This window comes from Bufo bufo, chromosome 5 (assembly GCF_905171765.1).
Source record: "Bufo bufo chromosome 5, aBufBuf1.1, whole genome shotgun sequence".
NCBI classification, from domain to species: domain Eukaryota; kingdom Metazoa; phylum Chordata; class Amphibia; order Anura; family Bufonidae; genus Bufo; species Bufo bufo.
The window spans coordinates 140878988-142032420 of record NC_053393.1 but is presented as its reverse complement, the minus strand read 5'-3'; the positions used below and the strand labels follow the sequence as shown (position 1 = coordinate 142032420).

Below are 1153433 nucleotides of genomic sequence, written 5' to 3'. Positions count from 1 at the left end.
CTTTACTAACGACCCCAATAAATTATACACGGCAACTACTCCCCTCTTATGAAACAAGTAAAACAATTGCTGAATTCATGGTCACTGCCCTACGTATCTTGGATGGGGTGCAAAAATCTCCTGCAAACATACATTTTACCGAAATTCCTATCTATTGCAAATGGTCCCTATCCATTTACCACGTTACTTTTTTAATCAGGCTAGAACACTTTTTACTGCCTTTCTATGGAGGGGTAAAAGACCCAGGATTGCATACACGCGACTAATTAGAAACCGTTCCAATGGAGGCTTTGGTCAGCCCGATTTGCTCACCTACTATAAGGCTAGTCAACTAAAGAGATGGCTACAATTATATATTCCAGCATACAAAACTCTGGAGCCTGAAATCGAGCTGGCTGTGCTGACTGATAAACAAATGGCTAGTTTATGGGGCATTCAAAATTCACTGAACCCACACCATATCCCAGAAGGGTTGACCAAAGGGATCTCTCTCAATATTTGCTCCATTCAAACTAATGTCCACCTTTTTTCTGCACTGCCTCACTCCAAGCCTGCCTCGATTCCATATTTACTAGACCCTACAATGCACGACACGCCTTCATTTTGGTCCCTTCTCAGAAACACTACCTCCGCCCAGCTCTTTAAGGATGTATCTGCTGTTTCTGATCTGGGATTAGTCTTTGCTCGCCTGATTGAAAGGGGCAATTTCCTAGACGAACGAGAATTCATACGTTCTTGCTCATCTTTGCTTCCTAAACATCAAACAAGAACAGATATCACATGGTTCGAGAAACTCTCTTTGGAGGACAGCCTGCCATGTCATGCAATCTCCCTTCTATATAAGTTCCTTTCCTCCTGCCCATCTACAGATGTCCCTGCTTATACAGTCCTGATCAAAAGTTTAAGACCACTTGAAAAATGGCAAAAAAATCATATTTAGCATGGCTGGATCTTAACAAGGTTCCAAGTAGAGCTTCAACATGCAACAAGAAGAAATGGGAGTGAGACAAAACATTTTTCTGAAACAGGCTGTTTTTCAGCTGATCAAAAGTTTAGGACCACAACTCCAAAAAAAAACTAAACCCCGCCAAAACAGAAATCCAACTTCCAAACATGAACTCAGTAATGAGTAGCTCCGCCGTTATTGTTTATCACTTCAAAAATTAGTTTTGGCATGCTTGATGCAAGCGTTTCCATGAGGTGAGTGGGAACATTTCTCCAAGTGGTGAAGACGGCCGCACGAAGGCCATCTACTGTCTGGAACTGTTGTCCATTTTTGTAAACTTCCCTTGCCATCCATCCCCAAAGGTTCTCAATTGGATTTAGATCAGGGGAACACGCAGGATGGGCCAAAAGAGTGATGTTATTCTCCTGGAAGAAGTCTCTTGTCCTGCGGGCATTGTGTACTGTAGCGTTGTCCTGTTGAAAAACCCAGTCGTTACCACACAGACAAGGGCCCTCAGTCATGAGGAATGCTCTCTGCAACATCTGGACATAGCAAGCGGCCATTTGACACCCCTGCAATTCCTGAAGCTCCATTGTTCCACTGAAGGAAAAAGCACCCCAGACCATTTTGGCGCCCCCTTCACTGTGGCGCGTAGAAAACATCTCAGGTGGGATCTGCTTGTCATGCCAGTAACGTTGGAAACCATCAGGACCATCAAGGTTAAATTTTTTCTCATCAGAGAATAAAACTTTCTTCCACCTTTGAATGTCCCATGTTTGGTGCTCTCTTGCAAAGTCCAAACGAGCAGTTCTGTGGCGTTCAAAGAGACGAGGTCTTTGAAGACGTTTTTTGTTTTTGAAGCCCTTCAGTCTCAGATGCCATCTGATGGTTATGGGGCTGCAGTCAGCACCAGTAAGGGCCTTAATTTGGGTCGAGGATCGTCCAGTGTGTTGACGGACAGCCAATTGGATCCTCCGGCTCAGTGCTGATGAATTTTTTTTAGGTCTTCCACTTTTTTGTTCCATAACCCTCAGGATCATTTAATAAATTCCAAATGACTGTCTTACTGCGTCCCACCTCAGCAGCGATGGCGCGCTGTGAGAGACCCTTCTTATGCAGTTCAACAACCCGACCACGTTCAAAAAGGGAGAGTTTTTTTGCCTTTGCCATCACAACGTGTGACTACCTGACAGAAAATGACAATGAATCCACATCTTTGCACAGATTTGGCCTTTTAAAGGCATGTGGTCCTAAAATTTGGATCAGCTGAAAAACAGCCTGTTTCAGTTTAATCGTTATTTACAATTACCGTATTTTTTCGCTTTATAAGACGCACCTGATGATAAGACGCACCTAGGTTTTTGAGGAGGAAAATAAGAAAAAAATATTTTGAACCAAAAGGTGTGCTTTTGGTAGCTTTTGAACTAATAGTGGTCTGTGGATGATGTACTGTTATGGGGATCTAGGGATGACGCACTGTTATGGGGATCTGGGGATGACGCACTGTTATGGGGATCTGTGGATGACACTGTTATGGGGGATCTGTGGATGACGCACTGTTATGGGGGGATCTGTGGATGACGCACTGTTATGGGGGGATCTGTGGATGACGCACTGTTATGGGGGGATCTGTGGATGACGCACTGTCATGGGGGGATCTGTGGATGACGCACTGTTATTGGGGGATCTGTGGATGACGCACTGTTATGGGGGGGATCTGTGGATGACGCACTGTTATGGGGGATCTGTGGATGACGCACTGTTATGGGGGGATCTGTGGATGACGCACTGTTATGGGGGATCTGTGGATGACGCACTGTTATGGGGGGATCTGTGGATGACGCACTGTTATGGGGGATCTGTGGATGACACTGATGGGGGATCTGTGGATGACACTGATGGGGGATCTGTGGATGACACTGATGGGGGGATCTGTGAATGACACTGAGGGGGGATCTGTGCATTACACTGAGGGGGGATCTGTGCATGACACTGATGGGGGATCTGTGCATGACACTGATGGGGGATCTGTGCATGACACTGATGGGGGATCTGTGCATTACACTGAGGAGGGATCTGTGCATGACACTGAGGGGGGATCTGTGCATTACACTGAGGGGGGATCTGTGCATTACACTGAGGGGGGATCTGTGCATTACACTGAGGAGGGATCTGTGCATTACACTGAGGGGGGATCTGTGCATGACACTGAGGGGGGATCTGTGCATGACACTGATGGGGGATCTGTGGATGACACTTATGGGGCTCTGTGGATGACACTTATGTCATCCACAGATCCCCATAAGTGTCATCTACAGATCCCCCATCAGATGCATCAGTGTGGAGGGAGGAGGCGGAGACACTCATGGCGGGGCCCGGTGCAGTGACTCTACTCTAATACACTGGGCCCCGCAACTGTTAAACATTCAATCTGATCTATATCTAATAGTATATGCTCTGTACGGCTCTTACTGTAGTACCGTAAGTATAGCGCAGACCGGCATCTCCATCGGTCATGCGCCACCTGCCGCAGCTCCCTCCTCATGCGCCGTCTGCTCCAGCTCCCTCTGTCATGCGCTGCCTGCCTGCTTATCTCACTTTATGTATGAATGAACAGGCAGACGGCGCATGACAGAGGGAGCTGGGGCAGGCGGCGCATGACAGAGGGAGCTGGAGCAGACGGCGCATGAGGAGGGAGCTGCGGCAGGTGGCGCATGACCGAGGGAGATGCCGGTCTGCGCTATACTTACGGTACTACAGTAAGAGCCGTACAGAGCATATACTATTAGATATAGATCAGATTGAATGTTTAACAGTTGCGGGGCCCGGTGTATTAGAGTAGAGTCACTGCACCAGGCCCCGCCTCCTCCCTCCACACTGTCACTGATACTTCACTGGCCGCGCTGTGCAGCATAGCGGCCAGCGAAGTATTCGCTTTATAAGATGCACGGCCATTTTCCCCTCACTTTTGGGGGAAAAAAGTGCGTCTTATAAAGCAAAAAATACGGTAATTGAATGCTCAAAAAATGTTTTGTCTCGCTCTCATTTCTTCTTGTTGCATGTTGAAGCTCTACTTGGAACCTTGTTAAGATCCAACAATGTAAAATATTATTTTTTGCCATTTTTCAAGTGGTCTTAAACTTTTGATCAGGACTGTATTACAATTTGGGAAAAATAATTACAGACAACCTTTTCTGAACCTGATATAGCTCAGATTCACCTTAGATCACACGGATTCTCCAGGTGCATAAAGACTCAAGAGCACTCATACAAAACTATGACCAGATGGTATAATGATCCAAGTAACCTACACCAGATGAGACTGATGGACTCTAATGAATGTTGGAGGTGTTCTCACCCGGGAGGGAATCTTATTTTGGTTTTGCCCAATAAAACAACCTATCTGGTCACAGGTAGAGAGCATTATTAATTAAAGTGTGCAGTTGAAGCTGTCTCCAGCCTCAGTTTTGCTTTGGCTTCCAACAGATCTCTGGCACCCGGCTGCGAATGATCTCCCCACACTGTTGGTCCAGGCTGCCAGACATTTAATTCCAGTAAACTGGCGTAGCAAAACTGCCCCTAGTGTTGCCCATTGGCAAGAAAAAGTAGACCAAATTTACTTGCTGGAAGAGCTGGCAAGTTGGGCTGCTAGGAAACACAGTTTGTAAAACTATGGGCTCCTTGGAAGACTTACCGAAAAAACTCAATTTAAGAGAGAACCTATTCTAACCTCCACTTATCTTTAGCTTTAGACGATTTACTGATTAATAGCTAAGTTTCTACAGGCTTGTATTTTCAAGCTTTCTTGCTTCACTAACTTCTTTAGCATACACTCTTGTCACGGAACCATGAACCAGACGTACAACAAGGGATAAGTGAAAATAAGAAGGCTTTATTGAAAATAAAGCTGTAAAGCAAAAGTCCAAACGGATGGCGAAACCGAAGCAGAGTCTTTGCGAAGCCAGAGGTCAAGAACCAGAAGGGTAGTCAGACGAAGCCAGGATCAGGAACCAGCAGGGTAGTCGGACGAAACCAGGATCAGGAACCAGCAGGGTAGTCAGACGAAGCCAGGATCAGGAACCAGCAGGGTAGTCGGACGAAACCAGGATCAGGAACCAGCAGGGTAGTCGGACGAAACCAGGATCAGGAACCAGAAGCAGCAGCAGTCTAGAAGCATGTGAACACAGGAGGACCAAGCAAGGAACTGAAGCCACAGACCTCCTATATATATGAGCTGGGCATCCATCTCCTCCCAGTGGGAAGGAGGAGCCGCAGGGTGGGAGGCTACAAGAAACCCAGAAACCAAGATGGCCGCCAGCACATGTCAAACGAAGGAGAACAGCAAGAAGGTAAGACCATGACAGTACCTCCCCCTCAAGGGCCCCTCCTCCGCGGAGTAAAGAACGGTTTCTGAGGGAAGCGTGCGTGGAAGGCTCGGAGCAAGGCAGGAGCATGGACATCTGCGGAGGGAACCCAGGAACGCTCCTCTGGACCATAACCACGCCAATGGACCAAAAACTGCACCCGACCGCGGACCAGGCGTGAGTCCAGGATATTGCTCACCTCATACTCCTCACGATTACCCACTTGGACCGGACGAGGCCGAGGAACCGAGGAAGTGAAACGATTACACACCAGTGGCTTCAACAGGGAGACATGAAACACGTTGGAGATCCGCATGCCAGGAGGAAGCGCAAGGGCATAGGCTACCGGGTTTACCCTGCGAAGCACTCGGAAGGGACCAACAAAGCGAGGCGCCAGCTTGGGAGTGGGCACTCGAAGGTTGAGGTTGCGGGTGGACAACCATACACGGTCTCCGACCTGGTAGGAAGGAGCAGGCGCTCGTCTGCGATCAGCCTGGAGTCTCTGGCGCTGCGCAGAGACCTCAAGGGACTTCTGGATCAGTACCCAAGAAGCACGTAGGACGGAAAGGTGATCCTCCACAGCCGGAATATCCTGGGGAGAGAATACCTCCGGTAACACGGCAGGTTGGAACCCATAATTGGCCATGAAGGGAGACGTCCCAGAGGAAGAGTTCACCGCCGTGTTCCTGGCAAACTCAGCCCAAGGCAGGAGGTCAACCCAATTGTCTTGGTGATCAGAGACATAGCAACGAAGGAATTGCTCCAAGGCCTGATTGGATCGTTCTGCGGCCCCATTGGACTGAGGGTGGTAGACCGAGGAGAAGGAGAGATGAATCCCCAACTGGGAGCAAAAGGCGCGCCAGAACCTGGACACAAACTGACTCCCCCGATCCGACACAATCTCCTTGGGCAAACCGTGCAACCGGAAGACCTCCCTGGCAAAAATCGTGGCCAACTCTTGTGCAGAGGGTAACCTCTTGAGAGGAACACAGTGGCACATTTTGGAAAACCGATCCACAATCATGAGAATGACCGTATGGCCTCGGGATGCAGGGAGGTCCACAATGAAATCCATCCCCAGGTGTGACCATGGGCGCTCCCCGGTGGCTATGGGTTGCAGAAGGCCCAACGGAAGGTGCCGAGGGGACTTACTCTGGGCACAAACGGAGCATGCCGCTACATATGCGGCGATGTCGGAACGTAGGGAAGGCCACCAGAACAGAAGTGAAACAGCCCAGGACAGCTGATTCTTTCCAGGATGCCCCGCGGTCTTGGAGTTATGGTAGGTTCGCAACAACCGAGTGCGCAACTCCTGAGGCACAAAACATCTGCCGTTGGGTCTCCCAGAGGGAGCACCAGATTGAGCCGCCAAAATCTGCTCACCCAGGGGAGAGGTCAGGCTGGTGCGAATGGCGGCCAAGATCTGATTCGGAGGTATGACCGAAGTCGGAATCGACTCCTCCCTGGACAGCTCGGAGTACTGCCGTGATAAGGCATCCGCCCTGATGTTCTTGGAACCGGGTAGGTAGGAGACCACGTAATTAAAACGTGACAAGAACAGAGCCCATCTGGCCTGACGTGGTGTCAATCTCTTGGCCTCAGAAAGGTAGGTCAGATTCTTGTGGTCCGTCAGGATGAGGACCGGAACCACCGAACCCTCGAGCAAGTGCCTCCATTCTTTAAGGGCCTGCACGATGGCCAATAACTCCCTGTCACCAATCTGATAGTTGCACTCCGCGGAAGACAGTTTCCGGGAGTAAAACCCACAAGGAAGCAGAGGACCCTCTGGTGTTCTACGCTGAGACAGAAGGGCGCCTACTCCCGTCTCAGACGCGTCCACCTCGAGGACAAAGGGCAACCCAGGGTTGGGATGCGACAGAATCGGAGCCGACACAAAGGCGGACTTTAGAGCCTCAAAAGCTCGGATGGCCTCGAGCGGCCAGACCTGGGAATTACTGCCCTTCCTGGTCAGATCCGTGAGAGGCTTGGCTAGCATGGAAAAGTCCCTGATGAACTTCCGATAATAATTGGCGAAGCCCAAAAAGCGCTGCAGGGAACGAAGACCACTGGGCTGGGGCCACTGTAAGACAGCCGAAACCTTCTCAGGATCCATGGAGAACCCCTCAGCGGAAATGATGTAACCTAAGAAGGTTACCTGGGATCGGTGAAATTCGCATTTCTCAAGCTTACCGAACAGCTTGTTCTCTCGTAACCGTTGCAACACTCGTCTGACATCCAGAATGTGGGCCTCCATGGATTCAGAATATACCAAGATGTCATCCAAATAGACCACCACACACTGCTGCAACAGGTCACGGAAAACATCGTTGATGAATTCCTGAAAGACTGCGGGCGCATTGCACAAACCAAAGGGCATAACCAAGGATTCATAATGACCGGTCCTGGTGTTAAACGCGGTCTTCCACTCATCGCCCGCCTTGATCCATACCAGGTTATATGCCGCCCTCAGGTCGAGTTTGGTAAAGACCGTGGCCCCTTTAAGGCGATCGAACAGCTCGGAAATCAAGGGTATCGGGTAAGCGTTCTTGATCGTGATGCGATTGAGACCCCTGTAATCGATGCAAGGCCTCAACTCACCGCCCTTCTTTTTCACAAAGAAAAATCCAGCCCCTGCCGGGGACGAGGATTTGCGAATGTGTCCGCGTGAAAGCGCCTCCCTCACGTACTCCTCCATGGCCTCATTCTCCGCTACCGACAGTGGATAGACTTTGCCACGAGGAGGAACGGCACCAGATTGTAACTCTATGGCACAATCGTATGGGCGGTGCGGAGGTAGGGCAACCGCGCGCACCTTATCGAATACATCCCGGTACTCCTCGTATTCAGGAGGCAACAGAGAGTCCGAGGAAGTACACAGCAACTTGACAGACCCATGGATGCAACTAGCCCCACACTGCGGTGACCACGAGAGGATCTCGGCCGATCTCCAATCGAAAGTCGGATTATGCTTCCGGAGCCAGGGGTACCCCAAGACCACCGAGTAGTGTGGAGACGAAATAACCTGGAGGCAGACCGACTCTCTGTGAACGGCACCAATGGCTATCCCCACTGGAAGGGTCTCATGAGTCACGTGTGGCGGCAGAAGGGGTCTGCCGTCTATCGCCTCAAGAGCCAGTGGGGAACCTCAAGCCTGCAGAGGAATGGAATTGGCGGCAGCGAACACATTATCAATGAACAAACCACCAGCACCAGAGTCCACCAACGCCTGGGTCGTCACCGAGCCCCCGACCCAGGAGAGGACAACAGTGATCAGTGGTTTGTCAACACGGGAAACCGGGGACGAGGAGACTCCACCCAAGATCTGCCCCCGACAGGATCTCAGGTGCGAGCGTTTCCCGGACGGTTCGGACATGCCAACCGAAAATGCTCACCGAGACCACAGTACATGCATTGGCCCTCGCGTCTCCGGAGTACCCTCTCCCCCTCGGACAGGCGAGCAAACCCCAGCTGCATGGGTTCACCCCCAGACAAGTCATCCCCAGGAGGCGTGGGAGGAGAGGGAGGCACGGGTGGGACAGCAAACGTAGGCGCCAATCTGTTAGAAAACCTCCGCAGGCTCTCCTTAAAGGAAGGTCTCTCCTTGAGTCTGGTGTCAATCAAAATCAGGAAAGAAATAAGAGACTCGAGCTCCACTGGTAGGTCCTTAGCTGCAACCTCATCCTTCAAGGCATCCGAGAGACCATGAGAGAAAGCAGCGACCAGAGCCTCATTATTCCAGCCCACCTCTGCTGCCAGGGTACGAAACTCAATGGCGTATTCAGCTACGGATCGTGAACCCTGTCTGATGGACATAAGGAGCTTCGCAGCAGAGGCAGCACGAGCCGGCACATCGAATACCTTCCGAAGAGAAGCAACAAAACCGGAAAACTCGGCAACCACCGGATTGTTGTTCTCCCATAAAGGGCTGGCCCAGGCCAAGGCCTTGTCCGAGAGCAGCGAGATCAAGAAGCCCACCTTTGATCTCTCAGTGGGAAAGGCATGTGGCAGCAACTCGAAATAAATGCCCACCTGGTTATGGAAACCTCGGCACTGAGTTGGCTCTCCCCCAAAGCGCTGTGGAAGAGGGGCAGAACCGGTCATACCCCGAAACACCGCAGGTGCAACAACAGGTGTCGGGGTAGACTCTGGCGCAACAACCGGAGCGGCAGTAGGAGCGGGCCCAGGAGCGACAACCGACCCATCGGCAACGGGAGCGAAATGAGCCGTGCGTTCAAGCAGGGTTTGCAACGCCACAGCGAACCGACCCAACAGGTGATCCTGCTGATCAAGTCTGGCAACCAGCGTGGGTAGCGAGGATGGCCCTGTACCGTCAGAATTCATGGCTTGGTCCTAATGTCACGGAACCATGAACCAGACGTACAACAAGGGATAAGTGAAAATAAGAAGGCTTTATTGAAAATAAAGCTGTAAAGCAAAAGTCCAAACGGATGGCGAAACCGAAGCAGAGTCTTTGCGAAGCCAGAGGTCAGGAACCAGAAGGGTAGTCAGACGAAGCCAGGATCAGGAACCAGCAGGGTAGTCGGACGAAACCAGGATCAGGAACCAGCAGGGTAGTCAGACGAAGACAGGATCAGGAACCGGCAGGGTAGTCGGACGAAACTAGGATCAGGAACCAGCAGGGTAGTCGGACGAAACCAGGATCAGGAACCAGAAGCAGCAGCAGTCTAGAAGCATGTGAACACAGGAGGACCAAGCAAGGAACTGAAGCCACAGACCTCCTACTGTATATATATGAGCTGGGCATCCAGCTCCTCCCAGTGGGAAGGAGGAGCCGCAGGGTGGGAGGCTACAAGAAACCCAGAAACCAAGATGGCCGCCAGCACATGTCAAACGAAGGAGAACAGCAAGAAGGTAAGACCATGACAACTCTAAAAGATGTGGCAGCCAAGACGTGGCGTGGACAGGATCTTATGTTTCATTTTACCTTATTCTCTACATTTTCTTTTTTATATTATTTGTTCTAGATACCTTAAATGCTTCCGTATTATGGCATTGGACGTCTCTCTTTATGTTTTCAGACTTTTCCTGGCTTCGTAATCAGGCCCTCATCAATTTGCTATGTCAGTTTTTGATAATAGGGAATGTAGTAATTTTACATATTTTCTCCCCTTTAAAATCCCTCATTTCCCCCCTCCTCCCTTCCACCCTTCTCTTCCCACCCCATCCTTCATCCCTTGCCTCAGGGTATTCTCCCCAAATGTGATACCCTTGACTGATATACTGGGGTTTTGTATCATCTAATTATTGCATATAATATGTGGTGAATAACCTATGTGTACAGCTTTATTCCTGTAACAGTTGTTAATTTCTTGAAAAATACTAAAAAGAGATTTGTTAAAAAAAAAAAAAAAAAAATTGCTTCACGGCAGCCCCATCATCCAGAGACACAATGGACAGGATCTGTGACCTGTGCAGTGGTCATTGTACAAGGAAAGAATAGATAAGGTCTTACAATCACCCATTGTAAATGGTGGATACTGTCTTATCTATGCACAGAGGTGATATTATTACAGGCAGGTTTAGATAATATATAACTGCAGTAAAGTGATCTGTAGAGACCAAGAAGTGGCGCCTATAATTAGGCGTAGTGGCCAGTGCCAGAACTGCAGGAATTTATGTTTTTTGTTTAAATATAGTTCTTGGCATAGCAAATTAAAAATAGCATCAAAACATCTTTAAAAATATGTTACACAAAAAATGTGATTTAAACAATAGGACACTTTCTGATGACACATTCCCTTTAAGTCTTCTCAACACTTATAATTACTTGTATTAGTGTTTTAATATAGACAGTGGTCCATCCAGGGCGAGCTTAGACTTTATGCTGCCTGAGGTAAGAGACTGAAATGGTGCCTCACTTCTGCAAATTACATATGGGAAAGTGCGAAATTGTATATTTTCTAAAATATGCCTACAGCCAAGGATGGGTGCCACCTGAGGCAAAGTCCTTACATTGTCTCATAGATGGTCTTAGAGCAATGAGAGTCACTGAAAAGATAAACAGACCGCCATTACACCTCTTATAAAGGCTGATCCTGAATCAATTAACTGTGTCACTCCTGTGTGAGAAGCATTATCCAAGTTGTGTTGGCTGGTCATGGGTTACTGCCAGTAAAACTGTTCTCCAGGGTGTTGGCTGTGTCCTTTTGCCAAAAGAACTTGCATCTTGTGTTTGATGCATGATTGTTTTTGATCAGATTCATATGGAATCTGACAGAAAAAAAAAATTCTGTTTGCCCTTGCTTGAGATCATACAATGACCATGCAATACACATGGGTATTACTGCTCCATACTACTCAGAAGTATAAAAATCACTAATATGGTCATGTGCACAAGCATGGATGTGGTATCAGAAGACTAGATCATGAAAACATATTTTCCCAGGATGTTTGAGATAGGAGTTAATATTGGCGGAGACCTTTGCATATCGAAGTATAAAAATAAAGAAGCATATAAATTTCTTATCTGAACATACAAATAAGGAAGAATATAAATTCCTCATCTCTGCCTCACCCTCTGTGGTAAAATGTAAGACACACCCAGAGGTCCCTTCTTCATTGTCCTTGACTCACTCAGGCAGAACTTTCTTAGTGGCAATACTTCTTTCTTTATCTGAGATGGCATCCGCTGAACTGAATGATGTGATCTGCTGCCTCTGTCTAAACATTCCTACAGATTCTGTGACCCTAAAATGTGGACACATCTTCTGCTGGGTCTGTATTGACCATTTGCTGAATCCACAGGAGAAATGAGTTCTACACCTGTCCTGAGTGCACAGAAGAATTTCAGGAGCGCCCTGTACCGCAAAGGAAACTGCAGATATCTCCTGAAAGCAAGCAGGAGGAGACTGTGATTGGCTGTACGTACTGTATTCACTCTACAGCGAGTGCTGTTAAATATTGTGCAATGTGTGAAGCCTTCTTATGTAATGAACATCTGACAGTCCACACTCAGTCAGCAGAACATGTTTTATCAGAACCAAGCACTTCCCAGGAAAACAGGAGATGCTCGGTCCACAAAAAGGTTTCGGAATATGACTCTATTGGAGACGATGTCCACATCTGTGAAGTCTGCAAAACTATAGAGCACAGAGGACACCAGCTAGAAGCCTTGTCAAATGCAAAGGAAAAGGAAAAAAATAAAAAGGCTTTGGAGAATCTAATGATCATGAATGCAGAGACTGATGCAAGAATTCGGAGTTTGCAAGAACACGTGAAAAATGTACAAGAGAGAGCAATTAATTTAACAGAAAAGGTAACAAGTATGTTATTATACACTAGGACCCTGCTAGATGACCTAGAGAAGAGGATCCTGAGAGAGATCACCAGCCAGAGAGAGACGGTGTCACACTCCATCTTTGGCTTAATCCAGCAGCTAGAATTAGAAAAGAAAGAACTACTGTATTAAAAAAGATATGTCACATTGAGGAGCTTTATAACATGGATGATCCAGTACCATTTCAAGACAACAGTTGCAAGTCTGTGGAGGTAGATAAACTGCTTAATGGTACAGGGGACCTTAATGAAGTTCTGATCACGCTTATGTTAAATTTGGGGTTACAAAATATAATCACAGCAGTGATAACAAGGACTGATATGCAGGAACCAGCAGATCTTTTACTGGATATTGACACAGCAGCTCATTCTGTGCATGTGTCAGGAGACCGTAAAACTGCATCTCGGTCACAGGTTAGGCTGGAGCGTCCAGAAACACCTGAGAGATTTCAGAATTCTCAGGTATTGAGCACCACAAGTTTTTCTTCAGGACGTCATTACTGGGAAATGGAAACAAGCATATGTACCTGGATGATTGGAGTGTGCTACCCAAGTATGGACAGGAATGGGGCATCTATTGGATATAACAAGAAATCTTGGTCTTTGATTAGGTGGTATAATACCAATAAATACAGAGCAGCACATGATAGTAAATACACTGAAATAGCTCTCAGTACATCCTGTCATAGATTTGGAATATATTTAGATTATGATGCTGGAAAGTTGTCCTTTTACGCCTTGTGTGACCCAGTCAGACACTTACACACCTTCAATGTTACCTTCACTGAGCCTCTTCATGCTGTATTCTGGGTGTGGGGATATAGTATGTTATATAAAGATATCTGGGTGAGAATTGCACGGTATCAAAAATTGTGATGCAAAGAATTTATTAAAAGGGGAAAGTAAAACAACTAGTTTATTCTGTGTTGCTAATGATGTTAATGTCAGGGAAGTTTGGATCTCTGCAGTTAGCAGGCCGTTGGTGGCTTTTATGCATTGTGCGCCCCAGCACTTGGCGAACCCTCTCTGTAACTTTACGTGGTCTCTTTCATGGCTAATCTGCAGTGGTTCCTAAATGCTTCCACTTTGCAATAATACCACTCACTGTTGATGGTGGACTACCTAAGAGGTAAAAAAAACTCACAAACTGACGTGTTACAACAGTGGCATCCTATTACAGTACCACGCTGGAATTCAGTGAGCTCTTTAGAACGATCCATACTTTCCCAAATGTTTTGACAATACAAGAGTGTGGAGTAATTATGGTCCACCGTTTTTCGATACTTCTTGGCGCAATGACACAACTTCAGAGAGTTGTAGATAGTTCCTTTATTGTTTATATATAGAAGTGACAACGCGTTTCGGAGTTGAAAACACTCCTTTTTCAAGTTCCATAAAATAAATAACTAAAAAATTCGGATATGTAGTATTAATAACATCAAGGATTGTATATATTAATATGTGATATATAATAAAAAAAATATTGTTGATGGTATTATAAAATTCATGTTGATATATATATATGTATATAGCAGGATTTTTTCGGAAGGTCTTTTAAGAGTAACAATAATAAAATAAATTATAAATAAAAATGTGTCAAAAATAAAATCATGTTTGCAAACATTATCTTGAGTCAATGTTGTCATCTTGTTGTAATTCATTGTAGTGGATTTAATAATTATATTAAAAATGTATAAAAAAAAAATATATATATATATATATATATACATATATATATATATATATATATATAAACTGACTTTTCACATACATTCCAGAGGGTGGTGACCGATTGTCAATATGATGTTGGTAGATTGTCATGAACGTCAAAGATCTAAGTTCATATATTCGATGGTAATTCATGTCAAAGGTGTGAATATGGGAACATAAGTAAACGTGCACACACAAGTACATGTGTGTACACAGGCACACACACATATATATATATATATAGAGAGAGAGAGAGAGAGAGAGAGAGAGAGAGAAAGTGAGATTAGCCACCCACGGGCGCATACAGCAGGAGGCAAAAAATTAGGTGCAATCAAATGTACGTGTGTATATGGAGAGATGGATGACATCACAAGTGTGGATGTGTGCATCTAGGTACACGTGTGTACACGTGTGCACACATGTATATAGAATAAGGCAGATGATGCTGGGCATGAATCAGTGGCGACTCTAGAATATTACAAAATACGAGAGAATTGCGGTATGCAGGGATACATTTATAATAAAACAATTTACTTACAAAAGAAGCTATTCAGTCGTCTGCTGTGCCGTCCTCTGCTTGCTTCCGCAGGCGCACTGTTATGGTGGATCTGTGGAAGACACACTGTTACGGGGGCATCTGTTGATGACACATTATGCCTCTCATTAGCCCTCATTATGCCTCTCATATCAGCCCTTATGCCTCATTAGCCCCCATTATAAGCCCTTATGCCTCATTAGCCCCCATTATTCCTCTTATTAGCCCCCATTATGCCTCTTATCACCCCCATATCAGCCCTTATGCCTCATTAGCCCCCATTATAAGCCCTTATGCCTCATTAGACCCCATTATTCCTCTTATTAGCCCCCATTATGCCTCATTAGCCCCCATTATAAGCCATTATGCCTCCTATTAGCCCACATTATGCCTCTTATTAGCCCCCATATGCCTAATTAGCGCCCATATGGCTCATTAGCCCCCATATGCCTCTTATTAGCACCCATATGCCTCATTAGCCCCCATATGCCTCATTAGCCCCCATATGCCTCTAATAGTCTAATTAGCCCCTATTGTGTCTCTAATTAGCCCCCATTATGCATAATTAGCCCCCATATGCCTCCAATTAGCCCCCATATGCCTCCAATTAGCCCCAATAGCCCCATATGCCTCCTATTAGCCCCCATATGCCTCCAATTAGCCCCCATATTCCTCTAATTAACCCCCATAGCCCCCATATGGCTCCAATTAGCCCCCGTATGCCTCCAATTAGCCCCCATATGCCTCCAATTAGCTCCCATATGCCTTCAATTAACCCCCATATGCCTCCAATTAGCCCCCATATGCCTCCTATTAGCCCCCATATGCCTCCTATTAGCCCTCATATGCCTCCTATTAGCCCCCATTTGCCTCCAATTAGCCCCCATATGCCTCCAATTAGCTCCCATATGCCTTCAATTAGCCCCCATATGCCTCCTATTAGCCCCATATGCCTCCTATTAGCCCCCATATGCCTCCTATTAGCCCCCATATGCCTCCTATTAGCCCCCATTTGCCTCCAATTAGCCCCCATATGCCTCCAATTAGCCCCCATATGCCTCCTATTAGCTCCCATATGCCTCCAATTAGCCCCCATATGCCTCCAATTAGCCCCCATATGCCTCCTATTAGCCCCATATGCCTCCTATTAGCCCCCATATGCCTCCAATTAGCCCCCATAGCCCATATGCCTCCAATTAGCCCCCATATGCCTCCTATTAGCCCCCATATGCCTCCAATTAGCCCCCATATGCCTCCAATTAGCCCCATATGCCTCCAATTAGCCCCCATATGCCTCCAACTAGCCCCTCATATGCCTCTAATTAGCCCCCATATGGCTCCAATTAGCCCCCATTATGCCCCCAGCAGCCACATTTTTTATAAAATAAAAAAAACACTTACCTCTCCTGCTCCTGGACGGACGCCGCCTGCAATTTTCTCCCTCTTCAGTCGACTGTGCTCTAAACTGGCGCGCACATCGTGAGGTCACAGAGCGTCCTCACGCTGTGCGCAGCCCTGCACAGCCGACAGCCGAGGACCAGGAAGTGGTGAGTACAGAGCGTTCACCACTTCCTGGTCCTTCGGTACTAATGAGCGCTTCCATAATGGAAGCGCTCATTAGATAATATTCAACTGGGGGAATCAGCGGGGGGGGGGGGGTCAACGAACAACATAGGGGGGAGGATTGCCCCCCCTCGCCCCCCTCTAGCGACGCCACTAGCATGACTAGTCAGATGTGCAGCTGTATGTATTGTGACACAGTGAGAGGTTTTGTCTGGGAAAACAGGTATTTTCCTCCCAACATGTGCTGCTCGGCTGATTTACAGCCAGGTGAGGTCAAATACCGGACCGGATTTTAAGTGCCGGTCTGGGTTTTGGCAGCACCTGGCTGTCCTTAAATAGGCAGCTGGGCTCAGAAGCCAGGTCTCTGTGTTGGGATCTGGGAGCCTTGTGTCTGGATGAAGGCTTGCTACCTGTTTGGCGTGAAAACAGGTTGGTGCTGCTATGGTCAAGGACTCTGAGGCAGAATTGCCGCATGGTGTGAATTACCACCAACACTGCAAGGGGACTTTTTGTTTGATTACGACGGCTTGTTTTGTCACTTGCCTAAAGTGTGAATAAAACACTGAACTGTTTGATCCAAAGAACTTGTTGTTGCCTCTATACTGCGTCCGCTAATCTGGTCTACCAGAGCGAAACCCCGCAGTATGTATATAGAGGAAGCAACATTTGGGTAAGCACATGTAGTTATAGGTATAGGAGGGCAAACATTGTTAAATGTACTTGTGAGGTGTATATGTGTATGTAGAATGAACTACATCTGCAAGATTCAGCATAGGAGGCAGACGATATGGAGTGTAATAGGCAGGTGATCTTTGCATTCAAATTATGAATAGGAGCGCCTATGCTTGCACAACACAAAAAGGTGAGCACAACTAATCTTTCTTGATAACTATTTACCTCAAAAAAACTATTACCCTATGAGCGCCTCTGCGCCTCACCTTTTCTGCCACAATTGCTTTCCCAAATGTTTGTAAAGGCAGACTGCATGGCTAGGTTCTGGATTTTATACACCTGCGGCAATGAGACTGAACAAAATTAATTGATTTCAATGTTTTTAAGAGGTGTGTGCTAATGCTTTTGTCTATATAGTTGTAACGGTGTGCCGAAGGCGCACTCGGTTTCCCATCAGCCGCTGACCTGCTGCTTAGCTTCGGGAGCGAGGATCTGTGTTTGACCTCGTTCCCAGGGCGGCTTTGCTAGCTGGGAGGCTCCCTGCTCCTAGGTCTGCCTTGATCACTCGGTGCTCGACTGGTCGGTCTGTCGGTCATGTGACGCTGGCCACTCTCACATGACCCTCACTCCTCACTATAAATACAGGCAGCCTGCTGGCCACAGGTTGCTTGTTAATTTAGGTTCCTGGCGTTTGTTGGATACCTGTATACTTACCTGATCCTGTTCCCTGACGATCCTTTGCCTGCTCCTCCGGTACTGCGTATCCCAGCTTCCACCTGACTATTCTTTACGGACTCCTTTGGTACTTCTCGACTCTCCTGGTATTTATGACCCCGGCTTCTCCTGACCATTCTTTGCTTATCCCTCTGTACTGCGTTGTCCTCTTGGTTTTGATCCGGTCCATTCACTATCCGTTATTTGTCTTGTCTGTCCTTCCCGCACGTATCCTAAGTTAAGGACTGCCGTCCAGTTGTCCCCTGTCATCGGGACTCGTGAGGCAAGTAGGCAGGGCCAGGGGTGAAGGTGGAGCTCAGTGGTCACTATCCTCCCCCCTGTGTGTGTGTGTAGGTGACCGTTACAATAGTGTATCTTAGTAACGTGACACATATAACAGCACTAACAGCATAGCTAAGCACTTACATGAACAAATTCAGTACATTTATATTTTTATTATTTAAAAGAACAAATACAAAAAAGAAATGAAATACATTAATAAAACATTCCAAACTGTATAAAGTGATGTAAACTATAACCGAGTTATATACATAACGTAAGCCCTGTCTCTTCTCATTCACCAATGTTCATTACGATGATGTCTGCACATGGTAGACAGCTGTTATATAAAACTAGGTATTCAGAGTCTTTCGATTTTCAGGCTTCATATTTCTTCAAGGTAGGCATTTAAATGGTGAAAGTTTTTGTCAGATGATTTCCCTAAAAGATAGATTAAAATAATGAATGTTCATGATAATGGTAAGCTAGGGGACAGTGCCAATTAGTGAGCCACGCAAGCTTTGGATGCTACATCCGAAGACGCTTTGTTCAAAACTTCGGATTAATACTGTACAGAGATCGGTCTCTGTACAGTATTAAAATGTATGGGCTACGATAAGCCAAAGTTAGTTATTTGCAAAGTTGCGTGTAACTACAAGTCGGAACCAGGCGGTATAAGTTGGAACCGAAGCTGAGTTTGGTTCCAAGTTTCGGTTCCACTTTAAAAATCAAGTACCGAAGTTATTCAATGTAGTCACATTATAAACTGCTGGTTGCCATGATTACTACCACCCTGCAATCCAGCAGAGGTGGCCAGGCTTGCACACTATGTGAAAAAGCACCAGCTTACGCACGCTCCCGCGGTTTCGGCTACCTTCGAGGCCGGCACTTTTTACTATAGTGTGTAGGCATGGCCACCGCTATGGTTTGCAGGGTGGTCGTAACCATGGAAACCTGCAGTGTATAATGTGATGGAAAAATGAATCCAGTCAGCAAAGGAGGCAATATGGACAATAACAATGCATTAGTAAGTGCCTTGTATTAACTTTCTCTACGTAATAAATGCAACTTGCTGAAGTGACACAACCTCTTTAACTGTAGAAACCAGTGTCAGGACCTGCTGCCAAGGCCAATAAGATTATGGGGTGCATCAAAAAGGGCACACATGCACATGACAAAAACATACAGTATCTCACAAAAGTTAGTACACCCCCTCACATTTTTGTAAATATTTTATTATATCTTTTCATGGGACAACACTGAACATCTGACTTTGATACGATGTAAAGTAGTCAGTGTACAGCTTGTATAACAGTGTACATTTGGTGTGCTCTCAAAATATCTCAACACACAGCCATTAATGTCTAAACCGCTGGCAACAAAAGTGAGTACACCCCTAAGTGAAAATGGCCAAATTGTGCCCAAAGTGTCGATATTTTGTTTGGCCACCATTATTTTCCAGCACTACTTTAACTCTTTTGGTCATGGAATCCTCTTCCACTCCTCCATAGAAACATAGAATGTGTCGGCAGATAAGAACCATTTGGCCCATCTAGTCTGCCCAATATATCTGAATCCTATGAATAGTCCCTGGCCCTATCTTATATGAAGGATAGCCTTATGCCTATCCCATGCATGCTTAAACTCCTTTACTGTATTTGAAGCTACCACTTCTGCAGGAAGGCTATTCCATGCATCCACTACTCTCTCAGTAAAGTAGTACTTCCTTATATTACTTTTAAACCTTTGCCCCTCTAATTTAAAACTGTGTCCTCTTGTGGTAGTTTTTCTTCTTTTAAATATGCTCAATGCTGGCAGTACTCATACATCTTTTTATTTTGAGTTTTATATAACCTCTGGATATGACGCTGAGCACGTGCACTCAACTTCTTTGGTCAACCATGTTGAGACCTGTTCTGAGTGGAACCTGTCTTATTAAACCACTGTGTGGTCTTGGCCACCGTGCTGCAGCTCAGTTTCAGGGTGTTCTTATCTTCTTATAGCCTAGGCCATCTTTATGTAGAGCGACAATTTTTTTTTTCAGATCCTCAGAGGGTTCTTTGCCATGAGGTGCCATGTTGAACTTCCAGTGACCAGTATGAGAGAGTGTGAGAGCGATAACACCAAATCTAACACACGTGCTCCCCATTCACACCTGAGACCTTGTAATTCTAACGAGTCACATGACACCGGCGAGGGAAAATGGCTAATTGGTGTGGGGATTCGCTCTGGCAGTTATGATTAGAGGGTGCAGCACAGAGGCAAATACAAGTTCTTGGTTCAAAACATCAGTGTTTATTCACACGTGAAAGCAAAAACAAAAACGCATTTAATGAAAGACCTAAAAGGGACATTTTGGAGGTTGAAAGTGGAGTAGTAACAAAGTTGGTTAACAACTCTACATAGGAAAATTAAAATATATGAGGGTGAGTCGTATCCAGATGGGGAGGGTGTTTGGGGTGGGGGGTGGGAAGGGTGTTAAGTAATTATTTTCTCTGTATCATCTTGAATATTGTACACTGATTGTTACTTCATGAAAACCAAATAAAATGTTGAATAAAAAAAAAAGTTGCTTGGTGATTGTTCACACACATGAAAAGTTCATATATAAAACAGTCACCTTTTCTCCTGGGTGTTACTTCACACCCTGTTGAAAGTTCTGCTTTGTCAAGTCCACAGGCAGGCGTTATGCGGCCTGTTCACCCTCACAGGGGTCTGAGTCCTCCAGCCCGGCTTGAGCTGCGGATCCCAACACATCATTCAGATCACAGCACACAGACCTCCTGAGCTCCACTGTCAGACAGAGGTAACCCTCTCCATCTGGCAGTGCTGGCTGGTTTTTATGCCTGGCAAAACCCAGCCTGGAACATGGGGAGTAGTCACCCACCCAGCACTTTGACTACTCCCAGTAAGAGCCATCCCAGATCAGCTATTACAGCCATACTAAGTATTAAGGTGTCAAACAGCAGCTGCTGCTGACACATAAAAACCGGCTCTTACTCCACCGAGGCCAGGATCCTCGGTGACACGTACCTATCATTCACGATGATTCCTTGGGTACAATTTGGACATTTTCACTTAGGGGTGTACTCACTTTTGTTGCCAGAGATTTAGATATTAATGGCTGTGTGTTGAGTTATTTTGAGGGCACACCAAATTTACACTGTTAGTTCGCTTTCACACGAGCTAGTTTTCCGCGCGGGTGCAATGCGTGATGTAAATGCATAGCCGCACTGAATCCTGACCCATTCATTTCAATAAGCCAGTTCTGCATTGTGTGAAAAAACGCAGCATGTTCTATATTCAGCGTTTTTCACGCAGCCCTGGCCCCATAGAAGTGAATGGGGCTTCAGTGAAAAATGCATTGCATCAGGAAGCAAGCCCAGATGCAATGCGTTTTTCACTGATGATTGCTAGGAGATGTTTGTAAACCTTCAGTTTTTTATCACGCGAGTGAAAAAAGCATCAAAACGCATTGTACTCGTGCAGAAAAAACTGAACAACTGAATGCAATTGCAGACAAAATTGACTGAACTTCCTTGCAAAATGGTGCGCGTTTCACTGAATGCACCCTGAACGCATCAGGACCAAATCCGTCACGCTCGTGTGAAAAAGGCCTTATACAAGCTGCACACTGACTACTGTATATTGTATCAAAGTGTCAGATCTTCAGTCTTGTCCCGTGAAAAGATATAATAAAATATTTCCAAAAATGTGAGGGGTGTACTCACTTTTGTGAGATACTGTAGTCCTACAACTTAACAAATCAATAGACAGGCCGCACATGGAGTACTGTGGACAGTTCTGGGCTCCTGTGAGCAAGGCAGACAGAGCAGAGCTGAAGAGAGTTCAGAGGAGGGCAACTAAAGTAATAACCTGAATGGGGACGGACTACAGTACCCTGAAAGATTCTGAAAATTAGGGTTATTTATTTTAGAAAAAAGACGACTGAGGGGAGATGTAATAACTATGTATAAATATATCAGGGGTCAGTACAGAGGTCTCTCCCATGATCCATTTATACCCAGGACTGTGACGAGGGGACATCCTCTGCGTCTGGAAGAAAGAAGGTTTCTACACATACATAGAAACGGATTCTTTACAGTAAGAGCAGTGAGACTTATAACTTATAGTTAATAGATTTCTGTAAAAGGGTCGTTGATCCAGGGAGTTATTCTGATTGCCTGATTGGAGTCAGGAAGACATTTTTTCCCCTAAAATGAGAAAAATTGTCTTCTACCCCATGTTTTTTTTTTTTGCCTTCTTCTGGATCAACTTTACACGATAACAGGCTGAACCAGATGGACAGATGTCTTTTTTCAGCCTTACAAACTATGGGGGTCATTTAATATCCAAAAATATGCCTGTATTAGGTGTATTTGTGATGCAGATTGTGGAGCATATAAACTGCGACTTTTCCCCGCTCACGGCCGGTCTAAAAAAGTGGGAGCAGCATGGGCATCGGGGAAGGGGATGGACTGGCAGACCCATCTCATTCATTATTTTCTACGCCTGTTTTAGGCATAGAAAATGGTATAAACATACGGCAAGAAGGAAGCTGGCTTACATTTAGACTGTAGCTGCATGCACCGAAGTTATGTAGAGGCCGGCGCCTCTTCATAATTTCAGCGGATCAACTGCCAGATATAGGGGTTATTAAGACTGTCGTATAAAACGCCGGTCTTAATAAATAACCCTCTATGTCAGGCATGCCATACCTGCGGCCCTCCAGCTGTTGCAAAACTACAACTCACAGCATGCATGGATAGCCTACAGCTATTAGGGTAAGCTGGGAGTTGTAGTTTTGCAACAGCTGGAGGGCCGCAAGTTGAGCATCCCTGCCCTATGTTAATACAGCACCACCTTCTGGTACAGCAAAAATACTGCCTGTTAAATAAAAGTATCATATCGAGTGAAAAGATGTGCTGAAAAAAAAGAAATTCTGACATATCTTAATTTAAAAGAAAAACTTGTTTTTTATGGAACATTTGTCAGATAAAATAAGTATATCGGTGTTGTGTGCTGTCAGACATGAGCAGTAAGTAGTAACGTTTAAGTTAAATCTAAATGAGAATTATAGAAACACAGAGGAGGGCAACTGCAAACAGTTGGATAGGGCGTTCGCTGGTGACAGATTCCCTTTAAAGCCTCAATCACACATCAGTGTTTTAGTCACTGATTTCCATCAGTTATTATGAGCCAAAACCAGGATTCAAGCCTCCACAGACATAAGGTATAAGGGAAAGATCTGCACCTGTTCTGTGTTTAGAGCCGCACCTGGTTTTGGCTCACAATTACTGATGGAAATCACTGACCAAACACTGATGTGTGAATGAGGTTTAACTCGCATCACAAAACCATAGCAACTCGTGAAATAACTGTAGTGCAGTTCTCAGCTGCACTACACAAGCCGATATGTATATGGGAACCCTTTTAACAACTGTGACCAAATTCAGAACCTCCGCAACAATTTTTGTTTTTTCCTCTTTGCCTTCAAATAGTCATAACTTTTTTACTTTTCCATTCACATTGACATATGAGGGTTTAATTTTGGCAGGACAAGTTATATTTTGTAAAGGCACTATTTTGTTTATCATATCTTATACTGGAAAATGGGAAAACCATTCATTTTTTATGAATTCTGCATTCAAGTTGAGATTCAGATTATTTTGCATGTGCGCCTGCTGGACTTGGAAATGAATGGGTGCTAGATAAGCAGACTTTTACTGTAAAACCCATGCCCTTCTGTATAACAGGGGAGAGTAGTATAGGAACCCATGCCCCCTTTTCACACCATAACCTTTATAACATTACTTTATAAGTCCTTATCAAATGATAAGCTTCTATTAACACTTTATATCCCATTTATAACATTTTGATACGGTTTTATACCACTTTTATGTCATTTTGTGATTTGATATCTCTTTGATATCATTTTGATATGCCTTTTATATATTGGTATGCCCTTTTGATACAGTTTTATACCATTTTTATGTCATTTTGTGATTTGATATCACTTTGATATCATTTTGATATGCCTTTTATATATTGGCATGCCCTTTTGATACAGTTTTATACCACTTTTATGTCATTTTGTGATTTGATACCTTTGGTGTGTTGACACTTCGGATGTTTCGTCCCTGGAGTGGGGTGGCTAACACAGGGGCGGTGGCTTGCTACGCAACCGCACATCTAGCCTTCTAATAGGCCGCCTCAGGGATGATCTCCGCCTTTGATGGGAGTGGCCTAGGTGACTTAAACAGCTGTTCCCGGCGCCCGCGTCACGGCCATCCTATCGCCGACGCTGCCGCCTCCACAACTGAGAGGGGCAGCGCTGTGTGTTTGTCTGTTAAGTGTTGTGTGTCTAAGCCCCAGCTCCTGATGATTAGCGATAAGAAACGCGTCGAGCAGTTAATGGGCAACATATAGACATAAACAGACTTTAGCGACTAGGTACAGGGCGATGTGCCGTCCCAGGCACTGAAGTATCTGTGAGAGGGTGATCTTATTTGGGGAAGGAATAGGAGTAACTGTGGACTTTTGGGTGGCTATGCAGGATGAGCACTCAATAACGCTCTGAATATTACTGCAGCCAGCACCATTACCCACGCTTCTCTGTATTACAATTCACTATCCCCCTCCCCCTCTCAGTGCTCGGTTTCTGTTGATTTATTTGTGGAAGCATCACATCAAATCTTTGGTGGATGCTCCACAATTGATAGGGGTGCATCTACTTGCTAGCTAGTGCCCGGCAGTTACATATTCCCTTCATATACCCCATATTAGTGAATGGGGTGGGATTGATTACTGGCCGGAGCGAGTGCTATACAAGTGATAACCCCTATTGTAAATATTAGTTCTCTTGGATGTTACTCCCGTTCTATATTTTAGGATATACCAATAAAGTTTAACATTTTAAGTATACAACCATACAAACGTTCAGATGTTCAGGTATTAGTTAATAAAAGCTTATCATTTGATAAGGACTTATAAAGTGATATAAAAAGCTTATCATTTGATATAAAATTTATATTAAACCATATAAAATGATAGGAAATTCATATCAAAGAGGGAGGCATTTAGGCGTGGTTTGGGGCAGCGAGGGGAGAGATCTGGGCGGGTTAGGGCGTTTCTGGGAGGGGTTATGGTGTGAAAAAGGGGCGTGGCACCTGTCACTTTGAGTTTGACGAGACATGGGTCCCTATACTACTGGGGAAAGGGCAATGTCATTTCTTCTTACACAGTTGCATTCATCAGGTTTCCCCGTCGAAAAATGAAGTGGGAACAGTCAAATTAAAAAAAAGTAGTTTTTTTTCAATATACTGTAGTATAAGATACAACACCAGCGTACACATGACTATTATGCGCCATCATAACTTTTTTAACTGTACTGAAACTGTGCTTTCCAATTCAATTGTGTCCAATAAGAAAAGTTATATAACACAGCATATGTTTTTATAACAATAGCAGTTAACGGCAGAGGTATGCAGCTATATACCATTCAGTTTCATATCTAGTCAGGAGACTTTAAAGAATAACTAAACTGTAATAATTATTTTTAATATGTTGTTCCTAATCCCCTAAATAACATTTTTCTAATATACAGGTACTTTATTTATAAATTTTCTATACTTTTACATCCCTAAAGCGCACCATTCAGTGTGCGCTTAAAACTCAGATCTCCATACACGCCGACAGCTCAGCAGTGTACATAATACTCATTTTATGAATGGGCAGCAGCAGCGCAGGGAGTACGGGCAGGAGCGCACATTGCTGCTCCTGCCCTAGCTCCCCGGACACTTACTAACTGCTGGCATAGCACATGGGTACCCTGTACCCCTGTACTATGCCAGGATTATCTAAGTGGAGCGGGCTCCTGTTTCTGCCTGCTCTACTAAGCTAAGAGAACTGCAGGACAGTTACGTTTTAAGCGCACACTGAATGGTGCGCTTTAGGGATGTAAAAGTATAGTAAAAATTGAAAATTAATAAAGTATATTAGAAACATTTTATTTAGGCGGTTAGGGACAACAGATTAAAAATTATTATAAAAGTTTAGTTACTCTTTAAGGGTACTTGCACTCGGTGCAAATTTATGTGCAGGAAATCTGCACCAAAAAAAGCATTTTTGGTGCATTTTTATGCACATTTTGTTGCAGATTTGATGCAGATTTCACCCTTCCATTGATAAGGGTGAAATCTGCACAAGAAAAACGCAAACATTTGACATGCTGCAGATTTAACAATCCACACGACAAGTCAATTTCTGCACCTAAGAAAAATGAAAAATTACAAAAGATTGGTCTAATCTCATACACTTTGCTCTTACTGGATTACGCTGCATTATTTGCACCCTAACTGAACTTAGTGTGAACATAGCCTTAGAGCTCGTGCGCACGACCGTTGTTTGGGTCTGCATCCGAGCCGCATTTTTGTCCATTGCTCTGTTCCACAACCCCACAAAAAAAAATTGAACATGTCTATTTTGCCGACAAGAATAGGCATTTCTATTGTGGGCAACCCGTTCTGTTACGCAAATTGCGGAACGCACACGGCCGGCATCTGTGTTTTGCGGATCTGTAACTTGCGGACTTCAAAACACGGCATGGTAGTGTGCATGAGGCTTTACAGAGACAGCCTGGAACAGTAATTACAAAGACAGCCTGTGAAGGAGGTAAGAAGTTAGGCCTCTTTCACACGAGCGAGTTTTCCGCGCATGAACACATAGCACCCACACTGAATCCTGACCCATTCATTTCAATGGGTCTGTGTACATGAGTGTTTTTTTTCACGCATCAGTTCTGCGTTGCGTGAAAAACACAGCATGTTCTATATTCTGCATTTTTCACACAACTCTGGCCCCATAGAAGTGAATAGGGCTTCAGTGAAAAACGCAGAAGAAGCAAGTGCGGATGCGATGCATTTTTCACTGATGGTTGCTAGGAGATGTTGTTTGTAAACCTTCAGTTTTTTATCATGCGCGTGAAAAACGCATCAAACAGCATTGCACTCGCGTGGAAAAAATTGAACAACTGAACGCAATTGCAGACAAAACTGACTGAACTTGCTTGCAAAATGGTGCGAGTTTCCCTGAACACACCCTGAACGCATTCGGACCTAATCCGTCACGCTTGTGTGAAAGAGGCCTAAGGCTGGGTTCACACGAGCGTGTCCGGATTAGTTCCGGATGCGTCCCGGTGTGTTGCGGCAAACCCGCACGAGTAGGAATGCAATTGCAGTCAGTTTTGACTGCGATTGCGTTCCGATGTTCAGTTTTTATCGCGCGTGTGCAATGTGTTTTGCATGCGCGTGATAAAAAACCGACTGTGGTACCCAGACCTGAACTTCTTCACTGAAGTTCAAGTTTGGGTTCGGTGTTGTGTAGATGTTATTATTTTCCCTTATAACATGGTTATAAGGGAAAATAATAGCATTCTGAATACAGAATGCTTAGTAGGTGGTCAATTGAGGGTTAAAAAAAAATAAAAAAATTAACTCACCTTCTCCTCTTGTTCGCGTAGCTCCCTGTCTCTTCTTTACTTCTCAAAAGATGAACTATGGGCTAAAGGACCTTTGGTAACGTCAGATCACATGCTCCAATCACATGGTCCATCACCGCGGTGATGTACCATGTGATCTGACGTCACCAAAGGTCCTTTAGCCCATAGTTCATCTTTTGAGAAGTAAAGAAGAGACAGGGAGCTACGCGAACAAGAGGAGAATATGAGTTAATTTTTTTATTTTTTTTTTAACCCTCAATTGACCACCTACTAAGCATTCTGTATTCAGAATGCTATTATTTTCCCTTATAACCATGTTATAAGGGAAAATAATACAGTTTATAGACTGTCACCTAGCAACCATGCGTGAAAATCGCACCGCATCCGCACTTGCTTGCGGATGCTTGCGATTTTCACGCAACCCCATTCACTTCTATGGGGCCTGCGTTGCGTGAAAAACGCAGAATATAGAGCATGCTGCGATTTTCACGCAACGCATAAGTGATGCGTGAAAATCATCGCTCATGTGAACAGCCCCATAGAAATGAATGGGTTCAGATTCAGTGCGGGTGCAATGCGTTCACCTACCGCATTGCACCCGCGCGGAAATCTCGCCCGTGTGAACGCAGCCTAAGTATTAGGCTGGTTTCACACGGGCGTTGCGGATTGGGGCCGGATGCGTTCAGAGTGCGTTCAGTGAAACTCGCACTATTTTGCAAGCAAGTTCAGTCAGTTTTGTCTGCGGTTGCGTTTAGTTGTTCAGTTTTTTCCGCGCGGGTGTAATGCGTTTTGATGCGTTTTTCACGCGCGTGATAAAAAACTGAATGTTTACAAACAACATCTCTTAGCAACCATCAGTGAAAAACGCATCGCACCCGCACTTGCTTGCGGATGCAATGCGTTTTTCACGCAGCCCCATTCACTTCTATGGGGCCAGGGCTGCGTGAAAAACGCAGAATATAGAACATGCTGCGATTTTCACACAACGCAGAACTGATGCGTGAAAAACAACGCTCATGTACACAAAGCCATTGAAATGAATGGGTCAGGATTTAGTGCGGGTGCTATGCGTTCACGTCACGCATTGCACCCGCGTGGAAAACTCGCTCGTGTGAAAGGGACCTTAGTGTCTTTTCCTATCACATATTATATTGAAGAAGATAAAAAACAAAGAAATAAAGAACACATGAACACGAAAATATATATCACTTGCCTATAGAAACAACTCATAGTAGAACTGTAAATATTTTGTGTACGTTGAAAAATAAAAAGAGTGACACATCTGCATTTGTTCTGCACTGGAATGTAAAACTATCCTTCAATGTCTTTTCTTTACATCTGGTTCTAGTGTTAAAAGCTGCACAAGAGAAAAAACTCTGTCCTTTCAACTAGTTTATGAAACAATTTTTGGAACTCATTCTAGATGTCTCCAGAATAAACTAATATTAATATTTACAGCATGTTGCTTACAGTACTTCTAATAAAAAGATGAAACCTGTGGATTTACATGTCAGACACTCAATCTGCATACCGCTTCTTTAGAGAGAATACGTAAATATGGAAATGTCTGCTCAGCTGCTTCCCCTAAGAAAAAATAAAATAAAATACAAGATTAGTATTTACACATTCAGTACCATGATCACATTTACTAATGTCAGTGCACCTAGATTTGCGGCCCAAAGTGAGGCAAAAAGTGGTGCACATCTAGGTTAAGAGAAAATTGGCCTAATAGGCACCAAAATTCCTCCACAATTCTGGTGTAAAATTCTGTCTCAAACTAAGCCAACTAATAGATGGTATAGAGTCAGAGAAAAGCATCTATCCTTGTACCAGATTTGCCATCCAGCCTGAGCCACTGTCATAGACTTGGTGCATGCCCAGAAAGCCTGTCTAAGTTTACGCCATCTGTTGAGGGAAGTTTGGATTTAAATATATATGTATATATGCCCTTACATATATGCATGTATATTGGCCCTTTTGCATGGGCCGGTCCAGGTGGTATGGGTGTATACATGGAGATGTATGTATGCCCCCTTGTCAGCATACATCTCTATGTATAATATATCCATATGCAGGTGGGCTTATTACTGCCCATTTATGATATTGTGTATATGGACATGCATGTAGATGGGCCCCAAACATCTATATGGATGTATATACCTAAGTATCCCCAGGTTGTGTAGTGTGTATATGTGTACATATATATATTGATCAGCCTGGTTCGTTTATGACGTGGGAGTGGGTGATGTTATGTTGTAGCAGCAGCTGGGGGCTTGCAGCTTGTGCAGGAAGTCCTTTGTTTCAGCTCTAGCATTCCGTCACACGACCCCACGATGATGTCATCACCCTCCTGTTGAAGAAGGAGGAGGGGGGGCTGCTTTGGTGGTATAAAGCCCCCAGCATGGCAGACATGCGCTCTCTTGGATTCCTGGACTGCAATGAGGCACATGGGCGCTGCACCCTGAAGAGAGGCCACATGGCTCTGAAAAATGGCTGAGTACCAACCATCCCCTAACCCCTGGCTGCTGACTTCATGTCTCAGCATTAATCCTTGATGAGCCTGTACCCTGGAAGCAGCCCAGTCACCCCCTGTATAACCCTTGGTTACCCTTAACCTCTCCTGCCCTGAGTCCCCCTATAATCATATATCCCCTGTGTTCCCCCAGGATTGTAGTTCCCTCATATCCCCTGTTCCGTAATAACCCCTGGTTATTCCCCGTAGGGATTAGTACAATTGTAGTTAGATGTTGGGGAGGACTGGGGAATGTGTTAGTGTAGTTAGTACCGTAATAGTGTATTGTTACTTATATTGTTGTGTGCTGCTATAAATATATATATCTATTCCATTGATATAGATATATATAATTATAAGCAAATATTAGACTGTGACATATAGTGTGTGAATAAATCCCTGCAGAGCATTAACCTCTGCATTGCCCTGTGCCTGCAGAGTCCTGACCATTAACCCCTTCAATGCCTTATCCCTGCTACCACTGCCCTGATAACTCATAACCCTGTGTCCCTTGGCCTGCAGGTATTAATCCCCTGCAGAGCCACCATTGTGTTTAACTCCTTGTACCCCATAGGGACAGTGATTAGTCAGGCGGGTAGGTTATTGATATTTGTGTGTATAAATGTATTATGGTATTATATAGATAGTGTGTGGGGTGGAATTTGGGATTGTGCTGTGTAGAGTAGTTAGGCTTGTATTGTGTTTATTGTAGTACCATTTCTATACTGCGGTGTGTACTTCTGTATGTATATATATTCATATCCATTGATCTATGAATATATATAGATATAGCATATTGTTAGACTTGTATAATTGTATTGTGTAATAAATATTCCTTATTGTTCATAATACAGTGTATGGTGTTTTTACTAGTCGCCGCCGTAGTATAGTGATAGTAAGTCGTACGTAGTGTAGTTCAGTGTAATGTATAGGCAATCAGAGGTAATCAGTAGTGTTTTATGTTTATTTAGGTATAAATGGGCGGAGTCATCAATAGACGGCTCCTCCCATTTATGAATATTAATTATCGATATTTGCATAAATATTGGTGATTAATATTCCCCCTTTACATTGGCGAGCCAGGCCCACTGCTAGGAATTTGTTTTCTGTGTTTGTTTTTGGTGAAAAAAATCGTTTACGCTGTGAACTAGTCAGGCGGGAGGGACGCGTTCAGTGGATTCTGAGCGTCCATTGCCTGATAGTTCGTACAGGTAAAGCGTTTTTGTTCAATCAGAACCAAACACGGAGCAATCTCTACAGCAGAGAATTTAAATCTTTCTGATTTGTGTATTAACGATTTTCTGATTGCCTTGCACGCCCACTGAACACTGGAGAGAAGTCGTCGCATACGTCACTGAAGAGAGGACCATCGCCGTTGGAGCTGAACAGAGAAGTCCAGCTGAGCGGGAGAAGGCGTTCCAGATACTACAGGACCTTCTCCACGCAGCATACAAGGGACAACAAAGGACAACACCAAGGAAGATGACCTCTCATCAAAACGGGAGTATGGACTTCTCCACACTACACCAGCTAGCTAAACACAGCACATTTAACCCCATCCTCCCCACCACTCACAAGTCAGCAGAAATGCTGTGGTCCGATTTGTTAACACAGGCTTGTAGTTACGACAAGCTATGTGTTAACAAACGGACGGTTTTGAACAAGGCCACCAAACGGCTTCGGATGCTGGCCAAACTCGTTCATACGTTTGAGGCTAGCATCTGCAAGCCAAAGGAAGTGGCGCTGGTGTCTCAGTCAACAGAGACAATTCCTCCGAACATTCACTGCCAATGCTGTGCCAGTAATTCGGACCAGGTTTCGACATTGCAGGCGCAGCTGGCAGAGAATGTGCAGTCTACTGTTGACCGAGATGCGCAGGTGGCTAGGATAGAGTCACAGTTAGTAGAGCTGCAGAGGCAGAAGGAGGAAATTGAGGCTAAGTTGACTCAGTCTTATACTGAGGTCAAGGCCTTCAAGGAGCGGACTGCCTCTACTGACGTGACGGTAGCCAAATTGAAGGCTCAGGTTGCTGTAAGGTCCCAGCTAATGTCTGGCATGCAACAAGTTATCACCAGGTTGGTGCCGGCCCTTTCTTTTTCCGTAAAGCCAGGGTCGGAATCTCCCAAAACGTTGCCCTGTGCAGGGCCACAAGGGGGGAGAGTAGTCTGTGACCGGTCTAATGATCAGGTCAAGCCGGTCCAGACTAACAGAGATTTTTCCCTGAGTTTGGGAAAAAGAACTGTTGTGAAGAGTGCGTCCCTGAGGATGGAACAATTCAGGAGAAGGGAGCACGGCTGCAGCGTAGATGGACCTGGGCCATGCAGAGCAAACATCAGATGTTTTGCATGTGGTGGCCTAGGTCACATAGCGAGACACTGCGAAACAGATAGGAACATAACACACAGGACAGGAAACCAAGTCACGTGTTTCAGGTGTGGGAACAAAGGACACATTGCAAGGAATTGCCCTTGTGCAGGTAATTGCAATGTGTCCAACAGTATCAGCCAGGTAACAAATTGTGCAGTGGGGTCTAGTCAGCCTGGCCATAACGGGGTTACCTCTCGGCAGCATCACCAGCTGCTGAGGGGTCAGAGTGGCCAAGCTAGGCTAGGCAACATTTGACACCCCTGTACTATTTGTTACACCGTTTGTTCCCTGTGTATGTCCATGTTGTGTGTTTTTGTTATCTGTTTGTAAGTTTTTCTTGATGTTGATGGTGGTAGTCCTTGTCTGTGGATGTGTTATACCATGCTGATTTATGTAGTGGTGTAAGTCCCATCTGCTGTCTGTTTCATTCTGTGTCCCCTTGCAGTGGAACAGTGTTACACTGTGGATCGAGAACGTATAGGTTCGCGAGCAGATAATATCACACGGGAAATCCTACACAAAGGATGATGTGATATTATTCTGGGCAGCCAGGGTCTCAGATCGATACAGATAACACTGTTTTGCTCAAGGTTTTCGGTAGGGCTGTGTTGCGCTGGGGACTGGGGCGGACAGACAACATTGGTGTAATCTTGTGCTGCGCACTTAATTCTAGTCCGAGCAGGCAGCACAGCTCTGATAGGGATTGGACGCAGAGTGTTTGGCAGCAGAGTGTGGACTGTGTTCTTGTGTTGTGGGGTCCTGGGGAGCCGGGGCATGCCTATGCCATTGGTTCTGCGGGACCCCACAAGACGGGATCACAGGGGGAAATCAGCCTGGGTACACATGGGTGGACGGGGATGCGGTGCCATCAATAACAAGATGGTGCTTTGTCCACAGAACTCCAGTTATCCTAACCTAGTAGGGTGGCCATCCTTATCTGTTGGTGCAGAGGGATGTGCAGCAGAGGACTCAATCCTCTGAAGGTAGGGTGTTCAGACACCAGTGTTGGGATAACGAGGGGTCCTGTGAGATAAAGGGCAGCCCAATACCTTTCTCTACCCATGGGTTAAAGGTATTGGTGCTGGAAATTTTCACATTTAATTGCACTGTTAGGGGAGAAATTCCCCTGGGAGCGCCTGGTGTTTTCTTCTGCCATAGGTGTGATTTTATATGGAGCGGAAGAAAAACCTAGGAGATGCCACAGAAGAGGCCAGCTATTCCCCCTGACACTGTTGTGAAGCTCCAGAGGATCCCACTGGATTTTGGCAACTAAGCGACCTCTGCCTAGAGGTGTTTTAGAGAAGACTGTGCCACAATCCAGCGGGAGCATTATTTAAGGCTCTGGAGGAAGACTTGGGAGACGTTCGGGTGGAAGAACTTATCACTTGTTTCACCCAGTGAAACTTCTTCTGGTTCTGGTCATCGTAATCGGAGGGTCAAGGGACTTACTGACCAAATACACCAGAACCAGACAGAACTTTGCAGAACTATCCGGAGGAGGAGGCTCAGGACATAACTCCAACTTTGTCCTGTAGCCAAATATTTTATGGACACTTTGTTTCCTATGAGGGTTCGGGACGTATAACATGTACTACCCTGAAACCCCATAGCACATTGTATTGTATATATATTGATTATGTTTGTTGGTTGATTGTGGACCTATAGACACTCTAGGTACAAATGTGTGACAGCCTATACCCAGGGAAACTCGCCCAACGCATTGCGGTGAGTTATTATTTGGCTGTACACATTTGCATCCTATAGTCGTTTCCCATTGACACAGGGGTCTGCGACCTACCTGTGTCTTTGGAGGTGTAGAGATATGCCAGGTTGCATGAGTCTCTATGGGTACACACATTTAATGGAATCTGGTGGTGTTGGGAGGGATGTGACCTGTTTTTGTGTGAATGGGGAAGAGTAGATTCCCTAGGGACAGGCCCCCCCCCCCTCCTTTACCAAGTTCATTTGCCACTTTAACCCCAAGAACGGTGACGTTTGTAAGGGTTGGACTGAATGTCAGTGAGTGCGGTGTTCTTTCCCGCAGTTAGTATTTAGGTACTATGACATCACCTCTTACCAGAAATTCTGACCTGCCTTGTAAAGACCTACGTATCTGTCCATGGGAGAACCTCTCCAACAACTGAGTCTAAAGTTGTACTTGTGTTAAAAGGTCAGCCTATGGCCGTCCGTACCCCATAAGGAGGTGCTACATGGATTAAGGGTAAAGTCATTCTGGAATCATTGGGAGTGACTGACACCGATAGACTGGCACTGACATTGGGGGTGACGGACGCCAGAAGAACAACACTGGCAAAGAGAAAGAACACGGTCGCTGAGTGGAGTGATAAAAACAGCGAAGGTGAAGCCATTCCCGAGTCAGAAATAGACTACATAGGGAGTGGCTGACACCTGAGGATCATAATGTAAGATGCAAGTAAATTCCAGAGAAGAAGACGGTGTATTCTATGGATGGAGACGCCTGGTTACGTTGAAGGGCAGGTCGGAGGTGTTAGTGCACGATGGGTGATGACTAGGTACCTAAGGGCCATATTACTTCAGTCCTTCCTCAACTGTTACCAAGAGGGGGGTTGAGGGGGCAAATATGTCCCAACACTTCCCCAAAGTTTATTGTCGAATTGCGACAACAGGGGGATTGTTGAGGGAAGTTTGGATTTAAATATATATGTATATATGCCCTTACATATATGCATGTATATTGGCCCTTTTGCATGGGCCGGTCCAGGTGGTATGGGTGTATACATGGAGATGTATGTATGCCCCCTTGTCAGCATACATCTCTATGTATAATATATCCATATGCAGGTGGGCTTATTACTGCCCATTTATGATATTGTGTATATGGACATGCATGTAGATGGGCCCCAAACATCTATATGGATGTATATACCTAAGTATCCCCAGGTTGTGTAGTGTGTATATGTGTACATATATATATTGATCAGCCTGGTTCGTTTATGACGTGGGAGTGGGTGATGTTATGTTGTAGCAGCAGCTGGGGGCTTGCAGCTTGTGCAGGAAGTCCTTTGTTTCAGCTCTAGCATTCCGTCACACGACCCCACGATGATGTCATCACCCTCCTGTTGAAGAAGGAGGAGGGGGGGCTGCTTTGGTGGTATAAAGCCCCCAGCATGGCAGACATGCGCTCTCTTGGATTCCTGGACTGCAATGAGGCACATGGGCGCTGCACCCTGAAGAGAGGCCACATGGCTCTGAAAAATGGCTGAGTACCAACCATCCCCTAACCCCTGGCTGCTGACTTCATGTCTCAGCATTAATCCTTGATGAGCCTGTACCCTGGAAGCAGCCCAGTCACCCCCTGTATAACCCTTGGTTACCCTTAACCTCTCCTGCCCTGAGTCCCCCTATAATCATATATCCCCTGTGTTCCCCCAGGATTGTAGTTCCCTCATATCCCCTGTTCCGTAATAACCCCTGGTTATTCCCCGTAGGGATTAGTACAATTGTAGTTAGATGTTGGGGAGGACTGGGGAATGTGTTAGTGTAGTTAGTACCGTAATAGTGTATTGTTACTTATATTGTTGTGTGCTGCTATAAATATATATATCTATTCCATTGATATAGATATATATAATTATAAGCAAATATTAGACTGTGACATATAGTGTGTGAATAAATCCCTGCAGAGCATTAACCTCTGCATTGCCCTGTGCCTGCAGAGTCCTGACCATTAACCCCTTCAATGCCTTATCCCTGCTACCACTGCCCTGATAACTCATAACCCTGTGTCCCTTGGCCTGCAGGTATTAATCCCCTGCAGAGCCACCATTGTGTTTAACTCCTTGTACCCCATAGGGACAGTGATTAGTCAGGCGGGTAGGTTATTGATATTTGTGTGTATAAATGTATTATGGTATTATATAGATAGTGTGTGGGGTGGAATTTGGGATTGTGCTGTGTAGAGTAGTTAGGCTTGTATTGTGTTTATTGTAGTACCATTTCTATACTGCGGTGTGTACTTCTGTATGTATATATATTCATATCCATTGATCTATGAATATATATAGATATAGCATATTGTTAGACTTGTATAATTGTATTGTGTAATAAATATTCCTTATTGTTCATAATACAGTGTATGGTGTTTTTACTAGTCGCCGCCGTAGTATAGTGATAGTAAGTCGTACGTAGTGTAGTTCAGTGTAATGTATAGGCAATCAGAGGTAATCAGTAGTGTTTTATGTTTATTTAGGTATAAATGGGCGGAGTCATCAATAGACGGCTCCTCCCATTTATGAATATTAATTATCGATATTTGCATAAATATTGGTGATTAATATTCCCCCTTAACACCATCTATAGGCTTATTAAATCTGCCCCTATGTGCTCATGACTATGCTGTAAGAATCCACGATGAAGAACATTTCTCTCAAAGAACACTGTATTTGTAGCTCTGTCTACAGATGGGTGTATCTGATTTGCCTGATAAAACAAATCAAGTTTCAAAGCTCTTTAAAGAGGGCCTTCCACCTGAGTAAAGTTTTAAGTCTACATTCCTCCAACATCTGTTGGCCGTTTCCCCTTCCCCGATTCCTCCATGACTTTTATTTTCTTTGTAACCCCTGAGTTATTGGGTCTATTAAGTAGTCTGTGGTCAGCCAAGGGTCGGCCACCTGTAACGGGGTTCTGAAGGTGCATTCGGTCCCCCATAACCCGCAGACCTGTTGCTTAGCTTTGGGAATGAGGATCTGTGTTTGACCTCATTCCCAGGGCGGCTTTACTGCTGGGTGGCTCAATCACTCGGTGCTCAATCAGATCCTCATTCCCTCATTCCTGCTCTATAATATGCTACCTGTAAATTGGATTGCATTTTTAATGTCAGGTTATTATAAAAACTGCTATTCACTGGAAGAAAATGGTTTCTCTAGTGCCACCTATAGGGGAATGCCATGTATATCAATGTTTGAATCTTTAAAAAGGACCTGTCACCTGTGTAAACTTTTAAATCCATATAATTGTACCTTCATCAATTGGTGCTGTTTCCTATTACTGGTAGTCCTCCATTGCTTGTAGCCCCCCGTTCCAGAGTTGTTAGCTCAGGTGCTGATATGCTAATGAGGCTGTGGTTAGCTGAGGGGCATGCTCTGATGCTGATTAGACAGCGTCTGATCAGTGAAGATCACTCCCCCTTGGGAAATGAGTACTGGTGGTGTAACGGTCACGTCCACAGACACACAGGGGGAAGGATAGTGACCACTGCGGGAATGAGGATCTGTGTTTGACCTCATTCCCAGGGCGGCTTTACTGCTGGGTGGCTCAATCACTCGGTGCTCATTCCCAGGGCGGCTTTACTGCTGATCACTAGGTGCTCAACTGGTTGGTCTGTCGGTCATGTGACGCTGGCCACGTCACATGACCTTCACTCCCCACTATAAATACAGGCAGCCTGCTAGCCACAGGTTGCCTGTTAATCTCTAGGTTCCTGGCTATTTGTTGGACTACTGAATACTCACCTGATTCCGTTCCCTGACGATCCTTTGCCTGTTCCTCCTGTACTGCGCATCCGTCCTGGTATTGTGACCTCGGCTCCCACCTGACTACTCTCTTAGGACTCCTCTTGTACTTCTCTACTCTCCTGGTATTTGACCCCGGCTTCTCCTGACCATTCTTTGCTTAACCCTTTGTACTGCGTAGCTCTCTTGGTTCTGACCCGGTCCGTTCATGTTCCGTATTTTGTCTTGTCTGTCTTCCCTGCACGTATCCTAACTTAGCGACTGTCGTTCAGTTGTCCCCTGTCATCAGGACTCGTGAGGCAAGTAGGCAGGGCCAGGGGTGAGGGTGGAGCGCAGTGGTCACTATCCTTTCCCCTGTGTGTGTGTGGACGTGACCGTTACACCACCAGTACTCATTTCCCAAGGGGGAGTGATCTTCACTGATCAGACGCTGTCTAATCAGCATCAGAGCATGCCCCTCAGCTAACCACAGCCTCATTAGCATATCAGCACCTGAGCTAACAACTCTGGAACGGGGGGCTACAAGCAATGGAGGACTACCAGTAATAGGAAACAGCACCAATTGATAAAGGTACAATTATATGGATTTAAAGGTTTACACAGGTGACAGGTCCTTTTTAAAGATTCAAACATTGATATACATGGCATTCCCCTATAGGTGGCACTAGAGAAACCATTTTCTTCCAGTGAATAGCAGTTTTTATAATAACCTGACATTAAAAAAGCAATCCAATTTACAGGTAGCATATTATAGAGCAGATCGATATGCAGATTCAGGTAAAAAGATATTTAAGTATTTAAGTCTGTCACCACATTTGAGCATATTAGATTGATCAAATAGCGTTATATGTGCCACCCAGAACTTAAAAACGGTACCTTTGTTGTATCTAATGGAGTTTTCTTTCAGCCAAAAATTAACTTTTAAGATTCTGTAAATGCGCCCTCTCAAGTGCCCAGGGCGGCGTCTCAATTGTCCGAGCCCCAGGCAGCACCTCCTCAACGGCTCATAACCCCGCCCTCCGTGTGCCTCTGCCCGCCCGTTTACTCTCCTCCTCTCTCCTTTTCCACTGTGCTACGAATTTGACCGCGCAGCCGCAGTGGAAAAGGAGAGAGGAGGAGAGTAAACGGGCGGGCAGAGGCACACGCAGGGCGGGGTTTTGAGCCATTGAGGAGGTGCTGCCTGGGGCTCGGACGATTGAGACGCCACCCTGGGCACTTGAGAGGGCGCATTTACAGAATCTTAAAAGTTCATTTTTGGCTGAAAGAAAACTCCATTAGATACAACAAAGGTACCGTTTTTAAGTTCTGGGTGGCACATATAACGCTATTTGATCAGTCTAATATGCTCAAATGTGGTGACAGACTCCCTTTAAGGTTTCTATAGACAGCCATCTATTAAAAATAGCACTTACCACACAAACTCCATAATGAATGTGAGCTGCAGTAGCAAAAGCTGTCATGGCAAAGAAAGTAGGCTCTTCCAGCATCCCAAGATATTCAGACACGGCTAGACCGACCACTAGAGTCAATGGCCAAAGGAGCCAATGGAAGACTTCAGATTTGGTGTTACTCATCTGGCATATAATAACTCTGCACTGTCAAATAAATGTATAGAAGTTGACTGAAATCAAGAAATTTGGTAAAGAAAAAATACCATAATGTAGAATATGGTATACTCGTTGAACATAGATGGCAATTGTGGCATGAACCGGGTCCAAGGCCTCCTTCACATGGTCAGTATTTTACATTAATAATTGTAAGGGTACTTTCACACTTGCAGCAGAGGATTCCGGCAGGCAGTTTCGTCGACGGAACTGCCTGCCGGAACCGCCAGTCCTGACGCAAGCAGATGGCATTTGTCAGACGGATCCGGAAGCGGATCAGTCTGTCAAATGCATTGAAATACCGGATCCGTCTCTCCGGCGTCATCCAGAAAAACGGATCCGGTATTTATTTTTTGTTTGCATTTTTAAAGTTCTGCGCATGCACAGACCGGAAAACCTGATCCGTTTGGCCGGAACACTTAATGCCGTATCCGGCACTAATACATTTCAATGGAAATTAATGCCGGATCCGGTATTCTGGTAAGTGTTCAGGATTTTTGGCCGGAGAGAAAACTGCAGCATGTTGCGGTATTTTCTGCGGCCCAAAAATGTAAGAGGGACTGAACTGAAGACATCCTGATGCATCCTGAACGGAATGCTCTCCATTCCAAATGCATTAGGATAAAACTGATCAGTTTTTTTCCGGTATTGAGCTCCTGTGATGGAACTCAACAATGGAAAATAACGCTAGTGTGAAAGTACCCTAAGCCAAAACCAGCAGTAGATCATGCAGACAAAAAGTTTAATGGAAAGATTTGTTCCTCTTCTGTGTTCCCAACACACTCCTTGCTTTGGTTCACAAATACTGATGTAAAATACTGACCGTGTGAAAGTGGTCTAAGCCTTACGTTGGCCTTCAGTGCATTAAAAAGACAAGCTCTTTGGTTAATTGGGCCCAAAAGACATTCACACCTGTCACATTCCTGGCCTTAGATATAAAAAGGGGTTATATAGCCTCTCCTGGGATTATCAGTAAATTGGGTATCCATGGGTCCTTTATAATGGCAATTCAAATATGGGGCACATTTATATGCCAGTCTTAATAAAGCCATAAACTGGTGGTGGATCCGCCGAAGTTATGAAGAGGCGCCGGCCTCTTAAAAACTTTGACGGATCCTCCTCCAATTCCAAATATAAGACAGTTTCCCAGCTGTCTTACATTTTAGACTTTTTTCTATGCCTGAAATAGGTGTTGAAAATGGTAAATGAGACAGGCCTGCCGGCCCACACCCACAATTTTAGACCTGGCATGAGCGGGGCGTATTTCAGAATAATAAATGACCCCTATATTCCCATCCCATCCACTGGCTTATTTAAAACTTACAGTTGCAGAGCCCCACTCAATATTGGAAATAGTACCAGACTGAGCTGTCCTTCGTCCGCTTAGTTTTTTTTGCTGGCTAGGGATCGGTCATGTCAAACTAATTTAATCAGTTTCTATTAGGAGGTAAGTTCTAGACTTGACTGTGGCGAATCAATGGATGTCGCATATCTGGACTTCTCCAAAGCATTTGACACTGTACCACATAAAAGGTAAGTATATAAAATGAGAATGCTTGGACTGGGGGAAAATGTCTGTATGTGGGTAAGTAACTGGCTGAGGGATAGAAAACAGAGGGTAGTTATTAACAGTACACACTCAGATTGGGTCACTGTCACTAGTGGGGTACCTCAGGGGTCAGTATTAGGCCCTATTCTCTTTAATATATTTATTAATGATCTTGTAGAAGGCTTGCACAGTAAAATAATTTTTTTTGCAAATGACACTAAACTGTGTAAGGTAATTAACACAGAAGAGGACAGTATACTACTACAGAGGGATCTGGATAGATTGGAGGTTTGGGCAGAGAAGTGGCAGATGAGGTTTAACACTGACAAATGAAAGGTTATGCACATGGGAAGGAATAATGCAAGTCACCAGTACATACTAAATGGTAAAACACTGGGTAACACTGACATGGAAAAGGACCTAGGAATTTTAGTGAACAGCAAACTAAGCTGTAGAAACCAGTGTCAGGCAGCTGCTGCCAAGGCCAATAAGATAATGGGTTGCATCAAAAGTGCCATAAATGCCCATGATGAAAACATAGTCCTGCCATTTTACAAATCCCTAGTCAGACCACACATGGAGTACTGTGTACAGTTCTGGGTTTGTTTGGCTTTTGTTTCTAACCTTGTCAAGTACTACAGGGCAGCATGTTTAGCTCAGTAATGGTACTGCATGAAGTTGGGAGTGGGACCTAGAGAGACAATCCCTTTAATTCCTTGCCTTTCTATTGCCACTTTAAGCTGTCATTTGCATGGGGTACATCAGAAAAGTTAGTAAAGAAAATTAACAGTGCTCAAAGTAACCAACAGAATCCTGTTCTTTTCAAATAGAATTTGTAAAATGGAAGAAAAGATTTGACTGTTTGCTTTGATTGGTTGCTTTGGCCAACTATCAGAGTTTTCACATTACATGCAGTAAATTACGTAATTTATATCACATATATTGAATTTTCTATATATGTCATGGCCCACATTTATTAATGTAAGTGCGCCTACATTTTGGTGTAAATTGCCATTGGTGCATCTAGATTTAGGCTACTTTCACACTTGCGTTTTTCTTTTCCGGCATATAGTTCCGTCACAGGGGCTCTATACCGGAAAATAACTGATCAGGCATATCCCAATGCACTCTGAATGGAGAGTAATCCGTTCAGTTTGCATCAGGATGTCTTCAGTTCAGTCGTTTTGACTGATCAGGCAAAAGAGAAAACCGTAGCATGCTACGGTTTTATCTCCGGCGAAAAAAACTGAAGACTTGCCTGAATGCCGGATCCGGCATTTTTTTCCATAGGAATGTATTAGTGCCGGATCCGGCATTCAAAATACCGGAATGCCGGATCCGTCCTTCCGGTCTGCGCATGCGCAGACCTTTAAAAATGAAAAAAAAACAAAAAACGGATCCGTTTTGCCTGATGACACCGGAAAAACGGATCCGGTATTGCAATGCATTTTTCTGACTGATCAGGCATTTTTCTGACTGATCAGGATCCTGATCAGTCTGAAAAATGCCTGATCAGTCAGAAAAAATGACATCCGTTTGCATACAGTTTGCCTGATCAGGCAGTCAGTTCAGGCAACGGAACTGCCTGCCGGAATCAAACAACGCAAGTGTGAAAGTACCCTTAGAACAGTTATCTGCCCCTGCCCTAAACAATTCAAGGGCTTTGCAGAAAAGGAGTGTGGCTTCTATGGAAAAAAGCTTGGCCTAATATGCAACATCTTGCATATTTGGCATAAAATTAGACAAGTGTCTATGCACCAAATTTGTCATCAAGCCTGAGACACTGTTATAAATCTGGTGCAGGTCTAGACTGCCCATCTAGTTTACGCCATCCATAGGACTAGTAAATCTGTCCCGGTGTCCAGGGAACAAATGCTTGCTTTCTTGTTATACAAAGAACATCTCCAACTCATACTTACAGTCACATTTGAAAAGAGTACACCAACCATCCATAAAAATAGTCTTGGCTGTCTGTCCAGGATTTTACATGGAGAAAAAACTGTCCATATAGTAAGCAAAATAAATAAAATCGAAGGAGAAAATAATGGTAAAAGTCCTTCATAAACAGAGTCCTTCAGCAGGGTTTTCTGGCGATAAGCTCTGCAGGCATAAGAAGAGGTAGAAGATGTTGTTCTCTAATTAATTCTACTATTAATCCTACTCAAAAGTCATTGGGGAGAATTTATCACGCCCTACATTCTAGAGTTCTGTATTCATAAAGTTGCAAATTAGGGTTTTCGCAACTTCTTTAGGTCACTTGTGCTAAGTTTTTGAGACTTTTTGCACTTTTACACTTACTTTAGTTTTGAAAAGCAGGTGGAAAATGGTTACCTATGTTAATTAGTTTCACTTCAGGCTTTTTTAATTAGTTTCACTTCAGGCTTTTTTAAAAGTTGCAAAAAAAGGTCCCAAAGCCGAGTAGGATTCTAGGATTAAGGCTACGTCTACACGACGACATTTGTCGCACAACAATAAGTCGCGCAGCAGATAAGGCACAACTACACTGCAACATTTGTAGCGCAACATTTTGTTGCACGAATGTCACGTGACAATTTTTATAATGGCAGTCTATGGTGTCGCACTGCAACATGCAACATGCTGCGACGCAACAGTCGCAGAAAAATCCATCTCAAATTGATTTTCTGCGACTGTTGCGTCGCAGTCGCAGCATGTTGCATGTTGCAGTGTGACACCATAGACTGCCATTATAAAAATTGTCGCGCGACATTAGTGCAACAAAATGTCGCGCGACAAATGTCGTCGTGTAGACGTAGCCTAAAGATGAGCCACATTTAACAATGTGTGCCTTTTGATGAATTTCTCCTCCATGTTCCTGACTTAACAGTATATCTCCACAAATTCCATCTCCTTTGAGTATAATATTTTCCTTAATGTATGTTCTTTTTTTTAACATCTCTTAAGGGCGCACGCTTAGGCTACATTCACACAAACGTATTTTGTTTCCGTGTCCGTTCCATTTTTTTTTGGGCGGATTGGATGAGGACCCATTCATTTCAATGGGTCCGCAAAAAATGCAGACAGCTCATCGTGTGCTGTCCGTATCTGTATGTCCGTTCCGTAGCCCTGCAAAAAATATAGAGCATGTCCTATTCTTGTCTGTTTTGCAGACAAGGATAGGCATTGTTAAATGGATCCGCAAAAAAAAAACTAAAAAAAACTAAAAAAAACGGATGCAACATGGATGTCACACGGACGTCATCCATATTTTATGCAGATCCGCATTTTGCGTCTGCAAAATACATACAGTCGTGTGAATGTAGCCTAACCTGCAGCAAAGCAGACATAAGCCAATGGCATTGTTCTAGGCTGAGTTTCACTGGTTACAGGTATGAGCACATAGATCAACGTTCAAAACAGAACAAAAACATGAAATAAGACATTAGAGATACCACCTGCAGTTTAGAAGAAAAAAATAATATTAGGAGGCACTTATATATAAATAGTTGTCCACAAGAATACATAGTAGCTAGTAGCCTTATAGGCAGACTGCACCTAAGATTTTACCAGTTATATCAAGTTTATAGCATGGGTCTCAGGAGGTCCAGCTGTGCTATTTTTGTGCAATAGCAGGATATACAAATTAACTGTACCGAGGCAGTATACAGTACATTAAAGTGACCCGCTGATTTTGAGAAACTTTTGACTTGGCATAGAGATGTGTTTCAGTCTTTAATAGTGATAGTCTATAACATTGCACATGCACAGATCATAGGAACCAAGAGGCCCCCTGTGGTTTTTCAAGTGTCATACCCATTCATTATTCCACTTGGAGATCTCAGAAGATCTGAGTTAGGGCTTGTTCACACTAACGTATTTTGCGTTCCATATACGGGCCGTTTTCTGCATTCTGCATATGGTCCGTATACGGAACCATTCATTTCAATGGGTCCGCAAAAGATTCTTTGCAGACAAGAACAGACATTTCTATAATGGGCCTCCTGTTCCGTTCCGCAAATTGTGGAAGGCACACGGACGGCATCCGTTTTTTGCGGATCCGCACACGGTCGTGTGAACAAGCCCTTAAATGTTGATTGTTCTCAAATAAACTTGGAGTGCCGACAACATGTATCTAGCAACTGCTATGTGAAAAATATATATAGGTAAGTAACCATTTAAAGAGCATCTGTCAGCAGATTTGTACCTATGAAACTGGCTGATCTGTTGTATGTGCGCTTGGCAGCTGAAGGCATCTGTGTTGGTACCATGTTCATATGTGCCCGCATTGCTGAGAAAAATGATGTTTTAATATGTCCAAATGAACCTCTAGGAGCAATGAGGGTGTTGCTGTTACACCTAGAGGCTCAGCTTTCTATGCAACTGCCACACCCTCTGCACATTAATTAACAGGGCCAGGTGTGATAATGTTTTTGCTGTCTGGTCCTGTCAATCAAAGTGAAGAGGGCGCTACAGTTGCAGAGAGAGCAGAGCCTCTAGGTATAACATCAACTCCTCCCGTTGCTCCTAGAAGCTCATTTGCATATACTAAAACTTCATTTTACTCAGCAATGTGGGCACATATGAACATGGGACCAACACAGATGTCTTCAGCTGCCAAGCGCACATGTAACGGATCAGCCAGTTTCATAGATACAAATCTGCTGACAGATGCCATTTAAGCTACTGTATACATTTAGCATAGAGTGAAGTACAACAATTCTTCAAATTTACCTCTTCAACATACATGTTAAATGCCAACTTACATAACAATATTATACAATGTCTGGGGAAGGGCGATTAGTAAACTGCATCCTAAAAAATAAGGAACAAATATTTGTTAAAAGGTGTTTAGATTTCTAAAATTGATAAGAATAGATTTCAAGTATTCTAGTTAACTATAATTATGATTGGACAATTGCCTCAAAGTGCCCCTGAACTGCTGCAGTGTAGGGATAGTGCAACTGCAGTATATTTTGTAGAGTTACATATGAAATTTATTAGAAAATCTACTTCTGTAGGATTGAAGCAATTCAAAGGGGTTGTCCAGTCAGATTGGCGATAATCTGACTCCCGGTACCCCCACCGATCCTGCAAGCGCTGCATTCTCTTCACTGTTAACCTGTTTGCCGTTGACATTGCAGCGGTGAGCAGGTTTCATTACAGCTCCTTTGTCAACGGAGTCTAACTACAACTGCTCCTTCCCATTCAAATGAATGAGACGGAGGATCTGTAATTACAACTGTCGATGTCGAGCAAATACAGTAAGCTAGAGCGATGCAGTCTCTTTAAACAGCTGATCGGCGAGAGTTGGACCATCGTCAATCTGATATTGATGACACTTCGTGAAAACTCAATGAAAATAATACAATAGAGGGAGGGGAGGGCGGGGGGGCGCACACTGTGCCACCAATGAAAATAATATAATAGAGGGAGGGAGGGGGGGGGGCCGCACTGGCCACCAATGAAATTAAAACTGGGGAGGGAGGGTTGTCTGCCCCCCGCTGCCTGGCAGCCCCTGATCTCTTATAGGGGGCTATGATATGCACAATTAACCCCTTCAGGTGCAGCACCTGAGGGGTTAATTGTGCGGATCACAGCCCCCTGTAAGAGATCGGGTGCTGCCAGGCAGCAGGGGGCAGTCATGTACACAGTTCTCAGTATATTCTAACTTGAAGCGTCCCCATCACTATGGGAACGCCTCTGTGTTAGAATATACTGTCGCATCTGAGTTTCACGATCTAACTCAAATCCGATGGTATATTCTAACATAGAGGCGTTCCCATGGTGATGGGGACGCTTCAAGTTAAAAAATACCATCGGATTGGACAAAACTCCGATCCTATGGTATATTAACTCCTGACTTTACATTGAAAGTCAATGGGGAACGGATCCGTTTGAAATTGCACCATATTGTGTCAACATCAAACGGATCCGTCCCCATTGACTTGCATTGTAATTCAGGACGGATCCGTTTGGCTCCGCACGGCCAGGCGGACACCAAAACGACTGTTTTTTCATGTCCGTGGATCCTCCAAAAATCAAGGAAGACCCACGGATGAAAAAACGGTCACGGATCACGGACCAACGGAACCCCGTTTTGCGGACCGTGAAAAAATACGGTCGTGTGCATGAGGCCTAAAAGCGAGTTTCACAGCTTTCACTCCTGACTCCAAAGACATCTCTATCTGCTACCATTCCCAAGCTATGAGCAGCTCCTGCTGCCCAAGCTCTGCTAGTGCTGAACTATTAAGTTAATTTCTCAAGTCCCAGCAGAGTTTAAGCAAAATTGTTATGTGGTTAAACTGCAAAGTGGATCCAATTGTATCAAGTCTAGATGATACTCTGTGAGCTAAATACATCAGCAGCAGCAGAGCAAATCTCTCTTTGCTAGTTTGCCTTAATGTCTCTACAGTCTAGGTTGTTTCACTCGCATAGCTTTGTCTCGACTTGACACAATTGTATTCCCTTCTCAGATGAGAGCGGCACTAGATATGTAGGGATTTCCAACCTCTGCTGTAAACAAATATCCACAAACATTCACTTATAGCAAAGACATATAAAAAAATAGTGAGGAACTGAAACATGAAGAATAGCAAAAATCTTCACCTGTATGGTGATCAAAGGGGTTGTCCCAGCTCAGCCATTGGTGGCATATCGCTAGAATATGCCACCAATGTCCGATAGGTGCCGATGCCACCTTTGGGTCCAATACTTATCCCTAGAATCGCAGTGGCGTAGCAAGGGGGGCCGTTGCCCCAGGCGCAAAATTTTAGGGGGCGCCAGCAGAGCCGCACCGCCAATTAAGCAAAGTGAGGAGATCGCCCCAGGTGGCGCGGCCCTGCTCAGAAGCGCTCATCCCCATAGTCATCTGTATCGCCGTCCTCAGGACAGCGATACAATGGGATGCTGCGGGGCAGAGGAGAGGCGTCTCCCTTCCCCATTCCTCTGATAGGCTGCAGGCACTATCCACTTCTGCTTTTCTTTGAATCCATTCATGGTTTTGAATTCCAAAACTACATCAAAAACCTGATCATAAATTTTCAAGTTCAGCCATTGTTACAACAAATCAGCAATGCAAGTTGTTATACATATATTTCGATTAATTAGGCACACATACCTACAAGGAATGTAATTAAAAAATCAGTCATGTATACATGTGGGAGCACTGGTTTATGGAAAGTCTCTACTCCAACTATTGCAGTGAGGATGTAAACCAAAGTCATTGACTGGAAAAAAAACAAGACTGGTGTAAAAGTCAGGGATAACAAAGTGCAAAGAAACTCTACAATCTGTAGTTTATGCAAGAGATGTGTTTAGCTTGTTGATAATTATAGCTAGTAGCCATTTGTCTACTGTACTCAGACCATAGAGCTGTGGACCAGGGAATACTCATCCAGCTTCTGCTACCATCTACACTGTTTCTGCAACACCCATTTACTTCTATGGAAGGAGCAAAAGAGCATGGCTGTTTCTGTAACACCATCAGCCCCTGGGATAGGTATTTTAATTTCAGCCATAAGTGGCTAAAATGGGAATATCCCATTAAAGGGACACTTCCACCAGAACGGGGTATTTTTTTCTAAACTCAATATTCATAGCGAACAATTATTATTATTTTTTTATTCTGCTTTTTTTTATTTATTTCGGCAGTACTATGTAATTGACAATTAAATACAAAATATTGCCCTTCTGTAGTAGTCAACACCAATAAGACCTCCTATATAGATTGGTAATACATTGTCAGTTTACTGCTGCTGTGGGTCGAAGATGTTATTTTCTGAATACTGTAATTGAAATGACAGTATGAGAGCTCTATTGTTCTCTTCGTAGGCCCTTAATATTTATAATTTATGCAAGTGTCCCCTCCAACATGCTTACCGCCATAAAGAAAGGGTGAAAGAGGCTTCCAAAAACCTGTGGTACTGCTCATCTCCCTCGAAGAACAATTTCACAACTATATAAGCAGCATATACCCTCTGCCACATAATTCCCATGCAATTGGAAGCCCTATCGGCATGGCCTCTATCCTTCTGTACCAGGCTGTTACACAGTAGGCTCATGCTTGTTTTGTAAAAATTTTTTATAGCTTATATATTTAATTATCCTCTCTATGTACAGTATGTGGAAGCTAATGGTGCTGTAAAATAAATAAGTGCCTCCAGAGGCTTGTCCCCATGGAAACATTTTTTCAATGCATCCTCATACTGAAAATTTTCTTTTAATCAGACTTTTGTGTAATTCTGGAAAGTCTCGAAAGAAAGTAGAACTAAGACAAAAATAACAGCTCACCAACTGGCTGATATCATATGCCCATGGAAGAAAGAGAATCCCAGTGTTATATTTTTCCCAATGTGACAGCATAAAGGTGAATAGTACAACACTAGTCACTAAATACATCTTCATTGGTGATAATCCAGCTTCTCCTGAATCACATCCAAATATTGAGAACAAAGACAGTGGAAATATAGATGCTGTCCAGCTGTCAAGCCCATGGTCAAATAACTCTCCCAAAGGGCTGCTGGACTGAGTCCTTCTGGCATGTTTTCCATCAATTGAATCTGCAAACAAAAAATAAGTAAACTCTAAATGGTCCATGAAACATGAACATAATTCATACAATGCTTAATATGTAATGTAACTGTAATCAACTGTATTTTGCCCTAGAAGCAAATCAGCATGTGGAGGTATTTTCCAGCCTTGAGAAAATATCTTCTGTATAAAGCCTAGTTCACACGATCGTTTTTTTTGCAAGTGTACGGGCCGTTTTTTTGTGTTCCGTATCGGTCCGTATACGGAACCATTCATTTTAATGGTTCTGCATTAAAAACGGAATGTGTTCCGTAAGCATTCTGTTTCCGTATTTCAGTTTTTCCGTTCAAAGATAGAACATGTCCTATATTTGGCCGCAAATCACGTTCCGTGGCTCCATTCAAGTCAATGTGTCCGTTCCGTTTTTGCGGAACCATCTATTGAAAATGTTATGCCCAGCCCAATTTTTTCTATGTAATTACTGTATACTGTATATGCCATACTGAAAAACGGAACGGAAAAACTGAACGGAAACACAACGGAACTCAAAAACGGAACAACGGATCCGTGAAAAAAGGACCACAAAAAACTATAAAAGCCATACGTTCGTGTGAACCAGGCCTAAGGTCTCATTCACACGTTGTTTTGGTCTGCATCCAAGCCGCATTTTTTCCGCCATGGATGCGGACCCATTCACTTCAATAGGGCCACAAAAGATGCATCCGTGTGCTGTCTGTATCCATATCTCCGTCCCATGTCCCCACAAAAAAAAAAAAAATAATATAGAACATGTCCTTTCTTGGCCGTTTTGTGGACAAGAATAGTAGTTTCTATAATGGGTGGCCCATTCTGTAAATTGCAGCCGGCATCCATGTTTTGCAGACCCGCAATTTACAGACTGCAAAACACGGCACAGCTGTGTGCATATAGCCTAAAATAGAGGTAAGAAAGGTACAGTATGTGTAATTTACTTACCTGGCTATGTTCCCACTATGAGTCTGGCTGTGCTATTACTGCACTGCCGGTGTTGCCCTACTGTTGTGGCAACCAGCCCTGCTGACAGTAGAGTTTGTTGGCCTATTAGGAATACTTATAGGCCATGTGCTTACTAAAGGCGGGATATTTAAACAGGCAACTGTTGGTCACAGTTGCCTCTGATTTGGTCTTCTTGCCTCACATGCTTAGTTTGTAACATATCATAATAATTTGTAACATAGTTTTATGTGCGCCCTATAAACAAATCTTATTAAACGATCGCATCATATTTCATAACTTGACTCTTATTTTTTTATCACCATTATTTCTCAGAAATACACATCCTTCATTCCACACTATTCCCAATGCTTCTTTCATTCTAATGTACTTCAATTCTTTTCATACACAGATATTCATTAGGTGACTCATTTAGCTTTATGTGTATTACTGTACTACCCCATGTAATATAAAATGGCTGAACCATATAGGATAATGGCTGGACCATTGTAAAAAAACAAGTACTTATTACTCTTATGTCAACCTTATATAGATTGTAAGCTGAAGGGCATGGGGACTCTTCCTTCTTGTTTGAATTATTAATACATTTTTGCTCTGTAATGTATGATTTTCTTTATACATGTATCCTCTGAAATGTAAAGCACTGCAGAATATATATAGTGTGGATTCGCTCTGATAGACAGGGTATGCGGACGCAGTACAGAGGCAAATTACCAGTTCTTAAATCAAACTTCCGTGTTTATTCACACATAAGGCAAAAAGAAAACGTCACTTTGCAGTCTTGGTATTAGTTCACACACAATGGAAAGTCCACATAGCAAAAATCACCTTGGTGGCAGTTCTATCTCCTGCAGTCCATAGCAGGCTTTTAGGGGGCCTGTTTCCCCTAAACACGGGTCTCAGCCCTCCAGCACAGCACAAGCCTCAGATTCCAGCACACACACACTTTGCTGCTGAGCCCAGCTATCTTTTAAGGACAGCTAGGTGCTGTCAAAACCCGGATTAGCACTTAAAATCCAGTCCAGTGTTTGAACCCACCTGGCTGCAAATCTGCAAAAAATACCTGGTTTTCCCAGACCCTACCCTTCACTGTGTCACATACCCCCCTTTGTTCAACCCTGAGGGGGTGAACACTCGACTGACAATGTAGTCGGGACAGGGCATCCGTGTTTCCCTGTAACCGGCCTGCCCTGTGTTCCACTGTAAATTTAAAGTTCTGTAGGGAAATGAACCATCGGGTGACCCGGGCATTTCTGTCTTTGGCCTGGCTCATCCACTTGAGAGGGGAGTGGTCAGTCACCAAGCGGAATTTTCCCCCAAACAAATAATAGCGGAGAAACTCGAGTGCCCACTTGATAGCCAGGTACATCCTCTCCACTATACTGTACCTGTCTCGGCTGGGGTGAGCTTACGGCTGAGGAAGACAACGGGATGCTCCTCCCCATTGACTTCCTGGGACAGTACAGCACAGAGGCCTACTTCGGAGGCATCCGTCTGTACTATAAATTCCCGCTTGAAGTCGGGCGTCACCAAAACCGGAGACCCACACAGGGCCGACTTCAAAGCGGAGAACGTCTCTTCCACCCGATCATACCAGTGAACCATCACAGACTTATGTCCTTTCAAGAGCCCTGTCAATGGCACGGCTATCGTAGCAAAGTGGGGGAAAAACCTCATGTAATAGCTCACCATCCCCAGGAATGACTTTACTTGCCTAGAGCATAGAAAAAAACGAAGTGTAGCAGCACAATGGAAAAAAAGATAGATACCGTTCCTTTATGTGGTGGTGCCAGCCGTGTTGGAAGCCAGTCCAAAGCTCCCCCAAACATGGATAAACTTGGAAAGGCTTTAAAAAAAAAGTGGCGGGTGCCATGCAGACCAAAGGGGTGATGAAGTCAGTTTTCTCTTTGGCAGCCTCCCTTAAGGGCACCTGCCAGTACCCTTTTGTGAGGTACAAAACAGAAAAATACTGCGCTTGTCCTAACTTCTCAATTAGCTCATCCACCCGGGGCATGGGATATGCATCGAATTTAGATATCTCGTTCAGCTTACGAAAATCGTTACAAAACTGTCACGTGCCGTCCGGCTTGGGTATTAATATTATAGGACTGGCACAATCACTTTTAGACTCCTTGATGACATCCAGCCGCAGCATTAGCGGCACTTCCTCCGAGATGGCTTGTCGCCGAGCCTCGGTTACCCGGTATGGCTTTAACCGGACTTTTGCCTGAGGCTCAGTGACAATGTCATGCTGGATTGCGGAAGTGCATCCAGGGAGGTCCGAGAACACATCCGTGTTCCGACTAACGAACTCCCTGGCCTCCAGAGCCTGTTTAGAGGAGAGGCTGTCAGCAATTTTTACTGTGGCAACCACTTCCCTTGCATCAGACAGAGGGGCCGTAACCTCTTGCCCTAGAAAACCAAGCCGCGGGCTGTCTTCAGTACAGGTCTCCCTATGTTTCCAAGGTTTTAGTAAATTAACATGGTAAACCTTTTCGCCGCCCTGGCTGGTGTACCTTGTAATTTACCTCTCCACCTTTCCCGAGTACCTCGTAGGACCCCTGCCACCTAGCCAGGAACTTACTGTCCACGGTCAGTACCAGAACCAAAACCCGATCACCCGGGTTAAAGATCTGGACCCGGGCCTGCCGATTATAGATCCAATTTTGTGCTTGCTGAGCTGCCTCAATAGGCTCCCTAACAAGAGGTAACACTGTCTCTATCCTTTCTTGCATCTGGGTAACGTACTCAAGGACACTTTTGTGCGGAGTAGGTTGCTGTTCCCACGCCTCTTTGGCTACGTCCAACAAACCACGAGGATGTCTGCCATATAGCAATTCGAAGGGCGAGAACCCAGTAGAGGCCTGGGGTACCTCTCGCACAGCGAACATGAGATAGGGTAGAAGAAGGTCCCAATTCTTCCCATCTTTAGACACCACCCTTTTTAACATGTTTTTAATGTTTTATTAAATCTCTCTACCAGACCGTCCGTTTGCGGATGGTACACAGACATCCGTAACTGTTTGATATGCAGCAACTTACAGAATTCCCTCCTTGGACATAAAAGGGGTCCCCTGGTCAGTCAGAACCTCTTTAGGTAGCCCCACTCGGGAGAACATCTCCATTAGCTCCTTAGCTATACGTTTAGCCGATGTATGTTGCAGTGGCACCGCCTCCGGGTACCGAGTGGCCCTAGTCTAGGACGACCAAGATGTGTTGTCGTCCTCTAGCGGACTTTGGTACTGGGCCTACGAGGTCCATAGCGATTCGTTCAAATGGTACCTCGATAATCGGGAGAGGTACCAAGGGATTGCGGAAAAGGAGCTTGGGGCTACGGTAGTTGCCTGGCAGGTCGGGCAAGACTAACAGAATTCGTCCACCTCCCTAAACACACTGGGCCAGTAAAACCGTTGTAGTTTCCAGTCCTGTGTTTTCTGCCTTCCCAGATGACCCCCGAGGACATGTTGCTGGGCTAACTCTAACACGAGTTTGTGATAAGCCTGGGGCACCACCAATTGTTCAATGGGTTCACCCTGCAGCTGGTTTACCCAATACAACATATCCTGATGAACCACAAAATGGGGGAACACCGACTCTGCCCCAACTTGTTGTGGTTCACCATCTACTATTAACTGACTTTCCGGCCAGTATACTCAGCGGACCGCACCAGGGGAGCCCTTACTAGAGACACCAGACTATCTGAGTCCAGCAGGGCCTCCACTGGAGTGTCTCCTACTTCCACCTGGCACTTACATGGTCAGGCTCCTGACACTGCCAGCAGACTATCGGAGCCAGGTCTGCAGTGGGTACATCCTGGGCGGGTTTTATCGGCTTAAACCTCTGGGCCTGGGGTGGAGATTTCCGGGGTTTGATTCGCCCCCTCTCAAAAGAACCCCCATTTAGATTCCTGGTAGCCTCATAGTGTTCCACCAGGTCCACCATGTCAAGGGCATTGCCAGGAGACACCTAGCCAATCCAGTGCTGGAGAGAGGGTGGCAAAGCCCTCCAGAACATATCAGCTAACAGACGATCCAGCATAGCAGTGGGGCTCAGCACGTCAGGCTGTAGCCACTATTGCAAGAGGTGAAGTAAGTTATAATACTGGGGTCTTATGGGCTCAGCCGGGGTGAACCCCTACTGATGCACCCGGTGGTCCCGGACCAACACATTCACCCCCAGTCTTGCCAGAATCTCACCCTTGACTTTCTGGTAGTCAGCCGCTTGATCGTCCGGCAAGTCGAAATACACCCGCTGGGAATCGGATGCCAGGAATGGAGCAACGACCTCAGCCCACTGATTCTCCCTTGTGGCCACCTTCTCGTACTTTGCCATGTAGGTTTCGATGTCATCTGAGGGTGTCATCTTGGGGATCGCCGCACAGACCGCTTTCTGGACATCATCGATACTCTAGGACGCTCCTGCCGTCTGTAAAGCCATCACATGTTGTAACAGCAGCTGGTTTGTTTCTTGCTGGTGTTGGTTAACCTCCATGAGAGCTTTCATTACAGCCTCCATTTTGTCACGTGACACAGGTTTGAATTTAGCTGGTTTAATCCAGGACATCAAGCCGTACCCAAAAACAAAAATTTTTGGGTGTTTACGCCAGCCTCTCTGCGCGTGCCCTCATCCTCCACCAATTCGCTCTGGTAGACAGGGTATGCGGACGCAGTACAGAGGCAAATTACTAGTTCTTAACCACTTCACGTCCGCCCATAGGATATAAACGTCCTATGGGTGGACGTCTATTTCTGAACGGACGTTCCAGAACGTCTTTTCAGAAAGTGCAGCTGCACGCTAATCGTGCAGCTGCTGATCGGGTTGCCCGCTGTCAGTGACAGCAGGGCAACCCTAAGACAAGGCAGGGACAGTGCCCAGGTGTCCCTGCCTTCTAGATCGCTGCAGACACAGCGCTCACCGAGCGCTGTGTCTGCAGAGAAGGAAGTGTCTGCTGTGACCGGAGTGTGCAGGAGCTGTGTGAGGTCTCTCAGAGACCTCGATCAGCCCTGCTGTGAGGCTGTACAGCGCAGGATTGCTGCTGTACAGCCTCTATAGGGGTGCATTTGTCCTGTAACTGGGGCTACTATGTCAGCCCCAGTTACAGGAGAAATCAACTGTGAAAAAAAAAGTGAAGTAAATGTCCCCCAGAGGTCTTGTATGACCTTATGGGGGACGAAAAGTGTAAAATAAAAAAAATAAAAATAAAAGGTTGAAAAAATAAAATAAAAAAAGTTTCACATGTAAAAAAAAAAAAGTTCCCAAGTAAGGAATAAAAAAAAAAAATTAAAAATAGAAAAAATAAAATAAAATAGACATATTTGGTATTGCCGCGTCCGTAAAAAACAGCTCTATAAAAATATCACATGACCTAACCCCTCGGGTGAACACCGTAAAAAAAAGTAAAAAAATACTGTGTCAAAACAAGCAATTTTTGTCACCTTGCATCACAAAAGGTGCAACACCAAGTGATCAAAAACGCGTATGTCCCACAAAATGGTACCAATAAAACCGTCACCTCCTCCCGCAAAAAATGAGCCCCTACATAAGAAAATCTCTCAAAAAATAAAAAAACTATAGCTCTTAGAACATGGAGACACTAAAACATCATTTTTTTGGTTTCAAAAATGCTATTATTGTGTTAAAGTGAAACAAATAAAAAAAAGTATACATATTAGGTATTGCCGCGTCCGTAAAAAACAGCTCTATAAAAATATCACATGACCTAACCCCTCGGGTGAACACCGTAAAAAAAAAAAAAAACAACTGTGTCAAAACAAGCAATTTTTGTCACCTTGCATCACAAAAGGTGCAACACCAAGTGATCAAAAACGCGTATGTCCCACAAAATGGTACCAATAAAACCGTCACCTCATCCCGCAAAAAATGAGCCCCTACATAAGAAAATCTCTCAAAAAATAAAAAAACTATAGCTCTCAGAACATGGACACATTAAAACATAATTTTTTTGTTTCAAAAATGCTATTATTGTGTAAAACTTTAATAAATGAGAAAAAGTATACATATTAGGTATCGCCACGTCCGTAACAATCTGCTCTATAAAAATGTCACTTGACTGAACCCCTCAGGTGAACGCTGTAAAAATAAATAAATAGAAACTGTGCTAAAACAACCAATTTTTTGGTCACCTTGCCCCATAAAGTGTTATAATGAATGATCAAAAAATCATATGTACCCAAAAATAGTACTAATAAAACTGGCACCCTATCCCCTAGTTTCCAAAATGGGGTCACTTCTTGGGAGTTTCTACTGTAAGGGTGCATCAGGGGGCTTCAAATGGGACATGGCATCTAAAAACCATGTGGAGTTCCTTTTCTTCTGCGCCCTGCCGTGTGCCCATACAGCAGTTTATGACCACATGTGGGGTGTTTCTGTAAACCGCAGAATCTGGGTAATAAATATTGAGTTTTGTTTGGCTGTTAACCATCGATGTGTTAAAGAAAAAAATTGATTAAAATTGAAAATCTGCCAAAAAAGTTAAATTTAAAAATTTGATCTCCATTTTCCTTTAATTCTTGTGGAACGCCTAAAGGGTTAACAAAGTTTGTAAAATCGGTTTTGAATACCTTGAGGGGTGTAGTTTCTACAATGGGGTCATTTATGGGGGTATCCACTATGTAGGCCCCACAAAGTGACTTCAGACCTGAACTGGTCCTTAAAAAGTGGGTTTCGGCAATTTTCTTAAAAATTTGAAGAATTGCTTCTAAACTTCTAAGCCTTCTAACGTCCTAAAAAAATAAAATGACATTTCCAAAATGATGCCAACATAAAGTAGACATATGGGGAATGTTAAATAATAAATATTTTATGAGGTATCACTTTCTGTTTTAAAAGCAGAGAAATAGAAATTTAGAAAATTGCGAATTTTTCAAATTTTTGGGTAAATTTTTTTTTTTTTCATAAATAAAGGTGAAATATTTTGACTCAAATTTATGACTATCATGAAGTACAATGTGTCACGAGAAAACAATCTCTGAATGACTTGGATAAATAAAGGCGTTCCAAAGTTATTACCACATAAAGTGAGATGTCAGTTTTGCAAAATTTGGCCTGGTCAGGAAGGGGGCATATGGCCCAGATGGAAGGTGGTTAAATCAAACTTCCGTGTTTATTCACACATAAGGCAAAAAGAAAACGTCACTTTGCAGTCTTGGTGTTAGTTCACACACAATGGAAAGTCCACATAGCAAAAATCACCTTGTTGGCAGTTCTATCTCCAGCAGTCCATAGCAGGCTTTTAGGGGCCTGTTTCCCCTAAACATGGGTCTCAGCCCTCCAGCACGGCACAAGCCTCAGATTCCAGCACACACACACTTTGCTGCTGAGCCAGCTGTCTTTTAAGGACAGCTAGGTGCTGTCAAAACCCGGATCGGCACTTAAAATCCAGTCCGGTGTTTGACCCCACCTGGCTGCAAATCAGCCCAGCAGCACACGCTGGGAGGAAAATACCTGTTTTCCCAGACCATACCCTTCACTGTGTCACAATATATATACAGTCCCTGACAAAAGTCTTGTCGCTTCTCTATTTTGTAGAAACTCCTGCTATTAACCTGACTTTTAATTAATCAATTGGTGTTGGAAATAGCTCATATGAAAAGCTAAAGCCCTCCCAAATGATGTTTAATGCACTGAAATAAATTAGTTTCACTGAAAAAAGATTTATCATTTAATCAAGACAGAAAAGTCAAATTTTGGCAAGATAAAAGTTTTGTCGCCTATACAGAAATTGAACAACTTTACTGCAAATCCAAAGATATGTCAGCAAATTAAGTAGTGGTGCTGTGAGATCCAAATTTAATATCTTGTATGACTTCCATGAGCTTGAAGGACAACATCCATGCAGTTTGGCAAGGATTCATACAATTTATTGATGAAGTCATCAGGAATAGCAAAGAAAACAGTCTTGCATGCCTCCCAGAGTTCATCAAAATTCTTTGGTTTCGTCTTCCATGCTTCCTTTTTCATCCTACACCACATATGCTCAATGATGTTCATGTCTGGTGACTGGGCTGGCCAATCCTGGAGCATCTTGATCTTCTTCGCCTTAAAGGGATTCTGTCAAGTTTTAGGCTATAGAGCTACGGACATGCACGGCTAGATCGCCGCTAGCATGTCCGCAATATACCTGTCCTATAGGACTGTGTGCTTTTATTTTCTTTAAAAAAGGATTTTAGAGATATGTAAATTAGTCTTGTAAGGTGCCCAAGGGTCTGTACGAACCTTCCTGGTGCCCAGCCACGCCCGCCTGTGAAGGAGCCCAGCACCGCCTATGTCCTCCGAATCTCCTCCTTTCGTCACCGATAGATTGTCGTAATCTCGCGCATGCGCAGTGCCGGTATAGTGTTCCTTCCCTGTGCTAGCATCAGCCTCAGGGAAGGAACTGCGCATGCGCGAGCTCGTGCATCAGGAGATTACGGCAATCTATCGGTGACGAAAGGAGGAGATTCGGAGGGCATAGGCAGTGCTGGGCTCCTTCACAGGCGGGCGTGGCTGGGCACCAGGAAGGTTCGTACAGACCCTTGGGCACCTTACAAGACTAATTTACATATCTCTAAAATCTTTTTTCAAAGAAAATAAAAGCACACAGCCCTATAGGACAGGTATATTGCGGACATGCTAGCGGCGATCTAGCCGTGCATGTCCGTATCTCTATAGCCTAAAACTTGGTGACAGAATCCCTTTAAGGAACTTTGATGTGGAGATGGAAGTATGCGATTGAGAACCATCCTGCTGCAGAATTTGGCCTTTTTTATGGTTGGGAATATAAGAGGTAGCTAAGATTTCTTGGTATTTTAGACTATTGATGTTGCCTTCCACCCTGCAGATCCCTCGCACACCCCCATACTGGATGTAACCTCAGACCATGATTTTGCCTCCACCAAACTTCACTGTTTTCTAGGTAAATCTCGGCTCCATGCGGGTTCCAGTAGGTCTCTTGCAATATTTGCGGCGACTGTGGTGTAATTCAACAGAAGATTCATCTGAAAAATCCACATTTCCAGCGTCCATCCTTTTTGCAGGCTGTGGCCCTTGGCAAATGCCACACGGTTTTTCAATTGTCTTTTGTTTAGTGCTGGTTTATGGGCACTGATTCGACCATGGAGGCCATTTCGAGACAGAATCCGACAAACTGTTCTGGTTGACACAGGGACTTCATGTGACCAGGTCTCGTGGAGCTCTGCTGCAGTGGAAAATGGGCTGGCCTTGGATTTTCGAGCCAACAAACGGTCCTCTCGAGCAGTTGTCTTGTGGGGTCGGCCTGACCTGGCCTTGTCCAAAACGTCTCCAGTCTCTTCAAATCTTTTTTATTATCCTCTGAACTTGACGCTGAGACACATTGAAGGTGTCTGCCACATCAGCAGTGGATCTGGTCTTCAGCCTCTTGATAATCAACACTTTAGGCTACTTTCACACTTGCGTTAGGTGCGGATCCGTCTGGTATCTGCACAGACGGATCCGCACCTATAATGCAAACGCTTGCATCCGTTCAGAACGGATCCGTCTGCATAACAGCTTTTTCATATCTGTTAGCTTTTTCATAACTGAGTGCGGCACCTGAGGGGTTAATTGTGCGGATCACAGCCCCCTGTAAGAGATCGAGTGCTGCCAGGCAGCAGGGGGCAGTTATGTACACAGTTCTTAGTATATTCTAACTTGAAGCGTCCCCATCACTATGGGAACGCCTCTGTGTTAGAATATACTGTCGGATCTGAGTTTTCACGATCTAACTCAAATCCGATGGTATATTCTAACGTAGAGGCGTTCCCATGGTGATGGGGACGCTTCAAGTTAAAATATACCATCGGATTGGAGAAAACTCCGATCCGATGGTATATTAATAGGGACTCCTGACTTTACATTGAAAGTCAATGGGGGACGGATCAGTTTGCAATTGCACCATATTGTGTCAACATCAAACGGGTCCATCCCCATTGACTTGCATTGTAAGTCAGGACAGATCCGTTTGGCTCCGCACGGCCAGGCGGACACCAAAACGCTGCAAGCTGCGTTTTGGTGTCCGCCTCCAGAGCGGAATGGAGGCGGAACGGAGCCAAACTGATGCATTCTGAACGGATCCTTATCCATTCGGAATGCATTGGGGATGAACGGATCCATTCGGGGCCGCTTGTGAGAGCCCTCAAACGGATCTCACAAGCGGAACCCCAAACGCAAGTGTGAAAGTAGCCTTAGTCTCCGGGTGAATCTTAGGCATGTTTGCAGAGGTCTAGTTGCAGTTGATGTGAAGGTCTAGTGTACTGGGGTTCTTTTTATACACACCTGAGACCTAATTGATCCATTATTAGTCACAGGTGAAGCTCATATGACAAGGCGACAACACTTATGTCTTGGCAAAAATTTACTCAATGGGCTTTACCAAGCTGTGAATATTAGAATACTTTTTGTCAGTTTCGTTTTGCACTGAAACATTATTACAAAAGCTGTTGGGATTAAAATGACCCATTTCTTGTAACAAAATCTTGATTAGAAATATATTTTAGCGGCACTTCAGGTCAATTTGTACACAAGCGACAAGACTTTTGTCAGGGACTGTATATATGTTTCATCCGAAGTCTATTCGTTCATCCCTAGTTGCAACCAAATTCTGTTCCTTTCTGTGGCCAGCTCCTCCCTTGCCATATTGATTGACAGGGGAGGGGCTGGCAACAGAAAGGAGTTGAGCTTAGGTGCAACTAGATCAATGGTGATGCCCTCATTGTACAAAATACCTAATTTGCATATTTGGAAAAGGCATCATAATGTCACTACCAGAGCTTTGGGACGTTCTCACAGCTCTGTTTCTCCACCCCTGTGATGATGTCACTACTAGAGCTGGGAGGAGTTCTCACTGCTCTGTTTACTTTTGGTTTCCTTCCTCCCAGCTGTTCCTCATGCGTTTGATTTCCCTCTCTTTATATCACCCCTCCTCCTATTGTAGGGCGTGGATTATAGTTCTCATTTCAGTTGTAGCTCTTGCTTTAGTAACTCTCTGTCACGGCTGTATGGTGGATTATAATGTCACGGCTGTATGTGAGCAACAATAGTATACACAGTAAAAGAGCTACTGACCGGACCCAAACTAGGGAGGATAAAGGATGACCCCTGTCAGACCCTCAAAGCTCTCCCTATTCTGCTAAAGCACATGCCCGGATCCAAATGGCGGAACGAGGCATGCCCACGTGCCTAAGACTGATGACCACTGTAACCCCTACAATAGTGGAAGGGGCACGGCCACCGGTGCCCTACTCAGTATATGGAGGGAACCGTGGCCACCTCAGATCCAGTCAGAAAATAATCAGGTACACAACAATGTCTGTACACTTAGCTGAAGGTGTTGCAGCCGCAGAGAAGACGGATCCAAGGACAGCTGGCAATATCCGGAGTGCTTGCTGCAGCAGAACACAGGTCCAGTGAACTGATAGCTACAAGTGAAGATACTAAAGCAAGAGCTACAACTGAAATGAGAACTATAATCCACGCCCTACAATAGGAGGAGGGGTGATATAAAGAGAGGGAAATCAAACGCATGAGGAACAGCTGGGAGGAAGGAAACCAAAAGTAAACAGAGCAGTGAGAACTCCTCCCAGCTCTAGTAGTGACATCATCACAGGGGTGGAGAAACAGAGCTGTGAGAACGTCCCAAAGCTCTGGTAGTGACACATAACTCACGAATGGAGGCTCGGATCAACATAAGAAAAACTGCATTTTAAGAAGATGAACTTCAGCTATGTGTCTATGCAAACAGATGGATAGGGAAGTCACTGTTGATAGAGTCATAAAGTGCAAAATACTTTAATGGCATTATGATTACTGATTTTTATGAATATCTTTTTTATGTGTCCAATAAATCTATAATTAGGATCCTTAGCACAAGTAGATATGAATAGATACATAATCATACCTAATGCATAAGCCAAAAAGTTTCCCAAAGCAGCAGAGATCCAAATCCAGTTAGGAATGTGCTGATTGCCAATAACTGAAATTATGAGAAAGTTTATTATTAGCACAATAGACAATTATCAGCATGGGGCAGATTTCACCAACATCGAAGAGTGAATGTATTAGGAAAACCATACCAATGAAAACATTTAACATCAGAAAAAGTGAGTACAAAGAAAAGGAAGGGAGGCAGCATTCAATTTTCCAAATTGTATTATTTCAATATTGCTTGTGAATCAATGAACTAAAGCAAATAAAGTGGAGAACAGTGTACAGTAAGGGTGACTTCACATGTGAAGGAAATGCTACTGATTTTTCAAGTGTATTTGTGCTGGAAAATCAACAGCTGAAAACAGTACAAGGCAAGGGGATGGGATTACGCATCCTGTGGAAATTGACCTGTAACGTAGATTTTCAAATCTATTGCATGTCAATAAATATTACATATTGCTAAAAAATCTGTTGCAGATTTTACCCATTGACTTTAATAGGGATGTCAAAATCTACAATAAAATCCACAAGCGGTATATTGCTGAAACATTTGCTTTGGCTTACGCATGGACCCACAGTAAAAACCACAAGTGCCCATTTCAAAAACATTGTTTTTTTTCTTCAAAATTTGATGAAGATTTGTTTAAGATTTGCTGAGTCGCATTTGCTGAGGAAAATGTGTACAGTGGTATTCACATGAGCACTTTTTTCTGTTTTGTCCCTTCTAAAAAAATTATTGCAAAATATTTTTTTCCCTTTGTTTAAAAAAAAAATACACGTCATGAAAAACACAACATAAACTGTGTTATAACGACAGTCAAAACAGCATAGTGCATACTGCATACTGCGCAAAACACACTCTGTAAAATCATGTCACAAATTAAAGGGAACCTGTCACCGTGAAAATGAAAATTAATCTACAGGCAGAATGTTATAGAGCAGGAAATGCTGAGCAGATTGATATATATATTTCTGGGAAAAGATTCAGTATAATTTGTAATCAGTGGTGCAGCTAGAAATAACTGGACCCCTCAGCAAATTTTTGAATGGGCCCTTCCTTAGCAACTTATTCACAACCCCCTCCTCCCATGCAACCCCCAATCAGGTGGCTAATCACGATTGCCTTCTCAGACGAGGCCCAGCAGCAGCTTCGTCCGTATCCTACAGTGTCACTGTAGATAATGTCATTGTATAATACTGTTGAGGGGTTCCTGACAATAAAATCTTTTAATCATCCTCCCGGGCGGGCCCCTTCTGAGTTCACGCCCCAAAGCAACCCTTTTTCCCTATAGTTACGCCCCTGTTTGTAATTTATTAATTTAAATTTATGCTCATTTTGGGCTTTGAAGTCCAGGAGACGGTCCTATCAATGAATGACAGCCTTCCCTTTATGACTGTGTATACAGAGATAGCTGTCAATCACTAATAGGACCACCTCCTTGACTTCAAAAAACAGAATGAGCAGGAATATAAATAGAAAAATAAAACGTTTTACTGAATCTTTTGCCATAAAATTATGTATCAATCTGCTCAGCTCATCCTGCTCTATAATATGCTGTCTTCAGCTCAGATACCATGTTCCCTTTAATATGTAATTATCATTTTCCCTGAAAGTTCATATAACTCTTCCCTTAATAGAAGGTAGTCACTTTTGAAATGTTTTTATTTTATAAATGAATAAGAAAAGGGATGTTATGGTCGCTTTCTCTTGCAGCTTCCTCACACACTATATACATCTCAAAGCCTTCCCTCAACTTGGTGCACCCACACAGGCTGCACACCCCATTGTAGCTGACCATCAGAAGCCACTCATCCACTGACTTGGCAGGAAACCAGGCTCACTAACTTTTACCCAATTGTGCATAAATCAATAGTACAGGCAAATATAAGAAACTTTGTAATATATCTTATCAGAAAAAAATGCATTGTTCTCCATTTATCATCTGTGAGACAATGACAGGCTGCCTGCTCACTGAAGAATCAAATTGCATCATCCAGAGAGAAACAGGTATAATTCAGCAGCTGATAGTGTTATATTTTGACCCAAGTGCTCACCTCTATACTGCTTAGTACTTCTCTGAGTCAGAGTTAGGGAGCAGAGTCTCTTGTTTTTATGTTTAGTCTATAGGCAGTTTCCACTTACTAACTTAGTGACCACTAAGAATTATAGATGTAGCATGCAGGGGGGGGGGGGAGACGGTAAAAATGCCTAATACAAGTCATATAATGACCATATATAGTGCTATCACTCATGTATACACATGGCAACTTATCTGAAAGTGCAGGTATGTTTAAGTAACCCCCTGGACTCCTCTTAGGTGGGACATGTGACCTCCTCACATGGCCACAGTGGCAAGCCAAAATGGTGTTCCTCCCCTGCTCTGCCAACTATGACATCATGACTTCCTGTAACCCATGATTCTCCAATGAGAAGCATGTGCTCTTGCACCACCTTACTCCAATGCCCCATGGACACTTCTGCTGCCAATATAAACAGTTCTCCCAACACCACTGCCGGCCACTGACCCAGCACCGGACTCCCAAAGGCAGTTTTTCCCCCTCTTAGCATCAAATACAATCAGTTAAATACAATGAACAAAACACTTCAATGGTTACACATCTGTAAGTATGGTTGGTCATCCATGGGTAGACCTCCCACTCATTATATGTTCACATGCAACAGATGTGCAGCAAACACATGGATTCCTGCAAGCCCCATTCAGATAAATATGACAGCCACAGTCATTCCTACAACAAATCTGCAGTTAGTAACTATACCCTTATTCTATTAGAGCTGAAACCCTAAAAGATGTCCATTCCTATGATCTCCAGTACTATTAACGTTGCAACGAAACACATATATGACCACCTTATCTCTCACTACCATACATGTGGTAGTATATTCCTTCAGATTCGTAACAAATTATACATATCATTTCAGAACCTGAAAAATTAACCGGATGTATATATTATTTGTCTTACCTGATGCTGTGTAGTCCCAATCATAATAGAACAAGAAGATATAATTTGCTAAAATCATCAGAAATCCAGAGAAAGTTAACATGTTAGGAGCAATCCAAAGCGGCACTACCTGACACAAAAAACAGAAAACGTAATGAGAATATTAATATAGGAACTGTCGTATAAGAGCAGCCTATTCATGTGAATGAAATGCTGATTGTGATAGCAGTGGATTACTAAAATCAGATGCCAGCTTCTCAGTAGAAATCTTCTGCCACAGTTTACCATCATTACTGCACCCTAAGTACAGTACAAACATAAATCCATAAGAGAAAGGCATGATAAATGGTCCCATGACACAATGGGATCCGGTCTCCGCAGTGGCCAGTGATTGGCTGTGGATGTCAAACCAGATGTTTATAGCGAGCGAGCCAAGTGGAGCATCGCAGGCCTGAAAGAGAAGGAGCGGGGAGCAAGCACCGGGAAGCAGGTAATTAAGCTTCCCTTTACAGATCCAGCCAAGTGGAGATATACAGTACAGACCAAAAGTTTGGACACACCTTCTCATTTAAAGAGTTTTCTTTATTTTCATGACTATGAAGGCATCAAAATTATGAATTAACACATGTAGAATTATATACATAACAAACAAGTGTGAAACAACTGAAAATATGTCATATTCTAGGTTCTTCAAAGTAGCCACCTTTTGCTTTGATTACTGCTTTGCACACTCTTGGCATTCTCTTGATGAGCTTCAAGAGGTAGTCCCCTGAAATGGTCTTACAACAGTCTTGAAGGAGTTCCCAGAGATGCTTAGCACTTGTTGGCCCTTTTGCCTTCACTCTGCGGTCCAGCTCACCCAAACTATCTCGAATTGGGTTCAGGTCCAGTGACTGTGGAGGCCAGGTCATCTGGCGCAGCACCCCATCACTCTCCTTCATGGTCAAATAGCCCTTACTTTAAAAGTTTTCCCAATTTTTCGGCTGACTGACTGACCTTCATTTCTTAAAGTAATGATGGCCACTCGTTTTTCTTTACTTAGCTGCTTTTTTCTTGCCATAATACAAATTCTAACAGTCTATTCAGTAGGTCTATCAGCTGTGTATCCACCTGACTTCTCCTCAACGCAACTGATGGTCCCAACCCCATTTATAAGGCAAGAAATCCCACTTATTAAACCTGACAGGGCACACCTGTGAAGTGAAAACCATTTCAGGGGACTACCTCTTGAAGCTCATCAAGAGAATGCCAAGAGTGTGCAAAGCAGTAATCAAAGCAAAAGGTGGCTACTTTGAAGAACCTAGAATATGACATATTTTCAGTTGTTTCACACTTGTTTGTTATGTATATAATTCCACATGTGTTAATTCATAGGTTTGATGCCTTCAGTGTGAATCTACAATTTTCATAGTCATGAAAATAAAGAAAACTCTTTGAATGAGAAGGTGTGTCCAAACTTTTGGTCTGTACTGTAAGTCTGGGCTAAAAACACATGATAAAAAGCAGTAACAAACAGACTAAATGAATCTTACCTGTACAACTTTGTTCCATACATGCTGCATAACATATACAGATAATGGATTTGTGTCCACTGCACTGTACTGAAAGAAAAATGTCAATTTCAATAAGTCAGAAAAGGCAAAACTTTTTTTTTTTAATACTGTACGTAATTGCAAAGTTATTCCATAGAACTGATAGCAGGCACCAGACAATTACACTGAATGGCAAAAACAAACTCACGTATGAATTTTTAAATGGTAGTTTATCAAGTGATATGTGTGGATTTGGTACACAAAACAAGAGGACTACAAAACTATTATATTACAAAAACATTATAATATCATAAGTTTGTAATATTGACTGCAAGAGACAATAAATGGCCTTACGTATATAGGTTTTACAGCCAATGGTTTTATTTCATTTTCTTTTTTTCTTTTAATGCATGGTAGCAATGGAAAAATGTATTAAAAATGTCTACAGACATTTGCATAAACTTCACACATTAAAGAATTGTTTGCCTTTTAACCATGGAACAATTTCTGTACTTACAGCTTTTACAACTTGTTAATATTTTGCTTAAATCAAGGAAATTAAAATCCTCCTAATATTCATAGTGTATTTTTGTATGATAGATGGAAAATATGGACCCTGGACTCATAATCTCTCCATAGGCAGACCACATATACATTTTACAACTTATAATAAGAGAAAAAAACTAATATTGAACTGTCAGAGAAAGGGAGAAAAGGTGTGAATTAGTCTACTTAAAGGAGTTATACAATATCAGATTAGCGGGAGTCTAATTTCCGGCACCCCCGCCCACCTGCTAAATGAATGCCGTAACGCTCCTGCAAGTGCTGCATCCTCTTCAAAGTTTACCTGCATGCCATCACCCTTGTAGTCCCGATGCAGGGTAATTACACCTTCTCTTCCGTTCATTTGAATGGGAGAGGAAAGTGTAATAACACGGAACTGCCGCTACAAGGGAGATGGTGTGCACATACGTTTTGAAGAGGACACAGCACTCACGTGAGCGTCATGCCCTCTTCAAACAGCAAAACTAGCAGTCAGACTCCGGGCGATCTGATATTGAAGATAGGTCATCAATATCCTGACACTGCACAACCCCTTTCACGTAATTTCATGTACTTGTACACCATTTGGATCTTAAGATTTTGACCACTTTCGAGTGCAGTGGGTGCAATGGCTGTTGGGGTTTTGCTGTTTTAAACTGCAGACACTGGGGAATAATGTTTCTGATCGGCGATAACACCAATTGCAACCATTTAACCCTTAGGTGACATGGTCAATTGTGACCACAGCATCTGAAGTAGCTTTTCCTAGGAGCGCTGCACTCCCAGGCCCTAATGGCTTCCCCACTAAGAGATTGATGAAGCCATTGGTTCTCTGTAATAGCCTCGGTTTCTTCATAGAGATTCTTACAGCTTTAGCTTCTATGGTAGCCAGCAGGTGGCAATACACCCTAAGAACATAGCGAATCTGCCATACACTGCAGTGCTAATTTATTGCAGTGTAAGGAAGAATCTGAAGATCTAATATTCAAATCCCCAAAAGGGACATAAAAAAGTGAAAATAGTGAAAAAGTTTTTAAAAATAAACAAATATATAAATTCAAATAACTGTTTCCCCAATTTGCCATGTTTTTTTGTCACTTTACCTCCCAAAAAGAATTGAAAAAGTGATCAAAAAGTCCACTCCAACATGGTATAATTAAAAACTACAGCTCGCTCTGCAAAAAAATTAGCCCTCACCCAGCTCCATAGACATATCCATAAAAAAAAGTTATGGGGATATGAATATGGGGATAAGTATATGGCAATGCAAAGAAAACATTCCCAACTTTCCCAATGTTTTTATCATTTTTTTCAGTCCTAAAATAGAAGAAAAACTACACGAATGTTGTTTTTCTGTAATCGTACTGACCAGGAAAACAAAGGTAGCAGTTGTTTACTGTATAGTGAAAGCTGTGAAAACGAAACCCATAAAACTTTGGCAGAATTGCATTTTTTCCAATTCCACTTAATTTTGAATATTTTTTCCAGCTTCCCACTACATTATATAAAATATTACGTGGTGCTATTAGAAAGTTCTACTTGTCCCACAAAAAACATGCCCTCATACGGCTATGTGAATGGAGAAACAAATAAGTTATGGCTCTTGGAACACCGGAAGTGAAAAACAGAAACGCAAAAATGGAAAATGGACCAGGGCTAAAGGGGTTAATGTATAACTATAATTTCAGGCAAATTTTCAGCATAAGCTGCCATGTGGGATAACAATATTTCTGCCCATTATATCACCTGTATCAGGCTTTTTTTAAATCAGTTTTTCCCTCTGTAATCTGTCTGTAATTCTCTTTTTTTTTTTGCAAGTAGGCAGAGATTAGCTGATTTCATGTCTGCCCAGACACAGGACCTGGAAAAACAGAAAAATCTGTGCCGTAACTCTATGCAGAACACCTTCAGAAGCAGAAGAAGTAATGGAGGGTATTACACAGCAGAACTAAGTGGTTCAGATATGTACCCAGCAGTTAAAGGGGTTATCTAGGGTAAGATAATGATAACGTATCCTAAGGATATCAGCTGTTACAGGGGGCCACCGTGCTCACTGGAGCTCTGGTAAGCAGTCAGTTACCGGCAGCTTTCCAAGTACAGTACATTGTATAGCAGCTGTGCTTGGTATTGCAGCTCAGCCTCATTCACTTTAATGGGGCCGAGTTTCAGCTAGGCAATGTGACTGATTTACGGTGATGTCACATGGCCTAGGAAGAGACCACAGTGCTCACAGAGTGCTGGCTCTTCAAACAGCTGATCAGTGGGCCCCCGATATGATATCGGTGACCTACCCAGAGGATAGGTCATCAATATTAATTACCCGATAAGCCTTTAAATGTCAGTTAATCACTTGTAACCTGGCATCTACTCCTCCTCCCCTCTTCATAGACGTCTATGTAATCTGATCTTCAGCCAGCAGGCAGCCCACCTTTTCTAAAATGAGGAAAGTTTGTGACCCAAGGATCATAGGTAGTGCTGAGCGAAGCGAGCTTCAGATGCTTCATCCCAAGTCGCTTTGTTAAAAACTTCGGAATAATACTGTACGGAGATTCATCTCTGTACAGTATTAGAATGTATGGGCTCCGATAGGCTGAAGTAAGTTATTCGCGATGTCGCGTGTGACATCCTTGATTAACTTTGTGTTGGGATTCGAACCCATGACCAGCCACATCCCAGGCGGTAGCCCTGCTTACTAGGCTACCGTCCTCTCTGGACATTCCTCCCTGAAGCCTATTAGTTAACCTCAGTCTTGCCAAGCCTTGCTCATCACCCTTGATTCCCCACACCTGGTACTTCCCTATATAAGTCCAGCCCCTTGCACTCCAGTTTGCTGATTATTGAGCTCCTGAGCCTTGATCAAGCTGCTCCTCTTGCTACTACTGGAAGTCCACTGCTGACCAGGAATTGCCTACCGATTACTCTTCTGCTTTGTCCCTATCTACTGAACTGCTTCCACCGTTGCCATCCGGATTGTCTGACCACGCTTACTGCCGCCTGCCCTGACCCACCGCCTGCCTACCGACTATGCCTCTGCCAGACTTCCTGCACCTACTACCTGCCTGCGATCCTTGCCACTGGGCTCCACTCCTACCTCCAGCCAGCGGTCCTCTGACTCAGGTGAGCCTGTAGGACTGTTACAGAATAATCAGCCCCACTATGGAGTCCGCAATGGCCACTCTGCGTAAGCAGGTCTCCGAACGTCAAGAATTTGGTACTACATATCAGGAGAAATTTGCCCAGCTCCAAAGGCGTAGTCCAAAGCCAGCAAAGGGAGATTATTGAACTACAGAGGCAACTCCTGGATGTCCGCAGCGCGGCCGCAGACACCCGCATGCCACTCCCATCAAGATTCGGCGGCGACAGACGCCAGTATCGGGGGTTTCTAAACCAATGCCGCATCTATTTTCAGATGTACCCGGCCCCCTTCACCACCGAGAAATAGAAGGTGCTATTCATGGTCAATCTCCTGACAGATGAAGCATTAGCATGGGCATTACCTTACGTGGGGACTAACAGTCAGCTCCTGGACAACCTAAACAACTTCATCACCGCCATGAGCCAAGTCTTCGACGACCCCAACCGCTGTGCGACAGCCGAGGCGTGACTACATGGTCTGCGGCAAGGGAGATGCTCCGTCACCGAATACAACGCCGAGTTTCGCCGTTGGGTCACGGACACCACCTGGAACCCAGCGGCACAGAGGAGCCAATTCCGGCGAGGCCTGTCCGAATTAATAAAGGACGAACTCGCCAGAGTTGAGGCCCCGGACGATCTGGATGACTTCATTCAGTTAAGCATCCGGATAGATCAAAGACTCTCCAAGAGGAAGAAAGAAAGACTCTGGTCCTCGGACCACACTTACTCCTTCTCTTCCACCGCCCAGCGCGACCCCCAGTCAGCAACTGAACCTATGCAGGTCGACGCTCTACGTAGGTCTCTATCCACAGCTGAGAAGGAGAGACGGCTGGTCGAAAACCTCTGCCTCTACTGTGGGGAGCCGAGTCATTTTGCCATCAAATGTCCTCATAAGATCCGAAAGACTATTGCCGTCACGGAACTAAAGGAGCAACCACAGACTTCAACCCCGCCAGCAGCCCCGGAAAATAACAACACGGCGGCTCATGGATCCCACTTCATCGTTCCCATCCTCATCGACATTGAGGGGCGATGTTAGACTCCCTTGTTCAGCGATGTTAGACTCCGGGGCGGGAGGCAACTTCATGGACCTAACCTTCGCCCGCGAAAAGAACATTCCACTGACAATCAAGGCAGCCTCCGTTGACCTGGAAACCATCAACGGATCCCCACTCTCCTCGGGGCCGGCCACTCACGAGACCACCGAACTACAACTCCTCATAGAACCCGATCACCGCGAAAAGATCCACTTCTCGCTGATCACCTCCCCGAAGTTCCCGGTGATCTTGGGCATCCCATGGTTGGCCACCCACAACCACTCGGTGGACTAGGAAACCCGCTGCATACGATTCCCGTCCGAGTTCTGCTCGCTAAATTGCTCCCACAAACCCGTCCTTCCACCCGAAGACACCACCATCTCAAAACTATCTGTCAAGGATCTGCTACCCCCTCAATACAGCGAGTTCCAGGATGTCTGCGACAAGAAAAACGCAGACAAGCTGCCACCACACCGACCCTACGACTAGAACTGTTGCCCGGGGCCGAAATACCCTTTGGCAGTATCTACCCCCTCTCAGAGCCTGAACTCAAGGCTCTGAAAGAGTACCTGGACGAGGACCCGAGGAAGGGGTTCATCCGGTCCTCTACCTCCCCAGCGGGAGCCCCCTTTTACTTCGTAGAGAAAAAAGACTCCTCCCTGCGTCCCTGCATAGACTACAGAAAGCTTAACAACATAACCGTAAAAAAACGGTACCCGCTCCCACTGATTTCAGAACTCCTCGAGAGACTCCGGGCAGCGAAGATATTCACTAAACTCGACCTTCGAGGGGCCTACAACCTCGTCCGAATCCGCCCTGGAGACGAATGGAAGACCGCCTTCCGGACACGTTATGGTAATTTCGAGTATCTGGTCATTCCTTTCGGACTCTGCAATGCTCCCACCACCTTCCAGCACTTCATTAACGATGTCCTCAGGGACATGCTGGATCTGTTTGTAGTCGTTTAACTGGACGACATCTTGATCTTCTCTGAAGACCTCGAGCAGCACCGCGAACATGTCCGCAGGGTACTGCAGAGACTCCAACAGAACTTTCTCTATATCAAGCTAGAGAAATGCGAGTTTGAGCGAACCACCACTCAGTTCCTCGGATACATCATCTCCCCTGAGGGCCTAAGTATGGACCCGGGGAAGGTCCAAGCTGTGATGAACTGGCCCGTTCCGAGAAACGAGAAGGAGATACAAAGATTCATTGGCTTCGCCAACTTCTATCTGAAGTTTATCCGGAACTTCTCCAAGGTCATAGCACCTATCACCCAACTCACCAAGAAGGCAGTCCCCTTCTCCTGGACACCCGAGGCCCAGGAGGCCTTCACCAAGTTGAAACTCCTCTTCACTTCTGCTCCAATCCTAATCCACCCGAACCCCGAGCTGCCATTTACAGTCGAAGTGGATGCATCAGACTCCGCGGTGGGGGCAGTTTTGTCACAACGGACAGGGGAGAGGATGCTATTACACCCGTGCGCATATTTCTCCCGCCAGATGTCCCCCTCCGAGAAGAACTATGACATTGGGAACAAACAACTACTGGCGATCAAGGATGCCTTCTCCGAGTGGAGACACCTGCTGGAGGGAGCCACCAACCCCATAATCGTACTAACTGACCACAAGAACCTCAAGTTCATCCGCAGCGCTAAGAGACTCTCAGCCAGACAGGCCAGATGGAGCCTATTCTTTTCCCGCTTCAACTTTCTCATCACCTATCGCCCCGGATCAAAAAACGGCAAGGCTGACGCCCTCTCCAGAATGTTTTCCGAGCCCTCACAGAGTAACAAGGTCCAAAATAACATCCTACCCGAGAGAAGGGTCGTAGGGGCCACCTACTCTAAAGAACTCCTGGGCACAATCAAAGAAGGATATGAAAATGACCCCTTCCTCGCCCACCCCACAGGGAATGTCAGCCTTACGTTTAAGAACGGTCATTGGTTTCATCAGGACCTACAACTATATGTACCAGAAATCGCACGGCTCGAAGTGCTCAAACTCAACCATGAAACTCTCCCGCTCCTTCTGGTGGCCAACATACAAGGAGGACATCAAGAGGTACATCTCCTCGTGCACGGTCTGTGCCCGCAATAAGACTCCTCGTTCATCTCCCGTGGGTCTGTTACAACCCCTCCCGATTCCCTCCCACCCCTGGGGCTCGATCTCCATGGACTTTGTGGTAGACCTTCCTCCTTAAAAAGGGATGAACACCATCCTGGTCGTGGTCGACCGTCTCACCAAGATGGCCCATTTCATCCCCTACAAAGGCCTACCCCAGACTGGAAAAAGAGTTCCACCAACGGCACCCCGATAAGCCTGCCCCTGCGGTGCCCGGAGGTCACCTTGGAAGGGGGGGGAGTACTGTCGGGATTCGAACCCATGACCAGCCACATCCCAGGCAGTAGCCCTGCTTACTAGGCTACCGTCCTCTCTGGACATTCCTCCCTGAAGCCTATTAGTTAACCTCAGTCTTGCCAAGCCTTGCTCATCACCCTTGATTCCCCACACCTGGTACTTCCTTATATAAGTCCAGCCCCTTGCACTCCAGTTTGCTGATTATTGAGCTCCTGAGCCTTGATCAAGCTGCTTCTCTTGCTACTACTGGAAGTCCACTGCTAACCAGGAATTGCCTACCGATTACTCTTCTGCTTTGTCCCTATCTACTGAACTGCTTCCACCGTTGCCATCCGGATTGTCTGACCGTGCTTACTGCCGCCTGCCCTGACCCACCGCCTGCCTACCGACTACGCCTCTGCCAGACTTCCTGCACCTACCTGCCTGCGGTCCTTGCCACTGGGCTCCACTCCTACCTCCAGCCAGCGGTCCTCTGACTCAGGTGAGCCTGTAGGACTGTTACACTTCGGTAGTTGATTTTTAAAGTGGAAAACCACTTTAAAACTTGAAACCGAACTCGGCTTCGGTTCCGACTAGTACCTCAACATCGCGAACAACTTACTTCAGCACATCGGAGCCCATACATTCTAATACTGTGCGAAGACGAATCTCCGTACAGGTTATTCAAAGATCCACACACGGGACACATAGTTATCCCCATACTGCCCCTTACACTATCTCTACCTACAGGCAAAGCACCCGCCCCGAATGTACCCTAATACCTCCCTGAACATCTTCTTTGAGTGTCCCAATACGTGTCCCCAACAGTTGAGCCGGTTCTTCAGGGGACCAAAGGCTAAATGGTATAAGATAGTATAAAAAGGGTCACTTCAGTGCATAATGGCACCCATGATGTTTATGCTGCAAGGCATGTGGAAGTGCTCATGGACATAACATCACAGGGAATAAGAAAGAGCTCCATGGACATGTTAAAAGAGACAGGGGGCACACCAAATAATCCAAGGAGTGCAAAGGGTGGCGAACGAGCATATGACAAATAACCTGACCCAAGAGAGAGTCAAACAAGCCACCCCACGAATGCACATCCAACAATGAATCAATATTAAAATGTATATAAAGTTTATTAGACACACAAACAGACACACATTAAAAATTGTATACAATAAAGACAAAGTGCAGTATGCAATAGAATATGTATAACAGACACACACAGGTCCACTGAGTTGCCACAAATAGGCATATGCGCTATAAACCAGCATATAAAGGAATTCAATAAATAACATAAAACAAATGTCAGGTAAGGTAAGACAACTAAGAAAAAAGACGGACCATGATAAGGTCAAATATCACAAGCCAAACCTACATAACCAGCTGGTGCAGTGGACCTGGAAACATGAGAAACACCCAACGCGTATCGCCGGAGCAATACGGCTTCCTCAGGGCTGTCCACATCGCAGGACAGAAGACAGGAGCAATGAAGGTACATTACAAAATTACAGCTACCTTCATAAATTATTGCTTTAAAGGATGTTGATGCAAACAGGAAAACTGTTTAAACCACTTTAATGTGGGTTTAGCAGTATGTTTAGGGTCATCATCCTGCAGATTATAACAGGTTTTCTTCAAGTATTGCCCTGTATTTACTAACATCCATCTTTCCTTCAATCCTGACCAGTATTACAGTCCCTAACGATAAAAAGCACCCCACCGTATGAAGCTGAACCTATCATACTTCAGGAGTAGGCTGCGCTTACCAGAACTCCGGTGAACCAGTTGATCAGCAGGGGTGTCGGAACTGAGACCCCGCCAATGTGATAATGATGACCTATGAGGATAGGTCATCATTATCCATTCCTGGATAACCCCTTTAAGTAAAGGCCTTTTTTTTTTTTCACTCTTCCATAAAGCCCCTCTCTCTGGAGTGTATGGCTTCTAGTGGTCCGCTGTGAATCTTTGGAGCTTATTTAGTATTATTGTTTTGTTAAATATCTGATTAATGCTCTCTTTGACCAGTCTGTGAATTTTGGTGGATGGCCTTCTCTTGTCAGGTTTGGAGTTTAGCCATATTCTTTCCATTTCATTATAATGGATTTAATGGGGCTCCATAAAAATAAAATAAAAACAGAGCGCAACATAGGGCAAATATGTTCAGGATAGTGGTCAAGGTATTGAGTAACTCCACAGTGGAGGCTCACCTTTTAGAGTTGTGCTATAGATAGGCACAACTCTATTGTAGACTTTGAGAAATTATATGTCCAGTCACCAGGTATGCTGCCGCAGGTAGAGTGCCTTTGGTAGAGAGGCCAAATCTTCCAATGGATTGTAATAGGTAAGAGAAGGTAACTGCTTGGAGCAGCCCTAACCTGAAGAAGGGGACCAGAGCATCCCCGAAATGCGTTGTTTTGGCTATACTGCACTTTGTCCACTAAAGAAGATTTAACCAACATCTGACCCGGTTGATGCCAGTCCTTCTTTGCGCCAAGCAGTTACCTTCTCTTACCTATTAATGGGGCTCCATGGGATGTTAAAAGTTTGAGAAGTTTTTTATACCCAATGACCTATACTTCTTTACAACTTTGTCTCTGTTGCTTGCTTAGTATTCCAGATATAAGGTCCTTTCAGAACAGATGTATTTACATGTGACAGATCATGTGACATTCTGAGCGTACTCAGGGAGAAACTTATTCAACTAATTATGTGATTTAAAAAAAATTCACCAAAAGGGTGACTACACATACACTAACAACTCTTCACTTTTTATTAAATTTTTAACTCTTACACGCACGCCGACGTAACTGTATGTCGCTGGTGCTGTGTAAGTGTATGGAGCGTACTCGTATACTGAGACCGCGCCATACATGGTGAGTGCCAGCTGTGTAACCGGATATAACACCCATCCTGGTCATTTAACCCCTCAGACGCCACAGTCAATAGCACCGGTGACATCTAAGGTTAAAGAGCAGAGCCAGCGTGGCAAAAAAGCCGGGTTCTGAGCAGTTGCCATGACAGTCTGGGGCCTTAAACATTCATATCACCCCCATTTTCCAATTTTACATATAAAAATAAATAGTAGAAAAAATAAATATAATAGGTATCGATGCATCTGAAAATGTCCAAACTATTAAAATCTAAAAAAATATATATAGAGAGTAATAAAGAATAATGTCTACCGTCTAGATTTGATCGTTAAAGGGGTTCTGCAGTTTGTTTAAACTGATGATCTATCCTCTGAATAGATCATCAGCATCTGATCGGTGGCAGTCCGACACCCGGGACCCCAGCCGATCAGCTGTTTGAGAAGGCACTGGCACTCCAGGAGCGCTGCGGCCTTCTCACTGTTTACCGCAGGCCCAGTGACATCACGACTAGTATCAACTGGCCTGGGTGTGGCTAAGGTCTGCTCACTTGAATGGCCCAGGCCAGTTAATACTAGTCGTGACGTTACTGGGCCTGCGGTAAACAGTGAGAAGGCCGCGGCGCTCCTGGAGCGCCGCTGCCTTCTCAAACAGCTGATCGGCGGGGGTCCCGGGTGCCGGACCCCCGCCGATCAGATGCTGATGATCTATCCAAAGGATAGATCATCAGTTTAAACAAACTGCAGAACCCCTTTAATCTCAATATGTTCTCTGTATGTAAATACTCTTATGTCTAATGCATTTCTACATTGGTGTGGTTATTAAGGGTTAATACGTAGGTCGTACCATCTGCTATCAATACTAGAGATATGAAACAATAGTGATTTATCTGTTGAAAGGTTATTGAATGTTTGCCATGTGAGGCACTGACTGGGTAGTTTACTATTAACTGACAACGTACCAGGAGGTGCTGTCAGACTTTCTGTGATAAAGAGCAATAAATGCAAGAGTGCTTGTCACTGGCCAAACGTGTACACCCACTGAATTCCTAAAGATGGATTTTCCATTGATTCATACAGGTAATGAAAAAAGAAAAGAAGCTGTGCATAAAATGGATAAAATGTTTTAGAGACAGCATTGAAATCGGGTTAAAGGGGTTTTCCGACTCACTGAAACTGATCAGTGTCTGATCGGTGGGGGTCCGACACGTGGGACCCCCATCAATCAGCTGTTTGACAGGTCATCAGTTAACAAGTGTCAGAAAACCCCTTTAAACTATCTGCACCTAAGGCCTCATGCACATGGCCTCATGCCGGCTGTGGCCCGTATTGCGGCCTGCAAACAGCGGGTCCGCAATATGCGGGCACTGGCCATGTGCTCACCACATCATGGATGCGGACCCATTCAAATGAATGGGTCCGCAATCCGTAAGGTGCGGTGCGGAAGCACTACGGAGGAACGAAACCCCGCAGAAGCACGACTGAGTGCTTCCGCGGGGTTCTCTCCGTGCCTCCGCACGGCTAAAAAATAGAACTTGTTTTATTTTTTTGCAATGCGGATGGATCACGGACCCATTCAAGTTGCATGGGTCTGGATCCGTCATGGCAGCCGCACGGGTAGTGTCCGTGCATTGGGGACCGCGAACGGCCGTGTGCAAGAGGTCTAAGTCTGCATTATGAACCCCATGAAATCTTCTTTTGACATATCTAGATGACCACCCAAGTTTCACCATTACAATGTGCTATGCAGTGCTCCTGCCTGTGCCCTCTCCACTAAGGCACTACTTTTACACTGGCGTTTATTTCTCCCAGCAGGCTGTTTCAGTAGGGGTACAGCCTGCCCGATCCGTACTACAGTGTACGCACGTGCGATGCCGGAAGTCCGCCCAGCCCCATTCACTATAATAGGGAGCAGCGTAGATCCTGCCACATCACGGCAAATATGCCGAGAAGCGGACAGTGTTCACATGCGTAAGCAGGCATATCACCACTGCAGCCCAGTAAATAACTGGTGGCACTGGAATGACAATACATACATTATGGTAGTCTGTATTCTGCATACCTACTGAGCAAAGAAGTTCTATAAGGCGATCAGCAACAATATCCTAAATGCTGATTCAATTGAGGAAATGCAGGCTGTGTAAAAGGTGAATCCGTGATTTTGGATGAATTAAAGAAATGGACTGAGGCTGGGAAAGCACAAACCTGCTGTCTTAAGCCTCATGGAGACGTCCGTGGAACACGGTCCGTGAGATACCGGACTGGCATTGCCGGAGCGCACAGCGTCATTGGTTGCTGTGACGCCGTGCGCTCCTGCAATGCCAGTCCGGTATCTCACGGACCGCGTTCCACGGATGTCTGCATGAGGCTTAATACAATAAGTAAAGCGTATCAATAGTCAGATTATATGGGCTGACATATCACTTATGACTTGACACTTCCTGGGAATATGCTGAAGGCAGCTAAAATTTCCATAGATAAAAACTAGACTACTATAGCATATTTATGCGGGAAGACAACTGATATGACACATAGAAGCACGGATATTCCGACAAGCAAATGTTAATGCACATGGTGTAATGCAGAAATACCTATGCTGAGCTTTTTTTATATAGTACCATCTGTCATGTGGCATCTGTCTTTGGTTTTTGCCAAAATGAGTTTTGATGTGCATGTAATTAGATTAATTGTAAAAGTATATTCAGATGTGGCAGATTCATTGCAGAATTTTCTGTGACTATTCCAGTTTGTAAAACTGGGTTCCTTTAATGGTCAGATTATCTGATGGTGAAAGAGTGTCGACCGCAGATATAGCATGTTGACTGGCATTTGTTTAGTACATGTATATGTACCAAACATCTTTCTGTATGGGGATGGATGGATCGTTAGTACAATCATTTGTCCCCCTTCAGTTTGGATTTGTTGGTAGCACATCCAGTTAACACAGGGAGATATGCTGCCGAGAAATTTGCATTTTTAACCTCATAAAAGATACAATCAGTTGACAAATGAGGGTTTGTTTGATTCTCAGCTGATCGGCAGCATATGTACAAGAGGCAATGATTAAAAAATCTCGGAAAATAATGCCCTAACACAATAGATGCAAACATTATATATGGACTAAGCCCTCACTCTGATATGATAAAATCTGAGACTCTCAGCCAATATATTTTGATCAAAAACATCTGTGCCCTCCTACCCGTGTAATGATTGTTAACGAATGTTGGTTTGCTAGGTCATTGGCCTGTATAAAAATGCTTTAAAGAGGTTGTCTCATCTAGCGGTTAGTAAGGCAAGATGGGACCAAGTCCTGACCACCTTGTGGCCGGGAAACCGCAGAGAGCGCTGGCACGCCGCTGTTTCAGTAGCTCCTATTAAAGGTGTTCTCCTGGAATTAGGAAAATGAAAATACTTAAATAATACTTTATTATAAATATATTCCCAAATACCTTTCATTAGTTATAATGGTATGTTTTGTCTGTGAAGCAATCATTAGGAGAAATAAAATGGCCGCTGTCCTATTAGTGCACACAAAACCTGTCCTAATCACACAGAAGAACAAGTTACTTCACAGCACTGAGCTAAGGAGCTGCCTCATCTTCTTCTGTGATACTGAATACTGTTTAATATGATCTTCAGCTAAATCTCTGTAGAAATGGAGTTCATGGTGAGACATGAAGTACAGAGAGGAGGGTGGGGTGATGTGGATAATGTGCAGCAGCACGTGTATGCAATTTCCATTACCACAGTCTGTCCTGTCCATCCTCTCTGTCCTTCATGTCTCCTCATGAACTCCATTCCCACAGAGATTCAGTTAAAGTTCTTATAGTCTGTATTCAGGATCATAACCCCTGACAAGTAGGAGATGAGGATGAGGCAGCTCTTTACCTCAGTGCTCAGAAGTAACTTGTCCTCTTGTATGATTAGGACAGGTTTTGTGTGTACTAATAGGACGGCAGCTATTTTGTTTCTTTCAATGATTGCTCCCTAAACAAAATGAGCCATTATAAATAATGAAAGGTATATGGGAATACATTTACAATAAAGTAATATTTAAGTATTTTCATTTTCTGAACCCCTTTAAAGTGCATGGGAGCCACGGAAACAGAGTATGACAGCAAGGTATGACGTTTTTAAGTTAAGCCTCATTCACACGTCAGTGTTCTATGGACGTGTGCTGTACGCGTTCTCCATGGACAGCACACGTCCCCATTCATTTTAATGTGTGTATTCACACATCAATGTTTTAGCATGGTCTGTGGGTCAGTTTTTTAAGTACAGATGCATGCTCTATTTTGTTTGTGTTCACGGATCCATCACGCCCAATATAGTCTATAGATCCGTGTAAACCACGGATGCAACACGGATCATTAGGAAGAGATGCTTTGAAAATTATTTTTCAGCTGTTCAACTGTTTAGTGTCAGTAAAACACGAATGACACACGTACAGCAAAAAACAGACACATGAACCCAACACGGACATCTTCATGGAGGCATCACCTACCAACTTTTCACAGATTTAGGCACGGACACTGATGTGTGAATGAGGCTTTAGGGAAACTGTATACCTTGCTGTGCTATGCTGATTTGCAGCTCCCATGCACTGCAATCATGCAGCTGCTGGAGCTGGAAGCCCACTTCAGTGACAGCAGGGTGCCCCACAGAGAAGGCAGGGATGTATTTTTTGTCATAGATCTGTACACAGTGCTCAATGAGCGCTGTATATAGAGATCAGGAAAGAGCAATGCCACCTCCTGCTCCTGTCCCAGCAGTCATGTGATCCCTGGGGGCTGAGAGTCTGTGAGAGCTGCTGGGTTTTATCAGACCCAGATCAGCTCTGCAGTGAAGTTGTACAGTCATGTACAACCTCTCTGGGAACGGTATTCCCCCGTAACTGGGGCTACAATGTTAGCCCCAAATACAAGAGAAATCAGTGATTTAAAAAAAAAGTGTAACGTTAAATGTCCTCCAAAGTATAAAATAAAGAAAATAATAAAGACAGCATAAAAAAAAGAAATAAAAAGATTTAAAAAAATTCCACTGCACGGCAAACTGCAGCTTCTAGCCCTGCCCTCAATGACCAACACCCATCATACCATATATCAAAAAGACTATTTATACAGTATATACATGATGGAAGAAAAATGTCCTGTCGACCAGACTATTTTTTTACGCCATGTATAACGGAATCAAACTGAACCGTTATTTGTCCCCATAGACATGGATTAGGATGGGGCAAAACGGAATGCCTCTTATAACCGTTTTGCATTCTGTCCTTAAATTCAGTTATATTCCATTGTAACCCTATAACAAAATTCCATAACGCAAATGAAAACCCACTATTATGGAAAAGAGACATAATAGAAAAATATTTTGGTTGCATGTTGTGCTATTAACAAAAAAATACAATTACAATTGTGAAAATCAGACTATTTTCCCCAGTTTTTATTTTTTTTACACCTCTGATTCTAAAAAAATAAAAAATAAAAAAATACCAAAATAAAAATGACAGTGGTTAATTCAATGTGGCAGTGGTTAATTCAATTGCAGGTCAGTGGTATTAAGTAATAGTACAGGTAATGCGGCTGTAATACGGATGTCAAAATGCGACCCTATTAAGGCAATCTGCAACCTACCTATATACAATACTGACAAAAATTTAGGGATATTTGGCTTGTTGGTGAAATTTCAGGATGAACCTAAAATGCACGCTAACCTTTACAGGTGAACTTAATGTGGCCTTCTCTAAACTTTTGAATGCACATGTCCAACTGTTCAATGTTTCAGTACTTTTTGCACAACTTGCTGTTCTCTAACAAGGACCTTAATGGCAAAATTCACAACAGGTGTTTGATCCATGAATCGACCAATACATTTCCTGGTTTAATTAGAATTGGTATTTAAACAGTCCTCCTCATCATGCTGTTCACATTTTGACATCATGAGACCAAGACAACACCTAACAAATGATCATCAGTACCTCGCCATTGCGAGACTTAAAGCAGGATGTTCTCAGACGGAAGTGGCCACTGAGCTTAGAGTGTCACACAGCATAGAAGTGGACGTCCTTTGGCCACATACCACACTGATGCCCTGCGGTACCGGATGATGAATGGCACACAGCTCCAAGCACATTTAAGGAAGGTGACAGTCATCCAAGTGTCATGTCAGACCTTTCGAAACCGTTTAGATCAGCAAGGTCTGCATACTAGTCGACCTGCAAGGGTACCTGTGGTCATTGTCTTACATGGGCCAGGGAGCATCTATGCTTTTTTTTCAACACCTGTGAACATACAGCCCCACACCAAGAGGGAGGGAATAAAGAGGTGCTGTCGTGTGGTCAGGAAAATCAGATTACCGGTAAGTGTAATCATCATTTTTCCCCTCCCCCACGACAGCACCTTAGAGAGAGATTTCAGAGATCATCCTCAGGGTGGGTGACAGTACTCAAGACCTTTGTGCCAAAGAGTAGGTCAGAAATAGAATCAAGCTGAAGCCTATAGTGCTTATAGAAAGTGGACGGAGAAGACCAGGTGGCTGCCCGACAAATCTGTTCAATGGATACGCTGGCCCTTTCCGCCCAGGAAGTAGACACCGCCCTCGTGGAGTGAGCCCTCACAGAAACAGGAGGAGAAACGGCAGATACTGAATACGCCAGGGATATAGCTTCTCTGATCCAGCGGGCAATAGACGCCTTAGAGACCGTATTACCTTTCCTAACCCCACCGAATAGTACAAATTAGGCAGAAGATGTTCTCCAATCTTTAGTTACTTCCAGATACTGCAAAATACACCTCTTGACATCAAGGGAATGCAGCTCCTTTTCTCTGTCATCTTTCGGTTCTGAAAAGAAAGCTGGAAGAACTACCTCCTGAGCCCTATTTGACCTAGAAGGGACTTTCGGCATAAAACCGGGATCTGGTCTCAGCACTACCCTATCCTCTCTGACAGACATAAAAGGGGGGTTAATGGAGAGGGCTTGAATCTCCCCAACCCTCCTGGCTGACGTTAAGGCTATCAACAAAACCAGCTTAAGGGTAAGCAATTTAACTGAGCAAGAATCTAGTGGCTCAAAAGGATGTTTGGTTAAGGCATTCAATACCAAGTTAAGATCCCAGGGAGGAAATCTGGAGCCCTTTACTGGCGTAACTCTGTCAACTGCCTTAAAAAACCTAACGACCCATGGGTCCATGGCTAAACTCCTTCTCCCTAAGACTGACACCTGCACCTTCAGTGTACTCTTTGCTAACCCTAGGGACAACCCTCTCTGGAGGAATTCTAACACCTGAACCACCGAGAATTCTAACGGCCAAGAAACTCTTTCTACGCCTATAAGGGACAGGAACTTTCTCCAGACTCGCGCATAGATAACGTTTGTCACCTCTTTCCTACTTTTCATTAGAGTGGAAATGACTTCCTTTGAAAATCCCTGACTGGCTAAAAATGACCTTTTAAATTCCACGCCGAAAGGTGTAGAGACTCTACTTCCGGGTGGAACACTGGACCCTGCGACAACAGGTTTGGGATCCCTGGCAGAATCCATGGGTCCGAAACTGACATGGCTCTCAAAAGGGAAAACCATGCCCTCTTCGGCCAGAAGGGCGCTATTAGGATCACTCTTGCTTCCTCGTACCTGATCTTCCTTATCAATAGCGGAATCAACTGTAGAGGGGGAAAGGCATAACCTAGAGGGAAGTCCCATCTCTGGAGGAAGGCATCCACTCTAGATGGGTACTCCCTTGGACTGAGGGAAAATAACTTTTCTACCTTTCTGTTTTCCCTTGTGGCGAACATGTCTACTGATGGAAGACCCCATAAATCTACTATCTGGGAAAAAACCTCTGGATTCAGAGACCATTCCCCCTGACACAACCTATGGCGACTCAAGAAATCAGTTTGAGAATTCTCGACCCCTCTTATGTGAATGGCTGAGAGATGTAGAACTCTCCCTTCTATTTCTTCGAATATCCATTCCGTCTCCCTCCGTAAGGAATCTGACCTGTTTCCTCCCTGATGATTGAGGTATGAGACGACCGCCCGATTGTCGGACATTACTCTCGCATGCCTGTTCTGGATCATAGGTAGAGCTGCTCTCAAAGCTAGTAAGACCGCCCTTAGCTCTTTCCGGTTTGAAGAAAAATGTCTCTGACCCTGGGACCATTCATTCTCCCTGAAAAATCTGATCCTCCACATGAGCCCCCCATCCCCAGGGGCTGGCGTCTGTAGTTACTACTACTGGTTCCGGAAAGGACCAGGGAAGATTCTGAGTCAAATTCTCTGCATCCTTCCACCAGCTCAGGGATGAAAGCGTTAAATCTGATAATTTTATTACCGACTCCAGGGACGTCCCTGCTCATCTCGTGGCATGAACGTGATGTCCTCCTTTCTGATGAAGGAAACCATCTCCGCCACTACCTTGGTAAAGATCCGAGGCACCATAGAGAGGCCAAAGGGTAGTGCCTGGAACTAAAGGTGAAGAACACCGGAATCGGTTTTTACAGCCACCCTGAGGAATCTCTGGTGGTCTGGATGTATCGGGATATGATGGTAGGCATCCTTTAAATCCAGAACCGCCATATGGCATCCTGGAGATAAAAGATAGATTGCTGACCTGATAGTTTCCATTTTTAATTTTCTGGCCCTCAGAAATTTGTTCAGGAGTTTTAGATTTATAATCGTCCTGTATGACCCATCTGGTTTCTTCACTAGGAACAGAGTAGAATAGAAACCTCTCCCTAGCTCTAACTCTGGGACAGGAATCAACACATTCTTGTCTGTTTTTTTATTTCTTGCATCATTGCGAGAGAGGATCTTGAGATCACAAATCTTTCTGCGGGATGTCTCAAGAATTCCAATTTTAGACCTTCCTGCAGAAGTCCTACCAGCCATTTTCCTGCAATCTTCTCCCAAGCAGGAAGGAAGAATTTGAATCTTCCTCCTACTGGGATCATGGCGTCATTGCTTTCCCTGTTTTTCTGCACGGGCTGAGGCTGATCTAAACAAAAACCCTTAGGCCTCGTTCACACTTCAGTGTTTGGTCAGTGATTTCCATCAGTGATTTGTGAGCCAAAACCAGGTGCTGCTCTAAACACAGAACAGGAGCAGATCTTTTACTTCTACCTCATGTCTGTGGAGGCTCCACTTCTGGTTTTGGCTCACAAATCACTGATGGAAATCACTGACCAAACACTGAAGTGTGAACAAGGCCTTAGGCTGGGTTCACACTTGAGCGTTTTACAGCGCGTTCAAACGCGCTGTAAAACGCTCAACACATAAAAACCAATGCTTCCCTATGGCCCTGGTTCTCACTTGAGCGTTTTACAGCGCGTTTGAACGCGCTGAAAAACGCCCTACGCTCAAACAAGTTCTTGAGCTTCTTTGGGGCATTTTCACGCGCGTTTGTGGCCATAGGACACTGCAGTCAATCACACAAACGCGCGTCAAACGCGCGTTTACTATTGCAAAAAACGCGCATAAAAACGCGCGACAAAAACGCGCGTTAAACGCGCATATCAAATACGCTCAGGTCTGAACCCAGCCTTATTCCCAGATCTAAGCCTTGCTCCCTGCTCTCTATCTCCCGTCTGCTTCTTACTCTGGAATCTGGACGGGTTCCGAAAGGGCCATTTATACGGCTTAAACTGGGTGAAGGACTCCAGGGAATGCCACATAGCCTCAGCTTCGAAGGCATATCTCCCCCTTTCCAATTTTTAAGACACAAAGCTCGGCGTGCAGAATTGGAAAGGTATGCGGCTCTGGCTTCCGGTCTCACCGCATCCACCGAGGCATCCGCAATAAATATTTCCTTTTGAAATGTGGAAATGGACGCTAACAACTGCTCCCTAGGACACTTGTCCCTAATCTGCCCTTCCAGTCTATCCAGCCATAGAGACATTGACCTCGCGACTACTGTGGCGGCTATACTAGGCCTAAATGCAGCCGCAGAAGACTCCCAAGTATTTTTATGGTTCAATAAGATCTCCCAAGTATTTTTAAGTGAAGAATCTATTCTCTTATCTAAAGGGTCCCTTAAAAACCCCATATCCTCAAAAGGTAAGGACGATCTCTTAGAAATTTTTGAAATGGCTACATCAAGTCTTGAGACCTTATCCCAGGATGTAGATGCCTCTTCCTCAAAGGGGTACTTTAGTTTAAAGGTTTTTGAAATAAATGGCTTCTTATCTGGCTTTTTCCATTCTTTCTCTATTACCGCTAAAATAGATTTATGAACTTCTGCTAGGGAATCAGACGATTCTCCCTACCTGTTGAGCGATTGTCCTAAATTATCCACCGAACAGGCTACTACCTTGGAGACGCCTTTTTCAGAAGGGGAACTAAAGGAAGTGATCGCGTCCCTTCCGGGCGGTAAGAGTCCGGGCCCTGATGGGTTCACCGCTGGCTTCTTTAAATCTTTCTCCACCATCCTTGCTCCCTTTCTGGTGAAGGTCTTCAATGCGGTGTCTCCCCAAGACCCCTTTCCCCCCCAATCCACTATGGCCCACATCGCGGTTATCCCTAAGCCCGACAAAGATCCCCATTTGTGTGCTAGTTACCGTCCCATCTCTTTGTTGAACGTAGATTTAAAAATATACGCCAAATTATTAGCTAATAGATTGAACGCTTTCTTGCCCTCTCTAATACACAACGACCAGGTGGGTTTTGTCCCGAGAAGGGAGGCTCGCGACAACACTCTCAGGACCTTGGACATTATACACCACGCAAAAGTCTCCAACACCCCTCTTATGATTTTGTCCTTAGACGCGGAGAAAGCCTTCGATCGTATATCTTGGCACTCTCTTCGATCTGTCCTGTCTAAACTGGGTTTGGGCCAAATCTTTTGGGAAAAATACTGAGTCTCTACCACCAGCCCTCGGCCAGAATTAGAATCAATGGTGCCCTTTCTCCGCCCTTTCTCATCCGCAATGGCACGCGCCAGGGATGTCCCCTGTCTCCTCTTCAGTACGTTCTAGTAATGGAGCACCTCCTCTCCGCGATCCGTGCTAACCCAGACATCTCAGGGGTCACGATTGGCGATGTGGAACATAAATGAGCGGCCTTTGCGGATGACCTCTTGCTATATATCACTAACCCCCAAATCGCCCTCCCGTCCCTTCTGCGAGAGATCGCACTCTTTGGTAAATGGACAAATTTTAAAATCAACATGACCAAATCAGAGGCACTGAATATATCCTTACCTCAAACACTAGTCTCATCGCTTAAATCTACGTTCCCATTCAAGTGGCCATCGGCGGGGATTAAATATCTTGGGGTTAAAATCTCTACGGAGCTACCGCCCTTTTCAAGTTGAACTTTGCCCCACTTCTACGAAGCTTCCAGAAAGACCTAGATGCATGGCACCGCCGAGACTTCTCTTGGTTCGGCAGGGTCAGCATTTTGAAAATGAACCTACTGCCCAAGCTGCTTTACCTCTTGCAAACCATACCCATCCGATTACCGCTCAATTTTTGGTCACAACTCAGACGCTGTTTCACGCGTTTTGTGTGGGCCCCTGGTAGGCCGCGAATAAAATGGGAGGTTCTGACCCGGTCTAAAGAACTTGGGGGTGTTGGTTTGCCAGATTGTAAACTATATCACTACTCTGCGGTATACGCCAGACTTTTGGACATGTTGCGTTCAGATTCCAGTAAAACGTGGGTCAATATTGCACGCGCCTCTTCCTCATACGCGCTCACGGTCCTTCCATGGTTAGCAGGCAAGCCGGGTTTTAAAATCCCCCCACTGTCCTTCACAGCCAATCACACTTTCGCGTCAATTGCGTCCATTAATCGGCGTACACTCCTCATTGATACGTCTGGCCCTCTAACGCCGATCACTGATAACCCAGCATTTCGACCAGGACAATCTTCGAAACCCTTCCTCACTGCTACTAAATTGCGCCCCCTTCGGTTCTGTGATGTCCTCACTACCGCGGGATTGAAGCACTTAAATCAATTGATGGAGCCCTCTCTAATACGCCCCAGGCATAACTTTGAATACGTACAACTCCAACATTTTTACTCTTCTATACGTGCCACCCACACTTTACGCAGGAGCCTTACGGTGTTTGAACAAATGTGTCTTGCCCCCTCTGCTGTCTTCAGGGACATTTCCACCATTTACAACTTGCTTGTTCTCCAGACCTCTGACCAGCTCCCCTCCTTCTGCCACGCCTGGAATCGTGATCTGGGGAATGACCTCACCCCATCTCAATGGAAACAGGTTTTCTTCTTTCTCATAAAGCAGTAATTTCCACTAAGGCGCAGGAGACAAATTATAAAGTCCTTTCCAGGTGGTACAGAGTGCCGTCTGTGCTCCACAGATGGTTTCCATCTGCTTCGGATCGCTGTTGGAGGTGCTGTACTGACGAAGGCACCTTGCTACACATTTGGTGGAATTGCACCATCCTGCGACCTTTCTGGAACTTTGTGCACCGTATTGTGCGGGTAGTGACGGGAATATCCATTCCCAACGCTCCTGAAGCACTTTTGTTGTTTATTTTCGATCTGACCATCCCTGCTTTTAAGGTTTCGCTCCTTAAGTATATGTTACAGGCTGCTAAAACGGTCGTCCCTCGCCATTGGAAATCACCTACGCCTCCCTCCCCGGAGGAATGGTTTGAAGAAATTGCCCTACATCAGCGGATGGAAGATCTCATCTGCGTTTCTCCTCAGGACACCTCTTGATTCGTTCAAACCTGGGGCCCTTGGGAAACTTTCCGAGGATCAGATGAGTTCCGTAATGCCAGTCTATAATCCCGCATTCCCCTACCCTATCCTTCCCCTATGCCTTTCCTCTTTGTCTGTGTCCTACAGTTCTGTGCTCCCCTATGTTTGTTTTTTCCCTTTCTTTTTTGTTATGTACATGCTTATTAGGCTTAGATTCATATAGCCTTCTTTGCTTCATGTAAACAATGTGATTTTTTATTTTTTTTTCCGCTCATGTGTTGCCACATGTTCTTACTGCTTTTACGCATGGGAAATTATACCTTGTTACCTCCTTTGTCTGGAGATTACTCTACAATGTATAAGGCATTGCATGACATTGCAATTTGTTACCTTTTGTATCGCATTTTTATCCACTTATTTGAAAAACTCAATAAAAAATTTAATCTGAAAATAGATTTATGAACAGGGAAACATCTACGCTTTCTTTCCCTAAGACCCTCGAATACGGCAACTTCCACTGATCTATCCTCCCTGGTGTCCTCTAACTCCAGGGTAGATAGAATAACTTTTAGTAATTTGTCCGTATCTTCCACTGGAAACAGGAACTTCCTTTCTCTCGCTTCATCTTCTGAAGAGGAGGAATCATCAGAGTCCCCATCCACAGAATGAGACTCGCTGTCTTCTGACTCCACATCTGACTCCTGCCTCACCGCTCTTCTCCTCTTTCTACCGGCTTTCAGGGACACTTTAACTTCGGACATAAGAGATTTCAAATCTTTCAAAATACTCGGAGTCTCTTCCGCCACCGTTTTTTCAATGCACTACTGACAGAGCTTCTTAGTATATGAAGATGTCAGCGGGCATTTGCAGATAGGGCATTCCTTATTCTTTTTCTTGGTCGCCCCTTTTTTAGGCACAGTCTAAGAAAAGGAAACACACCCATATCTAAGAAAACAGCCTTAACCCTTTAAGGACCAACATTAGAACTCACAATACAGGCAGCAAGATCTCAATGTCTGCGCCTTCAGACCTGCTTTCCTCTTCCATAATAGTCGGAAATCCTGTATGTAATCAACATTGCAAACAATTACCATATGCCACCAGAGTACCCCTCTCACCTGAGAGATCCACTGTATCCTGCAGACCCACCACGCCATGGACACCACTTCGGGACAGAACTTCTGCTGTCTATCGCCTTCCCTCCGACACCCTATATGCAGCCGCAGCAGACTTGAACGTCCGGATCGCTACCTTACCTTATAACTCTTTAAAGATGCCGAACTTCCGGTCACCTGACCGGAAGCGCACGGCCGTGGAACGCATGGACTTCCTGTATGACGCCATCACATCGCGTCTGCGTCCGGTGGCGTCCTGGCTGGTCTGCGCTTACACTGGGGCCTTCTGGCCACACTCCCCACGATGGTGCGGTTCTCCTCACCTGAGGGACCGACACCTTCTGCCTGCTGCGGACTCCCGGTCTTTGCCGCTTTCACATATTCCTTCAACCCCATACCTATGGGGGAGGAATCTTTAAGGCAGGTAAGAAGGAATTGTTGTCACTGACCCTCCAGTATCTACCAGGGCTTCCAGGTCAGGACAAACTGAACTGCAGGCTCCCGTACTAGGACAGGAAACCTCACTGAGGTGGGAGAGTGGCTCCACCTTTTTATGCTGCAGGTTTCCTGTCCTGGGGAGGAGCAATCTCTCTAAGGTGCTGTCGTGGGGGAGGGGAAAATAAACAAAGTTCATTACATATGATTTGGCTTTACTTTTAGGATATGGCTACATGTGTCGAATATTGGCAAGGATGTCATAGGAATTAATAGGGCCGCAGCGTGACTCACACATTTGCTGCAACAGTGACACACGAATCGTAAAAAATGCAGCAGCATTGGATTTGTTGCTATTCTCGTTTCGCAGTCGCAGCAAACATGCAAGTCGCACTGTGACCGCATTCATTCCTATGGCAGCCATCTACACTGGAACACTTGGGTGCAACAAGGGCTTAGCAGCATGTCGCACTAACAACCGTCGTGTAGCCTTAGGCCCCTTTCACACGGGCGAGTATTCCGCGCGGATGCGATGCGTGAGGTGAACGCATTGCACCCGCACTGAATACCGACCCATTCATTTCTATGGGGCTGTTCACATGAGCGGTGATTTTCATGCATCACTTGTGCGTTGCGTGAAAATCGCAGCATGCTCTATATTCTGCGTTTTTCACGCAACGCAAGCCCCATAGAAGTGAATGGGGCTGCGTGAAAATCGCAAGCATCCGCTAGCAAGTGCGGATGCGGTGCGATTTTCACACACTGTTGCTAGGAGACGATCGGGATGGAGACCCGATCATTATTATTTTCCCTTATAACATGGTTATAAGGGAAAATAATAGCATTCTGAATACAGAATGCATAGTAAAACAGCGCTGGAGGGGTTAAAAAAATAAAATTAAAAAAATTTAACTCACCTTAGTCCACTTGATCGCGGCCCGGCATCTCCTTCTGTCTCCTTTGCTGAACAGGACCTGTGGTGAGCATTAATTACAGGTAAAGGACCTTTGGTGACGTCACTCCGGTCATCAAATGATTCATCACATGATCTTTTACCATGGTGATGGATCATGTGATGACCGGAGTGACGTCACCAAAGGTCCTTTACCTGCAATTAATGCTCACCAAAGGTACTGTTCATCAAAGGAGACAGAAGGAGATGCCGAGCTGCGCAATCAAGTGGACTAAGGTGAGTTAAATTATTATATTTTTTTTTTTAACCCCTCCAGCGCTATTTTACTATGCATTCTGTATTCAGAATGCTATTATTTTCCCTTATAACTATGTTATAAGGGGAAATAATACAATCTACAGAACACCAATCCCAAGCACGAACTTCTGTGTTCCCGCAACGCACCCGCACATTTTCCCGCAACGCCCGTGTGAACCCAGCCTTAATGTCAACTTGCAACAGAATCCAGTCTGTAAGGGCAGAATTAGGCCACAAGAAGAAATAAGATCTAATTTTGGTTAATTAATCATCAGCCCTTTTCACTTAGATGGCTAACACACCAGACAATAGTCAGGTGCTAAACTAAATTCCCTTATGAAAAGCATGGAGAGATGTAGAGCTATACTGATAATACACTATGGGGACATTTATCAAAGACTGTTTTCTTGCTTACAAATGCTGCAATTTTTGGCACAAACAGCATTTTCATAAAAAAATAATTCTGACTTTTTATGTTGGACACAAGCTGGCAGAAATCACAGCACAAATCTACACCAGCTCATAGCTGCAGGGGTGCACCTAGCCTTTCTGCTGCCTGAGACAAAAACTGAACCCCCCTTCCCCTTCCCAATGCCAATTTCTTAACCTAACCCCTTCCCTTCAGCCCATGGCCCTTCGGCTACCCCCCTCTTGCCCATGCCTGGTGCTGCCTGGCCTCATTGGTGGTGCACCCCTGCAAAGCTGGCACAGACTTGCTTTGCAGACAAAAGATGCATCTCCTTAATAAATTTGGCAAATCCTACCCGACTGATGCTTCATATGCCAGTCTTAATTAGAAAAATGCATTCTTAGGGCTCGTTCACACTCCGGTCTCCCGTTGGTGTCCTGTGCCCGTGCTGTGAACTGCAAATTGCAGCCCGCCATGCAAGGGCACCTTCTGTGGGGCAGGCGTATTGGGATCGCAGACCCATTCACTAGAATGGGTCCGCGATCCCTCCGTTCCGCAAAAAGATAGAGCATGTTCTATCTTTTTACGTTGCGGAGGCACGGAACAGAACCCCAGAAAGCACTCGGTAGTGTTTCGTTCCATGCTTCCGTTCCGCATCTCCGGATTTGCGGACCCATTAAAATTAATAAGTCCGCAACGGAATGACAACAAAACGGTGCCCGTGTATTGCGGATCCGCAAATGCGGTCCGCAATACGGGAACGGGACACCAACGATCGTGTGAACGAGCCCTTAGGCAGACTTCACCTCTGCGCTGAGCTTTCCGTTCTTCTGATCTGTCAAGAGAACAGAAAAGTAAAAAAGATAAATAAAAAATCTGTTATTTTATGCATCAGTTGTCCTCAGTTTGCATCAGTTTTTGCCAATTCCGTCACACATCAGTTATTTTTGACAGGAGAAAAAGTCCTGCACGTAACACCAAACCTGTAATCACAGTGCCGCCGGATTTGGAAAATAATAAAATAAAAAAGGTCCCTAAACACTGCAGAGGACATTTCCAAAGCCAGTCTTGATCTAGTTTAAGATGGAGTTTATTAAGAGACACATGTTAGGAACTGGTGTAGATTGTCACATGCACCAGAAAATTGCCATAAATAATCATTAATATTAAGGTTATGTAGGCCCCACACCCTCCTTTATAATTGCAGCAAGCATGGTTAGACGTATAATTTTGCTGCTTCTTGGCCACACCATAATTTGCCACTTGTTGCAACTTGCGGTCCCCAATGCATGGGCAACATCCGTGCGGTTTCCACAGATGGATACAGACTCATTCAACTTAAAAACAAGTAATATTTTTTTGCGGTGCTGAGGTCCTCACCGCACTTTCTGGTTTGAAGAATGGGTCCGCATCCGTGATGCAGATGGCTGTGATACTGTGCACAAATGGCCGGGAAACAGCCATCTGCATGAGTCCTAAAGAGGGAATCAATCACCTTTGTTCCCATACATTTCACAGTTTTAGTTTAAATTCCTAACTGTCTGGTCTTTAAGGTCAAGTTCACATCTGCGTTGTGATCTACAGCTTTCAGCCAGACAAAAATACTGCATGCAACATTTTCTGTCCAGCAGAAAGCTGGCATATATGCAGGAAAGCGGACAGATTCCTGCCGGATCCCATTACAGTGAATGGGGGACCTGGTGGTGCATGGTGGTATCTGGCTATGCCAGATACTGTGAACTCCAGCAGTGCAGATGTGAACCTGGCCTAAGATTGCTCTATGGCTGATGTACAGGTGAATGCTTTTGCTACCCATGGAAGTTCTGCTAATCCAAAGCAGCCTAAGTTTATGGTCTGCAATATAGGGAAGTGCTACATGCTGATTTTGCCACTAGTTTTACTGTGACTTTCAATTTACTGTGGATTTCAATTTAGAAATCTTCAGTATGGTCTGAAAGCAGCACAGAGAATGGGGTTTTGGAAAATTAAATTCACTTACCTGTTAAGAACTCTCAGTGGTAATATAACCACACCCTGTATTTGGATGTACCTTCCCATAATTAGGTGTAGAGTTATGTCCATTGCATGCCACAGATACATGAGCTGTGCCAACACCATCCTCAATGGATGCCAGTTGTAAGATACCTCAGATCCCATTGGTTTAAATCCTTGTATGCTGCCGTAATCAACTACTATAAGGCTAGGTCTACACAACGACATTTGTCGCACAAATGTCACGCGACAATTTTTATAATGATAGTCTATGGTGTCGCACTTCAATATGCGACATGCTGCGACTGTTAAAAAACAGAAGTCATATCTGTCCCTTAGGGCTCATACACACATCCGTGCGACATCAGTGTTGCATCCATTTTTTGGCGGATCCATTGTAACAATGTCTGTCCTTGTCCGCAAAACGGACAAGAATAGGACATGTTCTATTTTTTTGTGCAACGGACATGGAATGCGCATGAAGTTATTTATGTTTTTTGCGGCCCCAATAAAATGAATGGTTCCGTATGCGCGCCAAAGTAAAAAACGGAACGGACATGGACTAAAATTACGTTCGTGTCCATGAAACCTTATACTTTCTCTTTCTATATGATCCACTCCTGATTTTGGCTTCCAAAACTGCATCAGGAAACCCACGGCCACGGAATGGAACAACAGATGTGGAGAGCACACGGTGTGCTGTCCGCATCTTTTGCAGCCCCATTGAAATTGTGGAACGGATGCGGACCCATTCATACGGTCGCGTGAATGACCCCTTAGGGTTATTCTGGCCTCTAAAACAATACAATTGCAGCTGCTTATGGGATATCATAATGCAACAAGACTCACCTGTTCAATCCCGGACTGGTCCAGTGGTCCCCTGCCGGTCTGTGTTACATTGGTGAAGCTGTGACATGCCATACAGCAGCACGTGACAATCACAATTTAGCACTATCAATTATTTCACGTCAGGCTTATACACTTGTGTGAATTAAAAGTTGTTTTTTTCTTACCTTGTATTTGTCAAAACCCGTCAGTTGATCGGAGGTGATATACTGGTAACTAAACATGGTTCTGATTTACGGAGCCGCTTTTCTTCCCCACAATATCAGGTCTGTAACCGTTCTCCCCCAGGCAGCAGGATGCAGGTCCTGTAGTTAAGCAGGCGGCTCAGAAAGAACAGTTCGCATATGTGCGCTTGTCAGTCTATGCCCTGCTATCTTATCTGTGGAGAACACAGTTCTTGATGTCACAAACCAGGAAGGCAGGTATTTAAGAAGTAAAGGTATCACCTTGCTTGCAGGGCTGCCAAGTCCTCACTTTTTTTTTTTTTAAACAGAAAAGGAGAAACAAGCATAACCAAGACAGTCAGCCGACGGCAGAGTACGACTTAGGCTACTTTCACACTAGCGCTTGATCGGATCCGTTCTGAACGGATCCGATCATATTAATGCAGACGGAGGCTCCGTTCAGTACGGATCCGTCTGCATTAATAACTTAGAAAAATTTCTAAGTGCGAAAGTAGCCTGAGCGGATCCGTTCAGACTTTCAATGTAAAGTCAATGGGGGACGGATCCGCTTGAAGATTGAGCCATATGGTGTCATCTTCAAGCGGATCCGTTCCCATTGACTTACATTGTAAGTCTGGACGGATCCGCACGCCTCCGCACGGCCAGGCGGACACCCGAACGCTGCAAGCAGCGTTCAGCTGTCCGCCTGGCCGTGCGGAGGCGAGCGGAGCGGAGGCTGAACGCCGCCAGACTGATGCAGTCTGAGCGGATCCGCATCCATTCAGACTGCATCAGGGCTGGACGGAAGCGTTCTGCTCCGCTCGTGAGCCCCTTCAAACGGAGCTCACGAGCGGACAGCAGAACGCTAGTGTGAAAGTAGCCTTATATTTGCTGGGTAATGTTTTGTTTGTTATTTTAAGGGAAGATATTATTTAAAGGAGTTGTGCAAGAATGGGGGGGGGGGGGGGATTGTCAGACTTGATTTGCTTCCTGTCGCTCACTCCCCGCTCCTGCGATATCCCGCTGGGCTTCCTCTCTGTAAACTTCTGGTTTGACATTGCCTACAGCCAATCACTTGGTCACGTGGAGACTAGATCCCCTTGCGCTTGCATCATTGTTGATGTTGCTATCGAGGGAACCCAGCAGAGCATCGTAGACCTAGAGAAGGAGCGGGGAGCCATCGCCGGGAAGCAGGTAAATAATCGTTCCTTTACAGGTAGGGCCAAGTGGGAGGGGGTAAGCAGTGCCAAGAACGCCACCATTCTTGCACACCCCCTTAAGACTTTGTTCACATCTGCGGTGGAGGCTCCATTAGGTACCACTATTGCAAATTCCGTTGGAAATCCTGGACAAAATGCTGTGCTATGCTGGGATCAATAGGGTCCATTGGGTATTGTTTGCATCCTTTATGCTAGGGATCTGGTGCTTCCAGACTCGGACTGGCCCACAGGGAATCAGGTGAATCCTCTGGTGGGCCCCTGAATCAGGTGGGTCAGTAATCCCCCCCACCCCCTACACAAGTTGCACATGGCACAGTGCACAGTACACTGACTGCACTACATAGAGACATTGGGGGACATTTATCAAAAGTGGTGTAAAGTACAACTGGCTTAGTTGCCGATAGCAATCAATCGGATTCCAACTTTCATTTTTCAGAACTCCTTTGGAAAATGAAAAGTGGAATCTGATTGGTTGCTATGGGCAGCTAAGCCAGTTTTTCTTTACACTATTGAAAGTCAATGGGGACGGATCAGTTTTCTATTGTGTCAGAGAAAACTGACGGATCTGTCTTGCTCCGCACCACATCGTGGACAGAAAAACGCTGCTTGCAGTGTTATTTTGTCCGCGACGGGAGCACAACCAAATGGAATGGAATGCGTTCTGGTGCACTCCGTTTAGTTTAGTTCAGTTTTGTACCCATTGACAATTAATGGGAACAATACGGAAGCGTTTTTCCCACTATTGAGATCCTATAACGGATCTCAATAGCGGAAAGGGAAAACGCTAGTGGGAAAGTAGCCTAAGACTGAACTGACAGCAGGCTACTACTGAAAAAAAATGTTGGTGCCGTTTTAGGGATTTGTGAAGGGGGTGAGGTAATAGTTACGTGTACTTGTAGAATTCATCTGCTTTTATAAGGGCACAAAACACTAATGTGAGCAAAGCCTATCACATATTCATATATATATTCCCATTTGATTATAAATCAATAAATGATCGTACGAAACGAATAAAAAAAACTCAACAGCAACTGCGACATCTGAGCAGTAAGGGTCCATACAATCGTCCACAAAATGGGTCTGCATCCATTCCGCAATTTTGCGAAACAGGTGCGGACCCATTTATTTTCTATGGGGCCGGAATGTGCTGTCCGCATCCGTTCCGCAAAAAAATAGAACATGTCCTATTCTTGTCCGCACAATTCGCATGGTGGCATCTGAAAACGTCTATAATATCAAAATATCACGTTATTTAACATGTGTGGAGAACGTTGTAAGAAGAAAAAAAAAACTCCAAATGCATGACACCATTTACTTTTTAACTTTTGTATAAATGTCCTATTCTTGTCCGCAAAACAGACAAGAATTGGATATGTTCTATTTATTTTGAAGGGCCATGCGGGTCCACCGTGTGCTGTCCACATCTTCTGCGACCCCACTGAAATAAATGGGTCGGATGCAAACTAAGCATACGGTCATGTGCATAAGTCCTAAGGCTAAGTTCACACTTCAGTTATTTTGCCAGTTATTTCCATCAGTTATTGTGAGCCAAAACCAGGTGCGGGTCTAAACACAGAATAGGTGCAGATCTTTCCATTAGTGTTGAGCAAATCGAGCTTTGGATCACACACCTGAAGTTGATTCGTTCAAACACTTCGGTTTTAATGCTGTCTCCACGTACAGTATTTAAATGTATTGCCTTTATGTAGGCAAAATTTGTTTCACCCTAAGTCACACAAGACTTTGGTGAATTAATTTGATAATCACATCTGCGTCTTTAAAAAACAGCAATCCAAAGTCGGGTTTGGTACCGAGGTATCTCTGATCCAAAGCTTGATTCGCTCAACAATACTGTCCATTATACCTTATCTCTCTGTAGGCTTCACTACTGGTTTGGGCTCCCAATCACTGATGGAAATAATGGACCCAATAACTGCAGTGTGAACTCAGCCTTAGATGGTCACATTAGAAAGCACAACTGGTCCCACAAAAAAAACCACAACCACTCACAGGACTATGTGACAGAAAAAAAAATAAAAAAAATAAAAGCTATGACTCTTTGAAGAGGGGGGGAGATGAAAATGTACCACCCAGTATTTAAATCTCTCTTCTGAATAACCAAATGGGCAGATTTATCAGTGACTGACAGCTATCTCCATATACACACACAGACCGATGCTGTCACTGATAAGACGGCCCACTTAACTACTGGACTCAGAAAGAGCAGAGATTTAAAGGAATAATTTAAAAGTTATGATGAATCTTTTCCCAAAAAACTATATATCAATCTGCTCAGCTCCTCCTGCTCTATAACATGCTGCCTGCAAACTGCACTGTATACTGTGGTGAAAGGTCCTCATTAAGGGGTTAAAAGGACATTTGTGAAAGTGCTATTCATTTAGGTGTCCCTTAGGCCCCTTTCACACGGGCATTGCACCCGCACTGAATACCGACCCATTCATTTCTATGGGGCTGTTCACATGAGCAGTGATTTTCACGCATCACTTGTGCGTTGCGTGAAAATCGCAGCATGCTCTATATTCTGCGTTTTTCACGCAACGCAGGCCCCATAGAAGTGAATGGGGCTGCGTGAAAATCGCAAGCATCCGCAAGCAAGTGCGGATGCGGTGCGATTTTCACGCACGGTTGCTAGGAGACGATCGGGATGGAGACCCGATCATTATTATTTTCCCTTATAACATGGTTATAAGGGAAAATAATAGCATTCTGAATACAGAATGCATAGTAAAACAGCGCTGGAGGGGTTAAAAAAAATAATAATAATTTAACTCACCTTAGTCCACTTGATCGCGGCTCGGCATCTCCTTCTGTCTCCTTTGCTGAACAGGACCTGTGGTGAGCATTAATTACAGGTAAAGAACCTTTGGTGACATCACTCCGGTCATCACATGATCTTTTACCATGGTGATGGATCATGTGATGACCGGAGTGACGTCACCAAAGGTCCTTTACCTGTAATTAATGCTCACCACAGGTCCTTTTCAGCAAAGGAGACAGAAGGAGATGCCGGGCTACGCGATCAAGTGGACTAAGGTGAGTTACTTTTTTTTTTTTTTTTAACCCCTCCAGCGCTAGTTTACTATGCATTTTGTATTCAGAATGCTATGTATTAAAATAATACAATCTACAGAACACCGATCCCAAGCCCGAACTTCTGTGAAGAAGTTTGGGTTTGGGTATCAAACATGCGTGATTTTTCTCACGCGAGTGCAAAACGCATTACAATGTTTTGCACTCGCGCTGAAAAATTGCGGGTGTTCCCGCAACGCACCCGCACATTTTCCCGCAACGCCCGTGTGAAAGAGGCCTTAGACTTACTAGTGCAGGGGTGGCAGGCAATGCCCAAATTAGTTTACACAGCTGCCTAGAAACAGGAAGATGCAACCACCATATTGGATTTATAAGCATGGTCATCTTTTATTCTGGTAAAAACTGTAGCGTCACAAGGACTTCTGCTCCTGCGCAGCTGAAAACGCTGTAGAGGGGATAAAGTGGCAGGGTAGACAGTGAGGGGCATTTACTAAAGTGTTTACCCACTACTGTGGTGTAAAAAGTCACTAATTATGGTGCATGCCATATTTGCCACTTTAGAAAAGTGGAGGAGCTTAGTGCAAGGGGGCACTTTAAGAATCATTGTTTAAAAGAGCGTAACCTATGGACTTCAGCCCTTGGAAGACAAAACTGTTGAAGCACTGTTATCTCTCAATGCACAGCACATGACTCCACCTTTAACCCTTCCTTGCCAAGAATGTAAGAGTTTTTTTATACAGTATCTGTAAAGCACAATCTGGCCATTGTTGTAACGAGCCGGGTTCACCCATGGATCCATGAAATTTGGAACATTGCTACAGACAGAAAACTACCTGTGTGGTTCTACCTCACATACATCTTGTTTTTTTAACAACCCGGTATTACATTCTGGACAGTTTCAAACAAGTGTATTACAGGCATATTTTTGAGCCTCTATTACGGACAAGTGTCCGGTCTACTGATCCGAACTTACAACATCATAGGGTTAACGGGCGCATTTTAATACTCTCATGTGAAACTGTCCTATTGAAATAAGTGGGAAAGAATTATCATAGAACTGTAGAACATAAAAAAAGAGCATATTCCTCCACCTCTGGCATCTCATCAGAAGAAGGAATTTCCTAGCAGTGACGGTGGCTTCAGAGAGGGAGACTGTGCTCGTGCACACAAGCGTACCTTCTTTCCGTGTCCATACTGTTTCTTTGCATACCGTATGCGGAGCCATTCATTTCAATGGGTCCGCAAAAAAAACAAACAAAAAAAAAACGGAAGTTACTCTGTCTGCATTCCGCTTCCACATGTCCGTTCCGCAAAAAAAAATAGAACATTTTCTATTACTGTCCGCATTACAGACAAGGATAGGACTGTTCTATTAGGGGCCAGCTGTTCAGTTCCACAAAATATGGACACATCCGTAATATTTGTGGACCAAAATATACGTACAGTTGTGAGCATTAGCCCTTATTCTTGTTCAACAACGCCCAGTGTATCCATAATTATTCTGTATTTACACAGTCATATCTTATGTGTTCTGAAATATTCTGAGGAAAAATCAATAAAAAGGTTTAACCTTTTATTCAGAAACATGCTAACGTCAGTTTTGTTCAGCTGCCACCCTAAGGTCTCACGCACCTGGCGTTTTACTGATCTATGTTGTATGATGCCCATAGAACCTATTATTTTATAAAGAATTATTTTCTCACAGTTTCATATGAAACCACTGAATCTGTGTATAAGGCCTCATGCACACGACAGTGTTTTTTCACTGTCAGTGATTTGGCTTCAGTGGTTCGTGTCCGATTTTGCTTCAGTTGTGTTTCCTTGTGTCTTTTTTTTTTTTGTCTGACAGGGGGAAGGTTAATGAAAAGTGTAATTTTATTGCACCAAGGTCTTGTAGAAAAAAACGGACACGGACGTGGATGACATACCCGTTGTGCATCCGTTTTTTTTTGACGGACCCATTGACTTGAAAGGGTCCGTCCTCCGTTTTCCACTGACAAGAATAGGACAGGTTATATTTTTTGGACGGACTGGAATCACGGACGCGGAGAAAAAACTGAGGACTATCATTTTTTTTTTCACAGCTCCATAAAAATGAATGGGACCCTCCGCTAAACTGTGAAAAATGACGGAACGGACGCGGATGCACACAACGGTCGTGTGCATAAGGCCTAATACTGGGGAAATTATAGGGCATTACTAGAAACACTATTAGCATTATTATTGGTGGAGGCACTATAGGAAGCATTTTAACTACTGGGAGACAATAGGGGAACATTGTTATTAATATAGGCACTATAGAGGGCAACTTGTAATACTGGGAGCGCTATAGGATATTATTATTATTATGGGGAAACAATAGTTGGTATTGCTGGAGGTGCTATAGGGGTATTATTAATACTTGGGGCACTATAGGAGCATTATTATTACTATGGGCATTATAGGGGGCATTATTTACTGGGGGACATGATAGGGGGCATTAAGAATAAAGGGACACTATAGGGAATATTCTTATTAGTGAGGTATTTTAGGGGGGGGATAGGGGGCATTATTGCTACTAGGGCAGACATTTTATGTACATGTGCAGCATACGGGTAGGTTACCCGACACTGCTAGATTATATGTGTATTTCCCCTTTAAACCAGTTAGGCCTGTTGCAAGCAATTCTTGTTCCTGTCAGCAGAGGGAGCTCCCAGTTGAGTATAAATAGGCTAGGGCCTAGCCTAGGAAGTTGGTTAGAAGTTACTGGAGAGTTCAGAAGTTTCTAGAGTCAGTGCTGGGAGAGACAGAGGCAAGTCCAGAAAAGCAAGAGGTACTAAAGATAACAGAGGAGGTACTTGATCATTATAAAACCAAGGATATAAGCCGGAGCTAGGGCATTGGGCCTTGGAGAAGAGTTTCTATGTTCCAGGATCAGTCAGGAATAGAGTGCAAGCCGCCTGTACTACAAATCCTGTGTTTAACACTCTGAATGTCACCTTGCTATATATATTGCCTGCATCAAATGTACTGCAACCAACTGTCTGCAAAGGAACTGCGCTTCCATCTATGTCCATGCATGATGACTACTAAAGTTTGAGTTCTGCTTTAACATCACGTGGTTCCTCAGTTATTCCTGCTATCAGCAAACGGCGTGCCACCGTTTAATTGGCACTGGCGTCACGAACATTACTTATCATCACCTGCCCTTGCAGAGAGTCAGCTGTCTAAGGTTAGTGTCACAATTGCACTACAACACCCAGGAACATTTGTACACCTAACTTGAGTACGCTGCACCTCTCTTTTGGCGTCACGAACAGGATACGCACGCTTTCTAGTGCAAGAAGCGTGAACTTTGTGCCTTATACAGTTGCCCTGTGACCAAAGTGACAAATTGCCTGTTTTATTAAAGTGGACTTTGTGGACTGAAAAACATACCAAAAGTGTCCCAAAAACCTCCAAAAAGCACTGTGCAGTGTTGCGCTATCAAGAGGAAAGAAATCGCCACATCGGAGTGTGGTTTTATGGACTTTTTACAACCCTGCTTGCTGTCAGGGAATGGTGACCAAGATGGCCACCGGCCGCCTGGAGTAAAGTTTCCCGCGCTGCTGAGGACCTTCGTGGGCGGATCCCTTCAAAGACACAGAAAATCCCGCCCCTCGTCATCATCGCACCGCCGCGGCCCGTTTTCTTCTACGTCACCGCGTACTCAGGACGTCCGGAGTCTCTCGAGATTTGGGCTGCGCAAACCCGGCGATACCGGTAAGGACTTGTAACCGGAGGGAAGGGGATTGTTCCGGCCCCTTTAGTCGCCAGCGGCCACATCGTAATAAGCTAACATGTCAGAACCGGGAGTTCCCGAGCAGCCGGCCCCGGGAGAGCTTGCGGCTCCTAATCATCCTATAGCCCCCAGCATGATGCCCTTTACCATGCCTTACTATTTTGGGGCCCCATGGTTTCCCCGCTATAAAGGAGAGACCCATACCCTAAGAGACTTTAAAGAAAAGCTGCTGGCAATATTCAAACTGTACCCCATAAATGCAGACCAGCAAATGGAAATCCTGCTAGCACAACTGGAGGGAGCTGCCCGCAGGGAGGTATTATCCTGGCCTGCTACTGAGCGGAGTACTCTAGAACAGATATTCACCCGCCTCAGGGCCACTTTTGAAACAAAGACTGCCTCAGAGATAAAGATGCACTTCTTTGGCAAGAAACAGAAGTCCGGTGAGTCTCTCCGTGACTATGCCCTATCACTTCAGGAGGCTTTAGGGGCTGTAATTCAGATAGATCCCAAAGAGGCTGATAACCAGGACCAGACCCTAAGAGAACAATTTATCACCGGGGTGTCTAGTGAGCAAATAAGGACCCAATTAAAGATGCTGTCCGCCCAGCACCCTAAGGCTGCGTTCACACGGGCGAGATTTCCGCGCGGGTGCAATGCGGTAGGTGAACGCATTGCACCCGCACTGAATCTGGACCCATTCATTTCAATGGGGCTGTTCAGATGAGCGATGATTTTCACGCATCACTTATGCGTTGCGTGAAAATCGCAGCATGCTCTATATTCTGCGTTTTTCACGCAACGCAGGCCCCATAGAAGTGAATGGGGTTGCGTGAAAATCGCATGCATCCGCAAGCAAGTGCGGATGCGGTGCGATTTTCACGCACGGTTGCTAGGTGACTGTCTATACACTGTATTATTTTCCCTTATAACATGGTTATAAGGGAAAATAATAGCATTCTGAATACAGAATGCTTAGTAGGTGATCAATTGAGGGTTAAAAAATAAAAAAAATTAACTCACCTTGTCCTCTTGTTCGCGTAGTTCTCCCGGTCTTTAGTTCTTTAAAAAGATGAACTATGGGCTAAAGGACCTTTGGTGACATCAGATCACATGCTCCAATCACAGGGTCCATCACCGCGGTGATGGACCCTGTGATTGGAGCATGTGATCTGACGTCACCAAAGGTCCTTTAGCCCATAGTTCATCTTTTGAGAAGTAAAGAAGAGACCGGGACTTACGCGAACAAACGGAGAAGGTGAGTTAATTTTTTTTATTTTTTTTAACCCTCAACTGATCACTTACTATGCATTTTTTTTTTAGAATGCTATTATTTTCCCTTATAACCATGTTATAAGGGAAAATAATAACATCTACACAACACCGAACCCAAACCTGAACTTCTGTGATGAAGTTCGGGTCTGGGTACCACAGTCGGATTTTTATCACGCGCGTGCAAAACACATTGCACCCGCGCAATAAAAACTGAACATCGGAACGCAATCGCAGTCAAAACTGACTGCAATTGCATTCCTACTCGCGCGGGTTTGCCGCAACACACCGGGACGCATCCGGAACTAATCCGGACACGCTCGTGTGAACCCAGCCTAACAGTACCTTTCTGGACTTTAAAGAACTGGCTATAAAAATTCTGGGGTCAGCAGTATCTACGGAGTTGAGCACCCCACCTGAGTCATCAGCCTGCAGGCCAAAACCGCTTATCACTAACCAAGCTCAGGCCGGTCAAGCTGTTCAAGCATCAGCTACCGATACTATCGCCATGCTGACAGAGCAAGTAAATCACCTCACTAAAAGTCTAGAGAGAGTGTGCAGAAAAATAGAGGAATGGGAAAAACCCATAATGTCAGAAGAAGAGTTCCTGTCACCTCTTAGGCCGTTCCCACCTCCATACCAAGAGACTCACCCCAGGGATCCTGGGAGGCGTAATAGAGGTCGCAAGAGGCCCGTGTGTACATACTGCAAAAAGCTGGGACACACAGAATCCACGTGCTGGCAGTTAAACGGGCAACCCCTGAGGCTGAGGACCACCCCTCGGGAGGTAGAACACTAGGTCCAAAAGATCCAAATTGGATGCCACGGTATGTAGGATCCCATCCTAAAATCAATATAGAGATCAATGGGGTCCCCTTTGAAGCCCTATTAGATACTGGGTCCCAGGTCACTACCATTCAGCTGCCTGCATTTGAAAAGTTCTGGGACACCGACCAATTGATCCAGCCGCCTGAATCCTGGGTAGAGATTATCGCCAGCAATGGCAAACCAGTAAAGATTCACGGATACTGGGAACCCACCCTGCAGGTGGGAGAAGTAACCTTACCGCAACAGGGCGTGATAGTAGTACAGGCCGGCGACAGAGGAGGACACCCTGTCATCCTAGGCACCAATGTCTTCAAAAACTGTTATTCAGAAATACTTGCCGTATTACATCAGACTTTGCCCACTGCTTCCTCTGCATCCAAGAGGGTAATTCAAAAGACTATTGCTGTGTTAAGTGCCCAGCAGAGGTTTGCTAATGGGAAAGAAGAAATTTGTACTGCCAGGATTAGTGATATTAAGCCTGTGACTTTGCCTCCTAATTCTCAAACTCTTTTATGGTGTCGTGCTGTCCTGGGAGTCCAAGGCCGAGATTATCCAGCCCTGGTGGAACCAATCCAGATGGAGGATTACCCTTATGTGAGAGCTGCCAAGTGCCTGGTGAACGTCTCCCAAGGTAAAGTACCTGTCCGTCTGATTAACCTGAGTGATCATCCTGTGGCGCTTACTAAGCATTGCCGTGTTGCCCAGCTCTCTCAGGTGTCCTTCCAAGACATCATTCGTCTTCCAGTGACAGAAAAGCCGCCAGCTGCAGGCAGTGGACGCCCGTCAGTGACCCAGCCACAAGTGCCCTGGTGGGAAGAGCTCCATGTAGGGGACGAGACTACCCCCCAACATCAACAAGAAGGGATCCTACAGCTTGTCAAAGAGCACCACCAGGCCTTCAGTAAGCATGCTACTGATTATGGAGAGGTTAGTGCCATACAACACACCATACCTACTGGCTCTCATCCTCCTATCAAGGAGAGATACAGACCCTTACCGCCTACTTCATATCAGACTGTAAAGGAAATGATCCAAGAGATAAAAGACTCTAATGTAATCCGGGACAGTCGTAGCACGTGGGCGGCACCCCTGGTCCTTGTAAAGAAGAAGGATGGTGGTATCCGTTTCTGTGTGGATTATAGGAAAATTAATCAAATAACCCACAAAGATGCATACCCACTGCCCCGCATTGAGGAGTCACTAACTGCTCTGGGCTCCTCTGCCTATTTCTCCACATTGGACTTGACCAGTGGCTACTGGCAAGTACCCATGGCCCCTGCACATGCATATGGGAACTATATAAATGAGATGTATGTGACTATAGAGTCCACCTCTGCATTGAAGGTCCCTGAAATAGTGACTGTTAGGGCTCATGCACACGATCATTGCCTGTTTTGCAGTCCGTAACTTGCGGATCCGCAAAAAGATACCGGGCGTGTGCATTTTGCATTTTGCAGAATGGAATGTCCGGCCCATAATAGAACAGTCCTATTCTTGTCCTTAATGCGGACAAGAATAGGACATGTTCTATATTTTTGCGGATGCAATGCAACGGACAAGCGAAAGCAGACAGCACATGAAGTGAATGGGTCCACATCCGACCCTCAAAAAATGTGGATCGGATGCGGACCAAAAATATGTTTGTGTGCATGAGCCCTTAGATGTATACATTAGGCAGGTGGAGAGCATATAATCCTGTTCTTTAAGGACTCATTTACATTAATGGAGTCCTGTGTGAGTTATTATAAGTGGCTTTATTTCTGTGTATCAAGTTGGGCATACAGAACTTAAAGGGGATGTTCAGAAATAGAGAAATGTTGTCAGATGTTGGACTCCCAACAATCATAAAGTGGTGGCATATCCTACCAATACACAATGACTTTTTGAGCAGGGAACACCCCTTTAAAAGGAATCTGCCACCATGAAATTCTCTGTTAAACCAGACACAATGCCTTGTAGGACTAGCTAAGTAGAATGTAATCATACCTTGCACTTAGCAATCTGTTGCTTCATTCTGAGTAGATAACAATGCAGGAACCTGACCCTGTCACTCAAGAAGAAGAGGGAAGGGCTGGCAGAAGAAGCAGGAGGAGCAATGGTGGACAAAGTATATTGGGCCTGTCCTGAATGTATTTAACTGCTTATTTGCATATGAGAGTCAGCTGCCAACTACACCGGGACGGTTCCAAGAGGTAAGGGACTGGTGGGTCAATTGCAGTGAAGGACAGATACCTATATAGGGGTTTAAGGGTGAAAACCAGGAGATCACCAGGATAACACCCTTGGGACTAGCCCAAAGTCAAACAAGTTAGTTGGTACAGTGGGTCCACACCCACTGCTTGTTACACATATATTTTCTACAGAATGAAGCAACTGAGCACTAAGTGAGGATATCATTAGTCTACTGAGCTAGCCATGCAAGGCATTGGTACTAACGTCAGTGCACCTAGACATTATCATAAACTTTCCAGAATTTAGAGCAATTTGGTGCATCTAGTCCTTGAGAAATCCTATGTAGCTTGCTCAAAAAGGGGTGCGGCTTACTGGGAAAGGACATAACTTCACATGAATGGAACATTGCTTAAGATGAACCATTTGGTGCTAGTTCTGGTGTAAAATTCAGAGTAAGTCAACCAGTAGGTGTTATAGAGCTAGACAAAAGTGTCTAACCTTGTACCAGATTTATCATCCAGCCTGAGCCAAAGATATAAATCTGGTGCAGGTCTAGACAGCATAGGTTTATGCCATCGCAGGCTTACTAAATCTGTCACATTGTGCCTGGTTTAAAGGTGGGTTCACATGTGGCGGCTATGCTGCGGATTTGTCATTGAGGGTTTTATAGTATCCACAAAGCTAATCTCATCCACACACTGAGAAAAATCTGCAGTGGAGATGAGCAAATTGATTTGTAAGCAGAGGTGGATTGGTTATAGACCTTACAGGAAAATTTCCCAGTGGGCCGATGCCCAGGCCCCCATCTTTGCCGCTGAACAGAAACTTGGAGGAGGACAGAAAATGGCACCTATTGATGGCCACCACAGCGGGACAACTTTTAGGGCAGTATATTGTGCTTCAGTGTGGTATATGGTTCTTATGGGACAGTATTTTGCAGTATGGTATTGCTGACAGGGGTGTTGCTACGTTAAAACATCAGGGACCTGGGCCCCTGATGTTTTGTCCCAGGCTCCGATTGTCCTGGCTGCCAGATAGATACAACTGTATTGCCACCCTCAGGACGGCAATACAATTGAATCTAATGCACTGGAAGAGCTGAAGGACCTGTGGTGACATCACAGGTCATGTGACCATCAAAACAGGCAGTGGTTGGGAAGGACCTGCGAAGATGTCACCATCATGTGACCAGTGCAGGAGAGGACGGCAGTGAAGAGCAGAAGAAGCTGTAGTGATGTCTGCTACATGAGGGAGGTAAGTGATGGGAAAGGCAGAGCAATGCTGGTAGTTGTGGTTATTTAACTGGGACTGTATATTAGGGCTGAAGGGAGGGATGTTATTTACATGTGCAGCATGCCAGACCTGCAGGGTATAGAGAAGTGAGGTCACGGTTATGGGCGATCGAGGGTTACTCACTGTATTGGAGGAGAACCCTGGGCAGGCATGCGGCAGTGAAGGAGAGGTAGACACAAGTTCCTCTGGGGCACACTCCGTATGTAGGGACCAGGCCTGATGGTAGATGAGGTGCCCTGGATGTTACTGGTATTTTGTGTGCCTGGGGCAAGGTCCCTTTAGGATTCGTGACGCCAGTGCCTGTAACGGTGGCACACCGATTGATAGTTGGAATAAGTGAGGTACACAGGTGGTATAGTGAACCAAACGTTGCTTTACTTAAACAGTCCAACTTTGTACATCAAGATAGTAATGCAGTCCTTTATATCACAAGCTTCACAAGCAGGCTTATTTCACAAGATGGCAGGTATTGATCATGCAAGATACTCAGAGGGTAAATCCATAACACACTCAGAATCAGGTTGTACCTTTCCTCGGAAATAGTGTACACTGTTCTTTTAGAACTCCTGTCTGGTTTCTTATCCCAAGGCCCGGATGCCTAAATGGTGGCTTAAATCCTTGGTAAATATATATCTTCCTCCCGTATTAATCCTTGCTTTGCTTTATAGTTCCTCTGCCTATTAGTTTACTTATCTTGGCTGGAAATATCCTTACTTGGCTTGAGGATGACTGCAGGTTTCTCCCAGGAGGTCCTGTCCTTCTACTGGGGTGATTTCTGAGCTAACTAGGGCTCTCTTGATCTTCAGGCAGGCTAGGGTTCCTCAGTAGCCTCCTGGTCATAGCTAGCAGCCAGGGCTATCAAGCTGCATGTCAGGAGGAGGCCCTCAGCATATCTCTGGCTGGTGCCTTCTTACTTCTGTCTCCACAGACTCCTGACTCTGAACTCCTTCTCCCTGTCTGGGCCTGAACCTTTATACTAGGGGCTCCCTATCTCCCTCTAGTGTCTGGGATGTCTAACTACACCCAACTAGGCCTGCTAAGCATTAACACAGGGGAACATTGCATATAAAAACACATTAGAAAATACATTAAATGCACAGTTAAATATAACATTTCTGTCCCTTGTGAGTAGGAGTACACGCACACCAATTGACCCATGTGTAGTGCCCACGCCCATCTAGTGGGACACTACACATGGAACTGTGTGTTGGAGGTGGCTGGGGAGGGGGTCATGTTATTTATATGGGACTGTATGTTGATGGTGGCTGTAAGAGGGAGTGATGTTATTTACATGGGACTGTATGTTGATGGTGGCTGTAGGAGGGAGTGATGTTATTTACATGGGACTGTATGTTGATGGCTAGTGTTGAGCGAACTTGTGGTTTAAGTTCGGCGTCTAAAGTTCGGCTTCGGGTTATCGAAGAATCCCGATATGGATTCCGAATTTCGTTGTGGTCCATGGTAGCGGAATCAATAATGGGATTCTTCGATAACCCGAATCCGAACTTTAGATGCCGAACTTAAAACACAAGTTCGCTCAACACTAACGATGGCGGCTGTGGGAGGGAGTGATGTTACTTACATGAGACTGAATGTTGGAGGGGGCTGGGGCAGGGAGATGTTATTTACATGGGACTGTATGTTGAAGGCGGCTGTGGGAGGGGATTATGTTATTTACATGGGACTGTATGTTGGAGGCGGCTGTGGGAGGGAGTGATGTTATTTACATGGGACTGTATGTCAGAGGTGGGTGGGGGAGTCAGTGATGTTATTACATGGGACTGTTTGTTGATGGTGGCTGTGGGAGGGAGTGATGCTATTTACATGGGACTGAATGTTACAGGGGCCTGAGGGAGGGAGTGATGTTATTTACATGGGATTGAATGTTGAGGGGGCAATGTTATTTACATGGGACTGTATGTTAAAGGTGGCTGGTGGGGGGGAATTATGTTATTTACATGGGACTGAATGTTGAGGGGGAGATGTTTACATGGGATTGAATGTTGGAGGTGGCTGGGGAGGTGGTGATGTTATTTACATGGGACTGATTTTTGGTGGGGGCTGTAGATAGAGAGGAATGTTATTTACATGGGGCAGTATATTGTAGGGGGCTGAAAAGATGGTGTGATGTTATTTACATGGGACTATATGGCAGAGGGAGGGAAATAGTGTTATTTACATCGGACTATATATTGGAGGGGCTGAAGGGAGGGGAGTGATGCTATTTACATAGGACTGTATTTTGGAGGGGGCAGGAGAGATAATGTGATGTTATTTACATGGTACTGTATGGTGGAGGGAGGAATATAACTACAGGGGGCACTGCAAATCCAGGGGACACTATAGGCATTCTCATTACTTCCGGGGGGCTCTATAGGAGGGACATAGATCTGCCTTATTTCTACTAAGAGCAATACGGGGGGCCTTATTACTACTGGGGGCTCTGTGAGGATATTATTAATAATGAAGGGCTCTTCTACTAATAGGGGCACTCTTGGGGAGCATTATCAGTTGCGGGCACTGTAGGGGGCAGTATTACTAATAAGGGCATTCTAGAAGTGAATTACTATTGGTGGGACAATATGAAGCACTATTACTATGGGGGCACTAATATTTCTTCAGTAAAGTATTCGGGGGTATTGATGGGCACAGCGAGCAGCAGGGTAACACTGTGGGGACTCCAGGTTGGGAGATGATATTAGAAAAGTGAGGAAGCTAAGATGTCTGTGTGTCACACTCTGCAGAGACGAGACGGCTGAAAGAAGTTGTACAGACCAAATGGAGAAGATGATAACAGAGAAGATCTACATCGGAGGAGACGTCACCTGGAGGCCCTGGATGTGACAGGTATGTGTTGCTGTATAGCAAGTACAGGAAAGTGCGGTGTGTGGGGGGAGGGGGGTTTGGCGACTTAGAGAACTGGGCCATATTTATTGGGGCTTTGGCCCTGGATCTTTTGAGACCCTAGCAATGCCCCTGATTGCTGACCTCACCTATTTGTGTTGCACCACCGTCTGTCAATTTGGAACCACCTCCAACATGGGGCCACTTTTAGTTTTTTTTTCCAGGGCCACTTTAAGTTCCCAGTCTGCCTCTGTTTGTGAGAATCGATTTCTCTCATCAAGCAGGATTCTGCACCTGCGATGGGGTGTCCCCTAAACTGAGGATACTATCTCTGCAGCTTAATTGGCAGGGCTGGACATTTTGGCTGGCCTAGACAATCTTGGCAGTGCAAGCCTAAAGTTACTAGAGTTACTAGAGTAGTGATTGTTTGTGCACCACTACCTGGAAGTATAGTAGAGTACGCACAGTAGCTACGCCAGCAGAGGAAGCAGATCCTTTTTTTTTATTCCTTACTTAGGGAATTTTTTTTTTTACATGTGAAACCTTTTTTTTTAGTTTATTTTTTTAACACTTTATTTTTATTTATTTTATTCTACACTTTTCGTCCCCCATAAGGTCATACAAAACCTCTGGGGGACATTTACTTCACTTTTCTTTTTTTTTTCACTGTTGATTTTTCCTTTAACTGGGGCTGACATAGTAGCCCCACTTACAGAGGAAATGCACCCCCCAGATTGCTGTACTGCGCAATACAGCGCTGTACAGCCTCAGTGCAGGGCTGATCAAGGTCTCTGAAAGACCTCACACAGCTCCTGCACTCTCTGGTCCCGGCGGTCACATGAGTGCTGTGTATGCAGCAATCCAGAAGGCAGGGACACCTGGGCACTGTCCCTGTCTTCTCTCTGGGTTGCCCTGCTGTCACTGACAGCGGGCAACCCGATCAGCAGCTGTACGATTAGCGTGCAGCTGCAGTTTCTGAACGGACTCATACCCAAAAAACTGAGTGCTGTAATAAAATCAAAAGGTGCTTCAACAAAGTATTAGTTTAAAGAGGGCCTTTCACCAGAATAAAACATCTAAACTAACTATACAGACATGGAGAGCGGCTCCCAGGGATCTCCCTGCACTTACTGTTATACCTGGGCGCCGCTCCGTTCTCCCGTTATAGCTTCCGGTATCTTCACCTAGGTGAACCTGCCGGCGTCTCTTTCTGCTATGCTGTAGCGCTGGCCAATCACAGCGCACAGCTCATAGCCTGAGAGTTTTTTATTTCTTTCAGGCTATGAGCCAGCGCTACAGCATGGGAGAATGAGACGCCGTCAGGTTCCCCTGGGTGGAGCCTAACTATGAAGATACCGGAGGCTATAACGGGAGAATGGAGCGGCGCCCAGGTATAACAGTAAGTGCAGGGAGATCCCTGGGCGCCGCTCTACATGTCTGTATAGTTAGTTTAGATGTTTTATTCTGGTGAAAGGTCCTCTTTAAGGTTGTGCACACTTATGCAACCATATTATTCTATTTTTATATTGTTTCTTCCCTCTACCTAAAATATTTCGGTTTGTTTTTGAATTAAGTTGTTCAGTTTATAGGTCACATTAAAGGTGGAAAAAGTTCTGAAATGATTTATCTTTGTCTCATTTTTTTTTACATCACAGAAACCTGACAATTTAACAGGGGTGTTTAGAATTTTTATATACACTGTCAGTGGCGTAGCTACCGGGGAAGCGGCTGCTTCGGGGCCCGGCGCCCCAGCAGCGTGTGTGACAGTTTATTTTCAAGTTAGTTAAATATGATCGATTCTTGTTGTTCAGGGCCCCTTCACAGCAGCAGCGGCGGACCCGGCCCCCTCGCTAATGTGATCTTAATCTTACTGTCTCCTAAAGTCTCCTGATGTGTCTGGGATTCAAACCCACAACCTTCATGTATCAGAGGCAAAGCATTTACCCACACAGCCATAAGGGCTGCATTGCAACTGATTGAAAAAATATGAGACTTCTACTGTTGTAGCTGGCTAAGTGTACATCTATACACATGACAGCTGCCCCAACACACCCAGCACTGCTATATCTACATATATGATAGCTGCCCCAGCACACCCAGCTCTGCTACATCTAATGCACATGACAGCTGCACCAGCACACTCAGCTGTACTATATCTCTATATATGACAGCTGCCCCAGCAAACCCAGCTCTGCTACATCTATAGACATGACAGCTGCCCAAACACACCCAGCTCTGCTACATCTATACACATGACAGCTACCCCAGCACACTCAGCTTTGCTATATCTCTATATATCTATTTACTGTATAGCAATACTTAGAGAGATATAGATGTAGCAGAGCTGGGTGTGCTGGGGCAGCTGTCATATATAAAGATATAGTAGAGCTGAGTGTGCTGGTGCAGCTGTCATGTGTATTAGATGTAGCAGAGCTGGGTGTGCTGGGGCAGCTGTCATATATAGAGATATAGCAGAGCTGAGTGTGCTGGGACAGCTGTCATATAGAGATATAGCAGTGCTGGGTGTGTTGGGGAGGCTGCCATGTGTATAGATGTACACTTAGCCAGCTATAACAATAGAAGTCTCATATTTTTTCAGTCATTGGCAAGGCTGCTCTTATGGTTGTGTGGTTAAGTGCTTTGCCTTTGATACAGAAGGTCGTGGGTTTGAATCCCAGCAGAAACTTTTCTGAAATACAAGCACTGACTCCAGATATGGACATACAGGGTGGGACACAGGAAGAGGCTGCATCGCATCGCTGACATGGAGGTAAGTAGAAGTTTTTTGTTTTTTTTTATACCCGACTGTTACTGCCATGGGGGGAGCGGGAGGCACTTGATACTGGTGCATGGGGGGAGGGGGGTTGGCACCTGATACTGGCACATGGGGGAGGGGGGTTGGCACCTGATACTGGCACATGGGGAGGAGAGAGGCACCTGATACTGGCACATGGGGGGGAGAGGGGTTGGCACCTGATACTGGCACATGGGGGGGAGAGAGGCACTTGATACTGGAACTTTTTTTTGGGGGGGGAGATGGCACTATGATACTGGGACATGGGGGGGGAGAGGCACTTGATACTGGCACGTGGGAGGGAGTTTGGCACTTGATACTGGCACATGGGTGGGGGGAGGCACTTGATACTGGCACGTAGGAGGGGGAGTTTGGCACTTGATACTGGCACATGGGAGGGGGGTTTGGCACTATGATACTGGCACATGGGGGGGAGAGGCACTATGATAATGGTACATGGGTGGGTTTGGCACTATGATACTGGCACTTTTTTTGGGGGGGAGATGGCACTATGATGCTGGGACATGGGGGGAAGATAGAGGCACTTGATACTGGCATGTGGGAGGGGGGGGTTGGCACTTGATACTGGCACATGGGTGGGGGGGAGAGGCACTTGATACTGGCACGTGGGAGGGGGGTTTGGCACTTGATACTGGCACGTGGGAGGGGGGTTTGGCTCTATGATACTGGCACATGGGGGGGAGAGAGGCACTTGATACTGGCACTTTTTTGGGGGGGAGATGGCACTATGATACTGGCACATGGGTGGGTTTGGCACTATGATACTGGCACATAGGGGGGAGAGGCACTTGATACTGGCACTTTTTTTGGGGGGGGGAGATGGCACTATGATACTGGGACATGGGGGGGAAGAGAGAGGCACTTGATACTGGCACATGGGGGGGAGAGGCACTTGATACTGGCACGTGGGGGGGGTTGGCACTTGATACTGGCACATGGGTGGGTTTGGCACTATGATACTGGCACGTGGAGGGGGGAGGCACTTGATACTGCCACTTTTTTGGGGGGGAGATGGCACTATGATACTGGGACATGGGGGGGAAGAGAGAGGCACTTGATACTGGCACATGGGGGGTTTGGCACTATGATACTGGCACATGGGGGGTGGGAAGGAGAGAGGCACTTGATACTGGCACATTGGGGGGGAGATGGCACTATGATACTGGGACATGTGGGGGGGGGGGGGAGGCACTTGATACTGGCACATGATGGGGGGCATCTATGGGGACACTTACTGGCACATTATTGGGGGGCATTATGGGGGACACTAGGCCGGCAGCCTATCAGAGGCCGGACACTGAGGGGCATCTACTGGGGCACTATATATGGGGCATTTTATACTGGTACATTATGGCGGGCACTAGCAGGAAGGGGGGAGAGGAGCACTATGGGGGAATTTACTGGGGGCACTATATAAGGGCATTTTATACTGGGACATTATGGGGGCACTATGGGGACATTAGCTCAACTGGGGGCATTACAAGGGGGTATTTTTGCACTGTCACATTAAAAGGAGAATTATTTCTACTGGGGGGGCATTATGGTGGGCTTTATTACTCCCCCATGGAATGACCCCCTAGTAACAGCACCAGCCTCTCCCTGCTCTGCTATCCCTCTGCCCCTTCTCCAAATCCTTATTATGAAATCTTTCTCATTAGGATAAAGCACAACATCAGCTCCACCGAGCCCCCCGGCCAAAGTGTTGAAGTGGCGTCCGAGATCCCCAAGGGCCAAGCCAAGTAACTAAGTTTTCATATGAAATATGTTTATGTTATACACATATAGCCTACACTGTGCCCCACAATATACAGTATACTGCTACACTGTGCCCCACAATATACAGTATACCGCTACACTGTGCCAAAGGATTGGGGTTTACACAGGAGGAGGGAGGTGCGAAGCGCGCTGGAGGGGCCCTTACAAATATTTGCTGTGGGGCCCAGTCACTTCTAGTTACGCCCCTGTCCACTGTATATTACCTATGGGGACAATACATACCTATAAATATATTACCTATGGGGACAATACATACCTATAAATATATTACCTATGGGGACAATACATACCTATAAATATATTACCTATGGGGACAATACATACCTATAAATATATTACCTATGGGGACAATACATACTGTAGGAAGGTCCAAGGGTCCGTCATTGACGGAAGTTATGTGTCACCGAGGTTCCTGGCCTTGGTGAGATAAGAACCGGTAATTTTGGGAGTCAGTGGCAGCTAGTGCTCGCTGACACGGTTTTACATAGTGTGGCTGTAAAGCCAATCCGGGACGGTTCTTATTGGGAGCAGCCAAAGAGCAGGGTGGGTGGCTGTTCCCCACATCCAGGCCAGGTTTTGGGCTGGGGTTTAAAAACCCAGCCAGCAGCTCAGCTGGGTGTGGTATGATCCTCCCAGTCATAGTGGAGATGTGGAAGCTCTGTGTTTTTGGGAGCTGAGGAGAGCCGCCATACTGCAAGGCTGAGAGATATATGAGAGCCGCCTGCTGGGAGTCAGGCGCCCTAAAGCCTGCTGTGGTCTGCCAGGTGATTTATGTTATTTTGGGAACTCTTGCTGTGTGAACTAGCACCAGGACCCTGTAAAGCATTGTTTTTATTTTCTATCTTCTCTGCTTGAATAAACACTGGACTTTTGTTTTTTCAACCGTGGTTTTGCCTCTGTATTGCGTCCGGTTACCCTGCCTACCAGAGCAAATCCCTACAATTGGTTTGGAGCAGGCAAGCGCAGTGAGGCTGGCGTGATCGCCGAAATATTTTTGGTTTGCACTCGGGTGTATGTAGTTTATCAAACCTGCTAGATTTAAACTTGTGTCACGTGACAAAATGGAGGCTGTTTTGAAGGCCCTCATGGAGGCTAATCTGCAGCAGCGAGAGAGAGACCAACCTGCAGCAACGAGAGGCTAATAAGCAGCAGCAAGAGACCAACCAGTTGCTGCTACAACACGTGATGGCAATGCAAACAGCATGAGCAACCCCAAGCGTCCACGATGCCCAGAAAGCAGTCCGTGCAGCGATCCCTAAGATGACATCGAAACATACCTGCCGAAAAAAAGGGAAAGGCTGCTTTCAGAACAGTGGGCTGAGGTCCTTGCTCGTTTCCTGGCATCAGAGTCTCAGCGCGTGTATTTAGTTTTGCCGGACGATCAAGTGGCTGACTATCCAAAGGTAAAGGTGGAGATTTTGGCAAGACTGGGGGTGAATGTGCTGGTCCGGGCCCAGCGGGTGGATCAGTGGGAGTTCAACCTGGTTTAACCCGTGAGACCCCAGTATTATAACCTGCTCAACCTGTTGCAAGGTGACATTCTACAAGAAGGTGCATTCCCAGACCGGACCACTTTGCAGTTAGCTGTCAGAGGATCCATAATAGATGACATCACATACAACCATCTATATTTAAACTTTAAAAAGCTGATCAAAATGCGAGCTATCACTAGAGAATTAACATGGCTAGAGAAACTAGCGGCGTCTCGCCCATGGTTACGGAGAGTTGTGACAAAGGTCAATGCAGGCCTGCGCTCAGACGCCACAGGAGATTATGTACTGCCATACATTTCAGTGTGGGAGAAAGAACTATCTCTCGATCTCACAGAGGCAGATATCAAACAGATATACAGATTCTGCACGGGACCCTCTAATTGCGTTCTGTTACAAGAATCCCCATACAAACTAGTAAGTAGGTGGTACAGGACTCGAAGTGGCGCTGAATCGCATGAACCCCACAATCCCAGCCAATTGCTGGAGATGCACTAAAAATGCCGGGACATACATCCACCTATGGTGGTAATGTCATGCACTCAAATACTTCTGGACTGGTGTTAAGGAAGTTATTTCCAAAACATGTCAAAGCGCCCCTCCTCTGACCCACGAGGTAGTATTTCTCAACCTCATTCCACCCTCAACGCAAAATTATAATAGAACACTATGGTCCCAACTGGTACTATTAGCTAAAGCCATGGTCCCATTATACTGGAAACAACCAACTGCACCCACAATATCTCATTGGATCAACAAGATTGGCCAAATCGTAAGGTTAAAGGAATTATGCTCATATGCGAATGGCCAACACGACAAATACAAGCTTCCCTGGTCTTCCTGGGAGGTCCTTCACACAGAGTCCAGATATCCTTCCATATATAGAATATATGGGCTAGAAAATGAGTCTACACATGCAAAACTTCTAAAAATGTAGAATGAGGACTATATGTACTTAGTCCTTGCACATTCCACTGTTATACACCACTAATTTTCTCTTGACTATGCGAAAGACGAAGGTTAAGATTTGTTTTAATGGTTTTATTCACATTGTTAGCTGAACAATGCCAGCCTCACACAAGATATACGAAGCCTTGGGCGAGCCGAGAAGACCATCTTTGACGCATAATTTGGTCAATAAACTGAAGCCCATACCACAGCAGTGAAGCAGCAAGGGATATTCAGTGAACCACATTTACGAATATTGTTCACAGCAAACTTTATTATTTGTTACTTGATAATTCAACACCCAATCAAATGTTATGTACATTTCTTTACTATGCCAAAAAATTAATAAAAAAAGAGAGTTGACACAAAAGTGGCTACAACCTGACGTGCTGAGCCCCACTGCTATGCTGGACCGGTTACTAGCAGACAGGTTTTGGAGGGCTCTGCCACCCTCTCTCCAGCAATGGATTGGCCAGGTCTCTCCAGGTAATGCGCTGGAGTTGGCCGACCTGGTGGAGCACTATGAGGCTACCCGGAACTTATGGGGGGGGGTTCTTTTGAGAGGGGGGCACTCAAATCCCGTGTCCCTCCGCCCCGGAACCGGCGACTGGTGCCCACCAAACCTGCCCGGGATGTGGCCCCTGTGGACCCCGCTCCAATGGTCTGCCGGCGGTGTCGGGAGCCTGGCCATGTTCGAGCGGACTGTCCACAGCAGGGGGAATCCATGGACATGAACTATGGCTTCCGTCAATCATTATATGCCAGGAAACTGTGTGCCGTGTGTGCTCTGGAGTCTCTGAACCACCTGTGCCAGGTGGAGGTGGGAGACACTCCAGCGGAGGCTCTGTTGGACTCAGGGAGTCTGGTGACCCTGGTACGCTCCGCTGAGTACACCGGCCGTAAGGTCGGAGTCATGTGTATACATGGGGACTTAAAAGACTACCCTACTGCTATGGAGTCTCTGTCCATGGTTTCCAGCAGGTGGACCCACGAGGTGGCTGTCGCAACCAACCTACACTATGAACTTATAATAGCGAGAGACTTCCCGGGCTTCTCGGCACTGTGGTCGGTTACGAGAGTGACTGATACCCATGAGACAGGGGTAAGCCTAGCAGAATGGCCTGGCTCAGGGGAGAGACCAGAACCCTGGGAACCTGAGTCCGAAGGGCCAGCAGTAGCGGTGACCACCACTTCGGTGGAAGAGACAACCTTGCTAAGTGTTATGGTGGGAGACATGGAGGACTCAGGGATTTAGGAGTAATTATTTCAGAAGACTTAAAGGTGGGAAGACAATGTAATAGAGCAGCACGAAATGCCAGCAGAATGCTTGGATGTATAGGGAGAGGTATAAGCAGTAGAAAGAGTGAAGTGCTTATGAACACTGGTGAGACCTCACTTGGAGTATTGTGCGCAGTACTGGAGGCCATATCTCCAGAAGGATATAGATACTCTAGAGAGAGTTCAGAGAAGAGCTACTAAACTAGTACATGGATTGCAGGATAAAACTTACCAGGAAAGGTTAAAGGACCTTAATATGTATAGCTTGGAAGAAAGAAGAGACAGAGGGGATATGATAGAAACTTTTAAATACATAAAGGGAATCAACTCGGTAAAGGAAGAGAGCATATTTAAAAGAAGAAAAACTACCACAAGAGGACACCGTTTTAAATTAGAGGGGCAAAGGTTTAAAAGTAATATAAGGAAGTATTACTTTACTGAGAGAGTAGTGGATGCATGGAATAGCCTTCCTGCAGAAGTGTTAGCTGCAAATACAGTGAAGGGGTTTAAGCATGCATGGGATAGGCATAAGGCCATCCTTCATATAAGATAGGGCAGGGGCTATCCATAGTATTCAGTATATTGGGCAGACTAGATGGGCCAAATGGTTCTTATCTGCCGACACATTCTATGTTTCTATGACTTGCCACTGGGTCCTGAGCTGGCAGACCTCAATGTCTCCGGGGATAATTTTGGTACAGCCCAACACCGGGACCCAACCCTATCCCGAGCCTAGGAAAATGTATTAATAGTAGATGGTGAACCACAACAACCAGGGGTAGAGTCGTGTTCCCCCATTTTGTGGTTAATCAGGATGTGTTGTATAGTGTAAATCAGCTGCGAGGTGAATCCATTGAACAGTTGGTGGTGCCCCAGGCTTATCGACCACTCGTGTTAGCCCACCAGCATGTTCTCAGGGGTCATCTGGGAATGCAGAAAACACAGGACTGGATACTACAACTACTACAACGATTTTACTGGCCCAGTGTGTTTAAGGAGGTGGACGAGTTCTGTAAGTCTTGCCCGACCTGCCAGGCAACTAGCCCCCAGCACCTTTTTCGCAGTCCCTTGGTGCCTCTCCCGATCATCGATGTACAGTTTGAGCGAATTGCTATGGACCTAGTAGGCCCAGTACCGGAGTCCGCTAGGGGACATCAACACATCTTGGTTGTCCTTGATTACGCCACTCTGTACCCGGAGGAAGTGCCACTGCGACATACATTGGCGAGACTTATAGCTAAAGAGCTAATGGAAATGTTCTCCCAAGTGGGGTTACCTAAAAAGGTCCTGACTGACCAGGGGACCCATTTTATGTCCAAGGTCATGAGGGAACTCTGTAAGTTACTGCATATTAAACAGTTACGGACGTCCATGTACCATCCACAAAAGGACGGACTGGTTGAAAGGTGTAACAAAACTCTAAAAAAACATGTTAAAAAGGGTGGTGTCCAAAGATGGAAAGGATTGGGACCTTCTTCTGCCCTATCTCAGGCCTCTACTGGGTTCTTGCCCTTCGAATTGCTATATGGCAGACATCCTCGTGGTTTGTTGGACGTAGCCAAAGAGGCATGGGAACAACAACTCTCTCCGCATAAAAGCGTCCTTGAATATGTTACCAAGATGCAACAACGGATAGAGACCGTTTTGCCTCTTGTCAGGGAGCATATGGAGGCCGCTCAGCGAGCCAAGAGTCGGATCTATAATCGGCAGGCCCGGGTCCGGATCTTTAACCCGGGTGATCGGGTTTTGGTTCTGGTGCCGACTGTGGACAGTAAGGCCCTATGAGGTACGTGAAAAAATTGGAGAGGTAAATTACAAGGTACACCAGCCGGGGAGGCGAAAACCGGAGCAGGTTTACCATGTTAATTTACTAAAACCTTGGAAGGATAGGGAAACCTGTTCGGAAGACAGCCCGCGGCCGGGCTTTCTAGGGCAAGAGATTCCGGATCCTCTGTCTGATGCAAAGGAAGCGGTTGCCACAATAAAAACTGCTGACAGTCTCTCCCCTAAGCAGGCTCAGGAAACCAGGGAGTTCATTAGTTGGAACACGGATGTGTTCTCAGACCTCCCTGGACGCACTTCCGTAATCCAACATGTCACTGAGCCTTAGGCAAAAGTCCGGTTAAAGCTATACCGGGTGCCCGAGGCTCGGCGAAAAGCCATCTTGGAGGAAGTGCAGCTCATGCTGCTGCTAGACGTAATTGAGGAATCTAAAAGTGAGTGGGCCAGTCCTATAGTCTTAATTCCTAAGCCAGATGGGTCGTTACGGTTTTGTAACGATTTTAGGAAGTTGAACGAAATATCTAAATTCAATGCATATCCCATGCCTTGGGTAGATGAACTAATTGAGAAGTTAGGCCAAGCCAGGTATTTTTCTGTTTTGGACCTCACCAAAGGGTACTGGCAGGTACCCTTGACGGAGGCTGCCAAAGAGAAAACTGCCTTCATCACACCAGAGGGGCTGTACCAATTTAAGGTATTACCCTTTGGCCTGCATGGCGCCCCCGCCACTTTTCAACGTCTAATGGATATTGTACTTCGTCCACATCGGCGGTACGCCTCGGCTTACCTGGACGATATTATCATTCACAGTACCGACTGGGAAAGTCACCTGCCCAAAGTACAGGCCGTAGTGGACTCCCTTCGAAAGGCGGGACTAACAGCTAACCCAAAGAAATTTGCGATAGGGTTAGAGGAGACTAAATACTTTGGGTATGTCATTGGGTGCGGAATCATCAAACCCCAAGTAAATAAAATAGAGTGTCGATACGGAATTGGCCCCGACCTGCCACCTCTAGACAAGTAAAGTCGTTCCTGGGGATGGTGGGCAATTATATGAGGTTTGTCCCCCATTTTGCCACTTTAGCGGCTCTGTTGACAAAGCTCTTAAAGGGACGGAAATCCGTGATAGTCCGCTGGAATGACAGGGCGGAAGAAGCTTTCTCCGCTTTGAAGTCGGCACTGTGTTGGGTCCCCACTTTTGGTGACGCCCGACATCAAGAGGGGTTTTGTGGTACAGACCGATGCCTCCGAAGTAGGTCTCGGTGCGGTACTGTCTCAGTAAGTCAACGGGGAGGAGCATCCCATTGTCTTTCTCAGCCGGAAGCTCACTCCGGTACAGTATAGTGGAGAGAGAGTGCCTGGCCATCAAGTGGGCACTCGAGTCTCTCGGCTATTATCTGTTGGGGAGGAAGTTCCGTATGGTGACCGACTACTCCCCTCTCAAGTGGATGAGCCAGGCCAAAGAGAGGAATGCTCGGGTCACCAGGTGGTTCTTGTCTCTGAAAAAGTTCACAGTAGAACACAGGGCAGGCCGGTTACAGGGAAACGCGGATGCCCTGTCCCGAGTACACTGTCTGGCGTGTGTTCACCCCCTCAGGGTTGAACAAAGGAGGGAAGTATGTAGGAAGTAGCAAGGGTCCGTCATTGGCGGAAGGTACATGTCACCGAGGTTCCTGGTGTCTGTGAGATAAGAAATGGTAATTTTGTTTGTCAGCGGCAGCTAGTGCTAGTGCTAGTTACTTGGGGACAATACATATACATATATTACATATGGGTACAATACATATCTATAAATATATTACCTATGGGGACAATACATACCTATAATTATATTACATATGGGGATAATACATACTGTAGGGGGATCAGCTCTCTTTCGGGGGTCATTCTCACAGATATCTTCAGGACACCAAGTTTAAGATCCAAACACTGTGCGTTATTGCGGCACACCGCGTAAAACATAAACAATAATACAAAATAATAAACACTCGCCCGGCTGGGCTCTAACTACACAAACATATCCCTGACTCACCTAAGTCCCTGTTCACACCCTGTGAACACATGCGGCTTTCTCAGCCAATGTCCCACAGCCTCCTGGCTGTACAGAGCACAGTACGCCCACTGTCTCCAATCCAGTGTCTCTTGGGGAATCGTGGTCTCTCAGCCCTCCTGGCTTGGACCACACTGACAGAGCCTCCAGGCCTCTGTCCCCAGGTAACACACTCCCCCCTTGCTGACACCCTGGGAGGTGCTTTGTGCCAGCCTGATTACAGCAGGCCTCACCTGCAATCACCTCAGGTAGAAAGAAAAACCCATACTGGAAGGGTGTGGACTGGCAACTCTCTCTACCAAGCCTAGCCACCAGTCCAAGTAAAATCCAGCCCAGAAAATGAATACAAAAATGTCTCAGCAAACTATGCTTTGCTGAGACTACTGCCACTCAATGGATTTTATCTGTCTCACACATCTGAGGCACCTTAAGTGGGACAAAACACCTTCCAGCACTGTTCACATTACCACAATACCTATAAATATATTACCTATAGGGACAATACATACCTATAAATATATTACCTATGGGGACAATACATAGCTATAAATATATTACCAATGGGGAGAATACATAGCTATAAATATATTTCCTATGGGAACAATACATAGCTATAAATATATTACCTATGGGGAGAATACATATCTATAAATAAATTTCATATGGGGACAGTATGTACCTATAAATATATCACCTATAGGGACAATACATACCTATAAAAATATTACATATGGGGATAATACATACCTATATATATATATTACCTATGAGGAGAATACATATCTATAAATATATGACATATGGGGACAGTATGTACCTATAAATATATAAAATATGGGACAGTACTTGCCTATAAATATATCACCTATAGGGACAATACATACCTATAAAAATAGTACATATGGGGACAATGAATACCTATAAAAATATTACATATGGGGAAAATACATATCTATAAATATATTTCCTATGGGGACAATACATAGCTATAAATATATTACCTATGGGGAGAATACATATCTATAAATAAATTTCATATGGGGACAGTATGTACCTACAAATATATCATTATAGGGAAAATACATACCTATAAAAATATTACATATGGGGATAATACATACTTATATATATATATATATTACCTATGGGCACAATAGATAGCTATAAATATATTACATATGGGGACAATACATACCTATAAAAATAGTACATGTGGGACAGTACTTACCTATAAATATATCACCCATAGGGACTATACATACCTATAAAAATATTACATATGGGGATAATACATACCTATAAAAAATATTACCTATGGGGACAATACATACCCATAAATAAATTACCTAAGGGGACAATACATAGCTATAAATATATTACCTATGGGGACAATACATAACTATAAATATATTACCTATGGGGACAGTATGTACCTATTAATATATTACATGTGGGACAGTACTTACCTATAAATATATCACCTATAGGGAAAATACATAGCTATAAAAATATTACATATGGGGATAATACATACCAATAAATATATTACCTATGGGGACAATACATACCTATATATATATATTACCTATGGGGACAATACATAGCTATAAATATATTACATATGGGGACAGAATGTACCTATAAATATATTAAATATGGGACAGTACTTACCTATAAATATATCACCTATATGGACAATACATGCCTATAAAAATATTACATATGGGGATAATACATAATAATAGATATATGACCTATGGGGACAATACATAGCTATAAATATATTAGCTATGGGGAGAATAAATATCTATAAATATATTACACATGGGGACAGTATGTACCTATAAATATATCACATATGGGACAGTACTTACCAATAAATATAACACCTATAGGGACAATACATAACTATAAAAATATTACATATGGGGATAATACATACCTTTAAATATATTACCTATGGGGACAATACATAGCTAAAAAAATATATGACCTATGGGGAGAATACATATCTATAAATATATTACATATGGGGACAGTATGTACCTATAAATATATTACATATGGGACAGCACTTACCTATAAATATATCACCTATAGGGACAATACATACCTATAAAAATATTACATATGGGGATAATACATACCTTTAAATATATTACCTATGGGGACAATACATACCCATAAATATATTACCTATGGGGACAACACATAGCTATAAATATAATTACCTATGGGGACAATACATAGCTATAAATATATTACATATGGGGACAGTATGTACCTATAAATATATTACATACGGGACAGTACTTACCTATAAATATATCACCTATAGGGACAATACATACCTATAAAAATATTACATATGGGGATAATACATACATATAAATATATTACCTATGGGGACAATACATAGCTATAAATATATTACATATAGGGACAGTATGTACCTATAAATATATTACATATGGGACAGTACTTACCTATAAACATATCACCTATAGGTACAATAAATACCTATAAAAATATTACATATGGGGATAATACATACCTTTAAATATATTACCTTTGGGTACAATACATACCCATAAATATATTACTTATGGGGACAATACATAGCTATAAATATATTACCTATGGGGACAATACATATCTATAAATATATTACCTATGGGGACAGTATGTACCTATTAATATATTACATGTGGGACAGTACTTACCTATAAATATATCACCTATAGGGAAAATACATAGCTATAAAAATATTACATATGGGGATAATACATACCTATAAATATATTACCTATGGAGACAATACATACCTATATATATATTACCTATGGGGACAATACATAGCTATAAATATATTACATATGGGGACAGAATGTACCTATAAATATATTACATATGGGACAGCACTTACCTATAAATATATCACCTATAGGGACAATACATGCCTATAAAAATATTACATATGGGGATAATACATACCAATAGATATATTACCTATGGGGACAATACATAGCTATAAATATATTAGCTATGGGGAGAATAAATATCTATAAATATATTACATATGGGGACAGTATGTACCTATAAATATATCACATATGGGACAGTACTTACCTATAAATATATCACCTATAGGGACAATACATACCTATAAAAATATTACATATGGGGATAATACATACCTTTAAATATATTACCTATGGGGACAATACATACCCATAAATATATTACCTATGGGGACAATACATAGCTATAAATATATTACCTATGGGGACAATACATAACTATAAATATATTACATATGGGGACAGTATGTACCTATAAATATATTACATACGGGACAGTACTTATCTATAAATATATCACCCATAGGGACAATACATACCTATAAAAATATTACATATGGGGATAATACATACCTATAAAAATATTACCTATGGGGACAATACATACCCATAAATATATTACCTAAGGGGACAATACATAGCTATAAATATATTACCTATGGGGACAATACATAACTATAAATATATTACCTATGGGGACAGTATGTACCTATTAATATATTACATGTGGGACAGTACTTACCTATAAATATATCACCTATAGGGAAAATACATAGCTATAAAAATATTACATATGGGGATAATACATACCAATAAATATATTACCTATGGGGACAATACATACCTATATATATATATTACCTATAGGGACAATACATAGCTATAAATATATTACATATGGGGACAGAATGTACCTATAAATATATTACATATGGGACAGTACTTACCTATAAATATATCACCTATATGGACAATACATGCCTATAAAAATATTACATATGGGGATAATACATACCAATGGATTTATTACCTATGGGGACAATACATAGCTATAAATATATTAGCTATGGGGAGAATAAATATCTATAAATATATTACATATGGGGACAGAATGTACCTATAAATATATCACATATAGGACAGTACTTACCTATAAATATAACACCTATAGGGACAATACATACCTATAAAAATATTACATATGGGGATAATACATACCTTTAAATATATTACCTATGGGGACAATACATAGCTAAAAAAATATATGAACTATGGGGAGAATACATATCTATAAATATATTACATATGGGGACATATGTACCTATAAATATATTACATATGGACAGCACTTACCTATAAATATATCACCTATAGGGGACAATACATACCTATAAAATATTACATATGGGGATAATACATACCTTTAAATATATTACCTATGGGGACAATACATACCCATAAATATATTACCTATGGGGACAACACATAGCTATAAATATATTACCTATGGGGACAATACATAGCTATAAATATATTACATATGGGGACAGTATGTACTTATAAATATATTACATATGGGACAGTACTTACCTATAAATATATCACCTATAGGGACAATACATACCTATAAAAATATTACATATGGGGATAATACATACCTATATATATATTACCTATGGGGACAATACATACCTATAAATATATTACATATGGAGACAATATGTACCTATAAATATATTACATATGGAACAGTATTTACCTATAAATATATCACCTATAGGGACAATAAATAAATATAAAAATATTACATATGGGGATAATACATACCTATAAATATATTACCTATGGGGACAATACATACCCATAAATATATTACCTAAGGGGACAATACTTAGCTATAAATATATTACCCTATAGGGACAATACATAGCTAAAAATATATTACATATGGGGACAGTATGTACCTATAAATATATTACATATGGGACTGTACTTACCTATAAATATATCACCTATAGGGACAATACATACCTATAAAAATATTACATATGGGGATAATACATACCTATAAATATATTACCTATGGGGACAATACATACCGATAAATACATTTCATATGGGGACAATAGATAGCTATAAATATATTACATATGGGGACAATACATAACTATAAATATATTACATATGGGGACAGTATGTACCTATAAATATATTACATATGGGACAGTACTTACCTATGAATATATCACCTATAGGGACAATACATACCTATAAAAAATCACATATGGGGAAAATACATACTTATAAATATATTACCCATGGGGACCATACATACCGATAAATATATTACCTAAGGGGACAATACATAGCTATAAATATATTACCTATGGGGACAATACATACCCATAAATATATTACCTAAGGGGACAATACTTAGCTATAAATATATTACCTATGGGGACAATACATAGCTATAAATATATTATATATGGGGACAGTATGTACCTATAAATATATTACACATGGGACAGTACTTACCTATAAATATATCACCTATAGGGACAATACATACCTATAAAAATATTACATATGGGGACAGTATGTACCTATAAATATATTACATATGGGACAGTACTTACCTATAAATATATCACCTATAGGGACAATAAATGCCTATAAAAATATTACATATAGGGGATAATACATACCTATAAATATATTACCTATGGGGACAATACATACCGATAAATAAATTTCATATGGGGACAATAGATAGCTATAAATATATTACATATGGGGACAATACATAACTATAAATATATTACATATGGGGACAGTATGTACCTATAAATATATTACATATGGGACAGTACTTACCTATAAATATATCACCTATAGGTACAATACATACCTATAAAAATATTACATATGGGGAAAATACATACTTATAAATATATTACCTATGGGAACAATACATACCCATAAATATATTACCCATGGGGACAATACATAGCTATAAATATATTATATATAGGGACAGTATGTACCTATAAATATATTACATATGGGACAGTACTTACCTATAAATATATCACCTATAGGGACAATATATACCTATAAAAATATTACATATGGGGAAAATACATACTTATAAATATATTACCCATGGGGACCATACATACCAATAAATATATTACCTATGGGGACAATACATAGCTATAAATATATTACCTATGGGGACAATACATAACTATAAATATATTACATATGGAGACAGTATGTACATATAATTATATTACATATGGGACAGTACTTACCTATAAATATATCACCTATAGGGAAAATAAATGCCTATAAAAATATTACATATGGGGATAATACATACCTATAAATATATTACCTATGGGGACAATACATACCCATAAATATATTACCTAACGGGACAATACTTAGCTATAAATATATTACCTATGGGGACAATACATAGCTATAAATATATTACATATGGGGACAGTATGTACCTATAAATATATTACATATGGGACAGTACTTACCTATAAATATATCACCTATAGGGACAATACATACCTATAAAAATATTACATATGGGGACAGTATGTACCTATAAATATATTACATATGGGACAGTACTTACCTATAAATATATCACCGATAGGGACAATAAATGCCTATAAAAATATTACATATGGGGATAATACATACCTATAAATATATTACCTATGGGGACAATACATACCGATAAATATATTACCTATGGGGACAATACATAACTATAAATATATTACATATGGGGACAGTATGTACATATAAATATATTACATATGGGACAGTACTTACATATAAATATATCACCTATAGGGAAAATAAATGCCTATAAAAATATTACATATGGGGATAATATATACCTATAAATATATTACCTATGGGGACAATACATACCCAAAAATATATTACCTAAGGGGACAGTACTTAGCTATAAATATATTACCTATGGGGACAATACATAGCTATAAATATATTACATATGGGGACAGTATGTACCTATAAATATATTACATATGGGACAGTACTTACCTATAAATATATCACCTATAGGGACAATACATACCTATAAAAATATTACATATGGGGACAGTATGTACCTATAAATTTATTACATATGGGACAGTACTTACCTATAAATATATCACCTATAGGGACAATAAATGCCTATAAAAATATTACATATGGGGATAATACATACCTATAAATATATTACCTATGGGGACAATACATACCGATAAATCAATTACATATGGGGACAATACATAACTATAAATATATTACATATGGGGACAGTATGTACCTATAAATATATTACATATGGGACAGTACTTACCTATGAATATATCACCTATAGGGACAATACATACCTATAAAAAAAATCACATATGGGGATAATACATACTTATAAATATATTACCTATGGGGGCAATACATACGCATAAATATATTACCTAAGGGGACAATACATAGCTATAAATATATTACCTATGGGGACAATACATAACTATAAATATATTACATATGGGGACAGTATGTACATATAAATATATTACATATGGGACAGTACTTACCTATAAATATATCACCTATAGGGACAATACATACCTATAAAAATATTACATATGGGGATAATACATACCAATAAATATATTACCAATAGGGACAATACATAGCTATAAATATATTACATATGGGGACAGTATGTACCTATAAATGTATTACATATGGGACAGTACTTACCTATAAATATATTACCTAAGGGGACAATACATAGCTATAAATATATTACCTATGGGGACAATACATAACTATAAATATATTACATATGGGACAGTACTTACCTATAAATATATCACCTATAGGGACAATACATACCTATAAAAATATTACATATGGGGATAATACATACCAATAAATATATTACCTATGGGGACAATACATACCCATAAATATATTACCTATGGGGACAATACATAGCTATAAATATATTACATATGGGGAGAATACATAGCTATAAATATATTACCTATGGGGACAATACATAGCTATAAATATATTACCTATGGGGAGAATACATATTTATAAATAAATTTCATATGGGGACAGTATGTACTTATAAATATATCACCTATAGGGACAATACATACCTATAAAAATATTACATATGGGGATAATACATACCAATAAATATATTACCTATGGGGACAATACATACCCATAAATATATTACCTATGGGGACAATACATAGCTATAAATATATTACCTATGGGAAGAATACATAGCTATAAATATATTACCTATGGGGACAATACATAGCTATAAATATATTACCTATGGGGAGAATACATATCTATAAATAAATTTCATATGGGGACAGTATGTACCTATAAATATATCACCTATAGGGACAATACATACCTATACAAATATTACATATGATGATAATACATACCTATATATATATATATTACCTATGGGTACAATAGATAGCTATAAATATATTACATATGGGGACAGTATGTATCTGTAAATATATTACATATGGGACAGTACTTACCTATAAATATATCACCTATATGGACAATACATACCTATAAAAATAGTACATATGGGGACAATGAATACCTATAAAAATATTACATATGGGGAAAATACATATCTATAAATATATTTCCTATTGGGACAATACATAGCTATAAATATATTACCTATGGGAAGAATACATATCTACAAATATATTACATATGGGGACAGTATGTACCAATAAATATATTACATATGGGACAGTACTTATCTATAAATATATCACCTACAGGGACAATACATACCTTAAAAAATATTACATATGGGTAAAATACATACTTATAAATATATTACCTATGGGAACAATACATACCCATAAATATATTACCTAAGGGGACAATACATAGCTATAAATATATTACCTATGGGGACAATACATAACTATAAATATATTACATATGGGGACAGTATGTACCTATAAATATATTACATATTGGACAGTACTTACCTATAAATATATCACCTATAGGGACAATAAATGCCTATAAAAATATTACATATGGGAATAATACATACCTATAAATATATTACCTATGGGGACAATACATACCCATAAATATATTACCTAAGTGGACAATACTTAGCTATTAATATATTACCTATGTGGACAATACATAGCTAAAAATATATTACATATGGGGACAGTATGTACCTATAAATATATTACATATGGGACAGTACTTGCATATAAATATATCACCTATAGGTACAATACATACCTATAAAAATATTACATATGGGGAAAATACATACTTATAAATATTTTACCTATGGGGACAATACATACCCATAAATATATTACCCATGGGGACAATACATAGCTATAAATATATTACATATAGGGACAGTATGTACCTATAAATATATTACATATGGGACAGTACTTACCTATAAATATATCACCTATAGGGACAATAAATGCCTATAAAAATATTACATGTGGGGATAATACATACCTATAAATATATTACCTATGGGGACATCACATACCTATAAATATATTACCTAAGGGGACAATACTTAGCTGTAAATATATTACCTATGGGGACAATACATAGCTATAAATATATTACATATGGGGACAGTATGTACCTATAAATATATTACATATGGGACAGTACTTACCTATAAATATATCACCTATAGGGACAATACATACCTATAAAAATATTACATATGGGGACAGTATGTACCTATAAATATATTACATATGGGACAGTACTTACCTATAAATATATCACCTATAGGGACAATGAATGCCTATAAAAATATTACATATGGGGAAAATACATACTTATAAATATATTACCTATGGGGACAATACATTCCCATAAATATATTACCTAAGGGGACAATACATAGCTATAAATATATTACCTATGTGGACAATACATAACTATAAATATATTACATATGGGGACAGTATGTACATATAAATATATTACATATGGGACAGTACTTACCTATAAATATATCACCTATAGGTACAATACATACCTATAAAAATATTACATATGGGGAAAATACATACTTATAAATATATTACCTATGGGAACAATACATACCCATAAATATATTACCCATGGGGACAATACATAGCTATAAATATATTATATATAGGGACAGTATGTACCTATAAATATATTACATATGGGACAGTACTTACCTATAAATATATCACCAATAGGGACAATATATACCTATAAAAATGTTACATATGGGGAAAATACATACTTATAAATATATTACCCATGGGGACCATACATACCAATAAATATATTACCTATGGGGACAATACATAGCTATAAATATATTACCTATGGGGACAATACATAACTATAAATATATTACATATGGAGACAGTATGTACATATAAATATATTACATATGGGACAGTACTTACCTATAAATATATCACCTATAGGGAAAATAAATGCCTATAAAAATATTACATATGGGGATAATACATACCTATAAATATATTACCTATGGGGACAATACATACCCATAAATATATTACCTAAGGGGACAATACATAGCGATAAATATATTACCTATGGGGACAATACATAGCTATAAATATATTACATATGGGGACAGTATGTACCTATAAATATATTAAATATGGGACAGTACTTACCTATAAATATATACCCTATAGGGACAATACATACCTATAAAAATATTACATATGGAGACAATATGTACCTATAAATATATTACATATGGAACAGTATTTACCTATAAATATATCACCTATAGGGACAATAAATAAATATAAAAATATTACATATGGGGATAATACATACCTATAAATATATTACCTATGGGGACAATACATACCCATAAATATATTACCTAAGGGGACAATACTTAGCTATAAATATATTACCCTATAGGGACAATACATAGCTAAAAATATATTACATATGGGGACAGTATGTACCTATAAATATATTACATATGGGACTGTACTTACCTATAAATATATCACCTATAGGGACAATACATACCTATGAAAATATTACATATGGGGATAATACATAGCTATAAATATATTACCTATGGGGAGAATACATAGCTATAAATATATTACCTATGGGGACAATACATAGCTATAAATATATCACCCATAGGGACAAAACATACCTATAAAAATATTACATATGGGGATAATACATACCTATATATATATTAGCTATGGGGACAATAGATAGCTATAAATATATTACATATGGGGACAGTATGTACCTATAAATATATTACATATGGGACAGTACTTACCTATAAATATATCACCTATAGGGACAATACATACCTATAAAAATAGTACATATGGGGATAATACATATCTATAAATATATTTCCTATGGGAACAATACATAACTAAAAATATATTACCTATGGGGACAAAACATAAACATAAATATATTACCTATGGGGAGAATACATATCTACAAATATATTACATATGGGGACAGTATGTACCTATAAATATATTACATATTGGACAGTACTTACCTATAAATATATCACCTATAGGGACAATACATACCTATAAAAATATTACATATGGGGAAAATACATACCTATAAATATATTACCTATGGGGACAATACATACCCATAAATATATTACCTAAGGGGACAATACATAGCTATAAATATATTACCTATGGGGACAATACATTGCTATAAATATATTACATAGGGGGACAGTATGTACCTATAAATAAATTACATATGGACAGTACTTACCTATAAATATATTACCTATAGGGACAATACATACCTATAAAAATATTACATATGGGGATAATACATACCAATAAATATATTACCTATGGGAACATTACATACCCATAAATATATTACTTATGGGGACAATACAAAGCTATAAATATATTACCTATGGGGACAATACATAGCTATAAATATATTACCTATGGGGAGAATACATATCTATAAATAAATTTCATATGGGGACAGTATGTACCTATAAATATATCACCTATAGAGACAATACATACCTATACAAATATTACATATGAGGATAATACATACATATATATATATATATATATATAACCTATGGGGACAATAGATCGCTATAAATATATTACATATTGTCAGTATGGGATCTGCATCTCCACTGCAGGGTGGCAGACCGCTGTCTACACATTGCAGCACTATGGGTCCCAGTACTGGCTTACCTTATAGGAGACGCAGGTGCCCGCCAGCATACCGCCGCATCCGTCCTCTTTGCCAGGTGTCATCTGATGTGCTATAGCATGCGCGCGCGCACCTCTCCCTTTCTTATAGGAGTAGGCAGCTGGTTCCTGATTACCATCCCCACCCGGAGGCGGGACTATTTGTATTTAAGACAGCTTCACTCATCATGAAGTGCCCAAGCGTGGTTGTTGTACCTCTTGACTCCCGCTGAAGCATTCATCTGTGTCTGTTTATTGGATTTCCTGGATTCTGACCTCTGCTTCGTTTGACCACGCATCTGCCTGCTGTCTGTTTATTGGATCACCTGGATTATAGACCTCTGCACTGCCTGACTACTCATCTGCCCATCTCCTCCTGTAAGTCTGCCTGGATCCAGATCCTGCACTGCCTATGAGACTGCTTATATCTGCACTGCCTGACAACGAGACTGCTTATATCTGCACAGCCTGACTACTCATCTGCCCATCTCCTCCTGTAAGTCTGCCTGGATCCAGACCCTGCGCTGCCTATGAGACTGCTTATATCTGCATGCTATATTGCTCTGAACTTTGTGTTGCCTGTATCTGTCAAGTGACTTTTTGAATATTGTCTGCCAGTAAAGACCATCTGTTCCTTTATTCTGCCTTTGTTGGACTCTGTTCACACTACTGCAGGTAGCTGCATTCAAGGTAACCAGTGCAGACACCAGGGTCCTGTCTCTGAGAGTCAGCAGTCAGCAATATTGGACTAATTCCCAGTCCTCTATCAGCTGACACAGAGGATCCACATCCTCTGGTCGTAACACATATGGGGACAGTATGTACATATAAATATATTACATATGGGACAGTACTTACCTATAAATATATCACCTATAGGGACAATACATACCTATAAAAATAGTACATATGGGGACAATGAATACCTATCAAAATATTACATATGGGGAAAATACATTTCCCTTATCGTCCTCGGCAGCACAGAATGGGTTAACGTTGACCTCTTTTAGTTTCATAGGACCGCCCACCTAGATTTAAACAATCAAACAATTAGTCAATCACATAATGAGTACACCTATAAGGTCTGGTGAATGCAACTGCCCCTTGTATTTTTTTATGTCCTCATTTCTGAGGAATCTGCCCACCTCTCTGGTGTGGTGAAGATCGGCCACCTTAGCTGTGGGGTGTGTCCCAGGCTCCAGGCCGAGTGTCCAGCATTGCCACGGGTGTGTCCTTGGCGCTGACACTATGCCGCATCCCTGATGTGCGCGCCGGCAGGAGGGATCCATTGCGGTCTGATAGCCGCTGCCCTGCCGATTGTCGCGCGAGTGCGCCCGGCATTAAGATCGTCAGCATGCCTCTCCTAGGATCGCAGGCCACCGCCGCACTTCTGGGTTCTGTAGCGTCTGATGTCATCTCTCAGCGCACGCTACTGGAGCCAATGGGGAGATCGCAGGAGCGGCTGACGTCACCGGTCTGCGTCCAGGGCACCAGATTCGAATATTTAAAGGTGGATGCAGGCTGGAGCAAGCTGCCATAAGTGCCTGGCAGCCGAGCACCTGTGAGATTAAGGTATTGTGTCAGCTGGGGGCCCTTCTGACAGAGATCCTTGCTGGATTGCTCATTGTATGTCCAGTCTTCCCAGTTCAGGGGGAAAAAGGTCTAAGAAGCACAGACACAGATATTGCCTGTCATGTGAGCAGCCCCTACCTGATGAGCATCAAGAGGACTACTGTGACAACTGTAATGCAGCTGATTCCGTCCATTCTCATAGATCTTCTTCTGGATCAAAAAGGTCAAAGAAGAAGCAATCCCGCTGCATCTCTTGTATTCAGCCCTTACCTGAGAATTCACAGTCCAATATCTGCGCTTCCTGTACTCAAAGTGAAGACGAGTCTGACGCAGAATCCAGAAGACTAATGAGCCTCTTTAAGTCTTTTCTGACAAAGACAAAGCAGAAACAGAAGGCCAAAAAGAGAAAGCGTGATCCTATCTCCTCATCCTCTGACGAGTCTCTGACGTCTGAGAGCGAATATTCAGACTCTGATTGGGAAGTCTCTAATATAGAGGAAAATTTCCTTTTTGATAAGAAAAATGCGAACCGCTTAATCAAGGAAGTAAAAGGAATAATGGAAACTAAAGAAGACCCTGTCGCTGCACAGGACAAGGAGAGTCTCTTCTATTTTCCAAAGAAAAAAGCTTCAGTCCTTCCAAGCCATCCAGTTCTGGACTCCATATTCCAGAAAGAATGGAAAGGTCCCTTAAAGAAAATGGATCCTGGCTCAAGATTCCGTTCCGTTTATGAGATCGACTCCGCTGAGTCCTCAAGCTGGGAAGTCCCGCCAGAGTGGATCCTGCAGTAACCAGGCTGGCTAAAAGGTCCTTCTTTCCTGCAGATGACTCCGCGCTGCTGAGGGACCCGATGGACAGAAAAGCAGATAACTTGTTAAAAAGACTGCATTCTTACTTGGCTACGCTAAGTAAGGCAGCCATGGCCGCAGTACCAGTGGCTCGAGCCCTCAGAATCTGGCTAAGTTATCTAGGAAGGGACATCGAGGACTGAGTCTCCAGAGAAGACCTGCTTCTTCAACTGCCGTACCTTAAAATGGCCGCTGAGTTTTTGTGCGACTTTCCAGTAGATTCGCTGAGATTTCTGGCTAAAGATATGGCTCTCGCAAATTCAATAAGGAGAACCTTGTGGCTCAAGCTATTGGCAGGAGATGTTGCCTCTAAGACAACCTCTGCTCTTTACCCTTTGAGCCTGGGAAACTGTTTGGCTCTCAGCCAGACAAGCTGTTAGAATCCAACTCTGATGAAAAATCTCTGAAGTTCCCTCAGGTTAAGACTAAGAGTCGTCCGAAGAATTTTCGTCCCTTTGGTAGGCAGCCTTACCGCAGAACAGGCTATCGTGGGCGATCTGGCAGAGGCCGGTCAGACAGAAGAGTCCTTCCCAGTTCTTCTGAAAAAGCAAGAGGAAGGGAGGACATCAGTAAAAGCTCCAAGACTGATTTCTGACGGCGAAAGCCAGTCTGTAGGAGGTCGCTTATCCTACTTCTACACCAACTGGGAAAGAATCACTACAGACAAGTGGGTTCTGGATCTAATAAGAGACGGATACTCGCTAGAATTTCTGCACCATCCAAGGGACAGATTTCTGTATCAAAGAGAAGACCCTCGTATTGATCACCTGGTGGACCAATTTCTAAAGAAAGGAGCTTTAGAACGGGTGCCAAGAGGTCAAGAAAAAAAGGGAGTCTACTCCAAATTGTTTCTAGTCCCAAAAGCAAGCGGGGATTGGCGTCTCGTTATAGACCTCAGATACCTAAACCATTTTCTAAGAAAAATCCATTTCAAAATGGAAACGTTAAGATCGGTGGTGTCCACACTTCAGCGAAACCAGTTCATGTCCTCCCTGGACTTGGAGGACGCCTACCTGCATGTACCCATAAGATCTTCCTCAAGGAAATTCCTGAGAGTAGCCGTCAGAAGAGTAGAAAAATCCTGCACTTTCAATTCAGAGCGTTGCCCTTCGGGCTGACGTCCGCACCCAGAATTTTTACCAAGATATCAGTGGTGGCAGCGGTGCATCTACGCCTACAGGCCATTCAAGTCTACCCTTACCTGGACGACGGGCTAGTGGCAGCAGCAACGGAGGAACAGTTACAACTTCATCTCCGTACAGTCATCTCGCTTCTCCAGTCCCTCGGTTTCATAATGAGTTGGAAGAAATCTCAGCTCTCCCCAACAACGTCAAAAAGATTCCTGGGGATGGTGATAGACACCCGCTGCATGAAGGTTCTTCTTCCTTCAGACAAGAGTCAGAAGATCAGAGAGGAAGTGAAAACCTTGAGGTCCATTCACAAGCCATCCATACGCAGAGTGATGAAGACCTTGGGCCATCTGACTTCTACCATAGATGCGGTCCCCTGGGCGAAGATCCATATGCGAGACCTTCAATGGAATATGATACAGGCAAGACGCACCAGTCATTACGATTTGGAGAGAAGAGTCAGCCTAAGACCATCCGTTATTCAGAGTCTGAACTGGTGGTTACAGACGGAGAAGCTCACAGTAGGGAAATCATTTCAGTATCTGTCACCGATAATAATGACCACGGATGCCTCAGCCAGAGGCTGGGGAGCTCATGTGCAGAACAGATGGATCCAAGGGAAATGGTCTCCCCAGAATCTGCGACAGTCCTCGAACTTCAAGGAAATGAAGGCTGTTCTGAAATCGCTAGTCCATTTTCAAACTCTCCTGGAAGGAAAGTCCGTGCTGGTTCGCTCAGACAATCTCTCCACTGTGTTCTATCTGAACAAACAGGGAGGAACGAGGAGCCGGTCCTTGATGAAGTTATGCAAGCGGATTTTCACCTGGGCAGAATCACATCTTGTGCAATTAAGAGCGATTCATATAAGAGGCTGTTACAATATACAAGCGGATCGTCTGAGTCGGATGACAATCAGTCCGAGCGAGTTGGGTTTGAATCCGGTTTACTTCAATCAAATCATAACCAGATGGGGTTGTCCAACCTGGGATCTGATGGCCTCCAGACAAAATCGGAAACTCCCGAAGTTCTGTTCCCGGAGCGAACACGACGGGCCGACAGTAGTAGACGCCTTCTCGATGTGTTGGAGTCGCCTATTTGTCTACCTATTTCCACCAGCACCCCTCATACCGAGGGTTCTACAGAAGATTGCGGTAAAAAGACCCAAAGTAATACTAATAGCACCATTTTGGCCCCGCAGGCCATGGTTTCCTCTTCTTCTTCAACTGTCCAAAGGAAATTATTGGAAGCTTCCGAGAGCCCGCGACCTTCTCCTCCAGCAGGGTCTATATCATCAGAACCTAGACAGGATACACCTCACGGCCTGGATGTTGAGAGAAGCAGATTAGAGGAAGAGGGCCTACCAGCTTCGGTCATTGACACACTAATGAATTCCCGCAAACGTTCTACCAATGTGAAATATGCCAAAGTATTAAGAAAATTCCGGTCCTGGTTGTCTGAGAAAGGTTATATGGAAATAAATATCTCCAGTATTCTTCAGTTCCTTCAAGAAGGATTTGATATGGGCTTAAAGCCGAATACCTTAAAATCCCAGATGACTGCCATTAATATCTTGACAGAGAATAAATATCTGTTCCATCCTCTGATAGTCAGATTCTTCAAGGCCTTGAAGAGGCTAAGACCGGTGATTCACGAACCCTTTCCTGTGTGGAACTTATCCCTAGTACTAAGGGGACTCACAAAACCACCCTTTGAACCATTGGAACAGGTGGACATCAGATATCTCTCCTGCAAAGTTCTATTTCTTGTAGCCATTACTTCGGCGAAGAGATTGGGGGAACTACGAGCGTTATCTTCCAGACATCCATATATACGAATCCTTCCTGATGGGATATTGATTAGAACCATACCTTCTTTTCAACCAAAGGTTCCTTCTACTATGAATATTAATAAGGAAACCTTCTTGCCTACATTCTTCCCAAATCCGGCTGATGAAGAACAGGAGCAGTTACATATGCTGGATGTGAGAATAGCAGTAGAAACCTATTTGCGAAGAACGGAAGAGTTCCGTATAGACGAAAATCTTTTTCTGCTTTATTCTGGACCGAGAAGAGGGCGAACGCCATCCAAGGATTCACTCGCCCGGTGGATAAAGAACACGATTACGGAAACCTACTTGTTAGAAGGGGTAACTCCACCACTTTCCATCAAGGCTCATTCCACGAGGTCGACAGCAGCCTCTTGGGCGGAATATGGGCAGGTGTCTATACAAGAAATCTGCAGCGCAGCCTCCTGGTCCACTCCTTCCACCTTCGCAAAGCATTATCGCCTTGACATCGAGTCCAGGAGCTCAGCCTTTGGCACAGGCATTCTAAGTTCAGCTTCAGTATAATCCCCCCCTTTGGAATCTATAAAAATCCCATTCTGTGCTGCCGAGGACGATAAGGGAAAGTAGAAAATTGGTACCTGGAATTTTACTTTCCTTGAGTCCGAAGGCAGCACAGGCTTACCCTCCCTAAATAAATTGTGTTTTTTGTTATGCAACTGTGTGGATCTATTTTTTAATACAAGGGGCAGTTGCATTCACCAGACCTTATAGGTGTACTCATTATGTGATTGACTAATTGTTTGATTGTTTAAATCTAGGTGGGCGGTCCTATGAAACTAAAAGAGGTCAACGTTAACACATTCTGTGCTGCCTTCGGACTCAAGGAAAGTAAAATTCCAGGTACCAATTTTCTACTATCTATAAATATATTTCCTATGGGGACAATACATAGCTATAAATATATTACCTATGGGGAGAATGCATATCTATAAATAAATTTCAAATGGGGACAGTATGTACCTATAAATATATTACCTATAGGGACAATACATACCTATAAAAATATTACATATGGGGATAATACATACCTATAAATATATATATTACTTATGGGGACAATAGATAGCTTTAAATATATTACATATGGGGACAATACATAGCTATAAATATATTACCTATGGGGACAATACATAACTATAAATATATTACATATGGGGACAGTATGTACATATTAATATATTAAATGTGGGACAGTACTTACCTATAAATATATCACCTATAGGGAAAATACATACCTATAAAAATATTACATATGGGGATAATACATACCTATAAATATATTACCTAGGGGGACAATACATACCTATATATATATTACCTATGGGGACAATACATAGCTATAAATATATTACATATGGGGACAGTATGTACCTATAAATATATCACCTATAGGGACAATACATACATATACAAATATTACATATAGGGATAATACATACCTATAAATATATTACCTATGGGGACAATACATACCCATAAATATATTACCTATGGGGACAATACATAGCTATAAATATATTACCTATGGGGAGAATACATATCTACAAATATATTACATATGGGGACAGTATGTACCTATAAATATATTACATATGGGACAGTACTTACCTATAAATATATCACCTATAGGGACAATACATACCTATAAAAATATTACATATGGGGATAACTATAAATATATTACCTATAGGGACAATACATACCCATAAATGTATTACCTATGGGGACAATACATAGCTATTAATAAATTACTTATGGGGAGATTACATATCTATAAATATGTTACATATGGGGACAGTATGTGCCTATAAATATATCACCTATAGGGGCAATACATACCTATAAAAATATTACATATGGGGATAATACTAACTATAAATATGTTACCTATGGGGACAATACATACCCATAAATATATTACCTATGGGGACAATACATACCTATATATTCATTACATATGGGACAGCACTTACCTATAAATATATCACCTATAGGGACAATGCATACCTATAAAAATATTACATATGGGGATAATACATACCTATAAATATATTACCTATGGGGACAATACATACCCATAAATATATTACCTATGGGGACAATACAGACCCATAAATATATTACCTATGGGGATAATACATAGCTATAAATATATTACATATGGGGACAGTATGTTCCCATAAATATATCACCTATTGGGACATTACATACCTATAAGAAATATTACATATGGGGATAATACATTCCTATAAATATATTACCTATTTTGGATAATACATATCTATAAATATATTTCCTATGGGGACAATACATTTCCATAAATATATTACCTATGGGGAGAATACATATCTATAAATGTCTTACATATCGGAACAGTATGTTCCTATAAATATATCACCTATAGGGACAATACATACCTATAAAAATATTACATATGGGGATAATGCATATCTATAAATATATTTCCTATGGGGACAATACATTTCCATAAATATATTACCTATAGGGACAATACATAGCTATACATATATTACCTATGGGGAGAATACATATCTAAAAATATATTACATATGGGGACAGTATGTACATATAAATATATTACATTTGGGACAGTACTTACCTATAAATATATCACCTATAGGGACAATATATACCCATAAATTTATTACCTATGGGGACAATACATACCTATATATATATTACATACGGGACAGTACTTACCTATACATATATCACCTATAGGGGCAATACATACCTGTGGAAATATTACTTATGGGGAAAATGCATACCTATATATATATTGCCTAAGGGGACAATACAGACCCATAAATATATTACCTATGGGGACAATACATAGCTATAAATATATTACCTATAGGGACAATACATACCCATAAAGATATTACCTATGGGGACAATACATAGCTATAAATATTTTACCTATATATATATTACATATGGGACAGTACTTACCTATAAATATATCACCTATAGGGACAATACATACCTATAAAAATATTACATGTGGGGATTATACATACCAATAAATATATTACCCATGTGGACAATACATACCTATAAATATATTACCTATGGGCACAATACATAACTAAAAATATATTACCTATGGGGAGAATACATATCTATAAATATATTACATATGGGACAGTACTTACCTATAAATATATCACCTATAGGGACAATACATACCTATAAAAATATTACATATGGGGATAATACATACCAATAAATATATTACCTATGGGGACAATACATACCCATAAATATATTACCTATGGGGACAATACATAGCTATAAATATATTACCTATGGGGAGAATACATAGCTATAAATATATTACCTATGGGGACAATACATAGCTATAAATATATTACCTATGGGGAGAATACATATCTATAAATAAATTTCATATGGGGACAGTATGTACCTATAAATATATCACCTATAGGGACAATACATACCTATACAAATATTACATATGATGATAATACATACCTATATATATATATATTACCTATGGGTACAATAGATAGCTATAAATATATTACATATGGGGACAGTATGTATCTGTAAATATATTACATATGGGACAGTACTTACCTATAAATATATCACCTATATGGACAATACATACCTATAAAAATAGTAAATATGGGGACAATGAATACCTATAAAAATATTACATATGGGGAAAATACATATCTATAAATATATTTCCTATTGGGACAATACATAGCTATAAATATATTACCTATGGGAAGAATACATATCTACAAATATATTACATATGGGGACAGTATGTACCAATAAATATATTACATATGGGACAGTACTTACCTATAAATATATCACCTACAGGGACAATACATACCTTAAAAAATATTACATATGGGTAAAATACATATTTATAAATATATTACCTATGGGAACAATACATACCCATAAATATATTACCTAAGGGGACAATACATAGCTATAAATATATTACCTATGGGGACAATACATAACTATAAATATATTACATATGGGGACAGTATGTACCTATAAATATATTACATATGGGACAGTACTTACCTATAAATATATCACCTATAGGGACAATAAATGCCTATAAAAATATTACATATGGGGATAATACATACCTATAAATATATTACCTATGGGGACAATACATACCCATAAATATATTACCTAAGTGGACAATACTTAGCTATTAATATATTACCTATGGGGACAATACATAGCTATAAATATATTACATATGGGGACAGTATGTACCTATAAATATATTACATATGGGACAGTACTTGCCTATAAATATATCACCTATAGGTACAATACATACCTATAAAAATATTACATATGGGGAAAATACATACTTATAAATATTTTACCTATGGGGACAATACATACCCATAAATATATTACCCATGGGGACAATACATAGCTATAAATATATTACATATAGGGACAGTATGTACCTATAAATATATTACATATGGGACAGTACTTACCTATAAATATATCACCTATAGGGACAATAAATGCCTATAAAAATATTACATGTGGGGATAATACATACCTATAAATATATTACCTATGGGGACATCACATACCTATAAATATATTACATAAGGGGACAATACATAGCTATAAATATATTACATATGGGGACAGTATGTACCTATAAATATATTACATATGGGACAGTACTTACCTATAAATATATCACCTATAGGGACAATACATACCTATAAAAATATTACATATGGGGACAGTATGTACCTATAAATATATTACATATGGGACAGTACTTACCTATAAATATATCACCTATAGGGACAATAAATGCCTATAAAAATATTACATATGGGGAAAATACATACTTATAAATATATTACCTATGGGGACAATACATTCCCATAAATATATTACCTAAGGGGACAATACATAGCTATAAATATATTACCTATGTGGACAATACATAACTATAAATATATTACATATGGGGACAGTATGTACATATAAATATATTACATATGGGACAGTACTTACCTATAAATATATCACCTATAGGTACAATACATACCTATAAAAATATTACATATGGGGAAAATACATACTTATAAATATATTACCTATGGGAACAATACATACCCATAAATATATTACCCATGGGGACAATACATAGCTATAAATATATTATATATAGGGACAGTATGTACCTATAAATATATTACATATGGGACAGTACTTACCTATAAATATATCACCTATAGGGACAATATATACCTATAAAAATGTTACATATGGGGAAAATACATACTTATAAATATATTACCCATGGGGACCATACATACCAATAAATATATTACCTATGGGGACAATACATAGCTATAAATATATTACCTATGGGGACAATACATAACTATAAATATATTACATATGGAGACAGTATGTACATATAAATATATTACATATGGGACAGTACTTACCTATAAATATATCACCTATAGGGAAAATAAATGCCTATAAAAATATTACATATGGGGATAATACATACCTATAAATATATTACCTATGGGGACAATACATACCCATAAATATATTACCTAAGGGGACAATACTTAGCTATAAATATATTACCTATGGGGACAATACATAGCTATAAATATATTACCTATGGGGACAGTATGTACCTATAAATATATTACATATGGGACAGCACTTACCTATAAATATATCACCTATAGGGACAATACATACCTATAAAAATATTACATATGGGGACAGTATGTACCTATAAATATATTACATATGGGACAGTACTTACCTATAAATATATCACCTATAGGGACAATAAATGCCTATAAAAATATTACATATGGGGATAATACATACCTATAAATATATTACCTATGGGAACAATACATACCGATAAATACATTTCATATGGGGACAATAGATAGCTATAAATATATTACATATGGGGACAATACATAACTATAAATATATTACATATGGGGACAGTATGTACCTATAAATATATTACATTTGGGACAGTACTTACCTATGAATATATCACCTATAGGGACAATACATACCTATAAAAAAATCACATATGGGGAAAATACGTACTTATAAATATATTACCCATGGGGACCATACATACCGATAAATATATTACCTAAGGGGACAATACATAGCTATAAATATATTACCTATGGGGACAATACATAACTATAAATATATTACATATGGGGACAGTATGTACATATAAATATATTACATATGGGACAGTACTTACCTATAAATATATCACCTATAGGGAAAATAAATGCCTATAAAAATATTACATATGGGGATAATACATACCTATAAATATATTACCTATGGGGACAATACATACCCATAAATATATTACCTAAGGGGACAATACTTAGCTATAAATATATTACCTATGGGGACAATACATAGCTATAAATATATTATATATGGGGACAGTATGTACCTATAAATATATTACATATGGGACAGTACTTACCTATAAATATATCACCTATAGGGACAATACATACCTATAACAATATTACATATGGGGATAATACATACCAATAAATATATTACCAATAGGGACAATACATAGCTATAAATATATTACATATGGGGACAGTATGTACCTATAAATGTATTACATATGGGACAGTACTTACCTATAAATATATTACCTAAGGGGACAATACATAGCTATAAATATATTACCTATGGGGACAATACATAACTATAAATATATTACATATGGGACAGTACTTACCTATAAATATATCACCTATAGGGACAATAAATAACTATAAAAATATTACATATGGGGATAATACATACTTATAAATATATTACCTATGGGGACAATACATACCTATAAAAATATTACATATCGGGACAATACATAGCTATAAATATATTACCTATGGGGACAATACATAACTATAAATATATTACATATGGGGACAGTATGTACATATAAATATATTACATATGGGACAGTACTTACCTATAAATATATCACCTATAGGGACAATAAATGCATATAAAAATATTACATATGGGGATAATACATACCTATAAATATATTACCTATGGGGACAATACATACCCATAAATATATTACCTAAGGGGACAATACTTAGCTATAAATATATTACCTATGGGGACAATACATAGCTATAAATATATTACATATGTGTACAGTATGTACCTATAAATATATTACATATGGGACAGTACTTACCTATAAATATATCACAGATAGGGACAATACATACCTATAAAAATATTACATATGGGGACAGTATGTAACTATAAATATATTACATATGGGACAGTACTTACCTATAAATATATCACCTATAGGGACAATAAATGCCTATAAAAATATTACATATGGGGATAATACATACCTATAAATATATTACCTATGGGGACAATACATACCGATAAATACATTTCATATGGGGACAATAGATAGCTATAAATATATTACATATGGGGACAATACATAACTATAAATATATTACATATGGGGACAGTATGTACCTATAAATATATTACATATGGGACAGTACTTACCTATGAATATATCACCTATAGGGACAATACATACCTATAAAAAATCACATATGGGGAAAATACATACTTATAAATATATTACCCATGGGGACCATACATACCGATAAATATATTACCTAAGGGGACAATACATAGCTATAAATATATTACCTATGGGGACAATACATACCCATAAATATATTACCTAAGGGAACAATACTTAGCTATAAATATATTACCTATGGGGACAATACATAGCTATAAATATATTATATATGGGGACAGTATGTACCTATAAATATATTACACATGGGACAGTACTTACCTATAAATATATCACCTATAGGGACAATACATACCTATAAAAATATTACATATGGGGACAGTATATACCTATAAATATATTACATATGGGACAGTACTTACCTATAAATATATCACCTATAGGGACAATAAATGCCTATAAAAATATTACATATAGGGGATAATACATACCTATAAATATATTACCTATGGGGACAATACATACCGATAAATAAATTTCATATGGGGACAATAGATAGCTATAAATATATTACATATGGGGACAATACATAACTATAAATATATTACATATGGGGACAGTATGTACCTATAAATATATTACATATGGGACAGTACTTACCTATAAATATATCACCTATAGGGACAATACATACCTATAAAAATATTACATATGGGGACAGTATATACCTATAAATATATTACATATGGGACAGTACTTACCTATAAATATATCACCTATAGGGACAATAAATGCATATAAAAATATTACATATGGGGATAATACATACCTATAAATATATTACCTATGGGGACAATACATACCCATAAATATATTACCTAAGGGGACAATACTTAGCTATAAATATATTACCTATGGGGACAATACATAGCTATAAATATATTACATATGTGTACAGTATGTACCTATAAATATATTACATATGGGACAGTACTTACCTATAAATATATCACAGATAGGGACAATACATACCTATAAAAATATTACATATGGGGACAGTATGTAACTATAAATATATTACATATGGGACAGTACATACCTATAAATATATCACCTATAGGGACAATAAATGCCTATAAAAATATTACATATGGGGATAATACATACCTATAAATATATTACCTATGGGGACAATACATACCGATAAATACATTTCATATGGGGACAATAGATAGCTATAAATATATTACATATGGGGACAATACATAACTATAAATATATTACATATGGGGACAGTATGTACCTATAAATATATTACATATGGGACAGTACTTACCTATGAATATATCACCTATAGGGACAATACATACCTATAAAAAATCACATATGGGGAAAATACATACTTATAAATATATTACCCATGGGGACCATACATACCGATAAATATATTACCTAAGGGGACAATACATAGCTATAAATATATTACCTATGGGGACAATACATACCCATAAATATATTACCTAAGGGGACAATACTTAGCTATAAATATATTACCTATGGGGACAATACATAGCTATAAATATATTATATATGGGGACAGTATGTACCTATAAATATATTACACATGGGACAGTACTTACCTATAAATATATCACCTATAGGGACAATACATACCTATAAAAATATTACATATGGGGACAGTATATACCTATAAATATATTACATATGGGACAGTACTTACCTATAAATATATCACCTATAGGGACAATAAATGCCTATAAAAATATTACATATAGGGGATAATACATACCTATAAATATATTACCTATGGGGACAATACATACCGATAAATAAATTTCATATGGGGACAATAGATAGCTATAAATATATTACATATGGGGACAATACATAACTATAAATATATTACATATGGGGACAGTATGTACCTATAAATATATTACATATGGGACAGTACTTACCTATAAATATATCACCTGTAGGGACAATACATACCTATAAAAATATTACATATGGGGACAGTATATACCTATAAATATATTACATATGGGACAGTACTTACCTATAAATATATCACCTATAGGGACAATAAATGCCTATAAAAATATTACATATAGGGGATAATACATACCTATAAATATATTACCTATGGGGACAATACATACCGATAAATAAATTTCATATGGGGACAATAGATAGCTATAAATATATTACCTATGGGGACAATACATAGCTATAAATATATTACCTATGGGGACAGTATGTACCTATAAATATATTACATATGGGACAGTACTTACCTATAAATATATCACCTATAGGACAATACATACCTATAAAAATATTACATATGGGGACAGTATGTACCTATAAATATATTACATATGGGACAGTACTTACCTATAAATATATCACCAATAGGGACAATAAATGCCTATAAAAATATTACATATGGGGATAATACATACCTATAAATATATTACCTATGGGAACAATACATACCGATAAATACATTTCATATGGGGACAATACATAGCTATAAATATATTACATATGGGGACAATACATAACTATAAATATATTACATATGGGGACAGTATGTACCTATAAATATATTACATTTGGGACAGTACTTACCTATGAATATATCACCTATAGGGACAATACATACCTATAAAAAAATCACATATGGGGAAAATACGTACTTATAAATATATTACCCATGGGGACCATACATACCGATAAATATATTACCTAAGGGGACAATACATAGCTATAAATATATTACCTATGGGGACAATACATAACTATAAATATATTACATATGGGGACAGTATGTACATATAAATATATTACATATGGGACAGTACTTACCTATAAATATATCACCTATAGGGAAAATAAATGCCTATAAAAATATTACATATGGGGATAATACATACCTATAAATATATTACCTATGGGGACAATACATACCCATAAATATATTACCTAAGGGGACAATACTTAGCTATAAATATATTACCTATGGGGACAATACATAGCTATAAATATATTATATATGGGGACAGTATGTACCTATAAATATATTACATATGGGACAGTACTTACCTATAAATATATCACCTATAGGGACAATACATACCTATAACAATATTACATATGGGGATAATACATACCAATAAATATATTACCAATAGGGACAATACATAGCTATAAATATATTACATATGGGGACAGTATGTACCTATAAATGTATTACATATGGGACAGTACTTACCTATAAATATATTACCTAAGGGGACAATACATAGCTATAAATATATTACCTATGGGGACAATACATAACTATAAATATATTACATATAGGACAGTACTTACCTATAAATATATCACCTATAGGGACAATAAATAACTATAAAAATATTACATATGGGGATAATACATACTTATAAATATATTACCTATGGGGACAATACATACCTATAAAAATATTACATATCGGGACAATACATAGCTATAAATATATTACCTATGGGGACAATACATAACTATAAATATATTACATATGGGGACAGTATGTACATATAAATATATTACATATGGGACAGTACTTACCTATAAATATATCACCTATAGGGACAATAAATGCATATAAAAATATTACATATGGGGATAATACATACCTATAAATATATTACCTATGGGGACAATACATACCCATAAATATATTACCTAAGGGGACAATACTTAGCTATAAATATATTACCTATGGGGACAATACATAGCTATAAATATATTACATATGTGTACAGTATGTACCTATAAATATATTACATATGGGACAGTACTTACCTATAAATATATCACAGATAGGGACAATACATACCTATAAAAATATTACATATGGGGACAGTATGTAACTATAAATATATTACATATGGGACAGTACTTACCTATAAATATATCACCTATAGGGACAATAAATGCCTATAAAAATATTACATATGGGGATAATACATACCTATAAATATATTACCTATGGGGACAATACATACCGATAAATACATTTCATATGGGGACAATAGATAGCTATAAATATATTACATATGGGGACAATACATAACTATAAATATATTACATATGGGGACAGTGTGTACCTATAAATATATTACATATGGGACAGTACTTACCTATGAATATATCACCTATAGGGACAATACATACCTATAAAAAATCACATATGGGGAAAATACATACTTATAAATATATTACCCATGGGGACCATACATACCGATAAATATATTACCTAAGGGGACAATACATAGCTATAAATATATTACCTATGGGGACAATACATACCCATAAATATATTACCTAAGGGGACAATACTTAGCTATAAATATATTACCTATGGGGACAATACATAGCTATAAATATATTATATATGGGGACAGTATGTACCTATAAATATAGTACACATGGGACAGTACTTACCTATAAATATATCACCTATAGGGACAATACATACCTATAAAAATATTACATATGGGGACAGTATATACCTATAAATATATTACATATGGGACAGTACTTACCTATAAATATATCACCTATAGGGACAATAAATGCCTATAAAAATATTACATATAGGGGATAATACATACCTATAAATATATTACCTATGGGGACAATACATACCGATAAATAAATTTCATATGGGGACAATAGATAGCTATAAATATATTACATATGGGGACAATACATAACTATAAATATATTACATATGGGGACAGTATGTACCTATAAATATATTACATATGGGACAGTACTTACCTATAAATATATCACCTATAGGTACAATACATACCTATAAAAATATTACATATGGGGAAAATACATACTTATAAATATATTACCTATGGGAACAATACATACCCATAAATATATTACCCATGGGGACAATACATAGCTATAAATATATTATATATAGGGACAGTATGTACCTATAAATATATTACATATGGGACAGTACTTACCTATAAATATATCACCTATAGGGACAATATATACCTATAAAAATGTTACATATGGGGAAAATACATACTTATAAATATATTACCCATGGGGACCATACATACCAATAAATATATTACCTATGGGGACAATACATAGCTATAAATATATTACCTATGGGGACAATACATAACTATAAATATATTACATATGGAGACAGTATGTACATATAATTATATTACATATGGGACAGTACTTACCTATAAATATATCACCTATAGGGAAAATAAATGCCTATAAAAATATTACATATGGGGATAATACATACCTATAAATATATTACCTATGGGGACAATACATACCCATAAATATATTACCTAACGGGACAATACTTAGCTATAAATATATTACCTATGGGGACAATACATAGCTATAAATATATTACATATGGGGACAGTATGTACCTATAAATATATTACATATGGGACAGTACTTACCTATAAATATATCACCTATAGGGACAATACATACCTATAAAAATATTACATATGGGGACAGTATGTACCTATAAATATATTACATATGGGACAGTACTTACCTATAAATATATCACCGATAGGGACAATAAATGCCTATAAAAATATTACATATGGGGATAATACATACCTATAAATATATTACCTATGGGGACAATACATACCGATAAATATATTACCTATGGGGACAATACATAACTATAAATATATTACATAAGGGGACAGTATGTACATATAAATATATTACATATGGGACAGTACTTACATATAAATATATTACCTATAGGGAAAATAAATGCCTATAAAAATATTACATATGGGGATAATATATACCTATAAATATATTACCTATGGGGACAATACATACCCAAAAATATATTACCTAAGGGGACAGTACTTAGCTATAAATATATTACCTATGGGGACAATACATAGCTATAAATATATTACATATGGGGACAGTATGTACCTATAAATATATTACATATGGGACAGTACTTACCTATAAATATATCACCTATAGGGACAATACATACCTATAAAAATATTACATATGGGGACAGTATGTACCTATAAATTTATTACATATGGGACAGTACTTACCTATAAATATATCACCTATAGGGACAATAAATGCCTATAAAAATATTACATATGGGGATAATACATACCTATAAATATATTACCTATGGGGACAATACATACCGATAAATCAATTACATATGGGGACAATACATAACTATAAATATATTACATATGGGGACAGTATGTACCTATAAATATATTACATATGGGACAGTACTTACCTATGAATATATCACCTATAGGGACAATACATACCTATAAAAAAAATCACATATGGGGATAATACATACTTATAAATATATTACCTATGGGGGCAATACATACCCATAAATATATTACCTAAGGGGACAATACATAGCTATAAATATATTACCTATGGGGACAATACATAACTATAAATATATTACATATGGGGACAGTATGTACATATAAATATATTACATATGGGACAGTACTTACCTATAAATATATCACCTATAGGGACAATACATACCTATAAAAATATTACATATGGGGATAATACATACCAATAAATATATTACCAATAGGGACAATACATAGCTATAAATATATTACATATGGGGACAGTATGTACCTATAAATGTATTACATATGGGACAGTACTTACCTATAAATATATTACCTAAGGGGACAATACATAGCTATAAATATATTACCTATGGGGACAATACATAACTATAAATATATTACATATGGGACAGTACTTACCTATAAATATATCACCTATATGGACAATACATACCTATAAAAATAGTACATATGGGGACAATGAATACCTATAAAAATATTACATATGGGGAAAATACATATCTATAAATATATTTCCTATTGGGACAATACATAGCTATAAATATATTACCTATGGGAAGAATACATATCTACAAATATATTACATATGGGGACAGTATGTACCAATAAATATATTACATATGGGACAGTACTTACCTATAAATATATCACCTACAGGGACAATACATACCTTAAAAAATATTACATATGGGTAAAATACATACTTATAAATATATTACCTATGGGAACAATACATACCCATAAATATATTACCTAAGGGGACAATACATAGCTATAAATATATTACCTATGGGGACAATACATAACTATAAATATATTACATATGGGGACAGTATGTACCTATAAATATATTACATATGGGACAGTACTTACCTATAAATATATCACCTATAGGGACAATAAATGCCTATAAAAATATTACATATGGGAATAATACATACCTATAAATATATTACCTATGGGGACAATACATACCCATAGATATATTACCTAAGTGGACAATACTTAGCTATTAATATATTACCTATGTGGACAATACATAGCTATAAATATATTACATATGGGGACAGTATGTACCTATAAATATATTACATATGGGACAGTACTTGCATATAAATATATCACCTATAGGTACAATACATACCTATAAAAATATTACATATGGGGAAAATACATACTTATAAATATTTTACCTATGGGGACAATACATACCCATAAATATATTACCCATGGGGACAATACATAGCTATAAATATATTACATATAGGGACAGTATGTACCTATAAATATATTACATATGGGACAGTACTTACCTATAAATATATCACCTATAGGGACAATAAATGCCTATAAAAATATTACATGTGGGGATAATACATACCTATAAATATATTACCTATGGGGACATCACATACCTATAAATATATTACCTAAGGGGACAATACTTAGCTATAAATATATTACCTATGGGGACAATACATAGCTATAAATATATTACATATGGGGACAGTATGTACCTATAAATATATTACATATGGGACAGTACTTACCTATAAATATATCACCCATAGGGACAATACATACCTATAAAAATATTACATATGGGGACAGTATGTACCTATAAATATATTACATATGGGACAGTACTTACCTATAAATATATCACCTATAGGGACAATGAATGCCTATAAAAATATTACATATGGGGAAAATACATACTTATAAATATATTACCTATGGGGACAATACATTCCCATAAATATATTACCTAAGGGGACAATACATAGCTATAAATATATTACCTATGTGGACAATACATAACTATAAATATATTACATATGGGGACAGTATGTACATATAAATATATTACATATGGGACAGTACTTACCTATAAATATATCACCTATAGGGACAATACATACCTATAAAAATATTACATATGGGGATAATACATACCAATAAATATATTACCAATAGGGACAATACATAGCTATAAATATATTACATATGGGGACAGTATGTACCTATAAATGTATTACATATGGGACAGTACTTACCTATAAATATATTACCTAAGGGGACAATACATAGCTATAAATATATTACCTATGGGGACAATACATAACTATAAATATATTACATATGGGACAGTACTTACCTATAAATATATCACCTATAGGGACAATACATACCTATAAAAATATTACATATGGGGATAATACATACCAATAAATATATTACCTATGGGGACAATACATACCCATAAATATATTACCTATGGGGACAATACATAGCTATAAATATATTACATATGGGGAGAATACATAGCTATAAATATATTACCTATGGGGACAATACATAGCTATAAATATATTACCTATGGGGAGAATACATATTTATAAATAAATTTCATATGGGGACAGTATGTACCTATAAATATATCACCTATAGGGACAATACATACCTATAAAAATATTACATATGGGGATAATACATACCAATAAATATATTACCTATGGGGACAATACATACCCATAAATATATTACCTATGGGGACAAAACATAGCTATAAATATATTACCTATGGGAAGAATACATAGCTATAAATATATTACCTATGGGGACAATACATAGCTATAAATATATTACCTATGGGGAGAATACATATCTATAAATAAATTTCATATGGGGACAGTATGTACCTATAAATATATCACCTATAGGGACAATACATACCTATACAAATATTACATATGATGATAATACATACCTATATATATATATTACCTATGGGTACAATAGATAGCTATAAATATATTACATATGGGGACAGTATGTATCTGTAAATATATTACATATGGGACAGTACTTACCTATAAATATATCACCTATATGGACAATACATACCTATAAAAATAGTACATATGGGGACAATGAATACCTATAAAAATATTACATATGGGGAAAATACATATCTATAAATATATTTCCTATTGGGACAATACATAGCTATAAATATATTACCTATGGGAAGAATACATATCTACAAATATATTACATATGGGGACAGTATGTACCAATAAATATATTACATATGGGACAGTACTTACCTATAAATATATCACCTACAGGGACAATACATACCTTAAAAAATATTACATATGGGTAAAATACATACTTATAAATATATTACCTATGGGAACAATACATACCCATAAATATATTACCTAAGGGGACAATACATAGCTATAAATATATTACCTATGGGGACAATACATAACTATAAATATATTACATATGGGGACAGTATGTACCTATAAATATATTACATATGGGACAGTACTTACCTATAAATATATCACCTATAGGGACAATAAATGCCTATAAAAATATTACATATAAGAATAATACATACCTATAAATATATTACCTATGGGGACAATACATACCCATAGATATATTACCTAAGTGGACAATACTTAGCTATTAATATATTACCTATGTGGACAATACATAGCTATAAATATATTACATATGGGGACAGTATGTACCTATAAATATATTACATATGGGACAGTACTTGCATATAAATATATCACCTATAGGTACAATACATACCTATAAAAATATTACATATGGGGAAAATACATACTTATAAAAATTTTACCTATGGGGACAATACATACCCATAAATATATTACCCATGGGGACAATACATAGCTATAAATATATTACATATAGGGACAGTATGTACCTATAAATATATTACATATGGGACAGTACTTACCTATAAATATATCACCTATAGGGACAATAAATGCCTATAAAAATATTACATGTGGGGATAATACATACCTATAAATATATTACCTATGGGGACATCACATACCTATAAATATATTACCTAAGGGGACAATACTTAGCTATAAATATATTACCTATGGGGACAATACATAGCTATAAATATATTACATATGGGGACAGTATGTACCTATAAATATATTACATATGGGACAGTACTTACCTATAAATATATCACCCATAGGGACAATACATACCTATAAAAATATTACATATGGGGACAGTATGTACCTATAAATATATTACATATGGGACAGTACTTACCTATAAATATATCACCTATAGGGACAATGAATGCCTATAAAAATATTACATATGGGGAAAATACATACTTATAAATATATTACCTATGGGGACAATACATTCCCATAAATATATTACCTAAGGGGACAATACATAGCTATAAATATATTACCTATGTGGACAATACATAACTATAAATATATTACATATGGGGACAGTATGTACATATAAATATATTACATATGGGACAGTACTTACCTATAAATATATCACCTATAGGTACAATACATACCTATAAAAATATTACATATGGGGAAAATACATACTTATAAATATATTACCTATGGGAACAATACATACCCATAAATATATTACCCATGGGGACAATACATAGCTATAAATATATTATATATAGGGACAGTATGTACCTATAAATATATTACATATGGGACAGTACTTACCTATAAATATATCACCAATAGGGACAATATATACCTATAAAAATGTTACATATGGGGAAAATACATACTTATAAATATATTACCCATGGGGACCATACATACCAATAAATATATTACCTATGGGGACAATACATAGCTATAAATATATTACCTATGGGGACAATACATAACTATAAATATATTACATATGGAGACAGTATGTACATATAAATATATTACATATAGGACAGGACTTACCTATAAATATATCACCTATAGGGAAAATAAATGCCTATAAAAATATTACATATGGGGATAATACATACCTATAAATATATTACCTATGGGGACAATACATACCCATAAATATATTACCTAAGGGGACAATACATAGCGATAAATATATTACCTATGGGGACAATACATAGCTATAAATATATTACATATGGGGACAGTATGTACCTATAAATATATTAAATATGGGACAGTACTTACCTATAAATATATAACCTATAGGGACAATACATACCTATAAAAATATTACATATGGAGACAATATGTACCTATAAATATATTACATATGGAACAGTATTTACCTATAAATATATCACCTATAGGGACAATAAATAAATATAAAAATATTACATATGGGGATAATACATACCTATAAATATATTACCTATGGGGACAATACATACCCATAAATATATTACCTAAGGGGACAATACTTAGCTATAAATATATTACCCTATAGGGACAATACATAGCTAAAAATATATTACATATGGGGACAGTATGTACCTATAAATATATTACATATGGGACTGTACTTACCTATAAATATATCACCTATAGGGACAATACATACCTATAAAAATAGTACATATGGGGATAATACATATCTATAAATATATTTCCTATGGGAACAATACATAACTAAAAATATATTACCTATGGGGACAAAACATAAACATAAATATATTACCTATGGGGAGAATACATATCTACAAATATATTACATATGGGGACAGTATGTACCTATAAATATATTACATATTGGACAGTACTTACCTATAAATATATCACCTATAGGGACAATACATACCTATAAAAATATTACATATGGGGAAAATACATACCTATAAATATATTACCTATGGGGACAATACATACCCATAAATATATTACCTAAGGGGACAATACATAGCTATAAATATATTACCTATGGGGACAATACATTGCTATAAATATATTACATAGGGGGACAGTATGTACCTATAAATAAATTACATATGGACAGTACTTACCTATAAATATATTACCTATAGGGACAATACATACCTATAAAAATATTACATATGGGGATAATACATACCAATAAATATATTACCTATGGGAACATTACATACCCATAAATATATTACTTATGGGGACAATACAAAGCTATAAATATATTACCTATGGGGACAATACATAGCTATAAATATATTACCTATGGGGAGAATACATATCTATAAATAAATTTCATATGGGGACAGTATGTACCTATAAATATATCACCTATAGAGACAATACATACCTATACAAATATTACATATGAGGATAATACATACATATATATATATATATATATATATAACCTATGGGGACAATAGATCGCTATAAATATATTACATATGGGGACAGTATGTACATATAAATATATTACATATGGGACAGTACTTACCTATAAATATATCACCTATAGGGACAATACATACCTATAAAAATAGTACATATGGGGACAATGAATACCTATCAAAATATTACATATGGGGAAAATACATTTCCCTTATCGTCCTCGGCAGCACAGAATGGGTTAACGTTGACCTCTTTTAGTTTCATAGGACCGCCCACCTAGATTTAAACAATCAAACAATTAGTCAATCACATAATGAGTACACCTATAAGGTCTGGTGAATGCAACTGCCCCTTGTATTTTTTTATGTCCTCATTTCTGAGGAATCTGCCCACCTCTCTGGTGTGGTGAAGATCGGCCACCTTAGCTGTGGGGTGTGTCCCAGGCTCCAGGCCGAGTGTCCAGCATTGCCACGGGTGTGTCCTTGGCGCTGACACTATGCCGCATCCCTGATGTGCGCGCCGGCAGGAGGGATCCATTGCGGTCTGATAGCCGCTGCCCTGCCGATTGTCGCGCGAGTGCGCCCGGCATTAAGATCGTCAGCATGCCTCTCCTAGGATCGCAGGCCACCGCCGCACTTCTGGGTTCTGTAGCGTCTGATGTCATCTCTCAGCGCACGCTACTGGAGCCAATGGGGAGATCGCAGGAGCGGCTGACGTCACCGGTCTGCGTCCAGGGCACCAGATTCGAATATTTAAAGGTGGATGCAGGCTGGAGCAAGCTGCCATAAGTGCCTGGCAGCCGAGCACCTGTGAGATTAAGGTATTGTGTCAGCTGGGGGCCCTTCTGACAGAGATCCTTGCTGGATTGCTCATTGTATGTCCAGTCTTCCCAGTTCAGGGGGAAAAAGGTCTAAGAAGCACAGACACAGATATTGCCTGTCATGTGAGCAGCCCCTACCTGATGAGCATCAAGAGGACTACTGTGACAACTGTAATGCAGCTGATTCCGTCCATTCTCATAGATCTTCTTCTGGATCAAAAAGGTCAAAGAAGAAGCAATCCCGCTGCATCTCTTGTATTCAGCCCTTACCTGAGAATTCACAGTCCAATATCTGCGCTTCCTGTACTCAAAGTGAAGACGAGTCTGACGCAGAATCCAGAAGACTAATGAGCCTCTTTAAGTCTTTTCTGACAAAGACAAAGCAGAAACAGAAGGCCAAAAAGAGAAAGCGTGATCCTATCTCCTCATCCTCTGACGAGTCTCTGACGTCTGAGAGCGAATATTCAGACTCTGATTGGGAAGTCTCTAATATAGAGGAAAATTTCCTTTTTGATAAGAAAAATGCGAACCGCTTAATCAAGGAAGTAAAAGGAATAATGGAAACTAAAGAAGACCCTGTCGCTGCACAGGACAAGGAGAGTCTCTTCTATTTTCCAAAGAAAAAAGCTTCAGTCCTTCCAAGCCATCCAGTTCTGGACTCCATATTCCAGAAAGAATGGAAAGGTCCCTTAAAGAAAATGGATCCTGGCTCAAGATTCCGTTCCGTTTATGAGATCGACTCCGCTGAGTCCTCAAGCTGGGAAGTCCCGCCAGAGTGGATCCTGCAGTAACCAGGCTGGCTAAAAGGTCCTTCTTTCCTGCAGATGACTCCGCGCTGCTGAGGGACCCGATGGACAGAAAAGCAGATAACTTGTTAAAAAGACTGCATTCTTACTTGGCTACGCTAAGTAAGGCAGCCATGGCCGCAGTACCAGTGGCTCGAGCCCTCAGAATCTGGCTAAGTTATCTAGGAAGGGACATCGAGGACTGAGTCTCCAGAGAAGACCTGCTTCTTCAACTGCCGTACCTTAAAATGGCCGCTGAGTTTTTGTGCGACTTTCCAGTAGATTCGCTGAGATTTCTGGCTAAAGATATGGCTCTCGCAAATTCAATAAGGAGAACCTTGTGGCTCAAGCTATTGGCAGGAGATGTTGCCTCTAAGACAACCTCTGCTCTTTACCCTTTGAGCCTGGGAAACTGTTTGGCTCTCAGCCAGACAAGCTGTTAGAATCCAACTCTGATGAAAAATCTCTGAAGTTCCCTCAGGTTAAGACTAAGAGTCGTCCGAAGAATTTTCGTCCCTTTGGTAGGCAGCCTTACCGCAGAACAGGCTATCGTGGGCGATCTGGCAGAGGCCGGTCAGACAGAAGAGTCCTTCCCAGTTCTTCTGAAAAAGCAAGAGGAAGGGAGGACATCAGTAAAAGCTCCAAGACTGATTTCTGACGGCGAAAGCCAGTCTGTAGGAGGTCGCTTATCCTACTTCTACACCAACTGGGAAAGAATCACTACAGACAAGTGGGTTCTGGATCTAATAAGAGACGGATACTCGCTAGAATTTCTGCACCATCCAAGGGACAGATTTCTGTATCAAAGAGAAGACCCTCGTATTGATCACCTGGTGGACCAATTTCTAAAGAAAGGAGCTTTAGAACAAGTGCCAAGAGGTCAAGAAAAAAAGGGAGTCTACTCCAAATTGTTTCTAGTCCCAAAAGCAAGCGGGGATTGGCGTCTCGTTATAGACCTCAGATACCTAAACCATTTTCTAAGAAAAATCCATTTCAAAATGGAAACGTTAAGATCGGTGGTGTCCACACTTCAGCGAAACCAGTTCATGTCCTCCCTGGACTTGGAGGACGCCTACCTGCATGTACCCATAAGATCTTCCTCAAGGAAATTCCTGAGAGTAGCCGTCAGAAGAGTAGAAAAATCCTGCACTTTCAATTCAGAGCGTTGCCCTTCGGGCTGACGTCCGCACCCAGAATTTTTACCAAGATATCAGTGGTGGCAGCGGTGCATCTACGCCTACAGGCCATTCAAGTCTACCCTTACCTGGACGACGGGCTAGTGGCAGCAGCAACGGAGGAACAGTTACAACTTCATCTCCGTACAGTCATCTCGCTTTTACAGTCCCTCGGTTTCATAATGAGTTGGAAGAAATCTCAGCTCTCCCCAACAACGTCAAAAAGATTCCTGGGGATGGTGATAGACACCCGCTGCATGAAGGTTCTTCTTCCTTCAGACAAGAGTCAGAAGATCAGAGAGGAAGTGAAAACCTTGAGGTCCATTCACAAGCCATCCATACGCAGAGTGATGAAGACCTTGGGCCATCTGACTTCTACCATAGATGCGGTCCCCTGGGCGAAGATCCATATGCGAGACCTTCAATGGAATATGATACAGGCAAGACGCACCAGTCATTACGATTTGGAGAGAAGAGTCAGCCTAAGACCATCCGTTATTCAGAGTCTGAACTGGTGGTTACAGACGGAGAAGCTCACAGTAGGGAAATCATTTCAGTATCTGTCACCGATAATAATGACCACGGATGCCTCAGCCAGAGGCTGGGGAGCTCATGTGCAGAACAGATGGATCCAAGGGAAATGGTCTCCCCAGAATCTGCGACAGTCCTCGAACTTCAAGGAAATGAAGGCTGTTCTGAAATCGCTAGTCCATTTTCAAACTCTCCTGGAAGGAAAGTCCGTGCTGGTTCGCTCAGACAACCTCTCCACTGTGTTCTATCTGAACAAACAGGGAGGAACGAGGAGCCGGTCCTTGATGAAGTTATGCAAGCGGATTTTCACCTGGGCAGAATCACATCTTGTGCAATTAAGAGCGATTCATATAAGAGGCTGTTACAATATACAAGCGGATCGTCTGAGTCGGATGACAATCAGTCCGAGCGAGTTGGGTTTGAATCCGGTTTACTTCAATCAAATCATAACCAGATGGGGTTGTCCAACCTGGGATCTGATGGCCTCCAGACAAAATCGGAAACTCCCGAAGTTCTGTTCCCGGAGCGAACACGACGGGCCGACAGTAGTAGACGCCTTCTCGATGTGTTGGAGTCGCCTATTTGTCTACCTATTTCCACCAGCACCCCTCATACCGAGGGTTCTACAGAAGATTGCGGTAAAAAGACCCAAAGTAATACTAATAGCACCATTTTGGCCCCGCAGGCCATGGTTTCCTCTTCTTCTTCAACTGTCCAAAGGGAATTATTGGAAGCTTCCGAGAGCCCGCGACCTTCTCCTCCAGCAGGGTCTATATCATCAGAACCTAGACAGGATACACCTCACGGCCTGGATGTTGAGAGAAGCAGATTAGAGGAAGAGGGCCTACCAGCTTCGGTCATTGACACACTAATGAATTCCCGCAAACGTTCTACCAATGTGAAATATGCCAAAGTATTAAGAAAATTCCGGTCCTGGTTGTCTGAGAAAGGTTATATGGAAATAAATATCTCCAGTATTCTTCAGTTCCTTCAAGAAGGATTTGATATGGGCTTAAAGCCGAATACCTTAAAATCCCAGATGACTGCCATTAATATCTTGACAGAGAATAAATATCTGTTCCATCCTCTGATAGTCAGATTCTTCAAGGCCTTGAAGAGGCTAAGACCGGTGATTCACGAACCCTTTCCTGTGTGGAACTTATCCCTAGTACTAAGGGGACTCACAAAACCACCCTTTGAACCATTGGAACAGGTGGACATCAGATATCTCTCCTGCAAAGTTCTATTTCTTGTAGCCATTACTTCGGCGAAGAGATTGGGGGAACTACGAGCGTTATCTTCCAGACATCCATATATACGAATCCTTCCTGATGGGATATTGATTAGAACCATACCTTCTTTTCAACCAAAGGTTCCTTCTACTATGAATATTAATAAGGAAACCTTCTTGCCTACATTCTTCCCAAATCCGGCTGATGAAGAACAGGAGCAGTTACATATGCTGGATGTGAGAATAGCAGTAGAAACCTATTTGCGAAGAACGGAAGAGTTCCGTATAGACGAAAATCTTTTTCTGCTTTATTCTGGACCGAGAAGAGGGCGAACGCCATCCAAGGATTCACTCGCCCGGTGGATAAAGAACACGATTACGGAAACCTACTTGTTAGAAGGGGTAACTCCACCACTTTCCATCAAGGCTCATTCCACGAGGTCGACAGCAGCCTCTTGGGCGGAATATGGGCAGGTGTCTATACAAGAAATCTGCAGCGCAGCCTCCTGGTCCACTCCTTCCACCTTCGCAAAGCATTATCGCCTTGACATCGAGTCCAGGAGCTCAGCCTTTGGCACAGGCATTCTAAGTTCAGCTTCAGTATAATCCCCCCCTTTGGAATCTATAAAAATCCCATTCTGTGCTGCCGAGGACGATAAGGGAAAGTAGAAAATTGGTACCTGGAATTTTACTTTCCTTGAGTCCGAAGGCAGCACAGGCTTACCCTCCCTAAATAAATTGTGTTTTTTGTTATGCAACTGTGTGGATCTATTTTTTAATACAAGGGGCAGTTGCATTCACCAGACCTTATAGGTGTACTCATTATGTGATTGACTAATTGTTTGATTGTTTAAATCTAGGTGGGCGGTCCTATGAAACTAAAAGAGGTCAACGTTAACCCATTCTGTGCTGCCTTCGGACTCAAGGAAAGTAAAATTCCAGGTACCAATTTTCTACTATCTATAAATATATTTCCTATGGGGACAATACATAGCTATAAATATATTACCTATGGGGAGAATACATATCTATAAATAAATTTCAAATGGGGACAGTATGTACCTATAAATATATTACCTATAGGGACAATACATACCTATAAAAATATTACATATGGGGATAATACATACCTATAAATATATATATTACTTATGGGGACAATAGATAGCTTTAAATATATTACATATGGGGACAATACATAGCTATAAATATATTACCTATGGGGACAATACATAACTATAAATATATTACATATGGGGACAGTATGTACATATTAATATATTAAATGTGGGACAGTACTTACCTATAAATATATCACCTATAGGGAAAATACATACCTATAAAAATATTACATATGGGGATAATACATACCTATAAATATATTACCTATGGGGACAATACATACCTATATATATATTACCTATGGGGACAATACATAGCTATAAATATATTACATATGGGGACAGTATGTACCTATAAATATATCACCTATAGGGACAATACATACATATACAAATATTACATATAGGGATAATACATACCTATAAATATATTACCTATGGGGACAATACATACCCATAAATATATTACCTATGGGGACAATACATAGCTATAAATATATTACCTATGGGGACAATACATATCTACAAATATATTACATATGGGGACAGTATGTACCTATAAATATATTACATATGGGACAGTACTTACCTATAAATATATCACCTATAGGGACAATACATACCTATAAAAATATTACATATGGGGATAACTATAAATATATTACCTATAGGGACAATACATACCCATAAATGTATTACCTATGGGGACAATACATAGCTATTAATAAATTACTTATGGGGAGATTACATATCTATAAATATGTTACATATGGGGACAGTATGTGCCTATAAATATATCACCTATAGGGGCAATACATACCTATAAAAATATTACATATGGGGATAATACTAACTATAAATATGTTACCTATAAGGACAATACATACCCATAAATATATTACCTATGGGGACAATACATACCTATATATTCATTACATATGGGACAGCACTTACCTATAAATATATCACCTATAGGGACAATGCATACCTATAAAAATATTACATATGGGGATAATACATACCTATAAATATATTACCTATGGGGACAATACATACCCATAAATATATTACCTATGGGGACAATACAGACCCATAAATATATTACCTATGGGGATAATACATAGCTATAAATATATTACATATGGGGACAGTATGTTCCCATAAATATATCACCTATTGGGACATTACATACCTATAAGAAATATTACATATGGGGATAATACATTCCTATAAATATATTACCTATTTTGGATAATACATATCTATAAATATATTTCCTATGGGGACAATACATTTCCATAAATATATTACCTATGGGGAGAATACATATCTATAAATGTCTTACATATCGGAACAGTATGTTCCTATAAATATATCACCTATAGGGACAATACATACCTATAAAAATATTACATATGGGGATAATGCATATCTATAAATATATTTCCTATGGGGACAATACATTTCCATAAATATATTACCTATAGGGACAATACATAGCTATACATATATTACCTATGGGGAGAATACATATCTAAAAATATATTACATATGGGGACAGTATGTACATATAAATATATTACATTTGGGACAGTACTTACCTATAAATATATCACCTATAGGGACAATATATACCCATAAATTTATTACCTATGGGGACAATACATACCTATATATATATATATATATTACATACGGGACAGTACTTACCTATACATATATCACCTATAGGGGCAATACATACCTATGGAAATATTACTTATGGGGAAAATGCATACCTATATATATATTGCCTAAGGAGACAATACAGACCCATAAATATATTACCTATGGGGACAATACATAGCTATAAATATATTACCTATAGGGACAATACATACCCATAAAGATATTACCTATGGGGACAATACATAGCTATAAATATTTTACCTATATATATATTACATATGGGACAGTACTTACCTATAAATATATCACCTATAGGGACAATACATACCTATAAAAATATTACATGTGGGGATTATACATACCAATAAATATATTACCCATGTGGACAATACATACCTATAAATATATTACCTATGGGCACAATACATAACTAAAAATATATTACCTATGGGGAGAATACATATCTATAAATATATTACATATGGGACAGTACTTACCTATAAATATATCACCTATAGGGACAATACATACCTATAAAAATATTACATATGGGGATAATACATACCAATAAATATATTACCTATGGGGACAATACATACCCATAAATATATTACCTATGGGGACAATACATAGCTATAAATATATTACATATGGGGAGAATACATAGCTATAAATATATTACCTATGGGGACAATACATAGCTATAAATATATTACCTATGGGGAGAATACATATTTATAAATAAATTTCATAGGGGGACAGTATGTACCTATAAATATATCACCTATAGGGACAATACATACCTATAAAAATATTACATATGGGGATAATACATACCAATAAATATATTACCTATGGGGACAATACATACCCATAAATATATTACCTATGGGGACAATACATAGCTATAAATATATTACCTATGGGAAGAATACATAGCTATAAATATATTACCTATGGGGACAATACATAGCTATAAATATATTACCTATGTGGAGAATACATATCTATAAATAAATTTCATATGGGGACAGTATGTACCTATAAATATATCACCTATAGGGACAATACATACCTATACAAATATTACATATGATGATAATACATACCTATATATATATATATTACCTATGGGTACAATAGATAGCTATAAATATATTACATATGGGGACAGTATGTATCTGTAAATATATTACATATGGGACAGTACTTACCTATAAATATATCACCTATATGGACAATACATACCTATAAAAATAGTAAATATGGGGACAATGAATACCTATAAAAATATTACATATGGGGAAAATACATATCTATAAATATATTTCCTATTGGGACAATACATAGCTATAAATATATTACCTATGGGAAGAATACATATCTACAAATATATTACATATGGGGACAGTATGTACCAATAAATATATTACATATGGGACAGTACTTACCTATAAATATATCACCTACAGGGACAATACATACCTTAAAAAATATTACATATGGGTAAAATACATATTTATAAATATATTACCTATGGGAACAATACATACCCATAAATATATTACCTAAGGGGACAATACATAGCTATAAATATATTACCTATGGGGATAATACATAACTATAAATATATTACATATGGGGACAGTATGTACCTATAAATATATTACATATGGGACAGTACTTACCTATAAATATATCACCTATAGGGACAATAAATGCCTATAAAAATATTACATATGGGGATAATACATACCTATAAATATATTACCTATGGGGACAATACATACCCATAAATATATTACCTAAGTGGACAATACTTAGCTATTAATATATTACCTATGGGGACAATACATAGCTATAAATATATTACATATGGGGACAGTATGTACCTATAAATATATTACATATGGGAAAGTACTTGCCTATAAATATATCACCTATAGGTACAATACATACCTATAAAAATATTACATATGGGGAAAATACATACTTATAAATATTTTACCTATGGGGACAATACATACCCATAAATATATTACCCATGGGGACAATACATAGCTATAAATATATTACATATAGGGACAGTATGTACCTATAAATATATTACATATGGGACAGTACTTACCTATAAATATATCACCTATAGGGACAATAAATGCCTATAAAAATATTACATGTGGGGATAATACATACCTATAAATATATTACCTATGGGGACATCACATACCTATAAATATATTACCTAAGGGGACAATACTTAGCTATAAATATATTACCTATGGGGACAATACATAGCTATAAATATATTACATATGGGGACAGTATGTACCTATAAATATATTACATATGGGACAGTACTTACCTATAAATATATCACCTATAGGGACAATACATACCTATAAAAATATTACATATGGGGACAGTATGTACCTATAAATATATTACATATGGGACAGTACTTACCTATAAATATATCACCTATAGGGACAATAAATGCCTATAAAAATATTACATAATGGGAAAATACATACATATAAATATATTACCTATGGGGACAATACATTCCCATAAATATATTACCTAAGGGGACAATACATAGCTATAAATATATTACCTATGTGGACAATACATAACTATAAATATATTACATATGGGGACAGTATGTACATATAAATATATTACATATGGTACAGTACTTACCTATAAATATATCACCTATAGGTACAATACATACCTATAAAAATATTACATATGGGGAAAATACATACTTATAAATATATTACCTATGGGAACAATACATACCCATAAATATATTACCCATGGGGACAATACATAGCTATAAATATATTATATATAGGGACAGTATGTACCTATAAATATATTACATATGGGACAGTACTTACCTATAAATATATCACCTATAGGGACAATATATACCTATAAAAATGTTACATATGGGGAAAATACATACTTATAAATATATTACCCATGGGGACCATACATACCAATAAATATATTACCTATGGGGACAATACATAGCTATAAATATATTACCTATGGGGACAATACATAACTATAAATATATTACATATGGAGACAGTATGTACATATAAATATATTACATATGGGACAGTACTTACCTATAAATATATCACCTATAGGGAAAATAAATGCCTATAAAAATATTACATATGGGGATAATACATACCTATAAATATATTACCTATGGGGACAATACATACCCATAAATATATTACCTAAGGGGACAATACTTAGCTATAAATATATTACCTATGGGGACAGTATGTACCTATAAATATATTACATATGGGACAGTACTTACCTATAAATATATCACCTATAGGGACAATAAATGCCTATAAAAATATTACATATGGGGATAATACATACCTATAAATATATTACCTATGGGAACAATACATACCGATAAATACATTTCATATGGGGACAATAGATAGCTATAAATATATTACATATGGGGACAATACATAACTATAAATATATTACATATGGGACAGTATGTACCTATAAATATATTACATTTGGGACAGTACTTACCTATGAATATATCACCTATAGGGACAATACATACCTATAAAAAAATCACATATGGGGAAAATACGTACTTATAAATATATTACCCATGGGGACCATACATATCGATAAATATATTACCTAAGGGGACAATACATAGCTATAAATATATTACCTATGGGGACAATACATAACTATAAATATATTACATATGGGGACAGTATGTACATATAAATATATTACATATGGGACAGTACTTACCTATAAATATATCACCTATAGGGAAAATAAATGCCTATAAAAATATTACATATGGGGATAATACATACCTATAAATATATTACCTATGGGGACAATACATACCCATAAATATATTACCTAAGGGGACAATACTTAGCTATAAATATATTACCTATGGGGACAATACATAGCTATAAATATATTATATATGGGGACAGTATGTACCTATAAATATATTACATATGGGACAGTACTTACCTATAAATATATCACCTATAGGGACAATACATACCTATAAAAATATTACATATGGGGATAATACATACCAATAAATATATTACCAATAGGGACAATACATAGCTATAAATATATTACATATGGGGACAGTATGTACCTATAAATGTATTACATATGGGACAGTACTTACCTATAAATATATTACCTAAGGGGACAATACATAGCTATAAATATATTACCTATGGGGACAATACATAACTATAAATATATTACATATGGGACAGTACTTACCTATAAATATATCACCTATAGGGACAATAAATAACTATAAAAATATTACATATGGGGATAATACATACTTATAAATATATTACCTATGGGGACAATACATACCTATAAAAATATTACATATGGGAACAATACATACCTATAAATATATTACCTATGGGGACAATACATACCCATAAATATATTACCTAAGGGGACAATACTTAGCTATAAATATATTACCTATGGGGACAATACATAGCTATAAATATATTACATATGTGAACAGTATGTACCTATAAATATATTACATATGGGACAGTACTTACCTATAAATATATCACAGATAGGGACAATACATACCTATAAAAATATTACATATGGGGACAGTATGTAACTATAAATATATTACATATGGGACAGTACTTAGCTATAAATATATCACCTATAGGGACAATAAATGCCTATAAAAATATTACATATGGGGATAATACATACCTATAAATATATTACCTATGGGGACAATACATACCGATAAATACATTTCATATGGGGACAATAGATAGCTATAAATATATTACATATGGGGACAATACATAACTATAAATATATTACATATGGGAACAGTATGTACCTATAAATATATTACATATGGGACAGTACTTACCTATGAATATATCACCTATAGGGACAATACATACCTATAAAAAATCACATATGGGGAAAATACATACTTATAAATATATTACCCATGGGGACCATACATACCGATAAATATATTACCTAAGGGGACAATACATAGCTATAAATATATTACCTATGGGGACAATACATACCCATAAATATATTACCTAAGGGGACAATACTTAGCTATAAATATATTACCTATGGGGACAATACATAGCTATAAATATATTATATATGGGGACAGTATGTACCTATAAATATATTACACATGGGACAGTACTTACCTATAAATATATCACCTATAGGGACAATACATACCTATAAAAATATTACATATGGGGACAGTATGTACCTATAAATATATTACATATGGGACAGTACTTACCTATAAATATATCACCTATAGGGACAATAAATGCCTATTAAAATATTACATATAGGGGATAATACATACCTATAAATATATTACCTATGGGGACAATACATACCGATAAATAAATTTCATATGGGGACAATAGATAGCTATAAATATATTACATATGGGGACAATACATAACTATAAATATATTACATATGGGGACAGTATGTACCTATAAATATATTACATATGGGACAGTACTTACCTATAAATATATCACCTATAGGTACAATACATACCTATAAAAATATTACATATGGGGAAAATACATACTTATAAATATATTACCTATGGGAACAATACATACCCATAAATATATTACCCATGGGGACAATACATAGCTATAAATATATTATATATAGGGACAGTATGTACCTATAAATATATTACATATGGGACAGTACTTACCTATAAATATATCACCTATAGGGACAATATATACCTATAAAAATGTTACATATGGGGAAAATACATACTTATAAATATATTACCCATGGGGACCATACATACCAATAAATATATTACCTATGGGGACAATACATAGCTATAAATATATTACCTATGGGGACAATACATAACTATAAATATATTACATATGGAGACAGTATGTACATATAATTATATTACATATGGGACAGTACTTACCTATAAATATATCACCTATAGGGAAAATAAATGCCTATAAAAATATTACATATGGGGATAATACATACCTATAAATATATTACCTATGGGGACAATACATACCCATAAATATAATACCTAACGGGACAATACTTAGCTATAAATATATTACCTATGGGGACAATACATAGCTATAAATATATTACATATGGGGACAGTATGTACCTATAAATATATTACATATGGGACAGTACTTACCTATAAATATATCACCTATAGGGACAATACATACCTATAAAAATATTACATATGGGGACAGTATGTACCTATAAATATATTACATATGGGACAGTACTTACCTATAAATATATCACCTATAGGGACAATAAATGCCTATAAAAATATTACATATGGGGATAATACATACCTATAAATATATTACCTATGGGGACAATACATACCGATAAATACATTTCATATGGGGACAATACATAGCTATAAATATATTACCTATGGGGACAATACATAACTATAAATATATTACATATGGGGACAGTATGTACATATAAATATATTACATATGGGACAGTACATACCTATAAATATATCACCTATAGGGAAAATAAATGCCTATAAAAATATTACATATGGGGATAATATATACCTATAAATATATTACCTATGGGGACAATACATACCCAAAAATATATTACCTAAGGGGACAGTACTTAGCTATAAATATATTACCTATGGGGACAATACATAGCTATAAATATATTACATATGGGGACAGTATGTACCTATAAATATATTACATATGGGACAGTACTTACCTATAAATATATCACCTATAGGGACAATACATACCTATAAATATATTACATATGGGGACAGTATGTACCTATAAATATATTACATATGGGACAGTACTTACCTATGAATATATCACCTATAGGGACAATACATACCTATAAAAAAAATCACATATGGGGATAATACATACTTATAAATATATTACCTATGGGGGCAATACATACCCATAAATATATTACCTAAGGGGACAATACATAGCTATAAATATATTACCTATGGGGACAATACATAACTATAAATATATTACATATGGGGACAGTATGTACATATAAATATATTACATATGGGACAGTACTTACCTATAAATATATCACCTATAGGGACAATACATACCTATAAAAATATTACATATGGGGATAATACATACCAATAAATATATTACCAATAGGGACAATACATAGCTATAAATATATTACATATGGGGACAGTATGTACTTATAAATGTATTACATATGGGACAGTACTTACCTATAAATATAATACCTAAGGGGACAATACATAGCTATAAATATATTACCTATGGGGACAATACATAACTATAAATATATTACATATGGGACAGTACTTACCTATAAATATATCACCTATAGGGACAATAAATACCTATAAAAATATTACATATGGGGATAATACATACTTATAAATATATTACCTATGGGGACAATACATACCTATAAAAATATTACATATGGGGACAATACATAGCTATAAATATATTACCTATGGGGACAATACATAACTATAAATATATTACATATGGGGACAGTATGTACCTATAAATATATTACATATGGGACAGTACTTACCTATAAATATATCACCTATAGGGACAATACATACCTATAAAAATATTACATATGGGGACAGTATGTACCTATAAATATATTACATATGGGACAGTACTTACCTATAAATATATAACCTATAGGGAAAATAAATGCCTATAAAAATATTACATATGGGGATAATACATACCTATAAATATATTACCTATGGGGACAATACATACCCATAAATATATTACCTAAGGGGACAATACTTAGCTATAAATATATTACCTATGGGGACAATACATAGCTATAAATATATTATATATGGGGACAGTATGTACCTATAAATATATTACATATGGGACAGTACTTACCTATAAATATATCACCTATAGGGACAATACATACCTATAAAAATATTACATATGGGGACAGTATGTACCTATAAATATATTACATATGGGACAGTACTTACCTATAAATATATAACCTATAGGGACAATAAATGCCTATAAAAATATTACATATAGGGGATAATACATACCTATAAATATATTACCTATGGGGACAATACATACCGATAAATAAATTTCATATGGGGACAATAGATAGCTATAAATATATTACATATAGGGACAATACATAACTATAAATATATTACATATGGGGACAGTATGTACCTATAAATATATTACATATGGGACAGTACTTACCTATGAATATATCACCTATAGGGACAATACATACCTATAAAAAAATCACATATGGGGATAGTACATACTTATAAATATATTACCTATGGGGACAATACATACCCATAAATATATTACCTAAGGGGACAATACATAGCTATAAATATATTACCTATGGGGACAATACATAACTATAAATATATTACTTATGGGGACAGTATGTACATATAAATATATTACATATGGGACAGTACTTACCTATAAATATATCACCTATAGGTACAATACATACCTATAAAAATATTACATATGGGGAAATTACATACTTATAAATATATTACCTATGGGAACAATACATACCCATAAATATATTACCCATGGGGACAATACATAGCTATAAATATATTATATACAGTTGCAATAAAAAGTATGTGAACCCTTTGGAATGATATGGATTTCTGCACAAATTGGTCATAAAATGTGATCTGATCTTCATCTAAGTCACAACAATAGACAATCACAGTCTGCTTAAACTAATAACACTCAAAGAATTAAATGTTACCATGTTTTTATTGAACACACCATGTAAACATTCACAGTGCAGGTGGAAAAAGTATGTGAACCCCTAGACTAATGACATCTCCAAGAGCTAATTGGAGTGAGGTGTCAGCCAACTGGAGTCCAATCAATGAGATGAGATTGGATGTGTTGGTTACAGCTGCCCTGCGCTATAAAAAACACACACCTGTTCTGGGTTTGCTTTTCACAAGAAGCATTGCCTGATGTGAATGATGCCTCACACAAAAGAGCTCTCAGAAGACCTACGATTATGAATTGTTGACTTGCATAAAGCAGGAAAGGGTTATAAAAGTATCTCCAAAAGCCTTGCTGTTCATCAGTCCACGGTAAGACAAATTGTCTATAAATGGAGAAAGTTCAGCACTGCTGCTACTCTCCCTATGAGTGGCCGTCCTGTAAAGATGACTGCAAGAGCACAGCGCAGACTGCTCAATGAGATGAAGAAGAATCCTAGAGTGTCAGCTAAAGACTTACAAAAGTCTCTGGCATATGCTAACATCCCTGTTAGCGAATCTACGATACGTAAAACACTAAACAAGAATGGATTTCATGGGAGGATACCACAGAGGAAGCCACTGCTGTCCAAAAAAACATTTCTGCACGTTTACAGTTTGCACAAGAGCACCTGGATGTTCCACAGCATTACTGGCAAAATATTCTGTGGACAGATGAAACCAAAGTTGAGTTGTTTGGAAGAAACACACAACACTATGTGTGGAGAAAAAGAGGTACAGCACACCAACATCAAAACCTCATCCCAACTGTGAAGTATGGTGGTGGGGGCATCATGGTTTGGGGCTGCTTTGCTGTGTCAGGGCCTGGACGGATTGCTATCATCGAAGGAAAAAATGAATTCCCAAGTTTATCAAGTCATTTTGAAGGAGAACTTAAGGCCATCTGTCCACCAGCTGAAGCTCAACAGAAGATGGTTGTTGCAACAGGACTATGACCCAAAGCATAGAAGTAAATCAACAACAGAATGGCTTAAACAGAAGAAAATACGCCTTCTGGAGTGGCCCAGTCAGAGTCCTGACCTCAACCCGATTGAGATGCTGTGGCATGACCTCAAGAAAGCGATCACACCAGACATCCCAAGAATATTGCTGAACTGAAACAGTTCTGTAAAGAGGAATGGTCAAGAATTACTCCTGACCGTTGTGCACGTCTGATCCGCAACTACAGGAAACGTTTGGTTGAAGTTATTGCTGCCAAAGGAGGTTCAACCAGTTATTAAATCCAAGGGTTCACATACTTTTTCCACCTGCACTGTGAATGTTTACATGGTGTGTTCAATAAAAACATGGTAACATTTAATTCTTTGTGTGTTATTAGTTTAAGAAGACTGTGATTGTCTATTGTTGTGACTTAGATGAAGATCAGATCACATTTTATTACCAATTTGTGCAGAAATCCATATAATTCCAAAGGGTTCACATACTTTTTCTTGCAACTGTATAGGGACAGTATGTACCTATAAATATATTACATATGGGACAGTACTTACCTATAAATATATCACCTATAGGGACAATATATACCTATAAAAAATTTACATATGGGGAAAATACATACTTATAAATATATTACCCATGGGGACCATACATACCAATAAATATATTACCTATGGGGACAATACATAGCTATAAATATATTACCTATGGGGACAATACATAACTATAAATATATTACATATGGAGACAGTATGTACATATAAATATATTACATATCGGACAGTACTTACCTATAAATATATCACCTATAGGGAAAATAAATGCCTATAAAAATATTACATATGGGGATAATACATACCTATAAATATATTACCTATGGGGACAATACATACCCATAAATATATTACCTAAGGGGACAATACTTAGCTATAAATATATTACCTATGGGGACAATACATAGCTATAAATATATTACATATGGGGACATTATGTACCTATAAATATATTACATATGGGACAGTACTTACCTATAAATATATCACCTATAGGGACAATACATACCTATAAAAATATTACATATGGGGACAGTATGTACCTATAAATATATTACATATGGGACAGTACTTACCTATAAATATATCACCTATAGGGACAATAAATGCCTATAAAAATATTACATATGGGGATAATACATACCTATAAATATATTACCTATGGGGACAATACATACCGATAAATACATTTCATATGGGGACAATAGATAGCTATAAATATATTACATATGGGGACAATACATAACTATAAATATATTACATATGGGGACAGTATGTACCTATAAATATATTACATATGGGACAGTACTTACCTATGAATATATCACCTATAGGGACAATACATACCTATAAAAAAATCACATATGGGGAAAATACATACTTATAAATATATTACCCATGGGGACCATACATACCGATAAATATATTACCTAAGGGGACAATACATAGCTATAAATATATTACCTATGGGGACAATACATAACTATAAATATATTACATATGGGGACAGTATGTACATATAAATATATTACATATGGGACAGTACTTACCTATAAATATATCACCTATAGGGAAAATAAATGCCTATAAAAATATTACATATGGGGATAATACATACCTATAAATATATTACCTATGGGGACAATACATACCCATAAATATATTACCTAAGGGGACAATACTTAGCTATAAATATATTACCTATGGGGACAATACATAGCTATAAATATATTACATATGGGGACAGTATGTACCTATAAATATATTACATATGGGACAGTACTTACCTATAAATATATCACCTATAGGGACAATACATACCTATAAAAATATTACATATGGGGACAGTATGTACCTATAAATATATTACATATGGGACAGTACTTCCCTATACATATATCACCTATAGAGACAATAAATGCCTATAAAAATATTACATATGGGGATAATACATACCTATAAATATATTACCTATGGGGACAATACATACCAATAAATTTCATATGGGGACAATAGATAGCTATAAATATATTACATATGGGGACAATACATAACTATAAATATATTACATATGGGGACAGTATGTACCTATAAATATATTACATATGGGACAGTACTTACCTATGAATATATCACCTATAGGGACAATACATACCTATAAAAAAAATCACATATGGGGATAATACATACTTATAAATATATTACCTATGGGGACAATACATACCCATAAATATATTACCTAAGGGGACAATACATAGCTATAAATATATTACCTATGGGGACAATACATAACTATAAATATATTACATATGGGGACAGTATGTACATATAAATATATTACATATGGGACAGTACTTACCTATAAATATATCACCTATAGGGACAATACATGCCTATAAAAATATTACATATGGGGATAATACATACCAATAAATATATTACCAATAGGGACAATACATAGCTATAAATATATTACATATGGGGACAGTATGTACCTATAAATGTATTACATATGGGACAGTACTTACCTATAAATATATTACCTAAGGGGACAATACATAGCTATAAATATATTACCTATGGGGACAATACATAACTATAAATATATTACATATGAGACAGTACTTACCTATAAATATATCACCTATAGGGACAATAAATACCTATAAAAATATTACATATGGGGATAATACATACTTATAAATATATTACCTATGGGGACAATACATACCTATAAAAATATTACATATGGGGACAATACATAGCTATAAATATATTACCTATGGGGACAATACATAACTATAAATATATTACATATGGGGACAGTATGTACATATAAATATATTACATATGGGACAGTACTTACCTATAAATATATCACCTATAGGGACAATAAATGCCTATAAAAATATTACATATGGGGATAATACATACCTATAAATATATTACCTATGGGGACAATACATACCCATAAATATATTACCTAAGGGGACAATACTTAGCTATAAATATATTACCTATGGGGACAATACATAGCTATAAATATATTACATATGGGGACAGTATGTACCTATAAATATATTACATATGGGACAGTACTTACCTATAAATATATCACCTATAGGGACAATACATACCTATAAAAATATTACATATGGGGAAAATACATACTTAAAAATATATTACCTATGGGGACAATACATACCCATAAATATATTACCTACGGGGACAATACATAGCTATAAATATATTACCTATGGGGACAATACATAACTATAAATATATTACATATGGGGACAGTATGTACATATAAATATATTACATATGGGACAGTACTTACCTATAAATATATCACCTATAGGGACAATAAATGCCTATAAAAATATTACATATGGGGATAATACATACCTATAAATATATTACCTATGGGGACAATACATACCTATAAATATATTACCTATGGGGACAATACATACCTATAGATATATTACATATGGGGACAGTACTTACCTATAAATATATCACCTATAGGGACAATACATACCTATAACTATATTACATATGGGGAATTACATACCTATAAATATATTACCTATGGGGACAATACATAGCTATAAATATATTACCTATGGGGAGAATACAAATCTATAAATTTATTACATATGGGGACAGTATGTAACTATAAATATATTACATATGGGAAAAATACAAATGTATAAATATATTACATATTTATGACAATACATACCTCAAAATATATTACATATGGGGACAATACCTTCCTATAAATATATTTCATATGGGGGATAGTACATACATATAAATATATTCTATATGGTGACAGTACATACATATACATATATTACATATAGGAACAATACATACCCATAAATATCTTACCTATGGGGACAATACATACCTATATAAATATATTACATATGGGGACAATACAAACATATAAATATATTACATATGGGGACAATACATACCTTAAATTATATTACCTATGGGGACAATACATATTAATAAATATATTACATATGGGGGACAGTACATACATATAAATATATTACATGAGTACTTATCTGTAAATATATCACCTATAGGGACAATACATACCTATATAAATATATTACATATGAGGACAATACAAACGTATAAATATATTACATATGGTGACAATACATACCTCAAAAAATATTACATATGGGGACAATACATAACTATAAATATATCACATATGGGGACAATACAGACCTATAACTATATTACCTATGGGGCCAATACAAATATATAAATATATTACATATGGGGACAATACATACCTTAAATTATATTACCTATGGGGACAATACCTATTAATAAATATATTACATATGGGGGACAGTACATACATATAAATATATTACATGAGTACTTTTCTGTAAATATATCACCTATAGGGACAATACAAACCTATATAAATATATTACATATGAGGACAATACAAACGTATAAATATATTACATATGGTGACAATACATACCTCAAAAAATATTACATATGGGGACAATACATAACTATAAATATATCACATATGGCGACAATACAGACCTATAAATATATTACCTATGGGGACAATACATACTAAAAATATATTACCTATGGGGAGAATACATATCTATAAATATATTACATATGGGGACAGCATGTACATATAAATATATTACATATGGGGACAATCCATAGCTCTAAATATATTACATATGGGGACAGTACGTACATATAAATATATTACATATGGGGCCAGTACGTACCTATAAATTTGTTAAATAAGGGAACATTATATACATATAAATATATATGACATATGGGGACATTACATAGCTCTAAATATATTAAATATGGGGCAATACATACCTATAAATATATTACATATGGTGACAATATATACATATAAATATATTACATATGGGGACAATACATAGCTTTAAATTTATTACATATGGGACAATACATAGCTCTAAATATATTACATATGGGGGACAGTACATACATATAAATATATTACATATGGGGATAATACATACCTATAAATATATTACCTATGAGGACAATACATACCTATAAATATATTACATATGGGGACAGTACATACATATAAATATATTACATATGGGGACAATACATACATATAAATATATTACATATGGGGACAATACATAGCTCTTAATATATTACATATGGCGCAATACATACCTATAAATATATTTCCTATATAGGAGAATACATATCTATAAATATATTACATATGGGAACATTACATACCTCTAAATATATTACATATGGGGACAATACATACCTATAAATATATTACATATGGGGCAATACATAACTATAAATATATTACCTATGGGGACAATACATATCAATAAATATATTACATATGGCGACAGTACGTACATATAAATATATTACATATGGGGACAATACATAGCTCTAAATATATTACATATGGGGACAATACATACCTATAAATATATTACCTATGGTGACAATACATACCTATAAATATATTACATATGGGGACAATACATACCTCAAAAGGATAACAAAGTCAATGATTATAAGTGGCCGTCACAAAGCCCTGATCTCAATCCTATAGAAAATTTATGGACAAAGCTGAAAAGGCAGGTGTGAGCAAGGCGACCAACAAACATGTCTTAGTTACACCAGTTTTGTCAGGAGGAATGGCCCAAATTCCGACCAACTATTGTGAGAAGCTTGTGGAAGGATAAAAATTACAGAAAAAAGATACTAATGCACTTAATATAGATGCAAGCATTATATTTGGACCAAGCCCTCACTCTGATGTAATAAAATCTGATACACTTAGGCCTCATGCACACGACCGTTGCTTGGGTCTGCATCCGAGCCGCTGTTTTAGCGGCTCGGATGCGGACCCATTCACTTCAATGGGGCCGCAAAAGATGCGGACAGCACTCCGTGTGCTGTCCACATCCATGGCTCCATTAAAAAAATATAACATGTCCTATTCTTGTCCGTGCTTTACGGACAAGAATAGGCATTTATATTGCCAGTGCCCGTTCCGTTGTGCAAAATGCGGAAGGCAACACAGGCAGCTTCCGTTTTTTGCGGATCCGCGTTTTGCGGACCGCAAAAAACGGCACGGCCATGTGCATGAGGCCTTAGCCAATATATTTTGATCAAAACACATCTGTGCCCGCCTACCAAGCGACAAGGTGGTCTCAGGTCAAGCGGGTCCTACGCTAAACCTACCTAATCTGTTGGGCTTCTATCTTCAGAAGCGCAGACCCCGCACATATGGTGTGCTGCTTCTAGTCACCTCCATGTGCATCAAGCAACCGATGGAAGGAGGAGCAAGCACACCTATATGTACCACCTAATCAAGGTGCTCTGTTAGATAGGAAGGGCAAAAGTGCAAAGGAATGCTACACCCAAGATAAAATAGGAGCGCATTCACACTTGCAACCAAGGTAGGTACTCAGGGACAAGTGAGTATCTTCCTTGGGTGCACTGAACCCACCAATTTTTTATGAATCAATCTGCACCACGGTGACTTTCGCAGCTGGGTCTAATAGCGATACAGCGGACCAGTGCGCACGCCAATATTGGTCACTGAGTGGTGTATGCAGATTTAGATTCTTTGATGGTGTTTATTTGGGGAGGTTTTTTCTCTTTTTTTGTTATTCCTTTGTTTTAGGCATCATGCACACAACAGTTGTTTTTTGTGTCCGCAAATTGTGCATCCACTAAAAAAACCGGATGCGGCATCCGTTTTTTTTTGGAGGATCTGTTTTTTTTCACAGATCCCTTGTAATAAATGCCTATCCTTGTCCGCAAATGTGAAAAAAGTAGGACATGCACTATTTTTTTTGCTGAAGGGAAACACAATGCGAACGCGGAACACAAACGGATGAACTATCAGCATTTTTTGGCTGATCCATTGAAATGATTGGGTCCCATACCTATCCGCAAAAAAACCTGAATGGAGGCCGAGAAAAACAACTGGCGTGTGCATGAGGCCTTAAGGCATATTAAATAAAGGTTATGTATCACTGAGGGCAAGGACCTCAAACTTAACTTTTATTTATAATCACAATAAAATAAAATTACAACTTGTATAAAGCATCCTAATTGGTGCGTAGAAAGCTATCAACGGTAAACAAAGGGCGGTAAAAGGCTGAGAAACTGGGATACAGGGAATAACTATCCCTAAACTTTCCATCCACAGCAGCTCAGCCCAGAGATACACCTTTATGGTAGGTGTACTCTGCCCACGTACCTAGGACTGAACTGTCCTTGAAAAGACCCTATTACAAGATGTATGCCAATTTCACAGGTCCCAACGCGTTTCCCCCTCTTAATGCAACAGATGGTTCATCAGGGGACAATACCTAAATGGGTCAATACAGAAAAAGTGTGTAGCCTCTTAATGGACTAACAGCGCATTGATATAGGGGCAAAAACGCACAAATGGAACCAGTGGTACACACATGTACTCCTAAGAGGCAGAGTTTATGGCAAAACAATTCGGCAGAGTTGTAACCAACAGATAGAAACAACATAAGTCACAGTCCCTTAGCATTCATACTATGCAACAGTGCAGGGACTAATATTACATAGACCATATAGTCATGAAATGCTGAGTTTGAAACAGAGGGATTATAAACAAACCAATCAATGAGACCATAATCACAATTGCTTGACAGTCATACTCATATAGCTCCATCTGGCCCCAGGAACACATCTCTGGTCACACAGTTGGCAGATTGAGAGTTTGTATTAATTCTACTTGCACCTCAAGCGGCTTGGTATGTATGATCCCACTTAGTATCTAATGGAAACAACACAGGACGCAGTGATGCAGGTAATATCAGCCCATGCATTGTGTCACAGTATGACTGTCAAGCAATTGTGATTATTGGTTTGTTTATAATCCCTCTGTTTCAAACTCAGCATTTCATGACTATATGGTCCATGTAATATTAGTCCCTGCACTGTTGCATAGTATGAATGCTAAGGGACTGTGACTTATGTTGTTTCTATCTGTTGGTTACAACTCTGCCGAATTGTTTTGCCATAAATTCTGCCTCTTTCACACTTGCGTTCGGGGCTCCACTTGTGAGTTCCGTTTGAAGGCTCTTACAAGCGGCCCCGAACGGATCCGTCCAGCCCCAATGCATTCTGAGTGGATGCGGATCCGCTCAGAATGCCTCAGTCTGGCTCCGCTTGGCCTCTGTTCCGCTCAGCAGGCGGACACCCGAACGCAGCTTGCAGCATTCAGGTGTCTGCCTGGCCGTGCGGAGCCAAACGGATCCGTCCAGACTTACAATGTAAGTCAATGGGGACGGATCCGTTTGAAGTTGACACAATATGGTGCAATTTTCAAACGGATCCGTCCCCCATTGACTTTCAATGCAAAGTCTGGACGGATCCGTCTGACTAACTTTCACACTTAGATCTTCTAATAGGGTCTTTTCAAGGACAGTTCAGTCCTAGGTACACCTACCATAAAGGTATATCTCTGGGCTGAGCAGCTGTGGAGGGAAAGTTTAGGGATAGTTAGTAACATAGTAACATAGTACATAAGGCCGAAAAAAGACATTTGTCCATCCAGTTCGGCCTGTTATCCTGCAAGTTGATCCAGAGGAAGGCAAAAAAAACCTGTGAGGTAGAAGCCAATTTTCTCCACTTTAGGGGAATAAAAATTCCTTCCCGACTCCAATCAGGCAATCAGAATAACTCCCTGGATCAACGACCCCTCTCTAGTAGCTATAGCCTGTAATATTATTACGATCCAGAAACACATCCAGGCCCCTCTTGAATTCCTTTATTGTACTCACCATCACCACCTCCTCGGGCAGAGAGTTCCATAGTCTCACTGCTCTTACCGTAAATAATCCTTTTCTATGTTTGTGTACAAACCTTCTTTCCTCCAAACGCAGAGGATGTCCCCTCGTCACAGTCACAGTCATAGTTGTTCCCTGTATCCCAGTTTCTCAGCCTTTTACCGCCCTTTGTTTACCGTTGATAGCTTTCTACACACCAATTAGGATGCTTTATACAAGTTGTAATTTTATTTTATTGGGATTATAAATAAAAGTTAAGTTTTAGGTCCTTGCCCTTAGTGATACATTATATACATTAGCAAGGATCATTTGCCAATATACCTTCAGTGATTACTTTAATAAAGGTTGGTTTTAATCACAGCATCCCTTCAGTGAATGGTAGTGATAGTGGGAAGAAATTACGTTTCTATTCAGTGAAATCTGAATTACAGGTATATACAAACTAGTGGGGTTATTTATCAAGCTGGTGTAAAGTAGAACTAGCTTAGTTACCCATAGCAACCAATCATATTTCACCTTTCATTTTCCAAAGGAGCTGTGAAAAATGAAAGGTGGAATCTGATTGGTTGCTCTGGGCAACTAAGCTAGTTCTACTTTACACCAGTTTGATAAATGACCCCCATAATGGTTCAAAATTACATGTACCCTATTTATCTTGCCGTTAATCCTTTCCCATCTTACAGTTCCAGTCTCCAAGCAATGGCGGTCCTCTGCATCTTTGGCTCCTTTCTTGTCCTCAGAACGTACATTCAGTTATCTGCTGGGAAATCTGCAGACAAGAAGACGTCAGAAGAAAGTTTAGTGATTCTTCTCCTTATTCCTCTCCGCCCTCTATTTGCAGTATATGTGGTTTCTTACAATCCCTGTGAGACGTCCATCAGAATCAGTGCCATAAATCAGCTATGTTATTATTACACCCGGGTATATCAGGCTCTGCTCACATTACTGTCATGGCCTCTGTATGTGTATGACAGCCGTGCTGGATGAACCCATCCTGAGATCCCTCAGCGTTCTGTAGAGACGCTGCACATTGCTCCATTGCTGGTGACAGAAACCTAAAACCCCAGCGGTGACGACTTGTCTAACTGGCTAAAGGTAAAACTCTCTTTGTTGCTTTGTTGCCCATAGCAACCAATCACAACACAGCTTTCATTCCATATTGTGCAGTGGGAAAATGAAAGCAGTGCTGTGATTGGTTGCTGTGGGCAGCTAAGACAGTTTAATAAATCTGCGCCAATAAAGCAAATGTACTAATCCTGTCCAGTATGTACACAGTGTGAACATTTCTCACAGTCGCTCAGGCTGGATGACGTTTGGTGCATTGTTAGTCACTTATATTTAACTTTACTCCACCTTTACTTCCATTAGGACATGGACCCTTTTCCCTAGGCCTCACCGAAGTCCAAAAAGTGTCATTTAATAAATGTGGCACATGCCATGTACATCAGTATGTTTTGTGTTCAGTCTCAATACTGTTACATTCATTAAAGGAAATCTCTGCAATGTGAGCACAGCCGTACCTTACTGAGCAGAGCTGAGCGTGTTGCGTCCTCTTCTCTCCTCACTGATCAATAACTGACTGAAGCCAACTGACTTTTTCAAATCCAAATCCAGTAATCCTATTGATGGTTAATGACTACAGTTACCATGGTGACAAATGCAGCTCAGGATTTAAAGAGACATGACTCTTTTTTAAATGAGAAAATGTTTTCTATATTATTGCTTAAAACTTACAGGGGTGTCTGGTTTAAAAAAAAAAAAGATAAACAATTGCAGTTCATAAGTCAGTAGTTTACAAATTGCAGTTCATTGCTAAGATACTAATGTAAACCATGATCCATGGACACTGGTAAAGTTGGAAAACCACAAACACTGCTAGGACTGTCACACCATGTTAAATCAAGGAAATCATGTCACATTTCTTATACATAAGCTGAAATCATACAGTAATCTTAAAGGGGTTGTTCACACCTGGGAGCACTGCAGTCAGACTCCCTATGTGTCCGGATCTGCGGACAGAAGCATACTTACCTGCTCCGCACCACTGGTTTCCTGCTCCCCCGCCGATACTCTCCCCATGTTAACATATGGTTTTTACATGGCCGCTGCAGCCAATGACTGGCCTGAGCATGTTGTGTTCCCCCAAGTGTCATGTGACCCAGTGAAATTATGCATAGGGGACATGTCACTGCTGCCGCCAGACTGCCTGCAGTAGACATGTGACCCGTGTCAAACCGGATATTGAAAGGGGGAGAGTTGGGGCAGAGAAAGTAAAGGAGCTGGTAATTATGCTGTTGACCTCGGGTCCGGCCATGTACAGGGGTAGGCCCAAAAGGCCCTCAGGGTGAACAACCCCTTAAAAAAAAAAAATAAGGGATCTTGATGCAACCTGACTAGTACTGAAAAAGGGTGTAGAAGACTCTAGGGCACATTTAGGCCAGTCTTAGTTTCCCCCTTGCGCTGCCCTAAGATTTGTCTAATTTACAACGAAGCATGCGCCTCGTCATAAATTAGGCACGTCTATGGCATTCCTGGCTGGCGTAGTTTTTTTGCCAACATTTACGCCTATTTCCAGAAGTAAATGTTAGTAAATTTCCCGGCCCCGGCACATTCCTCATCCTGCCTAACTGGCGAACATGGCATAAAACTAGCTGTGCAACTAAATACTGTCGAAAGGCTTGTTAAAAAGGGGACTTGCAACTATTTTTCAACTAAAATAGTCGCAAGTCCCTTAAAGGGGTTTTCTGGGTTCAGGGCTGAACCTGGATATAAGTTTTTTTTTTATTCCCTAACTGCATATGAATGGAGCATCGGAGCATTTCCTTGCTTGGATGCCCCCCTTGCCACACTGCATCGTGCTGCACAAAGCTCTGTTTGTTGTGTGCTGGTGACGTATTGGGCTGCGCATCACTATGCTAAGCAGAGACTTAGGCCTAGCGGTGAGCCAGGTGACGTCACCGGCACAGATGGGTGGATTATAGCACTGCCGGAGGCTGTTTTGGAGGTGGGTACTATGCAAAGTAGCATAGTACTCGCCACTGCTAGGCGGAAATCTCTGCTCATTATTATTATTTATTTAAAGCGCAATTAATTCCATGGCCCTGTACATCCAGATGGGGTTACAGAAATATAAAAGTACAATAAACAAACTATTAACAGACTGGTACAGAGGGGGAGAAGACCCTACCCGCAAGAGCTTACAGTCTACAAGCGAAGGGAAGAACACAGTAGAGGGTATAGGCTGCTCATGTGGCTGTGTCACCATGAATATTGCAGGTGGTAGGCTTTCCTGAAGAGGTGGGTTACTTTTGAATGTTTGGATGTTGGGAGAGAGTCTGATGCACTGGGGCAGCGAGTTCCAGAGTAGGGGAGAGGCACGTGAGAGATCTTGTAGTCGATTGTGTGATGAACAGATGACAGGAGAACTGAGAAGTAGGTCCTGTGAGGATCGGAGATTACGTGTGGGGATGGATGAGAAAGCAGGTCAGAGATGTAAGGAGAGGACAGATTGTGGACGGCCTTATACGTAGTTATTAGTATTTTAAGCTGAATTAGATGGGCAATGGGGAGAGAGTGAAGAGATTGGCAGAGGGGGAGGCAGAGGAGAAACGAGGGGGGAGGTGGATTAACCAGGCAGTGGAGTTGAGAATAGATTGGAGGGGAGCGAGAGTGCTGGATGGGAGGTCACACAGGAGGATGTTGCAGTAGTCCAGGTGGGAGATGACGAGAGCATAAATTCCCCCCACTGACTTTGTGAAAGCGACCTTAGACAGTCAGCGATTTCCATCCGTGATTGTGAGCCAAAACCAGGTGTGGGCCAAAAATACAGAACAGGAGCAAACTTATCCAGGAATCTGTGTCTGGGGCACTGTTATGGAGCTATATGCAGGGTTATCTGTGGACAGGGATGGACTGGCCATAGACCCTACTGGGAAAATTCCCAATGGGCCACCTGAGCCCTCCTCATGGCTGCTGGCTGCCTACTTAACATTCTGACATTCCCAGCGTTAAGCAACAGGTATTTATGTACCCAGCTGGTGGCCACAGATGTCTTCCTGGGGTCAACTACAATGGTTCAACTACCCTGCTTTTCAGCTTTACAGGCCTCAGACTACTGGGCCGGAAGCCTTTGAGGTGTAGAATGATGCAGGCGGTCTCAAAGAGATGATATCATCGCAAACCCCTGGGTCTCAGGTGGTGAATGACACTGTGACTGCCTGTGCCAGTGCACAGGCGCCTCAATGTCGTCATTGCAACCTCCTGCGCAGGGACGTTAAAGACCCGCAGACTTCTCTGCAGATAGCACTGTAGAACTGGCCCTGTGTGAGTATTAGATTTTTTTTTTTACCTGGCCTCTTGTGCTTTATAGGGGGCATTATGGGAAAATATCTAATACTAGGGGCAGTATGGGGACATGTTTAATATGGGGGGTATTAAAGAGGGCATTACTGGCCGCACTGGGGGTCATGTTTAATACTGCTGGCACTATTATAACTGGAGAAACAAGGGAGAGAATTATTAATAGAGGAGTTATAGGGGGCATTATTATTACTGGGGGGGGGGGGCACTCCTATTCTGAAAGCTCCATAGAGAGCATTATTATTACTGGGGGGGGGGGGGCACTCCTATTCTGAAGGCCCTATAGAGGGCATTATTATTACTGGAGGGGCACTCCTATTCTGAAGGTCCTATAGGGGGGCATTATTATTACTGGGGGAGCATTTTTAAAGGGGTTTTCCTGAGATTTTGATACTGATGACCTATCCTCTGATCACCCGGGTTCCCCGCTGATCAGCTGTTTGAGAAGGCACCACCGCTCCTGTGAGTGCTGGTGCCTTCTCGCAGCTTACCAAGCACAGCACTGTACATTGTATAGCATCTGTTCTTGGTATCACGCTCAGCCCCATTCGCTTCAATGAGGCTGAGCTGCTCCTAGGCCACGTGACCGAATAATTGGATGTCACATGGCCAAGGGAAAGCAGAGAGAAGGCCGCAATGCTCACAGGACTGCCGATTCCTTCTCAAACAGCTGTTCGGCAGGCGTCCTGGCAGCAGGGCCGGCGCCACCAGTAAGGCGACTTAGGCAGTCGCCTAGGGCGCCATTTAGCAGGGGGCGCCCGTTGCGGTGTAAGAAAAATAAAAAATAAATTGGTTATATAAGTTCGGCCGGCGGCGCCCCTCATGCTGCGCCTCCTGAATCTCCGGCCGCCGGCTCATTGCTGCGCAGCCTGTGCCTGCTGTGTGTCAGCTCTGTGCTTTTGTTAATGTAGCGTGGCCGAGCTCTGTTCGGTCCGCGGTAGGAGCTTTTGTTTCCTGTACCCGGCCGGACTGACAGGAAGTGCTCACTTAGTGTGCACTTCCTGTCAGTCCGGCCGGGTACAGGAAACAAATGCTCCTGTACCGCGGACCGAAGAGAGCTCGGCCACGCTACATTAGAGGTGTGTGTGTGTGGGGGGACTAATGACATTGACAAGGGAGGGGGAGGGGGGGGGAATAATGACATTGACAAGGGAGGGGGAGGGGGGGAATAATGACATTGACAAGGGAGGGGGGGATAATGACATTGACAAGGGAGGGGGGGGAATAATGACATTGACAAGGGAGGGGGGGAATAATGACATTGACAAGGGAGGGGGGAATAATGACATTGACAAGGGAGGGGGAGGGGGGGGGAATAATGGCATTGACAAGGGAGGGGGGGGATAATGACATTGACAAGGGAGGGGGGGGGAATAATGACATTGACAAGGGAGCGGGGGAATAATGACATTGACAAGGGAGGGGGGGAATAATGACATTGACAAGGGAGGGGGGGGATAATGACATTGACAAGGGAGGGGGGGGAATAATGACATTGACAAGGGAGGGGGAGAATAATGACATTGACAAGGGAGGGGGGGGAATAATGACATTGACAAGGGAGGGGGGGGAATAATGACATTGACAAGGGAGGGGGGAATAATGACATTGACAAGGGAGGGGGGGGGGAATAATGACATTGACAAGGGAGGGGGGGTATAATGACATTGACAAGGGAGGGGGGGGAATAATGACATTGACAAGAGAGGGGGGGAATAATGACATTGACAAGGGAGGGGGGAATAATGACATTGACAAGGGAGGGGGGGGAATAATGACATTGACAAGGGAGGGGGGGAATAATGACATTGACAAGGGAGGGGGGGGAATAATGAGAGTGACAAGGGAGGGGGGAGGGGGGGAATAATGAGAGTGACAAGGGAGGGGGGTGTCGGGGTGGAATAATGAGAGTGACAAGGGAGGGGGGTGCCGGGGTGGAATAATGAGAGTGACAAGGGAGGGGGGTGCCGGGGTGGAATAATGAGAGTGACAAGGGAGGGAGGTGCCGGGGTGGAATAATGAGAGTGACAAGGGAGGGGGGTGCCGGGGGGGGAATAATGAGAGTGACAAGGGAGGGGGGTGCCGGGGTGGAATAATGAGAGTGACAAGGGAGGGGGGTGCCGGGGTGGAATAATGAGAGTGACAAGGGAGGGGGGTGCCGGGGTGGAATAATGAGAGTGACAAGGGAGGGGGGTGCCGGGGTGGAATAATGAGAGTGACAAGGGAGGGAGTGGGGAGAAGAGAGTGACAAGGGAGTCCCCAGAGCCAGACTGCAGCCAGAGACCAGATCATCTTATTGTCCTGGTGGTAAGTAGACAATGCAATATGTTTATTATGTAATTGTTTAGTTATTAATACTACATTGGAAACTAATTTACCTCACATTTAGGGTCCATTCACACATCCATGTGTGTTTTGAGGATCCACGGATCCGCAAAACACGGACAGCAGCAATGTGCGTTCCGCATTTTGCCGGAACTAACAGAATATGCCTATTCTTGTCCGCTATTGCACACAAGAATAGGACATGTTCTATTTTTTTCCGGATCGGAATTGCGGATCCGCAATTCCAGATCGGGGCCGCACGTCATGCGGCCCCATAGAAATGTATGGGTCCGCAATTCCGTTCCGCAAAAAAAGACAGCTACAAGAAGCTGGATTAACCCTAAGGGAAACCTAGCAGTTCTTTTTATTTAAAAGCTGAGAAAGGGGTGGAACATATGTGATGTCATGATATGGGCAGAATATCTGATAAGGGGGGGCGGCAATTTTTATCTTGCCTAGGGCGGCAAAAATCCTTGCACTGGCCCTGGGTCCTGGGTGTCAGACCTCCAACGATCAGAAATCTCAGAAAACCCCTTTAGTACTAGGGTCACTATAGAGGTATTATTCTTACTGGGGGAACAATAGGAGGCATTATTATTACTGAAGACATGATAGGAGCATTAGAATTACTAAGGGTAGAATTGTGAATATTACTAATAGTGGGCACTATAGGGAGCATTATTAAGGCCACATGCACATGACCACTGTTTGTGAGTCCTGTGGGGTTTCGCTCTGGTAGACAGGATTAGCGGATGCAGTATAGAGGCAAGTTCCTTGGATCAAACAGTTCAGTGTTTTATTCACGCTTTAGGCAAGTGACAAAACAAGCAGTCATAAATAAGCAAAAAGTCACCTTGCGGTGTTGGTGGTAATTCACACCATGCGGCAATTCTGCCTCAAAGAGTCCTTGCTAGGGATGTTGCTAAGCTCAGACAAAGACATTGCAGTCTTCTCATTGGCCCACAAGCAAGAAGGGAGGTTACTGATAAAAAAAAATCGAGAATATTCTAAATTATGAATATATATCACTATATTCTAAATATTCGCAAAATCTTGAAGTGCCGATATTCACGAATAATATTCGCGCCCAACACTAACTAGCAGGCCCTCACCTACAATCTTTTAGAGGGCCAGCTCACCTGCAGGCCCTCGCATGTAATGTTTTAGAGGGTCAGCTCACCAGCAGGCCCTCACCTACAATCTTTTAGAGGGTCAGCTAACCTGCAGGCCCTCGCATGTAATGTTTTAGAGGGTCAGCTCACCAGCAAGCCCTCACCTACAATCTTTTAGAGGGTCAGCTCACCTGCAGGCCCTCCCATATAATTTTTTGAGGGACAGCTCACCAGCACGCCCTCACCTACAATATTTTAGAGGGTTAGCTCACCAGCAGGCCCTCAACCATAATGTTTTACAGGGTCAGCTCACCAGCAGGCCCTCACCTACAATCTTTTAGAGGGTCAGCTTACCAGCAGGCCCTCACATATAATGTTTTTGAGGGTCATCTCACCAGCAGGCCCTCACCTACAATCTTTTAGAGGGTCAGCTCACCAGCAGGCCCTCGAATATATTGTTTTTGAGGGTCAGCTGACCAGCAGGCCCTCAACCATAATGTTTTACAGGGTCAGCTCACCTGCAGGCCCTCACATATAATGTTTTTGAGGGTCAGCTCACCAGCAGCCCCTCACCTACAATCTTTTAGAGGGTCACCTCACCAGCAGGCCCTCGCATATATTGTTTTTGAGGGTCAGCTGACCAGCAGGCCCTCAACCATAATGTTTTACAGGGTCAGTTCACCAGCAGGCCCTCTCCCATAATTTTTTCAATGGTCAGCTCAGCAGCAGGCACTCGAACATAATTTTTTCGATGCTCAGATCAGCAGCAGGCACTCGCCCATAATGTTTTAGAGAGTCAGCTCTGCAGCAGACCCTTACCCCTAATGTTTTAGATGGTCAGCTCAGCAGTAGGCCCTTGCCCGTAATGTTTTAGATGGTCAGATCAGCAGGCCCTTGCTCCTAATGTTTTTAGGGTCACCAGCAGGCCATCAATCATCATTTTCAAAGGGTGTATGATGCCCTCTTTTATATGTAATAAAGGGTGTATTGGAGTGTCGGTTCCTTGTAAGTTTTGGAAGCCATTTCACTTAGTGCATAGGCTTTATGAATGTGTGTAGGAGTCCCACTACCTGAACAATTGTACCACAATGTAAATGAGACCCTCCATTATGTGATATACAGGTGGTACCGGAGTGCCTCTTCCTTGTAATTTTTGGCAGCACTTTATATACAAGTAAATATGCAGGAAATAATGTTCACAACAATTTTTCCTCTAAAATCGATTTTATCTTCGGTTTGGTGCGTATTATTGTCAGTCTGTAAAAGTGGCGTACTACTCGGACATCGTTCCCTGCAGCGACCTGGGTTTCCAAGATGCATCCAGACATCCTCCCCATGCTGTTCCAGAACCATTTCGGTGGTGTTTCCATCAATTTCTGACCTTTTCCTATGAACCAGACATCCTCCCCTCTTCAGAGCAGGGGGTGCCTGGTTTAATCCTCCGGTTCTCGCATTGACTTCCATTGTGCTCGGTAGAGCAACCTAGCATCCCAAGGTGTTCGACCCGAACACTTTGGTGCTCGATCAACACTAACACGGACCCATAAATTTTTATGGGTCCATAAAAAATGCTGACAGCACACAGATGTCATCCATGCAACGTTTAATAAATGCAAATTAAGAAAATGTGGCATGCACATGGCCGGTATCTGTATTTTGTGAATCTGTTTGCGAACTGTGCATGTAGCCAATTACAGAGACATTATTATTACTGGGGCATTTTAGGGGGCACTATAAGGTTTTGTGTTTACATAATGAGTTTGGTATGGCACCGTATCTATGCTACTGCACCTTAAATAAACCATTCCCCCATCGCGTAACATTTTAAAACAGCAATCCGAAGTCAGGTTGATACCAAGGTAGTAGCTGGTAACAATCCCGACTTTGTATTGCTAATTTTAACCCCTTAAGGACGCAGGGCGTACCGGTACGCCCTGTTTCCCGAGTCCTTAAGGACTCAGGGCGTACCGGTACATCCTAACTTGAAATCGGCATTCCGGCGCCCCAGGGGTTAATCGGAACGGGATTTCGCCTGAAATCATTCAGCCGGCATCCCGTGACAACGCCAGGGAGGGTCATGTGACCCCCCCCTATCGGCGATCGCCGGTCAATTCAGACCTGCGGTTTGCTGCGCTTTTTGCACCGCGGGGATCAGAAACCTTAGTGTCCCTCAAACAGATTTTACACCCCCCCCCTGCACCCCTACATGATTTTTTGCCGGCGGGTGGTGCAGGGGGGGGGGAAGTTGTCGGCGGTGGGGGCGGTGCGGGAGGTGGGCGGTGCGGCAGGCGGGATCGCGATCCCCGCCCGCCTCCCCTTGAAAATTCGTTGGTGTTCAGTGGGTATACCAGGGTGCCAGCACATTGCTGGCACCCTGGTATAAACGGCTGACATCGGTGATGCGATGTCAGCCGTTTAACCCTTTCCATACAGCGGTCCGTACGGACCGCTGTATGGAAAAAGTTAGCAGTAAGAGGGAGCTCTCTCCCTCTCCCGATGGGGAGGGAGAGAGCCCCCAGACAGCCCCCCGACAGATCCCCTCCTTACCCTTCCCCGTCTGCGCAGTTCTGACAACTACTGAGCAGACGGGGAAGGTTCCCATGGCAACAGGACGCCGTCTCAGGCGTCCTGCTGTCCATGGTGCTGAACAGATCTGTGCTAAAAGGCATAGATCTGTTCAGACAAAGTGTAAAATACAGTACAGTACAATATATATTGCACTGTACTGTATTATACAGACATCAGACCCACTGGATCTTCAAGAACCAAGTGGGTCTGGGTCAAAAAAAAAGTGAAAAAAAGTGGAAAAAAAAGGAAAAATCAAAAAACACATTTATCACTGATTAAAAATGGAAAAAATAAAATTCCCTACACATGTTTGGTATCGCCGCGTCCGTAACGACCTGATCTATAAAACGGTCATGTTACTTTCCCCTCACGGTGAACGCCATAAAAATAAAAAAATAAAAACTATTAGGAAATTGAAATTTTGCCCACCTTACTTCCCAAAAAAGGTAATTAAAGTGATCGAAAAAGTCGCATGTACGCCAAAATAGTACCAATCAAACCGTCATCTCATCACGCAAAAATCATACCCTACCCAAGATAATTTCCCAAAAACTGAAAAAACTATGGCTCTCAGACTATGGAAACACTAAAACATGATTTTTTTTTGTTTCAAAAATGAAATCATTGTGTAAAACTTAAATAAATAAAAAAAAAGTATACATATTAGGTATCGCCGTGTCCGTATCGACCGGCTCTATACAAATATCACATGACCTAACCCCTCAGGTGACCACCGTAAAAAAATAAAAATAAAAACGGTGTAAAAAAAGCCATTTTTTGTCATCTTACGTCACAAAAAGTGTAATAGCAAGCGATCAAAAAGTCATGTGCACCCCAAAATAGTGCCAATCAAACCGTCATCTCATCCCGCAACAAATGAGACCCTACTTAAGATAATCGCCCAAAAACTGAAAAAACTATGGCTCTTAGACTATGGAGACACTAAAACATTTTTTTGGTTTTAAAAATAAAATCATTGTGTAAAACTTACATAAATAAAAAAAATTGTATACATATTAGGTATCGCCGCGTCCGTGACAACCTGCTCTATAAAATTACCACATGATCTAATCAGATGAATGTTGTAAATAACAAAAAAAAACGTGCCAAAAAATCTATTTCTTGTTACCTTGCCGCACAAAAAAGTGTAATATAGAGCAACCAAAAATCATATGTACCCTAAACTAGTACCAACAAAACTGCCACCCTATCCCGTAGTTTCTAAAATGGGGTCACCTTTTTGGAGTTTCTACTCTGGGGGTGCATCAGGGGGGCTTCAAATGGGACATGGTGTCCAAAAAACCAGTCCAGCAAAATCTGCCTTCCAAAAACCGTATGGCATTCCTTTCCTTCTGCGCCCTGCCGTGTGCCCGTACAGCGGTTTACGACCGCATATGGGGTGTTTCTGTAAACTACAGAATCAGGGCCATAAATAATGAGTTTTGTTTGGCTGTTAACCCTTGCTTTGTAACTGGAAAAAAAATATTAAAATGGAAAATCTGCCAAAAAAGTGGAATTTTGAAATTGTATCTCTATTTTCCATTAAATCTTGTGCAACACCTAAAGGGTTAACAAAATTTGTAAAATCAGTTTTGAATACCTTGAGGGGTGTAGTTTCTTAGATGGGGTCACTTTTATGGAGTTTCTACTCTAGGGGTGCATCAGGGGGGCTTCAAATGGGACATGTTGTCAAAAAACCAGTCCAGCAAAATCTGGCTTCCAAAAACCATACGGCGCACCTTTCCCTCTACGCCCTACTGTGTGCCCGTACAGTAGTTTACGGCCACATATGGGGTGTTTCTGTAAACGGCAGAGTCAGGGCAATAAAGATACAATCTTGTTTGTCTGTTAACCCTTGCTTTGTTGGTGGAAAAAATGGGTTAAAATGGAAAATTAGGCAAAAAAATGAAATTCTCAAATTTCATCCCCATTTGCCAATAACTCTTGTGCAACACCTAAAGGGTTAACGAAGTTTGTAAAATCAGTTTTGAATACCTTGAGGGGTGTAGTTTATAGAATGGGGTCATTTTTGGGCGGTTTCTATTATGTAAGCCTCGCAAAGTGACTTCAGACCTGTAGTGGTCCCTAAAAATTGGGTTTTTGTAAATTTCTGAAAAATTTCAAGATTTGCTTCTAAACTTCTAAGCCTTGTAACATCCCCAAAAAATAAAATATCATTCCCAAAATGCTACAAACATGAAGTAGACATATGGGGAATGTAATGTCATCACCATTTTTGGGGGTATTACTATGTATTACAGAAGTAGAGAAACTGAAACTTTGAAATTTGCAAATTTTTAAAATTTTTTGGTAAATATGGTTTTTTTTTATGTAAAAAAATTAACTTTTTTGACCTAATTTTAGCAGTGTCATGAAGTACAATATGTGACGAAAAAACAATCTCAGAATGGCCTGGATAAGTCAAAGCGTTTTAAAGTTATCAGCACTTAAAGTGACACTGGTCAGATTTGCAAAAAATGGCCAAGTCCTTAAGGTGAAATAGGGCTGAGTCCTTAAGGAGTTAAATGCTTTTAAAGATGCAGCAATGAATACCAAATTCATTCACCGAAGTCTTCCACGGAGGCAATACATTTTAAATTAAGGGTACTTTCACACTAGTGTTTTTCTTTTCCAGCACTGAGTTCTGTCATAGGGGCTCAATACCGGAAAAGAACTGATCAGTTCCATCCCCATGCATTCTGAATAGAGAGAAATAGGAAATACCGCAGACCGGTAAAATATGAAAAAAAAAAAAAATTTAAACGGATCCGTTTGTCCGTATGACAAACGGAGAGACGGATTCGTTCTTGCAATGCATTTGTGATACGGATCCGCATCCGGATCTATCTACAAATGCTGTCCGTTTGCATGCAGATTGCCGGATCACTCTGCCACAAGTGTGAAAGTAGCCTCACACTGTACGGAGACATTAAAATGACATGTTTGAACAAATCGACTTTGGATCTATGATTTGAAGCTTGATTCGCTGAAGCCAACGGGTTCCATAGTAAAAAAAATAAAAAATGAAAATAACATAGCACCCAAACCTGCTAAAACGAGCTTATAAAATAATAATAATAATAATAATAATAATAATAATAATAATAATCGTAATACATATAACACAACAAGTTCTTTGGGAAAGGAAGCGACAGTCTCATGGTTGTTATGACAACAGCTCCAGTTCGCGCAGCCGCATAGCCAATTACATTTCTCCATTCCTATTGGCGAGTCTCTCGGCAGACGGGAACCAATCAGAAGTGAATAGTGGACATGGGCGCCAGAGATCAAGAGCGGCGGCGCTGCGGCTGACCCGGGACTACGGGAGGAAGGAAGGAAGGGTCATATTGGTGTCATTATTTCAGCGCTGTTCATGTGGTGGCGATGCCTCAGGGGAAGGTAACGCTTTTGTAGTTACTTCCGCAGTCGTGTCCCGGCCTCTGCACTCACCGTGTGAGCAGTGCAGCTGTCTATATGGCGCCAGTCTTCCCTCAGGATATCGCCGTGATGTGTATTGTATAGCCGTGCATACATGACTGGCCGGTGACCGGCTCTCGTAGTGTAAGTTCTTTACAAGGCCCGATGACAGCCATGGTTTTAGGCGCTGGAAAGAAGTGCCCACGTTTCCTTAACATGGCTTGACGTCCTGAAGTCTTGTAGTCGATAAAGGGGCCCTCCAGAAATAAAGAAATGTCTGAAGTATGTGTGCGCTGCACTTCTCTGTACCCTAAGTATTTGGATGGCATTACATGTTCTGTCCTTGGGGGACCTGTATCATTAGGCTCAGGCTACACAATGGGGGTAACTTATTCCAGCCTCTGTCAGTTTTCTGGTGCAGATTTAGGGCTCATGCACACAAGCGTGTGCGCTCCGTTGCCGTATTGCAGACCGCATTTGCGGATCCGCAATACACGGGCACTATTCCGTGTGCATTCCACATCACGGATGCGGACCCATTCGCTTCAATGGGTCCGCAAACCTGGAGATGCGGAACGGAACCCTACGGGAGCACTACGGAGTGCTTCCGTGGGGTTTCACCCTGTACTTCTGTTCCGCAAAAAGATAGAACATGTCCTATCTTTTTGCGGAACTGCCGGATCGCAGACCCATTAAAGTGAATGGGTCCGCAATCCGCTACTGCTGCACCACGGACGGTGTTTGCGCATTGCGGCCTGCATTTTGCGGGCTGCAGCACGACCATGGGGTGTACACATTCGTGTGCAGGAGGCCTTAGGGCTCATGCACACGATTGTATGTATTTTGTGGTCCATAAAATACGGATGACATCCGTGTGCATTCCGTATTTTGCAGAACGGAACAGCTGGCCCCTAATAGAACAGTCCTATCCTTGTCCGTAATGCGGACAATAATCGGACATGTTCTATTTTTTTGGAATGCGTCGGGAGTAACTTCTTTTTTTTTTTGCGGACCCATTGAAGTGAATGGTTCTGCCTACGGCCCGCAAAAAAATGGAATCGACACGGAAAGAAAATACGTTTGTGAGCATGAGCCCTTGTGCAAAAATGTGACTTTGGCAATTAAAAAAAAAAGTGGGAGGGGTTTGGACGATGTTGATTGACAGGTTGTCCTGCAATTTTTACCAGCAACCTCCCCCTGTGGAGGAAAAGATTCTTACCTTCTGCTGTCTTCCGGTTCCTTCGATTTGCACGCTCCAGTCCCTGCATGTTCACTTGTGGATTAAGTGGGGGTGACATGTGCCACTGCAGCCACTAACTGGACACTGTGGTGAAGGGGCTCTTGGGGGACACGTCACTGGTACAACCAGTCATTGGCAGCAGCCTCCCCTGGGCTTCTGGGATCCATGCCTCCGCACCGCAAAAGATAGAACATGTCCTAGCATTCGCTGCATCTTGTGGATCGCGGACCTATTAAAGTCAATGGGTCCGCACTGTGATGTGGAGTGGCCATGGCAACCTCATGGTCATGTGTATGAGGCCTTAATGAGAATAATGAGCCCTACAAGGCTGTATGCCTGCCTTAATAGGGTTGATCATGCTGACAGAGCCTCTTTAGTAAGCAGGGAGGCAAGAACCCAGTGGTGGGGAACATGTGAGTATCCTTTCCTCCACAGGCACAACAAGGAAGGAAGGGGCAGGGGAAGGCTACTTTCACACTAGCGTTCGGGGCTCCGCTTGTGAGTTCCGTTTGAAGGCTCTCACAAGCGGCCCCGAACGGATCCGTCCAGCCCTAATGCATTCTGAGTGGATGCGGATCCGCTCAGAATGCATCAGTTTGGCACCGTTTGTCCTCCGCTCAGCAGGCGGACACCTGAACGCAGCTTGCAGCGTTCGGGTGTCCGCCTGGCCGTGCGGAGGCAAACGGATCCGTCCAGACTTACAATGTAAGTCAATGGGGACGGATCCATTTGAAGATGACACAATATGGCTCAGTTTTCAAACGGATCCGTCCCCCATTGACTTTCAATGTAAAGTCAAAACGGATCCGTTCATGGTAATGCAAACGGATCCGTTCTGAACGGATCTAAGCGTTTGCATTATAGGTGCGGATCCGTCTGTGCAGATACCAGACGGATCGGCACCTAACGCAGGTGTGAAAGTAGCCGAAGATTGTTTTAAAGCAGGACAACTCCTTTAAGATAACTTACACAGGCATCTACACCAGTACGCAGCTGGAGGTCTCATCTAATGACCACGAGCCTTCCGCAATGTGCTAAGCTAATAATTGTGTCACTTATGTCAACTGATTTTCTAATAAAGGGGTTTTGCAAGATTCTGATATTGACCTATCCTCAGGATAGGTCATCGATATCAGATCAGAAAAGGTCTCGCCGATCAGAGCGCTGTGGCCTACATGCAGTTTACAAAGAAGAGCGCTGTCCATTGGATGGCAGCTGTGCTTGGTATTGCAGACATTCACTTGAGTGGGGTTGAGCTGTGACCAATGAACTGGAGCGCCTTTTTAAATAATTGATTAGTGAGGCTGCCTTTAGTCAGACCCCCACAGATCAGATACTGGTGACTTAGGGCTCTTTCACACGAGCGTGTCCCTTGCGGGAATCACACTCTGTGTGAGAGAGGGATCCTTCAGTCTGGACTATAGAAGCGCACAGTATTATGATTGATAATGCCATGTGTGTCTGCCTCACCTTTCTGTAACGGAATCATACTGACAGCTTTATGTCAGTATGATTCTGTAGAAGTAAGGTCAAGCAGAGGCACACAGCATTATAAATAATTATAATACCATGTGCTTCTGAAGTCCAGACCGTAGGATCCCTCTCTCACACGGAGTACAATTCCCGTAAGGGACACGCTCCTTATCGTGAAGATAGATCATCAGTTTTAAAGACTCGGACACCCCTTTAAGATCAACATATGAAACGCCATGACTGGTCCTGTGACATGATCGCAGCGTTGCTTTGTGACGTCACGAGTAATGATTGTGGAGGCGGTCTTATTGTCACTCTTGAGATGCAAAAAAAACCTTTTGGACTTTTTGTTGCTAGTGATTTACAACTTGCCAGCATGGACCTCAATGTAAGGCCTCAGGACACGACGATTCCCAAATTACGGATACCGTCTGTGTGCGTCCCGCAATTTTCTCTTCACTAGAACTGGCTATTCTTATCCGGAAAACGGTCCTGTGCATGAGGCCTGAGTCTTGTGGGATTCCTTGTGACGTGTCTGATTTTGCTTACAGTGTTGGGGTGTTGCAAATTCAAAATCGTATGTGACTTGCAGTTGTCTGACCAAAGGTGCTGTGTGTCTCTAAGGGTCCATTCACACGTCCGCATGAATTGGTCCGGATCCATTCTGCAATTTTGCGGAATGGGTGCGGACCCATTCATTTTCAACGAGGCCGGAAAAGATCAGCTCATAGGGGGTCATTTATTAATTTAATTTAAGCGTATCTCAGGCGCAGGCACCATCTGCTACTTTTCCCCGGTAGGCCTGTCTCATTCAGCATTTCCTATGCCTGTTTTAGGCTCGGAAGCTGTCTTACATTTAGACCGGCGCTAGATACGCCGAAGTTATGTAGAGGCCTGCACCTCTTCATAACTTAAGCGGATCCACCGCCAGCTATAAAATGCTGGTCTTAAAGGGGTTCTCCAACAGCCCCCCCATGTGCCGGACCCCTCACAGGTAATATACTTACCCCGCTCCCGGCGCCGCTCCTGGTCCCGGGACTGCTGCTTCTTCCTGTACATGGATGAAAACATCCGGGGGGCTGGGGAGCAGCCAATGGCAGGTGGGAACGGGGACGAGCCTCCCTAGCATCGTTGGTGGCGGGGCCCGGCACATGTGGGGGCTGTTGGAGAACTTAGATAACCCGTGCATTACATCCTGACTGTCACTGTCCCTCCCATGACAGAGGCGAGAAGATCTGAGAGACTGGCGGCACATGAGGGTATCTGACAGTCTCGGTTTTCATCTTGCAGTGTTGTTTGGTAATGAGCATACCTCTTGTCAGGTGCAGCTTGTGGTCATTACTGAGGCTCTATTTAGTTCTGACTCACACTGCTTACCATGCGGTTGATATTTCCTGCTGGAGTTGGTTGAGCTGGTGTGTTGTTCCTTTGGATCTCCTGCTCCTCCATTCTTTAAACTAAGTGCATTTTGTTTTGCATTTTGTTGTTCGCTTGTGTGTGTGTTGTTGTCTAGGCCTCAGGGAGACGCTGGTTCCTTTATCTGAGGAGGAACCAGTAGTCTCATTCCCTGCCACCACTCCTAGGGCCTTCCAGGATCTCCAGGGCTAAGCTACCGGAGTATGAGTATTTCCACCTTCAGGGTCTACTCATACTGGCAGGAGTCAGGGAGAGGTCTAGGGATTCCTAGGAGGTCACCATCCCTCTCCCTTAGCTTTGAGGCCTAGACTCCGGTCTAGTCCTTCTGTGTTATCTGGTGTGATCCTCTCCCCATTACCCGTGACAATGACGCTGCACATAGTCAGGACAGTGCAGGACGCCCCGGCGGTCACTGCATTTCCCACACCTCATGCATACTTGTGAGTGCTTCACTAGTATTCGCTTTATAAGACATACTGCCATTTTTTCCCCACTTTTGGTAGGAAAAAAGTGCATCTTATTAAGCGAAAAATACAGTACCTATTTTTTACTCTAACACAAACAATAATTGAGCCAAAAAAATTAAAAATGTTACATTTAGTATGGTACCCCCTGAAAGTCAGTACTTTGTGGAGCCACCTTTTGCTGCAATTACTAATGCAAGTTTCTTTGGTTTTGTCTCTTTTAGGCTAGTTTCACACTAGCACTAAAATAGTCTGGCAGGCTGTTCCTGCAGAGGAATGGTGTGCTGTCCACATCTTTTGTGGCCCCATTAAAATGAATGGGTCCACCTAAAAAAATGCAGATCGGATGTGGACCGAAAATACGGTCATGTGAATGTATCATGTATTTGTTCCAGAATTTCACTTGTGGGATCTGCACTGAAATTCTGCAACAAAGTACAATGCAGTATATTTATCAAACCCCATTCAATCACAGGATAAAATATCTGCTGTGAGTGCACGGCATGCTGCGGATTTTCAGATCCTTAGGGGCCCGTTCACAAGGCGGATTTTGACGCTGAAGCGGTTTGTTCTGCAGTTGTTCACTTAAGATGCCGTGGACCCTTTTGCAGCAGACACCACTGGGCCAAAATTCAGAGGCAAAATCTGCCATGTGAACGGCTCCTTAGCATGCACTGTTGCAGAAATAACATGGATTTGTACCATTAATTTCCGTCACTGAAAAGCAAAAAATTTTGCACCGAAATCCATACTGAAATCCACATGAAGCACAAGCCGATTTTTTTTTTAAAATGTGGAATTATCTTCGAAAAATGACTTGATGTGTGAACTCACCCTAAGACATGGATAACAGGTTTGCGAGAGCTGCTGTTTCTCCTCTCTGACTAAGGTTTGGGCTACACGGCGACGTTTCATGTAATGTATTTCAATGATGTCACAATGTAACATGCTTCGACTGGAACACGACAGTTGCAAAAACTCCATTCAAGTCGGATTGTTTTTTTTTTTGCTACTGTGACATCGCAGTAGCAGCATGTTACATTGTGACATCATTGCAATACATTAAATGAAATGTCACCGTGTAGCCGTAGCCTCATGATGTCCGTATGGCCTAATAGAGTATTAAAAAATAATAAGTTCTGATATATTCCAGTATATTAAGGTAGCCTTTAGTGGCATGCTGATGATGGGGTTCTCTGACACACTTTTATCACCCCTTTATCACCCCTTTGTGATCATACCATTAACTAGGAACAGCCTAGTTCCCTCTACTTATCCAGACGTGTCTGTCTTCATATGTGTGTGGCATGGGGCATACCCAGTGCCTGAGGGGGTCTCTCTGCCACATAACGTTTATATAAATATATATACTTTGCAATTTGCGGACCGCAAAAACGGCTACGGCTGTGTGCATGAGACTTAGGGTCCATCCACACGTCCGTAATTTGGGTCCTCATTTGTTCCTCAATTTGCGGACCCATTCACTTTCAATGGGGCTGGAATTGATGCAAATCCTCATTTTCGGCATCCGCATCCGTTTTTTCGGGATCCGCAATGCCGTTCCTGAAAAAAATAGAACATGTCCTATTCTTGTCCGCAATTGCGGACCAGAAAAGGCATTTTCTATTATAGTGACTGATGTGCGGTCCGCAACTTGCGGATCGCACATTGCAGGTGTCCGTTTTTTGCGGATCCGCAAAACATTTACAGATGTGTAAATGGACCCTTATGCTGTGAGTTTGGGCAGAGGAGCGGTGTTTGGTTAGCAAAATGTGTGTCCAGCAATCTGAAATTCAAAGATGAAGTGAGCAGCACTGCAGTGATGTGATAGCGGTAAATTAAATTAGGTGCATCTCTGGCAGTCCATGCGCCTGGAAAAGGTGTAAAAGATGAGGGTAAATTTGTCAGGGCCAAAGTCCTGGCCTGGCCCCCATCGTCTCCCATGTGACAATATAAAAAAAAAAAAAATATATATATATATATATATATATATATATATATATATATATATATATATATATACATACATATACACTGCTCAAAAAAATAAAAGGAACACAAAAATAACACATCCTAGATCTGAATTAATTAAATATTTTTCTGAAATACTTTGTTCTTTACATAGTTGAATGTGCTGACAACAAAATCACACAAAAATGGAAATCAAATTTTTTAACCCATGGAGGTCTGGATTTGGAGTCACACTCAAAATTAAAGTGGAAAAACACACTACAGGCTGATCCAACTTTGATGTAATGTCCTTAAAACAAGTCAAAATAAGGCTCAGTAGTGTGTGTGGCCTCCACGTGCCTGTATGACCTCCCTACAATGCCTGTGCATGCTCCTGATGAGGTGGCGGACGGTCTCCTGAGGGATCTCCTCCCAGACCTGGACTAAAGCATCTGCCAACTCCTGGACAGTCTGTGGTGCAACGTGACGTTGGTGGATAGAGCGAGACATGATGTCCCAGATGTGCTCAATTGGATTCAGGTCTGGGGAACGGACGGGCCAGTCCATAGCATCAATGCCTTTGTCTTGCAGGAACTGTTGACACACTCCAGCCACATGAGGTCTAGCATTGTCTTGCATTAGGAGGAACCCAGGGCCAACCACACCAGCATATGGTCTTACAAGGGTTCTGAAGATCTCATCTCGGTACCTAATGGCAGTCAGGCTATCTCTGGCGAGCACATGGAGGGCTGTGCGGCCCTCCAAAGAAATGCCACCCCACACCATTACTGACCCAATGCCAAACCGGTCATGCTGGAGGATGTTGCAGGCAGCAGAACATTCTCCACGGCGTCTCCAGACTCTGTCACATGTGCTCAGTGTGAACCTGCTTTCATTTGTGAAGAGCACAGGGCGCCAGTGGTGAATTTGCCAATCTTGGTGTTCTCTGGCAAATGCCAAACGTCCTGCACGGTGTTGGGTTGTAAGCACAACCCCCACCTGTGGACGTCGGGCCCTCATATCACCCTCATGGAGTCTGTTTCTGACCGTTTGAGCAGACACATGCACATTTGTGGCCTGCTGGAGGTCATTTTGCAGGGCTCTGGCAGTGCTCCTCCTGTTCCTCCTTGCACAAAGGCGGAGGTAGCGGTCCTGCTGCTGGGTTGTTGCCCTCCTACGGCCTCCTCCACGTCTCCTGATGTACTGGCCTGTCTCCTGGTAGCGCCTCCATGCTCTGGACACTACGCTGACAGACGCAGCAAACCTTCTTGCCACAGCTCGCATTGATGTGCCATCCTGGATAAGCTGCACTACCTGAGCCACTTGCGTGGGTTGTAGACTCCATCTCATGCTACCACTAGAGTGAAAGCACCGCCAGCATTCAAAAGTGACCAAAACATCATCCAGGAAGCATAGGAACTGAGAAGTGGTCTGTGGTTACCACCTGCAGAACCACTCCATTATTGGGGGTGTCTTGCTAATTGCCTATAATTTCCACCTGTTGTCTATCCCATTTGCACAACAGCATGTGAAATTGATTGTCACTCAGTGTTGCTTCCTAAGTGGACAGTTTGATTTCACAGAAGTGTGATTGACTTGGAGTTACATTGTGTTGTTTAAGTGTTCCCTTTATTTTTTTGAGCAGTGTATTTCCATTCCATCCACCATGACAGCCACAATGAGAGATAACCCTTGACCTCTGTAGAGGCAGGAATACACAAAGTTTAAATTACCCCCACCCCTCCTCCCCCTCAGTGTTTTTCCTGCCCCTACGGGGTTAGGTCGCAGAGAGAGTCCTCCCGGTAGGGAGGTGAAGAATAGCAAGTATTTACCTTCATCCTCTGCTGCCTTCCCGCGGCAGGAGCTAAGGCTGGGGAGCAGTGGGCAATGTGGACACTCGCCCCTGCTTAAGCTGGGACCTGTGCTCCTTTCTGTTTCATGGTCTCCCTTCCACTTTGTCGGAAGCAGACCGCTAATGCCGGATCTATGTGGGACAGGTGGGGAGGCGGAGCCTGGGCGCATTGCTGATGACGCGCCAAGATGACATCATAAACCAGGAAGTGTTTAAAAAGTGGCGCTCATGTAGCATGGAGCTGTGCATCACCGCCACTATGTTCACTCCTGAGACTCCAGCATCCTGTCAGGAGGATTCGGACCCCTCTCCGGCTGCTCCTACTGTGAGTTCCTCTAAGAGGAGTATGGTTATTCTTATTTCTACATATATTATGTTATAAATATGCTGATATTTGGTTGCTGTCCATTACTCATTAGGGAACAAGAGATACTAAATCAAAGTCTAAATCCCTAAAGTGCACAATCTGTGCCAGGAGACTTCCTGATAACTATAAAAAGAAGTGCAATGTCTTAAAAGAGGAGCAACCATCTATCCTGTCTGAGATTAAATAGTTTATCCAGGATGAGATAAAATCTTCCCTAGCATCTCTGACTACTTCTAGTACGCCTATCCAGCCTACCAAAAACCTAGATTATCCATTCAATCCTCCTCTGAGGCCGAGGACATTGATGAGGATACCTGTGCCTCTAGACGAGTACTTGAGGAAGAACTTTTTTCAGAGGGTGAAATTATAGAGGATGATAAAAAATTATTTTTTTCCTCGGATGAAATGGAAGATTTACTGAAAGCAGTTAGGTCCATTATGGGCATAGATGATATTCCCAAACCTGGTACGGTACAGGCCGAGATGTTCGGGGGTTTACGTACAAAAAGAACAAAAGTATTTCCCATCAATGAAAATATCAAAGAATTGATATTGGATGAGTGGATTGATCCTGAAAAAAGACTAGGGGTTTCCAAAGAATTCAGGGACAGACTACGATTCGATCAAGCTGAATGTAAGATCTTTGATGAAATACCTAAAATTGATATTCAGGTGGCAAAGGTAGTCAAAAAGACAGCCTTACCATTCGAAGATGTATCACAACTTAGAGATCCAATGGAGCGCAAAGCAGATTCGTTACTAAGGAAGGCTTGGGAGGCATCTATGTTTGGGGTAAAAACCAACATTGTTGCTACATCTGTGGCAAGGGCCATGTACTTCTGGTTATCAGAATTAGAAGATCACCTAAAGACCAAAACCCCCAAGGAAGATATCATAAATTCCTTACTGTTGTTAAAATAAGCAACAGCTTTTTTATCAGGTGCCTCAGCTGAATCGGTATGCTTTACCGCAAGAGATGCAGCCCTTTCTAATGCAGCTAGTAAAGCTTTATGGATGAAGGCATGGTCAGGGGATAAAACGTCCAAGTCTAAACTATGCTGTATTCCCTTCTCAGGGGAATTTGTTTTTGGGCCAGTGTTAGATAAAATGCTGGAAAAAGCGGCTGATAAAAAGAAGGGGTTTCCAGAGGAAAAAGAAATAAAGAAAACCTTTCGTCAATTCCCTTTACAATCCAGGCCTTACAGGGGTTAAGGTAAAACGGGTCGCTGGAGCTACCCAAAAGGTGGAAGAGGTAGAGGATTATCCCCAAAACAAACAGAACAATAAACAATGACGCCAAAGTGGGAGGCAGGTTGAAGAGTTTTTTTTTTAACCCAGTGGAATCAGGTTATGTCAAACCCATGGGCACTAAATATCATAGCTCAGGGATACAGAATAGAATTCTCTTCAACACTTCCAGAATAATTCTCCATTACCACCCAAAACAGAAGTGTAAGTGAAAATATTTGGCAAGGTACTTAGGACCTACTTAGATCAGGAGTAGTCATAGAAGTGCCAGACTCCGAAAAGGGAAAGAGATTCTACTCGGGTCTCTTTCAGGTCAAAAAACCCGACGACACATTCCGCACAATAATAAATTTAAAGCCCTTAAACAGATCCATAATATACAGAAGATTCAAGATGGAGTCAATCGCATCTACGATTCCACCGATTCCAAAGGGTGCCTTTATGACGTCAGTAGATCTAAAAGACGCCTACTATCACATACCGATTCATCAGGCCTCCCAGAAATATCTAAGATTTGCAATAAGAGATCCTGGGGGACTCTTCCATCACTTTCAGTACGTAGCCCTCCCCTTTGGTATCTCATCATCTCCCATAACATTTTACCAAACTGGTGGTGGAAATGATCGCTTTTCTGCGCAGGAAGGGAACCAATATCCCCTACCTAGACAATTTCCTAATAATTGGCAATTCAAAAGAAGAAACCTTCAGGATTACAGAAGAAGTTATAAGTACCCTTTCAGATTTAGGATGGGTGATAAATCGGAAAAAAAATCAATACTCGCCCCATCTACAAAAATAAGGTTCCTGGGCGTAGAGTTAGGTTCTTTGGGATACAGAATCTATCTACCCCAGGACAAAGTAAGATCTCTCAAAAACAAAATAAGTCACTTTCAAAAATCCCACAGGTGTTCCATTCGGGGGGCAATGAGCCTTTTAGGAAACTTAACCGTATGCATAAACTCTGTTCCATGGAGTCAGGCCCATACTAGAATCTTGCAGTCATGGATCTTGAAAGAATGGGACAGGAAGCAGACGTCCTTAGACAGGATGATACAGGTACAATCAACAGTCAAAATAGATCTGGACTGGTGGAAGGAAGAGAAAAAGCTGCTCCAAGGCATTAAATGGCTCAAGATCCCAAAGGCTCAGGTCATAACAGATGCCAGCTCTTCAGGCTGGGGTGCAAATATAGGCAACCATTTTTTCCAGGGAGACTGGCCAAACAGCCTAAAAGGAAGATCCTCAAACTTCAGAGAACTGAATGCAGTCCTTATGACACTCACAGAATCAGTAGACCTATTAAAGAACAGGCATCTTAAGGTCCTCTTGGACAACATCACTACAGTGGCGTACCTGAAACACCAAGGGGGCACAAGGTCTGATTCACTGGGGGGAGTAGCAAAAATAATATTTTCCTGGGCGGAAACAAATATTCTCTCCTTAACAGCAGTCCATCTAAAAGGGTCAGAGAACCTAGAGGCGGACTTCCTAAGTCGGGGAAAAAAATAGATCCAGGAGAATGGACATTAAACAACAACATATTTCACAAGATCATTGCCAAAGATAGACCTGTTTGCCTCTAGGGAAAATGCCCAGATCCGATGCTTCTGTTCAATAAATCCAAGAGACAGACCATGGGCAATAGATGCTTTATCAATAAGATGGGAGTGGTACCTAGTTTCCATCCTTTCCGCTGATTCCTCGCTTACTCCAGAAATTACAGAAAGAAACAACAACGATGATCTTGCTAGCTCCCCACTGGCCAAAAAGAAGCTGGTTCTTAATCCTGAGACAGTGGGCATTAGAAGAACCATGGAAAATACCCTACAGGGAAAAAATGCTCTATCAGGGCCCGATAAACCACCCAAATCCCCAGATCTACAATTTGGTGGTCTGGATCCGGAGAGTGAATCACTAAGAAGACAAGGGCTTTCAGACAAAGTAATCCTTACCCTAAAAGCTAGTAGGAAGAAAATTACATCAGCCATTTATTTATCTCAAAGTCTGGAAAAGATTTTGCAGTTGGCTAGGGGAGGAGCACCCGAACACGTCTTCTCCGCCGATTAATAAAATACTAGACTTTCGGAGGGAGGGAGCCGGTTAAGGTGGCAGTGGGGAGGCTGCTGTATGTAGCTAGGAAGTTGGTGGTGCAGAGGTGGATCCAGGGGAGTCCGCCAACATTGGAGGAATTTGTAAGAAAGGTACATGATATGTTGACGTTAGAAAGGGGGGTGTTTGTTAGGAGAGGATGTCCTCAGAAGTTTGAGAAGTTGTGGAATGAATGGATGTCTCATACTCATGTGGTGATATAGGATGCTTTAGAGATATTCACGCTCTGATTTTGGGGGGGGGGGGATGGGTTAATTGGGAGAGGGGTAGGCGGGGGCCGAGAGCAAGTTTTGTAGTAGACATGTAAATGTGCAACTGCTTTTTCTTATATGCATATATTGTACAATGATTGGTGGCGATATACTCATTATATTGTTATATGCTAATGTTTTATTTTAACTTTGCATTTGTGATTTGGAAAAAATGAGGACACATATTGTCATGTAATAAGTCAATTTTATTTGACCAATAAAAACGATTTGATTGAAAAAAAAAAATACTAGACTTTCTGCAAAAATGGGCTAGAAATAGGCCTGAGGCCAAGTACCCTTAAGGACGTAGGGCGTATCGGTACGCCCTATTTCCCGAGTCCTTAAGGACTCAGGGCGTACCGATACGTCCTAACTTTAAATAGATATTCCGGCGCCGCGGGGGTTAATCGCAACGGGATGCCGGCTGAAATCATTTAGCCGGCATCCTGTCACAATGCCAGGGGGGGGGTCATGTGACCCCCCCCGTATCGGCAATCGCCGCAAACCACAGGTCAATTCAGACCTGCGGTTTTTCTGCGATTTCTGCAGTTTCTGATCGGGGATCATAAACTTTAGTATTCCTAAAATATATCTGTATCTGCACCCCTGAGTGATTTTAGCCCAGTGGGCGGCGCAGGGGGAGGGTTGCGGGAGGCGGGCGGTGCGGCAGGCGGGATCGCGATCCCCCGCCTCCCCTTGAATAATCGTTGGTGTACAGTGGGTATACCAGGGTGCCAGCACATTGCTGACACCCTGGTATAAACGGCTGACATCTGTGCAGATGTCAGCCGTTTAACCCTTTCCATACCGCGGTCCGTACAGACCGCTGTATGGAAAAGGTTAACTGTCATCGGTCAGGGAGCTCCCTCCCTCTCCCATCAGGGGGCTGCTGTGCCTTTGCAGCCCCCCGATGGAGAGGGAGAGAGCCCCCTGCCAGCCCAGTGCTAGCCCCGTGCTCACCCTTCCCCGTCTGCGAAGTTGTGGCAGACGGGGAAGGTTCCCATGGCAACAGGACGCCTGCTGTCCATGGTGCTGAACAGATCTATGCTAAAAGCATAGATCTGTTCAGTGTAAGTAAAATACAGTACAGAACCCTATATAGTGTACTGTACTGTATTATACAGACATCAGACCTATTGGATCTTCAAGAACCACGTGGGTCTGGGTCAAGAAAAAGTGAAAAAAGTTAATTTATCACTGAATAAAAATAAAATACACTACACATATTACGTATCGCCGCGTCCGTAACGACCTGATCTATAAAACGGTCATGTTACTTTCCCCGCACGGTGAACGCCATAAAAATAAAAAAATAAAAACTATGAGAAAATTGACATTTTGCCCACCTTACTTCCCAAAAAAGGTAATAAAAGTGATCAAAAAAGTTGCATGTACGCCAAAATAGTACCAATCAAACGTCATCTCATCCCGCAAAAATCATACCCTACCCAAGATAATCGCCGAAAAAACTATGGCTCTTGGGCCGAGTTCACACGAACGTGTGTGACCCGTGCCTGTGCTGCGGCCCGTAAATAGCGGGCCGCAATGCACGATCGCCGGCCGTAGGGCAGCCGCATCGGATCGCGGTCCCTTTCACTTTAATGGGTCCGCGATCCGGCCGTTCCTCAAAAAGATAGCGGAACTGAAGTACGGGACGTAACCCCACGGAGGCACTCCGTAGTGCTTCCGAGGGGTCCCGTCCCGCGATTCCGGATTTGCGGACCCATTGAAGTGAATGGGTCCGCATTCATGATGCGGAATTCACACGGAACTGTGGCTGTGTATGGCGGCCCGCGATTTGCGGGCAGCAATACGGCCACAGATCACACAGACTATGGAAACACTAAAACATGATTTTTTTTTTTGTTTCAAAAATGAAATCATTGTGTAAAACTTACATAAATAAAAATAAAGTATGCATATTAGGTATCGCTGCGTCCGTATCGACCGGCTCTATAAAAATATCACATGACCTAACCTCTCAGGTGACCACCGTAAAAAAATACAAATAAAAACGGTGTAAAGAAAGCCATTTTTTGTCATCTTACGTCACAAAAAGTGTAATAGCAAGCGATCAAAAAGTCATATGCACCCCAAAATAGTGCCAATCAAACCGTCATCTCATCAAAAGTCATATGCACCCCAAAATAGTGCCAATCAAACCGTCATCTCATCCCGCAAAAAATGAGACCCTACTTAAGAAAAAAACTGAAAAAACTATGGCTCTTATTTTTTTGGTTTTAAAAATGAAATCATTGTGTAAAACTAAATAAATAAAAAAAATTGTATACATATTAGGTATCGCCGCATCCGTGACAACCTGCTCTATAAAATTACCACATGATCTAACCTGTCAGATGAATGTTGTAAATAGCAAAAAAAAAAACGTGCCAAAAAAATCTATTTCTTGTTACCTTGCCACACAAAAAAGTGTAATATAGAGCAACCAAAAATCATATGTACCCTAAACTAGTACCAACAAAACTGCGACCCTATCCCGTAGTTTCTAAAATGGGATCACTTTTTTGGAGTTTCTACTCTGGGGGTGCATCAGGGGGGCATCAAATGGGACATGGTGTCAAAAAAAAACCAGTCCAGCAAAATCTGCCTTCCAAAAACCGTATGGCATTCCTTTCCTTCTGCACCCTGCCGCGTGCCCGTACAGCGGTTTACGACCACATATGGGGTGTTTCTGTAAACTACAGAATCAGGGCCATAAATAATGAGTTTGGTTTGGCTGTTAACCCTTGCTTTGTAACCGGAAAAAAAATAATAAAATGGAAAATCTTCCAAAAAAGTGAAATTTTGAAATTGTATCTCTATTTTCCATTAAATCTTGTGCAACACCTAAATGGTTAACAAAGTTTTTAAAATCAGTTTTGAATACCTTGAGGGGTGTAGTTTCTTAGATGGGGTCACTTTTATGGAGTTTCTACTCTAGGGGTGCATCAGGGGGGCTTCAAATGGGACATGGTGTCAAAAAACCAGTCCAGCAAAATCTGGCTTCCAAAAACCATACAGCGCACCTTTCCCTCTACGCCCTACTGTGTGCCCGTACAGTAGTTTACGGCCACATATGGGGTGTTTCTGTAAACGGCAGAGTCAGGGCAATAAAGATACAGTCTTGTTTGGCTGTTAACCCTTGCTTTGTTAGTGGAAAAAAATGGGTTAAAATGAAAAATTAGGCAGAAAAATTAAATTCTCAAATTTCATCCCCATTTGCCAATAACTCTTGTGCAACACCTAAAGGGTTAACGAAGTTTGTAAAATCAGTTTTGAATACCTTGAGGGGTCTAGTTTATAGAATGGGGTCATTTTTGGGCGGTTTCTATTATGTAAGCCTCGCAAAGTGACTTCAGACCTGTAGTGGTCCCTAAAAATTGGGTTTTTGTAAATTTCTGAAAAATTTCAAGATTTGCTTCTAAACTTCTAAGCCTTGTAACATCCTCAAAAAATAAAATAACATTCCCAAAATGCTACAAACATGAAGTAGACATATGGGGAATGTAAAGTCATCACAATTTTTGGGGGTATTACTATGTATTACATAAGTAGAGAAACTGAAACTTTGAAATTTGCTAATTTTTAAATTTTTTGGGTAAATCTGGTATTTTTTTTATGCAAAAAAATTTACTTTTTGGACCCAATTTTAGCAGTGTCATGAAGTGCAATATGTGACGAAAAAACAATCTCAGAACGGCCTGGGTAAGTCAAAGCGTTTTAAAGTTATCAGCACTTAAAGTGACACTGGTCAGATTTGCAAAAAATGGCCAAGTCCTTAAGGTGAAATAGGGCTGAGTCCTTTAAAGGGTTAAAGTCCAAATATCGGCCTTAAGCACCTTTTATGTTACTAGTCTCGCAGAGCACAGATGGATAAGGAGATTTATTAGAGCAGATTCTAGGTTAAGGCCAACCTTAAGATCTCAGATTCCTCAGTGGGACCTTAATACAGTATTTGAGGGGCTAACTAACCCTCCTTTCTCTCCCTTATATGAAATCTCTATAAAACATCTGTCGCTCAAAATGGCTTTCCTGATAGCCATCACTTCTGCAAGACATCTAAGTGAGATACAAGCACTCTCCTGTAAAGAACCATATCTTAGAATTTTCGAGGATCGAATTGTGCTAAGACTAGATCCAGGTTTTCTGGTTTCAAATTTTCATTGTGAACAAGAGATAGTATTACCATCTGTCACCAGCCACCCGGAGAGGAGATAGAAGAGAAGATGCAACTCCTGGATGTTAGAAACAACATAATACTGTACCTAGACGCAACAAAAAATTTAGATATATAGATGATAATCTCCTAATCCAGTTTGTTGGCCGAAATTAGGGGAAAAAACTTTCCAAAGCTTCGATAGCTAGGTGGATCAGATCCACTATAGAATGTAGCTACTCTCTTCAGAACAAACCTTGTCCGGAAGGTATAAAAGCCCATTCTACCAGGGATACTGTCTCTTCTTGGGCAGAAAGAGCTGGTGTTTCACTAGACCAGATTTGCAAAGTGGCTACCTGGTCAAGTCTAAACACCTTTGTAAAAAATTATCGCCTTAATCTCACCGCCTCTGCAGATTTAGTTTTTGGTCGAAAGATTCTGCAGGCGGCTTCCCACCCTATTTAAAGTATTTGTTAGTTCTCATTGGGGTTGTCATGGTGGATGGAATAGAAAACCATAATTAGACTTACCGGTAATTCTGTTTCCTTGAATTCACCATGACAGCCCATATATTCTCCCCCCCCCCCCCAAAAAAAATAAATAAATATATAAATATATATTTTTTTTGCATATACAGTACAGACCAAAAGTTTGGACACACCTTCTCATTCAAAGAGTTTTCTTTATTTTCATGACTATGAAGGCATCAAAACTATGAATTAACACATGTGGAATTATATACATAACAAAAAAGTGTGAAACAACTGAAAATATGTCATATTCTAGGTTCGGATCCGCAAAACACATACGGATGTCTGAATGGAACCTTACAGGGGGGTGATCAATGACAGGGGGGTGATCACCCCATATAGACTCCCTGATCACCCCCCTGTAAGGCTCCATTCAGACGTCCGTATGTGTTTTACAGATCCATGGATCGGATCCGCAAAACACGTACGGACGTCTAAATGGAGCCTGACAGGGGGGTGATCACCCCATATAGACTCCCTGATCACCCCCCTGTCATTGATCACCCCCCTGTAAGGCTCCATACAGACGTCCGTATGTGTTTTACGGATCCACGGATCGGATCCGCAAAACACATACGGACGTCTGAATGGAGCCTTACAGGGGGGTGATCAATGACAGGGGGGTGATCACCCAATATAGAATCCCTGTTCATCCCCCTGTCATTGATCACCCCCCTGTAAGGCTCCATTCAGACGTCCGTATGGATTCCGTGAGGGGTATGGTGAGTTCATGTGAGATTTTATTTTTTGTCACAAGTTAGTGGAATATGAGACTTTGTAAGAAAAAACAATTTGCGCTAACTTGTGCCAAAAAAATGTCTGAATGGAGCCTTACAGGCGGGTGATCAGGGAGTCTATATGGGGTGATCACCCCCCTGTCATTGATCACCCTCCTGTAAGGCTCCATTCAGACGTCCGTATGTGTTTTGCGGATGCTATTTTTTTATACAAAGTTGACATTTGACCGAGATATTTATCTCACCCAGCATGGGTATATGTAAAATGACACCCCAAAACACATTGCCCAACTTCTCCTGAGTACGGCGATACCACATGTGTGACACTTTTTTGCAGCCTAGGTGGGCAAAGGGGCCCACATTCCAAAGAGCACCTTTAGGATTTCACAGGGCATTTTTTACTCATTTTGATTTCAAACTACTTCTCACGCATTAGGGCCCCTAAAATGCCAGGGCAGTATAACTTGGAAAGAAGACACCCCAAGGTATTTCGTGATGGGCATAGTGAGTTCATGGAAGTTTTTATTTTTTGTTACAAGTTAGTGGAATATGAGACTTTGTAAGAAAAAAAAAAAAAAATCATCATTTTCCGCTAACTTGTGACAAAAAATAAAAAGTTTGATGAACTCACTATGCCCATCAGTGAATACCTTAGGGCAGGGGTGTCAAACTCAAATTCATCGGGGGCCGCATCAGCAGTTTGGTCACCCTCAAAGGGCCGTAAAACTTAGTTACTTGGCTTGGCCCTTGGGGATCTCTGACGCCACTTCCACACTTTGGCCGGGGGCTCGGTGGAGCTGATGAGGTGTTTTATCCTAATGAGAAAGATTTCATAATAAGTATTTGGAGAAGGTGCAGAGGGATAGCAGAGCAGGGAGAGGCTGGTGCTGCTACTAGGGGGTCATACCATGGGGGAGTAATAAAGCCAACCATAATGCCCCCCCCAGTAGTAATAATTCTCCTTATAATGTGACAGTGCAAAAAATACCCCCTTGTAATGCCCCCATTTGAGCTAATGTCCTCATAGTGCCCCCATAATGTGCCAGTATAAAATACCCCTATATAGTGCCCCTAGTAAATGACCCCATAGTGCTCCACACCCTCCTTCCTCCTAGTGCCCCCCATAATGTACCAGTATAAAATGCTCCAGTAGATGCCCTGTGTCCCCCATAATTTGCAAGTATAAAATACCCCTTCTTAGTGTCCCCCGTAGATGACCCCATAGTACTCCTCTCCCCCCTTCCCCATAGTACCCACCATGTGTCCCAGTATAAAATTGTACTGTACAGAGAGCCCATATAAAATACCCCTTCTTTGTGGCCTCAGTAGATGCCCCTATAGTGCCCCCAATCATGTGCCAGTATTAACAGCCCCCCCTGTGCCAGTAATAATAGCCCCCTATGCCAGTAATAGCAGCCCCCAGTAATAAGAGCCCCTCTGTGCCAGTAATAAGAGTTCTTCTGTGTCAGTAATAACAGCCCCCAGTAATAAGAGCCCCTCTGTGCCAGTAATAACAGCCACCAGTAATAAGAGCCCCTCTGTGCCAGTAATAACAGCCCCCAGTAATAACAGCCCCTCTGTGCCAGTAATAACAGCCAGTGGCGTATCCAAGCTATGGCAGCCATGGCTAGTGCCATAGGCGCCAAGCGGGGGGGGCGACCAGGGCCGATCCTACACGGGGTGCAGTGGGTGCCCGGGCCCCGCACCCCAGCGCTGCGGCCCTGGTGACAAGTGGGGGCGGCCGCCGGGCCGCGGCCGGCGGCAGGGCAGAGCAGGAGATGAGCGCCTCCATTGCGGAAGCGCTCATCTCCATAGTCATCTGTATTGCCGTCCTCAGGACGGCAATACAGATGCCTGTCTGTGCTGCGGCAGAGGAGGGAGAGGTGTGTCCCCTCCTGTTCCTCTGATAGGCTGCCGGCTTAGTGCTGGCAGCCTATCAGAGGCCGGTGATGGCGCGATGACGTCATCGCGTCGCCTGAGCCGTATAGCGAGGGACACACAGACGGAAGAGGTGGCCTGCATCGCATCGCATCGCATTGCTGGAGGTAAGTATAAGTGTATTATTTTATTTTATTTTTTTATATAGGTACAATACTGGGCTGGCACATGATAAGGGGGGCTACTGGGCTGGCACATAAGGGGGGCTACTGGGCTGGCACATAAGGGGGGACTACTGGGCTGGGCTGGCACATAAGGGGGGCTACTGGGCTGGCACATGATAAGGGGGGACTACTGGGCTGGCACATGATAAGGGGGGACTACTGGGCTGGCACATAAGGGGGGCTACTGGCACATGATAAGGGGGGCTACTGGCACATGATATGGGGGGCTACTGGCACATGATATGGGGGCACTCTGGCTACTGGCACATGATATGGGGGCACTCTGGCTACTGACACATGATATGGGGGGGCTCTGGCTACTGACACATGATATGGGGGGGCTCTGGCTACTGGCACATGATATGGGGGGCTACTGGCACATGATAAGGGGGGCTACTGGCACATAAGGGGGGCTACTGGCACATAAGGGGGGCTACTGGCACATGATAAGGGGGCTACTGGCACATGATAAGGAGGGCTACTGGCACATAGGGGGGCTACTGGCACATAAGGGGGGCTACTGGCACATGATGGTGGGGGGGCTCTGGCTACTGGCATATGATATGGGGGGCTCTGGCTACTGGCACATGATGGTGGGGGGGCTCTTATTTCTGGCACATGATTGGGGGCACTCTGGCTACTGGCACATGATATGGGGGGCTCTGGCTACTGACACATGATATGGGGGGGCTCTGGCTACTGACACATGATATGGGGGGGCTCTGGCTACTGACATGATATGGGGGGGCTCTGGCTACTGGCACATGATGGTGGGGGGGCTCTTATTACTGGCACATGATTGGGGGCATCTATGGGGGCACATCTTACTGCAGATTATTGGGGGGCACTATAGGGGCATCTACTGAGGCTAAAAAAGAAGATATTTTATATGGGGGCTCTGTATAGGGGCATTTTATACTGGGACACATTATGGTGGGTACTATGGGGAAGGGGGGGGCACTATGGGGGTCATCTACGGGGGCACTGAGAAGGGGTATTTTATATTGGCACATTATGGGAACATTAGCTCAACTGGGGGCATTACAAATGTTTTGCATATTATAAGGAGAATTATTACTACTGGGGGGGCATTATGGTGGGCTTTATTACTCCCCCATGGTATGACCCCCTAGTAGCAGCACCAGCCTCTCCCTGCTCTGCTATCCCTCTGCCCTTTCTCCAAATCCTTATTATGAAATCTTTCTCATTAGGTTAAAGCACAACATCAGCTCCGCCGAGCCCCCGGCCAAAGTGTTGAAGTGGCGTCCGAGATCCCCAAGGGCCAAGTCAAGTAACTGTAAGTTTTTATGGGGGTTCTACAAAAGAGCTATCGTGTTTTTTTTTTTGTTAAGGTTATCTGAAAGATGGGTTTAAAATATTTTGACAGGGGCGCAGTTTCAGTGCTAGCCATAGGCGCCATTTTCACTAGATACGCCTCTGATAACAGCCCCCAGTAATAAGAGCCCCTCTGTGTCAGTAATAACAGCCCCCAGTAATAACAGCCCCTCTGTGCCAGTAATAACAGCCCCCAGTAATAAGAGCCCCTCTGTGCCAGTAATAACAGCCCCCAGTAATAAGAGCCCCTCTGTGTCAGTAATAACAGCCCCTCTGTGTCAGTAATAAGAGCCCCTCTGTGTCAGTAATAACAGCCCCTCTGTGTCAGTAATAACAGCCCCTCTGTGTCAGTAATAACAGCCCCTCTGTGTCAGTAATAACAGCCCCTCTGTGTCAGTAATAACAGCCCCTCTGTGTCAGTAATAACAGCCCCTCTGTGTCAGTAATAACAGCGCCTCTGTGTCAGTAATAACAGCCCCTCTGTGTCAGTAATAACAGCCCCTCTGTGCCAGTAATAACAGCCCCCCCTTTGCCAGTAATAACAGCCCCCCCCTTTGCCAGTAATAACAGCCCCCCCTTTGCCAGTAATAACAGCCCCCCCCTTTGCCAGTAATAACAGCCCCCCCCTTTGCCAGTAATAACAAACAGCCCCCCCTTTGCCAGTAATAACAGCCCCCGCCAGTAAAAGTATTGTACATAATAAAAACAAAACAAAAAAAAAACCACATACTTACCTCCATGTCAGTGATGCGATGCAGGCCTCTTCTGGCCTGTGTCCCACGCTGTATGGCTCAGGCAGCGCGATGACGTCATCGCGCCGCCTGCGCCGGCCTCTGATAGGCTGCAGGCACTAGGCTGGCAGCCTATCGGAGGAAGGGAAAGGGACACGCCTCTCCCTCCCCTACCGCTGTCCTGAGGACGGCGATACAGATGACTGGAGATGAGCGCTTCCACAATGGAAGAGCTCATCTCCCTGTGCCCAGCCGCCGCCGCCAGCTCGCTCGCTGCGCGGGCCACATGACGAGGTCTGGCGGGCCGGATTCGGCCCGCGGGCTTTGTGCTTGACACCCGTGCCTTAGGGTGTCTACTTTCCGAAATGGGGTTATTTGTGGGGTTTTTCTACTGTCTGGGCATTGTAGAACCTCAGGAAACATGACAGGTGCTGAGAAAGTCAGCTGCTTCAAAAAGCGGAAATTCACATTTTTGTACCATAGTTTGTAAACGCTATAATTTTTACCCAAACCCTTTTTTTTTTTTTTTTTTTTTTACCCAAACATTTTTTTTTATCAAAGACATGTAGAACAATAAATTTAGAGAAAAATGTACAGTCGTGGCCAAAAGTTTTGAGAATGACACAAATATTAGTTTTCACAAAGTTTGCTGCTAAACTGCTTTTAGATCTTTGTTTCAGTTGTTTCTGTGATGTAGTGAAATATAATTACACGCACTTCATACGTTTCAAAAGCTTTTATCGACAATTGCATGACATTTATGCAAAGAGTCAGTATTTGCAGTGTTGGCCCTTCTTTTTCAGGACCTCTGCAATTCGACTGGGCATGCTCTCAATCAACTTCTGGACCAATTCCTGACTGATAGCAACCCATTCTTTCATAATCACTTCTTGGAGTTTGTCAGAATTAGTGGGTTTTTGTTTGTCCACCCGCCTCTTGAGGATTGACCACAAGTTCTCAATGGGATTAAGATCTGGGGAGTTTCCAGGCCATGGACCCAAAATGTCAACGTTTTGGTTCCCGAGCCACTTAGTTATCACTTTTGCCTTATGGCATGGCACTTGCTGCAGAAGATCAATCTGTCCCTGATGTTTTTTTTTGGAGAGAAGTGGCTTCTTTGCTGGCCTTCTTGACACCAGGCCATCTTCCAAAAGTCTTCGCCTCACTGTGCGTGCAGATGCGCTCACACCTGCCTGCTGACATTCCTGAGCAAGCTCTGCACTGGTGGCACTCTGATCCCGCAGCTGAATCCTCTTTAGGAGACGATCCTGGCGCTTGCTGGACTTTCTTGGATGCCCTGAAGCCTTCTTAACAAGAATTGAACCTCTTTCCTTGAAGTTCTTGATGATCTTATAAATTTTTGATTGAGGCGCAATCTTAGTAGCCACAATATCCTTGCCTGTGAAGCCATTTTTATGCAACGCAATGATGGCTGCACGCGTTTCTTTGCAGGTCACCATGGTTAACAATGGAAGAACAATGATTTCAAGCATCACCATCCTTTTAACATGTCAAGTCTGCCATTTTAACCCAATCAGCCTGACATAATGATCTCCAGCCTTGTGTTCGTCAACATTCTCACCTGAGTTAACAAGACGATTACTGAAATGATCTCAGCAGGTCCTTTAATGACAGCAATGAAATGCAGTGGAAAGGTTTTTTTTGGGATTAAGTTAATTTTCATGGCAAAGAAGGACTATGCAATTCATCTGATCACTCTTCATAACATTCTGGAGTATATGCAAATTGCTATTATAAAAACTTAAGCAGCAACTTTTCCAATTTCCAATATTTATCTAATTCTGAAAATTTTTGGCCACGACTGTATATATAGATGTCGTTTTTAAAAAAAAAATTTGGGGCAAGGGGAGGGTGGGAGGGGGGAAGGGGCAAGGGGGGGAGGGGCAAGGGGAGGGGCGAGGGGAAGGGGCAAGGGGGGGAGGGGCAAGGGGGGAGGGGCGAGGGGAAGGGGCAAGGGGGGAGGGGCAAGGGGAGGGGCGAGGGGGAGGGGCAAGGGGGGGAGGGGTTGGACTAGCAGTCCAGACAAGATTTAATTACAACCAGACTAGGCAAAATACATTAAGTAGTAGAACCTGAGGACAACCAACCTGAGAAACCTGCTGATGCACGAAACTGGTACCAGGCCTCCCATTGTTTAGAGTGAGCAACTCCAGAACCCTGGTCTTCGGCACCCAGCTCTTCCAGGCGTGCCAGAGAATCCAAAGCCCCAACCCAAGTGACTCTAAGGGGGCTATCTGTTGAGCGCCAGGCTCGAGGAATTATTTGACGCATTGCTATGACAAAGAATCTAAGGATGCCCTTCCTGACTATCTTAATTCTGCCTGGAAAAACTGAAAGAAGTGCTAACTGGGGCTACATGGGAATATGGATTTTGTATAGATATTCATATAACTTGAAAATGTCGCTCCATAGTGTTGCTACTCCTGTACACTCTCACCAAATGTGCAACATAGTGCCCCTAGATTTCGAACACCTCCAGCACGTGTCTGGCACCGAAGGATAGAACTGGTTAAGCTTAACTGCGGGTCCTATACCACCTAGACCAGATCTTGTAATTGAGTTCCTGAATCTTACAGGAAATCGAAGACTTATGAGTGAAAAGGAGAGATCTCTTCCATTGATCAGGTGTAAGGGGGTATCCCAACTCAGATTCCCATGATTGCATAATTTTCTTAGTCTGGGCAGGAAACTCTTCTGTGTCATCCCCGATCTCTCCCGAGTTAAGAATGGCATATATAAGAGATATAGAATGCCCAGGAGCAGAAGTAGCTAGGCATAGTTTCTCTAAGGCTCCTTTCACACTTGCGGCAGAGAGATCCGACAAGCAGTTCCGTCGCCGGAACTGCCTGCCGGATCAGGCAAAATGTATGCTAACTGATGGCATTAGTAAGACTGATCAGGATCCTGATCAGTCTTAAAAATGCCTGATCAGTCGAAAAAATGCATTGAAATGCCGGATCCGTCTTTCCGGTGTCATCCGGCAAAAACGGATCCGTCATTTTATTTTTTCACCTTTTTTTCAGTCTGCGCATGCGCATACCGGAAGGACGGATCCGGCATTCCGGTATTCTGAATGCCGGATCCGGCACTAATACATTCCTATGGGAAAAAATGCCTGATCCGGCATTCAGGCAAGTCTTCAGTTTTTTTAGCCGGAGATAAAACCGTAGCATGCTACGGTTTTCTCTTTTGCCTGATCAGTCAAAACGACTGAACTGAAGACATACTGATGCAAACTGAACGGATTACTCTCCATTCAGAATGCATGGGGATATGCCTGATCAGTTCTTTTCCGGTATAGAGCCCCTGTGACGGAACTCTATGCCGGAAAAGAACAACGCAAGTGTGAAAGTAGCCTAAATCAGATAAGGAGGTTTGAAGTTGCGTACCGGGTGCCAGAGATCCAGTGAAACTGCGTAATTGTAAGTAGTGAAACCATCGCCCTGGTGAGTCAGGGATAAGATGGCCTAAATCTTTAAGATCCTTAATCCCTTTGACAGAATATATGTCTTTAACCCTGATCTGGGGCCTGGAGTGTAACCCGAGGGCTGGTAGAGCTGACAGTGTGGCTGGCATCAACGGATGACCAGATATGGTTTGTGAGAGGGCCAGGGATTGTGGCCAGTCGGGCCGTGGAGGCGAACCTAGTCCATATATCTACTAGAGAAGATAGAAAAGGTGATAGCCTTTGGATAGGCATTTGGATTAGGGTGCTTGTCGGGAACCAGAAAACTGGGATAAGACCAGGGGCTAGAGCGTGCTCTAATTCAACCCATAGCTTTCTCTCAAGATTGTGAGTGAGGTCAATCACGCAATTGGCAACCGCTGCTCTGTAGTATGTTAGGAAGTCAGGCAAACCCGTGCCCCCATGTTCCCTGGACCTGATCATAAGATTGTAGCTCAATCTGGCCTTGGATCTACCCCAAATAAAACGGGAAGCAAGTTTCATTAGACGTGCAAAATAAGAGGCTGGGATCCGACAGGGGATTGTCTCGAATAGATAAAGAAGTCTGGGCAGAACATCCATTTTTAAGGTGTTTATTCTACCAAACCAGGAAACATTTAAAGCTGACCAAGCATGTAGGTTATTTTCAATGGTGTGAAGTATAGGGAGGTAATTGAGCTTGAACAAGTGGGAAGTGTCAGAAGAGATGTAAGTTCCCAGGTGTTTAAGCTTACTTGAGGCCCATTTAAAAGAAAATGAGTCCTTGAGTGCGGTAACATCTCGAGAAGGGAGAGTGATATTTAAAAGTTCTGATTTTTGGATATTGACTTTAAAGTTGGACAATGTCCCAAAAATCTGAAATTCCTTCAGTACCGAGGGGAGTCCAATTCTAGGGGATGTTAAGTACAGCAAGAGATCGTCGGCAAACCGTGATAGTTTATGTTCTATATTGCCAATGTGTAGGCCTCTAATTGCGTCATTGGCTCGTAGGGCATTAGCTAAGGATTCCATAACAAGAATGTAGAGAAACGGGGAGAGGGGGCATCCCTGACGAGTTCCATTTGAGATCGGGAAGGAATCCGACAGGGCACCATTGACACGAACCCGAGCAGTAGGGCCAGAGTATAAGGCCATGATTCTATTTATCATCTTGGGACCTATCCCAATATGCGTCAAGGTCCTTTCCAGGAAGTGCCAACTGACCCTGTCGAATGCCCTCTCCGCATCCACCGAGAGAAGACACATGGGGATCTTTAGTTGTTTAGCTTTAGAGATCAGACTTATAGATTTAACCACCTCCGGACCGCCTAACGCAGGATCGCGTTCCGGAGGTGGCAGCCCTGCGCACAGTCACGCATATACGCGTCATCTCGCGAGACGCGAGACTTCCTGTGAACGCGCGCACACAGGCGCGCGCGCTCACAGGAACGGAAGGTAAGAGAGTTGATCTCCAGCCTGCCAGCGGCGATCGTTCGCTGGCAGGCTGGAGATGTGTTTTTTTTAACCCCTAACAGGTATATTAGACGCTGTTTTGATAACAGCGTCTAATATACCTGCTACCTGGTCCTCTGGTGGTCCCCTTTGTTTGGATCGACCACCAGAGGACACAGGTAGCTCAGTAAAGTAGCACCAAGCACCACTACACTACACTACACCCCCCCCCGTCACTTATTAACCCCTTATTAGCCCCTGATCACCCCTAATCACCCCTGATCACCCCATATAGACTCCCTGATCACCCCCCTGTCATTGATTACCCCCCTGTCATTGATCAACCCCCTGTAAAGCTCCATTCAGACGTCCGCATGATTTTTACGGATCCACTGATAGATGGATCGGATCCGCAAAACGCATCCGGACGTCTGAATGAAGCCTTACAGGGGCGTGATCAATGACTGTGGTGATCACCCCATATAGACTCCCTGATCACCCCCCTGTCATTGATTACCCCCCTGTAAAGCTCCATTCAGACGTCCGCATGATTTTTACGGATCCACTGATAGATGGATCGGATCCGCAAAACGCATCCGGACGTCTGAATGAAGCCTTACAGGGGCATGATCAATGACTGTGGTGATCACCCCATATAGACTCCCTGATCACCCCCCTGTAAAGCTCCATTCAGATGTCCGCATGATTTTTACGGATGCACTGATACATGGATCGGATCCGCAAAACGCATCCGGTCGTCTGAATGAAGCCTTACAGGGGCATGATCAATGACTGTGGTGATCACCCCCCTGTCATTGATTACCCCCCTGTAAAGCTCCATTCAGATGTCCGCATGATTTTTACGGATGCACTGATACATGGATCGGATCCGCAAAACGCATCCGGACGTCTGAATGAAGCCTTACAGGGGCATGATCAATGACTGTGGTGATCACCCCATATAGACTCCCTGATCACCCCCCTGTCATTGATTACCCCCCTGTCATTGATTACCCCCCTGTAAAGCTCCATTCAGACGTCCGCATGATTTTTACGGATGCACTGATAGATGGATCGGATCCGCAAAACGCATCCGGACGTCTGAATGAAGCCTTACACGGGCGTGATCAATGACTGTAGTTATCACCCCATATAGACTCCCTGATCACCCCCCTGTCATTGATCACCCCCCTGTCATTGATCAACCCCCTGTCATTGATCACCCCCCTGTCATTGATCACCCCTCTGTAAGGCTCCATTCAGATATTTTTTTGGCCCAAGTTAGCGGAATTTATTTATTTTTTTCTTACAAAGTCTCACATTCCACTAACTTGTGTCAAAAAATAAAATCTCACATGAACTCACCATACCCCTCACGGAATCCAAATGCGTAAAATTTTTTAGACATTTATATTCCAGACTTCTTCTCACGCTTTAGGGCCCCTAGAATGCCAGGGCAGTATAAATACCCCACATGTGACCCCATTTCGGAAAGAAGACACCCCCAGGTATTCCGTGAGGGGCATATTGAGTCCATGAAAGATTGAAATTTTTGTCCCAAGTTAGCGGAACGGGAGACTTTGTGAGAAAAAAATTAACTTGTGCCAAAAAAAAAAAATTTCTATGAACTCGCCATGCCCCTCATTGAATACCTTGGGGTGTCTTCTTTCCAAAATGGGGTCACATGTGGGGTATTTATACTGCCCTGGCATTCTAGGGGCCCCAAAGCGTGAGAAGAAGTCTGGTATCCAAATGTCTAAAAATGCCCTCCTAAAAGGAATTTGGGCACCTTTGCGCATCTAGGCTGCAAAAAAGTGTCACACATCTGGTATCGCCGTACTCAGGAGAAGTTGGGGAATGTGTTTTGGGGTGTCATTTTACATATACCCATGCTGGGTGAGAGAAATATCTTGGTCAAATGCCAACTTTGTATAAAAAAATGGGAAAAGTTGTCTTTTGCCAAGATATTTCTCTCACCCAGCATGGGTATATGTAAAATGACACCCCAAAACACATTCCCCAACTTCTCCTGAATACGGCGATACCACATGTGTGACACTTTTTTGCAGCCTAGGTGGGCAAAGGGGCCCATATTCCAAAGAGCACCTTTAGGATTTCACAGGTCATTTACCTACTTACCACACATTAGGGCCCCTGGAAAATGCCAGGGCAGTATAACTACCCCACAAGTGACCCCATTTTGGAAAGAAGACACCCCAAGGTATTCCGTGAGGGGCATGGCGAGTTCCTAGAATTTTTTATTTTTTGTCACAAGTTAGTGGAAAATGCTTATTTTTTATTTTATTTATTTTTTCATACAAAGTCTCATATTCCACTAACTTGTGACAAAAAATAAAAAGTTCCATGAACTCACTATGCCCATCAGCGAATACCTTGGGGTCTCTTCTTTCCAAAATGGGGTCACTTGTGGGGTAGTTATACTGCCCTGGCATTCTAGGGGCCCAAATGTGTGGTAAGGAGTTTGAAATCAAATTCTGTAAAAAATGACCTGTGAAATCCGAAAGGTGCTCTTTTGAATATGGGCCCCTTTGCCCACCTAGGCTGCAAAAAAGTGTCACACATCTGGTATCTCCGTAATCGGGAGAAGTTGGGGAATGTGTTTTGGGGTGTCATTTTACATATACCCATGCTGGGTGAGAGAAATATCTTGGCAAAAGACAACTTTTCCCATTTTTTTATACAAAGTTGGCATTTGACCAAGATATTTATCTCACCCAGCATGGGTATATGTAAAAAGACACCCCAAAACACATTCCTCAACTTCTCCTGAATACAGAGATACCAGATGTGTGACACTTTTTTGCAGCCTAGGTGGGCAAAGGGGCCCACATTCCAAAGAGCACCTTTCGGATTTCACAGGCCATTTACCTACTTACCACACATTTGGGCCCCTAGAATGCCAGGGCAGTATAACTACCCCACAAGTGACCCCATTTTGGAAAGAAGAGACCCCAAGGTATTCGCTGATGGGCATAGTGAGTTCATGGAAGTTTTTATTTTTTGTCACAAGTTTGTGGAATATGAGACTTTGTATGAAAAAAATAAAAAAATCATCATTTTCCACTAACTTGTGACAAAAAATAAAAAATTCTAGGAACTCGCCATGCCCCTCACGGAATACCTTGGGGTGTCTTCTTTCCAAAATGGGGTCACTTGTGGGGTAGTTATACTGCCCTGGTATTCTAGGGGCCCAAATGTGTGGTAAGGAGTTTGAAATCAAATTCAGTAAAAAATGACGAGTGAAATCCGAAAGGTGCTCTTTGGAATATGGGCCCCTTTGCCCACCTAGGCTGCAAAAAAGTGTCACACATCTGGTATCCCCATACTCAGGAGAAGTTGAGGAATGTGTTTTGGGGTGTCTTTTTACATATACCCATGCTGGGTGAGATAAATATCTTGGTCAAATGACAACTTTGTATAAAAAAATGGGAAAAGTTGTCTTTTGCCAAGATATTTCTCTCACCCAGCATGGGTATATATAAAATGACACCCCAAAACACATTCCCCACCTTCTCCTGAGTACGGAGATACCAGATGTGTGACACTTTTTTGCAGCCTAGGTGGGCAAAGGGGCCCATATTCCAAAGAGCACCTTTCGGATTTCACAGGTCATTTTTTACAGAATTTGATTTCAAACTCCTTACCACACATTTGGGCCCCTAGAATGCCAGGGCAGTATAACTACCCCACAAGTGACCCCATTTTGGAAAGAAGAGACCCCAAGGTATTCGCTGATGGGCATAGTGAGTTCATAGAACTTTTTATTTTTTGTCACAAGTTAGTGGAATATGAGACTTTGTAATAAAAAAAATAAAAAAAATAAAAATCATCATTTTCCGCTAACTTGTGACAAAAAATAAAAAGTTCGGAGACTTCCGGTTCCGGCGCGCGCATGGAGAGGCGCGAGTGAGAGGCTCTCCGTTCGATCGGCCCGATAACCTAGAGAGCCGCCGCATCCCGGGTCCGAAAGGTACCCTCAGTCCTCCCGTGTACTGTAGGGAGCGCCCATGGAAAAGTTCGTAGTCAGAGGCGGCTCCCAGAAAGAACCGCGGACACCACTCTCGGCAGGTGAAGACCTGAAGGCCAGGGGCAAAATGGCGCCGGCGGCTGAGAAGCGGCACAGACTTACCCGTTCGTCCTCGCAATCAACCCAGAGGAGTGCGGAGGCATCGGGGTCAGAGGAGGAAGAGGGAGAGAGCTGTCTAACATCGGCTGATGAATTAACAGCCTCTTGTAAATCTATGGCCATAGAAGTGGCTAAACTGCTGGCACCAGACATAAAAGCCTCCCTGGAAGCCACGGTCTCCTCGGCCCTGCAACAACTGCAGTCTGACGTGGCGCAACATACATCACAGATAGCTGAGGTGGAACAAAGAGTGGTAGTGGTGGAAGAGGATCTGGGGAGTGCCCAGAGGAGTATCAGTGACCTCCTGCGAGATAACCAGTACCTGAAGGAGAAGTTAGACGACCTGGAGAACCGATCCAGGAGAAGCAATCTGCGGATCATCGGCCTTCCGGAGTCGATTTCGCCGACCCAATTGATGGACATCTGTGAGGTAGAGATCCCACAAGCACTGGGGCTGCGCGGCAATTGTACAGTGGAGAGGGCGCACCGTTTGGGGCCGTCGTTGCCAGCAAGTTCACGCTCCAACAACATGAAGCCTAGAGCAGCCATAGCCAAATATTTGAACTATGCCGCCAAAGAAGCAATACTAGCAAAATTTCGGCGCAATGGGAGGCCGCTGACGATTAGGGGCAACAAGATCCTCCTATTCAGCGATTACTCAGCAGAAGTGGCTAAGCGCAGGAGGGAATTTTCGCAAGTGTGCTCGGCTCTTGCTCGCAACAAGGTCAAGTTCGCCTTACTTTACCCTGCAACCCTGCGGATTTTTCGTCCAGACGGGACAGTTGACACGTTCCTTTCGCCGGGAGAAGCTTTGGGTTCGCTGGACTCAGATCCCCTATTCTCTGATTTGATGCATACATCCTCCCAGCGATCAACTTCCTCGGTCAGAGGGAGAGGAGCTACCCAGAAGTCGGGGAGAGGGGGGTCCAGATCTGCAGAGCCAGAACACCTGGGGGCGACTCCAGGTTGAATATGGACAGCACCGGGTATCGTTGGAATATGAGTAGGCCATCCTGGAGAGTCACGTGAGATAGCATTGGACTTTGTGTTCATTTATGTTAACATGTTAAAACGCATTGATTATGCCGAGTACTATGGGCCGGGGAACGGTTTATGTTTAGGGATAGCTAATGATGCTTGAAGAAGGTAGTGACAACTACTACACTGTTAGATGCGCGAAAAAAGTGAAGTCGACATTTGTTTTATCTAAGTTGTGGGGCGGGTTGGGGGGTCATGGGTGGGGGGGAGGGAGGGGAGTGAACACTAAATTGTATGTGGTTAGGATGCAGATACCTTGGTACCAATCTGTGATATTCTGTGTTGACCAGTTCTTGGTGGCTTCTCCTGCAGAGGGCGAACACATAGTGAAATTACTATGCGTGTAATCACGTGGAATGTCAAGGGCCTACGATCCCCTACTAAACGTATGGCGGTGTTGCGACATCTTAAAAAATTAAAAGTAGATGTGGCGCTCCTGCAGGAGACCCACTTAGAAGAGGCTGATTTTTTCCGGATGCGCAGACTATGGGTGGGACAAGTAATAGGTTCACCCTCAGTTGGCAAAAAGGCGGGTGTTATGGTCTTGTTTCACAAACGCTTGCAATACGAGATTCGCTCCATGTCCATTGACACTCAGGGGAGGTGGATGCGAATAAACATGGACTCTCCGGTTGGTCAGATAGTTCTACAAAATGTCTATGCCCCAAACACCGCTCAGACTGACTTTTACAGGTCGTTGGAGAAAGACATTTTGGAAGAAGACTCACAGATGCTGCTGGTGGGGGGTGATTTTAATAGGGTACATAACGAGCAGGAAGATAGGAAGAGAGGGGCTTTGGAAAACGTTACCCCGCAAAGACAGACCCAGACGCTGCTCCCTTTGATACGCAATACAGGTCTTTGTGATTCCTGGAGATACCACCATCCAGTGGAATGCGAATATACTCATTTTTCTCATGCCCGGGGGTCATGGTCCCGGATTGACTACCTCCTGACATCTCAGAGAATGTTGTCAAAAGTCAAGCTAGTAGAAATACTGGACTTGTTAATCTCGGATCATGCCCCAGTGGTTATGGAAATGATGGACTCAGTCCCCAGGGGGCCGGATGTTACGTGGAGAATGCCGCAACACTTACTCAAAGATAAGGAATTTCTGGATAAGCTAAAAGGGTGGTGGTGGGAATACTCCCAGGATAATGTGGAACAGGCATCGAACCAGAATTTATTTTGGGACGCGGCCAAGGCGGTCCTGCGGGGTCGAATAATATCATATTCGATAGGGAAGAAGAGGGAAGCGAGTAAAAAGTTTGAGGAAGCTACCCAAAAGGTGCGGGAGATGTACACTCAATTCCTGCAAAACCCCTCAGTTCCCAATAAGGTTCTATGGGTCACGGCCAAACATAGTTTTGACTACTGTCAGGAAGGAAAGGAAAAGTGGTTTGGAGACTACCAAAAGGCTAAGCTTTTTCGTGTAGGCAATAAGGCGGGCCGGCTTTTAGCAAATCTAACGCGCCCATTTGTGAAACAAACGGCCTTGCATCCCCTGAAGGATAGGTCGGGAAATCTGTGCTCTCAGCCGAAGGACATAGTGGAGATATTAAGAGAATATTTCCAAACATTATATTCAGGGGATCCCCCCCGCCCCCAGGAGGCAAGGGACCTTTTAGACAGGGTGGATTTACCGCGCCTTTCCACTGAGGCGGTGGAAACGTTATGTCAAGACGTTAGTGATGAAGAGTTAGGGACAACAATTAAGTCGCTATCAAATTGTAAAGCCCCGGGACCCGACGGATTCCCGGCGGAGTTTTACAAGGCCATGATCCCAGATCTCTCCCCGACGCTGACTAGTCTGTTCAACAACATAATGGCCGGGGGTAGTTTACCGGACTCGGGCAAGATGGCATACATTAAAATTCTCCCGAAAATGGGCAGAGATTTGACTCAACCCAGCGCGTATAGACCGATCTCCCTGATCAATCAAGATATTAAAATTCTGGCAAAGCTTTTAGCCAATAGGTTAGCCATTTGCATACCGAATCTCATTAGTTCACATCAGGTAGGGTTCATGAAGGGTAGATCAGCAGTGACTAATGTGCGCAAGGTTCTAACCGTTCTTAGCAGATATAGAGACCCCAAAGGTAAGCCTTCTCCGGCGTTGTTGGCAGTGGATGCCGAGAAGGCATTCGATAATGTCAATTGGCAATGGTTGGGTAGGGTACTGGATAGGGTTAACATTACGGGACGCTTCCGGAATTTCTTGACCGCACTCTATACCAACCCCCAGGCACGGGTGAATGTACCGGGCTTTCTATCCAAACCAATTACGCTGGAGAAGGGCACGAGACAGGGTTGTCCCTTGTCTCCGTTGCTTTTCAACTTAGCAATGGAGCCCTTGGCAAGATGGCTAGTTAAGTCGGAAACGTTTGAAGGGGTTAGGATAGGGGGCAAAGTGCTGAAGGTTAGTTGCTTCGCAGATGACATGCTACTATATTTTGGGTCCCCGGAGCTCCACTTGGAAAGGACTCTTGAGGCTTTGAATATCTACGGCAGGGCCACAGGGTATAGGGTCAACGTGGAGAAAAGCCAGTTACTGTTTCTTGATCATCAGTCTCCGGCAGCTAAACATCTACAGAATAGTGTGGAGGTCCGGAGGGATTACCTGACCTATTTGGGCATTAAGATAGGCCGCACTCCAGCGTCATTATACACTCTGAATTACCCCCCTCTCTTCCTTAAAATAGAGAATGAATTGGAGAAATGGCAGGACTTGCCCTTGTCAGTGTGTGGGAGGGCTCACTTAATCAAAATGGTGAGCTTCCCAAAGCTTCTCTACCCGCTTCAGACAATTCCATTATTGATAAAACACGTGGATGTGGTTAGGATGCAAAGGGCGTTTAACCGTTTCCTCTGGAAAACTAAGAGACCTCGCATCGCTTATGCTAAATTAACGATGCTGAAATATGAAGGGGGGTTGCAATTGCCGAATATTCGCCACTATAACTTGGCGGCGCTCTTCAGGCATGTGCGGGACTGGGTGTGGGGCACGGGCTATTACTCGGCGATTGCATTCGAAAGGGAGTTAGCTGATGGAGAAAACTTGGAGGCCCTATTACATACCAGGATAAAAGACATACCGGTGTCAATAAGGCAGTGCATTCTTTTGAAGGACACCATAATGGCGTGGAAGGCGATCAGGAAAATCTATGGCCTACCTTGTTACCTGTCACCCAGATTACCATTATGGTCGCTACCGGCGTTCCCCCAAGGTAGGGAGAATAGTATGTTTCAGGCATGGAGGGAGAAAAATATACTGAGACTTGAAGACCTGCTTCATACTTCTGGTCTCCACTGGTTAGATTGGGATCAGGTTAAGGTACAATTTGATTTTCAGGATGCCCACTATCTTCCCTACCAGCAAATAAAAAGCTATTGTAGTGCCCAGGCATCTTCTGTTGGGGATGCTGATAGGTTAGCATGGTTTGTGGCCTTGCTAGGCAAGGATGGCTCTCACATGCCCCTCTCTGAATTACAACGCAGGCTTCATAGTATCCAGACGATCGGCCTGGTAAAAGGGGCCTACAAGCCCTGGGAGAGAGAGCTATCTGACCCGAACATAACAAAAAAAGATGAGGGAAGGCATGGAATTGGTCAGACGGGCGACATATAATGAGCAGTGGAGAGAGACACAATTAAGACTCATGCATCGAGTGACGTATGCTTTCAATTTGTCCTATCGTGACGCCCCTGCCCATTATCTTCGTGAGTGTCCGAAGTGTAGCCTTCAGAAGGCGGGTCTATTACATGCCATTTGGGAGTGCCCGAAAGTGCAACCGTTGTGGAAACAGGCCATAGAAGCTATTGATGACATTTGGGGTGATACGGTGGGTACCACACCACAACAGTGCGTATTCCATTACATACCTAAAAATCAGGAGGAGGAAATGGGATCGCTGGTTGCGAAGCTAGGTGTACATCTTCTGTTGATGTCGGTTAAAAAGTCTCTCCTACGACACTGGCTAGAAAAGGAAGTTCCAGTGTGGGAGGAGGTCATAGGGGTGATGAAGAATGTTCTTTATTTAGAAAGGCTGGAGGTAGAACAAGATAAAGAACGCTTGGTCGAGAAGTTTATTAAAAAATGGAGGAGGTTCATAGAGAAACAACTTTCGGTTATTGAAATTCAGGAACTTATGGCCCCATTTAAACTCACAGGGTGGTATCTAGAGGCTCAGCTGGCAGATAGGCTGGGGAGATTGGCCCATTAGTTCGACTGGTAGGCGAGGGAATCATCCAGGGCGGAGGATGGGGTACTGCGGGTGAACCACTTCAAGTCCAAAAAGCTTAGATTGGTGTTCAGGGGTGGGGAGGGGGGGGGGGGCGGGAGGTTGAGTGGGGGAGGGGAGTTGGGGAATATTATGATAAAATGTGTATTGAGAAATCTTATTTTCCAAACTGCTTGCACAACTGTGCTTTGATGCAAATTTCCTGTATTGTATTGTTTCTATACCCAATGCTGTACAACTGATTTCTCAATCCAATAAAGAGATTTTTGAAAAAAAAATAAAAAAAATAAAAAGTTCTATGAACTCACTATGCCCATCAGCGAATACCTTAGGGTGTGTACTTTCAGAAATGGGGTCATTTGTGGGGTGTTTGTACTGTCTGGGCATTGTAGAACCTCAGGAAACATGACAGGTGCTCAGAAAGTCAGAGCTGCTTCAAAAAGCGGAAATTCACATTTTTGTACCATAGTTTGTAAACGCTATAACTTTTACCCAAACCATTTTTTTTTTACCCAAACATTTTTTTTTTATCAAAGACATGTAGAACTATAAATTTAGAGCAAAATTTCTATATGGATGTCGTTTTTTTTGCAAAATTTTACAACTGAAAGTGAAAAATGTCATTTTTTTGCAAAAAAATCGTTAAATTTCGATTAATAACAAAAAAAGTAAAAATGTCAGCAGCAATGAAATACCACCAAATGAAAGCTCTATTAGTGAGAAGAAAAGGAGGTAAAATTCATTTGGGTGGTAAGTTGCATGACCGAGCAATAAACGGTGAAAGTAGTGTAGGTCAGAAGTGTAAAAAGTGGCCTGGTCTTTCAGGGTGTTTAAGCACTGGGGGCTGAGGTGGTTAATGGTGTTGTCACGGGCTTCTCGTCCTGGAACAAATCCTACCTGTTCTCTATGAATACAATTTGGTATGTGGGGGTGTAATCTTAAGGCTAGTATTTTGGCAAATATTTTCAGGTCGATATTAAGAAGGGAGATGGGCCTATAATTGGAACAAAGGGAATGGTCCTTGTCCGGTTTGGGGATAACTGTGATATGGGCCTGAAGAGTTTGAGATGGGAAGGGGCATGTGGCGGATATAGAATTGAATGTATCTAGGAGTATGGGGGCCAGATCTTCCGTGAAGTATTTATAGAAACGTGCGGTTAACCCGTCTGGGCCGGGACTCTTCCCATTTTTGAGGTCCTTAAGGACTTATAGGAGCTCTGATGGAGAAAAATCTTCCTCCATACCAGCAGATGCATCGTCCGGAAGATTCGAGGGGCCAAATTGAGATAGGTAGTTTTGTATGTCGTGGGACGACGGTTTCGGAACAGATGTATATGTGTGATCTAAGTTATATAGGTCCGAGTAAAATGACCGGAACTCACGTGCAATTTCAAGTGGGGCATGTATCTGTCCTTTCGAACCTACATTCAATGAGGGAATATGTGTGAGAGGAATACGCGGATGTAAAGCTTTCGCCAGCCATTTACCACATTTGTCACCAAACTCGTAATAACCTCGCTTAACTTTATCTCTCACGCAAAGAGATTTTTGATCTAAAATTTTTAATATCTGCTGTCGGATGGAGGAGAGTTCAGCTTTAAGAGAATCTGACGCAGAGGTTTTATTAATGGTCTCTTTAGCTTCAAGCTCTGTAAAAAGAGCAGCTAACTTATGTGTCCTCTCTCTTTTAAGCCGAGACCCGTGGGACAGAAAAACGCCTCTAACCACACATTTGAGTGCTTCCCATTTTAGAGGGGAAGCAGTGTTATCCGATCGATGGTCAGCAATAAAATCAGCAATGGTTTTCTTTATAGCTGCAGAACAAACCGAATCATTTAAGAGATTATCATTTAATCTCCAAGTGAATGTGCGAGGGGATGTGTGAGTTGGGGACAGTAGTCCAAATACCGGAGCATGATCCGACCATATCATAGAATCGATCGAGCATCGGGGATCAAGGTCCAAGAAGCTCTGCGATACGAAGAGATGGTCCAGTCTGCTGTATGTGTTGTGTGCAGCAGAATAGTAGCTGTAATCTCTGACACCCGGATGCAAGATCCTCCAAAGATCAACCAACCTGAGGGATGTGAGTGCTGTTCTGAACTTACGCAACGAAGTGGGAGAGATCGTGGACTTACCCACCGAAGAATCAAGCTCGGGGTTCATGGTCATGTTGAGGTCATCGCCCAAAATAAAACGGGAGCCCTCGGCGAAGCCAGCTAATCTTCTCAACAGCTTGGTCCCAAAGGAAGCCTGGCCCTGGTTAGGGAAGTACATATTAGCGACAGTAAATATGTGATCATTAAGTGCAAGTTTAAGGAATATATAGCGCCCCTTAGTGTCAATGTCAGAGGCCAAGACCTTGGGTTGAAAGGCTTTGTGGAAAGCTATGGAGACTCCACCCGCTTTTTTGTCTGGGTGTGGACTATGGAACCAGGTAGGGTAGTACCTGTTCCTGCAATTTGGAATGGATGAGACCTTGAAATGGGTCTCCTGGATCAACGCTATCATGATCCTCTTTTTATGAAATCGGTATAGGATTTGACTGCGTTTCTCAGGTTTGTTAAGGCCCCTGGCATTAAAGGAGCTAAACGATAACAATCCTGCCATGGTGAATGGAAGGGATAGGGGTCAAGGGTGTATGGAAAGACTACACGGAGGGGAAGAAACAAGGGGAAGACGTAGGACAAACAGACAATACAATTAGGGAACACTGGGATGTCAATGAACAGATTATGATAATCTGAGTAGTAACAGGAACCAAACAATCGGTTCAACGGTCACTAAGTAATGACTATTCGTCATATACAACACTCAGTAGGTGTTGTAATACCTAGTGGGGGTAAGAGAAGACAAGGGCATTGCGGCTGCCTGACTTGTCTCCGGGTAGACAATGGAGTAAGTGGTTATAACAGGTCACAATCAAACTGTCAGAACATTTGGTAGAACATTATGAGTATTCTAAAGAGCCTGTGCAACTAGGCTTCCTTAAAGAGGAAAATAAATTGCAACTAGAGGCTGGAACCTCTCAATAACTAGACAGTTCAATCTTTAGGCGGACGAGAGCTTCTAGGTGGTCTCTGTTGTTTTGGCAGCGCCGTCTGCCAGGGGTCTCTGTGTGGCACAGAAATCATCTCCCGCTGTCTGGGCCAATCAGGAAGGCTGACCAATGGTAAGTTGAAAGTGTCCAGTATCTTCTGGAGGTCAGTGATGGTCTTAAAAGCGGCAGACTTCCCATCTTTTCTGGCGAAGAGCTGAAAGGGGTAGCCCCAGCGGTAGATAATATCATTGTCCTTAAGGAGGATCAATAAAGGTTTGAGGGCTTTCCTCAGCATGAGTGTACGCCTAGCTAGATCTGGTAAGATGAGCACTCCGGGGTAATCCGGGAGACTTGGCGACACGTTTCTAGAGGCTTTAAGGATCTCTTCCTTCTCTTTAAAGAAATGAATCCTGCACACTATGTCACGCGTGCGAGCTGGATCGGAAAGTTTCGGACCCAGAGTTCTGTGGAACCTGTCAATTTCGACCGGGGTATCTGAGCTTTTATTAAGTAGCTTGACAAATAGATCTTGAGCCCAATGTTCCAGGTCCTGTGGGAGAACAGATTCTGGGACTCCCCTTATGCCTAGATTATTTCTCCTATTTCTGTTTTCTATGTCATAAAGATGACTCAGTATGTCCTAGATCTGACCTGTATGATCTTGCAGGATCTGCTGGTGAGACTCCAGTGTCTGGAGGGTCTGTTCTTGGATGGCTTCCACATCCTCCACTCTGTGGCCCACTTGCTTGATATCTGCATGTAGGCCAGCAATATCTTGCTTATGTGACGCTTCAAGCTTAGTGAAGAGAGCATTCAGCTCATGCTTTGTAGGCAGAGCTTTAAGATGGACCTTTCAGTCCCATTCCTCCTCCTGTGAGGACGGTGTCGCCTGTACCTCAACACTTGGACGCCCCGGTGAGTGGTGTGACTGAGCTGAGGAGCTGGGTGAAGAGTGCCTGCTATCCGTCATGGCGGGTGAGGATGGGGCCACTGAAGACTGGCTGTGGACCGCTCCTGCATATGACCGTATACTCGGTGTATCAGGCGGTGATCGACTAGGGTCAGGAGATGTTGCTGCAGCGGCCTGCGCCGCTATCTTCTCACCAGGAGGTGCGTCCGCCATCTTACATCGAGTGGATGTCTTGGCGCCACTCGCCGGCTGAGAGCTGGATGCTAGAAATTGCTCCATGGCGCCTGATTTTCTGTCCACCGGTGCCGGTGTGGACGAGGTTCTTTTCCCCCTGTTTTTCATGTTGGTAGGAGAATCAGTTGTGTCCTGGGCTCTGAATAACTGCCGGAGATAGTCAGGAGCTCTGAGTGCGCACTGCTCACTCGGCCATTGGCAAGCTCCGCCCCCCACAAAGAGAGGATTTTATACCCTCAAGAAAGTCTCGGTACTGGGTATTAAGGTGATCACATAATAGGAACATAATACAGTCAAGTCTTGAGATGTCGCGCAGACCAGAGGCTGCTAGTAACAACCCACGTGTTCACATTGCTGTGCGGTGCCAGATCACTACAAGACGAACGTACAGAAATACAAGCTGGTGCTGCCCAATGCCAGCAAATGTGAGCAGCCCTGAAGTGGTTAATTAGCAGTGTGCCACCTACTGGATTGTTTTGCAGGAGACACTTTTTGTAGAGATGTGGACCTTATATCGGCCATTGAAAAAAAAGAAGGGAGATGCAGTGAACATTTGCTCTGTGGTTTCTGCATTATTTGTGATGTGCGTGCTGTAATATCCTTCTGGATTCTGTAAGTATATCCATAACCACTTGAAGCCCACTGGGATAGTGGTTACTGTTTTGCTCCATGCAGAGCACATGTGATTCACACATTTCCCGGAGCGGACCAGAGGAGATTTGACTTGGCAGAGTTTATTGGAGGGCAGCCAACAATTCCTGTGATGTAACATCTCCTGACTTTCTAGTGTTTTCCTGGATGGTGCTGAAACTCAGTTTTTTTTTGTTTTTTTTTTGTATTTTCTTTTTAGATTTATGTACATTGCATGGATAGGTAGGTAATGCATTGCTGATTTCCCGGAGGATCAGAAGTCGAAGGAATAGTGCGTGTGTGTATTTTTACATAATGAAATGCCTCAACAGAGAAGTATTTGCCAGCTTTTTCAATTCTGATGTGATACTAATGTTTATCCTCTCATATGCTCCTATATTTTATAAGAAGCTCATTATATAAGCTTTTTCACTTATGTTTCCTATTATTCTGTAGACATGGTTCCCCACGTTTAAGCTTAAAGGGGTTCTGCACTTTGTTTTAACTGATCTATCCTCTGGATAGATCATCAGCTTCTAATCGGCGGGGGTCCGACCCCCAGGACCCCCGCCAATCAGCTGTTTGAGAAGGCAGCGGCCCTTCTCACTGTTTACCGCTGGCCCAGTGACGTCACGACTAGTATCAACTAGCGTGGGCGGGGCTAAGCTCTGTTCACTTGAATGCCATATATATCCTGCCATATATATCCTGCCATAGTCCCTGTAGACTATAATGGGGCGGGGGCGGAGTTCCGGCGGCGGCATGGCGAGAGGCAGCCGGACTAAAAGTACTGCATGCCTTTGAAATGCTGCCAAAAAAAAAATTCTGACGGCGGCTATCCCTACTTTTCCAGGCAGGCTGTCCCTGCCCTGCATGAACAAGTGGCAGAACATATCAGGTGTGGCAAGGTCCAGCTATACATGGACTAGTAAACACGGGCAGGGACGTTATATCTCCCTAACTGTCCACTGCGAAAATGTAGTGGCGGCTGGGCCTGAGGCAGAAAGCGATTTGGCACACGTCCTACCGCACCACCAACTTCAGCACAGCCAGGGGGAAATGACAGAAGGCTGTTCTGAATTTTATATGTTTGGGGGAAAAACCCCACCGCGCAGGAGCTGTGTAATGGCATGGAAGAACATACCGATGAGTGGCTGGTGCTGCTGAGCCTCAAGCCTGGCCTGGTGGTGTGCCACATTGGGCGAAATCTCGTAGCAGCTCTGGGCCTAGCCGGTTTGACGCACAACTCTTACCTGGAGCATGTGCTGAATTTGGTGGTGCAGAGGTTCCTGAAAAATTACCCCAAAATGTCAGAGCTGCTGCAGAAAGTTCGGGCCGTCTGTGAGCGCTTTCGACGTTCTCACCCTGCTGCTGCTCGCCTGTCTGTGCTGCAGCATAACTTCTGCCTTCCCGCTCACTGCCTCATATGCAATGTACCCATAAGGTGGAACTCCACCTTCCACATGATGGAGAGACTGTGCGAGTAGCAGCAGGCGATAGCGGACTTTCAGCTTCAGCACGCACGGGTGAGTTGCTCTGCGGAACACCACTTCACCACCAGTGAGTGGGCGTCCATGCGGGACGTGTGTAATGAGTTGCGCTGTTTTGAGTACTCCACCAACATGGCCAGCGCCGATGACGCTGTTCTCAGCGTTACTATCCCACTTCTACGTCTCCTTGAAAAAACGCTTTGGTCGATGATGGATGAGGAGAAGGAACAGGGATCATTTCCACGGTTATCAAGCCAGACATCCACAGCTGGCTTAGAGGGTGGGTTCCTGCACCAACAGCGGCCAGGTACACAACTGTCCAGCCAGGGCACAGTTTTGGAGGAGGAGGATCCCCGTTCACAGCAGGGTGGCATCCAAATCAGCTCACGGGTATCACTGGAGCTGGGGGTATACAGAGGACACAGACTATACAGTTCCTGAGGACAGCTTGTCGTTGCTTCTGGGCAGCCTGGCACACATGAGCGACTACATGCTGCAGTGCCTGCGCAATGACCGCCGAGTTGTCCTGATTCTTACGCATGCTGATTATTGGGTGGCCACCCTGCTGGATCCCTGCTTCAAGGAGAACGTGCCGTCCTTCTGTCACTGGAGCGTGATTGAAAGATGTGCGAGTACAAGCGCACGCTGCTAGTGGCGCTACTGATGGCCTTCCCATCTGACAGCGGGGGCTCAGTGGAATCACGAGACGGAGGAGGAGGTGGTCGCCAATGCAGCTGTGGATCCGCCAGCACCTCAAAAGGAAGGGTTAGCATGGCCAAAATGCGGAAAAGCTTTGTCAGCACGCCACAACATCCAGCACCACCATCTGATACGGACCATCTTAGCAGGAGGCATCATTTCAGCAACATGGTGCAACAGTACGTGTGAACATATCTGCGCCTACTGAGTCTTCTCCATTTAACTTCTGGGTCTCCACATGGCCTGAGCTTGCCCTTTACGCCTTGGAGGTGCTGGTCTGCCCTGCAGCAAGTGTATTGTCCAAACGTGTTTTTAGCACGGCAGTGGGTGTGATCACAGACAGGGGCATCCGCCTGTCCACAGCCAACGTGGACAAGCTCACGTTCATTAAAATGAACTAGGCATGGATCCCACAGGACTTGTCCGTACCTTGGTCAGAGTAGAGAGGTATACCAGCCGCACCTAGCCATTGTTATATCCAGTGCGTTCTATTTGCTATTTCCCAATGTTTTGGGGCCTTCACAAACGAAAAAAATAAAACAAAATAAAATAATAAAATAATTCTTGGCTACCTCCTCCGTCTCCTCTGCCTACACTGCCACGTCCGCCTCCTCCTCCACTTGGACCTCCACCTTCTGGCTCAAGATTATTATGTCTTATATTGGCAGAGTAGAGAAGTATACCGGCTGCACCCACACATTTTAAAAAACTTTAACAGTGTCAGCTTCCTCCCCCAACTCTTCCACCTGCACCGCCACATCCACCTCCTCTACTCGGACCTCCACCTCTTGGTTCAAGATTATTATTTGTTATATTGGCAGAGTAGTGAAGTATACCGGCCGCACCCCAAAAAATTAGGTCACACACAGAATTAACAGACAAAATACAAACAAACAACAAAAACATTGTTGGCTTCCTCCTCCGCCTCTTCCACCTACACCGCCATATCTACAGCCTCCTCAACTTCTTACTCCACATGGACCTCCGTCTCCTGGTTCAAGATTATTATTTTTTATTTTTATGTATTTCATGTTAAGTCCTTTCCCTATCCACATTTGTTTGCAGGGCAATTGTACTGCTTTTAACCCCATTTTGGATCCTTTTGCAGCCCTCTATCACTTTCTATGACTTTTTTCTTATTTATTTTTTTAACAGCCATTTTTTGTTCGGGGTCAAGTTTGGAACCCGAACCGAACTTTGAAACAAAGGAGGTGCAAAAACGAAACATTATGGGTATCACCGTCTGTACTATTAAAATATAAAAATATTTATCTCATATGGCAAACAGTGCAACAGAAAAAGTCAAAATGGCTGATTTGCCGTATTTGGTTGCTTCAGCTCCCGCCAAAATTTTAATAAAAAGTAATCAAAAACTCATACACACTCCAAAATAATATCAATTAAAAGTACAGATTGCCCCGCAAAAAATGAGCCCTCACACAGCTCCGTACACATAAAATTAAAAAGTTATGGGGGGGGGGGGGGGGGGGGGGTAAGAATTAGGGTTGTCACGATACCAACATTTTAATTCGATTTCGATACCATAAAGTATTGTGATATTTGATATCACGCGAAAAAATAAAACACCAAAAAAGCTGCGTGCATTCCGCATTTTATGGAATGTCCGGCCCATAATTTAACAGTCTGATCTTAGTTTTTGGGGGGACAAGGTGACTAACAAAATGGCGACTCGCGCAGTTTTTATTTTTTTCTGTTACGGTGTTCACCGCATAGGAGATATTTTTTTATATTTTAATAGTTCGCACTTTTTTGGTCGAGGCGATATGTAATATGTTGTTATTGTTTATTATGTTTATATATTTTATATATTTTTTTTTGCTTTTTATTTAATAACTATTTCTCCCCTTAGGAGCTAGAACCTGGGATCTTTTCATCCCTTGTCCTATTCACCCTAATAGAGCTATATTGGGGTGAATAAAACTTTACACTGTCCCTGCTGCCATGGTAACCAATCGGAGCCCCAGCTGGGGCTCCCATCAGAAGCTGCCACTGCACCACCAATGAATGAAGAGTAGGGGAGCGGACCCTGTGACCACTGCCACCAATGATTATAATACTGGCGGTGTGGCGCACTGCACCACCAATGAAGATAAGTAACCTTTTAATACAAATACAGGAGGTGGGTGCCGGCAATCTGCACCTGACGGGTTAACTGCCATTGATCGCATATCCCTGTCATAGGGGCCGGGTGCCGGCTATGTGATTCTGCAGCCGACACCCGCCTTATCTTCATTGGTGGTGCAGTGGCCACAGCCCTCCCCTCCTCCTCCTCTCTCTCTTCTTCTGGCAGTAGCGGCACGGGGGGGGGGGGGGGAGGGGAGGAGACGACTTCTCCCCTGTGCACTGAGAGTAGCTCGCTCCATTTTCTCTGATACTAGGCTGTGCAGTAGCGCAGCCTAGTATCGTTAAATGTTAAATCCCGGTATCGAAACTATACCGGTAACCAGCCGTGGTAAACAGCGATGCCGGCGGATACAGCAGGGGCCCGGCTACCAGGGACTGCCGGACCCCTGCAGTGATCGAGCGCGCACCGCTCCGGTGCCCGCCCGATCATTCCGCCAATGCATCCCCTGCTGTACATATACGGCGTTCTGCGTTAAGGGCTTAAAGGCATTCTGTTAGGCCCCTTTCACACGGGCGAGTATTCCGCGCGGATGCGATGCGTGAGTTGAACGCATTGCACCCGCACTGAATCCTGACCCATTCATTTCTATGGGGCTGTGCACACGAGCGGTGATTTTCACGCATCACTTGTGCGTTGCGTGATAATCGCAGCATGCTCCTCTTTGTGCGTTTTTCACGTAACGCAGGCCCCATAGAAATGAATGGGGTTGCGTGAAAATCGCAAACATCCGCAAGCAAGTGTGGATGCGGTGCGATTTTCACGCACGGTTGCTAGGAGACTATCGGGATGGGGACCCGATCATTATTGTTTTCCCTTATAACATGGTTATAAGGGAAAATAATAGCATTCTTAATACAGAATGCATAGTAAAATAGGGCTGGAGGGGTAAAAAAATTAAATTAAATTAAACTCACCTTAATCCACTTGCTCACGCAGCCCAGCATCTCTTATGTCTTCTTTTTTGCTGTGTGCAGGAAAAGGACCTGTAGTGACGTCACGCCGGTCATCACATGGTCCGTCACATGATCTTTTACCATGGTGATGGATCATGTGATGGACCATGTGATGACCGGAGTGAGGTCACCACAGGTCCTTTTCCTGCACACAGCAAAAAAGAAGACATAAGAGATGCTGGGCTGCGTGAGCAAGTGGATTAAGGTGAGTTTAATTATTATTATTTTTTATTTTTTTTACCCCTCCAGCGCTATTGTACTATGCATTCTGTATTAAGAATGCTATTATTTTCCCTTATAACCATGTTATAAAGGAAAATAATACAATCTACAGAACACCGATCCTAAAGCCCGAACTGCTGTGAAGAAGTTCGGGTTTGGGTACCAAACATGCGCGATTTTTCTCACGCGAGTGCAAAACGCATTACAATGTTTTGCACTCGCGCAGAAAAATCGCGCATGTACCCGCAACGCCCGTGTGAAAGAGGCCTTATGCATTCAGTCACAGAATTCCGTTATGGCCAATTCATTTATATTCCTGCTCATTCTAGGCTTTAAAGACAAGGAGGCGGTCTTATCAGTGACTGAAAGCTATCTGTGTACACAGCATTATGTCCATTTAATTCAATAGATTCCAGGCCTAACAGAGACACACAGCCTTATAAATCATTATAATGCTGTGCATTCCTGTCAGAGGATGAGAGGTCAGAACGGGACCTCGCACTGCCACATGCAGCAAGTTTCTCGCATTGAATTTGCTAATGTGTAAAATGACTGATCCTTAATGTACAATCAACTATAAAATGCAACTCCGTTAAAACCTTTTATTGTTCTTACAGGGGAAACGAACATCGGATAAGATACATGCAGTTTTTCCAGATGACTTAGATCATGGTGCCAAAAAATCCTCAACAAAGCCAAACTTTAGGCCCCAGTCCCTCAGTAAAGCATGGATGCGATGTGCTGAGGGATTTGATGGATGTCAGGCAGAAAAGGTAGGAGCTTCCAAATTTTTCATTTTTTTTTTTTATGTATATATGGTCATGTCTACTGTAATGTCTGTACCAAGATCTGCCTGTATATTTCTATAAACATTTTTCTTTGGTATAATTCTGACTTAAAGGGCATCTGTCTGCAGATTTGTACCTATGAAACTGTCTGACCTGTTACATGTGCCCTTGGCAGCTGAATGCATCTGTGTTGGTCCTATGTTTTGCAAAATGCAGAACACACATGGCCGGTATCCGTGTTTTGTGGATCTGCAATTTGTGGACCTCAAAAATGGCTGTGGCCTTGTGCATGAGCCCTTAGGGTGGATGTTGATTCTCTATGATCTTATGCAATACAATTTACCCACAGCTGAAATACTTGCAGATGTTTATTCAAATCTTCATTTTCATGTTTTTTATCCTTTATTTGATAGTCCTCCAGATCATCTGAAAGAAAATCCCGAAGCGTTCAGCACGTAGCCCACTCAGTTGTGTTTGATGAAGGTAAATGAGAAGTTTTATGAAGTGACTTTCCTAAAGAGGACCTGTCACCACCCCTGATTTGTCTTAATAAATCGTATTACACATGAATCAACAATTTTACTGAATATTTTCTTATGACATTATGTTCTACCATCCCTCTATTATTCCTGTTAGACGTTTATGAATTAATTGGCAACTGAGTGTTACAGATTAGATGTGTCTCCTCACAGTCTGACACTGTCCAATCAGCGCTGCCAGTGTAAGACTATGCAGGGGCGCACTCCCAACTGGTAACACCCAGTTGTCCATTTATAAATTTCTAGTAGGAATAGTCCGACTAGTACCTCAGAACCGAAGCAGAGTTCGGTTTTAAGTTTTAAAGGGGTTCTCCACTTTAATAATCGACTACTGTAGTTATTCAACAAAATCATGCGCGACTTCGTGAACAACTAACTTTGGCTTATCGGGGCCCATACATTCTAATACTGTACTGAGACGAATCTCTGTACAGTATTATTCCGAAGTTTTGAACGAAGCGACTCCGGATTAAGCATTCGAAGCTCGCTTCGCTCATCACTAAATGGGACCTAAATGGAATGCTACTTGCTGGCCATTCAAATGAAGGGAATCACTCCCTCTGTGACATCCTTATGGCCCTCATAAGGCATATTGAGAGGGGTTGTTTTAGTTAGAGATTTGGAAAGTCCCAGGGGGGTCTGCTAATGACAGGATATGCAGATAACAAATAAGACACACTGGTAATTGATCAGATTGTAGAGAGCCAATGTAGCTTAAGATGGATTTACACCACTCAATTGTCGGACAAACGTTCTTACAAAAATGCTGCAGATCACCTGATGAATGAGCGAGATGCTTGTTGATAGAGTGAGACATTTTTTCATGTTGACACTAGGGATGAGTGAATCGACTTCGGATGAAACATCCGAAGTCGATTCGCATAAAACTTTGTTTCAAGTGATCCGTACAGTATTAGAATGTATTGGCTCCGATGAGCCAAAGTTATTACTTCGCAAAGTCTCGCTAGACTTCGCATAATAACTTCATAAATTGATTTATACTGTAAAAAAAAAACTATTTTCCGAACTTGGGTTCTGGAACTTGGAACTTTAAATACATAAAGGGAATCAAAAAGGTAAAAGAGGAGAGAATATTTAAAAGAAGAAAAACTGCTACAAGAGGACATAGTTTTAAATTAGAGGGGCAAAGGTTTAAAAGTAATATCAGGAAGTATTACTTTACTGAGAGAGTAGTGGATGCATGGAATAGCCTTCCTGCAGAAGTAGTTGCTGCCAATACAGTGAAGGAGTTTAAGCATGCATGGGATAGGCATAAGGCCATCCTTCATATAAGATAGGGCCAGGGGCTATTCATAGTATTCAGTAGGCCTGCACAATATATCGCCAAAGCAATCGCAATTAATCGCCATATCGCAATCGCCAATTGGCCGACCCAAAAATTCTGCAATTGTATTACCATATTTTTCGCTTTATAAGACTAACTTTTTTTCCCGCAAAAGTGGGGGGAAAATGGCAGTGCGTCTTATAAAGCGATGGTTGACTTTTTACGTGGCTGACATGGATGTATCGCCGCCAGCTATGCTGCACAGCGCGGCTGGCGATACATCAGTTAGTGCGGGGAGGGAGGAGGGGCTGGAGGCAAGTCGTTATTTTAATGAACAAATGTTCTATTTATTCTGTTTATCTGTTCTGTGCTATTAAGAAAATGACAAGTTTTGTTATTTGTACTTTTGCAGTAATGCAAATATGTTATTTAATTTAGTAAAAGATGTTTTATTTTGAAAAACACTGTGCATTTCAGTTCTTGAGTTAAGCATAACTACATTTCAGCATTATCAGTAATTTCTGTGTGCTTTTGCCTTGAAAATCCAAGCAAATAGACCTCTAGCACAATTCCCTTAAAATATCTCATCGCATATCGTTATCGCAATTTTTAGGGCCCTTATCGCAATCGCACAAAATTCCCATATCGTGCAGCCCTAGTATTCAGTATATTGGGCAGACTAGATGGGCTAAATAGTTCTTATCTGCCGATACATTCTGTGTTTCTATGTCTCGCGAGACTTCACAAAGTAATAACTTCCTCTCATCGGAGCCAATACATTCTAATACTGTACGGAGAGCTTGCTCCGTACAGCATTGAAACAAAGTTTTATGCGAATCGACTTCAGATGTTTCATTCGCTCATCCCTAGTTGACACCTAAATCATCGTTTCTGGGCAGCAGATTGTCCTGTCTTGCACCGCAAGATTAGTTACTAAAGTACTTTCAGATTATAATGAATTATTTCTGAAATGTCTGCGTATCTGGTTGTAGGATACATATTAGAACCTCATATTGATTACTTTTTTTTAACTGTTTTTAATAAAAATTATATTTTTTAATGGGAATGTTATAGCTAAATTTTTGGGGGGGATATGATAGTCTTTGGGTAGCTAGTTCTCAGTTAGGTTTAAACTCCGGTACATAGGAAGAACTGCTTGAAGTATCAGTATTCATAAGCCTAATCTAGAAGTGGAACCTACAGAAAATAATGGAATGGAAAGATTTATTACTCTTCTAGGTTTTGGAGCCAATCTTGGTTTTGAATTACAAATACTGATGAAAAGTATTGTGCGTGAGAAAGTGGCCTACACTGAAGTAATCATAGAAGGAATGCTTCAAAAGTTTACTTTGTGTTATTGCAGAAACCTCAGCAGATGAAAGTCTGAAAGATCCTGCTGATATAGTGTGGAGTTCCAGTGATAACGAATGGTCAGATGATGGCAGCAATAAGACTTCACAGCCTGATATTGCAGATGTATCCCCACACAGTGCGAGCAAATCACAAGATATAGAGGTTTCTTTATCCAATGACCGATCAAGCAGTGGTAAGTATCTATACTAAAATAGACCTCTGTGCTTCCACGTTACATCCAACTCCAGTTTATTCTCTGAAAACATGATAATGGGTAATCGACTGTTCAATATTTTTATATGCAGCCTGTGCAAGATAAAGAGTCCTGTATTATTAAACCTGAACGACCCCTTTAATAATAATTTTCTGAAGAGTTTATACCAGATGTATGATTTGCGCAACACCAAATAAGATTAAAGGGTTTGTCTGATGATGTCTGTATGCTCTTCTGAGGCATTTTAAAGAGGTTCTCTATTCCTAGGTCATCAATATCAGCTCAGCGGGGGTCCGACACTGCGCACCCCTGCCGATCAGCTGTTCGGGAGTAGCTATGGCACCGGAACTACATCAACAGCTGATTTGCATGCATTCGCAGTGTTCGGATATTCATGACCTGTCGGAAGGTATACTTTTAGAAACCTCTAAATCAGTGGTTCTCAACCTTTCTAAAGCCGTGACCCCTTAATACAGTTCCTCATGTTGTGGTGACCCCGAACCATTACATTTTTTTCCTTGCTACGTCATAACTAATTTTGCTACTGTTGTGATGACCCACCAAAAACACGCACAGACACCAATACACCAAATGTTAATTCAAATACACAAGTATTCATTCATACCCACAGAACTTTAGCATAAATACAAAATATTTGTAAACCAAATAAATAACTTTAAAATAAATAATAAACAACAAATACCCCCTAAAAAATACATCAGTGGTGCTCACAGTACCCCCCCCCAAAAAAAAAATTTAAAAAAATCAGTGGTGCTCAGGGTACCCCTCAAATAAATAAATCAGTGGTGCTTCAAGTCCCCCCCAAATAAATAAATCAGAAGTGCTCAGGGTACCCCCAAATAAATAAATCAGTGGTGCATCAGGTTTCCCCCAAATAAATAAATCAATGGTGCTCAGGGTCCCCCAAATAAATAAATCAGAAGTGCTCAGGGTCCCCCAAATAAATAAATCAGCGGGGCTTCAGGTCTCCCCCAAATAAATAAATCAGCGGGGCTTCAGGTCTCCCCCAAATAAATAAATCAGCGGTGCTCAGGGTACCCCCAAATAAATAAATCAGAAGTGCTCAGGGTCCCCCAAATAAATAAATCAGCGGGGCTTCAGGTCTCCCCCAAATAAATAAATCAGCGGTGCTCAGGGTACCCCCAAATAAATAAATCAGTGGTGCATCAGGATTCCCCAAAATAAATCAATGGTGCTCAGGGTCCCCCAAATAAATAAATCAGCGGGGCTTCAGGTCTCCCCCAAATAAATAAATCAGCGGGGCTTCAGGTCTCCCCCAAATAAATAAATCAATGGTGCTCAGGGTACCCCCAAATAAATAAATCAGTGGTGCATCAGGTTTCCCCCAAATAAATAAATCAATGGTGCTCAGGGTCCCCCAAAAAAAAAAAATCAGAAGTGCTCAGGGTCCCCCAAATAAATAAATCAGCGGTGCTTCAGGTCCCCCCCAAATAAATAAATCAATGGTGCTCAGGGTCCCCCAAATAAATAAATCAGAAGTGCTCAGGATCCCCCAAATAAATAAATCAGCGGTGCTTCATGTCCCCCCAAATAAATTAAGCCTTGCTCAGCCAAATAATTAAAATAAAATTAGCCAGGCTCAGCCAGGTTCAATTAAATCATTGGTGGCAGTGGTGCTCAGCGGCGGTGTCATTAAAACTCGGACCTCAACAGACAGGCGGCCCGACTTACCCGTCCAGACGTCAGGCTCCTTCAAGCACAGGCAGTGATAGGACATCACTTCCTGTGCGCGAGGATAAGGGGCCGCTGCCGTTGTGCGGGCGACCCACAATAGGAAGCCTCAGGCGACCCCCCGGAAAGGGCCGATCGACCCCCAAAGGGGTCGCGACCCCTAGGTTGAGAACCGCTGCTCTAAATTGATCAAATATTTTTTGTCTTGAAGTCATCATCATTGACAAGTTTTGTGTCAGATGCTTGCCTCTATCTTTAGAAGTAAATGAAAGAAAGTGGCTATTTATTTATTTATTTTTGGCTTCTTTGCTTCCATCGAGGTATCCGACGGTTTCATGAGAAAACTATGAAGTCTGCAATGGAAGTGCTTATAATCAAATTGCCAAATGATTTTTATTCGTTTTGTTTGATATATTTTAACTAGGTGACGTTCCTCATATTACTGACTGGCAAGAAGACAGTGACGTGGAGTGTGGTCAGGAAGAGGGCAATGTGTCTGAAGCAGCTGAGAGTGAGGTGGAGATTTCAGACTCTGAGTCAGTGTCCAGTGACCAGAGACAGAGTGACGTAGAAGCTTTGAAAGTAAGTTCTGCTTTTTTTTACTGTTTGAGAAAATCCTGGAGCTTCTGGTTTCTTACACAATCATCATTAACACGTAAGTCTTAACGGTCATCTTCGTCACATTAATTGTCTTTGGAATGAGATATCATGGCTAGATATTTCTGTTACACTCCAAAAATTCCACCATGCAGGACCAATGTTAATAATAAAACGATATCTTTATTATAATCCAGATAAAATCAATTGTGCATAAATAAACATAAAAGTTAAAAAAATCCACATAGAACCAGCACCCCCTCTCCACTCCTAGACGAAACTTTATTGCAAAATGCATTGGGTGCGTTGGGTCTTCTGTGGGGCAGTAGCCAGCCTCCACTGCTGCTCTGTTTACTCTTTTAGGTGTGATTATACTCTCCTGATCTCTTCTTTCAGGTGGCCCTTAAGTACATGCCCACTGGGTCCTTACTGGTACATACAGAGGGTCAATTATCATTTCGAATTACGCCTAAACTAGGTATATTTTAGGAGCAGGTAGCGGCGCAACTAGCTGCGACCTCGCCCTGCTCACACCAGTTCTAAATAAGTGGGCGTGGTGTGCTCAGTGAAGGGGACGATCCGGCAGGCCCATCTCATTCATAATTTTCTACACCTGTTTTAGGCGTAGAAAAAGGTCTAAATGGAACACGGCTCGGAAGCTGCCTTACATTTAGAACTGGTGCTGGATGCGCCGAAGTTATAGAGAGGCATGCGCCTCTTCATAACTTCGGCGGAACCACTGCCTGCTTAGCGCTTTATTAAGACCGGCATCTAAAACGCCCGTCTTAATAAATGTGCCCAAAGTATGTATATTACTCTTATTTTGCTGTAGTTGATTGTTGGTTGCCATTAAGATTTTTGTCCACCAGGTGTCCCCCTTGTTCCATAGATTCTATTTATAAGCTGCAATTTTATTTTATTCTGTATTATAGTAAAGATATATTTTATTATTAACGTTTGTCCTGCATGGCACTATTTTTGGTGTAAGTTTGAATACCGTATTTTTCACCCATAAGACGCACCTGGGTTTTTGAGGAGGAAAATAAGAAAAAATATATTTTGAACCAAAAGGTGTGCTTTTGGTAGGTTTTGAACTACTGTAATGGGGGTCTGTGGATGACACTATTATGGGGCATATGTGGATGGCACTGTTATGGGGGCATATCTGGATGGCACTGTTATGGGGGCATCTGTGGATGACACATATATAGCATCTTATGTGTCATCCACAGATCCCCCATAGCAGTGTCCCTGAGTAGTGAATGGGGGCCTGCATCTGTTTCTGTAATGGCAGCGGGGCCCGATGCAGTCACTGTATTCTACTACACCGGGCCCCGCTCTCTGTAGTATACGGTAATCATATCTAACTTGTGGCTATTGTTTAAAGTATTCCAATCATCTTAAATCTATTGCTGTACTACTTACAACTAACTTCTTGGCTGTCAGGAGGCCGAGCGGGCGGGCGCTCGTAGCGTAGCTCACCACGCTCACTGCGCCTGCGCCGCCTGCTTCATTCATAAACTGGGCGGCGCAGGCTCAGTGAGCTTAGTGAGCTACGCTACGAGCGCCCGGCCTCCTGACTGCCAAGAAGTTAGTTGTAAGCAGTACAGCGCTAGATTTAAGATGATTGGAATACTTTAAACAATAGCCATAAGTTAGATATGATTACCGTATACTACAGAGAGCGGGGCCCGGTGTAGTAGAATACAGTGACTGCACCGGGCCCCGCTGCCATTACAGAAACAGATGCCGGCCCCCAGCCCCTCCTCCCTCTCAGCCTATTCACCGGACGGTCGCAGCATTTGCCCCATAAGACACACTGCTATTCCCCCCCCCACACACACACACTTTGGGGGGGGGGGGGGAGTGCGTCTTATAGGGCGAAAAATACATTGGGTTTTCTAATCGGTGTAGATATTTATGTTGTGGCCACGCTGTAGTAGAGACTGCACTGGCATATAGATCGGCACTGCTTTCAAACGGTTTGCAGCTAAAGCCTTTCAGATAATAGCAGCTTGGTTTCGGACGCAATGTGTGAACCCCACTCTACTGCTAGATGGAAATTATCTATGGTACGTCTGCAAGAGATATATTTACATGATTTCTGACTGCTAATTCTTGCTTGTTTGCTTCGGGGCTGACTGTTTTCAATTTGTGGATGTAGCTTAATTTGTTGCAAAGATATTGCATGTTTCTAAACCATGAAAGGTGTTTTCTACCCCACAAAACTGGCAACCATCCAATGGCAGTTTTTGCCAGACCTGTTTCTAAGGCTACTTTCACACTTGCGGCAGAGTGATCCGGCAAGCAGTTCCGGCAAAACGTATGCCAACTGATGGCATTTGTAAGACTGATCGGGATGCTGATCAGTCAGAAAAATGCATTGAAGTGCCGGATCAGTCTTTCCGGTGTCATCCGGCAAAACGGATCCGGCATTTATTTTTTTCACCGGATCCGGCATTCTGGTATTTTGAATGCCGGATTCAGCACTAATGCATTCCTATTTGGAAAAAAAATGCCGGATCTGGCATTCAGGCAAGTCTTCTGTTTTTTTTGGCCGGAGATAAAACCGTAGCATGCTGCGGTTTTATCTTTTGCCTGATCAGTCAAAATAACTGAACGGAAGACATCCTGATGCATCCTGAACTAATTACTCTCCATTCAGAATGCATGGGGAGAAAACTGATCAGTTATATTCCGGTATAGAGCTCCTAGGACAGAACTCTATGCCAGAAAAGAAAAACGCTACTGTGAAAGTACCCTTAGGCTCAATTCACACCTGAGCGTTCTGAAAGGTGCGCTCTGTATGCGCGATTGTACGGACGTTTACAAGCGCGCATACAGAGACAAGCGTGCACACAGTGTCGCGCGTTCCCGAAAGTCTATAGTACGGGAACGCGCGACAAGCGCCCAAAAAAAACGCTCCTGTACTTGTGTGAGCGTCGGGCGTTTTACAGCGCGATCGTACGCGCTGTAAAACGCCCAGGTGAGAACCATTCCCATAGGGAAGCATTGGTTTCTCCTTGTTGAGCGTTTTACAGCGCGTAGGAACGCGCTGTAAAACGCTCAGGTGTGAATTGAGCCTAAAGGTGCAACATTTGACTTTGGCAGCATTTTTGTAACATTTCTGTAATAGTGCCCCAAATACATATACATGTTGTATTTTACTTTGACAGAGCTGTACAAAATAAGTGGGGAATTTACCATTCCCCTTACACCAGTTTTCTGGCATAGAGAAGCTTCTTGTTTGCAACCTTTTAAATGTCTTTGTACCTAAATCTAGGAGCAAATGGCATTTCTACACCGCCCTCTCCACCTTCTGAGGCACAGTAATATTCTTTTTTGCCAGTTTTAAGGCGTAAAAGAAGACTTACATCTACGGCAGTTCTGAGCCAAATGGATCTCCAGAAGATGCTCCTAAGATGCCTCGCCATAAATTAGGCATAAGAGCAGGAGTTATCATAGACAGGAGTTTTGGTCTATGATAAATTCCTGTACCTGTCACACTGACTAGAACATGTAATTAATTTGTTTAATATTAAACCTTTATGTTCTATTTCCACGCACCTATTGAAGTCTATGGGAGTCTCAGAAAGAGCCGAGTGCTGCTTGTGATTAGGGGGGGAGGGGGTGGGGGTTATACTGATGAATTGTACTGTTAACAAGTAGCAATGTTTATAAAAATGGGAACATGAGCAAAAACTGAGGTATTTTGTGATAAATACTCTTACTTTTGATATTCTACACAACACTTCTTCCAAAGTTGAGTTTTGCTGAAATCATGACAGAAGTGACCGGGTAAGGAAGATTTTGTTGTCCTGGTCACTTATTAATTGGATGGTTGGTGGAGATGAAAATCTTCTATATTAAGTGAAAATATTGATGTGTAAAATGATATTGTTCCCCACTTGAAATAGAGAAGCAGATGCATCTTAAGACTATTTCAGGGAAAGACCATGGTAGTCCTATGTAGGTGCAAAAGATTGTAACAAGCTTTATTCATTCGCTGAAATAATACGTGCATACTTCATCCAAAATGTATATTTCTGATAACATGAATGCAGACTCAAGACTCACGTGACATTTCAGTCCAAACAGGACCTTTGTCAAGTTGTATGTGCAAATAGGAAGAGGGATGTGTGCAGGTGCATGCTGCGCTTGATAATACTTTGTCTTTATTTTTACTCCTGGGAATTGGGATAGGGGCTCTGAGACAGAAGATGAGGACTCTTTAAACCCATTTTTTTGTTTGTTTTAGGTCAGCATTTTTCACCCTTCTGTACTAATTAACAAAGTGAATATAATGAAATGTACCAGCAGAGGGCAGCAGTGCTCCATTGCTCATTAAAGGGGTTGTGCAGTAGGTTTATATTGGTGACCTACCCTCAGGATAGGACATCAGTATCAGATTGGCGTGGTCTGACTTCCGGAAACCCTACAGATCAGCTGTTTGGAGAGGAATCGGCACTGATGCGAGCACTGCATCCTCTTCAAGATTGCACTGCATGTCGTCTCGCTTTCAGAGGTGGTGCAGAGTAATTACAAGTGCTGGTCCCAGTCACTAAAGTCACCAGTCTCCCAGTCTACATGTTAATGGGGAGTTTTGGAGAGCTAGCCGTCTGCTGAAGGCGTATGACCAGCATAAGGGTACGGCCACGTGGTCAGGTTTCCTGATGCAGTTTTGGGAGCCAAATTCAGAAGTGGATCATTGGATCATAAAAGGAGAGAAAGAATAAAGGACAGAGACAACTTCTTTTTTTATTTTTATTTAAATTCACTCCTGGAGAGTGGCTATACCGCAATCTGACCGCGGGGCCATACCCTAACACATAATTAGATTGAAAGCCAACACTGCATCTTGTCACGTTTCAGATTGTGTATACATAGAAAAAAAAGTAAAATATATTTTTTTTCTGTATTTTACCTATACATTAATTTCAGGTAAGTAGTATTAGTTGTGTCTGTCTGGGTATGTCTGATCTCAGCACTTCTGGTTTCCTTTTGCCTTAAAGAGCTTCTCCAGGATCTACATAATGATGACGCATCCTCAGATTAGGTCATCAGTATGAAGTCAGCAGGGGTCCGACTCCCAGAACCCCCGCCTATCACCTGTACAGAGAGGGGCTCTGTGAGCGCTTACGCCTCTTCTTAGGCAATATGGGGTCACGTTCATTGGTCGCATGGCCTACGCGCAGCTCAGCAGTGCTGTAATACCAAGTACTGCTTCTATGCAATGTAAACTCTGGGAGAAGGCCATTACACTCACAGGAGAGCTGCAGCTGATCGACTGGGGTGCCGGGAGTTGGACCCCCGCCAATCTCATATTGATGACCTATCTTGAGGATAGGCCATCAATATGTAAATCCTGGAGAACCTCTTTAATTTTAGCCATCAAGATTTGTTTATTAGGTAAGAAAATCACTATGCTGCTGGACTTTATCATTGAGATATGTTTCAGCCACATGGACAGTGCATCAACTTTAACCTACTTTTACTTTTTACTGTATGTCATAATTTAGTTAACCATTGGTAGAATTTCCGGCATTTATTCTTAATACTCTATCAGGTGAAGCTGGTAATACCTTTATGTTCCCACAGAGGGAGCCGCAATCCAACAAATTCCCCACGTGTGTCTGTTGACACTGCAAAACAATAATATAAAAAATATTGTTTGTATATAGGGGCGTGTGTATTTACTGAGAAAGCTTTCCATTGTGTTCTTATGATACAACTTTGTGTAATTTTGTATTCAGTGTTTACAATATACATTTTTTTTCTTCTGTTTTTAGACAAGTTCATATAATTTCTCTCAGCTGTCCTTCTGGGGGAATTTTCATCTTGTAAAGTTGTGACATTTTGCTAGGATATGACATAACATTATAATTGCGGAGGTCTGACCCCTGGGACCCCCCACTGATGCTGTGAACCAAGGGGCACTGTCCCTCTTCCTTTCCTTCGGCACAGTGGAGCTGCTGTCCACCCACTGTGCAGGGAACTTCAGCAAAGCTCCAGTCAAATGAGCGACAGCTGGGAGCGTCGCTGGGAGGGGGCAGCAGCGATTAAATGGTCACTGTCCATTAAACAAACTTCTCAGAAATCAATAGAATATAAGAGACCTTGTAATACAGAGTGAGGCAAAAGTCTGGACACACCTTTTTAACTGGTGTTTTTGTAGAAAGTTGACTTCCAGTGTGTGAAAGTGTTAATTAGAAGGCTCCATTTTGAAATCTGCTATATTGAATTTTCCCACTAGAAAAATCTGAGCTAATGGGCCATGTAATATGAGTCTTGGCTAGAATTTACTCAGAAAAACATTGAAGGTGTCAGTTTAGGAGTTAAAAAGGTTGTCTCATCTCAGACAATGGCGGCATATCGCTAGGGTATGCCCCCATTATCTGATAGGTGCGGGTCCCACCGCTGGGTCCTGCACCTATATCGAGAACGGAGCCTCAAAAGTGGTGGACTGCACACTGCAAATGCGCAGCTGCCCTCCATTCATTTTCTATGGGGCCGCAGGAAATGGCTGAGCTGTAAAGCACACTGCCAATGGCTCTGGAGCAGTGGAAAAGTGTTCTGTGGAGAGACAAATCACACTTTGCCAGTTTGATGGACGAGTCTGGATTTGTGCACTGCCAGGAGAACGTTACCTTCCTGACTGCATTGTGCCAACTGTAAAGTTTGGTGGAGGAGGGATAATGTTATTGGGTTGTTTTCAGGGCTTGGCCTAGGCACCATAGTTCCAGTGAAGGGAAATCTTAAAGGGGTTTTCCCATCTCAGACAATGGGGGCATTGTCTGATAGGTACGGGCGCCACCGCTGGGACCCCCACCTACAATGAGAACGGAGCCGGGAAATGAACGGAGGGCACACTGCGCATGCGAAGCCGCCCTCCATTCATTTCTATGGGGCCGCCGAAAATACCCGAACGCTGGCTCTGCTATTGCCGTCTGCCCCATAGAAATGAATGGGAGCATGGGCCGCGCATGCGCGGTGTGCTACCATTCACATCTATAGGAGCAGCGCTTGGTGGTGGACGGACCCACCACCAGCCACAGCGCTCCCTGCTTCGTTCTCATTGTAGGTGTGGGTCCCACCCATGCTCCCATTCATTTCTATGGGGCAGACGGCAATAGCAGAGCCAGCGCTCGGCTATTTTCGGCGGCCCCATAGAAATGAATGGAGGGCGACTAGCGATATGCCCCCATTGTCTGAGATGGGAATACCCCTTTAATGCTTCATCACGCAAGGACATTTTGAACAATTGTATGCTTCCAAGTTTGTAGGAACAGTTTGAAGAAGACTCTTTTCTGTTTCATCACGACTACCCCATTACACAAAGCAAGGTCCTTAACGGCATGATTAAAGGGCTTCTGTCACCCCACTAAAGTGATTTTTTTTTTTTTGGGGCTAGTTAAATTTGTTATATAGCGATATATGAAAATATAATTGTGTTACTTACTTTGATCCAGCAGTTTATTCAAAAAACAAAGTTTTATCATATGCAAATTCGGTCTCTACCAGCAAGTAGGGTGGCTACTTGCTGGTAGCTGCTGCAGAAATCCGCCCCCTCCTCTTGTTGATTGACAGGGCCAGCCGGGATCTCCTCCTCCGGCCAGCCCTGTCGGCATTTCAAAAATCGCGCGCCTGTGTTGAATCGGCGCAGGCGCTCTTAGATGAGGAGGCTCGTCTCCTCAGAACTCCCTCAGTGCGCCTGCGCCGATGACGTCTTCTCTTTCGGTGATGTCATCGGCGCAGGCGCACTGAGGGAGTTCTGAGGAGACGAGCCTCCTCATCTCAGAGCGCCTGCGCCGATTCAACACGGGCGCGCGATTTTTGAAATGCCGACAGGGCTGGCCGGAGGAGGAGATCCAGGCTGGCCCTGTCAATCAACAAGAGGAGGGGGCGGATTTCTGCAGCAGCTACCAGCAAGTAGCCGCCCTACTTGCTGGTAGAGACCGAATTTGCATATGATAAAACTTTGTTTTTTGAATAAACTGCTGGATCAAAGTAAGTAACACAATTATATTTTCATATATCGCTATATAACTAATTTAACTAGCCCCAAAAAAAAAAATCACTTTAGTGGGGTGACAGAAGCCCTTTAAGTGAGTCTGGAAGTGTTGGTGTGTGAGTGTGGAAGAACGTGACTGGCCGCACAGAGCTTTGACCTCAATCCCATCAAACGCCTTTAGGATGAACTAGAACAGAGATTGGGAGCAGGTTCTCCCATCCGTCATCAGTGTCTTACCTCACAAATGTTCTTCTGGATGAATGGGCAATATTTCCCATAAACACACTCCAAAATAAGGTGGAAGAACTTGACAGGCCCACACAGAGCTCTGACCTCAGCCCCATCCAACACTTTTGGGATGAACTAGAATGGAGATTGTGAGCCAGGCCTGCAGTGTCTGTCTTCACAAATGCTCTTCTAGATGAATGGGCAAACATTCCCACAGACATACGTACATGAAAATTTAGGAAAAAGCTTTCACAGAAGAGTGGAAGCTGTTTTAGCTGCAAAGAGGGGGAGCAACTCCATATTAATATAGTGTATGTGCAGCTGCACAGTGGGTAATCAGGTAAAGGGGCACGCTGCTACCTTAAAAGCAGCCAGCAGCTTTCTACTATTCATTAGATTGCACGTAAGGGACTGAGCTAATACATTTTATAGCTCACACTTACTAGTGAATTGTGAAAGATGCATAAGGAAGTTACTCTGTGTCAGGCTGAGGGAGAGTAATGGACCCAGACACTGTTCTTGCACATGGACACCATGCGTTTTTGTGCCAACCCTTGCAGGAAAGACACTTTTAAATGGGTTGGCCATTTTTTTATTCTAAAATGGACTATACTGGAATGTTAGCTCTTTATATCCTCAGGAATTACAGCAGATGCCCATTTTACAGGACCCAACTTCACGTGGTTTCAATGTGTGGTCGCTGGCAGCTGGCATCTTGTCTTTTTCTGCATTGGAGCTGAAGACATTCAGTGTGTGCATATAGGAAGCCTAATCTCCTGTATCTGCCTCTGTGGTAAGCATGCAAAGGCTGCCACTTGGGTACTATGGACTTGGCAGCGGCCAGTATCTATTGTGTTCATACCCGCCTCATAGGGGCTGGTAACTGGGCAGCTGTGTTAAGAAATGGGGGAAGGAAATATGGTCAATGATGCCGGTACACAGCAGTTTAGATGTCATATAAGAGGTATCATTAGAAAGTGGCCAACCCCCCTTTAAGACTCTGTTCATATTAACATCATGGCTTCTGTTTATAATGAAGTCTTGTCTACTGTGCTAAGGCTACTTTCACACTGGCGTTTTGAATTCCGTTTGTGAGATCCGTTTCAGGGATCTCACAAAAGGTTTAAAATGGATCAGTTCAGCCCCAATGCATTCTGAATGGATAAGGATCCGTTCAGAATGCATCAGTTTGGCTCCGTTCCGCCTCCATTCTGCCTGGCGATGCGGAGCCAAGCAGATCCGTCCTGACTTACAATGTAAGTCAATGGGGACGGATCCGTTTTCACTGACACAATATGGTGCAATTGAAAACGGATCCGCCTCCCATTGACTTTCAATGTAAGTCAGGACGGATCCGTTTTGACTTTGTTCTTCATAATGCAAACGGATCCGTTCTGAACGGATACCAGCGTTTGCATTATAGGTGCAGATCCGTCTGTGCAGATACCAGACGGATCCGCACCTAACGCAGATGTGAAAGTAGCCTAAATCTGTTTTCAAACTAATTCTGACAGATCCTTTTGGACCCTGTTGACTTTGAAGAACCCCAGGTGGAAACTACTTCATGCATTGTGTACATAGACTAACTGTAACCTGTGATATCTACAGTAACAGTAAAGGGGTTGTCTCACTTCAGCAAATGGCATTAATAATGTAGAGAAAGTTAATACAAGGCACTTACTAATGTATTGTGATTGTCTATATTGCCTCCTTTGCTGGTTGGATTCATTTTTCCATCACATTATACACGGCTCGTTTTCCCCCAGCAGTGGCTGTGCTTGCACACTATAAGAAAATGTGCTTCCCTTTACAGGTTGGGCCAAGTGAGTGTTTAGGGGGTGGGGGTATGGGGGGGCCTGCCACCCTGTCCCCCCTTTCATGCATAACCCCTTTAAAATAGGCACATTATGACCTGAAGGTCTAAATAAGATGTTGAAAACACTTGTAGATGCATATATCTTTTTTCTTTGGTATATTTGTTTAGGTTACGTTTTCTTGGTGTAGGTCCTGATTGTTTAGCGAAGCACTAGATTCACTGTATGTACAGTAAGTGAGCTCTAGATGTCACAGCTGTTTGAGACCGCTCTTCAGGTCTGGCGTAGCTAGGGGTTCAGCAGGGGGAGGAAGGGAACTACGGGAAGGGGGGGGGGTTGAGAAAAAAATTCATTAGTCACCTACAGTAAGTGGGCACCCAAGTGACCAGTACCAGTAATTACTGACTAAATATTACAACTAGAAATGAGCGAAGCGACTTTGAATGCTATATCTGAAGCTGCTTTGTTAAAAAGCTCTTTATAATACTGTATAGAATCTCCGTACAGTATTGTAACGATTTTTTTATGTAGCATCCGAAGCTCGCTTCGCTCATCTCTAGTTACAACCATACAGGAGCTCTGCAAACCATAAGTAAATCATGGATGACTGCAGTCCTTCCCATCTTTTAGAGAGTCTGTGATGATCCCAGTTTATCAATCTGATTAGAAGTGCTGCTTGGTGGTACATACCCATGCCCCCCTTTGTCATAGAATGTGTCAGAAGGCGTCTGCCTGCCTGCATTTTATTTATGGAGTCTAAAACTTGTCTCCATGAACCTCAACAGGCTACATCTTACTCTTGCCTCCTTAATATTAATAATTAACATGACAGTGAGAGAGGTTGGTTTGGTATATCTTGGACCTCTTTCACATGAGCAGTACAGAATGTGTCAGCGTCTGTTCAGTTCAATCCGTTTTGTCTATGATTGTGTTCATTGTCTCTTTCTGTCAGGGTTGCATCCATTCTAGGCCTCATGCACACGACTGTATTTTGGTCTGCATCTGATATGTTCATTCTACGGCTCCGCAAAAAAAATTGAACATATCCTAATCTTGTCCGTTTTGGCATAGGGATTTGTAACATAGTACGGGAGCTGTGGAAGGGGAAAATGCGGGATGCACATGGCCGGTATCCATATTTTGCGGATCTGTGATTTGCGGACTGCAAAAACTGATTTGGTCATGTGCATGAGACCTTATTTCCATTTTTCACATGTGTGAAAAACAGAAGAATAACACACAGCATCTCCTTGCAACCATCAGTGAAAAACGGACTGCATCTGAATTTTCTTTTTCTTTTTTTTTTTTTTTTTCATTGACTTGAATGGACCAGTCCTGCTTGACTAACGGATGAAGATAGGACATGCTACAATTTTTCCTACACAGACAGATGGTCAGTGAAAAACAACACTCGTGCACATACCAATTTAAATAAATGGGTCAGTGTTCAGTCTGGATGCCATCCATTGTCAGAATGTACTGCATCCAGATGGAAACTCTTGTGAAATAAGCCTAACTTGCCGGCTCTTTACACCCTGTGTTCCCATCTTCAGGAGATTTGAAAGCTGGAATGGTTTTGTACAGACACCAGAATATAAAACTGCCAGGGTTCAGTCAGACAATGACATGACGGATCTTGGCTTGTGTTAATAATTTTTCCAAAAATTAAAAAGTTGTACTTTGAGTTAATGTCAATACTAATACATTTGCTTAAAGTGACCCTCTGGTTCAAGAAGAAAAAACACATTAGGCTATTTTCACACTGGCGTTTTGGTTTCCGTTTGCGCAATCCGTTCAGGGCTCTCACAAGCGGGAGTGAGTGTGAAAGTAGCCTTACATAGTATGGTTGAAAGACATAAGTCTATTAAAGGGTTTCTTTCACCTCACTAAAGTCATTTTTTTTTTTTGGGCTAGTTAAATTAGTTATATAGCGATATATTAAAATATATTAGTGTTCCTTACTTTGATCCAGCAGTTTAGTCAAAAAACGAAGTTTTATCATATGCAAATTCGGTCTCTACCAGCAAGTATGGCGTCTACTTGCTGGTAGCTGCTGCAGAAATCCGCCTCCCCCTCTTGTTGATTGACAGGGCCAGCCGGGATCTCCTCCTCCGGCCAGCCCTGTCGGCATTTCAAAAATCGCGCGCCAGTGTTGAATCTGCGCAGGCGCTCTGAGATGAGGAGGCTCGTCTCCTCAGAACTCCCTCAGTGCGCCTGCGCCGATGACGTCTTCTATTTCGATGATGTCATCGGTGCAGGCGCACTGAGGGAGCTCTGAGGAGACGAGCCTCCTCATCTCAGAGCGCCTGCGCAGATTCAACACGGGCGCGCGATTTTTGAAATGCCGACAGGGCTGGCCGGAGGAGGAGATCCAGGCTGGCCCTGTCAATCAACAAGAGGAGGGGGCGGATTTGTGCAGCAGCTACCAGCAAGTAGACACCCTACTTGCTGGTAGAGACCGAATTTGCATATGATAAAACTTCGTTTTTTGTCTAAACTGCTGGATCAAAGTAAGGAACACTATTATATTTTAATATATTGCTATATAACTAATTTAACTAGCCCAAAAAAAAAAATCACTTTAGTGGGGTGACAGAAACCCTTTAAGTTCAACCAAGGGATGAGTGGGGATGTGAACTTTGGGAAAGACCCAGATTAACCATATCAACATAAGCATTAATTGTAATTTTTTTTAATCTGTCAACTGTTCCTGCTGTGACCATGTCCTGAGGTAGAGTATTCCACAGACTTAGGGCTGTTTTAGACCTGGAGATAGTCGACCAGATCATCTCTAAGGGCCTGTTCACACGACCGTATTGCTTTTTCAGTGTTTTGCGGGCCGTTTTTAACGGATCCGTTTTTCCGTTTTTTGTTTCAGTAGCGTTTCCGCTTCCATTCCGTTTTTCTGTATGGCATATACAGTATACAGTAATGACATAGAAAAAATTGGGCTGGGCATAACATTTTCAATAGATGGTTCCGCAAAAACGGAACGGTTATGGAAGACATACGGAATACATTCCGTATGTGTTCCGTTTTTTTTTACGGACCCGTTGACTTGAATGGAGCCACGGAACGTGATTTGCAGGCAATAATAGGACATGTTCTATCGTTGAACGAAACGGAAAAACGGAAACGGAATGCATACATTCCGTTTTTTTTTTTGCGGAACTATTGAAATGAATGGTTCCGTATACAGACCGTATTCGGAACTCAAAAAACGGCCTGTATACGGAACGCAAAAAAGGTTTGTGTGAACAAGCTCTAACAAGCATTTGTAGGAATGCTCATTAACGATGATCTGCTTGTGTAAAAGTGCCACTGATTACCCGATGAACAGGCAAACGCTTGTTCATCGGGCAATTGCAATTTTTAAGTAGGCTAAAAATTCATCAGTTGCCAGCAGCAGAGTGTGCTGCTCTGCTGCTGGCAAATTATTATTTTGTATGTGGATGACTGATGGCATTAGTGATTTCTCCTCCCCATACTGTGGAGGAGATTGCTGCATGTAATAGCAGTGGTCTCTTCCACTGACGAGCACTTCCCAATAATTGTCAGCCTCATCTGCTGGTCTAATACAGGCCGTGTTCCCATCTTCAGGAGATTTTAAAGCTGGAATACTTTTGTGCAGACCCCATGTTACAACCATTTATAATGCTCTCCTAAATAAATAAAGATGTTTTTATGGACAGAAGTATGGGATTTGCATGAATCACACCTTCTCCAGTCCCTCTCCCGGCTGTCATTACTCACCTTACTACAATATATAACCTCTCTCTCCTGGTATATTTCTGTCCTCTTTCCAACATTCTGTTATAAGCCCACTACAAAAAATAAATAAAAAAATCACTTGTGCTGCTAACTACCGACCTGTTTCTAACCTCTCCTTCATCTGTAAACTCCTGGAACGTCTCGTCTGCTCTAGTTTAATAAGCTATCTTTCTGAAAACTCTTTTTTTGACCCCTTACAATCTGCCTTTTGCCCTCTCCACTCTACAGAAACTGCCCTTGCTAAATTGTCTAATGACCTCCTGACAGCAAAAAGGAATAGTGACTTATCTACTGATTCTGCTGGATCTCTCTGCATTGTTTGATGCGGTAGACCACAAACTCCTCCTCACCATGCTCCACTCAATTGGCCTTAAGGACACTGCTCTCTCCTGGTTCTCTTCTTATCTCTCTGGCCACTCCTTTAGTGTATAATTGGCAGCAGTCTCTAACATCATGTCCTCTCTGTAGCTAAAACTGAATCTCTCAAAAACTGGTCTTCTTGTCTTTCCCCCATCTACTAACCCACCTAAACTTGATATTTCTATTTCAGTCTGCGGTACTATCATAACTCCTGGGCAGCATGCCCGCTGTATGGGGGTTATGTTTGACTCTGATCTTTCCTTTGTTTTCCATACCCAATCACTTACTTGCTCTTGTTTTCTTCACCTCAAGAATATCGCCAGAATCTGCCCTTTTCTCACGGTGGAAACTGCCAAAACTCTTGTTGTTGCCTTGATTCATTCTCGTATTGACAACTTTTAATTGTCAATACTAATCGGTCTCCCTCTCACTACACCCTCCCCCATTCAGTTTGTCCTAAATGCTTCAGCCAGGCTCATCTATGTATCCACCCGCTATACCGATGCTACTAGCCTGTGCCAGTCACTTCACTGGTTGCCCATCCACCACAGAATACAGTTTAAACGTCTTACCCTCACCCACAAAGCTTTCCACAGTGCTGCACCTCCATACATCTCCTCCCTCATTTCCGTCTACTCATTTTCTTCCTTCTGCCAGTGGTATAAGATTAACATCCTCCATAATTCGTACCTCTCACTTCCGTCTTCAAGACTTTACTCGAGCTGCACCTACTCTCTGGAATGCTCTGCCCCGTAATATCAGGTCAGTTTCCTTACCTTCAAACGTGCCTTAAAACACAACACCTCTTTTCAGGCAGGCTTATCATGCTTCCTAAACTGACTGTTCCCCCAGTAACCCCCCCCCCCCCCCCAACTCTTCACACCTGAACTCGATCTTCTGACAGCCCTACATCCAAAACACTAGTACATACAGATCAGCCTACACCACACCTTTCAGTACAAAGATGGCTGGAACACTTCATATAACAATCGACTACCTTTTATGTCACCCCCACTTCCTCATAAGTTGTAAGCTCTTGCGAGCAGGACCCTCACTCCTAGTGTTTCAGTTGTATATTAGGAAGTAACTTTGTGATGTATTTTGTTTTGTACATGAACCCTCTGACTTGTAAAGCGCTGCAGAATATGGTGGTGCTATATAAATAAAGATTATTATTAGAATTTTATCAAGACCCTTCCTTCTTGTCCAGCCCTGCTCATGGATTGGCTAAGACTGTTCACATGAGCGGTGCTGGCCAAGCCATAGGCAGCAGGAAGTGTCTTTGAGCTACCAAATGTACAGTATGCATCAGACAGTACGAGAATTGGTGCGGCCATCTTCGATGGCAGAAGAGGAGCCTGGGAACTGCCAGATCTGCAGATAAAAAGTAGTGCACTATGTAAGTGTTCTGTTTGTCCCCCAGTTAGGGTGCATTCACACATCAGTGTGTGTTTTGCGGATCCGCAAAACACGGACACCGGCAATGTGCGTTCCGCATTTTGCGGACCGCACATCGCCGGCACTTAATTGAAAACACCTATTCTTGTCCGCTTTTGCGGACAAGTATTCTTGTCCGCTTTTGCGGACAAGTATTCTTGTCCGCTTTTGCGGACAAGAATAGGACATGTTCTATTTTTTTCGGGATTGGAATTGCGGACCCGGAATTGCGGGTCCGCATTTCTGGATCCGGGCAGCGCATTGTGCGGCCCCATAGAAATGAATAGGTCCGCAATTCCGTTCCACAAAATGTGGAACGGAATGGCGGACGCGTGAATGAAGCCTTAAAGGTATGTCCAGACTTTTTTAAGTAATGGTTTATCCTCAGGATAGGCCATCACTAGCTAATCGTCAGGGGTCTGACTCTCATACCTGTCAACTGTTCTGTGTAGATAAAATAAAGCTAAGACCCAGATCATGAGAGGTTTCACATTATTATGCTACAGACAGATTATCCTTATCAGACACAGAGTGCATATATGCATTATGCAATGTTAGGGAGGATGAGCACAAGTCTCCCCAAACCTTATACCTTGTGGGCATTTTCTGTGCATGAATACAATTTTTTTCCATGGTCGCAGCATGGTTAACTAGGGATTTCCACTGGTTTTGTATGGGCGCTCTATTGGTCATCCACCTCAAAGCAATGGCTTTTCTAGCGAGGAAAAGGGTCTCGCTCAGAAACGCTCTATGATAATGCATCCATGTCTCCTCATCTAATATAGAAACATAGAAACCTAGAATGTGTCGGCAGATAAGAACCATTTGGCCCATCTAGTCTGCCCAATATATCTGAATCCTATGAATAGTCCCTGGCCCTATCTTATATGAAGGATAGCCTTATGCCTATCCCATGCATGCTTAAACCCCTTCACTGTATTTGCAGCTACCACTTCTGCAGGAAGGCTATTCCATGCATCCACTATTCTCTCAGTAAAGTAATACTTCCTTATATTACTTTTAAACCTTTGCCCCTCTAATTTAAAACTGTGTCCTCTTGTGGTAGTTTTTCTTCTTTTAAATATGCTCTCCTCCTTTACCGAGTTGATTCCCTTTATGTATTTAAAAGTTTCTATCATATCCCCTCTGTCTCTTCTTTCTTCCAAGCTATACATATTAAGGTCCTTTAACCTTTCCTGGTAAGTTTTATCCTGCAATCCATGTACTAGTTTAGTAGCTCTTCTCTGAACTCTCTCTAGAGTATCTATATCCTTCTGGAGATATGTCCTCCAGTACTGCGCACAATACTCCAAGTGAGGTCTCACCAGTGTTCTGTACAGCGGCATAAGCACTTCACTCTTTCTACTGCTTATACCTCTCCCTATACATCCAAGCATTCTGCTGGCATTTCGTGCTGCTCTATTACATTGTCTTCCCACCTTTAAGTCTTCTGAAATAATTACTCCTAAATCCCTTTCCTCAGATACTGAGGTCAGGACTGTGTCAAATATTCTATATTCTGCCCTTCGGGTTTTTACGCCCCAGGTGCATTATCTTGCACTTATCCACATAAAATTTCAGTTGCCAGAGTTCTGACCATTCTTCTAGTTTTCCTAAATCCTTTTCCATTTGGCGTTTCCCTCCAGGAACATCAACCCTGTTACATATCTTTGTGTCATCAGCAAAAAGACAAACCTTACCATCGAGGCCTTTTGCAATATCACTTATGAAGATATTAAACAAAATTGGTCCCAGTACAGATCCCTGTGGAACCCCACTGGCAACATGACCTTGTTTTGAATGTTCTCCATTGACTACAACCCTCTGTTGTCTGTCACTCAGCCACTGCCTAATCCACTCAACAATATGGGAGTCCATGCTCAATGACTGCAGTTTATTGATAAGTCTTCTATGTGGGACAGTGTCAAAAGCCTTACTAAAATCTAGATATGCGATGTCTACTGCACCTCCACCGTCTATTATTTTAGTCACCCAGTCAAAAAAATCTATAAGATTTGTTTGACATGATCTCCCTGAAGTAAACCCATGTTGTTTTTCATCTTGCAATCCATGGGATTTTAGATGTTCCACAATCCTATCCTTTAATAGGGTTTCCATTAATTTGCCTACTATTGATGTCAGACTCACTGGTCTATAGTTGCTCGATTCCTCCCTACTACCTTTCATGTGAATGGGCACGACATTTGCCAATTTCCAATCTTCCGGGACGACTCCTGTTACTAATGATTGGTTAAATAAATCTGTTAACGGTTTTGCCAGCTCACCACTAAGCTCTTTTAATAATTTTGGGTGTATCTCATCAGGCCCCTGTGACTTATTTGTCTTCACCTTAGACAGCAAACTTAGAACATCTTCCTCTGTAAAGATACATGCATCAAACGATTTATTAGTCATCCTTTCTAGTGGAGGTCCTTCTCTTTTTTCTTTTGTAAAAACTGAACAGAAGTATTCATTAAGGCAGTCGGCTAGCCCTTTATTCTCTAATACATACCTTCCGTCCTTTGTTTTTAATTTAGTTATTCCTTGTTTTAATTTCCTTTTTTCATTTATATATCTGAAGAATGTCTTATCCCCTTTTTTCATAGACTGAGCTAGTTTTTCTTCTGCCTGCGCTTTAGAAGTTCTTATAACTTGCTTGGCCTCTCTCTGCCTAATCTTGTAGATTTCCTTATCTTCATTGCTCTGGGTTTTTTTATAATTACAAAATGCTAGCTTTTTATTTTTAATGATTTGGGCCACTTCTGCTGAGTACCACAGTGGTCTCTTCCTTTTTTTGCTTTTACTGACAAGTCTAATGCAATTTTCTGTTGCCTTCAATAATGCACCTTTTAAGTATTCCCATTTCTCCTGGACTCCATGTAATCCGTTCCAGTCTGATAAGGACTCATTTATGACTAATTTCATTTTTGAAAAGTCTGTTTTTCTAAAATCTAAAACTTTTGTTTTTGTGTGGTGGGACTCTTTCACAGTTCTTATATTAAACCACACTGACTGGTGATCACTAGATCCCAAGGTTTCGCCTACAATGACATCATATACCGAATCCCCATTTGTGAATACCAAATCCAAAATGGCCTCCCTCCGGGTTGGCTCCTCAACCACTTGTTGTAGAGATAACCCCAGGAGGGAATTTAGAATATCTGTACTCCTGGTAGAACTTGCTATTTTGGTTTTCCAGTTTATATCTGGAAGATTGAAATCTCCCATAATGATAACTTCTCCTTTCATTGTCATTTTAGCTATTTCTTCAACTAGTAGATCATCTAGTTCTTTAACTTGACCAGGTGGTCTATATATCACACCTACACGAGTTACTGCATGGTTAGCAAACTGCAACGTAACCCAAACTGACTCTATGTTGGCCTCCCCAACTTGTATTAGGTTAGATTTAATGCTATCTTTCACATACAGGGCCACTCCTTCTCCTTTCTTGCCTTCTCTGTCTCTTCTGTATAAAGAGTACCCTGGTATGGTTATGTCCCAGTCATTTCTTTCATTAAACCATGTCTCCGTAACAGCCACTAAATCTACATTCTCAGATGCCGTTATTGACCCAAGTTCATTGATTTTTTTACCTAAACTGCGAGCATTTGTAGACAGGACTCTGAGCTTATCATTTCTTAACCTCTGTGCTTCTGACCTGTTCTGGCATTGTTTCGGGGGGCAATTGGACTCTTTTATTTTCACTCTTTTGCCCCCCCTTCCTAGTTTAAATACTCTTTCGCAAATTCTTGGAGTTGTTCACTAAGTACATTTGTTCCTTTGAGAGAAAGATGCAAACCATCTTTCCCCTCACCCATGACGGCACCCAGTGCGACTCAGGACCTCCCATCAGGACAGGAAACCTGAGAAGATAAAAAGGACACACCTCCACCCAACACCAGTTCAGGTTTCCTGTCCTCCGGATGGGAGTTCCTGAGAAGCAGCAGTATTTCTGCGGGACGTACCTCAAAGAAGAAGCCAGCGCTGGGGGGGGGGGGGTCTGTGGCATGGCCGTGGGAAGACCTATCCCTGGGGAGCGGTAGTTCTGTGGCCGTGCCGGAAGCCGCTCCCCACAAGTCTGCCTGCGCCCGCACTCGCTGCCGGTCCTGCGGGGAGCCGCTGTGGCCGTGTTCAGGCGGCTCCCCACGCCGGCTTGCCCAGTTTGAGAATGGCGCCTGCGCGTCTGAGCGCTTATGCGCATGCGCGGGGCCATCTTTCGGAGGGCCGGCCGATGACGTCAGGGGGGCGGGGCTTCTCCCTCGACGCGCAGGACCCAGAAGTGAGGGCCGAGGCGCGTCTTTTAAATCTATAAATGCGGTGGCAGGTGCAGGCAGCCAGCGGAGGCACAGTGTGTTTGTGCTGAAGTAGGATCCAGCTAGCGAGCATGTCGGAGCCTACAGATGGACGCGCTGAACCCCTGGACCCCTTGAGGCCTGCAAGTCCGGTACTGGTCCTAAGGATGGGGAAGGAAAAATTCACATGGTGAGAACGTTCCTTTTTTACTAATAAGGTGTTTCTGTCTTAGATCCCAAAGCCTCCAAAAAAGTCGTCTTCCAAGTCAAAACACAAAGAGTGTGCAGATTGTAAGACGACTCTATCTGCATCCTATCAAAAACCTCTGTGTACGGCATGTATAGACAAACTGGTAGCGGAACAGTCCCAGACCCTTACAAGATCTATGAGGTCCTTAATCAAAGCATCCTTCAAGACATTCAGTAAAGGCCGTGCCAGATCCCCGGATAAAGCCACAGAATGTGATAGTATGGAAATGGACTCGTCCGATAGTGAAGCCAGAGAATCCGGGCAGTTAGATTCCAGTAATTCAGATTCCTCGGACGAGGAATATTCAGGGAAGTCCTTCTTTTCCCCTGAGGATACGCAGCCATTATTAAAAGCGGTCCGAGCAACTATGCAGTTGGAAGACATTAAGCAGACCAGATCAGTTGCGGATCAGGCCTTTCAGGCATTAGGCCCTAAAAAACATAGGGTTTTTTCTATGCATGAAAGCATGCAGGCGATTATTAAAAAAGAGCGGAAGAATCCTGACAGAAAGTTCTTCATACCTTCCTCTGTTAAAAGAAAATACCCTTATGAAGAAAAAGTGTCCTCAAGCTGGGATAGGCCCCCTACGGTGGATGCACCAGTCGCCAAGATTGCAAAAAAGTCTGCCCTCCCATTTGATGATTTAGGTTGTCTTTCTGACCCGTTAGACAAGAAAGCGGACATATATCTTAAACGGGCTTGGGAGACGTCGGCCGCCTGTCTCAGGCCGGCAGTCGCAGCCACTTGGGTTTCCCGGTCGCTGAGACTATGGATTGACCAGCTAGAGTCACATCTTAAAGAAAAAAGACCTAGAGAAGAGCTCCTAGCTTCTCTCCCCACCTTCTCAAAAGCAGCTGATTTTTTAACGGATGCCTCCACTGATGTGATGCGCTTTTCCGCCAGAGCCTCTGCTATGTCAAACGCGGCTAGAAGAGCTATTTGGCTTAGATCCTGGAAGGGTGACCAGGGATCTAAGGCCAGACTCTGTGCCCTTCCGTGTGAAGGCGACAGATTATTTGGGTCATCTTTAGATGACATCCTGGAAAAGGCCTCTGACAAAAAAAGGGGGTTTCCTGTCCCTCAGAAGCCCCCCTTTTTTCGTAGGCCCCAGCAGAGCTTTAGAAGGCAGAGGGGCAAGCCCTACGATAGGAAAGAGAGAGATCGATTTCAGAGGAAATCTAGCGGCTTTCTTTTCAAATCCCAAGATAATAAAAAAGATAAGCAGCAATGACGCCGGGCTCCAAGTTGGGGGGAGACTCTCTTCCTTTCTCCCTGCTTGGTCAAAGGTCACCCAAAACAAATGGGTTTTGGGAGGGATAGCAGAGGGAGTCAGATTGGAGTTTCTCTCCTACCCCCAAAATTTCTTCACCCACACTCCAACTCCGAAAGATCCCTTAAAATCCACAGTTTTAGAGGCAGAGGTTCAGTTGTTATTGGACAAAGGAGTCGTTTGCCAAGTTCCCATAGAAGAGGAGGGCAGGGGGTATTACTCCCCACTCTTTCTAGTAAAGAAACCCAATGGGTCCTTTTCGAATGATTCTAAATCTAAAACGACTAAACAAGTTCCTGAAATACAAAAGATTCCGGATGGAGACGATAAAGACAACTATAGATCTGTTATACAAAGATTGCTGGATGGCAAGTATAGACTTAGAGGATGCTTATTACCACATCCCTATTCATCCCTCCTCCCAAAAGTATTTGAGAACGGCAGTCCAAGTAAAGGGCCAGCTTCTGCACCTGCAATACAGGGCCCTCCCGTTTGGGGTCTCACAAGCCCCGAGAATTTTTACAAAGGTTGTGGCGGAGATGGTGGCATTCCTCCGATTGTCCAGGATAGTGTTAGTACCCTATCTGGACGATTTTTTGTTCATAGCCCAGACGAAGGTACAGTTACAGACGGATCTTGTCCTGGTGTGTTCCCTATTGAAAGATCTGGGGTGGAAGGTCAATCGAGAAAAATCTTGCCTAACCCCCTCTCAAAATTGCGTATTTTTAGGGATGCAGCTAGATTCCACGGCTCAGAAAACATTCCTTCCTCAGAAGAAAATAGTTTCAACAAAGGAACATGTTTGGATCCTTTTCCGCTCCTTCCGATGTTCCATCAGGAAGGCGATGGCAGTATTAGGGCACCTGACGGCTACGATTCCCGCAGTGCCGTTTGCTCAGATTCACACAAGATCGTTACAGTGGGATATCTTAAAGAAATGGAATGGTCTTCCACAAACACTAGAGAAAAAATTTCATCTCTCCTCCAGAGCAAGGTATTCCCTCCTATGGTGGACATCCGAGAAGAATCTTTCGGCAGGGATGCCCTGGTCCTTCATAGAACCCATTCGGATAACAACAGACGCCAGTCCGTGGGGTTGGGGGGCTCATTCAGATGGGAAATATTGGCAGGGAAGATGGGATTTAAGAACCCGAGCCTGCACATCAAATTACAAGGAACTCAGGGCAGTAGAAAGAGTTCTAAGGGTGGCAGTTCCAGATGTCTTGAACAAAAAACTGGTCTTTTACTCGGACAATTCAACAACAGTGGCCTATATAAATCACCAGGGCGGAACAAAAATACCATCCCTAATCTTCCTCTGCCAGGAAATTTTCAAAATAGCAGAAGACAGGAACCTGCTCCTATCTGCAATACATCTAAAGGGAAAAGAGAACACGGTGGCCGACTTTTTAAGCCGAGTGGAACTCAGCCAGGCAGAGTGGAATCTGAACGGAGAAGTCTTTTCCTAGATTGTCTTAAGGTTTGGGACCCCAACTATAGACCTCTTCGCTACCCGGAAGAACAGGAAGACAGAGAGGTTCTTCTCCTTAAATCACACAGAGAACCCCACGGCCGTGGACAGTCTGGCCCAGGATTGGAGCCGAGAACGCGGCTATGCCTTCCCACCTATTTCCCTAATTCCACAGGTACTGAAGAAAGTACGGAGGGAGGGAGCCTCTATAATCCTGGTAGCCCCGAAATGGCCCAAAAGGATCTGGTACTCCACCCTGTTAAATCTAGGCAGAAGCCCCCCCTGGACGATCCCTCCAAGGGAGGACCTCCTTCTCCAGGGGCCTGTATGCCACCCCAATCCGGAGATTCTACAATTGGCAGTGTGGAGTTTCAGGGGCATCTGGTTGAGTAGAGGGCTTTCTAACAAGGTTGTTTCCACCCTTTTAGGCAGTAGGAAAGCTACAACAGCCAGGAAATATAATAGAGTGTGGAATATCTTTGCTTCCTTTCTAGGGTCTAGCCCTGATCCATTTAAACCTCCAGAAATACCTAAAGTTTTAGACTTCTTGCAGGCAGGTTTAGACAAGGGACTCAAAGCCTCCACCCTAAAAGTACAGGTATCAGCCTTGAGCTATTTTTTCGACTACCAGTTAGCAATGCATCCTTGGGTCAAGCGTTTTCTTTCTGCCGCGGCCAGAATCCATCCTTCTGTAAGGCCTCTTTCCCCCCCATGGGATTTAAACAGGGTCTTGACAGCCCTAACCGATAAGCCATTTGAGCCCTTGTTAGAGATCCCAATTGACATCCTGTCCATTAAAATGGCTTTTCTACTGGCAATCACCTCTGCTAGGAGGGTCTCGGAGATCCAGGCCTTCTCTGCACATCCACCATATACGGTCATCCAGGACAATCAAGTAGTAATTAGGCCCCTGCCTTCCTTCCTCCCCAAAGTTGTCTCGGATTTTCACAGGAGCCAGGACATTGTGTTGCCTTCCTTTTTTCCTAACCCCTCCAATAGCAGGGAAAAAAGTTTTCATTGCTTGGACGTTAAAAGATGCTTGTTAGTTTACCTGGATGTTACGTCTTCATGGAGGAAAGACGAGAACCTTCTTGTCCAGTTTTTAGGGGGGAATAGGGGTAAGAAAGCATCCTGCGGGGTTATTGCCAGATGGGTGAAGAAAGCCATAACAAAGGCTTACATCTCCTTGGGTCTTTCCCCTCCTTCTGGGTTCGGGACCCATTCTACTCGGGCAGTGTCTACTTCATGGGCTGAAAGGGCTGACGTGTCCTTAGCTCAGATTTGTAGGGCAGCTACATGGAGTTCCCCACATACCTTTCTCAAACATTATAGGTTGCAGCTCCATTCTGACGCCTCATTTGGGCAGAAGGTCCTGCAGGCTGTGGCCCCCCCCTAGACTCTACTTATAGTCTATCTCGCACTGGGTGCCGTCATGGGTGAGGGGAAAACAACATTACTTACCGGTAATCGTTTTTCTCGATACCCATGACGGCACCCGATAGTTCCCTCCCCATATATAGATACATATACAGATACATTTATAAATATATATAAGGTATCAGTCAGGTCTATATGAAGTAATATAGATTTAAAAAAAAAAAAAAAAAAGAGGGTCTTTAATCCCTTATCACTTCTCTCCGGAGAACAATTTATTTCTTCCACTGGTGTTGGGTGGAGGTGTGTCCTTTTTATCTTCTCAGGTTTCCTGTCCTGATGGGAGGTCCTGAGTCGCACTGGGTGCCGTCATGGGTATCGAGAAAAACGATTACCGGTAAGTAATGTTGTTTTTTTGTACAGTTCCTTTCTATTCCAAGTAGAGCTATCATGAGAAACAAAGCCAAATCCTTGCTCTTGACACCATTTACCAAGCCATATGTTGAACTCCTTTATGCGCCTCTGCCTATCATTCTGAACATTATGCACAGGCAGAACTTCAGAAAATGAAATGGTGGATGCAAAATCCTGTACGTCATTACCAAGTGTGATAAAAGATTTTTTCACCTCTGACACTTCATTGCAAGCCAGGTCATTTGTCCCTAGATGGACAAGAACATCCACGTCCCCTTCCTGCTTTGCTTGCTTAACAATATTAATAATACGTCTTCTATCTCTTCTAGCAGTAGCCCCAGGGAGACATCTCACAAAACCATTTTCTTTAAGCTCCACACTTCTTATGATTGAATCACCCAGCAACAGCTGCTTCCTTTGAGACTTCACTTTATCTTTTTTGTTGCATACATTAGACATAGGAGTCGATGGTTTCTCACCCTCTGTGCTTGAGTCCATATCCATGTTGTCCTTACATTCTGAGAGTGCTGCAAATGAATTATGGAGAACCACCGACTGTGGGACATGTCTTCTATCCACCACTCTAAGACTTCCAGAACCTACAGTAACCCATCTGCCATTTCTGGGGGTCCTCTGTGGCAGTGGCATTGCAGCAGTCCTAGCTGGAGTTTGTTTAACAGATAATTTAAATATTTCAGCTTTCAAAAATGCAATTTCCTGCTGCAGTAAGGAGAACTGTCTACAGATCTGACAGCATCCGAATCTCCAAAGAGTGGAACATGAAATAAATGCACAACAATTCCTGCACTGAACCAAGTCTGCCATTTTAACGAGAAAAATAAATAAATAAAATTGTAAATTTAAATCAAACAAATCTTACCTTTTTTTTGTATTGTTTCCACCTTCCAGCCTACCTCCTGACTATCTCCTGCAATATCTCTTCACTGTACTTAATGTGGTACTTGAAGGTAGTACTTGCAGCTAATGAATTAGGCCAGCTAATGAGTCTGTCTCTATATATACACACACTGCTTCCCAAGCTCCTCCCCCAGCAACAAATGTAACACCTTAGTGAGCTAGGCTCATTAGCAAACGCACAATAGCAAACACCTGACCAAATTCCTTACCTCTTTTCAAGCAATGGTCAAAAAAAACAACACAGATGAGCCAGTTGCAGACTCCAAGCCAATCTCTTGCAGTATCTCTTCAATCTCTTCAGTCTCCTGCAATATCTCTTTACTGTACTTAATGTAGTACTTGAAGGTAGTACTTGCAGCTAATAAATTTACCCAACACTCAAATTTTAGGGCACAGTGGAACTGCAGAGAGAACCATAGTTGATAAAACTTCTACCACCTCCCTCCAGTAGTTTTTCAAGTAAATGCAATCCCACATCAGATGCCAGAAGTCATCATTTTCCTCCAGGCATCCTGTTGTGTGTCAGCCTACCCATTTTGTATAACCTAGTGGGCGTGAGGTAGCTTCTGTGCAATATAAACAGCTGAATCAATCTATTTGTAATTGATGGAGAGACCTTCAGCGGGGCTATTAAAGCCTCATTCCAGTCATCAGCCGTCAGAGACTGTATTGAAATTTTCCATTTACTCTATGGCGAGAGGGTTCAATGTCGTGCGATTACTGAGCAAGTTTAGGCTACTTTCACACTGGCGTTTCACGGATCCGTTTGAAACGCAATGGGAACGGATCCGTCAATAAAATGTCTAAACGGAGACAAACGGAAGCCATTCAGACGGATCCGTTCGTCACATTCGTTTCAGTTTTTGCATCCATTTAGCGGATCCGTTTTGGAATGCGTAGCAATTAGGTTCGCCCCTCTTCATGTATTCAGATCCCCAAGGTTGTCATGCTCCTAAAATTTCTCCAGGGCTATCTTGTTGAAATTTAAAGATCATCCGGTTTTAGCTTTGATCATGGACCACACCTTTTGGACTCTTGTACACGACTACATGCACTTAAAGATGTATAGTGTTCGTTAGCGGGCCATATGTCCCTAATCGTCATTGATCGTGCGTACAGGTGTACAGAGTATCATGATGCTGACCATGTTGAGCCGCACACTGGGCTATTGTCCCACACTCAGGATCTATTAGTGCAAGACAATAACCCTGCGGGCAGCTCAACTTGCACATAATCATTGTACACTGATGCTGTGTACTCTCGTGTGCACGATCAATGCCACTATGGGACATATGGCCTGCTCACGGACCGTATGTCTCTGGGGGCATACAGTCGTGTGCAAGAGGCCTTAAAGGGGTTTTCTCATCTCAGACAATGGTGGCATACTGCTAGGATATGCCCACATTGTCTGATAGGTGCGGGTCCCACCGCTGGTACCCTCACATATATTGAGAACGGAGCCAAGAAAGTGGATGAGGGCGCACTGTGCCGCCGCCCTCCATTCATTTCTATGGGAGAGGCGGTGATTAGCGCTTTGTGGTGGATGTACCACAGGAAATTTGTGGTCCTCCAGCAACAGTGCTCGCCACTCCGTTCTCCATATAGGTGCGGGTCCTACCAATGGAACCCACACCTATCAGACAATGGGGGCATATTTAAGCGAAATCCCCCCATTGTCTATGTGAATACCCCTTTAACAACTGTATGTCCCTTGCGTGTCCCTTGTGGTAATCACACTAGTTATATTAGAGCGTCATCGGGAAATCATTAAACTGTAAAATTACAATTTATTAATGAAATCCTGATGATGCTGATGGACCGTGACTCCCACAAGGGCTCATATGAAAGGGCACAAGATTGAACAATGAACAAGCATTTGCTTGTCAATCATAGGGTCTACGATCAATAAAGAGCCAAAAGATAGCTGATTATTGATGGTCATGTTAATGGTTCTTCCAACATTGGCACTAATGCTGTTTTTTGCATGATTTCCCATGACCCGTTCTCTAGCATGATCTTAAACTCATGCAACTGCTGCGTCATTGAGTCCATCAAACTGATTATGCTTAGCCCATAATGGTAGTTTGGGCTGCGTTGAATCGCCGACTCTGCCCCCTCCCAGCAGCGAATCAAGTCCTCACTAAACTCCTTCTGATGTTCGGCAAAACCTTCCAGATCGTCGGAAACTACCTCTACAAGGTTCGCGTAATCAGTTTGATTTGGCCTACCGGATCTCTGCCTGCTCACCAGGGCTCTCAATTTTTGGCGAAAACCAAAGAGCCTCTGTTGAGCGGAGGGATCTGGTAGGGGACCCGGATTATCCTGAGCCGATACATGAGGGACAGGAGGGCTGGCACTGGCGATCTGTTCCAGTTCCGCCTCAGGAGGTTGTTCAGGCTCCCAAGTGCTGCTGGCACTTCTGTAGGAAAAAATACAAAAAATAAAGTAAAGAATTGTCCTTTTAAATAAAACATCCATGTTCTATGCTATGTCTACCTTATACCATAGGGGGCTGGCCAAAACAGGGGAGCCAAACGCTCCGCTGTCTCAGACAGCCCCTTACACTCAGACGGAGAGAACAGTTGTCTCTCTGACTGTAGGGGGCTGGCCAAAACAGGGGAGCCAAACGCTCCGCTGTCTCAGACAAACCCTTTAATAAAATTTTTTTTTTTACAGTTGTTAAAAATATTTACCTTCTTGGTGCCATTGCCTTTCGTAGGAACCCCAGGGTCGCCGTATGGACGTATGTGGTCCCTGAGGTTCCTCCGGAGCCACTCGGAGCCTGGACCTCCTTGTTAAAATCCCTCCTGAAGCGGTCCCGGATTGATCGCCAACGCGTGGTAACAAGTTTGACTATAGATAAAAAACATAAAAATTAAATTTAGCATGACGTAAGGAAAAGAACAATATTAATGTATTAAAATACATATTTTTGTACTTACCATATTTCTCCTGAGCCGCCGCATTTAGATCCCCCCAGGTGTCAAAATTTTCCGCACAGATGTCCCTCCAGAGCCGCTGGGTCAGATGATGATCAGCGTGGTGGCGGTCGGAGTGGTCCCATAATGATGGACGCGCCTCCACCAGTTGGATGAGGAGCAGGTTATCTATGGTAGGAACCCCGAACTCCTCATCTTTCCTGGTGGAGCCTCTGGAACCCTGAAAAAAAGGAAATACAAAATTAAATGTAAATCCTAATACTTACACGTCTACGACTGCCACGCTCATTCCCGCGGACTCTGGAGGCGACTTGGGGATCCTCGCTGGTGGCTCTAGGTGCAGATTGCTGAAACAAAAACAAAAAATGTTTTAAACAGAGTGTATTTAAAAAAAAAATATAATAATATATATATATATATATATATATATATATATATACACTGCTCAAAAAAATAAAGGGAACACAAAAATAACACATCCTAGATCTGAGTTAATTAAATATTCTTCTGAAATACTTTGTTATTTACATAGTTGAATGTGCTGACAACAAAATCACACAAAAATAAAAAAAATGGAAATCAAATTTTTCAACCCATGGAGGTCTGGATTTGGAGTCACACTCAAAATGAAAGTGGAAAAACACACTACAGGCTGATCCAACCTTGATGTAATGTCCTTAAAACAAGTCAAAATGAGGCTCAGTAGTGTTTGTGGCCTCCCTGTGCCTGTATGAACTCCCTACAACGCCTGTGCATGCTCCTGATGAGGTGGCGGACGGTCTCCTGAGGGATCTCCTCCCAGACCTGGACTAAAGCATCTGCCAACTCCTAGACAGTCTGTGGTGCAACGTGACGTTGGTGGATAGAGCGAGACATGATGTCCCAGATGTGCTCAATTGGATTCAGGTCTGGGGAACAGGCGGGCCAGTCCATAGCATCAATGTCTTCGTCTTGCAAGAACTGCTGACACACTCCAGCCACATGAGGTCTAGCATTGTCTTGCATTAGGAGGAACCCAGGGCCAACCGCACCAGCATATGGTCTCAAGGGGTCTGAGGATCTCATCTCGGTATCTAATGGCAGTCAGGCTACCTCTGGCGAGCACATGGAGGGCTGTGCGGCCCTTCAAAGAAATGCCACCCCACACCATTACTGACCCAATGCCAAACCGGTCATGCTGGAGGATGTTACAGGCAGCAGAACGTTCTCCATGGCGTCTCCAGATTCTGTCACGTCTGTCACATGTGCTCAGTGTTAACCTGCTTTCATCTGTGAAGAGCACAGGGCACCAGTGGCGAATTTGCCAATCTTGGTGTTCTCTGGCAAATGCCAAACATCCTGCACGGTGTTGGGCTGTAAGCACAACCCCCACCTGTGGACGTCGGGCCCTCATATCACCCTCATGGAGTCTGTTTCTGACCGTTTGAGCAGACACATGCACATTTGTGGCCTGCTGGAGGTCATTTTGCAGGGCTCTGGCAGTGCTCCTCCTGTTCCTCCTTGCACAAAGGCGGAGGTAGCGGTCCTGCTGCTGGGTTGTTGCCCTCCTACGGCCTCCTCCACGTCTCCTGATGTACTGGCCTGTCTCCTGGTAGCGCCTCCATGCTCTGGACACTACGCTGACAGACACAGCAAACCTTCTTGCCACAGCTCGCATTGATGTGCCATCCTGGATAAGCTGCACTACCTGAGCCACTTGTGTGGGTTGTATTGTATATATTAACCACCACATAAGGATTGCAGTTGATGAACGCATACACAAAGACATATTGCCCCTCTGGATCTTCCACAGATTGTTGCACCTCCCATCTGAGATTCTTATGCACAAGCAGGGCCACTCCTCTAGAATGTGACTACCCATATGCATTCAAAGACCACTGAATCCACGGCTTCCTGATTCTACTCCCTGTCTCTGGTGTTAAATGATTCTCTTGCAGACCCAGTATGTGGGGGTTGTACTGACGTAAATGGGAAAATACTGCGATCCTCTTCCTTGGATCACCTAGACCTCTCACATTCCAGGACACTACATTTAGATATGCCATCTGTAACTCTTTAGCTCCCCTACTGCATGAGTCAGCTCCCCTGTTTCAGAGAGGCAATGACCTTTTCTCCTAAGCTGTCTCCCCCCCCCTTCCCCGAGATAGTATAGATAGTGTACCATGCCTTTAACAGAATAAACTGTGTGAAACATAACCGTGATATAACAGACAGTTGAGTGAACATATAAGTAATAAAATCAATGCCCTCCTGTGATGTGGCTAGATTTCCGGAGACCTGCGTAGTACAGTAAGATGGTAAAGCTATGCGGGTATCTGATCGGTCCCCGTGACATTAAAATGATTTGACATACTACGAGCACACATAGACAGAAATGGATAGGAAGGCCCATCTACTATGAGAATAAGAAGTATTATGGCCTGGTATGCTCTACTGACGCAGGGATACGGATTACCCTGAGTCCCAGTCAGTGATCGTAAGAAACAAAGCACAACTAACAGGTGAGTGCAACAGTGTGATATCGATACTCTTTAAAGACAATAATGTCAATGAGGCCTTGGACGACCCGGTCTTCTGGAGATCCATTCCTCTGCCTCTTTTGGATCGACAACTGTTTTTTCTCCATCCACCAATCTAAAGACGCGCCGGATGGGCCATGGAATATTGTAGATTTAAATCCTGCAGTCGTCTCTTGACGGAGATGAAGGTGGCCCTCTTCTTTTGCAGTTCAGCAGAGAAATCGGGAAATAGCAATATATTCACATTATCGTGCTTGATGTCACGCTTGTTTCTTGCTTGACTCAGGATGAGATCTCTATCTTTCCAGTTAAGCATCCGCGCCAGGAGGGGTCTTGGAGGGGGAAACCTGGCAGGGACCCGGTGCGCCCTTTCAACAGCATAAGCAGTGGAAAATGGGGCTTCAGGAAATTGCGCCTTAAACCAAAGTTCCAGAAAAGTGGCCGGGTCCGAGCCTTCCGCTTTCTCTGGCAGTCCCAGGATCCTGACATTATTGCGTCTGGCCCTGTTCTCAAGGGCGTCACACTTTTGCTGCAATAGGCCCACAGACCTCTCCACATCTTGTATTTTCACTACTAGTGGTCTAGTGAGATCTTCTAGAGCCAAAACCCTGTCTTCAGTGTGACACACCTGCTCTCTGAGCTGTTGCACATCCTGCCTTAGCAGACGCAGAAATAAGGACTGTGCCCGTCACGACTTTTGTGGTCTCGCGAGCTGGTGGACATGAGGCGCAAATCTCAACCGAATTTGGAAAATACAGGTTTATTGAGAGACAACGCGTTTCGGGGTGCGCATGACCCCTTTATCAAGTCTGGTGTGCTGCAGCTGCTGGTGCAGCTGGATGTTTGCTGGTACAATGTGGTACAATGCTTTGCCAGAGATGAGTTAGATATGGCTGAAGCGCTGTGGTTTTGCTATTGTACTTGGTCAGGCGATGCTGTCACGGTGGTGAGACTGATGTGGCTGGAGTTTTCTGGCCCGGCTACTGCACGTGGTGCGTGCTGTAAGGACCCCGAAACGCGTTGTCTCTCAATAATCCTGTACTTTTCAAATCCGGTTGTGATTTGCGCCTCACGTCCACCAGCTCGCCAGACCACAAAGTCATGACGGGCCCCGTCATTATTTCTAGTATTCAACCAAGTGGCGACTTGGTCCTCGCCCTAGGTTCTTTTGGACACGGCAGCTCCAACCTGATACCTAGTTCCTCCAGCGGACCTTCATCACGGTTGCACCCAATTCGGTGCACCCTGAACAGGTGAGCATCACATATTCACCTTAATTTGAAGGACGCTGTTTCATCTTTACTTATTTACCCTATGAGAGCCTCTCTCATCCTGTGGCCACATATTAGCCGACCCAGGTCCACCTTCACCTCTTCAATTTTGCAGGTGAGTCTGACATGCGGAGATCGCTGTTAAGAGCTGATCAGAGATGGTTTTTTTAGAGTAATCTCAGGCTCCCCTGTACCCTCAGCCTCTGACTGTAGTGCTGTTTGACCTCGCGTGACTGCTGCCCGCGGTGTGGCGGGAGCGGCGGCGCCATTTTGAGCCTCCTGCCTCACATATGCTTTTAGCTTTTCAGCCGCTGATTGCGCTTTGCTGGGACCTATCGCCGCCTTTCCAGACCTTCTCTTCCCTCTATGCACTCTCCACTCGATGTTTGGAGCGGCCAGGATACTGCAGGATTCTATGCGGGGAACGGAGCAACTCTCAAGTTGCCCCCCTGTGTAGCACCTTTGATAGAAGTCAATGCCAGGGTTACACATTACCAGCGACATCCTTAGTATAAGTCATTACTTAAAAAAGCCTGGACAACCCCTTTTAAAGTGAATTTTATTTTCTTGAACCGGAGAAAAATCAAATCAAATTCAAGATCATCCCCAGTTTGCGGTTGTCTGTTTGGTTTTCTGCATGACATCAGCAGCTGAAGCTGCCTGACTGCACAGGCACAGCCGGCCCAATTGAAGGGTGGGTTAGTATTGTACGTGCACCACTGTGCTAGTGAAAGATTCATTCTCACGCATGTGCAGTGGTGATGGAGCGCAGGTGGTAGACCATGAATGTGTCATCAATGATGACTGACACATTCGTTGTGGGTTGTAACTAGGGTAGGATCACGTGCACAATGTATGGCACATGATCCAGGAAGCACCGGGAGCAAAACGCTGGCCTGGTAGGCAATTGTTGATAAGTATCAATGCAAAAGATGTTAGTTTCAACAAGGAAGAGGGAGGCATAAAATAAATAAAAAAATCTCAGAATACTCCTTTAAAATCCAGCACAGGGAGCAGAAAAGTGGCAGTGTTGTACATGGAAACTATATCACTTCTTCATTATCAAATCTGTTCTGGTAAAATCTGCAGTCTAAGGCTAGTTTCACACTAGCTGCAAGGAACTCCAACATGTCGTAGTTTTATTTTGGCCGCCTCTCGGCATGTTTGCCGTGCTGCCGCCGGAATTGCGGCCCACCCCCATTATAGTCAATGGGGCCGGAGCAGTAGTCCAGGGGCACGCATGCACTAGCCTGCCGGATTTCCATTGCCGCTAGTGTGAAAGTACCCTAACTGGTTGACATGTATAACAGTGGCTAACCATTTAAACATGTCCTAAAGCTGTTTTGCATTTGTAAACATCACTGTGTACTCTGAGAAAAGCTGTGGCCAAAAATTTATCTCCAGAACATGTTTGTGCCATTTATAAGATAATAGAATAAGTCTTCTTGGAGTCTGAAGCCCTGTATAAGCATTGAGGCTGAACTACAGGGTGGGCCATTTATATGGATACACCTTAATAAAATGGGAATGGTTGGTGATATTAACTTCCTGTTTGTGGCACATTAGTATATGTGAGGGGGGAAACTTTTCAAGATGGGTGGTGACCATGGCGACCATTTTGAATCCAACTTTTGTTTTTTCAATAGGAAGAGGATCATGTGACACATCAAACTTATTGGGAATTTCACACGAAAAACAATGGTGTGCTTGGTTTTAACGTAACTTTATTCTTTCATGAGTTATTTACAAGTTTCTCTTTGTTTACAGCCATTGACATGTCGCCGAGGTTAACACGTGAGGAGCGGATAGAAATTGTGTTGATGTCTGGTGAACGCAGTAACCGGGTCATTGCAGCAGATTTCAATGCAAGACACCCTACGAGACCACCCATCTCCCATGCTACAGTTAGCAAACTGCTTGCTAAGTTTCGTGAAACTGGTTCAGTGTTGGATTTGCTAAAATGTGGACGCATGAAATCTGTCTCTAATGAAGAAACATCAGTGGCTGTCCTAGCTTCATTCAGCAAGAGCCCACAGCGTAGCACTCGCCGCATGTCACTAGAGAGTGGCATTAGTCGAACATCCCTTCGGCGGATATTAGCTACTCACAAATGGCACCCTTACAAACTCCAGCTACTGCAGCATCTCAACGAGGATGACCCAGATCGGCGCACTGAATTTGCAGAATGGGCAAAACAAAAATTGGAACAGGACCCTCAGTTTACGCAGAAGATTTTGTTCAGTGATGAGGCAAACTTTTATGTGAATGGTGAAGTTAACAAACAAAACCACCGCTATTGGTCTGACACTAACCCACATTGGATAGATCCCTCCAAGACTGTTGGAACAAAAAAATTGATGGTATGGTGTGGTATATGGGGTACAAAGATAGTGGGGCCATTCTTCATCAATGGAAACCTCAAGGCCACTGGATGTGCGAAATTGCTACATGATGATGTGCTTCCCTCTTTATGCACTGAAGCTGGCACGTTCCCTGAGTTTTTCCAGCAAGATGTTGCACCACCACATTATGGGTGTCAGGTCCGAGCATTCCTAGATGAACAGTTTCCTGGAAAGTGGATTGGTCGTCGTGGGCCAGTTGAATGGCCCCCAAGGTCTCCCGATATGACCTCCTTAGACTTTTATCTTTGGGGTCATCTGAAGGCAATTGTCTATGCTGTGAAGATACGAGATGTGCAGCACCTGAAACTACGGATACTTGAAGCCTGTGCTAGCATTTCTCCTGGGGTGTTGCTATCAGTGTGTGAAGAATGGTAGAAGAGGGTTGCATTGACAATCCAACACAATGGGCAGCACATTGAACACATTTTATAAGTGGTCAGAAACTTGTAAATAACTCATGAAAGAATAAAGTTACATTAAAACCAAGCACACCATTGTTTTTCTTGTGAAATTCCCAATAAGTTTGATGTCACATGACCCTCTTCCTATTGAAAAAACAAAAGTTGGATTCAAAATGGCCGCCATGGTCACCACCCATCTTGAAAAGTTTCCCCCCTCACATATACTACACTGCGTGCAGAATTATTAGGCAAATGAGTATTTTGACCACATCATCCTCTTTATGCATGTTGTCTTACTCCAAGCTGTTTAGGCTCGAAAGCCTACTACCAATTAAGCATATTAGGTGATGTGCATCTCTGTAATGAGAAGGGGTGTTGTCTAATGACATCAACACCCTATATTAGGTGTGCATAATTATTAGGCAACTTCCTTTCTTTTGGCAAAATGGGTCAAAAGAAGGACTTGACAGGCTCAGAAAAGTCAAAAATAGTGAGATATCTTGCAGAGGGATGCAGCACTCTTAAAATTGCAAAGCTTCTGAAGCGTGATCATCGAACAATTAAGCGTTTCATTCAAAATAGTCAACAGGGTCGCAAGAAGCGTGTGGAAAAACCAAGGCGCAAAATAACTGCCCATAAACTGAGAAAAGTCAAGCGTGCAGCTGCCAAGATGCCACTTGCCACCAGTTTGGCCATATTTCAGAGCTGCAACATCACTGGCGTGCCCAAAAGCACAAGGTGTGCAATACTCAGAGACATGGCCAAGGTAAGAAAGGCTGAAAGACGACCACCACTGAACAAGACACACAAGCTGAAACGTCAAGACTGGGCCAAGAAATATCTCAAGACTGATTTTTCTAAGGTTTTATGGACTGATGAAATGAGAGTGAGTCTTGATGGGCCAGATGGATGGGTCCGTGGCTGGATTGGTAAAGGGCAGAGAGCTCCAGTCCGACTCAGACGCCAGCAAGGTGGAGGTGGAGTACTGGTTTGGGCTAGTATCATCAAAGATGAGCTTGTGGGGCCTTTTCGGGTTGAGGATGGAGTCAAGCTCAACTCCCAGTCCTACTGCCAGTTTCTGGAAGACACCTTCTTCAAGCAGTGGTACAGGAAGAAGTCTGCATCCTTCAAGAAAAACATGATTTTCATGCAGGACAATGCTCCATCACACGCGTCCAAGTACTCCACAGCGTGGCTGGCAAGAAAGGGTATAAAAGAAGAAAATCTAATGACATGGCCTCCTTGTTCACCTGATCTGAACCCCATTGAGAACCTGTGGTCCATCATCAAATGTGAGATTTACAAGGAGGGAAAACAGTAAACCTCTCTGAACAGTGTCTGGGAGGCTGTGGTTGCTGCTGCACGCAATGTTGATGGTGAACAGATCAAAACACTGACAGAATCCATGGATGGCAGGCTTTTGAGTGTCCTTGCAAAGAAAGGTGGCTATATTGGTCACTGATTTGTTTTTGTTTTGTTTTTGAATGTCAGAAATGTATATTTGTGAATGTTGAGATGTTATATTGGTTTCACTGGTAAAAATAAATAATTGAAATGGGTATATATTTGTTTTTTGTTAAGTTGCCTAATAATTATGCACAGTAATAGTCACCTGCACACACAGATATCCCCCTAAAATAGCTAAAACTAAAAACAAACTAAAAACTGCTTCCAAAAATATTCAGCTTTGATATTAATGAGTTTTTTGGGTTCATCGAGAACATGGTTGTTGTTTAATAATAAAATTAATCCTCAAAAATACAACTTGCCTAATAATTCTGCACTCCCTGTAATGTGCCACAAACAGGAAGTTAATATCACCAACCATTCCCATTTTATTAAGGTGTATCCATATAAATGGCCCACCCTGTAGTTTCAGATGTCTAATTGATGCATTGCATGACAGTTTGCTGAGCCCAACATGAGGACTTGTCTTCTTTGTAATCAAAAGCTTAGCTGATGTCTGCTCCACATGGGCCTTGCCATTCAGCAGTAAATATTACTAGCACAGAGCTGATTTTCCAAGTCAAGCGCCCATTTTGTTCAGGGCTGCTGGTCCTTAGCTTTGAATCGTCAGCATCTAATAGTTTTTTTTCTCTTGCATTGCCATTGACTCTGTAACCTTTGTCTCATCCTGCTTCACCTTTCGCGTGCTTAAAAAATGTGTATATTTGGACCAAATCATGTGGATTTCAGTGTGAAAATGCAGTAGATTTGTTTCATATTTCACCCTTTACATTAAGGCTACATGCACACGCAAATCGTGGATCCGCCACACACTGGCGTCCGTGTGCGTTCCGCAATTTGCGGAGTGGCACGGACAGCCTTTAATATAACTGCCTATTCTTGTCCGCAAAGCGCGGACAAGAATAGGACAGGTTATATTTTATTTGCGGACCATGGAACGGAGCAACTGATGCGGACAGCACACTGAGTGCTGTCTGCATCTTTTGCGGCCCCATTGAAGCGAATGGGCCGTATCTGAGCCGCCAACACTGCGGCTCGGATGCGGACCAAAACGGCCGTGTGCATGAGGCCTAACGGTAAATAAAACATATAAAAGGATACTGCAGTGGAGGGAAACACTGACAGTTATCACTATCAACTGGTCTTAAAGGGAATGTATCATGAAAATTGTTTTCCTGCCAGTTAACACCAGATAGTGGCACATATGCTTTTTTCTAATGTATTTTCATTTTCTGATTGCAGATTTGTTATTCTAAATCTTGAACATTATTATGGGGGCTGCCATCTCGCCTGAGCTGTTCTTAATAGCATTTAGAGATATGCTTTACAGCAGCCACCATGGACCACAGGCACAGTGAACAGGAGAACTTACAGACTTTTATGCTCAGACCCTAATGTTAATAAGACCCCAGTAACACCCCAGCTCAGACCCTAGTGTGAATGACCCCCAATCAAACCTCCAATCAGAGCCCCAATGGGAATGACCCTCAGATCAGAGCCCCGATATGAAACCCCCCCATTCAGACCCCCAATGTAAATGACCCCCAGACCTCAGATAACAACCCCATTATGAATAACCGCCTTCTCCATTCAGACCCCCGAATGTGAATGACCATCAGACCTCACTACAGATCCCCTTGTGTCTCCTGCTCTGGACGCCGCCTCTGCTGTGCTAACAGCACAGCCAACGGCAGACGACCAGGAAGCGGTGAGTACAGAGCCCAGGGAGCACTGCATTCACCACTTTCCGGTCCTAATGAGCCTTTCCATAATGTGAGCGCTCATTAATATTCACCCAATAAGATGCACTGGCATTTTACCCACATTTTTGGTGGAAAAAGTGCATCTTATGGGGTGAAAAATGTGGTGTATGTGTGTAATATATATATATATATATATATATATATATATATATATATATATATATATATATATATACAGTGGGGGAAATAATTATTTGACCCCTCACTGATTTTGTAAGTTTGTCCAATGACAAAGAAATGAAAAGTCTCAGAACAGTATCATTTCAATGGTAGGTTTATTGTAACAGTGGCAGATAGCACATCAAAAGGAAAATCGAAAAAATAACTTTAAATAAAAGATAGCAACTGATTTGCATTTCATTGAGTGAAATAAGTATTTGAACCCTCTAACAAAAAAAGACTTAATACTTGGTGGAAAAACCCTTGTTTGCAAGCACAGAGGTCAAACGTTTCTTGTAATTGATGACCAAGTTTGCGCACATTTTAGGAGGAATGTTGGTCCACTCCTCTTTGCAGATCATCTCTAAATCCCTAAGGTTTCGAGGCTGTCTCTGTGCAACTCTGAGCTTGAGCTCCCTCCATAGGTTTTCGATTGGATTAAGGTCCGGAGACTGACTAGGCCACTCCATGACCTTAATGTGCTTCTTCTTGAGCCACTCCTTTGTTGCCTTTGCTGTATGTTTTGGGTCATTGTCGTGCTGGAACACCCATCCACGACCCATTTTCAGTTTCCTGGCAGAGGGAAGGAGGTTGTCGCTCAGGATTTCACGATACATGGCTCCGTCCATTTTCCCGTTTATGCGAATAAGTTGTCCTGTGCCCTTAGCAGAAAAACACCCCCAAAGCAAAATGTTTCCACCCCCATGCTTGACGGTGGGGACGGTGTTTTGGGGGTCATAGGCAGCATTTTTCTTCCTCCAAACACAGCGAGTTGAGTTAATGCCAAAGAGCTCTATTTTGGTCTCATCAGACCACAGCACCTTCTCCCAGTCACTCTCTGAATCATTCAGGTGTTCATTGGCAAACTTCAGACGGGCCTGCACATGTGCCTTCCTGAGCAGGGGGACCTTGCGAGCCCTGCAGGATTTTAATCCATTGCGGTGTAATGTGTTTCCAATGGTTTTCTTGGTGACTGTGGTCCCTGCTAATTTGAGGTCATTAACTAACTCCTCCCGTGTAGTTCTAGGATGCTTTTTCACCTTTCTCAGAACCATTGACACCCCACGAGGTGAGATCTTGCGTGGAGCCCCAGAGAGAGGTCGATTGATGGTCATTTTGTGCTCCTTCCATTTTCGAACAATCGCACCAACAGTTGTCACCTTCTCTCCCAGCTTCTTGCTAATGGTTTTGTAGCCCATTCCAGCCTTGTGCAGGTCTACAATTTTGTCTCTGACATCCTTGGACAGCTCTTTGGTCTTTCCCATGTTGGAGAGTTTGGAGTCTGCTTGATTGATTGATTCTGTGGACAGGTGTCTTTTATACAGGTGACTAGTTAAGACAGGTGTCCTTAATGAGGGTGACTAATTGAGTAGAAGTGTCTAACCACTCTGTGGGAGCCAGAACTCTTAATGGTTGGTAGGGGTTCAAATACTTATTTCACTCAATGAAATGCAAATCAGTTGCTATCTTTTATTTAAAGTTATTTTTTCGATTTTCCTTTTGATGTGCTATCTGCCACTGTTACAATAAACCTACCATTGAAATGATACTGTTCTGAGACTTTTCATTTCTTTGTCATTGGACAAACTTACAAAATCAGTGAGGGGTCAAATAATTATTTCCCCCACTGTGTATATATATATATATATATATATATTTTTTTTTTTATATATTTATTATACTACCTGGTATTCTAATCCTGCATGTAATGATATGCACTAAACTGATCTGTGTAGACCAAGACGTGAAGCCTATTATGAGGCTTAAGAGCCTATTAGAGTATTCGCTTTTCGGGACACTGTTCATGAACAAGCATTCATATGAACTCTTGTTCCCAGTAATTGGCCTGTATAATCGATCAGGCGATAAACAAGCAAGCGCTCATTCATCGGATGATAAATATCTTTCATCAGGATGAAAGATGTGCAAATATTGGCAGCATATCTACCTGTGTAATCAGAGATATGCTGCCAATAATGGAAAGAATAGAAAAGTTCCTCCAACATTCAGAGTGTACATCAGCCTTTGTAATCTGACTGGTGGCAATGAGCTCCGTTAGATGTGTAATAGGCCCCTTAGTGGTCATTACGAAAACTGCAGGATTTTAGATGTTTATTTTTTTTTTTTATAGATATTGACATGGAAAGTTAAAAATGGCATCACCAAAAATTATTTAAAAATGTTTTTAACTGCTTACATGTAGGGTGGATGATGTCTCTGCAAAGATGGTGCCCGCTCCAGAGGTCAGTGAGTGCTATAGCCGCCTGGATTCCTGCTTTTTCACACAGTAGACACCTGAGGCTAATGTCTATAATTTGCAATAACGCTGATACAGACATTTAACTCCTCAAATGCCGCAGTCAGATGTGACCAAGGCTTCTCTGCACTAAAAACCTGGGAGTGCTGCACTCCTAGAGCTGGAACGGCTCCCAGTAGTGGCGATCAGGGGAGCCGTTCATTCCCTGTGGCAATCTCGGCCCCTCTCTGTGGCAGGGCTCCATAAAAGAAAAATAAAAAAAAATATTTTGTAAACCTATAAAAAAAATTTGAAAATTGAAATCACCCCCCTTTTCCCTCAATAAAAATAAAGAATCAAAAATAAGCATAATAGGCATTGCTGTGTCACAAAATTCTCGTACTATTAAAATATAAAGATATGTTTTCCAAACGGTAAAAAATAAATCTAAATGGCCGATTCACCATTTGTTCATCCCTTCAGCCTCCCCCCAAAAATTGAAAGTGATTGAAAAGTCATACACAATTTTAAGGGTACTTTCACACTTGCGGCAGAGGATTCCGGCAGGCATTTCTGTCGCCGGAACTGTCTGCCGGATCCGGCAATCCGGACGCAAACGGACGCAATTGTGAGACGGATCCTGATCCGGATCCGTTTTGCCGAAACACTTGGAGCTGGATCCGGCATTAATGCATTTCCATGAAAATTAATGCCGGATCCGGCATTCCAGCAAGTGTTCAGGATTTTTGGCTGGAGAGAAAACTGCAGCATACTGCGGTATTTTCTCTGGCCAAAAACGAAAGAGGGGACTGAACTGATGCATACTGAACGGAATGCTCTCCATTCAGAATGCTTTAGCTTAAAACTGATAATTTTTTTTCCGGCATTGAGCCCCTAGGATGGAACTCAATACCGGAAAACAAAAACGCTAGTGTGATAGTACCCTTAAATGGTATCAATGAAAGTTGAAGCTTGCCCCGCAAAAATAGGACCCCACACAGATCCATAGAACTAAAAATAAAAAAAGTCATGGAGATGAGAAGAAAAAAAATAAAAAATCAATTTTTTTTTTTTTTTAAATAAGCAAAACACAAGAAGAACTATACATGGCTCCAGTATTAGAATCTCGTAATGATCACGGCACTCTATCTTTACTGACTGGGTGGTTTGGGTGCACGTCTAGGTGTGTTCCTGGCTCCACCTCTAGGAACGTGTAAATATTCAACAATTTAGACAGCACTCCAAATTTGGTTAATTGATTTATATTTTTATTAGCCGGACATAGTGGTCCTTTTTGAAACTGAAACAACGTTTCGGGCAGAAAGCATGCCCTTCATAAGGCTAGTTATGCGTTCATATGAATGAATGGCCGGCGTGGCTATACATGGCTCCAGGAAGTCTCGGAGTAACAAATGGCAACAGTGAAAAATCGGCTTTTCCTCAAAGGGTTAACATAAAACCATGATCTAAACCATCGGTGATTTTCTGATGACAAGTTCCCTTTAAAAGGGTTTTCTGGTCCTGTTTGGTATCTGATTGGTGGGAGTCCGGCAGCCCACATAACCCACTGATCAGCTGTTCTGCAGTAGCTTCGGTGCTAGAACGACATTACTCCATCCATTATGTATAGTGTCTGGAGCCGGTAACTGCTCTGCTCCCATACACTTCACACAAGCTATGTAGTACTGCAGACCAGCTGGTTGGTGGGGAGTTCAGCACTTGCTGATCAGATATTAATGGCCTATCCTGAGGATAGGCCATCAAAATAATAGGACAGGAAAATCCCATTAAAGTGAGTTCTCTTTTTAAATGAAAACAGTGCCGAATAACATAGGTGCTTCATACAGCACGTGATGCACTCCATTTACACCCAAATTAAAGGTTAAGATCGTGGTTTAAAGGCTATGGCTTTACACTAGGGAGCAGATTGATGCACATCGCCCAAACTATTTGAAAGTCATGCCATCCACAGTGGGGGCTTAACTCAGCCCTTAGTAATCTTGGAAGGAAAACACACACACGCAAATATATATGCATATGGGGCTGGACAATTTTGCAAAAAAAAACAAAAAATTTCAACTTAAGGACAATTATTCATTTTTTTCATTATTATTTTTTATTTTTTTTGCAATAACTTTTGTTTATGTGTTGATATATCAAACAGTAGATGTATTTGGGACTTAACAAGTCACATACACCAGTATAGATTTGTACACTAGAACTAGGTCAGACTTGGACAATTGGGGGAGTTACAGAACACACATATAACTGTTATATATAGGGGTGGATGTATATGGGATATAGTAAGACACATACACCAGTATAGATCTGTACATTAGAACAGTCCACACCAACAGCCACAACCTTCCCTCTGCAGCAGACAGGGGGCCTTGCCTGACATCTCACACACTTCGTTCATCAGTGACTATGGCCCTGAGGTAATATATAACCAGAGAGGCACTCAGCACAAGACAGGTAACGAGACGAGGAGTATCCGGTGTGGCAATACTCACCACATGCACATCACCAAGTCTGGGAGCCACCGCTGCCACCGCACAACACCTTCACCTACTCCAGATCCACATTTTGGGAATAGACATCCTTCCGCCCATTGACTGTAAATGGAAGCTTAATGAGCCCAACACAGTGATCTGCTGCCCTGAATAAGCAGAAGCTGAACTCATACAGCGCTCTAGAAAAATTTTATATGACAATTTAAAAACAAAAATAAAACAACAAACGGAGTCAGACCCCAAAATGACGAATTAATTCACTTAAATCGTCAAGCCCTATATGCATCCTCTAAAATGGTACTTGAAATAAAATTCAACATTGCCTCAACAACATTACAGTAGTAATAACAGTGAGTAAGAAACTTATCTAACACATTCAGTACTCCAGGGTAAAAGTAGCGCAGAGTTTGTGCCTCTGTTATATCAGTCCGAGACATGTCTTACGAATAATGAGACATTAGAATGTCCTGTACATTTGTAATATTATGTGACAGCATAAATATGGGAGTAAAATGTGTCCCAGCCACATTATTCATACTTGAGCCTCCTTTCGTGCTGCTGCCTACCTCCTGGATCTTCCGAAGCGTGAATTAAGGTATCAGCCATATCTGAATTTTCCCCTTTTATCTCCAGTTTACTGCCCTTTGAAGCTATGCGAGTTGTTCTCTCCTGTCTGTGAGCCTCACTTGAAGAATGGACCCATGTAGTTTCAAACACTGATTGGTCACATTTAATGTAAGAAAGTGCTTTCCCGAGGTCACTGATGAGGACATCTGCATGACATGTGTAAAGCATTTCTTCTGTGTAAGGGATAAAGTTCTTTAAAGTTTTGTATTCCCGTGAAAACAGCAGCAGAAAAAAAAATAACCATTCTGCAATTGCTATCTATGCTTAGGTATTCATGTGTCCTTAGGTGCTTTAGAGCTTAGGAAAGTGTTTACAAGCTCCCATCACCTACTCACATTCTGTGCATTCTGCTGGGTGCTCTGCCATTAATTATATTTGTTATATAAGCATGTTCGGACCTGTACTGTGACACACATAGGACAAACATGGCTCTCAAAATCGAAACCTGTATGTTTGACATGATTGACTGCCAGAAGTATGCACATCATAAGATCCATTATAGCCCAACAGTTAAAGGGGTTATCTGGTAATTTATATTGATGACCTATCCTTGGGTCATCAGTATCCGATCAGATCGACGGGGTCTGACACCTGGGATCCCCGCTGATCAGCAGTTAAGAGGCAGGTGAGTCATGAGTAGGGCTGCAACTATCGATTATTTTTGTAATAGAGTATTCTACCGATGAATCGAGTACTCTAATGGCAAAAAACTAATTAAAAAAAAAAGTTTTCCTTTATAAAAACTCATCAGCACCCCCAGTGCTACACCCCCCCCCCCCCCCCCCCCCCCCCCCCAGTGGCATCAAGTTCCCCTCTGTGCCATCAGGCTGCCCCCTCCACTGCCATCAGGCTGCCCCCCCACTGCCATCAACTGCCGCCCACTGCCATCTGCTTTTCCCTCCCCAATGCCATCAGGTGCCCCCTCCAGTGCCATCGGCTGCCTCCCCTACAGTGCCATCAGCTGCCCCCCTCCAGTGCCATCAGCTGCCCCCCTCCAGTGCCACCATCTCCCTCTCCTAGCCATGTCCCCAGCGCCGGTGAAATAAAATACTTAACTTTCCTGTAACGGAGCTGCTGACAGTCCAGAAATCTTCCATCATCTTCTTCTTCACGTTTCACTGGGACCTGACGTCACACAGCGTCGGGTAATAGTGCGTGCTTATGTGCACTATATCCTTATGATGTGTGTATGTCAGCTTCTAGTGCGGTGCGGGCCGGCGGGGGACCACGGAGCATGAGTAACCGCAAGCGCTTCACTCGATGCAAAAATTTTGCATCAAGGATTTTTTTGTGTCGAGTTACTCGATTCAATTGAGTAATCGTTTCAGCCCTAGCCGTAAGTGCCACGACCTAGTTGCAGATGAGCTCCATTGAAGTGAATGGGGCTGATCTGCAATACCAAACACAGCCACTGTACAATGTATGACAATATGCTTGGAAAGCTGCCGGGAGCCAATTGTGCTCATCAGAGTTAAGGTCCATTCACACGTCCGTAGTGTATTGCGGATCCGCAATACACCCGGCCGGATCCACATTAGAACTGCCTATTCTTGTCCGGATGATCGGGGGCGTGCTCCGGGAATTCGGATGCAGACAGCACACTGTACTATCCGCATCCATTCCTGCCTCATAGAAAATGAATGGGTCTGCACCCGTTCCGCAATTTGCGGAACAGGTGCGGTCCCATTCTACGGACGTGTGAATGGACCCTTCTTGTGAGTGTGGCAGCACCAGGTCGGTGGGGATGCCAGGACTTGGACCCCCTCTGATGTGATAATAATGACCTATCCTGAGGATTGGTCATTATTATCATTACCTGAATAACCACTTTGTCAGTGTATATTTTATAATACAATGTGTGAAATACACTCATTGACAAAAAATATGATGCACCTAGGTAGAAATGCTGGATTGCAAAACTTGGCATGCAGTTATTTCTCAGGCAGATATTTAAATGGTTACAGGTGTGGTTGTGCCACAAAAGGGCAAAAAAGTTCTTCCCTAGATGCCCTAAAAAACAAACAAAAAAAAAAAAACTCTCAGAGGCTACTTTTGGGTAGTGTACCTAAAGTATAATAGCTCTTATGGGTGTCTGTACTGAGCGCAGCAGGTTTAAATGATGATGTAGGTCCCTTCTCACACAGTCTCAGATTTAAAGAGTAAACCACACAGCTCACCACTAGACCAGCTAGGTTAGACAAGTGTACACATGTGCAACATTTTCTCCACGTATCAGCAGAGTGAGATCTTCTCAATGTGCAGTTGACTGCCGCTAATAATCTCTCCCAGACAATTTCCCTGCTCAGTCTTCCACTTGGCTTCTCTCTCCAAGAAGAATTCAAACAGAAAGCAAGCACATAGTGAAGTCGTGCTAGGTCAGGCAAATACACACACATTTTCCATATCATCACCATGACGGCATCACAAGGAGATTGACGTAGGGGCAGGAACAGAGAAGAGGTTAAATTGACCACCCCCCAGTGTTTCCTGTCCCTTCTGAAGCGAGGTGCAGAGAAGAGTCTCCCTGTATTTTATTTCAGGAGGATCCGTAGGAATGGTCTCCTGTTTTACCTTAGGCTCATTACGTGAGCTCCCCAGTCCGCCGACAGCCTCGTGCTAATGCTTGGCTGGGGGTGTCGGGAGGACTCGCTCTGGTGTATCAGGAGCCTGCTCCTGGGCTTCAAGTACCTCCTCTCCCCTGGTGGGGCGGCCTGATAGCGCGTCCGACGTGCACGCATGCCGAAGACGTATGACGTCACTTCCGGGTTGCGTGGTGCAACCCGGAAGTTCTCTGGATGGAAGGCAGAGGCAGCAGATATAACATCGGAAAGCCACGGACGGATGCGGATCTGATCTAAGGTCTGAGTAAGTAATACCATTCGGTTGTCTATCTCAGCATGTCGATGGAGCTTGATGCCCCAGCGCTGCCTCCCGTAAGTTCCCCTTGTGGGAGTTCCAGATCTAGCACACATATGTTAATTATAAAGGTGTATTAGACTTAGAGTTAGATGGGCTACAGTGTTCCCAATAAATGAGAACATTAAAGATATGATAATGGAAGAATGGTCTGACACAGAGAAAAGGCTGGGTATTTCTAAGGAGTTTAAAAAACGCCTACTGTTTGATCCTTCGGAGTCAAAATTATTTGACAAGGTTCCAAAACTTGATGTACAAGTGGCTTAAGTAAACAAAAAGATCTCGCTGCCATTTCAGGACCCAGCCCAACTCAGAGACTCAATGGAGCATGTGACGAATACCACCCCTTGTGCTCGCTTGACGTCAACTACGTCGAGCTCACGAGACGTGGTACGGTTACTGGTTACCAAGACGTGACGTTACTCCCTCCCGGAGGAGCATGTAAGGTCAGCTTGGTAGAGTTTACACCGACTCCTCCTGTCCACACGGGCACAGAGAGGCAACAAGCTGAGGGAGCCTGGTCACTGCCCCAGGATTACACAGAATGCAAGTCAGTTACTGGGTAGATGAATGTTCCCTTGGGATATGATGGTGGAATAGTCCTTGGCTGCGGTCACGTCGGGGCAGTGATGTCAGCAGTTTCCAGGTCTCTCCAAACACATGGCACGATGTGACCCCCCTTTCAGAAAAAGACACGCCCGCTTGCTGGCACGAGCCTTTTAAACTTTAGCCGGCCCCTCCTCTTCCCACCTCTGGTTCCCCCCCTCCCTGCTAATCCTAGCAGCTCAACAACCGAAAAAACCCTTTAGGGTTTATAGCTCCAGACCAGAAGGTCACAGGGAGATGGTTCTGGGACCAACATACCCGCCTGGGTTTCGGCTGCAAGTAGATTACAAACCTGGTACTGTCGTGTGGTTTCTGTGGGGAGATATGTACATCTCCCTTCCCTGGCATCCCACCGCTAGACTATGACCACGGGCCTGTTTATCGTGGCCACGGGGACACAAATATGTATCCGGTTTGTGCCTGTGATGGCCAGGCGATTCATAATTCATTATAAATCGCCGATTCCATGCTATCTGCTAGATTTGATTGAACTGGGGAATGGACTAGACAGCCTGCAGAGAGGTCTTTCCTGTTCCATTAGTTGGGGTTCCTTGCTGGCTGAATGAAAGTGTGAAAAGTTGTAAACACCGGTGGACTGCTAGAGGTCCTTTGCCATCTGCTGGCTTTGAAGCAGAGCCCTCCTGTGAAGTTCACTAGCTCTGCTATCTGACAGCTGATGGCTGGTGTAGGAACATGGCAGACAGTAAATATTAATCCATATTCCTCACAGAGCGTAAAGCAGATGCCCTTTTGAGAAAGTCATCGGAGGCATCCATGCTCGGACTAAAAACAAATATAGCGGCCACTTCGGTGGCTAGATCCATGTACCTGTGGCTGAATGAGTTGGAGAACCACATCGGAAATAAAATCTCTTGTGAAGAGATATTAGAATCTATACCGCTATTAAAGTCCGCTACGGCCTTTCTGGCAGATGCCTCGGCAGAATCTATTTAATTCTGTGCCAGAGATGCGAGCCTTTCTAACGCTTCCCGCAGAGTTCTCTGTATGAAATCCTGGTCGGGGGATAAAGTTTTAAAAATTAAGCTTTGTTCAATCCCCTTCTCTGGAGAATACGTTTTTGGACCAGTTATAGATAGGATTTTGGAGAAAGCGGCTGACAGGAAAAAGGGTTTTCCGGAAGATAGAAGCTACAGAAGGAAATTGTCCTTTCGCCCCTATTCTAGTCAGAACAAATCCTTCAGGAGCAAGGGAAATTCGGGCCGCTGGAGCAACCCCAAAGGGGGCAAAGGAAGGGGTTTCCTGCTTAACCCCCAAACTAAATCAGACGACAAGCAATGACGCCAGGCTGGGGGGGGGGATTGAAAAATGTTCTGGTTGCCTGGGAAAATACAACACAAAATCCTTGGGCCCTAGAGATTATTCGATCAGGGTACTTAATCGAATTTATATCAATCCCCCTAAAAAAAGTTCTTAATTACAAGCTTAAGTACCAAAAATTCTCGAGAAAATATGTTACAAGGTGTTCTAAATTTAGTAATAATAGGAGTAGTAGTTCCAGTTCCCATCTCTCAAAGAAAGCAAAGATTTTATTCAACACTCTTCCTTGTAAAGAAAAAAGAAGGAGCTTTTCGTACAATAATAAATCTAAAAGGCTTAAACAAATTTATTTTGTACAGAAAATTCAGAATTGAGTCCTTGGAGTAAATCATTCCGCTGATAAATGCGGGGGCGGTCATGTGTAGGTTGATCTAAAAGACGCTTATTATGACGTCCCGATGCACCCGAGCTACCAGAAGTTCCTAAGATTCGCGATCAGAAATACAGACGGTCAGATCCTTCATTTCCAATTCACAGCGCTACCCTTTGGGATTACCTCGGCTCCAAGGCTATTCACGAAATTAGTGGTAGAGATTGTGGCTCACCTGAGGCAAGAGGGTCTCAACATTGTACCATACCTAGACGACTTTCTGCTCATCGGCGACTCAGTGGATCTCCTATCCTCCAACTTAGAATTTTTTTTTGTCCCGTCTGTCAGAACTAGGTTGGGTAGTGAACCCAGGAAAATCATGCGTACAACTAACCCTTTACAAAAATAAAATTCCTGGGAGTAATTTTGGACTCACAGAAGCAGATAACCTTGCTTCCCCAGGACAAAATACATGCCCTCAGACAGAGGGTCAGATGTTTACAGAGAAAAAGAAGTTGCTCGATAAGAGAAGCAATGAGCCTTCTGGGGCTTCTAACCTCCTGTATTCCCTCTGTAGCATGGTCTCAATCCCATTATCGCACCATGCAGATCTGGATCTTACGTCAATGGGACAAGAAGATAGGGTCACTAGACCGCAAGCTACTAATACTGAGTTTTGTAAAGGCATCTCTATCCTGGTGGACAGTTGTGCAAAATATTTCCGAGGGGGTTACATGGAACAAATCTCCTTCAATAACAATTCTCACAGACGCCAGCAAAATAGGTTGGGGTGCAAAATTCGAGGACCGATACTACCAAGGCTCCTGGGGAAAAGCAGTATCTAGCCAATCATCAAACTTCAGAGAGCTGAAAGCCGTCTGGGAGACACTAAAATCAGCCACAGAATCTCTCCGGTATCACCATGTTAAAATACTATCGGACAACATGATGACAGTCGCATACCTCAGACACCAGGGAGGTACGCGATCAGAAAAACTTTGGGATATCTCGAGGAAGATATTTTCCTGGGCCGAGAGAGAGGTTATGTCAATCTCAGCAGTTCACCTGAGGGGCTCTTTAAACCAAGAAGCAGATTACCTCAGCAGGCAGAAGGTAAACCAGACAGAATGGTCATTTAAATCAACAGGTATTCAAAATGATAACCGAGAAATGGGGTACTCCCATGATAGATCTGTTTGCCTCAAGAAGAAATGCAAAACTAAAAATATTCTGCTCACTGAACCCAAGAGACTACCCCTGGAGAGTCGACGCTCTTTCTTTAACCTAGGTATGGGATTTAGCATACGTGTTCCTCCCTCTTCCACTGATTCTGACGGTAATCCAAAAGATCCTCCAAGGGAAGGTGACTGTTATATTAATCACACTTTACTGGCCAAAGAGGAGCTGGTTTTCCCTTCTACAGAAGTTATCAATTGTGGATCCTTGGAGACTGCCACTCAGAAAGGACATTTTACATCAGGATCCAATTCTGCATCCACATCCAGAAATACTCAAACTCACGGCCTGGATCCTGAGGTCTCTGTGTTAAAGTGCCAAGGTCTTTCTGATAGCGGTATATGAAATGCTGCAGGAAAAAAGTAACTTCTGAAATTTATTTGGAGATATGGAAAAAAAATTGTTCTTAGTCGGGAGAAACAAATCATAAAAATTTAAAGAACCTAGTATCCAAAGGATTCAAGATTTTCTGCAAAGAGGTCTAGAGTTGGGCCTTACTCCTTTCACCTTAAAAGTTCAAATTTCTGCGCTAAGTGCCTTCTTTGATACTGACCTCGCAAATCATAGGTGGATCAAACGATTCATTAGGGCAGTCTCCAGATTTAGATCCTCTCTGAAATCTCGCATCCCAAATTGGGACCTAAACCTGGTCCTTAATGTACTTATGCATGCCCCTTTTGAACCCCTGGAAAATTGTTCACATAAACTTCTTTCCTTTAAAACAGCCTTCCTCATTGCTATAACTTCAGCTAGAAGGTTAGGTGAGATACAAGCGCTCTCCATCAGAGAACCCTATCTTAGTATTTCTGACTATAGAATTGTCCTAAAACTGGACCTGGGGTTCCTTCCTAAAGTAGTTTCTAGCTTTAACAGAAACCAAGAAATCATTCTCCCCTCTTTCTGTAACAAGCAGAATAATCAGAAAGAAAGCAAATCCCATACTCTAGATGTACGTCGTATTGTACTAAGATATTTGGCGGTCACAAGGGACTTTAGGAAATCTGATAACCTCCTTGTTCAGTTTGCGGGGAAAAATAAGGGAATGAAAATCTTAAAATTCTCCATCGCTTGATGGATCATGGATACCATTTCCCTTTGTTACAAACTCCAGAGTCTAGATCCTCCTAGGAATATTAGAGCACATTCCACTAGAGCAGTTTCGTCTTCCTTTGCTGAGAAGGCAGGTGCTTCATTAGATTACATTTGTAGGGCCTCTACCTGGTCCAGCGTGCACACATTTATCAAACATTACCGACTAGATTTGTCTAGGTCCTCCGACCTGTCTTATGGACGCAAGGTCCTTCAGGTCGGTTGTTTCCCCCCTAAATCTATATAATTTTTTTAGTTCTCCTTGTGATGCCGTCATGGTGATGATATGGAAAATCGGAATTAGTCTTACCGGTAATTCTGTTTCCATGAAATCACCATGACGGCACATAATTCCCTCCCTTCTAATTCTCTTTTCTTGTTGGTATGATGTAATACCATATATTGCACTAGTCTTAACGTTGGCTCTCTAGTAATTTTTTGAAACACTGGGGAGTGGTCATTGGAGGGGGCAATTTAACCTCTTCTCTGTTCCTGCCCCTACAGAGGTCATGGGTCAATCTTCTTGTGATGCTGTCATGGTGATTTTATGGAAACAGTATTACCGGTAAGACTAATTCCGATTTTATTATACTCCAGATAAAAGATACCAATCCACATACAGGTGAAACTCGAAAAATTTGAATATCGTGCAAAGTTCATTTATTTCAGTAATGCAACTTAAAAGGTGAAACTAATATATTAGATAAACTCATTACATGCAAAGTGAGATATTTCAAGCCTTTGTTATAATTTGGATGAATATGGTTTACAGCTAATAAACTTCAAAGTCACAATCTCAGGTACCCTTTTCTCAGGGGATATGGATTAATTAGCTGACTAGAGTGTGACAGAATGTGGAACCTTTTCACAATATTCTAATTTAAGTTGCATTAATGCAACTCCTTTTAAGTTGCATTACTGAAATAAATGAACTTTTGCATGATATTCTAATTTTTCGAGTTTAACCTGTATAACAAAATCCTAACTGGGAGCGGCCCAACTCAAGTTTCGTTTTAATACTTTTTCAGGGGTACAAACTAACCAGAATGCATCACATATTGCAAACTTGATCCTTTTATGAGAAAGTAGGTGGGCGGGTATTTAAATTGTGATGCATTCTCATTAATATGTGGCCCTTAAGAAGCATTATGTGAAACTACAATTGGGATTGACTTGATTGTTATATGATATTCGAATTCATGTATTTTACGCTACTTTCACATATGCAATTTCCTTGCCAGTTTTGAGATCCGGCAGAGGATCTCAAAACCGGAGGGAAACACTTCAGTTTGATTTAATACAACCGGCTGAATCCGTTCCGTTCGGATGCGGTTGTATTAAATCAAAAGTGAGCAAAGTTTCCGGCACTAACACTATTGTAACTCAATGAGCACCTGATCCGTTTTTTTCCTGTCCGAAAAAAAAAAAGGGATCTGGCACCATTGACTTGGATTGCTTTTACTTCCGGATTCGGCTTGTTTTGCAATCTTGCAAACCCCACAGTTTGCAACGGTTTTGTGTCCGGTCACAGAACGCAACAAACTGAACGAAATGCATTCTGATGCATTCTGTTCCGGTTTGTTCAGTTTTGTCCCCATTGACAAAAATTGAGGACAAAACTGAAGCGTTTTCCTCCCGGGTTTGAGATCTTCTAGTAGCCTTTTCTTATGAGTATTACAAAATCTGCGTGTATTTGTCTGACCTAGCATGACTTCACTATGTGCTCACCTTCTTCTTGAATTCTTCTCGAAGGCTAGTGGCCTGGAAAGATCTCACTCTGCTGATACAGTACATGGAGGAAATGTTGCACATGTAAACGCTTACCTAACCTTGCTGGTTTAGTGGTGAGCTGCGCAGTTTATGTTTTAAATTTTACCTCTTATTTTGAGCTCATTGACTGCTAGACGTGTTTTTAGGATGCACTCAGAAACATTCTGCCCAGTTGACAGACTTTAGGAGGTGGGGCATCCTTGGACTGAGAACAGCAGCATGGTCACTTTAATCGAATTGCCCACCATCTGGGCCATTCAGACTTAGCTGTTAGGTTACATGAGGGCACGCACACAAAGCATACAGGCTCCAGAGAGCCCAGACAGACCACCAGTAGAGAGGATCGTTTGATCTATTGATGAGAACGAGTAACTCCCACATTTCCAGGCACCTAGCAGAAGGACATTTGGTGTCGCAGTGCCCATGATGTGTCCTGCCATTGACAGCCAGTCACCATGCCTTCCTCTGCCCAAATTACAGGTGTGATGATTTGGGGAGCAAACGCATATGACAGTCACCCTTAGTATTGATAATAGGGACACTAACAGCTCAGCAATATGTGCAGGATATCCTGCCGCCACATGTTTTGCCTCTCATGGCAGAGCCTCCAGCTGGAAATGCTTGCCGACCCACAGCAAGGTTTTACAAGGAATGTCTCCGCCAGATTGCAAATTTTTTTTTGTTTGCCTGGTTTCGTTATCGCCAATAGAGCTTTCATGGGACGCCAACTTAGAAAAGTTATGAGTGTGCAGAAACTTCACACCAGTTGCAACATTTGTGGTCAAATGTGCCACAGGATACAATACGGAACCTGTATGTCTCTATGCCCAACTGCATGTCTTTTTGTATCCAGGCTAGAGTCAGCCCAAAAGGGTACTAGAGCCTCCTTTCAATTGTACAGTTTTCCCCAATAAACTAAGGCCCCTTTCACACGGGCGTTGCGAATTGGGGCCGGATGCGTTCAGGGAAAATGGTGCGTTTTTTTTTTTTTCACTGCGATTGCGTTCCATGTTTGCGTTTTTTCTGCGCGGGTGCAAAACATTGTAATGTGTTTTGCACGCGCGTGAGAAAAATCAACATGTTTGGTACCAAGACCCGAACCTGGACTTCTTCACAGAAGTTCGGGTTTGGGGTTAATACAGAATGCATAGTACAATAGGGCTGGAGGGGTTCAAAATTTTTTTTTTTACTCGCCTTAATGCACTTGATCGCGCAGCCCGGCTTCTCTTCTTTCTTCTTCTTTGAGGAATAGGACCTTTGATGACGTCACTGCGCACATCACATGGTCCATCACATGATCTTTTACCATGGTGTATGGTCGGTTCAAAAATCTGAAAGCTTTGCATTTAAAGGGAGCCTGTCACCTACATAACATGTTTTAAACTGATGATATAGCTCTGTGGGAGGCAGATCCATAACAATGATGGTACCCATGTTTAGTTTTTCAGAGCCTCCAAAGTACCTAAAATGAAGTTTTAAAAATATGCAAATTACCTATCGCAAGTGCCCAGGGGCGGAGAGTGTGCTGCAAGTGCCCAGTGCTCCCCGCCTTACTTGCTCCTGACTCCTCCCCTCTGTATCGTACGGCCAGCCCTGTATCCTTGCTGGGTCATTTTCGTCTCCATTCATAATCCAGAGCCTGTGCGCTTTACCGCCGGTGTACGTAACTGGCGCATGCGCACGGCATATCAGTATGCCTCTGCCCACAGTGGGCAATGTACTGCGCATGCCCGGACCCGGCGGTGAAGCGAACAGGCACTAGATTATGTATGGAGATGAGAATAACGCCGCAAGGATACAGGGCTGGCCGTACGATACAGAGGGGAGGAGTCGGGAGCAAGTAAGGTGGGGAGCACTGGGCACTTGCAGCACACTCTCCGCCCCTGGGCACTTGCGATAGGTAATTTGCATATTTTTAAAACTTCATTTTAGGTACTTTGGAGGCTCTGAAAAACTAAACATGGGTACCATCATTGTTATGGATCTGCCTCCCACAGAGCTATATCATCAGTTTAAAACATGTTATGTAGGTGACAGACTCCTTTTAACCACTTAAGGACCACAGGTTTATACCCCCCTAAAGACCAGGCCCTTTTTTACAAATCGGCACTCCACAAATTTAGCGGTTTATTGCTCGGTCATGCAACTTACCACCCAAATGAATTTTACCTCCTTTTCTTCTCACTAATAGAGCTTTCATTTGGTGGTATTTCATTGCTGCTGACATTTTTACTTTTTTTGTTATTAATCGAAATTTAACGATTTTTTTTGCAAAAAAAATGAAATTTTTCACTTTCAGTTGCAAAATTTTGCAAAAAAACGACATCCATATAAAAAATTTTTCTCTAAATTTATTGCTCTACATGTCTTTGATAAAAAAAAATGTTTGGGTAACAAAAAAATGGTTTGGGTAAAAGTTATAGCGTTTACAAACTATGGTACAAAAATGTGAATTTCCGCTTTTTGAAGCAGCTCTGACTTTCTGAGCACCTGTCATGTTTCCTGAGGTTCTACAATAGCCAGACAGTACAAACACCCCACAAATGACCCCATTTCGGAAAGTAGACACCCTAAGGTATTCGCTGACGGGCATAGTGAGTTCATAGAACTTTTTATTTTTTGTCACAAGTTAGTGGAAAATGATGATTTTTTTTTTTGATTTTTTTTTTCTTACAAAGTCTCATATTCCACTAACTTGTGACAAAAAATAAAAACTTCTATGAACTCACTATGCCCATCAGCGAATACCTTGGGGTGTCTTCTTTCCAAAATGGGGTCACTTGTGGGGTAGTTATACTGCCCTGGCATTCTAGGGGCCCAAATGTGTGGTAAGAAGTTTGAAATCAAAATGTGTAAAAAATGACCGGTGAAATCCGAAAGGTGCTCTTTGGAATGTGGGCCCCTTTGCCCACCTAGGCTGCAAAAAAGTGCCACACATGTGGTATCGCCGTACTCAGGAGAAGTTGGGGAATGTGTTTTGGGGTGTCATTTTACATATACCCATGCTGGGTGAGAGAAATATCTTGGTCAAATGCCAACTTTGTATAAAAAAAATGGGACAAGTTGTCTTTTGCCAAGATATTTCTCTCACCCAGCATGGGTATATGTAAAATGACACCCCAAAACACATTCCCCAACTTCTCCTGAGTACGGAGACACCACATGTGTGACACTTTTTTGCAGCCTAGGTGGGCAAAGGGGCCCATATTCCAAAGAGCACCTTTTCGGATTTCACGGTCATTTTTTACACATTTTGATTTCAAACTTCTTACCACACATTTGGGCCCCTAGAATGCCAGGGCAGTATAACTACCCCACAAGTGACCCCATTTTGGAAAGAAGACACCCCCAGGTATTTCGTGATGGGCATAGTGAGTTCATGGAAGTTTTTATTTTTTGTCACAAGTTAGTGGAATATAAGACTTTGTAAGGGGAAAAAAAATAAAAAATCATCATTTTCCGCTAACTTGTGACAAAAAATATAAAATTCTAGGAACTCGCCATGCCCCTCACGGAATACCTTGAGGTGTCTTCTTTCCAAAATGGGGTCACTTGTGGGGTAGTTATACTGTCCTGGCATTTTCCAGGGGCCCTAATGTGTGGTAAGTAGGTAAATGACCTGTGAAATCCTAAAGGTGCTCTTTGGAATTTGGGCCCCTTTGCCCACCTAGGCTGCAAAAAAGTGTCACACATGTGGTATCGCCGTATTCAGGAGAAGTTGGGCAATGTGTTTTGGGGTGTCTTTTTACATATACTCATGCTGGGTGAGAGAAATATCTCGGCAAAAGACAACTTTTCCCATTTTTTTATACAAAGTTGGCATTTGACCAAGATATTTATCTCACCCAGCATGGGTATATGTAAAATGACACCCCAAAACACATTGCCCAACTTCTCCTGAGTACGGAGATACCACATGTGTGACACTTTTTTGCAGCCTAGGTGAGCAAAGGGGCCCATATTCCAAAGAGCACCTTTTCGGATTTCACGGTCATTTTTTACACATTTTGATTTCAAACTTCTTACCACACATTTGGGCCCCTAGAATGCCAGGGCAGTATAACTACCCCACAAGTAACCCCATTTTGGAAAGAAGACACCCCCAGGTATTTCGTGATGGGCATAGTGAGTTCATGGAAGTTTTTATTTTTTGTCACAAGTTAGTGGAATATAAAACTTTGTAAGGGAAAAAAAATAAATAAAAAAAAATCATAATTTTCCGCTAACTTGTGACAAAAAATATAAAATTCTAGGAACTCTCCTTCCCCTCACGGAATACCTTGGGGTGTCTTCTTTCCAAAATGGGGTCACTTGTGGGGTAGTTATACTGCCCTGGCATTTTCCAGGGGCCCTAATGTGTGGTAAGTAGGTAAATGACCTGTGAAATCCTAAAGGTGCTCTTTGGAATGTGGGCCCCTTTGCCCACCTAGGCTGCAAAAAAGTGTCACACATGTGGTATCGCCGTATTCAGGAGAAGTTGGGCAATGTGTTTTGGGGTGTCTTTTTACATATACTCATGCTGGGTGAGAGAAATATCTCGGCAAAAGACAACTTTTCCCATTTTTTTATACAAAGTTGGCATTTGACCAAGATATTTATCTCACCCAGCATGGGTATATGTAAAATGACACCCCAAAACACATTGCCCAACTTCTCCTGAGTACGGCGATACCAGATGTGTGACACTTTTTTGCAGCCTAGATGCGCAAAGGGGCCCACATTCCTTTTATGAGGGCATTTTTAGACATTTGGATCCCAGACTTCTTCTCACGCTTTACGGCCCCTAAAATGCCAGGGCAGTATAAATACCCCACATATGACCCCATTTTGGAAAGAAGACACTCCAAGGTATGCAATGAGGGGCATGGCGAGTTCATAGAAATTTTTTTTTTTTGCCACAAGTTAGCGGAAATTGATTTTATAATTTTTTTTCTCACAAAGTCTCCCTTTCCGCTAACTTGGGACAAAAATTTCAATCTTTCATGGACTCAATATGCCCCTCACGGAATACCTGGGGGTGTCTTCTTTCCAAAATGGGGTCACATGTGGGGTATTTATACTGCCCTGGCATTCTAGGGGCCCTAAATCGTGAGCAGAAGTCTGGAATATAAATGTCTAAAATTTTTTACACATTTGGATTCCGTAAGGGGTATGTTGAGTTCATGTGAGATTTAATTTTTTGACACAAGTTAGTGGAATATGAGACTTTGTAAGAAAAAAATAATAATTTCCGCTAACTTGGGCCAAAAAAATGTCTGAATGGAGCCTTACAGAGGGATGATCAATGACAGGGGGGTGATCAATGACAAGGGGGTGATCAGGGAGTCTATATGGGGTGATCACCCCCCTGTCATTGATCACCCCCCTATAAGGCTCCATTCAGATGTCCGTATGTGTTTTGCGGATCCGATCCATGTATCCGTGGATCCGTAAAAATCATACGGACATCTGAATGCAGCCTGACAGGGGGGGTGATCAATGACAGGGGAGGTGATCAATGACAGGGGGGTGATCAGGGAGTCTATATGGGGTGATCACCCCCCCTGGAAGGCTCCAGGGAGACGCCTGTATGTGTTTTGCGGATCCGATCCATCTATCAGTGGATCCGTAAAAATCATGCGGACGTCTGAATGGAGCTTTACAGGGGGGTGATCAATGACAGGGGGGTAATCAATGACAGGGGGGTGATCAGGGAGTCTATATGGGGTGATCACCACAGTCATTGATCACGCCCCTGTAAGGCTCCATTCAGACGTCCGTATGCGTTTTGCGGATCCGATCCATCTATCAGTGGATCCGTAAAATTCATGCGGACGTCTGAATGGAGCTTTACAGGGGGGTAATCAATGACAGGGGGGTGATCAGGGAGTCTATATGGGGTGATCACCACAGTCATTGATCACGCCCCTGTAAGGCTCCATTCAGACGTCCGTATGCGTTTTGCGGATCCGATCCATCTATCAGTGGATCCGTAAAAATCATGCGGACGTCTGAATGGAGCTTTACAGGGGGGTGATCAATGACAGGGGAGTGATCAGGGAGTCTATATGGGGTGATCAGAGGTGATCAGGGGCTAATAAGGGGTTAATAAGTGACGGGGGGGGGGGGGGGGTGTAGTGTAGTGGTGTTTGGTGCTACTTATTACAGAGCTGCCTGTGTCCTCTGGTGGTCGATCCAAGCAAAGGGGACCACCAGAGGACCAGGTAGCAGGTATATTAGACGCTGTTATCAAAACAGCGTCTAATATACCTGTTAGGGGTTGAAAAAATCACATCTCCAGCCTGCCAGCGAACGATCGTTGCTGGCAGGCTGGAGATCCACTCTCTTACCTTCCGTTCCTGTGAGCGCGCGCGCCTGTGTGCGCGCGTTCACAGGAAATCTCGGCTCACGCGAGATGACGCCAATCGGCGTTAGCGTAGCCTGGGGGAGCCGCCGCGATGACTCCTTTCGGCGTTACAGTTGCGGCAACTGGTTAACCTTTGTGCTGCCTCTGTATTGACAGCTACTTTAGTTATAGGTGCATCTCAATAATTAGAATATCATTGAAAAGTTAATTTATTTCAGTAATTCATTTTAAAAAGTGAAACTCATACTATATTGATTCATTACACACAGAGTGATCTAATTCAAGCATTGATTTATTTATTTATTTTTAATGTTGATTATTTTGGATTAAAGCTAATGAAAACTCAAAAGTCAGTATCTCCGAAAATTAGAATATTAAGAAAAAGTTTAATATTTTAGACTCCGTGTCTCACTCTAATCAGCCAATCAATACAAAACACCTGCAAAGGTTTCATAAGCCTTTAAATGGCCCCTCAGCCTGGTTCAGTAGACTACAAAGTCATGGGAAGACTGCTGACTTGACAGTTGTCCAGAAGACATTGACTGATTGACAGCGCTTATGCACGACAGTTCGCCTGGCTTTGCCGAACAGCCGGCTGTCAGTCACAGTGAAGGGGCAGGGAAGGGGGCGTGGTTACCGTGACTTGAAGCAAGGAGGCCGCTGCCTCCGTGACTTCAGGCCTGACTAGAGAAGCGCGCCGGGCAGTGGAATAAAGAACGTTTTTACAGCTTCTGCTTCTCTGCCTGCAGGAAGAAAATGATTGTTACAAACATGCTGCTGGCTACTCTAAGGTACTGCTCCCGGCTTGGAGACAGGTTCCCTTTAATTTTTTGATATACTGACTTTTGGGTTTTTATTTCGCTGTAAGCCATAATCAACAACAGTAAAAGAAATAAATCCTTGAAATAGACCACTCTGTGTAACGAATCTATTTAATGAGTTTCACATTTTTAAATTGAATTTAACTTAATTGAAATTAACTTTTCGATGATATTCTAATTTATTGAGATGCGCCTGTATAAGAAATTAGTCACTAGTTGTACTCCATAGTGTCTGCAGATCATATTCTAAAAAAAAGTGTTAAATGATAAATGTGAAAGGTTTTTGTGCTAGTGGTTCCATGTTAAAAGAAAAAAGAGGAACAATTCTCACACCAGGTTCAGAACCCACAGATTGCCCAATAGAAGAGTACAGATGCTTCCTGTAAGGATGGAAAGCAATCTTTCAGTATCACCAAGCCACAGATTTCACCTGATTGGAACACCAGCAATGCTAATCATTGAATTATGTTGCAACTCTAGACGTCTCTTGTTTATACTTTGAAAACCATAGAAAACAGTAGATCACCACACCATGTATTGTAAGCCAGGGAGGATTTCATCTTAGGTTGTCCAGACACAATGTGTGCTGTATATATGGTGGTATCAGAGGAGATGGCTGTTGGCTAAATCTTCCTTCAGCTGACCATTATCTCATGTCCATGGCCGACATTAAAGGGGTTGTCTCACTTCAGCACATAGCATTTATTATGTTGCTGAAGTTAATACAAGCCACTTACCAATGTATTGTTATTATCCATATCGCTTCCTTTGCTGACTGCAACAATTTTCCCATTACATTATACACTGCTTGTTTCCATGGTTACAACCACTCTGCAATCCACTGGTGGCCGTGCTTGCACACTATTTTCACTATTTCACTTCTTTTTTCCTATAGTGTGCAAGCATGACCATAACTAATGGATTTGTAGGGTGGTCGTAACCATGGAAATGGGCAGTGTACAATGTGATGGGAAAATGAATCCAGCCAGCGAAGGAAGCAATATGGATAATAACAATACATTAGTAAGTGGCTTCTATTAACTCCCTTTACATAATAAATGCTATTTGCTAAAGTGAGACAACCCCTTTAAGATACTTTAAGAGACACAAACAGATATTTCTTTGGCAACATTGGGTTGATGAGCAATCTCCATGAAAAGGTACCGGCAGCCAGACAATTCTGCTCAGGGGAAATAATGGACAATCATATAGCCGTGAGATCAGCAACCTCCGTCACTCCAGCTGTTCTGAAACTACAGCTCCCAGAATCCTCCTTTCACTTCTGTGAGAGTTACAAGAGCAGCCAAGTATGTGTGCATGCTGGGAGTTGTAGTTTCACAGCAGCTGGAGTGCCGAAGGTTGCTGATCCCTGATATAGCGCATGGTTAAACTGTATTCTTGAAAACATGTATTTTTTTCCCAGTGGGCCTCTGTTCTGGCTAAAAACATATTTTATTTTCTGAGTAGGCGACTGTAAGTTCCTATGACCTAATAAGCATGCGTAAAGAAAACACTTTTAACTGTATGACTTTGTTTTTTGTATCAATAAAGTGGGAATCCTTTGAAATAATAAATTAACAATATACTGTATAGTGAAGGGATTTTCCAGGTGTTTAATATTGGGGCTCATGCACACGCATATGGCGGGTCCTTGAATGGGTCCGCAATCCGGCAGATGCGGAACGGAGGCACGGATCGGAACCACTATGGAGTGCTTCCGTGGGTTTACTGTACCTTCCCCTGCACCACAAAAAAGTAGTGCATGCACTACTTTTTTGCGGTGTGGACCATCAGATGTGGATCGCGGACCTCATTCAAGTGAATGGGTCCGCGATCCGCATGCGGCTCTCCCACGGTCGATGCCCATGCATTTCGGACAGCAATTTGCTGTCGGCAGCACGGGCTCGGCCAGCTCACGGTCGTGTGCATGAGCCATTCGGCAATCAATTCCTGATCGGTGAGGGTCCGACACCTGGCACACCTGCTTATCAACTGTTTGAAGAGCCTAAGGGACTCTGCAGCTTATCAAGCACAGCACCGTCAATTGGATAGTGGCTGTGCTTGGTATTGCAGCTCAGGCCCATCCACTTCAATGGGACTGAGCTGCGCCTGATGTTTGAGTGTATGTGTACATCTTTGTGTTGTAATTGCTCTGATTATATTTTACATAATCAAAACCTTTTAAAATGAATTCTAGCTTCAAGACTGTGAATTAAGACAAAATAAAAATTGAAAGTGACCACTATTCTTCATAAAGCTAGATGTAGCAGAGATCTGAATTGCCATTATCATTTATGCATCGTGTGAACTCTCTGAAGCCAGCCTTATACAGTACATAAGTGAGGGCCAGAATGCTGACGATCATACAAATGATACAGCCATCAACACACCAGACTAACCAGTAAATCAGGTAGGAACTATTAAAAAAAAATAAATAATAATAATCCCATAGCAAAGTGGGCAAATGATTACCTGCATTTGGCAACTGATTGACCGTTACAAATGATCTTTTGCATATACTTTCTAAACAATCGTTAGCCAAAATTACTCAAATTGACAGTTTAGCTTAGAGGGGTTAATCAGCAAATGATCCCGAGAATGAGGGAGGGTTCCTCTCATTCTCTCTCTGAATTGAGCTGTAGTGTGCCTGTCGATCTACCTCTCCAATCATTTCTAGGGGAACTGACATAGGGCGCCGTAGAGGTTAATAGAATGGTGGACTGACATGTGGACTATCACTCCATTAAACAGAGGGGACCCTTATTGTTGGGATCACAGGGGTCCCAGTAGTTGGACCCCCCCATGATCTGATATTTATTACCTATGTTGTGAACAGGTGATAACTAATTTTTGTGGGGTAACCCTTTTAAGATAATTTTCTGCAGTAATGTGTAAACCAGGACTTTGACATCTGCTTAAACTGTACCTAACCTTTTAAATAACTTTAGTTAAAACTATTCTATATGCTGTATAATTCATTTTTGTAATGTACTTTTTTTTAATTTTTTTTACACTTTTACTTACAAAGTAAGCACCTGAAGTCCAGGTGTCTATAGCGCTATGGGATCCGTACACATGTCAGTGGTGTACGGATTCCATTGTACTGCAGGCATAGGGGTCGCAGTGAGTGCTGTGCTGGCAGGAGCACACTTCTGCTTGTGCCAGCTCTGGTAAAGTCTACCGTAGAACACTGCAGGAGACCCTGTACCGATGTGCTGTGCATGGCTTAAGCAGATTGGAGTAAGCACAGACAGGAGCTCTGCATAGCACATCGGATGTGCTGTGCCAGGCTTTAGCAGATAATCTGCAAATGCAGTTATGTATGCTCCTGCAAGTACAGTGCTCTTTACGGCCCCTGTGCCTGCAGTACAGTGGAATCCATACACCCATACACTGGTGTTTGGTGGTGCCTATTTTTAAGTAAAAAAAATAATATATATATTGCAAAAAATTATTGTATGGCATTTAGAATAGTTTTAATTCAGGTTAGGTACACTGTAACTGATGGCATTGCTCCTTACCATGTGTCATTATTACACTGTAAATGAACTGTGTCTGTGGTGTAAATATAAGGTGAAGAAAACCGTATAATTACATTTGATAATCATTAGGCTCTGTTCACATTTGCATTGGAGACATGACATCCATCATATTTGATGTGCAGGGAAGCGCTCTTTTCCCCCTCAAAATACTGACACCATGCCAGAACCTGACGGAACCTGATGGACCCTGGTATAAGTCAATGGGGTTTGTTGAAAGTTTCTAGTATCCATTGTATGACAGATCTGGCACTAAGCTGTGCTTTCCATTATAAACTGAAACCATGACACAAGTGTGAATATAGCCTTAGACAGCTATTACGCTGTAAGCAAACCAGTTAGATTTGTTCGATGTGTAGGTCTCTTTGCTGGCCTCCCTTTTGGCAGGTCCTTGTCAGTATGACACATTGCTTCCAAATTGTCCATGATCACCGTGGTTGGGAGATACTAGATGAGGTTAGTCACTGAGGTTATGGCTTTCAGATCTATTGTTTATTCATGTGACCTACATTTGTATAAGCGATTTGATGTCATTAGACTTTTTGTTAAAACGATGTGTTGGTCAGCTGTATTAACCTAGATTTTTCCTATAATTGCCTGTTAATTGCTTCCTGGAACAAACAGCTATTCAGCTGACATAATAGCTTTCCTATGTGTTTGTGTCAGTTACATAATTATAAAGTTCCTCTCTGGTGTATGTAAAACTACAATTTGATAGACTCGGTCATTACAGATCTCCACAAAGTGACATGAAATTTATGGCAATAGATTGAGGCTCAGAAGAGATCATGGAAGACGTAATTCAAGCCCATTATTTACTTAGATTTTTTAAATATCTTTACATTCCTTGCTTTAGGCACATATAAAGCAAACCGGTCATGTTGAGCTAACTGCCCTTCCTGCAGAAAACTCTGAGGACACTGATGTATAGCTACTTCACAAAATAATCATTTTACCTTGGAATATATTGATCTCCGCTCTAGGCTGATGAGTCCAGTAGGTTGTCACATTCAGCAGCTGACAGTTATCTACATGCGCGCTCCCATGGGAAGGCTGGCATTCACTTGGTGGGAGTCATTTACTAAAAGCTGATGGTTCACATACCAATCTTAGTAAAAAGGCCGCCAAAGGCCGAGTAAGATGCAGCCAGTTTATTAAGAGGGGCATGCCTTTTAATAAATTTGTTGCATCTTTGGTGTCTGTATGTAAAAAAAGACTAATATCTATTCCAGCTAAGAGTTAGAGTATAATATAATTTGCGCCAATTTTCTGTTTTAAAGCCTGAACTGAGGTTGATTCCTCAGCTCCGGCTCTAAAACAGAAAATTGGCGCAAATTATATTATACTCTACCTCTTTGTCGTGGAGTCGGAGTAGAAGCTAGTTTTTAATGGTGTCGGTAGAAATTTTGACTCCAGCTTAAAAAAATGTAATAAAAATTGTGAAATTAATTTATTAACTTCAATATGAACTTAGCAAAGTTTAGAAAAGTTACTTATAAATAGATTTCATGCTCTATCAATCTAAGGCCCTTTTTTTATCAAAAAGGTAACAAGCAGGGTGTTCTAGTGGTGATAGATAATCAGTTCTCACCTCTCCTGTGTTCTCTTCTGTCCTTATACTATAAACAATGATAAGCAGGGTATTGTAGTGGTTATAGAAAATCAGTTCTCATCTCTCCTGTGTTCTGTCTTGTCCCTCTTACTATAAAAAGTGATAAGCAAAGTGTTCTAGTGGTGATAGAAAATCGGTTCTCATCTCTCCTGTGTTCTTTCTTGTCCCTCATAGTAGGTATTTTCATGCTGCTCCAAGGCCCTTAGTTACAATTCCTGAAACTGTGCTGCACATGCTCAGTAGTAAGTTCCTTCTCTAAAAACCAGAGGAGGAAGTTCACTACTCTGCATGCCTGTACAGTACAGGAAGACAGCATTAAAGGGGTTGCCCGGAAATAAGTATCTTTTCACAGGAGCCCGCAGCCTGCCTCTGCTATGGAAAGAATCATGTCTACCTGCTCCCTCACTCTCTGGTCCTAATTGTTGGCTCCTGTGTGTGTCCATCTTCCAGTCTACGGTTTGTTTAATTCATCTGCCCCGCTGCAATCAATAACTGGCTTCAGCATTGATGTGTCTCTTGTAGAGTCATTGGCTGCAGCAGAGCAGATGATCATACCCAAGCCAGAAAAAAAGTAAACAAGCCATGGACTGGAAGATACATACATGGAAGCCAGTGTGCAGGACCGGAGCTGCCGGTGGCAGGTAAGTATGAATCTTTACATGGCTGAGGCAGGCTGCGGGTTCCTGTGAAAAGCTTTTTATTCCCAGACAACCCTTTAATGGCATGCACTAAATACAAACCGGATTCCAAAAAAGTTGGGACACTAAACAAATTGTGAATAAAAACTGAATGCAATGATGTGGAGATGGCAAATGTCAATATTTTATTTGTAATAGAACGTAGATGACAGATCAAACGTTTAATCCGAGTAAATGTATAATTTTAAAGGAAAAATACGTTGATTCCAATTTTCACGGTGTCAACAAATCCCCAAAAAGTTGGGACAAGTAGCAATAAGAAGCTGGAAAAAGTAAATTTGAGCATAACGAAGAGCTGAAAGACCAATTAACACTAATTAGGTCAATTGGCAACATGATTGGGTATAAAAAGAGCTTCTCAGAGTGGCAGTGTCTCTCAGAAGCCAAGATGGGTAGAGGATCACCAATTCCCACAATGTTGCGCAGAAAGATAGTGGAGCAATATCGGAAAGGTGTTACCCAGCGAAAAATTGCAAAGACTTTGCATCTATCATCATCAACTGTGCATAACATCATCCGAAGATTCAGAGAATCTGGAACAATCTCCGTGCGTAAGGGTCAAGGCCGTAAAACCATACTGGATGCCCGTGATCCCCGGGCCCTTAAACGACACTGCACCACAAACAGGAATGCTACTGTAAAGGAAATCACAGAATGGGCTCAGGAATACTTCCAGAAACCATTGTCAGTGAACACAATCCACCGTGCCATCCGCCGTTGCCAGTTGAAACTCTACAGTGCAAAGAAGAAGCCATTTCTAAGCAAGATCCACAAGCTCAGGCGTTTTCACTGGGCCAGGGATCATTTAAAATGGAGTGTGGCAAAATGGAAGACTGTTCTGTGGTCAGACGAGTCACGTTTCGAAGTTCTTTTTGGAAATCTGGGACGCCATGTCATCCGGACCAAAGAAGACAAGGACAACCCAAGTTGTTATCAACGCTCAGTTCAGAAGCCTGCATCTCTGATGGTATGGGGTTGCATGAGTGCGTGTGGCATGGGCAGCTTGAATGTCTGGAAAGGCACCATCAATGCAGAAAAATATATTCAGGTTCTAGAACAACATATGCTCCCATCCAGACGTCATCTCTTTCAGGGAAGACCCTGCATTTTTCAACAAGATAATGCCAGACCACATTCTGCATCAATCACAACATCATGGCTGCGTAGGAGAAGGATCCGGGTACTGAAATGACCAGTCTGCAGTCCAGATCTTTCACCTATAGAGAACATTTGGCGCATCATAAAGAGGAAGGTGCAACAAAGAAGGCCCAAGACGATTGAACAGTTAGAGGCCTGTATCAGACAAGAATGGGAGAGCATTCCTTTTTCTAAACTTGAGAAACTGGTCTCCTCGGTCCCCAGACGTCTGTTGAGTGTTGTAAGAAGAAGGGGAGATGCCACACAGTGGTGAAAATGGCCTTGTCCCAACTTTTTTGGGATTTGTTGACACCATGAAATTCTGATTCAACATATTTTTATAAATCAAAAACATTTGGTGCATTTTTTGATTTATATGATTGTATTTACATCCGCACAATGCTCCGTTTTGTGTAGGATGCTCTTGTGGTGCATGTGGACCGCGCCGACATCCTCCACCGTATGCATTTTTTGCTGGGGATAGTCGTTCGCTGCGGTCCACATGCGGTGGGGCTGCTCCCCCAATGAAAAACACGCTACAGTGTTAGGGGTTGAGCAGCTCCTCCAGTATTGCCACTATATTTCTGTGTTTTTGTCTTGTTTTATATGTAGTGTATGTGCCTTCACCTGGCATTTAAACACTCTTTTGCACCTGGTAACCTCCATCACAGGGTCTGATATGGGTGTGGCTTGCAGCCTGGCTTTGTTCACATTGCACTAGTTGTCCTGCTAGGCGTTTGTGTGGAAGCCTGGCTGTGAGCTGGATTACATCACCTTCAGACCTTGTTCACACCATAGTTAGCGTAGTGGTAGGACCCTTTGCCATGCTGAGTGACCGTGACGTGGTGCATGAAGGGCTCCGATATTTTTCTGACAGGAATGTATTGGCGAAAGTCTCAGCTTTTAATATCTGTATTTATGACTAGCCAGTATAGTCAGTGGCATATCCGTTTGGTGCATTTTTTGATTTATATGATTGTATTTACATCCGCACAATGCTCCGTTTTGTGAAGGATCCTCTTGTGGTGCATGTGGACCGCGCCGTCATCCTCCACCGTATGCATTTTTTGCTGGGGATAGTCGTTCGCTGCGGTCCACATGCGGTGGGGCTGCTCCCCCAATGAAAAACACGCTACAGTGTTAGGGGTTGAGCAGCTCCTCCAGTATTGCCACTATATTTCTGTGTTTTTTTCAACATATTTTTCCCTTAAAATGGTACATTTTCTCAGTTTAAACTTTTGTTCCGTGATTTATGTTCTATTCTGAATAAAATATTAGAAGTTGGCACCTCCACATCATTGCATTCAGTTTTTATTCACGATTTGTATAGTGTCCCAACTTTTTTGGAATCCGGTTTGTATAACAGCTACACTTTTTATCTGTTTCTTTTATTCCCATTTAGATTGGCACATTATTCTCAGCATTTCCACAACATACATACATAGCTTTTCTTACTTTTGCATGCTAGTAAGAAAAAATCCAGGTGTTACCACTAAGTTATTGTGTGTGTGTGTGTGTATATATATATATATATATATATATATATATATATACAGTGGTCCCTCAAGTTACAATATTAATTGGTTCCAGGAAGACCATTGTATGTTGAAACCATTGTAAGTTGAGTAATTGCTTCCAAAGCCCCAAAATGTCATCCAAGAGAAGAGAAAAAGAAAATTTAAGAAAGATAAGCAGATAACTAAGACAGATAAAACAAGTCCTTACATATAACAGTCAGGGACAACTGCTAACTAGCAACTAATAAAGCTATTTTACCAGAGATGTGGCCTTGATTGTTTGGATCTGATTCTGAGGCATTGTATGTTGAGTCTAGTTTCAACTTACGATGGGTCAGAAAAGACCATTGTATGTTGAAAATATTGTATCCTGAGGCCATTGTATCTTGAGGGATCACTCTATATATTTCTATATTAAAACGCAGAAGTTGAGTCTGAGCTTTGGTTTACCAACCTCACAGCCCTGCTTAAAGCTCTGCCCACTAATCCACCATTTTTGCACATACCTGTAAATTAAACTGTAAATAGTCCCCAGTGAGTCCAGAGGGGGTACTAATTTAAATCAATATAATCTGAGTTAGGCCTCCTGCACACGAACGTATTTTTTTGCGGTCCGCAAAAACGGGTACCGTTTTTCCGTGATCCGTGACCGTTTTTTCGTCCGTGGGTCTTCCTTGATTTTTGGAGGATCCACGGACATGAAAAAAAAGTCGTTTTGGTGTCCTCCTGGCCGTGCGGAGCCAAACGGATCCGTCCTGAATTACAATGCAAGTCAATGGGGACGGATCCGTTTGACGTTGACACAATATGGTGCCATTTCAAACGGATCCGTCCCCATTGACTTTCAATGTAAAGTCTGGAGTCCCTTTTATACCATCGGATCGGAGTTTTCTCCAATCCGATGGTATATTTTAACTTGAAGCGTCCCCATCACCATGGGAACGCCTCTATGTTAGAATATACTGTCGGATATGAGTTAGATCGTGAAACCTCATTTCCGACAGTATATTCTAACACAGAGGCGTTCCCATGGTGATGGGGACGCTTCTAGTTAGAATATACTACAAACTGTGTACATGACTGCCCCCTGCTGCCTAGCAGCATCCGATCTCTTACAGGGGGCTGTGATCAGCACAATTAACCCTTCAGGTGCCGCACCTGAAGGGGTTAATTGTGCTATCATATCCCCCTGTAAGAGATCAGGGCTGCCAGGCAGCAGGGGGCAGACCCCCCCCTCCCCCCTCCCCAGTTTGAATATCATTGGTGGCCAGTGCGGCCCCCCCCCTTCCTCCCTCTATTGTAATAATTCCTTGGTGGCACAGTGTGCGCCCCCCCGCCCCCCCGCCCCCTTCCTCCCTCTATTGTAATAAATCGCTGGTGGCACAGTGTGCGCCCCCCCCCTTCCTCCCTCTATTGTAATAATTCGTTGGTGGCACAGTGTGCGCCCCCCCCTTCTTCCCTCTATTGTAATCGTTGGTGGCACAGTGTGCGCCCCCCATTGGCCCCCCTCCCTCTATAGCATTAACAACATTGGTGGCCAGTGTGCGGCCTCCCATCTACCCCCCCCCCCATCATTGGTGGCAGCGGGTTACTAGCAATAGTACAATAGTAAAAGATTCATACTTACCTGGGAGCTGCGATGTCTGCTTCCGGCCGGGAGCTCCTCCTACTGGTAAGTGACAGTTCATTTAGCAATGACACTTACCAGTAGGTGGAGCTCCCGGCCGGACACGAACATCGCAGCAGCCGGTAAGTATGAATCTTCTACTATTGTACTATTGCTAAGTAACCATGGCAACCAGCGTCCTGGTTGCCATGGTTACCGATCGGAGCCCCAGCGATTAAACTGGGACTCCGATCAGAACTCCGCTGCCACCAATGATGGGGGGGAGGGGGGGGGGGGGAGATGGGAGGCCGCACACTGGCCACCAATGTTGTTAATGCTATAGAGGGAGGGGGGGGGGGGGCGATGGGGGGCGCACACTGTGCCACCAACGAATTATTACAATAGAGGGAGGGGGGGGCGCACACTGTGCCACCAACGAATTATTACAATAGAGGGAGGGAGGGGGGGGCGCACACTGTGCCACCAACGAATAATTACAAAAGAGGGAGGGGGGGGGGGCCGCACTGGCCACCAATGATATTTAAACTGGGGAGGGGGGGGGAGGGTCTGCCCCCTGCTGCCTGGCAGCCCTGATCTCTTACAGGGGGCCGTGATCAGCACAATTAACCCCTTCAGGTGCCGCACCTGAAGGGGTTAATTGTGCTGATCACGGCCCCCTGTAAGAGATCGGGTGCTGCCAGGCAGCAGGGGGCAGTCTTGTACACAGTTTGTAGTGTATTCTAACTAGAAGCGTCCCCATCACCATGGGAACGCTTCTGTGTTAGAATATACTGTCGGTTCTGAGTTTTCACGAAGTGAAAACTCAGCTTTGAAAAAGCTTTTATACAGACGGATCTTCGGATCCGTCTGTATAAAAACTAACCTACGGCCACGGATCACGGACACGGATGCCAATCTTGTGTGCATCCGTGTTCTTTCTTGGACCCATTGACTTGAATGGGTCCGTGAACCGTTGGCCGTGAAAAAAATAGGACAGGTCATATTTTTTTCACGGCCAGGAAACACGGATCACGGATGCGGCTGCAAAACGGTGCATTTTCCGATTTTTCCACGGACCCATTGAAAGTCAATGGGTCCGCGAAAAAAAGCGGAAAACGGCACAACGGCCACGGGTGCACACAACGGTCGTGTGCAGGAGGCCTTATACTGAATCTTTTGCCAAAAAACTATATTCCAATGTGCTCATTTTATTCTGCTCTATTACATGCTGCAGAGCAAGTAGGGTAAAAACTAAGGCTACTTTCACACCTGCGTTTAGGTCGGATCCGTCTGGTATGTGCCCAGACGGATCCGCACCTATAATGCAAACGCTTAGATCCGTTCAGAACGGATCCGTTTGCATTACCATGAACAAAAAAAAAAAAAAAAAATTTTTTTTTTTTTTTTTTTTTTTTTCATGATAATGCAAACGGATCCGTTTTGACTTTACATTGAAAGTCAATGGGAGACGGATCCGTTTGAAAATTGAGCCATACTGTGTCAACTTCAAACGGATCCGTCCCCATTGACTTACATTGTAAGTCTGGACGGATCCGTTTGCCTCCGCACAGCCAGGCGGACACCTGAATGCTGCAAGCTGCGTTCAGGTGTCCGCCTGCTGAGCGGAGCGGAGGACAAACGGAGCCAGACTGATGCATTCTGAGCGGATCCGCATCCATTCAGAATGCATTAGGGCTGGACGGATCCGTTCGGGGCCGCTTGTGAGACCCTTCAAACGGAACTCACAAGCGGAGCCCCGAACGCTAGTGTGAAAGTAGCCTAAACCTTTTATGAAGAAACAAAGTGACAACAGCATTGCTCAGAGCACTCTGCCGCATAAGCTTTCGTTGGCTGTGTTTGGCTTTTGGAGTGTGCGGAGTACAGATCCATAGAAAGCATGGGATCCATACACTCCACACTTTAAAAGAAAATCTGAGAAAAGCAGTTGAAGGGGCAGAGCTGGATCACATTGGTTCAAGGGAAGCAGAAAAGAGGCTGCAGGTCTGCTGAAGCTGGTGTTGGGCGTGTACATGCCAGTGTGGATATGTGTGACCAGTTTAGAGGGTGGGAAAGATTAGAGGATGACCATTTAGTAATCCAGTTTTAACAAACAATGGCACTAGTTATTATGTAATCAGTGTTTGTTAGTAAAATGAATACTGGCTAAATATTGTTCTAAATGCTTGTATGCGCTACACGCTTTCTCCACAGTAGATTGTTTTATTGTATGATGAATAGACCCCAAAAAAAAAATAGCTACACACGGTTCCTTTCACAGATAAATTTAGAGATGAAGATAAATTAGAAAAAAAAAAAAAGTGCTGATTAATCGAGCAAGGTTCAGGCTGGGTTTCTTTTTTTCAGGAACACTTTATAAACGGAAGACACATATAATGGAGAGGCTGAGTCTTCTCCTCGTTTTGAATCACTCCTGGCTTTGCATCCAATCACTGTCCTCAGTGGTCTACCGCACGTCAACGACACAGTGACATGGAGATATATAGGATGTGACTGCTACAGCCAGTCACTGTCCTCAGTGGCACGTTATGAGGCTGAAATTTGCAGCACATCCTCAGTTTCCACACTGAAATCTGCAGCAAAATCCACACTATCTGGTGCAGATTTTGCAGCTGCGGATTTTTCCCAGATCTATTGCATATTTTCGGCTATGGAAAATCCCCAGCGACTTGCCATGTGTGGCACTAAACTAAGACTGCAACCTGTAATACAAATGAAAATAACTTTCAAAGTAAAGTTAGTTTGAAGTTGTGTAAGTCCAGTCCAGGAAAACAAGGCTAGCTTTTAGATCTGAAGCAGAAACTAGCTACGCAACTCGCATTGTGTTGAGTGATTTTGTTAAACCGTTATGTATGTTTTTCACCTTTCAATCATTCTTACATGAGCTGTGCCATGTTGGCAAGATCTGTGCAACACAGTGCATACCTATGGGTGCAACAAGTGCCTGTGTTCAGGAGGGAGGCCTTAAGTCAGTGGAGTCTATTTTAGACCTAAATTAAGTCTCCTTTTCACAGGCCAATGCATAGAAAATTATCGGGAATGAACTGAAATTTCCTGATAATTGCCTGTTTGTGAGCGGAGATGGAAGCTGCATTTACACTCTGCAATCAGTTACTACTGCAGTCGCTCATCCGATACAGTTTCTGGGCAGTAGATCCCTGTTTACACAAACCAATCTGCCAAGAAACTATCATTTTGGTTGCTGTACCAACGATCAGCATTTGCTTTTTCATCAGGTGGTCGGTGGCACCTTTACAAAACGCAATTATCAGGAATGAGCATTTGTACCCGATAACATTTATTAGATAATAAAATAAACTGATTGATATCCTACCGCAGCAGTGTAGAGTTTGCTATCGTGCATACATCTAACGACTGCGCTGTTGCTGGCATTGAGCACCATTTTGACGTATCGCAACTGTCTAATGCCAGTGGCTAGTTTCGGTTTGTATATGCCAACTTTTATGTATCCATCCTTTGGTTATGTGACAGGGCTGGCTTATGTAATGTACATTCAAGGTATCTCTTAGGCCTCGTTCATATCTCCATCAAGCATCCAACGTTTTTTGCCTGGCCAAAACCTAGCATTTATGACTGAAAGTGGCAAGATCAGTGCTGGACTTCGTTACAGTCAATGTGGATCCAGTGGTAAACTACTGGAGAATCCGGCAATGCCAGATCTAGCGAAATCTGGCAGAGTGCAGCCTGCCCGATCTGCTGCCGGAGAATGAGGACTTAAGTTTTTTTTTTTTTTTGTGGGAATATGAACAGGCCTAAATATTGATCACGCAGATAGCTACTTGCTTTGTACTGCTATTCTGTAGTTTTGTAATTCTGAATGTTTCCATAAAATAATTTATTTATTATTCTGGCAGCGTAAAATAATTTGAGTACTACTGTATACACCATGGCAGTAAAATGTTTGATTTAAAGCTGGGTCCTGTAAGGGTACTTTCACACTAGCGGTTTTCTTTTCCGGTGTTGAGTTCCGTCACAGGAGCTCAATACCTGAAAAAAACTGATCAGTTTTATCCTAATGCATTCTGAATGGAGAGCATTCCGTTCAGGATGCATCAGGATGTCTTCAGTTCAGTCTCTCTTACGTTTTTTGGCCGGAGAAAATACTGCAGCATGCTGCAGTTTTCTCTCCGGCCAAAAATCCTGAACACTTGCCTGATCCGGCATTCATTTCCATTGAAATGTATCAGTGCCCGATCCGGGATTAAGTGTTCTGGCAAAACGGATCCGGTTTTCCGGTGTGCGCATACCTTTAAAAATGCAAAAAATAAAATAAAATACCGGATCCGTTGTTTCCAGATGACACCAGAGAGACGGATCCGGTATTTCAATGCATTCGTTTGCGTCAGGATTGCCGGATCCAGCAAGCAGTTCCGGCGACAGAACTGGCTACCGGAATCCTCTGCCACAAGTGTGAAAGTACCCTTACAAATGGTAACGCTTGATAATGACTCCTGTTATCTGATCATTTCTTAGTGTGGTATTTTTGTTGCCCGTTTTATGAACATAAAGCCATGCTTTATTTTTAGCAGGATTTTCTTGCTGAATTTATAACAGTCTTCTTGCTGTAACAGATTTCTTACCTCCACCTTCAGATTTTTATCAGAAGAGTAACTGCAGATATGTGATCCAAATCAGCATGTGGGTCAATAATAAGAGGTTATTGTGCCTGGGGAAGTTAGCGTGACAGCCGTGTTCTCTGCATATTCCTTGGCTACAACTTCTGGGCCCGGAAGTGAGTCAGTGCTTTGTTTCTGGCGGCAGATAGCTCTGTGTATCTGCAAGGTGTGCTGGAATTTTCCAGGTTTAACGTAGGAGTATCAGGGAATGGGTGTGTGTTTGTTAGAGAAGGAGGGGGTGTCTCGTAACTTCAAAATGCAGGTTAACTCCTTCCGCACTGCTGAAAGGGTAACATCTACTTTTATTCAGATGATATTCCTTTTTTTTTGTGTTTTCTTTTGTTGTTTTTCTTAATTTACTGATATGCAGATGTATACAAACATTCACTCTGGTTGAGATTTGAACACATATTTGCACAAGGGCCAAGAACACTATGTTCTGTTAAGTCATCTGTGACGTTGGTTCATGGACAATTGCCAGGCGCGGTCAGGTTCATTCCAATAAGTTTCTGTGCTGGCTCCACAGCAGAGGAATGTCAGTCTTGTTTTCACATGATAGCAGGCTTCTCTCTTGTTCCTAAGAAAAGAGGTCTATTTGCTGGTCCTCTTATTTTTCCTATTTTTGACTTCTTAGTTAATATTTTTTTACACATCTATGACCAATTTTGTTATATATTATAATGTATTATATTATATATATTATCCAGGAAGAAAATTGTTAACCCTCAAGGAAATCTGCTGCCAGTCTAATAGAGGTGACCCTGAGTAAAACACTGAATGACTCACTTGAATTGAACCAACCATTTTGCTAAAATTTGTATTGAGCAGGTCCAGCACAAGCCCATCACTGGATTCTGCACCATACACTGCACTAGCTCATAAGTCCTCATATTCATGCGCTGCCCCCCCCCCCCCCCACCATTGTAGTGATGCTGAACCTTTTACAGACTGAGTGCCCAAACTGCAGCCCAAACCCCACTTATTTATCGCAAAGTGCCCGCACGGCAATTTAACCTGAATACTACAGTCCACTATAGTATATTTTCCATGTACTTTATCATTTAGCTATAACAGCCAGCCTACATTCAGTGTGCTGTCTGTGCTGTTCATAGTGTGCCCTGTGCTGATGAACGGCAGGAAAAGTCTAAGGCATATTGGTACACCATAGACTTTTTCCAGTGTACAGATGCCCACAGAGAGGGCTCTGAGTGCCATCTCTGGCACCTGTGCCATAGGTTCGCCACCACTGCTTTATAGCAGTCGGCAGTGGAGTGGGAGGGAGCTGACTAGCATAAAAACTCAGATTCCCTTTAAGCTAGCCATACAGTTTAGGTGGACAAGATCGGCCGACCATCTAATGTGTATAATGGCCTACCAGCTCTTCCCTGACAGCTGATGTTGGGGGTTGATAAAGATCGGGTATTTTGGATTACAGCTGTCCAATCCTTTTGTTCTCAGGCAGACAAACTATTGATAGAGCTGTATGGCATTGGCTTTCACCCCTATTCATATGTACACTCGGCGTGTGTGTGTGTGTGTGTGTGTATATATATACACTGCTCAAAAAATTAAAGGGAACACAAAAATAACACATCCTAGATCTGAATTAATTAAATATTCTTCTGAAATACTTTGTTCTTTACATAGTTGAATGTGCTGACAACAAAATCACACAAAAATTAAAAATGGAAATCAAATTTTTCAACCCATGGAGGTCTGGATTTGGAGTCACACTCAAAATTAAAGTGGAAAAACACACTACAGGCTGATCCAACTTTGATGTAATGTCCTTAAAACAAGTCAAAATGAGGCCCAGTAATGTGTGTGGCCTCCACTTGCCTGTATGACCTCCCTACAACGCCTGTGCATGCTCCTGATGAGGTGGCGGACGGCCTCCTGAGGGATCTCCTCCCAAACCTGGACTAAAGCATCTGCCAACTCCTGGACAGTCTGTGGTGCAACGTGATGTTGGTGGATAGAGCGAGACATGATGTCCCAGATGTGCTCAATTGGATTCAGGTCTGGGGAACGGGCGGGCCAGTCCATAGCATCAATGCCTTCGTCTTGCAGGAACTGCTGACACACTTCAGCCACATGAGGTCTAGCATTGTCTTGCATTAGGAGGAACCCAGGGCCAACCGCACCAGCATATGGTCTCACAAGGGGTCTGAGGATCTCATCTCGGTACCTAATGGCAGTCAGGCTACCTCTGGCGAGCACATGGAGGGCTGTGCGGCCCTCCAAAGAAATGCCACCCCACACCATTACTGACCCAATGCCAAACCGGTCATGCTGGAGGATGTTGCAGGCAGCAGAACATTCTCCACGGCGTCTTTAGACTCTGTCACGTCTGTCACATGTGCTCAGTGTGAACCTGCTTTCATCTGTGAAGAGCACAGGGCGCCAGTAGCGAATTTGCCAATCTTGGTGTTCTCTGTCAAATGCCAAACGTCCTGCACGGTGTTGGGCTGTAAGCACAACCCCCACCTGTGGACGTCGGGCCCTCATATCACCCTCATGGAGTCTGTTTCTGACCGTTTGAGCAGACACATGCACATTTGTGGCCTGCTGGAGGTCATTTTGCAGGGCTCTGGCAGTGCTCCTCCTGTTCCTCCTTGCACAAAGGCAGAGGTAGCGGTCCTGCTGCTGGGTTGTTGCCCTCCTACGGCCTCCTCCACGTCTTCTGATGTACTGGCCTGTCTCCTGGTAGCGCCTTCATGCTCTGGACACTACGCTGACAGACACAGCAAACCTTCTTGCCACAGCTCGCATTGATGTGCCATCCTGGATAAGCTGCACTACCTGAGCCACTTGTGTGGGTTGTAGACTCCGTCTCATGCTACCACTAGAGTGAAAGCACCGCCAGCATTCAAAAGTGACCAAAACATCAGCCAGGAAGCATAGGAACTGAGAAGTGGTCTGTGATCACCACCTGCAGAACCACTTCTTTATTGGGGGTGTCTTGCTAATTGCCTATAATTTCCACCTGTTGTCTATCCCATTTTCACAACAGCATGTGAAATTGATTGTCACTCAGTGTTGCTTCCTAAGTGGACAGTTTGATTTCACAGAAGTGTGATTGACTTGGAGTTACATTGTGTTGTTTAAGTGTTCCCTTTATTTTTTTGAGCAGTGTGTGTATATATATATATATATATATATACACAGTACAGACCAAAAGTTTGGACACACCTTCTCATTTAAAGAGTTTTCTTTATTTTCATGACTATGAAGGCATCAAAACTATGAATTAACACATGTGGAATTATATACATAACAAACAAGCGTGAAACAACTGAAAATGTCATATTCTAGGTTCTTCAAAGTAGCCACCTTTTGCTTTGATTACTGCTTTGCACACTCTTGGCATTCTCTTGATGAGCTTCAAGAGGTAGTCCCCTTAAATGGTCTTCCAACAGTCTTGAAGGAGTTCCCAGAGATGCTTAGCACTTGTTGGCCCTTTTGCCTTCACTCTGCGGTCCAGCTCACCCCAAACCATCTCGACTGGGTTCAGGACCGGTGACTGTGGAGGCCAGGTCATCTGGCGCAGCACCACATCACTCTCCTTCATGGTCAAATAGCCCTTACTTTCAAAGTTTTCCCAATTTTTCGGCTGACTGACTGACCTTCATTTCTTAAAGTAATGATGGCCACTCGTTTTTCTTTACTTAGCTGCTTTTTTCTTGCCATAATACAAATTCTAACAGTCTATTTAGTAGGACTATCAGCTGTTTATCCACCTGACTTCTCCTCAACGCAACTGATGGTCCCAACCCCATTTATAAGGCAAGAAATCCCACTTATTAAACCTAGCAGGGCACACCTGTGAAGTGAAAACCATTTCAGGGGACTACCTCTTGAAGCTCATCAAAAGAATGCCAAGAGTGTGCAAAGCAGTAATCAAAGCAAAAGGTGGCTACTTTGAAGAACCTAGAATATGACATATTTTCAGTTGTTTCACACTTGTTTGTTATGAATATAATTCCACATGTGTTAATTCATAGTTTTGATGCCTTCAGTGTGAATCTACAATTTTCATAGTCATGAAAATAAAGAAAACTCTTTGAATGAGAAGGTGTCCAAACTTTTGGTCTGTACTGTGTATATATATATATATATATACACACACACACACACACACACACACACACACACACACACACACAGTGGATATAAAAAGTCTACACACCCCTGTTAAAATGTCAGGTTTCTGTGATGCAAAAAAAATGAGAGAAAGATAAATCATTTCAGAACTTTTTCCACCTTTTAATGTGACCTATAAACTGTACAACTCAATTTAAAAACAAACTGAAATCTTTTAGGTAGAGGGAAGAAAAAATATAAAAATAAAATAATATGGTGTGCAGACCCTTAAACTAATACTTTGTTGAAGCACCTTTTGATTTTATTACAGCACTCAGTCTTTTTGTGTATGAGTCTATCAGCACGGCACATTTTGACTTGGCAAGATTTGCCCACTCTTCTTTGCAAAAACACTCCAAATCTGTCAGATTGCGAGGGCATCTCCTGTGCACAGCCCTCTTCAGATCACCCCACAGATTTTCAATCGGATTCAGGTCTGGGCTCTGGCTGGGCTATTCCAAAACTTTAGTCATCTTCTGGTGAAGCCATTCCTTTGTTGATTTGGATGCTTTGGGTCGTTGTCATGCTGAAAGATGAAGTTCCTTTTCATGTTCAGCTTTCTAGCAGAAGTCTGAAGGTTTTGTGCCAATATTGACTGGTATTTGGAACTGTTCATAATTCCCTCTAGCTTAACTAAGGCCCCAGTTCCAGCTGAATTAAAACCGCCCCAAAGCATGATGCTGCCACCACCATGGGTATGGTGTTCTTTTGGTGATGTGCAGTGTTGTTTTTTTGCACCAAAAATATATTTTTGAATTGTGTCCAAAAAGTTCAACCTTGGTTTCAACAGACCATAACACCTTTTCCCACATGCTTTTGGGAGACTTCAGATGTGTTTTTTGCAAAATGAAGCCTGGCTTGGATGTTCTTCTTTGTAAGAAAAGGCTTTCGTCTTGCCACTCTACCCCATAGCCCAGACATATCAAGAATACAGGAGATTGTTGTCACATGTACCACACAGCCAGTACTTGCCAGATATTCCTGCAGCTCCTTTAATGTTGATGTAGGCCTCTTGGTAGCCTCCCAGACCAGTTTTCTTCTCGTCTTTTTATGAATTTTGGAGGGACGTCCAGTTCTTGGTAATGTCACTTTTGTGCCATATTTTCTCCACTTGATGATGACTGTCTTCACTGTGTTCGATGGTATATCTAATGCCTTGGAAATTCTTTTGTACCCTTCTCCTGATTGATACCTTTTAAGAATGAGATCCCTCTGATGCTTTGGAAGCTCTCTGTGGCTTTTGCTGTGGGATGCGATTAAGAAAATTTCAGGAAAGGCCAACTAGAGCAGCTGAACTTTATTTGGGGTTAATCAGAGGCACTTTAAAGGATGGCAGGTGTATGCTGACTCCTATTTAACATGATTTTGAATGTGATTGCCTAATTCTGAACACCGCTACATCCCCAGTTATAAGAGGGTGTGAACACTTATGCAACCACATTATTTTATTTTTGTTTTCTTCCCTCCACCTAAAAGATTTCAGTTTGTTTTTCTATTGAGTTGTACAGTTTATAGGTCACATTAAAGGTGGAAAAAGTTCTGAAATGATTTATCTTTGCCTCATTTTTTTTACATCACAGAAACCTGACATATAGAAAGAAAGCAACAAAAAAGGAAGGAATGAATGAAAAGAGAAAGAAAGAAACATTTATATTACATTGATAGCAGGCCTTAGGGCTTATGCAGAATCAGATGCTGACCGCGTGTGTTCCGCATTTTGCGGAACGGAATGTCCTGCCCTCTATATAACTGTCCTATATCCTTGTCCGTAAAATGGAAAGAAGAATAAAAATACTCTTCTTACCATTTTCCAGGAGTATTTTTCGCCAAGGAGAAAGTTGCAGTAATTCAAATACATAATACATAGCTTTACATAATGTTAAGGGCTTGTTCACATCTGCGTTGAAGGCTCCGTTCAGGTCCTCCGTTGCAGTTTCTGTCAAAAAGACTGGACAAAAAAGACTTACATGCAGGACTTTTTTGTCTGTTAAAAATACAGGATCCCAAAGGAAACTATACTGACTCCATTATAGTCAGTAGAGTCTGTTCAGCTCCGTTCCTATCAGTTATGTGCCGGATCCAGCACTTCCATTAGTTTCGCTGTTCTGCTTCTCTAACGGAGCAGAACAACAGAAATAAATTGCGGTGGTGTGAGCGTACCTTAAGAGCTAGCTATTTAAGCAGGGAAACCATTACTAGTCTAAATAACACCTCTCCACTCCATGCAGCCCCCTCCATCATAAAGTCCCATGTAAATAGCCTCTCCCCTCCCGTCAGCTTTTCCAACATACTGTCCTATGTAAATGACCACCCCCTTCCTCTAGCCCCTCCAACATACAGTCCCATGTAAATAACATCAGCCCCTCCCTCCATGATAGGTTTAAGAAGTCCCTGGGAGGGTTCTGGAGTGAAAGCACAGCAGGCTATTATAGCCAAGTAATAAAGTACAGTCCAGTATAGTGGATCTTCCCTGTACTTTATCACTTGCTGTGCATTCACTCCAGACACCCCCTCCCCCCGGGCTTAGAAACCCCATACAGGCCCCCTGTCCAACACCAAAAAGTGACTACACTTTTTTTTTTTTTTTACTTTTTATATCACATAGGGACATATCAAAAGTATTGATCAGCGCACTGATCTCTAGAAGTAGCAGTCAGAAGCGCTGCTAGAACTAGGAGTCTTAGCGCTACTTGGCGCCATACTGAAGACTGTCTCAAAAGAAGCCTTTGAGACTACCGCGCTCAATAATGAGGAGAAGTACTGCTTGGCTGAGCACTTCTGACTCCTTGTTTTAGAGATCAGCAGGGGTCTCAGCGCTGGGACCCCTGCCGATCAACACTTTTGATATGTTCCTATGACATATCAAAACTTTCAAAACCTAAGGCACAATGCAAACCAGGAGGCTGCTTACCCCGCCAGACACCACCCCGTGAACACCGTGCGCCGCTGCACGAGCCTCCCTCCTCAGCTTTAGAGCGGTCTGCAGAATGGTCTGGCTTTCGGGGGGTACTTAGACCTCTCACCCAATTAAGCCAGTACACTCTGCTCTGCACTGATGAGGGGCAATCACCTGAAACAGCTGTCTGCAGATGAGGTTCTGGCTAAGGCTACTTTCACACTACCGTTCAGAGCGGGTCCGTCTGATGTCTGCCCAGACGGATCCGCTCATATAATGCAGACTTGGGATCAATTCAGAACGAATCCGTCTGCATTATATTGTAGAAAAAATTCTAAGTGTGAAAGTAGCTTCAGACGGATCCGTCCAGACTTTACATTGAAAGTCAATGGGGGACGGATCAGTTTGAAAATTGAGCCATACTGTGTCAACTTTAAATGGATCTGTCCCCATTGACTTACATTGTAAGTCTGGACGGATCCGCTTGCCTCCGCACGGCCAGGCGGACACCCGAACGCTGCAAGTAGCGTTCAGGTGTCCGCTTGCTGAGCGGAGCGGAGGCTGAACGCTGCCAGACTGATGCATTCTGAGCGGATCCGCGTCCACTCAGAATGCATTAGGGCAGTACGGATGCGTTCGGGGCCGCTTGTGAGCCCCTTCAAACGGAGCTCACAAGCGGACACCCGAACGCTAGTGTGAAAGTAGCCTTATTTATTATCCAAGTCATGTCTTAAGGCCTATTTCAAGGGTCGAACCTTGACTTATAGGATAAGTGTCTTACATCTGCTGGCCCCATTCACATGCCTGGCTATGAGCTGTGCGCTGCGATTGGCCAGCGCTGCAGCAAGACACGCCTCATACAAGAAATCAGTCAGGGGGAGCGCAGACACCGGAGCCTATTCCGGGCGAACGGAGCGGCGCCCAGACATACTAGTAAGTGCAGGGGGACCCCTGGGCGCCGCTCTGCCCGCTGATCTAGTTAGTTTTTATTTTGAACAGTTGTGAAAGGTCCTCTTTAATGACCAGACCACTTTTTACAATTCTGCACTACACTACTTTCACGGTTTATTGCTCGGTCATACAACTTACCACCCAAATGAATTTTACCTCCTTTTCTTCTCACTAATAGAGCTTTCATTTGGTGGTATTTCATTGCTGCTGACATTTTTACTTTTTTTGTTATTAATCGAAATTGACCGAAATTTTTGCAAAAAAATGAAATTTTTCACTTTGTTGTAAAATTTTTCAAACAAAACGACATTTCTATATAAATTTTTCTCTAAATTTATTGTTCTACATGTCTTTGATAAAAAAAAATGCAATAAGTGTATATTTATTGGTTTACGCAAAAGTTATAGCGTTTACAAACTATGGTACAAAAATGTGAATTTCCGCATTTTGAAGCAGCTCTGACTTTCTGAGCACCTGTCATGTTTCCTGAGGTTCTACAATGCCCAGACAGTAGAAACACCCCACAAATGACCCAATTTCGGAAAGTAGACACCCTAGGGTATTCGCTGATGGGTATAGTGAGTCCATGGAAGTTAGCGGAAAAGATTTTTTTATTTATATATATTTTTTTTCTTACAAAGTCTCATATTCCACTAACTTGTGACAAAAAATAAAATTTTACATGAACTCACCATACCCCTCACGAAATACCTTGGGGTGTCTTCTTTCCAAAATTGGGTCACTTGTCGGGTATTTATACCATACCCCTCACGAAATACCTTGGGGTGTCTTCTTTCCAAAATGGGGTCACTTGTCGGGTATTTATACTGCCCTGGCATTTTAGGGGACCTAAAGTGTGAGAAGTAGTTTGGAATCCAAATGCGTAAAAAATGCCCTGTGAAATCGTAAAGATACTCTTTGGAATTTGGGCCCCTTTGCGCACCTAGGCTGCAAAAAAGTGTCACACATGTGGTATCGCCATACTCAGAAGAAGTAGGGCAATGTGTTTTGGGGTGTCTTTTTACATATACCCATGCTGGGTGAGATAAATATCTCTGTAAAAGACAACTTTTCCCATTTTTTTTATACAAAGTTGTCATTTTACAGAGATATTTCTCCCAGAATGGGTATATGTAAAAAGACACCCCAAAACACATTGCCCTACTTCTCCTGAGTACGGCGATACCACATGTGTGACACTTTTTTGCAGCCTAGGTGCGCGAAGGGGCCCAAATTCCAAAGAGTATCTTTACGATTTCACAGGGCATTTTCTACGCATTTGGATTCCAAACTACTTCTCACGCTTTAGGGCCCCTAAAATGCCAGGGCAGTATAAATACCCCACAAGTGACCCCATTTTGGAAAGAAGACACACCAAGGTATTCCGTAAGAGGCATGGCGAGTTCCTAGAATATATATTTTTTGGCACAAATTAGCGGAAAATGATTTATTTATTAATTCTCTTACAAAGTCTCATATTCCACTAACTTGGGACAAAAAATTTAATTTTACATGAACTCGCCATGCCCCTCACGAAATACCTTGGGGTGTCTTCTTTCCAAAATGGGGTCACATGTGGGGTATTTATACTGCCCTGGCATTTTAGGGGGACCTAAAGCGTGAGAAGAAGTCTGGAATATAAATGTCTAAAAATTTTTACGCATTTGGATTCCGTGAGGGGTATGGTGAGTTCATGTGAGATTTTATTTTTTGTCACAAGTTAGTGGAATATGAGACTTTGTAAGAAAAAACAAAAAAATAAAAAAAAATTTCCGCTAACTTGTGCCAAAAAAAAAAAATCTTCTATGAACTCGCCATGCCCCTCAAAAGTGATCTTTATAGCGCCGCAGCGATTTTACTGTGTTTTTGCAGTGATCAGAAAAAAATAATTCTGTCACTGCGGTGGGGCGGACTGAACGCAAGTGTGCGCAAAAGAGCAGGCTTGATCGGGCGAACACTGCGTTTTTTGTAGAGCCTATAGAACATGTCCTATTCTTGTCCGCAATTGCTGAATGGAGCCTTACAGGGGGGTGATCAATGACAGGTGGGTGATCAGGGAGTCTATATGGTGTGATCACCCCCCTGTAAGGTTCCATTCAGACGTCCGTATGTGTTTTGCGGATCCGCGGATCCGCAAAACACATACGGACGTCTGAATGGAGCCTTACAGGGGGGTGATCAATGACAGGGGGGTGATCAGGGAGTCTATATGGGGTGATCACCCCCCTGTCATTGATCACCCCCCTGTAAGGCTCCATTCAGACGTCCGTATGTGTTTTGCTCCGTACAGTATTAGAATGTATTGGCTCCAATGAGCCGAAGTTATTACTTTGCGAAGTCTCTCAAGACTTCACATAATAACTTCAGAAATTGATTTATACTGTAAAAAAACATTTCCCTTGGAACCAAACCCGAGTTCAGGAAATGTTTTTTTACAGTATAAATCTGTTTCTGAAGTTATTATGTGAAGTCTCGCGAAACTTCGCGAAGTAATAACTTCGGCTCATTGGAGCCAATACACTCTAAGGCCTCATGCACACGGCCGTGTTCCGCGGCCGAGAGCGGTCCGTGGTAACCCGGCCGGGATTCCTTCTGACAGCAGGAGCGCATGGCGTCATTGGTTGCTATGACGCCGTGCGCTTCATGCCGCCGCTGCTGTACAGTGATACACTCGTATAGCGCACGGCGTCATAGCAACCAATGACGCCGTGCGCTCCTGCTGTCAGAAGGAATCCCGGCCGGGTTACCACGGACCGCTCTCGGCCGTGGAACACGGCCGTGTGCATGAGGCCTAATACTGTACGGAGCACTCGCTCCGTACTGTATTGAAACAAAGTTTTATGCGATTCGACTTCGTATGTTTCATCCAAAGTCGATTCGCTCATCCCTAATTTGTACGTTGTCCAATATGCCTTTACAAATGGTTTTTATGGTATCCTATCAGCAGAGTTCCAGTGAATTTGAAGTCTTCCTCTGACATCTTACCTAAATGAGTAAACTGGCAGTGAAGAGTATCTTCATACAGTTCCCATGGATTCACACCCCCTGCTTTGCATTATCTGAAGCAGCCCAGACTTGTCGTTGGCTGTAAACTTGACTGCGTAGGAGACTGATGATTGATAGTCTTGAGCCCTGTGTCACCTGTGGAATGTTAGGGAATGTTTGGAAGTCTTAGAATAATTATTTTTCATAAACTGCATATACTTGATGATAGTGTATAGAAATAGAGGACAATGGCCGCACAGCGGGCCAAATATAAATATGGAGGTGCAGGCCTATGGATATGACAACAAATCCCGGACAATATAAGAAGAAAAATGGCAGCACTTTCACAAAAAATGAGTGGAAAGAAAATTGGTTTATTCACCCATGTGGTCGCAATGTTTCAGCTCATCCTTAGAGCCTTTCTCAAGCAAGTGTAAGGTTCACAGTGTACAAATTTATAGGCAGAGTCACATGAACATGATTACAACCAATAAAACAATAATCACATCAATTTATAAAAATGGTACAAAAATAGAGCTAATGTAGTTTAAAATCCATTTTAAAGTGATTAAATTGGACCATATGTGCATCCATAAGTAAATTCATTTAGTGTAGGTCATACATCACATTGCAGCATTCCCAGTGTCCGTCATATAGTGTCCATATTTCTTCATAATAGCAAGTAATTATTAAAGTGGACAACACCAGATATCCCAGGTGGACGCAATATACATACATGTGTTTAGAGTATGTCTCAGACTTAATCACAGCACAAAACTCACCTTCCCATACCGCAAATACAAAAAAGCACAATGAGCATGTCAGGAAGCCAAGTCAGAGCCTTGCAAGTCACATGACTAGCTGCACGTCACAGATGTGTACTACAGAGTTGACATGGCGTTGGCCACTTTACTGTAGGGCACATCTACTAGAAATTTGTAAAATCCATAGTTTTCACACTATAAGACTTCAAGAAATGTAAAAGAACATAATAACAATAGACGTATAGATGTAAACCTAGCCATCATATCGATAAAAGGTATCTTACATAAGGACATCAAACCTGGACCACACTGTTATAACTTCATAAAATAGCAAATCGGTGACAGCACTCAGACTCCAATATGGATATGCAAAGAAGAAAAAGTTCCCTTTTAATCTAACATCATATGACGTTTCTGTCAGATGCATGAAAAGGTTTGGTGAGTTATGTTCTAGTTAAATATCAGCTGCCAAGTGCTAGTTTTACAGTGCTACTATAATATTTGAACAATTCTGTTCTTGGCATTGTTTCAGAGATACCAGACTGTTTTGTCTGCCTTACTCATATAGACAAGTCTCCCGAAAAAGAGAACCATCTGACCATTGCCACGTATTAAAAGTGGCTCCTTATTAGTCAAGATCCGACTTTCCAACAAGTCAGGTATCTGGCTTGGCTATATTCCCTTGTCAAATCCCAAGGCTTGTTGGAAATTTGTTTCCCATGGAGCTTTGCCAGTTAGTCTCCATACCCTGGAGTACTTCCAGTAAGTCTCCATACAGGACTGGTGTCTTTTAGGTAGGGTGCTGAATCTCCTTAACTTTCTCATATAGAAAAAGATTAATCAAAGATTAATTAAAAGAAGATAACTTATGTCACAGATTTATTCTAATCACTTTCTATGTAGCCATACCAAAAGGAGTTTATAAAGTGTACCTAAACTTCCAGATACTTGAGAAAGGAGGGCTTACATGCCGAAATGTCACTAAGCTTGTGGATGCTCCTTTGAAATAAAACAGCCAGTGGATTTTTTTTTTTTCAAATATACTGTACTCCTTTTATGCTGTGATCCATGTTCTTTTATTTGGATATCTGGTACTAGTGACCAGGTTATTGCATGCACAGCAGGAAAGTATTTTATGCTGACTCCTTCACTTGCGTTTCGAAACTTCCAGATAACTTTCAGAATAAGCAGCCAGATATGCATATGTGAGTGATAGCACTATATCTAGCCATTATATACATGTATATTAGCAGTTTTCCTCTATGCATGGGGCAGTTTCCTATGAGCTGGTGGGTGGAGGCTAGCTTCTCAGCATATCTACTCATAGAGAAACAGGAGAATCTGCTCTCTAATTCTATCTCGTGCAACGACTAAGAAACACCATATAGGACATTATAGATAAGTACTGAGTAGTATAGATGTTAATAAAGCACTTGGGGTGAAATGTAACAATTACTATTAGCTGCTGAATCATGTCAGCCTCTCTGCTTGTTGCACTCCCCCCTCCATAGACTTCTATGGAATGATGTAATCTCATCCAGTGAGCAGGAAACCTGTCTTTGTTTTAACAAAAGAGATCTCCCACAAATTTCAGATAGAAATGCTGTATTTACAAAATGTGGTCAAATTGCTTTTTTCTTGCCACGATTTTGCAAAAAATAATAAGAATATACCCTGTTCAGAACTGTGTGTTTTTTTTTCTGTCTGTCAGACGGACAAAAATTACTGATTGAGATGCCTTCACTTCATATATTTAGGAGTCCAGTGGGCAGTCCTATTCAGTGATTCACCACCATCCCTGTATAACTGTGCATACAGAGGTATCTGTCCATCATTGAGTAGCACCACCCAGTAGATTCCTAAGCCTAGAGAGAACAATCAATAAGTTACAAATTACAAGTTTTTCCCCCCATAATACAGTATATCAATCTTCTCAGCGGATCCTGCTCCATAGATAGGATAACATTTTCATTGTGAGAGGTTACCTTTAACGATATGTACCACATAAAGAACAGCTGGCCACCTATGGTGCCTGGCAAAGCTCCAAAATCGACAAAGCATTGTTTTATTGGACTTTATTCACCTGTTACCACAATTACACCCACTTGCACCAACATACCATCTTTTTCTCCACTCCCCTGCTTTCCTCTTTGCTTATTTGCTTATCCTTCTCTTAGAGTTTATTAACGCATCACAGCCAAAAGTGCTACATGTGCATATATTATTATTGTTCTGGATTGTCAATACTATTTTCTTTAGTAATTGTAAGGTACAGTTGTCCTTCTCAAAATCGTGTCCTTTCTCCATATTTTGTACAAAGTATTCTGTATTAAGTATTGTTTTGTAGTAATTAGGCAATCTCCTTACTGATATGTTGTATGTTGCCTGTTTAGGTGCATACACATTACTGTAGATGGAAGTCAGATAAAAGCACTGATTTCGGCTGATCCAGCAGACTAACGTGCATAGGGGTGTCCTTCTCCACATGTTGGGAGGAAAGAAGAATCAAGACATGTTCGAGTTTAACATGCTAAATTCTTTGTTCTCCCAGTAAATATGCAGCCGCTAAAGGTGTCTGGCAGTGACTTATTCTCCTCTCCAGGGCCAGTCTTAGACAAAATGTGGCCCTGGGCAAAATCAAAAGTGGGCCCCCAAATCTTGTAATAATGTGCTAAAAACACAGTCTGATGTCCAACACCTGACACCCCCGCTGATCAGCTGTTTGAGCAGATGATGCTTGCTGTCCACTGCTGCTGTCCATAGACATACAGCAGTGAGCAGGAAGAGAGAAAGGAGATGGCACGTGCGCACAGCGCACGCCATCTCCTCAAACAGCTGATCGGCAGGGGTGTCAAGGGGGGCCCCTACAATACCCTAGTAGTAAAAATATAACCATAATGCTCCCAGTGGCTCTAATGTCCCCCTGTAGTGCTCTCCACTAGTTCCAATATATAATGCTCCCCCATAGTGCCAGTGTGTGTGTATATATATATATATATATATATATATATATACACACTGCTCAAAAAAATAAAGGGAACACTTAAACAACACAATGTAACTCCAAGTCAATCACACTGTCCACTTAGGAAGCAACACTGAGTGACAATCAATTTCACATGCTGTTGTGCAAATGGGATAGACAACAGGTGGAAATTATAGGCAATTAGCAAGACACCCCCAATAAAGGAGTGGTTCTGCAGGTGGTTACCACAGACCACTTCTCAGTTCCTATGCTTCCTGGCTGATGTTTTGGTCACTTTTGAATGCTGGCGGTGCTTTCATTCTAGTGGTAGCATGAGACGGAGTCTACGACCCACACAAGTGGCTCAGGTAGTGCAGCTTATCCAGGATGGCACATCAATGCGAGCTGTGGCAAGAAGGTTTGCTGTGTCTGTCAGCGTGTCAGCGTAGTGTCCAGAGCATGGAGGCGCTACCAGGAGACAGGCCAGTACATCAGGAGACGTGGAGGAGGCCGTAGGAGGGCAACAACCCAGCAGCAGGACCGCTACCTCCGCCTTTGTGCAAGGAGGAACAGGAGGAGCACTGCCAGAGCCCTGCAAAATGACCTCCAGCAGGCCACAAATGTGCATGTGTCTGCTCAAACGGTCAGAAACAGACTCCATGAGGGTGATATGAGGGCCCGACGTCCACAGGTGGGGGTTGTGCTTACAGCCCAACACCGTGCAGGACGTTTGGCATTTGCTAGAGAACACCAAGATTGGCAAATTCGCCACTGGCGCTCTGTGCTCTTCACAGATGAAAGCAGGTTCACACTGAGCACATGTGACAGATGTGACAGAGTCTGGAGACGCCGTGGAGAACGTTCTGCTGCCTGCAACATCCTCCAGCATGACCGGTTTGGCATTGGGTCAGTAATGGTGTGGGGTGGCATTTCTTTGGAGGGCCGCACAGCCCTCCATGTGCTCGCCAGAGGTAGCCTGACTGCCATTAGGTACCGAGATGAGATCCTCAGACCCCTTGTGAGACCATATGCTGGTGCGGTTGGCCCTGGGTTCCTCCTAATGCAAGACAATGCTAGACCTCATGTGGCTGGAGTGTGTCAGCAGTTCCTGCAAGATGAAGGCATTGATGCTATGGACTGGCCCGCCCGTTCCCCAGACCTGAATCCAATTGAGCACATCTGGGACATCATGTCTTGCTCTATCCACCAACGTCACGTTGCACCACAGACTGTCCAGGAGTTGGCAGATGCTTTAGTCCAGGTCTGGGAAGAGATCCCTCAGGAGACCGTCTGCCACCTCATCAGGAGCACGCACAGGCGTTGTAGGGAGGTTATACAGGCACGTGGAGGCCACACACTACTGAGCCTCATTTTGACTTGTTTTAAGGACATTACATCAAAGTTGGATCAGCCTGTAGTGTGTTTTTCCACTTTAATTTTGAGTGTGACTCCAAATCGAGACCTCCATGGGTTAAAAAATTGGATTTCCATTTTTTTATTTTTGTGTGATTTTGTTGTCAGCACATTCAACTATGTAAAGAACAAAGTATTTCAGAAAAATATTTAATTAATTCAGATCTAGGATGTGTTATTTTTGTGTTCCCTTTATTTTTTTGAGCAGTGTGTATATGTATATATATATATATATATATATATATATATATATATATATATATATATATATAAAATGTACCCCGTAGTGCCAGTATGTAATGCTCCTCCATTCCTCCCCAGCAGTGCAAGGTATATATAATAATCTCCTTCCCCCCCCCTACCCTGGTGCCCGCAGCAGTGCGGACATTTAGTATAGAAAAAACAAACGCCTCCCATTTTCCCCGCCGCTGTCTGAGATGCAGAACACAGTGTTATCTGTGGCTTGTGTTGCTCCGTCCTGATGCGTGTGGTACCAATGACATCACCGCTCCTGCTTCGGTTCTCAAGTGATCATGTCATCATGCTAGACCCAGCGCAGGAGGTCGCATTGCTGTAATTGCGGTTTCTTGCTCTGTTCTAATGTCTCACTGGCTTGAGACCTAGCGGCCTGAGGCTTGTGAAGTTGGACCACCATGAGTGCACCCCACTTAATGGGTAGCAAAGTGGCGCCCTAGGTAGATGACTACCCTCCCCTATCCATTGTCCCAGCCCTAATTCAGAGCACATTACCGCAGGAGGTATAACAGGAGAGGACTATAACTCCCAGCATGTTTAAGCCATTATTATTTAATATCAGAGCACATTACAGGGGGACATATAAGACGATGGGACTAGAACTCCCAGCATGTCCAAGCCATTATTATGTAATATCGGAGTACATTATAAAATAAGGTATAAGAGGAGAGGACTACAACTCCCAGCATATCCAGGGTGTTGTAATGTACCCTGATATTGCATAATAATGGCCTGGACATGCTGAGAGTTGTAGTCATCTCCTGTTTTACCTCCTCTTGTAATGTACTCTGATATTACATAACAAGCTGGACTTGCTGGGAATTTTAGTCCTCTCCTCATACCTCATCTTGTAATGTACTCTGATATTACATAACAGAAGGTATAAGAGGAGAGGACTACAACTCCCAGCACTTCCCTGGCACTTACATTGAATCCTTCACTTCTTCCCGTCTTCTGGTTGTTGTCTTCATTGCTTTACTGCACTGCTTAGCTCCACCTCCTGTTCTGGTCACATGATGGTGAGGTCATCGCAGGTCCTTCATCCCCCTCAGCTTTGCTGAGCTCCGCCTCCTACAGGTGACATCACGGCAGGTCCTACAGCTCCAGTAAAAGAGTGCTGCTGGTGTCTGGAGCTGTCAGTTTGCAGAGCAACACTGTGGTAATGACTTGTGTTATGTGTACAGGGAGGGGGCCTTACACTGCATTGTAAAGTGCAGCTTTTCAGCTGTCTGCCCATCCGCTTCCAGGGACGTTCAGCTGAACAGCAGCACTGAAGCAGGGGGCCCCTTAGAGGATGGGGGCCCTGGACAATTGCCCAGTTTGCCCCCACCCCCCAATGTCGGCCCTGCCCCTCTCCCAATTGAAAACTCCAAGGGTGCATGTGTTTGGTGGAGTTAGGAGGTATACCTGACAGAGCATTTAGCCGATAGCTATTGTAAGTATATGGGTAGCTTTACTTTTCTTGTGTGCATTTTCCTTTTTTATTAGCCATTTTCAGACATCTTTGTTTTTATATACAAATGAACTGTCACTTTTTTATTTTTATTCATTGGATTAGTAGTGCTCTTTCTATGCTTAGGAGTCCAGTGGGCAGTTTTCCTGAGTAGAATCGCCCACTGGACACACGCATAGAAAGAACGGAGATTTCAATCAATACGTTGCACATTTTACTGATTTTCTTCCTTTATAAAACAAGATATATGTCTGCTCTATAGATGGGATTATATTTTCATGGTGACAGGTTACCTTTAATGATAGGTATCACATGGGAACAGTTGTATGTTGTTCAGCTCGGCTGTCAACTTTTTGTGCTGATACTACAGTGTTCTTTGAATTATTGTTACACAAGCCTCATCACTAAGACATCAGATATGTAGATCTTAATGTGTTAGAAATGTAAAATCTGTGTTTTTAAACATTAATCTACACCACAGCCTCTTTCACACGAGTGATAAGGAATGTATAAGTGAAAAATGAATAATTTTCCATGCAAGTTGGAGCGGATTTGTTTGTGATTGTGTTTCCGTTTTTCCCTCCGGATTCCATCCGTTTGTCATCTGTTTTTCATGTATGTGAAAGAAATGGATTAGTCCTGCATGAAAAGCTGATGAAGATAGAACAAGCTGCAATTTTTCCTGAAAGACTAGTGAAAAACAATTCTCTTGTGCATATACCCATTGAAATTAGTGGGTCAGTGTTCAGTCCAGATTCTTTTGTTTGTTTTAAGTCTTGCAAGCAAAATGGGAGAGCTTGATGCCTTGGTACTGGAGAAGCATATGATGATGTAGTTGGTGTTGCTGAGACAGGGCTGGACTCTTCTCATGATTGGGCTGTAAATCTTCAAAGTTTTACACTGTTTAGAAACAATAGGGCTAAACGCAAAGTTGGTGGTGTATGTCTGTATGCTAGGAGTGATATGAAACAGTAAGTGTGAAAGAAACAGTTGTAGATGAAGGTTGTGAGGATGTTGAAACCTTGTGGGTGGAATTACAGAGGGAAGAAAATAATAATAAAAAAATTCTTGGTGTGATCGAAAGACCCCCAATATAACTGAGGAGATAAAAGATCAACTGTATGCGCAAATGGAGATAGCAGTACAGGCTGGCACAGTGGTGATAATGGGAGATTTTAACTATTCAAACATAGATTGGGAACATGGTTCTGCCTCTGCTTCAAAAGCGAGAAAATTCCTCAACTTTTTGCAGGGCAATTTTATGGGCTAGTTTAAAGAAGATCCTACAAAAGGGCGATCCTCTGCTGGATCTAGTCCACAAAAAGAATGCCCTGGAGTTAGAGAGAGTGCAAAGGAGAGCTACTAAACTTATTAAGGGCCTGGAAGATCTTGGCTATGAGCAAAGATTAAACAAACTGAGTATGGTTAGCCTTGTAAAAAGATGTCTAAGTGGGGACATGATAAACTTGTACAACGGACCATACAAAAAATATCAAGGGAAGCTATTCTGTGTTAAACCCCCTCAAAAAACATAGGGTTACTCCCTATGCCTGGAGAAAAAAAGATTTAGTCATAAGAGGCGACAAACATTCTTTACCGTAAGGGCTGTGAATCTCTGGAATAGCCTGCCACAGGAGCTGATCACAGCAAATACAGGAGATGGCTTCAAAAAAGGTTTAGATTACTTTTTACTGTACATCAAAATAACGTTGAGGCTTATGACAATGTATAGAAATCTTGTTCTACTCATCCTTTCCCTTTGGCTCAGCCCCTTTTTAAAAGGAAGATTTACATTGATCCAGGGATTTGTTCCGTGAATCAATATAGCAGGATTACAGGTTGGACTTAATGGACTTTTGTCTTTTTCCATTCTTAACAACTATGCAACTACGTAACTATATCAGGACATCACATCATACCTCCATATCGGACCTTTATGTCAGACCTTAAAATAAATAAATTTGCTTACTTCTCCTGCCCCAACGCACCTCTGCAGTCTCTCCTGCATTCTTCGCTGATTTTCTCTGGGTCCGTGCTGCACTGTCAGGTCATAGTGTGAGCACAATGTCCTGATGCTGTACGCATCAACATTGTCTCATTGGGAACAGAAGATGTTTTGATGATTTTTGCCAGTGTCAGCTATGCGTTTCCTCAGGAAGGGAATAATCTTCTGGATAGGTTATTATTATCTGATCGGTGGGTGTCGAACACCCGGGACTCCTGCCGATCAGCTGAATGTAGGCAGCCCTGTAGAATATACAATGTGCAACGCTGTGCTTGGTAAGCGGCGTGAAGACCACGACCCACACAGGAGCTTCGGTGCCTTCTCACACAGCTGATTGGCAGGGGTCCCAAGTGTTGGAACCCCACTGATCAGATACTGATGACCTATCCTGAGGATAGTTCATCAAATGTAAAGTGTTGGAAAACCCTTTTAAACTTATTTGTAAATTTTATCCAATATTTTAATGACACAATGCATCCGGGTGTAAATAGTGCAAACACTACCGTAAGTGAAATGATAGTAATGTATTTTTCAGCCCCAGTGGACCTTTCTTATCAGTGAGTCTTTGTGGCTTGTAAGGGGTGCCTGGTGGCCCGCCGAAGCCACTACGAGGAAAATGTAGTATTACATGGCAGCCATTCAGATGAGTCTGCTTGGCGGTGGCTCTCTGCTCTGACTTATACAGGGGAGGTTTTGTGGGGACCACTTCTATGATATCCATATGGTTCAGTAGGGAACATGAACAGGAATAGACCAGATGGGATAACTACTTTAGGATTTATAGGTGCTATTGTATCATATAAACTAAATCATAAAGATTGTTATGGAAAGAGAATAATGTAGTAATTAACATTTAAACCAAACAACAATATCTGGAATAAATATTTCCTGTAATATTTTCCTACTGCAACCTACTGTTTTTATGTATTGTTTTTGCTTGGAGTGTCCAGTAGCATTAGGTTTGTATTTCATTTTCTTGCTTCTTGTAGAATTAATCATTTGTGCATTGCCAAGCCTCTCTGTCAACTGTCAGTTTTTGGCCTCTTGCACACGACAGTTTTTGGCCATATGTCCGTTATGTGCATGGGAGTACACAGCATCATAGATTTACAATGATACTGTGCATGTCGGGCCGCCCGCGGGGCTATTGTCCCGCACTTATATGATAGCCCCGCGTGCGGCCCGACGTGCACAGCTTCATTGTAATCTATGATGCTGTGTACTCCCATGCGCACAGTCAGTGCCGCTCCGGGAAAAATGGTCCGCTCACGGACCGTATGTCTCGGAGGCCATACGGTCGTGTGCAAGAGGTCTTTAAGCCCTTCTTTCTGACAAGCAGTGTAAGGTAAGAAGTGGCTGAAACTGAAGAATGGGTGCCTGTTTTCTAAACCGTTTATATAATTATAATTAATATGCTGCTGAATAACACATGATACAAAAAAATATAATGACAGAAGCATAATCAGTAGATCTTTTTTCCTTTTTCTCACATACGGTATATTTTTCTCAGAGGAAAGCTGGAACACTGAATCTTCTAAGAGGGAATCAAAAATGCAGTGATACTTTTGACAATACTGTCCAGGAACCTAATGAGTGGCACTCTCCCAAAAGGGATAAAACTAATTTTGAGGTGTTTCAGTTTTTGATGAGTTTTGAATATGATCACATTTATTTGTTGCCCAATATTTTCCATAAAATATGGCCAACAAAGAGCAAGTGAAACTGGAAAAAAACTTTAGTAGCAAATATGAGCAATTATTTGATATGCGAGTTGAGCTTCTTTAGTGTATTCAGTTACTTGGCTTGTGGTTGAGATATTGCAGTGTTTTCTAAAATTGCCATCTGTTTTTAGATTGTCTAACGTGCCACCAAAACTTGTTGAAAATGCAGTAAGGTAGCAGTACAGGTATTTTAGTTACCTGATGGGGACACCTGATGCAACTAATAAGGCCCTTGACTAGGGGCATCATCCTGTGCGCTTGAGAGAAAACACATCAAACACCTGTACTGGCTAGGGCTTTAATGACTGATATTTGACTGCATGCTAGAAATATGTCCAAGTCAAAAGGGATTTCAAAAAGTTAGAGGACCTTTCATGGGTTTTTGTATCACAAACTGATATGTAGGGATCGACCAATATAGATTTTTCAAAGCTGATACCAATACCGATAATCTGTGAACTTTCAGGCCGAAAGCCGATAATTTATACCGATATTCTGTGCATTTTCATATCTACAAATCTGCTGAAAATGAACATGTTTATTGTTAACGTGTAGCTTTTTTTTGTTGTAAATCTTTATTTTTCATTTATACTTAATATTTTGTTGTTTATGTTTTTTTTTTTTTTTTTAACTAACTTTTAGCCCCCTTAGGGGCTAGAACCCTTGTCCTATTCACCCTGATAGATCTCTATCAGGGTGAATAGGACTTTACACTCTCCCTGCTGCTCTGTGCTTTGTGCACACAGCAGCATGGAGCTTACCATGGCAGTCAGGGTTTCAGTAGCGTCCTGGCTGCCATGGTAACTGATCGGAGCCCCAGGCTTACACTGCTGGTGCTCTGATCAGAAGCTGCCACTGCACCACCAATGAGGAGGGTAGAGGGGACCCTGTGGCCACTGCCACCAATGATTAATACTGGGGGGCGAACTGCGCCACCAATGTCTTTAATACTGGGGTTAGGGGGGGGGGATGGGGGTTTCACTGCGTCACCAATGAAGATAACTCGCCCATTAATTAATATACAGGAGGCGGGTGCTGGCTGCAGAATCATATAGCCGCACCCGACCTCTATGAGCAGTAGCCGTGATCTGAGGCAGTTAACCCCCCAGGTAAAAATTTAGAAGGAAAATTTTTTACAATTTTGACTGCTGGAACACAGAGGTGGAAAATGTTACTGCTCCTTAAGGCTAAAATTAGTTATGTCACTAAGGGGTTAAAAATGCACTTGTGTCCTGAGTTGTGTGCCAGCAATATTTACTTCAGACATATATTATAAATCTACAGGGTGGGCCATTTATATGGATACATCTTAATAAAATGGGAATGGTTGGTGATATTAACTTCCTGTTTTTGGCACATTAGTATATGTGATGGGGGGAAACTTTTCAAGATGGGTGGTGACCATGGCGGCCATTTTGAAGTCGGCCATTTTGAATCCAACTTTTGTTTTTTCAATAGGAAGAGGGTCATGTGACACATCAAACTTATTGGGAATTTCACAAGAAAAACAATGGTGTGCTTGGTTTTAACGTAACTTTATTCTTTCATGAGTTATTTACAAGTTTCTGACCACTTATAAAATGTGTTCAATGTGCTGCCCATTGTGTTGGATTGTCAATGCAACCCTCTTCTCCCACTCTTCACACACTGATAGCAACACAGCAGGAGAAATGCTAGCACAGGCTTCCAGTATCCGTAGTTTCAGGTGCTGCACATCTCGTATCTTCACAGCATAGACAATTGCCTTCAGATGACCCCAAAGATAAAAGTCTAAGGGGGTCAGATCGGGAGACCTTGGGGGCCATTCAACTGACCCACGACGACCAATCCACTTTCCCTCTTTATGCACTGAAGCTGGCACGATCCCTGAGTTTTTCCAGCAAGATGGTGCACCACCACATTATGGGTGTCAGGTCTGAGCATTCCTAGATGAACAGTTTCCTGGAAAGTGGATTGGTCGTCGTGGGCCAGTTGAATGGCCCCCAAGGTCACCACCCATCTTGAAAAGTTCCCCCCTCACATATACTAATGGGCCACAAACAGGAAGTTAATATCACCAACCATTCCCATTTTATTAAGGTGTATCCATATAAATGGCCCACCCTGTACAATAAAAAAGTGACCCATCCTTACCATAGCCCAAAAAAAGGGCAGCACATCCATTAACCCCCTTCCTGACATCAGGTCTTTAAAGATGGCGCCCGCTTTGGAGTGGAGCGGGAACCATTGCAGCCAGGTGGCTGCTGTTTCACAGAGCAGACACGCGTGGCTAATGTTCACGATCGTTTATAATGCCGATTGCTGACATTTAACTCTTTAGATGCCGTCGTCAAATGTGACCACATCCTCGGAGAGGCCTAAAATGTGGAAGTATGCACTTCTCTGGCAGGAACACCTCCTGGGTGGAGATCATGGAAGGCGTTCCATGTAAGTAATGAGCCAGAGCTTGTTACTAGACTTCTTACTTGTATATTACAATTGAGGCCAGCAGGTAGCATTGCCGAATTGTAATATAGTAATTTCTGTATAGGGTAATGGAGAAAATTCCATTACTCTATACAAATTGCTATCTGATGATTGCATTTTGGGATCCACTTGGGGACCTAACAAAAAAATAAATAAATCAAATCACCCCCCTTTCATTAAAATGAAGATAAAAGTAAACAAATTAACAAGTAAAAAAATTAACATAATGGGCATCACCACGTGCAAAAAAGCCCATAATATTAAAATATTTCAAAAAACTTATTCCATATGGTGAATGATGTAATGGCCTAAAGAAGAGAGGTGTCGCACGGTCAGAGTCAGGAGAACTGCTGGACCATATTCCCCCAAGGTGTTTCGCTGCTTCCACCAGGAGGACTGTTGGATTGCAGTGGTCACAGCTAGGAGGCTGTCTGACCGAAGCCAAATACCGCAGTATGAACACTGACCTAGAGGTGAGTTAGGGAGACCTCTGTATAATGAGTGCCTAGCCGGGCAAGGGTGTATTGGTTAGTGTTGATGTAACACATTGTGATGTGAAGCTGTGACTTCATGTGCCGAGTAATGCCAAACTTGAAAGTGTGATGTGTCGTGTGACAAATAAAGCATGTATAACAATCATGTATACACTGACATAACCAGTGTAATTTTTAAGTTATTGGTTTTCAAGTTAATGGGAGAATGCTACAGTGACTAGGCTTGACCACTAAACAGTGTACTGAGCTGGCAAACTGCAGCTCTCAGCAGATCACCGGAGGTGGATCCCCTCTGATCTGATATTGATGACCTCTCCTAAGGATGGGTCATCAATATTAAAGTCCTGGAAACTTTAATGAGCACAAATGAAGATTTTCTCTGTTCCGATACATATGTTATTTAGCAGGTAAAGACATCTCTGCATGACTTGTGAACTGCAGCAGTTTTCTGACAAGCAATAAGTTTTTTTCAACGTGTCATCGATCATTTAAAGCAGGAAATGTAGATAAACGTTTTATGGTGAACGAGTCATATGTTATGACACCTTTGTGTTGGTGTTCTGTGACTCATGAGCTTGTCTCGTAATTGTTTATTCTGCTAATGGAGTGGGTGTGCAAATTGTACTTTTATAGCCTACAATCAGGTGTGTAATATCTTTCAGGTGTTGTAGTTCTCTTTGTGACCATCGTTAAACTTTCCACAAAATGGCACCCAAACCCATTGTAAATGTTTGTCCCTTCCCATCCATTTTATAAAGTTACAGGGATTTTCCAGGCTCCTGATTTAGCCTCAGGGTCCAGCACTACACAACCATACAGCCTCTGGCACTAGAACCTGCAATTTAAACGTGTAGTGGCCATACTGTGTTACTACAGTTCGAGTACCACTGAAGTGAATGGGAGCTGAGCTGTGCTTCCTGCTCTGTCCCAAGTGCTAGTTCCACCTCCAACGGCTGCAGGGAACAGCTGATTGGTAGGGGAGCGGGCTATTAGACCCTCACCAATCATATATTATTATATTATATATATATATTATATAATATATATATATATATATATTATATACACTGCTCAAAAAAATAAAGGGAACACTTAAACAACACAATATAACTCCAAGTCAATCACACTTCTGTGAAATCAAACTGTCCACTTAGGAAGCAACACTGAGTGACAATCAATTTCACATGCTGTTGTGCAAATGGGATAGACAACAGGTGGAAATTATAGGCAATTAGCAAGACACCCCCAATAAAGGAGTGGTTCTGCAGGTGGTGACCACAGACCTCTTCTCAGTTCCTATGCTTCCTGGCTGATGTTTTGGTCACTTTTGAATGCTGGCGGTGCTTTCACTCTAGTGGTAGCATGAGACGGAGTCTACAACCCACACAAGTGGCTCAGGTAGTGCAGCTTATCCAGGATGGCACATCAATGAGAGCTGTGGCAAGAAGGTTTGCTGTGTCTGTCAGCGTAGTGTCCAGAGCATGGAGGCGCTACCAGGAGACAGGCCAGTACATCAAGAGACGTGGAGGAGGCCGTAGGAGGGCAACAACCCAGCAGCAGGAGCGCTACTTCCGCCTTTGTGCAAGGAGGAACAGGAGGAGCACTGCCAGAGCCCTGCAAAATGACCTCCAGCAGGCCACAAATGTGCATGTGTCTGCTTAAAGGGTCAGAAACAGACTCCATGAGGGTGATATGAGGGCCCGACGTCCACAGGTGGGGGTTGTGCTTACAGCCCAACACCGTGCAGGACGTTTGGCATTTGCCAGAGAACACCAAGATTGGCAAATTCGCCACTGGCGCCCTGTGCTCTTCACAGATGAAAGCAGGTTCACACTGAGCACATGTAACAGAGGTGACAGAGTCTTGAGACGCCGTGGAGAACATTCTGCTGCCTGCAACATCCTCCAGCATGACCGGTTTGGCATTGGGTCAGTAATGGTGTGGGGTGGCATTTCTTTGGAGGGCCGCACAGCCCTCCATGTGCTCGCCAGAGGTAGCCTGACTGCCATTAGGTACCGAGATGAGATCCTCAGACCCCTTGTGAGACCATATGCTGGTGCGGTTGGCCCTGGGTTCCTCCTTATGCAAGACAATGCTAGACCTCATGTGGCTGGAGGGTGTCAGCAGTTCCTGCAAGATGAAGGCATTGATGCTATGGACTGGCCCGCCCGTTCCCCAGACCTGAATCCAATTGAGCACATCTGGGTCTCGCTCTATCCACCAACGTCACGTTGTACCACAGACTGTCCAGGAGTTGGCAGATGCTTTAGTCCAGGTCTGGGAGGAGATCCCTCAGGAGACCGTCTGCCACCTCATCAGGAGCATGCACAGGCATTGTAGGGAGGTCATACAGGCACGTGGAGGCCACACACACCTCATTTTGACTTGTTTTAAGGACATTACATCAAAGTTGGATCAGCCTGTAGTGTGTTTTTCCACTTTAATTTTGAGTGTGACTCCAAATCCAGACCTCCATGGGTTGAAAAATTGGATTTCCATTTTTTTTATTTTTGTGTGATTTTGTTGTCAGCACATTTAACTATGTAAAGAACAAAGTATTTCAGAAGAATATTTAATTAATTCAGATCTAGGATGTTATTTTTGTGTTCCCTTTATTTTTTTGAGCAGTGTATATATTATATATTAAAGACCTATCCTGAGGATGTCATCGATATCAGGAGCCTGGAAAACCCCTTTAATAGTGGGTAATATTTGCACCACACAATCTGAGCCAATGCACGGTATGGTGCAGATCATAAAATTTGAAATTAGCTTGCACACAAATATCTAAAGATGTGCCAAATTTACCAAAGTGGCTCATGCTGGATGATAAATTTGGCCTTGGACAAATCTTTACATATTTGTCTAAGTTCACCATCTTTTGGTTGGCTTGCTTTAGGACCCAATTTTTCACCAGTATTTTTGGTTACAGTATTGCATCTTAAGCCACGCACCTGTTCCTCAAAGTCATGCCCCCTCTGTAAAGCAATATGCAGAATGTATCTAACACACATAATAAATGTGCTGCACACCATGTATGCCAGAGTACTGGTGCATTTAGCTTTGTAACCCCAACCCAAAAAATGCAATAAATATTTGTCAACTTAACACCTAAAGGACCAGGCAATTTTTTGCAAATCTGACATGTCACTTTATGTGGTGATAACTTTAAAATGCTTTTACTTATCCAGGCCATTCTGAAAATGTTTTTTTCGTCACATATTGTACTTCAAGACAGTGGTAAATTTGAGTCAAAATATTTCATTTTTATTTATTAAAAAAATATCAAATTGACCCAAAATTTCAAAAAATTTATATTTCTTTGCTATTAAAACAGATAGTGATACCTCCTAAAATAGTTATTACTTTACATTTCCCATATGTCTACTTCATGTATGGATCATTTTGTAAATTACATTTTCTTTTTTGGGATGTAAAAGGCTTAGAAGTTTAGAAGCAAATCTTAAAATTTTTCAGAAATTTTCCCAAACCCACTTTTTAAGGACCAGGTCAGGTCTGAAGTCACTTTGTGAGGCTTACATAATAGAAACCACGTATTTTGTTAGGCGAGGTAACAAAAAATAGCTGTTTTGGTATTGTTTTTATTTTTTGTTATTTACAGTGTTCATCTGACACTTTCTCATCAGGTTAGATCATGTGGTATTTTTATAGAGCAGGTTGTTACAGACGTGACAATACCAAATATGACTACTTAGTTGTTTGTTTCAGTTTTACATAAAGCTTTTTTGTGTCTCCATATTCTGAAAGCGATACTTTTTTTATTTTTTGGGTGACTGTCTTATGTAGGGTCTCATTTTTTTCGGTATGAGATGACTATTTAATTGCTATGATTTTGGGGTGCGTATGACTTTTTGATTGCTTGGTATTACACTTTTTGTGATGTAAGGTGACACCTGAGGGATTAGGTCATGTGATATTTATCATGTGATATTTTTATAGAGCAGGTTGTTACGGACGTGGCGATTCCTAATATGACACAGGAATAAATTAAACCCAGTCTGGGAAAGGATTTAACAATACACAATCACATAGCTACATGCTAATTTCCTTTCTTGTACCAGATAATAAAATGTAACTTTTAATGAGTCGCTTAAAATGAAGTCAGCACATCTATTAACTATAATAAGTGAGCTCTAAACACTGTGGGTTAAAACTAGCTGATGCTCATTATTAGTGCCAGATCATTGTTATTTAGACGGTGGCTGGAAGTGCACTTCCCCACACCACCACTCTAATTAAAGTGCGCACTGGCACACACTGATCGCTTATAGCATAGCACGTATCTGTGTATTATTCAAACACTTAAAGGCACATAAACATGAGAGGTCAGCAAACTAAAACCTAAGACTGCCCCCCGATGTGCTGACTTTATTTTAAGCGAATAATTAAAAGTTACATTTTATTATCTGGGACAAGAAAGGAAATTAGCCTGTAGCTATGTGATTGTGATTCCTAATATGTCTACTTTATTATTATTATTATTATTATTATTATTATTATTTTTTTACATTTAACCCAATAAAAGCAATTTTTAAACAATAAAAAAGAAACAAAAAACATATTTTAGTGTCTAAATAGTCTGAGCCATATTTTTGGGGTAATTGTCTTAGGTAGGGGCTCATTTTTTAAGAGATGAGGTGACTGTTAGATTGGTATTATTTTGGAGGGAATACTCCTTTTTGATCGCTTGGTGTTGCACTTTGTGACAGCACAGTTTTTATTACATTTTTTTGACAGTGTTCACCTTTTTTGACTATTTTTTTTACTTGAAAACTTTCTTTTTTTAAACTTTCTTTTTTGTCCCACTCTGGGACTTCAACTTTTTGGGTCTGATTCCCTGTACAATGCATTACAATACTTCTGTATTGTAATGCATTGGCTGTAAGTGTATTACATACTGTAATACACTTACAGCTTCCTGCCTGTAAGATCCAGGGGGCTGGATCTCACAGACTGTCACGGAAGGCAGCCACGATGCCTAAGAAAGGCATTGGGCTGCCATCGGGTCCCTGTCACAGCAGCTTGTGGACCCAATGGCCACCCCGCTCTCAGCAGGATACCGCACGTGCTGCGGTCAGCGCTGACCGCGGCGGTGCAAGGGTTAATGCGCCAGCATACAGCTATCAGTGACTGCCAGACTCCTGCCGCCTATCCGGCAGGCGCAGCACCTGCACCCACCCAATCAGCCCACCGTACGGCGCTGGTCCTTAAGTAACGTCCACCAGCGCTGTACATATACGGTCCTTAACCCAAAGTATACCAGCGCATGTATGGCACTAAAAGTGGGTCAGAAATACCAGCGCCGTACATGTACGGAGCTGTGTACACCCGGTCCCTGAGTGAAATCGCTCAGTGACCGGGGTACGACGGCTGCTTTGCACGGCAGGCAGCCATCTTTCCTATGGGCACAGGGAGGTTTTTCCGCCCTCTGCAGCACCGATCATTCATGGAGCTGCAGGGGGGTGGTACAGGGGTTGTACAGGTGTGACTGGTGCTGAACTAGTCAGCACCAGTCTCTTCTGACGTCAGGCAGGGGACACCAGTGTTTGGCGTCCCCTGCCAGCCATGCGATTGGCTGGAACAACCCTCCAGCTAAATGGCATTGCTATAGCAGCACAGGAAAGGGCTGAACCTGTCTGCAGGCAGCTATTCTAGCTGGTGACTGTGTGCAGAGAGGTTCTGTCATTTTCTGTGCTGCTGTTGGCTTGCTGGGACTTGTGGTGCACCACCACTGCGATTTAACCCTTTCCTGCTGAAAGAAGAAGAAAACAACATCTGGAATTGCTGCTCTGAATTATTTTTTCCATTTGCAGCAGTTCCATATCCACCCTCCATCCCTTGCCTGTCCCTTGGACCCCAGTAAATGCAGCAGAAATGATTACCTTTTGGGGGCTCCTGCTGCATATGGGCGTTATTAAAAAAACAATGGTTAATCAGTATTGGAGTGCGGCTGTCTTGTACCACGCTCAAATTTACAGTAATACCATGGCCCATAATCGATTCCAATCAATACTTAAGTTTTTGCATTACAACTATAATGCACAGTGCCCACCCCAGAATGACCCCGCATTTGACAGTCTGTTCTAAATTAGGCCTGCCCTTGACTACTTTAACGCAAGGTTTAAGAAGTGTACACCCTAGGACAAAATGTCTGCATACACAAATCCCTATTACTTTTCAAAGGGAGTGTAAGATTCCACCAGAACCTGCCCCCCGGGCAAGGTATGGCATAAAACTGTATAAAGTCTATGAGAGTAGCTCTGGGTACACTCACAAGTTCCAGATTTATGAAGGGAGGGACACTCGAATTGAACCCCCATAATCCCCCCCCCCCATCCTAGGAGTTAGTGGGAAGATAGTGTGGTACTCACTGCACCCACTGATGGATAAGGGTTACCATCTATATGTGGATAATTACTACATGAGTCTACCACTGTTCCGGTCACTAAGTTCCAGAGGTACTATGGCGTGTGGCACAGTAAGCAAAAATCTGAGAGGCCTCCCTAGATCCCTGGTAGGGCAACCACTAAGAAAAGGAGACAGCTGTGCTCTCCTCAATGAGAACATCTTGGTGGTTAAGTACAAGGACAAGATGGACGTCATTTTGCTGACCACCATTCACAGTAACACCAGCTTCCCTGCCCCTGTATGTAGTACCACTACCACTGTCCCCAAACCAGACTGCATTCTGGACTACAACAGGCATATGGGTGGGGTTGATCTTTTAGATCAAGTTCTGAAGCCTTACAGTGCCACATGAAAAACAAAAGTGTGGTACAAAAAGCTGGCTGTGCACCTAGTACCGATGGCGCTGTACAATGTGTATGTGCTATTTAGATCTGGAGGCCAGACAAGAACATTCCTACAATTTCAAGAGGTGGTGATAAAAAGGCCCTCATTCTTCCAAACCAAGCAATGGAGGCCCCCAATACTTGTGCAAGTTACAGTGCCCGAGTTGTACCAGGGCAACATTTCCCTGGTTGAGTCCTTCAAACAGCGAAGAAGGGAAGGACCCAAAAAAGATGCAGAGTGTGTTCCAAAAGGGGGATAAGGAAAGACACCATTTAAGATTGTGAAACCTGCCTCTGATTTAGTCCTCATAGCTTACTTATCTACTTTTCACCAACCACTACATATTCATTTCTGTGAAACACCTGTTAGGTCAAAAGTGCCCTTTCCACCCCTTAAATCAACTTTTTCTGGAATTTTTTATTTATTTGATGGGTCAAAGTGCTCACTACACACCTTGAAATACTCCTTGAGGGGTCTAGTTTCCGGAATGGGGTCACTTTTTGGGTGTTTCCACTGTAGGGCCACCTCAGAGTGTCTTCATATGCGACATAGCTCCCAAAAGCTAATCCCGCAAAATCTGTCCTCCAAAAGCCCTATAGCGCTACTTCCCTTTTGAACCCTGCCATGTGCTCATACAACCGTTTTTTAGCACATTTTTTTGGGGGGGGGGGGGGGGGTGTAAACTGAAGAATCAGGATAATAAATAACGAGGTTTCATTTTCTTTTAACCCTTGCTATATTACAGCAAAAATTAAAAGAAAATGGAAAATCTGAAAGAAAATAATTGAAATTTAGAAATTTTACCTCAATTTCCCATTAATTTTTGTGGAACACCTCAAGGGTTAACAAAGTTCGTAACATCAGTTTTGTATAATTTGAGGGGTGTAGTTTCTAAAATGAGGTCATTTATGGGTGGTTTCTATTACATAAGCCCCTAAAAATCACTTTATAACTGAATTGGTGCTTAAAAAAGTGGTTTTGGAAATTTTGTTGAAAATTTGAAAAAATATAAACGTCCTAAAAAAATAAAATAAAATTTACAAAATTATGCCAACATAAAGCAAACATATGGGGAATGTTGATCGATAACTATTTTATGAGGTATTACTATCTGTCTTAAAGGCCTCATGCACACGACCATTGTTGTGTTTCGTTCCGCAAAATGGGGTTCCATTGTTCCGTGATCCGTTTTTGTTTCCGTGTGTCTTCCTTTATTTTTGGAGGACCACCAGACAATAAAGGAAGGTAAAAAATAAATAGGTCCGCATCTGAACCTCTAAAATCGGCGGAACGGACACGGAGACATACAACTGTCGTGTGCATGAGGCCAAAAGTTGAGAAATTAAAATGTAGAAAATTGAGAATTGTTCAAAATTTTGGGTAAATTGTTAATTATTTTATAAATAAAAGGTGAAATATATTGACTCAAATTTACCACTGTCATGAAGTACAATGTGTCACAAGAAATTAATCTCAGAATGGCTTGGATAAGTAAAAGAGTTCCAAAGTTATTACCACATAAAGTGACATATGTCAGATTTGCAAAAAATAGGCCAGGGATTTAAGGCTCGGTAGTAAAGTTTATGTAGTTAATGTTACTAAATAGTTGACGGTAAAGAGAAAAACTTTGAGTAAATCCTCACTTTCATTGTTCATGTGCCTAAAGACAGAAGATTACTTACGCCAGCATCTTCCTTGTCCAACACACAAGGAAGTGGCTACTGCAATTTCCTGCTTGGAGATGGTTGACCGGAGTTCATCTGATGTGTCATTGTGTATATTATGTGGAGCTTAACACGTTGCATCACTACAATGTCACCACCTTCTAAATTGAGGAACTGTCCGGAGAAATTGTGGTTTAACTTACAGAAATGAGTGAGACAGGCATAAACATTAGGTACAGTTTGTGATTCTCCGCCATGCATGAAATAAGTCATCTAATCATTACTGTACTGTCTTTCACAAGAGCTTGCATGGTAAATAGCCACTGTGTTGTACCATTTGCTATTCTAAAGATGTGGGGTCATTAGTCCTTATATTCTCTGTCCTATACAAGTGTCCACCAAATATTTGTCCTAATGTATATTTTATGTTGCTGCATGGAGCTGTGTTGCTCCATTTCCCTATACAGGGAGTGCAGAATTATTAGGCAAGTTGTATTTTTGAGGATTAATTTTATTATTGAACAACAACCATGTTCTCAATGAACCCAAAAAACTCATTAATATCAAAGCTGAATATTTTCAATATTTTAGTTTGTTTTTAGTTTTAGCTATTTTAGGGGGATATCTGTGTGTGCAGGTGACTATTACTGTGCAGAATTATTAGGCAACTTAACAAAAAACAAATATATACCCATTTCAATTATTTATTTTTACCAGTGAAACCAATATAACATCTCAACATTCACAAATATACATTTCTGACATTCAAAAACAAAACAAATAACAAATCAGTGACCAATATAACCACCTTTCTTTGCAAGGACACTCAAAAGCCTGCCATCCATGGATTCTGTCAGTGTTTTGATCTGTTCACCATCAACATTGCGTGCAGCAGCAACCACAGCCTCCCAGACACTGTTCAGAGAGGTGTACTGTTTTCCCTCCTTGTAAATATCACATTTGATGATGGACCACAGGTTTTCAATGGGGTTCAGATCAGGTGAACAAGGAGGCCATGTCATTAGATTTTCTTCTTTTATACCCTTTCTTGCCAGCCACGCTGTGGAGTACTTGGACGCGTGTGATGGAGCATTGTCCTGCATGAAAATCATTTTTCTTGAAGGATGCAGACTTCTTCCTGTACCACTGCTTGAAGAAGGTGTCTTCCAGAAACTGGCAGTAGGACTGGGAGTTGAGCTTGACTCCATCCTCAACCCGAAAAGGCCCCACAAGCTCATCTTTGATGATACCAGCCCAAACCAGTACTCCACCTCCACCTTGCTGGCGTCTGAGTCGGACTGGAGCTCTCTGCCCTTTACCAATCCAGCCACGGGCCCATCCATCTGGCCCATCAAGACTCACTCTCATTTCATCAGTCCATAAAACCTTAGAAAAATCAGTCTTGAGATATTTCTTGGCCCAGTCTTGACGTTTCAGCTTGTGTGTCTTGTTCAGTGGTGGTCGTCTTTCAGCCTTTCTTACCTTGGCCATGTCTCTGAGTATTGCACACCTTGTGCTTTTGGGCACTCCAGTGATGTTGCAGCTCTGAAATATGGCCAAACTGGTGGCAAGTGGCATCTTGGCAGCTGCACGCTTGACTTTTCTCAGTTCATGGGCAGTTATTTTGCGCCTTGGTTTTTCCACACGCTTCTTGCGACCCTGTTGACTATTTTGAATGAAACGCTTGATTGTTCGATGATCACGCTTCAGAAGCTTTGCAATTTTAAGAGTGCTGCATCCCTCTGCAAGATATCTCACTATTTTTGACTTTTCTGAGCCTGTCAAGTCCTTCTTTTGACCCATTTTGCCAAAGGAAAGGAAGTTGCCTAATAATTATGCACACCTGATATAGGGTGTTGATGTCATTAGACCACACCCCTTCTCATTACAGAGATGCACATCACCTAATATGCTTAATTGGTAGTAGGCTTTCCAGCCTATACAGCTTGGAGTAAGATAACATGCATAAAGAGGATGATGTGGTCAAAATACTCATTTGCCTAATAATTCTGCACTCCCTGTATATGTGCATGTTTGCTCGTTGTTCTTATTCGGTGAATAGACATTGGCCTTTTTCTGTGTGATTTATTGTCTCAGTACAAACTTTTTGTGTATAGAAGATTTGCATGTTTCTATCCGGAAATAAAAAGTGCAAAATACAGTGTGCTGGGATACAGAGTCCTGTGAAAAGTATTTGAACTATAAAAGGCTGGCGCATTGTACAGAACTAGCACTTTTACCACAGTATCCTCATTTCTTCATAGATTGTAAGCTTTCGAGTAGGGCCTCCATTCCTCTTATTTCTACTATTAGTTTGCTAGTCTGTGATGTCTGACTTTATTTCTATATTTGCCCTCTGAAATGAAAGCGTTGGTAGATATATTGGTGCTATACAAAAAGGATTATAAATTTTATCACACTCCCCAATATATCATCCTTGAACTAAGTGTAATACTAAACAAAGAGAAGAGTTAACATTGATATTCTATATAAAAATAATAAATTATTGGAACTCTTTGACGTCTATTATTGATGTGAAATTTGATCCCAGTTAATGAATAAAGGGAACCTGTCACCATGAAAATGTGAAATAATCTGCAGGTAGCAGTTTATAGAGCAGGAAGAGCTGAGCAGAATGATATATAGTTATATGTGAAAAGAATCAGTATAGCCTGTATTTTATTCATTTAAATTCTTGCTCATTCCGAGCTTTCAAGTCAAGGAGACGGTCCTATCAGTGATTGACAGCTATTTCTGTATACACAGAGGGAAGGCTATCAATCACTGATAGGACTGTCTCCTTGACATCAAAGCCCAGAATGAGCATGGATTTAAATGAAACAAAGCGCGCACTTCCCAGGCAGGAAAGTCTTTCCCCTCGCTGAGATCATGGAAGAAGTTCCATAGTAGTAATAGGCCAGAACCTATGCAAGGCTTCTAGGCCTATTACTGGTATATTCCAAAGCAGGCCTGCAGGTGGCAGAAATGCATTGGCGTATACTGATTCTCATATTCTGAAATGCATAAAATTGCATTACTTAATACCAGGGGCGTATTGAGAACTTAAAGTGGCCCTGGAAAAAAAAACTTAACATGGCCCCATATTGTAACACAGGAACAGAAAATCGCCATGTCAGGAAGGGGTTAAAGAGTAACTGAACTTTATATTAACTTTTTGGAAAAATGTCCCTAATGTCATAATAATTCTTTTTGTAATGTACTTTATTAATGCATTTTTAATTTTTAATAAAGATACCCCCCCCCCCCCCCCCAAAGAGCACCTTTCCCTGTGCGCTTAAAATCCACTTTTCTGTACACTGCTGACTGCTTAGCGGTTTACGTACCATGTGCTATGCCAACATTTAGTAAACCTCTGTGGGGGACAAGCAGCAATGTGTGCTCCTGCCTGTACTCAATGCGCTGCAGCCCCATTCATAAACTGTACAGCCCGTAGTCCATACACCGCTGAGATGTGAGCGGTGTACAGAAAAGTGGATTTTAAGCACACAGGGAAAGGTGCACTTTAGGGGAGATATCTTTATTTAAAATTCCAAATTCTTTAATACAATACAAAAAGTATTATTATGGCATTAGGGACATGTTTGCAAAAAGTTAATTAAAAGTTTAGTTACTCTTTTTAAACTTTTGCAGTTCAATTTATGCAGATTAAAAAAGATCATGTAAGGACATTAGAAAATAGACCTGTGGGAAATGTATATCTCATTTAAACAATGCCATTGACAATAGCTTTGCCCCACCTTGGAATTTAATATTTGCTAGCTGCATTCAATGCAGTGTTTTTGCACATAAGGAAATGTATGGTTGATGACATATAGTTCACTGTGATGTCTGCAGTGCATTGCACAGTAAGCCAAGGAGTGGTTGGTACTTGGGGTAAAACTGAGGATACTTCTTTTTGTTTCTTGTACTTAGTAAATGATAAATAAGCTCTTTAGCAGGTGAGTTGTTCTAGATATTTGAAGAAACTTGATAACCTGGGAATTTCCAAGCCAGAACAATAAGTTGCTAAACATGTACATTACTGAAGGGTCACAACCTCACTGAGAGCTGGACTAACAGCTACGGTATGAAGCATGAGCTATTTGTATCCACAATTAAAGAGGACCTGTCACCACAAAATGCAATGAAACCTGCAGGCAGCATGTTATAGAGCAGGAGGAGATGAGCAGATTTGTATCGAGTTTTGTTGGTAACAATTCAGTAAAACTTGTAATTTATATCTTTGAATTTTCTAAGTTTAGACCACCTCTCTTAACATCTCTTGGTGCACCCGGGGGGTGTTATCTGTGATTGACTGAATCCTCTGTGTAAGGCCTTATGCACACAGCCATACCATGCTTTGCGGTCCGCAAATCGCAGATGCCGGCCGTGTGCGTTCTCCCTTTTGCGGAACGGAAGGTCTGGCCCTCATTAGAGCTGTCCTATCCTTGTTCGGGATACAGTGCTGTCCGCATCCTTTGCAGCCCCATTGAAGTGAATGGGTCCACATCCGAGCCTCCAAAAATGCTGCTTGGATGCGGACCCAAACATTCATGTGTATACAGAGAAAGCTGTTAATCCCAGATAGCTGTTCATCAGGACGGTCTTAAAGAGGACCTTTCACTAGTTTAAAAACTAAAAACTAACTATATCAGTCGGCAGAGCGGCGCCCAGGGGTCCCCCTGCACTTACTAGTATGTCTTGGCGCCGCTGCGTTCGCCCGGTATAGGCTCCGGTGTCTGCAGCTCCCTCTGTTGTACTGGGCGGAGTTTTTGTATTAGGGTTGTCCCTTGCTGCAGCGCAGGCCAATCGTAGCGCACAGCTCATAGCCTGGGACTCCCTTAATAGTTTATTTTTTAGCAAAAAGTCACTTATTATTCACTTATTGTGTAAGCCTATTTATTCCTGTATCCTAAAATCCACTGTCAAACAATATTAGCTTTTATGTCCACACCAGCCTTTGATCTCCTTAGCATCAAAGAGCTTTGTTTGACCATGACCCTGTCGCTGGTTGTCCTTCCCTGGACTACTTTTGGTAGGTAGTAACCACTACTTGCCAGGAACACCCCACAAGACCTGCCGTTTGGGAAATGATCGGACCCAGTTGTACAGCCAACCAACACATTAAGGGCTCATTTACACGGCTGTTTTTGTGTGCATCTACATTTTTTGCGGGTTGGAAGTTATTCACTTCAGTGACGCCGCAAAAGATCTGGACAGCACACCATGTGCTATCCGCATACTTATGTCTGTTCCATGGCACCCACAAAAAAATAGAACATGTCTAAGGGTCCATTCACACGTCCGTGTGTGTTTTGCGGAACGACGGATCCGCAAAACACGGACATCGGCGATGTGAGTTCCGCATTTTGCCGGCATTCTCATAGAAAATACCTTTTCTTGTCCGCAATTGCGGACAAGAATAGGACATGTTCTATTTTTTTCGGGATCGGAATTGCGGACCCGGAAGTGCAGATCCGCAATTCCGGATCCGGGCAGCACATCGTGCTGCCCCATAGAAATGAATGGGTCCGCAATTCTGTTCCGCAAAATGCGGAACGAAATTGCGGACGTGTGAATGGACCCTTATTCTTGTCCATATTACAGGCAAGGATAAGACTGTTCTATAGAGAGCTGGACATTCCTTTCTGCAAAATGCGGACTGCACATCAGTGTTTGGCAGATCCGCAATTTGCGGTCTGCAAATACAGCAATGGCAGTGTGCATTTGCCCTAACTTAAAAAACTGTTAACTTGCAGCCTAAGGGCTTATGCACACGGCTGTAACCAATTTTGTGGTTTGCAAAATATGGATAACAGCCATGTGCGTTCCGCATTTTATGGAACATCTGGCCCATAATAGAATGGTCCTCTTTTTGTCCGTAATAAGGGCAAGAATAGGACATATACTATTTTTTAGCGGTTGCCATGGAACGGACATGCGGACAGCACGCGGTCTGCTGTCCGGATTTTTTTCGGCCCCATTGAAGTGAATGGGTCCACATCTGACCTGCAAAAAAATTTGGTTCCGATGCGGACAAAAGATACATTTGTGTGTATGAGCTCTAAAACTGTATATTCCACTTTGTTAAAAAAAAAAAAGGTTGTTATGCAGAGGTGAACATAGTAATCGTTTTGCATTGCAATTTATCTGTGTCTTCTTTCGGTATTTTGGCATCACAGAAAATAGCTAATAGTGGAGCAGTTACTTTGATTTACACCTGGAATGCACATAATTTATGGCCCAGGGCCTGCAATGCCATTCCGTGGCCTCCAATCATCTGGACACTGAATTGCTTGTCTTTGTGTGGTTGCCCACCTGTAGCCAAAAAGGTGAGGAGTGGCACACAGCTCAGGAGCAGGGTGGAGTGCTATGATGCGCAGTGTAGTCCTCAATGGGTCTCCCATAAATTTAGGAGAATGGGGTCCCATGACCCCTGTTTCACACTCAAGAAAATAATTTATGAATTATTGGTCGCTGCCTATATATGCGACTTCTTCCGTTGTATTTTATGGAAGTGCTAAGATGTGACCCCAACTCCATAATCTACAATGGAGAGTCTCAAATGTATGCATGGTCTCCCCTCTGGAGTGTTGATTGGGGAAAATCAGTCCCCATTTTCCCCATAGAGGGGAGCCCTGGAAGTGAAGCCCGCACCTCAGATTTATAGCATGAATGTTGCATAAAATGTGGAAGACAAGTGTTGATTTCCATGGTTATCCATTAAATATATTGGCCTAGATGTAAATTTTGCATTCTCTGGATTGTTCTTGAGAGTTAAGGGAAAATTCCATAACAAATAAATAAAATCATTGATTACAGAGGTTAATGTTATCATGCATTGCACTTCATAGTTCTAGACATTCGCCCTTCTGAGATTTTTATCCAGGTTATTTCCCATATATTTACTTATTGTGGGTGTGCACGCAGGCATGGGCTGTTGGTCATCCCGTTTGGCTTCTGTGTCCATTCTTGCTGGTGTGTGTTCCAGCGGTCATGTGACTCACATAGCCGTGAGTCAATTTTGGCAAACGCGGGTACAGAGAGGGACAGATGCTGCGGATGTCTGCATGATGCCATCACAAATCTGGAGGTAATTAGCTATTCTTCTATATGATTGGTGACTTACTGGGAAGATGCAGCCCCCAGACAAAGGTGTTTCCAAATCACAGGTAGGGGTTGCGGTGTCCCCAGAGTAATCCACACATTGAGGATGGGTATGTGCCTTTGATTTATGGTTTAGTTTCTCTCTGTAGGCCCGTCATTTTTTCACTAGTTGTTGCATCATACTTTATGGGTTGTTATAATACATTGTTGATGGTCCCATGCTATGATTGTATAAGACAGTGTATTACAGTTAAATGACTGATTATTTATTGGCAGTAATATTGCGCAATTGATGATGTTTCATAGTAATTTCAGTTTAGGAGAACACATTTGTGCAGCTTCGACGTTGATTTCAATCCTCATTACGTTTTAGCTGTGTGGGCTCCTGGGTTGCTGCTTTGTTTTTAGTGGGACTCATTTTTATGATTGTCTATATTTTTTAAATATTTATGGGTATCAATAAATCATTTAATATTTTTAGTTTTTTGGGGCTGGAATGACTCTTCGTATTTGATAATTATGTCCTTATAGAGTCGGAGCAGCAGTTGCAGAGAGTAGAACCCATGTTGCTCCTAGAGGCTCATTTGCATATATTAAAACATAATTTTTCTCATCTGTGCGGGCACATATGAACATGGGACCAACACAGATGCCTTCAGCTACCAAGCGCACATGCAACAGGTCAGCCAGTTTCTTACGCACAAATCTGCTGACAGATGGCCCTTAACCCCTTAGGGACCCATGACGTACCGGTACGGCATGGATCCCGAGTCCTTAAGGACCCATTACGTACCGGTACGTCATGTATAGTCAAATCATTGAGCAGGCACCTAGGCTAATTGCACGGGGGGGTCCCATGACCCCCCCGTGTCGGCGATCGCCGCAAACCGCAGGTCAATTCAGACCTGCGGTTTGCGGCTTTTTATGGTGCGGCAGCAGTGCCATCTGGTCCCCATAGGGCTGTGGGGGGACCTGATGGCATGGAAGGCAGCGCGATGCCTTCCGGTGAAGAGCCTGTGAGATCCAGCCCCCTGGATCTCACAGGCCCCGGAAGCTGTATGAGTAATACACACAGTATTACTCATACGGCCAATGCATTCCAATACAGAAGTATTGGAATGCATTGTAAAGGAATATACCCCCAAAAGTGGGACAAAAAAAAAAGTGAAAAAAAGTTGAAAAAATAAAGTTTTCCCCCCAAAAAATTAAGTTTCAAGTAAAAATAAACAAAAACGATTTTCCCCAAACAAAGTAAAAAAAAAAATTGGTAAAAAATGGGAAAAAAAAAGTATACATCACAAAAAGTACAACAGCAAGCGATCAAAAAGGCGTTTGCCCACCAAAATAGTACCAATCTAACCGTTCCCTCATCCCGCAAAAAATGAGCCCCTAGCTGATACAATCGCCCAAAAAATAAAAAAAACTATGGCTCAGAATATGGAGACACTAAAACATAATTTTTTTTGTTTTAAAAAAGCTGTCATTGTGTAAAACTTACATAAATAAAAAAAAAGTATACATATTTGGTATCGCCGCGTTCGTATCGACCGGCTCTATAGAAATATCACATGACCTAACCCCTCAGCTGAACACCATAAAAAATAAAAACTGTGCTAAATAAACCATTTTTTGTCACCTTACATCACAAAAAGTGTAATAGCAAGCGATCAAAAAGTCATATGCACCCCAAAATAGTGCCAATAAAACAGTCATCTCATCCCGCAAAAATCATACCCCACCCAAGGTAATCGCCCAAAAACTGAATAAATTATGGCTCTCAGACTATGGAAACACTAAAATATGATTTTTTTTTTGCTTCAAAAATGAAATCATTGTGTAAAACTTACTTAAATAAATAAAAAGTATACATATTAGGTATCACCGCATCCGTGACAACCTGGTCTATAAAAATATCACATGATCTAACCTGTCAGATGAATGTTGTAAATAACAAAAAAATAAAAACGGTGCCAAAACAGCTATTTCTTGTTATCTTGCCTCACAAAAAGTGTAATATAGAGCAATCAAAATTCATATGTACCCTAAACTAGTACCAACACTACTGCCACCCTATCCCATAGTTTCTAAAATGGGGCCACTTTTTTGGAGTTTCTACTCTAGGGGTGCATCAGGGGGGCTTCAAATGGGACATGGTGTCAGAAAAAACAGTCCAGCAAAATCTGCCTTCCAAAAACCGTATGGCATTCCTTTCCTTCTGCGCCCTGCCGTGTGCCCGTACAGCTGTTTACGACCACATATGGGGTGTTTCTGTAAACTACAGAATCAGGGCCATAAATATTGAGTTTGGTTTGGCTGTTAACCCTTACTTTGTTACTGGGAAAAATGGATTAAAATGGAAAATTTGCCAAAAAAGTGAAATTTTGAAATTGTATCTCTATTTTCCATTAATTCCTGTGGAATACCTAAAGGGTTAACATTTTTTTTAATTCTGTTTTGAATACCTTGAGGGGTGTAGTTTCTTAGATGGGGTCACTTTTATGGAGTTTCTACTCTAGGGGTGCATCAGGGGGCCTCAAATGGGACATGGGTGTAAAAAAAAACAGTCCAGCAAAACCTGCCTTCCAAAAACCGTATGGCATTCCTTTACTTCTGCGTCCTGCCATGTGCCCGTACAGCGGTTTACGACCACATATGGGGTGTTTCTGTAAACTACAGAATCAGGGCCATAAATATTGAGTTTGGTTTGGCTGTTAACCCTTGCTTTGTAACTGGAAAATAAATTATTAAAATGGAAAATCTGCCAAAAAAGTGAAATTTTGAAATTGTATCTCTATTTTCCATTAATTCTTGTGGAACACCTAAAGGGTTAACGACGTTTGTAAAATCAGTTTTGAATACCTTGAGGGGTGAAGTTTATAGTAGGGATCGACTGATATTGACTTTTTAGGGCCGATACCGATAATTTGTGAACTTTCAGGCCGATAGCCGATAATTTATACCGATATTCTTGGAATTTTCATTTAAAAAAAAATAAAAATTCCTACACAAATCCGCAGAAAATTCATGTTTATTGTTAAAGAGGACCTTTCACTACTGTACAAACTAAAAACTAACTATATCAGTGGGCAGAGCGGCGCCCAGGCTATGAGCTCTGCGCTGCGATTGGCCAGCGCTGCAGCAAGGGACACACCTCATACAAAAAATCAGTCAGAGGGAGCGCAGACACTGGAGCCTATACCGGGCGAACGGAGCGGCGCCCAGACATACTAGTAAGTGCAGGGGGACCCCTGGGCGCCGCTCTGCCCACTGATATAGTTAGTTTTTAGTTTGTACAGTAGTGAAAGGTCCTCTTTAACGTGTATTTTTATTTTTTTTTGTAAATCTTTCTTTTTCATTTATACTTAATATTTATATATTATTATTTTTTTTACTAACTTTTAGCCCCCTTAGGGACTAGAACCCTTGTCCTATTCACCCTGATAGAGATCTATCAGGGTGAATAGGATCTCACACTGTCCCTGCTGCTCTGTGCTTTGTACACACAGCAGCATGGAGCTGAACTCGGCAGCCATAGCTTTAGTAGCGTCCTGGCTGCCATGGTAACCGATCGGAGCCCCAGGCTTACACTGCTGGGGCTCCGATCGGAGGAGCAGGAGAGAGGGGATCCTGTGGCCACTGCCACCAATGATTAATACTGGGGTGGGGCTTGGGTGGGGGGGGGGGGGGCGCACTGCGCCACCAACGTTTTTAATACTGGGATGGGGGTGGGGGTGCACTGCGCCACCAATGATTAATACTGGGGGGCTTGGGGGGGGGGCGCACTGCGCCACCAATGAAGATAAGTCTTTCATTAATTCATATACAGGAGGCGGGAGCTGGCTGCAGAATCACATAGCCGGATCCCGACCTCTATGAGCGGTAGCTGCGATCCGCGGCACCTGAGGGGTTAACTACCGCAGATCGCAGCTACAGCTCATAGAGGTCGGGAGCCGGCTATGTGATTCTGCAGCCAGCTCCCTCCTCCTGTATATGAATTAATGAAAGACTTAAATTCATTGGTGGAGCGGTGGCCACAGCCCCTCCCCTTCTTTTGTCCTCTCTCCTCTAATTGGCGGCAGCAGCAGCACAGGGGGGAGGGAGACACTGCTTCCTTCTCCCCTGTGCTGCTGAGGGAACACAGAGAGCGCTGAGAGCAGCGCGTTCTGTGTTCCCAATACGTTATCGGTATATCGGCAAAATAGATGCCGATACCAATAACGTTCAAAATCCTGAATATCGGCCTATAATATCGATAATCTGTCGATCCCTAGTTTATAGAATGGGGTCATTTTGGGGTGGTTTCTATTATGTAAGCCTCGCAAAGTGACTTCAGACCTGAACTGGTCCCTACAAATTGGGTTTTTGAAAATTTCTGAAAAATTTCAAGATTTGCTTCTAAACTTCTAAGCCTAAGTAACATCCCCAAAAAATAAAATATCATCCCCAAAATGATCCAAACATGAAGTAGACATATGGGGAATGTAAAGTAATAACTAGAGGTTGGACGAATCCAATTTTTTTCAAATCCGAATCCGAAAAGGTTCTCGAATATATCGAATCTTTCGAATCTCGAATTCTACGAATCCTGTACATAATTGTGTGAACGGTGTAAGAAACAAAGTCAGACCGCGTCAGTTTGTCTGAACCTCCACCTCCCAGTCACGGTCACACCCTATATGACCACGATCGTTACGCCCCTGCTCCTATCACTACAGAACATACAGGGTAATACAGCGCCACATACCTCTTACATCCAGTGACGTCTCCTTTGATGTAGATGTTCTCTTTCCTCATCTTCTCCTTTCAGACCTTCAGACCAGACCACCATTTTTCAGCCATTTTTCGTCTCTGCAGTTTGACAAAAAAAAAATCTTAGTTTACTACTTTTCCATCATCCTCCCATCTTCTGGACAAATCATCCTAACACCCACAATACTGTTCCACTGTGTTCCCCAATACTATACTGCAGAAACAGATAATACCCCTGATAATACTAGTACCACACAGAGCCCCCCATATAAAATACCCCTTCTTTGTGGCCTCAGTAGATGCCCCCATAGTGCCCCCCAATAATGTGCCAATAAGAAGTGGCCCCACAGTGCCACCCAATAATGTGCCAGTAAGTGTCCCCATAGATGCCCCCCTAATCATGTGCCAGTATCAAATGCCTCTCTCCTCCCCCCCAATGTGCCAGTATCATAGTGCCACCCCCCCAATGTGCCAGTATTATAGTGCCATCTCCCCCCATAATGTGGCAGTATCATAGTGCCATCTCCCCCCCAATGTGCCAGTATTATAGTGCCATCTTCCCCCCATAATGTGCCAGTATCATAGTGCCATCTCCCCCCCAATGTGCCAGTATCATAGTGCCATCTCCCCCCCAATGTGCCAGTATCATAGTGCCATCTCCCCACCAATGTGCCAGTATTAGTGCCATCTCCCCCCATAATGTACCAGTATCATAGTGCCATCTCCCCCCATAATGTGCCAGTATCATAGTGCCATCTCCCCCCAATGTGCCAGTATCATAGTGCCATCTCCCCCCAATGTGCCAGTATCATAGTGCCATCTCCCCCAATGTGCCAGTATCATAGTGCCATTTCCCCCATAATGTGCCAGTTTTATAGTGCCACCTCCCCCCATAATGTGCCAGTATCATAGTGCCACCTCCCCCCATAATGTGCCAGTATCATAGTGCCATCTCCCCTCATAATGTGCCAGTATCATAGTGCCATCTCCCCCCATAATGTGCCAGAATCATAGTGCCATCTCCCCCCATAATGTGCCAGTATCATAGTGCCCCCCCAATGTGCCAGTAGTATCAGTGCCATCTCCCCCCATAATGTGCCAGTGTCATAGTGCTTCCCCCCCCCCCAATCAGCCATTTTTCGTCTCTGCAGTTTGACAAAAAAAAAATCTTAGTTTACTACTTTTCCATCATCCTCCCATCTTCTGGACAAATCATCCTAACACCCACAATACTGTTCCGCTGTGTTCCCCAATACTATACTGCAGAAACAGATAATACCCCTGATAATACTAGTACCACACAGAGCCCCCCATATAAAATACCCCTTTTTTGTGGCCTCAGTAGATGCCCCCATAGTGCCCCCCAATAATGTGCCAATAAGAAGTGGCCCCACAGAACTCCCTCAGTGCGCCTGCGCCGATGACGTCTTCTCTTTCGGTGAGGTCATCGGCGCAGGCGCACTGAGGGAGTTCTGAGGAGACGAGCCTCCTCATCTCAGAGCGCCTGCGCCGAATGAACAGAGGCGCGCGATTTTTGAAATACTGACAGGGCCGGCCGGAGGAGGAGATCCCTGGCCCTGTCAATCAACACGGCGAGGGGGCGGTTTTCTGCTGCGGCTACCAGCAAGTAGACGCCCTACTTGCTGGTAGAGACCGGATTTACATATTATAAAACTTCGTTTTCTAAAGAAACGGCCGCATGAAAGTAAGTGATAAGATTATATTCTCCTATATCGCGCTATAAGGAATGTAACTATCAAATCCAAAAAAAAAAAAAAGAGACTTTTGTGGGGTGACAGAAGCCCTTTAAAGTTATCAGCACTTAAAGTGACACTGGTCAGATTTGCAAAAAGTGGCCAAGTCCTTAAGGTGAAATAGGGCTGAGTCCTTAAGGGGTTAAAGATGGCGCCAGCTCAGAAGCAGAGTGGGTGCCATAGAACACAAGTGCCTGCTGTTTTACACAGCAGACACATGGAGATGAAGTCTGTGATCAGTGATAACAGCATCTTGGAGGTCTTTCCCTGGTAGTGCTGTGCACTTGGAGCTCGAATGACTCCCCTGTGCTGAGATCAGAGGAGCTGTCCGTTTGTTGTGGCAGCCTCATGCCTTCTACAGACTGCTAGGAACATAGTGAGTCTCCAGTAGACTGCAGTTCATTGCAGTCTATGGCAGATGTGATCTCATGATCGCATGTTCAAGTCCCCTAGGGGGGACTTAAAAAGTTTTTAAAAACATAAAAAAATATGTAAAAATGTAAATCACTCCTTTTCACCTTGGCGCGGTGCTCGGGCTCAGACATGTCCTCCATAGTAGGATATGTTGGCTAATCTCTCAATTTCAACATCAGTTTGAGGGTTTAGTAAGACCGCAGAGTGCACCTGTCTGTGCAAATGTTATTATATTGTTATATTGGTTATCACATTCACATAATTGCTATCTTGTGTAGGATGTCTATTGTGGTACTTGTGGTCCGCTGCAGGCATCCTTCACTGTATGCATTTTTGCTGGGGATCGCCATTAGCAACAGGCTACAGGTGCAGGATTTGCTCCCCTGTATACACATGCACAACTGCATATGGGTTTGAGTACTTCCTGCCTGTTTAACACCACACCATTTTTTCTGTTGGTTTAAAAAAGTAAAAATAAAAAAATAAATTCAAAGTTAAAATCGCCTCCCTTTCCAATTTTACATATTGGGGGGGGGGGTCGCACGTGCAGGAAGCAGGGATACAGACAGGATAAAGTCCAATATATATTCCAACAAAAGCATAGCCTTAAGGGCTCATGCACACGAAAGTTTTTTGCATTCAGTATACTGGCCGTTTTTTGAGTTCAGTATGCGTTACTCATACTGAAACATTCATTTCAATGGGTCAGCAAAAAAAACTGAAGTGTCTCCGTGTGCATGCTGTTTCCGTTTTTACGGTTCAAGATAGAACATGTCCGATTATTGCCCGCAAATCACGTTCCGTGGCTCCTTTAAAGTCAATGGGTTTGCAAAAAAACCGAACACATACGGAATGTACTCTGTATGTCTTCCGTATCCGTTCAGTTTTTGCGGAACCATCTATTGGAAATTTTATGCCCAGCCAAATTTTTTCTATGTAATTACTGTATATGCCATATGGAAAAACAGAACGGAATCACTACTGAAACAAAATAACGGAAAAAAGAAACCGTTAAAAATGGCCCGCAAAACACTGAAAAAGCCATACAGTCGTGTGCATGAGCCCTAACAAATAGGCATAAACAAAAAATAAAATCAATACAGAGTGGTCAAGCTCAATGAAGGCTTGTCCAAAATACTCCCTGGAGTCAAAAGCAAAGAACTAATCCCACGAGAAGGGGACAGAGGGAATAAAACTTAACATTTAATAGGTACTGGTTAGAATAAATGGCGCAAAAAGGAACTATTCAAAAAACATATAAGACAAGCCTGTGTGGGCCTAGACAATTGCAAGATGGTACCAGTATATATAAAAAGGAACGCTCTCACCCATGATGAACACGATGGATAGCTCTCACCCATGATGAACACGATGGATAGGACTCATCAGGAGGGTGCCATGTCGGGATCCCAAGGAGTGCGTCGTCCAATTCTTACTAGTTGTGGTTACTGGAAACCATGCAAGGATGATGTCAAGGAAGGAGTTGCTGCAAGGATAGGAGTACTTGCCCCGCAAGGAGCAACCCCTTCCGGATACCTGTCCCTGGTGGGGGCCGGTATCCCTAGTGTACCCTAAAAAATTGCTGACGTGTCACGTTTCATTGCACAAAACTCATCAGGGGAAGTATGCATTCGAGGGTAGCAGGCAAACCAAGCCTGTAGTTAAAGGGGAATAGCAAAAATAGCAACTGTTAAAGCTATAAGGCTAAAGACATTGAGCTAGGCCAATAAGGCCGATGTGGCTCAGAAAAAGCGCTGGAATGGACCAGTGGGACCAAACAGGCTCAAAAAACTGTGACCGGGCCAGTGGGACCAGACAAAAAAATTGTATGCACAGATGGACCTATAGTGCCGGCATGCCAGTGGGCTGCATCAGCACAGAGATGTAAAGCGTATAGCGTATCGAGGTCCCTGTGGGGCCCAAAAGGTTGGGTTAACAAGCACCTATTAAATGTAAAGTTTTATTCCCTCTGTCCCCTTCTAAGGGGATTAGTTCTTTGCTATAAACAAACAAAACCCTTCTCGGCTGAGCCAGTACTTAATACAACACGACAGTCCCTGACTATACGTGGGACCAGCTGCCCGGCCCACAGGTACAAATGGTAAGTATTGGGTGGCATATGCAATACCTTCTGTATTTCAGCAGTCAGCTTCTCCAGGTATGGCCACACTGCTCAGCTCTACACTGCACTTTAAATTAGGCCCTAACGACCCATGTGACTCTCAGCTGTGGGCTACGAAAGCCCAGGACCGAAGCCTGGGTGGAGTGAGCGTTTTACTGCCAACCTCACTCACTCCAGTATAAGCAGGTCCCAGTACATATTTTACAATGGCTAACATAGACAAAACAGGCTATCAACCCTGCTTATCCTATGTCTGGGTTAACCCTCCAGTTCTCAGAGACACACCCAAGGCTTACCACATACAGTTTAACCATTTCAAAGGCAGATATCGGTTCTCCCAAACCATGCCCTTTTCACAATATAAAAATATATAACAATAAAAAAATAGACAAAACCGGTATCGCCATGTCCGAATATGTCTCAACTTTTAAAATATAAGAATATTTTTCCTGCGCAGTGTACACCATAACACAAATATTAAAAAAACATGGGGTTTGCCATTTTGTTCACCTTATCCCCCCCAAAAATTTTTTTTTAATAACAGTGATCAAAAAGTTGTATGCACCTCAAAAATGGTACCAACAAAAACAGCATTTCATCCCGCAAAAAAACAAGCCCTCATACAGCTCTGTAGACGGAAATATAAAAAAGTTATGGCTTTTAGAAAATGTAGATTTTTTCCCCCGAGGTTATTTTTGAATAGCTGCAGAATAAGGATGTCATGTCATGCCGTAATATCAAAACCCCAAAAAACTTTCTCTAAATTGTTTTTTTTCTTCCAATTTTACCCCAAATGGCTGTTTTGACTTTATTTTTCTTTTTTTTTTCGCATCAGGGAATGTGAGAACAGGTTGTAATTTGTAGTAGACAAGAAGAAAAATATTGTTCCCCCACCAGGAGCAAAACAGTAACAATGCAGTTACATGACAAGAATCTGCCTAACTAATCATATGCTAAAATAGTTGCAAGTCCAATTTATGTATGAGATAGCCAAGGTTATAAAAGTCTATAAAATGATAGTAGTCTCATGTTCGAAGCTGTAGTAAATGGCGAGATATGGAGCCTGAAAGTGAAAAGTTCAAAACATTGTTACCCTTTTGCTCGTCAGTGTAATTATAATTGATAATGTATTCGTTTTGGTACATTATTTTAGTGTATTTTCTCCAGAGCTGATTCATGGAAAAAAAAATTTGAACACGTAAGATATCACTTCATACTCATGTGTATTGTGTTTTTCTCTTTACCAAAAAAGGGGAAAGTCTAGGAATAAGCTATACATTTATGATCCTAACATCTGTGCAGCAGTAGTTTTCTGTCATGCATGAATGCATTAAATGAGTCTTGAATACAGAGGCTTTACTTTTTTTATCCTGGAATTTCAGCGGAGTTGGAGCTGGAAATTCCTTTAAACTGAGGTTAAAGTATTTACGAAAGGTAATATTGAGAATATATTGCAACAGAAGATTAAATTAGGTTTTATATAAATAGTTTTAAAATAAGTCAATAAAAAAGGTACAGTGGGTTTGTTTTCCAGGAATAAAATAGTCCGGAATGTGCTGATGTAAAATTTTTTATTTTTTTTCCATGTAATGCTGTGGATGAGTCTTTCAGTATTAGATTGGTGGGTGTCCGACTCCTGGCACCCACACATTCAGCCAGTGCCAAAAAAAGTAGACAGAGCAGGAAGCATGATGCTCCGTCCACTGTAGTGACCATGCCAGCAATCTGCGGCTTAGCTCGTGATATTGATGACCTATCTGGAGGATAAATCGTCAATATCTTAAAGAGTAGAATCCCTTTTTACTTTAGAATATAACGTTTACTATATTGTAATCTAAGGGTTAGCGGCAACTAAAAGTTGCAGTAAGGACACTCGGTTTTGTCTATGTTGCTATGTTGATCTCACCTGGCTGGAAATCAGCCCTGCTATGTTACAGTATAGATAAAAAAAAATGGATTCTGGCCCTTGTATAGACTTAGTTTTGACAACTACGCATGGGAACTGGTATGGTCGTACAGTGGTCATCCAGCATACAATATTATTTGGTTCCAAGACAACCACTGTATGTTGGAGACATAACTCTAATGTAAAACTAGCAACTGGTTCTAAAGTGCCCAAAATGCCAATCCAAAAAAAAGATGATTGAAGAAAAACAAATGCAGAAATAATGCAGATAAGCTGTATCCCGACACTGTGCCTTAGGCTTTGCCAGTGTATGTGTTTTTTTTTTAATAAAAAGACCCACTAATCCCTGTGGACTAGAAGCTGGTGAATGAGCCAGGCTGTAGCTGCTGTATGACCTGTGACCAGTGCTGAGTGTGTACACTGAATAATGTACTGGGGCCTAGGAGATATGAGAGCTGCTGATACTGGATGTACAGTTGCAAGAAAAAGTATGTGAACCGTTTGGAATGATATGGATTTCTGCACAAATTGGTCATAAAATGTGATCTGATCTTCATCTAAGTCACAACAATAGACAATCACAGTCTGCTTAAACAAATAACACACAAATAATTAAATGTTACCATGTTTTTATTGAACACACCATGTAAACATTCACAGTGCAGGTGGAAAAAGTATGTGAACCCCTAGACTAATGACATCTCCAAGAGCTAATTGGAGTGAGGTGTCAGCCAAATGGAGTCCAATCAATGAGATGAGATTGGAGGTGTTGGTTACAGCTGCCCTGCCCTATAAAAAAAACACACCAGTTCTGGGTTTGCTTTTCACAAGAAGCATTGCGTGATGTGAATGATGCCTCGCACAAAAGAGCTCTCAGAAGACCTACGATTAAGAATTGTTGACTTGCATAAAGATGGAAAGGGTTATAAAAGTATCTCCAAAAGCCTTGCTATTCATCAGTCCACGGTAAGACATATTGTCTATAAATGGAGAAAGTTCAGCACTGCTGCTACTCTCCCTAGGAGTGGCAGTCCTGTAAAGATGACTGCAAGAGCACAGCGCAGACTGCTCAATGAGGTGAAGAAAAATCCTAAAGTGTCAGCTAAAGACTTACAAAAATCTCTGGCATATGCTAGCATCCCTGTTAGCGAATCTACGATACGTAAAACACTAAACAAGAATGGATTACATGGGAGGATACCACAGAGGAAGCCACTTCTGTCCCAAAAAAACATTGCTGCACGTTTACAGTTTGCACAAGAGCACCTGGATGTTCCACAGCAGTATTGGCAAAATATTCTGTGGACAGATGAAACCAAAGTTGAGTTGTTTGGAAGAAACACACAACACTATGTGTGGAGAAAAAGAGGCACAGCACACCAACATCAAAACCTCAACTGTGAAGTATGGTGGTGGGGGCATCATGGTTTGGGGCTGCTTTGCTGCATCAGGGCCTGGACAGATTGCTATCATCGAAGGAAAAATGAATTCCCAAGTTTATGAAGACATTTTGCAGGAGAACTTAAGGCCATCTGTCCACCAACTGAAGCTCAATAGAAGATGGGTGTTGCAACAGGACAACGACCCAAAGCATAGAAGTAAATCAACAACAGAATGTCTTAAACAGAAGAAAATACGCCTTCTGGATTGGCTCAGTCAGAGTCCTGACCTCAACCTGATTGAGATGCTGTGGCATGATCTCAAGAAAGCGATTCACACCAGACATCCCAAGAATATTGCTGAACTGAAACAGTTCTGTAAAGAGGAATGGTCAAGAATTACTCCTGACCGTTGTGCACGTCTGATCTGCAACTACAGGAAACGTTTGGCTGAAGTTATTGCTGCCAAAGGAGGTTCAACCAGTTAAATCCAAGGGTTCACATACTTTTTCCACCTGCACTGTGAATGTTTACATGGTGTGTTCAATAAAAACATGGTAACAGTTAATTCTTTGTGTGTTATTAGTTTAAGCAGACTGTGATTTGTCTATTGTTGTGACTTAGATGAAGATCAGTTCACATTTTATGACCAATTTGTGCAGAAATCCATATCATTCCAAAGGGTTTACATACTTTTTCTTGCAAATGTACATTGCCAACAGTTTTCATACTTGCCACCCTTGGTGTTTTACCCTTTCCATTATTGTAGCCCTCAGTGTCTCACACTTGCACTACTGTAAAGCTTGATGTTGCAGTAGCAGGTATATTGGCAGTAGAAGAACCCAGATGTAAGCACTGATTGGCTCTTGTGACAAAGTAGATCAGGCGTATACTGTCTGTGCATGGCATATGCCAACTGGACCAATTGCAGGGTTATTCAAAATGTCTTTTAATTGATTATTGTTATAGATTTTTTTTATAACCAGTGTATTGACTAAATCAGGTCTTTTTCTTATATTTCTGCACTTTATTTTGGTAAATGTAAAGTTTTAGATTTCAGTGTCTCTACTAACACTTTAATCCAGATTTACTAAGGCTAGTTTTTTAACTAAAATGTGTCAGCAGGCAGTGACGGTAGAAGAACAGCCTGCCGGTGTTCATAGTATCTGGCAAAGTTGGATACTTACCCTTCCCCGCTGGAGCCCTTAGACTATAATCGGACCTGGTGGGAATTCAGCTTGTTCCAGTCATTAGTGCTGGGGAGCAGTGAGTACAAGCGGTGTTAGCAACTCTGTACTCACCGCTTCCCCACCTTCTGCATATTAGTGAGTACTTTTATAATGAAAATGCTTACTAGTATTCACTTTAAAAGATGCACTGCCTTTTTTCCCTCACTTTTGAGGTAAAAAAGTTAATCCTATAAGGTGAAGAATACAGTAACTTTGGTTGATACAATTACCTCATTTTAGCTTTCCATACGTTGACTTTCTTTATTTTATTTTTTTTAGGCTGTGGATATTGTTGAATATTCTTCTGATGATCCTTCTGATGAACCTACTATTCCAGTTACCAGGGCAGAGGATAGTAGGCCAGTAGGTGATGAAAATGGCATGCACTCTGGTGGGAAATCAGCAAGTGATTGGTTGAAAACTGCACAGGTTCTGCTCCAAACACCAGAAAAGAAAGCAGATGTGAACTTTAAGACTCCAGAGGACTCTGCCAAGAAGAAAAAACGTTTTCTTAGGTACACTGAGTTTTTCTTTTGGAAATCTCTCATTTTTAATTATATGACTGGCATAAAAATCTTATACTACCCTTAAATACCTTGAGCTGTACAGAAATGTTCAACATTATAATTTATCTTTTTTTTTTTTTAACCACTTGCCATCTGGGCCATTTGCCCCCTTCCTGACCAGGCCTAATTTTGCAAAACTGACATCTCACTTTATGTGGTAATAACTTTGGAACGCCTTTACTTATCCAAGTCATTCAGAGATTGTTTTCTCGTGACACATTGTACCTTATGATAGTCATAAATTTGAGTCAAAATATTTCACCTTTATTTATGAAAAAATCCCAAATATACCAAAAATTTTGAAAAATTCGCAATTTTCTAAATTTCAATTTCTCTGCTTTTAAAACAGAAAGTGATACCTCATAAAATATTTATTACTTAACTTTCCCCAAATGTCTACTTTATGTTGGCATCATTTTGGAAATGTCATTTTATTTTTTTAGGACGTTTGAAGGCTTAGAAGTTTAGAAGCAATTCTTCAAATTTTTAAGAGAATTGCCAAAACCCACTTTTTAAGGACCAGTTCAGGTCTGAAGTCACTTTGTGGGGGCTACATAGTGGATACCCCCATAAATGACCCCATTGTAGAAACTACACCCCTCAAGTTACTTAAAACCGATTTTACAAACTTTGTTAACCCTTTAGGCGTTCCACAAGAATTAACCCCTTAAGGATGCAGGGCGTACCGGTACGCCCTATTTCCCGAGTATTTACGTCCTAACTTTAAATAGTTATTCCGGCGACGCGGGGGTTAATCGGAACGGGATGCCGGCTGAAATCATTCAGCCGGCATCCTGTCACAACGCCGGGGGGGGGGGGGGGGGGGGGGGGTTCTGGAACGTCCATTCAGAAATAGAGATCCACCTCCCGGACGTTTATATCCTATGGGCGATCGGTAGGTGGTTAATCATAGCTTGTTGTTAGTTAAATACTAAGTTCTCATTAATATGCATCTTTAGGCCTAGATCGCACTTTAGTGACTTGGTCAGCGATTTCCTTCAGTGATTGTGAGCCAAAACTGGGTGCGGGTCAAAAACACAAAACAAGTGCAAATCATTCCATTATACTTTATTTCTATGTAGTCTTCACTCCTGGTTTTGGCTCACACTCACTGATGAAAATCACTGATCAAGCACTGACCAAATTACTGAAGTGTGAGCATGCCTCTGATAAACAACTTTCCATGCATCAGTAGTAGAAGTGAAGATAAGAAACTTTGTAATATATCTTATTAGAATACTTAGACTCATTCCACCTGCTGAATGGTTTACGTATTCTAAATTCTCTGCTAAAATCTGTCTCCAAAGAAAAGGCTTTAGGTCGTGTTTTCTCTCTCTTCTTCCTCCTTTTATATCTTGAATAATTTTAGAGGTACACTTTAAAATATCAAGGGTTCTAACAGCAGCAGTCATACATCTTTGACCTTGCTTTATCTGCATAATAGACGTTGGCATGTCAGGCGCGAAACATCAGAGAACAAAAACCCTGCAACCAACACAAAATGTTGGTGGCAGCGTTATGGTCTGGGGAATGTTTTGGTGGCATTCTCTGGGTCCAGTCATCCTTGTGGAATGCACTCTCAACCGATTTGGTTATAAATCCATCCTTGTAGATCATGTACACCCATATATACTGATTGTCTTCTCTGGGGCAGATGGGATCTCCAGTAGGACAGTGCAACATGTCACATGGCTAGAGATGTCCGACATTGGTTGGAAGAGCATGACTAAGACTTTCAAGTACTACCCTGGCCCCCTAATTCCCCAGACATGAACCCATTTGCGCGTCTGTGGGACCACCGCGATCGACGTGTTCGCTCGATGGTTCCCCCACTCACCCTCCAGCAGTTGTGGGATACACTGTAGTCACCACGCAGGGGTGCACCACCAATGAGGCGAGGTGAGGCGATTGCCTCAGGCGGCGCCAGGTTGGGGCAAATGGGGGACAGCAGAAGGGCCATGAGCGCATCCATTGTGGAAACACTCATCTCTGCATATTCAACTGCATCACTGTTCTCAGGACAGCGATACAGTTGAATGCTGTGGCAGGGCACCGGAGCGATGTCTCCTGCCCACCATTCCCTCTAATAGACTTTAGTTCTAATTCATATCCAGAGGCCGGTGTCGTCATCATACTGCCTGAGCCGGGCTGCATACAGCTCAGGGCACCTTTTCAGTTTTCGCCTCAGGCAGCAGAAAGGCTAGGTGCACCCCTGTCACCATGGCACCAGATACCTGTGACAAACTACCAGGACCTTATTGAGTCACTCTCAACCCTTCTAGCCGCTGTCCATGCTGCACACTGCAGTTATTCTGGATATTAGATGGTGGTCATAATAATGGATTAATAAAAAATCTAAAATTTCTAAATTTTTGTTAAAATGTCCCTAATGTCACAATAATACTTTTTGTAATGTAGTTTATGAATGTATTTAGTATTTATAATGGACTTTACCCCCCCCCCCCCCCAACCACTTTTCTATACATCGCTGACTACTCTTTCTAGTACCACCCCTCCAAACTAAGTAATCGGGTTGGCCTTTATAAGAGAGGTGACCAAGAACCCAATGGTCACTCTAGTTTAGCTCCAAAGATCCTGTGTGCAGATGGGAGAAAATTCCAGAAGGTCAACCATCACTGCAGCATTTCCCTAATTTAAGCATTGTTGCAGAGTGGCCAGAAAGAAGCCTCTTCTCAGTAAAAGACACATGAAAGTTTGCAGAAAAGAACCCACAGATTCTCAGACTGTGAGAAACAAGATTCTCTGGTCTGTTGAAGCCAAGATTCTTAGTGTCATGTTTGGAGGAAACCAAGCACTGCCAAATAAATTTGCAACAGTGAAGCATGGTGGTGGCAGCATCATGCTGTGGGGTGTTTTTCAGCAGCTAGAACAGGGAGTCAGGTCAGAGCTGAGGGAAAGCTGAATGAAACAAAGTATAAAGATATTAATATTTATAATGATATTAATAAAGAAATTAATGAAAACTTGATCTAGTGGGCTCTGGACCTTAGAATGGGCTGAAGATTTACCTTTCAACAAGACATTGACCCTTGACCCTAAGTACACAGCCAAGACAACTGAGGAATGGCTTAGAAAATCTCTGGAGAGACCTGAAAATGGCTGTCCAACGACTGTCCTCATCCAACTGGACAAAGCTTGAGAAGATCTGCAGAAAAGAATGGCACAAAATCCAGGTGTGCAAACCTTGTGGCATCATACCCAAGAAGACTGGAGGCTGTAATCGCTGCCAAAGGTGCTCAACTAATTCCTGAGTAAAGGGTCTGAATACTTATGTCAGTGCAATGCAATACAATGCAATATTTTAGTTTTTCCTTTTCAACAAATTAGCAATGATTTTGAGCATTGCTTTTTATTTTAAAACAAGGCCGCAAAATGTGAAAAGAGGTGAAAGGGTCTGAAGACTGTCTTTTATATGTCATATTTCACCATAAGATGCTCTTTTTACCCCGAAAAGTAGAGGGAAAAATGGTAATGCATCTTATGAAGCAAATACTTAGCACTTCCATTATGAAAGTGTTCCCTAGTACATAGTAGGCTCTTTGGGGAGCAGTGGGTGCAGCGCTCCTTGTGCTGGCTGCATTGACTACTCTCTGGTCTTCTTCTGCCGACATTGCACACTGTGCTGTGACCTGACGTTGCACAGTATAAGCGCGTACTATGACCTGCCGCTGTGCGACATCAGATCTCAATGCAGCGAGGCGCCGGCAGTAAACCAAGGAGCATGATTTCAGGAAGAGCGCACTGGATCTGTGATAGGCGTCATTGTCTGGTGCAGGAGAGGTAAGTTCATTGCAATGAGGGTTTGATTTGGTGGTCTGATCAGAGTTCTGATGAGCAATGGGGGTCTGATTTAGGTCTGAGGAGGAATGAGGCTCTAATGGGTAACCGGGGGGGGGGGGGGGGGGGGGGGTGATTTAGGGGTCTGATGAGAAATATTGTTTTTCTTATTTTCCTCCTCTAAAACCTCTAAAGCATCTTATGGTCAGGTGTGTCTTATGGTACGGGAAATACAGTGTGTATATATATATATATATATATCTATATACAGTCTATCTATCTATCTATCTATCTATCTGGGGTATGCAATAACTTATCTACCTGAACTTACTACTTTTCACTGTAATCCCCTTGACTTTAACACACTTATTCCACTTCACCTCTAGTGATCAGATGCCCTCAGAATACAAGCAGACTTCTTACTGCTGCGTAAACCCTGTTACCGCCTCTTTATCTGCATTATAGTCAGGAAATCGTTGCCCACAGAGAAATTTCTTCAGTTTCGGAAAGAGAAAGTAATCATTAGGAGCCAAGTCTGGAATGTAGGGTGGTGGTTAAGCTTTATGAAGCCACATTACCTGGTAGCAGCTTGTAATTTGTGATGCTTGTGAGCTGGCGCATTGTCGTGTAGCAGCAACACACCTGCCGATAACTTCCCACAGGATTTCTTGTTGATTGCTTCACGTAGTGCCTTCGTTGTTGAAGCATAGGTGTCTCCAGTAATTGTCATTTGTGGCATAAATCCTAGTAATAAAACGGCTTCTGTATCCAAAATACTATTGCAATGATCATTCCAGCTGACTGCTGCTCACACAATTTCTTTAGAGTTGGTGACCCCTTGTTCTCCCACTGCATGAACTCTTGTTTGATCTCAGGATCATGGTGGTGGGCCCATGTTTCATCATTTGTAATAATTTGAGAAAAGAAGCCTCTTGGATTTTCTGTAAGCATTTCTAAATTCTCTTGGCTAAGTTGCTGGGGACACGTTTTTTGCTCAGGCGCCCACATTTTTGGCACCCACTGGGAACTGACCTTTTGACGTCATCAAAACATCATGAATGATACTGGAAGCTGTGCCCACTGAAATGTTTAATTTATGAGCTATAACACTGACTTTGTTTGACTCGACGATCTTCCAAAATCATGGCCTCTACTTTACGTCAAATTTCCTTTGAAAATGCTTCGACAGGTCTCCCTGAACGGTGGTCATCTTCACTTGATTCCCTACCCCATTTAAACTGCTTGGCCCAAAACTTGGTAGTAGGAATGTGCATCATCACATATACATCAATCATCCTTTCATGGATTTCTTTACCCTTCTTTTCTTCCTTTGTATGGAATAAAATCACAGAATGAGACTCCAAATCCCACTTTCTTTGTAGACCCGCACTGTACTGCACTTGCTATTCTCTCCCTTCCAGTGCTTTCATCAGACTGCTACTGTGTGTGTTGCATGTCCAGACATTTGAATCTGATCATAGGGAGCAGGTAGAGATCCTGCCTTCCTGGCTGCCGCCATCAGCGCTTCTTTGGTATGAAAGACATGTACACACGCCAGTACATCTCTTGGAGAAGTGTCTGGAAGGTGTTTCGGGCGTTGTACTCTGTGCGCTCTATCTAGAATGAGGTCATGGGATGAAAGGCCTGGGAATCAATTAGCTTATTGTGAGAAGTGGCGAAGTCGCCCATTTTAGATTCCACATGGCTGACTTTTTCATCATTGTCCTCTACTGCGGACTGGAGTGGGAGGATGAGAGAGGACATGTCTTTTTGCAAAGATTTACTAAATAGGACTAGCATGTCCTTTAACAGGTTTCCAGATGCAGGCTGATCGTTGGTAGGGAGCGCTTGTATGGTGTGATTGCTCACCTCAGTGGCTTTCAAGGACTGCGACCTCACGCTTGGTAGGTGCTTCTCATAAGCAGAGGAGGGAGATGGCGCGTCCGTAATGTCGCGTTCTCCTGGGCTCGGTAGCAGGAAGTCAGGATCGCGTCGAGAACCGCTCAGTGGTGTGGACGGGTCTGGTCTCCGAGGTGGGGAAACTCTCAGCTTGTCTCCCGTGGTAAGCACTGCAGATGAGTGCAAGGAGTCTGGAAGGCCAGGGCCTGCTGAGCGGGGCAGAGACGGCGATGCGGCGCCATTTTGGTGCGGGCTCTTTTCCAGGTAGAAGTCCAGCTTCCCCATGCTTTTTTACTGACCGTTTGCCTCTGGTCATCATCTGGGCGTCTGTCCTCTGTTAGGGAGTATTTTATGGGTGGTTAGGATGGGTCGCTTTCCCTTCGTTGGTATAGTGGCGCTGGAGCTCTCTCCTCACGCGGCCATCTTACTCGGCTGGCAAGCCACGCCGCCGCATGTCCAGACATATCACAACCTGCTCAGCTCTCTAACACTGACACAACATGCTGGGGTAGATAACTTATTGAACACCCATCATGTTTGTGTGTGTGTGTGTATATATATATATATATATATATATATATATAGTGACAGGACCAGGGGGAAAGTGGTAGGAGTCTACATTTCACCTAGGTTCCTGTCCTATACGTTCTAAAAAGCAGCCAGGGAATTGACAGCAAGGAAAACTAGGTTTTCTATTTGCAAGGGTTTTGTTAAAAAACCTGGTTAGAAGGGCCTGGCTGCTTGGAGCAGGGAGAGTTCGGTGGGTCCTTCTCCAATTAGCCACTACAGGTATTCCGGGTAACTGTGGCTAATCACCTTGGAACCTGAGTGTGCTATAAAAGGGCAAACAGCTCACTAGCTGATCTCTCTGCTCCTGGGAAGAACCCTGCTGGGTGAGTGAAAAAACAACAGTGTGTTTTGTTGATGGAGCTGGGCACAAGGCTCAGTTTCATGTAGTTAGGGACTACTGCCTGTCTAGAAGTAGTGGCCAGACGGACAGGTATTTCAGTTGTTTTTAACTGTTTTGTTTAATTATTTTTTCTGCAAAAGTCAATAAAACTGTCTGAGGCCAGTTGCACCATACTTGCTTGGACTGGACTGTGTTTTATGTGCCTATAGCGCCTGTCTATCCCAGGAGACGGCGGTCCTGGGTTAAGTCTGCTGTTCTGAAAAAAACAAACAGTGCAGATATCGAGGAAGTCCTGAAACATCTGATCCAGGCTAACATACAGCTCCAAAAGGCGAATGCTAACCAGCAGGAAACCAATCGGTTGTTCATGGAGACTGCGCAAGCTGGTTTCAGAGAACAGCAATCGCTTGATAAAAGTCTGGTGGAGCAGATAGCGGTGCTGGCTGAAAGGCCCCATGTTCAGGAGGAATCCATCTCTGTGGGGAGGAGAGTGCAAGCTTCCCTTCAAAAGATGGTAGCAGGGGATGATGTGGAGACCTACCTCACCATTTTTGAAAGAGCAGCTGAAAGAGAGAAACTCCCAGCCGAACAGTGGGTAGACACCCTTGCTCCATTTCTGAGTGGAGAGCCACAGAAAGCCTACTATAATTTGAGTGAGCAGGATGCCAGACAGTACCCAAAACTGAAAGCAGAAATTCTCGCTCGCTTGGGTGTAACATCTGCGGTCAGAGCCCAGCTAGTGCACAACTGGACTTTCCAATTGGATAAACCAGCGAGGTCGCAAATGTATGATCTTTTTCACCTGGCTAAAAAATGGCTACAGCCAGAGGTATCTACAGCCACTCAGGTGGTGGAAAGAGTGGTCCTGGACCGGTTTGTTCGTGCTCTACCAGTTCGGATACAGCGCTGTGTAGGACAAGCGGACCCCAGGGATGTGGATCAGCTCGTCGCCCTAGTGGAGCGGTATCTGAACACTGAGGAGTATCTCCAAGACCTCTCTCCTACTTGGCCGGCCCCAGGGAGCCAGAAGTCTACTGATCGCGGTAAGACTGTTCCTAATCTAAAGGGGGCGAGGGAGGGCCGTAAAGGAACTGAGACTGACCTATTAGCCAGACCTCTTAAGCCAGTTAGCCCTAGACAGCCTTGGGCGGTCAAAAACATTGTTTGCTGGCGATGTAAAGGACTGGGCCACGTGGCTGCCAACTGTCCTTTGGCTGATGAGCCTATGGAGTGTGACAGTGGGCGGAGGAGGTCATTATTTGCGGGACCTGCCTACTCTGACTTGCCGACCCCAGATATGGAGCGACAAACTTGCAGCTTAGTGATTGAAGGACACTCAGTTCAAGCTCTGTTGGACTCTGGTAGTCTAGTGACTCTTGTACATGGCAGCCTGGTGGACACTAGGAAGCTTCAAAAGAGACAGATGGGGGTCATCTGCATACATGGGGATACAAAAGAGTACCCCACTGCTATAGTCTCTTTTGAAACCCCGTGCGGGAAAGTAACCCATGAAGTGGGGGTTGTAAACAGTCTGTTGCATAGTGTCATTGTGGGGTGTGATTTTCCTCTGTTTTGGAAAATGTGGAATATGCTTGAAAAATGTTTAAGTGGGTCTGCTGTAGATCCCATTCCCCTGGCTGAGACTGAAAATGTGCAAACAGTAGGGGTGACCCAGAGTTAAACCGAGAATTTTCCCTTAGCAGTGCTTGCAGGTGATACTGATGATGTCACGGAAATTGGTCTCCCTGACTTGCCAGTCTCCAATGATAACTTTGGGACAGCTCAAGTCAGGGACCCTACATTAACCCACGCATGGCAAAGTGTGAAAGTAGTCAATGGGGTACCTCAAGATACTGGGGTAGAGAAAATATTTCCCCATTTTTCTATAGAGAATGAACTCTTATATAGAGTTGATGAGCAAAATGGACAAGTTGTGGAGCAACTTGTGGTCCCAAAATCGCATCGCCAAAAGGTGATGGATCTAGCCCATTCACATGTGCTAGGAGGGCACTTGGCTTATGAAAAAACCAAAGACCGGATTTTGCAGAGGTTTTATTGGCCCGGGGTACATAAAGAGATAAAAGAATACTGTGATTCATGCGCAGAGTGTCAATTACACAACCCGGTAGCGACCTTTAGGAGTCCGTTAGTACCACTCCCGATTATTGAAACTCCCTTTGAGAGGATTGCAATGGATTTGGTGGGACCTCTTGTTAAGTCTGCCAGAGGTCACCAATACATTTTGGTTGTCCTTGATTATGCTAACCGCTATCCTGAAGCAATACCTCTAAGGAAAACCTCTGCAAAAGTGATAGCCAAGGAGTTGTTCCAGATGTTTACTAGAGTGGGCATACCTAAAGAAGTACTCGCTGACCAGGGGACGCCCTTTATGTCAAAGGTTACAAAAGAGTTGTGTAAACTGTTGAAAATAACTCACTTGCGTACCTCAGTTTATCACCCCCAAACAGATGGACTAGTCGAAAGGTTCAACAAAACCTTAAAAGGGATGCTCAGAAAAGTGGTGGCACAGGATGAGAAAGACTGGGATTGTCTTTTACCATATCTTATGTTTTCTATACGGGAGGTGCCTCAAGCATCTACCGGATTTTTTCAGTTCGAGCTAGTGTATGGTCGGCACCCTCGGGGTCTTTTGGATATTGCCAAAGAGACCTGGAAGAGTGAGGCTACACCCTACAAAAGTGTGATTGAACACTTGTCCCAAATGCAGGAAAGGATTGGAAAAGTAATGCCCATTGTAAAAGAACAATTGCTGCAGGCCCAGGAGAGTCAGTCCCGGGTTTACAACAGGTCGGCTAAAGTAAGAAACTTCAACCCTGGGGATAGGGTATTAATCCTTGTCCCCACAGTAGAAAGAAAATTTTTGCCCAAATGGCAAGGACCTTATGAAATAGTTGAGAAGGTCGGAGAGGTGAATTACCGGGTTCACCAACCAGGTAGACGTAAGCCCTACCAAATTTATCATGTGAACCTAATCAAACCCTGGAAGGACCGAGAGGTGTTAGCAGCTTACAGCAGTGGGAAAAAGGGATGTAGCGTTGAGATACCAGAGGTAAAAATTGCAGACACTTTGTCTGGATCTCAAACCCAAGAGGTAAAGGAGTTTGTACAGAAAAATAAAGATGTATTTTCTGAGCTACCTGGTCGAACAGATATAATTAAACATGATATTGTAACCGAACCAGGGGTCAGAGTCAACCAAAAGCCTTATAGAATACCTGAGGCTAGAAGTAAAGCTGTCTCCCAAGAAGTCCAAACAATGCTTCAGTTAGGGGTTATAGAGGAGTCCCATAGTGACTGGTCTAGTCCTATAGTCTTGGTTCCCAAACCTGATGGCACCATACGTTTCTGTAATGACTGCAGGAAACTGAACACTGTCTCAAAGTTTGATGCTTACCCAATGCCTCGAGTGGATGAGCTGATTGATAGGCTTGGTAATGCTAGGTTCTTTACCACATTAGATCTTACAAAAGGTTACTGGCAAGTACCGTTGACTGAGGGGGCCAAAGAAAAAACTGCTTTTAGTGTCCCTGGTGGCCATTTTCAGTATGTAGTCCTTCCCTTTGGTTTGCATGGGGCCCCGGCCACATTTCAGAGGATGATGGACAAAATTTTAAGACCACATCGTAGATACGCAGCTGCCTATTTAGACGATGTGATAATCCATAGCACGGATTGGGAAAGTCATCTACCCAGGGTAGAAGTCGTCCTGAATTCTATTAGGGAAGCAGGGTTGACAGCGAATCCAAAAAAATGTGCCATTGGGCAAGAAGAGGCAAAGTACTTGGCGTACATGATTGGGCGAGGAGTTATAAAACCTCAAATAAACAAAGTGGAAGCCATCCAGAGCTGGCCAAGGCCTTTGAACAAAAAACAAGTCAGAGCAATCCTAGGTTTAACTGGTTATTATAGGCGTTTTATTAAAAATGTTGCCAGCATTGCGAGCCCTTTAACAGACCTTACAAAAGGGAAGGATTCGACCATGGTCAAATGGACCACGGAAGCGGAACAGGCCTTTCAGAACCTAAAGCAGGCTCTATGTGCCCACCCAGTGTTAGTCACACCAGATTTTAAAAAGGAGTTCATTGTGCAAACAGATGCCTCAGATGTTGGTATAGGGGCTGTGTTGTCGCAAGTAAGGGCTGGGGAATAGCATCCTGTAGTGTACCTGAGTAAAAAGTTAAATGAACATGAAAATAAATACTCCATTGTAGAAAAGGAGTGTTTGGCAGTTAAGTGGGCCATAGAAGCTCTCAGGTATTATTTGGTAGGGAGAACATTCAAACTGGTAACTGACCATGCCCCCCTAAAATGGATGTGCCAAAATCGTGAGAAAAACAGGCGAGTGACCCGATGGTTCATGTCTCTTCAAGATTATAGTTTTACAGTTGAACATAGGCCCGGGCGTCAGCTTGGAAACGCTGATGCCCTGTCCAGGATGTACTGTTTAAGGGCACAGAGTGTTCCTACCCCAAGGTCGAAACAGGGGGAGGATATGTGACAGGACCAGGGGGAAAGTGGTAGAAGGAGTCTACATTTCACCTAGGTTCCTGTCCTATACGTTCTAAAAAGCAGCCGGGGAATTGACAGCAAGGAAAACTAGGTTTTCTCTTTGCAAGGGTTTTGTTAAAAAACATGGTTAGAAGGGCCTGGCCACTCCAGGTATTCAGGGTAACTGTGGCTAATCACCTTGGAACCTGAGTGTGCTATAAAAGGGCAAACAGCTCACTAGCTGATCTCTCTGCTCCTGGGAAGAACCCTGCTGGGTGAGTGAAAAAACAACAGTGTTGATTAGTCATAACTGTGTGATATGTTACACCAGTAGGTTGTGCGGTGGATTGCATGGTGTTGTATATGTTTTTAAATACAATGCAGTGTAAGCAATAGGCTTTTTTTTGTCACAGACTGAAAAAAATAAAACAGTTCCAGCTCCATGACCCCTGTCTCATTACTTCAGGTCCCCTCAGCACACGTCACTACTGAGGCTATTAATTCACCTTTAGCGGTCACATGCATATACACTCACCTAAAGAATTATTAGGAACACCATACTAATACGGTGTTGGACCCCCTTTTGCCTTCAGAACTGCCTTAATTCTACGTGGCATTGATTCAACAAGGTGCTGGTAGCATTCTTTAGAAATGTTGGCCCATATTGATAGGATAGCATCTTGCAGTTGATGGAGATTTGAGGGATGCACATCCAGGGCACGAAGCTCCCGTTCCACCACATCCCAAAGATGCTCTATTGGGTTGACATCTGGTGACTGTGGGGGCCATTTTAGTACAGTGAACACATTGTCATGTTCAAAAAACCAATTTGAAATGATTCGAGCTGTGTGACATGGTGCATTATGCTGCTGGAAGTAGCCATCAGAGGATGGATACATGTTCTCATTCTGTTTACGCCAAGTTCGGACTCTACCATTTCAATGTCTGAACAGAAATCGAGACTCATCAGACCAGGCAACATTTTTCCAGTCTTCAACAGTCCAATTTTGGTGAGCTCGTGCAAATTGTAGCCTCTTTTTCCTATTTGTAGTGGAGATGAGTGGTACCCGGTGGGGTCTTCTGCTGTTGTAGCCCATCCGCCTCAAGGTTGTGCGTGTTGTGGCTTCACAAATGCTTTGCTGCATACCTCGGTTGTAACGAGTGGTTATTTCAGTCAACATTGCTCTTCTATCAGCTTGAATCAGTCGGCCCATTCTCCTCTGACCTCTAGCATCCACAAGGCATTTTTGCCCACAGGACTTCTTTGTAAACCCTAGAAATGGTTGTGCGCGAAAATCCCAGTAACTGAGCACATTGTGAAATACTCAGACCGGCCCGTCTGGCACCAACAACCATGCCACGCTCTAAATTGCTTAAATCACCTTTCTTTCCCATTCTGATATTCAGTTTGGAGTTCAGGAGATTGTCTTGACCAGGACCACACCCCTAAATGCATTGAAGCAACTGCCATGTGATTGGTTGACTAGATAATTGCATTAATGAGAAATAGAACAGGTGTTCCTAATAATTCTTTAGATGAGTGTATATGAAATGTCATACTTCCAGTCTTATAGAGACAGCAATAGTGGTGCTGGAATCAGGGCACACTGATGGTGTTTTTTTGTTTTTTTTCCAGTTTACTCCATGTTCAGCCAACTGCAATTTTTTTTCCATCTCAAATAGGCCCCTAGATTATGTATTTGACCTACTGAAACTGCTATAAATAGCAATTTTAAAATTATTTAGTGAATGTTTTTGTTTGTTTTGTAACCTGGTTTGGTATTTTTGTTCTTTTGGAGATCAGTTACATTCCTTTGCTATTTCTCTTTACTTTTGGCAGTCTGTAGACTTTGAATCATTTGTCAGATTTTCTGAACTCATTTTTTTATTCTCTTTTCCCGGGAAAATCACAAACTCTTCATATTCCAGCATGGGAAAATGACCAATTTTGTTTTTAGCTGTTGATTAGTTTGTGAACCGAGACTGAGTTGTTGGCCTATATTCTGTTCAGATTATTGAGACTTCTGGTTTTTGTAACTTCTTGAATACAAAATGTCTTTGGAAAAAACTCTTCCACTTGCATAAGAGTGGGACATCAGGGGGAGTAATATCTGTCCGAAATTGCTTAATTACTTTGTTAGACCTTCGTTAAATGAGAGAAAAAGATAAATTAGGAAAACAAGACATACAAAACTACAAATAAAATGATTGGCAAAAAACTTTTTTGCTCCTTATTCATGAATGTTCTATAACGAGTTTGATATACCGCAAAAATAGTGTTCTATCATTTTAGTCACAAAAATCTATGTGATGTTAAATACGTTAGTTTTCCAAAGCTGTTTTAGCAGTGATGCCTTTTTTGCTAAACAGACAAAAAGCATCCTAAAGTTTTTTCAAATATAAAAAGTAGAGGTACTGTAATTATGTTTAGCATGTAGTAAGTGTATTATGTAGTTTGAAAAGGACGCCAGCTCCACTCCTCCCATGTCTATTTAACTACTTGTATCCCCTATGCAACAATTCTGGAGCAGAATTGGGTATCTTCTATTTCAAGGTACATCTGTGTTGGAGGCTCTGTTAGAGACTTCCATCTCAGATTCTGTAAAAATTACAGGAAGTAACAATGCAGGTGTGCACTTAACCTTGACTAAAATGTTGCATGTCATAATTTATCATGGTGCATATAAGGCTGGAATAAATTCACTTAAAGCTGTTCTCCGGGAATTAAGAAAATGAAAGTACAGTGGTCCCTCAGGTTACAATATTTTTTTAAATCAGATAATTTTTATTGAAGTAAAAGTAAAAACAAATGTATTCAATAAATACAATAACAAAATCCCCCATAACCCCAACATTGTAGGAGATGAGCAGCAAATTTAACATATTAGTCAGATACATTAGAATATGTGCAATACACAGAGTACAGTAATGAATTCAACAGCGGAGACAATGGAGACGCCGGCAGACCCGCAATGCCAAGTCCATAGACAGACTAGCCAAATGGTAATAATGGTTCAATAGCGAAGGTAAGAGAAATAACAGTGAACTCCCCCCACAAAGTACATTGAGTGATATGTACTGATGGTAAACTTAACCCCTGTACTCAAGAATAAGGAGATAGTGGCATACTCCCGGTACTCCTCTCTTTGACTGATATTCATACATTGTTAGATGCAAGCGCACAAACGCCACCCCTGCATTAAGAACGACCTGGAATAATCCAGCTACTACAGTGCAAGGACAGCCATTGACCTCACACCCCAGATTTGTCTATCCATGGTCCCCATATGGAGTCGAATTTCGACAGACAGTTTCTCTTCAAATACGTTCCCCTCTCCAGCCTTATAACCACATTCATCCTAGCCACAAACTCTGCAAAGCTAGGAGGACACGACTGAATCCATTTAGCAGCGATGGTTTTCCGAGCTTGATACAGGATTCTGTTGATACCTGTCTTAATGGGAGGTTGCAAAGACTCAGAGTCAAATAGTCCGAGTATGCACATTCTTGCGTCTAGTGTATATGTAGCGCAGTATATTTTGTTTATCAGTTTTATTATCTTAGACCAGTACCTATGTGGAGTGTTGCATTGCCAGATCATGTGGAACAGCCCAGCGCCATCCGTCCTGCATTTCGGACATGACGAGTCATTGCGACAACCTATCATCTTCAAAAAGAGTGGCGACCTGTATACTCTATGCAAAAGAAAAATCTGGGATAATCTAGCCGCCTCACTCAAAGACAGGGTTGGAGTCAATGCCAACACCTCCACCCATTGAGCATCCGAAATAGGGCCCACATCTTTTTCCCATTTGCTCTTGATTAGTAGTGGATATTTTTCCAGATTCCCTTCCTGCATTGCCTCATAGGCTCTAGAGATCCCTCCTCTCGAGGACCCCACCTCCATCAGTTTGGACAACACCTGATGGGAAGCGAGGACCGTCGGTCCAATTTTTACTTGTGAGCTTAAGGCATGTCTAAGCTGTAGGTATTTGTAAAACTGTCTGGAATTCAACCCAAATTCTACACACAATTGTTCAAATTGCTTTAAAATTCCCTGGGAGTACAATTGACCCACATTCCACAGCCCCTTGCGCTCCCATCCTTGGAAGCCTGACAACTGAGACAACTCCTTCAGTTTGGGATTATTCCATATCGGCGACAGGTCGAGTAAACCCGCCACATTTAAAACTTCCCTAGACTTATCAGGTTACAATATTAATTGGTTCCATGGCAACCATTATATGTTGAAGTCATTGTAAGTTAAGTAATTGGTTTCAAAGCCCCAAAATGTCATCAAAGATAAGATCCAGATAAAACGATAACTAAGACAAATAAAACCAGTCCTTACATATAGCAGTCAGGAATAGCTGCTAACTAGCAACTAATCCAGCTATTTTACTAGACAAGTGGCCTTGATTGGTTGGATCTGAGTCTGAGACATTGTATGTTGAGTCTGGTTTCAACTTACGATGTGTCAGAAGAGACCATTGTGTGTCCAAAATATTGTATCCTGAGGCCATTGTATCTTGAGGGATAACTTGTACTTAAAAGGTAGTTTATTATAAATATATTGCCAAATACCTTTCATTAGTTATATGGGCTCATTTTGTTTAGGGAGCAATTATCAGGAAAAATGGCTGTTCGATTAGTACACAAAACCTGTCCTAATCACATAGCAGGACAAGTTACTTCAGAGCTTCCTCATCCTCCTCTATGCTCTGCCTGTAAGGGATTATTATTTTGTGTTCAGTTGATAGGATCTTTAGCTGAATCTCTGTAGGAATAGAATTCATGAGGAAACATGAAGTACAGAGAGGACAGACTGCGGTAATGGAGACTGCATACAAGTGCTGCTGCTCATTATCTACATCCTCTCTGTACTTCATGTCTCTTCATGCGCTCCATTCCTACAGACATTCAGCTGAAGATCTTATCTACTGTATTCAGGATCATAATCCCTGATAAGTAGAGCAGAGAGGAGGATGAGACGGCTCTCTGTTGTGAAGTAACTTGTCCATCTTGTGTAATTAGGACAGGTTTTGTGTGTACTGATAGGACAGCGGCCATTTTATTTCCCCTGATGATTTCTCCCTAAACAAATCGAGCCACTGTAACTAGTGAAAGGTATTTGGGAATATATTTATAAGTTAAGTAATATTAAAGTATTTTTAGTAATTAAAGGGGTCCCAGAGAACCCCTTTGAGTATCTGCAATTAAAGGGTTTTATCTGGGACTATCATATCGGCAGGGGGGTTCGACTGCCTGGACTTCCGCTGATCAGCTGTTGGAAGAGGCAGCTCTATGAGTGCTTAGGCCTCTTCCTAGGCCAGTGATGTCACCGTATATATTGGTCACGTGGCCTAGGTGCAGCTCAGTCTTATTCAAATGAATAAGGGTGAGTTACAATAGCAGTCCTCTTCTGGGTGGCCGAGCAGCCCCCCTCCCTCATTTATCTTCTAAATGGCCCATCCGGCTGCCCCACTTTGCATCCCTTTCCCCTCAATTAATCTTTTGGATATCCGAGCGTGCCCCCCCCCCCATCCCCTTCCCAGTCATGGTCAGCTGACACTTTGCTTGAAATGGCTGACATTGATGCTGGTACCGATGTCAGCCGTTTAACCTCTTCCGTGCCGCTGTCCAGCGACCCGATCCTTGAAAGGTTCACAGCGAGGGAGCTGCCTCCCTCCCCCATCAGGCCACTGCGCTGCTGTGGCAGCGTCCTAATGGTTACCATGGCAACTGGACGGCTTCACAGGCGTTATACCTGAGACAAGTGTGTATCTGACTTTTGTCATATCAATAAAAAGTGATATACAATATGATATCATAGTCTAATGTGCATTAGATCACTTTGATTACTGTGATTCCCTGAGGGATAGCAGAGATGAGTGTGTATCCAACCATTTGTAGCATAAAAAAGTGTGCAAAGAGAACTGTGTAACTCTGTTCTAAAAGACAATACCTTGCTAGGGACACAGAATCCCCCAAAAAATCATCCCTCAGCCATAGATACAGTGGGATGCGAAAGTTTGGGCAACCTTGTTAATCGTCATGATTTTTCTGTATAAATCGTTGGTTGTTACGATAAAAAATGTCAGTTAAATATATCATATAGGAGACACACACAGTGATATTTGAGAAGTGAAATGAAGTTTATTGGATTTACAGAAAGTGTGCTATAATTGTTTAAACAAAATTAGGCAGGTGCATAAATTTGGGCACTGTTGTCATTTTATTGATTCCAAAACCTTTAGAACTAATTATTGGAACTCAAATTGGCTTGGTAAGCTCAGTGACCCCTGACCTACATACACAGGTGAATCCAATTATGAGAAAGAGTATTTAAGGGGGTCAATTGTAAGTTTCCCTCCTCTTTTAATTTTCTCTGAAGAGTAGCAACATGGGGGTCTCAAAACAACTCTCAAATGACCTGAAGACAAAGATTGTTCATAATCATGGTTTAGGGGAAGGATACAGAAAGCTGTCTCAGAGATTTCAGCTGTCTGTTTCCACAGTTAGGAACATATTGAGGAAATGGAAGACCACAGGCTCAGTTCAAGTTAAGGCTCGAAGTGGCAGACCAAGAAAGATCTTGGATAGACAGAAGCGACAAATGGTGAGAACAGTCAGAGTCAACCCACAGACCAGCACCAAAGACCTACATCATCTTGCTGCAGATGGAGTCACTGTGCATCGTTCAACCATTCGGCGCACTTTACACAAGGAGATGCTGTATGCGAAAGTGATGCAGAGGAAGCCTTTTCTCTGCCCACAGCACAAAAAGTGCCGCTTGAGGTGGGCTAAAGCACATTTGGACAAGCCAGCTTCATTTTGGGATAAGGTGCTGTGGACTGATGAAACTAAAATTTAGTCATTTGGCCATAACAGGGGGGGGTTATGCATGGAGGAAACAGAACACAGCATTCCAAGAAAAACACCTGCTACCTACAGTAAAATATGGTGGTGGTTCCATCATGCTGTGGGGCTGTGTGGCCAGTGCAGGGACTGGGAATCTTGTCAAAGTTGAGGGACGCATGAATTCCACTCAGTATCAGCAGATTCTGGAGACCAATGTCCAGGAATCAGTGACAAAGCTGAAGCTGCGCCGGGGCTGGATCTTTCAACAAGACAACGACCCTAAACACTGCTCAAAATCCACTAAGGCATTTATGCAGAGGAACAAGTACAACGTTCTGGAATGGCCATCTCAGTCCCCAGACCTGAATATAATTGAAAATCTGTGGTGTGACTTAAAGAGACCTGTTCATGCTCGGAAGCCATCAAACCTGAATGAGCTAAAGATGTTTTGTAAAGAGGAATGGTCCAAAATACCTTCAACCAGAATCCAGACTCTCATTGGAACCTACAGGAAGCGTTTAGAGGCTGTAATTTCTGCAAAAGTAGGATCTACTAAATATTGATTTCATTTCTTTTTTGTGGTGCCCAAATTTATGCACCTGCCTAATTTTGTTTAAACAATTATAGCACACTTTCTGTAAATCCAATAAACTTCATTTCACTTCTCAAATATCACTGTGTGTGTCTCCTATATGATATATTTAACTGACATTTTTCCCTGGAGCACTGGGCTCTGAATGATGATGTAATGGGTGTAGCTATTAGGCTGAGATGGAGTAGTAGGCGGCGAGGAAGAAGAGAAAGAGGAGTGGTGAGCGTGGAGCAGCACTGCCAGGAGTGGCAGTGGGAGGATACAGAGAACAGCTGTTTCATCACTGCTGACACCCGCACAACCAGGTACAGAAGTACAGAAGCAGAAAATGCTGGCTGCATGGGAGAAATGAGAAAAGCACAGCTTGATCAAAACATGTTTCAAAGTACTCGGGGTACTTTCACACTAGCGTTTTTCTTTTCCGGCACTGAGTTCCGTCATAGGGGCTCAATACCAGAAAAGAACTGATCAGTTTCATCCTCATGCATTCTGAATGGGGAGAAATCCGTTCCGGATGCTTTAGGATGTCTTCAGTTCAGTCACTGAACAGCGTTTTGGACGGAGGAAATACCGCAGCATGCCGCGGTATTATCTCAGTCCGATATTCCGGATCAGTTGCTGGAATGCCGGATCCGGCATTAATGTACATTGAAATGTATTAGTGCCGGATCCGGCATTAAAAATACTGCGCAGACTGGTAAAAATATGAAAAAAATATATATATAACTGATCCGTTTCTCCGGATGACATACGGAGAGACAGATCCGTTCTTGCAATGCATTTGTGAGACGGATCCGCATCCGGATCAGTCTACAAATGCTGTCCGTTTGCATGCGGATTGCCGGCGACGGAACTGCTTGCCGGATCACTCTACCGCAAGTGTGAAAGTAGCTTTAGTCTGTCATATTAGAAGCTATTGTAGTGAGTTCTTAAATTTTTATAGTCCCGAATAGCCCCTTTAAAGGAGTTATTTGGAAATTGATATTACATAGTTAATACGGTTGAAAAAAGAGGAGACACAAATCCCAGATGGAAGTGAGACTCGGATTTCTACACGTTTTTATAAGCATTAATGTCATTTACTTTTAAGAATTCATCTAAACCCTTTTTAAAATTGTCCACTGTTCCTGCTGTGACCACGTCCGGAGGTCATCAATATCAGATCGACTGGGGTCCATCATCCGGAACCCCTGCCAATAAGCTTTAGAAGAGGCTGGGCGCTGTGGCCTCTTCCTAGGCCATGTGATGTCACCGTACATTGGTCTCATGGTCTAGTTGCAGCTCAGCCCCATTTCAAGTCAATGTGGCTTGAGCTGCAGTACCAAGCACACCCGCTATATGATGTACGTAGATATGCTTGGTAAGCACCTGGGATTCTGCCAGTTACAGAGATCCAGTGAGCACTGCAGCTTCCCGAAACAGCTGATTGCTGAGGATGCCAGACTCAGACCCCCGCTGATGTAATATTGCTGACCATCATGGGACTAAGAGAATCAGAATGGTCATTTTGATGAATTGCCCGCCATCCAGGCTGTTAGGAGGTGTTGGGAGCAGTTGTTACATGAAGTCAAGCACACTCAGTAAACAGGCTCTAGATAGCCCAGGCAGACGATCAGTAAAGAGGATCGTTTTGTTGTCCACCGTCCAGACACAGGTGGTACTTTGATTACATACCTCTGTTTCTTACTGGCCCATTTCTACAGGCCCAGCTGCAGCATCTGTGTGCAAATGTGCCACAGGATACCATATGGAACCTGTATGCCTCCATGCCCAACCATATCTCATCTTGTATCCAGGCTAGAAGTGGCCCAATAGGGTACTAGAGCCACCTTTCAATTTTGCAGTTTTCCTCAATAAATGTATCCTTTTGCTCTAATATTGTAATCACATATATCATCTTCTTGGTGCTTAACTTTTTTTGTGGTGCATTAGGAAAATCTAATTTCTACATAACTTTATTTAACCACCTCAGCCCCCCTAGCTTAAACACCCTTAATGACCAGGCCACTTTTTACACTTCTGTGTGCACTTCTCCCTGTCCTTGCGCTTGGCAGACGCTCCCTCACTTAGCAGAGCTGGAGAATGCAGAGTTGAAGCAGCGCACAACAGGGAAGGGAGATCTGCCATCTGCTCATTGTATAAATGAAAGCAACATGTGGTAAGAGGACCCCTTTGTGCTGCAGGAGATTAACCCTTTAGGGGGTGAGCTCTGGTTATTGACACTTTTGGGGGGCTATTGTTACTGGCTAGTGCATGTGAGGAGCTCAATGCATTGTGGGTAGTGAGGGCAGGCGGGATTAGCCTCAGGGTGAGGGCAGTGGCGGCCATCTTAACTGAATAGTGAAATTGCAGTTTTATGCAGACTGGTTGCTAAGGGCTGAATCTTATTAAATATGGGGTAAGTCAGTCTAATAGTAACTGATTCTGGAATATCATGTTATTAGTAACTACATATATGAAAATTGAAATTAGGGTCTAAATGTGACAGTTATCCTTTAATAAGTTACAGACAAAATGGCACAGACTGTATTCATAATAAATGAGAGGACCAGGCTGTATGCCCAAAAGTAGAAGAGTGTGTTTTATCCAGAAAATTCATCTAATTGAAAAGAAAGCTGCCAAAACATTTTGAGTTATAGGTTAGGACTTAATCACACCTCATTAATATAAAGTTCTGACAACAGAGAGCAAAATACTCAGAGATTGGACACAGTAAAAAGTGGATTTTTTACGAAGGGTTCCAGAAATCAGCAGGGTGGATCATCAAAAGACACAAGCCTACAATAGAGGTGGTCCCCCTAACTCATAAATGGAGGAATATGGCGGTACTGAGCGCTAACAAATACAAACAATAAAACTAAGGCTACTTTCACACTAGCGTTCGGGGCTCCGCTTGTGAGTTCCGTTTGAAGGGGCTCACAAGCGGCCCCGAACGGATCCGTCCAGCCCTGATGCATTCTGAATGGATGCGGATCCGCTCAGAATGCATCAGTCTGGCAGCGTTTGTCCTCCGCTCCGCTCAGCAGGCGGACCCCTGAACGCAGCTTGCAGCATTCAGGTGTCCGCCTGGCCGTGCGGAGGCAAACGGATCCGTCCAGACTTACAATGTAAGTCAATGGGGACGGATCCGTTTGAAGTTGACACAGTATGGCTAAATTTTCAAACTGATCCGTCTCCCATTGACTTTCAATGTAAAGTCAAAACGGATCCGTTTGCATTATCATGAACAAAAAAAAAAAAAAAATTTTTTTTTTTTTTTTGTGTTCATGGTAATGCAAACGGATCCGTTCTGAACGGATCTAAGCGTTTGCATTATAGGTGCGGATCCGTCTGGGCACATACCAGACGGATCCGACCTAAACGCAGGTGTGAAAGTAGCCTAAGCGATCATTAAAAATGCTGGGTTTAACTCTTTGACTTTCTTGCCATTGTTAGGAATCTTACGCTAGGTTGACATCAGCAATAAAGAATCACCGACATGCTGTTTGGGTGGAGGAACAGCCTTCCAGAGTTCACCGTACCCGGAATAATGCCATGAACGTCCGGATCCCCATTGTCTATAATGGGATCAGACTGGTTTCTGGCAGAAATGCAGGCTTTCAGTCATATAAAAAGTTGTGCACTCATATTCAATGTGGATCTTGCGGCTTACAGCATTATCTGGCTATGGTGTACTCCGGCAGGCTATTAGTCTGCCAGAACAGCCTGCTGGATTTCTTAACGCTGATGTGAACCTACCCTTAGAGTAACAACAATTATACACAAAATAAATAAATGTACCACATTCACTGAAAATGTACCAACATTGTCACCTCTCAAGCCCTTATCCATATCGCTTCCTTTGCTGACTTGATTAATTTTTCCATTACATTATTTACTGCTCGCATCCAGAGGTTACAGCGATTCTGCAATCTGGAAGTGGTGGCCATGCTTGCACACTATGGGAAAGAGTGTTGGCCACTCTAGTGGCTGGGACCGGGGCAGCAGCTCCTGTCTTGGCCACCTCGTATCTGCACTGCAACAGTGGCTGTAACCTCTTGAAATGATCAGTTTATAATATGATGGAAAAATGAATCCAGACAGCAAAGGAAGCAATATGGACAATCACAATACATTATTAAGTGCCTTGTATTAACTTTCTCTACATAATAAATGCCATTTGCTGAAGTGAGACAACCCCTTTGACCCATGGTTGCCAGATCTTCTTAAAACTGGCAAGATGATCCGGTATGATCCGCAAGATCTAGGAACATATATGGACAGATCTAGGGCCCCCAGAAATATCTGAGCTATTAGGGTCTAGAGGGAGTTGCTGAGATTGAATGTATACCATTATCCAGAACTGTGGCTGGCTGTGTAATGGGGGCACTGTGACTAAAATTGTAATGGAGACATTGTGATTGATATTGTTATATGAGCACTTTTGTGCGCAGCGGTATTTGCCTGGCCGCCCCTCTGCAAATTTGCCAGGTTGCGGCTGAATCTCTGCCGGTCCCCATTTTAGTGAATGGGACCGGACAGAATTCCGGCAGCACATGGCAGTGACGGTTTCTGACAGGTTGTTCCTGGCCAGAACAATCTGACGATTCTGCTTACCACAGATGTGAAACAAGCCTAACTTGACAAAATTCCAAATATGCCTAAAACCATACAGTGGAAAAAATTATTCACCTCACACGTGGGAAGATCTGCCTTTAATTCTATGCTCATGCCCAGACAAAGGCCTGTTCTTTAACCTTGCTTTATCTTAGGAGCACTGGTGTGAATGAATACGCTTCATGGTGAAAATATGCTGCTGTTCGTGGTACTGACAGAGTGCACAGTCTTGTACAAATCACCTGCCCTCCTTTGCATAAATCTTAGGACTTAGGAGCAGCAAAAACACGAAAGTGACAAATCACACTGGACTACAAGGCAGTCTCATAATATAAGGCACATTGAACAATGCAGTTACACCAGTTTTCATGTAGGAAGATTTTCTTTATTCATTCATTTAAGATGATCATTGTAATTAGGGATGAGCGAATCGACTTTGGATGAAACATCCGAAGTCGATTCGCATAAAAATTTGTTTCAATACTGTACGGAGCGAGCGCTCCCTACAGTATTAGAATGTATTGGCTCCGATGCGCCGAAGATATTACTTTGCGAAGTCTCGCGAGACATCGCAGAATAACTTCAGAAAGTGATTTATGGTATACTGTGGAAAACCATTTCCCGAACTTGGGTTCAGTTCCAAAGTATTGAAACAAAGTTTTATGTGAATCGACTTCAGATGTTTCATCCGAAGTCTATTCGCTTATCCCTAATTGTAATCACTGCTACAGCTTGAGTAACTCATATTTAATAGAGGCATACAGGATGGACATACCACATGGAACCAAAATGGCTCACTCAATGAGGGGAGTTTATCGAGCCCTGCACTCCAGAATTCTGGCTTCAAAAACTCACAAAATATGGCTTTGCAACTTTTTGATCGGTTGTTGCAGAGCAGCTATGGAGCTACACATCTCTCCGCCATTGTAGAGTGGAGGAAGCTGGTTACTGCAGCACTGCTCCCAGTCACTTTATTAGACAGAGTTGTGTAATTCTGGCATCAGAGCTATTGTAGAACAGCTGATCGGCTGGGTTGGGAGGTGTCAGACCCACGCCAAATAGATATTGGTGGTGGTGGATCTGCCAAAGTTATGAAGAGGCACCGGCCTCTACATAACTTCCGTGCATCCACCGCTGGTCTCAATGTAAGCCAGCTTCTTTGCTGGCTTAAATGTAGACCATTTTCTATGCCTAAAACAGACGATAAAAATGATAAATGAGACGGGCCACCAGCCCTTCCCCGCCCAAGTCACGCCGTACACGGCCGGAATACATGTTTTGCAGATCCAAGTGAATGGGACCTTAGGTTCAGTACTACATACTACTTGTGCACAGATGTGGAAGAAATGGCCATGTTTTTGTAATTCTTTACCCCTTGCTGACATTTGACTTCCTGCAAATTGATGTACTAGTATGCCATGATGGTCACTAGAGCTGTGCGCGCGCGATCAGTGCAAGGGGCCGACTGTGACTGACAGCCATTACCCTGCTGTATCTGCCGGCAACGCTGTAAACACAGACGGCATATAGGAGGTTCACAGAGGGAGGCTACTGTGTAGAACATTGGCAGTCAATGTAGTACAATATGTATGGGGAAAAAAGTTAAGAAAAAACTGTTTTATAAAAATAAGTGTTGTGTAAAAAAAAAAAAAGTTTACAGTAAAATAAGGGCTACTTACCCTTAATCAACAGAATTTTTTTTCGTCACCTTGCCCCCAAAAAGTGTAATATTGAACGATCAAAAAAAATCTTAGGTCCATATATATTTAGCAATATAACAAAATAATAGCAAAGACAGGTGCACTCTGCGGTCTTACTAAACCCTCAAACTGATTTTAAAATTGAGAGATTAGCCAACATATCCTACGGTGTAGGACATGTCTGAGCCTGAGCACCGCGCCAAGGTTTCTCAAGTAGCTCGGGAACCTAACACTCACCTACCTGAGCCGTATGGGCAATACCAGGAGCCAGTGGGCAAATTACAGGAGCATGAGGCCGACTCGCAAACAACTCACCAGTTACCTCCAGCATGTAACCATGCTTGAATGGGAGGAGGGAGGAGTCTGCGAGTCCCACTCAAGACTGGCTGATATGGCCCAGGCCTCACAGGTGCACCTAAATGTAGCCTGTAGTTGGAAAGCAGGCACATTTAAATTGGAGTTTATACACCTCCAGGCATCTCTATATATACAAACTGAAAAGAATGGCGTGGTATTAAACAAGCAGGAAGTGCTCAAACCCACATGCAGTTGTGCATATATATAGGGGAGCAAATCCTGCACTTGTGGCCCATTGCTAATGACGATCCCCAGCAAAAATGCATACAGTGGAGGATGCCCGCAGCGAACCACAAGTAACACAATAGACATCCTACACAAGATAGCAATTATGTGGATGTAATAATCAATATAGCAATATAACAAAATAATAGCAAAGACAGGTGCACTCTGCAGTCTTACTAAACCCTCAAACTGATTTTAAGATTGAGAGATTAGCCAACATATCCTACGGTGAGCCTGAGCACCACGCCAAGGTTTCTCAAGTAGCTCGGGAACCTAACACTCACCTACCTGAGCCGTGTGGGCAATACCAGGAGCCAGTGGGCAAATATATATTTAGACAGACACAACGTTTTTCTAATTTTGGATTTTGAACAAAACAAAACAATTCAGATGCAGTTGAAGTTCAGACTTTCAGATTTAATTCAGTGGGTTGAACAAAATGATTGCATAAAAATGTGAGAAACTAAATCATTTTTTAAACGCGATCCCTTCATTTCAGAGGCTCAAAAGTAACTGGACAAATTTAAATAGGTGTAAACAAAATGTTAATTTCTAATACTTGGTTGAAGACCCTTTGTTGGCAATGACTGCCTGAAGTCTTGAACTCATGGACATCTCCAGACGCTGTGTTTTCTCCTTTTTAATGCTCTGCCAGGCCTTTACTGCAGCGGTTTTCGGTTGCTGTTGGTTTGTGGGCCTTTTTTGTCTGAAGTTTAGTCTTTAACCTGTTCCGGACACATGATGTACCGATACGGCATGTTGCGCTGGTACTTAAGGACACATGACGTACCGTACCGCCGCTCAGCGGGCGGTGATCGGAACTCGGTGCTTGCTTAAATCATTGAGCAGGCACCTTGGCACCATGTCGGCGATCGCAGCAATCCGCAGGTTAATTCAGACCTGCGGTTTGCTGCACTTCCGGGTTATTCGGGTCTCTGGGGACCCGATAACCCGGAACAGGATGGTGATCGGTGGTTTGATAATACACCACCAATCTCCATCCTTAGATCCTGAGTGGTGATGGTGACACAGCACAGCTGTGTGACCCTAGACCCCCCAGGGGTTCTGCAGCTTGCCCCCTGACCTCCACCCCCCCCCCACCAATCTTATTTTGGGCGCAAGCATTTATTTTATTTTTTTGTGTGCGTACGCTGACTGTGGCCGGCACTCTTAGCGTCCGCCCACCGCTGATCAACTTCGGACGGTTGATCAGCGATTTAGAATTTTATTTACTTATTTCAATTTTTTTTTAACTTTTTTTTTAGTTAGTCTTTTTTTTTTGTCTGTTAGGTTTAGGGTGAGTTCGCGAACACCCGTGCCCCCACACACCAAATAAAGATTTACACGCACATACACACGCAGACACACACTCCCCTATGGCCCGCCAGACTTTCTCGGCTGAGGAGGCATACGCCCTGCTTGCCTCCGACTCCGAGAGTCCCAGTGAGGACAAGGATGACCCCACTTTCCTTTTGTCATCCGCGTCCTCCTCCTCATCTAGCGATGATGATGAGCCCCCAAGGCGGCGGAGACGCCGCCAGGCGGAGCAAGGGGACCGCCATGCTAGGGACCCTGTGGCCCACCCTAGTACGAGCAGCTCTGGGGCTCGTACTAGTTTTTCGGCCCACCAGTTAAATACACCAGAGCCCCCTGCCGGTGAACTTGTCTGGTATACTTCAGAGCGTTATGAGCCCGTGATTCCTGATTTTGTAGGCCAACCAGGAATCCAGATTTCCACAGTGGGCTTCACTAAATACGACTTTTTTAGTCTTTTTTTCAGTGACCACTTTGCAAATCTGATGGTGAAGCAGACGAACCTGTACGCCCAACAGTTCGTTGCTCAACACCCGGGCTCCTTTTTGGCTAGGCCCGGTGGCTGGACCCCGGTCAGTGCAGCCGAGATGAGGACGTTGTGGGGCCTCGTGCTGCACATGGGCCTAGTCAAGAAACCTAGTGTCAGGCATTACTGGAGTGGGGACGTCCTCTACCAGACCCCACTTTACAGTACGGCCATGACACGCTCCCGGTTTGAAGCCATCCGGAAATGCCTGCATTATTCAGATAATGCAGCATGTCCCCCCCAAGGTGATCCTGCCTATGACCGCCTGTACAAAATCAGGCCGGTCATCGATCACTTTGGGGCCAAATTTGTACAGGCCTATGTACCTGGAAGGGAGGTCGCGGTTGATGAGTCTCTCATTGCGTTCAAGGGGAGTCTCCTTTTCCTCCAGTATGTTCCCTCTAAGCGGGCGAGGTATGGCGTTAGATGTACAAACTTTGTAAGAGTACCTCAGGGTACACTTACAAGTTTTGTGTGTACGAGGACCGAGAATCCCGTATTCAACCCCCAGAATGTCCCCGCAAAACCCGGGAATGGTACAAAAAAGTTGCGGTCCACTTGGTGCAGGTTGCCTTGTGCAACTCTTTTGTGCTGTCCCGGAGCGCTGGCAACACAGGGACATTCCTTCAGTTCTATGAGGCAGTCCTCAAGGACCTGATCTTTTCTGACCGGGAAGGCGCCTGGATCGTCCCTGGCCAACACTTTCCAGGTGTGGTCCCCCATACTGGAAAGAAGGGACGGACCCAAAAAAGGTGCAGAGTGTGTCACAGGAGGGGGATACGGAAGGACACCACTACTCAGTGTGACACGTGCCCCGATCATCCGGGCATCTGCATTATTGGTTGCTTCAGGGATTACCACAATTCCATGGAGTACAAAATTTATATCCCAATTTAGCCACTAACAATCGGATAAAAAACTGGTTCTCAGACTTGAGACACTAAAACTAAAAAATTTTTTTTTTTCAAAAATATTATTTTGTAAAACTAAAATAAAAAAGTAGACATATTAGGTATCGCCGCGTCCGTAAGAATCTGCTCTATAAAAATACCCCCCCTAACCCCTCAGATGAACACGGTAAAAAAATAAAATAAAAATGGTGCAAAAAAAGGTATTTTTTGTTATCTTACATCACAAAATTTGTAATAGCAAGCGATCAAAATGTCATATGCCCCCCAAAATAGTTCCAATAAAACCGTCCTCTCATCCCGCAAAAATTAAGCCTCTACCTAAGATAATCGGCTAAAAACAAAAAAAATAATGACTCCTAGACTATGGATATACTAAAATGTTTTTTTTTTATTTTTTATAAAAAGATAGTATAGTGTAAAACATAAATAAATGTAAAAAAAGTAGATATATTACATACATACCCCCAACCTCTCAGATGAACAGTGTAAAAAATAAAAAATAAAAACGGTGCCAAAAAAGCAATTTTTTGGCAAATTTTCCATTTTAATCAGTTTTTTCCAATAACAAAGCAAGGGTTAACAGCCAAACAAAACTTTATATTTATTACCCTCATACTGCAGTTTACAGAAACACCCCATATGTGGTTGTAAACTGCTGTATGACCAAACGGCAGGGTGCAGAAGGAAAGGAACGCAGTATGGTTTCTGGAAGGCAGATTTTGATGGCCCTTTTTTTTTTTGGCACCATGTCCCATTTGAAGCCCCCCTGACGCACCTCTAGAGTAAAAACTCCATAAAAGCGACCCCATCTAAGAAACTACACCCCTCAAGGTCGTTAACCCTTTAGGTGTTCCACAAGAGTTATTGGCAAATGGAGATGAAATTTCAGAATTTCTATTTCTGGTAACCTTGCCTCACAAAAATATAATATAGATAAACCAAAAATCATATGTACCCTAAAAATAGTCCCAACAAAACTGCCACCTTATCCCATAGTTTCCAAAATGGGGTCACTTTTATGGAGTTTCTACTCTAGGGGTGCTTCAGGGGGGCTTCAAATGGGACATGGTGTAAATAAACCAGTCCAGCAAAATCTGCCTTCCAAAAATCACACGGCGCACCTTTCCCTCTACGCCCTACTGTGTGTCAGTACAGTAGTTTACGGCCACATATGGGGTGTTTCTGCAAACTACAGAATCGGGGCAATAAATATAGCATTTTGTTTGGCTGTTAACCCTTGCTTTGTTACTGGAAAAAATGGATTAAAATGAAATCTGAGAATTTAAATTTTTTGCCAAATTTTCCATCTCCATTTGCCAATAACTATTGTGCAACACCTAAAGAGTTAACAAAGTTTGTAAAATCGGGCTGTTAACCCTTGCTTTGTTACTTAGAAAAAAATGGATTAAAATGGAAAATTTGCCCAAAAATTTGAATTCTCAAATTTCATTCCCATTTGCCAATAACTCTTGTCAACACCTAAAGGGTTAACAAAGTTTGTAAAATCAGTTTTGAATACCTTGAGGGGTGTAGTTTCTTAGATAGTGTCACTTTTATGGAGTTTCTACTCTAGGGGTGCATCAGGGGGGCTTCAAATGGGACATGGTGTCAAAAAACCAGTCCAGCAAAATCTAGCTTCCAAAAACCATACGGCGCACCTTTCCCTCTACGCCCTACTGTGTGCCCGTACAGTATTTTACGGCCACATATGGGGTGTTTCTGCAAACTACAGAATCGGGGCAATAAATATAGCATTTTCTTTGGCTGTGAACCCTTGCTTTGTTACTGGAAAAAATGGATTAAAATGGTAAATTTGCCAAAAAATCAAAATTCTGAAATTTTATCTCTATTTGCCATTAACACTTGTGGAACACCTAAAGGGTTAACGATGTTTGTAAAAATCCGTTTTGAATACCTTGAGGGTGTAGTTTATTCTTCATTTTTGTTTGGTTTCTATTATGTAAGCCTCACAAAGTGACTTCAGACCTGAACTGGTCCCTAAAAATTGGGTTTTTGAAAATTTCTGAAAAATTTCAAGATTTGCTTCTAAACTTCTTAGCCTTGTAACATCCCCAAAAAATAAAATATCATTCCCAAAATGATCAAAACATGAAGTAGACATTTGGGGAATGTAAAGTAATAACTATTTTTGGGGTTATTACTATGTATTATAGAAGGATTTTTGGTAAATTTGGTATTTTTTTTATAAATAAAATTTTTACCAGTATCATGAAGTGCAATATGTGACGACAAACAATCTCAGAATGGCCTGGATAAGTCAAAGTGTTTTAAAGTTATCACCTCTTAAAGTGACACTGGTCCTGTGTCACATCATCAATAAACACTAGGGACCCAGTGCCACTGGCAGCCATGCATGCCCAAGCCATCACACTGCCTCCGCCATGTTTTACAGATGATGTGGTATGCTTTGGATTATGAGGTGTACCATTCCTTCGCCATACTTTTTTCTTTCCATCATTCTGGTAGACGTTGATCTTGGTTTCAGCTGTCCAAAGAATGTTCCTCCAGAAGTGTACTGGTTTTTTAAGATGTTTGTTTTTTTTTTGTTTTTTTTTAGCAAAGTCCAATCTAGCCTTCTTATTCTTGAAGCTTATGAGTGGCTTGCACTGTGCAGTGAACCCTCTATATTTACTTTCATGCTGTCTTCTCTTTATGGTAGATTTGGATATTGATACGCCTATATCCTGGAGAGTGTTGTTCACTTGGTTGGCTGTTGTGAAGGGGTTTCTCTTCACCATGGTAATTATTCTGCGATCATCCACCACTGTTGTCTTCCGTGGGCGTCCAGGTTTTTATGCATTGTTGAGGTCACCAGTGCTTTCTTTCTTTCTCACGTGCGTGCAAAACGCATTAAAACGCTTTGCACTCGCGGGGAAAAATTGTGCATTTACCCACACCTTTTCCCGCATGTCACCCGCAACGCCCGTTTGAAAGAGGCCTTACTTTGACACAGAATTTAGCATCAGCATTGTGGCACAATTTTGGCCCAAAATAGCACATCTTAGGCCACGCTCATTTCCCATGAAGCTCCTCTTTCCGACAAGTCCTACGCCTTTTTAACCAAGTTGGAAACAAGTGTAGAATCCGTAGCTTGGTCAAATTGTGCCAATTTACACCAATTTTTAGACAGATTTTAGGTATAGGCATTTTATGCTATTAGTAAATCTGGGCCATTGTTATTCAAAGACATAGGCCAAAAAAGCTACAAAAGTGATTATCACTGTTGTCTTTCATCACTTGGGTCCTGATTTTATATTTGTTTAAAGGGGTATTCTCATCACAGACAATGGGGGCATATCGCTAGGATGTGCCCCCATTGTCTTATAGGTGCAGGTCCCACCTCTGGGATCCGCACCTACAACGAGAGCGAACCAGGGTGAGCTGTAGCTGGAGGACCCCGGATTTCCCGGGGTCCGTCCACCACCAAGTGCTGCTCCCAGAGAAGTGAATGGGAGCGCACCGCGCACACGCAGCCCGTGCTCCCATTTATTTCTATGGGGCAGACGGAAACAGCCGAGCCAGCTATAATTTGTGTCTATGCGTTAGGACAGGTATCTGCAACCTTCAGCACTCCATGTGTGGTGAAACTACAACTCCTAGCATGTACACTTGCTTGTCTTTTCTCAGAACTCCCATAGAAGTGACTCCGGCATGCTTGGAGTTGTAGTTTTACAACTGCTGGAGTGCCGGAGGTTGATTACCCCTGCATTAGTACTTACCACAGGTATTTATTCTGCAGGATATTTTCAAATCATGATCGCAGGTGGTGGTCCCTGATGACTGGAGTTGAGGAACACTGCTCTATAATATCTGCACACATATAGCAGACTTTTTGTAATGGGCAAAGAATGTACATGTTTATAATTTAAAAAGATGCCAATTTCCAGACAGGTTTCTTCCCCACTAAATGTAGATGAGTTTTTATGTCATAAAATGTTTTTGATTTTCAGTGTGGAATCTGCACTGAATATCTGTGTCACGTGAATTTGCTCTTTAACCACTTTTTTATATTTTAATTTTCTTTACATATATAGGGGGAGATTTATAAAAACTGGTGTAAATGGGAAAACTGGCTTTGTTGCCCCTAGCAACCAATCAGATTCCACCTCTCAATTTTCAGCGCTCATTTCGAAAATTAAATATGGAAGCTGATTGGTTGCTATGGGCAACTAAGCCAGTTCTATTTTATACTAGCAGTTTTAATAAATCTCCCGCATTGTGTGCATAAGAAATTTTACCAGGATTGATTATTTGATAAAGGAGATACTACAATATTGAAAAAATACCTGCAATATTTACTACATTTATGCTTCCATTTTCATTTTTCTGGAATATTTAGTGTCCATTTTAGTCCCTTTTTATTGTTAAAGCAGTAAACAGAAACTCATGAAGTTTAGAATTAAGACTAGTCCACTTGGCACATAAATGATCCTCTTTGTAAAACGAATTGCACATTTTATTAGGTCTAGAGATTTCCTTAACTGTGATAAACCATCTCAGCAGTTCTGCAGAGAGCAATTTTTCTAATGTTTCTTTCAGTAGAATAGATAGTAAATAGTCCCATCTGTATGTTTTATTTTGTCCTTTGGCAAAAATTAACGCTAGCTCTTGGCCATGTGGCACATTCTTGAATTCTCTGTAGGGGAGGCCTAGCTGAAAGGCTGAATCGCCTGCATAACAGAGAGAGGTCTGCCATTACTTTTTGGAGGCATCATCGAGAGTCTGATTGCAAAATACCTTTAGGTAAGGCTTAATGTGCTGCATTCTGTATTGATTATTGTACTTGTCATCAACCTTAATGTATTGACCCAAAAAAAAAAAATCTGGATTACATTGGAGTTTTCTTATTTTGGACTAAGGTAACATTTAGTAATATAAGACTTATGTTCTGTTGGTGCTCAGGTTTACGTTCGATCTATAAACGTTCTGTATTTTGGCGTAGCATTCTCAAATTACAGAAATGCCGTTAAGCCTGCCCTTAAACTATCATACACAATTTCCATATCACCTTTGAAACATTCCATTCGCTTTACTAGTTCTCTCCTTGAGCTTTCGCCATCAGTTTATTTTAAATACCATGTACTGTACCATGTACTGTAGGTCACACAAAGTTGAGCTCAGGTCACATTTACGAAAGTAATGGAACAAAATGTCAATTACCGTATTTAGTTACTGTTGTCATCTGATTCTATGATGACATTAAACTAAGGGTGTCAGGAATAAACTTGGAAGAATCTATGCCCTTGACTAGAGAAATTCAGGGATTCCATGAAAGCTATACATGGGCAATTGGCAAAAAGATGTGATTTTTCAAACAGGTTCCAAACCTGTAAAATAACAACAGAGTTAGGCCTCATGCACACGTCTGTTGCCCGGCCCGCAGGCAGCTGGTCCGCAATACATGAGCACCGGCCGTATGCACCCCACATCACGGATGCGGACCCATTCACTTGAATTTGTTGTGGATGTCGGGCGGCACTGCGTGGATCGTGGGTGCACGGTCCGCGGGCGTCGCCCCAGGTACTTCAATGAAAGAAAGAACCGGCACTCCTTACGATGTAGTCGTCAGTATTTTATTCGCCACTCATGGAATTAGAGTGACGCGCGTTTCGGCACATGCAAGTGCCTTTGTCAAACTCAAACAGACAGCAAGTGGCAATGAAATGAACATAAGCATATGTTTAAATAGCCTGCCCCTAGTCACATGATGGAAGCCTTCAAGTCATATGATTCTGACGTCAAGTTGGCAAGGAAACCAAAGTTTGTTTACTAACATCTAATCTCGAGAAAAGAAAAAGCAAATGCGATCCTTCTGTGTCATCGAAGATCGCTATGAATCAATTACACTGCGGAAACACATAACAGAAAAAGTTACATAAATCGAACACGGGTAATGGTTATATGTAGTGAACATCATAAATCTTCATAAGAAGCTGCTCACCGCGTACTCACGATTAAACCCTTTGGGTGTCATCGTTTGTAAGTGGTGAATCCAATAGGCTTCACGTTTAAGTAGTAACTCCACCCTATTACCGCCCCTTCGAGGTGGCAGTACCTCTTCGATAATTTGAAATCGAAGTTGTGACACGTGTTTCTGTTGATGGAAATGCAAAGGGATTGGCAATAGTAAATTTTCATTGCGAATTGTCGACTTATGTTTCGCAAAGCGATCTTTCATTCTCATCGTAGTCTCACCTACATAACAAAGTCCACATGGACATTTCAACAGGTATACAATGAAAGTACTATTGCAAGTGAAATGGCCCATTATTGGAATTTGTTCTCCACTATGTGGGTATGAGATGTAGGGGCCTTTGATTATACTAGAACAGTGGATACAGCTTAAGCAAAAAAGGTACCCTTCCTGACAGTGGATAAAACCATTTGCCAGGGGGCCCTTTTTATTGGTGCCTATATCCGCTATAATGATTTTATCTTTTAAATTGCCTGCCCGCTTATAGCATAGGGGGACTTTGGAATTCTACAATCTGGGGATAAGACCTGGTCACTATATTCCAATGTTTATTAATGACTGCCCTAATGCGATTAATCCAAGGATTGTACTGTACAACTAGGGGGAGTCTTTTCTGAGGTGGGTTTGTTTGGCCTATTGGTGGTGTTTCACATTTATCTCGCTGATGTGCAAGTAACCATTTCGGGTATCCCCTCTGCCTAAACTTATTGGTTATCTCGCCGAGACGAGTCTTATGAATAGAGGGATTACTAACAATTCTATTAACCCTTTGGAATTGCGAATAAGGTATGGACCTTTTAGTTGCAGGTGGATGATTGCTCTCATAGCTAAGCAGGCTATTACGATCTGTATTTTTGGTGTACAGGTCTGTTATGCATCCACCCTCTTGACCCTTTATGACCCAGGTGTCCAGAAAAGGTATTCTAGAGGAGTCAGTATGTACCGTTAATTTTTATTCGGGCCATATGTTATTAATATAAAGAAAAAATTCCTGGATGGTCACAACGTCGCACCACCATATGCAAAACACATTGTCTATAAAACCAGGGCCGGCCTTTGGGGTGTGCGGGCTGTGCGGCCACACAGGGCGCCATAGTAACAGGGGTGCTGGGCGGCTGACAGCTCGCAATGTAATCTGCGGCAGGCGAGGCTGTACTTGTGTTCTCCCTCGGGGCGCCCCCTCCATCTCCCCCTCCCCTGTCTGACCTGCCTGCTGCCCCCGCCGCTGCCAATAAGAAGAGAGACAGGAGGAGGAGGAGGGGAGGGGCTGTGGCCACTGCGCCACCAATGAAGAAAACTGACCTGAATACAAATACAGGAGGCGGGTGCTGGAATCAAATAGCCGGCACCGACCTCTGTGACAGGGAGCTGCGATCAGCTGCAGTTGAGTTAACCCTTCAGGTGCGGTACCTGAGGGGTTAACTGCCGCTGATCGCAGCTCCCTGTCACAGAGGTCGGGTGCCGGCTATTTGATTCCAGCACCCGCCTCCTGTATTTGTATAAGAAACGTTGGTGGCACAGTGCGCCCCCCCCCCCCCCCAACACCCCAGTATAAGAAACATAATTGGTGGCTCAGTGCGCCCCCCCCCCCCTAGTATAAGAAACGTTGGTGGCACAGTGCGCCCCCCCCCCCCAAACACCCCAGTATAAGAAACAAACATAATTGGTGGCTCAGTGCGCCCCCCCCTTGTATAAGAAACGTTGGTGGCACAGTGCGCCCCCCCCCAGTATAAGAAACATTGGTGGCTCAGTGGGAAGTGCCAATGAGGGTTAAAAAATAATTAAAAAAAATTAACTCACCTCCTCCAGTTGATCGCGTAGCTGCCGGTCTTTCTTCAGGACCTGTGGTGACGTCACTGAGCTCATCACATGACCCATTTCCATGGTGATGGATCATGTGATGTATCATGTGATGAGCACAGTGATGTCACCACAGGTCATGAAGAAAGAACAGAAGACGATCAATTGGAGGAGGTGAGTTAATTATTTTTTTATTTTTTAACCCTCATTGGCACTGCCCACTGCGCCACTAATGTTTATTATATTGAGGGGGGGCGCACTGCGCCACCAATGTTTATTATATTGTGGGGAGGCGCACTGCACCACCAATGTTTATTATATTGAGGGGGGGCGCACTGCGCCACCAATGTTTATTATATTTAGGGGGGGCGCACTGCGCCACCAATGTTTATTATATTGAGGGGGGGCGCACTGCGCCACCAATGTTTATTATATTGAGGGGGGGCGCACTGCGCCACCAATGTTTATTTTATTGAGGGGGGGCGCACTGCGCCACCAATGTTTATTATATTGAGGGGGGCGCACTGCGCCACCAATGTTTAATATTTTGAGGGGGGGCGCACTGCGCCAATGTTTATTATACTGGGGTGTTGGGGGGGCGCACTGCGCCACCAATGTTTATTATACTGGGGTGTTGGGGGGGCGCACTGCGCCATCAATGTTTATTATACTGGGGTGTTGGGGGGGGGCGCACTGTGCCACCAATGTTTATTATATTGGGGGGGGCGCACTGCACACAACGATGGGTTAGGGAAATTTCACAGCAGAGTGCGCATGCGCTGGGAGCCTCGCCGGCGGTTAGGGTAGGGAAAAATTATGGGCCAGTGCACAGGTGCGGTGATCGGATGGATGTTCTCAGCAGGACACCGGCCGACACTGCGCATGCGCTGGGAGCCTCACCAGCGGTTAGGGTAGGGAAAAAGCACTGGCCCGTACGTAATTTTTCCCTTCCCTAACCGCTGGTGAGGCTCCCGGTGCATGCGCAGTGTCGGCCGGTGTTCAGCTGAGAACATCCATCCGATCACTGCGCCTGCGCACTGGCCCATAGTTTTTCCCTACCCTAACCGCCGGCGAGACTCCTGGCGCATGCGCACTCTGCTGTGAAACTTCCCTAACCTGACGTTGTGCGCCTGCGCGGCGCTGCACACCTCCTCACGTCATGTCCGGTGCGACCGGAAGTGACGAGGGTAGGGAAATCTCACGAAGTAGGGAAGTATGACATTACACCGGCCTTTGGGGTGTGTTGGCTGATAACTACTTGGTTGGATAGTCAGCCAGCCTATGCCATGATGCCAGCAACAAGCAGTATTTTTTTTTTGGGGGGGGGGGGGGGGGGCGCCACAAGGTTAGCTCGCACAGGGCGCCTGGACACCTAAGGCCGGCCCTGTATAAAACGCTTCCAAAAAATACAATGCTCTTGAAATAATGGGTGAGGATATATAAAATCCTGTTCGAACTGAGCCATGTAGCAATTTGCATAAGGCGGTGCAACGTTGGACCCCATCGCGGTCCCGCGGCACTGTTGATAGTAGGTATCTTGAAAAAAAAAATAATTTCTAGTCAGGACTATGGTCAAAAGATTTTATATATCCTCACCCATTATTTCAAGAGCATTGTATTTTTTGGAAGCGTTTTATAGACGATGTGTTTTGCATATGGCGTTGCGACGTTGTGACTATCCAGGAATTTTTTCTTTATATTAATAACATATGGCCCGAATTAAAATTCACGGTACATACTGACTCCTCTAAAATACCTTTTCTGGACACCTGGGTCATAAAGGGTCAAGAGGGTGGATGCATAACAGACCTGTACACCAAAAATACAGATCGTAATAGCCTTTACTTTACAGACCCCATTCAAGGTCAGCGTCTGCATGTGCTGGCCCTACGGTCAGTGCCTGTGCATTGCATCCGCGGCACACGTTCGTGTGCATGAGGCCTTAATGTTCACCTTGTCAATCCCACTCTGGTCTGTTTTAACGTGTCTCCAGCGATGACATATCAACATAACTCCTGACTGACATATCTAATCAGTGACCTCAGTGGTGGTGACATGTCATTGCCGTGGCTAGTTAAGTAGATATGAGCTTCAGTCTTTAGGCACTGTTTGTGTCTGTCATTTGCCAGATCTTCACTGCCAGAACAGAAAGCCAGAAAATGAAGCCCAAATCTGAACCCTGCCTAAGCTAATTGTATATTTAAACTGAATTGTTTGCAGAGTTTTTAGATATATATTATTTTTTTTGACCCACAGTAAAAGAGAGCAGATAAATGCTCTGTTCCTATGTGATTTACCGTAACTGCTGCAAAACATTTACACAGATTTGATGGTGAAATTTCTGCAAATCACAATAGGTTCTATATATGTGAATATGATGTTTCTGCAGCATGCCGAAGCATGGCCTAAGAGGTTTGCCTGCCAGTTTTGAAAATGCTTTGATGCCTTAAACACTACCAATAAAAACACATAGGCAAATTTGACAGAAAAATGGCCTTATGAATACAGCATCATTACAGTGTGGAAAAAAAATTATTATAAAAATGTGTGAAATGCGAAAAGTTGTAAATGCCATTTTTTTAAGCTCTTCACTTTGATTCCATTTCTTTTTGCTCAACTCAAATGAAGTTCGAAGGTATGTTCGGATTCCTCATGTTATGTGACATGCATGGTCAGTTTAATTTTGTGTTAATTTACTATAAATTTTGTATATAGAAGTCAACTGCCAAATATATGTTATATCTCTTTCATCCCTTTCCTTGTATTCTAGAGGTGACAACCATTTAAAGGAAATGTGTCATCAATAACTTATTGTTTAAATCAAGGTTTTATGTTAAACATATTTTTAAAGAATTTTTGGTGAAGTTATTTTTATTTTTCCATGTCAATCTATATTTAAAAAACATAAAATCTTGCAGTTTTCACACTGGCCACAAAGGCTACCTTCACATCTGTGGCAGAAGTGTTCTGGCAGCCTGCTCCGGCAGGCAAGCGGAGGATCATGCCGACACAAACCACAGCATGCAGTGTTTTGTGCCTGACTGGTTCTCCGCATGTCTTATATTTAATGGGGCCTGCAGACATTCCATTCAAATCAGGGAGCGCCAGATCCGGTTCATTCTCGCAGTCTGTTCTCTGACGGAACAGCCTGGCAAGATTGCAGATAGATAGATAGGTGACATCACAGCTTATTTACTCTTTCCTGACCTCTGCACAGGTTACAAAGTATGCCAAGAAAACCCTCCCATCGAAGTAATTTAGGTCCCCTCTTGTCCATTGTGTCTGTGGCCCGTGGCGGCTCCCGATAAGGCATATCTCTTATACTGTTAAAGGCTATGTACACCTTTAGAGGCAATTTTTGTTTATTATTGCATTTTACTCATTTTTGGCTAAAATTTTTATTTTCAATTGGCCTTTATTAAAAATATTGAGCCGTTCTGTCACAAAGGGTTTGTCTAGCTGTGTGCATCCTACTTTCACTTTGTGCGGGTCATCTAATAACCCCTATCTCTAAATTACTAAGAGGTCATAAACACTTATTTATGCTATATTCTTATTAGTAAGATGAGGACTGAGCTTTAATGAGTGTTTATAATGTCAGAGATCAGAGATAAGGAGTCTGTCTGCTCCCCAGATGACGGAAAAGACAGAAAATCCAGAGGCTGCTTCTAAAGCATATCAGCTCTGTACAGTAAAAAGGATTCCATATTTTTAATAATGACCAATAGAAAAAAAGATTTTTAGCTTAAAATTAGTGCAGTATAATAATAATAATAATAAGGAAAAATGCCCCCAAAGGTGTACATAGCCCTTAAGAACAGTTCTGGCAAGATGGCAGCACTCATATACAGGAATCAGAATAAAAAAAATCTTCAATAAAAAATTAAAACAGATTATTAAAAAACAGGATATGTGTCGCTGACACATTCCCTTTAATACAACCCCTGTTCCTATATGGTTACATAAAAGATGCCTAATGTACCCTTGTTTATTTTCAGGTGATAAATCAGGTACACTCATTTTAAAGATATTGGAGGTTCATGAGGAGTGCTCCATGCAGGTTGCTCTTTGTGAACAATTGACAGACATTCAGGATGATGGTAACAGTTCCTCTAAATATACCACAAAGCTAAAAGCTCTGTTCACTAAGCATACTGCTGCACAGCTTAGACTGGGACCAAACATTATCATTCACATCTATCCACCCTGGTAAGTGCAGCCTTTTTAGATTGCTTGTACATGTGCCTCAAATTCTTCTGAATGGGTTTTGAAATGGGCTTTATTGCTTTTGACCAACCAAATGCAATAAATTACTAATTTATAAACTCTATAGAGATGAATGCGTGTATTGTGCTGATTTATTTTACAATAAACTGTAGTTCTATAATTTGTTAAACTTTTCGTGGATGTAGTCTGGGCAATAATCATTGCAGTCACTGGGGAATCTAAAGAACTGTAATATATGGGCTCTAAGCTGCTGTAAAGCAGGTGGACAAAAAATAATTTATTATAAGGCCTTTTGTTGTACATTATAATGTATAGTGACAGTGCTGCAGTGCCGACTAAAAAAAATACCTAGGAGCCATTGGCTCCTAAATTGAGAAATGTAGGCGTCAAATTGAATTTTTAGTCGTCAAATTTAAAATACATATAATTATAATAATAAAAAATAAAAAAAACTTGTCTTACCATGTGCAGTTGGCCACATGTCTCTCCTTTGGATTCATTTTTCTTATAGCTGACAAAAATCATACTTCATTACACCCCCTCACTGTTCCTCCATTACATCCCCCACCCTTACCCACATGGCTACCAGTGGCGGATTAACATAGTGGCATTCAGGTCGGCGGGCCCGGCATCGCTGAGGGGCCCAACGCTGACCCGAACGCCCACATACTGCGGCTGGGCACGGGAGCGCATAATTACCTGCCCCACTGCCGATCACTGCCATAGGCTTCAGCCCTAGTAGGCATGAGGCCTATGTGGTAGTATAATCCTGGAGTAGGCATGCGTGATGACATCATCGCGTGCCTGCAGCGGGACGCAGGACCATGAAGATTGTGCGCCTGCTGCCTGCCTCACCATCCCGGACACAGGTAAGTATTAGCTCTTATATATTTTTTTGTTTGTTTTTTTATTTTCTGTGTGTGCTAACTTTGGGGGGCAGAGGAGGACATGGGGGCAGATTATTACATGGGGCAAATCACTTCATTCATGGCTGATTATTACATGGGCAAATTACTTCATAGGGGGCAATGTGGGGGCAAATTATTTCATGGGAGGGCAGTGTGGGGGCAAATTTCTTCATGGGGCAGTGTAGGGGAAATTATTATATGGAGGCAGTGTGGGGAAAATTACTATATGGGGACAGTGTGGGGAAAATTACTATAAGGCCCCTTTCACACGGGCGAGTATTCCGCGCGGATGCGATGCGGGAGGTGAACGCATTGCACCCGCACTGAATACTGACTCATTCATTTCTATGGGGCTGTTCACATGAGCGGTGATTTTCACGCATCACTTGTGCGTTGCGTGAAAATCGCAGCATGCTCCTCTTTGTGTGTTTTTCACGCAACGCAGGCCCCATAGAAGTGAATGGGGTTGCGTGAAAATCGCAAGCATCCGCAAGCAAGTGCGGATGCGGTGCGATTTTCACGCATGGTTGCTAGGTGACGATCGGGATGGAGACCCGATCATTATTATTTTCCCTTATAACATGGTTATAAGGGAAAATAATAGCATTCTGAATACAGAATGCATAGTAAAACAGCGCTGGACGGGTTAAAAAAAATAAATAAAAAAAATTTAACTCACCTTAATCCACTTGATCGCGGAGCCCGGCATCTGCTTCTGTCTGAATAGGACCTGTGGTGAGCATTAAGTACAGTTACAGGACCTTTGATGACGTCACTCCGGTCATCACATGGTACGTCACATGATCTTTTACCATGGTGATGGATCATGTGATGACCGGAGTGACGTCATCAAAGGTCCTGGAATGAATGCTCAGCACAGAAGGAGACAGACGAGATGTCGGCAGCGCCAGCAAGTGTATTAAGGTGAGTTAAATTTGTTTTAATTTTTTTTTAACCCCTCCAGCGCTAGTTTACTATGCATTCTGTAATCAGAATGCTATTATTTTCCCTTATAACCATGTTATAAGGGAAAATAATTCAATCTACAGAACACCGATCCCAAGCCCGAACTTCTGTGAAGAAGTTCGGGTTTGGGTACCAAGCACGTGCGATTTTTCTCACGCGAGTGCAAAACGCATTACAATGTTTTGCACTCGTGCGAAAAAAAAAAGCGGGTTTTACCGCAACGCACCCGCACATTTTCCTGCAACGCCCGTGTGAAAGAGGCCTAAGGGGTAGTGGGGGGGAAATTACTATATTGGGGCAGGGTGGGGGTTATTACTATATGGGGGCAGTGTAGGGGAAATTACTATATGGGGGCAGTGCAGGGGAAATTACTATGTGGGGGCAGTGCAGGGGAAATTACTATATGGGGGCAGTGTGGGGGAAATTACTATATGGGGGTAGTGTGGGGGCATTGCTATTAGGGGACATTTATTTTTGGGGACACTATACAGGCATTATTACCTGGAGCAAAATATAGGGTGTTATTACTGGGGGCACTCTAGGGGACATTATAACTGCTGTAGACACTATAGGGACCTTTGGGATAATTTATCAAACTGGTGTAAAGTAGAACTGGCTTAGTAGTCCATAGCAACAGATTCCACCTTTCATTTTTCACAGCTCCTTTGGAAAATGAAAGGTGGAAACTGATTGGTTGCTATGGGCAACTAAGTCAGTTCTACTTTACACCAGTTTGATAAATGACCCCAATTATGAGAATGAGGAATCTAAGGTGTCTGTGTAATAAATTCTGTAGAGACGAGATGCGGCTAAAATAATTTGTCATGGCGGTCTGGGTCAAACGGAGAAGAAGAGGAAAGAGAAGATCTAAATGAAAGGAAGTAAGAGGTATGTGGTGCTGTATTCCCCTATATGTAGAGCTGGCTCACTGCTGTGACCTGCATCTTATCTTCTCCTCCAAGTCTTTTTTTATTATAATCATATGTATTTTAAATTTGGCAACAAAAATTTTAATTTGTCACCTGCAATCCTATGTAACAGCCCAGATAACAGTGATAACTTTATGTTTGCAGATAATGTAGTAGATGTTCCATGCAGTCCTATGTAACACCCCACATAACACAATAGTTCACTGTGTTATGTGGGGTGTTCCATAGGACTGCAGGTAACATCTATGAAATCTGTACTCAGAGAGTTATGAGATGGTTGGGGTCCGACTCCTGGCACCCCGCCAATCAGCTGTTTGAGGAGACCGCGATGTTCCAGTGAGCGCCGCAGCCTCTTTGCTCCTTACCAAGCACAGCGCTGTCCTTTTGACAGCACTGCGCTTGGTATTGCAGCTCAGCCCCAATCACTCGGATGGAACTGAGCTGCACCTAGGCAATGTGAGCGATGAATGTGATGTCATATGGACTAGGAAGAGACTGTGGCGCTCACGAAGCACCGCAGCCTCTTCATATAGAAAAAACTTAAACTAAAATGGAGGGAGGGGCCCGAGTTGGGTGGACAGTCCCGGGCCTATCGTGCACTTAATCCTCCCCTGATGGCTACTGTTCCTCCTCCATTACAGCCCACCTCACTCACATAGCTACTGTTCCTCCAGCATTAGTCCCCCCCATTCCAGGGGTCACTATTAGTCCCCTCGCCACATTTCCATTTTGGTCTTGTGTACTTTTACTTAACCTGCGATGCAGAGCTTTTGAGGAGCGGTCAGAACTCTCCTCTTGCGCTTCCCTATACCGGGCAGTTTGAGGGACGGGTCTTGACCTATCAGACGTCTAGCGTCTGCTGCGTCTGTGTTCTAGGTGAAGGCAGGTCTCTTCGCAAATGGTGACAAAACTAAAAAGTCTTTTCGCCATTTGCAATTCTAAGTTGCACTGGCAAACATTTTGGTCGCCGCCTGGAGCACTAAGTGATATGTTATTGAACAAAAAAGTAAATGTCTGCCTTTCAACACCATGTCATTTTTAGGTCCAAAATTCTGTGCTGATTAGGCCTTCCCAGAAAAAAAAGCTTTTCGCCTCTGTTTCTAAATGTGGCGGTATATACATTGATTGTTAAAAAAAACTAACTTTGTAATTCATTGACTTTGGGCAGTTAGATCATGGCACACTCCCTTCCTGATAAAGCTATGTGGATCCATCCCACAGTGTCTGTGGACCAAAAGTAAGTTTCTCTATTTATTTCTAAGAGAGCCTTGATGTCAGTCTCATAGGAGTGAAGAGAGAAATTGACTTCCACGTCACGTCATATAACAGCTGAAAATAATGCATGTTTAGTATAACGGGCAAGTTATAAAGCATTCATACATTTTTTCATACATTGAAGAAAGTGCCTTGCAACAGTATTCACTCCCATCCATGTTTTTCCAGTATTATTGAACCTGGGCCTGGAATTAAAATAGACTTTTTGGGGATCTCTACCATTTCATTTATACAACATTCCTGCTACTTTGAAGGTGCAAAATATTTACTGTGACACAGTGCCATCCATCTTTACTTCAATCTTGACCAGTTTTCCAGTCCCTGACAATAAAAAGTATCCCCACACCATGAAGCTTCCAACATCATACTTCACTGTGGGATTGGTGTTGTTGGATAGAGAGGTAGTAGAAACATAATAGGGAGAGTATTCATGGGCATGGGTATGTAATGTTACTTTCACACTAGCGGCAGGACGGATCCGACAAGCTGTTCACCCTGTCGGATCCGTCCTGTCGTTATTTTGCCGTGCCGCCAAACTGCCGCTCCATCTCCATTGACTATAATGGGGACGGGGCGGAGCTCCAGCGCAGCACGGCAGTGCACGGCGAAAGACCGCCGGACTAAAAGTACTGTATGTCCGGCGACCTCTTACCACGCACTACCGTGCTGTGCCGGAGCTCCACCCCTGTCCACATTGTCAATGGGGACAGAGCGGCAGTCCGACGGCAGTACGGATCTGACAGGGTGAACAGCCTGTCGGATCCGTCCTGCCGCAAGTGTGAAAGTACCCTACACAGAATTTTATATTTTTGTGTGTAACGTTTACTAAAATATGTGATACGATCAGGCCTGTAAAATGCAACCTTCCAAATTCTTCTTTGTCCCAGCATCTACTGTGGGGGGAGAGTCAGGATTCCCTCATACATATAGGATGGTCATCCGATCCTGGCCAAATCGGCTGTTTTGGCCTCATGCACACGACAGTATTTTTTTGCGGTCCGCAAAAAGCTGTTCCGTTCTTCCGTGATCCCTTTTTGTTTCCGTGTGTCTTCCTTGATTTTTGGAGGATCACCAGACATGAAAAGTGAAAAGAAAATCTAAGTCAAGCTTGCCTTGCAAATGATGGGAAAAAAACAGACGCGGACGACAATCTTGTGTGCCTCCGTGTTTTTTCACGGACCCATTGACTTGAATGGGTCCGCGAACCGTTGTCCGTGAAAAAAATAGGACAGGTCATATTTTTTTGACGGACTGGAAACACGGATCACGGACGCGGATGACAAACGGTGCATTATCCGAGTTTTCAACGGACCCATTGAAAGTCAATGGGTCTGCAGAAAATCACGGAAAACGGAACAACGGACGCGGAACACAACAACGGTCGTGTGCATGAGGCCTTTTGCTGACTTTTTGTAAAGTGTACAAGTACCTTTAGCCCCACTTGGATTGGTGGCTCATGTGGAACAAATCTTTGTGCAGTGTTGTGGAATGTGTTGGTGCTATAAATCAGAAGTAATGAACAGCTGCAGAGAATCTCAGCACAACACATCTTATATGATGAGCTTATAGTCTCTGCACTTTTCAATCTGTAAAATTATCTGCTTCATTCCTGGACTTATATTCTAATTGGTGTTTTTGCCTAAAACATTTTTTTACAGGAGACTCACACATTTGTACATTGTATAGATTTCTTATAATTATTATAAAGGAATAGACATAGCTATCCATGCTGAAAAATATAATTATTCTAACTGCAGGTTTTATTTGATGACTGTGTTTGTCCTGGCATGAATTTAATGCAATCCTTTTGCTCTGGCGCTCAAACAATAACAATTAAGTATGTCCCTTAAATGTCAAGCACAAAATACGGATTTGGCTTCGGCATCAGAAGACAATGAAGGGGATGCATTGGTGAGAGGAAAGAGACAAGACATTTAGCATCTGCTAAAACTATTTTGTTCATTTCAACAAATTTAAGTGCTGCATTAATCTGTGCCTGGTGTTGTGCATATTCTGATATTTTGCTTTGCCTTTTGGTAGCATATTCATTATGGTGCCCTATTTTCTACCAGTTTCATGCTGATGACTAGGGTGCAAAGTTGTATATGTCACTGGCAACTGGCAAACTGTAGTCAGCGAGAGATGGGGGCCCATGCCAATTTTAAATTCCTGCAGCTAGCCGCAGGGAGGTGGAGAGGATGGCAGTAGTTGTACTCATTCCCCCGGGCCATGCAGTGCACACCTTTTCCTTTCGGGGCCACACCATGTTTTTGGGAATCCTGTCTGATATTAGGTGGTGTGCCCTTTAGATTAGTTTTGTGCTGCAAAATCAGCCTATGGGACAGACAGGTTAGTTACTAGTGCATGACCAATGGAGTCAGCCACACCTCCAATGCAGACTGCAAAGAAAGAAATAGGGATTAGTCAGCACATCCCAATGCGCAGGTGCAAGTCACCATGGCTGAAAGCGCAAAAGCAAAAATCTCTGCTGGTGTCATACTGGCTTCCATTAAGTTCAGGGAATGCAAGTTGACAAGATGGCATCATCTTAATAGAGAAAATAATGTTTACTAATCATCATAGACAGGATTCCTTACTGCAATGGTGTAGTACAAAAACAAAACAGAATTAGGGTACCGTCACATGACCGTATGTGTTTTGCGGTCTACAAATTGTGGATCCACAAAACACGGATACCGACCATGTTTGTTCCTTATTTTGCGGAACACACACGGCCAGCCCTATGATAAAAATGCCTAATCTTGTCTGCAATTGTGGACAAGAATAGGAAATTCTTTATCCGGAAGCAAGTACGGATGCGGATGTCCCACTGTGTGTTGTCTTAATCTTTTGCGGCTCCATTGAAATGAATGGGTCTGCAAGGGATGCAGTCATGTAAATGTACCCTTAGTCAGCACATCCTAGAAAATGAAGTAAATGCACAGGTGTGTGTCACTGTAGCTGAAAATAAAAAAGTTAAACCATTCACAATGCAGCAGCACTCTTACTAATTTTACTAATGCTATATTTACTATATAAATGAGGAAATGTATTTTGATAAAAAATAATTTGTGCCCATCCACCATGGAAAGGTGCTCTCTTTTAGATGGGACCCTGCTCTATAATAACTCCTCTCCTGCCAACAGGCCTTACTGTAAGAGCATTGAGACTATGGAACTCACTGCCACAGGATTTTGTCATGATTCTAGACTTGTACGGATGCCTTTCTTGAAAAATATAGTATTACAAGTTATGGGTACCAGATGGCTGGAGATGGGACATCGATTCAGTGGTTTATTTTGGCACTTGGAGACATCAAATATTTTTTTCCCCATTAATATAAGTTAATGTAACTACTTCAAAGGTTTTAGTCTTCCCCTGTGCCAATACTATAGGCCTATAAGCTGAACTTGATCAACTGTAAAGGATTTCCCTTTTTATTATTCATTTATGTAATGTTTTTGCTTTTTAGTTTGTACTAGTTTTTTGGTCAGTGGAATCACTTGTATTCATATCAACTCTGAACCCGGACATACCCATATTTTCACCCAGACTACCCAATAACACACTGCCGGGCGTAAACTTCTGCCCGGCAGTGTGTTCGGTGACGTCACCAGCTCTGAGGGGCGGGCTTTAGCTCTGCCCTAGCCGTTTTACTGGCTAGGGCAGAGCTAAATCCCGCTCATCAGTGCCAGTGATGTCACCGGGGTTCCTGGCAGCCCCATGGAGAGCCCCGGTACTTCACCGGATCTCCAAAAAATGCCTTTGCCCTGCGCAATTTAGCGCAGGGCAAAGGAGAGCATCGGAGCATTAACTACTCCGATGCTCCTATCAGGGGGACTGCCGGGGTGAAAATGGAGGGATGTCTGGGTTCAGCTCTGAACCCGGACAACCCCTTTAAGTTGAATGTGTAGTGGATTGCCTGGACAAATATCATTTTATAATTCTTTTGATCAGTAGTAAATTTAGTTTACCTGTTAAGTTTATTAATATCTAAGCTTTTTAGTGAGTAATTTCTATTTCAGTGATAGAAATGCAGTTTGCAGTACTGATATGTCTCTATCCATAAACAATGTGAAGATGACTGGCCTCTCCTTGAAACCCTCCAGCACCCTTAAATGAGGAAATTCCATACATTTTCCATTGACAGATAGTACTGACAAGTAGTTGTCTACTGACGTCAAATGTGGAGGAAGGAGAGCAGCATTCTTGACTGCTCCTAAAACCCGGAGCGCGCTCCAAGAATTCTGACACATCCCAGCTTGACTCTGGCCCGAGCTGCAGTCTGACAGCTCACACGGTGGCCTGAAATTCAGAGGCAAGAGAATGAAGATAGAGCTTTTTATATGAAATTAGAGTTTATAAGGCGAATAACAGAGGTAAAATGAACAGAACCTGCAGGTAGTATAACCCTTAGGGGGCAATAACACGACCGTAAGTGTTTTGCAGTCCATAAACTGCAGATCTACAAAACACAAAACACAGATTCCGGCTGTGTGCATGCCGGCTCAATCACGGTGCGGACTCCTTGAAGTCAGTGGTCAATCATGGTCTACATATTGCAGTATAGAACATGTCCCATCTTTTGTGGAGCTGCCTTGCCAGTGGTGGGGCAGGGAGTCATCAGCTCCCGTCTCCACCATTCATCGGTCTGTGCTCTCCCCCCACAGGCAGAAGCAATGCAGAGACACCCTTATTCCATCTGAGCTGATGTGCTCCATTCATTGTTAGAACAGGGGTAGGAGAGTGTTACTTTTTTATATTAGGAAATCTACAGGGGTATCACTAGTGGGAGGGTGCCACTAAGGGGGTATTCTTACTGTGGGGCAATAAGGGGCATAATTTCCTTGAGGGGCACTAAGGAGGTGTTGTTTCTATGACGGGGCATTAATGGGTCATACACTAACTACTGTGTTGGGTAACTACTGTGTTTTGGTGAAGCACTAAGATGTATTACTTACTGTGAGGGAGCACTAAAAGTGTATCATTACCATGAGAGGGCACAAAGGAGGCCTAATCACTGTGTGGAGACACGATTACAGTGTTTCAGACAAAGAGGGCATGTTGTGTGGGGCCCAAAGGGGCACCGTTACTAAGTGGTGGCACACATGTGATTAAGCAGGATTGGGCATGGTATGGATGATAACAGGGCGGGGTTAGGGTCATGGCTTAACATAAAAACATTTGCTATGGCACACTACAAGCTTTGTCCCACTTTATGTTCTTTGAAAGCTGTGAGGTGTGCAGTTAGCACTAGAGATGAGTGAAGTGACTTCGGATGCTACATCCGAAGGAGCTTTACTAAAAACTTAGTTATAATGCTGTACAGAGATCCTTCTCCGTACAGCATTTGTATGTACCGCCTCCGATGAGACGAAGTTACGCTTGACTTCTTTGAATAACTTCGGTAATTGATTATTACAGTGAAAAACTTTGGAACCGAAGTCTGCTTCGGTTCCAAGGTACCACTCGGAACCGAAGCAGAGTTTAGTTCCAAGTTTTGAACTGTTTTTCCCCTGTAAAAATCAATTACTGAAGTTATTCAACAAAGTCTTGCGCGACTTCGTGAATAACTTACTTCGGCTCATCGGAGCCCATACATTCTAATACTGTACGGTGAGGAATCTCCGTACAGTATGATAACAAATTTTTTAGTGCAGTGGCTTCGGATGTAGCATCATCAGCTCGCTTCCCTCACCTCTAGTTAGCACCCATTTCCTTTATGCTGAGAAATGATCAGTTGAAGTTAGAGGCCCAAAAGCCTGAAGTACAGTACTTCAAATCAACAAAACAACATTTATGTGTGTATATGTGGGCATAGTGATTTACTTAGTTATTTGAATCACTACAAGGTCTGCATGACAGAACTGTGACTGAGAGAAACACAAATTTATTGTCAAAATCTTAATAGTGGAGCCTCAGGGTCTGTAACTTTAATTGCTCATGTCTCTTTTTAGGCTACGGCCATAGTCTGTTTTTTTATGCAGTTTTAGAAGCCAAAATCAGGAGTGACCTCAAATAAGTCGTATCTGTCCTTTATACTTTCTCTCCTTTTATGATCCATTCCTGATTTTGGCTTTCAAAACCGCATCAAGAAACCTGACCTTTTGGCTGAACCCTTTGTCTTTTTTTGTCTGCAGTATGCAGCAAATCGCGGTGTCGCTGAACTCAGTGTAGCCATTTCTGTGTACTGACCTACACAAGCCAGCATATTAAGCAGCCGGGTCCACATTAACAAATAGCCAGTCATTCACTGATCCTCCATCCTACTGTCAGACATGTGAACAGCTGAGCTATGTGTAGCTTTTATCTGAGCTTCCACAATGCACTTAGAAATCAGCAGAATTCTTATAAGAAACTTGTCACCATGAAAATGCAGGCAGCATGTTATAGAGCAGCAGGAGGAGCTGAGCAGATTGATATATAGCTTTGTGGGAAAAGATTCAGTATAACTTGTCAAATATCTATTTAAAAGGGTTTTCCAGGATTTTACTACTGATGACCTATCCTCTGGATAGGTGATTAGTATCTGATCGGTAGGGGTCAGACACCCGGGATCCCCGACGGACAGCTTTTATTTTTTTTCTGCCATCTCTGTGCTCACAAAGCACAGTGTCTTACATTGTATAGTAGCTGTACTTGGTATCGCAGTTCGGCCTCTGAGCCGAACCACGGTACCACTTGAAATGTTTTTTTACAGTACAAATTAATTTATGAAGTTATTACGTGGTCTCGTGAGACTTCGCAAAGCAATAACTTCGGCTCATCGGAGCCCATACATTCTAATACTGTACGGAGCTCCTGCTCTGTACAGTATTAGAACAAAGTTTTATGCAAATCGACTTTGGAGGTTTCATCCGAAGTCGATTCGGTCTTCCCTACTGATGACCTATCCAGAGGATAGGTTATCAGTATATAACTCCCAGAAACCCCCTTTACATTCCTGCTCATTCTGGGCTTTGAAGTCCAGGAGGTGGTCCTATCAGTGATTGACAGCTATCTCTGTATACACAGTCATAGAGGGAAGGCTGTCAATCACTGATAGGAGTCTCCTTGACAATTGAAAGTTTTATTTATTGGCCTCCTTAACTACTAATTTGTGGGCCTGCACTTCCTCATTTTGTATACCTTTTTTATGCAGATCATAACCAGTAATCTTGCTTATGTAATTTTAATTTGTAGTCATTGGGTTTTCCCCCTTGTTTAAATCATGTCCTCCTAGGACTGGTTCTGTAGCTACCAATCATATCTGCAGTATAACTGAAGGCAGAGAAATCTATAAACTATATTTATAGATATTTAAACGGCATACACAATGAGACTGTCTGACAACTTCACTTAGTTTTCTTGTCTATAGGTGTGCTTTGTTTTTTTGCAGAATTCATTCAATCATTAGGGCTTAGTTAAATCTGTGATGTACACCCTATATTGTTCACTGGACTACAGTCATTAGATGCACATAAAGCATTAGGCACAGAGCTCCCACCTTACAGCCCTCTCCCCAAACTGAGGTTCAGGTGATCTGTACATGTTTGCTGTCCTTCTAAAAGCACATGAAGACAATGTATTGGGAAGAAAATTCTGTCAGTCTGGGTTTTCCTCTCAACTGCTTAATTGGAAGTGCTCTCAATCATGATGATTTAATTAATGATTTACTTAGGCGTTCCTGAGCATCCTAAAGTATTAGGCATCACTGTTTTTCTGAGCACTTTAGAAAGCTAATGCAGGACCACATACAGTAGGAAGCTAATGCAGGACCACATACAGTAGGAAGCTAATGCAGGACCACATACAACTGCTCTCCCTTGTTTACTTTTGTGGAGTATCAACAATAGTAATGCTGTTTGTATTCTGCTGTTGTCTTTGAGAGATCCTTCAGTCCCCTAGATCAGTGGTTCTTCAACCTTTTCACACCAAGTACCCCCTAGTGACAAGAAGTGTGAACCGAGTACCCCCAAGAAAGTGAACAATGATAAATATTAACAAAATAAGGGTATTCTCACACTGCTGTCATATGCTCCATTCCAATACTGCAGCCTTCAGCGCTAAACTTCCTGTCAAAATGACAGATACCAGGTTAGGACCCATGATGGATGACTATAACTTTTTAAACTACTTTCCTTGCTACCAAACATACAGGAGAATACAGTACTACATACCTTTTACATTCGATGACATCTTCTCTGATGTTTCCTCATCTTCTCCAATCTGATCAGACCACTGTGATACCTTTATTCAGCCATGTCTCGTCTCTGCAGAGATGGTCACACAGACATCCTAGTTTCATACTTTTCTATTATCCTCTCTACCTTCTCAACACCTCATCCTGCCACTCCCAATACTGTCTGCTGTGCTCCCTAATATTGTGCTCCCCAATACTATACTGCAGAAATAGGTAGTTCTCCTGAAAATACTAGTACCACACAGATGCCTCCTTCAATAATTATCGCCACACAGTTCCCTCAAAAATAATTGCGCCCAGCCAATCTTTCCCATGACAGCAATAGTGCTGTAAAGTGTTCCCCAAAAATAATCGTGCTAAGCTGAAACTGTGCAAAGGTGCCCACATAGTAACAGTGCTCCCAAAAGTCCCAACTATAGTTATAATTCTCTCCCAGAGTGCCCTTAATAGTGATACTGTCCCTACAGTGTCCCCAATTGGTAATCATGTCCCCCATTGTGTCCCAGAAGTAATAATGCTACTGGCCATGCTACTAATTGTGTTTCCCCATAGTCCCCCCCCCCCCCCACTGTAGTACTAAAGCTCACCATAATCCCCCAATAGTAATTATTCCCCCTCTAGTTCCCCTAGTAGAAGTAGAGCCCACCATAATGTCCCCAATAGAATTAAAGTCCCCACAATGTGCCCAGCAGTAAATATGCCACCTTATAGTGCCCCCAGTAAATCTAATGCCCCCTATAGTGACCCAGTACTAATAAAGCCCATGACAGTGCTCCCAGTAGTATTAAAGCCCATACATTGTCCCCAGTATTAAAAATGCTGCCCTATAATACCCCAGTAGTCGTAAAGCCTACCATAGTTCCCCCATAGTAATAAAGCCCACCACAGTGCCCCTGTAGTAATAAAACCCCAAGTAATATTAAAGCCAAATAGTGCTTTTGACAAAAATAACAAACACAAATACCTCCTTGCCGCTGTCAGCATTGCGGTGCAGGACACAGACCTCTTCTGGCCTGTGTTGTGCCAGCTTCTGATAGGCTTCGGTCTTAGGGCTCATGCACATGACTGTATTTATTTTACGGTCCACAAAAATACGGATGTACGCCGTTTCATACATCTTCCATATGCTCCAATGTTAAAAAAAACATATACCACACGGTATACTTTTTATTAACTGCACAAGGCTACACACAGATTTATTGTTGTGGTAGCCAACAGGGGGGGAATAAAAAAAGACATGGGGTAAAAAAGATTTCAACTATTTTCTGACAGTTACTAATGATGTCTATGTGTGCCGGACACCAGGCCCTACACTATAAGGTTCAATTCACACGTCCGTAGTGTATTGCGGATCCGCAATACACTCGGCCGGCACCCCAATAGAACTGCCTATTCTTGTCTGCATATGTGGACAAGAATAGGACATGTTCTTTTTTTTTCCGGAGCCGCGGACCGGAAGATCAGGGGCGCGCTCCAGAAATGCGAATGCGGACAATAGGACATGTTCTACTTTTTTTGCAAAACGGACATACGGAAATGGAATGCGCATGGAGTAGCTTCCGTTTTTTTTTTTTTACAGACCCATTAAAATGAATGGTTCTGCATACGGTTCACAAAAAAACTGAACGGACACGGAAAGAAAATGCTTTCATGTGCATGAGCCCTTAGTGTCTGTAGACCAGGGGTGTCAAACTCAAATTCATCGGGGGCCGCATCAGCAGTTTGGTCACCCTCAAAGGGCCGGTTGTATCTGTAGGACTATGTGTCCACTCTTTATTATCATAAATTATTGTCACTGCATTCAATTATTACTGTTTTTTGTAATAAAAAAAATATATATATATTGTGTGGCACAGAGTAGGCTATATGTGTATAACAAACATATTTCACATGAAAACTTACAGTTACTTGGCTTGGCCCTTGGGGATCTCGGACGCCATTTCCACACTTTGGCCGGGGGCTCGGTGGAGCTGATGAGGTGTTTTATCCTAATGAGAAAGATTTCATAATAAGTATTTGGAGAAGGGGCAGAGGGATAGCAGAGCAGGGAGAGGCTGGTGCTGCTTCTAGGGGGTCATACCATGGGGGAGTAATAAAGCCCACCATAATGCCCCCCCCCCCCCCCCCCCCAGTAGTAATAATTCTCCTTATAATGTGACAGTGCAAAAAAATACCCCCTTGTAATGCCCCCATTTGAGCTAATGTCCTCATAGTGCCCCCATAATGTGCCAGTATAAAATACCCCTATATAGTGCCCCTAGTAAATGACCCCATAGTGCTCCACACCCTCCTTCCTCCTAGTGCCCCCCATAATGTACCAGTATAAAATGCTCCAGTAGATGCCCTCAGTGTCCCCCATAATTTGCAAGTATAAAATACTCCTTCTTAGTGTCCCCCGTAGATGACCCCATAGTACTCCTCTCCCCCCTTCCCCATAGTACCCACCATGTGTCCCAGTATAAAATTGTACTGTACAGAGAGCCCATATAAAATACCCCTTCTTTGTGGCCTCAGTAGATGCCCCTATAGTGCCCCCAATCATGTGCCTGTATTAACAGCCCCCCCCTGTGCCAGTAATAATAGCCCCCTATGCCAGTAATAGCAGCCCCCCTGTGCCAGTAATAGCAGCCCCCAGTAATAACAGCCCCCAGTAATAAGAGCCCCTCTGTGCCAGTAATAACAGCCCCCAGTAATAAGAGCCCCTCTGTGTCAGTAATAAGAGCCCCCAGTAATAACAGCCCCTCTGTGCCAGTAATAACAGCCCCCAGTAATAAGAGCCCCTCTGTGCCAGTAATAACAGCCCCCAGTAATAAGAGCCCCTCTGTGCCAGTAATAACAGCTCCCAGTAATATGAGCCCCTCTGTGTCAGTAATAACAGCCCCCAGTAATAAGAGCCCCTCTGTGTCAGTAATAAGAGCCCCTCTGTGCCAGTAATAACAGCCCCCGCCAGTAATAACAGCCCCCCCTTTGCCAGTAATAACAGCCCCCGCCAGTAATAACAGCCCCCCCTTTGCCAGTAATAACAGCCCCCCCTTTGCCAGTAATAACAGCCCCCGCCAGTAAAAGTATTGTACATAATAAAAAAAACACATACTTACCTCCATGTCAGTGATGCGATGCAGGCCTCTTCTGACCTGTGTCCCACGCTGTATGGCTCAGGCAGCGCAATGACGTCATCGCGCCGCCTGTGCCGGTCTCTGATAGGCTGCAGGCACTAGGCCGGCAGCCTATCAGAGGAAGGGAAAGGGACACGCCTCTCCCTCCCTTACCGCAGCACAGGCAGGCATCTGTATCGCTGTCCTGAGGACGGCGATACAGATGACTGGAGATGAGCGCTTCCACAATGGAAGCGCTCATCTCCCTGTGCCCAGCCGCCGCCGCCAGCTCGCTCGCCTGCCGCATAACACACCCCAAAGGCCGGCCCTGGCTGGCGGCCGGCAGCAGCCGCGCGGGCCACATGACGAGGTCTGGCGGGCCGGATTCGGCCCGCGGGCCTTGTGTTTGACACCGTGCTGTAGACTATCAAAGTGATTGGCAGGGCAGGGACACATCAACTCCTGTGCTTCTCTGCAGCATGTAACTGTATGGCCATCATAAGGGTGGCCATACAGTTGAATACCGAGAGGCCCTAACGATCAGCAATAAAATATTGCTGGCTGCTAGGGCAGTCCTGTGTACCCCTTTATCCTACGGCGTGTACCCCTTGGGGTACGTGTACTGCAGTTTGAGAACCACTGCTGTAGATGACACATGGCTACTTCCATAGTCATTTGTCTCCCTTTATATTTAGGACCCCTCATTCTTCTTAACTGCCACCAGGCAACAAACTATAAGCCAGTCTCTCCTTCCTGAGAAGTTGATATGTTTTCGACAAGTAATTTGGCAAATGTAATTAAGACATGTTCACACTTTGGAGTAGGCTGCTTTTGCTGAGAATATGTTTGAGTGATCAATAGTGAAGCATTTCTCCAGGATTTTAGTACTGATGGCTTATCCTCGTATCTAATTGTCGGTCCGACTCCCGGCACCTTGCCAGTCAGCTGTATGAAGAAGCTGCAGTGATGTTATGTTGTTCGGTCACATGTCCTAGGCACCAATCAGTCCCATTCAAGTGTCTGGGGCTTAGCTGTGATACCAAGCACAGCCACTTTCCAGTGTATGGCGCTGTGCTTGGTAAGCTGCGAGGAGGCTGTGATGGTCACTGGAATTCAAACAGCTGATTGGCGGTGTGCTGAGAGTCAGAACCCCGCCAATCTCCTATTGATGACCTATCTGTTGGCGAAAATCCCAGAAAACCCCTTTTAAATGGAAATGCTCATGATTTGCACTGATTGTTTTGGTATTGTAGGTGCACTGATTATTGCTGCAATTGCATCCTCTAAGGCTTTGTTCACATCTGCGCTTTTAACTCCGGCAGTCTACTCCGGCAATCTGTTCCGGCAGTCTTCAGACTGTCGGAGTTTACTGTATCCGGCACGGTCATATATCACTGTGCACCGCTGGATCCCCATTCACGGTTTTTCAGCATATACCGTATGCTGGTTTTCTGCCGGGCAAAAATACTGCATATAGTATTTTCTGTCCATTCGACACCCCGTATATAAGTTGGATACTATGAATTTCGTCAGTCTTGTTCTCTCCCGGAACACGCTGCCAGAATTAAAAGCTCAGATAGGAGCCCAGCCTAAATTAGCAAAAAATATTAATATCAGTACATCCATGGCCATTTGTAATAAAGTGTGAGAAGGGTCCCACATTTTATACTACTGATGTTTCCCGATTTCTGATGTAAGGCTGGATTGATTTTCTTTTAAATTTTTTCCACAATAGTCACAGTATAGTACATAATATTCTTGGAACTAGTCAACTTCTAATAGCACATTCCCCACAGAAAACCTAAAGAGGAAAATGAAAAGTCTGATTTGAGGTGACTGGCGGTCAGATTTCACATTATCCCCTCTATTTTGGCAGTAAGGGAAGAAATAAGTATCCCTGCAGGCACACTGCTGTTATATCACAAGGGTTTAGTCCGGCTGGAGCCTGGAATTTCCACAGGGCTCTGACTGGTGGGAGGGAGGAATTGTGTCCTGACGTCAGCAGCTGCTCCTGGGATTGTTTTGCATTTCTCTTCCTGGCAATGCTCAGGCCGCTTCCAGCAAGAATCAGAAACGCGTTGCTTATGAGGGGGAGAGGGGAAAAAACTGTGAGAGGCTAAAAGAACAGTTTATTAAAGAAAGGAAAAGAAAGTTTTGTGGGGGAGGTACCTCCATTAAAACGTCAGACTGTAAATCCATACCAGATGTCGGTACATTCTGAGGCCGCACGAATGTTAAATTAATGTGTTTGAACACAGGCCATCTTAGCTTTAATCTTCTTACTCTGTATGTAAAACCAGATTTAGCAGGAGAGCTCTTTTTAAATGTCACTCTTTTCCTGTTATAAAATGGAAACTTTTTAGTATTCTTCCTAACGTTTAGTATTTAATTCTTTGCACAGCATGACTAATGCTTCCCTCACTGATTTGCCATTTACGGACTTGTCATACCCCCTTTTAATTTATTATCGCTGATTGATTGATTTTTGACAGTAATCAGCTGTTTGTGTTGAAACTCCATTGCACTTATTAGAGATTGACATTACAAGAGGAAATCTGCCGTAAAATGCCATTAAGTAATTCCATTACAGAGCGAGAGAGTTTGTGTCATTAGATGATTGGGCTTAATTGATTGGCATACAATAGATAAATGGATTTTCTAGCTGTTGGTGAAGGTAAACTATCATGGGGGTCATACAGTGTTGAGTTAGCCGGTTGGTATGTATGTTGTTCATTTTGTGGCACTACCATGGTCAGTTTTAGAAGTAATATTAATATCTGTATATACAGTATTATTGTATGGGCGCTTTACAAGTAAAGGGTAGAATTTAAATCATATTTCACCCACCTTCCTCCTATATTATCAGTCATGTCGTATTTACATTTCACAAAATGGATTCTGTCCAACTGATGTTTTTATGCTTAAATAAACACTCGGGGCAAAACGGACACTGTGTTGTGCCTAGTGTAGGGTAGGAGGGGGCTGCGTGAAACCTCTACTGAGTGCTTTTTCGGTCAAGCTTTCACCCACTCAGACCCTGTCCTGGACATAATACAGTGAGGCAGAGTGACTAATACTGTCTAATAGTAAGATAGTGTAACCTTAGGACCCTATTAGACCACATGATTTTTGGGCCAAACATTGGGAGCAAGCCATCATAGGAATACTCATTCCAGATAAGTGGCCCGTATAATTGACCAGCTGATCACAAGCATACGCTGTTTGTCGGTTAATGGGCATCTTTCATCAGGATGAAAGATGCCTGATTATTGACAGCACATCTCCCTGTGTAATCGGGGTCAGAGTCAGGAGTAGTACAACAGGTAACAGATGACCTATCCCAAGGGTGAGGTAGGAGCAATAGCCAAGAACAAGTTTGAGATATAGAATTAGGAGCAATAGCACAAGGAACAAGGGCCAGGAAAGGGTATGGACAACACTGTCTACTGTGTAGTTCTGATGCCGATTTCAGGGGATGAAGGTACACAGAACAGCTGAACGGAGTTGCTAGTGATGGCGTATCCTGAGGATAGGCCATCACTTAAAAAAGCTGGACAACCCCTCTAAACAAGGTATTATGATACCACATGACTTTGATCTTCCTCATGCATTTTCTAGTTCTATTCATTATAGGTACTATTCTTTTTAGACTACAAAGGCCTTTCTACTTTTAATGTACTAGCTCAGAATATGAAACTTTAGTTAAAGGGCCTTCCGGTAGCCACATAACATACCTGTAGAAGTAAGTCTGTAATATTCATACCCATCCAAAGTTGCATGGATCGGCCTGTCATAAACCTGGTCACATGATGCTTCTATTCTGAAAATCCAGCTTCCGCCGCCATCAAGTCATTGCCAGGTTTCCGGCCTGGGCTATGGATGGGACATCACTTTCACTGTGAATGGAGCCAGAGCTATTCCTCTCCCTGATGCAGGTGCAGATGAGGTGGATGCAGGAGTTTTCACATGCACAAAGGAGAGGAACAAATCTGGCCCTGTTCACAACAGAAATGACGTCCCATCCATAGCCCATTACGACCTGGTATTCCGACGGTGGAAGCTAAAGCCATACTGCTTCGGTATGGTAAGTATATTACACACTTTCTCCTACAAGCATGTTATGTGTAATTCAGGTAAATTCGAGGGACCTCCTGGGTCCTGGAAAAAACCCTTTTAATAGGGAAGCAGAGATATATATTAGGCCATGCTGTGCATTTTTGGTCCAGAATACACAACAGAAATTATAATACAATACATGTGAATCCATTTTTAAAACCCTTTCCACATTTATTGCTAAAAAATTCATATAGTTTTTGATGCTGAATTCATCCTTTGCATTGCAGTGGTTGAAATTTGGTGCAAATCCCGCATCTAATAAATGAAGATTGTTTCCCCACCTTTTGACAAAATAAATAATTTATGGATATAATAGCTACTGAAGAGGAAAAGAGTATACTAAACCTTTTTCCTGTAATGATCGATCAGGTTGGTTAAAATTTCTTTAAAGAGTAACTAAACTTATACTAACTTTTAATATGTTGTCCCTAACCCCCTAAAAAATCTTTTTCTAATATATTTTATTAATTTTCTATTTTTACCATACTTTTTCATCCCTAAAGCGCACCATTCAGTGGTTCACTAAAACTCAGTTCTCCGTACACCGCTGAGCTGTCATGCAGTTCTCTTAGCTGAGCGGGGCAGGCGGAAGCAGGAGCCCGCTCCGCTCAGCTAATTCTGGTATAGTACATGGGTACAGGGTACCCATGTGCTATGCCAGCATTTAGTAATAGTCCAGGGAGCACGGGCAGGAGCAGCAATATGCGCTCCTGCCCATGCTCACAGCTCTACTGCTGCCCATTCATAAAATGAGTACTCCGTACACCGCTGACAGCTCAGCGGTGTATGGAGAACTGAGTTTTAGTGCACCACTGAATGGTGTGCTTTAGGGATGAAAAAGTATGGTAAAAATAGAAAATTAATAAATAAAGTATATTAGATTTTTTTTTTTTAGGGGGTTAGGGACAACATATTAAAAGTGAGTATAAAAGTTTAGTTATTTAAGTGTGTGTTAGGTATATTAAGTGTGTCATATCAGTCTAATGATGAGTTCCTACAACCATATAAATAAATGGTTTAAAAATTATAAATGGAGTCTTTTTCATGTTACTATAATCTTTAGAATTGTTAATTCATATCAATAAGTGCTATAACATATTTAGAGTTGCCATTACAATTAATAATATCATTTCCCAACTGCTTTTCCTATTGAGACTAAAAAGTACATGGCCTTTTTCATGAAAAAATAAAAAAAAAGACAGCGTGTTAGATTCCAGGAATGGCTTTAGAAACACAGAAAAAATTCCCAAGCTCTTGGCTTTCTTCCAGGAATGACATCCGATGGACCCGATGACCTCCGAAGTTCAAACAGTTTGCTAGGAATAATCCCATTTTGCACTATGGAGGCAAATGCTGCTAATTTAGGGAAAAATTTCCATGAGGTTTGGGATTTGCTGATTCATTGCAGATCTGCAAGGGCAGCAGCCAGAGCACAGTTTATTGGGAGGTCTGCGAGTTCTTGGCTAAAGTTTCTGAAAAAAAATGTTGCCGTAATGTACTAATTTATTTTTAGCCTAGCCAGAGGAATCATACTTATAACATGAGATTACAGCACCTCTTCAATTTATTTTGTGCTTTGTATTCCTTTTTTTCCTAATTTTAGTGCTTGTGTTCTTAGGTGTGGTATTTGTGACATGATTTTTTATTTATTTATTTTAAGTTAAAAGTTTTAGAAACTGAATTTTATTTGCCTGGTTATTTTTCCTCTGCGATTTTTGTATGAATGTACTTGTATAGAGTTCTTGTATGTCTATATTTTTCCAAGTTGTTTTTCGTTAACTTAGATTTTTGTAACAGGAACATGTTTAGAACAAGACTAGACAGTAGAAGTCAAATCATGAGTCAAACAGTAGGGACATAAGCAAGACATAACAGTGTAGGCTAATTATACAGTATACGGTTGTCATCGGTCTTCCCAGGACAGACTTAGGCTCAACATTTTGTAATCTCACAGCGCCCATGCCCTCAAAAGTCAAGTTACAGCATACACTTTATAGCCAAATATATAAAGACACCTAACCTCCACACCTATATAAGCTTGTCCCATTTCGAAACCATGGACGTTAATAATGGCGTTTGGCCTTTTGCTGCAATAACAACCTCCACTCTTCTGTGGGAATTTGTGCCCATTTAGAAAAAAAAAACAAAAAACAAACATTTGTGAGGACACACATTGATATTGTACATAACTTTGTGGCTCACATGACTAGTGGTCCAGTTAATCCCAAAAGTGTTTGATGGGGTTGAGATCAGGGCTCTGTGCACGCCACTCAAGTTTCTCCACACCAAACTTTCAAACTATTCTCCCATCTCCAGCCAATGTTATAGTCTGTACTATGTATTCTGGTAGGTACTGCTGGAAATCTGCTAAATCTTGACTGTCAAATAATGACATCTCGCATTAACCTTAGAACAAAAATTGTGCATCGGGAACTTTGTGGCATGGGTTTCCATGACTGAGTAGCTGCATGCAAGCCTTACATCAACATACACAATGCCAAAAGTCAAATTGTGTTCCTCAAATCCAGTCCTCAGGGCCCACTTGCTGGTCATGTTTTCAGGATTTCCTTACTATTGAGAAGGTGATATAATTAGTGTCAATGCATCAGGACTTACCACAGGAATTAATTCTGTGGTATATTCCCAAATCATGACCAACAGGTGGGCCCTGAGGACTGGAGTTAACGAACACTGGTGTAAAACATGCTGCCACTGGAGTCTACAGTTCTGTGGAGTGACACATCATGCTTCCCTATCTGGTGGTCTGATGGACAAGTCTGCATTTCAAAAATGCCACTAGAACTCTAATTGCATTGTGCCAAAGGTATATTGCTGTGTTTTTCAGGAGTTAACCTAGGCCTCTTTTTCCAGTGAAGGGAAATCTTCATTCTTCAGCATACCAAGACTTTTTATGCTTCCAACTTTGTGGGCACATTTTGGAGAAGGCCCTTTTTTGTTCCATCATGACTGTGCCCCAATGTACAAAGAAAGGTTTATAAAGGCATGGTTGGGTGAGTTTGGTGTAGAAGAACTTGACTGGCCCACAAAAAGCACCAAAGGCCACAAAGTGATTGTGAGCCAAAAATAGATGCAGGTCAAAAACACAGAACAGGTGTAAATCTCTCAAGTTTCTATCAACTTCAAGAACTGGCTGTTCACTTGGTACTTCATACTGTATATGCTACCCTTTGTCAGGTGCCATTATCATGACAATATATATAATTCTAAATAATGTACCTCATTTGGCATTATAAAACATTTGAGAATAATTAATGACCATAGAACTATGAGCTGTACTGTAACACTGTAGACCTAAGCCTTAGAGTTACAGTAGTACATTAGACTGTAGTGCAGCCATCAATATTTCTATTGAGAAATCAGTTTGATGTTGCTGGGATAGTCACCATGGGTTTTTATTCACTTTTGTTGGAGTAGTAAATCAAACTTTTTAGTGTCCTATAATAAAAGTGATGTTTTGTATTAGTACATGGTGGAAACAAATAAGGAATTATTTAGGGTCCACACTAACAATTTAGGGTCCACACTAACAATGTTTTATTTTCATATTTAGATATTGAATATTTTGAACCATGTTTTGTCATAGAGGTAATATGCGAGAAGCTTTACAATAGATTTACATTTCTGTAAAAGTGATTCTGTAATACAAAGCCACAGCTCTGCATCAGTAAAAAAAACCAGGACATTTGTTCTTACATAAAAGGAGATAGTTTATGGAAATAAAATTAAATGGATTTTTTTCCTTGTTTTTCACCACTGAACTGGAAAAAAAGAAGTTATCTTTTTATCTTTTTTAAGATAAGAGTATTTGTATAGCAAATTTCCATGGGTCCAAGGTCTGTATGTTGAGGTTAAGTATCTACATCAATAGACCTTGATACTTCTGAGATACATTCTCAAGGTGAAAAGCTGTTCATTGGGTGCTTTTCAGATTCGTTACAGTGACCTCTAATGTGTTAATCTGTTTATCTACTTTCTTTGGGTTTATCATTACTCTTCTTTAACAGTTGTTTTAAACAAATAAATAACCACATACAGATTTTGCTCCATTTAAAGTTAGGGAAGAACTTTTAGGCCAGTTTAATACAGTGCAAATTGGTACATTGCATTTATGATACTGTATGGGAATTTGATCCCCTGGCAGGAGATATGTACATATTAGTCTATGTCTCTGTGTGTTTCACATTTTGGTTTCAGACATTTGAAAGTCTAAACAACTATTATTCTCTTCCTATTTTATGATTTGTTTCATATCATACATTTTAATTACCGTTTATTGTTTGGTTACGTAATAAGTGCTTTTTACATCCATGATATACACTATTCTGTGTTTCTGGAAAAAAGGGATAGCATCCAATAGAAAGAGACTGAGTTTGATTTCTATTTAGCCCTTCAGGACGAAACCTGTTTTGGCCTTAAGGACAGAGCCTTATTTTTTTTAAAACTGACGTGTCACTGGTAATAACTTTGGAATGCTGTTACTTATCCAAGTGATTCTGAAAATAATTTTTTGTGACACATCATACCTCATGTTAGTGGTAAAGTTGAGTCGATATGTTTTGCCTATAAAGGGGTTCTCCGGGCTTAACCTTTTTTTTGGCTAATACATGCTAACCTGTGGAGGAAAGATTATTGGTTCCATACTTACCTTCCAGAGTGCAGCCATTCTTGAGATCTGTCTCCCGGTCACGTGGTCCCTCCAGATGGCTTTTCAGTGCTTCCGGACTAAGTCAGTCTTCTTCCTGTCTTCTCTTCCTTTCTCCAGCAGGAGACGGATAGTCACAAGTGACGTCACCGCCTCCTGCTGGAGAAAGTGCCGGCCGGCAGTCTTCACAGCGCACTTGGCTGAATGCTAGTGCGCATGTGCAGGACCGCCGGCTGCTCCCTGTATCGTACAGGCTTCTATGTGAAGCCTGTACTGACTCCTGCACAGCGTGATGTAAGCGCTGTGCATGAGTGCAGCATAGGGATCAGCCACAGAGGATGGCAATGGTTGGCACAATAGGTGAACTGGATGGCACAAGGAGCTAATGAATGGCACAATGGGGGCAATGGATGGCACAATAGGGGAACTGGTTGGCACAAGTGGGGCACAGGATGGCACAAGGGGGCAAGGGTTGGCACAATAAGGGAACTGGATGGCACAAGGGGGTCAATTGTTGGCACAAGGGGGCACTGGATGGCACAAGGGGGAAATGGATGGCACAAGGGGGTCAGTTGAGTTCACAAGTGGGGCACTGGATGGCACAAGGGGGCACTGGAGGGCACAAGGGGGTACTAGATGGCAAACAGGAGGCACTGGATGGCCCAAGGGGGTAATGAATGGCACAATGGGGGCAATGGATGGCACATGGGTGCACTGGATGACACAAGGGGGCAATAGTTGTCACAATAGGGGAACTGGATGGCACAAGGGGGCAATGGTTGGCACAATAGGGGAACTGGATGGCACAAGGGGGTAAATTGATAACACAAGTGGGGCACTGGATGGCCCAAGGGGGTAATGAATGGTACAATGTGGGCAATGGATGGCACAAGGGGGCATTGGATGGCACTGGATGTCACTGTTATGGGGCACTGTGGATGTCACTGTTATGGGAGCAATGTGGATGTCACTGTTATGGGGACACTGTGGATGTCATTGTTATGGGCGCTGATAGGGCTCGTGCACTGAACCGTATCTGTTTTGCAGTCTGCAAGTCGCGGATCCACTAAATAAAGGTTACTGTCCGTCTGCGATTCACATTGAGTTCTATGGGGTTTAGATCTGCAATGCATTATGAGGACCAGAATAGGAGATGTTCTATGTTTCGCAGAACTGACATACCGGATGTGGAAAGCACATGGACGTCATCAGTGTGTTTTTTACATCCGTATGTCAGTTCCAGTAAAGACAGAACATGTCCTATTCTACTCTTCAAAATGAGGACCTCAAATCCATAGAACTCAATGGGACTACAAAAAATGTGGATTGCAAAATGGATACGGTCGTGTGCATAAGGATTTAGATAAACAGCTCAGCCGACAGGATCATACAAGATAGGTTTAGATACACCACTCAGCAGGCTGTGTCATACAAAATGGGATTAGATACACAGCTCAGCAGGCAGTATCTTACAAAATGGGATTAGATACACATTTGAGCACGCTGTATCATAGAAGATAGGATTAGATACACACTTCAGCAGGCAGTGTCATAGAAGATGGGATTGGATATATACTTCAGCAGACAGTATCGCACACAACAGGATGTGTATATGGCACACATACAGGATAGGATTAGATACAGATGTGATTGGATACGCTTGCAGATTCCAGCTGTTTATCACACTCTGGAGATAGTGAGGGAAGAGCCTGTGGATGGTCAGTGATGGGATTAGATACACCGCTCAGCAGGCTGTATCACACAGGATAGGATTAGATACACATGTGAGGGCAGAGCCTGTGGACAGTCAGTAATGGGATTTAGACACTGGGTGAGAAGTAGATTCATGTCTGGGTGTAGAAAGATAGACACAGGAGTTATAGATGGAGTAGCTGCTGCAGACAGAGCAGAGTGGGGGGGGGGGGGGGGGCGTGTCCAGCCTGTGATTCATCACTGTGCAGTGCAGCCAGGCTTGTGTATGAATAAAGTTATGTATTCAACAAAACAAGAAGGGGAGAAAGTAAACAGATCTGCCAGGATAGTCTGATGTCTTCCAGGGGGGAAGGAAAGCTCAGACATGAAAAACAGGTATTGGGGGCATATGTATAGATGGTGAGGGGTGTTAGGAGCACATGAAAAAATTTTGATTTTGGGACCGGACAAACTCTTTAATTATAAGAAATAAATGTATGGAAAATTTGGAAAAATAGCAATTTTGAATTTCTCTGCTTTTTAAAGTGCTGTCTCACTTCAGCAAATGGCATTTATCATGCAGAGAAACTTAATACAAGCCACTTACTAATGTACTGTGATTATCTATATTGCTTTCTTTGCTGGCTTGATACATTTTTCGATAACATTATACATGGCTCGTTTCCAGGCACCACTGCAGCATGGTGATGCAGTGGGAGCTGCTGCACATGCTTGCCCACCAGAGATGTCAGCACTTTTTCCTATAGTGTGCAAGCATGATCACCACTTGAAATGAGCAGTGTATAATGTGATTGAAAAATGAATCAAGCCAGCAAAGGAGGCAATGTGGACAATCACAGTACATTAGTAAGTGCCTTGTATTAACTTTGTCTGCATGATAAATGTCATTTGCATGAGACAACCCCTTTAACCACTTAAGGACCACAGGTTTATACCCCCCTAAAGACCAGGCCCTTTTTTACAAATCGGCACTACACTACTTTCACCGTTTATTGCTCGGTCATGCAACTTACCACCCAAATGAATTTTACCTCCTTTTCTTCTCACTAATAGAGCTTTCATTTGGTGGTATTTCATTGCTGCTGACATTTTTACTTTTTTTGTTATTAATCGAAATTTAACGATTTTTTTGCAAAAAAATGACATTTTTCACTTTCAGTTGTAAAATTTTGCAAAAAAAACGAGATCCATATAGAAATTTTGCTCTAAATTTATAGTTCTACATGTCTTTGATAAAAAAAAAATGTTTGGGTAAAAAAAAAATGGTTTGGGTAAAAGTTATAGCGTTTACAAACTATGGTACAAAAATGTGAATTTCCGCTTTTTGAAGCAGCTCTGACTTTCTGAGCACCTGTCATGTTTCCTGAGGTTCTACAATGCCCAGACAGTACAAACACCCCACAAATGACCCCATTTCGGAAAGTACACACCCTAAGGTATTCGCTGATGGGCATAGTGAGTTCATAGAACTTTTTATTTTTTGTCACAAGTTAGCGGAAAATGATGATTTTTTTTTATTTTATTTTTTTTCCTACAAAGTCTCATATTCCACTAACTTGTGACAAAAAATAAAAACTTCCATGAACTCATTATGCCCATCACGAAATACCTTGGGGTCTCTTCTTTCCAAAATGGGGTCACTTGTGGGGTAGTTATACTGCCCTGGCATTCTAGGGGCCCAAATGTGTGGTAAGGAGTTTGAAATCAAATTCTGTAAAAAATGACCAGTGAAATCCGAAAGGTGCTCTTTGGAATATGGGCCCCTTTGCCCACCTAGGCTGCAAAAAAGTGTCACACATCTGGTATCTACGTACTCAGGAGAAGTTGAGGAATGTGTTTTGGGGTGTCATTTTACATATACCCATGCTGGGTGAGATAAATATCTTGGTCAAATGCCAACTTTGTATAAAAAAATGGGAAAAGTTGTCTTTTGCCAAGATATTTCTCTCACCCAGCATGGGTATATGTAAAATGACACCCCAAAACACATTCCCCACCTTCTCCTGAGTACGGAGATACCAGATGTGTGACACTTTTTTGCAGCCTAGGTGGGCAAAGGGGCCCATATTCCAAAGAGCACCTTTCGGATTTCACTCGTCATTTTTTACAGAATTTGATTTCAAACTCCTTACCACACATTTGGGCCCCTAGAATGCCAGGGCAGTATAACTACCCCACAAGTGACCCCATTTTGGAAAGAAGACACCCCAAGGTATTCCGTGAGGGGCATGGCAAGTTCCTAGAATTTTTTATTTTTTGTCACAAGTTAGTGGAAAATGATGATTTTTTTTTTTTTTTTTTTTTTCATACAAAGTCTCATATTCCACTAACTTGTGACAAAAAATAAAAACTTCCATGAACTCACTATGCCCATCAGCGAATACCTTGGGGTCTCTTCTTTCCAAAATGGGGTCACTTGTGGGGTAGTTATACTGCCCTGGCATTCTAGGGGCCCGAATGTGTGGTAAGGAGTTTGAAATCAAATTCTGTAAAAAATGACCTGTGAAATCCGAAAGGTGCTCTTTGGAATATGGGCCCCTTTGCCCACCTAGGCTGCAAAAAAGTGTCACACATCTGGTATCTCTGTATTCAGGAGAAGTTGAGGAATGTGTTTTGGGGTGTCTTTTTACATATACCCATGCTGGGTGAGATAAATATCTTGGTCAAATGCCAACTTTGTATAAAAAAATGGGAAAAGTTGTCTTTTGCCAAGATATTTCTCTCACCCAGCAGGGGTATATGTAAAATGACACCCCAAAACACATTCCCCACCTTCTCCTGAGTACGGGGATACCAGATGTGTGACACTTTTTTGCAGCCTAGGTGGGCAAAGGGGCCCATATTCCAAAGAGCACCTTTCGGATTTCACAGGTCATTTTTTACAGAATTTGATTTCAAACTCCTTACCACACATTTGGGCCCCTAGAATGCCAGGGCAGTATAACTACCCCACAAGTGACCCCATTTTGGAAAGAAGAGACCCCAAGGTATTCGCTGATGGGCATAGTGAGTTCATGGAAGTTTTTATTTTTTGTCACAAGTTAGTGGAATATGAGACTTTGTATGAAAAAAAAAAAAAAAAAAAAAAATCTGCATTTTCCACTAACTTGTGACAAAAAATAAAAAATTCTAGGAACTTGCCATGCCCCTCACGGAATACCTTGGGGTGTCTTCTTTCCAAAATGGGGTCACTTGTGGGGTAGTTATACTGCCCTGGCATTTTCCAGGGGCCCTAATGTGTGGTAAGTAGGTAAATGACCTGTGAAATCCTAAAGGTGCTCTTTGGAATATGGGCCCCTTTGCCCACCTAGGCTGCAAAAAAGTGTCACACATGTGGTATCGCCGTATTCAGGAGAAGTTGGGGAATGTGTTTTGGGGTGTCATTTTACATATACCCTTGCTGGGTGAGAGAAATATCTTGGCAAAAGACAACTTTTCCCATTTTTTTATACAAAGTTGGCATTTGACCAAGATATTTCTCTCACCCAGCATGGGTATATGTAAAATGACACCCCAAAACACATTCCCCAACTTCTCCTGAGTACGGCGATACCAGATGTGTGACACTTTATTGCAGCCTAGATGCGCAAAGGTGCCCAAATTCCTTTTAGGAGGGCATTTTTAGACATTTGGATACCAGACTTCTTCTCACGCTTTAGGGCCCCTAGAATGCCAGGGCAGTATAAATACCCCACATGTGACCCCATTTTGGAAAGAAGACACCCCAAGGTATTCAATGAGGGGCATGGCGAGTTCATAGAAATTTTTTTTTTTTGGCACAAGTTAGCGGAAATTGATATTTTTAATTTTTTTCTCACAAAGTCTCCCTTTCCGCTAACTTGGGACAAAAATTTCAATCTTTCATGGACTCAATATGCCCCTCACGGAATACCTGGGGGTGTCTTCTTTCCGAAATGGGGTCACATGTGGGGTATTTATACTGCCCTGGCATTCTAGGGGCCCTAAAGCGTGAGAAGAAGTCTGGAATATAAATGTCTAAAAAATTTTACGCATTTGGTTTCCGTGAGGGGTATGGTGAGTTCATGTGAGATTTCATTTTTTGACACAAGTTAGTGGAATATGAGACTTTGTAAGAAAAAAAAAATAATAATTCCGCTAACTTGGGCCAAAAAAATGTCTGAATGGAGCCTTACAGAGGGGTGATCAATGACAGGGGGGTGATCAATGACAGGGGGGGTGATCAATGACAGGGGGGGTAATCAATGACAGGGGGGGGATCAATGACAGGGGGGGTGATCAATGACAGGGGGGGTGATCAATGACAGGGGGGGTGATCAATGACAGGGGGGGTGATCAATGACAGGGGGGGTGATCAATGACAGGGGGGGTGATCAATGACAGGGGGGGTGATCAATGACAGGGGGGGTGATCAATGACAGGGGGGGTGATCAATGACAGGGGGGTGATCAATGACAGGGGGGTGATCAATGACAGGGGGGGTGATCAATGACAGGGGGGTGATCAATGACAGGGGGGTGATCAGGGAGTCTATATGGGGTGATAACCACAGTCATTGATCACGCCCGTGTAAGGCTTCATTCAGACGTCCGTATGCGTTTTGCGGATCCGATCCATCTATCAGTGCATCCGTAAAAATCATGCGGACATCTGAATGGAGCTTTACAGGGGGGTAATCAATGACAGGGGGGTGATCAGGGAGTCTATATGGGGTGATCACCACAGTCATTGATCACGCCCCTGTAAGGCTTCATTCAGACGTCCGGATGCGTTTTGCGGATCCGATCCATCTATCAGTGGATCCGTAAAAATCATGCGGACATCTGAATGGAGCTTTACAGGGGGGTAATCAATGACAGGGGGGTAATCAATGACAGGGGGGTGATCAGGGAGTCTATATGGGGTGATCACCACAGTCATTGATCACGCCCCTGTAAGGCTTCATTCAGACGTCCGGATGCGTTTTGCGGATCCGATCCATCTATCAGTGGATCCGTAAAAATCATGCGGACATCTGAATGGAGCTTTACAGGGGGGTAATCAATGACAGGGGGGTAATCAATGACAGGGGGGTGATCAGGGAGTCTATATGGGGTGATCACCACAGTCATTGATCATGCCCCTGTAAGGCTTCATTCAGACGTCCGGATGCGTTTTGCGGATCCGATCCATCTATCAGTGGATCCGTAAAAATCATGCGGACATCTGAATGGAGCTTTACAGGGGGGTGATCAATGACAGGGGTGTAATCAATGACAGGGGGGTGATCAGGGAGTCTATATGGGGTGATAACCACAGTCATTGATCACGCCCCTGTAAGGCTTCATTCAGACGTCCGGATGCGTTTTGCGGATCCGATCCATCTATCAGTGCATCCGTAAAAATCATGCGGACATCTGAATGGAGCTTTACAGGGGGGTAATCAATGACAGGGGGGTGATCACCACAGTCATTGATCATGCCCCTGTAAGGCTTCATTCAGACGTCTGTATGCGTTTTGCGGATCCGATCCATCTATCAGTGCATCCGTAAAAATCATGCGGACATCTGAATGGAGCTTTACAGGGGGGTGATCAATGACAGGGGTGTAATCAATGACAGGGGGGTGATCAGGGAGTCTATATGGGGTGATCACCACAATCATTGATCATGCCCCTGTAAGGCTTCATTCAGACGTCCGGATGCGTTTTGCGGATCCGATCCATCTATCAGTGCATCCGTAAAAATCATGCGGACATCTGAATGGAGCTTTACAGGGGGGTGATCAGGGAGTCTATATGGGGTGATCACCACAGTCATTGATCATGCCCCTGTAAGGCTTCATTCAGACGTCCGGATGCGTTTTGCGGATCCGATCCATCTATCAGTGGATCCGTAAAAATCATGCGGACGTCTGAATGGAGCTTTACAGGGGGGTAATCAATGACAGGGGGGTAATCAATGACAGGGGGGTGATCAGGGAGTCTATATGGGGTGATCACCACAGTCATTGATCACGCCCCTGTAAGGCTTCATTCAGACGTCCGGATGCGTTTTGCGGATCCGATCCATCTATCAGTGGATCCGTAAAAATCATGCGGACGTCTGAATGGAGCTTTACAGGGGGGTGATCAATGACAGGGGGGTAATCAATGACAGGGGGTGATCAGGGAGTCTATATGGGGTGATCAGGGGTGATCAGGGGCTAATAAGGGGTTAATAAGTGACGGGGGGGGGGTGTAGTGTAGTGTAGTGGTGCTTGGTGCTACTTTACTGAGCTACCTGTGTCCTCTGGTGGTCGATCCAAACAAAGGGGACCACCAGAGGACCAGGTAGCAGGTATATTAGACGCTGTTATCAAAACAGCGTCTAATATACCTGTTAGGGGTTAAAAAAAACACATCTCCAGCCTGCCAGCGAACGATCGCCGCTGGCAGGCTGGAGATCAACTCTCTTACCTTCCGTTCCTGTGAGCGCGCGCGCCTGTGTGCGCGCGTTCACAGGAAATCTCGGCTCACGCGAGATGACGCCTATTGGCGTTAGCGTAGCCTGGGGGAGCCGCCGCAATGACGCCTTTCGGCGTTACAGTTGCGGGAAGTGGTTAAGATGGAGAGTAGAGATGAGTGAATTTCATATTTTGAAATTCGTTTACACTTGGTTTGGTGATAAAAAGTGAATTGCGTTATGGATTCCGTTACCACGGACCATAACGCAATTCTATGACGGAATGCATAATGGAATGTCTTTAGAGGCATTCCGTTATTCATTCCGTCATAATAGAAGTCTATAGGCTGCAAAACGGATCCGTCCCGTTTCCGTTATGCAGGGGAGTCCTGAAATCAGAAACTTTATTAACCACTTGCCATCTGGGCCATTTGCCCGCTTCCTGACCAGGCCTAATTTTGCAAAACTGACCTATCTCACTTTATGTGGTAATAACTTTGGAACGACTTTATTTATCCAAGTCATTCAGAGATTTTCTCCTGACACATTGTACTTCATGATAGTCCTAAATTTGAGTCAATATATTTCACCTTTATTTATGAAAAAATCCCAAATTTACCAAAAATTTTGAAAAATTTGCAATTTTCTAAATTTCAATTCCTCTGCTTTTTAAACAGAAAGTGATACCTCATAAAATATTTATTACTTAACATTCCCCATATGTCTACTTTATGTTGGCATCATTTTGGAAATGTCATTTTATTTTTTTAGCACGTTAGAAGGCTTAGAAGTTTAGAAGCAATTCTTCACATTTTTAAGAAAATTGCCAAAACCCACTTTTTAAGGACCAGTTCAGGTCTGAAGTCACTTTGTGGGGCCTACATAGTGGATACCCCCATAAATGACCCCGTTGTAGAAACTACACCCCTCAAGTTACTTAAAACCGATTTTACAAACTTTGTTAACCCTTTAGGCGTTCCACAAGAATTAAAGGAAAATTGAGATCAAATTTTAAAATTTCACTTTTTTGGAAGATTTTCCATTTTAATCCAATTTCTTCTTTAACACATCGATGGTTAACAGCCAAACAAAACTCTATATTTATTACCTAGATTCTGCGGTTTACAGAAACACCCCACATGTGGTCATAAACTGCTGTATGGGCACATGGCAGGGCGCAGAAGAAAAGGAACTCCACATGGCTTTTAGATGCCATGTCCCATTTGAAGCCCCCCTGATGCACCCTTACAGTAGAAACTCCCAAAAAGTGACCCCATTTTGGAAACTAGGGGATAAGGTGCCAGTTTTATTAGTACTATTTTTGGGTACATATGATTTTTTGATCATTAATTATAACACTTTATGGGGCAAGGTGACCAAAAAATTTGTTGTTTTAGCACAGTTTTTATTTATTTATTTTTACAGCGTTCCCTTGAGGGGTTCAGTCAAGTGACATTTTTATAGAGCAGATTGTTACGGACGTGGCGATACCTAATATGTATACTTTTTCTTATTTATTAAAGTTTTACCCAATAATAGCCTTTTTGAAACAAAAAAATTATGTTTTAATGTGTCCATGTTCTGAGAGCTATAGTTTTTTTTATTTTTTGAGAAATTTTCTTATGTAGGGGCTCATTTTTTGCGGGATGAGGAGGTGACGGTTTTATTGGTACCATTTTGTGGGACATACGCCTTTTTGATCACTTGGTGTTGCACTTTTTGTGATGTAAGGTGACAAAAATTGCTTGTTTTGACACAGTTTTTATTTTTTTATTTTTACGGTGTTCACCCGAGGGTTTAGTTCATGTGATATTTTTATAGAGCTGGTTTTTACGGACGCAGCAATACCTAATATGTATACTTTTTTTTATTTATTTCACTTTAACACAATAATAGCATTTTTGAAACCAAAAAAATGATGTTTTAGTGTCTCCATGTTCTAAGAGTTATAGTTTTTTTAATTTTTTTTGAGATTTTCTTATGTAGGGGCTCATTTTTTGCGGGATGAGGTGACTGTTTTATTGGTACCATTTTGTGGGACATACGCCTTTTTGATCACTTGGTGTTGCACTTTTTGTGATGTAAGGTGACAAAAATTGCTTTTTTTGACAGTTATTTTTTATTTATTTTTATGGTGTTTATTGGACTGGGTCGATTATGTGATATATTTATGGAGCCGACCGTCACGGACGCGGCAATACCAAATATGTCTATTTTATTTTATTTTTTCTATTTTTTTATTATTTTTTTTATTCCTTACTTGGGGAATTTTTCTTTTTTACATGTGAAAACTTAATTTTTTTTTTTTTTTTAACATTTTATTTTTATTTTTTTTATTTTACACTTTGCGTCCCCCATAAGGTCATACAAGACCTCTGGGGGACATTTAACTTCACTTCTTTTTTTTTTCTTTTCACTGTTGATTTCTCCTGTAACTGGGGCTAACAGGAGAAATGCACCCCCCAGAGAGGCTGTACAGCAGTATACTTTGCTGTACAGCCTCAGTGCAGGGCTGATCAAGGTCTCTGGAGACCTGACAGCTCCTGCACTCACCCGGCTCAGACAGTCACATGTCCTGGAGATCGTGCTGAATGGACTCCAGTGAAAACAGCTGCTGGGTGAGTGTAAATGTTCCGATCTCCCTCTCCTGCTAGCACTAATGAGAGGGAGACAGTACAAGCCTTTCTGAGCGCTGTAACTGCAGATTACAGCGCTCACAACACATGCTCTGGAGACAATGCTGCTGATTTGTCTCCAGTGTAAACAGCTGCTGGGGGATCGCTGGTGGAGTATGAATGTACCGATCTCCCTCTCCTGCCAGCGCTACAGAGAGGGAAACGGTACAAGCATTTCAGAGCGCTGTAACTGGAAATTACAGTGCTCACATGCCCCTGAGACCATGCTGATCGGTCTCCAGGGCTTACAGTTAAGAATTACGATCGCGATGCCTAGTTTAAATACCAATCTCCCTCTCTGACTGGCAGTAATAAGAGGGAGATGGTAGATGCATTTGTGATCGCTCTGACTGCTTGTCAGAGCGATCAAAAGCCTGGAGACTAGGAAAAAAGGTCTCGGGGTAAAGATCCATGTTCTTGGCTGTCAGGAGGGAGCTTAGTCACGGAGTTTCTATGTACAGTGGCAGAGCACAGGGGGGAAAGCTGCAGGACGTTTTAAAACGTGCTTTCAGAAATAGAGATCCACCTCCTGGACGTTTATAGTCAATGGGCAGACGGGAGGTGGTTAAATCTTTAGGTGTTCCACAGGAATTAAAGCAAGATGGAGCTGCAATAAAACATTTTTTTTATTTTTTTTCTTGTAACACAGCAAGGATTAACAGCAATGCAGGGCTTAGAATGGAAGGAGTTCCATTTGCTTTCGGAGGGCAGATTTTTCTGGAATGGTTTTCAGGTGCCATGTCCCATTTGAAGAAACCGTACAGTGGAAACCCCCCAAGAAGTGACTTCATTTTGGAAACTACCCCTCGCAAGGAGTTTTTCAAGGGGTGTAGTGAGGACTATGACCCAACAGACATTCTATATAATTTTGAGACACTTGGCTGTAAAAACTTCTTACAATAACATGTTGCTTTAGCTCCACATTTTTTATTTTCACAAGGAGTAACAAGAGAAAAAGCAGCCCACACTTTGTTCTGCGTTTTTTATGAATATGGCAGCATCCCATATGTGGTCGTGAACTGCTGTATGTGCACACGTCAGGACTCAGCAGAGAAGGAGCGCAATTTGGCTTTTGGAAATATTATTTTGCTGGATTGGTGTATGGGCACTATGTGATATTTGAAGAGACCCTGAGGTACATCTAAAGGTTGGGGTGATGGAGAAGCGTTTCTCAGCTCACACTGACAGGGTGCAGGAGTTGTTGCTACGGGTGATCACCTCGCAGCCTTGGAAAACACAGGAGGATCGTTTGACAGTGAGGGAGGTCGGGAGAGATTAGAGACTGATTAGGGGACAGGTTTCTTTTTAACCTCAATGGCACAGCTTCTGAGCTCACACTCTACTCGCCTCACAAAGAAATAAAGTGGTTACAACGGGGGCACAAAAGTGAACTGACTTTTCTTCTGCTTCATTGCTGCTATTGGTCACTCATCATTGAATAACCAATAGCCGGGATCGCCGGTATGTGATCGCTGTGATTGGTCCCCCAGCAGTTAGGTGGTGATGGTCTGCTGTTGCTGATTTGTCACTGTTAAAAGTTTACAACCAATTACCACTCATGACTTTTGAAGCAATCCAAATGAAAGCTCAGTGTGAAAGTTTCCAACTGGCAGCAATATTGTGCTGGTGCAGAGTTCACACCTGTGGTGCTGTTTACTCTCAGGTGTGACGCTGCCCTTTACACAGCAAGCTCTGATGCACTGTGTGTTCCAACACCAGTTCATGTTGTCCTTCCTTGGACCACAATTGGTAGGTGCTAACCACTGTATACTGGGAACGCCACATAAGACCTGCCATTTTGAGGATGCTCTGACCCATTCATCTAGTAATGACATGTATTCGCTTGTCACTCAGACCATTTCGCATGCCCATTTTTCATGCTTCCCACACATTAACTTCAAAAACTGATTATTCTCTTGCTGTCAAATATAATCACCCCTATAGGTTTGATGTCTATTAACGGTTTACAACCAATTACTGGTGTTCTGCTGGTTCAGTCCTTTATTGCTTACTGTACTGCAGGTGCTGACCTAGCCAAGTGCCAGTGTTATGCTCTTGACCCTTCTGCCAATTTTTTTAATGCTTCCACATCTGATCGACTAATCATATGCATTTTATGCTGTTAAAAGTGACTTTATTCTAGAGGACTATAGGGAAAAAAAAGCCTGGCCACAGAATAGCAGCTGCATGGGGACTCACTCATGATCCCTGGGACAGCTTTTATATGACCGTGTACCTTTGTCTAACTACACCCAGCCCAGCTCATTGCAGTTCTCAGTTGTTATGGTTTACGTCTTTGAAGAGGTACATTTACACTGTGCCGATGAGCAGATGATTGTCAGGAAGGAATTGTTCCTTCCCGACAACTGCCTGCTCATTAGTGGAGGTGAAGCACTACACTTACATGTAATGATCACCTCCACAGTATGAGGACAAGCATTACGATGCTGCCCAGGTTTCTGCATGAATGATTGTTTCACCCGATGAACAAGCATTTCGCTGGTTCATCAGTTGATATGCGGCACCTTTAGACGGCAGATTATCGGGAACAAGCGTTCATAGGAATGTTCAGTAATCAGGCTTTGTAAATCCAGCATAGCTGGGGAAATAACTCAATAATTTATTTTCTGGCGAAACAGAGAGCCAGAAGTTTACCTAATTTATTAAGAGACATTACTATTAATAAATTGGGCTCATCCCACTCCAGTCCACAGGGGATCAAGACTATCATATTAAACACCAATCTTGAAAAATCCCCCCGTAGTGTTTTGCAATGGAAGTGTGCTGCCCCATAAGCCAGTGCTAATTTAATCTGAATCAGTAATTTCTCGAGTACTAATTGTATACAACTGATGGATTCTGTCAGTAAGATCCTGAAACAGTCTGTTGTGATGGTCACCACTACATCCTCTGTCTGGATTGCCCTGGCAGCGCATTATGCTCAAAGTGCTTGCAGGGCAACTCATCGTTTGAATTTCTTGTAGCCCATATTGCAGCTGCATGTAAAATGACAGATTTTGGTACTTACCTTACATTATATTAACAAATTTAGCTTCACATGAGTTTCACGTTAATGTGTGCTGAAACTGTTGTTGGCATATTTTATATATATAAAATATTTTACTATTTATTTTACAATAAAGGGCCCTTTACACAGGCAGAGAATTTGCCAGATAATCGCTAACGAGGGTTCATAGGAACATTCATTAGCTATTATCTGGCGGTGTAAAGTTGCCATTGATTACCCGATGAATGAGCAAAACGCTTGTCCGTCGAGTAATATGCTCGTTTGTGCAGGCACTTAAATTGCTGTTTGCTGGAAGCAGATCATGCTATCTAAACAACATTCTGCTGCTGGCAAACAGTGAGTCAGCATGGGGACGAGCGATCGCTCCTCCCCATACTGTGGAGGGGATTGCTGCATGTAATAGCAGTAGTCTCCTTCACTGACGAGCAGGTGATTGCTGGTAAGGAACGCTTTCTTCCTGACAATTGTGTGCTCAATTGTCCTGTGTAAAGGGAACGCAACACATTTCAGAGAGAGAGAATTTTAATTAGAATTCATTGTATAGCCTGCAGTGACTGAGAATTCCATACAGGTGCAATGAGTGAGGTGAACACATTTCACCTGCAGTGAATTCGGACCCATTCACTTCAATGGGGCTGTTCAGATGAGCGGTGATTTTCACGCATCACTTGTGCATCGCGTGAAAATCGCAGCATGTTCTATATTCTGTGTTTTTCACGCAACGCAGGCCCCATAGAAATGAATGGGATGCGTGAAAATCGCAAGCATCCGCAAGCAAGTGCGGATGTAATGCGATTTTCACGCATGGTTGCTAAGAAGACGAGGGATGAGTTACCCAGGACCCCATTTACTTTATTATTTTCCATTATAACATGGTTATAATGGAAAATAATAGCCTTCTTTAATTCAGAACGCTAAGTAAAAGGTCCATTGTGGGGTTAAAAAAATAAATAAATTTAACTCGCCTCATCCACTTGATCGCGCAGCCGGGCTTGTCTTCTTTCTTCTTCTTCTTCTTGCAGGACCTGGCTGGAAAAGGACCTTTGATGACGTAATCGCGCTCACCATGTGGTGAGCGTGGCAACGTCAGCGCAGGTCCTGCTGAATGAAGATAGAAGATTTCTATCTTCATTCAGCAGGACCTGCGCTGACGTCAGCTGAGCGCGATGACTTCACCGAAGGTCCTTTTCCAGCCAGGTCCTGCAAGAAGAAGAAGAAAGAAGACGAGCCCAGCTGCACGATCAAGTGGATGAGGTGAGTTACATTTATTTTTTTATTTTTAACCCCACAATGGACCTTTTACTTAGAATGCTATTATTTCCCCTTATAACCATGTTATAATGGAAAATAATAAAATATACAGAACACCGAACCCAAACCCAAACTTCACTGAAGAAGTCCGGGTCTGGGTACCACAGTCAGTTTTTTATCACGCACGTGCAAAACGGATTGCACCCGCGCAATAAAACTGAACATCGGAACGCAATCGCAGTCAAAACTGGCACTCGCACGATTTTCCCTGATCGCAGACGCAACGCATCCGGACCTAATCCGGATACGCTCATCCGCGGCCTAAATGTTCTGTGTTTTGTTCAATGCTTCTGCCTTTGGGTGCATGCACACAGGGTCATAACTGTGCGTCACACCATAACTGCACCACAAAAAATATAAATACTTTTTCAGCAATTTCAGTTGTACAACCTGTATGATAACTGCAGTAGCAAATGTTGCAAGATTGGCAGGCGTGTGCAGCCTTTCTTCCACCCATTGTCTTTCTTATTGATATATTTGCGTGACCGTTAAACATTTTAACTCAACATATTCTTTTAAACTGCAAATATTACTCTGTGCATAGTCCCCTGACTGAAAGAAAAAGTTCTAGACACGTTTTCTCAGAAATATGTCCATGTAAGATAGATTGTGTTAACGCATGTAAAAATAAAATTGTGCTATGCCAATGCTAGGATCTTCCATATTGAATTCAATAGGAGGAACAGCTTCGTGTGAATGTAGCTGTAGAGCATACCTCTAGTGGTACTTTTGAATAACTTTTGTTATTGCATGTGCAGCCAAGCCATCGTACCCTCATGTGGTTTACTGCTAAATGCCAAGATGCACCATGGCTTGCCATCGTTACAAGTACAAGTGCAGTGTGGAGATTAGCAGCACACATGGCTTGGCCTCAAGCATATAATAGCATCCTCAGTCTATAAATTCTGATTTCTATTGTAGAAACGCATTAAATGAATTAGGAAACTGGAAAGGTCTTTGGTACAAAGAGCTGAGCTTTGAAACAATAGACCAGTAATGCAATTTACATAATAAGAACATTGTGATTTATTTTTTTTAACTACAGAATTACTTTTACAACATTACTTTTTTTTTTTATAATAATGCTCCACTTTAGTTGTGTATTCTTAGATGTGACCACCCACTCATTTTTTAAAGTGAATATAAATAAATAAAAATTGAAATTGACATGAGAAATCTTAAAGCACTTGAATCAGCAAGTGGTCATTGGGGAATTTACAGTATAAAATTATACCAGTTCCCTAATATTTTTCTCAGAATTACACTGCTCTCCAGGGACCTAAACTGTTTGCAATCATAGAATTTTCAATTTCTCTTTAGGTTATTGGTAGAGCACTTTGTCATGTCTTCCTGATAAAAAGGAACGTCTGCTGATGTGCTTGAAACAATGTGTTGTTTTCATACTATTTTTTTTCATGAAATAATTAAGATAATTTTATTATGTCTTCTAAAGATCTCCCTGTCAGCTTCTGTAATATGCTTATATTTTTTCATGGTGGCTGCCTCCAATAAGATTGCTTTAAAGTACTTCTAGAGGATTACATTTTTTCTAATAATTCCTTTTATATTATGTATGTTCTCCCATGTTTCTATGTATTCCATCTAAGGTGCCTGTTAGATGGCCGATACTAAGCACCAATTGACGATAAAACAAGGTGATCAGTGTTAATTTAAACAGCCTTTACACAGGCCAATCAAAACTGTATTAAGGGCAAAAGATCATTACTACAATCTCCTATACACTTTGTTACGTTGGCACCACATCCCCTGATGTGCTGCCGACCAGTGATCATTTGTACATAAAATTAATTATGCATAAGTCTTAGGCCTCATGCACACGACCGTTGTGTGCACCCGTGGCCATTCCGTTTTCCGTGATTTTCTGCGGACCCATTGACTTACAATGGGTCCGTTGAAAACTCGGAAAATGCACCGTTTGTCATCCGCCTCCGTGATCCGTGTATCCTGTCCATCACTTCGTGAAAACTCAAATCCGACAGTATATTCTAACACAGAGGCATTCCCATAGTGATGGGGACGCTTCTAGTTAGAATATACTACGAACTGTGTACATGACTGCCCCCTGCTGCCTGGCAGCACCCGATCTCTTACAGGGGGCTGTGATCCGCACAATTAACCCCTCAGGTGCCGCACCTGAAGGGGTTAATTGTGCATATCATAGCCCCCTGTAAGAGATCAGGGGCTGCCAGGCAGCAGGGGGCAGACCCCCCTCCCTCCCCAGTTTAATTTCATTGGTGGCCAGTGTGGCCCCCCCGGCCCCCCCTCCCTCTATTGTATTAATATCATTGGTAGCCAGTGTGAGGCCCCCCCTCCCTCCCTCCATTGTATTATCATTGGTGGCCAGTGTGCACCCCCCCCAGCCCCCCTCTATTGTATTAATATCATTGGTGGCCAGTGTGCGGCCTCCCCCCCAATCATTGGTGGCAGCGGTAAGTTCCGATCGGAGTCCCAGTTTAATCGCTGGGGCTCCGATCGGTAACCATGGCAACCAGGACGCTACTGCAGTCCTGGTTGCAATGGTTACTTAGCAATATTAGAAGCATCATACTTACCTGCTGCGCTGTCTGTGACAGACCGGGAGCTCCTCCTACTGGTACGTGACAGATCATTAAGCAATGCGCCGCACAGACCTGTCACTTACCAGTAGGAGGAGCTCCCGGCCGGTCACAGACAGCGCAGCAGGTAAGTATGATGCTTCTAATATTGCTAAGTAACCATGGCAACCAGGACTGCAGTAGCGTCCTGGTTGCTATGGTTATCGATCGGAGCCCCAGCGATTAAACTGGGACTCCGATCGGAACTCTCCGCTGCCACCGATGATCGGGGGGGGGGGAGAGGGGAGGCCGCACACTGGCCACCAATGATATTAATACAATAGAGGGGGGGGGCGCACACTGGCCACCAATGATAATACAATAGAGGGAGGGCCGGGGGGGCCGCACACTGGCCACCAATGATAATACAATAGAGGGAGGGAGGGGGGGTGCACACTGGCCACCAATGATAATACAATAGAGGGAGGGAGGGGGGGCCGGGGGGGGGGCACACACTGGCCACCAATGATAATACAATAGAGGGAGGGCCGGGGGGGCCGCACACTGGCCACCAATGATAAAACAATAGAGGGAGGGAGGGCGGGCGCACACTGGCCACCAATGATAATACAATAGAGGGAGGGAGGGGGGCCCGGGGGGGGGGCGCACACTGGCCACCAATGATAATACAATAGAGGGAGGGAGGGGGGCGCACACTGGCCACCAATGATACAATAGAGGGAGGGAGGGGGGGCCGCACACTGGCCACCAATGATAATACAATAGAGGGAGGGAGGGGGGCCCGGGGGGGGGGGGGGGCGCACACTGGCCACCAATGATATTCAAACTGGGGAGGGAGGGGGGTGTGCCCCCTCCTGCCTGGCAGCACCTGATCTCTTACAGGGGGCTATGATACGCACAATTAACCCCTTCAGGTGCGGCACCTGAGGGGTTAATTGTGCTGATCACAGCCCCCTGTAAGAGATCGGGTGCTGCCAGGCAGCAGGGGGCAGTCATGTACACAGTTCGTAGTATATTCTAACTTGAAGCGTCCCCATCACCATGGGAACGCCTCTGTGTTAGAATATACTGTCGGTTATGAGTTTTCACGATGTAACTCAAATCCGATGGTATATTCTAACATAGAGGCGTTCCCATGGTGATGGGGACGCTTCAAGTTAAAATATACCATCGGATTGGAGAAAACGCCGATCCTATGGTATATTGACTCCTGACTTTACATTGAAAGTCAATGGGGGACGGATCCGTTTGCAATTGCACCATATTGTGTCAACTTCAAACGGATCTGTCCACATTGACTTGCATTGTAAGTCAGGACGCATCCGTTTGGCTCCGCACGGCCAGGCAGACACCAAAACGACTTTTTTTTCATGTCCGTGGATCCTCCAAAAATCAAGGAAGACCCACGGACGAAAAAACGGTCACGGAACAACGGAACCCCGTTTTGCGGACCGTGAAAAAATACTGTCGTGTGCATGAGGCCTTACAGTGTGTTGTAAAATGTCTTTTTGTAGAGTGTAATCTCTTCTGAATGCTAAACACGCGTAATTCACCCTCATATATGGCCTCAAATTTCCAGCTGTGTGTGCTGAAGCAATATCTGAAACATTGATTATTCTAGATATTCTAGAATGTTTGATTTTTACTGTTCATTGTTGCTGTACTGTTTCAGCCCTTTTGTAAAATCTGCTTTCCTCATGTCTGATTTTACGGGCAATCAGATGGTCTTAAGTAGCTTTGCTTAACAAATAAGACTACTTTCACACTAGCGTCTTTACTGGTTCCGGCAGGGTTCAGCAAAAACTCTTCAATTACTGATAATACAACCATCTGCATCCGTTATGAACAGATCCGGTTGTATTATCTTTAACATACCCAAGACGGATCCGTCATGAACGCCGTTGAAAGTCAATGATGAATGGATCCGTTTTCTATAGTGGCAGAGAAAACGGATCCGTCCCCATTGACTTGCATTGGGGGTCATGCCAGATCCGTCTTGCTCCGCATCCCAGGACAGAAAGCAAACTACAACATGTTGCGGTTTGCTCTCCGGTATGGGAACGCAACTAAACGGAACGTAATGCATTTTGGAGCCTTCCGTTCTGTTAAGTTCAGTTTTGTACCATTGACAATGAATGGGGACAAAACTGAAACGTTTTTTTCCGGTATTGAGCCCCTATCACGGATCTCAATACCGGAAAACTAAAACGCTAGTGTGAAAGTAGTCTAAGCTAGTTGCATGTAATCTGATTTGTCCCTAAGGCTGGGTTCACACCTGAGCGTATTCGATAAGCGCTGTTTACAGGCGTTTTTATCGGGCGTTTTTGAGGCGTATTTTGGGGCATTTTTGTGTTTTGTAAACGCACGTCATACGCGCGTTCTTGCTATTGACCACAGAGGCGTACAATGAAAAACAGAGGTGTTACGCGCGACAATACTCCCCAAAGAAGCTCCTGTACTTTTTGGGGCGTAGGGCGTTTTACAGCGCGTTCGTACGCGCTGTAAAACTCTCAGGTGAGAACCATGCCCATAGGGAAACATTGGTTTTTGCCTGTTGAGCGTTTTACAGCGCGTAGGAACGCGCTGTAAAACGCTCAGATGTGAACCTAGCCTTAAAACCATTAAAAGCATAATGAACACATGTTTGGAGTGTGCAGACGTTTCAATTACCAATTGTTTTGCCTGTTTGTTAACCCACTGCCAGCACCTCCCTGATATACGAAGTGCCATGATTTTCCTCTTCTTCACAGTGAACACCCTGACAATGTAAATCTGTAACCACAGAACAAAATATATACAATGTGTCAGCACACTTATCACTTTCTTCATGCAGGACTCAGCTTCTGCTTTTTTTTATTTTCCGTAAGAATCAGCTGTCATGGCTTCCTGTTTGAGCACTTGGTTCATTATGTTAAAGGGAGTCTTTCACCTAAAATCATCATTATAGAACACTAACCTCAGGATCTCCATTACATTCCCCATATTAGAATGCTACCTTTCATATTGCTGTCCATCGCCGATTTTATCAGCAAATCTCTTTTATTCAATATGATAATTAGCTTCTATATGTGCCCAGGAGCGTCGTTCATGCGGCCGGTGCCCATGCCCCTTGGCGCTTTTCATACCAAACCCCTCCCCTTTCACCCCTCTGGCCCGCCCTAGGTTCTTCTGATTACCTCCTCCCTTCAGTGATAAATCTCGCGCCTGCACCGTTCAACACATTCTCTGCGCCTGCGCACAGCATTACCCATTATGGGCAAAAGCACCAGAGCGTTTAATGTGCATGCGCCGGCCTGTGCATCCCGATTTAGCCGGCGGAAGTAAACAGCTGCATCAGAGGGCTGTACTGAAGCCGGAGAAGGGACGGGTCGGCGCAGCATCATCTCTCCTCCTTTGCCATCCCTTAGTTTTGACGCTGCTAAGTAGGTGTCCCCTCATTTTTTTTAATGTCAAACACAGCCCCACTCTTAGTAATCATCCTCACATATACACAATGTGATTTGAGCCCCCTGCCAAAATAACTAAGCAGTGAAAGGGTTAATATAGTACACTGCCGGTCACCAATGTGCAGGCGCGGGATTTCTCACTGAAGGGAAAAGGTCATCAGAAGAACCTAGGGCGGGCCAGAGGGGTGAAAGGGGAGGGGTTTGGTATGAAAAGCACCGAGAGCATGGGCACCAGCCGCATGAACGCCGTCCCTGGGCACCTATAGAAGCTAATTATCACATTGAATAAAAGCGTTTTTCTGAGAAAATCGGCGATGGACAATAATATGGAAGGTAGCATTCTAATATGGGGAATGTAATGGAGATCCTGATGTTAGTGCTCTATAATGGTGACTTTAGGTGAAAGACTCCCTTTAATATCTAGAGCTTTGAGGATAAATAGTACTTGCATAGTAAAGGATAGAAATGACAAAATGTGTAGAAGCCAAGGTTGTGCATATCATAAAGGCAACCCATGTGTGTGCTATGGAGTTCATGAAAAAGGAGGACCCCACTGAGACTTCTGGACTCACATTTGGAGGCTCTGTTGCAAATTCTATAAGAACAACACTGTTTGCAGTGCTATTTTTCTGATCAAAATGTTGCCAACCCAATAGACCCCTTTGGGAGCCTGTGGGGGACCAGTGGTATCTGCCATACATCACTTCTCTTTCACATTGTTTTGGTTTCAGGGGTTCCTTTCTGGACGCAAGTGTAAACAGCGTGGTAGCGGATGCTCCACCAAGAATCACGTGGAAATATCGATTTGAGAGCTTAGGCTTTTTTTCTTTGTGCATAAGAATTCATTTCTTAGACCACGTTGGGTCTCTATGAGCCTTATTATCCTTCAAGAAAATTGTGCTCAGTGTTCGGACGTGTTGTGAAACACAGATGAAGCTGTAAAAAATTCAACTTAATTAAAAGCAATAACGAGTGGATCAGATCTTGTTCTGGTATAATGTTAGATGCCATATGAACGCCATTTTTGTTGATGGTTGTACTCACTTATCAGAAATAGAAGGGTTGTCTGAGGCAATCACTTTGGGCAATAAAGACAATTGAATCAGTGGTAAAGAACTCTTAAATAGTCTTTTTGAAGTGTGCTTGTAAAAGAGGGTTCTCGAGATGTCTGGTGTCCTGTAGTTTCCTTCACCATTTAAAAAAAATTCCCCTAATTAAACCACTTCCATCTCCGCTTGCCAAACAGACTTACCTTGGAAAGTGATGTCCAGCCATCTTTGAAGAACTATTACATTATAAGGCTGCCTGCACACAGCCCTATAATGTGGGTGATTGCACATAACGCATACATTTTTGTGCATTTCTGCAACATATCTGCACCAAAATCTGTAATTTCTAATTGCAGATTTTGGAGCTGATTAGATACGGTTTTGCAGCAGATCTCACTCTTCATTGAAAAAAGGTGAAATCTGCAGCTAAAACTGCAAACATAATTGACATGGTGCGTATTTGGAAATTCATACTGCAGGGGCGATTTCTACATGGAAACAATCCACAAAGTGTACATGAGATTTGTGTAACCTAATACACTTTGCTCATACTGTACTATGCTGCGTTTTTTCCGCACAGAAATCCACTGAAAAATTGTGCGTATTCCACAATGTGTGCAGGTGGCCTACTACTGTTCAATATGAGGAAGCCCAAGGCTATCTTTAATTTTTTTTTTTCTGTGAAAGTATTCTGTAGGGACATGTTTACATCTGCGTTAGAGATGGCGTTTCGGGCTTCCTTCGCAGATTCTGCCAAAAAAGCGGAATCTTAACAGACCCTGTTATTATCACTGGGGTCTTTTCGGCTCCGTTCGTGTCAGTTACGTGCCAGATCCAGCACTTCCATTATTTTTTTTTTTGCTTTGATCCTCTAATGCAGGGGTGCACAACCTGCGGCCCGTGGGCCACATGCGGCCCCCAGAGCCATGGTTTGCGGCCCCCGCCCTGCTGGGCAGAAACACAGCTGATCCTGCAATCAGCTGTGTTTCTGCACAGAGCGCCGCACAGCAGATGGATCACAGGTTTTGCACTGTAGCAGGAGCGAAAAGGGTCCCCTGCTATTAGTGAGAGCGGAGAAGCCGAGGAGAAGACAGAAGCGCTTTATTAGCGCTTCTGCCTTCTCCTCTATGAGCGCTCTCAGTGTGGACCCGGCGATCACGTGATCGCTGGGTGTCTCGGGAACAGAGGAGCGCTGCCCTGGTACAAAGCCTCCGCAGCAGGCTGGTTTCCCTGTAACTGGGGCTCCTTTGGATGCTCCAGTTACAGTGGAAATAGTACAAAAAAAAGTCACTTATTGTCTCCCAAAGGTCTTTCAGTGACCTCTTGGGGACAAATTGTGGTAAAAATATATTTAAAAACAGCTACAATGATTTTAAAAAATTTGAAAACTAAATAAAAAATATAATAAAATATAAATAAAAGAAAAGAGAAATAAAATATGTGGCACAAAAAAATAGAAAATTATTTAAAAAATAAATAAATAAAATACAATAGAAAGGAAAAAGTGCTTAATAAAAGAGTGTTCACTATTCCACAACAGTCTTTTTATGACCCCTTGGGGGACATATTATGTGGCAAAAATATATTTTAAAAAAAAATTATAGAAAATTAAAAAAAAAATTTTTTTATAAAAAAATAATACAATAAAATATTAATACATTTCAAATAGAAGTAAAAAATTAAAAGGAAAAAGTGCAAAATTTAAAAAAGTGACAGTGTCCCCCAAGGTCTTTTTATGACCTCTTGGGGGACATATTATGTAGCAGAAATATATTAAGTAAAAAAAATATATAATACATAAAAGAAAAAAACACCTACACCAATCAAAACTGTCACCATTACCGCCCCATTCATGTGAAACTTTTTATATTATATAGCAAAACGGCCTACACGAAATAGGGAACTAATTATAATAATTTATTTTGGTGTCAGTTTGCATATTTAAAGAATAAGCAGCTATAGTTTGAAAAAATATATACTTTTTAAAAACGTTTTGTACAGTTTCCCCCAAATAAAAATTGTTGCAAAAATTATTTTGGTAGTCCAACAAATAAGATAGTTACAACCATTTGAACCACCACGCGTGCTAAATCACAAAAAAGTGTCTGGTCATTAAGGCCTTTTCGGGCCTGGTCATTCAAGTGTTAACCAATAGGCGCCTTCCCCACTAGCAAGGTAATGTTTGGGATTGGCAGGAAATGGTAATAACCAGTGAGCTCCGTCCTCTGCAGTGAAGGAAAACGATGATTTATAAATAGCAGGCAGGATGGAAGGAAATGTCGCCACTTTTCTGATAAAAATGATTTTTAACAGCAACTGCAGCATGGCCTCTGAAATAGAAGATTCATAATTACCTGCTCCACTCCGCTCTGGTCCTCTACGCTGCCCCCGCTGCCTCCATCTTCCTGTTCCTGCTCTGTTTACACCTGACAGTGCATGGCCATGGTCACTTGCACGGCTCCAGTCAATGACTGGCTTCAGCAGTGACACGTTGCTTGTGGCCACATCACCGCGTAAGCCAGTCATTGGCTGGAGTGGTGTATGACTATGTCCATGCACTGCCAGGTGTAAACAGCGGGGGCAGTTCGAAGTACAGGAGCGGCGGGGAGCAGGTAATTATAACCGTTTCAGGGGCTATGCTGCAGCACGATTTTTGGGACAATTACTGGGAACAAGTGTTCATAGGAGCGCTCATATCTTATATCTGCCCGGTATAATCGTTCAGCTGAGCAGTCGATAAACAAGGAATCGCTCATTTGTCGGCTGATTTGCATATTTTATCAGGATGAAAGATGTCCGATTATCTGCAGCACATCTCCCTGTGTAATCTAAATGAAGATGGAACAACTGTGGCAGCAATCACTCCTCCCCAGTCACTTTGCACTGGCTTGTGTAATAGGCAGATGAGCGCCGATCAACATTTTTTATTTGCGGCCCCTTGAAATAGAGCGATGTGACTATGCGGCCCCCAGACCAAAAAAGGTTGTGCACCCCTGCTCTAATGGAACAGAACAACAAAAACAACTAGTGGTGATGTGAACGTGGCCTTGGACAGATGTAGTTTTATCTGCTTCTATAAAAAATTGAATATTTTTTTTATATTGGCAAAGAAGCTTCCTGGAAGGTGGACTTTTTCTACTAGTTTGTATATTAACCAAAAGTGGTAAATGCCTCTTTTTCTTTGAGGTGGCATCTTATTTTGTGAATGAAAGTTTACAGACGGTAAAAAAAGCTAGACAAGAGGCAATTAGTGATACTGAAAATAGACAAATTTGCATAGGTGTCTAATTACAAAAGTAAGCTAATATTCAGTATGGATAAATTATTTTTTCCCTTTGCAGGTCAATCTTTATGGGTAAGAATGGATTTTCTCTGAACTTTATTGTGTGTTATGTCGGGATACTTGTCATAATCTCTTTACAGTCACAAGGATCTTCAGCGGAAGTGTTTGTATTCATAGAGCTTAATTAATGTGCAGGTGTAAAGGCCCAGTTCTTATAAGGCTCAGGTAACACACCCTTGGTCAGGATCACATTTCCTACATGAAGTCATTGCTGACGACATTATTAGTGAAGGGGCGGGAGAATGTCCCTCCGGCATGTTTGCTTGGTGAGAAAAAGATGTAAGCTCTGTAATTATGCTTGTGACTTGGTCTCAGGCCAAGAGTGAAAAGTACACAGACACTTAGGATGCCGCCCTTTAAATACCTCAGTACAGTTTATCCCTTCGACAGCACAGGGAAAGAGAAGGGGAAAACCCAGGAGGTGAATGAGTACTTACACCTCTGTCAGAGGTCATAAGACGTTTAGTCATCAGTTCCTGCACCCAAGATCTATTGTGCTTACTGCATTACCCTCTCATTATATTATGTCTGAGTCTGACAAAAGGAAATTCGAATTGATGAATGTATTTATTTAATTTCTTTTTGTGATTAAGTTGATAAAAAGTAGCGCTAAATAATGTAAAATAATTTCTTGGAAATCCAGCATGTGTACAAAATTATTGCATTTTTTACTGTTGAAAGGATGACATTTGGTAATCCAGTCTGAGGTACCTAGTTTACTTATGTGGTTAAAAGTAAGAAGCATATCCCACCAAAAGAAAAACTAAATGTAAATTCCAGTGTTTCTCCTTGTGTGTAGTCTTTTACCCTTATCTACCATAGCTAGTGAAATGTAGCTGAAAGTCACAAATTCCTGCACCTACCATTACATATACAACTATGGTAATAATAATAAAATCCAGTAAAAACATTAAGTGCCCTGCAGAATTATAATGTTTTAATGATGTTGTGTCCTTCAAAATTCCCATAGACTTTCAGCTAACATCTACAGTTGGCGGTTTTCTTTTTTTTTTTAAAAAGGCACCAGGCAATGCATGTTAAGGGTCCATTCACACGTCCGCAAAATGGGTCCGCATCCATTCCGCAATTTTGTGGAACAGGTGCGGACCCATTTATTTTCAATGGGGCCGGAATGTGCTGTCCGCATCCTCATTTGCGGATCAGCACTTCCGGATCCGCAAAAAAATAGAACATGTCCTATTCTTGTCCGCGGACAAGAAAAGGCATTTTCTATGGGAGTGTCGGCGATGTGCGGTCTGCAAAATGCGGAACGCACATTGCCGGTGTCCGTGTTTTGCGAATCCGCAAAACACATACGGACGTGTGAATGGACCCTTAATGGCATCTGTCAGCAGATTTGTACCTATGAAACTAATTGACCTGTTACATGTGCACTTGGCAGCTGACGGCACCTGTGTTGGTTCCATGTTCATATGTGTCTGCATTGCTGAGAAAAATGATGTTTGAATATATGCAAATGAGCCTCTAGGAGCAACAAGGGTATTGCTGTTACACCAAGAGGCTCAGCTCTCTCTGCAGCTGCCGCTTGATAGGACCAGGCAGGCATGATGACGTTTGCACTGTTTGGCCTTGTCAATCAAAGTGTAGAGGGTGCCACTGTTGCAGAGAGAGTAGAGCATTTGCATGTATTAACCACTTACCGTCACGCTAACGCCGAAAGGCGTCATTTCTGCGGCGCTCCCAGGTCACACTAACGCCGATTGGCGTCATCTCGCGTGAGCCGAGATTTCCTGTGAACGCGCGCACACAGGCGCGCGCGCTCACAGGAACGGAAGGTAAGAGAGTTGATCTCCAGCCTGCCAGCGGCGATCGTTCGCTGGCAGGCTGGAGATGTGTTTTTTTTAACCCCTAAGGCCTCTTTCACACGGCCGTTTTTTTTTCCCGTTTACTGGCCGTTTTTTGCGGTCCGTATACGGTCCGTATACGGAACCATTGATTTCAATGGGTCCGCAAAAAAAACGGAATGTACTCCGTATGCATTCCGTTTCCGTTTTTCCGTTTTTCCGTTCCGTTTTAACATAGAACATGTCCTATATTTGGCCGCAAATCACGTTCCGTGGCTCCATTAAAGTCTATGGGTCCGCAAAAAAACGGAATGCATACGGAAGTGCATCCGTATGTCTTCCGTATCCGTTCCGTTTTTTGCGGATCCATCTATTGAAAATGTTATGCCCAGCCCAATTTTTTCTATGAAATTACTGTATACTGTATTTGCCATACGGAAAAACGGAACGGAAAAACGGAACGGAAACGGAAACACAACGGAAACAAAAAACGGAACAACGGATCCGTTTAAAACGGACCGCAAAACACTGAAAAAGACATACGGTCGTGTGCAATAGGCCTAACAGGTATATTAGACGCTGTTTTGATAACAGCGTCTAATATACCTGCTACCTGGTCCTCTGGTGGTCCCCTTTGTTTGGATCGACCACCAGAGGACACAGGTAGCTTAGTAAAGTAGCACCAAGCACCACTACACTACACCCCCCCCCCCCCCGTCACTTATTAACCCCTTATTAGCCCCTGATCACCCCATATAGACTCCCTGATCACTCCCCTGTCATTGATTACCCCCCTGTCATTGATCACACCCCTGTAAAGCTCCATTCAGATGTCCGCATGATTTTTACGGATCCACTGATAGATGGATCGGATCCGCAAAACGCATACGGACGTCTGAATGGAGCCTTACAGGGGCGTGATCAATGACTGTGGTGATCACCCCATATAGACTCCCTGATCACCCCCTGTCATTGATTACACCCCTGTCATTGATCACACCCCTGTAAAGCTCCATTCAGACGTCCGCATGATTTTTACGGATCCACTGATAGATGGATCGGATCCGCAAAACACATACAGGCGTCTCCCTGGAGCCTTCCAGGGGGGGTGATCACCCCATATAGACTCCCTGATCACCCCCCTGTCATTGATCACCCTCCCTGTCAGGCTGCATTCAGATGTCCGTATGATTTTTACGGATCCACTGATAGATGGATCGGATCCGCAAAACGCACACGGACGTCTGAATGGAGCCTTACAGGGGCGTGATCAATGACTGTGGTGATCACCCCATATAGACTCCCTGATCACCCCCTGTCATTGATTACACCCCTGTCATTGATCACACCCCTGTAAAGCTCCATTCAGACGTCCGCATGATTTTTACGGATCCACTGATAGATGGATCGGATCCGCAAAACACATACAGGCGTCTCCCTGGAGCCTTCCAGGGGGGGTGATCACCCCATATAGACTCCCTGATCACCCCCCTGTCATTGATCACCCCCCCTGTCAGGCTGCATTCAGATGTCTGTATGATTTTTACGGATCCACGGATACATGGATCGGATCCGCAAAACACATACGGACATCTGAATAGAGCCTTATAGGGGGGTGATCAATGACAGGGGGGGTGATCACCCCATATAGACTCCCTGATCACCCCCCTGTCATTGATCACCCCCCTGTCATTGATCACCCCTCTGTAAGGCTCCATTCAGACATTTTTTTGGCCCAAGTTAGCAGAATTTTTATTTATTTTTTCTTACAAAGTCTCATATTCCACTAACTTGTGTCAAAAAATAAAATCTCACATGAACTCGCCATACCCCTCACGGAATCCAAATGCGTAAAATTTTTTAGACATTTATATTCCAGACTTCTTCTCACGCTTTAGGGCCCCTAGAATGCCAGGGCAGTATAAATACCCCACATGTGACCCCATTTCGGAAAGAAGACACCCCCAGGTATTCCGTGAGGGGCATATTGAGTCCATGAAAGATTGAAATTTTTGTCCCAAGTTAGCGGAAAGGGAGACTTTGTGAGAAAAAAATAAAAAATATCAATTTCCGCTAACTTGTGCCAAAAAACAAAATTTCTATGAACTCGCCATGCCCCTCATTGAATACCTTGGGGTGTCTTCTTTCCAAAATGGGGTCACATGTGGGGTATTTATACTGCCCTGGCATTCTAGGGGCCCCAAAGCATGAGAAGAAGTCTGGTATCCAAATGTCTAAAAATGCCCTCCTAAAAGGAATTTGGGCACCTTTGCGCATCTAGGCTGCAAAAAAGTGTCACACATCTGGTATCGCCGTACTCAGGAGAAGTTGGGGAATGTGTTTTGGGGTGTCATTTTACATATACCCATGCTGGGTGAGAGAAATATCTTGGTCAAATGCCAACTTTGTATAAAAAAATGGGAAAAGTTGTGTTTTGCCAAGATATTTCTCTCACCCAGCATGGGTATATGTAAAATGACACCGCAAAACACATTCCCCAACTTCTCCCGAGTACGGAGATACCAGATGTGTGACACTTTTTTGCAGCCTAGGTGGGCAAAGGGGGCCCATATTCCAAAGAGCACCTTTCGGATTTCACAGGTCATTTACCTACTTACCACACATTAGGGCCCCTGGAAAATGCCAGGGAAGTATAACTACCCCACAAGTGACCCCATTTTGGAAAGAAGACACCCCAAGGTATTCCGTGAGGGGCATGGCGAGTTCCTAGAATTTTTTATTTTTTGTCACAAGTTAGTGGAAAATGATGATTTTTTTTTATTTTATTTTTTTTCATACAAAGTCTCATATTCCACTAACTTGTGACAAAAAATAAAAACTTCTATGAACTCACTGTGCCCATCAGCGAATACCTTGGGGTCTCTTCTTTCCAAAATGGGGTCACTTGTGGGGTAGTTATACTGCCCTGGCATTCTAGGGGCCCAAATGTGTGGTAAGGAGTTTGAAATCAAATTCTGTAGAAAATAACCAGTGAAATCCGAAAGGTGCTCTTTGGAATGTGGGCCCCTTTGCCCACCTAGGCTGCAAAAAAGTGTCACACATCTGGTATCTCCGTACTCAGGAGAAGTTGGGGAATGTGTTTTGGGGTGTCATTTTACATATACCCATGCTGGGTGAGAGAAATATCTTGGCAAAAGACAACTTTTCCCATTTTTTTATACAAAGTTGGCATTTGACCAAGATATTTATCTCACCCAGCATGGGTATATGTAAAAAGACACCCCAAAACACATTCCTCAACTTCTCCTGAATACAGAGATACCAGATGTGTGACACTTTTTTGCAGTCTAGGTGGGCAAAGGGGCCCATATTCCAAAGAGCACCTTTCGGATTTCACTGGTCATTTTTTACAGAATTTGATTTCAAACTCCTTACCACACATTTGGGCCCCTAGAATGCCAGGGCAGTAGAACTACCCCACAAGTGACCCCATTTTGGAAAGAAGAGACCCCAAGGTATTTCGTGATGGGCATAGTGAGTTCATAGAACTTTATATTTTTTGTCACAAGTTAGTGGAATATGAGACTTTGTAAGAAAAAAATAATAATAAAAAAAATCATCATTTTCCGCTAACTCACTATGCCCATCAGCGAATACCTTAAGGTGTCTACTTTCCGAAATGGGGTCATTTGTGGGGTGTTTGTACTGTCTGGCCATTGTAGAACCTCAGGAAACATGACAGGTGCTCAGAAAGTCAGAGCTGCTTCAAAAAGCGGAAATTCACATTTTTGTACCATAGTTTGTAAACGCTATAACTTTTACCCAAACCATTTTTTTTTTACCCAAACATTTTTTTTTTATCAAAGACATGTAGAACAATAAATTTAGAGCAAAATTTATACACTGCGTGCAGAATTATTAGGCAAATGAGTATTTTGACCACATCATCCTCTTTATGCATGTTGTCATACTCCAAGCTGTATAGGCTCAAAAGCCTACTACCAATTAAGCATATTAGGTGATGTGCATCTCTGTAATGAGAAGGGGTGTGGTCTAATGACATCAACACCCTATATTAGGTGTGCATAATTATTAGGTAACTTCCTTTCCTTTGGCAAAATGGGTCAAAAGAAGGACTTGACAGGCTCAGAAAAGTCAAAAATAGTGAGATATCTTGCAGAGGGATGCAGCACTCTTAAAATTGCAAAGCTTCTGAAGCGTGATCATCGAACAATCAAGCGTTTCATTCAAAATAGTCAACAGGGTCACAAGAAGCGTGTGGAAAAACCAAGGCGCAAAATAACTGCCCATGAACTGAGAAAAGTCAAGCGTGCAGCTGCCAAGATGCCACTTGCCACCAGTTTGGCCATATTTCAGAGCTGCAACATCACTGGAGTGCCCAAAAGCACAAGGTGTGCAATACTCAGAGACATGGCCAAGGTAAGAAAGGCTGAAAGACGACCACCACTGAACAAGACACACAAGCTGAAACATCAAGACTGGGCCAAGAAATATCTCAAGACTGATTTTTCTAAGGTTTTATGGACTGATGAAATGAGAGTGAGTCTTGATGGGCCAGATGGATGGGCCCGTGGCTGGATTGGTAAAGGGCAGAGAGCTCCAGTCCGACTCAGACGCCAGCAAGGTGGAGGTGGAGTACTGGTTTGGGCTGGTATCATCAAAGATGAGCTTGTGGGGCCTTTTCGGGTTGAGGATGGAGTCAAGCTCAACTCCCAGTCCTACTGCCAGTTTCTGGAAGACACCTTCTTCAAGCAGTGGTACAGGAAGAAGTCTGCATCCTTCAAGAAAAACATGATTTTCATGCAGGACAATGCTCCATCACACGCGTCCAAGTACTCCACAGCGTGGCTGGCAAGAAAGGGTATAAAAGAAGAAAATCTAATGACATGGCCTCCTTGTTCACCTGATCTGAACCCCATTGAGAACCTGTGGTCCATCATCAAATGTGAGATTTACAAGGAGGGAAAACAGTACACCTCTCTGAACAGTGTCTGGGAGGCTGTGGTTGCTGCTGCACGCAATGTTGATGGTGAACAGATCAAAACACTGACAGAATCCATGGATGGCAGGCTTTTGAGTGTCCTTGCAAAGAAAGGTGGCTATATTGGTCACTGATTTGTTTTTGTTTTGTTTTTGAATGTCAGAAATGTATATTTGTGAATGTTGAGATGTTATATTGGTTTCACTGGTAAAAATAAATAATTGAAATGGGTATATATTAGTTTTTTGTTAAGTTTCCTAATAATTATGCACAGTAATAGTCACCTGCACACACAGATATCCCCCTAAAATAGCTAAAACTAAAAACAAACTAAAAACTACTTCCAAAAATATTCAGCTTTGATATTAATGAGTTTTTTGGGTTCATTGAGAACATGGTTGTTGTTCAATAATAAAATTAATCCTCAAAAATACAACTTGCCTAATAATTCTGTACTCCCTGTATATGGATCTCGTTTTTTTTGCAAAATTTTACAACTGAAAGTGAAAAATGTCATTTTTTTGCAAAAAAAATCGTTAAATTTCGATTAATAACAAAAAAAGTAAAAATGTCAGCAGCAATGAAATACCACCAAATGAAAGCTCTATTAGTGAGAAGAAAAGGAGGTAAAATTCATTTGGGTGGTAAGTTGCATGACCGAGCAATAAACCGCTAAAGTTGTGGAGTGCCGATTTGTAAAAAAGGGCCTGGTCTTTAGGGGGGTATAAACCTGTGGTCCTTAAGTGGTTAAAACATCATTTTTCTCAGCAATGCGGGCAATATCATTTTTCTACTGCATTTAGCATAGCATGCTCCCATTAATGAGAGGCTGTGTGGGCGGAGCAGCTGCAAAGTGAAAGTAAAAATACCAGCATGCATCACAGCAAAGCGTCTCCAGGGAAGCAGTCACATGACATCTCTGCCTACTTGTGATGCCATAGTGACAACAGCACATTAGGTGTCATTTCATCAGTGCTTTAGCATACCTCCCAACTATAGTATAGAAGGAAGAGGGACACTACGTGCCCAAGGCTACTTTCACACTTGTGTTTTTTGCGGATCCGTCATGGATCTGCAAAAACGGTTCTGTTACCATAATATAACCGCATGCATCCGTCATAAACGGATCCATTTGTATTAGGTCTTCTACAACCATAACAAATCCATCTTGAACACCATTGAAAGTGAATGGGGGATGGATCCGTTTTCTATTGTGCCAGAGAAAACGGATTCGTCCCTATTGACTTACATTGTGTGCCAGGACGGATCCGTTTGGCTCAGTTTCATCAGGCGGACAGCGTTTTGGCGGAATGGTGACTGATCGGAGGCAAACTGATGCATTCTGAGTGGATCCTTTTCCATTCAGAATGCATTAGGGCAAAACTGATCCATTTTCGACATACCTCCCCCGTACCAGGACCGCCACTGAAATCCGGGACTGTCCTGCCGGATACTGCAAGGAGGTATGGCTTTAGGCCTCATGCACATGACCATAGCCTGCCTGTGCCTGTATTGTGGCCAGCGAACAGGGGGTCTGCAATATACAGGCACCAGCCGTCACTTTTATGGCGTTTCTACTCTAGGGGTGCATCAGGGGGGCTTCAAATGGGACATGGTGTCAGAAAACTAGTCCAGCAAAATCTGCCTTCCAAATACCGTATGGCGTTCCTTTCCTTGTGTGCCCTGCCGTTTGGCCATACAGCATTTTACGACCACATATGGGGTGTTTCTGTAAACTAAAGAATCGGGGCAATAAATAATGAGTTTTGTTTGACTGTTAACCCTTGCTTTGTTAACGGAAAAAATTGATTAAAATTGAAAATTTGGCAAAAAATAGCTGTCTTACCACCGTTTTTGTTAAATTTTTTGACTGTGTTCATTTGAGGGGTTAGGTCATGTGTTATTTTTATAGAGCAGATTCGGACGCGGCAATACCTAATATGTCAACTTTTTGAAATTTATTTAGGTTTTACAGTATAATATCCTTTTTTAAACAAAAAAGCAAACATTTTAGTATCTCCATAGTCTGAGAGTCAGTTGTTTTTTAGTTCTTTTGTCTGTGGCCAAATAGAATTAAAATTGGGGAAGGGGATTATAAATTTAGTACTCCATGGAAGTGTGGTACTCCCTGAAGAAACCGTCAATGCAGAGGCCCGGATGATCGGGGCATGTGTCACACTGAGTGGTGGTGTCCTTTCGTATCACCCTACTGTGACACACTCTGCACTTTTTTGGGGACGATCCGGGCACCTCCAGTTCCCGAGGTACTCCGGCCTGCTCTTTCCCGGTCAGAAAAGATCAGGGCCTTGAGGACTGCCTCATAAACTGCAGGAATTTCCCTGTGTTGCCAGCACTCAGGGACAGCACAAACGAGTTGTACAAGGCAACCTGTACCAAGTAGACCGCAACTTTTTTGTACCATGCCCGGATTTTGCACATGGCATTATATAGCTTGAGGACTTGAAGGGGGGCACAGCTGAGTGTGCTGTGAACCCCAGACACCCGATCATGGTGAAGCCCAAAAAAAAAAAAACTATCCCTCAGTCTCCCTGCCTAATCTAACCTTTCCCTAAACCTGTCCCTGCGAACTTTTGAGTGCCAGATGGCACTATGGTGGCTCATGTGGGGGTGCTGGGCTCAGAGGTGGATGGACGCTTCTCTCTCCTGGCTCCACGGAACCAGTGTGGCGGAGGAGAGCAGAGCTGGGGGAAGCTGACCCCCGCCCGTCCAGCCAATAGGATGCGATCCTGAGATGTGATGTCACCGCCACCTCTCAGGATCTAAGGATGGTGATTGGTGGTGTATTATCACACCACTGATCACCATCCTCTTTCGGATTATCGGGTCACCAGAGACCCGAATGACCCGGAAACGCAGCAAACCGCAGGTCTGAAATGACCTCTGGTTTGCTGCGATCACTGATACGTGGGGGTCACAAGACCCCCCTCCGCAAGACTCTTCCAAAAACAATGAAATATCATTAAAAAAATGTGTGAATCCAGCCTAACAAGTTCTTTCAAGGTAAACTTTCCTCTTGATTTCTCAGGAAATATATATATATATATATATATATATATATGTGTGTGTTTGTGTGTATATAAATAAATATATATATATATATATATATATATATATATATATTCTCATCAGCGTTCTACTGTCAGGCTTGTTCTGCTGGCACATGACTATAGGACTGTGTCCAAAATCACTCGCTCTGTGACATCAGTAACTGTGTCACTTCCCAGCAAAAGTCTGTTCTTTGTTTGACAAAGGCAAACGCGAGCAGGACAGTCTACTATGCGTCACGCTTGTCTTTGGCATTGATATTGTTTTTATGTAAACATAGACATTAGTGGTACAGTACATGTGTGTGCATTTAGAAGGATGTTCATTCAGTGTGTGACAGTTAATACATAAACCATAAAAGGCACAGCTTTTACTGTTTAATCGGAGTCAGAATGTAAAATGAGCGTGCATGCTTATAGATTTATTTTCTTTTAAGGGCATGTTCACATGGTGAAAATACGCATTACATAAACCTGTCGTGCAGTTTTGATGCAGAACAAGTGACAGAAATCCAGAGCTAAGCTTTCTGCTGCAGTTTAGTTTGCACTAGCGTGGATTTCGTGGGTGGGTTTAGTGAAGGGACATGGCTTAAACAGACCAACATATACAGCAGAAAGTGGAAAAATCTGCTCACCTCTTTATAAATTTGGAGCATTTTACTCAAACATAGTTTGGATTTAGACCCGCCTGTGAAACACTGGTCTAAATTTCCCCCCTATGTGTGCGCAGAGCTTAATATAGTTGTTTATTAAAGAAAACTTTGTATATGACCAATTTCACATGAGTCTATATTAAAGCCGCAAGTCTGACCCAACTGATTGTATCTATTTCTGCCGCAGTCATATGGCAGTGGGCTCCACATTATCACACCAGGAGGTGGCATGGCACAGGAATGACATGAACCGGTTATAGCAGCGTGCTCCATTCATTTCCATGGAGTTCTGAGAACAGCCAAGCAAGTGTACATCTTGGGAGTCGTCGTTTTACCACAGCTGGAGTGCCGGAGGTTCGCGATCACAGCCTTAGGGCTCATGGGCACGAACGTATTTTCTTTCCGTGCCCGTTCTGTTTTTTTTTTAGGCGGACCGTATGCGGAACCATTGATTTCAATGTGTCCGCAAAAAAAAGGAAGTTACTCCGTGTGCATTCCGTTTCCATATTTCCGTTCCACAAAAAAATAGAACATGTCCTGTTATTGTCCGGATTACGGACAAGGAAAGGACTGTTCTATTAGGGGCCAGCTGTTCCGTTCCGCAAATGATGGAATGCGGACCGCAAAATACATACGGTCATGTGCATGAGCCCTTATAGTGTAGGGCCTGGTGTCCCACACATAGACATCATTAGTAATTGTCAGAAAATAGGTGAAACCTTTTTTACTCCATGTCTTTTTTTTATCCCCCCTTTTGGCTACCACAACAATAAATCTGTGTGTAGCCTTGTGCAGTTAATAAAAAGTATACCATGTGGTATATGTTTTTTTTTTTACATTTGAGCCTATGGAACAAGTATACAACGGTGTGCCTATACAGTGCCACAGTTCAGGGTATATGTTGGAAATTCCCCCAACCAGTCCATCTAACAGAAAGGATCAAAACACTGATTATTTTTGCTGTGATGTTCTTACCAATGTGTAGAATACTTGAATGGAATGAGCATTTGTAATTATACTGCATCGTTTCCACAAGTTAGACAAAGCGCAGAGCTAGCTACTTTCACACCAGTATCCGGCAGGGATCAGCAATAAACGCTTCCGTCATGATAATACAACCGTCTGCATCCGTTATGAATGGATACGGTTTTATTATCTTTAAAATAGCCATGATGGATCATGAACACCATTGAAAGTCAATGGGGGACGGATCCGTTTTCTATTGTGTCCGAGAAACCAGATCCGTCCCCATTGACTTAGGCCTCTTTCACACGGGCGAGATTTCCGCGCGGTTGCACGCATTGCACCCGCACTGAATCCGGACTCATTCATTTCTACGGGGCCTTGCACATGAGCGGTGATTTCCACGCATCACTTGTGTGTTGTGTGAAAATCGCAGCATGCTCTATTTTGTGAGTTTTTCACGCAACGCAGGCCCCATAGAAGTGAATGGGCTGCGTAAAAATCCCAAGCAAGTGCGGATGCGGAGCGATTTTCACGCATGGTTACTAGGTGACGATCGGGATGGGGACCCGATCTTTATTATTTTCCCTTATAACATGGTTATAAGGGAAAATAATAGCATTCTCCGTACAGAATGCTAAGTAAAATGTGGATTGAGGGATTAAAAAAAATAAATAAAATTAACTCACCTCCTCCTCTTGATCGCGTAGTTGCCGTTCTCTTCTTACTTCTTTAATCATAATCTGCCGGCTGAAGGACCTGTGGTGACGTCACATCACATGGTCTAATCACATGGTCCATCACCGTGGTGTCATAACGGATCCATCTTGCTCCGGACCACATCGCGGACAGAGAAACGCTGCTTGCAGCATTATTCTGTCAGCGGTGGGGACGCAACCAAACAGAACGAAAAGCGTTCTTGTGCACTCTGTTTCATTCAGTTCAGTTTTGTCCCCATTAATATTGAATGTGGACAAAACGGAAGAGTTGTCTCCCGCTATTGAGATCCTATGACGGATCTCAAAAGCGGAAAGGAAAAGCGCAGATGTGACAGTAGCCTGACTTTGAAGCTGAAGCAGCACTCACATGAGCATCGCTGTCTCTTAGAAAGAGCTGATTAGCAGGGCGCCAGGTTATCAGACCCCCGACAGTCTGATATTGATGACCGATCCAAAGTATCTTTGCACTGCAGAAGCCTTAATTGTATAATGAAGGAGTACTTTCTAGTATTGATTAAATTATGCTTTAAGCTAACCTGCATTTATGGTTTAATCATAATGTATGCAGCATCCTGATATACTGTGTGGTTTTATTTCTGCAATTTTCAGGAGCAATTTCCTAATATACTTTGTGGGTTATTTTCTTACTGTTTTCAATATATCGACTGTCAGTGAATGGAAAAATATAAATGTATTCTATAGCCCAAAACATTCTGTTCATGTCCTGACATGGCCATTTAGTCTTTGGCTACATGGAGATTATTATTATTTTTTTATAAAGCATAAGTCCACAAAATTGACTCAACATATTTTTTGGGACTGCAGCTGTAGATTGATTGTTAAAGGGCATATGTCAGCATGATCAACCCTATTAAACCAGACATACGGCCTTGTAGGGTTGATCATGCTGATGAAAACGACACTCTGATTATAACTGTCCGTTGCCCCATTTCTGAGAAAACTGCTTTGTATTGATGTACAAATGACCTTACTGGAGCATCGAAGGGCTGGCCCGAGCCCCTGGAGTACCAGTTTCAGCTTTATTCCCTCCAGGGGCGGATTGGCCATAGACCTTACAGGGAAATTTACTGGTGGGCCGATGCCCAGGGAGCCGGCCAGTGGAAGTTTTTGGAGATATATTTTGTGCTGATGGCAGTATTTTGTGATGGACTGTGTTATTTGGCTCTGTTGGGGTGGTAGAATGTGCCACAACATGGTATTGCTGGCTCTGCCTTCTATCAATTTGGACCCAACTACAAAACGGGGCCACTTTAAGTTCCCAGTCCGTCCCTGATTCCCTCCCCCCTTCGCCTGGATTGAATAATGATAAAATGCAATAGTTTTTTCCAGACAGAAAGCCGGCATTTTTGCCAGAAACCTAATGGATCCCATTATAGTGAATAGGGATCTGGCGGGAGGTGGTGGTGTCTGTCTAGGCTAGATGCAGTAATTCCAAAGTCTGCTCCTCATCCAGCACAGACTTCCGGAATACAGTGCCGCAAATGTGAACCTACCCTAAAGGCAGGTTTACACGGGCCAAGAAGCAAGCGATTGATGGTAGGAAGCGTTACAGTTGGCTGCTCGTTCAGTGAAGGAGAAGCTGCATTTACATTAAGTGATCACCTCCACAGTATGAGGAATTGCTTTTGCGATCGCTCTGCCAGCTGCATTGTTTCTGGACAGCAGATTGCTGAATGACAGTATCACCTGATGAACAAGTGTTTTGCTCAATTATCCTGTGATCGGCTGCACATTTAGATGGGCAGATTGTCGAGAACGAGCGTTCACGGAAACATTTGTTCCTGGTAATCTGCCCAAGTATCGGGCCGTGTAAATCCACCTTTAGTCTAAAAAAACTCTTAATACTTGTTAGAACTTGGGCACCTGTGAAAGCATTAGATATTTAGGACAGGTGTATGCTTTTAAATGAATGTTTCCATTCAATGACAACAAGTACAGATCTTGCATACGAGAGGGAAAGCACCTGTCTAGAGATTTTTTTTTTCATGTTGGTGAAGCAGTATAGAATTTTGATGCCAACTTTGAACGTACGTCACGTGTATCATCCAACAAGTTCCTGCGAGATTTCGGTTACTGAATTGTAACAGGATATATATTTGTAAGAAAGTCTTGAGTAATGTAGCTACTGCCAAGTAATATTCCGCTTACTGTCAGAGGGCAAAAAAGTATGATTTTGTGTTGGATGTAGATGTAATAGGAGGAAACACATTGGTGCCTGGACTTCACAGAGCATCAGACTTGCAGAAATACAACCACAATTTTAAGGAATGGAAACTAACACTTTATTCTAAAAAGCCTTTGCTGCCTTGCATCTGTTATAAAATAATAGATGTAGCTACTACTTATAATGTCTTGTGCATCAAATCTAAGGTACACATTTATTAAGACCGGCAGTTTAGATGCAGTGCTTAATAAAGTCCCATCGCCGGTGGAGTATACGCCAATGTTATGAAGAGCTGCAGGCCTCTCCATAACTTCGGCGCATCCAGTGCCAGTTCTAAATGTAAGACCGCTTTCTAGCTGTTTTATATTTAGACCTTTTTCTACACCTAAAACAGGCGTGGAAAATGATGAATGAGAGGGACCTTCCGGTCCGTCCCCTTCACCGCCCACGCCAAGCCCATAATTTTAGACCTGACGTGAGATGGGAAAAGTGGCCCATAGCGGCGCAACTAACCGTTGCACCGCTATCTGCGCCTAAAATATGCCTAATTTAGGCCTATTTCATATTAGTAAATGACCCCCTAAGAGAATAGTGCTTTGCCATGTTCCATTTTTGATTTAGAGTAGAGACTAGTTGCTCAGGATGGTTGGGCAGTGTACAAGACTGTGCCTCAAAATTTAAACTTTATGATGTACAGAAAATACTTTTCTGAACACTTGGGACAGACACGCCATCCTGGCAAGTCAATGTGTGTGGACAACTTGGTACTACCAAATGGTATCGTCTTTTAGAAAGTCTTATAAAATGCCTCAGCAAAGCTATGCACCAAACGTGGCTCACACAAGCTGGCAGCTGCCAAATAAACTTTTCGAAATGTTGTCATTTACTTCACAATGTGAGTTTTGTGAATTAATAGTTAAAGGGGTTGTCCCACGAAAAATATTCTGCAGGTTTCAAACCAGCACCTGCATCTGAATACTTTTATAATTGCATGTAATGAAAAATTTAGCATAGCTACTGATTTATTCAATAAAATGTATCTGTATAGCGCCACCTGTAGTTAGTTTTTTCCTATTTCTTTGACCTTCTCACTGAGATGGCCACACATGCTCAGTTTCATCCTTCACCAGCCTCCTGAGCTGTGATAGGGAGAGCTGAGACACGCCTCCTGAGCTGTGATAGGGAGAGCTGAGACACGCCCCCTGAGCTGCAGCAGAAAAGACACTCCCCTTGAGCTGCCAGCTTGATATAAATCTAGCAGAGCAATAAATGGGGAGATCTCTGGATCCATGTGAGGTACAACGCTGGTTCTAGCTTTGTTAGAAAGAGGTTGCCATTTACTAGATGATGTCCGATTTACATTAGTCATGGGATAACCCCCTTTACGGTTGCTTTGTGATTACATTGAGGCAAAATTGAGCACTGACTGGAATTTTCATATCTGGTCAGCTCTACCTGGACTTGCTGTACTAAGTGGGCTCGTGAATAAGTGGAGTTTAACCACTTCACATCTGTTCATAGGATATAAACGTCCTATGGGTGGATGTTTATCTCTGAATGGACGTTCCAGAGCTAATCATGCAGCTGCCGAGCGGGGGGCCCACTGTCAGTGACAGCAGGCCACACCAGAGAGAAGGCAGGGACAGTGCATACACAGCGCTCAGCGTTATGCGCTTCCTGTCCCGGCCCGGTGGTCATGTGACCGCAGGAGCTGTTGGCTCTTCTATAGACCTCGATCAGCCCTGAACTGAGGCTGTACAGCGTTGTATTCTGCTATACAGCCTCTTTGGGGGCTGTATTTCCCCTGCAACTGGGGCTACTATGTCAGCCCTGTACCTGAACACTGTCAAAATAAATAAATAAAAACTGTGCTAAAACAACCAATTTTTTTGGTCACCTTGCCCCATAAAGTGTAATATTGAATGATCAAAAAAATCATATGTACCCAAAAATTGTACCAATAAAAACGTCAACTCTTCCTGCAAAAAACGAGCCCCTGCGCCAGACAATCGGCAAAAAAATAATAAAATATGGCGTTCAGAAAATGGAGACACATAGACATTATTATTTTTTTTAAAGGGTTTCTACCACTTCGTTTTCACATAATTAGCTTTCAGACACTAGCGATCCGCTAGTGTCTGCTCTACCAAACAATCCTAATATAATAGCTTTTTGTGCAGCCGTTTCGCTAAAAAACGAACTTATATTCAGGGGTCGAGTCGAGGGGGAACGCGTGGGAACGGCGTTCCTGCACTTTTTTCATGGCAGGAACGCCGTTCCCTTTCAGGGCAAAAGGACCAGGAGGGGAAGCGGTGAAACCAGATTCACAGGGGGCGGAGCGGAGGCGAGGCCCTGCGTGACTCGCACTGGGCAGGGCAGGCTAAGTGAGGAGGGAAGGGGAGCGGCTTCAGTTGAGGACGAAAGACTCATTGACTGACTCCCCCCCCCCCCCTCCTGGCTGAGAGCTCCCCTCCTCCTATCCTGAGCCTGCGACTGCCTGGCAGTGGCGTACCTACCATATAGGCAGACCACGCAGCTGCTATGGGGCCCGTGAGGAAGGGTGGGCCCTGCAGTGGAGGAGAGTCCCCGCCCCTGTCTATCTTCCTAACTGTCTCCCGTCTGCTAGCCCCGCCTCCTAGCTCCGCCTCCTGCCTGTTAGCTCCGCCCCGCCTGATTCCTCTGGATTGCCACAACCAGTAATGAAGTAAGTGACGACTTGTAGGTGAGGACAGTGCAGAGGTGTGTGTGTTCACTCAGCTTTCCCAGGCTATTCCTCTGCACATATGCCATTCAGAACAGGAGGGAAGCTGGGTGTCACTACATTATGTAATGTGACTCAGCTTTCCTGATGTCCTGCATGGCGTAAATGCAGAGGCATGAGAAGATATGAGGGTTGTGTTACTCAGCTTTCTCATGTCTCTCCACATGTGCCATGCAGGAGAGCAGAAAAGCTGGGTGCTATTACATCATGTAATGTCACTCAGATTTCCTGCTATCCTGCAAGGCATAAAAGCTATGGGGCCCAATGATTTCTGTGTACGCCCCTGCCTGACTGTCTGCTGAGGTGAGCGTGGCTGGACCATCCGACCGGACCGGGGTCCTGGTGGTCCGGTCCAGGCCAGTCTAAGTGTCTGTGACTGTCCCTGAGTGAGTCCGGGGGCCCTAACCCGCCTGGTGGGAGCGCCGGTGGCCAGCAGCCCCAGACCAGTCAATACCCCCTCAGCAGGCCAGAAGAGATCGATCAGCCAGGATTAATGTGCACAGCCTGGGTGGGAGGCCCCCTTACCCTGGCCTTAGGCAAGTGACAAACTGCCCCCCCCCCCTCCTCCTCAATCTTAGGCAAGTGACAAACCCAGCTCTGCTACATCTACAATGAGCAACTACAACAAATGTAATGCCAAACTGCAGTTCCTCTATGCGATTGTGATGCCTCAGATAGCTTCCACTGGACCCACAGCCTGTGGGTCCAGTGGAAGCTATCCAAGGCATCACATAGAGGAACTGCAGTTTGGCATTACATTTGTTGTAGTTGCTCATTGTAGATGTAGCAGAGCTGAGTTTGTCACTTGCCTAAGAATGAGGGGGGCAGTTTGTCACTTGCCTAAGCGAGGCCTCCCACTGTGCACATTAATCCTGGCTGATCGATCGCTGCTGCTCTCACATCTGATGAGAGATTTCCTAAGGGGGTATTGACTGGCATTAGGGACGGGCTGGTGGATGAGGGCAGCCACCCGGTCCTGCCTATGGATCACCCAGTTTGCACTTAGCTATGCCCAGGCCCCATGCCAGGGGGTCCCTGATGTATTAACTGACCAATAACATGGAGATCCCAGTGCCAGCTGCCTTGCTGGTGGACGATTGGCATATACTTATGCTGTGGGCCACAACAGAAGTATATGCCAATCGTCCACCAGAAAGGCAGCTGGCACTGGGATCTCCATGTTTATTTCATGTTAATTTTGCAGTTGTTTGTGTAAAGTGGCACTTTACAATAAATTTTGCACTGAATTTTCAGCGAAATATATATATTTTTTTTGGGGGGGGGGGGGGGGTTGCAGTGGATCTTGGGTGAGTTCCCACACTTTTTTCCCCAGGACTTGACCCCTGCTTATATTGATATGCTAATGAGCCTCTAGGTGCTATGCGGGCGTCATTAGCACTTAGAGGCTCGGTCTACCTTCACAAAATGCCGCCGCCCAGCGCGTCCCTCCAGCCCGCCCATCTCCTCCGGAATGCGATCCTCCCTGTGAGCCAGCGGACGAATTTTCGCGCATGCGCCGTGCGCGTCTGTATTCGGCGCATGCGCAGTGAATGTCTGACCGCTTTCTGCACAGACATCTCCACTGCGCCTGCGCCGATGACGTCATAGTGCTCCGAGGAACAGGCGCAGTGGAGATGTCTGTGCAGAAAGCGGTCAGACATTCACTGCGCATGCGCCGAATACAGACGCGCACGGCGCATGCGCGAGAATTCCTCCGCTGGCTCACAGGGAGGATCGCATTCCGGAGGAGATGGGCGGGCTGGAGGGACGCGCTGGGCGGCGGCATTTTGTGAAGGTAGACCGAGCCTCTAGGTGCTAATAATGCCCGCATAGCACCTAGAGGCTCATTAGCATATCAATATAAGTTCGTTTTTTTGTGAAACGGCTGCACAAAAAGCTATTATATTAGGATTGTTTGGTAGAGCAGACACTAGCGGATCGCTAGTGTCTGAAAGCTAATTATGTGAAAACGAAGTGGTAGAAACCCTTTAAATACTTTATTATGTAAAACTGAAACAAAGAAAGTAGACATATTTGATATCATTGCGTCCGTAACTACTTGTTCTATAAAAATAGCACATGATCTACCCTGTCAGAAGAATGTTGTAAAAAATAAAAACAGTGCCAAAAGAGACTTTTTTTTTTGTTACGTTGCCTCAGAAAAAATTTAATATAGAGCAATAAAAAATTATATGTACCCCAAAATAGTTCCATTAAAACTGGCACCTTATCCCCTAGTTTCCAAAATGGGGTCACATTTTGGGAGTTTCTACTGTAAGGGTGCATCAGGGGGGCTTCTAAATGGTACATGGCATCTAAAAACTAGTTCAGGTACTGTAAATCTGCCTGAGTTTTGTTTGGCTGTTAACCCTTGATGTGTCAAAGAAAAAAATGGATTAAAATGGAAAATGTGCCAAAAAATTTAGAAATGTCATCTCCATTTTCCTTTTAATTCTTGTGAAATACCTAAAGGGTTAACAAGTTTGTAAAATCAGTTTTGAGTAACTTGAGGGGTGTAGTTTCTACAATGGGGTCATTTATGGGGGGTTTCCATTATGTAAGCCCCACAAAGTGACTTCAGACCTGAACTGGTCCATAAAAAGTGGGTTTTGGAAATTTTCTTAACTTCAAAGATTTGCTTCTACAATTCTAAGGCCCCTTTCACACAGGCGACAATTTAGCACGTGTGCAATGCGTGAGGTGAACGCATTGCACCCGCACTGAATCCAGACCCATTCACTTCAATGGGGCTGTGCAGATAAGCAGTGATTTTCACGCATCACTTGTGCATTGCGTGAAAATCGCAGCATGTTCTATATTTTGCGTTTTTCATGCAATGCAGGCCCCATAGAAATGAATGGGGCTGCGTGAAAATCGCAAGCATCCGCAAGCAAGTGCGGATGTGGTGTGATTTTAACGCATGGTTGCTAGGAGATGAATGGGATGAGCAACCCCGGACCCCATTAAAGTCTATTCACTGTATTATTTTCCTTATAACATTGTTATAAGGGAAAATAATAGCATTCTTAATGCAGAATGCTTAGTAAAATGTGCCTTGAAGGGTTAAAAAATAAAACAAATTAACTTGCCTCATCCACTTGATCGCGCAGCCGGCATCGTCTTCTTTCTTCTTCTTTCTTGCGATTACGTCATCAAAGGTCCTTTTGCAGGTCCTGAAAGAAGAAGAAAGAAGACGATGCCGACTGCACGATCAAGTGGATGAGGTGAGATGTGTTTTTATTATTTTTTAACCGTCAATTGACATTATACTTAGCATTCTGTATTAAAGAGTGCTATTATTTTCCATTATAACCATGTTATAATGGAAAATAATAAAATATACAGAACACCGAACCCGAACTTCAGTGAAGAAGTCTGGGTTCGGGTCTGGGTACCACATTCAGTTTTTTCTCATGCGCCTGCAAAACGCATTGCACTCGTGTGGAAAAAAACTGAACATCGGAACGCAATTGCAGACAAAACTGCAATTGCGTGCCTACTCGTGCGGGTTTCCTGCAATGCACCCTGAACACGTCCGGCCCTCACCCGCGACGCCCGTGTGAAAGAGGCCTAAGCCTTCTAACGTCCTAAAAAAATAAAATAACATTTCCAAAATGATGCCAACATAAAGTAGACATATGGGGAATGTTAAGTAATAAATATGTTATGAGGTATCACTTTCTGTTTTAAAAGCAGAGAAATTAAAATTTAGAAAATTGCAAATTTTTCAAAATTTTTGGTACAGTTTGGATTATTTTATAAATAAAGGTGAAATATATCAACTCAAATATACCACTGTCATGAAGTACAATGTGTCACGAGAAAACAATCTCAGAATGGCCTGGATAAGTAAAAGAGTTCTAAATTTATTACCACATAACGTGACACATGTCAGATTTGCAAAATTAGCCTCTGTCAGGAAGGGGGAAATGGCCCGGATGTGAAGTGATTAAAGAACCGGAGTGCTGGTGCTGAGTGTGATTTTGTGGGAGTGATTGCAAATAGCTGCATATAGTTTATAGCAAAGGTCCTTGTGAGTTAAGTGCTCGCATTTTGGTACTGACATTTAACCCCTTAAGGACCCTGCCATATTTCACCTTAAAGGGACACTGACAGGCCAAATCAGCATATATAGTTAGATATATCACATTACAGGTCTTATAGAGTCTTTTAAAAGCATATAACTATCCCCCCTGTCCACCTTATAAAGAGCGAAATATAAAGTTTTATAACCTGCTTCTCCTGTCAGCAATCTGCCCAAGGGGCGGCGTTTCATGTGAAAATACGCCCAGCCAGCCTTCCCAACTGCCGTTCTTAAGCCCCGCCCAGCTCATCATTATTCACTTCGCTGGGCGGGGCTAGAACTCTCCCCAGTCCCGATCCTGCGCCTGCGCAATTCAATCCTCCTGGCATCGTTCATGCCCAATCTTCTGCGCCCCGCCGTGCCGTCGGACGCACTATAATTAACCCCTTATATGATGTGAGTGAGCAGCGCTCTGAAGCGCTGCTCTGAACAGTGCATGGCTGAGGCATTTTGGAAACTACGAGATAAGGGGGCAGCTTTGTTGGTACTATTTTAGGGTATATATGATTTTTGATTGCTCTAGATTACACTTTTTGTAAGGCAAGATAACAAAAAATAGCTGTTTTGGCACTGTTTTTATTTTTTGTTATTTACGTTCATCTGACAGGTTGGATCATGTGCTATTTTTATAGAGCAGGTTGCTATGGATGCGACAATACCAAATATGACTAATAAAAAAAATATTTTTTAGTGTCTCCAAGATCTGAAAGCCGTAGTTTATTTTTTATTTTTTGGGCGACTGTCTTTTATAGGGGCTCATTTTTTGGGGTATGAGATGACTGTTTGATTGGTACTATTTTGGGGGGGCATAGGACTTTTTTATCACTTGGTATTACACTTTTTGTGATGTAAGGTGACGACAAATGGCTTTTTTGACACTTTTTTTTTTGTTTTTGACGGTATTCACCTGAGGGGTTAGGTCATGTGATATTTTTTTTTACAGCAGGTTCTTATGGACGAGGCGATACCAAATATGTCTACTTTTATTTATTTACTTAAGTTTTACACAATAATATCATTTTTGAAACAAAATACAAATTTTAGTGTCTCCATATTCTGAGAGCCATATATTTTTTTTTTCTGGCTGATTGTCTTAGGTAGAGTATAATATTTGCTGGCTGAGATGACGGTTTGGCACTATTTTGGGGTGCATTTGACTTTCTGATCGCTTGCTATTACACTTTTTGCGATGTTTTTATTTTATTTATTTTTTACGGTGTTTACCTGAGTTGTTAGGTCATGTGGTATTTTTATAGAGCAGCTTGCTACGGATGCGGCGTTACCTAATATGTCTACTTGTTTTATTATTATTTTTTACATTTAACACAATAAAGCATTTTTGAAACAAAAAAAATCCTGTTTTAGTGTCTCCATAATCTCAGAGCCATATTTTTTTTTTTGGACGATTGTCCTATTTAACATTTTTTGTAACTTTTTTCTGGGAAAAGGATGCTTTTTTAAAAAAAATTACTTGAAACTTTAAAATAATTTTTTGTAAAACTTTATTTTTTTTTAACTTTTTTTTACACTTTCTTTTTTGTCCCACTCTAGGACTTCAACTTTTGGGGGTCTGATCCCCTTTACAATGCATCACAATACTTCTGTAGGGGGCTGGATCTCACAGGCTGTCACGGAAGGCAGCCACGATGCCTTAGGACGGCATCGGGCTGCCTTTCCTGCCATCAGGTCCCCGTCAAAGCAGCGTGGGGACCCGATGGCTGCTCTCTCCCTCCCTCCACACATCGCACGTGCCACGGTCAGCGATGACCGCAGCGCATAAAGGGGTTATGCGCCAGCATCTGTGAGTCCCGGACTGCCGGACCCCTGCCGCTGATCGGGCGGGTGCATCTCCTGCACCCGCCCGATCACAGCGCCATACATGTACGCCGCCATACATGAATGGTTCCGTATACGGAACGCAAAAAACAGCCCGCAAAATGGAAAAAAAAAACGGTAGTGTGAAAGAGGCCTAAGTTTGTTTCCTGTGCAATGTATGCGTGCCTTGAAGAGCCATTTGAGGGTGATTACATTTGCACTAGATGCAATCGTGTTGCATATTTTGAAGTACAGATCTTGTATCTAAATAAGCAGCTTGAAATACTTAGGGGCATTGCAAAACTGGAGAGAGGCTTAGACCTCACTGTGCAGGCACTGACTGGGGTCATTGAAATGGAGGTGGGAGGAAGAGGGCAAGATCAGGGCTATCAGGTCAGCAGTTGGGTTAATGTAGGAAGAAGAGGTACAGGGAAAAGTGCCGGGGAGGTTAGTCCTGAGCTTGAACGCCCTAGTAAATATGCCTGTTTGGCTGATATTAGGGATGAAAGTTCAGGGCCAGCAACACTGTAGCAGGGCGTTTCTCCTAGCAACCAGGAGGATGCCCCCTACAGGAAGGATGGGAAAAGGAGTACAGAAAAGGTTAGACAGATGCTGGTGGTAGGGTACTCTATTATTAGGAGGACAGACAGGGTCATCTGTCGGCGAGACCGTGAATGCTGAATAGTGTGTTGTCTTCCGGGTGCTCGGGTTCGGTATGTTGCGGATCAAATTGACAGATTGCTGGGTGGGGCTGGGGAAGACCCGGCGGTCATGGTACACATTGGCACCAATGACAAAGTCAGGGGGAGATGGAAAGTCCTTTAAAATGATTTTAGGGAACTTGGAGAAAAGCTCAAGTCCAGGACCTCCAAGGTAGTGTTTTCAGAAATACTACCAGTGCCTCGAGCGTCACCAGAGACACATCGGGAGCTTAGGGAGTTAAATAAGTGGCTCAGAAGCTGGTGCAGGAAGAAAGGAACTGGGCTGACTTCTTTGTCGGTTACATGCTCTACAGTATGGATGGGCTGCACCTTAATGGGGAGGATGCAACTGCCCTGGGGGAAAAAATGGTTAGATGGCTGGAGGAGCTTTTAAACTAGGATCTGGGGGAGAGTGGGGGGTCATACTAATAAGGGGGTAGATGGTGTAGATAGAGAGTGGGTTATAGGAGGGGACAGTGTGGATTTAGTGGGGGCTGGAGCTAGTGAGGAAAGTAGGGAAAAGGCTGGGCAGAACTATACACCGATGAAAAATAGAACTGCTGGTAACAAGAACCTGTTACATACAAACATCAACCAAGGTAACCCAAAAATCGCAGATATTCACTTTACAGGTAATAGTAATTTAAAATGTATTTTCCCAAACGCAAGAAGTCTAGCTAGAAAAATGGGGGAGCTGGAGGCTATAGTAATAGAAGAACACATACACTGCCTGTTCCAAGAAAAATCGCCACCGAAAAAAAAAAAAAAAGGTCACAAACTCGTTGGACCGCCTTTATCCTTGATTACGACACGCATTCGCTGTGGCATTAGTACATAAGGCCGAAAAAAGACATTTGTCCATCCAGTTCAGCCTGTCATCCTGCAAGTTGATCCAGAGGAAGGCAAAAAAAAAAAAAGAAAACCTGTGAGGTAGAAGCAAATTTTCCCCACTTTAGGGGAATAAAAAAAGTTCCTTCCCGACTCCAATCAGGCAATCAGAATAACTCCCTGGATCAATGACCCCTCTCTAGTAGCTATATAGCCTGTAATATTAAACAAAAATGGGGGGGGGGGGGGGGGGTCAGCACATCCCAATGCGTAGGTGCACGTCGCCATGGCTGAAAATGCATATAGAACAATACATAGTGCAACAGCACTCTACAAACCAAATAAAGTACAAAGGTATATTATATTGCAAATGCTATGCTAATAAATTAGAGATGCTTAGCAAATACATTTTGTACAAAATTATTTGAGCCCGTCTGCCGCAGGCCAAGACAATCTCTATAAGACGGGTCCTAACACTAAACTCGCCATGACAGCGACCATGAAATTCAGGAAGCGTAGGTCCCACATGCATGCTGGGCCCCTTTTGGTTTATATCTCTGTGGTGCCAAAATGGCCTCCATTGAATCCAGGGACTACAAATACCAGCATGCAAGCTGAGCAAACTATTTACTCATGCTAATTAAAATCAGCCTGTGAGGCAAAACAGGCTACAGGAGTGCACGACCAAATAGGAGTCAGCCACAACTCCCATATAAACTACAAAACAAAAAGGGGGGAGGTCAGCACATCCCAATGCGTAGGTGCACGTCGCCATGGCTGAAAATACATATAGAACAACACATAGTGCAACAGCACTCTACAAACCAAATAAAGTACAAAGATGGCCGACGGGCTCAAATAATTTTGTACAAAATGTATTTGCTAAGCATCTCTAATTAATTAGCATTGCATTTGCAATATAATATACCTTTGTACTTTATTTGGTTTGTAGAGTGCTGTTGCACTATGTGTTGTTCTATAGCCTGTAATATTATTACACTCCAGAAATACATCCAGGCCCCTCTTGAATTCTTTTATTGTGCTCACCATCACCACCTCCTCAGGCAGAGAGTTCCATAGTCTCACTGCTCTTACCGTAAAGAATCCTCTTCTATGTTTGTGTACAAACCAAGTCGTCTTTTTTCTAAAGTGAATAACCCTAATTTTGATAATCTTTCAGGGTACTGTAGTTGCCCCATTCCAGTTATTACTTTAGTTGCCCCATTCCAGTTATTACTTTAGTTGCCCTCCTCTGGACCCTCTCCAAAAAAAAAGGCAGAGTTACTAAATTGATTTTTTAGCTCTGTATATACAAAAGATGAGAAAGGAACCGATATCTGTGGTGCTAGGGGTGTTAGTACATCCAGTGATATACTTAATTGGCTAACTGTAGATATGGTCCAAGATAAGTTAAATAAGGTAAATGTGAACAAGGCTCTGGGTTCAGATGGATTACACCCAAGAGTGCTTAAAGAGCTCAGTTCAGTCATTGTTGTGCCCCTGTTTATAATTTTTAAAGATCTCTAGGTACTGGTACAATGTCAAGTGATTGTCGCAAGGCAAATGTGGTGCCTATATTCAAAAAAGGATCTAGGTCCTGTACAGGTAATTATAGACAGTTCAACTTCTATTGTGGGAGAAATATTTGAAAGACAGAAGTTGTCAGATTAACCTGATAAGTTTTTATGAGGAGGTGAGTAGTAGCCTGGACAGAGAAACGGCTGTGGATGTAGTGTTTCTGGATTTTGCAAAGGCTTTTGATACTGTCCCTCATAGATGTTAAATAGGTAAAGTAAGGTCTATAGGCTTGGAAAGTAAAGGTTGTAATTGGATTGAAAACTGGCTGAAGGACCGTGTCCAGAGAGTTGTGGTCAATGATTCCTATTCAGAATGGTCCCGGGTTATAAGTGGTGTACCCCAAGGTTCAGTGCTGGACCCTCTATTATTTAATTTATTTATTAATGATATTGAGGACGGGATTAATAGCACCATTTCTATTTTTGCAGATGACACCAAGCTATGTATTACTGTACAGTCTATGGAAGAGGTCCATGAACTTACACTGACTTATACACTCTGAGTGATTGGGCATCAACTTTGCAAGTGAGATTCAAATGTAAAGTTATGCATTTTGGTAGTAATAATCTCCATGCTTCATATGTCCTAGGTGATGTAACACTGGGAGAGTCACTTATAGAGAAGGATTTGGGTGTCCTTGTAGATGGTAGATTAAATAACAGCATACAATGTCAATCAGCTGCTTCTAAGGCCACCAGGACATTGTCATGCGTTAAATAAGGCATGGACTCGTGGAGCAGGTATGTAATATTACCTTTACAAAGCATTAGTTCGGCCTCATCTGCAATATGCAGTTCAGTTCTGGGCACCAGTCCATAGAAAGGACGCACTGCAGCTGGAAAAAGTACAGGGGAGAGCGACTAAACTGATAAGGGGCATGGAGGGTCTTAGTTATGAAGAAAGATTAAAATAATTGAATTTATTTAGTCTTGAGAAGAGACGTCTAAGGAGGGACATGATTAATCTATACAAATATATAAATGGGCCATACAAAAATATACGGTGAAAAACTGTCCTTAAAAGACAAGGGGGCACTGCCTCTGACTGGAGAAGAAAAAGTTCAGTCTCCGGAAGTGTCAAAGCTTCTTCACTGTAAGAACTGTGAATCTGTGGAATAGACTTCCTCAGGAACAGTGGACAGTTTTAAAAAGGGTTTAGATGAATTCTTAAAAGTAAACAACATTAATGCTTATGGAAATGTGTAGAAATCTGAGAATTAATTCCTTCTGGGATTCTCGTCCCCACCTATCCCTTGGTTTAACTTGATGGACTTATGTCTTTTTTTCAACTATATCAACTATGTAATGCTAAAAGTAAACCAGAAATATAGTTGCCCTCACAGTTTGTCAGTCTGCAGCACTTACTGTATGATCCTGACACAGTCCTGTAGAAATCCTGCAGAGAACAATGGGGTTATTCTACTTCTGATCTGCTCCTTCTTCAGCTGGAGACCCTCTGAAGGGTCAGGGGTAAACTAAGGGGGTAGAGCTTAACCTGTTGCGGACACATGACGTACCAGTACAGCATGATGTCCCGGTACTTAAGGACGTCATGTGTAGTTCCGATCACCGCTACCAGGGACAATGCGCGGGGGGGGGGTCCTGTGACACCCCCCCCCCATGTCGGCGATTGCCGCTAACCGCAGGTCAATTCAGACCTGCGGCTTTAACAGGTTGTGGCGGCGGTGCCATCGGGTCCCCGTGCAGCTGTAGGGGGGACCCGATGGCATGGAAGGCAGCGCGATGCCTTCCGGCGACGAGCCTGTGATATCCAACCCCCTGGTTCTCACAGGCCGGAAGCTGTATGAGTAGTATTGGAATGCATTGTAAAGGGAATTAGACCCCCAAAAGTTGGGACAAAAAATAAATTGGAAAAAAAAGTTGAAAAAATTCCCCCCCCCCCAAAAAAAAAATTAAACGTTTCGAGTAAAAATTATCAAAAAATTCATTTTCCCCAAATAAAGTAAAAAAACTAATTGGTAAAAATTAGGGGAATAAAAAAGTAGACATATTAGGTATCGCCGCCTCCGTATCGACCGGCTCTATAAACATATCACATGACCTAACCCCTCAGATGAACACCGTAAAAAATAAAAACTGTGCTAAATAAACAATTTTTTTGTCACCTTACATCACAAAAAGTACAACAGCAAGCGATCAAAAAGGCGTATGCCCACCAAAATAGTACCAATCTAACCATCACCTCATCCCGCAAAAAATGAGCCCGTACGTAAGACAATCGCCCAATATAAAAAAAATTAAAACTATGGCTCAGAATATGGAGACACTAAAACATCTTTTTTTTGTTTTAAAAAAGCTGTTATTGTGTAAAACTTAAGTAAATAAAAAAAAGGTATACATATTAGGTATCGCCGCGTCCGTAATAACCTGCTCTATAAAAATATCACATGACCTAACCCCTCAGGTGAGTACCGTAAAAAAAAAAAGTTTGAAAAAAAAGCTCTCAGACTATGGAGACACTAAACATGATTTTTTTTTGTTTCAAAAATGAAATCATTGTGTAAAACTTACATAAGTAAAAAAAATATACATATTAGGTATCGCCGCGTCCGTGACAACCTGGTCTATAAAAATACCACATGATCTAACCTGTCAGATGAATGTTGTAAATAACAAAAAATAATAACGTTGCCAAAACAGCTATTTGTTACCTTGCCTCACAAAAAGTGTAATATAGAGCAACCAAAAATCATATGTATCCTAAACTAGTACCTACAAAACTGCCACCCTATCCCGTAGTTCCTAAAATTGTGTCACTTTTTTTTTGGAGTTTCTTCTCTAGGGGTGCATCAGGGGGGCTTCAAATGGGACATGGTGTCAAAAAACCAGTCCAGCAAAATCTGCCTTCCAAAAACCATATGGCATTCCTTTCCTTGTGTGCCTGTACAGCAGTTTACGACCACATATGGGGTGTTTCTGTAAACTACAGAATCGGAGCCATAAATATTGAGTTTTGTTTGGCTGTTAACCAGAGATGAGCGAACTTCTGTTTTAAGTTCGGCGTCTAAAGTTCGGCTTCCGGTTAGCGGAGGATCCCGATATGGATTCCGAATTCCGTTGTGGTCCGTGGTAGCGGAATCAATAATGACCATTATTGATTCCGCTACCACGGACCACAACGGAATTCGGAATCCATATCGGGATCCTCCGCTAACCGGAAGCCGAACTTTAGACGCCGAACTTAAAACAGAAGTTCGCTCATCTCTACTGTTAACCCTTGCTTTGTAACTGGAAAAAAAATTATTAAAATGAAAAATCTGCCAAAAAAGTGAAATTTTGAAATTGTATCTCTATTTTCCATTAATTTTTGTGGAACACCTAAAGGGTTAACAAAGTTTGTAAATTCAGTTTTGAATACCTTGAGGGGTGTAGTTTCTAAAATGGGGTCATTTTTGGGTGGTTTCTATTATGTAAGCCTCACAAAGTGACTTCAGACCTGAACTGGTCCTTTAAAAAGTTGGTTTTTGAAAATTTCTGAAAAATTTCAAGATTTGCTTCTAAACTTCTAAGCCTTGTAACGTCTTCCAAAAATAAAATGTAATTCCCAAAATGATCCTAACATGAATTAGACATATGGGGAATGTAAAGTAATAACTATTTTTGTTGGTATTACTATGTATTATAGAAGTAAAGAAATTGAAACTTGGAAATTTGCTAATTTTTCAAAAATTTTGGCAAATTTGGTATTTTTTTAATAAATAAAAATGATTTTTTTTTTTTACTCGAATGGCCTGGATAAGTCAAAGTGTTTTAAAGTTATCACCACATAAAGTGACACTGGTCAGATTTGCAAAAAAAAAAAATAGCCTGGTCCATAAGGGGTTAATGAGCTTCTGCATACAGGGCACAGCAGGGAGCCTCCTGCTCCAGCCACTTGTCTTACAGCTTGCCACAAGACTGTGAGGAGAATGGGGGATATGGATGACTTCCTGGGACACAGAGAGAGGATTCATTTTTATGAAAAACTCGAGTTGGGTCATCCTTTTGAATTTAAAATATGTTGACCGGTGGCTTACATACAGAAGGAGCGGGACAGCAAAGTTTAAAGTCTACTGGTTATAATGGATTTTTCTGTCCACTACACAATTATCCAATATTATTTCCCTTTCTATACTGTTAATTGGATCAGTTCCACACCACTTATTTGCAAACATATTTCTCGAGAGGGGAGTCCTGCAATTGTAAGTATGTGGAAAACTGACCATCAGACTTAGGCCTCTTTAACACTACCGCACAGCTTTTTCTGTGTTTTGCGGTCCGTTTTTCACGGATCTGTTCTTTCGATTTTTGTTTCCGTTGTGTTTCCATTTCTGTTCCGTTTTTCCGTATATACAGTAATTACATAGAAAAAGTTGGGCTGGGTATAAAATTTTCAATAGATTCAGTATTTTTTGCGGACCCATTGACTTGAATGGAGCCACTGAACGTGATTTGCGGACAATAACAGGACATGTTCTATCTTTCAACGGAATGGAAATATGGAAACCGAATGCATACGGAGTACATTCCATTTTTTTTGCAGAACCATTGAAATGAATGGTACAGTATACGGAACGCAAAAAACAACCCCTAAACTGAAAAAAAAAAAGGTTGTGTGAAAGAGGCTTTAGGGTAATTTCACACTAGCGTTGTTAGAATCCGGCAGGCAATCCATATACAAACGGAAAGCTTTTTCTTCCGGATCTGTTAGACGAATCCGGTGAAATACCGGATCCGTATCATCCGGAATAACGCATCCGGTATTTAAATTTTTTTTAATAGAGAAACCTGCTCCTCCTATATCCAGGGACATGCGCAGACCGGAAAACCCGATCCGGCGATGCGGAAATTTCCAGAACACTTAGTACCGGATCTGGGATTAATACATCTTTAAGGAAAATGCTGTATTGTTCCGGGATTTAGGCCGGAAAAAATACTGCAGCATGCTGTGGTATTTTGTCCGATCAAGTACCGTACAAGGTGCGGAACAGAAGACATCCTGATGCATTCTGAACGGATTGCTTTCCTTATATGAGCTTGCTGAACATTCTGTCAATACCTAAGGCGCCCCCTGGTCACTACCTCATTCTTCCCTCTGGACATTACATTATTCTGCCCTTTTCCGAAAGGCAAAAGCAAAATGTATTAATATTTTCTATTTCTTTTAACAGTACTGTTCAGTTCCATTTCACTCTCATAGGTTTTGACGTATTATCTGAGTTTGGTTTTCTTAAAAACATAATTTTTGCTAAAGTATGATAACGATCAGACCATTATTATAGAGCGATTATAATCAAATAACCGGACTTATTTCATTTAAATAAACATGGGGTGTAATTATTTTAATAATGTGCGCAGGTCCAGGGCTCTAATTTCTCTTTCATTAGACTGCAGTTCACATGGGACATAATGACTGCCTTTTCTCATACCACAGACTCATTATGATGTTACATTAGCAGAAAAATTAAAAATAAATGGAAAAATGTAACTCTGATGTCGGTGAATTACGGACGTGTCTTTTTCGTGTTCTCCACAGACTGCACAAGTACTCTGTTTATTCAGACATGTGTGATTTTTATTTATTATCAGTGGAAAAATCATGGAGACATGATACAGACGAAACAAGCCAATTGAAGTTTATGGGTCCATGAAAACCATGGATGGCATCCGTGTTCTGTCAGTGGTTTTCACGGAACATTAATAGGAGATGCTCTGGAAATCAATTTTCTGCCTAATAATGTCTTTGAAATATGGATGACACACAGATTCTTCAAGGATGAACCACAGCTCATCTTGTCATGGATATCATCATGGACAGACGTGTGACTAAGGCCTAAAGCATAACTTTGGTGCTCCGTACTGGTTGCTTTGTGGCAAAGATGCAAAGAATTGTTCTAGAGTGCCATGTTTACATCGTGCTACATTACACAACTTTTCCAAGCTATTCTAGAGTTCACAATTTAAAACGGTTGACTCATAGAGACATTCTCTGTCCATAAGGTTTATTAGGGAATATGGATGTCCTCACTCGAGTCCCTCTCAATGAGTCAGAACAGAGACACTCCTTTTCTGCTGGACAATGGCCAATCTAATATCTCATTAGCAACAGCTACGCAACAAGATCATATGTTTACCGGGGGGTGCCAGGAGCGTACCATATATAGCATAAAGTATTAAAGGCCGCTCTCTTCATAGCAATTGTAATGATGATTGCCCATATGTTCAAGACTATCAATAATAAAAGTATTGAATATTCATGATTATAAAGAAATCATTCTGGCTCCGAGGTCCCAGCTATCTGCACTGGGATTCTCGTTCCCTCCTTCACCTTCCTCGCAAACAAAGTCATGTGCTGCCTGCAACCAGTAAGTGACCTCAGTGATGATGTGTATCTTAGGTGGGATGTGACCCAGTGGTGACGTACTACTTGGGGACACATCACTGCTGAGGCTAGTCATTGACTGCAGCTGCGCATATGACCCTGTTCGGGCAGACGTAGACAATGGGGGAGTGGGAGACCAGTGAAGACAGCCCTAGAGCAGTGGAGAGTAGGTAAGGGTAGATCTCCCTTATGTGACCATATGCTATTTTGATGTCATAGGTATAGTGTGCGTTAGGTCTCTTTCACACCAGCAAGATACGTATTGTGTCAGTATCTGTTCAGGAAAAAACTGATGGTTTTGCATGTATTGCATTCAGTGTGTGCACTTTTCCCATATGGATTGCATGTGTTAAGAAAAACTGAGAAGAAAGGGATGCAAATGAGCTCTTAAGCTCTGACTTATAATGCCACCAGATATAAGGTAGCTATCCATTGCTCTCTGCACTGATGAGGGGCAATCACCCCGAAACAGCTGTCTGCAGATGAGATGCTGGCTTATTCAATATCCGAGATAGAGGTGAAACTCGAAAAATTTGAATATTGTGCAAAGTTCATTTATTTCAGTAATGCAACTTAAAAGGTGAAACTAATATATGAGATAGACTCATTACACGCAAAGCAAGATATTTCAAGCCTTTATTTGTTATAATTTGGATGATTATGGCTTAGAGTTTATTAAACCCCAAAGTCTCATTTTTGAGGTACCCTTTGCTCAGGGGGTATGCATTAATTAGCTGACTAGAGTGTCACACTTTGAGCCTAGAATATAGAACCTTTTCACAAAATTCTAATTTTAAGCTGCATTAATGCAATTCCTTTTAATTTGCATTACTGAAATAAATGGACTTTTGCACGATATTCTAATTTTTCGAGTTTCATCTGTATGTCTCAAGGCTTATTTAAAGGGTTAAACATTGACTTATAGGATAGCTACCTTACATCTGGTGGTATTAGAGGCAGAGCTTGTTAAGAGCTCATTTGCATCCATTTTTCCCCTGAATTCCAGTGGAGCATGTATGGCCTATAAGTATTTCTCACTCCAATTAATGTGCTCTCTCCCCAAGGAGAAATAGTACCCCCCAAATCCTGACAGACCTCTCATCCAGTTAGGCCAGTACTCTCTGCTCTGCACTGATGAGGGGCAATCACCCCGAAACAGCTGTCTGCAGATGAGATGCTGTCTTATTTAATATCCGAGTCATGTCTCAAGGCCTATTTAAAGGGTCGAACATTGACCTATAGCAGTGGTGGGCAACCTTTTTTGTCAACTGAGCCAAATATCGCCAAAACCACGATTGGAATTTCTTTCGAGAGCCACATTTTTAAAACCTAAAATATTGCATCAACAGTACCAGTGAGGACTATTAGGCTCATGCACACGACCGTGTGCACGCAAAAAAGTAGTGCATGCTGAAGTGAATGGGTCCATGATGCGTGCTGCACACGGCCGTGTGCAGCCCGCATCAAGGACCCATTCACTTCAATGGGTCCAGGATCCGGGCGCATGCACTATTTTTTTGCGGTGCGGAGGCACAGCCAGAAGCACCACGGAAGCACACTGTAGCACTCATATCCCGGATCCTGGACCCATTGAAGTGAATGGGTCCATGATGCGGGCTGCACACGGCCGTGTGCAGCCTGGATCATGGACCCATTCACTTCAGCATGCGCTACTTTTTTGCGGTGCGGGCAGTCGGATGCGGATCGCGAACCCCATTCAAGTGAATGGGTCCGCGATCCTCATGCAGCTGCCCCATGGTCTGTGTCCGTGCATTGCGGACCGCTATTTGCGGTCCGCAGCACAGGCACGGCGCCCTTACATTCGTGGGCATGAGCCCAGAGTGTGTTTTTGAATACTTTTATATGTACTTTCTTTTATTTGGATCTTGATTATTATTTCATTTTATCTTTATCATTTTTTACTTTTCTTAAACTTGTCTGCAGTTGTGGATGTAATGTGGATGACGCACTTATGGGGGATATCTGTGGATGACGCACTTATGGGGGATATCTGTGGATGACGCACTTATGGGGGATATCTGTGGATGACGCACTTATGGGGGATATCTGTGGATGACGCATTTATGGGGGATATCTGTGGATGACGCATTTATGGGGGATATCTGTGGATGACGCACTTATGGGGGATATCTGTGGATGACACACTTATGGGGGATATCTGTGGATGACGCACTTATGGGGGATATCTGTGGATGACGCATTTATGGGGGATATCTGTGGATGACGCACTTATGGGGGATATCTGTGGATGACGCACTTATGGGGGATATCTGTGGTTGACGCACTTATGGGGGATATCTGTGGATGACGCACTTATGGGGGATATCTGTGGATGATGCACTTATGGGGGATATCTGTGGATGACACATATATAGCATAAGATGCTATATATGTGTCATCCACAGATATCCCCCATAAGTGCCCTCCACAGATATCCCCCATAATTGCCCTCCACAGATATCCCCCATAAGTGCCCTCCATAGATATCCCCCATAAGTGCCCTCCACAGATATCCCCCATAAGTGAGCCATCCACAGATATCCCCCATAAGTGCCTTCCAGTAAGTAATGTATTAGTGGGGGGAAGGAAGGGGGCAGGGACACTTGCGGCAGGGCCGGTGCAGTGCACACACCGGGGGCAGCTCCTACCTTTCTGCTGCAGGACATTTCGTTCCTCCTGAGCGGCGGCCTCTTCACAACTCCACCCCTCCTCACAGTGGGCAGCCGAACTAGAGCCACGCTGCCCGCCCTTCTGCTGCTGTGCGCAGCGTGACATCTCTCCCTCCGTCATGCGCCTCCTGCCCCGCCTGCCTGCTTCATTCATAAAGTGGAAGAAGCAGACAGACGGGGCAGCAGGTGCATGACGGACAATTTACAAGCAGCTTGAGCGGCGCGATATGGATGCGCGGCCGCCCACCCGCTAGCCCGAACCAAAGAGCCGCAGTGAAGGATCAAAAGAGCCGCATGTGGCTCGCGAGCCGCGGCTTGCCGACCACTGACCTATAGGATAGCTGCCTTATATCTGATGGCATTAGAGCCAGAGCTTGTTAAGAGCTCATTTGTATCCCTTTCGTATCCCTTTCTTTCCAGATTTTTTTTTATAGGAGCTTGTATGCTCTATAAGTACAGGCTCGGACTGGCCCACCGGGGAGTCGGCGGAAATCCTCGGTGGGCCACTGCCTAGTTGAAGCCCCGTCCCTCTCCCGATAAGTCCCATCCCTCTTCCGAGAAGTCCCATCCCTCACGTACATCTCTCTCACCAGGAGTAGCTCCAGAGACTGGACTAAACACTACTTTGTGGTTACAGGACCTGGGGTGATATCACAGTCATGTGATCAGCCATGTGTGTGGGAGAAGTTAGGGGAACACAGGCTGTGCTGTTGGAGAATGCAGAGGTACTTTATGTATGGAAGGTGTGTATAAAGCAGGGCTATGTCAGTTTAACCAGTCTATTGTACAGTTTTCTATAGCAGTGTCAGGTGGGCCCTGTGTATGGCAGCGTCAGGTGGGCCCTGTGTATGGCAGCGTAAGATGAGCCCTGTGTATGGCAGCGTCAGGTCGGCTCTGTGTATGGCAGCGTCAGGTCGGCTCTGTGTATGGCAGCGTCAGGTGGTCCCTGTGTATGGCAGCTTCAGGTGGGCCCTGTGTATGGCAGCGTCAGGTGGGCCCTGTGTATGGCAACGTCAGGTCGGCCCTGTGTAAGGCAGCGTCAGGTGGGCGCTGTGTATGGCAGCGTCAGGTGGGCGCTGTGTATGGCAGCGTCAGGTGGGCCCTGTGTATGGCAGCGTCAGGTGGGCCCTGTGTATGACAGCAGTGGTCTTATGTTTAGTGTATGATGTTGGATAAATGTAAAATTGTCTACATTTTATTTTTGCATGAGAGACTAGCAATGGTTTCCTGCAGAAATATCAGCCTCATAACGTTATGTGGGCCTCTGCATTATACATACGAATTACCGCAAAATTTGTACTCCTCCTTGGCTAAAAATACTCCTCAAAATTGTTAAGAGGAGTATTTTTACTCTTCTGGGAAAAATGTAGTGCGACCTCTGGTCCACATATTAATCAGCAGTGGCAGGCAGCCCCAGCTTTCTGCTGGCAAGCGCCGTTTCAATAGGAAGAGCAGAGCTACACAGACATACAGAAGGTGGTGAGATGATCTTAATCATCTCGCCACTTAACTTGCCCTGCAGTGATGCTGGCGGCTGGTGCTGCCATCTTTCATTGGGTGGCAGGACCCGCCTCTTGATTCATGTGGTGCGGTGCCTGCGCTTCCTTTTCACTCCCTGCACTGCAAGCACGCTGCGTCCTCACAGAGCCCTGCCACCTGCCAGAGTCTGCAGAGCACAGCGGCAGGCTTTTACTGCTGGTGGCGCTGCTGCGTCCCCCATGAAACAGAAGCTGCCTGTGACTCAATTGTGGACATCACAGGCTGCCGCTAGTCCCCCAAGACAGTATGAAATATAGGTAAATCTATAGTTTAATAAAAATATAATTTCGCATTTTACTGCATTCCCTCTGGAGATTACAACTCCTAGCATGCCCTTTGGGGAGTTGTAATTTTCCTGCAACATGCTGTTAGTTTTATATCACAATTATGATTGCATGCTATAAAAATATGATTAAACATTGCTAAAACTCATACACACTCCAACATACGATATCAATATAGTACAGATCGGCCCCTCCAAAAATGAGTCCTCACACAGCTCCGTAGACGTAAATGTAAAGAAATACAGTATTTTTGGTTTCATTTTGTGCTTTAGTTGTTTTTTTTCTAGTATTAACCTGTAGGATATGTTTCAAGTGAAAAAAAAACACAGCTTTTCCTTAATAAAGTCATATAAAATTATAAATAACAGAAAAAAAAAACAGACACATATTAGGTATTTTCTGCGTCTGTAACGACCTGCTCTATAAAAATATCACACGATCTATTCCCTCTGGTGATTGCCATAAAAAAACTAAATAAAAACCGTGCCAAAACAAAGTCTAATGCCAAGCAATCTAAAAATCGTATGTACTCTGAAATGGAACCAATCAACCAAACTGTCACCTAATCCTGCAAAAAAACAAGACAATCGCCCCAAAAATGTAAAAAAATATGGCTTTCAGAAAACGATAACACAAAAAGATATTTTTCACTGTGTAAAACTTAAAGGGATTGTCTTATCTCAGACAATGGGCGCATATGGCTTGTCTTATAGATGTGGGTCCCACCTATATCCGTAACAGAGCCCTGCAAGGTGGTGGCTGGAGGACTCCGGTCTGGCCACCACCAAGCGCTCTCCCCATAGAAGTGAATGGGAGCGCACTGCTCATGTCCAGCCACTGCTCCCATTCACTTCTATGGGCCCAACGGAAATAGCTGAGCCAGCGCACGGCTAAATGGAGTGTGGCTGCGTATGCGCAGAGCGCCCTCCACCACTTTCAGGGCTCAGTTCTCAATATAGCTGTGGGTCCCAGCATAGGTGTGACCCGCACCTATAAGACAATGGGGGCATATCCTAGCAATATGCTCCTATTGTCTGAGATGAGACAATCCCTTTAACCACCTCAGCCCCCAGTGCTTAAACACCCTGAAAGACCAGGCCACTTTTTACACTTCTGACCTACACTACTTTCACCGTTTATTGCTCGGTCATGCAACTTACCACCCAAATGAATTTTACCTCCTTTTCTTCTCACTAATAGAGCTTTCATTTGGTGGTATTTCATTGCTGCTGACATTTTTACTTTTTTTGTTATTAATCGAAATTTAACGATTTTTTTGCAAAAAAATGACATTTTTCACTTTCAGTTGTAAAATTTTGCAAAAAAAACGAGATCCATATATAAATTTTGCTCTAAATTTATTGTTCTACATGTCTTTGATATAAAAAAAAATGTTTGGGTAAAAAAAAAAATGGTTTGGGTAAAAGTTATAGCGTTTACAAACTATGGTACAAAAATGTGAATTTCCGCTTTTTGAAGCAGCTCTGACTTTCTGAGCACCTGTCATGTTTCCTGAGGTTCTACAATGCCCAGACAGTACAAACCCCCCACAAATGACCCCATTTCTGAAAGTAGACACCCTAAGGTATTCGTTGATGGGCATAGTGAGTTCATAGAACTTTTTATTTTTTGTCACAAGTTAGCGGAAAATGATGATTTTATTTTTTTTTTCTTACAAAGTCTCATATTCCACTAACTTGTGACAAAAAATAAAAACTTCTATGAACTCACTATGCCCATCAGCGAATACCTTGGGGTCTCTTCTTTCCAAAATGGGGTCACTTGTGGGGTAGTTATACTGCCCTGGCATTCTAGGGGCCCAAATGTGTGGTAAGGAGTTTGAAATCAAATTCTGTAAAAAATGACCTGTGAAATCCGAAAGGTGCTCTTTGGAATATGGGCCCCTTTGCCCACCTAGGCTGCAAAAAAGTGTCACACATCTGGTATCTCCGTACTCAGGAGAAGGTGGGGAATGTGTTTTGGGGTGTCATTTTATATATACCCATGCTGGGTGAGAGAAATATCTTGGCAAAAGACAACTTTTCCCATTTTTTTATACAAAGTTGGCATTTGACCAAGATATTTATCTCACCCAGCATGGGTATATGTAAAAAGACACCCCAAAACACATTCCTCAACTTCTCCTGAATACAGAGATACCAGATGTGTGACACTTTTTTGCAGCCTAGGTGGGCAAAGGGGCCCATATTCCAAAGAGCACCTTTCGGATTTCACAGGTCATTTTTTACAGAATTTGATTTCAAACTCCTTACCACACATTTGGGCCCCTAGAATGCCAGGGCAGTATAACTACCCCACAAGTGACCCCATTTTGGAAAGAAGAGACCCCAAGGTATTCGCTGATGGGCATAGTGAGTTCATGGAAGTTTTTATTTTTTGTCACAAGTTAGTGGAATATGAGACTTTGTATGAAAAAAAAAAAAATCATCATTTTCCACTAACTTGTGACAAAAAATAAAAAATTCTAGGAACTCACCATGCCCCTCACGGAATACCTTGGGGTGTCTTCTTTCCAAAATGGGGTCACTTGTGGGGTAGTTATACTGCCCTGGCATTTTCCAGGGGCCCTAATGTGTGGTAAGTAGGTAAATGACCTGTGAAATCCGAAAGGTGCTCTTTGGAATGTGGGCCCCTTTGCCCACCTAGGCTGCAAAAAAGTGTCACACATCTGGTATCTCCGTACTCAGGAGAAGGTGGGGAATGTGTTTTGTGGTGTCATTTTACATATACCCATGCTGGGTGAGAGAAATATCTTGGCAAAAGACAACTTTTCCCATTTCTTTTTATACAAAGTTGGCATTTGACCAAGATATTTATCTCAGCCAGCATGGGTATATGTAAAAAGACACCCCAAAACACATTCCTCAACTTCTCCTGAATACAGAGATACCAGATGTGTGACACTTTTTTGCAGCCTAGGTGGGCAAAGGGGCCCAAATTCCTTTTAGGAGGGCATTTTTAGACATTTGGATACCAGACTTCTTCTCACGCTTTGGGGCCCCTAAAATGCCAGGGCAGTATAAATACCCCACATGTGACCCCATTTTGGAAAGAAGACACCCCAAGGTATTCAATGAGGGGCATGGCGAGTTCATTGGACAAGTTAGCGGAAATTGATTTTTTTGATTTTGTTCTCACAAAGTCTCCCTTTCCGCTAACTTGGGACAAAAATTTCAATCTTTCATGGACTCAATATGCCCCTCAGCGAATACCTTGGGGTGTCTTCTTTCCAAAATGGTGTTATTTGTGGGGTGTTTGTACTGCCCTGGCATTTGAGGGTCTCCGCAATCATTACATGTATGCCCAGCATTAGGAGTTTCTGCTATTCTCCTTATATTGAGCATACGGGTAATGAGATTTTTTTTTTCCGTTCAGCCTCTGGGCTGAAAGAAAAAAATGAACGGCACAGATTTCTTCATTCGCATCGATCAATGTGGATGAAAAAATCTCTGCCAAAAAAAGAAAAAGGAGGGGAAAGGCGTCTGCCAGGACATAGGAGCTCCGCCCAACATCCATACCCACTTCAGCTCGTATGCCCTGGCAAACCAGATTTCTCCATTCACATCAATCGATGTGGATGAATAAATCATTGCCGGGATTTTTTTTTTTATATATACAAAGTGTTTGCCAAAGTATATGAACACCGCCACCTCCTCAGCTCATATGCCTCGGCAAACATATCTTTTACTGCAGAGGAGAAATCTCGTCTTGCAGCGCCGCATACACCGACTTGCGTGTAATCTGACAGCAGCGCAATGCTTCTGTCCGAATGCACATCAGTGCTGCAGCTGGTCGATCGGTTGGTCCACCTGGAAGGTAAAAAAAACAAAACAAAAAGGCCGCAAAGCAATAACTTTATTAACTTTAGAACAGAACATATTAACTTTTTTTTTACTTTTTTAACTTTTTTAGTTACCGGTAATTTTTTTTTTGTTTAGTTTTTTTTTACCTTTATAGAACAAACCTCTCCTTCCCCATGGGACAATGTGCAAAGCGCAAATCGCCCAAAGATGTGGCGAAGTACGTTATGCACTTTATCCCAGGTGAAAGGAGAGGTTTGCAGCAGCTGAGAGTAAAAGGGCCCTAATAGCCCTGTGTGCCTGTCCTGTGAGATGCAATCCCTATGCTAGGTGTACCTGTGTGTGGTACTTCCGGAAACACTCACCAAAGCATAGGGCAGGGTGGTCAGGACAGTCAGGACAGAAATAGCGGGTGTCACGCCTTATTCCACTCCTGCTACAGACACGACATCTTTTTCGGGGTGACGGTTGGGTTGAGGTACCAGGAACGACACTGGGGAAATGTCGCTCGTGTAGACGGCTAACTACACTGGTGGATGGGGCCACGGAACCTCCTGGGTAAAGGAGGTTCTCGATGATCTCTTCCTGGAATTTGAGGAAAGATCGTGTTCTCCCAGCCTTACTGTAGAGAACAAAACTATTGTACAGCGCCAATTGAATTAAATATACAGACACCTTCTTATACCAGCGTCTGGTTCTGCGGGAAACTAAATACGGAGACAACATCTGGTCATTGAAGTCCACCCCTCCCATGAGCGCATTATAGTCGTGGACACAGAGGGGCTTTTCAATGACACGGGTTGCTCGCTCAATTTGGATTGTCGTGTCTGCGTGAATGGAGGAGAGCATGTAAACGTCACGCTTGTCTCTCCATTTCACCGCGAGCAGTTCTTCGTTACACAAGGCAGCCCTCTCCTCCCTTGCAATACGGGTGGTTACAAGCCGTTCTGGGAAGCCCACGCGACTAGTTCGCGCGGTGCCACAGGCGCAAATCCGTCCTAGAAACAAATGCCTAAAGAGGGCCACACTTGTGTAAAAATTGTCCACATAAAGATGGTACCCCTTGCCGAATAAGGGTGACACCAAGTCCCAGACTGTCTTCCCACTGCTCCCCAGGTAGTCAGGGCAACCGACCGGCTCCAGGGTCTGATCTTTTCCCTCATAGATCCGAAATTTGTGGGTATAGCCTGTGGCCCTTTCACAGAGCTTATACAATTTGACCCCATACCGGGCACGCTTGCTTGGGATGTACTGTTTGAAGCCAAGGCGCCCGGTAAAATGTATTAGGGACTCGTCTACGCAGATGTTTTGCTCGGGGGTATACAAATCTGCAAATTTCTGGTTGAAATGGTCTATGAGGGGCCGAATTTTGTGGAGCCGGTCAAAAGCTGGGTGGCCTCTGGGACGGGAGGTGGTGTTGTCGCTAAAATGCAGTAAACGGAGGATGGCCTCAAATCGTGCCCTGGACATAGCAGCAGAGAACATGGGCATGTGATGAATCGGGTGCGTTGACCAATATGACCGCAATTCATGCTTTTTTGTCAGGCCCATGTTGAGGAGAAGGCCCAAAAAAATTTTAAGTTCGGAAACTTGGACTGGTTTCCACCGGAAAGGCTGGGCATAAAAGCTTCCCGGGTTGGCGGATATAAATTGTGTGGCATACTGGTTGGTCTCTGCCACGACTAAGTCCAAGAGCTCCGCAGTCAAGAACAGCTCAAAAAATCCCAGGGCCGAACCGATTTGAGCCGTCTCAACCCGAACTCCAGACTGGGCGGTGAAAGGGGGAACTACAGGTGCGGCTGAAGTTGGTGACTGCCAATCGGGGTTTGCCAGCACCTCAGGGATTCTAGGGGCTCTACGGGCCTGTCTGTGCGGTGGCTGCGACGGGGTAACTAGTGCTCGTGCCACCGTACCAGCTTCAACTGCCCTTCTGGTGCTCGCCACGTCACCATGTTGTACGGCAGTGCTGGTACTAGGTCCAGGGAGGGCTGCGCTGCTGGTGTATGCCTCACCACGTGGTCCGGCAGCGACAGCCCCACTCTGCTGCTCTTGAAGCGGATCCTGCATAACCTGTGGTCTAGCGACACGGGGCCGGGTACGCCTGGTGCTGCCAGGGTCCTCCACCTCCTCGTCCGAACTTTGGGTCAGAGAGCCACTGCTTTCCACAGGTTCATATTCTGACCCGCTAGATTCATCAGATGAGGGTTCCCACTCCTCATCCGACGGGGTCAGAATCCTGTAGGCCTCTTCAGAAGAATACCCCCTGTTTGACATTTTGGACTACTAAATTTAGGGGTATTCCCTGAGACTACCCAAGAAAAAAAGCAAGCCTGTCTTACAAAGGGGAGGCTAGCGAAGTACCGGAGGCCGCTGCGGTTGATAAAAAATATCAAAACTGATTTTTTTATCGCCGCAGTGCGTGTAAAATGAATGTGCAGTGATCAAAAAATATATTTTTTTTGTCACTGCGGTGGGGCGGGCGTGGGTGAACGCACGTGTGGGCGACCGATCAGGCCTGATCGGGCAAACACTGCGTTTTGGGTGGAGGGCGAACTAAAGTGACACTAATACTATTATAGATCTGACCGTGATCAGTTTTGATCACTTACAGATACTATAAAAGTACAAATGCTGATTAGCGATACGCTATTCAGCGAATAAAAGTGACTGCGGTGCGGTGGGGTGGGCGCTAACTGACGCTAACTACCTAACCAAGGGGCCTAAACTATCCCTAAAACCTAACAGCCAATACCAGTGAAAAAAAAAAAGTGACAGTTTACACTGATCACTTTTTTCCTTTCACTAGTGATTGACAGGGGCGATCAAAGGGGTGATCAAAGGGTTAATTGGGGTGCAGGGGGGTGATCAGGGGCTAAGGTGTAGTGTTGGTGTACTCACAGTTCAGTCTGCTTCTCTGCTGGATCCAACCGACGAAAAGGACCAGCAGAGAAGCCATATAACAGATCATATTTACTAATATGATCTGTTATATGACTTTTGATTGGATTTTTTGAAAATCGCCAGCCTGCCAGCAAATGATCGTTGCTGGCAGGCTGGTGACGAACTTCTTCTTTGAATTTTGCCGGCCCGCGATGCGCATGCGCGGGCCGGCTTTGAGCGAAATCTCGTGTCTCGCGAGATGACGCGTATATGCGTGATTGTGCGCAGCGCTGCCACCTCCGGAATGCGAATCTGCGTACAGCGGTCCGGAGGTGGTTAATAGAAATAAAAAAAAATAGACCTATTAGGGATCGCTTCGTCTGTAACGAACTGCTCTATAAACATGACCTATCCCCTCAGGTGAATGCCATAAAAAAAAAAAAAACAGCCATTTTTTTGTTTCCCCTTGCCCCAAAAAAGTGTAATATTGAACGATCAAAAAATCATATGCACCCAAAAAATGCAACAATAAATATGTCAACTCTTCCTGGATAAAAAGGAGCCCCTACACAAAATCATTGGCAGAAAAATAAAAAATATATGGCTTTCAGAAATGGATACATGAATAAAATAAAATGCTTTATTATGTAAAAAAAATTAAGATAAACATATTGTCACAGTGTAGTTCACTGTGACACAGGTTACCGTGTTGCTCGCTTTAGTAGCTCTTGAGCGTAATGGCTGCGGTGAATGCCGTGTAAGCTGATTACCTGATGAAGGAACGAAACGCTCATTCATCGGGTACCGTAATTTGATCGTTTGTGCGCACATAAAAATGATCATTTACTGGAAGTAGATTGTGCTGAGTAATCGCAAAAAACTAGTCAGTATGGGGAAGAACATTGAGAGTAGTGATCACTGCTCCCAATACAATGGAGATCACTGCATGTAAATACAGCGTTCTCCTCTGTTAAAGAGCAGACAATTGTCAGGAAGGAATGCACCCTTCCCAACAATCTCCTGCTCTGTTGCCCTGTGTAAAGGGACCTTAACAGATCATATTATAAACTACAATGAGCTGCTTAATGAGAAACATTTTGATATAGAGGAGTGCACAATACCGTTCTGTTTTGCACATTGTATTGTGTGCTAAACTGCAAATATCGATGTGCATGAGCCCGAAAGATGAGCAAGTAATATTTCTTTTTGGTAGCTGTAGTGTGGGCCTCTAGAATAATTTCTACTGGTGGGCTCTTAGCGCCCTAGTCCAACACTGTGTAAGTATCCTCATGCCGATTAAGGCGCTCTCTCCCCAAGGGGAGATAGTACTCCCCAAAAAAGAAAAACTGATAATCTACATAGCCACCATCAGTGAAAAATGCCTTTCATCCGGATTGAAGATTGAAGATCTTTCATGCGAGCCCAATTCACTTCCATGGAGCCAGAGCTGCATGAAAGACGCACAATATTGAAGATGCTATGATCTTTTCTGAACACAGAAATGATGCTTAGCCCATTAAGGACCCTGCCATATTTCATCTTAGGGACCAGGCCATTTTTTGTAAATCTGACATGTGTAACTTTGTGGTGATAACTTTAAAACGCTTTTACTTATCAAGGCCATTTTGAGATTTTCTCGTCACATATTGTACTTCGTGACAGTGGTAAAATAGTCAAAAATATTTATTTTTTTATTTATAAAAAAAATACTAAATTTACCCAAACTTTGGAAAAATTTGCACATTTTAATTTCTCTACATTTATAATAGATAGTAATACATCCAAAAATAGTTATTATTTTACATTCCCCATATGTCTACTACATGTTTGGATCATTTTGTGACGTTAGAAGGCTTAGAAGTTTAGAAGCAAATCTTGAAATTTTTCTGAAAATTTCCAAAACCCACTTTTTAAGGACCAGTTCAGGTCTGAAGTCACTTTGTGAGGCTTACATAATAGAAACCACCCAAAAATTACCAGATTTTAGAAACTACACCCTCAAGGTATACAAAACAGATTTTACAAACTTTGTTAACTCTTTAGGTGTTACACAAGAATTAATAGAAAATAGAGATAAAATTTCAGAATTTCACTTTTTTGGCAGATTCCTCATTTTAATCAATTTTTTCCCAAAAAAATAAATCATGTTTTAGTGTCTCCATATTCTGAGAGCCAAGTTTTTTTTTCAGTTTTTGGGCATTTGTCTTAGGTAGGGTATCATTTTTGCGGGATGAGATGACGGTTTGATTGGCACTATTTTGGGGTGCATATGACTTTTTGATTGCTTGCTATTACACTTTTTGTGATGTAAGGGGACAATAAATAGCTTTTTATTTTTACGGTGGTCAACTGAGAGGTTAGGTCATGTGGTATTTTTATAGAGCAGGTTGTTACGGACGTGGCAATACCCAATATGTCTCCTCTTTTTTGTTTACTTGAAGAGGACCTTTCACCTGGATATCTATAATCTAATTATTATACTACCTTATAGTGCATCCCCCAGTGATGTCTTGGCAATTTTTTTTTCTTCTAAAGAACCCCCCTTCGTCCTCTATGGTCCCTGTATCTTTTAGCGCATCATATGCTAATGAGGCAACTTGGTTATACTAGGCATGGACTTGAATTTCTCCTGGGCGCGGTTATCGTCTCCCTGGCTGCGAGCGCATCCAATCAGAGCGCCCCGCTCTTAGCCAGGGAGAAGGAGCTCAAGTTCTCGTGAGAAATCTCTCTCGAGAACTAGAGCCCCTTCTCCCTGGCTAAGAGCGGGGTGTTCTGATTGTATGCACTCGCAGCCAGGGAGAAGATATCCGCGCCCAAAATCATGTTAAATAGGAGTCAGCATACACCTGCCATCATTTAAAGTGCCTCTGATTAACCCCAAATAAAGTTCAGCTGCTCTAGTTGGTCTTACCTGAAATTTTCTTAGTCGCATCCCACAGCAAAAGCCATGGTCCACAGAGAGCTTCCAAAGCATCAGAGGGATCTCATTGTTAAAAGGTATCAGTCAGGAGAAGGTTACAAAATAATTTCCAAGGCATTATATATACCATGGAACACAGTGAAGACAGTCATCATCAAGTGGAGAAAATATGGCACAACAGTGACATTACCAAGAACTGTTGAAGGAAATAGGAGTTAGGAGCAGCACTACATACGGCTTGTGCAGAGCTCTGGTGGTGTAATGCAGCAGCTGGGCAGGAGACCCCAGATCCAAGGCGGTCCACAGCTAAGCAGAAAAAGTAGAAGGCCACAGCAGCATATCCAACCAGTCTTCTTTATTGTGTGAAATTCCAAGGCACAGTGTACAAAAAACACAACGTTTCGGCTAGATTAAGCCTTTATCAAGCATGCTTGATAAAGGCTTAATCTAGCCGAAACGTTGTGATTTTTGTACACTGTGCCTTGGAATTTCGCACAATAAAGAAGACTGGTTGGATATGCTGCTGTGGCCTTCTACTTTTTCTGATTACCAAGAACTGGACATCGCTCCAAAATTGATGAAAAGACGATAAGAAAACTGGTCTGGGAGGCTACCAAGAGGCCTACACAACATTAAAGGAGCTGCAGGAATATCTGGCAAGTACTGGCTGTGTGGTACATGTAACGACAATCTCCCGTATTCTTCATATGTCTGGGCTTATGGGGTAGAGTGGCAAGACGAAAGCCTTTTCTTACAAATTTTCTTACAAAGAAAAACATCCAAGCCAGGCTACATTTTGCAAAAACACATCTGAAGTCTCCCAAAAGCATGTGGGAAAAGGTGTTATGGTCTGATGAAACCAAGGTTGAACTTTTTAGCCATAATTCCAAAAGATATGTTTGGCGCAAAAACAACACTGCAACATCACCAAAAGAACACCATACCCACAGTGAAGCATGGTGGTGGCAACATCATGCTTTGGGGCTGTTTTTCTTCAGCTGGAACTGGGGCCTTAGTTAAGCTAGAGGTAATTATGAACAGTTCCCAAATACCAGTCAATATTGGCACAAAACCTTCAGGCTTCTGCTAGAAAGCTGAACATGAACAGGAACTTCATCTTTCAGCATGACAACGACCTAAAGCATACTTCCAAATCAACAAAGGAATGGCTTCACCAGGAGAAGATTATAGTTTTGGAATGGCCCAGCCAGAGCCCAGACCTGAATCCGATTGAAAATCTGTGGGGTGATCTGAAGAGGGCTGTGCACAGGAGATTAAAAAATATATGTATAGCACGCAAGGAAGAGAATTAACCCTGTGTAAGGGGATCTAACCTTGCAAAGCGAGGTACCTGGGATAGATCAAAAAAATATATATGGTAACCCTTTAAAACATAACGTTTATTCAATCAATCAAATAACCCCTACTCTGTGAATGGTGAATATGAATACCAGTAGCATACAAGGTGCGTATACACTGTTAATTAGAGACCAAGGGAGGCATAGGAGGTGAAAATGGAAAAGATACAGGATCGGGTCTCTCAGACCTATAGTTGCCCTGCATCTACCTCATAAACAACCCCCTCAATCTCACCCTCAGACTGTCCCTGCGTGCGGCGCCAAAGTTGGCTGCTCGATCATTCGCCCAAAGCAAAAAGAGGGACAGAAAGATGGTAACAACACTGAGCCGTCAAGGCCTTGACGCTCAGGTACACTAAACAATGAACAAGTTACGTCGGGTTACCAAGTTACTGGTATTCATATTCACCATTCACAGTGGTGGGGCTTATTTTATTGATTGATTGAATAAACGTTATGTTTTAAAGGGTTACCATATACTGTATATTTTTTTGCACAGGAGATGCCCTCGCAATCTGACATGTTTTGGAGTGTTTTTGCAAAGAAGAGTGGGCTGATCTTGCTAAGTCAAAATGTGCCATGCTGATAGACTCATACCCAAAAAGACTGAGTGTTGTAATAAAATCAAAAGGTGCTTCAACAAAGTATTAGTTTAAGGGTGTGCACACCTATGCAACTATTTCATTTTTATATTTTTTCTTCCCTCCACCTAAAAGATTTCAGTTTGTTTTTCAATTGAGTTGTACAGTTTATAGGTCACATTAAAGGTAGAAAAAGTTCTGAAATGATTTATCTTTGTCTAATTTTTTTTACATCACAGAAGCCTGACATTTTAACAGGGGTGTGTAGACTTTTTATATCCACTGTACATGTACGTCATGTATCCTTAATGAGTTAAAAACAATGCTTATGTACACAGACCCATTGAAATAAATGCTTCAGGATTCAGTCCTGATGGTATGTGTTCACAGCATGCATCGCATCCATACAGAAAACTCGCTTGTGTAAAACAGGGCTTAGTCTATGGTTTGGTCCTTATCCTGATGACAGGAAATGGGTAATAACTATGATGTTAATGTTTATAATAAAGCTTTGACATCAGTGGAAACATTTATGATGTAAGCAGCTTTTCAGAATTATTATTAAACTAAATAATATTTGTCCCCGAAGTTCACTAAGTGGAAATAATAGGGCAGAAGAGATAACAGCAAGAAAGATATTTGAGTTGTTGATCCTTACTTAGTATCAAAACAACCCCCTGCTTGCGTGTGCTTTAGTGAACTGTGTGTGCTTGTGGTTAGATTGTAGCTAAGCTTACAAATATGAAGCAGAATTGTAAACCACAGTTGACATCAATCGCTTTCTGTTTACTATTGATGTGTGCCTGAAGTAGCCTGTAAGACATCATACTCCTTTGTTTAACGGAATCTGTCACGTCCGGCAAGCCTTGAATAGTGCTGAGGCAGGGCTTAATAGGAACCTTTCATAGGCAGCCCTGGAAGCCCCAGGCCATATAAAACCGAACGGCTCACACAACCTCATTGTGGATGGCGGTGTTTGCTCATTACTTGGAGCTTCGGCCTCTAAATGACCAGGGTCGCAAATGACCACGACATTTGAAGTGGTTACTTGTGATTGGACTTGCTCTCAATCACACTGCCAGTGGATGTTTGCTTTGTAAGAATCTATGGTGCTCACTCAGCTCCAGAGCTGGTGCCATATTTACAGATCCAGTATCCAGTTTTTTTGCCCCCCAAAAAATGGGGGAGGGAATGTAACATACAGCAAGCATCTCTCCATTTAACCCCTTAGTGCCCACCCATACGCCTTTTTACGGTGGTCCCTAAAGGGACTTAGGTTCGGCCACCGTGAAAAGGTCCCCCGTGCAGCGGAGAGCGGGGGCACGTCTATCTCATGATAGCCACATTCCTGCTTTAACAGCCCAGACCAGCAGGAGTGCCTATCAGGGCTGTTTAACCCCTTACATGCTGTGTGCAATGGCGCCTGCCACATGTAAGCAGTGACAAAGGGAGTGGACTCCCTCTGTCTCCCATCGGCACTCTGCTGTGTTTATAGGCTAATTAATACAGAAGTAGATTACACAAAAGAATGGCGTAAAGCCGCAGTAAAGGCCCCTCAAAAGAGCTTAACTCAGAAACTAATAGAAAACCTATAAAAGGACACTGAAAGCTGATGAACTATAAAAATATTGTTTTATTTGAGTACATGATTAAAAGCATACATAGAGATAACAGACAAATGCACAAAGTGCAGCACAATCCTGGGAGAGTTAGTAGAGTACAAAAAGGGTAAGGAGACAGGAGTGACCCGAATGTGGATATATCTAAATAAGGCAAAGTTACCATGTAAAATATATGTTGAAGGGATACCCACTATTGGTAAGAGTACAAATAATCTCGTCAAATATAAAGTGCAAGTGCAAGCTTATATATATAAGCAAAGGAGAGGAGAAATAACCCTTCAATGTGGGTCCCTAAATACATATATGTATATATATATACCTATTCAAGTAGTCTAGGCGGGTAAATAAAGTGCAAGTGCAAATCACATGACAATTTGTAAAAGAAAACACATAATAAGTGTTTAATCAAAAAGCACAAGACAACCGCAAAAGTTAAGCAGGTAAGCAGATGAACAGGGATAAGGTCACATACCGTGTGTAAAATGATGGTAAGTCCACAGGAAGACTGCACATCCCGACGCGCGTTTCGATTTGAAACCTTCCTCTGGGGGTACAGTCTTCCCACTGTGTTTATAGGCTGTCTGGGACCTGATGTCTTTATGGGCTGGCTGGGACCTGATGTAGGCCCCACGCCTGCCTTGAGTGTTCCCTAGCAGGCTGCACCAGAGAGTCATTGTCAGTATGGCACTGGCATTAAAATGGAAAGCACTATAGGGATTGCCTGTTGTAGTTCCCTTCCCTTTTTCCACGCTGTTCAGTGAAAAAAATAGTAAAAATAAAATCTCCCCCACTTGTTTGGTATCGCCACATCCATAATGGCCCGTACTATACAAATATCATGTAAATTATTCCCTGCGATGAATGCCATAAAAAACAAGAAAAAATGCCAGAATTGCTAATTTATTCTTAAGGTACTTTCACACTAGTGTTTTTCTTTTCCGGTACTGAGTTCCTTCCTTGGGGCAAAATACCGGAAAAGAACTGGTCAGTTTTATCCCCATGCATTCTGAATGGAGAGAAATCTGTTCAGGATGTCTTCAGTTCAGGCTTTTTGACTTTTCAGGCTTTTATCTCCATCCGAAATTCTGTAACACATGCTGGATCCGGCATTAATTTACATAGAAATGTATTAGTTTAATGCCGGATCCATCCTTCCGGTCTGCACATGCACAGACCTTTAAAAATGCTGAATTTTTTTTTAAACTGATCCATTTGTCCGTATGACAAACGGATCCATTCTTGCAATGCATTTATGAGACAGATCCGCCTAAAAACGCTGTCCGGATTGCCGGATCCGCCAGGCAGTTCTGGCGACGGAACTGCTTGCCTAATCACTCTGCCGCAAGTGTGAAGGTAGCCTTAGTCATCGCTGAAAAAACTTAGCGATGTGATACCAATGAAAACTACATGTCATCAAGGCCTCACACAACTCCATAGAAAGTAAATAAAGTTATGGGTCTTGGCATGTGAAGATGCAAAAAGATTTTCTTCTTTTTAAAAAATGGGTTTTAGTGCGCAAAAGTAGTAAAACCTAAAAAAAAAAATAAAGTAAAGTTGTGTACCCCAAAATTGTGCCATTAAGAACTACAACTTATCCCACAAAAACAAGCCCTCGAACAGCTACATAGACGGAAAAATAAAAAAGTTATTGCTCTTGGATGATGAAAAAAAGGAAGAAAAGTACTTGTCAGTAAGGCCCAAAACAGGCTGGTAAATAAGAGGTAAAGGAAATCTGTCAGCATCCAATCGCCCCCAAACTAGAGCAAAAGATGTATAGTGCAAGTGCTGAATTTCTATCTTCATACTCACTTGCATTCTGATACTGTGTTACAAAAAAATCAGCAAACAAAAATACACTGCTCAAAAAAATAAAGGGAACACAAAAATAACACATCCTAGATCAGAATTAATTAAATATTCTTCTGAAATACTTTGTTCTTTACATAGTTGAATGTGCTGACAACAAAATCACACAAAAATAAAAAAATGGAAATCACATTTTTCAACCCATGGAGGTCTGGATTTGGAGTCACACTCAAAGTTAAAGTGGAAAAACACACTACAGGCTGATCCAACTTTGATGTAATGTCCTTAAAACAAGTCAAAATGAGGCTCAGTAGTGTGTCTGGCCTCCACGTGCCTGTATGACCTCCCTACAACGCCTGTGCATGCTCCTGATGAGGTGGCGGACGGTCTTCTGAGGGATCTCCTCCCAGACCTGGACTAAAGCATCTGCCAACTCCTGGACAGTCTGTACGTGACGTTGGTGGATAGAGCGAGACATGATGTCCCAGATGTGCTCAATTGGATTCAGGTCTGGGGAACGGGCGGGCCAGTCCATAGCATCAATGCCTTCGTCTTGCAGGAACTGCTGACACACTCCAGCCACATGAGGTCTAGCATTGTCTTGCATTAGGAGGAACCCAGGGCCAACCGCACCAGCATATGGTCTCACAAGGGGTCTGAGGATCTCATCTCGGTACCTAATGGCAGTCAGGCTACCTCTGGCGAGCACATGGAGGGCTGTGCGGCCCTCCAAAGAAATGCCACCACACACCATTACTGACCCAATGCCAAACCGGTCATGCTGGAGGATGTTGCAGGCAGCAGAACGTTCTCCACGGCATCTCCAGACTCTGTCACGTCTGTCACATGTGCTCAGTGTGAACCTGCTTTCATCTGTGAAGAGCACAGGGCGCCAGTGGCCGTTGCCAATCTTGGCGTTCTCTGGCAAATGCCAAACGTCCTGCACGGTGATGGGCTGTAAGCACAACCCCCACCTGTGGACGTCGGGCCCTCATATCACCCTCATGGAGTCTGTTTCTGACCGTTTGAGCAGACACATGCACATTTGTGGCCTGCTGGAGGTCATTTTGCAGGGCTCTGGCAGTGCTCCTCCTGTTCCTCCTTGCACAAAGGCGGAGGTAGCGGTCCTGCTGCTGGTTTGTTGCCCTCCTACGGCATTCTCCACGTCTCCTGATGTACTGGCCTGTCTCCTGGTAGCGCCTCCATGCTCTGGACACTACGCTGACAGACACAGCAAACCTTCTTGCCACAGCTCGCATTGATGTGCCATCCTGGATAAGCTGCACTACCTGAGCCACTTGTGTGGGTTGTAGACTCTGTCTCATGCTACCACTAGAGTGAAAGCACCGCCAGCATTCAAAAGTGACCAAAACATCAGCCAGGAAGCATAGGAACTGAGAAGTGGTCCTGTGGTCACCACCTGCAGAACCACTCCTTTATTGGGGGTGTCTTGCTAATTGCCTATAATTTCCACCTGTTGTCTATCCCATTTGCACAACAGAATGTGAAATTGATTGTCACTGTGTTGCTTCCTAAGTGGACAGTTTGATTTCACAGAAGTGTGATTGACTTGGAGTTACATTGTGTTGTTTAAGTGTTCCCTTTATTTTTTTTGAGCAGTGTACATTGAAAGGACTCCTGAGCTCACACACATAATGGATAGGACTCAAAGAGTGGTCCTTCCAATGCATTTTACTGCTGGTTTGTGGGAGCATGGCATTGGAATGCGAGGGAATATGAACATAAAAATTTCATAATTGGATGCAGCACCACATATAATGTACACCTCTTTCTCCAGTTTGGGAGGTGTTTCGGAGCCGACAGATTCCCTTTAAGAGGCGATCATATGGGGCAGGAAAGACGGTGGGGAAGGGGCTTCCAAAAAAATGGACAAAGAGCTATTTGCATACATTTGCAAAACATCACAGCATTCAGGCCCAGAGACTGATTTTGCATTAGGGTCCCCAAGCATCAAGATATATCTCTAGTCAGTGAGTAGAGTAGTGAATTTTATAGAATTGTGAATTTAATGGAGAATTTTCTTGAGATCAGTTGTGATTACCAAGTAGACCTTTTATCACATAAAAAATTTCAATTGTCTTTCTCTAAAAACTCTTTTCAGCTGTTTGTTAGTTACCTCTGTTTTAGGGAAATGTAGATATCAATTTATATTACCACCATTGCAACAACCATTGTACCCAGAGTTTTCATACCTACTAAACAAGAGGAACTCTGTTGTTTGGGTGTTATTTCCCCAATTATATAGCACTATAAAATATGTGGCTGCTATATTAATAAACATACAAAATGTAGTGATGCTTAAACGATTGTGAACACTTCAGAATTTTCTATATTTAAACATAAATGTGACCTAAAACTACATCAGTTTGTCACACAATTCCAAAAAGTCGATAAAGATACCCAAATGAGTCAAAACTATTAGACTTGATCATTTTGTTATTAAGGAAAGTATTAAAGTATGAACACTATCTAGTGTGACCCCCTCGTGCAACAATAACTGCAACTGAACATTTCCGGTAAAAACCGTCTCAAACCACAATATTAACACCACCGTGTTTCATAGATGACATGAGGTTTTATGCTGGAATACAGTGTTTTCCTTTCTCCAAATATAACACTTCTCATTCAAACCAAAAGTTCTGAATTGCTCTTATGCATGTACAAAACATATTTCCAGTAGACTTCTGGTTTATCCGGATGATCTTTAGCAAACTGCAGACGGGCAGCAATATTCTTTTTGGAGAGCAGCGGCTTTCTTCTTGCAATCCTGCCATTCACACAATTGTCGTGCAGTGTCCTCGTGATGGTGGACATATTAACATTAGCTAATGTGAAAAAAGGTCTTTAGATGCTTAGAGGTTACTTAGGGTTCCATTATTACCTTGCGGACTATTATATCCCTTGCTCTTGGCATGATCTTTGTTAGTTGACCACTCCTGGGAGGGTAATAATGGTCTTCAATTCACTCCTTTTGTACACAAGCTCTCTGACTGTGGATTGGTGGAGTCCAAACTCTTTAGTGATCATTTTTTTACTTTTTCCAACCTGATGAGCATTTTCAGAAATATCCTTTTTTGTTCTTTTTTTAAATAGACTTTTATTAAAGGAAAAGTACATGTAGACAGTTACAGATTACAAATAAAGCCATTGTCAGTCAAGATATCAAAAACATCAATCCTTCACGGAATACATGCACCTCTCCCAATTTTTCCCCTTTATTTTCTATTCCCCCCTCCCTCTCCCTCCCCCCCTTCATCCTTAAATAATTGACATATCCAACAATGAGACAATTCAATTGCCCTTGCAAAATTTTGAGAATAACAATCCCCATATAACTAACATCTGAAGAAACATATATTATTATTATTGTCTTCTTTATTTCCTCCCTAGAAACACACTCCCGCCCCCCCCCCCCTCCCATTTTTGTCCATCTTGATCATCTCGGCTACTAGAAACTATACCTACAACAATTATTTTTTTTTTGCAGGATTTATAATACTACTTGTTCGCATTATCATACTTTCAATGTACCCAATCGTCCCTTCAAATCTTCCTGTAGGTACCAAGCTGTGAGTTTAAAAGGACCCAACAAGGTGGAATATTCTGAACTACCGATGTACTGTATCATAAAGCTCCTCCATACTTTATACCATTTTTTACCTACTATTTCCTTTCTGGTAATCGCATCTCTCCATTCTAAAAGAAATATCTGTTTCAATCGGCTCTGCAACATCTCAACACTGGGGACATTCGCCATCAGCCAGTGTGTCAATAAGCAGCGCTTTGCCTCCAGCAGAACCTTGTGTTCCAGAACCGAAAGTCCCTTCTTCTTCCTATCTCTTTCATCATCAGATGTTTCTTTTTCTTCAGCCTGAAATATGACCAACTGTGGTGACAATTTGTACCCCGTATTGCCTAGCTGTTTCATAAATGTGGACACCTGATACCAGAATCCAGCTACATTGGGGCATGACCATAAACCATGCAACAAGTCTGTTCCTGGTGAGCAACATTTTGGGCAAGCAGTTATCCTATCTGGTCTAGCCTGAGAGGGTGGAAAAGCAAAACCATATATTGCCCTGTGCAGAATCTTAAACTGCGTTTCTCTCATCTGCTCATTAGGTACTGCTTGATATAGTGCCTGAATACCTGCCCTCACGATGGGCGCTAAGTCTGTTATCTCCAACTGATCCTCCCACCTCTTGAACAGTCCATCTACCAGCTGATCCTCCCAGGTTGCCCTAAGAACATTATAAATCTCTGAGATAGACATCCTACAATTATGTCCCAGAAAGGAGTCAAATTTGTTCTTTCGCCCTTCTTTGGAAATGTCTCTTATAATACTCCTCACATAGCTATGCACTTGCCTATACGGGAATTGTGCTGGTTTTTGCAGACCCCATCTCTCTACTAACTCTTCCAATGATGCCCATCTGGCCTCCCTTTCGTGCATCAGGTCTCCCACCTTTGTAATTCCCTTGTTCGCCCACTCTTGAAAAGATTTCTCGCTGTAACCGGGAGGAAAATTAGGATTTCCCTGTAAAGGAAGGTGTTTTGAGAATAAGTAAGACAAACCAAAGAGCTTCCTCACATTTTTCCAGGCAATGATTGTGTCCCGAAGAATAAGAGATCTTCTTGCTATATATGGAAGTTTTGACACCTGAGTGTGGAGAAGGGAAATCAGTTTCCATGGAGCTGCCAGCTGACTCTCTACACCTAGATTTGAGTAAAACGAAGTCTTATTTGCCCAATCTAATATGTGCCTGCTGAGGCACGCTATATTATACCCCCTCAAATCTGGAAAATTAAGACCTCCTTGCTCCTTCTTAATTTTCAATTTTTTTAACGCTATTCTTGCCTTCCTCCCTCTCCACAAGAATCGAGTGAATTTTCTAAGTCACTAATATCTGCATGTCTCAAGAGAACAGGTATTGTCTGCAGAGGATACATTAACTTCGCAGCCCCCATCATTTTAATCAATTGACAGCGTCCCATTAAGGATAGAGGTAAATTCATCCATCTGTCTAGATCCTTTTTAATTTTGGCAAACAGAGGCGGATAGTTCAGCCTATAAATGGAATGTGGTGATTTCCCTATTTTGATTCCTAGGTAAGTAATCTGTGTCGTCGGTTTAGCGATGCCAAACTCCTCCGTGCCAATATCTCTCCCATCATCCCCCTGGGCTAACGGAAGCAACTCACATTTACTTCTATTCACTGCATAACCCGAGTATTTCCCGAATTCACATAGTAATTCCATAATCTTACCCATATGTTGTTTCGGACGGGCCAAGAATAATATCACATCATCTGCGAACAAGGCTGCCTTTGCCCTAAACCCTCCAACCTTGATGCCCTCAAATAAGTTAGAGTCACACAATTCCCTGGCCAATGGTTCTAGAGCTAAATTGAACAGGAGAGGGGATAGCGGACATCCCTGTCGGGTACCTTTTTGGAGTTGAAAGGGTTTAGATAAAAAGCCTTGGGTATATACCCTTGCTCTCGGGTTACGGTACATTTGAGATAAATAAGCCCTAAAAGCTCCCTTAAATCCCATCTTATCCAACACTGCCTCCAGCCATGCCCACCTGACATTGTCAAATGCCTTTTCCGCGTCTAAGGTGAGCATGGCTGGAAGCTCCCCCCTAACTGGAAGATGTTGAATTCGATCTAAGACTGTCAAGACAGTCCTTATATTGGTTACAGCGGACCTGCCCTTCACGAACCCTACCTGCTCTTTTCCTATTAATTGGGGCAAAAATTTCGCTAAACGGTCTGCTACAATCTTGGCCAGCAACTTCGCATCAACATTGATTAAAGATATAGGCCTATACGATCCTGGTGACGTTGGATCCTTCCCTTGCTTGGGGAGTAGCTTGATGTAAGACATATTCTCGTTGTCCAATGTCATACGACCTTGAAAAACACCTTTGAATAATTCCAAAAGGACAGCAGACACCTGGGGTATTAGCGCCTTAAAATACTCCCCTGTGAACCCGTCAGGCCCTGGGGCTTTGGAGTTACCCAAGTGCCTGATGGCCTCCTGCAATTCCTGTAATGATATATCAGCATTCAAAATAAGTAATTGTTCCTCGGTCAAATTTGGTAATTTCACTCTATTCAGGATTGTATCTGTCAGATCACACACTGCTTCGTCCTTATATAAGGCTTCATAGTAGGAGCCTACAATGTTGCTAATTACCGCAGGATCATGACTCCCCTTTCCCTCCTTGTCCACCAGGAACGCAATATGTTGTGGAATCCTCATCCCCTTAGCTAGGTTCGCTAGCAACCTCCCCGATTTATTACCATACTTATATAACTTGGTTTCCATTTCTGACTGTCTCAGGGACTCTTTCCTTCATACATTTTTCAAAGTTTCGTCGCTCAACGATCCAATTCTGTCTGTTAATATCTGACGGGTTACCCCTGAATTTAGAGTATGCTGTCCTGACTTTTTGGCTCGCTTCACTAAAGGATTTTTGGGCTTTCTTTTTAATATTGCCTATATACCCCATAATCTTTCCTCTCATCACCACCTTTGATGTGTTCCAGAACAACTGCGGATCATCTAAGTGTATCTCATTATCAGCCTTGAACTCCTCCCACCATATGGATAGCTTTTCTACAAACTCTTCCCTTGTACTCAGATGGGAAGGAAAGCGCCAGATATAATCCAACCCTCTTGGGAATGACTCAAACAATTCTATGGACACCGGAGCGTGGTCTGATAGAACCAGGTCGCCAATCTCTGCCCCTTCCACCCTGTATGACAGTGAAAGGGAAAGAAGTATATAGTCAATCCTTGACCACGAGTGCTGTGAGTTGGAGTAGAATGTAAAACCCCTATCATCCGGATGCAATTGACGCCAAGTATCCACCAGACTCGCCCCCTCCATAAAGGGTTGCATCATATTGTCCTGTGGCCCATCAGTCCCAACCCTATCCCCTTCTCGTTTTCTGTCTTCTGCGCCTTTAACCACTGAATTAAAATCCCCTCCAATGATTTTATGAGGATTCGCGTCCCCTAGTACCTTGGTCTCCAATTCGCTAAAGAAAACACCATTGTTAGTATTAGGTCCATACACATTGTAAATGCTGTACTGTGTATCCTGAACCTGTATCAGGACCTGTGACCACCTGCCCTTCGTATCCGCAGAATGCCCTATTACCGTGTGGTTGAGCTGTTTATTAATCAACGTCAAGACTCCTGCCTTCCTATCACATGCTGGTGAACCAAATACTGCCCCCACCCATAACCTCTTCATCCTGTCAAAGTCCTTCTCCTCAAGGTGAGTCTCCTGGAGAAGCACAATGTCAGGCTTGAGTTTCTTTAAATGCCTGAGGATCATCCATCTTTTATGGGGAGACCTCAGACCTTTTATGTTCCACGAGATGATCTTCATCTTATATTGACCTCACAACCTCAAATTACTTTCAAAATGGACAAAAGTTACAAAATGCCCTTTTTTTTTTTCCCCCAAGCCCCCCCCCCCTTTTTTACTTTCCTCCCTTTTCCCTTTTCAAAAACCTCTAAATAAACAAACTCTCCTTCCTTACCCCCCTGACCCTCTTTCCCTAACCGTTAGAGCAGCCCCTAACTATATTTATTTTATTTGAACTTCCTTTTTTCTGGGTTGCGGCCCCCGCTCGACCTCCTTCTTCAAGCACTAAACTGCCTAAGATCATTTGCCCCCCAGGGTGAACATTACAGTTATCAAACAAGCATAGTCTTGAACAATAAAATATCCTAAATGATACCTTCCCCCATTCATCAGTATCAGTGAAAATTGTAAACATAAACCTAACGGGGGAGTCATTTCCATTAGACAATAGGCCCCACTACTACAAGTGGCGGATCATGTTTAAACCATAACTTAAATTATCACCAGAATAGTCATCTTCTCGGAAACGATCTCACTTCTCTCTTGGAAGTACGTCTGGTGTCTGTCCCTGAACGACCCTCTCTTTCACGACGTCCTCTTCCAGTATCTTGAGAGTTTATCTGCCACCCTTCTCCTTCACTCAAATCCTGTCGCGGTGATGAGGATCTCTGTCTGCGTTCTTCTCCTCTCTCCTGCCTTCTGTTCTGTAGAGAGTCCAACATTTCTTCTGCCGCCAACGGCTCATGAAAAATAATTTTAGATCCATCCGCATGGGTGACACGCAGTTTTGCTGGGTACAACAGCTGGAATTTGACTTTTCTTTGATATAGCTGCGAACATACATTACTAAACTCTCTTCTTTTCTTTGCAACTGCCGCCGAGTAGTCTGCAAACAGCAACACATTATGTCCTTGTATTCTGAGGGGGCTTTTCCTATTCCGGAATGCCCTTAAGATGGCTTCTTTATCACAGTAATCAAGGTACTTCATAATTACTTGCCTAGGTTTTACAGACGCGCCATGTGTCTCCCCCATTCCAGTGGGTCCAATTCTGTGTGCCCTCTCCACCTTATGACGACCCTCTAGGCCCAAAGCCCGCGGCAAATCCATTTCACACAGACCTTTCAAGTCCATTACTTTTACAGACTCTGGTAGGCCTATCAAGCGCAAATTGCTGCGTCTTGATCTGTTTTCCAGATCTACCACCCTATCCATTAAAATTGCGTTTTGTTTGGATAATTCATTTAGGGTGCGGGCATGGCTGGCGGTGTTGCTCTCAATAGTCTGCGTTCTCTGCTCCAACTCCTCCAGCCTGCCATCATGCTGATGAATCGCTTCATGTAGCTGTTGCAGGGACGCTGACAGCGTTTTTGTCAGCGTATCCCTGATATCAGGAGCTAGATAAGTTGCCACCTCTATGGCCAGTGCTTTATAATCGATGCCCTTTGCCATCGGTGTCATCAGTTCTACTGTTTGCGACTCACCCCCGTCGTGAATATCGATCACCGGTTCAGGTGTATGAGCGCCTGTCTCCGCCATCTTGTCTTGCGAATCTCCCGCGCTGGCCGACTTGGTGGACTTAATACTGCCGCTCCGTAGAAGGTACCGCTCCATGCAACAAGCACTACGATCAAATAGACCACAAATTCTTCTTTGATAATGTTTTCCCACATAAGCACTCGGTGGGGATCTAGTCCGAAGACGAGCGGGTGCCGGAGCTCTTTCACTCCGCTGCTAGCATCCCAGCGCCGGAACCGGAAGTCCTCTCCTTTTTTGTTCTATAATACACTTCCGAAAATACAGTAGAAAAAGTATGTGAACCCTTTGAAATTAGATGGATTTCTGCACAAATTGGTCATAAAATGTGATCTGATCTTCATCTAAGTCACAACAATAGACAATCACAGTCTGCTTAAACTAATAACACACAAAGAATTAAATGTTACCATGTTTTTATTGAACACACCATGTAAATATTCACAGTGCCAGTGGAAAAAGTATGTGAACCCTTGGATTTAATAACTGGTTGAACCTCCTTTGGCAGCAATAACTTCAACCAAACTTTTCCTGTAGTTGCAGATCAGACGTGCACAACGGTCAGGTGTAATTCTTGACCATTCCTCTTTACAGAACTTTCAGTTCAGCAATATTCTTGGGATGTCTGGTGTGAATCCCTTTCTTGAGGTCATGCCACAGCCTCTCAATCGGGTTGAGGTCAGGACTCTGACTGGGCCACTCCAGAAGGCGTATTTTCTTCTGTTTAAGCCATTCTGTTGTTGATTTACTTCTATGCTTTGGGTCGTTGTCCTGTTGCAACACCCATCTTCTGTTGAGCTTCAGCTGGTGGACAGATGGCCTTAAGTTCTCTGGCAAAATGTCTTGATAAACTTGGGAATTAATTTATTCTTCGATGATAGCAATCCGTCCAGGCCCTGACGCAGCAAAGCAGCCCCAAACCATGATGCCCCCACCACCATACTTCACAGTTGGGATGAGGTTTTGATGTTGGTGTGCTGTGCCTCTTTTTCTCCACACATAGTGTTGTGTGTTTCTTCCAAACAACTCAACTTTGGTTTTGTCTGTCCACAGAATATTTTGCCAGTACTGCTGTGGAACATCCAGGTGCTCTTGTGCAAACTGTAAACATGCAGCAATGTTTTTTTTTTGGACAGCAGTGGCTTCCTTTGTGGTATCCTCCCATGTAATCCATTCTTGTTTAGTGTTTTACATATCGTAGATTCGCTAACAGGGATGTTAGCATTTGCCAGAGACTTTTGTAAGTTTTTAGCTGACACTCTAGGATTCTTCTTCACCTCATTGAGCAGTCTGCGCTGTGCTCTTGCAGTCATCTTTACAGGACGGCCACTCATAGGGAGAGTAGCAGCAGTGCTGAACTTTCTCAATTTATAGACAATTTGTCTTACCGTGGACTAATGAACAGTAAGGCTTTTGGAGATACTTTTATAACGCTTTCCAGCTTTATGCAAGTCAACAATTCTTAATCGTAGGTCTTCTGAGAGCTCTTTTGTGCGAGGCATCATTCACATCAGGCAATGCTTCTTGTGAAAAGCAAACCCAGAACTGGTGTGTGATTTTTATAGGGCAGGGCAGCTGTAACCAACACCTCCAATCTCATCTCATGGATTGGACTCCATTTGGCTGAAATCTCACTTTCAGACCTGTCATTAGTCTAGGGGTTTACATACTTTTTCCACCTGCTCTGTGAATGTTTACATGGTGTGTTCAATAAAACATGGTAACATTTAATTCTTCGTGTGTTATTAGTTTAAGCAGACTGTGATTGTCTATTGTTGTGACTTAGATGAAGATCAAATCACATTTTATGACCAATTTGTGCAGAAATCCATATCCTTCAAGAGTTCACATACTTTTTCTTGCAACTGTATGTGTTGTGAAGATCAGACATTGATAGATCTTCATTGTCATCCCACATTGATTGAAAACACTTTACTCTAATTTTACATTCAAATTATCTGGTAATCCTAGAGGTTCATGTACTTTTACTACTAGCAGACGTTAATGCAATTACTGTATTTTCATTGATAAATGACCGTGCCTAATATTTTTCATTCATTTGTTAGATTTACCTTTATCTACATTTAGTGCTTGTGTGAAAACCTGATGAAGTTTTAGGTTAAATTTATGCAAAAAAATAATTCTAAAGGGTTCGCAAACTTTGCACCTCGGTAGCATTTAACTAGAAAGGGTACATGTAGAATCGTTTTTAAACAGGCATATATATCTGTTGCCATCATTTATGGGAGGAGACAGGGCAGATGTAGGGTAGTCGGGTGGGTCACTGAGGGAGAACTCGCAGAGACTTCAGCTATGTCGATTAAGTTGATTAAGGCCCCAATACACATTAGGTGTAAGTTCAGCTGACAGTCTAATGTGCATGGGGACCCCATTCCGACTCTCCTCCTGACAGATGACCAAAAAACGGTAGATACATTTTCTTGAATAATTCAGTGGTTATACTGAGTCTTTAACTACATTCAATTGCAGGTGTAAAGTATTCAGATTCAGGTGCTGGTTTGAAAAATGCAGAATATTTTCCAAGGGACAACCCCTTTAAGTTTTCATAGCATTATGCAATTTATCTTTTTCACGTCTAGGTCAGAGGCTCTGATTAGCGCTACTTCTTGTGACGGCAAGAATAGAGCGGCATGCAGTTATTTTTGGTGCAAAAATGACACAGAATTTGCATTAGGCTACTTTCACACTAGTGTTTCTATTTTCCAGTATTGAGATCCGTCATAGGGTCTGAATAACGGAGAAAAACTATTTTGTTTTGTTCCCATTCATTGTCAATGGGGACAAAACGTAACTGAACAGAAAAAAGCATCCCGTTCCATTTGGTTGCTGTCCCGTACCCGATCTTTCCGTCATGGGTGCGGAACAAGAAGGATCGTCATGACCCACAATGGAAGTCAATGGGGACTGATCCATTTAAGTCTGACACAATAGAAAATGGATCAGTCCCCTATCGACTTGCAATGGAGTTCATGGCGGATCCGTCATTGCTATTTTAAAGATAATACAACCGGATCCGTTCATAATGGATGCAGATGGTTGTATTATTAGTAATGGAAGCGTTTTTGCTGATCCTGCCGGATCCAGCAAAAACACTGGTGTGATTGTAGCCTTAGTCAATGTGGGATCCACTGTTTACTTGATCTTACACTGCAGGCGTCTTCAGTATCATATTAAATAAGACTTATATTACTCCTTTATTTGTAGTGACAGCAGAAACGTTATGCTTTATTCAAGGGCTCATTATTTGTAAGATACAAACGATCATTTAAACCAATCTGTTACTGTAATTATGGCAATGAAATAGTTTTATATCAACTTGCATATGGCAGTGATCAGAACACTTCCATTGTAAACATGTGTATAATTACTTTTTGGCAGCCTGGTTGTATCTACTGTCTGCCTCTGCTTTCTTTGGACAAAAAGCAAAAATTTTTTCGTACTTATTTCATAGTATTATTATCTAATTTCACCCTTAATTTTTTAATTTTCATAATATCTTTTCTGCTGTAAGGATATTTGTTCTCTTTAATATATAATGGAATGCAGTTGTTTGCTTGACTGCTGAAAATCTGCAGCGTTTCAGCTTGGGTGAAACCTGCAGGATAAATTGACATGCTGCAGATTTAAAGGGCATCTGTCGGCATATTTTTACCTATGAAACTGGCTGATCTGTTGTATGCGCGTTTGGCTGCTGAAGGCATCTGTGTTGGTCCCATGATCATGTGTGCCCACATTGCTGAGAAAAATTACGTTTTGATATATGCAAATGAGCCTCTAGGAGCAATGGAGGCGTTGCCATTACTCCTAGAGACACAGCTCTCTGTGCAACTGCCACACCCTCTGCACTTTGATTGACAGGACCATGTAAGGGCAGTCACATTTTCACTGCCTGGCCCTGTGGAGAGAACCTGAAAGTTGCATAAAGCGCTGACCTATCGAAGTAAGGCCCCTTTCAAGCGAGCGAGTTTTCCGCGCGAGTGCAATGTGTGACGTGAATGCATAGTACCCACACTGAATACTGACCCATTCATTTCAATGGGTCTGTGTACATGAGCGTTTTTTTTTTCACGCATCAGTTCTGCGTTTCTGCATATATTCTGCGTTTTTCACACAGCCCTGGCCCCATAGAAGTGAATGGGGCTTCAGTGAAAACGCATTGCATCCGGAAGCAAGTGCGGGTGCGATGCTTTTTATACTGATGGTTGCTAAGAGAGGTTGTTTGTAAACCTTCAGTTTTTTATCACGCGCATTAAAAAACGCATTGCATCGCAGACAAAACTGACTGAACTTGCTTGCAAAATAGTGCGAGTTTCACTGAACGCACCCTGAACGCATCCGGACCTAATCCGTCACGCTCGTGTGAAAGAGGCCTAACAGTAACACCCCTACCACCCCCCCGCTCCCTGTTGCTCCTAGAGGCTCATTTACAGTCGTGGCCAAAAGTTTTGAGGATGACAAAAATATTGGAAATTGGAAAAGTTGCTGCTTAAGTTTTTATAATAGCAATTTGCATATACTCCAGAATGTTATGAAGAGTGATCAGATGAATTGCATAGTCCTTCTTTGCCATGAAAATTAACTTAATCCCCAAAAAAACTTTCCACTGCATTTCATTGCTGTCATTAAAGGACCTGCTGAGGATCTGCTCATTTCAGTAATCGTCTTGTTAACTCAGGTGAGAATGTTGACGAGCACAAGGCTGGAGATCATTATGTCAGGCTGATTGGGTTAAAATGGCAGACTTGACATGTTAAATGGAGGGTGATGCTTGAAATCATTGTTCTTCCATTGTTAACCATGGTGACCTGCAAAGAAACGCGTGCAGCCGTCATTGCGTTGCATAAAAATGGCTTCACAGGCAAGGATATTGTGGCTACTAAGATTGCACCTCAATCAACAATTTATAGGATCATCAAGAACTTCAAGGAAAGAGGTTCAATTCTTGTTAAGAAGGCTTCAGGGCGTCCAAGAAAGTCCAGCAAGCGCCAGGATAGTGTCCTAAAGAGGATTCAGCTGCGGGATCAGAGTCCCACCAGTGCAGAGCTTGCTCAGGAATGGCAGCAGGCATGTGTGAGTGCATCTGCACGCACAGTGAGGCGAAGACTTTTGGAAGATGGCCTGGTGTCAAGAAGGGCAGCAAAGAAGCCACTTCTTTAAAAAAAAAAAAAACCATCAGGGACAGATTGATCTTCTGCAGAAAGTATGGTGAATGGACTTCTGAGGACTGGGGCAAAGTCATATTCCCCAATGAAGCCTCTTTTGGGGCATCTGGAAAAAGGCTTGTCCGGAGAAGAAAAGGTGAGCGCTACCATCAGTCCTGTGTCATGCCAACAGTAAAGCATCCTGAGACCATTCATGTGTGGGGTTGCTTCTCATCCAAGGGAGTGGGCTCACTCACAATTTTGCCCAAAAACACAGCCATGTATAAAGAATGGTACCAAAACACCCTCCAACAGCAACTTCTTCCAACAATCCAACAACAGTTTGGTGAAGAACAATGCATTTTCCAGCACGATGGAGCACCGTGCCATAAGGCAAAAGTGATAACTAAGTGGCTCGGGGACCAAAACGTTGACATTTTGGGTCCATGGCCTGGAAACTCCCCAGATCTTAACCCCATTGAGAACTTGTGGTCAATCCTCAAGAGGCGGGTGGACAAACAAAAACCCACTAATTCTGACAAACTCCAAGAAGTGATTATGAAAGAATGGGTTGCTATCAGTCAGGAATTGGCCCAGAAGTTGATTGAGAGCATGCCTAGTCGAATTGCAGAGGTCCTGAAAAAGAAGGGCCAACACTGCAAATACTGGCTCTTTGCATAAATGTCATGTAATTGTCGATAAAAGCCTTTGAAACGTATGAAGTGCGTGTAATTATATTTCACTATATCACAGAAACAACTGAAACAAAGATCTAAAAGCAGTTTAGCAGCAAACTTTGTGAAAACTAATATTTTTGTCATTCTCAAAACTTTTGGCCACGACGGTACATATGTTAGAATTTAAATTTTCTCAGCAATGCGAGCACATTTGAATTTGGGACCAACACAGATGCCTTCAACTGCCAAGTGCAGATGTAACAGGTCCACCAGTTCCATAGGTATAAATCTGCCGACAGATGCCCTTTAAAATCTACACCATAGGTCGATTTCCGCTGCAGATTTTTTTCGGCAGCACACGACGATTAAGAATTGCTAAAACCTCATTCACTTTGCTGGTACTTTACAACACTAGATTCCCCACATGAAAATTTGCAATGGCACATCTGCAGCCTTTCAGTCACATGTGTTCATGTCTTTAAGATATGTAAACAATTCCAGTTTGTTAGAAGTCAATGCTTTAATGTAAATGTAAGAAAACAATATATGCCATAGCTGCAGTTTTGTTTTTGATGACTAGCTGTTTAAATATCATAGAAATCAGGCAGAAGCAGGAGACAGCGGGATTGCTCTGTGCTCAGTAACATTCCTTTCTTGCATTTAATAGCTGCAAGCAAAATAAACAGGATAATGGCTTCCAACTGTTTACATTGTTTACTATATTTTTATTGTAAGACAAGGAAATCATCCAGCTGCCTGTGCAAGTCATCTTCATTTTTGCTGTATGGATTGTAAACTCATGCAATTCTTTGGCCAGTTTGATTACAAAGATCATTCATTCAGCTAATTGGTCGTGCCCCCGCTATCGTTTGAGTCCAATGCCAGTTTGTGCACTGCAAACAGTTATGCAATTGTGTTTTGGTTCGGGGAGGTTGGATCTCGATGAATGATTCCCAACCTGCGGCCCTCCAGCTGTTGCAAAACTACAATTCCCAGTATGCATGCACAGCCTACAGCTATTAGGGCATGCTGGGAGTTGTAGTTTTGCAACAGCTGGAGGGCCGCAGGTTGAGCATCCCTGCCATAGGGTAACACTTCATACATTTCTATGGGAGTAGTGGAGATAGCCAAGCACTATACTCCTGTGGATAGGGGATAACTTGATATAACCAGAATACCCCTTTAACTTTTTTACTTTTTTTTAAATCATACGTTAGATTAGGAACAGAAAGCAGGTTCTTCTCCTGGGCTGCTATATTTTCCAAGTGGTTCTATTAAGGAATGACTTTTATATGTAAATTCTTTCCAGAAGCATTTTTAAAGGAAATTTGTCACCAGGTTTCGGCTTATCTGAGGGCATTATAGAGTAGTGTCAAACACCCTGATTTTAGCGGCGTGTCACTTTTTATTATGTAGTAGTTTCCATAAAATCACAGATTAGGACCAAATTCGAGCTGAGCACCATGTGCGCCTGGAGGCCTATTCATGATTATCAGGCTCCCACGCCATCATCAGATCCCCCACCCTCCTATGTGTGATTGATAGCATTCTCTGTACTACTGTGCATAGGGAGAAGGCTGTCTATCAGTTGTGGGTGAGGGAAATGGACAGCTCTTCAAAAATGGCGAGTCTTGGCTTGGCTGATGCTGCCCCTAATAAACTGTACATTTATGGAAAGTACTACAAGAAATTGAGTGACAACACTATATTTAGTTATCTGTCACTACTTCCCTCAGTTAGAGCATCATAAACCTGGTGACAGATTCACTTTAAAAGAGTTGTCTGATTTAAATATAAACTGGGACAGCAGCAGTAAATTTCATAAATTAACAAAAAGAGCCTATCAAAAAGAACCATATTCAACACTTTTCTTCCGTGGCACTTTGATCTTCCCCACCCATATTTGTTTTAATGTCTGCAGCAGTAGCATCCCATACACACCATGTTACCATTGCAGCCAATCACTGGCCTCAGCAGTCATATCCCTGACGCCTGCTCGTCAGTGAAGGAGACCACTGCATTTACATGCAGCGTTCTCCTCCACAGTATGGGCAGAAGCGATAGCTAAGTCCATAGCTAGAGCAATGATCTTTAACCTTATTACCATAGAGGAATCCCTGGAAATTATCACTTGCATGAACCTTTACCGCTATTACTTCCTGAAAGAAGCTTGATATAGATATACATAGAGTTAAAGCTTCAGCTGGCTGCTAATAAAGGAAGTCGTCTCACCTCTGCATGTGACATCTATTATGTGTAAAATGGTAATATAAGTAATTTACCAAATTACTTTCGTTTTTAAGGAATGTCTCCTGTCCTCGCTTAATTGAATTTTCCGTCTCTTTATACACTGCTCGTCTCTAGGGGTTACAGCCACCGCTGCAATGCAGCAGCAGTGGCCGTGCTTGCTCACTAACATAAAAAAAAGCTGGTCTTTCTGGTGGCTGGGATCGCAGGAGCGAGTGCACATAGACTCATGCATATTTACAGTAGCTCCCATCCCCAGTCACTTCCTTTCTCCTCTCCACAGATCCCCCCATAATAGTGCCATCCACAGATCCCCTATAACAGTGCCATCCACAGAACCCCTCCATAACAGTGCCATCCACAGAACCCCTCCATAACAGTGCCATCCACAGAACCCCTCCATAACAGTGCCATCCACAGAATCCCTCCATAACAGTGCCATCCACAGATCCCCCATAACAGTGCCATTCACAATTTGTTTCAATATGGCCTTTGAACATAATTTTTCAAGTAAAATCATATAAACCCCTTTTTTTTGTCATTTTGGTGTTTTTCCTCGATTAATCGATAAAATTATCGACAACTAATCGATTATTCAAATAATGGTTAGCTGCAGCCCTAGCTGCTAGTCACGCTAGCAGGCACTACAGTCCCCTTGAGCGCCAGTCGACAAGCAAGCTAGCACTCATTTGCCATCTGATTTTAACATCTACGCAGCAGCGCATGTCACCCTATGTAAGGGTCCATTCACACGTCCGTAAGTGTTTTGTGGATCCGCAAAACACGGACACCTGCAATGTGCGATCCCTATAGTGCGATCTCTTGATACATAATAAAATTAATCATTTTGATTCAGTAGATTTAGCTAAAAAACGATTTTTAAAATATGCTAATTACCTTGCTACCAGCAAGTAGGGCGGCTACTGAGTTGTTTGTTTAGTGTTCTACGGCGTCTTCTCTTCCGGGTGTATGCGATGACGTCATCGACGCAGGCGCATTGAGGATGGAGCGGTCGAGCGAGCGGCCGCCTCTCAGTGCGCCTGCGCCGATTGAAGCCAGGCGCGAGATTTCGAATTCGAACAGCGCCAGCAGAGAAGGATTCCCTTCCCTGGCCCTGTCAATCAGCATGCCGAGGGGGCGTTATTACGAACGGAGGATGCGGCAGCTACCAGCAAGTAGCCGCCCTACTTGCTGGTAGCAAGGTAATTAGCATATTTTAAAAATCGTTTTTTAGCTAAATCTACTGAATCAAAATGATTAATTTTATTATGTATCAAGAGATCGCACTATAGGGATTATTATTAATGAAAAAAAAAAAAAAAACTGTTTAATGGGGTGACAGAAACCCTTTAAGTAATGAAACTGTATTGGGATGAACAATCATATTAATGGTCATTCATCTCTATACAGCAGTGATCATTGCCACATGTAAATCCAGTTCCTATGAAGGTTCATTCCTTCTCACTCCACACTATTGGCCGGTGTAAAAGGACCCTACTAAGACTGTGTAGCAAAAAAGCTCAAAAGCTATGCTAAGATCTCAAGTGTTTAATATCAAGTGCTGTCTACCATACTCTTTCTTGAAAAAATGTATCCACAGGCTTTGTTTCTGCTGTTTAAACAGAGAGGCGCACCATAGGGTAATACCGTATGAGACAGTATATTTAATAGTTCCAAGTAAAGGCTCACCTTGGAAAGTGGTGCTAACTGTAGGCACAACTCTAGAGAAGGCTTGTCGCAATACAGTTGCAAGAAAAAGTATGTGAACCCTTTGGAATTATATGGATTTCTGCACAAATTGGTCATAAAATGTGATCTGATCTTCATCTAAGTCACAACAATAGACAATCACAGTCTGCTTAAACTAATAACACTCAAAGAATTAAATGTTACCATGTTTTTATTGAACACACCATGTAAACATTCACAGTGCAGGTGGAAAAAGTATGTGAACCCTTGGATTTAATAACTGGTTGAACCTCCTTTGGCAGCAAAAACTTCAACCAAATGTTTCCTGTAGTTGCAGATCAGACGTGCACAACGGTCAGGAGTAATTCTTGACCATTCCTCTTTACAGAACTGTTTCAGTTTAGCAATATTCTTGGGATGTCTGGTGTGAATAGTTTTCTTGAGGTCATGCCACAGCATCTCAATCGGGTTGAGGTCAGGACTCTGACTGGGCCACTCCAGAAGGCGTATTTTCTTCTGTTTAAACCATTCTGTTGTTGATTTACTTCTATGCTTTGGGTCGTTGTCCTGTTGCAACACCCATCTTCTGTTGAGCTTCAGCTGGTGGACAGATGGCCTTAAGTTCTCCTGAAAAATGTCTTGATAAACTTGGGAATTCATTTTTCCTTTGATGATAGCAATCCTTCCAGGCCCTGACGCAGCAAAGCAGCCCCAAACCATGATGCCCCCACAACCATACTTCACAATTGGGATGAGGTTTTGATGTTGTGTGCTGTGCCTCTTTTTCTCCACACATAGTGTTGTGTGTTTCTTCCAAACAACTCAACTTTGGTTTCATCTGTCCACAGAATATGCTGTGTACTGCTGTGGAACATCCAGGTGCTCTTGTGCAAACTGTAATTGTGCAGCAATGTTTTTTTTGGACAGCAGTGGCTTCCTCTGTGGTATCCTCCCATGAATCCATTCTTGTTTAGTGTTCTACGTATCGTAGATTCGCTAACAGGGATGTTAGCATATGCCAGAGACTTTTGTAAGTCTTTAGCTGACACTCTAGGATTCTTCTTCACCTCATTGAGCAGTCTGCGCTGTGCTCTTGCAGTCATCTTTACTGGACGGCCACTCCTAGGAAGAGTAGCAGCAGTGCTGAACTTTCTCCATTTATAGACAATTTGTCTTACCGTGGACTGATAAATAGCAAGGCTTTTGGAGATACTTTTATAACCCTTTCCAGCTTTATGCAAGTCAACAATTCTTAATCGTATGCTTCTTGTGAAAAGCAAACCCAGAACTGACGTGCCTTTTTTTATAGGGTAGGGCAGCTGTAACCAACACCTCCAATCTCATCTCATTGATTGGACTCCAGTTGGCTGACGCCTCACTCCAATTAGCTCTTGGAGATGCCATTAGTCTAGGGGTTCACATACTTTTTCCACCTACACTGTGAATGTTTATATGGTGTGTTCAATAAAAACATGGTAACATTTAATTCTTTGTGTGTTATTAGTTTAAGCAGACTGTGATTGTCTATTGTTGTGACTTAGATGAAGATCAGATCACATTTTATGACCAATTTGTGCAGAAATCCATATCATTCCAAAGGGTTCACATACTTTTTCTTGCAACTGTATATGCTGGACAGCACAGTTAGTTGGTCTGCAGCCATGGACGAAGGTCTTCCTATCGGAGATGCCTGAAGTCTCCAAGGAGATGCAAAATTATTTGAACAGTAGATTTCCCATGGAGCAATATACCAACCACGATCCAGAGAGTTAAAGTTTTGAGATCTTTATTGCAGGTAGACTCTTTCTTGAAGCATTACACTATAAAAAAATATATATATAAAAATAATTAAAGTGGGACATTTAAAGAATACAATAGACCTGTTCATGTGATCAGTTTTGCAATTGGAAATGGAAAAGGATATAACAATTTTTATAATATATGAATGCAGTTTTTGGAAAAACCTCATGTTTCATTAAAGGGAACCTGTCACCTGGATTTTGTGTATAGAGCTGAGGACATGGGTTGCTAGATGGCCGCTAGCACATCTGCAATACCCAGTCCCCATAGCTCTGTGTGCTTTTATTGTGTAAAAAAACCGATTTGATATATATGCAAATTAGCCTGAGATGAGTCAAAGCTTGAAAATCTGACTCTTCTCTGGTCACACATGTAAGATATGACTCTTTTATGTTAATTTGCATAAAAGGCAGGAAGTACAAAAATGCATAACACTTGTTGAATTCGTCTGCAAATGAAATTAAAAGTGTAATTTATATGTTTAGTGTAACACAATGAACATTTTTAAACGCTCAGTGAGGGTAGCATAGTAGAGGTGACAGGTTCGCTTTAAGTACTCAACAGGCAATGCTATAAAATTAAGGGCTATAAAATTCACATCTGCCTTTGGGGCTTCCGTTGTAGATTCCATGAAAAAAAAAAAAAAAAAGTATTTCAAACTAAAACTGAACTGACTCCATTAAAGTCAATTTATGTGCTCTGTCCGGCACTTCTGTTATTTCCGTTGTTCTGCTCCTGTAACGGAGCAGAATAACGGAAAAAAAATTGTGGTGATATGAATCCAGCCTAAGGGTCATACTACTGCCTTTATTGACCTCTCGATCACCCTCTATCTTTCAGGCAAAAGCTTAATCCCCAGGGCCAGAATACATCAGTCGTTATAAACACATATTTCAGTCAAAGGATTATAACAAACCCAGTGGAGGGCATTGAAACTAAAGCACACTGTTCAAGTATGATGGCTGTGAAAAAACAACTGGTACCTTTATCTTTAACTTTGAGAACGGATTTTGGCAAACTTGGTGTCTGTTTTGACAAGCAGCAGGTATGTTTCACTAATGAAGGTATGTTTCACATGTTTTCAGACTAATAAATTGGTATGTTGCAAGAATTAAAGGGGTTTTCTGTTGATGTGCCAAAATTTGGCGGCTCTATGCCAATTTAATATCGATGCCCTATTCCTTTAGCACACAGGTTGTCCAGCTAAATTAGGAACCAATGACCAGCATGACTGTGTTTAAAAAAATGGAAAAAAATTTACCTTTTAACGCGCCCCACTTATGGGGACCCGTTCTTGGTCACCAGACCACTGCAACCAGTTGAAAGCCTCAGTGGTCATTTGTGCAAGAACGGCACGTCACAGGTATTTCTCGTCTAACAAGGATTGCCAGGAGCTATGCTGCTGGAATGGAGGGTGCTTAAAAAGGAGTTTTAATAAATATGTGTGTGTGTGTGTATATATATATATATATATATATATATATTCCATTTTTATTTTTTACACAGTCCTGCTGGCCATTAGCTTTTTTTATTACAGCAGACAACCCCTTTATCCTTTTAAGCAGTTCAAAACCATTTACCCCCTACCTGACCAGGTGCATTTTTCATTTTTTAGTACATGCGTCTTTGAAAGGGGTTTCCCAATATTTTAATGTTGATGACCTATCTGATCATCAGTATCTGATCAGTGGGGGTCCGACAACAGGGACCCCCACTGATCAGCTGTTTGAGAAGGTATCCGAGCTCACGGTAGCGCCGCAGCCTTCTCTCCGATTTTACTAGGCCAGTGACAACATGTTCATCGATCATGTGGCCTAGGTGCAGCTCAGCCCCATTGAAGTGAATGGGGCTGAGCGCGATACCAAGCATAACTGCTATCAAATGTATGGTGCTGTGCTTGGTAAAGTGAGGAAGGCTGTGGCGCTCAGACGGCTGATTGACGGGTGTCTGACCCCCCACTGATTAGATACTGACGACCTATACTGAAGATGGTCATCAGTATTAAAATAGTCTCAGTACTTAGACCTCCACGATTACTGATATGTCTCTAACATATTAAAAGTTTTTTGAAAGTTCAGTAACACATTAAATCTCTCCTTTTTATGTTCTAGGTATATCAAATGCAGTGAATTATAACTCTTGTTGCTTTAGAGAATATAAAGATATATATAAGTTTAAATCCTTTGTTAGGAAACTATTTTTTAAGCTCAAGTAGCTATATCAATTGGGGCAGTGACCCATGAAATCCATACATGTAATTGGATATTTGAAAATATCAGTGTAATTTGGTCAGGCTCTGTTCACATTTTTGTCAGAGGTTCTGTTAGTCACGTTTGTCTTATTTGATGGGGAAAAACAGCATGGCATGCTGCATTATTCTTCCTGTTGAAATGACAGACAGCATGGGCGGAACAACTCTTGTACTGGCTAGTAAAGGGCCCGCATTGGCAGGGGTGTCCGGGCCTGCTAGTACACAATCACAGTAATTATAGTTACTGTGTATGTGCACTGACAGATGAGGCCTAGGCCATAACGCATGTCGGTCCTTCATTACGGCCCAACCCTCATTCCCTGGCCTGTGCTCTCCCTAGCAGGCTCGATGCAGTGACATTATCTAGCCTGCTGGGCTATGTTAAAAAGTGCATGGGCTAAGGATCATTCCCCAGCCTGTCCTCAGCCTGTGTGCTCCTCTGCTCAGCAGGCATGATGATCTCACTGTGTTGCAGGAAGAGCAGGATGTGCTCCATTTATTAGGGGAACAGGACTAGGTGACTATTACAGTTTTTTATTTTATTTACACCAGATGGGCTTCACTAATGTAAGGGGGGCACTAAGAGGGAGCACTACTGTGAGGGGTACTAAGGAGGCATAACTACTGTGTGGGGGCACTAAAGGGGCATAACTATTGTGTGGGGGCACTAAGGGGCCATAACTATTGTGTTGGCGCATTAAAGAGGCATAACTAGTGTGTGATGGGGTTAATGGCATTCTTCTGTCTTTGGGCACTAAGGGGCATTTTACTGTGTGGGGACACTAAGGGGGCATTCTACTGTCTAGGGGACTAATGGGAAATTCGACTGGGCGACACTAAGGAGGCATAAAAACTAAGTGTATGGGGGCTTGTATGGTGAGTGTGGGCAGTCTTGATGCGCCGTGAGAGGGGGGTTGCTGGAACTTGATTGGGTGGGGGGTGCCCCATTCAGAATCTTGCTTTGGGGCTCAGGCTTTTCTAGCTATGTCCCTGACAGACAGCATGACAGAAACCAGATGGGTCCATCATAAGTCAGTAGGGTCATTGGGCGCTATTGGTGTCTGTCATAACATGGGTCCAGTGTTTTTCTTTTTTTTTTTGCTCCTGTGATAAAGCAGTAAAACAGAAATCTTAGTGGAAATCAAAGAGTCTTACCTCTTGCTCGAAGTATGAGTATTTTTGGATTAAAGTACTGCATGCTCAGCCAAGAGTTTATTCATTTTCAATGGGGAGCAGTGAGTAAAGGTAGGTTTATAATGGACTATTCTGCAGCCAATTGTTGGGCTAATCAAGCCAAAATCACCAGATTTGGCTGACACTATTCAAATGTGTATAACAAGCCTTAGGATGTGGCACATGTTTTTAGTGCAGAAAAAAAAATTTCAGCAAAGGGAAAACACACTGCTTTATGTAACTTTATTTTGTAATTAATGTCATTTGATTTTGCTGTGTGTCTTCCCTTTTCTGGAAGAAAATGCACCATAAACGCAGGTATGCTTTTTTTTTTTTTCTTCTTGGAGACCAGTGAATCCCAATAAACCCTATTGACTCCAATGGAGTCTGTCAGGGTTCCTTTTTTGGTGCTTTTTGGTAATAGGAATGTAGAATTAGTATTAATTGCAGTAATATTATATGGTAAAAATGTCAGAAAGGCTGCCAATCTCTGATCAGAAGTGTGAACTGAGCCATAGTGCACAAAGTGAGATACTGAATACAGAATTTAAGTATAAAGTTGACTAGACCTGTCGGATGAATACTTACAGGCTGGCAGCTATTCCTCCTGAACAATCCCACCCATGCACACGTTACTGGTTCATCTAATGTGCATGGGTACATGAAGCCACAACTAAATTAAGTAGTTTGTCAAACTATAATAAAGTTTCCCTACAAATCTAACCAACCTGAAACATATTGTACACATTTTCCAAATGCTTGTTTTCATCCAGCTGGCACAGAAAATCTATCCGCAGAGGATGACCTGTTCTCTGCCAGTGAGAAGAGCAGCAGTATTTTCTTGACAATGAACCTCATCAAGCAAGGACCAAAGCTTACAGTGTCGTATGTCCCTACAGTATGTGATGTTATGTGATGAATTTTTCACCTTTGGTTTGCATAAGTTCCCAACACATCAGTGAAGTCCACAATTTTGCGCCTAGTCTAAACTCAGATCATATCATGGACAAAAAGAAGAATCATTGGCAAGGAAATCAGGGATTGCTTTAATACTCAGTGCTGATGAGTATGCCACCTCAGTTCTGCTACTCATTTCCTGCATTATAAGTAATCTCCTATCATAATAGCAATATCACTATCATGAGTTTAAAGGGAGTCTGTTACCAACCTGACCAGTTTTAAACCCAATTGCATCGTTTAGTGGGACACAAAGACATGACACAGATGTTAGAAATTGCCAAAAAAGTAGTTTTACAATATGCTAATGAGCCATCACAAATGTCCAAGGGCGGAGTGTTTGCTGCAAGTGCCCGGGCCCCCCTGCTTTGCTCGCGCCTACCTCCTCCCCTCAGTGCTCTCCAGCCAGCCCTGTCTCTGTGTGATATCATTTTTCCCGGTAGCCAAAATTCCACACTTTCACACATCACCGCCGTGCCCAGAGATATGCAAGGCACATGCGCCGGTTACTGGTGTGATATCATTGTGACGGAAATGCCACAGCACGAGCAGACAGCAGTAACCAGCGCATGCGCACTGCATATCTGTGCCTATGCCCACAGAGGGCAGAGTACTGTGCATGCCCGGCCCTGGCATTGATTCGCGAAGACATGGGATTTGGGCTACAGGGAAAATGATGTCACACAGACGCAGGGATCGCCGAGAACACTGAGGGGAGGCGTTAGGCGCTAGTAAGCTAGGGAGGCCCGGGCACTTGCAGCAAACACTCCGCCCCTGGGCACTTGCGGTGGCTCATTAGCATATTATAAAAACTACTTTTTGGGCGATTTGTAGGATCTGAAAAACTAAACACAGGTAACATCTGTGTCATGTCTTTGTGTCCCACTAAACGATGCGATTGGTTTAAAACCAGTCAGATTGGTGACAGACTCCCTTTAAGTGGGTGATGATTTGGCTTTAAAGGGGGTGTGCCAAGTATGAAAGGTTACCCCTTATCCACAGGATAGAGGATAACTAACTGATTGGAAGTGATCTGACCACTGGCACCCCCTATGATCCAGAGAACGGGGGTCCCATGCTCCCATCCTCATCAGCAGCATGCCGAGCATGGGCTCTGCTGCTCCATTTATTCGCTATGGAACTGCCAGAAATACACGGGCGCTGTGCTTGACTATCTCCTGAGGACAGGGGATTTTTCGTACTTGGCACAACCCCTTTAAGCTGTTTGTAAAATATTGAAGCTTTTATCAATAATTATTTTCTGTCAAGTCTGCTAATCCCATAAATGATCTACTTGGAATTGATTTGCCAGGTTTCGGGTATCAGCAGCCGTATTCAAAGTCCTGTCAGTATTCAAGACAAGGAATTCACATCAAACATCACTGTAAATGATTCTCTTCTGGATCTAGTGGAGACCCAGGGGGCCGCTGGTTGGAAAGATGCCTACATACATGTGGTTGTTCAGCGTGTATATCATCTTACATCAAAGGATGCGCCATGCTCTCTTTTACAGACGAAAAACATTAAAACCAGCGCTGATACTTCTGCAAACTCACAAAGGCCAGATTGCAGGTCAGTTCAAAAGTAAACAACATGAAGGAAGAGTTTTACTTTTTTCTCAAAAACTTTATCAGCCTATAAACCTTGTTTAGCATCATGTTGCACTCTTGATACGTTTGCTGTATTGATTTTGGTGTTGACCTGTAGGTAAAGGTGCATTTACACAACCATATCTTTGGTCTACATCCATTCCTAATTTTTTTATGGATCGCATTCGAACCCATTTATTTCTATGGGGCCACAACAAATGCAGACAACACACAGATGTCATCTGTGTGCTGTCCGCATCCATGCGTCCAAGCTGCATTATAGAACATGTCCTATTCTTTTCTGTTTTGCAGACAAGAATAGTCATATTTTCAATGGGGCCCGCGAAAAGTGTCTTAACCGCTCCGACTTAAGGCCCCCATACACATTAGAGCATTGTCGGCCGAACCTACTGTTTTCGATGTGGCCAGACATCAATCTAATGTATATGGGGAACATCTGTTGGGGAAGAGAAGATTCAGGTGCATTATATTTCAGTACCCTATCTTTTTGTTCTTCAAAGCCATGAGCTGCTACCAAAGGTGTCAGTGGCTCTCTCCTCTCTTCCCATTGAAAAGCATACACGCATGGCTGAGCATGTATGTGGGAGTTGTTCGTCTGACAGCTATTGAAGGTGTATGGACACTTTTAGTATTATCTTCATTGTGTTTACATGCTTATATAACTGTTTACTACAATACCTTGTAATAGTATTGGTATACCCAATCAAATATAAGCAAAACATAAAATAAGGCACATTGATGGGTCCTGCCGCTTCATAAGGATTCACACTAAAGTTTAGGTGTGCAAAATATTTTTATGGGACCCCTCCCCCCAGTGTTATTAATTTCATGTCATTACACCAAATTGTTAAATGGGGTTTCTGAGATCTGAGAGTTTTTTTTGTTTTTTTTTTAAAGCAGTGACCCTCGCATTAAAGCCACCTCCTCCTTGCACAGCACCATACATTGTATAGCAGCTGTGCTTGGTATTGCCGCTCAGCCCCATTCACTTTACTCGGGCTGAGCTGCGCCTAGGCCACGTGACCGAAGAATGAGACATCACATGACCTAGGAAAAGCTGGAGAAGGCTGTGGCACTACTGCGAGTGCCGCTCCCTTCTCAAACAGTGGATTGGCTGCGATCCCAGATGTCGGACCACCACCCATCAGAAACTGTTGAAATTAGGATAGATCAACATTCAAAAACATTTGGAAAACACCTTTAAAATTTGACTGTTATTTGCAATTGGGCTTAGTTTATTAGAGGCATTCTGCAAGCAGCATATAGAGCTGGAGGAGCTGAGCAGAACAACTTGTAAATTATAAGTTTAGAAAGAGCAGATGTTTTAATGTTTCAATTACAAGTTTTGCTAAATATTTTCCCTCAAAGCTCTTTTCTGCTCAGCTTCTTCTGCTCTATAACATGCTGCCTGCAGATTGCCCTGCACTTCATGGTGACAGGTTCCCTTTCAAAGCGTTTCCAGCTTGCATATTTCTACTTGCTGGAAGGAAGATTATACAATTTTGACCTCCCATATATATACATGTTTAACCTAGTGTGCACGTGTATTACTAATGTGTTATATGCACCATAAATCTTCAGCAAATTACTTTTTTGAGAGCATAAAAATGATGATAATGTGTCTATGTAAACTGGAAAACATTCCTTGCTGCCCTTGCTTTGTTTCTTTTTTCTGCCAAGTTGCCTCATTTTCCTGATGATATATTAGCATAAATTAATATTGCTTGCAGTGACCATTGAGTTCAGGAAAAATTCACATGAAGGGCTCACACGCACAAACGTATTTTTTGTCCACATCCAATCCATCGGGTCGGATGCGGACTCATTCACTTCAATGGGACCACAAAAGTAGCGGACATCAGACAGTGTGCTGTCCACATCCATATGTCCATTCCGTAGCAACATGTCCTGTCCTCTTCTTGTCCGCAGTACAGGCACATGGCCGGTATCTGCGTTTTGTGGATCTGCAATTTGCGGTCTGCCAGACAGGCAATGCATGAGTCCTAACTCGGAAACAAACACACTTTCCAGGTGCCCTTCTTTCTTTTATTCAGCTGCAGATCTTCTGTCATCCAAGATGGCTACACAATGCTGGCAAATCCAAGAGCAGGAGTATCGCATTAACTTGGGTGATATTCCAGATAACAAGAGAGATTTTTTAAATAGCCAAATTTAGACATTTGGTAGCCAATTGTTGGTGCATATTATTTGCATTAACAAGTGTGACCAATGCCAACCAAAGCCAGATATTTGTAAGATAACTGTAGAATCCTGAGAGTGACCATCTTCAGACTTCTATGAAAAATAGTCTAAAAATGTGCTGTACAGATTATATATACACACACTTCTTAACACTGAAATTGCAACATCCAGAAGGACAAGCCATAATATTATGTAGATTGTGGGAGTAGCAGGTGTTTATCACTCCGGCAGGTCACTGCGCACCTAGGCCAAGATGTCAGCTCTGTCCCAATGGTTGGGAGAACAACAATGAACTGAAATGACAGAGGTGTGAGAGGTGCAAACCTTTGCATGCTCTGTCCTCTTAAGTGATGAGTCCTGCTTTTGTCCCTGACCTAATGATAGCCGGAGATGGGTCTGGGGACCACGTGGACTTTGCCATAAGGAGGCCTTCACAAGGGAACGTCACACCGGTCTTACTTCTGGGATCATAGTGTGGGGTAGCATAATGTACGGTAGCCAGACACCTGCAGTCTTCATTTCAGGTACATTAACAGCTCTGCATTACATTGATTTGGTTGTGGAACCAGTGATCCGGCCATTTCTCCAAAGAGTCCCAGGAGCCATTTTTGAACAGGGCAATGTCAGACTGCATGTTGCTTATGCTACTTTGAGCAGCCAACATGGCCTAAACATTCTACCATGGCCGGAAGTGTCTCCATGCTGATGTTTTTTACTGACGTTTTTTCATCTCTGATTGTATTGTACTTATGCCCACTATGTAATTTTTATTGTATATATGAAAAAGAAATTGTTTACAAAAAAGTAGGTAAACTGTCAAGAGAGAGGACAGATTTTAATACCGATAATGTCAAGTTCTGGCTCAAAGAACATGTAGTCCCTGACCTCCAACCCAGTGACCCATCCAGATCTGCCGAGCACCCACATATCACATCCACTTCCACTAATATTCTGACGGCCAAAAACATTTCCTCAGCATCTAGCCTCCCCAGACCCCAAAACAGGGTCACTTTCACACACAGCAGCAGACAGGGCCCACACAAGACCCACCATTCATCTGGTCGCAATCATAAAGTCCCCCCAAACAAGTACAAGGCCACATCACGCTACTCTATTCTAAAAATTCCAAATGTATATCACCAGCCCACTACACCTGAGGCCATGTTTTGCTCTCCTACGCCTGAAGTTCCGTCCACTACTGTGGAATATACCTCAGCCATCTCTGTGTCTGAATAGGCAAATTTAGACATTTAAATGTAAGGTGACAATATATAATGACAATAAAATAACATAAAATAGCAATATCTTAAAATGATCACGGTCCCTCCTTTGTAATGAGCTGCGGAGCTCTCGCAGCTCACAATTTAATATGGTGATTGCAATACCTTATAACCTTGGTTATATTGGTGAGATTCTGGTGCTCTATTCTGGTGAGCTTCCCATAAGTTATTTGTGTTATATACTAAATTTAGACATTTGTTAACCAATTGTTGGTGCATATTCTTTGCAATAACAAGTGTGACCAGCACCAAACAAAGCCAGATATTTGTAAGATAACTGTAGAATCCTGAGAGTGACCGTCTTAAGACTTAATTCACCGATTCGGATATCCACCCATCCTCATCTGCCGCCCACTAGAACTCTAGACCTCTTTGGCCATGAAGTCCTGTCTAACTGTGCTCCTCTTAATCTACCGCCAACATCCTTTTCGCCACCGGCTGTCACAGGTGAAGTTGCAGATAGCTGGAACTTATAAATAAATGACCGACTGGCTTGATCCCAAACTAAGGAGCATATTTAAAACCCTAAGAGCTCTCCCTGCCTGCTATGCACATGCAAGGGTCTCAATGGTAAACGATTGCATGCCCACGTACCTAAGACTGTGTGACACTTGAAAACCCTATAATAGTGAGGGGACACGACCACCGGCTCCCTGCACTTAATACGGATGGATCCAGGGTCACCTAGAATCAAGCCAGCAAGGAAACACAATAAAGGAAAAGACTTATCTGAGCAAACAGCAGCAGCAGCCTCCAGCAGTAAACACTTCATCCAGGAAGTAATATAAAACGCAAGGTGAGGCAGTATGGGAGGGAATATAAAGGAAGACGATTAGTCTAAATAAGTGACACCTGGCACAAGGAAAGGAGATGACAAAGTGAAACCAAAAAAAAAGAACATGATACAATAGGTAGAGAAGAACGTCTGTTAGACCTTTTCACAGAACTGGCGGTGACACCGGCTGTTTATCTATCTGATCTTGGAACACGAACCACCACTTCCCCATCTCCTTCCACATCTGTTGATCTCGAACTTGACTAGCTCATTACTCTTCATGCGACTTCCCCCACCCAGTGAATGATTCGTTCCCCAGTTATCACTCTCTCGTCCCAAACGAAACCTAGTTCTATTACACCACCAGACCTAGGGATAACCGATTTATCCAATGCCACACTACACATCACTAATAGTCCGTCCTCTTTTTTTATCCCTACCTCCCATTCTAACATTGGTTTCAGCATATCCAATACTAAAAAGCCCCAATACAGTCACCATAACCAATTATTTTCAATATTAAATTGCTTTCTTATCCGAGGAGCTCTCCTTCTGTCCCACATCCAAGGTTAAAGGGTTCGACCTCTTTCTGGACTTACATAATTTCATCAAGATACTGACCCTGAAGAGACATTTTAACCTAGTAGCAAATAGTGATAAAGGGGCTGATATATCCCCCAAAGACATCAGACCTCCCCACGAGGCACAATATATCAACACCAAACTGTGACCACGTTCTAACTTCTATCCCCTACACCATAGGACCAACTTTATTGAAACCTTCTATGACCTAGTTATGGAAGACTTCAGGACTATCCAAAAAAAAAAAAAAAGCAAATCAAACACTTACAAGAGAATACAGACCTAATAATTTGCAGTGTGGATAAAAGGGGCGGGATTGTGCTACAAGACAGGAACGATTACGTCAAGGAAGCTCTATGTATACTATCGGATTCTAAATACTATCAACCGTTGGAAAACAATCCCCTGACAGAGCATCAACTAGCCTTCAAAACTCTTACCAACCCTGCATCTCATATTCTCACTAAGAAAGAATTTGAATACATACACATTACAAATCCAGTCATCGCGATCTTTTACCATTTACCCAAGATCCATAAGAACACTGCTAACTCACCAGGTCGGCCTATCATATCAGGCATTTTCTCGCTTACTTGTAACTTGTCTCACTACGTGGACATTTTTTTTACAAAAATACGTAGTCTCAGTTACCATCATATCTCAAAGATTCCACCACCTTGATACAGTTGTTGCAAAATGTTAATTTGGAAAAACACGTACCGTTGAATAACCCTGGACATGACATCCTTATACTCAAACATCCAACATGATTTAGGTACCAGTTGCACAAAACGTTTTTTGGACATAGATAACCTGAATCCACAGACCAGAAAACCTTTATCCTGAAAAGTATTAATTTTATCCTCACCCATAATTTGAGGACACTCTGTATCTGCAGACCAAAGGTACCGCAATGGGGATGTGTTTCGCAAATCTTTTTATGGGGGCATTTGAAGACACCTTTGTTTGCAAATTCTGCTACTGGACGAACAATATTATATTTTACTGTCGCTATATCGACGATTTGATCTTCATATGGGATGGCAACCCAACTTCAATTAATCACTTCATAGAACATCTGAATTCCAATAATTAGGGAATTACTCTCTCGGGTACACATAACAAATCTCAAGCGGGAATTTCTGGATCTGGAATTAAAAGCCGAGAGTGGGGGAATCATCACTCAAACCTTCTTTAAGAAAGTCGATTGTAACAGCTATCTAGACTTCTCAAGTGAATATCATAAAAAGTTGAAAAATAACATCCCCTTCAGCCAATTTAAGCAGATAAGACGCAACTGTTCCAATGATGATGACTTAATTTCCAAAAGCAAGATAATACAGACTAGGTTTTTGCAAAAAGGTTACCCCCCTAGAATCATCAATGCGGCCCTGAACAGAGCCCGGGCTCTCACACAGGCAGATTGCTTACCGAAAGCAGAAACCAGTAATCCCACAAAGGGCAACATCACAAAACAATATAACACTAATTTTAAAACCACCTATACCAGCAACCGCAATGACATCAGGGAAATTATTTCCAAATATTGGCATATCCTGAAAAGGGACCCTTTCTTGAACAATAGACTACCTAATGGACCCCCCTCACATTCAGAAGGGCCCAAACCCTCAAGAATCTACTTGCTCCAAGTAAATTGAAAAGACAACTGGAACAAGCAAGCACACGAGAGAACACTGGATCACCAGGAAGCCACAGATGCAATCAACCCAAATGCCTCTGCTCTAGGTCCATCAATACTACCACCTCTTTCTGCGGCCCCAATCGTGACTCCTTCCTGATCAAAGAACATCTCGACTGTGGATCTATCAACATCATTTATCTAATCACCTGCCCCTGTGGCCTGCAATATATAGGGCGCACTATCCAAACCCTCCGTAATAGATTGAATAAACATAGATCAAACGTTAAAAATAAGTTTATTCAACATATTGTCTACAGACACGCTACAGTTCCTCATCAAGGCTCTTTCTTTGGGTTCTCCGTAACTCCCATAGAGCAGGTTAAAACCAATGGTTATAATATCATCCAGACTCTGAGAAGACGGGAGATGTTCTGGATCTATAAATTTAACTGCCTGAACCCATACAGCCTCAATGAGGCGTTTGAAATCAACCTCTAAACTTTTGCCCCATTACCTTTATTCAACATTATTGCTAAACTCCAATGCAATCTTTCCCATCACAACCATCCACCTCCCTCTCCCTTTCCCCCTAGTCCTTTTCTTCACCAGATTCCATTACCCAAAGTAACTCCTCTGTATATGACTTTTTGACCAATCACTTTTCCACCATACTCGCACCCCATATCCAGCTCTCCACATTTTATCCCCCCCTACCAAATACCTCCCTATACCTCATCCTTGTTCTAGATCTTCCTCTTCCTTACACTGCTTATTTTACTTTACAGTGCCCATACAGTGTTTTTTCATTTCTAATTGTATTGTACTCATGCCCATCATGTAATTTTTAATATAAATAGGCACCTTTGCCAATTATTCGCCTGCCAACCCATTCATGCCTCTTTGATGTTTTTTCATCTCTGATTGTATTGTACTCATGCCCACTATGTAATTTTTATTGTATATAGGCACCCCAGCCAATTATTCGCATGCCAACCCATTTATGTCCCCTTGATGTTTTTTTTAATTTCTTATTGTATTGTACTCATACCCACCAGGTAATTTTTTGTGTATATAGGCATTTTTGCCAACTATTTGCAGCCAACCCATTTATGCCCCCTATGATCTTGTCAGTGTAGCGCCAGGATGGATCACTTCAGCCGTTGCGATCCACCTCTGAGCAGGACCTACACTTTAGCAACGACCAGCCGTATTAGCGTCCTGTTGCTGGGCTATGGCGGTCACGTGACCGCCGCTCCGATCACGTCACCGCTCTTTCGAGACGCGTAATCGCACTGAACCCGGCGATCACTCTGGCGGATACCGGGCATCGCCTGAGGGCTTTTTATCCTTGTAAACTGTCATTTTTAATTCAACACCACTCCACCAATGCCCATCATCCCCCTCCTTGTAAAAAATATTAATATACTATTATTTTAATGAAAAACACCAGTTGTATTCCTTCCATTGACAACCCCCCAGTGGTTTTCGCGGTTTTTAGGGTATATATATATATGTGTAACATGTGTAATTTTGTGTATAAGCAGGCTGTACCTGATGAAGGGGATCATGTCCCTGAAACGAGTTGTACCACCTGCTAAATACATTTCTGAAATCTAAACCTTACCATCGAATGGTCTTTTGCGCCACGGGATACCCTTTCAGTGATCTACTTACCTTCTGGGGGACTCCAGGCATTCCTCAATAGAAGTACCTGCATCCCTGGCTGCACACCTTCCACTGCAAGGGGCATCCAGTACCCCTGGATGAGTCTACACTAGAGTTATGCTTACGTTTAGCAGAACTCCACAAGGTCCATTTCTTTATTTTAACTATACGTTATTACCCTATGGTGCGCCCATTTTGTGTTTCCTAGTCAAACACTGCCTGCATAATCAAATGTCTCCATACTTGTCATCCATCGAGCCCATCTTGGATGTCATTGGTCGGCAATTGTAAAGGGAGCTCCCTCAGCAGTAGATCTTGATTATTTTCGTGCCTCAGTGCATTCATCGAGACAGAAAATTTCTCAGATAGCCATTAGTAACCTCATTAATAGCATGCTATGGTGTATAAGTGCATGTGGTGCTCATCCTTGCTACTGCTTAAATCACAATGTTTTGAATGTTTTGTTTCCATATTTTATCATGTGCATATTGTTAACATGCCTATTGATCCTGTGATTTCCCTGATTCCATGACTTTTCCTTCTTGGTGTTGCAGTTTCAATGTTGAGGAGTGTATACATATTTGCATCTTCTGTGTTTTTTAAAGCGTCTCCTTGCCTTGTTCATTGTGATGACTGCTGCTGCAGTGTGTTACTAGGACACGGAAATGGGATGTATCCTTTTTAATAAATGTGTTCCTGTTACAGATAACAGGTGTATTGTAATACATGTATAAAGGTAGTCTTGAGTTCATGTAAATGCACAATAAGAGGGTACTTTCCAGCTGGATATTATTTCCTGCCCATCTGCTTGTTGTGCCAAGATATTCAGAAGAATAGTCTTAATAATGCTGCTCTTTAATGGAGCGAACGCCAGCACTGAGCGGTGAGTGTCTTACCTGACATGTGAAAATTGTGAAATCAAAAGGTCTTAAAGAAAACTTTAGACTCATACTAATTTGAATTTTTAATATAAGTTATGTGCATTAACATTTTTAATTACATTTAGAAGGAGCATAGATAAATTGATGTGCATTATTGTAACAGCATTATGGGTAATTACCTGTTAGCAATTGCGCTTCCACAGTCAGGCTATGCGCAGGCGGAGCACAGACAGTGCTTAGCCAGGCGACTGGAACCTCTGAGCATTCATCACATGGCCATACCGCCAGTGTCACTGTGATGGAAAGAGACTGTGGATAGGGGATAACTTGATATAACTGGAATACCCCTTTAAGGCTAATTTCAAAAGTGTATTTGGTCTGGGAAACATACTTTGGGTGATGGCTGCATTTCCTGGACTGAACACTGCCCCTCTGACACAAATTCATAGCATCGTAATGACATATGATGCTGTGAGTTCCTGACCAATCGCAGGTCTACTGTACTGTAAATGGGCACTTCTCTTGTCTCTCTAGGTGTGCTGCCACACTGTCAGGTTTTCTAATGCAGTTTTTGAAGCCAAAATCAGGTTTGGATAATAAAGATAGAGAAAGTATTAAGAGCAGATATCACTTATCCCCTTAACTAAATACACTCCTAGTTTTGGCTTAAAAAAATCTGAACGTATGATAACGCACTAAGGGCTCTTTCACACTGGCGAGTTCTCTGTCCGAATGTGATGTGTGTAGTGAACGTATAGCATTCGAACCGAATCCTGACCCATTAATTTCAGTGGTTCTGTGCACTCATCATCTCTGTGTTCAGGGAACATCTCAGTATCTTCTATAGTGTGCATTTTTCACGCAGCCCTGGCTCCATAGAACTGAATGGAGCCTGCGTGAAGAACAGAAGGCACCCGGAAGCAATGCATTTTTCATTGATAGTTGGTAGGCAATGGTGAGCGTTATTATTTTTTTTTCACGCACGTGGAAAACGCATGCGATCCGGATATAATCCGGACGGAAAAAATGCAAATACTGAATTGAACTTGACAAAACTGATTGAACTTGCGTTCAAAACCATCATTTTATTTCCTGAACGGATCCTGTCCCAATTCGTATCGTTCACGTGAAAGAGGTCTAAGACTTTGCTAGAGGCATGAATCCCTCCCATTAATTTATGTACCATTTACTGATATACTATTATTATTATTTATTTTAATTTAATATTAATGTCATCATTTTAATATACGGTCCATTGTATCTCTGGATGATGCATTGATGGAACTTACATCTTCATGTACTGTTTCTGGTATGATTAAAGGGTTTTTCTGGGACCTATTCTTAAGGTAAGATATCAATATCAGATCAGTTAGGGTCTATCTCCTGGCACCACCACTGATCAGCTCTTTGAAAGGGCAGTATGGGTGCTATGCCTGCTCACCACTTCCCAAGCATAGCACTTTACATTGTGTAGCGGATGTGCTTGGTATTGCAGCCCAGACCCATTTACTTGAATGGGACTGAGCTGCACCTAGGCCATGTGATCAATGGGAAGTGGAACATCGCAGCCTCTTCAAACAGCTGATCAGTTTAGGTGCCCGAAGTCGGATACCCAGCAATTAGATATTGATGACTGATCCTGAGGAAGGTTATCGATATCTTACTTCCGGAAAACCCATTTATTTTTATTTTTTTACTGTGTCGTAAACTCTATTACAACTGATTCGTACAGCCTGTACTGTAATGCTCTTGCTGTTACGCGTTCCACATGTTTGTGGTGTGGAATAGATATTTCTGAAGTAGATTTATTACCTTCACACCAGTGACTCAAAAGGGTGCTTATCTGTATGAGCTGGATTACCTTGGACATTGCCCTCGCTTCCGTTCTATGTACTTTGGCTTTCTTTGACCTCCTTCTCTGTACTGTTTGATTTTGTGTGGGTGATGTAGATTGTATTCGTTCTGATAATCCTTACTCTGAAGTCATTTATGTGTGTATGTATGTGTTCCAAAAGACAAATATTCTACTTGAAAATGTTTACTTAGTGGGTAGTATGTAAACATTTACGAGAAGAATATTTTCGTTATGTTTTATCCCAGTTATCTAAATTGTGACTAAGGCTACTTTCACACCAGCATTTTTGCTGGATCTGGAAGGGTTCAGCAAAAACGCTTCCGTTACTGATGATACAACCATCTGCATCCGTTATGAACGGATCCGGTTGTATTATCTTTAACATACCCAAGACTGATCCGTCATGAACTCCATTGAAAGTCAATGGGGGTCGGATCCATTTTGTAATGTGTCAGAGAAAACGGATCTGTCCCCCTTGACTTGCATTGTGGGTCATGACGGATCCGTCTTGCTCCGCATCTCAGGACGGAAAGCAAACCGCAGCATGCTACAGTTTGCTCTCCGGTATGAGAATGGAACGGAATGCATTTTGAAGCATTCCGTTCTGTTCAGTTACGTTTTGTCCCCATTGACAATGACTGGGGACAAAACTGAAGCATTTTTTTCCCGGTATTGAGACCCTATGACAGATCTCAATAACGGAAAATATTAACGCTAGTGTGAAAGTCGCCTAAGATTGATGTTCTCTGTGAATTCCAGTACATTCATGTCAATACACACTTCACGTAGAAATCATAGGAAGCCTATGTCTGAGTAAAAAACTGTATAGGCCAAGGCTAGTTTCACACTAGAGTTCATGGTATTCAGCATAGCCGGAAAGGGCCGGAGCATGGCTAGACCCCATTGCCTATGATAGGTCCAGCGGGGATCTATCCTGTTTCCATCATTAGTGCCGGGATTTGGCCAGACAAAAAACACCAGTTGTTTTTGTCCGACTGAATCCCTGCAATGATGCACTAGAGTCAATGGGCTCCAGCAGTATTTATTTATTTAGTTTACTCACTTATATAGCGTTGACATATTCCGCAGCGCTTTACAGACATTAGCATCAAGCTGTCCCCAATGGGGCTCACAATCTAAGGCTACTTTCACACTAGCGTTTCTATTTTCCGGTATTGAGATCTGTCATAGGATCTCAATACCGGAAAAAAAACGCTTCTCATTGTCAATGGGAACAAAATGTAACTGAACAGAATGGAAAGCTCCAAAAAGCATCCCGTTCTGTTTGGTTGTGTTCCCATACCGGAGAGCAAACCGCAGCAAGCTGCAGTTTTCTTTCCGTCATGGGATGCGAAGCAAAACAGATCCGCCACAATGCACGGATACGTTTAACTCAGACACAATAGAAAACAGAGCTGTCCCCATTGATTTTCATGACAGATCCGTCTTGGCCATGTTAAAAATAATACAATTGGATCCGTTCCTTCTCTGCTCCACCTGTCCAGTCCTCCTGGTCCTGCTTGTTTAGAGATTCTATTGTTTACCCAAAATGTAGGTGTAGCATACTGCAACTGTGCTCATCCATTGTATAGTTTAGAAGGGTTCTCCAAGCTTTGCAGAAAAACCTGCAGTGTTCTGACCCTTTGGACGTAAGATACATTTGTCAGTACTTACCTCTTCGCCAGGTCACAAATTCTGCCATCTCCACTGTGTTTATAACGATTGTGGGCTCTTCTACTCAGGTCCCGACCTGATGTGTTCTCGAGTCTTCCTGTTCAGCTGACTGTACCGTATATGCTGCTGAACAAGAATCTCTGCAGCACTGGCGGCCTAATGGAGGGTAAGTACTGACAAAACTATCTTTCCTTCGCAGGGTCAGAACACTCCAGGTTTTTCTGCAAACACACGAAAATTGCACTTTGCAAATACTTATCCCCCGTTCACAGGATAAGGTAGTGTCTGTCAGGGATACAACCACATTGGCCACGGCTGATCACGAAAACGATAGAGCTGCAGTCACGTGTGCTGCCACTCTTTTCAACTCTATGGGACAGAGAGTGATAGCAGAGAGTTTGTACTCAGCTATCTCCAGCAGTCCCATAAAGTTCAATGGAGTGGTAGTGGCCAATCAAATGGGGAAACCAAGGCCCCTGGTCTTGTGATACTGCAGATCAGGGATAAATGTTTTTGAATAATCATATTTATTAAGTTTCACAGAGGTGTTCAGTTAACAATACAGTGCATCATTCGGTACTAAGAAAGTATATGCAGCATACTTATACACAAGTTAGTTAAAAATCCCACAAGTACTTGGATATACCTATGAGTTATCTCTGACAATAAAATTGAGGGGATAAATGTTTTTAATGGGACAACCCCGTTTAAAAGAATGACAATGTCTTTTTGATGTCATCTTCTGTTAGATATTTAAACAATATACATGTTTCCCAATATAGAGATAATATTCTCATATTATTTTTTGCAGACCCATTAACTGCAATGGGTCCATGGTCATTTTGCGGACCAGAATAGGACATGTTCTATAAGTTACAGAAGGGGCATACGAATGTAGACAGCACACTGATTGTCATCTGTGTGCTGTTCACATCCATATGTCCATTCCCCAAATTATAAAACATGTCCTCTTCTAGTCTGCAAAATGCAGTCCTATTGAAGTCAATGGGTCCACAAAAAATTGCAGACAGCACACTGACAGTATCTCTATATTTTGCAGACCTGCAATTTACGGAATACAAAATACATACGGTTGTGTGCATGAGGCCTTAAGGCACATCAATGAAAACAAACAAAATATTTATTTTATTATCTTTGCAGTTGAATCATTATATTTATCTTCGTCAAGTATGTTTTCACCCGTTTAGTAGATCATTCCAAATTGGTTGACTTGGAATCTAGACAAGGTTCTGTTGATGGTCTGTATGAACAGCTTGCCCTATAGTTCTTGAGTCTTTAGTTAATATTGTGGCTTGGAATAATTTGGTGTTGATTAGAATCTGCACGGTTGCCTGACATTAATTGCTTTTCACTTGCTTACCACTTCCTTTACAAATGCTGCTTATCATATATAATGAAGACAGGGGTCCCAGAGCTTTCATTCTGATGCCTTGTTTATTGCGCTTTTAATCTGGTTGAAATGATGTTCTGGTTTCAGCAAGTACAGCTTTATTCATTTTATAAAGACAAATTGGACAACTTTTCCATACAAATTGGGTCACTAGAATTTGTATTTTTGTTGGCATTTTATTTTGTTCACTTCTTGGGACCACTGTGAAAGATCTACTCAATAATCCCAAACAAGTAAATGAAGCGATGGTCATGCATTTGCCCTACTGTTTCATTCTCACAGAACACTAATGGACCTCCATTCTCATGATCACTTGGGGTTGCAGCAGCTGGACCCCCAGCAATCAGATACTTACATGGCAGAAATGTTGTTTTTGCAGAATGCAATAAAATTTTTATCAGCAATGGAGTTTCTCCATTCACTGCTATGGGACTTCCGAAAATAGCCAAGTGCTTACTTGGGTATTTTCAGAAGTCCCATAGCAGTGAATAAGAGGACAGCACCCATGCCCAGCATGCACTTCATTCACATTGGGTCCTGTTCTTGAGAAAGTAGTGGGTCACAGAGGTGAGACCTTCAACTATTGGCCATTTATGCCATATTCTATCAATATGTCATAAATATCCAGCAACCCCTTTAAAGTATCTTCACAGTTGGCAAATTGGTTGAAGAAATATCCTGACAGAGTTGTCTACAAGATTTCTCATGTGCATTTCCAATACAGTGGGGCAAAAAAGTATTTAGTCAGCCACCAATTGTGCAAGTTCTCCCACTTAAAAAGATGAGAGGCCTGTAATTTTCATCATAGGTATACCTCAACTATGAGAGACATAAGAACGTGATTTTTGCTCACAGTTCTTGTGATCATTTTGACCCCACTGGGTGAGATCTTGCGTGATGCCCCAGATCGAAGGAGATTATCAGTGGTCTTGTATGTCTTCCATTTTCTAATAATTGCTCCCACAGTTGATTTCTTCACACCTAGCTGCTTGCCTATTGCAGATTCAGTCTTCCCAGCCTGGTGCAGGTCTACAATTTTCTTTCTGGTGTCCTACGACAGTTCTTTGGTCTTGGCCATAGTGGAGTTTGGAGTGTGACTGTTTGAGGTTGTGGACAGGTGTCTTTTATACTGATAACAAGTTCCATCAGGTGCTATTAATACAGGTAACGAGTGGAGGACAGAGGAGCCTCTTAAAGGAGAAGTTACAGGTCTGTGAGAGCCAGAAATCTTGCTTGTTTGTAGGTGACCAAATACTTATTTTACCGAGGAATTTACCAATTAATTCATTAGAAATCCTACTTTATTCTTTCCCCCATTCTGTCTCTCATAGTTGAGGTATACCTATGATGAAAATTACAGGCCTCTCTCATCTTTTTAAGTGGGAGAACTTGCACAATTGGTGGCTGACTAAATACTTTTTTTCCCCACTGTATTCTGGAGCACACTACCCCAGCAAATGCGACTCTTCCCCACCATCCAAATTTCAAAAGCAACCTGAAATCTCACTTTTTCAGGAAAGCTGCAACCAGTGGAATAACTAGACTCCTAGGGACACCAGTGCAAACTTTTGAACGGACCCCCTCTCGCTCACAATGCTGCCTGGATGACCTGTGGAGAATGCAGACACCAGGTAGCTGTGATGCATCTTAGGCCCATCTGCAGTTGTACCTTTTGTAACTGCAATCGTTATGCCCTTGGCTACAGTCTACAATAAACCCAGCTGCCGCTGCACAGCCTTATGAGCACCTCCTATCCTTGCCTACTGTCTCATCCTTCTATTCTATATTGCAAATCCTCATGGACAGTGCTTCCTCTCCTTCACTGTACTAGTATGTTAATAAGTTCATGCCCATCGTACTTGTTGTTTTATATTACATATGTATGCCTCTTTTTCTATGTACAGCACTTTGGACTCTTTGGTCGTAATAATTAATTATAAAAAATTAATCTGCGAACTACCTCTAGCATCCCTAATGTCCCGGGGAAATAGTAGGAAGATCTGAAAGTAAAAATGTATCCTATCCAATGCTTGTATCTAATTCCAGGCCCCAAAAAGTCAAACTTACATTCACCGTAGTGTCTAATTGTCACCTTCTGTTTTTATGTTATTCTCTCCAGAAATGGAAATATAAAAGATAGGGGGCAACGAAACCTGTCACTTTACAGAAAGAATGGGGTAGTTTCCCTATGTTTAAACATGTTCTTGGATGTTATAAATTATTCCAATCTAAAAAAAACTGACAAAAGATACCTAGGGGTATATGCGCTTGGTGTGTAAGAGAGCCTCATCAGAATGGAGAGCTAAACCTGATGGTGACTGAGTACAGTGGTCCCTTAAGTTACAATATTAATTGGCTCTGGGAGGACCATTGTAAGTTGAAACCATTGCAACTTGAGTTATCTCTATGGAACACATGGTTCCAACGTCCCAAACGTCATTGCATGATCTGACAAAATAATAACTTAGCAAATAACTAAGACAGATGAAGCAAGTCCAGGAATGGCTGCTGGAGCTGTAAATCACTTCCTATGATAAGGATAGGAGCTTCTTCAGGGTCCTTTACAGTATACATGTGTCAGAAAAATAACATGGAACTCACATGGATCTGACCCTCCCCTCACCCCGGTACATAGGAGCAGCTCATCTGGTAAAGAGCAGTACAGGACATGTAGTACTGCACTGTCCTGTAGAGAGGCGCTACTAGGCAACCAATACAGGTGTTTTGCTAGAGAAATGGCCAGCCCAGAGAACCTCTTCAACAGTGTTATTTCTGCAGTGTTAGAAATCAAAAGAATTCTGACTCCGATAGACCCTAAAGTTTGTTGATCGCGCTGCCTTCTGAGTGCAAAAGTTCCAATCCCAGACCTTCTTTTTTCTCCAATGCTCAGGTTGATTTCACTTTGTAGCCACACAAATGGTTACCAGAGGCGAGGTGCACTCACGTACACCTGCACCCTAGAGGGAAGTATTAGTACAAATAGTGACGTTCCACTAGGTATTTAACGCAATCAGCAGGTTTTATTCTACTTACAAAAAGGTCTAAAATCTCAGTCATAAAAACAAGTCTTTTCATCACAGATCCACCCGACTCGGGTTTCGCCAGTCCAGCTTCGTCAGGGGCGATGATGTCATGCCCCACAGGTGCAGTATTTATTGAGCCACAACCCCTTTTAAGGGCCGCCCACTAATATACATATTTCTATGTTATTTTCTCCTTTTAGATGTTCACATAGTATAATAACTGACAACAGGTTTCAAAGCCGTAGGCCACCTTCACACTTGCGTTCGGAGCGGATCCGTCTGGCGTCTGCACAGACGGATCCGCTCCTATAATGCAAACGATGGTATCCGTTCAGAACGGATCCGTCCGCACCATATTTCAGAAAAAAATCCAAGTGTGAAAGCTAGTCAGACGGATCTGTCCAGACCCCACACCTTAAGTCAATGGGGGACGGATCCGTCCGAAATCGCACCATATTGTGTCAACTCCAAACGGATCCGTTCCAACTGACCCACACCGCAAGCCCGGATGGATCCGCCCGGCTCCGCACGGCCAGGCGGACACCCGAACACTGCAAGCCGCGCCCTGGTGTCCGCCAGCCGAGCAGAACGGAGGCCAAGCGGAGCCAAACCGAGGCACTCCGAGCGGATCTGCATCCACCCAGAATGCACCGGGGCTGCACGGATGCGCCCGGGGCCGCCCGTGAGAGCCCCCAAACGGAACCCACAAGCGGAACCCCGAACGCAAGTGTGAAAGCAGCCCTATCAGGCCCGAAACATACTGATATAGAATAGCAAAATAACATAAATAAATATAAATGAACAGAGCATACAATACAAAACAACTCCCTCCCTCCATTCTCATTCATAAATGCGGGTATGTCAACACCCGAATCACATGATTCCCCTTGAGCCAATGACAGCCCACCACAATAGCTTCATTCATAGTAGAGCATCCAAGGACAACAGCAACACACCACCTGATAACATAATACTACAAGGAAGGAATTCCACTATCCTGCATGGATCCACCACGATAGGGAACCCTCCCATGGCTCCCTCTTGACTCTACTAAACACTGTTTTAAATCGAACTCTACATTGAGCCCTGCTGGTTTTAAGGTCCCCAATTTATATATCCAACTGACCTCCTTCCGATTTATACTGGCGACAGGATCCCCTCCCTGCCAGTTCCTCTCAACTTTTTCCAGACCACTAAACCTCAAGCCCGCCGGATTCTTACCATGCGCCAGCTTGAAGTGTAGTGGAACACTGTGGTCCTCCTTACCTTTCCTAATGTTCCCTATGTGCTCCTGCAGTCGGGTCTTCAATTTACGGAGGGTTCTGCCTACATACTGGAACCGGGCGGATCCGTCCGGGCTTGCGGTGTGGGTCGGTGGGGACGGATCCGTTTGGAGTTGACACAATATGGTGCGATTTCGGACGGATCCGTCCCCCATTGACTTTCGGCGCGGGGTCTGGACGGATCCGTCTAACTAGCTTTCACACTTGGATTTTTTTCTGAAATATGGTGCGGACAGATCCGTTCTGAACGGATACCATCGTTTGCATTATAGGAGCGGATCCGTCTGTGCAGACGCCAGACGGATCCGCTCCGAACGCAAGTGTGAAGGTAGCCTAAGGCTTTGAAACCTGTTGTCAGTTATTATACTATGTGAACATCTAAAAGGAGAAAATAACATATAAATATGTATATTAGTGGGCGGCCCTCAAAAGGGGTTGTGGCTCAATAAATACTGCACCTGTGGGGCATGACATCATCGCCCCTGACGAAGCTGGACTGGCGAAACCCGGGTCGGGTGGATCTGTGATGAAAAGACTTGTTTTTATGACTGAGATTTTAGACCTTTTTGTAAGTAGAATAAAACCTGCTGATTGCGTTAAATACCTGTTGGAACTTCACTATTTGTACTAATACTTCCCTCTAGGGTGCAGGTGTACGTGAGTGCACCTCGCCTCTGGTAACCGTTTGTGTGGCTACAAAGTGAAATCAACCTGAGCATTGGAGAAAAAAGAAGGTCTGGGATTGGAACTTTTGCACTCAGAAGGCAGCGCGATCAACAAATTTGTGGACATTTTAACTGTGAAGCGACCTATTCTCGCGTCGCTTGCTGGATCTGCAGGGCCGATAAGTACACCAAAAATTGGAGATTGTTTTTATATTGTTTATTAGACCCTAAAGTTTTACTGATGCTGTGGCATCCCAACATATCTTGTCCAACGGATGACAAATCGGCACCCTTTTGTTATATGATTGCCATTAAAGTGTATGCACCACATATTCTTTGTGTATCAGCATGTTAATTAGGAGCATTTCCAGGTGTCAGTGCACTTCAGATATGGTATGAATGCAAGCCTTTGATTTTGTTTAACGTAATTTCTGTCTCAAATTTCTGCAACAAATCTGTCAAGGGTGAAGATACCTCATGATAGCTTCAGTGTGAAGATTCGTCAAGATAGCTTCATTGCTGATCAACATTTTTATTTCGTGTGTAACTGTATCAACAGACTTTGTGTGTAGTTTGTTTCAAGATTGCATTGTTTCATATGTATTTGACTGGGGGGGGGGGGAGATTCATTGTTCCCTCTATGCCTGTTTTTGGAATAGGAAAGTCACGAATCCACAGAATTTGTGACTTTTCAATGCATTTGCAACTTTTCTATTTTTTCTAGAGAAGGTCTATGTATCTTTGGGCTCGTCAGATTATGTTGGCTGATACTGCTTCAGCTCTTCATCAGTGATGCTGCAGAAGAAAAAATGTCCTGCTTTTTCCAACAAGATGGAGCAACATGCCACACCTCACATGAACTAACTGGCACGGGTTCATGAACTGTTTATGGAGTAGTGAACTGTGTCAAAAGGTTATGACCACTACGTTCCCCAGACTTCTTGACATGCCATTTTTATCTGTGGGGAAATTTAAAACACAAAGTGTCCGCTAACAATCCACATCCCCTGGATGAACTGAGAGAAAACATCACAAACACTATCCGCTGCATGACAAGCAGTATCCGCCAACATAATCCGACGTGCCCAAAGAGGCATAGATCTGAATGGGGACCACTTTCAGCATCTTTTGTGGCTTGTGGGTAATTAAGAAAAACAATCCACATGCTCGTTCACCTTGTCATACTATCACTGGAGGCGGGGTACTTTTTCGTGGGCGACCCTATAGTTAAATATATATCTAGAGAGAGATATATAGTGTATATACAGTGTGTGTGTGTGTGTGTATATATATTTTTTGTTTGAGAAAGGCTCTATGGATGAGCCGAAACATCACTACTGAAACGGTTCCACATGGGTAAATAAACTTTTCATATTTTTATAGCTTTTGGAGTGCTGTCCAATTTTCTTTATTATTCTCTTGGGTAATTAGCCTATACTCTGGGACATGGCACCCATCCTTTTTACATATAGTTGGTGCTGCCAATTTTTCTATCTATCTATCTATCTATCTATCTATCTATCTATCTATCTATCTATCTATCTATCTATTTCTGCAACAAATCTGTCAAGGGTGAAGATACCTCATGATAGCTTCAGTGTGAAGATTCGTCAAGATAGCTTCATTGCTGATCAACATTTTTATTTTGTGTGTAACTGTATGAACAGACTTTGTGTGTAGTTTGTTTCAAGATTGCATTGTTTCATATGTATTTGACTGGGGGGGGGGGGGAGTTTCATTGTTCCCTCTATGCCTGTTTTTGGAATAAGAAAGTCACGAATCCACAGAATTTGTGACTTCAATGCATTTGCAACTTTTCTATTTGCAAACTGCATTTTATGCCACCCTAGAGAAGTCTATGAAAAGGGTGCATGGTGAGGGCATCAACCATCACCAGCCTTGATAAATCAAGGCCTAAATGTCAGAGAACTTTGCTTATGTCTACATAAAAGTGTGTAAAAAAGTTGGTAGAGCTAGATCGGTGAATATATTGGTATTACTTCCATGTGTGGGAGATAATTGGTCTAAATCGTCTAGCTTGCCGACGCCAAAAATTGGAAGTTGGACTGCAGACTATGGCTGACATTTTTGTTGTATGTGGCCCAGAGAAGAACATGACAGCTTGTACACACTTTGTTCTCTTCAGTATCCTAATGACTTTAAAATCCAGTATTTATGGAACATTTGAGACTCTATCTTAGACAGTGAAGAGTCTTGATGTTTTTTTATTTTTTTATTTCCAGCATCCTTTTTTCGCTCTCGTCTTAGAAGTTTTCTGATTCTGTTTACAACATACCATTCATATTTTCAGCACAACATGTAGACGCGCTCTTAGCAACACAGATGACATTAGATTGTACGCTGGCTGCTCTCTGCCCTATTAGCTTAAAAATAAACAGGAAATAGATAACTAGCCAGCCCTCGGCTACCCCTCTCATACTGAAATCTTAAGTGTGATCTGTTGATTCAGCATTTTTTTTTTTTGTGTCAACTAATTTTAGCTCATTATATACGGTTCAGACATGAACCATACTGTCATGTGAGTGTTCTCAAATTGCTTTTAGCAAAGAATAGCCATTTCCAGGGCTAGTGCAACAAGCATTTATGTTAACAATTAGAATGGTTCCAGGACAGAACATGCTGGTTTCTGAGGGGATTTTAATGGATCTCAAAATGCCTGACAAATGGTAAAATGTGTTAAATGTTTTAGTACAATGATAATTCATAATACAAGGTTTTTTACACCAAATCTTTTTATGGACTGTTGAGCAGATGTGGCTAAAACTGAAAAATATGCCCATTGAGATTGTGCTGATCCTGAGAACAGTGCCCAATCACTCTTCCTAGCAGAGAAGTACCCTGGCGCTCATGGTCACTTGCCACTAACCCCTTAAGGATCAAGTTTAGTTTGATACTTAAAGGGAACCTGTCATCAACTTTGTGCTACCCATACTAACGGCAGCATAAAGTATAGACAGGTGAGTTGATTTCAGCGCTCTGTCTTTAGAAAGTTAAAGGTAAGTGGTTGCCGAGAACCACCATCACAATCATTGCAGACTGGGCCTGGAAAAGTGTCCCTGCCACCTTTTTCATAAATTCCTGCTCTCCCTGCTGATGACTGACAGTAACCTAGTATTCTCCCTTTCTCTCTAGGAGAGAATTGACAATCATCAGCAGATGGGCAGGGAGAGCAGGAGATTATGAATAATCATGACTTTTCTCAGGTAGATTTGACTCTTTTCAAGGCCTGGGCTGCAATGATTATGATGCTGGGACACACCGCCAAAATCAGCATTTCTGTCACAATTTTATGCTGCCCTTAGTGAGGTCATCATAAAGTTGATGACTGGTTCCCTTTAAGGTTAACTATAGTTTTTATTGATACCATTGTGACATACATGGGGCCTTTTGATCATATTTTTAATTCCATTTTAATCTATTTAATATTCAATATTGAGTAAAATTATTCAATTTATATATGTATATATAAGAAATTGGACTTTTTGTTTGCATTTTTCATATTTTAATAAACTTTTTATTAAACTTTAATAATCTTTTGACCTTTTTACACTTTTCTGATCCCCTTAGGGGACTTGAACATGCCATCTTTTGTTCGCTTGTAATATAGTGCATAGTCAGTTTGACAGGCTACTAGAGGAAGGATGTATTAGCAGTTGGTACAGGCAAGCCTGGGACCCTTCCGTATGCTTCTGGCTGCAATGCCAAATACTCAGGACCCCATGGTTGCATTCATGGATCGTTGATCAGAGGGCAGAGGGAGATACCTCTTTCTGTCTAGCAGCTCAGATGCTGTGGTTGCTATTTACCGCAGCATCTGAGGGGTTTAACTGCCAGGATGTGTCCTCAAAAAATGACCTGCTGTTTAAACTTTTATGTTAAATACAGGGTAGCCTGTCTCCACCGATGGTATGACAAAAGGAACAAGCAAGTGGATTGTTTTTTTTTTAAATTGCCCACAAGGCACAAAAGATGCTGAGAATGGTCCCCGTTCACGTCTATGCATCTTTGGGCTCGTCAGATTATGTTGGCTGATACTGCTTCAGCTCTTCATCAGTGATGCTGCAGAAGAAACAATGTCCTGCTTTTTCCAACAAGATGGAGCATCATGCCACACCTCACATGAACTAACTGGCACGGGTTCATGAACTGTTTATGGAGTAGTGAACTGTGAGCAAAAGGTTATGACCACCACGTTCCCCAGACTTCTTGACATGCCATTTTTATCTGTGGGGAAATTTAAAACACAAAGTGTCCGCTAACAATCCACATTCCCTGGATGAACTGAGAGAAAACATCACAAACACTATCCGCTGCATGACAAGCAGTATCCACCAACATAATTTGACGTGCCCAAAGAGGCATAGATCTGAATGGGGACCACTTTCAGCATCTTTTGTGGCTTGTGGATAATTAAGAAAAACAATCCACATGCTCGTTCACCTTGTCATACTATCACTGGAGGCGGGGTACTTTTTCGTGGGCGACCCTATAGTTAAATATATATCTAGAGAGAGATATACACTCACCTAAAGAATTATTAGGAACACCATACTAATACGGTGTTGGACCCCCTTTTGCCTTCAGAACTGCCTTAATTCTACGTGGCATTGATTCAACAAGGTTCTGATAGCATTCTTTAGAAATGTTGGCACATATTGATAGGATAGCATCTTGCAGTTGATGGAGATTTGAGGGATGCACATCCAGGGCACGAAGCTCCCGTTCCACCACATCCCAAAGATGCTCTATTGGGTTGAGATCTGGTGACTGTGGGGGCCATTTTAGTACAGTGAACTCATTGTCATGTTCAAGAAACCAATTTGAAATGATTTGAGCTTTGTGACATGGTGCATTATCCTGCTGGAAGTAGCCATCAGAGGATGGGTACATGGTGGTCATGAAGGGATGGACATGGTCAGAAACAATGCTCAGGTAGGCTGCGGCATTTAAACGATGCCCAATTGGCACTAAGGGGGCTAAAGTGTGCCCAGAAAACATCCCCCACACTATTACACCACCACCAGCCTGCACAGTGGTAACAAGCCATGATGGATACATGTTCTCATTCTGTTTACAGCAAATTCGGACTCTACCATTTGAATGTCTCAACAGAAATCGAGACTCATCAGACCAGGCAACATTTTCCTCTTCTTCAACAGTCCAATTTTGGGGAGCTCGTGCAAATTGTAGCCTCTTTTTCCTATTTGTAGTGGAGATGAGTGGTACCCGGTGGGGTCTTCTGCTGTTGTAGCCCATCCGCCTCAAGGTTGTGCGTGTTGTGGCTTCACAAATGCTTTGCTGCATACGTCGGTTGTAACGAGTGGTTATTTCAGTCAACGTTGCTCTTCTATCAGCTTGAATCAGTCGGCCCATTCTCCTCTGACCTCTAGCATCAACAAGGCATTTTCGCCCACAGGACTGCCGCATACTGGATGTTTTTCCCTTTTCACACCATTCTTTGTAAACCCTAGAAATGGTTGTGCGTGAAAATCCCAGTAACTGAGCAGATTGTGAAATACTCAGACCGGCCCGTCTGGCACCAACAACCATGACACGCTCAAAATTGCTTAAATCACCTTTCTTTCCCATTCTGACATTCAGTTTGGAGTTCAGGAGATTGTCTTGACCAGGACCACACCCCTTAATGCATTGAAGCAACTGCCATGTGATTGGTTGACTAGATAATTGCATTCATGAGAAATAGAACAGGTGTTCCTAATAATTCTTTAGGTGAGTGTATAGTGTATATACAGTGTGTGTGTATATATATTTTTTGTTTGAGAAAGGCTCTATGGATGAGCAGAAACATCGCTATTGAAACGGTTCCACATGGGTAAATAAACTTTTCATATTTTTATAGTTTTTGGAGTGCTGTCCAATTTTCCTTATTATTCTCTTGGGTAATTAGCCTATACCCTGGGACATGGCACCCATCCTTTTTACATATAGTTGGTGCTGCCAATTTTTTTCTATCTATCTCTATATATATATATATATATATATATATATATATTATTTTTTTTTCTCTCATGTCACTATCTGTACTTGATGGTTCTTGTATTGCACTTCTTTGTAGCAAGCATACAGTAAATGGACCAGATGGTTTTTATCGTCTGTCAGTTTTCTATTTTCTGTTCTGAATGTTTCCAAATGGTGATATAGCTAAGTGGTGACATTTCCTGTTTGTGAAAATGCGTATTACTTATTTCTTAAAGCAAAGCGGTAGTGGAAAGTGGTGCTGAACTGAATTGAAAACTGAGTCCACATAAAACATATTTCAATGTGTCTAATAAAACATCATTCAAACATATACTCATATAATATAAAGTTCTAAAAACGTTCCTTTCAATACTTTTGAAGAATTTGGGCCATGGTGACAATCTTGTACGTTAGGACTTTTACTAGACGATGTAATAGAAATTATCTAATGGGTACTAATGCACCCACACAAGTCCCCCCAAATTATTTGAGGAAGTGTTTAGGAACATGTGATCTGAAGCATTTTACAAATAAGAGTAGTGGTGTGGACTGCGAATGTCACTTACAAATGTATTCTTTCTTAACTTCTGTGTCATTTTCTATATTAAATAGGTTTTCTGAGATTTCTTAAGTGATGACCCATCATCGGCGCTGTGCTTGGTGAGGTGAGAGAAGGCGCCGGCACTACTGCGAGCACCAATGCCTTTTCAAAGGCTAATCCATGGGGGTCTTGCATGTCAGACCTCCACCGATCAAATACCGATGACCTATCGAGAGGATGTGTCATCAGTAGAAAAGTGTTAGAAAATCCCTTTAAGATGAATCAAGAGGGTTTCTAAAAAGAAGTTGCCAATGAGAAAACAACGCAGGACCACAATGCACTGGAAAGTATACTTATCAATTCTTCAAGTATACTTATCAATTTATCATATTAAAAAAAAATAATTATAAAACACAGATGTGGAGAAATATGAAGACAATAAGTGGGTGACCTAATATCAATACATAAGTAAGCATACACAGTATAATGAACATCAACCACAAAGGCAAGCAAAACATAGTCTGCACAACTGCACTGTAGCCCTTAGGGCCAGTTCACACTGAGTTTTTGGCAAAAAAAGGCCTTCAAACAGCCTCACATTTATTTCAATGCGAGGCAAAAGGAAGCAGCATGCCCTATCTTGGTGCGCAATCCGCGCTGAATCTCCCATTGAAATGAATGGTAAAAAATGCTCCATACGTGTGGTCTGGTGGGAATCTGCACAAAAAAACATGAGAAGCAAAAAATGCTGTTTTACGTATGTACCCCAAAAACTGTATAAAAAAAGGCGTCAAAAAGCTTTTACAGTTAGCGTGGATTCCGTGATGACTTTAAAAGTGTGTTTTCAAAATCTCTCCTGAAAACATACTGTGTATTGTAAATGGCGCCATACATCCTGTTGCTTGTCGGAGTGGTCGATGTTGATCATTATGTGCTTATTTACCTATGTATGAATACCAGGTCATCCCCATTTTGTCTTTTTATTCCCCTCCATCTCTGTGATTTATATGGGTATTTTAATACTGTGAATGAATAAATATATTTTATGTGGATTTTGGGCCTGCGTTGATTCCTCATTGGCGATTGTTTTCAGTTGCAGAAGTTACGTCCCCCAGTTTGGCCAGTCTTCTGGACGCTGCAGATGGAGGAGCATGTGAAGGGACACGTGTTTCGGCCTCCTCCGTAGTGACACATTTTGCACATGGGAAGCTGGCGCAGTGCAGAACGCGGAATGACGTGTTTCATCACTTACCTCTCCATCTGCATCCATCTTATGAATGGAAGTGCAATTCGGCCAGGACAGAAGGCTGGCTGAGCAAGGGGGCGTGACTTCACTAGTATAGAAAACGGGACACATCTTTAAAAAAAAAAACAACAACAAAAAAACTGTTATTGGTCTGATCATCATTAACATTCATTAGTTTACTTCACCGATAAAACTGGGCAACCACTTTACTCGATGTAAAAGCAATTTCCTAAAAATAAATTGTTAGTGGGACTATACTGTGCATATCATCTATCCAAAATATATATATTTTTTTACATAATGCCATAAGATTTTTATATACAACATATGAATTGAACTAGTCTATGTCCCCAAATATGGTTCATCTACATAATGCCGTTACTAAACAAGATAAATACAAGCATGACAAGTATCAGCCATTAGATGCTACACTGTATACCTAAGTGCACAAACTTTTCCAGCACCTGCTGCCTGTCAATGTAGACACTAAAAAAACTTTCCGGGAGTATTCAGACTGTGCTCCCATCTATGCTCACAATGTTTTCCTGAAACCGATAGTATAGCTAGGCTTAAAATAAGAAAAACAACCTGGTTTGACCTTTGCAAAGCATGTCTACCTCAAACTACCTGTAGCTCTTCTCCCAGATCATAATCTTGTCTAAGCCCTTAGCTACAGCAAGCCTTGCTCATATCAGGGCATGTTTGTTGAGAGAGCGCAGGTGCATGACCTGATCAGGGTGTGAGGTTCCAATAGAAATTAAGTACAGATTAATATATAGGTGCAGGATAATACTGCCGGACTACAAGCATTCATTAGATTCTTCATGGGTGGGCAATTTAGCATAGACTTTAGGAGCCAGTGAGACCACTACTCTCAATTTGTCCTTCTCTAATATACCTTCCAGTCAATTTGTCAAAAATTACTTATAGGTTAGATTTGTTTGTGCCATATCTCCATATTATGAGCTGAAGTTGTATACAGCATGTAGATTTGCGAAAAATGATTAATTTATCTTTGTGATATATATATATATATATATATATATATATATATATCTCCTTTATAAGATCTCCTTCCCAATATATTGCCATTAAGGTGTAACCTGATACCAGTACAAACATGAGTAAATAAACCCACCATAATGGATATTTTTTTAATAGATAGTTGGTCAGTGCTTTAGCCCCTAAGGTGCATTAATATGTGTGGTACAGGTACCCGGCAGGCTGCACCGGCAAAGGAACAGCCTTCCGGAGTTCACTGTATCCGGCATAGCTGGATAGGGCTGTGACCCGGCCGAGTCCATTGACTATAACGGGATCCGGCGGGGATTCGACCGGGTTTCGGGTTGACAAAAATCTTTGCCTGGCCAAAACTGACTCGATCCTATTATATTCAATGGTCTCCGGCGGTCAAAGGCAGTATTCGGCTAGGTTGAATACAATGAACTCCAGCAAGCTGTTTCTCTGCCAGAACAACCTGTTGGATACCTTTACTGCATGTGAAACTAGCTACTTTCAAACTTGCGCTAGCAGAGTCCGGCAGGCTGTTACGGCATGAGAACAGCCTGCCGGATCCATACTAACGCTAGCCCATGTGTGCCGCCGGAAGTCCGCTCCGGCCCCATTCACCATAATGGGGACCGGCGGAGATCCGGCTGCCACTTCAGCAGCGGCCGGACAAATACCGCTGCGCCTGGCAGGGATGGTTCCGACAGGCTGTTCCCTGCCGAAACAGCCTGCCGGATCTGTTTACCGCAAATGTGAAACAGGCCTTATAATCATGTTCAGGAAAGAGAATAAAAAATCTACAATCAGAAAACAAAACCAGATTAGAAAAAAGTATATACAGTATGTTACTATTTGCTTTTAACTAGCAGAAAAAAGTGATAGATGACAAATTCACTTTAAGTTCACTCATATTTTCCTTTCACTAGCTACAGTAGTTAGAACGCCACAAAGTCACCCTAAGTAAATATGGCTTATTGATGACAGTATGTTTATTGTTCCCATAACATGCCCCAGGTCTGCTTTTCATTCAAATATAATTGTTTAAAATCATAAAAATAACTTTTTTTGATGAGTATGGTACATTGAGTCCTTGATTTGTAATTATGCTAAAGGGTAAATACATAAGCAACATCTGATATGGTTATGTCTCTGTGTTTGAGACGCGTCTGCAGTGTCACCTATGGAGCAGACGCTGAGTAGAGAAGTCATGTCACTGCTGGGGATATGGGAGCAAGATCAGCTGATTGACAAATGCTCACATCAGCATAAATTAGTAAATGAATATTAAGGATAGGGAATAATGTGAATGGTGCCAATTTTGTACAACACTTTGGAGTATGTTGGTGTAGTGCAAGCAACAGAAGTAAAAAAATAGAGCAAGGGTCCTATTTTCAAGTGGCAGGTGACGATTTAGGGTACTTTTCCACATGCGCCAAAACTAATTGGCAGGTTGCTCTAACAGAGGTACAGCCTGATGAAGTTCAACATTTCTCTGCCAATACAGCCTGCAGGATATAAACAGTAGAAAAAAGTTCCAGCACTATTGAAGATTCTGCTGCTTTGTCTTTATTTTTGGTAACAAATTACATCATGTGAACACCATCTCGCACCCCCTGCACATTGACTCGCTTCGATCTATACCGTTTTTAGTCGTAACTGTACCATTCTTAGACTGCAGGATGGTGTATGTGTAAACTAGCTTTGGCCAGTCGTTTGCATTCAAAAGACTTGCAATTACACAAAAAACTAACTGCTAAATAATTTTAACTGTTTGCTCGTTATTGCGATTTTTCACATTCGCTCCTATAGCATTTACACTGCCAGTGGCTGGTTAGTTAACGCTGGGAGAGTCAGGTGCCAATGTACCTTTTCAGCGACCACAGGTGCTCTCCTAAGGATGGCAATACAGTTGAATATTGCGGCGGGAAATAGGAGCTGATGACTCTCTGCTCTGCCATTCACCCTCATAGGCCTGAAGTCTTTGTGACAATAGAATGGCTTAGGCGGTCATGAAGCTATGACACCATCACAACCACCTGTGCTGGGACGCAGACCAGAAGAGGATTGCTGCCTGCACTGCAGAAGGCGCTGTGTAACGGGACAGGTAAGTATTTATTTATTTTTTACCTGGTGACCATAAATTGCATTACTGGCAGCATATTCTGAGGCAATATATTATGCTACTCTTTGGTATTTGGTTCTGCTGAGACAGTATATTGATTTTTCTGGGGCAGTATTTTGTCCTGCACTTTGGTATTTGGTTCTGCAGAACCAAATACAAATGTGTAGCGCAATCTACTGCCCCTCTATGGTAGTGCCGGCCCTGCCTACTCATATTGACCCTGCCAACTCATGTTGACCCTAACTTCTGACAATTTGTGCCGATCTACAACATAAGGCCACTTATATTTATATTTTTTTTCCCAGTCTGGCCCTGCATGCGACTATCTTTATTCTAGACCTGTGATGGTTAACTTCCGGCACTCCAGCAGTGGTAAAACTACAACTCCCAAGATGCACACTTGCTTGGCTGTTCTCAGAACTCCATAGAAATGAACAGGGCATGCTGGGAGTCGTGGTTTCACCACAGCTGGAGTGCCGGAGGTTAGCCATCACTGTTCTAGACTGTTCATCTGTTGGCCATCCAGTTCAATGAAGTGAGAGGGGGTTGGTGCTTGTGGCCGACTCTGAGTTATGACATCAGTGTCGGACTGGGCTGCCTAGCGCTCACCAGTTAAATTTATTTTGGTGTTCCTCCATACGGATACATTCAAATATTTCCTGCAGACAGCAGCAAGACACTATAAGATGATTGCATGGGGGTCGCTGGGAAAAGAGGATACTGTCTGACTTGCCCTTGTACCTGTAAGACTTCTCAGCCACCAAATACATCTATAGTAATAAAGTGGGGAGCTTCTTAAATCTACCCAGTTTTTTATATGAACATAGGCTGGTTGAGGTGCTATACACGGCTTATCTATAGGTAGTGCAGTAAGTTTACTGTGTTATGTGCTATTTGTGCAGGGGGTGGTAGACTAGTGCCCCACCTTGTTCACCTGTATCTCTGTGGGGCAGTTGCTGGTGCTGGAGACTCCAAGAGTCACAGAAAAATGGAGGGCTCAAAATGCATTAAAAAAAATCAGCAGCACATACAGTAATTTGATGTATTAAACGGGTTTTCTGGTTACAAAATCCCCCAAAACAGCACTCAACCTTACCACACTGTAGACAGTAGGGTTCAGTGGTGTTTTTTTGCTTTTTTTTTGTAACCTGAAAACACTTTTACTACATCAGCTTACTGTACACTGGTACTGATATAGAGAAAATAGCTATCACATTTACACCTAGATTTTGGGGTAAAGTGTGCCAGAAAGTGGTGCAGCTTGGCACATCTAGGTTTAAAGAAACTTTCTATGCAGGGATGTGGCTTAATTGGAAAGGGTGCAGCCTAAGATGAGCTGTTTTGCACCAAAATGTTTCCACAATTCTGCCTTAAAATTATGTCTCAAACTACACCATCCAATAGTTGGTATAGAGTTAGACAAAGGCTCTGATATATCATAGACCGGAAGCTTATGCCGTTCTATGATATCTGCATGCTCTGCCATAGGCTGCCCCTTTGGCAGTCTGTAGACCTGAACAGAAATCTATGCCAGATCCTGGCTGGTGTAGATTTCAGTAGTCTTCTATGCCAGAAAACTGGCATAACTGCCTCTCCCTCACCATGCCCCCTTTATTCATGCTCTTTTATGCTAGAGAACTGGTGTACAAAATGACAAATGAGACCCATAGGTCTTAATAAATGACCACCATAGTGTCTACCCATGCACCACATGTACCATGCAGCATGAGCCAACGTGATAAATTTGGATCATACCTAGACAACCTGTCTAAGTGTATGCCATCTATAGATTGGTAAATCTGCCCCACTGCTTTCCAGAATGCAGAACACCAGAGCAAATTCTGTGTAGTCCTTAAGGTGTCCATAATCTTTAGGTTAATTTTGGTCAAATTCATTGATTTCCATTGGACTGGCTGACCATCTAGTGTTTCTGAGGAGGAATCAAGCTGATGGATTTCAGTACGCTCATTCTGTTACTTCTCAGGGAAGAAAAGCCATAGCCAGAGGAATCTGGTGGCGGCTTACTACCCTCTCACTATTTAGAACACATAATGGAGAGGGGATTTTGAAAGTAATAACTGTTGGTGATCAAATGTTTACACCAACTTTAGGCTAGCAAGGAATGCTGGGTGATTTTAGCTGTCAAGACTGCAGAATTCAGAATGTAACTTATTATTTATGTTAGAAAACAGTGTAATGAATTGACCGCGCTGACTGTCCAGTGTACAATCGTAAATGATGATCAATATCTCAATATCCCAATAAATCATCAATATCTCAATATCCCAATAAATCATCAATTTATATAGATGAAAAGGAGTATATGTATATATATATATATATATATATAGTCACTTGCAAGTGACTATATATATATATATACATATACTCCTTTTCATCTATATAAATTGATGATTTATTGGAATAATCTACTGGCAGTAACTCCGGGCACTACCTTAATAAGTTAAGGTGGACACAGCAACCACCTTATGCGCTACGTATTGAGATATTGATCATCAGTTACGATTGTACACTGGACAGTCAGCGCGGTCTATTCATTACACTGTTTTTTGACTTGACTCACTTTATTTAGGGTTTAGGCAATTTATTCCCTATTATAGACCTGCAGCGGCACACTCCTTGGAGTGTTATTCAGTGTATCCTATATTAGACTCTGTTTCAGTTAGTAAGGCAGCGCGGGTTCCCTTTGATTGTTTTCTGAGACTTATTATTTATGTTAAAGGGGTTTTCTCACTTCAGCAAATGGTATTTATCATGTAGACAAAGTTATTACAAGGCACTTACTAATGTATTCTGATTGTCCATATTGCTTCCTTTGCTGGCTTGAGTTATTTTTCTTTTGCTTTATACTGTACATTGCTCATTTCCAGGGGTTATGGTGGGGTGGGAGCTGCTGCACATGTGTCCCTATGTACGGTCCCGGCCACCAGAGTGGATGCCACTTTTTCCTATACTGTGCAAGCACGGCCACCGCTAATGGATTGCAGGGTGGTCGTAACCAGGGCAGTGTATAATGTGATGGAAAAATGAATCCAGCCAGCAAAGGAGGCAATATGGACAATCACTATACATTAGTAAGTGTCTTGTATTAACTTTGTCTACATGATCAACGCCATTTTGCTGACATGAGACAAAACCTTTAATTATGCATATAATTTGCATGTTGTTTAAAGGTGAAAGTTTTCAAGAGTATTCCATAATGTGGCGTGTACTCTGTCAGGGTTTTGCAACTCAAAAGCAAACAGGGAAAATGCACCATAATTGGTAGGGAGATATCTGTATTGCAATATCTGTTAGGAATAAAGATAAATGTCGTCATCTTTCAGACTGAGAGTCAGGATAAAGTTGCTTCTGTTTTATGCATTACTACTGAGATGACTTCTAATGATGATATTTTAAACCTGTTAATACTTTTACTACAGTATTTGCGCACTTTGCTACAGGAACTTTATTTTGGCAGTCTGAGCGCAGGCATCTGTAATAGCTATTTAGCATAACGAAAGCTCACAACTAACATTCAGTGCAGGAACAGACAGACAGTAAGAGCCCTTGCTGAAAAGTACTGCGGAGACCACCTCAGGGGGTAATCCTAAAAATGTTGTTCAGTAGAAAGGATTAGATTTAACAGTTATAGCAGCAATGTTGACATGACACTGTTCTTTTAACAATTTTGCACAGTTAGGGGTACTCTTTGATGTACGGGACAGCCCCATATTCAATTATATATACAGACCCTTAAAGCCACATGTTCTAGTGTGCCAATAAATGGCGTAATGCTACTCTGTAACAGATGGTTTGCATTTTTGTAATAGTTGTATGCTTGACATTTCTGTTATTGTATTTCATTTCTTTATTACATCGATGCATTGACAGCCTATAGGCATTAAATATTAATATGAAGATATTGCATGAAAAAAGGGATGTTTTAGTTTCAACTTTACACTTGTAAGTTTGGTATTGTAAATATAATGCTCTCTTAGGCAAGTGTATTCAGAGGTATACCTGTATATTTATGCATATTATGCAAGTTTTATGCAAGTTCAAAGAAAGTTTGTTAATGTTTATTGCGGAATGTGTTCAGCATGTGTGTGGGCAAGTGATTCTGCTAATTGGATATACATAATGATGTCATCCCTGTGGCGACGTCCTCACCTTGAGTGCAACAGGGTTGACCATTGGCTTTTATCTGGCATCTTGTATTTTACTCATCAGGTATATCAGTTTCCTGTGGTTCCTTAATTCTTTGATTGATACACCTCTATTTAAACAGTAACTGTTAGATTTTTTTCCATGAGTGAACAGACAAATATAAGAAACGTTGATATATATGTTATCAGAATTGTTTCCTTCTCCTCTTAACAGACCCCTTTTCTGCTCCCCTTCCTCTTCACTAACTCTCAAATCACTTCTCAAAAACATCTTCAGTGAAGATGGGCTGCCTGCTTACTGAAGGATCAGATCAGTGAGAAAGTAGGGACTGCTGCAGACAGGAAGAGAAAAAGAGACTGATACAGTGACTGCTGATAGTTTGTAAGTGATTTGCTCTCTTAATTAACTAGTGGATTTACATTTAAACAGCTGAGGATGTTCTTCAGAGATTTAGGTAGCAGATTACCCTGTTCATTCATGTCCTGTGTCTGGGCAGACATGAACCAGCTAGTCTTCCCCTACCAGGTCAGGAAAAGAATTAGGCCTGTTTCACACTGCTAAGTAGAACCGCCTGCCGGAGCTCTCTGAATCCAGCACTGCTCGACAGGAATGCTCACCGGCCCCACTGACTATAATGATGACATCCAGTAAATATGCCTGGATGCGACCGTTCAAAACCCTCTACACACTCTGGTATCCTGGCATATTTGCCGGGTAGCGGCTGGATATCTGCTGGACCCAATTATTTCGAATTAGCCGGTGTGCAGGTAACATCTGCCAATGCAGGATCCAGAGAGCTTCGGCAGGCTGTTCTCTGCCAGATCTACTTAACGGCAGTATGAAACAGACCAAACAGACATATTGCAGGCAAAAACTGCTACAAATTCAGGATACACGTCATATAATGGCATAAAACGGTGCAATTCCTCACATAGTACCATATGGCTGCTTATTATCTTTTTTTTTTAACCACAAAGGACAGTTACACTTTAAATATCAAGAAAGCAGCATTGTACCTATCCCTAGAAGAATCCATATGTGAAAAGCACGTTGGGGCACTGGGATCAATCTGGTCACTATTTATATGCTATTCATGTACCCTCATGCTGTTCTTTACTAATGTTGGATCAGCTGTTGTGTTGATCCTGGCGGCAACCAATTGTTCAGTTCACCTACAGCGCCACCACAGGGGAAATGAATAACTGCATAATTGTCACTGTATTTTCACTGTATGATTTTCCCTCTGACTAACAGATGGATAAGCCTTTGTGTTGTGCTTCTTCTAAGTACAGTGGAGGCTGGTGTGCGGTGCATGTCTGACACGTCCAAGCATTGCAGGGGAAATGCCTTTGATGACTAAGTATCATAAACTGGGTTATTCTGACCACTTGCAGTACATGTTTTGACGTATTATCTACACATCAGAATTCCAGATTGCCTTATGGGGTCTGTTACATAATTCCTTGACAGTGGAGTGTGTGTTTGTCTTCCTCTTTTGTGTTTGGTTGCCATTATATACGTGTTTCAGTGTGTGTGTTTTTTTATGTTTTAAGTTAACTTTTATTAATATTGTTACATTAAAGGGGTTGTTCAAGTTAAAGAAAACTATGCCCAAAGGCAGAGACTGTAATGGCATAACAAAAGACTTAATTCTCACCCATTGCATCTAGTGCCAACGCTCCTCTGCGTCTCGTAGGTCTTTGTTTACATGGCTACAGCTGTGTGGTGCCCACATATTCTTCACTGCTGTAGCCAGTCACTGGTATCAGTGGTATATGGCACAAGACCACTGAGGCCAGTGATTGGCTGCAGCAGTCACTTGTGTATATGGGCTCGCCAACGCTGCAGACAGATGAGCAGAGAAAGAAGAAAGGCAAAGGAACATTGTCACTGAGATCACTGAGGCTCCAACAGATGAGAATTAGCTCTCTAGTTAAGTTATTACAGTTTCTGCCTTTAGCCACATTATTTTTCTATAACTCGAACAACCCTTTGAAAGTGTGAGTTTAAAAGCACTCACAAAGCAACCTTTCCCATGATATAAATAATGATGAGCCTATTGTCTCTATTTAAAAGGAAAGGGCAATCAATGAATTGCATGCACTGTATTAAAATCCACAGGATTTAATTTAATGTTTTACCATTCAATATTTTTATTTTCCATTTACTAGTTTACTCACAAGATGCTTAGCAATGGAAATCTCTATTCCACCTCTACAGCGGACAGTTATTGCGACCGAGCATTTGTATGAATGTCCATCCCTTATTGTCCCTCTCATAGGCCCATGTAGAAAGGGGTGCAATCAACAGTTCAAACAGTAGAGCGGGGGCTCTGCATGTGAGCGTTTATAATCTATGAGAAAAAAGGGGAGATACTAAACAATGTTCAGCCATCATTTGTAAAAAATAAGGTAGTACACATAAAGCTGCGTGAGTAAGGGTACGTTCACACATTCAGCAGCGGATCCAGCAGGCTGTTCCGGCAGAGAGAAGCATGCCGGATTTTGTCAGATTCTACAGTTCACTGCCGGATCCCCATTGATTATATTGGGTCTGGGGGTGATCTTGCTGCTTTCCAGCATAAATGCTGGGCTTCGGACTGACAGATACCACTGCATGCGTATCTGTCAGTCCACACGTGCCCTTAGTCATGCAGCCAATGTCTATGTATGCACAAATATGAACTGCGTGGAGTGTGGGATTACTGCTGGGTAAAGGCATTGGGTTCTAAGGAGTAATGTAATAGAGAAGAACTGGGTTTTAATCTGACCAAAGGAGGGATCTGCATGAAGTAGGTATTCTCCAGATATTCCGGTTTCCTCCTACACTCATACTTTAAAGTTAATTTGGAATCTAGATTATGAGCCTCAGTGGGAACAGATACTGATGACAATCTGTGGAATATGTTATGGCAGAGATCAGCCACCGCCGGCACTTCAACTGTTCTGAAACTATAACCCCCAGAATCCTCCTTTCACTTTTGTGGGAGTTACAAGAGCAGCCGAGTAACTGTGCATGCTGGGAGTTGTAGTTTCACAGCAGCTGAAGTACCGAAGGTTGCTGATACCTGTGTTAGGGCTATATAACTGAATAAAATAAGAGTTTGATTAGTGAATATGATAGGCCAGCCTAAATTGATATGTCGTTAGGGCACACTTAAAGCTGTGGATATTGAGAATTAACATGATTGCCTGGGGTAGCACATTCCAGAGAACTTGTGCAGCTGAAGGGAAGTCTGGGAGTGGAAGCTTCAGATTATGGAGGGCCAAGCATATTTCTGTCCAGTTATTTTGTGTCTTTAATTTCAAAATTTTCAAGGCTTTAAAATCTTCAATTAAAAGGGGTTGTGCGGGCCATTTATATTAATGATGTATCGTCAGGATAGGTTATCAATATCTGATCTGTGGGGGTCCGACACACATCACCCCCTGCTGATCACCTGTTTGAAGAGATGATGGTGGCCCATGAGAGCGCTGCTTCCTCTTCACTACACTATACGTCGTCTCCTGTGGAGTGGTGGTATAGTGTTATTACAAGTACTCGCTCTATTCACTTGAGTACTTGTCATTAAACTGCACCTCCGTAACTTCTGACTTGACGTGTAGTGTAATGACTAGAAAGCAATGCTCGCATGAAGCAACTTCTCTTCAAACAGCAGATCGGTGGGGGTGCTGGGAGTCGAACCCCAGCTGATATTGATGATTTATCCTGAACACAGCCCCATTCCATATGACCTATAAGGGCACTGGAACATCGTAGAAGTGGGTGCCCTGCTCAGGACTCACCTCTATTAGCCAGCACAGAGATCCAGTATTTATGAGCTGCTCCCATTCTGGCAGGCTCGAGCTTTCCTTGTATCATCATGTAATACTATATTCAACCTGCTACAGGAGTAATGCTTGGCTGACTGAGGTTTTCTGAGCAAAATTAGCTGCTAGGGGTGCTAGGAGTGAGACCGGGGTCTGCATTTTAAAACAGTTTTTTTTTTCTGATGAGTCAACCTCTTTTAAGAAGTTTGTCTGCTTTAGAAAACCAATTTCAAATATCTTACTAGTAGAGTTGTCATGATACCAAAATTTTTATTCGATTTCGATACCATAAAAAAGTATTGCGATACTCGATACTATAAAGCACCAAAAAAGCTGCGTGCATTCCGCATTTTCTAGAACGTCCAGCCCATAATCGAACAGTCCTATCCTTTTTTTGGGGGGGACAAGGTGACTAAAAAATTGTGAATCGCGCACAACGATTCACCGCATAGGAGAATTTTTTTTATATTTTAATAATTGAAAGAAGGTGGTGGCTCTCTCGCTGTTCCACTTTTGGAAAGGTGCGCTACCCCAAAGCACTCCCAAATGCTGATACGGAAAAATTTGTGTAAAACTTGAATAGGGGGTCACTCAATATCAGGCAAACACACGAAAAAATGGTATCCACATTAAATTTTATAGTAATTAAGCATAAAACATAACAAGCATCAATATCACATTGGTGGAAGGTCACAGCAGAGAATCCTGTTATATCGCTGTACCTTATGCAGAGGAGCGGGAGATCTCCCCTATATGTTTGACCGGACAAGTACGAATATCACGCCATACAAAAGAACCGGTGACACCGGATGAAGATGTGGTAACGTACAACCAACCAATTAATACAATAGTATTCATCTCTTTTGCTATATATACTATATGCAAGTACGCATGAACTGAAGACTTTGAATTACAGCTCCATTTGATAGTAATCTGACTCAAATTGGACTGACTTGTTCTCTGGGTCATTTTCCATCTCTCCCATATTGCGGCCACTGCTACTATAGGCATTGGGACTTTGTTTTAAATGCGGTATATGTCTTATACGATTTCTGCAATTTTAGCTTTTTATGATATGTTTTAATCTGTATGTGATATTGATGCTTGTTATGTTTTATGCTTAATTACTATAAAATTTAATGTGGATACCATTTTTTCGTGTGTTTGCCTGATATTGAGTGACGCCCTATTCAAGTTTTACACAAATTTATATTTTAATAGTTTGGACTTTTAGGACATGGCGAAATGTAATATGTTTATTTATTATTTATATATTTTATATGTAAGATTGGAAAAGGATATATACTTAATATATATACTTAATATTTTGGTGTTTTTTTTAAAAACTATTTTATTTTTTTATTTAATAACCATTTTCCCCCTTAGGGGCTAGAACCTGGGATCTTTTAATCCCTTGTCCTATTCACCCTAATTGAGATATATTAGGGTGAATAGGATCTTACACTCTCCCTGCTGCCTTGTGGATAGTACACACAGCAGCAGGGAGATTACCATGGCAGCCAGAGCTTTAGAAGCGTCCTGGCTGCCATGGTAACTGATCAGAGCCCCAGGATTACACTGCTCGGGCTCCGATCACAACTACCACCCCAATGAAGAGGGGACCCTGTGGCCACTGCCACCAATGATTTAATACTGGGGTGGTTGGGGGGGGTTCAATGCGCCACCAATGATTTAATACTGGGGGGATTGGTGGGGAGCACTGCGCCACCAATGTTTTTAAACCATTAATACAAATACAGGAGACGGGTGCCGGTGGCAGAATCACATAGCTGGCACCTGACCTCTATGACAGGGAGCTGCGATCAGCGGCAGTTAACCCCTCAGGGCACCCGCCTCCTGTATTTTTATTATTGGATTACTTATCTTCATTGGTGGCGCAGTGGCCACAGCCCCTCCCCTTCTCCGCCCCTGTCTCTGCACATTAGTGGCAGCGGCAGCACAGTTGGGAGGGAGATACTGCTTCCTTCTCTCCTGTGCTGCTGCGGGAACATGGAGCGCGCTGAGAGCAGTAGCGCAGCCTAGTATCAGTGAATTGCAAATCCCGGTATCGAATCGATACCGGTATAAAAGTATCGATTGGGTATTTCAATACCCGGTGCTACCCTACTTACTAGGTAATTCAGTCAATAAATAAGGGTCCTCATTGAAGACTCTCAACTATTTGCTGGAATGAAGAGCTTATGCAAAGATCTTCTATCTAATTACTACTGATACACAGAATAGGGGATAACTGTTGGTAGGATCTGTAGGACCCACACCAATCCCGAAAACAGGTACTACCCAAATGAACAGATTGGCAGACTGAGCATGTGCACTGCTGCTCCTTCCACTCCATTCATCTCTATGATAACCAAGTACAGTGCCCGGCTATTTCTGGATCCCCCATAGAGATGAATGGGGTGGCAGAGTTCATGCTTCAGCTGCCACTCCATTCTTTTTAGGTGCCAGTTTTCATGATCAGTGGAGGTCCCAGCTGTAAGATCCCCACCAATCTAACAGTTATCCTCTTTCTGGTGGCTAGGGGATAACTTGCTACAACTGGATTACCCCTTTATGACCTCATGAACACGACCATGGTTTGGTCTGCATCTGATCCACATTTTTTTGTGGATCGGATGCGGACCCATTCATTTCAGTGCGGCCACAAAAGATGCACACGTGCTGTCCGCATCTGTATTTCTATTATGTGGCCCCGGAAAAAAAATAGAACATGTCCTATTCTTTAACGTTTTGCGTACAAGAATAGACTTTTGGAACATAGTGCAGGGCCTGCGGAAGAGCAAATGCGGGATGCACACGGCCGGTGTCTGGGTTTTGTGGATCTGCGATTTGTGGACCGCAAAAACGGATACTGTGCTGATGCTGGAAGGTACTTGTCAACTCTAGTTGTCAGATGTCCCCACAGGTAAAGATGACTGCTGGCCATCCTAGAAGTAGTGCAACCTGTGACCCGCTAACCCTTGGGGAAGCCTTATAAGAAAAGGGGCTTGTCCAGAGCAAAATTTAAAAAAGTTTATTTCTGAAATACACTATTTCCCAGTCAATCTTGGTTACTTATTTTGCTTGGATCACCCGTATATGAGCTGTAAAGAAGTGTGGCATTTCAATGTTAGCTTACACTCCCTACGGTGAGCGTTACGCAGTCACCATTTCGATTTCCGGTGACATGGGCATGATACACTTTGTGCGTCCATTAGACAGTCTTCTCTATGATGCAGTGGCCGTGGGTTCTAGATTTTGAGTTAAGAGTTAAATCAGTATTTTACTTGAGTGTCTGTCATCATGATTAAACTTTTTTTCTTACGGTAAGTCAGCGGTTTCCTGATTTACAGGCTTTCCATTTCCTATTTGCTCTGTGCTAGGGTTACATTCAGCCTGTCAGGAATGTTGGCTGCGGGATCCAGGACGTCATGTGATTTCGCCTCCTTTCTCCCCCCCTAGCCTCCCTTGTCATGCTGGCTCCCCCACCTCTAGTATGTGCCTCAGCACACGCTGTTCAGTAAACAGACTTCAGAGAACCAGAGAGAGCTGGTTTTGATCAGCAAATTAATTCACACCAAGGTAGCCCAGTGCACAGCCTGGACGTGGAGGCTAGGGGGCACTGGAGCCGCTGTTTGTCCTTTCATTAGGGCTTTATATAGCTGTGAATAGGCAGCTGGAACTAGTTAAAATGTGTACCAAAAGGCAGATCTGCTGATGGAAAGAGCGGCGTTAGTCATGGTGTCACTGCATGTCTTAATATTATTCACATTTGAACTTTGTACCATACATGCAATCAGGCAGTAAATGGAAGTGCAGTAAATGAGAGGGTAAGGTGTAAAGGTGCTAGCATGCCTCTAGTTCAAATTAGGGATGTTATATGGGTGAAAGGTTGCTTATGCGTTCCATTACTTTACAAGAGCAAACACTCATTTCATTAGGGTTTGGAAACAGTTAAAGGGGTTGTCCAGACAAGGCGCCAACAATAATCCTAACCTGTGCACCAGTAAAAGAATAAATAAATAAAAAAAAGCAGTAGTGACCACTAAGACCTGTGATTTGTCACGGGACCAAGCCACTTCCTGGTCCTGTGGGGACTGGAAGCGGCCGGGAATGAGGCTGTGTCTGATTTTATGGAGCATCGGTTAGGACCAGCTCCTAGGCTGGACAACCTGTGGCCATAACCCTCCAGCCCCGGGCGGCCAATGGCGAGACAAATTTCCGCATTGACAGTGGTAGTATCTTCAACATCATGCGGCCATTGGCTGCCCCCAGTGGACATAGTTCTATCTTGGACATGGAAGCCCAGCCTGAAGGTGGATTACCACAGGTTTTGAGTCACATTTTTTTGCACATGTTTTTTGTACAGTTTTTGCTGAAATAATGCCACCTCCAAATGTTAGCTAAAAGTCCACGGGAAATATATTTTCAGCCGTACAAATTGTCACTATATGTAATGCTTATGGTGGGAACAACCATAATAGTGCTCGTGAGTTTGACAATTAAGAATTTACTCTCTAGGTTATTGTATATTATGGGGTAAACGGCCAAGGTTCAGCATGGTGAACTTTTTTAAACTATTCAAAATGTGGTGGGTTTTTTAAACACTGCATAATAAAGCGTTGTTTTTTATGGCTGAATCTACACTTTGATTTTGAAAAAAGCCACAAAGAAAACCTGCGTGGTATGGACAAAAAACTGAAGCCATTTCTGTAATTTTTGTGATTTGTGTGTGATGGAAACTGGTTTCTGTCACCCCATTAAACCGTTTTTTTTTTTTTTTCTTTACTAATAATCCCTATAGTGCGATCTCATGATACATAAGCAAATTAATCATTTTGGTTCAGTAGAATTTGCTAAAAATCGATTTTTAAAATATGCTAATTACCTTGCTACCAGCAAGTAGGGCGGCTACTTGCTGGTAGCAGCCGCATCCTCCGATGGTAATGACGCCCCCTCGGCATGCTGATTGACAGGGCCAGGGAAGGGAATCGTTCTCTGCTGGCGCTGTTAGAATTTGAAATCTCGCGCCTGCGCCGTACCTGGCTTCAATCGGCGCAGGCGCACTGAGAGGCGGCCGCTCGCTCGACCGCTCCATCCTCAATGCGCCTGCGTCGATGACGTCATCGCATACACCCGGAAGAGAAGACGCCGGCATCGCTAGAAGGAGGCGGAGAGTCTGGATGACGTCGCTGGATGCTCGAATCAGGTAAGTATGTATGTAATAAGCATGCTGCCACAAAAACCACCAACGAAATGGTCATAAAAAACAATAAATAATTGTTATCAAAAGTACAATTATTAACACTATACCACCAACGAATATGAATAATAAGCCCTACTCAAATATACAGATGCTTATATATGACACATATATAAATATCTGTATATATCTGTCAAATAGTGTATATACACATATATTTTAGTGTAAGTGATATATATCATATATGTTTCTTTGTGTATATATTACTATATATATATATATATATATATATATATAAATATATTTATGTGTATCTCTATATCTGTTTCTATGTGTATATATATGCCAGTCCGTGAACATATATTTATATATATATATATATATAGTAATATATACACAAAGAAACATATATGATATATATCACTTACACTAAAATATATGTGTATATACACTATTTGACAGATATATACAGATATTTATATATGTGTCATATATAAGCATCTGTATATTTGAGTAGGGCTTATTATTCATATTCGTTGGTGGTATAGTGTTAATAATTGTACTTTTGATAACAATTATTTATTGTTTTTTATGACCATTTCGTTGGTGGTTTTTGTGGCAGCATGCTTATTACATACATACTTACCTGATTCGAGCATCCAGCGACGTCATCCAGACTCTCCGCCTCCTTCCAGCGATGCCGGCGTCTTCTCTTCCGGGTGTATGCGATGACGTCATCGACGCAGGCCATTGAGGATGGAGCGGTCGAGCGAGCGGCCGCCTCTCAGTGCGCCTGCGCCGATTGAAGCCAGGTACGGCGCAGGCGCGAGATTTCAAATTCTAACAGCGCCAGCAGAGAACGATTCCCTTCCCTGGCCCTGTCAATCAGCATGCCTGAGGGGGCGTCATTACCATCGGAGGATGCGGCTGCTACCAGCAAGTAGCCGCCCTACTTGCTGGTAGCAAGGTAATTAGCATATTTTAAAAATCGATTTTTAGCAAATTCTACTGAACCAAAATGATTAATTTGCTTATGTATCATGAGATCGCACTATAGGGATTATTAGTAAAGAAAAAAAAAAAAAACTGTTTAATGGGGTGACAGAAACCCTTTAAGGATATTTCTGGCTATAATACATGGGGGGATTTCTCAGTACCTTTACACCATAAAACTTGCAAAAGTCGCATTTTGGTGCAATTCTTATAATAAAAAAGTATGTTTGTAATTTGGACCTAAAACCAGCTTATGAAATGACTGGCTTAGGAAATTTCCCCCATAGAGGGATGCAATCACTATCCTACTATGACTAAATGCAGCAATACATGATAAAAAAAAGATTTATCTTATTTGCTATTATAGTCATTCTGTTTATTGAAATTGGTAGGGGATATAAAACTATATATAGCACTTCTAGAGTTTATCTCCTTTCTATAAATCAGAGAAAAAGAAATTAAAGGGATATTTCTCTGAGCAATAAAAGGGATTGGCTCATTAAGCACTTATCCCCTATCCAAAGGATAAGGAGTGTGTCTAACCAGCAGTGGTCTGACTGCTGGGGCCCTCCACCATGAGAATGGCAGCCCTGAGTTCCCTCATAGAAGTGGAACGGCGGTCACTCTATGGGACTGCCGTGTCGGTGATAGCAGAGTACAAGTGCTTGGCAATCTCTGGCAGTCCCCTAGACTTGAATGGAGCAGTAGTGCACATGCATGACCACTGCCCCCATTCAAATGGGGGAACACAGAGCCCCCGTTCCTGTGATTGGCTGGGGCCCCAGCAGCCAGACACTTCTCTCCTATAATGTGGATAGGGGATAATTGTTTGTAAAAGGACAACTTCATTAAAAGAATATACACTGCTGGCTCCCGTTCCTGTTTAGAGAAAGAGGTTCCCCAGCAGGACAGGTGACCACAGACGACTGCAGACTTGTGTTTCATCACAGTTACCATGAGGAGCAAAGATAATCAGATTCATAAGAGTTCTGTTTATAGTGGTGGTCAGTTGGCATACCATAGACATAGCTAATTTATGTAAGCTACTGTATAATGAGGCAAGTATAGGGGAAATATTTTGTAAATCATTCTGGAACCAGTGATCTAAGTATGAGCATTGTAGAGGTTGCAGTTGCATCTTGATCTACCGTTGACACTTGTACTTCTACATTGAAACCTTCCAGTTTTCCTAGATCCTCATGTGCAGTATACAATGAACTGGTAAACTGTGACACCACCGTGTAAAAGATCATGGAAGGCTATGTTGAAGTTACATTGTCTGAAGAAAGGTACAGATCACAAGTCCTGGAACTTCCCCACTCATGTGCAATGAAGAAAAAAACTGCAGGAACCAAGCATAGCACTTTTATTTACTTTAGCTTTATCAGTTTATAGAAACTTTTAGTCTTTACACTGGCTGACTGCTCTGGCAGTTATCAGGAAGGAACAGTTTGTTCCTGATAATTGATTGCATGTCAGAGGTGCATTTATATACAGCAATCAACTCCTCTGTATGTGGAGGAGCGATCGCTCCACCCCATAGAGAATTATTGGGTCAGATTTACCAATCCTATTTGGAACCAGCTTTCCTACAAAAGCTTGTTCACAATACTCGACCCATGTAAAGCTGTCACATATCACCCGATCAACAAGCAAAATGATCTAAGGTGCAGACACCTCCATCATCGTTCCCGGGAAGAAGGTCGTCCTGTCTAAACAGCACTCTGCTGCCCATGAACAATGATTTTGTATGAGGATGAACGATTGCAGCAGCGATTACTTGTCCTCATACTGTTGAGGTGATCCCAGCATGTAAATTCAGCCCTTCACCTCCACTTAACAAGCGGCAGATTGTTGGGAAGGAACGCCTGCTCCTCACATCATCTAAATGCAGCTTTAGGCCTCATGCACACGGCCATTGCCGGCCGTGTGGTCCATATTGCGGCCCGCAAACAGCAGCTCCGTAATATGCGGGCACCGGCCATGTGCAGCCCCGCATCACGGATGCGGATCCATTTACTTAAATGGGTTTGAAATCCGGAGCTGCGGTGTGGAAACAGAGGCACTGAAGCTTCCGCACCGCAAAAAAAATAGGAACTTGTTCTGTTTTTTATGGTGCAGACGGATCACGGACCCATTCAAGTTGAATGGGTCTGGATCCATCATGGCAGCCGCACGCGGTTCCCAATGCACGGAATGCGGTCGTGTGCAAGAGGCCTTGGACCGGCTATCTAGACCTGCACCAGTGGCTCAGGCTGGATGGTAAATGTGGTGCAGAGATGGACCACTTTTGTCTGACTTTGTACCAACTATTGGGTCGGCGTCCTTTGAGACAATTATACACCAGATTTGTGGTGCAATTTTGGTACAACATTTTGCTTCTTAAGTCGCGCTATTTTGCAGTGAACCGCCAACCCTTATCGCTAAGTCCCACCCCTTTTCTGACAAGTCTAGAAAAAGTTTAGAAGTCCTGCTTGCACAAAACTTTACACTAATTTGCAACACTTTTTAGACAGATTCTATTGTAGTAAATCTTAGCCTGAAATTTTGACTTTGTTTCCCCTACATATAGATTTATTGAAGGTTTAGGGCCAGGCTACAAGATCCATAATCAAGCATTCCTGCTATCTGTGATTATAAAGTCAGGAGTCATTTGTGGTAAAGCACATAGATAATATCTAGATATATTCTATATGCAAGTTATGTCATAGATAAAATGGGGTTACTGTAGCATTTATCAGGTGACATTTGAGTCATATGTTTCCATATCTGGAATACTCATGGATAAGAAAGAGATAACCAGTGGCAAACCTTTGTAGTCATGAACCTGCTACATTTGTTTGCACTTGTAGTATTACTAGTAGTAAGTATTTGCAAATGAAAGTATTGGTGAATGTTACACAATGCAGCATCATGGCAGCGCTGATATCCAGGAGTTTCCTCTCTGTAGGGTGGTCAGCGTCAGACTCGACTCCAATAAATTTGAACAGTATTCACAAGTGTGATAAAGAGATCTGTCTTTTTTCACTCCAGCAATGTTTCAACTCCACAATGGAGTTATTTTCAGTCTTGAAAATAACCTATTGTGGAGTAAGTACCATGGGTCAATACAGCCAGAATTATCACTTGAATTTGTTGAGTGGAGCTTCCTCCCTCTTTATTCATATTGGAGAATATTACACAGTGTTTTTCGAGGCGCAGGCCTCGTCATAAATTAGGCTCATCCTCCACTTTTTTGGCTTTAAAAAAAAAAGACACAAAAATGAAATGTATGGTTTCAAAGTTTACACCTATATACCACTTTTTTTTTTGCATATAGACTTGTGTGCTTTTATATTCTAATTTCAAGGTGCCATAGCTACCAGGGACATGCATCCATAATTGTCTTTTCATAGAATGTACAGTCGTGGCCAAAAGTTTTGAGAATGACACAAATATTAGTTTTCACAAAGTTTGCTGCTAAACTGCTTTTAGATCTTTGTTTCAGTTGTTTCTGTGATGTAGTGAAATATAATTACACGCACTTCATACGTTTCAAAGGCTTTTATCGACAATTACATGACATTTATGCAAAGAGTCAGTATTTGCACTGTTGGTCCTTCTTTTTCAGGACCTCTGCAATTCGACTGGGCATGCTCTCAATCAACTTCTGGGCCAATTCCTGACTGATAGCAACCCATTCTTTCATAATCACTTCTTGGAGTTTGTCAGAATTAGTGGGTTTTTGTTTGTCCACCCGCCTCTTGAGGATTGACCACAAGTTCTTAATGGGATTAAGATCTGGGGAGTTTCCAGGCCATGGACCCAAAATGTCAAAGTTTTGGTCCCCGAGCCACTTAGTTATCACTTTTGCCTTATGGCACGGTGCTCCATTGTGCTGGAAAATGCATTGTTCTTCACCAAACTGTTGTTGGATTGTTGGAAGAAGTTGCTGTTGGAGGGTGTTTTGGTACCATTCTTTATTCATGGCTGTGTTTTTTGGCAAAATTGTGAGTGAGCCCACTCCCTTGGATGAGAAGCAACCCCACACATGAATGGTCTCAGGATGCTTTACTGTTGGCATGACACAGGACTGATGGTTAGCGCTCACCTATTCTTCTCCGGACAAGCCTTTTTCCAGATGCCCCAAACAATCGTAAAGAGGCTTCATCGGAGAATATGACTTTGCCCCAGTCCTCAGCAGTCCATTCACCATACTTTCTGCAGAAGATCAATCTGTCCCTGATGTTTTTTTTGGAGAGAAGTGGCTTCTTTGCTGCCCTTCTTGACACCAGGCCATCTTCCAAAAGTCTTCGCCTCACTGTGCGTGCAGATGCGCTCACACCTGCCTGCTGCCATTCTTGAGCAAGTGGCACTTGCACTGGTGGCACTCCGATCCCGCAGCTGAATCCTCTTTAGGAGACGATCCTGGCACTTGCTGGACTTTCTTGGACGCCCTGAAGCCTTCTTAACAAGAATTGAACCTCTTTCCTTGAAGTTCTTGATGATCCTATAAATTGTTGATTGAGGTGCAATCTTAGTAGCCACAATATCCTTGCCTGTGAAGCCATTTTTATGCAACGCAATGATGGCTGCACGCGTTTCTTTGCAGGTCACCATGGTTAACAATGGAACAACAATGATTTCAAGCATCACCCTCCTTTTAACATGTCAAGTCTGCCATTTTAACCCAATCAGCCTGACATAATGATCTTCAGCCTTGTGCTCGTCAACATTCTCACCTGAGTTAACAAGACGATTACTGAAATGATCTCAGCAGGTCCTTTAATGACAGCAATGAAATGCAGTGGAAAGGTTTTTTTTTGGATTAAAGGGCTTCTGTCACCCCACTAAACAGTTTTTTTTTTTTGTTTACTAATAATCCCTATACTGCGAGCTCTGCATACATAAGCTAAATAATAATTTTGGTTCAGTAGAATTTGATAAAAAGCTATTTTTAAAATATGCAAATTACCTTGCTACCAGCAAGTAGGGCGGGTACTTGCTGCCAGCAAGTAGGGCGGCTACTTGCTGGTAACAGCCGCATCCTCCGATCCTAATGACGCCCCCTCCGCATTGTGATTGACAGGGCCAGGGAACGGAATCGTTCTCTGCTGGCCCTGTTAAAATTCGAAATCTCGCGCCTGCGCCGTACCTGTCTTCAATCGGCGCAGGCGCACTGAGAGGCGGCTGCTGGCTCGACCGCTCCATCCTGAATGCACCTGCGTCTTCTCGTCCTTCTCTTCCCGGTGTATGCGATGACGTCATCGGCGCAGGCGCATTGAGGATGGAGCGGTCGAGCCAGCGGCCGCCTCTCTGTGCGCCTGCGCCGATTGAAGACCGGTACGGCGCAGGCGCGAGATTTCGAATTCTAACAGGGCCAGCAGAGAACGATTCCGTTCCCTGGCCCTGTCAATCACAATGTGGAGGGGGCGTCATTAGGATCGGAGGATGCGGCTTTTACCAGCAAGTAGCCGCCCTACTTGCTGGTAGCAAGGTAATTTGCATATTTTAAAAATAGCTTTTTATCAAATTCTACTGAACCAAAATGATTATTTAGCTTATGTATGCAGAGCTCGCAGTATAGGGATTATTAGTAAACAAAAAAAACAAAAACGGTTTAGTGGGGTGACAGAAGCCCTTTAAGTTAATTTTCATGGCAAAGAAGGACTATGCAATTCATCACTCTTCATAACATTCTGGATTATAAGCAAATTGCTATTATAAAAACTTAAGCAGCAACTTTTCCAATTTCCAATATTTATGTAATTCTCAAAACTTTTGGCCACGACTGTACATACTTCTATAAGTAGACTTTATACACTTAGGTCGCTGTCACACGGTGAGTATTTGGTCAGTATTTTTTATCAGTATCCATAAGCCAAAATCAGGAGTGGACTCTATAAAGAACAAGAATAATGGAAAGATCTGTGCCTCTTCTGTGTATCTATGCATGTGCTGGTCGCGTCTATTTACCATTCAGCACCTGTACAGAACAGAATGTAACTAGGAACAGCTATGGGAAGCAGTTGCTGCCATCTTGCAGTCCGTGGATGCGGAAGATGACAAATGAATGCGTATACTTACACTGACACCAGGGCAGCCGGGGGCCTCCATTAGGACAGTTTGGGGACAGTATACAGTCATATGTGGGTAGCACAATGGCTCAGTGGTGCCTTGCAGCACCTAGGTTTGAATCCAACCAAGGACAGCATCTGCATGGCGTTTATATGTTCTCCCCATGTTTGCATGGGCTTCCTCTGGGTACTCCGGTTTCCTCCTACACGCCAAGGACATATGGGACAGATAGGGAACATTGTGAGCTCCACTGACAGCAAGTTATGACAATGTCTGTAAAGTGCTACCGAATATGTCAGCAAGTAAAATAAATAAATCTAAACAAAGTGTATGCTTGCATGGAACATGCATAACTGCCGTTGCCATTTTGATAAATTGTATAAGACTTTGGCCAACCCCTTTATTCTGACTTCCAGATGTCAAGTTGAATATGTACGGTCTGCTGTTTTCTAATACTATTTTTTTAGGAAAAAGCACTGGCCTCTCTGGTGGTTGGGACCGCAGTACTGTGTATAGGTCAGTGCTTTTTCCTATAATGTACAAGCACGGCCACCACTGCTGGATTACATGGTGGTCGTAACCATGAAACGAGCAGTATATAATGTGATGGAAAATTGAATCAAGCCAGCAAAGGAGGCAATATAGGCAATCACAATACATTAGTAAATGCCTTCTATTAACTTTCACTACATGATAAATACCATTTGCTGATGTGAGACAACCCCTTTAAGTCTAGAGCAGGGGTAGGCAACCTCCGGCACTCCAGCTCTTATGAAACTACAACTCCCAGCCTGCATACTTGCTCTGCTCTTCTAAGAACTCACATAGAAATTAATCGGGCATGCTGGGAATTGTAGTTTCACAACATCTGGAGTGCCAAAGGCTGATGATCTCTGGTCTAGAGTAATACACTTTTTTTCATAGAGAATTAGTTGAAAGATTTATTTTTTCCAAAGAAAAACCTGTCGATGTTTCTCTGACATCTATGATTGCAATATGATTTTTTTGGACATCAAAATCATTAGTGGCACCTTCTACCTTAGACATATCTGCACCTGCTGGCGGGCTGACAGATCCTTTCGAGGCAAAAACTCATATGCAAGAATTTGCGCGGAACTGCTTATTGTCTAGAGTCAGGTGTAAACTAAATGTACTGGCATTTTGTCACATTACACACTTAAGCCAGCCTCCAGATGTCAAATATGTTCTGGCTGCTGAGCTTAACTGTTAGCTCGGTGGAGAGCAGAGTGAGGGTTGTTGCCAACTGGTATGAAAGTGTAGAACACAAGTCTCTAAACATATTTGCCAAAAGTGTTATATAATCCAGCTACTTCAGCTTCATTGACCCTGCCGAAATAAAGAGAGCTGGACTAAATGTCTGATGCAAGTACATGTATGTGGGGGAACATTCAACGTCTGGTGAGAAAGAAAATAAATTAATGTAGAAGTATTGAAATAGTTGAACATGACTGTTTAAGTTGCTCTTACACAGTGAGTAACTAGCAAAGTTGATTAATGTCTTATAGTGGGACATTGTCATTTTCTCTCTATTTATGAGCACGAATATTTAGATAATGTTATTCTCATAACAGAAAGCTATAGGAGCCTACAGTACAGCTGTATTTGCTTCCATGAAATTATTGTCACTCAATAGTTGTCATATTGTTTGAGTTTCTACTATATGCTCATGGAACAGGAGATATGAGACGTGATCAGGGATGACTTCACCAAATCATCTGCAGAATGCTCATGCCGTGTTTTTTTCTTGTGGGAGATCCTTCAACGAAAATGGCCATTATTGCTTCTATGTTATCTATAGGCCTAACTAACTGGGACAAAGTCCTCAAAAATAAAAAATACAGCCACAAAAAGGGATATTTTTAAAAGCATCTTAAAATCTAATTGTGAGAGGTACATACCTTATGGGAATAAAAGGTTAAGGAACAAGAAAAAACCAATGTGGATAAATAGAACTGTAAAGAAAGCAATAAATGACAAAAAAAAGCATTTAAATCACTAAAACAGGAGGAAAAAAATAGAATATGTAAAAATCAAATAAAAGCAGCTAAACTAGAGACCGAGAGATGAATTGCCAAAGAGAGTAATACTAACCCTAAAATGTTCTTCAATTATATAAATGGTAAAAAGTATAAATCTGAAGGTGTTGGCCCTTTACAGAGTAATGAGGGGGGAGTTGCAGAGAGCGATGAGGAGAAAGCAAAGCTATTAAAAAAAAAAATTCTCCACTGTATTCACTGAAGAAAATAAACTGTCAGATGAAATGGAGAATGTCAAAGTAAATTCCCCATTAAAAGTGCCCTGTCTGACCCAGGAAGAAGTACAGTGGCGTCCTAAAAAGCTTAAAATAGACAAATCGCCAGGACCAGATGGCATACACCCCCCATATCCTAAGAGAAATATATAATGTCATAGCCAGACCCTTATTTAATCAGTTTCTATGAGGAGGTAAGTTCTAGACTTGACAGCGGTGAATCAGTGGATGTCGTATATCTGGACTTCTCCAAAGCATTTGACAATGTACCGCATAAAAGGTTAGTGTATGAAATGAGAATGCTTGGACTGGGAAAAAATACCTGTATGTGGGTAAGTAACTGGCTCAGTAATAGAAAACAGAGGGTAACGGTACACACCCAGATTGGGTCACTGTCACTAGTGGCGTACCTCAGGGGTCAGTATTGGGACCTATTCTCTTCAATATATTTATTAATGATCTTGTAGAAGGCTTGCACAGTAAAATAAAAATTTTTGCAGATGACACTAAACTGTGTAAAGTAATTAACCACTTCCCATCTGGGCCCTTTGCCCCCTTCCTGACCAGGCCAAATTTTGCAAAACTGACATATCTCACTTTATGTGGTAATAACTTTGGAACGCCTTTACTTATCCAAGTCATTCAGAGATTGTTTTCTCGTGACACATTGTACTTCATGATAGTCATAAATTTGAGTCAAAATATTTCACCTTTATTTATGAAAAAATCCCAAATTTACCCAAAAATTTTAAAAATTCGCAATTTTCTAAATTTCAATTTCTCTGCTTTTAAAACAGAAAGTGATACCTCATAAAATATTTATTACTTAACATTCCCCATATGTCTACTTTATGTTGGCATCATTTTGGAAATGTCATTTTATTTTTTTAGGACGTTAGAAGGCTTAGAAGTTTAGAAGCAATTCTTCAAACTTTTAAGAAAATTGCCAAAACCCACTTTTTAAGGACCAGTTCAGGTATGAAGTCACTTTGTGGGGCCTACATACTGGATACCCCCATAAATGACCCCATTGTAGAAACTACACCCCTCAAGGTATTCAAAACCGATTTTACAAACTTTGTTAACCCTTTAGGCGTTCCACAAGAATTAAAGGAAAATGGAGATCAAATTTTTAAATTTCACTTTTTTGGCAGATTTTCCATTTTAATCAATTTTTTTCTTTAACACATCGATGGTTAACAGCCAAACAAAACTCAATATTTATTACCCAGATTCTGCGGTTTACAGAAACACCCCACATGTGGTCATAAACTGCTGTATGGGCACACGGCAGGGCGCAGAAGAAAAGGAACTCCACATGGTTTTTAGATGCCATGTCCCATTTGAAGCCCCCTGATGCACCCTTACAGTAGAAACTCCCAAGAAGTGACCCTATTTTGGAAACTAGGGGATAAGGTGCCAGTTTTATTAGTACTATTTTTGGGTACATATGATTTTTTGATCATTCATTATAACACTTTATGGGGCAAGGTGACCAAAAAATTGGTTGTTTTAGCACAGTTTCTATTTATTTATTTTTACAGCGTTCACCTGAGGGGTTCAGTCAAGTGACATTTTTATAGAGCAGATTGTTACGGACGTGGCGATACCTAATATGTATACTTTTTCTCATTTATTAAAGTTTTACACAATAATAGCATTTTTGAAACCAAAAAATTATGTTTTAATGTGTCCATGTTCTGAGAGCTATAGTTTTTTTATTTTTTGAGAGATTTTCTTATGTAGGGGCTCATTTTTTGCGGGATGAGGTGACGGTTTTTATTGGTACCATTTTGTGGGACATACGCGTTTTTGATCACTTGGTGTTGCACCTTTTGTGATGCAAGGTGACAAAAATTGCTTGTTTTGACACAGTTTTTTTTTTTTTTTTTTTACGGTGTTCACTCGAGGGGTTAGGTCATGTGATATTTTTATAGAGCTGGTTTTTATGGACGCGGCAATACTAAATATGTCTATTTTATTTTATTTTTTCTATTTTTAATTTTTTTTTTTATTCCTTACTTGGGATTTTTTTTTTTTTTACATGTGAAACTTTTTTTTATTTTATTTTTTCAACCCTTTATTTTATTTTTATTTTATTTTACACTTTTCGTCCCCCATAAGGTCATACAAGACCTCTGGGGGACATTTGCTTCACTTTTTCTTTTTTTTTTTCACTGTTGATTTCTCCTGTAACTGGGGCTGACATAGTAGCCCCAGTTACAGGACAAATGCACCCCTATAGAGGCTGTACAGCAGCAATCCAGCGCTGTACAGCCTCAGAGCAGGGCTGATCGAGGTCTCTGAGAGACCTCACACAGCCCCTGCACTCTCCGGTCACGGCAGTCACATGACCGCCGGGCCGGAACAGGAAGCGCATAGCGCTTCCTGCTCTGCAGACGCAGCGCTCGTGGAGCGCTGTGTCTGCAGCGATCGTGAAAGCAGGGACACCTGGGCACTGTCCCTGCCTTGTCTTAGGGTTGCCCTGCTGTCACTGACAGCGGGCAACCCGATCAGCAGCTGCACGATTAGCGTGCAGCTGCTGTTTTTGAAAAGACGTTTTAAAACGTGCATTAGGAGATAGACGTCCACCCATAGGACGTTTATATCCTATGGGCGGACGTGAAGCGGTTAACACTGATTACTTAAGAGGACAGTATACCTCTACAGATGGATCTGGATAGATTAGAGGCTTAGGCAGATGAGGTTTAACACTGGCAAATGTAAAATTATGCACATGGGAAGGAATAATACAAGTCACCAGTACATACTAAATGGTAAAACACTGGGTAATACTGACATGGAAAAGGACCTAGGAATTTTAGTGAACAGCAAACTAAACTGTAGAAACCAGTGTCAGGCAGTTGCTGCCAAGGCCAATAAGATAATGGGTTGCATCAAAAGGAGCATAGCTGCCCGTGATGAGAACATAGTCCTGCCACTTTACAAATCACTAGTCAGACCACACATGGAGTACTGTGTACAGTTCTGGGCGCCTGTGAACAAGGCAGACATAGCAGAGCTGGAGAGGATTCAGAGGAGGGCAACTAAAGTAATAACTGGAATGGGTCAACTACAGTACCCTGTAAGATTATCAACATTAGGGTTATTCACGTTAGAAAAAAGACAACTGAGGGGAGATCTATTAACTATGTATAAATATATCAGGGGTCAGTACAGAGATCTCTCCCATCATCTATTTATCCCCGTGACTTTGACTGTGACGAGGGGACATCCTCTTCGTCTGGAGGAAAGAAGGTTTGTACACAAACATAAAAGAGGATTCTTTACGGTAAGAGCAGTGAGACTATGGAACTCTCTGGTTGAGGAGGTGGTGATGGTGAGTACAATAAAGGAATTCAAGAGGGGCCTGGATGTATTTCTGGAGTATAATAATATTACAGGCTATAGCTACTAGAGAGGGGTCTTTGATCCAGGGAGTTATTCTGATTGCCTGATTAGAGCGGGAAGGAAATTTTTTTTCCCCTTAAGTGGGGAAAATCGGCTTCTACCTCACCGTTTTTTTTTGCCTTCCTCTGGATCAAACTGCAGGATACCAGGCCGAACTAGATGGACACATGTCTTTTTTTCGGCCTTTTATGTTTCAGTGGTATTTATTAGGTTTTTACAACAAAAAGGTGTACAGAATAATGCACTTAAAACAAAGGACTTGGAGTCCTATTATTTGGACATTCCAAACAAGTAAAAAAAAAAAAGAACAAAAAAAACCATACATAAAATAAGACTTAAATAAAGAAAAAGAAAGCATCAGGAAATCAGGTTTTTTTTCGGCCTTTTAAACTGTTACTATGTATGTTGGGAATAGCTGAAAACTATGCTCTCTTGTTTCATTTCTCTCCTTCTCACTTGACCTTCCGTTTCGTCCATACATTTTGTTCCCACTAAAGTCAGCAGACCATTTGTCATTTGTTTCTTCCTTTCATCTGTACCTCCTCCACCATCAAGTTAGTATTCTACAGCAGTGAGGGTACGACCACACGACGCGGTTGTGATGCGGTCATGCTGTGGTTAGTAAGCACAGCATCTCTTTTCCATACTAGCGGTCCATAGGGAAATAGGTTTCTGAGACAGACTTGGTACTTTGTGATGACTGCATCTGCTTTACATGCGATTGCCCGCCTGTAAAACATACCCACCTGCTTGCAGCTGCTGACCGCATTGGCCATACAGTTCATCAGATGATTGCAGTATATGTATAATATGTTTTACCACATGAATGACTATTTGGAGTTAATCAGATAAAACAGGAGCAAGGAAGAAGGAATCCAGAGGCAGCGAAGCTGTACACAGAGAATTGCCTCTAAAAGTCCGTACAGCCACACCGCTTCTGGATTCCTCCTTCCATGCTTCTACTTGTTACTTACCTTGGCAGGTTCCGGGCCTATGGAGGATTGTGTGCAGCAGCTCCTGACCAGTTATCTTTGCTATACAAGGTATTATGCCTGTGAAGATTCACAACAGTTCAAACAGCAGTCCATAAATGATCACAGACCGGAAACGCACCCTAAGGCTACATTCACACGTCAGTATTTTTCTATAATCCGATTTTCTGTCCGTTTTTTGCGGATCCGTTGTTCCTGAAAATGTTTCCGTATGTCATCCGTATGTCATCCGTTTTTTGCGGATCCGCAAAAAACGGAAACATGTATAAATTTCAATAAGCAAATAAAGTTGTTTGGATTTCTTTAAAAAAAAAAAAAAAAAAAAATTTAAATGTAATTTCCAGGAACGGATTCCGTATAAAACGGATGACATACGGAATGACATCCATATGTCATCCGTTTTTTGCGGATCCATTGACTTTGTATTGTACCAGGATCCGATTTTTCAAGAAAAGAATAGGACATGTTTTATATTTAAACGGACATGCGGAACGGAACAACGGAAACGGACAGCACACATTGTGCTGTCCGTTTTTTTCCAGGACCCATTGAAAATGAATGGGTCCAGATCTGGTCCAGATCTGTTCCTGAAAAAACGGAACAGATCAGGAAAGAAAAAACGGACGTGTGAATGGACCGTAAAAGCATGATTATATATGCGGTAACCGCTTGCGGTCCCTAGCCGCAGCATGGACCGCTGCACGACCTTGTTATGTGGTTGTACTCTATGATGTCTCTTCTGCAGATGTCTTCGGTCAGGAGAGGCCAGTATGGTTAATTAAGACACTTTTTAATATGTCCATGTGAAATTCGGAGAAAACTAAAGCACAAATGAGATGTAGCAAGCGTGATTCTGCACCAGTCAGTATTAGATGTGAGAGCCAGTGGAATGTGTCATTTGCAATAACAAAACCCTGGTAAAAATCAGCTTGACAAAGTCACAAGGATGGCCATATTATTTGCCAGCTGGCATGCTAATCTTAATATTTGGCAATGCTTATATGAAAAGATGATCCCTTTCTGAAAAAGTTTACAATGTTTATGGTAAAAGAAATGCCTTTTCTTCAATTCAGTGAAACTTTCCTGAAAAGAACGAAAAGAATGCTAAGTATCAGCAATTCACCTTTATTTACAGATGGTCTTTTCCTCAGAAAGCATTACTGTGTAATTACCACCATTAATCACAGTTCTACACAAGGATAAGAATGTGAGACATATTACTTTGCTACAGCTAACCACAAAATATGCCAGCCGTTCTTGAGAAGATGCAGTTTTTTTTTAACTAGTAATAGATCATCCATAACTGTCATGACACTCATTTGCTTCTAATGACATTAATATTGTGAATCTTCTGTGCCATCTTGATTCAGAACAGTTTGTGCTGCCAGCCAGGGCCCTGTGGTCCATGCCTATAAAAAGCTGACCAATTGACATTTGGACCTGAGACAGGCATGCATGCTTGTTCCCTACATGCTGCTACAGAATGCTAATAGGAAAATGATCCTCGAGTTGTTAGCACTGACACACATCTGAAACGTCTTGCAGGTCAAACACATGGTAAAATCAAAGGAGCTGTCCTGCAAGAAAAAAAAAACAACAGTTATCACCTATTGACAGACCATTGATACATTTATGATCGCTGGGGGCTCCACCGATCACTAGGAGGTCCTGCCCACCATTCCTCCCTACTATTGTCATGCAGCTAGGAGGAATGTTAAAAAAGACCCTTATTCTAGTGGTGAGTTTCAATGGATTGGTGGTCACAGATGTGCCCTTCCATTCAAATTTAGGCATGATGGTGTATTAACCACAAACCCATAGGCTCATAGTGCTTAGAACCTCCATTCAGGTGATTGATGAGGGCCACAGCATCACACATGTATCGCCTATCCTGTGGTATAGGTAATAAATATTTATTGTGGCCTACCCCCTTTAGGTTTCTACTCAAAGTTTTAACAGGACTCCTTGTTTTTGTGGCTTTTTGGGTATGCCCATTCTGATCTTTGGGTCATTTTTGATTAACCATAATCAACCCTATTATTATGTAACGTAACTTGCCTCATTATTGCATCATGGGAAGTTCCCAATCCACAACACAATTTTACTGTACATATTCTTCTGGAAATATTATTCTTGAAGCCCTCTTCGTTTTCAGTATAATTAGTTTCAGCCATAGTAACTTTTATGTGAAAAAACATGTCTAGGACACTTTGGAGAAGGTCCAAAATAAACAGAATGGCGGCATTGTGGCTTAGTGGTTAGCACTGTTGCTATGTAGCTCCGGGGTCCCTTGTTTGAATCTGACCAGGAGATAGATTCAGAAAATGTTACCATAGTTAAGGGTTTGGCCAATTTCTAAAAATGCTTTGCAATAGCTTAATCTGTTATGTGGCATCATATCTATAGCACCCGTCGCGCATCAGAAGGTCCCGCCATCTGTGAGCTCTGTAAACATCTGTACTCCTCGGCCACTGCATCTATAGAGCGCATGAGTCACTCACGTGACCGATATCTGTGCTGTGCCTGGACAGATACTGTCAAATTAACATGTTCAGCATAAGAGGATCCATTCATGGACAGCCTAAAGAATGGCGACATGGGTGTTTATGTAGCACACAAATGCAGACCCAGATGCCTTCTGCTTTGTTGTGGGGGTAAGATATGATGTGGCATACAGATGTATGGCACAAAACAAATACATTAGGAACTACTGCCAAATACTTTTCGAAATTTGCCAACCCCTTCAAACATGGAGAAACACAACATGAAATTTCAATTTCAAGGCAAATATTTCAGGTTGAAGTTTGACACATTGGTGTTGTCACCCAAATTGCGACTGCTCTAGAAATATGGTTCTTCTTTAGTATTGTTAGCGGATGTCATATTGTAGCAAGTGCATATGGTATTATGAGATCCTATGGTAGTTGTGAGCCACTGCTTGGGGACTACTGATGTAAGGCAAAACTGGGTGTATTGTAGAATTTAGAAAATATATCAATTAACTGTAAAAACTGAGGCTTGATTGTTTGGTAATTCATTTCATACTCAGCTATAGGCCGAATGCACATGGCCGTGTTCCACGGCCGAGAGCCGTCCATGGTATGCCGGGCTGGATTCCTGTTCAGAGCAGGAGTGCACGGCGTCATTGGCTGCTATGACGCCGTGCGCTTCATGCCGCCGCTTCACTACAGTAATACACTATACGAGTGTATTACTGTAGTGCAGCGGCGGCATGAAGCGCGCAGAATCCAGCCCGGCATACCACGGACCGCTCTCGGCCGCGGAACACGGCCGTGTGCATTCGGCCATATACAGATAAGGCTACTTTCACACTCGCGTTTTGTGCAGATCCGTCTTGTATATGCACAGACGGATCCGCACCGATAATGAAAAATCTTGTATCTGTTAATAACAGATTCGTTTGCATTATTCATTAAAAAAAAGTCTAAGTCAAAATGGATCCGTCTTGACTTACATTGAAAGTCAACGGGGGACGGATCCGTTTTCAATTGCACCATATTGTCAGTGAAAAACGGATCCGTCCCCATTGACTTACATTGTAAGTCTAGACGGATCTGTTAGGCTCCGCATAGTCAGACGGTCACAAAAACGCTGCAAGCTGCGTTTTAGTGACTGTCTAAAAAACGCAACGGAGACCAAACGCAGCGAAATTTATGCACTCTGAATGGATCCTTATCCATTCAGTATGCATTGGGGCTTAACTGATCCGTTTTGGGCCGCTTGTGAGATCCCTGAAACGGATCTCACAAGCGGACCCAGAAACGCCAGTGTAAAAGTAGCCTAAATTGCATTCAGCTATTGAGATAAATCTGTGTTCCTTTTTGGTCACTGTAGTGTTTTATTGCACTGGCCAGATGATACATTTTTGTGAATGGTATATTCGGACATCTGCTTCACAAAATAAAGGCTCATTCACACAGCCAAAGCCCTTTTTGCGGTCTGCAAATTGTGGATATGCAAAGCATGGATACCGGCCGCGTATGTTCCGCATTTTTCTGAACAGAACGTCAGTCCCTTTATACACTGCTCAAAAAAATAAAGGGAACACTTAAACAACACAATGTAACTCCAAGTCAATCACACTTCTGTGAAATCAAACTGTCCACTTAGGAAGCAACACTGAGTGACAATCAATTTCACATGCTGTTGTGCAAATGGGATAGACAACAGGTGGAAATTATAGGCAATTAGCAAGACATCCCCAATAAAGGAGTGGTTCTGCAGGTGGTGATCACAGACCACTTCTCAGTTCCTATGCTTCCTGGCTGATGTGTGATTTTGTTGTCAGCACATTCAACTATGTAAAGAACAAAGTATTTCAGAAGAATATTTAATTAACTCAGATCTAGGATGTGTTATTTTTGTGTTCCCTTTATTTTTTTGAGCAGTGTAGAACAATCCTGCCCTTGTCCATTAAAGAAACAAGAATAGGATATGTTCTTTTTTTTTGCAGTCCGCATCTTCTGTGGCCCCATTGAAATTAATTGGTCCTCATCCAAGCTGCAAAAAATGCAGATTGGATGTGGGAAAAATATACGGTCGTGTGCATGAGCCCTAAGACTCAGATCTGTGAAATGTCTAGGGTAAGAAGATTAAATTATTCATTGTTACCCTGTGATCTGTCCATAGTGTTTTTTTTTAATTAATTTATTTGTGGCAAAAAACATCAAGAGAAATGTCTGTCTTGCGCGCACCACTGGATTGTACACCTCCAGAATAAGTTCTAGGAACAATTTCTAGGTCTATTTAATTTTTGTTTCTCATGAACGCAAACATTTACAGGACATTCACATTTCCCATGTACAATTTAAGAGGGACATTTATTTACTGATATACGCTACAATAGTGGCGTATTAAAGTCGAGTTAGGTCTGTGGCATGGCCTGCTGGAGGATGCACCAAATAATCCCTGACAAGTAGAACAGAGAGGAGCATGAGGCAGCTCTTTAGCTCAGTGTTGTGAAGTAATTTGTTCTGCTGAGTGATTAGCCAGGTTTTGTGTGTACTAATAGGACAGCGGCCATTTTATTTCTCCAAATGATTTCTCCCCAGACAAAACGAGCCATTATAACAAAAGGTATTTGGGAATATATTTATAATAAAGTAATATTTAAATATTTCCATTTTCCTAATTCCCGGAGAACCCCTTTAAGTGTACGTGCTATGAAGAAACACAGTCCCCATTGACTTGATGTATTCCAAGAGTGTAGAGGGTTTGTGCCGTTGTACCTGTTTTTGATGCAACTCTTCTTTTCAGCATAGCGACATCCTGCAATGATATGTATACAATTTTATATATGGTTGTATATATCAGTGCTTTATGTTTGACCTGTACGTTGGCAGATCTCCTGTGTACAACGTAAAGCTCAAATGCTTTGAGCATAGCCTAAAGTATGCATCAGAAATTGGCATTCAGTTTCTGATTATATCATATACCATTGTTATATATGTTTGAACTATACGAATACCTAGTTATTCTTCCTCTTGTACGGAAGAATAAGAAAACATTCTGTAGTTTACTATCCAACACTAACAGCTGTGATGTATTTCTGCCAGACTTGCTGCTCGAGCTGGCTGGCACAATTGGGCAGAGAAAGTTTAAGTACACACTGTTGCTGCTTTTCCTGCATGAACTCGACTGACACATGTAAGGAGCCTGGAAGAGGGCACAGCTGTGATCACAGACATATAAATACCTTAGCAGTGGAAAAGTCACCTGGAGCTTCTAGCGCTCTTTAATGTTGGCGCCAAGTCACATTAGCACACATCCAGCTCAATTTTCATTCTGGTGTCTGCATGACTTGATTATGATTCCAGATCTGTTTTTACAAACCTGCTAATATGATTGAGGTAATCTGCTTTATATTATGAGAACTATGTATATTTCTAAGAGTTCCACCCTCATCTGACAGGCTTCTGCATCAATCATGTAACTTGAAGAGGAAGCCTATATTTTAAATAGACCAAATTAACACAGGATAAAATAAGGAAAATTACTGTCCTCCTTTTACCTTCACATTTATGAATAACGTTTCCCCTCTTTTAACCTCTGTTATCATCAAATATGGACTGTTAAAGGGGTTCTCCCATCTCACTGTTTATGGCATATCACCACAAATGTCAGACAGTTGTTGGTCCCATCTGTGGAACCCACTTCTATCTCCAGAACGGGGCCCTCATGATGAAGATGAGCACACTGCACTTGCGCAATGTCGTATAAATTTACTGATATGGGACCATCTGTAATAGCCAAGCCAGTGCACTCGTCTATTTTTGGAGGTCCCATAGCAGTGAGTGGAGAGCAGGCCACACAGACAGGGCCACATCTTCAATCACCGCTATGGGTCTGCCGGAAATAGCTGAGCCTGTGTTCATCTATTTCTGAAACTCTTATAGCGGTGAATGGAGGGCTGGTCGCGCATGCTTCACTCCCTTCATTTCTTGAGACAGAGAGGGTGGACCCACACCTGAGATTTGGGGCATATCCTAGCAATAAAAATGCATCTGTCAGCAGATTTGTCCCTATGAAGCTGGCCGACCAATTGCATGTGCTCTTGGCAGCTGAAGGCATCTGTGTTGGTCCCATGTACATATGTGCCCGCATTGCTGAGGAAAATCATATTTTATTATAAGCAAAGGAGTAAGGCTACTTTCACACTTGCGTTGTTCTTTTCCGGCATAGAGTTCCGTCACAGGGGCTCTATACCGGAAAAGAACTGATCAGGTATGTCCCCATGCATTCTGAATGGAGAGTAATCCGTTCAGTTTGCATCAGTATGTCTTCAGTTCAGTCGTTTTGACTGATCAGGCAAAAGAGAAAACCGTAGCATGCTACGGTTTTATCTCCGGCTAAAAAAACTGAAGACTTGCCTGAATGCCGGATCAGGCATTTTTTCCCATAGGAATGTATTAGTGCCGGATCCGGCATTCAGAATACCGGAATGCCGGATCCGTCCTTCCGGTATGCGCATGCGCAGACTGAAAAAAAGGTGAAAAAATAAATGCCGGATCCGTTTTTGCCGGATGACACCGGAAAGACGGATCCGGCATTTCAATGCATTTTTTCGACTGATCAGGCATTTTTAAGACTGATCAGGATCCTGATCAGTCTTACTAATGCCATCAGTTAGCATACATTTTGCCTGATCCGGCAGGCAGTTCCGGCGACGGAACTGCTTGCCGGATCTCTCTGCCGCAAGTGTGAAAGTAGCCTAAATGGGGAGTTGCCATTACACCTAGGGTCTCAGCTCTCTCTACAACTGCTGCACCCTCTGCACTTTGATTGACAGGGCCAGGGGTGATCTCATTTACACTGCCTGACCCTGTCAATCAAATTGCATAGGGCGCGGCAGTTGCAGAGAAAGCTCAGCATCTAGGAGTAATAGGAACACCCCAGTTGCTCCTAGAGGCTCATTAGCATACGCTAAAACATCATTTTTCTCAGCAATGCGGGCACATATGAACATGGTACCAACACAGATGCCTTAAGCTGCCAAGCGCATATGCAACAGGTCAGCCAGTGTCGTAGGTACAAATCTGCTGACAGAGACCCATTAAGGGGTTTTCCCGAGATTAGTAAAAATTGGCTAAAGATGGGAGATGCCAAAAATAACAAAAGAACCACTGTTTATCTGCGAAATGCATTGTCGCTCCTCTAGTTCTCTTTCTGTTCTTTGCTTACTTCCTGCAGCGAAGACATGTCTGTCTACCGATGTGATCGATGCAATTAATCACTGGCCTCTACTTTCTTGTGTCATACGCTTCTAAGGCCAATGATTAGCTGAAAGCGATCATGTGTATAGATGGTCATGTCATCACTGCAGCAAAGGACAGGGACACGCCGCGTTGGTGCAGATGGAGGATAGGTCTCGTTTTTTTTATATCTTATGGCGTTTTCCCCTTTTAGCAATTTTTTTTTTCTGATCTCAAAGAATGCCTTTAAAGGGGTTATGCCATGAATAATGTAAAAAATGAAAATCAGACTTCATATGATACATGATTGTCTCTTTCTAACAAAGCTAGAACCAGCCCTGTACCTCACATGGATCCAGAGATCTCCCCATTAATTGTTCCGCTAGATTTATATCAAGCTGGCAGCTCAAGGGGGGTGTCTTTTCTGCTGCAGCTCAGGGGGCATGTCCATGCTCTCCCTATCACAGCTCAGGAGGCAGGCGAAGGATGAGACTGAGCATGTGCGGCCTTCTCAGTGAGCAGGTCAAAGAAATAAGAAACAAACAAACAGCGGGTGGCACTATACAGATACATTTTATTGAATAACTCAGTGGCTATGCTAAATGTTTAATTACATGAAATTACAAAAGTTTTCAGATCCAGGTACTGGTTTAAAAACTGTACAATATTTTTCATGGGACAACCCCTTTAAAGAGGACCTTTTACTTGTAAAAACTATGTGAACTAAGTATGCTGCCATGTAGAGTGGCGCCCAGGGATCTCACTGCACTTACTATTATCTCCGGGCGCCGCTCCGTTCTCCCATTATGCCCTCCGGTACCTTTGCTCCTTAAGTTATAGTAGGCGGGTCTTCCCTTGTCCTGTGGGCGTCTCCTTCTCCTAGGCTGTAGCGCTGGCCAATCGCAGCGCACAGCTCACAGCCTGGGAGAAAAAAACCTCCCAGGCTGTGAGCTGTGCGCTGCGATTGGCCAGCGCTACAGCCTAGGAGAAGGAGACGCCCACAGGACAAGGGAAGACCCGCCTACTATAACTTAAAGGGAACCTGTCACCAGTTTTATGGTGTCCTAACTAAGGGCAACATAAATAAGTGATTGATTCTCTTAGCACAATGCTGGGTCACTTTCTTTAATTGACCCAGTCAATCTGCCAACATCTTGTATTGAAAAGCTCCAGCTGATAATGATGAGTCATGAATATTCTTGCGCTCCTGACTCTCCCCGCCCACCTGCTGCTGAGTGACAGTTTGTTTCCATATGAATCAGCAGCAGGTGGGCAGGGGAGTGGCTATAGCTCTGAATTAAATATACGCTGGACTCAATGACATCACGCCGGACTCAAATCAGCTCATTAGCATGTGGCATCTTTGTGTGTATATTATGAGGTAACCATTTGTCACACCAGTAAGTGAATACATCTAAGGTACTTTTTAGTAGTTAATGATTGTATATAATTAGTTAGATTATAATCAAATATCCACATGACAGGTTCCCTTTAAGGAGCAAAGGTACCGGAGGGCATAACGGGAGAACGGAGCGGCGCCCGGGGATAATAGTAAGTGCAGTGAGATCCCCGGGCGCCGCTCTACATGGCAGCATACTTAGTTCACATAGTTTTTACAAGTGAAAGGTCCTCTTTAAGTTGATGTTGATATCGGTTCTGTGCTGGGATAAATAGCTGATTTCCCATAGGTCAAAATTCATGTCAGAGCATTTGGCTTTTTCTTTAGATCTGTCTCATGCATGGCTAATAAATTCAAAAATATAATACATTTTTGACCTAGTTTCATTAGTAAGTATTAGGTATTATTAGTACTAGATATTATGTAATTAGGATGATGCCAACTACTAATCTCTGACTGCATTCTCCATCTTGGGTTTTGTATTTTCTATACTAGTTGTATTTCTTTTTAACCCCTTAAGGACACAGCCTTATTTCACCTTAAAGAGGACCTTTCACTAGAATAAAACATTTAAACTAACTATACAGACATGTAGAGCGGCGCCCAGGGATCCCCCTGCACTTACTGTTATACCTGGGCGCCGCTCCGTTCGCCCGGTATAGCCTCCGGTATCTTCATAGTTAGGCTCCACCCAGGGGAACCTGCCGGCGTCTCATTCTCCCAGGCTGTAGCGCTGGCCAATCGCAGCGCTCAGCTCATAGCCTGAGAGAAAAAAAAGCCTCTCAGGCTTTGAGCTGTGCGCTGTGATTGGCCAGCGCTACAGCATGGGAGAATGAGACGCCTGGGTGGAACCTAACTATGAAGATACCGGAGGCTATAACGGGAGAACGGAGCGGCGCCCGGGGATAACAGTAAGTGCAGGGAGATCCCTGGGCGCCGCTCTACATATCTGTATAGTTAGTTTAGATGTTTTATTCTAGTGAAAGGTCCTCTTTAGGACCAGGCCATTTTTTGCAAATCTGACCAGTGTCACTTTAAGTGGTGATAACTTTAAAACGCTTTGACTTATCCAGGCCATTCTGAGCTAGTTTTTTCGTCACATATTGTACTTCATGACACTGGTAAAATGAAGTAAAAAAAAATTTTTTTTTACATAAAAAAAATGCCTAATTTACAAAAAAAATTGGAAAAATTTGCAAATTTCAAAGTTTCAGTTTCTCTACTTCTGTAATACATAGTAATACCCCCAAAAATTGTGATTACTTTACATTCCTCATATGTCTACTTCATGTTTGAATTATTTTGGGAATGATATTTTATTTTTTGGGGATGTTACAAGGCTTAGAAGTTTAAAAGCAAATCTTGAAATTTTTTGGAAATTTACAAAAACCCAATTTTTAGGGACCATTACAGGTCTGAAGTCACTTTGCGAGGCTTACATAATAGAAACCACCCAAAAATGACCCCATTCTGTAAACTACACCCCTCAAGGTATTCAAAACTGATTTTTACAAACTTTGTTAACCCTTTAGGTGTTGCACAAGAGTTATTGGCAAATGGGGATGAAATTTGAGAATTTCATTTTTTTGCCTAATTTTCCATTTTAACCCATTTTTTCCACTACCAAAGCAAGGGTTAACAGCCAAACAAGACTGTACCTTTATTGCCCTGACTCTGCCGTTTACAGAAACACCCCATATGTGGCCGTAAACTACTGCACGGCCACACAGCGGGGCGTAGAGTGAAAGGTGCGCCGTTTGGTTTTTGGAAGGCCTATTTTGCTGGACTGGTTTATTTACACCATGTCCCATTTGAAGCCCCCCTGATGCACCCCTAGAGTAGAAACTCTTAAAAGTGACCCCATCTAAGAAACTACACCCCTCAAGGTATTCAAAACTGATTTTACATACGTTGTTAACCCTTTAGGTGTTGCACAAGAGTTATTGGCAAATGGGGATGAAATTTTAGAATTTCATATTTTTGCCTAATTTTCCATTTTAACCCATTTTTTCCACTAACAAATCAAGGGTTAACAGCCAAACAAGACTGTATCTTTATTGCCCTGACTCTGCCGTCAGAAACACCCAATATGTGGCCGTACACTACTGTACGGCCACACAGCGGGGCGTAGAGGGAAAGGTGCGCCATTTGGTTTTTGGAGGGCTGATTTTTATGGACCGGTTTATTTACACCGTGTCCTGTTTCAACCCTCCTGATGCACCCCTGGAGTAGAAACTCCCTAAAAGTGACCCCATTTTGGAAACTACGGGATAAGGTGGCATTTTTGTGGGACTATTTTTAGGGTACATATGATTTTTGGTTGCTCTATATTACATTTTTGTGAGGCAAGGTTACCAAAAATTTTAATTCAGAAATTTCATTTCCATTTGCTATTAACTGTTGAGGAACACCTAAAGGGTTAATAAAGTTTGTATAATCAGTTTTGAATACCTTGAGGGCCATCAAAATCGGCCTTCCAGAAACCATGTCGGTCCTTTCCTTTTGCGGCCTCCCTTTTACTGATACAGCAGTTTACGACCACAAATGTGGCATTTCTGTAAACTGCAGTATCAGGGTAATAAATATAAACTTTTGTTTGGTTGTTAACCCTTGTTTTGTTACCGGAAAAAACGTATTGAAATGGAAAAGTGCCAAAAATAGCGGTTTTGGCACCGTTTTATTTTTTTTTTTCTGACCGTGTTAATCTGGGGGGTTAGGTCATGGGATATTTTTATAGAGGAGATTCTTACGGACGCGACGATACCTAATTAGGGCTCTTTCACACCTGCGTTATTGTCTTCCGGCATAGAGTTCCGTCGTCGGGGCTCTATGCCGGAAGAATCCTGATCAGGATTATCCTAATGCATTCTGAATGGAGAGTAATCCGTTCAGGATGCATCAGGATGTCTTCAGTTCCGGTACGGAACGTTTGTTGGCCGGAGAAAATACCGCAGCATGCTGCGCTTTTTGCTCCGGCCAAAAATCCGGAACACTTGCCGCAAGGCCGGATCCGGAATTAATGCCCATTGGAAGGCATTGATCCGGATCCGGCCTTAAGCTAAACGTCGTTTCGGCGCATTGCCGGAGCCGACATTTAGCTTTTTCAGAGTGGTTACCATGGCTGCCGGGACGCTAAAGTCCTGACAGCCATGGTAAGTGTAGCGGGGAGCGGGGGAGCAGTGTACTTACCGTCCGTGCGGCTCCCCGGGCGCTCCAGAGTGACGTCAGGGCGCCCCAAGCGCATGGATCACGTGATCGCATGGATCACGTCATCCATGCGCATGGGGCGCTCTGACGTCATTCTGGAGCGCCCGGGGAGCCGCACGGACTGTAAGTATACTGCTCCCCCGCTCCCCGCTCCTACTATGGCAACCAGGACTTTAATAGCGTCCTGGGTGCCATAGTAACACTGAAAGCATTTGGAAGACGGTTCCGTCTTCAAATGCTTTCAGTACACTTGCGTTTTTCCGGATCCGGAGTGTAATTCCGGCAAGTGGAGTACACGCCGGATCCGGACAACGCAAGTGTGAAAGAGGCCTAAGTCTACTTTTGTTTTACAACTATTTAGTTTTTTGACTATTATCCTTTTTGATACAATTTTTTTTTTTTTGTATCACTAAAATCCAAGTGTCATTTTTTTGGACCGTGTTAATCTGGAGGGTTGGGTCATGGGGTATTTTTATAGAGGAGATTCTTACGGACGCGGCGATACCTAATAAGTCTACTTTTAATAAATTATTTTAGTTTTTTTGGGTGTCTCAAGTCTGAGAACCATTTTTTTTTATCCGATGTCAGTGCTAAATTGGGATATAAATGTAGTACTCCATGGAAGTATGATACTCCCTGAAGCAACCGTCAATGCAGAGGCCCGGATGATCGGGGCACGTGTCGCACTGAGTAGTGGTGTCCTTCCGTAACCCCCTCCTGCGACACACTCTGCACTTTTTTTGGGTTCGTCCTTACTTTCCAGTATGGGGGACCACACCTGAAAAGTGTTGGCCAGGGACGATCCGGGCGCCTACAGTTCCCGAGGTACTCCGGCCTGCTCTTTCCCGGTCCGAAAAGATCAGGGCCTTGAGGACTGCCTCATAGAACTGAAGGAATGTCCCTGTGTTGCCAGCACTCCGGGACAGCACAAAAGAGTTGTACATGGCAACCTGTACCAAGTAGACCGCAACTTTTTTGTACCATGCCCGGGTTTTGCGCATGGCGTTATATGGCTTGAGGACTTGATCAGGGAGATCAATTCATCCCATATACCGATTGTAGTCGACGATACAATCGGGCTTGAGGACCGTTGCCGCGGTACCTCGCACAGGGACAGGGGTGATGCCGTTACCATGAATTGTGGACAGCATAAGGACATCCCTCTTGTCCTTATACCTGACCAGCAACAGGCTTCCAGTGGTAAGGGCACGGGTCTCACCCCTGGGGATAGGTACCTGGAGGGGGTGGGCAAGGAGGCCGCGTTGATTTTTTCACACGGTCCCACAAGCGGACGTGGATCTGGCGGCAAGGGACTGGAACAAGGGGATACTGGTATAAAAGTTATCCACGTAAAGGTGGTAACCCTTATCCAGCAGTGGGTACATAAGGTCCCACACAAGTTTCCTGGTAACACCCAGAGTGGGGGGACATTCTGGGGGTTGAATCCGGGAATCTCGCCCCTCGTATACACGAAATTTGTAAGTGTACGCTTGGAGGGCACATACTGGCGGAGAATGAGTCTCCCCTTGAACGCAATGAGAGACTCATCAACCGCGACCTCCCTTCCAGGTGACCGGCTGTATCTTATACAGACGGTCATGGGCAGGATCACCTCGGGGGGGGGGCGGGGGGATGGACGGACATGCTGCATTATCGGAATAATAATGCAGACATTTCCGGATGGCCTCAAACCGGGAGCGTGTCATGGCCGTACTGTAAAGTGGGGTCTGGTATAGGACGTCCCCACTCCAGTAATGCCTGACACTGGGTTTCTTGACCAGGCCCATATGCAGCACGAGGCCCCAAAATGTCCTCATTTCGGCTGCACTGACCGGCGTCCAGCCACCGGGCCTGGCCAAAAAGGAGCCCGGGTGTTGAGCAACGAACTGTTGGGCGTACAGGTTCGTCTGCTCCACCATCAGATTTACCAGTGGGTCACTGAAAAAATGACAAAAAAAAGTCATATTCAGTGTATCCCACTGTGGAAATCTGGATTCCTGATTGGCCTACAAAATCAGGAATCACGGGCTCGTATCGCTCTGGGCTACACCAGATTAATTCACCGGCAGGGTGCTCCGGTGGATTTAACTGGTGGGCCGGGAAACCAGTACGAGCCCCAGAGCTGCTCGTACTAGTGTGGGCCACAGGGTCCCTAGCATGGCGGTCCCCTTGCTCCGCCTGGCGGCGTCTCCACCGCCTTGGGGGCTCATCATCATCGCTAGATGATGAGGAGGACGCGGATGACAACAGGAAAGTGGGGTCATCCTCGTCCTCACTGGGACTCTCGGAGTCGGAGGCAAGCTGGGCGTATGCCTCCTCGGCCGAGAACGTCCGGTGGGCCATAGGGGGTTGTGTGCGTGTGTATGTGCGTGTGTGTAACTCTTTATTTGGTGTGCGTGTGTGTGGGGGCACGGGTGTTCGCGTACTCACCCTAAAACTAACAGAATAAAAAATATTAAAAAAAATAAGAAAAAGGGCAAAAAATGTGGAAAAAATAAATTCTAAACCACTGATCAACCGTCCGAAGTTGATCAGTGGTGGGGTGTGCAATGCGCTAACAGTGGCCGGGCGCTAAGAGTGCCGGCCACAGTCAGCGTACACCAAAAAAGCGGCAGCACCCCTGGGGGGTCTAGGGTCACACAGCTGTGCTGTGGACCCCAGACACCCTAACTTAGGGTGATGCAATAAAAGTTTATCAAACTAACTTTCCTTTTATTTTCCCTGCCTAACTCAAACTTTCCCTATGTACCTACTGGATAGATGGGGGGTGCTGGGGCACAGATCGGGTCCTGGGGGGCACAGATGGGGTGATGCTGGCACCGATGGACGACGTGCAGGCAGCTCCTCTTTGCTCCGGAACACGAAAGGAGAGGAGCGCTTGCATCATTTGAATCTGCCGCCGGACCGCCCACAGACCAATCAGAGGCGATCCTGAGAGGTGATGTCACCATCACCTCTCAGGATCGCTGGATGGTGATTGGTGGGGTGAAATCACACCACCATCACCATCCTGTTCCGGGTTATCGGGTCTTCAGAGACCCGAATAACCCGGGAACGCAGAAAACCGCAGGTCTGAATTGACCTGCGGTTTTCTGCGATCGCATACATGGGGAGGGGGGGTCACAGGACCCCCCGGCGCATTTGCCCCAGGTGCCTGCTCAATGATTTGAGCAGGCACGGGGTTCCGATCACCGCCCGCCGCACTGCGGTGATCGAAAATACACAGGGCGTACAGGTACGCCCTGTGTCCTTAAGTACCAGGACATAAGGGCGTACCTGTACGCCCTATGTCCGGAAGAGGTTAAGGGCTCGGCTACATGACGACATTTGTTGTAATGATAGTGAATGGTGTCACACTTAAACATGCTGCCGCTGCAATGCAACAGTCGTAAAAAATCCATCCATAGCAGTCACAGCATGTCGCAGTGCGACACCATTAACTACCATTCCAAAAAATGTTGCACAACAAATGTAGTCGTGTAGCCGAGCCAACTAGTACAAAAATTACAAAAACAATGATGTAGCTGTATCCTTTTTGTCATGCAAATTGCTGTCACGTGGCAAATGTCGCCATATGTATTGGTTTTTCCTGTTGTGTGTCAGTAGCCATGCCTGGTCACTGCACCAATGCTCCCATTTTAGCTGGTAGCAGCGCCGCAGTAAATAGACCCGGTCACTACATAGTATACGGAGCTGTGCTGGGTTCCAGGACATTGCAGCTCCTTCAAACAGTTGATCGATAGAGGTGCTAGAAGTTGGGACCCACGATTTGACACCGATGACCTATTCTAAGGACCATTATTAAAGTCCCAGAAAACTCTGTCATCTCAAAATGTTTTCACAAGAGAATTCTACAGAATTTCTATGTTTCTTTTTAACATGTTTCTATGCAAGAATGATGGTATTGGGTTAATGTTGTCGTAAAAGGTGCTCCTTAGAGGTGTGGAAACTGTTAGGTAACGTTGTGTGAATGTTGCAGTATTTTCTTTGTTTTCTAAAGAGAAAATCTATTTTAGTTAGACTTTCCATTTAATGTTACAATATAGTCTTCATTGTGACATTAACTGGGTTCAAGGGAAACTTGATGCTTGTATATAAGATTTACGATATATACCGTGTATATATATATATATATATATATATATATATATATATATGTTGTGGGGATTCGCTCTGGTAGTTAGTACTAGCGGATGCAGTATAGAGGCAAAGTACACAGTTCTTGAATCAAACGGCGGTGTTTATTCACACATTGGTGTATAACAAAATACAGATAAGGTGTATCACAAAACGCAGGCGGCTTGGCGTTTGTTCACACACAAGGAAAGTCCATAAAAAATAAGAGTCACCTTTTCTCCTGGGTGTTAATTCACACCCTGTTAGCAGTTCAGCCTCATCAAGTCCATAGGCCTATTCGCCTTTAGAGGGGCCCGAGTCCTCCAGCCCCGCTCCAACCTCAAATCCCAGCACAGCCCTGTCTCCTGAGCTCCACTGTCATAGGGAGGTAAATCCACACACCTGGCAGGGCTGGCTGTTTTTTATGCCTGGCAAAACCCGTACTTGAACATGGGGAGTAGTCACCCACCCAGCACTTTGACTACTCCCAGTAAGAGCCTTCCCGATCAGCTATGACAGCCATGCTAAATCTCAAGATGTCAATTAGCAATAGCTGCTGCTGACACACAAAATACCGGCTCTTACTTTACCGAGGCCAAGAACCTCTCTGACACATACCTTCCATCCACAATGATTCCAGGTACACACATATATAGACACACACATACAGTGGATAAAAAAAAATCTACACACCCCTGTTAAAATGTCAGGTTTCTGTGATGTAAAAAAATTCAACAAAGATAAATAATTTCAGAACTTTTTCCACCTTTACTGTGACCTATAAACTGTACCACTCAATTGAAAAACAAACTGAAATCTTTTAGGTGGAGGGAAGAAAAAAAAACTGAAATCTTTTAGGTGGAGGGAAGAAAACAAAAAAACAACTAAAATAATGTGGTTGCATAAGTGTGCACACCCTCTTATAACTGGGGATGTAGCTGTGTTCAGAATTAAGCAATCACATTCAAAATCGTGTTAAATAGGAGTCAGCATACACCTGCCATCATTCAAAGTGCCTCTAAATAACCCCAAATAAAGTTCAGCTGCTCTGGTTGGTCTTTCCTGAAATTTTCTTAGTCGCATCCCACAGCAAAAGCAATGGTCCACAGAGAGCTTCCAAAGCATCAGAGGGATCTCATTGTTAAAAGGTATCAGTCAGGAGAAGAGTACAAAAGAATTTCCAAGGCATTAGATATACAATGGAACACAGTGAAGACAGTCATCATCAAGTGGAGAAAATATGGCACAACAGTGACATTACCAAGAACTGGATGTCCCTCCAAAATTTATGAAAAGACGAGAAGAAAACTGGTCTGGGAGGCTACCAAGAGGCCTACAGCAACATTAAAAGAGCTGCAGGAATATCTGGCAAGTACTGGCTGTGTGGTACATGTGACAACAATCTCCCGTATTCTTCATATGTCTGGGCTAAGGGGTAGAGTGGCAAGACTAAAGCCTTTTCTTATGAAGAAAAACATCCAAGCCAGGCTACATTTTGCAAAAACACATCTGAAGTCTCCCAAAAGCATGTGGGAAAAGGTGTTATGGTCTGATGAAACCAAGGTTGAACTTTTTGGTCATAATTCCAAAAGATATGTTTGACGCAAAAACAACACTGCACATCATCAAAAGAACACCAAACTCACAGTGAAGCATGGTGGTGGCAACATCATGCTTTGGGGCTGTTTTTCTTCAGCTGGAACTGGGGCCTTAGTTAAGCTAGAGGAAATTTATGAACATTTTCAAATACCAGTCAATATTGGCACAAAACCTTCAGGCTTCTGCTAGAAAGCTGAACATGAAGAGGAGCTTCATCTTTCAGCATGACAACGACCCAAAGCATACATTCAAATCAACAAAGGAATGGCTTCACCAGGAGAAGATTAAAGTTTTAGAATGGCCCAGCCAAAGCCCAGACCTGAATCCGATTGAAAATCTGTGGGGTGATCTGAAGAGGGCTGTGCACAGGAGATGCCCTCGCAATCTGACAGATTTGGAGTGTTTTTGCAAAGAAGAGTGGGCAAATCTTGCCAAGTCAAAATGTGCCATGCTGATAGACTCATACCGAAAAAGACTGAGTGCTGTAATAAAATCAAAAGGTGCTTCAACAAAGTATTAGTTTAAGGGTTTGCACACTTATGCAACCATTAGTGTTGAGCGAACTTGCGTCTAAAGTTTGGGTTATCGAAGAATCGCGTTATGGATTCCGCTAGCACAGATTATAACGGAATTTAGAATCCATAACGCGATTCTTCGATAACCCGAACTTTAGACGCCGAACTTAAAGGGAGTCTGTCACCTTCAAATGGCCATATACAGTGCTTAAATGGCTCTGTAGCAAACCTATACAGGATTGTAACAGTACCTTTGTTCTTTTCTTTAGACCTGCACAAGCAGGAAAAACGAAGTTTAATTAATATGCAAATGAGCATTCGCAAGTGCCCAAGGGCGGCGTTCAGTGTGTAGGTGCCCAGGCTGCTCTGCCTTCTTTTCACTTTACTCCTCCCCAGCCTGTTCCTTTGCCTTATCGAAGAGGGAAAAGACTTGTAGGGCGGGCAAAGGCAGAGACTGGGGAGGAGTAAAGTGAAAAGAAGGCAGAGCAGCCTGGGCACCTACACACTGAACGCCGCCCCTGGGCACTTACACACTGAACTCCTCCCCTGGACACTTGCGTTTGCATTTGCATATGAATTAAACTTCTTTTTCCTGCTTGTGCAAGTCTAAAGAAAAGAACAAAGGTACTGTTACAATCCTTTGCTACAGAGCCTTGTAAGCACTGTATATGGCCATATGGAGGTGACAGACTCCCTTTAAAACACAACTTCACTCAACACTAGCAACCATATTATTTTATGTTCATATTTTTTCTTTTCTCTACCTAAAAGATTTCAGTTTATTTTTCAATTGAGTTGTACAGTTTATAGGTCACATTAAATTTGGAAAAAGTTCTGAAATGATTTATCTTTGTCTCATTTTTTTTACGTCACAGAAACCTGAGATTTTAACAGGGGTGTGTAGACTTTGTATATCCACTGTATATACTCCTGCCCAGATCCGCTGAAACAGATTCAAAAAGCATCCAGTCAATATTATATAACAAGGGCAATAGCCAACCAATTTTGTTTTCTAGATCCCACAATGAAGAGGTTGCTGATTTTATTTTTCTGTTAACCAATGTTTTTTTTTTGTCATAAAAAAGTTAAAATAAAAACACATTAGATAAAAAAGAAAGACAATTCCCGTTTGTTTCAGACAATTATTTGGTACTAAGTGTGATTATCTGGATTATTTGCTAAAATGTTATTCTGCCATTTGTGGGTGATAAATGAATGGTTAATCGGTATACAAACACAGTTTAGTTTTTTTTTTTTAATTACCTACTACTAACGTTTATCTGTAATGTTGGTGATAAAATTGGCCTGTAGTGCAGAAGGTCAATAGACAGGTTATCCATCTGTCTGCTGATTGTTATCTTATGTGTATGGGGACCTATAGCTTGCTAGTTTAAAGGGGTTGTCTCACTTCAGCATTTATCATGTAGACAAAGTTAATACAAGGCATTTACTAATGTATTGTATAATGTATTGTCCATATTGCCTCCTTTGCTGGCTTGCTTAATTTTTCTATCCATTATACACTGTTAGTTTCCAAGGGTTACGACCACCATGTAATCCAGCAGCAGTGGTCATGCTTGCAACTGCAAAAGTGACAGCCACTCTGGTGCTTGGGACCACAGGAGTGCACATAGGCTGATGTTTTTTTTTTATATAGAATGCAAGCACGGCCACTACTGATGGATTACAGGGTGATCAAAAACCATGGATATGAGCAATGTATAATGTGATGGAAAAATGCATCAAGCCAGCAAAGGAGGCAATAGGTCATTAATCGTTGTGGGTCCGACACCCGGAACCCCGCCGATCAGCTGTATGTCTCCACCTCTGTATGTTCATGAGGAGACATGAAGTACATGGAGGAGGTGGGGATGTGGCTGATGAGCAGCAGCTCTTGTATATAGTCTCCATTACCACAATCTATCCTGTCCGTCTTATCTGTACCTCATGTCTCCTCATGAACTCCATTCCTACAGAGATTCAGCTGAAGATCATATTAAACTGTATTCAGGACCATAATCCATGACAAGCAGAGCAGAGAGGAAGTTGAGGCAGCTGTTTACCTCACTGCTCTGAAGTAATTTATCCTCCTGTGTGATTAGGACTGGTTCTGTGTTCACTAATAGGACAGCGGCCATTTTATTTCTCCTAATGATTGCTCCCCAGAGAAAACAAGCCATTATAACTAATGAAACGTATTTGAGAATTTATTTATAATAAAGTAATATTTACGTATTTTCTTTTTCTTAATTCCTGGAGAACCCCTTTAACATTTCATATCCAGTGCAATTTAATAGAGTATTTTATACCACATTCACATTTTTCTCACAGATTTCACATGAAAAAGCTGTGGATTATTCCCATTGAATGTGTCTGGTCATCCTATGGGTCCTGCTACATGTCCACTGCACATGTGCTGTGGAAATTCAAGTGTCAGTTTTGAATTTTTGTTGCAGATCTTGCCACAGATTTGCCTTTGATAAATACTTACATACTTGAGTGGATTTATAGAAAGCCACCCTAGTGTTGGCTAAGGCTACTTTCACACTTGCGGCAGTGTGATCCGGCAGGCAGTTCCGTCGTCGGAACTGCCTGCCGGATCCGCCGATCTGGGTGTGACAGCATTTGTGAGACGGATCCGGGTGCAGATCCGTCTCACAAATGCATTGCAAGAACGGATCCGTCTCTCCGCTTGTCATGCGGACAGACGGATCCGTCTTGTATTTTTTTTCACATTTTTACTGCTCTGCGCAGGCCGGATGGACGGATCCGGCATTCCGGTATTTTGAACTAATACATTCCTATGGGGAAAAATGACGGATCCGGCATTCAGCCAAGTTTTCATTTTTTTTCGCCGGCGATAAAACCGTAGCATGCTACGGTTTTATCTTTTCCCTGATCAGTCAAAACGACTGAACTGAAGACATCCTGATGCATCCTGAACGGATTACTCTCCATTTAGAATGCATGGGGATATGCCTGATCAGTTCTTTTCCGGTATAGAGCCCCTGTGACGAAACTCTATGCCGGAAAAGAAAAACGCAAGTTTGAAAGTACCCTTATCTTTTCTAGATGTTTTTTGTATTCTGAGTTGTTGAGGCTCTTTTTAACAGCAATATTTTTTATGCTGAATCGTTCTGTTCCTTCTACAGTCGTGGCCAAAAGTTTTGAGAATTACATAAATATTGGAAATTGGAAAAGTAGCTTAAGCTTTTATAATAGCAATTTGCATATACTCCAGAATGTTATGAAGAGTGATCAGATGAATTGCATAGTCCTTCTTTGCCATGAAAATTAACTTAATCCCAAAAAAACCTTTCCACTGCATTTCATTGCTGTCATTAAAGGACCTGCTGAAATCATTTCAGTAATCGTCTTGTTAACTCAGGTGAGAATGTTGACGAGCACAAGGCTGGAGATCATTATGTCAGGCTGATTGGGTTAAAATGGCAGACTTGACATGTTAAAAGGAGGGTGATGCTTGAAATCATTGTTCTTCCATTGTTAACCATGGTGACCTGCAAAGAAATGCGTGCAGCCATCATTGCGTTGCATAAAAATGGCTTCACAGGCAAGGATATTGTGGCTACTAAGATTGCACCTCAATCAACAATTTATAGGATCATCAAGAACTTCAAGGAAAGAGGTTCAATTCTTGTTAAGAAGGCTTCAGGGCGTCCAAGAAAGTCCAGCAAGCGCCAGGATCATCCCCTGAAGAGGATTCAGCTGCGGGATCGGAGTGCCACCAGTGCAGAGCTTGCTCAGGAATGGCAGCAGGCAGGTGTGAGCGCATCTGCACGCACAGTGAGGCGAAGACTTTTGGAAGATGGCCTGGTGTCAAGAAGGGCAGCAAAGAAGCCACTTCTCTCCAAAAAAAACATCAGAGACAGATTGATCTTCTGCAGAAAGTATGGTGAATGGACTGCTGAGGACTGGGGCAAAGTCATATTCTCCGATGAAGCCTCTTTCCGATTGTTTGGGGCATCTGGAAAAAGGCTTGTCCAGAGAAGAAAAGGTGAGCGCTACCATCAGTCCTGTGTCATACCAACAGTAAAGCATCCTGAGACCATTCATGTGTGGGGTTGCTTCTCATCCAAGGGAGTGGGCTCACTCACAATTTTGCCCAAAAACACAGCCATAAATAAAGAATGGTACCAAAACACCCTCCAACAGCAACTTCTTCCAACAATCCAGCAACAGTTTGGTGAAGAACAATGCATTTTCCAGCACGATGGAGCATCGTGCCATAAGGCAAAAGTGATAACTAAGTGGCTTGGGGACTAAAACGTTGACATTTTGGGTCCATGGCCTGGAAACTCCCCAGATCTTAATCCCATTGAGAACTTGTGGTCAATCCTCAAAAGCGGGTAGACAAACAAAAACCCACTAAGGGCTCTTTCACACCTGCGTTATTGTCTTCCGGCATAGAGTTCCGTCGTCGGGGCTCTATGCCGGAAGAATCCTGATCAGGATTATCCTAATGCATTCTGAATGGAGAGTAATCCGTTCAGGATGCATCAGGATGTCTTCAGTTCCGGTACGGAACGTTTGTTGGCCGGAGAAAATACCGCAGCATGCTGCGCTTTTTGCTCCGGCCAAAAATCCGGAACACTTGCCGCAAGGCCGGATCCGGAATTAATGCCCATTGGAAGGCATTGATCCGGATCCGGCCTTAAGCTAAACGTCGTTTCGGCGCATTGCCGGAGCCGACATTTAGCTTTTTCAGAGTGGTTACCATGGCTGCCGGGACGCTAAAGTCCTGACAGCCATGGTAAGTGTAGCGGGGAGCGGGGGAGCAGTGTACTTACCGTCCGTGCGGCTCCCCGGGCGCTCCAGAGTGACGTCAGGGCGCCCCAAGCGCATGGATCACGTGATCGCATGGATCACGTCATCCATGCGCATGGGGCGCTCTGACGTCATTCTGGAGCGCCCCGGGAGCCGCACGGACTGTAAGTATACCGCTCCCCCGCTCCCCGCTCCTACTATGGCAACCAGGACTTTAATAGCGTCCTGGGTGCCATAGTAACACTGAAAGCATTTGGAAGACGGTTCCGTCTTCAAATGCTTTCAGTACACTTGCGTTTTTCCGGATCCGGCGTGTAATTCCGGCAAGTGGAGTACACGCCGGATCCGGACAACGCAAGTGTGAAAGAGGCCTTATTCTGACAAACTCCAAGAAGTGATTATGAAAGAATGGGTTGCTATCAGTCAGGAATTGGCCCACAAGTTGATTGAGAGCATGCCCAGTCGAATTGCAGAGGTCCTGAAAAAGAAGGGCCAACACTGCAAATACTGACTCTTTGCATAAATGTCATGTAATTGTCGATAAAAGCCTTTGAAAAGTATGAAGATCACAGAAATAACGATTTAAAAGCAGTTTAGCAGCAAACTTTGTGAAAACTAATATTTGTGTCATTCTCAAAACTTTTGGCCACGACTGTACATGACAGAGATTCAGGAAGAAAACAGAGACCCAAATCCAGATGTTAAAGTAGCAAAAATGTCAATCCGTAGCAGAAGTGGCTTGCATGATATATAGCTGTTTTTTGCGATAGCACTAAGTCTGAAAAATGGAGAAAGATTCTAATTTTTTCCAGCCGCTCATATATACTGGCATAGAGAAACAAGCTTGTAGATTCATGGTTTTGCTAATATTGAAGTTTCCAACGGCAGAAACAAACATTTAAGCCGAGAATACAGATGTTGTAAATTATACCTAGATCACTGGAACAAAAGTGCAAAAACTAAAACTGGGTCAATGTCCCCACAAATCACAATGACATTTTGTTTCTTACCGCAATAAACCTCTCCCTTAAACGTGTCGAGGAAGACTCTAGTCTAATTAGTTTAAAGCTTCTGCTGATGAGAAAAATAAAGATTAGTGGAAAAACAGAATGTTAGATTATTCTCTTTACCATACAGGATGTAGTAGCAAAACCTACGGACCAGTTAAATGTGTATAGTAAAGGTAAAAGTAGCAAGATGACACATTTTTCTATCATGGATATGTCTTTTATTTGCTTACTGCTGCATACAGAGGCATGCAGACGTTTGGGCAACCCTGGTCAGAATTATTGTTACAGGTGAAATGTTCTCCAAAAGGTCTAAAGTTAAAGATGAAACACACTTTTCAACATTTTAACCCCTTCATGACATTTTTCACCTTAAAGAGGACCTTTCACCTATCCTGACATTGTGAACTAAGTTTACAGACATGGAGGGCGGCGCCCGGGGATCTCACTGCACTTACTATTATCCCTGGGCGCCGCTCCGTTCTCCCGCTATGCCCTCCGGTATCTTCGGTCACTAAGTTATGGTAGGCGGAGACTAAGTTATGGTAGGCGGAGTCTGCCCTTGTTCCGCTGTAGCGCTGGCCAATCACAGCGCAGAGCTAACAGCCTGGGAGGTTATTTTATAAAGGAAAATGGAGAATTTTTTTCCAGTAACAAAGCAAGGGTTAACAGCCAAACAAAACTCAATATTTATTGCCTTAATTCTGTAGTTTACAGAAACACCCCATATGTGGTCTTAAAGAGGACCTTTCACCGATTCTTACCCTATGAACTAAGTATACATACATGTGGAGCGGCGCCCGGGGATCTCTCTGCACTTACTATTATCCCCGGGCGCCGCTCCGTTCTCCTGCTATGCCCTCCGGTATCTCCGTTCCCTAAGTTATGGTAGGCGGAGTCTGCCCTAGCGCTGGCCAATCGCATTGCAGAGCTCACAGCCTGGGAGAAAATAACCTCCCAGGCTGTGAGCTCTGCGCTGCGATTGGCCAGCGCTAGGGCAGACTCCGCCTACCATAACTTAGGGACTGGTATCTCCGCCTACTATAACTTAGTGAGCGGAGATACCGGAGGGCATAGCAGGAGAACGGAGCGGCGCCCGGGGATAATAGTAAGTGCAGTGAGATCCCCGGGCGCCGCTCTACATGTCTGTATAGTTAGTTCATAGGGTAAGAATCGGTGAAAGGTCCTCTTTAAACTGCTGTACGGGCAAACGGCAGGGTGCAAAAGGAAAGTAACGCCATATGCTTTTTGGAGGGCAGATTTCACTGGGATAATTTTAAGTTGCCATGTCACATTTGAAGACCCCCTGATGCACCCCTAGAGTAGAAACTCCAAAAAAGACCCCTGTTTTGGCATTGTTTTTATTTTGTTATTTACAATGTTCATTTGACAGGTTAGATCATGTGGTATTTTTATAGAGCAGGTTGTTATGGACTCGACAATACCAAATATGACTACTTTTTTTTTGTTTGTTTCAGTTTTACACAATAAAGCATTTTTAAAAAAAAACATTTTTTTAGTGTCTCCATATTCTGAAAGCCATATTTATATATATTTTTTTTGGGGGGGGCGACTGTCTTATGTAGGGTCTCATTTTTTTAGTTATGAGATGACGGTTTGATTGGTACTATTTTATGGTGCGTATGACTTTTTGATCGCTTGGTATTACACTTTATGTCAGGGGTGCACAACCTTTTCTGGTTGGGGGCCACATTGTCAGCCTAAACCAATTCCAAGGGCCGAAAATAAAACTTGAAGAGGTATTACCAACTGAAATACTATATTTTTGGCATATTGAACATACAGTATGTATTATAAAAGTCTAGTTGCACTTCTAGTATTCCCATCTAATGGGACAATACATGAAAGATACATGTGAGCAGCCGTAAGACATAGACATACATGTCTGTTACCAGATGGTTGGGGGCCGCACAGAATGGTATCGAGGGCCGCATGTGGCCCCCGGGCCGCAGGTTGTGCACCCCTGCTTTATGTGATGTAAGGTGACAAAAAAAGGCATTTTTTTACACCGTTTTAATTTTTTATTTTTTACAGTGTTCACCTGAGGGGTTAGTTCATGTGATATTTTTATAGAGCAGGTTCTTACGGATGCGGCGATACCTAATATGTATACTTTTTTTATTTAAGTTTTACACAATAACAGAATTTTTGAAACAAAAAAAAATCATGTTTTAGTGTCTCCATATTCTGAGAGCCATATTTTATTTTATTTTTTTGGGCGATTGTCTTAGATAGGGGCTCATTTTTATGGCATGAAGTGACTGGTACTATTTTGGGTACATACAACTTTTTTGATCACTTTTAATACCTTTTTTGGGTAGTGAGGTAGGCAAAATTTCAATTCCATTATTTTCTTTTTTTTTATGGCGTTCACCGTGCGGGGAAAGTAACTTGAGCCTTTCATAGATCAGGTCGTTACGCGGTGATATCAAACATGTAGTGTATTTTATTTTTAAAATTTTTAATCAATAATAAATGTGCAGCTATAAGAAGAAATTTACTCTTTTTTTTTACCCAGACCCACTTGGTTCTTGAAGATCCAGTGGGTCTAATGCCTCTATAATACACTGCAGTACACTATATAGTGTACTGCAGTGTATTGTGACTTTACACAGTCTGATCAGCCTCCTGCCTTTAGCAGGAGCCTGATCAGGCTTAGCTATACCATGGCAAGCCGGAAGCCTGTGAAGGCGTCCGGTCGCCACGGCAACCATCCAGACGCTGCCACAACAGAGCAGCGACCGGATGGGTGAGGGAGCGAGCTACCTGCCTCTATGAACCCATCAAGCATCAGGTCGCTGCAATGGCACAGCAGCGGCTTGATGATAGAGGGAGGGAGCTCCCTCCCTGTTAACCCTTTCCATAGAGCGGTCCCTATGGACCGCGGCATGGAATGGGTTAAAGGGCTGACAACTGTGCAAGGCCGTTTCAAGCAGAATGTCAGCTGTATGCTGACACTTTGCAAACCTCTCGGCCATCCTGAAAATGGAAGGAGGGGGCGGGGGATCGCGTACCCGCCCGCTCGGCCATCCTGAAACTGGGGGGCCACAAATGAGCTGGAGCCAAGGGGGGTTTATCATATATATATATATATATATATATATATATACACACACACATTTATATACAGTACAGACCAAAAGTTTGGACACACCTTCTTATTCAAAGAGTTTTCTTTATTTTCATGACTATGAAAATTGTAGATTCACACTGAAGGCATCAAAACTATGAGTTAACACATGTGGAATTATATACATAACAAACAAGTGTGAAACAACAGAAAACATGTCATATTCTAGGTTCTTCAAAGTAGCCCCCTTTTGCTTTGATTACTGCTTTGCACACTCTTGGTATTCTCTTGATGAGCTTCACTAGGTAGACCCCTGAAATGGTTTTCACTTCAAAGGTGTGCCCTGTCAGGTTTAATAAGAGGGATTTCTTGCCTTATAAATGGGGTTGGGACCATCAGTTGAGTTGAGGAGAAGTCAGGTGGATACACAGCTGATAGTCCTACTGAATTTGTATTATGGTAAGAAAAAAGCAGCTAAGTAAAGAAAAACGAGTGGCCATCATTACTTTAAGAAATGAAGGTCAGTCAGTCAGCCGAAAAATTGGGAAAACTTTGAAAGTAAGGGCTATTTGCCCATGAAGAAGAAAGATATATATATATATATATATATATATATATATATATATATATACACACGCACATTTATATACAGTACAGACCAAAAGTTTGGACACACCTTCTCATTCAAAGAGTTTTCTTTATTTTCATGACTATGAAGGCATCAAAACTATGAATTAACACATGTGGAATTATATACATAACAAACAAGTGTGAAACAACTGAAAATATGTCATATTCTAGGTTCTTCAAAGTAGCCACCTTTTGCTTTGATTACTGCTTTGCACACTCTTGGCATTCTCTTGATGAGCTTCAAGAGGTAGTCCCCTGAAATGGTCTTCCAACAGTCTTGAAGGAGTTCCCAGAGATGCTTAGCACTTGTTGGCCCTTTTGCCTTCACTCTGCGGTCCAGCTCACCCCAAACCATCTCGATTGGGTTAAGGTCCGGTGACTGTGGAGGCCAGGTAATCTGGCGCAGCACCCCATCACTCTTCTTCATGGTCAAATAGCCCTTACTTTCATAGTTTTCCAAATTTTTCGGCTGACTGACTGACCTTCATTTCTTAAAGTAATGATGGCCACTCGTTTTTCTTTACTTAGCTGCTTTTTTCTTACCATAATACAAATTCTAACAGTCTATTCAGTAGGACTATCAGCTGTGTATCCACCTGACTTCTCCTCAACTCAACTGATGGTGCCAACCCCATTTATAAGGCAAGAAATCCCACTTATTAAACCTGACAGGGCACACCTTTGAAGTGAAAACCATTTCAGGGGTCTACCTCTTGAAGCTCATCAAGAGAATACCAAGAGTGTGCAAAGCAGTAATCAAAGCAAAAGGTGGCTACTTTGAAGAACCTAGAATATGACATGTTTTCTGTTGTTTCACACTTGTTTGTTATGTATATAATTCCACATGTGTTAACTCATAGTTTTGATGCCTTCAGTGTGAATCTACAATTTTCATAGTCATAAAAATAAAGAAAACTCTTTGAATGAGAAGGTGTGTCCAAACTTTTGGTCTGTACTGTACATTTTAGAAGGTTCTGATCCTCACAGTCACGGACCATTCAGCCGGCATTAGCATCATCTGAGCGATCGCCGGCCTAGGACCGATCTCATTTGTCCCAGGCCAGTTAGCTGAGATCCCTGGCTGTGTGTAACAGCTGGTGTCTCACCGTTGTCACCATGTCTGCAGACATGGTGACAGTTTAATGCCATGACGTATATACTCGTCATGGAGCACTAAGTAGCAGTGCTCCATGACGAGTATACACGTCAAAAAGCACTAAGGGGTTTAGCAATATCAGTGTATTATTATTATTTTTTTTTACAATTTCTGAGTGAAAAACGAATGGTGTATTATGCAAAAGTATGGGAACCCAAGGAGATTTGAGTGCACAGCTAACTTTGACCAAAGTCTCACACCTTAAATAGCCTGTTAGGGTTAAGGCTTGTTCATAATTATCATTAGGAAAGGCCAGGTGATGCAAATTTTAAAGCTCTATAAATTCCCGGACTCCTGTAACCTTGTCCCAAAAAACAGCAGCCATGGGTTCTTCTAAGCAGGTGCCTAAAACTCTGAAAATTGTTGAGGCCTACAAAGTAGGAGAAGGCTATAAGAAGATGGCAAAGTGTTTTCAGTTTGCCATTTTTTCGATTTGAAATGTAATTTTGAATTGGCAGTTAACAGGAACAGTGGAAGTCAAGAGAAGGCCTGGAAGACAAATGCTAGAAAGGCAAGTCAGAACCCTCTTTTGACCTCAAAAGATCTTCAGGAAGATTTTGCACACTCTGGAGCTGTGGTACATTGTTCTTCTGCACAAATATGGCCTCCATGAAAGAATTATCAGAAGAGAACCTCTCCTGCGTCCTCACCACAAAAATCTGCGGCACAAGTTTGCAAAAGAACATCTAAACAAGCTTGATATATTTTGGAAACAAGTCCAGTGGACCAATGAGGTTAAAATAGAACTCTTTGGCGACAGTGAGCAAAGGTATGTTTGGAGAAAAAAGGGCACATAATTTCATGAAAAAACACCTCTCCAACCATTAAGCATGGGGGTGGAACAATTATGCTTTGGTGTTGCACTGCAGTAAATGGCACAGGTAACATCTCACAGGTAGAGGGAAGAATGGATTCAATGAAATTCCAGCAAATTCTGAAAGCAAACATAACACTAATGGCAAAAAAGCTGAAGCTAAAAAGAGCATGGCTTCTACAAATGGATAATGATGTGCTCCTGGTGTCTGCGCCTACTACGTCACAGTGAGGAAGCCGGCACCAGGAGAGCGGCCTTCACTCACTGCGCCGAAGACAGAAGTGAACTGTGCATGCGCGGGATTTCGTCAACGCTGATGCGAACCGTCACATCAATTAAGAGGAGCGGGGTTGGGAGAACAGGGGACCTGGGCGGCATAAAGGGTGAGTAGACGGAGCCTTTAGGTGCTGATTTTACGTCCACATTGCACCTAGAGGCTCATTAGCATATTATAAAAGTGCTTTTTTTAAATTAAAACGGCTGCAGGGGGAAAGGTAAAAAAACATACTGTTATGTAGTGCTGACATTAGCACATCGCTAATGTCAATCAGCTACATAACAGTATTTCTGGTGGTAGAAACCCTTTAAATATACCTCAAAATCCACAATAGACTCCCTCAAAAAGTACAAGCTGAAGGTTTTACCATGGCCTTTACAGTCCTCTGGTCAGAACATAATTGAAAATCTGTGGATAGACCTAAAAAGAGCAGTGCATGCAAGACGGGTCAGGAATATCACAGTGCATGCAAGACTTTTGCAAGGAAGAATGGATGAAAATTCCTCAAACAAGAATTGAAATACTCTTGGCAAGCTACAAAAAGCACTTACAAGCTGTGATACTTGCTAAAGGGAGTGCTTCTAGGTACTAACTATGCAGGGTGCCCAAAGTTTTGCTTCAGGCCCTTTTCCTTTTTTGTTATTTTGAAAATGTAAAAGATGGTCAGGAATGTCAAACAATCCTGACAAAATATGACCTGGTTAAGTGTGGAAGCCTGCCTCCATTCAAAATATAACAAATCAGTCATAGCTGCATTTAACCCTCTAGGAAGCTTCATTATAAAGAGCTGTTTGACAACAATTACTGTAATATTTTAATTTCCTAGGCTAATAAAATAACAGCTCTTTTGGAGAGAGAGGGTATCGGCTTCTTACAAAATAATGAAAGGGAAAAAGAAATGTTTATTCGTTCATTCTGCCATTATAATATCCATAGGTCATCATAAATACGTGATTCATCTTCATATTCGTTATACGTGGATAAATTAAGTTGGTAATTATGATGTTTAATTTGTGTTTCGCTTTTTTTTTTCTTGTTTTTCTCATCAGTGTGTCTCTGTGTCCTTCCTCCAACATAGGTTCTACATCTTAGTGATGGAATCCCTTGCAAACTCCCTCCGAGCGAACCCTTCTATCAGCGGTTTTAAAGTAGGCAATACCGAGCACAAATTATCATTATTTGCTGACGACCTGCTCATTTATCGAACTGCCCCAAGAGTCGGTTTACCGTCGGTACTGAAGGAATTTGAGATTTTCGGCCGCCTTAGTAATTTTAAGGTCAACGTACAAAAATCTGAGATATTAAATGTTTCGCTACCTGCACTGGAGGAGGCGTCTCTTAAAGGCTCATTTTCCTTCAGATGGGCTCCACATTCCATCAAACATTTGGGAGTTCATATCCCTGCCAACCTTGCGCACCTATTTCAATTAAACTACAAACCCATACTTAAAACGGTGGAGGCTGATCTCCAGAAATGGTCTCCCCTCTATATATCCTGGTTTGGTAAAATTAACACCATTAAGATGGATATTTTACCTCGGCTCCTGTATATTTTTCAAACAATTCCTTGTAAAGTCCCCCTCACATACTTTAAAAGTCTAAAAAGCCTGATTTCCCGCTTCATTTGGCATAATTCTAAGGCTAGATTAAGCTATACGACTCTCACGAGATCTAAATTAGCGGGAGGTGTGGGTCTCCCCAATCTTCTCACCTACTATAGAGCGGCGATCATGAACTCTATCCTGGACTTGCACAATAACCGTGCGTCAAAACTGTGGGTTTGAACTTGAACTGGAGGACGCTCCCAGTCGGGGCGCTGGAATATTCTGGCTATCAAAATCGGCATTATATAAACTTCCACTCAGCAACTCCAACCAGCTTATTTATTCGTTGGCCAGGACATGGTTTAGATTTGCAGTTAAACTTCGTCTAGCACACATACCCCTCTCACTATGCTGTCTAATCATCCAGACCATCTCTTCCCTAGGCCCCCACAATGCTTGTCCTATTAGGATATGAGATATTAGCAACCAACAGGGGATTCTGCCCTTAAACAATATTTCACACATCATCCCTTTTGCTCCTGGGCAATGGTTCCTATATTTCCAGCTTCGTAGCTTTGTCGCCTCCCTGATGCCTGACGCACAGAAACAGGTTATCCGACTACGAGAAACTTTGCGTAATGGGCAGTGCACCCAAGCATACCATCTCGCTGTTATATGCTATGTTGAACACCGAGGAGTCTGGGGGCTCTGCTTCTGATCCGCTCCACACCAAGCTTAAATATATGACTGATTGGGAGGCTGAGCTGGGTTCCTTGTACACTATTGATCAGTGGAAAAGGTCTTTGCTTTTTTCCCACGCTATGTCGATATCCTGCAATTTACAAGAACTCAATTTCAAGGTTCTGACGCAATGGTACAGGACCCCGGTTAAACTTCACCAATTTTACCCGGCAGTACCTACTACATGTTGGAGGTGCTCATCGGGGGATGGCACCATGCTGCATATCTGGTGGGAATGTCCGGGGGTTGTGCACCTATGGCATGACGTGTTCTCCCTACACAATCATATCTATAAAACTAATGTGGGGGCTTCGCCTTCCATAGCTTTACTGTCGATTTTTCCAGGACGTGTGGCTCAGGTTAAAAAGGGGCATTTGCACCTGTTTGTGCTTGCCGCAAAACAAATTATTCCACGTAAATGGAGATCGGCTGAGAGCTTGGAGAGGTCCCATTGGGTCACTGCTCTTGATTCCCTGGTGCATATTGAGGAGTTAGGCGCTTTTGATCGCAACGCTTCTCAGTCCTTTTTCAAGATCTGGGATCCTTGGAAGCAATTTCGCTCTTCTACAGCGTTCTAGGTTTGGGTAGCTGCGGGTACTTTACCCTCGGACACAGCTAGAGATGTTTGATTACATCCTGACTTACAGTTCCCCCCATATCTCCCCTCCCTGCCTTCCCCTGTGTGTTGTCTTCCCCCTATCATGTGTACATGCTGTTTTATACAGTTGTTGCCCGGGATCCCTCCTGATTTTTCTGTTTGTATTTTTTGTCTGTTTTAGTAGTGACATTTATTGTCACTCACATTACTGGAATTTTTCTAAGTTCCTAGCCCTCTACTATCATCTGCTCTGGTACTTGCTAAAGCTCGACTGTGATTGGATTTATGCGATATACCTAACGGGTGTTGTCTACCTGTCCGGTTGTGATTGCATCGGTATCTTACAAAGTGCTAGGAGTTCGCTATATCTGATTAATAGAAGTATTTCTCCTACATATAATTGCATTATATTATACCTCACTTTCTTCCGACTATCCAGAATGTGTCTTTGCATATACATATCCTGTCCTGGAAGTATTTTGTATTATGTCATTTCATGATACACAAGTGATTGTGATGCTATACTGTTGAAACAATAAAATAAAAGAGATTGAACCATAATTTGTGGTTCGCATCAGATGTCTCCACGAAGACTATTTTATGAAGACAGTCTAGGTTTGAGTCTATTACTTATTTTTAATCGATACCTTTTAGTGCTATATAAAGAATGTCCCATTACTGTATTTTAAAGTTTTAAAATAAATGTCCACCCTTGAATGCCATTTTTTATAGTGACAAAATGCAGAATACTGGACTAAGTTAGATAAGAAATATGAGGGTTTTTTGCAACCAAATTGATTGATTGGATTGTGCAGGAATTACAACCAGTTTCATACACGGACCTCCAAAAACTGGACAATTGAGGGCCCAACTTTTCCATGTCCAGATGTGTGGCATTTGTTTTTGGATCATTTGCTGTTATCGGGAATTTTTAGGACTAAAATACAAAAAGATGAACATGATGGGGTGGGTGACCTCAGCATCAGTAGGGGTGCAGTTAAGGATTGTTACTGTAAGTACCGGTATATTGTAAGAAATTTGTTCTTTTCATTTATTTGGCAATATTTTTTTTTTACCCCTGGAAATTCCCTATGACTCTCAATATGATGCCCATAAAAAAATCAAAACGGACCAATTAGGGAAATAGCATAAACATTACTGTGGCCAAATAATTTCTTTAGTACATTCCTAAAAAATGCACTGGTGAGCTCCAGAGGCCCAGAAGACCATGGAAAGCAACTGTGATGAATGACTTATTTAGCTGGCAAAAAAAATAAATCACAATAGTTGACCAGATGAAGACCACCCTCCAGAAGCTGGACATTTGTGTTTCGAGTCATCAATAAAGAAAACAATTCACCAGAGTAAATACAAGAGGGTTCACCACAAGATATAAACCACTGGTAAGCCTTAAAAACAGGAAGTCCAGTATAGAGGTTAAAATATATAGAGGTTAAAATATAATCTAAAATAAGATTCCACAGATCTGGGGCAACATGTTATGGACAGATAAGACAAAGATCATCTTGTACTGTGAGTGATGGGAAGAGATGAGTATGGAGAAGAGATGGAGCGGTTCTAGAGCAGAAATCAGCAAACTTCGGCACTCCAGGTGCTGTGAAACTACAACTCCCAGTATGCAAACATGCTCAACTGTTCTTCTAACTTCCATAGAAGTGATTGAAGCATTCTGGGAGTTGTAGTTTCTAAACAACTATAGTGTCAGAGGTTTCTAATCCATAGTCTAGAGCAGGGATGCTCAACCTGCGGCCCTCCAGCTGTTGCAAAGCTACAACTCCCAGCATGCCTGAACAGCCTAAAGCTATCAGCCTACAGCAGGGCATTGTGGGAGTTGTAGTTTTACAACAGCTGAAGGGCCCCAGGTTGAGCATGCCTGGTCTAGAGTATCACTGTATCGTCCCTTCAATGTCAGGAATCCAACACTTATGTTATTTTCGTTGTTCTCCCAAAGCAAAGCAGAAACAATGCAGATGTGAACAAATCCTTATCTGGCTATGGCCATACTATATTTCCAAAACGCAGAATTTGTGTAATAAGAAATATAAAAAAGACAAGATGATTTTTTTATTACAATAAAAAAAACTAAGAGTTTAAATTTTGTTTAAATTCTTGAGTATTATTCTTGGGTCTGGCCCTTGTAAACACTCTAACAGCTAGATAGTTAAAGGGGTTCTTCCAGGGGCCTGATACTGATTACCTATGAGTATAGGTCATTAATATCCAATCAGTGAGGCTCAGTTACTCCACACCCCTACTGATCAGTTTTCCCTGCAGTCTCCGGCACGGGGTCTTGCACTGTGAGTGAAGCAAGGTGAACAGCTTTGTTCAAATTTTAGTGGTTGTACCAGGTTACTGCAGCTCAGCTTCCATTTATGTACTGTAAGGACTAATGCACATGGCCGTTGCCTTTTTTGCGGTTCGCAAATCGTGGATCCGCAAAACACAGATACCTGGCGAGAACCTTTCACCAGGTCCGCAAAATGGACAAGAATAAGACGTTCTGTTTTTTTAACCACGGGTGCAAAGTCCTCTTGGGGGCCTGAGACCAAGGTCCCAAGTGTATAGAATAAAGAAAAAAGGCAGCACTCCAGCTGGACAAAGGCTCCATTGAGAGAGCTGAAACGTTGCTGTCTGATGGGTGAATAAACCGTCCACTTTTTTCACTACAATTTTGAGTGCTGCCTTTATATATATATATATATATATATATATATATATATATATACACTCACCTAAAGAATTATTAGGAACACCATACTAATACAGTGTTGGACCCCCTTTTGCCTTCAGAACTGCCTTAATTCTACGTGGCATTGATTCAACAAGGTGCTGATAGCATTCTTTAGAAATGTTGGCCCATATTGATAGGATTGCATTTTGCAGTTGATGGAGATTTGAGGGATGCACATCCAGGGCACGAAGCTCCCGTTCCACCACATCCCAAAGATGCTCTATTGGGTTGAGATCTGGTGACTGTGGGGGCCATTTTAGTACAGTGAACTCATTGTCATGTTCAAGAAACCAATTTGAAATGATTTGAGCTTTGTGACATGGTGCATTATCCTGCTGGAAGTAGCCATCAGAGGATGGGTACACATGGTGGTCATGAAGGGATGGACATGGTCAGAAACAATGCTCAGGTAGTGGCTTCACAAATGCTTTGCTGCATACCTCGGTTGTAACGAGTGGTTATTTCAGTCAACGTTGCTCTTCTATCAGCTTGAATCAGTCGGCCCATTCTCCTCTGACCTCTAGCATCTACAAGGCATTTTTGCCCATAGGACTGCCGCATACTGGATGTTTTTCCCTTTTCACACCATTCTTTGTAAACCCTAGAAATGGTTGTGCGTGAAAATCCCAGTAACTGAGCAGATTTTGAAATACTCAGACCGGCCCGTCTGGCACCAATAACCATGCCACGCTCAAAATTGCTTAAATCACCTTTCTTTCCCATTCTGACATTCAGTTTGGAGTTCAGGAGATTGTCTTGACCAGGACCACACCCCTAAATGCATTGAAGCAACTGCCATGTGATTGGTTGACTAGATAATTGCATTAATGAGAAATAGAACAGGTGTTCCTAATAATTCTTTAGGTGAGTGTGTGTGTATATATATATATATATATATATATATATATACATACTGTCCGACCCCAAAAAAAAATCGCCACAAAAAAAATTTCATTGGACATCCTTTAGCTTTTGATTACAGCACGCATTCGCTGTGGCATTATTTAGATAAGCTTCTGCAATGTCACAAGATTTATTTCCATCCATTGTTGCATTAATTTTTCACCAAGATCTTGCATTGATGATGGTAGAGTCTGACTGCTGCGCAAAGCCTTCTCCAGCACATCCCAAAGATTCTCAGTGAAGTTAAGGTCTGGACTCTGTGGTGGCCAATCCATGTGTGAAAATGATGTCTCATGCTCCCTGAACCACTCTTTCACAATTTGAGCCCGATGAATCCTGGCATTGTCATCTTGGAATATGCCCGTGCCATCAGGGAAGAACAAATCCATTGATGGAATAACCTGGTCATTCAGTATGTTCAGGTAGTCAGCTGACCTCATTCTTAGAGCACATACTGTTGCTGAACCTATCCTGACCAACTGCAGCAACCCCAGATCATAGCACTGCCCCCACAGGCTTGTACACCAGGCACTATGCATGATGGGTGCATCACCTCATCTGCCTCTCTTCTTACCCTGATGTGCCCATCACTCTGGAACAGGGTCAATCTTGACTCAGACCACATGACCTTCATCCATTGCTCCAGAGTCCAATCTTTATGCTCCCTAGCAAATTGAAGCCTTTTTTTCTGGTTTGCCTCACTGATTAGTGGTTTTCTTATGGCTACACAGCTGTTCAGTCCCAATCCCTTCAGTTCCCTTTGCATTGTGCGTGTGGAAATGCTCTTACTTTCACTATTAAACATAGCCCTGAGTTCTACTGTTTTTCTTTGATTTGATTTCACCAAACGTTTAAGTGATCACCATACAAAGGAGAAAATACAGCCGGCACTACTGAACGCGGTAAGGTGCAGGCAACTTGCTCTCAGCAACCATGCAAAAAATCGAGTGGTGCTCAGCCAAAATGAAAAACCAAATGTCATCAAGGGTAGAAGAAAAAAGAGAAGGCGGCACTCACCGAATCTTCAACAAGTCGTAGCTTTATTCTGGTTAATACATAGCGGGTGCGGGTCACAATTCACAGAAGAAATAAGGCAACAGCCGCTTCGCGCAACAATCGCGCTTTGTCAAGCCTCCTGTGACGTAAAAGGGGAGCGCCATATATACCTGTCTCCTACCTGCACGTCACTGCTAAACAGGTGCATCAATCAAATCTTTGGATCACCTTTGTGTATAAATTAAAACATTAAAATCATACAAAGACAGCAAGGTCATTTTTATCATTGAAGCCTAAACCTCCTATCGCATTAGTTTTAATAATCCATTGAGCTTCTCATTGTAATAAAATATGCTTTCTATCACCACCCCTAAGTGATAGGTTAACTCTCTCAATGCCTGTACACTTAACACTTCTTTGTTACCGTGGTGCTCATCTTTAACCACCTCCCGTCCGCCCATAGGATATAAACGTCCGGGAGGTGGATCTCTATTTCTGAATGGACGTTCCAGAACGTCCGTTCAGAAACTGCAGCTGCACGCTGATCAGTGACAGCAGGGCAACCCAGAGAGAAGGCAGGGACAGTGCCCAGGTGTCCCTGCCTTCTGGATTGCTGCATACACAGCGCTCGCCGAGCGCTGTGTATGCAGAGCAGGAAGCGCTATGCGCTTCCTGTTCCGGCCCGGCGGTCATGTGACTGCCGTGACCAGAGAGTGCAGGAGCTGTGTGAGGTCTTTCACAGACCTCGATCAGCGCTGAATTATGCTGTACAGCCTCTCTGGGGGGTGTATTTCTCCTGTAACTGGGGCTACTATGTCAGCCCCAGTTACAGGAGAAATCAACAGTGAAAAAGAAAAAGTAAATGTCCCCCAGAGGTCTTGTATGACCTTATGGGGGGCGGAAAGTGTAAAATAAAAAAATAAAAAATAAAGGGTTGATAAAATAAAATAAAAAAAAAGGTTTCCCATGTAAAAAAAATAATTCCCCAAGTAAGGAATAAAAAAAAATTTTTTAAAATAGAAAAAATAAAATAAAATAGACATATTTGCTATTGCCGCGTCCGTAAAAAACAGCTCTATAAAAATATCACATGACCTAACCCCTCAGGTGAATACCGTAAAAAAAAAAAAAAAAACGGTGTCAAAACAAGCAATTTTTGTCACCTTACATCACAAAAAGTGCAACACCAAGTGATCAAAAACGCGTATGTCCCACAAAATGGTACCAATAAAACCGTCACAGAACATGAACACATTAAAACATAATTTTTTTGTTTCAAAAATGCTATTATTGTGTAAAACTTTAATAAATAAGAAAAAGTATAAATATTAGGTATCGCCACGTCCATAACAATCTGCTCTATAAAAATGTCACTTGACTGAACCCCTCAGGTGAACGCTGTAAAAATAAATAAATAGAAACTGTGCTAAAACAACCAATTTTTTGGTCACCTTGCCCCATAAAGTGTTATAATGAATGATCAAAAAATCATATTTACCCAAAAATAGTAGCAATTAAACTGGCACCTTATCCCCTAGTTTCCAAAATGGGATCACTTCTTGGGAGTTTCTACTGTAAGGGTGCACCAGGGGGCTTCAAATGGGACATGGCATCTAAAAACCATGTGGAGTTCCTTTTCTTCTGCGCCCTGCCGTGTGCCCATACAGCAGTTTATGACTACATGTGGGGTGTTTCTGTGAACCGCAGAATCTGGGTAATAAATATTGAGTTTTGTTTGGCTGTTAACCATCGATGTGTTAAAGAAAAAAATTGATTAAAATGGAAAATCTGCCAAAAAAGTGAAATTTAAAAATTTGATCTCCATTTTCCTTTAATTCTTGTGGAACGCCTAAAGGGTTAACAAAGTTAGTAAAATCGGTTTTAAGTAACTTGAGGGGTATAGTTTCTACAGTGGGGTCATTTATGGGGGTATCCACTATGTAGGCCCCACAAAGTGACTTCAGACCTGAACTGGTCCTTAAAAAGTGGGTTTTGGCAATTTTCTTAAAAATTTTAAGAATTGCTTCTAAACTTCTAAGCCTTCTAACGTCCTAAAAAAATAAAAAGACATTTCCAAAATTATGCCAACATAAAGTAGACATATGGGGAATGTTAAGTAATAAATATTTTATGAGGTATCACTTTCTGTTTTAAAAGCAGAGAAATTGAAATTTAGAAAATTGCTAATTTTTCAAAGTTTTTAGTAAATTTGCGATTTTTCCATAAATAACGGTGAAATATTTTGACTCAAATTTATGACTATCATGAAGTACAATGTGTCACGAGAAAACAATCTCTGAATGACTTGGATAAGTAAAGGCGTTCCAAAGTTATTACCACATAAAGTGAGATATGTCCGTTTTGCAAAATTTGGCCTGGTCAGGAAGGGGGCAAACGGCCCAGATCGCAAGTGGTTAATGTGTTCTATGAGGCGCGTAGCCCCAATGCCTGTGACAATCGATCTTTTATGTTCTCTAAATTGCACGTAGAAGGGTCTGTGAGTCTTACCGATATAAAATCTTTCGCATGGACAAAAAAAAAATCGCATACACTACATAAGTCGATTTGCAATTGATAAATTGCCTAATAGTATGTGTTATATGTCCGATCTGAACCTGTGTCCCTGTGCGTATGAAGTTGCACATTGCACCGTGTCCACATTTGAAGTTTCCCACGAGGCTCCATCTGTCCAACCAGGTATTGCTTGTGTCGGGAAGATCACCGATCACGATCATTCAGGATTTTTTTGCCGCCAGATTTCTTCCTTGAATATGATGGGTCCCCACTATCCTTCAAGTTTTTAATAATGCGTTGGACAGTTCTTAACCCAATTTTAGTAGTTTCTGCAATCTCCTTAGATGTTTACTCTGCTTGATGCATGCCAATGATTTGACCCTTCTCAAACAGACTAGCATCTTTTCCACGACCACGAGATGTGTCTTTCGACATGGTTGTTTAAGAAATGAGAGGCAACTCATTGCACCAGTTGGGGTTAAAAAAACGTATTGCCAGCTGAAAGATAATCGCCCATGCAGTAATTATCCAATAGGAGGCTCATAACTATTTGCTTAGTTAAATCCAGGTGGCGACTTTTTTTGGGGGGACAGGCAGTGTACATTATATCCAAGGAATGCAAGTACCAACATGCATGCTTAGCCTGCTCTCCCTCATTCACTGGAAGCCATTTGGCACCAGGAGAGGTATAGTGTGGACTCTCATTGCATCCTTTGGTGGCCTTTTGGCACCAGGAGAGGTGTGGAGTAGGCTCCGCATGCATATTGGTACCTGCATTCCTTGGATATAATTGAGGCCATTTTGGCACCATAGATGACAGAAATGAAAGCAGGCCCAGCATACATGTGGGACCTACACTCTGAATTGTATGGTAGCCGTCATGGCACGTAAAGGGTAGTATTTAGTGTTCGGACCCGTCTTACAGAGATCGCCTTGACGTGCGGCAGACGGGCTCAAATAATTTTGTACAAAATGTATTTGTCAAGCATCTCTAATTTATAAGTATAGCGATAGCAATTATTATGCATTTTTGTACTTTATTTGGTTTGCAGAGACCTGTTGCATTGCATGTTTTGTTTTACAGTGTTGTTTTCAGCCACAGCAACGTGCCCCTGCGCATTGGGATGTGCTGACTGACCCCCTTTTTCTTTGCAATATATATATATATATATATATATACACACTGTACTACTATACCCAATGCAAGTGTTTTACCAGAGAAATTGCCATGTTGATCGGTTAAACGTGAGTCTGAAGCATTGTATGTTAAGTCTAGTTTCAGCTTACCATGACCCAGGAGAGACCTTGTAAGTTGAAAATATTATATCCTGAGGCCATTGCATCTTCAGGGACCATGTGAATTTACAAAGATTTTAGACACGTTACAAGTGAAGGCAGGCCTTTTTTCATGGTCCCTTTACACAGGAGGACATTCTAGCAGATTGTCACGGAGGAAGCCATGTTTTCCGGCAATTTGCTGATCGCTAGCGGAGGAGACGAGTGCATTTACATGCAGTGATTTCTTCCAGCTCCTCCATAGTATACCGTCACTCTTCCCCATACTGTCTCATTGTTTCCCGGCAGCAGATCGTTTTAACACAGCGCGATCTGCCACTGTGAAACGATGATCTTTTGTGCTGCACAAAATATACAATTACCGATGAACAAGCATTTTGCGCGGACATCGGGTAATCGTCGGTGCATTTACACAGCAAGATCATCGCTTCAATTGTCGGCCCCTGTAAAGGGCCCTTAAGGCTGGCTGTACAGAGTTTGTGATTTCAGATACATCTAATCCAAAAGGCTCGTCTGTGAGAAGTCTATTATTCTAATATAGACAAATTAGAGTATTACCCATGATTTTGTAGTTCAGCCATATTTGGTAAAAGGTATATAACTCCTCAAGTGCCACATTGCAGCATGATGAGATGAAGATGTTATTGGGATATGCTGTGCCTTTATATAGATCTTCCTGCAGTGCACAAACACATACTGTTCTACATAAACACTATAAAAAAAAAGTATTTCGCAAGCTTATGTCCGCGGGAATGTATAACAGGAGATGTATGGATGGAAGGAAGATCTGGTCGTGTCCTCAGAGCCCGAATGTTTCTGTTGATGGAAAGAGTTTTTGGTATGATGACATTTCAATTAAAATAACATTGTTGATCCCAAAGGGTAGGCTTAGAAAAGTAGTTCTCTGTGCTGCATACATTCTTGGTTTTACAGCTTATATTACAGTATGTGTCAGTAATGTATGTGCGTGCAGACGCTTGCATGCTGACTTTCACTTCTCCTCAAATAGCCTCATGTACTGTCCTAAATTGATGTCTAAGAGAGTTTATTTGCTTGATTGCCAGAGTTTCCTGTCCTTTATGTTTGTGCTGACTGGCTTAGCCCTGTGTGAACTGTAATTACCAGCCTGTCACAAGATAGGGCTGATGTATATATATCTGTACTGTAAGATACAGTACGGCTCATTGTACCGCACATGTTGTTATGCTGAAATCACAGTGAAATATAGCCTTGACATATACCCGTTGTTTGCATAGAAATCAACATTAACTGTAAAGCAGAACATGTTATTTTTTTGCATTTTACATAATCACTGCTTAGTGGTTATATTTCAGTATAAGGTAAAACTTGCCAGATGTTTTCATTTCATCCTTTTGCAAGTTAAAATTGGAATATTTTCCTGCTTTCAGTCCCTAAACCCACACTTCTTTTTAATATCATTAGTCCCAACACTCAACCATCCGTTTTTCTTTGGTGTGACATCTTTTCTTGACTGTTTTTTGCATGACACTCATACAGTCATACAGCCTAGGTAAGTGTACCAACCAACATGCACTAATGACTCTCTACGCTCAAAGTCAGATCGAGTAAGAGATTTTTCTTATTCGGGGGACACTTTAAGGAGTCCTTTTTTCAACATTCCTTTGATAAGTGACCATCATCTTGTCATTCATCCAATTTCATTTATTTGACCTATTATTTCTTGTTTGTCTGGATATAACCACTTTATTTTCTCTGTTCTAAGATCCCAACCAGCATTTTGTGTTTTCAAGTTGCACAAATACAGATACGAATGTGTGTCTAAACCTATCATTATTACATAACTGATAAATGTCAGATGAAATATACTGTGGAAAATACTGTTAAAGTATAAACCCTAGTATGTGAATTAACTAGCAGACAGTACATTCTGCCCTCCTAAGTTAAAAGAGTCCTCTCTCCAAGATGATAGAATCAATAGCTGCAGCGCACCGCTGCAAGTTTTTTTTTTAGACAAACCACACCTCTAACACTGCACATTGCTTATCTATGCATGGCCAATCTCGCCTAGTCCCCTCAGTTCTGCCACATAGTAATAGTAGTTATGCCCACTTTGGATCCCCTAAGTATAGTTATTCCCCCTTTGTGCTCCTGCACAGTAGTTATGCTCCTTTTGTGTCCCCACACAGCAGTTATACCCCCTTTGTGCTCCCACACAGTAGTTATGCCCCCTTACTACCCCCACACTGCAGAATGCTCTTAGTTCCCCCTTAAAAGTAGTTATACCTCCTTAGTGCCCCCACAGAGTAAAATGTCCACTTAGTGCACCCCTCCTAGTAAGAATGCCCTGTTAGTGCCCTCTCACAGTAATAGTGCATCTTCAAAGTAGAATGCTCCCACATGGAAAATCCACTGCACTGCTATGTGAATACTATATAACAGGGATGCCCAACCTGCAGCCCTCCAGCTGTTGCGATAAAAATATAAAAAATTGTACCACCACTTACATAGAAAGTTATGTAACTGATATGGTGGTGGTGCCAGCGGTGATGTGTACCAGTCTGTAGTTCCCCTGTTGCAAACGTACAATTCCCAGCATGCCTGCACAGCCTACAGCTATTAGGGCATGCTTGGAGTTGTAGTTTTGCAACAGCTGGAGGGCCGCGGGTTAAACATTCCTGCTAATATAATAACCCTTACAAAATAACTGACTGAGAGCACCCCTAAAAAGTTATGAGACCCCTTAGTGCCACCTTAAAAAGTAATAATGCTCTTAAGTGCCTCTTCAAAGAGTTGCAGTACCCTTTAAATGTTTCCTTAATAAATAATAATGCCCTCTAAGTGCCCCTTTAAGTAATAAAGCCCCCATAAATGGAATAAGTCACAAAATGTTTAAAGGGGTTTTCCAAGAGTTTTTTTTTTTTTTTACTGATGACCTATCCTCTAGATAGGTCATCAGTATATGATCGGTAGGGATAGGACACCCGGAACCCCCGCCGATCAGCTGTTTGAGAAGGCAGCGGCACTGGCAGTAGCACCACGGCCTTCTGCAGCTTTTCCTCGACTATGTGACATCACGTTCATCGGTTATTTGGCCTAGGCACAGCTCAGTCACATTGAAGTGAATGGGAATGAGCTGCGATACCAAGCACAGCCGCTATACAATGCACAGCACCTGTGCCGTCTCAAACAGCTTATTGGCGGGGGTCTCCCCCACGATCAGATATCTATGACTGACTGATCAGTTAAAAAAAACTCTTGCAAAACCTGTTTAAAACCAGATAGCAACACACATCTTTTTTTCTAATTTGTTTTCATTTTCTGATTGTAGATTTTTATTCTATTTTCAAAACATGATTATGGGGGCAGCCATGTTGCCTGAGCTGTTCTTAAAAAGAGATATGCTTTACTGCAGCCTCATGGGCCATAGACACAATGGTCAGGACGGACCTCATTGACTTCTATGGGAGAGTTTTCTAGGAATGCTCTGTGACCTGTCCAAAGGGAATTTTCTAAGCAAAAGATAGATAAGTTTTGACAATCACCTATTGTGAATGGTGGATTCAGTGTTAACTGTATATACTGGTGACATCTGTTATTCTTATCCTGCCTGTAATGATAAGAAAATAACTGCAGTAACGTGATCTGTACAGTGGCTTAGTGGCCAGTGCAAAAACTGCAGGACTTTGTTTCTTTTTATCTTTAACATAAAAATGCAATTTAAACAATAGGTTTTCTGATTGCCTTTAGCAACTAATGATCAGTGATGGCCAGTTCGCAGTGTTCGCCGACGAACACATGCGATCTGCCATCTTTATTCCCAAGCCCGGCAATGCAGAGGTAAGTCCTTACCTGTGCCTGCGCTGCTGTCACGGCTGTATGTGAGCAACACGAGCATACACAGTAAAAGAGCTACTGACCGGACCCAAACTAGGGAGGATAAAGGGTGACCCCTGTCAGACCCTCAAAGCTCTCCCTATGCTGCTAAAGCACATGCCCGGATCCAAATGGCGGAACAAGGCATGCCCGCGTACCTAAGACTGATGACCACTGTAACCCCTACAATAGTGGAAGGGGCACAGCCACCGGTGCCCTGCTCAGTATATGGAGGGAACCGTGGCCACCTCAGATCCAGTCAGAAAATAACCAGGTACACAACAATGTCTGCACACTTAGCTGAAGGAGCTGCAGCCGCAGAGAAGACGGATCCAAGGACAGCTGGCAATATCTGGAGTGCTTGCTGCAGCAGAACACAGGTCCAGTGAACTGATAGCTTACAAGTGAAGATACTCAAGCAAGAGCTACAACTGAAATGAGAAATATAATCCATGCCCTACAATAGGAGGAGGGGTGATTTAAAGGCAGGGAAATCAAACTCAGGTGGAACAGCTGGGAGGAAGGAAACAGAAAGTAAAGACTTCATCACAGGGGCGGAGAAACAGAGCAGTGAGAACTCCTCCAAGCTCTGGTAGTGACATCATCACGGGGGTGGAGAAACAGAGCTGTGAGATCGTCTCAAAGCTCTGGTAGTGACAGTACCCCCCCCTCTACGGGTGGACCCCGGACACCCAGGACCCACCTTCTCAGGATGAGCCCTATGAAATGCCCTGATGAGGCGAGTGGCTTTAATGTCCGACACCGGAACGCAAATCCTCTCCTCAGGACCATAACCCTTCCAATGAACGAGGTACTGAAGAGAACCGCGGACAATGCAAGAGTCCACAATTCTGGAAACCTCAAACTCCAGATTGCCATCAACCAAAATCGGAGGAGGAGGCAAAGAGGAGGGTACCGTGGGCTGGACATATGGTTTTAAGAGAGATCTGTGAAATACATTATGTATCTTCCAAACCCGTGGAAGCTCAAGACGGAAGGCAACAGGATTGACGACTGACAAGATTTTATAAGGCCCAATAAACTTGGGACCCAATTTCCAGGAGGGAACCTTCAGTTTAATATTTCTTGTAGACAACCACACCAGATCACCCACATTCAGGTCCGGACCAGGCACACGTCTCTTATCAGCCACACGCTTATACTTCTCACTCATCTTTCTAAGATTACTCTGAATCTTTTGCCAAATGGTAGACAAAGACGAGGAAAATCTCTCCTCCTCAGGTAAACCAGAAAGAGCCCCTCCCGAGAATGTCCCAAACTGCGGATGGAACCCATATGCACCAAAGAATGGTGACTTATCAGAAGATTCCTGACGACGGTTGTTCAGAGCAAACTCAGCAAGAGGGAGAAATGAACACCAATCCTCCTGGTTCTCTGCCACAAAACAGCGCAAATATGTCTCCAGATTCTGATTGAGGCGCTCAGTCTGGCCATTTGACTGCGGGTGAAAAGCAGAAGAGAAGGACAGCCGAACCCCCAGGCGAGAACAGAAAGCCTTCCAGAACCTGGACACAAACTGCGTGCCTCTATCGGAAACAATATCAGAGGGAATGCCATGCAATTTAACAATATGGTCGACAAAAGCTTGCGCCAACGTTTTAGCATTGGGTAAACCAGGGAAAGGTACGAAATGAGCCATCTTGCTAAAACGGTCCACCACCACCAGGATCACCGACTTCCCCGAGGAACGAGGAAGATCCGTGATAAAGTCCATGGACAGGTGTGTCCAAGGACGGGAAGGTATGGGTAACGGGAGAAGGGAACCTGAAGGCCGTGAACGAGGGACCTTAGCGCGAGCGCACGTCTCACAAGCAGCCACAAAACCCTCCACCGACTTACGAAGAGCCGGCCACCAAAATCTCAGAGCAATGAGATCTACCGTGGCTCTACTCCCGGGGTGACCAGCAAGAACCGTATCATGATGCTCCTTGAAGAGTTTGTGACGTAGCTCAGGAGGCACGAACAACTTCCCAGAAGGACAACGGGCAGGTGCCTCAGTCTGGGCAGCCTGGACCTCGGCCTCCAAATCGGAATATAGAGCAGAAACAACTACCCCCTCCGCCAAAATGGGACCCGGGTCCTCGGAGTTTCCTCCTCCCGGAAAACAACGAGAGAGAGCATCAGCCTTCACATTTTTGATCTCAGGGCGGAATGTAATGACAAAATTGAATCTGGAGAAGAACAGAGACCATCTGGCCTGTCTCGGATTCATACGCCTGGCCGACTCCAAGTATGCCAGATTTTTATGGTCGGTAAAAACTGTGATAGGGTGCCTGGCCCCCTCCAACCAATGGCGCCATTCCTCGAAAGCCAACTTGATGGCCAACAACTCCCTATCTCCCACATCATAGTTTCTCTCTGCCGGGGAGAGTTTTTTTAGAGAAAAAGGCACAGGGTCGCCATTTGGCAGGAGAAGGGCCCTGGGACAAAACTGCACCCACACCCACCTCGGAAGCATCCACCTCAACAATAAAAGGTAAGGAAACATTGGGATGCACCAAGACGGGAGCAGACGCAAAACTCTCTTTAATCTTAGAAAAGGCTGCAAGCGCCTCCTCCGACCAAGAGGAAAAATCTGCCCCCTTTTTTGTCATGTCAGTAAGGGGTTTGACAACAGAGGAATAATTCAAAATGAACTTTCTGTAATAGTTCGCAAAACCCAGAAAGCGCATCAATGCCTTCTGATTCTCAGGAAGCTCCCACTCAAGTACAGCACGGACCTTCTCCGGATCCATGCGAAAACCAGAAGCAGAGAGGAGAAAACCCAGAAATTGAATCTCTGATACCATAAAAAGACATTTCTCCAGCTTGGCGTACAATTTATTTTCCCGCAGAATCTGCAGAACCTGAAAAAGATGATCCTGATGGGTCTGAACATCAGGGGAAAAAATCAAAATATCATCAAGATACACCAATACAAATTTCCCCATTAAATGGTAGAAAATACTATTAACAAAATGCTGAAAGACGGCCGGAGCATTCATCAGGCCGAAAGGCATAACGAGATTCTCGAAATGCCCGTTAGGGGTATTAAAGGCCGTTTTCCATTCATCCCCCTCTCTGACCCTGACCAGGTTGTACGCGCCTCTCAAATCCAATTTGGAAAACAATTTGGCCCCAACAATTTGGTTGAAGAGGTCCGGGATCAGAGGAAGGGGATAGGGATCGCGAATCGTGATACGGTTCAGCTCCCTAAAATCTAGGCAAGGTCTCAGAGAGCCATCTTTTTTTTTAACAAAAAAAAACCCCGCGGCAACAGGTGACTTTGAGGGACGAATATGCCCCTTATCGAGACTCTCGGAGATATAGGTTCGCATTGCGACTCTTTCCGGTTGTGAGAGATTGTAGAGGCGTGCTTTTGGCAGCTTGGCGCCGGGAATGAGGTTAATGGGACAGTCAAACTCCCGGTGAGGAGGTAGCTCCTGAACACCGCTCTCGGAAAACACGTCCGAGAAATCAGAGAGAAATGATGGCACAGTTTTAGTAACACCTCTGCAAAAGTCGCTGTGAGACAATTCTCTCTACAAAAGTCACTCCACTCATTTATTTGCCTTCCTTGCCAATCAATAGTGGGGTTATGTCTAGTGAGCCAGGGTAACCCCAAAACTAGAGTAGAAGGCAATCCGTTAAGGACAAAACAAGATATATCCTCCACATGAGTGTCACCTACAGCTAGCCGGATATTGTGAACAATGCCCTTCAGAGATCTCTGTGAGAGTGGAGCAGAGTCAATAGCAAAAACAGGTATATCCTTTTCTAATGTGCAAACCTGAAAACCATGCATGGCTACAAATTGAGTGTCAATAAGATTGACGGCCGCTCCACTATCGACAAAAATCTCACAAGAAATGACTTTGCTCAATAGCGCCACCCTGGCAGACAGGAGAAAACGGGAACTGCAGGTCAGAGGAAAAGCATCAATTCCTACATCAACTTTGCCCAAAGTAGCAGATGAAGCAGAATTTGATGATTTACCTTTTGAGGTTTTTCTCTTATTATCGCTCTTAGTACAGTTCAAGAATCTCCTAGACGGACAAACATTTGCCAAATGACCTATGCCCCCACAACAAAAACACACCATACTCTGAGGACTAAATCCTCTTTTATCAGGGGCAAGTCGACCTAGCTGCATGGGCTCCTCCTCAGAGGGGAGCGAGACAGGATGAGGCCCCTGCACACTGAATGAGTCCGCACCATTGCCCCTAGACTGACAATGGCTGGACAGAGAGGTCTCGTTTCTTTCTCTTAGACGCCTGTCAAGGCGTACCGCCAATGACATGGCAGACTCTAAGGACGTTGGTCTCTCATGGAAAGCAAACGCATCTTTCAGTCTCTCTGAGAGACCATGACAGAACTGACTCCGGAGTGCAGCATCATTCCAACCTGAATCAGCTGCCCATCTCCGAAATTCAGAACAATAAAGCTCTGCAGACAGTTTGTTCTGGCATAAAACACGTAAGTTAGATTCGGCCAGAGCAACACGATCCAGGTCATCATATATCTGCCCCAGGGCCACAAAAAATCTTTCCACGGATCGAAGGGAGGGATCCCCTGATGGCAGCGAAAAAGCCCAAGTCTGAGCATTACCCCTGAGCAGGGAGATGACAATCCTCACCCTCTGCTCCTCCTTACCAGAGGAGTGGGGACACAAGCAAAAATGGAGTTTGCATGCCTCTCTGAAGCGAACAAAATTCTCACTGCCCCCGGAGAACGTTTCCGAAAGTGAGACCTTTGGCTCGCAACAGACTCCATGAGCCGGAGCAGAGCCCAATGCTTGAAGCTGAGTCATAGATTGACGGAGATCCGCTACTTCCAAAGAAAGACCCTGCATGCGGTCAATTAGGCCAGAAAGCGGATCCATGTCAAAAAGGGCGGTTTTGGTGGATTATAATGTCACGGCTGTATGTGAGCAACAAGAGCATACACAGTAAAAGAGCTACTGACCGGACCCAAACTAGGGAGGATAAGGGGGGACCCCTGTCAGACCCTCAAAGCTCTCCCTATGCTGCTAAAGCACATGCCCGGATCCAAATGGCGGAACGAGGCATGCCCGCGTACCTAAGACTGATGACCACTGTAACCCCTACAATAGTGGAAGGGGCACGGCCACCGGTGCCCTGCTCAGTATATGGAGGGAACCGTGGCCACCTCAGATCCAGTCAGAAAATAACCAGGTACACAACAATGTCTGCACACTTAGCTGAAGGAGCTGCAGCCGCAGAGAAGACGGATCCAAGGACAGCTGGCAATATCCGGAGTGCTTGCTGCAGCAGAACACAGGTCCAGTGAACTGATAGCTTACAAGTGAAGATACTCAAGCAAGAGCTACAACTGAAATGAGAAATATAATCCATGCCCTACAATAGGAGGAGGGGTGATTTAAAGGCAGGGAAATCAAACTCAGGAGGAACAGCTGGGAGGAAGGAAACAGAAAGTAAAGACTTCATCACAGGGGCGGAGAAACAGAGCAGTGAGAACTCCTCCAAGCTCTGGTAGTGACATCATCACGGGGGTGGAGAAACAGAGCTGTGAGAACGTCTCAAAGCTCTGGTAGTAACAGCTGCGAGCCGCTCTGAAACACATGCCGCGCTGAAACACATGCGGTCACCCGGAGCAGGCAGTTTCGAGAACAGCCAGATGAAGGCTGTTCTCGGAACTGCCTGCTCCCAGTGACCGCATGTGTTTCAAAGCGGCTCGCGGCGCAGGCAAGGACTTACCTCTGCATCGCCCGGCTTGGGAATAAAGATGGCAGATCACATGTGTTTGTCGGCGAACACTGCGAACTGACCATCACTGCTAATGATGCTCTCTAAGTATCCCACATACTATTTCTGGCTTTCTGCTGCCCCGCCTTACTGCCCATGATCCACTCTCAAGCTTGACATACAAGTCCCCGAACAGTTACCGTCCTGGGGCAGTCACCTCCTGCATTGGGACATTTATACCCTCGGAATACTGTAGGCCACAGGACTAATGCGGTTTGCAGCCTACGGGACAGAAAATGATGGGGCAGGGAGCGTATTGCACAGATATCAACTGTGGCAGCTTCCTTTGAATGCCGATACAGTTGGAATTAATGCTCACCCGGGGTTCACCAATCCTCTGCTGGGGGGCCCCCCATGTGAGTGAGCCCAGGGCCGCGACTTACACTCTTGCTATCTTTACCTCTGGTTCTTGCTTAGTTTCTTTCTATTTTGACCTTTCCTGTTTTGTTTTTTTTATCTGTATCTCTGATGAAGATTTCAGTAAAATATTAACTTTAAGAGGACTTTTCACCAGTTTATAAATATTTTACCCCAGTCCCTTGAATATTCCAGTGTTTTTAATGTAGCAGCTACCCCTAATTCACGAGATATGGCTCCCATTGATTCTGGTTCCCTATTATCAAACAGTCTACATTACTTTTTTGCAGCCCACTTCATTTTGGCATGGCACAAGATTTATCTTTTATCAGAGATACATTAGTAACTAATACCATGCTTTTTTTGTTATATGCCCCAGAGGAAAATTAATGACCACATGGAAATGACATCACAGTATCAGATCATTTTGGTTCACTAAAAATAAGAATTGCAGATTCCGGTGCCTCAGTGCTTATGTAACTCGCTGTTTTAAATTATAACATTTATCCACCACAGCTGGTAAAATTCATCATTTCTCTCAATTAGGAGAGGCTTCATCTAACTCTCCAGATTATCGAGAAGAAACATTCGACAATGGTTTTTTGACAAATGTGATAAATTATTAGGACACTATTTTGCGATCTTTTTAAAGTAACTATAAAAAAGATGATTAAAAAAATTATAAATGGTGAATTGCTCACCATTTAGTCTCAAGCAGTTTTCAAGTAGTAGCTTTCAAAGAACATATCTGAGGTACCCAGGCTACATATCATCTGAAGGCCAAGTTCACACTTGGCGATAAGAGGCAAAGACACACTGATACAATTCTGCCAAAATGCATATTAATAATTGTGGTTTAAATATTAGATTGGCCTAATACTATAAAGGAGTTATCTATTCACAACAAACTATGTCGGTATGGTCCAATAATAATTACTGCTGAATGCGATGACTAAGGCTACTTTTACATCAGCGTTTTCCTTTTCGCTATTGAGATCCGTCATAGGATCTCAATATCGGAGGAAAACGCTTCAGTGTTATCCCCATTCATTGTCAATGGGGACAAAACTGAACTGAATGGAACGGAGTGCACCAGATCGCATTCCGTTCCGTTTGGTTCCGTATCCATGTAAGTCAATGATGCCGGATCCGTTTTCTCTGACATAAAAGAAAACGGATCCAACGCCCATTGATGTACAATGGTTTTAGAAATGGATACGTCATGCCTATTTTAGACATAATACTTCCGGATCCATTCATAACGGATGCAGCCGGTTGTATTATCATAAGGGAAGTGTTTTTGCTCATCCCAGACTGATCCAGCAAAAACATAGATGTGAAAGTAGCCTATGGGTACTTTCACACTAGCGTTTTTGTTTTCTGGTATTGAGTTCCGTCACAGGAGCTTAATACCAGAAAAAAACTGATCAGTTTTATCCTAATACATTCTGAATGTAGAGCATTCCGTTCAGGATGCTGCAGTTTTCTCTCCGGTCAAAAATCCTGAACACTTGCCGGAATGCCGGATCCGGCATTAATTAACATTGAAGTGTATTAGTGCTTCTCTCCGGCAAAACGGGCATGCGCAGACCTTTAAAAATGCAAAAAGATTTAATCCCGGATCATTTTTTCCAGATGACACCGGAGAGACAGATCTGGTATTTCAATGCATTTATCAGACGGATCCGGATCCGTCTGACAAATGCCATCAGTTTGCGTCCGAATTGCTGGATCCGGCAGGCAGTTCTGGCGACGGAACTGCCTGCTGGAATCATCTGCCGCAAGTGTGAAAGTACCCTAAATGAGAAAAAAAAATCAGTTATCTCTACTAAACAAACAATTGGCATGGCTATATAAAAAAAATAATAACTTTGCAGTTTTCACACTGGCAAATGAGCACTTACAAAAGTTTATAGCACATCTTGGTTTGTATAGAAGACTTTTCAGCAAAGGTAGGATTACAATACACCTTTTATAAACCTAGAGTCATATATCACATAATTGCATGATTGACAGTAGGTGATGGGACAGCTAAACTTTCCCCCCCTTGACACACCACAGAGTATGCCCACAACATTCTTCTACCTAGAATGTTTTCTGAATGAGGATTTATACATCTTTATGCCTACAGTAAAGAAAATCCCTAGAACTGTTGTTAAGTGTTCAGGGTAGCAACTTAGGCAAGATGGGTTATTCCATAGTAATAATAAAGATTTTTTTTTTTTGAGAATAAGAACAAATTAAGGAAAATATGTTTAGTTAGTAAGGGTAGATTAACACGTCTATTTTACAGATAGAAAAACAGCCAACGGTTGTGTGCATGAGCCCTTACCATGATTCTCACAGATAAAGGTCTTGGAGTATCCTGTATGTACAGTCAGGTCTATAAATATTGGGACATCGACACAATTGTAACATTTTTGGCTTTATACACTACTACAATGGATTTGAAATGAAACAAACAAGATGTGCTTTAACTGTCAGCTTTAATTTGAGGGTATTTACATCCAAATCAGGTGAACGGTGTAGGAATTACAACAGTTTGCATATGTGCCTCCCACTTGTTAAGGAACCAAATGTAATGGGACAATTGGCTTCTCAGCTGTTCCATGGCCAGGTGTGTGTTATTCCCTCATTATCCCAATTACAATGAGCAGATAAAAGGTCCAGAGTTAATATCAAATGTGCTATTTGCATTTGGAATCTGTTGCTGTCAACTCTCAAGATGAGATCCAAAGACCTGTCACTATCAGTGAAGCAAGACATCATTAGGCTGAAAAGACAAAACAAACCCATCAGAGAGATAGCAAAAACATTAGGCGTGACCAAAATTCTTAAAAAGAAGGAACACACCGGTGAGCTCAGCAACACCAAAAGACCTGGAAGACCACAGAAAACAACTGTGGTGGATGAGCGAAGAAATATTTCCTTGGTGAAGAAAACACCCTTCACAACAGTTGGCCAGATCAAGAACACTCTCCAGGAGGTAGGTAGGTGTATGTGTGTCAAAGTCAACAATGAAGAGAAGACTTCACCAGAGTGAATACAGAGGGTTCACCACGAGATGTAAACCATTGGTGAGCATCAAAAATAGGAAGGCCAGATTAGAGTTTGCCAAACGACATCTAAAAAAGCCTTAACAGTTCTGGAACAACATCCTATGGACAGATGAGACCAAGATCAACTTGTACCAGAGTGATAGGAAGAGAAGAGTATGTAGAAGGAAAGGAACTGCTCATGATCCTAAGAATACCACCTCATCAGTGAAGCATGGTGGTGGTAGTGTCATGGAGTGGGCATGTATGGCTGCCAATGGAACTGGTTCTCTTGTATTTATTGATGATGTGACTGCTGACAAAAGCAGCAGGATGAATTCTGAAGTGTTTCGGGCAATATTATCTGCTCATATTCAGCCAAATGCTTCAGAACTCATTGGACGGTGCTTCACAGTGCAGATGGACAATGACCCAAAGCATACTGCAAAAGCAACCAAAGAGTTTTTTAAGGGAAAGAAGTGGAATGTAATGCAATGGCCAAGTCAAACACCTTAATAAAATGGGAATGGTTGGTGATATTAACTTCCTGTTTGTGGCACATTAGTATATGTGAGGGGGGAAACTTTTCAAGATGGGTGGTGACCATGGCGGCCAATTTGAAGTCGGCCATTTTGAATCCAACTTTTGTTTTTTCAATAGGAAGAGGGTCATGTGACACATCAAACTTATTGGGAATTTCACAAGAAAAACAATGGTGTGCTTGGTAACTTTATTCTTTCATGAGTTATTTACAAGTTTCTGACCACTTATAAAATGTGTTCAATGTGCTGCCCATCGTGTTGGATTGTCAATGCAACCCTCTTCTCCCACTCTTCACACACTGATAGCAACACGGCAGGAGAAATACTAGCACAGGCTTCCAGTATCCGTAGTTTCAGGTGCTGCACATCTCGACAATTGCCTTCAGATGACCCCAAAGATAAAAGTCTTAAGGGGGTCAGATCGGGAGACCTTGGGGGCCATTCAACTGGCCCACGACGACCAATCCACTTTCCAGGAAACTGTTCATCTAGGAATGCTCGGACCTGACACCCATAATGTGGTGGTGCACCATCTTGCTGGAAAAACTCAGGGAATGTGCCAGCTTCAGTGCATAAAGAGGGAAACACATTATCATGTAGAAATTTCGCATATCCAGTGGCCTTGAGGTTTCCATTGATGAAGAATGGCCCCACTATCTTTGTACCCCATATACCACATCATACCATCATTTTTTTTGTTCCAACAGTCTTGGAGGGATCTATCCAATGTGGGTTAGTGTCAGACCAATAGCGGTGGTTTTGTTTGTTAACTTCACCATTCACATAAAAGTTTGCCTCATCACTGAACAAAATCTTCTGCGTAAACTGAGGGTCCTGTTCCAATTTTTGTTTTGCCCATTTTGCAAATTCAGTGCGCTGATTTGGGTCATCCTCGTTGAGATGCTGCAGTAGCTGGAGTTTGTAAGGGTGCCATTTGTGAGTAGCTAATATCCGCCGAAGGGATGTTCGACTAATGCCACTCTCCAGTGACATGCGGCGAGTGCTGCGCTGTGGGCTCTTGCTGAATGAAGCTAGGACAGCCACTGATGTTTTTTCATTAGAGACAGATTTCATTGTCCACATTTTGGCAAATCCAACACTGAACCAGTTTCACGAAACTTAGCAAGCAGTTTGCTAACTGTAGCATGGGAGATGGGTGGTCTCGTAGGGTGTCTTGCATTGAAATCTGCTGCAATGACCCGGTTACTGCGTTCACCAGACATCAACACAATTTCTATCCGCTCCTCACGTGTTAACCTCGGCGACATGTCAATGGCTATAAACAAAGAGAAACTTGTAAATAACTCATGAAAGAATAAAGTTACCTTAAAACCAAGCACACCATTGTTTTTCGTGTGAAATTCCCAATAAGTTTGATGTGTCACATGACCCTCTTCCTATTGAAAAAACAAAAGTTGGATTCAAAATGGCCGACTTCAAAATGGCCGCCATGGTCACAACCCATCTTGAAAAGTTTCCCCCCTCACATATACTAATGTGCCACAAACAGGAAGTTAATATCACCAACCATTCCCATTTCTTTAAGGTGTATCCATATAAATGGCCCACCCTGTATTTCAAGCTGCTCTGATAATGTGTCAGTCTGACCAGCCATGCCATCACTCAGACAGCAGACACATACAACCATATGGATCGTGGCTTGCGTGGATCACATATTTAAGAGCAGGGCTGCTCATGCATGGTCCTTAATGCACATACACTCACCTAAAGAATTATTAGGAACACCTGTTCTATTTCTCATTAATGCAATTATCTAGTCAACCAATCACATGGCAGTTGCTTCAATGCATTTAGGGGTGTTGTCCTGGTCAAGACAATCTCCTGAATTCCAAACTGAATGTCAGAATGGGAAAGAAAGGTGATTTAAGCAATTTTGAGTGTGGCATGGTTGTTGGTGCCAGACGGGCCGGTCTGAGTATTTCACAGTCGGCTCAGTTACTGGGATTTTCACGCACAACCATTTCTAGGGTTTACAAAGAATGGTGTGAAAAGGGAAAAACATCCAGTATGCGGCAGTCCTGTGGGCAAAAATGCCTTGTGGATGCTAGAGGTCAGAGGAGAATGGGCCGACTGATTCAAGCTGATAGAAGAGCAACGTTGACTGAAATAACCACTCGTTACAACTGAGGTATGCAGCAAAGCATTTGTGAAGCCACAACACGCACAACCTTGAGGCGGATGGGCTACAACAGCAGAAGACCCCACCGGGTACCACTCATCTCCACTACAAATAGGAAAAAGAGGCTACAATTTGCACGAGCTCACCAAAATTGGACTGTTGAATACTGGAAAAATGTTGCCTGGTCTGATGAGTCTTGATTTCTGTTGAGACATTCAAATGGTAGAGTCCGAATTTGGCGTAAACAGAATGAGAACATGTATCTATCCTCTGATGGCTACTTCCAGCAGGATAATGCACCATGTCACAAAGCTCGAATCATTTCAAATTGGTTTCTTGAACATGACAATGAGTTCACTGTACTAAAATGGCCCCCACAGTCACCAGATCTCAACCCACTAGAGCATCTTTGGGATGTGGTGGAACAGGAGCTTCGTGCCCTGGATGTGCATCCCTCAAATCTCCATCAACTGCAAGATGCTATCCTATCAATATGGGCCAACATTTCTAAAGAATGCTATCAGCACCTTGTTGAATCAATGCCACGTAGAATTAAGGCAGTTCTGAAGGCAAAAGGGGGTCCAACACCGTATTAGTATGGTGTTCCTAATAATTCTTTAGGTGAGTGTAGACTGCCCAAATAACTAATGTCACGAGTGATGTGCCGCATACCTGGGTAGGCCTAGCGTGCCTTAGCTCTTTTAAATAGTATAGAGAGCCTTCCTAGAGGTGACATTGGAAGTAAAGTGACCAGGGCCGATCCTAGGGTCACAGGCGCCTGGGTGCAGAAATATTTCTGGCGCCCCCACATGGGCGTGGTTATCTTACTAACTCCTCCCCTTTACAATGTTTCTATGGCAACAACTTCAGCCCCCAACTTCAGCCCCACGAATCGGCGGCTCGGCTGCTCGGCTTAAAAAAAAAAAAAAGTCCCGGCGGCTCGCTCGGCCAGGGCCTGACTGGGGATAAAAACCAGCCCTGGAAAAAGTTGCACACCAGCCCCACAGCATTGCGTCATTATTTACTTGTTTATAATAGGAGAAAGCATTCATTTTAAAACACGTGTGTAAACACGAATATGAGCTTTGCCCCACGATAGCTCTTTTGTAGAACCCCCATAAAAACTTACAGTTACTTGACTTGGCCCTTGGGGATCTCGGACGCCACTTCAACACTTTGGCCGGGGGCTCGGCGGAGCTGATGTTGTGCTTTAACCTAATGAGAAAGATTTCATAATAAGGATTTGGAGAAAGGGCAGAGGGATAGCAGAGCAGGGAGAGGCTGGTGCTGCTACTAGGGGGTCATACCATGGGGGAGTATTAAAGCCCACCATAATGCCCCCCCAGTAGTAATAATTCTCCTTATAATATGCAAAACATTTGTAATGCCCCCAGTTGAGCTAATGTTCCCATAATGTGCCAATATAAAATACCCCTTCTCAGTGCCCCCGTAGATGACCCCCATAGTGCCCCCCCCCTTCCCCATAGTACCCACCATAATGTGTCCCAGTATAAAATGCCCCTATACAGAGCCCCCATATAAAATATCTTCTTTTTTAGCCTCAGTAGATGCCCCTATAGTGCCCCCCAATAATCTGCAGTAAGATGTGCCCCCATAGATGCCCCCAATCATGTGCCAGTAATAAGAGCCCCCCACCATCATGTGCCAGTAGCCAGAGCCCCCCCATATCATGTCAGTAGCCAGAGCCCCCCCATATCATGTGTCAGTAGCCAGAGCCCCCCATATCATGTGCCAGTAGCCAGAGTGCCCCCAATCATGTGCCAGAAATAAGAGCCCCCCCACCATCATGTGCCAGTAGCCAGAGCCCCCCATATCATATGCCAGTAGCCAGAGCCCCCCCATATCATGTGCCAGTAGCCCCCCTTATGTGCCAGTAGCCCCCCTATGTGCCAGTAGCCCTCCTTATCATGTGCCAGTAGCCCCCCTTATCATGTGCCAGTAGCCCCCTTATCATGTGCCAGTAGCCCCCCTTATCATGTGCCAGTAGCCCCCCATATCATGTGCCAGTAGCCAGAGCCCCCCCCATATCATGTGCCAGTAGCCAGAGCCCCCCCCACCATCATGTGCCAGTAGCCAGAGCCCCCCCATATCATGTCAGTAGCCAGAGCCCCCCCATATCATGTGTCAGTAGCCAGAGCCCCCCATATCATGTGCCAGTAGCCAGAGTGCCCCCAATCATGTGCCAGAAATAAGAGCCCCCCCACCATCATGTGCCAGTAGCCAGAGCCCCCCCATATCATGTGCCAGTAGCCAGAGCCCCCCATATCATGTGCCAGTAGCCCCCCTTATATGCCAGTAGCCCCCCTATGTGCCAGTAGCCCCCCTTATCATGTGCCAGTAGACCCCCTTATCATGTGCCAGTAGACCCCCTTATCATGTGCCAGTAGCCCCCCTTATCATGTGCCAGTAGCCCCCCATATCATGTGCCAGTAGCCAGAGCCCCCCCCTTATCATGTGCCAGTAGCCAGAGCCCCCCCCATATCATGTGCCAGTAGCCAGATCCCCCCCATTATCATGTGCCAGTAGCCAGAGTGCCCCCATATCATGTGCCAGTAGCCAGAGTGCCCCCATATCATGTGCCAGTAGCCCCCCATATCATGTGCCAGTAGCCTCCCTTATCATGTGCCAGCCCAGTAGTCCCCCCTTATCATGTGCCAGCCCAGTAGTCCCCCCTTATCATGTGCCAGCCCAGTAGTCCCCCCTTATCATGTGCCAGCCCAGCCCAGTAGTCCCCCCTTATGTGCCAGCCCAGTAGCCCCCCTTATGTGCCAGCCCAGTAGCCCCCCTTATCATGTGCCAGCCCAGTATTGTACCTATTAAAAAAAATAATACACTTATACTTACCTCCAGCAATGCGATGCGATGCAGGCCGCCTCTTCCGTCTGTGTGCCTCGCTATACGGCTCAGGCGACGCGATGACGTCATCGCGCCGCCTGCACCGGCCTCTGATAGGCTGCCAGCACTAAGCCGGCAGCCTATCAGAGGAACAGGAGGGGACACACCTCTCCCTCCTCTGCCGCAGCACAGGCATCTGTATTGCCGTCCTGAGGACGGCAATACAGATGACTATGGAGATGAGCGCTTCCGCAATGGAGGCGCTCATCTCCTGCTCTGCCCTGCCGCCGGCCGCGGCCGCCCCCACTTGTCACCAGGGCCGCGGCCTTGCGGCACTCAGGCTTGCCGGCCCACCGGGAAATTTCCCGCTATCCCGGCAGGCCAGTCCGGCCCTGCGCTCGGCGCCTTTCAGGTGACAGCGCTGGGGTGCGGGGCACCCACTGCATCCCGTGTAGGATCGGCCCTGAAAGTGACACAGTGGGTGAATGTTGAACTGCTTCAGATTTGGTTGTAAGTGAATTAAGCCTCCTGCACAGGACCGTGTTCGTTTTGTAGTCCGCAAACCGTGGATCCTCAATATATGTATACTGTCCATGCACCGTCTGCATTTTTTTGCAGACCAGAATAGGACGTCTTCTATAGTTTCTGGAAAGGACATATGGATGCAGACAGCACATAAGGATATTCGTGTGCTGTCCGCATCCACATATCCGTTCTGTAAATTATAGAACATGTCCTATTGAGGTCAATGGGTCCACAAAAAAATGTACGGCACACGGATGTTATCCATATTTTGAAGATCCACAGTTTGCGGAATGCAAGACATGCAGTTATGTGCATGAGGCCTTACAAAGTTGTTTAGTACTAGGAGAGGGAAATAATAGAAATAATTTAAAAAAAAACAACTCAGATTCTTCTCTCTTTACCTTTATCTCCTTTAACTAGTGTAAATTATAAAATTGAATCTCTGATTTGATTACTGTCTATAATTGTAAGCCAATCCAGTTTACAATGGTATTCTTGCTTTGGAATAGAAAATGGCATCTTGGAAAATGGGCTTGAAAAATTGTAAGAAGAAAAAAATGTCACAAAATGCACATGACCGTATTTTTGGTCTGCATCCGATCCGCATATTTTGCGGATTGGATGCGGACCCATTCATTTCAACACACCGTCCGTTCAGCGGCCCCACAAAAAAGATAGAGCATGTCCAATTCTTGTCCATTTTGCGGACAAGAAATTACATTGTTACAATGGGTCCGCAAAAAAATATAAAAAATGATGTAACTTGGATTTCACACAGGCACCATCCATATTTTTTGCGGACCGCAAAATACATACAGTCATGTGAATGCTCCCTAAGTTGAATACATAATGCTATAAACTGTGCTGAATCCATTCCGAGTTATTCTTATATGCAGTCCACTGGTTAGTAAATGGAATGTTTTATGAGCAGCTTGGATAAAAGTCTTCCATGGTCGTTTCAGTTTTGACATGAACTATAAACATAGATCAGAATCAGGGCTTCTAAACTTTTTTTGTACTGTGTCCTCTCCAGCAAGAACATTGTGAAGCCTGTTACTCACTGGCAGTTTAAAACAGTATTCAAAATGAATCCAAATGTACCGTATTTTTCGCCCTATAAGACGCACTGGCCTATAAGACGCACCTAGGTTTTTGAGGAGGAAAATAAGAAAAAAAATATTTTTAACCAAAAGTGGTGCTTTTGGTGGGTTTTGCATTAATGGTGGTCTGTGCATGACACTATTATGGGGGATCTGTGGATAACGCATTGTCATGTGGGAGATCTGTGGATGGCACTGTTATGGGGGACCTGTGGATGGCACTGTTATGGGGGGACCTGTGGATGGCACTGTTATGGGGGGACCTGTGGATGGCACTGTTATGGGGGATCTGTGGATGACACACTGTCATGTGGGGGATCTGTGGATGGCAGTGTTATGGGGGACCTGTGGATGGCACTGTTTATGGGAGATCTATGGATGGCACTGTTTATGGGGGATCTGTGGATGGCACTGTTTATGGGGGATCTGTGGATGGCACTGTTATGGGGGATCTGTGAATGGCACTGTTTATGGGAGATCTATGGATGGCACTGTTTATGGGGGATCTGTGTATGGCACTGTTATGGGGCATCTGTGGATGGTACTGCTATGGGGTGGGGGATCTGTGGATGGCATTGTTATGGGGTGGGGGATCTGTGGATGACATTGTTATGGGGTGGGGGGATCTGTGGATGGCACTGTTATGGGGGGATCTGTGGATGACACTGCTATATGTCATCCACAGATGCCCCTCATAAGTGTCCCCAATACACCGGCCCTCTGCTCACCGCAGTATTTATAAACATTAATCCTTATCCTGTTAATAAGTTTAACTAAAGCTGCGCTCTCCCCTGTTCCCCTGTATCAGTACAGCACTTACTAACAAGCTTCCATAGCAGGCAGAGCGGACGGCAGCAGTGACGTCACTCACTGATGTCGCGCACCTGCTCCGCCTGCTTCATTCATAAAGTGGTTGGAGCAGGCGCTCTACGTCAGTGAGTGACGTTACTGCTGCCGTCCGCTCTGCCTGCTATGGAAGCTTGTTCGTAAGTGCTGTACGAATACAAGGGAACAGGGGAGAGCGTTAGTTAAACTTAACAGGATAAGGATTAATGTTTATAAATACTGCGGTGACAGGTGGGGCCCGGTGTAAGAGTACAGTGACTGCACCGGGCCCCGCCCCTAGTTCCGGACTCCAGCCCCTCCTCTCTCCCAGCTCATACATCGCAGTCTGCGATGTAAAATGGAAGCATTTGCCCCATAAGACGCAGGGGCATTTTCCCCCCAATTTTTTTTGGGGGGGGGGGGGGGGGAGTACGTCTTATGGGGCGAAAAATACGGTATACTTTGTTGTTGTTGTATACCAAGCATGCTCAACCTGCGGCCCTCCAGCTGTTGTAAAACTACAACTCCCACCATCTGTAGGCTGTCCGGGAATGATGGGAGTTGTAGTTTTGCAACAGCTGGAGGGCCGCAGGTTGAGCATGCCTGTTGTATACCATGTGTTATATGTTTGGTTTATAATAGGAACCATTGGGTGATGGATTGAACTCTATACCCATACAGTGGCATCTGTGGAACGTATATGTCAGACGTATACAGTACAGACCAAAAGTTTGGACACACCTTCTCACTCAAAGGGTTTTCTTTATTTTCATGACTATGAAAATTGTAGATTCACACTGAAGGCATCAAAACTATGAATTAACACATGTGGAATTATATACATAACAAACAAGTGTGAAACAACTGAAAATATGTCATATTCTAGGTTCTTCAAAGTAGCCACCTTTTGCTTTGATTACTGCTTTGCACAATCTTGGCATTCTCTTGATGAGCTTCAAGAGGTAGTCCCCTGAAATGGTCTTCCAACAGTCTTGAAGGAGTTCCCAGAGATGCTTAGCACTTGTTGGCCCTTTTGCCTTCACTCTGCGGTCCAGCTCACCCCAAACCATCTCGATTGGGTTCAGGTCTGGTGACTCTGGAGGCCAGGTCATCTGGCGCAGCACCCCATCATTTTCCTTCATGGTCAAATAGCACTTACTTCCAAGTTTTCCCAATTTTTCGGCTGACTGACTGACCTTCATTTCTTAAAGTAATGATGGCCACTCGTTTTTCTTTATTTAGCTGCTTTTTTCTTGCCATAATACAAATTCTAACAGTCTATTCAGTAGGACTATCAGCTGTGTATCCACCTGACTTCTCCTCAACGCAACTGATGGTCCCAACCCCATTTATAAGGCAAGAAATCCCACTTATTAAACCTGACAGGGCACACCTGTGAAGTGAAAACCATTTCAGGGGACTACCTCTTGAAGCTCATCAAGAGAATGCCAAGAGTGTGCAAAGCAGTAATCAAAGCAACAGGTGGCTACTTTGAAGAACCTAGAATATGACATATTTTCAGTTGTTTCACACTTGTTTGTTATGTATATAATTCCACATGTGTTAATTCATAGTTTTGATGCCTTCAGTGTGAATCTACAATTTTCATAGTCATGAAAATAAAGAAAACTCTTTGAATGAGAAGGTGTGTCCAAACTTTTGGTCTGTACTGTACATCGGACAAACCTCCAACAGATATGGTAAAATTGCAGTTTAAAGGTACCTGTTAACGGGGTTGTCTCGCTTCAGAAAATGCAATTTTTCATGTAGACAAAGTTAATACAAGGCAGTGACTAATGTATTGTGATTGTCTATGTTGTTATACACTGCTCATTACCAGGGATTACGGCCGCTGCTGCAGCACAAATATGAGGTGGACTGGAGCTGCTGGGCATGCGTGCCTATGCGCACTCCCACGGTTCCAGCCACCAGAGGCTGGCGCTTTTTCCTGTAGTGTGCAAACACGACCACCGCTGCTGGATTGCAGGTTGGTCATAGCCCCAGGATACGAGCAGTGTATAAAGCGATGGGAAAATGAATCAAGCCAGCAAAGGAGGCAATATGGACAATCACAATACATTAGTAAGTGCCTTGTGTTAACTTTGTCTACATAATAAATGCCATTTGCTGAAGTGAGACATCCCCTTTAGGTAAGCACAATGGAAGTCAATTGTGTTGCTAAATCAAACTCAAAATTTCTGTGCAGTATATGTTCATTTCTGTCAAACCTAACTCCCCAGTGGTGCCTCACAGTTTGTGAAGCACTGACATAGATAAACCCTTGAGAATTTCTGGAGTGCAGAGTAGATTCATCCCTCGCAGGACTTGAATAATGGTTCAGTACCACAATCACAGGTCCTGGTATTCCATGTAGTATTGATGTCACTTTGAATGCATGATATGGTATATGAAATAAAATGAAATAAAATATTCTGTTCTTTCTAATGTTTCTTTCAATTACTTTCTGCTTCAGAGATACAGGGAAGATATAAACGTTTGTGAACAATACTAGAAACTGTTTAACTTTTGTTTCCTATGATTATTACTATGTGGTTCTCTCGTTAAAATTGTCTGATTTGTTTCGGCTGCTGATAATTTTCTTGACATGTTTATGGTGCTTCCGTCTTGTCTGAGCTGCTAATAGTATTCAGAGGTCTGCTTTACAGAACCACTGAAAGCTGTGGCTCATTGACTTCTAGAAGAGAGTGTTGTGAGCATGCTCTGTGACCTGTGCAGAGGTCATTGTGCAGGAAGGGGAGGAGGTGAGTTCTGATCATCACCTAATGTGAATGGTGTATCCTGTGTTAGCTAAATACAGGTGTTATGCTCTCTATACACATTAGATATTTGTAGGCCGAACCCGCTGATTCCAATAGTTATGGTGGCTTCTCTAGTCTCCCCGATGGTAGATATCAGCAAAGATTGTTCTTGGGTACATAAGAAGCTGCCAGAGGTGTCTCAGAGCACCTTTCTTCCTTCTCCCAGTCACATCAAATGCATGTGTATAGTCGGGGGATCGGTATAGATAGCTGTCAGCTGAACAAGTGTTCAGCCAATTGTTATCTCATGTGTATTGCTGGCCTACCTTTTATTGTAATCTTGTCTGTGATGAAAATGAGAGGACTGCTAAAGAGTAACTTGTAATTGTGTAATATTTCTAAAAGATTTGTATTATTTGCACATCTCCCAGTCCCTATCCATTCCATTTACACAGAAAAGATTAAAAAAGAGAATTAATAATATCACATTCAGGCAATTAAAACATTTGCTATATTCACACCCATCACATCTTATTGTGCTTGGATTTTGGCATCCAGCCTAGGAGTAGTCAGGCAGATAGTTATTAACATGCAAGCCCTCCTACAGACGTTTAGGTGAACCCAGTTTAATGAAATTAGCTTCTCTGCTTGTACTGTATTTGTAAACTGATGTTTGTAATTATATAAACACACATTTTTTAAAAATTTCAAGCAGATGTTACCTCTTGGTTATTATTTCATAAGCTACATTACTGTCCCGTGGGCCACTCAGGCAGTATTTTGGTCAGTATTTTGCATTAGTATTTGTAAGCCAAAAGGAACATTGGAACATATATAGAGGAAAAACAATTCCTCTACCGTAATTTGGACCCACTTCTGACTTTAGTTTATAATGACTGATGCAAAATACTGACTAAAATGCACCCATATGGACTCCTTTTTTAATCCAGAGTGGACTTGAGCTGTCCATGTTTAGCTGGCTGGATCCAATTTTACAGGGGTAGGTGGGGAGCAAGGAAACAGACCCTGTTGCTACAATACTAAAGGCCAAGTTCAGCCGTCAGTCTTTGGTCAGGGATTTCTGTCAGTCATTCTGTTAGGAGTGGAGCTTACACAGAGATAAGGTGGATGGAAATCACCGATCAAAAGAGTACAACCATTAACAATGCAGACCGACAAGACTGTGCGGTTCTAATTCGTTTACTGCAGCCCGGTGTAGCTTGTTTTGCGACTATTTCACGACTGCACTGTGTGTTCATACCGAAACACTGACATGTCCGCTAGTCCTGACTGGGTTGTCTGTGATGAGACAAGCTTTTTACTTTGTCAAAGAATGAGAGGCGTTGATGGTGATTTCCAAAAAAAAGGGCTCTGCTTAGAGATCTCCATTGTGCTGTGTTGGGTTCAGGATCTTCAGTATTGTGATCAACTAAATGGCTGTCAGATCTTATGCCAGTTTCCGGCATGAGCTCCGGGTTTCGGCCAGACAAGAGTGTACCAGTTTTTGTCTGGCTGATACCCAGGCCGGCGCTCATGCCACAAGCAGCCTGATTCCTCCCGGATCCCATTATAGTCAATGGGGTCTCCCAGTGAATGTCAGTATCAGGGCTAGGCTGGATATGGTGAACTCCGGCAGGCTGTTCCTCTGCCAGATAGCTTTACTGAAGGTGCGGAACTAGCCAAGTAACTGGAGCATAATGAAGAAACTCTCTGCCTGAGGAGGTGGTGATGGCGAATTCACTAAAAGAGTTTAAGAGGGGCCTGGATGTAATAATATTACAGGCTATAGCTACTAGAGGGGGGTCGTTGATCCAGGAAGTTATTCTGATTGCCTGACTGGAGTGAGGAAGGAATGTTTTCCCCCCTAAAGTGAGGAAAATTGGCTTCTACCTTAGGGTCCATTCACACATTAGTAGAATGGGTCCGAATCTGTTCCGCAACGAATCCGGACCCATTCATTCTCTATGGGGCCGGAAGAGATGCGGACAGCGGAAAAAATTTAACATGTTCTATTCTTATCCGCTATTGCAAACAAGAATAGGCAGATCTATGGGGGTGCCGGCCGGGTGTATTGCAGATCCACAATACACTACGATGTGTGAATGGACCCTTATTACAGTTATTTTTTTTGCCTTCCTCTGCATCAGTTTGCATGATAACAGGCTGAACTAGATGGACAGATGTCTTTTGTTTCAGCCTTATAAACTATGTTACTATGTTCTAACTTCTGATCTACTACAAAAACTGAACTGGTTAAATGACCAAGGATTTTAGATTCTGATGCAGAGGAATGTTACCATTTTTGAAAAAATCTCATTGCCAAATAATATCATTACCACATAAATAATATTGACATTGTCCAAGTTCTGACACTACAGTTACATCGAGATGTGACACAGGGTGCCTGCGGTGCAAGGGTTAATTCTGTTGTCTGGTTAACATAAGAGACCACTTGCTATAGGACTGATATGGAGCGAGTTTCCTATCAATGGCAGCAGAAGAGACAGATAAACAGCAGGATTAACTGTTTACTTGGAGCTGGGAGCAGTCGTTGTTTTTCAGGCAAAGAAGAACAAAATGTCCTGTTGTATCTGGTTTCAAGAGCATGGTGTTTATCACCGTCCCTGGACTGTGGTTGGTGGGCTGCGGCTCCCCACCCACCCTCAGTCTTGTCAGCTCTCCCACAGAGACTTCCCCTCAATAGGGCAGGGAGTTAATGAGAGAGAGAGAGAGATCTGCCCTCTGTGATCCTGTCACTAGCTGACATATTGACCCACAGGGAAAGAAAGGGAGAGGTAGAGGGGGTGGGGTAGAGAAAAAGTGATCTTGATTCCTGGAATTGTGCTAGAGCGGCTACCACACTGCTTGTAAACACTGCCCATGTGCTCTGCGTCACCCACCCCTGCTCTGCTGGGCCAATGGATGGGGAAGCAGCACATAAACACGAGGGAGGAGACAGGAATGGGAACATGCCTGATGCCTGAGTGCTATTCTCAGTCACACGCTGCTGTACACATACTTTATTTGCTGGTTTGTTTACACTTTTCTTCTAGCCTGTTGTTTTCACAGTTTCCGCTGTCAGGTGACAACCTGATCTTTTATAGCCCCCCTGTTTTCCTTGCATGCTGGTAATGTTCCTCGCAGATAATGAATGGGTCCCCACAGTGTTCTCTGCTGCGATACACACGTGAGCACAGTGTTTATGCAAACGAAAATTTCTCTGCAGTATTTTATTACTGGCACAATCTTTGCTTTTCATAAAGTTTGCTGCTTATTAGACACGGGACCTGCCTTTGATGGCATCGATGTCCCAGATGGGCCAACCTCTTTAACTCCTAGCTTTGAAAGAATGCAAAGAGAGACCGCTCCTGTGTAACACACATTAAATCAAGCATTTAACCCGATCCAACGCCCAATTTAGCCAAGTCCTCTTCTCACAGTAATGATGCCCCCTTAGTGACCCTACAAAGTAATGATGCCCCACATAGTACGATACCCCTTAATGCCTCCCCACACAGCATGACCCCGTCTAAATTGCCCCATACAGCATGATCCTCCTTAACTGCCCTTCCCCCCTCAGTTTAATGAAGTCATAGGTGCCCCCTTACGTTTCCACCTGGCATTGTTATGCTTTCTTAGGCTACGTTCACACTAGCGTTCGGAGCGGGTCCGTCTGATGTTTCATCAGACGGATCCGCTCCTATAATGCAGACGTTTGTATCCGTACAGAACGGATCCGTCTGCATTATAACTTAGAAAAATTTCTAAGCCTGAAAGTAGCCTGAATGGATCCGTCCAGACTTTACATTGAAAGTCAATGGGGGCGGATCCGTTTGAAGATTGAGCCATATTGTGTCATCTTCAAGCGGATCCGTCCCCATTGACTTCCATTGTAAGTCTGGACGGATCCGCTTGCCTCCGCACGGCCAGGCGGACACCCGAACGCTGCAAGCAGCGTTCAGGTGTCCTCTCGCTGAGCGGAGCGGAGGCTGAACGCTGGCAGACTGATGCATTCTGAGCGGATCCGCGTCCACTGATAATGCATTAGGGCTGGACGGTTGCGTTCGGGGCCGCTTGTGAGCCCCTTCAAACGGAGCTCACGAGCGGACACCCGAACGCTAGTGTGAAAGTAGCCTTAAGTGTAACCCCTTAACACAGTATGATGCCCCCTTAAGTGCCCCCACACAGTGTGATGTCATTTTAGTACCTAGAAAATGAATACTCAACTAGGCGCAGCCGGTGCCATGACATCACTGCCTACACCATACCACTGATGGCATGGGTTTACAGGGTAACTGGTGGAACAGGTAGCTGATGCCTCCTTGCTTCATCATTGTACACTGCTCAAAAAAAGGGAACACAAAAATAACGCATCCTAGATCTGAGTTAATTAAATATTCTTCTGAAATACTTTGTTCTTTACATAGTTGAATGTGCTGACAACAAAATCACACCAAAATTAAAAAATGGAAATCACATATTTCAACCCATGGAGGTCTGGATTTGGAGTCACACTCAAAATTAAAGTGGAAAAACACACTACAGGCTGATCCAACTTTGATGTAATGTCCTTAAAACAAGTCAAAATGAGGCTCAGTAGTGTGTTTGGCTTCCACTTGCCTGTATGACCTCCCTACAACGCCTGTGCATGCTCCTGATGAGGTGGGGACGGTCTCCTGAGGGATCTCCTCCCAGACCTGGACTAAAGCATCTGCCAACTCCTGGACAGTCTGTGGTGCAACGTGACGTTGGTGGATAGAGCGAGACATGATGTCCCAGATGTGCTCAATTGGATTCAGGTCTGGGGAACGGGCAGGCCAGTCCATAGCATCAATGCCTTCGTCTTGCAGAAACTGCTGACACACTCCAGCCACATGAGGTCTAGCATTGTCTTGCATTAGGAGGAACCCAGGGCCAATCGCACCAGCATATGGTCTCACAAGGGGTCTGAGGATCTCATCTCGGTACCTAATGGCAGTCAGGCTACCTCTGGCGAGCACATGGAGGGCTGTGCGGCCCTCCAAAGAAATGCCACCCCACACCATTACTGACCCAATGCCAAACCGGTCATGCTGAAGGATGTTGCAGGCAGCAGAACGTTCTCCATGGCGTCTCCAGACTCTGTCACGTCTGTCACATGTGCTCAGTGTGAACCTGCTTTCATCTGTGAAGAGCACAGGGCGCCAGTGGCGAATTTGCCAATCTTGGTGTTCTCTGGCAAATGCCAAACGTCCTGCACGGTGTTGGGCTGTAAGCACAACCCCCACCTGTGAACGTCGGGCCCTCATATCACCCTCATGGAGTCTGTTTCTGACCGTTTGAGCAGACACATGCACATTTGTGGCCTGCTGGAGGTCATTTTGCAGGGCTCTGGCAGTGCTCCTCCTGTTCCTCCTTGCACAAAGGCGGAGGTAGCGGTCCTGCTGCTGGGTTGTTGCCCTCCTACGGCCTCCTCCACGTCTCCTGATGTACTGGCCTGTCTCCTGGTAGCGCCTCCATGCTCTGGACACTACGCTGACAGACACAGCAAACCTTCTTGCCACAGCTCGCATTGATGTGCCATCCTGGATAAGCTGAACTACCTGAGCCACTTGTGTGGGTTGTAGACTCTGTCTCATGCTACCACTAGAGTGAAAGCACCGCCAGCATTCAAAAGTGACCAAAACATCAGCCAGGAAGCATAGGAACTGAGAAGTGGTCTGTGATCACCACCTGCAGAACCACTCCTTTATTGGGGGTGTCTTGCTAATTGCCTATAATTTCCACCTGTTGTCTATCCCATTTTCACAACAGCATGTGAAATTGATTGTCACTCAGTGTTGCTTCCTAAGTGGACATTTTGATTTCACAGAAGTGTGATTGACTTGGAGTTACATTGTGTTGTTTAGGTGTTCCCTTTATTTTTTTGAGCAGTGTATTCAGATACAGTTGAAATTGGGACATGCGGCAGTTGTCCTGGGACCGTCCTGATGGATTCAGGATTGTTGGCAGGTCTGAATTTAGCAGCGTTATAAGGGCAGCAGGAATGTGTGGTGAGCTAAAGATAAATGTGAGCATTACACCTATGTTTTGTCCCTGTGGTTAGCACTTTTGCCCTGCAGCATTGGGATTACTGGTTCAAATCTGACCAAAGAGAACATTCTCATAAAATGTATGTGTTATTCTTGTGATTGGGATCAATTGTAACCCCGTGTGGCAAAATGCAGTGATTTGAATGGCAACGATATCTGTGCAGCACTACAGAATATGCTGGATCTGTAACGTTTTCACCATTGTCGGAGGACTGCCTTAGGGTACCTGCAGATAATGTACGGTTTTTCTGTACGGATTTTGTGCGGGAAAAACCGCAATATAATACAGTACCAGCAAAGTGTATCAGATTTGCCAAATCTCATGTACACTTTGCTTTTTTTTATGTCTGGAGATTCACATAGACTTCAATGGGGTTGTTTACATAAACAGAAAATCTGTAATAAAAACCACACAAAAATGCCCCCAAACCACGACTAATAGTGCAGATTTATGTGTAGTTTCTTTTGTGTGGTTTTGGTGTGGATTTCTTGCAGATTCTCTGTGTGCAGGCTCCCGTGGGGCAGGTCTCCTTTCATAGTAGACTTGCATGTGGATTTGTCAGATTCTGAATTGGAAACTGTCTGAAGTTTGTCAATCCTGCCTACCATAACAGCACACGACTGTCCCCTATTAAGTTGCTTGTCCGTCACTCCATTCACTTGGTGGAGTTAGGGATGCCCGATTCCATGATAGATGGCTGTCCTAGGGCCCTATTAGACTGCATGATTTTCAGGCCAGTTATCGTGAACGCTCATTGCTGATAATTGGCCCATATAATCAAGCAGCCAATGAATGAACGTTGAGGGGCATCTTTCATCCAGATAATCGGCATCACATTTCGCCATGTAATCAGGGATGTGCTGCCAATAATCAATAGAACTTAATATGGGAGGAATGACTGCGGTAGCAATTGTTCCTCCCATATCCAGTTTGCACCTGTCTGTGTAATCTGGGTGTTGTGCTATCGGGCAGTCTAATACAGCCTTATCCCCTGCCAACCAAATTCTTATCACCTGTCCTTTGGGTAAGATGTGATGGTGAGACAACCCCTCTAATTTCAGTAATGAATGAGAACACTATTGTAGGCACAACAGCTCTACTTGACAAATTTATATGACACTCCTATTATATATGACACTCCTATTAGCTTTTTATTAGTTACAAGTGGCATTTTCATTTTACTATTTGTTCCGTCTGCTATGTATACATGACAATATGTGTTGTTTCTCTCCTGTCATTCTAATTCCCATACAATCCCGGTATCCTCTTCACTCCCACTAGTGACCGGTAAAGTAGATTAGGCAATATCCCCGCTTTCAAAATCTTAACTAAGATGTAAATATTTATCAATTAACGCTAACACGAGACAGGCTGGATTGAAGACTTGAGACGAAAACATATCCTGTTGATCCTTCCACAAGCATATGTCACTGGCTGCACGGATTACGTTCTAAGTCTTTTTTTTTTTTATGTTTTGGAGTCTTCTGCGTTTTGTGGTTTGTGACGCAGCTTTTCCTTACAGAGGGATGAGGACATTCCACTGCTGAAATGATTAGATCAGGGACGCTGTGCTTGTGTCTGTTAAGTTGACAGTAGACATCTTACACAAGGAAGATGGAGGAAAGAATTGGCTGTAAACAGGAATGCTTTCCCCTTGAAGTTCACCTATTCCAGTCCTGCTGGTAAGAGGAATGATGATGGGTTAAAGCTGCACCTTAAAACTTGACCTAACATGTTGAACTGGTGTGTGCACTGACTGAGACGGGAGTGTCAGCTGTGCGTGAGTCTGTGTGCCCTGGAGGAGTACACCTAAGAACAAGATAAGAGAAACCCCCTGAGGGTCAGAGAGTATCAGTACAACCCCAGTGAACCTTGCCTGTCTCTGATAAAAGCTTAAACGAGCATTATGGGGACATGTGGGCCAATTGCAGCCCAACAGCATGTGTAAACCAGAAGTTTTAAACTTCTTACACGCACAGGAACTTATGATCCCAAAAGTCTTGATGTCTGTACACATTTCTGCATTCTTCTTAATGTAGAAGTGTTACAACGTCCCCTTGGTAGACCATGTGTGCTACAAACCCACCAGATGGATGTGTACACCAAGGATGATCTTTCTGCTTGCCAACATCTTCCAGCTGCAAAATATATACAAAATATGCGCACTTGATGTTTTATTGGAAACCCAACATGATGGATTGACCGCTGTGTCCTTGCTGCACACTTGGGGATGGTTGCCAAACAATCCATACATTCATCCAGCAGGCAACAAGTGCAAGATCAAAGTACAGCATATACCTAAACACGTAGCAAACCTTTGGCTTGGAGACATCTTGCCAGATTCGTTTGTAAATTGCATTATCTGTAATTCGTGAATATACTTTCAGTAGCAGATTCACTCCTGCATGCTTCTACAGGGACAGCCATTGAAAAAGGAACATAACTAGAATTTAAAGGGCCCAATAACAAAAGCTCCCCCTATTATTTTCATTCACTGAAACTGCAACATCTACTTTTACATCATAGGATGGACAATAGTCCAATAGGGAGAAAAGGAGAATCCACTTAATAATGCTCTTAGTGGGCCCCTTTAGCTTCCGGGCCCCCATAGCAGCTGCTGTAGCTATAGTTATTCGCATACATGTGAAGTCAGACTCTCTGGGGGAGATTTATCTAAACTGGTGCAAAGGAAAACTGGCTTAGTTGCCCATAGCAACAAGATTCCGCCTTTCATTTTTCAGAGCTCCTTTGCAAAATTAAAGATGGAATCTGATTGGTTACTATGGGCAACTAAGTCAGTTTTCCTTTACATTAGTTTTGATAAATCTACCCCATAGTTCAAGGTATTGACTTGGCCTCAAAACTCCCCAGATCTCAATCTGATCAACACCAGTTTTGATAAATATCCCCCTCTGAATCATTTCCTGCAATAGTAGGGGAGGGTATGTGGGGTTGACCGTAATTTGTCTGTGTGTAAACTTAAAGGGGTTTTCCAGAATTCTCAATTTCTGCATCAGGGCCAAATACAATGAACCAGAATCATAGGTATGTTTTTCTTCACTGTTGGCAAACATTCAGTTCACCGTCCCAGTGACATATCTAAGGGCCCTTTCACACGGGTGAGTTTTTTCGCGCGGGTGCAATGCGTGAGGTGATTGCATTGCACCCGCACTGAATCCGGACCCATTCACTTCAATGGGGCTGTGCAGATGAGCGGTGAATTTCACGCATCACTTGTGCGTTGCGTGAAAATCGCAGCATGTTCTATATTCTGCGTTTTTCACGCAACGCAGGCCTCATAGAAATGAATGGGTCTGTGTGAAAATCGCAAGCATCCGCAAGCAAGTGTGGATGCGGTGCGATTTTCACGCATGGTTGCTAGGAGTTGATAGGGATAAAAGCAACCCCGGACCCCATTAAAGTAAATTCACTGTATTATTTTCCCTTATAACATTGTTATAAGGGAAAATGATATCATTCTTAATACAGAATGCTTAGTAAAATGTGGATTGAGGGGTTAAAAAATAAAAAAAATTAACTCCCCTCATCCAATTGATCGCACAGCTGTCATAGTCTTCTTGCTTCTTCTTTCAGGACCTGCAAAAGGACCTTTGAGGTAATTGCGCTCACCACGTGGTGAGCGTGGTGACATCAGCGCAGGTCCTGCTGAATGAAGATAGAAGATTATGTCATCAAAGGTCCTTTTGCAGGTCCTGAAAGAAGAAGCAAGAAGACGATGCCAGCTGCGCGATCAATTGGATGAGGTGAGTTAATTTTTTTAATATGTTTTTTTTAACCCCTCAATCCACATTTTAGTAAGCATTCTGTATTAATAATGCTATTATTTTCCTTTATAACCATGTTATAAGGGAAAATAATAAAATTAATAGAACATCTAACCCAAACCCGAACTTCAGTGAAGAAGTCCGGGTTCGGGTCTGGCTACCACATTCAGTTTTTTCTCACGCGCGTGCAAAACACTGAACATCGGAACGCAATCGCAGTCAAAACTGACTGCAATTGCATGCCTACTCGCGCGGTTTTCTCGCAATGCACACGCGACCCATCCGGAGCAAATCCGGAACGCCCGTGTGAGAGAGGCCTAAATCCATGGCATCCACTACTGTAATATCATCACAGTAAAACACAGAGAACTGCCTAGTTTACTTTGTGCACTCTGGTGCAGACTTATTAATGTGTCTGCGCCAAATCTATCTAAAAGTGTCGTCATTTGATGCATCTAGGGCAGGGATGCTCAATCTGCGGCCCTCCAGCTGTTGCAACTTCCAGCATGCCCTAATAGCTGTAGGCTGCCCAGGTATACTGGGAGTTGTAGTTTTGCAACAGCTGGAGGGCCGTAAGTTGGGCATCCCTGATCTAGAGTTTCTACACTTTTTTCTGACATGCCTGACAAGGGAGTGGGGTTAGCGAAAAGGGGACATAACCTACAGTTTGTACCAAAAGTGCCCCACAATTCTGGTGTGAACATCTGTCTGATAGTAAGCCATCCAACAGTATAGAGTCAGAGAAAAGTGTCTATCCCTGCACCAGCCCATCTAAGCTTACACCATCTTTACAAGATCTGGGCCAGTGTGTTCAAGGCTTTCGTTGTAGATGTACCACGGGTCTGATGTATGCCACTATATAGCCAAAAAATGCATATTTCCTCCATTGATCACAGTGTTTACATTTCTAAATACTTGAATTCAGGTCACAAATAGGCTCATATGAAGTATTTATGTAGATAAATGAAGCACAGTAAGCTGATCATGTCTAAAGAACTACCGTATGTAGACTACAGCTTCCTTTTATGTTGCATAATTGTACTAAGGCTACTTTCACACTAGCGTTGTTTTAATCCGGCGTTCAATTCCGACACCGGAACTGCCCGCCGGATCCGGAAAAACGTGTGAAAACGGATTACATTTGAATCCTGATCAGGATTTTGATCACAATGAAAAAATGCATTGGAAAAAACTGATCCACCATTTATGGACTTTAACCGGATCCGGTTTGACTGAACACACAGCGCCGGATCCGGCGTTAATTCAAGTCAATGGGAAAAAGACCGGATCTGGCGTTCAGTCAAAGTGTTCAGGATTTTTGGCCGGAGGTAAAAATACAACATGCTACGGTTTTCTGAAAAGCCTGATCAGTCAAAAAGACTGAACAGAAGACATCCTGATGCATCCTGAACGGATTACTCTCCATTCAGAATGCATTAGGATAAAACTGATCAGTTATTTTCCGGATTTGAGCGCCGGAAAAGAAAAACGCTAGTGTGAAAGTACCCTATGAACGCTCTTTAACAATAATCTGGAAGTCTAAGGCCTCTTTCACACGGGCGTTGCAGGAAAATGTGCGGGTGCGTTGCGGGAACACTCACGATTTTTCCGCGCGAGTACAAAACACTGTAATGCGTTTTGCACTCGCGTGAGAAAAATCACGCATGTTTGGTACCCAAACCCGAACTTCTTCACAGAAGTTCGGGCTTGGGATCGGTGTTCTGTAGATTGTATTATTTTCCCTTATAACATGGTTATAAGGGAAAATAATAGCATTCTGAATACAGAATGCAAAGTAAAATAGCGCTGGAGGGGTTAAAAAAAAATAAAAAATTTTAACTCACCTTAGTCCACTTGATAGCGCAGCCGGCATCTCCTTCTGTATTCTTTCTTTAGGACCTGGGTAAAGGACCTTTGATGACGTCACTCCGGTCATCACATGATCCATCACCATGGTAAAAGATCATGTGACGTACATGTGACCGGAATGACGTCATCAAAGGTCCTGTAACTGTAATTAATGCTCATCACAGGTCCTATTCAACAAAGGAGACACAAGGAGATGCCGGGCTACGCGAGCAAGTGGATTAAGGTGAGTTAAATTATTATTATTATTTTTTTAACCCCTCCAGCATATTTTACTTTGCATTCTGTATTCAGAATGCTATTATTTTCCCTTATAACCATGTTATAAGGGAAAATAATAATGATCAGGTCTCCATCCCGATCGTCTCCTAGCAACCGTGCATGAAAATCGCACCGCATTCCGCACTTGCTTGCGGATGCTTGCAATTTTCACGCAACCCCATTCACTTTTATGGGGCCTGCGTTGCATGAAAAACACAGAATATAGCGCATGCTGCGATTTTCACGCAACGCATAAGTGATGCGTGAAAATCACCGCTCATCTGAACAGCCCCATAGAAATGAATGGGTCGGTATTCAGTGCTGGTGCAATGCATTCAACTCACGCATCGCATCCGCGCGGAATACTCGCCCGTGTGAAAGGGGCCTAAGGCCTCTTTCACACGGGCGTCATGTTTTGGGCCGGATAAGATGCGGGTGTGTCGCGGGAAAATGCACGATTTTTCCACGCGAGTGCATAACATTTTAATGAGTTTTGCACACGCGTGAGAAAAATCAGCATGTTTGGAACCCAAACCGGAACTTCTTCAAAGAAGTTTGGGTTGGGGTTAGGTGTTGTGTAGATCTTTTACCATGGTGATGGATCATGTGACGGACCATGTGATGAGCGCAGTGACGTCATCAAAGGTCCTATTCCTACTGCACAGCAAAGATGAAGATAGAAGAGAACCCGGGCTGCGCGAACAAGTGGATTAAGGTGAGTTAAATTATTATTATTTTTTTAACCCCTCCTGCCCTATTGTACTATGCATTCTGTATTAAGAATGCTATTATTTTCCCTTATAACCATGTTATAAGGGAAAATAATAATGATCGGGTCCCCATCCCGATCGTCTCCTAGCAACCGTGCGTGAAAATCGCACCGCATCCGCACTTGCTTGCATTCAGGAAAACTCACACCATTTTGAAAACAAGTTTAGTCAGTTTTGTCTGCGATTGCGTTCAGTGGTTCAGTTTTTTTGGCATTGATGTTTTTTTTTACGCGCGTGATAAAAAACTGAAGGTTTACAAAAAACCTCTCTTAGCAACCATCAGTGAAAAACGCATCACATCCGCACTTCACTTCTATGGGGCCAGGGCTGCGTGAAATACGCAGAATATAGAGCATTCTGCGATTTTGACACAACGCACAAGTGATGCATGAAAAACAACGCTCATGTACACAGCCCCATTGAAATGAATGGGTCCGGATTCAGTTTGGGCGTAATGTGTTCGCCTCACGCATTGCACCTGCGCGGAAAACTCGCTCGTGTGAAAGGGGCCTAATACTGCCTCCAAATGCCCAATGAACGAGCAAACTCACTTGTTCATAGGGCAATTTTTATTTTTAAGCATGCAAAAAAAAAAATCACAGTGGTGCCAGCAGCAGATCGCGCTCTGTAATAGCGATCTACCGCCAACACACCGCTGCCCTGCTCACACCTGCACACCACTGCATAGCGATCGCTCCCCCCTATGAAATAGGGGACATTGCTGCATGTAATAGCAGCTGTGTCTTTCGCTAGCTATGTGACGATTGCCGGGAGGGAACGCTTCCCTCCTGACAATAGTCTGCAGCATTGGGGTGTCTAATACACCCTTAAGTTTTTACTGTGTGTCTTCACAAATATCTTTACTAGTTAATATTAATTGGCATTCATAGTATTTTTAGGCCTCATGCACACGACAGTACGGTATTTTTCATCTGGAAGCGATCAGCATTTTTTGTGGCTGGTGACCGACTCACTTGTTCGTATTGCAAACTGGAATAGCCATTTCTACGGATGGGAGTAGAAAAATGAGCAATATACACAGAAAGTATCTGTATTTTGCGGATCGCTTTTTTGTGGACCAAAATGCAGACATGGGTAGCGTAGTTTTTATAGTGTTGCATAATTTGAAGGCTGTATTGCACAATTATGCTAATTTTTTAAAGTTTACCTGTTGTTTCGGTTTATTTTTGAATGTCTCTTGTACAGCATACAGTATGGGGGGCTGTACACTTGAATATGGCGCTGAGAAGCGCGTTTAATTAGATCTAAGCATAGCACTGTGGATGTGCGATCCAGTTCTGTTTTTCTCCCCTTGATATATGCAAATATATTTACTAAATTGTAAATTTGCCATGGTTTTGCATCATTCTTAGTAAATGCCCACTTGATCTCTTCAGATACAAAATTAAAGACATGACATAAAATCACTGCAATGAATGGGATAAAGTCAGTTTAAACATTCTGCTAAATGTACACAAGCAGCATATTGTCACACATCTGATGGAAATTTTGCATGCATGTTTTGAGCAGAGCCATGACATTAGAGTCTAGAGGATAAGGCTTTATGGAAGGAAACATCTGCTTATTTTTATAACATTCTTCTGTCTGGTGCTGTATACATTGTGTGCAGTCTACAGTTTGCTTGTAGTGGGCTTATTAAAGGGGTTGGCCCATCTCAGACATCGATGGCATATCACCAGGACATGCTTCCTATCTCCAGAATGGGGGCCCCTGAAGTAAAGGAGAGGCTACAGGGTATGGGCGACATGCTCTCCAGTAAACACTATGGGATTTTTGCAACTAGCCGAGTGAGCGCAATTGGCTGTTTTCGGAAGTCCCATTGTGGTGAACAGAGGGTGGCCACGCATGCACGGCTCCTGTCTGTTCACTCTGGTGGCCCATTCTGAAGACTGAGGCAAGTCCCAGAGGTGGGAACTGCAGCTATCTGACATTGATGGCGCATCCTTGCGATATGCTATCAAAGTCTGAGATGGGCTAATCCTTTTAATACTTTTGTGTGGCGCCTCAAAATTGCACACAGATAATGCCTCGTTCACACAGTCAGTGTTTTGGTCAGTGATTTAAATCAGTGATTTTGAGCCCAAAACTGGGTGCGGCTCTAAACACAGAACAGGAGCAGATCTTTCCCTTATACCTTATGCCTGTGGAGGCTCCAGTCCTGGTTTTGGCTCACAATCACTGATGGAAATTACTGACCAAACACTGACGTGTGAATGAGGCTTAGGCCTCATGCACATGACCGTTGTGTGCATCCACGGCTGTTGTTCCGTTTTCCGTGATTTTCTGCGGATCCATTGACTTTCAATGGGTCCGTTGAAAACTCGGAAAATGCACCGTTTGTCATCCGCCTCCGTGATCCATGTATCCTGTCCGTCAAAAAAATATGACCTGTCCTATTTTTTTGACGGACAACAGTTCACGGACCCATTCAAGTCAATGGGTCCGTGAAAAAACACGGATGCACACAAGATTGGCATCCGTGTCCGTGATCCGTGGCCGTAGGTTACTTTCATACAGACGGATCCGAAGATAAAAGCTAAAAGCTTTTTCAGAGCTGAACTCAAATCCGACAGTATATTCTAACACAGAGGCGTTCGCATAGTGATGGGGACGCTTCTAGTTAGAATTTACTACGAACTGTGTACATGACTGCCCCCTGCTGCCTGGCAGCACCCGATCTCTTACAGGGGGCTGTGATCCGCACAATTAACCCCTCAGGTGCCGCACCTGAAGGGGTTAATTGTGCGTATCATAGCCCCCTGTAAGAGATCAGGGGCTGCCAGGCAGGAGGGGGCAGACCCCCTCCCTCCCCAATATTATATTCATTGGTGGCCAGTGCGGCTCCCCCTCCCTCTATTGTATTAATATCATTGGTGGCCAGTGCGGCCCCCCCGGCCCCCCCTCCCTCCCTTTATTGTATTATCATTGGTGGCCAGTGTGCGCCCCCCCCCCCCCCCCGCCCCCCCCTCTATTGTATTAATATCATTGGTGGCCAGTGTGCGGCCTCCCCTCTCCCCCCCCGATCATTGGTGGCAGCGGAGAGTTCCGATCGGAGTCCCAGTTTAATCGCTGGGGCTCCGATCGGTAACCATGGCAACCAGGACGCTACTGCAGTCCTGGTTGCCATGGTTACTTAGCAATATTAGAAGCATCATACTTACCTGCTGCGCTGTCTGTGACCAGCCGGGAGCTCCTCCTACTGGTAAGTGACAGATCATTAAGCAGTGCGCCGCACAGACCTGTCACTTACCAGTAGGAGGAGCTCCCGGCCGGTCACAGAGGAAGACCCACGGATGAAAAAACGGTCACTGATCACGGACCAACGGAACCCCGTTTTGCGGACCGTGAAAAAATACTGTGTCGTGTGCATGAGGCCTTAAGGAGTAAAATAAGTTGACTGCTGAGCTGAATACTTTCAACTACTGTCCACTCTTCTCAGGCCCTGTTCCTGTAGTACAGGGGTCAGCAACCTTCAGCACACCAGCGGTTGTGAAACTACAATTCCGAGCATGCTCTATTCATTTCTATGAGAGTCCCTAGAAGAGCAGATCAAGTATGCATGCTGGTAGTTGTAGTTTCAAAACAGCAGGAGTGCCGAAGGTTGCTGACCACTGCTGTAGGACATCTCAGATGGAAGCCTATGACATATGTCACAGTATATGCATACAGTGTCATTTGTCACTCATTGACTCCCATTGTAGTCTGCACCTGTACAGGTAAGTGAAGCATACTCATCTTTCCTATGGAGTGTGAAAAAAGATATGCTGAAGGATTATGAACTCTAAACTCTATTATACTAACATACAGTGTCAGACTGGGCTTCCTTGGGCCCACCAGAAAAAAAAAAAATTCAGGGTCCAAACCCCATATTATTAAAGTCTAATAGATTTTGATTCAAAGAAATAGACCTTAGTGGCAATTTATTGTCTCCAAATACAGCTTCAAATGTTTATTTTTTTATCTGGACCTTTATCAGGTCCAGGTCTCACTAGAAAATCCTCTTCTACTCTGATGAGCCAGTCCAACACTATGAGTTCAGAGTCACGAACTAGCCTTTAATATTGAATGTAAAGGTTTTCTGTTGGTTATCTTGTGCTCCTGTTTAGTAACTGCTTGCATACTAACAATTATGGAGCATCTATTCATATGACTCTGTGATGTTCCTTTATTATTCCTGCTATAAGTTATGAATTAATTACCAGTTGGTTGCAATGAAGATCCTGGTGGGTGTTAGCAGTTGGGTTGTGCCCCTATACAGTCTGTCACTGTCCAGTCAGTAATGCCAGTTTCATACTGTGCAGTTGACACTCTTCTGGATCTTCATTATGTTTAAACTGTTTTTATTCAGTTCATTTTTCAAAAACATTTAACATGTTCACATTTCAATCCATGAAGTACATAATATATATGCAAAAACAAATTACATACTATCAAAAATATCCCTGTACTGGATCTTCATTATAAACCACTAGTAATTCATAACTTCTGCCAACTTTGAAATGCCAACTTTGTATAAAAAAATGGGAAAAGTTGTCTTTTGCCAAGATATTTCTCTCACCCAGCATGGGTATATGTAAAATGACACCCCAAAACACATTCCCCAACTTCTCCTGAGTACGGAGATACCACATGTGTGACACTTTTTTGCAGCCTAGGTGGGCAAAGGGGCCCACATTCCAAAGAGCACCTTTCGGATTTCACCGGCCATTTTTTTACAGATTTTGAATTCAAACTCCTTACCACACATTTGGGCCCCTAGAATGCCAGGGCAGTATAACTACCCCACAAGTGACCCCATTTTGGAAAGAAGACACCCCAAGGTATTTCGTGATGGGCATAGTGAGTTCATGGAAGTTTTTATTTTTTGTCACAAGTTAGTGGAATATGAGACTTTGTAAGGAAAAAAAAAAAAATCATCATTTTCCGCTAACTTGTGACAAAAAATATAAAATTCTAGGAACTCGCCATGCCCCTCACGGAATACCTTGGGGTGTCTTCTTTCCAAAATGGGGTCACTTGTTGGGTAGTTATACTGCCCTGGCATTTTCCAGGGGCCCTAATGTGTGGTAAGTAGGTAAATGACCTGTGAAATCCTAAAGGTGCTCTTTGGAATGTGGGCCCCTTTGCCCACCTAGGCTGCAAAAAAGTGTCACACGTGGTATCACCGTATTCAGGAGAAGTTGGGCAATGTGTTTTGGGGTGTCCTTTTACATATACCCATGCTGGGTGAGAGAAATATCTCGGCAAAAGACAACTTTTCCCATTTTTTATACAAAGTTGGCATTTGACCAAGATATTTATCTCACCCAGCATGGGTATATGTAAAATGACACCCCAAAACACATTGCCCAACTTCTCCTGAGTACGGCGATACCAGATGTGTGACACTTTTTTGCAGCCTAGATGCGCAAAGGGGCCCACATTCATTGGGCATTTTTAGACATTTGGATCCCAGACTTCTTCTCACGCTTTAGGGCCCCTAGAATGCCAGGGCAGTATAAATACCCCACATGTGACCCCATTTTGGAAAGAAGACACCCCAAGGTATTCCATAAGGGGCATGGCGAGTTCATAGAATTTTTTTTTTTTTGGCACAAGTTAGCGGAAATTGATATTTTTTTTTTTCTCACAAAGTCTCCCTTTCCGCTAACTTGGGACAAAAATTTCAATCTTTCATGGACTCAATATGCCCCTCACGGAATACCTTGGGGTGTCTTCTTTCCGAAATGGGGTCACGTGGGGTATTTATACTGCCCTGGCATTCTAGGGGCCCTAAAGCGTGAGAAGAAGTCTGGAATATAAATGTCAAAAAATTTTTACGCATTTGGATTCCGTGAGGGGTATGGTGAGTTCATGTGAGATTGTATTTTTTGACACAAGTTAGTGGAATATGAGACTTTGTAAGAAAAAAAAATATATAATTTCCGCTAACTTGGGCCAAAAAAATGTCTGAATGGAGCCTTACAGGGGGGTGATCAATGACAGGGGGGTGATCAGGGAGTCTATATGGGGTGATCACACCCCTGTCATTGATCACCCCCCTATAAGGCTCCATTCAGATGTCCGTATGTGTTTTGCGGATCCGATCCATGTATCAGTGGATCCGTAAAAATCATACGGACATCTGAATGCAGCCTTACAGGGGGGTGATCAATGACAGGGGGGTGATCAGGGAGTCTATATGGGGTGATCACCCCCCTGTAAGACTCCATTCAGATGTTCGTAAGTATTTTGCGGATCCGATCCATGTATCAGTGGATCCGTAAAAATCATACGGACATCTGAATGCAGCCTTACAGGGGGGTGATCAATGACAGGGGGGTGATCAGGGAGTCTATATGGGGTGATCACCCCCCTGTAAGGCTCCATTCAGATGTCCGTATGTGTTTTGCGGATCCGATCCATGTATCAGTGAATCCGTAAAAATCATACGGACATCTGAATGCAGCCTTACAGGGGGGTGATCAATGACAGGGGGGTGATCAATGACAGGGGGGGGATCAGGGAGTCTATATGGGGTGATCACCCCCCTGTAAGGCTCCATTCAGATGTCCGTATGTGTTTTGCGGATCCGATCCATGTATCAGTTGATCCGTAAAAATCATACGGACATCTGAATGCAGCCTTACAGGGGGGTGATCAATGACAGGGGGGTGATCAGGGAGTCTATATGGGGTGATCACCTCCGTCATTGATCACTCCCCTGTAAGGCTCCATTCAGACGTCCGTATGTGTTTTGCGGATCCGATCCATCTATCAGTAGATCCGTAAAGTTCATACGGACGTCTGAATGGAGCCTTACAGAGAGGTGATCAATGACAGGGGGGTGATCAATGACAGGGGGGTGATCAGGGAGTCTATATGGGGTGATCACCTCCGTCATTGATCACTCCCCTGTAAGGCTCCATTCAGACGTCCGTATGTGTTTTGCGGATCCGATCCATCTATCAGTGGATCCGTAAAATTCATACGGACCTCTGAATGGAGCCTTACAAGGGGGTGATCAATGACAGGGGGGTGATCAATGACAAGGGGGTGATCAGGGAGTCTATATGGGGTGATCAGGGGTGATCAGTGGTTCATAAGGGGTTAATAAGTGACAGGGGGGGTGTAGTGTAGTGTAGTGGTGTTTGGTGCTACTTTACTGAGCTACCTGTGTCCTCTGGTGGTCCATCCAAACAAAAGGGACCACCAGAGGACCAGGTAGCAGGTATATTAGACGCTGTTATCATAACAGCGTCTAATATACCTGTTAGGGGTTAAAAAAAAATCACATCTCCAGCCTGCCAGCGAACGATCGCCGCTGGCAGGCTGGAGATCCACTCGCTTACTTTCCGATCCTGTGAATGCGCGCGCCTGTGTGCGTGCGTTCACAGGAAATCTTGCGTCTCGCGAGAGGACGCGCCGGCGCGTCCAGGAGGAATGAATCAGCCACCTCAAGGATGCGTTGCTGCGTTCGGCGGTCCGGAGGTGGTTAACCCTTTCAGGACCCTGACATTTTTCACCTTAAGGACCAGGCCATTTTTTGCAACTCTGACATGTCACTTTATGTGGTGATAACTTTAAAACGCTTTTACTTATCCAAGCCTTTCTGAGAATGTTTTCTCGTCACATATTGTACTTCATGACAGTGCTAAATTTGAGTCAAAATATTTAATTTTTATTAATAAAAAAATACGGTACCAAATTTACCCAAAATTTTTAAAAATTTGCAATTTTCAAAATTTCTATTTCTCTGCTTTTAAAACAGATAGTGATACCTCCTAAAATAGTTATTACTTTACATTTCCCATATGTCTACTACATGTTTGGATCATTTTGTAAATTACATTTTCTTTTTTTTGGGACGTTAGAAGGCTTAGAAGTTTAGAAGCAAATCTTGAAATTTTTAAGAAAATTTCCAAAACCCACTTTTTAAGGACCATTTAGGCCCCTTTCACACGGGCGAGTATTCCGCGCGGATGCGATGCGTGAGGTGAACGCATTGCACCCGCACTGAATACCGACCCATTCATTTCTATGGGGCTGTTCACATGAGCGGTTTTTTTCACGCATCACTTATGCATTGCGTGAAAATCGCAGCATGCTCTATATTCTGCGTTTTTCACGCAACGCAGGCCCCATAGAAGTGAATGGGGTTGTGTGAAAATCGCAAGCATCCGCAAGCAAGTGCGGATGTGGTGCGATTTTCACGCACGGTTGCTAGGAGACGATCGGGATGGAGACCCGATCATTATTATTTTCCCTTATAACATGGTTATAAGGGAAAATAATAGCATTCTGAATGCAAAGTAAAATAGGGCTGGAGGGGTTAAAAATAAATAAATAAATAATTTAACTCACCTTAATCCACTTGATCGCGTACCCGGCATCTCCTTGTGTCTGCTTTGTTGAATAGGACCTGTGGTGAGCATTAAATACAGTTACAGGACCTTTGATGACGTCACTCCGGTCATCACATGGTACGTCACATGATCTTTTACCATGGTGATCGATCATGTGATGACCGGAGTGACGTCATCAAAGGTCCTGGAATGAATGCTCACCACAGGTCCTGTTCAGCACAGAAGGAGACAGACGAAATGCCGGCAGCGCCAGCAAGTGGATTAAGGTGAGTTCAATTATTTTTTATTTTTTTTAACCCCTCTAGCGCTATTTTACTATGCATTCTGTATTCAGAATGCTATTATTTTCCCTTATAACCATGTTATAAGGGAAAATAATACAATCTACAGAACACCGATCCCAAGCCCGAACTTCTGTGAAGAAGTTCGGGTTTGGGTACCAAACATGCGCGATTTTTCTCACGCGAGTGCAAAACGCATTACAATGTTTTGCACTCGCGCGGAAAAATCGCGGGTGTTTCCGCAACGCACCCGCACATTTTCCGGCAACGCCCGTGTGAAAGAGGCCTTAAGGTCTGAAGTCACTTTGTGAGGCTTACATAATAGAAACCACCCATAAATGGCCCTATTTTAGAAAGTAAACCCCTTAAGGTATTCAAAACTGATTTTACAAACTTTGTTAACCCTTTAGGTGTTCCACAAGGATTAAAGGAATATGTAGATGAAATTTCAGAATTTCACTTTTTTGGCAGATTTTCAATTTTAATCCATTTCTTTCCGCTAGCAAAGCAAGGGTTAACAGACAAACAAAACTTAATATTTATTGCCCTGATTCTGTAGTTTAGAGAAACACCTCATATGTGGTCGTAAACTGCTGTACGGGCACACAGCAGGGCGCAGAAGGAAAGGAACACCATATGGTTTCTGGAAGGCAGATTTGCTGGATTGGTTTTTAGACACCCATTTGAAGCCCCCTGATGCACCCCTAAAGTAGAAACTCCAAAAAAGTGACCCCATTTTGGAAACTACGGGATAAGGTGGCAGTTTTGTCGGTACTATTTTAGGGTACATATGATTTTTGGTTGCTCTATATTAAACTTTTTGTGAGATAAGCTAACAAAAAATAGCTGTTTTGGCACCATTTTTATTTTTTGTTATTTACAATGTTCATCTGACAGGTTAGATCATGTGTTATTTTTATAGCGCAGGTTGTTACAGATGCGACAATACGAAATATGACAACTTTTTTTGGTTTGTTTCAGTTTTACATAATAAAGCATTTAAAAAATAAATAATAATAATAATTTTGTGTCTCCATATTTTGAAAGCCATTTTTTCATTTATTTTTTTTTGGGCGATTTTCCTACAGTAGGTAGGGTCTAATTTTTTGCGGGATGAGATGACGGTCTGATTGGTACGATTTTGGGGTATGTATGACTTTTTGATCACTTGGTATTCTTACACCGTTTTTATTTTTTTACGGTGTTCACTTGAGGGATTAGTTCATGTAACATTTTTATAGAGCAGGTTCTTATGGATGCGGCGATACCTAATATGTATATATTTTTTTATTTATTTCAGTTTTACACAATAACAGCATTTTTTTTATAAAAAAAAACATGTTTTAGTGTCTCCATATTCTGAGAGCCATAGTTTTTTTTTATTTTTTAGGCGATTGTCTTAGGGTAGGGTCTCATGTTTTGCGGTATGAAATGATGTGTGATTGGTATGATTTTAGGGTGCGCATGACTTTTTGATTGCTTGGTATTACACTTTTTCTGATGTAAGGTGACAAAAAAATGGCTTTTTTGACTTTTTTTTTACGGTGTTCATGTTAGGTCATGTGATATTTTTATAGAGCAGGTCGTTACGGACATGGCAATACCTAATATGTATACTTTTTTACATTTATTTTAGTTTTACACAATAATATAATTTTTGAAACAAAAAAAATCATATTTTAGTGTCTCCATAGTCTGAGAGCCATATTTATTTTTTTTTTATTTTTTTTGGGCTATTGTCTTAGATAGGGTATCACTTTTGCTGGATGAGATGACTGTTTGGCACTATTTTGGGGTGCATATGACTTTTTGTTAGCTTGCTATTATGGCTTTTTTTGACACAGTTTTTATTTTATCTTTGTTACGGTGTTCACCTGAGGGGTTAGGTCATGTGATATTTTTATACAGTAGGTTGTTACGGACGCGGCAATACCTAATATGTCTACTTTTTTAATTTTATTTTTTACATTTAACACAATAAAAGCATTTTTGAAACAAAGAAAATCATGTTTTTGTGTCTCCATAGACTGAGAGCCATAGTCTTTTTTCATTTTTTGGGCGATTGTCTTAGGTAGGGGCTCATTTTTTGTAGGAAGAGGTGACGGTTAGATTGGTACTATTTTGGGGCGCAAACGCCTTTTTGATCGCTTGGTGTTGCACTTTTAGTGATGTAAGGTGACAAAAAAATTGTTTTTTTTAGCACAGTTTTTATTTTTATTTATTTTTCGACGGTGGGGGTTAGGTCATGTGATATTTTTATAGAGTCGGTCGATACGGACGCGGTGATACCTAATATGTCTACTTTTCTTTTTTCTCCTAATTTAAAAAAAAAAATTATTTTACTTTATTTTGGGAAAAGGTCTTTTTTTTGTTTGTTTTTTACTTGAAACTTTCAATTCTTTTGTAAAACAAAATTTTTTCTACCTTTTTTTTAAACAAATTTTTTTTGTCCCACTCTGAGACTTCAACTTCAACTGGATCTGATCCCCTTTACAATGCATCACAATACTTCTGTATTGTAATGCATTGGCTGTAAGTGTATTACTCAATGTAATACACTTACAACCTGCTTCCTGTGAGATCCATGGGGCTTGATCTCACAGGCTGTCATGGAAGGCAGCCACGATGCCTAAGGAAGGCATCGGGCTGCCTTCCCTGCATTGGGTCCCCGTCACAGCAGCGCGGGGACTCGATGGCCACCCCGCACCTGGCACATTCCCGCACGTGCCGCGGTCAGCGCTGACCGCGGCAGTGTGAGTGTGAAAACTCCAATGTCGGCGCATAAAGCAGTGGTCCGGCTATCAGTGACTGCCGGACTCCTGCCGCTGATCGGGTGGGTGCAGCTCCTATCCTACATGTACGGTGCTGGTCCTTAAGTCACGTCCACCAGAGCCGTACATGTACAGCGCGGATTTTTATGGGGTTAAGCTTTGCAATGATGCCTAAGACTGCAGAAGAAAAATAATATGCTGCATGTATATTTACATGTCCACTTAGTAGACTGTTTGTTCTATAATGTACATCATGTTGTAGAGTGAATGGCTATCTGCCCTGGTGGTGGAGGCAGTATTGTACTTCTGTTTGCCTGTAAAAGTCTAAAAACCTTCCTCATAGCTTTAGTATCCAATATATATCCATGGGATGCTGGAGCCCAATTGGCTCACATTTACAAATAAAGGCTGCATAAGTCAGTCTTGAGACTGGGCAACAGGACAATGACCCTAAATATACAGTCAGAGCTACAATGGAATGGTTTAGAGCAACGCATATTCATTAGAATGGCATAGTCAAAGTCCAGACTTAAATCCCATGATAATCTTTGTGAAGACTTGAAAATTGCTGTTCACAGACGTTCTCCATCTAATTTGACTGAACCTGAGCTTTTTTTTAAAAAGAAGAATGGGCAAAAATGTTAACCTCTAGATGTGCAAAGCGGGTAGAAACATACCCCAAAAGACTTGAAGCTGTGATACTTTGGTCCTACAAAGTATTGACTCAGGGGGGCTAAATACAAATGCACGCCACACTTTTCAGATTTTTATTTATTAAAAATGATGAAAACCATGTATCATTTTCTTTTCACTTCACACTTTGTGTTGGTCTATCACATAAAATACAAAAAAAAAAAAATACATGAAAAATGTAGAAAGTTCAAGTGGTATGAATACTTTTTCATGGCACTGTAAATGTGATGTATCTTGAACTTTTAACAGGGAAGAGATACCATCCTATGCCGTCTATGAGTAGGTGTAGATTTGGGCCATGAATTTGCACCGTTTCCCCTTACTCTGCTTGATAAGTTTGACCTACCATAAATTGTGTATTGTAGGGAACCACACTCAAAACGGGTGTGGGCCATTGTGGTAGCAGACCGTCTTTCTTGCTTTTGGTCCATTTTGCTTTTAGCATATTATTCACCACTTGCCTTGTTTTGCAGAATGGGACTTCTCATTCAAGACGCTTATGGAATTTTCAGTGAGCTCCAAATTCAGTTTGTAAACACAGCTCTTGAAGACATGAAGGAATACTGCCAAAAACTGGAAGGCAAGGCATGCCGTCTCTTGGGAATAAAGGTCTTGCAAAGAGTCACTCGTGGAAGGTCAGAATGCATTTATTACAACATTTTTATGTAAAAGACTCCATTTCCATTCATGTAAAATGATGTTAACTGTAAATTGAATAGATTTTATTGAGATGAGGAAGAGACATGTAAATTAGAGATCAGGTGGTCCCGATGGAGAGCCATTCCACTATTGGATGCCATAGAGTATATTTAGAAAGGTGACAATAGCTGTTGGCCAACAGCAATCTCTCCTGACTCCAACACATGTGTATGTGTTTTCAATGGGGAGAGAGGAGAAAACCACTGTTGCGAACCTCTGGTGGTGGCTTATCTCCCAGCAGGACAAGAGGATTGGACGTTAAAATTCTAACATCCTTATCTCCCTGAACATCATCTGGTGGAGAGTCAGCGGCTCCCCATACATACTAGAGTACTAAATATTGTAAAATAAGCATATGGGTGTACTGAAGTAAAAAAAAAAAAAAACACAAAAACATCATTTGATCAATAAAACATGCTTTATTATGGGCAGGGGCGTACCTAGAGCATTTGGCACCCGGGGCGAACCCTTTGTTTGGCACCCCCCCCCCCCCCAAGAAAGTTAAGAAAACATGCACAAACTTTTTTCAATGTTTTCAATAATATTTATAAATAAAAATAAAACCCCTTAATAAAATAATAAACCTCTGCACACCCCCTTAACGAAATAAACCCATTAACCCCCCTTAATAAAACCCATTAACCACCCCTTAATAGACCCCTTAACCCTTCCTTAATAAAATAAAAACCTGCACCCCCTTAAACCCCAGTATAATAAACATTGGTGGCGCAGTGCGCCCCCCCTCCCTAGTATAATAAACATATAAACATTGGTGTGGTGGTGCAGTGCGCCCTCCCCAACACCCTAGTATAATAAACATTGGTGGCGCAGTGTGCCCCCCCAACATAATAAACATTGGTGGCGCAGTGCGCCCCCCTCCCTAGTATAATAAACATATAAACATTGGTGGTGCAGTGCGCCCCCCCCCAACACCCCAGTATAATAAACATTGATGGCGCAGTGTGCCCCCCCAACATAATAAACATTGGTGGGCAGTGTGCCCCCCCTCCCTAGCATAATAAACATATAAACATTGGTGGTGCAGTGCGCCCCCCCCCAACACCCCAGTATAATAAACATTGGTGGCACAGTGCGCCCCCCCCCCCAACATAATAAACATTGGTGGGCAGTGCCAATGAGGGTTAAAAAAATAAATAAAAATTAACTCACCACCTCCAATTGATCGCGTAGCAGCCGGTCTCATGTACTTTTTCTTCAGGACGCAGGACCTGTGGTGATGTCACTGAGCTCATCACATGATACATCACATGATCCATCACCATGGTAATGTACCATGTGATAGAGGCTGGAGCTCAGTGACGTCACCACAGGTCCTGAAGAAATTACAAGGAGACCGGCAGCAGCTACGCGATCAATTGGAGGAGGTGAGTTAATTTTTTATTTTTTAACCCTCATTGGCACTGCCCACTGCCCACCAATGTTTATTATACTGGGGGGGGGGGGCGCACTCAATGTTTATTATACTGGGGGGGGGCGCCACAATCAATGTTTATTATACTGGGGGGGGGCGCCACAATCAATGTTTATTATACTGGGGGGGGGGCCACTCTGAAGATAACTGAGCTGTTAATACAAATACAGGAGGCGGGTGCCGGAATCAAATAGCGGCACCCGACCTCTGTGACAGGGAGCGGCACCTAAGTGGTTAACTGCAGCTGATCGCAGCTCCCTGTCATAGAGGTCGGGTGCCGGCTATTTGATTCCGGCACCCGCCTCCTGCATTTGTATTAACAGCTCAGTTATCTTTATTGGTGGCGCAGTGGCCACAGCCCCTCCCCCGGCCCTGTCCCTCTTCTTATTCGCCGCGGCGGCAGCAGCACAGGGGGAGGGAGAGACCATCTGGAGCCCTGCCCCTATCACAGCGCCACGCCTGGGCCGGCCCACTCGCCACATATTTTTATTTTATTTTTTTATCCTCAGTCGCGGCTGGCACCCCCCTTGTGAGTGGCACCCGGGGCGGGCCGCCCCCCCCGCCCCCCCTTGGTACGCCACTGATTATGGGTAAAAAAAATACATCATTTTCATATCGTATTTCATATCACCATGTCTGTAACAGTCCATACTATGAAACCAACACTTTATTTATCCTGCACAGTGAAAGCTTAAAAAACTGTGCCAGTTGCTACTGTAGAGTGCTCAAAAAGTAATTTGTAGCGAATGAAATCATCAGGTTATCCTACAACAAAAAAAAACTTATGGCTCTCACAATATGGAAAAACTAATTTTTTTTCTTTATAAAAGGTGATTTTATTGTAGTGATTGTATTTTAAGTAGGCAAAAACTTAAAAAAATTATTGGATAGAATAGATAATACATTTATATCCCACAGAATAAAATTAACATGCACTGTGAATGCCTTAAATGGAACTTTAAAACACAACATTTAATAGGTGTGCGTTAAAATGCCTTCCGCTACTTTCATTTATTAGTTAGAAAATTGAGCTCTTAAAGGGGTTGTCTGCTGTTTTTTAATATTGATGACCTATCCTCAGGATAGGTCATCAATATCAGACAGGCAGAGGGCCAACTCACAGCACCCCAAGCGGTCAGCTGTTTGAAGAGAAAGCTTGTTTTCTTTTCATTGATTATCTGCTCACCATCACAACTGCAGCAGTGAGCAATGGTAATTTCAACTCTGCTGTCCTGTTCACTTCATTGGGACTGCTCAAGTGAATAGGACGGAGCCGTTCCATTGAAGTGAATGGGATGGCTTAGGTGTAGTTACACTTGCTCTCCTCTGCAGTTGGGGCTGCAAGCAGGCAAACAATAAAAAGAAGGCAGTGTTCGTACGAGCACTGCTTTCTCTTCAAACAGCTGATCGGTGGCGGGAGGTGGCCACCCGCCGTTCTGATATTATTGACCTATTCTGAGAATAGGTCATAAATATTGAAAAAGCGGACAACTCTTTTTAATACACTGACTTCTCAGGCATGTGTGGATCTTGTTGAGGCAACATTGGAGCAGAATAGGTAGTGAGAAGTATTGCCTATTTTGTCCCTAAAATTGGACTTGTATGGCAAAGGATAAGGGGGAACATCTAGAGCTAGCCTGGCTAGTGAAACCCCAGCAAAGACAAGTTCTCACACAACTCCACTGACAGAAAAGTAAAAAATGTATGGCTCTTAGAGTATGGAGACACAAACACATTTAGGCCTCATGCACATGACCGTTGTGTGCATCCGTGGCCGTTGTGCCGTTTTCCGTTTTTTTTCGCGGACCCATTGACTTTCAATTGGTCCGAGGAAAAATCGGAAAATGCACTGTTTTGCAGCCGAGATCCTGTCCGTCAAAAAAATATGACCTGTCCTATTTTTTTGACGGACAACGGTTCACGGACCCATTCAAGTCAATGGGTCCGTGAAAGAACACGGATGCACACAAGATTGGCATCCGTGTCCGTGATCCGTGGCCGTAGGTTACTTTAATACAGACGGATCCGAAGATCCGTCTGCATAAAAGCTTTTTCAGAGCTGAGTTTTCACTTCGTGAAAACTCAGAACCGACAGTATATTCTAACACAGAGGCGTTCCCATGGTGATGGGGACGCTTCAGGTTAGAATATACTAAAAGAACTGTGTACATGACAGCCCCCTGCTGCCTGGAGCTCCTCCTACTGGTAAGTGACAGGTCATTAAGCAATGCGCCGCACAGACCTGTCACTTACCAGTAGGAGGAGCTCCCGGCCGGACGCAGACATCGTAGCTCGCAGGTAAGTATAATGCTTCTACAAATTGCTAAGTAACCATGGCAACCGGGACTGCAGTAGCGTCCTGGTTGCCATGGTTACCGATCGGAGCCCCAGCGATTAAACTGGGACTCCGATCGGTACTCTCCGCTGCCACCAATGATAGGGGGGGAGATTTTAATTAGGAGGGGGAGAAAGGGGAGATGGCCCACTGGCCACCAACGAGTTAACTACAGGGGAGGGAGGGGGGCCGGCCGCACTGGCCACCAACGAGTTAACTACAGGGGAGGGAGGGGGGGCCCACTGGCCACCAACGAGTTAACTACAGGGGAGGGAGGGGGGCCGGCCGCACTGGCCACCAACGAGTTAACTACAGGGGAGGGAGGGGGGGGCCCACTGGCCACCAACGAGTTAACTACAGGGGAGGGGGGGCCCGGCCGCACTGGCCACCAATGAGTTAACTACAGGGGAGGGAGGGGGGGGGCCGGCCACACTGGCCACCAATGTGTTAACTACAGGGGGGGGGGCTGCCCCCTGCTGCCTGGCAGCACCTACCAGGCAGCAGGGGGCAGTCATGTACACAGTTCTTTTAGTGTATTCTAACCTGAAGCGTCCCCATCATCATGGGAACGCCTCTGTGTTAGAATATACTGTCGGATTTGAGTTTCAGATCTAACTCATATCCGACAGTATATTCTAACGTAGAGGCGTTCCCATGGTGATGGGGACGCTTCAAGTTAAAATATACCATCGGATTGGAGAAAACTCCGATCCGATGGTATATTAACTCCTGACTTTACATTGAAAGTCAATGGGGGACAGATCCGTTTGAAATTGCACCATATTGTGTCAACGTCAAACGGATCCGTCCCCATTGACTTGCATTGTAATTCAGGACGGATCCGTTTGGCTCCGCACGGCCAGGCGGACACCAAAACGACTTTTTTTTCATGTCCGTGGATCCTCCAAAAATCAAGGAAGACCCACGTACGAAAAAAACGGTCACGGACCAACGGACCCCGTTTTTGCGGACCGTAAAAAAAAAACGGTCGTGTGCATGAGGCCTTAGGCTCTGTTCACGCCTTTGTTGTGGCTTCTGTTCAGATCACCAGTGTTCGACAAACCCCATTTACTTACATTGGAGTCTCTCTGGTTTCATCATGCTGTCCATCCATGTGTATGCACCCTGCCACTCGATTCATTCTCTATGGGACTGCAGGAAGATGCCAAGTGCTATACTCAGCTATCTCTTGTATTCCCATAGAAAATGCTCGATCTGCTGATCCATCAGGACTAGAACAAGCCAATCTTCATTTGTGGGGTTGGTTGGAAATCCAGCACTTGGACCGCCAACAATCATTTAGTTATTCCCTATCCTGTGGATAAGGGATAACCTTGATATTTCACACAGCCCAGGGCACATCTACATGGGGTGTATATGTTCCAATTCTGTAGAACTGTGGTCTCCTTCACTTTCGGGGTTCCATTCTGGAAATAGGAGTGGGCCCACTGGTGGCATATGTTTTCTACTAAGTATTATATGTGAGCTGATGTTCAGGGCCAAGTTTTGCTGACAGTTTATCATTCCTTTCAATACAAAGAGATCCTCTAAAATGTTTTCTGGCTTCATTCCAAAACGTGGCTTCGTAATTAACATTAGATTATCCTGATACACGCTATGCTGAAAAACAAACATTAATTCATATGATGCCGAACTCTAAAAGGAGGGGAATTTTATTTCTGAAATGTTTCCATGCTGTTTCCATGGTGCAATGAAAGACACGGCCGACCCATATGTACCCCCTAGGACCTAGCAGCACAGAGTCACCCCTAGTAGATTTCAGTATAGGTACAGTTTGGGGGAAAACAGTTTTTTATTAACAGGGCACATTTTTATAAGATGTAGTCTATTTACATATAAACTACTCCTCAAACCAAATATGTTCCTATAATTTACACAATTAAGGCTACTTTCACACCTGCGTTTAGTGCGGATCCGTCTTGTATCTGCACCGACGGATCCGCAATGATAATGCAAACGCTTGTATCCGTTCAGAACGTTTGCATTATTCTTTCAAAAAAGTCTAAGTCAAAACGGATCCGTCCTGACTTACATTGAAAGTCAATGGGGGACGGATCCGTTTTCAGTTGCACCATATTGTGTCAGTGAAAACGGATCCGTCCCCATTGACTTACATTGTAAGTCAGGACAGATCCGTTTGGCTCCTCATCGTCAGGCGGACACCAAAACGCTGCAAAACTGATGCATTCTGAACGGATCCTTATCCATGCAGAATGCATTGGGGCTGAACTGATCCATGTTGAGCTTCTTGTGAGAGTCCTGAAACGGATCTCACAAGCGGACCCAGAAACGCCAGTGTGAACTTAGCCTAAATAGTTTTTATTCTTTTCTCACCTTCTTGGGTATAAGTGATAATGTTATGCCAATAAGATACAATAAACACAGTGATATTATACATTTTTACTTATATACATATTTAAAGTGCAGCTGTCAACTGGGGCTGGAGGTTGTCTTAGTTTATAGCGAATAAGGCTCTGTTCATGTATTTATAAGAAGTGAACCATTCACACAGCCTTGCTGCAATGAATAGAGGGTGAGAAATCGACTGCCCTGCAGGCTTATTATCCAGGCATCCATATCCATAGGGAAAGTCCTCATTTTAAGGCTGGCACTACACACAGACTGCTTGTAGCAAAATGTTGGCATTTTAATAAGTGACAGTGACAGTCCGCAGAAGAGCACTATGTTATATGCAATTACTGGGGGGGGGGGGGGGGGTTTTTCAAGCCCTGCCCTCCAGAATTCTGGTTTTAAAAAGTTGCAAAATAGACTTTTTGGGCTAATTTGCACAAAAATATTTTTGCTACATTTTTGCATTTTTATACCACTCAGTTTTAAAAGGTGGGTGGGAAAGTGGGTGAGCTGATTTAAAGGATAACTGTCGTATTATATATATTTTTTTGGAATATTGGATTGTGGTGATTAATATCACCTTGGTGGCCCTATTTCAACTTTTCACTGTGTATTCAATTACCCCTTAATTCCACATTTTTGTTCCCTGTACTGCCTACTTTTACCTGTTCTTAAAATAGGGTTGTTGCTAGGCATGGTCCGTCTATCTGTTGATAGACGGAGCACGCAGCGTGCAGGGTCACATTACTGACAGCCAGGGACTGTAAGTAAATGATTAAAGCCAGGTCCTCCCCAGCAGCTGATAACAGTGCCTGGGCTGTGTGCACTTCTCCCTGTCCCTGCGCTTGGTAGACGTTCCCTCACTCGGCAGAGCTGGAGAATGCAGAGTTGAAGCAGCGCACAACAGGGAAGGGAGATCTGCCATCTGCTCAGTGTATAAATGAAAGCAACATGTGGTAAGAGGACCCCTTTGTGCTGCAGATTAACCCTTTAGGGGGGAGGGCTCTGGTTACTGACACTTTCTGGGGGCTATTGTTACTGGCTAGTGAGGGCAGGCGGGATTAGCCTCAGGGTGAGGGCAATGGCGGCCATCTTAACTGAATAGTGAAATTGCAGTTTTATGCAGTGGTAGCTAAGGGCTGAATCTTATTAAATATGGGGTAAGTCAGTCTAATAGTAACTGATTCTGGAATATCATGTTATTAGTAACTACATATATGAAAATTGAAATTAGTGTCTAAATGTCACAGTTATCCTTTAAGCTAGATTGATCAACTGCGACTTTTTAACAAGTTGCAAAAATGGTTACACAATTACTCCAGTAAAGGGGTGGTGTAGAATGTGGAGTAACATCTCAAGACACAAGTGTTAGGCTACATGCACACAACAGTATGTGTTTTGCGGTCCGCAAAAAAAAACAAACAACTAATGACATCCGTATGCCATCTGTTTTTTTTTTGCGGATCCATTGTAACAATGCTTAAAACGGACAAGAATAGGACATGTTCTATTTTTTTTGCAGGGCTACGGAACGGACATACTGATGTGGACAGCACACTGTGTGCTGTACGCATTTTTTGCTGATCCATTAAAATGAATGGGTCTGCATCCTATCCGCAAAAAAAAATGGAACGGACACTGAAACAAACAACTTTTGTGTGCATGAGGCCTTAGACTTAGGCCAGTTTCACATGAGTGTGTTCAGTCCAGGAAAAACCTCTGACCTTGGAAATTCGACTATCACACAAAGACTGGTCCTCTGACCAAACTCACAGCATTCTAATGACTTAAGATGCTGTGAGCTTCTGCCTGACCACTGGTCTTCTGTTGTGTACTCACGTAATGCCATGAGTACGTTTTTTAGATATGTGTTCAGGCAGGAAAGCCAGCATCATAAACCATTATGATGGTGTGAGTTCGGTCAAAAGAGCAGAGTTCTGTCTGGTAAATGCCACTGTCAAACAAAGTGTGTTTCTCGGACTGAACACGCTAATGTGAAACTGGCTTTACATCGGTTGTCCCATAAAAAATATTGTACATTAAACCAGCATCTGGTTCTAAATACTTTTGTAATTGCCTGTAATTAAAAATGTTGTATAGCCACTGAGTTATTCAATAAAATATATCTGAATAGCGCCACCTGCTGTTTGTACTTTTGCCTATTTCTATGGCTATCTCACTAAGGTGGTCGCACATGCTTGGTTCCATTCTAGTACTGCCACCAGCCTCCATCTACTGTTATAAGCAGTGACCATTACAGGGAGAGAGTCACAGCAGAAATACCCCCCCCCCCCCCCCCCCCTTCCCCAAACTGTTAGCTTTAAATAAATCTAGCAGAGCAATGAATGGGGAGATCTCTGGATCCATGTGAGGTACAGGGCTGGTTCTAGCTTTGTTAGAAAGAGATTACCATGTATTCTAGGATGCCTGCAAAATTGACGTAAAGCCACATGCACACAGTGCATATTACACACAGCATAATACAGTACCAGCTAAGTAGATTTTCAAAAATCTCATTTCAGGAAAAACGTATGCGGTATTTGCTACAACATATCTGCATTTATGTTGCATTTGCTTCTAGCGAGGGAAAACACACAGCAGACTTAGGGTCCATTCACACGTCCGTAGTGCATTGCGGATCAGCAATACACCTGGCCGGCACCCCCATAGAAATGCCTATTCTTGTCCGCAATTGCAGACAAGAGTAGGACATGTTCTATTTTTTCCGGAGCTGTGGACCGGAAGATCGGCGGCGCTCTCCGGAAATGCGGATGCGGACAGCACACTGTGTGCTGTCCGCATCCATTCCTGCCCCATAGAGAATGAATGGGTCCGGACCCGTTCTGCAACTTAGGGCTCATGCACACGACCGTGTGCTGGCTGGGCACTGACCGTGCGGCAGCCGCATGCGGATTGCGGACCCATTCACTTGAATGGGATCCGCATCCGACGGTTCGCACCACAAAAAAGTAGTGCATGCATTACTTTTTGCGGTGCGGAGGCACGGCTAAAAACGCCACGGAAGCACTGTGGTGTGGAGATGGATTCTATAGACTGATATAATAGTCTGGAATTTAAAGGATAACTCTCATATTTTCACTCAAAATAAAATTTTCATATATGTTGTTGCTGCTGTGGTGATAATCCATAATCCCTAATTATTGTTTTCACATACCACTTGTTTAATAAGATTCCGTCCATAGCAACCGCTCCTCACAAGACTTCTTTCTGATAATCTTCTAAAGATGGCCGCCGTTGCCCTTACCCTGAGGCCTAAAACGGCCTCAGGGTAAGGGCATCTCGGGGACGCGCAGCTTAACCCCAATCAATCGGCTTTCTCCAGACTTAAACACGCCCTCTTCCTCCTGAGTAGTTGATTGCAAATTTTTATCGCAAATTTTTATTGTGAATATCGGCACTATCCCGGTCCGAGGGGAGCGCGCACGCAGTGTTCGGGAGTGCCCACTACTACGTCCTCTGTCTTCTGTATATAGACGATAGGAGACGGAGCCGCATCACTGAAATGCCTGGGGGAGGAAAGAACATGCTGCAGTTACTAGGTAATTCAATACCTACACAAAAGTATTAACTAGGGAACTGAGGTACACTTAGTCAGACCAATCCAATTACATAAAAATAATAATATGACAGTTAGCCTTTAAGGGATTTTCCGGGATTTTTATATTGGTGGTCTACCATCAGGATAGGTAATCAATATCAGATTGGCGGGGGTCCAACACCCCACCTCTACCGCCAGGACTTCACAGCTCCATCCATTATGTATTGGACGGAGCTTGGTATTGCAGCGTTGCAATAACCAGTTCTGCCCGATACACAATGGATGGAGCTGTGTAGTTCTGCCACCTATTTACGGTACCGGAGCCACTTCCAAAGTGTTGATTGGTGGGGGTGCGGTGTTGGACCCCCGCCATTTAGATATTAATGGACTATCCAGTCGATAAGCTATCATTATACTTTTTTTTTTTTCATTTTGAATTTCAGACAAGGAAGGTGAGACCTGTTACATTGCTGTTGGTTTCATTATCCCTTTTCTAAACATTGAGAGAAAATGTTGCTCCAATGTGAAGCTAAACGATATATTGAGATGTGTGGAGGTGAATGGGACTAGGTTTGTATTTTCCTCATTACACCCCATTCTCTCTGGTAACCACAGCCGGTGTCAGAGACCTAAGGACAGCTTCTGGTGCTGGATGTCTCAGAGGCTGGAGCACCTTGCACATGGCTAATTTACATATTGTGTCACAGGATGAGGAAACCTCAGCACATGCTGGAGTGATAACGCAATGTTCTGGCCTGCAGGACGGCTTAACACTTTCCATTCCAGCCTGAAAACCTGCACGCCTTCCAGTCAGAGGAAGTTACAATAGGGTTTTGTCAGTCTGGACTGATGCAGGAAATAAGAACAATTTAGTTTTTTGCCCCCGACCCTTCCACTCAATGTGACAGCACTCGTGCTTAGAAATCAGGAGGGCTATACTTTATCGCATAGTCAGAGCAGCTCCGTTCTTACCATTGTGTTGACATGGATACATACTCATACTTGATTTGGAAGTTATGACGTAGTAAAATCAAGTTATTCTCTGAAGGCAGCCTAAGGGCTTTTCTTAGGCTTGAAGATGAGTGTTCCTTCCCGACAATCGCCAGCTCGGCAGTGGAGGAGACTGCTGTTATTACATACAGCGGTCTCCTCCACAGTATGGGAAGACGTGATGCCTAACGCCATCGTTCATCCCCATACTGAATCATTATTTGCCGGCAGCAGACCATGATTAGACAGCACAATCTGTCGCTGGCAAACAAGGATTTTTTTAGCCTGCATAAAAGATGTGATTGCCCGATGCTCGTTCATCGGGTAATTGGCGGCACTTTTACACAGGCAGATCACTTGCTGGCGTTCTTACAAACGCTTCTTAGCGATGGTCTGGCCGTCCCTCGACCAGTGTAATACAGCCCTAAATTAATGATAGGGCCCATATACATCGCTTGCTAATTCAGCTGCATTCACATCAGCAGTAATCCCTTCTGTATGGGGATGAATGATCGTTATGATGATCGTTCATCCACAAACAAATTTATTATTTGTTGGCAGCACATCCTTGCTTACACAGGGCAATCTGGGGCTGAGAAACAGTGATTTTAGGTGCTACGAGAAATGCGATCACCTGACATTCATTCATCTCGGATAATTGTCCCGATCCTCGACTCATGTAATGGGATCCCCGTAGACACATTGGGAGAGATTAATCAAACTGGTGTAAAGTAGAACTGGCTTAGTTGCCCATAGTAACGAATCAGATTCCACCTTTAGTTTTCCAAAAGAGCTGTAAAAAATGAAAGGAGGAATCTTATTGGTAGCTATGGGCAACTAAGCCAGTTCTACTTTACACCAGTTTAATAAATGCCCCCGCCATTGATTTCAGCATTGTGTCTGATGTGTGTGCCTTTGGTGTTCTTTCCCTGAAAAGTAAGGTTTATTAGTTGGAGATGGAGATGGAGTTTTTTATATTCGTAAGCTGTGGGTCTATCCCACCCATCAGTTGTTTATTATTTTCAGGAAAATACACCAAAGGAACCCATGTCAGACTCAGGGAAAGCAGCAGAAAGGTGTTGATGGATTAATTTTTAATGCTATATTGACAAAAACATATCTAATAATCTGAGTTGTATGATCAATATGGTTAATGCTTAATTTCTGTAATCATTTGCAGGGCTCCAGGGCTATTCAGTCTTATTGATAGTTTATGGCCCCCTTTGGCACCAATAAAAATCCATGGTCAAAGTCAAGATCAAACACAGGTAAGAGAAAGCAACACTTGCTGACCTAATATTATCATCTAATTAGCCACACTGCATGAAATTGTTAAAAAAAAAATCTTTCAAGGGAACCTGTCGCATTGTACATGCAGTGCAATCTGCAGGCAGCAAGTTATAGAGCAGGAGGAGCTGAGCAGATTAATATGTTATTTTATGGGAAAAGATTCAGTATAACCTATAATTTATTGATTGAAATCCCTGCTCTTTCTATGCTTAGTGTGCACAGAAAGAGCTGGCAATAGCTGAATAGTGACCCTTTGAAGATATTTTATGGAAGAGCTTAAACTTGAATGAGAAATATTATATATATATATATATATATATATATATACACTCACCTAAAGAATTATTAGGAACACCTGTTCTATTTCTCATTAATGCAAATATCTAGTCAACCAATCACATGGCAGTTGCTTCAATGCATTTAGGGGGGTGGTCCTGGTCAAGACAATCTCCTGAACTCCAAACTGAATGTCAGAATGGGAAAGAAAGGTGATGTAAGCAATTTTGAGCGTGGCATAGTTGTTGGTGCCAGACGGGCCGGTCTGAGTATTTCACAATCTGCTCAGTTACTGGGATTTTCACGCACAACCATTTCTAGGGTTTACAAAGAATGGTGTGAAAAGGGAAAAACATCCAGTATGCGGCAGTCCTGTGGGCAAAAATGCCTTGTGGATGCTAGAGGTCAGAGGAGAATGGGCCGACTGATTCAAGCTGATAGAAGAGCAACGTTGACTGAAATAACCACTCGTTACAACCGAGGTATGCAGCAAAGCATTTGTGAAGCCACAACACGCACAACCTTGAGGCGGATGGGCTACAACAGCAGAAGACCCCACCGGGTACCACTCATCTCCACTACAAATAGGAAAAAGAGGCTACAATTTGCACGAGCTCACCAAAATTGGACTGTTAAAGACTGGAAAAATGTTGCCTGGTCTGATGAGTCTCGATTTCTGTTGAGACATTCAAATGGTAGAGTACGAATTTGGCGTAAACAGAATGAGAACATGTATCCATCCTCTGATGGCTACTTCCAGCAGGATAATGCACCATGTCACAAAGCTCGAATCATTTCAAATTGGTTTCTTGAACATGACAATGAGTTCACTGTACTAAAATGGCCCCCACAGTCACCAGATCTCAACCCAATAGAGCATCTTTGGGATGTGGTGGAATGGGAGCTTCGTACCCTGGATGTGCATCCCTCAAATCTCCATCAACTGCAAGATGCTATCCTATCAATATGGGCCAACATTTCTAAAGAATGCTATCAGCACCTTGTTGAATCAATGCCACGTAGAATTAAGGCAGTTCTGAAGGCAAAAGGGGGTCCAACACCGTATTAGTATGGTGTTCCTAATAATTCTTTAGGTGAGTGTATATATATCAAGCAAATAAAGTAGCAGCACACCACTAAATGCGCTAAGACTGAGCGAACAGGTGAATATGTGAACAGGGTCAAATACATGACGCTAATATTTACTGCAAAGCAGTGAAGAAGCTCTTAGCGCATATTATTGATCAAAAATATGTCGAGCCCACCTACCAGACGACAAGGTACCTTCTTATGAGGTGGGACCTACTCTAACATGGAGGGTCCAGCTCCATTATTACTCTGATTAAAAACACCAAGGGGTGGGGGATGGGCGGGGATATATATATATATATGTACACACACCATATTTTTTACCCTATAAGACACACCTGCCCATTAGACGCACAAGTGTTAGAGGAGGACAATAATAAAAAATATATTTTTTCAATAGACCTCAGAAAAGACCCCCAGTGTTCTTAAGACCCCCAATCAGACCTCGGCTCTGACCCTAAATCAGGACTCGGATCAGACCCTCAATGTGAATATGAACTTAGATCAAACCCCCAATGTGAAAAAGACCCCCATTCAGACCACAGATCAGACCCCTAATGTGAATATGACCCCCAATCAGAACCCAAATGTCAATAACAGCTCAGATCAGACCTCCGATGTGAAAAAGGCCCCCATTCAGACTGCAGATTAGACACCCAACGTGAATAGGCCCCCCATTCAGACCCCCAATGTGAAAAAGCCCCCATTCAGACCTCAGATCAGACCCCCAGTGTGAATATGACCCCCATTCAGACCTCAGTTCAGTCCCCCATGTTAAACAGATTTCAGAGTAAACAAAAAAATAAAATCAACTTAGCTCTCCTGCTCCAGACGGCGCCACCACTCTTGAGATCCACAGAGCGCGCTAATGTCCTCACAGTGTGCGCAGGTCACAGCACAGCGTTTGGATCCCTGCAAAGAAGACCAGGAAGCGATAAGTACAGAGCCTGTACGGGGATCGCTGCATTCAGCGCTCCCTGGTTCTTTCTGTACTAATGAGCAGTTCCACAATGGAAGCGTTCATTAGTATTCACCCCATAAGATGCATTGACATTTTCCCCCCACTTTGGGGGGAAAAAATGTGTTTTATAGTGCGAAAAATACGGTGTGTGTGTGTATATATACAGTTGCAAGAAAAAGTATGTGAACCCTTTGGAATGATATGGATTTCTGCACAAATTGGTCATAAAATGTGATCTGATCTTCATCTAAGTCACAACAATAGACAATCACAGTCTGCTTAAACTAATAACACACAAAGAATTAAATGTAACCATGTTTTTATTGAACACACCATGTAAACATTCACAGTGCAGGTGGAAAAAGTATGTGAACCCTTGGATTTAATAACTGGTTGAACCTCCTTTGGCAGCAATAACTTCAACCAAACGTTTCCTGTAGTTGCAGATCAGACGTGCACAACGGTCAGGAGTAATTCTTGACCATTCCTCTTTACAGAACTGTTTCAGTTCAGCAATATTCTTGGGATGTCTGGTGTGAATCACTTTCTTGAAGTCATGCCACAGCATCTTAATCGGGTTGAGGTCAGGACTCTGACTGGGCCACTTAAGAAGGCGTATTTTCTTCTGTTTAAGCCATTCAGTTGTTGATTTACTTCTATGCTTTGGATCGTTGTCCTGTTGCAACACCCATCTTCCGTTGAGCTTCAGCTGGTGGGCAGATGGCCTTAAGTTCTCCTGCAAAATGTCTTGATAAACTTGGGAATTCATTTTTCCTTCGATGATAGCAATCCGTCCAGGCCCTGACGCAGCAAAGCAGCCCCAAACCATGATGCCCCCACCACCATACTTACAGTTGGTATGAGGTTTTGATGTTGGTGTGCTGTGCCTCTTTTTCTCCACACATAGTGTTGTGTGTTTCTTCCAAACAACTCAACTTTAGTTTCATCTGTCCACAGAATATTTTGCCAGTACTGCTGTGGAACATCCAGGTGCTCTTGTGCAAACTGTAAATGTGCAGCAATGTGTTTTTTGCACAGCAGTGGCTTCCTCTGTGGTATTCTCCTATGAAATTCATTCTTGTTTAGTGTTTTACGTATCATAGATTCGCTAACAGGGATGTTAGCATATGCCAGAGACTTTTGTAAGTCTTTAGCTGACACTCTAGGATTCTTCTTCACCTCATTGAGCAGTCTGCGCTGTGCTCTTGCAGTCATATTTACAGGACGGCCACTCTAGGGAGAGTAGCAGCAGTGCTGAACTTTCTCCATTTATAGACAATTTGTCTTACCGTGGACAGATGAACAGCAAGGCTTTTGGAGATAGTTTTATAACCCTTTCCAGCTTTATGCAAGTCAACAATTCTTTATCGTAGGTCTTCTGAGAGCTCCTTTGTGTGAGGCATCATTCACATCAGGCAGTGCTTCTTGTGAAAAGCAAACCCAGAACTGGTGTGTGTTTTTTTTATAGGGCAGGTCAGCTGTAACCAACACCTCCAATCTCATCTCATTGATTAGACTCCAGTTGGCTGACTCCTCACTCCAATTAGCTCTTGGAGATGTCATTAGTCTAGGGGTTCACATACTTTTTCCACCTGCACTGTGAATGTTTACATGGTGTGTTCAATAAAAACATGGTAACATTTAATTCTTTGTGTGTTATTAGTTTAAGCAGACTGTGATTGTCTATTGTTGTGACTTAGATGAAGATCAGATCACATTTTATGACCAAATTGTGCAGAAATCCATATAATTCCAAAGGGTTCACATACTTTTTCTTGCAACTGTATATATATATTGTAAGGAATCGCCTCTTATTCGGGGGGTCATTCTCACAATGATCTTCATCGACCACAGGGTTAGGGGCCAAACATTGCTGTTATTTGGCACCTCAGCAAAACCAAAACAAACAAAACACCTGCCCGGCTGGGCTCTAACTAAACATGAGGACTCCCTACCTCACTGAAAGCCCCGTTCACACATGGGAAGAACATGCGGCTTTTCCCAGCCTAACAATCCAGCACTTCCAGGCTGTAACAAAGTCCAGTACCTTTTGGGGGATTGTAGCCAAGAAGTCCTCCTGACTCTGGCCTAGCGACCGTCGATTCCAAGACCTCACGGAGTCCCCCAAAGTTCAGGCTAACACCTAGCCCCGTGGCCCCTCAGCTAGCTCGGCTGAGCCCACTTGTACAGAGCCTTCCCAGGCCTCTGCTGCACACAGACTCTTCCTCCTCCTAACAGTCTGGACTGGGCTCTTATCCCAGACTGATTGTTCCACCTGGTGCGGCCTCTGACCTGCTGATTGACAGCGAAGAAATGGAAACTCCTGCCATATCTTTCCCCTAGCAGCCGTGAGGCCTGTCACTGCCTCACAATATATACACACACTGGCATATCTGTGGGCTGCCTGTCTAATTTTTAGTTGTCTTATTTGCTTTAAGATTTTTAAGACAGAACTTTTGGAATAAAAAGTCACTTTCAGACCCTTTTTCTGCTGGAATTTTTCCCTATTGAAGAAAGAGAGCATCTGTCAGCAGATTTGTACCTATGACACTGGCTGATCTGTTGCACATGCACTTGGCAGCTGAAGACATCTGCGTTGGTTCCATGTTCTTATGTGTCCGCATTGCTGAGAAAAAAACATGTTTTAATATATGCAAATGAACCTCTAGGGGCCACGGGGGCGTTGACATTACTCTTAGAGGCTCAGATCTCTGCAGCTGCTGTGCCTTCTGCACTTCGATTGACAGTGCCAGGCAGTGTAAACGTGATCACACCTGGCCCTTACTTCTCTTAAGCTTCGTGCTGCGCCATGTGCTTCAGTATCTGATGCAGGCAGAGTCCAGGAAAGAGGCTTGCTGTGCCAGATACTGAAACGCGAGAGTTAGGAGAAGTCCGGGCCAGGTGTGATCATGTTTACACTGCCTGGCCCTGTCAATCAAAGTGGGGAGGGCGTAGCAGTTGCAGAGAGAGCTGTGCCTCTAGGTGTAATGGCAACACCCCCATTGCTCCTAGAAGCTAATTTGCATATATTAAAACTTTATTTTTCTCAGAAATGCGGACACATATGAACATGGGACCAACACAGATGCCTTCAGCTGCCAAGTGCTTATGCAACAGGTCAGCCAGTTTCATAGGTACAAATCTGCTGACAGGTGCCCTTTAAGAGGAGCAACGCCTTTTAATATTTGTGCAGATTTAAAACACCTTTTGCATAAAACACTTGGGGGAATATACAGTTACAAAATCATTATATTTCCTCCATTAAAGACCCCTGATTGTTTTGTGAGAAAACAAATGCCATGTAAATGGGCCCAGGATTGCTGATTAATGCCTCACAGCTTCTTAATGTGGTAACTATTAGCAGAACAGAAACAATTTATTAACCTTCCCTTCTGTGGGGCTATTTCCAGTGCATAGTAGCACCTATTTACCATAATGCATCCAAGTTTTATGACGCATGTGAAGGTTGATTGTGATCCAAGGAAAAACTGTTATAATGTTATTCATGATTTGAGACTGTAAAGGTAATTGGGCTTGTAGGACAAATATGAGGCATGGGCCGGCATGTAATTCATTAATCTGCGCAGCTGGTTAGAGGGTGTTAGGGGATGCATGACCACCTTAAAATTAGCTATCAGCTTCCAATTGTCTATTAGATTGCATTAAACCAGGAATAAATGATATAACAGATCGGGAGATCATTTTTCCTCCTCTGTTTCTCAATCTGCAGGATGTTCTCCGTATTCCAGAAACAGTCTTGGAGGGATCTAGCAGAGAATACAGGGGTTAATTTCCTGCTGTCCTGGTCCATTTTCAACTGGGAAGTAGTGAGGTGTGGCTGAGGGGGTAGTGCTTCATTTTGTTGTCCTATTGTCTTGTTTTAGAGGGGAGGCTCCTGCTGCAGCCAGTTGCATTACAGTCAGATATAGCACACAGTGGAGGATGAGGGGACATGACTGAGCTCCTTGGACACAGAAAAAAAGATTTGTGCATTTTCTGTGCTTTACAGACTAAACTAAGGAATGTCACACTTATAATTATTGTTGTATTGTTAGATAGACATAATTGAGGGTTTTTTAATGACCTGATGGAGAGCAAAGGGACATAAACTGTTCTTGCATAAGGTACCTCAGATGTCTGCCCATGAAATCTTCTACAGGGTCTCATGAATAACCTCTTACCGACATCTGCAGCACATGTACAGCAGATGTTGGTTGGATTTTTTAAGGTGGTGCCTGCTCAGGAGCTGAGTGGGCGCCTTAGGCACTGGGTTTTAGACACGCGGAGGCAAAGTCCATGATCGGTGATAATGCTGATCACTGACTCTTAAACCCTCAAATGCCTCGCTCAATTGCCACCATGGCATCTGAGCGGTCTTTTCCCTGGAGCACTGCGCTCCCAGGGCCCAAATGGCTTCCCCACGCCGAGATTGAGGGAATTGTTTGGTTGCTATGGCAGCCTTGGGCCTTCTGAAGGATTTGAGGTCTGTCACAGCAGTGCTCGTATGGAGCCCTGCCAACCTATGGAAAGTGAGAAGTGATCGGATGGTGGCATGTTCAACTTTTAAAAAATATACAGTACAGACCAAAAGTTTGGACACACCTTCTCATTCAAAGAGTTTTCTTTATTTTCATGACTATGAAGGCATCAAAACTATGAATTAACACATGTGGAATTATATACATAACAAAAAAATATGTCAAAATATGTCATATTTTAGGTTCTTCAAAGTAGCCACCTTTTGCTTTGATTACTGCTTTGCACACTCTTGGCATTCTCTTGATGAGCTTCAAGAGGTAGTCCCCTGAAATGGTCTTCCAACAGTCTTGAAGGAGTTCCCAGAGATGCTTAGCACTTGTTGGCCCTTTTGCCTTCACTCTGCAGTCCAGCTCACCCGAAACCATCTCGATTGGGTTCAGGTCCGGTGACTGTGGAGGCCAGGTCATCTGGCGCAGCACCCCATCACTCTCCTTCATGGTCAAATAGCCCTTACTTTCAAAGTTTTCCCAATTTTTCGGCTGACTGACTGACCTTCATTTCTTAAAGTAATGATGGCCACTCGTTTTTCTTTACTTAGCTGCTTTTTTCTTGCCATAATACAAATTCTAACAGTCTATTCAGTAGGACTATCAGCTGTGTATCCACCTGACTTCTCCTCAACGCAACTGATGGTCCCAACCCTATTTATAAGGCAAGAAATCCCACTTATTAAACCTGACAGGGCACACCTGTAAAGTGAAAACCATTTCAGGGGACTACCTCTTGAAGCTCATCAAGAGAATGCCAAGAGTGTGCAAAGCAGTAATCCAAGCAAAAGGTGGCTACTTTGAAGAACCTAGAATATGACATATTTTCAGTTGTTTCACACTTGTTTGTTATGTATATAATTCCACATGTGTTAATTCATAGTTTTGATGCCTTCAGTGTGAATCTACAATTTTCATAGTCATGAAAATAAAGAAAACTCTTTGAATGAGAAGGTGTGTCCAAACTTTTGGTCTGTACTGTACATAAAAAAAATCAAATCATGACTTTCTCTATATTAAAACTAAACAAAAAATAAAGATCATTGGCATCACTGTATCTCAAAATGCCCATGCTATTAGAATATAAATATATCTATCCCGTATATTGAATGCTATAACAGAGGGAAAAAAAATATTTTGTTATTGCTTCACCTCCTTAATTTTTTTTAAAATTGTTGTTTAAAAAGTCATACACACCCCAAAATGATATGGTATGGACAAAAGCAACAAATTGCTCTGAATAAATGAGCCCCCACACTACACAGTAGATGTAAATGTGAAAAAGTTATGGGGGTCAAAATATGGCAATGCAAAGAGAAAATGATGCCTTAAAAACAAAACTTGTTAAACTGTGGCAGAATTGCGTTGTTTTTTTTCCATTACATTGTGTGCAATCTGAAATGGTGCCATTAGAAAGTACAACTTGTCCCACCAAAAACAAGCCCTCATACAATAGAATTTATCGACTACAGTAAATGTTTTTCAATGCCTTGTATCTTGTTCCTTAACCTAGTATATCCTATCTAGAATAAATATTACATTGTTGCATCCACTTAGGTCTCAAAACTGTTTATAGAAATGTATAATTTTTGAAGTGATTTTAAATAGTTTGATCATACTAGGCCTGTGGATATGGAGACTGCACTGATCTGTTTGTTAGCTGTTTTTTATGTCTATAGTTAAATAAAAACATCCATATTATAATGCATACATCTACTAATACCATTGCTTTACAAGCACAACTCCTACACACAGTTTTGGTCGTCAACAAGAAAGTTTATTCATACTTTCCATAAACAGGAATGAATGGATTGCTCAATCATGCAGACAGAAGGAGAGCTCGGTCTACGAAAGTTGTGAGGAGAGACAAAATTAAGCAAGGAGATTAAAAACACCAGTACATCGAATGGCCATTTTATTTAGTATCACTCAGCCAGAGGTATCAGGGTATGGCCACACGTGGTGTGAATGCTGCAGAAGTGAGTGTAGAAAGTCCACAGCTTTTACATGAGCAGCAAAATGGATGAGACTTTCAGAAATCTCATCCACACACTAGGGCAGTGATGGCTAACCTCCGGCACTCCAGCTGTGGCGAAACCACCACTCCCAACATGCTCCATTCATTTCTGTGGAGTTCTGAGAACAGCCAAGCAAGTGTGCATCTTGGGAGTTGTAGTTTTACCACATCTGGAGTGCCGGAGGTGAGCCATTATAGCACTATGTGAAAAACGCAGTGTAAACTGACTTGCACTGCGGGTTTTCATTCTGCAGCATGTCAAATTATACTGCAGGTTTTACCTATGGTTTTGAACCTTTGCACTGGAATTCCTGGACCAGTGCATAGAGAAACACTCTGCTGATTTCCAGTGACCAATATTTTGCACTAGAGTCGTCCCTTGTGGACATACAGAATTTTTCGATGCGTATATTGGCCATGCAGTTTTAACAAAAATGTATTTCACCTGTAAAAACCTTATGGTGAAATAACTGTGGTTATTTGCTGAAAAATGCATGTAGGTTTTTTGCATTTTTAGTGTGCAATTTACCTCCCCATCTGAATACATCCTACGTCTTCCGTTACACACACACTTTTTGTGGCAGTCTTTTTGGGCTTGCAAAAAAAAAACAAAACATGAAATTCATGGATTTTTTCAAATTCAAGTTTTTTGAAAGACATTTTTACGTGCCTTATCTTCTGGCTTTTTTCCCCTGTAAAGAAGTCTTTGGAAAAATGAGTATAAAAAACACCATACCTAGAGCATGCTGCTATGTTCCATGAGTGAGACTGCTTTAAAGCAGTCATCTGGCTGCAGCGTTTTGTGCTCAAATAAAAAAAAAAAATTCTACAAATGCGATGTGTTTATATCACGTGCCCACAAGTGGCTAGTCACCACTGGCGGGTGTCATTGGCTGAAGAGGAGCATGTGACTATGCCCATGCTGTGACGGAAGAAAACAAGCCGGGAACCTGGAAGATGGACGAAGCGGGAAACAGGTAAGTATCAATCTTGCACTTACTGAGTCAGGCTACCAGCATTACTTATTCCTGGACAACCCTTTTTAAGGGGTTGTCTGGGAGGGAGATGGTATTTTTTCAAATCATGGGAAAAAATAAAAAAAAACAATACTTACATCATCAATCCCCAACCACTGCTATTCCAACGCTTACCCGGTATCTGCTGGTCTCCACTGTGGTCCTGGCTCAACACACAGGAAATGCCCAGCCTTACCCAGTGACTAGCAGGTATTTTCGGCATGCCAGGCTGGGATTGGAGAACAGCAGAAACCAGGTAAGGCTACTTTCACACTTGCGGCAGAGAGATCCGGCAGGCAGTTCCGTCGCCGGAACTGCCTGCCGGATCAGGCAAAATGTATGCTAACTGATGGCATTAGTAAGACTGATCAGGATCCTGATCAGTCTTAAAAATGCCTGATCAGTCGAAAAAATGCATTGAAATGCCGGATCCGTCTTTCCGGTGTCATCCGGCAAAAACGGATCCGGCATTTATTTTTTCACCTTTTTTTCAGTCTGCGCATGCGCATACCGGAACGACGGATCCGGCATTCCGGTATTCTGAATGCCGGATCCGGCACTAATACATTCCTATGGGAAAAAATGCCTGATCCGGCGTTCAGGCAAGTCTTCAGTTTTTTTAGCCGGAGATAAAACCGTAGCATGCTACGGTTTTATCTTTTGCCTGATCAGTCAAAACGACTGAACTGAAGACATACTGATGCAAACTGAACGGATTACTCTCCATTCAGAATGCATGGGGACATACCTGATCAGTTCTTTTCCGGTATAGAGCCCCTGTGACGGAACTCTATGCCGGAAAAGAACAACGCAAGTGTGAAAGTAGCCTAAGCAGTGAAACGGCAGTGGCAGGGGATCAGTGAAAGTGCTGCTTTAATTTATTTTTTTACACTATTCTGCCCCCTTATCTAAAGAAAAACATTATCCTGCTCCATTACATTGATTTTTGGTCTTTGGATTCCTTATGTGCTGCTTGTGAGGTCAAGTAAATCACTGATGAATATCTATCAGGTGTCTGCCTGAAGCTGGACATACACTTAATAGTTGTCTATTCCTCCTGAACGTGCATGCTAGACACATCTGGCAGCAGCCTAAGGGCTGTAGTACACCAACAAATGATCTGACCAATTTCTGTCCAATCAGACCAATAGTTGGTGTGTATAACAAAAGATCTGTATGTAAATGGTCATCTGACCAATGATTGGTCTGAAAATCTGTTAGATAATCTGCTGGTGTAATATCGGCCTTATTCCCTTAAGAACAAAAGGATTGGGCATACTGAAATCCAACAACCTAAACCTGATCTCTCCGGACATCCGCAGTTGGGGGAAGTCAGGACACCAACATGCACATTAGGCGCATCTGGGGGTTCAGCCAACATTCATCACTTCAACTCTATTATACTGCATTTCTTCGGGATGAATTTTCATAAAATTGATTAACGTTTTTAGGTTGTAAATATTCATTTTGGCAAACAATTGTGATCACTAATAATAGTCAAAATTCTCTATACCTAATTCTTACTTATGTGACCAGACCAAAGTATTTTACTGAAACAGTAGTAGATGCTTTGAACAGACTTCCGCAGATGTGGATGGAAATTGAGCAGTAAGGGCCCATTTACATGGGTTGTCACACAGTAAATCATCAGGAACAAACCATTCCTTCCCAACCATCATTATCGATCAGTCATTAAGCTGCAGTAGTGCTGCGTTTACGTGCAACAATCCTCCTCTCTTTATGGCAATGAACAATCGTTACTGTGATCATTCATTCCCATACAGAGTCATTGTTTGTGGGCAGAGCATCCTTGTTTAGACAGGGTAATATGCTGCCAACAAATGAAGATTTCAGATGTCACATGAAAGATGTGATCCATCGATCAAGTCTTTGCTCTTCAAGTGTTCAGCGGCACCTTTACACGGGGGAGTTAGTGCGTTTGTACGAGCACTTTACCTGAATTTACACATGCCTGGGATAAATGTACGTATCCTCAGACAACAATTAAAAGGCAGTAATATAAGGGCAGACTAGATAGATCTTCTGGTCTTTTTTTTTGCCATCAGTCTTGTTCCTAAATGATAATGAGCAACAATGTTGATTAATAAATGATAAAAATTTGCAAATGCTGGCAATTTCATTAATGATTAATTTATCAAGAGTTTCCCATTGTTATAAAGAAACACCCTGTCCATATGCCTGGTAAGGCTGGTGCCCCATCCGCTACATGACAACAAATTGCTGTGTGGCAGTGCAGCCATTGAACTGAATGGGTTCGCAGTATGACCGGCGAGTTGCTGCGACCATGATCCCAGGATTAAATCTGTGAAGCCACACACACCCATTATAGCCAATGGCCATACTGTTTTGCAGTGAAATCGTGCAGCCATAGGTCACTGCGGGTGGGCGGGGTTTCGACCACCTGCATCTTCAGATCATGTGGTCTTACTCCAAGTATACCTGAAGAAAAGATTGCCGGAGCTGCCAGAAGCCATACCCCTTGTCATCTGCTGATGGTGGAGTGACTCTTTAAAGAAGAGCTTGTCGTCATGAGACAGTCCATTTAGTACCAATTCACCTGGGCAGATTTTGGTTAGATATCCATATGTTTTGTCTCAGCTACTGTAAATTGTCCTTTATCTACTGGGATGGCTGACTGACAAACCTGTGTGGACAGGAGAGGGAGGGAACATCCATGTACAGCTTCATATGTGTGCTCTGACCACACTTGAAGGACTTCATGGAGTAGCTGGACTGCATGCAATGAATATATGTAATAGTTTATTTGCACAAATGAATTTATTTAACTTCTTTTGTCATGATAATGTTACTTCAAAGTTACTCTCCAGCCAAAATATGTAAACTTTTTTTGGCTGGAGATTTGACCTGAATAATTATTTTTGCACAGAGCAGGGTTGCAGGGTTATGCTTATAGCAGCCTGCTTAGGCAGATGACTAATATTAGTATCAGCAGCTTACTTGCACAGATCGGACTGCGGAGCAATGTTCAGGTAGCCTGTTCCGGCAGGCAAGCGGTGGATCGTCCAGACACAAACCGCAACATACAGAAGTTTGTGTCCAGCGGGTTCTCCGCTTGTCAGTCGGATGCAAACAGAATGTCTGACGGACTCCATTATACTTTATCCAGGTCGCTCCGCAGATGTGAAGCTAGCCTAACTATTCATTCATCCCCACACTAAACTCCAACTAGAGCACATTTGAAGGGATGACTAAGTCAAACTGTATATTTAGTTTTGTGATTTTAAGGCAAGGGCTACACGGCGACACCTGTCGCAGCCAGGATTGCTGAGTAGCGGTGATTCCATAGAAATGAATGGGATCACTGCGCAGTCGCAAGAAATCCAACACAGCTGGATTTTTTGTGACTGCTGGGGCGATCCCATTCATTTCTATGGAATCATCGCTACTTAGTGATACTGGCTGCGACAGGTGTCACCGTGTAGCCCTTGCCTAGAGGAAGTCTGTCACCTACAAAACCAGTTTCAAAGGAAGCATACTGTAAAATAGTGTAAGAAGCCTAAAGCATAACCATACCTTTCTTGTGAAAATCGAGTCCTTTGATCCTGAGAATGCTTCTTTCATTTTTACACAAATAAGGTTTTCGGTACAGCGGGACCCAGCACCTCCCCCTCTTGTTTGATTGACAGACCCTGAGGTTTCTGATCCAGTAGTGATGACATAGGGGGAGGCAGGTGCAGTAAATGGGGAGGCTCCATCCACTTAAAAACTTACTTGCATAAAAATAGAAGGAAGCATTTCTCAAGATTAGAAGAGAATTTTCTCATGGTAGTATACTTACTTTTAAACAAGACTCCAACAAGCCCTAATAGTACAGTAAAACCGGTATAGAACACCTGCGCTGACTCCAGATCAGTATTTTGTATGTCAATGCGCATCCCCATTCCCTGCTGTATGTCTGCAAACCAGCCATGAAATGCATCGAGAGGACTCCTGTGCACGCGCAGATAATGGACCCCAGGAGAAATCCTCTCTATGCATTTCATGACTGGTTTGTGGGCATATAGCAGGAGAAGGGGGCAGAGGGGGGGATCGACATACAAATTACTGATCTGGAGTCAGCAGCAGATGTCCCATGCATGTATTTCTGTACTTACTGGCTGACATGTTACATCTGCTCTTGGCAGCTGAAGACATCTGTGTTGGTTCCATGTTCATATGTGCTCGCATTGCTGAGAAAAATAATGTTTTAATATATGCAAATGAGCCTCTAGGAGCAACGGGGGTGTTGCCATTACACGTAGAAGCTCAGCTCTCTCTGCAACTGCTTCGCCCTTTCCAATTTGATTGACAGGGCCAGGCGTGATCATATTTACACTGCTTGGCCCTGCCAAGCAAAGTGCAGGGAGCTGAGCTTCTAGGTGTAATGGCAACGCCCCCATTGCTCCTAGGGGCTCATTTGCATATGCTAAAACTTTTTGTCAGCAATGCGGGCACATATGAACATGGGACCAACACAGATGCCTTCAGCTGCCAAGCGCACATGTAACAGGTCAGTCAGTTTCATAGGTACAAGTCTGCTGACAGATGCCCTTTTTTAATATTTATACAATTTTTAATATTTATGAAAAAATTTGAATCCTTCGTACTGGCAGAATCATGCACATACAAAGGTTTATAACCAAAATGGCTGTGTGACTATGACAAGTTGTATTTGTAAGTCATAGCTGATTTTATTATACCATACCGGTTTAGAAGCTTTCATCTTTAGTGATAAGGGCAATATGTTTCTTTCTTTCTAATCTAAATGGCATGCTGATCACATGAAGATGGAATCATAGATATCCTTTGGTATGTGATCATTTTGGCAACAACTTTGTTTTGCAGGCTGCTGAATAGAATTACGACTGTATAGGACTGTATTCTCTGGTTACTTGTTATTCTCCTTCAATCTTGCTAAGGCACTCAAACATTTTGAGGAGGAACATATTTTTGTGCTTAAAGAATTCCTCATGCAAAGAACAAAATATTATTGGCCAAGCAGCTGTTTCTATTAATCCTGAGCAACTGAATGTACCAGACTTTAATTAACTCCCAGTTGTTTGTACCAAGTATAGGGGTTCATGTGAAGATTGAAGCCATTCCAAGCATATCCCAAAAAATGGTGTGTTAGTAATTAAGGCCTGTATTACACCAACAGATTATCTGACAGATTTTCTGACCAATCTTTGGTCAGATGGCCGTTTACACACACAGATCTTTTATTGTACACACCAACTATTGGTCTGATTGGACAGAAATTGGACAGATAATCTGGTGTTGCAATACAGGCCTAGATACCAGGAACATAAGGAGGTGAAAATGTCATGGCTTATAGCATCTTCTCTTGCTTTTTTCTTGAAAATATATATATATATTTCCAATGCACTGATTATCAGTGTTAATTTGTTGAAAACCTTGTACTTTTGAGCTCCACTGATTGTAAGATAAGACGGGGTAAACTCACTGAGCTGATTGGCATCTATGTAAATCCAAAGTACACACATCTTTATGAACTGAAGGGGAAATGTATTATCCCCTGTGTGCCAGAAGACTAGCGGCAGTAAGTCGCAAGGTTTGCCTCACATCATGGTTGAGTAACATTTTTCAACATTTTGGGGGGTTTTGAGCCCCCCTGTCCACTCTTCCAAAAAGTGTGCAGAACGGAGCCGGCTTAGGCTACTTTCACACTGTGAGATCCGTTTCAGGGATCTCACAAACGGTTCAAAACGGATCAGTTCAGCCCCAATGCATTCTGAATGGATAAGGATCTGTTCAGAATACATCAGTTTGGCTCCGTTGCGCCTCCATTCCGCTCTGGATGCGGACACCAAAACGCAGCTTGCAGCGTTTTGGTGTCTGCCATGCGATGCGGAGCCAAACGGATTCGTCCTGACTTACAATGTAAGTCAATGGGGACGGATCCGTTTTCACTGACACAATATGGTGAAGTTGAAAACGGATCCGTCCCCCTTTGACTTTCAATGTAAGTCAGGACAGATCCGTTTTGACTTAGACTTTTTTTTAAAAAGAATAATGCAAACGGATCCGTTCTGAACGGATACCATCGTTTGCATTATAGGTGCGGATCCGTCTGTGCAGATACCAGACGGATCCGCACCAAACGCAGGTGTGAAAGTAGCCTCAGCTGGCCCGCCACGTAATGCGCGCCAGGAAACTGGCATAGATTATAGCGAGATCTACACCAGCTCCCTTGCACACAGATCTGCATACACGTGCGTCGTAATAATTGTGGCACATCTGATGCCATTGGGATATAATTTAAAGAGTACCTCTCCCCTCTCCTGACATGCCTGTTGTTATCTGTAAAAAGGTGGGCATTCTTCCTGGCAGTGCGACACTACTCTCTCGGGATCTCTCAGGGTATGTGTTCAAAACATGAATTGCTTTCCAGGATTTTTCATTTATATATCGTATCGCACTTATTATGTTAGCAGAGTTTATCATTAGAGGTTTTTTGTATTAGGCTACAAGGTGTTGGTTTATATTTGGTTACTATTATGTAACAATTTGAGTGACATGAGACCGTTTGTCACCATTTGTATTAACCATTTATGACCCTGAAGCTGAATTCAATTACATTTATATATACTTTATATTACTTAGAATTTTGCAAGCACGTATATGTGCATTTTTACAGATACTCTATGAGACACTGAGTGTCTTGTTTCCCTCTAGTATTTTTCAGCAATACTTATTTTTATATATTTGTATTTTGTGTGATCAAAGATCAATACGTTATGTTAAATACTTTTGTTCCAGACCTGTATCTTTTGTTTTTGTTGTTGTTGACACTCCATAATGTAAAACCTGATCACATGATCAAGAATTGTGGATCATTACAAATTCATCCTAATTACACTATTTATCTTTTTCTTAATTAACTAATTAACTTAAGCCTTTGTTATTTCTTCCTAATCTATCCCTTCAGGGGGCATCTAAATCCAATCACCGCCTATCTGTTGATCAGTTAAGTGGATCCTCACATTTTGTAGGATTTTCCTTGCCTAAAGGCGGCCATACACATTAAATAGCTGTTGTCTATAGATTGTTCATCCGACAGCTATCTCTCCTGACTCCCTCGTACACATGCTGGTTCAGCTCAGCCGAACGTGTATATGTATTTACCGGGGAGAGGGGAGAAAGCCCGATCCTTCTCTCTCTCGACATTATCTGTCAGGGCAGAGTCGGGAGCTCCTCAAACACTTTAAACTGTTGGCCAAGCCAATCATGCATGTCTGAAAAATAGTGACAAAATAATAAACCATTGGCAGACATCTTGAAGCGCTTATCTCCCAAGGGAACGAAGGATTTTTAAGGTCCAACATGTCCAGTCCTTTTGTTGGGAGATAGTTAGAATTAACTCGACGAATGTGTGTGCGACCGCTGTTACACATAATATAACCAAGACTACTAATGCCATTATGTTCACGGCAATCTCTCCAGGTACCAGAAAACCTTCCTGCTCCCAGCTTCTGTTATATTCTTGCTATACGTCATGAAAAAGGCGGTGACAATATAAAGCAGGAAAATGCCACCACGGATCTGTACCTGCCACCTGTGGTTCACAGTCTGGAAGAAATCCTGCAGGTAATTCATTAAGCTTTAGATCTAGTACATACGTATTTTTTACTTATCCATCAGAAAATGGCAAAGTAGATTTTTATCATTACAGTAATCGAGACATTCTGCTCATCTGGCGTCACAGCAGTCACAAATATTTTGGCTTCCAGTACACCAAGGATTAAGAGCATAAACCAAATATAGTGATACCATGTCTTACTGGGGTATATATTTTAAACAATATAAAATGTTAAAGGGCATCTGTCAGCAGATTTATACCTATGAAACTGGCTGACCTGTTACATCTGCACTTGGCAGCCAAAGGCATCTGTGTTGGTCCCATGTTCATATGTGCCCGCATTGCTGAGAAAAATTATATTTTATTATATGCAAATGAGTCTCTCGGAGCAATGGAGGTGTTGCCATTACTCCTAGAGGCTCAGCTCTCACTGCTACTGCCATGCCCTTTGCACTTTAATTGACAAGGCCAGGCAGGGAAAAAGTCATCACTTAAAGCAGAGAGAACTGAGCCTCTTGGAGTAAAGGCAACGCCCCTGTTGCACCTAGAAGCTCATTTGCATATATTAAAACATTATTTTTCTCAGCAATGCGGGCACATATGAACATGGGACCAACACAGATGCCTTCAATGTGATTTTGATGTAGTAATGTTGGTGGAAACGTTAGAAAAGTAGAAATGAAGGTTTCATATATTAGGTGAAGAGTGAAACTGCAACGTTTTATTAAAGGGATTCTGTCACCAGGTTTTACCCCTGTCAACTAAACATATGCTGATGTTCAAGGCGTCTTCACGATTCCTAATGTGGGCTTATAAATGTCATCTGTGGGCTTATTTAGCTAAAAAACAGCTATTACTAACCTGTCAGTCAAACAAATAAGGTGCCCAAGGGGATGTTAATGGATGCAAGGTGCCGGCCGCACCTGCCGCCGTTCGTGCCCAGCGCCGCCTTTCCAGACTTCTGCGCCGCCTCCTAATCCTCTGTGGCCTCTCGCTCTCCCTCCCCCCTCCTCCTGCTGTAAGATCTTGTGCATACAGGGGTTGAGCGATGTGCCGGCGCATGCGCACTTCGCTGTAAGAAGCCAAATGGAGAAGTCCGCACGGGCGCATCAGGCAGAGCCCTGTGCGCAAGCGCGAGATCTTACAGCAGGAGGAGCGGGGAGGGAGGGAGAGTGAGAGGCGGCACAGAGGATTAGGAGGCGGCGCAGAAGTCTGGAAAGGCGGCGCTGGGCACGAACGGCGGCGGGTGCGGCCGGCACCTTGCATCTATTAACATCCCCTTGGGCACCTTATTTGTTTGACTGACAGGTTAGTAATAGCTATTTTTTAGCTAAATAATCCCACAGATGACATTTATAAGCCCACATTAGGAATCGTGAAGACGCCCTGAACATCAGCATAGCTGACAGGGGTAAAACCTGGTGACAGAATCCCTTTAAAATGTCCTTGAATTTTCAGAAAACTTTTCATATGTTAAAGTTTTGATAAGTGGGGGTCTGAGTGCTGAGACTCCCACTGAGCGCTTCTCTTTCCGTGTTCTAGTGATTTGTGGGGGTCTCAGACCCCACCATTCTAAACTTTTGATATGTCAAAAGGTTTCTGAAAACTCAGAGACCACCAGTGCCACCTCACATATATACACATGCCATAGTGCTGATGCATGCTATACTTTATAGTGCTCCATTTATGTCCATCAGTTGTATCTTTCGATTTCCCCATTGCAGTTTACTATTATATCTCTTCCCCTTCATTTCTAGATGGAGGCTTTGAGCCAGCGATGCAGCTTTTGGGCAACAGTGATATATGTGAAGCCTCAGGTAAGGTTTCATGTTTTTGCTCCAGAGAGATGATTGCTTACATCCTAAGCCTCACTATGTACGAATGAAGGAAACCACAAGCGTTCATCAGGGAATTGTCATTTATCATGTACTGCCATAATTAACACCACTAAGTACAGTGCGCATGGACTCAGTTCACAAGTCACATAGGGAGAGTTTGAATGTGTAAATGTAATGTCAGCAGGAGAGATTAAACCATCTGTGCACCTATTGAGCAGGACATGCAGTTTACATTACAGGAATTCCCATATACCTTGTACAAGTAAAGGGAATTGGATCTGATTCCTGAATCTTACTTAGGCTATCGCGGAACGGCCGCACGGGACGGGACCCCTCGGAAGCACTACGGAGTGCCTCCGTGGGATTACGTCCCGTACTTCCGTTCCGCTAAAAGATAGAACAAGTCCTATCTTTTTGCGGAACGGCCGGATCGCGGACCCATTAAAGTGAAAGGGTCCGCGATCCGATGCGGCTGACCTACGGCCGGCGATCGTGCATTGCGGCCCGCCATTTGCGGGCCGCAGCACAGGCATGGGTCACACACGTTCGTGTGAACTCGGCCTTAAATGATTTAATTTACTGCTGCTTATATGGCAACATATGTCGACAGCTTCAGTAGACATTGTCATCGTTCTGTCCCTATCTTCGGGTGCTCACAAACGACACTGAGCAAAAATGTAAACGCAACATTTTCGGTTTTGCTCCCATTTTGCATGAGCTGAACTCAATGATCTAAAACATTTTCTACATACACAAAAGACCTATAACTCTCAAATATTGTTCAAAAATCTGTCTAAATCTGTGTTAGTGAGCACTTCTCTTTTACCGAGATAATCCATCCCACCTCACAGGTGTGGCATATCAAGGTGCTGATTGGACAGCATGAATATTGCACAGGTGTGCCTTAGACTGCCACAATAAAAGGCCGTGCAACACATCTCCGTCGCATAGAGTTGATCAGGTTGTTGATTGTGGCCTGTGGAATGTTGGTCCACTCCTCTTCAATAGCTGTGCGAAGTTGCAGAATATTGGCAGGAACTGGAACACGCTGTCGTGTATGCCCATCCAGAGCATCCCAAACATGCTCAATGGGTGACATGTCCGGTGAGTATGCTGGCCATGCAAGAACTGGGATGTTTTCGGCTTCCAGGAATTGTGTACAGATCCTTGCAATATGGGGCCGTGCATTATCATGCTGCAACATGAGGTGATGGTCGTGGATGAATGGCACAACAATGGGCCTCAGGATCACACCGTATCTCTGTGCATTCAAAATGCCATCAATAAAATGCACCTGTGTTCGTTGTCCATAATATATGCCTGCCCATACCATAACCCCACCGCCACCATGGGCCACTCGATCCACAACCTTGACGTCAGAAAACCGCTCACCCACACGACGCCACACACGCTGTCTGCCATCTGCCCTGAACAGTGAAAACCGGGACTCATGCGTGAACAGAACGCCTCTCCAATGTGCCAGACACCATCGAATGTGAGCATTTGCCCACTCAAGTCGGTTACGACGACGAACTGCAGTCAGGTCCAGACCCCGATGAGGATGACGAGCATGCAGATGGGCTTCCCTGAGTCGATTTCTGACATTTTCTGCAGAAATTCTTTGGTTATGCAAACCGATTATTCCTGAAGCTGTCCGGGTGGCTGGTCTCAGACGATCATGGAGGTGAACATGCTGGATGTGGAGGTCCTGGGCTGGTGTGGTTACACGTGGTCTGCGGTTGTGAGGCCAGTTGGATGTACTGCCATATTCTCTGAAACACCTTTGGAGGCGGATTATGGTGGAGAAATGAACATTCATTGCACAGGCAACAGCTCTGGTAGACATTCCTGCAGTCAGCATGCCAATTGCACGCTCCCTCAAACATTGCGACATCTGTGGCATTGTGCTGTATAATCAAACTGCACATTTCAGAGTGGCTTTTTATTGTGTGAAGTCTAAAGCATGCCTGTGCAATATTCATGCTGTCTAATCAGCACCATGATATGCCACACCTGTGAGGAGGGATGGATTATCTCAGCAAAGAAGAAGTGCTCACTAACACAGATTTAGACAGATTTGTGGACAATATTTGAGAGTAATGGGTCTTCTGTGTATGTAGAAAATGTTTAGCTCATGCAAAATGGGAGCAAAACCGAAAGTGTTGTGTTTATATTTTTGCTCCGTGTAATTTCCCTATCTTAAACACACTTGGGTCGATTTACTTTAAAGCCATTTAGCATATATACATTTTTCCAAATAAAGTTTCATTAAAGTGGTTGCCTAGTCCAGGTAAGGCTTACTTATTGCATAATGAGACATATTATTACAGCACTCCACCAATCTGGGCTTTTTGGCAAATTGTCCAGAAAGAAGCCTCTCCTCAGTAAAAAACCACATGAAAGCCTACCTAGAGTTTGCAAAAAAAGCACCTGAAGGATTCTTTGACTGTGAAAAACAATTCTAAGCATCATGTCTGTAAGAAACCAGGCACTGCTCACCACCTTCCTAATACCATCCATACAGTGAAGCTTGGCGGTGTCAGAATCATGTTGTGGGGGTGTTTTTGAGCTGCTAGGACAGGGAAGCTGGTCAGGGTTGTGGGAATGCCAAATGGAGCAAAGCACAGAGATGGGCCAAAGGTTTACCTTTCAACAAGACAATGACCCTAGGCATACAGCCAAGACAGCATAGGAGTGGCTTACGGACAACTCTGTGAATGTCCTTGAGTGGCCCAGCCAGAGCCTTGACTTGAACACAATCGAACATCTCTGGAGAGACCTGAAAATGGCTGTCCACCGACAGTCCCCATCCATCCTGACAGTGCTTGTTAGGATCTGTAGAGAAGAATGGCAGAAAATTCCACAATCCAGGTGTGCAAACCTTGTGGAGGACTGGAGGCTGTAAGGTACTTCAAGTAAGTCCTGAGTAAGGGGTCTGAATACTTAAGTCAATGCATTATTTTAGTTTTCCATTTTCAATAAATTTGTAAAGATTTCCAACATTCTGTTTTCACTTTGTCATTATGGGGTATAACTCTGCAACATAACAAATTGTGAGAAAAGTGAAAAGGTCTGAAGACTTTTTGAAAGCACTGTATTGTTCATGAATTTCATTGTGCATTGAGATTACTATAAAGTGAGGGATTGCTGTATATGTACACATACTGTATAGGTACATTTTCTCAGTCTATGCATTGTATGTTTTTATATACATGACTTGTATCTTGTGGAGTTGTGCTAGTATTAATATTTTAAATATATTCCCAAATACATTTCATTAGTTATAATGGCTTGTTTTGTCTGGGGAGCAATCATCAGGGGGAATAAAATGCCAGCCGTCCTATTAGTACACAGAAAACCTGTCCTAATCACACAGGAGGACAAGTTACTTCACAACACTGAGGTAAAGAGCTGTCTCATCCTCCTCTCCTACTTGTCAGGGATGATAATCCTGAATACAGCCTTTAAGATCTTCAGCTCAATCTCTGTAGGAATGGAGTTCATGAGGAGGCATGAAGTACAGTGTTGTGAAGTAACTTGTCCTCCTGTGTGATTAGGATAGGTTTTATGTGTACTAATAGGGCGGCGGCCATTTTATTTCTCCTAATGATTGCTCCCCAGACAAAATAAGCCATTATAACTAATTAAAGGTATTTCGGAATATAATTATGATAAAGTAATATTTAAGTATTTTCAGTAATTTGGTTTTCTTAATTTCCGGAGAACCACTTTAAGAAGGCAATAAATACAGAAACATCTCTCAGTCAACAATTTTAGATGTAGGTAGCTTCTTCGTTATGCAGTATTTGTATGTTAAAGAGGACCTGACACATTGAAAATGCAATGCAATCTGCAGGCAGTATGTTATTGAACAGGAGGAACTGAGCAGATTGATATATATTTTTATACACACTTACATAGAGAATGATGACACATCCCATGTGTACAACTGAGATCAGAAACAGGAGAGGTTTAAATGTAATGTATACATTACAACATTTACTGAAACTATATATCAATCTTCTCAGCTCCTCCTGCTCTATAGTATGCTGCCTGCACATGAAACTGCATTTTGTGGTGACACCTAAAGGGGTTGTCTGCTTTTGTTATATTGATCAGCTGTTTGAAGAGAACGCAGCTCTCGTACAAGTACTGTGTTCTCTTCTCTGTTTACCTGCTCGGTGTCAACATTGCAGCGGTATGCAGGTGTAATTACAACTCCGCCATCCCATTTAGAGCCCATCAGGTCCCCGCGCTGCTGTGGCGGGGACCCAATGGGTGAGAAGGCAGCCCGATGCCGTGCAGAGGATGGCCAATGCCTTGCACGGCAACGGGACCTTCGTTCTACGGGTGCCCAGGAGATCCAGCCTCAGGCTAGGTCTCCTAGGCAACCTGTTAGTGTATTACTCTGTGTAATACACTAACAGGCAATGCATTACAATACAGATGTATTGTAATGCATTGCAGAGGGGATAAGACCCCAAAAGTTAGTCAGAAATAAAGTAAAATAAAAAAAAGTTAAAAACTGTGTTTAATAAAAAAATAAAATAAAGTTTCAAGTAAAAAAAGAATAAACGCCCCTTTCCCCCTGATTTTATAATAAAAAATTGAAAAAAAAAGGAAAAAAACACACACATCAGGTATCGCCGCGTCTGTAACGACCGGCTCTATAAATATATCACATGATCCACCTTGTCCGATAAGCACCATAAAAATTTTTTAAAAACGGTGTAAAAAAAGGTTACCTTACATCACAAAAAGTGCAACACCAAGCGATCAAAAAGGCGTATGTCCGACAAAATGATACCAATAAAACCGTCACCTCATCCCGCAAAAAATGAGCCCCTATATAAGAAAATCGCTCAAAAAATAAAAAAGTTATAGCTCTCAGAACATGAGACACTAAAACACTTTTTTTTTGTTTCAAATATGCTATTATTCTGTTAAAGTGAAATTAATTTAAAAAAGTATACATATTAGGTAACGCTGCATCCGTAAGAACCAGCTCTATAAAAATATAACATGACCTAACCCCTCAGATGAACACCGTAAAAAATAAAAACTATAAAAAAAAAATTGTCACCTTACATCACAAAAATTGCAACACTAAGCAATCAAAAAGGCGTATGCCCCCCAAAATATTACCAATCAAATCGTAACCTCATCCCGCTAAAAATGAAACCCTACCTAAGACAATCGGTAAAAAAATAAAAAGCTATGGCTCTCAGACAATGAAGACACTAAAATATGATTTTATTTGCTTCAAAACTGCTATTATTGTGCTAAAGTGAAATAAATAAGAAAAAAAGTAGACATATTAGGTATTTCCACGTCCGTAACAACCTGCTCTATAAAACTACCACATGACCTAACCTCTCGGATGAACACCATAAAAAATAAAAACAGTGCCAAAAAAGCCATTTTTTGTCACCTTACATCACAAAAATTGCAACAACATAAAGTGTAATAATGAATGATCAAAAAATCATATGTACCCAAAAATGGTACCAATAGAAACGTCCACTTTTCCTGCAAAAAATGAGCCCCTGCACAAAACGATCGGCAGAAAAATTTTAAAAAATAAGGCGTTCAGAAAATGGAGACACAAAAACTTTTTTTTTTTAAATGCTTTATGTAAAACTGAAACAAACAAACAAACAAAGAAAGTAGAATTATTTGATATCATTGCATCCATAACAACCTGTGCTATAAAAATAGCACATGATCTACCCTGTCAGATGAATGTTGTAAAAAATAAAAAATAAAAACACTGCCTCACAACAAACTTAATATAGAGCAATTAAACATCATATGTACCCAAAAATAGTACCAATAAAACTGGCACCTTATCCCCGATTTTCCAAAATGGGGTCACTTTTTGGGAGTTTCTACTGTAGGGGTGCATTAGGGGGGCTTAAAATGGGACATGGCATCTAAGAACCAGTCCAGCAAAATCTGCCTTCCAAAAACCATATGGCGTTCCTTTCCTTCTGCGCCCTGCCGTGTGCCCTTACATTAGTTTACGACCACATGTGGGGTGTTTATGTAAACCGCAGAATCAGGGTAATAAATATTGAGTTTTGTTTGGCTGTTAACCCTCGATGTGTTAAAGAAAAAAATGGATTCAAATGGAAAATCTGCCAAAAAAGTGAAATTTTGAAATTTTATCTCCATTTTCCTTTAATTCTTGTGGAACACCTAAAGGGTTAACAAAGTTAGTAAAATCTGTTTTGAGTAGCTTATGGGGTGTAGTTTCTACAAGGCGGTGATATATGGGTGTTTTCAACTATGTAAGCCCCACAAAGTGACTTCAGACCTGAACTGGTCCTTAAAAACTGGGTTTTGGAAATTTTCTTAAAAATTTTAAGAATTGCTTCTAAAATTCTAAGCCTTCTAACGTCCTAAAAAAATCAACTTACATTTACAAAATGATGCCAACATAAAGTAGACATATGGGGAATGTTAATAAATATTTTATGAGGTATCACTTTCTGTTTTAAAAGCAGAGAAATAGAAATTTTGAAAATTGCAAATTTTTCTAAATGTTTGGTAAATTTGGAATTTTTTCATAAATAAAGGTGAAATACATTAAAGAATTATTAGGAACACCTGTTCTATTTCTCATTAATGCAATTATCTAGTCAACCAATCACATGGCAGTTGCTTCAATGCATTTAGGGGTGTGCTCCTGGTCAAGACAATCTCCTGAACTCCAAACTGAATGTCAGAATGGAAAAGAAAGGTGATTTAAGCCATTTTGAGCGTGGCATGGTTGTTGGTGCCAGACGGGCTGGTCTGAGTATTTCACAATCTGCTCAGTTACTGGGATTTTCACACACAACCATTTCTAGGGTTTACAAAGAATGGTGTGAAAAGGGAAAAACATCCAGTATGCGGCAGTCCTGTGGGCGAAAATGCCTTGTGGATGCTAGAGGCCAGAGGAGAATGGGCCGACTGATTCAAGCTGATAGAAGAGCAACGTTGACTGAAATAACCACTCGTTACAACCGAGGTATGCAGCAAAGCATTTGTGAAGCCACAACACGCACAACCTTGAGGCGGATGGGCTACAACAGCAGAAGACCCCACCGGGTCACACTCATCTCCACTACAAATAGGAAAAGGAGGCTACAATTTGCACGAGCTCACCAAAATTGGACTGTTGAAGACTGGAAAAATGTTGCCTGGTCTGATGAGTCTCGATTTCTGTTGAGACATTCAAATGGTAGAGTACGAATTTGGCGTAAACAGAATGAGAACATGTATCCATCCTCTGGTGGCTACTTCCAGCAGGATAATGCACCATGTCACAAAGCTCGAATAATTTCAAATTGGTTTCTTGAACATGACAATGAGTTCACTGTACTAAAATGGCCCCCACAGTCACCAGATCTCAACCCAATAGAGCATCTTTGGGATCTGGTGGAACGGGAGCTTCGTGCCCTGGATGTGCATCCCTCAAATCTCCATCAACTGCAAGATGCTATCCTATCAGTATGGGCCAACATTTCTAAAGAATGCTATCAGCACCTTGTTGAATCAATGCCACGTAGAATTAAGGCAGTTCTGAAGGCAAAAGGGGGTCCAACACCGTATTAGTATGGTGTTCCTAATAATTCTTTAGGTGAGTGTATATTGACTCAAATTTATGACTATCATGAAGTACAATGTGTCACGAGAAAACAATCTCAGAATGGCTTGGCTAAATAAAAGTGTTCCAAAGGTATTACCGTACCACATAAAGTGACACATGTCAGATTTGCAAAAAATGGCCTGGGCGGGAAGGTGAAAACTGGCCCGGGGTAGAAAGGGTTAAGACACCTGTAAGTCATGTCTTTCACAAGGACCATGGCAGGCAAGTTGTATCTGGTGTGATATGTGTATGAATGTGAGAAGACAAATTGGTCTTAGGCTACATGCACACGACAGTGAAAAAAAACCACATCCGTTAAAAACGGACACACTGTCCGTTTTTAATGTCCGTTTTGCACCAGTTTTTCATGTCGGTTAAAAACGGACATGAAAAATGGATGAATTTTAATGGCAGTTATTTCTAGACCCACCCTTCTGAGAACACCCACAGGATGGTAGGCCCCCAGCTAAAGTAATGTCCCCCCATAGTGTAGAAATTATTATTTTTTGCTTCCCCCAGCTTTAATAATGCCCCCAATGTAGGGCCCCATGTTAAATAATTCCCCCCATGGTTTAAATAATTCTCCCATAGTGGCCCACCACGGCAGGTCCTGCTAAATGGAGAGAAGAGACTGCCGCAGCACGAGCAAGTAGATGAAGTGAGTTGTTTTTTTTTAACCCCTAAATGGCCATATAGACAAAGTGTACCCTTTTTTAACGGCCGTTAGACGGGTGCACTCCTGTCAATCGGCCGTTAAAAACGGTCTCATTGATTTCAATGGGGTCCGTCTGGTCGTGGAAACGGCCAAAAATAAGACATGTCCTATTTTTGGACGGACGCTATTCACTGGCCGTTAATGAAGGCCAAGTGAATAGCCCCATAGCCTTTCATTGGTGCTAAAAATGGCCTTGTGACGGACGTTACTTAAAGGCCGTCACACAGCCATTATTCACTGTCATGTGCATGAGGCCTTAGAAAAACAAAACACATTTGTAACCGCTTAGACCTGATCCAAAGCATGTGCCTGTTTTATGACTGTCTGTAGTATTGGAGATATATCAGGAGTGGTGTGAAATTTTACAGAATATCTTACAGGCACAGCTTATACAGTTTGAAGAGGTTGCCCACCTTCAGGGTGCATTTCAGCCAGAAGCCCCATGTTGCCGGACCTGGAGTGGGAAGCATAATTATCTTCTCCTGGCATCAGGTTCCAGTTCTTTTAGTCCCCTGTTGCCGCTCAGGGCCGGTGCAAGGATTTTTGCCAACACAAGCGAAGTTACATTTTGCCCCCCCCCCCCCCCCCCAGAACTCCCCCTAACACGGTGTTAGGGGGTATTGTGTATATATGGGGTGTTATAGGGGTGTATAGTGTATGTATGGTGGATTATATGACTGTATAGTGTATATATGGGAGATTATAGGACTTTATAGTGTATATATGGAGAATTATAGGACTGTATAGTGTATATATGGAGGATTATAGGACTGTATAGTGTATATATGGGGATTATAGGGCTGCATAGTGTATATATGGGGATTATAGGGCTGCATAGTGTATATATAGGGATTATAGGGCTGCATAGTGTATATATGGGGGATTATAGGACTGTATAGTGTATATATGGAGAATTATAGGACTGTATAGTGTATATATGGAGAATTATAGGACTGTATAGTGTATATATGGAGGATTATAGGACTGTATAGTGTATATATGGGGATTATAGGGCTGCATAGTGTATATATGGGGATTATAGGGCTGCATAGTGTATATATGGGGTGTTATAGGGGTGTATATATGGATTATAGGACTGTATAGTGTGTATATGGAGGACTATAGGGCTGTATAGTGTATATATGGAGGATTATAGGACTGTATTATACAGTCCCCTCCCCCTACATGGCACATTTTCCCCCTCCCATGTCCCCCCCTTCCCATTAATGATGTGTAAAAAACTTTATGCTCGCAGCTCACCTGGCCCTGGTCCCGCCTGCAGCAGCTCCCCTTCTCCTCTGTGTGGTCATGGTATCTTCTCTCTGCTTCAAACAAACGCTGGTTTGAGGACCTTTTCCGCTGAGCCAATCACTGGCCTGACACGTGACACAGCCGCGTCCACTGATTGGCTGAGGTCCTCAAACTTGTCGGGAGCCCAGAGAGAAGATACCAGGACCACACAAAGGAGAACAGGAGCTGTGGCTGACGCTGACTGACCTAGTCCTGGAAGCAAAAAATAAATAGCCATGCACAATTTCAGGTGGACACTATAGTTTTTGCCCATAGGACATACATGTAAATGACTTTATAACGATTCAGAATTCATCCCCATGGGATGCAACTGCTACATACATGAGTCATGTCCATCCATGTACAGAAGAAAATCCCTTATATCTAAGCTGACGGAGTGCATTAGAGGGCACAGCCTGATATATTGGATGCACACATAGTAATACACTATAGTACATTGCAGTAACTTACCCTTCATGTGAACTGCCCCCGCTCCTCAGCCTGCATGTCCGTCTGTAGCTGCTGCTGTAGACCCACGCTCTGCGCATGCGCAGCTTGCTCTTTTGTGAGGAGCGCAACGGAGACTTTCTCTGTCCCAGGTCTTTCTAATAAGATCCCACCCCCCCTGACCCCGTGACCGTGTTGCTGCCGCTCTGTGAGTGAGGGCCGGGGCCACACGACACACACGCATGCTGTGGTGGGCGGCCGGCGGCGCTGCGGTGCAACTTCGCAAGTGATTTATTTAAAAAAAAAAAAAGTTACATTTTTCCGCCCCGGCGTTCCCCCCCCTTCCCCTTCTCTGCGCCCTAAGGCAGCCGCTTGGTCTGCTTTATTATAGCGCCGGGCCTGTTGCCGCTCTTTGGTCCCGCTCTTCAACATCCAGTTTGACAGGGGTCATGTGTGTCACGGCAGCCAATGACTGGCTGCAGTGGGTGACATGTTCCTCATGTGCCTTGTGACCCATTGAGGTAATGCATAGGGGACACATAAATCTGCCCACCTTCTCCCACTGTATATAACATCGAATTAAATAAAGTTCGTTAATTGTAGGGGTGTATTCACACAAGGCTGCAAGGTCCAAATATAGGGATGAGTCTATTTCCCACTTTCAATATAAAAACATACAGCATGGACCTGCGCTCTTTGGAACAAGTAGAGTCTCTTTCCTTATGGGGTGGACACCCTTCACAGACGCCGAGATCCTCCTCAAATCACCTCCACCAGGTTTCTTCACACTGCCAACTCTTTATCATTTAGTTGAAAGTGGCTTGTACCCACGAATGGCCGTAACCTCCGTGTACCTTATTCTCAAAAGAACAGAGACATAGCACAGACAAACAGAGACATCGACAAAACGGAGGCTTCGCATGAAGACACTTTAATAACTTACATAAAACCACTTGAGCAACACATTTAACATTAAGATCACTTGACCTGGGTTTCACTGCGATTCTTCCAGGGCATCACATAAGTTATGGGCCGTGGTAGCAGAATCCATAACGGAATTCTTAGTTGACCCGAATCTTGTACGCCGAACTTAAAAACACAAGTTCGCTCATCCCTATTCATAGTTGTCCGCTATCTACAGGATACGGAATAACTGTTAGATTGGTGGTGCTCCTACCACAGCGGGTATTAATACCATCTCCCTGTCACTCTCCAGTATTCAAAAGCTTTGGTTTAGTAACTGGGCAGAGGCACGGGAACATGCCATCAATTTATGCGCTAAGCTGCGTTTAACGCTATTCACAATGGTGGTGTGCTCTGGTTTCTGTGTTTTTTTTTTATGCCAATAAAGATATTCCTTTAAAAACAGGTCCTGTTAGAAGCCAGTTGTTTCATCAAGATTTGTTCGGATCTCTGTGAAAATGGACCTGTCATACCAGTTGTGGGTCTGTTAAGGCAGTGGTCACTAACCTTTTTCTGTGCCAGGGACCGGTTTAACGGAAAACTATTTTCCCACTGACTGGTTGAGGAGCGGTGGTAGAAAGTAAAGAGGTTCACAGCAGCATGGCCGGTGTGACTATTTATTAGGAACCAAGAGTGCACACACAAAAAGAGACGACGTTTGTGTGCACTCTTGGTTCCCAATAAATAGTCACACCGGACATGCTGCTGTGAACCTCTTTACTTTCTACCATTGCTTATGGGACTGCTGTGGATCGGTGATCCTATCGTGGCTAGTGCATTCCGGATTGGTCAGGAGGTCCATTTGTGCTGCTCTGCAACTGTCTTCTATCGCTGGTTTGGGAGCGGGGGATGTGACGCTAATAAATTACGCACATAACAAAAAAAAATTATTAATAACCCTTTTTAGGCCCCCTCTCGCCACAATGACTTACAGATGATGTCTCCTCGGACAGGAATCCTTCTCTTTCCTTTTTTGTGAGCCTTGCACAGATTAATCTGATGACGTCTCCAGACCACAACTATATCTGTATAATTGTACATGCCTATTCAGTATTAATGCCTGCTTGTATGCCCCTACTCAGAAATAATGCCCATTTAGAGCCCTATGTACATATAATAAGGCTACTTTCACACCTGCGTTAGGTGCGGATCCGTCTGGTATCTGCACAGACGGATCCGCACCTATAAATGCAAACGCTGGTATCCGTTCAGTACGGATCCGTCTGCATAACTTAGTCAAAAAAAAATCTAAGTCTAAGTGTAGGTCAAATGGATCCGTCCTGACTTACATTGAAAGTCAATGGGGGACGGATCCGTTTACAATTGCACCATATTTGTGTCAATGTAAACGGATCCGTCCCCATTGACTTACATTGTAAGTCAGGACGGATCTGCTTGGCTCCGCAGCGTTTTGGTGTCCGCCTCCAGAGCGGAATGGAGGCGGAACGGAGCCAAACTGATGCATTCTGAACGGATCCGCATCCATTCAGAATGCATTGGGGCTAAACTGATCCGTTTGGGGCCACTTGTGAGAGCCTTGAAACGGATCTCACAGGCGGACCCAGAAACAGCAGGGTAAAAGTAGCCTAACGCCCCCCCCCAGTAGTGCCCTGTTCACATTTAACTCACCCTTTACATATAATGTCCTCCAGTAGTGTCCTCTTCACATATTATGCCCCCCAGTTGTGACCTCTTTACCTATAGTGCCCCCCAGTAGTGCCTCTTTAAATATTGTGCCTCTTTACATACCGTATATACCTGCCCCACTACCAGTAGTGCCTCTTTACATACAGTGCTAATCCCAGACCCCCCCCCCATTAAGTTGTACATCCAGCCCGTCTTGCTTGGTGCCCCCAGTAGTCTTCACAACGGAAAAAATAAAAAAAGAACAAAATACTCACCTCCGTCCGGCTGTCTGTGATGCTGGGCTTTTACAGCCTGCTGCTCTGGCTCCCTGTGCTACAGTACAGGAATCGCGAACATCATTGCGACCTCCTACTCCGGATCTCTGGTGGCATGATGACGTCATCACGCCGCCTCTGACCCGGCACAGGAGGTTGCGATGATGTCGCGACCATCCTGCACCTTAGCACTGCCTCATAGGCCTCATGCCTAGTGGCTTTCAGCCTATGAGGCTAAACGGCGTGGCACAGGAGCCAATAGTTCCTGTCCCCGCACACCTGTACCAGATGATCCACGGCCTGGTACTGGTCCATGGCCAAGTGATTGGGGACCGCTGTGTTAAGGGTTATGAATTTACATAATTCATCAAGTTGTTTTTGGACAATGAAGAACCCTAAAAGGCTGCAATCACATTCCACTCATAGTCAATAAAGGCAATTCTTTCTTGCTCTTATCAGTTGCTGACATGGTACAACACCAAACTGCTACTGTTCTTAAGACACAAAGGAAGACGCTGACATCTGATGTCCTGCCACTGCGTCCATGCCTTATCTGTCCTTGTGGCCAGTCTGCGCTCAGGTCAGCCTTCCTGTCTGTGTAGCTGGAGCCCTTGAGTGAGAAGGATGAATCCTACTGATTAGTCCCAGTCTAGCTCATCCTGGCATGTGGTACCGCAGTGCCCCACTGATGAAAGACTCTCACAGGTTATTTGTTGCCAGCTGATAGAGATGGATATCGTGTCTTGCTTTTCTTGCTCTATGATTGATGATATAAATTGTGGAGACATACAGAATTAATTCATGGGATTAGACATTCTGCTGCATTAGGTTGCATTTTGTTTAGTATCTCTACTGTCAAAAGTCAGAAGCATAGCAATGTTTGATCCTTCCAGGGACCGTACAGAGAACAAGATGCAAATGTTAAAAAGCTGCGCACACAGACTGAACTGATTTTGGCTTTCTCTCCCACTGCGTATTATAACACATGGCTCACATATTTCTCAAGCAGTGCTACCCTCCACTAACAATTAAAAGATTGCATTAAAAAGACATTAAAATGTCTAATTAATTGTTTTACAGCAGGCCTGACCCTACACTCTCTGACAGCTATGATTTCCCACAAAAGAGAAAGGTAACAGCTTCTTTAGCTCGTGTAGGACTGCAAGAACCAAGCCACCCTTCAGCACTGTGCAGTACCTCATTAAAGGGCAGACTGGCACCCAGCAGGTCACCTTTATGGTTGAGAACTATATGCCAGTGTTTGTACATATGTTGTTTTCTTCATTGGTTGTGTCAATTCAGCAAGTGCCATTTATTATGTAGAGAAAGTTAATACAAGGCAGTTACTAATGTATTGTGATTGTCCATATTGCTTCCTTTTGCTGGCTTGATTCATTTGTCCATCACATTATGCACTGCTTGTTTCTATGGTTACGACCACCCTGTAATCCATCAGTGGTGGTCGTGCTTGCACACTATAGGAAAAAGCACCGGCCTCTGTGGTGGCCTGGACTGTGGGAGTGCTCATAGGCTGGTGCTTTTTCCTATAGTGTGCAAGCACGGCCACGGCTGCTGGATTGCAGGGTGGTCTGTAACCATGGAAACGAGCAGTGTATAATGTGATGGACAAATGAATCCAGCCAGCAAAGGAAGCAATATAGATAATAACAATACATTAGTAAGTGCCTTGTACTAACTTCCTCTACATAACAAATGTTATTTGCTGAAGTGAGACCGCCCCTTTAAGGCTGCGTTCACATCTGCTGCAAGCTGATCTAGCAAAAGTGCAACAGTTTTTGTCCTGCCGAAACCCAGCATTTATGCTGAAAAGGGGCCGGATCTCCGCCACACCTCATTACAGTCAAAGGGGATCCGGCAGTGAACTATAGAATCTGACAAAGCCAGATCCATCGAAATTCAGCAGGCTGCTCTCTGCCTAGAACAGCCTGCCAAATCTGCTGCCGCAGATGTGAACATGGCCTAATCAAAGTCGGGGGACAATGCTATAAAATTGCCACAGTTATAGCATGTCCTTTATAGAAGGCGTCAACTTGGTTTGAAGCAATGCACATGAGATTGCTGTCAACCATATAACTCTGCCATACACATCTTTTTTTAAACTTTAGGTTCACACTAGTGTTAGGCGATCTGGCACGCTGTTCATGCATAAATGCCTGCTATTGACCGGACAAAAACCACTGCATGCAGCGGTATTTGGCCAAAACCCGTCATGTATGCTGGAAAGAGATCGGATCCCATTATAGAGAATGCCAGTATCTGGTGAAATCTGGCAGGTTGTCCCCTTCCGGATTTAATAAGGCAGATGTGAGCATACCCTTTTAGACACCCCATGCAGAAGACACACTCCATGTTACAAGATTATTTTGCTCTAGAAGAGCAGCCTATGGGAGAGAATAGTTCCACAATATGGCAGCTGTTGCTGCATCCCATTATTTCCTGATGGATTTTTAGTACTGTCATAGAGCCATGTGCATGAGGCCGAACTGAGCAAACAGGGTGTGAATATAGCCTTATAGGTAGGCGCACTGTGCATTCTTCTAGAGCTAAGTCAGATAGAAAGATTTATAGAACTACATGTCTCAAACGTCTAGGGCAGAAGACAGCAACCTACAGGTCACCTCTCCGTCCTTTGGGGTTACTGTATGTTACTAATCCATCTTTTTGAGATATTCAATAGATTTGATTGTCTATGCAAAGTATACACATATTAATCAGCCCAATCTGCTGTCAGAAATATCCAGGGAAAAAGTTAGGCTAATCACCGCAGGGGGGAGATGCTTGAAGTGCATTTTTGCCTCCACTAAAGTCTTCAGGGATCACAGCTTGAGATCGCCTGCCTAAAAGATAAGCCCTGTGTCTTTTTGTTTATCCAGTATTATTTTACAAAACACATATTGCAGCAGGTAAGGAAGACGGGGCAAAACCGTTATTCTGGCTTTTAGGTCCAGCAGGAAACACATTTGACTTCTCCTGGTTATGTGCTAGTTGTAGATAAAAGTGTCCCAAAGTCCCACCTTTTGTGGATCCGGTTACAGTAATGAAGTGCACCACTGTTTCTCCTGTCTGCGCACAGTCTGTCTGTCTATTTAGCCTTGTTGGTGTCCTTTAATTGTCTTGCGCTTCTAACATCAGAGACACACTGGACTGTTTTAACTTAGACAGGCTCCAGTAATAAAATGTCTGCTATTTTCAAGGTCCGAGACAGCGGTGTGCTTCATGACTTGACAGGAACAACAGCAGTGTGCTTACATTGCCTTCATTATATGCAGATCAAAGGCCTAATGTTTTATTGCATGGTCATATTTGTGCATTTCTTGGGCCAACAGGAAAAAATTGAACACATATTGTTACGTGCTTTAAATGGTTTGGTGTTTTTTTTGTTGTTGTTGTTTTTTTCCTGTGGATACGCTTCATCTTATGATACACCTCATTTACATGTTGACAGCTCATATCACCTCAGCTAATGTCCGCTTTTGTTGTATCAATTAGGGTTGTTTGCACTTGCTATAAGCAGTTTTAGGTGATGCTGGAAAATTAGAAAGGGTGGAAAAATATGGAGGGTAGTTCTCTCCGGCTAAAGGTGCCCATACACCTTCACTAGCTCAACGGCTTTATTTTCAGACTTCACATACATGTGTGTTTTCAATGAGGGCTTTGACAGTGGCTTATTTCGTGCAGAAACGAAATGAAATCAAATTGAAATTAAACATGCCCGCCCCTTCGTTCCCTCTACCATCTGCCTTCAGCAGGTCGGGACACCCCCTAAACACATCAGATGGTGTATTTACACATAGTACTTTTGGAGTGTGTTTGTCGATGATTGGAAAATCTTGTAACATAAAAAGAAAACCCAATTAAAAACCCAAAAACATCTTTATTTTTTTTTCTTACAAACATGTTTATTTGTGCAAAAGTAAAAATAAATAAATATATACATATTGATAATACTGCATCTATAACCACCTGTATAGTATGATTACTTATCCGTTATGGTGAACATTATAAAAAGTACCAAAATGTTAGTTTTTTTTGTTCACTCCACCTCCTAGAAACAACGCTATGAAAAGGAATCATAGGTCGTATATTAGGACTTCAAATAATAAGGATTCCTTGAGATCATGGAACCCGTTGTGTTATTTCTCAATGAGCTCAATTTTGGTGCATTTCTTTTTTATACGTTCTAATGAAGGTTGATGGGAGTCCTGATACTGGAACAATATGATCTACGGCTAGGCTTCCTTTTGTGCTGCTCAAGTTTGTCCATATTTTCAAGAACCCAACACCGGCCTTTTATGACAAATGCTTTTTGGCTTACAGCATCTGTTTTGCATGTTCTATTGCTCATGTAGATGCAGAGCTGTTTGCACAGAACATGTATGGCAGTGCAGAGGACTGTATAGCTTCTTAGCCTGGAGCCGTTCAGACTCCATGTGCTGTTGTACAGGCTCCGTTGTGTAATGTACCGTATGTATGGAGAAATTCTATGGAAGAATACCTACAAATTGGAACCGTTATACAGCTGTGAGCCGTTCAGACTCCATGTGCTATTCTGTCCAATCTGATGAAAACATTGGGTCATGTACTTTCTTAAAATCTCTCTTGAGCAGATCCAGCACGAACCAAGCGCTGACATCTGCTCCATACACTGCATGTGCTCAGAAGTCCTGATATTTGCGTTCCCAGCTCCTCCACCATGACCACCACTGATTGGCAGCCTTAGGCCTCATGCACACGACCGTTGTTGTGTTCCGTTCCGCAAAATGGGGTTCCGTTGTTCCGTGATCCGTTTCCGTTTTTGTTTCTGTGTGTCTTCCTTTATTTTTGGAGGACCACCAGACATAAAGAAATGTAAAAAAAAGTTTAAGACAGGTTTGCCATGCAAATGATAGGAATAAAACGGACGCGGATGACAAATCTTGTGTGCCTCCGTGTTTTTTATCGGTCCCATTGACTTGAATGGGTCCGAGAACCGTTTTTCATGGAAATAATAGGACAGATTATATTTTTTTGACGGACTGGAACCACGGATCACGGACGCGTATGGCAAACGGTGCACTAGCCGCATTTTCAACGGCTCCATAGAAATGAATGGGTCCGCACCTGAAACGCTAAAATCGGCGGAACGGACGCGGAAGCAAACAACGGTTGTGTGCATGAGGCCTTATTCCTATACACAGTATAGGAGGAGAGCTGTCAATTATCCATAGGAGGATGAGGACTGCCAAACTCATGCAGTGTATTGATTGAACTCCAGAGCTCTAGAGATTTAAGAAAATTACTAGGTCAATTGAAGTAAGTGACCCAACATTTTCATCAGAAAAGTTTATACCAACTTCAGATTGGGCAGCATAGACCTGGTGACAGATTCCATTTAAAAGGAATTTGTCACCAGCGACCTCCCTATCCAACTGTTCCATAGACACATAGCTGTGGTTTTGCCTGATTAAAATACTGTATTTTTTTTTCTTTTACTTGAGCCGAGGCTCCATTCTTGAGTTACGATGCTTTTTCTTTATATGCAATTTAGGCCTTTGGTGCAATAAGGTCGTCACCATTGCTTTTTTTGCACCCAAACTCCACTCTTTTCAGTGGCCAGCCCCTTACTTGCTTTGCCATTGCCCGGCCCTGTGAATCAAAGCAGCTGGGAGGGGCTGACCACAGAAATGAGTAGAATTTGGCTGCAACAAGAGCAATGGTCATGCCCTCAAAAGCCTAATTTGCATATTAAGAAATAGTAACATAACTTGGGAACGGAGCTGCGGATAAAAAAAACAAACTGCGTTTTACTCAGATGAACCACAGCTATGTGTCTTTGCAAACAGCTTGATAGGGAGATCGCTGGTGACAGATTTAATAATATAATCTACTTGTCTGGGCCACAGATATTGGGCGTGATTCAACAATTTTCTGTAAAATATTCAACTGAAGAAGGTATACAATATATCCCTGTAAACCAAATCTGATTACTATTCAGTTATGTAGTTAGGCTACTTTCACACTAGCGGCAGGACGGATCCGACAGGCTGTTCACCCTGTCGGATCCGTCCTGCCGCTATTTTGCCGGATCGCCGCTCCGTCCCCATTGACTATAATGGGGACGGGGGCGGAGCTCCAGCGCAGCACGGCGAAAGGCCGCCGGACTAAAAGTACTGCATGTCCGACTTTTTAGTCCGGCGGCCTCTCACCGCGAACTGCCGTGCTGCGCCGGAGCTCCGCCCCCTGTGCCCATTATAGTCAATGAAGACGGAGCGGCGGCACAGCGAAATAGCGTCAGGACGGACCAGACAGGGTGAACAGCCTGTCGGATCCGTCCTGCCACTAGTGTGAAAGTAGCTTAGTCATTGCAATCAGAATATTTTTCATTGATCGTCAATACTGTAGTAGGAATAGCTGCATAGTAAAGTTTACGTGGCTCTCACATATTGGCCCTTTACTATGAATAAGATAACAGAAAAAGTATAGTCTAATAGTGACAATGTGAAATAAATCGAATCAATAAATATTGTACACAGGAACCTGTCCTTCATAGCTATAAACTGAAAGATATAAGAGCAGAGTCCTTCGTCCTGATCTACTGATTTCCATATGTTTCCTCTCTGAATGTCTTTCTTTATCTAGCCGCCCCCAGAATTTTTTCAGGACGGTTCACGTTCTAGTAGATAAACAGTAAATGATGGACTTCACTTCCGGTCTCATATCATAAAGAGCAGTATGGAGGCAGGTGATGAAACTCACCTTGACAGTCTGATCTCAGAGAGTGGGCGAGTTCACTGGTAAACCGCCTGTAAAGAATGTAAGTGGGAGAGGCTATGGTTCACAGATTACCACATTCATCATGTCAGTTTACCTTACAGTACAGTTGAGTTTTTTGTTTTTTTCATTATTTTGTTAACCTGCTGGTTTCCAGACAAAAAAAAAGCAAAATGTAAAATTGAACATAATCTGGAAATCACTGTAATCTGTAAACTATAAGATCCTCATATATGCCTGTGCGATGCACTCTGGAGGAAGAAAATGTTGCTGCTTGTTACTGCATCAAGTGGCTCTGGCATTCACGTATTACAATAATTACTAGTCAAGTAATATTTGTATATCTTGCTATGTATGAGATTACATACACATCTCTGAATGACTGGCCTGTGTGTAGTGCATATCGTTATTTCCATGAATGGAAGTGAGGTCACATGATAAGGCAGAATAGTTATTATTTAATTTTTACAGAACAAGAAATTCTTATTAAACTGTTAATATAGAGGTTAGAATGCAGCCAAAGTGTCTTAAAAAGGGATGTCCACCTGTAAAAAAACCCTTTTCAGCAGCCTCTCGGTTCTGGCTCCTTCAGTCCGCCATGCTCCTGTTTCCTGCTTGTCAACTTATGGAGTGGACGGGAGCCAGATGTGCTGCTGCGTATAATGACTGGCCTCAGTGATGACACATATCCCAGGCGGTACGTGACCCAGTGACAACCCCTTTAAAGCTGTAGTCCTATCTTCTAAAGTTATGGCATGTTCCTAGAATGACTGCAGGAAGACTACAATGTACAGCATGTTCAGAATGTCTTAGGACTCTTTTCTTTGTATTTTGTCTTGCAGCACCTTGCTAAAATTAAAAAAAAAAAATGTTTCCCACATAATTCTGCACTCAATACTCCAAAAATGAGAAAGTTAAAGCAGAATTGTAGATTGTTTTGTAAGTTTATTGAAAAGGAAAAGATAAAGCTTTGCATGGATATAAGTATTCAGACCCTTTACTATGACACTTGAAATGTAGCTGTGGGGCCCCCCAATTCTCTTGATCATCTCTGGGATTTTTATACACCTTGATTTGAGTCCACCTGTGGTAAATTCAGTTGATTGGACATGATTTGGAAAGACACATCACTGTCTGTATAAGGTCTCACAGCTGACAATGCATATCAGAGCAAAAACCAAACCACGAGGAATAAAGAACTGCCTGTAGAGCTCAGAGACAGGATTGTGGGGAGACACAGACCTGAAGAAGTGAAACATATTTATGATGCACTGAAAGGTCCCATAAGCACAGCGGCCTGTGGACTCTCCCTAGAGCTGGCTGTCCCAACAAATGAAGTAATCAGGGGATAAAAGCCTTAGTAAGAGAGGTGACCAAGAACCAAATGGTCACTCTAGCTGAGCTCCAAAGATCTTGTGTACAGATGGGAGAAACTTCCATAAGATCAACCATCACTGCAGCACACCACCAATCTGGGCTTTATAGCAAAGTGGCCATAAATAAGTCTCTTCTTAGTAAAATATACATACCCCTCCCTCCCCCCTTGGTACTTCCAAAAAAGCACCTGAATGACTTTCAAACTGTGAGAAATAAGATTGTCTGGTCTGATGAAACCAAAATGGAACTTTTTGGCCTCCATTCTAAGCGTCATGTCTGGAGGAAACCAGGCACTGCTTATCACCTGCCCAATACCATCCCTACAGTGTAGCATGGTCGTGGCAGCTTAATGCTGTGGGGTGTTTTTCAGCAGCTGGACAGGGAGACTGGTCAAGGTTGAGGGAAAGCAAAGTACAGAAATATTCTTAATGAAAACCTGATCCAGTGTGCTCAGGACCTCAGAGTGGACTGAAGGTTCACCTTCCAACAAGACAATGACCCAAAACACACAGCTAGACAACACCAGTGGCTTAGGGACAACTCTGTGAATGTCCTTGAGTGGTCCAGCTAGAGCCCTGACTTGAATCCAATCAAACATCTCTGGAGAGACCTGAAAATGGCATAAGGCTACATGCACACGACAGTGAAAGACGGACATGTGATGTACATTTTTTTAACGGCCATCACACGTCTGTTTTAAGACCGATGGTAGTCTATGGGGTTATTCACACGGCAGTTTTTTGACTGTCAGTGAAAAACGCACGTCAAAAAATAGAACATGTTCTATCTTGTCCGTTTTTCACTAACAGACTGCCCCCATATAATTGAATGGGTTCATTTTTAACGTCCGTCTCTCAGAAAGGCATCAGTGAAATAGAAGTTCGTTAAAAATGTCGTGTGCATGTAGCCTTTAGATTCCCAAAGAACACTGGAGGCTGTAATCACTCCCAGAAGTGCTACATCTAAGCAATGAGTAAAGGGTCCGATTACTTATGCCTGCCGTTGACACTGTCAAAGACTCTCTCCTGTTACAAAACTTCACCCTCAGCATCATAGACCTAGCCCTCTCCTGGATCTTCTCATACCTCACCAACAGAACCACCAGCGTTTTCTATTCATACACCACCTCCTCACGCCCCCTCTCTGTTGGTGTACCTTAAGGCTCTGTCCCTGTTCCCCTACTTTTCTCCATTTATACATTCGACCTGGCATAGCTCATAGAGTCCCATGGCTTGCAATACCACCTCTATGCTGATGACACTTAAATCTACCTCTCTGGCCCAGATGCCACTTCCCTGCTATCCAGTATCCCAGCATGTCTGTCGGCTTTATCTTCATTCTTCTCCTCCCGCTTCCTAATTCTCCACATGGAGAAAACTGAATTTATCATCTTTACACCATGTCACTCAGCCCCCCTACCTGACCAGTCCATTACAGTTATTAGCACAATGCTTTTTCCAGTCTCTCAGGTCCACTGCCTGGGGGTAACATTTAATTGTGCCCTGTCATTTATGACACACATCCAAATCCTTACCTCGACCTGCCACTTTCAACTCAAGAACATCTCTCATATTCTCTCCTCCTTCACCCCCTAAGTCAACTAAAATGCTAATGCATGCCCTCGTCCTCTCCTGCCTGGACTACTGCAACATTCTCCTCTGTGGCCTCCCATCTAGCACTCTCGCTCCCCTCCAATCTATTCTCAACTCTGCTGCTGCATTTAATCCACCTTTCTCCTTGTTTCTCCTCTACCGCTCCCATATGCTAATCCCATTTATTGGTTCTCCATTGCCAGCAAATTCAGTTTAATATACCACCAAATACATATAAGGCTGTCTACAACCTGTTCCCTGCTTGCATCTCTGACCTGCTCTCCACACAGCCAGATAAGTAGCCTCACCTACTGTGTTCTTCCCACTTTAAGCTCTTGCATTAAGGGTCCTTCTTGTTTATTGTATTTTTATATTATATTTGTGTAACCCACTCTTGATGTACAGCTGTAATATATGTCTCCAAATATAAAATATTTACGTATGAAAAATGTATCAACCTGATTTGGTTATCCTTTCCAAATCTAGTGTATGCTTATTTGGAGTAAAGAACACCTGGAGGACACATCACCAGGATTAAACAAGAGTTATATAAAAAATGAATAATGCGATTTATTATCGGTCTTCATAAGAGTTGATTACTTACAGAAATAGTTTAGGAAAAGTCTTAGTCTAATTGTCCATGAGTGAATGTTGGTAGTCCTTAAGGTATAGTCCTGATCAAAAGTTTAAGACCACTTGAAAAATGGCAAAAAAATCATATTTTACATTGTTGGATCTTAACAAGGTTCCAAGTAGAGCTTCAACATGCAACAAGAAAAAATTAGAGTGAGACAAAACATTTTTTGAGCATTCAATTAATTGAAAATAACGATTACACTGAAACAGGCTGTTTTTCAGCTGATCCAAATTTTAGGACCACTTGCCTTTAAAAGGACAAATCTGTGCAAAGATGTGGATTCATTGTCATTTTCTGTCAGGTAGTCACACGTTGTGATGGCAAAGGCAAAAAAAACTCTCCCTTTTTGAACGTGGTCGGGTTGTTGAACTGCATAAGCAGGGTCTCTCACAGCATGCCATCGCTGCTGAGGTGGGACGCAGTAAGACAGTCATTTGGAATTTCTTAAATGATCCTGAGGGTTATGGAACAAAAAAGTCAAGTGGAAGACCCAAAAAAATGTCATCAGCACTGAGCCGGAGGATCCAATTGGCTGTCCGTCAAGACACTGGACGATCCTCGACCCAAATTAAGGCCCTTACTGCTGCTGACTGCAGCCCCATAACTATCAGACGGCATCTGAGACTGAAGGGCTTCAAAAACAAAAAACGTCTTCAAAGACCCCGTCTCCTTGAACGCAACAGAACTGCTAGTTTGGACTTTGCAAGAGAGCACCAAACATGGGACATTCAAAGGTGGAAGAAAGTTTTATTCTCTGATGAGAAAAAAATGTAATCTTGATGGTCCTGATGGTTTCCAACGTTACTGGCATGACAAGCAGATCACACCTCAGATGTTTTCTACGCGCCACAGTGGCGGGGGCACCATAATGGTCTGGGGTGCTTTTTCCTTCAGTGGAACAATGGAGCTTCAGGAAGTGCAGGGGCGTCAAACGGCCGCTGGCTATGTCCAGATGTTGCAGAACGCTACAGTACACAATGCCCGCAGGACAAGGGACTTCTTCCAGGAGAATAACATCACTCTTTTGGCCCATCCTGCGTGTTCCCCTGATCTAAATCCAATTAAAAACATTTGGGGATGGCAAGGGAAGTTTACAAAAATGAACAACAGTTCCAGACAGTAGATGGCCTTCGTGCGGCCGTCTTCACCACTTGGAGAAATGTTCCCACTCACCTCATGGAAACGCTTGCATCAAGCATGCCGAAACAAATTTTTGAAGTGATAAACAATAACGGCGGAGCTACTCCATGTTTGGAAGTTGGATATCTGTTTTGGGGGGGGGGGGGGGGGGCGGGGTTTAGTTTTTTTTTGGAGGTGTGGTCCTAAACTTTTGATCAGCTGAAAACAGCCTGTTTCAGTTTATTCGTTGTTTTCATTAAATTGAATGCTCAAAAAATGTTTTGTCTCACTCCCATTTCTTCTTGTTGCATGTTGAACCTCTACTTAGAACCTTGTTAAGATCCAGCCATGCTAAATATGATTGTTTGCCATTTCCCAAGTGGTCTTAAACTTTTGATCAGTACTGTATCTTTGTTGAAGGTCAGGAATCCTCTTCTCAAGCTCCATGTGTCTTCCCTTCATTTTCTCCAGCAACCAACAACCCCCAACAGAGAGTGAGAGTGAGTGTAAGAAGACCCCCTCTTGTCTGTCCATGTCAGTCATTTATACCATAGATACAGGCGTGTCTTTACAAATGTATGGGCTTATACATTGTCATATATGGTAGACTTCAAATATAGTTCTTGACGTCCCCATACAGACCTCCCATTGCCAAGTGTATTACTATAAATGGTGTGTAATGTAATGCATACTTTATATTAAATATCAAATAATATTATATCACATATTATTTAACAACAGCTCCATGGAATTAATGGCACTTTCAAATCAATAGTAAAAATAATAAATAATAATTTCACATTATATGATCTGGAATTTTTTTGAATGTATAGCCTCCCTGGTTACATCTGTTGATTTTTCGGCAGATAATCACTAACAAGCTTTCGTAGTAATGCTCATTAGCATTCATCTGGCAGTCTAATACTGCCTCAGACTGCCCAATGAATGAGCAAATGCTTGTTCATCGGGCAATCCAAATCTTTTGACAGGTTAAAAAAAATCATCTCTTGCAGCCGGTAGTTTGTGGTGTCTAATCACGATCTGCCTCCGGTGTTCTGTCATTCTGGTGGACCTTATCGATATGTGATTCTCCTCTAATCCACCAATCGGCAGCCTCACACACGGTCACACACCCCTGCAAATCCTCCAATCACTATCCTGCGGGTGCAAATGTAGGCGGGTCCTGGCGGAGGAGGACTGCATGCAGCTCAACACGTCCTTTAAAGGCATCGCCTGGAACTCCCTCATGGCCATAGATATCGCCATGTCCAAGAGGCTCGGTGTCTGTGCCCACAGCACCTAGTCTTGGGGAAGCGCCCGCTCTATGGTCAAGCTCATCGGCCTAACCAGCCACGGCTTCCCCTGGATCCTGGGCACAGTAATCTGCCTGTGGAAGAGCAGAGGAGACGGCCAGGACCCGCCTAAATTTGCACCCGCAGGATAGTGATTGGAGGATTTGCAGGGGTGTGCGACTGTGTGTGAGGCTGCCGATTGGTGGATTAGAGGAGAATCACATATCGATAAGGTCCACCAGAATGACAGAACACCGGTAAATAATGATTCAGTATAGGGAAGAGCCATGATATAACGATCTCTCCTCCCTATACTGAGCAGGAGATTGCTGTGTATGTAATAGCAGCTGTCTCTTCCGCTAGCAGGCAGACGATTACCGGGAAGAAACGCTTCCTTTACGACAATCACTGGCAGAATCGGGCTGTCTAATACAGCCTTAAGGATCAGGGAAGCCAGACCTGCTGCAGTCACCAGGACAGATTCCAGTTGTCCAGTTGTTGATCAATGTATGTACCTTAGTATTGTATCGATTTTGTATGTATAATGTAAGAACTAGTGTTGTTATTCCACATATTGAATCTTGTATTGTAAATAGAAATATTTATTCTTCTTCCTAATGTACACAAAATACACTTTTTCACATTTTTAATATTACCTGCCATGTAATGACATGTCCAGTACCTGTATTGTGCTAAAATGTTTGCTTCATATATACAATAACAATGCTGTATTTGTTTTACTTGAAATTCTAGATACAAAGTAGCATTCCACTGCAGAAAGAGTTACGGCTGTATGTGACAGACACTACTCTCCAAGTGGCATCTGAGACCTCCATAAATCCTAGAATCCTGACAGTTTGTGTTTTGCCATCTTGTGCACTGGACAACACACTGTATGACAATTTTTCAAAGAAGTTAACTTGCAGTATATTTTTCAAGGATGCAGTGAAAGAAAACGGTAAGTCGCATATGTATATTTTTCCCGATGAGTTTGAATTGTTGATTTTAGAATATATTTGGCTGAGTTCACAGCACTGCTAATTCATTATCATTGTTCTGCTCCATTGGAGCAATAGCAGAACAATGAAAAATACCAGAAATTACGGATTCGGCACATAACTTACCTGAATGGAGCCAAACAAATCCCATTGACTATAATGGGGTCTTATTGGTTTTCCTTCAGGAGTTCACCTTATCAGCAGAGGACTTTTCTCTCCGCTGTTTTTGACGGAATCTGCGACGGAAGCCCCAAACACAGCCTCCAGCGCAGAAGTGGACAAGTCTTTAAGCATTTATAGAATAGAATAATTATATAGATGTTAAGACATCACCTAATTTTGTCATATTTAAAAAAATAAAAAAAACTGTAACCAATTGCTGTATTCTGTGCATGATGCAAGCAAATAATGTTTTTCATGTCAGAAACAGGGCAAGTTGACTTTCATAAAAATGGATCTCAGAACAAATATAGTTTATTCTATGGAATACGTACTTTAGCAAATCTTTCCCATTGTCTTTATATTTTGTCCTGTCATTCAGTAGTCATTTTGAATGGCTGTAGTGTACACAGCACAATTTGAAATGTTTTTATTGGCAGGCGGGATAATTTGTGTTGAATGCACAGTTCTCTCATTACAAAAGCCCCTTTTATCCGGCCCTTTTGGCATTAGCGAGCTGACTGGCCCTGTCAGACTAGATGAACTGGATTCTTCAACTGAGGCTAATGCACTCTGCACCGTGAAAGGTTGGTACAAGAGCAAAATAACAAGCACATGTCATCTTACCCTTTTCACTTTCATATTATCAGATAAAGTGTTATATGGTTAGATACAATTCCCAAATGATTGTATGCACTATCTAAAGCATGGCGGCTCTTCATGTGTCTCAACTTTCTTTCCACTGTGATTAAGATATGGCATACTTTACTCCATCGAGCAAAACTAGATATTTGTGTTTCATTGTGAGGTAACCACTCTTTTCAAGATAGTAAAAGAAGAACTCCTGCTCTTACTCTCTGACTGCACCTAAGTACCAATGACTAGAAGCGGGGTTCTACCACGTCTGCTGTCCTCTAAGTTAGAAGTAGTATCTACAGTGGGGGAAATAATTATTTGACCCCTCACTGATTTTGTAAGTTTGTCCAATGACAAAGAAATGAAAAGTCTCAGAACAGTATCATTTCAATGGTAGGTTTATTGTAACAGTGGCAGATAGCACATCAAAAGGAAAATCGAAAAAATAACTTTAAATAAAAGATAGCAACTGATTTGCATTTCATTGAGTGAAATAAGTATTTGAACCCTCTAACAAAAAAAGACTTAATACTTGGTGGAAAAACCCTTGTTTGCAAGCACAGAGGTCAAACGTTTCTTGTAATTGATGACCAAGTTTGCGCACATTTTAGGAGGAATGTTGGTCCACTCCTCTTTGCAGATCATCTCTAAATCCCTAAGGTTTCGAGGCTGTCTCTGTGCAACTCTGAGCTTGAGCTCCCTCCATAGGTTTTCGATTGGATTAAGGTCCGGAGACTGACTAGGCCACTCCATGACCTTAATGTGCTTCTTCTTGAGCCACTCCTTTGTTGCCTTTGCTGTATGTTTTGGGTCATTGTCGTGCTGGAACACCCATCCACGACCCATTTTCAGTTTCCTGGCAGAGGGAAGGAGGTTGTCGCTCAGGATTTCACGATACATGGCTCCGTCCATTTTCCCGTTTATGCGAATAAGTTGTCCTGTGCCCTTAGCAGAAAAACACCCCCAAAGCAAAATGTTTCCACCCCCATGCTTGACGGTGGGGACGGTGTTTTGGGGGTCATAGGCAGCATTTTTCTTCCTCCAAACACAGCGAGTTGAGTTAATGCCAAAGAGCTCTATTTTGGTCTCATCAGACCACAGCACCTTCTCCCAGTCACTCTCTGAATCATTCAGGTGTTCATTGGCAAACTTCAGACGGGCCTGCACATGTGCCTTCCTGAGCAGGGGGACCTTGCGAGCCCTGCAGGATTTTAATCCATTGCGGTGTAATGTGTTTCCAATGGTTTTCTTGGTGACTGTGGTCCCTGCTAATTTGAGGTCATTAACTAACTCCTCCCGTGTAGTTCTAGGATGCTTTTTCACCTTTCTCAGAACCATTGACACCCCACGAGGTGAGATCTTGCGTGGAGCCCCAGAGCGAGGTCGATTGATGGTCATTTTGTGCTCCTTCCATTTTCGAACAATCGCACCAACAGTTGTCACCTTCTCTCCCAGCTTCTTGCTAATGGTTTTGTAGCCCATTCCAGCCTTGTGCAGGTCTACAATTTTGTCTCTGACATCCTTGGACAGCTCTTTGGTCTTTCCCATGTTGGAGAGTTTGGAGTCTGCTTGATTGATTGATTCTGTGGACAGGTGTCTTTTATACAGGTGACTAGTTAAGACAGGTGTCCTTAATGAGGGTGACTAATTGAGTAGAAGTGTCTAACCACTCTGTGGGAGCCAGAACTCTTAATGGTTGGTAGGGGTTCAAATACTTATTTCACTCAATGAAATGCAAATCAGTTGCTATCTTTTATTTAAAGTTTTTTTTTCGATTTTCCTTTTGATGTGCTATCTGCCACTGTTACAATAAACCTACCATTGAAATGATACTGTTCTGAGACTTTTCATTTCTTTGTCATTGGACAAACTTACAAAATCAGTGAGGGGTCAAATAATTATTTCCCCCACTGTATATGTGACACCGTCACGCCTACCTATACTTCTAGAGTACTACACAGCCTGACTGCTTCCACTGGACTGGAGGATCGGGACAACTATCAAGTATTCACCACTACGCATCAACATTGCGGGCTCTCCTCTGGAAGAACAGGTAGGGTATGACGGCGATACTACTTATAACTTAGAGGACAGCAGACGTGGTAGAACCCCGCTTCTAGTCATTGGTACTTAGGTGCAGTCAGAGAGTAAGCGCAGGGATTTTTCTTTTACTTCTTCCCTTTTTCATTGTGTCGCTGACCTTCCTTGCAGCATACTCGCAACATTTTTAAGTAAGAGCGTCAGTAAACTTTTTTTTTTTTTTCAATAAACTTTATTGAGGGAAGAAAAAGACTATGCATGTACAAATCGAATATATCAGGGATATTCTTACATTATCTGCATTATAAACATTCATCAGATAATACTTTTCCTGTAGTGACCAGATAAGAATATATTTTTTTGTACAAATCATTCTCAATAAAGCAGAAATAGCATTACAAAATTTCCCCATTTTAATATGATAGCCAATAAAAATAGATGTACTCCTTTAACTCCTATAGTTTGGTTTTGATCTCCCTCTGGGCTTCTCGGAATACAATAAAATATGCAATGTTGTGGAGAAGGGTTCACCTCCACCTTCCAAATTTCTTTAATAAACTCCCTGCCCTGACTCCAAAGTTGGGAGATATTTGGACAGTCCCACAGACCATGGAGTAAATTAGCCTTTGGGAGTTGACATTTTGGGCAACTCCTAAGGTAATGAGCAGGGGCATCCCTGTATGAGATATCAAATGCGTATGTTGCTTTATGAATAATACAAAATTGCATCTCTCTCCAGGTTTCACTGCTAATAGCCTGCCTCACTCTCTCCATGCCTGCTCTAATTTTCCCCGTCAGGGAATCATCCTGCAATTCTCTCTCCCATTTTTTAAAAACTGTCTTTCCCAAGGCTAAAGTATGGATATTTTGAATTCTATGATACAGATCCGATAGAGAACAGGTTAATCCTACTTTACCCATTAGTCCCTCGAACCAGGCCAATCTGTCACTATCTCCCAACTTTGAAGTTTGTTGCCTACAATAGGATTTAATCTGCATGTATGACAGTATTTGGAGTCTGGGAATGAAAACTTGTTTTTAATAACTTCCCAAGACAGTATTTCCAACCCTGAAGGATTCAAAATGTCTCTTAGCCTGATCATCCCTTTTTCCTTCCATTTATGAAACATTTTTGATTCCCTTCCAGAAGCGAAGGCTGGGAGCATCCAGAGAGGCATGTAGGGAGAAACATACATTGGTAACCTATATAGTTTTCTGATCGCTCTCCATGCCGCTGCTGTATCTTTAATCAAGGTATAAGATTTTACCCCTAATGGCAAATATCTTATTTTTGAGTGTAAAAGTGCTACTAGATCCCAAGGGGCAACCAAAGCACTCTCCAGAGCTCTATTTGAGAAAAAAGAGGTGTTCCAGATCCAATCCCTAATATGTCTAGCTAGGGCAGCCAGGTTGTAGTTTCTAATATTAGGAAGGTAAATTCCTCCCTCCCATTTTGTCAGGTTCAGTTTCTCATAGCTAATTCTCGGACGTTTTTTATTCCAAAGAAATTGGATAAAGCTTTTGTTTATTCTTCTTACGTCAGTGTGTTTAATTAGCAAAGGAATTGTCTGCATTGGGTATAATAATCTCGCAAAACTAATCATTTTTATTAGGTGGGCTCTTCCAAATAAAGATAAGGGGAGGTTAGACCATCTATCTAATTCTTTTTCTATCTTCTGTATAAGAGGTATGTAATTCAGTGTATATAAAGAGGCTGGCGATTTTCCTATTTTAATACCAAGGTATATCAAAAATTGCGGGACCACCTCCACTCCTTCAAAAGTGTTAGGGTGAGGCGTCTTCTCAGACAGGATTAACAGTTGGCTTTTACTGATGTTAATCTTGTACCCCGTCTCAGAGCCGAAGTAAAGTATTTTCTCCACTATTTTCCGCACATGCTTCTGAGGGTCAGACATGAATATCAGGACATCATCTGCGAAGCATATCAATTTTACTTCCCTCCCACCTACCTTAATTCCCTCAAAAGTATCTGAGTGAATCAAATACTTCACTAAAGGCTCTAAAGCTAAATTAAAGAGAAGGGGTGAAAGGGGACATCCTTGTCTAGTTCCCTTCGCAAGCGTAAATGAATCAGAAAGGAAACCCGGAAGACTGACTCTTGCCTGTGGCTTACTATACATACCATCTATTGCCGTTCGGAACAAACCCCTTACTCCAAAGGCGTCCAGGGTCCATCCCAACTATCTCCAATTTACATTATCAAAAGCCTTTTCGGCGTCTAACGATAGAAAGGCTGATTGACTTTTGCTCACTTTATTATGAGCTATATAATCCTGTACAGCAAGCACAGTTCTGATATTTGTCACCGCCGCTCTTTTTCTAGTGAATTCCACCTGATGTGGACTTAATAGGTCTGGCATATAATTTGCCAGTCTATCTGCTAGAATCTTAGTAAAGATCTTCAGATCTTGGTTGATCAGTGATATTGGCCTGTATGAACTAGTTAAATTCGGATCTTTACCCGGTTTTAAAATAACTTTAATATATGCCATGTTTCCTGTAGGCATCATATCTCCGCCTTCCATGAAGAATTTGAATAATTTCGTCAAGGTTGGTGTGAGTTCTGGAGTTAGTAATTTGAAAAATTCCCCTGTATACCCATCAGGTCCTGGAGCCTTACCGTTTTTTAGGTTGTTCACAACTAGTTTCACCTCACCCTCTGTAATAGGAGAGTTCAAACATGTTAGTGCTTCCTCTGTCAATCGAGGTAGTTGGACCTGCGCTAAAAGCTCCTTACCCCGAGATCCTTTGCAGGGTTCCTGTGAGTACAGTTGTTTATAAAATTTTCCAAAGCACTGCGTGATGGTTTTTAGATCCCTTATTATCTCTCCATCCTCCTCTATAATTTTACTAGGTCCTCCACCCCCTCTTTGAGCTTTAACTAGGTTAGCTAACATTTTACCTGCTTTATTTCCAAATTTGAAGAATTCAGCCGACTTTTGGTCTAAAAACATCCTCGTTTTTAGTTCTAAATAATAGTCATATGAGTGTTTTGTAGTAACCCAATTGATCCTGTTTATGGACGAGGGGTCTGTCAAAAATAACGTGAACGCTTGCCGTACCTTTTCAGTTGCCTGTCTATAATGCTCTAGTGCTTTTTTCCTTTTAGCTGATGTATATGATATTATATTTCCCCTGAGAACAGATTTAGCCGTCTCCCAGAACAGGACATGATCCTCCGTGTGTGCCTTGTTATTCTCCTGAAACTCCCACCACCAGCCCTTTAACCTATCATGAAATTCTTCATCTAATAGAAAATAACTAGGGATCCGCCACGTATAATCACTACCTCTAGGCATTATCTCTCTTATATGAGCAATTACTGGGGTGTGATCTGAGATAATTAAATCTGAAATCTCCACCCTTTCCACTCTCTGCATCAGCAATTGTGAGGATAACACATAGTCAATACTAGACCATGAACGTTGAGCATGGGAGAAGTGAGTAAACTCTCTTTCCATCGGGTTAAAGAATCTCCACATATCATTCAACCCAGTAGCTTCCAAAAAGGGTTCTAAAGTAAAGTTCCCCTGAGTTTTAGGCAAAATATCAGAACAGGAATGTTTACGATCTTCTTCTAATCTTCCTATTGCATTAAAATCTCCTGCCACTAGAATTTGCCCCTTACCCTCCTTCAAGATAACTGGAACCAATGTCTTATAAAAGCTTGACTGCCCCACATTAGGACCATATATGTTAAATACAGTCAGTTCTCCTGCATCAGTCTCCAATTTAGTCATCAACACCCTCCCTTCCTCATCGCTGTGGCATGTGATCAAATTATGACGCAAACGTCGGTGTATTAAGGTCAGAACTCCTGCCTTTCTCCCTTGTGCTGGTGAACCATACACTTGACCCACCCACATTCTCTTCATTCGCCAGAAATCCGCCTCCCCAGGTGCGTCTCCTGCAGTAAAGCAATATCAGCATCTAATTTCTTTAAGTGCCTTAAAATCGACACTCTCTTATTTGGGGCCTTTAGGCCTTTAACATTCCAGGTCACAATTTTCATACCTTCTTAGTAACTTTGGATCTAGTAGGAGACACACCCGGTGGACGCCGACCTCCGGAAACTAACATCGATAAAGAAACATTTTTGTACCCATGGAATATCACAATACAAAGAAGTCCCTCCCCCCTCCCCCTTCCCAACACCCCAACAATAATTCTCCTTTCAGGAGATAGAACCAACCAACAGTATATTAGTCTAGACTTCACTTTTTTCGCTCTCTTCTGGTCAAGGTTGCTGGTATAACCACATTACCGCATTATGAACTAAATCACAATCTAACATTAGTGCTCTTCACTATCATAGTAAAAGTTCGATTCTCTAAAGACCGGTGTTACTTTTTCTCTATTGAGACCAAGTCCTTCATGGAAGTATTCAGCCAGTTACCTTTACTTATAACGGTCTCATTCTCATTCTGGGCTTGATGTCTGGCTTTGTTCTCCTCGCTGAGTGTTTGGAGAGGATCCCAGGCGGTTCCTGCGTGGGAGTCCTTGATGATGATTCCCCCTCTGGGAGACATAAGTTTCATGTCGATCCTCTAGGCTCTTTCTTGCTTCTGCCGGAGTGTGGTATGTTTCAATGGTGCCCTCCTTTCTAAAGATCCTGAGGGTAGCCGGATAAATCAGCGCGAATTTCACCTTATCCTGGACAAGCTGCGTGCAAATCGTGGAAAACGCTCTCCGCTTCCTGGCTACTTCAGCCGAATAATCCCCAAATAGTAAAATCTTGTGTCCACGAATTTGTGGTGGGCGTGCTGCTTTTCTGTAGGTGTTTAAGAGAACCTCTTTCTCAGCATAGTTAAGGTATTTAACTATTACAGCTTTGGGTCTTTGACCTAAACCTTCTTTAAGAACCTCTCTCATAGGACCAACACGGTGTGCTCTTTCAACGATCATCTGCTGTTGCAGACCCAAGGTCTGTGGTAATTCCGTTGAACATATTTGTGCTAATTGGTTAGGGGGGATCGATTCAGGAAGTCCCACGATTCTCAGATTATTCCGTCGTGAACGGTTTTCCAGGTCGTCAATTTTATTTCTGAGAATCTGATTCTCCTTGAGGGTGCTTTCCGCCAAGCTTTGTGTTTTATCAAGCCTGTCCTCCATATCTCCAACTCTTTGTTCTAACTCCTGCAATTGGAGCGTATGCTGTGCGATCTCGCCCTGTATATTTTGAAGACACGTGGCCACTGTAGCTTCCAGGGACGCCTTAATATCAGGCGTTAGCAGGTTCGCCACTTCTAAAGCCAGCTCCTTGCAAGGGAGCTCCAGCCCTTGTGCTTGAGAAAGGGTCTGGGTCTTCATATGTTGTGCCTCATTCTCTGCTGGCTGAGCAGGAGGCTGTGAAGAAGAGCAGGTGGGTCTTTGGCGCCGGTCCGCCACCTTACTTTGTACCCTCCAGGGCGATGTGTCTCGCTGTGAGAGTAATGATACTGATGTCGGGGTGCCGCCGCGCACGATGTATCTTTCCATCGGCAGTATCTCCACCACCGGAGGTGTTCTAGAGGAGCTGTCTCCCCGTTTTGCAATCGAAACCCCGACTAGATGTAACCGAGCACTCGGAGCTGACTCTCTCTACCTCCTCATGGGAGCGCGCCGGAACCGGAAGTGAGTAAACTTGTTTTATTTCTTTTCGAGATAGGATGCCTATGGGAATATTTTCTTAATGATGCAGGAGTGGTGTGAGATGCCTTGCAGAATTATGGACAATAGATAATATTCACATTTAGTGATTTTCTAGAAAAATCTGGATTATGGGTGCAGTCACCATTTTCCTTCTTTTTTTTTTCCAAACCTCTAGCTATGTAATAAGGGTCACATGTTCAAAAACCATGGACCTCACTGAAGACCTAGTGTGGCAGTGTGGCTGGTGGAGTGGCAAGTTTATACCAATAACATGTCGTAAAGTGGCATTCAGGCAACCAAGGAGGTCTCTGCAGCAGAGAAAGGGCATTTCTCCACACAGGGTTCTGTAACACCCGGAACAGGGCCTGGATTGCTGGAATTGGGGAGAGAGATGGGACGGCTCCCACTCCACTAGTGTTATGGAGCTGTTGTAATAAAGCTCATTATGCTTTACCTGGGAAAGCTCAATAAGAGTAGTTTGAGCCTCTCAAGCAGGGCTCCTAAACTGCCTATACGTATGCAAGAACTATCTCTCCCAACATCTTCCAATAGCTATCTTTCCCAACTCCATCCCTGCTTCCACTTACACTTACATGTTCGGCTGATCTGAATGGGTATTTTATGGGGGGAGCACGGTTCTTGGGGGTTCGGCTGACAAAAGAGTTATTTGTATGGCCAGTTCTAGTCTGGGAAGGAGAGGCATTGTGAAACCAGCAAGAACTACCAAGATGATGGTATGAACTATGTATGTTTTGAGGTGTTAATTATTAGGTCCAGGCCTGGACAGTGAAGGACAGTAAACTGTATAGAGTTCTATGGTGATCTATGTTTTGGTCAAATGAACTACAGAGTTTCATGTCTGTCTTAGATGTGACTGAACTACAGCTGTCTGAAAATCATATAAGTACAACCAGAATAAATTCAGCTATAAATAACAGTATGTTGGACTTGTAGCCCAATTTGTAGAGGAGAGCTTACAGAGACATCACATCATTACATGTTCCATTAATTACATCCACTGGCATTCCGTGACATTACATGTCTCTCCACTTTAAACCATTGTAAGCCTTGCATCATCAAGTGTTTGATTTCTAAGAGAACCTAGAGCAGGATAAAGATTAAGGTGGTCAGCCCTTTCCAAGGCCGTCTATTACCTATAGCAACCAAGCCAAACAAAATGAGTCATCCCTCAGCTTGATATTACCTCGGGTTCTGAGCCAAAACATATAAAGGCTCCAAAAGGTTAGCCTACCCTATGTATGCTTATACTGTATATGTGTCCAATATTTGAAAGTGGTAGATAGCCTTAAAAAAAAAAGAGCATAAACACGTAAAAAATAGGAGTCCTGGTTCAATAATCTGCTCAATTTCCTGAAACTTTTGACGATGATTACGAATGCAGGATTATTTTCCTTACTTGTTGGCGTCTGTGTTTAATGTTGTTTCAGACCTGCAATTATAACTGGTTAGATAAATGGTGTTAGGGCAGAGCTTCCAGTGTGGTGCCAATTTGTAGGGCTAATTACCACAAATCCTTAGCGTTGTTTACAGCAAAATCTTTTCCACTTTGCTTCATACGTTAAGAATCGGAGAAAACGGTTTCCGATGTTTTCTCTCATATAATGTATACAACTGAGACTTATATGTGGCACCAGGAATCATTGATGTCACTGTGTGTCTGCTTGTCTTCAGGGTATATACACCGGGAGGCTTATGGCCACTTATTGACAACAGGGGTCCTGCTTGAGTATATAGATTGATCAGCCATAATATTAAAACTGGTGAAGGAAGTGATATTGATGATATTGACATTGATCACTGGCCCATGTCAAGTAAACAGTCCTTGAAGTTGATATGTTGAAAGCAGGCAAAATTGTCAAGCCCAAGAATTTTAGCAACTTTGACAAGGGACAAAATATGATAGCTAGGTGATTCGATCAGAACATCTCCAAAAGACAGGTTTCGTGGGACGTTTCTGGTATGTTGTGGTTAATACCTACCAGAATTGGTCAAATGGATCAGGATGCCAGTGGTTCATTGATGTACATGGAGAAATAAGGCTAGCCCCTCTGGTCCGATGCAGCTTGCTGGTCAGAGAGCCCATTCTTACTCCTGTTCACTCCTGACAGTGCCCACAATGAGCACATAACATTAGAACTGTACCATGGAACATGTAGATAGCTGAGTATGTGTGTCGCTTACCTGGGGAATGGATGGCAGCAGGATGCACTTTTGGAAGAAAGCATGTCAGCAGGGGCGTATTGGCCATAGACCCTACAGGGAAATTTCCTGGTGGGCTGATGCCCTGGGGGCCGCCCAAGTCTTCCTTGCAGCTGCTGGCCAGGTACATGATGATATGATGCGCTGGAGCAACAAGTACATATTTACCTGCCCTGCCTACTTGTTTTGAACCGTCTTCTGTCATTTTGGACTTTCCTAAAACATGGGGCCACTTTGAGTATTTTTTCCTGGGCCGCTTTAATTTCCCAGTCTGCCCCTAGTGATGGGCAATTATATGCTGGGAAACATTAGATCCTGGTATTCAAGTGGATCTTAGTTTGATACCAACCATCTACAGCATCATGTAGCTACAGTAGAATTCAGTCATCTTTTATGCCAGGAAGCTGGTGTAAATGTTGATAAATCTACTGTCCCAGCCTATATCATGTCCGTGTCACACACCCTTTTTGGAAAATGGCGAGGGCAGCAGCGAAACACCGTTCGGCAAAGTTTGTGCACTACACAGTGTATGGTGTCTAGTTTCGAGCGCCATGGCAGCCCCAAACAGACGACCAGTGGGGGTCTGACAGCACCTCCGCTGATCTGATATTGATAACCCTTCTGGAGGATAGGTGACAATATCTGTAGCTGGGAGAACCCCTTTAACTCTACAAGGATGTTTCTGAATGTTCTTGCAGAGTTACCAGCTGCAGGAGTTGGGAACTGACTGTCAGTTTTGACAGTGCTGTGTATAGTAACAGTGCTCCTGTCCTGGCAATCATGTGAATATTGGGGGCCAAGTACCTACACGAGCTGCTGGGTCTTAGCAGTTAAAATACCCCCCTGAGAAACAAAGTGTAAAATAAAAAATGTATATATATAAGAAAAAAAAAAGATGCCACCTCCAACGAACACCGCTGCTTATGTCCCTGCCCCCTGCAACTGTAAACTGTATATCCCTTATATCAAAACCACAGTAATGAAAAGGGGACATAATTTAAAAAATAATAATTTGAGTTATTTAAAAAAATTTAAAATGTGAAATCTAGCCTTTTTTTTTTTTTTTACATTTTTCCCATATAAAATATATAAAAAATATTTTCATGCATCTCTAAAAAAAAGATGATACATTATTTAAATAAAGGAGCAGAAAAAAACTTGTGACTTTTGAAGATGCATGTAATTAAAAATGCGTCTGATCAGGAAAGGGGGTAAATGGCCCAGTTAAAATATCTTTCTTGTGTATACAGCTCCTGTGCAGACCTATGTTCTTCATGGTTACACACTACAAGCAATCCCCATGTGTAGTCTGATCCAGCAGTCATATGTTACTCTGCTCTTTTTGCTCCTCTGACAAACCTGTATTACATACATTTCACTGTATCTCTTATCTAGACTGATTATCTGATGTAGTTTTAATATATATATATATATATATATATATATATATATATATACACACACACACAGTGTAAAGGATTTGTGTCTCATCGTGTGATGTCCATATGAGTAACGGCCGTGTTCCGCGGTCGAGAGCGGTCCGTGGTAACCCGGCCGGGATTCCTGCTGACAGCAGGAGCGCACAGCGTCATTGGTTGCTATGACGCCGTGCGCTTCATGCCGCCGCTGCTGTACAGTAATACACTCGTATAGATCATACCAGTGTATTACTATAGTGCAGCGGCGGCATGAAGCGCACGGCGTCATAGCAACCAATGACGCTGTGCGCTCCTGCTGTCAGCAGGAATCCCGGCCGGGTTACCACGGACCGCTCTCGGCCATGTGCATGAGACCTAACAGATATAGAAATATTTTTTTTTCTCTATAGGGATAATTATTGGAGTGAATGAGAGAGAATCTTACTCTTGGCCTGTGTGTAACCTATGTGGAAGCAATAAACTGCGACCATTGACCCAAAAAAGGTAACATTTCTTTGGCTGCAGAAGTATTGCACTTATTTTCTGCTTGTGTGCAATATCAGTCTGGGTTTGTTTTTTTGTTTTTTTAAATGCACCTCATTTATTTTCTGTGTCTCGCAACCAAGGTAATATTTTATTATGTCCATTTTTTGGGCTATCATATTTGCATGTTAGCTACATTTGTGAACATATGCTGTTCTTTCCAAAGCCGGGCGCAGAGATTGTTCTTAATTTTGTCAGCTAAGGCTACTTTCACACTCGCGTTTGGTGCGGATCCGTCATGGATCTGCACAGACGGATCCATTCAGATACTACAAACGTCTGCATCCGTTCGGAACGGATCCATTTCTATTATCTTTAACATAGCCTTGCACACCATTGAAAGTCAATGGAAAGTCAAAACGGATCAGTTTTCTATTGTGCCAGATTGTGTCATAGAAAACGGATCCGTCCCCATTGACTTACATTGTGTGTCAGACGGACAACAAAACTCTGCAAGCAGCGTTTTGGCGTCCGCCTCCAAAGCGGAATGGAGACTGAACGGAGCCAAACTGATGTATTCTGAGCGGATCCTTTTCCATTCAGAATGCATTAGGGCCAAACTGATCCATTTTGGACCGCTTGTGAGAGCCCTGAACGGATCTCGCAAACGGAAAGCCAAAACGCCAGTGTGAAAGTAGCCTAACAATATAATGTCAATGAGACTGATCCCCCAATGTCTCTGTCCTGCAATAAACATAACATTATAAAGCATGAAAGATACAGACTGTCCGGACTGTTTTCTGGTCTTGTTCAGTTGTTTGTTCCATCCCAAAAATCAATCCGTGTTGTTGGTCTTGGTGAATTATTTCTAACAGGTTCAACATTCACTTAACAATCAATAATTATGTTCACAGATAAATTGTGCTGCACTATCACTGAATGGTGGAATTTGAGCCTTCCTTAATGCTTTTCCAAGGCAAACTAGGATTGTTGTTCAATACATCTGGTGCCTACAGGAATGTCTCTTGTAGAAGATCAAAGTTGGTGATATGTTGAATGCTTTGTAGGGGAATATGAGACACTGATGTTCCCTATTATGTCAGAGCCATCAGAGCTGCATGGCTTCAACCCTTCTACCATATATATAGTGAGGGCATGAAAAATGTCTGTCTTTACTGTACGTCTCACAGACTGTTCACAGCAGGAGATCATCCTGGGTGTATTTACTTGCTCCAGGGCTACACAAAGTTGACCAGCAGCTGCAGCCTATTGTGTAATGTAAGCAGAGCACAATTCAGTGACTGTAACATTCAAAATATTTACTTGTGTATTATAATTGTGATAATTGGGTGTGCAGCAACCCAGAGGGAAGTGCGGAGAGGAGAGTTGGAGTGGTAGTTGGCATAGCAGTGATGAAGGGTCAGTAGGTGTTTCCCCCATGGCATACTCTGGTTGGAGTCTCCTGGCTGATGGAAGGCAGGGTGCCCTTGGGTTGTGGTACAGGTAAAACACAGGAGACTAGTGTAAGTGCAGTGTGGTTGAACAAGCTACTAGAGAATTCTTCCTGGTATACACAGCTACAAACACTTTCACACACAATGGAGGCACAAATATTACAACGGTTTCAACAAATTCTGGCTGAACCAGAATTATCTCCAAGGTCCCTCTCAGATGCAGATCCTTACATGACATTTCCAAGAGGTGGCTGCTCACATATAAAAAAAAAATTCTATAATACCTAACAGCAAGGTGCAAACTCCAAAAGAAAAGTAACTTGTAGGAAAAAGCTGGCGGAAACCAGAAACCTGACTAGAGCTATTAGATCTATTAGCCGTAGATGCGCGTTACCCTCACAGATACAAAATCTTGCACTCCCTCTTCAGCTGGTCACAGTGTCAGAGGTTCATACTAGAGTCCTTAGGGCATCAAAATGGTTGGCAGGACTTGAAGTAGCACCATCAGCAGCCTTGGTTCAACACCCACCTCCCACTGAACTCAATGGGACCAGGAAGGCCCAGCCTAAGGGCTTAGGCCTTATTTACAGGTCTGTGATGAAATCCGTGATAAGATGGTCAATGATTTATCCATTAAGATTTTCATGATGGAAACGTGTTTGGTTAGTGTGTCCGTTTTTTGCTGTCCATGTGTCATCTGTGTTCCACGGACACAGCACAGCTGAAAATTTATTTTCAGAGCACCTCCTATAAATGGCCAATGGAACACAGAAGACATCCATGGGTCGGTGTTCTTCATAGATCTATAGAATATAATTGGGGTTATGGATCCGTAAACACAGAGAAAAATAGGGCATGTTTCCGTGCTAAAACCATAGACCCACAGACTATGCTAAAACACAGATGTGTGAGTACACGACCATATGGCTTTTTCAGTGTTTTGCGATCCGCAAAAAATACGGATGACGTCCGTGTGCATTCTTTTTTTACAGAACAGCTGGCCCCTGATAGAACAGTACTATCCTTGTCCATTATGCGGACAATAATAGGACATGTTCTAACTTTGAAGGGAACGGAAATACGGAAACGGAAGGCATACGGAGTACCTTCTTTTTTCCGGAACGGAAACGGAAAAAAAATGTTTGTGTGCAAGAGGCCTAAAATGAATGGGTGTATGTGATCTCCATGGAGGACATAGATGGCACAGGTCTGTGAATCAGTGACATGTGAATAAGGCCTTAAGCGCTACCTTCCTTCTAGAAAGCATCTCAGGAGCTGGATCAACCTGCAACTTACAGTCTATATTTAAAGTCATAACACAGTATTTTCTATGCAGATGCGATAAACCAGTACAGGACATCAGGAGTACATCATATCACATAAATTGCTATAGAATATCCCTGCTTTCACCACGAGCAGTGGCCTAGGCAGAGGGAATTGCCCTTTCTATTTTTCTATATGTAAAACAGGGTTGATATAAGCAACTCCTCAGAATTTAAGAACAAATCGGTCAAATGTAATTACTGGAAATTGTTTATCTGGTAACTATGATCCCAGTTGTCATCATTCATTCTTAAAATAAGCAAATCAAATAAGTTGTCCAAAATAAATAGAAACTCGGGCAGCAGCTGTTAATGGCCTAAAATAACAAAAGAAGCAATACTTATCACTTTTTTTCCCTGCGTCTTCCTGTTCTCTGGTCTTCCCTGCCAGTGTTTCTTTTCTTGGCTGCAGTAGTGATGTTTGGTGCACACTACTTCACCACTACAGCCAATCGCTGACCTCAGCAGTGACGGCCCATATACTGCTGAGGCAAGCAATTGTCTGCCAGAAGAGTGGTTTGGAACAGGGAAGCTACATATGTCAGTAAAAAATTTTTATTTTTTTTTGGAAAGTGTTTTGCCATCCAGGTTTTCTGAGAAGATCATAATGAGTGTACCTAATTTTATGTGAAGATTATGGATCTGTTAGATTCTTTAAATATTGCTTCCAATCATGCAAAGTCATGACTCAACCATTGGTCTTTGTTGTTTCTTCTAGATGCCCATTTTACTGTTGTCAGTGCAGTTCAGATGTAAGCTCTCCAGTTATTAGGATGCAATTGGAAGTATTTCTTCAATGTCAAGCAAGGCCAGAATGTAAAGTGAGATTAAAGGTAACATTTTTAACTTACAATTTTTAACTTACAATTTTTCACCCTATAAGACGCACCTACGTTTTAGAGGAAGAAAATAAGAAAAAAAATATTTTTCATTAGAGCTCAGATCAGACCCCCCAATGTTAGTCAGACCTCGGCGCAGACCCCAATTTTAATCAGACCTCAGCTCAGACCCTCCAACAGACCTTAGACCCCCAATATTAATTAGACCCCAGCTCAGTCCTCAGATCAGACCCACAATCTTAATCAGACCTCAAATCAGACGAAATAAATCAACTTACCCCTCCTGTTTTGGACACTGCTGCTCCTACAATACAGCGGTTTTCCTGCTCTTCCCGCTGTGAAGACCAGGGAGCGGTGCGTACAGAGCCAGCACAGGGAACGCTGTATTCATCCCTTTCCAGTCCTGCTGTACTAATAAGCTATTCTATAAGGGAAGCGCCCATTAGTATCCACCCTGTAACACGTACTGACATTTCTCCATCACTTTTAAGGGGGGGAAATTGTGCCTTATAGGATGAAAAATACGGTACATACAGTGGTAGATACTGTGTGGATCATAACTGGACTAAGGCATCATCCACCGAGACATATTAAATCTCCACATTGCACAGAACCATAAGTAATACATATCTCGTCTGTGGGGTCATACTGTACCTCCATATGCCTCTAATTTTCTTCAGCGTTATTCTTTTTCCTTTGGATTCCATATGAATCAGACATGGTGCCGCCGGTGCACCACCAGACAGGCTCCATTGACATAGCTTTGTGGACAAGGAGCCTTAGGCTGAGTTTATATTTTTAATTTTATGAAGATCCAACTTCCGATTATTATGTTGATTGTTAACAGTTGTATCAAAAGTGATTTTTTTTTCAATCGTATGTGAGCAATTCCTTTATAACACTGATCACAGTCTTGCATTAGGAGGCCAGTCACCGCTATGTTTATGAATGAAAAAAATCCCTGTTTCCATGCTGCAGTCATCACAGCCTGGCTTGATAAAATGATCATTTTTAACCTGATTAATTTCAGTTATGGTTTTCATTATCGTCAAATGGAAATGATTGCTTTCTTTACACACAGCTTTTTTCGCTACATGCACATGTAAATCATAGCATAGAAATAAAATAAAAAACTATCAAGATAAACAGAGACACAAACCAAAATTCTGTTCTGTATTTGACTGGGTGGGGGCTTAACTTGGGTTAACACACATATTCCAGACCAATAAGATTGATCTTACAGATTATGAAATTAGTTTATATTCATCTATTCTATAATTCCTAAAATAAAGCCTTTCTATTCAATATAATGGAGCTTTCTTTTAGAAATCTTTCAGATGCTTATTAGTTGGGAAATCATTGCAATTGACAATCAGTTTATATGCAAGTTATCCTGACAGATGAGACAGATATCAATTAATATTGCTGATTGGACAGAAATTGGTCAGATATCTATATGTTTAAAGGCCTCTTTGCTTGGGCCAGAAGTCTGAGTATTTATCCGGAAGGAGCGTTCCTATAATATTTTATATTATATCTATATTACAGTCGGCAGAACTTCTCCTGTTTACATAGGGTGATGTTTTGACATTTCATGATGGTTTGCCAGCAGATCGGGGTACGGTAACATCTGGCAATGACTGGGCAAACAAACATTAGTTTCGGATCCTTTAGCCACACAGCGGTGCTGATGCTGCCATAGGACAACTCCAAATGGTGCTGATTGGCAAATATTTTAAAAAAATATATATTTAAAAACAGTTTAATTTGTTTACATTTTCTCTACAGCTACGTGAAGAGACCATTTCTTCTATTTTGGGTTCTTGCTCCAGTAAGGATGGGGTATGTCTTGTAAGGTTAATTTGAGAATGCTTTGGTTAGTTTGTTGCTTATCTCTAGATCAGTGCGCTGGTTAAATATTATCTGACTAAAGAGGGGAATGTTCTTCTACCTTTGCAGCATGATACTCCTGAAATGATGTAACAATTTAATAGAGAGTTAGACCAGCACCACCAAACTCTGTATAAAGGGAGTTCAGGTGCACGCTACCATGGCTGCAGTGCAAAAGCAAACAAGGACTGCAAGTAGCAGCATACTGCTTTATGCACAGACACATGCAAATATTGAAAACATGAATAAATGGGCTAAAAGGCCAAGAGAGGCAAGACTGTAGGTCCTGTCACTGGTAGATGGGCCCGACATATTATTTCTTGATCATAAATATGCGCAAAGAGCTTCTAATTTTCATGTAGCAAGTATAGCCGTAATGCAGTTTACATTAAGGGTCCGTTCATACGTCCGTAGTTCTGGGTCTGCATCCATTCCGCAATTTTGCGGAACGGGTGCGGACTCATTAATTTCAATGAAGATGCAAAAGATCTGGATAGCACACCGTGTGCTGTTCGCATCCGTAGCTCCATTCCGTGGCCCCGCAAAAAAGATAGAGCATGTCCTGTTCTTGCCCACAATCACGGACAAGTATAAGCATTTCTATCATAGGGCGGAACTCACACGGGTCGGTATCTGCGTTTTGCGGATCTGCAATTTGTGGACCACAAAACACTTACAGACGTCTGACTGGACCCTTATTCATGTTTTCAAGGTTTGGATGTGTCTTTGGCATGAAGCAGTATGATGTAACAGTTTCTCACAATGTCATAATGCTGTCCAATACAATAATAATAAAAAAAAAATCTTACACGTGAACGGCAACACATCATGTAGTGAGATGTGATGCAATTGTGCACTATGTGATAAGTTAACTCTTTGTTAGCAGAAATGTTTGATATTGCTGGTCATTATATTTAACAGAGTACATGGAAAAGCTGCCAGGTTAGGGCTCATGCACACGACCGTGTGCTGGCCTGGCCCGTGCTGCGGACCGCGATGCACGGGCAGCGACCGTGGGGCCGCCGCATGCGGATCGCAGACACATTCACTTGAATGGGGTCCACGATCCGCATCCGACGGTCCGCACCACAAAAAAGTAGTGCATGCACTACTTTTTTGCGGTGCGGAGGCATGGACAGAAAACCCACGGAAGCACGGATGTGGACTAAGTGAATGGGTCCACATCCGTGATACGGGGTGAACACGGCCGGTGACCGTCTATTGCGGACCCGCTGTATGCGGACCGCAATACGGTAACGTCCGTGTGCTTGAGCCCTAAATGTGATAATATTAACTCCTTCCCACATCTGCACTTAACTTTACGTGCAAGGGGTGGGTGGGGGTGTATGGAGTGGGCTCACGATCGTGCTTCATACATGGCGGGTGCCGGCTGTGTAATACAGCATACACCTGACTGAAATGACTGGGATCGGAGATAACTCCAATCCTGGTCATTTAATACCTCAGATGCCATGACCAAGAGCGACCACAGCATCTGAGGGGTTACACCGCCTGTCCTCCAATCGGAGTCTACATGGCAAAATCACAGGGTTATGATCGGTTGCTATGGAAGCCTGGAGCCTTGTGAAGTCTCCGAGGCCTGCTATAGGAAACGATCTGTTAAGCCTTTCCTGCTCCGTACAGTATTAGAATGACATTTTATGCAAATCGATTTTGGATGTTTCATCCGAAGTCGATTCGCTCATCCCTAGTTATAATTGTATCATTGTAATCTTGATGACCCATAGAATAAAGTCATTTTTAGCAAACTGAACACTATAAAAGAAAATAAAACTGCTTTTCCCCCCCAAGATATGGTAAATTAAATGGTGCCATATTACAAAATACAACTTGTCCTGCTTAAAGGATTTCTGTCACCAGAATTAACCCTATTAAACTGGCTGACATTAGCGATGTGCTAATGTCAGCAGACCCTAACTGTACTATTTTTATGCTTATGGATTCCCCGGTTACTGCACAATTTTAACTTTGATGATATACAAATTAGCCTCTAGGAGCGGGGGGGGGGGTTGCTCCTGGTCTAAGAGGCTCCATTCTCCCACCTCAAGTCACGCCCTGCCGTCCTTGATTGACAGGGCCAGCATTCGTTTTTCCTGCCGGCCCTGTGCGCTAGATAAATCTTGCGCCTGCGCAGGGCCGGCAGGAGGAGACGAACACTGCCTGGCCCTGTCAATCAAGGACGGAAGGGCGTGACTTAAGGTGGGAGGAACGAGCCTCTAGGAGCAGGAAAAACGCCCCCCCCCCCCCCCCCTGCTCCTAGAGGCTAATTTGCATATCATCAAAGTTAAAATTGTGCAGTTAGGGTCTGCTGACATTAGCACATCGCTAATGTCAGCCAGTTTAATAGGGTTCATTCTGGTGACAGAAACCCTTTAAAAGCAAGCTCGTATACAGATATGTGAACAGTAAATTAGACATTTTTCCATCCATTTTCTAGCCGTCTGGCGTTTTGCATCCATTTTTAATGGCCGTTAAAACAGCCATTAAAAATGGAATTGGGGGTAGACGCCATCTTGGAGCGTGGGACGCAGTATGGGTAATGGCTCTCTTTTGAACTATATTTGATTTTGTATAATTGCTTTCAGATCATTGTATTATAATTGTGATTTTCTTTGCACTTTATGATTAGCCTTTTATCTGCATAGTCAAATCTCTTGTTACATGCATGCATACAGCTAATATTGTCAGTCCTGTCTGTGTCCCTCTTCCTCCAAGGAAGTCTCATTTTTTGCAAACCCCCTTTTTAACTGTTTATATCATATGCACTAATAAAGTATATGAACTATTGTAATTGCATGCGGTATAGTAATTTTTTTAAGTTTGTGTATGTAAGCATAACCATAGGAGGGAAGAAATGCAAATGAGCTCTTAACAAGCTTTGCCTCTAATGCCACCAGATGTAAGGCAGCTATCCTATAAGTCAATATTCAGCTCTTAAAATAAGCCTTGAGACATGACTTGGATATTAAATAAGCCAGCACCTCATCTGCAGACAGCTGTTTTGGGGTGATTGCCCCTCATCAGTGCAGAGCAGAGAGTACTGGCTCAACTGGGTAGGAGGCCTGTGTCCGAGCATGATCTCCTGACACTGATTAAGGTGCTCTCTCCCTAAGGAGAGTTAGTTCCCCCCTTGCTCAGACACAGGCCTCCTACCCAGTTAAGCCAGTACTCTCTGCTCTGCACTGATGAGGGGCAATCACCCCAAAACAGCTGTCTGCAGATTAGGTGCTGGCTTATTTAATATCATAACCATAGGCTGAAATCATTGTTTGGCCTAAAAGGAATAATGCTATCATTAAAAAATGTCATATTTTTCATTGGCTTTTTTTTTAATCCCATCCCCTGCAGTATACATAATGTCCCCCATCATTGTACATATATGTTGTGGCCCCCAGCATTAATGATGTCCACCATAGTGGCCCCCAGCATTAATGATGTCCCCCAGAGTTGCTCCCAGCATTAATGATGTCCCCCAGAGTTACCCCCAGCATTAATGATGCCTCCCAGAGTGGCCACCAGCATTAATGATACCCCCCAGAGTGGCCCCCAGCATTAATGATGCCCTGCATAGTGACGCCCAGCATTAATGATGTCCCCCATAATGTTGCCCAGCATTAATGATGTCCCCCAAAGTTACCCCCAGCATTAATGATGCCTCCGAGAGTGGCCCCCAGCATTAATGATACCCTTCATAGTGGCGCCCAGCATTAATGATGTCCACCATAGTGGTGCTCAGCATTAATGATGCCCCCCGGAGTTACCCCCAGCATTAATGATGCCTCCCATAGTGGCCCCCAGCATTAATGATGCCCCCCATAGTGGTGCCCAGCATTAATGATGTCCCCCATAGTGGCACCCAGCATTAATGATGCCTCCCAGAGTGGCCCCCAGCATTAATGATACTCCCCATAGTGGCGCCCAGCATTAATGATGTCCACCATAATGGTGCTCAGCATTAATGATGTCCCCCAGAGTTACCCCCAGCATTAATGATGTCCCCCAGAGTTACCCCCAGCATTAATGATGCCTCCCAGAGTGGCCACCAGCATTAATAATGCCTCCCAGAGTGGCGCCCAGCATGAATGATTCCTCCCAGAGTGGCGCCCAGCATGAATGATTCCTCCCAGAGTGGCGCCCAGCATGAATGATTCCTCCCAGAGTGGCCCCCAGCATTAATGATTCCCTGCATAGTGGCGCCCAGCATTAATGATGTCCCCCATAATGTTGCCCAGCATTAATGATGTCCCCCAGAGTTACCCCCAGCATTAATGATGCCTCCGAGAGTGGCCCCCAGCATTAATGATACCCTTCATAGTGGCGCCCAGCATTAATGATGTCCACCATAGTGGTGCTCAGCATTAATGATGCCCCCCGGAGTTACCCCCAGCATTAATGATGCCTCCCAGAGTGGCCCCCAGCATTAATGATGCCCCCCATAGTGGCGCCCAGCATTAATGATGTCCCCCATAGTGGCACCCAGCATTAACGATGCCTCCCAGAGTGGCCCCCAGCATTAATGATGTCCCCCAGAGTTACCCCCAGCATTAATGATGCCTCCCAGAGTGGCCCCCCAGCATTAATGATGCCTCCCATAGTGGCCCCCAGCATTAATGATGTCCCCCATAGTGGCGCCCAGCATTAATGATGCCTCCCAGAGTGGCCCCCAGCATTAATGATGTCCCCCAGAGTTACCCACAGCATTAATGATGTCCCCCAGAGTTACCCCCAGCATTAATGATGCCTCCCAGAGTGGCCCCCCAGCATTAATGATGTCCCCCAGAGTGGCCCCCAGCATTAATGATGTCCCCCAGAGTTGCCCCCAGCATTAATGATGTCCCCCAGAGTTGCCCCCAACAATTTTTTTTTTAATTACTCACCTCATCTATTCACTTGATGTAGAATGACCTGTGCTCACAGTGTGGTGATGTCACCATGCGCTCCTAACTATCATGCTGGAAGCACATAGTGACGTCCTTACGCTGGGAGTGCAGTTCCTTCTGTCTACGCGGCTGTTAGAAACTGTTACAATGGGGTCTGTCTGCCTGTGGAAACAGCCAAAAACAGGACTATTTTTTGACGCCCGCTATTCACTTGCCGTTAAAAAAAACAGTAGTATCCCTAGGCTACTTTTACATATGGGTTTTGGCATTCCGGTTTTGAGATCTGGCAGAGGGTCTCAAAACCAGGCCAAAACGGTTCTGTTTTGTCCCCATGCATTCTGAACGGAAAGGAACCCGTTTAAGATGCATCAGGATGTCTTCTGTTCCATCAACATTCCGTTTTGTGACCGAACGCAAAACCACTGCAAGCTGCGGTTTTGTGTCTGGTTATCGAAACAGAACAAATCGGATCCGTCACTAAAAACAATGTAAATCAATGGTGACTGATCCAGTTTTCTAGGATCCTAAAAAAACGGATGATCCATCACCCATTGACTTGAAATGTCTTTAGTGACTGATCCAGTTTGTCCTGTTTCGATTTCACACAACCGCGTCCTAACGGAACGGATGCATCCTGATGTGGAATGCAAACTGAACCATTTTGGTCAGGTTTTGAGATCCTCTGCCGGTTCTCAAAACCTGAAACCAAAACGCACATGTGAAAGTAGCCTTAATGAGTTATGTACAGTTAGCCTGGGTTCACATCTGCCGGATCCGGCACAGCTGGATACCACTGCGCAACACCAGATCCCTATTCACTGTAATAGGATCCGGCGGCGATCCGGCCACTTACCAGCGTATGTGCTGGCTTTCAGCCGGGACAGAAAGTGCTGCATGTAGCGTTTTTTGTCCATCCGAGGGCCGGCATGTACTCTGGATACAGTGAATTCGGCCAGTCTGTTCCCCTGATGGACGCAGATGTGAACCCCTTTGCTAGCAGTGATGATCATTGAGCAGCAGTGGGACCATGTGGAAAGGCATCTGATTGGCTTATCAGCAGCAGACGTTGTATAACAATCCAGCAGGTTCTTGGCTCACCTGCACTCAACTGTCTGGGCTGTAAAAGCCTCATAAACTGGGAGAGGCCTTTGCTGTTGATTTTTTATCTTAGTTATGTACTGCTTTGAACAGAATGTACAGTGCTGTTTGCTGAGCACACATGCCTTTATCTGCAGCGCTACGAGGTGAATACTGTCCTGGGGAAGGAGCTGGGTCCAGTCCACTGCCACGTCCACTGTGTGGCCAGCATTGTGAGCCTAGAGGAGATCAGTCTTCTTCTGCAAGCTGTATCCAGTGGAGATCAATGACCAGTGGACCTTGCCATGTGGTTACCTGGACTGAGGAAGAGTCTCTGATTTTATGTACATGTAAATTAAAGCCATTTTCCTGTCATTCATTCGTGTTTGTTTTCCTCCTTTCTGACTTAAAGGGATATTCTGGTTATGTAACGATATCCTCTTTCCACAGGATAGGGGATAACTATTAGATCGATGAGGGTCTTACCACTAGGAGGTAGCCGAGCGCTGTTCTTGGCTACCTCCAGAACTCCCTTGGAAATGAATGGAGCAGCCGCGCACATGCCTGACCAGCTGCTCTGTTCATTTTGGGGTGGGGGCTCCACAAGGTAGGAGGTCCCTGTTCCCAGCCGTAGGACCCCCACCAATCAAATAGTTATCTCCTATCCTGTGGATAGGGGATAACTTTACATAACCAGAATACCCCTCAAAAGGGTTTTCCTATAATCAACACTTACCCAGGTGTGTCTCTTCTAAATGGAGCAGCAGTCATGCGTGCGCTATTCCATCTCTACGGGACTGGCAGACCTAGCCAAATACAGCACTGGGCTATCTCCACCAGTCCCATAGACTTTGTCACCTCTGCTCCATTCAAACATGTAGCCCCCATCCTTGTGACCAGTGGTCGGACCCCCAGCGATCAGTTATTACCTATCCTGTGATGATCAGGGCTGATAATGGAAAGAGAGACAATTGCTTCACTAGAATGCCTTTACCCCTGTCCTATTGACACAATCTGGGTGACAACCTTTGTGGGAGTTGTGGTAAGGGCAGTAACCATGTTTATTGTAACCCAGCTTTCCCAGAAAGTACTGAAATCCAGAAACGGCTAAAGACTAAGCGCTATGTGTGCTGTGTATGTACGGCGTCATTATGACCTGCTTAACACTAGGCGCAGGTAGTTTATGTTCACTGGACTTTTACCAGTCATTAAAAGGGCACTGAAGGACAGGCTGATAACATAATTATATACCGTACAACCTTCGACACTTCAGCTGTTGTGGAACTACAATTCCCACCATGCACACTTGCTCAGAAAATCCACAGAAATGTTGGGAATTGGAGTTGCTGACCCCCTGCCATACAGTTATGTACAGGTTCCTGGGTTGTCACGTGACAACTTTTATCATTAGACTCCTAAACCTGTCACGGTCAATGTACGGAACAGGAGCTTCACCGTATAGATCAGTGCATGACATAAGCATTCCTACCTACCTGTCCCAGAATGTGACACAGCCAAGTAGATTACAGTAGCTTCTAATGGCTGGACACAGCCTTTAAAGTTATTGATTAACCAGAGTAGCGGTGCTGTGTGTGTAAGCTGCCGCTCGTCCAGATGTAGCAGATCTGTGTTTGTCATGTGGAATGATCTGGAGAAATGCTGTGGCTGCAGGATACTCCTGCAGAAGAGTACAGACCAGTGACAGCTCTGCTACATCTGAACTGTCCTGATACGAGTTATTCCATCTCCCCCCAATAAACCATAGACACAAGTATTGGTGCATTTTACGGTTTTATTCTTAAAAATGCTGTAAAAATGATCATATAAAAAGTTGAGCATGCTCATTTTCTGTCCCTAATATCTACAATACAAAGTCTTTGTCTCCAATGTACCATAGCTGCATCAATACAGGGTATAGAAAACCAAAATTACAAAAATAATTTAAGGAAGGGAAATGTCTTAGCTTTGTTTTATAGAGAGCAAAAATACATATATATATATATAAAATATATTTATAGTTCTATATTTCCAGGGGTAGCACGGTTATTGGCTACACATTCATTAGAGAAACTGAAGACCAGCACAATTTCTATTTGGCACTGCCCAAAACGTTCCTTCCCCATACAGTACTTCCAGCTACAGGCAGCTTGGACCAGGAAAGGCACTAACAGAACCTGTCCAAGGCTTCTGCTACTGGGATGGCTCCACATGGGTTCTAGCAGGACAAGGCACTAGACAAGCGGGCACTGAGGAGAGGGCTCCATGGCAGACAACAGTCCATGCCAAGGCTTACAGTCCGTACCTCCCAGCATGTGTGCCAGGCTGAGATCTGCCTCACCATCCATCAGGAGGCTGGCAACCCTGCACCTTTAGTTACAATACTTGATAGGAAGCCAGCTCTTTGGCACTTGATTGCCTGGCACACATGGGGCATTAGAGCCCACACTCCCAGTCCCTTCTGCAAGGTATTGGCAACACAGCTTTATTGCACTATTAGAATATGAGAACAGTCTGCTGTTGGCTCAGTCTTAAAAGTCCCAGCATGGGTGGGCGGGCAGCCCTCCCTGCTCACTGGAGCCCTCTGCTGGGCTGAGGTATTCAGAGTTGGTCACACAGTCCTTGTGCTCGGGGGGCAGGTTACCGGCAGTCTAAGCCCCCCAGGCTGGAGAGGAAGGTGCCGGCGGTGGCTGTGGGGGGCAGCTGCTTGAAGAAGTGCCTGAGGTTGGTTAAGTCCCGGGTCAGCAGGTCGATCCTCTTGTGCAGCTTCTCGTTCTCGGAGGAGAGCTCCAGCAGCTTCTGCTGCATGTCTACGTTGCGCTTCTTCGCCTTGTCCCGGCTCTTCCTCACGGCGATGTTGTTGCGCTCCCGCCGCTGCCGGTACTCGGGGCTGAAGCGGTCGAGGTTCTTCTTGCCCGCCCGGTCCTTGCTGGGGGCAGTGGACGAGGCAGGGGAAGGGCAGGCAGAGCTGGCGGCACTGGAGGGCTCCGGGGAGGTGGGCGGGGTGGGCTGCAGGCTCATGCTGGTCTGGGCACAGGTGGCAATCTGACAGGGCAGGGAGGAGGAGAGGTCGCTGTCACTCCACTCGGGCTCCCGCTTCAGCTGAGGCACGTGCGCCTTCTGCTGCGGGGCCAGGAGCCCGCTCAGGTAGTCGCCCCCGCACTCTCCCCGCTCGCCGCCGCCGCCGCTTTTGTGGTTGCTGTTGAACAAGTCCAAAAACAGCTCGTCGTTGCACAGCTCCAGGTTGGGCACTGACGACATGGAGTCAATGTAGGAGCTGAAGTCTATGGCGCTCTCATCGTCGTAGATGGCGGAGGCAGCGCTCAGCTCTGCCAGGCTGCTGCTGCTCACCGGAGGCTCCGTTTCCTCGCACATGGCCCGAGGCTTGCAGAGAGCAGGGGAGCCGCTCACTCTCTGCTCGTAGAAGTTAGTGGGCTCCATGCACCAGCCGGCATAGGGAGACACACAGCGAGGCTCCAGGCTCATGGACAGGGCGCTCATGTGAGTAGCTGGTGGCACAGGAGATGGCACTAGGAGCGCTCAGGATCAGCTGTCACAGGACCGTACGGTGCGCTCTGTGGCCGCTAGGTGGCGCTGCTTGTAGTCGTTGTAAGCGTGCTGCTGTCAGTGAGAGCCGAGAGCGCTACAGCTGGATATATAGTTCCCGGCTCCCGCCCGCACTGACGTCCTGGGAGGGAGGGGGAGGTGCCGCTCCGGGGCCTTAACCCCTTCAAGGCTGAGTGCTGTGCAGTCAGTCTCTCAGAACTTCCGCTGTCTTTGAGGAGCTGCTCACCCATGATAGTTGCTTCAGTGAATTTTTTGACACATGGGGGTGATTTATTAATGCAGTGATGCCAGAAAAAATGGTGTATAAAAATAGAACATTTACCAGCACAGGAGGCAATGGTGCATGTCGCGGGATTCATCTATCACATTTTTCTGTCAGTTTTCTGAAGAAGAAAAAAAAAGAATGTCAGGTAAACCGTGACCCGAGTCGGTGTGTGCGCCATGATGGAGGCGATGTCACATGCCGATAAACAATAGACCAGTGTTCATAGAGATGCCCCTGAAATTTCCTTCTCAGTGCCTGGCACATCTTAGTTCTTGCCTTTATGCATGTGGCGCCATTTCACTTATAGAGCCCATATAGAAGCTGTTATAGGGAATATCATGAGGGACCAGGCAGTCCTGGACGTGGACTGTGAGGACTCGGGAAGGCTGGTTGGGCATGTGCCCTGCTGCTCCATTCATCTCTATGGGAGTTCCACAGACTGCTCAGCCATATCCTGAAGTACCATAGGGATGTGTGCATGCTGGACCTGCTGCTCTGTTCATTTTGGGGGGGGCTCCGAGATCCCTGTTCTAGGCCCCCACCGATCTAATAGTTTTTGGGGAAAATTTCGCAGAACCGGAATACCCCTTTAAGCCGCTGTCTCCCTTTTCACCTGCCTACTGAATAAACATGCATGCTTGGCCGATATAGGCATAGGTATGGCAGATTCGAAGGAGAACGTTCACATCAGACGTGGCCGATATCGCTTGGATCAATAGGTCATAAATAGATGAGCGAATTTCATGTTATGAAGTTCATTCACGCTTTGTTTGGTGGTAAAAAGCAGAATTCCGTTATGGCTTCCGTTACCATGGATCATAACGCAATTCTATGCACCCTAAAGTACAGCTGCTATAGTACAAAGGGGCACCCTCCAGAAATGTGCGTCACCTGCAGTGTATGATCATGTGGTAGACACATAATGCCATTTGTATAGTGAAATTCTATATGATTTATTGCTGTGAGACATTCTGACCTTTATTTTACCTGCAGGGGTGTGTGTATATAGTAAAGCACAGCATGTTCTGCTCTAAAGGCGGCGGCACAGGCAGAATATAGCAATAACGTGAACGTTTAACCCTTTCTGGGGCTGGCTCTCCATCAAGAGACTGTGCATGGAGACTTAGTGGCAATGCTCTATGGGAAACAAATATGCAAAGCAGTATCTTGCAGGGAAAGAGAACCATCTCGCTAGCGCCACCTTCTGGAAGGGGCTCCTTGTGAGTCAAAGTCCAATTTTTTTTAACAAGCCTTGGACCTTGAAAAGGCAGCCAAGCCAAGTATCTATATGTACAGTCATGGCCAAAAGTTTTGAGAATTACATAAATATTGGAAATTGGAAAGTTGCTGCTTAAGTTTTTATAATAGCAATTTGCATATACTCCAGAATGTTATGAAGAGTGATCAGATGAATTGCATAGTCCTTCTTTGCCATGAAAATTAACTTAATCCCAAAAAAACCTTTCCACTGCATTTCATTGCTGTCATTAAAGGACCTGCTAAGATCATTTCAGTAATCGTCTTGTAAACTCAGGTGAGAATGTTGACGAGCACAAGGCTGGAGATCATTATGTCAGGCTGATTGGGTTAAAATGGCAGACTTGACATGTTAAAAGGAGGGTGATGCTTGAAATCATTGTTCTTCCATTGTTAACCATGGTGACCTGCAAAGAAACGCGTGCAGCCATCATTGCGTTACATAAAAATGGCTTCACAGGCAAGGATATTGTGGCTACTAAGATTGCACCTCAATCAACAATTTATAGGATCATCAAGAACTTCAAGGAAAGAGGTTCAATTCTTGTTAAGAAGGCTTCAGGGCGTCCAAGAAAGTCCAGCAAGCGCCAGGATTGTCTCCTAAAGAGGATTCAGCTGCGAGATCGGAGTGCCACCAATGCAGAGCTTGCTCAGGAATGGCAGCAGGCAGGTGTGAGCGCATCTGCACACACAGTGAGGCGAAGACTTTTGGAAGATGGCCTGGTGTCAAGAAGGCCAGCAAAGAAGCCACTTCTCTCCAAAAAAAACATCAGGGACAGATTGATCTTCTGCAGGAAATATGGTGAATGGACTGCTGAGGACTGGGGCAAAGTCATATTCTCCGATGAAGCCTCTTTCCGATTGTTTGGGGCATCTGGAAAAATGCTTGTCCGGAGAAGAAAAGATGAGTGCTACCATCAGTCCTGTGTCATGCCAACAGTAAAGCATCCTGAGACCATTCATGTGTGGGGTTGCTTCTCATCCAAGGGAGTGGCCTCACTCACAATTTTGCCCAAAAACACAGCCATGAATAAAGAATGGTACCAAAACACCCTCCAACAGCAACTTCTTCCAACAATCCAACAACAGTTTGGTGAATAACAATGCATTTTCCAGCACGATGGAGCACCGTGCCATAAGGCAAAAGTGATAACTAAGTGGCTCGGGGACCAAAACGTTGACATTTTGGGTCCATGGCCTGGAAACTCCCCAGATCTTAATCCCATTGAGAACTTGTGGTCAATCCTCAAGAGGCGGGTGGACAAACAAAAACCCACTAATTCTGACAAACTCCAAGAAGTGATTATGAAAGAATGGGTTGCTATCAGTCAGGAATTGGCCCAGAAGTTGATTGAGAGCATGCCCAGTCAAATTGTAGAGGTCCTGAAAAAGAAGGGCCAACACTGCAAATACTGACTCTTTGCATAAATGTCATGTAATTGTCGATAAAAGCCTTTGAAACGTATGAAGTGTGTGTAATTATATTTCACTACATCACAGAAACAACTGAAACAAATATCTAAAAGCAGTTTATCAGCAAACTTTGTGAAAACTAATATTTGTGTCATTCTCAAAACTTTTGGCCACGACTGTACACAACTGTTTTGGGTGCTTGCCTCTCGTCAGTAAGGAGTAGGATTCTGGCTGGCTGAGTGCGATGCCTTAGGCAGGGTGGTGGCACTCCTTAAAGAGGCCTTCTGTGTTTGGATACTTATTGGGATACAATATGCAAATAGATTTCTCCCTGGGAAAGAGAACCATCTTGTTAGCACCACCTATTAGAAGTGGCTTCCTATGAGTCAAAGTCCAACTTGTTAACAAGCCTTGGAACTCCTAGGCAGCCACTTACAGAAGATGGCGCCAGCAAGATGGTTCTCTTTCCCTGGGAGATACCTTTTTGCATTCTTATAATGGTAGAATAGTTATGTATTTTTCAGATTTCACCTTTAAAAAAAAGTGAAGGACAACGGTGAACATGACCATCATATCCGTTTAGAAAACACAAGACCTGACACTTTTATGCCATATTAATTACATTAAGAAAGCTAAAAAAAAAAGACCTTGACCACCAATACTAAATGGGTCCTGGTCCCTGTTTTGGTAGTTGAGTGTGAATTCACATGTTTGAGATTGGTAGCAGACATTTCTTCAACTGTTTTATTCTTCTGAATGAGGCTTGGGGGGGGGGGGGGGACACACGTGGAAACGAGTGTGGAGGAAGCAAAGCCGGACTTTGCTGTCCTCGGGCCAGCTGGAGTGGTGAGCAGGTTATCGGCTGATACACAGCTTTTTTTTTAGAAGGACGTTAATATGGATTTGTTATCAATGTGGGGTTAGGGTTTATCGGAAAGCATACTGTATGTATAGTCCGTGTACAGTGTATTCTCTTCTAGACGCAATGTAATACCTCAATAAAAGTGGAGGCATATCGAGTGGCGTTTTGTAATAGAAGTTGCCAGCTCCGATCGGATGCAACCTGGCACGGAGTGGTTGAAAATCAGGATTGGCAAAAAGACGAAGATTCCAGTCTGAGAAATTAAATCAAAGTCAAATCTTTTTTGGACTGTCTTATAAAATTCCATATGGAGTGGCAGTATGGGCTCTCACAGTTTCCCATGGCTTTCGTATTACTGATCCACAATCAGTCATAATGTGAGTGAGGACTAAAGCTGGCCATACACATTAGTCTTCTGTTGGCCGAACCGCTGAGAATAGCGGGTTCAGCCGAGTGTGTGTGTGGTGAGCTCTTGACTCTCCTAACTGCTGATGTCAGGGGAGAGAAGGATTGGGTGAAATGAACATTTTCTCAGGAGATAAACCACCGCTAGAAGTGTCCAGCACCGGCTTATCCTCTCAAGATTGAATACACATATACGTTTGTCCTTGCCGAATTGTGTATGGGGAAGCTGAGAGGGAGTCGGGAGAGATGGCGGTTATTTGGTCGACAGTCATTGAATGTGTATGGGCAGCTCTACTCCACCTGTAATCGTCCTGGTATAACTGGTTGATATAATCTGCTGGAGCGGAGACTTCCTGACAGAGAGCAAGGAAGCTGTTAACTGGGCACCGCTCCCATAAATCTCTCCCGGGTAATTCAATGCAGAGGCCTCTATTTGCATGGATTCTTTGCAGGGAGCAAACTACTTCCAGCTTTGTTGGTGCCAGCAGAAGAGCCCATTTCAAGCTTCATGTTTATAGTCACTTTTCTTAACCATCTTGCTCTTCATTTCAAAGTAAAAGATTTCTGCTCTGAGACACAGAATCCCACATAAATGCTTGTGCAGACTCAACAGTGCTTTTGAAGTTGGAAACAAAATGTTAACTAAATTACTTTTTCCTCTGTTTCCGTCAGCACCAATCAAATGTTTGTCATTATTGGTATCATATCCACAATAATCGTAAGGACCCCCCCCCCCCCCAAAAATAAATAAATAAATAATAATAAGAAATTATCTCAAGACACATTTCATGACTGTACAGCTTCACCTACTGACCAGGGAGACTACCAAGGTCACACTACACCTGTTATACAATCTAAACGGAAAATGCAAATGTGATCGCACACTACATCCAGCACTCTGCCCTCCATGCTGGATGAGACATTGGTTTATATTTTGGCCAAAGCATAGTAAGCCACTCACCGCGTCAAGGCTGTCTCATGAGTGGTCCCTAACTCTTGTTCCCACCTGTTCATTGGCCATGACAGCCACATAAAATCCAGGGAATGCAGGTCAGCATGCAAGCCAAGTACACTTTGCTTGTAACCCCGTCCGGTGCCATTACAGCTTTCATCGGATCCAGGGATGCAAGTACCAACATGCATGCTGAACCCAAAGCTGTAATGGCACCGGACGGGGTTACAAGCAAAGTGTACTTGGCTTGCATGCTGACCTGCATTCCCTGGATTTTATGTGGCTGTCATGGCCCATGAACAGGTGGGAACAAGAGTTAGGGACCACTCATGAGACAGCCTTGACGCGGTGAGTGGCTTACTATGCTTTGGCCAAAATATAAACCAATGTCTCATCCAGCATGGAGGGCAGAGTGCTGGATGTAGTGTGCGATCACATTTGCATTTTCCGTTTGTATATGTATTTCGCCATAGTGATCTGCACCTGCAGCAGGTTGTGCTGACCCAACCCCTTATTTTTTTCTTTGTAGTATATATTGGAGGCGTGGCGATCTCCTTGGAGTCATTGCACACCTGACCAGTTAATCTGTCCTTGAGGCTGGTTTTAAAGTCAGTATAAAACTGAGTCTGCTTGTATAGAACCTACCATTAGCCATTTGGCTCCAGGAGAAGTGTATGGTGGGTTCAGCATGCATGTTGGTACTTGCATCCCTGGATCCGATGAAAGCTGTAATGGCACCGGACGGGGTTACAAGCAAAGTGTACTTGGCTTGCATGCTGACCTGCATTCCCTGGATTTTATGTGGCTGTCATGGCCCATGAACAGGTGGGAACAAGAGTTAGGGACCACTCATGAGACAGCCTTGACGCGGTGAGTGGCTTACTATGCTTTGGCCAAAATATAAACCAATGTCTCATCCAGCATGGAGGGCAGAGTGCTGGATGTAGTGTGCGATCACATTTGCATTTTCCGTTTGTATATGTATTTCGCCATAGTGATCTGCACCTGCAGCAGGTTGTGCTGACCCAACCCCTTATTTTTTTCTTTGTAGTATATATTGGAGGCGTGGCGATCTCCTTGGAGTCATTGCACACCTGACCAGTTAATCTGTCCTTGAGGCTGGTTTTAAAGTCAGTATAAAACTGAGTCTGCTTGTATAGAACCTACCATTAGCCATTTGGCTCCAGGAGAAGTGTATGGTGGGTTCAGCATGCATGTTGGTACTTGCATCCCTGGATCCGATGAAAGCTGTAATGGCACCGGACGGGGTTACAAGCAAAGTGTACTTGGCTTGCATGCTGACCTGCATTCCCTGGATTTTATGTGGCTGTCATGGCCCATGAACAGGTGGGAACAAGAGTTAGGGACCACTCATGAGACAGCCTTGACGCGGTGAGTGGCTTACTATGCTTTGGCCAAAATATAAACCAATGTCTCATCCAGCATGGAGGGCAGAGTGCTGGATGTAGTGTGCGATCACATTTGCATTTTCCGTTTGTATATGTATTTCGCCATAGTGATCTGCACCTGCAGCAGGTTGTGCTGACCCAACCCCTTATTTTTTTCTTTGTTATACAATCTAGACATGATTGTATTATCTGGGTTTCCAGTCACATGTATAAGGCAAAAGAAAAACATATGCATGGTCTACCGGGGATCATAATCCATGACCTATACGTTCTATATTCCGTATCCTTCCAAGTATAGGTATAAACACAAACATGTAAATTGTCGGGATTTTTATAGCCCAGTGATGCCTTCATTTACAGGGCATCTTCTTTGTTTTTCTTGCATCAGGGCAGACAGTTTCTCCCCAGGACCACTAGTTTATATGGCAGACAGCTCCCCCCTGCTGAGCCCTAATCCCTGCAAAGAGCCAGGAAGAGCTTCTCTCTCCAGGGATGTCTGTCCTCTTCTTTATCAGGTTGGTATCTTGTTGCCACTGTTTATGAACATGTCTGGTTCAAAGTATTTATCATTCACACATTATTCAAGACCTTCTACTGTAAACCAGTGTGGACATAGATATCTGAGGTCATTATCCAGTGCACAGCTGAATATATGGGATATTACTGCTTCAATGCCTTTTTACTAGACATGTATTAGTATATTGAGGTCATTGAGCTATGCCAACCTCCACAATGTACTTCCATCTGACTGCTGAAAGAGGTGATGCATATTACAGCAGCTTTATGATAAGGCTACTTTCACACTCACGTTTGGTGCGAATCCGTAATGGGTCTGCACAGACGGATCCTTCCAGATACTACAAACGTCTGCATCCGTTTGTATTATCTTTACCATAGCCAAGACGGACCCGTCTTGAACACCATTGAAAGTCAATGGAGGACGGATCAGTTTTCTATTGTGTCAGTGAAAAACATTGTGTCAGAACGGATCCGTTTGGCTCAGTTTCGTCAGACAGACACCAATACGCTGCAGGCAGCGTTTTGGTGTCCGCTTCCAAAGCGGAATGGAGGCGGAACGGAGGAAAACTGATGCATTCTGAGCGGATCCTTATCCATTCAGAATGCATTAGGGCAAAACTAATCCATTTTGGACCGCTTGTGAGAACCCTGAACGGATCTCACAAGCTGAAACCCAAAACGCCAGTGTGAAAGTAGCCTAAGTCTTCTTCAGTCTTTCCTTGATTCCATGAAGTAATACATCATCACAAAGAGATTTTGCAATACGTATAAGGTTAATCATGTCATTATCAGAAACACTCCATGCCTGGCAATATGGGGCCTACTTCTCTGCCGATCACACTGTCCATTCTATTGGTAATCATACAATGTTATGTGGAAGAAGTAGCTGTACTGTTATATCATTGTAACTGATCTTCAGGTATGTATTTGTGTGGATGGGAGAGACACAATTGTGACACTGCAGCATCCATAGGGTATGCATGGGCTTCTACTGTCCACTGTTGATACCCTATAAAATGTAAAATGAAGTAACTACCTGATACGTTAGCAAGCAGAGGAGCCAAGAGTCCTTTCTCCAGTTTATCTGAAGCCCTGCCACATTATTACATGACATTTTACATTGACTCTAGTACATGTAGTTGATACTAGCAATGCAGTTCAGTAGACCTCTATATATAACTGTACAATATATGCTTTTTGCGACATATGAATGACCAATATTTACCAATCATTAATCTACAATTTAAATAGGTTAACAGGCCTTAAAGGCAGCCATAAACTTTCAATAGCTGTTGGCCCCAGGTCGCTCAGCAATTATTCCTAACAAACTCGCCCTACACACGGATTGTGCATGTCTCCTCAATGTGGAGTGGGGAGTAGGTTGGCGCCGGACACCTCTACTGGTGACTTACCTTGAGAACCTATGAAAGGACACTGAGAACTACTAAGCTAAAAAATATTATTTTATTAAGTATATAAATAAAAGCATACAAAGAGATGACAGACAAATGCAAAAAGTGCAGTACAATCCTGGGAGAGTTTATCAAGTACAACAGTGTGATAAGGTAAGTGACCTGAGTATAAGCGTCTGAGTAAAAAGACTACTATATAAGATATATATTGAAAAGGTATCCACTATTGGTAAGAGAGCAAGTAATAGCATCAAATATAAAGTGGTGACTTACCTTGCCTGGGAGCAAAAGGATTAGGTGTTGATACACAATACGCTATTATGTTTTGGGCTAAATTTGGGAGGTTTGGCTGACATTAAATTGCTTATCTGGGAATTTCATATTGATGACCTATCCCTAGCATGGGCCATCAATAACAGATTGGTGGGGGGGTCCGACGCCCACACCCCTGCCGATCAGCTCTGGTGAGGTCTCTTCACAGCTTTCCAAGCACAGCAGCGTACATTGTATAGTGGCAGTGCTTGATATTGAATTCAGTTGAATGGAACTGAGCTGCGCCTAGGCCATGTGACCAATGTACGGTAACATCATTGGATAGGTCATCAATATGAATTTCCTGGATAACCCCTTTTTAGTGTAACTAAAATAATCCTGTTTCTCCCCTCTAGACTTTGCTGTGTGGCTACTTACTGAACTTATATTTTCCCCGATACACTTTATATAAATTAAAATGAAACACACACATTTATATACTGTAGGCATAATGTTAAACTAGAGATACGACTTGTTGCTGAATCCCGTTTACAACATCTCAGGGAGCGCCTGACTATACTTAGATTTATTATCTCCCCTGCGCCACTTATTTGGCATAAAAAAGTCACAAACACTGTATTTCGACTTTGCAGAAAATTATGTTAAAAGTGTCATTTGCCCACCACTTTTCTGAAAAGGGGGTGTGGTGTATGGGTGGCGTGCCCAGCATATTTCATGTGTCTAGCATTTATATGTAGTTTATGGGTTAATGCAGTGACATGTCTCTACCTGTGTAACTTCCCAGAAGGGTCATTATTTTTATCCTAATTAATCCTGGGAGTTCAGACTTCTATTAGGGAAATTCCCGCAGTAGTAATGTCCGGCTATTCTGGTCTTTTCATGGTTGTATTTGGCACATTCCTGTGAATGAAAGCAGTGATGTCAGTGCCATCTAGTGGTCACAGAGAGCCAGCTGGAATGTAAATAGGAATTTGTGTGCTGGTAAATTTAGAAAGTTCTAGTTCCAGTACAGGATGTGGCATGGCACTAATGCAAATTAGTATATACTGGGAAAAGCCACACCAAGTCATTTACCTGCGTACTGGCATCTCTTGGCTAGTGTAGGGACAAATATGTACACAAGAATATTGATAAAAAGTCAAATGGACGGGATCACATGAAGCATTACAGTGGTCAAACATTGAATGAATGGGGAAACTATCTTGTTTTTACACACTTAGTGTGAATATAGTTTTCTATAAAGGAAAACCCCCAAAAATGTTTCCAAGGGCTGTTTCTTTAAATTAACCAGAAGTGCAGTTCTCAACTCTTCCTCTGTATTCTTGGCTTCACTAGATTTAATGCTGGCTTATTGTAATTTTATGTAGTTATTCATCTCAGTAGAAACTATGAACCCCAGGTTAAGATTAGGGCACATTATATCTTTTTTGCGGGGTCACAGAACGGAAGTACAGATACGGTGTGCTGTCCGTATATTTAGCGGCCCCATTGAAATGAAGGGGTCCGCTTCCATTCCGAAATTATGCGGACTCAAATATACGGTTGAGTGAATGGGCCCTTATCCATACTTTCTATTATCCAGCCAGTATCTGAATCATCCCGAACACATCACACCTCAGTTTATAGTTGCACCATCTGATGACTATAACTGTGGATTAGAAACAGTGTACTATAACTCTTTTACACTATGTGCAGGTACATATTTCTAAAGGCTCATTCACATTTCATGTCTGTAGTTTATTTTCAAGAAAACAACTGTTGGATCCTGGGGGCAGGAACATGGCCAGGGATGCAGTTGGTTACAATTGGATAACCCCTTTAAAGGTGTTGTCTCACTTCAGCATTTATCACGTAGACAAAGTTAATATCATATTGCCTCCTTTGCTGGCTTGATTCATTTTTATGCACTGCTCATTTCCAGGGGTTACGACCACCCTGCAATCCCGCAGCAATAATTGTGTTGGGCACTATAGGAAGAGGAGCCGTCCTCTCCGGTGGCTGGGACCGTGGGAGTGTGCATACAGTAGGCACGCATGTGCAGCAGCTCCAGTCCACCTCATATCAGCGTTGCAGTGGTGGTCGTAACCCCTGGAAACGAGCAGTGTATAATGTGATGGCAAAATGATACCAGAGAGTGCTGCTCCTTTTAAATACATGAGTGGTGCTGTTGACTATAAATATGACAAGAGGGTGATCAAGTTATGTGAATAGCTCAGGGCCTATGGTCCATGTAATCCACCACTGCCTAGATTATTCATGGTCTCCCTATGTTTGTGAGTGTCCTAGTTGAGGAAATTTGATTGAAAGCCCCGGAGGAAACAATAACAGATTTTTATTATGGCAATTTCTGTGAAGTGAGAAGTGTGGCCACTTTTCTTCTCTGTGTTCACTTCCATTCCAGTTTTTGAATATAAATTAATTTACAAGCAATCCTATGCAGTCTTTTTTTTTTCCAGATTTGTAGGAAGCCATAATCTGGATGCATTTTGACGTGTGTATTACAGATGCAAATCCTAGCCTGAACGCAGATCTTATGTTTGGCTTTTTCAGTGGACAGAATAGCACAATCTACCATGCTATGCGGTCTGGCAGAAAAGCTTGAAACAAATCAAATTATATACCCATCACAGTATATGATTGAATACAATTTTCAGGTAATCAGCTGTATAGCCCTGACAGGACTAAGGGCTGTATTACACTAGCAGCTTGTCTGCCAGATGATCGCTAACGAGCGTTTGTAGTATCTGGCAGTCTAATACTGCTGCCGAGTACCCGATGAACAAGCAAACGGGATGCTTAAAAGGGGTTCTCAGGGAATTAGGAAAATAAAAATCCTTAAATATTACTTTATTATAAATATATTTCCAAATACCTTTCATTAGTTATAATGGCTCGTTTTGTCATCCAGGAAAATAAAATGGCCGCTGTCCTATTAGTACACATGGAACCTGTCCTAATTACACAGGAGGACAAGTTACTTCAGGACACTGAGGTAAATAGCTGCCTCATTCTCTTCCCTGCTCTGCTTGTCAGGGATTATGATCCTGAATACAGCTGATTAGATCTTCAGCTGAATCTCTGTAGGAATGAAGTTCATGAGGAGACATGAAGTACAGAGATTATGTGGGGATGAGGCTGAGGAGCAGCAACACTGGTATACCGTCTCTATTACTACAATCTGTCCTCTCTGTACTTCATGTCTCCTCATGAACTCCACTCCTGCAGAGACTGAGCTGAAGATCTTATCAACTGTATTCAGGATCATAATTCCTGACAAGCAGAGCAGAGTGGAGGATGAGGCAGCTCTTTAGCTCAGTGTTCTGAAGTAACTTGTCCTGCTGTGTGATTAGGACAGGTTGTGTGTGTACTAATAGGACAGCGGCCATTTAATTTCTTCTAATGATTGATCCCTAGAGAAAACAAGCCATTATATCTAATGGAAGATATTGGGGAATATTTTTATAATAAAGAAATATTTGAGTATTTTCAGTAATTTTTTTTCTTAATTCCTGGAGAACCCCTTTAGATCACGATCTGTTGCTGGCAAACAACAGCATAGGGGCGAGTGATAGCATATAATAGCAGCGGTGTCCTTCACTAGCGAGCAGGCAATTGCTAGGAAGGCATGCTTCCCTCCCGCCAATCGCCTGTACAGTTGTGGCCAAATGTTTTGAGAATTACATAAATATTGGAAAAGTTGCTGCTTAAGTTTTTATAATAGCAATTTGCATATACTCCAGAATGTTATGAAGAGTGATCAGATAAATTGCATAGTCCTTCTTTGCCATCAAAATTTACTTAATCCCAAAAAAACTTTCCACTGCATTTCATTGCTGTCATTAAAGGACCTGCTAAGATCATTTCAGTAATCGTCTTGTTAACTCAGGTGAGAATGTTGACGAGCACAAGGCTGGAGATCATTATGTCAGGCTGATTGGGTTAAAATGGCAGACTTGACATGTTAAAAGGAGGGTGATGCTTGAAATCATTGTTCTTCCATTGTTAACCATGGTGACGTGTGCAGCCATCATTGCGTTGCATAAAAATGGCTTCACAGGCAAGGATATTGTGGCTACTAAGATTGCACCTCAATCAACAATTTATAGGATCATCAAGAACTTCAAGGAAAGAAGTTCAATTCTTGTTAAGAAGGCTTCGGGGCGTCCAAGAAAGTCCAGCAAGCGCCAGGATCGTCTCCTAAAGAGGATTCAGCTGCGGGATCGGAGTGCCACGAGTGCAGAGCTTGCTCAGGAATGGCAGCAGGCAGGTGTGAGCGCATCTGCACGCACAGTGAGGCGAAGACTTTTGGAAGATGGCCTGGTGTCAAGAAGGGCAGCAAAGAAGCCACTTCTCTCCAAAAAAACCCATCAGGGACACATTGATCTTCTGCAGAAAGTTTGGTGAATGGACTGCTGAGGACTGGGGCAAAGTCATATTCTCCGATGAAGCCTCTTTCCGATTGTTTGGGGCATCTGGAAAAAGGCTTGTCCGGAGAAGAAAAGGTGAGCGCTACCATCAGTCCTGTGTCATGCCAACAGTAAAGCATCCTGAGACCATTCATGTGTGGGGTTGCTTCTCATCCAAGGGAGTGGCCTCACTCACAATTTTGCCCAAAAACACAGCCATGAATAAAGAATGGTACCAAAACACCCTCCAACAGCAACTTCTTCCAACAATCCAACAACAGTTTGGTGAAGAACAATGCATTTTTCAGCACGATGGAGCACCGTGCCATAAGGCAAAAGTGATAACTAAGTGGCTCGGGGACCAAAACGTTGACATTTTGGGTCCATGGCCTGGAAACTCCCCAGATCTTAATCCCATTGAGAACTTGTGGTCAATCCTCAAGAGGCGGGTGGACAAACAAAAACCCACTAATTCTGACAAACTCCAAGAAGTGATTATGAAAGAATGGGTTGCTATCAGTCAGGAATTGGACCAGAAGTTGATTGAGAGCATGCCTAGTCGAATTGCAGAGGGCCTGAATCAGAAGGGCCAACACTGCAAATACTGACTCTTTGCATAAATGTCATGTAATTTTCGATAAAAGCCTTTGAAACATATGAAGTGCGTGTAATTATATTTCACTACATCACAGAAACAACTGAAACAAAGATCTAAAAGCAGTTTAGCACCAAACTTTGTGAAAACTAATATTTGTGTCATTCTCAAAACTTTTGGCAACGACTGTAGTATCACTTAAATAATGTGGCATCACGTTTTATGCCTGTATTCCATTTTCAGTTATAAAATGGATCTGCCTAGATAAATTAAGCCACAAGGCAATGGGATAGATTTAATACCACTGTCTTAAAGGGAACCTGTCACCATGAACATGGAAGGAGGCAATTTAAGAAAAAAAACTGAGCTGACTAGTTGGTACTGCTGGCTCACATGCCACTTGGAAAAATGTCAGCGCTAACCCTGTCCATGTGGAATTTGACAGAGCCATGGAACCAGTATGGAGTGAGGGGGAGCAGGGATTTTTCTACAGGTACAGCAGCCTGGGATATAAAAAAAAATAAAAATCTAGCCAACCCCTTTAAGGAAAAGCTGTTATAGCTCTGTCACAACTGGACTTGACCCCATTTTAGGGCAAAATATACAGTGTCCACACTGGGCTATCTATCATATGAAGGTGTAAATATACACTAGTATTTTCTTCATGATGTTTTAAACTTTATAAAATAAAATATAAAAGTCAGTCCTGTGTCCCAAACACAGACAGTTACTTGCGCTGCTGGTTCCGATGTAGTGTGGTAGGTAGTTCACACTGGATAGTCGAGTAATGGAAATTTTGAAACCGCGCTGCTTGAGATTATGTCATCCGGTCCACAGGTGAATGAAACAGGGCACCAGCCTCTATCCTCTTCACCCAAAGGATTCGATCCTCCCCGGACCGCCTCCTCTGCAGGTTTAAGATAATTGGCAAATAGTGAAGCACCCTCTTAAAAGTTGGTTTAAAAGGTTTTATTCTACTCACAAGCGATAGTAGACAAAAGGCATATCACAAAGGTAAAAACCGACCCGGGTTTCGCTCTCTGGCGTTGTCGCCCCTGAGGAAGCCAGAGAGCGAAACCCGGGTCGGGCAGGAACGTTACGGTTTTTACCTTTGTGATATGCCTTTTGTCTACTATCGCTTGTGAGTAGAATAAAACCTTTTAAACCAACTTTTAAGAGGGTGCTTCACTATTTGCCAATTATCTTAAACCTGCAGAGGAGGCGGTCTGGGGAGGATCGAATCCTTTGGGTGAGGAGGATAGAGGCTGGTGCCCTGTTTTATTCACCTGTGGACCGGATGACATAATCTCAAGCAGCGCGGTTTCAAAATTTCCATGTTTTAAACTTTGCCTGGGCTCAGACTCTTGGCTTTAGGGCTCATGCACACTACCGCCCGCGGGACTATTGTCCTGCAGTCATATGAGTGTCTCGGAGGGCATACGGTCGTGTGCATGAGCCCTTAGGTTACATTTAAATTTAAACTGTAATAGCTTTCTAAATTCTGTGCTGTGGTTGAACTTGAACTATTGTATTGGAAATGCACCAATATGAATAACCTCATATTTAAACTTTAATTGTACAAGGACCTTTTCTTTTTTTGTAGCAGTCAGAAACAGAACAGATCTTTGACAGCATCTTGTTTATTTATTGGGTGTTATAAACCACCGACATGATGGTTATGAAGGCATCCATCTCATGACTAGTGCAAAACTGTTAGGCAAAGAGCTCCCTCTGATGTACAATATGGGCACAGCAAGGTGAGAAAACATGCCTCCTCCAAACTATAACCCACTGTTACCTTTTTATTAGCTGTTTTTTTGTAACGGAAATAACATTTTACTTCAAATATAGTTTTCTCTTAACCCCGTCCTGAAATGGGGATTTTCCGTTTTTATTTTTTTGCACTTTGCCTTCCCAGAACCATAACATTTTTATTTTTCCATTCACATTTAGGAGGGCTTGTTTTTTGTGGGACAAATTGTACTTTCTAATGTCATATTGCATATGATGTAGTGGGAAGCTGGAAATAAATTCCAAATGTGGTGGAATTGGAAAAATCTGAATTAGGCTTACCAGTAATTCCTTTTCCATTAATCCACCATGATGGCATAATATAGGAGATTGACCCCTGACCTCTGTAGGGGCAGGAAAACAGAAAGATTACATTTCCCCTGCCCACCACCAACCTTAGTGTTTATCAGATTATTATAGTGCCAGTGAATTTTTTATTTTTTTTTGTATTTCTTCATACTAATGTAATTTAGAAAATATGATAACACAAGCAGTATATAACTATATGGTTCCTTTATATATATATATATATATATATATATATATATATATATATACATTGCTCAAAAAAATAAAGGGAACACAAATATAACACATCCTAGATCTGAATTAATTAAATATTCTTCTGAAATACTTTGTTCTTTACATAGTTGAATGTGCTGACAACAAAATCACAAAAAAAATAAAAATGGAAATCAAATTTTTAAACCCATGGAGGTCTGGATTTGGAGTCACACTCAAAATTAAAGTGGAAAAACACACTACAGGCTGATCCAACTTTGATGTAATGTCCTTAAAACAACTACAGGCTGATCCAACTTTGATGTAATGTCCTTTAAACAAGTCAAAATGAGGCTCAGTAGTGTGTGTGGCCTCCACGTGCCTGTAGGACCTCCGTACAACGCCTGTGCATGCTCCTAATGAGGTGGCGGACGGTCTCCTGAGGAATCTCCTCCCAGACCTGGACTAAAGCATCTGCCAACTCCTGGACAGTCTGTGGTGCAACGTGACGTTGTTGGATAGAGCGAGACATGATGTCCCAGATGTGCTCAATTGGATTCAGGTCTGGGGAACGGGCGGGCCAGTCCATAGCATCAATGCCTTCGTCTTGCAGGAACTGCTGACACACTTCAGCCACATGAGGTCTAGCATTGTCTTGCATTAGGAGGAACCCAGGGCCAACCGCACCAGCATATGTTCTCACAAGGGGTCTGAGGATCTCATCTCGGTACCTAATGGCAGTCAGGCTACCTGGCAAGCACATGGAGGGCTGTGCAGCCCTCCAAAGAAATGCCACCCCACACCATTACTGACACAATGCCAAACCGGTCATGCTGGAGGATGTTGCAGGCAGCAGAACGTTTTCCACGGCGTCTCCAGACACATATGCTCAGTGTGAACCTGCTTTCATCTGTGAAGAGCACATGGCGCCAGTGGCGAATTTGCCAATCTTGGTGTTCTCTGGCAAATGCCAAACGTCCTGCACGGTGTTGGGCTGTAAGCACAACCCCCACCTGTGGACGTCAGGCCCTCATATCACCCTCATGGAGTCTGTTTCTGACCGTTTGAGCAGACACATGCACATTTGTGGCCTGCTGGAGGTCATTTTGCAGGGCTCTGGCAGTGCTCCTCCTGTTCCTCCTTGCACAAAGGCGGAGGTAGCGGTCCTGCTGCTGGGTTGTTGCCCTCCTACGGCCTCCTCCACGTCTCCTGATGTACTGGCCTGTCTCCTGGTAGCGCCTCCATGCTCTGGACACCACGCTGACAGACACAGCAAACCTTCTTGCCACAGCTCGCATTGATGTGCCATCCTGGATAAGCTGCACTACCTGAGCCACTTGTGTGGGTTGTAGACTCCGTCTCATGCTACCTCTAGAGTGAAAGCACCGCCAGCATTCAAAAGTGACCAAAACATCAGCTAGGAATCATAGGAACTGAGAAGTGGTCTGTGGTTACCACCTGCAGAACCACTCCTTTATTGGGGGTGTTTTGCTAATTGCCTATAATTTCCACCTGTTGTCTATCCCATTTGCACAACAGCATGTGAAATTGATTGTCACTCAGTGTTGCTTCCTAAGTGGACAGTTTGATTTCACAGAAGTGTGATTGACTTGGAGTTACATTGTGTTGTTTAAGTGTTCTCTTTATTTTTTTGAGCAGTATGTATATATATATATAGCGTGGGAATTCTGTGGCGTCATGGTAGATTCATGGAAAAAGAATTACCGGTAAGCCTAGTTCAGATTTTCCCATTTCACCACCATGACGGCATAATATAGAAGACCTACCAGATCACCAATTAAGGGGGGCTATGGCTTGGAGGACCTTCCTACCAAAGGATAGATTGGAAGATCCTGACAAGACGAGCCTATAATGCTTAATGAAGCTATGGCATTGGACCATGTTGCAGCTTTGCAGATGTGCTCCAAAGATGCACCCGCTTTTTCTGCATAAGATGAGGAGACTGCTCTGGTGGAATGCGCCTTAATTTTAACGGGGCATGGAAGATTCTGAACACAGTAACAATCACAAAACGTCTGTTTTATCCAAATAGCAATGGAGGCCTTAGAGGCAGCTTTCCCTCAATTTTTTCCCCTAAACTGGACTAGAAGATTGTCAACCTTCCTGAAACTTTTGGAAACTTCAAGGTACCTTAGTATAACACGCCTGACATCTAAGGAATGGAATTCCTCTTCTTTGTCATTTTTGGGGTTATTACAGAAAGAAGGAAGCACTATATCCTGGTTTGTATGGCGGTCGGAAAATACTTTTGGAAAGAAACCCAAATCCAGTTTAAAAATAATCCAAAATAGTTAAATACGGATGGATGATAGATAAGGCCTGAATTTCCCCTAATCTCCTAGCAGAAGAAATTGCTATAAGGAAAGTTGTCTTATGGGCTTGTTCACACGACCGTGCCGTTTTTTGCGTTCCGCAAATTGCGGATCTGAAAAACATGGATGCCGCCCGTGTGCCTTCCGCAATTTGTGGAAAGGAACAGGAGGCCCATTATAGAGATGCCTATTCTTGTCTGTTTTGCGGACAAGAATAGGACATGTTTCATAATTTTTGTGGGGTCACGGAACGCAGCAACAGCTTTTGCGGACCCATTGAAATGAATGGTTCCGTATACAGACCGTATACGAAATTCAAAAACAGCCCGTATACGGAACGCAAAAAACGTTCGTGTGAATGAGCCCAAAGGGAGAGAATTTTAACTGAAGCCTTCCCCAGAGGCTCAAAGGGGCTCCCTGTTAGACCTTGTAGGACTATGTTTAAGTCCCAGGTCGGGATTCTAGGTCTAATAAAGGGTTTCAAACGGTAAGCTGCCCTGCAGAATCTTTTGATCCATCTGTGTTCAGCCAAATTTTTGTCAAAAAAGATGCTTAGGGCTGCAGTCTGCACCTTTTAGGGTCGATGGACAGAGACCCATGTCTAACCTCTGTTGGATGAAATCTAAGATTTTCTGTATATTTGGAACTGACTGATTGGGATCTGTTTCTCTCCACCAGGAGCAGAATTTCTTCAAAATCTTTAAGTAGATTGCGGATGTGACCTTCTTCCTACAAGCTTTAAGTGTGGAGATCACTTTGTCTGACAGATTTTGTCGTCTTAGGATTTCCGACTCAGGATCCAGGCTGTTAGCCTGAAGAACTCTGGATGCGGGTCCCTGTGTTAGAATTTCCTTTCTGATAAGAAGGATCCAAAGATCCAGTATAGACAGTTTTTTGAGAATCGAAAACCAGCTTCTTTTTGGCCAAAACGGTGTTAAGATAAAATTTGGTCTTTCCTGAATGATCTTCTGACTCACTTTTAGGATCAATTGAAATGGAGGGAACGCGTAAGCCAAGGTCCAATTCCAAGTTTGAGAGAGAGCATCTATTGCCCAAGTGTTGTCTCTTGGATTTAAGGGAACAGAATCTTTGAACTTTTGCGTTTACTTTTGAGGCAAACAAATCTATAGCTGGAGAGCCCCATCTCTTTTCTATCAGGCTGAATGTTTCTTGATTTAGAGACCATTTGCCTTGGTCCAGGCTTTTACTGCTCAGAAAATCCGCTACTTGATTCTGGGAGCCTTTTAGGTGACTTGTCGATATGGATTTCACAGTTTTTTCGGCCCATAAGAAAATCATCTCTGACAGCTTTATCAACTCCCTCGATCTCGTTACACCTTGGTGTCTCAGATAAGATACTGTTGTTACGTTGTCGGATAGTATTTTTATATGCTGACCTTCTATAAAATCTGATGCAGCTTTTAGCGTCTCTCATACAGCTCTTAGTTCTCTGTAATTTGATGATTGTTCTGATATAGTCTTTGTCCAAAGACCCTGGAAAAAATGTCCTTTTATGTTTGCTCCCCAGCCTGATTTGCTCGCGTCGGTCTGAATTTGGATAAATGGAGTCTTCTGCCAAACCACACCTTTGTCGAGATTTGAGGACAGGGTCATGTGATGACTTTACATGCTTTGGATTTAGAACTTTCCGGTCCAAGGACACCTGTCTTCTGTCCCAACTCCTCAGTAGCCATAATTGAAAGGTTCTGAAGTGGATTTGGGGACCAAGGGACCGATGCTATGCATGTTAGCACTCCCAATAAGCTCATCGCCTCTCTGATTTTTGGAATTTTTGCACCCTTTGTCGTAGGCTGGTTCCTTTTCCCTTGAAGGAATGAAGACTGTACCTCTGAGTCTAGGAGAAATCCCCAAAACCTTATACTTGTCTGGGAAGGAAGACAGGATTTCTTTAAGTTTACTATCCATCCTAATTATTCTAGGAGGACTAGAAAAGAGTATAGGTAGTTTTCCATCTGCTTTTTGGAATCTGCCAAAATTTAAAAATCATCTAAATAAGTTATTATTAGACCTTGTTTTCTTAGATAAGCTACCATTTCTACTACGATCTTGGTAAAAACTCTGGGGGCCGAATAAATGCCGAATTGGAGGACTGTAAACTGGAAGGGACATATTTTCCCTTTTTGATCTTTTAGAGCGAATCTCAAGAACTTCTCAGACTCTCTTGAATCGGAATGTGATAATAAGCGTCCTTCAAATCGATTATGCACATTAGCGCACTTTTTTTTTTTATTAGAGAGATTGTAGATAACAGTGACTCCATCTTGAATGTCCTGTATATTGTGTAGTTTTAGATTCATTATCGTTCAAAATGATCAGTCCGGTTTGGTGACTAAGAAAATAGTCAAGTAGAACCCCTCCTTTTCTTGAGCTGGGGGAACCTGTGTAATTGCACCCAGTTTTAACATATCTAGAACACACTTCAAGAGTCTGTCTCTCAACTGTTTTGACGAGGGGGATGTGACGACATATTTGTTTGGAGGAAGAGAGGAGAACTCTATTTTATATCCTTGTTCCACTATGTTTAGCACCCAGGGATTTCATGCAATTCCCTTCCACTGAGAGGAGAAACCTCTCAGTCTTCCCCTAATCTTGGCGTCATTGCTTATCACTAGCTCTGTTTTGGGGATTAAGGAGGAACCCCCTACCTCGACCGCCCTTTGGGTAGCTCCACCTCCCTGTTTTTCCTTTACCTCTACAGGGACGAAAGGAAATACTACTTCTTTGGAGTTTTTTCTCTGGGAAACCTTTTTTCTTATCCATCACTTTTTCCAGAATTTTGTACAAAACTGGACCGAAGACATACTCCCCCAAAAAAGCAATAGAACACAGCTTCATTTTTGAGGCTTTGTCACCCGACAATGACTTCATCCATAAAGCTCTCCCAGCGGTATTAGAGAGGGCTGCATCCTTGGCAGAGAATCTTACTGTTTCCGCTGAAGCATCAGCCAGGAAAGCAGTGGCTGAACTGAGAAGGGGTAACAAATCTATTATCTCTTCCCTTGGTGTTTTGTTTTTTAAATGGCTTTCAAGTTCATTAAGCCACAAATACATCGATCTCGCCACAGATGTTGCAGCTATGTTAGTTTTTACACTATACATGGCAGCTTCCCATGATTTGCGCAGGAGACTATCTGCCTTGCTTTCTGTTGGATCTCGCAACTGGGAAGAGTCTTCAAATGGAAGTTTTTATTTATTTATTTACCTTTGCTACCTTTACATCAATTTTAGGTACTGTATATAGTCGAACATTTGAGATTCAGAAGGATCAAACAAAAGTCGATTTTTAAACTCTTGATATGCAGAGACGTTTTTCTGGATCAGACCACTCATCAAAGACTATTAACCTACACAAAGGCCGCTCTGTCAACTAGACAGCTACAATTGCCACTTGCACAACATCCAGAATAGACCAAAACAAACAAGTGGAAGTAATGTATCAAAATGTCATTTATTATAAAATATAAGATATGGGGAAACCACAGGATGGTATACAGTATACGGAGAAGCACAGGGCCAATGACACCATAAAATCACCAATAAGTCTGTGTAATGTGACACACAGATAAGTACAGTCCATGAATCAGGATATTAGCTCAAGGATGACCAGGATAGCATAACACAAGGGTCGCCGCAATAAGGTTATGTACAGAGAGTACAAATGACCATACCTGGTAAGCCATGAGCTATCCCACACATACCAAAATACGTAGGCGCCGAGTCAAACCAGTGTAATAGTGAGTCCTCAATAGGAATCAATATCTCAGTCTCAAAAAATTATACCAACATGCACCTGAATATAGGGGACCCACTCTGGATATAGACAGAGGTCCCTATAGGAAGTGTCAAGCTGTACTAATGACAGGACGTACCCTATAGGAAGTGTCGAGCTGTACTAATGACAGGACGTACCTGAAGACATGGTGATTAAAGGAATGCCAGACCCTGAGCGCGAGACCTCGACGCGCGTTTCACCTCAACGGCTTCGTCAGGAGGTACTGAATGATATGCAGGCAGGGTAGATATAGGCTGAAGTGGGGGTGGGAGGATGGGGAGGTATTACCTGGATGCGAGGCACCTGTGGTCCACATAATCGGGCGCGGAAAATTCCATGATCCACGTAGCCATCTCTCAGCGCTTCCACACCTGCACACCGCGCATGCGCGGCGCTTACAGACGTCACGGAGCGCGTCGAGATGGCGCCGTGCAGCGCATGCGCAATCCGCGACCCAGTGGAACGCAGGTGACCCGCAACTCCCAGTGGATGGAGGGCTAAAGATGGGCACGATCGCGTTAGTGACAGGGCCGGTGCTCCGAAAACCACACTCTGTATATCCATATTGGGTCCCGTATAGGCTATAAAAACATGGAACCAGCGAAAATACTTGCCAGTGAAGTGAAAAATATAAAAAATATATATATATGTGTGAGTATAGGACAAAGCCCATTCATATACAAATGGGTCCTCTGGCCCGCCCACACAGTGGGACATCGGGTGAGTGAAAAGAAATGTACAGAGGGACCATAATAAATGGAACCGGAGTACCATAAATACATTGTGAAACAAATTATTTAGCAAAAAGAAAAACTATAAAAATTATATATAAATAGATATATATTCCGTGCAGTGATGTGCATATAATCAATGCGATTAATAATCAATATCAAATACATGATTAGAATATTCATGATTAACAATATAGTACACAATATATAACAATATATCACATGATTAAAACATAATCCATATAAATAGAATAGATAAAATTGATACCGTATATAATGAATATATGATCAATGTAATGATGCACCCGAAGTCGGGCAAAATATGATTATTCATCAAAACTTGATCCCTATAATTCAGAACAAGATTATATATTCATTATTGAAGGAAAACATGTCATATAGGCATACAAAGTGAAAAAGATATATAAATAAAGTGACAATTAATAAAATACAGGAAAATTCTTCCTAGTTAATGAGTGAAACAAGTTTGCTGGTGCTTATAAGGGCCACATAGTAGATGCATCAAAAATGACTATATCAAACTTGTTTCACTCATTAACTAGGAAGAATTTTCCTGTATTTTATTAATTGTCACTTTATTTATATATCTTTTTCACTTTGTATGCCTATATGACATGTTTTCCTTCAATAATGAATATATAATCTTGTTCTGAATTATAGGGATCATGTTTTGATGAATAATCATATTTTGCCCGACTTCGGGTGCATCATTGCATTGATCATATATTCATTATATACGGTATCAATTTTATCTATTCTATTTATATGGATTATGTTTTAATCATGTGATATATTGTTATATATTGTGTACTATATTGTTAATCATGAATATTCTAATCATGTATTTGATATTGATTATTGATCGCATTGATTATATGCACATCACTGCACGGAATATATATCTATTTATATATAATTTTTATAGTTTTTCTTTTTGCTAAATAATTTGTTTCACAATGTATTTATGGTACTCCGGTTCCATTTATTATGGTCCCTCTGTACATTTCTTTTCACTCACCCGATGTCCCACTGTGTGGGCGGGCCAGAGGACCCATTTGTATATGAATGGGCTTTGTCCTATACACACACATATATATATATTTTTTATATTTTTCACTTCACTGGCAAGTATTTTCGCTGGTTTCATGTTTTTATAGCCTATACGGGACCCAATATGGATATACAGAGTGTGGTTTTCGGAGCACCGGCCCTGTCACTAACGCGATCGTGCCCATCTTTAGCCCTACATCCACTGGGAGTTGCGGGTCACCTGCGTTCCACTGGGTCGCGGATTGCGCATGCGCTGCACGGCGCCATCTCGACGCGTTCCGTGACGTCTGTAAGCACCGCGCATGCGCGGTGTGCAGGTGTGGACGCGCTGAGAGATAGCTCCGTGGATCATGGAGTTTTCCACGCCCGATTATGTGGACCACAGGTGCCTCGCATCCAGGTAATACCTCCCCATCCTCCCACCCCCACTTCAGCCTATATCTACCCTGCCTGCATATCATTCAGTACCTCCTGACGAAGCCGTTGAGGTGAAACGCGCGTCGAGGTCTCGCGCTCAGGGTCTGGCATTCCTTTAATCACCATGTCTTCAGGTACGTCCTGTCATTAGTACAGCTCGATACTTCCTATAGGGTAAGTCCTGTCATTAGTACAGCTCGACACTTCCTATAGGGACCTCTGTCTATATCCATAGTGGGTCCCCTATATTCAGGTGCATGTTGGTATAATTTTTTGAGACTGAGATATTGATTCCTATTGAGGACTCACTATTACACTGGTTTGTCTCAGCGCCTACGTATTTTGGTATGTGTGGGATAGCTCATGGCTTACCAGGTATGGTCATTTGTACTCTCTGTACATAGCCTTATTGCGGCGACCCTTGTGTTATGCTATCCTGGTCATCCTTGAGCTAATATCCTGATTCATGGACTGTACTTTTCTGTGTGTCACATTACATAGACTTATTGGTGATTTTATGGTGTCATTGGCCCTGTGCTTCTCCGTATACTGTATACCATCCTGTGGTTTCCCCATATCTTATAATAAATGACATTTTGATACATTACTTCCACTTGTTTGTTTTGGTCCACTCATCAAAGACTATCTCTTTAATATTTTCGTTTATAGGAAACACTTTGGAACGTTTAGTTCTTAAACCTCCAAACATTTCCTCCTGTATAGAGTGAGGTTTCTGGACCTCCTCAATGCCCATAGTGGCGCTAACCACTTTGAAGAGATCCCCCATTTCTTCAGTGGAAAAATATAATTTTTTTGCATCCTAAATAATCTCTCCTTCCGAAAGTGGATCATCATCTTCCCATTGCTTAGAAGGCGCTGCCTCATCCATTATGTCCTCAGAAGAGGAAAGGGTCGCCTTTTTTGGGGAACAGGACCCGAGCTGGTTTCTTTCAATTAAGCCAGAGAGGATTTAACTTAGTCATGTATTATGGTCCTTAATTCCTCCATCATAGACGGTTGTTCTTCTCTCACAATACTTGAAATGCATAATTTCTTTGTATATTGCTCAGCGAGTTTCTTAAAACATGAGATGCATTTGAAACTCTTTTTTGGCCTTTTCTGAGCCTCCTTAGAAACCTATTGGTAAGAGAGAAACAATAATGTATATCCCCAGCCTTGAGGAATATACACTCAGGTCCATAAATATTGGGACATTGACACAATTGTAACATTTTTGGTTCTATACACCACCACAATGGATTTGAAATGAAACGAACAAGATGTGCTTTAACTGCAAACTGTTAGCTTTAATTTGAGGGTATTTACATTCAAATAAGGTGAACGGTGTAGGAATTACAACAGTTTGTATATGTGCCTCCCATTTGTTAAGGAACCAAAAGTAATGGGACAGAATAATCATAAATCAAACTTTCACTTTTTAATACTTGGTTGCAAATCCTTTGCAGTCAATTACAGCCTAAAGTCTGGAATGCATAGACGTCACCAGACGCTGGGTTTCATCCCTGGTGATGCTCTGCCAGGTCTCTACTGCAACTTTGTTCAGTTCATGCTTGTTCTTGGAGCTTTTTCCCTTCAGTTTTGTCTTTAGCAAGTGAAATGCATGCTCAATCGGATTCAGGTCAGGTGATTGACTTGGCCATTACATAACATTCCCCTTCTTTCCCTTTAAAAAACTCTTTGGTTGCTTTTGCAGTATGCTTTGGGTCATTGTCCATCTGCACTGTGAAGCACCGTCCAATGAGTTCTTAAGCATTTGGCTGAATATGAGCAGATAATATTGCCCGAAACACTTCAGAGCATACAAATACACAATGCAAGATACTGGAATAGCTTGCAGATGCAAATAATGTCCATCTACCTGAAAATGAAACATGCAATGAACATTATTCAATCAAAAAAGGATAATTCTTAAGTTCGGACCATAGAGATGGTACTGGAAACAGTCTTAGAAGATGTAGAGCATCTTTGGTAGAAAGGATCTCAACATGGAAGTTCTGCAGGTATGAGTAACACAACTTCTGTAACAGGGCAGAAGGAGGTCTTAATTACTCCACCTCTCGCGGTTCTAACTTCCACTTTACGAACCTTCCCATCCGAACTGGAAACGACTTTAGTAATAAGTCCAGTAGGCCAGTCGAGACGATCAACTTGTTTGTCTCTTAACGGAACAAAATCTCCTTCCTTTAAATTAGGCCTTGGTTCTTGCCACCTTCTGCGTTCTTGCAAGAGGCAGAGGTACTCTCTTCTACACCTTTTCCAGAACTGACTGGCTAGATGTACCTGCTTCCACCGAAACATATAAAGGTTGTGCTCTTTTATACCCTCGCTCTTCCCGGATTTTGGCTTTAGATCTTTGTCTAGTTTTTTAAAGGACTTGTTAACATTGTACTGTGCAACAATGTCTCCTCCTTCATTTACATCTGGAGATGGAGGATCAGAGTCAGAAAAACATTTAGCTTCCACCATTATCTTAGACGTTCTATTCCTTTTAGAAAAGGCTGTATGGCCTTCACCCGGACTATGGGTCCTACTTCTTTTGGTCGCCTTGTCAGTTTTCTCCTTGCTGAGGAGCCTGGCGGAGTAGTTCACCATTGGGTCATACTCCATGTCTGTGGAAGGTTTGGAATGATTGATGATGTATTTGTGGGACCTGCGTTCAGGAGCCGGGACTGTGGGAATTTACTCCAGATACAGTCTCTTCCATCCGTCATGTCCTGCAGGGTCTAAGGTATATTTGCAGGGCTTTGCTGGCTGCTCCAGGGGGGGTCGCTCTTGGATTTCGGATGGGCAGAGGTGCTACCCAACTTTTGGTATTATTCTTGAATAACTCTGTCCAAGAGGTTAACAAATTCTTTATCTTCCGCTAATGGAGCTAATGTATTATCCTTAGCAGTAACTTGGAAAACCATTCCCCCTATTCCGATATTTAATTCTTCCTGCCTAACGAAGGAGTCTGTCTCTCTGGATGTCTTGGTTTTCAGCTTGGGGCTCTCTTGCACATAGTAGTGGTTGGGACACTGCCTGAAGTAAGAAGTTTGTCCCCCTCTTAATACGTCGGTTCTGAAGGAGTGTACTTGGGAGAGTCTGCGGGTTCTGTCCAGACATACATCCCCCACGATGACCCAACCCACTGTAAGTTTCTGGGCATATGGAGCATTAAAAGGGCCATTGTGAAGTTCAAGGACCTTATGAGCTTCGAGAATGTCTCTACCTAGCAGGAGTAAGATCTCGGCATGGTTATCAAGGGGAGGAATCTCTCTGGCTATGTTCCTGAGATAAGGGTGATGCTGTGCGGCTTCAGGTGTGAGAATCTCATCCCTTGCGTCCGGCAATTCGTCACACTCAATAAGGGTTGGAAGAGAGAGTTTATCTCCTTTGATGGGCTTCAAGGTGAAACCATTAGCTCTTCTTCCTGAGCTTGTCACAAGACCAGAGCATGTTCCTAGGGTGTAGTTTCTGCCCTTATCCTGAACAGATCAAAGAACTTAGGGCTAGCTAGGGAACGATTACTTTGGTCATGTAGAATAGCGTACGTTCTTATGGTCTTCTCTGGTTGTGCAGTAGAAACACATCCACGAGGCAAATCTAGGAATAAGACTTACCGCACACAAGTCCTTCTCCGCATACCTCTGTGCATCTGGGCGTGACGGTAATGGTTGGTTGGCACTCTCCCCGCCATGATCGGAATAGGGCTTGCGCCAGCTAACTGGTTATAGGTTCCGCCTGATTGGTCCCGGGTGAACGGCGGATACATGTAGATCACTATTACATTCAGAACACTTGACTGGAACCTCACAGTCTCTGGCGAAATGCTCAGTGGATGCACAGCATCTGAAGCAAATATTACAACTCCTTAGGAACTCCTTACATTCCTCAAAGGGCTTTCCTATGAAGACAATACACTTCCTTAAAGGATGTCGATTATCATGGATAGGGCAATGATAATCGGGTTCCTTAGGGCTTTCGTTTCCAATGAAAGCGGCTGCGTTAATATTGGGCACAACCCCTGTCTTTTTAACGGAAATTAAACCTTTAGGGTTTCTCTCTCTGGGACTGAAAGTCTTATGTCTCTGTTTAGTAGAGCCAAAGATGTTGGTCCCCAAGGTGTTGAAGCTCGGATCATTTTTGGCTCTAGCTAAGTCCTTGATGAACTTACAGAAGTATGAAAATGGTGGAAAGGGAACACCATGTTGCTCCTTGTATTTTGAACCTGCTGTTGCCCATTGATCTTGAACATTGAGGGGTAATTTCTCCACGATCAGGCCCACACCATGGGAGGTATGAAGAAAGCTGAGACCTGGTAGCTGCGGGTCTCCCTTAACGATTTCAAACTCAAGAAGGTCACTTAATTCATGGAACCCTCGGCGGTCTGTATTGGATAATTCAGTAAAGTCGTATAGTCGTTTAAATAAGGCACGTTCAACTACTTCTCAGCCGCCGTATGTCTGCTTTAATCTTTCCCATGCGAGACGAAGGCCTTTGACTGGTTCGTAGATATAAACGGTTTTGAGTCTCTTAACACAGTTTGACGACCATGGACCTAGCCATCTAATTAGTAAGTCAAGTTATTGCATAGGCGGAACACCAAGGGTTTGAACTGTTTTCTTGAAGGTGGCCTTCCAACTTCTATAATTCTCTGGGCGATCAAAGTTCGTAAGGCTAGTACTGATGAGGTCCCTGAAGGTGAGGTACTTAGCGATTTCTGATGCATCATGGCGACGGGAACTTCTCCCTCGCTGGTGTTATTGGCACTATCTGATACCCAATGTTTGGGGATTGGAAGATGGAATGGAGTGGCAGCTGGGTTGAGCGTTAGTGAAGGCTTCAGATCTGGTAATTTTGGCGCCAGCGTCTTGGTCGATATGCGACTAGTCTCAGGAGGGTTTAATGTGATTTGATGAGCTTGAAGTGGCTTGGTCTCTAATGGCGCCTGAAATAATGTGTAAGGTGCCAGAGGTTTGAAAGAAAGAGCAATGTCCACTAGACTGGGGTCAACTGTATAGTTATCGGCTGCCTCTTTTTCTACTCGCATGAGTTCAGCAGGCTGGTGTGCAGAGGTCGAATCTTCTTGTGCACATGCATTGACTTTGCTTTGGTTTAGGACGAATTCCAGGGTACGCCTTTCTGAGTCATTAGATATCTTGAACATAGGATGATAAGCTTCTTCTTCAGCAGCTTCTTCTAGAACTCTGAGTTCAGCCATGGCTACTGCTTCTTCCCTTTCCTTCTGAAGGACCTCCAACTCAGCTTCGGCCTTGGTCGCTTGAGCGTGTATAGCTGCTTGATTAGCTTGAGATTGGGCTTGTGTCTTTGCGACGTGTCTTAATGGCTGCTTCCTTTCTAATGCAGTGAGCTTGTACCTTCGCTGCTTCCGCTTTTGCGCGTTCTAACACCAGTGAGTTACTCAGCGAAGAGTGCTGTGAGCGAGACGTTAGCGATAAGGACTGAGCAATAGATTTCGAGGAACGGGATGAAGCCTTGGAGTGCCTTGAAAAGTTAGAATGGGGGGACGCAGTTTCATATTGTTGTTATATCTTGTCCTCTAGCATTGACTTGACTGCCACAAATCTGCTATATCTTTCATCACTAAGTGCAGTGTGGGTCTTTAAGTCGAGACTTGATAAAGAAGAATATTTTTCAGACAGTCTCTTATAACTTTCATAGGTCTTATTCAATTTTGTACACATGACCTTTGATTGATCTTCATTATAGCCTGATCCATGTGCTGCATCCATACATTGTTTAGTCTTTTCCCACAAACTGGATAAGTTATTACATATCTCAATGTTGTTTGTTAGGGGGGCCACATTCATTTTTAAAGAGGGCTTGGAAATCCTTTTAGCTGTGTCTTCCATTTCCATTTGTTACACAGCAGCTACCTCTAGTGGTTAGTTCAGTCTTTCAGTAGCTTACAATGTTGGCCGGGTCCCAGAAAGGCAGTCACATGACCTCCTACTGCAGGTGTTGTTTTGAGTTAAGCCTTGCAATGTACCAATATGATGGGCTCTGCCCTGTAATTTGATTGGCAGATGATATTTGCCTCAGAAAAACAGGGCTGAATGCAGTTCCTTGCCTGTATAAAAACTGCAATTGCTAGAATCTTCTACGAGCCTCAGTGATTGCAGTACAGAGCAGGATATGATGAAAAAGTCACTGCAGCAAGCAGTCGACTAATGATGATGTCTTATTACTTGGAGGGGAATATTCTATCCTTAGCAAGAGAAGGAGAGTACAAATTTTTTTACTTTGGCGTTTCAAAAGTCAGCTATATACAATCACGCACCTGTGTAGAGCAACCTCTTTGCACACGGGAGTGACTTGTTGAATTTGACTTTCTCCACTTACAGCTTAGGCATTAGACACCCAGGCGTTAATCAAGTAGCCTTTGAATCCGGAGATTGTATTACAAGATGTTGCAGGGTAATCCAGATGGTAAAATAATTATGTCAGCAATAAACTCCTAGCTCAGAAGATGGATGCTGCTACTCAGAAAGCTGAGCAACTACGAGCAAGGCATCACTGGGAAAACAGGGAGTGGCTAGGCTAAACTAACTAGAAGCCTGAAAACAGGGGAGCGCATACCAATACACAATGCAAGATACTGGAACAGAACAGATGAGTTGGTATGCTTAGGATCATGAGCAGTTCCTTTCCTCCTACATACTCTTCCCATCACTGTGGTACAAGTTGATCTTGGTCTCATCTGTCCATAGGATGTTGTTCCAGAACTGTGAAGGATTTTTTTTTTAGATGTTGTTTGGCAAACTCTAATCTGGCCTTCCTGTTTTTGAGGCTCACTAATGGTTTACATCTTGTGGTGAACCCTCTGTATTCACTCTGGTGAAGTCTTCTCTTGATTGTTGACTTTGACACACATACACCTACGTCCTGGAGAGTGTTCTTGATCTGGCCAACTGTTGTTTTCTTCACCAGGGAAAGAATTATTCGGTCATCCACCACAGTTGTTTTCCGTGGTCTTCTCTCCGATGCGTTCCTTCTTTTTAAGAATGTTCCAAACAGTTGTTTTGGCCACGCCTAATGTTTTTGCTATCTCTCTGATGGGTTTGTTTTTTCAGCCTAATGATGGCTTGCTTCACTGATAGTGACAGCTCTTTGGATCTCATCTTGAGAGTTGACAGCAACAGATTCCAAATGCAAATAGCACACTTGAAATTAACTCTGGACCTTTTATCTGCTCATTGTAATTGGGATAATGACGGAATAACACACACCTGGCCATGGAACAGCTGAGAAGCCAATTGTCCCATTACTTTTGGTTCCTTAACAAATGGGAGGCACATATGCAAACTGTTGTAATTCCTACACCAATTACCTGATTTGGATGTAAATTAAAGCTGACAGTCTGCAGTTAAAGCACATCTTGTTAGTTTCATTTCAAATCTATTGTGGTGGTGTATAGAGCCAAAATTGTTACAATTGTGTAGTTGTCCCAATATTTATGGACCTGACTGTGTATATATATATATATATATATATATATATATACCTATATATACACACACCTATGTGTAGTAATTTGTCTATAATTCTCCCAAAAGTGCAACTCAGAAGAGGGTTCCCCATGTGGGGGACTTACGATCACTGGCGCCGGAGCATCAAGCTTTCTAGGCTTTTCAGGGGCCGACATGTTCAGACCTCAGATCAGGACCCTCTGTGGCTTCCATACTGGCAAACATCACCCCAGCGAATCCTACTTCCAGGGACGCCACCGCGTTACCACGCCACCCGAAGTGACGTCAGACGTCCGCACGCAACACGTGGGATCTCCGGCCTACACCTGCTTATCCCACCATGGGAAAGGAAGGTGCGCATTACTTGTGCATCTCCAGGACAGGCATCCGCTCTACAGATGCAAGGCCCGCGCATTCCCAATACTCAGCTTTGGTAAGCAACCGCCGGCGAGCAGGGGAACCGATACAGTGGATTTATAAACCCAAGGAAGGCCCGCAGCCCCCGATGAGTTACCCTGCAGGGGAAAATAAAATCATATGTAGATACATCTTCACCTCCTGACCAGCAGATAGGTCTTTCTCTGTCCTGGCCCCTATAGGGGCAGGAAAAACACTGAGGTGGGTGGGGCAATTTAATCTTTCTCTGTTTTCTTGCCCCTACAGAGATCAGGGGTCAATCTCCTATATTATGCCGTCATGGTGGTGAAATGGGAAAAAAAAACAATTCAGCGACAGTTTTATAGGTTTTGCGTTCACTATGTGGTAAAATTGACCAGTTAACTTCATTCTCTGGATCAGTACGATTACAGTGACATCACACTTTTCTTTTTTCTTCTGAAAAAAATTTAACATTTTGGGAAATTTTTTTCTTCTTCCTTTCAATCTCCATCTTCTGACCACTATAACTTTTTTGTAGTTACATCTATGGAGCCGTGTAAGAGCTTATTTTTTGCACGACGATCTGTAGTTTTTATTGATAATTTTTTAATTCAATTTTTGAAGCAATAAAAAAGGGCCAATCAGCCATATTGATTTTTTTTTCTGTTACCCCATTCACAGTGTGGGACAAATTGGTTTATATTTTAATAGTATGGGCATTTTCGGATGTGGCAACGCCTATCATGTTCATTTTTTTTTTTAATTTTTTTTTCTGGGGGGGTGGTCAATAGAATATTTATATTTCTAAAAACCTAAACTTTTCTTTTTTTTTAGGCCCCCAATATGTAATAATTAGATTGCAATTCATATAACATAATGGAATTTTATCCATTACGGAATACAAAGATCGGTATATCCCAATGCAGTGCTGCCACCTGCAGACCTCAATTTAAATTAACCAGTACAGGCTCTGGTCTATTACTTAAGTGTTCCTGCCCGGAAAGCGCATGCTTTTGAGGGGTTAAATGTCTGCGATTGGCATTACCGCTGATTGCAGGCATTAGCCCTAGGTGTCTGCTGTGTGAAACAGCAGGCACTCAGTAGCTTTAAAGGCCCGTAGTTTATTTTAATTTTATTATGTGAAATAATGATTGGTACATATGTACCATCTGGGTCAATATGACCCGACAGTGTTTTATACACATCTCCCATCATACTTTCAGTCACACAAACAATTTATATCATTGTGGATTTATTGCATGCTCTGGATTTTTTGTCTTTTTAGTCATCTGGGGAACAGACTGACTCCTTATCTCTGCTCTTTGACATTATAAACACTCATCAAAGCTTAATCCTTATCTTACTGATAAGAATGTGGCTTAAATAAGTGCATGGATGTGGAAATCGTATCGCCCGGGACATGCGGTTCCGGGCGCCGGGCAGGTAGTTTGTTCAGTAGCTTAGCCCTGCTGCGGGCAAGTAGCAGGGCTGAGATGGCTTTGTTTACTGGAGCAGTGGATCGGCGATGAGCTGGGCGTGGAGAGGTGTTCCCATGGTGATGGGGACGCTTGAAGTTAAAATATACCATCGGATTGGAGAAATCTTCGATCTGATGGTATATTCTAAACCCGAGTTGTTCCCATTGTGATGGGGACGCACCTCTGACAGGGCGCTGCCATCCGCGGCACCTGAGGGGTTAATTACGCGGATGGCAGCTCACTGTCCGAGGTCGGGTGCCGGGAATGTTTGCATTACCATGGCAGCCAGGACGCTACTGAAGTCCAGTCTGCCATGGTCAGTTACTCAGCAGCATTATACTTACAAGAAGGAGCGCCGGGCGGCCACAGCGCATGTAACGCACAGACCTGTGAGTTACAATGCTGGGACTCCGATCGGAAATGCCGCTGCCACCAATGACGGGGGGGGGGGGGGGGCACACTGCCCACCAATGCAAACACTGGTGCGGTGACAGAGTGGGGGAGCGTGGTGTAGTGACAGTGTGGGGAAGAAGAAATGACAGAGCTGGAGAAGTGGAGCACTCAAAGGTTCTGTCACGGCTCGGAGCAGTGACGGAGCCATTATTACAGAGCCAGGGGCATTGATAGAACGCTCAACTCTGCCAGCATCCCTCAGAGGACCCCCTTTCTGCAGGTGTTGTCAAACTGGGAAGGTGAGGGGGATCCTTTCCATGCCACATCAGCAGCTAATTTGCCTAAATCACCTAGAGGTATGGGTAGCAATGTGCTAAGAGCAAGAGTGTGCACTAAACTAATTGCTGTGATCACATTAAGGCCTCGTTCACACCAGGCAGTGCGTTCCGGCCTGATTCTGTCCAGAATGCACTGCACTGCATTGCGGCCGGCTAACTATATTGTGGGGCAGGTGGGGGCGTAGTGGTCTGTTGAAGTGATTGGCACCATAACCATGCCCAACGGCTGCACACGAGCACAAGGCACATTATGCCTGCAGTCCAGTCCAAACAAAATGCTGCAAGCAGCATTTTGACCGGACCTCAGCCATAATTGTGCCTTGTGATTCCGTGCATCCGATCACTTGCGGCTGTGGCTACGGTGCCATTCACTTCAATGGATTGTCACGTCCCCTCCTGCCCCACAACATAGTGAGCCGGCCGCGATGTGCATTCTGGACAGACGAGGGGCAGAGCAGACTTCCCTGTCACACATGCCTACTTTGCCTCTCAGTATTCACACGTGCTTGCTCCTGACTACGTGCACTCAGAGCTGTGCCTTGCCAGAAAGTCATCCTTAAGGTACTGTACCCCTAATGACCCCACTCCTAATAAAGTGCCCCCTTATTAGGCTCCATTCACACGTCCGCAAATGGGTCCGCATCCGCATTTGCGGAGCGCGGCCCCGATCTTCAGGTCCGCAGCTCCGCAAAAGATAGAACATGTCCTATTCTTGTCCGCAGCTTGCGGACAAAAATAGGCATTTCTATAGGGGTGCTGGGCAGGTGTGTTGCGGGTCCGCAACACACCACGGACGTGTGAATGGAGACTTAAAGAGGACCTTTCACCTTGAAAAACATTGTGAACTAAGTATGCTGCCATGGAGAGCGGCGCCCGGGGATCTCACTGCACTTACTATTATCCCTGGGGGCCGCTCCGTTCTCTCGTTATGCCCTCCGGTATCTTCACTCACTAAGTTATAGTAGGCGGTGTCTGCCCTTGTCCTGTGGGCGTCTCCCCCTCCTAGGCTGTAGCGCTGGCCAATCGCAGCACACAGCTCACAGCCCAGGTGTGTCAGCAGCATATTACCCCCATAACATTGTGTCAGCAGCAGATTACAATACCCCCATAAACTTGTGTCAGTAGCAGATCCCACCATAAGTTTGTCAGCAGCAGATTACCCCCATAGACTTCTGTCAGCGACAGCTTCCCTCAACATATTTTAACACACCTTTTGTTCAATTTTTTTTTTCCTATTTTCACCCTCTAAAACCTAGGTGCGTCTTATAGGCTGAAAAAATATGGTAGCTTATGCAGAAAAGGTTTGATTTGCAGGAATGTACTTATCTGAGTAAGGGGTCGGTCCTTCATACAAGGACTCCATGATATCCTTCTTGTGGTGTCGCTAACATCTCCTTCATCCCTGTGTGATCACTGGAACCTCAAGATCCGGCAGTAGGGTGCACAGCAGCAAGTGTCTGTCAAACTATGAGCGTTTGCGGTTGTTGTGAATCCAGCGCAATGTGGCCAGGTGAGAGGCTTTCTTTCTCCCTGTCACCCCCCCCCCCCAAAACCCCAATCATACACACCCGGGAAGGACTCTACTGCTTTGTCTTCTAATTTGCAGGTAATGTGCCCTAGCAGGTAAATGAACTGCAGTGCTAAGGGGAACATTTCCAATGTCTTATAATCTACTACATTGTCAAATTGAAATAGTCCCTCATCAAACCATCGCGAGAGGTCCAAGATTAGACTGTTTAGGGGAAAAAAAGGGTTGGATTTTTTTTTATTTTTGACATCCTCAGCACACATGCTGCAAGTTTATTGCATGAGTAAGCTAGGCAGAGTGGGCAGCACTAAAGCCCACCCATTAGTGCTGGTGGCCTCACCGGCAACACTGCTAGGCGGAAGCCTCCACCTAGCAGTGTAAAAAATGTAAACAAACAGCCGTTGCCCTGCGCAATATATGAAATCCTCTGATGCTCATATCAGAGGGGCAGCCTGAGTGAAAAAGGAGATATGTCTGGGTTCAGCTCTGAATCCGGACAAACCCTTTAAATGCCAGTGATTGGCATTATCGCCAATCACGGAAAATGCCTCCTGCTGTTTGTTTTTTATAAAAAACAAACAAAACAAAAGGATATCACTCTGCCCTTTGTGGAAGTGATGTTACAGGTGATGTTGCCTGCCAGTAGTGCTGTTTAGATGTCATGCTGCTGCCACGTCTGTACCTCCAGCAGACCTTGTGGAGTTTCCCTGTACACCTAAAGCAGCTCCCAGAAGGACAATATGAATCAAGGTCTTGAGTGCCCAAGGGCCATTGATGCGCATAGTAAGCAAAGGCTAGTCTGTCTGATCCCACAGAACAGCTACAGTATATCATAACAAGCTAAAGAAATTCATGCTAGCAACTACAGGAACGTGTCGAAATGGTGTATCCGCAGACTGATCAGAGTGCCTATGCTAAACTCTGTCCACTGCCAAAAGCACCTAAAATGAGTTCATAAGTACAGATGAGCAAAGTTTTCAAAAATTCTATTTGGACAACTTTTCTCAAGAAATTCGCCTTGTTCAGAATTAATTTATTTGTTATGAAGCGGGTTAATTCAGCTATATCTATATCTCGGCCTGCAGGGAGAGTGTATCTTAATGTACGTCACTGTACAATGCAGCAACATGCATAGCTAGTCCTTTCTGGTAGTAAAACAGTTAATGTGACAGGCAGGTGGACATACCAGTAGAATTAGACAGCTTATTCACCCCAATTTGTGAATCAAGGCCAAATAGAATTGCTTGTCTATTAAACAAGGAGGAAGCTGTTCGATTAGATAGCTCTGTACCCTACACAGGGATTGATACGCTCTCCCTACACCGACCATGCACTCTCCCTATCCAATATTCCACACTTAAAAGCTTATATATAAATTCAGGACCTAACCTGGGTAAGGTTATTTCTCAAGTTTATTTACAGATGCCTAAACAGGCAATAGAACCTGTCTTGGCCCAGGTGAAAATACTTCACTTTTATTGCGATAAATATTAAAATCTAACACTAAATATGTGCGTGATACACTACTTAATTGATGACAAAGAAACAAAAAAAGCTACAAGAGTGTTAAAAACACAGTCATCACTCCACTGGTGAATATGTTTGTTGGTCAGTTAGAGGGGGCAAAAAGATGTGCACAATCTCTCACCCTAATGACTATGGAGGCAGATTCCTGCCGTACCGCGTCTGCGGTGTTGTCGCCAAATAAATCAAGTTGTCAGACACCCATGGAGGGTAGTGGGAGACTTGGAACGTCAGCCCACTAAAGAGACTAAACGTGGTGTTTGGCAACTAACACTACATACAGACTTGACACACAGCTATGACTCCTGTGTACCAACTAATTGTAACACCAGCGATATTAAAGCAATCCAGCCGGACCGCTATTTGCCTCTTGGCAGTGGAGTGGTGACAGCTGTTTAAAAACTAAAACTACCCCCCGACATTTCGCCAGTATTCTGGCTTCTTCAGGGGTGGTGGGCAGCAATAGAACCTTTTTAAACAGCTGTGACAGGTTCTATTGCTTGTTTAGGCATCTGTAAATACACTTAAAAGCTTTAAGCAACACAGTCCCTAGCACTTGTCACATCTCTCCCTATGCTTAGCTTACAGTAAAATGGCGGTGCGGGATGAGACTTTTAAAGGGCTGTGACATCACAGGGACTGGCTAGCTGCTGATTGTCTGCATGGCATTATGGGTTTGCATGTTCCCGAGCTTCTAACTTTCACTTTGTAACACGTGTAGCCGCACTTTTAGGAAAGAAACGATTTGTTACCACGAAGCGCAAGGAAATTCAGATCCGTTGCAAATCGAACTTTTCCTAAACTCTGGATCGAATTCCACTTCAGATGCTTTGATTCGCTCAACACTACTCATAAGCATCAAAATTGGACCAAAGAGCAGTGGAAAGCGATAGTCTAAAAATCATGTTTTCTTTTACATCTTGTGGACAGCTGGGTTTTCAGGATGCACTAAGGGAAAAATGCAAACAATCTGATCCAGTGTGACACTGGGCAATGTTTTGTTTGGTTACCTTGGGTCTTGGCATTCATGTGGATGTTACTTTAACATGTACCACCTACCTAAATATTGTTGCAGACTGAGTACAACCCTCCACGGCAACAGTATTGTTTGATGGCAGTGGTCCCTTTCAGCAGGACAATGAGCCTTGCCACATTGTTAAAATTGTTCAGGAATGGTTTGGGGGAACATAGTTCAAGGTATTGACTTCAAAACACCCCAGATCTCAAGCCGATCAAGCATCTGTGGGATGTGCTAGAAAAACAAGTCTAATGCATTGGACTATTATTGGATAGCTTCATGCATAAGTTGCACCTTGCAACTTACAGGACTTTAAGGGGTGGCGCCACAAACGACTCAAATATACCTAATTTGCAGTTTTCTCTTACCCCCCATGCTTGAATCCTATTTCCTGGTTTGTCATCTGTCTAATCATCCCGTATGGCAATGAGATGTGCCTTGACATTAGCAGATCATGTGACAGTAACCACGCCTCTTGTTCTTACCAATGACACGTCCTACATTACAAAGCTCCAATACAGTATGTAACAAACAGCAACTGAATATCTAAACAGATTTGCCACTGGGTGCAATGGTAGGCTAATAACTTCAGAATAAGGCAGTTTTAATAGATTGTGGTATTTGGGAAAAGTGATATAAATGCAATATCAGTTGGGCGGGATACATAATTATTAGTGGCACAACCTCTTTAAGATACAGAAAGCCCTATCTTAGGCTCCCCAACTCTCAATATTCGAAATTATAATATATATGATGTACAGTATGATATTTTTGTAACTTGCAATATTGGTGTACTTTAAGTTTATTAATTATGACTCAGCAAATACTGTCAATGCCTGATGAATATACAGTATATGGGATGACAATCTGAATTATCAGCTTTCTTTTTTTTTACATAAAAAAATACAACAGAAACTGTTTGACAAAATCACTTTTGTTTTTCTTTAATGATCTAAAAATGTAATTGAATTTCATTTTAGTAAACCACTATGGAAGAGTGCAAAATTAAGGCTTTGCTGTTGTGTGTTCTGTGAGGCAGGAACAATATAAGACACTAAAATTTCTACACCACACATTTATCCAGGGAAGACTCAATAATAAATCGCTATTTCATTCCCATCAGTAATTCCATTATTGAACTGTCAAATTTAGGACAGACTGGGATTTCTGAAGCTGCATCTTCACATCCAAGGTTCCCATCCTGTCCAGACTCTGCCAAGGATATTAGGGTCTGTAGCCTGATCGATAAGACATTTTACTTGAATCTCCTCAGAAAGTTCATCATCAGGTACTCCAGCTCGTATATTATACGCCTTATCTCCTTTTGCAACATCACAGAAATGTTTAAACGCCTTAGACACAGCATGTCCCAATCGCAGTTCTTCACTGAAATAAATCATGTTAACATTTATTTCATGCACTAGTGAAGCTATACACCTAAGATTTGTCTCTACCAGTATCTGATCGATAGGGGCAGGGCTCCAGATGGCCAAAATGGTAGCAAATGCGACCTAGAATTGCTAAATGGCGACAAGACTTTGTAGTCTTGTCGCCATTTGCGCCTAGACCCTCCGCTGCTCTGCTGCTTTCACAAACTGACATGGCAGGCGCTGCTGTCAGCGTGTGCCATGTTCTTCTCAACACAGCACAGGGGAGAAGGAGGCAGTCCCTCCCCCCTGTGCCGCTGCCACCAATGGGCTGATAGCAGGGAGGAGGAGGGGAGGGGCTGTGGCCACTGCGCCACCAATGAATATTGTTTATGCTTAATACAAACGCAGGCTGCGCTGCCGAACATATCCCATACCCGGCACCCAGCCTCTATGACTGTGCGCTGCGATCCGCCGCTATTAACCCCTCAGGAGCCTGTGTTTGTATTAAGCATAAACAAACCCCCCCCCCCCCCCCCCCCGCCCCCAAGTACTATAATCATTGGTGGTGCAGTGCGCCCCCAAGTATTATCATTGGTGGTGCAGTGGCAGTTCATATCGGAGCCCCAGCAGTGGAATCCTGGGGCTCCGATCGGTTACCATGGCAGGCAGGACGCTATTGAAGCCCTGGCTGCCATAGTCTGCTCCCTGCTGCTGTGTGCACAGAGCAGCAGGGAGAGTGAGAAGTCCTATTCACCCTGATAGAGCTCTATCAGGGTGAATAGCACAAGGGATGGAAGATCCCAGGTTCTAGCCCCTAAGGGGTTAAATAGGTATTAACTAAAAAGGGAAAAAAAAAAATATTACAAAAAACAACAAAATATTACGTTTGAATCACCCCCTTGCCCAATTTTACATATAAAAAAAAAAAAATTACATATCGCCACGCCCGAAAAAGTGCAAACTATTAAAATATTTAAAAATATCTCCTATGCGGTGAAAGCAGTAACAGAAAAAAAACAAAAAAAAACGTGCAATTTGCCATTTTATTGTCACCTTCTCCAGACAAAAATTTGGTTAAGACTGTACTATTGGTCCAGACGTTCCATAAAATGTGGAATGCACGCAGATTTTTTGGGGTTTTATTTTTTTCACGTGGTATTGAGTATCGCAATACTTTTTTATGGTATCGAAATAGAGTAAAAATTTGGGTATCGTGACAACCCTAGGTAAGACGTGATTTTTTTTTTTATTATACCATAATTATATGTATTTTAAATTTGGCAACTAAAAATTTTAATTTGTCTTCTAAATTTTTCAGGTTAGGAGTCAATGGCTCCTTGATATATATACACTGCTCAAAAAAATAAAGGGAACACTTAAACAACACAATGTAACTCCACGTCAATCACACTTCTGTGAAATCAAACTGTCCACTTAGGAAGCAACACTGAGTGACAATCAATTTCACATGCTGTTGTGCAAATGGAATAGACAACAGGTGGAAATTATAGGCAATTAGCAAGACACCCCCAATAAAGGAGTGGTTCTGCAGGTGGTGACCACAGACCACTTCTCAGTTCCTATGCTTCCGGGCTGATGTTTTGGTCACTTTTGAATGCTGGCGGTGCTTTCACTCTAGTGGTAGCATTTGACGGAGTCTACAACCCACACAAGTGGCTCAGGTAGTGCAACTTATCCAGGATGGCACATCAATGCGAGCTGTGGCAAGAAGGTGCTGTGTCTGTCAGCGTAGTGTCCAGAGCATGGAGGCGCTACCAGGAGACAGGCCAGTACATTAGGAGATGTGGAGGAGGCCGTAGGAGGGCAACAACCGAGCAGCAGGACCACTACCTCCGCCTTTGTGCAAGGAGGAACAGCAGGAGCACTGCCAGAGCCCTGCAAAATGACCTCCAGCAGGCCACAAATGTGCATGTGTCTGCCCAGACTCCATGAGGGTGATATGAGGGCCTGACGTCCACAGGTGGGGGTTGGGCTTACATTTGCCAGAGAACACCAAGATTGGCAAATTCGCCACTGGCGCCCTGTGCTCTTCACAGATGAAAGCAGGTTCACACTGAGCACATGTGACAGAGTCTGGAGACGCCGTGGAGAACGTTCTGCTGCCTGCAACATCCTCCAGCATGACCGGTTTGGCATTGGGTCAGTAATGGTGTGGGGTGGCATTCTTTGGAGGGCCGCACAGCCCTCCATGTGCTTGCCAGAGGTAGCCTGACTGCCATTAGGTACCGAGATGAGATCCTCAGACCCCTTGTGAGACCATATGCTGGTGCGGTTGGCCCTGGGTTCCTCCTAATGCAAGACAATGCTAGACCTCATGTGGCTGGAGTGTGTCAGAAGTTCCTGCAAGACGAAGGCATTGATGCTATGGACTGGCCCACCCGTTCCCCAGACCTGAATCCAATTGAGCACATCTGGGACATCATGTCTCGCTCTATCCACCAACGTCACGTTGCACCACAGACACAGGCTCCTGAGGGGTTAATAGCGGAGAGGAGATCCCTCAGGAGACCGTCCGCCACCTCATCAGGAGCATGCACAGGCGTTGTAGGGAGGTCATACAGGCACGTGGAGGCCACACACACTACTGAGCCTCATTTTGACTTGTTTTAAGGACATTACATCAAAGTTGGATCAGCCTGTAGTGTGTTTTTCCACTTTAATTTTGAGTGTGACTCCAAATCCAGACCTCCATGGGTTGAAAAATTTGATTTCCATTTTTAAATTTTTGCGTGATTTTTTTGTCAGCACACTCAACTATGTAAAGAACAAAGTATTTCAGAAGAATATTTAATTAACTCAGATCTAGGATGTGTTATTTTTGTGTTCCCTATTTTTTTGAGCAGTGTATTTTTTTTTATATCTGGAGCCCTGAGGGGTTCAACAGAGGAGCAGAATAATGGAATTACATAGCTGGACCCCCTCTGGCTATAATGGGATCCGTCAGGTTTCCAGCATAAATGCTGGGCAAATACTGCTGAATGCAGCAGTATCTGTCTGGCAGAAAGTCGGCATTGCATTACAGCCAATGCGGATATGGCGGTGCAGATATGGTAATTCCAGTAGTCTGTTGGAACAGACTACCGGAATGTCTAAACAGCAATGTGAACAGAGGTAGATGATACACCCTGCGTTAACACTTACCATGTGATTATTGCAGGATTTACACCAGATAACTTCCGTTTTGCACATGTTACTTTCTGCATAGGATACCAGTCCTGTGAGGTAGTGTTTACGTCTTTTACCCAGTCTCCTCTCTTTTTCAATTGCTTTGCTTCAAAATTCTGCATAACAATTTATTTTAGTACATAAATGGCAAGAATGAATTTACATTTTTATACTATCAAAATAACCCCATAAATATAGAGGGTGAAAAAAGGTCTAGAAATCTATGCCATGGGTGCGACAGACAAACAGCTAGTTCCACACTCTGGTCCAGATTTACTAATACTGTTGTACTTTGATTCATATCCTTATATAGTGCAGAATTGTAATGTTGGACAAAATTACTATTCTAGATAGTAACCAAATAACGTAACGACCTGTGCAGGACCACTAGGCAGCTCCAACTGACGCCACACAGGTGCTGGCACATTTAGCGAGCAAGGTTCTCTTGTACCTGGGTGACGTATTTAGGAGCGCCCGGCGGTCACGCACTAGCATTTCAAGAGAAAGAGTGTTGCACTACCTGTGACCCATCTATGCCCCCTCTCCTCAAGCAGTTTGGATTGCAAGTCTCAAGACAGTGGAGATAGGAGCCAAAACGAAGTTCAATGCAAGTATTCTTGGTCTATGACATGTAACAGCCTTATACTACCTGTAATACCACAGTGGTGGTAGAGTGGTTACTCTACTGGTGTATTTTTTTTTACGCTGTTGGAAAAGTATTATGTACTGCACCGTGCGGTATTTATATGGGGCTATTGGGGGTGTATTTTTCACTGCGGCATTCATGTGGCACTGCTGGGGAGGTATTCTGTGCTGCATTGTCAAGGAATTTGGAAGTGTAATACAGGAGCTGTGTGACAATATACAGCATGGTGATCAAGTGAAGCAGCTGCTAACAGAGGCGGATTGGGCATATACCCTACAGGTGGCCCCTGGTGCCACCTGAGCCCTCTTCACAGATGCTGGCCTGGTACAATAACGATCGGATGCTCACAGCATTAATTTATGCTAGGAGCACCAGGTACATGTGCACTTGGCCAGCAGCCGCAGGTCCCTCCTGAATTCAACTGTACCACCATCCTGATGGTCATAGGGCAGTATTTTATGCTTTGGTATTTGGTTTTGCTGGGGCGGTATTTTGTGCTGTGGTATTGCTGGTCCCACCTACTTCTTTTGTCCTGCCTGCTTGTGGCTTGTGTTGACCCTGCCTACTTTTGTTTCCCTACCTTCTGTCAGTTCAGACTCGCCTACAACTTTGGGCCACTTCAAGTTCCCAATCCGCCCTTGGCTGCTATAATCTAACATCTATTGTATGTCTAGTGACCACAGTGAGCTTCCAAGAACTTATTTAATTTCCCATTAACCAAGGCCACACTAGTGAAGTCAATCCAAATCTAGGTTTTACCTTCCAGTCTAGTGAAGGCTCCTTTACAAACACATCCATTGTACTAATGAGGAGGTCCGGGTTAGTTCGATAGGCTCGTAAAGCATGCACCATCACAGAATCAAATAATCCAGTTTCTTTCAGGGGCAACATCAGATTTATTATCTGACGTGTCAGTCGGAACGGCATTAGTTCTGGCACAAGTAAAAACTTAAAAAGAGAACAAGATTTAGAGAATAGAATGTATCACAAGCATAAACAAAAAACATCTCAATCCTTGATGTGTGCCGTAGGAATGTCTGAGTAACAATGCAAATAACATACTTGGTTCAGTAATAAATCACATATTATAGGTTTAAAACTAACAGAAAATTATTATATATATCGGCGCACATTTACATAAAAAGTAGACTCTAAATTTGTTGCATATTGTCCCCCGTTCCTCAGAATGAGGTACTCTGCATAGCATACAATTGACAAAAATACTCAAGGCTGATGTATATTTTCCCCAGTATTTTAAAGAGGACCTTTCACCGCTCCTGATGTGCCTGTTTTAATAGTTTCATGCATTCCCTATGAAATAACAATTCTGGAGTCTTATGGCTCCATGTTGTACCATTCCTTTATTATTTCTACTAGAAGTTATGAATGAATTGCTATTAGGGTACAGAGGGGAGGTTTCCAGTTGGGGGGGGGGGGGGGGGGGGTGTGTACCTGCATAGTCTGACTCTATCCAATCAGTGCTGCCATTTTCAGACTGTACAGGTACACCCCCCCCCTGTACCCTTACTGAAGGCTAAAAGCAATTCATTCATAACTTCTAGTAGAAATAATAAAGGAATGGCACAACATAGTTCTGGAGAATCTATTACATGGGGAATGCATGAAGCTATTAAAACAGGCATGTCAGGAGTGGTGTAAGGACCTCTTTAAGGGAAAAACCGCATGAAACAATAATAAATGTGCATAATCATCATATGGTGTTTAGCTATGGCTATTAAAGTGTCCTTCGATTGCATACAGAACACAATGTAATATGGCAGATCCCTAATTCACGGATGAAATGTCTCCAGTATTCACCATCACCACTATTCACACCATGTAGAAAAACAGATTTATGCAGATCCGTATAGCAAACAACGATCCCCAGACATGGCTTGTGATGAAATTGTACAACGGATGGATGGATCTAATGACCCATAAAACGCTGCCTTCTCTGCCGGAGACCACACTGCATGGAGCAGGAGGAAATGTGTAGACTGCCTTCCAAAGGGTGTGGTTTATTATACTTACATTTAGTAGTAAAACATATAATACACACGTCACTACCTCAAAAGAAGCCGAGAACAGGGCAAAATCTAGTGGCAATTTTATTGTGTAGGATATGCATTTGTTTTTACTACTAAGGGTCCATTCACACGTCTGCAAAATGGGTCTGCATCCGTTCCGCAACGGGTGCAGACCCATTAATTTTCAATGGGGCCAGAATGTGCTGTCCGCATCCGCAGATCCGCACTTCCGTTTCCGCCAAAAAATAGAACATGTCCTATTCTTGTCTGCAATTGCGGACAAGATTAGGCATTTTCTATTATAGTGCCGGCGATGTGTGGTCCGTAAATTGCGGAATGCACATTGCCGGTGTCCGTGTTTTGCGGATCCGCAAAACACTTATGGACGTGTGAATGGACCCTAAATAGGAGTATAAATAAACCACTTTTTGCCCATTGGAATGCAGTCTACACTACTCCTCCTGCTCCTTGTAGTGTGATCTGCGGTGAAAGCAGCATGTTATAGGTCACTGGATTCATCCTTCTGTTGTACAATGTCATCACAAGCCATGTCTGGGATCGCTGTTTGCTACCAAGGGGAATAAGCCGTTCGGATCTGCATGAATTGGTTTTTCTACATGTTGGAAATAATGGTGATTGCGAGTACTAGGGATGTTTCATCCTGGAATTAGGGGGTAACAACTACAGCATTTTGGGGTTATTTAAAAAAAACTGGTGTAAAGCAGAACTGGCTTAGTTGCCCATAGCAACCAGATTCCTCCATCTCCAACAGAGCTGTTCAAAATGAAAGTTTAAATCTGATTGGTTGCTATGGGCAACTAAGCCAGTTCTACTTTACACCAGTTTGATAAAGGACCCCCTTTATCTACATTATCCAAGAATGCTTGGACTGCTTTTCTTTTTCCGGTTTAGGTTCCCACGTATACATTGCTGCAAGGTGTGCCTGTAATATATGTAGCAGACCTGAATTTGCAACTTATTCCTCCTCGAATTTTTTTCGAGTGCTACACGAGTAGTGATCTCAATTATTAGTCCCAGGCTATGAGCTGTGCGCTACGATTGGCCAGCATTGCAGCAAGGGACAACCATAATACAAAAACTCCGCCCCGTACAACAGAGGGAGCTGCACACACCGGGCGAACGGAGCGGCGCCCAGACATACTAGTAAGTGCAGGTGGACCCCTGGGCGCCGCTCTGCCCACTGATATAGTTAGTTTTTAAACTAGTGAAAGGTCCTCTTTAAGTTTAACTTTAGTACAACCATAGTAACACATCATTATATCAAGAAAAGCTCTACTAAATTACAAACTCGGCTCTACTACATGTGTATTTACATTTAGAGCAATGAACTCCTAGTTGGAACTTGCTCAAATACAACTGAAAGTCTCAGAATGAAGTTACCTGGGTTGCAGTGCCAAAAGCATGACCAAAGTCGATACCAATCATTCCTCCAGTCTCCATATTGACCATGAAATTGCTCAGGTGACGATCTCCAATGCCAAGGATCCAATGACTTATACACAGCAAAGCATGAGACCGGATAAAATGGGAGCGCAGAGCCAGAAATGCTTCAGGGGTTGCGCTCATCTTAACAAAGGCCCTCCTAGAATGTACGTGACAAATTTAATGTGTACACAATCCAGTCAGTGGTTGGAAACCATAGGTGTATAGCAATGATTACTGGTAAACACCAATAACTAAAATACATCTCCTCTATACACTTCTCAAGAGGTCACTGCGAGAACTGCAACAAGTGGGTTATGGAAACATACACTAAAAGGAGATTTTTGGTGAAACTCTTTTTCTCGTCTTTTCCATTTGGGGAAACAGACCATGGGTATAGCCTAGGTCATTACTAGGAGGAGACACTATGTAAATAAGAAAAAGAGCGCTCCTCCTCCACGGGCTATACCCCCATACTCCACCGAGAGGACCCAGTGCATGCAAAAGCAGTAGGAGAAGGAGACAAAAAAACTAGAGAGACCAGAACAAAGGAATACCGCCATCGGACCGTTAACCATGAGGTCCCGAAGAACTAAACCAACCCCTCCTGCAACAGGCAAGAATGGGTGGGAGCTGTGTCCCCCAATGGAAAAGACGAGAAAAAGATTTTACAGGTAGGTTTCACAAAAAATCTCCTTTTCTCGCACATTCCATTGGGGGACACAGACCATGGGACGTCCCAGAGCAGTCCATGGAGTGGGAAAAAGATCAGCACCTCCAGGGGGAAACGCCCAGCGGTCAAACACGAACCACCGCCTGCAATACCTTGCGCCCAAGGGCAGCATCAGCCGATGCCAAAGAGTGCAGTTGGTAAAACTTTGTAAAGGTATGTAAAGACGACCAGGTGGCCGCCTTACAAATTTGAGATGCCGAGGCGCGATTCCGCCTAGCCCAGGAGGCCCCCACCGCCCTGGTGGAGTGTGCGGTAACCCCAGCTGGGGGAACCCTGCCACGGGAACGATAGGCCGTGGCAATAGCAGACCGAATCCACCGAGCCACTAGAAGCCGCCAGACCCTTACGAGGCCCTTCGGGAATCACGAAAAGGGAGTCCGTACGGCGGAAAGGGGCAGTAACTGAAAGGTACACCCGCATAGCACGGACAACGTCCAGGGAATGGAGAGCGCGCTCCTTGCGGTTCGCCGGGGATGGACAAAAAGAGGGCAGGACTATATCTTCATTAAGGTGGAAGGCGGAGAGCACCTTGGGTAAAAGGGAAGGGACCAGGCGTAGCACTGCCTTATCCTGGTGGAATACCAAAAAGGGCTCCCTAGAGGAAAGAGCGGCCAGCTCAGACACCCTCCTGACCGAGGTGATGGCCACCAAAAAGACCACCTTCCAGGTGAGAAAACTCAAGGAGACCTCCCTCAGAGGCTCAAAGGGAGCCGCTTGGAGGGAAGACAGAACCAAATTGAGATCCCAGGGGGGCAGGGGAGGAACATACGGCGGAACCGAATGCGCCACCCCCTGTAGGAAGGTCCTCACAGGACTGAGCAGAGCCAGGGATCGCTGGAAGAAGATGGCTAGAGCAGAGACCTGACCTTTCAGGGAGCTCAGGGACATTCCCATCTCAAGGCCCGACTGGAGAAAGGAGAGGACCACCGGAACAAAGAAACGAAGGGGAAAAACGCCTAGCTTCTCACAAAAGGCAAGAAAGGCCTTCCAGGTACGATAGTATATCCGGGAGGAAACTGGTTTTCTGGCCTTGATCATGGTCTTTACGACGGAGTCCGAGAAGCCCCTCTTCTTTAGGATGGCGGTCTCAACAGCCACGCCGTTAAACGAAGTGACCGTAAATTCTGGTGGAAGAGCGGTCCTTGAGACAGTAGGTTCTCCCTGAGAGGAAGAGGCCACGGAACGTCTGCCAGCATCCGAGTGACATCAGAGAACCAGACGAGGCCAATCGGGGGCGATGAGAATGCTTGGAATCCCTTCCGTCATGATCTTGCAAAGGACCTTTGGGAGTAGAGGCAGTAGTGGAAAGACAGAGGAGGGGGAAGTCTTGCCACGGAGACACCAGCGCGTCCACCCCGTACGCCTCCGGATACAGAGCACGGGCCAGGAACGTGGGAACCTTGTTGTTGAGCCTGGACGCCATCAGGTCCACGTCCCGACGGCCCCAACGGCGACAGACGTCCTCGAAGACCTCCGGATGTCCTCGACCAGACCCCCTGAACCGTCCGGGCCTGGAGAACGCCACCCCAACCCAGGAGACTGGCCAGGAGATCGGAAGGAAGGACCTCCCTGAAGTCAGGTTCTGAGGGGACAGCCACCAAGGGAGTTCTACACGAACCCGAGGAGGCAGGGGGACCCGAGTCCAGACCGCACGATGTCCTGTCCCAAAAGAACAGGATCGCCCGCTGCAGAGGCCGAGTGTGAAACTGGGTAAAGGGGACGGCCTCGAAGGAGGCCACCATAAGTCCCAGAACCTTCATGCACTCCCGGATGGAGAGACGTCGGGAGTGCAGGAGGCGAGACGCCGACTCCTGTATCCGAGAGGACTTGGGATCTGGAAGGTATATCCGAGCTGCCGTGGTGTCCATAATCATCCCTAGGAAGGTCACTCTCTGAGAGGGGTGAAGAGAGGACTTCTGGAAATTTATCAGCCAGTCGAACTGTTCCAGAGTCTGAACAGTGATTCGGACGCTGTCCTTGGCCTGGGGAAGGGAGGGAGCCTTTAGCAGTATGTCGTCCAGGTAGGGCAACAGAGATATGCCCCTGGTACGGAGAAGCGCCAAGATCTTCGTGAATACCCGAGGGGCTGTCGCCAGCCCAAAGGGAAGGGCGACAAACTGGTAATGATGTCCGCTGACAGAAAAGCGCAGGAATCGGTGTTAAAATTCAGCGATAGGGACATGCAGATAGGCGTCTTGAATGTCCACAGACGCGGGGAACTCCCCTGGAAAAAAAGAAGCAATAAAACGGAGCGGAGGGATTCCATCCAGAACCTCCGCACCCACAGGGACCTGTTTAATAGCTTCAGGTCTAGGACCGGACGCACCGATCCCTCCTTCTTTGGCACAACGAATAGGTTGGAGTAGAAACCTGCGCCTTGTTCCTCTAGGAGGACTGGGACAATCACTCCCCTGTCCAAAAGGGAAGAGACCGTTTGCAAAAGGGCCGAGGCCCGAACCGGATCCCCCGGAACCCGAGAAGAGAAGAAACGCTCTGGAGGCCTGGAAGCGAATTCTATTTATTTTTTTCCGGAGGTTACAATTTCCAGGGCCCAGGTGTCCCGGATGTGAGCTCTCCAAACCTGTTGAAAGGAGAGCAGTCAGCCCCCCACCGCAAGAGGTGGGGGCGCCCCTTCAGGCGGAGGACTGCTTGGGGGCCGCGGGCGGGCTGATTGTGCCCCCGGGCGCCAGGAAGGTTGGGGCTTAAAGGCAGGCTTCTTGTGGGAGTCCTGAGAGCCACCCGGGAAGGGGGCCGCCGCAGACCGTGAAGAGGGGAAGCGACGAAAGGACTGGTTCCTAGAACCGGAGGACCTGGCTCCGAAGGTGCGCTTGGATCTAGATTGGGGCAGGTTGGTACTCTTGCCTCCTGTCGTGTCCGAGATGATCTCATCCAGCTTAGCACCAAAAAGCCTGGAACCCGCAAAGGGGAGGTTAGTGAGGGTACGCTTGGAGGAAAAGTCAGCGTCCTAAACCTTCAACCAGACGTCTCTGCGCTGAGTGACCGAGAGGGCCAAAACATGCGCAAAGATAATGCTAACATCAAAGGAAGCTTCACAGAGGAACTTCGTCGCCTATGACATCTGGAGCATAAAGTTCAAGGTGTCCGCAGAGGCAACCTGCTCCGCGAGGTCCTGATGGTGGCGCTGCAACCATACCGAAAGCGCTCTGGATACCTAGGCCGAGGCGAAAGCGGGCCGCAGGCCTGTGCCTGCCAGAGTGAAGATGGCTTTGGAAAGAGAATCAAAACGACTGTCAAAAGAGTCCCGTAGAGAGGAACCGTCCAAGACAGGTATGGCCGTATTCTTAGCCAATCTGGCCACCGGTGGGTCGACCTTAGGAGGGGAAGACCACTGCTGCATATTTTCTGCCGGAAATGGATAAAGAGTATCCATGCGTTTCGTGGCAGAAAATCAGTGATTAGGGCGGTCCCAGGCCTTAGAAAGGACGTTGTCGAATTCGCCATGGATGGGGAATACAACCGTTTGTGGTTTCCTAGAATGGAAAAGAGGGAATTCCTGGCTACTAGTGGAAGGAGATTCCCCCTGGATATCAAAAGTGTCCCGGACCGCCGCCACCAAGTCTGCCACCATGGTGGACAGCTTGGGCGAGGGTTCCAGCTCTGTGTCCTCGTCCGAGCTGGATCGTTCCCCTTCCGACCTATGGTCCCTGCGAGGAGGGGAAGTGTCTGAACGTGCCTCCAGGCGAGGAGGGGAAGCAGAGTCATCCAAGGAGGGATGCTGCTGCGTGCGCTGCCTCTTAGCGGCCGAGCGTCCTCTGTGGGAACCACTGGGAGGTGGAGTGGTGTTAGCCACAGGATCCGTGGTCGCCATGCGTTCCATGAAGGCCATTGCGGCCCGAGACTTGGGCTAAATCAGCATCCGCCCTAGATATGGCAGAGGCCCATGCGGGTTCCGCGGGCTCCGACGGGGCGGAGAGAGGACTGGGCTGAGTGAGAGGAGGAGGGGGGAGGATGATCCTGTCCAGAGGCAAGGCAAAAGTCACAGGATCCAGTGACAGATAGTGGCAAACAGCAGACCTTACATGACCCCAGTGGGGCCTGAGGAGCCGCCTTGGATTTTTGGGGGGCCCCAGGTTTCGGCATGATAGAGACAATCCCAGAAAAGAAAAAAAGATCAGGGTCTCCTACCATTCCTGCAGCAAGCTGAGGGCTAAACAAACTATCCTACCGTGACCCGTGAGGAGCAGCCGCGGGTGAGAGAGCGCTAGACGGAATGGAAGCGCCGGAGCTGAAGAAATAGGGCTCCCCCCACCAATCGCGTCAAGGATGGCGTGAAACCCGCGCACGGGAAGTATGAAAAAAGGCGCCCCGGCGCCAAATACGGCGTAGCGGGGGTTAAGGATAGAGCCGCGGCCGCCGGAAGGGTAGGAGAACCGGGAACAGGAATCCTTCCCCCCCCTCCAACACCACCCACCCAGCGGGCCCTAAGTGTCACAAAGGGAGACAGAGGGAGGGCAGGGGGCTCTGCAGGAGTGCCGCATATACTTATCTGCGTCCTGCAGTCTTCGCCCTCTGCTCCACACCAGCGGAGGTTCACCTCTTCAGTCAGCTGGCACAAGGAGTGGCAGTGATCTGGTAGGAGGGCAGGAGTAGGTGACCCCAGATCTGGTAGGCCGCCGGAGCTGCAGGTCGAGCCCGGTTCCACTTATCTTCTTGGGGGAGGGGGGAGGTAGCCGGGGACGCCAATTCGACCCCGGCGCTCGCTCCACTGAGAGACCAGGAAAGCAAAATGCGACCCTGTGTCCTCTTGCTGAAAAAAATATATAAGAGTAGAGAGTCTTAGAAATGTCACCTCCTTATCCGACAATAAGCAAGACTGGGGTCCTCTCGGTGGAGCATGGGGGGTATAGCCCGTGGAGGAGGAGCTCTCTTTTTTATTTGCATAGTGTCTCCTCCTAGTAATGACCTAGGCTATACCCATGGTCTGTGTCCCCCAATGGAATGTGCGAGAAATATTCTGTAGCACATGCCCAGACTTGTAGAGGGTGATGCCTGCGCAGTCAGGCAGCCTTGGGCGCTGTGAGCTATCTGCACCCGAGGCTGCCTGACTGCGCAGACGCAACTCGCAAACATTACGGCAGCGCACATCCCAGAAGTGCCTGCAACAGAATTAGACTGGGGAGCACAGCGCTCACCGGGTAAGGGAAGATCATAAGTCTGGGCACTGTGGGCAAGCTGAGATTAAAAAAGGATAACCCATTTAAATGTGAAGAATCAGAAAAAAGGAGATTTTTTGTGAAACTCACCTGTAAAATCTTTTTCTCTTCTTTTCCATTGGGGGAGACAGACCATGGGTATAGCTTAGAGGTATTAGTAGGAGTGACACTATGCAAATATAAAAGAGCTCCTCCTCCTCGGGCTATACCCCCAAGCTCCACCAGGAGGAACTCAGGCGTTGCAAAAGCAGTAGGAGAAGGAGACAAGAAAAAATAATGGAAGCCATCAGACCAAGCCCATGACCATAACAGAACTGAACTGAAAACCCCTCCTGCCACAGGCAAAATGGGTGGGAGCTGTGTCCCCCAATGGAAAAGACGAGAAAAAGATTTTACAGGTGAGTTTCACAAAAAATCTCCTTTTCTCGTACATTTTTCCATTGGGGGACACAGACCATGGGACGTCCTAAAGCAGTCAATGGGGTGGGAAAAAATATCAGCACCGCCAGGAGGAACGTCAAACTGTCAAACAGGAACCACAGCCTGCAAAACCCTGCGGCCAAAGACAGCATCAGCTGAAGCCAGCGAATGCAACTGATAAAACCTCATAAAGGTATGTAAGGACGACCAGGTGGCCGCCTTACACAGCTGAGACGCAGAGGCACGATTGCGCCTTGCCCAAGAAGCTTCCACCGCCCTAGTGGAGTGAGCGGTAATCCGAGCCAGGGGAACCTTACTACGAGCGCGATAAGCCGTGGAGATAGCCGAGCGGATCCATCGCGCCACAGTGACCTTGGAGGCCGCCAGACCCTTACGAGGTTCCTCGGGAATCACAAAGAGCGAGTCTGAACGGCGGACGGAGGCGGTAGCAGTCAGATACACCCTCAGGGCCCGGACAACATCCAGGGAATGGAGAGCCCGTTCCTTGGATTGTCGGAGAAGGACAAAAGGAAGGCAGAACAAGATCCTCGTTAAGGTGGAAGGGAGAGACTACCTCGGGCAAAAAGGAGGGAACCGGACGGAGCACCACCTTATCCTGGTGAATAACCAGAAAAGGCTCCTGGCAGGAAAGTGCGGCCAGCTCAGACACCCGCCTGATGGAAGTTATGGCCACAAGAAAGACCACTTTCCAGGTGAGAAAAGTCAGGGAGACCTCTCTCAGAGGCTCGAAGGGGGCCGTCTGCAGAGCGCACAGGACCAAATTGAGATACCAAGGAGGCAAAGGGGGAACATACAGAGGAACTGAATGTGCCACCCCCTGAAGAAAAGTCCTCACAGGACCCATAAGAGCAAGGGACTTCTGAAAAAAGACGGCCAGAGCCGAAACCTGACCTTTCAGGGAGCTCAGCGACAGTGCCATCTCAAGCCCGGACTGAAGAAACGAGAGCACCATAGGGATGGAAAAACGAAGAGGAGGGAACCCCGAGTTCTCACAAAAAGTCAGGAAGGCCTTCCAGGTACGATAGTAAATCCGGGAGGAAGCCGGCTTCCTCGCACTGATTATGGTTCTAATCACCGAATCCGAGAACCCCTTCTTCGTCAGGATGGCGGTTTCAACAGCCACGCAGTTAAACGAAGAGACCGTAAATTCCGGTGGAAGAGCGGGCCCTGAGACAGTAGATCCTCTTTGTCGGGAAGAGGCCATGGGGCGTCCGCCAGCATCCGAGCCACGTCTGAGAACCATGCGCGGCGAGGCCCCATCTGTGGCAGATGTCTTCGAATACATCTGGATGCAGAGACCACTCGCCCGGATCCACCTTTTTGCGGCTTTGGAAGTCCGCTGCCCAGTTGTCTACTCCTGGAATGTATACGGCTGACAACACCGGAACGTGCGACTCCGCCCAGAGCAGAATTCTCGTCACCTCCTGCATCACCATCCGGCTGCAGGTTCCGCCTTGATGGTTGATGTAAGCCACAGCTGTGACATTGTCCGACTGAATCCTCACCGGATGGTCCGCAAGGAGAGCAGACCAATGGGAGTGGAAAACCGCCCTCAGCTCCAAAATGTTGATCGGGAGGCGAGATTCCGCCCCCGACCAAACCCGCCGAACCGTGTAAGACTGGAGAACGGCGCCCCAACCGAGGAGACTGGCATCGGTGGTGACGATCGTCCAGGAGAACGGAAGGAAAGACCTTCCCGATCTCAGGTTCATCGGGGACAGCCACCAAGGGAGAACTGCCCGAACCCGCTGAGACAGGCGGATGCGATGGTCCAGACCCCGAGAGGTCTTGTCCCAGCGGGAAAGGATCTCCTGTTGCAGCAAACGAGTGTGAAACTGAGCATATGGAACGGCCTCGAAAGAGGCTACCATAAGACCCAGGACCCGCATGCACTCCCGGATGGAGAGACCCGGGGAGTGCAACAGGTGCGACACTGCCCTCTGGATCTGGGAGGACTTGGAGACTGGAAGAAAAACTTTGGCGGCCGAGGTATCCAAAACCATCCCGAGGAAGGAGATCTTCCGAGAGAGGATTTTGGGAAGTTGATCAACCAGCCGAACTGTTCTAGAGTCTGAACCGTGATCCGGACGCAGTCCTCGGCCTGCGGAAGCGAGGATGTCTTTATAAGGATGTCGTCCAGGTAGGGCAGCACAGGAATGCCCCTGGTGCGAAGAAGGGCCATGAGCGGCGCTAGGATCTTCGTAAAGACCCGAGGGGCGGTCGCTAACCCGAAAGGGAGGGCGACAAACTGATCGTGCTGGCCACCAATGGCGAAACGCAGGAATCATTGGTGAGATTCTGCGATAGGTACATGCATATAGGCGTCTTGGATATCCACGGAAGCGAGGAACTCCCCTGGAAGAAGAGAAACAATAACGGAGCGGAGGGATTCCATTCGAAACTTCCGCACCCCCAGAAACTTGTTGAGCAGCTTCAAATCCAGGATAGGACGCACCGACCCCTCCTTCTTTGGGACTACGAACAGGTTTGAATAGAAACTTGGGCCCTGTTCCTCTGGGGGAACTGGGGTAATAACCCCCCGGTCCAGAAGGGAAGTAACTGCCATCAAGAGATCCGAGGCTCGGGCCGGATCCCCCGGAACGCGAGAAGGGAAAAAACGTTCCGGCGGCCTGGACGCAAACTCTATCTTGTAACCAGACGTTACAACTTCTAGAGCCCAGGCGTCCTGAATATGAGCCCTCCAAACCTGCTGATAAGAGAGCAGGCAGCCCCCCACCACGAGGGGGCGTCCCTTCATGCTGAAGACTGCTTGGGAGCAGCAGGTCGGGCCGACTGCGCCCTCGGGCGCCAGGAAGGCTGAGGCTTGAAGGAGAGCTTCTTGCGGGAGTCCTGTGACCCCCCGGCAGAGGAAGCAGATGACGTCCTGCTAGAAGAGAAGCGGTGAAAGGACTGGTACCGGGAACCAGAAGACCTGGTCCGAAAGGGGCGTTTGGACCTAGGTTGGGGAAGATGAGTGCTCTTGCCCCCAGTAGCGGCAGAGATGAACTCGTCCAGTTGAGCCCCAAAAAGTCTGGAACCCTTAAAGGGGAGGTTAGCAGGGGAACGCTTGGAAGAAGCGTCAGCATCCCATACTTTGAACCAGACCTCTCTGCGCTGAATGACCGAGAGGGCTGAAATGCGGGCAAAGAGGGAACCAATGTCCATTGAAGCCTCGCAGAGGAATTTGGAAGCCTGAGACATCTGGAGAACCAAGTCCAGCGTGTCAGCAGACGTATCTTGTTCCGCCAGGTTTTGGTGGTGGCGCTGCAACCAAACCGAAAGAGCTCTGGCCACCCATGCAGAGGCAAAGGCAGGTCGCAGAGATTTGCCTGCCAGTGAAAAATAGATTTGGAAAGAGAATCTAGGCACCTGTCCACAGCGTCCTGCAGAGAGGAGCCGTCCAGGACAGGGAGGGCCGTGTTCTTGGCTAACCTGGCCACCGGGGGATCCACCTTAGGGGGAGAAGACAACTTCTCCACACTGTCCCCCGGAAAAGGATAAAGAGTATCCATGCGTTTGGTGGCAGAAAACTTTTGATTAGGACGGTCCCAAGCTTTGGATAAGACCGCGGAAAATTCCTCATGAACCGGAAAGACGGCAGCCTCCGGTTTTTTGGGTGGAAAAAGGGCGAACTCCCTCCTAGTGGAAGGGGGAAAATCCCCTTGGAGATTAAAGGTGTCACGGACAGCCGCTACTAAGTCAGCCACCGGATAATTCCCCTTCGACTTGCGCTCCCTGGGGGGAAAGTCGTCTGAACATGCCTCAAGACGAGGGGGGGGGGGAAGCGGAGTCATCCGAGGAGGGATGCTGCCGCTCACGTTGCCTCTTAGTAGTCAAGCGTCCTCTGCGAGGAGACGGAGTGGTAGGCGCCACATACGTTCCATAAAGGAGAAGGCTGCCTTGGCGACTAAGGCCAAATCAGCGGCTGCACTGGACATGGCGGATGCCCAAGCGGGAGCCACAGACTCCGCAAGGACCGTGGGTGGGCTGGTCTGGACAAGAGAAGGGGGAGAAAGGTGATCCTGTCCAGGGGCAGGGCAGGAGGCACAGGTACCAGCGACAGAAAGTGGGAGCAGACACTCTATACAGGACCCTATTGGGGTCTGAGAAGAGGTCTTAACAGACTTAGGTTTAGGCATGATGGCAACCAAAAAGATCTCCTACCACCAAGGCAACAGCACAGGCTAACACCAGAGAGGAGCAGGGAAGCAGCCACCCGGCGAGAGGAGCTTCTCAACAGACGGAGGAAAGAGCCGGAGCGAAGCGCAAGGCTCCGCCCCCAGGACGCGTCATAGAAGCGCTCCACTCCTAGGGCTACTGAAGAAAATGGCCCCTGGCACCGAACGCGGCGTAGCGGGGGTTAATAAAAGTTATGGCACCCCCTGCAGGGGTGTCTGAGACCCCCGATGAAGCGAAGATCCGCCGCTGGTGTGTGCTGCTGCATTGCTGAAAGCGGGGCCGGCACCGGCGCCACTCAGAGAACATACATGCCGCATATAAATGGCGCTTGTCCTAACAAAGTCTCCACGCTGTCCGTGCCTCCAGAAGCCCCAGACAGAAGGAATACACCTAATTCCCCATTCACCCAGACGGCCCATAGGTCTTAGTGAAGAGGAGGGGAGGGAGGGAGGGGGAGGGCAGAGAGGATGCAGCCTTATACTTATCTGCTCCTGAAGTCTTCTCCCTCAGATGAATACCAGCAGGGCTCACCTCTTCAGACATCTGACTCACATGAGTTCAGTGCTCTGGATGGAGGGCAGCAGCAGGTGACCCAGGGGCTGGTGGGACGCCGGAGCTAACAGGTCGAGCCCGGATCCACTTGCCTTCTTGGGGGAAAATGGAGGCAGCCAGGCAGTGTCCGAAAGACGGCGGCGGGCACTCCACGGGGGACCAGGAAGGTGCCATGTCGACCCGAGTCCCCATCTAGAAGAAAATAACAAAAGGGAGTAGAAAAAATAAGTGTCATCCTCCTTCACCAGACACTAAGCAAAGACTGAGTTCCTCCTGGTGGAGTCTGGGGGTATAGCCCGAGGAGGAGGAGCTCTTTTATATTTGCATAGTGTCCCTCCTACTAATACCTCTAAGCTATACCCATGGTCTGTGTCCCCCAATGGAAAAAAGCACAAGAAATCTAGAACATTACCAATACTCCATGTTACCATCACTAAATATCAGATGTGTGACATGTGAATATATACTTAAAAGTCATTTTAAGCAGTAGTATATAGTATACAGGCAGTGCTTGGTATAAATGGTACACATTATGACACCAATTCACCAGGTGGTGGCAGCACACAGACACCAATATGGATGTAAAAGAAATTCATTTAGATTCATAAAATGTTTTCCTCACATCCATATTGTTGCTTGTGCACTCTCGCCACCTGCTTCTTTGTTAATTTAAGCAGCAGTCATCTGCATCACCAGGTTGTAAGATACTGCTTAACTGACTAAAAATAAAAATGTTTGATCATCGAACCTTTGGTGCTGGAGCAGAGGTTAGATGTGGTATATACAGTACCTTGAAAAAGTATTCACCCTTGACTTTTTTCGTATTTTGTTTTACATTACAGCCTTAAGTTCAATGTTTTGTTAATCTGAATTATATGTGATGCATCAGAACACAATAGTCTAAGTTGGTGAAGTGAAATGAGAAAAATATATAAATAAAACTATTGTTTAGAAATAGAAAACTGAAAATTGGCACGTGCGTATGTATTCACCCCCTTTGTTAGGAAGCCCATAAAAAGCTTTGGTGCAACCAATTACCTTCAGAAGTCACATAATTAGTGAAATGATGTCCACCTGTGTGCAATCTAAGTGTCACATGATCTGTCATTACATATACACACCTTTTTTGAAAGGCCCCAGAGGCTGCAACACCTAAGCAAGAGGCATCACTAACCATCACTAACCAAACACTGCCATGAAGACCAAGGAACTCTCCAAACAAGTAAGGGACAATGTTGTTGAGAAGTATAAGTCAGGGATAGGTTATAAAAAGATATCCAAATCTTTGATGATCCCCAGGAGCACCATCAAATCTATCATAACCAAATGGAAAGAACATGGCACAACAGCAAACCTGCCAAGAGACGGCCGCCCACCAAAACTCACGGACCGGGCAAGGAGGGCATTAATCAGAGAGGCAGCACAGAGACCTAAGGTAACCCTGGAGGAGCTGCAGAGTTCCACAGCAGAGACTGGAGTATCTGTACATAGGACGACAATAAGTCGTACGCTCCATAGAGTTGTGCTTTATGGCAGAGTAAAAGCACTCTACATCCAGCAATTTGCCTCCATGCTGGATGAGGCATTGGTGTACATTTTGGCCAAAGCGTAGTAAGCCACTCACCACGTCAAGGTCGCCTCTATTTGAGTGGTCCCTAACACTAGTTCCCACCTGTTTATGGGCCATGACAGCCACACAAAATCCAGGGAATGCAGGTCAGCGTGCACGCCAAGCACACTCTGCTTTTAACCCCGTCCGGTGCCATTACAGCTTTCATCGGATCCAGGGATGCAAGTACCAACATGCACGCTGAGCCCACCATATACTTCTCCTGGAGCCAAATGGCTACTGGTAGGTTCTATATAAGCAGACTCAGTTTTATACTGACTTTTATACTGATGGAGGCAAATTGCTGGATGTAGAGTGCTATCACATTTGTATTTTTCGTTTGTATATGTATTTCGCCATAGTGATGTGCACCACATACAGGTTGTGCTGACCCAATTCCCCACATTTTTTCTTTGTAGTATATATTGGAGGCGTGGTGATCTCCTTGGAGTTTTAAAGCCAGTATAAAACTGAGTCTGCTTATATAGAACCTACCAGTAGCCATTTGGCTCCAGGAGAAGTATATGGTGGGCTCAGCGTGCATGTTGGTACTTGCATCCCTGGATCCGATGAAAGCTGTAATGGCACCGGACGGGGTTAAAAGCAGAGTGTGCTTGGCGTGCACGCTGACCTGCATTCCCTGGATTTTGTGTGGCTGTCATGGCCCATAAACAGGTGGGAACTAGTATTAGGGACCACTCAAATAGAGGCGACCTTGACGTGGTGAGTGGCTTACTATGCTTTGGCCAAAATGTACACCAATGCCTCATCCAGCATGGAGGCAAATTGCTGGATGTAGAGTGCTATCACATTTGTATTTTTCGTTTGTATATGTATTTCGCCATAGTGATGTGCACCACATACAGGTTCTGCTGACCCAATTCCCCACATTATTTCTTTATGGCAGAGTGGCCAGAAGAAAGCCATTACTTTCAGCTAAAAACAAAAAGGCACGTTGCGAGTTTGCGAAAAAGCATGTGGGAGACTCCCAAAATGTATGGAGGAAGGTGCTCTGGTGAGACTAAAATTGAACTTTTCGGCCATCAAAGAAAACGCTATGTCTGGCGCAAACCCAACACATCACCCAAAGAACACCATGCCCACAGTGAAACATTGTGGTGGCAGCATCATGCTGTGGGGATGTTTTTCAGCAGCCGGGACTGGGAAACTGAGTTGAGGGAAAGATGTATGGTGCTAAGTTAATACAGGGATATTCTTGAGCAAAACCTGTACCACTCTGTATGCGATTTGAGGCTAGGACGGAGGTTCACCTTCCAGCAGGACAATGACCCCCAAACACACTGCTAAAGCAACACTTGAGTGGTTTAAGGGGAAACATGTAAATGTGTTGGAATGGCCTAGTCAAAGCCCAGATCTCAATCCAACAGAAAATCTGTGGTCAGACTTAAAGATTGCTGTTCACAAGCGCAAACCATCCAACTTGAAGGACCTGGAGCAGTTTTGCAAGGAGGAATGGGAAAAAATTCCAGTGGTAAGAAGTGGCAAGCTCAAAGAGACTTATCCAAAGCGACTTGCAGCTGTGATTGCCGCAAAAGGTGGCTCTACAAAGTATTGACTTTAGGGGGTGGATAGTTATGCACATTGACTTTTTCTGTTATTTTGTTTTGTTTGTATTTTGCTTCACAATAAAGAAAAAAAAATAACATCTTCAAAGTTGTGAGCATGTTCTGTAAAATAAATAATGCAAATACTCAAACAATCCACGTTCATTCCAGGTTGTGAGGCACCAAAATACGAAAAAAGTCAAGGGGGTGAATACTTTTGCAAGGCACTGTATGAATTTGAGATAAAAGGAAGGACTTTTATATATATGACTATATATAAGGACTTTTAACACAACATTCATGAAAAACAGCAGAACAGCATCATTATGGAAGATGGATTTATAGCACTTTAATAACAAAATAGAGATCCTTCCCCTGATTTCTTTATCCCCGGGACTGTGACCAGGTAATATCCTCTGTGTCTGGAGGAAAGAAGCTCTGTATACAAACATAGAAGAGGATTCTTATGGAACTCTCTACCTGAGGAGGTGGTGATGGTGAATTCACTAAAAGAGTCCAAGAGGGACCTGGATGTATTAATATTACAGGTTATAGTTATTAGATTTCTGGAGAAGGGTCATTGATCCGGTGAGTTATTCTGATTGCCTGATTGGAGTTGGGAGGAATTTTTCTTCCACTAAGATAAGGAAAATTGGCTTGTAGCTGATGTTTTTTTAAAATCTTTTTCTCTGGATCAACTTTGCAGGATTTTTTTCTGGCTTACAAACTAGGTTACTACACTGCTCAAAAAAATAAAGGGAACACTTAAACAACACAATGTAACTCCAAGTCAATCACACTTCTGTGAAATCAAACTGTCCACTTAGGAAGCAACATTGAGTGACAATCAATTTCACATGCTGTTGTGCAAATGGGATAGACAACAGGTGGAAATTATAGGCAATTAGCAAGACACCCCCAATAAAGGAGTGGTTCTGCAGGTGGTGACCACAGTTCACTTCTCAGTTCCTATGCTTCCTGGCTGATGTTTTGGTCACTTTTGAATGCTGGCGGTGCTTTCACTCTAGTGGTAGCATGAGACGGAGTCTACAACCCACACAAGTGGCTCAGGTAGTGCAGCTTATCCAGGATGGCACATCAATGCGAGCTGTGGCAAGAAGGTTTGCTGTGTCTGCCAGCGGAGTGTCCAGAGCATGGAGGCGCTACCAGGAGACAGGCCAGTACATCAGGAGATGTGGAGGAGGCCGTAGGAGGGCAACAACCCAGCAGCAGGACCGCTACCTCCGCCTTTGTGCAAGGAGGAACAGGAGGAGCACTGCCAGAGCCCTGCAAAATGACCTCCAGCAGGCCACAAATGTGCATGTGTCTGCTCAAACGGTCAGAAACAGACTCCATGAGGGTGATATGAGCGCCCGACGTCCACAGGTGGGGGTTGTGCTTACAGCCCGTGCAGGACGTTTGGCATTTTCCAGAGAACACCATTATTGGCAAATTCGCCACTGGCGCCCGGTGCTCTTCACAGATAAAAGCAGGTTCACACTGAGCACGTGTGACAGACGTGACAGAGTCTTGAGACGCCGTGGAGAACGTTCTGCTGCCTGCAACATACTCCAGCATGACCGGTTTGGCATTGGGTCAGTAATGGTGTGGGGTGGCATTTCTATGGAGGGCCGCACAGCCCTCCATGTGCTCGCCAGAGGTAGCCTGACTGCCATTAGGTACCGAGATGAGATCCTCAGACCCCTTGTGAGACCATATGCTGGTGCGGTTGGCCCTGGGTTCCTCCTAATGCAAGACAATGCTAGACCTCATGTGGCTGGAGTGTGTCAGCAGTTCCTGCAAGACGAAGGCATTGATGCTATGGACTGGCCCGCCCGTTCCCCAGACCTGAATCCAATTGAGCACATCTGGGACATCATGTCTCGCTCTATCCACCAACGTCACGTTGCACCACAGACTGTCCAGGAGTTGGCAGATGCTTTAGTCCAGGTCTGGGAGGAGATCCCTCAGGAGACCGTCCGCCACCTCATCAGGAGCATGCACAGGCGTTGTAAGGAGGTCATACAGGCATGTGGAGGCTACACACACTACTGAGCCTCATTTTGACTTGTTTTAAGGACATTACATCAAAGTTAGATCAGCCTGTAGTGTGTTTTTCCACTTTAATTTTGAGGGTGACTCCAAATCCAGACCTCCATGGGTTGAAAAATTTGATTTCCATTTTTTAATTTTTGTGTGATTTTGTTGTCAGCACATTCAACTATGTAAAGAACAAAGTATTTCAGAAGAATATTTAATTAATTCAGATCTAGGATGTGTTATTGTTGTGTTCCCTTTATTTTTTTGAGCAGTTTATATTATATGGTCCAAGCGGACAGATGACCATAAAAACTTGATAATCAAATAATGTGTTCCAGCACTATAGAGGCCAATGCCATTTTAAAAATGTTGAACTGGAATTACCTGTCTGGTCTTATATTAACACAACACTAGGCCCAGTTTTTTTTTTTTTTAAACTTGCCTCAACAGGTCTCCAGGAACAAGTGCTTCTCTTTCTCTGAAGGAGCGGATAGTTGAATCACGGCCCACTTTACTGTAGAAGAAAAATTTATCACAATTTACGGTCTTAGAAGGCAAACTCACCATGTGCACCTTCTAGAATATGTTAAACGATATTTTCTTAAAGGGAACCTGTCACCGGGATTTTGGGTATAGAGCTGAGGACATGGGTTGCTATATGGCCGCTAGCACATCCGCAATACCCAGTCCCCATAGCTCTGTGTGCTTTTATTGTGTATAAAAACCGATTTGATACATATGCAAATTAACCTGAGATGAGTCAGAGCTTGAAAATATGACTCTTCTCTGGTCACACAAGTAAGATATGACTCTTTTATGTTAATTTGCATATGTATCAAATCGTTTTTTTTTACACAATAAAAGCACACAGAGCTATGGGGACTGGGTATTGTGGATGTGCTAGTGGCCATCCAGCAACCCATGTCCTCAGCTCTATACCCAAAATCCTGGTGACAGGTTCCCTTTAAGGCCTCATGCACACAACTGTTTTTTGGGTCCGCATCCGAGCCACAGTTTTTGCGGCTCGCGTGAGGACCCATTCACTTCAATGGGTCCGCAAAAGATGCGGACAGCACTCCATGTGCTGTCCGCATCAGTTGCTCCGTTCCGAGGCCCCGCAAAAAACATATAGCATGTCCTATTCTTGTCCGTTTTGCTGACAAGAATAGGCATGTCTACAATGGGCCGCCCGTTCCGCAAATTGCGGAAGGCACACGAGCGGCTTCCGTTTTTTTGCGGATCCGCGGTTTGCGGACCGCAAAAAAACTGCACGGTTGTGTGTATGTAGCCTAAAGGGGATTTTAGAATTCAACTTTTTTTCATGCCAAAATACAGGGAGTTTGTTAAAAAAATTTAAAAAAGGGAACCCACCTTCCTGAACCCCCTCTGATCCAGCACTGGAGCGGCAATGTCCTGCATACCTGTGCAGCCAACCACTGGCCTTAGCAGTATACGGCACTAGACCACTGATTGGCTGCAGCAGCCACATGCAGTATACAGGTAAGTCAAAGCTGCAACCAAAATATTACATCACGACTGCAGCTCGGTGGAGAAGTCAGAGCGGCACCGCTGGATTAGAAGGGATTCGGGAAGGTGAGTTTTAAGTTTTTGTATTATTTTAACAACCTCTATGAAGTTTGCTACATGAAAAAAATTGAACTCGCACACCCCTTTTAAGTTACTGTCCGAAAGACTAAAGTGGTCGCACTGGCAGCTTTTCTGTGTGTTTTCATGATTCTGACACAACATACAAGGTACTAATTTGCTGAATGGTAAACAATTTGAATTGTTTTTGCACCAACATAAATATGTTATATAACTGCATATAAAAAAAAAAAAAACACTTTTACAATGAAAGAGGCTTGTGGATTAAAAGAGAAAACCGTGTATAATCACCAAATTTTAAAAGAACAGCTGTTCAGCCACTCACCTATACGCATCAATATGTTGTTGTTGTTGAGGATTTCCAATCTTGTCATTCTTGTCCAGCCAGGCTTTGTAATGCTTCTCTGGACTATATTTTCTACAAATCCAAATATAATGAGACAGCTTTATTAACTGCTGTCTCACCACCATACATGGGAAATCTATATCAATACTTTAATTAATGAGAGCATTTACTGATAAAATGTGTAACTACAACCTGCACAGTAATTGGCTCACCACAATAGACTTCTAGTAATGTGTTTGTCAAGTAAAGCCAGGCCCTGGAAATGAGTGGGGGTGGCAGCAGGGCCAAGGGAAATTAGTGCTTCCATTGTGGAAGCACTCATCTCTCTATACTCAACAGTATCGCCATCCTCAGGACGGCGATACAGTTGGATGCTACAGCGGGGCACGGGAGTGACATCTCACTGCCCAACTGTTCCCTCTTATAAGCTTCAGGCTTAGTGCCTGTAGCCTATCAGAGGCCAGTGCAGGCAGAGTTGCAACTAGCATTTCTGCTGCCTGAGGCAAAAACTGAAACTGCACCCCCCTGCCCAATGCCAATTTTTTTTAACCTAATCCTTTTGCCAGAATGAAAGCGCTCATTTTCCATGGCCCTTCTGCTGCCGCCCTCTCTCCCCAACCTGGTGCTGCCTGAGGCGATCGCCTCACCTGGCCTCATTAGTGGTGCACCCCTGGGTGCAGGCAGCTTGGTAACATCATCATCACACCACCTGAGCTGGGCTTCTACTGGGAGCACTATATAGAGACATTACATACTGGCACACATTATGGGTAGCACTATACAGTTATATTGAGGGCATTATATGCTGTACACATTATGGGGGGCACTATGGGAAAAGTGGGAGAGGAGCATTCTGGGGGCATATACTGAAGGCATTACATACTGTACAAATTATGGGGGGCACTATGGGAAAAGGAGGAGAGAAGCACTCTGGGGTAGTATATAATAATATTTGAAACTGGCAAACATTAAGGTGGCACTATGGGGTCATTGGCTCCACTGGGGGCACTATGAGGGCATTTTTTGTACTGGCACACATCATAAGGGAATTTTTTGTACTGGCACACATGGGGGCATTTTTTCTACATCAAAGGAGACGTCACTGGATGTAAGAGGTATGCGATTCTGCATTAACCTGTATGTTTTGTAATTCTGTATGTAAAAGTTAGGAGGGAAGATGTTAGGTTGAGAATTTAGCATGGGGGGAGGGCATCTTTTCAAATTTTGCCTTAGGCCTCTTGCACACGACCATATGGTTTTGCGGTCCGTTTTAAACTGATCAGTTTTTTTTGGTTTCAGTAGTGTCCGTTCCGCTTCCGTTTTGCATCCATTTTTTGCGGATTGCAAACGGAAGTATACAATAAAGTTTAAACAGTAAGTACATAAAAAAAATTGGGCTGGGCATAAAATTTTAATTTAAACAATAGATGGTTCCGCAAAAACGGAATAGATACGGAAGACATACGGATGCATTCTCTATGCATTCAGTTTTTTTTTTGCAGAACCATTGACTGCGGAACATGATTTGCGGGCAATAATCGGGCATGTTCTATCTTTGAACGGAATGGAAATGGAATGCATACGGAGTATCTTCCGTTGTTTTTGCGGACCCAAAGTGAATGATTCCGCATAGGGACCGCAAACAGAACGCAAAAAAAACGGAACGGGAAAGGAAGAGGCCTTAGGCAGCAGAAAGGCTAGGTGCGCACCTCTGAGTAAAGCAGGTGATAGACAATTAATTTTGACTGGCAATGCATACATGATCTGAAATTGTTCAGATAGTCTAACAATACCGACTGTCACTGAAACAAAATAAGTACCACTAAAACACAGACTTCACTACCAATGGTGTACTAAGATAAAATATTGTCAAAAGTCAATTATACTGCAGTTAAAATGTGGGCACATGAATACCTCACTTTTAAATTAACTTTATAGTCAGAGGCTCAAAAATGATATATAAGTTATTACCTACAAGGTAGGACTGTCTGCCATTTACTTATTTTCTTCAGATCTTGCCATTTGGCTGTTTCTTAGCTCAGCTTCACTAGGGCAGAGGTGTGATATGTAACTACATTTTATGTACATCACTTAAAGGGAGTCTTAGGTATCAGAGATATGCTATCTGTCTCATCATTGGTCCAGGATGCGGATTGTCACGCTTCGGTGTGGGAGGGAAACCCACACTGAATGTAGGAGGGAAAGGGGTGAGGGAAAAAGGCCTAGAAACTAGGGAAAGGAGCAGGTCACCTCCTAGAGAAACCCTAATCAAAAGTCCTGACTGACTGCAAGTATGAACTGACCTCAGAGGTTAAGTGAGTTCTTACACAGGAACCTAAAGTCCTAACTGATCCTGTAGGACCCTGGTACTAATGTCAGGACAAGAGACAACCTGTTCCTCCAAAGGGTAGGATGAACAGGAGTCTCCCTTAGGCCTAAACACGAATGACAGTGAAAAGAGCACAACAAGGAAACCCAAACAATAAACAAAAGAGAAGAGGACACAACTTCAAATGGCAATGGAAGCACCAGGAACTCAGCTGAGATGCACACACCAGCAATCCAAAGATCCAAACAGAAGCTATGAACCTCACAGCATGGTGGGAGAAGCCACAATAAATAGGGAAGGTTAAATTACCACATACGCAACACCTGAGGTAAGGGGTGTGGCCATTACCAGAAACAACACAGGCACAAATTGATCCATAAGGAACCAGCCTCACTGATCTCCTAGCACCTGTCACAGGAACGTCTGTGACACTGGTGTCTTACTCTCTCTGCAACTCTGCCTGCTTTGTAGAAACACAAGTCTATCCCGGGCTTATCAGGAAGCTTTTTATTAGAGCAAAGGCAGAAGATTGCAAAATACAAGCGACTAAACCATCAGTGAGACACAAAAGATAATTTTAAGGTAATTGTCACACATATCAGGAGGCAAACAAGGCTTAAGTCTGCTATACACAAAAGAATGACTGGCTATATGAAGGATCCCACCAGCAAATGTTAAACTAAACTGGACAACCATGGAGTCCGTTTAAAAAAAAAGCTGACTCACTGCCCACAATGACAGTCTGAATTCAGATGATCATGCCATACACAAGTACCATATTTTTCACTCCATAAGATGCACCAAGGTTTTAAAGGAGGAACATCAGATTTTTTATTTTTTTTTCATCTGACCTCAGATCAGATTTACAATCTTCATCCGACCACAGATTAGACCCCCCCCCCCGCCCCAATCTTCATCAGACCTTGTGGAAGAAAGTGTGTCTTATAAAGTGAAAAATACCGTCACTGAGTTTTCCAACCTGGCAGATCACATTTCCGTCAGACAGAAGTCTCCAGTTGGCCAGCGCAAACTTGAATGTGAACAGAACTGAAGTTTAATTAGAGGGGATGTTCAGATCTTTTATTTATGTTTTTACTAAAACGTTTTGAACTTTCTTTTACTTATTGCTCTTGATTTTCATGATTTCACACTTCATTAGACCCTACTAAGTGGATGACAGATGTGAACTAAACTGTACTTGTGTATCAGGCATTATGAACTGCTATACCCATTGAAATCTTTTCTTTCACTTTCAGTCAGAGTACTTGAAATAAATTCCTTTAAGGTGCATGTGTTCTCCAGCCATTCGATCATCCCTATGCTGAAAAAGACAAGGGACATGATCATGTAAACTTAGTAAAGAACTAGAATTATAGCATTTTCACATAAAGGCCAGGTGAGCAGTAAGTACAAGCTAGTAAATGCACAGAGAGAGATTTTCATACCGTGTTGTCATGGGAATCACTTGATAAGTCTTTACTTGCATATATCTCTGCTTACAAGCAGCATCCTGGGAAAGGATTATATTCATGATATCAAAAAGCTGCTCAATGCGCTGGTCTTGGCGCAAATCCTCACCACCTTTGACAAGAAATGGGTAGTCTCTCTCATCATTTCCTCGAATTATAATCCTCTTGGGTTTTCTTATGGAGGACATAACTTTTACCTTTCATAAATATATGCATAATTATAAAAAAAATCACTTCACAAAGCATGCATTAAGTATGTAGTAGATCTCCCCAAGAGAGCTATCATAATGCACAAATGACACCGCTTCAGTCAAAGGGGTTGTCCCACAAAACATATTATACAGTTTTCAAACCAGCACCTGGATCTGAATACTTTTATAATTGCATGTAATAAAAAAAAATTGCATAGCTACTGAATTATTCACTGAAATCTATCTGTATAGCACCACCTGCTGTTTGTTTTTTTAATTCTTTGTCCAGCTCATTGAGATAGCTGCACATGCTCAGTTTCATCCTTCACCTGCCTCCTGAGCTGTGATAGGGAGAGCTGAGACACGCCTCCTGAGCTGTGATAGGGAGAGCTGAGACACGCCTCCTGAGCTGTGATAGGGAGAGCTGAGACACGCCTCCTGAGCTGCAGCAGAAAAGACACTCCCCTTGAGCTGCCAGCTTGATATGAATCTAGCAGAGCAATGAATGGGGAGATCTCTGGATCCATGTGAGGTATAGGGCTGGTTCTAGTCTAATTTTCATTTTTTACATTAGTCATGAGAAAACCTTTTTTAAATCATAGATTTATTTCTGCTACATCCATACACTTAAAACAAGTGTTTATACATATTTATTTTTATAACACAAGAAAATCTATTGCAATAAATCATTTTTACTGGAACCCACTGAATACATACCCGCTCATCAAACCCACAGATCTTTACGTGATATTCTGGCATAGGCTTGCCTTTACCATCATACTGACCTAGAATAAAATTTGAACGTGTTTATATTTTCTGAAGATAATTTATGAATAAAAAAAAATATATCAAACACTGACCTGGTATTTCAAGATCATCTTTGGAAAACTCTGGCTTGAAAGCACTCATCCAGGGAGAGTATTCCTTTAAATTTCCTGGCTCTGTACCCTGCTCACTTTTTATTTCACTCACTAGTTTTCCAAAGTTTTTAGCAAACACCTCAGCTTTCATTTCCCTAAGAAGAGAGCCATCTTTTCCACATACTTTGTCAAATTCCTTTGAATATTTCTGAAATACAGCGTGTAACAATTAATGTCTCATGATAACTTGGGTGTTTGTGGTCTACTTACACCCTTAACTGCTGTCCAGAAAACAAATAATCAAGAAAACCAAATACAATAACGCCTACAATCTTTATCAGACCTTAGACCAGACTCCCCCAGTAATCCCCAATCTTTATTAGGCTTATATTACACTCGCTGATTTTCGGCCAGATTATCGCTAACAACCTTTCGTAGGAACACTCATTAGCGATGATCTGGTGATGATACTGCTGCCAATTACTCAATGAACGAGCAAACGCTTGTTCATCGAGTAATTAGAATCGTTCAGTGTGCTTAAAAATCATCTCTTGCTGGTGGCAGAACATGCCATCTAATCACGATCTGTTGCTGGCAAACAGTGGCATAGCAATCGCTCCTCCCCATACTGTGGAGGAAATCACTGCATGTAATAGCAGCGGTCTCCACCGCTTACGAGCAGGCGACAGCTGGGAACGAACGCTTACCTCCCGACAATCGTCTGACTAATCTGCTAGTGTAATACTAGCCTAAGACCTCAGAACCCCAAACTATCAGACCTCCAAACTTTATCAGACCTTGGGAAGTGCAGTAAAAACAGCATGCTGCCTTCTAATGTAATTAGCACTGAATTACTGTCTAATGAATTTCTGAATTATATAGTATGAAGATTAAAATACCACTATTGTTTCAGAAACACAGGCTGTTGGTTGTTCTCAGTTATCTGAGGAGAGCTGAGCCAATCACAGCCAAACTAACACAGCGCTCATTTTAGCGCTTCTGATCCTCACTTCAGCAATCAGTGGGAGTCTCAAAAGCTGGACCCCCATTGATCAAGATTTATCAAGTCATTATGCTAAACATTTACTGAAATTATAGGCAACCTTATAAAAGGTTGTCCGGTCCCAAAATCAAAATTCTTTTTATGTGCTCCTAACACCCCTCCACCATGCATACATACATACGCCACCAATACTTGTTTTTTATGTCTGTGCTTTCTTTCCCCCTGTCTGAGCATCAGACTATCCTGGCTGGATGCACTGCAGTGCTCAGTCTGCAGGAGCTACTCCCACTACTTGTGGCCATGTTACTACACTAATACATGAATCCTGCCAGTCTATTTCTCACTCAGTGTCTAAATCCCATCACTGACAGCTGACAGTTCACAGGCTCTTCCCTCACCATCTCCAGAGTGCAGTAAACAACTTAAATCAGCAAGATCATCAGATCACATGTGTATGTAATCCTATCATGTACAATACAGCCTGCTGTGCCTGATACATAGCCTGTTGTGTGTGATACTGCCTGCTGAGCTGTGTATCTAATCCCATTTTGTACTATACTGCCTGCTGAACTGTGAATCTAATCCTATTGTGTATGATACTGCCTGCTGAGCTGTGTATCTAATCCCATTTTGTACTATATGTGAATCTAATCCTATCTTGTATGATACTGCCTGCTGAGCTGTGTATCTAATCCCAATTTGTACTATACTGCCTGTTGAGCTGTGTATCGAATACCATTTTGAACTATACTACCTGTTGAGTTGTGTATCTAACACCATTTTGTACTGTACTGCCTGCTAAGCTGTGAATCGAATCCTATCTTGTAATATACTGCCTGCTGAGCTGTGTATCTAATCCTATCTTGTATGCTCCTGCCTGCTGAGCGGTGTATTTAATCTTATCTTGTATGATACTGCCTGCTGAAGTGTGTATATAGATCCTCATGTACACGACCGTATCCGTTTTGAGCTCTGTAAGTTGCGGATCCTATAAATAAGGATACTATTAGATGTGGAAAACACATGAACGTCATCAGTGTGGTTTCCCCATCTGTATGTCAGCTCTGCAAACATACAACATGTCATATTCTGGTCCTCAAAATGCAAACTTCGAACCCATAAAAGTCAATGGTTCAGCAAAAGAGTCAGATCACACATGAACAGTATCCTTATTTAGCAGATGCGAAGCTTGCAGACCGCAAAACTGATACAGTCGTGTGTATGAGGCCTATCATGTTTGATACATATGTGATGTGACCATGATCAGCACGGGAAACATGGTCCATGTGCAGGACACATCTCCTAGGCCGACCTCACTCTCCTAACTGTATAACAGTAATTTATGATACAGTCCGTCTCTTATCTGATCAGGGGGTTTGTACACATGATGAGGTGAGTACATGACAAATGCCCCACGGTCCGAAATAGACTGGTTGTAATTATAGATGAGCGACTTTTTGAAAAGTTCGATTCGGCTGATTCGCCAAATTTTACCAAAAAATGCGCTTGATGACGAAGCTGCGATAGCGCCGCCAACCCGTTATTGTACCCCTCAGATGCCGCGTTTATACATGATTGCGGCATCTGAGTGTAAAAACTGTGTGAAATTAACATAATTTTTTTTAAAATCAAACTTAACGCCTACATTTGCTCGTGACAGGCCGACCGCCGCCATCTAGCTTGAAGACCTGGAGAGAAATCTTGCACAGTGCGAGATTACGTCATCATGCCATCACCACGTAAGGGATTTAAGCCGAGATCTTCAATCAAGATGGAGGCTGGCGGCCTGTCGCGAGCAAACAGAGGAGGTAAGTATGAATTATCTTTTACACTATTTCAGGTTAAATCGACTCGGTAGCACGAAGCACAAGGAAATTCGGCTTTGAGGCGAATCAAATTTATCCTGACATTCGGATCGAATTCCACTTCGTGGGATTCGATTCGCTCATCTCTAGTTGTATTATATATTACTATCAAACAGTCAGTGCGGGTCAGGGAAGCCGTGGGCAGCCAAAAAAAAAAATATATTTTTGTATAACTTACCAGTAAAATCTCTTTCTCGCTCTTCCATGGGGGACAAGGAAGACCCTGGGTATAGCTCAGCTCCCTAGGAGGCGTGACACTAAGTGAAAACTGTTAAGCCCCTCCTCCAGCAGCTATACCCTCAGCCTGGAGAGAGAGACTGCCAGTTGCGTGTCCAAGTAGTGAGAAAAGGCAATGTCCAACAAGTGGAACCAACAAGCCAACTACCCAACGGGGTAAACCAAATCCAGAAACCGTGTAGAAACAAACAATGAATGGGTGGGTGCTGTGTCCCCCATGGAAGAGCAAGAAAGAGATTTTACTGGTAAGTTATACAAAAATCTCATTTTCTCACCCATTTTCCTTGGGGGACACAGAAGACCTTGGGACGTCCGAGAGCAGTCCAAGAGGGGGGGGGGGGGGACCACAGCTCCAAGGCGAAGCACCCGAAGGCATCAAGGAACTGCCGCCTGCAAAACCAGGCGGCCCAAGTCAGCATCCGCCGAAGCCAGAGTATGCACCCTGTAGAACTTGGTAAGGTGTGCAAGGAAGACCAGTGGCAGCCTTGCACAATTGCACGGCCGAAGCCCAATGCCTCCGGCCCAGGAGGCACCGACCGCTCTGGTGAAATGAATGGTGACACCAAAGGCGGAACCCTGCCCTTGGTGCGGTAACCTCAGCAATAGCAATTCTGGAGGCCGTCAAACCTTTGCGCGGACCTCCTGGAACCACAAGAGACCGAGCGTCGACAAGAGTCTGAGATCTCGAAGTAAAACTGCAAGGCCCAAACAACGTCCAATCGGTGAAGTGTCTGTTCCCAGGGGTGGGAAGGGGAGGACGATAGCCTCGTTGAGACGAAAGGCAGATACCACCTTCAGAAGGAAGGAAGGGATGGAGAACAGCCCTGTCCTTGGGAAGGACAGAAGGCTCGGAACAAGAAGGGCCGCCATTCAGACACCCGTCAGACACGATGGCTACAGAAATTCATCCGTACAGGACAGAAGGAGTAGAGAGAACTTCTGTAACGGCTCCAAGGGAAAGCTTGGAACGCCGAAAGCTTGGAGTTCCTTCACTGCCCCGAGGGGAGGGCAGTGAAGGAACAGCCCCTGAAGCCTGGCTGGGGCAGAAGCCACATTGGAGAGATATGCCCCGAGCGGGAGGCAAAACAGAGCCGGCGAAAAAAGGCAGTCGAGACAGAGGCCGGCAAAACACCCTCCAACCGAAAGGAGGAGTGGGCAACAGGGAAGTCATAGTAGGACAGCTCAAAAGCAGAACACCCGCTACTCTGTGAGACGCCCGGCTCACCGCCTCGCTAAAGGCGAATACCCTGAAGAACCCAAAGTGAAGGTCCCCCGAACCTGGATAATCGAGCACCCAAGAGAAGTTGGGTGACCTTCACGAGAAGGGCGGCCCGAACCTGGTAGCAGAGTAGAACTGAAGCGCAGAGGGCGCCAATAGGAAGGACTCATACCACACTGCATCCAAAGAGGAGGAAATGGTAGTAGGCGAGGGAACCGTAGTCCCGCCAGAGCCAACGTAGAATTCGAGGGGCGCTGCAGACAGCACTCTCGTCCATGTGACCGATTGCGCAGGGAAGCAATGCCGCGGGAGAACGAATGGGTACGCATCTAGGAACCACGAACACTCCCCAGGTGGAAGGGCCAACGAACATGGTGGATACCATCACAACGGAACCGCAATATACAATCCAAACCCGAGAATGAGTACCACCTAGCTCGGTGCAGTAGAGCGCAAGTAGAGCCCGTCCGGGTAAGGTGGACAGAATGATTTCTTCAGAGAAGAGTGCAAAGCTTGCGGCAAGCATCGTATCCCAAGAGAAACAAGTATGTTGCAGGAGGAAGGGAGGCATACACGGCCCAAACAACGCACAGAGCGCACAAGAACGTCCGCTCACTGCAAAATAGTCACTCAGCGAAGGGGGCCAGCCACAGAGTCCCACAGTATCTACGGAAGTGCAAAGTGCAGCCTGAAAGGGAGTTATGCACAAGACTAGTACGGCATGCGATGGAACGCAAGCAGTCCGCCCAGAAAGGGGGAAATGTACCTGGCAAACACTGCAGTCGGCAAGAGTGCAAAGGCCCGCCCCAAAAGAGAGTGATGCCCAAGGCCAGTACCAACTTCAGAGAAGTAGGACATCCATATTCCACCCAGAAGGGGGCCATGCACATGGCCGCACAGTATCCAGCAGGAACGCAGGAGGTCCACCTAGTGAAAGGGGGACATGCACAGGGTTATCCTAGCATTAAATGATTGTGCAATAATCCACCCAACACCGAATTTAGTGAGAGTGCAACTACTCCGCCAATGAAGGGGGACATGTACGAGTCCAGCACAGCATATACAAGGACAGCCGTGAGTCTCGTGAGCGTGCAAAATTCCGCCCATGGAATGAGGGGTGGTCATGCACAAGGCCAGCACCGTATCCAATGGGAGTACAAGCATTCCACCCATGTTAGAAGGCCATGCTCATGGCCAGCAAGGTATCCGGTGAGAGTGCAGTATGCCGCCCAGAAAGGGGGATCATGCACATGGCCAGCATAGCATCCAGTGAGAGTGCAAGCACCCCGCCATGGATGGGGGTCGTGCACATGGCCAGCAACGTACTGGCGAGAGAACAACCACAGTCAGTTAGAGTGTATGTATGCCGCCTGAGGAAAGGAGGCATGCCCAAGGCCGGCAGCGGAACCAGTGAGAGTGCAGCCTACCGCCTACGAAAGGGGGTCGTGCACATGGCCGGCAGCGAATCCAGTGAGAGTGCAGCATTCCGCCTATGGAAGGAGGTCATGCATATGGCCGGCAGCGAATCCAGAGAAAGTGCAGCATTCCGCCTATGGAAGGGGGTCATGCACATGGCCGGCAGCGAATCCAGTGAGAGTGCAGAATTCCGCCTATGGAAGGGGGTCATGCACATGGCCAGCACCGTATCCGGTGAGAGTGCAGTATTCCGCCTAAAGAAGGGGGTCATGCACAAGGCGAGCCCGCAGCCAGGGGGAGTGCAGTATTCCGCTTAGGAAGGGGGGTCATGCACATGGGCAGCACCATAACTGGAGAGGGTGACGAACCTATAGAAAGGGCGGCATGTACTTGGCCAGTGCCTAGACGTAGGGCTGGAGAAGCCACCCTCTCAACATCAGCCGTCTTCACCCTCGGTCCATTCCAGCAGGGGCGCCCCTTCAGCTACTGGCACCGTAGTGGCAGGACGCTGGAAGAGGGACTTGGCGTGCGGGCGACCCTTGCGCTGGCGGGATGCAAAGGAGCTAGGCTGCCCTGGTCCACCTTGCCTTCTGTGGGGGAGGCAGCAGTGAGGGTGACCGCCACTGGCGCAGCTCAACCCTGGGAGAAACAGAGAGGTCTATTGCGTCTCTGTTGTCCCTGATGGTCTGGAAGAAAAAGAAAAATCTAAAATTAAACAACAAGGAGAAAACAGCCCTGCAGCGCAGGGAGTGTCTTGCCTCCTTGGACACTAAGCAAAAACTGGCAGTCTCTCTCTCTAGGCTGAGGGTATAGCTGTTGGAGGAGGGGCTTAACAGTTTTTACTTAATGTCACGCCTCCTAGGGAGCTGAGCTATACCCAAGGAAAATGGGCGAGAAATGTGGCCGACACATGGACCGTGATTCCTGGGTAGATCACAGTTATTTGCATAGGCCCTATAACTTATACTGAGACCCCTTAACAGTATCATCCACAGTGCCCCCAAATGCCATTCACACTGTCCCCAGTGTCCCCCCAAGAGCCATCCAGCACCCCCATGTGCTTCTGTGGCTGATCGCTATGCTGTCACTCATGCACAGCGCTCACAAGCCTGTACACTGAAGAGACGGCTGTTGGTCCCTGCATGTGCAGTAGTGTACAAAAATCGGGACCAAGGAAGGCTGGCAGGAGGCCGTGTTATCAGTTATTTGGAAGGAGAAATTTCAATTAGGGGCTGACTAACCCCTTTTTAAAAATAAAACAAAAAAACAGTGTTTAGTGCAGAAGATTGTGCTGATTTAATCTGATAAGTTTGTTAGTGCAACTGTTCTACTTCCCTTTTATTAGTTTTTTTTTGTTAAATTGTTTTACTAGGTCAACAAATATACATATATGCTAATACTATTGTAATAGAATATGAACAAGAAAATATATTTTTCCATTTTTAGCCTCAATTTATTGCCATCCCTCATGTACCATTAGTAAGAGTTAACATCTAGAATGAAAAATTTCCACACACTTTCATTTTCAAATACGGTACTAAGAAAATAGATTTTTTTTATTTTTTAAATGTCCGTAGACGGGTATAAATACAAAAGTGTCCAAAAATAATTTTCCAAAAATAAAAAAACAATAAAAAAAATATGATCTCAGTATCAGAAAGAGGATGGTAGGGTGAACTTATCCTGTTTTACCCTAAATATTTCTCAGTCCAGGGTCACCCCCTGATGGTGGAGGTTCCCTGTCCTCGTTCCTAGAACCTGGAAATTTCCTATCTGGACCCTACCATAATATATCCAGTAGTCATAGAACATACATGTACAATGAGCTAATTATAGTCTTTTATTAGATATAAGAAAATAACTGGATTTTTGTACTCACCGTAAAATCCTTTTCTCGTAGGATGCATTGGGGGACAAACACCATGGGTATACGCCCAGCTACCACTAGGAGGAGACACTAGATAAACAGAAAAGTTGGCTCTGCCCAGGTGGGCTATATCCTCTGCTCAGCCACTAGGCTATTCAGTTTGTACCAATAGCAGTAGGAGAAAGAAACAAAAGTGAAGAACCAACATGTCCTAAACCGGGGAATGAAACGAGAACAGCAACCCGGTGACAGAAAGAGACAAGAAAACAAAGGGTGGGATCTGTGTCCCCCAATGCATCCTACGAGAAAAGGATTTTACGGTGAGTACAAAAATTCTGTTTTCTCGTGAATGGTATTGGGGGACACAGCACCATGGGACGTCCCAAAGCAGTTCACGATGGTGGGATTGAAAAGTCATGCAAAAATTCGGGTGCATAGGTGCAGGAGAACCATGTAACCCAACAGGACCAGGAAAGACCCAGCATGAAATGGTCCTAAGGAAAAAATGAGAGAGCGTAAGGATCCCAACCGCACGCGCCCGGGAAAAAGGCCTGCCAGAAGGAACAAGGAAAACACCCAGCTCCACCCAAGGTGAGAGAAATAAAGCGCTAGAGGACAGGAAGCAGGGCAGATGTCCTGCACGAGAACCAGGAGGTAAACAAGACTGCACTAGAGAGCCTGAGTAAGTATCTGGAAGAACCAGGCCTCCACTGAGGAAACAGGGGAGTAGTACTTCCACTTGTGTTTGTAACAATCTAGCTCTCTGCCTAGAGAAGGATGCTGCAAGATGAGAATCCATAAGAGAAAAAAATTTAATGAATCCACCAAAGGAGAATAAACATCGCCCATGGTTGACTAACCAGCCCAAGTGTAGTAACTAGCAACTGTATAACGCTGTCCCGGAAGGGGCAAGAAAAGCAGCCTGGATCCTGCTACGGAAACGCTAGACATCCATACATTAGAAGGGATGCAGAAGATGCCTGAGAAAACCGTGCGGGACTACACAGATATGTAGAAACCAGCTTCCAACCAGCACACTGAAGCCACCAGGGAAGAGAAAGGAAACCGACAGGTGCAGACTATGGCATGGCCCAAAGGAACTGCCCTTGTGTCCCGTAGCACAACTAAACAGAGAACATAAGGGGGTACAAGGAACACCCGGACCATGAGTGAACTACGGGGCCATGTCCGATACTCGAGCAAGCAGTTAAAAAATTCCACCCACCAGCAGGTGAGTGGCGCTCAGTAGCCCTGTCACAGCCATATCAGAGAGGATGTCCCACAATGACAGTTGTCCTTGACCAGCGATGACCCGAAAACTGCAGTCGTGGCTGGTGTCGACAATACTTCGTACCCCTGCAGGATAGAAGATCCAGTGGCGATTACTGTAAACTACCAGGAATAGGGCACTCCGTGGAAAGAAAGCAGAGAGACACAATAATAACAATGCGAGTACTCCATATCATGGGGAAACACGGCTGTGCAGCATACAGTAGTACTTTACAGGATTGACAAGGAGCAAGCCTAACACAAAACCAACAACCACCTGCCCATGATGAAGGGAGTGTGGTTGGTTGTGGACCACCCTGGTCGGATCTGAAAAAGCCAGCCATACACTGGATCTAACAGTCGCAACACTAGTCCAACCAAGAAGGGGGAAAACTTGACCACCCCTGTGAGACATGGTTACCAGGCACATGCAGAAACCAGGATGGTAAGTTGTAGACAGTGCCTTGAAAAGGTACGAGTAGACCCTCGAGCACGACAGTAACGGGGTGCTAGATGCGTGTTATAACCAGAAAAGAGGAATGAATACAGCGACTAGGGATGGAAACAACATTCCGTAGGACAGATAAGAGCCCGGGGGAAGGAAGCACCTAGTAATACAGAAACTGTAGGGCTTGGAAAAAAGGTGGCCCTTGCGCTGGAGCAGGGGAGTGAGGCTGCCCTGGTCCACCTTTTCTTCTTGGGGGAGGCAGGGCGGTGGGACAACCGACACCGGCCAGCCTCCCCGGGTAAACAGAGAGGCAATGCGACTCTGTTCCCCATCCAGAAGTGTAAATGGAGAAAAAATAAAAATAAAAAAATAAATCAAAGGAAGTCAGAGGTCTGCCTCCTACGACACTAAGCTAAAAACCGTGGGACGTCTAAAAGCAGTCCACGGGGAGGGAAAAAAATCCATGCCCATGAAAATAGCACCCTCGAGAATGCGGAATACACTGCTGCCTGCGAGACGCTGCGGCCCGGAGCAGCCCTGGCGATGCCTAGGAAGCACCTGGCAAAACTTGGTGAAAACTGCCTTATACCACTGCGAAGCTGATGCATGGTGAAAACGAACCCAAGAAGAGCTGACCGCTGGTCAGGAGTACCAAAACTCCGCTGGGCGATGCCTTGCCCCGGGAGCGGAATGCCTAAGCAACTGCCAACGGATTCATCTGGAAAAGCCCCTTGGAGGCCATCGAGTCCTTCCAAGGACCTCCAGGAATGACTAGGTAAGAATCCGCACGGCGGAAAGAGCTAGTCATGGACAAGCAAACCTCCAAGCCCAAATCCATTATGATTGAGAGCTCATTCTCTCGAGTGCGAGTGAGAAGGAAAAAGAAGGGAAAACAATGTCTGTGTAGACGTGGAAGGCGGCGACTACCTTCAGCAAAAAAGAAGGTATTGGGCTGAGCACTGACTTATGTGGGTACCTGACAAAAAAAACGTACGTACAAGAAAGGCGCTCCCAACACCCAAATTCGCTGGGTGGAAAAGCCCGCCACCAGGAATGCCACCTTCCCAGAAAGAAAAGGGGGAAGATGTTGCAGAGAGGGGTCATGTACCTCACTGAAATGCCACCAAACAACCCACCAATCGTATGGACGAAAACAGGTACCTGGCCCTAACCCTTGAAGCAGAACCAAAATCCCAGGCCACAAGATCCACCTCTGCAAAGAAAGACGCTCCACGGAAGCGGTAAATTGGCAGAACGACGCCCCCAGAGCCGTAGAGGCTTGCGGGGAGACTGAGAAGCTGGTTGACAAACCATAGAGAAAAAAAACCTGAATCAGGCACGCCCAACCACAGGCCAAAGAACCAATACATTTGAGATAGGTAGAAGTAAAACCGATGTGAGAATCACCGGCAGTGAGGAGCTCCGTCAGCGACCATATATTGACAGAATGGCAACACTGCTCGACGAAAATTTTGACCAGACCAAGATAAGAGAAAGACTTCTGCCGGATGGAGTGCGATGACTACGTCCAACGCCCCACCCGTACCTGAGAAGACACTGGTCACATAGGAAAAAAAATTGTGATGGGATTCCAGAGCAGTGCCAAGCATGGCTACTGGCCAGGTAGACAGAAGGGAGAGACAGGCAAAATTCAGCTCGAGGAGTAAGAAGAAATAGAAAAGGTGTTCCGTTCCAGGAACGAAACGTCTATCAGCAGTGGCAAGGCGTGACAGCACCCCCGCTCTGCCTGGCGAGTCTCGTAGTCTACCCACAGAATGGGCAGTGAAAAAGTATGACCACCATCGGATTGGCATGACCGTCATTGCTCATGTCGTAAGAGAGATAATTGTAGATACAGTTAGCACACCCAGGACCAATGGGAAGGATTCACCTGTAGAAAGAGGGATGTGGTAGGCGTCGCAGCCCACCAGCTGGAACCAATACCCCGCGCCAGTGCAGATGAGGGGAAAATAGTAACGTAGGAGCCACCAAGGCTTGCGGGGTGGCCTTGAACCCTGAGTCGGAGAAGGAAAAGAATGGAAGGAGAAAAAAGGTCAGGGCTAAAACCCATTCCCCATCTGAGAAGCAGCCACAGGATGATAGTGGCAGTGCCAAACTTCACCTAAGGAGGAAACCATGCAAGGGGAGCCACAAGTCTATGGCTAGCACCATATTTCAGCTGTGGAGGGGGCCACACGGCAGAGGCCACCGAATGCGGCACTAGAAGAATCCGCCATCGATGAAGGAGCTGTGGAGGAGGAACCATAGTATGTCGTGACAACGCAAAGACCCCCTTCGTACCTTAGTAGCATGCCCCGTCAGCGCAAAACTGAGGGGGAGGCCTGAGGACTTGCAGTAGAAGTCATGGAACCATACTGCCCCAGTTAAGTAGAGCTAACCTAAAACACTCCACCAGGCAAGGGCGCCGAACAAGAGCAACCGCCAAGCTACCTGAGGGGGGACGCCCCACTGCAAGAACTATGACCCCTAGCACCAGCGTAAAAGCTGCACCTGCGGAGGAGAACACACTGTAGTAGCTAAACCAGAGTGTCAGCATAACCACTTTCCCAGATAAGGGGGAGTGGAGCTAGAGAATACAGAGTCAGTGCAACCCTTGAGTCGCTGGAGCGGAATCACAATATTATGTGCAATGGCGTACGCACTCCATATGGTTGAGGACAAATACCATTACCGAAAGTAAAAAGAAAGACCTGGCACTCTAAATATGCAGCCAAAATCGAGATAAAGGTATTAAAATATTAGATTGTTTTATTTAAAATATATTTAAAAATAAAAATAAACATAGCAGCATATAGAATAAATAAATGGCAGCACTAGACTATACAATATAATAACAGTAAATGGCTGCAGTGAAAAATCAGCAATAATATTGATATAATAAAATGGTGTCAATGGTAAAATTCGACCATAGAGGATTCGCAATCTGTCGATGGATTAAAACATGAAATGTTCCTATACCGCAATGGAAAGTGCAAAGTGCATTCAAATGGCAGCGATAATTAATATCCAGCAGACTTCAGACTATGTTCAAGTCTTCGCATGTAAAGTCGTTATTCCACGTTATCCGGAATGGATAACTTTAGCTAATCACAATCCACAGTTGCTACTGACTTGCTATAACAGCGTGCGCATAAATCGCCAGTCTTTCAAATGACACAAGAAAGGCCAGAAGGTACAGTGCGGTAACTTCTCAAGGTGGCGTCCCACCCAGGTACAGTTACTATGTATCCTTGTTACCTTAATCTGGTCGATGTGTGTATGTGGGCTTGATGGTTCGTAGTATAATGTATATCAGCTGTGCTTATCCAAGCTACGTTCCCACGGCTGGTTTGTGCGCTTAATGAAAGTATATATCGTCAGAGCTTTTTGTCTTTCTTCCGGAGGCTTTAATTCATGTCCAGGGGAGATTCTTTACCAGCATGCCGATGCAAGGTATGACCCATACGCGTTTCGGAGATATAGCAGTGACCCCTTCCTCAGTGGATAACCTTGCAGTATTACCCCTCTTCCTTATATACTCTAATCCAGGTGAGTATCAAAAGCCGAACCGGAATCCGACATACCATTACCGACTGGAACGGTGGAGGCCCATGGAGATGTGGGCCCTGGCTTCGCGGCCTACTAGGCCGCAAAATTCCGGCCTCGGTTGGAGGGGGCGGAACTTCTCCAGGCGCAAATTCTTCCCGCTTGGAGGTTCCCCCACCCCTATTGGATGTTAATAAACAGCAAACTAAGCTGCAAAAACCAGTGTCAGGCAGCTGCTGCCAAGGCCAATAAGATAATGGGTTGCATCAGAAGGGGCATAGATGCCCGTGATAAGAACATAGTCCTACCACTTTACAAATCGCTAGTCAGACCACACATGGAGTACTGTGTACAGTTCTGGGCTCCTGTAAACAAGGCAGACATAGCAGAGCTGGAGAAGGTCCATAGGAGGGCAACTAAAGTAATAACTGGAATGGGTCAACTACAGTACCCTGTAAGATTATCAAAATTAGGGTTATTCACTTTAGAAAAAAGACGACTGAGGGGAGATCTAATTAATATGTATAAATATATCAGGGGTCAGTACAGAGATCTATCCCATCATCTATTTATCCCCAGGACTGTGACGAGGGGACATCCTCTGCATCTGGAGGAAAGAAGGTTTGTACACAAACATAGAAAAGGATTCTTTACGGTAAGAGCAGTGAGACTATGGAACTCTCTGCCTGAGGAGGTGGTGATGGGGAGTACAATAAAGGAATTCAAGAGGGGCCTGGATGTATTTCTGGAGCGTAATAATATTACAGGCTATAGCTACTAGAGAGGGGTCATTGATCCAGGGAGTTATTCTGATTGCCTTATTGGAGTAGGGAAAATTGGCTTCTACCTCACAGGTTTTTTTTTTTGCCTTCCTCTGGATCAACTTGCAGGTTAACAGGCAGAACTGGATGGACAAATGTCTTTTTTTGGCCTTATGTACTATGTTACTATATATAGCACACAATGTACCAGAAAAATAAAATTTAGATAGCCTCACCTGACATCCAAAGGAGGCAGACATCCTGGCACAGGCAGAGGGCAGTAGAGGACATGTATTACCACTCATTAAAGGAGGGGCTACTAGACAACCAGTACAGGTGTTTTACTAGAGAAATGGCCATGTCGATTGGTTGGATCTGAGTTTGAGGCATTGTATATTGAATCTAGTTTCAACTTATGATGCCCCAGGAAAGACCAGTGTAAGCTCAAAATATTGTATCCTGAGGGACATTGTGTGTGTGTGTATATATATATATATATATATATATACACATACTTTAACTTTATTTTTAGTTGACCTAGGGGACTTGGAAAAACAATCATTAGACCACAACTACCATAGACTGCAGTGGCTTACCATTGCAATGTATAGTAAATTGCTGTCTTACTAATCGGATGGCAGTCATATGTGCGCCCATACACTTCAATGGAGCTGCAAAAGATGCGGACAGCGTACCGTATGCTGTCTGCATCCATATGTCCGTTCTGTGGCATCTGAAAAAATATAGAACATATCCTATTCTTGTCCGCATTACAGACAAGGATGGGACTGTTCTATTATAGGCTGGATGTTCCATTCGGCAAAATGCGGAATGCACACGGCCGGTATCTGTGATTTGCGGAATTGCAAAAACGGCAACAGCCATGTGCATGAGCCTTCAGGAAGCCATTCCCTCTCCTTATGTCATATTACACACAGTAAAGATATCAAGGAGATGGTCTCCTCTTAGAACCCCCAAATATGAGCCAGAACAGAGGAACTCCTTGCTCCTAACATTATCCAAACATTACTTGGGCGGCCACTCATTTCTAACACCATTCCCCAGGCAAACTAGCTGCATGCCAGGGTGCTGGGAGCCACGTGCACGCACTCTAAAAGGGGTTGGCTCTGAATGGAAAAGACAAGAGGAGGGAAGAGGTGTCGACTGGTTGAGGAAAAAGTTAAGGTCATTGAGGCCTGCAGTGCTGTGAAGAAGTATAATGAGCGGTTCTTCAAGGTTTGTACAAACACTGGATTAAACATTAACCCCTTTGCGACCTCTGTCTTATATGTACGGCATTCCAGCATACTTTAAAGATGGTGCCCGCTTAGGCATTCAGCGGGAGCCATAGCCACTGGGTTTCTGCTGTTTTAAATAACAGAGACCTGAGGCGAATCTATGCGATCAGCCATAGGGTTGATCACATACATTTAATTCCTCAAATGCTGTGGTCAAATATGACCATGGCATCTAAGTAGTGCAGACAAGGGAATCGCACGCACCCGTGCCTGTAACAGCATTTCCCAACTGAGATCGGGTAACCTGTTACGTGCCTGTGATAGGTAGGAGCCTCAAGCAGGCTCTGATACCCATTACTGGTATATTCCACTACAGGCCAGCAGGTGGCAGCACTGTATTGGTATACAGTAAATGGCGCATTCTATGATGGCTATATAGCCATTAGGGTTGAACAAAGCGGGTTTGGATTATCATTGCTGTAACTGAACCAGATTCTTTTAACAACTACGTTAAGACTATGGGCTCTATCCTACTGTAAAATGTATGGCCTCCGCTGAGGTCTTTCTGAAGTTTCAACAAATATTGCGAGACTTATTTTGTTTCACCTCTATCACGTCAGTTTATTTGCATAAATTACTGTATACCACAAAACTGTGGTATCATTGTAATTTTACTGACCTGTAAAATGAAGGTAACAGGTCAAATTTTACCACAAAGGGAACGCCGTTAAAAACAAACCCCTATTAACCCCCTTAGTGACCAGCCTGTTATGGGCCTTACTGACCAAGCGTTTTTCTTCCTTTTTTCCGTCTAAACAGCTTTATGAGGGCTTGTTTTTTGTGAGGCAAGTTGTAGTTTTTAATGGCGCCATTTTGGGGTACACATAACTTTCTGATTAACTTTTATTAACTCTTTCTGGGAGGGAGATGGGAAAAACAGCAATACTGCCACTGTGTTTTTACGTTATAAACTTTACAGCGTTCATTTTTAGGTATAAATAACATATCTTTATTCTCTGGGTCACTTTAATTACAGTGATACCAAATATATATAGTTTTTTTTTTACGTTTTACTACTTTTTTGCAATAAAACCCCCCCTTTTTTTTTTAAAAGAAAAAATGTTTTTGCATTGCCGCTTCCCAAGACCCATAACTTTTTTCTTTTTCTTTCTATGGAGATGTGAGAGGGTTTGATTTTTGCGGGACAACTTCTATTTTTCATTTTTTTTACCATTTAATAGTCCCACAATGGGACTATAACATACAGTATTTTGATTGCTTTTAAAATGCAATGCATTATCCCTATAGTGCATTGCACTTTAATGGCCATGCTATTGTAACATTGACCAGCAGGCTGCGCCAGAGAGGCGCAGCCTGCTGGAAATTACTGAAGGCTGGTCTGGGGCCTTCATAGACCCCAGCCAGCCTTCACACACATTAGCACGATCGCGTTTGCGGGGTGCCGATGGGAGACAAAGGGAGTCAGCTCCCTCTGTCAGCACTTTACATGCGGTGGGCGCCATTGCCCGCGGCATGTAAAGTGTTAAACAGTCCGGATCATCATGTGAGAGCCGGGTCCCCGCTGCACGGGGGACCAGTGCAGTGCTTCGACTGGGACGCTGTATAAAAGCGGCAGCCCAGCCTAAGGCCCCTTAGTGACCGCCGTAAAAAGGCGTACGGGTGGTCACTAAGGGGTTAAGCTGTGGCAGAATTGCATTTTTTTTCCAATTCAACCCCATTTGGAATTTTTTTCCAGCTCCCCACTACATCATATGCAATATTAATTAGCTCCATTAGAAAGTCCTACTTGTCCTGCAAAAAAAAAAAAGCCCTCATATTATGTGAATGGAAAAATAATAAAAGTTATGGCTCTGGGAAGGCGGGAGGAAAAAACAAAAATGGAAAATTGCAAGGTCCTCTAAGGGCTAAACCATGTGCATCCAGCAGAGTGGTGGACACCTCCAGTGTGTTTCTAAGTAAATTATAGCGAAGATTGATATCACATGACATCCTTCCTGAGCCAAATTCAATACGACAGATTTCAAAATGACGGATAAAAACGTTTCCACCACCAAATTAAGCAGCCTTCCTCCCAATTAATACTTGCACGCTTTGGAAGTCAATTTTCTACAGATTACTCCAGTTAAAAGGGTGTGTCTAGACTTTTGCCTTCCCCTGTATTACCAATAACTGTACAGGAATACAAGGTGTATTTGTTCGACAGGATACCTGTTGGAAACATGGCTCTTAGGCCTCATGCACACGACCGTTGTGTGCATCCGTGTCCGTTGTTCCGTTTTCCGTGATTTTCTGCGGACCCATTGACTTTCAATGGGTCCGTTGAAAACTCGGAAAATACACTGTTTTTCATCCGCGTCCGTGATCCGTGTTTCCTGTCCTATTTTTTGACAGACAACGGTTCACGGACGCATTCAAGTCAATGGGTCCGTGAAAAAACACAGATGCACACAAGATTGTCATCCGCGTCCGTAGGCTACTTTCACACAGAAGGATCTGCTGATCCGTCTGCATAAAAGCTTTTTAGATCTGAGTTTTCACTTTGTGAAAACTCAGATCCGACACAGAGGCGTTCCTATAGTGATGGGGACGCTTCAAGTTAGAATATACTAATAACTGTGTACATGACTGCCCCCTGCTGCCTGGCAGCACCCGATCTCTTTCAGGGGGCTGTGATCTGCACAATTAACCCCTCAGGTGCTGCACTGGCCACCAATGAGTTAAATACAGGGGAGGGAGGGGGGGCCGCACTGGCCACCAATGAGTTAAATAGAGGGGAGGGAGGGCCGCACTGGCCACCAATGAGTTAAATAGAGGGGAGGGAGGGAGGGGGGGCCGCACTGGCCACCAATGAGTTAAATACAGGGGAGGGAGGGAGGGGGGCCGCACTGGCCACCAATGAGTCAAATACAGGGGAAGGAGGGAGGGGGGGCCGCACTGGCCACCAATGAATTTAAAACTGGGGAGGGAGGGGGGTCTGCCCTCTCCTGTCTGGCAGCACCTGATCTCTTACAGGGGGCTATGATACGCACAATTAACCCCTCAGGTGCGGCACCTGAGGGGTTAATTGTGCAGATCAAAGCCCCCTGTAAGAGATCGGGTGCTGCCAAGCAGCAGTCATGTACACAGTTCTTAGTATATTCTAACTTGAAGCGTCCCCACCACCATGGGAACGCCTCTGTGTTAGAATATACTGTCGGATCTGAGTTTTCACGCTATAACTCAAATCCGAGTTTCCATGGTGATGGGGACACTTCAAGTTAAAATATACCATCGGATTGGAGAAAACTCCGATCCGATGGTATAATAGGGACTCCTGACTTTACATTGAAAGTCAATGGGGGTCGGATTCGTTTGCAATTGCACCATATTGTGTCAACGTTAAACGGATCCGTCCCCATTGACCTGCATTGTAAGTTAGGACAGATCTGTTTGGCTCTGCACGGCCAGGCGGACACCAAAACTACTTTTTCCTTCATATCCGTGGATCCTCCAAAAATCAAGGAAGACCCACGGAAGAAAAACGGACACGGATCATGGAACCCGTTTTTGCGGACCGCAAAAAAAAAAAAAAGGTTGTGTGCATGAGGCCTTATAAAACTTTAATTATCATTACATCCTCCTCAATAGCTAAAAACTATTGTAAATTTAAAACCAACAATTACACGATATAAAAAAAGTAAAAACTATTTGCCCCCAAAAAATTAGCGTCCATGTTTTGCATTGCATTTATCAATTGTTTTGGACATTTTAAGACATGTTTTATGCCTCGTCTGACAAGAGAGGGGGGGTTGAGCAGAAAAAATAAGTGAAAGGGATGTAAACTTAGACTACACAGAGTAAAAGATGCACCAAGTTTATTATCCAGCACAAAGTCACTGTGATAATCTGTTGAAGTTTAAAGAGGACCTTTCAAGGGTCCAGACTCCAGACATTATGAAATAAGTAGCAGGTTATGTAGGGCATAGAGCAGGGATCTAAGAGCTCTTACTATTTTTTTTCTGGGCACCGCTCCGTTCGCCCGCTGTGCCCCTGTTGAATTCTCCCGCCTGGTATGATAATAATTAGCATCGGTACAGGGAGGAGGAGACTGCCATGTTTCTCAATGGGCGTCTCCCCCTCCCTGGCTGTAGCGTGGTCCAATCACAGTGGCGAGCGTCACAGCCAGGGAGAAGGTGAGGGTTTTTTTTTCTCCCTGGCTGTAACGCTATCCTTTGTGATTGGACAGCGCTACAGCCAGGGAGAAGGAGACGCCCATTGAGAAACAGGGCAGTCTCCTCCTTCCTGTACCGATGCTAATCATTATCAAACCAGGCGGGAGAATTTAACAGGGGCACAGCGGGCAAACAGAGCGGCGCCCAGAAACAATAGTAAGCACTATTACATCCATGGACTATGCCCTACATAACCTGGTTAATGTCTGGACCCATGAAAGGTCCTCTTTAAGACAGTTTTACACTGTCCAGGGCTCCAGATGGCTCCAGTCGCCAATGCGCCTTAAAATTTGCAGATGGCGACAAGACTTTTTAGTCTTGTCGTCATTTGGGAGTGGACCGCAGCCTAGTATCAGTTAAAGAACATGGCATGCGCCACGTTCTCTTCACTAGCACAGTGGAGAAGGAGGGAGTCCCTCCCTCCCCACTGGGACGCGGCCACCACTGCCACCAATGGGGAGATAGCAGGAAGGAGGAGGGGAGGAACTGTGGCCACTGCGCCACCAATGAATGTAAAACATATTAATACAAGTATAGGCAGCGGTATCACAGACCCGGCCTCAATAACAGGGTGTGCGATCCGCGGCAATTAACCCATCAGGTGCCGGGTCTGTGATACCGCTGCCGACACTTGTATAAATGAGTTAAAGAGGACCTTTCATGGGTCCAAAGAATATGAACTAAGTAGCAGGCTACATAGAGCGGCGCCCAGGGATCTAAGTGCACTTACTATTATTCTTGGGAGCCGCTCTGGTCATCCGCTGTGGCCCCCGGTATTTTCAAAATTCAGAGCAAGGAGGAGGAGACGCCAGTGTCTCCTTCTCCCTGACAGCAGCGATTGGACAGCGCTGCTGTCAAGGAGAAGGAGAGACACTGGCGTCTCCTCCTTGCTCTGAATGTTGAAAATACCGGGGGCCACAGCGGGCGAACAGAGGGGCTCCCAGGAAGAATAGTAAGTGCACTTAGATCCCTGGGCGCCGCTCTATGTAACCTGCTACTTAGTTCATATTCTTTGGACCCACGAGAGTTCCTATTTAAATTACAGTGCCCCCCCCATAGTATTAGTATCATTGGTGGTGCAGTGCACCCTCCCAAAGCCCTCCGCGCCCCCCCCCCCCATTATTAGTATCATTGGAGGCACAGAGGCCACAGCCCCCCCCCCCCCCCTCATTGTTTTATGGTGGCCACAGGGTCCCCTCCCCTCCATTGGTGGCAGTGGCAGATTACACTGCTGGGGCTCCGATCGGTTACCATGGCAGCCAGGATTCTACTGAAGCCCTGGCTGCCATGGCAATCTCCCTGCTGCTGTGTGTACTATGCACAGGGCAGCAGGGAGAGTGTGAGGTCCTATTCATCCTAATAGAGCTCTAGGACAAGGGATTAAAAGATCCAGGTTATAGCCCCTAAGGGGGGAAATGGTTATTAAATAAAAAGTAAAAAAAAAAAAAAAATACTAAAAGTTTAAATTGACCCCTTTCCCAATTTTACATATAAAATTTACAAACAATAAAAAATAAACATATTACATATCACCACATCCAAAAAAGTGTGAGCTATTAAAATATTAAAAAATATTTCCGCTCTGGTGAAGGCCGTAAAAATCAAAACCGCTTAATTCGCCATTTTTAGTCACCTTGTCCCCCAAAATAAGTAACTGAATGTGAGAGGTATGTGGTACTGTACTCTCCTATATGTAGTGCTGCTCACTACTGTGACCTGCGTCTCATCTTCTCTGTCAAGTCCTTTTTTTAATTATATGCATTTTAAATTTGGTGACTAAAAAATTAAATTTGGCTGCTAAATTTTTTAATTTAGGAGCCAATGGCTCCTGGTTATTTTTTTTTTAGTCTGGAGCACTGCTGTGTTACACTTGGACAGTATAAGTAAATCAGCTCCACTTTTTCTCCTTTAATTCATTTCTAGTACAGTATACTGGAATTCTACATAAATTGATTTCAGCATAGAAATAAGAAATCAGCTTTCACTCAGAACAGTAAATTACATACCTCTGCAAACCTCCTTCTGAATGCCCCAAAAGTAGGATCTTTTGAATTCCCAAGCTTTGCATACATCTCTATGTACATTTTCTTAATTTTATTTCTATCGGGTTTCGCTCTAGCTAATTCTTTATCGAAGTCCTCTTTCCAATCCTAATAATGAAAAAAAACACAAAATTGTACAATTAAAAAAATGACACAAAAGTTATGTTTCTTACAAAAAATGTATACATAGCAGAGGACAAAGAGGTCTGCAAAAAAACTTTCAATTTATTAGCAATCTTAAATGGATTGTGCAGTGTAAAAATATCAATGACCTATCCTCAGGATTGGTCGCACGGGTCAGCGGGGTCGCACAGGTAATTTGGAAGCTGAATCAGCATTCACTCGCACACCGCTACCTCTTCAAACAGCGGATCACTGGTGGTGCCAGAAGTTGGATCCCCACCAATTTATGAGGACAACCCCTTTAAACACCTTTGCCTATTATTAACTATTTAGAGCAGATATAATAGAATTACCCTTACTATATGTAAATAACTAATTATACATTTAGGCCACCTGCACACAGTCTGGATTACACACGGTTTTCCAGATCTGATTCTCATGCGGGAAAACCACAGCGTAATCCAGTACCAGCAATGTGTATGTGATTAGACAAATCTCATGTACGTATTGCTTTTTTACTTCCATGCGGAAATTGACCTGCTGTGCTGCTTTTGAAGTCCGTAGCATGTCAATTGTTTGTGTCGATTTTACCCTTTGCAATGCAAGGGTGAGATCTGTGGCAACAACTCATCAAACCCACAACAAAAACTACAAGTAACACGTGCACTGAAAACCACACGAAACTTTGTGCGGATTTTCTGTTAGTAAACCTACACCTGTGTGCAGGCACATTAGTATTTGTGGGTATTCTAGCACAAATATCCTGGCTGCACCAGACCATTTATCTCACCTGCAGGATCAAAGCAGGATTAGACAGCTGCTCCAAAGCGAGAATAAAATCTTTAATTAATCCATTTTTTTCCAGCTTGCTCTGAATTCTAAAATTGAAGAATACATGCGTTCAATTTAAACATATGATATGGTTGATTATAAATAATAGAAGTACAAGCAATCCCTTGTACTTGAATTATACTCAATATAATTTATTGTTTTGGCTGCTGAATGCTGCCTTCCCATTGATTCTTAGGAAAGATGTGGGAAAAATAAGCACAGAAGAAAAACGTGACAGACAAGTGACTCTGGCGCCACTCACCAAAGGGCATGCGACTGTCACGTGTGCCACTTACCGTGTGGAGTGTCATATTCAAAAGCTGAGGGCTAAAGCTAAATATGAAAGCAGACACATGTATCAATATTGGCCTGTGCACGTCAACTTTCTAGCGACACAAGGCCTTTGACATGTGTTATGGTAGAGCCACGTGTAGAGGCCGCTCTATGGCTGAGGTGTAGATGAAAAACCACACTGACGTGATTTTTGCCACAAATGAGTGTGGCTTTCAAAAGATTGGAAAGCTAGGACTACATGGCGACTTTGGCCATGATGCATGTCTTTTGGCCAATGATTAGTGTAGCACTGCCTATGAAAGCGAAACAACTCCATTCACTTTCATTATGTTGTTATGCAGTCAATACTACAACTGCAATCTGTGGTTGTGTGTCATGGCCAAAGTCACTCTGTTGCCTTCGCGTTAAAGAGGTTACGCCAAGATCGATGCAAAAAATGAAAAGAAGACATAATATAGTACACGAAAACATGGATCAGGACCCCCCTCATTACTCTGCTAGATTCTCTTCAGGCTACAGCTCAGGGAGAGTGTCCTTTCTCAGGGAGCATGTCCTTTTTTCTGCACCTGTCTCCCTGTAACTGTCACAGCTTCTAACAGAAGATATGGCTAGTGTGAGTAGAAGGATGGAACTGAGCAGGGATGTGCACATTATTAAGGGTACATTCACACGACCGTATAATTTTATCTGCATCCGTTCCGCATTTTGCGGAATAAATGCTAATCCATTCATTTCTATGGGTGAATAAAATGTGCGGACAACTTTCAGTATGTTGTCCGCATCCGTGTTTCTAGTCCGCAAAAATATGAAGCTTGTCCTACTATTGTCCGCACAGATCGGTCCGCAGCCCCATTCAAGTCAATGGATCCGCAAAATTCGGATGACATAGGGAATGGTTTCCGTATGTCATCCGTTTTTTGTGGATCCGTTTCCGTATTTTTGAAGGCCTTAGGGTTCATTCACACGTCCGTAAGTGTTTTGCGGATCCGCAAAACACGGGCACCTGCAATGTGCGATCCGCAATTTGCAGATCCGCACATCACAGACACTATAATAGAAAATGCCTTTTCTGGTCCGCAATTGCGGACAAGAATAGGACATGTTCTATTTTTTCCAGGAACGAAATTGCGGATCCCGAAAAAACGGATGCGGATCCCGAAAATGGGGATGCAGATCCAGGAAATGTGGATTTGCATCCTTTCCAGCCCCATTGAAAGTGAATGGGTCCGCAAATTGCGGAACGAATGCGGACCCAAATTACGGACGTGTGAATGGAGCCTTAATAATTCTTTTTTTTCCCCCTTATATTTTTTGCGGACTGTAAAAACGGAAGACATACGGAACACAAATGGAAGTCATTTGTTCATTTGCGGACACAAGGTTCCGTTATTTGCGGACCGCAAAACGGAAAGGATTACACACGGTTGTGTGAATGTACCCTTACACAGATTAACACCAGGGTGCATCTCACAAATGGAAGCATTTTGTAACAGAAAGCTAGTTATGTATATATATATATGGATAGGGCACTCTCAGAAATCAAAGACCATGCAAAGATACAGGAAATATGTTTATTTATGCTAAATATAAAAGGATGATCAACCATCAATAGCTTATAGCAGATAAATGATAATGTATTAATAAAAGAATAGCAGCATAATAGATATGTTCGAATACACCACTCCTAAAACACCTGCTTGGTTAGCAGTGAATAAATAGCAGCAGAATACAAAAACAGTGAAATGAAAGCAGTAAAAAATAGCAGCAAAGTACGATCAAATGGGTAAGTGGCGGCAATATAATCGAATATGAACAATCCCAATAGCAATGACTCGATGATATAGAAATCGGGTAAGCTGCAAAAATTCGAACTGCAAAAATATTATCGGAAGTCAATAGTGTCCACTACTAGTAATCAATAAAAATACTTCAAAGTTCTTTACTTAATTCCACCAAAACCAATCGGTCCTTTAAACATTGATTATGGTTGATTTTGTTGTGAAAGCGGCACCCCTCTAAAACAGGATGGGTAGCGGAGTCCCGCTACTTAACCACCTCAGCTCCCCTAGCTTAAACCCCCTTAATGACCAGACCACTTTTTACAATTCTGCACTACACTACTTTCACCATTTATTGCGCGGTCATACAACTTACCACCCAAATGAATTTTACCTTCTTTTCACTTTCAGTTGTAATTTTTTTTTTTTTAAATACATTTCTATATAAATTTTTCTCTAAATTTATTGTTCTACATGTCTTTGATAAAAAAAAATGCAATAAGTGTACTGTATATTCCTGCGTATAAGACTACTTTTTAACACATGAAAATCTTCTCAAAATTCGGGGGTCGTCTTATACGCCGGGTATGGCGGGCGCTGCAGTGCCGGGACGCCCGAATTATCAACAGAGAGCCCCCGGGCTATTGCCTTGTATCCCCAGCAGCTGAGAGCTGCGATGTAACCCACGGCATATGCCCCCCCACGCTGTACCTTGTATACCGCCCCCTGCTCTGTACCTTGTATGCTCCTTGTACCGCCATCCTCCCGGCCGCTCGCATCTTGCTCCTACGCATGTGCGAGATTTCATGCGGCGAGCGTGGATACATGGATCCTCACGGCCGCTCGCATCTAGCTCCTGTGCATGTGGGAGATCTCCGTGCGGCGTATCTAAGTGCGGCGCAGATGTGTATATGTGAATATGAAGAATAACATAACAAAAACATGTTCAGGGTATAGGTGGCACATGTTTAGGGTCTGGGAGGCAGGGAGGGAGGACAAGGAAGGTGGTGGGATGCAGGGATGGTGGTGATACCATCGGATGGCGGTGGTACCTAGGGATGGTGGTGGGATGCAGGGATGGCAGTGGTATCTAGGGATGGTGGTGGGATGCAGGGATGGTGGTGGGATGCAGGGATGGCAGTGTTACCCAGGTATGGTGGTGGGATTCAGGGATGGCAGAGGTACCCAGAGATGGTGGTGGGATGCAGTAATGTACTGCTGTGTGTTGAAAAAGGGGTAGTCTTATACGGCAAGTATATCCCAAACTCTATATTTTCAGTGTAAAAGTTGGGGGTCGTCTTATACGCCGGCATATACGGTATATTTATTGGTTTGCACAAAAGTTATAGCGTTTACAAACTATGGTACAAAAATTTGAATTTCTGCATTTTGAAGCAGCTCTGACTTTCTGAGCACCTGTCATGTTTCCTGAGGTTCTACAATGACCAGACAGTAAAAACACTCCACAAATGACCCCATTTCGAAAAGTAGACACCCTAAGGTATTCAATGATGGGCATAGTGAGTTCATAGAAGTTTTTATTTTTTGTCACAAGTTAGCGGAAATTGATGATTTATTATTATTTATTTTTTTGTCTTACAAAGTCTCATATTCCACTACCGTATTTTTCGCCCTATAAGACGCACCGGCCCATAAGACGCACGTAGGTTTTTGGGGAGGAAAATAAGAAAAATTTTTTTTAATCAAAAGGTGTACTTTTGGTGGGTTTGGAACTAATGGTGGTCTGTGGATGACGGACACTGTTATGGGGGGAACTGTGGATGACGGACACTGTTATGGGAGGATCTGTGGATGACGGACACTGTTATGGGGGGGATCTGTGGATGACGGACACTGTTATGGGGGGATCTGTGGATGACTGACACTGTTATGGGGGGATCTGTGGATGACGGACACTTATGGGGGGATCTGTGGATGACGGACACTGTTATGGGGGGGATCTGTGGATGACGGACACTGTTATGGGGGGGATCTGTGGATGACGGACACTTATGGGGGGGATTTGTGGATGACGGACACTGTTACAGGGGGGGGGGGGGTCTGTGGCTGGCACTGTTACAGGGGGGGGGATCTGTGGATGGCACTGTTACAGGGGGGGAGATCTGTGGATGGCACTGTTACAGGGGGGGGGATCTGTGGATGGCACTGTTACAGGGGGGGGATCTGTTGATGGCACTGTTATATATGTGCCATCCACAGACCCCCCCACCGCATAACAGTGCCATCCACAGACCCCCCCCCAGCCCATAACAAAGCCATCCACAGACCCCCACCCCTTAACTGTGCCATCCACAGATTCCGTGTGCCCCCCCACCGCCACCCCCCCAGTATACAAATATAAAATTTATTATTGAATTAAAAGTTATTAAACATGCCCCCCTCACTCCTAATAGTATATCCTAATTGCTTCTGTATAATGCCGGCAGGCGGGCCTGCGCGTCACTCACAGACGTCACTTGCCTGCGCCGCCTGCTTCAATCATAAAGGAGGCGGCGCAGGCACGTGACATCAGTGAGTTACGCTGCCGCCCGCCCGGCCTGCCTGCATTATACAGAAGCAATTAGGATATACGGTACTATTAGGAGTGAGGGGGGCATGTTTAATAACTTAATTCAATAATACATTTTATATTAGAATACCGGAGCAGTGGGGCGGGGCTATAGTACAGTGACCGCACCGCCCCGCCGCTATTGCCGGCCCCAAGCTCCTCCTCCCAGTCCCTCCCCCGGCCCCCGCTCCGTACATCGCATCCAGCAATGTTAAAACTGTCAGCATTCGCCCCATAAGACGCAGGGGCATTTTCCTCCCATTTTTGGGGAGGAAAAAGTGCGTCTTATGGGGCGAAAAATAAAAACTTGGGACAAAAAATAAAAACTTCCATGAACTCACTATGCCCATCACGAAATACCTTGGGGCGTCTTCTTTCCAAAATGGTGTCACTGGTGGGGTATTTATACTGCCCTGTCATTTTAGGGGCCCTAAAGCGCGAGAAGAAGTCTGGAATCAAAATGCGTAAAAAATGCCCTGTGAAAGCGTAAAGATACTCTTTGGAATTTGTGCACCTTTGCGCACCTAGGCTGCGAAAAAGTGTCACACATGTGGTATCGCCGTACTCAGGAGAAGTAGGGCAATGTGTTTTGGGGTGTATTTTTACATATACCCATGCTAGGTGAGAGGAATCTCTCTGTAAATTGACAACTTTGTATAAAAAAATTAAAAAGTTGTCATTTACAAAGATATTTCTCTCACCCAGCATGGGTATATGTAAAAATACACCCCAAAACACATTGCCCTACTTCTCCTGAGTACGGCGATACCACATGTGTGACACTTTTTTGCAGCCTAGGTGCGCAAAGGGGCCCAAATTCCAATGAGAATCTTTACGATTTCACAGGGCATTTTTTACGCATTTGGATTCCAAACAACTTCTCACGCTTTAGGTCCCCTAAAGTGCCAGGGCAGTATAAATACCCCACAAGTGACCCCATATTGGAAAGAAGACACCCCAAGGTATTCCGTGAGGTGCATGGCGAGTTACTAGAATATATTTTTTTTGGCACAAGTTAGCGGAAAATGATTTTTTCTCTTATAAAGTCTCATACGGACGTCTGAATGGAGCCTTACAGGGGGGTGATCACCCCATATAGACTCCCTGATCACCCCCCGGTCATTGATCACCCCCCTGTAAGGCTCCATTCAGACGTCCGTATGTGTTTTGCGGATGCGCGGATCCATAAAACACATACGGACGTCTGAATGGAGCCTTACAGGGGGGGTGATCAATGACAGGGGGGGGGGGTGATCAGGGAGTCTAATACGCGTTTCAGTGAGGAAGGGGTGAATGCAAGTACCCCGAAACGCGTCTGATGCCACATCCCCCGCAATTTGTGACCAGATACATTTACCAACCATCGACTGCAACCGACCCGGAAAAAGTGGGATTTAATATCTTCGAAAGTTACCTACGCGATTTGACGGCTAACACATAGAGGGACCGATACATCATTGGCCCACATGTTGAATAACAGCCCGCCAGCGTGGTCTCCATTAAGAAAAAACTCCCGATACATCACTGGCCCACGTGTTGAATAACAGCCGGCCAGAGTGGTCTCCATTAAGAAAAAAACTCCCGATACATCACTGGGCCACGTGTTGAATAATAGCCCGCATGCGTGGTCTCTATTAAGAAAAAACTCCCGATACCAGAGTGCTACAACATCGCCGGCACAATGCAGGGAGCGACAATATCTTAAGGTTCGGTAAAGTCTGATTCGATGGAAGCTGGATTAAAGGTAAACAAATAATCGCTTGCAAGCTGTTAAGTAGCGGGACTCCGCTACCCATCCTGTTTTAGCGGGACGCCGCTTTATTCAGGAAAGTTTTCATAACGAAATCAACCATGATCAATGTTTATAGGACGGATTGGTTTTGGTGGAATTAAGTAAATAACTTTGAAGTATTTTTATCGATTACTAGTAGTGGACACTATTGACTTCCGATTATTTTCTTGCAGTTCGAATTTTTGCAGCTTACCCGATTTCTATATCATCGAGTCATTGCTATTGGGATTGTTCATATTCGATTATATTGCTGCCACATACCCATTTGATCGTACTTTGCTGCTATTTTTTACTGCTTGCATTTCATGCATCTTTGCATGGTCCTTGATTTCTGAGAGTGCCCTATCCATATATATATATACATTTTTCCATTTATCGAGTGAGTGTTCTCGTTAGGATAGGAGCACCTCTTTTTGGAGTTCCGGTTTCTTAGTGCAACATCTTATCCTGCAAGAAAGCAAATTATATTCAGTTTTCCATGCTAAATCATGTATAGCTGGAGCCTGCTGTCATTGAGTTCATGTGAGGCCTGCTGGTACAAGGAGAGGAGCTATTATAGAGTAGTCTGGTTCATACCTTGCCATGTTGGATGGGCAAAAATGATTTTGATCAAAGTATATTTAATGAGCACCTAATATTAATTTTATATAGTGAATATTGCATTAGTTCATATATTCAATGTTCAATGAGTGTTGTAGCACTGTGTTGTTCTACTTTCATGCAGAATCAAATTAAAATAATATTTAATGGTGGCACAGTCCTTGTAGGCAGGCAACAAAATGTCGAACACATTCTCAGAAAAAAATGTCTGTTAAAACGGATAATGTCAGTTTTTTTTCCACTGATGCCTTTCTGAGAAATGGACGTCCAAAACGGTCTCCTTCAATTGTAAGGGGCTGTTGGTCGGTGAAAAAGGACAGGATGGAACAAGTTCAATTTTTGGATGTCCAATTTTCACTTTAACCCCATAGACTACCTTGGTTCTTAAAACAAATGTTAGACAGCCGTTAAGAAAATGTCACGTCCATTTCTCACTGTCTAAGGCTACTTTCCCACTTGTGGCAAAGCATTCCAACAGAGAACAGTCTGAAGGAGTTCTCCGGATCCGGTATTGCCAGATGTTACCGGAATGCCTGCTGGCCCCATTGACTACAGAGATCCGGCTGCTACCCAGCAAATATGCCCGGATTCTGCCAGATAAAAACTGCTGAATGCAACGATTTTCGTCCAGCTGATTCTATGCCAAAACAGCCTGCTAGAGAGCACAGCCGCAAATGTGAAAGTAGCCTTACAATATTCAAAGATGTTGATATCAAGCAATTAAAGAGGGCCTGTCGCCACTCCTGACATGCCTGTTTTAATAGCTACATGCATGGCTGACAAGTAGTCTTTAAAGAAAATGTATACCTTTAAGTGAATTTTTGTTTATGATTGCATTTTACTCATTTCTGGCTAAAATTTATCATATTTTCAATTGGCCTTTATTAAAATATTGAGCCATTCTGTCACAAAAGGTTAACAGTTTTTTTTCCAGCTGTGTAAATCTACTTTCACTGTGTGCTGGTCATCTAATAACCCTAACCTCTAAACTACTGAGAGGTCATAAAGACTTATTTAAGGCACAATCTTATCTGTATGACAAAGATTAAGCTTTGATTAGTGTTTATAATGTCAGAAAGCAGACATAAAAAGAGTCCTCTGCTCCCCAAATGATGGAAAAGACAAAAAAATCCACACGCAGCTAGTAGAGCATCTCAGCTCTTTACAGAAAAAAGGATTCCAGATTTTTAATAAAATTGAAAAAATGATTTCTAACTCAAAATAAGTACAATGCAATAATAAAAAACGGTATACATAGCTTTTAACTATGCAAAATTATCATACTGTCCATTTCCTTACTTTTCCACAAACAATTTATTTTTGTGTCCATCAACTGTGTCTTCAAAGTTATAGTTTTCTCCACTGATCATGAATGGGTATACAAGAGATTGAGGGTAGTAGTCTGCAATTTGTTCTATGATGAACTGTACCGCTAGGGATTCCTTTTTATCAAGCATTGCCATCATTTGACTTATCCAGCCAATAAAGAGCCAGCATGGAACAGAACTCACCTGAAAAGCAATAGAAATATGTGAATTTATCATGTTTGGTATTTTTTAAGTCAGTATTGCTGGATGCAACATTTACATTACTTTCAATAAATGTATCAAAGTGTTGCAAGATAATGCCAAATTTATTAAATCTTTAAATCCCAGGGTGTTCAAACCCTGGGAGATCAGCAAAGCCATTGCCACTTTTACAAACTGACATGCATGACAAATGGCTTTTATTTCTGGCACAAATGTGTTCCACAGTAGATAATTTGGGGTAAATTTTCTACTTAACTCCGTATTATAATCAGTGATTATTCCATTAAAAACAATAACTGATCCTTGTAATAGTTATAGATAATACAGATTATAGTTTAACATTAAATTCCATGTAAAACCGAACAAAGGATCCCAATACACGTGTAATCAAGCCACAAACTGCTGCACTTTAGGGAAATTTCACATGAATGTATTCAGTGCGGAAAAACGGCTCCATGCCCAGCCGCACCTGTACTCTCTAATTTCAGGTTCAGATTAACCCCTTCCTGACCGCCCTACGTAAATTTATGGTGGCAGTCAGGAATTAAAAAATGGCTCCCACTTGCGAGCAGAGCTGCACCATAGCTGTAGAGTAAAGTGATTAAAAAAAAAGAGCCCTTACACAGCTCCACACACATAAAAAAGTTATGGGGGTCAGAATATGGCAATGCAAAGGGAAATTATTGTTTTTCCCGTAAGTTCTAAAAATTTTTCAGTATTAAAACAAAATAAAAACTATACATATGCGACATCGTTGTAATCGGAGCCGGAGAATAAAAGTAACAGTTCAGTTTTACTGCTTAGAAAACTGTGTAAACAAAAAACCCATAAAACTGGCAGAATGGTGTTTTTTTTTTTTTTTTATAATTCCACCCCATTTTTATGCAACTGTAAATGGTACCTTTAGAAAGTACATTTTTTCCTGCAAAAAAACAAGCCCTCATACAGCTATGTAAATGTAAAAAAATGTTCTGGAAGTAAAAAAAAAAAAAAAAAAAAAAAAGAAAATCACCCAGTCTTATAGGGTAATTTTACACAAGCTTGTGGTGCTTACTGTGATATAAAACAAATGTTGTGGGCTGTGTATAACCAGCATTGCTACTATACTTATTTATTAGCAGTCTTGGATCTAGTGGCCCCTTAAAAGGAGCCACTCAAATTAATAATGCTTAAAGATGAAGAGTTATCAAATTATTCAGTTGGGAATAATGATGGAGTTCACTGCATTTGGCTCTTAGGTTACAAGATCTTTTTGTACTAGATACTGAAATACAAATCAAACTACATTACATTATACGGCTCACCTCTCTGGCCATCAAGTCCAATGTTTCATTAGGATACAGCTCAATAATCTGGAGTAGTCTAGGAAACTTTAGCCGTGCTTCTTTAGACCCCAGCTTTAATGCTTTTATCATTTTATCCACTATGATTTCAGGGAATGGTTTCCAGTCTTTAACATCCAATACTATTAGTGAAAGTAGTGCAGAAAATTATTTTATTTGCCAGGTTTGTATGTTTGTAACATGTGTATTCGGTGGCTCACCAATTGGGTACAGTAAAATGGGTGCACACTTCAATGGACTCGCCCGTCCCAAAAAAAGCAAAATGAAATTGAAATGTGGAAGGGCACTCACTAAATGGGAATAATTAATAAGATTGCATAGATATATCCACTTAAACAATGGCAATAAAACAATGATAATAAAATATATTGGCATAACAATATCACATATGTCCACAACCTTATATTAATATGCTGCCTGATGATTGCACAAGCCTACCAATATATTGCACAACCCGCTAAATAGGATCCAGACTAAGACTGAATTAAAAGTCCACACTCTCTATAGAGGACAACAGTGTAACTTCTAAGTCCACAAATATATACTTGTCAGATGGTTGGATATGTATTTCACAGGCCTGCTAGATCCATATAAACTGCACGGACCTACTGTGTCCCATAAATGCTATGATAGACAGAATCTGGATGGTAATAATTGGACAGCAACAGGTGGTTAGTAGCAGGATCGTATCAGTATATTTAGTCAAGGATACAGTCCCCCTCGATTCTGGTACACGGTATTAGTTAGACAGTGCTAATGTGGTACATTACCGCTCCTCAGTTCTCCGGCTATCAGTTGTAGACGCTCCTTCTTTCAGCTTACCCAGCACGGCGTTCAGTTCGGCTTTACCTTGCGCGGCGTCCAGCGTGGTTTCAGAGTCAGACGTAGCATCCCATGTGACTCTACAGCTGGAGAACGTCCTCAGTATCCTGGGCCCTACTTTCCCTCCGCCTCCGCTCTCATTAGCTTAGAGGCACAAGTATCTACGGGAATGTAGCATCAGGTATCCATAAGTAATTTCATCAGCAACAATGTCCAATGTCCAGTATCAGCACCAAACACGTTTCAGGGTCTACACCCCTTTATCAGTGGCTATCACACTGGACTCTTTGTGAGGGTTTTATATATCCCGCCATATTTGGGATAATACAAGTTATCTGAATCTGAAAATACATTAGAATATGAAAATGCTTATGTATATCCATTTGCCGTATATGCGGCTTTTATGCGTTTTTTTATGCACATTTTTAATCATAATTTTTATCAATTTTTATTACTTCTTTTTATTTCTAATAAATTGATTTTTATGTAATTTATGCAAATATAATTGTATAGGAGTTTACATATATATGCCTATTAGGAGTTGTGAATGAATGTGGGATTTATTTATGTAATAATGAATCCAGTTCCAGGATATTTGGATAACTTGTATCATCCCAAATATGGCGGGATATATAAAGCCCTCACAAAGAGTCCAGTGTGATAGCCACTGATGAAACGCGTTTGGTGCCGATACTGGACATTGAACATTGTTGCTGATGAAATTACTTACGGATACCTGATGCTACATTCACGTAGATACTTGTGCCTCTAAGCTAATGAGAGCGGAGGCGGAGGGAAAGTAGGGCCCAGGATAATGAGGACGTTCCCCAGGAAGCGGCTGTAGAGTCACGTGGGACGTTACGTCTGACTCTGAAACCACGCGGGACGCCGTGCAAGGTAAAGCCGAACTGAACGCCGTGCTGGATAAGCTGAAAAAAGGAGCGTCTATCCTTGACTAAATATACTGATACGATCCTCCTACTAACCACCTGTTGCTGTCCACCTATTACCATCCGGATTCTGTCTATCATAGCATTTATGGGACACAGTAGGTCCGTGCAGTTTATATGGATCTAGCAGGCCTGTGAAATACATATCCAACCATCTGACATGTATATATATATGTATATATATCCATGCAATCTTATTAATTATTCCCATTTAGTGAGTGCCCTTCCTTATGTTTGTAACATACTAATGTATGTTACATAGTACCACGAAAAATACCTTAAAGGGGTTGTCCAGCCATTAATATTGATGACCTATCGTCAGGATAGGTCATGAATATCTGATCATCGAGGGTCAGACACCCGACCCCCCAGCCGATCAGATGCTTGAAAAAAAGGCAGTGTTCCATTATTCATTACACTGCCCATTGTTTCTGAAGAGCAGTATAATGACAAGTACTCCCTCCATTCAAGTACTGAGTACTTGTAATTACACTATGCCATCACTTCACAGTTGACGACGCATAGTGTAACGATGAGGAAGCGGCGCTCGCTGACCGCCGGGGTGTCGGACCCCAGCGATCAGATACTGATGACCTATCCTGAGGATAGATAATCAATATTAATGGCTGGACAACTCCTTTAAAGCCTATGTGTGGTAAATCATAACTTCATACCAAAACTTACTGCAAGTACAGGAGTAATTACAATACAAGTAAAGTAATAAAAAAAAAAAAAAAAAAAGAAACCTTTCATACAGGAAACTGCATTGGATACAGCACTGATGTATCGGTGTCTGCAGCTCCCTCTGTTGTACGGGGCAGAGTTTTTGTAATAGGGTTGTCCCTTGCTGCAGCGCTGGCCAATCGTAGCGCACAGCTCATAGCCTGGGAGTCCCAGGCTATGAGCTGTGCGCTACGATTGGCCTGCGCTGCAGCAAGGGACAACCCTAATACAAAAACTCCGCCCAGTACAACAGAGGGAGCTGCAGACACCGGAGCCTATACCGGGCTAACGGAGCGGCGCCCAGACATACTAGTAGGTGCAGGGGGACCCCTGGGCGCCGCTCTGCCCACTGATATAGTTAGTTTTTAGTTTTTAAACTAGTGAAAGGTCCTCTTTAAGTGGAGGGCTATTTTTTTTCTACTGCACTAACCAGTCAGTTATGGTTCGTGGGTTAAAATAAAAAACCCTGGGGTGATTTAGTTATTCTGTCCTAAATTTAGTGAGAATAAAACTACATCACACAGGAAGATATTGCACCACATTTATCACTGTGGTGTATGTGTTAGATAATACATTTAGTGCCTATTGCTAGACATACAGACACTTTTCTTTCTCATGCCATTATTGGCCGGCTGATTTTAAACTAGCTTTTCTGCACTAAAAAGATTGGTACACTTTATGAATGCTATTTCTCACATTTCTCTAGACAGTTTCTAAACTGTCCATTCTTTGGCACAATCTGTACCAAAATTGTCATGTTTTATTTAGGAAATCTCCCACAGTCTCTGTTTCTACAGATAACATTTTTTATTATTATTTAATTGTACTCATTTTGAGCTAAATATCATGTTTTCAATTGGCTTTTATAAAAAAAAATCTGAACCACTGTCTTTGTGCAGCCTTGAGTTTCTCTAGTAGCAGTATCTGACTTTTGACTCTGGTTCTGTCAGACAGCTTGCCTGACCACTACTTATCTCTGACCTGAACACTCATTGTAGCTCATTTCTTATCTTACCGATAAGAATGTGGCTTAAATAACGGATTATATAAGGGTTATTAGATAACCGGCACAAAGTAAAAGTACAATTCACACAGCTATAAAAACAGTTAACCCTTTTTGACAGAACGGCTCAGTATTTGTAATAAAGACCAATTGAAAAAATAATTTTTAGCCCAAAATGAGTAAAATGCAATCATAAAACAAATTTCCCCCAAAAGGTGTACATAGCCTTTAAGGAGACCAGAAAGAAACATCTAAGGAGTAAGGAAAAAGACTCACTTTACCTTACAGTGGAAAGTATCTATTAATTACTACAGAAAACAATTACATATCCAAAAATTTCAGTACCTGATGAGTTGTCCTCTAGTTTCCTAAGATGTGTATCACAAAAATCCACCAGGGTCATGTAAGCTTTGATGGCTCCTTTGTTATCAGTCCTCTCCTCTGAATGAGACTGTGTTTCTTCTTCAGCTCTCCTGACAGCAGATTTTAAGTAATGGAGACACTTTCTGTACAGTCCAGCAGCAACCTACAATCAAGTTGTAATAATAATTAAAAAAACAACGAACTAGGGTTGTCACACTACCAAAATTTAGATTTGATTTCGATACCATAAAAAAATATTGCGATACACAATACCATTCGAAACCACGCGAAAAAAAAAAAAAAAACACCAAAAAAGCCGTGTGCATTCCGCATTTTATGGAACGTCTGACCCATAATAGAACAGTCCTATCCTATTTTTGGGGAGACAAGGTGACAAAAAAGTGGCAAATCACGCTTTATTTTTGTTTTTTTTACGGCGTTCACCGCATAAGAGATATTTCAATACTTTGGACTTTTCGGGCGTGGCGATTTGTAATAAGTTTATTTATTTATTGTTTATATATTTTATATGTAAAATTCGGAAAGGAGGCGATTTAAACTTAATATTTTGGTGTTTTTTTTAACCCCTTAGGGACCCATGACGTATCGGTACGGCATGGTTCCAGAGTCCATAAGGACCCATGACGTACCGGTACGTCATGTGTTGTTTTTACGATTACCGCAGCCCGGCGGGCGGTGATCGGAACAAGGTGCACGCTCAAATCATTGAGCAGGCACCTCGGCTAAATGCGCGGGGGGGGTCCCATGACCCCCCCTGTGTCGGCGATCGCCGCAAACCGCAGGTCAATTCAGACCTGCGGTTTGCGGCTTTTACCTGGTGCGGCAGCGGTGCCATCGGGTCCCCATGGGGCTGTGGGGGGACCCGATGGCATGAAAGGCAGCGCAATGCCTTCCTTAGGCATCTGTGCTGCCTTCCGGTGACAAGCCTGTGAGATCCAGCCCCCTGGATCTCACAGGCCGGAAGATGTATGAGTAATACACACTCTATTACTCATACAGCCAATGCATTCCAATACAGGGGATTAGACCCCCAAAAGATCAAGTCCCAAAGTGGGACGAAAAATAAAGTGAAAAAAAAAAGTTTAAAAAATAAAGTTTTCCCCCCAAAAAATTTAAAGTTTCAAGAAAAAATAAACAAAAACGTCATTTTCCCCAAATAAAGTAAAAAAAATTGGCAAAAAATTAAGGAAAAAAAAAAAAGTATACATATTAGGTATCGCCGCGTCCGTATCGACCGGCTCTATAAACATATCACATGACCTAATCCCTCAGATGAACACCATAAAAAATAAAAACTGCTAAATAAACAATTTTTTTGTCACCTTACATCACAAAAAGTACAACAGCAAGCGATCAAAAAGGCATTTGTCCACCAAATTAGTACCAATCTAACCGTCACCTCATCCCGCAAAAAAATGAGCCCCAGCTGAGACAATCGCCCACAAAATAAAATAAACTATGGCTCAGAATATGGAGACACTAGAACATCATTTTTTTTGTTTTAAAAAAGCTGTTATTGTGTAAAACTTAGGCTACTTTCACACTACCGTTCAGAGCGGGTCCGTCTGATGTCTGCCCAGACGGATCCGCTCATATAATGCAGACTTGGGATCCGTTTAGAACGGATCCGTCTGCATTATATTGTAGAAAAAATTCTAAGTGTGAAAGTAGCTTCAGACGGAAAATTGAGCCATACTGTGTCAACTTCAAACGGATTCGTCCCCATTGACTTACATTGTAAGTCTGGACGGATCCGTTTGCCTCCGCACGGCCAGGCAGACACCCCGAACGCTGCAAGCAGCGTTCGGGTGTCCGCTTGCTGAGCGGAGCGGAGGCTGAACGCTGCCAGACTGATGCATTCTGAACGGATCCGCGTCCACTCAGAATGCATTAGGGCAGTACGGATGCGTTCGGGGCCGCTTGTGAGCCCCTTCAAACGGAGCTCACAAGCGGACACCCGAACGCTAGTGTGAAAGTAGCCTTACATAAATAAAAAAAAAAAGTATACATATTAGGTATCGCCGCGTCCGTATCGACCGGCTCTATAAAAATATCACATGACCTAACCCCTCAGATGAACACCGTAAAAAATTTAAAATAAAAACTGTGCTATATAAACCATTTTTTGTCACCTTACATCACAAAAAGTGTAATAGCAAGCGATCAAAAAGTCACACACACCCCAAAATAGTGCCAATAAAACAGTCATCGCATCCCGCAAAAATCATACCCTACCCAAGGTAATCGCCCAAAAACTGAAAAAATTATGGCTCTCAGACTATAGAAACACTAAAACATGATTTTTTTTTGGCTTCAAAAATGAAATACTTGTGTAAAACTTACATAAGTAAAAAAAAAAAAAAAAAAAAAAAAAAAAAAATGAAGTATTTTATGGTCCAGAGGCGTAACTAGAACTGACTGGGCCCCACAGCAAATTTTTGTACGGGCCCCCCCCCCCCCCCCCCCACACACACCTTCACAAACCGCCTCCTCCTGTGCAAACCCCTCTTATATGGCTATTTTGTGACTTTTTATTTACTGTATTTACTGTCACTTTTAGCACGACTTTGTTTTTTAATATTTAGGCCTCTTTCACACGGGCGTTGCGGGAAAATGTGCGGGTGCGTTGCGGGAACACCCGCGATTTTTCCGCGCGAGTGCAAAACATTGCAAAGGGAAAATAATAGCATTCTGAATACAGAATGCATAGTAAACTAGCGCTGTAGGGGTTAAAAAAATAAATAAAAATAATTTAACTCACCTTAATCCACTTGATCGCGGCTCGGCATCTCCTTCTGTCTCCTTTGTTGAATAGGACCTGTGGTGAGCATTAATTACAGGAACAGGACCTTTGATGACGTCACTCCGGTCATCACATGATCCATCACTATGGTAAAAGATCATGTGATGACCGGAGTGACGTCCCCACAGGTCCTGTTCAGCAAAGCAGACAGAAGGAAATGCCGGCTGCGCGATCAAGTGGACTAAGGTGAGTTAAAAATTTAACCCCTCCAGTGCTATTATACTATGCATTCTGTATTCAGAATGCTATTATTTTCCCTTATAACCATGTTATAAGGGAAAATAATAATGATCGGGTCTCCATCCCGATCGTCTCCTAGCAACCGTGCGTGAAAATCGCACCGCATCCGTACTTGCTTGCGTTGCGTGAAAAACGCAGAATATAGAGCATGCTGCGATTTTCACGCAACGCACAAGTGATGCGTGAAAATCACCGCTCATGTGAACAGCCCCATAGAAATGAATGGGTCAGTATTCAGTGCGGGTGCAATGCGTTCAACTCACACATCGCATCCGCGCGGAATACTCGCCCGTGTGAAAGGGGCCTTACAGTTGCTGACAGAGTTTATATTCAACTCAACCCCTTTAAAACCTGCGCTGCAATTGTAATAGACACGTCTGATTTACCTCTACATATCCACAAGTATTTTAGCCTCTGTACCTTTCATACTGCAGCCATGGACGCAGTCATACACGCACTCTCCACATAAATGGACGCAGTCATACACACACTCTCCACATACATGAATGCAGTCATACACACACTCAACATATACATAGATGCATTCATACACACACTCTCCACATACATGGACACACTCACACACACTCAACATATACATAGATGCATTCATACATACACTCTCCACATACATGGACGCACTCATACACACACTCTCCACATACATAGAATGTGTCGGCAGATAAGAACCATTTGGCCCATCTAGTCTGCCCAATATACTGAGTACTATGGATAGCCCCTGGCCCTATCTTATATGAAGGATAGCCTTATGCCTATCCCATGCATGCTTAAACCCCTTCACTGTATTTGCAGCTACCACTTCTGCAGGAAGGCAATTCCATGCATCCACTACTCTCTCAGTAAAGTAATACTTCCTTATATTACTTTTAAACCTTTGCCCCTCTAATTTAAAACTGTGTCCTCTTGTGGTAGTTTTTCTTCTTTTAAATATGCTCTCCTCCTTTACCGAGTTGATTCCCTTTATGTATTTAAAAGGTTCTATCATATCCCCTCTGTCTCTTCTTTCTTCCAAGCTATACATATTAAGGTCCTTTAACCTTTCCTGGTAAGTTTTATCCTGCAATCTATGTACTAGTTTAGTAGCTCTTCTCTGAACTCTCTCTAGAGTATCTATATCCTTCTGGAGATATGGCCTCCAGTACTGCACACAATACTCCAAGTGAGGTCTCACCAGTGTTCTGTACAGCGGCATAAGCACTTCACTCTTTCTACTGCTTATACCTCTCCCTATACATCCAAGCATTCTGCTGGCATTTCGTGCTGCTCTATTACATTGTCTTCCCACCTTTAAGTCTTCTGAAATAATTACTCCTAAATCCCTTTCCTCAGATACTGAGGTCAGGACTGTGTCAAATATTCTATATTCTGCCCTTGGGTTTTTACGTCCCAGGTGCATTATCTTGCACTTATCCACATTAAATTTCAGTTTCCAGAGTTCTGACCATTCTTCTAGTTTTCCTAAATCCTTTTCCATTTGGCGTTTCCCTCCAGGAACATCAACCCTGTTACATATCTTTGTGTCATCAGCAAAAAGACAAACCTTACCATCGAGGCCTTTTGCAATATCACTTATCAGATATTAAACAAAATCGGTCCCAGTACAGATCCCTGTGGAACCCCAATGGTAACATGACCTTGTTTTGAATGTTCTCCATTGACTACAACACTCTGTTGTCTGTCACTCAGCCACTGCCTAATCCACTCAACAATATGGGAGTCCATGCTCAATGACTGCAGTTTATTGATAAGTCTTCTATGTGGGACAGTGTCAAAAGCCTTACTAAAATCTAGATATGCGATGTCTACTGCACCTCCACCGTCTATTATTTTATTCACCCAGTCAAAAAAATCTATAAGATTTGTTTGACATGATCTCCCTGAAGTAAACCCATGTTGTTTTTCATCTTGCAATCCATGGGATTTTAGATGTTCCACAATCCTATCCTTTAATAGGGTTTCCATTAATTTGCCTACTATTGATGTCAGACTCACTGGTCTATAGTTGCTCGATTCCTCCCTACTACCTTTCTTGTGAATGGGCACGACATTTGCCAATTTCCAATCTTCCGGGACGACTCCTGTTACTAATGATTGGTTAAATAAATCTGTTAACGGTTTTGCCAGCTCACCACTATACTTTTTAAATAATTTTGGGTGTATCTCATCAGGCCCCTGTGACTTATTTGTCTTCACCTTAGACAGCAAACTTAGAACATCTTCCTCTGTAAAGATATATGCATCAAACGATTTATTAGTCATTCTTTCTAGTGGAGGTCCTTCTCCTTTTTCTTTTGTAAAAACTGAACAGAAGTATTCATTAAGGCAGTCGGCTAGCCCTTTATTCTCTTCTACATACCTTCCGTCCTTTGTTTTTAATTTAGTTATTCCTTGTTTTAATTTCCTTTTTTCATTTATATATCTGAAGAATGTCTTATCCCCTTTTTTCATAGACTGAGCACATACTCTTCACATACAGAGGCGCACTCATACACGCAGTCACCACATACATGGACGCACACATATACAATACACATATATAGACACCCAGCTTTCCTGCTGTGCCTCTCCCGCATACTCTAATGCCTCTGCACTTGTGCTATGCAGGATAGCAGGGAAGCTGGATGACACCCCCTGAATATAACCCCAGTTCCCCTGCCACTCATCACTGGTGCAGTTGTGGCAATGCAACTGATGTTCAGAACTTCAGCTTGCTGGGCAGGGAAGGTTCAAGCTGCAGGAATCGAGGGTATAAAAGTGGGCGGGGCTATTATAGCTCCGGCCACATCAGGACGTCCTGTTGCTGGTCAGTGTCCATCATAAGAACTGAGGAGGGGAGAGGCGGAGCAATGTCACTGATGTCAGGTCAGAGGTGCAAGTGCAGGAGAATTCAGCTGCTCTGACAGGGGCCCGGGGTGACGAAGTACAGTGACTGCTCCCGGGCCCCATCTGAGCTCGGGCCCCGAAGCAGCTGCTTCCCCTGCTTCCCTGATAGTTACGCCACTATTATGGTCTATAAAAATATCACATGATCTAACCTGTCAGATGAATGTTGTAAATAACAAAAAACAAAAAAGGTGCCAAAACAGCTATTTCTTGTTATCTTGCCTCACAAAAAGTGTAATATAGAGCAACCAAAAATCATATGTACCCTAAACTAGTACCAACAATACTGCCACCCTATCCCGTAGTTTCTAAAATGGGGCCACTTTTTTGGAGTTTCTACTCTAGGGGTGCATCAGGGGGGCTTCAAATGGGACATGGTGTCAAAAAAAACAGTCCAGCAAAATCTGCCTTCCAAAAACCGTATGGCATTCCTTTCCTTCTGCGCCCTGCCGTGTGCCCGTACAGCTGTTTACGACCACATATGGGGTGTTTCTGTAAACTACAGAATCAGGGCCATAAATATTGAGCTTTGTTTGGCTGTTAACCCTTGCTTTGTTACTGGGAAAAATTGATTAAAATGGAAAATTTGCCCAAAAAATTAAATTCTGAAATTTCATCTCCATTTGCCAATAACTCTTGTGGAACACCTAAAGTGTTAACGACGTTTCTAAAATCTGTTTTGAATACCTTGAGGGGTGTAGTTTCTTAGATGGGGTCACTTTCATGAAGTTTCTACTCTAGGGGTGTATCAGGGGGGCTTCAAATGGGACATGGTGTCAAAAAAAACAGTCCAGCAAAATCTGCCTTCCAAAAACCGTATGGCATTCCTTTCCTTCTGCGCCCTGCCGTGTGCCCGTACAGCAGTTTACGACCACATATGGGGTGTTTCTGAAAACTACAGAATCAGGGCCATAAATATTGAGCTTTGTTTGGCTGTTAACCCTTGCTTTGTAAAAGTTAAAAATATTTAAAATGGAAAATCTGCCCAAAAAGTGAAATTTTGAAATTGTATCTCTATTTTCCATTAATTCTTGTGGAACACCTAAAGGGTTAACAAAGTTTGTAAAATCAGTTTTGAATACCTTGAGGGGTGTAGTTTATAGAATGGGGACATTTTTGGGTGGTTTCTATTAGGGATCGACAGATATTGATTTTTTAGGGCCGATACCGATACCGATAATTTGTCAACTTTCAGGCCGATAGCCGATAATTTATACCGATATTCTGGGTATTTTTATTTTTGAGGAAAAAAAAAAAAAATTCCTACACAAATCTGCTGAAAATTAATGTTTATTGTTAACGTGTATTATTATTTTATTTTTTTTGTAAATCTTTTTCATTTATACTTAATATTTTTGTGTTTTTTTTTTTTTTTTTTACTAACTTTTAGCCCCCTTAGGGACTAGAACCCTTGTCCCATTCACCCTGATAGATCTCTATCAGAGTGAATAGGATCTCGCACTCTCCCTGCTGCCCTGTGCTCTGTGCACACAGCAGCATGGAGCTGACTATGGCAGCCAGGGCTTCAATAGCGTCCTGGCTGCCATGATAACCGATCGGAGCCCCAGGCTTACACTGCTGGGGCTCCGATCGGAGGAGCAGGGGAGAGGGGATCCTGTGGCCACTGCCACCAATGATTAGAACTGGGGGGGGGGGGGGGGGGGCGCACTGCTCCACCAATGTTTTTACTATTGGGATGGGGGTGGGGGGTGCACTGCGCCACCGATGACTAATACTAGGGGGCTTGAGGGGGGGGGCGCACTGCGCCACCAATGTTTTTACTATTGGGGTGGGGGGCGCACTGCTTGAGGGGGGGGGGGGGCGCACTGCGCCACCAATGAAGATACCTCTCTTTCACATGCAGGAGGCGGGAGCTGGCTGCAGAATCACATAGCCGGCTCCCGACCTCTATGAGCGGTAGCTGCGATCCGCGGCACCTAAGAGGTTAACTACCGCGGACCGCAGCTGCCGTTCATAGAGGTCGGGAGCCGGCTATGTGATTCTGCAGCCAGCTCCCGCCTCCTGTATTTGAATTAATGAAAGACTCATCTTCATTGGTGGCGCAGCGGCCACAGCCCCTCCCCTCCTCTTGTCTTCCGTCCTGTCATTGGCGGCAGCGGCAGCAGCAGCACAGGGGGAGGAGACACTGCTTCCTTCTCCCCTGTGCTGCGGAGGGAACACAGAACGCGCTGAGAGCAGCGCGTTCTGTGTTCCCAATACGTTATCGGTATATCGGCAAAATAGATGCCGATACCGTTCAAAATCCTCAATATCGGCCGATAATATCGGCCAAACCGATAATCGGTCGATCCCTAGTTTCTATTATGTAATCCTCGCAAAGTAACTTCAGTCCTGAACTGTTCCCTAAAAATGGGGTTTTTTAACATTTCTGAAAAATTTCAAGATTTGCTTCTAAACTTCTAAGCCTGCAACATCCCCAAAAAATAAAATAATATTCCCAAAATGATCCAAACATGTAGTAGACATATGGGGAATGTAAAGTAATAACTATTTTTGGAGGTATTACTATGTATTATAGAAGTAGAGAAATTAGAGTGACACTGGTCAGATTTGCAAACAATGGCCAAGTCCAGAAGGTGAAATAGGGCCAAGTCCTTAACCCCTTAAGGACTCAGCCCTATTTCACCCTAAGGACTTGGCCATTTTTTGCAAATCTGACCAGTGTCACTTTAAGTGCTGATAACTTTAAAACGCTTTGACTTATCCAGGCCGTTCTGAGATTGTTTTTTCGTCACATATTGTACTTCATGACACTGCTAAAATTGGGTCAAAAAAGTTAATTTTTTTGCATAAAAAAATACCATATTTACCAAAAATTTTGAAAAATTTGCAAATTTCTAAGTTTCAGTTTCTCTACTTCTGTAATACATAATAATACCCCCAAAAAATTTGATGACTTTACATTCCCCATATGTCTACTTCATGTTTGTAGCATTTTGGGATTGATATTTTATTTTTTGGGGATGTTATAAGGCTTAGAAGTTAAGAAGCAAATCTTGAAATTTTTAAGAAATTTACAAAAACCAAATTTTTAGGGACCACTACAGGTCTGAAGTCACTTTGCGAGGCTTACATAATAGAAACCGCCCAAAAATGACCCCATTCTATAAACTACACCCCTCAAGGTATTCAAAACTGATTTTACAAGCTTCGTTAACCCTTTAGGTATTGCACAAGAGTTATTGGCAAATGGGGATGAAATTTGAGAATTTCATTTTTTTGCCTAATTTTCCATTTTAACCCATTTTTTCCACTAACAAAGCAAGGGTTAACAGCTAAACAAGACTGTATCTTTATTGCCCTGACTCTGCCGTTTACAGAAACACCCCATATGTGGCCGTAAACTACTGTACGGGCACACAGTAGGGCGTAGAGTGAAAGGTGCGCCGTTTGGTTTTTGGAGGGCTGATTTTGCTGGACTGTTTTTTTTGACACCATGTCCCATTTGAAGCCCCCTGATGCACCCCTAGAGTAGAAACTCCATAAAAGTGACCCCATCTAAGAAACTACACCCCTCAAGGTATTCAAAACTAATTTTACAAACTTTGTTAACCCTTTAGGTGTTGCACAAGATTTAATGGAAAATAGAGATACAATTTCAAAATTTCACTTTTTTGGCAGATTTTCCATTTTAATATTTTTTTTCCAGTAACAAAGCAAGGGTTAACAGCCAAACAAAACTCATTATTTATGGCCCTTATTCTGTAGTTTACAGAAACACCCCATATGTGGTCGTAAACCGCTGTACGGGCACACGGCAGGGCGCAGAAGGAAAGGAATGCCATACGGTTTTTGGAAGGCAGGTTTTGCTGGACTGGTTTTTTTGACACCATGTCCCATTTGAAGCCCCCCTGATGCACCCCTAGAGTAGAAACTCCAAAAAAGTGACCCCATTTTAGAAAGTACGGAATAAGGTGGCAGCTTTGTTGGTACTAGTTTAGGGTACATATGATTTTTGGTTGCTCTATATTACACTTTTTGTGCGGCAAGGTAACAAGAAATAGCTTTTTTGGCACCGTTTTTTTTTTTTTTTTGTTATTTACAACATTCATCTGACAGGTTAGATCATGTGGTAATTTTATAGAGCAGGTTGTCACGGACGCGGTGATACCTAATATGTATACCTTTTTTTTATTTATGTAAGTTTTATACAATAACTTCATTTTTAAAACCAAAAAAAGTTTGTGTCTCCATAGTCTAAGAGCCATAGTTTTTTCAGTTTTTGGGCGATTATCTTGAGTAGGGTCTCATTTTTTGCGGGATGAGATGACTGTTTAATTGGCACTATTTTGGGGTGCATATGACTTTTTGATCACTTGTTATTACACTTTTTGTGACGTAAGATGACAAAAAATGGCTTTTTTTACACCGTTTTTATTTTTTATTTTTTACGGTGGTCACCTGAGGGGTTAGATCATGTGATATTCTTATAGAGCCGGTCGATACGGACGCGGCGATACCTAATATGTATACTTTATTTTTATTTATGTAAGTTTTACACAATGATTTCATTTTTGAATGAAATCATGTTTTAGTGTTTCCATAGTCTGAGAGCCATAGTTTTTTCAGTTTTTGGGCGATTATCTTGGGTAAGGTATGATTTTTGCGGGATGAGATGACGGTTGATTGGTACTATTTTGGCGTACATGTGACTTTTTTGATCACTTTTATTACCTTTTTTGGGAAGTAAGGTGGGCAAAATTTCAATTTTCTCATAGTTTTTATTTTTTTATTTTTATGGTGTTCACCGTGCGGGGAAAGTAACATGACCGTTTTATAGATCAGGTCGTTACGGACGCGGCGATACCTAATATGTGTAGTGTATTTTATTTTTTTAATTTTTATTCAGTGATGAATGTTTTTTTTTTTATCTTAACTTTTTTCACTTTTTTTAACTTTTTTTTTTACCCAGACCCACTTGGTTCTGGAAGATCCAGTGGGTCTGATGTCTGTATAATACAGTACAGTACAATATATATTGTTCTATACTGTATTTTACTTACACTGAACAGATCTATGCTTTTAGCACAGATCTGTTCAGCACCATGGACAGCAGGACGCCTGAGCAGGCGTCCTGTTGCCATGGGAACCCTCCCCGTCTGCTCAGAACTTCGCAGACGGGGAAGGGTAAGCACGGGGCTGAGGGGGGCTCTCTGGGGGCTCTCTCCCTCTCCATCGGGGGGCTGCAAAGGCACAGCAGCCCCCCGATGGAGAGGGAGGGAGCTCCCTGACCGACGACAGTTAACTTTTTCCATACAGCGGTCCGTACGGACCGCGGTATGGAAAGGGTTAAACAGCTGACATCTTCACAGATGTCAGCCGTTTATACCAGGGTGCCAGCAATGTGCTGGCACCCTGGTATAACCACTAGAAGCCAACGATCATTCATGGGGAGGCGGGCGGGGGATCGCGATCCCGCCTGCCGCACCGCCCGCCTCCCGCACGCGACACCCCCCCCCCGCACCACCCGCCGGCATAAAATCGTGCAGGGGTGCAGGGGGGGGGTGAAAAATATTGATTATAGGCACTCAAAAGTTTCTGATCCCCGCGGTCAGGGACCGCGGGCATCAGAAACTGCAAAAAGCACAGCAAACCGCAGGTCTGAATTGACCTGCGGTTTGCTGCGATCGCCGACACGGGGGGGTCACATGACCCCCCCTGGCGTTGTCACAGGATGCCGGCTGAAGGATTTCAGCCGAAATCCCGTTCCGTTTAACCCCTCGGGCGCCGGAATACTGAGTTCAAGTTAGGACGTACCGGTACGCCCTGAGTCCTTAAGGACTCGGGAAATAGGGCGTACCGATACGCCCTGCGTCCTTAAGGGGTTAAACTTTAGGGGCTAGAACCTGGGATCTTTTAATCCCTTGTCATATTCACCCTAATAGAGATCTATTACCGTGAATAGGACTTCACACTGTCCCTGCTGCCCTGTGCACAAAGCAGCAGGGAGCTTACCATGGCAGCCTGGGCTTAAATAGCGTCCTGGCTGCCATGGTAACCAATCAGAGCCTCAAAATTACACTGCTAGGGCTCCGATCAGAAACTATCACTGCCACCAATGAAAAAGGGTCTCTCCAGAATGCAGTAGCACAGCCTAGCATCGGTAAAAAAACAAATCCCAGTATCGAATCGATCCGGGTACAAAGTATCGATTGGGTATCGATAGTTCGATACCAGATGCAACCCTACAATGAATAGCAGAAAATACTGTATACTGGGTAGTACAGCTTAGCATTTTTAATGGGACTGAGCTGATGTAATGTCTCAACTAAATGTACAGCGCTATGCATGGGTAAAAAGGGTGTAGGGCATTCAATTCGAGGTGTTGGCGGCTGAATCCCCACTGATCAGACAGACCTATAGGAGCCTGCTCTAATTTAATTTAATAAATTACATGGAGCATTGAGTTGTAATGTGGATACTTTTCCACTCACCAGATCAGCAAAAAACGGTGCCCTATTAAGCTAGAATGAAGTAGCAATCATCCATAGATACAGTGAGGTCCATAAATATTGGGACCGACACAATTCTAACATTTTTGGCTCTATACACCACCACAATGGTTTTGAAATGAAACGAACAAGATGTGCTTTAACTGCAGACTGTCAGCTTTAATTTGAGGGTATTTACATCCAAATCAGGTGAACAGTGTAGGAATTACAACAGTTTGCATATGTGCCTCCCACTTGTTAAGGGACCAAAAAGTAATGGGACAATTGGCTTCTCAGCTGTTCCATGGCCAGGTGTGTGTTATTCCCTCATTATCCCAATTACAATGAGTAGATAAAAGGTCCAGCGTTTATTTCAAGTGTGCTATTTGCATTTGGAATCTGTTGCTGTCAACTCTCAAGATGAGATCCAAGGAGCTGTCACTATCAGTGAAGCAAGCCATCATTAGGCAGAAAAAAACAAAAGAAGGAACGCATCGGTGAGCTCAGCAACACCAAAAGACCCGGAAGACCACGGAAAACAACTGTGGTGGATGACCGAAGAATTCTTTCCCTGGTGAAGAAAACTTCACAACAGTTGGCCAGATCAAGAACACTCTCCAGGAGGTAGGTGTATGTGTGTCAAAGTCAACAATCAAGAGAAGACTTCACCAGAGTGAATACAGAGGGTTCACCACAAGATGTAAACCATTGGTGCACTTAAAAAACAGGAAGGCCAGATTAGAGTTTGCCAAACGACAGTTCTGGAAAAACATCCCTTGGACAGATGAGAGCAAGATCAACTTGTACCAGAGTGATGGGAAGAGAAGAGTATGTAGAAGGAAAGGAACTGCTCATGATCCTAAGCATATCACCTCATCAGTGAAGCATGGTGGTGGTAGTGTCATGGCGTGGGCATGTATGGCTGCCAATGGAACTGGTTCTCTTGTATTTATTAATGATGTGACTGCTGACAAAAGCAGCAGGATGAATTCTGAAGTGTTTCGGGCAATATTATCTGCTCATATTCAGCCAAATGCTTCAGAATTCATTGGACGGTGCTTCACAGTGCAGATGGACAATGACCCAAAGCATACTGCAAAAGCAACCAAAGAGTTTTTTAAGGGAAAGAAGTGGAATGTTATGCAATGGCCAAGTCAATCACCTGACCTGAATCCGATTGAGCATGCATTTCACTTGCTGAAGACAAAACTGAAGGGAAAATGCCCCAAGAACAAGCAGGAACTGAAGACAGTTGCAATAGAGGCCTGGCAGAGCATCACCAGGGATGAAACCCAGCGTCTGATGATGTCTATGCGTTCCAGACTTCAGGCTGTAATTGACTGCAAAGGATTTGCAACCAAGTATTAAAAAGTGAAAGTTTGATTTATGATTATTATTCTGTCCCATTATTTTTGGTCCCTTAACAAGTGGGAGGCACACATGCAAGGGTTTTAAATACCCTCAAATTAAATCTGACAGTCTGCAGTTAAAGCACATCTTGTTCATTTCATTTCAAATCCATTGTGGTGGTGTATAGAGCCAAAAATGTTAGAATTGTGATGATATGCCAATATTTATGGACCTGACTGTATGTCCCACATTATAGGTTGGACATTCTTTACCACCATAAACATGATTTTGGGGAGTTGACTTGCAAGGGATTTACACCAACAAATATTTAAGCAGGGAATGCATTCAAATTACATTGGTATTGTTGTACAGGCTTAAATTTGAAGTAAGGCTGTAAGCTAAGAAAACTGGAGGGGAGAAAGTCTTTGTAGAGGACAGCACAACAGATAAGTCTACTTGCACATCTGTGGCGGAGGTTCTAGAAGAATCCATCGCTGACTCTGGCAGAAACATGGAGACGGTGGTATTTTATCCGGCAAAATGTCAGAACTCATGCCAGATCCCAACGTACTCCATTATAGTGAATGAGATCCAGCTGGCGCTGGTGGTGTCTGGCATGTGTTGGATCCAGCAATTTTTGTTTCTTGTTTCTGTATTCTGTTCCTATGCTGGAAAAAAATACTTGAATCTAGGAGCAAGCGTGTGCCTAGCCTAAGGGAATTATGATGCTTATACACATATGCAGAAAAAAAAACTGCAGAGGATCAAATCTGTATGGGAGTGTCCCGACTCTCCCCCTAGGGTACATTGTAGCAAGTAAAGTGTTGAATTTCAACATAACTAAATTTGTTCCCACAGGAAAAGCTGCTGCCAGAAGTGTTTCTCAAAACTCGCTTGGCCGAGCATGCATGTTTAAGGTGGAGTCAGGAAACAATAGCCGTTGGTTGGAGAAGCAAAAAACACAGTTTTGTGCCTGATTATTAAAGGTTTTTTTTTAGATTTTTTTTTATACTGATGACTAGAGATGAGCGAATCGACTTCGGATGAAACATCCGAAGTCGATTCACATAAAACTTCGGTCCAATACTGTACGGAGCAAGCACTCCGTACAGTATTATAATGTATTGGCTCAGATGAACCGAAGTTATTATTTTGCGAAGTCTCGCGTGGCTTTGCGTAATAACTTTATAGATTAATATTTACTGTAAAAAAATAAATTCCCAAACTCTGGTTCGGTTCCAAGTGGTACCTTGGAACTAAACCAGAGCTCTGGAAATGTTTTTTTACAGTAAAAATTAATCTATGAAGTTATTACGCAAAGCCACGCGAGACTTCGCAAAGTAATAACTTCGGCTCATCTGGGCCAATACATACTAATACTGCGAATTCGCTCATCCATACTGATGACCTATCCTCAGAATAGGCATTCGGTATCTGATCGTTGGGAGTCTGAAACCCAGGACCTCCACCGATCAGCTGTTTGAGAATGCACAGGCGCTCCTGTGAGCACTGAAGCCTTTTCTCTGCTTTTCCTAGGCCAGTGACGACACTTTTATGCATCACGTGGCCTAGAAGCAGCTCAGTCCTATTCAAATGAATGGGGCTGAGCTGCAATACCAAGCACAGGCGCTATACAATCTACAGCACTGTACTTGGTAAGCATGGAGCAGGCGGCTGCGCTCACAGGATCGTAGTTCCTTCTCAAACAGCTGATCAGTGAGGAATAGGCAATCAGTAAAAAGAATCTTGTAAAACCCTTTTAATTTCCCACTGGAAAAACTTATACGAGCTGCACTGTTTACGTTGTCAGAAGAAACTACTGTCGGGTGAATGAGCGTCTTCTTAGTGCAGCCATACACATTCAATAGCAGTCTTCGGCCAACAGCTACATGTCTCCCAACTCCAACTTTCACATATGTTCGGCTCAGCAGAACATGTATGTGTATTCAATGAGAGAGGGGTATAGGCGCTGCCAGGCACCTCTGGCAGAGGCTTTTCTCCTGAGACAACAAAAGAATCAGGCAAAAATGTCAGGGGAGTGTATGGGAACCTCAAAAGGTATGATCTAGACTTTCATAGGAAACTTTACATAAGAGCACAACCTGACAACCAACAATAGCATGATCTCATAATGGACCAAAGTTGTCCACACATCAGACTAAAGTTGATCAAAATGGATGATTTCAACCAAAATGAGCATTCATTGGGTGAAAATTAACAATCATTTTAGCTGACCGATTACAGACCATTAGGGTTGCCACAATACCAACATTTTGATTTGATTTCGATACCATAAAAAAGTATTGCGATAGTCGATACCACGCGAAACAAAAAACACAAAAATAGCCGCGTGCATTTCGCATTTTATGGAAGGTCCGGCCCATAACAGAAAAGTCCTATCCTATTTTTGGGGAAACAAGGTGACAAAAAAAATAGCGAATCGTGAGTTCACCGTATAGGTGATATTTTTTTTATATTTTAATAGTTTGGACTTTTCGGACGTGGCGATATGTAATGTGTTTATTTATTGTTTATATATTTTATATGTAAAATTGGGCAAGTTTTTAAATTTTTTATTTTTATTTAACCCCTTCACGACTGCAATCCGAATATATACGTGATAGCTGCACATGCCCCGTGCAGCTATCACGTGTATAGACGTCATTGCAGTTCTTTAATCCAAGTGCTGCAAAGCGCTTGGATTAAAGCTTCTGCCCGTGTCCTGCTGCTGTCACGGACAGCATACAGTCTAGCAATGCCGGCAAGGGACCAATCAGAGTGGCCCCTTGCCGGCAATCGATCCGATTGGTTAGTCAGTGCAGACTAACCAATCGGATCGCGGCAGTGTTAAAATCCCGGTTTCAGGCTCTGATCTGTGCTCTGCAGATCAGAGCCTGAAATCAGATAAAGTGTCCTGAAGCCCCCGATCTGTGCCCCCTTCTTGAGTGCCTCCAACCCCCCACCACCACCATCGTGAGCCCTGACTCTGCCATCGGTCCCCGTCCCCCCCCTCCCATGTATCCTGACTCGATCTGAAATTTATGAATGCTGCCCCCCCTCCCTGCCTTTTAAGCGCTGCCCCCGATCGGTCCCCTTCTGTGTGTGGTGGCGGCGGCTCCATTAATGAGCCGCCGCCATCAGCAGCGTGTGTCAGCTCTATGCTGACACTGCTGTAACCCCATAAATGCTGCAGTAGCGGCATCCATGGGGTTAATAGAGGGAGGGGAGCCCGATCGCAGCGCCCATTGGTTGCCATGGCATAGGCGTCCGGTGCTACCAAATACAGGGCATCTGATTGTATTTTACTTTGCAATGCAAGAGCATTGCAAAGTATAGTACAACCATCATCCCCAGTGGATCTTCAAGATCCAAGAGGGAACTGATAAAAAAAAAATGTAATAAAAGTAAAAATAAATAAATAAAAATGTAAAAAATAAATGCCTTTTCTATAAAAAAAAAAACAAAAAGAAACACACATATTAGGTGTCACCCGCGTCCGTAACGACCATCTATATAAAATATATCACATCATCAACCCCGTCCAATAAACACCATAAAAAATTAAAAATTTAAAACGGTGTAAAAAAAAAGGTAACCTTACATCACAAAAAGTGCAACACCAAGCAATCAAAAAGGTGTATGTACCCCAAAATCAAACCGTTACCTCATCCCGCAAAAACTGAGCCCATATTAAGACAATCGCCCAAAAAATAAAAAAGCTATGGCTCACAGACTATGGAGACACTAAAACATCATTTTTTGGGTTTCAGAAATGCTATTATTGTGTAAAACTTAAATAAATAAGAAAAAAGTATACATATTGGGTATTGCCATGTCCGTAACGATCTGCCTCAATAAAACTGTCACATGACCTAACCCCTCAGATGAACGCTGTAAAAAAAAAATAAAAAAAATAAAAAAAGTTCAAAAACAGCCAATTTTTTGGCCACCTGCCCCCATAAAGTGTAATAATGAATGATCAAAAAATCATATGTCCCAAAAATGGTACCAATAAAAACCTCAACAATTTCTGCAAAAAACGAGCCCCTGCACAAGACGATCGGTAGAAAAATAAAAAACAATATGCGTTCAGAAACCAATCCAGCAAAATCTGCCTTCCAAAAACCATACAGTGTTCCTTTCCTTCTGCGCCCTGCCGTGCGCCCTTACATCAGTTTACGACCACATGTGGGGTGTTTCTGTAAACCGCAGAATCAGAGTAATAAATATTGAGTTTTGTTTGGCTGTTAACCCTTAATGTGTTAAAGAAAAAAAAACGAGATTTTTGTGAACTCACCTGTAAAATCTCTTTCTCGCGTAGTTCATTGGGGGACACAGACCGTGGGTATAGCTGCTTGCTGCCACTAGGAGGCGACACTAGGCTAAGAAGTGATAACTCCTCCCCTGCAGGCTATACCCCCTCCAGCCTGGAGAGAGCATATCAGTTTGTGCCAAAGCAATAGGAGTAGGAGAAAAAAAATCAATAAGGAAAATACAGTAAACAACCAATAACTGACAAACATCAGTCGGATTGAACCAGAACTGAGGACCATACTGGCCCACCAACCGCCATTATGTGCGGCAAACAGAACACTGGGTGGGAGCTGTGTCCCCCAATGAACTACGCGAGAAAGAGATTTTACAGGTGAGTTCACAAAAATCTCGTTTTCTCGCTCGTATCATTGGGGGACACAGACCGTGGGACGTCCTAAAGCAGTCCACGGGGAGGGAAACAAGTCATACGCCCATGGAGAAAAAACGCCCTCGAGGATGCGTAATCCGCTGCCGCCTGCAAGATCTTGCTGCCTGGAGCAGCAACAGTTGGTGTCTAGAAAAGCCCCCCGAAAAACTCAGTGAGCTTGCCGGAAGACCAAGACGCTGCCTTCTAGAAGCGATGCCTGGAGTAGATGAACCCGAGAAGTGACGACCGCTGGTCGGCCAGGCCATCACTCCGCTAGGAAGCAACCGTCAGGCAGACCATCCCAGGAAAAAAACATCCCTTCGAAGTCGCCAGCTATGACAAGGACCTCCAAGAAAATCAGGTAAAGAACCCATACAGCGGAACGCGCCAGATATGACCAGCAAATCTCAGAGGCCAAAATAGATGCTGATGAAGAGCCCGCCCTTAAATTATACGAGGGAGAAAGAAGAGAAAACCATTTCTGAGATGACCCGGAAAACGGCGACCTTCCGCCAGAAAGAAAATTCTGGACGGAGCACTGCCTGATGCAAATGACAAAAGGACAAATGGACGTACAAGAAGGCGCTATCAACTTGGAAAGCCGTCGGATGGAATATCCTGCCATCTGGAATGCCGCCTTCCTAGGAATAAAAAGAAGAAGCCCAGAGGGAGGGCTCGTTTGTCCCTGAAACGCCTCCAGCGATCTACAGATCGTTGGGACGAAGCCGGTTGCAGGCCACAACTGTGGAAGCAGAACCAAAATCCAGGTTCGCAGGGTCCTCCTCTGGGTAAAAGAAACCGGTAATGGAAAGCCCCATAAGTGACATATATTGACTTCCGGGCAGAGACCAAGATAAGAGAATACTCTCCGTGGAAAAAAATAGATCCCGGATTCCATAGCTATACAACCCATTACTACCGGTCGAGTAGACCGAAGGAAAAGATGGTCAGCAATCCAGCTAGAGGAAGGACAGGAAAGAAAAAAAGGGTGATCCGTTCCAGGAACGAAATCCCTACCAGTGGTGGCAAGGCGTGACAGACACCGGCTCGGCAAGGCGTGGGGGGACCGTAGTCCACCCCCGGAAGGAGCAGTGAAAGGAATGACCACCATGGCTTGATGTGACACAGAAGTAATCATATCTGAAGGAAGGTATCACTGTAGTGGTAGACAAGTGCCACAGGGACTAAGCTACCCAGTCGAGCGCACCCAAAGTAAGGTGCTAATAGCTATGGCATGTACGCCAATGCAAAACCCGAGTTGACGACACAAGAACAATAGTTGTCAGAGCAACGGACAATTAACAGTAATGAAGACCATTAAGAGGCCAGGGCAAAAGCCCATTGCCATCAGAGACCGGCACTTACAGAATCTCTTGGTAATGTAACAAACCCCTGAGGAGGAGCCCAAACAAGGGAAGCCACCAGAGTAACACAAATGCCACACTCCAGTTGAGGAGGAGGCCACACCGTACCGGATACCAATACCAGGGTCAGAAGAAACCGCCGTCTGACGAAGGAACTGTGCAGTAGTAATGTGCAGTAGGAACCCTAGCATGTAGTGGAGGTGCAAATACCCCTTGTACAGTAAGAGCTACAGCCTGCTCCTCCCGGCGTAAAACTGAGGGAGAGGCCTAAGGACACCCAGAAGTAGCATGGAACCATGCTATCTCAGTCAACCAGAGCCATCCTGAGGCATTCCGTCTAAAAAGGGGGAAGAACAGGAGCAACCGCCGAAGCCGTGCCAGGGTAGAACCCCTATCTGAGGGAGCTGACCCACTGCCGCGAGTTCGATCTCCGGCCCTAATGTGAAAATTTCCCTTGCTTTTTGACAGAAGTGGGATCTGAACCCACGCCTCCATTTGGAGACCAGAACACCCCATACACGGAAGAGATTAACTCTTGAGTCTGGCACCTTAGACCACTCGGCCATCCTGACTTAGAGAACACGCCGTAGTAGCCAATGCAGAATGCCAGCAAAACACCCTCACCTATTAAGGAAGAGTGGTGGCCCAGAATACAGAGTCAGTGCAACCTTGGGTTCGCTGGATCGTAATCCCAACATTTGTATAATGGCGTGCACACCACACGTTGTAGAGGATCAATTTCTGACCAACCTGAACGGTGGAGGCCCATGGGGATGGGAATCTCTAGGGCACCTGAGTATTGCTGAGTGACCCCCCTGAGAGAACAAAGGTCGACATAACTGCGCCAAAAACCAGTACCAGAAGAAAAGGGAAGGATACAATATGGGAGCAGCCCCAGCATCCATATACCACTAGATGAAGAGTACCAGGCACCAGTGGTAACGACTGTTGCCGCGGCCCACCTGTGAAGGAAGCCAAGGTATCTAGTGTCGTGGCTTAGTTGAATTAAAGCATGCATAGATGCTCAGTGATTTCCTGTTAGTTGTAGAAGGGGATAATGCCACGACTGTTGAATAGTATTCAGTGGTAGCGCCATCCTCCGTCAAGGAAGGGAGGTAGGGAGATAATCAGAACCGTATCCAACGGTAGTGTAATAACCCCTCCATGGAGGGGGTAACACGTACTGTAAGCACTGCACTCAATGGAAGTGCAATTACTCCACCTTTGAAGGCAGAAAAATATAGGAAGTACTGTATCCTGAGTTAGCGCAAATACCTAACCTATGGCAAGGGTAATGCACCCAGCAGGAATTGACCCCAATGGTAGAGAATTACACCCCTATGGAAGAGGATAATGCATATGATTAGTCCCGTACCCGGTGGGTCGAGAATTCCTCCACCTATGTAAGGGGGTAATACTTACAGTAAACACTGCCACCCGCGATAAAGCCATAACGCCTCCTATATGAGAGAGGCTAATGCATAATGCCAGTACTGTACCCAGTGGAACAGCAAATCCGTCAACTACCGAAAGGGGGACGCGAATGGCTGGCACTGACCAGTGCAAGTGCAGTCAGTCACCTGTGGAAGGAGGGATACAAAGGGTAAGTACTGTATCCAGTAGTAATGCAAAAGCCGCCTAAGGAAGGGGGTAATGCATACAATCAGTACTGCTGGTAGTAAGGATGCAATCTAGAAGATTCATATCAGAGTCCGCAGAACTGATCCCCTGTTCCCTCAGAACCAACCCCTGCCAGAAGGGAGGGTTCTGAATATCACCCTAATGAGGAAGGGTGGAGGTGCGGAGGAGACCGAGGAGGAAGTGTCCTGTTCGTGCGCAGCTCTACCTCTCAGCATCTAGCCATGGGAGTTGCAGGCTGTGTCAGTGGTGATATAACAATCAACCACCCAGGAGGTGGAACCGGCATCTCTACATGACCGCTCACTGGATTGTGTGGGCGGTACTCAATCAACCCACGACCCAGGGGGGTGGATTGGGAACTGCCAGAGGTCCTCCGTTGGATTGCGCATGTGGATTAACAACCAAATGACCCAAGAGGGTGGATTGGGAATCCATCAGCTGTGCTCCCCTGGCTTTGTGCAGGTGGAGTATAATCAACCAAACGGCCTCAGCGGGCGGATTGGGAATCCTTCAGATGTGCTCCCCTGGATTTGTGCAGGTGGATTATTATCAACCAAACGGCCTCAGCAGGCGGATTGGGAATCCTTCAGATGTGCTCCCCTGGATTTCACAGGTGGTGGCATATACACCAGACGACCCAGAAGGGTGGTCTGGGAATTCTTCATGTGTGCTTTCTCAACCAAACAGCCCAGGAAGGGCGGATTGGAAAACTGTGAGCAATCCTCCCCTGTCCGGATAGGACATGGGCCCAGTCCCGTACCCCACCACCAGGGTGGGACATGCGGTGAAATGGCCTGAGGGGGCAGGACTACCTGTGATGCCCCCACTAAATGAATAAGCGGCAGAAGGTGTTAAATTCCTATTTGGCCTGCAGAAAGGGGACACTGGATAAACCAGTGCCGGCTGCAAAAATGCGACTTGCCATAAAGGGTTAACCCAGCTCAGAGGACCGGAGGCGGAGCTCAGCGGGCACCTGGGGAGGAGGGACATCTAGTCGGGGAGAATTCGCGCCTAAAAGGACGAACCCGCCCCCTCCATGAACGGAATGAAAGTTGCGGCCTAGTAGGCCGCAAAGCCGGGACATAAAGTTCGGTGCACAGCCGACCGGGCGGTACTGCCGGTCGGCTACCACAGAGGGACTGAATCAGTGGGCCGATGTGTCCACCTGCCTGCCAAAAACTGCACGGGCTGAGTCCCGGTAGGCCCGAAGAGAAGCCGGGGCATACATTTTTGGCGCCGGCCGAACGAATAGCCGGCCGGGAAGTGGGGTGACCGGAGCGGCGCTCCCAAGCGCCCTGGCTATACACCGGCCGCGGGAGCTCACCCCGCAGACCCATCCCGTGGCCGCAAAAAAAAACTGCACGGGAGAGACCCGGTAGGGCCCGAAGAGAAGCCGGGGCCTAAATTTTTGCCGCCGGCCGAACAAATAGCCGGCCGGGAAGTGGGGTGACCGGAGCGGCGGTCTCAAGCGCCCTGGCTATACACCGGCCGCGGGAGCCTTGGGCTCGCTGGATAGGAGGGGATACCTGAAGGAGGATACAGGCCCAGTATCAGGATATACCTGATCAGGAGATACCTGAGGGAGGACACAGGCCCAGAACCCCAGTCTCCCACACACCATCAATTCACCAGCAACGGCTGATCAACCTATCAAGCCACAGCCATAGCTTTACATTGGGGCCTGAGGTAATGTGGAGCCCTAACCATGGGAATGGCCCACTTGAAGAAAAATGGATGAGGTGACCAAGGGGAAGGGAGGGCTGAGGATACTTACCCAATGCGGACTACTCACCCCATCTTCATCCTCTTCTCTTCACCCTTTCTCAGAGTACCAGCAGGGTCACCTCTTCAGCCACTGGCACCCGAAGTGGCAAGGGACTGGAATGGCGGAGGGTCTGGCCGGATTCAGGTGACCCCTTTGGCTGGCGGGAAGCAGGGGAGCTGGGCTGCCCTGGTCCACTTTTGTTTCTTGGGGAGGGCGAGCGGTGAGGGATTCCGACACCGGCCTTGCTCCCGGGGTAGACAGAGTGGCTAGGCGACTCTGTTTCCCCAAACCTAAAAAGGAAAAAGATAAAATAATAAAAGTACGCCGCCCTGCAAAAGCAGGGAGGTCTGCCTCCTACGACACTAAGCTAAAAACTGATATGCTCTCTCCAGGCTGGAGGGGGTATAGCCTGCAGGGGAGGAGTTATCACTTCTTAGCCTAGTGTCGCCTCCTAGTGGCAGCAAGCAGCTATACCCACGGTCTGTGTCCCCCAATGATACGAGCGAGAAAATGTAATAAAATAGAAAATCTGCTAAAAAAGTGAAATTTAGAAATTTCATCTCCATTTTCCTTTAACCACCTCAGCCCCCAGTGCTTAAACACCCTGAAAGACCAAGGCCACTTTTTTACACTTCTGACCTACACTACTTTCACCGTTTATTGCTCGGTCATGCAACTTGCCACCCAAATGAATTTTACCTCCTTTTCTTCTCACTAATAGAGCTTTCATTTGTGGTATTTCATTGCTGCTGACATTTTTACTTTTTTTATTATTAATCGAAATTTAACGATTTTTTTGCAAAAAAATGACATTTTTCACTTTCAGTTGTAAAATTTTGCAAAAAAAAAACGAGATCCATATATAAATTTTGCTCAAAATTTATTGTTCTACATGTCTTTGATAAAAAAAAAAATGTTTGGGTAAAAAAAAAAAATGCTTTGGGTAAAAGTTATAGCGTTTACAAACTATGGTACAAAAATGTGAATTTCCGCTTTTTGAAGCAGCTCTGACTTTCTGAGCACCTGTCATGTTTCCTGAGTTCTACAATGGCCAGACAGTACAAACACCCCACAAATGACCCCATTTCGGAAAGTACACACCCTAAGGTATTCGCTGATGGGCATAGTGAGTTCATAGAACTTTTTATTTTTTGTCACAAGTTAGCGGAAAATGATGATTTTTTTTTTTTTCTTACAAAGTCTCATATTCCACTAACTTGTTACAAAAAATAAAAACTTCTATGAACTCACTATGCCCATTCACGAATTACCTTGGGTCTCTTCTTTCCAAAATGGGGTCACTTGTGGGGTAGTTATACTGCCCTGGCATTCTAGGGGCCCAAATGTGTGGTAAGGAGTTTGAAATCAAATTCTGTAAAAAATGACCTGTGAAATCCGAAAGGTGCTCTTTGGAATATGGGCCCCTTTGCCCACCTAGGCTGCAAAAAAGTGTCACACATCTGGTATCTCTGTATTCAGGAGAAGTTGAGGAATGTGTTTTGGGGTGTCATTTTACATATACCCATGCTGGGTGAGATAAATATCTTGGTCAAATGCCAACTTTGTATAAAAAAATGGGAAAAGTTGTCTTTTGCCAAGATATTTCTCTCACCCAGCATGGGTATATGTAAAATGACACCCCAAAACACATTCCCCAACTTCTCCTAAGTACGGAGATACCAGATGTGTGACACTTTTTTGCAGCCTAGGTGGGCAAAGGGGCCCACATTCCAAAGAGCACCTTTCGGATTTCACAGGTCATTTTTTACAGAATTTGATTTCAAACTCCTTACCACACATTTGGGCCCCTAGAATGCCAGGGCAGTATAACTACCCCACAAGTGACCCCATTTTGGAAAGAAGAGACCCCAAGGGTATTCGCTGATGGGCATAGTGAGTTCATGGAAGTTTTTATTTTTTTGTCACAAGTTAGTGGAATATGAGACTTTGTATGAAAAAAAAATCAAAAAAAAAATCAGCATTTTCCACTAACTTGTGACAAAAAATAAAAAATTCTAGGAACTCGCCATGCCCCTCACGGAATACCTTGGGGTGTCTTCTTTCCAGAATGGGGTCACTTGTGGGGTAGTTATACTGCCCTGGCATTTTCCAGGGGCCCTAATGTGTGGTAAGTAGGTAAATGACCTGTGAAATCCTAAAGGTGCTCTTTGGAATATGGGCCCCTTTGCCACCTAGGCTGCAAAAAAGTGTCACACATCTGGTATCGCCGTATTCAGGAGAAGTTGGGGAATGTGTTTTGGGGTGTCATTTAACATATTCCCTTGCTGGGTGAGAGAAATATCTTGGCAAAAGACAACTTTTCCCATTTTTTTATACAAAGTTGGCATTTGACCAAGATATTTCTCTCACCCAGCATGGGTATATGTAAAATGACACCCCAAAACACATTCCCCAACTTCTCCTGAGTACGGCGATACCAGATGTGTGACACTTTTTTGCAGCCTAGATGCGCAAAGGTGCCCAAATCCTTTTAGGAGGGCATTTTTAGACATTTGGATACCAGACTTCTTCTCACGCTTTGGGCCCCCTAGAATGCCAGGGCAGTATAAATACCCCACATGTGACCCCATTTTGGAAAGAAGACACCCCAAGGTATTCAATGAGGGGCATGGCGAGTTCATAGAAATTTTTTTTTTTGGCACAAGTTAGCGGAAATTGATATTTTTTAATTTTTTTCTCACAAAGTCTCCCGTTCCGCTAAATTGGGACAAAAATTTCAATCTTTCATGGACTCAATATGCCCCTCACGGAATACCTGGGGGTGTCTTCTTTCCGAAATGGGGTCACATGTGGGGTATTTATACTGCCCTGGCATTCTAGGGGCCCTAAAGCGTGAGAAGAAGTCTGGAATATAAATGTCTAAAAAGGAGACTTTTGTATTACTTACCAGTAAAGTCTCTTTCTCGCTCTTCCTTGGGGGACACAGGAAACCATGGGTATAGCTCTGCTCCCTAGGAGGCGTGACACTAAGCGAAAGCTGTAAGCCCCTCCTCCATCAGCTATACCCTTCAGCCTGGAGAAGAGACTGCCAGTTGCGTGTCCAAGTAGTGAAAGATAACCACCAACCGGAAAAAAGAACTGTCGGGCCCCAACGGGGGCAACCAAGCCGGAACCACAACTGTAACCCAATGAAGGGCGGGTGCTGTGTCCCCCAAGGAAGAGCGAGAAAGAGACTTTACTGGTAAGTAATACAAAAGTCTCCTTTTCTCGCCCATATTCCTTGGGGGACACAGGAAACCATGGGACGTTCCAGAGCAGTCCCAGAAGGGAGGGACCAGAACAAACTCAACCAACGCCAGAGGCATCAATCAACTGCCGCTGCAACACCAGACGGCCTAAAGCAGCGTCAGCCGACGCATGAGTATGCACCCTGTAGAACTTGGTGAAGGTGTGCAAGGAGGACCAAGTGGCCGCCTTGCAAATCTGCTCCGAAGAAGCCCGATTTCTCTGAGCCCAGGAAGCCCCGACCGCTCTAGTGGAGAGAGCGGTAACACCAAGGGGAGGAACCCTGCCCTTGGCGAGATAAGCCTCAGTAACAGCCATCTTGACAAAACGAGCGATAGCAACTTTGGATGCCGCCATCCCTCTGCGCGACCCTTCCGGGACCACAAAGAGCGAGTCAGTATGCCTGAAAGAGCTGGTTACTTCCAGGTAAATCTTGAGCGCCCTGACAACGTCCAGGCTATGAAGCTTCCTCTCCCGCGGATGGGAAGGGGAAGGACACAAAGAGGGGAGAACGATGTCCTCCGTTCAGATGAAAGGCGGAGACCACCTTAGGAAGGAAGGAAGGGACCGGACGAAGAACCACCTTGTCCTGGTGGAACACTAGGAAAGGTTCCAGACAGGAGAGTGCAGCCAATTCGGCACACCCTCCGAAGAGAGGTGATGGCTACCAAGGAAAATAACCTTGCAGGACAGAAGTCGCAAGGAAACCGTCCGCAGAGGCTCGAAAGGAGAAAGCCTGGAGCGCTGAGAGAACCAGGTTCAGGTCCCAGGGCGGGTACCGGAGGGCGATACGGAGGAACCGCGTGAGCCACGCCCTGAAGGAGGTCTTGACAGGACCAAGGGGGGCCAGTGGGCGCTGAAACAAAATGGACAGCGCAGATACCTGACCCTTCAAAGAACTAAGGCCTAGACCTTGGGCCAGTCCGCTCTGCAGGAAGGACAAAACGGTGGGGAGAGAAAAGCGGAGCGGAGGAATCCCCAGATCGGTACAGAACCCAAAAAAGTCCTCCAGGTCCTATAATAGATCCTAGAAGAGGACGGCTTACGGGCGCGGATCATGGTGCGGCGGACACTCCGCAGAAAAACCCCTACGTGTCAGGACGGTGGTCTCAACAACCACGCCGTCAAACGTAGGGACCCTAAACGCGGGTGGAAGATCGGTCCCGAGAGAGAAGATCTTCCCTGGCGGGCAGTGGCCAGGGCGCGTCTGCAGGAGCAGCATGAGGTCGGCATACCAAGACCGGCGGGGCCAGTCCGGAGCGACCAGAATCACCGAGACGCCTTCCGCCGCGATCTTCGATGGACCTTGGCAGGAGAGGGATGGGAGGAATATGTATGGGCGCGCGAAGCCTCGCCAAGGAAGAACGAGGGCGTCGGCTCCGCAAGCTCCCGGATCCTGGCCCTGGACAGATAGGCGGGGACCTTGTGATTGAATTTTGAGGCCATGAGGTCCACGTCCGGAAAGCCCCAACGAAGGCAAATGGCCTCGAATACCTCCGGGTGAAGAGACCACTCCCGGGGTCGACGGTGGTGCGGACTGAGGAAGTCCGCCGCCCAATTGACCACCCCTGGAATAAAAATTGCAGATAGGGCGGGACGTGGCTTCCGCCCAAGGAGAATGCTGGTGACCTCCCGCATCGCTGCAGCGCTGCGAGTGCCCCCCTGGTGGTTTATGTACGCCACGGCCGTGGCGTTGTCTGATTGTACACGAACTGGATGGACCCTTCAGCAGATGAGTCCAGTGTCGTAGAGACAGAAGGGCCGCTCTCAGTTCCAGGACATTGATCGAGAGTTTGGACTCCGATGGAGACCAAATGCCCTGGACGGATCGGGGAGGAAAACAACGCCTCCCCAGCCCGAGACTGGCATCGGTTGTAACCCACCAACCAGTTGAGTGGCAGAAAGGACCTGCCCAGAAGAGGGGACTGTAACCCACAGCGGAGAGATGACCGCACCGGAGGCGACAGATGGAAGGGATGATCCAGAGACTGCGGCGATTTGTCCCAGGAGGAGAGGATCGCCCGTTGGAGAGGGCGGGAGTGAAACTGCGCAAATGGGATCGCCTCGAAGCAGGCAACCATCTGCCCCAATACCCGCATGCAGAAGCGGAAGGACGGTCGACGGTGGAGAAGGAGACCCCGAACCGCCCCACGGAGGATCAGACGTTTTTCCGAGGGAAGACGTACCTCCGCCGTTCCCGTGTCTAAAAGCATTCCCAGGAAGACGAGTTGTCTGGAGGGGGGAAGGGAGGACTTGGGGAAGTTGATGACCCAACCAAACCTCGCCAGAGTCTCTAGAGTGAGATCCACGCTGGCAACCGCTTGAGAAAGGGACGGAGCCTTGATGAGGATATCGTCCAAGTACGGTAGCAGAAAAACACCCCTGGAACGGAGTAAGGCTAAAACCGGGGCCAGGACCTTGGTGAACACCCGGGGGGCTGTTGCCAGTCCAAAGGGAAGGGCGACAAATTGGAAGTGGAGGTCCCCCACGGCGAATCGAAGGAAGCGATGGTGACACTGGGCTACCGGAACATGGAGGTAGGCATCCTGTATATCGATGGAAGACATGAAATCTCCCTGCTCCAGGGAAGCCACCGCGGAGCGGAGGGACTCCATCCGAAACCGTCGAAGGAGGAGAAAACGGTTGAGCTTTTTGAGGTCCAAAATGGGCCGCACCGAACCTCCCTTCTTGGGAACTACAAAGAGGTTCGAGTAGAACCCTTGGAATCTTTCCTCTAGAGGAACGGGGGTAATCACCCCCCTGTCCAGTAAAGCTTGAACGGCCGCGGAGAACGCGGCCGCGTCTTTCGGGTCTCGCGTGGGGCGGGAGCGAAAGAACCGATCCGGAGGGAAGGATGCAAATTCGATTTTGTATCCGGAGGACACAATTTCGAGGGCCCAGGCGTCGGAGACGTGAGCCATCCAGACGTCCTTGAAAAGGAGGAGCCGGCCCCCCACCCGGGTGGGTGGGGGCGCGCCTTCAGGCAGAGGACTGTTTTGCTGCGGGTGTGCGGGCAGCCTGCGGCTTGCGCCAGGAGGGCTGCGCCCGAAAAAAACGGCTTCCTACGCTTGTCCTGGGGAGGAGCCGAAGCGGCAGCTGTGGTGGGAGCCCCAGAGGCCCTGCGGGAGGACCGAAAACGAGACGCACCAGGGCGTCCGCGGGGGGCGCCCCTGGCTTGGGGTTGAGGAAGATGGGTGCTTTTACCACCCGTGGCCTCTGAAATAAGTTCGTCTAAGCGGACCCCGAAAAGGCGGGAACCCGCAAACGGTAGCCCCGCCAAGGAACGTTTGGAGGCAGCGTCCGCTTTCCAGACCTTCAGCCAGAGCTCCCTCCTGACGGCAACTGCCAGGGCGGAGGAGCGCGCAATAAGGGCTCCCGCATCAAGGGAGGCCTCACAGACAAAATTCCCGGCCCGAATAATAAGCTGGGCCAAGGAACGTAGGTCCTGGATGGGGATGTCCGAGTCCAACTCCTGTTCCAGCTGCGTACCCCAAGCAGACATTGCTTTCCCTGCCCAAGCAGAGGCAAAAACCGGCCTGAGGGCAGAACCGGAGGCAGCAAAAATGCCCTTGGACAGGGTCTCCATGCGACGGTCCTCCGCTGACTGAAGAGAGGACCCGTCGGGAACAGGGATGGCCGTGTTCTTTGACAGCCGGGCCACAGGGGGGTCTACCTTGGGTGGGGAAGACCAGGTGGCCACGACATCGGCTGGAAAAGGATAGCAAATGTCCAGCTTCTTTGGGTTGACAAAACGGGCGTCCGGGCGAGCCCAAGCCTTAGACACCACGGAGGAGAAATCAGAGTGGATTGGAAAGACTTTTGAGGCCTGCCTGGGTCTGATAAAGGAGACGCTAGCTGCGTCCGAGCTAGGGGGGTCATCCTGCACCTTAAAGGTGTCACGTATATCAGAGATGAGTTGAGCCATCGCTGAGGCTAGCTTGGACGGCAGGGCCGAGTCCATTTCCAAATCTGAAGCCGCCAATTCACCTTCAGAGAGCGAATCCTTTGGAGAGGAGAGGCTCGTCTGGGTGCGCACGCGTGGCGGGGAGAGGGAGGCATCCGAGGAGGAGGCTCGCTCTACTCTAATACGCTTCTGAGAGTGCCTAGCTCGGGAGGGGTCACTAGGAGAGGATGAACCCGCTGCAGCGGCAGAAGCAGTGGACCCGGAGGGCGCGACAGTCAGAGTGGCGTCCTGCGGGGTAGGTGGCCTATCTATTAGGCGGCCCACGACATGAGTGAGGCTTTCCACGGCCTGGGACAGGGATCTAGCCCAGTCAGGCGGGTCAGAGGAAGCAGGGAGCGACACAGCGGGCGACTGAGGCTGCGGTGGGGCTCGGCATGCAGTACAGTGCGGATCGGACTGCCCCCGGGGAAAGGGTTCCCTACAAGCGGTACAGGCATGGTACCATGGCTTGGCGGCTGCAGAAGGGTCTGACATGGTGGAAAGATGTTGCACTTTAAGGCAACAGTACTGTGGCACGGAGGGGGTTAAACAGTCCTACCAGACCCGATGATACAAGCGGCAGCTGTAAGGGGAACAGACTGAGGAGGCTGTGGAGGAGAGGCAGCAGCACGGAGCTGAAAGGCTTCAGGATCGCACGGCAGAGAGATGAACCCGGAAGTAGCGGAGCGCAGCAGCACGGAGCTGAATGTGTAAGGAAGCTCCGCCCCCCCTCTGCCGCGCTGAAGCCGAAGCAGAGCCGCGCGCGCGCGGCAAAATGATTTTAACCCCCAAGGATGTTGAAGTGCCGGCCATGACATGGCGCCGTTCATGCCAGGAGAACGGCTCCCACCGCGCCTAGATGTAGCAGACTGCTTGCAAGTCTGCAGCCGTCCCCTGTAAGGCAGCGTTCTAGGACTTGCCCAGATAGACTGCCCTCCAACTATGCCCGGTAACGTCCCGATATGCGGGGGGGGGGGGGGGGGGGGGGGGGGGCGGGGGGGGGTTTGCAGTGGTCATGTAACAGTGGCCATGTTGGTAGCAGCGGTGGGAGGGAGGAAGGGGAGGCTGGAGCAGCCACTCTCACCATACGCTGTCTTCGCCCTCAGTCCATCCAGCGGGGTCGCCCCTTCAGCTCCTGGCACCGCGGTGGCAGGAAGCCGGGGGAGGGACTTGGCGTGCGGGCGACCCTGAGCTGGCGGGACGCAGGGGAGCGAGGCTGCCCTGGTCCACCTTGTCTTCTGTGGGGGAGGCGGCAGTGCGGAATTACCGGCACTGGCGCAACTCAACCCCGGGAGAAACAGAGGGGTCAATGCGCCTCTGTTGTCCCTGTAGGTAGAAAAAAACCGAGTTAAAAACAACAAATACGTAAAAAATAAAAATCATAGGATAACAACCCTGCATAAGCAGGGGGTGTCTTGCCTCCTTGGACACTAAGCAAAAACTGGCAGTCTCTTCTCCAGGCTGAAGGGTATAGCTGATGGAGGAGGGGCTTACAGCTTTCGCTTAGTGTCACGCCTCCTAGGGAGCAGAGCTATACCCATGGTTTCCTGTGTCCCCCAAGGAATATGGGCGAGAAAAATTTTACGCATTTGGATTCCGTGAGGGGTATGGTGAGTTCATGTGAGATTTTATTTTTTGACACAAGTTAGTGGAATATGAGACTTTGTAAGAAAAAAAAAATAATAATTCCGCTAACTTGGGCCAAAAAAATGTCTGAATGGAGCCTTACAGAGGGTGATCAATGACAGGGGGGTGATCAATGACAGGGGGAGTGATCAATGACAGGGGGAGTGATCAATGACAGGGGGGTGATCAGGGAGTCTATATGGGGTGATCACCACAGTCATTGATCACCCCCCCTGGAAGGCTCCAGGGAGACGCCTGTATGTGTTTTGCGGATCCGATCCATCTATCAGTGGATCCGTAAAAATCATGCGGACATCTGAATGGAGCTTTACAGGGGGTTGATCAATGACAGGGGTGTAATCAATGACAGGGGGGTGATCAGGGAGTCTATATGGGGTGATAACCACAGTCATTGATCATGCCCCTGTAAGGCTTCATTCAGACGTCCGGATGCGTTTTGCGGATCCGATCCATCTATCAGTGGATCCGTAAAAATCATGCGGACATCTGAATGGAGCTTTACAGGGGTGTAATCAATGACAGGGGTGTAATCAATGACAGGGGGGTGATCAGGGAGTCTATATGGGGTGATAACCACAGTCATTGATCACTCCCCTGTAAGGCTTTATTCAGACGTCCGTATGCGTTTTGCGGATCCGATCCATCTATCAGTGGATCCGTAAAAATCATGCGGACATCTGAATGGAGCTTTACAGGGGGTTGATCAATGACAGGGGTGTAATCAATGACAGGGGGGTGATCAGGGAGTCTGTATGGGGTGATAACCACAGTCATTGATCACGCCCCTGTAAGGCTTCATTCAGACGTCCGTATGCGTTTTGCGGATCCGATCCATCTATCAGTGCATCCGTAAAAATCATCCGGACGTCTGAATGAAGCCTTACAGGGGGTTGATCAATGACAGGGGTGTAATCAATGACAGGGGGGTGATCAGGGAGTCTATATGGGGTGATAACCACAGTCATTGATCACGCCCCTGTAAGGCTTCATTCAGACGTCCGTATGCGTTTTGCGGATCCGATCCATCTATCAGTGCATCCGTAAAAATCATGCGGACATCTGAATGGAGCTTTACAGGGGGGTAATCAATGACAGGGGGGTGATCAGGGAGTCTATATGGGGTGATAACCACAGTCATTGATCATGCCCCTGTAAGGCTTCATTCAGACGTCCGGATGCGTTTTGCGGATCCGATCCATCTATCAGTGCATCCGTAAAAATCATGCGGACATCTGAAAGGAGCTTTACAGGGGGGTAATCAATGACACGGGGGTGATCAGGGAGTCTATATGGGGTGATAACCACAGTCATTGATGATGCCCCTGTAAGGCTTCATTCAGACGTCCGTATGCGTTTTGCGGATCCGATCCATCTATCAGTACATCCGTAAAAATCATGCGGACATCCGAATGGAGCTTTACAGGGGGGTATTTAATGACAGGGGGGGTGATCAGGGAGTCTATATGGGGTGATAACCACAGTCATTGATCATGCCCCTGTAAGGCTTCATTCAGACGTCCGTATGCGTTTTGCGGATCCGATCCATCTATCAGTGGATCCGTAAAAATCATGCGGACGTCTGAATGGAGCTTTACAGGGGGGTAATCAATGACAGGGGGGTAATAAATGACAGGGGGGTGATCAGGGAGTCTATATGGGGTGATCAGGGGCTAATAAGGGGTTAATAAGTGACGGGGGGGGGGGGGGGGTGTGTGTAGTGTAGTGTAGTGGTGCTTGGTGCTACTTTACTGAGCTACCTGTGTCCTCTGGTGGTCGATCCAAACAAATGGGACCACCAGAGGACCAGGTATATTAGACGCTGTTATCAAAACAGCGTCTAATATACCTGTTAGGGGTTAAAAAAAAACACATCTCCAGCCTGCCAGCAAACGATCGCCGCTGGCAGGCTGGAGATCAACTCTCTTACCTTCTGTTCCTGTGAGCGTGCGCGCCTGTGTGCGCGCGTTTACAGGAAGTCTCGCGAGATGACGCATATATGCGTGACTGTGCGCAGCGCTGCCACCTCCGGAACGCGATCCTGCGTTAGGCGGTCCGGAGGTGGTTAATTCTTGTGGAACACCTCAAGGGTTAATAACGTTTGTAAAATTGGTTTCAAGTAACTTGAGGGGTGTAGTTTCTACAATGGGGTCATTTATGGGGGGTTTCCACTATGTAAGCCCCACAAAGTGACTTCAGACCTGAACTGGTCCTTTAAAAAGGGGGTTTTGGAAATTTTCTTTAAAATTTTAAGAATTGCTTCTAAACTTCTAAGCCTTGTAACGTCCTAAAAAAATAAAATAACATTTCCAAAATGATGCCAACATTAAGTAGACATATGGGGAATGTTATGTAATAAATATTTTATGAGGTATCACTTTCTGTTTTAGAAGCAGAGAAATTGAAATTTAGAAAATTGCAATTTTTTTAAATTTTTTGGTAAATTTGGGATTTTTTCATAAATAAAGGTGATATATATTGACTCAAATTTATGACTGTCATGAAGTACAATGTGTCACGAGAAAACAATCTCAGAATGGTTTGGATAAGTAAAAGTGTTCCAAAGCTATTACCACATAAAGTGACGCATGTCAGATTTGTAAATTTTGAACTGAACACTGGGGCATCAATGACCTTTGGTCATAAAAGGGTTAATAACTATTAGCCCCTTAGGGGCTACAACCTGGGATCTTTTCATACCTTGTCCCACTCACCCCAATAGAGATCTATTAGGGTGACTAGGATCTTACACTCTTCCTGCTGCCCTGTGCTTTGTGCACACAGCAGCAGGGAGCTTACCATGGCAGCCGGGGCTTCAGTAGCATCCTGGCTGCCATGGTAACGGATCGGAGCACCGCAATTTCACTGTTGGGGCTCCGATCTGAACCACTGAACCACCAATGTTTTAAATATTAGCATTGGGGGGGGGGGGGGGGGGGGCGCCACCAATGAAGATAACTAACGTTATAATATAAATATAGGCAGCAAGTGCCGGCGGCAGAATCACATAACCGGCACCCTACCTCTACGACAAGGTGCTGCGATCCGCGGCAGTTAACCGCTCAGGTGCCTCACCCACCGCCTATATTTGTATAAAACCTTAGTTATCTTCATTGGTGGCTTAGTGGTTACAGCCCCTGCCCTCTCTCGTCACTGGCAGCAGTGGCACAGGGGGAGGGAGACTCCCTCCTTCTCCACTGTGCTGCTGAGGAGAACATGGCGCTCACTGAGAGCAGCGCGTGACATGTTCTCTGATGCTAGGATGCGCAACTGAGGTAAAAGGCAAATACAGGTATCAAATCTATCCGGGTACAAAAGTATTGATTGGGTATCGATAATTCGATACCCAGTGCAACCCTACAGACAATCATCATCTGAATAGAAGTCATCTGTGTTTAATATTTTCATCCGATAGTCGGACAAAAAAAATCTTTCATTCAAAGAACGATTGTGGACGAAAGATCTTTCTTTGAAAGAAAGTTCCTAGAAAGATCTCGTGAACGATCTTTTCACAGACACGCTCATACATGTTGCAGTTCATAATGGCCTCTACAGTCATATATATTGCATATTGCATGAAATTGGATAATAGAGGAAAGATCTTTCTAGGAACTTTCCTTAAAAGAAATCACAGGGGCCTGATGGGATACACCCAAAAGTTATTAAAAGAGCTTAGCGGTGAACTAGCAAAACCATTGACAGATTTATTTAACCAATCACTGGTAACAGGAGGAGTCCCAGAAGATTTGAAATTAACAAATGTTGTGTCCATTCACAAGAAAGGTAGTAGGGAGGAATCGGGCAACTATAGGCCAATAAAACTGACATCAATAGTGGGGAAATTAATGGAAACCATACTTAAGGAGAGGATTGTGGAACATCTAAAATCCCATGGATTGAAAGATGAAAAACAGTTTACTTCAGGGAGATCATGTCAAACTGTTCATAGACTTTTTTGATTGTGTGACTAAAATAATAGAAGGCTGAGGTGCAGTAGACATCACTCATCTAGACTTTAGCAAGGATTTTGATACTGGACGACATAGAAGGCTAATCAATAAATTAGAGTCTTTGGGCTTGGACTCCCATATTGTTGAATGGATTAGGCAGTGGCTGAGAGACAGACAACAGAAGGTTGTAGTCAATAGAGTATATTCAGACCATGGTCTTGTTACCAGTGGGGTACCTCAGGGATCTGTTCTGGGACCCATATTGTTTAATATCTTTATCAGCGAAATTGCAGAAGGCCTCGATGGTAAGGTGTGTCTTTTTGCTGATGACACAAAGATTTGTAACAGGGTTAATGTTCCTGGAGGGATACACCAAATGGAAAAGGATTTAGGAAAACTAGAGGAATGGTCAAAAATCTGGCAACTAAAACTTAATGTTGATAAGTGCAAGATGATGCACCTGGGGCGTAAAAACCCAAGAGCAGAATATAAAATCAGTGATACAGTCCTAACCTCAGTATCTGAGGAAAGGGATTTAGGGGTCATTATTTCAGAAGACTTAAAGGTAGGCAGACAATGTCATAGAGCAGCAGGAAATGCTAGCAGAATGCTTGGGTGTATAGGGAGAGGCATTACTAGTAGAAAGAGGGAGGTGCTCATGCCGCTCTACAGAGCACTAGTGAGACCTCATTTGGAGTATTGTGCGCAGTACTGGAGACCATATCTCCAGAAGGATATTGATACTTTGGAGAGAGTTCAGAGAAGAGCTACTAAACTAGTACATGGATTGCAGGATAAAACTTACCAGGAAAGATTAAAAGGACCTTAACGTGTATAGCTTGGAAGAAAGACGAGACAGAGGGGATATGATAGAAACTTTTAAATACATAAAGGGAATCAACAAGGTAAAAGAGGAGAGAATATTTAAAAGAAGAAAAACTGCTACAAGAGGACATCGTTTTAAATTAGAGGGGCAAAGGTTTAAAAGTAATATCAGGAAGTATTACTTTACTGAGAGATTAGTGGATGCATGGAATAGCATCTGCCACTGCAGAAGTGGTAGCTGCAAATACAGTGAAGGAGTTTAAGCATGCATGGGATAGGCATAAGGCCATCCTTCATATAAGATAGGGCCTATTCAGTATATTGGACAGACTAGATGGGCCAAATGGTTCTTATCTGCAGACACATGTTTCTAAAGATCCCACATCCACAATCCCAGCACCGCCCCCACCCCCCAACAAGCCATAACTTTTTTTTTTTTTTTTATTCACATAGCCATATGAGAGCTTCCTTTTGCGGGACACGATTTGCTAATCTATCAAAGAAAGATATTTCGACCATGAACAATCTGTCTGAACAAGTGATATTTGGTTCATCAATCGGACAAAGATTTCAAACATAGCAAACTTATTTTCGCAGGATAATGGTCTTTTATCGAACAGCTCGGCGAAAGCCGCCGGACTAAAAAGTCCTGCATGTCCGACTTTTTAGTCCGGCGGCTTTCGCCGTGCTGCGCCGGAGCTCCGCCCCCATTATAGTCATTGGGGACGGAGCGGCGGTCCGGCGGCACGGCGAAATAGCGGAAGGACGGATCCGACATGGTGAACAGCATGTCGGATCCGTCCTGCCGCAAGTGTGAAAGTACCCTTAACCGATTGTTTTGGTTAAAATCATCTGTTTTGACAATTTGGGGTTAAAGTATGAAAACATATGGCCCACACAAACCTTTTTACTGTTTCTATACAACTTATAAATAGTATTTCATAATGCTTTGCACTGTTATTGTGCTGTTTGCATGGCAATGCTGGGTCACGTGCTACTTACAACTGTGGAAGTTATCAGACGAGTACCAGAAGACCAGTTAGGAATGGGTCATCATTGGTTTTCCCACAAGTTTTCTAGGCGGGGGGTGAATTAAAAAATAATAATAGCCGCGCAACCCCTTTAATTCTAATATACAGCTGTGATCTATGTTCACACTTACCTCCTCTGCTGATCCGGCAAGCTCTGTTACTTTTCTAGCCTTTGATTCTTCAATTTTATTCAGGCAGTCTGGTTGTTTGCTGAGTGCATCACCCATGATTTTATAAGTGCCACCCAGTAACATATTGTGATATCTGTATGACTGAGGAAATCTGTTTAAGTATTCAGGGCTGCTCTCCTCTGTGAAATTAAGAAAGCCACAAAATACAAGACATTCAATGAATGAGAATGAAGCAGTCTTCTGATTGAATATAATATTTATTAACAACCTCATGCAAAGGTTCACCAAAGCAGCATACTGGTGCCATATGTTTTGCATTGTTCAAATAAGAAACAATACCAGTGAGGTGGGATTCTCTAGTGGCATCTGCTGCAGAACAAAAATGCAATTAAGACAAAACATTTAAGAAGGTTTGAATCAAATTTTAATGAGTCTTCCTTAAACTCCTCACAATGCATATTTTATGACCCAATACCTGTTTTTCAAGTCTTTGCTTTCATTCCCCTCTGTCTGGGCATCAGAGAAGCTTAGGGTACTTTCACAGTAGCGTTAAAGTTTTCCGGTATTGAGATCCGTCCTAGGGGCTCATAACCGGGGGGAAAAAAACGCTTCAGTTTTGTCTAATGAATTCTGAATGGAAAGCAATCCGTTCAGTATGCATCAGGATGTCTTCAGTTCAGTCACTTTTACGGTATTTGGCCGGAGAAAAAACCGCAGCATGCTGCAGTATTTTCTCCTGCCAAAATTCCGAACTCTGCTGGAATGCCAGCATTATTTTCCATTGAAATGTATTAATGCTGGATCCGGTACCAAGTGTTCAGGAAAAACAGATCCGGTTTTCCGATCTGCGCATACCTTTAAAAATGTGAAAAAAATAAATAAATACCGGATCCGTTTTTCTGGATGACACAGGAGAGACGGATCCAGTATTTCAATGCATTTGTCAAACAGATCCGCATCCGGATCTGGAAACAAATGGTATCCGTTTGCACACGAATTTCCGGATCCGGCAGGAAGTTCCGGCAACGGAACTGCCTGCAGGATTCCTCTGACGCAAGTGTGAAAGTAGCCTTATCAAGAATATTTACATCCAGCACTTCCTGTTTGCTTCACCACCTAGCTTTATTTCTAAACCTAGCTTGCTCTGTGGTGTGATGAGACACACGGCTGGCCCTGTCTGCCACACTGTTTAATCTGCAGTAGCTACGCCCAATACACTCCTGTGGACATGTTAGCACACCCATACATGAATCCTGCCAGTGTATTTCTTATTCAGTTTCTAAGTCACATCACTAACAGTCCAGAGACACCTCACTATGTCCAGAGTGCAATAAACAGCTTTAATCGGAAAACACATCTGTATCTAATCCAAGTCTCTTGGGCTTGTTACACAGCGAGTCATGTACTGTAAAAGTGACGTGTGATACTGTCGGATGAGGTGTGCGTTCACATTTGCGTTCAGAAGTCCATCAGGAATTATATACATCACACATTCACTAGAACCACAAAGATGCTGTGTAAAGAATAATCCTTACCTAGTAATGAGACAGTTTTTAGTACAGTCAATATTCTCTCTGGATTACTTTGACTTTGGATTCGGCTGTGACTGTAACGACAATAACTGTGAACCCATTTTACCAGCCAGTCTTCGTTGGTTTTAGACTCTCGATGAAGCTCTTTTAAAAGTTTCATGGCAACAGAAAAGTTGTTCTACAGAAGATAAAAGTACTTACTTTGTATTCGGAAGCAAGACAATGTAAGGCTTAATGCACATGACCATATTTTCTTTCCGTGTCCGTTCAGTTTTTTTTTTTGTGGACCGTATACAGAACCATTCATTTCAATGGGTACACAAAAAAACCTGAAGTTACTTTGTGAGCATTCCGTTTCCGTATGTCCGTATTTCCATTCCGCAAAAAAAATAGAACATGTCCTATTATTGTCCGCATTACGGACAAGGATAGTACTGTTCTATTAGGCGCCAGCTGCTCCGTTCCGCAAAATACGCAATGCACATAGACGTCATCCGTATTTTTTGAGGACGGCAAAATAAATACGGTCGTGTGCATGAGGCCTAAGGGCATGTTCACATCTGTGCTGGAGGCTTTATTAGGGGCCTCCTCAGATTCTTGCAAAAAAGACGTATAGAGGACTTTTTTCGGCTAAAAACAATGTACACCTGGGTCAGTTGGTTTCAGTTATGTGCCGAATCGGGCACTTCCATTATATTTGTTGCTCTGCTCCTCTAATACAGCAGAACAGAAGAAATAACTAGCACAGATGTGACCGTGCCCTATTTTTAATCAGCTAAACAGACAAAAGCAAAGCAAAACTCCCCAAGGCTGGTTTCACACACAGCATTTTGCTGAAAAGGCAAAAAATGTTTGTGTGTGTAATTTTTTTGACCCAAAATGCTGTGGCCAAATGTTATATTACATATATTATACATGAAGCATTTTTGTTTTACGATTTGTTTTGGTACTTTTTCATTTTGAAATGTGGCATGCTCTGGTTGTGGTGTTTTTTTTTCTAGCATGTTTGTGAGAAGGAGCCCTACATGTGTATTATAATTGGACAATCATCAATAGAGCTTATTGCACCAAGCATGAGTATATGTAAAGGCAACACCTCCCTTACACAGTATGGGAATTTGGTTACCTGTTTGCGGGCGCTGTCAATCATCTTCATTTTCATAACAAACTTGCATTTTCTGATGAGAAAGTTCACATCTTCTTGCTTGTTGGCATGCACTTCCTCACTATCTTCAGTCGTACTGTCTATTTCCATACTTTCATCCACTAGCTGACAAGACAGCTTTTCTTTGATTTTATCCAGGAAGAAGCACCTAACCACAATGAGAATTACAGCATTTTGGATAATACAGGAAAAATCACAATACAGCTTTTTGATTTAACCTGACTATAAACATTTATACCTGTTGCTAATCACATCGTCCCAGATGTGCATGGGATCCATTTTGTCATCTGGATATCGACTCATCCAGAGATGAAACAGCCTTCTCAGGGAGGGCAGGGATGATAAATTACCTAAAAGAAATAATCAGCACTTAAAATACAAGTTTACACAGTAGTTGACACAGTATGTAATGGGTATAAGATATGTCTACAACTATTGACATCTTGAGAGTGTTAAGATCCAGAAAAGTCGGAAATAATATTGCAAAGTCTAACTCCCAAAGGGGTAATGCATGTCCCCACGGTGATTGGTTGCAGCAATCACATAACAATGGATGGGACGCCATCACTTCTGGTCCGCCAGGGACCGGAAACAGCAGGGATTGGAGCCTTGTGGCAGAACACAGGGTTTCAAATGGTGTTTTTCTTCTTTTAGCTTCATGACTGTCACTAATTATTTTTGGAGATCGATAATCCCCCTTAACCTATTGGATGTATAACATACAAACATATTTTAAAAGTGCAGAATGCACTGATTTAGGCCATTTTGCGGAAGGAAAATACTCACTGGTCTATGGAGAGTAATTAAAATATAGATGCATTTATTTTTGATCTGTCCAGCATTAATATGTCATGAGTGCTTCTTATGGATTACAATTTCCTGCCTAGAAGACAGTCCACCAGTATTACAGATCAGTAAAACTGATGTAATATTGAAGATATGCTGATGCAAGATACTAAATATACATTACTATATATTCCTTCATGAGTGCCATTTATGCTAAGAGAGTCTACCTGTGCACCTATATACCGTATATGCACTAGGGTAGTTACATGTTGAACTAGAGCTTGCTGATTTGTCTCCATTATTTTATAAAGTACTTCAGATGCATTATTGATGCAGTACGCAAAATAAAATACCAGGAACATGGATAAAGTTGATAAAATCCTGAGTCTCCGTTAAAGCTTGAACAGTCTGCAGTTCCGTTAATCTGCTATGGTATAGCAGTGAGTCGACACTTGAATAGTTCTAAAAAAAAGAAAAAAAGAAAAATCTGTCACTCATTTTGTTAAACATACAGGCCCACATATATTAATAATGGCATATTATGGGCAAGCGTATTTGGATAAGAAATATGTTAACAGTCACGCCTAATATACTAAAAAGTGCATTATTAAAAGGGTACAGGAAGTTGTCCCCTATCTACATGATAGGGGATAACTAATTTTCTGTCACTGTTTATCTACAATACAGGAGTATTGTGTGTTAAAGAGCTTTTTAGGTTTATTTGCTCTGTATCCCTGCACTACTGGTTTCATTGAAATTGTGAAGCCAAAATAATTAAATTTTGGTGTTTCAGCCATACCCATTGCAAACAGATACATAAAATCAAGCACAAAGCCATGCAATCTCCATAGACAATCACTGGTAGTACTGATGTACACTGATCTACTAGATCTGCCTTGCACAACTATAAATGCTATTGTAAAGAGAAAGCATCAAGGAGTAGAGTGATAAAATAGAGAAAGGGGAGCTAAAAATGGTCCATCCTCTGCTTATCCAAAGACTTTTCCTCTGGAAATGACATAAGTAGAAGAACTTCAGTATCTTCATGAAAACTGGTTTTACACACAAATCTAGGACCACAATGCACAGCGACAAAAATTAGGAATGGTTCAAAGCATGCAATCACTGGACTCCAAAATGGTGGAAACATCTAGAAGTGTGAAGGATGAATCTGTGTTTGGCAGATGCCTGAAGAATGCTACCTACTGTAAATGTTTGTAGATAATGGTATAGAGCAGTTGTGATTTTGGCTAGGCTCCTACTTCTGATGAATGGTAACAATATGTAAGGACATTGCAGACAATTGTATGCTCCCAACTTTCAGGCTACAGTTTAGGGAAGGCCATTTTCTTTTGCAGCATGATTGTGCACAAGACAGGTCCATAAAGACAATGTTCTGATGTGGGGTGTAGAGACTTGTGTGGCCTGCCCCACACGGAGCCCTAAACACAACCATATCTAACAACTTTGGGATGAAATTGAATGCTGACTGGGAGCCAGACCTTCTCATTAGACATCACTGCCTGATCTTAAAATGCTTGTTTGACTGAACAGACACAAATTTTAAGAGATTGCGTATGAGTCTGTTTAAACAGAATTTATTACAGACACAAAAAGGGGCCCACATCCATACAAAGGGAAAAAGTTACAAAGTGATGGCTGTGCTGCAAGTTCAATGTGCCTTTAAAGTGTCCCTGTAATTTCTTAAAACTATTGATATGCAATAGTGAAATACAGCATCAATGGTTTTGACTGGTGGGGAGTCTGAGTTCTGGGACCTCCACCGATCACTAGAATGGTGGAGAGAAGAGCTCGTACAGATCACTCTCACCTCACACTGCAGAAGAGAGACTTATAGACTTTCTATATTGAGAATGAGAAAGCTTTCTCCTTGTTCTAGCGAACAGTGGGGGTCTCAGCAATCAGACCTCCACCAATCAAACCCAGCCAACCAGAACCTTTGATATTCCGCTCTGACATATGAAAATTTTTGGGATTGTACAGGGACACTTGAAAAAGTTGAGGCATTTAATTCATCAATTTAAAGCGGCATTTGGGAATACAGAATTATCTTGTGTTTTCAAAAATGGAAATTAAAATGTGAAGACATTTTGAAAAAGATGTATATACATATTTGATGAAATATTCATAATTAATACCTGGATGAACATATCCATTCCATTTTTAATGTAATATCTTGCTCGGTCAAAATCATCTTGTAAAATGTACAGAAGACTCAATTCCAGACTGTAGAAGTTTTCTATTAACACTTTCCTCTGCTCAATCTTCATTGCATCATCAATGAATGTTAATAAAGACTGGTCAGCCTTTCCATTCAGAAGAAGTTTCACTTTACTGCGAATCATGTAAGGAAGATAGGTTTCCTGTTTTGAAAAAGATTTTGTCAAACAAACAGATATATTTAGATTCTTTTAAAGGGGTTATCCAAGACTAAAAAATGTCCTCCATAAAGCCGGACCCCTCACACTGAAGCTACCCCCCCACTCAACACCGGATGTTTTCATCCAAGCATGGGGAGAAGCAGCTGCGGTGGTTCGGGAACCAGGAGAGGCGCAGGGAGCCAGGCATATGGGGGACATTTTTTAGTCACGGATAACCCCTTTAAGTATGACACTCCAGTCACATGGCATACAAAATATGACTAATATACCAGGTTACCTCATAAAAAGGGTCGCTCCACATTTTCTTGAGGTCTGGTGGCTTTTGACTGTCAATGTTCACTGTCGAGCAGTACTCCAGTGGTTCCCATTCAGTTAGATGATTGTAACAATCCATAGAAGCAATCTCCCAAAAATCCTTCTCAGCATCAGAAGGTTCTCCATCTGGAAACGTCTCCTGCAAAGCCTAGCACCAGAAAGACATACAGTTGTAAACTTAACAAATACAGCGTAGCCTGCAACTACAACACATACATGCCCAAAAATAAAAGAAAAAATAGATCACATAGAGAAATCAGTGCTATCAAAAAGCTGTTAGGCCTCTTTCACACGGGCGTTGCTGAAAAATGCGCGGGTGCGTTGCGGGAACACCCGCGATTTTTCCGCGCGAGTGCAATACATTGTAATGCGTTTTGCACTCGCGTGAGAAAAATCGTGCGTGTTTGGTACCCAAACCCGAACTTCTTCACAGAAGTTCGGGCTTGGGATCGGTGTTCTGTAACTAGTATTATTTTCCCTTATAACATGGTTATAAGGGAAAATAATAGCATTCTGAATACAGAATGCTAAGTAAAACAGGGCTGGAGGGGGTTAAAAAAAATAAAAAATCATTTAACTCACCTTAATCCACTTGCTCGCGATGCCGGGCATCTCCGTCTGACTCTTTTACTGTCTTAGGACCTGTGGAGAGCATTAACTATAGTTTAAGGACCTGGGATGACGTCACTCTGGTCATCACATGGTACGTCACATGATCTTTTACCATGGTGAATCACCATGGTAAAAGATCATGTAACGTACCATGTGATGACCGGAGTGACGTCATCCCAGGTCCTTAAACTATAGTTAATGCTCTCCACAGGTCCTAAGACCGTAAAAGAGTCAGACGGAGATGCCGGCTACGCGAGCAAGTGGATAAAGGTGAGTTAAATGACTTTTTATTTTTTTTTTAACCCCTCCGGCCCTATTGTACTATGCATTCTGTATTCAGAATGCTATTATTTTCCCTTATAACCATGTTATAAGGGAAAATAATAATGATCAGGTCTCCATCCCGATCGTCTCCTAGCAACCGTGCGTGAAAATCGCACCGCATCCGCACTTGCTTGCGGATGCTTGCGATTTTCACGCAACCCCATTCATTTCTATGGGGCCTGCGTTACGTGAAAAACGCACAAAGAGGAGCATGCTGCGATTTTCACGCAACGCAAAAGTGATGCGTGAAAATCACCGCTCGTGTGCACAGCCCCATAGAAATGAATGGGTCAGTATTCAGTGCGGGTGCAATGCGTTCACCTCCCGCATCGCATCCGCGCGGAATACTCGCTCGTGTGAAAGGGGCCTTAATGGTGGTGTTACTTGCCTATTTGCTTCCAGAGAATTTTTTTTTCCAATTTAGAAAACATAAAAATGTTATACAACTATACATGCCCTTCATTTTTCTTCCCTATCTTCCATGAGCCATAACTATTATTTTTCCGTTCACATAGCTGTATGAGGGCTTACTTTTTGCAGGACAAGTTGTTATTTCTAATGTCACCATTTAATATAGCATACAATGAAGTGGGAAGCTGAAAACAAAAATTCCAAATAGGGTGTAATTGGAAAAAAACGCAATTCCTCCACTGTTTTACGGATTTTGTTCCAACGGCGTTCCTTTTGCAGCAAAACTGACCTGTGCCCTTCATTCTCTGGGGCGGTACGATTACGATGATACCACATATGTATAGGTTATTTTTATGTCTAAATAGTGTAAAAATACATTTCAACTTTGAGAATTATTTTTTTTATATAACACCATATTCTGACCCCCATAACTTTTTATATCTCCTGAGCTGTATGGGGGCTCATTTTTTGCGGGACAATCAGTAGTTTTTATTGATACCATTTTAGTAGTGTGTGTGACTTTTTGATCACATTTTATTAAATTTTTTGGGTAGGAGAAGCAATGAAAAAATGGCAAATTGGCCATTTTTACTCTTTTTTCTGTTACACCATTCGCCGTATTGGAAAAATATTTTAATAGTACGGGCGTTTTCAGATGCCCATGATGTTTATATTTTTTATGATTTGTCATGAATAAGGACCCGACCAGAGAGGTCCGAAACACGTAGACACGGTTTTGCATTATGGATTTTATCTGCACGCATTATATTTTAATAAAGAACTTCACTTTTGGAGAAGCTGGACTTTTTTTTTTTTTTCAGTATATTGTTACGGAGTGCTTGTTTCCAAATCCAGTCCGTGCTTTCCGGAGTGCTGTACTATCACCTCTCAGGCTATGAGCTGAGCGCTGCGATTGGCCAGCGCAACAGCCTGGGAGAAGGAGACGCCGGCAGGCTCCACCCAGTTGAGCCGAACATATGAAGATACCGGAGCCTATACCAGGAGAACGGAGCGGCACGCAGGGATAATAGTAACTGCAGGGAGATCCCTGGGCGCCGCTCTCCATGTCTGTATGCTTAGTTTAGATTTTTTATTGTAGTGAAAGGTCTTCTTTAACCCTCTTGCTGGCATGGCAATTTTCCTTATTTTAATTTTTGGGCTTTTTACTCGCTGCCTCCCCAGAGCCAAAACTTTCTAATTTTGAAATAATAAGGGCTTGCTTTTTGTGGAACAACTTGTACTTTCTAAAGGCACCATTTTTATATTGCATATGATGTAGCAAAAAGCTGGAAAAAAAATTCCAAAGGGGGTGGAATTGGATGGAATCGCAATACCACAACCGTTTTATTTTTACAGAATTCCCTATGCAGTAAAACAGACCTTTTACCTTCATTCTGCGGGTCCGTACGATTATGGTGATAAAGTTAAAGAGGACCTTTCATTACAATAAAAAATCGAAACTAAGTATGCTGACATGGAGAGCGGCGCCCAGGGATCTCCCTGCACTTACTATTATCTGCTCCGTTCTCCCGGTATAGGCTCCGGTATCTTCAGATTTTCGGCTCAACTGGGAGGAGCCTGCTCTTGTTCTCCTGGGCGTCTCCTTTTCCCAGGCTGCAGCGATGGCCAATCGCAGCACTCCGCTCATAACCTGAGAGGTTTTTTATCTCCCAGGCTATGAGCTGAGCGTCAGGGATAATAGTAAGTGCAGGGAGATCCCTGGGCGCCGCTCTCCATGTCAGCATACTTAGTTTAGATTTTTTTCTGGTAATGAAAGGTCCTCTTTAAACCTCTGATCTGTCTTATCACCGATCACAGACATTAGCCCGGGTGTCTGCTGTTTAACCCCTTAGTGACCAGCCTGTTTTGGGTCTTACTGACCAAGCGTTTTTCTTCCTTTATTCATCATCGTGTTCCAAGAGCCATAACTCTATTTTTCCATCTATATAGCTTTTTGAGGGCTTGTTTTTGCGGGACAGTTAGAGTTTTTAATGGCGCCATTTTGGGGTACACAACTTTTTGATGGGAAAAACAAATACTGCCACTGCATTTTTACTGGGTCAGTATGATTGCAGTGATACATATAGTTTTTTTTTAACATTTTACAACATTTTTTTGCAAAATCCTTTTAAACCTCTTAGGGACACAGGGCGTACGCACCGATGTCCCAATACTTACGGACACAGGGCGTACAGGTACGCCCTGTGTATTTCCGATCGCTGCCACGTGGTGATTGGAACTGGGTGCCTGCTGAAATCATCAGCAGGCACCCTGGGTCAATGCCGAGGGGGATCTGTGACCCCCAATACCCCCCCCCCTTGCTGATAAACTTGCAGCATGCACCATTCTTGTCCGTTTCCATCTGGGACTCATGCACTCAAATGATGGGTCCGGGCAAAAATAGACACATTCGGACAACATACGATAGAAACGGGAACGGTTGCCTGAATTAGGTGTAAGTAGTGAGAGATAATCAAGAACAAAGACACCCAGAAACGGAACAACAACAGCATAATTCTTCATAAACATGAAATGTATTCATGATTTTAAAAAATATAAAAATTCAAATATGGCTGTATATCAATGACTGAATGGCAATAAACAATTATCTAACACAATCTATAATGGTAAACATAATTTGACTTTTTACTAATAAACTTTCTATAATGTACATACTTGTCATATAGTTTAGCAGCTTCTCGTACTCAGACCTTGCTTCAGCACTTAAGCAAGTTGTGTAATACTTTTTGTTCCAATCTTATTACTAAAATTCCTCGAAGAACATCATAGTCACCAATAGAGCGATACAGCCTTTAAAAAAACATATCAGTAGGTTTATAGCTCATATCTATGTTTATTACTATAAGAAAACTGAGTTTCACTCACTGAGCAAGCTGTATCCATCTCTGAACATCCAGAGAATGGTTTGCTCTTCCACGCATCTTCTTTGCTGGAGGATCCTCAGGTGGTGAAATGTCCTGTAATGCTTTCTCAAGTAGTAGAATACCTATAGGACTGCTGCAAACTTTCTATGCTACTTGTGCTTACACTTGCTGGGTCAGATGAAGAAGCTCAACATGGTGGTAACACATATCCTAAATAAAAAAATATCCTAAATGAATATATACATATATTCTAACCACGCCCAAAAAAATTAAAATGTTTAATTCCCTTCTGTGTCTTTGTTATCTGCTCTTGTTTTGTCAGATATCACAAATGCAGAACATGAAAAATAAACTAGAAAAGCTGTACAATGTTCTCTCAGGCTGCAACCATATCTACTTCCCCTTCCTCTCATTCTAGTGCACGTAAACCAGGAAGTTTTGGAGGAAGGGGCTGGGTTTCGTGTGCATAACTTGTCTACACACCAAGTGTGGCTGTTTTGTTAGAAGGATTCTCCTAGTTAGTAATAGAACAAATAGATTTGGCTACAACAATGTGGAGCGATAATAGACTGCAGAATACTACCAAGATAAATCCCACTCCCCATCCCTAAAAAGTGCCACAGCAAGGCTGATGTGCCTTTCACGATCATGGGAAAGCTGGGTTACCACTGTTTGAAGCTGTAATAAGACTATAGAATACAAAATCTAGCAATATAAATTCCCCCTCCCCACTCTGTGGGAAAAAAATGCCTGTTCTGATGGAAACCTTCGCCATCTGTCATAAATCAGATCTTCCTCTCTAATTTTCCTCATTATTACTCAAGCATGTAAGGCTGTGTTTACATCACATTTTTGTGACATTTGTCACGACTTATATGTCAAAAAGGAATGTGTCACCAGTTTTCTGCTTCCCTAACTTTTAAATCCTAACATCTCCAGCATATGCCAATGAGGCATCCATATTCATGAGCTCACCGCTCTCCCCGCCCCACTGCTTCTGATTCACAATTTTTCCAACAGAGCAAGCAACAGGTAGGCAGGGAAACCAAGGAGCTCATGAAAATTTGTGACTCATCATTATGCACCAGTGCTGTGCAGTACAAGATTTTGACAAAACGGCTGGGTCAATTAAAGACAGTGACCCAGCATTTTGCCAAGGGTTCTGTCACTATTTTATTTTTCCCTTAGCTAGGATACCATAAACTGTTGAAAGATTCCCTCCCTTTATACAGCTACTTCCGACAGATGTCATACATTGGCATCTGCCGAAAATACTAGAAAATGGATTGTTGTCAGGTGCTACTGGAGATAAAGAGTTGCCCCTCTCCTGACCTTTCTGTTCAAGGTTTGTGTATTAAGTCAGACTCATTCACAGCCATTCTGTAGCCAAACATGGGGGAAGGACTAGGGGAAAGACAAATTAATTCGCTTATGACAGCAGTTTGAAGAGCACCTTGCAGCCATAACTGTGTGTACACTATGGATTAAATGTATTTGTATTATTTATGTTTTTCAGGGTTTAGTTCCCCTTCCTGCAGTAAGTTTCAGGCTAAAATCTCCAGTTCTTTACTAATTTCTAGATCAAAGTTTACAACCTTGGCTGATGTGATCCTCCCCGTGGTAGACGCTCGACATGTGTTCTGTGAATCCAGAATGATGTTACCTTCACTAGTTCTCATGAACTAGCATAGCTTTATTCCTTGTGCTGCTTTCTCTGTCTAGAGAAACTGGTACAGCCTATGTCTTTCTATTTCTTTCCTTGTGGTGACACAGACACTCATGCTGCCTCTGTGAATGATCTCTCCCTCTACAAATACTGCTGTGGGTTCATACCTCTCGCTCTCTCACCTATACAGTCATTCAGTAAACCCTTCTTAACAACAATGGGGGGAGGTCACTTTTTTCTCTCTTACTGAAGGAATAAAAAAAATGAGCAGTTGCAGATCTACAGATCCCAACTCCTAATCAGGCAATTTGCTCACTCTGTGCTTTGAAAAGACAGAATGAGTTCCATCCTTTTAGTTCTTAGTGTCCATTTACACAACCATATGCATGGATCCACATCCATTCCGCAATTTTGCACAACGGGTGCAGACCCATTCATTTCAATAGGGCTGTAAAAAGATGCGGACAGCACACCGTGTGCGGTCCGCACCTGCAGTTCCGTTCCATGGCCCTGCAAAAATATAGAGCATGTCCTATTCTTGTCCGAGGACAAAAATAGGCATTTTCTTTATAGTGCCAGCTATGTGCGGTCTGCAAAATGCAGGAAGCATGCGTCCGGTACACATGTTTTGTGGATCTGCAATTTGTGGACTGCAAAACACTTAGGGCTGTTTCACACAAGCGGATCCCGCGCATGTCATCCGCAGCGTGAATGAGAGCCAAGCCGCCTTCTGGACAGCAGAGACATGAAGAATTAACACGATTGATAATGCTCCGTGCCTATCTGTGATCTTTTTACTACAAAATCACAGTGACAACTTTAGCTCACTGTGATTTTGTAGTAAAAAGATCACAGAGAGGCACGGAGCATTATCAATCATGTTAATGCTCCGTGTCTCTGTTGTCCAGAACGGGGCTTGGCTCTCATTTATGCTGTGGATGACATGCTCGGGATCCGCTCGTGTGAAACGGCCCTTATGGTTGTGTGAATGCACCCTAATACTACTAGCGCTGTTACTCCCCCCACCTACTCCTTCCTTTCTGTAAGCCTCTCCCTTGTAAAATCATAAATACACTATTAAAATACTTACATATTATATTATATATATATATATATATATATATATATATATAGTATAAATATATCACACAAATCAGGTTACATGTTGATGCAAGTACCTGTATACAGCCAATGAATGGTGGGAAATAGTACATAGTGCTGTTCAAGTACTGATTGAACTTATCAACCAGTTTAGCAGCAATGCTGTTCTTTTCGGTGGAGCTGCCGATTCTTTCCAGAATCCCAGAAAATAATGCGCTGAATAGCTGTTTTGCCAGAGTTGAGTCTTTCTGAAATAGAAAAAAATAAATAAAAAAAGTTTAAGTGTTTCTTTAAGGTGTTTTACAGCCCAATAAAAATTGAATAATAGCCAAAATAACAAAGAAGTTCACCTGTAATCACTTTCCCCTCCCAGTCGTTTATGATGGTCATCTTTTCTCCTATAGGCTCACTAAGTCGACGCTTCTTAATTTGTAATGTTTAAAAAAGGTGTGCAGACTAAACCAGAGGTGCACAACCTGTGGCCCTGAGGCCACATACAGCCCACAGTGCCATCCTGTGCAGCCCCCAATTGTCTGGACACAGAAATCTGCATATGCATGCACACATGTATCGTAGTTTCCATGCCAGGAAGGAATGCCACACATATCAAGAGTAGAGGTGGGAAAGTACTAATGGTAAACTTGTAGCAATCTTTGGGCCCCATATATCAGGATAATAGCATCCCTTGACCCCTATGTGGCACTGCAGAAAAAGGAGATTTTTGTGAAACTCACCTGTAAAATCTTTTTCTCGTAATTTCCATTGGGGGACACAGACCATGGGTATAGCTTAGAGATATTACTAGGAGGGACACTATGCAAAAAAAGAAGCTCCTCCTCCTCGGGCTATACCCCCAGGCACCTCCAGGAGAACTTCAGTCGTTGCAAAAGCAGTAGGAGAAGGAGAACGGAAACAAAACACTATGGAAACCATCACACAGCACACCATAAGGCGTAAACCAAAAAAGGGGCGGGAGCTGTGTCCCCCAATGGAAATTACGAGAAAAAGATTTTACAGGTGAGTTTCACAAAAATCTCCTTTTCTCGTTCATTCCATTGGGGGACACAGACCATGGGACGTCCCAAAGCAGTCCATGGGGTGGGAAAAAAGAACAAATCCAACACCGCCAGGAATAAACGTCCAGTAGTCAAACCGGAACCACAGCCTGCAATACCCTGCGCCCAAGAGCAGCATCAGCCGAGGCCAGAGAGTGTAACTGATAAAACTTTGTGAAAGTATGTAAGGACGACCAAGTGGCCGCCTTACACAACTGGGAAACGGATGCGCGATTGCGTCTAGCCCAGGAAGCTCCCACTGCCCTTGTGGAGTGAGCGGTAATCCGCGACGGCGGAACATGGCCACGAGCGCGATATGCTGCAGCAATAGCGGAACGGATCCACCGCGCCACGGTGACCTTGGAAGCCGCCAGGCCCTTACGGGACCCTTCAGGAATCACAAAGAGAGAGTCTGAACGCCGGAAGGAAGCGGTAGCCCCCAGGTACACCTTCAGGGCCCTGACGACGTCCAGGGAGTGGAGAGCGCATTCCTTGGGGTTCGCCGGAGAAGGACAAAAAGAGGGCAGGACAAGATCCTCGTTAAGGTGGAAGGGAGAAACCACCTTGGGCAAAAAAGAAGGCATCGGTCTGAGCACCACCTTATCCTGGTGAAAGACCAGAAAAGGTTTCCGGCAGGAAAGTGCGGCCAGCTCCGAAACTCGCCTGATGGAGGTTATGGCCACCAGAAAAACTACCTTCCAGGTGAGTTAAACCAGAGAGACCTCCCTCAGAGGTTCAAAAGGCGCCGCCTGAAGGGCGCGCAGAACCAAGTTGAGATCCCAGGGGGGCAAGGGAGACACATACGGGGGAACAGAATGCGCCACCCCCTGCAGGAAGGTTTTTACAGGTCTCAAAAAGGCAATGGACCTCTGAAAAAAGATAGCCAAAGCAGAAACCTGACCCTTCAAAGAACTGAGCGACAGACCCATGTCGAGGCCGGACTGGAGAAAGGACAGCACCACTGGGACAGAGAAACGTAGGGGCGAGTAGCCCGATTTCTCACAAAAAACCAGGAAGGCCTTCCAGGTGCGATAATAGATTCGTGAAGAAGCCGGCTTCCGAGCCCTGATCATGGTTCTCACCACCGCATCAGAGAAGCCTCTCTTCCTCAGGATGGCGGTCTCAACAGCCACGCCGTTAAACGCAGCTGCCGTGAATTCTGGTGGAAGAGCGGCCCCTGAGACAAGAGATCCTCTCTGTCGGGCAGAGGCCACGGAACGTCCGCCAACATACGAGCGACGCTGGAGAACCAGGCGCGGCGAGGCCAATCCGGAGCGACGAGAATGGTTGGTATCCCCTCCGCCTCGATCTTGCGCAGCACCTTCGGCAACAGAGGAATCGGAGGGAAGACGTAAAGGAGGCTGAACCGCTGCCATGGAAATACCAGCGCGTCCACCCCGCCCGCCCGTGGGTCTCGAGCGCGGGCAAGATACACCGGCACCTTGAGGTTGAGCCGGGAAGCCATCAAATCTACGTCCGGGCGGCCCCATCGGTGGCAGATGTTCTCGAACACCTCCGGATGGAGAGACCACTCTCCCGGATCCACCTTGGTGCGACTCAGAAAATCCGCCGTTCAATTGTCGACTCCCGGGATGTACACTGCCGACAATACTAGAACATGAGACTCCGCCCATAAGAGGATCCTCGCTACTTCCCGCATTACTGCCCGACTGCGAGTCCCGCCCTGATGGTTGACATAAGCCACAGCCGTGGCATTGTCCGACTGAACCCGCACCGGGCGAGTCGCAAGGAGAGGAGTCCAATGGGAGCGGGAGTGGAAAATCGCCCTCAATTCCAAAACGTTTATCGGGAGACGGGATTCCTCCGTCGACCAGACACCCTGAACTGTGAGGTTCCGGAGAACACCTCCCCAACCGATGAGGCTGGCGTCGGTGGTGACTATCGTCCAGGAGAACGGAAGGAAGGACTTTCCTGACGATAGGTTCAGGGGAGACTGCCACCAAGGGAGAGACGCTCGAACTTGCCGGGACAGACGAACAGGAGTGTCTAGACCCCGAGGGTTCTTGTTCCAGAGGGCAAGGATCATCTGTTGTAGCGGACGAGTGTGAAATTGGGCGTACGGAATCGCCTCGAAAGAGGAGACCATAAGGCCCAGCACCCGCATGCACTCCCGAATGGTGGGACGTGGAGAGCGTAGAAGGAGCACCACTGCCAGACGAATCTGGGAAGCCTTGGAATCTGGAAGAAACACCCGAGAAATCAAGGTGTCCAAGATCATCCCCAGGAACGAGAGTCTCTGGGAGGGGTGCAGAGAGGACTTGGGGAGATTGATCAGCCATCCAAACCGTTCCAGGGATTGAACCGTGATTCGGACGCTGTCCTCGGCCTGTGGAAGAGACTGAGCTTTTATCAAGATGTCGTCTAGGTAGGGTAACAAAGAGATGCCCCTGGTGCGAAGAAGCGCCATGAGAGGCGCCAGAATCTTCGTAAAAACTCGAGGGGCGGTTGCCAACCCAAAAGGTAGGGCGACGAACTGGTAATGACGCCCCCCTATGGCAAAGCGCAGAAAGCGATGGTGGGACTCTGCAATAGGGACGTGCAAGTAGGCGTCTTGAATGTCCACAGACGCGAGAAATTCTCCTGGAAGCAGAGAAGCAATAACGGAGCGAAGGGACTCCATGCGAAACTTCCGCACCCGTAGAAACTTGTTGAGAAGTTTTAGATCCAAGATTGGACGCACTGACCCCTCTTTCTTTGGAACAACGAACAGGTTTGAGTAAAAACCTGTCCCTTGCTCTTCTGGGGGAACGGTGGAAATGACACCACGGTCCAGAAGAGAGGAGACCGCAAAAAAGAGGTCAGAGGCCCTGGCTGGATCCCCCGGAACGCGAGAAGGGAAAAAACGTTCCGGCGGGCTGGACGCGAACTCCAACTTGTAGCCGGACGTCACCACTTCCAGAGCCCAGGCGTCCTGAACATGAGCCCTCCAGACCTGTTGAAAGGAGAGCAGACGGCCCCCCACCACGAGGGATGGGGGCACTCCTTCATGCGGAGGGTTGCTTGGGAGCAGGAGGACGGGCTGACTGCGCCCGAGGCCGCCAAGAGGGCTGGGGCTTGAAGAAAGGCCTCTTGCGGGAGTCCTGGGATCCCCCTGCTGATGAGGACGACGGCGTCCTGGCAGTGGAGAAGCGACGAAAGGACTGGCCCCGGAAACCTGAAGGCCGAGACCGAAAGGGACGCTTGGTCCTGGACTGGGGTAGATAAGTGCTCTTGCCCCCTGTTGCGGCAGAAATGAATTCATCTAGTTGAGCCCCAAAGAGCCTGGACCCTTCAAAGGGAAGGTTAGCGAGGAAACGCTTGGATGAGGCATCAGCATCCCACACCTTCAGCCAGACCTCCCTGCGCTGAATGACAGAGAGGGCCGAAATACGGGCAAAGAGGGAGCTGATGTCCATTGAAGCCTCACAGAGATATTTAGACGCTTGAGACATCTGGATGATAAAATCCAGAGTATCTGCAGAGGCGTCCTGCTCTGACAGATCCTGGTGGTGGCGCTGCAACCACGTTGTAAGGGCTCTGGCGACCCAAGCCGACGCAAAGGCCGGTCGCAGGGAAGCGCCCGCCAGCGAGAAGATGGACTTGGAAAGTGAATCCAAACGTCTGTCCACCGCATCCTGCAGAGAGGAACCGTCTAGGACGGGAAGGGCCGTGTTCTTGGCTAACCTGGCCACCGGAGGATCTACCTTAGGGGAAGAAGTCCACTTTTCCACTGTGTCAGCTGGAAAAGGATAAAGCGTATCCATACGCTTGGTGGCCGAAAATTTTTGATTAGGTCGATCCCAAGCTTTTGATAGAACCGCAGTGAATTCCTCATGAATAGGGAACACGGCGGACTCCTGTTTCTTGGGTGGAAAAAGGGAGAACTCCCGACTAGTGGAGGGAGGAGAATCCCCTTGTATATTAAAAGTGTCACAGACAGCTGCCACCAACTCGGTTACCATGGTGGAAAGCTTAGGCAGGGGTTCCCGCTCCGTGACTTCGTCCGATCCGGACAATTCCCCATCGGATTTGCGCTCCCTGCGAGGGGGAGAGTCAACCGGGCATGCCTCAAGGCGAGGGGGAGAAGCGGAGTCATCCGAGGAGGAATGCTGCCGCTCACGCTGCCTTTTAGAAGTCAGACGCCCTCTGTGAGAGTCACTGAGAGGGGATGGAGTGGTGGATGCCACGGGAGTAGTAGCCGCCATGCGCTCCATGAAGGACATGGCTGTCTTGGCAACTAAGGCCAGATCAGCTGCCGCATTAGACATGGCGGAGGCCCAGGCGGGTACCGCTGGATCCGCAGGGGCAGAGGGAGGACCGGGCTGAGCAAGAGAAGGAGGCTGATCCTGTCCAGGAGCAGGGCATGAGTCACAGGAACCAGTGACAGAAAAAGGCCTAAGGCATATTTTACATGACTCCAGTGGAGCCTGAGAGGAAGCCTTGGAAGGCTTAGGCATGATGGTATTCAAAAAAAGATTTCCTACCAGGTTGCTGCAATTCCTACCACCCAGGCAACAGCAGAAGTCTCCGGTCACCGAGAACTGAGGAGCTGCACGGCCGCAATCCAGCAGAGTCTCCGGCGTAGGGAGAGACAGAGCTGGACGCTGAGGCTCCGCCCCCTTGGACACGTCATTGCGGCGCGAAATAAGCGCGCGCGCATTTCAAAATACACCCCTTCGCCAGATACGGCGCAACGGGGGTTAATATCGGGAGGAGCAGGCCGGCGGGAGCTGCAGAAAGCGCAGCGGCCATAAGATAAAATAAAATACACTCCTTCAGTGCCAAGATTGCCGCCGATGCGGCCATAGTCTGAGCTGCAGGCAGGTAGGCAGACGCAACCTGTTCCCAGAGTCAGTGGAATCACCAGCCCTCCCCAGAAGGGCCCCCTCCCAACGGGAAAAAATGCCCCCAGCCGGTCCTTCTCTAGCTCACCTCAGGTTACAGAGCGCCAGACAGACGACATGAAGGGGTGGGGGGAGGGGGGAAGGAGGGAGATTGAAGCAGGCAATACTTATCTGCACAGCATGCTCCCTCGATGTCCAGACCAGCAGGGATTCACCTCTTCAGATGTCTGACTCCAATCAAGGAGAGCAGTGCTCTGGTGGAGGGTAGGCAGCAGGTGTCCCAGCAGCTGGTGGGATGCCAGAGCTAACATGTCGAGCCTGGATCCACTTTTCTTCTGTGGGGGAATGGGAGGTAGCCAGGAACCTTCAGAAGACCGTGGCAGACCCTCCACAGGGGCCAGGAAAGCGCAATGCTGACCTGCGTCCCCATCTGAAACCAGAAAAAAATAACAAACAGGAGAAGAATAAATGTCAACCTCCTTTAACGGACACTAAGCAAAGACTGAAGTTCTCCTGGAGGTGCCTGGGGGTATAGCCCGAGGAGGAGGAGCTTCTTTTTTTGCATAGTGTCCCTCCTAGTAATATCTCTAAGCTATACCCATGGTCTGTGTCCCCCAATGGAATGAACGAGAAGGACAGTTTATGGGAGTTGTGAGAATTGTTAGTCTTTTGCAACAGTTTACTAAGGGAAGAGGCAAATGCAAGCATGGTCTTCCTCTATAACATTGATCTTAGAAGGTGACCCCTACACTCTTGATAGGTGGGAGTGGAACCTGCACCTACCAGACATTTATGGCACATACCTTGGATACACCATAAATGGGTCAGATTTTAAACCTATTTAAGTTTTATGGCGGCCTTGGGAGCTACTAGAAGTCAGTGGGGAGGTAACCAGATGGGGGGGGGGGGGGGTGTACCTGCAGAGAATGATAATGGCAGCACTGATTGGAGTCAGTCTGTGCAGGTACACCCCCCGAACTGGTTACCTCCCCTCTGTACCCTTACTGAAGGCTAATCGCAATCCATGCATAACTTCAAGTAGAAATAATAAAGGCATGGTACAACATAGAGCCATAAGAATAGATTCTCCAGAATTGTTATTACATGGGGGATGCATGAAGCTATCAAAGCAGAAATGTCAGGGGAGGTGACAGGTCCTCTTTAAAAATAAAAAATAAAAATCCTTGTTTGCAGTTAGTCAAGTAGTAATGTGAACACAATAATGTGGCATATGAAAGCCATGTGAAACTGGTCCTAGACTTCCAATAAGGGACATATATAGGCACTCTATATATGTGTCATTAATCATTAATATGAAAAGCAGCATGTAACGGACCTGTGCAAGTGCCTGCAGTGGTGCAATAAGTGCACTGTGTGCAATCTGGATATCAGGCAAATCTCCATGTCGATAACTTCTATAAAGAATGACTTGAGCATCTTTCTTCATCTTTTGCTCAACTTTTATTTCCTTAAAAATAAATGGATGCATTCATTATATGTCTGCATTGGACATTGTCAGTTGAGGAAAAAAAACACATTTCAGGAAGCCAATGACTAAATTGTAAATTTTTTGCATGTGATGACTAAAGAGATAAAAGTGGCAGTATCTGAATACAGAAGAAAACAAAGGAGTCAAAAGAAGTGACAATCTAAAGTATCCTCTAAGAAAATTATAAAAATATATAAGGTACAGATACAGTTGTAGAAAATAATTTCAGGGGAACTTATCAGGTATTTAGTGCTGCCATCTCAGAGCAGAACAGTACTGCCAGCATGCTGACTTGGGCAGTGCGCCTGTTGCCTATTAATATTGTGTGGTTTGCATAAACTCACTGTCTATCGTTTCAGAGAGTGGCCAGTGCTGTGCAGGAAGAGTCTAATATGTCGCGATATGAAGGCTCCCCCCACTGATGACAGCTTTCTCCCTACACACAGTAATAGGGTGAAATCTGTCAAACAGAACTAAGGCTGTAATAAACCTGCTGATGTTCGGCCACATCATTACTAACGAACATTAGTAGGGACTCTAATTGCACCCGCACTGAATCCGGACCCATTCACTTCAATGGGGCTGTTCAGATGAGCAGTGATTTTCACGCATCACTTGTGCGTTGCTTGAAAATCGCAGCATGTTCTATATTCTGCGTTTTTCACGTAACGCAGGCCCCATAGAAATAATTGGGGCTGCGTGAAAATCGCAAGCATCCGCAAGCAAGTGCGGATGCGGTGCAATTTTCACGCATGGTTGCTAGGAGATGATGTTAGTAAATTGATAAAAGTCAATTTACTGTATTATTTTTCCTTATAACATGGTTATAAAGGAAAATAATAGCATTCTTGATACAGAATGCTTACTAAAATGTGGCTTGAGGGGTTAAAAAAAATAAAATTAACTCACCTTATCCTGTTGTTCGCGCAGCCGGCATTGTCTTCTTTCAGGACCTGCGCTGACGTCACCGCACTCACCACGTGGTGAGCGCGATCACGTCAAAGGTCCTTTTGTAGGTCCTGAAAGAAGAATTAAGAAGACTATGCTGGCTGCGCGAACAAGAGGATGAGGGGAGTAAATTTTTTTTTTATTTTTTATATAGTAAACAGGGCACTCAAGGAATCGTGACCATGTATTGGAAGCAATTATGAGCTTTATTAATAAAACAAATATAGTTAATAGATAAAATGGTAAATCACAATTGGAGATGCAATGCAATAAACTACAGATAAAATATAATCGACAGATAAAATATAATCGACAGATAAAATATAATCGATTGGCCAGACCAAATAAATAATCGATAATCCGATCTGATATATCTTCGGTCCAATATTTATGAACATCCGAAAAAACTTGGTCATCCGAAAAAACTTATTGTGGATAAGTTTGCTCGTTTTATCGAGACCACAGTCATTTGACTTACAATTGTTCACTTTGTTACGGCGGCGTCCCGCCGAAGCAACGTGGGTAGCGGCACTCGCTACTGAAAAGCTTGCAAGCGAATATAATCCTTTACCTTTGGGTCGACCAAAAAATCATCCGATAATATCACAAGAGTCTTCAGATGTACTCACTCCCAAGATATGCCCTTTGATGTTTGTAGCAATATTCAATCAGGAGGTTGGCAGCGGCTCTCTGTTCGGTTATGGTCGTTTCATTGGTAAGGTAGGTCTCTCAGTGCAAAGATGGGGTGTGCGTTGCTTGAAAATCGCAGCATGTTCTATATTCTGCGTTTTTCACGTAACGCAGGCCCCATAGAAATAATTGCACTGAGAGACCTACCTTACCAATGAAACGACCATAACCGAACAGAGAGCCGCTGCCAACCTCCTGATTGAATATTGCTACAAACATCAAAGGGCATATCTTGGGAGTGAGTATATCTGAAGACTCTTGTGATATTATCGGATGATTTTTTCGTCGACTCAAAGGTAAAGGATTATATTCGCTTGCAAGCTTTTCAGTAGCGAGTGCCGCTACCCACGTTGCTTCGGCGGGACGCCGCCCTAACAAAGTGAACAATTGTAAGTCAAATGACTGTGGTCTCGATAAAACGAGCAAACTTATCCACAATAAGTTTTTTCGGATGTTCATAAATATTGGACCGAAGATATATCAGATCGGATTATCGATTATTTATTTGGTCTGGCCAATCGATTATATTTTATCTGTCGATTATATTTTATCTGTAGTTTATTGCATTGCATCTCCAATTGTGATTTACCATTTTATCTATTAACTATATTTGTTTTATTAATAAAGCTCATAATTGCTTCCAATACATGGTCACGATTCCTTGAGTGCCCTGTTTACTATATAATATAGGCTCTTTTGTATTGAGTGAGTGGTCTCAATCTACAGGAGCACCTGGTGCCGTTTAGGTGTTCTTAGTGCGACATCTTACCTATTTATTTTTTAACCCCTCAAGCCCCATTTTAGTAAGCATTCTGTATTAAGAATGCTATTATTTTCCTTTATAACCATGTTAAAAGGTAAAATAATAAAAAGAATAGAACACCTAACCCAAACCCGAACTTCAGTGAAGAAGTCCGGGTTCAGGTCTGGCTACCACATTCAGATTTTTCTCACGCGCGTGCAAAACGCATTGCACTCGCGCGGAAAAAACTGAACATCGGAACGCAATCGCAGTCAAAACTCACTGCAATTGCGTGCCTACGGGTTTCCCGCAATGCACACGTAACGCATCCGGAGCAAATCCGGGACGTCAATGTGACAGAGACCTAAAAGTGCTGCCAGTTATCCGATGCTCGTTCATCGGGCAATCGCAATCTTTCAGCAGGTATAAAAATCAATGTTTGCCAGCGGCAGATCGTGCTGTGTAATCACTGCCTGCTGCCAGAAAATAATGATTCTGTATGGGGTCGAGCAATGACATTAGTTATCACTCCTGCCCATACTGCGAAAGAGAGCGCTGCATGCAATAGCAGTGGTCTAATGAGGAACAGGGCATTGCCAGGAAGGCACGTTTCCTTCCTGACAATTGCGTGCAAAATCTGCAGGTCTAATACAGCCTTAAGGTGCTGCAAGCATTAAACACATTAAATAGTGAGTTTGTGCAAACTATATGATAATCATATGTAAAAGGCACACTGATCAACTCAGCAAGCCTGTCCCTATGCATGCTGCTCTTAGAGGGCAATATTAAAAGCAATTTGTCACCAGTTTTATGGTGCCCTAACTAAGGGCAGCATAAACTGTTGACAGATCGCCTTAACACTGGATCACTTATTTTAAAGGGTTGTGCAGTGTGATGATATTGATGACCTATCCTTACAACAGGTCATCAATATCAGATCAGCACCTCACTAATGACCTGCTTAAGGAGGCCATGGAGCTCGTGCGAACATTGCGTTCTCTTCAAAGCTGATCGTTGGCGGTGCCGAGAGTCAGACCTGAGGACAGGTCATCAATATCCCACTGCACAACCCCTTTAATTGCCCCAGTTGATTTGCTAAAATCTTATATTGAAGAGCTCCAGCACCTGCCTAGGAGTCCTGATATTCATGAGCTCCTGACTGCAATATGGAAAAAATGTCAATCAGTGGAAGAGCAGAGAAAGCCAGGAGCTCCTGAATATCAGGACTCATCGTCATGTGTTGGAGCTGTTCGGACTTAAGCATAAAAGAAATGTCACCAGAAATTACTATTCTTGTCTGCAATACGGACAAGAATAGAAAATGCTCAATAATTTGCGGATTGGACACATCGGTGATTCACGCGCTTTTTTTTTTTTTTTGGGAGGGGGGGTGTTTGCAGACCCAAAGAAACCACAAGTGCTATCCATAAAAAATGTTGATCAAACGTGGATTCAAAATACAGTCTTGCATGAAGAATAGCTGTCACAGCTTCTAACCGTAAATAAGGCTGGTGGCAGTTGAAGGATGTAACTAATTACTATACAGATTAACCCCTTGAAAGTCGCCACTTTAAAGATGGTGCTCGCCTACGCGTGCAGTGGGCGCCATAGCCACCAGGTTTCTGCTGTTTCAAACAGCAGAGACCCGCAACGGATGTGTGCGATCAGCCCTACGTCTGATCGCATACATTTAAAGAGGACCTTTCATAGATTTTTTTTTATTTTTTTAGTTTAATTAAAGGGGTTCTGCACTTTGTTTAAAGTGATGATCTATCCTCTGAATAGATCATCAGCATTTGATCGGCGGGGGTCAGACCACCAGGACCACAGCCAATCAGCTGTTTGAGAAGGCAGCGGCACTCCAGCAGCTCCGCGGCCTTCTCACTGTTTACCGCAGGCCCAGTGACGTCACAACTAGTATCACTGGCTTGGGCGGGGCTAAGCTCTGCTCACCTGAGTGGAGCTTAGCACCACCCAGGCCAGTGATACTAGTCGTGACGTCACTGGGCCTGCGGTAAACAGTGAGAAGGCCGCGGAGCTGCTAGAGTGCCGCTGCCTTCTCAAACAGCTGATCAGCGGGGGTCCCGGGTGTCGGACCCCCGACGATCAGAAGCTGATGATCTAGCCAGAGGATAGATCATCACTTTAAACAAAGTGCAGAACCCCTTTAAATACCTTTCCTTACCAGGTACCCCTGTCCCGCTGATGCCGACACCTTACCTGTTTTTTCAAATATCGCTTGTACGCCCCGCTGTTTTCCCTCCCAGTATGTTAATACTGATCATCAGTACAGGGAGGAGGAGAGGCCAGGGTTTCTCAATGGACATCTCCTTCTACCTGGTCGTGCCACAATCCAATCACAGCGGAGAGCGTCACAGTCAGGTAGAAAAAAAAAGCTCACCTTCTCCCTGGCAGTGACGCTCTCTGCTATGTTTGGATTGCGCTAAAGCCAGGGAGAAGGAGACGCCCATTAAGAAACCCTGGCCTCTCCTCCTCCCTGTCCCTTCAAATCACCCCCCTTTCACCAAAATAAAAATACTGAACCAATAATAAAAAAAAAAAATACACAACATGGGCATTGCAGTGTGCAAAAACACACGTACTATTAAAATATAACAATATTTATCCCATACGGCAGTAAAAGCATTTAGTGGCGATGACTAAAAACTTCCTCATCAGCATCTCATGTACCTGATGAAAACCATTCCTAGACTTCAGGATAAAGAAAGGAGAAGGAAACCAACCTTTTCCCTTTTCTGCTCCGCTACTCCTTTTTTAGCATAAATGATACTGAGCTTTTCCTTATCTTTTAAGAAACGTCGTCGCAATCTTAAAATTTCCGATCTTTCGTCAATTCCTGAGTCATAATACAACAACATTTTTACTTCGGTACTTCAAAAGTTCACACAATAAATTATGAATACTAAAAAATAAAAATCTCCACACCTTATCATGCTTTCTTCAGTACAGATACAATAAATTACATCTGGTAACATTAAAATCTGAACATACATAAATTATCTTTCGTCATTCACATCTCTGTTGCGGCAGAGAACAGCCTACCGGATCTTCTAATTCACGCTAGATCCCCATTGATTGCAATGAGGTCCGGCAGTGATCCGGTCGATTCCTAGCAGGAATGCCAGGTTTCAGACAGATAAAAACCATTGCATGCAACGGTTTTCATCTGTCCGACAGCCGGCATTTGCTCCAGATCAGGCAACCAGATCTCTGAAACGGAGATGTGAACACAGCCTAAGCCATCCTGATATGCCCTGAAAATGTGTATCCCCCAAGGAATAACATTGATAGAGCAACTTTTATTTGGGCAATCTTGTCAAGACAGGCATCATCAGACCCCCAAGTCATCATCTGCCTTGTATTCTGATCCTGTATGTAAAATGGGGAAAAAGTGTAGGAAACTTGTGTGAAATTGCACCAGTTTACATTTTTTCACAAATTATAAGCACAGACACATTAGTAAATATTAAAAGACAAAAACATGCAATGCAACAATTCACTGCAATATAGAGTACAAAATTGCATAATAATTACAAGTCCTACACTATAAGTGAGAGATACTTGGCAAATCGTTTTGTACAAAATTATTTGAGCCCGTCTGCCGCACGTACCACCCTGTCTGCCCTATAGGCTGATTTTAATTACTGTTGGTACATAGTCAGGCCTGCTCCCCTTCACTCACTGAAGCCATGGCACCAGGAGTGAGATAGTTTGTGGACTCTCATGGCAGTCCTTGGTAGCCATTTGGCGCCGGTGGTGTTGTGGAGTGGGCCTGCTGTGGAACCTACACTCCCTGAAGTGTATGGTAGCCGTCATGGCACCTAACAGGTAGAATTTCGTGTAGGAACCCGTCTAACAGAGATCGCCTTGACGTGCGGCAGACGGGCTCAAATAATTTTGTACAAAACGATTTGCCAAGTATCTCTCACTTAAAGTGTAGCACTTGTAATTATTATGCAATTTTGGACTCTATATTGCAGTGAATTGTCGCATTGCATGTTTTTTGTCATTTAATGTTGTTCCCTGCCCTAGCAATGTGCTCCTGCGGTTTGGTTTGTGCTGACTGACCCCCTTTTTTGTCTTTCTTTGCAGTTTGTACTGGAGGTGTGGCTGCCTCCTCAGTCATGCACTCCTGACCACCCTGTCTGCCCTATAGGCTGATTTTAATTAGTGTTGGTACATAGTCAGGCCTGCTCCCCTTCACTCACTGAAGCCATGGCACCAGGAGTGAGATAGTTTGTGGACTCTCATGGCAGTCCTTGGTAGCCATTTGGCGCCGGTGGTGTTGTGGAGTGGGCCTGCTGTGGAACCTACACTCCCTGAAGTGTATGGTAGCTGTCATGGCACCTAACAGGTAGAATTTCGTGTAGGAACCCGTCTAACAGAGATCGCCTTGACGTGCGGCAGACGGGCTCAAATAATTTTGTACAAAACGATTTGCCAGGTATCTCTCACTTATAGTGTAGCACTTGTAATTATTATGCAATTTTGTACTCTATATTGCAGTGAATTGTCGCATTGCATGTTTTTGTCTTTTAATGTTGTTCCCTGCCCTAGCAATGTGCTCCTGCGGTTTGGTATGTGCTTACTGACCCCCTTTTTTGTCTTACATTAGTAAATATGTATCAGCGTGCTATAAAGCAGGAGGAGATTGGAAGATTGATCTATAGTTTTGGGGAGAAGCTTCTGTAATTGCTTGAGTTTACACAGGGACGACTGCCATCACGGAGTAGATTGGCCACTGGACTACAGAGCTCAGAAAGAGCAGATTTAAATTAATAAAATACAATTCTACTGAATCTTTTTCCCAAAACATATATATTATGGTGATAGATTCACTTTAAATACAAAAGCACACACAGTTTTAAACCTTAGCTAACATACTGTAGCTCTTTTTAGACTACAGTATTTATTTGTGAAGTACACAACAGAACAAAACCATGATGCCAGTATAACAGAGCTTAAAATCATTATTTTTCTTAGATCTATATACAAATTGAAAACGGGAGGAATTCCAATAATGTTGTAACTTTTATTAAATGGACAGTAGTTAAACTTTCTATAAAATCATAGCATATAAGAAACTATGCATCCAATATTCAAATAAATTAAAGATGTGTAATCTGAATAGGAATATTGTCCATAGCCAGCTCACCTCCATGCTCCAAGGATCCCTGCTGCTCGGAGTCCACGTGTGAACGAACCACATTATACAAAAAGAAGTATCCAGCATCTTGAGGATTCTAAAATTGCCCTTTTATTCAGACATAAATCCATAACTATACAAGTAGCCAAAGACAGTCGAAACAATGGCTATGGGCTTCAGACACATACACTGTGTCTTTAATCATATTAACTGCTATGAATAAGGGCACGGTGTGTGTCCGAAATGCATAAACGTTGTTTGGACTGTCTTTTGGCTACTTGTATAGTTATGGATTTATGCCTGAATAAAGCCCCAATTTTAGAATCCTCAAGACACTGGACATTTTTTAGTATAGTGTAATCTGTATACTTTGTATTGAACTATTAAATAACAAATGGATTTATAAATTATTGTAACACTGGACAAAGCATGCGTAAACAAATGTTAAACACAAAACTTAAAACCTAATGATTCTTTCAGAAAATGGCAAAATCATCAAGAGATGAGACAAGATCAGTATGCTGATCACCCGGGCCATTAAATTTAGCATCTGCATTGCTACTGGAAGACTGGATAGAAGCCGGCAAAAATATTTAAAGGGTTTACCCACATGGACTTCATGGAAGGGGGACCTATTAGCCAGTGCCCATAGCAAATCTCACTCTGGAGAACCTCAGAAAACATATAATATCATATGAGATTCATTGTAATACATTTCATCTAGAAGCGAGGAACCATCAGACAAGTTTATTATTTTAAATATCTCACCTTTAGTTTTGCTGTCAGTTTCATCACCTGGAAGTCCTAGTCTGCGTTTTCCAAAATTAGGTCCCAAAGGTTTAAATGATCCCCTCTGAGCTTTTTCACTCCTTCTACTTGTAAACAGCAATGCTGTAGAGAGGGACTCTGAAGAATCAGCAGAGAAACTGCCCAAGGTATCCAAAGTATTTCCAGTCAGCCAGTTAAATGAACTCCTGCCACCTGCAGGCCAACCCAAAGCGAGAAAAAAAAAGCAGTCATCAACTAATATTAGGACAAAAGTACTACTGCATACAAGGCGTTTCAAACGACAAAATGAAAAAAAAGAAAGACACAAACGTACCAATATTCTGTGTAGGTGTGAACTGAAAGTGCTGCTGTGTTGCTCTTACTTGGCCTCCCTCTGGCTCCTGCCCTTCCTGAAAACTTTGTGTCCTAGACCTGTAAATACTTTGAGAAGCTTGAGTCTCCACAAACATGGGAGTGAGGATAGTGCTGCGGTTGCGCCAATTGGAATCAACAGTATAATCCTAAATGAATGCAAGAGAACCATGATAAAACTAAAATAACACTGTACCCATGAAATAAATGGAACTGCTTGACATAATAGTGAAAAATGAATATTTCACCTGAAACATGCACTCAGAAAGTGGATACTCAAACATTTGCCTGATGTAATCTGGGCTTCGACTTGTCATTTCAAGAAGCAGGTTTGTGGCCAGACTTAGAAAGTGCTTTTTAATTTTGGGGGAACACAAAGAGAGCAGTATAGCGACCAATCGATCCGATGTGCCAGTTGGCAACCGTGGTTCGGTGCTCCAAAAATTTCTGACAATAAGTCTATAATTAAATGCACAGATATTAATTTAGAAGCAATATTATTGTAACTGGCAAGAAATCATAATTAACAGATTTTTTTTTTACCTGATGGGAAAATTGAAAGAAAAGGTACTATGCAAATAACACACAGCAACAACAAGAAAAGCTGAATCAGACCTTTGCTGTATTAGGCTAGGGCTACACAATGAGATTTGTTGCGCAACATTTTTTATAATGGCAGTCTATGGTGTCGCACTGCAACATGTGACACAATGTCCTATTACAACACCATTATATTACAACTATCATTATAAATGTTGCACGACATTACTGCAACATAAATGCGGCAGTGTAGTTTGACAAATGTCGTCGTGTAGCCAATTAAAGGGAAAGAAACGGGCCGCCCCTTTAAAAAGGTTGTCCAACTTCAAGAGTGTTTTAAGTAATCCCCCACCTAGCAGAACCTGTTAATGGAAGCATACTTCCCTGCTTCTCGACACTCGGTTCCAGCTCTGTAGATGCAACACTTTCTTCACTTCACTTTGGTCACTGCATCTAAAAACGTTCAGCATGTATAGAGTCACATGCGCTGTTGCAACCAATGACTGGCCCTGGCATGTTCTCCGAATGGCCCATAACCAGTAATGTGCCGCTTGGGGGACACATCACCACTGCGACCAATCATTGGCTGTAGCAATGTACATGATCCCCATTCTTGCTGGAAGTATACAAATGGTGTATGTGGCGACCGAAGCACATTGAAGACAACGGTTATTCAATGGAGCCAGCAACAGGCAGTAGGTAAGAATGCTTCTACTGGGTGGGTGGGGTTTTATTTAAAACACTATTAGAAGTTGTACAAACCCTTTTAGTACACAACTTACCTAATAAAACTAAGCCCCTATGTGTCTGTTATTTAAATCCACTGTAAGGCTACATTCACTTGACCGTAATGTTTTTCGGATCTGCAAAACACGGATACCAGCCTGTGTGTGCTCCAGAATTTGCGGAACACACATGGCTGGCACTACCATAGAAAATGCCTATTCTTGACCGCAATTGCTGACAAGGATAGGACATGTTCTATCTTTTTTGAGGGGCCGCAGAACGGAACTAGGGATGCGGACAGCACACAGTGTGCTGTCCGCATATTTTGCAGCACCATTGAAATGAATGAGCCCACACCCGTTCCGCAAATTTGCAGAAATTAATATTTGTGTTTCTGGTCTACATGAGCCTCAGGCATTATATTCAACAGAGCTGGCTGAACAAAGCCTGGAGAGAGACATATGCTCTGTACTATGGAACCACAAGCGCTCTGCACAATGCCATATGGCGTCTGCATTCTAGGAGAGAACACCTTTGTAGTTCTCTATACGACGGAGTTTGTCCCTTTTTTTTTTTTGCAGTCACATTCATACTTTACTACTCTGAGGTTGTACAAAGCCCTCAAAGTCATGTGCATGAGCCCTTAAATCATACTTCTCCCCTTTAAGGCTTTGTTAACCTCTGGGTCAGACACAGTGTTATGAGCCTCTGCCGCAGAATCCATGAAAATGGCAGGACAAAAATACTGCAGCCAAAAAAAAAAAGGCTAGGCCTCTAGTACCACCTGTACGAAGACAGGTATCCTAATGAGAGACACAATCTAAATTAGGGCTGCAGCTATCGATTATTTTAGTAATCAAGTATTCTACTGATTAATCGAGTACTCTAATAAGAAAAAGCTAATTAAAAACTAGATTTTTGTACTTACCGTAAAATCTGTTTCTCTTCCGTTCATTGGGGGACACAGGCTTGACCATGGGTATAGCCGTTTTCGCTAGGAGGCGGACACTAAGCACAAAGGTGTGAGCTCCTCCCTTCAGCTATAACCTTCCTACAGGGACCAAACTAAATCAGTTAGTGCAAAATCAGTAGGAGAAGCTAGACAAAAACAGGAAAACCAAACTATGTACAAACCCAGAACCACACAGGCTAGAAAAGGCCCATAAATAAGAGAAAGGGTGGGAACTGTGTCCCCCAATGAACGGAAGAGAAACATATTTTAAGGTAAGTACAAAAATCTAGTTTTCTCATCCGTATCATTGGGGGACACAAGCTTGACCATGGGACGTTACAGAGCAGTCCCCAAGGGTAGGAATAACAAGAAACCCTCCTGCCAATTAGAGAACCGCCGTCTGCAAAACTCTACGCCCCAGAGAAGAGTCAGAAGACGCAAAGGTGTGTACTCTGTAAAACTTGTGTGCAAAGACGACCAGATTGCCGCCTTGCATACCTGAAGGCCCGAAGCCCCATGATGCACTGCCCAAGAGGCCCCCACTGCCCGAGCAGAATGAGCAGTAACCCAGAAGGGTGGGGCCTGGTCACTGACGCGGTACTCTTCCACATAGCCAAACAAACCCATCGGGAAATGGAAGTTTTAGACGCAGCCAGCCCTCGTCTAGGCCCCTCCGGAATGACGAACAAGGAATCCATCCGCCGGAAGGATGACAACCGGGACAGATAGATGCGAACGGCTCGTACTAAATCATTTAGATGGAATGCTGACACAACCATCGGAAGGAAGGACTGGACAGGGCTAAGGACTACTTTGCACTGATGGAGGATCAGGAAAGGCGACTGACATGAAAGAGCCGCGAGTTCCAACACGCTAAGGATGGAAGTGATTGCCACCAAAAAGGCGACCTTGTAGGACAGGAAGCAAAGAGACACCTGCTGCAAAGGCTCAAACGGTGAAGACTGGAGAGCGTTGAGCATTAGATTAAGATCCCAAGGATTAAACGGAGGATGGAAAGTGACGTAGTATGCGCAACTCCCTGCAGAAAAGTCAGAACCGCAGAAAGCGAAGCCAAGTTTCGCTGAAAAAGAATGGAGAGAGCCGAAACTTGCCCTTTGAGGGAGGTGAGCGCCAGCCCCAAGTCCATGCCCGACTGCTCGAAAGACAAGAGTCGCGGCAACGAGAAACCAACGGGAGACAGCTGATGACGCTCGCAACAACTAAAGTAGGACTTCCAGGTCAGTGGTAGATTCGGAAAGACAACGGCTTTCTGGCACGAATCATGGTCTGGACAACAGCATCCGAGAAACCCTGAGCCCTTAGTACGGCGGCTTCACCAGCCATGCCGTTAAATGTAGCGACCCTAAATTCGGATGGAAGATCGGTCCCTGTGACAAGAGGTCCTCCCGAAGAGGAAGACGCCAGGGTTCGTTGGCAAGGAGGGTAACTAGAGATCCGTGCCACACTCAGTGTGGCCACGAGAATGACTGGCAGACCTTCAGACCTGATCTGCTGAAGGAGAAGTGGAATGAGAGGAAGAGGAGGGAACACGTAAAGAAACGTGAACTGACTCCACTTAATCACTAGAGCGTTGCACGCCAGGGCCAGGGGATCCCTGGACCGCGCGACGAAGTCCTCGACCTTGTGGTTGAAGTGGGAGGCCATGAGATCCACGTCCGGCCGACTCCATCCCTCGCAGATGGCTAGAAAAACCTGCAGGTGAAGAGCCCATTCGCCAGGATCGAGACGCTTCCGGCTGAAGAAGTTGGCGATCCAGTTGTCGACGCCGGGGACGTGGACTGCCAACACCGCCAGAACATGGTTCTCCACCCAGCTAAGGATCAGAGCTGTTTCCGTCATGGCTGCCGGGCGCCGGCTTGGTGATTGAGGTACGCCACAGCTGTGGAGTTGTCGGACTGAACTCGAACCGGACCATCCCAGGAAATGGTCGGTCCAATGCCGCCGAGAGAGACAAATCGCTCTCAATTCCAGAATGTTGATTGGGAGGGAGCGCTCCTCGTGCGACCACAAGCCGTATAGATTTCCCAACACTCCCCCCACCCCCCCCCAACCCCAGGGCCTGGGTCCGCTGTCAACACCGTCCAACGGAGAGGAAGGAACGTGCGGGACGGAAAGGCGGACCTGAACTCCAGCTTGTAACCCTCTGCGATGACCTCTCACCCCCAAGCATCCGAGACGTGAGCCAGCCAAACATGCTGAAACAGATTAAGGCGGCCGCCCACCCGATCGGAGGGTGCCGGAAGCTGCACGTCATGGAGAGGAAGTCTTGGGGTTATATGACTTGGAGACATGTTGACGGGGATGCCAGGAGGGTCGAGGCTTGAAGGAAGGCTTGTGCTTCTGATCCAGGGCAGACTTGTCGGTTGGCCTCTTGGGGCTGAAAAAACTCTGAAAAAGGCGAAAAAGAGGCTTAGGCTTTTTTGATTTGTTAAAGCGAACCCTGCTCTGTGGTAAATGAGTGCTCTTACCACCAGTAGAAATGATCTCATGCAGGCACTTACCAAAAAGTCTGCTGCTGGTAAAGGGGAGGGCCGTCAGGGTCCGCTTTGAAGCATAATCTGCCGCCCAGCAGGAGAGCCATAGGGTACGGTGAATAGCCACCAACAGGGGAGAGGCTTCACAAATATATGTACTGGCATGGGAGAGATGCAAGGGAACATCGGCCAGTTCCCTAGAGGGGACCCTCGAGGAGAGACGTAAATTATTTGCCCATTCACCAATAGCTTTGCTCACCCATGTAGAGGCAAACATCGGTTGCAGTGCTGTGCCCACTGCTTCAAAAGATGATTTAGCAAAAGCGGATATCATAGAAAGAAGCCCCATCTGCCATTGGCAAGGTAGCATGTTTAGCCAAGCTGGAAATTGGCGGGTCAACAATAGGTGAGGATGACCACTTCTTAGTCAAATCCTCCGGAAAAGGACAAAGGACGTTTAAGCGTTTTGGCAAGGCAAAGCGTCTATCAGGAAAATTCCACTCCTTGGAAAGAGAGGAATCAAAATCCTGGTGGTTGGGGAAACATTTGGGCGAGTGACGGGACCTCCTAAAGGAAAAACCCGAGCCGGCCGATGAAGGTGCGGGGTCCTCAACCTGTAAAGTCTCTATAACCGTTGTAATAAGATTGTCCACCATGGAGGACAGTTTAGACAACGGATCCTCAGGAGAGACAAAATCCTCATCTGAAAACCTCTTTTTGGAACATGCCTCTTCCACGGAGGACACATCGGAGTGAGACTCTGGTAGGTGGCGGAGAGGCAGAGGAAACGGGAGACAGACACCCTTTTGGGGGAGGATGGTCTGGCCCATTTAGCGGGATGGCCGTGATGGGAATGAGCCCCAGGATAACCTGAGTCGGACTGGTCAGAGGACAGCCTTGCAGACAAACGCCCCAATATTTCCACAATAGCTTTGTTGGTATGGGAGACGTCCTGTACCATCCTAGACAGGGAGCGCGCCCACTCAGGCTCTACCATAGGCTGAGCAGTAGGGGAGATTGGGTCAGGGGCAGAGTCACTTGACGATGGAGCAGAGCAGAGGGAATCTGACTGACCGGATGGAAATTTTGAGCGACACGGTGCACAAGCAAAATGGCGCACCGAAGTGACCGCCTGCTTTGGGGCCTGGGTTCGGATATAATGAGGATGGGGGGTAGGTTAAACCCTGTAGGAAGGGGAGACCAAGCTTACCCGGCCTGTGTCCCTCAATGCAGCTTGTCCGGAGAAGCTTCTCCAGAGTCCCACCAAGGTGCATTTCAAACAGGATGTGGGCGGAGGCAGAAAAAGGCACCAAGATTCACCCCAGGAATGCAGCTGAGGGAGGGGGGCGGGAGAACTTAATGCCCCTCCCCGAAAATGGAGTCGGCCCCCCGATGAAACTGCCGGGAAGCGCAGGCCCAACTCTCTCCCCATCCACCCCCTCCCCCACCGCGCACTCTTAACGCTAAAGTCCCAGCCGAGCGCAAACACAGGCCAAGAGAGAAGAGCCCGCGGGGAGCTGATGCGGGAGTAGGCCGCAAAAAAAGCAAAGGCCTCAATTAGTTGCGGCCACAGTAGAGCCCTGAACCGGACGAGTAACAAGGCGGAATGGCCTGCAGATGGAGCGCATGGCGGATAGAGCGCTTCTCCCCATCAGTTCCCCTCCAGTGCCATTAGTTCCTCCTCCAGTGCCATCAGTTCCCCCTCCAATGCAATTAGTTCCTCCAACAGTGCCACCAGCTTCCCCCAGTGCCATCATTTCCCCCTCCAATGCCACCAGCTCCCCATGTCATCAGTTGCTTCCCCTCCCAGTGCGATCAGCTCCCTCTTCAAAGCCACCGGCTCCTCCCCTAATGCCACCAGCTGCCCCCAGTGCCATGAGTTCCCCCACTCCCCCTACTAGCCATCACTGCCCAGCCACAGTGGCAGTGAACTAAAATACTTACCTTTCCTGTAGGGGCACTGACGACAATCCAGAGATATCCATCCTCTTCTTCACGTGCTGCACTGGGACCTGACGTCACACAGCATCAGGTCATACTGCGTGCACTGTATCCCGACGGTGTGTGTACATCAGGATCCAGTGCAGCACTGTGTGGGCAGGCGGGTGACCATGGAGCATGAGTAATAGCAAGCTCTTCCCTCTTATTCCATGGTCACATGGCACAAACGTATCATCGATGCAAAAAATTTGCATAGATTATTTTTTTGTGTCGAGTTAATTGATTCATTTGAGTAATCGTTTCAGCCCTAATCTAAATTCCTCATCTCAAACACAAACACCAACCTGTGATTATTATTAGTAACTCAGTGGAGTGTGAAAAAAAAATGGAGTGTCTGGAGAATACCCACACTAAGAAGTGGAGAATACACAAACTTCTCACCCTCAAAGCTCTGCACAACGCCGTACCTCCATATATCTCCTCCCTCATCTCCATCTACCCCCCTACTCGTGCTCTGTTCTGTTAGAGACCTAATATTAATAACCTTCATAATTCGTACCTCTCACTCCCATCTTCAAGACTTTTCTCGAGCTGCGCCTACTCTCTGGAATACTCTGCCCCGGAATACTAGGTCAATCCACAACTTCTCCACCGTCAAACGTGCCTTGAAAACACATCTTTTTAGGCAGGCTTATCAAGCTACCTAAAATTATTTTTTCCAGACTAAACCTTCCCCCACCAACTCCTCTGGCCTGAACTCGATCCTCTAACAGTCCCAAGCCCGAAGCAGATCGGTCAGAACCACTCCTGTCTGTTCAATAATGGCTCAAATCCTACTTATCACAATCAACTACCTTATGTGTCACCCCCAATTCCTCATAGATTTTAAGCTCTTGCGAGCAGGGCCCTGACTCCTAGTGTTTCAGTTGCATATTATCCAGTTATTTTTATTTTGTATATGAACCCTATGAACTTGTAAAGCGCTGCAGAATATGGTGGCGTTATATAAAAAAAAAATATTATTATTATACAAACTCCATACTTTGTGGGATTCAAACTCAATACCTCATCTCTGCCAAGTAACAGTGCTACCTACGGAGCCTGGATATACTCTTTATTAAATGTTTACCACCAAGTTTCATTACCTTGTACCGATGCTGCATTAGAATTCACAATATAGTCAACAATCCACTTGCGTTTCAGAGATTTTAGCTCTGAAATCAGTCAACATTTGTTAAGTTCCTTAAAGGGTTTGCCCAGGCTACAGATACTGATGACCCATCCCATGGTCGTCACCAGGCACTCTCCCTGATCAGCTGTTTGTGGCAGCTACTGGCATGGGAAACATAACAGTAGACGGAGCTGGAAGCATTAGGCTCCATACACCGGGCAGTGGCTGTGCCGGAGTACTGCTGCCCAGCTATCATTCATGTGAAGGTACCAGAGCTCTAGTACGCAGGTACGGCCGCTACACAGTGGACTGTATGCGGGATACAGCCCATTCTGGCTGTCCGCGGTTTAATTTCCAGCGCCAGTTGCTGCTGGTAACAGATGATCGGTGGGTTTGCCAGGTGTCAGACCCCCACTGCTTTGATATTGATGACCTGTCCAGACAACCCCTTTAACCTTGTTTGACAGGTTATCTGTTGAATTAATTTATATACAGTGCTCAAGACTAAAATAAGATTTAGTAAAGGAGCATACAATAGTTTACACTTACTGAAGCTCTGCATTTTCATCTACCAGTCCTTCAAGTAATACCTCCTTGGCCATATTAAAGACCTCCTGCGAATCACTATCCGATTGGCTCTCTAGATCTCTGGAACATAAGGTTTAATACACACTTGATTAGATACAGATAATCTGGCAGGACCTGATAGGGCAGAGTATTGCACAAGTATTTTCTAAAGCATCTCTGGCCCTGCTTGCCACAAGTATTCATTTAAGGCTACTTTCACACTCGCGCTTGGTGCGGATCCGTCATGGATCTGCACAGACGGATCCGATCAGATAATACAACCGTCTGCATCCGTTCAGAATGAATCAGTTTCTATCTTTAACATAGCCATAGCCAAGACGGATCCGTCTTAGCCACCATTGAAAGTCAATGGAGGACAGATCCGTTTTTTAATTGTGCCAGATTGTGTCATAGAAAACGGATCCGTCCCCATCGACTTACATTGTGTGTCAAAACGGATCCGTTTGGCTCAGTTTCGTCAGATGGACACCAAAACGTTGCTGTCTGCCTCCAAAGCGGAATGGAGACTAAACGGAGGCAAACCGATGCATTCTGAGCGGATCATGATCCGTTTTGGACCGCTTGTGAGAGCCCTGAACGGATCTCACAAATGGAAAGCCAAAACGCCAGTGTGAAAGTAGCCTAAAGCAGGGGTACACAGCCTGGTGGCCACATGTGGCCTTGGATGGCATTCTGTGTGGCCCCCAACCAACTGGACACAGAAATGCTCGTTTGTGTCTGGTCACTGCTCACAGGCATTTTCCATGTCAATAAGAAGTAGTAGCCTCTAGTGCGGTAGCAGGGAGAGGTAAGTATTAATGGTGCACTGTGAGGCCATCTCTGAAACCCACATATATTGGCAGAATGGGGGTCTTCTGATCCCTGTGTTGCACTCCAATACGGGGCAGACAAAGTGCAGGGGTGGCCGTTCATGAATACGGCCATCTTTATTGTAGTTTATAGCAGTAGGAAAACATTCGGCTGTTTCTGCAATTCACATAAAATGCTAAGGAAAGACACACACTTACTGGTGTGTGAACTGTGGAGAAGAGGACCCCATTCTCCCTAAGGTCTCATGCACACGACCGTTGTGTGCATCCATGTCCGTTGTTCCGTTTTCCGTGATTTTCTGCGGACCCGTTGACTTTTAATGGGTCCGTTGAAAACTCGGAAAATTCACCGTTTTTCATCCGCGTCTGTGAACTGTGTTTCCTGTCCGTCAAAAAAATATGACCTGTCCTATTTTTTTGACAGACAATGGTTCACGGACCCATTCAAGTCAATGGGTCCGTGAAAAAACACGGATGCACACAAGATTTTCATCCGCGTCCGTCATCCGTGTCCGTAGGCTACTTTCACACAGACGGATCCGCTGATCCGTCTGCATAAAAGCTTTTTAGATCCGAGTTTTCACTTCGTGAATACTCAGATCCGACAGTATATTCTAACACAGAGGCGTTACCATAGTGATGGGGACGCTTCAAGTTAGAATATACTAAGAACTGTGTACATGACTGCCCCCTGCTGCCTGGCAGCACCCGATCTCTTACAGGGGGCTTTGATCTGCACAATTAACCCCTCAGGTGCCGCACCATGGGCACGCATCACCATGGGAACGCCTCTGTCGTGTGCATGAGGCCTAAAGGTGGGAGTCCTGGAGATAGAACCATTAAAGGTATTACCATTCCATTAATGTCTCAGACAGTAATACCCTTTTAACCTTTACTGCGACCCTTTAGAATGGTTCAATCTGACAATGTCGCCGGCAGACAAGAAAGGTGTGTGCATCCCTGATAAAGGAATAACTAATAATTTAGTCTTTAAAGGGGACCTTTGGAAATCCTATAGATTAATAGGAGACTGAAATATATAGCTTCTATCAAATCTATGCTCCCTCTTGGTTTTCTTCCTATTTCTCTGGCTCCTTCAGTGTGTCATTTGCTGGTTCTAGTTCTCCTCTTTCCCTTGCTGTCAGTGTTCCCCAGGGCTCAGTCCTGGGTCCTCTCCTCTCTCTACACAGACGCTATCTGACAGACTATCTGTAGATTTGGTTTTTAGTACTATCTCTATGCTGACAACACCAATCTATACACTTCATCCTGTGATATCACCCCTGTATGCTGTCTCTGACCATGTCCTCTGTCTATCTGCAACTGAAGCTTTCAAAAACTGAACTTCTTCTGTTTTCACTATCTACTAATGTACCGAAATCTGACACTTCCCTTTCAGCCTGTGGCCCCACCATAACTCCTAGGAAAAACGTCCGCTGTCTCAGTGTTTTGAGCTGGAAAACATGACTCTGCAGTAGGTGCATACAGTAAAGATCTCTGCTCCTATCTACTATTATTTCATACTGGATTTTTCAGATTTAGCAGCAAAGTCAGATGATTCTCCTATTTGATATAGAGCAGCTGGAGGAGATGGTCAATTGCACTGAAGTAAAAAATTAAAGTATAAACTGTATCCCTGTAATACAGAGGATAATTCTCTATTTTGTTAGTGACATGCATTTCAAAGATTTCTTACAATTTAATCTACTGACACAGCATGCCCTCCATTACCTCTCCTCTTGGCTCATAATATCCTGAAATTAGTGGCACTACATGACCAGCTTTGGGGGAAAAAAGCTAACCTTTTGCGTTTTTTTGTAAGGTGCTGTAACGCTGGTTATCTCATGCCACACGCCATATCCTGAGTGAAGAGGAACAGGGACGACATCTGTAATGTCACTTTTCTTCTTAAAACTGATAGGCCAAGTTAAAAAAAAAATTGGGCTTTCAAATTGACCAAGGCATGTCCGGCATTGAGCAAGTAGTTAAACATAATAGATGATAAAACAAATTTAAAACATTTTTTCAATGCACCTGTAAACATGATCAAGAGCAGATGAAAGTAAGGCTTATTACCTGTAATTGTCATAGATCCACATGAGAATATCATACATGCGTTCCCGACAAACAGGAAATTTGTGACAACTAAATGCAATTACAGATGGCAATAGTTCACGAAGCTCGGATGGTTTCAGCTTGGCTAACAACTTATATACTATATCAAGGCACACTCTCTGTCTTTCATCATCGCTGAAAAAAAATGAGAAGTATGAAAACATTAGCAAGTACAAGTTTGGAAATAAAAGTACTAGATACCAGTGGCACTGTATGGAAGACAGGAGTCATCAGCCTTGAAGTTAGATTAGGCAAGAATGAGGTTCTGACTGCCAATTACGATCAATACTGCTGCTCTATAAGACACTACTCAGTGGCCTAACTTTAAGCTGCAGGGCCCCAATGCAATACTGTAGAAGGGCCCGCTCCACCCTGCACCATTTTTATAATACTGGTGCATTCTGATAAGGCAGTTGGACTTTTTGGGCCCCCCGTATGCTTATGGACAAAAGTGATGCTATCTCTGCATCCCTGTTACAGGGCTGAGATTCAGTCCTGTTATATTTAAATTAGACACATGGTTGAGAGAGTAACTTCACTCTACCATGTGGTTCCATAGTCATGACCCCGTCTTTTACTGTGCTGACATGACAGGTACAATAGATTCTGGGTAGGCAGGTGTTAATAGCAATAATCCTAGAAACGGGAGCAGAACTCACCAAGACCAGCTTCCTGTGGATTCTTAGATGGAAGAAGCAGGACCATCTTACATTCTAAGGGCTCATTCAGATGACCTCAGTGTTTAGTGGTCCGCAAATTGCAGATCCACAAAACACGGATACAGGGCCGTGCGCGTTCCACAATTTGCGGACTGCACATAGCTGCCACTATTATAGAAATGCCTATTTTTGTCCACAATTGTGGAGAAGAATAGGACTTGCTCTATCTTTTTTGCGGGGCTGCAGAACGGAACTACGGATTGCGCTTCCATTTAAATGAATAGGTCCGCCCCCGTTCCACAATTTTGCGATACCATCCAAACGGTGGTCTGAATGAGCCCTTAGGCTAAGTATCTGCGGTCTATATTGTTAGACTATAGGCCAGTTACATGGTGTACGTATATGGATATGACCATGATATTAAAAGTATTTGTATATGTTGTACTACACTGTAGTTACAGGGGTTGTCTGAGTTATATTTTTGTTCTTTGTATGTTTCCAACTAGGCAAATGTAAGGACTTTACCATGCACTTACTGCATCTCCAGTTGCTGCTTTCTCAGAGGGTCACATGACCTGTGATGTCAGCTTCTCTCCCTGCTCCGATGATGTTTCGTACACAAGCCTGAGAGCGCAGGTATGTGCCTGTACACGAGACCTCACTGGTGACGCCCCCTGCAATGCCAGCTGCTGCTTATTGCTGTCTCCCTGGATTCTTGAGGAAAAACATTAACCCCTTCAGCTGCACAGACTCAGGGCTGAAGGCTTTACTGAGAAGTGGCAGGCAGTGAGGAGACAAATGCTGGGCACAGGAGCTGACAGAGGAGTTCTGCAGAGCACTGCACAAGAACAGGTATGGGGAAGATCCTGTGTGTATCAGCAGTGTCATTGTACAGCTAGGATTTGTAGTCCTACAAATTGTCGTGCATTTTCATAAATGTACAATCTTAACTAAAGATATTATGGTCTAAATATCAATGCCCATTGCCTTTAAGTGTAATCACAGATTGAACCAGAGTCTGATATTTCTCTATAGGATTGAAACAGGCCGAGATGAGGTTATGCTGAGTTCAATTTGGGAACATGTTTGTGGGGACATAGAGTATATTGTCTTTTAAAATTATAGTGAGCAGATGTAGTATATCCGTTAATACTATAATGGGCCCTACAGACATGTATCTGTGAGAAACAACCATTTGAATAGCAATGTATTATTTTACTTCATTACAAAATCATTAGGGAGGTCTACTTTGTAGAAAGCATTGGGTGTATGAATGTCCCATTCATGCCTTCATAATTATATTCTATATATTCCTGTGTGGTGTATTTAAATTTGCAACATATCTTAACCAATGACTTATATAATATGTCATCTATGTATAACAGTGTATCGATGTGTGTATATATATATATATATATATATATATAATTTAGAATATATATTTTATGCCGTATATATCCCACTGACCATATAGACTTTTAAGGTTTAGAAAAGTATTGGAGTTGCCTTCCTACTAATTGGTTTTCATGAGGAGAGCTAAATATTATTAGCCAGCCATGTAGGCAAGTTAATGAATCCGGATGTTAAGTAAAAGGAACCATTGTCCATTGTCCCTAAGAAGACAGTAGGAGATGGTGACTCCAACATGTCTAGATTAGGGGTAATTAAAATGTCGGGAAGAAACCCTTAATACTGATGTATGTTCAAGAGGTTAATAAGGTCATTATTAGATATTTAGAATTAATGTTGGAATTGTTATGTAGTACAACAGTGCCATCTAGAGGTAAATTGATAATAGTATGGCATTTTCACCAGTGTTCCAAGGGTTAAAATGACATCATTGGTATCTGCATACGAACACACCCATCTTGTCTGATTGGAGATCCCTAATCTAGAAGGGGAGGAATTCTTAGATAACATGGATTATAAACTATGCATGTAAGAGGTTAGGAGATCTATCTAGCTATCTATCCAGCTATCTACACTCTTCAACTGAAACAACTGCAACTAACAATTTACTTCAACAACAAAAAGAAACTTGGATTAATTTTTGTTCACTGGAAGAGTTTTGAGAACTGATTACACCCGAAACCTGTCCATCCTTGACTTGGTAACGTATGTTATATTTTGCTTGTGATATTATTAAGATATTCCTCTCAGCGTATAGTCAAGTGTTTCCATATTGTGGGAACGTATAGTGTTAATCACCTCCCTAATGCTAGTTGTCCTCTTAGCAAAGATGCATATTGCTAATGGGAGATTAGACATTATCTGAGTAGAGGAAAACTCTGGGAAATTATATTTCCATAGTCTGGTTGCTGAGTGGGATATAATATCATATTAATATAATTTATATTTTTGATTGTCATAGGCTGAGACAGAGTCAAGGGACAACATTTATTGTTCTTGTATTAATCTGTATTTTGTCATGTTATAACCTGTTGGTAAACAGAAAATCCTGAGCTTGTCTTGATGTATTAAGTATTGGTCTGTTTGATAAAGAAATTATCATTTATTTCTTATCATATGTTACTTTTAATAATTCTGTGCTGGTGAGAAAGTGATAGTGGATTATACCACCATCTAGTGGTGGTTTATTGGTACTGCGTCAATTTGTCTATCCATTGATCTTATGTCAGTTTTATATTGGAATTTTACTCATTTATAAATAAATTGTTACATATATTTTGCATAATTGATTGCCCCTTTGTTTTCATTAATTGCATAAATTAAATTTAGAGTCTCAAGATAAAAGAAAGGCGTTTTATGTCCGCCTAGTGGATTTCCTGACTGATTTCCATTTTTTATTATTTTATTAATTTTTATATTTTTATATAAAATATTTATATTTTATATAAAAGATATACCTTGACATATATGGAGGCCCCAGCGAGATCTTGAGATATTTCTATAAATTATTTATGCAAATAGTGAAAAATTCTACACTTCTTCTTAGCTTGTTATTATTATCTGTATTGATTATTACTTATTGATCAGAATAATGAGTGTAACAGGCAGCGGCCCAGGTAATAGCCAGGCTATAGCAGATAGTCCATCTGACCCAGGAAAGATAATATCTAAGGTTATCGGATATGTTTATTCCCGTTTGAAATTAGATAAAAATATAGATGAATGGACTAATGAGCTGCAGGCAAGAGCCTATGAAGAACGTGGGGATATATGGAAGTTAGGTGGCATGGTTGATAGTTACCTGACATATATGGATTTGGCAAATGATAATTCCAAGAGGGACCAACACCTCTTATCTGCATTGCCACCTGTTTTGTATGCATTGTTTGAGGTCAGTACTCTTTCTAAAGATAGGTATGAGTCTATAATGGGTACAAAAAGATATGTATCCAAGATGGAATCAGAACTAAAATCCGCAGAAGCGATGATCAAAGACTTAGAGTACAACCTTAGTCACAGCCATGATGCATACCAAAAGGCAAAAAATGATTTAGAGGATTTATATCGTCAGTATTCCAAAACTAAGCAGACAGATGGATCAGCCCATAATATAGTCAATGCTGAAAAGGATCCATCTAACGCTGTGGGATCTCCTGACCCTCCATGTCTTACTCCCCAACATCCAGACATGTCATCACATGCTCCTAAAGCAGGCCCCATCCAAGACACTCAGCAACCTGAAAGTGTTGGTGTGATAACACAGGAGGCATTAACCCAATTGAACCAGGCATTGCAAACTGTAACCACCTTACTAGGTGCCAGTAATATGGAAGCCCCTAGAAGTGTCTCTCCTCATATTCCCTTGGATAGACATGTTAGGGTTAGGATTAAATCACCTGTGCAATATGTGTCTCATGAGAGTGGGGAAAGCGCATGTGAGTCTGATAGTGATGTGGGAAAGCATGTATCTTACTCCCTGCCACGCAGACAGATGTTTGCCCACAAAGAGGATCAGGGTCCCAGGCGACCATCATATGCTGAGGTGGTCTCTAGGAAGAAAAATTACCAGTATTCAGAAAAGGATCAAAATTCATCCAGCATAATTAAGTTTTTAAATACCACTGTGTCCAAGTTCTCTAAGAAAGGTTCTTCTCAGATAGCGAATCACTTAGAACTGTATGAATCCACTATGGATTCTTTAAAATTATACTCTGATGCTGACAGAATCAGATTCCTTCCATGGGCATTTGATGATAAATATCGTCATTACTTTACCTCTTTTAGGGAGAGAGGAATTCAAGATTGGCCAAGTGTTTTGCATGAAGTTAAACTGGAATTCGGACCTTACCGAACCATTACTGCTGCAAAACGGGACATATATAAGCTTACATGTAGGCCCAATCAGAGTCCCCGTGAATTCCTCTCTATCCTTAAAAATGCCTATGGGTTAGCATATAGATCCCCAAACTGGGAATCTGAAGAGTTTAAGCAGCTGTTCTATGATGCTATGCCAACCCAGATCAAACTTAGCCTAGCCAGAGATCTGGATATTGAAGCTCCCTTGGATAGGTTGGTGACGGCTGCCACCACGCTGTATAATATCAGTGAATGCCATGAAACAGGTGAGAGAAGATTTAAAAAATCCCCAGAGCAAAATATAGCTGAAACTAAGGTAAACCCTAGCTTGGGATTTGAAACACAGCCACGTAAGTATTCTCAGTCTACAGGTCCTGTCCAACAAACCCAGCAACAACAGGTAAGACCCAAGCAAAACAAGCCCCAAAATCCCAACGGGTCAGAGGGGGATAATTCTGGTGCTGGGAGGTCTAACTACCGTCCATATTACAATAATGGTCCCAAATATAGGTCCTATTACAATAGGGATCCCCAGGGTTACAGACGCTGGAATAACAGGCCCAGACAACAGAGGGAAGATAGGCAGGAAGCCTTAAACTCACCTAGGAGTAGGTCACCCACCAATAATCAGGGCGCCTCACAAAACCAAAATATGCGCAAACCAAACAGGTTTGATCAGCTGGCAGAACAAGTGGCCCAGTTGAATGACATTGTGAGAAAGTTGTCCCAGGTATCCCCAGGAAAACAGCCTGAACCTTTTTTAGGGGCAACTCCAGGTCCCAGCTCAACATCATAAAGCAGATTGGGCCGAGTCCGAACCCAGGCCACTGCAAGGCCATTAAGATGGATGTGAAAGAATCTGATGTGATTACTAATACCATTTCTCCTTGCAGTACCCCTGACCCTAAGATTGGGGCCAGGGAGGAGGTGTCTAATATTTTATTTGTCTTACAGTCTAATCGTGTCGATCCCTGCGACCATGCATCTATTCCAGAGTGTGATCCCATCATTCCAGCCTCTTGTCATGAATCAGCTGTAAACTGTGATATAATTCAGTTTTCCCCAAGGGTGGGGGCCGATGCTGCTCCTCCAACTTCTCCTGTGAGACACAGGAATGCAGAGGTCACGAAGCTGCAGAGAGGTCAAACCCTACAGAGGAATCATATGAGTAAACATTCTAATTTCTTGTGTGATTTATTCCAGGTTGACGGCCGATATTTTGTGGAATCATATCTCCAAAATGAACTTATCGGACCAATCAAAAGTTTACTCGACACCGGATCACAAGCCACCATCTTATCATATAGTTATTTCCAAAAGATTATGGATCTGACGACAAAAAAGCCGAGATTAAGATCATTTGATGGCTCTTTGATAAGTGTAGGTGGAGATGCTTTACAGGTAAAAGGTACATCATGGTTGACATTTAGAATTGGCAAAAAGACCATTAGACACCCCACATTGATTGTGGATCTTCCATATGATCGGCTGATCATAGGAATTGACCTTATGAAAAGGTTGAGTACCATAATAGACTTCATTAATGAAGCAGTCTGGACTCAGGTGAAGACACCCATTGCATATGAATTCTCTTGCAATGCACAAACACAACGCAGTTGTCACGTGATTGAAGAGAGGCCTAACTCGATTGAAGTTCATTTCAAGAACAATCAAATAGCGGATGTCACGATCCTAAACAATGGTAAGCCCGAGGAAGCTGTCAACGGTGCCGCTCATATCATTACCATCCAGAGGGACAGAATCGAAAAGGTAACCTTGGATAAAGATGTATTAACTATTTCTCTTGAAGGAGGAAATCACAAAGTCGCGGACCTGACCAAACATACTCAATCCATGGTACGGATTGAAAAGGTCAATGACAATTTATTGATTCCCATACAAGTGAACAATATAACCCGGGTGAAATATGCCAAACTGGATCTGAAATCCGAAGCCAGCTACATAAGCTTAGGACTCTTAAAACAGGTCCCCAATCCTAAAATGATTAAAAGTTTCTCTCCACAGGAACAATGGGTTCATGATCTGGATGGAAATTCCCAGAGTCATAATGTGGTTGCAAGATGTCTTTTGTCTATCTCCATAGGAAATAAGACCACGGAACACGTTTTCATCGTGATAAATGGACCACGATACCAAATGTATATAGGTAACGACCTTCTACACAGATTTGCTGTACAGATTGATCTGGTGAATAAAACCTTATGGTCCAGATTACCAGGAGACCCAGAGGGATTCCAGGATGTAGAGCAAGCTTTGAGAGGGGGACAACAGATGCCCTACGCCGTAAGTATTGAGGTTGCTGAAGAGGTTGAAATCCCTGAAGGATGCAAACCGTTTCTTCTCCCCATTCAAGTGAAGAAGGGACAGAAACTGAAGAATGAAGATGCCTTGATCTGTTTATCCAACCGGATGCAACAACTCGGCCTAAAGTTAAAGCCTACTCCTATGATAAACGTCCATCAGGTTCCATTACAGATCGTAGTCCATAATATGATTCCCCATAGCATATCTTTGCAAAAGGACACCGTAATTGGTTTAGCTATGGAATCAGAATACTACACTTTTGGATTCCAGAATGATGTTATTGGACTTATTCCTGATGAATACCTGACGGAAGAACAGGTAGTAGAACAAAGTTTTTCCTCAACCCGAGGGGTTATTCAATATACACTCTGTTTATCCTTTCAGCTCTGAAGAAGGTACATGCCACATCGAAGAAACATCATTGGTTTTCAACCATGAGATCGATGAGAGGGAGTACGAATCCTGCCAACAAGGAAAGGATAAGGTACACTACACCCAAAATGACTTAACCAGTGAGCTTGAAGAAGCCTACGAGTTAAGTCAGCCGGAAATCTTTTCAGAATTTCAGGAGCGGGTGGAGGAACAAGTCTCTATAGCTGATGCATGCTCCGATGAGTCAGAGCGTCAACAGCTAAAGGAGCTCTTCACAGAGTTCCAGGACATGTTCGCCAAGGATTCTTAGGACTGTGGAGAAACAGACATACATGTTGCAAGGATCCAGACAGATCCAGATGCACCCCCTGTCTTTGTCAAACAATACCGACTTCCGCTGGCGGCTTACGAGTCACTATCGGAAATCGTTAAAAACCTGGAGAGGAGGGGCATTATCCGTCCAATACACAGCTCGTTCAATCATCCGATACTTGGGGTCCTCAAACCCAATGGTCAATTTCGTCTCTGCTCGGACCTAAGACAATTAAACAAACGTGTTTACATGTCCGGATGGCCCGTGCCGTATATTGACCAATGTTTGGCACAAATTCAAGGATCAAAAATCTTCACCGCCCTTGACTGTGCACAAGGATACTGGACGATTAAAATTGACGAGAGGGATCAGTACAAATTGGCCTTCACATTTGGAAAGCAACAATATGCATGGACCCGACTGCCCTTCGGGTACATAAATGCGGGCCATGAATTTGCTGTGTTCATGCATAAGGCAATGCCTGATGCCACTGAACGAGGTACCTTATCCTATGTGGATGACATCCTAATCAAAAGCACAACTTTTGAGGAACACATTGTAGAACTGAGGCATGTACTAACCCAGCTGAGGAAAGCTGGTGTGAAACTTTCTTTTCAGAAGGCTCAATGGTGTCGTGCCAAGGTCAATTTCCTAGGTCACGAAATCACTGCTGATGGAATCAACCCACAGAAGAAGAAGGTGGAAGCAGTGATCAACACCAAGTCACCTACAAATCTCAAGGAGTTGAGATCATTCTTGGGCATGATGAACTATTCACGTAAGTTTATAGATAATTATGCCGAAATTACAAAACCTCTTTTGCAGTTACTGAAGAAAGGAGTAAAATGGGAATGGAGTGAGCGTCATGAGCAAGCTGTGAATGAACTCAAGGCCAAACTTATCCAGGCTCCATGCCTTGCCTATCCAGAAGGGGGAAAACCTTTCTTCGTGGAAACAGGTTTCACTGACAAAAGCGTGAGTGCAGTCCTTTTCCAAAAACAGGAAAACTGGAACAGAATCATTGCCTATGCCAGCAAATCCTTGTCACCAGTAGAGGTAAAATTCAATAGCTGTGAGAAAGCCTTACTGTCAACTGTGTGGGCTTTACAATATTTCAGGAGTTTTATCCAAGGTGAAAGAATCATTGTGGAGACTGCACACCAACCGCTGCAATACTTGCAGAGTGATCGGATAAGGGATGGAAATCTGTCAAATAGCAGGATAACCGCCTGGACGATGTCCTTAATGGGATGGCCGTTGGAGATCAGGTATAAACAAAATAATAAGAACCCAGTTGCTCAAGGATTAGCTGAACTCCATGATTGTACCAATGCGGAACATCAAGGTGAGTCGCAGGAGAATGACTTCCTGGAGGAACAATCATCATCCCCATATAAATCTTACGAAGAGGAGTACTGCAAATCATTACCGTGTGTATATGTAGACGGCTGTTCCTTCCATACCGATGTAGGATCCGAACACACGCTGGTTGCAGGTGTCGGAATCGTGTGGAATAATATGTTCCCAGAGATATCCGTTGGATACAAAATTGGTTCCAAAAGCAGCCAGGTTGCAGAGCTTACTGCTGTGTACAAAGCCGTACAAATGGCTATCAAATATGATGTTAAGGAGTTTGTAATCATCACAGATTCTGATTATATTCGTAATAGCTTTGTGGAATATTTCCCCGGATGGAAAAGATCCAACATGATGAGAAGCAACAACAAGCCAGTCAAGCATGGTAAGATGTTTTGTAAGATTGACGAGATGGTTACCACCCACGGTCTTACAATTTACTGGAAAAAGGTAAAGGGTCATTCAAAGTATCCAGGTATGGATAAAGAAGGGAATGACCTAGCAGATTCCCTCGCCAAACAAGCAGCCATTGACGGAGAAGTCTTTGACGTTGATGACCTCATGGGAACTATGCAAGTGGATGCAACGACAAGAAGTCAGGCCCAAAAGGGAACTGAAGCTAATGTGTTGCAATGGAGCCAAGATTCCCCTAGTGAGGATCTCATTGCAGGCCAAAAGGGGGATCCAGTTATTGGTCTCTTTTATAACCACATTCTGGGTCCACAGAATTGTCCCATAAATACAGAAGACTGTGATGGTAAGGAGGAGTTACGGATTTTGATGAAGGGTAAGTCCCAATTCTCATTACAGGATGGATTGCTGATAAGGACCTCAAAGAACGGTATCACGCAATGGGTAGTACCCGCAGCGTATCGAGGTCTGATGCTACAACATGCCCATGATGCCCCAACAGCTGGACATCGAGGTGAGAAACTAACATACGAGTTATTACGGGACTACGCTTACTGGCCGCATATGTTACAAGACGTGCGAACATATTGTCAAGGATGTCTAATATGCCCTCAATTCCAGCCACAAGGACCCACTCATCGGGCACCACTGATGAAAAGGGGGATGTCCATGCCATGGTCAGACATCCAAATTGATTTCATTGGACCAGTAATCACATCATCAAAAGGCAACAGATACATGTTAACCGTAACTTGTTTGTTCACAAAATGGGTAGAATGTTTGCCGTGCAAAACATGCAGTTCAAGCGTATGTGCATCTCTGCTCATTAACCACATATTCTCCAGGTTTGGTCTTCCCCAACGCATCGAGTCCGATCGTGGAAGTCATTTTACTAGTGAAGTGATGACAAAGATGTGGGAAATACTGGGGGTAAAAAGGAAGCTGCATATAGCTTATCGGCCAGCCTCTAGTGGTGGAGTGGAGCGCTACAACCAATCCATCGTGAACGTTCTAAAAAAATTTGTCAATGAATCTGGTAAGGACTGGGATGTCAAACTGCCTTTGGTTCTTATGGCCATCAGGGCCACCCCAAGCGCAGCAACCAAACTTTCTCCCTTCGAGATGATCACAGGAAGGAAGATGGTGTTACCCCAGCATTTATTATACAGGACAACAGATCATAATTTGATAAATGCTACAACATCGCATCAATATGTGGAAAATTTACGCAAGCACCTTCAGCATGCTTTTGCGTTTGCCCAGAAGAATATAGAGAAAGCCGCAGTGAGTGCTAAAACATACTACGATCTGAAAACTACTCAGAAGGAGTATCAAATTTCCGATCAGGTTTATCTCTATAACTTCGCTCGGGATCAAGTGAAGGAGAGAAAATTCCTACCTTCATGGAAAGGACCTTATGTCATTATTGAAAAGTTGTCACCAGTGGTATACAAGATAAAAATCCCTAAGGGGGATGAATTTGTGGAAAAATGGGTGCACATTAATCAATTACGTGTTTGTCATCCTAGCTCACGACTTCGAGAGATAGGAGTCTGAGGAGGAGAGGTAAAGAGATTTTACAGTTCCAGCTAAAGACGGAAATTAGGATTAGTATTGTATGAACAAACGTGTATACTAACCCATTCTCACATGTGTTTCCTCTATAACTAAACATCTCTTAACTAACCTCTAAAACAAGGAACTTGCCCTGTTCAAGAAAAGAACCTATGCCAATCAAAAATATATGATAGCATTAACTCTTTTCTTACAGGATAAAAAGTGAAAGATGCATATACTCATATTTTGTCATACAATATTTTAGGCGCAAGATGCCGACTAAGATCATTGCCATCATCTATGTCATCCTAATCTTGGGGAAAGAATTCCACGCCGAGCCGATTGTTGTGCCAGGTCCTTCATCCGGAATCATGCTGCAGGACACCGCGGGATTCATTCTGACGAACAAGAGGATTTTGTCCCAGAAGATTTACATCAGCCTGGATCCACGCGTCTTCATCGAAAAACAATTCAACGTGTCTGAGATCCTGTCACCGGAGATCCAAACCTGGTACCAAACGCATATCGGATATTCCCAAGAACGGATTACGCAAATACTGGAACAAGCGAGAAAGACCTTGACCAGAGAGCAGCTTTCTACGAGTCAAAGACCGAGACGGTTTATTTCTGTCATTGTTGCCGCTATAATCTTTAGCGTAGTGGGCGCTGTCATTGCCACAGGTGTAACCGTTGCCAATTCCATCTCCATTAAAACATTGGAACTGGAGATCGGTTCACTGAAAAGTAACTTACTAAGTATACATGCGGAGATGAAGAATCAAAACAAACATTCATCGAACTTATATCCTGTTTTGCAGGATCTATGGAATGGTTGAGTTTGCGGACCATCCAAAACAGTGCGTTGGATAAGATTATTAAAAAAGACTTTAGGTAAACTATGGCTAAAACACCATAGACAAAGTCTGCGCGCCGTGAGCCATTAAGAAGACATATGAAAAGTTTTTGACATTCCAAATATATTCTCACTTTGTGGAATATTTTGGAATGAAGGGGGATTTGTCGTGCATTTTCATAAATGTACAATCTTATCTAAAGATATTATGGCCTAAATATCAATGCCCATTGCCTTTAAGTGTAATCACAGATTGAACCAGAGTCTGATATTTCTCTATAGGATTGAAACAGGCCGAGATGAGGTTATGCTGAGTTCAATTTGGGAACATGTTTGTGGGGACATAGAGTATATTGTCTTTTAAAATTATAGTGAGCAGATGTAGTATATCCGTTAATACTATAATGGGCCCTACAGACATGTATCTGTGAGAAACAACCATTTGAATAGCAATGTATTATTTTACTTCATTACAAAATCATTAGGGAGGTCTACTTTGTAGAAAGCATTGGGTGTATGAATGTCCCATTCATGCCTTCATAATTATATTCTATATATTCCTGTGTGGTGTATTTAAATTTGCAACATATCTTAACCAATGACTTATATAATATGTCATCTATGTATAACAGTGTATCGATGTGTGTATATATATATATATATATATATATATATATATAATTTAGAATATATATTTTATGCCGTATATATCCCACTGACCATATAGACTTTTAAGGTTTAGAAAAGTATTGGAGTTGCCTTCCTACTAATTGGTTTTCATGAGGAGAGCTAAATATTATTAGCCAGCCATGTAGGCAAGTTAATGAATCCGGATGTTAAGTAAAAGGAACCATTGTCCATTGTCCCTAAGAAGACAGTAGGAGATGGTGACTCCAACATGTCTAGATTAGGGGTAATTAAAATGTCGGGAAGAAACCCTTAATACTGATGTATGTTCAAGAGGTTAATAAGGTCATTATTAGATATTTAGAATTAATGTTGGAATTGTTATGTAGTACAACAGTGCCATCTAGAGGTAAATTGATAATAGTATGGCATTTTCACCAGTGTTCCAAGGGTTAAAATGACATCATTGGTATCTGCATACGAACACACCCATCTTGTCTGATTGGAGATCCCTAATCTAGAAGGGGAGGAATTCTTAGATAACATGGGGTATAAACTATGCATGTAAGAGGTTAGGAGATCTATCTAGCTATCTATCCAGCTATCTACACTCTTCAACTGAAACAACTGCAACTAACAATTTACTTCAACAACAAAAAGAAACTTGGATTAATTTTTGTTCACTGGAAGAGTTTTGAGAACTGATTACACCCGAAACCTGTCCATCCTTGACTTGGTAACGTATGTTATATTTTGCTTGTGATATTATTAAGATATTCCTCTCAGCGTATAGTCAAGTGTTTCCATATTGTGGGAACGTATAGTGTTAATCACCTCCCTAATGCTAGTTGTCCTCTTAGCAAAGATGCATATTGCTAATGGGAGATTAGACATTATCTGAGTAGAGGAAAACTCTGGGAAATTATATTTCCATAGTCTGGTTGCTGAGTGGGATATAATATCATATTAATATAATTTATATTTTTGATTGTCATAGGCTGAGACAGAGTCAAGGGACAACATTTATTGTTCTTGTATTAATCTGTATTTTGTCATGTTATAACCTGTTGGTAAACAGAAAATCCTGAGCTTGTCTTGATGTATTAAGTATTGGTCTGTTTGATAAAGAAATTATCATTTATTTCTTATCATATGTTACTTTTAATAATTCTGTGCTGGTGAGAAAGTGATAGTGGATTATACCACCATCTAGTGGTGGTTTATTGGTACTGCGTCAATTTGTCTATCCATTGATCTTATGTCAGTTTTATATTGGAATTTTACTCATTTATAAATAAATTGTTACATATATTTTGCATAATTGATTGCCCCTTTGTTTTCATTAATTGCATAAATTAAATTTAGAGTCTCAAGATAAAAGAAAGGCGTTTTATGTCCGCCTAGTGGATTTCCTGACTGATTTCCATTTTTTATTATTTTATTAATTTTTATATTTTTATATAAAATATTTATATTTTATATAAAAGATATACCTTGACAAAATACAACATGCTGCTGAGTATCCCAGCAGGCAGACATGTCACTCAGGGCAGCACTTGGATTCACTCTTTTTGCAAAGCAGGGGAGGGGCAGAGATTGTTGTTATTGCAGGTAAACAAAGGGACAGAAGAGAACCAGAGAAATAAGAAAATAGATTTTTTTTTTTGCCTAAAACTTGCTTAGCTTAGTTATATATTGCTGCCCATCAGATTTACAGTGCTATATATTTTTTTCATAACTCAGACAACCCCTTTAAGTAAGGTGTCTTTTATGTTACATCTGCAATATCTGTGCGTTATTGCTGGTGATACCAAGCCAACATATTGTAGCTGAGGTATAAACTGAGAACAATCCCACAAGCTAGGGGGAAAAGGTGAGAAACGGACATTAAAAATGGTCTCCTCAAATTGTATGGGGGCTGTTGGTCCCTGAAAATTGACAATATAGAACATGTATTTTTTTATGTCAATTTTTCAATGCCCATCAATAAAACATCCACGTGAATAACCCCATAGACTACCACTGTTCTTGAAATAAAAGTGTGATGGCCATTAAGAAAAAAAAAAACTCCATCACATGTCCGTTTCTCGCTCGTATCATTGGGGGACACAGAAGACTATGGGGTAAGGACACTAGGCAAAAAAAAGTGTTAGCTCCACCTCTCAGCTATACCCCTCCTGCAAACACTGAGCTAATCAGTTTTTTTTGCTCAGTGTCCGTAGGAGGCAGACATTTTTTCTGCAGGTCTGCCAAAGTTTTTTCCTTTTTGTTTTATTTTTCAGGTTCGGGCTGCAGGTGGGCTCTCACCACCTGTTTTTCCCAGACTTGAGCGGGATGACCAGCAGGTAATCAAGCCTGCTGCTCGTTCCCCACCTCTAGAAGACAAGGAGGAACAGCGGATCTCAAATCAGCTGTTACCCGCCAGCTACAGTGTCACCTTAGCTACTACTTCTGGAAGTCCCCCCTGTTACCGGTGTAGCCCCCCTCCCCAAGGGGCAGCACACTGAGGAAGGTGACACTGCTGGAATCAGGGTGGGCAGAAACCGTCTAGGTAAGTATATTACTTACCTCCCCTGCTGCCCCCTGTGTCTGAGCCCCCTTCTCCTGTGTTCTCTAAGTGAATAGAGGAATATATATTGTTTCTCCTAGACCTTGGCCCCTGTATCTGGTGACTCACCGCCTCAGTCCCACCTCCGGTCCCCGGCCCCATCCACGTCCTGCGAGCCAGTCCTGGCGGTCGTATATCTCCTTGGGCGGCTGCCACTTTTCTACTTGGTAGGCCCGCTCCCTCACTACATCACCTCCCCAACCGGAAGTTCTTCAGGTCGGGCCCGGCTCTACGACCTACTAGGCCGCATCTCCCAGCGTGTTTCGGGGGCGAGATCTGTATTTTCAGAGCGCAAAAATTTTACGCTCATGCCTTCGCCCCACCAGCTGTCCAATAAGCTCCGCCCCTGCCTTCTGCTTAACCCCTTCCTTGCCTCAGTACTACTGTGCTGAGAAAAGTGCTTACTGGGCTCTCTGCTGAGGCTTACAGTGCTCATCATTAGTACAGACGGATGTGGGCTCAGTTCCTCTAGCTCTGTTTTGTTACAATTGAGTTGTATGTAAAAATAATATATATATATTTATATATTATTAACCCTTGGAGCTATATGGTCCTTCTGAACCTAGTTCCCAAGCCATTCTGTAGGCAGAATTTCTTTACCCTACTGCTGGATACATACGTCCTATAGCGTAAGCGGAATCCTGGCATACCGCTGGATACTGCACTCCCTGTAGCTTACCTTCCTTCTATAGGCGGAGTAGTTACACTACCACTGAATTCAGTGAGTCCTGTCACATTCCCTTCCCTCCTTAGGCGGAATATGTGCACTCAACACTGGACCCTGTACATTCTGTAGCATTAGGGTACTTTCACATTAGCGGCAGGGAACTCCGGCAGGCTGTTCCGGCGGGGGAACAGCCTGTCGGATCCGTCCTGCCGCTAGTTCACGTGTGCCCCCGGACTGCCGCACAGCAGCGCACGGCGAGAGGCAGCCGGACTAAAAGTACTCTATGCAGTACTGTAATACCGGAGTCCCCTGCCGCTAGTGTGAAACTACCCTCCTTTGATAGGCGGAGTAATTGCCCATGCACTGCATGCCGTACAGCCTGTAGCATTTCCCTCCTTCCATAGGCGAAGTACTTGCACTACCACTGGCTGCTGTACAGCCTGTAGCATAGACGGAGTAATTGCCCTTGCACTGGATACCGTACAGCCTGTAGCATTATCCTTCTTCCATAGGCGGAGTAATTGCCCTAGCACTGGATACCATACAGCCTGTAGTATTACCCTCCTTCCATAGGCAGAGAAATTGCCCTTGCACTGGATACCGTACAGCCTGTAGCATTACCCTCCTTCCATAGGCGGAGTAATTGCCCTTGCATTAGATACCTTACAGTTTGTAGCATTACCCTCCTTCCATAGGCGGAGTAATTGTCCTTGCACTGGATGCTGTAAAGCCTGTAGGCCTACCCTCCTTCCTAGGCAGTGTACTTGCTCTACCACGGGATACTGTACAGCCCATTGCATTATCCTCCTTCCATAGGCAGTGTAATAGCACTATCATTGGATACTGTACAGCCCGTGCCATTACCCTCCTTCCGTAGGAGGAGTAATTGCACCCCCACTGGGTTCTGTACGGCCTGTAGCATTGCCCTCCTTCCTTAGGCGGAGTAATTGCATCTCCACTGGGTACTGTACAGCCCGTAGCATTATCCTCTTTCCATGGGCAGAGTAATTCTCTATCAGCGGAGTGTTTCCATCCCGTTGGTTCCTATACGTCCGGTAGCATGGTCCTCTTTTCATGGGCGGAATATTTATACCACCACTGGATACCGTACATCTGGTAGAGTTACCCTCCTCCCAGTGGCAGGAGGGTACCACTGGATCCCATGCTTCAGATAGCATTACCCTGCTTCTGTAGTGGGAGTATTTGGATTTAATCTGGGTACTGTAAATTCTGTAGCATTACTCTCCTTCTAAAGAGTAATTGCACTACCACTGGATCCTGTACAGACTATCGCATTAACCTTCTTCCTTAGACAGCGTTATTGCACTTCCACCGGATACAATACGTCCTGTTGCATTGCTCCCTACACAGGCGGAGTGATTGCACTAATGCTGGATATCATCTGTCCTGTCGGTTTTCCCCCTTAAATAGGTGGTTTACTTGCAACGCAGTCGCATACTGTAGATCCTGTAGCATTATTCTCCTTCTATAGAGTAATTGCACTATCACTGGATCCTGGGACAGACTGTCACATTACCCTCCTTCCTTAGGCGGAGAATTGCACTTCCACCGGATACCATAAGTCCTGTTGCATTAACCCCTCCGCAGGCGGAGCAATTACTCTCATACTGGATATCATCTGTCCGGTCTGCTTTCCCTCTTCTATTGGGGGATTAGTTGCACCACAATTGTGTGCTAGAGATCCTGTAGCATTACCCTCCCCTCATTGACTGAGTAGTTGCACAACCAGTAGTGCTTGCAGTACCAGTGGACCCTATACATCTTTTCGGTTCCCCTCTTTCCGTCAGCGGAGTAATTCCACTACCACTGGAAACTGTTCCTCCTATTACATTATCAGTCTTTCTTGGGTAGAGTAATTGCTTCAACAGTGTCTACCGCGACTACTCTCATTTGTTCCTTGTTGCATGGCATCCGTTCCATGGATGGCCTATTGGCTAGACACGGTACCTACAATCTGCTTATCCCCGTCATAGGTGGTATTTTGGCAGTACTGCTGGATACTGTGACTGCTTCACACTACCCCCTTCCTCAGGTAGTCTTAGTTTGGTTTGGTTCTGGTGCCTACGTGGCAGCCTCCGTCTTTCAAGTCGGCCTATAGCTCTAACAGGCCGTTGGTATAGCTCATACCTTTCCTCATGCCTTGAGTCCCTGTGAGGGGCAATCTCATTTGGTTGATTGTCATTGGCACCACCTACCGATTTCTATATACACACACACACACACATCCCCACCACACTTGTTCTAGTAACCTGTGCTGAACTGATAGACACATTTACACAGCCTGATGTTTCCCACGAACACTCGTTCCAGATAATCAGACTGTGTAAAGTTGCCGCATACCACTCTATGAACGAGCAAATTGCTCATTGATAGGGTGAAATGATCTGAGGTGTGGACACCTCAATTATCGTTCCCAGGCAGCAGATCATACTGTCTAAACAGCACTGCCCAGGAACAATGATTTTGTATGGGGACAAGCAATAGCAGCAGCCATCGCTCTTCTTCATACTGTGGAGGTGATACTATATGTAAATGCAGCGCTTCACCTCCACTTAATGAGCAACGACTGTTGGAACGTTTCCTTCCCGACAGTCAGCGGTTCCTTGCAGCGTCTAAATGCAGCTTATTTCACTGCAGTGGTCCCATGCTGCATCAGGAAGTAGAGGGCGGTGGGAGAATTGTGCAGCTTCAGAAGAGGGGGATTCGTGAAGAATGTTTTTTTTATTTTTTCACAAAATGCTGAATATATATTTCTCTTGATTATTTCAAGGGGTTTTCCATGCCATAAAATCTATTTAAGTAATCAAGGAAAAAAAAAAGCTTTGATCTTGCCTTACCGGTTGCTCATAATTTGTTTGAAATCCCTATTTTTTAGCTCAAGAAAAAGATCTGGTATTTCTTCAGACCTAGACATAATAATTTCAAGGCATTGGGTCTTGAGAACTCCATGAAGCTTTGGAAGTTGATAGAGAACAATATTCATAAACCTGTAAATAAGAAAGAAATAGAATTCAAGACTATGTACACAGTAATGTAACTACCAAATATATATGATTTATTTTGCCTTACCTGTCCGCAAACAGTGGACAATTTTTCACTATTTTATTCAAGCACACAATGAACTTGTCTTCTTTGTTACTACTGTGAAGCGATTTTAAATTCTTCTCTACATAATTAAACACAGGTCCTTCAACGTTCTTAGGGTAAAGAAAAGAAATTGGAAAGGATGTAAGTAGCAGAATCAATTTGAGTACCATGAACAGATGTAGGGAAATTTATCATAAGGTGAATATTTGAAGTCAGTTTTGCTCGAGTCTGAATTGGCGACCTTTATGCCACATTTAACATATGTTATTGTTTGATAAATGTGTCTTATCCTTAAACATTAAGCTGGATTTACACGGCCCAATTTTTGGCAGATTATCAGAAACGCTTGTTCCTGAGAATTGGCACATCTAAAAGGCGCGCTAGATCACCAAATGAACGAGCGAAATACTCGTTCGTGGGTGAAAAAATCTGAGGTGCTGACACCCGAATCATCGTTCCTGGGTAGATGATAGTGTTGTCTGAACAGCACTCTGCTGCCCAAGAGCAATGATTTTGTTTGGGGACAAGTGATAGCCAGCAGCAGCTGCCATCGATCATCCTCATACTGTGGAGCTGATCGCTGCATGTAAATGCAGTGCTTCACCTACACTTAACAAGCAGCCGATTGTCGAGAAGGAACGCCTACTTACTAGACTTGCCTAGAAAATATAATCCAGTTTTACTACTCCATTATCCTATTGGAGTGAGATTGCAACTTTTAAAAAAGGCTCAGTGAGAAATCTGGGGTGAAACTCGTTAATATAGCTAACCACACCCAGCCATCGGTTACAAAGTGGTTCATGAGCCCCTAAACTATTCTATACTATGTGCAGCACACTGAAGATACTGCAGTTACAGTTGCTTTTTGGTAAAACTAGGATTTGATCCAGAAGAACATTATAAAGCTCTGCATGACACTTTTGTTTGGTTTAATGCCGAGTCTGGTGTCAAATATTAAAAGACGAACAACTCTCAATACTGAACGAAACAAAAAAAAATAGTATTTGACAAGATTGCTATTTTACCCAAGTCTACCGGGGCACCAATGTTTGTTTCAGTGAATGAATGCTGATTTCAAATACCTGGCCCATGTAAATATGATCAATTATTGGGGGGGAAACTTCCTGTTCATGATCCTCATCTTTTGGCCAGAATGAAGAAAGTGGCAACAAGGAGCCTCTCTCACTCTGCTGATTAGATGATCTGCAGTAGCTCAAGCACCACAACTACTCAGCTCGATCTGTTGGGCAATGGACCAAGCGGATTGGTTTTGGCACTGGAGCTAATGCAGAACAGTTATCAGCAGACTGGCATGAGGATAGGCCATCACTTATAAGGGAGAAGACAACACATTTAAATTTTTTTCTATAGAGGAGTTACTTGATTTCTAGAAATCACTATCTACCTCTATCTATATGTATTATTCATTTGTCACCTGGGAGTAAACAATTGATTGTAGCTTATGGAAACTATATTGGTCAATATTTGAAAAACTCTAATAAACAGCAATATAAAACACAAACTTAACATACTTTTTCTTTATCTGCAATATATCGAAGAACAAGTCCCAGGACTTCAGCAGCTGCGGCATAAACTTCCTTAAATCTTGTGAATGTAACATTGTTGGCAAGAGCCTGAAAGTACCTAAGTAGGAGATTGTCAGATATTATATTTAATAATTAGTACTGTTGCCCGATAATAAGACATTTCTGAAAGCGATTACCATATCCAAAACTGAAAGTCAGTGACCAGTGTAGTCAGGGAGATAATCAGAGTTTATTAAAGGGGTTGCCTGTCCTAGGAGCAGAGAATCCCAATGGTGGTAACCTGTGCCCAAATGAAAAACTCACTTTTCCACAGTCCCACAACACTGCCCAATTGCCAGGCGCTTCCAGTCCCCACCGTACTGGAAGTGGCTTGGTCCCATCACTGCTGCAGCCAGCCACTGGCCTCAACAGTCACTTGTGCTAGAATGAGCTGGTGAGCTGTAGATTATCATCCTGCAGCGGGGAGAGCTTAGAGTACAACCACACAGTCAGGTTTCTGCATGCAGTTTTGGAAGCCAATATCAGGAGCAGAAAGGAGAGAAAGGACACAGGATATATACAACTAGGGGTGGGCGATATGGCCTAAAATCTATATTGCAATATAATTTTAAGCATGTGCGATATGCGATATATATTGCGATATATTTTTTTCTATATTTGGGGGGGGCGTGTTTAAACTTTTTTTAACTTTTTATTTAATAACTATTAGTCTCCTTAAGGGCTAGAACGTAGAACCCTGGTCATATTCACCCTAATAGATCTCTATTAGGGTGAATAGGACTTTACACTCTCCCTGCTGCCCTGTGCTTTGTGCACACAGCAGCAGGGAGCTGATTCCCCCTCCCCTAAACGGTGCCATCCACAGATCCCCCCCCCTCACCTAAATGGTGCCATCCCCAGATCCCCCCCCTCCCCTAAACGGTGCCATTCCCAGATCCCCCCCCCTCCCCTAAACGGTGCCATCCCCAGATCCCCCCCCTCCCCTAAAAGGTGCCATCCCCAGATCCCCCCCTCCCCTAAACGGTGCCATCCACAGATCCCCCCTCCCCTAAACGGTGCCATCCACAGATCCCCCCCCCTCCCCTAAACGGTGCCATCCACAGATTCCCCCCCCCCCCCTAAACGGTGCCATCCACAGATCCCTCCCCTCCCCTAAACGGTGCCATCCACAGATCCCTTCCCCCCCCTAAACGGTGCCATCCACAGATCCCTTCCCCCCCCCCCCCCCCCCCCCCCCCCCCCGACGCTCACAGGAATACATTTAAAAACTAATCAGTAACTTTAACTTTATTCATTGGTGATCTCTTTACTGTATACCTTACTAGGTCTTAGCTCCGATAACAGCAGGCAGTGCGGGGGGCGGCGCTCACTCACTGACGTCACGCGCCTGCGCCGCCTAGTGGGAGGAGCAGGCGCGTGACGTCAGTGAGTGAGCGCAGCCCGCACTGCCTGCTGTTATCGGAGCTAAGACCTAGTAAGGTATACAGTAAAGAGATCACCAATGAATAAAGTTAAAGTTACTGATTAGTTTTTAAATGTTCTAATGTCAGCGGCATGGCCCTGTATGTTCTAACCCCAGGCAAGAGTCCCTGTCACAATGGGAACGCCTGGGGGTTAGAATATACCATCGGATTTGAGTTTTCACGCGCTCACTGAGATCGTGAAAACTCAATGATTTACAGTCAGTCCCTCCCCTCCTCCTCTTTTGTCATTGGTGGTCAGCGGCAGCCGCCACAGTGGGGAGGGAGGGACTCTCTCCTTCTCCACTGTGCCCAGTGTGCCGACTCAGGAGAAGATGGTGCGCGCAGAGAGCGCGATCATATCGCGGTCCGGCGATATAGGCGATATGCTCAAAATCCATATCGTGGCACAAATTTATATCGCATATCGCCTATATCGTCTATATTGCCCACCCCTAGATACAACCTATCCTCTTTTCATTAATTCACTCCTGGCTTTGACTTCCAAAACTGCATGCAGAAACCTGACCATGTGAATGTAAGAGTCTCTCAGTCAGGTGAGATCAGTGGGGGAAATTTATCACAACTGGTGCTAAGGGAAAGTGGCTTATTTGGCCCTAGCAACCAATCAGATTGATGCTTTTCATTTCCCAAAGAAGCTCTGAAAAATAAAAGGAGCAGTCTGGTTGCAAAGGGCAACTATGACGGTTTCCCTTTGCATCAGTTTTCATAAATCTCCCCCACTGAGCGCCACCGTGCAGGGGAACAACAGTGAAGGAGATACTTCACTAAACCACCACTCATCGTGTCATTACTTTATACGATGGGAATACTCCTTTAACAAACTTTGCTCAAACTTCTGATTCCCTTATAGTCGTATTCAGATAAAAAGAAAAAAAAAGAAAAAAAACAAGGCAACTCACCGGGTAATGTCTATTTCACATTTTGGGTCATATGGAGAGAAGTTATTAGCAACTACCAAACCTAGTAGCTGAATTCCCACAGAGTTGTCTTTTTTATCAGGGTCTGTGCCAGAAAAGTCCTCAAATATTAACCTTAAAATAAAAATTATTTGTTAATGTTAAAACGCAGACAATGATATTACAAGCAGGGGCGTAGCTATAGGAGGTGCAGAGATAGCAGTCGCTACCGGGCCCAAAGACCCTTGTGCCACATAAGAAGACACCAGTATTATAGAAAGTGCATGCTGTTAAAGTTACACCTCTGGCTGGAGGGGTTAGGTCAAAAATTTTGCATGAGGCGGTTGTGGTTTAACCCCTTAAGGACATAGGACGTACCGGTACGCCCTATTTCCCGAGTCCTTAAGGACCAAGGACGTACCGGTACGTCCTGACTTTAAATCTGTATTCCGGCGCCCCAGGGGTTAATCGGAACGGGATTTCGGCTGAAATCATTCAGCCGGCATCCCGTAACAATGCAGGGGGGGGTCATTTGACCCCCCCCACCCCGTATCGGCGATCGCAGCAAACCGCAGGTCAATTCAGACCTGCGGTTTGCTGCGCTTTTTGCAGTTTCTGATGCCCGCGGTCCCTGACCGCGGGGATCAGAAACTTTAGAGTGGCTAAAATCAATATTTTTCACCCCCCCCTGCACTCCTGCACGATTTTATGCCGGAAGGGGGGTGTCGCAGGCGGTGGGGGCGTTGCGGGAGGCGGGCGGTGCGGCAGGCGGGATCGCGATCCCCCGCCCGCCTCCCCATGAACGATCGTTGGCTTCTAGTGGGTATACCAGGGTGCCAGCACATTGCTGGCACCCTGGTATAAACGGCTGACATCTGTGCAGATGTCAGCCGTTTAACCCTTTCCATACCGCGGTCCGTACGGACCGCTGTATGGAAAAAGTTAACTGTTATCGGTCAGGGAGCTCCCTCCCTCTCCATCGGGGGGCTGCTGTGCCTTTGCAGCCCCCCGATGGAGAGGGAGAGAGCCCCCCGACAGCCCCCAGAGAGCCCCCCTCAGCTCGTGCTTACCCTTCCCCGTCTGCGAAGTTCTGAGCAGACGGGGAAGGTTCCCATGGCAACAGGACGCCTGCTCAGGCGTCCTGCTGTCCATGGTGCTGAACAGATCTGTGCTAAAAGCATAGATCTGTTCAGTGTCAGTAAAATACAGTACAGAACAATATATATTGTACTGTACTGTATTATACAGACATCAGACCCACTGGATCTTCAAGAACCAAGTGGGTCTGGGTCACAAAAATGTAAAAAAAAAGTGAAAAAAGTTAAGATAAAAAAAAAAACATTTATCACTGAATAAAAATTAAAAAAATAAAATACACTACACATATTAGGTATCGCCGCGTCCGTAACGACCTGATCTATAAAACGTTCATGTTACTTTCCCCGCACGGTGAACGCCATAAAAATAAAAAAATAAAAACTATGAGAAAATTGAAATTTTGCCCACCTTACTTCCCAAAAAAGGTAATAAAAGTGATCAAAAAAGTTGCATGTACGCCAAAATAGTACCAATCAAACCGTCTTCTCATCCCGCAAAAAATGAGACCCTACTCAAGATAATCGCCCAAAAACTGAAAAAACTATGGCTCTTAGACTATGGAAACACTAAAACATGATTTTTTTTGTTTCAAAAATGAAATCAGTGTAAAACTTACATAAATAAAAAAAAAAGCATACATATTAGGTATCGCCGCGTCCGTATCGACCGGCTCTATAAAAATATCACATGACCTAACCCCTCAGGTGACCACCGTAAAAAAATAAAAACAAAAACGGTGTAAAAAAAGCCATTTTTTGCCATCTTACGTCACAAAAAGTGTAATAGCGAGCGATCAAAAAGTCATATGCACCCCAAAATAGTGCCAATCAAACCATTATCTCATCCCGCAAAAAATGAGACCCTACTCAAGATAATCGCCCAAAAACTGAAAAAACTATGGCTCTTAGACTATGGAGACACTAAAACATTTTTTGGGCTTTAAAAATGAAGTTATTGTATAAAACTTACATAAAAAAAAAAAATTGTATACATATTAGGTATCGCCGCGTCCGTGACAACCTGCTCTATAAAATTCCCACATGATAAAACCTGTCAGATGAATGTTGTAAATAACAAAAAAAAAAAAAAAAAAAACGTGCCAAAAAAGCTATTTCTTGTTACCTTGCTAAACAAAAAGTGTAATATAGAGCAACCAAAAATCATATGTACCCTAAACTAGTACCAACAAAACTGCCACCCTATCCCGTAGTTTCTAAAATGGAGTCACTTTTTTTGAGTTTCTACTCTAGGGGTGCATCAGGGGGGCTTCAAATGGGACATGGTGTCAAAAAAACTGTCCAGCAAAACCTGCCTTCCAAAAACCAAACCGCGCACCTTTCACTCTACGCCCTACTGTGTGGCCGTACAGTAGTTTACGGCCACATATGGGGTGTTTCTGTGAACAGCAGAGTCAGGGCAATAAAGATACAGTCTTGTTTGGCTGTTAACCCTTGCTTTGTTAGTGGAAAAAATGGGTAAAAAATTGAAAATTAGGCAAAAAAATGAAATTCTCAAATTTCATCCCCATTTGCCAATAACTCTTGTGCAACACCTAAAGGGTTAACGACGTATGTAAAATCAGTTTTGAATACCTTGAGGGGTGTAGTTTCTTAGATGGGGTCAGTTTTAGGGAGTTTCTCCTCTAGGGGTGCATCAGGGGGCTTCAAATGGGACATGGTGTAAATAAACCAGTCCATAAAAATCTGCCTTCCAAAAACCAAACGGCGCACCTTTCACTCTACGCCCCGCTGTGTGGCCGTACAGTAGTTTACGGCCACATATTGGGTGTTTCTGTAAACGGCAGAGTCAGGGCAATAAAGATACAATCTTGTTTGGCTGTTAACCCTTGCTTTGTTAGTGGAAAAAATGGTTTAAAATTAAAAATTAGACAAAAAAATGAAATTCTCAAATTTCCTCCCCATTTGCCAATAACTCTTGTGCAACCCCTAAAGGGTTAACAATGTATGCAAAATCAGTTTTGAATACCTTGAGGGGTGTAGTTTCTTAGATGGGGTCATTTTTGGGCGGTTTCTATTATGTAAGCCTCGCAAAGTGACTTCAGACCTGAACTGGTCCCTAAAAATTGAGTTTTTGTAAATTTCTGAAAAATTTCAAGATTTGCTTCTAAACTTCTAACCCTTGTAACATCCCCAAAAAATAAAATATCATTCCCAAAACAATTCAAACATGAAGTAGACATATGGGGAATGTAAAGTCATCACAATTTTTTGAGGTATTACTATGTATTACAGAAGTAGAGAAACTGAAACTTTGAAATTTGCAAATTTTTCCAAATTTTTGGTAAATTAGGTATTTTTTTGGTGCAAAAAAAATAATTTTTTTTGACTTCATTTTACCAGTGTCATGAAGTACAATATGTGACGAAAAAACAATCTCAGAACGGCCTGGATAAGTCAAAGCGTTTTAAAGTTATGAGCACTTAAAGTGACACTGGTCAGATTTCCAAAAAATGGCCTGGTCCTTAAGGTGAAAATGAGCCCGGTCCTTAAGGGGTTAAATTTTTGCTTCAGGCAGAACGAAGGCTATGTGCTCCCCTGCCCCTAAAGCACTGAGGGAAGGGGGGCCCAAGCTGAACCCTTGCATCAGGGCCCATGATCCTTCAGCTACACCCCTGATTACAAGCACAGAAATATGATACATGAATACCATGAAATAAACAAAAATAAAATCACACTATGCATAAAAATATGCTGAACTCCAATTCACATCCTCACCCAAGCAACTTTTCAAATCTCCTTAAAGTCCTGCAGACATCGTTTAAGACATCTTTTTAGAATAATACTTTCAAAAAGGAGTAATACATAGTTTGTCGTCTACGGTCTTAGAAAAGCATCCAGTAGGGCTTCAGGTTTTATATTATAGAGATTATATATATATATATATATATATATATATATATATATATATATATATATATATATATATATATATATATATATGGTAAATAACTTTGAAGTCCAAAAATTTAGGAGAAAAATGATATTTTTGGTGGCCAAATAAAAAATCAACATGACATGTACAGAGACGATTTACATAAAACTGCAGACTTGCTGACTACAGCATCTACCGTATTTTTCGCCCCATAAGACGCACTTTTCCCCCCCAAAAGTGGGGGAAAAGTGCCCCTGCGTCTTATGGGGCGCATGCTGGCAATTTACATCGCAGTCTGCAATGTATTAGTAAGGAGGGAGGAGGGACTGTAGTAGGCGGGGAGAGCGGCGGGGCCGTGCAGGCACTGTACTCTGGCCTCGCAGCTCAGTATGTACTGTATTATACGTAGTGTTAATCATCAGATCTAAACTGAATAATGATGCGCTCCCCCTGTGTACCGTACTTACCGGTACACATGTCACGCTCTTGTAGTAAGCACTAGCAGCTAGCAGGCAGGCCGCACGGCCGTAACTCACTAAGGTCACGTGCCTGCTCCGCATACTTTATGAATGAAGTAAGCGGAGCAGGCACGTGACCTCCGTGAGTTACGGCCGCCCGGCCTGCCTACTAGTTCTTTCTACAGGAGCCTGACATGTGTACCGGTAAGTACGGTACACAGGGGAAGCGCATCATTATTCAGTTTAGATCTGATGATTAACACTACGTATAATACAGTACATACTGAGCTGCGGGGCCAGAGTACAGTGCCTGCACGGCCCCGCCACTCTCCCCGCCTACTACAGTCCCTCCCTAGGAATCTGTGAATGGAATAATGATGGGGGGGGGGGGGGGAGGCAAGTCTGTGGATGGCACTGTTATGGGGGGGGGATCTGTGGATGACACATATAGCAGTGTCATCCACAAATCCACCACCCCATAATAGTGCCATCGACTGATCCCCCACCATCATAATGCCATCCACAGATCCCCCCCCCCACCATCATAATGCCATCCACAGCTCCCCCCATAACAGTGCCATCCACAGATCCCCCACCCCATAACAGTGCATCATCCACAGATCCCCCATAATAGTGTCATGGACAGCCCGCCATTAGTTCAAACCCACCAAAAGCACACCTTTTGGTTAAAAATATTTATTTTCTTATTTTCCTCCTCAAAAACCTAGGTGCGTCTTATGGGCCGGTGCGTCTCATAGGGCGAAAAATACAGTACTTGATGTGCCTTCCTGCTACCTTCAGCCACCACTAGAGGGAGTACAGCTGTTATACATCGTACTCCGTAATAACACAATATGCAGTAAGCATTCATGCTTCGTCTATTGGCAGCGGCAGAAAGAACGTTCAGCTCTACTCTAAAAAAAAATCATACCAAAAACAGTATACATACTTGTATGGAATACAAAGACAATCCTTCCAGCACTCCAACAGGGTTTTGATGATCTCAAGATTATGCCTATATACTGCTCTCTTTTCATGAAATGAATTCTTCATCATAAATTCAAGCAGTCTGTTAGCCAGAATTTCATCCTTTGCAAGCCTCTGAGACACAAACATAGTGACATTTAACAAGTATAATAATTATATAAGTATGGTAATACATGCTTATCATTGTACCTTTAGATTTTTTTTTTTACTAGGCCTCAACTGCTACTTACATTTGGTGTAGCAACACTCGACCAAGAAAGAAGTGTCACAACAGTCTCGACAACCAAGTAGTGAATGCCCGTTCCCCCATTATTTCCAGAGACAATCAGCTGCAATAATGGTCCAATCCAAAACTTTGCATAGGGACGGAAAACCTAGAATACAACAGCGGGCTTTCTCAAAGTGAAGTGTCTAGTTCAATGTTTGTTCACATATAAGTTTTACATGTGAAAATATAAACACATATTGACCCTGATACAGAATACATTTTAAAACAAAAAGTGTCAATGATGTCCAGCTATACATTTGACAAAACCTAAAGTCGCACACACTGCATTGAAATACATCAAATATAAATCTAGAAAAATCTTTGCTCATGGACTGTCACATTGTTCTAATGCAAAATTTCTGAAGACCATTATATTTTGAGGGTTTTCAGTTGCTGTTATTTGGGTGTGAATACTAGTGATACTTTAGTCTTATATTGCACAGCCTTGCATTTTCCAAGATGGGTGTATAATGGATTTAGGTGTAATGTTGGACTGGCCCACCAATGTACTAGAGCATCTGGTGGGCCAGTCTCTGATACCATAGTGGCCCCAAAAGAAAAAACATTTTGGAGCTGCTTTCTATTTCTTTGAATCATAACTTATTAGACTTTATTGATGATATGGGGTGTGACGAACACCACCCCTTGTGCCCGCTTGACGTCAACTACATTACGCTCACGAGGTACAGTATGGTGATTGGTTACCCAAGGCGTGACGTTATTCCCTCCTGGAGGAGTGGGTAAGGTCAGTCTTGGTACAGTTTTCACAGATTCCTCCTGTACACACGGGTACAGAGAGGCAACAAGCTGAGGGAGCCTTTTCACTGCCCCAGTGAAACAGCGCGTTCTCAGCCCGGAAAGACTGCCACCAGTTTCTTGTTTGATATAAGCCCGGCCTGTTAACGGGATTATATGAGGTAATAAACTAACCCGCGGTAGCGTATTACTAGGCCGAAACACGGACGTGGGGATTCGTGTTCGAGATACCAGACAGCACAAGATTAAATTATACATTTAATCGCCTTAAGGGCACACTAGTAAACACAATATACACACAAAATATATACAGTGGTCTGAGGTTACAAATACAGGTGGTATGGTACAAACCAGGTCAAGCAGAACAAAAGTCAGTTTACCAGATGGATGAGTCCTTTTGGGTAGTGATGAGTTCTTAGCTGTAGTCACATGGAGGTCAGTGATGTCAGCAGGTTGCAGGTCACTCTAAACACATGGTACCGCCAGGTTGCTGGCACAAGCTTTTCAAACTGTTGCCGGCCCCTCCTCTTTCCGCCTCTGGGAAGGGTTATCCCCTCCCTGCTGATCGTGGCAGCTCAATGACCTACAAAACCTTTTAGGGTTCATAGCTCCAGACCAGAAGGTCACAGGGAGATGGTTCTGGGACCAACAGACCCGCATTGGGTTCTAGCTACAATTCGAGTCCAAGCATGGTACCGTTATTGGGTTTCTGTGGGGAGATATGTATATCTCCCTTCCCTGGCACCCGACCTTCAACCTATGACCATGGGCATGTTCATCTTTGCCCCAAGATCGCATAAATATATTTGACTTATGTCTGGGATGGAAGGGCGATTCATATTTCCTCATGAACCGCTGGTTCCATGGTGTCTGGGGGGAAATGATAGATCTGGGTAAGGGCTGAGAACCCCCTACAGAGAGGTTTTCCTGTAGGATTAGCTGGCCTCCATACTGGCTGGTGGAGGTGTGAATTCGTACGCATGTGGCCTCCTTGAAGACAGAACCCCTGCAGAGTTCACTACCTCTGCTATCCGACAAGCAAATGGTTGGAGTGAGAACTGATTTTGCAGGTACACTGACAAAGGTGAATCAGATGAATATCATGGCTGCCATTAAATAATGATCCATATTCCTCACATGGGGTATGGTTCCTGAGAATAATTTCCGATGGTGGACCCTAGGAACTCCAATCCGACCCTGGTTTTATATCTGTTTTAGATATAAACATGAATAGAGTTTGTAGAATAAGCCTTTGATATATTGGTATGTGCAGCATTTTGTTTCTGCCATTCCATTGTCAAATATATTCAAAGAACTTGCTTGATAAATTGTCTGACCCATGATCTCACTGTTATAACTGAGGTGCCGACCATACTTTCTTCCCAAATGTTTCCCAATGAAGCAGCTTCCATATTTTCACTGCACTTTCATTTGCAATTGGCTGCTATGGGCAAAACAAACATTTAGGGCTCATGGACACGGGCATTGCTCGGCCATTCCGTTCACTGGGGACCACAATTTGCGGTCCCCAATGCACGGGCAACATCCGTGAAGATTCTGAAGACTGATCTAGACATGTCCTATTTTTTTTGCGGTGCCTCCGTTCCGCACTAAACCTTCCAGATTGCGGACCCATTCAAGTGAATGGGTCCACATCCGTGATGCGGTGAACACACAGCCGGTGCCTACATATTGCATGAGCCCTTAGTTAAATGCAAAGCTAACAACTGCAATGCAGTGCTATCGTATGTCTGACAACTGGGATAGCAGATGAGACACAACAAAGTATAGGAAAGGAAATGTCTTCATTGCTTACCTCTTCAGAGTTAACTAATAGTTTGGAAATGAAAAGACGTATATTCAATGGCGTGGAGGTATTTCCTAGTTTAGAATGTAGAAAGTTCATCCATGGTGGCAGGTCTTGTGGAACTTTACCCTAAACACAAGTGTAAAAGAGAAGGTTTAAATAAAATAAATACAGTTCATACAATGAGCCTCATGGGCCTCAGCAAAAAAAAATCATTTAATTAACCACCTCAGCCCCCAGTGCTTAAACACCCTGAAAGACCAGGCCACTTTTTACACTTCTGACCTACACTACTTTCACCGTTTATTGCTCGGTCATGCAACTTACCACCCAAATGAATTTTACCTCCTTTTCTTCTCACTAATAGAGCTTTCATTTGGTGGTATTTCATTGCTGCTGACATTTTTACTTTTTTTGTTATTAATCGAAATTTAACGATTTTTTTGCAAAAAAATGACATTTTTCACTTTCAGTTGTAAAATTTTGCAAAAAAAACGAGATCCATATATAAATTTTGCTCTAAATTTATTGTTCTACATGTCTATGATAAAAAAAAAATGTTTGGGTAAAAAAAAAAATGTTTGGGTAAAAGTTATAGCGTTTACAAACTATGGTACAAAAATGTGAATTTCCGCTTTTTGAAGCAGCTCTGACTTTCTGAGCACCTGTCATGTTTCCTGAGGTTCTACAATGCCCAGACAGTACAAACACCCCACAAATGACCCCATTTCGGAAAGTAGACACCCTAAGGTATTCGCTGATGGGCATAGTGAGTTCATAGAACTTTTTATTTTTTGTCACAAGTTAGCGGAAAATGATGATTTTTTTTTTTTTTCTTACAAAGTCTCATATTCCACTAACTTGTGACAAAAAATAAAAAGTTCTATGAACTCACTATGCCCATCACGAAATACCTTGGGGTCTCTTCTTTCCAAAATGGGGTCACTTGTGGGGTAGTTATACTGCCCTGGCATTCTAGGGGCCCAAATGTGTGGTAAGGAGTTTGAAATCAAATTCTGTAAAAAATGACCAGTGAAATCCGAAAGGTGCTCTTTGGAATATGGGCCCCTTTGCCCACCTAGGCTGCAAAAAAGTGTCACACATCTGGTATCTCTGTATTCAGGAGAAGTTGGGGAATGTGTTTTGGGGTGTCTTTTTACATATACCCATGCTGGGTGAGATAAATATCTTGGTCAAATGCCAACTTTGTATTAAAAAAATGGGAAAAGTTGTCTTTTGCCAAGATATTTCTCTCGCCCAGCATGGGTATATGTAAAATGACACCCCAAAACACATTCCCCAACTTCTCCTGAATACGGAGATACCAGATGTGTGACACTTTTTTGCAGCCTAGGTGGGCAAAGGGGCCCATATTCCAAAGAGCACCTTTCGGATTTCACTGGTCATTTTTTACAGAATTTGATTTCAAACTCCTTACCACACATTTGGGCCCCTAGAATGCCAGGGCAGTATAACTACCCCACAAGTGACCCCATTTTGGAAAGAAGAGACCCCAAGGTATTCGCTGATGGGCATAGTGAGTTCATGGAAGTTTTTATTTTTTGTCACAAGTTAGTGGAATATGAGACTTTGTATGAAAAAAAATAAAAATAAAAAATCATCATTTTCCACTAACTTGTGACAAAAAATAAAAAATTCTAGGAACTCGCCATGCCCCTCACGGAATACCTTGGGGTGTCTTCTTTCCAAAATGGGGTCACTTGTGGGGTAGTTATACTGCCCTGGCATTTTCCAGGGGCCCTAATGTGTGGTAAGTAGGTAAATGACCTGCGAAATCCGAAAGGTGCTCTTTGGAATGTGGGCCCCTTTGCCCACCTAGGCTGCAAAAAAGTGTCACACATGTGGTATCGCCGTATTCAGGAGAAGTTGGGGAATGTGTTTTGTGGTGTCATTTTACATATACCCATGCTGGGTGAGAGAAATATCTTGGCAAAAGACAACTTTTCCCATTTTTTTATACAAAGTTGGCATTTGACCAAGATATTTATCTCACCCAGCATGGGTATATGTAAAAAGACACCCCAAAACACATTCCCCAACTTCTCCTGAATACGGAGATACCAGATGTGTGACACGTTTTTGCAGCCTAGGTGGGCAAAGGTGCCCAAATTCCTTTTAGGAGGGCATTTTTAGACATTTGGATACCAAACTTCTTCTCACGCTTTGGGGCCCCTAAAATGCCAGGGCAGTATAAATACCCCACATGTGACCCCATTTTGGAAAGAAGACACCCCAAGGTATTCAATGAGGGGCATGGCGAGTTCATAGAAAAAAAAAATTTTTGGCACAAGTTAGCGGAAATTGATTTTTTGATTTTTTTTCTCACAAAGTCTCCCTTTCCGCTAACTTGGGACAAAAATTTCAATCTTTCATGGACTCAATATGCCCCTCAGCGAATACCTTGGGGTGTCTTCTTTCCAAAATGGTGTTATTTGTGGGGTGTTTGTACTGCCCTGGCATTTGAGGGTCTCCGCAATCATTACATGTATGCCCAGCATTAGGAGTTTCTGCTATTCTCCTTATATTGAGCATATGGGTAATGAGATTTTTTTTTTTCGTTCAGCCTCTGGGCTGAAAGAAAAAAATGAACGGCACAGATTTCTTCATTCGCATCGATCAATGTGGATGAAAAAATTTCTGCCAAAAAAAGAAAAAGGAGGGGAAAGGCGTCTGCCAGGACATAGGAGCTCCGCCCAACATCCATACCCACTTAGCTCGTATGCCCTGGCAAACCAGATTTCTCCATTCACATCAATCGATGTGGATGAATAAATCATTGCCGGGATTTTTTTTTTTATATATACAAAGTGTTTGCCAAAGTATATGAACACCGCCACCTCCTCAGCTCATATGCCTCGGCAAACGTATCTTTTACTGCAGAGGAGAAATCTCGTCTTGCAGCGCCGCATACACCGACTTGCGTGTAATCTGACAGCAGCGCAATGCTTCTGTCCGAATGCACATCAGTGCTGCAGCTAGTCGATCGGTTGGTCCACCTGGAAGGTAAAAAAAACAAAACAAAAAAGAAAAAACCAGGCCGCAACGCAATAACTTTATTAACTTTAGAACAGAACATATTAACTTTTTTTTTAACCGGTAATTTTTTTTTTTGTTTAGTTTTTTTTTACCTTTATAGAACAAACCTCTCCTTCCCCATGGGACAATGTGCAAAGCGCAAATCGCCCAAAGATGTGGCGAAGTACGTTATGCACTTTATCCCAGGTGAAAGGAGAGGTTTGCAGCAGCTGTGAGTAAAAGGGCCCTAATAGCCATGTGTGCCTGTCCTGTGAGATGCAATCCCTATGCTAGGTGTACCTGTGTGTGGTACTTCCGGAAACACTCACCAAAGCATAGGGCAGGGTGGTCAGGACAGTCAGGACAGAAATAGCGGGTGTCACGCCTTATTCCACTCCTGCTACAGACACAACATCTTTTTCGGGGTGACGGTTGGGTTGAGGTACCAGGAACGACACTGGGGAAATGTCGCTCGTGTAGACGGCTAACTACACTGGTGGATGGGGCCACGGAACCTCCTGGATACAGGAGGTTCTCGATGATCTCTTCCTGGAATTTGAGGAAGGATCCTGTTCTCCCAGCCTTACTGTAGAGAACAAAACTATTATACAGCGCCAATTGAATTAAATATACAGACACCTTCTTATACCAGCGTCTGGTTCTGCGGGAAACTAAATACGGAGACAACATCTGGTCATTGAAGTCCACCCCTCCCATGAGCGCATTATAGTCGTGGACACAGAGGGGCTTTTCAATGACACGGGTTGCTCGCTCAATTTGGATTGTCGTGTCTGCGTGAATGGAGGAGAGCATGTAAATGTCACGCTTGTCTCTCCATTTCACCGCGAGCAGTTCTTCGTTACACAAGGCAGCCCTCTCCCCCGCAAGACGGGTGGTAACGAGCCGTTGGGGGAAGCCCACGCGACTAGTTCGCGCGGTGCCACAGGCGCAAATCCGTTCTAGAAACAAATGCCTAAAGAGGGCCACACTTGTGTAAAAATTGTCCACATAAAGATGGTACCCCTTGCCGAATAAGGGTGACACCAAGTCCCAGACTGTCTTCCCACTGCTCCCCAGGTAGTCAGGGCAACCGACCGGCTCCAGGGTCTGATCTTTTCCCTCAGATCCGAAATTTGTGGGTATAGCCTGTGGCCCTTTCACAGAGCTTATACAATTTGACCCCATACCGGGCACGCTTGCTTGGGATGTATTGTTTGAAGCCAAGGCGCCCGGTAAAATGTATTAGGGACTCGTCTACGCAGATGTTTTGCTCAGGGGTATACAAATCTGCAAATTTCTGGTTGAAATGGTCTATGAGGGGCCGAATTTTGTGGAGCCGGTCAAAAGCTGGGTGGCCTCTGGGACGGGAGGTGGTGTTGTCGCTAAAATGCAGGAAACGGAGGATGGCCTCAAATCGTGCCCTGGACATAGCAGCAGAGAACATGGGCATGTGATGAATCGGGTTCGTGGACCAATATGACCGCAATTCATGCTTTTTAGTTAGACCCATGTTGAGGAGAAGGCCCAAAAAAAATTTAAGTTCGGAAACTTGGACTGGTTTCCACCGGAAAGGCTGGGCATAAAAGCTTCCTGGGTTGGCGGATATAAATTGTGTGGCATACCGGTTTGTCTCTGCCACGACTAAGTCCAAGAGCTCCGCAGTCAAGAACAGCTCAAAAAATCCCAGGGCCGAACCGATTTAAGCCGTCTCAACCCGAACTCCAGACTGGGCGGTGAAAGGGGGAACTAATGGTGCGGCTGAAGTTGGTGACTGCCAATCAGGGTTTGCCAGCACCTCAGGGATTCTAGGGGCTCTACGGGCCTGTCTGTGCGGTGGCTGCGACGGGGTAACTACTGCACGTGCCACCGTACCAGCTTCAACTGCCCTTCTGGTGCTCGCCACGTCACCATGTTGTACGGCAGTGCTGGTACTAGGTCCAGGGAGGGCTGCGCTGCTGGTGTATGCCTCACCACGTGATCCGGCAGCGACAGCCCCACTCTGCTGCTCTTGAAGCGGATCCTGCATAACCTGTGGTCTAGCGACACGGGGCCTGGTACGCCTGGTGCTATCAGGGACCTCCACCTCCTCGTCCGAACTTTGGGTCAGAGAGCCACTGCTTTCCACAGGTTCATATTCTGACCCGCTAGATTCGTCAGATGAGGGTTCCCACTCCTCATCCGACTGGGTCAGAATCCTGTAGGCCTCTTCAGAAGAATACCCCCTGTTTGACATTTTGGACTACTAAATTTAGGGGTATTCCCTGAGACTACCCAAGAAAAAAAGCAAACCTGTCTTACAAAGGGGAGGCTAGCGAAGTACCGGAGGCCGCTGCGGTTGATAAAAAATATCAAAACGGATTTTTTTTATCGCCGCAGTGCGTGTAAAATGAATGTGCAGTGATAAAAAAAATATATATTTTTTGTCACTGCGGTGGGGCGGGCGTGGGTGAACGCACGTGTGGGCGACCGATCAAGCCTGATCGGGCAAACACTGCGTTTTGGGTGGAGGGCAAGCTAAGGTGACACTAATACAATTATAGATCTGACCGTGATCAGTTTTGATCACTTACAGATACTATAAAAGTACAAATGCTGATTAGCGATACGCTAAACAGCGAATAAGTGACTGCGGTGCGGTGGGCTGGGCGCTAACTCACGCTAAACTACCTAACCAAGGGGCCTAAACTATCCCTAAAACCTAACATCCAATACTAGTGAAAAAAAAAAAGTGAGTTTACACTGATCACTTTTTTTCCTTTCACTAGTGATTGACAGGGGCGATCAAAGGGGTGATCAAAGGGTTAATTGGGGTGCAGGGGGGTGATCTGGGGCTAAGGTGTAGTGTTTGGTGTACTCACAGTTCAGTCTGCTCCTCTGCTGGATCCAACCGACGAAAAGGACCAGCAGAGGAGCAGACAAGCCATATAACAGATCATATTTACTAATATGATCTGTTATATGACTTGTGATTGGATTTTTTGAAAATCGCCAGCCTGCCAGCCAATGATTATTGCTGGCAGGCTAGTGACGAAATTGTTCTTTAAATTTTGCCGGCCCGCGATGCGCATGCGCGGGCCGGCTTTGAGCGAAATCTCGCGTCTCGCGAGATGACGCGTATATGCGTGATTGTGCGCAGCGCTGCCACCTCCGGAACGCGAATCTGCGTTAGGCGGTCCGGAGGTGGTTAAACAAATACTGACTAGTTGCTAACAGCAACACTGCCATTCTATTCCTATACGATAGCTTTTAAATACAAGGCCTAATGCATCCGAAATTAGCATACCTCCTCTACTTTAGGTGTTATGCCATTTTGACTCATGCGTTTGATCAGTCCAGTCATAGGTGCCATGCACTCATGCTGGTTTAGTTCATCCATTTCAAACTCCATAACATCTTCTGCGGTCTGCTGGACTTCAGAGCTGCGATCCTGTAATAACAGTGCTGAATGTTAAGACCGGGTTCATATGAAAATTAATTACACCACATTGACAGTGTTGATATGTTAAGTTTTAAAACGTATTCTTATGGAGAAGACCGAGCCTGTGTGCCTATTTCCTAATCCAAGTCATATTGCAGAGGCCATATACTAATATTTCAATGTGTCGTCGTCTCTGAATTTGATTCTCTCAGTCTATGGCTGATGTGCACTAGTTTTGTCATGTTTTTTTTTTAAATCAGATAATTTTTATTTGGTTTTTCAAAAAATCACAAAAAAAACAAAAAGGAAGACAGTCTGTACAGCATACATGCAACAGTAGATGACAAAAATACCATAGCATTACATGATCGGACAGATAGTTACTTACATAAACCATGGTACAAGAAGCACATAAAATAACGTATTCTAGTTACAAAATATATCTGTTACAGAACCACATTTCCCATTCAATAATTTATCAACAGGAAACCCACCCTCCCTACCCAATTAAAGCCCAGTACCCCCCCCCCCTCCCTACCCAAGCGATGGAGCGGGTCCAAACTCCAAGATTGGACATCTTTTTAACATGTCAAAGGCACATCCATTGGTGTACACCTCCTGTCTGTGTATCATACCTCTGCACACCCGACCTGCATAGTACTACACACCTTCATACAGCATACATCCAGAGTATATTTGGATAGAGGAGATAGAGAGCCTATCCAAACCAATACTGCGCCTCTTCCTACCCCGTAGTCCAACTACGAGGAAAGGCTAAACCGGACACTGTAGCCTGCATTTCTCCCAGTTATCCCATATTTTGTCATACTTCCCAGCACAGTTTCTTTTAACATACACACTTTTCTCTAAGCGTAATATCTCTGACATTCTATTGAGGAATTCTCCCCTAGTCGGAGATTGAGGTCTAAGCCAAAATCTAGCTATGAGTTTCCTAGCTTGAAATAGTAGACGCTGTACTCCCAAACGATGATGACGATTTTTGATGTCTAATATCCCGACCACACACGCTCTCGGACCAGGCGGGACTGCAATATTATATGCGTCTTTTATTAGGGCTAAAACCGTGGACCAAAAGTTCCGGAGCTCCTCACAATCCCAGAACATGTGTAACAAGGATGCAGGACTCCTGCCACATCTAGGACAATCCGCACCTTCCCGAACACCTATCAGGCATAAAAACTCTGGCGTCCTATACACCCGGTGTATTAAAAACAACTGGGACATGCGCTGCCCCTCGCAGACTGACAATTGTGGAGTGAGCGCCAAAAGCGATTTCCACTGCTCTTCTGAGATCGGCCCGACCTCCCTTTCCCATTTAGATTTGACTGCTAAGACCCCTTGCTTCAATGACTTCACATACAAGTTCCTATAAATAGAGGATATCAGACCGCTCGAGGAGCTACTTGTGAGGAGTTGCTGAAACAATGGGACCACAGTGCATTTCAACGACACAGATTTAGCCTGTGTCTGAAAGGCATGACGAAGTTGTAAAAATTGATAGAAGGCCGAGTGCGGGAGACCAAATTCATTTCTCAGCTGTTCAAAGGACTTGAAAACAGTAGCACTCTCAAGTTGACATAGATATCTCACTCCTTTGCGCTCCCAGGGTGAAAAGCCATCTAACTGGAATATTTCAGGAAGGTGCGGATTCCTCCAGATAGGAGAAAACTGTGTAAACCCCTGTATTGATAACAGCGCCCAGCTTTTTTGCCAAACCTTATACATCATAAAAAGTGTGGGGTGCCCCGACAGCTTACCTACAATTCCGCTATTTTCCAATAGAGCCACCGGAGAACTGTGCCCAATAATATGTGCCACCAATCTGGCCGAGGCAACGTCTCCAGGAGTTCTTCCCCATCCCCTCAACTGCTGCAGCTTGGCAGAGATGTAATACAACCATGCATTCGGTACTGCTAGCCCTCCCTCCTCTTTTCCCCTCTGCAGAGTGTCCAGCCCAATCCGCGCTTTTTTATGGCGCCAAATCAAATCTCTAAACAACCTATCAATCTTTATGAATATTCTGCGAGGAATCCATACCGGGGAATTATGTAATATATACATGAGTTTGGGCATGAGAATCATTTTAAGAAGGTTACTCCTCCCAATTTCAGATAGCGGTAGCTTGCGCCATGCCTTGATTTTATCCAACATTGTGATTAATAACGGCTCAACATTCAGTTTAATATAACTGTTAGGATGTGCTGTAACCATTATCCCCAGATATTTGACCTGATGCACAATCTGCAATGGACAAGAATTCGGGACAAGAGTTACAGCAGATTCATCCAGCGGTAGGATAGTAGATTTGTCCCAATTGATACGGAGACCAGACCTATCCCCAAATTCCCGTATAAGTGCCATGACAGGACCTAATGACTGTTCCACATTGCCCAAATATATTAACATGTCGTCAGCGTAAAGGGACACCCTCTCCTCCCAAGTCCCGCAGGGAAATCCCACAATCTTGTCAGATGAGCGCAATACGCAGGCAAGCGGCTCAATCGCGATAGCGAACAGAAGGGGGGACAGTGGGCACCCCTGACGAGTCCCTCTACCCAGACTGAACGAATCCGACGTTCCCCCATTCGCCCGTATCCTAGCAGTGGGGCCATTATATAACAATCGAACCCAGGAGATAAAGGTCTTCCCAAACCCCATGACTCGCAACACCTCCCATAGATAACACCATTCAACACTATCAAAGGCTTTAGCCGCATCCAGTGAGAGGATGACACGCCCTCCGACAGACTCATCTCTTCTCTGAGTATTAAGAAAAAGGCGTCTAAGATTCACCGAAGTAGATTTGTCCGGCATGAAACCAGCCTGATCACTATGAATAATAGTGGAAATGACAGACTGCAGACGATTCGCTAAAACTTTCGCCAGAATCTTAATATCAGAGGTTAACAGTGAAATTGGTCTGTACGAGTCAGGGGATTTGGGATCCTTACCAGGTTTGGGCAGTACCACTACAATAGCCTCTTTCATAGAAGCGGGAAGGTTTCCTATTTGAAGGGATTCAGTAAAGACTGACATTAAGTGGGGCATTAAGACACTACTATACTTTTTAAAAAATTCCATCGGTAAACCGTCTATCCCTGGAGCTTTCTCATTGGGAAATGATTGTAAAGCTAATTCCATCTCCTTGAGTGTTAAAGGACCTTCTAGCCCTGCTGCACACGTCACGGATAGTCTCGGAACCTCAATCTCTGCAAGATACTCAGCTATATTAGTAGAATCCACCTTTAATTTAGTCCTATACAGGGATTCATAGTAAGTATGGAAAACTGACAGAATCTCCTCATCTGCCGTGGCCAGAGATCCATCAGCCCTCTGAATAGACAAGATTTTGGACGGTCCCTCCTGGGCTCTAATAACCCTTGCCAGTAGCCTGCCAGAACTTTCCCCGGCCTCAAAGTATTTTTGTTTTACAAAAAACCTACGATTTTCTGCCGTTTTTATTAAATGCTGCTTCAATCCCGCCTGAGCTGCTATAAGGGAGTCCTCACTTGCCCTGTCAGGAGCAACTACAAACCTTTCCTCCGCCTCCACTACTACCTATTGCAACTTTTTCAGGGTTTCGCGAGATTTAGTTTTATGTCTGGTAATTTTCTGAATATATAGGCCTCTAACGTACGCTTTGCAAGTATCCCACACCACACCCACACTTGCCGACCCAGCATTTTGCGCGTAGAACTCTTTCAATTCCTCCACCATGCCATTCTCCCCATCCACTAATTGTAGCCAAAACGGGTTAAGTTTCCACATCCCGATCCCAGGGAGGCGCCTAGCGCCCGGATGTAATTCTATAAAAATCGGGAAATGGTCGGAGAGACTTCTAGGTAGGTATTTAATTTCCGCTACCAACGACAACACATCAGGCGAACCTATCGCTAGATCAATCCGTGACAGTGAATGATGAGAACTAGAGAAACACGAAAACTGACGTGCACTCGGATTCCTCACCCGCCAAATGTCATGTAGGTCCAGCTCCCGCAGTACACTTGCAAAGTTAGAGTCCCTATTAGTTGCCGTCATCCCTCCCCTATCCAGTGTCGCTGAAGGGCAGGTATTAAAATCACCTATGATCAGGATAGGGAACTGAGGCTGATCCTCAACATATCTCATAATTTCCTTTAATACCTCACTACTGTAGGGAGGGGGAATGTATACCGCCACTAATATAAAGGTCCAATGATAACAAGTACAATGGAGACAAACATATCTTCCACTATCGTCTAAGCGAGACGAATGAAACATAAATGGCAGAGATTTATGCACTAGAACACTTACACCACTGGAATGATAAGAGAATATGGAGTGAAATGCCTGACCAATTCACGGCCTTTGCAAGACCGAAATAGTGTTAGTAGATAAATGAGTCTCTGACAGACAAATTATAGCAGGATGAAAGTGTTGTAGTGCCATAAACATCGCAGTACGTTTATTTGAATCACCTAAACCCCTAACATTCCACCCTATTATCTTAAGATTATTCGCCATAATAGCATATAATATATTTACCATCCACGTACACCGCAGCCATCACACACATTTGCTCTTTACTTCCTGTACACCATAGAAGTATTCGGACCGCACTCCATCGCTTAGCCCACCCCATCCCACCCCCTAAAACTAACCCCAAAACAAAACAACTAGCGGCAAGGACATAATCCCTACCCAGCAAAAACCCACCGGCAGGGCGAAAAAATTTCCCTACGGTCGGCCATACATATGCCAGAATAATTGCCACAGGAAAACCCGTGCAAGAATGTACACACAAAACGGGTCACCCACATTGACCTGCCCACATGTAGGTGAATCTGCAGCGTACTGAACATAACCCAAATGCATAGACATAGTTAAACATTTTACGGCGACACCCGCAACTCGTCACCATAGTAACGTAAGGATCCGCGGACCCTACAGATAAAACTCAGATAGTATAAACAGATGGTCATAATAACAGTAGATAGTAATAAGGATCGACCATTACACAAAGCATTAATACACAGAACATATCAAACATGTCCCTAAACACATCTGGCATATCTCACGTGCTCCAACACTAGAATAGGCAGGACGCTCAGCCCACAGATGCAGAGTTCTTCAACAAAGGCTCATTGGAGTCAATCCACTGCGCCGCCTCCAGGGGGGTGTCAAAGAAGCAAACTTCTCCATGCGCCACTACACGAAGCTTGGCCGGATACATCATGGAGTACGGGATTTGTAGATTCCGAAGGCGTCTTTTCACATCCATGAACTTGACTCTCTTCCGTTGGACCTCTGCCGAGAAGTCTGGATAAATTGCAATTTTGCTTCCATTAATCAGTAGCTCCGGATGATCTCTTGCTTTTTTAAGGATAGTGTCCCTGTCCCTGAAGTGTAGCAGCTTCATTAGAACTGGACGCGGTGGGGCCTCTGGTGGCGGAGCGCGAAACGGCACTCTGTGCGCCCTTTCAATAGCAAACATCCTGGACAACAAGTCCTTGCCAAATTTAATTGTAATCCAATCTTCAAAAAAGGATACTGGATCAGGACCTTCAGCTTTCTCGGGGACCCCCACCAACCGGAGATTGTTCCTTCTTGAACGATTCTCTAGGTCTTCCGCTTTTGACATCAACAGGGTTATATTGTGAATAACCTTGCCCAGATCTCTTTTAACAGGAGGCAGTTGATCCTCCACTGTGCTCACTCTGGCTTCAACCTCAGTCATCCTTTCCGTGACTTTTTTATGGTCATGGCAGAGAAAGGAGACACTTTCTTGCAGACTTCCCATGTTAGCGGTGAGAAGAGCAAGTGAGTTATTGCTTTGCTGGACTGCCTTGAATATATCTTTAAAAGTAGGCTCACCAGTAAGTTCATCAGGCTGTGCCAACTGTGTATGCTGAGGACATAGCGATGCAAGGCCACTAGGTAGAGCTGTTGGATCAGAGGCTGCAGCTCCAGCAATCTCCTCTGCTTGTAACTGCTTGCGATTTTGTCCCAGTGTCGGCCATTCTGAGGCATTCAGCCTCTCATCTGTCTCCCCTGATGTATCTGTGGACGATGCAGGCGTCTCAGATGGAGGTAGGTTTGTGGCTGAGCGGGCATATTTTCCCAAGCGGGCCGCCAGGTCTGCGGCCCGCACATCCGATGCGGCGCCATCTTGCTTGACCGGCGTGGACACGCCGGCCTCCTTCAGCTCCCTCTCCTTTCTGCCGGTACGAGTCATGGCGCTCTGTACACGGCCCGCACACTCTGCTGAGCCCCACAGTAAAAGTTAAAGCAGCGGCGCTTGCTGCAGAGACAGGATTCCTCAGGATAGCCGGCGGCAGGTCAGGAGCTCCCCTCAGGCACGTCCGCTCACATGCCCGACCAGGCCACGCCCCCCAGTTTTGTCATGTTTAAAATCAAAGTTTAAATGAAAATGTGCTGCAGCTAAGCACAATAGGGAGGGTGGCCAGCTATGAAATCATACACCACCGAAAGTTTCTCCTGGATGATATAAATGAAGCTGGACTTTAACCCCTTAATAACAAACCTTATTTTTGGTGTTATTAATCAAGCATTTTAAAAAAAAAAATTTTCACTGTTGCATTCCAAATGTCATGGCTTTTTTTTCTCATTTTATAGATTTTTGTGGAACAGGTTGAAGATTTCATTGGTACCAGTTTGGGGAACATACAGCTTTTTGATTACTTCTAATTTAATTTTTTTGAAGGAGGGATAAATAAATAAAAAATAAACAAAAACAAAACAGTTTTTATGGCATTCACAAAGTTTCCTAAATATTGCAATAGTTTAATATCTTGGGTGATCACAGATGAGACAGTGAGAATTATGTATTTTTTTTTTAGTTTCTCCACTGCCATGAAAACCCATTAGTACCCTGCTATCTCGTTGTAGAGGTGCTGATGAGTTAACAGAGTGCGCCCCCTCTCTGTAAGCCACTTAGGTGGCACAGTCAGCTGTAGCAGAACAGATCTTTTGTGGGCAATGTAAAAAGATGTACAAGCAGTCTTTTTGGTGTTAAATGTCCTTGCAAGCAAATAAAAAAAAAAAAAGATTTTTAAGAATTCATTTAAAAAATATAGTGCTATAGGTATGGAAACATTAAAGGGGCTGTGCAAACTGTATACATTGATGACCTAACTTCAGGATAAGTCATCAGTATCTGATCGGTTGGAGTCGCTTACCCGGCACCCCCACCAATCAGCTGTTTGATGAGGTGGAGGTGGCGCTCCATGCAGGTACTGCTTCCTCTGCATTACACCACACGTCGTCTCCCTTGGAGCGGTGGCGTTGTGTCAATTAACTGGAGTGAGTACTCGTAATTATCCCGCACTTCAGAGATGATGGGCAGTGTAAAGAAGAGGAAGCAGAGCTTGCATGGAGAGCCGCCTCCTCTTCAAACAGCTAATCGTGGGGGTGATGTGTGTCATACCCCCACCTATCTGATATTGATGATCTATCCTGAAAATAGGACATCGATATAAGACCCCTGCACAACCCCTTTAAAGAGGTTTACCCATTGTGTTTACCAAAGTGTAAATGGGAAGAGTCATACATGGACACCTGACATCGGCCATTGAATCGAACCAGAAAGTTATGGACATCTGACAGCGGCCATTTAATAGAAGCAGGAAGTGGCGGACATCTGACAGCGGCCATTTAATAGAAGCAGGAAGTGGCGGACATCTGACAGCGGCCATTTAAAAGAAGCAGGAAGTGGCTGTCAGTATGGACAGCACTTCTCTGTTGCAGCCTATGATAAGATGCATGAAAACATCTTTGAGCTTTCATGTAAACAAGACAAGGGGGGCGAACCACAACAAGGGTGCAAAATTTAAACAGTAAACACATCACATTTTGATAATTTTAGCAATTTTGAGTGCATTTTGGCACTTTGGACTTGTTATATATCAGGAAAAGCCTTTGGCCTATCATTTATCTACATTTACTGTGCACTTCACTGCAATCTAGGGTTGTATGCTAGGCTGGGGTGACACATTGTAATTCACTCCAATGTATAAATCAAACCACAAAATATCATGCATGGAATACTACCATGGACTCTTATAAATATACTAGACACCACAGGAAAATAATAAACAAGAAACTTTATTGAGGAACAGACATCAATTATATAAATAATAACAACATATGCTGAATAAGTGTAAGAATGTGAGGAGAAGATCCCTCCAACTACGGAAAGGAGTACAAATCAATGGTCCAGCTCAGCAGCTTTAGTGGTATAATATCACACACCCATAGTATTGAAAATAAACGGTACCAGCAGGCATCCATGAAGGGCCCTTGACAAAGCGCGACAGCGAAACGGACGTTGGGACGTTCCCTCGAACTCGGGTATGTACTATACATTTACATCATAGCTCTCAGCCATATTTGTGGAACTCCGCAGCTCCTAGAAGTTACTGCAGTTGTTCCTAGTGACATGTAGTTCATGGATGCCTGCTGGTACAGTTTATTTTCAATACTATGGGTGTGTGGTATTATACCAATAAAGCTGCTGAGCGGCACCATTGATTTGTACTCATTTCTGTGGTTGGAGGGATCTTTTCCTCACATTCTTACACTTCTTCAGCATATGTTTTTATTATTTATAATTGTTTCGATGTCTGTTCCTCAATAAAGTTTGTTGTTTATTATTTTGTGTGGTGTCTAGTATATATAGGAGTTAATGGGGTGACACATTGTGTAGCAGTGCAATCAGTGAACTGCAAATTGCCACGACCACAACCTAACGATCAGAATTCTGGAGTAACAGCAACCCAGCTGTACTGGAAGCCCATTCAGTTTCATGGCTGCAATGCTACACAGCGATATTTCGATGCACAAGTCTCATGGTCAAGACTGACGGGTATCCCCAGTCTTAGCAGTCATGTCAGGCTGGAGACAAGCAGACTGCAGGCTGAAAGCATGAAATAAGATGTCATTACCCTCACTCTTCTGCTTCTTTGAGACCTTACTGGGTTCTGTGAACTATAAGAAAAACTCTGGATACCAGTTGAGAAGTCGAACTGACTCATTTCTTCACTCAGACTGCTATCTGCCATGTAAGACTGTGACGACAAATACTGGGGCTCATCTTTAATGGGAAGCAAAACAAGGAGAAAAGTCACAATGCAAATTATTATAGATAAATATACATTAACATGTAATAACACAACATCCAGAATTCTGTTTAAAATCGTGTATATAAGAAAGTAAAAATACATTTTCAAGGTAAAATGACTACAGACATCTGAAACTTATTGGACACTAAGGTCACTAGTAGGGATCGACCGATATTGATTTTTTAGGGCCGATACCGATAATTTGTGAACTTTCAGGCCGATAGCCGATAATTTATACCGATATTCTGGGTATTTTTATTTTTGAGAAAAAAAAAAATTTCCTACACAAATCTGCTGAAAATTAATATGTTTATTGTTAACGTGTATTTTTTAGTAAATCTTTTTCATTTATACTTAATATTTTTGTGTTTTTTTTTTTACTAACTTTTAGCCCCCTTAGGGACTAGAACCCTTGTCCTATTCACCCTGATAGATCTCTATCAGGGTGAATAGGATCTCACACTGTCCCTGCTGCTCTGTGCTTTTTGCACATAGCAGCATGGAGCTTATCATGGCAGCCAGGGCTTCAATAGCGTCCTGGCTGCCATGGTAACCGATCGGAGCCCCAGGATTACACTGCTGGGGCTCCGATCGGAGGAGCAGGGGAGAGGGGATCCTGTGGCCACTGCCACCAATGATTAATACTGGGTGGGGGGGAGCCACCAAAGTTTCTACTATTAGGATGGGGGGCGCACTGCGCCACCAATGATTAATACAAACCAATGATTAATACTGGGGGGCGCACTGCGCCACCAATGAAGATAAGTCTCTCATTCATATACAGGAGGCGGGAGCTGGCTGCAGAATCACATAGCCGGCTCCCAACCTCTATGAGCGGTAGCTGCGATCCGCGGCACCTAAGGGGTTAACTACCGCGGACCGCAGCTACCGTTCATAGAGGTCGGGAGCCGGCTATGTGATTCTGCAGCCAGCTCCCGCCTCCTGTATATGAATTAATGAAAGACTCATCTTCATTGGTGTCGCAGCGGCCACAGCCCCTCCCCTCCTCTTCTCTCCTGTTATTGGCGGCAGCGGCACAGGGGGGAGGAGACACTGCTTCCTTCTCCCCTGTGCTGCGGAGGGAACACGGAGAGCGCTGAGAGCAGCGCGTTCTGTGTTCCCAATAAGTTATCGGTATATCGGCAAAATAGATGCCGATACCGATATCTGTCAAAATCCTTAATATCGGCCAATAATATCGGTAAAACCGATAATCGGTCGATCCCTAGTCACTAGTGCAAGTGAGATCCAAAAAATAAAGCTGTTGTGGAGACGTGATATAGTCTACAATAGCTGCAGTAACGAACACTACCGCAGGTTTTGAAGTGAAAAGGTATGACTGCCATTCCCAAGCAATTGAATAGGTGTCGCCGATCATATAAATCTTTAAAGGGCTTCTGTCAGCCCACTAAACCGTTTTTTTTTGTTTACTAATGATCCATACACTGCGAGTTATGCATACATAAGTTAAATAATCATTTCTGTTCAGTAGAATTTGCTAAAAAGCGATTTTTTAAATATGCAAATTACCTTGCTACCAGCAAGTAGGGCGGCTACTTGCTGGTAGCAGTCGCATCCTCCGACCCTAATGACGCCCCCTCCGCATTGTGATTGACAGGGCCAGGGAACGGAATCGTTCTCTGCTGGCCCTGCCTGTTAGCATTCAAAATCTGGCGCCTGAGCTGCGGCCGTACGTATCTTCAATCTGCGCAGGCGCACTGAGAGGCGGCCGCTCTCTCCTCAATGCGCCTGCGCCGGGTGTAGATGTGACGTCATCGGCGCAGGCGCATTGAGGATGGAGCGGCCGAGCGAGTGGCCGTCTCTCAGTGCGCCTGCGCAGATTGAAGATAGGTACGGCCGCGGCGCAGGCGCCAGATTTTGAATGCTAACAGGCAGGGCCAGCAGAGAACGATTCTGTGCCGCGGCCGTACCTATCTTCAATCTGCGCAGGCGCACTGAGAGACGGCCACTCGCTCGGCCGCTCCATCCTCAATGCGCCTGCGCCGATGACGTCACATCTACACCCGGCGCAGGCGCATTGAGGAGAGAGCGGCCGCCTCTCAGTGCGCCTGCGCAGATTGAATATACGTACGGCCGCAGCGCAGGCGCCAGATTTTGAATGCTAACAGGCAGGGCCAGCAGAGAACGATTCTGTTCCCTGGCCCTGTCAATCACAATGCGGAGGGGGCGTCATTAGGGTCGGAGGATGTGGCTGCTACCAGCAAGTAGCCGCCCTACTTGCTGGTAGTAAGGTAATTTGCATATTTTAAAAATCGCTTTTTAGCAAATTCTACTGAACAGAAATGATTATTTAACTTATGTATGCATAAATCGCAGTGTAGGGATTATTAGTAAACAAAAAAACAAAAAACGGTTTAGAGGGCTGACAGAAGCCCTTTAAGTTTTTTCGTTAACCTCAGTGCTTACAAAGGGAAAGCAGGAGGGGAACTTGCAGAGGATGTAAGCCCTATCAGCCAGAGTTTCTCCTTATGAAACCAAAGATAAACTGAATAAAGTGGCTCAACAGTAAAATAAAAATTAGCACAAAAAATATCACAATACCCGAATCCTCATTTGCTGCTTCCCTTGCTTCCTTGCGTATAGCAAGATATTTTTTCTTTCGTTCCATAGGAACCTATAGATCACAACAGAAAAAAATACAAATGTAAAATTATTTATTTTAACTAAATAAAAATGTTTTAAATTATTTTTAAAAGCATAAATTCGTACTCCAATATCAGCTGTTTGAAGAGGCAAGGGCAATCTCAAGTTCTCAGCAGCTCATGGATCAAGCTCAGCAGTTGCATCAAGGTGCCAGCTGTATGTCACAGATGACAACCATTGTGGAAGGTGCGGAGTCTGCGCCATCCACTCAATGTATGTCAGATTGCGGTAACTCACTAGCAATCAAGATGTACAGGTATCTCGTTTAGGTGATGTACCATTTATTAGTTGTCTTCCATCTTGATTCCTTCCCTCATATATGATTACGCTAATGCAGTCTGTTTCCCATTATGCCTCTGGCTTTGCAGATACAGAAAGGGGTGAATGTCATCACACTAAGGGCAAAAGTAACCGAACAGTGACAAAGAATCGCCCTCTGCTTGGGATAGTTTTTTCCGTCAGCTCTTACAAGCAGAAGCAGATTAAAGCTGCATAACATAAGAGGTGGTGCACATCTCTAGATGGTAGATATTAGCCAGGGTCAGTCCACCGCCTCACTGAGTTTACTTAAAAATCAGAAAAACTGCTAACATGTATGTGCCTCTAGCGCTAACTTACCTCAACTTCTATGGGAAAGGAATAGTGGCGCTTAAGATCTATTATGTTTTCAAGTATGAAGGTATTCTAAATGTAGAGAAGAAAAAAAAAGAAAAGTAGGTTAGAGGAACAAGAAGTCATGGTTTGTATTAGGTGGCAATGACACTCTACAAACAAGCAGAGAAGACTTTTTTCCGTCTTTAAAGGTAACCTGTCATGTGGATATTTGATTATAATCTAACTAATTATATACAATCATTAACTACTAAAAAGTGCCTTAGATGTATTCACTTACTGGTGTGACAGACGGTTATCTCATAATATACACACAAAGATGCCACATGCCGCATGCTAATGAGCTGATTTGAGTCCAGCGTGATGTCATTGAGTCCAGCGTATTTTTAATTAACAGCTATAGCCACTCCCCTGCCCAACTGCTGCTGATTCATATGGAAAATAACTGTCAATCAGCAGCAGGTAGGCGGGGAGAGTCAGGAGCTCAAAAATATTCAGGACTCATCATTATCAGCTGGAGCTTTTCAATACAAGATCTTGGCAGATTGACTGGGTCAATTAAAGAAAGTGACCCAGCATTTTGCTAAGAGAATCAGTCACTTATTTATGTTGCCCTTAGTTAGGACACCATAAAACTGGAGACAGGTTCCCTTTAAATTCTCAAAAGTGTTTTCCACTGTAACTGGAGCTAAGCCAACCTGGGTCTATATCAATCTAGCTGTTTGGACCTAGGACCAGCATCACAAAATCTAGACTGCTGACATGATCAATCATCAGGGAACCCATTAAGGGTGCCTTCACATGTGGTAGGTTTTGTTGCAGAAACTTTCTGTGACTGAAAATCAGTTCCATTCATCTGAATGGGGCCAGCAGAAATCTATGTGCTTCCTGACAAAACAACCCCAGTCAGATGAAGGGAACGGATTTTCAGTCACAGAAATTTTCTGCAAAAAAATCTGCCATGTGTGAAGGCACCCTCCGGACAATATAGGGTGGGATATTATCCCATATTAGATGGAAATGGCTGTAATAGAAGAAAACACTCATTTTGAATACAGTTTTAGACACCAGAACAAAAAAAATACATCACAAAGAAGCAAAGGAATATATCAACTAAATAAACTAGCGGGAGTAGAGATCTGAATTATGTTGCCTAATAAAGCCTGATAAAGTTTTCTGTGTGCAGTGCACAATTCAATATTACTTATTTTTTAGGTTATTCAGCATGTTTTTTCTTGCCAAAAACATTGTGCCGATCTGCTTCTAATAGTTCAGATGCAACCAGCTACCAGTGTTTAAAAGAAGGATAAAAACTAAGCCCTGTGCGAGTTACATATCCTGATCAAATCAGTTGCTGATCTAAAGCTACATTTACACAGGGATACTGTAGGGGTGATAAGTGGGTACGAACAATATGAATGTGCAAAATGAGGGTGAAATCATTGTTTATGCTGTTTATACACCTAAATCACCATTTACGGGCAGCAGACTGTGCTGTATGAACAGAGATCTGCTGCCCAGAAACAATAAATCTATGTGAGGATGAGAGACGGCAGCGACATGTAAACCCAGTTCTTAACTCCACTGACGAGCAGGCAGTTATAGGGAAGGAAAAGTTCATTCTCGATAATTGCCTGTTCAGTCGGCGCTTGCAAATGCACCTTAACATACAGACTTGCATAAAACCAGACATTCAATGAACAGATAACAGACATTTGAACACACAGCACAGTAAATATGAGCAATTTCTGCTGTCACAAAACTTCATCTCTACGCAAAACCAGAAGCACGTCCATCCCTAAACACTTAAACCTCTTTGCACTACTACTGTCTGGTGAGAGGAGATGGTTTATTGCAAGGCTGTCCCTGACAACAATACGGCAGTTTGGCTGGCATTGTGATAGGATACTGTGGCTCTTGTACATTACTGTATCAGTGCAATACCAAATAAATATTTGCCATAGGAAATGAGCAGTCAAAATTGTTTACTAATTATGCCTATAATTATTGGTGCACTTTGTGGTCCAGAGCCTCTTAAAATCCGAAGTAATTTAATATGTAACTTTGCTACAGCTACAAAACTATGATACATCATTCTGTGGGATCTGAACATGAAAAGGCGTTAATAGATGTATAAAGTTTGTGACTTTTTTTTCTGACAGTCACCAGTCTTAATGTAGAATCACGGGGATTGTACAACCACAAGGAGGGTTTTATCTCACTGTATTTATCCACAAACGCTATATTTTAATTCACGAATCAGCACTATGTTTTGCCCTCAAGCATTCAGTGTATTTATTATATTTACCAGAAATTACCTTTTCTTTCTTTTCGGAGAAAAGAAATGCTTGGTAGAATTTACTTTCAGTAAAAGTACATGAGCCAACGGCAATAGCACAGTTATATGCGGCACAATGATAGAGTCTCCTCTTCTCCGGTAGTTGTGTTTCTCCAGACATGTTCTCTGTATATGCATCATGACATGATCTGTATAGAAAAACATAGAAATCAAAACTTAAGATACACTATGGATAAGCGTTTACTTCCTTAAAAAGGGGTTGTCCAGGGTTATCTAAACTTCCAGCAAGGACCAGAGTCAGGTGTGCATCTGCAGCCAATGACTGGACTCAGTGGTGATTGTCATCAAGGGGCATGTCATTGCTGAGGCCACGCATTGGCTGTAGCGGTGCACATAATCCCTGTCCGTGCTGGAAGTTCACATATGGAGACTGAAACGCAGTGAAGGACCATTAAAGCCAGAACTATGCTGTGGGGAGCAGGTAAGTATGCTTCCTGTCACAGCTCCGGAGGGTAGTAGGTGAATTTGAAAAAACATGTTAATCCCAGACAACCTCTAAGTCTTTATTTGAACAGTATACACATACAGATGTAGTAGAGTTAAGACACATGCTTTATGAGACGTGTTATCTAAACTAAATGCGTTAAGCAAACACCTTCAATGTATTGGGGCAATACAACATCCATATGCTATGCCCACTTAAAGCGAACCTTTCACCAGGATTTCACCTAATAAACTATTAACAGTACCTTATAGATTATGCTCATTCTGTTTAAATGCATTCTTGTCCCGCTTTCGTGGGATGTATATTGATGAAAAAAACGACTTATAAAGTCCTTGTCTCCAGCTCCTGCAGTCACGGTGGAAGTCAAGGGGGTAGCCCTTCCCTCACTCCGGGCTGTACCTCCCCTGCCCTAACCCCTCCTCTAACTAGTGAAACTGACACCCGGCTCAGTCGCCGGGACCGCGCTTGTACTGGCGGCGCATGCGCCGTTGGTCTCAGTAGCAGCGCGATCCCGTCTAGGCGCGGACTGAAGCGCGATCCTGTGAGAGAACAGAAGACAGGGAGGCATCGGGGACGGACGGCGCATGCGCAATTCACTCACAGGATCGCGCTTCAGTCCGCGCCTAGACGGGATCGCGCTGCTACTGAGACCAACGGCGCATGCGCCGCCAGTACAAGCGCGGTCCCGGCGACTGAGCCGGGTGTCAGTTTCACTAGTTAGAGGAGGGGTTAGGGCAGGGGAGGTACAGCCCGGAGTGAGGGAAGGGCTACCCCCTTGACTTCCACCGTGACTGCAGGAGCTGGAGACAAGGACTTTATAAGTCGTTTTTTTCATCAATATACATCCCAGGAAAGCGGGACAAGAATGCATTTAAACAGAATGAGCATAATCTATAAGGTACTGTTAATAGTTTATTAGGTGAAATCCTGGTGAAAGGTTCGCTTTAATATAGAAACCCAAATTCAGAAACAAATATTTAACAGTTAAAATCACATCCATTAAAATAAATAGTGGCGTTACATGAAATACATACCGTAGACGTAACAAAAACCCCAGTTGGGATCACAAGTTCTATAAAATGATTGCACAACGGACCAGGAGGATAATGATAGGAAATCAATAATACAAAGTGCAAATGCCTTCCAACACATATGAGTACGCCAGTAAATTAATCCACCTTAAAACATGTCTAACATGATTATGCATATAAAAAAAACCATCAAATGATAAAGTACCAACAAGGCGGGACCCCGCGTGTATTTGAAAAGTAGATGCAGTTATAGAATTGACTTTATTGCATACCAGCTTTTCTTGTTTTGGTTTTTAAGTTTTGGTCTTCTGGGCTCCTAATATTGATGACCGATCCTCAGGATAGGTTATCAATGTCTGACCTGTGGGGATACAACACCCAGTGCCCCCAGAATCAGCTGTTCCTATAGCTGCGGGAACTAGCACTTGATGCACTAGCACAGCTCCATTTAAAGTGTAGCATCCCATATCTGGTTACTGCAGCTCAGCTCCTACTCAATTCAATTTCATCATATTTTTTTTTTTAAATTAACAAAACATATTTACAAATTTGACTCTCTGCTCCTAAGGGTCCATTCACACGTCCGTTTTTTCTTTCCTGATCTGTTCCGTTTTTTCTGGAACAGATCTGGACCCATTCATTTTCAATGGGTCCTGGAAAAAAACGGACAGCACAATGTGTGCTGTCCGTTTCCGTTGTTCCGTTCCGCATGTCCGTTTAAATATAAAACATGTCCTATTCTTTTCCTGAAAAATCGGATCCTGGTACAATACAAAGTCAATGGATCCGCAAAAAACGGATGACATACGGATGTCATTCCGTATGTCATCCGTTTTATACGGAATCCGTTCCTGGAAATTACATTTTAATTTTATTTTTTTTTTAAAGAAATCCAAACAACTTTATTTGCTTATTGAAATTTATACATGTTTCCGTTTTTTGCAGATCCGCAAAAAACGGATGACATACGGATGACATACAGAAACATTTTCAGGAACAACGGATGCGCAAACAACGGACAGAAAATCGGATTATAGAAAAATACTGACGTGTGAATGTAGCCTAACACAGACAGTCGTAACTCACAACAAAGTTAATATTTATCATATGTCCACTTTATTTTGGCATTGTATCTTTATTTTTTGGGGACGTTTTTATATATATATATATATATATATATATATATATATATATATATATATATATATATATATATATATATATAAAGTTTAGCAGCAATTTTTTTAATTTTCAACAAAATTTCCTAAACCTATTTTTTAGGGACCAATTCAGGTCTGAAGTGGCTTTCCAGCATCTATATATTATACTCACAAATCACCCCATTTTAAAACTACACCCCTCAAATTATTCAAAATGGCATTCTGTAACTTTGTAACCCTTTAGGTGATTCACAGAATTTAAGGCAAAATGGAGATGAAATTTCATTTTGTTTTTGCAGATTTTCACTTTTAATCCAGCAGTTGTTAACAGAAGTAAAATGCCATAAAAATTCTCCAAGCAGCACAGATTCCAACTGAGCAAGCCCCGACACCGACAAGCAGCAAGCCCAAAAACATGGGACTAGGCAAGATGTCTAGCCCCATCAATCCAGGGGAGGGACTAAAGATACAAGGGCATTACTAACTGGTGCTCCAAGGGCTCTGGCCAGCCCCATGTTACCCCTGCTCATTTACGTAGTTACATAGTTAATACGGTTGAAAAAAGACATTAGTCCATCAAGGTTAACCAAGGGATAGGTGGGGACACGAATGCCAGAAGGAATATCAATAGAAATGAGCTTTTCTCTGAAATGAGACAACAGAAATACATAACCAGGGTATCGTTTTTGTCAGCATAAACAATCCTGCCAGACTATATGCCTGGTTTAATAGGGTTGATCATGCTGACAGCTGCCCATTAAGACATAACATTTTTAAATACAAGTATTAATAATTGCTGTAGAAGATAAATACTTCACAATAGTAAGACTTCTTCCAGAGGGCACTGTGAGACTGCGCATAGAACGAATTGAGAAAAAAAGATTAGCCTCAGTTTAACGAACAGCAAAGCAACATCAACTTACTTTATCAGTGTCCTAGTAAGTTGTTTTCCTTCAACATTCACTGATCCTTCAAATGCATGATTTATTCTGGATTCCTTGGAATGAATTTCATCTTTAGAAAGACGTGAGAAAAGAACTTCCAGCATCTTGTAGTAACCCATTTTCTTTGTAAGCTGAGTGTCAAAGACTGCTTCGGATGTCTACAAAAATATACACCTATTAACTAGAGACTGATGGTAGAACATTATTAAAAATTTGGTTTCAGTTTTGACAGCAATTGCACACTACCTCCAAACAAAAAGATGTACATGGCACCATGGAACATCACAACATGATGCTAATTAGTACCGGAGGACCGGAAAGTGGTGAATGCAGCACTCCTCGGGCTCTGTACTCACTGCTTCCTGGTCCTCGGCCGCTTGCTGTGCTGTGAATGCGCACAGCGTGAGGAGCACAGCGCGCGGCAGGAAGAAAAAATGCACTTGATATGAGGAACGATGGAGGTATCCAGAGCAGGAGAGGTAACTTGATTTTATTTTATTTTTTTATCTAATCTGAACATGGAAGTCTGACTTGGGGGACATTAATATACAGGTCTGATTGGGGGTCATTCACACAGAGGTCTGATTGGGGGACTTATTGAAGTTTCATCTGAGGTCTGATTGGGGGACTTATTGAAGTTTGATCTGAGGTCTGATGAAAAATATTTTTTTATTATTTTCCTTCTCTAAAACCTATGTGTCTTACAGGGTGCAAAAGTACGGTAATCATCATGTGCATTGCCTGGTCCGAAAACGCCCATACTATTAAATTTAAAAATATTATTCCCATATGGCGAAACAAGAGGAAAAAAAAATGAAAATGACTCATTGGCCATATTTTTGTCACTTCACTTCCCCCAAAAATTAAATAAAAAGTGATCAAAAAAAGTCATACACACTTCAAAATTGTATAAAAATAAATTACAAAAAACCCTCCAAATTTTTCACACCATAAGATGCATTTTTCCCCCCAAAAGTGGGGCGATTACTAATGAAGCACTTTCATTATGGAAGTGCTCATTAGTACAGGAGGACCAGGAAGCGCTTCCTGGTCTTCGGCTGTCTGCTGTGCAGGGCTGCGCACAGCGTGAGGGTGCACTGTGACCTCACACTGTGCGTGCTGGATCACAGCACCGCCGCGGCAGGAAGAAGAAAGCGCACTGGGGGGTGAGGACCGGCGGCGTCCAGGAGAAGGAGAGGTAAGTGTTTTTTTATTTTATTTTTTATTTGCGCTGATAGCTGGGGCTGGCATGAGGCTGGGGGCTACATTAGGCTGATGGTTGACATAAAGCTGGAGGCTGATAGATGGCTAGGGGCTGATATGGGGCATTGGGGGTCTGATCTGAGTTCTGATTGAGGATCTTATTAACATTGGGGTCTGATTGGGGCTGTAAGCTGAGGTCTGATTGACATTGGGGGTCTAATCGCTGGTCTGACCTGAGGTCAGTGAAGTGTAATGAAAAATATTTTTTATTATTGTCCCCCTCTAAAATCTAAGTGCGTCTTATAGGGCGAAAATACGTTAACTATAAAAAAGTTATGGGAGTCAGAATATGGAGATGCAAAGAAAACTTTTATTTTGTAAAGTTTTTATTTTCTTTCAGTATTAAAATACAAGAAAATTAGATTTTTTGTACTCACCGTAAAATACCTTTCTCGTAGTAGGCATTGGGGGACACATCACCATGCACAGCACCATGGGTATATGCCCAGCTGCCACTAGAAACAAAAAAAGTGTTGGCTCCACCCAGGTGGGCTATACCCCTCTGCCAGAGCCGAGAAAGATCGGTACAAAAGCAGTAGGAACGCCACACCTGAACCAAACACTGAAAGCCAACAAGTCTTCAACTGGGGAAACCCGACAACCAAACTAGGCAAAAGCCGGAACTTCAAAGAAGAAGAAACTGAAGAAGGGGGGGGGGATCTGTGTCCCCCAATGCCTACTACGAGAAAAGGATTTTACGGCGAGTACAAAAAATCCAATTTTCTCGTGCATGGCATTGGGGGACACAGGACCATGGGACGTCCCAAAGCAGTCCCCGAGGGAGGGAAGAAAAAAGCGCCATGCCACCAATCTAAAGCACAGCTGCTTGCAGAACCTTGCGTCCCAGACTGGCAGAAGCCAAGGAATGGATATGGTAAAACTTCGAAAAAGTGTAAACAGACGCCCAGGTGGCGGCCCGGCAGACCTGGGAAGCTGATGCCTGATGATGCACCGCCCAAGAAGCCCCAACCGCCCTAGTCGAATGTGCGGTCAACCTGGAAGGGGGAGCCCGCCCCTTCGCGACATAGGCCTCCTTGTCGGCCGACTGAACCCAGCGAGAAATGGTGGCCTTGGAGGCAGGCGAACCTTTACGAGGGCCCGCCGGGACCACAAAAAGAGTCCGAACGACGGAAGGGTTCCGTGAGGCGAAGATACAGACGAAGAGTCCAAACCACATCCAGGCAATGGAGGGATTTGGCCCTAGAGTGAGAAGGATTGGGGCAGAAGGAAGAAAGGACGATCTCCTCATTAATATGAAACGAGGAAACCACCTTCGGGAGAAAGGAGGGAACAGGACGCAATACCACCTTGTCCTGATGGAACACCAGGAAAGGCGAATGGCAAGAAAGCGCCGCAAGTTCGGAAACCCGGCGGATGGAGGTGACAGCCACAAGGTAGGCCACCTTAAACGAGACAAACGACAGAGAGATCTCTGCCAAGGGCTCGAAGGGCGATGACTGAAGGGCGTCCAGGACGAGATTCAGGTCCCACGGCTCCACCCTGGAGAAAAGTCCTAACCTGGGCCCACGAGGCCACAGGACCAAAATCTGCCCCCTGAGAGAAGCCAGTCGAAGACCATTATCAAATCCGGCCTGAAGGAAAGCCAGAATGTTAGGGACAGAGAAACTGAGGGCGAAAACGACCAGATTCGCACCAGGCAAAATACGTTCTCCAGGTTCGATAGTAAATGCGGGCCGACTGGGGCTTGCGAGCGTGAAGCATCGTACGGATGACCGAGTCCGAGAGACCAGCCACGCCGTCAAACGAAGCTGAGGTAAATTCGGGTGGAACAGAGGGCCCTGTGAAAGGAGATTGTGGCGCGGAGGAAGTCGCCACGGGACGTCGGCGAGCAGAAACACCAGATCCGCGTACCACACCCTGCGGGGCCAATCCGGAACCACCAGGATCGCCGAAACTCGGGCTGCCTTGAGACGCTTGAGTACACAGGGAAGAAGAGGAATGGGGGGGAAAAAGATACAGAAGGTCGAACTGAGACCAAGGCAGAACTAGGGCGTTGACCGCAAGAGCCTGAGGGTCCCTGGACTGCGCAACATAGCACGGGAGCCTGCGGTTGAGGCACGACGCGAAGAGATCCACGTACGGAGTTCCCCAACGGTGACTAAGTTGAAGGAACACTTCTGGGTGGAGAGACCATTCGCCCGGGCCGCCCAATTGTCGACCCCGGGAATGTGCACGGCGGAGAGGACCGGAATGTGCTTCTCTGCCCACCACAGGATACGGGAGGCTTACTGTAGGGCCATCACACTCCTGGTGCCCCCTTGGTGGTTCAGAGAGGCCACGGCAGTGGAATGAGTCTGAATCCGGATCAGGAACCGCGGAGACGGTGGAGTCCAGTGAGACAGTGCCAGGAAAATCGCCCTGAGTTCGAGGACGTTTATCTGCAGGGAAGACTCCTGAACAGACCCTGGACAGTGAGGGACTCGAAGACCGCCCCCCAACCCGAGAGGCTAGCATCTGTGGTGATCACCCGCCAACTGGGGGGGAGGAAAGACCGGCCCATGGACACCGTCCGAGGATTCAGCCACCAGGAGAGATCCTGGCAAAGCTCGGGAGGGAGGCGGGTCTGGCGATCGAGGCCTGCCGGTGACTTGTCCCACCTGGATAGGATAAACAACTGAAGGTCCCGGGAGTGGAATTTGGAATGAAAAAAAATCACAGAAAAAACTAAGATAAAAACATCCTGCACGGTATGATATAAAAATGTGCGGATGTCACTGGCCAAATAATTAAAGAAAATCACAGAAATCATATAATAATGCACTTAGTAAAGTTGATGCAAGCATTATATATGGACAAAGTCCTCACTCTGATATGATAATATCTGAGACACTTAGCCAATATATTTTGAGCAAAACACATCTGAGCCCGCCTACCAAGCGCCAAGGTGGTCTCAGGTCAGGCGGGTCCTACGCTAAACCTACCTAAGCCATTGGGCTTCTATGTTCAGGAGCGCAGACGCCGCACATATGGTGTGCTGCTCCTAGTCACCTCAATGTGCATCAAGCAACCAATGGGAGGAGGAGCAAGCACACCCATATGTACCACCTAATCAAGGCGCTCTATTGGATAGGAAGGACAAAAGTGCAGAGGAATGCTACTCCCAAGATAAAATAGGTGCGCATTAACACTTGAAGGTGCCACTCCCTCAAGATAATACTACATAGACAAAAAAAATCACTGAAAAAAAATAAGATAAAAACATCCTGCACGGTATGATATACACATGTGCGGATGTCCCTGGCAATATTATTGAAAAAAATCACAGAAATAAGATAATAATGCACTTAGTAAAGTAGATGCAAGCATTATATATGGACAAAGTCCTCACTCTGATATGATAATATCTGAGACACTTAGCCAATATATTTTGATCAAAACACATCTGAGCCCGCCTACGGGACGGCATCTGCTCTCCTGAACATAGAAGCCCAATGGCTTAGGTAGGTTTAGCGTAGGACCCGCCTGACCTGAGACCACCTTGGCGCTTGGTAGGCGGGCTCAGATGTGTTTTGATCAAAATATATTGGCTAAGTGTCTCAGATATTATCATATCAGAGTGAGGACTTTGTCCATATATAATGCTTGCATCTACTTTACTAAGTGCATTATTATCTTATTTCTGTGATTTTCGGGATAAGGGAAAGGCCTCGAAGGAGGCCACCATCCTGCCCAGGATGCGCATACACATCCTGATGGTCAAGGGAGACAGGTCGGAGACGAGTCACCACCGCCTGAAGAGAGGCAATCTTCCCTGGGGGAAGGAACACCTGCCCAAGGAGAGTATCGAAGATCATGCCCAGAAAAAGCATCCTCTGGCATGGGACGAGAGAGGACTTGGAGTGGTGGATGAGCCACCCGAATTGGGCAAGAGCCGAGAGGATGATGCGTAGGCTGGACAGGTTGTCCTCCAATGATGGAGCCCGGATCAGAAGGTCATCCAGGTAAGGCACTAATGCAACCCCCCTGGCACGGAGAAGTGCCACGAGAGGCGCTAGCACCTTTGTGAAAACCCTCGGGGCAGAGGCCAGGGCGACGAAATGAAAATGAAGAGAACCCACCGCGAAGCGAAGGAACCTTTGATGGAAGAGGGCAATGGGGACGTGGAGATAAGCGTCCTGAATGTCTATGGAGACAGGAACTCGTCCGCCTCCAAGGAGGCAATCACCAACCGGAGGGACTCCATGCGAAAATGACGGACACGGATGAAGTGATTGAGCGCCTTCAGGTCCAGGATTGGGCGGAGCGAAGCGTCTTTCTTGGGAACCGTAAACAGGTTCGAGTAGAACCCCTGAAAGCGTTCTAATTCCGGAACCGGAACGATGACCCCGATAGAGCGAAGGGAACGAATGGCCCGAAAAAACTCGTCTGCCCTGGCGGGGGACTTGGGGGGCGATGTCAGGAAGAACCGTCTCGACAGAAGACTACCTCCAGAACCCAAGCGTCCTCCACACTTGCTTGCCAGATATTCTGAAAGGCGAGCAAGCGCCCCGTGACGCCACTCCTTAGCCAGAAGTGCGTCAACATCCACGTGATTAGGGAAAGCCACAGTGAAACGTCTGGAACGGCGGAAGGACACCGACTCCTGGGAGCAGGAAGAAGGATCGTCCTGCACATGGAGCGCGTCCCTGACGGCTTTAATGAGATCCTGTATGGCCGGAGACATCGCCGAGCACCGCTTTGATTCAGAATCAGAGGAGTCCCCAGGAGTGGCGGAAACGGCTGATGAAACTTAGCACGTCTCAGACTTATCCGGAGAATGATCCGAGGAAGCTGAGGAAGAGTGGGACTCGGCCGAGACCCTACGAGGTCGCTTGCGGGACCGAGTAACAGAGCGAGAACGGACGTCCCCAGCGGGAGATTCCTTGCTAGAGGCGGCCGCAATCTGAGCAGGCAAACGGTCCAGAGACTGCGCCAGGGATTGGGAGAGGCTGGCAAGGTTCCCTATGGCTTGGGACATGGTAGCAGCCCATTCCGGAAGAACCGACCCGGAGGGGACCGCAGGGGCGGCCTGAGCGGGCCTGGGGTCGAGGCACTGTGCGCAGAGAGAGTTAGACTGGCCGCATGGAAACTTCTTATTACACAGAGAACATGCATAATGAGTAGAAATCCCGGCAGGGGGAGTGGGGTCCCGACCAGAGGAAGACATGTGGGCTTAGGATAGAGCCTGCAAGGAAAAAAGTCAGCCGGAGGCCTGCCTACCAGACCCAAAGGTACTGTGTTCCAGAAGAAGAAGCCGCAAGATGGCGACCGGGTGCAAGAGAGGAAAGAGCCAACAGTTGGCAGAAGCTCGCGCTGACAGAGGATTGGAGAGAAAACAAGCGCCTCCCAGGGCTCCCCCCACAGAGGGGAATAGAAAAAAAGTGAGCTCGGGAAGCCAGGAGTGGGCGGAGAGAAAGCTCCGCCCCACGTGACCTGCGGCCTAGTAGGCCGAAAAAAAAACAGGGCCTAAAGTAAGACTGAGCTGCCGGGAGCGGATGCCCGCAGTCGCGGAAGCGACCGGAAGCAGCCGCGGGACAGGAGGGACACAGCGCTGAGGGCAACAGGTGCCCTGCACAAAGAAGCACCCAAAATGACCTCCGGAGCCGGCCCCAGAACGGAGGCATGAGCCATGCAGGTACCCCGTTCCATGGGAGAGGGGGGGGGGGGGGAGAACTGGGTGGAAGTAGAGCAGAAGAGGGCTTCCCCCAAGCGTCCCCCCACACAATGTTCCTTCAGCTACTAGGCCAAGGAAGGAGAAGGTGGAAGAGAGAGAGAGTAGAGAGAGGAGAGAAGGGAGGGAGGGAGCTAGAACCACAGGGCCCCCGCAACGGATGGATCCCTACTCACCTTCCGAAGTCTTCAGGCGCAGCAGTGACCACCCCTTCGGCGGACTCAACACTGGGACCGTGGGACTACCGGAATTCCACTGCGGAAGCAGCTTTAACTGGGGACTTGGTGGCTGCCAGGTACCCGAGTACGCGCCCGCAGGGGGGCAACTAAAGAGGAACACGATGGAGCCACCCCTGCAGCAGGCCGAAACCTGCAGAGAAAAATAAATAAAAATAAAATAAAAAACAAAAAATTAGCAGGATGACCTGCGAAAAAAAGATAGCAGGTCATGTCTGCCTCCTACGGACACTAGAACAAGACTAATCTCTCTCGGCTCTGGCAGAGGGGTATAGCCCACCTGGGTGGAGCCAACACTTTTTTTTTGTTTCTAGTGGCAGCTGGGCATATACCCATGGTGCTGTGCATGGTGCCGTGTCCCCCAATGCCATGCACGAGAAGAAAGGACATAAATGTAGTTTTGTTGTAATCGTACTGACCCAGAGAATCAAGGGCACAGATCAGTTCTACCACATAGAGAATGCTGTAAAAACAAAACACATAAAACTGTGTTTTTTCCAATTCCACCCCATTTTGATTTTTTTTTATTGTATGCAATAGTAAATGGTGCCATTAAAAAGTACAACTTGTACCGCAAAAAAATTCCTTCACACAGCAATGTAAACAAAAAATGTAAGTTATGGCTTCAGGAAGGCATAGAGTAAAAAGTTAAATGCATAATCTCAATGTCCTGAAAGGGGTAACTCAGTTATGTTCATACATGCTGGATATACAGTACAGACCAAAAGTTTGGACACACCTTCTCATTCAAAGAGTTTTCTTTATTTTCATGACTATGAAGGCATCAAAACTATGAATTAACACATGTGGAATTATATACATAACAAACAAGTGTGAAACAACTGAGAATATGTCATATTCTAGGTTCTTCAAAGTAGCCACCTTTTGCTTTGATTACTGCTTGCACACTCTTGGCATTCTCTTGATGAGCTTCAAGAGGTAGTCCCCTAAAATGGTCTTCCAACAGTCTTGAAGGAGTTCCCAGAGATGATTAGCACTTGTTGGCCCTTTTTCCTTCACTCTGCGGCCCAGCTCACCCCAAACCATCTCGATTGGGTTCAGGTCCGGTGACTGTGGAAGCCAGGTCATCTGGCGCAGCACCCCATCACTCTCCTTCATGGTCAAATAGCCCTTACTTTCAAAGTTTTCCCAATTTTTCGGCTGACTGACTGACCTTCATTTCTTAAAGTAATGATGGCCACTCGGTTTTCTTTACTTAGCTGCTTTTATCTTGCCATAATACAAATTCTAACAGTCTATTCAGTAGGACTTTCAGCTGTGTATCCACCTGACTTCTCCTCAACGCCACTGATGGTCCCAACCCCATTTATAAGGCAAGAAATCCCACTTATTAAACCTGACAGGGCGCACCTGTGAAGTGAAAACCATTTCAGGGGACTACCTCTTGTAACTCTTCAAGAGAATGCCAAGAGTGTGCAAAGCAGTAATCAAAACAAAAGGTGGTTACTTTGAAGAACCTAGAATATGACATATTTTCAGTTGTTTCACACTTGTTTGCTATGTATATAATTCCACATGTGTTAATTCATAGTTTTGATGCCTTCAGTGTGAATCTACAATTTTCATAGTCATGAAAATAAAGAAAACTCTTTGAATGAGAAGGTGTGTCCAAACTTTTGGTCTGTACTGTATGTGTCCAGAATACTGTTGTCTCCCCCCTGCAAACTGCTTTCGTATGCTTTTCTGGTTATCTGCAGTCTGTGTGAGCTGCCCTCTGTGAGAAATGCAGAGTTATGATTTTATTCCTGCCGTTTGCTCCAGGAGTGGGCAGAGGAAATCAAACTCTGCTTCAAAGTGCAGCCACACTGGCAACTCAACTTTTCTGGCAGGATGAATGCCAGTGGGGGTAGAGGGGGTGCCGAATTTGTCAACAGAACAAAAGAATCCATCAGACATCATGGAACAGTTAGTTCATAAGGTATTATGAATGGCCCGTCCATCACAGGACGTTACATATCTGCAACCCTGGGACCAAGGCAGACGTGACCCTGGTCGTCATTTGGGGGTCGGGTGCCAGGAAGGGGAGATACAAAGATCTCCTAGTGGGAACATAATAACAGCGCATGTTTGGTCTCCACTTGTAGCCGGAACCCAGCCGGATACATTGCTGCCACAACCATCTCCCTGTGGTCTTCTGGTGAGGAGCTATGCTGCCCTGAGTGAGATCAGCATAAAGTGGATGACAGATTCCCTTTAAGTGCATATTGTCCCAATACTGTACAATATGTTTTTAGATTTAAACTTTTTTGGTGTTTTTTTTATTACTCTTCTTCCCCTTTTTTTGGCTCAAGCTTTTACCTAGTGCTTATTAGAGTAGAGTCTGTTAAAGGGAATCTGTCAGCAAATCGAACTATATGTAACCCAGTCCAGGGCTACATAGTGTTACATGACACAATGTAAAACACACCTTTATTAGTATTACAAATATTTCAGATGATCAGAAAATTAACATTGATTCAAATGCAAATGTGTTCTCAAGGTACTCAGCAGGGCGTGCATAACTGTTATAGGAGCCCAGACACGCCTCCTGCCGCAGCCCAAGCCCTCCTCCTTTTCACTTGTTCCCTATACCTCCCCTTGCTCCATCCAGTCTACCCCTCCACTGTGATGTCCCAATCAATCCTCCTTCAGCCCCGGCCAGCTGGTGAACATTGTCCTTCGGCAAAATCAACTGTGGGCGGTTGCACTTGAATGCCCTGCAGTGGGCATTGGCCTCACCATACTTAGTGCGCATGAGCTGAGCGGGCCAGAGTTGAAGGAGGATCATGGCGTCACAGTGGAAGGGGCGGGCTGGATGGAGTAAGGGGAGGTACAGGGAACAAGTGAAGAGGAGGACTTGGGCTCTGGCAGAAGGTGTGCCTGGGCTCCTATAACAGTTATGCACCACATTTGCATATGACTCAAAGCAAATTTTCAGCTCTTTGGAAATACACGTATTGTCAGGCAGCACAATGGAGCCCTGGACTAGGTTACATATAGTTAGATTTTCTGACAGATTCCCTTTAAAGGGAGTTTTTCACCTAAAATGACCATTATAGAACACTAACCCCATGATCTGCATTATAGTCCACATATTTGAATGGTACTTACCGTATAGCTGTCAGTCGCATATCTTCGCAAAAAATTAGGTTCTGAAGGTGCCAAGGGGCGGCGTGCAAGCCGCCGTTGCCCAGGCCCCTCGTCGCTTTTCATATGAAACCCCTTCCTCTTTCACCCCTCTGGCCCGCCCTAGGTTCTTCAGAAATCCAGCGCCGTTGACAAGATTCACTGCGCCTGCGCACTTCATTCCCCATTATGGGCAGAGGCACGAGGCATCCTAGATGTACGGGCCGGACCATGCGCATTAAATGCTCGTGCCTCTGCCCATAATGGGGAATGAAGTTGGCAGGCGCGGCAAATCTTGTGAACGGCGCTGGATTTCTGAAGAACCTAGGCCAGGTCAGAGGGTTAAAAGGGGAGGGATTTCATATAAAAAGCGACGAAGGCCCTGGGCACCGGCCGCTTGCACGCTGCCCCTGGGCACCTTCAGAACCTAATAAACGACGAACAGCTATACGGTAAGTTCCATTCAAATATGGGGACTATAATGCAGATTATAGGGTTAGTGTTCTATAGTCATTTTAGGTGAAAGACTCCCTTTAAGCTCCAGGGCTATACTAGGGGGATTTTGGATAGACTAGAGTGCTGGGAGCTCCGATTAGATAGATTGGCAATAGGTCACAACAGAGTGTATCTTCCACATTTAGGCATTTAATACCATCAATTACAGAAACAAGATAAACCTCAGTCATTCGTCAGTTGCGACATATCAAGGTAATATATATCGTAGTGTCATAACTTAACAGTGCATCCAGAAGTCCAAATCCAGAATATGAAAACATCTTGTCTTCTTATTCAAGGTACCTTTCAGTCCCTAGCCCTCATCTCTACAATCAGGTTGTCACATATAACCCTCACAATGTAATCGCCACCATTCCCATTTTAGAAAATGTAAGTTTTAACTTGACAGTAATTTGTACAGAAGAAGCATGTTCTGCGAGTCATGAGTAGTAGATGCAGGAGCTCCTGACTCTGCACCCCACAGAAAGAAATTTATGATGGCAAAGTTGAAAATAATAATTAATGAGTTCACTGTTTAAATAAACCTGAATGCGGAGAACCAGAAATAGCAAGATATTTAAAACACATTAATACCTTTGTGAACCTGCTCTTGAGAAAATCCATTGAAAAATTAATGATTTTGCAGAAAAAATCTTTCAGTGCTTCAGAACTGCAGTTCCACAAGAGAGTCAGTAGACAATGATCAACTAAAGAATGGCGAGTTGTATTTGAAAGGAGATCTTCACTCTTGAACATGTTATGTAGTGTATCCAGTAAGATCACTTGCTTATCACAGCTACTCCTAAAAAATAGGGGGAGAAACTTCAAGAAAGTTTTCAATGAAAAAACAAAATAAATGCACATTTTGCATCCGTTTTAGCCGTCTTTTTTTTTCCCAGTCTAAAAAAAACTGATCTCTGGTGAAAATGGCTAAAATGGATGCACAGGATCAGGTTTTTTTTCTGTTCTTCTGACAGATCAGAAGAACGGAAAAACAAGATTTTTGTATAACATACCAGTAAAATCTCTTTCTCGCTCTTCCTTGGGGGGACACAGAAGACCTTGGGTATAGCTCAGCTCCCTAGGCTAAGTGAAAACTGTTAAGCCCCTCCTCCAGCAGCTATACCCTCAGACTGGAGAGAGAGACTGCCAGTTGCGTGTCCAAGTAGTGAGAAAAGGCAAAGTCCAACAAGTGGAACCAACAAGCCAACTACCCAACGGGTAAAACAAATTCGGCAACCGTGTAGAAAAAAAGTAATGAACGGGTGGGTGCTGTGTCCCCCAAGGAAGAGCGAGAAAGAGATTTTACTGGTAAGTTATACAAAAATCTCGTTTTCTCGCCCATTTTCCTTGGGGGACACAGAAGACCTTGGGACGTTCGAGAGCAGTCCAAGAGGGGAGGGACCACAGCACCAAGGCGAAGAAGCACCTGAAGGCATCAAGGAACCGCCGCCTGCAAACTCAGGTGGCCCACGAGAGCATCCGCCGAAGCCCGAGTATGCACCCTGTAGAACTTGGTAAGGCGTGCAAGGAAGACCGGTGGCCGCCTTGCACAATTGCATGGCCGAAGCCCAATGCCTCCAGCCCAGGAGGCACCGACCGCTCTGGTGAAATAAACGGTGACACCAAAGGCAGAACCCTGCCCTTGGTGCGGTAACCTCACCAATAGCCATTCTGATAAAGCAGAGGAAAGCCACCCTGGAGCCGTCAAACCTTTGAGCGGACCTCCTGGAAACACAAGAGACCGAGCGGCGACAAGAGTCGGAGATCACCAAGTAAAAACTGCAAGGCCCAAACAACGTCCAAATCGGTAAAGTGTCCGTTCCCTGCGGTGGGAAGGGGAGGACAAAAGCCTCGTTGAGATGAAAGGCAGATACCACCTTAGCAGGAAGGAAGGGATGGAATGGAGAACAGCCCTGTCCTGGGGAAGGACAGAAGGCTCGTAACAAGAAGGGCCGCCATTCAGACACCCGTCAGAGACACGATGGCTACAGAAACACAACCGTACAGGACAGAAGGAGTAGAGAGAACTTCTGTAACGGCTCCAAGGGAAAGATTGGAGCGCCGAGAGCTCAGTATGTAGTTCCCAGGGTGGTACCGGGGGACGGTACAGAGGCACCAAAGAGCCACTCCGTGGAAGAAGGTCTTGACAGGCCCAGAGGGCCAGGGAACGCCAAGGACAGCACAGACACTTGACACTTCAAGTAACAGAGTCCCAGTCCCAGGTCCAGGCCAGACTGGAGAAAGACAGAACCATGGGGAGCGAAAGGCAGAGCGAGGGAATGCCCAGCTTCCTACAGAACCCCAGGTAAGAACCCTAAGTCCGACAACAGATCCTGGACGAAGCACGGCCGGGAGTGAACAGTAGCGTGCCCGCTGGAATCGCCTGGGCAAGCGGGAGAAAACCCAATGTGATCAGGCGCAGACCAGTGACACGGGCAGAAGGGACGGCAAAACTGGTCCCGTCGGCCCCCGAGCAACGTCGTCCCGTATCCACCTGGAGTGGGGAAGCAGAAGGACAGATGGAAGGAACCGAAAGGGTCCGCCCAGCATCCGACAGATGCCAGGACAAGACAGGCTAAAGTCAATGTCGATGTAGCCACCACAGGAAGGTGTTCTACAGTCCCGGTGTGGGAGATCTAAGGACAATCTTGACCGAAGAAGTCGTCCTCCCAAGTTACCGAGAAGGTAAGTCCACAGCAGAACCATTGCCCAGAATGGAAAAAGCAATCTGCACCCAGCGGGAGGACAGAACGCGGTAGACCCGGTAAATAGGCACACAGCTAGTACAGCCAGTGTGAACGAGGGAGACAGTACGAGGCCGGGGCAGAAGCCACATCGGAGTGATCTGTCCCGAGCGGGAGCCAAAACAGAGCCAGTGAGAAAAAGCAGTCGAGACAGAGGCCAGTATGACACCCTCCAACCGAAAGGAGGAGTGGGCAACAGGGAAGCCATAGGACAGCTCGAAAGAAAAACCCCCGCTACTCTGTGAGACGCCCGGCTCACCGCCTCGCAGAAGGCGAATACCCTGAAGAACCCAAAGTGGAGGTCTTCCGGACCTGGGTAATCGAGCACCCAAGAGAAGTTGGGTAACCTTCCCGAGAAGAGCGGTTCGAACCTGGTAGCAGATCAGACTGAAGCGCAGAGGGCGCCATCAGGAAGGACTCATACCACACTGCATCCGAAAAGGAGGAATGGTAGTAGGCGAGGGAACCGTAGTCCCGCCAGAGCCAACGTAGAATTCGAGGAGCGCTGAGACAGCACTCTCGACCATGTGACCGCTTGCGCAGGAAAGCAATGCCGCGGGGGGACGAATGGGTACACATCTAGGAACCATGAACACTCCCCAGGCGGAAGGGCCAACGAACATGGTGGATATCGTCACAACGGAACCGCAATATACAATCCAAACCAGAGAATGAGTACCACCCAGCTCGGTGCAGTAGAGAGCAAGTAGAGCCTGTCCGGGTCAGGTGGACAGAAAGATCTCTTCAGAGAAGAGTGCAAGGCTTGCGGCAAGCATCGTATCCCAAGAGAAAAAAAGGATGCCGCAGGAGGAAGGGAGGCATACGTACGAGCAGCCCGTAAGCAGTGAGAAGGCCATACGTGGCCCAAACAACGCACAGAGCGCACAAGAACGTCTGCTCACTGCAAAATAGTCACTCAGCGAAGAGGGCCAGCCACAGAGTCCCACAGTATCTACAGAAGTGCAAAGTGCAACTTGAAAGGGAGTTACGCACAAGACTAGCATGGCATGCGATGGAACGCAAGCAGTCCGCCCAGAAAGGGGGGAAATATACCTGGCAAACACTGCAGTCAACAAGAGTGCAAAGGCCCGCCCCACAAGGGCGTGATGCCCAAGGCCAGTACCTACTTCAGAAAAGTAGGACATACCATATTCCGCCCAGAAGAGGACAATGCACATGGCCACACAGCCTCCAGCAGGAACGCAGGAGGTCCACCTGGTGAAAGGGGGACATGCACAGGGTTATCCTAGCATTAAGTGATTGTGCAATAATCCACCCAACACCGAATTTTGTGAGAGTGCAACTACTCCGCCAATGAATGGGGACATGTACAAGTCCAGCACAGCATAGGACAGCCATGAATCCAGTGAGCGTGCAAAATTCCGCCCATGGAATGAGGAGTGGTCACGCACAAGGCCAGCACCGTATCCAATGGGAGTGCAAGCATTCCACCCATGCTCATGGCCAGCAATGTATCCGGTGAGAGTGCAGTATGCCGCCCAGAAAGGGGGGGTCATGCACATGGCCAGCATCGCAACCAGGGAGAGTGCGAGCACCCCGCCATGCATGGGGGTCATGCACATGGCCAGCAACGTACTGGCGAGAGAACAGACACAGTCAGTGAGAGTGTGTTTATGTCGCCTGAGGAAAGGAGACATGCCCATGGCCGGCAGTGAATTCAGTGAGAGTGCAGTACACCGCCCACGGAAGGGGGGGGTCATGCATATGGCCGGCAGCGGATCCAGTGAGAGTTGCAAGCACCCCGCCATGGAAGGGGGTCATGCACATGGCCAGCAACTTAACGGCGAGAGAACAACCCCAGTCAGTGAGAGTGTATGTATGCCGCCTGAGGGAAGGAGGCATGCCCAAGGCCGGCAGCGAATCCAATGAGAGTGCAGCATACCGCCTATGGAAGGGGGTCATGCACATGGCCGGCAACGAATCCAGTGGGAGTGCAGCGTTCCCCTATGGAAGGAGGTCGTGCACATGGCCAGCACCGTATCCGGTGAGAGTGCAGTATTCCGCCTATAGAAGGGGGTCATGCACAAGGCCAGCCCGCAGCCAGGGAGAGTGCAGTATCCCGCCTAGGAAGGGGGGGGTCATGCACATGGCAGGCACCATAACTGGAGAGGGTGACGAATTCTGCCTACAGAAAGGGCCGCATGCATTTGGCCAGCGATGTATCCCAGGAGAGGGCAAGAAACCGCCTAGAAGGGGAACATGCACCTGGCCAGCGCCACAGCCTATGGAAGGGGGGCATGCATACAGGCAGCACTACTGAGATGAGGCTGCAGCGTCCCGCGCAGCTCACAAGAAATTCGTTATCTATTTTTTTTTTTTTTTTCTTTTAATAACACAGCCTCTCTGAGGCAGAAAGGGGAGCCACCATACAGGTGCATAGCCTCTCTGAGAGGCAGGAAAAAGGGGGCCAGCCATATAGGCCCATTGGGAGCCGCCGGTACCCAAAGGGTTAACAGGGATACGGCCTGGGGGGCGGCGCTGCGATGCCCTGGGGGCGGGGGAACCTCCAGGCGGAAAGAATTTGCGCCTGGAGAACTTCCCGCCCCCTCCAACAGAGGCCGGAATTTTGCGGCCTAGTAGGTAGTGAAGTCGGGGCCTAAATTTTTGCAGCACCCGGCTTACCGGGGCCGCACAGTAATCGAGGTACCGGCGGGACCTGAGCCGGAGTGGATGCATGTACATACCGGCCGCGGGTGCCCACCCTGCGGTCGGAGGCGAGGCCTTACGCCACTGCCATCAGGAACGGGCCCCAGGCCCTGAGCAGTGCACCGGTAAGGGGATGGGGGGACCCTGAGACCGGGTGCCCGTGCGGATAGAGGAGGGACGCCGGCAGGAGAAGGGAGGCAATGTGGCTGAACCTATGATGCAGCATTCTGCAGCTAGCAGTGGGGAGACAGCCAGCTGCAATGTCCTATGGAGGCCAGGAAGGGAGGCGAGGGAGCAGGGAGCAGATTGTCGCCCTGCGGCACCCCATGGGCCAGCCTAGGTCCAGCAGGGGAAGGGTACAGAGGCACAGTATGGGGGTCAGGCACGCAGCAGACCGGGGTGGGGGAAGGGGGGATGTAGGGCTGGAGAAGCCACTCTCTCACCATCAGCCGTCTTCACCCTCGGTCCGTTCCAGCAGGGTCGCCCCTTCAGCTACTGGCACCGTAGTGGCAGGACGCTGGAAGAGGGACTTGGCGTTTGGGCGACCCTTGCGCTGGCGGGACGCAGAGGAGCTATGCTGCCCTGGTCCACCTTGCCTTCTATGGGGGAGGCAGCAGTTCGGGTGACCGGCACTGGCGTAGCTCGACCCCGGGAGAAACAGAGAGGTATATTGCGTCTCTGTTGTCCCTGATGGTCTGGAAGAAAAAGAAAAAAGTAAAAATAAAAAATTAAACAAGGAGAAAACAGCCCTGCAGAGCAGGGAGTGTCTTGCCTCCTTGGACACTAAGCAAAAACTGTCAGTCTCTCTCTCCAGGCTGAGGGTATAGCTGCTGGAGGAGGGGCTTAACAGTTTTCACTTAGCCTAGGGAGCTGAGCTATACCCAAGGTCTTCTGTGTCCCCCCAAGGAAAATGGGCGAGAAATGAAACGGTGATGTAAATCCAGCCTTAAAGGGGTTAATCAAGTTAATTACAAATTTTTCATTGTCAATGTCATTTAGTACTTAAAAAAATAAATAAAAAAAAGATTATATACTCACCTCTTTTTCCCCTGCTGGTCCTGTTCTCCTCTCACTGTCAGTATACAAGGCTGCAGCGGTGGGGTTCAGGCGAACGGGCACTTGACTATACTGCAGCGCCACACTAATATATGGCAAGAGACCGGTGGGGACAGTGACTGGCTGCAGCGGTCACATGTCCTATACTTCTACACTAAAGCCTTGTATACAAGAAACGGTAGGAGGACTGGAGGCAAAGACAAGGTGACGGGAAATTTGTAGACAATACAAGTGGAAAGATTTTATTTACCTTTTAACAACTTTCTTGAAAGTGTTCTGAAATAAATCTTCCATAAAATGCTTGTTGTCCCTACAAAGAATTTCAGCCATCAGCTGCAGCAGCACTGGGCTCTGGGACAATTCCAACGCATCTAAAAACTAAAACAAATACACAGTTTTACTTACCACTTTCAACACAAGTCATACATTATGGGGCACAAATGAATACAAGATCAATGATGCCAGATTTACATGTTAAATTTTTTTGTGATGGTATAAACCCCACCACCAAAAAATAAAATAAAAAAAATTACCATGACTGCCAGTTTTGCCAGGTTGTTGCTTACACATTTTACTTGTAAAAGCCACAGGTAAAACACGTTAAGTGCATGTGGTTTTTATAATCTTGTTTTTGTTGTGGCTTTTTACGGCAAAAAACTGCAACATCTAAATCCAGCCTGACACTGTATATCCTTATGCAATAGTCTCTTATTTCTCTCATGTATAGTCACTTTTTATTTCTGTACCATGATCTCATCTAGAGATGGGTGAATCGAAGCTGACCAAGGGGAATTCGTTCCGAATTTCAGGAAAAATTCGATTCGCACCGAAGCCGAATATCCTCGCGCTTCGTGGTAACGAATCACATTTTCCTAAAATGGCTGCTGCACGTGTGAGGATATGGAGAAAGGAACTCTGGGAAGGCAGGATAACCCATAATGCTATGCATGCAGCCAATCAGTAGCCAGCCCTGTGATGTCACAGCCCTATAAATAGCGTCAGCCATCTTAGATTCTGCCATTTACCAGTGTACTTCGTGCAGGGAGAGACGTCAGCAGGCGCTAGGGACAGTGCTAGAAAAAACGTCATTGTGCTAAAAAAAACAACTTGCAAGTGCAGGGAAAGATTATTCAAGGTGTAGGGAAAGGATAGGGAGGAATCATTCCACAGCATTTATGTTGAACAGGGTTCAAGTTGGTGAGGTTACAGTCTGGGTAATAGGAACAATCGTATTACACCTTGCAGCATTGACTTGGGACCGAAATTGCCATTATACAGCTCTGTAATTCCAGAAAACCGTTCTTATTAGGGTGAAAGTGCTGTTTGATATGTCTTGGTGAAGTACTAAAATTACAGCCCTTTTGTCGTGTATTAGTGGCAAAAGTAAAATATATTTGCCTTTCAGCGGGGAAGTTATATGTTCCAAAGCCCTTTTTGTCGTGTATTAGTTGAAAAAGAAAAAATATATTTGCTGGTCAGCGGTGCAGTTATCTGTTCCAAAACCTTTTGTGGCGTGTACTAGAGCAAAAAGAAAAAAATAGATTTTTCTGGACTCACCTGTAAAATCTCTTTCTCGCTTAGTTTATAGGGGGACACAGGACTGTGGGTATAGCTGCTGCCACTAGGAGGCGACACTAGGCTGAAAAGTGTTAGCTCCTCCTCTACCGGCTATACCCCCTCAAGCCTGGAGAGAGCATATCAGTTTGTGCCCAAGCAGTAGGAGTAGGAGAAAAACATACATGAAAGGACCCATAACCTAACCAATGTCCGTAGGACCAAACCAGAACTGAGGACCTAGAGGAAATCTGCCGTCCAATTCTCCACTCCCGGTGTGTAGACCGCCGATAGAGCTGGTACATGATCCTCCGCCCACTGCAGGATTTTGTCGACTCCTCCATCACAGCCTGTCCACGGGTTCCCCCTTGGTGGATGAGGTAAGCCACCGCCGTGGTGGCGTTGTCTGACTGGATCCGAATCGGCCGGCCCCTGGAGAAGAGATAGATGAATGGCCCGGAGCTCCAGGATATTGATGGGTAGTTTGGCTTCCAACTGAGACCATACAACTTGGACTGTCTGGGGCGAGAAGACTCCGCCCCAACCCTGAAGACTAGCATCGGTGGTAATGACCGTCCAGGAGACCGGGAGAAAGGACTTCCCTGCCTCCAAGGTTGGGGCCGAGAGCCACCACCTGAGTGCCGATCGCACCCTTGGGGAAAGGAGGATGGGACGGTCCAAGGACTCCGGTGACTAGTCCCAAGAAGATAAAATTGCTTGTTGAAAGGAACGGGTGTGAAATTGTGCAAACGAAACGGCTTCGAAGGAAGCGATCATTGCACCCAAGACCCGCATGCAAAATCTGATTGATGGGAACCTGCGCCGGAGTAGAAAAAGGACCAACCGCAGAAGGACTAGCCGCTTGTTCAGAAGGAGGCGAACGAACACCGCTTCCATGTCGAGGACTATACCAATGAAGGTGATCTGCCTGGTGGGACGTAGGGAAGACTTTTGGAAGTTTACCAACCAGCCAAAGCGTGTCAGGGTATCGAGAGTGATGATACGTAGACTGTCCTCGCTCTCACAGAAGATCACCACTTTGACCAGGATGTCGTCCAGATAGGGAATCAGGGTGATACCCATGGAACGAAAAAGGGCTAGGAGAGGAGCGAGCACTTTTGTGAAGACTCTCCGTTGCCAAGCCAAAGGGAAGGGCGACGAACTGGTAGTGATGGGGCCCTACCGCAAACCTGAGGAACGCTGGTGCGCCAGAGCAATGGGGACGTGTAAGTACACATCCCGGATGTCTATAGAAGAGAGGAACTCTCCCCGCTCCAATGAAGCAACCACAGAGCAAAGAGACTCCAATATAAAGTGTTGAACCCGGTGAAACCGGTTCAGCAGCTTGAGGTCCAGAACCGGTCGAACGGATCCTTCTTTCTTGGGGATGACAAATAGGATTGAATAAAACCCTGTGAATTGTTCCTCCAGGGGAACCGGGGAGATTACGCCGTGAGCGAGGATGCACCGAATTGCCCGAAAAATGGCGACGGCCCGATCAGAATCTCTGGGTGGCTGGGACAGAAAAAATCGTTCTGGAGGAGGAGAGAAACTCGATCTTGTAACCCGAGGTTACAACTTTGAGCGTCCAAGCGTCTGAAATGTGGGCCCGCCAAATGTCTTGAAACCGGAGGAGCCAACCCCCCACCCACGAGGGTGGGGGGCGCTCCTTCACGGGGAGGCCTGCTTTTTGGCCGAGGGACGAGTGGGCTGTGCTCGCAGGCGCCAGGCTGGTTGAAGCCGAAAGAAAAGGCTTCTTCCACTGGTCTTGCGTGGAGGACTTGGGAGGGACTCCAACAGCCGGACATGTAACCGAAAAGCGGCGAAAAAAATGAGCCCAGGCTTTTAAGGGCTTCGTGCGAAATGAGGGAGGGTGGGTACTTTTAACACCCGTGGCCTCTGAGATAATTTTATCCAATCGGGCTCTGAATAATCGGGAGCCGGAAAAAGGGTGGCCTGCCAGGGAACGCTTTGACAATGAATCCACTGCCCAAACCTTAAGCCACAGTTCGCGCCATAAGGCTACAATCAGAGCCGATGAGCGGGCAACTAGAGCACCCACGTCCAAGGAAGCCTCACAGAGATACTTCCCCGCCTGGGAGATTTGCACGGCCAAAGATTGGAGCTCAGCCAAAGGGAGGTCCACCGCCAAGTCCTGATTTAACCGTAATGCCCATCCATAGACGGCCTTAGCCACCCAGGCGGAAACAAAAATGGGCCGAAGTGCTGAGCCACTTGCTGCAAAATTTAGCAAAAGACTCCATATGGCGATCTCCGGGGTCCTGGAGGGATGAGCCATCGGCCACAGGAATAGCGGTATGTTTAGCAAGACGTGCAACCGGAGGATCCACCTTAGGAGGAGAGGACCACTTAGCTACACAATCCGTCAGAAAAGGATACAGCAGATAGAGTCGCTTGGATGTGCTAAATCGACGTTCTGGACGGTCCCACGCCTTTGCAATGACCACTGAAAAGTCATGTAAGGGAAAAGCTTTAGGAGATTGTCTGGAGCGAAGAAAAGACACCCCCTGGTGGCTCGTGGAGGGGTAGTCATCCTGCACCTGGAAGGTGTCACGGACAGCAGTAACTAGGCTATCCACCATGGAAGCAATCTTTGAAGACTGTTCCTGATCCATATCAGAGTGAGAGTCCCCAATCTTCCCATCGGAAAGAACTTCCCCCTGGGAGGGAGGATGCGTCCGAGCGTGACCCTGGTGGGGGTGGAGATGCTGAGGTGTTAGAGGAGGAATGATGTCCTGCTCTGGGCCGCTTATGTGAAGGTCTGCCCCGAAGCTGTTCACCCGAGAAGGGTGCGGACTGCGCAGGTGGGGATTTATCAACCAAACGACCCATGAGAGAGGGGGTGGATTTTTGATAGGTCCTCCACTGCCCGGGCCCAGTCCGGTTCCACACGGTCAGGGTGGTCATGCGGTTGCGTAGCCTCGGGAGGCAGAACCTGTCTGGGCGCACAGCATGCGGAGCATCCGGAATCTGGCTGGCCGCGAGGGAACTTAATTTTGCATTTAGTGCATGCATAATAAGTCGTGGCATGCGAGGGTCACTAGTGGGTTCGGACATGGTTGCTAACCAACTCCTACACTGGTCTCAAGGATGGAGAGGAGTAAAACCGTCCTACCAGTTTTCAGGGGAAAGCAGGTCCTGTGTCCCAGTAGAAGCATTGAGACAGCGTGAACCAGTGCGGGAAAGTGTAGAATCCTCCCACGGAGCCGGGTCAGGGAGCCTAGCCTTGCCCCCTGCGTCATAGAGGTGGGCGGCGAATTGTGGCCTACATTTCCCTGGAAGCCACGGCCTAAATTAGCCACCCGCGACCGACCTTGACGCACTTCCAGTCGGCCAGGGAACAAAGGGACCCGGAGCGGTGCGGGTGGCCGGCAACTTGACGAGAACAGCTGCGGAGACCCCCCGGCGGCCCGGGGAACACGCCTGGTACTGGCGCGACCCGAATCGCGGGTAGGCCCGAAAGGAAGCTGGGGCCTGAGAGAGTGAGTAGGCCGGCCTGACTAACGGTGGCGCCAGGGGACAAACGGGGGTCATTTAAAGTGCTTCCCCGAGGCTACAGGAACACAGAAAGGTATCTGTTCCCAGGAAAGCTGGGTGATACCTGAGAAGGGGAGGATGTGGGGGTGGGGGGGAAGCACTCCCCTGTTGTCCAGAAGAGTGGACAAGACACAGAGCGAGAAAGGTGGGGTGGGGTGGGGGGGTAAAATACTCACCTATTCCCGAGTACTCACCTGTTCTTCATACTCTTCTCTTCATGTCTTAGTGGACCAGCAGGGTCACCTCTTCAGCAGCTGGCACCCGAAGTGGCAGGAGTCTGGTATGGCGGGAGGGTCTTAACGGATCCAGGTGACCCTTTGGCTGGCGGGAAAGAGGGGAGCGAGGCTGCCCTGGTCCACCTTTTCTTCTGTGGGGAGGTCGGGCGGTGAGGGAACAGACACCGGTCTTGCTCCCCGGATAGACAGAGAGGCTAGGCGACAGTCTCCCATACCTAAAAGGAAAAAACTTAAAAATAACAAAAGGAAGCCACCATGCAAGCAGGGAAGTCTGCCTCCTACGACACTAAGCTAAAAACTGATATGCTCTCTCCAGGCTGGAGGGGGTATAGCCGGCAGAGGAGGAGCTAACACTTTTCAGCCTAGTGTCGCCTCCTAGTGGCAGCAGCAGCTATACCCACTGTCCTGTGTCCCCCAATGATACGAGCGAGAAAATATATTTGCCGTTACTGATGGATTACTGAACAAATGCTGACCGAGTGAAATCGGATGCTGAACAGACAGGATCCATTTTTTGTGGGTTATTATTCTGACGGATCAGAGGAAGGGCAAAATAATCAGTGACGTCAACACAGACTTACTGCTGAAACTGTCTCCACTCTGTCGGGGGGCTCTACTTGTATAAGCGTTTAATAGAACAGGTTCTGTAGACATCTATGTGGAATCAGCTGACAACGGTGTAATAGGAGTGTGCTTCCTCTTGGCGCTAACATCGACCTGTAAGGCTGAGTTCATACGTGAGTTATTTGGTCAGTTTTGGCCGCGTAACTGCCCAAATAAGCGACGCCTGTCATCTGCATGTCGTACGGACTCACAGTATTATTTCACTACCCCAGCAGACTCCCTATGCGAGTTACTGCAAGACACAGTGTTCTACACCACTATGAATGCTCTCAGCAGCCAGGAAATAGCAGTTTCTTTATGCGATTCGCCGCAAATAAATTATACTGTATGGGGGCAGCAACAAGGAGACGTTACACTGTATGGGAACCGCCACAAGGAGACGTTATACTGTATGGAGGCAGCCAGGCAGCCACAAGGAGGCATTAATTGCTATACTTTTCCATGTCATTTTTCACCATTTTGGGTATCTGTAACTAGTCGATTGACTTCTAGTAACAACAAAAACATTACAGGGTTAATTCTGTACCAGAACAAGTTGTTTATAGTAGGGATGTCCCGATACCATTTTTTTTTAGACCGAGTACGAGTACCGATACTCCTTTTTAAGTACTCACCGATACCAATTATAACAATTAAATAACACATTTATTTTGTGACCACTGACCAACCAAAAGTCCAAAAACAGCCCCCAGCCTCTGATGTGCCCCCCAGCCTCTCCCTCTTATCAGTCCTTTCTGGTAACTCAACCCCCCCCCAGTATTAATCATTGGTGGCAGTAGCCACAGGGTCCCGCATTCCCCCCCCCCCCCCCCCAATCATTGGTGGCAGTGGGCAGTTCCGACCGGAGTCCCAGCAGTGTAATGCTGGGGCTCCGATCGGTTACCATGGCAGCCAAGACGCTACTGAAGTCCTGGCTGCCATGGTATGTTAGTGAGCAGCATTATACTCACGTGCGCCGTGGCCGCCGGTCGCTCCTTCTTCTGTCTGTTCTTCTCTGGTCGGAACTGCCCACTGCCACCAATGATGGTGGGGGGGGGGGGGGGAGGGCGGGAGGGCGCACTGCCCACTGCCACCAATGCAGAGACTGAAGAACATTCCCGGCACCCGACCTCTGACAGGACGCTGTGATCTGCGCAATTAACCCCTCAGGTGTGGCACCTGAGGGGTTAATTGCGTGGATCACAGTGTCCTGTCAGAGGTCGGGTGCCGGGAATGCGAGTCACAGAATTCCTTCCCCCACGCTGAACTGCTATGAGCGCCGCCGACTTTTTGCAAAAGTCCAGTATCGGTTTTACAAAAATCTTGTTTTCTCGCCCATATTCATTGGGGAACACAGAAACCGTGGGACGTCCAAAAGCAGTCCACAGGGAGGGAAAAACCACAGACCCATGGAAGCAAGCGTCCCTGCAGGCATCTAAGAAACTGCCGCCTGCAGGACCTTCCGGCCCAAGGCAGCGTCCGCCGATGACTAAGTATGCACCTGGTAGAATTTTGTGAATGTGTGTAAGGAGGACCAGGTAGCCGCCTTGCACAACTGCGCAGCCGAAAAGCGATTTATCCGAGCCCAAGAAACGCCCACCACTCTGGTGGAGAGAGCCACCTAAGGGCGGAACCCTACCCCCGGGCGCGGTATGCTTCAGCAATTGCAGACCGAATCCAACGTGCAATTGCCACCTTGGAGGCCGCCAATCCCTTGCGAGGCCCCTCCGGGATGACAAAAAGGGAGTCCGTACGCCGGAAGGAACCGGAGGCTGCCAAATAAATCTTCAGAGCCCAGACAAATGGTGTTACTCCCTTTCCCTAGGGTGGGAAGGACAATTTTGTCATTGATATGGAAGTCAGAGACCACCTTCGGGAGAAAGGAAGGAACGGGCCGGAGAACCGCTTTATCCTTATGAAGAACCAGGAAGGGTTCTCTTAGAGAGTGCAGCCAACTCGGACACCCGTCTGAAGGATGGGATAGCCACAAGAAAAACTAACTTCCAGGACAGGAGTCACAGTTAAATCTCCCACAAGGGCTCAAAGGGAGAAGTCTGGAGTGCTGAGAGGACTAAATTCAGATCTCAAGGCGGTAAAGGAGGAAGGTATGGAGGAACCGTATGTGCCACTCCCTGAAGGAAGGTTTTTATAGGCCCCAGGAGGGCCAGAGGGCGCTGGAAAAAGATAGAAAGCTCTGACACCTGACCATTCAAGGAACTAAGGGCTAAACCAAGGTCCAACCCTGATTGTAAAAAGGATAGGACCGAGGGGAGAGAAAAATGAAGTGGGGGGATGTTCCGGCTTTCACAGAAGCCCAGGAAGGACCTCCAGGTTCTGTAATAGATCCTGGACGATGCAGGCTTCCTGGCCTGAATCATAGTGCGGATGACGTCCACCAAAAACCCTCTTCGCGTCACAATAGCCACACCGTCCAAACGAAGAGACCTTAAATGCTGACATAAGACCGGACCCTGCGAAAGAAGGTAGTCTCTGAGTGGCAGTGACCAAGGGACGTCTCCTAGAAGGAGAACGAGGTCGGCGTACCACGCGCAACGAGGATCGTCAGAATGCCCTCCATCCTGATCTTCCGTAGAACCCTGGGTAGGAGGGGGAAGGGGGGAAAACACGTAAAGGAGGGAGAACTCCTGCCAAGAGAGATCCGAACTCCGCCGCATGCTTCCGGATCTCTTGCTCGGGAGAGAAAGGTGAAAAGCTTTCGAGTGAGTCTCGAGGCCATCAAGTCCACGTCCGGGCGACCCCAACGCAGACAGATCACCTCGAACACCTCCGGGTGCAGGGACCACTCGCCCGGATCTACGGTCGTCCTGCTGAGGAAGTCCACAGTCCAGTTCTCCACACCCGGGATGTAGATTGCTGAAAATGTCGTTACGTGGGCCTCCGTCCACCGCAAGATCTTGGCAGATTCCTGCATCACTGCAGAGCTGCGCGTACCCCCCTGGTGGTTGATGTACACTACCGCCGTGGCATTGTCCGACTGAACTCTGACCGGAGGGATAGAAGAATCGCCCTGAGCTCCAGGACATTGATCGGAAGCTTGAACTCCGACCGAGACCATGTGCCTTGGACTTTCCTGGGAGGGAAAACTTCTCCCCAACCTTGCAGACTGGGACGACCTCACCTGAGGAGAGAGGCGGATGGGACAGTCCAGACTCTCGGACGATTTGTCCCAGGAGGACAGGATCGCTCTCTGGAACATGCGAGTGTGGAACTGGGCAAAGGGACTCGCCTCGAAACAGGCGAGCATCCTCCCTAACACCTTAATGCAGAGGGGGATGGATGGGAGCCTGCAGTTGAGAAGAAATCTCACAGAACACTGTAAAGCCAGGTGATTGTCCGGGGGAGGTGAACCTGTGCCGCTTCCGTGTCCAGAAGCATGCCCAGAAACACAAGTTGTCTGGAAGGAGTCAGAGATGATTTCTGAAGATTGACCAGCCACCCGAAGCATGCAAGGGCTTCCAGCGTGATCTCCATGCTGCTTGGCCCTTATGCGAAAGAGGAAGCCTTGATGAGGATGTCGTCCAGATAAGGCATAAGGAAGATGCCTCTGGAACGGAGCAGGGCGAGAAGGGGGGGCCAGTATCTTCGTGAAGACCCGAGGCGCAGTTGCCAGTCCAAAAGGAAGGACGACAATTTTATAATGACCGTCTCCAATTAAAAAAAACCTCAGGAAGAGCTGATGGCTCTGCGCAATGGGGACGTGAAGATATGCGTGATGGATATCAACAGCCAATAGGAATTTCCCCGGTTCCAGCAATTACAGAATGAAGGGATTCCATCCGAAACAGCTGGAGGCGGAGGAACCTGTTGAGCAGTTTGAGGTCCAGGATTGGGTGCACAGAGCCCTCCTTTTTGGGGACCACAAAAAAGTTTGAGTAGAACCCCTTGAACCTCTCTGCTGGGGGAACTGGAGAGATGACTCCCTGGTCCAGGAGGGACTGAATGGCCGCCCGCTCGGGGTCCCGTGGAGGACGGGATTGGAAAAACCTGTCTGGGGGGAGGGACAAAAACTCGATAGTGTACCCTGAAGATACAATTTCAAGTGCCCAAGCGTCGGAGACGTGGGGGCACCAGACATCCTGAAAGAGGAGGAGGCGACCCCCCACCCTGTTAGGTGGGGTCACACCTTCAGGCTGAGGATTGCTTAGCCGCGGAAGGTCGAGCGGCCTGAGCTCTGGGACGCCAGGATGGTTGCGCCCGAAAGGACAGCTTTTTGCGCCGATCCTGGGAGGTAACCCTCACAGCGCTGCCTGTAACCGTTCTCCACCGGAGGGCCGAGCGCTCTCCCCCGTACTGTTCTCTACCTCCCCTGGTAAATAGGGGTACCGGAAGGGACAGTGTCGCCCAGAGACCCGGCCATACAGAAGTGAACGGCGCAGGAGCGGGATTTCGTCAACGATGCTGCGAACCGTGACATCAATCAAGAGGAGCGGGGCGGGCAGAACGGAGGACCTGGGCGGGATAAAGGGTGAGTAGACGGAGCCTCTAGATGCTGCATCTATGCCCACATAGCACCTAGAGGCTCATTAGCATATTATAAAAGTGTGTATTTGATCAGAACGGCTGCAGGGAGAAATGTTAAAAACATACTGTTATGTAATGCTGACATTAGCACATCGCTAATGTCAATCAGCTACATAACAGTAATTCTTTAACTAATCAAACCAACCCTTTTCCACAACAGAACGTCTTTCCTTGCTTGCCAACTGTTTTTGTTTTTTTTCTATTGAAGCAGGAGTTTAAAAAAAGATGTTGAAGAAACAGGAAATTCTCTGTTGAGCTAACTTCTGTTTTCAAGTTCGGCGTACAAGGTTCGGGTTATCTAAGAATTCTGTTACGGATTTCTCTACCACGCACAATAACGTGTAGTCTGTGGTAGCAGAATCCATAACGGAATTCTTAGATAACCTGAACCTTGTACGTCAAACTTGAAAACATACGTTCGCTCATCCCTACTCAGGACCCCTCTTTACTAAACAAGTGAAGAGATCTGCTGCAAATAGTGGATCACATTCTGGAGATGTTGGTATGTCTATATATTACAGAGTCCTTAATGGGCACCCGAGTAGTACTACATTTTGCTGCAGAGGAAACAAATGGCCACCTTTAGCTTCCCACAATGACCACAGCCGATTGCAGATGTGGATGAATTCTGGAAAGAGGTCATCCTCCATGGGAAAACCCCTATAAAGCAAGTCTTGATGTAATAACTACATTTTACTGAACACTACTGAATATGGCCACTTTCACATGGTCAGTATTTTACATCGGCATTTGAACAATATTGGTAAGAACAAAAACAAGGGTGTGTCCAAAACACAGAAGAGATACAAATATTTCTATTATATTTTATTTTGGCTTCCAAATACAAATGCAAAATACAGACCAAATACTGACCATGTAAAAGTGGCCTAACAGATGCAATGGGACAGTTTTTATGCATAAAGTTAATCGTCTTTTTGAACAGAACACATTTCAATAAAAAGTTAACAGGGGAATAATAATTTTTTGAAGATGAATGATGTCATAGATGGAAATGATATCTGGAAAGAACATTGCTTACCTTTTTTACACAGTCCACATAATTATTGAACTTTAAAGTGCCTTTAGGAAATTCATCAGATTTCATTGGAAAGTTAAAGGCAACAAACTGATCAAGGGTATGCTTTAACTCTCTCAATCGGTCTTCTTTTAGGTTGGTGAAGAAAGGAAGTATGATAATAGTCTGACTCTATGAAATAAATGCAGCAATATAAGCATTCTGCACCAAATAACTCAAGCATAGGTTATAACACAGTGGTAGGAAAACACAATAGAAAGGCTTTTACACTGGGATTATCTGACCATAGAATTTACATCATAGTCTGCAGAACACAAATTTTGGCAGAATCAGCTGAAGATCACAAATACGAGTGGACATACTGTATTCCAACATGCCTGATCCTTGATTGATGAAGAATACAAGCTGTCTACCCAAGGAGTGCTACAGTCTACCCAACTGAATAAGCATGCACACTCAGTCAAGAATGAAGTAGCATAGTTATGAAAGGGTCCAATAAGCTGGGGAAGCCTGTAGTCCCCCTGCAACAAATCCTTTGTAAGTGATGCCTCATTCACACGTCAGTGTTTTGGTCAATGATTCTAAGCCAAAACCAGGTGCGGCTCTAAACACAGAACAGGCGCAGATCTTTCCCTTATACCTTATGTCTGTGGAGGCGCCAATCCTGATTTTGGCTCAAAATCACTGATGGAAAACACTCACCAAAACACTGACGAGTGAAGCTGGATTTACACGGGCCAAGAAGCCATGATCGGTGGTGCCTGTATGAACGACAGGATCATCCCATGAACGAGGGTTTTGTTTGTCCATCAGCGGAACATTTACATGGCCGGATTGTTAGTAACGACTGTTTGCAGGAACAGTTGTTCCTGATAATCTGCACGATTCTCGGGCCGTGTAAATGCACCTTTACTCTACTAGCTTGGGCCCAAGCATTTGCCATTAAACAAAACATTAACAGCAATATGACTGTCCCAGATGACCAATCGAGGGGAAAGTGTTAATTCGCAGATCTGCTTGTCAGTGAGTGACAGCAGCTCCACTAATCAGCATGTTCCTGTCACAAACAAAGAATCTCCATTAGGATCCATACTGAAGACCCGGCTTGCACAGAGAGAAGGGGAGCAGAACAAACGGATTCTGTACTGGCTAAATGGTGACTATGGCTGCCCTAAAATGAGAATTGCTGAAATAAAAAGAGGGCAATATGTTGTAATGTGTTATACCATGAGCTGACAGATAATGTTAAGCAGAGGGTATGTAATGTACGGCACTATACACCAGATCTATAATATTATTATAGATGTGACACAAGTAGATGGAGAAAGGAAATGTGACATTTTGATTGTTCTATGTGCATGAATTTTCATGGGTGTACTCTTCAGCTTTTGTGTTAATGTACGGTATATGCTCCATCAGGATGGGGACATAGGACCCCCACAAATCAGTCAGTTATCCTCTATCCTATCTTTTAAACTTGGAATAATTATAATTAGGGACTAGCCTGGGTAATGTATATTAACAAATGTATTAACAGATGCCTGAACAGGCAATGAGACCTATCTTGACCCAGGTGAAATTAATACTTCACTTTTATTATTAAATATATTAAAATCTGAATTACTGAATGGGTGCACATTTTATTTATCTTTATTAATTGTTTTACAAACCAAAAAACTAATGTTAAAAAAACAGTCACCACTCCACTAGAGGGTTGAAATATTGGACGGCAAAGAAAGGGGGCGCGGAGGAGTGCACTAACTCCCACCCTCTTACTTAGGATACAGGGCATTGCCGTATCACTGTGTGTAGAGCTATTGCTAACTGAATAATGTTATCAGTATAGCAGTGTAAAGCAGTGGGAAACAACTGCGTTACCCCACTGTCAGAGGGATACAATTGGCACCCTTATGAGCGTCGGACCAGCTTGATGCCAGATCGCAAATAGCCCTACAAACTATAATAGACACAGTTAGATGCCGTGTCTATGCTGAATGCTTGGTTAATCTCCCTATTGGAATGTAGTCCAGCCGGACTGACAGTCTTCCACTCCACAGTGAATAAGCTGTGGTCAGTCCGTCTGGACTACATTCCAATAGGGAGATTAACCAAGCATTCAGCATAGACACGGCATCTAACTGTGTCTATTATAGTTTGTAGGACTATTTGCGATCTGGCATCAAGCTGGTCTGACGCTCATAAGGGTGCCAATTGTATCCCTCGGACAGTGGGGTAACGCAGTTGTTTCCCACTGCTATACTGATAACATTATTCAGTTAGCAATAGCTCTACACACAGTGATACGGCAATGCCCTGTATCCTAAGTAAGAGGGTGGGAGTTAGTGCACTCCTCCGTGCCCCCTTTCTTTGCCGTCCAATATTTCAACCCTCTAGTGGAGTGGTGACTGTATTTTTAACATTAGTTTTTTGGTTTGTAAAACAATTAATAAAGATAAATAAAATGTGCACCCATTCAGTAATTCAGATTTTAATATATTTAATAATAAAAGTGAAGTATTAATTTCACCTGGGTCAAGATAGGTCTCGATGCCTGTTCAGGCATCTGTTAATACATCTTTTAAACTTGGCACAACCCCTATAACAGAGCCTAAGAAAATGTATATGCATTCTGATAAACATACTTTCAAATTCAGCCCAAGCTTCTGATCCAATAGAATGCTCAGATAGGTTCTAAAAATGTCATTAAAAGCTGGGTGGTTTGTATCACAGGACACAGTAGATTCAATCTGAAAAAACAAAAGTACAGAATCACACAGGATGAAGCACAAGATTGATATTTCATTTTACTGCCCACTTCCTTTGCCATTCTTAGTACTGTCAGCACACAGATTTAAAGACAGTATAGGACAAATGCAGGGAAAATTATATACAAACAGATGCAAATTAATGGGAACTTAATCTGTAAACAAAGATTCTAACTGTAAGAAAATGATAAAATTAACATAAAAATACAGTGAGCAAAGCAGATGCATTTACTAATTACATACAAAGTACAAAAAAAGGAGTCGAAATCCCATAGCTCTGTATGGAACTGCAAACAAAGATCAGGTAAAAACTAAAAATTTCATAGGTGCATAGTCTTAAGCAGGGATGCCCAACTTGCGCCCCTCCAGCTTTTGCAAAACTACAACTTGCACAATGCCCTGATGTAGACCAATAACTGTAGGCTGTCCAGAAATGCTGGGAATTGTAGTTTTGCAACAGCTGGAGGGCCGAAGGTTGGGCATCACTGGTCTAAACCATATGATTCCAAAAAATAAATCCAAATCAAGAAGGACTGATTGATTGTCTTGGGTTATCAATACCTGTAACACTTTCGCAAGTAATGTTAGAACTGCCATTTTGCTTTCTGGTGAAGAGTCTGCGGCCCACCAGCTCTCCAGTTTCATCCAATTTTTAAGCACAGAATTCACCAACTGCGTGCCTTGCTGCTTCTGGACTGAACGCTGTCTAAAGCTTTGGTCTAACATTCCATTCAAGACTGAGCTTACCTTCATGGAAAAAAAAATACATACAGATTTTTATATATCCAGGGGACGGACATTAAAAAGCATTAGAATTCTGATGCATTTTATTAGTAAATCTGCCCTAAGTGTTTGAAGGCTCATTTAGCACTGATCCACCAAACATGAGGAACTTCTATAATACATCAATGATGATAATATAAACGAAAGAAAGAAAGAAAGAAAGAAAGAAAGAAAGAAAGAAAGAAAGAAAGAAAGAAAGAAAGAAAGAAAGAAAGAAAGAAAGAAAGAAAGAAAGAAAGAAAGAAAGAAAGAAAGAAAGAAAGAAAGAAAGAAAGAAAGAAAGAAAGATAGATCTCTGGAGAAACATTTTGGATTATAGATTTATATAAAACTCTTGAGAGCTGGCTGCCCCATCACTTGACCCTTGGGTAATGTATATTTTTGTTTTATGTAGTATTGATCTGAATTAATTGGCTTGATACTTAGTCAGATACCCGCTCATTTGCGGACGTGTAACGTTAGTAGCTACATCAATATTTTCTCTGATTTCAGTTACGATGCATATAACTGAATAAAGCGGATAATATTGGAGAAACTCTGTTGGGAATCTTTATATTCCCTAGTTTGATATCAAGCCAATAATTTCTAGGTTCTGTTGCAATACTACCATTATCTGAGATTGGTCATGATTTCGGGCACAGCAAGGGCTCGTATCGGTCATCTTCTTGATTGAGTTTTCCGCATAATCCATTGATTGTATATCGCTCACAATTTTAAAGCCGTATGGCATAATATTCTCGTGTTGGTTGAGTAGTGTTTTGTTGGCACCATATAGTGGTGAATTCTGGGTACTGCATATCATTGTATATTATTGAAATTTAAGTTGATTAAGTTTTGATTGTATTTTAAACTATTGTATAATAAACCATTTATATTTTTGCATAGACGCTTGTACCCTGTTTTACTGATTGCACAAAATAATTAGGTTCTCGATTGAACTCTTTATGAGATGTTTATGTCCATCTCGCGGGTCAATATCGTTTGTATAATTTTTCTTTTGAGCCGTAATTTTTTTAAAATATTTATATAAAAGCATTTGCTTTATATACCCAACAGGTTTTAGTTTGTGAGATTCGTTCAGGGCTCTCACAAGCGGTCCAAAATGGATCAGTTTTGCCCTTAATGCATTCTGAATGGATAAGGTTCTGCTCATAATGCATCAGTTTGGATCCGTTCGGCCTCCATTCCGCTTAGGTAACAGAAACCAAAACGCTGCTTGCAGCGTTTTGGTGTCCGTCTGACGAAAATGAGCCAAACGAATCTGTCCTGGCACACAATGTAAGTCAATAGGGACGGATCCGTTTTCACTGACACAATAGAAAACGGATCCATCCCCCATTGACTTTCAATGGTGTTCAAGACGGATCAGTTTTGGCTATGTTACAAATAATATAAACTGATCCGTTTTGAACGGATGCATGCGGTTGTATTATTTGAACGGATGCGTTTGTGCAGATCCATGACGGATCCGCACCAAACACGAGTGTGAAAGTAGCCTAATACAAATTATTAATCTTGCATCATGATCAGTGAGGATAACCGTTTTTTCCCTCAATATCATTTGATGGCTGCGACCTAATATAGAGAAACAGGTGGAACCGTACTTAGTTACAAGTGAGAGGTGCCACTAGAAGCATTCTTCAATCTTATAATAATCTGTTGATGCTTTATTTAATAAATTCAGTTCTACAACTGCTCATTAACTGAATATATTAAAAGGGTTCTCTGGACATTTAATATTGATGAGCAGGCACCCCAGCCGATCAGCTGTATGAGGAGACTGCGCGCGCAGCGTGCATGTGCCGTCTCCCTTCTCTCTTCCTGTGGCTAGGTCTATGGAACAGCAGAAGTGGACAGGAAGAGAGAAGGGAAACTGCACGTGCGCACTGTGCATGCCGTCTCTTCAAACAGCTGATCGGTGGGGTACCGGGTGTTGGACCCCCGCCAATCTGATATTGATGACCTATGCTGAGGATAGGTCATCAATTTTAAAAGCCTGGAGAACCCCTTTAAATAAAGCATCAACAAATCATTCTAAGAAGAGTGTGCCCTGAATTTCTGAGTGACCAAATAATAACCTATATTTGGTTACCATTTTTGGATTTTCTGTAGATGAATTGAGTAGATGAGGTACTACTGTGTCCAGGTTCTTCAACAGTTCCCTGTTAATAGTTTCAGAAAACAAACTGTAGAAATACTCTCCATGAGAAAAATTGATGAAGTTTCTCTGAGAACTTCCAGACAACGGCACTGTTAAAACTACTGTGTTCAGCAATAGGCTTACGAGTTCTTCACACTGAAAAGGAGCACAAATTTAATGGAACAAAGCAAGCAACCACAGAATATGCATGAATCAATTAAACTAAAATATATTCATCTTGCTGTTTAGAAGCCTAAAAGGGACTGTCTCATACAACACCACCTTTTCAGATTAAGCCAATCTGGTGTCTCAACTACTTGAAAAAAGTTGCTTTTGCCACAGAAGGTTTTTCTCAACTGTTTCACATTTTCACTGCACTTGCCGAAACATTACTTGGAATCAGTACATAAAACATACTGTTAAACTGCAGGTTTTCTTACTTATCTGCTCTTTTGTCAAGAAAAAAAGAAAGGTCTGTGTAAAACTTCAATCACATTTGCTGCTGTAATCTCTGGTTCATTATCAAATTTCAAACTATTTTACCGCCAAAAAGGTAAGATCAGCTACTAAAAGTTAAAGGGAAGATATTGTCAGAAAATGACCTATTGTCAAGTTCTTACATTAAACATATGTTTACTGTTTGGTAAGGTTTTTCTAATTTTCCTCAGAAGGCTTTGTTTTACATCTGTGTTGGAGGATCAAGTGTGAACTGATCTAGAGCTTCCATTATTTTAGTTTTTCTACTCCTATAACAGAGCAGAACAAAATAAATCCTAGCACAAAATAGATTACATAGATGATAAATTAATTCTAACACTGGTCACTAAGCCTCCCAGCAGGCTGTCACTTCATATTAGTCTATCACTTAAACTATCACTATAAGCGATCATTTCTCAGCAGTCTTTCATTATCTTCACATGCAGGATTGCAATGACAAGTAACACCTCTGTAAAGGTAATACAGAATTTACCCCTGACTGTAGATGATTAATGCAACTCACCCACCCATTGCACAATGATCTCTTCACAGGACATAGAGTGTCCACAAGGCTACTCTCTTACAGAAATCAAATCATCTCCAGACACCAGGCTCCTATGCTGAGGCAGGTGCTGCAAAGCATATCTCTGATCTGCTGTTAACAGCTCTAAGTAGCAGCTCAGGCAAGGTGGGAGCCCCCATAATCATGTACAAAAAGAGAACAGATATATAAAACAGAATCGAGAAAATAAAAACGCTTTAGTGCCTGGTTTTAGTAAATTATAAAATTCAGGTGATATATTCCCTTTAAAATAATTTTAAGTACACTGCTTCATAGAAAATTTGTTGAAAAATAAATTACCTGTCCACCGAAATTAAAAGAAAGATGTAAAATTCCTTCAGCAAGACGTTTACTGCTGATGTCTAGAGATGGTAAGGACTTTCTATCATTACTGGCAGCAATGCCTTTATAAACCACTGAAAGGAGTTTGGAACCAACAGTAAATCCAAGACCAGTAACCTAAACATAAGAAATACAGGTTAGTGGTGCAGAAATGTGTAAACTGTGTAAACAGTTATATCTACTTATTTTAGTTATAATGGGTATTCATTGCCTTTAAGAGCAATGTTAATTTATATTTACTGTTTTGTATGGATTTTCATGGAGGCCAAAGTAAGTCCATGAGAAGATTACTGTGCTATTCAAAAGCTAGTGTATTTGTAACAATATATTATACATTTAGAAAGTTAGAAGATACACCGCACCTGCGGATTCTGAGGCTTCATTGTTTTTCCTATCTGAACATGAATTCCACTGTGTGAGAATTGTCTAGATGTTCCTCAAAGTATACATTCATGTATCAAAGTTTGTCCCTCGGCCCTGAGACAAGGCCTCCAGATGTCAGAGGTGTGTAGTATTGAAAATATCAGGCATGTATGAGTTAACCCTTAATGGTATGATGCGTAGCGCCACCTAGATATGAGCAGTTAATACTACATCAGTAGCAAAAGTGCATTCTGGGTAGTATTATGACGTCATGCTCCTTATCAATGCACACACCAATCCAACAATGATTGGAAAGTTCCAAACTAGGAGGGTGTGTTCATCTGATAAGTTTTGGGTTAAGAAACGAGATACCAAAAAGGAAAAGAAAAAAGGGGAGAAAAGAAGAAACAAACAAAGAAACATTTGGATTATAGATCTCGTGAGAAACATTTGGATTACCGGGAAAAACTCTTGAGAGCTGGCTGCCCCAAGACTCTGCACATCACTTGACCTTTGAGTAATGTATATTTTTGTTTTATGTAGTATTGATCTAAATAAATTGGCTTGATACTTAGCCAGATACCCGCTCATTTGCGGACGTGCAACGTTAGTTGCTACATCAGTATTTTCTCTGATTTCAGTTACGATGCATATAACTGAATAAAAGGGGACAATATTGGAGAAACTCTCTGCTGGGAATCTTTGTATTCCCTAGTTTGATATCAAGCCAATAATTTCTAAGTTTTGTTGCAATACTATCACAAAATTTAAGATTGGTCATCATTTTTAGGCGGAGCAAGGGCTCGTATCTGTCATCTCACAAATTTAAAGCCATATTGCATAATATTCTAGTGTTGGTTGAGCATTGTTTTGTTGGCACCATGTAGTGGTGAATTCTGGGTCCTGCATATCATTGTATATTATTGAAATTTATGTTGATTAATTTTTTATTAAATTTGAAACTATTGTATAATAAACCATTTATTTTTTTGCATAGACGTTGACGGTCTGTTCTTCACCCCAGCCACGTACAACACCACGGGTCCCAGATAGGTGACAACAACGAGCACCCTGGGATGCCTGCTGTGGTTGGTCTTCCTCCTTGTACCCTGTTTTACTGATTGCACAAAATAATCAGGTTCTCGATTGAACTCTTTTTGAGATGTTTATGTCCATCTCAAGGGTCAATATAGTTTGCATAATTTTTCTTTTGATCCGTTAATTTTTTTTTATCTTTATATAAAGCATTTGCTTTATATACCCGACAACTGCAAGAATAAAACTGCAACTAGAAGCCACCATGTTTGATTCAAGGTATCAAAAGTGGAGACATAAATCATAGCCATACTATTGACTTTAGAAAGAAGGTTACAATACTTTTATTTGACAATAGTGGATATTGCACAGATTTTACATCCGCAGGCAGAAAATCCACGAGCTATAGAAAAACATTGAGTATAAACTGATATGAGGAGAGGACTTTAAAGCGAACCTGTCACCAGGATTTTGCGCACAGAGCTGGGGACATGGGCTGCTAGATGGCCACTAGCACATCTGCAGTACCCAGAATCTGCAGTACCCAGGTCCCATAGCTCTCTGCGCTTTTATTGTGTTAAAAAAACCTTTTGAGTGATATGCAAATTACCTGATATGAGTCCTGTAGCTAAGCGTCAAGTAGCCCAGCACCGCCCCGCGTCCTCCGAATCTCCTCCTTGCCGGCTGACGTCACAGAGCTGGAGCGCCGAAATCTCGCGATGCGCGAGCTAGCGCATGCGCAGTGTCGGCATCATGTTCATTCCCTGTGCTGGCATCAGCACAGGGAACGAACTACGCATGCGCTAGCTCGCGCATCGCGAGATTTCGGCGCTCCAGCTCTGTGACGTCAGCCGGCAAGGAGGAGATTCGGAGGACGCGGGGCGGCGCTGGGCTCCTTGACGCTTGACTCATCTCCGGCTACAGGACTCATATCAGGTAATTTGCATATCACTCAAAACGTTTTTTTAACACAATAAAAGCGCGGAGAGCTGTGGGACCTGGGTACTGCAGATGTGCTAGTGGCCATCTAGCAGCCCATGTCCCCAGCTCTGTGTGCAAAATCATGGTGACAGGTTCGCTTTAAATCCACAACATGTCAATTCTTTGTGTAAATGTTTACTTCGGATTTCATCTATTGCAACGCATAGTATAAAATTGTGTTAAAATGCCAAAGCTGCAGTAGATTTTCTCTGTCCTATGTGAATGTCACCTTAGGCTACTTTCACACGTGCGGCAGAGTGATCCGGCAAGCAGTTCCGTCGATGCAACTGCCTGCCGGATCCGGCAATCTGCATGCAAACTGACAGCATTTGTAGACTGATCCGGATGCGCATACGTTTCACAAATGCATTGCAAGAACGGATCCATCTGTCATACGGACAAACAGATCCGTTTCTTTTTTTTTTCCTCCACAGCTTTAACCACCTCAGCCCCCAGTGCTTAAACACCCTGAAAGACCAGGCCACTTTTTACACTTCTGACCTACACTACTTTCACCGTTTATTGCTCGGTCATGCAACTTACCACCCAAATGAATTTTACCTCCTTTTCTTCTCACTAATAGAGCTTTCATTTGGTGGTATTTCATTGCTGCTGACATTTTTACTTTTTTTGTTATTAATCGAAATTTAACGATTTTTTTGCAAAAAAATTACATTTTTCACTTTCAGTTGTGAAATTTTGCAAAAAAAACGAGATCCATATATAAATTTTGCTCTAAATTTATTGTTCTACATGTCTTTGATAAAAAAAAAATGTTTGGGTAAAAAAAAAATGGTTTGGGTAAAAGTTATAGCGTTTACAAACTATGGTACAAAAATGTGAATTTCCGCTTTTTGAAGCAGCTCTGACTTTCTGAGCACCTGTCATGTTTCCTGAGGTTCTACAATGCCCAGACAGTACAAACACCCCACAAATGACCCCATTTCGGAAAGTACACACCCTAAGGTATTCGCTGATGGGCATAGTGAGTTCATAGAACTTTTTATTTTTTGTCACAAGTTAGCGGAAAATGATGATTTTTTTTTTTTTTTTTTTTCTTACAAAGTCTCATATTCCACTAACTTGTGACAAAAAATAAAAAGTTCGATGAACTCACTATGCCCATCACGAAATACCTTGGGGTGTCTTCTTTCCAAAATGGGGTCACTTGTGGGGTAGTTATACTGCCCTGGCATTCTAGGGGCCCAAATGTGTGGTAAGGAGTTTGAAATCAAATTCTGTAAAAAATGACCAGTGAAATCCGAAAGGTGCTCTTTGGAATATGGGCCCCTTTGCCCACCTAGGCTGCAAAAAAGTGTCACACATCTGGTATCTCTGTATTCAGGAGAAGTTGAGGAATGTGTTTTGGGGTGTCTTTTTACATATACCCATGCTGGGTGAGATAAATATCTTGGTCAAATGCCAACTTTGTATAAAAAAATGGGAAAAGTGGTCTTTTGCCAAGATATTTCTCTCACCCAGCATGGGTATATGTAAAATGACACCCCAAAACACATTCCCCAACTTCTCCTGAGTACGGAGATACCAGATGTGTGACACTTTTTTGCAGCCTAGGTGGGCAAAGGGGCCCATATTCCAAAGAGCACCTTTCGGATTTCACTGGTCATTTTTTACAGAATTTGATTTCAAACTCCTTACCACACATTTGGGCCCCTAGAATGCCAGGGCAGTATAACTACCCCACAAGTGACCCCATTTTGGAAAGAAGAGACCCCACGGTATTCGCTGATGGGCATAGTGAGTTCATGGAAGTTTTTATTTTTTGTCACAAGTTAGTGGAATATGAGACTTTGTATGAAAAAAATAAAATAAAAAAAAAATCATCATTTTCCACTAACTTGTGACAAAAAATAAAAAAATTCTAGGAACTCGCCATGCCCCTCACGGAATACCTTGGGGTGTCTTCTTTCCAAAATGGGGTCACTTGTGGGGTAGTTATACTGCCCTGGCATTTTCCAGGGGCCCTAATGTGTGGTAAGTAGGTAAATGACCTGTGAAATCCTAAAGGTGCTCTTTGGAATGTGGGCCCCTTTGCCCACCTAGGCTGCAAAAAAGTGTCACACATCTGGTATCTCCGTATTCAGGAGACGTTGGGGAATGTGTTTTGGGGTGTCTTTTTACATATACCCATGCTGGGTAAAAGAAATATCTCGGCAAAAGACAACTTTTCCCATTTTTTTATACAAAGTTGGCATTTGACCAAGATATTTATCTCACCCAGCATGGGTATATGTAAAATGACACCCCAAAACACATTCCCCAACTTCTCCTGAGTACGGCGATACCACATGTGTGACACTTTTTTGCAGCCTAGATGCGCAAAGGGGCCCACATTCATTTTATGAGGGCATTTTTAGACATTTGGATCCCAGACTTCTTCTCACGCTTTAGGACCCCTAGAATGCCAGGGCAGTATGAATACCCCACATGTGACCCCATTTTGGAAAGAAGACACCCCAAGGTATTCAATGAGGGGCATGGCGAGTTCATAGAATTTTTTTTTTTTTTGCACAAGTTAGCAGAAATTGATATTTTTTTTTTCTCACAAAGTCTCCCTTTCCGCTAACTTGGGACAAAAATTTCAATCTTTCATGGACTCAATATGCCCCTCACGGAATACCTTGGGGTGTCTTCTTTCCGAAATGGGGTCACATGTGGGGTATTTATACTGCCCTGGCATTCTAGGGGCCCTAAAGCGTGAGAAGAAGTCTGGAATATAAATGTCTAAAAAATTTTACGCATTTGGATTCCGTGAGGGGTATGGGGAGTTCATGTGAGATTTCATTTTTTGACACAAGTTAGTAAAATATGAGACTTTGTAAGAAAAAAAATAATAATTTCCGCTAACTTGGGCCAAAAAAATGTCTGAATGGAGCCTTACAGGGGGGTGATCAATGACAGGGGGGTGATCAATGACAGGGGGGTGATCAGAGAGTCAATATGGGGTGATCACCCCCCTGTCATTGATCACCCCCCTGTAAGGCTCCATTCAGATGTCCGTATGTGTTTTGCGGATCCGATCCATGTATCCGTGGATCCGTAAAAATCATACAGACATCTGAATGCAGCATGACAGGGGGGGGGGGGGGGGGGGGTGATCAATGACAGGGGGGTGATCAGGGAGTCTATATGGGGTGATCACCCCCCCCCTGGAAGGCTCCAGGGAGACGCATGTATGTGTTTTGCGGATCCGATCCATCTATCAGTGGATCCGTAAAAATCATGCGGACATCTGAATGGAGCTTTACAGGGGGTTGATCAATGACAGGGGTGTAATCAATGACAGGGGGGTGATCAGGGAGTCTATATGGGGTGATCACCACAGTCATTGATCACGCCCCTGTAAGGCTTCATTCAGACGTTCGTATGCGTTTTGCGGATCCGATCCATCTATCAGTGGATCCGGAAAAATCATGCGGACATCTGAATGGAGCTTTACAGGGGGTTGATCAATGACAGGGGGGTAATCAATGACAGGGGGGTGATCAGGGAGTCTATATGGGGTGATCACCCCCCCTGGAAGGCTCCAGGGAGACGCATGTATGTGTTTTGCGGATCCGATCCATCTATCAGTGGATCCGTAAAAATCATGCGGACATCTGAATGGAGCTTTACAGGGGGTTGATCAATGACAGGGGTGTAATCAATGACAGGGGGGTGATCAGGGAGTCTATATGGGGTGATCACCACAGTCATTGATCACGCCCCTGTAAGGCTTCATTCAGACGTTCGTATGCGTTTTGCGGATCCGATCCATCTATCAGTGGATCCGTAAAAATCATGCGGACATCTGAATGGAGCTTTACAGGGGGTTGATCAATGACAGGGGGGTAATCAATGACAGGGGGGTGATCAGGGAGTCTATATGGGGTGATCAAGGGTGAATAAGGGGTTAAGTGAAAGGGGGGGGGTGTAGTGTAGTGGTGCTTGGTGCAACATATTTACTGAGCTACCTGTGTCCTCTGGTGGTCGATCCAAACAAAGGGGACCACCAGAGGACCAGGTAGCAGGTATATTAGACGCTGTTATCAAAACAGCGTCTAATATACCTGTTAGGGGTTAAAAAAAACACATCTCCAGCCTGCCAGCGAACGATCGCCGCTGGCAGGCTGGAGATCCACTCTCTTACCTTCCGTTCCTGTGAACGCGCGTGCCTGTGTGCGCGCGTTCACAGGAAATCTCGCGTCTCGCGAGAGGACGCGCCGGCGCGTCCACCCAGAAGAGCAGGGCCGCCGCAAAGACGCAATCCTGCGTACGGCGGTCCTGAGGAGGTTAAAGGTCTGCCCATGCGCAGACCGGAAAGACGAATCCGGCATTGCAGTATAACATTCCTATGAAAAAAATGCCGGATCCAGCATTGAGGCAAGTGTTCCTTTTTCTTGGGCCGGAGAGAAAACAGCAGCATGCTGCGGTATTTTTTCCGTCCTAAAACGTCAAAAAGACTGAACTGAAGACATCTTGATGCATCCTGAATGGATTGCTCTCTATTCAGAATGCAAGGGGATAAAACTGATCAGTTCTTTACCGGTATAGAGCCCTTAAAACGGAACGCTATGCCGGAAAAAAAAGATTTTTGTATAACTTACCAGTAAAATCTCTTTCTCGCTCTTCATTGGGGGACACAGGAACCGTGGTACAGCTATGTCCTCTAGGAGGCGTTGACACTAGATAAAGCTGTTAGCTCCTCCCTGGCAGCTATACCCCCTAAAGCCTGGAGAGAGAGCTTCAATTTGTGCACAAGCAGTAGGAGAAGCAAGCCAACCAAGAAAAAACATGGACCAGCAACCATGCCGAAAGACCCAACGGGGTTCAAACCAGCAACTGCCACAACAACAATATTGGGTGGGTGCTGTGTCCCCCAATGAAGAGTGAGAAAGAGATTTTACTGGTAAGTTATACAAAAATCTCCTTTTCTCGCCCATATTCACTGGGGGACACAGGAACCGTGGGACATCCAAAAGCAGTCCACAGGGAGGGAAAAACCACAGACCCATGGAAGCAAGGGCCCCTGCAGGCATCTAAGAAACTGCCGCCTGCAAGACCATGCGGCCCAAGGCAGCATCCGCCGATGCACAAGTATGTACCTGGTAAAATTTTGTGAATGTGTGTACGGTGGACCAAGTAGCCGCCTTACACAACTGTGCAGCCGAAGCACGATTCCTCCGAGCCCAAGAAGCGCCCACCGCACTGGTGGAGTGAGCCTGACACCTAAAGGCGGAACCCTGCTCCGGGAGCAGTATGGTTCAGCACTTGCAGACCGAATCCAACGTGCAATTGCCACCTTGGAGGCCTCTAATCCCTTGCGAGGACCCTCCGGATGACAAAAAGGGGTTCAGTACGCCGGAAGGGACTGGAGGCTGCTAACAATGATAAGAGCCCTGACAACGTCCAATGATGTAACTCCCTTCCCTAGTGTGTGAAGGAGAGGGACAGTGAAGGAAGGAAAATTTCTTCATTGATATGGAAGTCAAAAACAACCTTCGGGAGAAAGAAGGAATGGGCCGGAGAACCGCCTTATCCTTGTGAAGACCCGGGAAGGGTTCTCTGCAAGAGAGCACCCCCAACAGGGACAACCGTCTGATAGATGTGATAGTCACAAGAAAAACTACCTAGTACCTAGGAGTGGGAGTGAGATCTCCCGAAATAGCTCAAAGGGAGAAGACTTGAGCGCTGAGAGAACTATTTTCAGATCCCAAGGCGGTAGAGGACAGTACGGAAGAACCATATGTGCCACTGCCTGAAGGAAGGTTTCATGGGCACCAAAAGACCCTAATGCCGATGTAAGACCGAACCCTGTGAAGGAATGTCGTCTCTGAGTAGTAGTGACCAAAGGACATCTCCTAGAAGGAGAACGAGGTCGGCGTACCATGCGTGACGGCCAATCCAGAGTGACTAGAAGTTGTCGGAATGCCCTCCATCTTGATCTTCCGTGGAACCCTGGGTAGGAGGGGGAAAACACGTAAAGGAGGGGGAAAACACGTAAAGGAGGGAGAACTCCCGCCAAGGAGATATCAGGGCATCCACGCCGCATGCTTCCGGATCTCTTGCCCAGGAGAGAAGGTGGCAGCTGTGGTGTGGATACCGTTAGCACAACCGGGAACATGGAAGGATTCCCTGTAGAAGGAGGGATGTGGTGGGCGCCACAGCCCACCGGTCTGGACCGGAGCGTGTCTGGAAATGGAAGCCACAAAACAAATATCCTGTGAAAATGCAGATGAGGGAAAGTAGGAGCTACCAAGGCTTGTGGGGTAGCTATGAACCATGAGCAAGAAGGGGAAAAAGATAGGAGAAGAATAGGCTAGGTCTAAGCCCATTCCCTGTCTGAGACCGGCGATATACAGAAATAGCCAGGAATTAAGTGACTGTTTTGAAAAACTCTGCCTGACGAGGAAGCCAGGCAAGGGGAGTCGCACTGTATTGCTAGCCCCATACCACGGCAGAGGAGGGGGCCACCCGCAGAGGCCACCGAATTCAGTGCTAGAAGAGTCCACCACCTGACGAAAGAGCTGTGCAGTAAGAACCAAGTATGTAGTGGTAACGCAATACCGCTCCCACAGTAGTAGCCAGCGCTTGCCCCATCGGCACAAAACTGAGGGGGGGGGGGGGGGCCTGAGACTATCCGTGGAAGCAACAGGAGCAACTGCCAAGCCAGCGCCAGGGTAGGACCCCTACCTGAGGGGGATGTCCCACTGCAGCGACCACAAACTCTAGCATTAGCGAAAAACTGCACCTGTGGAGGAGAACACGCTGTAGTAGCTAAACCAGAGTGCCAACATAACAACTTTCCCAGAGAAGGAGGAGTGGTGGATAGAGAATACGGAGTCAGTGAAACACTCGACTCTCTGGAATGTACTCACCATATATGTGCAATGGTGTACACACTACGTATTAATGCGGACAATTGTTAAAGATGTGTGAATTTTATTTTATATTTTGTATATCTAGGACTGTAATGAGTTAACTTTTTCTTCTACAAGTGCCTCCCCCCCACCCCTCTCTTTGTTTCAAGGCTGGAGAGGAGAGAGAGGGGGGCAAAGTGCTGTGCTGTGAGAAGTGTCTGATTTCTCATCTTTATACAGGTGTCCCATAGAGTGTGGTGGAGATGCATAAGGCAATCATATGGCTTGATGATATATATTATTCACTGCCTATAGAGAAGCACCTCTTTGAAGTGTCACATATGACGTATGCAGTATTATTGTTAGAATAGAAGCCATTACAAAATGGCGATGGTAACGAGATGTTTACATTCGTTCACATTCCAAAGTGGTACTCACTGCGCAGATGTTGAAGTGTTCTCTGTTTCTCTTATCACTTTTTCCTTTTTGACCAATGAAACAATGTTTAAGCCTCAGAGAGGACTGCCCTCTTTTGAAGATGTATAATACGGCTTACCCCATGTAATAAAAGTTAGAGATTGCTTTGACCAACTTCTGTGCCAGTGTTCAGTCTCTCAGCCACGCGTGGATATTAACCCCTGGGGGGGGGTACATTGATCTGGAACACCAGAGTGTATCTAAAATGCCCTAATTTAGGGCGTCTTTATCACAATATCATGACTGGAACAATGGAGGCTCATGGAGATGGGGGTGTCTAGGACACATAAGTGATGCTAGGAAACCCCCTGAGAAGACCGAGGATGTTATAATCATGCGCAACCAGCAGCAAAGGAAAAGAAGGATACAATGAGGAATAGCTCCTGTGTCTACTGGTGGCACCCATATAGCACTAGATTAAGAGTACTGGGCACCCGCGAGTACCGACTGTTGCTACACCCCCTTGTGAAATAAGCAAAGCCACCAGCCGTGGCGTCGCAGAATTGCAGCATCTGAAGATGTTTAGCTATTCCCCCACTAGTGGATCACTTGTGGAAAGGGGTAATGCAAAAGAAAGCACGGTGAGGTGCAACACTCCGCCAATGGAAGGATATCGCGACAGTCGGAGCCGTATTTAATGGTAGTGCAATTACCCTACCTATGGAAGGTGGAATGCATACGGCAAGTACTTAAGCCAGTGGTAGGGATAATACTCCACCTATGAAGGGGGCAAATGCCCAAGGCGAGAACTAGTGCATATGGCGAGTCCTGTAACCCGTCGGAGTGCAATTATTGCACCTAAGTAAGGGGGTAATGCATACAGCATACAATGTAACCAGTGATAATGTCATCGCGCCACCAATGGAAGGGGCTAATGCATATGGCAGGTACCAAACCCCATGTTATTATACTTAGTCCACCAATGGCAGGGGACAATGTATAAGGCAAGTACTGTATCCCGAAGTAGTGCAGTTACTCCGCCTAAGGAAGGGGTAATGCATACGACAAGTACTGCTGGCCACCGTAGATGCAATCTCGGGAGATTGCTTCAGACTCATGTCAGGGTCTAAACCAGTGATTCTCCCCCCAACCATTCGGACGGACCCTCCCCTGAGAGGGATGGTGTGTCTGAGCGTTACTCAGGGAGGAAGAGTGGGGGTGCGGAGATATTCGAGGATAAAAGATGTCCTGCTGTGGTTCGCTTGCGCGTAGGGCTACCCCTCAGAATCTCGCCCCTGGCAGTTGCAGACTGCGCAGCTGGGGACTTATCAACCAAACTACCCAGGGGGTGGAATGGAAACTTCTAGAGGTCTCTCCACCGGATTGCGAAGGCGGTGCATTATCAACCAAACAACCCCGGAGGGTGGTTGGGAGGTTCCAGAGGTCCCCCACTGGATTGCGCAGGTGGAGAATTGTCAACCAAACGACCTTGGAGGGTGGATTGGGAAGTTCCAGCGGTCCCCCACTGGATTGCGCAGGTGGAGAATTATCAACCAAACGACCCAGGAGGGTGGATTGGGAATGTCAGAGGTCCGTAGTGAAATGTCAGAGGTCCGTAGTGAAATGTCAGAGGTCCTTTATTGAATTGCGCAGGTGGAGAATTATCAACCAAACGACCCAGGAAGATGGATTTGGAATTCCAGAGGTTCTCCACTGTATTGCGCAAGTGGAGAATTATCAGCCAGACGGCCCCGGAGGGTGGATTGGTAATACTGCAGCTGTCCTCCACGGGATTTGTAAAGGTGAAGAATTATCAACCAAACAGCCCCGGGGGGGCGGATTGGGAACTATGAAAGGTCCTCCTTATCCGAGATAGGACACGGGCCCAGTCTGGGACCACACAGACAGGGTGGTCCTGCGGTGATGAGGGCTGAGAAGGGGGACCCGTATGGACGCACATTATTTTATTTTTTCATGAAAACTAGGAAGCCGGCCTCAATGACAAAAGGCAGGAAGGGGATAAATTCCTTCACATCATGGCACACTGTACTAGAGGTAGAACCCCAAATTATCCGGTGCCGGCCTAAAGAGGTGGCTGGCCAGAAACTGTTAAAGGGAATCTGTCACCTATTTTGACACTATTAAACCGTTAAAATAGCAATGTGCAATAAAGAACCTTCTTACCTACATGTGTCTTCTTTCTTTTATTCAACTTTTCATTCTTATAAAAAAGCGATTTTTCTGATATGTAAATGAGGTTCCAAGGTGCCCAGAGGGGCATTACTCTGCTCTGGTGCCCAGTAACGCCCCTCTTTAGTGCCCAGCCGGCCTTTCTTCCAAACCCAGCACGCCTCCTCATAAATAAATGTCCTTCCACATACTGGCCGAACGGCGCCGCCCCCTCCCCAACACGTAATTTAATTTATTCATTGCACCATAGTGCTTCCTCCTCTCTTAGCCTACGGCGCCGCCCCCTCCCGATTACATCATTTAATTTATTCACTTCATTGGGCGTTTCTTCCTCCTCTCTTGGCCTACGGCGCCGCCCCCTCCCATTACGTCACATGTATTCATAGCACCGGCCGTCCCTTCCTCCTCTCCTGTCTCAGAGGCAACAGCTCTCTGATTATGTCACTGGGCTCTGCGCATGCCCAGTGACAATATTGAGGCTGTTGCCCTCTGGAACAGGAGAATCGTGCAGGCGCAGGCACTCACAGATACTGCGCCTGGGCGGGATTTCTGAGTACAGGAGAGGAGGAAGGGAGGGCCGGTGCTATGAATACATGTGACGTAATGGGAGGGGGCGGCGCCATAGGCCAAGAGAGGAGGAAGGAACGCCCGATGAAGTGAATAAATTAAATGACGTAATCGGGAGGGGGCGGCGCCGTAGGCTGAGAGGGGAGGAAGCACGATGTTGCAATGAATAAATTAAATGACGTGGTGGGGAGGGGGCGGCGCCGTTCGGCAAGTATATGGGAGGACATTTATTTATGAGGAGGCGTGCTGGACTTGGAAGAAAGGCCGGCTGGGCACTAAAGAGGGGCGTTACTGGGCACCAGAGCAGAGTAATAACGCCCCCCTGGGCACCTTGGAACCTCATTTACATATCAGAAAAATCGCTTTTTTATAAGAATGAAAAGTTGAATAAAAGAAATTAGACACATGTAGGTAAGAAGGTTCTTTATTGCACATTGCTATTTTAACGGTTTAATAGGGTCAAAATAGGTGACAGATTCCCTTTAAGGCTGTCTTGAGGACGTGTGGGCGGAGCTCAGCAGGTGTCTGGGGGAGTAGGGCGTTCCCCCAGGGGACGAAGGCTGCGGCCCATGAGGCCACTAAGCGGCGATCCAAAGAGAGTGGGGAACCATTCATTTCAATGGGTCCGCAAAAGAATAGAACATGTCTTTTATTGTTACAGCCAAGGATAGGACTGTTCCATTAAGGGCCAGCTGTTTCATTCCGCAAAATACGGAATGCACATGGACGTCATCCATATTTTTGAAGATGAGTGTTTTGTGGAGCACAAAATACATAAGGTCGTGTGCATGAGGCCTAATTGTTCTGACACATGTATTGCAAGTAAGGCAGCTCTGGTAAAATTAAGACGGATACAGGAAGCCAAGAAACTCCAGATACTTAGTACCCAATCATTAGTTCTAAGCCGGAGGAAGAAAATCCTTGATCGATAGATAGCTTGCAGAAATTTACATTACATTTACATTTGTGTGTTCTGCTTAGTTTTCTCACCTTTGCGTGCAGAACAGAAGTCAACAACTGTGCCTTGTACAGCTGGTTACAAGCAGATAGCGTGGCACCCAACTTAACACTCTGATGTCTGATATCTGGATCACACAAATTAACAGTACACAGATCTTCAATCCTGTTCATGGTTAAAATAAAATACAATGAGAGGTTAAAAACAGTCAATGAGTTTCACCATTTCAGTAAAGTTTCACTCTGCATACCATCAGATAGCGCAAATAAGCATTCAAATGTAAACCGCAGAATAAATTCTATAATTGTGAAAGTCGTTTACCGTTCCATTGTCATTTTTTTCTGTAAACACGTTTCCAAGATTCTCCTATATGGTGATTTTGCTACTGCTTTCAGCAACTGTACACACACATCTGGAAGGTTCTTCATGACTTGAACATCTGCCGTATTGAATCCTATACTTAATGGATCACATATAGTAACCGCTGCTAATTCCCACATGGAGTTATTCAGAAGCTCATCCTCAAGATTCTACAAGAGATAATACACAGGGTAATAAGAAAACAACAATGCTCCTGTACTAATTACAAGTAAAATAAATAAACTTCCCATTCTATAATTATATTAAAGGGGTTCTCCAGGATTTTCATAGTGAAGGCCAATCGTCAGGTAGGTCATCAATATGAGACCAGTGGGGGGTCTGTTTCCCAGAACCCCTGTGGATCAACTGTTTGAGAAAGCTACGTTGCTCACTCTGGTGAGCGCAGTGGCCTCCTCACAGCTTACCATGCAAAGCGCCATCCACTGGATAGCAGCTGTGCTTGGTATTGCAGTTCAGCTCAATTTACTTGAATGGGAATGATCTGCGCCTAGGCCATGTGACCCATGAATATGACGCCACTGGCCTAGGAGGAGGCCTAAGCGCTCATGGAGCGTGGCAGCATCTTCATACAGCTGATCGTGGGGTGCAGGGAGTCTGAGCCCTGCCAATGTAATCTTGATGACATATCCTGAGAATAGGCTATCAATATCAAAATCAAGGAGAACCCCTTTAATATCATTACAAAAAAGTACACATGAAACCGATACAGAAGACTCACATGGATCCATCACTGCCAGATTGTGAATCACTTCACAGTAAAATCTCTTTCTCGCTCTTCATTGGGGTACACAGGAATCGTGGGTATAGCTATGTCCTCTAGGAGGCGTTGACACTAGATAAAGCTGTTAGCTGCTCCCTGGCAGCTATACCCCCTCCAGCCTGGAGGGAGAGCTTCAGTTTGTGTACAAGCAGTAGGAGAAGCAAGCCAACCAAAGAAAAAACATGGAACATCAACCATGCCAAGGACCCAACAGGGTTCAAGCCAGCAACTGCCACAACTGTGGTTGAACAACAATACTGGGTGGGTGCTGTGTCCCCTAATGAAGAGCGAGAAAGAGATTTTACTGGTAAGTTATACAAAAATCTCCTTTTCTCGCCCATATTCATTGGGGGACACAGTAACCGTGGGACGTCCAAAAGCAGTCCACAGGGAGAGAAAAAAAACAGACCCATGGAAGCAATAGTCCCTGCAGGCATCTAAGAAACTGCCCCCTGCAAGACCATGCGGCCTAAGGCAGCGTCTGCCGATGCAATTATGCACTTGGTAAAATTTTGTGAATGTGTGTAAGGAGGGCCAAGTAGCCGCCTTACACAACTGTGCAGCCGAAGCGCGATTCCTCCGAGCCCAAGATGCGCCCACCGCTCTGGTGGAGTGAGCCATGACACCGAAGGTCAGAACCCTGCCTCGGGCGCGGTATGCTACAGCAATTGTAGACCGAATTTAGCGTGCGATTGCCACCTTGGAAGCCGCCAATCCATTTCGATGACCCTCCGGAATGACAAACAAGGGATCTGTACGGCGGAAGGGCCCGGAGGCTGCTAAATAAATCTTCAGAGCTCTGACAACATCCAAATGGTGTAATTCCTTTTCCTTAGGGCGTGAAGGAGATAGGCACACTGAGGTAAGGACAATTTCCTCGTTAATATGGAAGTCAGAAACCACCTTCGGAAGAACAAAGGGACAGGCCAGCGAACCACCCTGTCACTGTCACTATGAATAACCAGGAAGGGTTCTCTGCAAGAGAGCGCCGGCAACTCAGACACCAGTCTGATGGAAGTGATAGCGACCAGAAAAACTACCTTCCAGGACAGGAGTCGGAGAGAAATCTCCCGCAAGGGCTCCAGGTGGGGGAAGCCTGGAGCGCTGAGAGGACTAAATTCAGATCCCAATGCGGTAAATGAGGAAGGTACAGAGGAACCATATGTGCCACTCCCTGAAAAAAAAAAAAGTCCTTACAGGCCCCAAGGGGGCAAGAGGGAGCTGGAAAAGAATAGAAGTACCGACACCTGACCCTTCAAAGAACCAAGGGCCAGATCAAGGTCCAACCCTGATTAAAGGACAGGAACGTGGGGAGAGAAAAAACGAAGTGGTGGAATATTTCGGATTTTACAGAACCCAGGAAGGACCTCCAGGTCCTGAAATAGATCCTGGACGACGCAGGCTTCCAGGCCTAATTCATAGCGCGGATGACATCCGCCGAAAAACCTCTGCTCGTTAGAATGGCGGTTTCAATGGCCACGCCGTCAAACAAATGCTGATGGAAGACCAGACCCTGCGAAAGAAGGGCGTCTCTGAGTGGCAGTGACCGAGGGACGTCTCCTAGAAGGAGAACGAGGGAGGGCCGTGGCCTGACCGGCGATGTAGGAAGTCGCACACCGCTGAGCTCCCGACCTAATCCTCCATCATCCTGCGGCTGGCTGCCTCATTTCCACACCGGATCGCTGCCACAACATCTGCGGTGCCTCATCGCCCTACGGATCCCTCCATGATTATGACGAGGTCCGGTAAAAAGGACCGGGAGGTGGCAGGGCCTACAGCAGCAAAACAAAATGGCGCCGCCGCGCCTGACAAAGCGGCTGAGATCGTGGCGCAGCTGGTACAATACGCCCGTTCCTGCTCTCCTGCGGGCGGTGCAGAGGATGCGGGCCCCCCTAATCCCAAAACTGCCCCTGAAATGAAGGTGTCTGATGCCCCTGATGTAAAGGCCCAAAGTGCCCAAGATGGCGGACACCATGAGGACCAGAAGGGATCCGTCCCAGAAACCTGCCTCGCGGCTGCAGACCAGGCCCACTCGGTACAAGCAGAGCCCTCAATCCTCCCCCTGCCACAGATTACGGACCCTACTAGCAAAGATATATATGCTGCAGTACAACAATGCAGCTCTGCTTTGCTTACTTTGAATACCTCAGTGGGATCACTGCAGGAGAAAATGTCATTTATCCGACAAGATATGCGGAAGATAACGGAAAGAGTTACAGAAATTGAAGATCGGGTGGGCCGCTTGGAGGATCAAGTTCCGCCGGTAAAGCGCGACTTAACCAAGGTCATTCATAATATCACGCTTCTGATAAATAAAGCGGACGACCTGGAAAATAGGTCCCGCCGTAACAATCTCTGCTTAATATGAATTCCAGAGAGCGCTGAGGGACAATATCCTGTCTGATTTTGTAAAGATTGGATCAAAAATACGGTTCCTAAGGACTCCCTATCTCCTTTCTTTGCTATTGAAAGAGCGCACAGGGTGCCATCTCGTCCTCGGCCTCCGGGGGACCCTCCCAGACCAGTCTTGATGAAGCTCCTATATTTCCAGGACAGGGATGCTATTCTTCGTAAGGAGCGGGATCATCCAGATCTCTCCATCAGTGGATATAAAGTCTCTATCTTCCCGGACTTTTCAGCAGAACTGCAGCGTCGTAGAGCCCGTTTCCTGGATGTAAAACGTACTCTGAGGTCCCATGGAATTCAATATTCTATGCTCTACCCGTCTAAACTACATGTGCAATTTCAGGGCAAACCCCACTTTTTTGAGTTGCCGGAGGAAGCATATCGGTGGACTGAACAATCGGGTTGCCTTTCTATGTCGGGAGAAGATTCATCGTCGCAGACCTGAAGATGTTCTTCTGCAGCTATGACGGACATTTGCCTTCATACCAGGGCGGATGAGTATTCTGCTCTCCATTTGCACTAACCTTACTTTTTTTCTGCAGCACAATATCCGTTGTTTCTTACGATTTTTTGCCCTTTCCTGATGCCGGTTAATATATATGCTTTCTCAGGGATGCTGCTTGCTCCTGTGATGGTTCTTTTGATACCACACAGAAATAATCAGCCGCTTATTATGTTTGCGTATTATTGGCCGGGTTGCTGTTTGGGAGTTCTGATAACTATTTTTATGTCAACTTTTTATGTGGGCTTGTTATTGCTTCCTATGTTGTGGGTTACAGGAAAAACTTTTGTGCCTCACACTCTCCGTTGGGACTATCGAGAGTCCCTTCTTGTAGAATTTGTTATGTTTTCTTTTTTTGGGGGAATTTTCTGAGCAGAGCGACAACTTTCCTTATTGAAATACGTCTGGGCGATGAAATCAGATATAGCGGATCTTTTGTTATCCTTCAGATGTATGTACCGTTGAGTGATGGCAGGTAAAACCAATATTATAGCTTGGAATGTGAGAGGCTTGGGCAGTCCAATCAAGCGCCAGGCGGTATTTACTGCTGTTCAACCTTATCAACCAGCCATTTTATGTCTTACTGAGACCCATCTGACACGCCAACATCACAGACTGCTGGCTAAGCCTTGGATTTCACAAGCCTTTCATTCTACCTTCTCCTCGCAAGCTAGAGGGGTCAGTATTCTGGTTCACAGAGCCATCCCGTTTGAATGCCATTCAAGTAAACTAGAGACAGAGGGGCGGTATGTTTGCTTACACTGCACTATTTTTTAGGGTACAGTTCCTGTTGATAGTTGTCTATGTCCCACTCCCGTATTCCACTGTGGCAATCAAGGAGATTTTGGAATGGATCTCTTACAAACCGCAGATTCCAATATTGATGGTAGGAGATTTTAATAAATTGTCATGATCCTGATTTGAACAGGTTTTTATCGTCCCAGGCTGCGACATCTTCTGGAGAGACCTCATTGGCAAGACTATTAAGAGAGGTAGATTTATATGACCTCTGGAGGATTCGATTTCCAACGGAGAGACAATTTTCTTGCTTTTCAGTTTCGCACTCCTCTCTGTCCAGGATAGATTTTCCAATTGGGTTGCTGGAAGCCTCTTCTTATGTGTCGGTGGTGGAATACTTACCCAACAGCCTCTCTGACCACTCCCCCATTCACCTTGAATTGATGCTTAAGGAATCCGGGAGTCGTCGGGGTATGTCACTATGGAAACTTAATCCATTCTGGATCCAATTATTGGATGAGGAAGAACCACTGACCAGACTCATTATAGAATTCTTTGATAATAATGTATGATCTGCATATCCTAACTCGGTTTGGGAGGCTATAAAGGCGTATGTACGGTGCCTCTTTATTCAGAGAATCCAGAGGCGCAAATCTAAGTCTAGAGCACTTACTAAGGCCATGCAACTGGAGGTGCAGACATGGGAACACAGGTTCATAGGCTCTCCGTCCCCACATATAGAGGCCAAGTGGAAGGAGGCGCAAGCTTGACTCGATGAGCATCTAATACATGTAGCTCATAACAAGCGTTTTTTTCCTACAAAAAAAATACTTTGAGGCGGGTGAGAGTACGGGCAGCTTATTAGCGAGGGTAATCCGATCCCAAGAAGGTCCTTCTAGAATTGCAGCAATCCGGACTCCTGACGGAGACCTTTCGGTTGAGGATGATGTTATATTAAAGGTATTCCATGGCTTTTATAGGGAGTTGTACACCTCGAAGATAGCAGTAAATAATGAGGATATTCAACAGTATCTTGCTCGTATATGGCTTACTAGGCTATCCCCGGAATCCGCTGCTCTCCTGGAAGAACCCCTAACACTAGAAGAATTAGAGATGGCCTTGAGCTCCTCTCCTAATGAGAAATCCCCAGGATCAGATGGACTCCCGGCGGAATTCTTTAAGCGATATAGGTAGTGTCTCCTTCCGCACCTATTGAATACACTCAATGAAGCCCTAAAGGTTGGTATCCTGCCCGCTTCTATGCGTGAAGCTATAGTGGTAGTGATCCCAAAGCCAAACAAGGACTTAACCCAACCCGAATCTTATAGGCCTATCTCCCTGTTACCACATAATGTCAAACTATTAGCTAAAGTACTGGCTACCAGGTTAAATAAGGTCATTTCTCCGAAAATACATAAGGATCAATCTGGGTTTATGCCAGATAGAAGTACAGCCGTTAATTTAAGGAGACGGTTTCTCAATATACAAAGACTGGTACACACAGGGAGCTGTCGGACTGTAGTATCACTGGACGCTGCTAAGGCTTTCGACAATATAGAATGGAGCTAATTATGGGAGGTCCTAACAGCTATGGGTTTTGGTAAAGGTTTTATCGCCTGGGTACAATTATTATATCACTCTCCAGTTGCAAGAATTAGGGCAAATGGGTTGTTATCCGGATATTTCCCTTTACATAGGGGTACTCGGCAGGGATGTACCTTATCACCTTTATTATTCGCAAATGCCATTAAACCCCTTGCTTGTCTGTTGCGCACATCGACACCCTGGCAGGGTTTTCAACTGGACCATCGGGAAGAGAGAGTCTCATTTTACGCGGACGACCTTTTACTATATGTAGGCGACCTGCAGAATCCAAAAGATTCTGTAAAGCAGGAAATAGCTGGATTTGGGACTTATTCAGGACTCACCATTAACTGGGATAAGTCCACAATTCTTCCACTTGACCCATTTCCAGCCTCATTGGATGTTAAAAGCCTGCCCCTAGAAGTGGCTGATAGATTTAAATATCTAGGGGTGATGGTGACCTTATCTCCGACGGACTATATTAAATTGAACATAGAACCATTGATTGTCAACTTTGTCACTAAATCTAATATGTGGTGTAAATTACCTCTATCAGTCGTTTGTCGCAGTAATCTCATAAAAATGGTACTTATGCCTCAGTTGCTATAACTCCTCCATAACTCCCCAGTCTGGGTTCCACAAAGGATTTTTAGATCCCTAATTTGGAGGAAAAAGCAGCCGAGAATAAGTATTGTAACACTCCAGAAGAAAAAAGAGGGGGGCGGACTATCTTTACCAAACCCATGGTTCTATTTCATAGCTGGCCAGCTGCAACATTTTAAAGGATGGCTCCAGACTGACGAGCTGGACTCTTCGGCTGCTATTATTACATCTATAACAAAACAAAGGGCTCCGATTGCCACAGTGGAATTAGGTCTCTCACGCTCGACCACACTCCCTACCCTGTCCCTAGCGACCAAAGTATGGTCTAAATTTAAATGCATGATTGGTATCAGCGGTTTTTGTAATGTTACCCCTTTATGGCGTAATCACCAAGTGCCTGAGATTTTCCGTCTGGAAGGTTTTTCTCCATGGGAAAGGAGGGGTCTATTGTTCCTGGGACAACTTCAATCATATGGAGTCTTTAAATCCTTTACACAGTTGCAGTGGAGGAGTTTAGCTTATCCAACAAATTTTTCTACCAGTATTTGCAATTGAGACATGCGTTTCAGACGCAATTTCCCAAGGTTGTACGGATTTTTGATTCTTCCCCTGTGGTCAAACAGCTATTAAAAGGTACCTCCACTAAGGGCCTTATATCCTTGCTATATAGACATATTATTGATATTTCCTCCTCCAAAACTACTATTAAGGCGAAGGTCCAATGGGAAAAGGATATTGGAGCATTGTCCCAGGAGCAATGGACAGATATTCTGGCCCTTACTCCCCTCTCTGACGGTTAGTGATTCCCAGAGACTATCACAATTTTACCTTATACATAGAGTATATAGAACCCCACAATTTATTTTCAGAATCGGTGTGCACACAGATTCCAAATGTCCTAGATGTGGGGAAGAAGGTGTGACATTGCTCCATATGATTTGGAACTGCTCACGATTGCGATCCTATTGGGAGGATGTCAGAAGTATTATTGTGACGGCAACTCAGATAAGTCTACCCGATGACCCTAGAGTCTGTATACTGGGGATACTGGACTCTCCGGGACTGGGAGACAAGAAATCCCTTTGTATTCACAGATTCCTGTTCCAAGCTAGGGTACTGATAGCTAAACACAGGATACGAGAGACCCCTCCCACAAAACAAGAATTTGTTAATAGGATGAATGTCATTCTGAGATTAGAAAGAGGAGTATATGTTAAACGAAAATGTCCAAATAAATTCCTATCTTTATGGCAGGGGTGGGTTGAGTCTGCGCAACTGGCTTCTCAGGCATTAATTCAAGATTATATACGGGGACAAATGTCTTTATTACACTCCCTCTCCAGAGGAACCACATAGTCATAGTACACAGTTTGAACGGCTGAGTTAGTATAGCTAGGTGGAAATGTTTTGATGCAAAATTGTATGATCATCATTAAATCTACAGACATTGATGTCTCTCTGCTCAAGTTGGGGAAAGGTGAAGGGGAAGGGTGTTATTGTGTTATTATATGCAATGTTACATTACTTCGATCATTTAACTGCTGTAATGTTCACGGGAATTTTGATCTCCGATAATGTCATGGGTGTTTGCGTACACCAATATTTGTAAGTGGTTGTATTTATTTTCAACTATACAAAAATAAACAGCGAAATCCTTGATGATGTTCATTTGATACTGTTTATTTCAATAAAAAATAGACTGATTAAAAAAAAAGGAGAACGAGGCCAGCGTACCATGCATGACGGGGCCAATGCGGATCGAATAGGATAGTCAGAATGCCCTCCATCCTGATCTTCCGTAGAAGATCACGCCGAATGCTTCCGGATCTCTTGCTCGGGACAGAGAGATGGGAATCTGTCGTGTAGATACCGTAAGCACACCCAGGAGCAATGGAAGGATTCCCTGGAGAAGGAGGGATGCGGTGGGCGCAACAGCCCACCAGTCGGGACCGGAGTGCCACATAACGAATACTCTGTGCAAAGCAGATGAGAGAAGGTACTAACATAAGACTTGCGGGGTGGCTATGAACCATGAGCCAGAGGAAAAGACAGGAGAGGAATAGGCTAGGACTGAAGCCCATTTCCCCATCTGAGACCGGCGCTATACAAAAGTAGTCAAGGAATAAGTGCCTGAGGAGAAAGCCAGGCGAGAGGAGTCACACTGTATTGCTAGCCCCATACCGCAGCAGAGGAGGGGGCCACCCGCAGAGGACACCGAAATCAGTGCTAGAAGAGCCCAACACCTGACAAATGAGCTGTGCAGTAAAAACCAAAGAATGTAGTGGTAACGCAAATACCACTCCCACAGTAGGAGTCAGCGCTTACCCCGTCAGCGCAAAGTGAGGGGGGCCTGAGACTATCCGTAAAAACCACGTACTATACTGCCCCAGTTAAGTAGAGCTACCGTAAAAACTCAACCTGAAAGGGGGCTGAACAGGAGCAACTGTCAAGCTAGCGCCAGGGTAAGACCTATCTGAGGGGGATGTCCAACTGCAGCGACTACGAACTCGAGCATTAGCGAAAAATTTGCACCTGTGTGGGGGGACACACTGTAGTAGCTAAACCAGAGTGGCAGCAGAACCACTTCCTCAGAGAAGGAGAAGTGGTGGATAGAGAATACAGAGTCAGTGAACACTCGACTTGCTGGAATGTACTCACCATAGATGTGCAATGGTGTACGCACTACTCATTGATGCGGACAATATTATGACCAACTGGAACGGTGGAGGCCCATGGAGATGGGGGGTCTTCTAGGACACAAGTGATGCTAGGCAACCCCCTGAGAAGACAGAGGATGTTATAAGCATGTCCAAAACCAGCGCCAAAAGAAAAGAAGGAATAGCCATATACCACTAGAGTAAGAGTATCGGGCACCCGCGGGTACCAACTGTTGCCACACCCCCTTGTGAAATAAGCGAAGGCACACAGAGCCGTGGCGTAGTTGAATTACAGCATCCCGAGGTGTTTAGGTATTCCCCGCTAGTGGATCTCTTGTGGAAGTAGGAAATGTAGCTGGAAGCACGGTGAAGTGCAACACTCCGCCTATGGAGAGGGATAGCGCGACATTCAGGACCATGTGCAATTACCCTACCTATGGAAGGTGGAATGCATACGGCAAGTACTGAAGCCAGAGGTAGGGAAATACCCCACAATAAAGGGGGGTTAATGCCCACGGCGAGAACTAGTGCACATGGCGAGTCCTGTACTCCGTGGAAGTGCAATTATTGCACCTAAGTATGGGGTAATGCATACAGCACACATTGTAACCAGTGATAATGTCATCCCGCCACCTATGGAAGGGGCTAATGCGTACGGCAGGTACTGAACCCAGTGGAGATGCAATTCCGCCACCTGCGGGAGGGGGAATGTATACGCCCGGCACTGAAAACAGTGTTATTGTACTTAGTCCACCTATGGCAGGGGACAATGTATAAGGCAAGTACTGTATTGCAATTACTCCGTCTATGGAAGGGGGCAATGCATACGACAAGTACTGCTGGCCACCGCGGACGTAATCTTGGGAGATTGCTTGGAATTCAGGTCAGGGTCTGAATCAGTGATTTTCCGCCGATCTGGATGTGACAAAGCATTTGTGAGACGCATCCGGATGCGGATCCGTCTCACAAATGCATTGCAAGAACGGATCAGTCTCTCCGCTTGTCATGCGGACAGACATCTGTAGCAGAGCGCGATTTGCCCCCATCGGCCATAGGTGCCCGCCCCCGAAGGAGTCGGGCAGAAGGTAGCCAGCCCACAGTCGGATTCCCCCATGCTATAAAAATGCACCGCGGCGATATCATTTGTGGCGGCATTAACCCTTTCGAAGTGGCGCGCTTGGCGCCCCCGCTCCCGAAAGGGGCGTAATATGGTGGTGAATAGCGGGGAGCTGGAGTCGACTGCGCTCCTCTCTTTTCGTTGGGAGAAGATTTAATTAACCCCCTATGAGCCTGAATACCCGTCGGCCTAGAAGGGAAGTGAGAGGGGGCGCCCGCATATAGTTGGTGGCGCTTGACGCCTGCCGGATTAACCCCTTCTGATGTCAAAGGTCCTCCTCCTTAGGGGTCTTGTTTATAGATAAGTAAAGTCCCCTGGCCGCCTGCCTGTTAACTCTTGATCTGCCAAAGAGGGAGGGGGGAGAGGCTTCATACTTACCTAGTCCCGTGTACTCACCTCATCTTCATCCTCTTTTGTTCACCCTCCATAAGTGGACCTGCAAGGTCACCTTTTACCAGCAGGGTCACCTCCTTAGCAGCTGGCGGGATGCAGGGAGCGAGGCTGCCCTGGTCCACTTTGTCTTCTTGTGGGGGAGGAGGCAGCGTGGCGGACCAACGCTGGCGTGCTCCCCAGGATAACAGGGAGGAGAGGCGACCACCGTTTCCCACCTGAAAAGAAGGAAAATAAAAAACTAAAATAAAAAATCTTCAGGAGCTACCCTGCAGAGCAGGGAGGTCTTGCCTCCTAGTGACACTAGAAAAAACTAAAGCTCTCTCTCCAAGCTGGAGGGGGTATAGCTGCCAGGGGAGCAGCTAACAGCTTTATCTAGTGTCAACGCCTCCTGGAGGACATAGCTACACCCACGGTTCCTGTGTCCCCCAATGAATATGGGCGAGAAATCATGGAGCACCAACTTTTTTCTCATCTACATTGTCCATATTACGTTATTTTTTTATATAATCTTTAAGCATGTACTCTCATGGGTTAGGATGGTTGTCTCTCCACAAGAAAAGTTGAAAGGGGGTGGAGGGGTATTATTGTTATATGTGATACATTTTTATTGAGTTTCTTCTGGAACATTTGAGTTTGTAATAATGACAAGATATGAATAATTTTAAATGTAACACTAGTTTATTTTACTATGAAAGTCATATGAAACACTGTACAAGATATGTCTACAATTTCTTCGCTTTTTATTTCCAATAAAACTTATACCCGATTAAAAAAGCATGTACTCTCACCATCTGGATACAATGGGGTAAATGTTAGGTATACCTCAAAATCTAGGATTTCCCATTTGTATTTTAAAAGATAACATTCCTAATTTTACAATCTTTATCGGGCTGGAATTATATGCAGATTTTACAGCAGTTTACAGCCGAAAACAAGAGTGAATGCAAAAGTCTGCAGTAGCATTTTCTTCATGCTTACCCTTCCTTTTGAATCCACTTCTGAGTGCGGCTCAAAAGCTGCATAACTAAGCCACCAAAACTGCATGTGTGATTGCAGCCTTAAAGAGTGCTTGTCATTCTTCCTTGCAAATCTGTAATTATTTGTATTGCTCATCATATAACAATTCTTTTCTCATAACTCTTTACTGTGCCATTCCTCTGTTATTTCCACTAGAAATGTATAAAAAAAAATTGACAGACGACAATGGTTACCAGCTGGGGGCTAGTATCAGATTGTGTAGGGACACAACCCTATGACAAGGGAGATGGTAACAAAAGTAATTATATATTTCCAGGAAAAATAACAGAATTGTTATTTCATAAGGAATGCAAGTGTTTGCTAAAAAGCTGCTAGGAGAGCTGACAACTCCTCTTGAGACGACAGAAGTCTGTGCTTACCTTACAGAAATCCTGCTGGCAATTATCCAGGATCACGGTTACAAATTCAATGATTCTTACTATAATTGTGCACTTGTTATAGTTGTATTCCTCTTTTTCTTGGGGACTAAATAAACTGGCTTTGAAGCAAGTGCCTGCTGCCATAACGTCATTCATGGAAAGATGACTGATGAAAAAATTTAGTGCTCTGAGAAAAGATGACTTCTGAGAAGGATCTAAAATGAAATTTAAACGCACAAAAAATTAAATTTACACATGTAATAAAAGTATTAATTTCTGCAAGATTTAAACCCCTAGAGACCCAGCACGGTACATGTACGGTAGAAGGAGGGGATTTAAATAATGCGTCTGCTCAAGAGCACAGCGGGTGCCATCATTTTAAACAGCAGAGGCCCAATCGCAGACATTTCATCCTTTAGATACCATGGTCAGCCGTGACCATGCCATCTAAATGCTGAAAACCTGAAAGCATTGCGCTTCCGGGCCAGGAATGGTAATTCCATGAGGCGATCGGGGAAGCTGTTCCTTCGCTCTGATGTGTTGGGTCTCTCTGAAGAGAACCAACATATCAGAGAACCAACATATCAGAGCTGTGGTTCCTATTAGGGAGGCAAAGCACTGCTACAAAACAAAAATACAACATCATTTTACAAGCTCTAATTCCCGCCGTATGTGGCAGGGTATCAAGTCCATTACGAATTATAAGAGCAACACCTGTTCTATCAACACCAGAAATTCTTTCTCTCCTGATGACCTAAATCATTTTTTTTGCACGATTTGACAAAGACAATGAGCTGCCTATCATCAAATTAGCCCAGCAAGAGGCTCCATCATGTTCCCTGATGCTGAGAGCACATGAGGTAGAATGGGCCTTAAACCACATTAATCCCCGCAAAGCAGCTGGTCCTGATGAAGTTCCTGGAAAAGTCCTAAAAAACTGTGCTAAACAGCTGAAAACAGTGTTTACCAGTAAGTTTAACAGCTCACTAGAGCAGGCCATTGTCCCCACCTGCCTGAAGTCCTCCACAATTGTCCCAATTCCAAAACAGGCCAGGGTGAACACCTTAAGTGATTATCGCCCGATGGCTCTCACTCCTATTGCTATGAAGTGCTTTGAACAACTTGTCCTCAGGCACATGAAGAGCAAGATCTGCACCTCCATGGACCAATACCAGTTTGCTTACAGAGCACATAGGTCGGCTGAGGATGCTGTCTCACTTACCCTTCACACTGCGCTGTCACACCTGGAGCAGAGAGACAGCTATGTGCGGATGCTGTTCATTGATTACAGCTCGGCCTTTAACACCATCCCTCCCAACAAGTTGGCAACGAAACTGAACAACTTGGGTCTCAGCTCACACCTGTGCAACTGGATACTGGATTTTCTTACAAAAAGACCACAAATCGTACGCATGGGCAAGCACTTCTCTTCATCCTTAACACTAAACACTGGGGTACCGCAAGGCTATGTGTTGAGCCCTCTCCTTTACTCCCTCTTCACAAATGACTGTAAACCTATTCACAATACCAATACCATTATAAAATTTGCAGATGACACGACCGTGATAGGCCTAATCTCCAACAATGATGAAACAGCCTATAGGAAAGAGGTTGAGAACCTAGAGAGATGGAGTAAGAACAACAACCTCATACTCAATACCAAGAAAAAAAAGGAGCCAATTCTGGATTTTAGGAAAAAGAAACGAAATGGACACCATCCCATTAGCATTAATGGTGGAAACGTGGAGATAGTTCAAAGTTTCAGATTCTTGGGAGTTCATATTAGTCAGGACCTGTCATGGATAAAAAACACAACAGAAATTACCAAAAAAAAGGCCTTCAGAGGCTTTATTTTCTGAGGAGTCTGAAGAAAGCACAACTCACAAAACAGCTGCTAGTCAATTTTTACAGATGCACCATAGAATCTGTTATCACATACTGCATTACAGTGTGGTACTCCGGCTGATAAAAAGACCCTCAAGCGCATCATCAGAATGGCTGTCAGAATCACTGGTACTCAGTTACCATCACTGGATGACATCTTCACTGCTCGCTGCAGCAACAGAGCAAAAATTATCTGCGGGGATCCAACTCACCCCGGCCACAGCCTTTTCTTTCCCCTACACTCTGGTAGGCGTCTTAGAGCCCTACATGCCCGCACCACTAGGCTGAAGAACAGCTTTTACCCCAAAGCAATCAGTCTCCTAAATGCTCAGAGACTATTGCCCCTTCCTAGGATAGAAACTACCACAGACTGAAAGTGACTGCTGCATTCATGAACCCATGATGATCTCTTGTCTGCAGTGGTGTCTGAATCAGTGTGTATATATACTCATAAGCACTTCCTACTTTGCTCTTGCTATATATATATATATATATATATGCTGTGAACTGTGAATAGTAATGCTTTCTAGTGCAATGTTTTTGTTTTTTTCTAGTGTAATGCTTTAGTTTAAATGTCAGTTCTAGTTCCTCTGTCCATGGCATCTAGGATTGCTCCAAACAACATTTCATTGTATTGTACATTGTATTGTACAGTGACAATAAAGGCATCTTATCTTATCTTATGGAGGCTTGCAGGGGGCAGGGCTCCATAGAATAACAGCAAACCAGGCTTACAATGTAGTGTTTGTGAACTACAATGTTAGTTAAAAGAAATCTGAAGATCACATTGTAGCCCACCAGGGGGCAGGGGAAGAAAAAAAAATGTTTTTAATATGAAATAAATTCAAATCACTCCCTTTCTCCAGAATTAAAATAAAAATAAACAATAAAAAACTAAGACCATAGATATCACCACATACCAAAATGCCTTAATTATTAAAATATACAAATATTTATCTCCCAAGGTGAATGGTGTAACAGAAAAGAAAACCAAAATGGCTGAGGTGATCAAAAAGACATACACAAATCAGTGAAAACTACAAATTGTCCTACAAAAAACGAGCCCCCACACAGCTCTGTAGACATAACTTAAAAAAAAAAAAGTTATCGGGGTCAGTATATGGCAATAAAAAAAGTTTTAAATTTTATTTTATTTTTTCAGTATTAAAACACAAGAAAACTATATAGTATTGTTGTAATCGTACTGACCCAGAGAATGAAGGTAACAGGTCAGCTGTGGATCTAACATGTTTGCTCTTGCTCCATTCATTGGCTATGAGACTGCTGGAGAATGGTGAACTCAGCTACTTCCAGCATCCCCATGAAAAATTAATGGAACAGCAACGCACATGGAAAGGGAATAACTTTCAAACTTGGCACAACTCCCTTTAAAACTCTTCTGAATGGAATACTTGCAACTTTGTACAAATTGCCTTCATAAAAAAAATTGTATCTACTACTGCATTATAGTCTCCATGGTAAAAGGCTGGAAATACTGTGTGTTTACTTCATGATAACATACAGTTTAAAAGTGGCCGTGCACAAGAGGTAGAAGTTGGTTGAAACTTGAACAGCAGTTGAACAATCATCTGGTGAACAATTGTTTCACAGACATTGCCATACACATTGCAGACGAAATTAGCGTTTATAGTTGTTCAAACAGCCCATAAAGGTCTAGTCACAGTGAAACCGGGAGATGGACAAAAGATCTTTCTGGGAACGTTCTTTCAGAGAAAGATTACTCACAAACAGTCTTTGTTTGAAGGAAAGAGAATCAATCAAATTACAAGATGAAAATTACCAAAAAAATTCAAAATTTCTTATCAAATAATAATAGTCTGTCATTAATCGTTTAAAAAAGGAGATTTTTTGTGAAACTCACCTGTAAAATCTTTTTCTCGTCTTTTTCCATTGGGGGACACAGACCATGGGTATAGCTTAGAGGTATTAGTAGGAGGGACACTATGCAAATATAAAAGAGAGCTCCTCCTCCTTGGGCTATACCCCCAGGCTCCACCAGGAGGAACTCAGGCGTTGCAAAAGCAGTAGGAGAAGGAGACGAGAAAGAATAATGGAAGCCATCGGACCAACGCTCATGAGGTCCAACCACAAACAGAACTGAACTGAAAAACCCATCCTGCAACAGGCAGAATGGGTGGGAATTGTGTACCCCAATGGAAAAGACGAGAAAAAGATCTTACATGTGAGTTTCACAAAAAATCTCCTTTTCTCGTACTTTTTTCCATTGGGACACACAGAGCATGGGACGTTTTAAAGCAATCCATGCGGTGGGAAAAAATACCAACACCGCCAGGAGGAGCGTCCAACGGTCAAACAGGAACCACAGCCTGCAAAACCCTGCGGCCAAAGACAGCATCAGCCGAAGCCAGCGAATGCAACTGATAAAACTTCGTAAAAGTATGTAAGGACGACCAGGTGGCCGCTTACAGAGCTGAGACGCAGAGGCACGATTACGCCTTGCCCAGGAAGCTCCCACCGCTCTAGTGGAGTGAGCGGTAATCCGAGCCGAAGGAACCCTACCACTAGCGCGATAAGCCGCGGAAATAGCCGAGCGAATCCATCGCGCCACAGTGACCTTGGAGGCCGCCAGACCCTTACGAGGTCCCTCGGGAATCGCAGAGAGGGAATCTGAACGGCGGACGGAGGCGGTAGCCGTCAGATACACCTTCAGGGCCCGGACGACATCCAGGGAATGCAGAGCCCGTTCCTTGGGGTTTGTCGGAGAAGCACAAAAGGAGGGCAGGACAAGATCCTCGTTAAGGTGGAAGGAAGAGACCACCTTGGGCAAAAACGGAGGGAACCGGACGGAGCACCACCTTATCCTAGTGAAAAACCAGAAAGGGCTCCTGGCAGGAAAGTGCGGTCAGCTCCGATACCCGCCTGATGGAAGTTATGGCCACAAGTAAGGCCACTTTCCAGGAGAGAAAGGTCAGGGAGACATCACTCAAAGGCTCGAAGGGGGCCGTCTGGAGAGCGCGCAGGACCAAATTGAGATCCCAAGGGGGGACGTACGGAGGTACCGAATGCACCACCCCTTGAAGAAAAGTCCTCACAGGACCCAGAAGAGCAAGGGACTTCTGAAAAAAGACAAGCTCAGCGACAGTCCCATCTCAAGTTCCGACTGAAGAAAAGATAGTATCATAGGGATGGAAAAACGAAGGGGGGGGGGAACCCCGAGTGCTCACAAAAGGTCAGGAAGGCCTTCCAGGTACGATAGTAAATCCGGGAGGAAGCCGGCTTCCTCGCTCTGATCATGGTTCTAATCACCGAATCCGAGAACCCTTTCTTCCTCAGGATGGCGGTTTCAACAGCCACGCCGTTAAACGAAGAGACTGTAAATTCCGGTGGAAGAGCGGCCCCTGAGACAGTAGATCCTCTCTGTCGGGAAGAGGCCATGAGGCGTCCGCCAGCATCCGAGCTACGTCCAAGAACCATGCGCGGCGAGGCCAATCTGGGGCGATGAGAACGGTTGGAATCCCTTCCGCCTCGATCTTGCGTAGTACTTTGGGTAGCAGAGGAAGCGGATGGAAGACATAGAGGAGGCTGAAGTCCTTCCACGGAGACACCAGCGCGTCCACCCCGTATGCCTTCGGATCCCGGGCACGAGCCAGGAACACCGGGAGCTTGTTGTTGAGTTTGGACGCCATCAAGTCCACATCCGGACGGCCCCACCTGCGGCAGACGTCTTCGAATACATCTGGATGCAGAGACCACTCGCCTGGATCACCTTGTTGCGGCTTAGAAAGTCCGCTGTCCAGTTGTCTACTCCTGGAATGTATACTGCTGACAAAATCGGAACGTGCAACTCCGCCCACAGCAGAATTCTCGTCACCTCCTGCATCACCATCCGGCTGCGGGTCCCGCCTTGATGGTTGATGTAAGCCACAGCCGTGGCATTGTCCGACTGAATCCTCACCGGGCGGCCCGCAAGGAGAGGAGTCCAATGGGAGAGGGAGAGTGAGTGGAAAATCGCCCTCAGCTCCAGAATGTTGATCGGGAGGCGAGATTCCGCCGCCGACCAAACCCCTTGAACCGTGCGTGACTGGAGAACGCCGCCCCAACCCAGGAGGCTGGAATCGGTGGTGACGATCGTCCAGGAGAACGGGAGGAAAGATTTTCCCAACCTCAGGTTCATCGGGGACAGCCACCAAGGGAGAGCTGCCCGAACCCACTGAGACAGGCGGATGCGCTCGTCCAGACCACGAGGAGTCTTGTCCCAGAGGGAAAGGATCTCCCGTTGTAGCGAACGAGAGTGAAACTGGGCATATGGAACAGCCTCGAAAGAGGCTACCATAAGCCCCAGGACCCGCATGCACTCCCTGATGGAGAGACACGAGGAGCGCAGTAGGTGCGACACCGACCCCTGGATCTGGGAGGACTTGGAGTCTGAAAGAAACACTTTGGCGGCCGAGGTATCCAAGACCATCCCCAGGAAGGAGAGCTTCTGGGAAGGGAGGAAAAAGGATTTTGGGAAGTTGATCAGCCAGCCGAACCGTTCCAGAGTCTGAACAGTGACCCGGACGCTGTCCTCGGCCTGTGGAAGCGAGGGGGCCTTTATCAGGATGTCGTCCAGGTAGGGCAGCAAAGGAATGCCCCTAGTGCGAAGAAGCGCCATGAGCGGCGCTAGAATCTTGGTAAAGACCCGAGGGGCGGTTGCTAACCCGAAAGGAAGGGCGACAAACTGAAAGTGCCTGCCACCAATGGCGAAGCGCAGGAATCGTAGGTGAGATTCTGCGATAGGGACATGCAGATAGGCATCCTGGATGTCTACGGACACGAGGAACATCCTGGAAGAAGAGAAACAATAACGGAGCGGAGGGATTCCATACGAAACCTCCGCACCCGCAGAAACTTGTTGAGCAGCTTCAGATCCAGGATCGGACGTACCGACCCCTTCTTCTTTGGGACCGCGAACAGGTTTGAATAGAAACCTGTGCCCTGTTCCTATGGGGGAACTGGGGAAATAACCCCCCGGTCCAGAAGGGAAGAAACTGCCATCAAGAGATCTGAGGCTCGGGCCTGATTCCCCGGAACGCGAGAAGGGAAAAAACGTTCCGGTGGTCTGGACGCGAATTCTATCTTGTAACCCGACATTACAACTTCTAGAGCCCAGGAGGCCTGAACATGAGCCCTCCAAACCTGCTGATAGGAGAGCAGACGGCTTTGGGGGCGTCCCTTCATGCGGAAGACTGCTTGGGAGCAGCAGGGCGGGCTGACTGTGCCCTCGGGCGCCAGGAAGGCTGGGGCTTGAAGGAGGGCTTCTTGCGGGAGTCCTGTGACCCCCCTGCGGAGGAAGCCGGCGACGTTCTGCTAGAAGAGAAGCGGCGAAAGGACTGGTACCGGGAACCAGGAAGACCTGGTCCGAAAGGGGCGCTTAGATCTAGGCTGGGGAAGATGAGTGCTCTTGCCCCCTGAAGCGGCAGAGATGAACTCATCCAGTTGAGCCCCAAAAAGTTGAACCCTCAAAAGGTTAGCAAGAGAACGCTTGGAAGAAGCATCAGCGTCCCACACCTTCAACCAGACCTCTCTGCGCTGGATGACCGAGAGGGCTGAAATGCGGGCAAAGAGGGAACCAATGTCCATGGAAGCCTCGCAAAGAAACTTGTAAGCCCGAGACATCTGGAGAACCAAATCCAGTGCGTCAGCAGACGCATCCTGTTCCGCCAGGTCTTGGTGGTGGTGCTGTAACCAAACCAAGAGGGCTCTGGCCACCCATGCCGAGGCAAAGGCCAAACGCAGGGACGTGCCCGCCAGTGAGAAAATGGATTTGGAAAGAGTCCAGGCGTCTGTCCACAGCGTCCTGCAAGGAGGAGCCGTCTAGAACAGGGAGGGCCGTGTTCTTGGCTAACCTGGCCACCGGGGGGGATCCACCTTAGGGGGAGAGGACCACTTCTCCACACTGTCAGCCGGAAAAGGATAAAGCGTATCCATGTGTTTGGTGGCAGAGAACTTTTGATTAGGACGGTCCCAGGCCCTGGATAATACCGCGGAAAATTCCTCATGTACAGGAAACGCGGCAGCGTTAATTCCCATTTAGACCTGCGCTCCCTTGGGGGAGGATTGGAAACTGCCATACGTTACATAAAGGACATGGCTGCCTTGGCGACTAAGGCCAAATCAGCGGCCGCGCTGGACATGGCAGATGCCCAAGCGGGCACCGCAGGGACAGAACTGGGCTGGGCAAGCGAAGGAGGAGAAGGATTATCCTGTCCAGGGGCAGGGCAGGAGGCACAGATACCAGAGACCGAGAGCGGCAGAAGACACTCCTTACAGGACCCAATTGTGGTCCGAGAAGAGGTCTCGGCCGACTTAAGGGGAGCCCCAGGCTTAGGCATGATGGCAACCGGTACAAGTTAAGAGAGTCCTACCACCCAGGCAACAGCACCGACCGGAGGAGCAGGGAGAAACCACGCGAGTGAGGAGCTTCAAAGCAAGCCGCTGGCAGACAGCAGAGCGAAGCGCGTGAAGCTCCGCCCCCACGACGGGTCACACCTCCCCCATAGAAGCACGAAGGAAGCGCGCACGCGCTTTTGAAAATGATGTCCCCCGGCGCCGAACGACGAAGTGGGGGTTAATGAAGGGAGACGAGGCCCTCGGTAGAAAACAGGAGGCCCGCTGCCGACGGGTGCTGCTGCGAGTGTCAGAAGGGAGGACGCACCGGCGCCAGGCTGACCTTCATAGCCAGAATAGTGTCTCCAGAGACCCCCCCTGACAAAAGAAAACATCCAGTCCCACTTCACCACGCTGCCCATAGACATCACAAGGAGGGAGGGGGGGTTGCAGCCATACTTATCTGTTCCTGCAGTCTTCTCCCTCTGTTCCGTACAAGCAGGGCTCACCTCTTCAGACGTCTGACTCACCAGAGTACAGTGCTCTGGAGGAGGGCAGCATCAGGTGACCCAGGAGCTGGTGGGATGCCGGAGCTAACAGGTCGAGCCCGGATCCACTTGTCTTCTTGGGGGAAAATGGAGGCAGCGTCCAAAAGACGGCGGCGGGCACTCCATGGGGGACAAGGAAGGCGCTATGCCGACCTGCGTCCCCATCTAGAAGAAAATAACAAAAAGGAGTTGAATCAATAAGTGTCAACCTCCTTCACCAGACACTAAGCAAAGACTGAGTTCCTCCTGGTGGAGCCTGGAGGTATAGCCCGAGGAGGAGGAGCTCTCTTTTATATTTGCATAGTGTCCCTCCTACTAATACCTCTAAGCTATAGCCATGGTCTGTGTCCCCCAATGGAAAAAAGTACGAGAAATATAGTTCTTTGTTAAATTTCAGCTAATGAATGTTTTAGTATAAATCATCCAGTTTGATAAACTTTAGACTAAAGGTGGCCGTACACAACACTAGGTTCACATCATAATTTATTTTTCCGTTCTGATCCATAAGAACAGAAAAATAAAGAACAAATGGATCCTGTATTTTACGCATTCTTTATGCACATTCAGAATCCATTTTAGCAATTTCCGTCTGAGATCCGTTATTTTAGACAGAAAAAAAAATACTGTGTGTAGGAATAACGGATCTCAGACGGAAATGGGGAAAACGGATGCAAAATGTGCATAACTGAGCATAACGGCTGAGCACACAGCTGAAATGAAATCTGCCACAGAATCCACTGCAGAAATCCGAAGTGCCATGCCATGAACAGGGCTCTATAAATGAACTATTATTGCAATATACATGCCAAGAAAATCTTTTTTTAAGAACATTTTCCTCTTTGGCAGCGCCCCCTGATGTTTATCCGTCTGGTCCACCTTCTCCTGCATTCAATGATGGACCAGAAGCTCAGAAGCTTCCCTGCTCCCTTCCATCTCTAAGTATTGATGTAGTCATTTCATAGCAAAACAGATTACATTTTCCAGATACCCTTTGTTCATTCATTCATACTTTAAAGTTTATAGAAATACATATCTATATCTCTCTAGACAGTGTAGAAGTCATACATATCATATCTGGGACTATATGTAAGAAACCGTTTTCTACGCAGGGGAAGAAGAGGTTAACAAGAGTTAATTGCAATGCTTGATGAGCAGCTGTCCATCCAAAGGGAAGACCTCCAGATATGCAGATAAATTGGCTCAAAATGGGGTGAATCCCTGAGTGGCCACCTGCCACAGCTTCCACAACAAAATTGTGGCAAGAATTTTTTAAGCTCATCCTTTGTTTTTCCCCAAATCAGCTGTCTGAACAATCCTGCACACATTTTCTTCCGAAATGACTTCCTAATATTGCCACCTCAGGAAAGGCTCCTTCTCACTGCTAGTTCTCCTAGTATATGACTTATATGGCTACTTTCACACTAGCGGCACGGACCTCCGGCAGGCTGCTCCGTCGGGTGAACAGCCTGTCGGATCCGTCCTGCCGCAAGTGACCGTGTGCCCCTGGACTGCCGCTCCATCCCCATTGACTATAATGGGGGTGGGCTTCCGGCAGCGCACGGCGGGAGGCTGCTAGAATAAATGTCGGACATGTCGTAGTTTTATTCCGGGAGCCTCTCGCCATGCGCTGCCGGAACTCCGCCCGCCCCCATTATAGTCAATGGGGACGGAGCGGCAGTCCAGGAACACACGTTCACTAGCGGCAAGACGGATCCGACAGGCTGTTAACCCGACGGAACAGCCTGCCGGAGGTCCGTGCCGCTAGTGTGAAAGTAGCCTAACCGGTACGTAATAATATAAGTACACATGGGCAAGCTCTACCTCATAATGTATACTACATATTTACTTTTGTCCTTTCGAACTAGGAGATGTATCCTGCACGTACTTACAAATGTTCTACATGGTTACAAAGACTGTAAATATATAAAGGAAATCAAAGGAAAAACAGTGCTCATTCGCAAAAAAAAAAACATGACACGAATGATTAGATTGTTTACTCACCAAGCAAAGTCTGTGGTTTCACTACATGCATACCCAAAAACGTATTATAACAATCCAGAGCCGCAAGCAACATGTCCATCCACTGAATCACAGCTCGTAAGGAAGTCTTGTTCAGATCCTGAAGAGTGGTAATGTAAAATATGCCACAATGGTTTCCATCCACACTGCCAGCACTTTCAAATCTCTGAATCAAAAAAGAGACGCTTTCTTTCTTGATAATTTCCTCCACCCAGGCTGATGGAGATTTTTTCTCTGAAAAACACAAAGGACCACATTTATAAATGCACTGCATCTTAACTTCTGAGAGAGACATTTATTAAGCGTATGCGCCAGAAATTCAAGCCCTTTGCGTCAGTTTGTAAAAGTAAAGTGTGGTCGAGGCAGAGCGGCTTGGCCAGAATTCACACACATTTATGAATGTGTGTTTAGGAGAGTGGATTAAAAACTGAAGACTTATTTAAAAACATAACACATTTACCAACATAGTTCGACACATTGATAAATTTGTCCCAAACCACAGCACTGTTGCCTCCAACAAACCGTAATTAAAAAAATAAAATCACGATAAATTCCCTCCAAAATTTCTGTCAATTCAATTATAAAGAAAAACACCACAGAATTTATAAACCAAAAGATGTTGCTATTTGACGGGAAACCTCTAAGAATCTTTATTATCTCTTCACTGTAGGGCGCATGCACGTCCCCCATTCTGTTCAAACTCCTCCTAGTTGTGGTATAGTGGCTGGAGGAAAACACGTTCTGCCAAGCGATGGGGGTGCCAGACGGGGTCACTGTCAGGGGCATATAAACCTGAAACTGGTGTAAACGATAGTTCAAATCTGTGCCAAGTCATAGCTGGTGTAGATTTTAATATCTAGTACACGGGAACGAGCCTCCCTTGCGTCACCCGCTATGCTAGGTAAGGCTCGTTCTCGTCGCGGTCTGCTATTGGCTGGGCCCCCACCCAACGCCAGATGTTTCGATCGGCTCAACAGGGAGAAGCAGCAGCGGCCGTGCTGGGGAACGAGGTAAGCACAATCTGTATATGAGGGGGGGCCAGGGCATTTGGGAGGGCATTTAACACACACACACACATTTTACATTCATGACAGTCAGAGTAATGAGGTGGAATTTAATCAGATATTTTTATGACTAGTCATTTTTATGATAAGAACTGTGGCTTAGTAAGAATAAGGATGTGGCTTAAATGTTACATCACACGTCAAAAATGCATCAAAATTTTGCCACACTTTTGTATCAAAAGTAAGCCAACACATACAGTTCAGTACAAGAGATCTGCAATAACATATGAACTGACTGGGGAGCTGCGGTCTGACCAGGAGATCTGGCAGACACACGGACCATGTTTCCCAGGCCGATCACAGTCGTGTGCTTGAGCCCTTACATTCTAGTTCCAGAGGAATAGATTAGACACATGCTGTACAATACTCACTGAGCTGCTCAATCATGAAATGGACTCCTCAACATACACGCACCTAAAGAATTATTAGGAACACCATACTAATACGGTGTTGGACCCCCTTTTGCCTTCAGAACTGCCTTAATTCTTCGTGGCATTGATTCAACAAGGTGCTGATAGCATTCTCTAGAAATGTTGGCCCATATTGATAGGATAGCATCTTGCAGTTGATGGAGATTTGAGGGATGCACATCCAGGGCACGAAGCTCCCGTTCCACCACATCCCAAAGATGCTCTATTGGGTTGAGATCTGGTGACTGTGGGGGCCATTTTAGTACAGTGAACTCATTGTCATGTTCAAGAAACCAATTTGAAATGATTCGAACTTTGTGACATGGTGCATTATCCTGCTGGAAGTAGCCATCAGAGGATGGATACATGTTCTCATTCTGTTTACGCCAAATTCGGACTCTACCATTTGAATGTCTCAACAGAAATCGAGTCTCATCAGACCAGGCAACATTTTTCAAGTCTTCAACAGTCCAATTTTGGTGAGCTCGTGCAAATTGTAGCCTCTTTTTCCTATTTGTAGTGGAGATGAGTGGTACCCGGTGGGGTCTTCTGCTGTTGTAGCCCATCTGCCTCAAGGTTGTGCGCGTTGTGGCTTCACAAATGCTTTGCTTCATACCTCGGTTGTAACGAGTGGTTATTTCAGTCAACGTTGCTCTTCTATCAGCTTGAATCAGTCGGCCCATTCTCCTCTGACCGCATCCACAAGGCATTTTGGCCCACAGGACTGCCGCATACTGGATGTTTTTCCCTTTTCACACCATTATTTGTAAACCCTAGAAATGGTTGTGCGTGAAAATCCCAGTAACTGAGCAGATTGTAAAATACTCAGACCGGCCCGTCTGGCACCAACAACCATGCCACGCTCAAAATTGCTTAAATCACCTTTCTTTCCCATTCTGACATTCAGTTTGGAGTTCAGGAGATTGTCTTGACCAGGACCACACCCCTAAATGCATTGAAGCAACTGCCATGTGATTGGTCGACTAGATAATTGCATTAATGAGAAATAGAACAGGTGTTCCTAATAATTCTTTAGGTGAGTGTATAAGTGTATATACCAAGTTTACAGGGAATAGATCATTTATATATACACACAAGTAGATAGAACGACATTGCTGCTTATATGTAAAGCTCTAATTTCCAGAAAGTACAACTGTTTAAATTAAAGTACAAAAACATATTTACCAGGCAAAACAGGTACAAGTTCAAAGAAGAGTTCCATTGCCTTGTGTCTGCAGTCCGTCTGAGGGAGGCCACATTGTTGTAAAAGCCAAAGCACAATATCCAAGAGACAGATTGTCTGACTCTGAGGAAAACCCCTAAATTCAGGTAAAAACAAGAGGTGTTAAAACTGCTAATAATCCTGAGAACCTCCTTAAAAGATGAAGCAAATTTCTTAGTTTTTTCATCATCACACTGGAAGAGCAGTGAGAGTTAGGGTTCATTCACGGTTGCTTGTTCCGGCATAAATTCTGGCTGTCAGCCGGACAAAAAATGCTGCATTCAGCTGTATTTTTCCAACCAAAACCCAACATGCATGTCGGAAAGCGTCAGGATCATCGCTGGATCCCATTATAGTCAATGGGGATCTGGTGGTGAATGATAGAATCTGGCAATATTTTCATCATTGCATTTATTTAGAAAGGTAGTCTAGCTGTGCAATAAAATCTCTGTATAATGGCATCTCTAGTTTGTTATTTTCATGTTTTTTGCTATCCACCTTGCAAAGGTGGACGCACATGTTCAGTTCAGTCCTTTACCTGCCACTAGCCCTATCTACTGTTAGAAACTGTGACAGGTACAGGGAGAGAGCTGCAGCAGAAAATACTCACATCCTGATGAAGAACTCTCCCCTTGAGTCGCCAGCTTGTTAAACCTAGCAGATTAATCAGAGCAATGATTGGGGAGATCGCTGGATTCATGTGAGGAACTATAATTTTCTGCCTGTTTGTACTACGTGTGTGTGCTGACTTTCCAGTGTAGTTCTATGTGATGTAGCTTCACAGTGATCTAACTGCCTCCGGCCGCTGACGGGGTGAGAGCAGACAGGTTCAAGCTGCATCGCATAGGAAAACCTGGAGACCCTGCAGTGTAAGGGAACAGAAGCTATGTTAACTAATCTGTCATGGCTGCCCTTACACAGGACTCAGAGCACAGCAGTGATGCATTAGGAAAACCATATCTGAGGGGAAGAAGAGATCAAGATGATAGACAATCCACAAATGCTACATCAAATTAAATCAGGTATCCTGCACTATACAGCCCAAAGTACAAAAATAAATAAAAAAATCCTGGAGTGCTTCTTTAACCGCTAAAGCTACTCTAGGCCTCTGAGGATATAACAGGAAAAACCTCTCACCTGTAAAATCTCTTTCTCGCTGAGTTTTCATTGGGGGACACAGGACCGTGGGTATAGCTGCTGCCACTAGGAGGTGACACTAGGCTAGAACTGTTAACTCCTCCCCTGCAGGCGATACCCCTTCCAGCCAGGAGAGAGTATATCAGTTTGTAGACAAGCAGTAGGAGAAAAAACCCGAAACAAGAAGGATAAAAATACACAACAAACGCCAGTGGTCTGTACCGAACCGAGGACACACCTGGCTAACCCATCGCTAAGCATCAGCGTCAAAAGGAAATATCCACACTGGGTGGGTGCTGTGTCCCCCAATGAAAACTCAGTGAGAAAGAGATTTTACAGGTGAGTTCACAAAAATCTAGTTTTCTCGCTCGTTATCATTGGGGAACAAAAGGACCGTGGGATGTCCCAAAGCAGTCCACTGGGAGAAAAAAATATAAAAAAATAAAAAGAAATCACACGCCCATGGAAAAAACGCCCTCAAAAATGCTTAATACACTGCCGCCTGCGAGACCTTGCGGCCCGGAGCGGCAACTGGCGATGCCTAGGAAAGCAGAGGCATGGTGAAGATAAACCTAAGAAGCGCCGCCCGCTGGTCGGGTGTACCGTAACTCCGCTGGGCGGTGGCTTGCCCCGGGAGCAGAATGCCTCAGCAATTGTCAAATAGATCCACCTGGAAACGTCCCCTTGGAGGCAGACGAGCCTTTACAAGGACCTCCAGGAATAACTAGGTAAGAATCTGTACTGCGGAAAGAGCTAGTCATGGACAAGCAAACCCCTGAGCCCGAATCCCATGACTGATGGAGAGCTTGCTCTCCAGGATGCGAGGGAGAAGGAAAAAAAGGGAAAACAATGTCTGTGTAGAAGTGGAAGGTGGTAACTACCTTCAGCAAAAAACAACCTAATGGGGGACTGCCTGAAGAGGGTGCATGACAATAAAAAATTTATGTACAAGAAAGGCGCTACTAACTCGAATTTGCCGGCTGGATAAGCCCGCCATCAGGAATGCCACCTTTCCAGGAAGAAAAGGGGGGAAGAAGATGTCGCAGAGAGAAGTCATGTTCATCACTGAAAAGCCACCAAACGACCTACAGGCCGTGCGGACGAAACCAGGTACCTGGCCCCAACCATGGAAGCAGAGCCAAAATCCCAGGTCCGCAGGATCCTCCTCTGCTAAAGAGAAACGCTCCCAAGGAAGCGGTAAATTGGTAGACCGATGCCCCCAGAGCAGTAGAGGCTTGTGGTGAGACTTCTATCGAGAGAAGCTGTTGATAAACCACCGACAAATCAGGCATGTCCAACCGCAGGCCAAAGAACCAATACGTTGGAGATAGGTAGAAGCAAGGCCGATATGAAAATCACCAATGGAGGAAGGCTCGCCAGCGACCATATATTGACAGTGTGGCAACGCTACCTGATGGGGAAATTGAACCAGACCAAGAAGAGAGAATACTCCTGCCGGACGGGGTGCCATGACGACGTCCAACGTCCCAACTGTACTTGAGAAACACTGGTCACATAGGGGGAAAAAAAATTGTGAGGAGATTCCAAAGCAGTACAAAGCATGGCTACTGGCCAGGTAGACAGAAGGGGGAGACAGGCAACCATTCAGCTCGAGGAGGAACAAGAAACAGGAAGGGTGTTTCGTTCCAGGAACAAAACGTCTATCAGCGGTGGCAAGGCGTGACGGTAACCCCGCTCTGCCTGGCATGGTGAGTCTCGTAGTCTACCCACAGAATGGGCAGTGAAAAAGTATGACCACCATCAGACTGACATGTCATTACTCATGTCTTAAGAGAGGTAATTGTAGATACAGGTAGCACACCCAGGACCAATGGGATGGATACACCTATAGAAAAAGGGATGTGGTAGGCGCCACCGCTCACCAGCCGAGTCCGGAACATGGCTGGAAAGAGAAGGCCACAGAACCAATGTCCCGTGCAAATGCAGATGAGGGGAAGGTAGTAACGTAGGAGCCACCAAGGCTTGCGGGGTGGCCGTGAACCCTTAGCCAGAGAGGGAGAAAAAGAGGCTAGGACTAAAGCCCATTCCCCATCTGAGACAAACGCTGTCCAGAAGAAGCCACAGGATCTAGTGGCCATGCAATACTCCGCCTGAGGAGGAAGCCATGCAAGGGGAGCCACGAGTTTATTGCTAGCACCATACTACGGCTGAGGAGGGGGGCCACACAGCAGAGGCCACCGAATTCAGTGCCAGAAGAATCCGCCACCTGACGAAGGAGTTGTGCAGAAGGAACCATCGTATGCAGTTGCAAAGCAAAGACCCCCTCATACAGTAGTAGCCACAGCATGCCCCGCCAGCGAAAAGCTGAGGTGGGGGAACCTGAGGACATCTAGTAGAAGGCATGGTACTATACTGCCCCAGTTAAGTAGAGCTAACCTTAAACACTCCACCTGGGTAAGGTGCTGAACAGGAGTAACCGCCAAGCTAGCGTCAGGGTAGAACCCCTACCTGAGGGGGATGCCCCACTGCATCAACTACAAAATCTAGCACGAGTAAGCTGCACCTGCGGAGAAGAACAGCTAAACCAGAGTGCCAGCATAACCACTTCCCCATCTAAGGAGGAGTGGTGGATAGAGAATACAGAGTCAGAGCAACACTCTACTCGCTGGAACATAATTCCAATATTATGTGCAATGGCGTACGCACTACATATTGTTGTGGACAGTAACATGATCGACTGGAACGGTGGAGGTCCATGTAGATGGGGAGTCTCTAGGACAGGGGTTGGCATATTCATGCCCTAAACTAGCACCAAAAAGAAAAGAAGGGGACCACGTGGAATATCCACAGAATCCACTGGCTGCACCCATATACCACTAGATGAAGAGTACAGGGCACCAGCGGATACCGACTCTTGTGAAAGAAACTAAGGCATCTAGAGCCGTGGCGTCGTTGAATTGCAGAATCCCAAGGAGCTTATTTCTTCCCCCGTTAGCGGATCACTAGTGGAAGTGGGTAATGCAACAAGAAGCATGGTGATGGCAATGGGACTGATGAAATAGCATCCAGTGGTAGTGTAATAATTCTCTTAAGGAAGGGGAGTAGCGCGACAGTCAGTACCATATTCAACGGTAGTGTAATCACCCCACTAAAGGAAGGGGGAATGCCGACGGCAAGCACTGCACTCCGTGCAATAACTCCACCCATGAAGGGGGGTAAACACATACGGCAGGAACTGAATGCAATGGTAGAGAGATTGCGCCGTTTTTGGAAGGGGGTAATGCATATGGCGAGTCCAGTACCCTGTGGGAGTGCAATTACTCCACCTAAGGAAGGGGGTAATGCCTACGGTAACACTGTAACCAGTGATAATGCCATAACGCCACCTATGGAAGAGGCTAATGCAAACGGTACGTACTGTACCCAGTAGAAATGCAATTCCGCCACCTACGGAAGGGGGAACGCCTACGGGCGTCACTGAAAACAGCGCTGCAGCAATTAGTTCACCTATGGAAGGAGGTAATGCCTAAGGTAAGTATTGTATGCAGTAGTAGTGCAAATACGCCGCCTGAGGAAAGGAGGTAATCCAGACGACAAGACCTGCTGACTAATGTGGACGCAATCTTGGAGATTGTAACGGATTCGAGTCAGAGCCCGAATCACTGATCCACCCTACCTCGGACCGAACCTCTCCAGGGAGGGAGGGTGCGTCTGAGCGAGACCCTAGGGAGGAAGGTTGAGGGTGCGGAGGTGACAGAGGAGGAAATATGTTCTGCTCTGACCAGCTTGTGCGCTGTTCTACCTCTCAGAAACGTGCCCATGGTAGTTGCAGGCTGCGCCGATGGGGATATATCAACCAAACTACCCAGAGGGTGGAATAGGAAAATCTAGAGGTCCATCCACCGGATTGCGCAGGCGGTGCTTTATCAACCAAACGACCCCGGAGGGTGGATTGGGAACTTCCAGGAGGTTCTCCACTGGATTGCGCAGGTGGAGAATTATCAACCAAACTGCCCCGGAGGACGGATTGGGAATCCTTCAGAGGTCCTTCAATGGATTGTGCTGGAGAATTATCAACTACACGACCCATGAGGGTGGGTTGGGAATCCTTCAGCTGTCCTCCACTGGATTTGCACAGGTGGAGGATTATCAACCAAACGACCCAGAGGGCGGATTGGTACTCCTCTGTTCCGAAATAGGACACGGGCCCAGTCTGGTACCAAACAGACAGGGTGGTCCTGCGGTGATGAGAGCTGAGAAGGGGGAGGGGGGTCCTGTATAAACGCACTTTTTTTTTTTTTTTTTTTTTTTTAAACTGGGATGCCCAGCCTCAAGTAGGCAAGATTAATAAGACATCCAGCGCCTGCCTCTCCGCCCTGCCACCAGACCCCGCTGAAGAAGGTCTTAATTGACCGAAACGTCCAGGAATTATGTCTCATGTGGCTATATACTTATGATGAATAAATGATCTACTCTGGATGTATAGAAATTATAAATCTGCAAAAAGAATAAAATGTAAAAATTTATTTTGCACAAAAAACTTTTGGAGTGACGTGGATTAACTTTATACTGTTCAAGTGGGCAAGAAGCAGGAAAGGGGTTAACTTCTTCAACATTAAGGCACACTGCACTGGAGATAGAAACCCCAGATAATCCGGTGCCGGCCTCAAAGAGTTGGCTGGCCAGGAAGGGTTAAGCTGCCTTGAGGACCGGGGGCGGGGCCCAGCGGGCTTCGGGGGAAAGAAAAGTTGGCGGGAAGAATTTGTGCCAGAGCGCACCCCCACCCCCATACCAGGGGATGAAAGCTGCGGCCTAGTAGGCCGCAAAGCCGGGGCCTAAGGTTTTCGCGCACGGCCGATCGGGAGCCCTGTCGGTCGGCCGGAGCGCAGAGGGACCTCGAGCAGTGAGCGAAATGCGCCCACAGGTCGGGGGTGTTCACCCCGCGGACTGGGAAGACAAACAGCGCAGGCCGGAATCTTCTGCAGTGCCCGGCCAATCGTCCGGGCGTTAACCCTTCTGGAGCGGCGCGCTTGGTGTCCGCTCTGGATCATGGTGCTAGATATAGGGAAGTGGGAAGCCTCCTCCGCTCCCCTCCCTGCCTGTCCGACCGGTGCATGGTCCCGGTCCACAGCGGTGCACTCGGCCTCCCGCTGTGTTAGAACAGCGCCTTTCAGAGGACATGGATATTAACCCCCTATGTGCCCGTGTAGCAGTCGGCCTAGAGGGGGAGTGAGAGGGATTGCCTTTAGGGGTCCTGGGCTACGATAAATAAAGCCCTGTGCCTGTTAACCCTTGAAAACTATTGTCACCAAAGAGGGAGGGAGGGGGAGGTGGGTTAAACATACTAATCCCGTGGTACTCACCTCATCTTCATCCTCTTCACCCTCCCTAAGTGGACCCGCAAGGTCACTTTATCCAGAAGTGACCTCCTCAGCAGCCGGCACCGGGGTGGCAGGAGTCTGGTATGGCGGGAGGGTCTTTTTCTTTGGTGGACCTAGGTGACCCATTGGCTGGCGGGAAGCAGGGGAGCTGGCCTGCCCTGGATCCACCTTTTGGTTCTGTGGGGAGGTCGAGCGGCGAGGGACTCAGATACAGGCCTTGCTCCCCGGGATAACAGAGAGGCTGGGCGACTTTGTTTCCCAAACCTAAAAGGAAAAATCTAAAATCAAACAAGGAAGCCACCCTGCTTAAGGCAGGGAGGTCTGCCTCCTAAGGACACTAAGCTAAAACTGATATGCTCTCTCCTGGCTGGAGGAGGTATAGCCTGCAGGGGAGGAGTTAACAGTTCTAGCCTAGTGTCGCCTCCTAGTGGCAGCAGCTATACCCACGATCCTGTGTCCCCCAATGATAACGAGCGAAAACTGTGATGTAATAGATGCAGGAAACGGGCAGAATGCATATAATTAGGGGAAGAGGAGAAAGGAAGGGAAAATAAATAAAACCTAAGATGACTGTGATCCGGGTCTATGCACATTATGGCTGCTGATATACTGCTAAGATAAATTAAAAGCTGGGCTTTGTCTAATTGATAACTGATATAGTACAATGTATCCAGTGCCATGAATATTTCATCCAATATTGAATAATTTTTCTCTCACTGTGTAATAATACCAATAACGCCTCCACATATTAACAATTGCAGTTCATTTAGTATTACTTCCACTTTATAAATCTGTTCTCAATCTACACATAAAGAAAATGTCCACAACAGATATTAGTGCACGTTAATAATTAATGACTAATCATAGCCACTATCCGTATTTTCATTCCACAATCCTCTTCTGCCAATAGATTTCCAACCCACATGTGCTAATGAACTAATAACTTCCACATAACGCTATGTCCACAATAAATACGGGTAATTCGTGCCTAACCATAGCCACAATATCATCCAGCATTCCTATCACAGGGTAAGGGTATTTTCACACTAGCGTTATTCTTTTCAGGCATAGAGTTCCATCCTAGGGGCTCAATACCGGAAAAGAACTGATCAGTTTCATCCCCATACATTCTGAATGAAGAGCAATCCATTCAGGATGCATCAGGATGTCTTCAGTTCAGTCTTTTTGCCTTTTCAGGACGGAGATAATACCGCAACATGCTGCGGTTTCATCTCCGTCCCAAATTTTAGAACACTTGCCGGAAAGCCGGATCCGGCATTTTTTTTCCATTGACATGTGTTCCGGCAAAACGGAAATGTGAATAAAAAAAAAATGCCAGATCTGTTTTTCCGGATGACGAATGCCATCGGAACTGCCTGCTGGAATCTTCTGCCGCAAGTGTGAAAGTACCCTTAATATCTGATGGTTAGACACGCTGTTATGATTACTTGCACTAGGGGGCGCCTCACAGCCTCCGTTAGCTGTTAAACTCCTGTTTCAGGAGCGTCTCTCCCCAACTCCTGGCCATTGTGTCTTTGCCAGCCGATTCTTGCACGCTGTGGAGTGTGTCATGTTGAAGGGCTCTCAGGTCTCCAGTTGGTTTCTTGCGCATGCATTGTGGCAAATGGCAGACACCAGTAGACGTGGATCATTCATAACTGAGGAATTGTGCGCTATATTATAGAAACTTGACTGCACTTATGAAAACTGCTGATTCGCTCTGCACTACAGCCAAACGCGGTTCAGAGCAAACGTGCTGCCTCCTCGGCAGCATGAACTATGAAGTATGGGCAAAAACATTGTTGGAAATCCCTCTTAAAAATCCTGCATCTGATCTCTGAGTCTGTGTAATGCTGAGCATCCGCTTAACATAATGGAAGATGGATGCAATGGCATCCCAGCTGTTTTCTCTCTGTCTTACCCATTTACCATATATCATTTACAAATTTTAAAAACAGAGGCAAAGAAAAAAGAATTACCGAAGATATATATTGCTTCTCTTTGTAATTAGTCATTGGGTAATCTGTAAGTTTTCCTAATACTTCTTTGCTGTTCTATTTCCTAAACAGTGACCTGAATACAGTGTATTCATGGAACTGCGAAGTAAAAGAATACTGAAGCTGCCTGTACACATTCAATCATTTGGCCGCCAGCTATCTCTCCAGTCATCCTCCCGACTTCCCCGCACACACGTTCAGCTTGGTACAGCCAAAAGTGTAGAATGCCGCCTCCAGACATTGCTGGCGTTGGTTTATCTCCCAGGAGAACAAAAGGAACAGGCGAATATTTTCATCATCATCTATCAGGGGAGAGTCAGGAGCTCCACAAACACATTAGTGTGTCAGCCAAAAACCCGACATTCTCGGCAGGTTCACCTGACCAAAGTGTGATGTGTATGGCTGGGTTAAGACCATATTAAATCACAACAATTGCGGACATCCAGGGTTATCACTCACAGTAGCAGGACACAACCTAATAATATTTCATACATTTAATAAAGCCTGCAGACTAGGGCTGCAGCTATCGATTATTTTAGTAATCAAGTATTCTATCGATTAATCCAACGTTCAATCAAGTACTCAAATAAGAAATAACTAATTAAAAGAACATTTTCTTTTATAAAAGGTCATCAGCTCCCCCCAGTGTCCTCAGCTCCCCCCAGTGTCCTCAGCTCCCCCCAGTGTCCTCAGCTCCCCCCAGTGTCCTCAGCTCAGTGCCATCAGCCCTCGCATTTCATCAGCTCCCCAGTGCCATCAGCTCTGTGCCATCAGTCCCCCTGTACCATTAAATCCCCAGTACCATCAGGTCTGTGCCATCAGCCCCCCTGTGCCATCAGACCCCCAGTACCATCAGCTCTGTGCCATAAGCTCCCCCCAGTGCCATCAATAAATTTGCAGAGGATTTTTTTGTTTCAAATTACTCGATTCAAATCGAGTAATCGTTGCAGCCCTACTGCATACATTACATTGCAAGTACCTTGGTATGCGTCTTTTAGATGGTTTGTTTAGCTTGCTGACTTTCTGAATGATGATGCGTTTCAGATGATCAATGGCATCACTGCACTGCTGAATGGTGCCTGTAAATAAAAGAAATAATTAGAAGTAATGTGAAAAAACAAACTGAACTTTTTCAAAGCCATCTAAAGAAAAGAAAAAATATATTAAAAAAAGAGCACAAAGATGGTGTGAAAAGAGCCTTTAAAAATGACTTCTCTAAGGCCTCATGTACACAAGATTCGCAAAATACAGATGCAGTTCATGTGGTGTCCACATTTTTATTTTTATGTGGTCTGCATTTTGCAGACATGTTCGATCTTTTTGCAAAATGGACATGCAGATGTGATCTGTGCGCTTTAAGTCAGAAAAAGTCCTATACTTTACCATAAAAAGCAGACCACGGACCCATTCAAGTCAGTTGGTCCACAAAAAATGCAGATGCAACATTTATGGTATCATCAATATGTGGACCACAAAATACATACGGTTGTGTACATAAGGAATTAGACAAATTTTCATTACCTGGTCTAAAAATGGTCAGGACTTTTTGTTTCACTAAAGGAAACACACTTAGGGAAATAGAAGTGGGTCCCAGAGGTAGGACCAGCGTCTATCTGGTATTGATGGCATATGCTAGAGATATGACGCCAATGTATATGATAAGACAACCTTTTTTCACCCCTTCTCAACCACTGCCACATAAGTAGGAAACTTGGTTCTTTCAAATATGGCGTCTGCTTGGATGCGCCATAGCCGCCAGGTTTATGCGGCTTTAAACAGCAGACATCCAAAGCTATGATAACACAGATCACAAAAATTTTACCCCTGAGTTGCTGTGCTCCTTTCAGGCAGCTATTCGTTGGTGGTGGTACCCTTGAACCTGCTCAAGGCCAACATGCCTACCACAGGTATATTCCTCTGGAAGCATGTAAACGGCAAAGCTCCATAAGAATATATTTATTCTCCCATAGCCTGCCTTAAATAAATACAGTCTATGGGAGAAGGCCTCTAATGATCACGTTAAAGGGGTTATTCAACCCCTATAATGCCCCCCATACTGGTCATACTTACCCTGCTCCCTTACACCCGCCATTGCGTCTCTGGGAACGGCGGTGGGGGTCAGCCAATAGCAGGCCAAAGCGGGAATGAGCCTCCGTAGCTCCCCGGGAAGCAGGGCAAGTATGACCAGATGAGGGGCCCGGGCATTTTGGGGGGCATTATAGGGGTTGGATAATCCCTTTAAAGGGAACCTGTCATGAACTTTATGCTGACCTCACTGAGGGCAGCATAAATTAGTGACAGAAATGCCGATTTCAGCATTGTCACTCATGAAATAAAAGTAAGTGGTTTCCAAGAACCAGTATCATAATCTCCTGCACTCTCCAGCCCATCTGCTGATGAATGGCAGTTCTCTCCTAGAGAGAAAGGGAGAAAACTAATAGAAGACTAAGTCCATCAGCAGGTCCACAGGGAGAGCAGGAATTCATGAATAATCATGATTCTTCTCAGGTGGCCATGACTCTTTTCCAGGCCCAGTCTGCAATGATTGTGATGTTGGTTCTCGGCAACCACTTACTTTTAACTTATAAATGACAGACCGCTGAAATCAACTCACTTGTCTCTAATTTATTCTGCTTTTATTATGGGCAGCATAAAGTTGATGACAGGTTCCCTTTAAAGTAATTTGCACTGCCTTGTCCCAAAACGCCCGTACTTTTAAAAATATAAAAGGAGATTTTTGTATAACTTACCAGTAAAATCTCTTTCTCGCTCTTCATTTTGGGGGAGGGGGGGAGAGAGGAGATAGGAATTGTGGGTATAGCCATGTCCTCTAGGAGGCGTTGACACTAGATAAAGCTGTTAGCTCCTCCCCTGGCAGCTATACCCCCTCCAGCCTGGAGAGAGAGCTTCAGTTTGTGCACAAGCAGTAGGAGAGACAAGCCAACCAAAGAAAAAACATGGAACATCAACCATGCAAAAAGACCAAACAGGGTTCAAACCAGCAACTGCCACAACTGTGGTCGAACAACAATACTGGGTGGGTGCTGTGTCCCCCAATGAAGAGCGAGAAAGAGATTTAACTGGTAAGTTATACAAAAATCTCCTTTTCTCGCCCATATTCATTGAGGGACACAGGAACCATGGGACGTCCAAAAGCAGTCCACAGGGAGGGAAAAACCACAAACATATGGAAGCAAGCGTCCCTGCAGGCATCTAAGAAACTGCCGTCTGCAAGACCATGCGGCCCAAGGCAGCGTCCGCCGATGCATAAGTATGCACCTGATAAAATTTTGTGAACGTGTATAAGGAGGACCAAGTAGCCGCCTTAAACAACCGTGCATCCGAAGCGCGATTCCTCCGAGCCCAAGATGTGCCCGCCGCTCTGGTGGAGTGAGCTGTGACACCTAAGGGCGGAATTCTGCACCGGGCGCGGGGTGCCTCCGCAATTGCAGCCCGAATCAGACTTGCGATTGCCACCTTGGAAGCCGCTAATCCCTTGCGCTGAGAGGACTAAATTCAAATCCCAAGATATTAAGGGAGGACGATGCGGAGAAACCGTATGTGCCACTCCCTGAAGAAAAGTCCTTACAGGCCACAGGGGGGCCAGAGAGCACTGGAAAAGGATTCAAAGCGCCGACACCTGACCCTTCAAAGAGCTAAGATTCAAACCAAGGTCCAACCCTGATTGAGGAAAGGAAAGGACCGTAGGGAGAGAAAAACTAAGTGGTGGGATGTTCCGGCTTTCACAGAAATCCAGGAAGGACCTCCAGGTCCTGTAATAGATCCTGGCTTCCTGGCCTGAATCATAGTGTGGATAACATCCGCCGAAAAACCTCTTTGCGTCAAAATGACGGTTTCAATGGCCACGCCGCCAAACAAAGAGACCTTAAATGATGATGGAAGACCGGTCCCTGTGAAAGAAGGTCGTCTCTGAGAGGTAGTGACCAAGGGACGTCTCCTAGAAGGAGACCAAGGGACGTCTCCTAGAAGGAGAACAAGGTCGACGTACCACGTGCGACAGAGCCAATCTGGGGCGACAAGGATCGTTGGAATGCCCTCCATCCTGATTGTCAGTAGAACCCTGGGTAGTAGAGGGAATGGGGGAAAGATGTAAATGAGGGAGAACCCTTGCCAAGAGGAAAGCAGGGCATCCATGCCGCAAGCTTCCGTAACCCTTGCTCGGGAGAGGAAGATGGAAAGTTTCTGATTGAGCCTTGAGGCCATCAAGTCCACGTCGGGGCGACCCAAACGTCGACAGATCGCCTCGAATACCTCCGGGTGGAGGGACCACTCGTCCGGATCCATTGTAGTCCTGCTGAGGAAATCCGCAGTTAAGTTCTCCATACCCGGGATGTAGATTGCCGAAATTGCCGGTACATGGGCTTCCACCCACCACAAGATCCTGGCAGATTCCTGCATCAGCGCAAGGCTGCGTGCTCCCCCCTGGTGGTTGATGTACGCCACCGCCGTGGCGTTGCCCGACTGGACTCTGAGGAAATTGTTCAGTAGTTTGAGGTCCAGGATGGGGCGCACAGAGCCCTCCTTTTTGGGGACGACGAAAAGGTTCAACTAGAACCTCTTTGCTGTGGGAAAAGGGAAGATGACTCCCCGGTCCAGGAGGGACTGAATGGCCTGGGAGTAGGCGGCCGCCCACTCAGGGTCCCGTGGAGGACGGGATTGAAAAAACCTGTCTGGGGGAAGAGACAGGAATTCAATCACGTATCCTGAGGACACAATCTCGAGTGCCCAAGTGTCGGAGACGTGGGCCCGCCAGAGGTCCTGGAAGAGGAGCACCTTCAGGCTGAGGACTGCTTAGCACCTTCAGGCTGAGGCGCACCTTCAGGCTGAGGACTGCTTAGCCGCAGAAGGTCGAGCGGCCTGAGGTCTGGGACGCCAGGAGGGCTGTGCCCGAAAGGACGTTTTTTTTTGCGTCGATCTTGGGAAGTAAACCCGCCTCCCCAGTGGAAGAGTTCGTCGCGGAGCAGGAACTAGCGAATAGACGAAAAGGCCTACCACGTGAGGGACCTGACCTAACGTGAAAGGTCCGCTTGGCTCTAGGCTGTGGGAGATGGCCAACTCAGGTAACTCAGGTGTTGGAGCGGGAGGCAGCAGTACGGCTGAAGGGGGAGCGACGGCCAGGAGCAGGCATCCATTTATCTGTCCAGCCGCCATCTTCACCCCTCCTCTTCTCCAGCAGGGTCACCTCTTCAGCTACTGGCACCTTAGTGGCAGGAAGCTGGAAAAGGGGACTTGGATGGGTGACCCTTCTGCTGGCGTGATGCAGGGGAGCGAGGCTGCCCTGGTCCACCTTGTCTTCTTGTGGGGGAGGAGGCAGCGTGGCAGACCAACGCTGGCGTTCTCCTCTGGGAGAACAGGGAGGCGAGGCAACCACTGTTTCCCATCTGAAAAAGAAGGGGAAAAAAAAATCTTCAGGAGCTACCCTGCAGAGCAGGGAGGTCTTGCCTCCTATTGACACTAGAAAAAACTGAAGCTCTCTCTCTCTCTCTAGGCTGGAGGAGATATAGCTGCCAAGGGAGGAGCTAACAGCTTTTACTAGTGTCAACGCCTCCTAGAGGACATATACCCACAGCTATACCCACGGTTCCTGTGTCCCCCCCAATGAATATGGGCGAGAAATGTATTTATCCAGATTCCATAACCCCAAGTTATGGGGTCAGAATATGGCGATTCAAAGATATAAAATATTAAAGGAGTATTCCCATCTCAGACAATGGGGTCATATCGCTAGGATAGCGAGGGCGATCAAGCCGGCCTCCTGGGTGCTTACCAAACACGGTGCTATACGTCATATAGCAGCTTGTGCTTGGTATTGCAGCTCAACCCTATTGATTTGAATGGACCGATCTCAGATGAGCCCGGCCTCTTCTAACAGGTAATCGGCGGGTGTCTGACAGCCGGGACCTGAGGATAGGTCATCAATATTTAATTAATTAATAATAATTAATAGATAAAGTTGCAGTGATGCCACACCAAGCCCACTACATAAATGCATCACTAGAACCAAGCTCATTACATAAATACAGCACTAGAACCAAGCTTATTACATAAATACAGTGCCAAAACCAAGTACAGGACATAAATATAGCACCTGAACTAAGCCTAGTACATAAATACAGCACCAGAACCAAGTTCATAATATAAATACAGCACCAGAGCCAAGATCTGTGAACAGAAGAAAAAAAAAAAAGTTATGGCTCCAGGAAGGCAGGGTATGAAAAATTAAAACGCAAGATGAAAATTGCCCAGGGCTTAAAGAGTTAAGCATTACATTATACTTATTCAAATCAATGACTTGCCAGTATAACGCAGAACAGGTCCTTGCTTAAGACGCTTTTGTAAATGCTCTCTATGTCAAGCATAGCTGTAAAGGTCCTTGTACACAGATTATTATGAATGAACAATCATATGAAGTTTGGTTGCCAAGAATTAATCTGTAACCAGGTGTCATCGATTATCTGATGAACAAGCACTTGTTCACTGGGTAAAAGAATCATTGATAAAGACCTCTAAATCATCATTATGGGGAAACTGTGCCGTGCAAACATGCATCTGTTGTGCAGAAACAATAATAGTAGCTATCACTCGTCCCCATACAGGAGTTTATTGCTGAATGTAAACACTTTCTAGCTCTCTCTATTAAGAAAATAAAAATACTTAAATATTACTTTATAATAAATATATTCCCAAATACCTTTCATTATTTATAATGGCTCATGTTGTCTAGGGAGCAATTATCACGGGAAACAAAATGGCCACCATCCTGTTAGTACACACAACATCTGTCCTAATCACACACCAGGACAAGTTACTTCACATCACTGAGCTAAAGAGCTGCCCCATCTCTGCTCTACTTATCAGGGGTTATAGTAACATAATATATAAAGGCCAAAAAAATACATTTGTCCACCCAGTTTGGCCTGTTATCCTGCAAGTTAATCCAGAGGAAGGCAAAAAAATATATATTTTCCCCACTTAAGGGGAAAAAAATTCCTTCCCGACTCCAATCAGGCAATCAGAATAACTCCCTGCATCAACGACCCATCTCTAGTAGCTATAGCTTGTAATATTATTACACTTCAGAAATACATCCAGGCCCCTCGAACTCTTTTAGCAAACTCGCCATCACCACCTCCTCGGGCAGAGAGTTCCATAGTCTCACTGCTCTTACCGTAAAGAATCCTCTTTTGTGTCTGTGAAGGTTCTCATTTATCCAGGTCATGGTATATCTGTAAAGAATAAATCAAGGCAACTGGACTTACTGTAGATTTCTTGAAAACGTTTCACTCGTTATTCCAACGAACTTTCTCAATTCTGATTGACTGTACAAGAATTCCCCGGGACTAAATATGTAACTTAATCAGTTACCAGATGTTGATTCAGTTACATATTTATTTATTCCCAGAGAATTCTTGTACAGTTTCTCAGAATTGAGAAAGCTCGTTGGAAGAACGAGTGAAACGTTTTCAAGAAATCTACAGTAAGTCCAGGTGCCTTGATTTATTCTTTACAGATAATCCTCTTCTATGTTTGTGTACAAATCTTCTTTCATCCAGACGCAGAGGATGTCCCCTCGTCACAGTCACAGTCCTGGGGATAAATAGATGATGGGAGAGATCTCTGTACTGACCCCTTATACATTTATACATAGTAATTAGATCTCTCCCCCCTCCCCCCAACCCAGTCTTTTTTCTAAAGTGAATATCGCTAATGTTGATAATCTTTCAGGGTACTGTAGTCCAACCATTCCAGTTATTACTTTAGGCTACTTTCACACCTGCGTTCGGGTGTCCGCTCGTGAGCTCCGTTTGAAGGGGCTCACAAGCGGCCCCGAACGCAACCGTCCAGCCCTAATGCATTCTGATTGGACGCGGATCCGCTCAGAATGCATCAGTCTGGCAGCGCTCAGCGAGCGGACACCTGAACGCTGCTTGCAGTGAATATTGATAAGCTGGGCGGCGCTTCAAACGGCAGTTGTGGCGAGGCTGGCTGGGCGCAAATTGAGATGAAACACCGCCCCTTGGGCAGATTGAACACTATTCAAGCAGGTTATAAAACTTCATTATACTGTAGTTATAAGGTGGACAGGGGGGATACTTAGATGATTCTAATACACTTTATAAGACCTGTACTGTCATATATATACCTAAATATGCTTTTTGGGCCTGTCAGTGCCCCTTTAAACTTACCGGCCCTTTAGTTTCCGAGCTATGTTTTTCGACCCTTTTTGAACATTTGCTATGCACCAATCCTGTGGAACACTCCCTGTCAGTATAGAGTCCTTAAATATCAGAAATAAGGGTGTGGCTATGACATTACTTAATTCTCTTAGGATACGGGGGGTGTATGCCATCTGGTCCTGGCAATTTGTCTATTTTATTATTTTTAAGACGCTGCTGTACTTCTTCCTGGGTCAGACATGGCACTTTTAATGGGGAATTAACTTTTACATTCTGCATTTCATCTGAGAGTTAATTTTCTTCAGTGAATACAGTGGAGAAAAAAAATATTTAATAGCTTTGCTTTCTCCTCATCGCTCTCTGCAACTCCTCCCTCATTACTCTGTAGAGGGCCAACACCTTATGATCCTGAATACAGATAAGATCTTCAGCTAAATCTCTGTAGGAATGGAGTTCATGAGGAGACATGAAGTACAGACAGGACCGACTATGGTAATGATGACTGCATACAAGTGCTGCTGCTCATTATCGCCTCCCCACCTCCTCTGTACTTCATGCCTCCTCATAAACTCAATTCCCACAAAGAATCAGCTGAAGATCATATTCAACTGTATTCATAATCCCTGACAAGTAGAGAAGATGAGGCAGATCTTTAGCTCAGTGTTGTGAAGTAACTTGTCCTCCTGTGTGATTAGGACAGGTTTTGTGTGTACTAATAGGACGGCAGCCATTTTATTTCTCCTAATGATTGTTCCCCAGACAAAAAAAAGCCATTATTAGTAATGAAAGGTATTTGGGAATATATTTATAATAATGTAATATTGAAGTATTTTCATTTTCTTAATTCCTGGAGAACCCCTTTAAGTCAAGAAACAATGCAGTCACTCTTATCTGGCAACACTATTTGCCACTTACAAGATTACACACAAAAAAATAAGAAAAAAACAAGAGTAAGAAAAAGGGAACATTTTAACCAGTAAACCAAATAATAAATCAGACTGTAAATCTCACCTAAGGATTTTTCATCTCCATGACATAATGCCAGACTTTGCATGTACACAACCAAGATCTCAAACACAAACTTTTCCACCAAAGCATCCTCTTCTCTAAAGATAAAAAAAAATGAATTTAAAATAGATAATCTCAGAATGCCAGTCATAAAAAGACATACTGGACAGTTTACCAATATAAAATGATAAGGTCTACAAATCACACAATGCTCACCTGAATTCTTTGTATACATTGTTGAATGCAAGAGCTGCTCCCAACCTCTTAAATGCATTAGGATGCAGAGCAAGGCTGTAGAGCCTTTTAAATAGTGACTGTGTGTTTACAGGGCTTTGTTCTTGCTGTCTTGGTGTGGTCTGCTTGATTGACCATTTTAGAAATTCTTGAATACACCGTGCTGAAAAGTCTCGCAAAGTACTATTACCAGGATCCACAATTCCATCCTTAAAAGAACAGACATACACTTCAATAATATTTTATTAGACAAAAACATGAACGAAAAAGACAAACACAAATATTAAACTTAACATATTTTACGCTTTATAAGATGCACTTTTCCACCCCAAAAGTGGGGGGGATGGCCGTGCCTCTTATAAAGCAAATACTAGTGAGAGCTTCCATTATAGAAGCGCTCACTAGTATGAATTAGGGGCCGGGGGTTAGGAGCGAAGCGCCGCAAGCGCTTGTAGTACTTAACCCTCCCTGTCTTCCTTGCTGAGGCCGGTGTTTCACTTTCCTGACTGTGTACAGCGTCAGGACGTAGTTCGCGCACTATGACCTGATGCTGCACGCAGTCAGGTGATAGGGCAGCGCAGACCGGAAAGACAGGGGAGCGCAACTTCTGCCGGAGGTGAAGAGAAGGCGCGGCGCAGTATAGGAAAGGGGAGGTTTTTATTTTAAACTGATCTGAGGTCTGATGGGGTCTAACATTGAGGGCTCATCTGAGGTCTGATGGGGGGCTATCAATGTGGGCTGATCTGAGGTCTGACATTGTGGGCTGATATGGAGGGCTGATGTGATGTCCTGATAAGAGGGTCAGATATGGTGTCCTGATATGGGGGCCTGATCTGATGTAGTGATATTTATGGGGGCCTGATCTGATGTAGTGATATTTATGGGGGCCTGATCTGATGTAGTGATATTTATGGGGGCCTGATCTGATGTAGTGATATTTATGGGGGCCTGATCTGATGTAGTGATATTTATGGGGGCCTGATCTGAGGTAGTGATATTTATGGGGGCCTGATCTGATGTCCTGATACTTATAGGGGTCTGATCTGATGTCCTGATACTTATAGGGGTCTGATCTGATGTCCTGATATTTATGGGGGTCTGATCTGATGTCCTGATATTTATAGGGGTCTGATCTGATGTCCTGATATTTATGGGGGTCTGATCTGATGTCCTGATATTTATAGGGGTCTGATCTGATGTCCTGATATTTATGGGGGTCTAATCGGATGTCCTGATATTTATGGGGGTCTAATCTGATGTCCTGATATTTATGGGGGTCTAATCTGATGTCCTGATATTTATGGGGGTCTGATCTGATGTCCTGATATTTATGGGGGTCTGATCTGATGTCCTGATATTTATAGGGGTCTGATCTGATGTCCTGATATTTATGGGGGTCTAATCGGATGTCCTGATATTTATGGGGGTCTAATCGGATGTCCTGATATTTATGGGGGTCTAATCTGATGTCCTGATATTTATGGGGGTCTAATCTGATGTCCTGATATTTATGGGGGTCTGATCTGATGTCCTGATATTTATGGGGGTCTGATCTGATGTCCTGATATTTATAGGGGTCTGATCTGATGTCCTGATATTTATGGGGGTCTAATCGGATGTCCTGATATTTATGGGGGTCTAATCTGATGTCCTGATATTTATGGGGGTCTAATCTGATGTCCTGATATTTATGGGGGTCTAATCTGATGTCCTGATATCAGGTCTGATTAAAAAAAATATCTTATTTTCCTACACTTAAACCTGGGATTCGTCTCATAAAGCAAAAAATACTGTATATTAAAAAATATACTTAGAGTCCAAAAATACACTGCCCAACTATGTGTCCTATTGAACACACAAGACTCAAGTTTGTTTATTTTATCTGCTGGCATACAGATCGTATGACATAATTGTTGCAGACTTCCGAAAACTTTGTACCGATTGCATATATCCAGCACTGAATTAGTGGCAGATTGTTTTCAGGTGATACAGAATAAAAAGATACACATGGATACGGAGAGAAAAAGGCTGACAAAATATACCTGAAAAACAATACATGCAAACTTACCAAAATAGAATCCAGCAAAGCCACAGTGTCACGACTTTCAAATTTTTTGTTATTTGTGAACCAGTGGATGATGCCCATAACAAGAGGTTCATACAACTGTCTGGTTACCTAAAATGACAATAGGTTACACGCTAAATTAAAGGCATATCCATTATCTCTGTGAGACGATAAAAAAAAAAAAAATTCTGTATTCTCATCTGAGACAATGGTTGCATATCCCTAGGAATGCCAGGACCCGCACTTCTATCGAGAACAGAGCGGGCAAAGAGGTTGCTAGAGGACCGGCCACCACCAAACGCTCTCCCCATAGAAGTGAATGGGAGCACACCGCGCATGACCGGCCACCGCTCCCATTCACTTCCATGGGCCCTAAGGAAATAGCCGAGCATGTGCAATGTGCCCTCCACCACTTTTAGGGCTCCGTATAGAAGATAGGTGTGGGTCCCAGCGGTGGGAACCGCACCCATCAGACAATGGTTGCATATCCTAGCGATATGCCCCCATTGTCTCAGATTAGACAACCCTTTTTTATGTAGATAACACATAAAATTGTGGTGTTAAGCCAAGCATTTAATTTCAGAGAAAAGCCATCACACAAAATCAGTAGCAGGGTAAAAGCATTGCATGAATTCAAAGAGGAAACTATGTATAAATATATAAAAAGCACAATGGGTGTCGTTTACTATCCAGAAATACATCTATATCAGGCATATTTCAGAAGCAGATTGAGGTGCAAAGGTTATTTTCCACACTCACGCCAGGTCTAAAAAAGTGGGCGTGGTGTGGGTGGGGACGGGCCAGCAGGCCCATCTCATTCATCCCTTTCTACTCCTGTTTCCGCGCCTCTTCAAAACACCAGTCTTGGGGGTTATTAGGACCAGCATCTAAAACATGGGAAAACTTGAGTTCTTCATAGACCAAGCCATAAATGTACGAGTGCAAGGATCGTGCATTGTGTTGGCTGCAATGTTTGATAGAGCTACAATCCCAGCCATTTAACTCCTTAAATGTTGCATTCAATAGTGACTGCAGCCTCTGAGTGGTTTGGCAGACAGGGGCTCCCTTGGTCAGTTAGTAAAAAAAATAATTATATATATATATATATATATATATATATATATACACACACACATACACATACTTAGAGAATACACCTAGCATGTCCTTTAGCAACAACTCATTCATCTACATTTAAAGTAAAAACGGTTAAAAAAAACAAAAAACATACCTGATCGATATCACAGGCCAGGCAGAGCAACACAGGAAATGTGTGCTTGTATAGTCTGTACATAGGTGGAGGCCCTTCACGAGCATCAGGTATCTGAGATGCTTTTCCCAGCATATATGTAACCATGCTATGCAAAAGTTCACATGCAGCAACCTAATGGAAATCAGAACATGCTGTGTTATGGGAAATGAGCTGAATGGGAACATGATAAAAATCTTAAAGACACATCTAGTGTTATGTTTAAAACATATTTATTATATAATGACAAACAAAATGCTGCACCAGTAATACAAGGCTCACACCACATGCAGTTACGGCTGGGTTCACATCACTTTTTTGCCATTTGTTTAAAATATACGTCACTCTATGATGACGAATGCCACCATATGACATCTGTCTGAGGCATCCTTTAACATATATGTTTTTGGTATACATTAAACGGATGCCAAAAACATGATCTGAACCCAGCCTAACAGTACAGCTCTGTTTCCTGCAGAAAAAAGAAATACAAAATTAGGCACACCTTTTTAACTGCTGTAATTTGTAAAAACGGACTTCCAATGTGTGAAAACTGTTAATTGGGAGGGAGGCTGCATTACCTGCATATAGTAAGGCAGGAATTACACCAGCTATAACATGCAGTGATCTCCTCCACAGTATGGGGAGCAGTGATTGCTAATGCCCTCGCTTGTCCCCATACAGAATCATTATTTTGGAGCAGAAGACCATGATAAGACAGCACGATCTGCCATTGCAAATGATTTAAAAAAAATTGTGATTGCTCGATGAATGAGCCTTTGCTCATTCATCGGGTAATCGGCGGCAGTATTACACAGGCATATCGTTGCTAACAAGCATTCCTACGAAGGCTTGTTAGCAATGATCTTTCTCAACTATCTGCAGGTGTTTATCGCACTCTTGAAGTAGACACAAAAGGTTGGGTTTCCTCAAACTTAGATCATTGAGTCTTTGATGGAGTTTCTTTTCTGGGCTGCAACTTTTATGGCGGAAAAGTTTTAAGTGAGTTTGCCATACCCTGTCCCTCCAAAACTTTTTTTCCTCTGATACCTATTCAGTTTAGAGGATAGTGCAGAATTTGTTACTTGGGCATAAAAAAAAAGTCTGCATCAAGTTAAGACTGTGGTTTAGATAGGCAAGAAAGCCACATAAGCCTGGTGTGGGACTGTCTGACTTACTGTAAGTTATAGATTTGTTTATAGGTAAGGAAACCTGCATATGTCTAGGCAAAGTGCTTATTGATTTAATAAATGTATTATATCATGACATATTGATTAATTGAAGGAAAATATGGACTTTTAAAAGCCTGTGAATTATTCGCCTATCACCCCAACACGGCCTTCCAGATCCGTAACTACTAAGTACAGCGGTGGGCTGCCTGAAGTCCGCCCAGCCCCATTCATTATAATGGGGACCGGCGGATAACGGGCCGCAACACAGCAAATATGCCGAGAGGTGGCCGGACAAATACCGCTGCACATATCAGTACACTGCTGTATAAACTATATATCTGTGCACACTGAATCTATTATACTTCTTACTATCTTACCGTCGGCAACATGTTACCTGTGACATTACAACTTACTTTACCCACTCCATACTCCATTCTACCTTCTATCAGAAGGCTCTCCCCCTCTAACTCCATCCTCACTGCTCCTGTCCTGCAAGTCCCAAACAGAGGTGAGATATTTAAATGGGGACAATGCTGCTGCCAGTGGTGGAGGGGTTGTCAGCAGACAATAATATTTTGTACTTCATGGTGGTATTTATTTAGCATTGTTGGGGAGATATTTTGTGCTGCTATGTTGTATTAATATGGTGGAGTTGGGAAAGTAATTTGGCAATACACACTGGTATCAGACACTGCTGTGGAAGTATTTTGAGCTTTAACGTATGTCACGTATGTCCCTTACCATGTGATTAGGCATTTTGTGTTACACTTTTATTTCTTTTTTGTATTGATGATTTACATAGGGCCATGACCAGGTAAAGCAAAATTGAGCTCCGCATGTGCATTGCGCACTATTATTTTTAGGCAATATCATATGTGGGCTGCTGGGGCTTATGTGCCAGGTTATTTTTGTAATCCCAGTCTGGCCCTGATGGCACACTACATAACAAGCAGCAGTAAGCACAGTTCATTGAGCAAGGGGAGAGGGGAGACATGGGTAGTGGAAGGAGCTATGGATGAGGCATGAGGGCCCAATTTAGATTCTTGCTATGGGGCCCAATGATTTCTATGTACGCCCCTGGATACTGTCAACTGTATGCAGTGGCGTACATCGAGAGGTAAGGGCCCCATAGCAAGGATCAAACCAGGCCCCCCACACAGGACAGAAGGGATTCCGCCTAAACCCTTTTCAATGACCCTTGGGCCATTTTTCCACTGCCATATTTGCTAAAAGTTGTTCCTTTAGAGGGTAGAGTCCTGACCAAGTTTTCACCTCCAGTAGAAGAGGAGATGATCCCAACTATGACTGGGCCCCCTCTTGCCCTGGGCCCCATAGCAGTCGCCTGGTCTGCCGCTCAGGAAGTTACGCCCCTGACTGTATGGTTAAACATTGGATGAACTTTGCCTAAGTTGTAAAATCTATTAAAACATTACTTATGTTAAAGACATTTATCACACTCTGTGAAATAAAGAAATTAATAAATATAAAGGTACTTTTGTCTGTCTGTCACTGGCAGAAAGTGCTAAATCTGTGACACGTGGCAGAAAAGTGTCCAAGTAGATCACAGGCTTCATATCAGCAAACGGTACAGCAAAACTCAGTCTTTTTTCCGTGTCCCATGATACATGCTTCTTTATCATTTCTTCAGTAGATGTAGCTGTCCAAGAAAAATACACAATAATCAAATAAGTAAAAATAAATGAAAATTATACAAATACCCTGCAATACATAACATACCCTTGGTTTATGACATAGGATTCAAATCGTTTGATTACTATTCTGTTTTTGGCCCATAGAGCATAAAGATTTTCTCTACTCACATTTGTTTCAAATCAGAAGAAAAAAAAATAAAGATTGCTTATTTGTTGTCCAAAAATTTGGAAAAAAATAAAAAATAAAAAAGCAGGCATGCTTAAAAGGGGCTGTACAGGCTGTACATATGAATTGCCTATTCAATCATCTGTTTGAGGATAAGATGACGCTCAATGCTGCTTCCTCTTCACTTCATTACATTGCTCGTAGTCTTGGAAGTGCAGTGTAATTACAAAAACTCGTAGTTGTAATTACACTGTGCAGCCACTGCAAGGGAGACGACCATCCGTGTAATGAAGAGGAAGCAGCGCTCGCATGGAGCACGGCATCCTCTTTAAACAGCTGAGGATAGGTCATCAATATATACAGTTTGCACAACCTCTTTAAACTAATAAAAAAATCATCATACTTATGAGCCTCCTCCATTTCACTGCCACCGCTCCATCTTCCTCTCTGTTGTTCTGACTGCAGTACTGAAATGTCCATATACCACACATGACCATTGGAGCAAATCACTGGAAGTCTTGTGCCGCAAACGACTGAGGTCAGTGATTTACTGGGTCACACGCTGTATACAGATCATCATTGCTGTAGCCAAAACATTATGTCACAGCTACAGCGGCAGAAAGAGAGACGACTTAGGACAGTAAATATATATAAATTATTATTTAGCTATGTTCCATCTATATTTTTTTAAATATTCTACCTAGGACAACCTCTTTAGCAAAGAGATGATAAAAAACTGCAGTCTCCTAGTCACCTATAACTCATCGCCGTTTAAATAATTTGTGTGCATTGAACGTAGATCGCTGGGAATATATGGGGGCATTTGGCCATTAAAAAAATTGGGAGATTTTCACATCCTTAATGTTTTACTATGAGAAAGTCATAAGTGACTCTGCAATAAAGTTGGATGTTGCAAGGTCCCCACAATCTTGTCACTCACTTGAAAGCAGTTGCAGTCATGGGACTCCAGGAACTGTACCACAACTTGTACACAAATATAGTATTTTCATGCTTCAAAAACTGGTATCAAATTTCAAAAATCTTAAACTACAACTGGGGCTATTACAGAAATAAATGTAGAGTAAAAAAACTAAATTAGCAAACTTCATGTACAATAAGTTACCTGTTACCAGGCTGCGATTAATTTGTCCCCCCAAAGATCCAAGTAATCGTACAACTCTGTTCCTTACTGCTACCAAAGAGGACTCATCTTTCTATAAAACAAGCAGAAATAAATATGATGGTAGGTATAGAAACCATATAGGACACATCAAGGATAACTGCTGGGAAAATAAAAATAAAAAATTTCTACAGGATGCAAAAATGTGGAGTATAATTCCAGCATTTCCACATAGAATAAGGCTAGCAGCTAAATTATTTAAACCTTAAAGTCTTAATTTACCAAAACTGTTCTGGTTATCCGTAGCAGACAATTGGAGGTCTGTTTCTATTTTTTTCAAATGCTATAGAAAAATACTATTTTGTAAGCCATATATTGTCCTATTTTTATTTTTTTACTTTTAGCAAAACAGGCGCCTGACACAAAGGTGCCTATTGCACTTTAGAATCCATAACCCATATTCTGCTGTGTATGGGAGTACGGATTCACTGTGACCACTCTGAGCGCTACCTGTACCAGCTCTACTACTAGCCTGTACCGATGTGGTATGCAGAGCGAGCTCAAGGCCGGAGCGCCATATCACATTGCTCCTCTGCCTGTGCCAGCTCTGCTAATCATAAAACATATTACAAAAATTTATTTAGTCACCTTTAGATAGGTTTAAATAAAGTAAATTTGTAAGTTTAGGTACATTTTAAACAATTCTAATAAATGAGGCCCATTATGTATCATTGATGCCTATCACTAACAGTATAAGACTGAGTCAAGTCTTAAAGGGGTATTCCCATCTCAGACAATGGGGGCATATCGAAAGGATATGCCCCCATTGTACGATAGGTGTGGGACCAGCACCTATCTCGTAAACGGAGCCGGAAAGGGAAGGAGGGAGCACCGCATATGCACGGCCACCCTCCATTCATTTCTACAGGGCCACCGTAAATAGCTGAGCGCTGGCTCAGCTATTTCCATCAGCCCCACAGAAATAAATGGTAGTGCACCAGGCTTGCGAGCCCACCGGTTCTATTCACTTCAATGGGGCCATCGGAAATAGCGTTCGGCTATTTTCTGTGGACCCATGGAAATGCATGTGCGCCCTCCTACTAGATAGTTTCTAGCAATAAGGAAGGACACTACGAAAAACCTCCCTGGCTGTGATGCTCTCCGATGTGATTGGATCGCGGCACAGCCAGGGAGAAGGAGACGCCCATTGAGAAACCCTGGCGTCTCCTCCTCCTTGTACAGATGCTCAGCATTTACATACTGAGCACAAAAAACTTCAGGACGGCGCAGCGGGGCGTAGGAGCGATGTTTTAAAAAATATAAAAAAGAACTAAATAAAAGCGGGTGGCAGCATCACCACATACTCCGCAAGTACAGGTATTTAGCTCCTATAAGTACAACATATGAAAGGTCCTCTTTAAATGAACAAATTCAGAACATAATGCGAAAAAAAATATTAAATTGTTTTCTACTTTCTGACCACTTTTCCTAAAGAAACCTTAAATGTTGTCCCTCAAACAAAAGATCTGAAATATTTGGGTAGACCAAGAAGTATTTTATATAAACATATTATCATGCTATCAATACAGGCATAATAATGATTAACAAGAACATGCCGATACAGACAGTACTGATTATCAAAGAGTATAAAAATATTTAAAAAGTTATATACTACATACATAACACATGTACGTACGATCATAAATAATGCTCTATTTTGAAATGGCTTACCACAGAGAGTGATTTTGTTCTCTGTATCTGCTTTATAAGATATTTATTAAAACCTTTTTGTGATGCACGAGACAGGCGATCAACGTCAAGAGCACTCAGAGACTCTTCTGAAATAGATCACGTGGAAACATTATATGACATTACATATAGTGCAATACTATAGATCACATTTTGTGTCCCTCATTTTCCCAAACTGAAATACCTTATATTCTATTTCATGACAGCTGGGGATAGAAGAGTTGAAGACCATAACTAACAAGATGACTATTTTTAATGACAAAGTCAAAGTAGTACCTGTATGTCCTATTTTAGTAATTATAAACATACACTGTATACATATCCCTCTCCATAACCATCACTATATACTGTATGGATACAAACATGTACAGTATGTAAATGGATAATTGGTCCAAAGAAAAGCCAATGCTGCATAATACAGCCTCCAAAGTACAAAACTGCTAAGTCAAAGTATGTGCCGTGCAAATTATAGTGCCTGCTAACCGGAGAAGCTTAGAAGCTCCATAAGGTTTTATCCTCTTTGTGGCAGTAAAGCACTGGTCCGTTTAGGACTATTCCTACTTGTTAGAGGATGCCGTTTGTGTGACACATGACAGACCCTCCAGAACGTGAGGCACTCTTTTCAACCGTTCTTGACTCAATCTGGCTAGAGGCAGTTTAATTTGCATTCTGCACACTTTGAATTGGCACCAATAAAGGTGTGTGAATTGGCACCATTCTGTGTGTGCAGCAGCATCTGCTGACGCCATTTTGAAAGGTCTTCAAGCAACTTCTAAAATAATGACAAATGCACTTCATGTCACTGCAATATATCATATTCACTATGAAAAGAATTCATATCCACAGAAAAGTTGGCTGATGGCTGTAGTCAGTACTGCACAGAGGGCCTGCATCTGAGGGCCTATCAAAATTACCTAAATGAGAAAACTTATTGTTTTATTTTGCAGTAAGTGGCTATATATATATATATATATATATATATATATATATATATAAGTTTTACATGACATCACATGTACTTATGAGCCAAAGTGAAAAGTCTGTGCATTGGTGCATATTTTCAAGAATGTTTAACACTATGAACCAGAGAATGCAGACGAGTAACCAATATTGGGGTGTGTTCCTAGTTGAGGACAGCTCCTAAGGAAGCTTAATGAAAACAATAATACCTGAAGATGATGTGTCTGTCAAGTAGCTATCTAGGGACGGCAGAATGTCCTTATAGAATTTCTCAATATCTGAAGGAATTTGAGATGACCAATCATCAAGTGCGTCAAGGCCAGCGTCTGCAAGTGGTGGAAAGCTCAAGCCTAATTTAAAGGCCATCTATAAACAACAAACAACAACTTAAATTATATTTTACGCATTATAGTCAAGTTTAGGCCTCTTTCACACTTGCGTAGTCCGGATCCGGCGTGTACTCCACTTGCCGGAATTACATGCCGGATCCGGAAAAACGCAAGTGTACTGAAAGCATTTGAAGACGGAACTGTCTTCCAAATGCGTTCAGTGTTACTATGGCACCCAGGACGCTATTAAAGTCCTGGTTGCCATAGTAGGAGCGGGGAGCGGGGGAGCAGTATACTTACAGTCCGTGCGGCTCCCCGGGCGCTCCATAATGACGTCAGGGCGCCCCATGCGCATGGATGACGTGATCCATGCGATCACATGATCCATGCGCTTGGGGAGCCCTGACTTCACTCTTGAGCGCCCGGGGAGCCGCACGGACGGTAAGTACACTGCTCCCCCGCTCCCCGCTACACTTTACCATGGCTGCCAGGACTTTAGCGTCCCGGCAGCCATGGTAACCATTCAGAAAAAGCTAAATGTCGGATCCGGCAATGCGCCGAAACGACGTTTGGCTTAAGGCCGTATCCGGATCAATGCCTTTCAATGGGCATTAATTCCGGATCCGGCCTTGCGGCAAGTGTTCCGGATTTTTGGCTGGAGCAAAAAGCGCAGCATGCTGCGGTATTTTCTCCGGCCAAAAAACGTTCCGTTCCGGAACTGAAGACATCCTGATGCATCCTGAACGGATTTCTCTCCATTCAGAATGCATTAGGATAATCCTGATCAGGATTCTTCCGGCATAGAGCCCCGACGACGGAACTCTATGCCGGAAGAAATGAACGCAGGTGTGAAAGAGCCCTAAGTAAGTTGTACAACTATGCAGTGTACGTAAAACACTAACTAAAAACTAAAAGAAGAAAATAACTTTTTGTACGCCTAATTGTTAGCAAGCATTAGGCTGCAGTGGATTTTTCTATTTCATATTCAGTGGCAGACTAAATGCAGCAGCACTCAGCAAAACATTAACTTTATGGATTTTCCATTGCATTCCTGTTATATTTGTTACACATAAATACCCACCTGCCCCAGCAAAGCAAATATCATAAAGGGAGTACTACACTAAACAGTTAGAGTACAATGTAGCTGAATCCCATTTTCCCATTTTTGAAGACCTAGTCCCAAAGAAAGGCGACTCTGCATATTGTTGGGTCACATCTACTCATCTTGCCACGATTTCTTTGTCCAGGATTTTTACACTCACAAGATGGAGATTAAAATGCACATCAATAAAACATCCATTAAAATCACCCACCTAGGTTTCACTTTCGCTTCTTCAGTGGCTTTGAAACTATCACTCCCCCCTTCCGTTTATCTACACCAATCCTCTACCTTTTACTTTTCCAAAGTAGCAAGAAAAGGGGGGTAGAGTGCAGGGACAGACTGGGAACTTAAAGTGGCCCTGGAAAAAAGTGGCTCCATGTTGTAGGAGGGCTTAAATTGACAGAAGGTGGGGAAGCACCAGTAAATAGGGCTAACAGAAGTATGTGGGCCAACAATACGGTAGTGAAGCACAAAATCACTCCCCAGCAGAACCAAATACCAAAGTGCAGCCCCTTACCACAGTATTCAACTGTATGACCGTCATGTGAAAGGTGACACGGTTGAATTCAGAAGGGAACCTATGGCCGTTGGTCAGGTGCATATGTACCTGATGCTGCTACATTAATTAATGCTTGGAGTATCAGATCACCAATATGTACCCTCAGCAGCCATGAGGAGGGCTCAGTCAACCCTCTGGGTGTCGGTCCACCAGGAAAATTCCCTGTGTCTATGGCCAGTTTGCCTCTTGTGGTATGGGTAGGGAAAGGGGCAGGCCAGCAGCCCAAATGATTTATCATTATCCACACTCGTTTTTGGTGTGGAAAATGGTTTAAATCTACACCAGCAAAGGAGCTGGAGTATTATTAAGTCTATCGCAAGACCTGCCAGAGAAAGCGCCAAACCTATGTAAAGACATGCACCTCTACATAACATAAGCACTTCCTCCAGCAGCACAGAGGCATTAAAAGGGGTTGTCAGCTCTGAACACGGATATAAGCTCCCCTTCACACATTTAGCCTTTATCAATGGAACATCAGAGCATTTCTTGCTCCAATGCTCCCCCTTGCCCTACGCTGCTTAGCACAGAGCAAGGGCTGTTTGTTTACTGCAGGTGACGTAACCAGCTTTTTCACAGTATGCTATGCGGAGGCTTCGGCCTAGCAGTGATCCCGGTGACGTCACCGGCATGGATGAGCAGTCTTTAGTGCTGCCCTAGCCTGTAATAACTGCCTGCATACCCACGAGAAGCTCAGTACATCACAAGTAAGGCCTCCTGCACACGACCGTATTTTTTTGCGGTCCGCAAAAAAGGGTCCCGTTTTTCCGTGATCCGTGACTGTTTTTCGTCCGTGGGTCTTCCTTGATTTTTGGAGGATCCACGGACATGAAAAAAAAGTCGTTTTGGTGTCCGCCTGGCCGTGCGGAGCCAAACGGATCCGTCCTGAATTACAATGCAAGTCAATGGGGACGGATCGGTTTGACGTTGACACAATATGGTGCAATTTCAAACGGATAGGTCCCCCATTGACTTTCAATGTAAAGTCAGGAGTTAATATACCATAGGATCGGAGTTTTCTCCAATCCGATGGTATATTTTAACTTGAAGCGTCCCCATCACCATGGGAACGCCTCTATGTTAGAATATACCGTCGGATTTGAGTTACATCGTGAAACTCAAATCCGACAGTATATGCTAACACAGAGGCGTTTCCATGGTGATGGGGACGCTTCAGGTTAGAATATACTAAAATAACTGTGTACATGACTGCCCCAGTCAGAGGGCCCCCCTCCCTCCCCTGTAGTTAACTCGTTGGTGGCCAGTGGGCCCCCCTCCCTCCCCTGTAGTTAACTCGTTGGTGGCCAGTGGGCCCTCTTCCCTGCCTCCCCCTCCTAATTAAAATCCCCCCCCCCCCCCCCCCCCCCATCATTGGTGGCAGCGGAGAGTACCGATCGGAGTCCCAGTTTAATCGCTGGGGCTCCGATCGGTAACCATGGCAACCAGGACGCTACTGCTGTCCCGGTTGCCATGGTTACTTAGCAATTTGTAGAACCATTATACTTACCTGCGAGCTGCGATCTCTGCGTCCGGCCGGGAGCTCCTCCTACTGGTAAGTGACAGCAGTAGCATCCTGGTTGCCATGGTTACCGATCGGAGCCCCAGCGATTAAACTGGGACTCCGATCGATACTCTCCGCTGCCACCAATGATGGGGGGGAGGGAGATTTTATTTAGGAGGGGGAGGGAGGGGAGAGGGCCGCAGGCAGCAGGGGGCAGTCATGTACACAGTTCTTTTAGTATATTCTAACCTGAGGCGTCCCCATCGCCATGGGGAAGCCTCTGTGTTAGAATATACTGTCGGTTCTGAGTTTTCACGAAGTGAAAACTCAGCTATGAAAAAGCTTTTATGCAGACGGATCTTCGGATCCGTCTGTATAAAAAGTAACCTACGGCCACGGATCACGGACACGGATGCCAATCTTGTGTGCATCCGTGTTCTTTCACGGACCCATTGACTTAAATGGGTCCGTGAACCGTTGGCCGTGAAAAAAATAGGACAGGTCATTTTTTTCACGACCAGGAAACACGGATCACGGATGCGGCTGCAAAACGGTGCATTTTCCGAATTTTCCACGGACCCATTGAAAGTCAATGGGTCCGCGAAAAAAAACAGAAAACGGCACAACGGCCACGGGTGCACACAACGGTCGTGTGCAGGAAGCCTAAAGAAGAAAAAGCTAAATGTGTGAAGGGGAGCCTATGTCAAGGGTTGAGCTCTAAACCCGGACAAGAATGCTTGTCCTAAATGGCCGGGACTTTGCGCCCCAGGACGAGGATTCTCGTCCTGCAGTCCTTACACACACACACACACACACACACTGGATGATGCACTGTTATGGGGGGCTCTGTGGATGACACTGATAGGGGCTCTGTGGATGACACTGATAGGGGCTCTGTGGATGACACTGATAGGGGCTCTGTGGATGACACTCAGTGTGGAGGGAGGAGGCGGAGACACTCATGGCGGGACCCGGTGCAGTGATTCTACTCTAATACACCGGGCCCCGCAGCTGTTAAGTACATTCAATCCGAATGGGTCCGCAATTACTGTACTGTACTTACTGTAGTACCTTATGTATAGCATTAAAACAGCACAGACCGGTAGCTCCCTCGGTCATGCGCCGCCTGCCGCAGCTCTCTCCTCATGCGCCGCCTGCCCGCCTGTCTGCTTATCTCACTTTATGAATGAACAGGCAGGCAGCGCATGAGGAGGGAAATGCGGCAGGCGGCGCATGAGGCGGGAGCTGCGGCAGGCGTCTTATAAAGCGAAAAATACGGTAAATAAAAAAAGTTTACATATTAGGTATCACCGTGTCCGTAAGAACCTGCTGTATAAAAATGGCATTCCTTTCCTTCTGCTCCCTGCCGTGTGCCCGTACAGCAGTTTACAACCACACATGGGATGTTTCTGTAAACTACAGAATCAGTGTAATAAATATTGGCGCTTTGTTTGGCTGTTAACCCTTGCTTTGCTACTGAAAAAAATGCATTAAAATGGAAAATCTGCCAAAAAAGTGAAATTCAGAAATTTTATCTCCATTTTCCTTTAATTCTTGTGGAACACCTAAAGGGTTAACAAAGTTTGTAAAATCAGTTTTGAATACCTTGAGGGGTGTAGATTTTAAAAGGGGTCATTTTTGCGTGGTTTCTATTATGTAAGCCCCCACAAAGTGACTTCAGACCTGAACTGGTCCTTAAAAAGTGTTATGAAGATTTTCTTCTAAACTTCTAACGTCCCAAAAAAGGAAAATGTAATTTACAAAATGATCCAAACATGAAGTGGACATATGGGAAATATAAAGTAATAACTATTTTAGGAGGTATCACTATCTATTTTAAAAGCAGGAAAATAAAAATTTAGAAAATTGCAAATTTTTCTCAATTTTGGGTAAATTTTGTATTTTTTTTTTATAAATAAAAAGGAAATATTTTGACTCAAATTTACAACTGTCATGAAGTACAATATGTGACGAGAACACAATCTCAAAATGGCTTGGATAAGTAAGCGCCTTTTTAACTTATCACCACATAAAGTGACATGTCAGATTTGCAAAAAATTGCCTGGTCGTTAAAGAGGACCTTTCATGAGTTTAGCCCTAGTCTAATTATGATCTTACCTTACCTAGGGCGGCCTCCACTGATGCCATGGCACTTCTTTATTTATTTTTTTATCCCAAAGACCCCCCCCCCCCCCCCCCCCCTGTTGATTTCTGCGCATTATATTATAATGAGCTGACTCTGTTATACTAGGCAGAGACTCTCAGTTTCGCTGGGGGCGGTTGTCTTCTCCCTGCCTGTGAGCGCATCCAATCAGAGTACCCAGCAAAATTGCGAGTCACCGCCTAGAATAACCAAGTCGGCTCATTATAATATAAGGCGCCGAAATCAGACTAGGGCTAAACTGATGAAAGGTCCTCTTTAGGCCCCTTGTAGACGAGCAATCCTTCCGCAGAGAGTATGCATCACAGCTCTCGGCCTGACCTCCCAGCACTGACTGGATTCACATAGCATTATATTGATTTATGATGTTATGTAACCCTTACAGTTCTAGAATGTATTGGATAACATTGGCAGCATTATACAAGTGTTATCCAATACATTCCAGAACTGTAAGGGTTACATAGCATCATAAATCAATATAATGCTATGTGACCCCCGGCAGCGATGGGAGTTCAGGCAGGGAGCTGCGATGCGGACTCGCTGTGGGAGGAATGCTCATCTGCAAGGGACCTTAAAGGGCTTCTGTCACCCCACTAAACTTTTTTTTTTTGTGTGTACTTATAATCCCTATCCTGCGATATATCTATACATTATGGTATTAATCATTTTCGTTCAGTAGATAAGTCAAAAAAATTACTTTTATAATATGCTAATTACCTGTCTACCAGCAAGTAGGGCGTCTACTTGCTGGTAGCAGTCGCAAAAAAACGCCCCCTCCTCCTGTTGATTGACAGGGCCAGCGGCGATATCCTCCTCCGACTGGCCCTGTCAGCATTTCAAAAATCGCGCGCCTGTGTTGATTCGGCGCAGGCGCACTGAGAGAAGGAGGCTTGCCTCCTCAGCACTCCCTCAGTGCGCCTGCGCCGATGACGTCTTCTCTTTCGGAGTGCGATTTTTGAAATGCTGACAGGGCCAGTCAGAGGAGGAGATCGCGGCTGGCCCTGTCAATCAACAGGAGGAGGGGGCGGTTTTTTGCTGCTGCTACCAGCAAGTAGACGCCCAACTTGCTGGTAGACAGGTAATTAGAATATTATAAAAGTACGTTTTTTGACATATCTACTGAACGAAAATAATTAATAACATAATGTATAGATATATCGCAGGATAGGGATTATAAGTACACCAAAAAAAAATATGAGTTTAGTGGGGTGACAGAAGCCCTTTAAGGTGAAAAATGTCAAGTTCCTTAACGGGCTAATAAATATTCCCAATCATTCATATTGTTTTTTTGTTTTGTTTTGTTTTTAACCCCTTAAGGACCCTGCCATATTTCACCTTAAGGATCAGGCCATTTTTTGCAAATTTGACATGTGTCACTTTATGTGGTGATAACTTTAAAACCCTTTCACTTATCAGGGCCATTCTGAGACTGTTTTCTCGTCACATATTGTACTTCATGACAGTGGTAAAATTGAGTTAAAAAAAAAAATTATAAAAAGAAAAATACCAAATTTAGAAAAAAAATTGCAACTTTCCAAATTTCAATTTCACTACTTTTATAATAGATAGTAATAACTCAAAAATAAGTTATTACTTTACATTTCCCATATGTCTACTACATGTTAGGATCATATTGTGAATGGCATTTTATTTTTTAGGGACGTTAGAAGGCTTAGAAGTTTAGAAGCAAATCTTGAAATTTTTCCGAAAATTTGCAAAACCCACTTTTTAAGGACCAGTTCAGGTCACTTTGTGAGGCTTACATAATAGAAACCATTATAAATGACCCCATTTTAGAAACTACACCCCTCAAAAAATTCAAAACTGATTTTACAAACTTTGTTAACCCTTTAGGTGTTCCACAAGAATCCCCCCTGATGCACCCCCTTGAGTAGAAACTCCAAAAAAGTGACCCCATTTTGTAAACTACGGGATAAGGTGGCAGTTTTGTTGGTACTATTTTAGGGTACATATGATTTTTGGTTGCTCTATATTACACTTTTTGTGAGGCAAGGTAACAAAAAAATAGCTGTTTTGGAACTGTTTTTATTTTTAGTTATTTACAACATTCATCTGACAGGTTTGATCATGTGGTATTTTTATAGAGCAGGTTGTTACAAGCACGATAATACCAAATATGACAGTATCCACATTCTGAAAGCCGTATTTTTTATTTATTTTTTGGGCGACTGTCTTGTGTAGGGGCTCATTTTTTTCGGGATGAGATGAAAATTTGATTGGTACTATTATAGGGTGCATATAACTTTTTGATCACTTGCTATTACACTTTTTGTGATGTAAGGTGACAAAAAATAGCTTTTTTGACAGATTTCATATTTTTATTTTTTTAAGGTGTTCACCAGAAGGGTTAAGTCATGTATATTTTTATAGAGCAAGTTATTATGGACGCGGCGATGCCTAAGTCATGTGATCGTTTTATAGAGCCGGGCGATACCCAATATGTCTACTTTTCTTTTCTTTTTTTTTTCCCCACTTTATTTTTTGTCCCACTCTGGGACTTTCAAATTTAGGGGGTCTGATCCCCTTTACAATGCATGACAAAATTTCTGTATTGTCATGCATTGAATGTAAGTGTATTACACACTGTAATACACTTACAGCCTTCCTGCCTGTGAGATCCATGGATGTTGCCCAAAAGGATTGAAACTTCAGGGTTTGAAATTAGTGAATAGGAAGGAGGTTGTTTGGAATAATTCCCTTGGCAAGCTCAAGGTCTGAATGTGGATTTTGACCTTAAATCATATAAATTCTAGGTGGACATTTACTAGTGAAAGATAAAGGAATTTCCTGGCTGTAAGGTTTTAAAGTAACAAGATGTCAGAAGAGGATAGAGGATTCCATTCCTAATAAGTGTATAAAATCATGTGAAAATTGTTTTACATTTATTTTTAAGATCATATGTATTATGCAGATTAACAAATGTACTGTGAGTGAAATGCGGTCTCCGTGTGCAAGCAGTTCCGAGAACAGCCCGATGAAGGCCCCCGGAGGCTGTTCTCGGAACTGCCTGCTCCCGGTGACCGCATTTCATTTCAGACCGGCTCGCGCACAAGCACAGGTAAGGACTTACCTGTGCCTTGCCGGACTTGTCAGTTAAGATGGCAGATCGCATGTGTTCGCGGGCGAAAACAGCGAACTGACCATCACTGTAGGGGATTACTATCCAGATGGGTTTATAAAAATCACATGATTTAATATAAGTAAAATAGTATTTTTTATTTTAAAGAAGACTATACGGATTATGGGGGACAGTTATTAAAAAAAAAATCTGCGTGGATAATGATAAATGAGTCTGGCCTGCCCCTTTCCCTGCCTACACCACAGGATGGGTGTAAATAAAAGGAAGAGAGGGAGTGATAGTTTCAGAGACCCTGAAGAAGCGAAAGAGAAACCTAGGTGGGCGATTTTAATGGATGTTTTATTGATGTGCATTTTAATCTTCATCTTGCGAGTATACAAAATCCTGGACAAAGAGGCTGTGGCTGGCCATACTCCACTTTTGTACTTTCTCTGCAATTGTGGAAAAAAATGGGTAATGTGGTGAAAGGGGAAGATGCCCCTATCAACGAAAAGTGTGGTGATTGACTGCAGCGATTGCAACAGGCTGTGGAGTTTAAAGGGTTATTACCATCTCAGACATCGCTAGGATATGCCTCCAGTGTCTGATAGGTGTGGGTCCCACCTTTGGGACCCGCACCTTTGTATAGGACGGAGCCCACAAAGTCCCAGAGGGTGCACATCGTATGTGCTGCCGCCCTCCATACATTCATATGGGAACACCGAAAATAGCCGAGCTCTGGTTCAACTATTTCTGTCAGCCCCAAAGAAGTGAATGGAGTGGTGGGCATGCTTGCGTGGTGCACCTCCCATTCACTTCAATAGGACTTCCAAAAATAGCCAAGCATGCCACTTGGCTATTTTTGGTGCTCCCTTAGGAATGAATAGAGGGTGGCCGTGCATGTGTGGTGCAGGCTCCGCTCTAAGTACAAGTGCGGGTCAGACATTCCCTAGCAATATGCCCCCAATGTTTGAGATGGGAATAACCCTTTAAGTAGAGAAGACTAGTAACAATGAATGTCGATTTCCCTGATTTGTACCATATATCTGGTTTGGAGCAATGCAAAATCCATATTTATAACACCGTGCGTTGAAGAGGACCGACTTCATTTTTTTACAGCAGGGCTCACATCCTGAACTCAAAAGTTTTACTTGTTAGTATAATTGCTACTAGTAATCACCGTGGTAAAAGTCTTCCAATATGATATACCCTTTAGTCTGTTATACAAAGCTGTCATAACTTACTTGTAAAGAAGGGATGTACGCTTTCATATCATGCTTGATGATATCAGGAGGCAGAGAAAGGATGAAAGTTAAGCAAGATGCCAAAAGCTCATCCTTAAATTGCTTCATTTTAGAAGATACCTATTAGTAATAAGTACATCGTTATAAAAACAGAAGCGTATCCACAAGTAAAATGTATAATAAATAAACTAAATAAAAAAAAAAAAAGTTCAAGAAGTTTTACATCCAAAACATAAAAATTGCCATAAATCAGCAAACGCCAGAAACAAATTGTCTAATACAAATCACAAAAGTGATAAGAAATATGGCTGGTCATGTGACCAATATAGGCGCGTTGCCATATCTAGGAACACGTTTAGCATACAGTGCTTCTGAGGAGAGGAGCTCTGTCCTATGTACGGCATTCAGACTTCACATGGAAGGATCTGTAAACCACTGTATTTTATATTTTTTTTTTCTGTGGCACACATGGTCCTAATGAAATGCAGTATCACTATATGCAGGATGCATGTGATAACAGAGAAATTAGACTTAACAAATATATTTTAAGTTTGGTTTGGAAACATCAAAACCTTACCTCTTTGCCAAATTTCAGAAACAGAGCAAAGCAAGACATTTTTTCTGGATTTTGAGGACATTTGCCAGAACTGTTCAGACTGACACCCTACAAGTACAAAATTTCAAAGATTCAATTTCAACATTGAAAAATGTAGCACTAAAGCAACTTGAAATTAACATTTATCTGTGGGTAGAAATTCAGGATTCTGAAGGTAGCCATATGCATAATGATGTACAATTTCAAACCAAAGTGACTGTCAAGCCGTCCCATTGAAGTGAATAGGGTGGAGGAGTTGTAACTACACCTGCTCACTGCTGCAATGTAGATGGCGAGCAGGTAAACCGAGAAGAGAATAAGAGCGCTGCGTTCTCTTCAAACACCTGATCAACGCGGGTGCTGGCAGTCGGGCCCCCGCCGATCTGATATTGATGACCTATCCTGAGGACAGGTCATGAATATAGCAAAAGTGGGAAACCTCTTTAATCCATATATACGTGAGTAAAAGCACTTGATTAGAGATGTTTGTTGTCCCCCTTGCTGGTATTCTGACACTTCCTGGGTCCTCCTCTTGTCTGTACTTCCTAGTCATTTTCAACACAAAGGATATAACTGCTCAGCCAATCATTGGCAAGAGAACTGACTGGCCTAATGCAGTGATTGGCTGAGATGAGCAGTCATTTCCTCTGTGTCCACAGGAACCAGGGAGTGGAGACCAATAGTGGACCAGGGAAGCATCAGAATAGCAGCAAAGGGGGATCAGTGACGTGACTACTACTCATTTAATTGATTTATTTTTACCTAGTTAAGTGCCATGTTTCAAATCCTTTATAAAAAGGAGATTTTTTGTGAAACTCACCTGTAAAATCTTTTTCTCGTCTTTTCCATTGGGGGACACAGACCATGGGTATAGCTTGGGCCATTACTAGGAGGAGACACTAGGAGGCAACTAATAAAAAACATCTCCTCCTCCACTGGCTATACCCCCATGCTTCAACAGGAGCACCTCAGTGCGTGCAAAAGCAGTAGGAGAAGGAGATCAGAAACTAAATATTAACAAAGAAAAGCAAAACCAAGAAACACTGCCATCGGACCGTTAACCATAAGGTCCCACTAGAATAGAACCAACCCCTCCTGCAACAGACAAGAATGGGTGGGAGCTGTGTCCACCCAATGGAAAAGACGAGAAAAAGATTTTACAGGCGAGTTTCACAAAAAATCTCCTTTTCTCGCCCATTCCATTGGGGGACACAGACCATGGGATGTCCTAGAGCAGTCCATGGGGTGGGAAGACCAGCACCTCCAGAGGGAAAACGTCCAACGGTTAAACAGGAACCACAGCCTGCAATACCTTGCCCCCTAGGGCAGCATCACCCGACGCCAAAGAGTGCAGCTGGTAGAACTTTGTAAAGGTGTGTAAGGACGACCAGGTGGCCGCCTTACAAAGTTGTGATGTAGAGGCTCGATTGCGACTAGCCCAGAAGGCCCCCACCACCCTGGTGGCGTGCGCAGTAACCCCCGCTTGGGGGAACCCTACACCGGGACCAATAGGCCATGGCAATAGTCGACCGAATCCACCGAGCAACAGTGACCTTGGAGGCCGCCAGACCCTTACGAGGCCCCTCGGGAACAACAAAAAGGGAGTCCGAGCGGCAAAGTGGGGCAGTAACCAACAGGTACACCCTAAAGCACGGACAACATCCAGAGAATGGAGAGCACGCTCCTTGGGGTTCGCCGGAGCGGGGCAAAAGGATGGCAGGACTATGTCCTAATTAAGGTGGAAGGCGGAAACCACCTTGGGCAAAAAGGAAGGGACAGGGCGCAGTACCACCTTGTCCTTGTGGAAGACCAAAAAGGGCTCTTTAGAGGAAAGGGCGGAAAGCTCCGATACCCTCCTGATAGAGGTGATGGCCACCAAAAAGACCACCTTCCAGGTGAGAAAGCTCAGGTAAATGTTCCTCAGGGTCTCAAAAGGAGCCGCCTGGAGAGAAGACAGAACCAGGTTCAGATCCCAGGGGGGCAGAGGAGGGACATACGGAGGGACCGAATGCGCCACCCCCTGCAGGAAGGTCTTCACCGGACCTAGCAGAGCCAGAGAGTGCTGAAAGAAATCGGCCAGAGCGGAGACCTGACCCTTCAGAGAGCTCAGGGACATTCCTATCTCAAGACCCGACTGGAGAAAGGAGAGGACCACCGGAACGGAGAAATTAAGGGGAAAAATGCCTATCTTCTCACAAAAGGCAAGAAAGGCCTTCCAGGTATGATAGTATATCCAGGAGGAAGCTGGTTTCCTGGCTTTGATCATGGTCTTCACGACAGAGTCTGAGAAGACCCTCTTCTTCAAGATGGTGGTCTCAACAGCCACGCCGTTAAACAAAGTGGTTGCAAATTCTGGTGGAAGAGAGGTCCTTGAGACAGCAGGTCCTCCCTGAGAGGAAGAGGCCACGGAACGTCCGCCAGCATCCGAGAACCAGGCGCGGCGAGGCCAATCGGGAGCGATGAGGATGGTCAGGATTCCTTCTGCCGCGACCCTGCGAAGAACCTTTGGGGGTAGAGGCAGTGGTGGGAAGACAGAGGAGAGCGAAGTCTTGCCACGGAGACACCAGAGCGTCCACCCCGTACGCCTCCAGAACCCGAGCTTGGGCCAGGAACGTGGAACCTTGTTGTTGAGCCTGGACGCCATAAATTCCACGTCCGGGCGGCCCCAACGGCGACAGACGTCCTCGAATACGTCAGGATGCAGAGACCACTCTCACGGATCCACCCTGTTGCGGCTGAGAAAGTCCGCCGTCCAGTCTTCGACCCCTGGGATGTACACTGCAGACAATATTGGAACGTGAGCCTCCGCCCACTGGAGGATCCTCTTCACCTCCTGCATCACCGGCCGGCTGCGGGTTCCGCCCTGATGATTGATGTAGGCCACGGCTGTGGCATTGTCCGACTGGATCCTTACCGGGAGACCCGCCAGGAGGGGGGGTCCAATGAGACAGAGAGAGGAAAATTGCTCTGAGCTCCAATATGTTGATCGGAGGACTTCTGACCACACCCCCTGAACCGTCCGAGCCCGGAGAACGCCGCCCTAACCCAGGAGACTGGTATCGGTGGTGACGACTGTCCAGGAGATTGGGAGGAAGGATTTCCCCGATGTCAGATTCTGAGGGGACAGCCACCACGGGAGGTTCATGCGAACCCGAGGAGGAAGGCGGATCCGAGAGTCCAGACCCTTCGATGTCCTGTCCCAGAAAGACAGGATCGCCTGCTGCAGAGGCCGAGTGTGAAACTGGGCAAAGGGGACTGTCTCGAAGGAGGCCACCATAAGCCCCAGAACCTGCATGCACTCCCGAATGGAGAGACACGGGGAATGCAGAAGGCGAGACACGACTCCCGTATCCGTGAGAACTTGCATTCCTGGAGGAATACCCGGGCTGCAGTAGTGTCCATAATCATCCCCAGGAAGGTCACCCTCTGGGAAGGTTGGAGAGAGGACTTCGGGAAGTCGATCAGCCAGTCGAACTGTTGCAGAGTCTGAACAGTGACGCTGTCTTCGGCCTGGGAACGAGAGGGAGCCTTTATCAGAATGTCGTCCAGGTAGGGCAGCACAGATATGCCCCTGGTACGGAGAAGCGCCATGATCGGCACCAAGATCTTTGTGAATACCCGCAGGGCTGTCGCCAGCCCAAAGGGAAGGGCGACGAACTGATAATGACGGTCGCCAATGGCGAAGCGCAGGAACCTGTGGTGAGATTCTGCGATAGGGACATGCAGATAGGCATCCCGGTTGTCCACCGACGCGAGGAACTCCCCTAGAAGAAGAGAAGCAATAACTTAGCGGATGGATTCCATCCGGAAACCTCCGCACCCGCAGGGACTTGTTTAACAGCTTCAGGTCCAGGACCGGACGCACTGATCCCCCCTTCTTTGATGAAAGAAACGTTCCGGAGGTCTGGAAACTAATTCTATCTTGTAACCGGGAGTTACAATTTCCAGGGCCCAGGCGTCTTGAACGTGAGCCCTCCAGACATGCTGAAAGGAAAGCAGACGGTGGGGGCGCCCCTTCAGGCGGAGGACTGCTTGGGAACCGCGGGGCGGGCAGAACTCCTCTGGAACTGTGCCCGCGGGCACCAGGAAGGTTGAGGCTTAAAGGAAGGCTTCTTGCGGGAGTCCTGAGAGCCGCCGGAGGAGGGAGCTGTCGCAGACCTAGAGGAGGAAAAGCGCCGAAAGGAATGGTTTCTAGAACCAGAGGCATCGGGAGGTGGAGCGGTGCTAACCACAGGCACCATAGGTGGTGGATCAGTGGCCACCATGCGTTCCATAGCCATGGCCGCGCGTGAGACTTGGGCCAAGTCCGCGGCCGCCCTAGCTATGGCAGAGGCCCAGGAGGGCTCCGAAGGGGCGGAGGAGGGACTGGGCTGGTTTGGTGGAGGGAGAGGAGGAGGCGGATGATCCTGTCCCGAGGCAAGGCAAGAGTCACAGGAGTCTGTAACAGATAGTGGCAAACCACAGACCTTACAGGATCCCAGTGAGACCTAAGGTGTCGCTTTAGATTTTTGGGGGTCCCCAGGTCTTGGCATGATGGCGGCAATGCCGGAGTCAGGGTCTCCTACAGCTTTGCGGAACACTATCTGTCCTACCGTGACCTGTGAGGAGCTCGAGTAGCATTCAAGCGTAGAGAGGCGCTGAGGCAAAGCGGAAGCGCCGGAGCTGATGCGATAGGCTCCGCCCCCCCAGTCACGTCACAGATTGCGCAAAAAATCACGGTGAAAAAATTGTGCGCGGGGGAACTATGACAAAGGGCAGACCCCGGCTCCGAAAATGGCGCCCACCGCCAGAATGCAGGGAACAAGAAGGAATCCCTCCTCCCTCTCAACCAGCCGGCCCTCCCAGATCCACAGGTAAGCCCTAAAGAACCGCGTCACAGTGTGAGCACGGGGGGAGGGGGAGCTTGCAGGAGAGCCGATGAACTTATCTGAGTCCTGCAGGCTTCACCCTCTGTACCGGACCAGCAGGGGGTCACCTCTTCAGTCATCTGGCACAAGGAGTGGCAGTGCATTGGATAGAGGGCAGGACTAGGTGACCCCGGATCTGGTAGGCCACTGGAGCTGCAGGTCGAGCCCGGTTCCACTTATCTTCTGGGGGGGAAAGGGAGGTAGCCGGGGATGTCCATTCGACCCCGGCGCTCGCTCCACAGAGAGACAAGGGATGCACCATGCGACCCTGCGTCCTCTGTTTAGAAAAAAAACAAACAGGAGGAGAAACAACTACAGGGACAACCCTGCAGGAGCAGGAGTGTCACCTCCTTATCCGACACTAAGCTAAAACTGAGGTCCTCCTGTTGGAGCATGGGGGTATAGCCAGTGGAGAAGGAGCTGTTTTTGATTAGTTGCATAGTGTCTCCTCCTAGTAATGGCCTAAGCTATACCCATGGTCTGTGTCCCCCAATGGAATGGGCGAGAAAAAAAGAAATAAAAAAATATATATATATATAAAAAAAAAAAAAAAATCAAGCATATTTTCCATTAAAAATCAAGCATGCTTTCCATTTACATGCAGTTAAAAAAAACTATCCAGTGAAAAGTTACAAGTACTTACATACTATGGTGCCACCTAATGTTTAAAGGGAGTCTGTCACCAACCTGACCGGTTTTAAACCAATCACATAGTTCAGTGGGACACAAAGACATGACACAGATGTTAACTTTGTTTCGTTTTTCAGATCATTCAAATCGCCCAAAAAAGTAGTTTTTATTATATGCTAATGAGCTGTCGCAAGTGCCCAGGGGCGGAGAGTCTGCTGAAAGTGCCCAAGTTCCCCCGCCTCACTCGCACCTAACTCCGCCCCTCAGTAAGCCCAGGCCAGCCCTGTGACATCATATTTCCCTATAAGCCGTTCGTGCATCGCAGAGGCACAGATATATGCAGTGCGCATGCGCCGATTTTACACCAGTAACTGGCACATGCGCACTGCATATCTCTGTGCCTCTTCACACTGTGGGCAGAACACTGCGCATGGCCGGGCCCGGCAGCGATGCGCGAACAGCCTATAGGGATATATGATGTCACAAAGCTGGCCTGAGCTTACTGAGGGGTGGAGTTAGGCGCGAATGAGGCAGGGGAACTTGGGCACTTTCAGCAAACTCTCCGCCCCTGGGCACTTGCCACGGCTCATTAGCATATCATACAAACTACTTTTTGGGCGATTTGGATGATCTGAAAAACGAAACAAAAGTAACATCTGTGTCATGTCTTTGTGTCCCACTGAACTATGTGATCGGTTTAAAACCGGTCAGGTTGGTGACAGACTCCCTTTAAAGTATATTGCAACATGCATGTCCATCTACTGACCTATGTGTTGCCGGTCACACATGCTCAGTCACTTCCAAAGCCAAGTTTCTGAAAAGTGATGCTCTGTCACTGCAGAGCACCTAAAAGAAATAAAATTACTTCCAGGTGTTCATTACAGAGGGTATAAGAAAAATGGCTATTCCTATAGGAAACTATTTCTTTTCAGCTTTTTTGCAATAAACATTGAATCCATAAGCAGACACATGCGTGTAGGGAGAATGACTGAACATGCTTGAACAGCAGCAGATGGACCTGCAGATTGCAGAACATACTATGCAAGTAAAACGTCAACTCTTCACTGGATAGTTTTTTTTAATAGCATGTAAATGGCAAATATGCTTCATTTTTATGATAAAAAAATATGAATATGACACTAAATAGTAAGACAACCACTGAAGTGGTAAAGCTATCCAAAATGTAAAAAACATTCCTAAAAGTTAATCATGGATTTATATGTGAAGCCATTTTAAATTGTCATATCACATATATTTAGTTTGCCTATGATCTAAATACTTATAAAATTGGACTGAAGGATGTTACAATCTAACCAACATCATTACGGTAGACCGTAAAAAAGCAGTTTAAGGGCTCATGTGCACAGCCACAAAACACGGACACAGGCCGTGTGCATTCCGCATTTTGTGGAACGGAACATCCTGAGATCTATAGAACTGTCCTATCCTTGTCCGAAAAACGGACAAGAATAGGACATGTGCTATTTTTTGGCAGATGCCACAGGACGGACATATGGATGTAGACAGCACACAGGGTGCTGTCCGGATCTGTCATAGCCCCACTGTAGTGAATGGGTATCCGGCTGGCAGAAAATAAGAATCAGATGCGGACCAAAAATACGTTCCGTTCGTGTGCATGAGCCCTAAGAAAAAATTAAGATGTATGTATGTGTGTGTATATATATATATATATATATATATATATATATATATATATATATATATATATATATATATAAAAAAAGGCAGCAACACAAAAATAAAATTAAAAAAATACTTTATTCACCTCAGTGGCAATGGTGACGTTTCGGCTCTGTATCCGAGCCTCTCTCGGGGAGAAAGGCTCGGATACAGAGCCGAAACGTCGCCATTGCCACTGAGGTGAATAAAGTATTTTTTTAATTTTATTTTTGGAGTGCTGCCTTTTTCCTATCTATTGTTGAGGGATTGACTAGTCCCAGCAGGCCATGCACCCATCATTATCTTGAGGCTGTGCTGCCCTGTTTTTCATTATAAATATATATATATATATATATATATATATATATATATATATATATATATATGTCAGGTCCATAAATATTGGGACATCAACACAATTCTAAGATTTTTGGCTCTATACACCACCACAATGGATTTGAAATGAAAAGAACAATATGTGCTTTAAATGCAGACTGTCAGCTTTAATTTGAGGGTATTTACATCCAAATCTGGTGAACGGTGTAGGAATTACAACAGTTTGCATATGTGCCTCCCACTTGTTATGGGACCAAAAATAACGGGACAATTGGCTTCTCAGCTGTTCCATGGCCAGGTGTGTGTTATTCCCTCATTATCCCAATTACAATGAGCAGATAAAAGGTCCAGAGTTCATTTCAAGTGTGCTATTTGCATTATGAATCTGTTGCTGTCAAATCTCAAGATGAGATCCAAAGAGCTGTCACTATCAGTGAAGCAAGTCATCATTAGGCTTAAAAAACAAAACAAACCCATCAGAGATAGCAAAAACATTAGGAGTGGCCAAAACAACTATTTGGAACATTCTTTTAAAAAAAAAAAAAAAGGAACGCAGCATCTACCTGCCTCCGTGATGGGGAAAGTATCCAAGAAGGGTCGAGCTCGTCCATCAGCTCCCCTTACGGCATCCCAGGGAAACCTGTGTTCATACTTTGCCAAACAGGCCAGCCCTTAAGAGAGAATGTGGACAGACCAGACCAGCTCCGTCCAAGATGGCAGCAGCTCTGAGGCCTCCATCCGGCCCTCAGGGACGAGAGCCCCGCCCGTAAGACATCGACGATACTGCTCTGCGCCGCCTGCGGCACGGCCCAACAATGGGACCTCCACCGGGACCAAAATTAATCCAGGCTCCAAGGCTCTTCCAGCACCAGAAGCGCAAAATGGCGGCCACACCTTCCTCAGCAGAATCGGCAGGAAACCACAGCACCTGCCAGCACTGTGGAAGATGCAGACCACCTGGAGGATGAAGACAGCATAACCCCTCAGGCAAGCCTTCCAATACCCTCTCCCTCCTTGCTACCATCCTCCGTTGCCCCATTGCTTCCTTATACCGCCTCTCACAACCCAGGGTCCATGCTGCGACCTGGAGTGCAAATTTTCAAGCCGCACTCCTATGCTACATTACCCCCTCGCTCCTATACCTCAGTGCCCCATGCTCCTCATACAAAAAGTCCGGATACCGGATCCCAAGAGCTGACACGCACTGAAACAGCCAATTGCCATCAGCAAGATCAATCCCCCTCCCAGAAGAACGTGGGCAGAGTACTGGGGGCCCTCTGTCTCCACCAGAATCACCTAATCACTCCCTGGCGGCTTCTCCACATTGGTCGCCCGGGTCCTCTTGGGATAATTCTCAGAGCAGGGCACCAGATCAGTCTCCTAATATGCACATGTAAGCCTCAAAACCCAGGGGGCTACACCCACCCATCCTCATTTGCAACTCCATAGAAACCACTCAGCTGTGCAATCCAGGTCACCTTCTACAGCACCTGACGAAGACTCAAGACCACAAACTATAGACGACTTACGTGCTTTTCTCTGCAACTTACCATCTAAGGAGGACTTATCCAACTTTGCAGCTAATATTTTACAGGAGTGCAAACAAGAATTTGCCCAAATTTATCTACACTTAACGAACAAGTAAACTCTATTGCTCAAGACCACACAACAGTCTCGGCCAAAGTGAAAGCTCTTCAAGATGTCACTCAGACCCAAAGGACTCAAATACATGCTCTTCAACAACACTTAGATGACTTGGAGAATCGTGGACGTCGCAATAATCTTCGCATTAGACGTCTCCCAGAATCTTTTTCTACTGCTGACCTTTTTCCCACCCTCCTGTCAATATTCAATAACCTTCTGGAGCGCCCTAAAGACCACCCCCATCGAAATAGACAGGGCACACCGAGCTCTACGCCCACCAGCGCCTGAGGGATCAAGACCCAGAGATGTTATTTGCAGGATCCATTTCTATGCGGTTAAAGAATAGATCCTTTTTAAAGCCAGGCAATGGCAAGCTCTGTCATTTGAAGGGTCGTCCATCATGATCCTGCAAGATCTATCCCGCTACCCGCTCACTCAACGAGCAGCACCGAAACCTCTCCTCACTTTACTGCGAGACCGAGAAATACCTTATCGTTTGGGCTTTTTTTTGCTTTGATAGCAGGTCATAAAGGTAAATCAGCTTCACTTCACTGCAATGAAGATCTCCCTGGATTTTTCAACAGTCTCCAGCTACCATTTGTGGACATTGGCCCTCGGCCCACCTTCACCCCACCTAACTCTACTCCTCAGCAAGGACTCTCGAGTTCACAAATCTCTGCAAAAGGCACCCAGGGCTCTCTACCCTTCTCCCTTAGAAGACGGAACCAACGGCCCAACGGTCCACTGAGAAATTCGAGGGCGCCCATCCTGGAAATGTTATACATCTGGAATTGTTTCTTTCTCCATTATTTGATGCCTGTCAGGTTTTTTCTTTTTAGTCTTATGCTACAGGTGATGCTGTTTCATACTGCAATACAGTAGTTCGATTTGTCTACGGGGGTGACAGATGGACCTCCTTCTCGTTAACTGTCACTTTCCCCACATAGCCTGAGACACTCTCTTGGGAGGATTTTTCTAGTGACCGTCTCTTAGGACCAAGTGGTCTTTTTACGTTGATTATTTCCCCTTATCTTCTTTTTTAGGTTCCTCTCCCCTCCCTCCCTCCCTAGTCTTTCTTTTCCCTCCCCTCTGTTTGTCCTCTCTTGTCGTTACGATCTTTCTTACATTCTGCAGTTCCGTGTAGGATTTCTACGATGACGTCACTCAAAATCGCGTGATTCAATGCGAACGGCCATAACTCACCTCAGAAACTGCATCAGGTTCTTCATCATTTCCACCGTCAACAAGCACATATTGTTTGCATCCAGGAAACGCATTTTAGGGAAGGATCTGCGCTTGGCGTCCGGCATCGTCAATACACAACCTGGCATGTTGCAAATAATAAGCTCAACAAGTCCAAAGGAGTTGCCATAGCAATTCACAAGTCCTTGACTTACCAATTACTGGACTGTGTGGTCGATCCGGACGCCAGGTACATAATCCTATCCTTAGGTATCAGTGGCAGAGAATTCACTTTCTTAAACATATATGCCCCTAATCAAGATCAGGTTACCTTCCTAGTTGACCTTGTCGACAAGGTCCTCCCCAAGCTAAGAGGCACAGTTATCTTATGTGGAGATCTGAATCTCACCCTCGACCCTACCTTAGACAATTCCTCAGGACGTGCTGCTATTTCTTACCAGGCAATAAGTAAGGTTAAGAAAGCCTTCCTGCAATTGCAGCTTAGCGATCCCTGGCGTATACAACACCCAACAGACAGGGACTATACCTTTAACTCCTTGCCGCATTCGTCCTATAGTCGCATAGATTATATCCTGATCCAACATCAAGCTCTCACTTGGTTAGAATCTACACAAATAGGTTCCATTTTATGGTCAGCTCACGCCCCAATCTACTCGCATCAAAAGAGAGAGGGCTCATAATCTTTCTATGGCTTTACAAAAGGTCACCTTTTGTAAAGCCAATTTGGTAAAATTTACTCAGGCTATTTCTCCAGGTCTCCAGGATGCTCGTCTAGAGGCTAAGCGCCTAGTAGAACGTTCATACCAAAAAATGATCCAAACTTGCCGTAGAAAATTCTACGAATTTGGTAACAAAAGTGGGCACATGTTGGCAAGGGCCCTCAGGTGTCAAATGGCGTCTACCCACATTCCGGTCATTAACCACTTCAGCCCCCTTAGCTTAAACACCCTTAATGACCAGGCCAATTTTTACACTTCTGCACTATACTACTTTCACCGTTTATTGCTCGGTCATGCAACTTACCACCCAAATGAATTTTACCTCCTTTTCTTCTCACTAATAGAGCTTTCATTTGGTGGTATTTCATGGCTGCTGACATTTTAACTTTTTTTGTTATTAATCGAAATTTAACGATAAACAACATCCATATATAAATTTTTCTCTAAATTTATTGTTCTACATGTCTTTGATAACCAAAAAAATGTTTGGGTAAAAAAAAAAAATGGTTTGGGTAAAAGTTATAGCGTTTACAAACTATGGTACAAAAATGTGAATTTCCGCTTTTTGAAGCAGCTCTGACTTTCTGAGCACCTGTCATGTTTCCTGAGGTTCTACAATGCCCAGACAGTACAAACACCCCACAAATGACCCCATTTCAAAAAGTAGACACCCTAAGGTATTCGCTGATGGGCATAGTGAGTTCATAGAACTTTTTATTTTTTGTCACAAGTTAGAGGAATTTTTTTTATTTTTTATTATTATTATTTTTTTCTTACAAAGTCCACTAACTTGTGGACTTGTGACAAAAAATAAATAAAAACTTCCATGAACTCACTATGCCCATCACGAAATACCTTGGGGTGTCTTCTTTCCAAAATGGGGTCACTTGTGGGGTAGTTATACTGTCCTGGCATTCTAGGGGCCCTAATGTGTGGTAAGTAGTTTGAAATCAAAATGTGTAAAAAATGACCTGTGAAATCCTAAAGGTGCTCTTTGGAATGTGGGCCCCTTTGCCCACCTAGGCTGCAAAAAAGTGTCA

The 1153433-nt window shown here is 43.6% G+C and overlaps 4 protein-coding genes and 1 non-coding gene across 6 annotated transcripts in view; 1 reads left to right on the top strand and 4 right to left on the bottom strand.

Annotated features, from left to right (window-relative positions):
- Positions 1-18444: 18444 nt before the first annotated feature.
- LOC121002432 (ethanolaminephosphotransferase 1-like) lies at positions 18445-90373 on the bottom strand. Its single transcript, XM_040433889.1, has 15 exons — positions 90119-90373; positions 89007-89199; positions 84329-84609; positions 67866-67964; positions 67714-67746; positions 67019-67087; positions 65508-65616; positions 62497-62571; positions 49350-49618; positions 48178-48286; positions 45824-45872; positions 43022-43202; positions 39362-39544; positions 29110-29162; positions 18445-18520 (listed from the first exon to the last, which is right to left on the bottom strand). The coding sequence occupies exons 1-15, from the start codon at positions 90371-90373 to the stop codon at positions 18508-18510; spliced, it is 1971 nt and encodes a 656-aa protein (XP_040289823.1). The 3' UTR covers positions 18445-18507.
- A 111650-nt stretch (positions 90374-202023) lies between these two features.
- On the top strand, positions 202024-783283 carry SPIDR (scaffold protein involved in DNA repair). 2 transcript variants are annotated; one of them, XM_040431990.1, is made up of 21 exons: positions 202024-202172; positions 249416-249571; positions 250000-250069; positions 252774-252956; positions 255115-255272; positions 315558-315599; positions 384321-384556; positions 417469-417569; positions 424599-424809; positions 547862-548066; positions 552715-552974; positions 700545-700706; positions 712640-712727; positions 730120-730263; positions 732013-732072; positions 758584-758788; positions 759428-759574; positions 771364-771457; positions 774931-775045; positions 776840-776893; positions 783078-783283. In XM_040431990.1, the coding sequence occupies exons 1-21, from the start codon at positions 202158-202160 to the stop codon at positions 783207-783209; spliced, it is 2838 nt and encodes a 945-aa protein (XP_040287924.1). In that variant the 5' UTR covers positions 202024-202157; the 3' UTR covers positions 783210-783283. The 2 variants fall into 2 exon arrangements, with proteins under 2 accessions (XP_040287924.1, XP_040287925.1); XM_040431991.1 differs by lacking the exon at positions 315558-315599.
- A 1408-nt stretch (positions 783284-784691) lies between these two features.
- On the bottom strand, positions 784692-786567 carry CEBPD (CCAAT enhancer binding protein delta). The gene has a single exon (XM_040431938.1). It carries the CDS (start codon positions 786415-786417, stop codon positions 785557-785559), a length of 861 nt encoding a protein of 286 aa, XP_040287872.1. The 5' UTR covers positions 786418-786567; the 3' UTR covers positions 784692-785556.
- A 39393-nt stretch (positions 786568-825960) lies between these two features.
- The window catches only part of PRKDC (protein kinase, DNA-activated, catalytic subunit), a 448398-nt gene continuing 120925 nt past the window's right edge, over positions 825961-1153433 (bottom strand). Inside the window, 70 exon segments of the mRNA XM_040433446.1 lie at positions 825961-826424; positions 829571-829710; positions 831000-831188; positions 833669-833870; positions 850446-850517; positions 851934-852026; positions 855512-855604; positions 855729-855949; positions 856661-856728; positions 856804-857011; positions 877911-878054; positions 878860-878947; positions 887233-887444; positions 888767-888927; positions 892649-892829; positions 930658-930836; positions 932193-932367; positions 933316-933502; positions 933593-933704; positions 934494-934602; positions 936300-936524; positions 936820-937005; positions 940877-941015; positions 941091-941218; positions 941220-941263; positions 941266-941299; positions 943934-944104; positions 951092-951223; positions 956369-956481; positions 959560-959772; positions 959894-960080; positions 960180-960390; positions 968306-968404; positions 971230-971403; positions 990141-990290; positions 990373-990500; positions 991923-992034; positions 994321-994452; positions 999715-999866; positions 999983-1000126; positions 1002593-1002712; positions 1008903-1009046; positions 1018001-1018149; positions 1020740-1020812; positions 1021460-1021525; positions 1023772-1023940; positions 1027372-1027550; positions 1038778-1038985; positions 1044904-1045031; positions 1056186-1056353; positions 1058825-1058929; positions 1059509-1059694; positions 1061823-1062026; positions 1063210-1063368; positions 1076655-1076787; positions 1076944-1077152; positions 1089161-1089375; positions 1099945-1100196; positions 1102622-1102755; positions 1112114-1112213; positions 1120344-1120438; positions 1120557-1120783; positions 1122643-1122750; positions 1123871-1124023; positions 1126554-1126717; positions 1128002-1128092; positions 1129730-1129836; positions 1130917-1131073; positions 1140680-1140799; positions 1141257-1141343. Coding sequence (XP_040289380.1) covers positions 826220-826424; positions 829571-829710; positions 831000-831188; positions 833669-833870; positions 850446-850517; positions 851934-852026; positions 855512-855604; positions 855729-855949; positions 856661-856728; positions 856804-857011; positions 877911-878054; positions 878860-878947; positions 887233-887444; positions 888767-888927; positions 892649-892829; positions 930658-930836; positions 932193-932367; positions 933316-933502; positions 933593-933704; positions 934494-934602; positions 936300-936524; positions 936820-937005; positions 940877-941015; positions 941091-941218; positions 941220-941263; positions 941266-941299; positions 943934-944104; positions 951092-951223; positions 956369-956481; positions 959560-959772; positions 959894-960080; positions 960180-960390; positions 968306-968404; positions 971230-971403; positions 990141-990290; positions 990373-990500; positions 991923-992034; positions 994321-994452; positions 999715-999866; positions 999983-1000126; positions 1002593-1002712; positions 1008903-1009046; positions 1018001-1018149; positions 1020740-1020812; positions 1021460-1021525; positions 1023772-1023940; positions 1027372-1027550; positions 1038778-1038985; positions 1044904-1045031; positions 1056186-1056353; positions 1058825-1058929; positions 1059509-1059694; positions 1061823-1062026; positions 1063210-1063368; positions 1076655-1076787; positions 1076944-1077152; positions 1089161-1089375; positions 1099945-1100196; positions 1102622-1102755; positions 1112114-1112213; positions 1120344-1120438; positions 1120557-1120783; positions 1122643-1122750; positions 1123871-1124023; positions 1126554-1126717; positions 1128002-1128092; positions 1129730-1129836; positions 1130917-1131073; positions 1140680-1140799; positions 1141257-1141343 — 10323 coding nt within the window. The 3' untranslated portion in view covers positions 825961-826219.
- Positions 912944-913053, bottom strand: TRNAL-CAA. The gene is made up of 2 exons: positions 913016-913053; positions 912944-912989 (listed from the first exon to the last, which is right to left on the bottom strand). It is a non-coding gene; the product is annotated as a tRNA-Leu (tRNA).

Bases quoted from the DNA above. Each gene is read 5' to 3' on its own strand.
- LOC121002432 (XM_040433889.1), bottom strand. From the start codon at position 90,373: ATGTCCGAAGTTAAAGTGTCCCTGAAAGCCGGTAGAAAGAGGAGAAGA. The intron at 65,617-67,018 runs GTAAGATTCATT...TTTTTGTGTCAG, and splicing joins TATGGAACAAAGTTGTACAG to GTAGTGCCGCTTTGGATTGC. The intron at 48,287-49,349 runs GTGAGCTGTTAT...TTTTTTTTCCAG, and splicing joins CATATGATATCAGCCAGTTG to TCAATGACTTTGGTTTACAT.
- CEBPD (XM_040431938.1), bottom strand. From the start codon at position 786,417: ATGAGCGCCCTGTCCATGAGCCTGGAGCCTCGCTGTGTGTCTCCCTAT.
- SPIDR (XM_040431990.1), top strand. The intron at 700,707-712,639 runs GTCAGAATGCAT...AATCATTTGCAG, and splicing joins CAAAGAGTCACTCGTGGAAG to GGCTCCAGGGCTATTCAGTC. The intron at 758,789-759,427 runs GTAAGTCGCATA...TTTTATTGGCAG, and splicing joins GGATGCAGTGAAAGAAAACG to GCGGGATAATTTGTGTTGAA.